Source organism: Eubalaena glacialis, chromosome 3, assembly GCF_028564815.1.
Source record: "Eubalaena glacialis isolate mEubGla1 chromosome 3, mEubGla1.1.hap2.+ XY, whole genome shotgun sequence".
Taxonomy (NCBI): Eukaryota; Metazoa; Chordata; class Mammalia; order Artiodactyla; family Balaenidae; genus Eubalaena; species Eubalaena glacialis.
The window spans coordinates 141829392-142982824 of NC_083718.1; the positions used below are offsets into that span (position 1 = coordinate 141829392).

The 1153433-nt window shown below is 39.2% G+C and overlaps 4 protein-coding genes, 1 non-coding gene and 3 pseudogenes across 18 annotated transcripts; 3 read left to right on the forward strand and 5 right to left on the reverse strand.

Moving 5' to 3' along the window:
* Positions 1 to 31162: 31162 nt before the first annotated feature.
* On the reverse strand, positions 31163 to 31544 carry LOC133088530 (phosphatidylinositol N-acetylglucosaminyltransferase subunit P-like; annotated as a pseudogene).
* A 49384-nt stretch (positions 31545 to 80928) lies between these two features.
* LOC133087174 (endogenous retrovirus group PABLB member 1 Env polyprotein-like) lies at positions 80929 to 86751 on the reverse strand. Its single transcript, XM_061183958.1, has 3 exons — positions 86508 to 86751; positions 85804 to 86027; positions 80929 to 81678 (listed from the first exon to the last, which is right to left on the reverse strand). The coding sequence occupies exons 1-3, from the start codon at positions 86749 to 86751 to the stop codon at positions 80929 to 80931; spliced, it is 1218 nt and encodes a 405-aa protein (XP_061039941.1).
* Positions 86752 to 100187: 13436 nt separating this feature from the next.
* On the reverse strand, positions 100188 to 450449 carry PATJ (PATJ crumbs cell polarity complex component). Of its 5 annotated transcripts, none has more exons than XM_061184130.1 (45): positions 450322 to 450449; positions 439009 to 439065; positions 438744 to 438910; positions 436896 to 437090; positions 435431 to 435570; positions 429643 to 429838; positions 427502 to 427630; positions 416904 to 417122; positions 414593 to 414695; positions 412179 to 412270; positions 410038 to 410179; positions 405885 to 406028; positions 402775 to 402851; positions 400690 to 400746; positions 382152 to 382286; positions 377375 to 377536; positions 374016 to 374147; positions 353168 to 353377; positions 348867 to 348983; positions 346706 to 347101; positions 340672 to 340795; positions 335046 to 335220; positions 324812 to 324883; positions 323363 to 323540; positions 310206 to 310316; positions 305601 to 305678; positions 296447 to 296546; positions 247970 to 248166; positions 219741 to 219832; positions 201076 to 201148; positions 191971 to 192051; positions 173073 to 173147; positions 168132 to 168246; positions 164927 to 165060; positions 145848 to 145931; positions 140996 to 141189; positions 138295 to 138442; positions 136668 to 136754; positions 133128 to 133239; positions 132343 to 132380; positions 129133 to 129255; positions 128286 to 128390; positions 109231 to 109337; positions 105890 to 106013; positions 100188 to 102180 (listed from the first exon to the last, which is right to left on the reverse strand). In XM_061184130.1, exons 2-45 carry the CDS (start codon positions 439028 to 439030, stop codon positions 102034 to 102036), a joined length of 5709 nt encoding a protein of 1902 aa, XP_061040113.1. In that variant the 5' UTR covers positions 439031 to 439065; positions 450322 to 450449; the 3' UTR covers positions 100188 to 102033. The 5 variants fall into 5 exon arrangements, with proteins under 5 accessions (XP_061040113.1, XP_061040112.1, XP_061040114.1 ...); XM_061184129.1 differs by having other exon boundaries at positions 133128 to 133242; XM_061184131.1 differs by lacking the exon at positions 136668 to 136754 and having other exon boundaries at positions 133128 to 133242.
* On the forward strand, positions 291897 to 291970 carry TRNAE-UUC (transfer RNA glutamic acid (anticodon UUC)). Its single transcript has one exon. It is a non-coding gene; the product is annotated as a tRNA-Glu (tRNA).
* Positions 450450 to 457059: 6610 nt separating the features above from the next.
* Positions 457060 to 595182, forward strand: TM2D1 (TM2 domain containing 1). 6 transcript variants are annotated; one of them, XM_061186497.1, is made up of 7 exons: positions 457060 to 457241; positions 459167 to 459240; positions 468259 to 468367; positions 478382 to 478473; positions 492902 to 492975; positions 505447 to 505576; positions 595066 to 595124. In XM_061186497.1, exons 1-6 carry the CDS (start codon positions 457060 to 457062, stop codon positions 505555 to 505557), a joined length of 642 nt encoding a protein of 213 aa, XP_061042480.1. In that variant the 3' UTR covers positions 505558 to 505576; positions 595066 to 595124. The 6 variants fall into 6 exon arrangements, 5 of the variants coding, with proteins under 5 accessions (XP_061042480.1, XP_061042481.1, XP_061042483.1 ...); XM_061186498.1 differs by lacking the exon at positions 595066 to 595124 and adding an exon at positions 507840 to 507926; XR_009700523.1 differs by lacking the exons at positions 505447 to 505576; positions 595066 to 595124 and adding exons at positions 493337 to 493433; positions 501976 to 502051 and having other exon boundaries at positions 457069 to 457241.
* A 21510-nt stretch (positions 595183 to 616692) lies between these two features.
* Positions 616693 to 617576, forward strand: LOC133087175 (small ribosomal subunit protein uS2-like; annotated as a pseudogene).
* A 109905-nt stretch (positions 617577 to 727481) lies between these two features.
* NFIA (nuclear factor I A) lies at positions 727482 to 1097374 on the reverse strand. 5 transcript variants are annotated; one of them, XM_061184140.1, is made up of 12 exons: positions 1097335 to 1097374; positions 1096600 to 1096657; positions 1090626 to 1091157; positions 913913 to 913978; positions 863318 to 863392; positions 845765 to 845882; positions 839636 to 839763; positions 801308 to 801436; positions 779671 to 779849; positions 777245 to 777410; positions 758509 to 758600; positions 727484 to 728561 (listed from the first exon to the last, which is right to left on the reverse strand). In XM_061184140.1, the coding sequence occupies exons 2-12, from the start codon at positions 1096624 to 1096626 to the stop codon at positions 728544 to 728546; spliced, it is 1530 nt and encodes a 509-aa protein (XP_061040123.1). In that variant the 5' UTR covers positions 1096627 to 1096657; positions 1097335 to 1097374; the 3' UTR covers positions 727484 to 728543. The 5 variants fall into 5 exon arrangements, with proteins under 5 accessions (XP_061040122.1, XP_061040119.1, XP_061040121.1 ...); XM_061184136.1 differs by lacking the exon at positions 1097335 to 1097374 and having other exon boundaries at positions 727483 to 728561; positions 779686 to 779849; positions 1096600 to 1096987; XM_061184139.1 differs by lacking the exons at positions 801308 to 801436; positions 1097335 to 1097374 and having other exon boundaries at positions 727482 to 728561; positions 779686 to 779849; positions 1096600 to 1096987.
* Positions 789339 to 790260, reverse strand: LOC133089044 (protein phosphatase 1 regulatory subunit 14B-like; annotated as a pseudogene).
* Positions 1097375 to 1153433: the final 56059 nt, after the last annotated feature.

The following is a 1153433-nucleotide window of genomic DNA, read 5'->3' on the forward strand; positions in this document are numbered from 1 at the left end:
TAATTAGTGAAGAATCTGAACAGAGTTTGGGCTTGGGATAGTAAATTAAAAGAGGTAACAAGGTGTGCTTATACAGGCTTCTCAGCTACAAATTCCCTATCTCTGATGATAAGGGTGTCCTCTTACCTCCAGATGCAGGGAGTGCACCTTTCCCATGGGAGGTTTATCTCTTGCTTTTCAGGGAGACAGAGAAGGGTCAGAGATTCCTTCTTGCATCGGCTGCTTCTCAAGCAACTCCAATTCAGAATAATCAATATGTCATTGTGGCAGATTTTGGGGTGGCCCACGCTGAGCCCCAAGCCTGAGTATTTGCCTCCAGCCTGGGGCTTAAAGAGAATGAAAGGGCCATATGGTCTCAGGCCTTCGGCTACAGGTACAGCTTCCTGGAGAGGGCAAAGCTGACTGCTAAGTGGGACATGACAACACGGACAATACTTTTGTGGGAGTGGGGACAGCAGATGGATAGGCAGAGGAAAAGAGAACACAGCACATACAGAGAACTGCTGGTCCCGAGAGGTTGTGAGACAGAAAGAGGGCAGGGCACAACCTTTAAAAGAACGACATAGCTGTTGAAGACACAACATAAACTGGTTAGAACCAACTAGGTCCGAGATAGTGGACAAGTCAGCTTCCACTAGACCTTGAGCCTCAGTAGACACTCACTGTAACACATCAGCACGCTAAATGACGCACCCACAGGCACCATGACAGTTCCAAGGCTGACCATAAAAGGTCAAAAAGTGGGCAGTGGCCCAATTCCTGGAAATCCCTGCCCCTTCCCCCAAATAACTGGAATACTCCTCCCACTCATTAGCCTATGAAATTACCCACCCCTATAAAAACTGACAACCCCGAACCCTGGCACCTCTTCCCTTCTGAGATGGCCCACGCTCTGTGTATGGAGCGTGTATCTCCCTGAATAAAACTTCTTTCACTTTACTATGGCTCATTCTTGAATTCTTTCCTGCGTGAAGCCAAGAACCCACAATTGGCGGGAATCCCAAGGACTTGCCTGAGACCTGGGAAGTGACCATCCTCTCACGCCCCACTTTCTTTCCTGTAACAGCTGGATGGAGAAGTGCAGGGAGGGAAGGGAGAGACCAGGTAGTCTCTTTACAATCTCTGCTGTCTTAAGTTTTAAACTTGTTTTGGCTGTCTCTTGAGCACATATAATTTTTTAAAATAAAATTTCCCTAATCAGAATATAAATTCTTGGATGGCAGAGAGTTTGACATACATCTTTCTTCCCAGAAGAGCCCTATCCTAGTCTGGAGAGACCTATTGCCAGGCAGCCATGCCCAAATTTGGAATCATCAGAAGGATGAACACATAATGATAAATGTCCTAAAGACCTGTAAGCTTTCTGTCTCTGGTGTACATGGGCTTGGTTTGGAACACAGAGGCTTCTCCTTCTAAGCCTCTGGTAGAGGTGAGAGGGGCTCTGGGGCTGGAGGGGGGAGAGCCCCAAACCCCTCACTCTGGGTGACACAGCAAGGATATTGCTTTTGAGAGGATCACTTCCTGTGTCAGATGTTGCTGTGTTAATTTTTGGACAATTTGCTAGCAGAGTTCAGAATTTTTCAAAAATTGGATTTGGGAAAGTCCAAACTTTCTCAGGAACAATTTGATTTTCTGTTTTAATTTGGAGAGGATAAGAACAAAGCTTACTATAAGCATCTTCTGGGTCTTTGCCTCACAGTGTCAGAGCTGCTTTTGCCTTGGCACCCTGGGGGAAGGAAGGGTCCCCAGCTGGCCTGAAGAGAGAAATGTCCTGTGAGGACTGTCTCCACAAAACAGGTAGATTGAAGAGAGCCTGTTCTGGAGAGGGCGGGACAATCATCGAGCTGTGAGCAATTACTGCATTCCGGAAAAACAACACCGTGGATAGGGCTATATTAATGTCTTTAATTTCATTGGCTTTGCAGGTTTGTTTGTAATTCAGATGTAAGTCTGTTTCCATTTTATACTTGTATAGGAGCTGTAAGCCCAAGGAGTTTAAATATGCACAAAACTCGGCATAGGTAACTTTATAACAGGAAATTTTATACAAATTTTTTTCTTTTAAAGAAGTCAGGCGTGTGAGGCCTTTGGCTTTGAGGAGGTGGGGGGCTGCTGATCAGACCTCATGACACGCTGTTGGTTTGGGGGCCTGAGTCTAGGTGGCCACCTGGCCCTACCTTGCATGCCCACGTTACCTCAACCTCACCTTTTCCAAGGCCCAAGAATGACAACCATCTCTAGAGGCTGATAGGGAAGTGTGTGCCCACGCAGGTCGCCTCCAAGAGAGGCCACCGTGGGGATCCTGGGGTGGATGGCCCGAGACTCATGGTCTCCTTGTAGCCAGAACCCTGGAGAAGCAGAATCCGGTCCCAAACTCTGGGCTGCCCACACATTGCACCTTTCAAATTCCATTGTGGTTCTTTTTGGTGAAATATCTGATAATGGCTTACTTATAAGCAGCCTGATTTTGAGCAGTGATGGATCACAAAGACTGGGCCCAATCTTCCAGGATCTGGCTGTGAGAGAAAAAATATTTTCTGCGGAAAGCCATTTCCCCTTAGAAATGGACCAGTTCCTCTGCAAAGTTGTCCACATTTTCCCAGGTGTTTTAAATGTTCTCCTTCATCCCCCAACTGCCCCTCAGCAATATTTTAGTATAAAAGCTCCATAGGTTCAAACTTAGCTCCATCCAAACATCAATCGATCTCTGGTGAGTGAGAAATAGAGTCCTGGGCAACTTAGTCTTCCGTATGCGGGGCTCTGGGCACAGTTATGGGGCTTGGGGTGGGGCGTGGGGCGTGGGGCGCGGGGCCGGCTGGCAAGAAAGCATGCCGGGTCTTCCAGGAGCAGCTCGCACCCAGCGCACTGCTATAAGTAATAAGCTAGCTCTTTATCCTCCCACAACGATATACCAATAATAATCTCGGTTTTGCTTTTCTTTTTGTTTTTGTTTTTCCTGTGACATCCAAGGCCTTTCTCCTGCCAAAAGCAGAGTATCTATACTTACATTGTTACCAACCCTCCTGAGTAGGCCCCCAGTAAAGGTCCTTCTGCCTGGTGTCCCTCCCGCCAATAGAATGGTTCGGTTCAGAAGCTAAGGAAAGTTTTATTCTTCCATCAAAGAACAGAGAGGTGCGAGCTCAGGCTCTAGAGAACACCCTCTCCCTGAGGCTGTGGGCGGGGCTGCTGTATAGTGATCTGGTTGGGGCAGGGGGCGGAGCTCTCGAGGGGCAGGCGCGGCGTCTCTGCACACGGCCCATCATCACCATCTTGATCTGAGGTGTCATGGGCGTCACTTCCACACACGCGCAAGGCCTGCAGAGCTGAGGTCTCTGTGCAGGTGTTTTGCACCAGGAACTCTGGTCTGAAGTGGTGGGTGCAAGGCATCTGCACGCGGCCCCCCATGAGCAAGTGACACCAGATGAAGCATAGAGAAAAAGCTTAGACCTTATTTTATTACCAGATTCTATTTTTATTTCCCGGGAATTGTTAATGGACTTTGCCGGTGACAGGTGACAGCATCACTGATAAGATGAACTCAAAATCTCACTAGCATATAAAACTTACTAGCAATACCTACCCTCCCCAATGTTACATACTAAGACCTTGAGTTTTATATCAGCCTAAACCCTGTTAGGTCAGGTCACACAGTGGCTCAGGGAAAAGCTGGGTAGGTGGTGGATTGAACTCCAGGAAATGAGGGTGCTTCACAGTGCATTACCTTGATGCATTCTGCTATTTCTAACTCTATTTCAGTTGAACTTTGTCCTTTTTAAAAAATTATTTATTTATTTCTATAATTTTCAGGACAAAAAATCTTATTGAGATATAATGACATATAACTGTATATAAGTTTAAGGTGTACATCTGTTTGTCCGCTTAATGTCTAAATTTCTACCTTTGTTTTCTTATTCTTTTTTTACCTCTAACTAAAGATAAAAATAATTTGTTTGTATTTTAATTTAACTAAAGATAAAGAGACTTTGTATCTTTTTTATGGAGTCTGCTTCCCCTTAAGATTTAACCACTTCCTTCTTCATCCTGCCTGATATCTTCTCATTTGATCCCATTTTAAAAAAAAATAATTTACCACCTAAATCTTTGAGCATAGCTTTGATCATGACATCCCCCTGAAATAACCCCTCAAAATCTCCAGTTTCCAGAATGGCTCACCCCTAACTCTGGAGCAAGAGTAGAAATGGAGGCCCACTATCCTACCTATGCATCTAAAAATTATAAAGCTAACAAACTACTACAACAAATATGCCTTCATGAAGTCATAGAATGCCAAGTTCAAATTCAGAGTTCTCAGACCCCTCACAGTTCCATATTAGAATCTGGAGACAGGGAGAGGGTCATCTCTGGCCCACAGCCCACCTCTTTCTCTTTCTACTCCCTGCACATTCTTCAATTTAGAGGATTCTCATAATACACAGGCGGACATCCAGACTCGTCAACACGTCTCCCCAAGCAGCTCTACTCAAAAAGTCAGCCCTCGACCAACTTTAGGGCCCAGGGATGCTCACACTGGCTGTCTATGCTCCAGGGGTTAGGTGGGTAAGTGATGCTGTAAAGCCCTAGCAGGGGGGTCCAAGCTGCTTGGTCCGGAAATTCTTGGAGCTTGGCTAGACAGTGGGGGGAGGGGCAGACTCTCTATGTGGGCCCCTCCCTCAGCTCCTTGGACTCCTCTTGTGGGTGGGAGGAGGGTCCAAGGGGTGAGTGGCTTTGGAGAACCAAGAGGGACAAGGATTTAGATTAGAGGGAATTTAAGGGCAGTGCTGGCCTCCAAGTTTGCTTGTGAACACACTGGGTCCTCTCTATACTTCTTCCTTGGGGAACTGTTTCCCTAGCCCTTACTCTAAACACAAACTAAAATGAAACACAGGAGAGCAAGGGAACAAACACATAATCAAATAAAACTCTAAAGTGAAGTAGAAATTGAGGGTAAAAGGAAAGAAGTGACTTAAAAGTACATTAAAAATAAGAAAAAGGTAAATATTGGTAAAAGAAACAAAATTCAAAAACTAGCACTGGAAACCCCAAGGAGATATGATAAAGGATATTTAATGTAAATGATCCAAAGGCTAAAACCAATACAGGAGTTAAAAATACAAAACTAGGGACTTCCCTGGTGGCACAGTGGTTAAGAATCTGCCTGCTAAGGCTGGGGATACCGGTTCGAGCCCTGGTCCGGGAAGATCCCACATGTCGCAGAGCAACTAAGCCCATGTGCCACGACTACTGAGCCTGCGCTCTAGAGCCCGCAAGCCACGACTGTTGAGCCCTTGTGCCACAACTGCTGAAACCCGCGTGCCTAGAGCCTGTGCTCCGTAACAAAAGAAGCCACTGCCATGAGAAGTCCACAAACCGCAACGAAGAGTAACCCCTGCTCGCCGCAATTAGAGAAAGACTGCGCACAGCAACGAAGACCCAATGCAACCAAAAAAAAAAAAAAAATACAAAACTAGAGGGGATAAAAGATTTAGTGGGTAGAAAGTTGAGCCCACAGCCCCTCTCTTTAGTCCTGCAGGAGAAATGAGATAAAGAGCACTTAAAGATATAAAAGTAAAAGCACAGTCTACAAGTAGGTAAATGGGTGCAGTGTCTGAACATAGTACCAAGTGAAATAATGCCAACAGTGTTGTGATCTCAGACATTCCTGGTGGCGCAGTGGTTAAGAATCCTCCTGCCAATGCAGGGGACATGAGTTTGATCCCTGGTCCGAGAAGATCTCACATGCCACGGAGCAACTAAGCCTGTGCGCCACAACTACTGAAGCCCATGCACCCTAGAGTCCGTGAGCCGCAACTACTGAACCTGCATGATGCAACTACTGAAGACCACACGCCTAGAGCCCTCACCCTGTAACAAGAGAAGCCACCGCAATGAGAAGCCTGCACACCGCAAAGAAGAGTAGCCCCACTTGCTGCAACTAGAGAAAGCTGGCACACAGCAACAAAGACCCAACTAGCCCAAAATAAAAGAAAATAAATAAATTTTTAAAAAATTTTAAAAATTAAAAAATTTTAAAAAGAAGTGTGATTTCAATAGATGTCAACATTGAAAATTACGTTACAAGGTACCACGATTTTCTTATTAAAATGTGTTTTTACTTACAATAGTCCCCCCGAATCCATGGTTTCACATTCCACAGTTAGTTACCCATGATCACATGGTCAACCACAATCCAAAAACATTAAAGGAAAGATTCCCGAAATTAAACAATTCATAAGTTTTAAATTGCATGCTGTTCTGAGTCGTGATGAAATGTTGCACGTCCTGCTCTGTCGTGCCTGGGACATGAATCATCCCTCTGTCAAGCGTCTCCCATCTGTTAGCCACTTAGAAGCTGTCTAGGTGATCAGATAGCTGGCCGCAGTATTGCAGTGCTTGGGTTCAAATGACCCTATTTTATGTAATAATGGCTCCAAATTTAGAGTAGTCTTGCTCGCCATTTGGATATGCCAAAGAGAAGCCATAAAGTGCGTCCTTTAAGTGAAAAGGTGAAAGTTTTTGACTTAATAAGGAAAGGAATAAAATCCATATGCTGAAGTTCCTAACATCTACAAAGAACGAATCTTCTATCCGTGTAATTGGAAAGAAGGAAAGAGAAATTTCTGCTAGTTTTGCTGTTGCACCTCAAATTACAAAAATTATAGGCACAGTGGTAAGCGTGTGGTAAGTGCTTAGTTAAGATGGAAAGGCACTAAATTTGTACAATAAAATATTTCCAGAGAGAAAAAAACACAATCATATAACTTTTATTACAGTATATTCTTATAATTGTTCTATTTTATTATTTCTTACTCTTGTTAATCTCTTACTGTGCCTAAATTATAGCTGATCTGAGGGTGGAGTTTTCTATTCTTTGGACAGCTGCACAGGCCCAGTTTTAGGGATAGTGGTCCCAACCAGCCCCAGTTGGCGCAAACTGGGCAGGAATTGACTCCAGGTTCCTATAAAACAACTGAGCTGCATGAATCTGGGAAGGCAATTTACAAGCAAAGGAGTTTTAACAAGCTGTTCCCTTATATATTGTTCTGGAAGACAAGTTCAAGGATTTCTATTAGTTATCAGCTTCTGTTAACTCTACAGAGCACGGTTTCACTATCTGCAGTTTCAGGCACCCACTGTGGGTCTTGGAACATATTGCCCATGGATGAGGGGGACTACTGTACACCTTTGTTGGCAACCAGAGGCCAGAAGCTGGCCCTCTCAATCAAGGCAATCTAAATCATTAACAGTTATTGAAAGTTATGTGAGTAATATTTAGCAAAAGCCATAACATGACCATGATTTTTGATCCATTCATTCCATTCCCGCTAGACTGTCCTATGGTAGGAGTTCTCTGGTGAAAGGGGTAAGGCTGAACAAAGGACACATACCTATTGATGGGGAGGAAGAAATTTCCTCTACCCTTCTAGGTTCTTCTGGCTCTTCTAAGAATTAAATTGACATGAGACAGATTAACAGGAGAAAATGAAACAAAAGTTTAATGATATATATATGTGAGAGAAACCCAGAAAAACTGAATAACATGCCAAATGGCCAAAACCCTTAGCAAAGACATAAGATGATGTTAGGGAGATTGGATTGGGATTTCAAAGGGGAGAAAGGCAATTTACATGGAGAAGGAAAAGCAAATATTTGGTAAACAAATGTTTGCTGGGCTCTGTGGAGACAGTGGGACACAGAGAGATTTAACAGACTTTACTAGGTTCCTCCCTGCCTACACACTTATTTCACATTATAGTTTTATCTATGGTGACAACTCCTTTCCTGAAAAAGGTCTTCTATCTACATTCTTTAAGGCAGTCAGGGGGAAAATCAGAGTGAGACAGGAGGGGGGCAAGGCACAACCTTTAAAAGAATGACATGACCATTGAAGGCACAACATAAACTGGTCAGAACCAACTAGGTCCAAGATGGTGGACATGTCAACTTCCACTAGACCTTGAACATCAGTATACGCTCATTGTAATACATCAGCTGCTAAATGACACAACTAAAGGTGCCATGACTATCCCGAGGCCAACCATAGTAGGCCAAAAACTGGGTGGTGACCCAATTCCTGGAAATCTCCACCCTTTCTCCAAAATAGTTGGAATAATCGTCCCACTCATTAGCCTATGAAGGTACCCAGCCCATAAAAACTAACCACCCCACCTTTCGGGGCCTCTCGCTTTCTGAGATGGCCCACACTCTTTCTGTGGAGCGTGTTTCTCCCAAGGCTGCTCTCACCCTCTGAGACCAACCGCATTCTGTCTATGGAATGTGTATCTCTCTAAATAAACCTGCTTTCACTTTACTATGGCCCGCCCTTGAATTCTTTCCTGCCTGAAGCCAAGGACCCATCCTTGGCAGCCCGTCCAAGGGACTCGCCTGAGAGCTGCGGCGTGACCATCTTCTCTTGCCCCACTTTTTCCTGGAACAAAAGGTTCTTCCTGGTCTTTGGGGCCTTAAAAATAATCAGCCTAAATTAATCCTCATGCCCAAAAGACACATTTTGGGGTGGTACATTTTGCTCCCCTATATTATTCATAAAATTGTCTATCTTTATATTTATGCTGATTAGAAACTTAAAACAATCAAATGTCTAGCGGTAGGGGAAAGATTTAACAAATTATGGTGCATTTATTTGAGGAATTATGCAGCAATTGAAATGATAGTTATAAAGCCTTTTAAAGAAAAGATACCATTTATTAAGGGACATATGTAGAAGATAAAATTCACTGTGCTCTAAAATTATACAAGGTATATAAGGCAAATCATTTTTTTTTTAAACTTAATGTTCCAATAACAGCTGTGACGTTTCAGTGGTAAATTAGGGGTTATTCCCCCTTCCCTTTGTTACCCCTAAAACTGGGTTTGCCTCTCAGTGGATTTCGAGCAAAAAGACACAACGAAACAGAGATCAGGAGAAGGAAGGGTATGTTACTTCCAGCAAATAAGGAGAACACCATGGATCTTTCCCAAAGCAGTGTCTCCAGGAAAAGCAAAATTTGGGAAGTTTTAAGTAAGGGTACACGCATATTCATGAAGGGGATTGGACAGAGGAGAATTCAGCATAGAATTGGGGCAAAGGTTGACAGAGTCCCAGGCTTTAGTTGATTGAAGTCACAAAGGTCAGGAAAAGTCAACATCACCATCCTTTAGGTTCCTATGGATCTAGTGGTTGACCGCTGGAGGGGGGTTAAAATTCCGCAACAAAGCTCAAGAAAGTGCTTCAGGCTAATCTTTACCATTGAAACACAACTGGGAGTCTTTACAACTAACTTGTTGTCTTTGCTATTGTTACTTTTCTTGCCTGGTAATAGTATTTTGTTTTGTTCCTTTAAGATCATTGTTACTGAGACCTGTTCAAGGGCAAGAATTGTGGCCAGGCTTAGACCACAAAATGGCTTAAGGCCTTAAAATGGCTTCTCTTATGTCAGAAAGATTTAGCAGGTTTTTTTCCTCTGAGGACCCCCTACCTTATCTGTTTCCATTTCCTCAGATAAACTTTCTGAGCCTCCTCTATCCCCTTTCTACAGGTTCCCAGAGCACACAGTATTTCCCTTTATATAACTCGTAATTCCTTTTTTAATGCCTGGCTTTCCCACTAAGACCATAAACTCTATGAGGTTAAGGAGTGTCTCTTAGAGTAAAGAAGATGTTCAGACCCCTGGTATTCAGTTTGCATCTTCTGTTGTTGCAATGAAAAGAAAGATGGACATGATGGTCTCTAACAGGCTGGCCTTTGCTGCCTGCCTGGGGCGATTACCACATAAAAAGTTGAAACGTCTGCACATTCCAAAGGAAAACTAACAATTAAACAGAAAGTCAAAATTGCAGATTTTTATAAGATCTCTAAGCCCCAGCTATACCGAAGGGACAGGAGTTCTCTGCATGAGTCCAGTCCTCTCTTCTCTGGGTTTTTCCAGGCTGCCCTATCTACCTGAAAGCCCTTTTTCCTGTCTTGCCCCAGCTAACTCTTAGGACCTTTCACGGCTTAGTGTGGATATCACGTCCTTTAAGTCTTCTTTGACTCCCCAGACTGTGCAAATTTGCGGGGAACAATTAATTTCTGAGAATGGATGCAAAACATTCAATGATGCTCAGACCAACAGGTACCTTCTAACTCTCTTCATAAGCTGCCTGTAAAGACAAGGACACCTTGTGTGTGGGGATTTAGTCCCTAGGGTGTTCATATTTCTTTAAAAATCTGGAGGTATTTGGGAATGTAAAATGGTACACCTGCTACGTAAAACAGTACCAAGCTTCCTGAAGAAAAATTTTAATACAATTACTATATTAACCAGCAATCTCACTTTTAGGTAGATAACCAAAAAAATTCATAGCAGTATCTCTAAGAGATATTTACACAATAATGTTCATTGCAACATTATTCACAATAGCCACATGATATAAAAAACGCAAATGTCTGTGACAGAGGATTAAAGGTTATGTGATATATACATTCAATGGAATATTATGAGGCCTTGAAAAGGGAAATCCTGTCATATGCTTCAATATGGATGAACTTCAAGGTTACTATACTAAGTGAAGTAAGCCAGTTACAAAAGGGTATATACTGATGATGTCACTCATATGAGGGATCTAAAGTAGTCCATTCATAGTGACAGGAAGTACAAAGATAGAGGGGGAGAGGGAATTAATGGCCATTGAGTTTCAGTTTTGCAATATGAAAAGTTCTAGAGATCGATTGGGAAACAGTATGAATATACTTAACACTACCTAACTGTACACTTTAAAACATTTAAGATGGTAAATTTAATGTTATGTAATTTCAACTGCAATTAAAAATAAAATAAAATAACATTTTAAACCCTGGATGCAATTTGCTAAAATACAAAAAGTGTAAGTTTGAAAAATATATATAGGTACTTCCCTTGTGGCACAGAGGTTAAAATTCCATGATCTCAATGCAGGGGGCCCATGTTCAATCCCTGGTCAGGGAACTGGATCCCACATGGATGCTGCAAATAATAATCAGCACACCACAACTAAGGAGCCAGTGAGCCACAACTAAGGAGCCCACCTGCTTGTTGCAAGTAAGACCTGGCACAACCAAATAAATAAATAAATAATTTTTAAAAAAAGAATAGATATTTAGATGACCATTGGGAATTTCACATTATTCATATTACTACCTACTTCTGTAACTGTGAGGAATTAGATAATCTGCCTGATTTTTCATTTTGTCATCTATAAAATGGGGGATAATAGCAAGAAGATTTTAGTGATGATAAAGGAGACTATGTGTGTATGAAAAGCACCCTGGTGTCTAACACACAGCAGAGGTTCAGCTGTCGTCATTCTTCCCCTCCCTGGTCCTCACCAGGCTGCCCACGTGCTCAGCTGACTCCAAAGAAGAAACAACCCAAATGTCCAATAATGGCAGATTGGTTTCACAAATAATATGACATACAATAACATTAAAGTCATGCTTTTTATTTTACAAGCCCAGTAAAAGAATTTATGGATGGAGAAAGGAATATTCTCCTTTTAACAAATCTACAACCATGGAGGCATTTGTGTGTGTGTGTGTGTGTGTGTGTGTGTATATATATATATAGTGTGTGTGTATATATACACATATATGTATATATATACATATGTACACACATATATATGTGTGTATATATATATATATTTTTTAAGAAGAACAGTGTGTGTGTGTGTATATACACATATATGTACATATAGATACATATATATATATATATTTTTTTAAGAATAGCATTGTTGTATTTAAATGAACAACCTTCTAGGTCATAATTGTAACCATCACTAAGAGTCTACACATACTCACTGCAAACAAAAACAGAGAAATTGAGGGACCTGCAGTTTCCCTGAATGGCTCAAACTTGTGGAAACGGAGAGGAGCTTGGTGGTGGGCGACTTGGACCTGGCAGAGGCAGGCTTCTCCCCAAGATGGCACAACTAGAAATTATTTGGGTGGTTCTTCATTTTCACAATACTAGAACCACTCTGAACAAACTGGCAATACTCAGCAGAATTAAACATAAGCTTACTTTAGGAGCCAACAGAGGGACTCTCACCCAGGTCCCTAAAGGGACAGGGGTGAGAATGGTCATCGGCAGCATTGTTTGTAGTGGTGGGAAGTTGGAGGCAGCTTGGTGTGCATCACTAGAGAAAATTATAAATAAAATATGGTGGGCGCACACAGTAAAATTCAAGTTAGAAACAACGAATTCTACGTGCATGACAACCAGCACAGATCTTTTAATAAAGAATGTCGAGTATAAATTGTAGAAAATAAATGAGGTCTAAAGCATAAGTCTATACACATAAACTAAGGACACAATCATCCACAAATTGATATATTTTAGAAGGAACACATATGTCCAAGGACTTACACGGCACACATTAGAGTGGGTGGATACTGGGGGATGGGAAGTACAAGTGAGGACAGAGGATAAAAGGGAAAATGGAGAGGGAACTTGTGTACACTTGATGATAAAGTAGCAGAGACTAAAGGATACTATCAACTGTTTACTTTTTACAGTAGAGATTCTTACTTCTCCCCCAGCCTTGGAAAAAAACCAACTTAATTACTATCCTGAAGTAAATCCCAAGGACAGGAAGGCTTGAGTTTGTATGGCTATGTCAGTGTAAGCATCCCTGTTGCAGGATGCTACAGGCTTATCTCTCAATCTGGTCAATGAAAATAAATGTGTGAGCAGACTCTTGTGGCTTGACCTCCTCCAATCCTTCACCTCTCATATCTAGGCAGGAATGGGTTATTAGTCTAGGGGACAGCACTAGCTTGGGGGCTGAGGTGGGTTCATGACCACTGTATTAAGTTTCCTAGGGCTGCCATAACAAAGTACCACAAACTAGGTGGCTTAAAACAAAAAGATATTCTCTCACAGCTCTGCAAGGTAGAAGTCTGACATCAAGGTATAGGTAGGATCATGATCCGTCCAAAGGATCTAGGGAAGAATCCTTCCTTGTCTCCTCTAGCTTCTGGTGGTTGCCAGGAATACATGGTCTTTCTTGGCATGTAGATTCATCACTCCAACCTCTGTCTTGTCTTCACGAGGCCTCCTCACTGTGTGTGTGCCTATGTCTTCTGTTTTCTTTTCTTATAAAGACACCAGTCATTGGATTAGAGGACATTTCATAGAAGACAAACTACATTACATGGAGGAAAGTGAAATGCACATTACTAAGTGAAAGAAGCTAATCTGAAAAGGCTACATGCTGTATAATTCCAACTATATGACATTCTGGAAAAGGCAAATCTGTGGAGACAGTAAAAAGATCAGTCCTTCACAGGAACTTGGGGGAGAGGAATGAATAGGCAGAGCACAGAGGATTTCTAGGACAGTGAAATGATTCTGTATGGTAAAATGGTGGATACATGTCACACATTTGTCAAAACTCTGAATGTACATCATGAAGAGTGAGCCCTAGTGTAAACTATAGACTTTGGGTGATAAGATGTATCATGCAAATTCACTGATTGTAACAAATGTGACTCTGGTGTAGGATGATGATGAGGGAAACTGTGCTTGTGTAAGTGCTTGGAGTATGTGGGAATTCTCTGTACTTTTCACTCAATTTGCTGTAAACCTAAGCTGTTCTAAAAAATTAACTTTATTGATTTTTTAAGAATCAGCATAAGACTACTTACTGCAATGCTGAAGCCTAAAAAGTGGAACTTTAGAGACTACAGTGAGTCCCCTACATACAAAGCTTCAAGTTGCGAACTTTCAAAGATATGAACGTGCATTCACATGTCCAATCACATAAGTTAGTTCAGGTGTCTGGTGTACATTGTCAAGTGCCTGCATCCTCTACAAGTGGTTGTACTTTTGTGTACTTTTCTGTACAGTACTGTGTAGAGTACAGTAGCACAGTATCTTTATTTCAAGCTAGATCTGCAAGAGGACTTCATTGAACTCCTTGCTGTTCAACACAAGGGGCTTACAAATGAAGACCTGATGGAACTGGAGGCCCAGAGAAAGGACGAAGAGAGACAAGAGGAAGAAGAAGTAACCGAAGAACCGTAGAGATTCATGACATAAGAAATGGCAAGGGGATTTTCTTTCTTTGAGGAGGCACTGTTAGTTTTTGAGGCACAGGACCCAAACAGAATGGTACACAAAGGTTGCAGCAGCCATTCAGAATGCAACCCAGTGCTACTGTGTCATCCATGATGAGAAAAAACAGAGCTACTACTCATACATCATGGGATCATTTTTTCAAGCGGGTAAATAGAATCAAATCCAGCAAGGAACCAGACCTGTGCCATCAATGTCAGGCATGAGTGAAATTGTAGCTTGCCCTCCATCTACTATTGCTGATGATCCTTCAGCTCTACCATCTCCAACCTCCTCTCCTTCCTCCAGTCAGTAACTCTTCTTGCCTGTTCACTCGATGCCAGCCCCTGTACACCAGCTGTTGTAGTGTACTACTGTACATTTCCAGGTACTGTACTGTAAGATTAAAAATGTTTTCTTTATTTTTTGTGTTTGTTTGTTTTTTATGTATTATTTGTGTGAAAAGTATTGTAAACCTATTACGGTACAGTACTATATAACTGATTGTGTTAGTTGGGTACCTAGGCTAACTTGGTTGGACTTACGAACAAATTGGACTTACCAACACACTCTCGGAACGGAACTCGTTCATATGTAGGAGACTTACTGTATTACAAAAAGACTGTAATGTAAGACTCATATGAGCAGCTAACACAACATTAATGTCAGGGCAAAGGAAAGATGTATAGTTACAATCAAGAAGTTCAAAAATTTCTCATTACATAAAAACTGAACCAGGAAAAATTAAGAGAGCATAAAATTAAAAGATAAAGATTTCTATGTTTGGCATTTGAATACTAAAAGACACAGCTATTTAAATTCTACAATGACTCATCAGCCAAAAATAAGGGAAATTTGAAAATATTGGATATCAATCATAATAACTACTTGTGGTAAAAGTGATGAATTGAGGGAAATTTACTGGCTTAAATTATTAGAAAAGTAGAATAGGAGAAAATTGAGTTAAATTGCGAGAGAACAAAACAAAAAAAATGGACCCAGAAAGTTGAAAACATTGAACCTCTGGGTGGCATTGACCTAGCTAGAAAAAAAGGTACAAATAAATACTATGAACAGAAAGGAGATACAACCACAGATAAACAAAACAGGAATATTATCAAACTTTCACAATTAAAATTGAAAATTAGAGACACAACATTTATCTTAGTAGTATCCAGATTCTTCTAGAGAACAGCAAAAAGGGAGTATTTCACTATGCTCCAGGAGGCTATAAAACTTCAATAACAAACTAAAGGACAATGCAAAACAAAATTATTATCCTCAAACTCATAAATATATATAGAAGCGAAAACCTTAAAGAAAATAGTAGCAAATCAAATTCAGCAGTTATTTAAAAGGATACAACAAGACCAAGTTGGTTTATTCAAGAGTGCAAGGGGATTCACTATGGAAAATAAGGGGGTTGCTCAAAAAATTAACTATAGAATTGTCATATGTTTCAGCAATTCCACTTCTGGGTATATACCCCAAAGAACTGAAAACAGGGACTAAGTTATTTATTTGTACACCCATGTTCACAGCAGCATCACAGTAGCCAAAAGCTGGAAGCAACCCAAGTGTCCTTCACAAAATGAATGGATAAGCAAAACGTGGTATATATGTACAAACCATTATTCATCCTTAAAAAGGAAGGAAAATATGACATATGCTGCCACATGGATGAACCTTGAAGGCATTATGCTAAGTGAAATAAGCCAGTCACAAAAGGACCAGTAGTGTGTGAGTCCACTTATATGACATACCTAAAATAGTCAACTTCGAGAGAAAGAAAGTAGAATGGTATTGCCAGGGGCTGGGGGGAGGAGGGGAATAGGGAGATAGTGTTTAATGGGTAGAGTTTCAGTTTGGAAAGATGAAAAACTTGTGAGATGGGTGGTGGTGAGGGTTGCATGACAATGTGAATGTATTTACTGCCTCTGAACCGTACACTTAAAAATAGTTGTGGTAAATTTTGTGTTATGTACACTTTACCACATTAAAAATGCAAGAAGAGCTTAAAAGCAAACAATTTATAAACATAATTAACTACCTTAACCACATAAAAACCCACAGTGGTTATTAAAAAGCCTTAACTTTAGCATTCATTTATGATAAAAATAACTCAAATTATGAGTGACAGGAAGTGAAGAATCAATGTACATGAAAGGTCTGAAGTAAGAGAAAATGTCAAAAGAGAAAGCATAAAAATGACTATGAATAAAAAATTGATCAATATTAGTTACACACATTTTATTCCTCTTAGTGCAACAAACTGTTTAATAACTAGGGTTGTACTTGAAGCTATCAAGGTGACTATGATGAAGCAACCAAACAAGTCCACCAGATATGACCTTCAACAGGGTTTCAATACTTTAATGGCTTGGGGAATGAAGTGCTGTTCTAGTTTAGCAGATGGAGAGAATTGTGTGCCCCTTACTTAGATCCTGGCTTCAATAAATCAATTGTAGAAGAGCAGTAAATTTTGAATATGTACAGAGTATTAAATATTAGGGAATATGAAATTTATTAGCTGGGACAATAATATTGTGATTATATAAGAAAACATCCTTCTGTTTTAAGAGAGAGATACTGAAATTTTAAGGGTGAAACAGAATGATGTCTGGGATTTACTTTAAAATATTTCAGCAAAAAAAAATAAAAATAGATAAGGCAAATGAAGAAGAAGCTTGTTCATGAATCTGGGTGATGGCTGTGAGAGTTTATTCTTTTGTGTGTGTTTTTTTTTTTTTAATCGTTCTAATTTTTTTTTTAATTTATTTATTTATTTATGGCTGTGTTGGGTCTTCGTTTCTGTGCGAGGGCTTTCTCCAGTTGTGGCAAGCGGGGGCCACTCCTCATCGTGGTGCACGGGCCTCTCACTGTCGTGGCCTCTCTTGTTGGGGAGCACAGGCTCCAGACGCGCAGGCTCAGTAATTGTGGCTCATGGGCCCAGTAGCTCCGCGGCATGTGGGATCTTCCCGGACCAGGGCTCGAACCCGTGTCCCCTGCACTAGCAGGCAGACTCTCAACCACTGTGCCACCAGGGAAGCCCCCCATTTGTGTGTTTGAAAGTGCTCCTAATATTCAAAAAACTGAAAAGTCATTAAGGAAAACCACTGACCTCTCCCAACCGAAACACAGGTTGTTACTGAACCAAACTTGTGTTTGCTCACCCAATGCACAGGAAAGTCAATCTACTGACACAGGATTGTGGTGAAGGAAAGTTCAGCATTTATTTGCAGGGTACCAAGCAGGGAGAATGGGCAGCTAATGCTTAAAGGACCTGAGCTCCCCAACGGCTTTCAGGCAAGCGTTTTTAAAGACTAAAATTAAGGGTAAGGGTCTGAAGCATGTGATTAGCTCATGGATTCTTCTGATTGGATGGGTGTTAAGCAACAAAGTGATATCTGGCATGCTGGTCATCACTCGTCTGGCTCCAACTTCTCTGAGTCTCCTTGGCTGTGGTCAGCAGGTTTCATCACAGGGTCCTGGTTTCTGTAAAACAACTCAAGGATATGTTGCATCAGATTGTTATCTATATCCCTTGAGGAGGAACTAGGAGTCCTGTGACTCTGTTTTATGGCTGAACTTTTCTTGCTTGGTTGCTTTTCCTTCGTTTCTGCATTTCCTCACTTCTGTAATCATTAACTCCTTGAGTCTGCTCTTTGGAACTCTGGCAAGGCCTCAAAAACTCTAGCTTTTTCTAAAAAAAAGAAGTGGGGACAAGAGGGAATTGTACGAAGGAGGGCACTGCAGGGTCATGCTCCGTTTCAGTTCCCTCTTCTCCTCTATACTCCTCAATCCTGAGGGGAATGGGGCGACGACCATTCTGGCTACTTCCTGCTGAACAGGGGCGATGTCAATTCTTCAGGATTAGAGGAGAGAAAGTCTTGGACCTTCTTTTCTAAGAATTCTCAAGTCCCAGGCCTAGCATCAGTATTTTGCATTATGAAACATTATCTCCCTCTTTGATCACTTTGTCATAGTATCTGGAGAAATATGTGAAAATTAATGAACACATTACAAAGAGGATGATGATCAGATGGAGCCTTGTAACAGTACTCAGAAGAGTCCCCCTATTCCAGATCACTACCACAAAAATAAGTCCTGGTAGGTGTCCTCTTTACAAACATCCTATAACCAGGTAGCCTTTTCAATTATTCTGTTTACTTGGGTTTCAACTTCTCCAGAGGTATTGACATATGTGCAGCATGTGGGATGAGCCACTGCACATAATCTTTGTTTTGCCAATAAGAAATCAAGGGCTATTCTATTATCCAGGACCACTCGAGCCAATGAGTTCAAAGATGTTTGTTGGGCTGCAATACTTTTAGCTGTGTCCTCAGCAATTTGTCCAATTGTGGCAGATATGTTATGAATCATATCTCTATTGACATAAACTCTGGCAGTTGGTGTGAGTTTGGCAAAAATACTTTGTCCTATATTGTCCTCCTACCCTGCCAATATCTCTCTTTTAAAACGGGTGTTTGATTTAGAGAGAGAAGTCATGCTCTGCAGACTATGCACAGAAAAAGGGATCCTAAAATATCCCAATAGGCATGACCCTTCCATTTGCCAGCTGTCTAAGCAGCGATGTGCCCATCCTTGTGTTGGTGAGTCACTCCCTATGCCACAGACAAAGATATATCCTGGAGGGGAGCAAGTTATACCTCCCAGGGTCACGTCATTGATTCTTTCATTTTTGGGGAGTTCAGAGATTATGTTATCAAGCCAGGGGTGAGAGCCACTGCAAGCCTTCCACAGTCCATTTACATGATATCCAACTTGTCTGGCTATCTGGCATAAATTCGTGTCATTTTTAGCCCTTACACATTTGTCAAGTGTACATTTCAGGGGATTTTGGGCATCACATTTCTTCAGGAGAAATTTGAGGGACCGTGGGGGACCGGTAGTAACTTTTCCTCCAATGGAAATTACTTCAGACAGGTTGAAGCAAGGGATTGGGATATTCTGAGGTCTCTTGGTTATCTGAACTTGGAATGTGAAGCTTAAAGGAGGAAGATTATAGAAGGTTAAGGGGTCTGGCACAGTATCAAAATCAGTTATAGGGACCACAGATGGGATATACTGTTCACGAATAGTTTGAGATTTCAAATGACATATCCAACAATTACTTAAATTCCCACCTCTTGGTATACTCTGAGACAACCTAATGAGAGAATTTTCCTTCCAGGAAGCAGCAGACACCAGTGGGATGAGACAGTAAAGAAAAGCAAGAGGCATTATTACAGTTGAAGCCAACAGCTCGTATGGGAAAATAGCACTGGCCCTAAACTTTGGTACAAACTCTATTATCACAAGGGTTAAATTAAAATAGAGCAAGGATGAAGTATCTCCTATTGTCAATATCACAACAAATTACAGGTTTGATTGACTGCAATGTAATCACAGGTAAAATGATTACATGAATCAAGAAGCAAGCAAAGGGATCTAAGCAAATAATAAATCAGAAAAATGCTCCAGCCAATTACAAATGTTATTATGAATGGCTACAAGTCATTCACTACTTATCTAAGATACTTCCTTTAATTTTAACCGAAGCCCTGGTCCAGACTTGCAGGAAGGAGCACTGGCTTTCAGTCAGTGTTGTGGTTGTCTTTTCTGTAACTGCCAAGGACCGTGGACTTGTAGTTGGATCAGAAGCCAGCCTCAACCATGTGCAGCAGATCCACGGCTTGACTCCTGTCAATTTAACAGAAGAGCAAGTTACTAGCAGAACGTGGTAAGGCCCCACTCACTGCGGCTGGAGTTGGTTCTTTGGGTGTACATGGTTCCATGTTATGAGGAACACCCAGTCTCCAGGTCTAAAACACTGGAGGGGGACATCTGTGGGAAACATCATTTTTTTAGTAACAAATTTAGGAGTAGCATTGAAAACTAAACCCAGTGTTTGCACATATCTTACAGTGTCTACTTCTTTTACCTTTTGGTCAGATGTCTGGCCACCAAACTGCTCAGAATAGAGGAAGGGTCCCCCATAAAATATTTCATAAGGACAGAGCTGGAGTCTACTTCTAGGACCCACTCTAGTTCTAAGCAGTGCAACCAACAACACTCTGTCCCAGGTTTAGTTAGTTTCTTGACAGATTTTAGCTATCATCCTTTTTAAGGTGTGGTTCTTGTCAATCAAGGCCTCCAAGATGCATGCAAATTCCATTTTATTGCACATGCTTCAGCTACCTCTTGAATCACATTAGCAATAAAGGCTCCTCCATTCTCACTCTGAATTGAGCTGGGTAGCCCAAAACTAGGAATTATCTCCTGGAGCAAGACCTTTACTACCTCTGGAGCTTTTTCAATCCAGCAAGAGAATGCTTCTACCCAGCCTGTAAAGGTGTCTGCCATCACCAGTACATAGTGAAAGTTTCCTTTAACTTTGGGCATGACTGTAAAGCCTACTTGCCAAACTTCTCTCAGGCCCTCCCCTCTAGCTTGGACTCCATGCAGGGTGGAGCCCCAGTCTTGGAATTATTTTTAGCCCAAATCATACATTTTCATAATACTCTTTGTATTGTCCTTTGCATATTTGGTCTTTAATGTAGTCCTGTATACACTGGATACCCATAATCGGTGCTCAGGTATACTGAACCAATTGCTTCCTCCATTAGATATTCAGGAATTGAAAACACTCCTTGGTCATTTACCATTTGTTCCTAGATGGGTAAGATCAAATCCACATTTTCGTGACCTTCTGAGGTTCTCAGGTGAGTATGTTGGGCTGAATTGGGTCAGGTGTATACTTAGGAACAGAGCTATAACCGAAGGTGTTTTGGTCCTGGCTGTCCTGGGCAATGCACCACTGCCACCTCCTTTGGCTTGAGCACTGTGTCTAGCAGTTTCAAAACTTCTTGGGGGCATGTTTGATTTCTTTTCCCTCAGAAGTGAGCAATCTCTCTTTCCAAATTGCCCCATGTGGATTCACAACTGAAAAGGCATATTTCGAGTTAGTATAGATGTTAACTTTCTTACCTTCACTGAGATGTAAAGGTCAAGTAAGGGCAATAATTTTAGCCTTTTGGGCCAAGGTACCTGATGACAAAGCTTCTGCTCCTAGGATCTCCTGTAGGGTTACCTCTGAGTATCTGGTCTTTTAGTGTTGGTGGTCCATGAAGCTACTTCCATCTGTGAACACCTCCAAGTCTGGATCTCCCAAGGGAACATTAATCAAGTCTGAGCAGCTGCTCAATGACCTGCATAAATCATACATGGGCCTGCAAGCATGGGCCACCCAAAGGGGTGGGGAGCAGTGTGGCTGGGTTCAAGGAAGACACAGTCTTTGAATCACATTAGGATTATCAAGTAAAATGGCCTGATATCCTCCCAGGTGGCCTGAAGTGAGCCAATATCCATCCGTTTGTTCCAACGGTGGCAGCACATAGTGGGACGTATGCACCCTGCTTGGCTGTCCTAGAGTGAAATCCTCTGCTTCTTGCAACAAATCTCGAGTAGCAGCTATGACACTCAAATATGTTGACCATCCCTGGATTATAATGTCCAAAGTCTTTGACAAATAGGATACTGGGCATTTTGTGTTTCTCAGATTCTGGGTCAATACCTCCAGTCTCACTACTTGTCTTTCATGTTCAAAAAGATCAAATGGCTTTTTCAACTCTGGCAAACCCAGAACAGGGGCAATCAGTAGTTTTTCCTTCATTGTTTGGAAGGTCTTTGACATTCTCCCGTCCCCACTAAGGGCTTATTGTCAGCCCCTTTTAGGGCCTCATACGGTGGCTTACCTATTAACTTAAGTTGGGGATCCAAATGCAGCAGAATCCTGCCATTCCAGGAACCCACGCAACTGTCTTTGGGTGGTGGGCACCGTCACCCAGGCTACTGTCTGCTGGCAGTCCTGGAGCAAATTCCTCTGGCCTTTTGTCAGTTTGAATCCTAGATATTTCACAGATGGTTGGGAAATTTGGGCTTGTTTCCCAGAGACTTTATAGCGTCATTTGGCCAGAGAGTTCAAAGTAGTCCCAGTGTTTTTACCAGAGTTCTTCATCTTGCTAGTTGTGAAGGTATCCACATATGTGAGCAGAGCTCCCTCTTGTAGCTGGAGCTCCATTACGTTTTTAGCTAGCACTTTCGTGAACAACATGGGGTGGGGTGGGGTTTAAAGTCCTTGCAATACTGTCCAGCAGTACTGTTGCTTGCTTTTGTTTTCTAGATATTCCCATTCAAATGCAAATGACTCTTGGGAATTAGGACTCCCAGGGACACAGAAAAAGACATCTGTTAAGCCTAGCACAGTGAACCAACAAATGTCTCCGGGTAAGACAATGAGCAGAATATAGGGATTTGGGACAACAGGGTGAATATCTTCCACTATCTGATTTATGGCTCGTAGGTCCTTAAAGGCAGGATGGGAGCATTGTATGGTGACAGGGGGGCAAATAAGCTTGCATTTCAAAAAGGCAATTATAAAAGCCTGGATCACTGTTTTACTTGCTCCTTTAAGGGGTATTGCCTTAAGCTCAGAGCCTGAGTGTCTGGCTTCCGTTTCACCTTTACTCGACAGCCCTCCTGGCTCTCCCTGGTCTACAGTCAGCCCATGGTCCCAGGCTTCCCTGCTGCAAGATGTCTTCAGGAACGCTGTTTGTGACTCCTCCATCCCTTGACAGAGGAGGGCTGCCTGCAAGGCACAGGCTTGTTCCGGTGGTACCTCTATATCCAGTTGTCCAGGTATGAAAGCCAATTTAGTATTGAATTTACTTAATAAATCTCACCCCAGCAATGGGACTGGGCACTCTGACATGTACAAAAAGCTGCATTTTAAGTTAGTAGCCTCAATCTGACAGTCTAGATGTTGCACAAGCAGTTTTTGGAGAGGCTTCCTGGAGACTCCTCTCACCATTGCGCTTTTTTGGGTTAACTAGTTAATCGAGTGTCCGAAACAGAGCAAGTGGCTCCAGTATCGATCAGAAAGTCAATTTGTTAGTTTCCCATGAAAGGGTTACCGGGCGCTCCTCTTGGGAAGTGAGATGGAGCCTGTTTCCCCAAGCAGACTCCCTGCCAGGCCTTCCTCACTCTGTCACTTTCCGTTATCTACAGCATGAACAATGCTTTTTCCTCCTCCTCCAGTTTCTTTTTTGAGCTGGGGCAAATTTCCTTCTTGGCTTACGATAGGCACTGCTGGGGACCCACTTTAACATGTCCCTTTTTGGCGTCTCCTTTCTGGGGGTCACCCTTCACTCTCTTGGTTCCCTGGGATCTTACCCTCTGCTCAGATGTCTTGTTCTCCCTTTCTGCCATGAGTGTCACTGCCAAAAGGGACATCTGCTGCTTCATTTAACGGGTCTCTTTTTGGTCTGTATTTCCTCCCGACTGTGAAAAACTGAAAGCAATTTCTGCGAAATGAGATATGGGCAGGCCAAAAAGCCCTTCTATGTTCTGCAGCTGGGGCACTCTGAGCCATAAGGTCTGATTAACTAACGTGAAATTCTCTGGATTATCGGCATCCACATGTATATTTTGGCAATATGCCCTATACATTCTCTCCAAAGACTCAGGGGTTCTCCTGTGGCAGTTGGCACACTCCTTGCACCGTATGAAACTTCCTGTGTTGGCTCTCCATTTTTGAGCCCTGCTAAGTTGCACTCCCTGCCATGCTCAATTCGAGCTTTATCTCCTAGGTCATTCTCAATCCCTTCCTGGATCTGTGGTGGGAATTGCATTTGCTGCTGGTGCTTGGATGGGTTTGTTAGGGGCAGAAGCATGCATTCTATCTGCCTCTTCTCTAGCCTTTTCTATCACCATCCTCCTCTCTTCCTCAGCCAACAAGGTAGCTAGCAAACTCTGAACATCAGCCCAATTTGGGCTGTGTGTGGCAAAGATGGAGAAGAATAGAGTTTCCATCCTGGTAGTGTCTTCCCAATAGGTTGGTATATTATTTTTCCAATTAAACAAGTCTGAGGTTGAAAAGGGAGAGTGTATGCACACAAAACCTACTGGCTGATTTTGGGCATTTATTCCTCCAATGGGAATCTTCCTCAGTGGGAAATGCTCTGCCTGAACAATAGTAGTTCCCTGGCCAAAATTGGTGCTCTGTCAGGTACAAGAAGGACACCAGTCTGTTTTCCTCAGCTCCTGCCAGAGCAGGTGAGGGTGAGTTGGCTTCTGTGGGATATAGGACCCTGGCGATTGCTTCCGCATTCTGCCCACCATACAGGGGCAGAGGTGGCAGAACTGTAGGAGCATTTATTTGTTGAATTAATCCCTCATTTCTTCATTCTGGAGAATTGGGTAAAGCTTTTAATATCTCCTTATTGGAGGAAATTTCTTTGTGTATCATAATTCTATGCATGTTTCATTTTTCTCTGAATAAGTGCCACTTTGATACAATAGCATAAAAGGCTATCCATAAGAAACATCATCCCATTTTCCTCCTCTTTCACAGAATATTCTAGTTGAAAGATAGTTTTATAATTTAGAGAGCCATTAGGGGGCCAGTGTTCCCCAGATCCTAAAGAGTAATGAGACCAAGCAGTGTTACAATAGAACCCCATTTTTTTTTTTCTTTTCAGAGGTGCATAACTAAAAATTTCCCTATTCTGCTGAATATATCCTAATGGGCTACAAGTTGGAACAGAGCTCTGATTACCCATCTTTAGTTGTTCATAGCTGGTGCTGTCAAATATCAAGGAGGTCAGCCAGCAAACACGAGGCATCTCTCAGTGTTTCAAATTCCTTATTCCAATGCAGAAAACCCCCAAAATCAATGCCCCACCACAGACAGAGTCAAGTGGCTAAAAGAAAAATGACCCTGGTGCCATCACACATGAGCTCTGCTATTTAGCAGAGACATCTCAAGCAAGTGCCTTGTTTCCTTCACCACGAAATCTCTGAGGGTCATTGACACCCAGCTGGTGGCAGATGCTCAGGGCTGTCCCTGAGACAAAGGTGCCCAGGAAGCTGTTGGACAGAATCTTACAGCCACCTCCTGTCAGGGGCCAATATGCCACAGGTAAGACACCCACTTGGGACAGTGGTCCCTTCATGTCACCAAAATTGTTACAAAATCAACCTCAGGTTCGCTTGCAACAAAGTCAATCTATTGACACCAGGTTGTGGTGAAGGAAAAGTAAAATGTTTATTTGCAGGGCGCCAAGCAAGTAATTCAGGTCCTTTGAGCACTAGCTGCCTATTTTCCTTGATTGGTGCCCCACAAATACATGCTGTACTTTCCTTCACTACAGCCCAGTGTCAGTAGATTGACTGCTGTGTGTTAGGTGAGTGAACCCAAGTTCAGTTCAGTAACAAGACTGCTCTATATGTCCCACCAATACTATTAAAGCAAAACACCAGTGAAAACTGAAAATAAGGGCAAAGTTGTACAGATAAATGCTGACAAAATTAAAGCACAAAGAAGGCAGTACTGACCAAGGAAGCATAATTCAGGTCAAAAGTATGAAATGAAGCAAAGAAAAATTTTCAGTTATGATAATCCAAAAATATAAATATCTTTGTGCCTCAAACAACATGGTTAAGTTAAACCAAGGAAAGAAAAGACAAAAGGCTCAAATAAAAGTAGAAATTTAAAAGAAAACTGTAAACAATAAAATCAAAAGCCAAGTAAGAATTTTCCTTAAACAGAAAAAAATTACAATGTGCAAAGTTAAGCGTGGAAAAGGACCTAGTGTGAGGATTTTAAAAGATAAATTTGCAAATGTATGGTAATTAAGAAAACTCTAGATGAAATTAATGCTATCCTAGCAAAACTTTAAAATAATCAAATATTGATCCAAAAGTAAAAACAAACACAAAATCTTCATCAGATGAGTATAAAGAAAAATCAGTAAAATGTTCAACATTTTTAAAAAGTTTCCATGTCCAGAACTTTCCATTTAATCATATAGAACAGACAATTTTCATTAAAGAGTTCTGAACTGCAAGAAAGGTAAAACAGGGAAGTACTTCACAGAAGAGAGAATAACAAATTCTAAACCACCACAAAAATCATTAATGTTTCTTATACTAAAAGTTCATGTAAAATGATAAACTAAAATTTAAAAAAGAGGAAATTGGAAAGCAATGAATACTAAGCATGAAAAGTTGCCCAAGCCCAGATGTTGTGGCTATAATAGAAAAAATTAGGATCACTTTTATATACCTGGAGTGGGAATAGTTATAACTTTTCAGGAACTTGGAACGCCTATTAAAATCAGAAATAATACATATACTCTCCGCTCAAGAATCTACACCAGGTGTAAAATCACCTGGACTTAACAATACATGAACAAAAGGTTTAGTACTGAGCTTTTTGTGACAAAAACTCAGAAAACAATACCCTTTAATAAGAGAAGGACTGAACCAAAGAAGCCCTATGCCCACTGAGGAGTCAGAGGTAGGTGGCTATTAGTGACTGTATCAGAGAAACAATGCACTGGTTAGGGATGTCCTGGATATATCAGAGGAAAAACAAGCTGCAGAAAATGCAGATAGTACAGTCCCATTTTTGTAAATAGACACAAAACCATAGAAATGAGAATGGACAGTAAACAGATAAAAACATGCTCAGTTTTAGCAGTCAGGGGAATGCTAACAAAACTGGTTCCAGTGTTGGAGAAAGCTGATGATGGTCAGTTCTGGGCCAAATATCCTCCCTCTCCACCTTGAGAGGGGCAGCAGGAACTGTTAGACCTTTTGGGTAATTAAAATGTGAAAAGTATACAGTAATGTCAAACGCTGGGTGGTTCCAGAGAATGGGGTGGGAATATGAACTGTTCTTTCTCTTGAGAAAAGGAAGTCCACAAAACCACCAGCAAATTCAGAGAAACAAAACAAAACAAAAAAAGCACACTAAGAACAGGCTGCCTATTCTGAAAAGTTAATTCAGTAAAGAGGAAATGCAAGTAGATAATAAATATATGAAATGATGGCAGTCACAAGCCAAGAAAATGCAAATCAAAACAAGCTGTTTTTCATCCCAGATTAAGAGGAAATTGGTTTAAGGTGGCCTAGCCTTGCAGTAAGGCCAGGTGAGTCCCGGAATTGGAGACTACGATACAAACCAAAGTTCAATTTATGATTCTCTCCACTTATTGCACACAATCACACATGCATCATAAGTTAGTTAAGCCCTGGCTGGTGGGTCTTATCTATATCCGTGGCTCCTGTTCCAGTGATGTCTCTCCTTGGGCCTTACCAAACAAATTCCGTACCCACATTAACACTCCTAAAATGTCACACTTAGACTAACATTGACTGTTAGTCATTGACTAACAATAGACTTAACATTGACTGTTTAAGAACAATCATCATGGAGGCGCCCATTGGCCACTGTGATTCCATTTCGAACTGCTTAACACAGCCTAAAGTCGTACAAGATGAGTAAGAATCACACGATTAAAAGGCACACCAAAACATTTACCACCCTGCCAACCCTCCCCACCCGCAATGCCTTGGGTGTGTGAATTGCTCAGCGTTTCTCACCCTTCCTGATTCCTGTCTCCAAATTTCGCCTTCCTGCTGTATTTTGTTAGAGCAAGTTCCTTAGAACATAGAGCAGCACTCATCACCGCACTGATTAAAAGCCCCAGGAGTCCTCCTGTGCTAAACCCTTTTTGATGGCCCCCCAAGCCTGACCTGAAACTTACCAAGTTTGCTCCAGCCTCGGTGTTCAAATCTTGTTTTCCACCCTGATTTAGGGATTCTGAACCCAGAGTTCAGGATAGAATTTCAGCGTGTCTAGCATCTTGGGCAGGAAAGAGACCACATTTGTTTTCTTTCCTATCTGAATGGAATTTAGCATGATACAGTTACCAAAACAATAATTTGAGTTATAGAATATGTGAGCTTTTTAACCTATTATTTAACAAGATCGAGCAGCAGATTTAACCTATTTTTGAATTTTGACTTAGAGTGTAAAACTGTATTCCATGATACCTGCAAAACTGTAATATGAAATGAAAATACCTGTGATTTCTAGTGGTGACAAAGTCATGGATTCTGCTAATAATATCAGACTACCAAAGCTCCAGGTTAAGGGTCCCCACCTTAGAATCATTCCTCATGTGTTCAGAAGGTCAATTCCCCTGGATCACTCTAAAACATGTGTGTTCCCACACCCCTCTCCACTTCTCCAGTTACCAAGCCACTCAACTACCAAGTCTTAGCTGCTGCTAAAGAAAAAACCACAGGCCCCAAATGGCATCACTTATGCTAAAGCCCAGAACACCAAACCTAGACTTAATACTCGACTTACTTGCAGTTTCCAACTTCCCCAGAAATGCAATCTTAGCCAAGCAGTTTGGAATTTTCTGACTGGCACCAAGGAGGTCATCTGTCATGTGGGTCCTCTCTATAGCCTGACCCCCAGAGGAAGAAGCAGTCTGCATGATAAAACTGCCATTGCCTTCCCCTAAAAGATGTTCTGACCTAAAAGTAATATTTTCTTTCTTTTTTTTTTATTAACTTTTATTGGACTATGGTTGCTTTACAATGTTGTGTTAAATGAATCAGCCATACGCATACAGATATCCCCTCCCTTTTTGACTTCCCACCCATCTAGGTTACCACAGTGCGGTAGGTAGAGTTCCCTGAAAAAGTAATCTTTTCTTTCCCTAATGACTCCCTTGCCCCACTCTTCTTCTTATGAAAAACCTTCCATTTTGTGCAATTGCTAGGAGCACACTTCTAGTTGCTAGAATGGATGCTGCCCAATTCGACTTTCAAATTGGTTGAATTTTGTTTTTTACCACTGCTCACCGACTGAGGGTCCTCGTCCTAGAAGGAGGATGAGTTCTCTGCAGAGCAGGACTTGGTCTCCCGTGCAGCTGTGTTCAGGGTCTAGAATTCAAGCAAAGCCCATGATACAGAATTCAAAATTTAAGGTTTGGTATGTAGAAAAGTACCCCATTTTGTACTCACACACACACACACAAAAGATACTTTTCTAGTTATGTGTTTGCTTACATTTATATGATTATAACAGTAAACATGTTATTCCTTTTGTTGTTTGAAAAAAGAATTCAATCAATTGTTCTAACAGTGAAGGAAATGCAGAAATACTCTGACGAAATAGGTTGCAGATAAAGTTCAAGACCTCACATCTAGGGAATGGAGGAGGAGGCCCCCTAAGCGCTAAAGCTCTCACTTATACCATTGCTTCCAAAAGACACTGTCAATTTCACCTCCCGACTCTGTTTTTAAAGTTAGTACCTAAGTCTTTCCTCATTTCCTCCTGGTCTTCATTTCCTTCTCATAGCACTACTATTTTAATATCCCCAGTTTCAGGGTAAGGGATGCCTAGGAAGGTGCCTTTCTCATGGGCCAGTGAGGGACAAAGCAGGTTGTAAAGCTAGGGGGCCCCAGGACAACGCCCACCCCGTGCCCCACGCTTCTGCCAGCCTTACCTGGAGAGGGGCTCCAGCCTGAGATGCAGCCCTGAGCAAAGTGAGGAAGGAGGCTGGAGGACTGACCCAATCTTTTGCTGGCTCCTCCCTCCCCTTGCAGAGTTTGCAAATTCCTAGGCCCAATCCCTTTTCAATCTGCACCCCTTCACTGCCTCTGCAAACATCTCATGCAGGCCTGAAGCCACTGCTGACTTCCAATCCAGTGACCGCCTGAGCTCCACCTCCAGCTCCGATTCTTGGGCGCCTCCAGCTGAGCGTGTCTGACACCCACCCCACCGCCACGACTCCAGGCTCTTGAGGCAATAAAGGCACCACTTATTGCCCTGTTATTCAGACATAACCCCAGGTGTCAACCTTGATTTCTCGCCTTCCTTCAATCCCCACATTTAATCATTCCCAAGCCCTTGTGTTTGTCCACTTCTTTCTCTCTCCGTGGCTCTGTAACCATGCTGGACTCTGTGCAGCCTTCCAGAACAGAACCCTCCCAGCTTGTCCTCTGCTTTAGTTCCTCTCTGAAGTACCTAGATAACAGTATTTGATGCGCTTTTCCCGAGCTGTTTTACAGATGCTAAAACCCCCACCAAATGGAAGAAGTTAAAGTCCTGATGACCATGAACACATAGCCCCCTGGTACCTGAGGATTGATAAAGTGACACTGTCCTGTACCTCACCACCAACCAATCAGAGAATTGTGCACAAGCTGATCATATACCCTGTGACTCCACTCCCTCACCTGCATTTAAAAATGCTTTCCTAAAAAAAAAAAAAAAAAGCTTTCCTGAAAGCCATTGGGAGTTCGGGTGTTTTGAGCACTAGCTGCCCTGGACTCCTTGCTTGGCACCCTGCACTTTCCTTCAGCACAACCCAGTGTCAGTGGATTGGCTTTACTGCATTCAGGCGAGTTGACCCAAGTTTGATCGGTAACAGATCCCAATGTTTGTCACAGGGCCCAGCAGTAAGGGCAGGCATGCATCATGGCTTGGATATAGATGAAACATGGCCAAAATTCAATTCACCAGTCACTCGATTTATTGCACACAGTTAGCACACAAGACACGTTAGTCAAAGTAGGGAAAATAGAAAAGGGGGTAAGGACCTCTCCAATGAAAAGCCTGGGCAGGAGACATCTCAGCAGGAGCAGTGGTCTCCAGTCCACAATGGGTCTCCAGACAAGTGGGAGTGGGAAGTGGCCCTCTGCTGTGAGAGGGCCTCTGGCAGCATCCCTCTGCAACAGCTCTCAGCAGGTGGAGTCAGGTCCTCAGTGAAGCATCTCATTTTAAGGAATAACACATTTACCCCAGGGGAGGGGGCCTTGACTCATCAGTTGCTTCTTCTGTTCCAGTGACTTATGTCACCCATCAAACTTCTCTTCGTTTATCCCTCTAAGACATCCTCAGTCCTCCAGCAGACTTTTCAAGACAACAAATATGGAAGTTCACACTGGGACCACTGGGACTCCATTTTGAACAATTTTACATGTCTTAGCTTAAATCCTTCAAGTGTCACACAAGATGAGTATGGATCCTAACACAAAAGAAATCGTATTATAACATCATTTATAACTAATATTTGAGAACATTTATAATATTAATGGTACTTAATCTAAGAAGTTCAATTTACATTTTGTTTTACATCTCAATAAGAGAGACAGTCAAATTAACCATGGTCAAAATTATAAGGCCAAAAACTTATAACTGCTTAGTGTTCATATATCTACATTCAGTTTTTGTTGTAAATTTCCTCGGCTGTAGGAAAGAACATATGGTTCACTCCATTGATAGGAATTAGATCTTAATGCTGAGATGGCTTCTTCTTGGTATTTCTTCTGTGATTGTATGAATGGAGTTGAGTGGCGAGGTACTCATCATGTTAATTTAAAAAAGAGCACACAGCCAATTATTATAGTTATAAAGAGGTAGACAGGTAATGCATCTGCCCAGTATTTTTGAGGCCGAAAGGTTAAGCCTAAGAAGTTTAGCTGGCATTCAGGAATAAAAGCCTACATGAGATATAGTATGATGCCAAATTGGAGGGTTAAAAAAAGAACAGAGCATTTATGAATTGCTCTTCCCAGCAACAGCCATGGTGAAGTTTCTACCATTTTCCCCGTGGCTTTGCATATTCTCAGTGTTGTGTCTGTGCAAGAGGGTGAGAGAAGAAAAACCCAAGGGAAAGATCATGGAGCCACAGACCCCCACCCACATGCTGTGGCTCCCGCATAGTTTTAAGAGACTTGGTTTCCAGGGTCTCAGCTTCCATATGTATCTAAAGCTGATCTCCTTGAGAAGGTGACTGAGGTATGACCTTCCCCTCTCTCTTTCTCAATCTTTCTTTTCTCTCTTTGCAAAATGATTACTAGATTCATTATGGCGGCATTTCTGCCTGGCATAAAAATCTGGTTGAGGGTGCCGGCTTCTAAGTAGGAATCCGTAAGAAGCCCAACCTGGAGGCTTCCATGAGAGATATTGAAAGAAGAGGTACTTCATCTCATCCAGGCAACAAGCCTCTCCATCCAACCATTGATCCATCCATCCGTCCATCCACTCATCCACCCATTCCTTTCATCTGTCCACCCACCCTTCCCTCCCTCCCTCCCTCCGACACACCCTGTCTCTACTGGACTGAGAATCAGAAGTGAGATACATGTCCCCAGGATGTACGTTAACACCATTATTTGAACTGAAATGTGAACTCCAACGTTTCCTGATAGAAAGTATGATTTGTCTCATGGGACTGGCTTTGCCAGTTAGGTTATAAGGAGAACACTTTCCATAAACTGGAAGAACTAAATCTGTTTTTGATAAAAAATACACTTAAGGTATGTTCAGAATACCAAAACACTAGAAAATATAACCTTTGAAACTATCAATATTTAAATTTATGATTGAAAAATTGTAGGTGTCAACCTAAAAATGTGTTTTGTGAGGAATATGAGCAAAAAGTCCTGGAAAACCACTGGCCCTTAGTCCCCTACCTGGTCCAGAATGATCCTAGGGAATCACTTTGGAAGTAGAGGATGAGCTTCCCAGGGGGTTTGAGCAAACAGGCTGAGCCTGGCACTGGGCTTCTTGTCTGGCACCGGTTCATCTTTGAGTCTGACCAGCTCTTCAGCCTTGTCTGGACTGTCAGAAATGAAGATTTTGTCTGGTTCCAGCTTGATTATCAAGTTGACACCCCTGCCACCTGCCAGGACACCCTAGACCCGAAAAGGAGAGTCATTTCTGGACTTGCTGCACCAGAATGTTGAAGAAACCCAGCTTGGAGCCAGAGCTAAGACTTATTCTTCCTGGGATGCCCTTCCTCACCCTAATTCTACTCACTTTGCTAGGTTAATCAACTCATTTGTCAAACATTTAGTGTGTACATACTGTGTGCCGAGCACTGTTTTTTCTAAGTTCTGCTTTGATGACCCTCTGCCTCTCTAAGAGGAAGCCTTGCTTGATGCTCTAGCCTGAATTAGGAACTCTTCTGAGTCCCAGAGTCCTGGGACTTCTGCTATTAAGGCACTCATCCCTCCAGATTCAGGCTGTTGTGTTGAGACCTCCACTTCACCAGCTGTGTGACCTAGAGTAAGTTAGCAAACTCCTCTGTGCTTGCATTTCTAAAATTTATAAAGTGGGCCAAATAGTATCTACCTCATGGTGTTGGGAGAACTTGAGATAATTCAGTTGAAGTGCCTTTCACGATGCTTAGAATTCAGTAATACATACATATTGCAACAAGTTTGTTAAATACGTGAAAGTGTAAAGAATCAAAGAGACCTCCAACATTTGATGCACAATCTTTCAGATTTTTTCTAGGATTTATGTACTTAGATAAAATATGAACCTCTTACAGCAGTGAACTTTCATTCTTTAGGGATTTTGATGAGATTTGAGTTAAAAATAAAAACAATTGGGGAAGAATCATATATTATTCAAGCTTTCCAGCCTTGAAGATGAAATCTCATCAGGCAAGTTTCTTAACCTCTTTGTACGTCCATTTCCTGCAAAACGAGAAATACTGTGCTACCTACTTCATAGATTGTTGACTAAATGAAGTAAAATATGCAAAAATGCTTAGAATAGTGCTATGGTAAGACTCCTATAAACGTTTGCTCTTAATATTGTTATTATCATTTGTTTAAACTTCTGGCAGTTTTTTTTTTTTTCTCAAATAGGTCTTACACATTTTCTTTTTCCATTTTTTTTTTCTTCCTTTGGTTAATATTATTACTGGGTAATAATTATTTTCATCACCATTGTGAATGATATTTTCCCCCCAGTCTATGGCTGATATGGAGGAAAGCGGTAGCTGATAGCCTATGGCTAGTAGCTCATAGTCTAGCATCTCCTGGGAAAGACAGATCTTGTAAACAGATTAATTTTAACACAACATGTTATTGAAAAGGTAAAGGCAAGCATGGGTTCTAGGAATGACAGAGAAGGCTGTCAGCCACACTTGCAGGGAAGGGCTGGGCAAGGTTTCTTGGAAGCTGTCATAGGGAGCTGGGTCTTGAAAGACAAGGCGTTTTGCACCTGTAGTTGGTGCTCCCATCACTACTTCAGTGGAGGTGCCAAGGTGGTGGGTTCTCCCGCTGATGCCAGGACTCAAAGTGTAGGCAAAAGAAGAGAAGAGGCTGGGGAGTCTGTTGCATCCATCTCTACCTGCCCTGGAATTAGAGACCCTCTCCCTTTGCTTTTCACTCCTGTTGTTCCTAAATTCCACAGAGACCCACCCTAAGTTAACCCACCCTGACTTTGCAGCCAAGACAAAACAAGGGGTTGGGTAGAGCTTTCCTTTGGGGTGTAGTACTGTTCTAGCCCAGAGGACATATCCTAACCTACTCATCCTTCTCTAGAGGAGAGTGGATTCTATGAAGAAAGGATGCCTAATCCCATCCCATAGTAAAGATTCTAGTTTCTCATTTCAGGGTGAGGATGCTCTCCTGGATTTACTTAATGAGATCAAGCAATTTCTTTTGAACAAGATTTCATTCTGATGACGTAGATCAGGTAAATGGAAAACCTGCGCCATCTTCTGGTCACGTAGCTTTCTTGAGACATTGTTCTTGTAAAAACATTTTTATTGAAGTATAGTTGACGTACAATATTCTGTAAGTTACAGGTGTACAGTATAGTGATTCACAATTTTAAAGGTTATACTCTATTTATAATTCTTTAATATTAAACACAGGTTTTTTTCCTCTCCCTTAGTTGCTAAATCTGAAGTTTTGCCAGCTTCAGCATGTATTCAATGAAGACTCACCTGAGCAGTTAGGTGAAAACGCAGATTCTGATACCTAAGTGTGCACCTGCCTGCACCAGGATCCTGATGTAAACTGTTCATGGCCCACACTCTTGAGAAACAGTAAAAATAATGGGATGAATGCCAAAATATAAAATGGATAATGGGTTTTTTAAATTATTTTATGATTTAAAAAGAAACCACTTTTGGGGAATTCCCGGGAAATGCAGTGGCTAGGACTCAGCGCTTTCACTGCTGTGGGCCTGGGACTGGTCCCTGGTCGGGGAACTAAGATCCCGCAAGCTACAAAGCATGACCAAAAAAAAAAAAGAGAGAGAAAAGAAACCACATTTCTGTTAAAGTGTAAAAGTTTGGAAAGTACAGAAATATTAGAGATGAAAATTAAAATCACATATAATCCCATGTAAAGCACCATTTTATAATCTAATTTTTGTGCCTTTCAATTTTGTGTCTCCAACAAAAATTTCTTCAAAAATATGGTTTGAACTAGCTGCATCATTTTCGACTAGGTGGCTCTGTGCCATGTCATGTTTAACTGTTCCCACATGGGTTATGGAAGACCTTTAGGCTGTTTTCACTATGATAAATCATAGTATGGTATTGGTATGACCATCCATTTACATTTACATTAATCTTTGTGTACAACTTTGATTATTTCTTTCAGGGGTACTAGGAATGACTGTGGTACAGATTGATTCTTGATAATATTGCCGGCTCATTGTTTCCTGACTTAATATGTTAGGTAGAATGTCCAAAGCATGGATTGCAGAGGTGAAAGGAGTCAATTCCTCTACAAACATGACAGCCTCTAAGTAGAATCATAAAGCCTATCCTTCCAAATGGTTTCCAGATTTTGCAGCCCAAGAGATATTTCCTCTCCAGGTATATGTTTTACTTCTGTTCTTTGTTTTCCATTTTCCTTTTCCCCAAGCTAAAGAAAATCTTCAATTTCAATGATTTGTTATTCATTATTAGCCTAATTTTAATGAAGAGATACAATAATAGGAGAGTGTGGTGAGAAAAAGAAATAATATACATTTTTCATAATTGAATGTTATGTAACATACCAAGTTAAGTTCAATGTTATTGAGTGCTGACTTGACCAGGCACTGTGTTAGACCTCATGAGTGTGAAGTAAGCAACGATCTAATTCATGACCTAGAGAGTGACATAGGTATGAAAATAGTTACAAAAAGGAGTGATGTATGCACTAATAAAGCAATGCACAAGATACAGTTATAGTAATAATAGTTACTTTTACTATGTGCCAAGCACTGCTGTTTTTATATCTATGTCAATTCATTTAATCATCCTATGTTATGTTAGCCTATAAAATAGGTATTATTCTTATCATCATCTTCCCTACTTTACAGATGGGGATACTAAGACAGAGTAACTTGCCCAAAGTTCAAAGAGCCAGGATTTGAATCTAGGTGATCCTGCTCCAAAGTCCATGCACATAACCGCTAAACAATAACGTCTCTCTGTAACAGCAAGGAGGGAAGGATTATAACTCTGGAGGATCAAGAACAATTTAAAAAATTAATACTTTCAACTAATGTTAATTGAGCAACTACTACATGGCAAGCAATGTGCAAAGAGCTGGATGGACATACAATGCTGAAAAAGGTAGTCATGGTCCCTGTCTTCTTGAAGCTTGTGCCAATATAAAGAAAAACACACAACATAAGAGTTGCGAGGTTCAGTTTTATTCTGGGACCTTACTGAAGACTATAGCCTGAGAAGAGTTCCTCAAATAGCTCTGAGGAACTGCTCCAAAGAGGAAGGGGAAGAGGCCAGTATAAATATGATTTTGGCTGGGGAACATGTGCAGTCAACCATATGTCTCAGCAAAAGATTACTGCCAGTCATGAGGGACAGTATCTTAGTTAATGATTTTAGTGCTTTTGTATGTTTGGGAAGATGCAAGAGTTCATAAAAATATTAAAATATATATATCTAATTTTCTAAGGGTTTATTTCCAAAGCACAGAGTGTCACATCCTGTTCTTCGTCCTGAATTCCTCTCAGGGTGCACTGTTGGTCAGTGACTGCAGTGCCTAATGATTTGATGATCCTTGTAGAACTGGAGAGTGGGCAACATTCTTTGTTTTACACTTGCAATCTAGAAGGGCAGCCATAGAGTAAACAAACAAAAACACAAATGAATACACAATTGCCTACGTGTCATGAAGGCAAATAACCAGGTAATGATATAAAAATACTAACACCAGGATGAGGAGGGGGTACTCGGTTATGGCGGTGTCATGAATGACCTCTCTGAGGAAACACAAATTCTGGGGCTGAAGGAAGAGGAGGAGTTAGATACAAAAGTGGGAAGAACTTGAGTTCAGGTCCTGGGGTCAGGAGCTTGGGGCAAGAGGAACTGAAACAGTGTTGCAACAGCAAGGGAAGTACTAGTGAGAACAGATCATTCTAGGCCATGTTAAAAGAAACTGAATTTATCCTAAGGTGAACCAAGAGTTTGAAGCAGGGGAGGGGAGGAGGTTATAAGGTGCCATTAACATTTCAAAAAGGTTATTCAATTTTATGGAGTATGAATTGAAGGTTGAGAGACTGAAAACTGGAAGAGCAGTTAGAAGTAGTTCCAGGCACGAAATGATGGTGGCCTGGACCAGGCTGGTGGCTCTGGAGACGGAGCATTCCTGGGCTGCAGGAGGAATGTGGAAGCTGGGCCGGGCAGGGCCCGTTCTGCACTGACAGATCTGTCTACTGGAAAGTTTGTTCCTAAACTTCTACAATCCCAGGTGCCCACATGTGCATGGCTTTACCTATAAATTTGTTCTTTCTTTAAAACCTATTATGCAAAAAAAAAAAATCCCTCTTATATAAAAAGGAAAGACATCAAAGTTGGGTGAGCCTCACATTGACAGCTCTAAAGCTTGAGTTCTCAATTGTCTCAGATACCAATTTGCTTGTTGCTCCGTGGGTGCGTCATGGAACCTCCCCGGGCCCCACTTTCATCATCTCCAGAAAAGGAAATCATCATACAACCTACCTCCTGGGGGTGTTGAGCAAGGAACAGTTGATGGAAGTTTTGGAATCCAATTTGTAATCCATAAAGACTGTCTACCGAAATGGCACAGCAAACTTCAGTACAACGTTGTAATTTATAAGAGAGGCTCAGAGTCCTAGAGCTGGATATCGATGTGGGACGGTGTTGCTCAGAGAGAATGGAGCAAATAATGATCTAAAATGCTTTCAGTGGGTCTATTTTGATCTCAATGCACATTTAAAGAGCAGAACCCCACATTAATAAATGTTCTAGCCGGGTGCTTCTCAAACTTTGATGTGCATATAAATCACCTGGAGAGCTTGTTAGAACGCAGTCAGTCTGCGAGGACAGGGGGCTGGAGAGTCTACATTTCTAACCAGTTCCCAGGGGATGTTGACGCTGCAGGGCCACACCACACGTGCAGTAGCAAGACTCTGGCCTATCCTGACCGTTTATATATTAAAATGCTGCCTCTCGATATTCTGTCTCAGTGTTTCCTTGCATTTCTCTGCTCTCAGCTCTTGGGAATTTGCAATGTGGGTCTTATTTTCTATTGTGTTTCTGCAGAGAGCAGTAAGGGGGTCCGTGTCCTGTGTTGCCAATTTAGGGTCTGTTTCTGCATCTCATATTGGGGTGGCAAATTTTATCTGGTCATATTTCTTATAATTATATCATTCGAATCCAGCTATAAAAAAACTGCTTATTGACCAGAGAAGGCAAACTGGTTTTCCTAGAGTTTCAAGCCATTGAGTCATTATCAGAAAGACTTTTCCACCCTTTCTGAGATTTTAAATAAGTTTCTTTTCATGTTGAGTATGGAACGTGAATACATGATCTCATCACTTAACCATTCCATTCCATTGGAATGTCTGAGCCCAGAGCATGGTGAGATGAACAAGCACAGCCTGCCTCCCTGTCATTGTCACTGCTCTAGAATTCATTCCACAAATATCTGCTGAAACTGGCCCAGTGCCTGACACTGTTCCCAGCACTGGCTTTTGGAAAGCAGCTGTGGTCCCCTCTAGAAAACCAGTGTCTAAGGTTACCATGATCCCAATCCCAGGCTTTCCAGGACTTTAAGCCAAGGTTTCACTGATTAATACATTTATCAAGTGTCTGACAGCACAGCTGCCAAGGAACATAAATCAGGCTCACTGGAGACAGGAATTAAGCTCAGGCCTGGGGAGAGACCCACAGGTACTTTAACTTCCTTCACTGCCTGCATGGGAGCTTGCAATCGGCTTTAGGAAGACAAGACACACTTGCTAACAGTAAAGAATAAGACCAGATAACACAGTTCATTCCACAGATATTTCTGGAGTCCCCAGAAGTGTCCCCACTGTGTGCAGGTGCTGGGCTTGAATTAGAAACATCACAGTGACACAGTTCAGACGGCCACTTCATCTACTTGGGGAAACAGAATGGTGAGAAGGAAGCCTAGAACACTACAGGCGTACCAACAATGTGCACCAGAGCTGGTCTTAGGAAGTCAAGGGAGGCTACTAGAGAAAGAGGAGTCTAATTGAAAATGTAAAGGGACTTCCCTGGTGGCCCAATGGTTAAGAATCCGCCTGCCAATGCAAGGGACATGGTTCGATCCCTCGTCCGGGAAGATACCACATGCCGCGGAACAATTAAGCCCATGTGCCACAACTAATGAGCCTGTGGTCTACAGCCCACAAGCCACAACTACTGAAGCCCAGGCACCTAGAGCCCATGCTCCACAACAAGAGAAGCTACTGCAATGAGAAGCACGTGCACCGCAAGGAGGAGTGACCCCTGCTCGCCGCAACTAGAGAAAGCCCACGCGCAGCAACGAAGACCCAACGCAGGCAAAAATAAATAAATAAAATAAATAAATTTATAAACAAAAAAAAGAAAATGTAAAGATTAGTGGATGTTAGCCAGAAAAGGAAGAGTACTGAGAGGTTAGGAGAGGACAGAGTGTGTCAGGCAGAGAGACCAGTGTTGCAAAGGCTGAAAGATTTGAGAGCCGGCATTTGGGGACCTTCATTCAATTAGATAGAACTAGCATGTAGAGTTTGAGAGAGATGCTGAGATAAAAGAGTGGGTTTGGAAGAGATGAGACTGAAAATATATGGCGACCAGATCATAAAGGGCCCTAAAGCTGTGATAAGTCTTTGTTCTAAAGGCAATGAAAAGTTATTGAGTTATGATTGAAAAATTCATTCAACTAACTTTCATTTAACACAGATTTGTCAGGTACTTACTCCCTTCCAAGTACTGTGTTTGGGGATGGGGACATGCTGGTAGTCAAGTTAGGCACAGAACACACAGTTTAGCAGAGAAGAAAGACAAACAAGTCCTTCTGGCCCAGAATGATGCATGTTGCAACTGGGTAAGTACAAGGTGTGATGGGAACACATAGGTGGGACCCTCAGCCTAGTCCAAGGGTAGAGAGGGGGTCAAGGAAGGCTTCCCAAGGAATGTTTAAGCTATCTGAAAGATGGCTAGGCATTAGCCAGGCAAAGAGGAGCTGAGGAAGCATGCATAAAGCCTCAAGACAGGGGAGAACACTAACTTGGGACATTAGAAGAACTCCAGTCTTCCTGGAGTAGAAAAACTGAAGGATGGCAAGATGAGACCAGAGAGAAAGTCACTGTAACAAGACTTGAAGGAAATAGGAACATAGTAAGCGATGCTCAGATTTACATTTCAGAAAGAACACTAGAGTTTTTGGGGGCATGAGTGACATTTATTCAACAAACATCTGTGGACTATCTATTCTGGGTCCTAGGCTCCAGAGTTCATGGTTTGGTGGAGGAGACAGACGTAGGCTGACAGCAGCTATGCGATAGGATGAATAATGGAAGTCTGAGTCATGCTGCAGAGACTGACTCGGCCAGAGGGAGTCAGGGAAGCCTCCAGAGGCGGTGGCTTTTGAGCTAAGCCAGCGGGATGCATAAGAGTTTTCCCAGGCATTCTAGATAGAACAGCAGGTGTAAAGATGTGGAGTGTGAAAGAGCACGGCCTGCTCTTTCAGAGTCATTTCACGATGACTTGGGTTTAGGTTGCAAAGGGGAATGACTGGAGAGGATATTTGAGAAGAAGGTCAGTAGACACATCTCACTTGTTGACTTGTATGTTGACATTAGGGATTTGAACTTGAGCCTGTAACTTGAGGGGAAATCACAGAGTCCTTGGAGAATCTGAAGCTCTCTTTGGAAGAATGCACATATGTGCCAAATATGCATATAATCTCAGGGATTCAGAAATCTGCAGTTAAAATCTCACTGCTCTGGGCAGTGGGGAGCCACTGAAGAATGTCTAAACTGTGGAGCCACATGATCAGATTTGCACTTTAAAATGATCACAGGGGGAGGGTGGAAAGAGACTGGAGACAAAAAGATCTGCTAAAAGTTCTCATAATACACGAGGTATAAAGCTGTAAGGGCTGTTCGTCCTGGTGTCAGTAGGGATAAAGAATAGGGCCCTATGGGAAAGGCATAAGGAGTGGACATGGGCCAGGATGTGATGACAAACTGGATGGTGGAGAAGGGTCTAAAATGAGTGACAGGAAAATGGTGGTGTCACTGTCCCTAATATCTGTTCTTCCCATCATCCTTAGTAATAGAATCCCCAACTTTTAGCTGGACACATCACTACCCAGAGTAGAGACTATCTCCCAGCCTCCCTTACAGCTTGATGTGGCCACATAACTAAGTTCTGGCTAATGAGACATGAGTGAAGCGATGTGTGCAAACTCTGGCTCCTGCATTTAAAGAAGGAAAAAAGTGCATTTCTCCCTTCCCACTGGCTGGAATGTGGTAGCGATAAATCTTGATCCATGAAGATGAGGCCAGCTCTCTAGGGATCATAGAATTAGAAGTCAGAAAGAGCTTAGGCCCCCCAACACTGTAAAGCCATCAAATCTGCCCCTGACTGTTTATTCCCCATTTGATATGTGAGCAAGAAATAATTCTCTAACTTGTTTACACCATTGCACATTTGGGATCTCTGTTGCAGGAGGAGCTGGACAAATGCACTCAGCATCCCATGACAGTCTCAAGGGTCTAAAGCTGAGGTTATAAGGGCTGGGAGAAAATATTTGCAAATGAGGTGACCCACAAGGGCTTAATTTCCAAAATATACAAACAGCACATACAACTCAATAACAAAAAAACCAAAAATCCCAATTGAAAAATGGGCAGAAGGCCTAAAGACACATTTCTCCAAAGAAGACATACAGATGGCCAATAGGCACATGAAAAAATGCTCATCATCACTAATTATTAGAAAGATGCAAATCAAAACTACAGTGAGGTACCACCTCACACTGGTCAGAATGGCCATCATTAAAAGTCTACAAATAACAAATGTTGGGCAGGGTGTGGAGAAAATGGAACCCTCCTACACGGTGGTTGGGAGTATAAACTGGTGCAGTCACTATGGAGAACAGTATGGAGGTTCCTCAAAAAACTAAATATAGAGTTGCCATATGATCTAGCAATCCCACTCCTGGGCATATAGCCAGACAAAACTATAATTCGAAAAGATGCATGCACCCCTATGTTCATAGCAGCACTATTTACGATAACCAAGACATGGAACCAAACTAAATGTACATCAACACATGAATGGTTAAAGAAAATGTGGTATATTTATATATACACACACACACAATGGAATACTACTCAGCCATAAAAATGAATGAAATAATGCCATATGCAGCAACATGGATGGACCTAGAAATTATCATATTAAGCGAAGTAAGTCAGAAAGAGGAAGACAAATACTATATGATATCACTCATATGTAGAATCTAAAATATGACACAAATGAAAGTATCTAAGAAACAGAAACAGACTCACACCCATAGAGAACAGATTTGTGGTTGCCAAGGGGGAGGGGGTGGGGGAGGGAAGGATTGGGAGTTTGGGATTAGCAGGTGCAAACTATTATATATAGGATGGATAAAAAACAAGGTTCTACTGTATAGCACAGGGAACTATAGATCTGGAGCAGGATGGGAGCAAAGCCCAGGCCCTGTCTGTGCTCTGCCTGCCCACAGAGAGGATGCACGCAGGTCTGCTTTCCACCCCCCTGCTGGCTCAGCAGGACTGATGTGGCCATTCCTCATTAGAGGACTAAGATTCTGATCACCAATTCCAGTGTGTGGGGTTTTCCCCTCATCCAAGCCATTCTTGCATACCAGCTGGGCGTCCTACCTTTCAACTTAATTCTGACATTATGTACCTGGAAACAGCATCAGATTCCACAAGTTAAGGGCTCAGTCCCACAAGAGTGCCCTGCACTTCAGTTGCCAATCACAAGCCCAAGTTGGCACCTGTGCTTTTGATGGACAGGCTATAGATTAGAGTTTCCCATGACCTCCTCCTTGGGTTCGATTAATTTGCTAGAGCAGCTCCAGAACTCAGAGAAATATTTACTTACTAGATCACAGGTTTATCAACAAAGGACATAACTCAGGAACAGCTAGATGGAAGAGATGCATAGGGTAAGGTGTGGGAAAAGGGGGCGGAGCTTCCTCATCCTCTCAGAGCATGCAACTCTCTGCATTTCCACGTGTTCACAAACAGGAAACCTCTCTGAACCCTGGTCCTTGGGTTTTTATGGAGGCTTCACTACACAGCCATGACTGATTAAATCATTGGTCACTGGTGATTGATCTCAATCTCCAGCCCCTGTCGCCTCCTCGGAGGTCAGAGGAGTGAGACTGAAAGTTCCAACCCTTTAATCCCATGGTTGGTTCTTCTGGCAATCAGTCCCCATCCTTAGGTGCTGTCCAAAGTCAGTCCTCAACATAACAAAAGACACCTTTATGGCTCTCATCGCTTAGGAGATTCCAAGGGTTTTAGGAGCTCTGTGCCAGAAATGGGACAAAGTCCAGATATATCTTTTTTATTATTAATCACAATATCACAGGGACACTGCAGGGGGTACTGCGGCTCTGCCTGTGACCAGAGTGAACCTGTGATTCTAGGCTCAGGTGTGAGATACTCGCGTGTACATTTAAGCCACGTCCTTCTTTCCAGCTGTGATCAGTAATAAAGTTGACATCTCTGGTGTCTCATCTCCCAGTGGTTTCCCAGCTTTGGAAATGAGAAAAGTAACGGTATTTATTGTCCCTGAACTCCTCCCCCAAGTCCCCCACACTCCCTGGTCAGCACATTGATCTTGTGGATGAGGCCCAGCCTGGTCTTATTGGTGAAATGGGGTGGAAAAGGGGGGGGGGGTGCGGCCACAGGCAGATGAAGGAATCTTGCCTGAAGGGGGTACTGCCAGACCCAAAGGATGTCTGAGCCTGCAGTGATACTAGTCGCTTCTGTTGAACAACTCCAGGGGGCGCCATTTCACTGTATTCTAGTGAACATCACCTTCTGCTGTTGTGTTCCAGGAGCTGCCATTCACAGATGGCACAATGGTGCCCCCGATAGGGCTGGAACAGGGTGCCCTGGGTCAGGGTGAGGTAGGACAGGGCCTCATTGGGGGGGAATTTGGGGCATCCAGGTCTCATGGTTCAGAGGTCTGGTCAGGCAGGCAGGTGGACGGACATGCAAGTAAATAAGACCATACCAAGGGGCAAGGTGTGCACACCAGGAGCCCATCCAGGAATCAGGAGGAGGGAGTCAGTGGTCCAAGGAGGGGCCCAGCCAGGGAGGAAGGAGGGTGACAATTCAGGATGGCACTATTATAAAGCCACCCGAGTGCCACCCCCAATCGACACGATCTAGGCTTAAAAGCACTCACAGCCCAGCAGGGAGTAGATATGGGACCTGAGGGATCAGCTCAGCCAGGGCCTCTCTGCCATCTCCTGGTGGCCCCAGGCACTTCTTGGCCTGTGGCAGCATAACTGCAATTGCTGCCTCCACCTTCGTGTGGCTGTCTTCTCCCTATGTGTGTCTTCACATCATCTTCCTTCTTGTATAAGGATGCCAGTCATACTGGATTAGGGCCCCCCTAAGTACCTTATTTTAACTGGATTACCTCTGTAAAGACTCTATTTCCAAATAAGATCACATTCTCAAATACTAGGGGTTAGGACTTCAATATATCTTTTGGGGGGGCGGGAGGGGGACACATTTCAACCCATAAGACATGCTTTTGTTCCTCTCTTCTTAAGATGCTCTTCCCTCTAGCTCTCACCTTTCCTCACAGCTAATGCCTACTTTTTCTTTAAGTTGCAACTCATTGTAACCTCCTCTGGGAAGCCTTCTGTGACCTCTGCCCTCAGCACCACTACAGATACCCACACAGCTAGAGGGATGATGTGCAGCCCTCGTACACTCCGCGTCAGTGTCACTCAACCTGTGGCTAGAAACTTTACAGTAATTTGACATTTTGCCATCAGTGGGCTTCGACTGTGTTTGTTTTTAATTTCATTGTCCTACTTATTCATTTTTATGGATGCTGTGGGTTGAATGGTGGTCCTCAAATAGATGTCCTTCTCCTATTCTCTTGGAACCTGTGAATCTGACCTTATTTGGAAAAAGAGTCTCTGCAGATGTGATTAAATTAGGATGGCAAGGGACTTCCCTGGTGGTCCAGTGGTAAAGAATCCACTTCCAACACAGGGGACGCGGGTTCGATCCCTGGTCGGGGAACTAAGATCCCACATGCCGCAGGGCAACTAAGCCCACGAGCCACAAATACTGAGCTCCCTCTAACCCATATCCCCTTTGTCTGAAGTCTGAATAGATTCCAGAACTCAGGGAAGGTTGAGATGACAAATAAGATTTTCATTGAATGCTGCCTTTCCCCCAAATAGCACCAGGACAACCTGTTGTTAAGACAAGACTGAGTTCATTCTTTTCTCAGTAAGACAGAGTCTTAGTAGTGTCTTGCAGAGGGGAAGGCAAAATTGGGAGACCTACAAGGTTTTGGTGTCTGGTTTCAGAAGCTCTTTCAATGAGGGGCTTGATTAGGATTGGGTAAGGATCATGAATTACGAGTTTGAGATTGATGGCCACTAAGGGAAGCAGCAAGGGTTCAAAGAATCTTGGGGAGTAAATTGTCAGTCAATGTGTTCTGTTGAAGAGTTGAACAATTGAATGATCATTTCAAAAGTTTTTTGGAAACTTCCAGGAGTAAACAATAGTTACTTCAACTTTCATCTTCTGGGCAAGACTTTTGTGAAATAGTCAACTTACAGTGATGCAGAGTGGAATAGGAAAGTCATGTGAATGTACACATTCAATGTGTGGGTGGAGATGGTTTAAGTTCTCACAAGTCAGGCAGCCCAACTGAGGGAGGAGAGAGTGGGGGATGCTCAGAGCTGGTGAACCCAGACACCTATCAGTTGCTTATCAGGATGCTAAAAAATAATTTTGCAACGAGAAGCTCCCGTCCCTCATAACCACATAACACAATAATGTCATTTGAATGCACGCTCACTGTTCTCTTGGCATTGACTTTTCGTCATTGACCCCAGGGGAAGCCCTTTGGTCTTTCTCCTCCACCTTCCCTCTCCTTCTGGCCCTGGCATAGCCTTGACTCAATCATGGGGCTAGACTAGGTGCCGAAAATCTGGTTAGGCTTCCCCTTTTCTCCCAGAGCCCACCATGGCCAGTGTGAGCACTTGCTGGTAGGCCAGTCACATATGACTGCATGGGTGGCTTTTTCCACACCCCTCTGGAAGCAGGAGACCTGCCCAGTGGCTTCCAAAGTGATTATCCTGTTGCAGACACCTGGCAAAACGAGCAGGCCTAGTGGGAGGGAATGCTGATGCATGTCGGAAAGGTCAAGCAATGCTCGTGAGCACACAGTCTCTGGTTGGGAAAGACAGGCACAGCTGGCCCCAGACAAGAAGACCTGATCTAATTTCTAAGCAGGAAGAACATAGCTCCCTGTGACAGAACACCAGGACTGATTTGCCTAGAAATGTATTGGGAGTGGGAGGTGAGGGATGATAACTAACATTTATTGAGGGCCTGCAGGGCATTCTTTACACATCATTTCATGGGAAAGCTCAGCATATCCTCAATCTTAGTAAATTGAATAATATTTTCAGTACTCTAAGAGAGACCTCTCTTTAAAAGAAATTTGTAGCAAATCTTCTCTAAAATGAAGGCTACATCCCCTGCTTTTGTTTTGTCCTCTAGGTGACTTCTCTTTGACAAACTGAAAAAAGGCACCAGTTAATATTTTCCGCTGAATACATGCTACCCAGATAGATAAGGTTAAATTTGACCTCCCGGTCCCAATAACAGAAACCGCAATTGCCTAATATTTTGTTTGTTAATTGTGAATAACATGAAAAGATCTGAAGGGTGAAGAGCCCATTCTCTCCAGAACCTATGTTCCATCAGTGCTTCCATTCTACTCTGTAACACTCACTAGTTTAGTATTAGCAATGAGGGCGCCCTCTAGATCGAGGAGTCTTCACCGAGGTTCTCCCCTCCTCCACCTGCTGGCAGCTTCGCCCTCGCTATTCCCTGTAGCTCAGCGTGGCTCTGCCCCTTGGCTTCTATGTCTGCTCTCCCTGGTTCTCCTCTCCAGATCCCCATCTCGGGGTCCTCTCTTTAAATCCCTTCAAAGAAAGTTTCATCCTCGACTCTTCCTCTCTTCCCCCCTCTCCCTTAGAACACTCAGGACTTCTATGATTATTTTCATGCAAACCACTTCCATCCTGCATGTCTGCCCTGACCCCTTTGAGCTCCATTCATCCCACCTGACTTGAGTTCAGATCGTGCAGGTGTGTCTGGTGTCCTGCCCTGTTCACTGTGTCTGACACCCTGGTCCTGGCATCTGCCAGAACCCCTTCTGAGCTCATGGCATTCTACCCTAAAATAGCCCATCAAGGGCTCCCCAGAGCCTATAGAAATTCTCTAAACTTTAGCCTTGTATTCAAGATTCAAGATTCAATGTGGTCTGGCTTCCAAACGCCTACCCTATCTGTCATACCCTCCAGCTAGACAACACCTCTATTCTTTCCCTACCTCTGAGAACTTCTTAAAGTGTTTCCTCAGCTATTACAACCTTTTCATGACCAATTTCTACATATTCAGTCCTCACCCAGGGTTCTTATCTAGTCCTTTGGGTTTAAGGCAGGGGTCCGCAACCCCCGGGCCGCATACCGGTACCGGTTCTCGGCCTGTTAAGAACTGAGCCGCACAGCAGGAAGTGAGCGGCGGCCAGTGAGCGAAGCTTCATCTGCTGCTCCCCATCGCTCCCCATCGTTCTCATTACTGTCTGAACCAGCCCCCCCCGCCCCCCCTGCCCCCCCCGCTAGCATTACCACCTAAACCACCTCCTCCCCCTCCACTGAAAAATTGTCTTCCTTGAAACAGGTCCCTGGTGACAAAAAGGTTGGGGGCCGCTGGTTTAAGGTACCAAAATCTCTTGGAAAGTACAGAAATCCCAAAAGGCCATCTCCAGTGTGTGTAATATCCTGGAAGGTCAACAGATGGCACATATCCACTACTTCAGAGGAAAGCCCAGTCATATTAGCTGCCATTACAGAAAAAAATACATGAGGGGAACTTCCCTGGCGGTCCAGTGGTTAAGACTCCATGCTCCCATTGCATGGGGCACGGTTCGATCCCTGGCCGGGGAACTAAAATCCCGCATCCCACACGGTGCAGCCAAAAATAAAAAATAAAAATAAAGAAAAAATACATGAGGACTCACCTATTTCAAAAAGTTAGAAAAGCAGTAAAATAAACCCAAAGAAAGTAGAATAAGGAGCCAGTAAGGTAAAATCAGAAATTAATGATTAAGGAAACAACAACAAAAAATAGATCTGTAACTCTAAAAGCTGGATTGCTAAAAAAATATGGGTGTCTCTGTAGCTAGCTTTAAAGAAGAAACAGAAAGAGGAAAAAGCACAAAACCACAAAATTATGATGGAGACTTGCCCCCATATACAGAGGAAATATAGATAGGTGTAAGACTATCATATACTATTATAATTAGTCTATTTGAAAACACAAATAAAATTGATGCTCCTCTATGAAAATATATATTACCAAAATTGGATTGGAAAGAGATGGAAAACCTAAAGAAGTTAATAACATAGAAGAAATTAAGAAAATTCTTCTCAGAAACTCTAGTCCCAGATCATTTCACATATGAATCTTTCAACTATTAAACAAACAGATGTTTCTGATGCTGTTTAAACTATTCAAGAGCACAGAGAAATATAGGTAATATCTTAATACATTTTTAAAAAATTAACAAATCATTTATCTACTAACCTAATGAAAACAAAGCTACAAAATAATTTTACTTGTGAATAGAAATGAAAAAGAAAAAATAGTCTAAAAATATATAGCTCCACCTATAAATCATATATATCAAATCAAACCAGAAATACATTAAAAGAGTAATACACCAATTCCAAGTGAGGTTCATCTCAGGAATCAAGAAATTAAGCATGGCTGCATATTAGGAAATTTAATAATATAAATTAATTTTAAATAAGTCAAAAGAGAAAAACCATAGGATTGCCTTCATAAATGTTGAAAATGCAGGTAATGAAATTCCTACACCCATTTCTTATAAACCTCTTAATAAAATGAAAATGTAGGGGTATTCCCTTATCTTAAGAAAACATTTCTCAAAACCAGAGCCAGGATGTGTTTAATATTTAAACACTAGAAGCATTTCTAATAAACTCAGATACAAGAGGGGGCCTGATAGTACCATCATTACTGGATATTGTTCTAGAAGTTCCTGACAGTGCAATTAGACAAGGTTGGGATTTAAGTGTGTAATTAATAAAAAAGAGGTTGCAAAACTGTCATTATTTAGAGATCATATGATTGTACATCTAAAAAGAAAAAAAAAAGAGAAACAGCTTAAACCTGCTAGAAAAATAAGAGGTGAGTAAAGACATTATTTACAAATTTAATATTAAAAGGCAATATTTTACTAAAAATAACTTCTATTAAAATTTTAGGTCAATTGGGCGATTGAGGTTGGCATGTATACACTGATGTGTATAAAATAGATGACTGATCAAAAAAAAAAAAAATTTAGGTCAAGATGGCAGATTGGGCACATTCTAAAACACTCCCTTCTATGCCTAAAACCTAGAAATGCTAGACAGAATATATTTAAAATATTTGAATATTAAAATAAGATACATGTCTCAAAGGCAAGAAAAGGGGATTCCCTAGGTGTCGGATATATACAGCAGTAGCTGAGGGTGTATAGCCCGCAAAAGGACCAGGGACAGAGAGACAGGCTGTAGGAGATGGGGTTAAAATGCCCACAGGCCTGGCATTTAATGAGGACTTGGAGCTGGAGCCAGGACCAAGCTGCCCATCCACAAACAGGAATCAGAATGTCTTTCCACTCACCCAAGTTCTCAGCAAGAAAAGAGAGTTAGTCTTCCCAGACTGGAATCATGAAATTGGAAACTTGGGTCTGCGCCATACACATGTGGGACCTGCATTCTCAAAGTAGCAAAATCCAGGCCAATCCACTAACATAAAAAAAAAAAAAAAAAATTATCTAGAGTCAGGCGATCCAGAATAGGACCTGAGCAGAGGCAACCAAATGGAGTTGCCCCAAATGGAGACCCCCACAAGCCAAGTCACATGAGTAGAAATATCTTGGGCAAGAATTATACATGTGAGGAAGCCCAATGCCATTTAAGTACAATCTACACACTCCCAAAGAAGTAAAGGTACTAGAACAATCTAAAAGAGAAATTAAAATAAGTACACTTGAGATGTGTGGATAAAGAAAGAATAGCACCAATAAGCATAAATAGGAGGTAACGCTCTACCACCATGACTCAAGCCAGTAAGGCTTCCGGCCTTAGTCACTTGCTCTGCCAGAATCTGTTCTCTCCGACAATCTCCTAGATGAGATCCCCGAAGGACCACCTTCACGGCCCCAACTCCCCCTGCCCATTTGATGCGATTTCCCCCTTGGGATACTTGGATGTCAAGGTGCCATCATCCACTCCAACAGCATTTCCTAAATATGAATTTCTAATAGAAAGGTTGTAGAAGGGGCTTAATCCATTTCTACCTAGAAGATCCTTGTTTCCTTAAGCCACCCTGCCCCCTCGATCTAGAGCTCAGCAGACGAAGGGATAGCTGGAAGGGGCAGTGACCTTAATGCAAACACAGAAAAAGTTCTATTACACCCTTCCCTCAAGGCTTCCCAGGGCCTTTTCCATGGTGAATTGCTTCCGGATTTGTCTGCTGTTGTTTTAAAATTCCAACTCAACAGCCATCCTTTACATTTTGTTTTTAAATTCAAACCCAATTCAGTATGCAGAATAATTTGCATATATGAGCTTATTTAATTTGGGTACACCTTTCTGCATACCAGGAACTGGGAAGACAAACATTTTAATTTTCTAGAAAAATATACAATAGTAAACCTAGTGCCTAAAACCTAAGAGTCTGCCTTGCAAAATCAAGAATGGCGTGGTATTATCCACTGCCTTGGGGGAGCCACAGTTCTGCTCCCAGCATTGGCACAAGGATCCAGCTCTACAAGCTGGGCTCAGACCCATTGTGCCCAAGCACTTTCTGATCCCTGGGAACCCATGGCCAGGCAAAGCCTGCCTCACTCTAATTTTATTGAATTGGGGCCTTTCTGCTGGAAAATTGTCTCATTGCTTTTATTCAAGCCCAAGATGTCCAGCACCCCCCGATTTCATGTGTGTGCTGCTGGGTCAGCTTGACCTTTCCAGCATTCATTAGCGTTCACCCCAGCCAGGCCTGCTGGTTTCCCTGACAAGCAGCAGGTTTGGAAAAGGTTACCAGTGTCCTCGCCTACAACTGCCTCATCAGGCACACAAAGAGTACACAGATTCTGCTGTGACACTTTACTTTGAGCTAATCTGATTTTAGTTTCTTGCTCTGGCTCCGTGAGATGGAATTAAGCCTAAGCTGTCAGGTGGGGAGAGGGGCAAAGACACAGAAGCTGTGAGGGGACTACACAGTCTCACGGGTCAGGGACAAAGTCATTGCTCAAGAAAACTGAGCACTCCCCAGGACTTCCCTGGTAGTCCAAGGGTTAAGACTCTGTGTTTCCAATGCAGGGTACACAGGTTCGGTCCCTGGTCTGGGGAAGTAAGATCCAGCAGCAAAAAACAAACAAACCAAAAAAAAAACCAGTGACATTTCAAGGGACTTCCTAGGCAGTCCAGTGGTTAAGACTTCGCCTTCCAATGCAGGGGGTGTGGGTTCGATCCCTGGTCAGGGAGCTAAAATCCCACATGCCTCTTGGCCAAAAAAAAAAAACAAAAACGTAATACAGACACAATATTGTACCAAATTCAATAAAAACTTAAAATATTGTCCATATCCCCCCAAAATTTTTTTTAAATTTGAACACTCCCTAAAACACTTAGGACTTTTTGATTTTGTTCTTTTTTTCTGGTGGAATTTAGAGACATAAGGTTGGAAGTGTGGTGAGAGTACGGACTTTCCATTTTCAGAATCTGCATTTTTAAGTGCTTCTCTAGGAAATTGATAGCTTGTCACTACCAAACCGCACTTGGCTGGAAGGCTTTTGGTTGGGCCAACTGACTCTCACCTGACATCTCAGCAACTTGCCAGGTTGGGGCCAATCCTGACCTCAGGCAGCATTAAGAAGCTCCAGCCAAGTACCTTGTTGTCTAAAAGGGACCGTCAATCTTTCACGGCTTGCCAATGTGGCCCTTCCATTACTGATGCCAGGGAAGGGGGAAATTTCCCCTTCCACTCTTCTTGAGTTGTTATAGCTGGGCGATTAATAAAATTGACACAAGACAGATTCACAGGAGAAAAAGAAACAAATTTTATTTCATGCACATGGAAGTCTCACAGAAAAGGGACCTAAGAAGTAGCCGAAGCAGGCAGCTTTCATACTTTTCAGACAGAGAAACAATAAATTTGTGAGGAATTGACAGGACAAAGAAACAGGCTTTGGGTGCTTAATTAGTGAAGAATCTGAACAGAGTTTGGGCTTGGGATAGTAAATTAAAAGAGGTAACAAGATGTGCTTATACAGGCTTCTCAGCTACAAATTCCCTATCTCTGATGATAAGGGTGTCCTCTTACCTCCAGATGCAGGGAGTGCACCTTTCCCATGGGAGGTTTATCTCTTGCTTTTCAGGGAGACAGAAAATGGTCAGAAATTCCTTCTTGCATCGGCTGCTTCTCAAGCAACTCCAATTCAAAATAATCAATATGTCATTGTGGCAGATTTTGGGGTGGCCCACGCTGAGCCCCAACACTGAGTATTTGCTTCCAGCCTGGGTCTTAAAGAGAATGAAAGGGCCATATGGTCTCAGGCCTTCGGCTACAGGTACAGCTTCCTGGAGGGGGCAAAGCTGACTGCTAAGTGGAACTAATTTCCAGGTGACAACAAGGAGCAGGGTTTTGTGGGAGTGGGGACAGCAGATGGATAGACAGAGGAAAAGAGAACTCTGTATAGAGAACTGCTGGTCCCAAGAGGTTGTGAGACAGAAAGGGGACAGGGCACAACCTTTAAAAGAATGACATAGCCGTTGAAGACACAACATAAACTGGTTAGAACCAACTAGGTCCAAGATGGCGGACAAGTCAGCTTCCACTAGACCTTGATCCTCAGTATACACTCACTGTAACACATCAGCACGCTAAATGACGCACCCACAGGCACCATGACAGTTCCAAGGCCGACCATAAAAGGTCAAAAAGTGGGCAGTGGCCCAATTCCTGGAAATCCCTGCCCCTTCCCCCAAATAACTGGAATACTCCTCCCACTCATTAGCCTATGAAATTACCCACCCCTATAAAAACTGACAACCCCGAACCCTGGCACCTCTTCCCTTCTGAGATGGCCCACGCTCTGTGTATGGAGCGTGTATCTCCCTGAATAAAACTTCTTTCACTTTACTATGGCTCATTCTTGAATTCTTTCCTGCGTGAAGCCAAGAACCCACAATTGGCGGGAATCCCAAGGACTTGCCTGAGACCTGGGAAGTGACCATCCTCTCACGCCCCACTTTCTTTCCTGTAACAGCTGGATGGAGAAGTGCAGGGAGGGAAGGGAGAGACCAGGTAGTCTCTTTACAATCTCTGCTGTCTTAAGTTTTAAACTTGTTTTGGCTGTCTCTTGAGCACATATAATTTTTTAAAATAAAATTTCCCTAATCAGAATATAAATTCTTGGATGGCAGAGAGTTTGACATACATCTTTCTTCCCAGAAGAGCCCTATCCTAGTCTGGAGAGACCTATTGCCAGGCAGCCATGCCCAAATTTGGAATCATCAGAAGGATGAACACATAATGATAAATGTCCTAAAGACCTGTAAGCTTTCTGTCTCTGGTGTACATGGGCTTGGTTTGGAACACAGAGGCTTCTCCTTCTAAGCCTCTGGTAGAGGTGAGAGGGGCTCTGGGGCTGGAGGGGGGAGAGCCCCAAACCCCTCACTCTGGGTGACACAGCAAGGATATTGCTTTTGAGAGGATCATTTCTTATTTCAGAAGTTGCTGTGTTAATTTTTTGAAAATTTGGCAGCAGAATTCAGAATTTTTCAAACAATGTGTTTGGACAAATCCATGTGGTCTCAGGAACAATTTGATTTTGTGTTTTAATTTGGAGAGGATAAGAACAAAGTTTACTATAAGCATCTTCTGGGTCTTTGCCTCACAGTGTCAGAGCTGCTTTTGCCTTGGCACCTGCGAAAAAGAAGGGTCTCCAGCTGGTCTGAAGAGAGAAATGCCCTATGAGGATTAAGTCTCCACAAAACAGGCAGAGTCAAGAGAGCCTGTTCTGGAGAGGGTGGGACCATCATCGAGCTGTGAGCAATTACTGCGTTCCAGAAAAACAACACCGTGGATAGGGTTATATTAATGATTTAAATTTCATTGGCTTTGCAGCTTTGTTTGTAATTCAGATGTAAGTCTGTTTCCATTTTATACTTGTATAGGAGCTGTAAGCCCAAGGAGTTTAAATATGCACAAAACTCGGCATAGGTAACTTTATAACAGGAAATTTTATACAAATTTTTTTCTTTTAAAGAAGTCAGGCATGTGAGGCCTTTGGCTTTGAGGAGGTGGGGGGGGCTGCTGATCAGACCTCATGACACGCTGTTGGTTTGGGGGCCTGAGTCTAGGTGGCCACCTGGCCCTACCTTGCATGCCACGTTACCTTGACCTCACCTTTTCCAAGGCCCAAGAATGACAACCATCTCTAGAGGCTGATAGGGAAGTGTGTGCCCACGCAGGTCGCCTCCAAGAGAGGCCACGGTGGGGATCCTGGGGTGGATGGCCCGAGACTCATGGTCTCCTTGTAGCCAGAACCCTGGAGAAGCAGAATCCAGTCCCAAACTCTGGGCTGCCCACACATTGCACCTTTCAAATTCCATTGTAGTTTTTTTTGGTGAAATAGCTGATAATGGCTTAGTTACGAGCAGCCTGATTTTGAGCAGTGATGGATCACAAAGGCTGGGATCTGGCTGTGAAAGAAAAGCCATTTTCTGCGGAAAGCTATTTCCACTTAGAAATGGACCAGTTCCTCTGCAAAGTTGTCTACATTTTTCCTGGTGTCTTAAGTGTTCTCCCTCATCCCCCATCTGCCTCTCAGCAATATTTTAGTATAAAACTCCATAGGTTCAAACTTAGCTCCATCCAAACATCAATCGATCTCCGGTGATTATTTACACACTACCGTGTGTAAAATAGATAGCTAGTGGGAACCTGCTGTATAGCGCAGGGAGCTCAGCTCTGTGCTCTGTGGTGACCTAGAAGGGTGGGATGGAGGTGGGGTGGGAGGGAGGTCCAAAAGAGAGGGGGTATATGAATACATATAGCTGATTCACTTCATTGTACAGCAGAAGCTAACGCTGTACACTGTACAGCAACATTGTAAAGCAACTATACCCCAATTAAAAAAAAAAATTTAGTGATATGTATACATGAGAGAAGCCCAGAAAAACTGAGTAACTCACCAAAATGGCCAAAACCGTCACATTAAATATCATCTTCAGCTGAAGACAAAAGAGGATGTTAGGGGTATTGGATTGGTATTGGATTGGGATTTCAAAGGCGAGGAAGGCAATTTACATGGAGAAGGAAAGCAAATATTTGATAAACAAATGTTTGCTGGGCCCTTTGGAGACAGTGGGACACAGAGAGAAATTTTAACAGAATTTACTAGGTTCCTCCCTGTCTACACACTTAGTTCACACTGTAGTTTTATGTATGGTGACAGCTCCCTTCCTGGAATAGTTCCTCTATCCACATTTTTTTTTTTTTTTGTCCACGTAACTTGTGGGATCTTAGTTCCCCAACCAGAGATTGAACCTGTGCCCCCTGAAATGGAAGGGCAGAGTCCAAACCACTGGACTGCCAGGGAATTCCCCTCTGTCTACATTCTTTAAGGCAGTCAGGGGGAAAGTCAAAGTGAGACAGGCAGGGGGCAGGGCAAAACCTTTAAAAGAATGACATAGACATTGCAGACACAACATAAACTGGTTAGAACCAACTAGGCCCAAGATGGTGGACAAGTCAACTTCCACTAGACCTTGAGCCTCAGTATACACTCATTGTAATACATCAGCTGCTAAATGACACACCCACAGGCACCATGACAGTTCCAAGGCTGACCATAAAAGGTCAAAAAGTGGGTGGTGACCCAATTCCTGGAAATCTCCACCCCTTCTCCAAAATAGTTGGAATAATCGTCCCACTCATTAGCCTATGAAGGTACCCAGCCCATAAAAACTAACCACTCCACTTTTCGGGGCCTCTCGCTTTCTGAGACGGCCCACACTCTGTCTGTGTAACATGTTTCTCCCAAGGCCGCTCTCACTCTCTGGGACTGACCGCATTCTATCTATGGAAAGTGTATCTCTCTAAACAACCTGCTTTCACTTTACTATGTCTCGCTCTTGAATTCTTTCCTGAGCAAAACCAAGGACCCATCCTTGGCAGCCTGTTCAGGGACTTGCCGGAGATCTGGGATGTGACCACCCTCTCTTGCCCCACTTTTTCCTGTAACAAAAGGTTCTTCCTGGTCTTTTGGGCCTTAAAAGTAATCAGCCTAAATTAATCCTCATGCCCAAAAGACACATTTTGAGGTGGCACAATTTGCTCCCTTACACTATCCATAAAATTTTCTGTCTTTGTATTTATGCTGGTTAGAAACTTAAAACAATCAAACGTCCACAGGTAGGGGAAAGATTTAACACATCATGGTGCATTTATTTGAGGAATTATGCAGCAATTAAAATGATGGTTATAAAGCCTTTTAATGAAAAATACCATTTTATTTATTTATTTATTTATTATTATTATTTTTTTATATTTATTTGTTTTTGGCTGCGTTGGGTCTTCGCTGCTGCGTGCAGGCTTTCTCCAGTTGCAACAAGCAGGACCTACTCTTCATTGTGGTGCACAGGCTTCTCACTGTGGTGGCTTCTCTTGTTGCAGAGCACAGGTTCTAGGCGTGCGGGCTTCAGTAGTTGTGGCACGTGGGCTCAGTAGTTGTGGCTCGTGGGCTCCAGAGCACAGGCTCAGTAATTGTGGCGCATGGGCTTAGTTGCTCTGTGGCATGTGGGATCTTCCCAAACCAGGGCTCGAACCTCTGTCCCCTGCATTGGCAGGCGGATTCTTAACCACTGTACCACCAGGGAAGTCCCAAGATACATTTATTAAGGGACATATGCAAAAATAAAATTCCCTGTGCTCTAAAATTATACAAGGTATATAAGGCAAATAATTTTTTAAAAACTTAATGTTCTAATAACAGCTGTGATGTTTCGGTGGTAAATAAGGGGTTATTCCCCCTTCCCTTTGTTACCCCTAAAACTGGGTTTGCCTCTCAGTGGATTTCAAGCAAAAAGACACAACGAAACAGAGATCAGGAGAAGGAAGGATTTGTTACTTCCAGCAAATAAGGAGAACACCATGGATCTTTCCCAAAGCAGTGTCTCCAGGAAAAGCAAAATTCGGGAAGGTTTAAGTAAGGGTACACGCATATCCATGAAGGGGATTGGACAGAGGAGAATTCAGCATAGAATTGGGGCAAAGGTTGACAGAGTCCCAGGCTTTAGTTGATTGAAGTCACAAAGGTCAGGAAAAGTCAACATCACCATCTCTTAGGTTCCTATGGATCTAGTGGTTGACCGCTGGAGGGGGGTTAAAATTCTGCAACAAAGCTCAAGAAAGTGCTTCAGGCTAATCTTTACCATTGAAACACAACTGGGAGTCTTTAAAACTAATCTGTTGTCTTTGCTATTTTTACTTCTCTTGCCTGGTAATAGTAGTTTGTTTTGTTCTCCTAAGATCATTGTTACTGAGACCTGTTCAAGGGCAAGCACTGTGGTCAGGCTTAGATCACAAAATGGCTTAAGCCCTAAAATGGCTTCTCATATGTCAGAAAGATTTACCAGGTCCTTTTCCTCTGAGGACCCCCTACCCTATCTGCTTCCATTTCTTCAGATAAACCTTCTGAGCCTCCTCTATCCCCTTTCTACAGGTTCCCAGAGCACACAGTATTTCCCTTTATAGAACTCGCAATTCCTTTTTTAATGCCTGGCTTTCCCACTAAGACCATAAACTCTATGAGGTCAAGGAGTGCCTCTTGAAGAAGATGTTCAGACCCTTGGTATTCAGTTAGCATCTTCTGTTGTTGCAATGAAAAGACAGATGGACATGACGGTCTCTAACAGGCTGGCCTTTGCTGCCTGCCTGGGGCGATTACCACATAAAAAGTTTAAACATCTGCATACTCCCAAAGAAAAACTAACAATTAAACAGAAAGTCAAAAATGCAGATTTTTATAAGATCTCTATGCCCCAGCTATACTGAAGGGACAGGAATTCTCTGCATGAGTCCAGTCCTCTCTTCTCTGGGTTTTTCCAGGCTGCCCTATCTACCTGAAAGCCCTTCTTCCTGTCTTGCCGCAGCTAACTCTTAGGACCCTTCATGGCTTAGTGTGGATATCACGTCCTTTAAGTCTTCTTTGACTCCCCAGACTGTGCAAATTTGCGGGGAACAATTAATTTCTGAGAATGGATGCAAACCATTCAATGATGCTCAGACCCACAGGTACCTTCTAACTCTCTTCATAAGCTTGTAAAGTCCTTGTAAAGACAAGGACACCTTGTGTGTGGGGATTTAGCCCCTAGGGTGTTCATATTTCTTTAAAACTCTGGAGGTAGTTGGGAATGTAAAATGATACACCTGCTATATAAAACAGTACCGAGCTTCTGGGAAAAAAATTTTAATACAATTACTATATTAACCAGCAATCCCACTTCTAGGTAGATATCCAAAAAAATTCATAACAGTATCTCAAAGAGATATTTACACAGTAATGTTCATTGCACATTATTCATAGCTAAGAGATATAAATAACCCAAATGTCCATTGACAGATGGATAAAGAATATGTGGTACATTACCTATTCATTCAGTGGAATATTATGCAGTCTTGAAAAGGGAGATCCTGTCATATGCTACAATATGGATGAACTTCAAGGATACTTTACTAAGTGAATTAAGCCAGTTACAAAAGGATAAATACTGATGATGTCACTCACATGCCATGCTTTTTATTTTACAAGCCCAGTAAACAAAATTTATGGGTGGGAAATGAATATTTTCCTTTTATCAAATCTAAAACAATGGAGGCATTTGTGTGTGTGTGTGTGTACATATATATATATATATATATATAGTGTGTGTGTGTATATATATATATGTACATATAGATACATATATATATGTATTTAAGAATAACATTGTATTTAAGCTAACAACCTTCTAGGTCATAAATGTAACCATTACTAAGAGTCTACACATACTTCACTGAGCACAAAAACAGAGAAATTGAGGGACCTGCAGTTTACCTGAATGGCTCAAGCCTGTGGAAATGGAGAGGAGCAGGGCAGTGGGCGACTTGGACCTGACAGAGGCAAGCCTCTGCCCAAGATGGCACAACTAGAAGTTATTTGGGTGGTTCTTCATTTTCACAATACTAGAACCACTCTGAACAAACTGGAAATGCTCAGCAGAATTAAACATAAGCTTACTTTAGGAGCCAACAGAAGGACTCTCACCCAGGTCCTTAAAGGGACAGGGGTGAGAATGGTCATCGGCAGCATTGTTTGTAGTGGTGGGAAGTCGGAGGCAGCTTGGTGTTCATCACTAGAGAAACTGATAAATAAAATATAGTGGGTGCATACAGTGAAATTCAAGTTAGAAACAATGAATTCTACGTGCATGACAACCAGCACAGAACTTTTAATAAAGGATGTCGAGTATAAATTGTAGAAAATAAATGAGGTCTAAAGCATAAGTCTGTGCACATAAACTAAGGACATAATCATCCACGAAATAATATATTTTAGAAGAAAAACATATATCCAAGGACTTACATGACACACATTAGAGTGGGTGAATTCTGGGGATGGGGAGTACTACTGAGGACAGTGGATAAAAGTGGAAATGGAGAGGGACCTTGTGTAGACTTGATGATAGAGGAGAAGAGACTAAAGGATACTATCAACTGTTTACTTTTTACAGTAGAAATTCTTACATCTCCCCCAACCTTGGAAAAAAACCACCTTAATTACTATCCCCAAGTAAATCCCACAGGACAGGGTGGCTTGAGTTTGTGTGGCTATGTCAATGTAAGCATCCCTGTTGGAGGACGCTGCAGAAGTGCAGGCTTGTCTCTCAATCTAGTCTGTAAATAAATGTGTCAGCAGACTCCTGTGGCTTGACCTCCTCTAATCCTTCACCTCTCATATCTAGGCAGGAATGGGTTATTAGTCCAGGGGACAGCACTAGCTTGGGAGCTGACGTGGGTTCATGACCACTATATTAAGTTTCCTAGACCTGCCATAACAAAGTACCACAAACTAGGTGGCTTAAAACAAAAACACATTCTCTCACAACTCTGCAGGGTAGAAGTCTGACATCAAGGTATAGACAGGATCATGCTCCCTCCAAAGGATCTAGGGAAGAATCCTTCCTTGTCTCCTCTAGCTTCCAGTGGTTGCCAGAAATACATGGTCTTTCTTGGCATGTAGATGCATCATTCCAACCTCTGCCTTGTCTTCACATGGCCTTCCCACTGTGTGTGTGCCTATGTTCTCTGTTTTCTTTTCTTATAAAGACACCAGTCATTGCATTAGAGGCCATTTCATCAAAGACAAACTACATTACATCGTGGAAAGTGAAATGCACATTAGCAAGTGAAAGAAGCCAATCTGAAATGGCTACATACTGTATGATTCCAACTATATGATATTCTGGAAAAGGCAAAACTGTGGAGACAGTAAGAAGATCAGTCCTTCACAGGGACTGTGGGAAGAGGAATGAATAGGCAGAGCACAGAAGATTTTTAGGACAGTGAAACGATTCTGTATGGTACAATGGTGGATACATGTCACACATTTGTCAAAACTCAGAATGTACAATATGAAGAGTGAGCACTAGTGTAAACTATAGACTTTGGGTGATAAAATGTATCATGTAAGTTCACTGCTTTTAACGAATGTGATTCTCGTGTAGGATGGGCTGTGCTTATGTAGGGGCTTGGAGTATATGGGAATTCGCTATACTTTTCACTCAATTAGCTGTAAACCTAAGCTGCTCTAAAAAATTAACTTTATTAATTTTTTAAGAATCAGTATAAGATATCTTACCTGCAATGCTGAAGCCTAGAAAATGGAACTTTAAAGACTACAGTGAGCCCCCTACATACGAACCTTCAAGTTACTAACTTTCAAAGATATGAACGTGTGTTCGCATGTCCAATCACATAAGTTAGTTCACGTGTGTTGTGTACATTGTCACGTGCATGCACCCTCTACAAGTGGTTGTGCTTTTGTGTACTTTACTGTACAGTACTGTATAGAGTACAGTAGCACAGTATTTTTTTTAATTAATTAATTAATTAATTTATTTATTTTTGGCTGTGTTGGGTCTTCATTTCTGTGCTAGGGCTTTCTCTAGTTGCAGCAAGCGGGGACCACTCTTCATCGCGGTGCGCGGGCCTCTCACTATCGCGGCCTCCGTTGTTGTGGAGCACAGGCTCCAAACGCGCAGGCTCAGTAATTGTGGCGCATGGGCCTAGTTGCTCCGTGGCATGTGGGATCTTCCCAGACCAGGGCTCGAACCCGTGTCCCCTGCATTGGCAGGCAGATTCTCAACCACTGTGCCACCAGGGAAGCCCCAGCACAGTATCTTTATTTCAAGCTAGATCTGCAAGAGGACAACTGCATTGAACTCCTTGCCGTGCAACACAAGGACCTTACTAATGAAGACCTGATGGAACTGGAGGCCCAGAGAAAGGATGAAGAGAGACAAGAGGAAGAAGAAGTAACTGAAGAACCAAAGAGATTCATGACACAAGAAAAGGCAAGGGGATTTTCTTTATTTGAGGAGGCACAGGACCCGAACATAGAATGGTACATGAAGGTTTAAGCAGCCATTCAGAATGCAATCCAGTGCTACTGTGTCATACATGACGAGAGAAAAAAAGAGCTACTACTCAGACATCATGGGATTGTTTTTTCAAGCAAGCAGATAGAATCAAATCCTGCAAGGAATCAGAACCTGTGCCATCAATGTCAGGCATGAGTGAAATTGCAGCTTGCCCTCCATCTCTTATTGCTGACGATCCTTCAGCTCTACCATCTCCAAACCTCCTCTCCTTCCTCCAGTCAGTAACTCTTCTTGCCTGTTCACTTGATGCCAGCCCCTGTACACCAGCTGTTGTAGTGTACTACTGTACATTTCCAGGTACTGTACTGTAAGATTAAAAATGTTTTCTTTATTTTTTGTGTTTGTTTGTTTTTTATGTATTATTTGTGTGAAAAGTATTGTAAACCTATTATGGTACAGTACTATATAGCTGATTGTGTTAGTTGGGTACCTAGGCTAACTTGGTTGGACTTATGAACAAATTGGACTTAACGCGCTCTCGGAACAGAACTCGTTTGTATGTAGGGAACTTACTGTATTACAAAAAGACTGTGATGTAAGACTCATAGGAGCAGCTAACACAGCATTAACGTCAGGGCAAAGGAAAGATGTATACTTGCAATCAAGAAGTTCAAAATTTCTCATTACATAAAAACTGAACCAGGAAAAATTAAGAGAGCACAAAATTAAAAGGTAAAGATTTCTATGTTTGGTATTTAAATACTAAAAGATACAGTTATTTAAATTCTATAATAACTCATCAGCCAAAAATAAGGGAAATTTGAAAATATTGGATATCAATCATAATAACTACGTGTGGTGAAAGTGGTGAAATGAGGGAAATTTATAGACTTAAAATATTAGAAAAGTAGAATAGGTGAAAATTGAGTTAAATTGTGAGAGAAACAAACAAACAAAATGGACCCAGAAAGTTGAAAACATTGAACCTCTGGGTGGCATTGACCTAGCTAGAAAAAAAGGTACAAATAAATAACACTATGAACAAAAAGGGGATACAGGCACAGATAAACAAAACAGGAATATTATCAAACTTTCACAATTAAACTTGAAAATTGAGACACAACTTTTATCTTAGTAGTACCCAGACTCCTCTAGAGAACAGCAAAAAGGGGAATATTTCAATATGCTCCAGAAGGCTAGATAACTTCAATAACAGACCAGAGGACAATGGAAAACAAAGCTATTTTCCTCAAGCTCAGAAATATGTAGAGATGCAAAAATCTTTAAAAAATAGTAGCAAATCAAATTCAACAGTTATTTAAAAGGATACACCAAGATCGAGTTGGTTTATTCAAGAGTGCAAGGAGAGTCACTATGGAAAATAAGGGTGTTCCTAAAAAGTTAACTATAAAATTGCCATATGTTCCAGCAATTCCACTTCTGGGTATATACCCCAAAGAATTTAAAACATGGACTAAGTTATTTATTTGTACACCCATGTTCACACAGCATTATTCACAATAGCCAAAAGGTGGAAGCAACCCAAGTGTCCTTCACAGGATGAATGGATAAGCAAAATGTGGTATATACGTACAATGTATTATTCAGCCTTTAAAAGTAAGGAAAATATGACACATGCTGCCACATGGATGAACCTTGAAGACATTATGCTAGTGAAATAAGCCAGTCACAAAAGGACCAGTATTGTGTGAGTCCACTAATATGAGGTACCTAAAGTAGTCAACTTCAGAGAGAAAGAAAATAGAATGGTATTGCCAGGGGCTGGGGGGAGGAGGGGAATAGGGAGATAGTGTTTAATGGGTAGAGTTTCAGTTTGGAAAGATGGAAAAATTATGAGATGGGTGGTGGTGAGGGTTGCATGAATGTGAATATATTTACTGCCACTGAACTGTATACTTAAAAATAGTTGTGGTAAATTTTGTGTTGTGTATACTTTACCACATTAAAAAAATGCAAGAAGTTTAAAAGCAAATAATTTATAAACATAATTCACTACATTAACCACATTAAAAACCTATAGTGGTTATTAAAAACCTTAAATTTAGCGTTCATTTATGATAAAATAACTCAATTTATGAGTGACAGGAGGTGAAGAAAAAATGTACATGAAAGATCTTAAGTCAGAGAAAAAGTCAAAAGAGAAAGCATAAAAATGACTACTAATAAAAAAGTGATCAGTATTAGTTTTATCCCTCTTAATGGAACAAACTATTTTAAAATAGGAGTTGTACCTGAAGCTGTCCAGGTGGCTATGAGGAAGCGACAGGAAAAGTCCACTGGATAGCACTTTCAACAGGGCTCCAATACTTTAATGCCTTGGGGAATAAGGTGTTGTTCTACTTTAGCAGATGGAGAGAATTGTGTGCCCCTTATTTAGATCATGGATTGAATAAATCAGTTGTTGAAGAGCAAGAAATTTTGAATATGGATTGAGTATTAAATATTAGGGAATATGATATTCCCTAACATTATTAACTGGGATAATAATATTGTGATTATTTGAGAAAACACCCTTATGTTTTAAGAGATAGGTACTGAAGTTTTTAAGGGTGAAATGGCATGATGTCTGGGATTTACTTTAAAATATTTCAGCAAAAAAAAAAAAAATAGATGAGGCAAATGAGGAAGATGCTTGTTCTTGAATCTGCATAATGGGTATGAGAGTTTACTCTTTTGTATGCTTGAAAGTGCTCCTAACATTCAGAAAAACTGAAAAATCATTAAGAAAAACCACTGAGCTCTCCCAATTGAAACACAGGTTGTTACTGAACCAAACTTCGGTTCACTCACCCGAGGCACAGCAAAGTCAATCTCCTGACACAGGGTTGCGATGAAGGAAAGTACAACATTTATTTGCAGGGTGCCAAGCAAGAAGAATGGGCAGCTAATAATTAAAGGACCTGAACTCCCTGATGGCTTTCAGGCAAGTGTTTTTAAAGACTAAAATTAAGGATAAGGGTCTTAAGCATGTGATTAGCTCATGGATTCTGCTGATTGGTTGGATGTTAAGCAACAAAGTGATATCTGGCATCTTGATCATCACTCTTCTGGCTCCAACTTGTCTAGTTCTCCTTAGCTGTGGTCATCAGGTTTCATCATGGGGTCTTGGTTTCTGTAAAACAACTCAGAGATATGTTGCATCAGATTGTTATCTATATCCCTTGAGGAGGAACTAGGAGTCCCGTGGTTCTGTTTATGGCTGAGCTTTTCTTGCTTGATTGCTTTTCCTTTGTTTCTGCATTTCCTCACTTCTGTAATCATTAACTGGTTGAGTCTGCTCTTTAGAACTCTGGGAAGGCCTCAAAAACTCAAGCTTTTTCTACAAACAAGAAGTGGGGACAAGAGGGGATTATACCCAGGAAGGCCCTGCAGGGTCCTGCTCCGTTTCAGTTCCCTCTTCTCTTAGATACTCCTCAATCCTGAGGGGAATGGGGCGACGACCGCTCTGGCTACTTCCTGCTGAACAGGGGCGATGTCAATTCTTCAGGATTAGAGGAGAGAAAGTCTTGGACCTTCTTTTCTAAGAATTCTCAAATCCCAGGCCTAGCATCAGTATTTTGCATTATGAACACATTATCTCTCTCTTTGACCACTTTGCCATAGCATCTGGACAAATCTTTGAAAATTAATGAACACATTAAAAAAAGGATGATGATCAAATGGAGCCTTGTAACAGTACTCAAAAGACTCCCCCTATTCCAGATAGTACCCAGGAAAATAAGTCCTGGTGCATGTCCTCTTTACGTACATCCTGTAACCAGGTAGCCTTTTGAATTATTCTGCTGGCTCGAGTTTCAACTTCTCCAGAGGTATTGACGTATGTACAGCATGTAGTATGAGCCACTGCACATACTCCTCCTTGTTTTGCCAATAAGAAGTCAAGGGCTATTCTATTATCCAGGACCACTCGAGCCAATGAGTTCAAAGATGTTTGTTGGGCTGCAATACTTTTAGCTATGTCCTCAGCAATTTGCCCAATTGTGGCAGATAGGTTATGGATCATATCTCTATTGACATAAAGTCTGGCAGATGGTATGGGGCTGCCAAAAATACTTTGTCCTATATTGTCCTCATACCCTTCCAGTATCTCTCTTTTAAGATGTGTGTTTGATTTAGAGAGGGAAGTGATGCTCTCCAGGCTGTGCAAGGAGAAAGGGATCCTAAAATATCCCAGTAAGCATGACCCTTCAATTTCCCAGCTGTCTAAGCAGCGAAATGCCCATCCTTGCGTTGGTGAGTCACTTCCTGTGCCACAGACAAAGATATATCCTGGAGGGGAGCAAGTTATACCTCCCATGGTAGTGTCATCAATTCTTTCATTTTTGGGGAGTGCAGAGATTATGTTATCAAGCCAGGGGTCAGAGCCACCGCAAGCCTTCCATAGTCCGTTTACATGATATCCAACTTGTCTGACTTTCTGGCATAAATTCGTGTCATTTTTAGCCCTTACACATTTGTCAAGTGTACATTTCAGGGGATTTTTGGCGTCACATTTTTTCAGGAGAAAATTGAGGGAACGCGGGGGACCTGTAGTAACTTCCCCTCCAATGGAAATTACTTCAGACAGGTTGAAGCAAGGTGTTGGGCTATTCTGAATGTCTTGAATTAGCTGAACTTGGAATGTGAGGCCTGAAGGAGGAAGATTATAGTAGGTTATGGGGTCTGGCACAGTATAAAACTCAGTTACAGGGATCACAAATGGGATATAGTTTTCCTGGATGGTTTCAGATTTCAAATGACATATCCAACAATTACTTAAATTCCTACTTCTGGCTACACTCTGAGACAACCTAATGAGAGTATTTTCCTCCCAGGAAGCAGCAGACACCAGTGGGATGAAACAGTAAAGAAAAGCAAGAGCCATCATTACAGTTCGGGCCAACAGCTTGTCTGGGAAAATAGCAGTGACCCTAAACTTTGGTATTAACCCTATTATCACAAGGGTTAAATTAAAATAGAACAAGGGTTATGTAATATCACAACAAATTACAGGTTTGATTGATTGCAATATAATCACAGGTAAAATATTAGATGAATCAAGAAAAAAGCACAGGGATATAAGCAAATAATAAATCAGAAAAATGCTCCAGCCAATTACAAATGTTATTATGAATGGCCACAATTCATTCTCTACTTATCTAAAATACTTTCTTTAATTTTAACTGAAGCCCCGGTCCAGACTTGTAGGGAGGAGCACTGGCTTTCAGTCAGCTTTGTGGTTGTCTTTTCTGTAACTGCCGAGGACTGTGGACTTGTAGTTGGGTCAGAAGCCAGCTTCAACCGCGTGCAGCGGATCCACGGCTTGACTCCTGTTGATTTAACAGATGAGCAAGTTACTAGCAGAACTTGGTAAGGCCCTACCCACCATGGCTGGAGTTGGTTCTTTGGGTGTACATCCTTCCACGTTATGAAGAGCACCCAGTCTCCAGGTCTAAAACACTGGAGGCACTTCTGTCTTTCTGGCATTGTCCCCTATTAGTCTTCCCTTGTTCACTCTGGATTCCTTGATCTTCCTCCTGTTCAACAGGCACCTCCTGCTTGAGGACCTTGGCATTGGCCACCTGATCCACTAGAGGCAGCTGCCGTCATCCGTGCTCTTCCCTCAGACACCCACCTGGTTGTACGTGCACCTGCTTCAAACCTTTCCTTAAATATTGCTGTCTGAATAAAGCTCACCCAACTACCTTATTTAAAACCACAAACCACTTCCTGCTTCCCAATATTGCTGACTCTGCTGTATTTTTTCTGTAGCACTTATCACCATGTAGTATGTCATATATTTTACTTATTTGCTCTGTTTATTATTTATTGCCTGTCTTCCACCCATTCCACCAATATAAATTCCAAGAATGCAAGGATTTATATTTACTTGTTTTGCTTATGTATCCCATTTGTAGAATGAATAAATGGATGATACTCCTGGCCAGAAAAATAAATAAATAAATAAATAAATAAATAAATAAATAAATAAATAAAAATAAAACACTGGAGGGGGACATCTGTGGGAATCATCATTTTTTTTTAGTAGCATATTTAAGAATAGCATTTAAAACTAACCCCAGTGTTTGCACATATCTTACAGTGTCTACTTCTTTTACCTTTTTGTCATATGTCTGGCCACCAAACTGCTCAGAATAGAGGAAGGGTCTCCCATACAATATTTCATAAGGACTCACTTGGAGTCTACTTCTAGGACCCATTCTAATTCTAAACAGTTCAACCAGAAACACTCTATCCCAGGTTAAATTAGTTTCTTGACAGATTTTAGCTATCATCCTTTTTAAGGTATGGTTCTTGTCGATCAAGGTCTCCAAGATGCATGCAAATTCCATTTTATTCCACATAGTTTCGATACCTCCTGAATCACATTATCAATAAAGTCACCTCCATTCTCACTCTGAATTGAGCTGGGTAGCCCAAATCTAGGAATTATCTCCTGGAGCAATACCTTTACTACCTCTGAAGTTTTTTCACTCTAGCAAAGGAATGCTTGTAGCCAGCCTATAAAGGTGTCCATCATCACTAGTACATAGTGAAAGTTTCCTTTAACTTTGGGCATGACTGTAAAGTCTACTTGCCAAACTTTTCTCAGGCCCTCCCCTCTAACTTGGACTCCATGCAGGGTGGGGGAGTGCCAGTGCTGGAATTATTTTTAGCACAAATCTTACATTTTCGTAATATTCTTTGAATTGTCCTTTGCATATTTGGTCTTTAAATGTACTCCTGAATCCACTGGATACCCATAATCGGTGCTCAGGTATATTGATCCAATTATTTTCTCCATTAGATATTCAGGAATTGAAAACACTCCTTGGTCATTTACCATTTGATCCTAGATGGGTAAAATCAAATCGCAATTCTGTGAACTTTCGAAGTTCTCAGGTGAGTATGTTGGGCTCAATTGGGTCAGGTGTATACTTAGGAACAGAACTATAACCAAAGGTGTTTTGGTCCTGGCTGTCCTGGGCCATGCACCACTGCCACCTCCTTTGGCTTGAGCACTGTGTCTAGCAGTTTCAAAACCTCTTGGGGGCATGTTTGATTTCTTTTCCCTCAGAAGTGAGCAATCTCTCTTTCCAAATTGCCCCATGTGGATTCACAACTGAAAAGGCATATTTTGAGTCAGTATAGATGTTAACTTTCATACCTTCACTGAGATGTAAAGGTCAAGTAAGGGCAATAATTTTAGCCTTTTGGGCCAAGGTACCTGATGACAAAGCTTCTGCTGCTAGGATCTCCTGTAGGGTTACCTCTGAGTATCTGGTTTTTTAGTGTTGGTGGTCCATGAAGCTACTTCCATCTGTGAACACCTCCAAGTCTGGATCTCCCAAGGGAACATTAATCAAGTCTGAGCAGCTGCTCAATGACCTGCATAAATCATACATGGGCCTGCAAGCATGGGCCACCCAAAGGGGTGGGGAGCAGAGTGGCTGAGTTCAAGGAAGACACAGTCTTTTGAATCACATTAGGATTATCAAGTAAAATGGCCTGATATCCTCACAGGTGGCCTGAAGTGAGCCAATATCCATCCGTTTGTTCCAACGGTGGCAGCACATAGTGGGACATATGCACCCTGCTTGGCTGTCCTAGAGTGAAATCCTCTGCCTCTTGCAACAAATCTTGAGTAGCAGCTATAACACTCAAATATGTTGACCATCCCTGGATTATAATGTCCAAAGTCTTTGACAAATAGGATACTGGGCATTTTGTGTTTCTCAGATTCTGGGTCAATGCCTCCAGTCTCACTACTTGTCTTTCATGTTTAAAAAGATCAAATGGCTTTTTCAAATCTGGCAAACCCAGAACAGGGGCAGTCAGTAGTTTTTCCTTCATTGTTTGGAAGGTCTTTGACATTCTCCCGTCCCCACTAAGGGCTTATTGTCAGCCCCTTTTAGGGCCTCATACTGTGGCTTACCTATTAACTTAAGTTGGGGATCCATATGCAGCAGAATCCTGCCATTCCAGGAACCCACGCAACTGTCTTTGGGTGGTGGGCACCGTCACCCAGGCTACTGTCTGCTGGCAGTCCTGGAGCAAATTCCTCTGGCCTTTTGTCAGTTTGAATCCTAGATATTTCACAGATGGTTGGGAAATTTGGGCTTGTTTCCCAGAGACTTTATAGCATCATTTGGCCAGAGAGTTCAAAGTAGTCCCAGTGGTTTTACCAGAGTTCTTCATCTTGCTAGTTGTGAAGGTATCCACATATGTGAGCAGAGCTCCCTCTTGTAGCTGGAGCTCCATTACGTTTTTAGCTAGCACTTTCGTGAACAACATGGGGTGGGGTGGGGTTTAAAGTCCTTGCAATACTGTCCAGCAGTACTGTTGCTTGCTTTTGTTTTCTAGATATTCCCATTCAAATGCAAATGACTCTTGGGAATTAGGACTCCCAGGGACACAGAAAAAGACATCTGTTAAGCCTAGCACAGTGAACCAACAAATGTCTCCGGGTAAGACAATGAGCAGAATATAGGGATTTGGGACAACAGGGTGAATATCTTCCACTATCTGATTTATGGCTCGTAGGTCCTTAAAGGCAGGATGGGAGCATTGTATGGTGACAGGGGGGCAAATAAGCTTGCATTTCAAAAAGGCAATTATAAAAGCCTGGATCACTGTTTTACTTGCTCCTTTAAGGGGTATTGCCTTAAGCTCAGAGCCTGAGTGTCTGGCTTCAGTTTCACCTTTACTCGACAGCCCTAATGGCTCTCCCTGGCCTACAGTAGCCCATGGTCCCAGGCTTCCCTGCTGCAAGATGTCTTCAGGAATGAATGCTGGTGGTGACTCCTCCATACCTTGATAGAAGAGGGCCGCCTGCAAGGCACAGGCTTGTTCCGGTGGTACCACTATATCCCGTTGTCCAGGTATGAAAGTCAATTTAGTATTGAATTTACTTAATAAATCTCACCCCAGCAATGGGACTGGGCACTCTGGCATGTACAAAAGCTGTGTTTTAAGTTAGTAGCCTCAATCTGACAGTCTAGATGTTGCACAAGCAGTTTTTGGAGAGGCTTCCTGGAGACTCCTCTCACCATTGCGCTTTTTTGGGTTAACTAGTTAATCGAGTGTCCAAAGCAGAGCAAGTGGCTCCAGTATCAATCAGAAAGTCAATTTGTTAATTTCCCACGAATGGGTTACCCAGGGCTCCTCTTGGGAAGTGGGAAGGAGCCTGTTTCCCCAAAAAGACTCCCTGCCAGGCCTTCCTCACTCTGTCACTTTCCGTTATCTACAGCATGAACAATGCTTTTTCCTCCTCCTCCAGTTTCTTTTTTGAGCTGGGGCAAATTTCCTTCTTGGCTTACGATAGGCACTGCTGGGGACCCACTTTAACATGTCCCTTTTTGGGGTCTCCCTTCTGGGGACCACCCTTCACTCTCTTGGTTCCCTGGGATCTTACCCTCTCCTCAGATGTCTTGTTCTCCCTTTCTGCTGTGAGTGTCACTGCCAAAAGGGACATCTGCTGCTTCATTTAACGGGTCTCTTTTTGGTCTGTATATCCTCCCGACTGTGAAAAACTGAAAGCAATTTCTACCAAATGAGATATGAGCAGGCCAAAAACCCCTTCTATGTTCTGCAGCTGGGGCAGTCTGAGCCATAAGGTCTGATTAACTAAATTGAAATTCTCTGGATTATCTGGATCCACATCTATATATTGGCAATATGCCCTATACATTCTCTCCAAAGACTCAGGGGTTCTCCTGTGGCAGTTGGCACACTCCTTGCACCTTATGAAACCACCTGTGTCGGCTCTCCCTTTCGGAGGCCTGCTAAGATGCACTCCGTGTAATGCTTATTTCGAGCTTTATCTCCTAGGTCATTCTCAATCCCTTCCTGGATCTGTGGTGGGAATTGCATTTGCTGCTGGTGCTTGGATGGGTTTGTTAGGGGCAGAAGCATGCATTCTATCTGCCTCTTCTCTAGCCTTTTCTATCACCATCCTCCTCTCTTCCTCAGCCAACAAGGTAGCTAGCAAACTCTGAACATCAGCCCAATTTGGGTTGTGGGTGGCAAAGATGGAGAGGAATAAATATTCCATCCTGTTAGGGTCTTCCCAATAGGTTGCTATATTATTTTTCCAATTAAACAAGTCTAAGGTTGAAAAGGGAGAGTGTATCCACATGAATCATGCTGGCTGATCTTGGGCATTTATTCCTCCAATAGGAATCTGCCTCGGTGGGAAATGCTCTGCCTGAACAATAGTAGTTCCCTGGCCAAAATTGGTGCCCTGTCAGGTACAAGAAGGACACCAGTCTGTTTTCCTCAGCTCCTGCCAGAGCAGGTGGGGGTGAGTTGGCTACTGTCAGATATTAGGCCCTGGTGCCTGCTTCCCCATTCTGCCCACCATACAGAGGCAGTGGTGGCAGAACTCTAGGAGCATTTATTTGTTGAATTAATTCCTTGTCTCTTGATTTCTGAGAATCTGGTAAAGCTTTTAATATCACCTTACTGGAAGAAATTCCTTTGTGTATCATAATTCTATGCATGATACATTTTTCTCTGAATAGACTCACTTTGATACAATAGTATAAAAGACTCTTCATAAGAAACATCATCCCATTTTCACATTATATACTATACTCCCCTTTCACAGTATAGTTCTTGTTGAAAGATAGTGTTATAATTTAGAGAGACTTTGGGGGCCAGTGTTCTCCAGATTCTAAAGAGTACTGAGGCCAAGGAATGTTACTATAGAACACCATTTTTTTTTCTTTTCAGAGGTGCATAACTAAAAATTTCCCAGTTCTGCTGAATATACCCTAACAGGCTACAAAATGGAACAGAGCTCTGATTACCCATCTTTAGTTGTTCACAGCTCATGCTGTCAAATATCAAGGAGGCCAGCAAGCAAACAAACACAAGGCAGCTCTCAGGGTTACAGATTCCTTAGTCCAATACAGAAAATCCCCAAAATCAATGCCCTGCCACAGACAGAGCCAAGCGCCTAAAGAAAGATTACCCTGGTTCCATCACACATGAGCTCTGCTATTTAGCAGAGACATCTCAAGCAACTGCCTTGCTTCCTTCACCATGAAAGCACTGAGGACCATCGACACCCAGGTGGTGGCAGATGCTAAGGGCTGTCCCTGAGACAAAGGTGCTCAGGAAGCTGTTGGACAGAATCTTACAGCCACCTCCTGTCAGGGACCAATGTGCCACAGTCAAGACACCCAGTTGGGATGATGGTCCTTTCATGGTCACCAAGATTGTTACATAATTGAACTCAGGTTCGCTTGCAACAAAGTCAATCTATTGACACCAGGCTGTGGTGAAGGAAAAGTACAGTGTTTATTTGCAGGGTGCCAAGCAAGGAATTCAGGTCCTTTGAGCACTAGCTACCTATTCTCCTTGCTTGGTGCCCTGCAAATAAATGCTGTTCTTTCCTTCACCACAACCCAGTGTCAGTAGATTGACTGCTGTGTGTTAGGTGAGTGAACCCAAGTTCATTTCAGTAAGAAGACTGCTCTCTATGTCCTACAAATACTATTAAAGCAAAATACCAAGGAAAACTGAAAATAAGGGCAAAGTTGTACAGATAAATGCTGACAAAATTAAAGCACAAAGAAGGTAGTACTGACCAATAAAGCATAATTCAGGTCAAAAGTATGAAATGAAGCAAAGAAAAAATTTTCAGTTACAGTAATCTCCAAATATAAATATCTTTGTGCTCCAAACAACATGGCTAAGACAAAACTAAGAAAAGACAAAAGGTTGCGATAAAAGTAGAAATTTAAAAGAAAGCTGTAAAGAATAAAATCAAAAACTAAGTAAGAATTTTCCTTAAAGAGAAGAAAATTACAATGTGCAAAGTTAAGCATGAAAAAGGACCCAGTGTGAGGATTTTAAAAGATAAATTTGCAAATGTATACTAATATAGAAAAAAATCTAGATGAAATAAATGATATCCTAGCAAAACTGTAAAATAATCAAATATTGATCCAAAAAGTAAAAACAAACACAAAGTCCTCATCAGAGGAGTATAAAGAAAAGTCAATAAAATGCTCAACATTTAATAAAAGGTTCGATGTCCAGAACTTTCCATTTAACCATATAGAACAGACAGTTTTCATTAAAGAGTTGTAAACTGCAAAAAAGCTAAAACAGGGAAGTATTTCACAGAAGAGAGAATAACAAATTCTAAACCACCACAAAAATCATTAATGTTTTTTATAGTAAAAGTTTATGTAAATTGATAAACTAAAATTTAAAAAAGAGGGAATTGGAAAGTAATGAATACTAAACATGAAAAGTTGCCCAAACCCAGAAACTGCGGCTATAATTGAAAAAAATAGGATCATTTTACCCATCTGGAGTGGGAATAGTTACAACTTTTCAGGAACTTGGAACACCTATTAAAATCAGAAACGATACATATACTCTCCCCTCGAGAATCTACACCAGGAGTAAAACCACCTAGACTTAACAGTACACAAAAAAAGGTTTAGCACTGAGCTTTTTGTGACAAAAACTCAGAAAACAATGCCCTTTAATAAGAGAAGGACTGAACCAAAGAAGCCCTATGCCCACTGAGGAGTCAGAGGTAGGTGACTATTAGTGACTATATCAGAGACACAATGCATTGGTTAGGGATGTCCTGGATATATCAGAGGAAAAACAAGCTGCAGATAATGCAGATAGGACAGTCCCATTTTTGTAAATAGACAAAAGAAACACAGAAATGAGAATGGACAGTAAACAGATAAAAACATGCTCAGTTTTAGCAGTCAAGGGAATGCTAACAAAACTGGTTCCAGTGTTGGAGAAAGCTGATGATGGCCAGTTCTGGGCCAAATATCCCCCCTCTCTACCTTGAGAGGGGCAGCAGGAACTGTTAGACCTTTTGGGTAATTAAAATGTAAAAAGTATACGGTAATGTCAAACGCTGGGTGGTCACAGAGAGCGGGATGGGAATATGAACTGTTCTGTCTCTCGAGAAAAGGGAGTCCACAAAACCACCAGCAAATTCAGAAAAAAAAAAAAAAATCACACTAAGAACAGCCTGCTTATTCTGAAAAGTTAATTCAGCATAGAGGAAATGCAAGTAGATAATAAACATATGAAATGATGGCAGTCACAAGCCAAGAAAATCAAAGCAAGCTGTTTTCCACCCCTGATTAAGGGGAAATTGGTTTATGGTGGCCCAGCCTTTCAGGAAGGCCAGGTGAGTCCCGGAATTGGAGACTATGAAACACAGCCAAATTCAATTTATGATTTGCTCCATTTGAGGCAGGAGACAGATGGGCCCCCAGGGCAAACGGTTGGAGATTCGTTCCCTGTGGACCGATACTCCAAGAGGAGAATAACAGGACAATTGAGAGAGGAGGCCGGGCCCTGCCCAGAGAGAAGATAAGAGACCACATATTTCTCATTCTCGAAGTCAGGAGACCTCCCTGGCTACACATGTGCATAAAGGCTCCCTGGAGGTCAAAAGGGAGGGGGCACCACCCTGTAGTAAGTGACGCCAAGTCTCCCCATAGGCCTCTTTGGTGAAATCCGTCTTGGCTAAGAGATGTGCACGCATACATGGGAGGATCCTGAGATATACCAAATAGGGACTTTGAACAAGGCAAATCAAAATGATTAGCCAAAGGAAACCCGGAAGAAATCTCCCATATAAGTGATTTAAACTGCCACAAGGGGGCGACTCTCTCTCTCTGAGTCCGCCCGTGTGTCTATCCACAGGTACTGTATACTCTTTCTCCTCCTAATAAATACTTTACTTGTTTCACTACTTTCCGTCTTTGTGGAAATTCTTTTTCTGCAAAGCCAAAACGGCCAGGGCCTTGTCACTGATCACTGGTCTAGTGGCTCGGGTTCGGTGCTCTCACCGCTGCGACCTGACCTCAATCTCTGGCCGGGGACTGAAACCCCCCTTCAAGCTGCTGCAGGTTGAGGCCACCCGAGATCACATTTATTGCACACAGTCACACACGCACCATAAGTTAGTCACGCAAGTGAGAAGAGGGATCTGGAAGGAGGCAGCGCTCATGAGTGGCGCCCCCGAACAACGGGTCTTAAGACTAGGGTGAGCAGGAAGTCACAGAGCCTCCAGCTGCACAGACTCAGTCCCCAGACAAGAGCCTTCCAGCTGCTCAGCTCAGTGGTCTCATTTTTTTTTTTTTAAAGATTTATTTATTGATTGATTGATTGCTATGTTGGGTCTTCGTTTCTGTGCGAGGGCTTTCTCTAGTTGCGGCAAGCGGGGGCCACTCCTCATCGCGGTGCGTGGGCCTCTCACTATCGCGGCCTCTCTTGTTGCAGAGCACAGGCTCCAGACGCGCAGGCTCAGTAGTTGTGGCTCACGGGCATAGTTGCTCCGCGGCATGTGGGATCTTCCCAGACCAGGGCTCGAACCCGTGTCCCCTGCATTGGCAGGCAGATTCTCAACCACTGCGCCAAGTGGTCTCATTTTTAAGGAGCATCCAATAGGGAGTACCAGTTAAGCCCTGGGTGGGGGTGAGGGGGTCTTAACTACATCAGTTGCTCCTGTTGCAATGATGTCTCTCCTTGGACCTTACCAAACAAATTCCGTACCCATATTAACACACCTAAAATGCCACACTTAAACACTCACAGTCTAACATCGACTGTTTAAGAACAATCATCATGGAGGCGCCCACTGGCTACTGTGACTCCATTTTGAACTACTTAACACAGCCTAAAGTCATACAAGATGAGTAGGAATCACACTATTAAAAGGCACACCAAAACGTTTACCACCCCGCCAACCCTCCCCACCCGCAATGCCTTGGGTGTGTGAATTGCTCAGCGTTTCTCACCCTTCCTGATTCCTGTCTCCAAATTTCGCCCTCCTGCTGTATATTGTTAGAGCAAGTTCCTTAGAACATAAAGCAGCACTCATCACCGCACTGATTAAAAGCCTCTTGTCAAGTATAAATTGGCACTTGCCATCTACCTCTACAAGGATTAAATCATGTGCTGCTGGAGCTGCTGACTTTCAACATGCCCCCTGAAAGGAGTTCAAGATGGAGAGCTGAAATGAGGCACTCTGTGCTCTGGGAAAAACTGGCAGAACAGATCTTCAGACAGTTATGTATTTTCAGGAGCTCATTTTATAAGACCAATTCTTTCATCTCCTCATATCTAGAAAAGCACAAAAATCCTTCATGGTGACGTCTGCTCCTTGTGACTAGCAGAAACTTGCTGCAAAAACATACGTGCTTGATTGCATGAACTCCCCCTTCACCAAAATCACATATATACTGACCCTTCCCCCCTCCCTCTTTGCAGCAGTGTCTCAGAGCTCTCTGAAATGCTGTCTTCCAGGCTGCAGTCCTCATTTTGCCACAAATAAAACTTAACTCGCAACTCTCACGTTGTGCCTTTATTTTAGGTCAACACTCTGGAATCTTCCTGAATGCTAAACCCCTTTTGATGATCCTGAAGCCTGACCTGAAACTTGCCAAGTTTGGTCCAGCCTGGGTGTTTAAATCTTTCTTTCCACCTTAATTTAGGGATTCTGAACCCGGAGTGGATAGAATTTCAGGGTGTCTAGGATCTTGGGCAGGAAAGAGACCACATTTGTTTTCATTCATATCTGAATGGAATTTAGCATGATACAGTTATCAAAACAATAATTTGAGATATAGAATATGTGAGCTTCTTAATCTATTATTTAACAAGATTGAGTGGCAGATCTAAACTATTTTTGAATTTTGACTTAGAGTGTAAAACTTTGTTTCATGATACCTGCAAAACTGTAATATGAAATGAAAATACCTGTGATTTCCAGTGGTGACAAAGTCATGGATTCTGCTAATAATATCAGACTACCAAAGCTCCAGGTTAAGGGTCCCCACCCTAGAATCATTCCTCATGTGTTCAGAAGGTCAATTCCCCTGATTTCACTGTAAAATATGTCTGTTCCCACACCCCTCTCCACTTCTCCAGTTACCAAGCCACTCAACTACCAAGTCTTAGCTGCTGCTAAAGAAAAACCACAGGCCCCAAATGGCATCACTTATGCTAAAGCCCAGAACACCAAACCTAGACTTAATACTCGACTTACTTGCAGTTTCCACCTTCCCCAGAAATGTAATCTTAGCCAACCAGTTTGGAGTTTTCTGACTGGCACCAAGGAGGTCATCTGTCATGTGGTCCCTCTCCATAGCCTGACCCCCAGAGGAAGAAGCAGTCTGCATGATAAAACTGACATTCCCTTCTCCTCAAAAGATGATCTGGCCTAAAAATAATCTTTTCTTTCCCTAATGGCTCCCTTGTCCCACCATTCTTCTTATTTAAAAACCTTCCATTTTGTGTAATCACTGGGAGCACCCTTCTAGTTGCTAGATGGGATACTGTCCAATTCGACCTTCAAATTGGTTGAATTTTCTTTTTTACCACTGCTCACCCACTGAGGGTCCTTGTCCTGGAAGGAGGATGAGTTCTCTGCAGAGCAGGACTTGGTCTCCTGTGCAGCTGTGTTCAGGGTCTAGAATTCAAGCAAAGCCCATGATACAGAATTCAAAATTTAAGGTTTAGTATGTAGAAAAGTATCCCATTTTGTACTCACACACACACACAAAAAGATACTTTCCTAGCTATGTGTTTCCTTAAATTTATATGATTATAACAGTAAACATGTTATTCCTTTTGTTGTTTAAAAAAGGAGTTCAATCAATTGTTCTAACAATGAAGGAAATGCAGAAAAAGTTACTACTTCCAAATCTATCCCCAGTCAGAAATACTCTGAAGAAATACTTTGGCGATAAAGTTCAAGACCTCACGTCTAGGGAATGGAGGAGAAGGTCCCCTAAGACCTAAAGCTCTCATTTATACCATTGCTTCCAAAAGACACTGTCATTTTCACCTCCTGACTCTGTTTTTAAAGTTAGTACCTAAGTCCTTCCTCATTTCCTCCTGGCCTTCATTTTCTTCTCATGGCACTACTATTTTAATATCCCCAGTTTCAGGGTAAGGGATGTCTAGGAAGGTGCCTTTCTCACAGGCCAGTGAGGGACAGAGCAGGTTGTAAAGCTAGGGGGCCCCAGGATAGCACCCACCCCGTGCCCCACGCTTCTGCCAGCCTTACCTGGAGAGGGGCTCCAGCCTGAGATGCAGCCCTGAGCAAAGTGAGGAAGGAGGCTGGAGGACTGACCCAATCTTTTGCTGGCTCCTCCCTCCCCTTGCAGAGTTTGCAAATTCCTAGGCCCAATCCCTTTTCAATCTGCACCCCTTCGCTGCCTCTCCGAACATCTCACGTAGGCCTGAAGCCACTGCTGTCTTCCAATCTAGTAACCTCCTGAGCTCCACCTCCAGCTCCGATTCTTGGGCGCCTCCGGCTGAGCATGTCCGACGCCCACCCCACCGCCATGACTCCAGGCTCTCGAGGCAATAAAGGCACCACTTAATGCCCTGTTATTCAGACATAACCCCAGGTGTCAACCTTGATTTCTCTCCTTCCTTCAATCCCCACATTTAATCATTCCCAAGCCCTTGTGTTTGTCCACTTCTTTCTCTCTCCGTGGCTCTGTAACCATGCTGGACTCTGTGCGGCCTTCCAGAACAGAACCCTCCCAACATGTCCTCTGCTTTAGTTCCTCTCTGAAGTACCTAGATAACAGTATTTGATGCACATTTCCTGAGCTGTTTTACAGATGCTAAAACCCACACCAAACGGAAGAAGTGGTCAACTTAAAAAAAATGCACAGGGGCTTCCCTGGTGGCACAGTGGTTAGGAATCCGCCTGCCAATGCAGGGGACACGGGTTCGAGCCCTGGTCCGGGAAGATCCCACATGCTGCGGAGCAGCTAGGCCCATGCGCCACAACTACTGAGCCTGCGCTCTGGAGCCCACGGGCCACAACTGCTGAGCCCGCATGCCACAATTACTGAAGCCCATGCGCCTAGAGCCTGTGTTCTGCAACAAGAGAAGCCACTGCAGTGAGAAGCCCACACACCGCAATGAAGACCCAACACAGCCAAAAATTAAAAAATTAAATAAATAAATTTATTAAAAAAAAGAAAGCACAATGTGAGAATTGCGAGTTAAGTTTTATTTGGGGCAAAATGAGGGCTGCAGCCCAGGAGACGGCATTTCAGAGAGCTCTGAGACACTGCTCAAAGAGGTAGGGAGGAAGGTCAGTATATGTGATTTTGGTGAAGGGGGAGTTCATGCAATCAAGCACATATTTTTTGCAGAAGGCTTCTGCTAGTCTCGTGAAGGTTTCTGCTAGTCATGAGGAGCAGACGTCACCATGAAGGATTTTAGTTTTTTTCCAAATATGAGGAGATGCAAGAATTAGACTCATAAAATCAGCTCCTGAAAATATCTGACTATCTGAAGACCTGTTCTGCCAGTTCTTCTCAGAGCACAGAGTGCCTCATGTCAGCTCTCCACCTTGAACTCCTTTCAGGTGGGATGTTGAAAGTCAGCAGCTGCAGCAGCACATGATTTAATCCTTGTAGAGGTAGATGGCAAGTGTCAATTTGTAGTTGATAGGGCCCTCTCATGGTCATAAATTCGACCATGCTTTGGGAGCCATTTCATGACCATTTCTTCCCACAGTGCTAGGAAGGCTCATTCCTAGGTCTAATGAAGATTTTGCTGATAGGCCACTCAATGTGCTATTACTGGACTAGACCTTGTAAACAATAGTCAAAGGTCTCTGGACCACCTCTCTTATTTACTAGTCTGTTATGATCCAGGAAACAATTCCCTCTTGTTGCATCTTCCCATATCTAGAGCTACACTACTGCAATCATTGATCTCATACAGAACCATATATTTTTGTCAGTGGCTCAGTCACACATTTGGTAATGCAAGAAACAACAATCTTGTAAAACAGGCAAAATACAAATAACATAGCTAATAACATTAATAGAGTTACAAGTAAATATTTAAGCCAAGAGCTTCCTATGCCAAACCAGTTTTAGAAGAGATCGTCAAGACTAGGGAGTGGGTCCCTTAAGGCAGAAATCTGATTTTTCATATGCTTCATTAAACGTGTTACATTAGAGGATCCATCAGGTATGAAAACACAGCATTCAGTTTGAATTATGGCACAGGTGCCTCCCTGAGATGCTGTAAGGATGTCAAGGGCCATGCAGTCTTGTAGCACTGCTCTTCTCATCATGGAGACCTCAGAATTCAGTAAGCTAATAGCCTGGTTACTATCATTTAAAGGCTGTTGAGTGAATTTTGTTAAGGCTTCAATATGGCCAATTACATTCTTCAATCCTCTTGAAGGCACAAAAATTGTTGTTAAATGGTCATACCAGCATAATACAGATCTCTTGACCCACTGGACTCGTACCAATGGTAGATTGGCTGGGGTCATCTCTAAATTGTTACGTATATGACCTTGACTCCAAGGGAATCCCAGGGTACATTTTCCTATCCATCCTGGGGTAAGCCAAGGCCATAAATTAACACCACAAATCCATTGAGTTCCATTAGGTGCAACCCAGTGAATCTCTGATCCTCTGACCCAGTCAGTTCCATACCAATCACTGTCTCTAAGGGAAAGAATATGTAGGCCTTGTTCATAAGGCACCCAGCCTAATTTCCTAATGTTACTAGGCTGATCATCCTTAGTATGATTCAATTGTTCCCAACATAGAGGAGCTTTTAAACTTAAATGACCATAGCCTGGTGTTAACCACATAAATCTATCCCATAACTGTGGGAGGTTTTATTCCTTGGCTGAAATTTGCTTGTTGCTCTGATTGAGCTTGAGTAGCTTTCAAGGAAAATTCATACTTATGGCCAGCGTCAGAGCAGGTATTATTAATTGGCCAGGTGAAATTATCCCATCTAGTAACATCAGTAGTGGCCTGAACAGGACTATAAACTTTTTCTTTTAAAATAAATTTCCCAAGGGCCAACCAATCAGAGCCTTGGAGGGAAGAAATTCACCAAGGTAACCCAGAAGTACTAGACACAGGTACTTGGCTACAAACCCAAGAATTGGATTGATTTTTAAAACTAGCATAGGGTTATGCCCATGACAGAAAAACATTTGATTTATATGCAAAGGTCCAGGAAGTCAAGAAAACATTATAAATGATCATATGACTCAGGTCCAGGATCTTGGGCTAGCTGTCTACTTCTGATGTCGTCTTCTTCTCGTCCTGGTGTGAGTATCGTTTTTCCTCTGTTTGAGCGTTGTTTTAAAGTGATTTTGAGGTCAGCCGTCCTCTTTATAGGCCAATCCAGTGCAGGGGCCCTTTGTGAGTGGAAATTCATCCAAGAGCCAATTCCCTTCGGTTTCACTGTGCCTGAGCTAGTTAAGAGTACCTGATAAGGGTCCTTCCATCTAGGTTGGAGATAGTCCTTTAAATTATGTCTTTTCCAGTATGCATAATCCCCTGGTTGCAGATCATGGAGCATCTGACCTTCATCCAAAGATAGATTACTGAGATAAGCTTCAGAAACAAACTTACAGTGTCCTTTTAATAATTCAATTAAACTTTACATTAATATAATGTAACAGTAAGGAACTATCCAGGAAGTGAGCCTTAGTAAATACAGACCTCCATTAACAAAACTGGGATTTAACATTCATTGAAACATCTTTTTCTCTCTAAAATTATCCTCATTTCTACCAAATATAACCAAATTAAGACTAATTTGTTTGCAAAATAAATCTGGTCTCAAAAACTTGGCCTGATGATTTATGTGACTATAATTGATCACATAGACTTTTTTGCTTTGCTGAAATTTTTATAAGGAGTCCCAGACTGAACTTTTGAAAGACCTCTCAGGGCTTGGAAAGTCACGACGAGGGCTTATCACAGATTATCTAGGTGAATTCCTCCCATATTTAGGTGAATTCTTCCCTTTTCAAGGTTCCCAAAATACCTTGAGATTTCTGTACCTGTTAGTGAGGTAGCCTTCCTAATTTATCTGATAAAGCTGCTGGGAACCAAAGAGTTTCCAATCTCTGGAGGGAGCAGATAGAGAGAAAAGATAAATGTTTCAATTCGCTTACAAAGGTATAATTTACCAAATTACTGTAAGTCATAATTAGTTTGAGGGGAAGATTTCCTTATACCTGGAAAACACAGATTTAAACCAGTAATTTTCCAGATAGAAACCATAAAAATTATAACCATATTCAGCAGTTCACTCAGTCCTATGTAACTAATCCTTTTTGTTAACAGTTTTATGAAGCCATCAGGTTTCCCATTAGAATTCTTTGATTTCTTACCCAGTTCAGCATTATGGTCTCAAAGTCAGAAACTTGTATTTATCCAAAGGTCCTTTCTATAAATCTTCTTGAAGAGGAAGCATTTTTGCAAAGGCCTCAGAATAAAACCACAACTGTCTATAATAACAAAAGACTTAAGAAAGCACGTTTAAAATCTGATTACAATGCAACTAACGGAGAAACTTGGTTACTGCTATGACATACAACACTTTAAGATAATAACTAGAATTATGACTGATAACATTTTACCAATTTTAGGAACTCTATATAATTTCTAGGATATCTATATTAGTAACATTTACCATACAATATAACCTAAGAAGATTTATTACTCATTTGGCAATAGTTCCCATGTAATTTAACATACCAAATGAACCTAATTAGTTTAATATCTCTCTTTGGGATGTTTCAGGGGCCCCTTGAAGCATCCCAAAGTTAGCTAGAGGTCAAGAGGACTTCATTAGAATTTGATTTAGGAAGTTTTGTCAAAAAAAAAAATGTCAAAAGGGTTTAGAACATTCAGTCAGATAGGATCACAGGTCACTGTGAAACAATAGTTATTCACTTAGTCAAAGTAACAGTAAACGATTTCAAAGGCAAATACAGAACACATCACTTAAAAGGTAAAGAAACTTGAAATCTGTTATCAAAGGCAGTTCAACATTTTAAGAAATCTTGTCCTCTCGAGAGAAAAAGCCAAATTCAAGTTTTGCACCAGCTTACTTTTAAAATTCATTTACTCAATTAATTCTAAACTTAGTCAATCCTGACCATGCACAAAACTCTTTTCTTGGGGTCCACTTTCCATAAGCCTTTCATGACTTTCTGTACCATCACTTTATTTTTTTTCCATCCAGAAACAGACAGCTGTGAATCAGACCTGTTTCCTTTTCCCTTGATAAACTGTAATTCCATTCCTCATGCGTTCTTTACTGAAAACACACATCCTACTTTCCTTAAGCAACCATGAACTGTCCTCTATATCAGCACTCTGTAGATTGGTAAACATAAATCCAAATAATAATTTCTTGAAAAGTGTGCTTTCTTATAGAAAATACCTCAGTGTGGCACCAAACATATTTATTAATAGTTCTAAACCTTTTGTTTCTCTGTAAAAGGAAGCCAATGGTCAGTAATTAATGTTTCAGTATCTTATTTTATTTGGGAATGACTTAACTGTTGAACAAACTTCCATCACTTAACTTAGCACAACTCTAGAATTTCAAGTTACCAAAATCTGGAGAGACTATTTTAGACAGACATTCCTAAGACAAAATTATTCTTAACAGAGTTTATCTAAAATCTCTTATCTCATTTACATTTTCTTTCCTTAAAAGTTTCTTTGCATCAAGTTACTTTCCTTGCTGACAAATTTGCTACAGATATAACAAGATTTTATTCAACTTATATTAGACCTAAGTGCAATAAAAGTATTACACTTAATGTTGATGACTCTAAAGACATGTCTATATTAATTAGATCAACAAACTTAAACATTAATACCAGGTATTAATTTAATACTGAATATTTCCCAGTTCACGTGAACCTGAAACTAATTCCGGCCATTAACCTCTTGCATTTTTTTTTTTTTTGAGAATTTATATAAACAATTTCCTTTAGTCCAATTAAGTAGAACTCACAATTTAATTCTGATAATACCATCCAAGGGTAAAAACAAAAATAATGCACACATAAACATATAGACAGGCACAATGAAAGATCTCATAACTTCATTTTCTAAACTGTCATGAATCAGATATCACAATATAAAACTCACTAGTTGTAAATAACTGTTGGAATAAGTTAAAGAATTTTTTCCATCCTTTTTTTTTCCCCCTCAGTCTCAGGAATTAGAGATGATCTAGAAAAGATAAGTAATCCTGAGAGCTCTGGTCTCAAGGCACAGGGAGAGAAAATCAGGTTCTCCTAGTAGGACTTATTCCCTCAGGGTTAGAATTCTGAAGAAATGTTTTTAAATTTAATTTAATTTATTTATTTTCTCCTTCAAGCTAGCTTTCTCTACTGGTTGGGAATTAAACAGGGGTTGGTTAAACTTCAACTGGCATTGGGTAGTTAATTGGCACAATTGAAGGTTCATAATTTTCGTAGATAGCCCCTTTTCTTTCTTCTTCTTTTTTTTTTTATGGTCTTGAAATGTTGGTCAGCCAGTGTAACAAGGGTGTTTGTATGTAATGTGGACCAACCTAGATTGTGTCTTTTGACTAGAGTAGCTAAATCCTCATCTAAGCCTTCTAAAAAGGCAGAGTTAAGCAAAGGATCATTTTGGTCTCATTAGAGAATGACTCAGGTGTCAAGCCAGAATATTGCTTGAAAGATTTTTTCTAACCTTTCACAACAGTCCAGAATTTATTCATCCGATCTTTGCTTGTACTGTTGAATCTCTGTCCAGTGTACGGTTTGTTTGGGAAAAGCTCTGGGATAACTTTGAGTTATTTCTGAGCTAATTCCTTGCATTCAGGGTGAGCCTATGATTCAAAATCCACTAAGGGGTGTTTCTATTCTGCTTTCTTTATCCATTCCCTTGCTTTGCTTTCAGAAACTAATAGCTGTATTAATTGACATAGACCTGAAAACTGAGCTTGTATCTCCAATGGTTAACTCCATCAGAAATATAAATCCCAATGGATCCTGACTTGGATTGGGAAATTCCTTAGCCACGGCTCTAAGTTCTGCTTGGGTCCAAGGTGTGTACGTAAACACCGAGGATGGTTCATCTCTCCCTGTAATAGGTTTCTCCTTAAAGGGAAATATAACCACTTCTGATTTTTTATCCTCCTTTGCTGGGGAAAGGGGAGCAGCTGGAAGCAGAAAAGTTGGGAGAGAAGAGAGCGTCTGGGCCAGGCAGTTCAGATAGAAGAGGGCACGTGCGAGGAGCAGGGAGAGAGACAGTCAGAGAGCGCTAGCAGCCTTTTTTTAGTTTAGAAGCTCCTAGTATCAATTAAAGTAAGCATTCCAGTCGGCTTTTTCTCACTGTGTGCACAAAAATAGCAATTTTGGAATATCAGAAGACCCCAATTTGGCCATTTTAGGTTGCCATCTCCTTTAGTATAATTTCCCCAATTAAGTAGGTATTTGCAAGTATAAACCTGACTGAGGTGTTGGTCAGAGGCTGGTTTTCTGACGTCCCTTGTTTCTGTGTTTGAGAGGCTCTATGCCCCATTTTAAAGTTGAATTTTTCAGGGATAATATTTACTAGTGAAACTGTGTGGTGGGCCAGTGTGCTGCTAGTGAGCTTAACTCCTCTAGGCATCACCCTGGGGTCATTTCAGCCCTCTTACGTGTCTCGGTTTCTCCCTTGGGGGGTCTAAGACCACCTTGGGTGCTCGGATTGCTGAATGGCCAATTCTTATCCACGAACCCCAGTCGAGCAAGTGTTTTAATTAATGCGTGGATTTCCCTATAGGACCACTGCACGGTATGAGGACTCTGCCTCCACCACTCCCGTATATTTCTCAGTCGCCTGAGAAAGCCGTAACCTGCGGGAGGAGTCTTTTCCCTGTCCTCCGGAGCAAAAGCTCTCATGTAATATCTTCACTTTTACCCCGACAAATTCTATTAAGGCAGCTGAAATGAGGAAAAGCATCAGATCTGCCTCTTACCTAACCACTCAGCGCAGACCACTCAGTCTCCTGCAATTGAGCAAACCCCAGTATCTTTCAGCCAAGCCCTAAATGTACATTTTTACAAGCTGGCGCAACCGCCGATTGCATAGACTCCTGGGATTCGCTGTGTCTCTCGTGCGCCCCCGCGTGCCCATCTGCGGTTTCGCAGGCTGCCGCTGGCTGGGGTGTGCACGGAGTTGCGTGCACTTGGCCCGGAGCCAGGATTTCATTTCCAGCCTCTGCAGGTGAAAGAGAATCCACGTGCCAGGGAAGCGAGTCTCCTGTCCTCACCAGCGTGCGACAAACCAAACGCCTGGCAAAGCTACCTGGTTAGAATCTTCACATGTCCCTAGAAAACCAGTGATCAAGGAAGGGTTTGAAAGGAGAAATTATATTGGTATTTCAATTATGGACATAAATTTTCGAAGCTGTGGGAGAGAAGTCACAGTAGTGTTTCAAGCCCTTGATCCCCTGCTCTGCTCTTTAAGCCACATTTAATTGATGCATCTTTGTCGTGTCAAGAGATCACACATAATGGCTTTGTGAAGCCTGCGCTGTGACTGCAGAACTTTCGAGTAAGGAATTGTCCACTGAGCAGTCAGGACACTTCCGGGAAGGGCGGGGGGGAAGGGAGTCTTCTAGCCCCTAAGGAAACAGGGAGCCCCACCCACACTCTCTGCCTTGGTCGGAAACAAGCATGTTGTGGCCTTCCCAATCCTGGAAACAAAACATTTCTGTTTAATTCATGGGTCGGTACTGGTCTATCTGGCCCTGGGATCCGCATTCTATTTGGCAGCCAGAAAGGGAGTCTGTCCCAGAGCGGATGGGGAGGTGGTTTGGAAGAGACAATGCGATTTTTGCTTGTCCCCGCCCCCCCCCCCCCCACCCCGTTGTGTGACCTTGAGCAGATTTCTAATTTACTTGGTTAGTTTCCACCTTCTGTAAAGAGTGGGGACAAGAATACCTATCCTGAAGGACTAGGACGGTTCATCGGGTTCCCCCCCCCCGCAATATTTTATTATGCAAAATTTCAAACATACAGCAAAGTTGAAAACTTTCACAGAGAACATCCACCACCAAGATTGTCGTTAACATTTTACTAAAATGTTTTATCACACAGCTGTCCATGTATCTGTCCATTTATTCACCTATGAATCCATCTTTTCAAAAATGCATTTCAAAGTAAATTACAGAGAGATTAAAAAAAAAATTGTATCTGGCATAGTGCCTGGATATTTCCATTCAACAAGTATTTGAACACTTATGTTGTGCCAGTACTGTGCTAGGTGCTGGGGATACAAGTCTGAAAGACACTGTTTCTGTCCTCAGGGTGTTCAGAATTTGGCATGAACAGAGACAGGTTAACAGATACCAACTCTCCCATAGTTGACATGATAGGGGAAGCTCAGTGCGAACCCCAAGCAGAGGAGAGAGACTTATCCTGGTCTGTGAGGTCAGGGAAGTCTTTCTGGAGGAAGTGACATTTCAAAGGAGACTTTATGATAGCCTCTACAACTACTGTAATACAGTGTAATGCACACATAAACTTGCTTTACTCTACACCTCAGGGTGGTTAATTAACACTGAAGTTGTACCCATAGTAGGAATCTTATGTCCAAAGATGGAGAATTAGTATTTGAAATGCCATATATTTCTGGAATGGCTTCAACAGCAATGGAAAGATGATATACTTCCAGAATGGCTTCAAATATCATCATCTAAAAACTACACTAACGAGTGCATTAATTACCTAGGGTTAATTTTTAAGTTAATGAAATGAATGTGTACAAGATCTGTGGTTGGTAGGAGGATGGAAGAGGCACCCCCTCTCCCCTTGCTTAAACAGGACCTAGTGATCTAAAGCCCAACACCTTCAGGGAAGCTTCTAGGTCTGGAACCCTCAGTTCTGCATGTCCCCTCCCACCTCCACCCCCTCCTCAGGAAGGGTTTATCTCGTGGGACAGAAAGTCTGAATGTTGTTGCAATTGCCTGGGACTGAAACTTTTCAAACCAGGTGTTTGTGGGAGGACCCAAAACATTTGTTCTTAACCCTGTCTGCACATTAGAATCCTCTGGGGAGCTTTAAAAAAAAATTCTTGGATCTCACCCTTTCTCCCCCCCAGTCCCCATTTAATTGGTCTGGGGTGTAGCCCGGGCATTGGGCATTTAAAATATCCCCAGGTGATTTTAATGTACAGCCAAAGTTCGGAACCATTGGCTTAAAAAGACAGAAGGCAGCTCACCGAGCTTTCTGGACAGGTGAGGCTGTGTGTTGTGTTGCGCGCCGATGAATGTTTATACAGGTGGCCAACTCACAGACTTGTCTCAGTGTAACATACCTCAGATAGCAAGGCGGTGAGGGAGGAGGCCTGTCTTCCTGTCCGCTTGTAAGAGTTGGAGGCCGCTGATATTTACCGAAAGGAACTTCCCAATTGTATCTGACCACAGATCAGAAGGAAAAGGGAGGCGAGTGCTCCAGCCTAGCGGTTCTCTAACTTTAGTGTGTGCTCCAGCCTGGCGGTTCTCTAACTTTAGTGTCTATCAGAGTCAAATGGAGAGTCCGTTAAAACACAGGTTGTTGGGCCGCACCCCAGAGATTCTGATTCAGTTGGTCCAGGGCCGAGCACACATTTGCATCTCTCCCAGGTGATGCTATTGATGCCTGTCAGTGGTTAAACGTTGAGCAGCATCGCTCGCTGTGCTAATGAACACTGTGTGCAAAGGCCTAAGGGCAAGAGAGCTTGGCTTATCTTGGGAGGTATTTGGTGACACTAGTGTTAATACTACTGCTAGATATTTAGATAGAAGCTAAATCATGAAGTGCCTCAAAAACATGCTGAGCTTGGACTTTACCCTCAGTGCAATGAGAAGCTACCTAATTAGGTATAAATACCTAGGGGGTCCCTGGTGGCGGGATGGCAGGGGCAAGACCTCAGCTGTCTGCTCCTGGGGATCTGGGAAGGTGATAGTGGTGATGGTGATGGCACCGCAGCTGTGGACACCAGAGGGGCAGGAGGCAGAAAAGGGTTGAGAACAAGGAGGGAGAACACTTCCGTGCTTACTGTAAAGCAAGGCAGTCCCTGGAGGAGTTGCAGTTCAGTATCCCATAATGTCTGTGATAGTTATTGTTATGTATCAACTTTGAGGGTGTTTTTGGATGAGACTAATATTTTTTGTTGTTGTTGTTCACCAAATATATATATATATATATTTAACATCTTTATTGGAGTATAATTGCTTTACAATGGTGTGTTAGCTTCTGCTGTATAACAAAGTGAATCAACTATATGTATACATATATCTCCATATCCTCACCCTCTTGCGTCTCCCTCCCACCCTCCTTATCCCACCCCTCTAGGTGGTCACAAAGCACCGAGCTGATCTCCCCGTGTGATGCAGCTGCTTCCCACTAGCTATCTATTCTACATTTGGTAGTGTATATATGTCAATGCTACTCTCTCACTTCGTCCCAGCTTACCCTTCCCCCTCCCCGTGTCCTCAAGTCCATTCTCTACGTCTGCCTCTTTATTCCTGTCCTGCCCCTAGGTTCATCAGAACCTTTTTTTTTTTTCTTTAGATTCCATATATATGTGTTAGCATATGGTATTTGTTTTTCTCTTTCTGACTTACTTCACTCTGTATGACAGACTCTAGGTCCATCCACCTCACTACAAATAACTCAATTTCTTTTCTTTTTATGGCTGAGTAATATTCCATTGTATATATGTGCCACATCTTTATCCACTCACCTGTCGATGGACACTTAGGTTGCTTCCATGTCCTGGCTATTGTAAATAGTGCTGCAGTGAACGTTGTGGTACATGACTCTTTTTGAATTATGGTTTGCTCAGGGTATATGCCCAGTAGTGGGATTGCTGGGTCATATGGTAGTTCTATTTTTAGTTTTTTAAGGAACCTCCATACTGTTCTCTATAGTGGCTGTATCAATTTACATTCCCACAAACAATGCAAGAGGGTTCCCTTTTCTCCAAACCCTCTCCAGTATTTATTGTTTGTAGATTTTTTGATGATGGCCATTCTGACTGGTGTGAGGTGATATCTCATTGTAGTTTTGATTTGCATTTCTCTAATAAAGAGTGATGTAGAGCATCCTTTCCTGTGTTTATTGGCAATCTGTATTGCCAATCTGTATTTATTGGAGAAATGTCTATTTAGGTCTTCTGCCCATTTTTGGATTGGGTTGTTTGTTTTTTTGATATTGAGCTGCATGAGCTGCTTGTATATTTTGGAGATTAACCCTTTGTCAGTTGCTTCGTTTGCAAATATTTTCTCCAATTCTGAGGGTTGTCTTTTTGTCTTGCTTATGGTTTCCTTTGCTGTGCAAAAGCTTTTGTTTCATTAGGTCCCATTTGTTTATTTTTGTTTTTATTTCTATTTCTCTAGGAGGTGGGTCAAAAAGGATCTTGCTGTGATTTATGTCATAGAGTATTCTGCCTATGTTTTCCTCTGAGAGTTTAATAGTGTCTGGCCTTACATTTAGGTTTTTAGTCCATTTTGAGTTTATTTTTGTGTATGGTGTTAGGGAGTGTTCTAATTTCATTCTTTTACATGTAGCTATCCAGATTTCCCAGAACCACTTATTGAAGAGGCTGTCTTTTCTCCATTGTATATTCTTGCCTCCTTTATCAAAGATAAGGTGACCATATGTGCGTGGGTTTATCTCTGGGCTTTCTATCCTGATCCATTGATCTATTTTTCTGTTTTTGTGCCAGTACTATACTGTCTTGATTACTGTAGCTTTGTAGTATAGTCTGAAGTCAGGGACCCTGATTCCTCCAGCTCCATTTTTCTTTCTCAAGATTGCTTTGGCTATTTGGGGTCTTTTGTGTTTCCATACAAATTGTGAAATTTTTTGTTCTAGTTCTGTGAAAAAAGCCATTGGTAGTTTGACAGGGATTGCACTGAATATGTAGATTGCTTTGGGTAGTAGAGTCATTTTCACAGTGTTGATTCTTCCAATCCAAGAACAGGTATATCTCTCCATCTGTTTGTATTATCTTTGATTTCTTTCATCAGTGTCTTACAGTTTTCTGCATACAGGTCTTTTGTTTCCTTAGGTAGGTTTATTCCTAGGTATTTTATTATTTTTGTTGCAGTGGTAAATGGGAGTGTTTCCTTAATTTCTTTTTCAGATTTTTCTTCATTAGTGTATAGGAATGCAAGAGATTTCTGTGCATTAATTTTGTATCCTGCTACTTTACCAAATTCATTGATTAGCTCTAGTAGTTTTCTGGTAGCATCTTTAGGATTCTCTATGTATAGTACTATGTCATCTGCAAACAGTGACAGTTTGAGTTCTTCTTTTCCAATTTGGATTCCTTTTATTTCTTTTTCATCTCTGATGTGCTGTGGCTAACACTTCCAAAACTATGTTGAATAATAGTGGTGAGAGTGGGTATCTTCCTCTTGTTCCTGATCTTAGAGGAAATGGTTTCAGTTTTTCACCATTGAGAACGATGTTGGCTGTGGGTTTGTCATATATGGCCTTTATTATGTTGAGCTAAGTTCCCTGTGCCTACTTTCTGAAGAGTTTTTATCATAAATGGGTGTTGAATTTTGTCAAAAGCTTTTTCTGCATCTATTGAGATGATCATATGGTTTTTATTCTTCAATTTGTTAATATGGTGTATCACATTGATTGATTTGCATATATTGAAGAATCCTTGCATCCCTGGGATAAATCCCACTTGATCGTGGTGTATGATCCTTTTAATGTGCTGTTGGATTCTGTTTGCTAGTATTTTGTTGAGGAATTTTGCATCTATGTTTATCAGTGATATTGGCCTGTAGTTTTATTTTTTTGTGACATCTTTGTCTGGTTTTGGTATCAGGGTGATGGTGGCCTCGTAGAATGAGTTTGGGAGTGTTCCTCCGTGTGTTATATTTTGGAAGAGTTTGAGAAGGATAGGTGTTAGCTCTTCTCTAAATGTTTGATAGAATTTGCCTGTGAAGCCATCTGGTCCTGGGCTTTTGTTTGTTGGAAGATTTTTAATCACAGTTTCAATTTCAGTGCTTGTGATTGGTCTGTTCATATTTTCTGTTTCTTCCTGGTTCAGTCTGGGAAGGTTGTGCTTTTCTAAGAATTTGTCCATTTCTTCCAGGTTGTCCATTTTATTGGCATATAGTTGCTTGTAGTAATCTCTCATGATTCTTTGTATTTTTGCAGTGTCAGTTGTTACTTCTCCTTCTTCATTTCTAATTCTGTTGATTTGAGTCTTCTCCCTTTTTTTCTTGATGAGTCTGGCTAGTGGTTTATCAATTTTGTTTACCTTCTCAAAGAACCAGCTGTTAGTTTTATTGATCTTTGCTATTGTTTCCTTAATTTCTTTTTCATTTATTTCTGATCTGATCTTTATGATTTCTTTCCTTCTGCTAACTTTGGGGTTTTTTTTGTTGTTGTTCTTTTTTCTCTAATTGCTTTAGGTGTAGGGTTAGGTTGTTTATTTGAGATGTTTCTTGTTTCTTGAGGTAGGATTGTATTGCTATGAACTTCTCTCTTAAAACTGCTTTTGCTGCATCCAATAGGTTTTGTGTCATTGTGTTTTCATTGTCATTTGTTCTAGCTATTTTTTGATTTCCTCTTTGATTTCTTCAGTGATCTCGTTTATTTAGTAGTGTATGTTTAGCCTCCTTGTGTTTGTATTTTTTACAGTTTTTTTCCTGTAAGTGATATCTAGTCTCATAGTGTTGTGGTCAGAAAAGATACTTGATATGATTTCAATTTTCTTAAAGTTACCAAGGCTTGATTTGTGACCCAAGATATGATTTATCCTGCAGAATGTTCCATGAGCACTTGAGAAGAAAGTGCATTCTGTTTTTTTTAGATGGAATGTCCTATAAATATCAATTAAGTCCATCTTGTTTAATGTATCATTTAAGGCTTGTGTTTCCTTATTTATTTTCATTTTGGATGATCTGTCCATTGGTGAAAGTGGGGTGTCAAAGTTCCCTACTATTATTGTGTTACTGTCAATTTCCCCTTTTATGGCTGTTAGCATTTGCCTTATGTATTGAGGTGCTCCTATGTTGGGTACCTACATATTTACCATTGTTATATCTTCTTCTTGTATTGATCCCTTGGTCATTATGTAGTGTCCTTTTTTGTCTCTTGTAATAGTCTTTAAAGTGTATTTTGTCTGATATGAGAATTGCTACTCCAGCTTTCTTTTGATTTCCATTTGCATGGAATATCTTTTTCCATCCTCTCACTTTCAGTCTATATGTGTCGCTAGGTCTGAAGTGGGTCTCTTGTAGACAGCATATATATGGGTCTTGTTTTTGTATCCATTCAGCCAGTCTATGTCTTTTGGTTGGAGCATTTAATCCATTTACATCTAAGGCAGTTATCAATATGTGTGTTCCTGTTATCATTTTCTTAATTGTTTTGGGGTTGTTATTGTAGGTCTTTTCCTTCTATTGTGTTTCCTGCCTAGAAAAGTTCCTTTAGCATTTGTTGTAAAGCTGGTTTGGTGGTGCTGAATTCTCTTAACTTTTGCTTGTCTGTAAAGATTTTAATTTCTCCGTCAAATCTAAATGAGATCCTTGCCGGGTAGAGTAATCTTGGTTGTAGGTTTTTCCCTTTCATCACTTTAAATATGTCCTGCCACTCCCTTCTGGCTTGCAGAGTTTCTGCTGAAAGATCAGCCGTTAACCTTATGGGGATTCCCTTGTGTGTTATTTGTTGCTTTTCCCTTGCTGCTTTTAATATTTTTTCTTTGTATTTAGTTTTTGATAGTTTGATTAATATGTGTCTTGGTGTGTTTCTCCTTTGATTCATCCTGTATGGGACTCTCTGCCCTTCCTGGTCTTGATTGACTATTTCCTTTCCCATGTCGGGGAAATTTTCAATTATAATCCCTTCAAATATTTTCTCAGACCCCTTTTTCTCTTGTTCTTCTGGTGCCCCTATAATTCGAATGTTGGTGTGTTTAATGTTATCCCAGAGGTCTCTGAGACTGCCCTCAATTCTTTTCATTCTTTTTTCTTTATTCTGCTCTGTGGTAGTTATTTCCACTATTTTATCTGCCAGGTCACTTATCTGTTCTTCTGCCTCAGTTATTCTGCTATTGATTCCTTCTAGAGAATTTTTAATTTCATTTATTGTGTTTTCGTCATTGTTTGCTTGCTCTTTAGTTCTTCTAGGTCCTTGTTAAACGTTTCTTGTATTTTCTCCTTTCTATTTCCAAGGTTTTGGATCATCTTTACCATCATTATTCTGAATTCTTTTCCAGGTAGACTGCCTATTTCCTCCTCATTTGTTTGCTCTGGTGGGTTTTTACCTTGCTCCTTCATCTGCTGCATATTTCTGTGTCTTCTCATTTTGCTTAACTTACTCTGTTTGGGGTCTCCTTTTTGCAGGCTTCAGGTTTGTAGTTCCCATTATTTTTGGTGTCTGCCCCCAGTGGGTGAGGATGGTTCAGTGGCTTGTGTAGGCTTTCTGGTGGAGGGGACTGGTGCCTGTGTTCCGGTGGGTGGAGCTGGATTTTGTCTTTTTGGTGGGCAGGGTTGCATCCAGTGGTATGTTTTGGGGTGTCTGTGAACTTAGTATGATTTTAGGCAGCCTCTCCACTAATGGGTGAGGTTGTGTTCCTGCCCTTCTATTTGTTTGGCATGGGGCGTCCAGCACTGGAGCTTGCTGGCCGTTGGGTGGAGCTGGGTCTTAGCGTTGAGATGGAGATCTCTGGGAGAGCTCTCGCCAATTGATATTACATGGGACTGGGAGGTCTCTTGTGGTCCAATGTCCTGAACTTGACTCTCCTACCTCAGAGGCTCAGGCCTGACACCAGGCCAGAGCACCAAGACCCTGTCAGCCACATGGCTGCTGGTCTTGGAGAGTCTCCTAGGGAAGGGGGGGGGGGGCTGCTGCAGCTCACCCTGGGGCCATAGACACCGGCAGCGGCCACTTCTAGGAGCTGATTCTACCGTGAGGAACGTGGTGCTGGCAGGCGCCATTGTGTGGAGACTAACATTTAAATCAGTAGACTTTGAGTCAGCAGATTGTCTTCTGTAATGTGGGTGGGCCTCATCCAATCAGTTGAAGGCCTGAATAGAACAAAAAGACTGGCCTCTCTGAGCAGGAGGAAATTCTCCTGCAGCCTTCAGACCTCATCTGCACCGTCAACTCTCCTGGGTTGTGAGCCTGCCAGCCCACACTGAAGATTTTGGACTTGCCAGCTTCCATAATTGCATGAGCTATTTCCTTATAATAAATCTCTTTACACACACATCCTATTGGTTCTATTTCTCTGGAGAACCCTGACCAATAAAATGTTACACAGGAAATTTCTGCTCCTAACCTTTACAAACGGATGAATCCCATCCCTCAGGGTGTGGGGGTCCTTGGAATCTGTTTTCAAACAGCTATCCTGAAGTTCCCAGGAAATAAAATGTTTCTGGAGTGGTTGGTACCCCTCACTCCATCACATTTCTTCTGCTCTCCCAGGAGAGGAAAGTGGGGCACGTGCCCAGTCAAGACATTAGGCAGGAGGGGCAGGTGACACTGCACCTGTCATCAGCTATGGCTGCCTTGAGAAGAATGCCTAAACTGCTATGGGAATTCCTCCCAGAATGTAGAGCTGTATGGGGAGTTGACAGACTGGGTCTTCTTTGTCAACCTCCAAAATATACGTCTATTTTTCTTGGTCTCCTAGCCTTTATTTTTGTCTTGCAAGTGCCTTGTGTTGTGGAGCTAAGTTAGGGAGAACTGAAATAAGCTTTAAAAATTTGGGGCTAATTTAGAAGCCATGTGTGGGTGCTCTATGACAGTTTGCTAAATTGATGAATTTCCACCAAGATTTACTGAAGACTCTTCTGCCTGCAAATTAGCTGAGTGGACTCGGCAAGCCACTTACTCTCTCTGCCATGTTTTTCCCACCTGTGAAATGAGAGTGGCATTGTGGCAAGCAGGACAGACTCCAATTCTGAGGCTGCCACAATTTCTAAAATCTGATTCTAGAAGGAGGATCAGAAAAAACATTTGCTCCTATATAGCTTTCCCCAGCACAGGTCCTGATACTTGACAGCAGCATCTCCGGGACTCAAGACCAGAGCAGCTTCTTCCTCCTTAAAGTGACTGGAAATGGAAGCACTGCTCAGAATGGGTGCAGGTTAGAGACTCTTACACACACACATACACACACACACACACACACAGAGAACACTTCCAAATTTCAGTTTATCTTGGTGTTATACAGACAGTGAAATGTTTCTTTTTTCATCTTTACTTAAATATAGAGAATTTGAAGTTTGAGAGTCAAGCTGTCAAAAATTTTACATTTGCAGGAGGCTGACATAAAACTGGAACTATTACCTAAATTTAAAATTGTGTGTTCAAAAAAGTCTCACTATTCTGATTGACGTTAATAGGAAAACAGAAGTATAAATAAAGTATAAAATTGGGGAGAGGAATTGGGGACAAAAAGTTTCAGTTTCTTATAAAGTTTGAAAACCAACACTAAGGAAAGGCGATGTGGCTCCATCTCCCAAGATAAGATGGTGGGAGTCCTCATCCTGAAAAAGTGTGTTCCTGAAGAGGGATATCCTCCCTAGGTCACCTGGGAAGGGGTGGCTGTGGGCAGGGGTGGGAGAAGGAACCCAAGGACTGAGTCAAATGGGCTGTCAATTCCAGAAACTGGGAGAAACCAAGGGGGCTTACTGGGCTAGTGCTTCTTTAACTGCAAAATGCTTACAGAAAATTGAATCATCATATTGTGAGAAATTGATTCTTATTATCACCTTAAATCCTTTTGATTAGATCAAGAATAAAGGACTTTTGCTTCTGTCCATGAATTAAGTGCTATGGGAATTGCCCTTAGCACCTGCTGTAGTAAACAATGGAAGAGTGGATATAATATATGAAAAAAGTTTTCAGACATTGGACAACAGGTAGCACAGGATTTTAATGCCCAAAAAGAAGGGAAACAAGGGAAGGTCTACAAGTGCCCCGGTTTACTGCCTGGAGGCAGTACCCAGGCTACAACCCAGGGAAGGGGAACCAAATAGACTCCATGAGTTGCAGAGAGAGATCAAAGTTCAGGGAGGCCATGGTGCGTGAGCTGTAAGGCAGAGTGCTGGCCAGGAGGGAGCTGCATGGAGTAAGAGCTTAGAGCCCTGCAGCTATAGAGGCCCTTAAGTCTTGGTTGGAATATGAATCTGCACATGCACGAGAGGGAACTCTTCAAGGAAAGAATCACCTGGAGTTCAGACAGGGCTGTGGATGGTTTCCACCTGTCAGAGTGGAAAGACCTCATGATATACAGGCATTGGATAGAAATTTCAGAATGCCTTAACAGTGGGACAAAATTAGCTCTAAAGGCTGCATTAGATCTGCCCTAGGAAAGCCTGAAAACAAGAGTTGAAAGGATCAAACTGATTATGAGTTAACATAACTGCATGCCAGAACAGTCCACTGCCATTTAAAGGAATGCAATGGAATCCATCACCCAACAACGTAAATTTTACAATGCTTGCATCCAATAAAAAATTATCAGACATGCGAAGAAGCCAAAAGATAAGACCCATCCATAATCAGGAAAGAAAATTCAATCAATAGAACACTCCAGGAATAGCAAAGATGGAATACTATAGTAGATAAGGATCCCAACTACTATAGTCTTAAAATATATTCACGTCTATAAAGCAGGGGCAAAGTACAGCCTGTGGGCCAAATTTGGCTCACTGCCTGTGTGTGTAAATAAAGCTTTATTAGAACACAGCCAGCTTGTTCATTTATGTTTTGTCTACTGCTGCTTGCATGCTACAATGGCAAAGTTCAGTACTTATGACAAAGATTACAAAGGCCTGAAAAGCCTAAAATATGTATTATCTGGTTCTTCACATCAAAAGTTTGTTGACCTCTGATGTAAAGGAAAACATGGACATGAGGAGGGAAATGGAAGATATTTTAAAAAGACCCAAATAAAACATCTAAAGATGGGACATACAGAATTTGAAAAGTACACTGGATGAAATTAACATGAAGGTGAATGTGACCTAGTCCGTATTTTCAAAGAAGCATCTCATCTGGTGGAGGCGGGGGTGGGGGGGGGGCTGACTTCTTTGACAGTGGATGGGTGTGAAGAAGGGAAGAAAGGGAGTGTGGCTGGGTTAATAAAACAATAGTTTACAATTCCAATTTCCTGGAATGTACCAGGTTAAAATTGCTTGCCGAGGGTTGATGGTAATTGAAGTGCCTTGCCTGGTTCCGGAGGTGGGCAGCAGGCATATGGAGTTGGTATTACTCCCCATCCAGCTATATCCCAGTGGCACGGCTGACAATGGAAGCCTTGGTTTCAGCTTTTTGATAACACAAGCTCTAGTTACACAAGCTCGTACAATTTTAATCAGTTACACACTTTGTTATCTGACTTGGGGCAACAATTCAGAGCTAAGCCACTCTAGGAAATATCTTTTTTTTAAAGGTTACTTATTGAAACCACTAATCACCAGCATGTGTCTAATTTCAGACCATCTCCATAAATGGGATAAGAGGTTTATTGTTAATATTTATTTATGTAGTACTTACTACGATCCAGGCACTAGACTAAGAGTTCTACTCAGATGTTATTCATTATAGTGCTTTGAACCCTCCTCTCCCCCCTTTCTGATTAAAGAAACTAAATAACTTGGACAAGGTCACATGGCTACTACATCAAGATTCAAACTCAGGCAGTGTGATGCCAAGACTCACCTTCTGGACTGCTATACCGCCTCCTTTGTAAAGTATCTCTTCTAATGCCTGACAACACAGCAGCAATTAATACGAGACAGCTATTAATGGATCCTAGATATTAATAGGACACTAGACTTTGTGAAAAGTTGATTCTTTTTCTATTAGGGAACAAAATAGCTGATGAAAACACAAAACCAGATGCAGAAATTAAACTTTTTCATATATAATATAACTCCATTTGCTCCTTGGTAACTATATTTATTTAGAATTTTTGGAAATATCTTATACATACAAACATTCAGCAGTTTTATCTTTCCTGGTTTACTTCCCTCTCATGCTAACTCTAATAAATGATATCATTACTATACTTAAATGGCCCAAATGATGAGGCTATAACAATATATGTGGCTATGAGAGAACTACTCCTTTCACAAATTCCCATCTTCATATCCTCTTAGCTTGGTAAGTTCTGATGCAAAAAAAAAAATGTTTTTGGGAAGGCAGTTATTTACTAGTCATGCAAGCAGAGACAGAACCAGTTATGAGAAGCAATAGTTATATCAATTTACTGCAGCAAGGAGTATAAAGCACCACAATTCCTTTATCAAGAGACTTGTTGTAGCGTGTCCTAAAAGGATAATGTGTAAAGAAACAAAACAATGATATGTTACTTCAAAATGTGTATTTAATGGCCATTCCATCAAAATCAAGCAGAATCACATTTCAAAAGTATATATATATAACATATGTATGTATTTTTTTTTAAGGTGCATTTTCAAGTTTTATTTGGGCTTTATTTCTTCTTGGCTGCTTGAGGTGTCCTTGCAGATATAATTAACAGAGAACGTTCTGAGGCTGATAGGTTCTCATGCATTGAAAAATAATTTCTAACAACACTGCGTATCTTGGGATACATTAGACATTTCAAAAGCCATGTGTAAATTCAGAAAACTTAATACCAGTAATGAAAGACATTTTCAACATGAAATTTAGGGACTCTATACTTTGGAATAGCCACAAATTATTCCAACAAGAGTTAATGCACTTTGTGATTACATCTACTGAAAGATAGTTCTCAATTAAAATCTATACTTATTAAATAACATTTTAAATTGGAGCCCATTACATTTTGATAGTTACTGTGAATCATTTGCAGCATTGTGTTTTAGGTAAATAATGCCACACTACTTCTATTACCCATTCTGATACTCATCTTTTGTGGTGCATTTTTTCACAGAAGAACCTATAACATTCATTGATAAGCATCTCCCTCCCCCCCACTTTTCCTGCTAATACCTGAATAAGAAGGCCCCGAACCAACTTTAAAGGTATTCTTGTATTTTCTGCTGTAGTTGCTTTCTTAGCATGCACACTTCAGCAAATGGGAGGCTGCCTGGAGACCAGAAAACAGTCGCCAAGGAGCCATCACTGATTCCTAGGCTCAGTCCATTTGTTCAGTCACTTTGTGGCTAAGTGCGTTGCTCCATCTATGTTCCTACATTGTGTGCTGCTCGACTGACAGGTATGGAGCCAAGCGGAGGGATACTCAAATTTGTCACTCCACTTTGCACAATGCCAAGGCCATCCAGACCTTGGCTGACTTTAGTAAAAACTTGCTGATCTCTGCAGTGTGGTTCTGGGGCTTCCACCTCCTCGTCTGAAGCCTGAGGTGTGGGAATGATGCCTGCCTACTGAAATGCTGTTAACTCCAGATGAACTTCCCAGACTTGAGGATAACTTAGCATTGTTAGAATTCAGAATATGGATGCTAATTGTTCTTGCTGAGAAGAAGGTGCATTTTCTCAGTAGTATGCATTTATGTAGCTAAGAAAACAATTAGAAAGCCATTCAGAATTTTTAGATTACAGTCTGCAAATTGACTCATCATAATCACCAATGACTAACTTATAAAGATCTACCCAGAGAAATGAATTTGAGGCTTATTTGATGATAAGTCGTACAGAAAAGAGCACAGTAATTTCCCACAGGAGAATCTGGTATTTCATCATGGGCATCACTGCTAAGTTAATTACACTGCTAATGTTTTCTGGTGTATCTGAAGAGAGACAATTAGCATACGTAAATCATGAGTGAGATGACAAGTTGCTTAACATTTGTTTCTGTTCATCAGATGCGATCTGGTTGCTGCCCAGCCTCCGTATGAGTCGGGATGGGGAGAGAAGGACACAAGGAATGAGAGGTTGTTAACTTCCATTTCAGCAAATATAATCAGAATCACTTACTACTAGTTGATAAACATTGATGTTAAATGCAAAACGCATAAGACTCAGCTGTTAGAAATTAACCTCACCAAGATGTGAGAGAATCTGGGAAACATTAGATTGTCAACTTGGGAAATTCACGTGAAACCTGGGCCATCTCTCCCAAGCAGAGAGGTTGAGATGGTAAGAATGAAGGTGGGTTTTAGTTGAGGCTGCTTTTCATCCTCAGAACTTTGTCTTCCTATGGATATTCTACAACCACATCTATCTTGTGATCAGGACCGAAGGCTCAGGACAGCACAGTTAAGGCTACAGTCCCTCTCTGGTGTTTTAGAATGGCCACAGCTTCCTCATGTGTAACACCTTCCAGAGTCTCACCATTAACAGCTAAAATCTGATCACCTCGCTTCAATCGGCCGTCATCTGCAGCTGCTCCCTGCAAACAAGAAACATTCCAGTTTAATCTAGGACGATGCAATTAATATTCAAATAATATTAATATTATGGTGTGCATATTAAAAGAAAAACTTTTAAAACTACCAATTAAAGTTATTTCTAGGTAATATTTTTAAATTAAGAAAACTAAGAATAATGTAGGATATGTTATTTGAATAATGGTTGAATAGTAATCATAATTATGCATTGTTTACATAACATACTAGTAGAAATGTCCTGACGCTCACATTTCTTTTAATACAAGTAGGACCTTATTTCAATATTCAGTACTGAATGGAATTTGAATGTCATATCATGTCACATTCATGAATATGTAGCATACAAAGGCAGAACTGAATCTGGTATTAGTTTTATCCTCTAAATGCGTGAATTTTATGGTATGTGAACATATCTCAATAAAGCTGTTCTATATATATATATATAAATACACAGAAGTGGAGCAGTCCTAAAATTTTGCAATATCATATTCAATAGCTTCAACTTTACCTTTGATCCATCTAAATAGGTTTCTAAATGACTACTTTCATTACATATTCAGTCATGCATGGCTCTTCTGAACGGCACAAAGCAAGTGAAACTTGGGCTTTTCTTCATTCTAAAGCTGAGTATCAAAAACGCCATGATATTACTAGAAATACTTTGGACGAGTAAGGAAAGAAAAGACCTAGAAAATGATTCACAGGAAGCTTTCTCCATCTGTCAGGGTAATTGTGAGAACTCCTTGAAAAGTTAGTGCCAGAAGAGTCCTCTAAATGATGTCGAACTACTGGGGAAATTAACCAAGGCCCGCGGGCACCTGGTCGCTGATGGCCTCCTGCAGAAGCCGAGCTAAGAGGCACTAACACTCCAGAGACCTGTGTCCTACAGCATGGAGGTCCTGAGGTGGTGGGTGAATTATCTAGAATTTCAAAGCCGTGAAAAGGGTGGAATTCCTGTAAAAAGATGTGATAAAGAATATTCAAAACCAGGACTATACTGAGGGGAAAATACCAAGATTAAATAATTTGCAGCTTTATTCAAATTTTTTTTTTTCTTTTAAGAAAGTGTGTTAACTGCACTGAAGACAGGATTAAACAAGTAATGCTAATGGATAAATCTAACTTGATTTTAATAAATTTTACATGCTGAGATTTAAGGGTTTCAGTTAACCTCAGATACCTGTGTAATTAGTTCTTTAAAAAGCACATTAAGCTCTTCAAGTTTTCATTTTCACTAATGCAAAAAAGGTCGATTTTTCAACTTTCTAGGATGTGTACACTATTTCAGGTATTGCCGTGCTTACTTGATAATTACACTGACCTGAATCTCCTCTCCTACTTTATTAATGTGGCATCTGTAGACTAAATAAGGGAAGGAAGAAATAAATGGCTCACAGACACCTCCATCTAGCTTGGAAACGTGGCCTTACCCACTTGCTGTGTCCTAGTTTGGTCACTTCGCCTTCCCTATGCTGTAAAATTGGCTTTATTATCTATCTTTCGTCCTGTTCTAAGGATTAAGTGTACGGCACACGGTATTTACTCAGTCATGGTGGTAGTATAATAAAATGAAACGAATGATAATCAAACTCATGTTTTCAGATTTCCCAGGCTCCAAAAAACTCCCTCAATTTTCAGGGTTGTTGAAGTCTTTAGGTCAATCTCTTGTTGGCTTATGGTAAAATTCGGCTGCTGAAGGGACTAAGATCTAAAGTTGGCTTTGATTTTGAAGTTTTGAAGTTTCCAACCAAACACCTGAAAGAAAATGGAAGGCCTTGACAGCCTGTTAATCAGACTGATTAAGCCTCGCAAATCCTACACACCCTAAGTGTCTGTGATTCTTCCTACTTCTGGAGGGGAAGAAAAGACCTGGATGGGCCAAATTAATTTCTTAGTTGAGCAAGAGAACTGTTAAAAGATGCTTAGGACACCAAAAAGGTCACGTAATAATCCACACCCTGTGTCCACCCTGTGGACATCTGAGATCCAGAAACCTGAATCAGAGATAAACATTTTAAAGAATGTATGTTCAGTGTTTAAAAAAAAAAAGAAAACATATAGCTGTAGTTCTTAGATCAAAACTCCTATGGGGGGAATCTCTAGCTTAGTGGGGGCTCACTTTGCAGCCATTCCACTGTCATTATCTCCATAGCTGGCTCTTTTAAATGCAAAGTATAACAATCCTCCCAAAGAATCATTATCACAGCTACTTATGGTGTTATCCTAGGAAAAGGAGGGTCTGTAGGTGGTTTATCCACCTTGGGAATTATCAGACTGGGGCAGCACTGTCATCCAGAATGTTTCTGATCTGCCTTTCCTTTCCCTGTTTATCCATCATCAGGTCAACAGATGTGTGTATGGGAATAACATGCCCCCTTGACAGGCATCCTAGCAAGATGGAAACAGGTGTGTAAATCTGTAGCTGCCTAATGTGTTCCAAAAGCAAACGCCAAATGACTTGAGGCTTATGTCAGGTCACGGTTACACCCAATTAACAGGTGATAAGATCTGCATAGGTAAAAGCAAACTTGTATACAGTGTATAGTACAGCCTTCTGGAAAGAGAAAGAATCTATCTTATTTCTTCTTTGGAAGGCCTTTATTTCTTTAGGAAAATGAAGCACTAGGAGGCAATTGGATCAATTAATAAACAAATGATTGTGATAAAAGCAATGAAGAATAAAGTTGTAGTATCAAAACTAAATACTTTCAGAGATCTTAAAAGTTTATAACAAATTTAAATTCCAACTTTAATAATGAAATTAAAAACTTATCTAAGAGCCATCTAGTGGCAGCAGTAGAAACCTACACTATGACCTGTGTATTAAGTAGGATGAATTGGACTACTTAATTCTTGAAAGATACCGTTATCCTCTTTTTTTTTTCTTTTTATAAATTTATTTATTTAATTTTTGGCTGCGTTGGGTCTTCATTGCCGTGCGTGGGCTTCCTCTAGTTGCGGCGAGCAGGGGCTAGTCTTCGTTGTGGTGCACGGGCTTCTCATTGCTGTGGCTCCTCTTGTTGTGGAGCATAGGCTCTAGGCGCATGGGCTTCAGTAGTTGTGGCATGCGGGCTTAGTTGCTCTGCAGCATGTGGGATCTTCCCATACCAGGGCTCAAACCCATGTCCCCTGCATTGGCAGGCGGATTCTTAACCACTGTGCCGCCAGGGAAGTCCCCCATTATCCAGTCTTAGTCTAACTCACTGGGTTGATCCTGCAAGTACTTGGCAGACTATTGGAAGACAGAAACCACCTTCAGCTAAAGCATCCTGAGGTTTTAGTGATGGGCAGCCATTAATGTTGCACTGATCCCAGGCTTGTACAAAGCTTTATGCCATGGCCCTCTGCAATATCTTAAAGTAGAAAGCTAAATCTTTGTTCAAGCAAGAACAATACTTCCAAGGCCAAAGAGCTCTTCCAAAGAGCATGCCATACTCCTTACACTGGCTGTTGAAAGAAGACTCTTTAAAATCTGTTAGCATCTACTTTTGTAAAATGGTCTAAAGAATATTACACTTCTTGTGACTCCACTTTTATAAAAGAACACTTCTTGCACTAGTGTGGTGTGGGAATTTCCTGTAAGATGAAAATGAAACAAGCATACATGCACACATTCAGGTATCACCCAAAGTAAAGCAAAGCAAAACACACAAAAAAATCTCACCTAAGTTTAAAAAAAAAAAAAAAGTACAGTAAAAAGGAAAAAAATACCTTTGCAAATATAGTCTTGACATAAATTGGCAGGTCTCCATGGGGACTTCCATAACCCCCTACAATACTAAACCCCAATCCTTCAGAGCCTTTCTCCAAAGTAATAATCTTAGGTGGAGGTGTTCTGAAAACACAATGCACGCTGTTTAATTCAAGAATAGATATTGAGAGGGAATTTCATTTTAATGGAAGAACACAGATTTGAGAGAGACTTTCATACTGCGAAATGATGATGGTCAGTTTATCAAATCAAACTGGCAGAAAGCAATCTAGAAACTTATTTTTGAATTCCCTATACCATGCCAGTATTTTTGATGTTTTAGAGGTTTCTCTTTCATAAAACCCACTGTTTTTTAACTGAAAATAAAGTCATGATGCTGAAGTTGTCAAAGCACTCTTTTTTTTTGCTTAGTTTTTAACTTTTAAACTTACTGTCTAAAGCTGAACAGAACTGTCTTTACATCTTTGAATAACGTGCATGGAGATGGAGAGGTGGGGTATCACCTGAGCTTGGTGTACACCGCAGTCCACAGGTGGACCTCTGAACAGAGCAGGTGACGGCAGCCCTAGAGCTCAGTAATGGCTGCTGTTATTCTGCCTGAATATCCTCGCTGCACCTGATCCCCACTTCCACTGAATGTGGGAACTCATTCTTCAAAACCCACCTCCAATCTCCAATGCGATGCTTTCCTGACTCCCTTGGAAGCATTCACCCCCACCTTCTCTGTGCTCCCTTTGTTCTTGGTCCAGATTTCCATATAGCACTTGTCATACTGTATCATGATTTCTTAACCATCTTTCTCCTCTACCAGATTATCAACTCCTTAAGTCTCCGCCCTCTGGGCATTCCCAGCACCAAGCACTGTGCCTGTCACACCCTCAGAATCACGACTATGTAAATGAGAACTGAAATCCAGGAGAGAAGAGAGAAACCAAGGTGAAGCAAAATGGATAAAGACAATTTGTTTCAAATGTATAATTTAGATTTTCAAAGCTTTGTCCAGTGTGGAAGTCATCTCTCTCAGAAACAACATGGGTAAAAATTAAATTACATGTGTGGGCTCAAGGAGTTAAAGCTAAGCTTAACTAATGCCGATTTCTTATTCCCATATGTGGTTGTCCAAAGGGTAAAAACCTAAAGGAACTCTGGTACCTGGGCCCTGTTGTCTTATCTGCAGGAGGTTTGTATGCGTATCCTGGCAGGGTCACTTGTTTTGCGGCAGCATGCACGTCCGAGAGGCAGAGCCATCTGATATAAATGCAGCCATTCGTGTATAGAGAAATTTGCAAAACTGGGATATGAGCAACCTTTGAATATGTTGTTTTGTCTGACTAGAATATTTTTCCCTCTCCTCCTCCTCGATTTTGTCTGGCTTATTTTAAGCTTGATTTTCAGCTGCTTCCCACCGATACCAGTTGTTTGCTATGCACTTGCTGGTTGTTTACAGCAGGCATCCATAGTAATTGCTGAACGTCTATACCGTATATATTATTACCTGTTTAAAATGCCACTCCTGTTTTTTCCAATTATTTAAAAACTCAGGTTAAGCATTAGTGCCTCCAAGTACCCTCCCTAGCTGAGTTATGCCTCTCTTCCATGGCTTCACAGGACTCCGTGCTTACTTCTCTCTCTCACTGAACTAAGCTCTCCAACACTTACCAACTCTTTTATAACCATGGATTTATGGGTCTGTTTTTCCAATCCTCTGGCAGTTCTATGAGGACTGGGGCAAGCTTTCACCTACGTTTCTAAGTTTGAGTCCTCAGGACCCAGCACTTGTAGTGTCTAGCCTTAGGAAGGCACTCAATAAATATCTGCTGAAATAATGAAGTATTATCCCCTGTGGCTGAATAGTAATGATGTCATGAATAAGGCTCTACGTTTCATCACTTTGTGGCCTTATAAGCACTCTCAGTAATAGGCCACTGGCTAGACATGAACTTGATTCATGTCTCCTCTTTCAAACACAGCTCCTATTTCCAAGGATATTGAAATAGGAACCTAGATGTCCAAAGCCATTGTTTTAGAGCTAGCCCCTGGGGGCCACCAAATCATTAGAGACCTTCATAATTGTACCTATTCACAATTAGAGCCTGTTTTCTCCGGGAGACGGAGGAATGCAGCTTCACTCCTCCACTGGCAGCATTCGATGGAGTTTACCTCCATTTATCTCACACTTTCAGTTAGTTTTAATTTACTTTCACTTAGAAGACTAGTAAAAAAAAAAAAAAAAAAATCTCCAAATGTTAACAGTGGTCAGATTATAAGTGATTTTTAAATTCTTTTATGCTAGTAGTTCCCAACCTGCCAGGAGCTGTGGAATCATAGCAAAGGACCCAAGATCACAGGGCATCTCGGTAGTTCCATGGACATGTTAAAGGATGCTAAGTGTATACTATTCTTCATATAAGGGTCCTGATTTCTTTTTTTTTTTTTTTAAGTAAATGGCCACTCTAGCCCGAAAATGTTATACTTTCATGTATTTGTCACATTTTAATAGCAAGCGTTCATTACTTTCATAATGAAAAAAAAGTAAAATGAGCCTAGTTTAATATTCTTTCCTCAAGAAAAACAAACTCAAAGCTGTCATTTAAGTTAATGAACAATCAGGAAAAAGTTGGGAATGGCTGTGACCATCAGATCATTCCAATAAAGGGTTCGGATCAGCCAACAAACATTTATTGAGCACCAGCTAGTGACCAGGCACTGGTATAGTGGAGAGGAATAACTTTGGGCAGCATTTCTCAAAGTGTGGGTCCTCGGCTTATCTGCAGCAACACTGTCCCAGAGAACCCCACCCTAGATCACCTACTCAGAATCTCTGAGAATGGGCCAGAGGAATTAGCATTTTTAAATATGCTGTTTGGGTTATTCTTATGGACATTCTAGTTTGAGAAACACTGCTTTAATGAGCAACTTTAACTGCAGTGACAGGTTTTAGTGAAAAATGCCAGCAAGTATGACAAGAAGATTTAACCTCAGAACAAGATTTTAGCTTAGAAAACTGAGGAAACCTGGTTCCTTGCGTAATGAAGACGGGTGCATCTGGGCTATAAATCTGAGGCTTCTGAGGGGAGAGGGCACAGGCACCAGTGCCAGTGGCCAGGTGCAGTGTGTGCAGGCCCTGTGGGAACAGTCTGTGAAGAACTCACGCAGTGGAGCAAAGCCTTGTGAGAAGTAGGGCAACCCTGTTGCTTTCTTGGAGATTCCCTAGGAGTTAGAAAAGGTGATGTGTACTTGCCCATTCCTCTCCTTTAGGGAGCACACTCTACAGTCTGGAAAAGGTCTCACTGAGCTTTGCCCACACACATAAGAGGCACTCTGCATCTAGAATACTCACTCTGTGTCCTCCAGATGGTGCTCGGCAGCGGGTGAACCAAGGGGGTAGCCCGTAGACATGTTCTCAAGCTGAGTTGCTATGGCACTTATATTGGTATCTGCCACAACCTGGGCGGGGGCGGGGGGGGGGTGGGGGAGTCAGAACAAGACAATCCATTATAAGTCAGGGGAGAATTAGAGAAACCATACTCTATCCAATGGTCAGTTCTCAGTCTTATTTAATCTATCTGTAGAATTTGACACAATGGATTATTCTTTCTCAAACTATTTTCTTCATTTGGCTTCTATGACACTACACTTTACTAGCTTCCTTTCCACCTTCTGGCCATTTTTTTCATAGCTCCCAAAACTCTATCAGAGTGCCACAGGGTTCGCTCCTGGAGCTTCTTATCTTTCCATCTCGACATCCCCTTAGTTATCTCACCTCATACCACTTTATGAATTTAAATATCATCTATGTAATGATAATTCCTGAATCTGTCTCTCCAGCACCACCTCTTACTTAACTCCAGACCTACGTACCCAATCACCAATTTGACATCCCTAATGGGATGCCCAGCAGGTATCTCAAATCTAACCTGTCCAGCACTGAGCCACTCCCCCGCCCCCTCCTCTGCTCCCTAGCCTTCCTCATCTCAGGTAATGAAACTTCATTCTTCCAGTCTCAGCAAACACCTTGGTGTCATCCTTGATGCTTCCTTTCACAACCCACTTTCAATCCTCATAAAATTCAACTGTCTTTCTATAAAATCATCTCTTTTTCTCTCTCTCTTTTTTTTTCTTCTATTCTTTGGCACGTGGCATGTAGGATCTTAGTTCCCTGACCAGGGATCAAAACCATGTCCCCTGCAGTGGAAGCGCGGTGTCTTAACCACTGGACCACCAGGGAAGTCCCTGTAAAATCATCTCTTGCCTGGAGTTTTACAAAAGCCTCCTTACTCATCTCCCTGCTTCAGCCCCTCCTCCACTCAGTCTATAGCAGCTAGAATGTTCCTGTTAAAATTCAGAAGATTATTTCACTCCTCTGCTTAAAACCATCCAAAGGAAATCTGGAGCCCCTTGGATCACACGCTGAAGTTCTTAGATGGTCTGTAAGGTCATCTGTAGGTGATCTGCCCAGTTATGTCTCCACTTTCGTCTCCAAACATTCTCCCCTGTGTTCACCCTGCTCCAGCCATGCTGGCCCCTGGCTGTTCCTCTAAGATGCCAGAGAGATCTCCACCTTGGCGCTTTGCAAGTGCTGTGCATTCTGACTGGAATGCTCTGCCCCCAGCTCCTTCACTTCCCTCAGGTCTTTACTCTGAAGTCACCCTCCTTGGCCACCCTAACTAAAAGTCCCACACCAACACCCCAGCTCATTTTATATTGTTTAAAAAGAAACAACAGGCCCCTAGCACAAAAACAGACGCATAGATCAATGGAACAGAATAGAGAAACCAGAAATAAACCCACACACTTATGGTCAATTAATCTATGACAAAGGAGGCAAAAATATGCAATGGGGAAGAGGCAGTGTCTTCAATAAGTGATGCTGTGAAAACTGGACAAGAACATGTAAAAGAATGAAATTAGAACATTTTTTTCACACCACATACAAAAATAAACTCAGAATGAATTAAAGACCTAAATGCAAGACTGGAAACCATAAAACTCCTAGAAGAAAACATAAGCAGTACACTCACTGACATAAATCTTAGCAATATTTTTTTGAATCTGTCTCCTCAGGCAAGGGAAACAAAAAGCAAAAATAATCAAATGGGAAGTAATTAAAAAGTTTTTGCACAGTGAAGGAAACCATCAACAAAATGAAAAAACAACCTACTGAATGAGATATCACCTCACACCTGTCAGACTGGCTATTGTTAAAAAGACCACAAATAATAAATTGGTAAGGATGTGGAGAAAAGGGAACCCTAGTACACTACACTGGTTGGAATGTAAATTGGTGCAGCCGTAATGGAAAACAGTACGGAACAACACAAGTGTCCGTCAACAGATGAATGGATAAAGAAGGTGTGGTGTCTATATACAGTGGAATATTACTCAGCCATAAAAAGAAATTTGCCATTTGCAACAATATGGATGGAACTGGAGGGAATTATGCTGAGTGGAGTAAGTCAGACAGAGAAAAACAAATACTGTATGTCTTCACTTACATGTGCAATCTAAAAAATAAAGTAAATGAATGGATATAACAAAACAGAAACAGACTCAGATACAGAGAACAAACTAGTGGTTATCAGTGGGGAGAGGGAAGTGGGAAGGGGCAAGATAGGGGAAGGGGATTAAGAAGTACACGCTACTGGGTACAAAATAAATAAGATACAAGGATGTAATGTACAGCACAGGGAATATAGCCAATATTATATAGTAACTTTAAATGGAGTATAATCCATAAAAATATTGAAGTACTATGTTGTACACCTGAAACTAATATAACATTGTAAATCAACTATGCTTTAATTAAAAAATTAATTAAAAAAAAAAAGAAAAGAAACAGGCCCAAAATAGTCATGTATGCTAAGCCCTACTAGGACTTAACACCTAACCTAACTGCAGTTTCAGCCCCTCCTTGGAGTGGAATTTTAAACCAATCAGTGTGGAATTTCCTCATCAACACCAGTGAGGGGATCTGCTTGATAAGACCCCCTGCCTTCCCAGGAAGGGAAGGTGACCTTGCCTGAAATAATCCACATTTTAACTTCCTTGTCCCACCCTCCGTCTCCCTATAAAAGCCTTCTATTTTGTATAGATCCTTGGAGTTCCATTCTACTTGTTAAATGGGATGCTGCCCAATTCATGAATCATTGGATAAAGCCAAATAGATCTTCAAACTCACTCAGTTGCATTTTGTTTAACAACATCTTCCTTCCCTGCTTTATGTTTCCTTCTTACTACCATTACTATCTAATTAATTATATATCTTGCCTTATTTATTGTCTTACCACTTCATATTAGAATGTGAGGGCATGAAGTTTGTCTGTTTTATTCACTACTGTATGCCCCTTATGTAGAACATGTCTAGCATACAGTAGGTGTTCAATTAATATTTGGTGAATGAAAGAAAGAATATCTCTTACTTCCTATGATTTGCCTTTTAGATGGTCCCAAACAAAAGTATAGAACAACCAACATTTAAACATTCACTTATATTTCTATTCTGCAAAAACATTCCAAAGAATTAAGAAGAAATATGGTATAACTCTGACAGAATGAAGATCTGAAGTTCAGTTTTTGCCACTTAAATGATACTGTGGCTTGAGTTTCAGTTTCTTCATCTGTTAAAGAGGAATCATAAATAGCCTGCCTTGTCTGCTTATCCTGGAGTTGTCTTCCACCTCAACTAGTTATCAGAGATTCTTTCTCAAGAACTCCTGGTCTACCCCTGCTTCTGATTAACAGTTCTTCCAGATAATAGCACTCAAGTACAGAGTGAAGGGACTTAGCTTGACAACAATGCAAGACCTTGATTTGATTGCAGTTTCAGAATAAGCCAACAGAGGGCATGACTGCCTAAATAGTTAAGCTTAGTTGCATCTATTAATAGAGTGTTTAGACAAGGAAAGCCACAGGCTGGCCCTGGCCCCAGCCCTGGCTGGATCAGAACACGTTTTGGGTGAAGCACCCTATTCTGGGGGAAAACATTTCTATCCATAAGTTTTAGGATCTTCTGGAAATACTATAATATAAAGAATGAACAAATTGGGGGAATATTTAGGATAAACAACAAAAAAGAAAATGATAAGACTCTCCTCTGGACTTACCACCAGTTTCTGGGTTTTTTTTCCCTCTCCTCCCCAGCAAATGTAGTGGAGGAGTTGTCTTTGCATGTGACCTATGTAATCCTACCTACTCTCAGCCTACATCATTTTCAAAACCCCACTCCATTCCAGTTTCCATCCCTGTTGCCAGACCCAGACTTCCATGACCCACTCTCCGGCTTTCCTCCTGCTGCTTCCATCTCTGCTATTCTACTCACCCCTCGTGGCTCAGTCCTGGCTCACTTCCCACTTGCACACTCAGGGTCTAGGTCACAGCATACACATTCCCACAGCTTTAAATTCCAACAACGTGCTAACAATTCCCAGCTTAGTCTGTTATATCCAATTGCCAACTCAACATCTGCATTTTAATATCTCAAAGCCTAATTAACACAACCGAATCCAAATTCTTGATCCAACAACCAAATCCCTTCCATTCATTTTCCCTCTAGGTTTCCTCTTCTTAATAGATGGCACCTCCAGCTGCCTAATTAGAAACCCACTAGGTATAATATTGAAAATACCCGATTGTTGGCTGGTGACTGTCCAGCTGGAAAGGTACTAGAATGCTAACCTAACTGATGCTTCTTCTGGATAATCTACCACCAAATCCTCTGGACTCTACCTCCAATATACTTCTCAAGTTTGTTTCCTTTTCATCTCTCTGGTGACCATCCTAATTCAATCAATCATCATCAGCTGCCTTTTACCTGGAATTCCCCACTCACCCTCTTCTAATCTCTCTTCCACACAACAGCCAGTTATCTTTTCAAATATAAAATGGATAATGGCCCTTCCCTGCTTAAAACCTTTCAGTGGTCTTTCTTTGTACCTGGAATAAAATTAAGACTCCCTAACTATACACACAAATGTCCTTCCTAGCCTACCCCTCTAATCCCATCTATATCTTCCACTCCACCCCACATTCCACAGTTCTTTCTGCCTGGAGCCCCGCCCCCTCCCCTCCACCAAACCAGATGGCCTGGCATCAGCTTAAAGGTCACTTCCATTATACAAGCCTTCTTTGACTACCCATGTTTAAATTAATTTCCCCCGTTTTTCTTTCCGTAGCGCTCTAAGTATTCCTTACAAATCGTCATGATACGTATTTGTGTGACTGTTAGCTGTCTTTCCCACCCAATCACAGGATTCATGAGGATAAGAACAGCTTCTCAATGTGAAGGTGCCTGGCACACAACTGCTTAATAAGCATTTGTGGAATGAATAAATGAATGAACCTAAAACCTTCCTAAGGAATAGGGCGTACAGGGTTCAATATTCTGAATTTCCACGGAACAGAGTGAGATTGATAGAGGTTACAAGGAGATTGGTTCTGGGTCTTTTTAAGAAGAAAAAATCTAATAACTAAGGCAGTTACAGAATGGGATGGCTCAACTTGTTAGGACATGAGCCCCCCACAAAGCAAAGGACTCAGAGACTCAAAAATCTACCGATTTGGGATATGGTGAGGGGGATTCCTATACTTGGTGGGAATCTGGACATGTACTCTCAGCTGTCCATGAACCAGACCATCTGTTATGGGGCTGAGGAAGAAAGTCAGTAAAATATTACTTTTTCTAAGTTACCTTCAAAAGCCAAGACTTGATGGCAACCTGCTCCTTTCTTTACTGGTTCATTTATTCAACATATAACAGCACCATGATACTGAATATAAACTGAGCGCTTCCTCTATGCTAAGCACTCTTCTGAGTCCCTACAGACATAGGTACCATAATTATTCCCATATTACAGACAGAGGAACCTGGAGCAGAGAGGTTAAGTAACTTTCTCGAGTCAGCTAAGGAGTGAAGGCTGGATTCAAACCCATGCCGTTTTACTCTAGAATCCTGTGCTCTTTTTCTTTCTTCTTTTTTTGGAAGCCTGTGCTCTTAATTGAATTCAGTGTGAGGCAAATTGCCTGGTGAGAGGGTACAGACCCGGTCTTGGACCCTCACACCTAGAGATCTGCTTCACCCTGCATATGATGAAGTACAGTCTAGACATGGAGCTGGGAAGAAAGAGGGGCAGAGAGTCAAACAAGCAGCTGCAAGTAGAGCTGATCTTCGTGGCTGTGCTTGGCAACAGGCGGGAAAAACGCACCCCTCCCCCCAGTACTACAAGGAGAGGGGTTGGGAGGTAGGAGATATACACCCCATGGATGTTCTAGGAAGAAAGCTTTTGAACTTTAATAAACTTTCAGGAGTCCGTATAAACTGTGAAACCAAAGCCATAGTTCTATTTGGGTAAAAATTAAATTTCTTTATCTAGCTAGAAAATATAAAAACACTAATACAGCACCACCTTACAGAAAAACTCATATCCCTCTAAAATCTGAAGGCCTCTTGCTCACCCCCAACCCTGAAATAAGATGGGCCTCTCAATAACGGATAATATTAAAACCTAGGATCCCTGAGCTCCTGCCTATTTTGTAGGAGTGGAATACAAAGGGCTGGATGGGAAATGTGAAGCATTTTCACAGATAGTTTGGTCTTTTGCAGGGAAGCAAGGAGACAAACCCATCACCCCCAGGATAACTCTACAGCCCCAAGGCATTTGCATCAACCTTCTTGGTCTCAGAGTTGATTGGCCTTCCTAGGCATGACTTGTGAAAGGGGATAATCCGATCTTGGAAGGGCATGTTCAGTTGGATACAAGTTTGAGGAGACAGAGCCGTGGTCTAGGAGTCTTGGCTCAGCCCCGCGTCTGAAGTGCTCTTTGTCCAGCAACACCGGGGACTAGGCTTGGAGGCGAGGCTGGGAGAGGTCTATTTCTGTGTTTGAGGAAGGGGGAAGGCAAAAAGGCTAATGGGAAGTTTGGTCATTTTTTTTTAAAGTAAATTTTGAACTACTGGGTGCAAACTCCTGTGGTAGGTTCTGAGGACATGGGTGGGAGCAGAGGAAACCCAGGGAAAGCAAATGTGTTCCCCACTCTCCCACAAGCAGGCTTGCCATTGCTGTCACCTAACGGGGTGGGGGGGGCAGATACGGACGTTATTCTAAACAGAGAGGGGAGGGGACAGACAGGGATTCCTGGGGAAGGCAGACAGCCTTCGACGTCCTGAGGTGATGGTACTAAGGTCTGTGCAACTTGAAAGAGCCATGGTGTCTGGAGTCCTTCCACCCGGCTAGGTCCAGCTCCATCTCATGAGATCCACAGCCTATGGTCTGGCTTTATTACACCACTCAGATCAGCAGCCCTTCCTCTCATGCCTCATACCCAGGGCCTGGAGGCAGCAGATGTTGTGCCTCGCCTCCCAATCACCCTTCAAAATAATTAACCTGGTTCAAAAGCTGTGTAAGTCTATGTTCCTCCTCACTGTTGCACACAGTACTGCGACGGAAATCCCGAGAGGTTCTTTAAGGTGGAGAACTAGATATGGAACTGCTGGGTGATGGGGACGCATGCAGTAAATTAACAGAGCTTCCCGAGCTGCCACGTGATCATCAGTTTAGACTCACCAGACGCTTAATGAAAGTACTTTGTTTTCTCATATCTCCCCAACCTTGTTATGATCAAACATTTAATAAGTGCCTACCTGGGCAGACGGAGGCTGCTGACCCAAAGGAAGAGGAGGAGACCTCTTCCCCTGATGAGGAGGAGACTTGTGAAATGAAAGAAGAGAAGGAGGAAAGTACTCCACTCCAGGGCGAGACTTGTGAAAAGAAGGATGGGAAAGAAGCCTTATCCTTTAAGCCTAAGGAACAAGAGAGCTTTGAATCCCTGGAAGAAGACGAACCAATAAGCGTGTTTTCCCCTCCAAATGAATTTTCCCCTCCCTCTGTGCTTCCCCCTCCAACTGCACCTACCCCTCACTCTGTTTCCCCCTCCAAATGAATTTCCCCGTCCCAGAGTGTTTCCCCTTCAATATTTAATTCCTTAAATTTTGTCTTCTCCTTGGAAAGGTATCTGTTCTGATATGCTCTCTCGTGCCTTGGCTCCTTGTGGCATTTAATAATTTATGTTAAAAGCAAAACTAAATTCGATCAGATATGTATGTTCTATAATAGAACCACGTATACTTGGTAAATTTTCTAATTGAGTAATAAAGCACAGGTCTTTATTGCACGGACCCTAGGATGAGTACCTTTCCTTAAAAATAGGTTTGGGGAATTATGTTTTGAAGAATTGAGAAGTCAAAATATTTTCCAGGTAAGTAGGACATTACAGTGCATAAAAGCTTGAGCTCCTTGCTTAGAACTTTCCTGACTTGCTGGTCTTGCAAAGGAATGAGATTAGTCTTTAGATTTGTTAGGACCCAAATCTTGTAGTACAAAATACAAACTCAGCACTTACACCCAGCCTGCATCCTAAATCCATAGTGCAGATATGCTGGAAACAGACAGGAAGACTGTCATGTTAAGGTGACCCCTGGGAAAGTTGGCATCTTAAGATGAGGGCACATTACAGAACAATCAAAAAAAGCTTGCTTTGTCCCATGCCTGGCATTTGGTGTAACTTAATGAACTAGAAAGCATATCTGATTAAAGTTTTTATTTAGAATCTAGGGACACTGATTCTAGTGACATCAGAATATATTGATTTTAATGTATCTGTTTTCAAAATATAATGGTCTGAAGTGTCAAATGTTTTAAGTTTGGAGTGAAGTAAGAAGAAGCAAAGTGACCTAGTCACATCACCATCTAGTGGCACACACCTCAAATGCCACCTGGAAAACCACCACACTACTAGGATTTTAAAAGGAATTTTAGCATCCTCTGACTTCAAGACTATGTTATTATAATGAGAGTAATAAAGTATTACTTATTTAATGCTTAACATTTTCAATCCACTATTTTTATTAAATGTTACACCTCATTTAACCCTCACGGCAACCTTGAAAGTTGCCTTAAGTTTCCTACATGAAACTTAAGAGTTAAAAGGATTCAAGATGCACAACTTTCTGACACTAAAGCCTTCATGTTCTACAGAACTTACCCCAGGTCTTCGCTTCAACTTTCAAACCTTTAGCTCTTGATGCTTTTCCCGAAGCTTATCACCCTCTTTCTGGCATCATTTGGCTTTCTACCCATCATGAACCCTCACAGATCATCTGGTCTTATCCCTGGCTACATAATAAATCACCTAGAAAGCTTTAAAATATCTCAGTGTTCAGGCCACATCCCAGATCAATTAATTCCATGGGGTGAGACCCAGGAACCGATACTAGAGTCAGTGATTTTACTGGGCAACCAAGGTTAAGAACTACTCACATGTACCTTTATAGAGAGGGGATACAGGTGGGGTGAGACAGGTATTCCAGGCACAGAGAACAGCATGTGCAAACCTTTGTTCATCCCTAAAGAATGCACTACTCCAGTGGGTCTCAGGTTGCTCTCTAACTAGCAGCATCAGCACCACCTGGCAGCTTGTTATAAATGGAAATTCCTGGATCCACCCCAGTCCTACACAATAAGAAGCTCTGGGGGTGGGACCCAGCAGTTTGTCTGTTTAACGACCCCTCCAGATAGTTCTGGAACATGCTGAGGTTTGAGAAGCATTTCTCTCAAATGTCAAAATATTTTCTTTATTCATTCTTAGAAAATGACCATCCTAGAAGGAAAGCCATCCGACTCAAACTCCCCTGAAAAATTTTTTATCCTCTTTTTCAGAGGTAACATCATCTCCATCTTTTTTTCTATGTCTTTTGCTCCCAACTACTCCCTTGCTCTCTACTGACTTGCCATAAACTTTAAAGAGAGAAATCAATTCTTTTAAAGATTGCTAGCGGGACTTCCCTGGCGGTCCAGTGAGTGGTTAAGACTTCGCTTTCCAGTGCAGGGGGTGCGGGTTCAATCCCTGGTCAGGGAGCTAAGATCCCACATGCCCCAAGGCCAAAAAACCAAAAAACATAGAACAGAGGCAATATTGTAAAAAATTCAATAAAGACTTTAAAAAGGGTCAACATAAAAAAAAATCTAAAACAAAGATTGCCAGCGATTTACCTGCCAGTTGTAATGACTTTCCCACAGTTTTATTTACTTCTGCCTCATTCGTAAGTGTGCTATATTTAAAAAAAATTATTTCAATATCCCCAATTGTTTAATCTCTAGATATAGTTTGGTTTGAGGTAGTTCTTTTACAAATTTTTATAAATTTATTTTTTATTTTTTTTAATTTTTATTTATTTTTTTACACAGCAGGTTCTTATTAGTCATCAATTTTATACACATCAGTGTATACATGTCAATCCCAATCGCCCAATTCATCCCACCACCACCCCCACCCCCCTGCCGCTTTCCCCCCTTGGTGTCCATACGTTTGTTCTCTACATCTGTGTCTCAATTTCTGCCCTGCAAACCGGTTCATCTGTACCATTTTTCTAGGTTCCACATATATGCATTAAGATACTATATTTGTTTTTCTCTTTCTGACTGACTTCACTCTGTATGACAGTCTCTAGATCCATCCACGTCTCAACAGATGACCCAATTTCGTTCCTTTTTATGGCTGAGTAATATTCCATTGTATATATGTACCACATCTTCTTTATCCATTCGTCTGTCGATGGACATTTAGTTTGCTTCCATGACCTGGCTATGGTAAATAGTGCTGCAATGAACATTGGGGTGCATGTGTCTTCTTGAATTATGGTTTTCTCTGGGTATATGCCCAGGAGTGGGATGGCTGGGTCATATGGTAGTTCTATTTTTAGTTTTTTAAGGAACCTCCATACTGTTCTCCATACTGGCTGTATCAATTTAATTCCCACCAACAGTGCAAGAGGATTCCCTTTTCTCCACACCCGCTCCAGCATTTGTTGTTTGTAGATTTTCTGATGATGCCCATTCTAACTGGTGTGAGGTGAAACCTCATTGTAGTTTTGATTTGCATTTCTCTAATAATTAGTGATGTTGAGCAGCTTTTCATGTGCTTCTTGCCCATCTGTATGTCTTCTTTGGAGAAATATCTATTTAGGTCTTCTGCCCATTTTTTGATTGGGTTGTTTTTTTTTTAATATTGAGCTGCATGAGCTGTTTATATATTTTGGAGATTACTCCTTTGTCCGTTGATTCGTTCACAAATATATTCTCCCATTCTGAGGGTTGTCTTTTCGTCTTGTTTATGGTTTCCTTTGCTGTGCAAAAGATTTGAAGTTTCATTAGGTCCCATTTGTTTATTTTTGTTTTTATTTCCATTACTCTAGGAGGTGGATCAAAAAAGATCTTGCTGTCATTTGTGGCAAAGAGTGTTCTTCCTATGTTTTCCTCTAAGAGTTTTATAGTGTCCAGTCTTACATTTAGGTCTCTAACCCATTTTGAGTTTATTTTCATGTATGGTGTTACAGAGTGTTCTAATTTCATTCTTTTACATGTAGCTGTCCAGTTTTCCCAGCACCACTTATTGAAGAGACTCTCTTTTCTCCATTGTATATCCTTGCCTCCTTTGTCATAGATGAGTTGACCACAGGTGCGTGGGTTTATCTCTGGGCTTTCTATCTTGTTCCATTGATCTATATTTCTGCTTTTGTGCTAGTACCATATTGTCTTGATTACTGTAGCTTTGTAGTATAGCCTGAAGTCAGGGAGTCTGATTCCTCCAGCTCCGTTTTTTTCCCTCAAGACTGCTTTGGCTATTCGGGGTCTTTTGTGTCTCCATACAAATTTTAACATTTTTTGTTCTAGTTCTGTAAAAAATGCCATTGGTCATTTGATAGGGATTGCATTGACTCTGTAGATTGCTTTGGGTAGTATAGTCATTTTCACAATATTGATTCTTCCAATCCAAGAACATGGTATATCTCTCCATCTGTTGGTATCATCTTTAATTTCTTTCATCAGTGTCTTATAGTTTTCTGCATACAGGTCTTTTGTCTCCCTAGGTAGCTTTATTCCTAGGTATTTTATTCTTTTTGTTGCAATGGTAAATGGGAGTGTTTCCATAATTTCTCTTTCAGATTTTTCATCATTAGTGTATAGGAATGCAAGAGATTTCTGTGCATTAATTTTGTATCCTGCAACTTTACCATATTCATTAATTAGCTCTAGCAGTTTTCTGGTGGCAGGTTTAGGATTCTCTATGTATAGTATCATGTCATCTGCAAACAGTGACAGTTTTACTTCTTCTTTTCCAATGTGTATTCTTTTTATTTCTTTTTCTTCTCTGATTGCTGTGGCTAGGACTTCCAAAACTATGTTGAATAATAGTGGTAACAGTGGACATCCTTGTCTTGTTCCTGATCTTAGAGGAAATGGTTTCAGTTTTTCACCATTGAGAATGATGTTTGCTGTGGGTTTGTTGTATATGGCTTTTATTATGTTGAGGTAGGTTCCCTCTACGCCCACTCTCTGGAGAGTTTTTATCATAAATTGGTGTTGAATTTTGTCAAAAGCTTTTTCTGCATCTATCGAGATGATCATATGGTTTTTCTTCTTCAATTTGTTAATATGGTGTATCACATTGATTGATTTGCGTATATTGAAGAATCCTTGCATCCCTGGGATAAATCCCACTTGATCATGGTGTATGATCCTTTTAATGTGTTGTTGGATTCTGTTTGCTAGTATTTGGTTGAGGATTTTTGCATCTATATTCATCAGTGATATTGGTCTGTAATTTTCTTTTTTTGTAGTATCTTTGTCTGGTTTTGGTATCAGGGTGATGGTGGCCTCATAGAATGAGTTTGGGAGTGTTTCTTTTTCTGCAATTTTTTGGAGGAGTTTGAGAAGGATGGGTGTTAGCTCTTCTCTAAATGTTTGATAGAATTCACCTGTGAAGCCATCTGGTCCTGGACTTTTGTTTGTTGGAAGATTTTTAATCACAGTTTCAATTTCATTACTTGTGATAGGTCTGTTCATATTTTCTGTTTCTTCCTGGTTCAGTCTTGGAAGGTTATACCTTTCTAAGAATTTGTCCATTTCTTCCAGGTTGTCCATTTTGTTGGCATAGAGTTGCTTGTAGTAGTCTCTTAGGATGCTTTGTATTTCTGTGGTGTCTGTTGTAACTTCTCCTTTATCATTTCTAATTTTATTGATTTGAGTCCTCTCCCTCTTTTTCTGGATGAGTCTGGCTAATGGTTTATCAATTTTGTTTATCGTCTCAAAGAACCAGCTTTTAGTTTTATTGATCTTTGCTACTGTTTTCTTTGTTTCTATTTCATTTATTTCTGCTCTGATCTTTATGATTTCTTTCCTTCTACTAACTTTGGGTTTTGTTTGTTCTTCTTTCTCTAGTTACTTTAGGTGTAAGGTTAGATTGTTTATTTGAGATTTTTCTTGTTTCCTGAGGTAGGCTTGTATAGCTATAAACTTCCCTCTTAGAATTGCTTCTGCTGCAACCCATAGGTTTTGGATCGTCGTGTTTTCATTGTCCTTTGTCTCTAGGTATTTTTTGATTTCCTCTTTGATTTCTTCAGTGATCTCTTGGTTATTTAGTAATGTATTGTTTAGCCTCCATGTGTTTGTGTTTTTTACGTTTTTTTCCCTGTAGTTGATTTCTAATCTCATACTGTTGTGGTCAGAAAAGATGCTTGATACGATTTCAATTTTCTTAAATTTACCAAGGCTTGGTTTGTGACCCAAGATGTGATCTATCCTGGAGAATGTTCTGTGCGCACTTGAGAAGAAAGTGTAATCTACTGTTTTTGGATGGAATGTCCTATAAATATCAATTAAATCTATCTGGTCTATTGTGTCATTTAAAGCTTCTGTTTCCTTATTTATTCTCATTTTGGATGATCTGTCCATTGGTGTTAAGCAAGGTGTTAAAGTCCCCCACTATTACTGTGTTACTGTCAATTTCCTCTGTTATAGGTGTTAGCAGTTGCCTTATGTAATGAGGTGCTCCTATGTTGGGTGCATATATATTTATAATTGTTATATCTTCTTCTTGGATTGATCCCTTGATCATTATGTAGTGTCCTTCCTTGTCTCTTGTAACATTCTTTATTTTAAAGTCTATTTTATCTGATATGAGTATTGCTACTCCAGCTTTCTTTTGATTTCCATTTGCATGGAATATCTTTTTCCATCCCCTCACTTTCAGTCTGTATGTGTCCCTAGGTCTGAAGTGGGTCTCTTGTAGACAGCATATATCTGGGTCTTGTTTTTGTATCCATTCAGTGAGCCTGTGTCTTTTGGTTGGAGCATTTAATCCATTCACGTTTAAGGTAATTATCGATATGTATGTTCCTATGACCATTTTCTTAATTGTTTTGGGTTTGTTTTTGTAGGTCCTTTTCTTCTGTTGTGTTTCCCACTTAGAGAAGTTCCTTTAGCATTTGTTGTACAGCTGGTTTGGTGGTGCTGAATTCTCTTAGCTTTTGCTTGTCTGTAAAGCTTTTGATTTCTCCATCGAATCTGAATGAGATCCTTGCCGGGTAGAGTAGTCTTGGTGGTAGGTTCTTCCCTTTCATCACTTTAAGTATATCATGCCACTCCCTTCTGGCTTGTAGAGTTTCTGCTGAGAAATCAGCTGTTAACCTTATGGGAGTTCCCTTGTATGTTATTTGTCGTTTTTCCCTTGCTGCTTTCAATAATTTTTCTTTGTCTTTAATTTTTGCCAATTTGATTACTATGTGTCTCGGCGTGTTTCTCCTTGGGTTTATCCTGTATGGGACTCACTGTGCTTCCTGGACTTGGGTGGCTATTTCATTTCCCATGTTAGGGAAGTTTTCGACTATAATCTCTTCCAATATTTTCTCGGATCCTTTCTCTCTCTCTTCTCCTTCTGGGACCCCTATAATGCGAATGTTGTTGTGTTTAATGTTGTCCCAGAGGTCTCTTAGGCTGTCTTCATTTCTTTTCGTTCTTTTTTCTTTATTCTGTTCCGCAGCAGTGAATTCCACCATTCTGTCTTCCAGGTCATTTATCTGTTCTGCCTCAGTTATTCTGCTATTGATTCCTTCTAGTGTAGTTTTCATTTCAGTTATTGTATTGTTTATCTCTGTTTGTTTGTTCTTTAATTCTTCTAGGTCTTTGTTAAACATTTCTTGCATCTTCTCGATCTTTGCCTCCATTCTTTTTCCGAAGTCCTGGATCATCTTCACTATCATTATTCTGAATTCTTTTTCTGGAAGGTTGCCTATCTCCACTTCATTTAGTTGTTTTTCTGGGGTTTTATCTTGTACCTTCATCTGATACATAGCCCTCTGCCTTTTCATCTTGTGTATCTTTCTGTGAATGTAGGTTTTGTTCCACAGGCTGCAGGATTATAGTTCTTCTTGCTTCTGCTCAAGTGTGCTATTCTTAAAATTCTTTTCTCCTTTAGGGTCTAGTACCTGTATTCTTAACTCCTGGTTCTTTTCTATTATATTTTCCTAGTATATTTCCTTTTGTGTGCACATGATTAAAAATTAAGTATTATAGTACATGATAAAAAAAATTCAACACTCTCATTCCCTAGACACAGACTGAACATTTCTCTTTTCAATTCTAGAGGTATAGGCTAAATAATACACTTTATAAGACTATTTTGAAATTTATCATCTTGATGACATCAATAGACTCCCTATTCCAACAGATGAAAATTTGGCTTGCCAAAATCTGACACTTAACTTTTATATTTTTAAGTTCTACTTGTTTCTTATGTTTCTTTAGATATACTTAAACGTTTGTAGTTTTAATGATTTCCGAAACTCTTATTTCAACTTTAAAGATTTAACTCTCTTATATTTTCATTTCCATGAACACATCTCAAACTCTCATGCTACTAATATTTCATGCATCACGATGTTTTGTTCTATCAGTTTTATTATGACTTATGTTTATATAAATGTTATTCATACTGAGCCAACTACTTTACTAGGATTACATTTCTCTGTCTCTCTTTTTTTGGTATAAGTCTATTGTCCTCAAGGTTAATAATGATCTTATTTTGTTTAATTTGTATATACTTATCACTAATTCAGCCCCAAACTTTCCAACTTAATTGGATCTTAAACCTCCAATTCAGTTAAACATACAAGGTAATCTATCTGTTCCTCTTTTTTTCTTCTAATTCAGAGGCATTTCTCTTAGGGCCCTCTTCTCTTGCTCCAATTTGGACAAGTTATTCTCTCTGCCTGCTGCACAGTTGTCCTGGGACTTCCATGTTCCTTAGCGTTGGATCCACCTGCTTCCCTCTCTCTTACTTTCCTCTTTTGTTGGAGTATATCCTAAAGTAATTTTCTCAGAAATATATTGCTGAAAAAGAGTCAGCTGACATTTGAATCTGTTGTTCTTTTGTAAGTAGCTTATACTTTTCTCTTTGAAAGTTTTAGAATGTAGTATACAGGTATTATTCTTCTTTTATTTATTTTGCTCACTGATTAATGGACCTTAAGTTAAATTTATTTCATTTCTTTTTTATTTTTCTGTTTTTCTTTTTTAAACTCCTGGTTGTTGGATATTGGACCTCCTGAATTAATCCTGTGTCTTATTTTTTCTCTTCCATTTTCAAAAGAGGGTGCACAAGAGAAATCACTGTTTTCTCTATATTATCTTGAACATGACACATCTCTCTCTCCTAACCAGCAGTTGGGCCCTCTTACATCAGGTTTTTTGTGTTCTGGAGGGTGTCCCCAAGGACCTCCCAAACTACTTTGTAGACAGACCCTTAGTTAATCTCCCTGACTTCAGACTCTCTTCTCCTGCTCTCCATAGTTGCTGCTGACTCCAAGCCTTGATCCTGTCTTTGTCTCCACTGTTTACATTCATTTATTCAACCAATAGCTATGAAGTATAATGTGCCAGGCAGTGGGGATGTCGACCCCAAGAAGCCTCAGATGGCTTTATCTATCCCGTTTCCAGCACTGAAGTCTCCCCGAGTATTGGGAGCCCATTTCCTCTGCCTGCTGGATATCTCCACCTGGATGCCTCAAAGTACAATGTTCTCTCCCAACATGCCCTTCCTATATTCCCTGGTTTAGTTAGTGCTGCCTCCATCCACATTCTACATTATAAAATGTTTGGATCCAGAACAAGCCCCACAAGTTCCTTTAGTGATAAAAATCCCTGACGTGCTCTTTTTATCTTCTATATTGTCAAAGAAAGAGGTAAAAACAAACAAAATTTTCTAGAAGAGAGTCTGGGTTACCTGATTTTGTCCAAAAAAGGTTTTATGGTAGTTCATAGACAAAAGCACTAAACCAGGCAAACTATCAGACTACAGAAGCAAATATAGTTGAGAACATTTGAAATGACCCCTATACCCAAATCAATCCCCACTGACCAATCTATAATTGACAGTAAGAAACCATCAGACTTTAAGGCAGAAATATCTACTTCCTTACTACACCTAGCAATAGCAATTTAAACTATGGGGAGAAGCTTCCAGAAGTTGTCTCCTCCACTCTCTTCCCCTTCTGCACCCTCCAGTCCACTGACCCAGACCTAATCTTCCCTGTGCCATCAGCACTTGCTGACCACTTCCCATGCTGCACTGACAATAAGTCTTTTCCACGTCATCAGACACAACTATCTGACCTTCTCTATTACTCTGACAATGGGCTGGCTCACCTGATAATAAAAATGATTACCTACTGACAAGTCAGCTGTGATAATTGTATTGCTGGTACCATTCCATGCACATTGTTTTAATGAAAGTGAATACGACTATGCACCTGAAAGGTGTCTGATTCAGGGCGTAATAATTTCCTGAGTTCTGTGTGTAAAGCCTTTGAGAGCACATGTGCTCCATACCCAGAGTTGTGTAGATCACAACAGTCAAAATCCCAAAGGATCCCATTAAGCTTTTAACAGCACCTGTTACAAAATACCACCACCAACTAAGGTGATTAACACAAGAGAATATTCTGAAACCAAAAGTCATTTTCTGAAAATGCAGAAATAGGAAAAATAAGGAATCCCTTCAAAAGTATGTTAATAGTGGCAAATTTGGCTGAATGAAGGGTTAATTCTTCATGGGAGAGCATGAGTTCATTTCCACTTAAAGTACTTAACGTAATGTTACACTTTTACACCAAGTCTTCTCATTTCTTTGTGAAGAAGGTGGAGCTGAAAAAATTATATTGGTATATAAAAATGTTAATAATACTAGATTCTGCTAAGGGAAACACTTTTTTTTTCTTGACATAGTTATCATTTGATAACTTCCTGGTAAAATTCTGTATAATGAATGGGCCACAGCTCTGCAATTGAAGAGTTGCACTTGTACGGTCTCTAGGGGTCAGCATAACTTGAAGGAAGAGCAAGGGCTGCAAACAAGAAAAAGCAAGGATTTGCAGGTTCTGAGGATGACGGAGCAGTGGAAGGTGGGATGAGAGGTAACCCCTGAGGATGAGGACAAAGGAAGCCGACTCTACAGCCAGTCCACACAGGGTTTCTGTCTGTGTTCAACAGAAACTTGGGGACCCAGATCATTGAATAATATGTTGCCTATCATATAAACTCCCTTGAAACCACTGGCAGTACTTTATGATACCCTTCCTACGTACTGAAAGCCATTGACTTTTTTTTAAATGTCTGTTTCGGCACTTTGGACTTAGACCTTTGAGATGTGAGAGTTAAGCACCACAAATTAGTTCTCTCCAAAGTTATGGTTTTTCAATTCGAACAGATTATTTAAAGGCTAGAATGATTGGAGGGGCTGGCTTGCCCTCTCTCTGAGATACTAAATGGTGGATTTTACTCTTTTTACCTATAAACCATTTAATACTACCCCTGCAGAAGTATGGTGATTATAATCATACATTTTGGGGGGAACTCATTAACAAAACTTGCTGCCAGTACGCTGCCTCTCACTCACTACACGATATCAATCTCAGAGATATTCAAAGTGCTGAAATCGAAGGAGGGGTGATTAACAGCACACCTCGTTTTTACTTCCTGGTATATTTCCCTGTGCCTCTGGACAATACTCTTGGGGACCACAGCTGAAATATGATTGTCTGCCTTAGTTGATGACTACTACGCGGTGAGCATTTAGCAGTGTTGGCAATCATTTATGCTACAGGAGAAAGAGCATTGTTACTTTTCCCTTCCTTTAAAAGGAGAGGAAGAAACAGCACTTGGGCAGTTCAGACACAGTTTTGGGGCATAAGAAAAGAAATCATTTTCTATTCCTTGCAAACTTTGATTTACAAAAGAACGCCAGAAGCTAAAAGCCTTGTTGATTTATCATGTGAAGCAAAGGGTAATTTTTCTCCCCTTGTTAAGCTTTCATATAATCATGTTCACTGCCTGTATGGGTGGCATTAAAGAATTTCTGAATACAAATAATAATTTCTTGCTTTCAACCTTCATAATTCACATCGGCAGGCACCCTGCTGGGCGGTGATGCCTCCTGCCAGTGACGCTCAATCTTTTTTGCACACCACTTATCTGCCTCTCGCAGCTGCGAGTTCCATTGATCGCAATACCTGCAGGATAATGCGCCCGTAGGCGTTCTTCAGCAGATTAACCACGTCCGTATGAGACAGCCCATCCAAAGGTTGCCCATTAATGCTGACAATCCGATCTCCAACCTGGAGGTACAAAAGTATGAGAAAAATCACTATCATTAAGAAAAATTAAATTTGAGAAGAATGCTTAAAATTCTTTGTAAGTCATATTTCCCATTTGTGGCTATTGTGAAGATTCTGTCTCTCTATTATGTATGCATGTTCCAGAAGCATGAGGAATTTTTATGGCTTTCCCCAAATACAGACCAATCAGAGAAACAAGAAAGGGGTCAGATTTGATTATTAAAAGGCCCGGCAGGCCACTTTTGTACCTTGGTAATGGTAGTGTTGCATACATCCATTTGCCAGTAATAGTGGGGTGTACAAATTACCAGTTCAATAAAGCTCTATTGAGGAAGCCAAATGTTTTCTGCTTTATTTTTTCTACCTAAGATTAAGGAGCGATGGGGGAAAAAAATTCATAAGGATGTTGATTCTTTTGGTGGAAGGAAGAGTCTAAGGTCAAATCTCTCAGGTGAAAATCAATTTTGGGTGGAATGAGGTGCTAAAAATGATATGGGAGGCTTTGCAAATGAGGTGCAATTTCTTCTTTCATTGAGAAGCTTTGACACAAATGATACTATTTTTATATGTTCAGGGACGTAATGAATTTCAGGTATAAACTTTCTCCAATGCATTTTGCCCTCAGTGTGGGTCTCTGATGGCTGCTGGAATTCCAGTTTTAAACACAGTGCCCCTGGCTGCCACGTCCTCTCCCACCCACCGCATCACGTGCTGAGAGCACTTCACCATCCCCTTTGTTTACTTTAAGCTTCTGTGTACGTGCGGCCACACCGCTGGCCTGAATCATGGCAATAAATATGGGGATATCTCCTAAGGGACTTCCTCTTCCTCCAGCAATACTGATTCCAAGGGCATCGCTGAGTTCCTAAAAAAAGAAGGAAAACAAGGCTTATATGTTTAACAAAGAGCCACAACCTGACTGTCCCCAGATAGCTGTTGAATAAAATCCCTCCGTGATGCAGGAGGCTAGGGTAACATAGGAGTTAACCCTAGCGCCGTTGAAGTCAGAAAGACCAGTGTTTCAGCTCTTAATTAGCTGCAGTACTTAATTAGCTGGGGGTCCTAAAGAAATTCCTTAACCTATTAGAGCTTCCATCCCTACGCATAAAGAGGGAAGAAAACCACCTACCTCACAGTGTTGATCTGAGGATTAAATGAGGTGATATAGTGCAGTCCTGGCCCACAGAAAGGGCTCAGTAAAAGGCAACAGGAGGAGTAAAAAACAAAAAAAACAAAGAAAAACAACCCTATGCTACTGCTCAGTTTAGTGGTCAATTTTGATGCAGACTTGGCAAGTATGTCCTCATATGGTGTTTACAATGAAATTACTGCACATCTCATGCTCTTCTGGGTGTGAACAAACACACTTGGCTCTGAAAGAGCTGCAGGACTGTGCTAGAACAAAGGATCTTTGAGGACACCCACTGTAGTGACTACAGAGTTTGGAGAGAGAAGTAACATGCGACCGAAAATGTTCTCTGAGATTATGAGATGAGGCAGTTTGTTCACTCCAACCCTGGTGAAGAGATTCTGGCCTTTGTGCAGGTTTCCCCCATATTTATATCCCAGGGTTAACATTTTAAAAATCACTAAAAGAATAAATGACAAGTTCCAGTTTCAGCATGGTGGCATACACACTCTATAGCATCTTTCTCCCACTGATGAAAATGAAGACCTCTTGTCAAAATTTAAAGTACAACGACCTGAGACTTCTGAAAAGTAAAGAAACTCAAAGATATTGTGGTGGAGAGCCAAAACTTGGAGAAACGACAGCAGAGGGTGTATCTCCCAGTTGTTTTCCTGGCAGCTTTGTCCTGAAGACAAGACCCAGTCAAGGAGCTGTAATGGTGGGGCAAACTGCTAAAACTATGATGTTAACTCCCATCTTTCTGGTCAGAGGAACCAGGAAAAGGAGCCCTGATGGCTGGAGAATGAAGGAAGAAAACTAGAGTAGAGAGAGTCGGAAAAGGGGATCCTGTCCCTCTGTGAGTGAATCCACAGAATTCTCAGGCTCAGTCTAAGCCACGCATATGAGGGACAGACCCAAACTCGGGAACTGAACTGAGTTTTGAACCACCACTTAGAAAAGGTGACATAACTTGCAGTCTGAGCCTAACTGGGTGGATGCCTGCTACAACTTAAACACCAGCATCCCTCAGAGTCTACACAGCATAGCACTCACCAGGGCTGGGAAGAACCCCTAAGTTACTCAACATGCAGAGAACCAGTAAAATGTGATCAATTTCTTGTTAAGTTTTTTCAAATATGCAGGACAGTTTAAAGCCAAGATGACATGCGTGGGGTTCTCAATTTATGTAGATGTAAACATATGACAACAATGACATAAATGTTAGGGGAGTGGTTGCAGAAAAGGGACCTATAGGGTTGCAAGGCTTCTGCAGTTTTACCTGATCCCTTAAAAATATACACAGGTTAGTGTGTTTCAATTTGACCTCGATAAAGTTGGACAAAGGAAAAAGAACAAAATGACAACAACTTTAATATTCTGTTTTCCAAAGTGTTTGTGTCTAGCTTCTATTTTCTGAATGCATCAATAGTAAAACCCTACATGCAAATGGTAAGATGCGTTTCATTATGAAGTTTCTGCTTGGACCGTATGTGGGAGAACAGGGTGGGTAGGAGCAAGTCTTTTTATAAAAGTCTGTAAAAACAAGCAGCTGAAATGACTAAGGAAACATAAAATGATATGTTATAAATCTTGGAATGAGGAGAAATTTATGGAATAATTTGGCTTTGTTCAAATCCATTGTGATGTTTCCTTAATTTATCCATAATTATGCACATGTTGGTACATTTAACTTCCCCATCCGAGGAACATTTGAGTTGCCGCTCTGGTGGAAAGATACTGGGAACAAATAAGGCAGATTTAGTCAAAGCTGTAGTTAATAATAATGAATTCCTGGACATTCATGATGAACTAGGTACTATGCTAAGTATACTGTATGCATTACACCTCATTTAATCCATACAACAAGATTTACCTTGTGAGGTAAGGGTTATCACCCCCAATCTACAGATAAGCAAATTGAGGTTAAGTAACTTGACAAAGGTCATAGAGCTAATAAATGGTAGAATGTCTTTAAACACAACTATAATTGAGTCCAGAGAACTAAGTTAAGCTGGATATCACTTTACTGAAGTTGATCCATGATTACAACAAGGTCATAATTTTTTTCACTATTTCTTGAATCCCAAATTTAATGGTAAGAATAAGCAAAATAAAACTGCTTGCCAATATTCTGGATATCACACCGGAGTCTGAAAAATCGCACAGGATTTTCAGGAGTCTGAAAATCAGGATTTGACAACTTTATGAACTGAAACGCATTTTACACAATCTTCTCAGGAGGGCAATTTGGCATTATATATAAAAGCCTTTAAACAAGTGTGGATTTTGACTCAACAATTTCATTTCTAAGAATTAATCCTAAAGAAATCACCCATGATATGAGCCAAAAAGAAAATACAAAGACATTTTGCTATAAAAGATGGCAAAAGTTGAGAAATATGCTAATTGTTTAATAAGAGGACATTGGTTAAGAAAAATTACAGCACATTCATACAATGGAATACTATGTAACTGACAAAAATCATACCATCTGCTGTCAAAAAATAGTTATTCACACGGCTAAAAGTCCATGCTTTAAAGTAAAATGACAAGCTGCAAGAGTATGTCTTAATATGATACCATTTTTTGTTTTTTAAAACTTAAACACAGTGCACAAAATGAAGTGAATGTGGTGCACCAAAAAGTTCACAGTGGTCATGTATGTGCTTTACTATATTTTCCTAAGTCTGCTTGTGTTACATAGACCATATATTGCCTTCAGTAACTTAAAAGAACACACTAACAATCCAATATATTGTATTGAGGGAAAGATGTACATATTATGCAACACAAATTAGAAAAAAAGCAAAATAACTGACTTACCCTGATTATCTCAATGGTCCTTAGTCCCACATCCGTGCCTATGAAGAAGCAACAAATTAACTTTTTAAAAGTAAGAGACAATATATTTAGGATATAATATTTTCCCATGAAAATGGTATCATTTTCTAGGTCTTTCAGGAGAGAATACTGAGGCAAGCAGGCATTATACCCTTTCTCAAAATTCAAACTGGCGACCATCAATCAGGGGATATGTCCTCTATTTTAAACAAGTCCTCTCTGTTTGAGATAGATGTGGCCATAATCATTTGGTCTGACAAAAGCTGATGGCCTGTAGCAGCCGCTGCCTGGAATATGGTGATTACATGGCTTGGAGGGTGAGCCATTTTTGTTTCACTGAACATTTTTCCGCCTTAATCAAAGATAATCTTACCCAAGGAAAGGCTTAAAAAGATGCCTTGCCCACCCCACCCATGATGGGATATGCACTTCTGACCTTCCTCGAGGGACCTGTAATTTTTAACTTTTCTCTTTGGAAATGGTTTTACTTCATGAAGTACTTTAGATTTCTGCTTTTCTCTTTTTCATGTGTAAAGTTAAAGGCACATTCCAAAAACGAATCTCTATGGCTTTCCTTCCTTTAGAACAGGACTTTCAGAAAGCTTGGGGCTTATGTGGCCACGTTCAAAGATTTAAAAATATTTTTGCTGTACACCTGAAACTAACACAACATTGTAAATCAACTATACTCCAATAAAAATTTAAAAAAAATTTTTTTTTAATTGGGAAACAGGATCGTTTTGCTGAAGGTGTGTCTCAAGTAATACCTGAGTTTTTTGGGGAAGGATCCAAAGCTCTTTTTGTGCCGACCAGGTTTTGCAGGCTGGTGATAACAGGAGCAAGGGAAGGATGAAGGCTGCTGTGGGTGCTGTGCTGACTCTGCTGAAAAGGAAACTCAGTGGTCAGTCTTAGAAATTCATACTTATTATTACTATTTTACTTACTGAAGTAACCATAACCATGTAATAGAAAATTCTGTGGAGGCCAGAAAAGAAAACAAAAATTACACTCCCTCTCTTATCACCCTAAACAATCCCATTTAACATTTGCTCCACTGCTTTCTCCGTTATATGTGCTTTTATATGTGGTTTCAATCATCAAGGTAGAAAACGTGCAGTACTTTCAGCTTTTTGTGTTCCACATGAAATCAGAAACATTTTCCTAGCCTGTTACACAGTGTTTACATATGATCAGTTAATGCCACTAAGTGTCATTTGGGACTACAGGCAACGTTTATTTTCTTTTTATCTAAATTACTGATCTATTTTGCTAAAACAAATATAGATTAAAATAAAAATAAAATCTAGATTTATAGGAACTTGATCAAATAGAACCCTCAACTGTAAGAAAAAGCAGTAAATATCAGGGGAATATGTTATTTTAGGAATATTAAAATTTTTTTCCTCAAAGATTTTCCTAGAGTTGGTAATAATTCAGCTCAATCTGCTATACCTCCATTACTGTCCTTTTAAATAAATCTAACGTTTATTTAAATAAATTTAGATAATGTATAGTCATGTTTGGCTAGTGGCTATTCAATGAAAATCATATGCAATGAAAATCATATGCACAGTGAAGGATCTTTCCAATGCAGAAAACAATGACACCACTAATGAATAAAGAATTTTTTCTATCGAATTCTCATGGTTATGTTTTAACTGCCTCAAAATTTTGAGGTAAACCTAAGACCATCATTATTACCTGACAAATTATAATTTGATCCATTTCCTTAGTATGATGAAAGTTGTTTAATATTTTAACATTCCTTAAATATGAAAAATTTCAAATATACAGAAAAGTTGAATGATACAGTAGACACACCACCTAGATTCCACAATTAATATTTTACTATTTTTTTTTGTTACATATCTATTCATCACTCAATTTGCCTTTAAAAAAAAATTCATTTCAGAGTAAGTTACAGACATCAGTACACTTCACAATGGATATATATATAAAGGAGTGTTTTTATATTTTTCCTGAAAGGATATGATTTAAATCAGTGGTGCTATAATAGATAACTACTCAGAAATGAGGAAGTACAGCATATTATAACCTTTGCCTAAACAAAATCTCAGAACATTGTGTTTGTCAAGGCCTTTAGAAATATGAACTTTGCCTGGCAGTGCTCCCTCAGTTATCTGAGGAAAAGATTTCTCAAGTGTTTTTACCATTATACATTTTCCTCTGCAGAGTAAAGATACTCTTTCCTAGTTGGTAGGAAAACACTTTTTTTAAAAAGAGGCTTGGTAGCCCCTTGGCTAGAAGATCTCTCTTAATGAACCCACTTTCTCTAGGCCAAGTCAACGAGTTAAAGTTCTCCTAGACCCTCAAAAGGAGGCATCTGCCTCCCTATCTTATAATTGCCCAGAAGGAAATCTGTGCCCCTAGAGAGTCCTGACTGCTCTAAAAAGGTTTGGAGGGGAAATGTTTGGGAATGGGTTCCTCTTTTTCTCCATCTGGGTCATGGGCTGATATTCAATTCTTGAAGATGGAGGACACCTCCTTTTCACAGCCTGCTACAAGCCTTCTTCCCATTAGCTACATATCAGTACAGACTCTCATATCATCTAGGTCATAATTTTAAGGACAAAGTAAGGATAAAATATATTTTCTGTTTTGCTTAAAATTGAATTAAACTTCTACCCTCTGAAATTAAAATTCTGTGCAAAGAGGTTAAAGAAAAGTATTTGATACTTCGTCCCAGGTTTCTGAAATATGACAGCTCACATTTACATAACAGATAAATGGTCATGGTGGGTTTTTGACCTTTAATAATAGAGCCTCTAAATTTGTTAGCTTTGTATTTAACCTCAGCGTAAACTTTATTCATCACTAAGATGCACATATACATTCCTCAAGGACAGAAATCCAGTTCTACCTACCACCTCACCTGTCAGTCCAAAATTTTCTTAAAACACTGGAATTCCTTGTACCCCTTTGTGCCTTTGCCTATGCTACACCCTCTGTCTGGGATACCTTTTCTCTATTTTCAATCTATCAAACTCCTTTTGGAGTGAGACCCAATTGAACCCCTTCTGTGTTGCCCTCCTATACTCTCCGGGAAGAAAAATTTCATCTCCAGTATTGTTCATTCTGCATTCTAACCTCTATGTACAATAGGGCTTCAATGAAATCACTCAAGTTGAATCTTCCATTAAGGAAGAAGCCGAGACAACTATTTTGCATCTCAAGTTCCCACTTTTGATACAAGTCTGGTCAGAGTCCTCACCAACTATTGACCTCTAGAATCCTACTGCACCACTGTCTCTTAGTACACATGATATTTGCTGCCCATTACATAAACCAGAAATGCAAAAAAAAAAAAGTTCCAAACTTAACATGATGTTTATTGGGTTTGATTGCTCTGATGATTATCTAAGACAAGCCAGCTAATCTGTGATCCTATCTGAACAATGTTGTTTTTTCTTCACTCATTTTCTAACACCAATGAGGCAAAAGGGGCAGCTAACTTAATTCCAGAAGCACCTGTGTGCTAACCATAAAATCAGAACATCATCTAAACAAAGGCCTTGGAGAGGCTTTAAGGAAATTAGGAAGGAGACCGAAAGTCATGCTTTTAACCTCAAAACAAAGGCCCATCTAATAACCCACAAAAGGGATTGGGCGTCCCATGTAAGTTTCTATAGTTTCATTATGTACCAAATGGGACTTAACATATCCTCTACCATCTTGATTTTGTCAGCCATTACAATGAAAAAAAAAAAAATACAGTGAAATATACTTTGTTGAAAAAAAAGTGGTGCTTATGTCAGCCTTGCAAATAAACATGTTTGCTAACCCACAAAATATCATCCACTAAGGCCTCCCTCCCACAGGAGAAACCCCACCACCACCACCACTTTGCTCTCCCAGGAATATACCATTAATTGCTCTCAGCATGAGTGAGTGGCTATTCACAAGTTAACTTTATAGCAATATTTAATTGAATGAATAGAACAATGTTGTGCTAATGAGGGTCAAATTGCCACCAGATGTTACTTCTTTCTTTTTTTAAAATAAACACAGCTGTGTACATGCAATGCCTAGGCAATATAGAACTAATAGTGGGAGAGAAAAGGGGTTCTAAGAAAACATTTGCAGGCAATAAAGGAGAGAAAAATCTAGGGATTAATGAATTCCCATCCCACCTTTCACTTTCTATTTCAAACACATTAAAGTACACGGAACTTGGTGTTGTGAATATGCTGTATATTACACATTATTTCCAAACAATCATTTATGAAATGGGGAACTTTCTCTCAATTGGGACAGGTGAGCCAGTCTAACGGGAAGCCATCAACAACCTGACTGTTCTGTGATGTCTTCCTCGAGGAGGTCCAGGAACCAGCTCGGAGTCTTCCAATCTCTAGCTGCACAAGCCCCTGTGCACACTTGGGAAGACAAGAAAAGAACAGAGGTGAAAAACAGTAGGATTTGTGTTCTAAAATCTCATGGCAGTGCCTCCATTCATCTCTCTGCAGCCAAGAACTGTAAATGGCTGATGAAGGCTGCAGGTAGAAAGAAAATTCAGTTATCAAAAAAATCACACAAGGTCACAAAAACTTATCAACTCAATGTTATTCATCTCATGATTTTGCGACTTCTTTTTTTTTTTAATTTATTTATTTTTGGCTGTGTTGGGTCTTCGTTTCTGTGCGAGGGCCTTCTCTAGTTGGGACAAGCGGGGGCCACTCTTCATCGCCATGCGTGGGCCTCTCACTATCGCGGCCTCTCTTGTTGCGGAGTACAGGCTCCAGACGCGCAGGCTCAGTAGTTGTGGCTCACGGGCCCAGTTGCTCCGTGGCATGTGGGATCTTCCCAGACCAGGGCTCGAACCCATGTCCCCTGCATTGGCAGGCAGATTCTCAACCACTGCGCTACCAGGGAAGCCCTTGTGACTTCTTTAAACACGTTAAAAGGATTACATTTCAATTCACCTCCTTTCTCTTCCTTTTCCCTTCTGATGAAAGTATTTGCGAGCAGTGAAATGATTAAGAAAAAGTGGTGAAAAGGAGGACAGAAAAATCAAACACAGAGGTAGTCTAATACAAGTCCTCTCTTGAGTAATAACTGATAGTTGACTATTTTAGGAAAGCAGGATTTTAAAATAAAATTCATTCATCTTTGCAAAAGCTCCTACAGCTATAGTATTTGTGAAACAGAATAAGATACACCTAGTTATAGTTGAATGGCAATTTACAAGGATTTTTATTAAACAGTTTCTTCCAAGGGAGGTAGGGTCCATGTGGCAGAGACACTTGGAAGGGAACCTTGAGCCTTAGCCTCCCGGCAACTTCAGTGAGAGACAGCTTGGGTGGCAGGAAAACCCCTCAAGTACAGCTCTGCGATCTGGGGCACGCCATTCTACTTTCTCAGACTTCACTGTGAGATGAAGGACTTGGTCTTTAACAATCTTTAATGTTCCTTCAAGCAATAAACGCTGGATTTGATGAATTCATGTTAATATAGCCCAAGAGGGAGGAGGATACATTTTGTGACTCCAGGAGAACCTGTCCCACCAAATGCATTTAGAGGACAATTGAGGATACTTGGAATTCTCACAAGCATGAAAAACTAGCTTAAATCCCCAAACAGGGTTCCCTTCAATCCTGTTAGTCAGTATAATAGCTTTCTTTTTTTTTTTTTTTTAATTTAAATTTATTTATTTATTTATTTATTTATGGCTGTGTTGGGTCTTTGTTTCTGTGCGAGGGCTTTTTCTAGTTGCGGCAAGCGGGGGCCACTCTTCATCGCGTATAACAGCTTTCTTTTAGAGCTATTCCTGATTAGTTAAAATAATCAGATATTACGTGTCTAGTAAAAAACTAGAATCAGCATAAAATTCAACACATTTTATAAACAAGCCAGATTAGAACCGTTCCCATTGGACTTGAGTTATACCAGCCAGGCAGAAAGCAGCTAGGGACTCACCTTGAGGATAGTGGCCACTGTCTCCTGGGAGGCACTTCTCATGTCCTCCCCATTCACAGATAAGATCTGGTCTCCCTGAATCAATCTCCCATCAAGGTCTGCGGCTCCACCTTTCACGATGTCAGAAATAAACACTCCACTTCCATTTCTGTGAATACCATAAAGCAGTGTAATGGCACAGCCTAATATTTCTATATTAAATCTGAGATTACTGATATTCTTCCCAAATGATAAACCTCAGAGTGCTTGCCCTTTAAATAGCTTATACCTATTTACGCTGCCTGTAATATTCACTTTCATTGGCCCAAGGGCATAATTTCTGCAAGAGGATAATTTTAGTGAAATAAAATGGAAATTCACTTTAAAAAGTAGAATTAAGTACTATTAAAACGTACAGGTTATTTCCTTAGAGATCAGCTCAATTATTATCATATGATCTATTTCTAGTCTTTTTCTCACTCTCCCTCTCTTTCTCTGCCTTCATTACTTTAAGGTTTTAATTATGTTTATTTATTTGATGAATAAATAAATGTCTCAAAATTCAAGAGGTTAAAAAGCTGGGGGGGGGGGAAGTTAACCTCTCACCTCTGTTCCCCTGTCCCCAAGTTTCCCTCTCAGAGGTAACCAATGTTACTCATTTCTTGGGTATCTCCAAGAGATATTCTGTGTATACGTAAGCAAATGCATGTGGGTATAGTACACATGCTTGTAAATGGATATACATGCACATACACTCCTTTTTTCCCCTCCAATTTTGTTTTCTTTAACTTTGCTTTTTTCACTTAATACCTTGGCAACTGGTCTTTATTAGCACTTGGAGCTTCCTCAATGTTTTCTTTCTATGGCTACATACTATTCTATGAATGTTCCTTAATTTCATTTATTAGTAAACTATTGGACATATATCAATAGGTTATTTCCATTCTTTAGCTACTGCAAACTATGTGCAGTGAATAACATATCTACAAGCATATCGTTAGGATAAATTCCTAGTCGTGGAATTGCTAGGCAAAGAATTGTGAATTTTGAGAGCTTATACATCTTATCTTTTTTTTTTTTTTTTAAAGATGAACTCATTCTAGCTCAGATGGGTTTTTGTTTTTTTATTTTATTTATTTATTATTTTTGGCCACGTTGGGTCTTCGTTGCTGCGCGCGGGGGCTACTCTTCGTTGCGGTGCGCGGCTTCTCATTGTAGTGGCTTCTCTTGTTGTGGAGCTCGGGTTCTAGGCACACGGGTTTCAGTAGTTTTGGCACGCAGGCTCAGTAGTTGTGGCTCGTAGGCTCTAGAGTGTGGACTCAGTAGTTGTGGCGCATGGGCCACAGCATGTGGGATCTTCCCGGACCAGGGCTTGAACCTATGTTCCCTGCATTAGCAGGCAGATTCTTAACCACTGTGCCACCAGGGAAGTCCCTACATCTTATCTTTTATAATGAAACCTTTTGTGCTAAGGAATGTAAACGTTCCTTACAAACTCAATCTAAAATGCTGGTGTGGTATGAAGATTATTTCATCAATCCACTACGAGACAATAAAGGAAAAACCATTACTCTAAATGGAATCTCTCCAGGCACGTGTATGCATCACAGCAAGAAAGCAAACTTCAACATGGGCTCTGTCAGTTGCTCTGTACCCAGGTGTCCACTGAGTTTGCTTAGAAATATGAGTCTCAGCTCCTGTGTTTTGTAATGCATTTCCTAATTGACGGTTTTATGGTGCTGAAGTAAAAAAGAGATCATGAGAGCACAGTACATGGCACAAAAATCAGTGCTCAAAAATGGTAGCTAGTATCTTAATAACAGCTTGGACTGCTGGAAAAAAAACACTAGGCTAGTCATCAGAGGTCTGTGAGGGCACATGACACAATATATATAAAACCAACTTCAATTCTTCCTAAGAATATGTTTGATGCCATTTAAGGCTATATTGGGGTGTCACATGAAAATCCTGCAGCCCCGTTGGAATGAATACACACTAGATATCTAAAGCCAGTAAACTGTGGAAGCTAGAATTGCAGTTTCAAAATCTTACTTACTTCTCTAACCTGTTAATATTATTCTGGAGTAATTACTTCAATTCCTATCACACGGGTAAGCAGCATAGATTTCAAAAGAGTAGCCTAGCCATGAGGATCTACCTACATTTTTGCTGCAAGCTATTATTTTGGGGACATCTGTCTTAATAGAAAACTATAGTCATGAAGAATCTATGTCTGTCGACTATGTCAACTCAGCTAGTCTCAGGAACTACTCAACTAGTTTAAGTTAACTGAGTATGAAATTAACATGGTACTCTATGGCAAAGCAATTTTCCTAACCCAACATTGTATATATAAATCTCTTTCTTGCTATCAGCTGTTTCTTGGGCATGGTTGCTTTAATTAACCCCTGCAAGCCTCAGATCTAAGTGACTCCAAGTTGAAAGAACCTTGGAAACTCTGTTCTTACTCTCCATGGGGATAAAAGTCTGAACAGTCTGGGTCAACTGGGCTTAGAGTTCTATCTTTATATGACACAGTTTTGGGCTAAGATCTTGCTCAGAAACATGACCTATCTCATTCAAGTATTCATAAAAATGTTAATTTTAGAAATCATATCATTAGTTTACACTAAGCTTTATCTTTCAGTGTTTATAGGCTTTAGCCCCTAAAACTCTGAAGGAACGAGGCCAATCAATCCTGACCTTCACAGCATTTCCTTACCGCTTCCCAACGATGCTCAGGCCCAGTCCTCGGCCAGCCTTCTTCTGCAGATCCACGGGGAAAATCTCTAAGTTCTCCTCATCTCTGTAGTGCGCCTCGTCTCTATATACCACCAGTCGCACCTTCTGGGGGGTCTGCCTCAGGGCTGTGATGGCTTCTTCGTGGCTGGCGCTCCGCAGGTCAATCCCATTAACCTGGAACGATGGGCATCCAAGATGGGCTGCTGACAGCAGAGGCCTCTCTGTCTGGGGGAGCTCCTTGACCCAACCAGTGAAAAACCTCCAGAAATGTCCAGCCATTCCCAAAGCACACAGGGAGTGACCACTAGCAGTCATAGCTGCTTCAGATACAAAGGACGTAATCCTTACACTCCCCCACCCCAAATAAGCATAGAGGGTGGGTTAGTACACATGACAATGCAATTTTAGGTGGCTGTGAACTTTACTGTGAACTCAACATGAGACAGCAGGGACTACTTGGCTCATTTAATTGAGGTCAAAGGGGAAATAAACATTAGCATTTGGTCAGCATTTTTTGGACTCAGTTTGTTGATTGAATTTGACATCCTCACTCTTAATTGCTAACATCATGACTACTTCAGAACAGGCCAGAAGGAAATGAGGGACTGGTATTTCTGACAGTGTCAAAGACTCCCTGAAGTCCACTCATTTGAATCTGCATCTGAGTGAGCATAGACAGGACCATGCATTAGACAGCAGACTATACTGGAAACAGCACTGAGTAAAACCATGGCCCCGCTTCTAGAAAATCATGTGAATTTTGGCAAGTCATGTAACCTCTGTGAGCTTCCATTTCCTTGTCTGTTAAATGGCAATCATAGCCAACTTATTTATTTACTTAATAAATGCTTGTGTATTAGCCCTTTATGAGAATTTCCTCATTCAATCTTACACTAACTCTCTGATACTATTACCATTTTACAGATGAGGAAACTGAAGCATGGAGAGGTTAAGTGACTTGACCAAGGTTACAAAGCTAGTACATGGAGGAGCCACAATTTGAACCCAGATTATCTTTCCACCCTTAGTCTCTATACCATGCTGCCTCATCTTATTCTTAGAATGGGTTTTTGGAGCTCCCTGCCACAGCAAAAATCAAGTATTGATGTTGGTAACTCAATTTGACACAACGGAGAAATTAAGAGGCAGAGTAGCCCAGGCTCAAATGAAGGGAATCATGGGTCACTTCTTCAAGGTCCCAGCTAGGAAAAGAGCCAAACCAAGGGAAGGATGGGCCCAGGCCATGGCCAGGTGGATGACAGAGTTCTCTCAAGATGTTGGTTTCAGTCTGTGTTTTGGTCCATCCCTGGGTGTCCTGGGCAGGTCAAGCCTACCTCTGGACCTCCATTCCTTCATCTGTACAATGAGGGGTTGGTCTAAGGCTCTTCCAGTTCTAACATTCCAAAGACTCAGGACTCATGCATAAAGAATGGTTACAGAGAAGGGAGAAGAGAAGAATGAGCCCTTCTTGGAGGTGGTGACTTCTGAGCTATTATTTAAAGCTGACGCTATGAGTCAAGAAATTGTTTAAAAGCCTAATTTTCAAGCTGCTTTTTCTTTTCTGGTATATCTTGGTGGGTCTGTGAACTCACTTAGATTAACTACACCCAGAATAACAGTGTTTAAGCAGGGGTTTTGGATATAGATGGAATTCGGTTTGAGTGCTGATTTTAACTTACTATGTGAAACCTTACATAGATTACTCAAGGCCAGCTTCAACTCTGTCTTCCACAAATTGGAGATAATAATAATAACAATAATCATAATATCCATGTAGTGTTGTGAGGATTAAATGAAATAAACCCTGTAGTACATTCGGCACAGGGCTTGGCATACAGTTAAGCTTGACAGAAGTTAGGAATTGATATTTTTAAAAGGAATTGAAGTAACTGCAGTCAGGGCTGTATTTTCTCAGTGCCAGCATTCACTGTTACTTTAGGCCCACGAATGCACTTCAGACCCACGAATGCACTTTCACTGTTTGTGAGGTAAACCCACAGACAAAGGGGAAAAGAGTCTCCAGAAAATGTGGTCTGAGCTGATTATTTTCCTGTATTCCAATAGATGGCACACAAGACCACTTCTGCTACTCAACTGAAAAAAAGTTACCTCCATGATTGAAGGTGAATTCTCTAAGCCTCTAAAATACCCTTTGAAAGGCCCTAACAAATTATGCTTTTAATTAAAAGCATTGTCATTAACTCTAATATTACAAAAGCAATTCACACTAAATGCCAGCATCAAGATGTCTGCTCAAATCAAAGTGATCTGTTCCAAGTTCACAGTTTTCATTTTCTCCTCTGCTTATCAAGAGACACCATTAAATGCACCAATAATTGTAAGAGGAATATTGCTGTGTGGCTAGAATATTGTGCAGTGATGTATTACCTTAAGTGTCTTACATAAGCACTAGATGCATTATTTAGAACATTGATTGTAGAGGGGTAGGAGTGGTAATAGCAGGGTTCCCTATTTGAGAAGGGCCATAGGGAGCCCCAGTTGTCAATGGGAGTATATCATGTCCCTTGGGGAGGACAGGCATTCAGGGAAATGGGTGAACTGCTGCTTTGGAAGGAAAGAATAACTAAACTAGGGCAGCAGTTCCTCATTATTTTATCCCTCAGGGAAAACCAGGCATTAGTCCTCTACTCTTTCTGCTCCCACTTGCACAAAAACAGACGGGGATAATGGGAATAGGTGTAGGGTAAGAGGAGGGACTGAACCTTAAAAAAGAACCAGAAAGAAGACAGTCCATGTTAATCACAGAATCATAAATCTTACCAGGCTAAAAAATTATTTGACTATATCTTTGTAAGCAAAACCTGGCGTGTCCTCATTTAACACGAGGATAGTATAAAACCATGGAAGGCCAGCCTGCACCATGCAGAGGACTCTCATGAGCAGAAAAGCCATTGTTTGGAAAAAGTACAGTCTCAAAATGTATCACCAAAGCTGGCCTGTCTTCTTCTCGAGGCAACCTGCAGGCCCCAGGCTGACTATGCCTCATTACGCATCTGTGCACAGCAGCCACAATTGGAACAAGTTCAAATGTGGAATCTAAAGCTGCTTAGAAGGGAAACATGTTCCTTGACCAACCTGAGAGCTACATTTCTTAACTAAACACACAGTATGCTTTTGTGGACAAGATCCTGTCTGGGGTAAGAGAAGAGCCTGTCTGGCTATATTTAATGAGAAGTGTAGACCATCCATCCACACTGGGTAATAAATTCGGCCAGATGCCAGGAAATGGTTTAGTTGACCTTTCAAATTCTCCTTGCAGTTAAAACAAATTTGCTTTCTTCATGCTTATCTGTCCTGAGTGTTCACTTATACACGAATATATTTTATGGAAGACAGCAGCTACAGCTGAGGGTCTATTCAATACAGATAGATAAATTAAAATTTTTTCTTTTATTGAGGTATAACTGCTATAAAATAAACACTACATATTTAAAGATTCATACTGTGAATTTATGTGAATTTATACCTGTGCAACCATCGCCATAAACAAGAAATGCACATATTAGATTTAGTTCCACGTGTCCATTACAGAAAAATTTGTGGGCTTACAAATTATGTTAACTATCAAGACATGTATGCATCTGTACTCTTCTGAATATTCAATCTATTCCTCTGTAAAGCCAATTATGATGGCACCAGTTAATTAGAAAATCTAGGGAGGAAAAAAACCCCCTCAAAACTCCTGACCACTAAAAAATGGTGTTGTATGCTAAAACAGTCAAGTCAATTCCCAAAGAGGCTACATTTATTTTTCTAACCTCATACACTTGCACCTTAATGAATGCACTGGGAATATGTCCTAATCCAATGATGAAGCACAGTAAAGGCCTGCAGAGAAACCCTATAACTTGCCCTGAATTTAATTTGCACTCAGCTTGGCCTCTCCTTTAACCCCTTCTTGCCTATGTTTTCTACCTTTAATTATAACTCTGGTTTCATCTTGGGAGGCAGACTTGAACCACCAAAGGGAAAAATAAAATTCTATGATGTCATTCATAATGTGCTACATTAAAGCTGCAAAGCAAAAATGCACATGCCCACCATAAAATGTTAACTATTCAATTAAATTCATCCAATGAAAGAAATAAATGTTGCCTAAAGGTTTCACACCATTGAAAAAGCTCTTTAGTTCCACCTACCAGAATGCCTGGCATTGACTTTCCATTCATCCGTTTCCTAGTTCAGACACTGCCTGTGTTGGCTCTTTTTAAAAGGCTTTAACACCTTTGCTAAATGAGAGTCCTTTTAAAAGAGGCAAGTTAAGCATTTCAATTTTTAATAAGTACCATATACCACCTAAAGGAAGAAGAGTCTACGTTTTCATCAGCTAGGAAACAAAGGTACCATGGCGTGGACCTCCATTTGACATAAATATACTTATTAGGGATAAGAAAATAATAATACTTAAGGCTGCAATAAAGTCTTTTAAAATATCAGGTGTGCATGTTTATGTGTGTGTGTATACGTATGTGTTTTTAGAAGGGAATTTAGTAAGGTGGAGAGGCAAAAAAATCAAATTGAAATACTATACAGTTTCACTTGATTATAGAACCTTTAGTTGTACTTTCCCCTTTAATTAAAGAAAGTTTTCACAGACAGATTTAGGTTGGTAATCTGTCATGATTCTAATGACAGTTATTTGATGTACATCAAAAAAAGAAAAAAGAATAAAGTACATGTTTTGTTACACTGGGAAAGAAATAATAAGGATATAGTTGAGTAGAAGACAGTGATTAGGTAAACTGACTGTGGATCAAGGTCACTAAAGGAACCATATTTGTTGGTATAAAATAGAATTCATAATCACATACCTCTAATATCTGGTCACCAGCCCAAAGTCTTCCATCTCGGGCTGCTGCCCCTTCTTCATAGACTTCATGTATAACTATAGCATCCTATAAAAAACAAATTCTTATTAATTTTTAACAACCATAAATGCTTCCTTAAGCCAACAACCAAACCATAGGCAGCAACCCATAATTTGCTATTTGTTAATAAAGTCATATTTTATTTGACCTAAACAAAATACACAGTTTTGGTATATTGAGAGGTATAATCAATTTTTCCTAAGTTTATTATTTCATTCTTTTAGGACTGGTTTTGCCTAATATTTCAAGTTAAACTTCCCCCATGTGTTTTACTGTTAACTGTGTACACTGCTGCTGTGTATAAACTTGAGGTGAACGATGTCTCATTCTTATTTACATTTTATGGTATATTTTGAAACATGTTTTCAGGTATTTATTGGTATTCAAGGATTTGGCATAGAAGTGTGGCCTGATGAAGGGGGTTTGTCAGGCCTCATTACTTGGGCAATGAAAAAATAAGAACTTAGGGGAATGAACTGGCCCTGGAGGACAGAGCATGGAGTAGGGGAAAGGGCATTCACAGACCTAAGTGTAAGACACTGTGGTTTCAAATCCTGACTCTGCCATTGTGTAATCTTGGGCAAATTAACTCCTGAACTCAGGATTCTGAGCCATAGAAGCAGGACAGTAGTTAAGGTAGGTAAGGTTTGGTTGAGGAAAGTGTTTCGTGGTTACTGAACTAAAAATTTTTGTTTTCCTTTGACTTAATAAACTTAAATTTTTTATCATCATGAAAACAACAAGTACCAACATAAAGGACTCAAGCAAAACCACAGGGTGTAGTAGACCATGCAAAGAGACTGCCTCCTGCACCCGCCCTTAGTCCTACTCCCCAGAGACAACCACCACCAACAGTTTCCTCAGGATTCCTCCAAACAATTTACTCCCGGACACCTAATTATTTATATGTTTTGGTGAGACTACTTTAAAAATATTCAATTGTGTACGTTCATACAATTTTCCTCCCCCCCACTTCCCGCCTCCCCCAATGCTGAACAAGAAGTCAAGCTTTGAAATCCCTTGCCTCAGGGATTTTTGTGGAACTGAAAACCGAAGCAACCAGAAGTCATTGGTTCTTTCTGCTGCTTATAAAACTGAAGGGCTCGGAAATGATGGTGGTTAATGGAGGTGCTAGGTGTCTTGGCGGGCCACTGGAGAGGAAAAGCGCTTTTAAATGGAGACTAGAAACAGAGATCTGTGGGTCCCTGAGAAGTGAGGATTTGAGCCCTGCACTGCCCAGTGCCCTCCCATTCCCTGCCCCTCCAGCCCACACACAGGTTGCAAGACCCTGCAGACAGTGGTCAAGGGCTGCGGCCTACAGGCGTAATGGATCCCACCTTGAAAGAAGTCCTGAGTCCCAAGCATTGGAGCCTGGAAGCGGCAGGACTTCCGGACGTGAAGAGATCATGCAGGCCTGGGTAAGCATGGGCTTGGTGATTACCAGGGGGGACTGATGACAATGACCACAGGGGCCCCAGTGTTGGGGAGCTTTGTGACAGAACCAGAACCCTGAGAGCCAATGGACCTCCAAAATGACTGAGGTTGATTCCACCTCAGTCCAAAAGCGTGGAGTCTCAGAATTAGAATTAAATTGACTTGAAGTAAATAAATGAAATATTTCTTGCAAAAATATAAGATAGGTAAAGACCTCCAAACCAAACCCACTTTTCAAAAAAAAAGTTTCCTGTACAAATGCTCTAGTAGAGAAGCAACCAAAGAAAATCAGAGGTCTTTAACCAGACCCATCTGGATTCCAAATATCTTCCCAATAATAAATGCTTTCATTTTATCACCACACACCTCTGAAAACATTCTTTATTATTATAGCAATTAGAGAGGCAGCCCCGCAAGAACCGGGAAAGGTTCCTTGATCCAGACAATTTACATTTCAGATTCTGTACCAGCAATAGATTTTAGACCATTCTTTGTTTTAACGCTGACTTATGAAATTTCCAGACCCAGGGAGCATTTATACTGCCAAGAGTTTGTTTCTCTGCACTGTTTCAGGGGAATGATTTCAAGGAAATTTGCTGGGTCAGTGGCTTCAGGCGATCCCAACAACACTGCCAAGATGACACTAAGGGCCATTTTCATGAAGCTAGTTCAGGGAGAAATTAATGCAAGCTCCAGGTTACACCCTCTGTAATGCTGGTTTTCAAAGCTTGGTGGCCAAATGCCCCGTTTTCACTGTATTTGGGAGAGTCAGACTGAACTTATGCTACACATGGCTTTTACAGAGCTGAATTTTCAGCATAAACTCCTTTGATCTTGGAACATTACAAAAGTCAAATGGGAAATTTCTCTTCGTTCATACTCAAAGGGAAGAAAAAGACCCACTGGAGTTTTTAATCAGTAAAAGTAGCCTGAATCCAAAACTCTTAGATACTTTCTGGGTGCTCAATGAACTATCATACATAAAATAAATATACTGTTAATAGGCTCAAATAAATGCTGAATTCACTGCCAATGATCTGTTTTTGGTCCATGAGTCTTTCTAGATGGAAAACTCCATTTCTTTCTTTCCTTTTACTCGACTACATTTGTGGTTTCTCTTAAAGTCATCAGTGAAAATACAAGAAAATGTGAGGCACTCTGACCTGTCAATAGAAAAAGGTCACATTTCTTACCATGTGCCCTCGTGTGCCCAAAGTGCTCTATGAAACTGTGGTTCTGGACAGTTGCATTAACTGGGGGTGATAGAGGTGCGAGGTAGGGACCAAATTAGAAATGTGGGCTAGTGAATTGGGAAAAGAAAAAAGATTTATTTTTCAAAACTTACATAGTTCATAGCATAGAACAGAATAGTAAAATAGACACTGGTTTGGGATATCTTAGACATCTATTTGACAAGGCTATATTAAAATTTTACTTCTTTCTTGCTTTGAAAAAAATTGCGATTAGATGAAATAGTGGGTCATTGATGAAAGACTGACCTTTATTATTTCAAATAAAAATTTGGAGTTGATTATACACATGATTCTCATCTGCTCATTGTATCCTCCTAATTTTAATGCTCTTGAGCTATTTATTCAAGCAAAGTTGCTTGTTAGGGGCTTCCCTGGTGGTCCAGTGATAAAGTATCTGCCTTACAATGCAGGGGATGCCGGTTCATCCCTGGTTGGGGAACTAAGATCCCACATGCCGCAGGGCAACTAAGCCTGCGTGCCACAACTACTGAGCATACATGCCTCAACTAGAGCCCACGTGCCATAAACTACAGAGCCCACACACCCTGGAGCCTGCACACCACAACTAGAGAAGAGAACACCGGTATGCCACAACTAGAGAGAAACTCGCGCACCACAGTGAAGAGCTCACGCACGATAACGAAGAGCCCGCATGCCGCAAGGAAAGATGCCGTGTACCCCAACGAAGATCTCACGCGCAGCAACTAAGACCCGACGCAGCCAAAAATAAATTAAATAAAGAAATAAATAATAAATCTTTTTTAAAAAAAGCTGCTTGTTGGCACAGTTTTGAGTGCCTTCTCCTCCACCAACTCCCTCCCACCTTCATATCTTTGTGTATTTAAATAACACTCCACCCTGGATAACTCAGTGACTCTGTCTACCAGTACCAATGACTTCTTTTAAAACGCGTCTCTTCTAGAAGCAATCTATTAATCATTTCCCTGTGGGTGGGTTGCTGGCTTATGCTGAACAGAGGCTGTAGAGACAAATGATTATGAGCTAGGCTTCTGGAGTCAGACTTCTCAGTCCAAATCCTGGCCCTGCTACTTCTGGCCATGGGAAGACTGTTAGCCTCTCAGCTTCCCCATCTTTATATGGTTCTAACAATGTTATCTACACGTAAAGCTTCATGTACAATGCCAGCAGATAGTAAGGAAGCGATAACACCTCACTTATTTAACATCTCTGTGCCAAAGAGGCCACATACTTCCCATTTGTGCCATTTAGTCCTCATAACAACTAAGCAAGTTCAGTGTTACTAGTCTCATGTACAGTTAGGGAAAAGGAGGTTCAGAAGGGTCAGATTTGACCAGGTCTTTGCAGCTACTAAGTAGAAAAGATGAATTTCCAGCTTGGGGCTGTTTAACACCAAAGCCTGTGTTCCTATCACTATTGCAAGCTTCTCATCTGCTTTAAATATTTTATTTTGCACTTGTATAAAGACAAGTGCAAAATAAAACTTGGGATTTTCCATATGGCATCAATTCTGTTGAAATACTGTCTCCTCAGCTCCACAGCAAAAACCTTGAGGGCATGAGCCGATCATTTTATAGACAGTGAACAGACAACAGTTGAAGTAAAAATTGAAGCCTTAGGCTTTAGAGGTGGGGTGATGATCTATGGGTCTCAGTTGCTAGTGTTGGTACCTGATTAGGGGTTTGCACGACACAAAGCATGATGGGGAGGCCCTCTCCCCACCCGACATAAAGTCTTTCTTAATTCCACTTGTTATTCTTATCTCCTTCTTTCCTTCCTTTCACCTTTTCGGTCCTCTTTCTGTGTACCCATATGATTCACTGAATGATTTTTTTCTACAGGAGCAGAAATAGAACAACATTATATACTAGTGATAAATTGATGTTTAAAATAAAAAGTGTTCAATCCAAGAAAACAGATTAATTTCTCCTAATGGCAGACCTGAGAATCATTTATAGATGAACAAGACTGACATATAATAAAAAAGTAATTTCCTCTTGGTAGTTGTGTGACTTTCACTGGGACAATAGGAATTTGAGTAAGATGGTCTGTTTACTTACTGCCTGAGGTAAGACCAATAGTGTCCCCTAGAAACTCTAAATTACTCATTTGACTTGCCAACTCTAGAGCCAGAGAAGAATTTGATCAGTGAGTTGGAGAGTTTCTCAAACAATGGGTTTTCCCTAAGCAGAAGGGTAAGGCAGGATTTCAGAGATGTAGGGAAATCTTCTGCTTAAAAACTTCTCCCTCACCAGTCTATATCTGAAACATGTTTAACTTGAAAAAAATTTCTTTATTCCACAATTAAGGACAACAGTAAAAAAAAACAGAGAGCCAGGAAGAAGTAGCTGGCTAGCCAATTCATCATATTGTTTAAGGAACCACTGTCTTAATGTCCCCATTCCTAAAAGAATAAGTATTTATTTATTTTAAAATATAGATAAAATATGCACATGGTATTAGACTCAAAACAGTATACACTGAGAAGTTTCTCACCAGCACCTGTCCTTCACTCAATTTCCCTAATCAGAAACATACAGTATTAAGTTTCTTGTGTATTTTTATAGAGTTAGTCTATATATCTATATTTGGAAAGTACTAAGGGCACCAAATACTTGAAGGTCGTGCCTTCTTTTATCTGCTACCTACTTTGTTTCATGAAATTCTACTGGAGCCAGGTAAGCATCACCTCTTCTATGAAACCTTCTTTGACTCTCTTCCCTGGTAGAGTGGATCAACCTGTCTGTGGGTCACTACTATATCTTAGCATTATTGAACTCACAGTATCACGATAGCTTGTTCATGGATCTAGCTCCTATACCACCTCCTGCCCTCAGTGGAACCCTTCCAGACAGGAACTGTTCCCAACTCCTCCTTGTATCCTGGTGCTGAGCAGGATACGTGTTTGCTCATGTATCCTGCTCAATAAATGTTTGCTAAATGATCATCAAGAAATTCGCTGGAGATAGAAAAAGGCATCAAAATGACCCAGAAAGAGGAAGCTGGCAGGGTTAGTATGTCATAATCTTACCCTAACCCAAACAAGTTTCTGATGGTAAAAGTGATATACAACCAAAGTACCCATCACACATGGATATTAAATCCATCTGAATTTCCAGAGGATTTACTTTAGCTTGGAGAGCAATTTTAAAAGGCCAAGTATGAGGGATTAATTATCATGGAGCCCCACAAAAATCACAAACACCTCCAGGGGAATTTAAACTCTGAATTGCTGGAAAAGAATTTCACAACACATGGTAATGTATCCTTAGACAGTGTCAGAGTCATCAGACACTTTAGCCCATCAATCACCATTTTCTTTACTGTTCAAGCTGCCAACAAGTAGATAAAGTAACTCATAAACACACCAATCATTCAGCAAAAGGAAATTTTATTGCTGTCACAATAGGCTTATAACACTTAAAGAAGCCATGTGTTAGAAAAATTAACTAAGGATCTCCTGTGGACCGAAGGATACCAATAAGCAGTGTGGGTGAACTATTTCCATAGAAAGAGAATTTATAGTTTTCATTTCTAGATATTCAGTGGATTGTTTTAACAAGCATTTTAGGGCAAAACTTTGATAAAGAATTGTATAATAGACATTATTATAAAGGACTATGTATATATGGCTAAATTTTACTGCTTGAAGGCACATTTTACTTAATTTGGATTGCTCTGGAATTAAATCCAATTTTTGTCATACTCATAAAAGCCCCCACACCCACTCATAAGGGACATTTTAACCACATAAAAGTTTCACATTAAATTTCACATTTAGGTAGAAAACATATTTACTGATGATGCAAAAAGAGTGTTACATCCTTTTTTCCTGCTTTACAGGAAAAAAAATCCCTCCTAACAAGAAAGACCTATGAGGACTAAAAGAAGAATTTAAAATGTTATATATAAAATGGGCATTTTTTGTCCCTGTGGAAGAAACTGTGGTTCAGATCTGCAGCCTTACAGGATTAATGCTACTTTTAAACATCATTTAATGAAGTTCCCCTCTATGGCTGTCACTGCTCAGAAATCATACAGACATGTCTTCTATACAGTAGACCACTTTCTCAGCAGGAAAGCCAAACCAATGAGAGGTGATAATACAGTGGGGGTAGTAAAATGTGCAAACCAAAACTACATTCAACTCTACGCTGAAAAACACATGTAGATGTATTAAGTTACTGATTTGTGATGTCTACTGCCATTAGACAGTTTAAAAAGAAAGTGTGGGTTACAACTGCTAAAGTATATCTCACTTTAAGCAAAGTTGAAGGGCTCCAAACTGTATTTATATAAATAAATGGAGGAGTGTCTTAGAATATGTTTTTTGTTCTATCCCAAATCCTTTGTGACCACATCTTTAAAAACCTAGCTTCCCTATTATATTTCAATCAGAATGTGATTTGCACTTTGATGCAAAAAGTGGTTTGAAAAAAAAAAAGGCAGTAGGGTGTGGAAGAAGGACCCAGAACTAGGAGTGAGAGGAGATAAATTTTCTGACAGCTCTGCAGTAGCCAATTCTGCAAGTGGTTCTGCATGAACCCCTTTGTTCATGATACTTATCATCATCAGTAAAGCACAGAGCTGAACTATGTGACTTCTAAAGTCATTCTAGCTCCGAAACTTTAGACCTTGATGAACCCATACCGTGTGCAGAGCAAAGCAGAGAAAGCCTCTGTTTTACACAGATGCTTAGGCCCTGCCTAGGAATAAGACCTCCTTCTATTTTTTTTTTTTAATTTATTTTACTTATTTATCTTTGGCTGCGTTAGGTCTTCGTTCCTGTGTGGGCTTTCTCTAGTTGTGGTGAGCGGGGGCTACTCTTCATTGCGGTGTGTGGGGTTCTCATTTCAGTGGCTTCTCTCGTTGTGGAGCACGAGCTCTAGGCGCGCGGGCTTCAGTAGTTGTGGCACACGGGTTCAGTAGTTGTGGCTCGCAGGCTCTAGAGCGCAGGCTCAGGAGTTGTGGCGCACGGGCTTAGTTGCTCCGCAGCACGTGGGATCTTCCCCGACCAGGGCTCGAACCCGTGTCCCCTGCATTGTCAGGCGGGTTCCTAACCACTGTGCCACCAGGGAAGCCCAAGACCTCCTTCTAAATGAGACCAGAGGAATCGCAACTCTCATAGGCTAAGAGAGATCAGAAAGATATGGGGGCTGGGTCGGACAGTATTAATTATCTTTTGCTGCAAAACGTAGTGGCTTAAAACGAAAGCTAACCATTTGTTTGTTCATAATTCTGTAGGGTGGCACTTTGGGCTGGGCTCAGCGGGGCAGTTCTTGCGCTCTACGTTGTGTCAGTTGGGCTCTCCTGTGAGGTTGCAGTTAGGTTGGCGGGGGCCTCAGCTGGGATGGCTGGGTCCCTCTCCCTCCAAGTGCTCTCTCCGTATGGTGTATGTCATCCTCCAGGAGACCACTCCCGGCTTGTTCTCAAGGTGGCAGTATTTCAAGAGGACAAGAGCTAAGCTGTAAGGCCTCTTGAAGCCACACAATGCCCCTGTCACTACTATTGGTCAAAGCAAGTCAATGGGTCAGCTCAGATTCGAGGAATCTGAAAAAGCTGCACAAAATTTATGGTCAATTTAAATCTACTACAGACTTTATCAAGTCAGCCAGAGGAATCTTCCAGCCTGTCAACAATGGAAGGCAGCAACACATGGTGGGAATGGTACTGGCTATGGCCACATAAACCTGTGTTCAGATTTTAGCTCTGCCACTTATCATAGGTTTGTGATATTTCTACTAAGTTAATTAACCTGTCTGAACCAGTGTTTCTGTCTCTGTAAAACGGAGCTCAGAAATCCTACCTGTTAGAGTTTGAGGATGAAATAAGATTATATATGCAATGTCAAACAAAGTGTCAAAGAGATGTTAAATAACTGCTAACAAGGGCTCCCAATACATATTTGTCTAAGGTTTAAGAGGCACATCTGGCACATAAAGGAAGGAATACATATATATCAGAGTGATCAAAATTCACAACTCCAAGGATGAATGACACCAGTCTTGGTCCATTTTTTTAATTTCTAATTTTCCTGTTAAAATGCTGATCCTACAATATAACTGATTGCTTCTTTTCAAGAAAGATTATGCAACAAGGATATTTTAGGTTATTTTTTCTCAAGTCATGGACTGTTCAGGGCTAAGTCCAATGGACCATCCAAATGCCAACAAGATGTAAACCAGACTACAAGAGTCCTGTTCCCAAATATTTTGATTCTTCTGTTTCAATCAAGTTGAAACATATTGTTTGTGGATTCCGTATTTGCAAATTCCCCTGCTTCCCCAAATCAATGCTCTTGGTGCATTCATGGTAATTTGAGGACATGAGCAGAGTGGTGAAAATTTTGAGTTGCTTGATTCACTTGTTCCTAGCTGAGGTAGAACAAGGCAACATTATGCTTTCTTGTTTCAGCTCTCATACTGGAAACAAGCTTCCCTTAATGGGTCTTCTTAGTTCCACATGTTTCACATTTTTGTGCTGATATGTGCCTAACCGAGAAATTACACGTGTTAGACAACCTTCATTCGATTATGAGTTATAGAGCTGTTGGCCATTCAATGTTAATGAATTAACAATATGTACTGAATAAAGTATCTTTAATCAGAAACACACATAAAACAAGGTTATATATTTCTCATCGGTTAAAAATGTTGTGACCAGAGGTTTGGAGGAGGAATCTAACCCCGTCTTTCCTCTAGAAGCAATGGTTTAGTATTCACTAATTCAGTGTTTGCTGAAACTTTATAGAACATAATTACCATGAATAAGAACTGACTGTACTTCCTCCTGTTGCTTTTCCCTGGTGTTACTTCACTACAACAAAACTGGGAAACCTAATGTGAAAGCTGATAAAGGTAGAAATGCAGACATATGCTATCTGTAATAGAGATGGCAGGACTCATGTGGACAAAGGCAGCTCTCGGCTATCCTTGGTACACTGAGGCAGTGGGTTGATTAACCCAGGGTGGGAAGAATTAATGCATTTTTCTTATGCTGTGGCACGTGTTATTATGCTTATACTCAATGTGTTTTGTGGATCTATATTTTTTGAACCAATTACAAAGGTAAAATGCAAAGATGATCCAAGACAAGTTGCAAAGTAGCTAATCTTCCCTACTTTCAGACCAAGAACTTTTTTTCCCCTTCTTTGATGCAAAAAGTATTTGGCATACCCTCATCGATTCATAAGAAGCAAAAGGTTAAGAGGTTACTTTCAATATTTCGTAAGAACATGCAGGACCCGAGGCAGAATGTAGTCAATAATTATCTTATTTCCTTTGTTCTAAGATGATTTTTTTCTCATTTAACGATTTTATAATTTGGAGTACATTTAATGTACTGCTTTTCCACCATGAATACAATAACATTATTACTTAAGAAGAAGTATAGTATTTATCAAATTGATGTAGTTTTACTTGCCAACTTCATAGATTGAATATATAATTGTTTCTGTTCAGAAAACCTGAAGGGGCTATAGTTATAGAAGGGAAGTCAGCAAGAGTCAAAAGAACTTATCTATCAAACTTGGAATCACAGTTTTTAAAATCTGGATTCTCTATTCTGCTCCCTTTTAAATAGAGTTCACAACACAGATTTTCTAAGAATCTCAGAACACAGTCAAGATTTCAATTAATTCCCATAAAACTCTGCTACAAAAGAAACAAAGAGTCTATATATATCCTAATCTCAATTTATTCATCTGTTCTAATATGCTTGGGGTAGGGCATGAAGACTTGCACCTACCAAACCCTTCAAAGAGAAGGAAAATGGATCACAGTGTTCAGTACCTATAATTTTGGAATACTGAAATATTCTCACGTAATAAACTATAGATAACATAAATAAGCATTAAATCAGCAATAGACATAGAGGCTCTTTTGACATAAAAGTAAAAGTAAGGATTAGGGACTTCCTTGGTGGCGCAGTGGTTAGGAATCCCCCTGCCAATGCAGGGGACATGGGTTCGAGCCCTGGTCTGAGAAGATCCCACATGCTGTGGAGCAACTAAGCCCGTGCGCCACAACTACTGAGCCTGCGCTCCTCAACAAAGACAAGCCACCCCAATGAGAAGCCCGCGCACCCCAACGAAGAGTAGCCCCCGCTCGCTGCAACTAGGGAAAGCCCGTGCGCAGCAACGAAGACCCAACGCAGCCAAAGATAAACAAATTAATTTTTTTAAAAAAGTAAGGATTAAATGATCAGTTACACAGGAAGCAATAATACCAATCTGTGTGTGTGTGTGTGTGTGTGTGTGTGTGTGTCAAAGCAATGGACTAGGTAAGCTATCCTAAAACTCAAACTCAGGGATTGCAAATTCTTGCACACTATTTATAGGTAACTAAAATGTGGAATGAAAATCACAGCAATAAAACAGCTAATATAAGAATTGCTCTGAGGGCTTCCCTGGTGGCGCAGTGGTTAAGAATCCCCCTGCCAATGCAGGGGACACGGGTTTGAGCCCTGGTCCAGGAAGATCCCACATGCCGCGGAGCAGCTAAGCCCGTGCGCCACAACTACTGATCCTGCGCTCTAGAGCCCATGGGCCACAACTACTGAGCCCACGTGCCACAATTACTGAAGCCCGCATGCCTAGAGCCCGTGTTCCATAACAAGAGAAGCCACCGCAATGAGAAGCCCGCACACCACAACGAAGAGTAGCTCCCGCTTGCCGCAACTAGAGAAAGCCCATGTGCAGCCACGCGGCCAAAAAAAAAAAAAAAAATTGCTCTGAATATATAAAAATGTTTCACATTTTAAGACTTTGAAAAGCTTTCTCTTCAAGCTCAGAAAAGAAACTGTTTTATATTTACTTAAAATGGAGTTCCTTTGCCAAGTCTGATTTAGCAAAAAGTTGATACTTATCAATATGAATATAATTTTTCATACTAAAATATAGGTTTAAGGAAATGGGATAATATTTGCATTATAGTTTATAAGTCCCTACAGTTCCATCTGGTACTTATTTATCTAAATTTTACTCAGCTTGCATAATATTTTTGCTTACAGTCATATCCTTTAAGATCAGAAATGCCCAAATCCGGAAATTCAGAGGTACTATTCGTTAACATTCTTTCAGTGTGATTCATAGACTTTTTGCAAACTCTGCTTTGATTTAAAATAAAACTAAGGTAATAAGATGTTTTGTATAAAAATATATGACTTAAGCAATAACAATAAAAGGAACTTGGCTTTGGGGGTTTACACGCCAAAGCAAACCACGCTCCTCATGAAACAGACTGTGCAAAGTTCATTTGAAGGAGAACAGCAAGATAAAACACTTAATCAAATGTAAAATAGTTTTCTACTCTGCTTACTTTAAAAAATATCTAGTGCTTTAAGTTGCCACAGTCCTACAGTTAAATGGTCAGAAGCTGTAACAGCTAAACAATGGTATGTAGCATGGTGAAGTGTTAAATCAGGTCACTTCAGAACCTGACACATGGTTATAGCTAAAGGACAGATATTCTTCACGTCAATTTCTAGATGGAAGAACTTCATCACATAATGTCCAAATGGGAGAGTCCTTCTATCTTGATGCTTCTTGCTAATGGACCTGCCCTAGAGAACTTCTGTTTAATAAGAATGAATTAAACTGGTAATAAATCAGGTGGTGAAAAAATTACAGGTGTGCAACTTGGAGAGAAATGACAAGATTCTGAATGTGACATTCCCAGGCCTTTTTAATACTACGAATATCTAAATTTTACAATCTATCCAGGGAATCCACTGACCTCATTTACAACAGGATGGTACCAAGAATATAAAGATAAAACAATTGCCCTAGTCTAACTGTATTCCTCTTGTAAAGAGATAAGCTTATCTCCGGACCCAGAAGAATACCAGTATAGCAACTAGGACTTATATTTATGAACTTTCCTTTCCAAAAGTGATAACAATTAATAGCTTCCCTAAAACAAAACAATAGAACAATAATTACGCCTTATTCTCTAGTTTAAAAAACTCAGGACTTTGAAGTTTTAAGAAATTTGTGAGACAGGAATGCAAAGGGGGTGGGAGGAGAATTAATTTTCTTATACTATCATTTTGAAAAAGAGATTTATAAATGTAAATGTTGCTCCTTGATTAAAAAACAAAGTCTAATAATAATAATATCCTTGCAGAGTGGCTGCCTACCTTTGTCAAAATATTTCCTGAGATGGGGCACTCACTATCCCCAGGCAGTTCATGCCATCTTTGGTCAGCTGATGTTTAGGAAGTTCTTCCTTAAAATAATGTAAAACCTGTTTTTCATTGGGCACCTTGGGAGCACCTGAATTGTTCTCATCCTTCATCCACAAGAAGATAACCTTACATGCTTGCAGAAAGTCATTGCTGTCCCTCCTGGTCTTCCCTTTTCCAGTCTGTTCAATTCTTCCTGAGATAACGTGGTTCCGACAATGTTCTTGTCAACCACATAATTATGCCCAGAAATGAACAGAATACTCTAGCTATAGCTAAAACCGGTCAGAGAAGCACTCCAGACAGATCTAACAGCATGTGCAAAAGCTTTGCATCAGGTGGGAACAAGGCTCATTAAAGGAACTGAAAAAGGCTGGCATGGCTGGAATTCAGAGTGAGTACAATGAGGCTGGTTAGAGTCATATTTTTAAGTGTGCAAGGCTCTATATGGGGTACCAAAAGATACAAAATAAACAGGTCTGTTCTCAAGGAGCTTAGGGTCTGCTGGGTGAGATGGATAACTCCCTTTTCCAGGTGAAGGTTGACGACACAGAGCGGTAGTGCTAGAAAAGGGTCCCAAACAGTGTGGCTTTTGAGTCAGACTGCCTAATTAAACTCCAACTGGACCAACTGCGAGTATTGTGTCCTTGGAGAAGTTACCTCGCTTACCTGTGTCTCGGTTTCCTCACCTATAAAATGGGGATAATGCTACTACTTCTCCTATAGGATTGCTGTGAAGGTTAAATGAGATGATGTTTATTAATTATGTATTAAGAACAGAACCTGAATCACTTTTTTTTTTTTTTTTTTAATATTACATTCATGGTAGAGTTTTATTTATTTATTTATTTGGCTGTGTTGGGTCTTTGTTTCTGTGCTAGGGCTTCCTCTAGTTGCGGCAAGCGGGGGCCACTCTTCATCGCGGTGCGCGGGCCTCTCACTATTGTGGCCTCTCTTGTTGCGGAGCACAGGCTCCAGACGCGCAGGCTCAGCAGTTGTGGCTCACGGGCCCAGTTGCTCCGCGGCATGTGGGATCTTCCCATACCAGGGCTCGAACCCGTGTCCCCCGCATTAGCAGGCAGACTCCCAACCACCGCGCCACCAGGGAAGCCCCTGAATCACTTTTTAAGTCTGATGCTGAAAAAAAAATGGCTAATTATCTAGAAACAGAGTCATGTTTCTCAATGTACAGGAAACATACTAAAGACACACAGATGAAGGGAGCAAAGGATCTACTTTAAGACGAATGTTTAACAATAATTAATAATAACTGAACTCAGTGTAGACAGGCACTGGGAAAAGTCCTTAATATTCTTTATCTTAATTAATCTCCATGCCAACCTTAAGAGGTAGATTTGGTCATCACCACTGTTTTACAAAGGAAGAAGCAGATTTAACTTAGAAGGGTTAAGTCTCTTGTCCAAGGTCCCACCACAGTTAAAGATCTGGGATTCTGATACTGCAGAATCAGCATCATTACTCTGCCATGCTGCCTGTTAGGTTTAATAGAAACACTGTCTACAGTCTGGGACCTTTGACAATGGTACTCAGAGAAAGGAAAATGCAGAGTGAGGGTTCTGGAGTAACTTTCCTCATTCTTTCTTCACTTCATTTGCTCAATCCCAAGAACAGTTCAAGTCTGCCAATACACTTAAATAAAATATTTAAGTTTTTCTTTCTCTTCTCTAGAATTCCCAAGGCTGATAATAAAATAACCCCAATAAATGACACTGGAGAGCCATATTTTAGTTCTTCTGAGGACAATGCAAATAAAACTTCTAGTCAGTAAGCAAACATTTCTGAGAAGGGGGCATTGAGGGATTCCAGGACAGGTGTAAGAAATATGATGCAAGCATCATAAGAGGTAAGAGTCCATGGTCTTCCATTTGGCAGAATATGCCAAGTCTTCTGAGCCACAGGATTTCATGCAAATTACCACTCCAAGACCAAAAAGGGGGCGGGAGGGAGACAGGATGAAAAGATGGCTAGATAGACGGATGGAAGGAAATTTAAAAAATATTAATTAATATACGATCTCTTTTATGTAATGTGCCTTATCTGGTTTCCTGGCTGCGTGCCTCCCTCAAATTCAATTGTTGAAATCCTAGTGCCCCTCCTCAAAGGAGGCAGGGTCTTTGAGAGGTGATAAGGTCATGAGGGCAAAGCCCTCATGAATGGGATGAGTTCCCTTATAAAAGAGGCCCCGCAGAGCTCCCTTGCTACTTTCACCATGGAAGGATACAAGAAACCTGCAACCCAGAAGAGGGCCTTCATCCGACCATGCTGGCACCCTGATCTTGGACTTCCAGCTTCCAGAACTGTGAGAAATAAATTTCTGTTGTTTGTAAGCCACTCAGTCTGTGGTATTTTGTTACAGCAGCCTGAACAGACTAAGACATCCGCTTACAAGAAACACATAAAAACTAGCCTGTATTAATTAAATCTAGAAAGTTCATACTACAGATTTACTTTTTTCCACTTTCCAGAGAAATTCCCTATTTTAAAAGTCCCTATTAGGATTTTTCATTGGTTGATCCCCTATATAGACCACAAACATTAAAGGCAGTAGAATCAACTTAAATGAGTGTGTGAGCTCTTTAAGGGCAGGGTTATTTCATTCAATTTTGTATCCTCAGCACTAAGCAAAGGGCAGCCTTTGAGCAAATGCATGCTTCCTACCAGAGGAGCCACACTCACCAAAAGCAGACCTGGGGACACATCATATGGTTAAAACAACAGAAGAAAAGGTTGTCATTGAGGATTGGGTCCAGGTGTGCTCCTCAACCTTCCCAAGGGGGTCACCCTCAGCATTACCTTGGTATTTTAAGGGGTCTATTTAGATGACTGGGTGCAAATACAATGAGATGCTAAGTGAGATCTCCCTCTGTGATCTCAGAAACCATCTGTCTTGGATCCAGAGAAACTATTTATAGCAGATAAAACTGATGTGGTGTCAAGACCAAGTCCCAGAGGCTTAATTCCTCTAAAGATGGCAAAAAAAATATCTGTTGGACACACAACAAAGAGGGCACAGAAACCCTAACTGGGCGTGGGGAGGTGGGGTGGGGTTTGGGGCCAATGCTTAAGAAGGGTCACCAGTCCTTAGAATGTGCTCTTTCCCAGCACCAGAGCTGAAATAAGGATGCATATCAGGATGCAAATAAGCAAATGCAAAGGTGCTTCTGTCAGTGGATCTCAACATTGTCCACGATTTCCTTTAATATGCTCTCGTCTTTGTTTGCTAACTTCCTGCTGGCTGGATGCACTCCCAGGACCTGATTGGATAAAGTAACCTGGAGTGTCAATTAGGCTATGTGTCCCATATCAGAATTTGGAGCCGGGCCGGGGGGGCGGGGGAAGGAAAAAAGAAAGACCCTCATTGTGGTAAACAATGGTTTTATTTGTTAAAGCACCTTCCACCCACCTTCTGTTCAGCCTCACCAAAATATCATGCCTATATATTACTTGTGAGTCTAACTTACAGCTTTTGATGAGGTACCTGAGGTTAGGAAATAAAAGCTGTGTCTCATTTCTCATTTTTAAGTGGTGCTTATCCTTCCAAGGACAATGGGATTTGCAGTCTCAAAAGGCAGAACCATATATTATGAACCTCAAGACGCTCTTAAAGAATTTTTTTTGGCTGCCTCATGGTAGCAAGAGAAGCAGAGCACAGTATTTCTCAAACAGCCTCTCATCCAGGATGCAGAAGGTGATGTCAAGCAGTGGAAGCCCTGAAGCTGGTGGCCAGCAGCACAAATGTACACAGTATTAAAGACCCAAGAGCAGACAGGCACATCTAACCAACCCACACAAAGCAAAAATCAAATCCATAACAACGAAAGGGAAAAAAAAAAAAATCAGCCAACAAACTCATTCAGCTAGGCCAGACATGCTGATTAAAGTCTTCCAATTCCCTCTGGGAAATCTAGTGCTGTCTTATTTTAACCAGTTATTAAGAGACTTATATTTACAACAAATAAATCAGAGGGTGACTTCTTCTTATGAAAGAATTCACTGAAGAATTTCCTTAAAGCGTAATTTCTCTGGTTCATTTCAAATAGAACTTTATACAAATTCAATTTATTTACTATTCAAGAACATCTCTTTGGGAAAACGAGGCAACAGGCTATGGGAGGCAGACATCTCTAATGTTCAAGGTCAACCAGTAGTCTCTGAAAACTACCCCGATGGCCTTTGTAGAACAATGATATATATGTATATACATAAAATTTTCTACTGTTTACAAAGTCTCTGATCCTCACCACAACCAAGTGAGTTGGGATTATTGGGCTTACTTAGTATGTGTGGAAACTGAGGCTTGGAGAAGGCACATGTCATGTGCAGTTGCTTACCATGTACTAGGCACCAGGCTAAGGTCATCTCTTTGATCCTCTTGGTAACTCTACAAGGTATTACAGTCCCCTTTAATAGATCAGGAAATAGACTGAGAGGTTAAGGAACCTGCCCCAGCTGGGAATGGTAGAGAGGAAGTATGGCTGAGAGCTAAAGGAGAGGGATGGTCAGCCATCAGCTCCCAGATCAGCTGAGGAGAGATCATGGAGGCTGGAGAAGCAAGGGAAGATGTGGGGCGGGGGCTGGAGGAGGTACAGAATCTTGATGGGCGGATAGGTGGCGCAGGAAGAGAGCAGTTTGAGGGGAGGTGAGAGAGTCTAAGAGGCTGGAATGCATGTGGGTCTGGGTAACACTGGTCTGGTCCTCTACTGGTGGCGTGTTACCTCCTGGTACAGTAGGAGCTTGCTGGATGGCTGAAGTGATTCTATGAACTGTTCAAAGGCCAGATCACATATAATTAGAAGGCATTATTAAAAACACAATTTGAAAATATAACCTAGACCAAATCACTTCAAGGGAAGCTTCTAAGGAAGAGTTTGCCCCTTTCCTCAATGACAAAAGCTGAACAGAGAGGATTCCAAGCCAGACAACAAAAAAAGTCAAAAAGTTCTGGGGCCTTAAGGAGCCAAAATCCCATGAAAGGGCTGGGAGCTAAAACTGGCTGCTGAGCTGGCTAACGCCAGGTGTTCCCAATTCCACCCAAGCTGATGAAAACATCACAGTGCACACGGGAAGCTACACACAGCAGTTCCTGCCTGCACAGGCCAAGCGAGAGTAATTCAGGAAATAAATTATCCTGAACCCTGGAGAAAAGTTTTAACAATACTTTAATTGAGCTGAAGGAAATAAAATCCTTTAATAAATAAACACCAGCCTCTGAGCACATTCAGGTTCAGGTGGCTCACTAGTAGGGTCAAACTAAACATAGGATTCTCTAGATCAGTCCGGATAGCAGGAGAGAGAAGGAGCATGACCAGGAAACATGTAGAAGGCATTAAGACCCTGGTTTCTGCAGCCTATGCTGTTCTTGAGTTGCCTAGTGCCTTAGGGGACTAATATTCATTACAGAAAAATAGAACAGGATTCCCTGCCCCCTCCAGCAGTACTAACACAGAAACACTATATTCCTGTCAAAAATGGAAAGAATTATTTTACTGATACTATACTTGTTTTAACTGTAAATCTGGCATATACAATTTACTTCTTACCAAATAAAATGAGCAAAAGAAATACCAAAATGTTCATTTAAAAGCATATTCATTAGTAAGAGTGGTTGTTTCTAGGGGGAGGCCCTGGTTGGTATCGGGGGTGGGGTTGAAGGGCAAGGCTAGGGCAAAAGGATAGGAGGGAGATTTACCGTTCACTTTATAACCTCTGTGTCAGTTTAACTTTGAATAATGTGCATGTATTACTTATTCAAGTAATACATGCACATTGATTAATCACATTTTTGTAAATCAAAATCCAGGAAGTTTTACATTTTAATGGCACTGTTGATCAGTGACAATCAAAATACTGAATAATCAAAGATCCATCATCCAAGTAAAAATTAACATTCTAGACCAATTTAAAAAAAATTACGAGTAGACGTGAACATGGTGAAAATAAAGCCAAGCCTAAATTTTGGGAGTGGAGTAACTGATGTACACTTTTATGTAGCAGTCCACTAAATAATAATGATGATAATGATCATAATAACAATAGTTCATATACATACGTACTGTAAAAAAGCCAAGTCTTCCACAGAAGTGACCCAAGGCCATAATAAGGCTCAGCATCTAACTCTGTGCCAGTGGATATAGTTCACTTCTAGAAACTTACCAAGGGTGTGTCTTTTCCTCCCACAATGCTGAGACCAAGCCCTGAACGCCCCTTGGATATTTCTATAATCATTTCCTGGCCAGGAACAATGGGACACGTGGCAGGGTCCACTGACATAGGAGCATGGAAACCACCTGGAGAAGGATTGAACGCAAGAATGACTGGCAAGTAGGAGATGCAGCTCAGCTTACACACTCCACTGCTCGGGGAGTGCAGCGTTTACATGTGTTTATCATTTCACTCTTTTCCTCCCAAGCACCATGAAGTGAAAAGCTGGGTCACTACTGCCCATTCACCCGGGGATGAAACATGACGTTCCTATGACACTTTTGAGATTAAAACAATAGCTACCACCAACCCACACGATCAACCATTTTAGTTATACTTGAAATTTTTTAAATCTTAAAATATACCATGAAAACTGGTATGGAAAAATTTAAGTTGATTAAATGATTAAGTACACATAGGTATACGTTATAATGAGAATAAAGACTGGTATAAATTCTGAGCTACAGTTATAAAATACTAATTAAGAAATAGTGCTTAAGTACTTTCAATTAGAGCATATCATATGAATTAAAATGTATAAAGGATCTAATCAATAAAGTATGACACAACTGAAAATAACAATTACCTAAAAATGATCCCCAAATATATACATAGTAAAAAAAAAAGTGTTATAAACACAACACTGTAGAATTAATTGCTGGGTCCATAACTGAAAAGGCTTGTGAAAAGAGTTATTGCTGTTTTACTTTTAAAAATCATTGTTTTAGACTGGGTTTTTCTAAAAACTGGGGAAAAAAAAATATTAACACATATGCATCTTCAGTCAAACCTAGCCCATTGAAAAATCCAAACATTCAAAATGTTAGTTTCAAGAGACTCTTATACAAATAATAGTTTCTACAGAACGTCATCTTTTTTGATAACTAGTCTTGATCATCATGAGTACTGATTCTTACACCATGATATAATTTGGTAAAGGTCTGATAATAAAGGGCCCCATCTGCTGGTCAGCTGCAGCTAATGCACAGGGGCCAAGCTGAGATCCACAGACCTCTGTACAAGTTGGGGCCAGTACACTATGGCCCGAGGACCAAGAATGGTTTTTATTTCAAAAGGTTGAAAAAAAAAAAATCCAAGGAAAAATAACATTTCAACACATGTGAAAATTATATGAAATTTAAATTTTAATGTCTATAAATAAAGTTTTACTGGAACACAGCCCTGCTAATTCATTTACATCTAGTCTACGGCTGCTAACAGCAGAGTTGAGTAGCTGCAACAGACAGACCACGTGGCCCGCAAGCCTTATATTTACTCCTTGACTCCTTACAGAAGAAGTTCGCTGACACTTGGTAGAAAACAAAAGAACACAGGCCCTAGGTAAGCCTGTGAGGGCTCTGCTCTGACTCAGCGATAATCACTGTCTTAGGGACCAAAGGGCACAAGTTTCGGGGTGGTACAGAAGTGGATGTGAGTTCCCAAGAAGGAAATTAATAGTGGGTGCAGCTGAGGCTCATTCGTCATCAGAAAAATGCACGTAGTCATTATCCAGGAGGCTGTCTGAGGAATTAAAGGAACAACGTGCCTGAGGTGCTCAGCCCAGGCACTGGCACTGGGTGGCTTTCACATAGGTGCCGCTCCTGACCACATGGAATTTATTAATCGAATGGCCTCTCATGTAACAATGACACAACCTCGGCAACAATTTAAAAAGGCTGTATCAGAAGGCTAGTAAATTGTAAACCTAATTTGACTCTAGATCTTTTGGCAACATACGTATTTCATGGTACGTTGTTCACTGATTTCCAATAAAAACAATGTATGGCAGTATCATAGTTTCATGGATGCTTTAAATAGTTTATACTCCTTATGTAAATCACTAGCTTAGTCTCTTGAGTGAGGAGAGAAAACATAGTAAGAGATACTGGAGGAGGCATTTCTTTCCCTCCTCTACTTCTGCCTCACCCTATAGCCAGTCCTGAGTCAGTCTTGGTATTTATTTCTCTCATAGAATCCAGCCCAAAGCCTGACTCCTACCAAGCCCCCAATCAATGTTTGGTAAGTGGATGGCTGAATGAATACAATTTCCACAGATTAAATTGTGGGATGATTAATTTCTGCTATAGAGGTAAAGATATGGGATATATATGATCAAAACTCAATTGGTCTACATTGGAGTCATCAAACTTTTTTGGTAACAGGCCACATGGTAAATATCTGGAGCTTTACAGGCCATACAGGCTCTGGTGCCACTACTCAACTCTACCCTTATGGTGTGAAAGCAGCCATAGACAATACCTAAACAAATGAGTGTTCCAATAAAATTTTATTTATGGACACTGAAATCTGAATTTCATATAATTTTCATGAAACATTCTTTTGATTTTTTTCAACCTTTTAAAAATGTGAAAACCATTTTTAGCTTGCAGACCATATAAAAACAGATGGTGGGCCAACTGTGACCCAGGGGTCATAGTTTGCTGACCACATCCATCAAGTCTTTTAGCAAAAAATTTAGTGCTTTAGAATAATACCTGCCTCATAAATTTATTATGAGTTAATATTCATGAAAAAATATGTAAAACGCAAATACCATAAAGGTGTCAGGTCTGCTAAATTCATGCTGGGTTACGCTTTACCATTGGTGAGCATGTGTTTTAAATAGTCCTTTTAAAGCTGACTTACACTGCATAAAAGCAAAATGGAAATACTCATTATTCATTTTGAAGGTCTATTTTCAACCATTAGTCAGCATAATTCAATCCAGGAATTCAAAGAGAGAAAGTGATTATCAATTTCTTTAAGCACTGAAAATCAAGTCTTTAAATAGCTTACATAAGGCTACAATTTGGTTCAATGTGATTTTTCAGAGACACTACTCATGAACTAAACACAATATTTTGGAGAGATCAGAGAATAATCTGGAAGCCTCAGATTCAAGTAGCATTTACTGAGGGCCTTTTTTGTTCTACTACTTTTATATTCAATAAGTAATAGGCAATCCCACTAGTGGAGATGAGAAAAATGATTTTGGAAGTAAAGTGACCTGCCCAAGTCCCAAAGCTCAGGAAGTAGAGCAGGGATGCCAGCCAGGCTTCCTGACTCTTGGTCCAGTGCTCTCTTCAGGATATCACAATCCCTTCCTTTTCTAAGGTTTGATGAGCGGATTCAATTCTGCTCAGAGAAAGACTCATACCATAGCCTGTGAAGTCTGCATCTGTTGAATGGTATGAAGTTGGTGCTAAAGGAATCTCTTGTGAACTGAAGGAGACTTTCGTTGAATATTTTTGCTGTTTGATTCGGCTGTCGGCCTACAAAAGAAAGGAAAATTAGATGAATGTCAGAGAGGAGAAAGGTAACAAGAGGAGAAGACTTTAAAATTGGTGTATTGTTACCAAAACAATGGTGCACTCCAATAATGCCTCTTGAAAATTCAGAGTTGGAAAGGTGGCATGGGGAAGTTAGGATGATTTCTGTCCCATTCCCCATGCTTCCCTATTTAACTTTATATCTAAAATGCTTTGGTGAAGGATGGATCAAGGAAGGGAAGAAGGATAGAAGCTATCTTTGTGGTTTGTGCATGAAGCTGGGGCCAGGAAGCATTTTTACGTGATGAAATCAGTGTGAAGTCTGTATATCTGTGCTGTGCTTAGTGAAAAACAATCTGTGCTGCAGATGTTCTGAGCACATGACACTGCCCAACTTTTCTGGACATATTAACATAGTCAAAGATGCATGAGGTAGGTTAATTGAGCATTAGGGTTAGGAAGAGACAACAAACCCAGGTACATCATTACACTTCAATTCACCTAAAAGAATGCTTATTCACCTTTGATTCCCAGTGCCTGGAACATAGTAGGGCCTCAATAAATGTTTGATGAATGAATGAATGAATGGAGAGAGAAAAACTGAAGACATGGAAACTCAGAGTAGGAAATAAATCTGTAATTCAATGAAGGTACAGAGACCTTTGCTGTGCAAGCTTTGGAAAATTAACTTGTAATTCTGAATTTTTGTTGATAATATCTCTAATGAATATTAGTATTAGAAAACTAAGAAAAACCAAAAGGACTCCATGCTTGCTTAACAAGCAGTTAAGAAATATAGGTAGTGACCTGGCCTGCCTTTTGGATCTGTAGTTAGCCAGGAAACCCATCCCCAGCTGGAAGATTCTGGTGGAGGCAATGAAGCACCAGGCTGTCCCTGGAGTCCAGAAATAGGATCAAGGTAACTGCTCCAGAACAATAACACCCCAAGATTCCATCAGTGGAAGTCTAGGCCTCAATACAAGGCATTGTGCAGTATGTAACAAGAAAAGCAATACCACTCATTGTATATCTGTATTGTGCTTTCCAGTTTTCAAAAACACGTCTATACCCATGAATTCATTTAATCATGAGAGTAACCTTGAGAATTAGACAATATTACTCTGTTTTACAGATAAAGAAACCAAGACACAAATGTCAAGTGACATCTGAAATCATACAGCTAATTAGAGGAAGAAGTAGGACTAAAAGTCGGCATTTGAAGAATGTTGCAAGTTTAAAGTGTTTATCAAACAGTTGCTAGGTTATGATTCTACTGATGTTCATTTTTTTTTCTCTGTGGTTTTTCTATCACCATCATTTAATAATGACTGTACACTTATTTAAAAAGACTTTTTAGAATATATATTTTCAGTGATTTTAAAAAGAAGAAAGTGAAAAAATGACAAACTAGGGGTTACTACGAGAAAACTGAACAATGGAACCACCTAAATATCCAATTACTCTAAAGACCACACTTCCCAGCCTCCTTGAAGCCAGACATGACCACAGACTAGTCTATGATCAATAGAATGTAAACAAACATGAACTGTACAATTTTCAGGTCATTTTCTTAAGGAGAACAATCCTGCCTTCCCCTTCTTTAGATGAAATGTGGATGCAATGCTAATAACTGGAGCAGCAGTCTTAGACCAAAAAAACGGATGCTATAGTTTGAGGATGGTAGAGTAATCAAATAATGGTACAGTAATCAGATAAGAGGTGCTTGGGTCCGTGACACCATGGAGACACCATGTCATCCCCAATCTGATCACAGCCACACCGTTATGTAAAAGAGAAACTTCTTGCAGCAACTGAACATAATCTTAACTCACACAGTACTTATGTCACCTTTCCTTTGTATAATCTCGAGAAAGAAAATTGATAATAAAACTAAATGCCAGCTACAGAGTTCTTTTATGAAAAATGGTGTGAATTTTAAAACAGAAAAGCACAAGAGACAGTCATCACTACATCATGACTTTTATTAACAGCAGGGAACGTTTGTTGCTCATCTTTATTTCCCAGTTCATGTAGCATCCATTTCATTGTGCGTACTAGGTAGGTTTCTAATAGATATGGGTTGAAAAAATAAGGAAGTAGTCCATAGAAACCAAGTGAAACAAACATATGTTTAGAGGCAGACCACTTGTTGGTAGATGTGGTGATGGATGAACACAGCTACCACGACTCATCCATTGACATAAAACCAAACTACCAAGTATGAAAGATTAGAAAACTTGGATTTGTAGACTGTAACATTTAAAAATTATATAAAAAAATTTTTTTAAATTGGGTCATTTGTAGAGACGTGGATGGATCTAGAGACTGTCATACGGAGTGAAGTAAGTCAGAAAGAGAAAAACAAATATCATATATAACGCATATACGTGGAACCTAGAAAAATGGTACAGATGAACCGGTTTGCAGGGCAGAAATTGAGACACAGATGTAGAGAACAAACGTAGGGACACCAAGGGGGGAAAGCGGCAGGGGGTGGGGGTGGGGGTGTGATGAATTGGGCGATTGGGATTGACATGTATACACTGATGTGTATAAAATGGATAACTAATAAGAACCTGCTGTATAAAAATAAATAAATAAATAAATAATAAAATAGATAACTAATAAGAACCTGCTGTATAAAAAAGTAAATAAAATAAAATTCAAAAATTCAAAAAAAATTTTTTTAAAAAAAGAAGACAGGGGCTTCCCTGGTGGTGCAGTGGTTGAGGGTCTGCCTGCCGGTGCAGGGGACACAGGTTCGAGCCCTGGTCTGGGAGGATCCCACATGCCACGGAGCAACTGGGCCCGTGGGCCACAACTGCTGAGCCTGTGCGTCTGGAGCCTGTGCTCCGCAACGGGAGAGGCCGCGATGGTGAGAGGCCCGCGCACCGCGATGAAGAGTGGCCCCTGCTTGCTGCAGCTAGAGAGGGCCCTCACACAGAAATGAAGACCCAACACAGCCAAAAAAAAAAAGAAATCAATCAATCAATAAAAAAAAATTAAAAAGGGGTATATTTATAAAAAAAAAAAAAAAAAGAAGACAGATTGGATTTGCTGTTGAATGTTACTGTATTCGAACATCAGAGTTGGAGTGGACTTTATAAGTCATCCAGCCTAACTAAACCAGGGGTTCTCAACCCTGTCTTCATAACAGAAACTGCTAAGGAGCCTTTAAAATTTATGAATGCTGGAACCCCCATTCTAGACCAAAGAAATTGGCAGTAGGGGTGTGGAGCTCAGTCAAGTGTTTTTTTTTTGGGGGGGGTGTTTGTTTTTTAAGTTGAAACTTATTTTTTAGTTAAATCATGGATTCTTAACACAAGATAAATGGGTTTCTAAGAGATTTATAGAGGGAATTCTAGGAACTATAAAACCTCTGCGGTTGTATCAAAGTTATACTTACCAGTGTTTTTCTGGGGAAAGAGTCTACACTTCATCAGATCTTCATGATAAGAAAAAAAAATCACTACTCAAAAGAAGACAGACTGAGTTTTCTATCACTAATTAGCTGTGTGATCACAGGCAAGCCACTCAACCTCCTAAAGGTCCTCATCTGTAAATTGGTGCTGATACCTCTATACCTTGCAAGGTTGTTGTAGAGACTGAAGATAAAAGTACATAAATAAACCTATCACTATTCCAGGAACAACTTAGGAGTTCGATTAATAATAGCTACTAATGTTTTTATGTCCTTTGATAACATATTAATAAATGATCAGCCAGCTTCTGACTGAAAACCTTCAGGGATGAAAAATTCCATTTCCACAAGGAATCTCATTCCTTTTGTCACAGCTCAAATGGTTGGGAAGTTGTTTATGCTGAGCTGACACAGCTTCACTGCAGATGTTGCCCAATGATCTCTGGGTCATTTCTCTTCTGCAGCTATAGAAAAGGGTAATAATCACTTTCTGAAAGGAGAATGACTTAGATATTTAAGTGCTCACTTTTCAGCAGGGAAAAGAAAGGCCAGAGGATGTGTAGATTCACGCCAGTTCTAAAATTCTATGGTTATAAAATTTTAGAGATGTTTGATGTATGTCTTGAGATAAGTGGCAGTATGTAAAGTACTAGCACATTAATACTATTTGCAAATATATTACATAAAGTAAAAAAAAAAAATCTGGTTCTAAATTTTAAAAAATTGCTTACAACTTTCAGTTGAAGTGAATTTTTTTGTTGAACCTTATTTTTAAGGTTCTTTCTACACCTACTTGTTTTTATTTAGGTTTTTAGCTTATAATTTTGGATACTTTACAAAGGCATTTTCTTTGGCAATGTTTGAAATAACATATATTTCCTGTAAGCTCTAGTAATCTATAGTTCCTTAAACACAAAAATAGTTAATATAGTAATAATGTAAACTTTAGCAACACACAAAAAAGTTCAATAGCAAAAAAAGGACAAAAATTTGACAGATAGAAACTTATAGTTTTTTAAGAAGAAAAACTATATAAATACAAGGAACACTTGTTACTGCATTTATAATTCTATAAAACTACAAACTCTCCTTCTTAAAATTTTTATTCATGACATTATGTAAGACATGGGGCTCTCAGAATTTAGGTACAAGTGTGTTTTCAGAGATGCCTCACTTTTAAACACCTGCTTAGGGTGTTGGTACAGGAAGACATACAAAGGGTATTGCCACACATCCTGCACAGGATCGGTGATACAGTTGTGGGTTGACTTCAGGTTGAAAGACACACCTTAACTTCCTGCCAAGTAATAAAGGATCAGATTTCATTGCAACCATCTCCTTTTCTTCTGGAACCCATTTATAACACACACCATCCGAGTAGAGCAAACATAAAGGGTCAGTTACGTACGCTTTCAGTTGGACATTCCAGTGCCTTCTGCTGACCTGCCACCACACCTTGACCAACCACTTGGGAGATGTCTTCCTAAAATGTAAAAGATACAGCCAGTTATTGGTATTACAACTGTAGGCTCAACTGTACTCTCCAAATTCAGCAGTCAAGCACCATTTAATGGGGCTTGAAGCTACTGCATAAATGACCAACACACCAGGCAGAAGAGTTCTATTCATCCACCTGGACTAACTCTCAGAAATAAACACAGGCTTGTCATTTCCAAATGGTTTTTTGGCCCTTTCAGATCTGTCAGGCTTTAAGCCTATCAGATATCTTTTGATGGTCATTTCAGCCAGAGTTTTTTCTTCTTGAACCCTTTCAGGGTTCAAGTCCTGTTATTAGAATTTCTTTCCCCTTAAAATATCCAATTAGAGGCAAAAATGTACACTCACTAAAGACACTAGGAGATAAAAGTTAGTTCTGAACTCCATGGAGAAGTGCAGACTTCAGACTTAGGAGAGACGCAAACTATCAAAACACATGTGAAACTGATGCATAGTTAAAGGACAGTTAGTTGAAACAAATGATGACAGTGATAAATTGACCAGATGCTTGTCTGCCTCCCACCATATCTCATCCTTTTTTACAGGCAATTTACAGGGGAAATTATTATATGATGGTTTACTCTAAGGCATGAACTCATGCATTTTGCTTGGACAAGGCAGGGAACACAGAGAGAGACTGATCTGGATAGGAGAAAGGATGGGTTTACTTGGCCATTGGTAAATGTCTGAGAGACACCCAGGCAGAGGGTCTAGTACACAGTTGGCAGATAGGTAAGCTATCTCAAGGTGAGAGGAAAGGTGTGACTTGTATAGTAGAGTGTTAGCAGTTTGTGACCCTAGCTCCTCAACTTAAAAGCTCTGAAATCCTGAGCAGGTTATCTGACCTCTCCAAGCCTGAGTTTCTTCATATATAAAATGGGAAAAAAATAAGAGTAGTTATACAATAGGGATGTTGAAAGGATTAAATGGAGCAATACATGAAAAGCACTAAGCATGGTACCTGGCAAATAGCAAGTATTTAATAAAGATGCTAATGATGATAGTAAATGAAATTAACCTATGATAAACCCACGTTCCTAACTCTGCTATAGGGTTGGTGAAAACAATTACCTGGACAGGACACTTTCTCCTTTGGGGAACACTGGTGTACTATTTGACACCACCACTCCCACCCTCACCCTGGCTTCTTTACTGGGCATATTGATATACTCTTTTTTTTTTTTTAATTTATTTTTTATTTTTGTCTGCGTTGGGTCTTTGTTGCTGCGCGCGGGCTCTTCTGTAGTTGCACCGAGCAGGGGCTACTCTTCGTTGCGGTGCCCGAGCATCTCATTGGGTGGCTTCTCTTGTTGCAGAGCATGGACTCTAGGCATGCAGGCTTCAGTAGTTGTGGCACTCGGGCTCAGTAGTTGTGGCGCACAGGCTTAGTTGCTCCGTGGCATGTGGGATCTTCCCAGACCAGGGCTCGAACTCATGTCCCCTGCATTGGCAGGCAGATTCTTAACCACTGCGCCACCAGGGAAGCCCTGATATACTGTTTCTTCAAAAGGCTCCCATCAGATTTGCAACAATACAATAGATAATGATCAGATTATGCCCAGCCATTCATTATTACTAGATTAGGTTATAATTTCATTTTTGTCTCCTCAATTCCCTATTAGTTTCTAACCTGAGAGATTTAACCCCACCACGTAATATCCTGAGACTACAGCCTAGGACCCCTGGATGACTGTGAGTACCCCTAGCTGCTTACTTGTAACATTTTTTAGGACCAGAACTATCTCTCATTTAGATTCTCTCTTATTTCCCCCATATGGAAGAAAGATCCTAGAACTCCTCTCCCTCATTCCTAGCTTTTTGGTTTTTTTTTAACTTTGCTCCTAAACAGATTATGTGACATAAAAAGAATTTTAGGGACTTCCCTGGTGGCCCAGGAGTTAAGAATCCACCTGCCAATGCAGGGGACACGGGTTCGAGCTCTAGTCCGGGAAGATCCCACATGCCGTGGAGCAACTAAGCCCACGTGCCACAACTACTGAGCCTGTGCTCTAGAGCCCACGAGCCACAACTACTGAGCCTGCGTGCCACAACTACTGAAGCCCACGCGCCTAGAGCCTGTGGTCCGCAACAAGAGAAGCCACTGCAATGAGAAGCCTGTGCACCACAACGAAGACCCAACACAGCCAAAAATAAATAAATAAAATAAATTTTTTTTAAAAAAAAAAAAGAATTTTAAAATTACCTCTTCCCTTAATTCTTCCCTGAGCCCCTGGGTGGTGCCCCTTCACAGCATGACCAATTTATTTTATCACTATTTTTTGTAACATTATATATATTTAAAAATCTTATGTGTTTGTCTCTCATATACTAATATCATTGATTTTGTCTTATTTGTTTCTTAAACATATGGCAGAATAGAATATAAGCTTGATAAAGGGCTAGTGCTAAATGAATCAAAGTTCGGGAACTTAAATCTTAAATGCACCTGGGTGGATTTCAGAGCCAGCCATGAAAGGAAGGGCACACAGTGAAGGTGACCCTGTGGTCTCTATTTTAAAGGATCACAGCTGAAAACAGAGAAGAAAGACATGGGAAAGTCAGTAAATGGTGTTCATGGGAATTTTCAGAATAAGAACTCTGAAGTACCTTATAAACGGAAACCACTGGTGTTGTTCCCTCTAGTGTGGATCAAATGGCCTTAGGAAGAGCAAAATGTGCCTCTATTTGAAAATGATACTGCAGAGGTCTGCAATTCTACCTTTGTTTAAACCCAGATTAACCAGCAATGTGACAAAGGAGCTGACTTCCCCAGCTAAACACTTTAAAACCCAATTTGCATATGACATAGGGTACTACTAATCGTAGAACTTGTCCTCATCATTTGCACTTGTAAATAAAAAGAAAGGGCACTGAATAGCAGCGAGAAAAATCTGGGTTCAGATTGGTTCTACTACTTATTAGCAGCAGTAGTGCTTAGAAACCTTCATTTCTCCCAACAGTGAGAATGCAGTAACTGCTACCTGAATGAAGCGTTGCCATCAAAGTTGAGTTCAACATGTGCTTGCTGAGCACCTGCTCTGTGCTGTGAGAAAAGACTAATGGAGCCTTGCACTTATGACATGTACATATCTGGTGAGACAGAAACTAGAGAAATAATTACGGAAATATTGAATTACAACTGAAAGATATATGTGTGAAGGTATGTGGCAGATAGCAGGTGCCCAAGAGGTATTAATTTCCTTCTCTTTCTCTTATCTTGTCCTCAAAAATGTGGAAGGATGAAATCAGAGCTCTGAAAAGCATCTGGCCCACCACAATGTCCCATCTCTTATACTGATTACCCTTAAACCTCTGGTCCAAGGGACGGAGCCAGTACATGATGGTGATAAAACAATCGCTAGAACTTACGGAGCACCGTTGCCAGTTACCAAGCCAGGTAGGTTACATATTTTTGTTTTCATTTTTATTTTTTTAATTTTCTGGGGATTTTTTAAAAATTTATTTATTTTTATTTATTTATTTTTGGCTGCGTTGGATCTTCATCACTGCACGCGGGCTTTCTCTAGTTGCAGTGAGTGGGATCTACTCTTCATTGCAGTGCACGGGTTTCTCATTGCGGTGGCTTCTCTTGTTGCGGAGCATGGGCTCTAGACGCGCGGGCTTCAGTAGTTGTGGCACACGGGCTTAGCTGCTCCGCGGCATGTGGGGTCTTCCAAGACCAGGGCTTGAACCCGTGTCCCCTGCATTGGCAGGCGGATTCCAAACCGCTGCGCCACCAGGGAAGCCCAGGTTACATATTTTAGATGTCGATGTACACAACAGACCTATGTGTTAGGTACTTCTATCATCTTCATTTTAGAGTTGAAGTAACGGAGGTACAGAGAATCCAAAGTATATGCCAGGGGGCTTCTCTGGTGGTGCAGTGGTTAAGAATCCGCCTGCCAATGCAGGGGACACGGGTTCGAGCCCTGGTCCGGGAAGATCCCACATGCCGCGGAGCAACTAAGCCCGTGCACCACAACTACTGAGCCTGAACTCTAGAGCCCGTGAGCCACAACTACTGAGCCCGCGTGCCACAACTACTGAGCCCGCGTGCCACAACTACTGAAGCCCATGTGCCTAGAGCCCACGCTCCCAACAAGAGAAGCCACCACAATGAGAAGCCTGCGCACCGCAACAAAGAGTAGCCCCCGCTCGCCGCAACTAGAGAAAGCCCGCGCGCAGCAATGAAGACCCAACACAGCCAAAAGTAAAAATAAATAAAATAAAATTTAAAAACAAAACAAAACAAAGTATATGCCAGGCCAGAACTTAACACAGACACATCTTGCTCCAAAGTCCCTGCCCTTAACCGAGGGGTAAACCACAGTGGCAGGGAAAGGCTCACTTCCTCCCAACAATTCATACAAGATTCCCAGGAGTTGGCCTCAACATAGTGATTCCATTTTTAGATTCAACAAGTCGGAACAAGGCATGCCTGTTTATTTCGAGCCTGGGCAGGAAAAACAAAATTCATGGCACTTGCCACTGCAGTGACCTTGGGTGAGTCACTTTCCTTCGTGTTTACAATTAAATTTAGAACTTACTAATCTACCAACTATTGCTCCAAGGGAGCTCTTAGTGCCTTCAAAGATGAGGTTCTGGGACATTTTAAGGTGTAGACTTTGCACAGGGGACCTCTAAATAAGAAGACTGAGGAAGGAGTGCGGAAAGATCTTCTCATTTCATGAAACATACTGATATGACACATTCTGTGTGCATTATGTTATAATGATCAGTGCAGCACTATGAGCCCCTGAAAGAAAATGCTTGGTGGGCCAGGCAAATTACCCTGATCAAGAGAAGGAGCTTCAGAGGGGTGACATAAAAGGCAACACTGGGAATGTTCTTTATAATAGATAATAATGGGATTGATATCCAGCTTACAATCACCAAAGCTGGTTGACTTCTGTCGCAAAGCTGGGTACTCAACATGTCTGTCTGTCTGGCCACAGTAACTGGTCCAAGTGTGGACACCCGAACCGCATAAGAACATCCTATAGATTTTCCAAAGTGGACCCAAGGGCAGAGAGCCAGCCCCTTTCTGGCAGAGAGGCTTAGGAGCCATGGACAGCCATGCTCGCACCATGCTGAGGAAGCCAGTTTGAAGTAGAAGAGAGTCAGACAAATGTGCAGAGTCACCTCTGCCAGCACCAGGTCTCTGGTTCCAACTGTCTCTTCCTGCAGTTATGTAAAAAGAACCTGTAGCCTATCAGTGAATTTCCCCTTCTGTCTATAAAGTCAAGTTGAGGTTTTATCACTTGCAACCAAGAGACTTCTGATTAAAATGAGGTGGAGCCCAGAAACGATCAGAATAACAAACTCACTGGAGTGAGTCTGTAAATAGAGATGAAGTGAACTGAGTACGAGACAACAAACTAAAGAAAGCTGCTCAGCCTAAAAGTAGTCAAAGGACAACTTTTGCCTAGATCAGTACCACCCTAATTCTTACCACTCATCTACCCACCTGGATCAGGTGAGATCACATTAGCAAAAGCTCCCACAGCATCTTAACTTTCCCTTCAATAGTACTTGTCAACACTAAGTCATTTATTTAAAGTCAGATACAAATCCAGGCTGTGACACTTATTAGTTGAGTGTCTCTGTGCCTCAGTTTCCTAATCCATAAAATGACGATAATAATAGGCTTGATCTCATATAAAATATTAATTAATACACTTAGAATGATGCCTTTTGGAGCACATAGTAAATGCAGTGACAGAGTTAGCTGCCATTATTCTCAGCAGTTCTGAAAGCTTTCTGAAGGGAAGACTTATGTGTCATGCTCACTGTGATATGCCCTGTGGCTTGCACAGTGCTGGGGATATAACAGGCCTTCAATATAAACTCACTTATTTTCTTTTTTCTTTGAAAGATAAGATAATCAACATAGGTTTTAGGTTATATGATCTTAAAATTATGTCAGCAAATAAGCCCTCCCCAGAGAAGTGAAAACTTTACAGACTCAAAGAACATCATAACATTTCTGAGAAGCTCTGGGATTCAGATGATGGGGCACCAAACACAGGTAAGAAAGTATGAGTTCAGCTGTCACAACTAAGAGCTTCTCTGGGCCCATCATGCTTGCTGAATAATTATAAGATTACTTTCTCAATTTAGAAATATCTGGTAAGCAATAGCTTCCTTGTAGGCAAGATGAAATTCCAAGTTGAATAACAAGTCTCCACAGCAGGCCATTAAATTGGCTGGGAGTGAAAGAAAGCTAGCAGACGTCCAAGATGTGAATTTGTATGAAAAATGTGTACCTATATTTCTGCTGTCTTTGAGTTCATGAGGTTACTTTACTGGCTACCCTCACATCTCTATATTATCTTCATTATGATGCAGAGGGGAAGAGAATGGAAGGAAAAGCCAAAAGCTTTTCTCTTGTGACTTTCATGAAGGAAGTAGACTTGACTGTAGATCTACTGTCTTTTTTTATGACTGGGAAAGGGAAATTTATCATGTAGGCAAATCTCAAGTGATTTTCAGAAATACAAGACATAAAGTACAATGAGCTGTGAAAAATGGCACATATTTGAATGCAATTGAACTCTGCCATTGGCAATTTGCATACTGTCACAAAAGAGAGGCCAGCGCTGACTCAGACACATTCTGTAGGGAACGCCTACACTCCTGCTATAGATGCTGTTTTCATATTGGATCTGAAACAGAAAATAATATTCACACAGTGGCATCGGCTTCCATAGCTGAACCAGAAATCCTACAGTTCTTGATGGACAGCAAACTGGGGATAAAAATGGATTTTAAGCACACAGTTCAGGACCTTGCTTTAAAAATGAGCAGGATATTACACCTGAGAATTCCAGCCTGGATGTAAGACTTAACAAGAAGCCTATAATCATCAGAAACACATTTTAAACTATTTTTTTCCCCAAACTTGGATGCCAGCACTTTAAAAACACTTAGGAATAATTTTTAATCAAGCACAGCCGTCAAAATTGATAAACTGAACCTGTATCAGAAGTCATGTGGTATATTATTCCTTTAAAATTCTACACTGAACTCATTATCTTCTCCCACAGATGTTTTTTTTTCTCATTTTTAAAAAAAAATTAGTGACAATATCAGCCTCCCAGTTATCAGGTTTAAAACCACAGCCAGGGACTTCCCTGGTGGCGCAGTGGTTAAGAATCCGCCTGCCAATGCAGGGGACATGGGTTCGAGCCCTGGTCTGGGAAGATCCCACATGCCGCGGAGCAACTAAGCCCGTGCACCATAACTACCAAGCCCACGTGCTGCAACTACTGAAGCCTGTGCATCTAGAGCCCGTGCTCCTCAACAAGAGAAGTCGCCGCAATGAGAAGCCCTCGCATGACAACAAAGAATAGTCCCCACTCGCCGCAACTAGAGAAAGCCCGCACGCAGCAACGAAGACCCAACACAGCCAAAAATAAATAAATTACTTAATAAATAAATAAATAAATAAAACCACAGCCAGCTTTTATTAATCTCTGTCTTTGCCTGCTTTCATCTAATCATTTGCAAAGTACTGATTCTAGGATCACAACATGAAGCAAGATAGATTTTTCTTAGACTTTGGGATTTCAAAGACCAGAAATTTTTCAAGAGGACTTTGAGGTTATAGAGTTACCTTTTTTTTGGCCAAGGAATTGAGAGCAAGGGAATACTAGGTTGGAGCATATGAATTTGCTAATTTATGAGTCAAGAAATGGTCAAATATCAGTGATTTAAGAGGGGTCAACCTATTAAAGTCCTCTCCCCACAACTATCACCATATATTACCACCACAATGTCATGTAGGAAGAGCCATTTTAACACTAAAAAGTTAGGTAGGACACAATCTCAAAGGACAGTCTTTTAAATTGAATAAATTTAGCTTTATGAAGAACTCTCCATGTGGTTATTATTTTTCATATTTCCCACTGACCAGTGAGAACTGTCACAGATCCACAGGGGTCTAATTAATAACTCTTTAGTATTATCTGGATAAAGAAGAAAGCTTGGACTTTGGTGTCTGACAGTGGTCATATCCTGGTTTTTCTACTTATAGGTTACAAGCTCTATGACAAATTAGACTTCCTAAACTTCAGCTTCTTCATGGGTTAATACCAAATACCTCTTGGAGAGGCAGTCTGGCACGAGTCAGGCATGTAAGGTTATGAGTCAAACATAAGGTTTTGAACCCTTACTGTGGCACTTACTGCCCCTAAGCCTTTGAGCAAGTGCATCAACTTCGGGAATACTCAGGTCCCTCATCTGCCAAATGGAGGGAATAATGCTCCATGATGGGGAGGACGGAGATAATACACTGTGTCCAGTTCCTAACAAATGATAAGTGCTCAATAAATGGTGGATGGTATTATTATTACTATTGTTACTACTACTGTTTTTGTTGGGATAAATAAGATAATCTTTTAAAGTGCCTACTACAGGGACAGGTACCTAATAAGTAGTCATTAAATAACAGTTTCCTGTCTTCCAGAGACACTTAAAACTCAGTAGACAAGAAGGAACAAATCATCCTTCCCCACAAATCTGCTTTTCCTCCTGTTTGTTTTGTTTTGGCCACTCCAAGTGGCTTGCGGGATCTTAGTTCCCTGGCCAGGGACTGAACCCAGGTCTGCAGCAGTGAGAGCGCCAAGTCCTAACCACTGGACCACTGGGGAATTCCCTTCCTCCTCATTCTTTTATCAGTGAATGGCATCAACCAACCAGCCAGTCAGCTGCCCATGATGTAATCCGAGAATCCTTGCCTCACCCCCCTTCTTCTTCAACTTTGACATTCACACAATCATCAAGTCTATCAATTCTAACTCCTGTATTTATTGAAAATCTGCACTCACTGACAGACCCCCTAGTTCAGGTCACTATCGACTTTCATCTCATTTCCTCTAGCAGCTTTTTAAACTCCCTGCCTTCAGTTTTGACATTTGCTAGCAGATGCTTCACAGGGAGCTCAAAAGGATCTTATCAACAGGCTAATCTCATCATTATAATCCCCCTTTAAAAACCATTCCAAAGGCTTCTGTTGGTATAAAGACCTTTCTCCTGGTCCACAAGGCCCTCCACCGCCCAGCTCCTGTCTACTGCTCGGCTTTCACCTTCTGCCAGGCCCACCTGCATGGCCACAGCTAGACCTGGGATGCAGCCTCAGGTACTCACAGGTGATGGGGATGATGTAGGTACTCAAGTACTTACAGGTGACGGGGAAGCAGGCATTCTCTAAGCAGGGGTTAGAGAATGGTGGAAAGGTAGGGACTGAAATAAACTAGAAGTACATAATTGATGAAAGGGGCAGCTTGGAACATAATTGATGAAAGGGGCAGAAAGGAACAGCTGGTCTGTTTTCAGTAGAAAATAGAAACCAGGATTTTTAATGTAAAAATCTCCTGACAACCAGTTGGTAACCTTTGCATTAGACTTAATGTGGTGAACTCCTAGATGAAAGATGTCTTATTTATCTTTACATTCCTAGAGCTTGATACATCACAAGTTCTCGGGAAATGTGTACTGAATAATGAGAGTTCTAGCACACATTGATTTTATATAGACAAAATCTGGTGTTAACAATAGCTACACTCACTGAGCCCTTACTGCATTCCAAGCACTATTAAGAGTTTCACGTACAAAATCACACTTCATCTTCACAAAAAATAGGAGGGTCTCCTCCTCCCCCATTTTTGGGTGGAGAAAGGAAGGCAGACAGGATAAGTCACTTTCTAGGTCAGAGCTAGTGACGGCAGGGGGGATGTTTATGTCCATTCAGATATCAGAGCCCACGATTTACATCTGACAGCCTTTTTCATATGAGAAAGCAAGTACTATCAGACCATTTGGAGATACAGGTATTATTTATAACACTTAACACTGATTTTTCAGTAAGTACGTTTGAAAATTTTATGTGGATCAAGTGTATCAAGGTAGAGAGTAAAAAGTGTTCCTCAAATGTTGCTATTCTGGCTGGTGGGGACTCTGAAATGGTAAAACACACTGCCAGCTGTGGCGTGAATTTCCATGTCACAGCCCATTTGAGTTAATGATAGTTAATTCAGAAACAATTCATGCTTCCCCAGGCATCTTGCTACCCTGTAAACTCTAAAATCTCCACAAAGAAACTACAGGGTGAATGCCACCTCGAGCTGACTGGAATACTCTCATTTTTCTATTCTTGCCCTAAGGGTCAGAAATTACATTTCATAATGAAAGACAACAGTAAAGACAAACACGGCAGACCGTTTGAGAAAACCTAAACATTTTGAAAAATTTTGAAAAGTCTAAATGTTCTTGAGGCTGCTGTACACGAACTAGGTCTGTAATGATGGGGAACACTTGATACACAGGCTGCATGCACTGTTGCTAAGCAGTGTCACAGAGTGGGGCTAGAATGCCGGGCACATCTGCTGGGGGCATTTCCTAGCAAGGTTATCTTGGGCTGCTGGCCAAGCCTTGGGATGATGCTTGCTCTCAAGACCCAGATGGTGTAACAACTGCCATTTTTAATAGCTCCAAACCTGCGTTCAGAGGAAAGCTTTAAAGCACATGTACAGCAGAAGGTTTGCATACTGGGAGCAAGAAAGGTAAATTCTTTGACTGGCAACTCTCTGTGGAACTTACTAGGTAAACACATATATTACCTTGCTGTTTATTTTATTATAATTTTTGCAAAGACAGAATATGAGAATATATCCTGCCACCGCCATCTCTTGCAGACTGCCATTGCCCCTGCCGCAGTAAACTCCCAGCCAGCCCATCAACATCCACTCTGGCCCCTGTCCAACCTGATCGCTACATTACAGCTACAGTTTAGAGTCACCTCCGAAAGCCCTCCATGGCTTCCCACTACCGTTAGCACAGAGACCCATCTCATCAGCGTGGCCTGGCCCCTGTCAACCACTCCAGTTTAGTTCCCATCTGACCAGTTCTGGCAGCCGTGAACATTCAGAATTTCGGTTCCCCAAACTCCCTGAGGCTCTAAGGTTGCCTAGCTCCCTCCTTTGTTTCTTCTCTGCCCCACTGCCGGGTAGCGCCAGCTTCTTCAGATCTCAGTTCAATTTTCACTGGGAGAGCCTTCCCTGATAAGGTCAAACCCCCCTATTCTGTGCTCTCTTAGCACCAAGCGCCTCTAGTTCTTAGCTTTTATCAAAGTTGAGATTTCAATCTATATGTAACATTACATGATGTCACTCTCCCATGAAGACTGTAAGCAACACAAGAAGAGAGACTATGTCTGTTTACCTTCGGTAGCATCTTCCCAGGAACTAGCACAGAGTGTAGCAACAGGCTGAACACAGGAATTTATAAGATAAAGTCAAGCTTTAATTGTGATGGACAAAGAAGTGGGGCTTTTTCTACTAGGGTGCAGATTATTAAACACTTGCAAAAAGATTCCAAAATGTGGAGAGACTACATTAAAAGTTCCTCGCATAGGATCCTATTATAGTTCTTTAACAGAATCACAGAATTTCCAGTGTAGAGGTTACCTAGAATCAAATTTCTGATTTGGTTTCAGTTTGTGGATTGTCTATATTCTGTCTTCCCCTCTTTCTTCTTCCTCCTGTAATTTTTTAAAACATCTTTATTGAGATATAATTAACATATCATAACATTCATCCATCTAAAGTGTACAATACAATGGTTTTACCATTCAGAATTATACAAGTGTCATCACAATTGAAGTTTAGAGCATTTCATAATCTCTGAAAGAAACCTTGTACCCATTAGGGTCACTTTCTATCCCCCAGCCATAGGCAACCACTAATTTACTTTCTGTCTCTATAGATTTTGATTCTGTTTTTTTTGGGGGGGTGGGTAACATCTGGCTTTTTATTGATTCAATCAATACATTGGGAATTTAGTAGCAAGTTAATGGCAAGCACTTACAAAATCTGTTTTTCTACTTTTAAAATAAGCTGTCTTAAACAATCTACAGCAACCTAAAATCACAAGAACACACGTGAGTGGCTGAAGCACTTCTGCTGTTATGTCTGTGGCAAGCTTATTAGTAATTTCCTAACAAGTCTTCTAGTGCAAAGTGCACATAATCATTTGGAACCTCCATTACCATATTTGGCTCTCAGTTTCCCCTGTAAATAATGGTGCCTAAATGTAAGAATTTGAAGTAAAACTGGGCAAGTGTGCCCATATTAACAGAATTACCATATGACCCAGCAGTTTTACCCCTAGGTATATACCCAAGAGAAATGAAAATATGCATCACACAAAAACGTGTGCACAATTGTTTACAGCAGCATTATTAATAATAGCCCTATTAATAGGAGTGAAGCCATGCTGCAGATTTTGATTCTTGTAGCATCATGTATCAGTATTTCTTTATCTTTCATTGCTAAATAATATTCTACTGTATGGATAGACCATATTTTATTTATTCATTCATCCGTTGGTGGACATATAGGTTGTTTCCATTTGGGGGCCATTATTAATAATGCTGCTGTAAACAATTGTGTACAAGTTTTTGTGTGATGTGTATTTTCATTTCTCTTGGGTATATACCTAGGAGTAAAACTGCTGGGTCATATGGTAATTCTGTTAATATTTTGAGGAACTGCAAACTGTTTTCCAAACTGGCTGTAGCAGCAGTGTATGAGAGTTCCAATTTCTCCATATCCTTGTCAGCACTTATATTATCTGTGTATTTGATTATAGTCTCCTAGCAGGTATGAAGTGGTATCTCATTGTGGTTTTGATGTGCATTTCTCTAATGGTTAATGAGGCTGACCATCTTTTTATGTGCTTATTGGCCATTTGTATGGAGAAATGCCTGTTCAGATCCCTACCCATCTTTTAATTGAGTTATTTGTCTTTTTATTATTTTGTTGTAAGCTAGTAGCTCTGAAATTATTTTACTGGCTATTAGTATCTATAACAACATGGAGAAGGAGACAGACAAGAACCAAAGAAAACATAAATTGGTTTTACATCAAGGCAGAAAACTATAGAATCAGACAAGGTTCGAGATCCAAAGGTGGTAGCAAGAACAGAGGTTAGATATTTATAAGAACAAGGCAGTACTATCTCTTCCTTTCCTTCTCTTGCTCCTTCCTCCCCACCTAACTACTGAGCTTCTAAAGACAGCAAGCTGATGTGAACACCTGTCCTTGAACATCTCAAGCCCTTTAAGAAATGCTAATAGTTTTGCTCATCACTGAATCCCCTGTACATAACATTGTCTGACATGCAAGAGATACTCAATTAATATCTGTTGTTTGAACAAACAGATCACACAGTGATACTTCTGATATTCCAAGAAAGGCTGTCTATGTGAACTATGCAGTGAAGAGAAGATGGGGTGTAGAGGCAAAGAGAACTGGGTTTGAGTCCCACCCATAGCACCCACCAGCTGTGAGACCTTTGGAACAGACTTGACATCTCTGAGCCTCAGGACCTTATCAGTAAAGTAGGGCTAAAAACATGTGCATCATTGGGTTAAATAAGATAACCAGTATGAAAATGCCTGGCACAGGTTAGCTTCTTGAAATGTTTTAGTTTCCTTCATTTTATGAAACATTGGTTTGGAGGTCTATATCACTTCATTTACCAATGTGAAAGGTAAATTTCAGTATCTACCTGTTTCTATGTCATAATTTTCTATGTTGGAGTTCAAGATTTAGGGAATGAAAATCACAAAGTTCAGATCCCAGTGTAACTCTCTTGCTGTCCCTTGACTTCAGTTTTGTTCTATATCTGTATCTCTCTGAGAAGCAGTACTGCATAGTGGTTTAGAGTGCAGCCTCCAGCCTCACAGGGCATGGACCTGGATCCTGGCTTCACCAGGTGATTATTTAGGCACCTTACTTAACATTTCAGTACCTCAGTTTCCTCATCTCTTAAATGGGGATAATACTAGTACTAACTTCATAGGATTGTTATGTGAATGATGTTAGAATAATGCCTGGCACACAGGCATTCAATAGATGCTATCTATTATCAGCAGTTGCATTTTGGGGGTTGAAAAAATTCACTTCAGTTTTCCAAGTTACACATAATGCTTCACTCAGAACAGCTAATCCTCATCTGGCTGACCCTTAATGCTTTAATCAGCATAACATCATCATCATCATTAACAACAACTCCTCCTTACACAGTCATTCCGGGTACTCTGGGATGGTTCTACCTAGTACTTTATAGTTATTAACTCCTTTCTCTCACAATAACCCTTTGTTTCTTTCTCCCATTTTACAGATGCAAAAATTGAGGCACAGAGAGGTTAAGCTGTTTGCCTAAGGTTGTATGGCTAGTAAATGGTAGAACCAGGGTTTGAATCTAAGTAGAATGGCTCCAATCTTTGCACTCAATAATTTAGCTATACTGCCCCCAAAAGAGTGTATTATATTAACACAGATATCCCCAACATGATAGAAACATAGGTTTATACCCAAAAGATTAAAATACTTATTTTAGGGATTCATGCTCTTCTATGTCAAGATACCAGGGAGACAAGGACCCATCAGGATGAGGTACAGCTCTTCTAATTTCTAGTTTTGTGGTCTTTCACTAAGCAGCTTAAAATCTCATCTGTAAGTCAGGGATTAAATAACTCCTGCCCTACTTCTTACATAGGGTTATTTTGGGGATAAAATTGAATAAAATCATGAACTAATATCATGTTAGAAAAAATAGATATTAAAATATTTAAGCTAACGAGATAATAGATGAGGCAGTTTTTCAAATTGCAAAGCTCTGTGCAAAATTCTTTTTTAAGTTCCTTTCAAAAGGCTTAAAAAATAGTCTTAACAGGCTCTCACCTAGACTTCTGAAATAGATTCCAGACACTTCCCTGTCTCCAGTCTCTCACAATTGGAATCTATGCTTCACCAACCATCACCTGATCGGTTGTCTAAAAACAAGTCATTCTCCCTTTAAAAAATATTTTAGAGAAATCTAATATCTACTGAAGTTATTATAAACTCCTTGGCTGTGAATCTGGGGACTACTGAGATATGGACGAAAGCCAATCATAACTGAATAGTGGAAATGAGCACTGGAATATATGTAGACTCATGGCTTAGTCTTAGCTCAGAAAACAGGTAATCTTGGAGAAGCACTTTAATAGCCCTTTGGAGTATAGTTTCTCATAGGTAGCACCTTGTATATATGTGTATCCATGTAGTTAATGAGACATTTATTGAGCACTGAGCATAAAAAGGTGAATACGTTAATCTATAATTCACAGCATATAGTCTCTTCAGTTCTGTGATTCTACTGTTCAACTTCTATCTGATTCTACTGTTCAACTCTGCACACTGTACATCACCCACACTGTTTGATTCACCTGGTGAACCTCTCCTCTTTATTCCAACCTCAGTAGTCAATCGCCTTCTCATCTTTAAAGGTTCACCTTAAAGGCCAAGAGTCTAAGAAACCGTCCTTAATCCCTGAACGAGATGGTTTTCCTTCCACTTTTGAACTCCTGTAACATTTTTTTCTCTCTCTCTTTAATACACTTCTGCCTGGTCTGATTTTCCAGGTACAAATTCTGTTATCCTCACTGATGCTTGAGGGTAAGCTGCTTAAGAGCAAGACCTGTGTTTTTCTCCTGGTCTCTCCTGTAGGGGCCAGCAGTGTCTGATGAGATATATGCTCCCACAGGAAGCAAGAAATGCAACCTTTAAAGGGTTAGAGCTTACTGTTTCCAACTGACATAAACTAAGGTAACAGGAGTCAAGGCCCATACGGATCACATGCCGTCCTCTGACAAGGTGCATCCAGCAACCATCCTAGAATGGTGCAGCAATGCAGGGGAGCTGGTGCCAATCTCACAATAGAAACAATCAAATGATGACTAGTGATGAGGAACTGTTATTAATACAGTTGACCCTTGAACTACATTGGTTTGAACCATGCGGGTCCACTTACACATGGATTTTTTTCAATAGTAAGTACAATAATACTACACAATCTGCCATCTGAGGTTGGTTGGAGCCGTGGATGTGGAGGAACCCAGAACACAGGGGGCCTTATAACTATAAGCTATACATGGATTTTCCACTGTGCAGAAGGTCAGCATCCCTAACCAATGCATTTTTCAAGGGTCAACTGTACTTTATGAGACAATAATGAATATGTTAGGTTGAGCCAGATGAAATTTTTACCCTCAAGAACAGCAATTTCATGATTTAATATAATTTGCTAATTTATGCATTATCTATCTCCCTTCCCCCATCTACCCATGAATGAGTCTCCATGAAGGCACGTGTTCCGGTACATTTTGTTCACTTTTGTATCTCCAATGCCTGGAACATAGTGGCATTTGGCAAATATTTTCTGAATTAATGCATGAGCTTACTAAGCACCAACTATGTACCTTATACTCTACTACATGTTTATACTTTATTGCCTATTTGTTTCTCATAACATCCTGGTTACTCCCATCCTTCAGATGAGTAAACTGAGGCTTGGTGAGGTCTGACTTGCTCAAGTTAGACACACTTTTAAGCAATACTTTATGCTAGGCCATTTATATTTATGCTATAAAAGTTGTTCAAATTTGGCTATCTTTCCTCAGTTGACTAGACCATGGATATTCTATTGGAAATGGTGACAAAGAAATTGCAGAATACCAAAAAGAGAAGGAGGTGAGGGGGGGAGGGGAGAAAGAAAAATACCAGTCAATGGGTTTGGGGAGGCTTTTATTCTTATTAAAATGCAGTATGAAATAATCTAAACATTATCCTTAGTCCTTCAGGTCCTCTGCCTGAGGGTGGGGCTCTTCAATTATTTTGGCAGTTGGAGCCCCATCACTGGTGTTGCCTTCTTGGGAACAGAGGGTGGATGATGGGTGGCTTTTGCCTGCAGCCTACAAGTGAGCCTCTGTGGGACTACCTGCCTCTCCCAGCAAGCAAGGGAGTGTTCTCACTCTTTTTACAGTTTCCTCTGTGGATGAAATCGGGGGCCTCTACTTGCAAAGCCCTGTTGCTTTAAAAGATTTTTCCTTGGGGTTTCCCTGGTGGCGCAGTGGTTGAGAATCTGCCTGCCAATTCAGGGGACACGGGTTCGAGCCCTGGTCTGGGAAGATCCCACATGCCGCGGAGCAACTAGGCCTGTGAGCCACAATTACTGAGCCTGCGCGTCTGGAGCCTGTGCTCCGCAACAAGAGAGGCCGCGATAATGACAGGCCCGCGCACCGCGATGAAGAGCGGCCCCCGCTTGCCGCAACTAGAGAAAGCCCTCGCACAGAAATGAAGACCCAACACAGCCATAAATAAATAAATAAAAGTCAATAAACAAAAAAACCCAAAAACAAACAAAAAGATTTTTCCTTAATCTATCTTTGGAGAAACAGTGCCAAAAAGAACAAGTTAGTAGGTTTTTTTTTTTAATTTTTTTAAAAAATTAATTAATTTATTTTTGGCTGCGTTGGGTCTTCATTGCTGTGCTCAGGCTTTTCTAGTTGCGGTGAGCGGGGGCTACTCTTCGTTGCAGTGCACGGGCTTCTCATTGCGGTGGCTTCTCTTGTTGCGGAGCACGGGCTCTAGGCGTGTGAGCTTCAGTAGTTGTGGCACGTGGGCTCAGTAGTTGTGGCTCGCGGGCTCTAGAGCGCAGGCTCAGTAGCTGTGGCTCATGGGCTTAGTTGCTCCGCGGCATGTGGGATCTTCCTGGATCAGGGCTCGAACCTGTGTCCGCTGCATTGGCAGGCGGATTCTTAACCACTGTGCCACCAGGGAAGTCCCAGTAGTATTTTTAAATGAATGAAGGAGTTGGAGTTTGAAATTCGTTGATGTTCCTCATTCCCCTTCAGTGCAAAGATGCAGTTTGTCTTTTGGAAAGGGAACAGTGTAACTTTGGCACGTCTTGTTCAAGAACAATGGTCATAATCTGTTGGTCCCACTATTCTTGATGCCTCACATAGGGTTTGTGTAAGAGTGGACCATTATAATTTCCACTCTTGCTGAAATGTCCTTTTCCTTCAGCCTGAAAGAATCAGTTCATTTTCTAGGATATGGAATCTAAGCCAGTTCTGATATATATAAAAGTTGAAAGAAGATAAATGGATGATTTTTCAAACTCCCTGAAGTAAAATGAACAACTCTGTGCTGTCATAAAATCACAGTGACCCTCCTAAGTGATTAATTCTTTAAGACTCGTAAGATATTTTGAAACAGAGGGGAAGAAAGCTCACATTTCTTTCTAGAACTTACAGTCTAACCCTGGAAGTGCTAGGCTGCAAAACAGAAAGGTATATTATGAGCAAAGGCTTGGGAGTCAGACCGAATGAGATCAATCTCCAGGTCTACGACATACTAGTGAGTGGCCTTTGGCAAATTAGTTAACATCTCTAAGCAAGCTTTCAGTTTCCACGCATGTAAAAGAAAAATATCGCCACCTACAGCTATGAGGATCAGAAAATGAACGTAGAACACAGGATAGCACGTGGTACCCAGTAAAAGTTCCATAAATATTAAACAGCAAGATATGAAACGTTAGGACACATAAGGAGGAAGAGTTCTCTAAAACTGCCTCTCTCCTAATGCTCTAGCCCCTGGGTAAGTTTAAGTATCTTTTATTATGAACACAGGAATACATTTAACATCTATTTTCGTGCCACTAGAACTAATTCAGCACCACCCTAGCCTTAAAGAAACCCAATATTAAACAAGATTTAAAAGAGATTGCTTCTTTAGTCCCAGACAGCACAATTCAAATATGAAGAAAGTAGGAGAATACACTGTTCTTTGGGTCATTCGCTATATGGAATAGCTTCCCCTGTCTCAGAGATCAAGATTCCTAGAGAAGCAAACACAACTGATCCAAAATATATACAGTTCATCCCTAAAAAGAACATTGGATGAAACACCCAGGATTCTCACCAGTTTGGAGCTTTCACTTTTAGGCAATTGTTTAATACCAGCTTCGAAACTGCTGTCTTCCTCACTGGTGCCACTCTGATCCTATGAGACATTAAAAAGAAAATGGCAAAGATGTCATTCTTCACTCACACTGACTTGAACTGTAGTACAGATACTCAATCATAGTTGCTTGTTTTACTGTTGTAGGGGATATTGTTTCTTCTTTTCTTCCTTTCTAGTAGAAGGTCTTCTTTTTTTTTTCCAAGGTATCTACAATATCCTGTTGCTCAGAGATACACCTTAGAGAAAGCTGATCCCTACTCTCTGCCCCAAGAGGAGGCCTGATTGCCTTAAGGCTAATCTTATTCTTTTTGCCAATGATTTTGTCAGGAATGGGTACGTGATTCAGTTCTGGTCAATGAGACACCAAGAGAGGTTTGCTGGAGACTTCTGGAAAGGTCCTTCGTAGATCTTAAAAGAACCATAAGAAGTCCCCATACCTCCCAAGTTAACAAGAGAGCATGAAGTGCAAATAGCCATGGGCAGCCATCCCACAACCAGAAGGAAAGCAGGCTGTGAATGACAGAGCAAAGGCAGAGATGGAAGAACTGGTTCTCTGATGACAAAATGGGGCCACTGGACCAACCAAACCTGAAGCCCAGCCTTATTCTTAGCTATCTTCTAAGGAGAGCTAATCTACTTACTTACTTTTTCAGCCAGTCTGAGTTAGCTGTTCTGTTCCCTCCAGCCAAAACTTTCTCAGACATTTGTTTATCTTCTGCACAAGGTTAAACTGTTTGATGGGAGACTATGTTTATCTTGTTTATTTGTGAAACTCAGGTACCTAGCACCCTGCCTGGCACATGGAAAACACTTGATAAATACTGGCTGAACCAATAAATGCAATACTTGCTTTCTTGATGACTTTTTCCTGCAGATTCCTAAAAATATTTATTTAATGTAAATGAGACATCTGGTAATAATAAGCCACATTAAAATTCCAAAACACATTAGGCATCTCCTCAATTGAATTATGATATATTATATATTATAGTTACTTTCTCTGCTTTCTGACGACACATAGAGGAGAATAAGGATAATAAATGGAGTATTTGTATGGTATTTATATGGATTTTTATTTTAAAACACCACCATCTGGGATTAGTACAAATTCAGGTGGGGTTGTTAGTAGAGAAATGGTTTTGATTTTGAGACATTCAATCTGGTAATTTAAGAAGTGCAAATTAAAGCAAAGATACAGCATTCTTTCATCTATCAAATGGACAAGAGAATAGAAAGAAAACATTCAGTATTAATAATGTTGTAGGGAAACAGGAATTTTTACACACCATTGAAAAATGTAAATTAGCACAATCTTTTCAGAAAAAAGCCCCATACATCATGTACATATAAATGCAGGGAAAATATCTGCAAGCACATAGAACAAACTTTTTAAATTGCATACTTCTGGAGAGTAGGACGAGGGATTAGGGAATTTTTGCATTAGTTATTTCTACACTGTTCAATTATAGAAGAATTAGTGTGTATTACTGCATGTTAAAAACAATAAAGGAGAGCTATGAGAAATATCTAAAAGAAAAAAAATCCAAGAAAGTAAGTAGCATGGGCTTTAGAATTGGTCAGATCTGAACTCAAATCTCAACTTTGACATTAGAATTAGAATTATGAGATTTTCTGCAAATTACTTTCTAAATCTGAGTACAGTTGACCTTAATGTGAGGACTAGGGGCACAGATCCTCCCCACAGTTGAAAATCTGTGTATAATTTATAGTTGGCCCTCTGTATCTGTGGTCCCTTGGCATCCAACCGCAGATTGGGTAGTACTGTAGTATTTACTATTGAAAGAAACCTGCATATAGGTGGATCCATACAGTTTAAACCATGTTTTACAAGGGTCAACTTATGCTTGTTTTTAAAGTACAGATAAAAATATCAAATTAAAAATACTACCCCATCAGGTTGCCTTGAAGATTAATGCACTAACATGTAAAATGTCTATCAGCACAACACTAGGTACAGTTAATTTTTGTTTTTAGCTTTTTGTTGAGACAGGTTCTTTGTCCATGACCTGTTTCACGTAGTCACCATAAAAAGGCTAAATAAGTGTGTACCACTGTGATCCCAATTCAAGGATGATAAAAATGATACATTTAAAATAACCTGTTAAAGAACTCCTAGCCAGTAAGAGGCAGATCCAGGATTCACAGCTAGGTAAGAGTACCACCAAAGGCCATGCTCTTGGTAACTATGCTCCAGGCCCTAAGTAAATGATTCTCTTGTTTCCCTCTTATTCTTTCTTTTCAGTACTCAGTGTTGGTAACTAATCTTATGGAAAACAGGATTCATAATCTCAAAAAAAAAAATCACTGTCATTAGACCACAGTTTTAACAAAAAGCATTTTAGCATTTGTTAACCAGAAAATTTCAGTAGATACATCCTCCTCTCCATGAATTTTGGGTAATCAAGAAATTACCATATAATATAAACATGCCAAAGTTAAAAAACAAAGCTTGAAAATATATAGATTTTCAGTGTTTTAGACAGTGGGTAAGTTCTAGAGACAGAAAAATTCTGAAGAAACAAATTATACTTTTAAAAATCAGTATATAATAGATGAAAAACCTTTAATGCCTTGATTACTTAGTGTGTCTAGTTCTGTAAGCTGTGGGAAGCCCTGAAGAGGCCCTGGGAAGGCTATGCTATCTAACTGGAGGATATAATGGAAACAATGCTTGTAACTGTAGCATTGGATTGTAAAACAAATCCACAGGTGGCTTCTCTAGTAACACTGCAAATGGCCAACTCCTCTGTCCCAGATGAGAGGAGATTTTTCACCAGGATGGTGGTTAGCTGATGCCATTCATCTAATTAAATATATGTCTCCTTGGGGAAAGGAAAGTGATGTTTAAAAAATCAGAGAAGTCTTTACAGTTCTCAGCAATGTGAGTAAAAGAGATGAGATCTTCTTGGTCTTTATAAAATGAATACAAAAGAGGGAAAGAAAAGAGCTGTTTGATGCTTTAACTTAGAAAATTTAAGAAAACATGGGGAAGGCAGTCTAGGTTGCACATGGTCTACATATCCTTTAAGATTTGAATAAAACCAAAAAAAGAATACCCTTTACATCTACATCCACAGAATTCATCATACGAAGCCATGTCTCAAATGCCTCTTACTCCATAAATCCTTTCCTTCTTCTTAGCTGGAAGATGTCTCTTCTTCCTCTAAGCTTACCTAACAGTTTACCTGAACTCCTTATGTCACATACATCATCTCATTTGTATCCTAATTATGTATGTACAGAATTGATCTCCCTGATGAGATGGAAAGATGCTTGACACTGACATGAGCCTCATTCATCTCCTTGGTCTGATTCATTTTTATATTCATCCTAGGTCTGTCTCATTTCAAAGTTGATGCTCTTTTTAACTGTACCTTGAGACCCTTCTAAAGCATTTCTTGTGTTTTTAGTTACTTGTTTAGTCTGAGATAGCTCCATAAAGGAGGGTTTAAAGTCAAAATCTAGATGGAGAGAAGAGTCAGGTAAAAAGGAAGTTGGACTTGAAAGAGGTTAGCAATAAAGTATTTACTTTCCTAGGAGAGCCAAAGTTTATAAAAGAGTTTTCATCCTTAAATGAAGCACAGAACAAAAACAATGTGGGTTCTGTTCTGAGAACAGAATGGCTCATATATATAAAATACCCTGCTGACTAGGAGCTTAAAAAACAGGAATCAGTCAGATGGAAACGGAAAAACAGGTCAGCAGGCATGATTTCCAAAGCACGATTGCATCATGGTGGTTTGAAGACCATCTGGCTGATGGACGGTGGCCCATTGACACCCAAGATGATTCAGCTAATCTGGATGGCTGGGTTCCCTTCCTCTGTTGCTGATCTTCAAACCACCTGTCCAAAGCTGCCAGCTCAGCCAAGGCTGCTCAAAGAGAATGACCTTTCCTCATGAAGACCGTGGTCAGTACATTCCACAGTGAATTATGCTTTACAGATGAATGAAAGGAAAAGGCATGGCTCATGATTGTACATTTAACACAGACTTTACCCCCTTCTCCCCCACAAAAGGACTGATAAGAAATGCTACCCAATCCCTACTGAGAAGTCTCTTCCAAACCCTCTGAAAGTTTTAAACTTCCTCTGCTGGGTTCCTCCAACATTTTCAACACAAAGTGATAATAAATTTTATTTTATTTTTGTACTACTTTATTTTTTTCATACCCACTATTTGTCTATAGTTTTCTCCAACTAGACAGTGAGAACGTTGACAGTAGGAATTTATGTTTTATTTGAGAGTAGGCTATCAATAAAAGTTAAATTAGTTAAGGATGTTATTGTGGTTTGGAAAAACACTTCTAATCAGATAAACATTCCATAGTGTTGTTCCCTACCCTCTTTCCTCATTTAACATGACAAAAGAGTATATACAACTGTTTTCCTTTTAATTTAAGATTTTACTAAGCAAAATTAATAACAAAAAAACCCAGCAACTATACCTCTCTGATATAATTGAAAATTCTCTTTTTCAAAATAAAACTTATGTTGGTTTAAATTTTGTCATCCCCATATTTCGTAAAACCAATACTCTCTTCAAAAAACTACAAAATGATTTATTAGTTTCATTGCCAGCCTAAGTTCACAAATATTTCTTTCTGCAAAGTCATGTTTACCCGATGTGACAAATTAAATTTCTTTCTCCTACTCCCAATTATCAGCATATCTTCAAGGATATTCAGAATTCTAGAAAGGCAGTGCACAATTAAAGATAAAATGGAAATTATGCTAATAGGACTCCCTGGGTAATGAACCTCTCCATTCTTTATGAGGCCTGCTCCATTTCACTTAGTATTCAAAAAAGCACGACTTCTAAAAAAAGAAAAAAATGAACGTTCTTACTTCTATAAAGATATTCTAAAAGATTCAGCCTGCCTTGTCGAGTAATGGAATAAATATCTTGCCTCCCAAGTATACTTGAGCCCTCATACCTCTCAGGAGATACCATAGCAGTAACTTCCTAATTGGGTTTCCAACTTCAAGACATTTTTGACTTTGCTATCACACTAATCTACATGAAGTAGAGCCCTGATCAGACAATTTCATTATTCAAAATGCCTTCAACAGCTCCAAGTGCCTAATGCATGACATCCAAACCTTCTTAGATTTAAATTCAAGACTCTCTCATTTGACCTCAATTTATTTTTCCAACCCCATCTTCTATTACTCTCTTTCACATACCCATTATATTCTTCTCTCCATTCCACACCCAGATTTTTCTTACTTCTGTGCTTTTGTTTGTGCTATTCCTACATTCTTATCTAACCATATTCATATTTTAAAATCCAATATATCCATCAGAAATAGCTGTTCTCCTACCAGGAAATACTATTTACCTTCTGTGAACTCCTCCTAAAGCTTTATCTCTTAGGACACCTTGTTTTAGTAACATCCATGTCTTATTTCCCCTATAAGACTATAAGCTCTTGAGGGTAAAGACTATGTGCAATTAATCTTTTTATGTTCTGCAAAGCAGGTATTTGGTAAATAATGGCAGAATGAACTGAATCAATAAGAAGTAAGTATGCAACACTAACATGAAGCATCAAGGATACAGCAGAAAAGCCATTCACTTATTCCACAAGTATTTATTAAGCAAGTACTATACGCTAAGCACTGAGGACTCAGTGGTCAGGAGGACACTAAGCCTGGCCTTATAAAAGCATACAATTTAGTGTGGTGTTTACAGTCCTACATTATTAAAACATGGAGATAACGAGGGAAGGAAAAGTGACAGAATCCTAGTTGATAACCCCATTTAGAAATGGGTCCCTCTTCTTCTATAAGGCCCAAGTGATATCACATAAAGGACAAAGGGCAATTTTCACTTTTTAAATGAATCATGAGTATTATTTAACTATGAAGGGAGTAAAGATTACTAAAGGGAACAATGTAGGATGAAGTTGGTCATAAGAATAGTATCTCACATTTTTGAGCACTTATATTTCAGGTGCTACGCTTATTCATCTGTATACATTATTTTATTCATTTTGAGTCATAGAAAACTTGGAGGAGGCTTCCAGAAAGCAGTTCTCCATGGACTTAGTGGTTATGCATTAACAAAGAGGAAGTGGGGCGGCAACCCAAGTGGAAGAAACGATAGGAACAAAGGCATAAGGGGGAAAATCAACAGATGTATGTGGAGCGCACAGCACGTAAATACACTGTAATGCTGAATGACACAGCTGCCTCTGGGCATATGGGTATGCTACACAGCCGCTCTAGACCCCAGTCTCTTCTGTAAAGTGGAAATAATAATACTGTCTCTCAGAGGTATGGATGTAAATAGGACTTGGGACAATGCATCTAAGATAGTGGACACAGTAGATACTATATTCAATCATCCTTTTCTAAGTTGTTGTCCTGTCAGCAGGAAGGCAGCAGAAACCAGCTGTCTGGGTATAAATTAGAGAAAATACACAGTTAATATCAGAAGTCATTCCTGACAGAAAGTAAACAAAAGAAACCAAACAGGACCCCAGAAATGGTCTTCTCAAACTAAATGTTGACACCAACACTACACCTTTACTCACTCTAAAACACAAAAGCCGGATCTCATAGCAGATTTACAATTCGATGACAGGCTAGTTTTCTTGCTCACTGCACTGAGAAAAAATATGGGCAATGAAAGAAAAATTCAGTTCCAAGCGGATGCTATTTTGATGGGAACATTCATAACTAACAGTACTATAGAAGAAATTATTCTAAAATACTGACCCCCACCCATCCAAAACAAAAAGGATTTATATGACATTCTATAAACGCAAAAGAATTAGGAATTAAGTACTAACACTTATTGGGTAGCTACCATGTGCCTGGCACAAGATAGCTAGATCTAGATAGATAGATATAGATATCTTCTCCTCTCCCTCTCTCATTTAATCTTAACAACCTTACGAAGTAGGAACTATTGTTATCTCCCTACAGATAAGTGGGGATAGAAGTTACTGTAACTATCCAAGCTCACATGTCTGGTGCATGGTTGTGCTAGGATTTGAACTGAAGTAGCACCCCTCTGGGGCCCCTCATTTCCACCACTGTTAACTGCCTACTCTAGTCTCAGTTAGAATAAAAATACCCAGCGCCAGCAAAGCTGTGGCTAAATGGCTATCAGTGGGGAGTCAACATCACTACAGTCTTTTCAGATAGTAACTAGTAAATACAGATTAAAATTTTGAACTCGTGTACTTTTTGCCTCAGCAATTGTACATTGGGGAAATCTACGCTATAGAAATAAAAGCACCAGTACCAAATGATTGACATACACATGTGTGCAGGTGCGCACATCACACATGTATGTTTATTTTGGTATTCTTTTACTGGCAAAAAATTGGAAAGTAATCTGAATGTCTGTCAATTGGAAAAAACATATAATACAGCATATTAAATATGACTATTAGATTAAGCAAAATAAAGCAGCTTTTCTCTTTTTAATGTACAGAATCTATTCCAGAAGAATGCATAATATGCACCTCAAACTTAACCAGTCTACAACGACCTCTTAATTTCTGCCTAAATGTAAATGGCACCACCATCTACCTAGTTGCTCAAGCCAAAAATCTAGGTCTATCCACGATTCTCTAGTTCCCTTCAGCTCCCACATTTAATCAAGTCTGATTCAACATCCAAAACATCAAGAATCAGCTCACTTTTCTTTGCTGCCAACCCCCAAACCTCATCTAACCACAATCAGGTCTTGCCTGGGCTTCTGCCGTCTAGTGCATTACTTTTACCTTCCTTTAGTCCACTCTCCACCTGGTAGACTATATATCAGGTCACCTCACTCCCCTGTTAAAAACCTTCCAGTGGCTTCTACTGCACACAGACCAAAACCTGAACTTCTTACTCTGACTCACAAAGCTCCTCTCTCCCTCCCACGTCACATTCCCGCCCTCTCCCTCGCATTTTACCCCACTACTTTCTGGGGCTCCCAATATGCGCCCCCAGCTTATTCTTGCTTGAGAGCTATTTTTGTCCTCTCTGCAGAGAAAGCTCTTCCCCCTTATTTTTGCATGTCTGGCTCCTTCTTATCATTTTGATCTTGTTTAAATTTCACCTTGTCCAAGAGGCTTTCCCTATAACCAATCAAAGTAGTCACAAGCCACATTCCCTATTTTAATTATCTGTAAGACACTGAACACTATTGATAATTCTCTTAGTTTATTTATGCATTTGCTAGTTAATTTCCTCATTAGAAGGTAAGTTGAACCATGTCAGGGAGACTTATCTGTTTTAGTCATGCCTATATCTTTAAATACCCAAAATAGTACCTGGCGCGTAATATACATTCATTGAATACTTGTTGAATGGAAAGAATAAGTATTATATGATCAAATATTTACTAAAAGAGATGCTATTCAAATAGTTTATTTTTGTTATAGAAGCAAAGGAAAAAGTATGGAAAGATACTAAACAGTAAAACTTAACTTCCTTGAGGAGGTAGGGAAAGGAAAATAAAATTTTCTAATAACTGCATTGTTTGATTAGTTATAATAAATGTGTATTTTAGGGAATTAAAAATAATTTAATAAGTAAAAAATGAGAAGAGAATGTAACGTTCCTCAGCTAGGAATCCCTCAGCTGATTATTTATATAGCCAGCTACCTATCTATCTATCTATCCATCCATCTCTAGAAGCATATTACTATGTTAGCAATCTTGTTGTACTAGTAATTTCTTCATCAATAGATGAAAATATTTAAAGACACCAGCAATCATAGTATTAAAGTGTTTTTAAACCATAAAGAAAGGTACGATTCAGTCATTAAAAAAGAGAATTTTCTAATAAATTCTGAAATGCCTAGTTAGGACAAATTGCATATCTAGAATGAACCTTAAGAAACTTTGAGGAAGGCAGTACTCATATGGTTAAGTTCTAATGTGTTTGTTTAACATTGTTATATTACTTTATAATCAATGCCTCAAATACTTCCTATTTTAATTAGGGAAATACCCTAGCTAATAAATTCTGAGTTTGGAATACCAGATACTGAAAATCCATGTAATTCATTCACTAAGCTAATTAGGAGTCATCTTACCTCAATAGAAGATGGGGAACTTGATGGTAATGGAAAGGGAGTAACAGCCATCTGATTGACTGCATCTTCATTTCTGTGGATGTTAAAATAGGCAGAATCAGTACACAGTAAAAGGCAGAATCAGTACACAGTAAATGCTAAGTTCTTGGCTCAAATTAGAATCACTTCCTCAGTTCTCAGTTGAAAATGCACACACAGCACCACAGAATAAAAAAAAAAAATGTAAATATACACTGGTTTTGAGCATGCAAAGCCATTAGGTACAAAAAGAGATGTATTACTCAAGGGATACTAAGATACAATTATTAGTGACAAAGAGTGATGATGCTAGAAGATGGCCAACTTCTGCTTAGTAAGTCAGGTGCTGCAGAGGATACTTTTGGAAAGGCATCAACGCTTTCAACACCGAGGAGTATAAATTTTTCATATGGGGTGTGTAACCTCTAGGCCCCATTAATGTCTAGAGCATTTTGTTCTTTGAACTGGAAAGGTTCCCAGCCTCCTCACTTGGCTTCTAAATTTGTTCTGCCAGATGAAGGATGATGGGATGTATATGACAGTCCCCGCATGGGCGGACTGTGTGAGAAGGAGTGATAGATGGGGAGAATAGAGACCCAGACAGACAATGCTTTGTGAGTTAGGTTAATTCTACTCCTCATCATCCTAATTGGAGCACAGGAGGTGGGAGCTAAAACTTCATTACCAGGGGGACAGGCACAGAACAACTCCTAGAATACCAGTTCTGGTGATTTGGGCTATTTCCACTATGTTACTAGCAAATGGTAGGTAAGCAGTGGTTCTGTGGGAGATCTATCCTTTACTGTTCATTCATGACACACAACCAAAATAATTATCTCAAGATTTATGTGAAGTTTGACTTTAGGTTTCACAATATAAACCAAAGAAGCTTCTTACTGGTGTGCAAAGATTTAAGACTGTTCACAGATCTTTTGTCTGGTGTACATAGGATAGCCACTATCTGACTTAGGAGGGCACTCAAATCCATTTTATCCCATTTTATGTTTTATGTCTCACCAATTGGAAAAAGATCCATCAGTCGATGTCTTTCCTACTTTGAGGCTTTAATCATATCACTGCCTTTACCTGAAATGCCTTTCTTTTTAAAATTTATACCCCACCCATCCTTCTCCTCCAGTGTGAGTTCAATAACCTCAACTACATGAATTATTCCCTTGAGTTCAAAGACTATATATTGATGTCTTCCAAATTCACAGTTAGCCTGGATCTTTTTCTGAGCCTAGGATCTGCATATCCAACTCCCACTTTACATCTCCACTAGATGTCTTAGATGCATCTCAAATAAAATAAAGCTCTTTATCCCGCTCAGTTCCCAGAGGGTTCCACAGTCAACTTCCTCTCCACCTTAGTAAATATCAATATTCACCCAGTTGTTTAACTAGGAACCTAAAAGTCATTCTTGAAACCTCTCACTGCTCAATTGTATATCTAATCCATCAAGAAGTCTTATTGATCCTATCTTCAAAACGTATCTTGAATCTTTGCACTTCTTTCCATCCTATCCTAGTACAAGTGATCCTCATTTCTCACCTGAATTAATATATTTAAGAACATCCTATTTGGTCTCCCTACTTACACTCTTCATCCTCTGTTCAATCCATTCTTCACCCACCAGATATTATGGTTCTAAAACATAAATCTGATTATATTTCTTTCTCCTGCTTAAAATCCTCCTATGGCTCCTTATTGCACTTAGGATCAAGTTCAAAATTGTTAGGGAGGCTATAAGGCCTTGAGCAATCTGGCCCCAGCTCCCACCTCTGGCTTTTTCTTGTTCTCCCTTCTCTTCCTCACTCTGATCCAACCCAGTTACACAGGCCTCCTCTCCATTTCTCAGCTGAGCCAAGCTCCATCCACCTCATGGCCTTCTCTCATCTTCTTCTCTTCTGCTCTGCATGCTTCATGCCCAAATCTTTTGTCTGATTTTTTCCTATCTCTCCTTCATAGCTCACCATAAATGTCATTTCCTGCAACAAGCTTTCCAGGACCTCTACTATATGCTTACAGCACCTGTCAACGATCATAAATCTGTTTTCTTTCAAAATGTACTTAACTGATTTGTATGCATACCTGCTTCAAATCTGTCTTCCCCTCAAATGGTAAGCACTCCAAGGACAGAACTCATGTCCTTCCTACTCTCTATTACATCATCTAGGGCAAACACATTGCCTGGAAAATAGTCTGTACTTAACATAGTTATTTTTTAAAATGTAATGATCACTCACTTCAATAAGGAGACAAGAGGCAGTTTCAGTTCTAGAACTACCATTAAACTAGCTGTGGGATTGGGGGAAATCACTTCTAAGAGAATCCGTCTCCTGATCTCTTAAGTAATAAGTAGGTTGAACTGTAAGAATTCTAAGTTGATAAAAATTCTTGTGGAATAAGGTAGAGTATAAATAAAGAGATGAAGTCTAGGTACCATTTCTTGCTCTAACCTTCTTAAATTCTTAGATTATCTAGCACACCAGCCAAACCAAAGCAAAGGGAGAAAAACTAAAATCACAAAGTGACACAGAGCATGAAGAATATGTCTGTTTCTTCTGACATTATTATAGATGCCTTGAGCATGCACTATTATGTTAAGAGATGGCTATTGTTTTTCAGGGAGTACAATCCATTCCTCAGCAGTTTGCTCATACACAGAAGAAGTAATCAATTACCCCTGGGTAAGTAACAACATTTTCCCAGTGGTAATTCCCTTTCCCATTCAATCTCCCCCATGGAATAACACAATAGAGCTCAGCTCTAGCTTAGAGCTGAAAGCCAACAGGACATGTCTGCTCCAGATTCAGAGCCCATGGGGCAGAGTGTATTTGGCAGTAATTAAGCAGATGGCTTTTCATATCTCTTTCAAAGGTTACCGGCATTAAAAAACATAGCTACACATAAATTCTTATTGAGAAATTATGATTAACTGGACCAAGTTATCCCTTCATAATTTAACAATTTTCCCCAAATTAGTATGACTTTACTGGCCTTTCAAGTCCATATTAATTTTTTAAAAACTTAACAGTATAGAAAACCTCAATGGAGTGAAGAAAGCTGCTATAAAAAGTTCCAGTTCATAATCCGATATAATCCACTAGTGAGTGAGTGTTCACACACCTCGGCATTAAGCAAGTGGAGACCTGACAGGGCAGCAATTTTAAAGAGAAAGAAATGGGAAGAGGGAAACCAAAGGAGAGAAGATAATTACACTTCACACAAACAGTTAACCTGAAAGACTTCTGGGGACCCTCTGACCCCTCATAGTCCATGATTCTCATAAGGAATGAAATCTGTTTGCTTCATAATTCACCTTTTCTTCCCAGTATAATCAACATAAGTTTCTTAGGTCCTGGTGCCCCACACAGTATACAGTCAGGAATTGTAATTGTTTGTTGGTGTTTTTGTAATTCTTTTTAACAGCTGTTGGGAGAGAGAGAGTGGAATTCCACCATGGATAAATGTGAGAAGGTTTCCAGGGTACCTTGGAACACTGTATAGGTACGCCCTTATCACTGGACTTGCCGTGCTCTATTAAGATTATTTGTGGGCTTCCCTGGTGGCGCAGTGGTTGAGAATCTGCCTGTCAATGCAGGGGACACGGGTTCGAACCCTGGTCTGGGAAGATCCCACATGCCGCGGAGCGACTAGGCCCGTGAGCCACAATTACTGAGCCTGCGCGTCTGGAGCCTGTGCTCCGCAACAAGAGAGGCCGCGATAATGAGAGGCCCGCGCATCGCGATGAAGAGTGGCCCCCACTTGCCACAACTAGAGAAAGCCCTCGCACAGAAACGAAGACCCAACACAGCCATAAATAAATAAAATAAATAAAATAGTGTTAAAAAAAAAAAGATTATTTGTGCTGCTCTTTCTCCCTCTCTAAACACAGAGATGGGATCTTATTTCTTTATATCCCCAGCTTGTAGCAGGATACCTCAGTGAGAGTAGGTGTACTATAAATGTCTGTTGAGTGAAAGGGGTCTTAACAAAGCAGGAAAAAGATATGAAGTAGAACTATCAAGAGTGTGCCCTATGCTTTCCAAGCTACTTCACGAGTTAGAGACGACGTGCTGCCTGAAGTCAGCCAGCTATTGGTATTTACCACATTAATGGACATTTCTCGGAGTGTCTGCCCAGCTCAGTGATTCCACGGATGGGCTATACTGTGTAACACTGACAGCTGGCCTCAACCTCAGTGGATGTAGGGGGCAGACGCCTGCCTCATTCTGAGCCCATCAATTCTCTCTCCCAGGGACTCAAAATCTAGAACAGACTCATAGAGATCAAGAGTGTGGTATCTAGACGATACTAATGGAAATGCTCAAGGCTAAACAGGGGGTTCAGAACTCCCTTCTGCTGACGTCTCTGAAGTTGCCCTGCTTCCTTCTCTTCAGAGTCTTAGCTGTATGGCTTCTTCTTAAGAGTCCACAAGATATCCCTGTATTCTTACAATACATTCTCCTTTTAATTTAAGCTGGCTAGAGTTCACTTCAATTGGTTGAAATTCAACAATATAGCTCTGATTTCATTTTGAATATATTCATTTGTTTAACAAATATTTATACTATGGATACAAAAATGAATAAAACATGATTCCTGCCTTTGATGATATTAGCAATTAGTGAGGAACACAGCTAGGTAAACAGACAATTACAATAGTGGAATTTCTATCTAGGGACTGTCAATTTAGTTTTTCTCCAAAAGGATGCTAGGAACACATCCAATTCAGTTTTTTGTTTGTAGAATATATTTATATTTATGACAAAGACACATTCTAGATCCACATTTCAATTCAATCTTGTTATAAAAATATATTCACATTGGTAAAAATCATGCAAAACATGTGTTAGGCAGAATTCTAAAAAGGCTCCCAAGATTCCTGCCCCCTGGTTTACAGGTTGTGAGTAGGATGAATTTCCCTTCCATGATTAGGTTAAATTATACAGCATAGCTGACCTTAAGATAAAGGCAGATTACCAGGTTGGGCAAGACCTAATCACGTGGGCCCTTTAAATCTGGAGATTTCACTTCTTAGAGCCTCATTGTCCTGGTCTCTGAAATTAGTAGGTTGACCTACATGAATTTTAAGGAATGCCTGGAGGTCAGAAATAGAAAGTCAGAGATTAGAAGTACCATCTCTGGCTTGAGCATGAAAGGGGTCTCATGGCAAAGAACGTGAATGGCCTCTAAAAGCTAAGAAAAGTCTCCATCTAAGAACCAACAAGGAAATAGACTTTAACAAGAATGAGCTTGGAAGTAGATTTTTACCCAAGGCTCCAGACAAGCACTCAGCCTGGCCAACATCTTGATTTCTGCCTCATGATATCCTAAGCAGAGAGCCCAGCCCCTCTGTGCCAGACTTCTGACCTACAGAACTGTCAGCTAATACATGGGTGTTGTTCTAAGCCATTAAATTTGTGGTAGTTTGTTACACAGCAAGAGAAAAGTAATACCTAACAAAACTTTTTGATTTGGAAAACACGATCACCAGAAACATAACTTTTGAGTTCTTACCATGTACTGCTGTTTTGATGCTTTTTATGTGTTAACTCATTTAACCTTCATAACAACTCTACGTAGTAGTTACAATTATTTTCTTCATTTTATACAGAGATTAAGCTACCTGACCAAAGTCACAAAGCTAATAAATAGCAAGCTGAGATGAAAATTCAGCCATCTGGTTTCAAAACCTACTCTTTTAACTATTATATTACAGTGTTTTCCATTTCAATAGCCTGACCCAAAGCCACAAATATCTTCTCTCACATATGCAAGCTAATATCCCCAGATCCATCTTGGGGAAAAGTTCTACTAGGTCACAATTTACTCTTCTTTTTTTTTTTTTTAATTAATTAATTAATTAATTTATTTTTGGCTGTGTTGGGTCTTCATTTCTGTGTGAGGGCTTTCTCTAGTTGTGGTGAGCGGGGGCCACTCTTCATCGCAGTGCGCGGGTCTCTCACTGTTGAGGCCTCTCTTGTTGCGGAGCACAGACTCCAGACGCGCAGGCTCAGTAGTTGTGGCTCACGGGCCTAGTTGCTCTGTGGCATGTGGGATCTTCCCAGACCAGGGCTCGAACCCGTGTCCCCTGCATTGGCAGGCAGATTCTCAACTACTGCGCCACCAGGGAAGCCCCACAATTTACTCTTAAAGCTATTTCACAATTTTCCTCAGGGTAAAGATGCATGCAGGGTTCTAAGTTTGCTCACTCTGACTCGATCAACTTTTCATAATTAAGTTCGGAGTATCACAGCTACATTACTCATCCCTCAAATAAATATAATGACTATAAAATGCTTTAAAATACTCATTGTGCTTGATAGTGCAGGTAGGATGGTGAATAATATGATGGAGTGTAATTCCCTCAGTACTCTTCTCTGATAGTGATTAGGGCTGTTCCTAAATCCTCTGGCTGGTAGTTTTCTTCACCTTTAAAGTTGAGCCAGTTCTCGATTAACTACATCTCCTTTTCTGCCTTGGTGATCATGGAAACACAGGCTGAGATGGAACCTCTGCTGCCTGGGTACCTAACTGACCATAGTGAGCAGAAAGGCCCCCTTGCTGAGCCCCAGTAGACCTGTAAAATGAGAAAGAAAGAAACCCTTTGTCGTTTTAAGCGACTGAGATTTGGGCTGTTAGTCACTGAAGCATTATTGAGTCTATCCGGACTCAAAGATGTTCTAAACAAGTTTATTCTATAATAATTTTTTTCCCAAAAGTCATGCTTGTACCTTAATCAGAATAGCTAAAAACTGGAAACAACCCAAATGTCTACCTTCAGGAGAATGGATCAAAAAATTGTGGTATCTTCATAGATTGGAATATTCCTCAGTAATTAAAGGAACTATTGATATAGACAACGACAAGGATAAATCTCAATTATGTAAAATGAAAGAAACCAGACACAGAATGATAGATATTGTTTGATTCTGTTTACACGAAGCTCAAGAATAGTTAAAACTAATCTATGGTGACAGAAATCAGAAGTGTTGGCTCTGCGGGGAGGGACTGACTGGAAAGGAGCACCAGGAAACTTTCTGGGGTGAATGAATTTCTTATATTTTTGTTTTGGGTGATGGCTACACAGGTGTATGGTTTGTATTATCAAAACTCAACAAACCGAACACTTAAAATCTATTGCATTGAGTATAAATCATACCCCAGTTTAAAAATGAATTCATGATTATATAATGTGTAAGACATCTATGTGCTATTCTGGAAAGAAATCCAGTCCTAAGCAGACCTAGATAAATGTACAGTTCCATCTGCAGTTCTACCAGTAAGATGTAAGCAAGATACTAAGCAACTTTTTAAAAATCTTACTTCTTAATCTATAAAATTAGGATATTATCTTCTAACAGAATTGAGAGATAACATAAATGTCATAACACTAAAGCATAGGAACAATAGTTAACATTTAATGTTTTATGATGTTCAGTCTCAGATGTTTACATTTCCAGGTGCTAAGTCCTCAGTTACTCTTGATTCATTCACCCATCAACTCTTATACCGAAAGAAAGCATCCAGTCTAAAGGTTTCATTCTAAAAATTTCATTTTTTTCTCTTTTCTTCTAGTCCAATGTCCCCATCCTAATTCATGCACTTTTCACATCGTCTATACTGTGACAACAGCTTTCTCTGTGTCTCAGTCAATCCAAATCACTCCCCTCTCAACTGTGAAAACCCCTCTCTGCAACCAAGCCTGCAAATGCACTCTGAATAACTCAACATCATAGAGTTCCCTCTATTGGTGTTAGTTTTGCCTGATGTATAGTTATTTATCTGCATGTCTTAGAAGTTCTTGAATAACTTCTTACTTAACTCCGTGGTCTTATATAGTATCTGAGATACAGTAGGTACTCAATAAATACTTGAATTAAATTTGTTCATGCAGTTTAGACTTAATTTTTTCCTATGTAAATCTACCCAGGTAGCATTAACTAGCTCTGGCTGTACCCACAGTCACAACAGTAATCTCTCTCTCCTCTGAATTTCTAAACTACTAACATGGCTTTTCTCAGCAACTTCTTTCTATTCTTCTAAGAATACTTCACTGCATTCTTAGAAGCACGTACATGTCACATACAGGGATTTGTTGATAAAACCCTTTATGTTTATTCCTTATCCATTAAAGTTGTAACCATAATTAAGTTGTAGTAAGAGATTTCAATAACATGTTATTTAAAGCATCAATCCAATAATCATTGACTAATTCCTTAGGATTAAATATGAGATTCTCTCTCTAATGTAAACTCTAAAAGAATGCTACAAATTGTGGTTAAAAGAAAGATTAGTGAGATATGAGGAGAACATACTTATCTTCAGGAAAGCACACTGAGCCCATGACAACAATTTCTGAATGAGGAAAAAAAAAGACATCTGATGTAATGGGCTGTGTGTATGTGTGTGTGTGTATTTGTAGAATTCCATAACTTTTCATTTATCAGGGTCTGAGATATCTCCAAGGAGCATTTCTCCTTTTAAAAGTGAAAGTGTGTTGCATCCTAAAATTTATACGGAATAGCCAAAACAATCTTGAAAAAGAAGAACAAAGTTGGAGGTCTCACCCTTCCTGATTTCGCAATGTACTACAATGCTATAGCAATCAGAACAATGTTGTACTAGCTTAAGAACAGACATATAGACCAATGGAATAGAATAGAAAACCCTGAAATAAACCCTCAGTGTAGGGTCAAATGATTTCAACAAGGGTGCCAAGAGCATTCAATGGGGGAAAGGATGATCTTTTCAACAAATTGTACAGGGAAACCTGGATATCCACATGCAAAAGAAAGAAGTTGGATCCTTCCCCTATACCATATACAAAAATTAACTCAAAATAGATCAAAGACCTAAACGTAAGAGCTAAAACTGTAAAACTGTTACAAGAAAACATAGGGGACAAACTTCATGACACTGGATTTGGCAATGATATCTTGGATTTGACACCAAAAGCTCAAGAAACAACAAATAGATAAATTGGACTATATTAAAATGAAAAACTTCTGTGGATCAAAGGACACAATCAACAGAGTGAAAAGGCAACCTATAGAATGGGAGAAAACTTTTGCAAATCGTATATCTGATAATGAGTTAATATCCAGAATACATAAAGAATCCTGCCACTCAACAACAACAAAACAAACAACCTGATTAAAAAACAAGAAAAAGACTTGAAAAGACAACTCTCCAAAGAAGTTATACAAATGGCCAATAAACACATCAAAAAATGCTCAACATCACTAATCATCAGAGAAATGCACAACAAAACCACAATGAGATACCACCTCATACCCAATAGGACAACTACTATCAAAAAAATGGAAAACAGGGACTTCCCTGGTGGTGCAGTGGTCAAGAATCCGCCTGCCAGTGCAGGGGACACGGGTTCGAGCCCTGGCCCGGGAAGATCCCACATGCCGCGGAGCAACTAAGCCCGTGCGCCACAACTACTGAGCCTGCGCTCTAGAGCCCGTGAGCCACAACTACTGAGCCCTTGTGCCACAACTACTGAAGCCCACGCGCCTAGAGCCCATGCTCCGCAACAAGAGAAGCCACCGCAATGAGAAGCCCGCGCACCGCAACGAAGAGTAGCCCCTGCTAGCCGCAACTAGAGAAAGCACGCGCGCAGCAACAAAGACCCAACCAAAAATAAATAAATAAATACATAAATTTATTTAAAAAAAAAAAGGAAAACAATAAGAGTTGGTGAGGTGGTAAAGAAACTGGAACCCTTGTCCACTGTTGGTAAGAATGTAATATGGTGTAGCTGCTACGGAAACTATAGTGGTTCTTCAAAAAACTGAAAATAGAATTGCCATATAATTCAGCAATTCCACTTTCGGGTATATATGAAAAAGAATTGAGAGTAGAGTCTCAAACAGACATTTGTACACTCATGTTCATACTAGCATTATTCACAATAGTCAAAAGGTAGAAGCAACCCAAGTGTTTCTCAACAGATGAATGGATAAACATACAATGGAATATCATTCAGTTTTAAAAAGGAAGGCAATTCTGACACATGCTACAACATGGATGAACCTTGAAAACATTATGGTAAGTGAAATAAGCCAGTAAAAAAAGGACAAATACTGTATGAGTCCACTTTTATGAGATACCTAGTGTAGTTAAATTCAGAGAGAGAAAGTAGTTAGTTGCCAGGAGCTTGGGGGTGGGGGCGGGGAGGAGAGAATGGGGTATTATTTGTCAATGGGTATAGAGTTGCAGTTCTGCAAGATGTAAAAAGTTTTGGAGATAGATGGTGGTGATGGCCGTACAACAACGTGAATATACTTAATTCTACTTTAACTGTACACTTAAAAATGGTTAATAAGGTAGATTTTATGTTATGTATGTTTTACCACAATTAAAAAAATTAACTAAGACCAAAAAAAGTACAAGTGTGATGACAATACATTTGAATTATTTAGAATATCACTTAAAACCATTTTGTCTTTGGGACTGCTCTGGTCTTACCACTTGGAAATTCACTTTCACTAAACCCATAAATCTTATTTTATGTCCACAAAACAGCGTTATATCAAAAGTAGAAGTTATGTGCCTGAATTCAACCTGGAGTACTGAGTAAGTTGATTTAATTTTTTGCAACCTGTTCTAAAATGATTATAACTACAATCTAGTGGCTAGCGCATTGTTTAGGTGTACACATACAAAAAGCTGAATAAATGAGGAACACATGAACACAACTAAACAGGCCTAGATAATTTTTTCTGACTGTATTATCAATAAATATAGTGATGTGAGACACTTGAAAATAAACTCAACATTTGCTATACTAATTGGAACATGACATTGAATTAACATTCAGCCAGGAAAGCTCCATGTAAATGAACCAGAAGTAACATATAAAACAAAGCAAATCATTATATCTCAGTGGGAGCAAAACTCCTTTCTGAAAAGATTCCAGGAGGTATTTCTAACTATATGAATACACTCAATAGTTTCCAATTTGCAACTGGAAGACACCACCAAAATAGCTAAATATGCTGAATCTGAAATAAATGTCTAGTGAGTGGAATTATGAACTCTATTTATGGCATTCCTAACAATGTCAATCACTAATTGAGAGCTGCTGGGAGTCACTCAGCATCTAGACCCACATTTTACAAAGGTGGCCCCAGGCAAGTTCTAAATAATGGTTGCCATTTGTACAGAGGAAAAGTTGACTCATAAAATATTTGGCAGTGAAGGTTGGCAGGAGAGTTAATACGGGGAGCTTTAGGACTGGATGGGATAAATGACAGCCTACCAAGTTTCTCATAGAGACTCTTTCTAAAGATAGTACAGTAGATACCCACAGCCATTCTCCTCTTTATTCCGGCTGGCAAAACCCGAATGTTGTTCAGGTATCCAGCCCTCACCGGAAGGCCATGTGCTAGGACAGGTGACTCTTCCTGCAGGTATAAATCTGGGAAAAATCTTGCCTGATTTCTCTGAAATCATCGTGGTAGTCTCATTTCAAGAGCCAATGGCAGTGGAGACCTGTCATACTGGAGATCCTCAGTAGAGACTTGTTCAGAGGTCTTGTGCTCTGCTAAAGAAGTTTGAAAGATAAAAACTTCTCAGGATCAAGGCTAAGAGCCTACATGTGACAAGCATACGTGCAGAGAGAACTCGCTCTGGTTGCTCATGATTTGTTCAGAGAGCTCTACTTTTAGCATCCTTCCCATTCATTAGGATTCTCTGGCAGCAAGCAATAGAAATGAATTTAGGCCAACTTAAGCAAAAGGTAATTTATTAGAGGGATAATGGAATCTCACAAAACATAGGCAGGTTATATGATCAGACTTGGAACAGACCAGGAACTAAGAGACTTCCAGAGGACAAGGAAGCAGGATGCAGAATGATGTCATAGCAGGAGCCTCCGATCAAGGCCCTGTGGCTCCATGAATAAACACCATACATATAAAATCACTCACATTACTTGCTTCCTGTTCTAAGCCTAAGGTATCATACTGCCCAAACTTAGGTTGCATGACTGCCCACTGGCCACACCTTGGCAGTGAGAGAAAGATCTATTTCAGCTTCTACAGAGGGAGACAGGTATCTAGATTTACTGTTTTTACTGTTCCATCATACTATATACATTGTGTGTGTGTGTGTGTGTGTGTGTGTGTGTGTGTGTGTGTGTGTTTGGGGGAGAGGAGTCTATCAAAGAAAACAGGCATTCTACAGGGAAAGGTGTAAAAATACTGCAAAAAAAAAAAAAAAAGGAAAAGAAAAAAAAATCCCATCATCCCTGTGACTATCACAACTAGTTGTTTCTGAGTGCCAAAAGAAGTGAAACAAATATAGTCATGATTCCCACAAGCTGGTATTAAGAAATAGGAGCAGCAAAGAAAAAATTAGCAATTCTATTCATGAAATAATAACAGTGGTTTTCAAAGATACTTTACAAGTCATGCAAGAAAGATGGGCTTGTTTGGTAGCAGCACTTTACCTAATTGACTAAATTCATCTGAATTCATGAATGGCCCTGTAAAATATTTGGTTACTTCAGACTACCTAGCTACAACCACCCTCAGAGAAAAATTTATGGCTACTGTAGATATTCAAAAGAATATGTCATAGGCTGTCAAGATGATTCCAGAAATGTATGACCCAATGGAATGATAACTGGATTAAATATATAGCTTCCCAAGGTTACCACAGTCTGTCAAAGGGAACAATGTTTCTCATTTTGATATATAAATTCCAATGTTTTTGACAAAAGATCAAAACACTCTAATTTCACCTTGTTCTTGAACCAAAAGTCTTATAAATTCTACTTATGAATTTAAAATTACTATTTAAAATGGATAATACAGGAAACAAGTATGGAAGAAATAAGCAAGAGTCAGCATTTCAGAGCACCTGAGAGACTTATATGGATCTACCACACGGTCCAACTAAACAAAGAAACAGAAGAGCCTTGAAACTACAGGAGAGTCTCTACTTCCTACAACTGCTAACATGGTTCAGTGCTAATGACAGGCCTCCTCCGCAAAACTTCTTGTCATATATGCCATGGATGATATTTTATTGTGCACTTGAAAAGGGGCATTGCATTCTTTAATGGTCTGTGAGAGTGAGAAAGATGCTTGCTTACAGAAATCAAATCAAATGACATACATAGCTGTGTTCATCCAATGATACTTTCCTAAAGAAGGACTGCTTTTCTTCTAGAAGTAATGTTTAGGTATATTGGGCATAACATCCAATTCTAGAAATCTTTGGGTTTCTATACATACTATGACTTTGCTTACTTATCCTTCTGGTCTGAGCTTAAACGTCTTTCTCTGTGACACCCTCCCATAGGCTTCAAAGACCAGGTTAGGTGTGTCTCTTATATGTTCCTATAGTATCACAGCACTTACACCACTGGATAAGGCACTGGACTGTTTTACTCTCTGTGTCCTCTCTTAGGGCAGAGACTGTGTTCTCTGTTCTCTGTGTCACTCACTCCACAACACTAGCACAAGTAGGCACTCTGCAAATACTTATCAAATAAATGCATGAATGTTTCTTAAGTCAAATTCATACTTGTTCCCACAATCTTTTTTCCCTCCTATTGATCAAAACTAGACGTAAAGAATCAAGAGCACAATAAGGGTCTTAAAAACAGGCATTCAATTTGTTTATTCAGATGGACTTTGACATTCACATTAATGTCAAATCAGCATCATCTTTTAGGGACATGGCTAGAGGATAACAGGTCACACCATATTTTTAATTACAAAAACAAGACATGTTCAATGGATACAGTAAGGTGGATCCCATGGCGAGTCCACTTTCACTTGTTAGGGCTTGACAGCTAGCACTAAATCTTTCCAAGGGTTTCAGTTTCATTTGGCCTCCTTTAGCCCCAGCAGTTTTTAACAGTACACATTTTCCACATGTAATTAAGTAATGGAGAGCGAGTTGTTATACATGACATTTAATTTTCGATAGTGGGGGAAGGTATGACAAGAGCTGCAGGCGAGATCATTAATCTTCTTGGATCCCTGCACTGCCAAATACAGCAATTCATTCTTCATCGTATTAATACAGTGTTCCTCCTGTACTGAAATTGGAGTGCTTGTGTAGAGGGGATCATGTGGAATAGGAAAACTCACAGAATTGAGTGTGTGGTACACAGTAAGCCCCCAGATTGTAATATACATCTAGATGATCTAGAGTAGAATAATTTAGTATACCAGAGTCTACATGTGCCATTGGGCACAATTACATGATTACAGGATTGTCCAAAATTTAGCAATGTGGGGAGAAAAGGGCAAAGAGTGATTATGTAAGTCATGTATACATAGCAGCAACTTGCTAATTTTCCTTGATGACTCACAGACCCCTCTTGTGAATTACAGATCAATTAGTATATGAATAAAGACAAGTGTTAAAAGAATATAAGGACCTGATCACACAAATGTACATCACTACAGACTAAAGACCCTAGTTAATTAAAATGTTGCCTGCAGCATATTTTAACAGCTTTCTGTGATTACTACTAATCATTCTCCCAAACCTGTGGCCAGTTCCCATTTTTATGTCAACTGTCAATAAATTTGAAAAAGAGTTGCTCAGGTATAAAAGCCAAAATTTTCCGTATAATGGAAATGCACAGGGAATCAATAATTTCAACTAAGGAAGGAAATACTGCCAAATAGAAGCACTAATCAAAGAAATACAATTTATAAAAATCAGTTTTTAAAGTAACATTGTATCACACAAAGCAAGTTATGCCGTTTTAAAGAAAAGTATAATTGCATCTGTTGTACTGAAATGATTTAAGTGCTAACTTCCTGAAACTTGGTAACAAATCAATATTTAATTGTTTCAGGATTTGGTTCCAAAATAGGCAAAATTAGAGTTCTTGTAACAATAGCCTGAAAGAGGTAATTTATAGGCAGAGGCTGAAAGATGTATCTAAATGATTAATGAACTAGACAATTAGCCTGAAGAAGCGAGGATGATGTGCTGGATAGCACCTAAAATGCACAGGTTACTACACATGAATAGGACACCAATCTACCATGATACCCTTATTGGTGATGTACAGAGCTGATGAGCAATAAAATATTTTCTTTTTTGATTTCCTTAAGTGCTTTAAATTCCAACCCTACTTGATATTACTTACCTCAGTAAAATCTATTATAATACATTTTATTGACATGGGGATTAATTGATGTTAATTAGATTTCTCTTTATACAGTCCTCAATTAAAGAGCGTTCTACTCCTTGTTAGAGTATCAGGTCATCATTAAAAAAAGAAGACCACGGAGAAGAAACAAGCAGAAGCAGCGGCAGCCCAACAACAGCAGACAGGGAAATAAAAGACATTTTAGGCAGGCTGTGTCCTTGTCTCTTATTCTAACATTTACCAGAAATGGCTGTATATAATGTCCGTAGCTATCTCTTCCAGTGCTTAATCATTATGATGTTAATTAAAGCATTCTAAAACTGTGAATGCGCTTTACTCAACAAATAGTCAAATTCTGGAATTAGACAAAGTATATATGAGAAGTGGTTCTTTTTTTTACCCCTCCTCTTCCCTTCTCCCTAACTACTTCTTTCCTTCTCTTTGCCCTCTGTCCTCCCTCCCTCCCCGCCTTTTTCTGCCATCAACATCATCACCATCATCTTCATCACTATAGCAGCCACCATTGCTGAGTCCATATTGCCAGGCAATTTACATGTATAAATACATTAGACATGTATGAATACATTATAAATATAGAGATAGCTATATTATCCCCATACTAAAGCTCAGGAAACTGACTAAGCTCACAAAGCTGGGATATCACAGAGTAGGTTTCAAGCCCAGGCAGGGTGAACTGTGGTTTCTTTTTTTAATCACTAAGCCTTAGAGTTCAGTCTTGTTTTTAGAAAACAAGGTAAGAACTCTTAGTCAAATGACTTTAGGTAAGAGTTCTTAGTCAAATGACTAGTTCCTTCCCTATGGAAACGGAAGCATTAATTAATTAATAAAATGCTGGCACACAAATTATTAGATACATATCTATTGAATAAAACAAAAGGTTGTAAGCAGTGCGTACATCTCTCTTGATACAATTCAAGCTCATTTCCCTTTAGATAGTCTAAAAGTGGAAAAGACTAGATTGTTCAGAATCAAGCCCACATCATTTTTCTCCCTATAAAAGAAGATATAGAAAATCTTCCTAAGTTAGATTATTTGAGAAAGTAGTAGGGAGAGGGACTAAAGTATGAGGAATTTTGTAAGATATGAGTTATATGTCTATGTGCATTTTTTTTAAATTTTATTTATTTATTTATTTTTGGCTGCCTTGGGTCTTCGTTTCTGTGCAAGGGCTTTCTCCAGTTGCGGCAAGCGGGGGCCACTCCTCATCGCAGTGCGCGGGCCTCTCACTATCGTGGCCTCTCCTGTTGCGGAGCACAGGCTCCAGACGCGCAGGCTCAGTAATTGTGGCCCACGGGCCCAGCCGCTCCGCGGCACGTGGGACCCTCCCAGACCAGGGCCCGAACCCGTGTCCCCTGCACTAGCAGGCAGACTCCCAACCACTGCGCCACCAGGGAAGCCCTATATGCATTTTTGAATCCACAAAATAAGTCAAACTAACTTACTATGATTGTTGCCTTTGGAGAATAAATAATCTGGATTGCTCAGTAGGAGCTGAAAGGAAATTTATTCAGTAAAGCTTTCTGAATGCCCACTATGTGCTAGGCACTATAATTTAATGACCATGTAACAGAGGTTCATAATTAGATGACATATTCTGAATGTAGTTTGATCCTTCTAAATTGCTTAAAATCACTTCCAGTAAATAAGTATTCAGCAGCATCCTCAATCATGCTTACACCATTAATTTCCTGAACAAAGTTTTTCTTGATTCTGATCCCTTCTGAACAATCAAAATTGAAACCACCAGACACTAAATTAATGGGAGTATATTACTATTATTAAAATTCGACTCAGCTTTCTCTTCTGTACTCTAAATAATTTCAGTTCATTTAACCTTTCTTTCTTGAAGGAGGGGGGTTCTATTTCCCAAATACTTAATTGCATTAAATGATTTCCTTTGGATGCTACTCAATTTTCTTTTGCTCCCTTTAAAATGGGATGACCCAGCATGAGTAATAAAGGCCCCACAAATGCTGAAGAGGTAACAGTAATGTTAATCATTAATAATGTCCCTTGCAGCAGTCGCCACCATGTGCCGAGCACTGATGTGCAGACTCTACTGACTGCTATATAATGTCTTCTCATGTGATCCTCACACAGCTTTACACAAAGTTCTAAAGCCTAAATGGCTTCACCTCTTTACTTGTATGCACTTCTCTTGAGGGACATCTTAAATTTTTGAGGGGCTGACCTTTCCTCAAGTCTGTTCATGTTTTCATCATCTAACTCTAATTTTGTAACCTCTGGCAACAGCAAGGGGCAAGAAACCCCAAAAAAGAGATTGGTGTCTAACAGAGGACTTCAAGGTGAGTAAGCCAGAGGTGGTCGTCTTAATAAATACACAAAGACAGATGAGAAGGAGGAAGGTTTCTCCCCCTAGAAACAAGAGTAAAAACCCCTGGAAATCCAGAAAGTGTTACTGAGCAAGAGAAAAGGGCATCAATGTAGGATTTCTCCAGGAGCAAAGCAGCAACGCCTGTGAGGCTGAAGTGATGGCATGGGAAGGAATATTTCAATCACCTACATTAGTGCCCATATCTGGGAATAAAACTCCCCCTTAATCCCAGCCATCTCCTGGGAGTGGACAGGTCTTACTGACAGGTAACTATAGAGAAGGGGGAGAATAACAATGATCATCACCATCATAAAGGACCAGCTAACATTTTTTCAAGCCTTTACTCCATGCTCGACACTGTGGTAAGCATTTCTAATTTTTGAAACACCACAATGAGTGAAGTAAGTGCTTTATAGCCCCCATTTTACAGATAATAACTGAGGCCCAAAGCAAAAAGAAACAGCGTGACAGTTAACATACAGGGTTAGTTACATCCCCTAAGAATAATTCAGACTCATCTGTCATTTCAGTCCAATAACAGGGAATCAAGCTTCCTTCCACTGCTGATGATGGCCACCACCAATGAGGAGTCCCAATTCTGACTCATTTATGCCAAAAGGGCTCAGTCAGCTAGCAGATGAGATGTGGGCAAATGTGGAGCCCCAAACGGACCGACCACACGACTCCAGACAGCAGAGCTCACATCTCCTCCCCTCTGTATTTCTCACCAGCACTCTTAATACGAAGCTCCTAAAATTTTCCTGGGTTCTTTTTTTTCCTGCGTATTCTTCGATGAAGGCATTAATGAGTCAGCAAATGTACCAAATGATGGTGACAGTAGGATGAGAAGCTAGAATATTCTATTATATTTATAAAGAGGATAATCAGGAAGGAAAGAATTTCTTTTTAATGGAAATAAAAATACAAGCCTCAATTACCAGTTCTATCATGTGAAACGTAAATAACAAGAACGCCTCACAATCGAAACAATCTATACTTTTCTTGAAGTGACAGTCACAAAAGGGAAATATATTTTTAGAATACAGTGATTTTGTTAAACAAACCAAAGATGAAATAGTCTTACACAAATTATAACATCTCAAGAGGAGATCTTAAGTTTTAGAAAACCAGATGTATCTATCCTACCTGATGAAAACAAGCTTGACCTTTGACGGGGCAGTCTTAATAATGGCAGATGCATTTTGGTGACTTCTTCCATACAGGATCTGATTGTTTATCTGTGGGGGAAAAAATCAAATGCACTTGTAAAATTGTAATATATATATATTTTGTATGAAAATATATATGTATATATACATGTATACAAGTATATGTGTATGTACTTGGAATTAAAAAATGAAGTTCATTCATTTTTAAGTCGGTAGATGTAGGACTCTTTAATGCTAAAAATCTTAACATTCTTCACAGTATAGATTCAAACACTAATTCTAAGCAGCTGCTAAAATCTCTTAAATTCTCATTTGAATGCAGTTAATAAAGAAAATACAGTTTTTGACCCTTTTGCTAAACTTGACAGCAGCAGTTGAGCTGGATGCAAAAACCTTATGATAGATATTTCATTTCCTACAGCTTTTCCAGACTCCTAAAAAATGCAGAAAACAGACCAAACTGTGGTATTCATCAGAGCTCTGGAGTGTCCATTAAATATGATTCTGTAAACGTGTCAAGGTTATTACATAGCATAAATTTTGTTACTCCAGAGGAAGTAACTATTACATCCCCATTTTAAGTCAAACATTAGAGCAATTGCACTGAAACATTTTACTGTACCCAATCAATGAGGCATCCACTCTTATCCAAGATGTGGTGGGATTTTTACTTGATTGAATTCACCTAAATATGATCTAAAAACATTTATATTCTAAATTTCTTCACTCCAGATTTTCCCACTGCTAAACTATGATGATAGCCATAATCAATCTTTTATTTTATTTCAGCCATTTGATAATAGCTCACACAGTTTTGGCTTTTTCCCTCTTGTCTCTTCAATAAGTAGTTAATGATCTATGTCATACTGTCTCTATTTAACGGAGGCCTTGATAATTTCTATTATTTAAGGGATAGTATAGTACACTATATAAGGGATAGTAAAAAGGAATTTATGCTTTCTGCAATTAGCATCTAATTTGTCTGTCCTTGATGTCTCTGAACTTTTGCATTTGAAGACATCTGGAAAAGGTATCATTTTTGTCATAACAGCTATAATGAGAAAGTATTTGGAAATAAACACTTCAAAGGATGGAATGAAAATATAGTATTTTTAACTGTCTAAAATGAAGCTCATCCATCACCTCAAAGTGATAAAGCTGGTACTCATATCAAAGGCTACTGCAAAGACTAAACTTGAACCACCGTTTCACTATGCCTCTCATTTTATCAGCTTTTGTTCTTCACCAAGATAATCAATCTCCCAGAAATCCACTGATCTCCACACTGTCATTTCTCTGCGTCTCAGTTTCTTCTTCTTTAAAAGGAATCTAAGCACCTATTTCATAAAACTATTGTGAGAATTAAATAATGTCTTTAAATTTTATTTACAGTAGTCTTGATACCCAAAGGATTTTTAATTTTTATGTGTTAAAACTACTCATCTTTTCTGTTAAGGTTTCTGCCTTTTTAACATGATGTATTTAAAAATGTGCCCACCCTCCGTATGGCACTATGATGATGGATACATGCCATTATACATTTGTCCAGACCTACAGAATGTGCAACACCCAGAGTGAGCGCTAATGTAAACTTATGGACTTTGAGTGATTACGATGGGTCAATATAGGTTCATCAGTTGTAACGAATGTACCACTCTGGAAGGGGATGTTGGTAATGAGGGAGGCTGTGCATGTTTGGGGATGGGGGGTCCATAGGAAATCTCTTTACCTTCCTCTCAATTTTCCTGCTCTAAAAAAATAAATCTTTTTTTAAGCACCCACCCTCTAGATAACATATTTTCTCCTAATACTTCTATGGTTTTACTTTTCTTATATTTACATCTTCTTACCTAACTTAGTTATAAGGGAAATAGTTAAAGTCATGTAGTCATTAAGAGTGATGTGAAAAAGCATACTTAACAACATAAGAAATATCAAAAATGTATTAAGTGACAAAGCCTGGCTACAACATAGTATGTCTAGCAAGATCACCTTTTTTGCTGACCATAGTTTTCAATCTCTTTAATGGATAATGAACTGCAAATAAGAAAGTTTAAATCACAATTTTAAAATGAGATGATGAAGGGCTTCCCTGGTGGCGCAGTGGTTGAGGGTCTGCCTGCCAATGCAGGGGACAGGGGTTCGAGCCCTGGTCTGGGAAGATCCCCCATGCCGCAGAGCAACTGAGCCTGTGTGCCACAGCTACTGAGCCTGCGCGTCTGGAGCCTGTGCTCCGCAACAAGAGAGGCCGCGACGGTGAGAGGCCCGCGCACCGTGATGAAGAGTGGCCCCCACTCGCCACAACTAGAGAAAGCCCGCGCAGCAACGAAGACCCAACACAGCCATAAATAAATAAATAAATAAATAAATAAATAAATAAATAAATAAATAAATAAATAAATAAATAAATAAATAAATAAATAAATAAAAAAAAAAAAAAAAAATGAGATGATGCATGGACTATGCTTGATCCAATGCCTGGCACTCAGGTAATTATTTGTGAATATCTTCCCCACTGTGCCTGGCCTCTGCTGAAAGAAAGTCTTTCCTAAACCACGACCTATCACACTTTCTTGTCTTTGAATTCTGTGGCACTAGGTTTAAAAAATTTCTCTCATTCTATTTGCATCTCACCCACATGGTAAAGTCAACCCTTGTCAGGTGGAAAGCATCCACGCAGGCATATAACATTTATTGAACAGAGCTAAACTCCTTGAGGGCAGGAACTGGTGTCCTCTTCTTGGTATTCCCCAGCTTTCATACACAGCTTGCATACAATGGTGCTCAGTGAGGATGCACTGAATCACAGAGCCCTGAATGGAAGTAACACTTCCATTAATCAACTGCTAGTATGCTTTCTCTGAGGTGGGCTCCAGCCTTCAAAGTGATTGAAGTTTAAAAAAAAAAAAAAAAAGTTTTTTTGATTAGCAAAAGCTTGAGCATATAGAAAGTTGAGCTGTTTCATGTTTATGGATATGCCTGTCTTTTAGCTGTGATCCTCCAATTTGATAGAATAGAATCCATGGCAGTATTATTCTAAGAGGAAAAAAATCATAGCCCAAATGAAGAAAGCAAGTCATTAATTTCAATTTACCTAAGAGTAAATCTAAAGTTATATGTCTTTCCTGGTGCTGTTTCTGAATATTCAGAGGCCCTGGCAGTAGAAAGGCGAGGCAGCTTGCTTGCTGGCAATGTTCTTTCCAGTGCCAACAACTGTGGCATTTACTACTAAGGCAGCTGCTCCCTGTCAATGATCAGAGGCCTCTAGAGACTCTGCTACTCAGTGGAAAACTGGGAACAGAACAGGAAACTCAAGATAGAGTGAAACCTTATTTTACAGGATTAAATCTAAAAGGAAAAATGCAGATCTCCGGATAAAAAAAATCCAAGACAAAGTCTCTTCTGGCTTCAGAAATGACACATTAGCAGCCCTCTGAGTTTCAGGAGAGGAAGATCTCTTTTGTGTTTTCTTAGATCTTATTGTATACAAAACAATTTCACTATTTAAACGAAAGGTATATAGCGTCCAATGACATAAGCAGGTTTTTTTTATATTTCCTCATCTCTAAGGAAACCCATTCCAGAGAAAATTCAGTAAGTAATTAGAAAGAATATAATGCATTTTATGCAAATTAACTTCAGACTGTCACTTTTCCTATTTCTGAGAAGATGCTGTTTTCTGAGGGCACTATTGTTTAAACAACAGATGGAGGACGTCTTCTAAGTATAGCATAGACAGAAAGAAAGCATTTTGTACCTCCTGGAAGTTTTTCAGGTTAATTCTAATTAATAATAACTACCAGCCACTGAGTGCTTTCTCCGTGCCAAACACTCTGCAAAGCTCTTGATGCACAGGATGTCAGTTAAATCTAAGAATAACCAGGTGTTATGTACTTTCACCAGATTATGAAACTGGTACTCCAAGACCTTGAGTAATTTGCCCAAGGTGATTTACCTATTAGTTGAAAACCCTGTTTTCCTAAGGCACACCTAGAGGTATTATCATCCGTATGGTGCACATAAAAATCAGCTGATTTCTAAAGTCATCTTTGTAAAGGTGTCTATTAAATAAACTCTGAGCTGGACACCTACCATCTTAGGTCCTGGAATTCTGAGATACACAAATCAGAATCAAGCATTTCACCACAACACATAGAGGCAAGACCCGATAGCTCTGTTAGGCTTTTGAAATCCTTAATGCAGTATGCAGTTCTGTAAGACTGCACCTTTCCTTTTGAGCAAACAAGCTACACCCTGAACAATAATATATACTTATTTCACTTTTTTTTCATTATACAAATAGACAAAGATTGACTAACTTTTAAGTTTTTTTCTGACCCAAGCCAAAGGAAAACAGTTAAAATATTTCATCCTTTCAGAATATGTGATCATTCAGATTATCTAGAGATTGGAAAACACATTATTATTTACTTCCAGTAAACTGAGAAGTAGAGAAACTAAGTGCTTGCCCAAAGTTTCTCCTTTCAAAGGCAACTCAATGATATACAGAAAAAATAATAAATTATTTAGATATATCCTTATCTTTGATACTATCTAATAATTGCACGAAGAACTATCCTTCGTCCTGACTTGTTATTCCAACTCCCCCCAAATAGTCTATTTATTATCTTAAAATCTGAGATGTACAACTCTTCCATTAAAGGGTAACCATATATTCTTCCATTAAAGGGTAACCGTATATTCTTCCATTAAAGGGTAACTATATATTCTAAGTCTGGGACAGTCCAGTTTACGCATGTTGTTCCCATTATTTATAGTGCTCCCTCTCAAAAGTAACCCAGTTTGGGTGATAAATAATATCTTTTCCCACGTTCACCCAGCCATGACTATGGGAAGTGTATTTTATGATACTCCATCTTGATTTCCATATTACTAAATGAGAAAGGATGTAGTAGAGACTTTGGGGATTGTTGCTAGCACACAACCACTTCCTTTACCAGGGATGGTCCTTCCAACCTTCCCATCACAAACGCCATCCATAATGGTTGACAGCCAAGTTAGTATTGTTTGTCATGCCACTCCAGGCTGAAGCTGGAGGACATATGACACAGACTGGGACCATCAAGATTCTCTCTTTTTTGGGGGTTTAAAGGAGCTTTATCTACTTTATATACTTTCTGTATGAAGGAGCTTTTTATACTCTTGATCTACAATTCTGGTTTTCTTATCTGTGTTTGGCTTACCCTTCTGATTACTGACCAAAAAAAGGCCTTTCTGAGATCCTCCACAAGGTCAGTAACTTCTATCTCAGCTCTATGATCCCTGGTCCCGAATGACACTAATATTTTATCATGGGTAAGTTAGCTCATCTTTTCCTAAGTTCTGAATTTCCAACTGAATGAAATGTCATTCAGGAGCAACTTATAGCAGTTCTAGATACTGAAGACAATAGCTCCAAATAAGAAACATCTGTATTTGGAAAACTTACATCATATTATAATGGGTTTTCATTTTGATCCATATTTCCCCTCAAGGGTTGGTTTCTGCTACTCAGGGCAGGGGGGGAACAAAAAACAAAAAACACTGATTTGAGGTAAACCCTCTATATTCAGGTAGCAGAGATGGAATACTTAATTGCAATATTTTATAGTTTGTAGAAGAAGTAGAATTAGGTTAATCCAGCAACGATTCAGCAAAAGTAAACAGATATAAATCCTTTTGTTATATATACTACATAAACTTTCACTTCAAAAGTCCTTAATGAGATTTGTTTCAATAAAATTAACTATTCAAAAATATCATGAAGAGGTAGCTTTTCAACTACTCTTAATTTTCCATAGTTCAACTGAACATGAATATAAATTTATGCTGGAGAGCAGCTCAATTAAATCTACCCAAAAACATACCAAATTGGAAGTAAAAGTTAATTAACTTAAGCTTGGATTAGAAATATTAATTATACAAAAATTAAAATTTAGTTCAAGCAACAGATTTGCCTGAGGTTTGAATATCATGTTAAAATATATTATGCTCAAAAACACACCCTTTGCCCATGCTTTTATTAAATATGATGATTTATTATGAACAGTAATAAATTATTATTAAAAAATTGAGTTAGAATTCAGGTAACTGAAATTGCTGATGAAATCTGAGAGTCCTCCCTAATTCACTTTTAAATATATTCTAAATTTTACATTTCAAGACATTAGAATCTACAGGTTAACTTTTTTCTTAAATGAACTCTCTTACTGACTATAACACACACGTAGAGAAAAAAAAACAAATCATAAGTGTTTATAACTTGATGGATCTTCTTACAGTTTAATTTTTAATCTAACAATTCCAAGGACTTCCCTGGTGGTGTAGTGGTTAAGAATCCTCCTGCCAATGCAGAGGACACGGGTTCGAGCCCTGGTCCGGGAAGATCCCACATGCCACAGAGCAACTAAGCCCATGCGTCACAACTACTGAGCCTGCGCTCTAGAGCCCGTGACCCACAACTACTGAGTCCACGCGCCTAGAGCCCGTGCTCCGCAAAAAGAGAAGCCACCACAATGAGAAGCCCGCGCACCTCAACGAAGAGTAGTCCCCACTCACCGCAACTAGAGAAAGCCCACGAGCAGCAACAAAGACCCAACGCAACCAAAAAAAAAAAATTTAATTACAATTCCACTTCTAAGAATTTATCCTAAAAAGATTAAAAATCAAGGTGTCAAAATGCCTATCGTGGCTATAACTTATAATGGAAAAAAATAGAAAAAACTATACATTCATCAACAAAAGGTTCATTATATTTGTCTTCATACATCGATAAATGGAAAACTGTGCCATTAAAAGGTGAAGGAGGGTGATATAGATCTAAATCCATTGCCATAAAAAGATAACACTATTGAGTGGAAAAAGTAAGTGACAAAATACCATGTAATCTATTTATCACATTGTTTTCATTTATGTAAAAGTTTCTGTCAGAGTCTAAAGAAAGCTCTATGAGTATCTCTACTAAATATCAACAATGATGGTAACTTTGGTGGGATTTAAGGTGATTTCCAGTTTGGTTTTTTTATATTGATATTTTATAACTACTTTGTAACAATACTATTTATAAATGCTCACAACATACAAGGCATATACACTACACACAAACATACACATATGCTTTAAATACATTATTTTACACAAATCAGTAGAGGAATGCATTATTACCTCATTATACAGATGGAGAAATTGGGGATTAATGAGTTTAAGGAATTTGACCAATATATTTAGAGCCAGTATTTATAACCAAATCTGTTTAAGTCCAAAAGCCTGTCCTATTAATAATTAGAAACCATTATTAAGGATATGGGGATGGAGGGGGAAAGCCATAGGGTAAGTAACTTATTTTTAATCCTATGCAATTTTAAATCCAATTAACAGGGCCTCACAAAATAGAATCCCGAGACCAAGAAATATTCCAATAAAAGTATAATAGCTATGTGTTACATCTATCAATTTATTCACTTATTCAGCAGTCATTGTGCAACTGATGAGGAAACAGGAATTTTCATTACCATCATCACCACAGCTGCCATGTATTGAGCACCAACTATGTTTCAGATACCCATTCTCTGAAAGTCACTTTACTGGTATTACTTTCATTTAGTCAGATTTGGTTCCTGCACTCAAGCACCTTGAACTCTAATAAGTGACACAGTCTTGGACACAAATAACTGCATTGCTGTATGATGGATGTAGGCATAAAGCAAGAGGTGATCATCTCTTCTTGGAGATGGGTGGGTGGGTATTGAGGAGTAGACAGAAGCTTAGCAGGCACAGAGTTAACTGAGTGGCAGGAAGGGCACCAGGACTGGGGAAAAGCTATTTTCATATATGGAAAGATATGTACAGACCAACAGCCAGCTCTACCCACCACCAGTCCCTCACATCAAGAAACTTGCACAAGACTCTTAGATAGCCTCATTCACCAGAGATCAGACAGCAGAAGCAAGAAGAACTACAATCCTGCAGCCCATGGAACAAAAACCATATTCACAGAAGGACAGACAAGATGAAAAGGCAGAGGGCTATGTACCAGATGAAGGAACAAGATAAAACCCCAGAAAAACAACTAAATGAAGTGGAGATAGGAAAACTTCCAGAAAAAGAATTCAGAATAACGATAGTGAAGATGATCCAGGACCTCGGAAAAGAATGGAGACAAAGATCGAGAAGATGCAAGAAATGTTTAACAAAGACCTAGAAGAATTAAAGAACAAACAAACAGAGATGAACAATACAATAACTGAAATGAAAACTACACTAGAAGGAATCAATAGCAGAATAACTGAGGCAGAAGGACGGATAAATAACCTGGAAGACAGAACAGTGGAATTCACTGCTGCGGAACAGAATAAAGAAAAAAGAATGAAAAGAAATGAAGACAGCCTAAGAGACTTCTGGGACAACATTAAATGCAACAACATTCGCATCAGAATGGTCCCAGAAGGAGAAGAGAGAGAGAAAGGACCCAAGAAAATACTGGAAGAGATTATAGTTGAAAACTTCCCTAACTTGGGAAAGGAAATAGCCACCCAAGTCTGGGAAGCGCAGAGAGTCCCATACAGGATAAACCCAAGGAGAAACACGCCGAGACACATAGTAATCAAATTGGCAAAAATTAAAGAAAAAGAAAAATTATTGAAAGCAGCAAGGGAAAAACGACAAATAACATACAGGGGAACTCCCATAAGGTTAACAGCTGATTTCTCAGCAGAAACTCTACAAGGCAGAAGGCAGTGGCATGATATACTTAAAGTGATGAAAGGGAAGAACCTACAACCAACATTACTCTACCCGGCAAGAATCTCATTCAGATTCGATGGAGAAATCAAAAGCTTTACAGACAAGCAAAAGCTAAGAGAATTCAGCACCACCAAACCAGCTCTACAACAAATGCTAAAGGAACTTCTCTAAGTGGGAAACACAACAGAAGAAAAGGACCTACAAAAACAAACCCAAAACAATCGAGAAAATGGTCATAGGAACATACATATCGATAATTACCTTAAACGTGAATGGATTAAATGCTCCAACCAAAAGACACAGGCTCGCTGAATGGATACAAAAACAAGACCCAGATATATGCTGTCTACAAGAGACCCACTTCAGACCTAGGGACACATACAGACTGAAAGTGAGGGGATGGAAAAAGATATTCCATGCAAATGGAAATCAAAAGAAAGCTGGAGTAGCAATACTCATATCAGATAAAATAGACTTTAAAATAAACAATGTTACAAGAGACAAGGAAGGACACTACATAATGATCAAGGGATCAATCCAAGAAGAAGATATAACAATTATAAATATATATGCACCCAAAATAGGAGCACCTCAATACATAAGGCAACTGCTAACAGCTCTAAAAGGGGAAATCGACAGTAACACAGTGATAGTGGAGGACTTTAACACCTCACTTGCACCAATGGACAGATCATCCAAACAGAAAATTACTAAGGAAACAGAAGCTTTAAATGACACAATAGACCAGATAGATTTAATTGACATTCATAGGACATTCCATCCAAAAACAGCAGATTACACTTTCTTCTCAAGTGCTCATGGAACATTCTCCAGGACAGATCACATCTTGGGTCACAAATCAAGCCCCAGTAAATTTAAGAAAATTGAAATCGTATCAAGCATTTTTTCTGACCACAATGCTATGAGATTAGAAATCAACTACAGGGAAAAAAAAGAAAAAAACACAAACACATGGAGGCTAAAAAATACGTTACTAAATAACCAAGAGATCACGGAAGAAATCAAAGAGGAAATCAAAAAATACCTAGAGGCAAATGACAATGAAAACACGGTGATCCAAAACCTATGGGATGCAGCAAAAGCAGTTCTAAGAGGGAAGTTTATAGCTATACAAGCCTACCTCAAGAAACAAGAAAAATCTCAAGTAAACAATCTAACCTTACACCTAAAGGAACGAGAGAAAGAAGAACAAACAAAACCCAAAGTTAGCAGAAGGAAAGAAATCATAAAGATCAGAGCAGAAATAAATGAAATAGAAACAAAGAAAACAATAGCAAAGATCAATAAAACTAAAAGCTGGTTCTTTGAGAAGATAAACAAAATTGATAAACCATTAGCCAGATTCATCAAGAAAAAGAGGGAGAGGACTCACATCAATAAAATTAGAAATGAAAAAGGAGAAGTTACAACAGACACCGCAGAAATACAAAGCATCCTGAGACTACTACAAGCAACTCTGCCAATAAAATGGCCAACCTGGAAGAAATGGACAAATTCTTAGAAAGGTATAACCTTCCAACACTGAACCAGGAAGAAAGAGAAAATATGAACAGACCAATCACAAGTAATGAAATTGAAACTGTGATTAAATATCTTCCAACAAACAAAAGCCCACGACCAGATGGCTTCACAGGTGAATTCTAACAAACATTTAGAGAAGAGGAAACACCCATCCTTCTCAAACTCTTCCAAAAAATTGCAGAGGAAGGAACACTCCCAAACTCATTCTATGAGGCCACCCTCACCCTGATACCAAAACCAGACAAAGATACTACAAAAAAAGAAAATTACAGACCAATATCACTGATGAATATAGATGCAAAAATCCTCAACAAAATACTAGCAAACAGAATCCAACAACACCATGATCAAGTGGGATTTATCCCAGGGATGCAGGGATTCTTCAATATATGCAAACCAATCAATGTGACACACCATATTAACAAACTGAAGAAGAAAAACCATATGATCATCTCAATAGATGCAGAAAAAGCTTTTGACAAAATTCAACACCCATTTATGATAAAAACTCTCCAGAAAGTGGGCATAGAGGGAACCTACCTCAACATAATAAAGGCCATATATGACAAACCCACAGCAAACATCATTCTCAATGGTGAAAAACTGAAACCATTTCCTCTAAGATCAGGAATGAGACAAGGATGTCCACTCTCACCACTATTATTCAACATAGTTTTGGAAGTCCTAGCCACGGCAATCAGAGAAGAAAAAGAAATAAAAGGAATACAAATTGGAAAAGAAGAAGTAAAACTGTCACTGTTTGCAGATGACATGATACTATACATAGAAAATCCTAAAGATGCCACCAGAAAACTACTAGAGCTAATCAATGAATTTGGTAAAGTTGCAGGATACAAAATTAATGCACAGAAATCTCTTGCATTCCTATACACTAATGATGAAAAATCTGAAAGAGAAATTAAGGAAACACTCCCAATTACCACTGCAACAAAAAGAATAAAATACCTAGGAATAAAGCCACCTAGGGAGACAAAAGACCTGTATGCAGAAAACTATAAGACACTGATGAAAGAAATTAAAGATGATACAAACAGATGGAGAGATATACCATGTACTTGGATTGGAAGAATCAACATTGTGAAAATGACTATACTACCCAAAGCAATCTACAGATTCAATGCAATCCCTATCAAATGACCAATGGCATTTTTTACAGAACTAGAACAAAAAATCTTAAAATTTGTATGGAGACACAAAGGACCCCGAATAGTCAAAGCGGTCTTGAGGGAAGAAAACGGAGCTGGAGGAATCAGACTCCCTGACTTCAGAGTACAGTACAAAGCTACAGTAATCAAGACAGTATGGTACTGGCACAAAAACAGAAACATAGATCAATGGAACAGGATAGAAAGCCCAGAGATAAGCCCATGCACCTATGGTCAACTAGTCTATGACAAAGGAGGCAAGGATATACAATGGAGAAAAGACAGTCTCTTCAATAAAGTAGTGCTGGGAAAACTGGACAGCTACATGTACAAGAATGAAATTAGAACACTCCCTAACACCATACATGAAAATAAACTCATAATGGATTAGAGACCTAAATGTAAGATCAGACACTATAAAACTCTTAGAGGAAAACATAGGAAGAACATTCTTTGCCACAAATGACAGCAAGATCTTTTTTGATCCACCTCCTAGAGTAATGGAAATAAAAACAAAGATAAACAAATGCGACCTAATGAAACTTCAAAGCTTTTGCACAGCAAAGGAAACCATAAACAAGATGAAAAGACAATCCTCAGAATGGGAGAAAATATTTGCGAACGAATCAATGGACAAAGGATTAATCTCCAAAATATATAAACAGCTCATGCAGCTCAATATTAAAAAAATAAACAACCCAATCCAAAAATGGGCAGAAGACCTAAATAGACATTTCTCCAAAGAAGACATACAGATGGCCAAGAAGCACAAGAAAACCTGCTCAACATCACTAATTATTAGAGAAATTCAAATCAAAACTACAATGAGGTTTCACCTCACACCAGTTAGAATGGGCATCATCAGAAAATCTACAAACAACAAATGCTGGAGAGGGCGTGGAGAAAAGGGAACCCTCTTGCACTGTTGGTGGGAATGTAAATTGATACAGCCACTATGGAGAACAGTATGGAGGTTCCTTAAAAAACTAAAAATAGAACTACCATATGACCCAGCCATCCCACTCCTGGGCATATACCCAGAGAAAACCATAATTCAAAAAGACACATGCACCCCAATGTTCACTGCAGCACTATTTACAATAGCCAGGTCATGGAAGCAACCTAAATGCCCATCGACAGACGAATGGATAAAGATGTGGTACATATATATATAATGGAATATTACTCAGCCATAAAAAGGAACGAAATTGAGTCATTTGTAGAGACATGGATGGATCTAGAGACTGTCATACAGAATGAAGTAAGTCAGAAAGAGAAAAACAAATATCGTATATTAATGCATGTATGGGGAACCTAGAAAAATAGTACAGATGAACCAGTTTGCAGGTCAGAAATTGAGACACAGATGTAGAGAACAAATGTATGGACACCAAGGGGGGGAAAGTGGCGGGGGTGGTGTGTGTGTGTGTGATGAATTGGGAGATTGGGATTGACATGTATACACTAATACGTATAAAATGGATAATTAATAAGAAACTGCTGTATAAATAAATAAATAAAATTAAATTAAAAAAAAAAGATATGTAGGTAGGAAACTGCAGGTCTCTTCCTAGGAACCACAGGTATAGCTTTAGGGGGCAGAGTATAGACTAACAGAATAAAGATACCCAGATCCCGTTCAAAGAAGACTTTGTAGAATATTTTCCCTTTCCAAAAATCTTGGGCACCAGCCCCCATGAAAAACAATCCTCACTTTCCAAACCACTGCCTTCAGTTCTGCACATGGGAGAACTGAAGGTAAGAAGGAGGCACCAAGGCAGAGATGGAACAGGGAAGATAACTGAAACTGACATGAAAACAAAATTTCACTACAACAAAAAGGTATTTCTGGATAAATTTTCACATTAATTTTTTTCTCAAAAGACAAAATAATATACTTCAACCTCTAATAACTTAATAGTTGGGCAAAAGAGCAGGTTTTAAGAACTAAATTTAATAAACATAGTGTTGAAATAAGGTCTTCTGCAACTTCATTTCTTGTTAAATACAATGTTCCCAAAGGAACACATTAATTTACAAGGCTTAAGCGTGAGAGATTTATTTTCTCTCAAACAAAACGAATTAAATTGAAATACCTTCTGAAGGCAAAGTAATAGTATGCAGCTCACATCTCTCCAAATTTGATATATTAGGAAAATAGTAAGATACTCCTTTGAATTCTAAACCCTGACACTATTGAAAAATATCAACTTCAAGGAAGTGAGCAGAGAAATATGTTTTTGTGTTGCTCTGATTCTTAGTGTTTCTGTGGAAATAGCCCCAACTGCTATAGGTTGGTTCACTTGACCAAATGAAGTAGGGTGTCTGTGGATAGTTTCCTATTACATGCAGGGAATAGAAAGGAATAAGTGAATGGAGTCATAAGTATAATCTACCCCTGAACAGCTCATTAATATTGCAGAGGAATCATGCTTTCCTAGGAGGTTGAGGCATTACACCCTATCTCTATTAATGGTATTGTTACTCAAATAAGTAAATAGGATCTCAGGTGAATAGTGACCTGGAATTCCTCTTCTAAGAACATCGATACATACTAGGAGTCAAGACTTCCCCCAAACTAGTAAGGCCCAGATTAATAGTTGCTTCTTTCAAACAAATGATCTGATTAGCACTCTACTCCAATTCTCTCTGCTACCAGAATTTTTTTCTCTTGACTTCAAAACATTTTTCTTGCTGCATCTACAGACAGCCACAAAATCAGTCATCAAAGGACCTTATCAAAGTCCCCAACTCTCCTCCTTCAAGCCACAGTTTCTCTTTTTTTTTTTTTTTCGTTTTTTAAACACAAATCTCATCAGCGAATCAGTTCTGTAGAGGCAGGATTCCATCATACACATTCTATTGCTTTTGAAGCATACCTCATAAAGAGTCCAGCACTGCCACACTGCTCAGCGTGACAGGTAGGCAAGATAGGTGCTCCTGTACTTTTTTAACGAGGACACTGAGACTCACAAGCTCAGTAACTAGTGCAAGGGTTCTAGGTGAGGTAGTGGCAGAGTCAGAATCCAAACTCAAGTCTTCTGATCCCAAAGCCTCTTTCCAGTGAGGATGCAGCCTTTGGTATGAGTGAAATGTATATTCAACTTGATGCCATGGGACTCCTGCTATTTCACTTAATACTCATCTTAATCACCCATATCCCATCCCCAACCACCTCCCTCCTTGTCCAAAATAATTCCCAGCATCCAATTCTCATTCCAAACTCTGTACAGTGGTGAAGGCCTAGAAAAATCCAGTTCAAGCGTCAACTTTAAAAACTCTGCCTCACCAGAGTATAGGACTGTCTTCTCAGTCACTTCCTTATGTGTATATGTATGATATATGTGTGAAGAATTTTTTCAATGAAAAAAACTGCACCTGGCAGGTTGGCTAAGATCTGATTATATTCAATGTTTTGCCAGATTTGGGGGGTGGGAAACACTCTCTTACATACTGGTAGTGGGGTGGAAAATTTGTATAACACTAAAGAAAGATGATTTGATATATTTATGCCACAGGAATTGCACAAAGACATATACACCAGTATGTTATAGTATTATCTGTAGTGATATGGAAAATGATACATCATTCATTAAAAAAGGTATGTACAATATGATTCTATTTGTGGTTATTAACTATAAAATTTATATTTGCACAAATGTGTATGACCATGCATGAGACCAGTAGGAAGGATGGTAAACTGACAGTGGTTTCTTCTGGAGGAGTAGTACTACAGAGGAAAAAGAGGGAAGATTATTACTTTTACCTGTACAATTACAATTTTTTATGATTACATGTTACTTTAAAAACATGTAAAAAAGTTAAGTTTCTCTAAGTTAAAAAAGAGAAAAACAACAATAAGAAGCAACACCTTTATAACAACTCAGTATGTTAGGGAATCCATTAGAATTTTTTTCTATTTTTTAATATTTGCTAACCTAATACTTTTGACTCATAGCCAGAAACAAGGATGGGCAATAAAATTTAGTCAAAATAATTTTAAATTATATTTAAATATTGTGCAAAATTTTGAGCCTTCAGCTGAGAAATCATCCTACTCTCCTGCCCTCATTTTTCCAGCCACAGCCCCTATGTCTAGATCAGTCCTGCTTCTCTTGGCATTTAGAATAAATGGATGGAGACAGAGACTCAAAATGAAGGGCAGGAAGTACTATGGACCATGTAGGGATCTCTCCTTTGTCCTTTGCAGATTCAAGGACACATTCAATGCTACTTGAACTGGTTGTCGAAATTGCTAGTTCCATCGCTGAGTACACCATTTTATTTCATGCAACTGGTGTGAAATCTGAACTGAGGAGCAAATGGTTATATTTTCTACAGTAAGGTTACAGAGGCTCCTGGTATTTTTGTCAATGTTCTATAAGAAGAGCAAAAATTCACATCTAGACTCCTGATTACATTTATATCATATATCAATTAGGTAACTTACAAAAAGCACACCTAGGCCTTCAACATCAGAGATTCTCATCTAGTAGGCTGGGGTGAAGGGTTGTTATTTAGGTGAAACTGTCCCGTGATTCTGATACACAACCTCGGTTGAGAGCAACTTATATAGTTAAAGAGATTTATTTTGCAAAATTTTTGAGAAGGGATTTACAGCTTTTATGTTCCCCAGAATAGAGATAAGAAATACCTTAGGCTAAATTATATGCTGAAATTTGAGAAGCAAAAATTTAGATCCCAGAATCACAAAACATTAAGTTTGAAAGGTTCTCGACGATATTATTGACTCTCCTTCTAGTTAAGTGATGATCAGAGAGATTAAGGGACTTATACAAGAAAGATAGTTACTTAAAAATATATCTAGTATTAGAAGCCATCTCTCATAAAAAAAAGTACATTTTCAACAAATAATAACTAATAATATCTGTTTTTCCATTCTGTAATCTTTACCACTGAATTTCAAGCCAATTACCTAAAGTTAAAAAACATTAAAAGAAAAACCCTCTATATTAAGAAGAGATATCAGATCTAAAGGTCTTTTTTTTTCTTTTTTAAAATTTTATTTATTTATTTATTTTTGGCTGCGTTGGGTCTTTGTTGCTGTGCGTGGGCTTCCTCTAGCTGTGGCGAGCAGGGGCTACTCTTTGTTGCAGTACGTGGGCTTCTCATTGTGGTGGCTTCTCTTGTTGCGGAGCATGGGCTCTAGGCGCACAGGCTTCAGTAGTTGTGGCATGTGGGCTCCATAGTTGTGGCTCGCGGGTTCTAGAGTGCAGGCTCAGTAGTTGTGGCACACAGGCTTAGTTGCTCCATGGCATGGGGGATCTTTCCGGACCAGAGCTTGAACCCGTGTCCCCTTCATTGGCAGGCGATTTTTATTTAGGATAATAACAAAAATAATTTCGTAAACTTATGCCAAAACAGTTGAGCTAGGTCTTAAAAATGCCAAAGTATACTGAATAAAATACATGGCAAAAGAATGGAATGAGAGAAATGCACATCTGTACTGAGAACTTATTTAAATGGTTCAATGTAGTGGGATCATAGAATGATGAAGTAGTGGCAGAAGCTGGAAAGGTAGGTTAAAGATATCTTTTGAAAGACTTTGAATATTATGGTAAAGAGTTTTGACTATCCCACAAGTTAGTGTCCTTTTGTGTTATATTTAAATATCATTTTAAAACATATGCAAATAAGTTAAATAGGTGCAGAAAAAGTAATTGACAAAAGAACAATGTCAAATTGTGATTTAAAAAGGAAAAAGAGGAGGAAGGGGTGGGGGAGGAGGAGGGAAGAAGGCAGGCAGGAAGGAAAGAAGGAAAAATAAAAGATCATAAAGATTGAAAAGGAAGAAATAAAACTCCCTATACACAGATGACACGATTGTTTACCTCTAGAAAATGCTAAGATATCAATAAAAACTACTATAACTAATAAGTTAGTTAAGCATGATTATAGGATACAAGGTCAATATAGAAATATATGAAAATCAATTGTATTTCTATATATGTACTAGCAATAAGAGAACTGGAAAATATAAAATACATAAGAATTCACTTAACTGAAAATGGAAAGGTTCTACACCAAAAGTTATGCAACTCTGCAGATAAGTAATTAAATGGAGAGATATCACGTTCATAATTTGGAAGACTCAGTATTGTTAAGATGTCTAGTGCTCCTAAATTAAACTATAGATTCAGTATAATCTCAATAAAAATTCTAGTTGGCTTTTTTTTTAAAATAGAAATTTACAAGTTGGCTCTAAGATTCGTATGGAAATTCAAAGGACCTAGAATAGCCCAAATCAATTTTGATGAATAAGAACAAAGGGAAGTATGGACAAAATTATTGAAATAATTCAAAAAGACACATGCACCCCTATGTTCATAGCAGTACTATTCACAATAGCCAAAACCTGGAAACAACCTAAATGTCCATCGACAGATGAATGGATAAAGAAGATGTGGCACATATATATAATGGAATACTACTCAGCCACAAAAAATAACAAAGTAATGCCATTTGCAGCAACATGGATGCAACGAGAGATTATCATACTAAGTAAAGTCAGAAACAGAAAGACAAATACCATATGATATCACTTATATGTGGAATCTAAAATATGACATGAATGAACCTATCTACAAAACAGAAACAGAGTCACAGACATAGAGATCAGACTTGTGGTTGCCAAGGGGGTGGGGGAGGGAGAGGGATGGACTGAGAATTTGGGGTTGGTAGATGCAAACTATTACATTTAGAATAATAAATGGATAAACAACATTTGTCCTACTGTACAGCACAGGGAACTATATCCATTCTCTTGGGATAAACCATAATGGACAGCAATATTTAAAAAAGAATGTACTTATGTGTAAAACTGAGTCACTTTGCTGTACAGCAGAGATTGGCATAATATTGTAAATCAACTATACTGCAATAAAAATAAATAATTAATTAATTAATTGAAAAGAAAACAACAAAGTGAAGTATCACCTCAAATCTGTCAGAATGGCTATCATCAAAAAGAACACAAATAACAAACGTTGGCAAGGATGTGGAGAAAATGGAACCCTCAAATACTACTGGTGGGAATGTAAACTGGTGCAGCCACCATGGAAAATCGTATGTAGATTTCTCAAAAAACTTAAAATAGAATTACCATATGACCCAGCAATTCCACTCCTGGGTATATACCTGAAAGAAACAAAATATTAATCTGAAAAGACACATACACCCGAATGTTCATAGTAGCACTATTTACAATTGCCAAGATATGGAAGCAACCTAAGTGTCCATCAACAGATGAATGGAAAAGAAGATGTGGTATACATACACAATGGAATACTATTCAACCATAAAAAGAATGAAATTTTGCCATTTGCAGCAACATGGATGGACTTGGAGGGTATCATGCTAAGTGAAATAAGTCAGAGAGACAAATACCGTATGATATCACTTATACGTGGAATCTAAAGGATACAACAAACTAGTGAATATAACAAAAAAGTAGTGGACTCACAGATACAGAAAACAAACTAGTGGTTACCAGTGGGGAGAGGGAAAGGGGGAGGGGCGATATAGAGATAGGGGATTAAGAGGTACAAACTATTAGGTATAAAATAAGCTACTGGGCTTCCCTGGTGGCGCAGTGGTTGAGAATCCGCCTGCCGATGCAGGGGACACGGGTTTGAGCCCTGGTCCGGGAGGATCCCACATGCCGCAGAGCAACTAAGCCCGTGCACCACAACTACTGAGCCTGTGCTCTAGAGCTTACGTGCCACAACTACTGAAGTCCGTGCACCTGGAGCCCGTGCTCTGCAACAAGAGAAGCCACTGCAATGAGAAGCCCGCGCACCACAACAAAGAGTAGCCCCCGCTCACCTCAACTGGAGAAAGCCCACGCGCAGCAACGAGGACCCGACGCAGCCAAAAATTAAAAATAAAATAAAATAAGCTACCAATATATATTACACAGCACAGTGAATATAGCCAGTACTTTATATAATAACTATAGAGTATAACCTTTAAAATTGTGAATCATTATACTGTACACCTGTACTTATGTAATATTTTACAATTGACTATACATAATTTTACATCAACTATAAAAAATTTAAGAAAAGAACAAAGGACTTAGCACAACCTGAATTAAAGACTTGCTATTAAGATACATTTTAATCAAGGCAATGCAGTAATGGCATAAATGATAAACAGATTAATAGAAGAGAACTGAGAGCCTGAAAATAGACGTATAGTTATATGGTCATCTGATTCTTGACAAAGGTGCAAAGGAATTCAATGGGAAAGAAAAGTCTTTCACAAATGGTGCCGAAACAACTGGATATTCAGCTGGGGAAAAAATAAGCCCCACCCCCTACCTCACACCACATACACAGAGTAACTCAAGATGAATCATAGAACTAAATATAAAAACTAAAACTATAAAGCTTATATAGGACAATAGTGTTGCAACCTGAAGGATGGCAAAGATTCTCAGCTAAGACAACAACTATAAAAGAAAAAAATGAATAACGATTTTATCAAAACTAAGAACTTCTATACATATAAAGATACCATTAAGAATATAAGTAGGCAAGCCACAGATTGAGAGAAAAGATCCAAAAATCATATATCTGATAAAGAACTAGTATCCAGAATATATTCCAGAATACATAAAGAACTCCTACATTCAATTCAATTATAAAAAGACAAATAATTAAAAATGAGGAGAAGACTTGAATTGATACTCCACAAAAGTTTCTGGGGAGATGGAAATGATAGGTGTTTGGGTTATACAGGTGTACACAGTTGTCAAAATTGTACAGATAAAATCTGTGCGTTTCATTTTATGTAAATTATAACACACATACATATACACACAGGACTATAAAAATAATATTTTCTGAGTAGGGGTGGGTATATGGAGGTACAAGTGATACACAAATAGAGTATTGGTAATTGTTGAGCAATGTGATGGCTATACAAAAGAATTTCATTATGCTATTCTGTTTATTTTGTAGATTAAAAAAAACCCCACAAAACTCCATAATAAAGCTTTTTTAAAGGGCAGAAAACATATAAGGGTGTACCTCCCCAGTTAACATTTTCCCATACCTTTTGATTTTTAATACTCAAACTTCATAGAATCTACATCTCTCTCAATACAATATTTTTCAGTAAATGCTTATAAAGGAAAAATTTATATCTATACTCCCAATACAAAGCAAAAGATTTTAAACAAAACATTGTGAGGGAAAAGATCAGAGCTGTATTTCGAGTACAGAATCACAGGAAGATATTTTGAGCCACAAACTCAGTGTCAACTAGGAGGATGTACAGCTTAGATGCTGGCGGAGCTAACAGAAGCCATGTTACTGCATACAAAGCAACTGTGTGTTAGCATCATATTATTTTGTGATTCTGAAGCAATATTAGACACTTTACATCCTAACATAATTATGTGTTACCTATATACAATATCTTTACTGTGTCTTAGTTGCATTTTAGGAAACTGATGTGTGGTCTGGGGTTGACATGTAATGCATAATTTTTCCTGACTTAATGAGAAATTGGCATATGCTTACTGCTTTGGGTGGAACACCTGATTTTCAGGTTGGATTACTGATTTTAGGCCTATCTCTTAAAAACTATAATTAAAACACACATACAGGACCCATGTTTGTGATGAGTTCAAGCAGGTGTTTGATACTGTTAGTAAGTCAAACTTGGAATAAGAATTTCATTGACACTTTTCTTTCAGGCTTTGTGTCTTAAGATTGCATGGTGACTGTAAGAATTTTCTATTGTGCAAATAAAGCAAAATATAGAAATAAATTATATGATGAGGCTGATATAAGGAAACACTCTTCCATAACTGAAGAGCATGTCTTTCCAGCCTGCATTTCAGTATGACAATGAGTGGGGCTGGAAGGGAGTGGGCAAGAAATTGGAAAAAGGAGAGACCGGAGGCCTGGACAACTATCCCAATATGTCATGTAAGGGTCCAAGGGAAAACTGCATTAAGGAGAGTCTTGAGAGGCACTGCTGAAATCCACTGATTCCTTCCAAATGGAATGTTTATTCCCCTGCATACATTCCTATGCCTATTTCTTATAATCTTCCACAGTAATTGAGTTCCTTCGAATATCCTCATTTTTACTTTCTCTTTCATGCCACTTTCTCTCCATGATTTTAAGACAACGTGGCTCACTCTAGCGATCCCATACAAAGCTTTTGTGGAGCAATAATGAGGACTGCAATAATAAAAATTAAGTGATTGCCATTCCTCCAAAAGATCAGTAACAATATAGATTTTTAGCCTAAATATTTCAGCAGCATAAAGATAATGACGTGTGACCAAATAATTCAAAACACTTCCCCCGACAAGCCAAAGACAGAAACAGAAATGGCAAGAGTAGAGCTCAAAGACTTCACTCTAGGAAACACAGAAAAGAATGAGGCCACACAATACGAGCAAGGTTTTACATAATATTTCCAGCAGCCTGAAATAAAATCTTAACTCTATAATGGCACTGAGGGGGAAAGCTCTTAATTGAGAAGATCTCAAATTGGGCAAGAACAATCTCAAAAATAAAAAGATTCTTCTTCTTCTTTGGTTCTTAAGTGATGCGTATAACTTCACTGACTGCATTCTTCTTTTAATGAATCCAAGTGGCATTAAATTTGAAGATAAAAAGACTAACAGGGTATTGCATTGTGAGAAACTATCTCAGATTTTTTTTTTTAAGTTTTTAATAGAAAATTTATATATTTATTTTATCTTTTTTTTTTTTTGGCCACGCTGCACGGCATGTGGGATCTTAGTTCCCCAACCAGGGATCGAACCCGCGCCCCTTGCAGTAGAAGCGTGGAGTCTTAACCACTGCACCACCAAGGAAGTCCTATCTCAGATATTTTAAACTGGCACTGGATTAACTGCATTAATCTAGATCTACTAAAACTACAAAATGATGAGAAATTCACTGGTTATCGTCTAGAATCATTATCAATCCAGAACTAAACTCAAGAACATAGCCTTTAGAGCCAGAAAAGCCAGTGTCTACATGTTGATTCTGCCCCTCATGTTTCAGTTTCCTTATCTGTAAAATGGGTATTAAAATAGCACCTACTTTTGTTATAAAAGAGAATGCATGTAAAGAATTTAGCACTGCCTAGCAAATAGTAAGTGTTCAATGTTAGCTCAATTCCTAATATAGCTCCCCTACCCCTGATTTCTTTTAATAATCTCATCTTTTTATAACTCAAATTGAATGTAATACAATGGATTACTTAGGGAAGATGATTCAGCAAAACGCAGACAGCTATTGGTTATAATGCTGTAATGACCAGGGAGACTGCACTCGGAAGAAAGGAAAAAATGTATACACATCAGGGGTCCCAGGACAGTTTTCTGTGTGAGGCTGACCACTCAGCCAGCACCACATTCTTCTTTTGACTTTCAGAGCTGTGAATTAGGCTGGAGACTATTTTGAGAGTCAGAAAATGGGGTGACTTTAGCTTTGTATATAGGAAGGTCATATTCAGGACCTGCTTACGGTTTTTGTCAGGTTTGATCAATTCATTTTTAGCAGCTTTATTGAGATATAATAGACATACAATAAATCACTTATTTAAAATGTAAAATTTGATATGTTTTGACACCACTGACACAATAAAAAAATTTGGTCAATCAATTTATTTTTGCACTTTTAGCTATTATAAACCTATCTCTGTTAATAAAACATAGGAAAAATAATTTTATTGCAATTTTGAAATCCTTTACTCTTCTTTCTTCTCCTCAAACTAGTGTTTCCACAATGGAATATTTTATTCCATGAGGTCTCTTAGGGAATAATTACTTCATTAAGAAGCGTACTTTATAAAATTACATCCATGTATGGTAATCTAAAAGAGCCAATCTAAGATGATAGAAACTTCTGACTGTAAATTAGAATCTTATCTATGGATGCCTAAGAGCTGGTGATTTATTCACTACTGTAGTGTACTTCTAAATCGCATCTAAGTCTTCCAAATATAATTCACTGGCAGGAAGCAGAGAGTGAAGGCTCAACCTTTGGGACTGGTGTGGTGGTAGGGACCCTCAGACAGGAGTTTTGTCATAAAGCAGCTACACCTACCTGGGTCAGTCATTTAACTTTTACGGTTTCAGTTTTTTCCTCTTATAAAATAAGTATTACTAGACAAAAAGATCTGAGTTTACCTGTAGTTCTAGGTCTTTATCCCTGGCAAATATGGGAAGTATTCATACTTTTTATTTTTAATGGTTCTTAAATAAACCTATTATACACAAGCAAAAATAACAAGATTTAATTTAGACTATGCTGCAGGTAAATGTTACAAAGGGAACGAACTTCCTCCTCTGTCTTGAAGGGTGTGGGAGCCAGACATGCTAGCCCCATCCACTGTGCACTTCTTGTGCCACCACACTGTTCCTTCTGGCTGCTTCTGTCACCTGACAAGTCACGCCAATTCCCCACAGGGCACGATCAGCTCTCTATCCCCACACTTTCACTGTAGGGAAGATTATAAACAAATCCTATATTCATATGAAAGCACCATGCCCAGGCCTGTGTATTTTCTGGGACTAATTGCTGAGGGAAAGCCAATAATTTACTGAAAGTCTCATTCCAGTCTACGTGGTAATTATATGCTAATGCCTTTTGAAATTAATTCAGAACCCCTACACCAGCATCACAGTAAAGGGGAAAGAAGCTGAGATTTAATCACATTGTCTTCTGGGAGCTCAATGTAAGATTTCTTTTATACATGAGCCATAAATCGACAGAACTAGCGGACTGCTCTAGCACTGTAATGATGCAGTCCCACAGCAACAAAACTGCTGGCAGGTGTCATGCCAAAAATCAGTCACGGATGGGGCTCGAGTAGAGATGCAGAGTTTCTCACTTCAGAGAAGCTACAGTGTATGTTTGACCATTCTCGTTTCTACTTCCTATAAATTAGCCTCATCTGAGGGTCTAAAAGAAGTCAGATCAACTATAAATAAAAGAAGCTGTGAGCAAAGGAATAACATAACGATAAAAACAAAGCAAGTATGAGAAACAATATGAGCAAATGGTGGAGTTGGAAGAATAATGAAGACATGGATAACTTTATCTCATTTGACAAAAATAAATGGAGTGTGAATGGGTAAGCAAATACAAAAGGTTTGCTCTAGCCCAGAAATCTAGTAAGCATCATCTAAAAGCCCATTGTAAATGCCTCCTTCGTGATGCAGCGTCCTTCTGCAATCTAATACACTGCTTATCCAAAGAAAAGTTATTGTAACACTGCTTCCAGCTTTCCTGGTACTCATCGTTAAATCAATGTCTTATTCTCAGTTCAAAAGCACACTGGATTTGATATTATGCTATATACAAATTCTTCACATATCATAGAGAAATGATTGAAATTTTTTCTCAGCTATAAAAAGAAACCAGGAAAATATTTCCCACATGAATTTTTTCCTGTCATCCCTGACCTAGAGCCAGAAGCATATGAGAAGATGACATAACTGCATAAGAATTCAGTATGTGCATTTTTCTACTCTCTCAGCTTTTCAAGATGCTGTACGGAGCTATTGAAGAAAAGGAAGGTGGTTTCCCTCTGGAACATGCTTTCAGAGACAAATGCATTAATATAAACAAGCTGAAAGGAACCGAAATACACAAATCCACATGAAAATACTATTTTATAAATATTATCAGCTGAAATTCATTATGGTATTACCAGGTGCCAGATACTGTGGCAAAACTTGACATATCTTCTCTCATTCATTCTCATAACACCCTCTGACGTTGAGGCTATACCATCACTAGACTGTAAGCTCTATGAGAACAGGACCATGGATTTTGTTCACCAATGAAAAATCGCACCGTGTTCACATACTTCCTCCTACACAACAGATGCACAGTAAAGTTCTTGCTGAATAAATGAAAAATTTCCATTTGATAAAGGAGGTAACTGAGGGTTAGAGAAGATAAATAACTAGCCAAAGGTCTGTGATGCTAGAATCCGTGTTCCAACATATTTTATTTTATTTTATTTAAATAAGAGACTCAGTGGAGAGTGCAGGGCGATTAACTTATTACCATATTTAATCTTCTTGTTCTTTTCATCTCTGAACGAAGATAAAGTTACTGAATAGCAACAAAAGACCAAATCCAGAAAGTCAAAGGAAGGAATAGGAGGGGCCTGAAATAGCAAGATGTTAATATTCTTTTTCAGTCAGGAGAGCTCTTCTAGCCTCTAGCCTAGAAAACAAATACCTGAAGTTTCTGTCTTTAAGGAAGGAAACGTGATCTAATTAACAGTCAACCATGTGCCATGTACTTTAAGCCCCTTCTGAAATGCAACTAATAACTGAAAGAACTGGGATAAGATAAAGTGGGTCTTCCTAGTCCAGTGCTCACTGCCCTGCAGAGTGGGGACTTTTCTGTATGGCTTGTAAAACACTCTCAGTGCAGCCACAGCTCGTCTGTTACCTCTATCTAATAAAATGTCAGACGGAGAAATAAAATACCAGTTCTTCTGTTGGTCTGGATCACATTGGCCATTCCATCTTGAGTCTTAATAACGCAGAGAGAACAGAACTAGAATCTTCATGTTCCAAAGTATAGCTTTTGGAACATTTCCATGTACCACATGAGACAGGAAGTATGTGTTTAGGTACATCTAATACAACAGAATGATTTAATATACATGATTTCCTAAAGCCTAGGGCATCATAAGTCAGGATTCTCATGGATCTAAACAGATTGGGTTTGGTTGAAGCACCATGGGGAACGCGGTATACTTCAGTGGCTAGAGCATAGTTCTTGGAGCCTGGCAAGCCTGGCTTCTTAGTAACTTATTTCTGTAAGTTACTTATGCAGTTTTCTTATCCACAAAATGGGGATGACAACAGTACATACTATATAGGGCTCTTAAGAGTACTGAATACAAATGTGTGAGCACATAGGTAAAATGCTAGGAATAACTCAGTAAATTAGCTTTTACTTTCATCTTATTACCACCACTATCACTTTAGTTTCATTTATGAAGAAATCTCTAAACATAAGCCAAAGGAAATGAATGTGAAGCAATGAATTACATTGGTTAATACATACTGTCACCTTTGATTTTTATTTACATAATGATTACGCTAATCAGTGCTACTACCCGATGTGGGTCCCTTTCATGATGCTATATTACAAAAGAACAAGCAAAGAAAAGTAATTCCAGAAGTGACTTCTTTGTGAAAACAGGTTTTAGATGGGGAGAAACTACTGGGGCTTAGAAGACAGAGGGCGATACTAGTGTCCTCACAGTTGTGTCTGATCAGCTTTAGCTGTAGATATTATTAGGCAAGTCACACTGTGGATGACTATGAATTCTATTCCGAGTCTGAAGGGGAAACTGTAAAATGAAAAATTAGTAAGGCCTCATTTTAAGTAAGCAGTCTGACACTCGGTACCTCTGTGATTCAGCTCCCCCAAATGTCCAAGCGTTGGAGCATTTTATCCAAGAGACCTTAGAGCACACTGGTTAACAGAGCTAAGAAGTCAAACTGCCTGATATTGAATCCCAACACCTCATTTACTTTGTGACTTCAGCAGTAGAGCTATGTCTGGTACCAAGTACATATTGCTCTTGTTACGATTGTTGTTATAATTTTTTTTTCGTTTTTGTTATGCAACAATCTTTTTATGTCTCTTTTCTTCCTTGAGAGTGTGAGCTATTTGAATGAAGGGACTGGATGTATTCATCTCTTTTTTTGTGTCCAGTCCTAAGAGACACTCAAAAAACTGTTAGCTGAATGAGGAACAGGCAAACAAATATCAAACTAAGATACATTCAGAGCAGAAACCCTGACGTTAAGCTTAGGAAAATGAGGATAACCTTTTCAGACTATTGATGAAATCATCCAGAGTAGTAGCAGAGGATCAGTCATCTTCTGAGCTTCTCTTATCTTTCTCCTATTCCTAATAAGACACCTGACTCCTTAACCTGTGGCCTTAACCACATCACCAACTTCACAGATATTAACCAATCCTTGACAACCAGTTCATAAAGTTTTGTTGGCTATAACACCTTCACAAAAAACTAACTGACAACAATAACAAAAAGAAATGTCATACTTACGGTTAATTCAGAAGCTGAAGAGGATATTGATAAACACTAATAACATTAGATTAACACACAAATTAGTTTTGAACCTTTTGGAATTTATATTTAAAAACAAGCCCTATTCTTTTAATATGTTTCCATGAGATTTTACTTAAGGACCCCTAAATTATTTTGTGAGATTAGTTTTTTGGTTTTTGTTTTTGTTTTGTTTTTGTTTTTGGCCATGCCACACGGCATGCAGTTCCCTGACCAGGGATCGAACCCGTGCTCCCTGCAGTGGAAGCATGAAGTCCTAACCACTGGACCGCCAGGGAAGTCCCTGTGAGATTAGTTTTTACTCAAGCAGCAAACAGCAACTGTAAGCAACAATATGATTTTTGTTCTCGCTTGGGCAAATGATAATAAATAGTTGACGAAAATGTAATTTATAACATTCTTCCCCTTCACTTCATTTTCCTATACAATATCCTCTATACCCCTTCATCTCACCAGAACAGAAATTCAGGATATATGCCCCTAGATGGATGGATATATTAGATACAGAGTATATATATATGGATGGATTTTGCCTTTATGTGATCATTATAATGAAAGTAACTGGACAGATTTTATTAGAAGAATCAAATGAGCCTAGTAGAAAAAAAAAAAAAGAATATATGCCCCTCACCTCCAACAGTTCATCTCCAATACGCATTCGCCCGTCCGTGGCAGCGGGTCCTTCGGGGTTAATTCCCACCACAAATATGCTCATGCGTGACCTGTCTTTGTTACCAGCAAGGCTGAGTCCAAGTCCATTCTTATCCTTTTCAAGTTCAATAATGTGCAATTCTCCAGGCAGGTCTGCATATCTTTGCCTGATTTTTTCTATTAAAAAAAAAAGGTAAAAAAAATTTAAATAGAGCACTTGAATCTACATTAGCAAGATACTGGCATTTCCCCATCTTTGATGATGCCTTTACAATGAATTGTCCCTTCTTGAGAGCGAAGTACTTGAGGTCATTCATAGCCTTATATATAGGTTACAGTTAAAAATTATTTCATCTCCATCTAACAGATTGAGATGAAACCTTCCCTGATTGTTCAGGTTCACACTGGCTTAGACTTTCTACATATTATTTTCTTACCTAAGAAAGTCAACACAATGTGGTGGAAACCCTGGCCTCCCTGCACTACCCCGCCACACCCCCACTTCCAAACAAAGAAAAAGGGAAACAAAGAATATATACTGATCACCAGCTGTGTTAACAAGCAAAGTGTTTGGTCTTGGAGATATCGTGCTGAACAAAACAGACATGGTTCTATTCTCATGGACTTGCAGTCCAGTAGGAAAGAAAATCAATTAATTCTAAATAATAACATTTCTTTAAAGTATACAAAGGGTACAAAACAATATTGGGTGTTATGTGAGTAAAAACAAGGGGAATTAAGGAAGTTGATTTAGTTGTCAGATCTGAATTCAATACACAAATCTACCACTTACTCAATGTCCAATAATTAATACATTATTTTACCTCTATGGAATTCCACTTCTTCCTCTTTAAAATGGGCATGATAATACCCACTTCATGGAAGTTGGGAAAATTAAATAAAATACACGTTAAAGAATTTAATGGCTCATGACTTATAATTCTTTTATTTGATCTTCTGTCTCACCTTGCAATCTCCACTTTATGCTCTAAATTACCTACTTTAGGATTTGGCTGGTTATACTTCACTTGTGTCGATTCTGTGCAATGAAACCACACTGGCAGGTCAGTGCTGGGAATGATACTGCTTTAGACATGCCTTGTACCCCACACAGCACAGCTCAGGCCAGGTGTGCTGCCAGGGCTCAGAGGCTTGCTGATTACTCCATCGTGTGATGCAATCATCTTATCAGCTGAATAACCAAGCAGTAGCTTGTGACTATCCTGCAACTCTCTATGCTCTAACACTTGACTTAAGTTCATTGTCCTTAGAGGGAACCTTCCAAGTTGAAAACTTAACTTGAATAATTAGTTTTAAGGGGGAGGGGAAGGAAGACAGCCTAGTCCATTTCATCACTTTACCAGATATAACACTGCCTTATAAGAGTAGATAAATTTAAACCCATAAAAGCTATTTTATGCATAAATTTATATTGAAAGAATGATAAATGACTGCTTATTTTATTTATTTATTTTTTAACGACTGCTTATTTTATAAAGAGGTTAAATCTGCCTGCTTTACAAGGATTTTGAAGAGAATCTTAAAGAACTTTCACTGATAATCTTATTATTAATAATAAAGAACACATAGCAAAATACAGTAAAACAAAGAACTTGCAATGTAATAAAACTGTCCTCTAATTAGAAATAAAATTATTCATATCAACACTGAAGTAAATAAACTCAAAGTATTTTTGTTCGTCAACTACCAAGAACAAGCCACTATGTGGGTACCTTAACAGAGCATACAAAACACATGGTACCCTCAAGATGCTTTTACAGCAAAATAGGGGAAGCAAACAAATACAACAAATATTAAACAACTACAGTTATGTAAATAGAAATCCCAACCACCACAAGTGCTGGTCACTGAATAAATACTAAATGATTAGTGAATTAGGTCAGTGAATAAACATTAAATTAATTGCGCTAGCAATAATTGCTTTTAGAGTTCTAAGAATTGATATGGCTAGAAGAGATTTTATGGAAGAAGCAGAATTTGAGAATGTTGTTTTCTCTTATTTTTTTAATTAAAGTATAGTTGACATACAATATTATATTAATTTCAGGTGTACAACATAGTGATTCAACATTTATATACATTACAAATTGATCACCATAATAAGTCTGGTAACCACCTATCACCATACAAAGTTATTACAATATTATTGACCATATTCCCTATGCTGTACATTGCATCCCATGACTTATTTATAACTGGAAGTTTGTACCTCTTAATCCCCTTCACCTATTTTGCCCAACCACCACCTACCTCTGGTGACCACCAGTTTATTCTCTGTATCTATGAGTCTGCTTCTGTTTTATTTAGTTTGTTCATTTGTTTTATTTTTTAGATTCCACATTTATGGGAAATCATACAGTATTTATCTTTCTCTATCTGACTTAGTGTAATACCTTCTAGGTCCACCTGTGTTGTCACAAATGGCAAGATCTTCTTTTTTATGGCTGAGTAGTATTTCATTGTATATATATATACCACATCTCTTTTACCCATTCATCTATGGATGGACACTTAGGTTGCTTGGCTATTGTAAATAATGCTTCTATGAATACTGGGGTGTGTATATCTTTTCGAGTTACTGTTTTCATTGTTTACATAAACAAGAAGGGTTTTGAATAAGGTACAGAGTTTGGTTATGTGAAGAAGAGTCCTGGTAGATGTAATGACAAAGGGAAAAGCATCTATGCAGGTGGGTGAGGAAGAGAATGTGAAAGCCCATCTGGCTTTGAATGGAAAATTGTTTGGGTTAGTGGGTGGGTGACAAGAAATAAGAGTACAAGGTTAAAAGATTAACTGACAGTTTGTTTACAGAAATAATATTCCAGGGCTTCCCTGGTGGTGCAGTGGTTAAGAATCCGCCTGCCAATGCTGGGGATACGGGTTCAAGCGCTGGTCCGGGAAGATCCCACATGCCGTGGAGCAACTAAGCCTGTGCGCCACAACTACTGAGCCTGTGCTCTAGAGCCCGCGAGCCACAACTACTGAGCCTGTGTGCCACAACTACTGAAGCCCGCGCGCCTAGAGCTCGTGCTCCACACAAGAAAAGCCACGGCAGTGAAAAGCCCATGCAATGAAGAGTAGCGTCTGCTTGCTGCAACTAGAGAAAGCCCGCGTGCAGCAACAAAGACCCAATGCAGCCAAAAATAAATAAATTAAATAAATAAATTAAAAAAAAAAAAAAGAAAGAATATTGCAGTTTAGGGACTCTGCAGAGGTGCCTTGAGGTACTCTGGGGATGGGGCCTTGAGGGGACACTCGATTTAAGACCTGTTCTCCCAGATTCAACCAGAGCAGTTACACTTTCACCTGTATTGTTTCCAGGATTTATAGGGTAAGATGGTTAAGAAAGGATACCACAGTTAAGGAAACAAATAAAACAAAATTTTAACACATCCTTCTTAGAAAATAATAAAGCAGAAAAAGATTTAAAAAAAAAGAAACTGAAGACTTACAACACAATAAGCTCAAGGTATTATAAGTAAGAGACTGTGCCATCTGATAGACAGAAAATACACATTTGGGGGGAAGCACACACAGAACAACTACAGAAACAGACTGTGTATTGGATCATAAAAGAAACTTCAATAAGCCTCAAAAAAATCAATATCATACAGGCTGTGTCTTTGGACATAGTGCAATAAAACTATGAAAAACTATAACGACAAAAAACAACTTTAAAGCTCTCTTGTGTTTGACATAAATTAATAATTAATAATAAATTAATGTTAGTACTAACATAAAGAGATTTTCAAAATAGTGCTGAATGAAATGGGGAAAAAACAGAATGGGGTCAACATCATTATGTAATAATATTTATGCGAATTAAGATTCTGCACAAAAACCACAACACATATTTTGCAAGTGCATATACAAAAACACAGATACTTAACACATTAGAATGGTTAATTATAGTGGGTGTAAAGAGACAGGAATACAAGGGAGCAAAGAAAACCAAACAGGGACTCCCAGATGGCCAATGATGGTAACATGCTATGAAGGATTACATTTAGTGCAATCTTCTGCCCCTGGGGACTGAAAAAAAGAATGAGCTGAGAAAGGTTTTAGTGTTAAATTAATATAAAAAGACTTCCAGGTTCCAAAATTTGTCTGACTTGTTCAACCTTCAGAGAAAAAAAAAAAATAACCTTCATGGCCATTAACTATACATTCAACTGCTTAGACATGTAAATGATTAATGACACGAGGGATCCTCCTTTGGTAAAATGTGGTTCTATCACAAATGATGAACAACTCAAATCGTGCTACAAAAGGTGAATCTCTATCAATGCATTCTTGTGGCTGAATAGAAACAGCAAGGGCTAAAGGGTCAGAACTTGGTTCAAGTCCTAGCTGAGGCACTTAACACCACTGGTTCCTTGGACCAAATACTGAACCTCTACTAACTTATTTGTAAAATAGGGTTGTTACCTTAAAATGGATGTTAACTAAAAATTCCTAGGACATAGGGTCCAAATGTTAGGGGAACAACACAACCATGATTTCATTTTCATCATTTAGTTATATTGAGGTTCTAAGTTAAAATTGGTGACACAGCTACTTTTTTCTTCTTTAACTTTGTCTATCTTGAGGAAAATTGAGACTTGTGAAAGGAAACAGTGGTTCCCCATGATGGCATGAAGGAAGCAGGCACACCGTCCTCCAATGGGAATCAGGAGAGGAAGGGGCTCTAGCATCATTATTCCCCGGATTCTCTTCTTTGAGTTGCTTATATTGAGGAGTCCCAAGGACAACTTCTTGAGGAGCAAAGGAATAACAGCACTGTTTCAAGTGACTGTCCCATGGTTCATAGGTCATTGAGGTGGCTTTAAAATTGTGTGCCAGTCAAGTGTGGAATTAAAACCCTTTCCATAGTTTCAGTTTGGGAAGATGAAAAAGTTTTGGAGGTGGATGGTGGTCACAGTTGCACAACAATGTGAATGTACTTAATGCCACTGAACTGTACGCTTAAAAGTAGTTAAAATGGTGTATTTGTTATGTATATTTTACCACAATTACTAAAAAAAAACAACCCTATCTATAGGCTTAAAAGACCCTTCAAAAAATTGGTTCCCTTATCAACATTCCACCAAGGGACTAAGTTGTAGATTTGTTATCCCGAACTTTTGAAACCTCCAGCCCTATTTTTCTGGCCAACTGTTTTGTTATGACACTGGCATATTCCCATTTTTTCAATTAAAAAATATTGATTGAATCCAAATTCATGTCAGGCTTGTGATGTGAAGGGCACACTACTGAATTTGTTTTCAAGGACCTTAAAATCTATCATTGAAGACAAGCATACATATCAATAATTCTGATTCAGAGAGAGAAAAACTATGAGAAAAATACCAGCAGCTGAAGTCACCCATCCATTTCACTGTGTCGTCAGGAAAACCAATCAATGTCTGCAAACTACACTGAATATCATAGATATTCTAGCCAACTCTCATTCTACTGGTCATATATAACTTCTACTGCATAATACTCAAAACTCATTTTAGCTGACATTTCCAATAATCCTGCATCCAACTCCTTCCAACTTTATTTACCTAAACATGGGTTATTCAGCTTTCCTTGACTTTTAAAATTATCTTTTTTTTTTTTTAAATAGGAGAAGGGGGTAAGCTCAACAGAATAAAGCTCAGCAAAGAAGCAAATCCTAGAACAATTAAGAGCTGAGTATCCTTGAATAGTTATGAAGTTTCAGTAATAATTTATTGGGGACCTGCTAAGTTGCAGAAACTGCACTAAAATCATCCAGTAAATTTTCTCCATTTAAGCTAAAAACCACCCTATCAGGTAGAAATTATCATCACTGCATTCTAGATGTGTGAAATAAGACTCTGACCTTGCCAAAGGTCACTTAGCTAGAAACTGATATAATAAGGATGCAAACCCAGTTTTGTCTGTCTTCACAGTACTATCTGAAAGTATCTTTTTAGATTTCTGCTTTCTTTCTATTGCCCTATCCTATAATATAAACTACATGAAGTTCCTTGTACATCTAGCACACTGCTGTCTTCTGCACTTAACAGTGCCTGACATATATTAGGTGGTTAATATATACAATATATGCCTGTTGGAAGCATAGACAGATGATTTCTAAGGTCTCCTTCAATTGCTTTGCCTACATTCCTGCCAATGCCCCAAACAATGCTGCATAAAAGCCATCTGAGACCTAAAACCATTAGACACATGCAATTTGTTTCAAAGACAATGCATTCTTTCAGTTAAAGGAAGTAGAAAAATGGTTTGTTTCTTCTTTGGATTTGTATTCAAAAGTAACAAAATCCATTAGGACTATGTATACAATATCTTTTAAAAATCAACTCTATTAAACTGAAGAAACTTGAAAAGCAAAGAGATTGATACTTTATCTTTTCTTTCTTTCTCTTTTTTTTTTTTTTTTTGGTGCATCATGAAACAGGAAGAGCAGTAAGACAATAAAAATGCCAGATGCCACATATATACAATGGAATATTACTCAGCCATAAAAAGAAATGAAATTGAGTTATTTGCAGTGAGGTGGATGGACCTAGAGTCTGTCATACAGAGTGAAGTAAGTCAAAAAGAGAAAAACAAATACCGTATGCTAACACATATATGGAATCTAAAAAAAAAAATGGTTCTGAAGAACCTAGGGGCAGGACAGGAATAAAGATGCAGATGTAGAGAATGGACTTGAGGACACAGAGAGGGGGAAGGGTAAGCTGGGACGAAGTGAGAGTGGCATCGACATATATACACTACCAAATGTAAAACAGATGGCTAGTGGGAAGCAGCCGCATAGCACAGGGAGATCAGCTTGGTGCTTTGTGACCACCTAGAGGGGTGGGATAGGGAGGGTGGGAGGGAGACGCAAGAGGGAGGGGTTATGGGGATATATGTATACGTATAGCTGATTCACTTTGTTATACAGCAGAAACTAACAGCACTGTAAAGCAATTATACCCCAATAAAGATGTTAAAAAATAATAATAATATATGTTAGTAACGAAGACAACTTTGCATTCCAGTTTCAATATGATGTAGAGGCAGAGTGCAGAGGATTTTTAGAACAGCCAAAGTACTCTGTGTGATACTATAATGATACATACAGATCATTATACATTTTTCCAAACTCTTAGAATATACAACACCAAGAGTGAATGCTAAGGTAAACTACTGACTTTGGGTGAATATGATGTGTCAATGTGGGTTAATCAATTGTGACAAATGTACCACTTTGCTGGGAGATTTTTATAACAGTGGAGGCTATGTATGTGTAGGGCAGGGGGTATATAGAAAATTCTGTACCTCCTTTTCAATTTTGCTATGAACCTAAACTACTCTAAAAAAATGAAGTCTTAAGAAAATGCTGTGGAAAAATATTTTATCTGTAAGTGTAATAAAGGAGATTAAGTGGTCATGCACAAAAAAAAATGCCAAATGCTCTGTAACACATATGATCTTTAATTTTCAGTTACATTTGTATTACGATTTTCAGGCCTCAGAATTTGAGTTATCCTACAATGTTTATTCAAACCCATAACTACAAGGGACTTAAAAGATGACAGGTCCAACTCTTCAGATAAATTAAATGCCATGTTTTCACCATATCATAAAACCAGAGACTTTTAAATCAAGCGAAACAAACCAAGGTATTGTGTAAAGCTACCTTCTCGGGCTTCCCTGGTGGTGCAGTGGTTGAGAATCTGCCTGCCAATGCAGGGAACACGGGTTCGAGCCCTGGTCTGGGAAGATCCCACATGCCGCGGAGCAACTAGGCCCGTGAGCCACAATTTACTGAGCCCGCGCGTCTGGAGCCTGTGCTCCGCAACAAGAGAGGCCGCGACAGTGAGAGGCCCGCGCACCGCGATGAAGAGTGGCCCCCGCTCGCCGCAACTAGAGAAAGCCCTCGCACAAAAACGAAGACCCAACACAGCCATAAATAAATAAATAAATAAACCCAAAAAAAAGTTAAAAAAAAAAAAAAAAAAGCTACCTTCTCTTACAGCACGCACCACCCCCAATTTATAAATAAAAATAAGACTGAAGAAATGAATATAATGCTATAATGCTAATTTATAGCTAGAAACTAAGGTCTTCTAGTTTGTAGTTCAATTTTTCTTTACCAAATCATGTTAAATTTCTCCCATAACATCTCAAAGAACAAAAATGATTTCCAATTTCTCCCTCAGTAAAAGAAGCTATCTTTAGAATACTCATATTATCGTATATCTCCTTACATGAGAAAAACGTTTCGCAGTTCATCATGTCATTGAATCCTTCCCACACCTTTGTAAACACCTCCTTTTGCAGGTGAGTGGAATGACACTCAGAGAGGTAAGGTGATTTGGCCAGTGTTTGGGCCAGGTCTGCTGAATCTAAGAGCTTTGTACTCTCACATCACAGCTATCTCTTAGACTGGTAGAATTTTAAATAATAAGAAGTTCACTTAAGGGAACTCAAACAATGGTTCCCAGGCTTAGTCTCCTTAGATTATCTGCCAGGCTGGCCACCTAAAAATTACCCTTAGAGCCCATAAAACAGAATCATGACTGCGCTCCACCAGCAGATCCTGAGCCAGTAAGTCTGGGGAAAAATTTAGAAACAGGGTAAAGTTTTCTTTGTAACAAGGTCCTTAGATGATTCTCACGGGCAGCTGGGTCTGTAAATAACAGACTAATCTCCCTTGCAATTCAAAATTTTTTTCTACAGCGGACATGACAGTCAACCATAAAGTTCACAGATACCAAATTTAAGGCAGCCTTTAAATATGCCTGACACAAAACTAATCTGATATGGAGATTATCTCTGGCTCCACAATCATACCTCAGGATTAAATAAGAGATTTATCTTGACTATACAATAGATTACTTTGAAATCTCAATCTCGGTCTTTCTCCCTCTATCTCCCAGCCTCCTAGGCTGCATCTCTCCTTCTCCAATTTCAGATGTTTTCCGTAACTTCCATTACCAATTGCTTCTACTCTGTGGGTATAAATAAAAAGGTGATCTAGAATTTCAAAAGGGGAGAAGGAAAACAAAATTAGTGTGTGGGGGGAAAGCAGACCTGAATTCTCATCTTTGAAAAATCGAGACACCACAAGCAAGTTTGCTCACTCAGCATTTAAGAGAGAAATCATAGCTGAGGTCATCCTGTGCATGGCTGAGTCAGCACAAACTGTTCTACAGCCTCAGACATGTGACCCCACTACAGGGGAAACCCACACTGCCTGGCATTTGCTCTAAGAGCTGCACGGAGTTGTTTCCATGGCAACCAGTGAGTGAGGAAAAGGATATGTGGGGGGGGGAAAGGTATAAAGAGAACAGTTTTCCTAAAACGTATTAATTTTGATTTCACTAAAAAAAATTGAAGAGGTGGGGTAAAGAGTATTATTTTACTTGAAGCCAATGAGTTTCTTCTCTAAAATTAAGAAAAAAAAAAATACAAAGAACCCATACTTTGTTTCCTATACACAAACACCCGCCCCCCTCCACACACACACACAAATCATGTAAGTACTAGCTTTTAGTAACATACCTGTTACTGGTATTTCCTAGGAATATTTGTAACAAACAGCCAACCTTTATATTGACTTTCATTGACTTCCACAGTGTGTTAGTCACGTGGTAGTAGTTCCTAGCCCAAATAACCTAGATGCCTTCCGTTTCTAAATACAAATCAGAGATTAGGAGATAAGTAACCCACTTCTTTTGGCACCAGGCTTTACTCAAGTACCTCTGAATGAACATCAGACTAGAATAACTAGAGAGAGAGAACAGTCTTTTGACTCAGCTGAATAGGCACACTTGCTTTAAACATGGATTTTCCAGCCCTGTGACAATGTTATCTGAAGAAAGGAATCCCAATTTGCTCATAATTCTGTATCAAAGCATCAGCGTTTTTCCTTGTCCACAAAAGTCAATTAAGATTTCTACAGTATGGTCTCAGGGTGTTTTCGTATCATCATAGGATACTAGGTGTTGCTAAGTAACAGAGCCTTTCTCCCAAGAAAGAAACAATTCAAGTCACTGCCCAGTATTTTAATAACAAATGTTCAACACACCAGAATAATGACCCAGTACAATTTTAGAAGCATTTAGTTACCTGGTCTGTTTCCAAACAACACAAAATAATTTAATACAGAGAAAATACTTAAATGTGTTTCTTATACATTAAATACAACCTTTCCACTTTTAAATAATCAGGTTATGAGAAGCATTTCTTAATCTAATTTTCTTACACAGTAACCAACTTTTAGTTCTCTGTTAGTACATGCAGATTTAAGAAGTAAAAACATATGGAAAAAAAACTCATAACCAATCAGAAGAAACAGCACGTGAACTCCAGCAGGAAGGAACAAATCTCAAGTGAAATTCCAGACCAAATAAAGAAAATAATGAAAATGTGTCAGCGTAAAGAAACCATATTTGACGTGACAAATAAACAAACTTTCCTCTTAAATATAGTAGATGTTTTTGCCAGTATATAAATTTGATAATATCATGTGGACCTACAGATAGAAGTTAATAATTGAGACACAAAACATGAGAACTACAGTTAAGTATGAAAATAACAGCTAGACATTGTTCTAAGCACTTCACTATAGTTTAACTCATTTAATTTTTATGAAAACCCTGTGATATAGGTATTATTATCCCCAAATTTACAGATGAGGAAACAAAGGCACAGAGAGAATAGGTAACCTGCACAGTAGCACAGCTAGTGAGTGGTAAAATAGGGATTTGAAACCAAAGACTTCGCCTCTGGAGTCAATAATCTCAGGTGAGAGTCAGGGCTAGAATTAAACAAAAAGTATATACAGAACTCGGAAGAAAAACAGAAAAGTTAAGTCATTTCCTTCCTTTCATTCACAAAAATTCAATCCATTTTAGATATAAGAATGGAAAAGGAAAGCAACCATAATTTTAAAGTGACATAATTCAGGCTGTCAATTAGAACAAGAATCATTACAATTACTTCCTTAAGAGACCATAGTGTGAGAAAAAAAATACTCAATAGTGAAAATCTAAAATTTTCCCATTAGATGAAACAAAATTCAAATGAATCAATATGCAACGAGCAAATTTTAAACATAAGGCACTGTATTAATATCAATTGAACTTTCTCTGTTAGACACTATGTTGATCCCTTTGCATATTTGGTATTATGAAATATAGTCCTCAAGACGTCCATTCTCAGTAAATTGGATAAACAAATTGTGGCATATCCATACAGTGGAACTTTATTCAATAATGAAAACAAACAAGTACTGCTATGGGCAACAACATGTTTGAATATTAGAATCATACTGTTGAGTGAAAGAAACCAAGAAAGAAAAGTGTATACACCACATGATTCCATTTTTATCAAGTTCAAAAACAGGCAAAGCTAATCTATGGTTTTAGAAGTCAAGACAGTGACAGTGTTGACCTTTGGGGAACACAGAAGAAATAGTGAATCAAAGCGGGGCATGAAGTGATTCTGGGTGGTAGTAATGTTCTGTTTGGTGAGTGAAAATTCATCAAACTGTGGTACAGTTTTCTGTTTGTATATATTTCAATAAACTTATTTTTTAAAAAGAGACTTAATAAAATAATGTAATGTGAGAATCTTGTTTGAATTCTGACTTGAACAAGCCAACTACATTTTGAGACGATAAAGAAATTTGATTATGGATTATATATTAGATAAAACCAAACAATTATTGGGTTATACTGTGTGTATATGTATTGTATATATACACAATTATACATATTGTATAATATACAGTGCACAATATTATAGTTGTACTTTTAGAGATGTATATGTATGAATGAAATGACAAGTCTGAGAATGGTTTTAAACTATTTCAATAAAGAAAAATAAAAGAAAAATAAAGGATAGGTAAAACAAATACTACAGCAAAATCTGGTTAATTACTAAGTCCGGGAGAACAATATATGGGAATTCACTCACTGTTCTCCTTCAGGTTTGCAAATGTTTGAAAATTTTCACAACTAAAAGAAAAGCAAAATAAAACCCTCCTAACAATCCTATAAGGTATAATTATTCCATCTTACAGATGATGAAACTGAGGATCATGGAGGTTACGGAACTTGCCCAAACTCGCATTTATGGATTGGCAGACCTAGAATTCAGATTCGGGTCTGCCTCACTCCAAATCCCATATGCTTACCCAGCACATAAGAAAGACCGAGAAGCATGGTGTGTCCACATGTGGTAGAGTGGCAGAAATGAACTCTGAAACCTGCCTCAGTCCTTTTGGAATTCATGATTTAGGGGGAGACCTAGAACACACACAGGAAATCCCCATAGTCTAGCCTTTGGAAGATTAATTTGCAGCAGTACACATAGGACAACTTGAAGAAGAGAGATGAGAAAAGAGGAAGACCAAGAGAAAGACTATTAAAAAAAAAATAGTGGAGAAAAAATTAGAATTCAGCTCACATGTGGTGGTAGGAAATAATTCAAAAGAAAAAATCAATAAGGCTTATGAACTGTTTGGATATCCAAGGTAAAGGAAGGGTAAGAGGAACAAGGAAACTAAGGTCTGATCCTTGAAGACAAGGAGTGAAGCACAAGGAGGTGAAGATTTAGTTTAAATGGGCTGGTTTGTGGTATCAACAACAGAGAGCAGCTGAATTCGGCCTGGAGCCCAAGAATGAAGGGGAAGTAAGCCTGGAACTGCTGGTAGATAAGGCAGAGAGGGACGAAACACTTTGAACACTCTTTGAGGATGAATTAGCACTCAACTCTGGGGAGGATGGCTCAGAGGAGAGGAATGGGGAACCTGACCATTTAGGAGGCCACTACTATGCAACCCAAGAGTGACAGGAAATGGATATAAACTGGGTTAAGGTGCCAGCTGGAATAGAAAAGGGAACTTAAGGAATCAGAGAAAGGAGCGACTCCACTCTACTTATTCCTAAAAAAAAAAAAAAATACTGAATGCCTGCTCTGGGCCAGGCATTAGGCTACCTGCTAAGGATATAAGGGTGAATTAAAAGAGAAGGGAATAAAGATTGAACTAGGTACTATCAAAAGTATAAGAAATTCCAAATATGATTGGGCTCTTTCTTTCAGTCACTTAACAGCAGGCAAAGAAAGATCTGACTTCTGTAATCGGTATCTAAACTCTTAAGAATCACATTTAGTTTGGAGAAGGAAACAAACCAGTCCAGGGCATTCATGATCAAGGACACCAAGGATGAGAGAGGTCGATTGGAAACAAACAGCAAAACCAGGAATGGAATCCAAAAATCCTCATTAATCAGGCCAGATTCACTATTCTAAGTCTCAGATACTGGGGCAATTAGGCCAGGTCTAAACTGAAGTTGTAGGTGGGCTATCTTTGCCTCTCATTTTCACAAATCTCATCCCAATTCCTTATTTCATGCTATGAGAAAACTCACCAGTCTGCTAAAACCCTCTGATAATGAGGGATGTGGGGCAAGGCAATCATTCAGGGAGGCAGATGCAGTTGACAAATGATCTATCTACAAAGGTAAAGTGCAAGCTCACTGACTACCTTTAGGCTTAAAATATAAAATGAAATTAGCATGCAGGAAAGTTAATCCACCCTAATTAAGGAAGATGGTTATATTTGCACCCATGCTCAAACATATAGGTTCACATCATCAGTCTTTTTTTTTTTTTAACATCTTTATTAGGTATAATTGCTTTACAACGGTGTGTCAGTTTCTGCTTTATAACAAAGTGAATCAGTTATACATATACATATGTTCCCATACCTCTTGCCTCTTGCATCTCCCTCCCTCCCACCCTCCCTATCCCACCCCTCTAGGTGGTCACAAAGCACCGAGCTGATCTCCCTGTGCTATGCAGCTGCTTCCCACTAGCTATCTGTTTTACATTTGGTAGTGTATGTATGTCCATGCCACTCTCTCACTTTGTCCCAGCTTACCCTTCCCCCTCCCCGTATCCTCAAGTCCATTCTCTAGTAGGTCTGCATCTTTATTCCCATCTTGCCCCTAGGTTCTTCTGACCATTTTCTTTCTTTTTTTTTTTTTTTAGATTCCATATATATGTGTTAGCATACGGTATTTGTTTTTCTCTTTCTGACTTAACTTCACTCTGTATGACAGTCTCTAGGTCCATCCACCTCACTACAAATAACTCAGTTTCATTCTTTTTTATGGCTGAGTAATATTCCATTGTATATATGTGCCACATCTTCTTTATCCATTCCTCTGCTGATGGACACTTAGGTTGCTTCCATGTCCTGGCTATTGTAAATAGTGCTGCAATGAACATTGGGGTGCATGTGTCTCTTTGAATTATGTTTTTCTCTGGGTATATGTCCAGTAGTGGGATTGCTGGGTCATATGGTAGTTCTATTTTTAGTTTTTTAAGGAACCTCCATACTGTTCTCCATAGTGGCTGTATCACACATCATCAGTCTTGATGGATATGCCCAGTGAGGCCTTTCTGCAAGAGCACCATTACACCCAAACCAGTGTTTCCCAAAGTGTGGTCCACAGATCACCCAAGGTAGTTGTGTATAAAATGCAGTTGACTGGGCTCCATGTCACATCTACAAAATCTAAATCTTGTGATACAGCCAAGGAGTCATCACTTTTTTTTTTATAAACATATCTCTATGTAAGTCTTAAACACATTAAAGAAAAATGTCTAAAAAAAGAAGTCTCCAACCAAGCTCAAAACGCCTTAATGACCCTTAGAGATGCTGGAAAACAAGGTATAAAAAGAGTTTGACTGTTACTGACCTCAGATTTTTACTAAGTCTTGAGACAAACCAGTAATGTTTTGATTTTGAAAACAGCACTGAGAAAAGCCAAAAGTAATTAAAAAAAAAATCTGTAAACAATAAATTCTGGAGAGGGTGTGGAGAAAAGGGAACCCTCTTGCACTGTTGGTGGGAATGTAAATTGATACAGCCACTATGGAGAACAGTATGGAGGTTCCTTAAAAAACTAAAAATGGAACTACCATATGACCCAGCAATCCCACTACTGGACATATACCCAGAGAAAAACATAATTCAAAGAGACACATGCACCCCAATGTTCATTGCAGCACTATTTACAATAGCCAGGACAGGGAAGCAACGTAAATGCCCATCAACAGAGGAATGGATAAAGAAGATGTGGTACATATATACATATTGGAATATGTATACATATATACAGTGGAATATTACTCAGCCATAAAAAGGAATGAAATTGGTTCATTTGTAGAGATGTGGATGGACCTAGAGACTGCCATACAGAGTGAAGTAAGTCAGAAAGAGAAAAACAAATATCATATATTAATGCATATATGTGGAATCCAGAAAAATGGTATAGATGATCTTATTTGCAAAGCAGAAATAGAGACAGAGACATAGAGAACAAACGTATGGATACCCGGGGGAAAGAAGGGTGGGACGAACTGGGAGATTGGGATTGACATATATACACTGATACTATGTAAAAAATAGATAACTAATGAGAACCTACTGTATGGCACAGGGAACTCTACTCATTGCTCTGTGGTGACCTAAATGGGAAAGAAATCCAAAAAAGAGGGGATAAATGTATATGTATAGCTGATTCACTTTGCTGTACAGTAAAAACTAACAGAACATTGTAAAGCAACCATACTCCAATAAAAATTAATTTTAAAAAAAGCCCTCTTTACAATCATTTGTTGTACATTTTAGATATCAAGAGAACACAGAATATGGCTCTTTAATCACTATAAAAGCCCAGAGTTGCAAGTTCATTATGGTTATAGCATAGTAGAACTGTGTTAGAGTTGGGCTGATTTTGCTTCTTGGTCGTTACCCAGTCATGCAATAATGCTCAACAAAAGCTCCACACTGGCAACAGATCACGGTGATCAGCAGTGGCAATGACAGCATTAAGGTGTTTAATTATATTTTCTGGAGGGGGGGAAATGGGTTTCCAATAATTAAAGCAAACTGTAGTAGAATGCAGAAAAAGGAATATAACGTAATATTTGCCAAGTTTACCTGGCCCGCTTAGGAACTGATACTTTGGAAGCAAATTTCCCTCTGCATACCTGCTTAGGAAATCATCCGGTTATGTTTGCCCAGGGCCCTGTACATACATATTAGTTCCAATAACCATCAGAGCAAGATTCAGGGAAGAAGTGGAATTCTAGCTGAGATCTGACAGTACTTTGTGTAGGTGTCTTCAGTTGTTTATTGTTTGCGCCCTCCGCTATCATAAGGGGAGAAACTACCTGCTTTGTCGAGTTAGAGTTACTGGCCCAGAGGAGGTGCAGCATAAACGTATGAATAAATTATGGAAACACAAACTTACAAATTCTTCATTATCTGAATTAGTCAAGAAACAGGTTATTTAGGTTAATCAAAATTTCTAATAAACACAGAGTTTTATTTTCCCTAAGAATTAAATTGTAATAAAAGACTCCAAAATTAAGCTGAGAACAACTTTTTTGGGTAATTCATGTTTTAATATTATTAGAAACACTATCTTTTAGGTATATGGAGCCAGAGTCAATCAAAAAAAAAGTACACGAGCTTTCGAAAGATCTTCACATGGTGAAGTCAAAAAGAAGTACTGTTTGAATTCCCCTGATGCCACATTGCATCTGTTGACCTTCTGCAAGTCACTCAACTTCACATTCCCATCTTTAAAAAAAGAACAATCACTTGTCCCACGAATTTGAGAAGATAGAATTACAGAGTACAAAGCGGCTAGCTTAATGTAATAGTAGGCATTGTACCTGAGTTTTGTTCCCTAACCAGCTAAAACTTTTCTCCCTTAGCTCTTGCAGTTGGAGAGCTCCTTAAAGTACCACACAAACCAGTTTTAATTACATAGCGTTGCTTTCTAAAATTATCATTGTCTTTATTTTAAAAATAAACAGGCTAAGAGAGTTTAAGTAACAGGCATAAGGTTGCAAAGTACATTGTATATTTTAATATTTAATTTTTGAATGACAAGATAGTATCCCATGACACTTCCAGAGGTTTTATGAGAAAGAAGACTAATTCTATAACTTGTCATAATATGATTTATACATCATTAATTTTGCTCATGTAATTTTAAACAATAGCAAAACTTTTGTTTAACAACTTCATCCCAGAGCATGTCAGATGCTGTGACGTTTTAAACAGAGTTTAGGCAAAGAAACCAGTCACTAGAAAGATCTCATTTACTTCTGCAATAGGCTGATAGCATATTCACATTCGCTTCCAAGTCCAATAGGAGAGGCAACATGGTATAGTGGAGAGAAAAATCAGACCTGGGGTTAAGAACCTGGACTCTACTATCTTTCTTTTTTTTTTTCCCTTTGGCTGTGCCGCAGAGCTTGTGGGATCTTAGTTCCCTGACCAGGGATCGAACCTAGGCCTTTGGCAGCAAAAGCGAGGAGTCCTAACCACTGGACCGCCAGGGAATTCCCAGGACTCTACTTTCTGACCATGAAATCTTGGGCAAATCATTTACCTTTGTCCAGCCTCAGTCTGGTCATGAGTTAAATGAAAATAATCTTGCCTGCCTTAACTGTCTCACAGTATCTTTAAAATGATCAAATAAAGAATACTTGTGAAACTACCCTAAAAAAGTGTCATCCTCTAAAATAATGTAAAGAAGTTTTAGCTCTTAAAGTTTTAGCTTTGAAGCTTTTGTTAATAAAGATTTATTGAGAGAAAGGGAATATTGTCCTGATTAAATTCTTACTTCAATGACTACTAAACCAGGTGACTGAAAATTTCATCAGTGTCTTATAGTTCTGCAGTTTGGACAATGAATACTTTGATGGTGGTATCTTCTGAACAGTTCAAAATTTTCCTGATTTAAAGTTAACTCCTTCCTGGGGAGGGTGAGATAAATGTGTAGAGCACAGAGAATTTTTTAGGGAAGTGAAACTATTCTGTATGATACTATAATGATGGATACATGTCATTATACATTTGCCCAAAGCCATAGAATGCACAACTCCAAGAGTGAACCCTAATGTAAATTACAGACTTTGTGTGATAATGACATGTCAATGTAGGTTCATCAATTGTAACAAATGTATCACTCTGGTAGAGGATATTGATAGTGCAGGAAGTTGTACGTGTGGGGGGATGGGTCATGCAGGAAGCATATGGTAACTGTTAACTTCCTGCTCAATTATGCTGTGAACCTAAAACTGCTCTGAATAAAAAAGTCTTAAACAAATACATACATACGTATTTTATCAAAACCTATAAAATTTCTAGAAGATAACACAAGGGAAAGCTTCATGACTTTGGATTTGTCAATGATTTCTTGGATATAACACCAAAAGCACAGGTAACAAAAACAAAAACAGACAAATGGGACTGCATCAAAATTTAAAACTTTTGTTCATCAAAGGACACAATCAACAGTGTGGAAAGGCAAGCTATGAAATGGGAGAAAATATTTGCAAATCATATCTCTGATAAGGGATTCATATCCAGAATATATAAAGAACTCCTACAACCCAACAACAGGAAATTAAATAACCCAGTTTAAAAATGGACAAAGGACTTGAATAGACTTTTCTCCAAAGATGATACACAAATGGCCAACGAGCATATGAAAAGATGCTCGACATCACCAATCATCTCAGAGAACTGAAAATCAAACCTACAATGAAATATCACTTCACACCCATTAGGATGGTTACTATCAAAAACCACAAATAAGAAGTGTCAGCAAGGATGTGAATAAGTTGGAAGCCTGTCCACTGTTGGTGGGACTGTAAAATGGAGCAACCGATATGGAAAACAGTATGGAGGTTCTTCAAAAAATTAAAAATAAAACTACCATATGATCCAGCAATCCCACTCCTGCCAGAAGGATTTAAACTGGAGTATTGAAGAGATATTTGTATACCCATGTTCATAGCAGCACTATTCACAATACTTTTTTACCACAATAAAAAATAAATAAATAAGATAGTCTATTTTTTTTTTAAAGTTAGCCTGTGAAAATTTATTCAAGGTTATGTTGTGATCGAGATCTGCATTTGCCAAAACAACACCTGAGATTTAGGAAGGAAACCACATAAATATTCTGTAGGAAAGCTGCTGAGGAAAGGAAGCATGTATTCCACATACCTGAAGACGCCAACAAAAAAGTTTAAGTTCTAGGATTTCCCTGGTGGTACAGTGGTTAAGAATCCACCTGCCAATGCAGGGGACACAGGTTTGATCCCTGGTCTGGGAAGATCCCACATGCCACAGAACAACTAAGCCCGTGCGCCACAACTACTGAGCCTGCGCCCTAAAGCCTGCGAACCACAACAAGAGAAGCCACTGCAGTAAGAAGCCCGCGCACCTCAAGGAAGAGCAGCCCCTGCTTGCGGCAACTAGAGAAAGCCGTCACACAGCAATGAAGACCCAACACAGCCATAAGTAAATAAATAAACAAATAAATAAATTTAAAACCAAAAAGATTAAGTTCTAAAAAACTGGTAGCTAAGATGATTATAATAAAAATACAGGAAAGATACCAGAGACTGTCAAAATAAACTGACAACATTTGCCATTCATCTCCTTCCCACAGAGGAATTGATACCTGTTTCTTTCTCTGGTGTTGGTATTTTTGCACCATTTTATACTTTACCCCTTGGGCTTTGATATCTTTTGGGCTGTTTTTCAGGCAGTGAAGATGATAACATGAAAAAGGAACTGTTTCAAGCATTGTAGCCAATCTGTTCTCATGTGTCTCCTCTTTAGACTGATCACACTCTGAAAGCAGCTGACAGAACCTGGATGGGATCTTGCACGTCACTGAGCAATTGCTTTCTCACAAGATAAAAGATAAATGAGAGGGGATAGACCTGTGAGTAAGAAACAAGAATAATAGAAAGGCAAAAGCAATGGCACAGGAGGAAAGCAAGCAAGGAAACATCTGCTGAAGACTAATCTAAAATCTCTTAAGAGCAATTCTGAACTCAAATTTATAACAATAACAAATGCTGCCTTTTGAGGGACAGTTACTCCAAATAAATGGTCTTGTTTAATACTTCGATTGTCTTTTCTAGAAATAAGAAGCACTGAAACTTGGAGGGATTAATTGAACTGCCCAAAAACATTAGCTAGCAAAGGGCAGAGTCAATATTTTAACATAAATCACTACCTCCTTTATAAATTATAAACCACCATGTTTCTTTAAAAGGTAATATGAAACTGTATCTAATACTCAACTTTTTTCTAATGTGTAGTCAAGTCAACCCTATACAGAGCAGGTACTGAATGCTTGTTAAAGTATCTTTCCTTGAACAGAAAGTCCAACTCTTAAGAGATAATTTAAGGTAAAATTAGTAAAACAAAAAATGTCAAAAGTTTAGGAAAAAATTTCTAAAAAAAAAATTTTAGGACTAAAAGGAGAGTTCTTAATTTAGTATAGCCAACTAAAAATAAAATGACCCCTTATATTTTCGATAGGCTTATTAACACATGGTAGTCCATAACACATGAAAATGCTCAGTAAATACTCCTGTGGAGCTCCATTTTCTGCCATGCTCCCTTGCAGGATGCACCCTAATCATGGCTCCTCTGTCCTTCCATGCCTTAGTGACTTTGCACAATGCTCAGAGGAGCATTCTATGACTCCTCAGGCAGGATTTCCTTTTCTTATTTCCAAGGTACTTTGAGCCTTCCTCTATCAAAGCTCTCCCTCCACTGTGAAAACTGACTGACTTCATCTTCCTCATAGGACTGGGGCTCCTTGAGAACCAGACCTGTGTTTGACTCATTTTTGTACCCAACACCTATCATGGCATCTGGCACATAGTAAGCACTCAGTTAAATGATTAATACTTGATTCTCAGCCTCAGAGAACTTAAGGATGAGAGACTGAGTATTTTCTCAGGTTTGTCTTTCCTGGCAATTCACTTTTGCTTAAATCTTGATGGAGTTCTTTGGCCCTAAGAGATTATCATTCAAAAATAAAGACAATGGGGCACTGGCAGGAGAAAATCCAAGCGACCTGCTACAAAGGGCACCGAAAATGCACTTTAAATCCTATAAAACTGTTTCCTGGGTGAATTCTCAGGTGAGCGCTCCTGGGGAGCTTGCATCTTCCTGTGTCACTCTCCCAAACTCTCCTGGTACAAATCCCTGGTACTCTGACTATCCAAAGCAATGCCTCCTCAGTAAATTGGGCAATAAAACCTAGTGACTAAGAGTGTGGGCTCTGGAATCAGACTGTGCATTCAGATCCTGCTTCTGTCACTTGCAGTTGGGAAACCTTGGGCTGATTAACCTCCTACTTCTCTCAGTCACCTCATGCATAAAGTGAAAATAATTACGGCAACCACGTGTTTGAGTTGTTTGGGGGACTATGTAAGATAATGCATTTGAAGCATAATACAACACCTGGTCCTACTTCCCACTTTCACTCCACTTTCTTTACTTTGCAGAATCCCAGAGCGTCCCACATCTGCAATTTTTCCACATGAAAATAAGGCTACCTATAGCCCACAGACTGCTGTGCCCTTTCTACTCAACTTCTGCCCTTGTCACTGGTTTACTCTGTCCCTGGTCAACTGAAATCCTTAACTCCCTGGTCCCCAATTCTATCCCATTAGATCGAAGAATAGAAAAAAAAAGGTTCCATTGATTGACATGCAGGTGGGGTGGTGGTGGGGGGTTGTACTCTCAGAATCACTGGGTTCACTTAAATAATTATGTGACTTTTAGCTTAGAGCTATCAAAAACAGTTACAATGAACACAGAAGATAATAATGACTAATTATACTCCAATGCAAATAATATTTATTGAGAATGAGTTTTATATTAGGCACTGCAACAGGCTCCTTCATATATGTTTTTTTCATTTAATCCTCAAACTAATATTCAAGGTAGGCATTAGCTATGCATATTGAAGAAGAATAACCTGAAGTCCAGAAAGTTTAAGTGGCTTGACTGAGACAGCACAACTAGAAAGGGATTGAGCTCAAATTTGAATACAGATCTTCTGACTCTATATAAAAAGGTGCTTTTGACTACACTATATGGGTTTTTTAATTCCAAAGATAAGAGTGAGTTAAATTTATGTATTTTTCTTGATCAGAATCAGTAATATAAAAGTGAACTTCGCTCAGGTCTCCAGTACGAAGTATAAAGGCTGAAAATTATGCTTACTCATTCACTCACTCGAAAAAGTTTTTAGTGATACTTATCACTTGACAAGCATGGTGCTAGGTGCTGATGGACAGTGGAGACCTGGCCTGGAAAGTTATCACCTAGTGGAAGAGACAGAATTAATCTAATAATCATAAGACAAACTCAGGTAAAAGGTATAAAGAAAAAGCACCACAGGGCATGTATAGTAAAAGTATCTGTATCTGAACTGGACATCAAGGAGGTCTTCCTTAAGGAAGTAAGGTTTGAGTTAAGAGAATGGAGAGAGTATTATTAGGCAGGGGAAAACTGTGTGCAAAGGTTCTGAGGCAAGGAAGAGGATGGCGTTCTGGAGGAATTACCACTACAGGGGGAACCCAGAGGGTAAGGGGCACAGAAGACATCAGGGGGATGTGTAAAGAGATCGGGGCAAGACCATGAGAACCCTTAGACAGTTACAATGGGAAGTCACTGAACTGGGGGCAGGGATTGTCAGCCAAACAGGATGAATGACTTATCTACGAAGGTATCCAAATGAACAACCATGTCATAAGTGAAAGTGAAAGCTTTCTTAAAGACTACAATTAAATTAAATATAAAAAACACTATAATGTTAATTTCCAAAGAAGCAGGCAAATGTAGATTTTGTAGCAGACAAAAAACAACAAACAAACAAACGGAAGAAGAAAAAAGGAAAAAAGAATTCACCAGCACGGCATGTTTTAATACTCAGGCATAGATATAAAATCCTACTTATACATGCAACCACAGAGTAGAGGTTTTTTAATTTTTTTAATTTATAAAATTAAGTTTTATAGTATGCTATTCATTTTTATATGATTCTAAGGATATATAATCAAATGATCAGATAGTGTATGTAAGTAGGGGGTTTATACATGATTTGCTTTTAGCTCTAACTTACAAACTCCATTAAGAGTAAATGCTACTTTATTTTCTTTTCAAATTACAACTTAGGCAGAATTTAAATACCTTTTCTGTATGTCAAAGAAATCTCCTCTGAAAGTTTCAATCTGCCAATATATCACATTTTTATATTACTGGCTATTTTAAGAATAGTCAAGAACACATAAGAAATCATATTGCTTTTTAATATACCTTAATATAAACTATAATAAACAATAATGGGGGCTTCCCTGGTGGTGCAGTGGTGGAGAATCTGCCTGCCAATGCAGGGGACGCGGGTTCGAGCTCTGGTCTGGGAAGATCCCACATGCCGCGGAGCGGCTGGGCCCGTGAGCCACAATTGCTGAGCCTGCGCGTCTGGAGCCTGTGCTCCGCAACAAGAGAGGCCGCGACAGTGAGAGGCCCGCGCACCGCGATGAAGAGTGGCCCCCGCTTGCCGCAACTAGAGAAAGCCCCCGCACAGAAACGAAGACCCAACACAGCCATGAATAGATAAATAAATAATAAATAAAAATTTTAAAAAAAACAATAATGAAATACATATTACCTTATAGAAATCATTATATTAGAATAAACAACATTCAATTAAAATCATAAACCTTTAGAAATAGCTCCAAGAGATATAAAATACTATACAGGCCAGGGACTTCCCTAGCGGTGCAGTGGTTAAGACTCCGTGCTTCCAATGCAGGCAGCACGGGTTCGATCCCTAGTTGGGGAACTAAGATCCCACAGGCCGTGTGCAGCGTGGCCAAAAAAAAAAAAAAAATCTACAGCCAGTGTGGATGAGGACTAACAGCTGATTATAAAATAAATTATAGAACCACAAAAAAAGAAAGCTTTAAAGAAAATACTATACAGGCCAAAATTTTCACTCTCTTCTAGTTTGTATAGATAAGTACAAGCAAGCAAATAAACACATTTTAAAAAGGGATAAGGTATGCTGCTTTTTATTCTATTCTTAAAGTTCTTGAAGTACTATGTAGAAAGTATATTTGGGTTGCATTCTACAAATATAAAAGTGTGCAGAGGAAACATAATATTATACCGTAGACTCTTCCCTACTCTTATTTCCAAAGTTTTAAACCTATAACATACACATAAAATGATGGTTAAGGCCAGAATGGAACAGAAAAGAAGTTAATAAATTATAAGGCTGATGGGGCAGAAGAGTGAAGGTGCTGGGCTCTCTCTGAGGTGTCCACAGGCCTAAGGTCTTTAGTCCCTCTTGTGAAATTGGAAGAGATGCTTTTCATCTTACCTAAGGTTAAACGCTCCACCTCTGCCGCACTGCCTGGGCGCTGCTCTTAAAGGTTCCTTCTGATGTTCCTCAGGGGTCTTGTGCCAGGCCTTTACACTCTCCCCCTGACCATCACAGCTGCTCTCACGGCTTTGATCACTGACTCACACCGATAACTCCCTTTACACCTTGAACTACTCTAGGCTCTCAGGACAACTCTCAATAAATGCTTGTTGAATAACTGAATGCATGCATTACTTATCTTCTAAGAAGAGTTCTACTTACACTAGCTTATGGCTTTCTCTCCATATTTCCTAGAATATTAAAAAACCCTCACCAGGGCTTCCCTGGTGGCGCAGTGGTTGAGAGTCTGCCTGCCAATGCAGGGGACACGGGTTCGAGCCCTGGTCTGGGAAGATCCCACATGCTGCGGAGCAACGAGGCCCGTGAGCCACAATTACTGAGCCTGCGCGTCTGGAGCCTGTGCTCCGCAACAAGAGAGGCCGCGATAATGAGAGACCCGCGCATCGCGATGAAGAGTGGCCCCCACTTGCCGCAACTAGAGAAAGCCCTTGCACAGAAATGAAGACCCAACACAGCCATAAATAGATAAATAAATAAATAAACCCCAAGTTAAAAAAAAAAAAAAAAACCCTTACCATTAAAAACTCTGTTAATAAGTTAACAGAGTTAACTGTCTGTCCAGAATAAAAATAACATTTCTCAGTCTCATTTGTAGGTAGTTGTACTACTAAGCTCTGGATAATGAAATATAAGCTAAGTTATGTGTAACTTTCCAGAAATTATCATTAAAAGGAAGAAGGTTGCCCTTCCCTTCTCTTTTCTCCTTCCTGGCAGCTGGAATAAGCTCTGATAGCTGAAGTTAGGGTCCCCCAGGCCCTGAAGTGATGCACGGAACGGAGCTCCCACGTTGAAGAGCAACAACAGGAAAGGAGCTTGGGTCCAAGACACCAGGCAGTGCCCATTTCCAGATGCAGACCTGTGAGAAAAATAAACTTCTTTCCTCTAGAATAACTGTTATTTTGGGGGTTTCTTTGCTCACAGTGGGAACTTCATACAGACTAATGTATCTTCTAAGTAGTTCTCTATCTTCTTTCCTTGTAAACTATCAAGTTAATTCTCCTTTAACATTATGGTCAGAAGATTTTTTTCTCGGCCTTAATAGCTTTAACAGTCCTCTCCTGACTATGAGCACAAGTCTCTCCTCATCCCAAGCCCTGCAGCATCACACCACAAACCTTATCCAATTCCTCTACACATGAAGGTTGATTTGCCTTGTATCTGTTTTGTCAACTATAAAATTGCTTTGTACCAGTAACTCAAAACTAAACTCCAGACAGGGTATTTGAAATGAATATTTCAAGAAGAGAAAAATATTTAAAAAATAGAAGAATATAGTCAATGCCCAAACCCTTTCCATTCACATGCCCTCTGAATAATTTTACATATTCTGATGTTTACCCATTCACTCGTTCATTTAATATTTATTGAGAGTGTCCTCTGTCCAAGGCGTGGACAAGACATGCTGAATTAAACGTACATCAAGACATGCTATTCTCTTGAAGCTATAAATACAATGAATAACCATATATGAGTAACTATAATATCACTGTAGGTTGTGAAAATAAAAGCGAAATAAGAGAAGAACCAATGGAAATAGCTATAGAAGACAACACTTTCAGCAGAGACGATCAGGAAAGGTTTCCCAACAAGAAGAAAAGACAGTAGGGTTGGAGCTTTGGTGTGAAAGGCTGCTTGCTGTCCAACTAAATAGAGTCTGCTGTATTCATATTTCTTGTGTCTTTAGTATTTCTACCTCTTTTGCTGTCAGGTTGATACTTTTTATTTGTGAATCCTGCAGTCAGCAGGCCTGTCTAAAGTCTCTTTGCCAAGTAGTTTTCATCTCATTCTATATGAATGCAAAATATGATAGGCTGTAAGTAAAAATTTTATCTGCAAATTGGTAGCTAACAAGATCTTCAAGTCACGGATTCATTTTTGAGTACAGAAAATGAGCTGAGTGCAAATGTACTCATATTCATTTTGGCCTCTGGAAACCACTTCTAATCATTTCTTTCATGGCTTTGTGCTTAGGCTAGGAATGGTCAGGATGCCAGAAAGCTAAGTTGCAGAAACTTTAGTGACAGAACCATCCATGTTTCATTGCACAGTATGTGCACTGCACAAGAGTGCCTAAGAGAGCAAGTAGAGGCTGATTTCCGATCCATGCACCACTCACAGAGTTCCCATCCTGTGAGAGATTGTATACAAAGTATTAAGGGGTTCCTTTTTCCTTTGCTCAAAGTCCTTCACCTTGCTAAGTCATCTGCCTGCTTCTAAGCCAGTGTTTTCCCAAAAGGAAGAGCTATTCCCAATTCACACAAAGGCATACAGAGTTCTAGATGTTCCACATGACAGTAAAGAGAACTTTAGTCTTCTTTTCAGGCCCATTTTGAGAGCTTAACCATATCCTTGGACCCTCATTTATCTTTCCATCTTTTTTCATCTGAATGTTTAGGTATTGCTAACAAGATATCAACGCTTCCATCTTTAACTCTGCCCCCTTCAGTGAAGATCCATCCTGTTAAAACCAAAACATCAGAAATCAGTGTTTCCCCCATCTGGAACTGTGAATGAAACCAAGAACATTGAGAAAAATGCTCCATAAAATTACCTTTTCTAGAGTACTAACTGGCATCAAGATTTGGAGAAATTTTTAAAGAATCAAGACGTATATGAAATGTTCTCCATAAAAACTATACTAAAACAATTTTTTATGATGAGCTTAGATTTATATAATAGGATGGCACAAGGGAAAGGATGATCATGATGATAAAAACTACCATGTGCAGGATATCTGCTCCATGCAGGCAGGATCCTATGCATTTTATATACATGATGTCACTTAGTCTTATAAACAATCCAATGAGGTAGGTGCTTTTGTCTTCACTTTATAGTTAAGGAAAGAGTTTCAGAGAGATTAATAAAGAGATGAGTTGGGACTAAAATTATGACACTCCAAATCCCAGGCTCTTAACCACTAACTTACAGGTTATATAAAATTATATATGGTCGAAGATATTAGACTTTCATAACAGTATACAACTAATATTGATATTGAATAAATAACTTCAAAACATTATTATTTCACAGAACAATTAAGCAATTATTATGTGCAAAGGACTATGTTGGGACCCTAATGACAGAACCACCATTTACCAGAAGAATTAGGGCCATGTTTTAATTGCAAGTTAATTTAAGGTTTTTACAGTTGACTTTTTTACAGCATGGGAAAAACCTAAATAACTAACTTGGTTGACAAAATTTATGCCATCAAGTACAGAGAGTTGTGAGTATATCACCAATTGTATCTATAAGATAAAAATATAACACAATAAACATGTAAACAATTTTTTCACAGTAAGAGTGTACCACAATAAAGTTACTTTCAATCTTGCACAAAGGAAAAATAATGTACTAATACATATTTTTTATATGTAGCTAACTTTTTCAGAGTGCTTACCGGTTAAAAATCAGCACATTAAAAACCTTATATATTTTATGCCATATAATCACCAGGAAAAACATATGGGGTAGGTGTTATTATCCCCATTTATAAAAAAGGAAATCAAAGTTCAGACAATTTTGTAATAAGTAATTTGCTCAAGGCTACACAGGTAGCAAGCTGTAAGGCAGGATTTGAATCCACACCTGATTCAAAGCTTTAACTTCTATGGAGTAAGTGGAAGTTTGGCAAACTTTCTAGAAAGAGCTAGACGGTAAAAATTTTAGGCTTCTTGGGCCATATGTCTCTGTTACAACTGATCAACTCTGCTGGGTTTTGTATTTCGAAAGCACTAGAGACAATATGTAAATAAATGGGTACGTCTGTGTTCCAATAAAACTTTATTTACAGAAACATGCAGCAGGCCAAATAAGGAACAAGGCTATAGTTTGCTGAATCCTGGAATAAATGATTAATTTTAAATTAGCTCACCCTGCACCAAAGTTTTGCTGGTTACAAAATGGAAAAGTTGCTACTTTTTCCTACTTGACCAAGAAACTATTCTGTTACTTGCCCTGAACACATTACAATGCATAAATCGTGTTACTGATTTATTCAGAAACCACTGAAGAAGCAAACACGATGGATTGATCAATTAAAAGAAAAAAAAGACTGACAGTAGGAAAATAAACTGGTCTGCTCATTACTCTTCTGTCCATCCTCATAAGAACTTCTTTATGATTATTGAAAAAAAATTTTTCAAGAAAAACCATTGTTCCACTGGGTGAAAATGTCCTTTTCTTATATACTATCATTACACTATGCAGCCCATAAAAAGAACCTTCTAGTAATACATGTAGATGGTAGAATTATTTCATTTTCTTTAGTGAGTCACGGTTCCAGGAGAATGCCCACTTTACAAATTGAATAGATCTGGCCATTCTTTCATGCATATTCATTAGGTTACATGCAAAAATGGCTTTTCTACATCAGTTCAAAAAGCATTTACTGGACATCAACAATGACCTAAGCTTTGGCTATGGAGGAGATTAACACCTAAACACCTAATCTCAACACAGCACTGTAAATGCATTAAGAGCCATATTCATATGGGGCAAGTGATATTATTTAAGCACAAACTGAATGAAATAAGAGCACAGACATATTATGAAGGTTATAGACTCCATAGGAACTGAAGAGCTGGAAGCTAGTTTTTGTAGGTTCTGTGATCTGTGAAAACACAGATTATCTATCTGCCAAAAGAAAGTCTTCTTGAAGAACAATCAAAACAGGAGACTAAACGACTTGCAAAATATTATATAAATGTGCCTTGGCAACCAATCAAATGCAATGTCTGTCATTTGAGGAACCAAAGCATTTAACTTAATTTTGCACAGAAGCAGAGAGCTATTGTCAGAGATTTCGCATGGCATGGATGAACAGCCATAACCAATATAATTTTGTTTGTTATTAGACTATCACTATGTACATGTTTTATCCCTGCAGGTATAATCAAAATGTTTCCAAGAAACATCAGATATATTCAAGGAAACACCTAGATGGGAAGCTCGTAAACTGTCCATTAAATGTAAATTTATTTTTTTTAACCTTTTAAACCTCATGATATTTTGCTTCATGAAGCCAGAAAGTGCTACCCTCTCATTCCCAGCATGCTCTTATATCTGTATTGGCTTTTGAAAGACTTGAGAGAGCAAATATTGAAAACCTGAAACAGGTACAGGCAACACTGAACCAAAACCCAAATGCAATTCAAGACATTTACCAAAATGCTAATACATTCTCACCTCGCCTAGGATGAACATGAAAATACTGAACGACTCATAATTTTTTAATATTTCATCTAAACATCTGATTAACCTTAGATACTTACCCATTCCCTTCTTGTCAGCATCAGGAGACTTGCTATTTCTTCTCCAAATGTAGACATTTTTCAGTAATGGAAAAGAAATTTGTTTACGCTGAGAAGCCTGATTCATGCCGTGCTGTGTGTGATGCCATGGTGAGGTATACCCTGAAGACTAATGGCACGCCTCCATTACTGTATTTTTCCCCAATTCAGCTTCATTTGGTTTGTGACTTTTTCTTTTAAATTGGAACTTTCAACATTAAAATGTGGTTTGCTGAAGAATACAATAAACATTTTTAAGAATTTGGAACTTCATTTTTTTTTGGGGGGGGGATTCTAATTACATGTCTTTTGCCCAATTACTGAAAAGAATGATAGTAATCAATTTGTCTTTGCCAATGCAATGGATTACTTGAGAAGATCCTCGAAAATATGTAAAATTAAAACTTGTTAAAAGTACAGGATTTGCGGGGCTTCCCTGGTGGCGCAGTGGTTGAGAATCTGCCTGCCAATGCAGGGGACACGGGTTCGGGCCCTGGTCTGGGAAGATCCCACATGCCGCGGAGCAACTAGGCCCGTGAACCACAACTACTGAGCCTGCGCGTCTGGAGCCTGTGCTCCGCAACAAGAGAGGCCACCATAGTGAGAGGCCCGCGCACCGCGATGAAGAGTGGCCCCTGCTTGCCACAACTAGAGAAAGCCCTCGCACAGAAACGAAGACCCAACACAGCCAAAAAATAAAAAATATATATATATAAAAATAAATTAAAAAGGAAAAAAAAGTACAGGATTTGCACTTCATCAATAAAATGAGGCTTCGAAAAAGAAACTCATAAAAGTATATGGATTGAAGAAAATAATATATGTAAAGCATTCAGAACAGTGCCTAGAACTTAAGTATGCAAAAAGAAGTAAATAAATAAAATGAAATTTTATGTCACCATTCTGAAATGTAGTCTCCATGGGTTAGCTATCACTATAATTCACACTTCAGAAAATAGCAAATTCTTGTGTTTTAAGTTTTAGCATTCTTATTCCTCTAACATCTGATCTTGATTCACCCATTCTGCTTTCCTGCGTGTATCCCCTCTTGGTACAGATCGTCTTTGCCCTCTCCCTCCTACACACCTGGCTTGGAATACTTCTTCGCCTTTTAGTGGACTCCCAAGTCTGGAGCTGCCACACTCCTGCCAATCCTACCCACTTCTCAAGCTCAGTCTCTTCCTGAGGGCCTTCCAATACATCTGCTTCTGCACCTATCCACATTTTCTTTTTTTAGGAAGATCATAAACTTCTTGAGGGCAGAGATCAGATTAGCGTGTTTCTCCCCATAGGCTTAGGACTGAATTGGGCTCCAAAATTTTTTAATGTTATATCATCATAGTAACTGAGGTTATGTCATACTTCTACCAACCCATGGATACACCACTCCAAGCCTTCTTTTAAAAAGAGTTTTACTATCTATAAAATGGGAATAATAAGACTAACTGACTTGGGATATGTTCAGAATATACAAAATGAATCCTTCACACTATGTATCTTAAGAGTCTTGACATATCGTGAAAGTAAAGGAAAAGAGATAAATGTGACATTAAAAAAAACACACACATAACATAACTATCTAAAGAGAATATAATAGAAACCTAAGAGTAATATTTCTTAGCTTCCCTCCCCATTATATTCACCAAAACAGAGGCAGTCTCTCAAGAAAATAACTTTAAATACTACTTAATTTTTGACACACTCTCTCTCTAATTCAAATTATAATACTTTCTTTGTTCAACACTGGATCAATTAAAAGGATGAGTGTATAACCTAAATTCATATATGCAAACTTGAAATATTTCAAAGCAACATGAAACCACTGATATCAAAGCAGCACAAACCCATTTAAAATAACATTTCCAAGTAAGTACAAAAGAAAAAGTAAATTCTCTCCAGTCTGAGGCCTCATCCTTTATTTATCATCCTAGGTATAACTTTTTGTAGAACATGTCAAAAAGGGACATGAAATAGAAAGATGCTTTTGAAATTAACTGAACGCTGAGCAGTGAAAGTAATATAAAGACTATTACAAAGCATTAAAATACTTTGGAGTTAAAAGTGTATACAGAAATAGGAACCTTTAATAAATGCTGAATATATTTATTATGAAAATCATGAACAGTTAATCCTGAGCAGGAACACTGGAAAAGTAACACATGTAACACAAACATATGTCTATTTATAAGACATATTTATAGTGAATAACATTCTTTAAAAATTGAGTTCATATATTTTTTGAATAAAATGCAAAAGACACAGAAATTCCTACTGACTAGATGTACTCTATTCGATTTCTGGAAAACCCACTGTGGGGAATCCTGAGGGTTCTACTGGGGTTTATGAAGCCTGGACAGTGGCAACTTCACAATGATGAGATAGAAATTCAGGAAATTATCAGGGATAGCAGGTTACACTGAGAAACCTAAAGCACTCATGTATTTTCAATCTGGAGAAACAGAGTTTGGGATTAACATATACACACTACTATATATAAAATAGATCATCAACAAGGACCTACTGCATAGCACAGGGAACTCTACTCAGTATTCCATAATAACCTAAATGGGAAAAAAATTTGAAAAGGAACAGATATATGTATATGTATAACTGAATCACTTTGCTGTATACCTGAAATTAACACAACATTGTAAATCAACTGTACTCCAATACAAAATAAAAATTAAAAAAAAATAAAAAAGAAACATCCTAAAACAAAAGGAAAATGAACAAACTGCTCTAGGGACTCTGATGAAAAGTAGGGAGGGTCCACAGATATTCAGGATCATTCCTATAGCTGCCTTGTCAATACAAGTTTGAGAAGTAGTATTAAAAAGATGACATTTAGACACTTGAAAGCAATTCCAACTACAGAATGGGAAGAAACACACTATGGGCAGTTGTCACTACAAGGAATCTGTGACGCATCCATTTAAGAGCTATAACCTTTCCTCTAAATCAAAATCACAAAATTGGATACTAGATAGCTCAGGACTTCAACACTAAATTATATTTTAGACAAAAGAAAAGTTCTGGCTCGGTTATTTTGACAGCATAGCCAGGAATAAGGTTTGCTAGCTTACATCAGGAATGCAGCACGTATCCTGCTGTTGCAGTAGAAATAACCTAATTTGCGTGTGCACTGCTGAAAAGAAAAAGGCTACAATGGGATGTCTAACGCTTTGAGTTTACAACTGCCTCCCTTAGGCGATAAATGCTTAGATAAGAAGACCCCTATTATGTCTAAACAGTCCATATCTTACTTGGATAAAAAAGGAGCTCTGATGTTAATAAATTAATTTTCAAAAGTCAGGACAAAAGCATACACTAAAGAGAGCATGTTACTGCATGTAATTATATTACCAACCTAGCAATGATTCCAAGAACCATATGCTAACAAGGAAGTTCCTGATAATACTTCCAAGTGCTAAGCCCCCACCCCTATGAATTTGAATTTGTAGGTTTCGATGAATGGGACCTCAATCACAATTAGTAAATAATACTTATTTAAGGTGCTAGCTTACAATTAAGAAAAAGCAGCCTTTTGTTTACTACTGGGATTTCTTAATGATATTTTGCTTTTATCTACAACAAAATGCTGAATGATCAGCTTTTTAAAAATTAATCAGAATAACCTTGTTCTAATGTAGAGCATCCCCTTTGATTATGGTGAAGTCACAAATAACAACAACAATAATAAATGTCCACAAGATCTACTTCTCAGTTACAATTCTGAGACGATACTGCATGAACACAGTGTTAAGAATTTTGGCACTGAAACTACTAGTATATTCCTGACAGTCTGATAAATTGTTCCACTTTTCAAAAACATTATAGGGACGATTCCAGTTACAACACACATGAAAGGAAATTTTTAAAGGTTTGTTTCTAATATACAATTGCTTTGCGCATGCATATGTACCCTCACTCTCTGACTGAAGATAAATGCCTTAGCTTACCATTGTTCAAACCTTTAAAACAACATTCGGCATCATTACTAAAACGGCTGAAGACTGCATTCCAAAAGAACCCCAGATCACAGAGGCACAGATCTCTTACCTGGGAAACCCCCTTGGACCATTGCTGTACCAGTGTTCCCTTCAGGGTATCTGCATTCCTGATAAACATTCAGTGCTGGAAGCAGCTCAAATCCTCACCACAGACTCTGTGCTCTCTCTTCTGTCGACCTTGGGCCTATTTTCTTTTCCCCCTCAGATTTTATTCTCCTTCAGGGCAAGTTGTCAGTCTATTTCTATCACGAGAAGCAATCAATTAAGCTAATTTCCAGCTACCCCTCAAGCTAACAGTCACATCTGTCAAGTAGGTGAGCTGCCTAGGAAAGTCTGCCGGGAGAAGCAAAATCCCGGGTTTCCAACATCTGACCCTCGGATGCTTCACGCTGCCGACTGTGGCACTCGGTTACCCTGCTCGCATCAGGATGATAGCTCTATTCCAGAGCAGGAGGCAATATAAACGCAACCATTTATTCTGTGGCCAGCTTCAATTAATATCATTTTAATGACACGGTTTTCCTGCTGAGAAATAGTTCTTCACATTAGTTGCATCTTTCTAATGCAGATTAAAAGGAAACAGCAGTCGATTTAGCCTTTCTGAAGTGAAGGGAATAGTCGGTCATCAACTTTCTCCTATTGCTCACAGCACTGAATCATTTTTATAACAAAGAAACTGGTGAACCACAATGAACACGCATATCCCCTAGCGAGATTCATTTGTGTCTCAGTAACATTCTAAACGTGCAGTAAAGATTCTATTTAAGCAGTCAAGTCTTCAAGTTAGCTTTCTGAGGAAAAAAAAAAAAAAAATTATGGGGGAAAAAATACCCCAGAAGCTTCAGAGAAATCACTAGAGAAATGGTTGAGGTTTCTTCAACTTCACTTAAAATGCTACACTGCATCGCCTATCCCACCCCAACTCCAGCAGACCTTAATATAATCATATAACCAACCGCAATTGCTTCAGGATTACCTTTCTATCAATCACTACAGTATCTTCTGACCTTTCTTTGTAAAATGTAGAATAAGAAGTCATCTATCTGATCACTGATTAAATAAATGGATGGGTAATATAAGGTCAAGAACACCTGAACATAATTTAAATGGTTCTCAAGAGATCTTAAAACAATACATTTCTTTACTTATAGTTCCCATAAATGCATCCAAATTATTTCAAGGACTGAAGCTTCAGAAGTTTTCAGAATAAAAAATCAACTGAAATAGAAAGCAATGTTCACCAGTCTCCAATTATAGGGCTAGAATAAGAATTCCACTTATTTTACTTAATTATAAAGAGAAGGGTCCAGAAAAGGATAATTAACTATAGGAAATGAGAAAAAGAATTTATAGAAAACTGAAAAATTAAACTTTAGCTCTTATGTCTTAATCTTTCCCATCCTACTTTGCAGTGTCAAAAAAAAAAGGAGAGAGCAAATACATTCATATATTTAGTAGTAAAATGAACATGGAAAGACCACTAGAAGCCACTAATGAACGCTGTTTGCTTATGAGGTAAGTATTCTTAGCATGCTTTAAATCCTTGGTAATAAGTGCTGTTGACTGTAGTGACATCTATAGGCCAGGTAGAGATCAACTACAGAGCCCACAAGGAAACAAACAAAAAAATGTTTTTAAACAGAAAGAATGACTAGCTGCTCAACAAATCTTCATTAATCATGAGTGTACTTCATGTTAAAAATTAGCATGGGGACTTCCCTGGTGGCGTAGCGGTTAAGAATCCGCCTACCAATGCAGGGGACACGGGTTCGAGCCTTGGTCCAGGAAGATGCCACATGCCGCAGAGCAACTAAGTCCATGCACCACAACTACTGAGCCTGCGCTCTAGAACCCATGAGCCACAACTACTGAAGCCCGCATGCCTAAAGCCTGTGCTCTGCAACAAGAGAAGCCACCGCAATGAGAAGCCTGCACACCGCAGCAAAGAGTAGCCCCTGCTCGCTGCAACTAGAGAAAGCCCACGCACAGCAATGAAGACCCAATGCAGCCAAAATAATAATAATAATAATAAATAAATAATTTTAAAAATTAGCATGGTGCACATAGGAAGGCACTGAAGGGAGAGCCTAAATGTGGCCCAGAAATAAGACCTAGATTCCAGTACTGACCTCAACAATAACTAATTCTGTGACCCAGGGCAAATTAATTGCTCTGGGTCTTAGGATTCTGGACTGTAAAATTAGTTAGACCAGTTGAACTTGATGGTTCTTAAATGCCATCACCATCAAGGAACCCATTGATTAAGATACCTCTGCTCCCTTCTTTATAGTAATTTGCTATTTGATTGCCCTCTTCCTTTAACAGAGACCTTTTTATAATTAATAAGTTTTAACTATCCTTTACAGATGTGGTTCTTTGGTGTAAGATGATGCTTAACTTTGAAATAATTTTAACAGCTTTATTTAGTATAATTTACACAACATAAAATTCACTCAAGCACACAATTCAATGATTTTTAGTAAACTTATAGAGCTGTGCAACCATCACCACTATCCAGTTTTAGAACATTCTACTAAAAACTTCTTTCAAGCCCAAACACAACTCAAACTCTAGGCAACCACTGTCCTGCTTTCTGTCCTAAAAATTTGTTTACTTTATATAAATGTAATCATATAGCATGTAGTCTTCTGCATCAGGTTTCCTTTACTTAGGATAATGAGCATGTAACAGTATTTTGCTCCTTTTTATTATTGAAGAGTATATTCCACTGTATGGATATACAACATTTTGTTTATCCATTCACCAGTTGACGGACATTTGGCTATTTCCAGTTCTTGGCTACTATGAATGATGCTGCTGTGAACATTCATGTAGGAGTCTTTGCGTGGACATAGGTTTTCATTTCTCTTAGGTGTATACCTAGAAGTAGAATTGCTGGGTTCTATGGTAAACTTATGTTCAACTTTTTAAGAAAGTGCCAAACCATTTTCCAAAGTGGCTGTATCAATTTACATTTCCACCAGCAGTGTATGAGGGTTCTAGCTGTATGTCTGTTTTTTTAACTAAAATCATTCTGGTGGATGTGTAGTGGCTTAACTTGCATTTCCCTAATAAATTAATGATGTTGAGCACCTTTTCGAGTGCTTATTAGCCATTTATATATCTTCTTTGGTGAAATGTCATTTCAAGTTTTGCCCATTTTTAAAACTTGGGTTGCTTGTTTTCTTATTATTGAGCTGTAAGACAAAATGCTTTTTTTCTTCCAAATAAACATATTTTGTTATACAAAATTCAAGTGGATCAAATAAATAGTAGAAGCTTCTTCTCAAAACTCCCCTCTCGAAGCAGTTTGACCTGCATGCTTCTGGACTTTTTTCAATGAAAAAATACTAGGGATTCTATAAAGTTCAGCTTTGGCCTTAGAATTTGACTGAAATCTGCGATTTGGCTTTGCTTCCAGAAGGCCAAAGATCTGAGAGACACTTGGGTATCATTCAGGCACCTCTGAACCAGTGAAAGATCAATAATCCTGGGGCAACATGGATTAACAATAAAAAACTGTGTATTAATGGCAGTGATTCAAACAAGGCTGACATTTCTATTCACTAGAATAGAAATGCTAGGTTACCATTCTTGATGTAACTTGGAGTGAAAAATTTCTTTATGTGCTTGACATGTTGAAATTTTATCAGCTTACTAAAGTATAAATGTTTGTTTACTATTACAAGAGTAAAATACCACAAATAAAGATAAGGATAAAAGCTGATTTTTGTATTAAAATTATTGAATTTTTTAAAAGGTTAAGTAGAAAAATATATTGACAGTTATATGAATATTGAGAATTACCTCTACAAAGAACATTATAACCTTTGTGAACCAACAAATGTTGATTTTTTAAATATTTAAATACTACAAAGCATGAGATTAAATCACGTCATAAACTTTGTAGGATTGTTCAGCAAACTAGCACTCATATTAAACAAAGTAATCTTTAAAAGCTGTATTTTTAGGGACTTACCTGGTGGCGCAGTGGTTAAGAATCCGCCTGCCAATGCAGGGGACACGGGTTCGATCCCTGGTCCAGGAAGATCTCACATGCCGCGGAGCAACTAAGCCCATGCACCACAATTACTGAACCTGCACTCTAGAGCTCGAGAGCCACAACTACTGAGCCCGTGTGTGACAACTACTGAAGCCTGCACGCCTACAGCCCACGCTCCGCAACAAGAAAAGCCTCCGCAATGAGACGCTCGCGCACCTCAAGGAAGAGTAGCCCCCGCTCGCCGCAACTAGAGAAAGACCACACACAGCAACGAAAGACCCAATGCAGCCAAAAATAAATAAATAAATTTATAAAAAAAAATAAATAAAAGCTGTATTTTTAAATTCTATTGGACCATGATTTTTAAAAAATTTACTGAAGTATAGTTGATTTACAATATTCTATTAGTTTCAGGTATACAACACAGTGATTCAATATTTTTATAGATTATACTCTACTTAAAGTTAATAAAAATCCTGGCTATATTCCCTGTGCTGTGCAGTATATCCTTGTAACAGCTTATTTATTTTATATCTAGTAGTTTGTACCTCTTAATCCCCTACTGTTATCTTTCCTCTCCCCACTGGGAACCACTAGTTTGTTCTCTATATCTGTGAGTCTGTTTCTGTTTTGTTATATTCATTCATTTTGGACCATGAATTTTTCTCAAAAATTTCTCCTGTGTATTCTTCCCACACTGGGAGGAATGAAATGAAAGTAAAATGCCAACCCTACAACATTGAAATTCCATGGGAAGGAAAAATTACAAAATCATAAATAAATCCTTCTATGATAATTCCACCTTTGGTCCAGGGAAAATAAAGAATAAGATGACAAAAAGTATCAAAGAAAAATGAAATACTCCAAAATATCTTTCTCTTCTAATGACCTCCATTGAAAGTGAAAGTATAACATGTCACAATAGTCGACAGTGATCAAGGAACTGTCAGTAGTAGACAGTGTTAATAATGTTCCTACATAATAATGTTAAACTTCAAAAGACTGATTTCTAAAATTTAAAAAAATTATAAAAACTTCTGGATAAAATTTTTAATATATACTTATGCCAGAATTTCATTCTGTAATGGCAATATTTGGCAAACACTGAAGAATGTTGTATTGCTATTGATAATAATAAAAGGTAGCAGCTAACATTCTGGAGTACCTCCTATGTATGTGTCACTTCCCATATAAGCATGTTATATACATCGTTTCTTCCAGTCTCTCACAAGCACCCAGTGAAAGGAGTACTATTATCATCCCCATCTTACACATGAGGAAACTAAGGGAAAGATATGCAACTTGTTCCAGGTCAAATGGCTAGAAATGCTTAGAGATTAACTCACTTAAGGCTATAGTATGTATTAATTTCATATAACATGTATTGATCTAATTGCTACTAGTGAAAAATGCAGCAGCAAACTTCTTTGTAGGTATATGTACACACAGACACACATATTCACGTGGGCAACAAATTCCTTAAGATATATCACTGGACGTTGAATTATTCAAATATGCACATTTAAATTTTTTATATGTGCCGCCAACTGAGTCTCTAGAAAGAGATGACATGAATTCAAATTCCTACCAACAGTATAAAAGAACTCCTTTTTTCTACAACCTCTCCAACAATGAGCAACAGTAATTTTTAAAATCTTTAGGAATTTGATGGGATAAAAAATCTGATTTTTTATTAATTTTCATATCTCTCATTGTTAGTGAGGCTGAACAGACTTTTTGTACTTGTTGCTCAAATCTATTACACAATGTCTGATATTTGCTTGTTTTTCTATTGTTGTACATGTCTTTCTCCTCTGAATATATATGTATACAAAAATATGGGTGTATATATTTTCATTTTTATGTAAGCCAGCTTACTATTTTCTTTTACAGTATTGTTTTAATAATATGGAAACCCTTTCCCTACACCAAGAGTATATCTTTTTAAATCTTAGACTTTTTATAAGACACCTGGGTCTATTTCAGGATCATTTCAAATGCAAATACTAAACTGATTTAATTACTGTAGTTTTAAAGAATATTTCTAATCTGGAGTGCTACTGGTACTCTGAGCAGGATAATTCTTTACTGTACAAGATTATCCCATACAATGCAGTGCCCTTGGCACCCCAACTAATATATAACAGTAGAATATCCCATCCATTTAGACCAGGGGACACTTGGCAATGTGTGAAGACATTTTTGGTTGTCACAACTGGGGTGGGAGGAAGAGGCTACTAGCGTCTAGTGAGTAGAGATCAAGGATGCTGTTAAACATCCTACAGGGCAAGGCTCAGTCCCCCACAGCAAAGAATTAAAGGTTAAAATGTCAGTAATCAAGGTTGAGAAAAACTGTTTCAGACAGGTCAAAACTCTCCCACTCATTTCTAAAAGCTCCAGATTGAGTTCGAAAAACACCAGTTTAGAATATATTCAGAGAGTAGGGAAGTATGTGTCCCCCTCCTCTCAATATTTTTCTTTTCCAAAATTGCCTAGCATTTCATCTCCAAATCAATGTTCAATGAAATTCTCATATTTTAAAAAAATGCCTATATACTCTTAGGATTTAGATTCGAATTACCTTAAACGGACTTCAGGACTTCCACTAAATAGGCAAAATGATGCCTATTTAAAATTGGGGGGGGAGGGGTTGTGGGTGACAATATGTCTGTGTATCTGCATACATATTTCTTGAGGGTAGGTTTATAGCTTTCATCACATTGCCAAACAGTAAATGACTCAAAAGTTATGGGTCATTGCCATGATTTGCATTTCTAATTGTATTATTACTGGGTTTTTAAAAAGTTTCTCTGTTATTTGTATTAGGAAATTTCTATCATATTTTCTAAGTAGATAATACTGATTAGAAGATTTTTTTCATATGTGCAATTAATATATAGCCTGACTTACTCTTGCTAAAAGATTATTTTAGGTTTTGAATTTTTGAGATTGACAACTGTATTATCTGTGAATAATATTTTTTTTCTCTTTCTGGTTTTGTTTTTTGTTTGTTTGTTTGCTTTTTGAGCTGGGAAGAGGAGGTGATCTTACTGCACTGCTAGATTCTTGAGGACAGTGGGACTAGCAGGCATCTTTGTCTTCTTCCAAATTTAAATGCAGTTTTGGGGGCGTTTTTTGTAAGAGGAAGAGAGGTTTGGGACAGGTTCCCCAGAGCACTCCATGGGAACACATGAAGACTATTTATGAAGTCTTTTTAAAAAATTAAAATATGTGTGTGTGTGTATTTTATACATGAATGTAAGGAATTTTTGAATAAATATGGTAAAGAAGAGTGACGTCCAATGAGCAGGGTTTGGGGGGTCGTTGATAGTGGTGATGGTTAAACAACTGTAAATATTCTAAAAGCTACTGAATTGGACACTTTAAGTAGATGTATGGTAATGTGGATTATATCTCAATAAAGTTGTTGTTTTTTAAAAAGCTCTAAACTTACACATAGTGTGACTCTGAGTGATTTGCTAATAAATCACATTTCAGAAGGTCTTAGCTAGTATCCTATCCTTAAAAACAACTGAAATAAAAACAATAAGAATTAAAGTAAAACACAAAGATGCAAGGTATCTGTAATCTAATTTTTATTTGCATGGTGTAGTTCATGGGCTAATTTTATTATGCTTCATAACCCAAATATATTCCTTATACCAAATATTACATTATGACATATAACTGGGGGGAGGGAGGAATCTGAGCAAAATGCCATAAAGATGTATCACTGTCATAATTAAACCAGACCCTTATTGAGGTAAAAAAAAAAAAAAAAAAAGGTGGAAAAACAAAATACCTCAGGAGAGCATGCTATTCTGGAATTAAAGGATAAACAAAGGGCTTTAAGAGACCGTCCACATGAGGTTCCATTCACATCTCTGTTACAGCACTAAAAAGCCAGGTGTCAAACAAGTCAATTATATTCTGAATTCCTAGGACTTAATTGACATCAAGAGACATGTCTATTGTATGACTCTCATTGCTTCACTCTCTTATGTTACAGAAAGTCATTCCAAATCTTCTGCTCCCTGCAGTTTAAAACCATAATTGAAAGAGTGAACGCCAACAGGATAGAATCACCCAAGTGATATAAAAGCATTTAACTTCTGGGATCGAAGGTGAACAAAGCAGGACTTTCTGGAGACTGTGGCAAATCCCCCTGAGGATCAAAACTTTTAGATAAAGTAATGGGTGGCATATTGAGAAAGAGATGTCAAGCTGTTCTGGACAGAATGCTCTGAAACTGCGATGGTACAGTTCAGGAGAAAGGGTACCTCTGAGGCACCAGGAGCACACCTGGGTTTTCAGTGCATCCCCATGTAACTATGTGAGTCACATACCTTCTTTCATTAATTTGCCCCAAATACTGAATTTCTATAATGTGCCAGGCCAAAACAAAGGGTAACTAGCCTCATGGAACTTAGAGATTTGGTGGGGGAGACAGATTAATCTAATAAGTATATAAATAATTACATTTTGTTAATACGATGAAAGAAAAATACAGGAATAAGTATTAGAAGAAGGAGTCAGGCAAGGTTTTCCAAATAATGCGACATGAAGCTGAAATCAGCAGAAGAGATATTATCTCCTTTCAAAGGCTCTTCTGAGAATGCACTTAAAGAGCTAGGGAGAATTTATGGCACATAGTAGGTATTCAATAAACTGTGGCTACTACCATATAGTTACTAAAATTGTGGTAATAAAAATACAAAGGAAACTACAAATATGAGAAGAGATTGGGAAAGAATATTCATCTACATTTGTTGATCCATCGTCAGAAAGAACGATAATAAAGATATGGCATCTTTCCAACAGCCAACTGAAAATTTGGGTCAGGATATCAGAGTGAGTTTAAGGCCAGAAACAAAGATTAGAAAGTCACCATGTGATAGTGAACTGAGTGATCATTTCATGCACTCAATGATCTTAAACCTCTGACAGGGCAATCGAGCTTTAAATTTAGGTATTAAAGACTATACCATAAAGTAAAAAGTTCTGCACCACTGATACCTCCCTTTGACAAATCCTGCAGGTCTGATAATAGTAGTTTGGTCAACAGCTAAGCATTTATGTGGATACTGTTTCTTAATTTTTAACTGTTTCATAATTCTTAATTAAAGTTCAAGAAATTTTCATTATTAAGATGGTTGTAAGACTTCTTATGGAAATTAGACACTAGAATGTCATATGTTCAACTATGCAAGATGAGTGATCTATAATATAAATGCCTGTTATGTAACACCCTCTCTATAACGGTATACCTGGGAGATATTGCGTGTTAGGTTCCAGACCACCACAATAAAGTGAGTCACACCAATTTTTTGGTTTCCCAATGCATATAAAAGTTATGTTTACACTACACTGCAATCTATGAAGTAAGCAATAGCATTATGTCTAAAATGCAATGTACATACTTTAATTAAAAAACACTTTATTGCTAAAAAATGCTAACTATCATCTGACAATGCAGGGTTGCCACAAACCAATTAGTAAGAGACACAATCATTTGTGAAGGGCAAGCAAGCGAATCACAATAAAAGGAGACATGCCTGTGTTGGCTGTAACACTGAATTCTCACAACAACCTGAACAATAACTCCCTTGGTTATTTTACCAAGTATCCTTTCTGTTCTTCCTCAGCAACCCCACGTTGCTAAGTTCAACGGTTACTATTCTGTCTCCAACCTCCTCAACCTCTCAGAATCATTTCACAGTCGACCACGGAGGTTCAGTGACAGAACCTTTCTTGAAACACATTCTTTTAAACTACTTAATTCTACAATCTCCTCAGAGTGTTCTTATGCTAGGATGCTCTTATGCTAGGCATGTGCTGGGTTCCCTTCTTGCTGCTGTCTATACACACGTCTCTACCTCACCTGCTCCCGTGAGTTTAATACCATCCAGATCAGCAGTTTTCAGAATGTCGGCCCTGAATCAGAAGTATCAGCATCACCTAGAAATGCAAATTACTGGGTGCTCCCAGATGTAAGAAATTAGAAACTGGGGTTAGGGGTCAGCAATTAGTGTTTGAACAAGCTCAACTGGTGCTTCTGATGTACACTGAAGTTTGAAAACCACAAATTTGTGGTTTTCATACTGCAGGTTGTGACTCATTAGTCGATCAAGAAAAAAAAACGATTTGCAAACAGCATTTTAAAAAGTGAAATAAAACAGTATAGAGGGAATCCCCTGGTGGTCCAGTGGTTAGGACTCGGTGCTTTCAATGCCGTGGGCCCAGGTTCAATCCCTGGTCAGGGAACTAAGATCCGACAAGCCACGTGGTGCGGCCAAAAAAATAACAATAGTATAGAAAAAGAATAAATTCTTCGTATGTTATAAAGGTAAGTTATATTTCATGAAACTTTTGTTTCAATTATATATGCATGTTAGTGTGTGTGTCTGTGTGTACGTGCACATCTATATTCGGTTGTTAAATAAAATATATGTTATTTTACTGTGGATCACAGTCTGAAAAAAAATCTGATCGATATGATGACTAAAAAGTCAGCTGTTTTGTTCCTTCTTGTCATTTGGGTCCTACCTTGCTTGGCCTTCCTTACCCATTCCACTTAATGTTGCCTCCTCCAAGGGACTTATTCTCACACTACCTTGTTTTATTTAGTTATTTACAGTACTTATCAATATTTAAACTATCTTATTGTTTATAAGCTTTCTCCCCCTCTAGAATATAAGTTAATGAGAGATCTTGTTCACTGCTGTGTTCCCAACACTTAAAACAGTGTCTGCCCACCTAAAATACCCACTAAATAAGTATTTCTTGACCAGATGAACTTTGTAAATGAGTAACTTACCAAAGCTCACCTAAGTTAGATTAAACTACACTTTAGAATCATGAGTATCTCACGTCGGTGATCTCTCTAATATAATCATCACTTCCTGGTAGGCCTACAGCTTGGATTCCAGCCTTCCACTTCCTAGTCCTGGACCATGGGAAAGTTATGTAATCATACTTTCACCACTGTAAAAAGAAATGCTTAGTTTTGGGACAATAAGAATCTGATAAAACAGTGAACCAATTTGCTTTTAGTTTTGGAAAGATAAGCAGAGTATTCATTTAATAAGAGTTAAGGAGCAAAGAAAAATTCACCAGATCCATATCAAGAGAAATACAGGAAAGCTAGAGGCTTTAGGTTTATCTACATTTTAAATGTGAACCATCTCATAGCTCCACACGGTTCAAACCCTTCTGGAGAAGGTTAACAGAAAATTCAATGGGAAGGGAAAAAATGGAGAGCAAAATGAATGGAAAGTCATATTCACAGCCCAAATTTGCTGGAGAATTTGTGAAATGTCATAGTTAGGAGATGAATTTGATACTAGAAGTCTATACAGTAAGTCCCCTACATACGAACCTTCAAGTTGCCAGCTTTCAAAGATGTGAACATGCATTTGCATGTCCAATCACGTAAGTTAGTTCACGTGTGTTATGTACATTGTCACGTGTGTGCATCCTCCACAAGTGGTTGTGCTTTTGTGTACTTTACTGAAAGGTACTGTATAGAGTACAGTAGTACAGTATCTGTATTTCAAACTAGATCTGTAAGAGGACGACTTCTTTGAATTCCTTGCTGTGAAACACAAGGAGTTTACTAATGAAGACCTGATGGAATTGGAGGCCCAGAGAAAGGATGAAGAGAGACAAGAGGAAGAAGTAACTGAAGAACCAAAGACATTCATGATGCAGGAAGTGGCAAGGGGATTTTCTTTATTTGAGGAGGCACTGTTAGTTTTTGAGGCACAGGACCCGAATGTAGAATGGTACACGAAGGCTGCAGCAGCCGTTCAGAATGCAATCCAGTGCTACTGTGTCATCTATGATGAGAAAAAAAGACTTACTACCCAGACATCACTGGATCTTTTTTCAAGGGGTTAGATAGAATTGAATCCAGCAAGGAACCAGAACCTGTGCCATCAACATCAGGCGTGAGTGAAACTGCAGCTTGCCCTCCATCTCCTATGGCTGACGATCCTTCAGCTCTACCATCTCCCATCTCCTCTCTCTCCTCCAGTCAGTAACTCTTCTTGCCTATTTACTTGATGCCAGCCCCTGTATGCCAGCTGTTGTACCGTACTACTGTACTCTTCAAGGTACTGTACTGTAAGATTAAAAATGTTTATTTTTTGTGTTTGTTTTTTACGTATTATTTGTGTGAAAAGTATTATAAACCTATTACAGTACAGTACTATATAAGCTGATTGTGTTAGTTGGGTACCTAGGCTAACTTTGTTGGACTTAACGAACAAATAGGACTTAACGAATGTGCTCTCAGAATGGAACTCATTTGTATGTAGGGTACTTACTGTATCAGCTTTCAGTGTAAATCACTGCCCTTCCTGAACCCCTCTAACTCTGTGAATATGTGCTGTGAACACACATGTACACATGGTCTTGGAACTCTGGGGAACTGCTCTGCCTATCTAATGGTATCAAAGTAATATTCACTAGATAACCCCAAGTCACTTTGTTCCTATTTCTGGGATAGTAATGTTTTAAGTAATGGGAAGAGAAGATGACAGACAGTACCAGCTCTGGAGTCAGAGTGCCTGGATCTAAACTCCATGTCCACTATTTATTAGCTGTGTAATTTTTGACATATTCCTTAATTTCTCTGAGCCTGTTTCTTTATTTGTACATTTAGAGACCTCACAAAGTTATTATGTTGATAGAGTTATTAACACACATGAAGACGTGGCACATGGTAAACCAGAGTGTTTACTAGGTATCACAATCCTTATACTAAGTTCTTTAAATGCTTTTTTTTTTTTTTTTTAATAAATTTATTTATTTATTTTTGGCTGCACTGGGTCTTTGTTACTGTGCGCGGCCTTTCTCTGGTTGCGGTGAGCGGGGGTTACTCTTCGTTGCGGTGCGCGGGCTTCTCATTGCGGTGGCTTCTCTTGTTGCGGAGCACGGGCTCTAGGCATGCGGGCTTCAGTGGTTGTGGCGCGCGGGCTGTAGAGCACAGGCTCAGTAGTTGTGGCGCACGGGCTTAGTTGCTCTGCGGCATGTGGGATCTTCCCGGACCAGGGCTCGAACCCATGTCCCCTGCCTTGACAGGTGGATTCTTAACCACTGCGCCACCAGGGAAGCCCCTTTAAATGCTTCTTCTTCTTCTAATGCTCATAGCAATCCTGTGAGGCAGATTATTATAAGGCATCCCCTCTCCTCCATATCGATAGGAAAGTGTGAGCCATGAAGAGGTTAAGAAACTTGTCTATGAATTCACAACTAAGTGGTAGAGCTAGGATTAGAATGTAATCTTAGTCACATGCTTAAACGAGGTTTCCTAACCACCATGCAAATATGGGCATTCTAGTATCCCAGAAAATTATGAATAATCAACAAGCCATCTCCACTCTGCTGCAGCTGCCCTACTATATCAAAACAAGGGATTACATTACACAAACGCACACATATATCAATCATATCCATCATGTGTTGGTCTTCCAAAGAGGTTGAGAACCAAGGCACTGCAGTACCTTTATGAAATTTTGTTTCCATGCCTTTGTATCCTCCCTTCCAGGCTGGTGACCCCACAGAGAAAAAAAGGAGCTATGTTTCATTTGTCTCACAGAAGACTCACTTAGCACTGTTAGTGAAAAGCAGTTGGTTTTCAACAGAGATTGTTGAATAAATGAAAATGCATGAGAAAGCGTTCTGCAAAATCACAAAGTACAAACCAAGTTTTTATAAAGTCAACTTAATTGTTATATAGTTATATTTATTTTTATATTTCATTTATATATTATTATATTTAGAAAAATATAAAGTTATAGTCAACTTTATAATACTTGTTGAAGATTCACAATACGCCAGGCTAAAGTCCTTATCGCCTTATCTTAATCTTCATCACAACCCCTTTGAAGTAGGTACCATTATTTTCATAGAAGAGGGCATGCTTAAGGTCACACACTAGGAAGTACTGGAGCCAGAATTTTAACTCTTTCAATTTCTGTATCAAACTCCTTTTCTATATAATAGAAGGAAAAATATTATTTTAAAATATGTAAATTTGAAAAACCCATGAAATTCACCCATTCAAATATATAATCCTGTAGGTTTCAGTATAGTCACAAATTGTGCAACCATCATCACAATCTAATTTTAGAACACTTTCATCACCCCCAAAATAAATTCCATACACAACAGCAATCAGATCTAAACTACATATACTTTACATACAAAAAAGATACGTAAATTCTTTTAAATAAAACCTCCATTAAATATATGTGTGAATGTATATTTGATACAACTAATGCAAAAGGACGTCATGAAATGACGTCTAAAGGAAAAATTATGACTTCGTTGGCCCTCTGTAATTTTGCATTGGCAATATCACCATCCATTTGAGGAGGGCACGTAATCAAGGCCTAAAATCTACATTCAACTCTGATTATTATGGGTCAAACTCCAATTTCAAGGACTTCTTAGCATTTTTGTGATCATAACCAAATAGTAAGACTAGGAGGGAATGTAGATAAAAGTTTACCACCCAGCTGCCTTTGATACTCACTCTGTTATATTAGTGTCAAAGACAAAAACTTAGGAAATAAAGTCACAGAAGTTTTGGAGATGTAAACTTTCTTTTTCAGCGAGATATGTTCATGCACATTTTCTAAGAAGCTATACCACTGTATTTGACAATTTACAACAATCATTAAAGCATAATTTAATAAATTCTGCATCCACCCCAAATAATGGAAAGGAACTCACTGTCGGTAAATGCATATTCTTCTTCAGTTTCATCACTGTCATCAGAGGGAGCTTTATAAGGAGGCGGCAGTTTCATTGGAGGTGGAGCAGTTCCTCGCCTCTGAAGATGCAAAATTTGAGAGAAGGGTTAATTGTCTTTGTATAACCTCTTCTTCAATGACAAACAGGATAAAAAAGATAATCTGTAAATATTTTGACTCTATCCAACTTCCATCACATCACTAGGATTGTAAAATAAATACAATTCATTCTCTTATGTTTATGTTATTATGTAAAAGTGACTCTGTGATGTAAACACACCAATACAGAAAACAGGAATTCAAAAGCACAGTTCTTAAGACTGTTAACCTACCCAGAAGAATGAATTCCTTTCTCCAGTGACAAACTCAATTATATGTACTTTCTTTACACTGCTGAGGCTTAGTTTTCTTTGTTTCTGACCAAATAACTCAAATGAAAAACATTTCAAAAATAAGCCTAAATGTAAAAACTACCCAATGTGTTAACCCTACAATTATTTAAACTTTTTATTCAATTGTAGAAGGTACAGATTTCATTCTTTAAAAACTACCTGAAATACCAAGATTTTCTAACCAAAGAGGTATTCATCTACAATTTATAAAGAGTCAACACACATTTTAATGTTTTAAAAAAGAAAAAGAAAGCTTTATGATGAATATTTTTTGTATTTCTGTATAAGTATTCTTTAAATTTACACACCAAACGATACAGCACATCAATATTTGGTTCAAATAGGCTTAATTAAAGTAGACTTTATGATCAGATTACCTTCACAGAATGTTGACATTTTCTTGAACGCTGGGAAAAAGAAAACATGCCAAACTATGGAGAGATCCAAGCTGCTGGAAAGAATGGAAGCCGATACACACAAGCACTCCACAAAGGCCAAAATAACCAGATTAAGATTTGTTTTGCTACAGGATTTCAATAAAGTACAATCAATTATGCTATATAGGACAAAGCCACTAATGGCAGGATACACTTCAGTAAATGGACAATGACCGGCCCATTACAGAAAGCAGGCATGTAATAAATTCCTCCAAAATAGAAAACACTATTTGGGATCCATAAAGAAAAACACACACCCAAATTTATTTAAGATAATGTCTAACCAAAACAGTACTTTGTACATTTATAGAAAATCCAAAAATCAATAAAATGCAAGAGTGATGAAGGAAGAGAAGATGCCAAATACAAAGTACTTGTTAAGCAACAAAAGAATTCAGAAATGTGATCATGGTGTCTCTTTTAATCCTTGTTTGAAAAAACTTAAAAGTGAGTTAAATGAAGAATAATAAAGGCAGACGAATTTTCAGCAAAACTTTTCCTCAGAACCAGGTCATTCTAAGTGAAAGACAATGCCCAGAACAAGGACAGCCAGCTTTTAAAATAGTATTAAGAGATACAAATTCTCTTTAATAGCACTTTAAAAAATATATTTCAGGGGAAATTTTTTTGCAACTGATTTATTTAACTTCTACCAACACCCTCAGAAAAAATGTAGGATAAGCATATTCTGGGCCCCCTACGGTATGAATTTGGGTTGCCAGATACCCGGGCATCTTTCTACCATACATGGGAGAAGGATGTAGGCAGGTCCAGGCTCTCCCTGTGGCAACAAAGGCTGAAGCAAGGTATGCACAGGGAGGGCCAGATGAACAGCACCTCCATGAGGGCAGAGAACAACACAGATCGTATGGCATCCTCGGCTCTGAGAAGAGTGCTCTTAACTATCTGCTGAACGAGTAAATAACTGGTTGTCACTCATGTTGTTTAGGTTCCCTGACATACTAACTTTTAGAAAAATGACAATGACATAAATCATTCTTGTACAAGAGCACCGCATGTTAGCTTTGTCTGGTAGAAATGTAAATTATTCTAGCAAATTATTACAGTTGCATTGCCCTGTGAGACGTTAACCAGTTTTGCATCTAAATTTGAATCTTACTTAAACATTTTTTCTTTCAGCAATTATAAATACTCTCTCCAATTCTCTCTGAACTAGGCTAACCACCTTATTGGTTCTTTTGTTAATGATTTAAATAAACACCTGGCACCTGCACATTCTGCACAATTTCATAGAGCATGTTTTTATTTTTTCTTACATTATACTTGTCAGTCTTGGTAGACTCACCTTCCAGAACCAATGAAACTGTGATGCCTGAGATACACAATCCATGAGCTGTTTAAACTCATACACATGATTTCCTGGTTCCGACAGTAAATCCCCAGAGGCAACAGAACTTTGCCTTTTTGACTGTTTCTCCATTTTTTAATTTCCAATTCTTTGTTTTTGTTTCTGATACTAAGCTAAGTTTGGTTCTGATTTGTACTTTGGCTGTAAGTTATTCACCATTAGTAGAAGCGACCAATGAAGTTTGGCTTTATGATCTGGCAATTAATATTTGTTGGGATGATGAGGACCTATCATATATTGTTCTACAAGCATCTATTCTCTCTTGATTGAAAGACAACAGCAAACATATTTATTTATTAGTCTTTCTGTTTGCCTGGTTGTGCTTTTGTACAAGAACATGTCTTGGTTCCATTGGAAAGAACAGCTTTTTGTCACACAGACCAGAGTTTTTGCATTTCTGTGTCTACATTTGACATATGGCTAAAGTTGTAGGATGGAAGCCGAAAGTGCTCTGGGTATCTGAAATGGAGAAAAGCTCCTACCTCATGGTGAGCATGAAATATTTTGCTACCTTCAGGGGGTATTAAAAACTTAGTCTCTTAAAGCAGCAGTCCCCAACCTTTTTGGCACCAGGGACTGGTTTCGTGGAAGACAGTTTTTTCACAGACTGCAGGGGGGCGGGGCGGGGCGGGGGGCCGCGGGGAATGGTTCAGGCGGTAATGCGAGCAATGGGGAGTGATAGAGAGCAGCAGATGAAACTTCGCTCGCTTGCCCGCCACTCACCTCCTGCTACGTGGCCTGGTTCCTAACAGGCTGAGGACCAGTAGCGGTCCGCGGTCCAGGGGTTGGGGACCCCTGTTTTAAAGAATCTCTTTCTGATTGGTTATAGAGACTAATAAGCATTATTTAAATCTAATATTCCCAGAGTTTTCCAGAAAATAGTGAAACTATAACTTATATTACTTTAGATGTGCCGGCCTTTAAATAAAATCTCTTTTCACAGAAACCACTAACTCAGAAGCATTTTTATATAAGAATCTAGATTTACAAAGTCAAAGAGATTTGGTAATTTTTATTAGAAACACCTATACCTTCTTCCTGATCTCCTTGATCTTATTGGTGTGGAATATAAAACAAAAATATATAAGACAATAAAAATATTTATACTAATGTTGCATGATGCCCACATGTCTACATGCTGTGCATGTTTGTGTGTGTGTGTGTATCACAAATGTTTGCACATTAACCTGAGTATTATCAGCCAATTCTAAAGACTAGCACAATATGGAATATCACTGATGGAAAAAAATACATAAAAGGAATTACTTCCATCAATAATAATTGTTAAAGAGACAGTTTAGTCATCACTGACCTCCCTACTTTGGGAAAGTCTCCTTGCCTGTTCTCCCTTAGCACCCTGGGCATATTTCTGTCATACCAATTATACTTCTGTTTATTTCACTACATGTCACATTCATCTATGCACCTCTTGGAGTGAAGGTGCTCTGTCATTCCAGGATGTAGAATAATGCTTGGTGCACAAGATAGAATTCCAGAGAAGAATAATATAGTAAAGTACATCCTGTAATCACTGAAACATCATCCTGTAATGGAGATGTAGATTCTGGTATGATCAATTAACTCACAAGTGGGAGTGCTTTGGGGGCAGTAATCACCTCTGAATTCTCCAAAGAATTCACTTACTTGGTTAAGTATCATCTACCTGTGAGACCCAGAACACTGCCTGGAACCTAATAGACACATGATACATTATTTACTGAATGAATAAAGAATCCTAAAAACAAAACAAACATCTCTGGCTTTAGGTCACCAGGGATTGGCACATGCTATCTGGGCAAGTGCCACTTTCCTGTGCTCTACTTGACCTTCTGATTTGGGGTTTATGGTTGCAGTGTTAACTATTGCCATGTCAACTTAGTGATTACTTCTTCTCTATACCAAGGAACTCAGCTGGATAGACTTACACTGACTTTTGGTATTACCAGGTTCTTACTGGATTTTTAAAATTTGAATGCAGATATCCTTGCTATGTATGGAAATTCAATTTGGTTTAATGGAACAGGTCAAAGTTGATAAGAATCACACATTTATCTTTTTCTTCTTGAAATCTTGTGCGGAATATTCCTTAATCAAATTACCTTATTCCCCAAAGTAATTAAATTAGTAACCAGTTTGTTCATCTGTGTGTTTATTGTCTGTGTCCCCACAGACTGATCCGTTGTCTGTTTCCTTTTTGATGTTATATCCACTGACTGTAGCACAGTAACTGGCACACTATAGGTTTCCAATAAACATTTGATGCATGTTCAGATATTTGAATCAACATATGAATCAACACAGTTCCAATAATAGGACAGTCTAAATATTCTGAGAAACCCTTCTTTAAAAAAAAAACAGATAAAAATTCAAAAATATGTTTCTGTAACTAAGGCCAGAAACAACCATAAATTCCAAATCAGAAGGTAAATCCTCAGAGGGCATGTGCCAATCCCTAGTGACCTAAAGCCAGAGATTTTGTTCTGTTCTGTTTTTAGGATTCTTTATTCATTCATTAAATATGTATTGTGTGCCTATTAGGTGCCCAGTAGTGTTCTGAGCAATGCGGATAGAGTAATTATGAAATAGATTATCTCGCTGCCCTCATGGAGCTTATATTCCAGTCCCTTTCATATGCCATATTTTGTAGGTCTTCAGGTCTTGTCCCCAGATTGCTTTAAAGTTAGCAGTCACTGAATTCTATATTGTTTGCTTTGCCCTACTAAAATGCAAGCTCCAGAAAAACAGGGAATTTTTGTTTGTCTTTAATAGCTTCACTGCAGTATATTGAAGTATAACTGACATAAAAAAATTGCACAGATTTTAAAGTGTACAATTAGAATCCACTACCACAGTCAATACAATGAACATATAACCATCACACCCAAAAGTTTCTTCGTGACTCTTTTTAACCACCCTCTTTCCCACCCCTTCCCCTGGCACCCTGTTCTCCTGAACCACTGATCTCCTTTTTGTCGCTACAGGTTGTATTTTCTAGACATTTATATAAATATAATCATGCAGTATCTACTCATTTTTATCTAGTAAAAGCTAGGAATTTAATTAGTCCATAGTTTCTATTTGAGGTCAAACAAGGTGGGAAGTAGGGCTAAAGATATCACCCTCCCAAACCCCAATTCCTACAAATAAAGCCTGTACCTCTAAAAGGTTGAAGTATTCTGCAAGTAATGACTTGCAATCTGTACATAACTAACACTTCTGCAAACAATAACCATGGTCATTATTAGAATCTACATATTGTCTATGTTTATTAGCGGTTGCCAAAATCAAACCACAGAATCCTGAACACCCAGTGGTATGCTACTGTTAATCTGAATATAATGTTTGTGATTAAGATCTGAACTCAAAGAAGGTGGCCAACCAGGATAAAACCGACAGTTCTATAATTTGGTAACCAATTCAATCCTTTTCAAGAACCCTCTCCCCAAATCTTCAAGGGGTCTTGATTGGCCTCCATGCACATTTCTGTAAAGTGTTCCTAGGTGTTCAATTCAGTCATAGCTTTTTTTTTTCTTTAATGGGGTGAAACCTGCAACGGGTGAAGTTAAAAACAAATAAACAAATCAAACAAACCAAAATCTTGATTGCAGAAGACAGTAGGAATATTTCCTGGCCTTGGCCTTAGCTTGAGATGGAAGAAAACCAAAAAAAAAGAAAAGAAAGAAAAGAAAAAAGGTGCCCCTGAGAATTCATTATAAGCCCAGACTCACTAGACGGGAGACCTGAATTCATTCCGTGTGTGGCTCAAAAATATCCAAGACAAAATACCAGGCAAATACGAAAAGAAAGCTGGCCTAGTTTCAGAGATATTGGATGAAACAGATATTAAGGCATTTCTTAATAATGACACATATTAATAAAAAGATCAATTATATCCCTATGAGGATATAAAATTTTTTAACTTGTAGACACCTAATAAATTAACTTGAAAAAAAAATGTAAAATAACAAATGAAAAACTACATGAAAAAAATGTAAAATAACAACTGAAAAACTATAAGATGATTAATTTAACCATAAAAATGGAAGACTGTTAAGTTACTCTGACCAAAAAAATCATTAAGAATATAGAATATCTTAATAACTCAGTTAGTTTGCCCTAATAACTTTGTATAAAAATCTGTAACCAATAACTAGATAATAGTTATCCTTTTAAATCACAATTATACATTTACAATAACTATGTGCTAGGCCATAAAAATGTCTCAACCAATATAAAAGATATTATATAAAACAAAATCTCTGGTTATAACTGAAATATGTTAGAAAAAAACAGCAGTAAGTTTTTAAACATATTTGTAGGGAAATTAAAAATACGTTTTAAAATAAACCTGGGTAAAAAATACATCATCTGGAAGATAAAAAAAAAAAAACTTAGTACTAAACAAACTTGATATCTTGGGATCTAGAAAAAGAGGACCTTAGAAGGAAATTTATGGTCTGAAATGACTATTTTAGAAAAAAAGAATGGTTAAAAATTAATAAATTCTACAACTATCTAAAGATTATTAGGTGGGGGGAAGGAAATAAACCCAAATAAGACAACATAAAAATGAGAACAAAATTAACTAAGCAGAATAAAGATATAACAGAGAAGACTAACAGCTGAAAACTTAATTCTTCAAAATGAGGAATTAAATGAAACATTACTTTCAAGATTAATAAAAAATAAACTATATTCATAATGAAAAAGAACTACTTCGAAGAGAACACAGATAATACACGTTAAGAGAATAAACAACTTTATACCAACAAATGCAAAAATTAGGTGACATCAATATTCCTAGAAAAGAGTCAGTAATCAAAACGGGCTCTAAAAGGAACAGAAAATCTGAATAGCTCAGTAACACAGGCCCTTGATGGCTTCATAAGCTAATCTGACCAAACATTTAAGGCATGGATAATTACTATTTTACACAAACTCTCAGAGAACTGAAAAGAAGTACTCCTACTATTCATTTTAGTAGTCTTCTATAACCAAAACCAGACAGGATAGTATATAAACGGAAAATTCCAGGCCAAACTCGTTAAAAATCACAGATGTAAAAATTCTAGAAGAAATAATACTAGCAAACAGGCAAAAAAGATCATGACCAAATTAATTTAAGATTGGTTTAACATTACAGAATCTATTAATATAATTCACCACATTAAGGAATTCAAGGAGAAAAAAAATCACATACAAATTATTTCAGTGAATGTAGATAATACATTTGGTAAAATTCAATGTCAATGCCATTCGTGATAAAAATTCTTAGCAAAATAAGAATGAAAGGGAATACTTCCGTAACCAAAGGATAATCTACAAAATCTTACAGCACACATCATATTCAATGGTTAAATATTGAAAGCAATTTCTTAACTATCAGGACGTAACACAATAAGAATGTTAGCTCTTATTACTTCCATTAAACACCACAGAGGTCTTAGCAGATATAATAAAACAAGGGAAAAAATACTGGAAAGGGAAGAAGAAAACTGCTTTTATCCAAAGTGGTTATTATTATCCATATAGAAAATTCAGAAATGAAAATCTACAGACATAGTACTAGAATTTGGGATTCATATTCTTATTAAAAATCATATATATATATATATACATATATATATGTGTGTGTATATATATATATATATATATGTGAAGTACATACACCAAGACACTAAAAGCATACATCAAGACACTAAAAGCTTCTATATAAAATATTTAATAAGTTTATCTTTAGGTGGTGGGTTTATGAGAGATTTTAACTTTTTTATTTCAGCATTTTGGTTTTCCCAGTGTCCTGAACCGGATTATTTTATAAAAGAATAAGAGAATAATGTTACAAGATGTCAAAAAATATATAAAACTCAATTTTATATCTACACATTAGCAACAGAAAATGCGATTTAAAAATATTTAAAAGCAACACAAAATATAAGGATTTCTAGGAATAAACCAAAGATTTACAATGCCTTTCTGAAGAAAATGATAACAATTAATTATAAGAAATAAAAGAGGAATTTAATAAACAGAAAGACATACCAGGTTAATGGTTAAGAAGGCTCAATATCATAAAGATGTAAATTCTTTACAATTTATAGATCTGACACAACTCCAATCAAAATTGCCAAAGAGATTTTTTGGTAGAATTTGACAAGCTAATTACAAAATTTATATGGAAAAGAAAAAGGACACAGATAGGTAATACACTTCTAAAGAAAAAAGAAATATGTAAAGGAGATTGCTCTACTAGAAAACAAGATTTATTATTAGGCTTTAATAATTTAGGTAGGGCAGCATTTGTGCTGGGATAAACAAATGGAACAAAGAGAAAGCTCAGAAACAATCTTCCCCTGATAACCTGAGATATGACAGAGGTTGTGGTGCAAAGGAGGGCCTATTTAAAAGAGTGGGATAATTATTTATCTTTATGGGGAAAAATGAAAATCCATCCTACCTGACACCATATCCTAAGATAAATTTTATATCAACTCATTCTACTAGAATAGAGGTGGGGAAACAGGAGTGGAGGATTAACTCTGATTGACAGTAAGAAACGTTTTCTCAGGAGAGATGACCTTTGACCTGCTCCTTCGAGAATGAAAAGGAAGAGCAATGTGGAAAATGGACTTCCAGGCTGAGGGAACAGCAAGATCAAAGTCCGAGAAACTTTCTGGGAATGGACAGACAACCAGCCCAGCTGAACAGGAAAGACAGAGAAAGATGATGATGGCTGATTGGTGCGTCATGACATTTTTACACCTATACTCCACTAGGCCTTCATCCAGGCCAGAATCAGTCATGTTCACAGAAGGGAAATATTATAACTACAGTACTTCTATCCTGATACTCATCAAAAAACCACTTATTAATTGCAGCTCAGATATGCAAAAAGGAACCAAAAACATTTTTTAAAAGCTTGCGAGGTTAGGTTACCTTTTCTTTTTTTTCCTGGGTGTCTTGGTCCTGGTTATTAGTGATTTTTTTGGCCTTGTTATGTGCACTAGGAATGACCTACCACCACAAAAACAAGGAAGGGGGAGAAGGAAAACATTTAAATGTCACAATCATTACGTGGCTTTAATTTTTTTAAAAAACAATTAAAATCCTACTTAACTCTCTAACTTCACCTAAAAAGTAAAGACACGAGAAGTACAATTCAAGGCAAACAATACAATTTTGGAAATCTAACAAGCTATAAAACCCAAAATGTGCGTGTGTGTGTGTGTGTGTATGTGTGTGTGTCTGTGTAGCATCAAGGGGCAATAAATTCACAGGCTTGTGTAGATCCAGAAAGTGAAGATGAAGACTAAGAAGGTCACAATACTTACTGTTATCCAAACATCTCATTTTGCAAAATACACTTTTAAGGGTAAGCAAAGTTAATTCCTAGAACGCTGAATGCAACATTTATTTCATAGATCTACCTTATTCATCATTGTACCCCAGTTCAAGTATTATATCTAGCACTGTGCACATTCAATAAATATTTCACTGCTAGCATATAAATAAATTACAAAGCTATTTACACTCCTGGATAAAAGGTCAATGAGAGCGGGAATTTAGTGTTATTTATCACTATAACCCTGTTGCTCAGAAAAAGCCTAATACATAGTAGTGTTGAATAAATGTTTATAAATGAGTCAAATAGTTCAATTTCATAGAAATAATTTTAATTCTTAATGGTGCCAACATCATAGATTACTTTTTGATTCATTTCTTTTCGTAAAACTACCTATAAAACATCTTAGGAAAATACAAAACTGTTAGTGATTTTTTTAAAAGGATCCTTAAATAGCTAACACAAATAATGTTGGCATGAAATCTGATGACAGACATGCAAATTAAAAGGAAAAATAAATATCCTTTCTCAGAAAATTAAAGGAACTTCCTGCCTAGGGATAATTTAAAAAACAAAACCAAAAAAACACTTCTCTCTAAAGGCAATTTAAGGGACTTCCCTGGCAGTCCAGTGGTTAAGATTTCACCTTCCAATGCAGGGGGTGTGGGTTCAGTCTCTGGTCAGGGAGCTAAGATCCAACATGCTTCATGGCCAAAAAATCAAAACAAAAAACAGAAGCAATATTGTAACAAATTCAATAAAGACTTTAAATATGGTCCACATCAAAAAAAAAATCTTTAAAAAAAATTTAAAATAAAGGCAATTTAAGATTAATTCTTCTTTACTTTTAACTTAGAGTCTAAGGAAATTAATTTTGGAATAAATGAGAAAGTCTCAGAAATGTTTCACTTAAGTAAAAAACAATAGTAGTGACACAGCAACATGTTTTTGGTGCTTCCTATGTGAATAGACACTGTACTTAATATTTATTTCTCTATTTATTTATTTTTAATATTTATTTGGCTGCGCCAGGTCTTAGTTGCGGCGCACGGGATCTTCTATGCAGCATGTGGGATCTTTAGTTGCGGCATGCGGACTCCTTTAGTTGCAGCAAGACGGATCTAGTTTCCCGACCAGGGATCGAACCTGGGCCCCCTGCACTGGGAGTGCGGAGTCTTAGCCACTGGACAACCAGGGAAGTTCTCTATTTAATATATACAACAACCTAAGTCAGAGTTCAAAAACGAGTGGGTCTACAGGTATATGTTTCTTGTCCTAAAGAATTTTAAAACAGGAGCTTCCCTTGTGGCGTAGTGGTTAAGAATCCGCCTGCCAATGCAGGGTACACGGGTTCGAGCCCTGGTCCGGGAAGATCCCACGTGCTGTGGAGCAACTAAGCCCGTGTGCCACAACTACTGAGCCTGTACTCTAGAGCCCACGAGCCACAACTACTGAAGCCCACGCGCCTACAGCCTGTGCTCCGCAACGAGAGAAGCCACTGCAATGAGAAGCCCACGCACCACAACGATGAGTAGCCCCCGCTCACAGCAACTAGAGCAAGCCCACGCACAGCAACGAAGACCCAACGCAGCCATAGATAAATAAATAAATAAATAGAATTTTAAAACAAATACTTTGTCTCTCTAGAAAGTTATAATATCTGCCTACACTGGACCTACTTTCTCCTCTGAAAAAACCAGCTGAAACTGAATGGCAGAAGCTTCGTGATGGGACAAAATGTTAGCTGCCATTCACAAAGTTTACACTGTTTGCTTTTCAAAGAGTAGAGAAATATCTTTCTGTATGCACATCATTAGCAAAATTTGGAAGACAAAAGGCCCATCAAAAAGACTACATCTTGAAGAAAAGTAGGACAGCACATGTTTCTTATGAAAGTAAAAAATATATTTCTATATGACTAATACACAAAAGGTACACGTGTCCAAAAACTTTAGGTGCCATTACGAAACAATGATATTAGGGAAATACAAATGGAATACAGGAAAAAATAAAACAACACATGATAATAAATTTAATGAACTGAAGGCATGATGCCAATTTCAAAAGTGTTTGTTTTTTAATATATAAAAAAAACCCCTAATGCTACTGTGAAATGCAATTTTAACTGGAAAAAGTTACCTTGGCATAAAAACTTTCTATAGAGGTGTACAGTATAAATCATGAGTTTTGCTCTCAAATAAGCATTTACCAAGTAAATCTAAGCGGATACACACATTTCTTTCTAGCAGGCTGAAAAAATAGTTGAGAAATTCAGGAGGAAAAGCTTAAAAAAGTAATGTGTTGTTGATCCTCCTAAACCACCTGCTAAAAGCACAAATATAAAAAAATAAAATACAACTCAAAAAAAAGGTACAAATATAAACACCACTGGCTCAATTCATGGTGTTGATGAGACGTTCCATGTAACCAAGGCATGTTTAGACACAGGGCCTTGATGGAAATGACTTATTTGGGGGTTTTGAAGAAGGTCTCAAAGTTTAATGTAAACTGATCAAAAATGATTAAGAATTTGGTTATATTTTCTATTCCTGTGATGACCAATATAACTTGCAAGAATAAGTAAGCCGAAGAGAGCACCATTTGGCAAAGATTTGAAACTTGATTCCTTTCATTTCCTTATTCAACTGGAATCACTTTGCGCTTAAAAAAAAAAAAAAAAAAAGGAACAAATTATGTTCATTAATATCATCGCCATCCCTTGGCTAGAATCACAGAGAGTTCAATGCTTGATGAACCCAATGCACAATGTAACAGTCTGTGATGCTGCCTGAGGGTTAAGTAACTTGAACATGGGGCGATGCTGAAGACATTTTCCCTTTTTTTGAACAGTTGAAAGAAATTGTACTGTTTATGTCATCCAAATGAAAATTTCGACCTCAGTTCACCAACAAAGGCTGGATTAAAATCTTGGCCGTTCTGGCTGACTTTATAACCTATTAAAATGCTTTGAATATTTTTCACCGGGGCATTTGCAAGTGGCCACATAAATGTATAATTTGATTGGCTCATTCTCGCTCAAAACTGTTTCTTTGGAAGTGTCATTTGGCAGGGAATAATCTGGCCAATTTTCCTACAGAATTCAGTTTCCAGAAATAAAAGTGATGGCCTCAACGACTTTCTCAATATTTTAAGAGTTAAAAGGTGGATTCCAATAAATCTAGAATTTCAAATTGTATAAAAATGTGAAGACCTTATTCAGTTTACCTCTCTCAATTAGTCTTGATGGTGTAAACGGAGCACTAAGACTGGAAGGGGCTGTGCTGCAGTGCAGTGCACCATAGCAGAGCTGCCCAGGTGGGGTGAGGCTGCAGCCCACTGTGTGCAGGCAGGCTACAAGCGTGCTGAAATAGCATGTTGATGCCTTCGCCCTTGGGACAGCCAGACATCTGTTTACACAGTTTCCCAATAAATATTATTTTCTGTATTCCTTGACATAAAAAAAGGTTGAAAAGCACTGCATTAGAGAATTGAAAAGCAAATTTTTAAAAAAATATGCAGAGTTTTTCTACTGTTCAGAAGTGTCTATGTTTTGAACAGCTGTCTTCCATTATAAAATAAAGAAAAATAAACATTGCTTCCAGGTACAGGGCTTACGGGGCTACATATCGCAATATAAAATACACATCCTGCCACTAACATCTGTGTATCAGAGTTCTAAATTCCATACCAAACAAGTAATTTATTACAGAAAAAAAATTCTATGATTAAATACTGCTCTTTGCGAATTCAGAATCTCCAACAGAACATACAACAATGCAACACGTTTGAATTTTTACATGCCTGTAAAAATACCGACCATTTGGTGGTCCCTCTAGAATGTTTTTAACCCTGACCTACTCTGTATTCAAAGTATTTTATAAACAAAGTAACTGGTTCAGAAAGGTTAGGTAACTTGCCTCCAAATAAGCAAAACTGGTAAATAGGGAATCAAGGAATCAAAAATGGGTCTGTTAGACTCCACTGCACACTGGAATAACTCAAATTTGACCAGGAAATCAAAATCAGAGGAAAAAAGGGAAAATTGAGGTTAATAACTAAATTTTAATGAAGTTAATGCTTCCTTTAAGTAATAGTAGAATAACAGTAAAAATATATTGAAAAATACTTGGAGGCAAAAGCTTGGTCCACAGATATAGAGAATATTTTTTAAGTTTTTGAAAATATAAACTAAAGCTTACTCTTGGAGTGGATGACAAGCTCTGAACAACAAACACCACGGGGTTTCCTGCATTCTTAATGGCCTCAACTGCTTCTCTGTGAGAGGCATTCTGCAAATCTACTCCAGACACCTAAAAACACAGAAGCAATTTATTTCAATTAGAAGGGCAGCAGATCTTGTGGATAGGTTAATTCAAAGTTCATGCGTATTATCTAGTTATGAGAACAGCCAGAGTCGAATGAATTATACCAAAGCCAGAAAAAAATAAGATTGGCCAAAAAAAGCTTTGCTGTTTTAGGAGATCATGTTTAAGGATATTAATGTTTCACCTTCAAGAAAAGTAAATAAGGTAAATATCTTAATAACAATGGCCCTGGTTAAATATAATTATCCAAAATAGGCAGCTCAGTCAGTAACAGAACCTTAAAAAGCTTCTGAGCTTGTAATGTCACCTCTGTCATTATCACAGTACACAATTCTGAGTGAGGGCAGCGGGTGGGGATCTCTCTGGACTCACCTTCTCTCAAGTAAACTGAGAAGAATGACATTTTAAGCAAATTGCCCATTATCACAGTTGAGAAGCTGAACACTTCTCAAATTATATCAAAAGAGAAGTATGAAAACACCCATAGGTTCTTTCTAAAAGAGCTCTGTGTTCAACAAATTTGAGTATGTGGAATCTAGAAAAATGGTAGAGATGAACTTACTTGCAAAGCAGAAATAGAGTCACAGATGTAGAGAACAAATTTACAGTTACCAAGGGGGGGGGGGGTTGGATGAATTGGGATATTGGGACTGACATATATACACTACTATGTATAAAATAGATAACTAATGAGAACCTACTGTATAGCACAGGGAACTCTACTCAATGCTCTGTGGTGATCTAAATGGGAAGGAAATCTAAAAAAGAGTGGATATATGTATACATATAACTGATTCACTTTGCTGTACAGCCAAGAAACTAACCAACATTGTAAAGCAACTATACTCCAATAAAAATTAATTTAAAAAACTGGGGCAAGTGTAAACATCTCCTTATTATATAAATCTGAGAGAACATAACTTGTGAACATGCCCATAATCTCAAAGAGCATTCTGTATTTATCAAACATATTTACAAGAACCAATTTTTGAAACTGATAATGTAAGGAAGCCTTGGTAAAAGTTGAGGTGGTTTACAGTCAGTTGATAGCGACAATTTGTGAATATTGTTTTGCCATAAGGGGATCAAAGAAATAGGAATGTAAGTGAAGAGGGATGTGGGATCAAGTTTGGTTTTTGTTTTTAAGATGGGATAGATTACAGTAATAATGATGCAGTGGAGAGGAAAAATGAAGGGTAGAGAGGAGTGATGACTGTGGAAGCAAATCCTTGGACAGTGAAGAGGGAATGACTTCCACTGTACAAGTTAGACTGGCTCTAGATAGAAGAAACACAAGTAGTTCATTTGCTGTGACAAATACAGTCAGAAAAAAGCTTTGGTATGCAGTGGGAGCAAGGGGAAACTCTCTTTTGACTGCTTCTATTTTCTCAATGAAAGAAGAAACAAGGACCATAAACAGAGATTAAGACTGCAGCAGGAGGTATAGGAGGTTTGAAGTAGTTACCTATGAAAGTAGAAGAATGAAACAACTCGGGAAATATTACAGGGCTACAGGGCAGAATTAAAGACCCACTTGAGGGGGTGGTCATGAATTTAAAATGAGACCAGACAGCATGGGTGGTTATTTTCTCCAGTCGTGCTAGAGATCTGAAATAACCAAAAAGTTGCACTTAACTAGGATGTGGTTCTCCCAGGCAAGTTCAGTGAAAGGAAAGAGGATCAAAGGAGTTGGAAGTATATACAAGGGAGTGATAGGATGATAAGTCACTGAATCTGAGCAGAGTGAGGAAGAAAGTGAGCATGCCAGAAGCTGAGAGACAGAGAAGCAAAGGTCCTAAGGTAGGAGATAGGAGCCCGGTGTGTTAGAGGGGTTTAAAGCCAGGTGAGTCTAAAGTACAGAGAAAGAAGAGAGAACGGAAAGAGGTGAGGTCAGGGAGGCAGCTGAAGCCACCTCATGCAAAACCCAAAAGGCCATGGCAAGAACTTTGGCTTTTTATTCTAATAGGTATCAATGAAGATTTTAATGCTCTGTAAAAGCTCTTTTCCCATATGAGTTGAGGAAGGATACGAATAATAGTAAATGAAAAAAATACAGACAAAAATTAAAGTGACACATAAAAGCTGTCACAACAGTTTGATGAAGCTTCTTTCAAATAACCTGATCCCGAAAATATTCAACAGTAAGAGAAGTAACGGCTATATGAGAACTACTTCCTCCTCTAGTAATAATCAGTTTTTGTTTCCCTAACAGAGATTTCCACATTGTTAAATGAGAATCACCGAAGTCGGGAAGTTAGGAAAAAAACAGTATTCTGTCATATTACAACACAAAAATAATCTTAGTTTTTCTCAGCTTTAAAATTATAACTTAAGAGTATGTTCATTCACACAGATGAAGACCCATTTCTAAAAATTACATTAAATTCTAACTTCCTAGTTTAAAAAACTCTTCTTTATATGGACCTAAACCTTTCAGGCAATTGTTTCAAGACAAAGAGAAATGATTATTAAACTTCACTAACAAAACAAACAAGTAATGTTTTTCATAGAAAAAAGTAAACAAATGACTCATTATGCTTCACAAAATATATATTAGAGTGCAACATTTCAGGGCTGTTGTGAATTTGAAGAAATATAAATTATTAAATATGAGAGAAAACAGTGGGTTCTTATTAGTATGTGTATGAGTGATGACGATTAAATGAGAGAATATTTTATATTCAACTGAGAACAGAAAAAGATGAGAAAAAGAAACAAAATTCAAAAAGATTAAAAAAGTAAACAATCCAATTAGAAAACAGGCAAAAACACAAACAAACATTTCACCAAAGAGGGTATTGGATGGCAATCAAGCACATGAAAAGTTCTTTCTCATTAGCCATTAGGGAACCACAAATTAAAACAACAATGATATCACTATATACCTATCAAGAATGGCTAAAATGAAAAACAGTGACAACACCAAATGTTGATGAGGATGCAGAGAAACTGAATCACTCATACATTGCTGGTGGAAATACAAAATAGTACAGCCATTCTGGAAAATAGTTTGACAGTTTCTTAAAAAGGAACTTAACATACAACCCAGCAATTACACTCTTGGGCATCTATCCCAGAGAGACAAAGACTTATTTTCACTCAGGAACTTGTATACAAATGTTTATAGAAGCTTTATTCATAATAGCCAAGAACTGGAAACCACCAAAGTGTCTTTCAGTGGGTGAATGGTTAAACGGTGGTACCTCCATACCATGGAATACTACTCATCCATAAAAAGGGATGAACGAGGAGGCGCCTTCAAGATGGCAGAGGAGTAAGATGTGGAGATCACCTTCCTCCCCACAAATACATCAAAACTACATCTACATGTGGAACAACTCTTACAGAACACCTACTGAACGCTGGCAGAAGACCTCAGACTTCCCAAAAGGCAAGAAACTCCCCGCGTACCTGGGTAGGGCAAAAGAAAAAAGAAAAAACAGAGACAAAAGAATAGGGATGGGACCTGCACCAATGAGAAGGAGCTGTGAAGGAGGAAAAGTTTCCACACACTAGGAAGCGCCTTCACTGGTGGATATGGGGGCTGGGCGGAGGGGAAGCTTCAGAGCCAAGGAGGAGAGCGCACCAACAGGGGTGCAGAGGGCAAAGCAGAGAGATTCCTACACAGAGGAATAGTGCCGACCAGCACTTACCAGCCCGAGAGGCTTGTCTGCTCACCTGCCAGAGCGGGTGGGGGCTGGGAGCTGAGGCTCGGGTTTCGGGGGTCAGATCCCAGGGAGAGGACTGGGGTTGGCTGCGAGAAGACAGCCTGAAGGGGGCTAGTGCACCACAGCTAGATGGGAGGGAGCCCAGGAAAAAGTCTGGAACTGCCTAAGAGGCAAGAGACTATTGTTTCAGGGTGCACGAGGAGACAGGATTCAGAGCACCACCTAAACGAGCTCCAGAGATGGGCACGAGCTGTGGCTATCAGCGCAGACCCCAGAGATGGGCATGGGATGCTAAGGCTGCTGCTGCCGCCACCAAGAAGCCTGTGTGCAAGCACAGGTCACTCTCCACACCTCCTCTCCTGGGAGCCTGTGCCGCCCACCACTGCCAGGGTCCTGTGATCCAGGGACAACTTCCACGGTAGAACACACGGAGCGCCACAGGCTGTTGCAACATCACCTCGGCCTCTGCCACGGCAGGCTCGCCCCGCATTCCATACCCCTCTGTTCCCCCAACTGAGTGAGCCAGAGCCCCCCAATCAACTGCTACTTTGACCCCGTCCTGTCTGGGCAGGGAACAGATGCCCTCAGGTGACCTACACACAGAGGAGGGGTCAAATCCAAAGCTGAACCCCAGGAGCTGTGCAAACAAGGAAGGGTAAGGGAAAATTCTCCCAGAAGCCTCAGGAGCAGCAGACTAAATCTCCACAATCAACGCGATGTACGCTTCATCACTGGAATATCTGAAAACACAACGAATCATCCCAAAATTGAGGCAGTGGACGTTAGGAGCAACTGTAGACTTAGGGTTTGCTTTCTACATCTAATTTGTTTCTGGTTTTATGTTTATCTTGGTTCAGTATTTAGAGCCAATTACCAATAGTAGATTTCTTTTATTGATTGGGTTGCTCTCTTCCTTTTTTTGTATATATATATATTTTTTATTTTTTCCTTTTTCTTTTTGTGAGTGTGTATGTGTATGCTTCTTTGTGTGATTTTGTGTGTATAGCTTTGCTTTTGCCATTTGCCTAGGGGTCTGTCTGTCCGTTTTTTTGTTTTTTTGGTTTTTTTTGTTAGTATAGTGTTTAGCACTTGTTATCATTGGTGGATTTCTTTTTGGTTTGGTTGCTCTCTTTTTATCTTTCTTTTTAAATTACTTTTAATTTTTTTTATTTTTAATAATTTTTATTTTAATAACTATATTTTCTTTTTCTTTTCTTTCTTTCTTTTTTTTTCTCCCTTTTCTTCTGAGCCACGTGGCTGACAGGGTCTTGGTGCTCTGGCCAGGTGTCAGGCCTGAGCCTCTGAGGTGGGAGAGCCAAGTTCAGGACATTGGTTCACCAGAGACCTCCCGGCCCCACATAATATCAAACGGCGAAAGCGCTCCCAGAGATCTCCATCTCAACGCTAAGACCCAGCTCCACTCAACGACCAGCAAGCTACAGTGCTGGACACCCTATGTCAAACAACTAGCAAGACAGGAACACAACCCCACCCATTTGCAGAGAGGCAGCTAAAATCATAATAAGGTCACAGACAATCCAAAACACACCACCGGACGCGGTCCTGCCCACCAAAAAGACAAGATCCAGCCTCATCCACCAGAACACAGGCACCAGTCCCCTCTACCAGGAAGCCTACACAACCCACTGAACCAACCTTACCCACTGTGAGAACACTAAAAACAACGGGAACTACAAACCTGCAGCCTGCGAAAAGGAGACCCCAAACACAGTAAGTTAAGAAAAATGAGAAGATAGAGAAATACACAGCAGATGAAGGAGCAAGGTAAAAACCCACTGGACCAAAACAAATGAAGAGGAAAGAGGCAGTCTACATGAAAAAGAATTCAGAGTAATGATAGTAAAGATGATCCAAAACCTTGGAAACAGAATGGAGAAAATACAAGAAACGTTTAACAAAGACCTAGAAGAACTAAAGAGCAAACAAACAATGATGAACAACACAATAAATGAAATTTAAAATTCTCTAGAAGGAATCAATAGCAGAATAACTGAGGTAGAAGAACGGATATGTGACCTGGAAGATTAAACAGTGGAAATAACTACTGCAGAGCAGAATAAAGAAAAAAGAATGAAAAGAATTGAGGACAGTCTTGGAGACCACTGGGACAACATTAAACTCACCAATCTTCGAATTATAGGGGTCCCAGAAAAAGAAGAGAAAAAAAGGGAACTGAGAAAATATTTGAAGAGATTATAGTTGAAAATTTCTCTAATATGGGAAAGGAAAGAGTCAGTCAAGTCCAGGAAGCACAGAGAGTCCCATATAGAATAAATCCAAGGAGAAATGTGCCAAGACACATATTAATCAAACTATCAAAAATTAAATACAAAGAAAAAATATTAAAAGCAGCAAGGGAAAAGTAACAAATAACATACAAGGGAATCCCCATAAGGTTAACAGCTGATCTTTCAGCAGAAACTCTCCAAGCCAGAAGGGAGTGGCAGGACATATTTAAAGTCATGAAAGGGAAAAACCTACAACCAAGATTACTCTACCCAGCAAGGATCTCATTCAGATTTGATGGAGAAATTAAAACATTTACAGACAAGCAAAAACTACGAGAATTCAGCACCACCAAACGATCTTTACAACAAACACTAAAGGAACTTCTCTAGGCAGGAAACATAAGAGAAGGAAAAGATCTACAATAACAAACCCAAAGCAATTAAGAAAATGGTAATGGGAACAAACATATCGATAACTGCCTTAAATGTAAATGGATTAAATGCTCCAACCAAAAGACACAGACTGGCTGAATGGATACAAAAACAAGACCCATATATATGCTGTCTACAAGAGACCCACTTCAGACCTAGGGACACATACACACTGAAAGTGAGGGGATGGAAAAAGATATTCCATGCAAATGGAAATCAAAAGAAAGCTGGAGCAGCAATTCTCATATCAGACAAAATAGACTTTAAGATAAAGACTATTACAAGAGACAAAGAAGGACACTACATAATGATCAAGGGATCAATCCAAGAAGAAGATATAACAATTGTAAATATTTATGCACCCAACACAGGAGCACCACAATACATAAGGCAAATGCTAACAGCCATAAAAGGGGAAATCAACAGTAACAGTCATAGTAGGGGACTTTAACACCCCACTTTCACCAATAGACAGATCATCCAAAATGAAAATAAATAAGGAAACACAAGCTTTAAATGATACATTAAACAACATAGACTTAATTGATATTTACAGGACATTCCATCCAAAAACATCAGAACACACTTTCTTCTCGAGTGCTCATGGAACATTCTCCAGGATAGATCCTATCTTGGGTCACAAATCAAGCCTTGGTAAATTTAAGAAAATTGAAATCGTATCAAGTATCTTTTCGGACCACAATGCTATGAGAGTAGATATCAATTACAGGAAAAAACCTCTAAAAAATACAAACACATGGAGGCTAAACAATACACTACTAAATAACCAAGGGATCACTGAAGAAATCAAAGGGGAAATCAAAAAATACCTAGAAACAAATGACAATGAAAACACGACCACCCAAAACCTATGGGAAGCAGCAAAAGCAATTCTAAGAGGGAAGTTTATAGCAATACAATCCTACCTCAAGAAACAAGAAACATCTCAAATAAACAACCTAACCATACACCTAAAGCAATCAGAGAGAGAAAGAAGAACAAAAAAAACCCAAGTTAGCAGAAGAAATCATAAAGATCAGATCAGAAATAAATGAAAAAAAATGAGGGAAATGATAGCAAAGATCAATAAAACTAAAAGCTGGTTCTTTGAGAAGATAAACAAAATTGATAAACCATTAGCCAGACTCATCAAGAAAAAAAGGGAGAGGACTCACATCAATAGAATTAGAACTGAAAAAGGAGAAGTAACAACTGACACTGCAGAAATACAAAGGATCATGAGCGATTGCTACAAGCAACTATATGCCAATAAAATGGACAACCTGGAAGAAATGGACAAATTCTTAGAAAAGCACAACCTTCCGAGACTGAACCAGGGAGAAATAGCAAATACAAACAGACTAAGCACAAGCACTGAAACTGAAACTGTGATTAAAAATCTTCCAACACACAAAAGCCCAGGACCAGATGGCTTCACAGGTGAATTCTATCCAACATTTAGAGAAGAGCTAACACCTATCCTTCTCAAACTCTTCCAAAATATAGCAGAGGAAGGAACACTCCCAAACTCAACCTACGAGGCCACCGTCACCCTGATACCAAAACCAGACAAAAGTGTCACAAAACAAGAAAACTATAAGCCAGGATCACTGATGAACAGATGCAAAAATCCTCAACAAAATACTAGCAAACAGAATCCAACAGCACATTAAAAGGATCATACACCATGATCAAGTGGGGTTTATCCCAGGAATGCAAGGATTCTTCTATATACGTAAATCAATCAATGTGATACACCATATTAACAAATTGAAGGAGAAAAACCATATGATCATCTCAATAGATGCAGAAAATGCTTCTGACAAAATTCAACACACATTTATGATAAAAAAACCCTCTAGAAAGTAGGCATAGAGGGAACTTACCTCAACATAAGAAAGGCCATATATGAGAAACCCACAGCCAACATCATTCTCAATGGTGAAAAACTGAAACCATTTCCATTAAGATCAGGAACAAGACAATGGTGCCCACTCTCACCACTGTTATGCAACATAGATTTGGAAGTTTTATCCACAGCAATCAGAGAAGAAAAGAAATAAAAGGAATCCAAATTGGAAAAGAAGAAGTAAAACTGTCACTGTTTGCAGATGACATGATACTATACACAGAGAATCCTAAAGATGCTACCAGAAAACTACTAGAGCTAATCAATGAATTTGGTAAAGTAGCAGGATACAAAATTAATGCACAGAAATCTCTTGCATTCCTATACACTAATGATGAAAATTCTGAAAGAGAATTTAAGGAAACACTCCCATTTACCATTGCAACAAAAAGAATAAAATACCTAGGAATAAATCTACCTAAGGAGACAAAAGACCTGTATGCAGAAAACTATAAGACACTGATGAAAGAAATTAAAGATGATACAAACAGATGGAGAGATATACCATGTTCTTGGATTGGAAGAATCAACATTGTGAAAATGACTATACTACCCAAAGCAATTTACAGATTCAATGCAATCCCCATCAAACTACCAATGGCATTTTTCACAGAACTAGAACAAAAAATTTCACAATTTGTATGGAAACACAAAAGACATCGAATAGCCAAAGCAATCTTGAGAAAGAAAAACGGAGCTGGCGGAATCAGGCTTCCTGACTTCAGACTATACTACAAAGCTACAGTAATCAAGACAGCATTGTTCTGGCACAAAAACAGAAATATAGATCAATGGAACAGGATAGAAAGCCCAGAGATAAACCCACGCACATATGGTCACCTACTCTTTGATAAAGGAGGCAAGAATATACAATGGAGAAAAGACAGGCTCTTCAATAAGTGATGTTGGGAAAACTGGACAGCTACATGTAAAAGAATGAAATTAGAACACTCCTTAACACGATACACAAAAATAAACTCAAAATGGATTAAAGACCTAAATGTAAGGCCAGACACTATAAAACTCTTAGAGGAAAACATAGGCAGAACACTCTATGACATAAATCACAGCAAGATCCTTTTTGACCCACCTCCTAGAGAAGTGGAAGTAAAAATAAAAGTAAACAAATGGGACCTAATGAAACTTAAAAGCTTTTGCACAGCAAAGGAAACCATAAACAAGACGAAAAGACAACCCTTAGAATGAGACAAAATATTTGCAAACGGAGCCACTGACAAAGTATTAGTCTCTAAAATATACAAGCAACTCATGCAGCTCAATATCAAAGAAACAAACAACCCAATCCAAAAATGGGCAGAAGACCTAAATAGACATTTCTCCAAAGAAGATATAGATTGCCAACGAACACATGAAAGGATGCTCAACATCACTAATCATTAGAGAAATGCAAATCAAAACTACAATGAGTTATTATCACCTCACACTGGTCAGAATGGCCATTATCAAAAAATCTACAAACAATAAATGCTGGAGAGGGTGTGGAGAAAACGGAACCCTCTTGCACTGTTGGTGGGAATGTAAACTGATATAGTCACTATGGAGAACAGTATGGAGGTTCCTTAAAAAACTAAAAATAGGGCTTCTCTGGTGGCGCAGTTGTTAAGAATCCACCTGCAATGCAGGAGACACGGGTTCGAGCTTGGTCCGGGAAGATCCCACATGCCGCAGAGCAACTAAGCCCGTGCACCACAACTACTGAGCCTGCAATCTAGAGCCCGCGAGCCACAACTACTGAGCCCATGTGCCACAACTACTGAAGCCCATGTGCCCTACAGTCTGTGCTCTGCAACAAGAGAAGCCACTGCAACGAGAAGCCTGCGCACTGCAATGAAGAGTAGCCCCCACTCACTGCAACTAGAGAAAGCCCACGTGCAGCAACAATGAGCCAACACAGCCAAAAATAAATAAAATTAATTAGCTAATTTTTTTAAAAAGAGTATAACTACCATATGACCCAGCAATCCCACTACTGGGCATATGCCCTGAGACAACCATAAGTCAAAAAGAGTCACGTACCACTATGTTCATTGCAGCACTATTTACAATAGCCAGGACATGGAAGCAACCTAAGTGTCCATCAACAGATGAATGGATAAAGAAGATGTGGCACATATATACAATGGAATATTACTCAGCCACAAAAAGAAACGAAATTGAGTTATTTGTAGTGAGGTGGATGGACCTAGAGACTGTTATACAGAGTGAAGTAAGTCAGAAAGAGAAAAACAAATACCGTATGCTAACACATATATATGGAATCTAAAAAAAAAAAAAAAACAATGGTTCTGAAGAACCTAGGGGCAGGATAGGAATAAAGACGCAGACATATAGAATGGACTTCAGGACACAAGGAGGGGGAAGGGTAGGCTGGGACAAAGTGAGAGAGTGGCATGGACATATATACACTACCAAATGTAAAATAGGTAGCTAGTGGGAAGCAGCCGCATAGCACCGGAAGATCAGCTCAGTGCTTGTGACCACCTAGAGGGGTGGGATAGGGAGGGTGGGAGGGATACGCGTGAGGGAGGAGATATGGGGATATATGTATACATATAGCTGATTCACTTTGTCATACAGCAGAAACTAACACACCATTTTAAAGCAATTATACTCCAATAAAGATGTTAAAAATAAATAAATTTTTAAAAAGGGATGAACTATTGATAGACACAAGAAATTGAATGAACTTCAATGAAATTACACTGAGTGAAGAAAACCAATCTCAAAAAAGATACAAAATGCATAATTCCATTTATGTAACAATTTGTAAAATAACATAAGTATAAACATGAAGAAACAGAATAGTGGTGGCCAGAGGCTAGGGATGGGGGTGGAGGGGATGGGAGAGGAGTGGCTGTAAAGGGGTCAGACAAGGGAGTCTTGTGGTGATGATTCAATTGAGTTTCCTGATTGCTGTGTGGGTTATGCAAGGCTATACATATGATAAAACTGTGTAGAGCTATAAACACACACACACAAATGGTATATGTATAACTCGTGAAATCTTAATAAGGTCTATGAATTGTGCCAATATCAGTATTTTGATTTTGCTATTGAACTATAGTTGTATAAGATGTTAACATTGGGTGAGGCTGAGGGAAGGGTAAGCGGGACTTCCTTGTACATTTGTTTGCAACTTCCTATGAACCTATAACTATTTCAAAATATAAAGAAAAAAATATAATTTTAAATGTCTTTTGTTCTAAGTTCAAATGTGTCAGTAATCAAAATAAACAATAAATGATTCTTATTTATTAGATGAATATTATCAATTTAGATTTTTAAAAGGCAGTATCCAGTTATTAGGTTGCTTAAAATACAACTAAAACAAAATCACAAATAAGGGTGAAAATGAAGGAAAGAAAAAAAACAATGTACCATGCAAATGCTAAGAAACCACACCTGCCCCAGAAGCCAGAATAATCCTTTTAAAAAATGTGTAAGCATTCAGAATTCTCTAATGGACTCTCATGCATTCAGAGTAGACAACCTTCCAATCTCTACATGATGTGGCTTCCCATTACCTCTCAGACCTTTTCTCTTTCACCCTCTCTCTTGTTCACTCTACCGATATTAGCAGTGCTGGATTTCTTTCTGTTCCTTCAACACATCCAGGCAAGCTCCCACCTCAGAGCTTTCACACTTCAGTTCACTCTGTCTGGAGCCCTCTTCCCCCATGTGTCCATATTGCTCACTCTCTCATGTCTTATATTTGTCCCAATATCATCTTCGATAACAAATCTATTCATTGCAACTACTGCCGTCACCACACATCATTCCTTATCCTCCTCCCTGTTATTTTTCTCCATAGTTACTTATAACAATCTAACATTCTATATATTACTTATTTTGTGCATTGTCTATCTACCCCGCTATCATATAAACGCCATAAGAGAAGGGATTTTTGGTCATTTTCTTCATTGCCATATCCCTAGTATGTTTAAAAATGTTTTTTTTAATTTCACAAACATAAATATAACCTCAAATTTGTATGCACAGAGTAGTTTTATGCAATTCTTTGATTTAATCCTCACAATGATTCTATGGATTTTGAAATCTCATTTCCATTTTATTTGGAAACTAAAAATAAAATAGGTTTCATAATTTGTCCAAGAGCAAAGAAAAAACAAGCAGGACAATCTAGACTTCAACCCATGACCTCCAGAGCTCTTTTCATTCTTTCAGAGCTAAAACACCACAGCTGATGTTTAGCATCATAAAGCATGAATCAACAAGCAGATTCTGGGATTAAAAATATTCAATATGATGTCATCCAATAAACCTAATGCAAAGAAATGTATCAGATTCAGACCTCTTAGTGCCTTGATGTGCCCTTAAAACTCCACTCTGCAAAGCCTGCCATGTATAAAGGATGGATTCACCTCTTCCCCCAATACAGTCTTCCACTTTCAGGGTCAACTCTGGGAGGACAGCACGGCTATCCCACTGATATATACAATTCAGAGTTTGTTAAAGACTGTGGGAGAAGCATGATGTCCACCATCTGCCTCATTCTGTCAAATTGTGTTTTTTCAGTCAGCTGAGGCTTTTTGTTTTATCATTTTATATGCTATCAGCTCAGCTTTAGAATCTCATAAAATTGTGCAAACATGCAAACTAAAGCATCTGAATAAAATACACCAATTGTACACACATATAGCCCAACACATAAAGGAAGGACTTCTGGTTAAATGATCATTTTACTGTCTTACAGTACATTTCAAACAAAAACAAAATTTTAACACTATTTACCTCAAGTATTTTATCTCCAGTTTTAAGAGCATTTGTTTTTCCTGCTGGACTGTCTTCCAAAACTTGTTTGATAAATATACCCTTAAGCTCCTCTCCATTCTTCAGGCGTTTTATAACAGTTTGTCCACCAACAATACTAATACCAAGAGATACATCCGGTTCTCTAAAAATCTCAACACTGTAAAAACAAAAAAACAAAATTCACTCATGAACAAGGTAATTTGTTGTACTGTCACTGTGTTTAATGTGTACCATATCCTTGTGACTCATATTGTATATAAATATATTTTCACAAATGTTATAGAAGTTATACCTAGCTCCAAAATTATAAGATTCTATCAATAATTCATGGCATATGTGAAAGTGTAAATTCTGAAAAAGATTTCCAAAACAACAAATACAACTCTTAATATTGAGAGATTTAGCAAGGACTTAATGTTCTCATCTTCCACCACCATATATTTTCTGTGATGAGTCCCTTTCATCTACATCATAACATTAGCAAAGAATGAATTAAGGAAATAACTAATGGGTGGAAAAAACAAAATCAAGAAAGTCACATGTATCATTTTGGCAAAAAGCAGAAACCTTCCGAATAAAATAAACTTGCCACTGACAGGCTCACTGCCCATACTGCTTTTCCCAGTCAGCCGTTTTAACCTTGGTTCTTTACGTAGAGGACAGATTTTATAGCTCCAAAGGCTGGATAGGTTTTCTCTTCTTCCTACATCCACATCATTTTCATAAAGTATAGAATAAAACTTGCCCCTCAAAATATTATGAATTTTGTTCAAACTGCACAGACATGGCCAACAATTAATTCCAAAAAGTAGCTCAGAAAACAGCTCCTAAGAGTTTTTAAGACAAAACTCAAAAGTGCAAGAAAAATACAATTTGGGTGGCATGGTGGAATTAATAATGCATGAAGATAGAGACAGCAGCTAAAGGAAGACTTTTATAACCTTAATAAAGTGTAGCCCTGGTGACTACGTAAAACCATGAGAGTATCCAAGGGAGCATGGGCCCAACACACTCTGTTAGTGCAAACGAGGCATAAACTTCGACTAACACAAGAGGAGGAGGGTGCTATGTGATAGAAGCCTTAACTATTGGTGTTCTTTGGAAAAAAGAGCTTCTTTACTGCATTCAAGGCAGCCCTACCTGCTTTGCTTAGTGATACAGTGAGAAAGTATACTTAGTCCATCACAGATGGACATTTGTAAGTTGCTTTCTCTGAAAGAGTATGACAAAGATTTTCCTAATATTGGTTACGGCCATTTTGCCTGGCTAAAAATCTCTAGATAAGACAAAATGAAACTAAAATTTAGGCCAGCGTATGTGTGAACTATGGCAATCATTAGAGAACGACTGAATGACACTATGAAGTTAAAGAAAAGAGCAACTAATTGCATTGTCCTATTGAGAAAGTCAATAATGTCATCAACATACATTCTTGGTGGTCCCCAGTGGCTGAAGTTTGGAGTTTCTTCTCCTTCACCTTCTTCTCTCTCAGGTAATTCACTGAGGAGAAAGAAAGGAAAAAACACACACACATATAACTTACAACACACTCTTATTATTAAAGGTTCTTGAAAAGTTTTATATTACACAATCTATATGTAGTTAAATTGTTCTTAATTTCTAAGCTTTAAAAATATTTACATCAATAGTTAACTATCCATACAAAGCAAAGATATATTGCTTTACCAGTCAACTTAACAAATATCCACCCAGCACCAGAAAATCATTGATTATAAACACTTTTATTGGTGACACTCTAGATGTTATGTTCTAAAAATCTGTGTTTGAATTTGTATGATTTCACATTTGTTTCTATAACAGCAGTTAAATATTATAAAATATATTTCTTAAAATTTGGTGTGATTGACCAGCTAACAGTCTAGTATAAACTTACACAAACAGCTGAAATGATTAAACAGTCAGTAAACATGATCGTTCTTTCTAGATTTTTCTGTCTCTCTAACCCTAAATAATTTCCCTGTCATTTGTATCCCATAAATATTTTGTGTAGTTACACAGCACTTTTCAGTTTACAGAGAGATTTCTTAAACAATGTGATTCTCCCACCTACCACCACCATACTTTCACCCATCAAGTTATGTTAATATGGAACTGCCTAGCGGGATACTGTAAAATGCTGAATTACAGAGTAGTTATAAAAGTAATGTTATCTAATAGGGTAGAGACACTACCGTCTATTATCTGGAAAAGGAGTCAGGATTTCTAAGCTCCAGTCTAACCTGTACCACAAAATAGGTGTGTGCCTTTGGACCACCAAATGAAATAACTTATGTGATATTGTCAGTTGTATTACTCTACACAAAAATGTAGGGACTACCTCTTCCATTTCATTTTCACAAAAACCCTGTGAAGTAAGCACAGCAGGTCATATTACTATATTTTCCCCATGAGGCTCAGAGAAGGCTCAGATGTACTACACAATCTCTCCACAGTATCCAAATCTTTCTTTCAGCATGAAGTTTCAATGCTCCATTCTCCTCTGAACTCTCAAATAAGTCCTATAAAAAGCATAAAACTCCAGCTACTTGCCACTCTACAACTTTCTAGGATATAATGGTTTAAGGCTGTGTGAAAAGGAGAAAGTGAAAAAATTTGGACAATCTAAAAATCAGTTAAGGAATTGAGATCATTAGGGATCACTGACATCTCACCCACTGCTGACAGCCTTCTTGCCTTAGCCAGTCTATTTTTTATGATTAAAAGCATCGTAGAATTCAAGGAAAAACAACTTGGCAGATACTTGCCAGTTACTTATCTAATGTCTTCTCTCCCCATCTTCCTTACCCAACAACATAACCTCCCTTTATTCCAGGTGGCACTATGCCTAGCTTTAAAAAAATAAATTTTCTGGACTTCCCTTCAGCTAATGGTAACTGTGTGCCATAGTTCTGATCAGCAACAAGGAAGCAGAAGTCCCCAGATGAGATTTCCTGGAAAACTCACTAAATGGAGGGAGAATCAGCTGACAGGAGGCTTTTGCTCTATGCTCTTCCCCTTCTTCTTGCCTAGAAGGCAGAGGTGATTATTGGTGGTGAAGCATCCATCTTAAAATCATGAAGAAACCATGAGGACTAAAGCAATACATTGACGACAGCAGAGCAGAAAGAAGAAGATGTCTAAGACCCTAACAGGACTTCTTCAGGACTTTTTTACATGAAAAAAATTAAGCCCTAGTTGAGTTACGCCACACTAAAAGTGTGTGTGGGGAGAGGGGGCGGGAGATTCAGTTTATAAGCAGCTAAATGCAATCACTAAATGATACACACATGATTCCACCAATTTAAGTGAAGTCTCCACTTTATCATATCACATTATTATTCTTGGCACGTATGCATATATGTTCATTGGATAATTGTAATCATAGCATAAACTTTCATATTTTGATTATCCTATAATAGTAACAAGGATTAAATGAGATTTGACTGGCATTTAACTGAGGCTCAACCAATATGCATTTCCTTTACAATTTTTTCACTTGAATTTATATCAAAATTTTCCCCAAGATTATCATAAACTTCATCATTTCTTATTTAATAGCATCTTAATAGTCCATGGTATTGATGTAATTTAATTTGTCTGCTATCCCAAAATATAATGTACTTAGATTATGTCTTGTTTATATGGACTATAGACATTAATGCAAGGAATACTTCATGCTCTGCTGTATTTTAGTATTCTCCTTTAAGTAGATATTAATTGAAGTAAGATTGAAAGCTAAAAACCAAACCAACACTGAAACCTTCCTCCTCTCCATTTTCCACTTTCCTGTACCCTAATTGTGACAGGTGTGATAACATGAAATAAATATTTGGTCCTTGTCCCTGGTTCCTGCCACAGAGCTTCTAAAACCCTTGGAATTTTCCAAACGATAGGGGTGACAGGAGCATTTTTTGTTATTCATAACAAGCCCCTCTCAACCATACCTGAGTTGATGTTAATAAGGTGTCTCCAGGTAGGACTACAGACAGTTCCAGGATGGGGGTTGATTGCCAGAGAAGCAGCTGTGTGATTAGAGTTAGAACTTTCAGCCCTACCCCCACCTCTGGGAAGGGGAAAGGGGCTAGAGATGGAGCTCAGTCACCAATGGCCAATGATGTAATCAATCATGGCTGCATAATGGAGCCGCCATAAACCACCCCCCACCCCACCACCCCGGCCCCTCCAAACAACAGGGTTGAGAGAGCCTGCAGGTTGGAGGACACATTAAAGTGCTGGGAGGGTGATGTGGCCCAAGAGAGCATGGAAGCTCTTGCATCCCACACACCCCCTTCCCTGGCTTATGCATCTCTTCCACTTGGCTATTCCAGAGTCGCACCCTTTGTAATAAACCAGTAATAGTGAAGCACTTTCCTGAGTTCTGTGAGCCATTCTAGCAAATTATCAAACCTTAGGAAGGTGTTATGGGAACCCTCAATTTATAGCCAGTTGGTCAGAAGTAGAGTTGGCAACCTGGAACTTGTGACTGGCATCTGAAGTTGGGGCAGTCTTACGGGACTGAGCCCTTAACCTGTGAGGACTGCACTAACTCCAGGTAGTTAATGTCAGAATTGAAATGAATTTTAGGATACACAGTGTCCAGAGAATCAGAGAATTGGTTGTTGGGTGGAGGAAAAAACTCACATATTTGGTATCAACAGTTTGTGAGCAAAAACAGTTCATGATAGGTATTAAGAAAAAAAAAGTATGTATTTTTATTATGGCACATGTATAATATCATTATAAGAATTAAATTCTTGGGCTTCCATGGTGGCGCAGTGGTTGAGAGTCTGCCTGCCAATGCAGGGACACGGGTTCGAGCCCTGGTCTGGGAAGATCCCACATGCCGCAGAGCGACTAGGCCCATGAGCCACAACTACTGAGCCTGCGCGTCTGGAGCCTGTGCTCCGCAACAAGAGAGGCCGCGATAGTGAGAGGCCCGCGCACCGCGATGAAGAGTGGCCCCCGCTTGCCACAACTAGAGAGAGCCCTCGCACAGAAACGAAGACCCAACACAGCCATATATAAATAAATAAATAAATTTAAAAAAAAAAAAATTAAAGATTATTTCTAAAAAAAAAAAAAATTAAATTCTTAAATTTAAAATTACCTAGAATAGAATGGAAACTAAGCTTTAACGTTAGTATGGGCTATATGCTTTTCTATTTAAAAAAAATTAAAATAAAAAGTATCCTAAACTGCTGGCTTTCACATACAATATTAAGCAAAGGGGGAAAAATTTTTGTCTAAAATATGGACAATTTTACTTTTCTTTAAGAAAATGTATGACAAAAGGATTTATTCTGTTAGAAGAGACTTTTTCAAAGCATATTATCCTTTTTCAGGAAATTGATGAACACATATTTTGTTCACATTACTTCATACCTAAAGAGGGATAAAACTTCCAAAAACATAGTGTGATTAGTTTTAGAAATACAGTCACAGGAGACAAGCAACTATACAAAATAACGTAGTCACTTTACACTGATAAATGCATATACCTTTCAACCCAAATTAAAATTTAACTGAGAAAGTAAAATACTTTTACTGCACATATTAAGGTGTAAATTTGCACAAAGGTACTTGAATCTTTCACAAGAGAATTCTAACCTCTAATTTTATAATTTGCACTTTGATTAAACATGGTCAATAGCTCAATCAGTTAGAATCTCAAATCTTAAAATAACTGAACTTTTGCCTTTTACATTTAACCGGAGTTTTATAACCACTTTTTCCCTAAAGGAATTAACCATCTAATAGAAACAATGCTTTTTATTTTTAGTTCAGTCCTTTATAACAAATGCCCAAAGTTATAATTCTTTACAGATTTGGGATGAAAGATGGAGTGCCCCATTAATGAACAAGTGGATATGAATAGTAAGACTTCATCATAATATACAATGTCTTTGAGAATAAAATTTTCAACATCATAAAAAAATCAGATGAATCTAGATGGCCAAGGTGACCTTTTTTTTTTTCCCACAAATGACAGTATTTTATTATAGAAAAAGCATCCCAAATATAGGATTTCGTAAACACTGGTAGGTGAACAAGTGCAACTTTAAAAGTAAATACAAAGTAAAGAGGCAAAAACTACAAGCATTTTGCCTTTATGAGAAAATGTACTGTTCTCCTGCAGAGGTGATCCCACCCAGAGCACGAATGTGGCTCCATCTCCCATAAAGGCATCAGGTTTGCTTTCTGAACTATGCCCAGTTTAACAATTTCAAAATGATGGCAAGAATATACCTTTTTTTCATGTGAAACTTCTATATACTAAACCATATGAGGGTCAAGCAAACTCGGTACCCCAAAATGATGTAAGCAGGAAGGGTTATGGTTGTACCTATCTCAAGATTTCTTTTTCCTCTTAAAATATAGATTCTATATGGCAATTTTCTGTGACACACCACAGGGAATACGAGCATTTGGAACCAGGCAGAATAGGCACTAGTGTTTTCCAAACCAGTAGGGCTAGTTATACAAATGTTACACTATGACTTTGAAGTTACAAAGCAAATTATTACCTGATACCAGTATACATAAAAAATTAGCCATTCTTGTACATGAAAGTTTAAAATGACACAGACATGGTGTTCAGTAAAAGAAGCCATATACAAAAAAGTACCTACTGCATGATAACATTTACATGAGTTCTAGAACAGAAAAAATAATTTACAGTATTAGAAGTCAGGGGCAAGGGGGAACTTTCTGGGTGGATGGAAATGTTCAATATCTTGATTGGGGTGTTGGTAACATGAATGTATACATTTATCAAAATTAAGAAAATTGTCCTGTAAAATTGCGTTTAAGACATTTGTTAAGAAACAGAAGTTTAAGCCATAAAGGGTAAGTTGCTTCCTTAGGTCTCTCCCTTTTCTCTTCTGACCTTCTGTAGAGCCTGGGTTAGCAATCAAATATCTAATTATATTTTCATAGGCATTCATGTAATATTCCTATGTGCCTCTTGTCCTAATTTCTCACATTCATCTTCACCTGCAGTGACTGGCATCTGCAACAGCATGCAACAGCATGGTAAAAACAGGAAAGTGTCACATACATGAGACCACAAACTCCTTGGAAACTTCCCCTTTTTACTCCCAACTCAAACATTCCAGAGTAGTCCTCTCTCAAATGTACACATTTATTCTCTCCCTTACCCTCAGTCTTCTACCAGTATTCTGAATTTACACATAATTTTTGGCACTGGAACTCAAAGGTAAAACTATTAGATACTCACCATTTACTTAGAAGGCACTAAATGCCAGGCAGTGCTGGGGACTTAAAATATCACATTAACTCACTTAATCCTTTCCCCAGCTATGACACTCTGCCTCCTATTTCACCTCCCACCATTCAAAACAAAGTATCCAATACCTGAAAGTATTTCTTTTCATTTGCATTCTATTATACCTACTACATGATTTTTTTTTTTTCAATTTAGAATATGCCTTTCACCTCAAGTTCATCATCCTACCAGGCTTTAGCCTCTGACACCTTCCTTGTTTTACTTACTGTGACTTGATTCTATTTTATTTCTTAAAAAAAAAAAAAAAACTCTACAATCTCCTTGAGTGTTTTAATAAACTCAGCAACAATGAATACCCTAGATACACCTCAGGGCCCATGATCCTATCACTGTCATCCAGCATCATTGCCAGCCGCCTTTCATTAAACATTTACTATGTTCAAAGCATTATACGAAGCCCTTTATATTCACTCTTATTGAACCTTAGAACTACCTACTTTACAAGTGAGGAAATACAGACACAAGGGAAACCCTCTCAGGGTCATGAAGTCATAAATAACAAAGGGCATATTTGAACAGCACCAAAATACATCTATACTGCAAATCTCCTATTAGTCTGAGAAATGCCATGCCCCCCACTGATGGGCACACCCATGTCTTCAGGCAGCAGGTGATGACAGAAGTGAGTTAGAAAAAGACTAAAACAAGGTGAATTCTGAAAACTTGATCTCAAGTGACTTTATGAAGAAAGAAGGATACTCAGAACAAGATCACTTAGATCCCTTTCAGAGTTTCCGTGCTCCGCCTGCCCACCGTCCTCACTTCCTAGAGATCGCCAGTTTCAGGGTGCATCTAACCTCTTAATATCAGTCCTGCCTCCAAAGGTAAGGAGAAGTCGGCTTGATGCAAAAGCACAGTGCACACTGAATAACTCTGCTGGGCCCTACACAAAAATTAATGCAAAGAAGAAACTGTAAAATAGCATATAGCATTTAGCACTAGATGACACCCTGATGATCTGGAAGACTATATTCTGAAAAGAATCTATGCATTACTCAGAAAGTCTCCTGAGTAGCAATAAATATTCACCTATGAACCTAACTCCATGGGGCATACCCTGAAAGATTAAAAGGGGGAGTATGATTTACAGGAACTCTTCTGGAGCCTGCTGAGATTTAAATATATCCTAAATCTATGAAGGCAAGACAAAAAAACAGCATTCAAATGCAAGACTGATCTCCCAAGACAAAGATTAGGCTGGAGCTCTTAAATGTCTGTGCCAGCACAAGAAAACAGCTTGTCAAAGTATTCACTTCAGGAGTAAAGCGTTATCTCCTCTCTCTGAAGCTGGGAGAATTGAGTAAGACACAACTGATAGAATGTTTCACCTTCTGCAGAAGGAAGGAAGGGTGGGCTTGGAAATTTGTTTAAATCTTTTCCAATCTACAATTACAGTTCTATAGCCTGAAAAGCAGCCTCATTTCTGAATTCTTTGGCCAGATTCAATTATTAACACTCAGCACAAGAGAAATTTAAAAAATAAAAGTATCTCATTTGAAAAGTAATTTGATCACATAAAAAAGTTGAAGCATGTTCCTAACTCCTCCAGCACTTCCACTGCCAAGCATCTCTCTTAAAAAAACAAACCCTGGCTGTTTGACACTGCGTTCCGTTCCTCTGGGAGCTGCTTAGACCCCTCGCACGAGGACCCTGGGTCTGTCAGCTTCCTCCCCTCTACACCCTGGTCCAGGTCTGCTGAGTGAAAAGCCACCAGATTCCTCCAACTAGTTGGGCCTATGGGTCTTCCCTTTCCACTCAGAGATGAGCTACACAGAGGCCAGACAACTTTTTACTAAGGTTCTATCTAAAACTCTAGGCAAAGGCCACAGGTCGCTGAACAGAGAAGTGATATAAGTCTGAGACACTTCATATAACACAAAATCTTTCTTGGACTAAGGTTTCAATAAAAGCATTAAGATTCTTTTCCCATATAGGTTATTACAGAACATTGAGTCGAGTTTCCTGGGCTACACTGTAGGTCCCTATTAGTTATCTATTCTATGCATATGTTAATCCCAGTCTCCCAATTTATCACTTCCCCCCACGTTTCCCCTTTGGTAACCATAAGTTTGATTTCAAGATCCGTGAGTCTGTTTCTGTTTTGTAAATAAGTTCATTTGTATCATTTTTTTAATTAGATTCCACATATAAGTGATATCCTATGATATTTGTCTTTCTCTGTCTGACTTACTTCACTTAGGATGATATATATCTATATATGTATAACTGATTCACCTCTTGTACACCTGAAACTAACACAACATTGTAAGTGAACTATACTCCAATAAAAATAAATAAATAAATAAAGCATTAAGGCCGATTAATCCCACCCCTTTCTCATCTCTGTTATGCTTTGCAACACCTCCAACTCCTTCATTCGCCTCTCCTGTCCTGTACTCACAGTGCTACACAGCTCTGGTTTTTCTTTCAGAGGTGCTTCTGTTCCCATACCCCCCCAAGGCCCCCCCACCACCAGCCAAACTACCTGTCACACTCCAAGGAATCTCCTTGAATTGTAAAGAAACCACCCCACACCCTAACTTCTTCCCTCAGTGTTCTCTCCACCTCCTCTGTTCTCTCAACAGCTTCCGCTTCTCTGCCATGGATGCCACACTTGAGTGGGTGACACTCCCTCTCTAACTCCCTGGCAAGCTGGGAAAACGGAGTCAATATTTTTCTAAATTCCTTCCCACCACTAGGCCATTACTCTCCTACCCTTGTTTCAAAAGCTAATCTCTACTCTCACACCTCTCCTTTTATGGCCCACTTTACTAGCACCCCATCATTCTGAGTAAATAACCTTTCTCCTAAATGACAGAAAAAAAAAAAATCAAGGTCATTGGGCAAGAATCTCCTTGGATTCCAGTCCTCAAGGTACTAATAGTACTGCATTTGTACCTTCCTTTCATTCCTGGCACCTGTGTCCATGGAGGCGATGAGCTTCCTCCTATCAAACTATTATAAGTTAATCTCTCTAGGTGTGCAGTGTCCTCCCCTCCCTCCACCCTCTCCAGGGACTACACTTAATCAGCCACTTTCTAACATCTACATATTCCTTTTCTGGATCTTTCACACTCACAATCTATGTGTATGTGTGTGTGTGTGTGTGTGTGTGTGTGTGTATATATATATATATATATATATATATATATCTGCCCCCTTGTCCCATTTCCACAATGCCCTTCAGTTGTCTAGGTAACATGTGTTCTTTCTGCCTCTTTTCATGATCAAGTTCCTCAAAACACTAGTCTGCTCTTACTTTGTCCAATATCTGACCTTCTGTTCAATTCTCAACCCACTACTCTCTGATTTCCACTCTAATGAAACTGTTCTAAGCTTACCAAGGGCATCCATGTGATCAAGCCCCATGAAAACTCTTCCATTTTATCTACCTTGACCTCTCCATTATGTAACAATAGTCTGTAATGATCCTTTTGTTAAAGTGCTCTCTTCCCTTGGTTTCTATATCAACCTCTAGTTCATCAATTTCCTTTTACTTTTTGTTCATTCCACTTCATTATTTTCTTCCTCAGTTCATGCCCTTAATATTGCTGCTTTGCAGGACTCCAATTTTGGCCCTGTTCTTTTATCACTTGAGTCTCCCCTGGATGACTATTCAAATCCAGGAGTTTCACCTACACTTGATCTTGTTCCCAATTATCCACATCAGGATAGACCTCAGCACTAATCCCCAGAGTCATGTATTTAATTAACTCCATTTCACTTTATTGTCCTATGGATACCTGAACCCTCAACATGTCCCAAACCGAACTCATCATTTTCCTCTTCAACCTGTTCATGCTCCTATAATCTTATGCCAAAGAATTAATGGTCCTGCTATCCATCTAGTTGCCCCATTCAGAAACACAGGTCATCCTCCTACACCTTCTCACTCCCAACATGTTATCCATCACCAATTCCTACAGCTTCTCTAACTCTTAAGTCCAGTCCCCCCCTAATTTGTCCTCGAGTACTTCTTGCTTGAGTTGTTAAATTCTTAATTAACCTTCCATTCTCTAAGTAAATACTCCCATAATCTATTTTGCAGACAACTGCAAGAATACAAAATTGTATATATATTAAAAAAATTATATATATGGTACAATTTTAAGTATGTGAAATTCTCACAGTAATTGTTTAGTATGGTGGGTTTTATTCATAATATTTCCTTGCATTTTCCAAATGTTCCACCATAATCATGCCCGGTTGTTTTCGTTTTTGTTGTTGTTTTTTTGTTTTTTTTTTTAACATCTTTATTGGAGTATAATTGCTTTACAATGGTTTTGTTTTTTTTTTTAATAGAAGCAAAAAGAAAGCTATTTTATAGTGCGAAAACAAAGAGAAATAATATCATACCATGCATCAGTGGCATATCTAGAAGACAACATTCCTGTGTATGCCGAGGCCTTGGAAACAGCTAGAGCCCTGGGGAGTTGGTATAGAGGCAAGTCTTCTTGCTCCCTTGTTTGAGCCACAGCAGGAAGTTCAACAAGCAAGCCAGGACCTTGGACATCATTTGGAATCATCATGCCTAAAGAGCAAACCCAGATGATAGTGAGCACATGATAACACTCATTCATTCTTCATTAATTCAATAAATAGTTATGGATATCTACTACAGGCAGGCCCCTTCCAGATAGAAGACTTATTTATACTGAACTAAATAAGTAAAACATTTAATATGTCAGATGGTGACAGTACTATGGTAAAAAAAGTTCTGCAAGGAAGGGGGATAGGGGTTGCTCAGTGAAAGAGGGTTACAATTTTAAGCATGGTCTCACTGAAAAGATGTTATTTTAGCAATATGAATCTTTATCAAAAGAATCCCCCTTATAAGTCAGAAAGAGAAACACAAATACTATATGATATCACTTATATGTGGAATCTAAACAATACAACAAACCAGTGAATAAAACAAAAAAGAAACAGACTTACAGATACAGAGAACAATCTAGTGGTTACCAGTGGGGAGAGGGAAGTGGGGAAGGGTAATACAGGGGTACGGAGAAAAAAAGTTATTATGGGATTATATGAAATCATGTATGTGAAACTTCTGAAAACCATAAAGCACTGTAGAATTTAAAGAATCTTTCATTCAATTAAAAAAAAAAAAAGAAGAAGAATCCCCTCTACGATGGTATTCTTACCTTACTACAAATTTTCCCTTTATCAACCTAGGCTGTCTCAATTACAGGCATACTGACATTTCACTGATTAAAAAAAAATAATTCCACAGAATAACAAATAACCAAATAAAAACACTTACATTTTTAAAGGGGCTTTGTCTATAAATTCCAGGATTCTTTTACATTTGTTACCTTATTTAATTCTCACATTAAACTATGAGTTAGAACAGATAATAGCAACCATATTTTATAGGTGGGGAATTCCAGGTCAAGGAATTTTTGCCAATTAGAATGAACAAATTGGGACTTCCCTGGAGGTCCAATGGTTAAGACTCCGTGCCTCCACTGCAGGGGGCATGGGTTTGATCCCTGGTCAGGGAACTAAGATCCCGCATGCCGCGCGGCACGGCCAAAACAAAAAAGAATGTACAAATTTACCTGACACGTCATCTGTGTCATTTTCCCATTTACTGAAAAAACGAGTAACAAGGGCAGAGCTGTGCATGCAGTCCTCCAGCACATGTTTAGAGACCTGCACCCAGACTGGCATAAACCCATTAATTACTCTTAAGATATACCTCAGTATCCATTATATCTCATCCATTATAAATTCCCGGCCAATCTTTCTTCATCATGTTATACAACTATGATGAATAGTGAATCAAATGCCTCCCTTAAATCCATACATTTATGTTATATTTTTGAGACTTGGCTCATCAGAAAATTAGAAATGATCACTAAGAGATATAGACACTCTTCTAAAACTTTTCCTATAAGCATCACCTAAACTTTCCATTTCTTCATATTGAACAAATTTTCTAGTAAACTCACTTCTACTTCTGCTTTTTGTCTTGTCTAGACACATTGGAATCAGGATCTAATCAGCAGAGAATCTGAAGAGGGGGTGAAAGTAACTGTAATGCTCAGGTGGTATTAAAGGAAGTCTCCGGTACCTCAGACATGCTTCACTCCCGTCCCCTGGGCCTACATTCCTGCACGCAGTCAAATCCATACCAGTGCCGCACTGCTCTAGCTTTGCCTGTGTCTACCTTCTCCCCCTTGAGAAGGGGCCAGGGATGGGATGGAAATTCTGGCACGAATGGCCTAAAACAGGAGTTGAAAGAACAGAGAACTGGCTCTATTTACAGAGCTATTTTCCATCCGGCTATGCTGGTAAAGCAGCCTATTAAATTGCGGCACTGGGTTTCATAGGTTGCTTCAGTTTGTTTAAAACTTTTCATTACCTGCTCCACACAAGGCTGCCCATACCCTTTGCCCACTCCTCCTCCAAGGACACCTTGGTAGTGCTCAGGTACACATCTCTCCTCTCTCACCGTGCTTGACACAGGCAGACTTACAGAGCTGTTCATCAAGTGCACCACGGTACCTGGGAGCCCATAAAATAAATCGCATCCTTCGGGGCCTATGCAGTTGTTAGGTAACAGCCACAACAGGAGCACACAGGTTAGGAAAACAGGGAAGTTTATTTATTTATTTTTTAAAATATTTATTTATTTATTTGACTGCATCGGGTCTTAGTTGCGGGATCTTCATTGCGGTATGCGCTATCTTTCATTGCGGCACACGGGCTCCTTTCTCGTTGTGGTGCGCAGGCTCTAGAGCATGCAGGCTTAGTTGCCTCGCGGCATATTCTTAGTTCCCCAACCAGGGATGAACCTGCGTCCCCTGCTTTGGAAAGTGGATTCTTAACCACTGGACCACCAGAGAAGTCCCCAGGGAAGTTTAAAAAAAAAGGTTCCTAGATAAATGGAAGTTAAAGCTTACAGGAGAGAAATGGGGGGAATTTCCAAAAGGTTTATACTTAGTGAGGTGCACGAACAGAAAGATAAACAAAATAAAGGCAAGAAGAATCCAAGTAGAGAAGAGAGGGTGTTACTGCACAACTTAGCAACTGGAAAAAAAAAAGTAGGGAATCGGTATGCTGTTAAATCACCACCCAGGAGCAGCACATCACCTTCTCATTCAAGAAATATTTCTTGAGCACCCACTATGGTAACATAATCAGGTATAAGCCTTGCCCTCCAGAAGCTTATGGTAACAGAGAGGCATGCAAATACGCGAGTGTGCCTGACTCTGTGTGCAATGACAGAAATTCATCCAGGTTCACTGGAGGCCCACTCCAGGCTGGGCCAGTCAAAGACTGGGAAACAGAACTACTTTCTGTCTGAAATCTTCTGAAATCTCTTAACACTAAATATATTACTGATTTGACATTTATCTTGTATGCTTTACATTATTAATTATGCTAATTTCTAGGTTTAGTTTCACAGACCGTGAAGAGCATAGGCTCTTTGAGGAAACCTACTTTTAGATTAAGTACAGGGTCAAAAATAGCCCTTTACACATCGGTTCTCAAAAATAATTTTTAATATAATTGCTCATAAGTAAATCTAAAATTGTCTGTTACTAACAGAGTGGTCAAAGGGCTACAGATTTGAAAGAGGCCTTACAGAACACTTAGCCCAATTCCATCATTTCACAGCTGAAGAAGTGGAGGGGCTTGGAGAAGCGGGCGGCTTGCCTGGTGACACGGCAGGTTAATGGCTTAGTACTGAGGGACCTGGGACTGAAACTATACTGACTCTGTACCAATAATTTCTTAGTCCACCCATGGTTAGCACTAACCCAAGTACTCACACCTGCCACACAGCATTCTGGCAGCTCTCAAAATTTTTTCCAAAAAGCATGTGGTTATGAACACTCTTCTAGTGAGGACAGGCCTAAGGTATACAAGCGTAGCTTAATTCCTAAAGCTATAATCTCCAAAAATAAATTCCCAGGGCCTTGTCAAATATTAGATTAAGGCAGTATGGTGGGTTGAATGATGGCCCACCTAAAATATATATATCCCTGCCACAGAACCTATAAATGAGAACTTATATGGAAAAAAGGGCTTTGCAGATGTAATTAAATTAAGTATCTTGAAATGAGACCATCCTGGATTATCCAAGTGGGCCCTAAATCCAACAGCAGGTGTCCTTATAAGGGAGAGAAGAAGAGAAGACATGGATAGGGAGAAGAGGAGAGGGCCACGTGAGGACGGAGGCAGAGATCAGAATGATGCAGCCGCAAGCCAAAGGACGCTGGAGCCACCTGAAGCTGGACAAGGAAAAGAACAGATTCTTCCCTAGAGCTCTCAGAAGGAGCACAGCATCTTAATTTAGGACTTCTGGACTCCAGAACAGTGAGAGAATTAACTTCTGTTGTTTTAAGCCACCAAGTTTGTGGCTCTTTGCTACAGCAGCCCTAGGAAACTCATACAGGCAGCAGAAGGCAGAGGAAGTAACTTTGGAGGCACTTAGATGATACCCAGAGCAGGGCTCAGAGGGAGACTGGATCATCCCATGAGGACAAAATCCCTTTCCCTATGTTTTTCCCAACTCCACTGCCCTTCCTCACAAACACCCACCCCATATTTCTAATCTATTCCTTTCAATCCTGACGGTATAAAACAGTGAATGATTCTCAACCAGGGCAATTTTGTCTCCCAAGGGACATTTGGCAATGTCTGAAGACATTTTGATTTTGATCATGACTGGGAATACCACTGAATCTAGGGTTAGAAGGCAGGGAGGCTGCGAACATCTTACAATGCACAGGTAAGCCCTCTACAACAGAATTATCTGGTCCAAAGTAGTGCTTATATGGCTATAAAGTATCAACGGTAATCAAACAGATATGGACCATTAATTCATTTATGAATTCATTTGTGCCATAAATCTCCTCTAAGTATTTAATAGTCAGAGGATACAGAAATGTGGTGAATTAAAAAAAAAAAAAAAAATAGTATACCAGGAGAGTTTTGGTGAAAAATCCCATTTTTCTCTTAGTCACAATCAGTTATACATTATGAAAAATTGAATAGACTCATTTAATCTTAGATATTCATAATTGACTATCCTAATTTTCTTTTTAAATTAACTATTCATGATGTGTTCTGACCTACAGGGAACTGGCAATTGTTATCATCTCACAGATGTCTTCAATCTTTAACCACATTAAGAATTCCATTCTTTAGATTTTTATTTGACAGAATGTTGAATTTATAAAAAATGGTTACATAACTTTTCTATAGCTATCTCTCTCTCCTAACAGCATATTACCATACAACACAAGAACTGCCCACAGAGAAAGACTTTTCCTATAAGTAGAGTCAAAACAGGTGAAGGACAGCATAAATCCTGAACAATGGCTCTATAAATCCCAATGCTATGAAAGAACTTACCAGGCTCACCTAAGGATCTTAATATTACGACATTAAATATTGCAGTGTTAGATGAGGAAAGATTATTTTTTAAAGTCAAGTTTTCAAAAATATATAAGAATCAATATGGGAAGAGGCAAGGAGCAGCACTATACTTTTAGGATTCTTTAATGGAAACTAAGTTATTAATGTACCAAAATTGACTGTAATATATGGCTATAAAAATGTTTCATAAATGTATAAAATATGTCTCTTTATTAATATTTAACAACCCCATCCAATGAGCTAACAGTATCACTTAATAGTATCAGAGATTTTAATATATATTAGTAGAGACCTATTTCAGATTCGGCATTAGGCCGTAGTTTTAGTTTTAATCCATAAAGCTAATAAAAAGCAAAATGAGGCAGGGAAAATGCAGCTCTCTCAGAAAACAGAATCTGAAAGCTCTAAGCTGAAATATGATTCACGTTATTTTTCCGGATATTTTGAAGCAGATTAATAAGCAGATTTCAATTCAAAACATTATAATGAATGAAAATGTGACAGTAAAATTCATCATATATACAAATAAAACTGAAAGATTGCAAAATAATGTAATTTGTGTTTATGAGAAACAAAAATCACAAACCTAAATCCAGACTACTTTTCGTTAACGAATTAAGATTTTCCAGATCATCAAATCTGCTTTGTTGACTGTTTCCTTCAGTTGAGGGTATGGAGGATAGGGAATCGATGCCAAAGTTTTCTTTCATCTCAAGAGGAAGAAAAACAGAAATGCATTAGTACTTTATGGTAAAATGTGGAACACCATAATGTTGTTCAATCCAGATCATAATGATAGCGGAAAACTGGCCCTGCAAACAAGCCTTCTCGAGTAACGGTTTATAATGTGGTAAGCAGTAACAAATGTTAGTAACTTAATATCTGCAAGAGTACAGGCTAGTAAAATCTGTTTTTTCCAAACACTGGATTTTTTAACAACAAAATTGTTTTATAAACATTAATAAGTAGATTTAAATAAACATTCACCAAGGCAGAGGAATAAAAGATCTATCAAGTCAAGCAAGGTCAATGGTTGATACTCATTATGTCCTGGATCATGCTGGATCACAACTTAAATAGCTTCATTGTTGATCTGGAAACACCTGGTGAATTTTCATAGTTCTAAGCCTTTGCTATGCCCTCCCTGACACTCTTATCTGCCTAGTGAACAACCTGTTCCCCGAACCTAAAACCTACAGGTAAGCACAGTCAAAAGTTATTACACTTTCCTTGTCTTCCTTTTACACAGGTCTTTTATGGTTTTCCAAAGTTACAATCTTCCAGAACATACAATTTTCATTGATGTATTTTATTATGATATTTAAAAACATTTATATGCATGAAATTAAATGACAACATTATGGCCACCATAGGCATTTACCTTAACTCATTTAAGGTGAATAACACTATGTTATTCTCTATTGTTGGAAATTTAGGTTGTTCGAAACAAAAAAAATGAATTATATTTTTTACAACAGTCCATGTTTTTTCATGGTTAAACTGGTCATACTTCAATGATAAGAAAAGGACCTCTCATAAACTGATGTACCAAATACTGCTAGATTTTATCAAATAGATTATGAATATAATTGAGTATATAACTGTATCAGATACCCAAAGGAGGCTACAGTACATAGAATTCAACTCAAATATTAAAAAGAGGTGAGAAAGGAAATATGACTACTTAGTTGCCTAGAATAAAATAAGCAAGAAGAACTTATTAGAGAAGGGAGTCAGGAGGAGATGGCAGCCACTGAGTACTTAAAAAGAAGAAATTTTACAACAATTTTTGAACTGTCTGGATTTTTCTTTTTTAAGTGAATGGCAATTATGTAACTGAGGAATAAGAATTGATGCCTAAATCTGAGATTTCAATACAGTGGGTATGAAAGGTTAAATCTTTAGAAAAATCAATTCAGGGGGCTTCCCTGGTGGCGCAGTGGTTGAGAATCTGCCTGCCAATGCAGGGGACACGGGTTCGAGCCCTGGTCTGGGAAGATCCCACATGCCACGGAGCGACTAGGCCTGTGAGCCACAATTGCTGAGCCTGCACATCTGGAGCCTGTGCTCCGCAACAAGAGAGGCAGCGATAGTGAGAGGCCCGCGCACCGCGATGAAGAGTGGCCCCCACTTGCCGCAACTAGAGAAAGCCCTCGCACAGAAACGAAGACCCAACACAGCCATAAATAAATAAATAAATAAATAAATAAATAAATAAATAAAATTTAAAAAAAAATCAATTCAGTTTTTTTCTAAATAGAGAAGAAAATAAAAACATAAAATTATTCTCAGGTAACTAATCCTCAGGCAAAAAGAATCAGATATTTTAAAAAAGGGCAAAGGACTTAGATATTTCTCCAAAGGATATTTGAAGATCGCCAATAAGCACATGAAAAGCTGCTCAAGGTCACTAACAGAGAAATACAAATCAAAACCGCAGTGAGCTACCACTTCACACCTATTTAAAAAACAGAAAACAAGTGTTGGTGAGCATGTACAGAAATTAGAAAACTCATGCATTGCTGGCAGAAATGAAAATGGTACAGCTTCTATGGAAAACAGTATGATGATTCCTAAAAAAATTAAACAGAATCACCATATGATCTTGCAATTTCACTTCTGGGTGTAGAGCACCCAAAATTTGGTTTTTGAACAAATATTTGTATACCAGTGTCCACAGCAGCATTGTTCACAATAGCCAAAGATAGAAACAGCCCAGATGTCCATCAGCTGATGAATGAGTAAACAAAAGGTGGTATATATACCTTCAGTGGAATGTTATTCAGCCTCAAAAAGTGAGAAAACGCTGACACGATACATGTATGAAACTTGAAGACATCATGCTAAGTGAAATAAGCCAGACACAAAAGGCTAAATATTGTATGATTCCACTTACATGAGGTGCTTTGAGTAGTCAAATTTTTAGAGACAGAAAGTAGAATTGTGGTTGGTTGCCAGAGGATGAGGGAAGGTGAGAATGAGCAGTTATTGCTTAGTGTGTACAGAGTTTCAATTTGGGAAGATGAAAAAGTTCCGGAGACGGATGGTGGTAATGGTTGTACAGTAATGTGAGTGTATTAATGCCACAGGAACTATAAGCCTAAAAATGCTTAAAAGGTCAACTTTATGTAATGTGTATTTTATCACAATTAAAAATAAAGAACCAGATCTATAAATCTTGATGGCTTCACCCTTCAACTAAAATGGAGTAACAGGGTGGTAGAGAATGATAAACTTATAAGTAGTTGGGTACTATTTGCACTCCACAAATATAGCTATATCTGTAACCCAAAATGGATATTACAATGAAGACAGAAGTGATAATGTTCCTCTACCTTTTTGGAGGGCACCCTCTAAATAGAAGAGTATTGGGAATTACATATTTGTAAGGTATTTGACTGTGTTTTTAAAATCTACCCACTCAGGGCTTATTATATTAAAGTATCATCACTGGATCTACCATAATGAGAGAAAGGCAAATAAAGATCCAAGCCCATCCTGATCATGTGGGTACAACTGTTACAGGGGATCAGAATATTCCACCCAGAAATATGTCACTTTGGCATAAGGATTATTTTGAACTGAAGAAAAAGAGTGAACTCAGAAAAGCTTCCTATCCTCCCCTGATTCTCAATCACCAGAGATGACTCTAGACTCTTCAGCTCAGAGATGGCACTAAGAGAGATGTACATGACAAACCTTACTAAAACAATCCTTATCTTCCATCAATTCCCCCCATATATTTACCTTCCCACAGTATGCTGATCCTAAAAGCCTAAATCCCTTTTCCTTTGTCTTGTCACTTCTCTACAAATTCACTGTTCTTTGTTAAGATGCTGTATAAGCCCAAGTTCTAACCCCTCCGTTGAGTGAATCATCACTGAGTTTCTCCTGTGTGTATGCATGATGCAGGTGTTAATAAACGGTTTTTCTTTTCTTAATCTGTCTTTTGTCAGTTTTATTTCCAGGGCCCCAGCCAGAGGAGCCTAGGAGGGTAGAGGAAAAAGGGTTTTTCCTCCCATACACTGTCATCACTGCTGGGTGTGGGGAAGGGAGGAAAAGAGCTAATGCCCATATATCCGGGCAAAACTCTAATTCAAAAAGATGCATGAACCCCTATGTTCACAGCAGCACTATTCACAGTAGCCAAGACATGGAAACAACCTAAATGTCTATCAACAGATGAATGGATAGAGAAGATGTGGCACATATATACAATGGAATATTAGTCAGCCATAAAAAAGAATGAAATAATGCCATCTACAGCAACATGGATGGACCTAGAGATTATCATACTAAGTGAACTAAGTCAGAAAGAGAAAGACAAATACCGCATGATATCACTTATATGTGGAATCTAAAATATGAAACAAATGAACCTATCTATGAAACAGAAACAGAATCACGGACATAGAGAACAGACTGGTGGTCGCCAAAGGGGAGGGGTTTGGGGGAGAGATGGAGTGGAAGGCTGGGGTTAGCAGATGTAAGCTTTTATATATGGAATGGATAAACAACAAGGTCCTACTGTATAGCACAGAGAACTAGATTCAATATCTTATGATGATATTTTATATTTTCCATAATGGAAAAGAATATTAAAAAATGTGTATATATATGTATAGCTGAATCACTTTGCTATACTGCAGTAATTAACACATTGTAAATCAACTATACTTCAGTAAAAATTAAAAATTAAAAAAAGAGTTAATGCTCAAAGCAAGAACATATAATTATTTAAAGAAAATAAAATACTGTTTAGGTAAGACACATTAGGGCTGAAACAATCTTAATCAATGCCAGTTTAGGGAGCCTATACATGTTACCTCACAGAATAAGAAAGCTGGGAAATTTAACAGAGTTAGTAATTAAGATGCATGTCTTTCAAACTGTGAGCACTGAATGCTGTTTAAACAAGCTTTATAAAGAGCACTTTGATAAACAATAGAGGCAGTGGTTACACTGTGAAAATCATCAATATAAACTTAGAAGAGGAATTTTTTAAAAACCTAATATTATGCAAATGATGCTTGAGATCAGAATAAAATTTTGACTGACAACATGGATTCAAAAATTACTGTATCTGAAACAATCTAGATGAAAATGAAGATGGTATAGTTGAAGAACAGTGTTGAAAGATCAAAAAGTGATTCTAGTAATAATATAGATTCTGGCATTAATATGCATTGAAACAATTTGAATAAAATTCTATCATTAAATGTGAGAACAGGCAAAAAAATTGATATTTTATAGGTTTCAAAATAGGAATCCTTAACTAAATTTATAAAGTAAATATTATTAATATACATTTGACTATTTCATCTATATCCCTAAAAGTTTGTATATTAAAATGGGCCTATATTTTAGGTTGCCTTATATTGGGGTAAATAGAAAAATTTATTTTTATGGAAGAAAACACCCACAACAAGGCAGTATTTATGAATATTCAATAACCTGCAATTACTAACTTGCTCCATATAACTGACTATTCTGTTTGAGGTCAAGCACTTACAGACATAGGAGTGGGACTGGCAGAGATAGAAAGAACCAATGTCAGTGGCAACATACCAGGTGATTCAATGTCACCTCTTCCCACATTAGTCAGATAATCCCAAAAATCTGTTCGCTGGTAGACTGCCCAGAGTCCACTACCAGGGGTAATCCTCTGGGGTTCCTTAAATACATAAATACATCATCTTGCATAGCAGAGGGACCCACAAGCATTTGCAAAAAGGATAAATGTAGGAAGATCTAAGGGAGGCAAGGAAAAAACCCAGCTCTATCTGCCTGTGAGAGAGCAAATGAAGGCTACTTTGCACATCACTGCAGGGAAGTTGCTGACCTCAGTGAGGAGGGCACCGTACTGCACCTGAACACACTGCTATGTGCTCCATACAAAAACTTTCTTTTCATTTGCTTGGAAGTTAATTTGGGGAAAGAAATACACAAACAAAAATAAAACATTAAAAATATCCCTAATGAAAGAGTCCAACTGGTGACCAGTTAACTCTAATTTGATTTTTAAAAAAGCTTATTGGTGATTTAATAGCAAGGGCAAACCTATTAAAATATAATGCTTTCCTGCCAAGTTGTCAACAGGTAGTATCACAAATGTAAAGATAGTCTTCTAGAGTTCAGTGACTTTCTATTTAGTATCATATATAATACAGAGAACAGTGTGGATAAGCAAGACAGAAACAACAATACATCTTTAATCAATTTTGCCTTGATTTTCCTTGACAAATACATTATGCGAGAAATACAGAGCTGTGTCTCCCTGAGAGAATTTTTTAAAAGAAAATCACAAATGGCAAAAGAACTCTTCCTTGAAGTCGGTCATTAGGAAAAAAACATCACTAAAAAAGCAAGGTAAAAAAAAATAAAACCCACCATAAAAGCAAGGCAACTACAGTTTATTAACTCCAGCCAGAAGTTACGTAACACAGAAATGATGAGGTTTACTTAAAGCAACACACTGTATGGTATATTTTGGAAAAAATGATTTATGATGAAAAGACCCATTGAATTTTGTTCATTTGTTTGAAAGCTGTATGACTTATGGACAGAGATAGGGAGGGAGGAATCAGGGAGGATGTGGAAGATGTGTTCTAATCCCTTACCATCTTTTCAGTGCTACAGCCACACTGCTGCATCTCCTGGGAATATGCGCTCATCATGGACCTGGCTTCTTGAGGCTCAGGCAGTTCACAATCCTGGTACCACTGTGTACCAAAGTGCAGCTCCTTCATGGATGGAACAGGAGCAGCCTCTTGAATGTGCGATGAGGGATACGATTCCATGGACTGAAAGCGGTTTTGATAGAGCTCATATTCTTCATCAACAAGCATTTCTCTTTCTTCACCCATTTCCTGCAGTCTAGGCGCCATAAATTCAAGCATTTCCCAGGCCTCCTTACTATTGTCTACCTCTTTTTGTTGGGACTGGAAAGCCCTTCCCAAATCTAGAAATGGCTCATCCACAAGCTCTTCTTTAAAATAGGGCTCATCTCTAAATCCCTGTGAATAAAAATTGCAAAAAAACTTTAAACTACGTCTGTATTAAAGCTGCACCCTACACATTAACTGGAAAATTAACCCCTGACATAACGGCAATGACGGTATTACATGACAATGCATGGTTAACCTGACAGCTCTCCATTACAAATGAGAAGAAATACAATCTCACTGCCACACAAGCCTCAACCCTGAAAAGAAACAAACAACAAGAGGCAAAAATCTGCCTTTGGCAAGGTGACTGACTAGTCTGAAAGGTTCACTATACATCAACTGCCTTAAAATTCTCAGTCAGAAATAGGAATTTTGTTAAATTGCTACACTGAATATTTAACTCCTGCATCTCATATAAAAAATAATACATAAATATGGATGCACTTCATACTATCACTTAAGAAAGCAAAGACTTAAAAGGTCAGGATTTTCAGGTTTATGTAACTCAAAATAAATTAATGGTTATTTGAATGTTTACAAAACATTCTCTATAAACTAAAGATATGGGGAATATGTCTCAACTACTTTGAGTATGACTCTTTTATAATATACCACTTAATAGAAATTTATTTTTGCATCTGCATTAATAATATAAAACAAAAGGAATGAATACAGTACGCTCTTCAATTAATTCATACTTCACTAATCAGAAGAGCAAGTACATAAAACTGAAGCTAGATAGTCATGCATGAGCAGAAACTTTGTTGAGTTCCTAGGTAACGCTTGAGGAATATATGGATCTGCTGAGCCTTTGACATAACTCCAAGGCACCTTAGGGTGCTGGGCACAATGAGGCCCAATTCCCTCTAAGGGATCAACGACATTTCCTATTTTAAGTCCTATTCATTAAGTATCAATAAATGTAAATTCCTGAAATGAATCTACTCCTTCCCAATGCTTCCTCACTTTCAGCTAGACATCATTGCAGTGACACTTTTAAATTAATATACTATACCAAATACTGTAACCTAGTTATTTCAAAAAAAGAAAAAACTGCATTTAGAAGGCATATTTAAACATGTCACACAGTTATGAAATTGTAACAAAAAATGTTTAAACTAAAAATATATAATGGATATTACAGGACTACATATCAGCTTTAGACACTGTCAACAAACTATGTAAAGAATATCAAGACAGTTGTTATCAAGTAAAGCAAAACCATACTCTAACTGCAAGAAGCAAAATAAACACAATTCATTTTAAGAATAAAAAGGGAAAAGCTTCAAAATATACTTTCTAATATTAAAGCATAAAGTAAGGTTTGACTAAATAACTCTTTTCTTTAGAAAGTATTCAATAAGAAGATCTGTATAGCTCTTATTCTACAGCATTTTTTTTTTAATGCAGGTCTATTTTCAAAAATATGTTCTATCCTCAAAATTTTAAGAGTATATTAGTGATATAAAATGAGGTATGTTTGTTCTTTGAAAATGCCTTATACCTGGGCTATGTCATTTATGGAGGCAATGTGATACAAGAGAGAAAAGATTTCAGTTTTAAAAAAATTAATAGGGACTTCCCTGGTGGTCCAGGGGTTAAGAATCTGCGCTTCCACTGCAGGGGACACAGGTTTGACCCCGGTCGGGGATCTAAGATCCCGCATGTCACGCACTGCAGCCAAAAATAAATAAATAAATAAATATCTGCAATAAAAAAAATTAATAAGGGGGATATTATTTAATTTGTATCTATTTAGCCAAGAGAGTGAGAACAAGCTTTTGTCTTCTTTATAATAGCAACTGTTTACTTGGGAAATAAATGTACTAAATACCTTGGGTGCTTCAAGTATTAAAGATGAATTTATATCATGAACTGTTCCTGAAATTTCAGTCTTGTCTTCATTATTGTTTGAATGTAAAATGTGATTTTCTTCCTCTTTATCACCTTCCTGAAAATAGAAGCACTTTTAATTTTTAATTATTTTAGCATGACTGAAGAACTGTTTTTGTCAACCATGAAACTTTTATTGAGTTCTAATTGACATATAACATTATATTAGTTTTAAGTGTACAACATAATGATTTGGTAGATGTATATGTTGCAAAATAATCACCACGATAAGTTTAGTTAACATTTCAAATTTCAAATATACAATACAGTGTTGTTAACTATAGTCACCATGCTATACCTTACATCCTTAGGACTTATAACTGGAGATTTGTATCTTTTGACCACCTTCACCTATTTTGCCCACCCCCAGCCCCCAACTCTGGCAACCAAAGAAGTACTTTTGTAATGAAGAAAATATCTTAGTTTCAAACGCTTTTCAGATTAATTCTCATCTTTCCATTAAATGCAAGTATACAATAAAATTTATGTAAATTGTTTTATGAGACCAAATTTTTCTTTAATAACCAAAATAGCCATATTCAGGTCAAAGCTTCTCAAACTTTTTATTCTTTTTAGGTATTCCTTAAAGAAAAAATCACTTTCCCAGGAAGAGACCTTAATATTAAGAAACACCTAAGTTTATACAGGGTGACACTCAAAATATTTAACAATGGTACAGGGTAGCCACTCTCCATCAGAAGAGGGACAATCATCATGATGCTCCCCAGCTCAGCATCAGTCCCAGGTAATAACACAGCTACAATTTATCAAGTCCTAGCTATACATCAAAATCTATGGTAAACACTTTTACGTGCTTTGTCTCAGCTTAATCTTTACAGCAATTCTATTAGGTCAGGATTTTTATACTTACATGAAAATAATATCAAATAGATATATATCTCACAGGCACAGGTTTTAGCACTTTAAATATATCAATTCACTTAATATATTTATTAATATATTAATACATATTCTAAGAAGTAGGTGCTCTTATTAACCTCATTTTACAGATGAGTAACACAGGCACAGTAATTTGCTCAAAGGTACATAACTAGTCAGTTACACACCCAGAATTTGAGCCCTGGCTGTCTGGCTCTAGAGCCTGTGATCTCAGCTACCATGATTTGTGATCCCAAGTGGGAGCTGATGAGGTTAAATAACTGGCCCAAGGACACACAGCTTTGCAAATCACAGAACTAAGCAAAATCCCACAGATGTCTGGCTCAAGAACTCCACTGCCAGCTCTGTCCTGTGAGTTCTGAAGATACAATGAACTTTTTTTTTTTAATTAATCAATTTATTTATTTATGGCTGTGTTGGGTCTTCGTTTCTGTGCGAGGGCTTTCTCTAGTTGCGGCAAGTGGGGACCACTCTTCATCGCGGTGCTAGGGCCTCTCACTATCGCGGCCTCTCTTGTTGCGGAGCACAGGCTCCAGACGCGCAGGCTCAGTAGTTGTGGCTCACGGGCCTAACTGCTCCACAGCATGTGGGATCTTCCCAGACCAGGGCTCGAACCCGTGTCCCCTGCACTGGCAGGCAGATTCTCAACCACTGCGCCACCAGGGAAGCCCTACAATGAACTTTTTAAAGTCAGTTTTTATCTGTGACATCTGAGGTGAGTTTGTAGAAAAGAGAAAGTAAGTCACGTTTCTGGTTAACATGAAACTATATAGATAATAAGTTTCTATATAAGACTATAATGCAAGATTATAGAACACCTATATTATATAGATAGTACATATCTATATGGTACAAGACTTAATAAAAAATAATTCTATTCTCCTGTTACACATTCATAGTCTTTCTGCTCCAACTTGACTTTGGACCTTCTTATTCATACTCTCTCTCCGGTTCTCCTGAGGACTGAGCAAATGCTCAGCAAACATTAAGTGATGAGATAAGTGGCCACCAACCGGACCATGAGAGAGAGAGACAGAGAGACAGAGAGACCTCAGAGAAGATCCATGCATTACTATTTACAGCTCACAGACAGTTGTGCTAAAAGAACCCAGATGTTAAAGAAGCAATTACTTAGTGGTGATTCCACTAAAAATTTCTAAGTCTTGAACGTGACCTTCTCTCATTCCTTCACTGGCCTCCCACTCCCCAGCATCCTGGCAGCCTTCTATTCACTGAGGGAAGCCTAGGCAAAGGTCCACCTCACAATTACTGTGTTCCAAACTCCTCTCAGAGCAAGGCTCCAAGGTCCCGAGGTTTGTGCAGCTCTACCTCTGCCAGAAATAGCACAGGAATCCACAGCCAGTTGTTACTAAGTTCTGTTCTTTACACTGCCTGAGACTTCCTTCAATTGCTTCAAAGTAAAATCACACTGTTTAGGTCCTATAGATCATAAATAGTTGGGACTTTCTCTGGTAACCCAAATAATCAGGCAAATAATCATCAGGGAAAATCTAGACAAAGTTCTTGCCACAATCCAAAATACCAAGATGAGGTCCCCATAAAAATATTAAGTTTCCCCTCCTTAATTTGTCCAAAAATCAAACTGGGTATCTCATGGTATATATTGGCTATGGCAACACTCACACACCAAATACACAATATAAAGTCAAGAATTTGACTTAGCTATGTGCTATATTCCATTTCAAAATGTTTAAAGTATCTGATAGGTGTAATATATAGGCATCTTGATTGTATAATATGTGAAGAATAATAAAGTAATATATGAAGGTCATGTGAGGTTCCCCAATGCAAAAATACTATGTGTAATACATGACTCTATGTCTATAAATGAACATATGTAACGATATCTATATAGACAGATCTCTATCTATATACCTATTTATCTATATGAACACTTGTAGTGTGCTAATATATTTCACAGAATAAAAGAATTTTAGAGTTAAGTAAGATCTTATGAATTCTCTAGTCTTTTTTACTCTTTTCAGAAATGAAAAAGTAGGCTCAGAAAAGTGCTGTACCTATGATCGAATTACTGGTATAGTGTTTCTCAAAGTGCAAAAATTCTGCATCAGAACTACGCCGGTGACTCACTGAAGAGGCAGGTTCCTGAACAGCAGACGAGAATCACTAAATCAGAATCTCCGAGAGTAGGACCTGGGAAACTGCATTTTAACCATCTCCAAGGTGATTCTTATGTCTATCACATATCATTGAATTTGAGACCCACTGGGCTAACTTGTAGCAAAGTTAGAAACAGAGCCCCGATTTCTTGAAATCCAGTCCAACACTCTACTACAACCATGCTATCTGTTTCAGACATGCGGCATGAAACTAAACTTGTGACAACAAATTAGAATAGGAACATATAGCATTGTGGCTAAGAGTACAGGGTCTGAAGCCACTCTGCTGAATTTATATTCCAACTCTCCCCTTTACTAGTTATATCACCTTGCATAAGTTACTCAGCTCTGTGTCTTGACTAACTCAATACACAGTAGTGGTAATAAGAGGATTACCTCCTCTTAAAGTTTCTGTGATGATTAAATTAGTGCATGTAAAGAGTTTAAAATACTGAGTGACATATAGTAAACACTCAATAATACTATAATGCTGCTTGAAAATTATCATCAAGTATTTTTTTTACATTGGGGAACCTCAAGAGCACCATAGCTAATAATACTTCAGTCAGAAACAGTGATCTAGGGAAGTTGCAGGAAAAAAAAAAGAGAAAGAAAAAGAAAAACAAACAGTGATCTGACATAGTGCATGAGATTAAACAATAAGATGACTTCAGGATGGCTTGACCTATCGGAGTTTAGATGCTAGGGGTTACAAGGCACACTGATGGTCAGAAAAGCATATTAAAATCTTACTGAGATATGGTTAACGAGATTTCAACTTACCAAGCCATCTCGACATCATGCCCAAATGAAAGTTAAAACACATAAACATACTTATTTTAATTTATAACATAAGGAATGTAATGAAAACTTAGAAGTCTGTGCTAAAAGTATAAAGATAAAAGTAGTAACAGTAGGACTAGTAATGTTGGCAGCTAGCACTGATGTAGTAATGTGCTAATAAGCACTTAACAAATATCTTTAATCCTCAAAATCCTATGAGGTAGACATTTTTTTCTGAAAATTAAGTCAAGGACGTTAAGAAACTTGCACAAAGACACATGTATAGTAAGCAGTGGAACAGGGATTCGAAGCCAGGTGTATTTGTCTGCAAAATCCATGTTCTTAACTATTGATATTATCAATATCCTATAATGATATAGTATTATCATTTCCTATATTAACAAAATTCAACACTTACCACCAAAGGCTTACAGATGCCAAGGTGTACAGTGCCTGGTGGCACAGCTTTCAACACTTCCACAGCTTCAGCAAGTGTGGTGTTGTCCAGACAGTATTCATTGACTGAGACCAGGCGGTCTCCAGGTAATAGTTTTCTGCTTCTTTCTGCCACACTATCTGCCACCAGGGAGCGAATCACAATCACTGATCTTGTGGGATCTAAGGGGTCCTAAGGATCAAGCAAAAAAGAAAGATGAGTCAGCTCCCTAAAAACAAATATATAGCCTTAAGACAAGTATGTGGACAGTTATACTTCAGCGATATTGTGGGTTTGGTTCCAGACAACTACAATAAAGCGAAATCACAATAAAGTGAGTCACGTAAGTTTTTTGGTTTCCCCAGTGCATATAAAAGTTATGTTTACACTATACTGTAGTCTACAAAGTGTGCAATAACATTATGTCTAAAAAAACAATGTCATACCTTAATTTAAAAATACCTTATTACTAAAAAATGCTAACCATCATCTAAATGATACAGGGTTGCTACAAACCTTCAATATGTAAAAAAATGCAATATCTGGAAAGTGCAAATAAAGCTAAGCACAATAGAAAAGGGTACGTCTGACTTATGAATCTCATTTGACTATTTACTTTATGTGTCCAGTATTCTGGTGGTATTCTTCCAAAAACAAAATCTATTAAAATATCACTCTATACATCCATACAAATATCAGCTTGTATCAAGGTAAAGACATAACCTTAACAACTTCAGTTGCATGTCTGAGTGCTCAATACATATAAATTTCTTTTTTAAAGTTTTGATGATTGACATTTTGTTGGACCACAAGAGATCTGGGGAGAGTTGGAAAAGAATCTCTGACATCCTTAAGCATAGTCATACTATGGACCAAAGACAAGCCCATCCATTACTGCTCTGGGGCAATAAGTAGGCTCCAAACGTAGTGTACTATGGGAAATGATACTGCATTCTTAGGCATTCCACCAGTATAAAATCTTCTTGCTAAATCACTTAAGTTCCAAAAAGACATGGAAACCATGGCATATACCACTGCATTTAAAAAGTATGTTTAAAAATAACATAACCTAAAATTATGACATGGTATAGGTACCCTTAGGTGAGAATTATTCTAATACAGAGGAACTGAATATCAATTCATGAACAAAACCATTGTGAAAATCTCTCTCATCCACTGGGAAGGCCCCATATTTCTTTTCATTAAGCACAGAAGATAACACTGACACTCTATAAATACATTTGGCTAATAAAAACCAATTTATAGCCACACTATTATTTTTTATTTTATTCAACAAATACTGGTATATAGCACTTACTATGTGTCAGGCTCTGTTCTAAGTGTTTGACAATCATTAATTCAGCTAATCCTTACAACAAATTCCAGGATGTGGGTAGATTTATTGTCTGTATTTTACAAATGAGGAAACTGAAGGTCAGAAAGTTAAGGAAACTTGCCAAGATCACCCAGCTGGTGAGTGGCAGAGCCAGGATTCAAACTCAAACAGTCTGGCGCCTAAGCCCTTCTCTTAACCACTGTGCTCTACACCATAATAATAATAATCAGAACAAATTGGAAATAAAGAGATATGAATGGAAAAGAAACATTCACGTGGAAATCTTATGGTTGAGTAGAATCTCTTATTTGTCCTAATGGTGGAGGTATATGATACAATTACTAAACCTCAAACTTCATAAGGGAGAGAAAAAAAATAAATCTCACTCTTAACATCACTTGCTTGGTTTGTCTATTTTGCTCCTACTGTTTCATTATGTACATACTGTTCCGTAAAGGCAAGATGTAGTAACATGAGATTCTACTACTGTTAGTTTCTATTAAACCCTTCCTGAGAAAGTAGAAACTACCACGTTTTGTGTTAGAATGGTAAGACTTTGGAATTAGTAAAGTGAGAATTTGCCAAGTTCCAGGCTATTTCTGTTTGAAGTGGCTGATGGTTCTTTTGAAGGTTTCTGCTGCAGTTTTCTATACCTCTCTGTTGTAGACATCAAGGCTTATTTTCAATACTGCATGGAATCTTAACCAAATATACCATATTTAAATCAACAAAGGCTACAGAGCAAATTCCTTGAAAAATGCCTTCAAACAACTTATTTTACTTTTCTTAACTAAATCTTGCTTTTCCACTACCAAGTCAAGAGATTCTTGGTAAATTTCTAACATGCTCTGTTGTAATAACACCACATACTAATAAAGAGGATTGAAAGTAAAAATAGTCATGGGAACTCACTAATAAAGTACAGTGTTAAACTATAATTACACCAATATTTTCAAGTAGAGGGAGCTATTGCATAGGAAGAGAACAGAAAGGAACCCCCCCCCCCAAAAAAAAAAGTACAGTGGGATATCAGCAGCAATCAGTGCAGTAATATAAAAGAGCTGTCTATTTTGTCACCAGCAACCATGAATCACAACACACTTTTTCATTCTGAAATATGAAACCATTACATTTTAAGTTTGACACACTAATAAATAAGCTGTACAATTATGTCCTTCATTTAGGCTGTCAGTTTCTGATGGAAGGCTTTTTTATTGGGGGGGAAGGGAAACTATAAAATAGCTTATTCCCCTCATGAAATGCACAGAAAGCAGCTACCATTACTTCATATTAGTAATTACTAAACTTTCTTAGAGAAAACTGCAACAGTAAAATACACCAAAAGCAAATAAATGATTTCCCTGGGTGGGTGTGAGCCATCTCTGCAGTTTCATATAACACCTAATCAAAAAGTACTATTTTCTACCCAAATAAATAGTGAATTGGTTTTCAAAATGCAACCAGTTGAAATGATAATTAGAAACATTTCAAAGAAAGACTACCAGGAAATAATGGAAATAGAAAATAGATTAATAGATTTCCCTTATTATAGAAAAATCATGGTGAGCACTTATTTATACAAAATGCAACCTTCTTTAGACCGCAAACTAGTACCAGGTGTGCCTGCTTACTAAAATTTATTCAGGCTTGGGCTTCCTAGTTATTCTAAACACTAAATCCAATCTACCACTGCTTTTCCTGGAGGAAAGAAGCCAAGGGCAGCTTCTTTGTCACTTAAAAAAGGACAAACCACCCACTACTGAAGATACCCCATTATGGATAATCGCCACTGCATTTTCTATGATGACTTTTCTGACCAGGTGATCTCTCACGTAGCTAAATGGAGTTGCTTTAATGAGTAACAGTCATTTCCTTTCATGGTCATCACATGTAGTAGCCACCCTATGGAAGAACAGCAGCTGCTACTGCCTACCAGGGCAGCTACTATTCTTGAGGCTTTGCCACATACGACATGCTTAAAAACCAGGCTGCTTCTCATCAGAAAAGTCTGTTTTCTGAAAATGTGGTCTACAATATCGTACCCATGTTAAATCCAACAAAATGTTATAAAGATATTTCTCAAGACCTCTACCCAACTTCTAGACCCTATCCAGATTTTTTTAAGTCCCCATCAGTTTTTATCACCTTTTATCATAATTTTAAAATCTCTAATTTTTCTTGTTTTGGTAAACAACACTGTAAGGAACATTGTATTCAAGAATCAAGATGTTGTTTTAGACTAAACAGCCAATAGGGGGTACTAAATACCAACCACAGAACACAAGATACATAATCTTTTACTATGCAAGCCATTCTCCTCTTCTGAAAGATGTTTTTTCCTATTTATGCAAAATCCTTATATTCTTACACATGTTCTAACAGTATCTCATATGTCTGCTTTAACTCAACCATTTATGAAAGTCATTCCCTACAGCTCTTAAAAACTCCTACAATCAATTAGACACAGCCAACTTTCATCAGAATGCTACGTGGGAAGACAGGAGCTCTAAACCTGAATTCTCCTCACTACTTAGCTATGAAATCTGAAGAGAACCAATCTAACTGCTCTGTCTCACAGGTGAATAAAAGTGCCTGAAGAAAAGCTCATATGAGGATTTCTGAGGTCTCTTGAAGTGATCCTAATGTTTGATAGTTATTATAAACACAGGAAGTTTCAATGTCGGGGGAAATCCAAGGTGACAAACAGATTTCTCTCCTCCCATAGTCCCTGAGTGGCACTGCCATACACCCAAGCACTCACTCGCTCTCTCTCACCTTTTCACTGGGTTGCTGGCTAAGGCACGTCAATTGACCTTCTGTCTCTTCTATCCGATCCTTTCTCTCCATTTCTGCTGCACTACTTTGGTGCAGCTTCTCATTATTTCTCGCCTATGCAACTGCTTCAGTCTTCCCAAAGGTCTACCTGTCTCCAATCTTACCCTCTTCAGTCTATTGTCAACAGAGAGAAAATAATGATTTTTAAAGATAAAAATGGGATTGCAATTCCTCCCCTGCATAAAATATTTCAGTGACACCCACTGCCTTCACGATAAAGTGCTCTTTGGCAGAAAAATTCCTTCAGATCTGCAGTTTAGTCTCATCTCCCCTTGCTCTTCCCAATGTACCACTGCTCACCCCCAATCTGCCCCACACATTGTCCCAACAATCCAGAACTACTGAAGTTCAGGACTGTGGAAGGCTTTGGTATGCTTCACGATATTCTACAAACCATTCCATCTGCCAGGAATGTTTCTCCTGCCACAGGGCCACTTATCTGTATCTTTGCCACCAGAGTCAACTCACATGTTTCCTCCAATGAGAAGCTTTCCCTGACTTCCCGAAGAAGACTCAAGCACTTCCTACTCTGTGGTTATCTCTAAACCTAAAAAAAGACCTTCCATTATAGCATTTGTCATAATATAGTTTCCTCACTGTCCTTGACCTTTTAGAATAAGTTAGGCCCTCCTGCTAGATGTATACACAGCATGTTGCATTTTTCCTATTACAACTCTTCTGACATTCTGCTGAAATTATTTTAACCATCTTCCCTACTAAAAATAAGCTTATGAGAGCAAGGATATGTTTGCTTATTTGCTACTTTATTTCCAGGGCCGACTACAGTGCCTGACACAGAGAAGGGACTGAATAATAGCTGAAGTATCAAATGACTGAATCTGTTTAGGCTCTCTCTCCTTGCTGGACTATAAGTACAGCTATAAGGCAAAGGCTACATCCCGTCATATGTGAATAACGACAACTGTTAACACTTACTGAGGTCTTGCCATGCCAGGCATGATCTAAATATCTTACTTCATTGAACCTATTTAATTAATCCTCACACCAACACGAGGTAGGTTCCATTATTATCCCTACTTTCCAGATGAGAAAACTAAGGCAGAGGAAAATTAAATAACTTAACCAAAACACACAGTTGATAAGTAGTAGAACCAGAATTTAAACCAGCCAGTTAAGCCCCAGAGTTCATGCTGTTATCCACTATGTCATGCAGCTTCTTAAGGTAAGTATTTGCTAAATGAATGAATGTTGAAAGAAGGCAAATTGTTAGAATATATATTTATTACCTTGCCAAAGTGTATAAAACTGAGTCCCTAAAGTACCACACTTGGCCACTAGAGGTTTATATGTTGGTACCTAGTTGATGAAAGTTAGCACAGAATGTGCAGCGTGCCTCCATGGACAGCTAAAACATGCATTTGTTTGCCAGATTTTAATTTACACTTACATTCTCAAGAATCCATTCCTTTGGTGTCCTTTGGACACCTTCACATGAACACATACAAACATGTGACAATCCATATTCCCAAATGGATGGAATTCAAAGTTCAGAAGTGTCTATAAAATGTATTATATGAATATTTGTGTACATTCCCACAGATCAAAGAGACCAGGGTTCACATAAACTAAAGCACTGTATAGCAGTGTCACCTGGGGCAGAGAGGTGGTTCAATTGAAATTGGGCTCTCTCAGAGACAAGGATATCAACCAGAAGATGTAGAGAGCTCTAGTCTTAAAGCTGCTCCGAAACTAAAACCACAAATACAGGTAAGCAACCATGGCAAACTCAGTGGAAAGGCATGAAGCAGAAAATGTTACATAAAGAGGAGACAGAGGAAATGAACATGAAGAAAAGTGCTCACATTTAATAAACTGGCCAATGCCTCAGTAAAAGGCATTTTTTAAAATAAGAGGAATATGAGACATACACCAAGGACAATTCTGACATTCAACATTTATATGTTTGCAGTATTACTCCAATGAAGGAAAACAAAAATCAAGGTGTTACAAGGACTTGACTACATGGATTCAGAATAAAGGATAACTGGGACTTCCCTGGCGGTCTGGTGGTTAATACTCCACGCTTCCACTATGGGGGGTGTGGGTTCGATCCCTGGTCAGGGAACTAAGATCCCGCATGCTGCGTGGCACAGCCAAAAAATAAAAATAAAGATAAAAAATTTTTAAAACTAAAATTTAAAAAATAAAGACAAAAAATAAAATAAAGGATAACTTTTGGGTTGTTCTTGTTTTAAAAATCTATTCTATCACCCAAACTTTTAAAAACGTTAAATAATGGAATAAGAGGACTTCCCTGGTGGCGCAGTGGTTAAGAATCCACCTGCCAATGCAGGGGACATGGGTTCGATCCCTGGTCCGGGAAGATCCCACATGCCTTGGAGCAACTAAGCCCGTGCACCACAACTACTGAGCCTGCACTCTAGAGCCCATGAGCCACAACTACTGAGCCCGTGTGCCACAACTACTGAAGCCCAAGTGCCAAGAGCCCGTGCTCCGCAACAAGAGAAGCCACCACAATCAGAAACCCGCGCACCACAACGAAGAGTAGCCCCCGCCTGCTGCAACTAGAGAAAGCCCACGCGCAGCAATGAAGACCCAATGCAGCCAAAAAAAATTTTTTTAATGAATGAATTAAGTTTTTAAAAAGGCTTACTTTCACTTAAAAAAAAAATAATGGAATAAGAATGTAGTGACCACAATAGGATGGCAAAGAGATAGACAATAGTTTATTTCAGATAAAAACTTGGGTATAAATTATTTACCTTTGATAATGTTGACACTTATTGACAAGTGAGTATAATAAAACATAAAGTTGGCCTACAGTAAACTCATGAGAGGAAATACGGTTCATTCATACAGCCTTAATTCTATGTCATTAAAGTTCTGTGCTGTTAGACAGCTCACCACACCAAAATACCTGCTCTCCTGTATTGCAGGAGTCCTTTCCCCAAATGAAATGATTCCAAAGAATGACTAGAAAAACAACTTCAAACAACTGTGAAACAGAAAGCGCTCTACAAATCAGATCTCCTAACCAATGAATTCAATGTTGTGGTGACATTATTACAGAATTGGGCTACTGAGCTTCACTCTACAAATAGTTATTCACATTAGTGTGAGGAATTATGTTTCAAAGATAATTTGAAAGGACCTACATAAATTTCTGGATAACATGAGGCAGCTAGCACATACTACTTAATAAGAGAATTGCTCCAACTTAATATATTAGGTCAACTGAGAGAAGACTATGAAAGCAGCAAAGAGCCCAATATAACAAAATTTACCATTTTAACCATTTTTGAATTTTATTTTATTTATTTTTTTATACAGCAGGTTCTTATTACATTTTAACCGTTTTTAAGCGTACAGTTCAGTGGCAAGTACCTTCACATTGTTGTACTACCGTCACCACTTTTTTTTTTTTTTTTTTGGCCGCGCTGCGCAGCTTGCAGGATCTTAGTTCCCCGACCAGGGATTGAACCCAGGCCACCGCAATGAAAGCGCCGAGTCCTAACTGCTGGACTGCCAGGGAATTCCCCCATCTTCACTATTCATCTCCAGAAATTTTTCATCTTCCCATACTGGAACTCTATATCCATTAAGTGAGTCCCCATTTCCCCCCAACACCCAGTTCCTGGTAACGACTATTTTGCTTTCTGTCTCTATGAATTTGTTCCAGGTTTGAAGAGTATACTCTTAAATGTGGCAATTATTTTTTGAACTAAAGAGTAGTAAGTTAAAATCTAAATGAATTAACAGCTAAATAATTTTTAAAATAAGATCCCAAGGAAGTTACTGAAATGGAGAACACAGAAAGAAACCATTAAGTTTAAAAGGGAGACAGCTAGCTATTTCATCCTGGAGGTAGAAGAAGGCAGAAGAAGGAATTGGGTACAAAGAAGGGCAAAGCAAATGTTCTTTTACACACACACACACACACACACACACACACACAGACGTACACATCTTAAGGAAAAAACAATGATCTGCAGAAGTTCTGATGCACAGCTGGCATGAATTAAAATGTCCACTGTGAATGATGTCAGTCAGAAAACAGGAATCCAAAGATTTTTCTAAAAAGAAGAAAATATACATAGGAGAGAGACAAGGAAGACAGCCATTCAATCCACTAGTGGTAGGATGGGTGTCGATTAGAAGTCAAGGAACAAGTTTTGAGCCCCCAGCCTGACGGTGTACAGTTTCACAAGTTCTTCATTTTTCTGAGTCAGTTTCTTCAATTGCAAAATGAGAAAGTTGGATACATGACAGTTGTGATCTGTTCCCCTAACTTCAAAATTCTATAACTAAATTTGACAGAATATCTTGAGTCAAATTTGTCATTAATTTCTACCAAAACATTCACAAAACCACTATAAAAAGTAGGGAATGACAGAAGTTAATTCAAAACACAGCATCAGCAATGAAAAAGACTACACTTTGGTCACAAACATGGTATAATTGTAGTTAGTGATGTCTTTTAAGAACTCATAAAAATGCCACTAACTACGTAATATCTAACTTCTGAGTATTCTACCATCAAAACAAAAGATATAACAAAATATATACATGTACTCTTTTTTATAAAAGGAAAATTAAAACAACTTTTTTTGCCATTTTTAGATAGCAACAAAGACATGTCAGAGACTATTACTTGAATTAAAATCACTAGAATAGTTCTGGTTTAAGAATGCAGGATGTAATTAATTATACTAAAACAGCATCTTCTGATTTGACCAACAACCTAAGCATTTACTTTTAGGAAAGAGAAATAAATGTATTTATAGTTAATGCAAGGCAATAAGTAAATGATTCTAATGAATAATGACTAAGCTATCTTATCAGAATCTAACCCCATTTTTTACTATTTTATAATATAGCCAAGTTTTACACGAATCATACCAATTACCACAACACCATCACGTTCAAAAAGTAAGTGCCCACAAAATACTTTCAGTGCACTCAAGATAAATTAAACTGATATGGTTCCTGGCTCCTTGTGTCATATTACTTCCTTAATACTATTAGACATTAAGAATAGATTTTTTCACACATCACACATAGAACAAAACAGTCTCTGAGTAGCACAGTAAGCACAGCACACAAGGCAATTAAAAGTGCAATGGAGGGCTTCCCTGGTAGCAGAGTGGTTAAGAATCTGCCTGCCAATGCAGGGGACACAGGTTCGAGCCCTGGTCCGGGAAGATCCCACATGCCGTGGAGCAACTAAGCCTGTGCCACAACTACTGAGCCTGTGCTTTAGAGCCCACGAGCCACAACTACTGAGCCTGCATGCCACAACTACTGAAGCCTGCACGCCTAGAGCCCGTGCTCCACAACAAGAGAAGCCACTGCAATGAGAAGCCTGCGCACCACAACAGAGTAGCCCCTGCTCGCCACAACTAGAAAAGCCCATGAGCAGCAATGAAGACCCAACGCAGCCAAAAATAAATAAATTTAAATAAATAAATTTTAAATTTTTAAAAGTGCAATGGAAAAGAGGTGCACAGAGAAACTTGCTAAAAGATCAAAATATAGTCTAAAATGGAGGAAAAAATACATAAGCTTGCACATAATTTTATTCTGTATAATTTCATACTTTAAAAATCTATTTTAAACATCATAATAATTTAATTGGTTCAAGCAGAGGTCCACGACTTTCTCTCATCCCCTTCTAGTCTCCTAGTTGACATTCTCCTTGGACACTAAACATTATCTTTGGATATTTCATCTCTTGAAAATTTTACGTCATGCTGTAATTGTTTACGTACTTACTGTTCACTCCTGGCCCAGGACTTTTGCTAGTTGTGAGGAAAACAAAACAAACCAAACCACACAACTGTCCTTTATCTCAAAGTCCCATCTCCTGGCTGAAATGGCTGGGGTTCCACCAGGTTGATGGTAGTATTCAAGGACAAAGTCACACCCTCTATTAAAATTACATTAGTTGACATGTGAATATACCTAACACGACCAAACTATACACTTAAAAATTAAGATGGTAAATTTTGTGTTATATGTATTTTATCCAAAAAAATTTTACAAAGAAAATGAATTTATAAATAAGAAATACCCCATTATCTTCCAGAAAAAAACTATATTAATTGAAAGTTATTTTGATGATGCAGGGAAAGTACAGACACACAAAACTTTTAAAAGCTTTTTAAGTATTAGTTTTGGAATTTATTTTAATTTTCCAAAGAAATCACTCTCAACTTAAGCTAAACAGTTACAAGTACCAGCTGAGCGACTTCCCTGGTGGAGCAGTGGTTAAGAATCTGCTTGCCAACGCAGGGGACACGGGTTCAAGCCCTGGTCCGGGAAGATCTCACATGCCGTGGAGCAACTAAGCCAGTGTGCCACAACTACTGAGCCTGTGCTCTAGAGCCCGTGAGCCACAACTACTGAGCCCTCGTGCCACAACTACTGAAGCCTGCGTGCCTAGAACCCATGCTCCACAACAAGAGAAGCCACCGCAATAAGAACCACACGCACTGTAATGAAGAGTGGCCCCTGCTCGCCGCAACTAGAGAAAGCCCACGCGCAGCAACCAAGACCCAACACAGCCAAAAATGAATTAAAAAAAAAAAAAAACCAGCTGAGTGGTACTGTTCAAGTTGTTTAATCTCTGAGACTCGAGTTTCTGATTGTAAGTGGAAATAACAATAATACAGATTTTGTAGAGTTGTTAAAAGCATTAAATGAGATAAGGCATGATTAAGTGCTTGGAAAGCCCATAGTAATCACTCCATAAGTGCTTTTACTCTCATTCTTACTATTACTCCTGTTTCTGTTACTATGAAGATAATGGAAAAGAATTTGATAGGACATATGTGTTTGAGGAGTTAACAATTCAACTGAGCATGTGTAATTTAGACCAACAGTGCTATCAATTGCTAAACCATCCCTGATATTACACTTAAGTGTTAACACATGACAATGAAGTGCTGACCTTCCACTCTCCAGATACGTGGACCTCTGCACCTGAAGAGAGGCTCAGAGAAGCATGGTGTCCTCAGTTCTCACTCCCCCTAAAAGCCGACACTAAGGGACAGGAGCCATCTCTACACGGGAAACTCCTCTGACAACCACAGTCACATCAAGGACATAGGACGCACTTCATTCTTCTGAAAAGATTCTGTGATTTTTTTTTTTCTTTTCAATCCTTGAAAGGGCAAGCAATACTCTGTGATATGTAGCACACAAAATGCAGAACAAAACTTTTCCAACTTTGAAACTGCACAGGAAAAGGGCTAAGGAGTCCTGCTGGGAAATATCAGGTAAAACACACATAGTTTCTACTCTCTGGCAGTGAAAAGGCCATCAGGTCTCTAAAGAGCTTTGACTAGGTGGGAGGGGTTAAGGCAAGGGACCATAAGGATTCAGGAAAACATGAAGTAAATTTTTTAGAACTGTAGTAAGTGTTCCTCTCTGGAAAGATAATCAGAAATTTTTATCATCTTTCACTAGAGCCACAATTATGAAGAATCAGTGTTGTTTCTGGTCTAAAGACTGTACTTTCACTCTACTTGACCACAGACTTAGGAGCCCAGCTCCACTACTTAACAATTGGATAATCCTGAACAAATTCTTTAACCTCTTATCATCAGGTTCCTCATCTATAAAATGAAGATGATTATAGGACCTACCTCATGAGGTTGTAGAGATAATTAAACCAGTGTATGTGAGCAGTACATAATTACTAGCTATTATTATCATGGGAAATGGTGGTCATATTTTATAAATGTTAGAACAGAAAATTTCTCAAAGGATTTTTCATTAAAAGGAATAAAATATGAAAGCTTAGATAGATATTAAACAGCTCACAGTTACTAAAGAAAATCAAGACATAAAATCAGGGCCAAGTTATCAATTCCAGGACACTTCTGTTCCTGGAATGTCCACTATCTGTTTGTGTGCAAGTCATGTCTCAGTTCCCCATCAGGCCTCTCTGGGTCTTAAGAAACAATCATCACGAAATCTCTTAGTCTTACTTCTACCACTGCTAAAATCATAATGTATTATAGAGAGTTGTTCCCGAGTCTGTTTCATCTATTATATTTTAACATATGCTTATTTATCCACTGTCTCTCTACTCCCAATTGAATTTAAATTCCATGAGGACACAGGGTCTACTGTCTATTTTGTTTATTGCTATATTCCCAGTGTCTGGAACAGTGCCTGACACAGAAGATGCCCAATATACATTTGTTAAATACACACTTGAAAGGAAGTATTTCTTTTCATCTTTAATCCCGCATACTAGCTCATAAGTGAACAATAATTTTTTGGAAGGAGATAATGAATAACAGGTATAGCAAGTCTGTGCTCAGATTCTATTTTTAAAAATCATCATCACCATCACCATCATCATTTTTCAGTAACTAGTAACACATTATTTTATGCCCAGAAAAGTGTGGGCATTTATATACATCTTTTATTTAGTCTTTATAACTTTATAAGGAAAATATTATTTCTATTTTAGAGATTATTATATAAGAAAGACTAACAGGCTTGTCCAAAGTCCTAGTAGGGTGTCATAGCCAGAAGGCAAATCCTGGTCCTTTCTGACTCTATGTTCAAAGTGCCATACTGGTGAACAAAATATCTGATTAAAATAAAACACAGAGGGAAGAGCTGAAAGGGGAACCTGAGCCCTAGAAAGTGGTGTGTCCAGATCGGGCAGCCAATCTCCTTTCATGCATCATTAACAAATTAGGCCCTTGGTACAGGAAGGAGGCAACACCACTTCCTGGCCCTAACTGGGGAAAGCAAGGCTCCTCTGGATCACCGCCTGGCTCCAAATGACACCCACAGACAGGTCAGAGCAGTACAGAGGACCACGCCTTAGGAAAACAGGTTCTCAACACCTGCTGGTGGATCTGATTCCACCTTTCTGCCATACTCTAGGAAGGGCTATGTCTTTCAGTTACTAGTACGGTTCTCAACACTGACACCAGAATCCAGTGGGAACTTTCAAAACACACCCACACCTAGAGATAGAGGAACACTGGCGATGAAACACCTCTGGAGACTGTTTCCTCTTTAGACCAACTCCTTTTTAAAAAAAAAAAAGAGTTATTTTTCTGTTTTTAATTACATGGGAGACAGATGCATAGCTGGACATTCACTAACTTCCTGGAATATCTTGAGCATTTCATAGGAGAGACAGAAGTACCGGTATTGCAGTAAACCTGAGCACCTTTATGCCTATATTTCAGCTCTCCATGGTCGTTTCATAAACACTAATATAAACGGTTGGCCATCTCTGGAATACTCACTAAAGTTAATATAACAAATATATCATTTTCAGAATCTCCTCCTGCTCAGCAATGCCTTCTAGTGTGACACAGAAACAGTCCTTATGAAACATTTGTGAAAAGGAGAGCTACCCTAGGAGAAAGCACCATCCAGTTGACAAGCATTTGCTGCTTGCCCTCTATTCTCTCTCTCCCCCATTAGACACAGTGGGATTTTTTTGCCAAATTCGTATTCCAGAGGAGCCATGAAATTCCCTCAAAGTTCAACATCAGGCCTGACTTAAGATCTTTGAGGCCTCCTGCTAATTTCATCCCCCTGCAGCTGCCTCGCTAAGGCGAGCTTTTGATCTGTACTATCTGGATTTCAAGCTGATATACACACAGCCTCTTTGATCTCTTATTAAGTGGCTTCTGGTCTCCTGATGCCTTTAGTCTTGCTGCACTGCGGTGTTTGGAAGTCAGTCATCATCCTGAGCACACTACAAACTCCACACACCAGGAGTGGGCCCCCTTCATTCACCCACTTCGAAGGCTTGAAAAGCAATCTTTAAGCCATGAGAGAATTTCCCCAGTAGCCACAATCAATCCACTCCATGAACACACTACTAAGAATTATTTTTCAAATGAAGCAGCTTAAAATGATTTAAAGGATACAGAACTTTCCCATAGAGGGAAAGGAAGCAAATCCTCTGTGAAAAGAAATCTTCAGCCCAGTTGGCACTGGAGCTTACAGTACTTTGATGTTAATAAAAATAAATGTGGATAGGATTCAGGGATGGGCAAAGATTGGGACTTTATCAGTCCCAAGTTCCATTAAGCAAAAGTGACCTTTAAGTGCAGCTGTGTGGTTTGTTCAACAGTAGGCTACAGAATTTATTTCCAAGAACACGGATACTGCCATTAATAGCAGACTGACTGCATTTTGCTCAGTACCAATATCTTAATCATACATGGATGAACTGGAACCAGAGCTCCTTTAAAACAAAAAAGAAGAAAAAGAAGAAGATAAAAACAGCAACAAAAGAAAAAAACCCAAAAAACAGATACTGGTGGCCATGTTATGAGATCGCATGAGCATTAAAGTGGAACTATGTAATAACTTACAATATATTACTGTCCTGTAGATCTTAGATTCTGAACCCAACTTAATAATGTTAATAATATAGGTACTACTACATGTTAAAATTATATCAATACCTATCAAATTCTATATCCCAGATTCTATAAACTAATCAGTTGGAATGAACGTAAAGATACTGGGGCTTCCACAAGTTACTAAAGACTATATACTGATAGTAGCATTCACCCAAAATCTCAAACCTTGTGGCAAAATTAGAGTCCTTAAGTTCTTCCATTTTTAAACTCAATCTTCTGATAAAGAAGATTAAAACTGGTGGAAAAAATAGGAATAGATTTTGGGGCACTAATATCATAGTCTGAATATAAATAGTTTATGCCCTCTCTTAACTATAAAGGTCAATAAATTAATTGCTGACAATATAAAGTTGAAACAAAGTTGATAGTTGTATATTGCTATCACTTAATCTGTCTATATCATGGAAAACCATTAGCAAATCCATGAATTATGCACTTACTTACACTTTATTTTTCAGAATTATCTAAACAAGGAAATTACATAAGAAGGCATCAATTTTAAGTGGTCTAAATACATGAGTCTCACAAACATTTATGTGCAAGCAGTTTGGTAAAAATGTACCAAAAGTTAAAAGATAAATGCTCTTTTGATGAGCAATTCCTCTTCTAGGAGTTTATCACAAGATTTATTCGCACCTTTTTATAAAAGAGTATGACAAGGATATCCAATACAGCCTCATTTGAAATACCCACCAACTGGGTACAGGAGCTTGGTTAAGTAAATTATTGTACAACAACAATACTATACTATGCAGTCATTAAAAAGAATTAGATGGCTCTATAAATACCAAAATGAAAGAACATATAATTGAGGGGAAAAAAGCAATATGCTGAAGGCGTGTATGACATATTCCATTTATGTATTAAAAAATAAACAACCAGCAAACTACCACTTTTATAATCGTGTCTGTATAAAATATCTCTGGGAGGATAGACAAGAAAAACAGGAGTTTTATCTGGGAGATAAAAAATGAGGGATTATGGTCAGAGGTAAATATACTCATCACAGGACACCATTATGTACCTTTGAATTTTTATGCCCTATGTATATATTACTTATTTTTAAAATATTTCTAATGTGCACAGAAAGTCATTCTGTTGCACATATGATAAGAAAAAAGCCAACTTAAACCACATGCATGAAATGTATATACTCCCTTCATATAATTTTTAAAAATCTTTTAAGGAGAATTCCATTTAACAGAGTAGTCAGGCAGAAACTGTACACTGGGTTCTTCTCACAAATACTAAGGCATAACATATCCAAGACTCAGCAATACTGCAATTTTTTATATTTATACTATTTAAGTCTTATAACCCATTTCTTCTCAGAAAAATTAATCACTGTTAGTTTTTACAGGGAGGAATATTTTCACTATTATTTTTAATCAGCCATCTTTTGCCTTTGGTCTTTCAAACAGCTTTTTAAAGTGTTACTAAGAGTATTTATATATGAATCACCTCTCAATGGCTGTGCTATTATGCTTTCTATTTTTACCTCTCTCAGTGTCTGAGATAAACCCAAAGCCTTTCAAAAATATCTGCTTTGGCAAAAATTGAGTTCAGTCCCCATATCGGAAAGGGAGAGAACTGAGGAATGGGATGTCAGAGGGAGGAGAATTACTGGTTAATAAATTTTACCTGCTAAATCACTGAAATTCAAAAGTATCAAGAATGGCAATATCATGGCTAATGTTCAAAAATTGGCTAATGTCAAACATTTTCAGTGAATTATAATCATGAGGGGTTATTCAAAGTTCAACATAAATCAAAACACCAGAAAATAGCCACTTGCGATGTTTAACTTATAAGGTCAAATGAAGGTAAAATCCACACTGTTACAAATTTATTTCAAGCTTTTTGGTAGAAATTAAAAATTACAGACTCTCAGACTACCTAATAATTGCTTCATTACTGAACATTATCCCACAACAAATTACTTGCACTAATTTAGGACAATAATTTGTAATTATTTTTGTTTGAAGCAATAAACACTAGCTCTTACACAGTGCATATAAGCAAACTATATTAATTTTTAATACTTACTAAACTTTCATATAAGCATTGAAAATGAGATAGTATCTAGCAGCTTGTCTTTAAGATATGAAATGTTTTGCAAGCTGAAAAAACAGGAAGATCTGCTGCAATAAGTTTATTACAGGGACTCCCTGTAATAAAATACCCACGGAAATACCACTCATAAGTAAAGAAGCAGTATGTGTGGTGATTAAAAGCCTAGATTCTGGCAGCTGACTGCTTGAGTTCAAACTCTATTTCTGCCATATACTAGCTGTGTGAATTTGGACAAGTTACTTAACCTCTCTGTGCCTCAGGTTCCTCACTTCTAAAATGAGGATAATGATAGCACATATTTCATATGGTTCTTGTGAGGAAAACATTAAGTAATTAGAACAGTGCCTAGCAAACAGCAGACACTCACTATATGTTAGCTATTATTATTGGATTTGTATTAATTATTTGGATTAATATTAGGATTAGTATCAATATGACCATTAGTGATATTCCAAGGAATAAAGACATTACACATAAATAATGGGGAATCAAGACAAAGATAACTAGGGCACAGTATGTAATCATACTTAGAAACTGGCAAAAAACTATACTATAAAAACTTATAACCAAATTTCTGAAGAGTTCTATATTGCTTAGAAACAAGAGTACACAATTAAGCCATAATATTCATGCTTTTGACAAACTATGCACATCGCTATTTTCTATGACATGATCTCATAAGGCATGACGTTACAGTGACCAAGGACTCTTCTAATATGGTATACTTACAGGGCCAGATTTTAACTAGCCATGACATGAAGCAATGCCCAGGCACAGTTGAGACTAACAAATATCCTACCTCCTTTCAAATCACAGCCAAAAAAGCTACAATCACTTCACCCTAACAACCTGAATCATATTTACTAAGTCTTCCCTATTGCTTTCTCCTCTTTCTTTGCCCCAATTTATTTAAAATGCCTTTCATGAAAATGAATTGCCACACATTCCTCTTTGGCCATATGACTGAGCTGTAGAACTGTATATCAGATTCAGCTCTTTCATTGCAGGTACAAAGACCTGCTTATTTTCTCTGCTCAACTACACAATTTCTATCACTGGTGAATCACTGAATCCCCTATCCAGACTGCCATCCCATCGTTCCGTGGCCAATTCAAGATCCTTTATGTTCTCACTCATCTCTTCCTAAAGCTTGGCTCAATTTACGTAAAAAGCAAATTTCTGGCCAATAATCCACAAATGGGTAATTCACATATGGCTCATCAAGAGTTGGCTGCATTCTAGAACGTAATTTTACAATTAAATTTAGACTTCACTAAACAAAAGCATCTAATTATTAATTTTCCTAATCTAACTAGTTAAAAATTGATAGAACACAAACATACTGTAGTATGGCTCCATCTTTGAGGACAATATCAAGACTTTTTGTGTTTATTTTCTAAATTAGATTATTACTAATAATACATTTCCATAATAATCTAACATTTCCCACTTCTTTACATGTAAATTTACTTAAACCATAATAATCCTTTGAGCTAAACATTATTATCCCCATTTTATAGATGAAGAAATTGTAAAAGCACCTACAAAATATATATTGTATATAATTTTGTCAGGCTCTTGACAGAGTTCTTATTTTTCTAGAGAAAAACTCAGTAGTGAGAAAAGTGGTTAACTGAAATTAAAATACCAAAGTAAATTTTCAATCTCTTCAATACTGCTAATACAGGTCCTTTATAACCTGGAAACTCTCCCACTATACTAAAATCTTTTCACTGTGGCTAAGATGTTTCTACAGCACTTCTTATACAAACTATTCTAAGCTTGGGGGTGAGCGTGAAGCTCTGCATCAGCCCTATTCAGCTGCCTAATAAATTCATACAAGAAGCATCAAATTCAATAATAACCAGGAACATGGCCTTTCATGCCTTCTGCTAAAACTTCATCTGGCCTTGCAAAAAATATTTCTGAACTTTAGAATTTATTACCTAATTACAACAAGAGATGGTATAAACCAATTAATTAACTTGCCCAAAACCAAATTTTAAATTGTGTTTACGCGTCATCTAAATGTCATGGGGATAACAGTTCTACATACCACTGACAAATGGTGAAAACGTGCTGTGTACAACTATAAGTATATTTAAGATTGACTTAAGAAAAACATTCAGTTTAAGACTGAATGTTTTTTCTTCCAAGGTTTAGTTGCAGAAATAAATAAGCTGAGCCCCTTAATGTGAATCAAAGTAGCATTTAGAAAATGAAGCTTTTTTCTATCCGTTCTCCAATAAGCACAAAAGCAAGAATATCTAACACTTCTTTTGCAGCAAAATTACTTCATATAATTTATGCAGAAATAAACATCAGTATGTGTAACGGTGATTGTGAGGAAGATGGGATGGGGGACATCTAGAAATTTACAAATAAAAATAAGATCCAAAAAAAACCAAAGGTATGCTACAATGCATATATATATATATATATATATGTATATATATATATATATGTATATGTATATATATATATTTTTTTAAGTGTAAAACTCAGAACTGATAAAGGAATTTTTCTCTTAACTAGGGATTACACTGTTAAAGACTATCAAGTTTTTCTTTCCATCTTTTACTGAACTTTTTGTTTTTCTTTTTAATTTCTGAAGCACTTCTCTAACATGTGCAATATTCAAAATATAAAACTTGCAGATAATGTTTTTTAAGAGGGCAAGAGCAATCATTATGATATATTTATAAGAATGCAAAAACATATAGATTCCAATGATAATGAAAATGTAGCTGAATATCTAAAACCACATCTGAAAAGTGTTTTCTAAACTAAATCCCAATTATCAACATGTTAACAAAAAAACCCATTGAATATGTTCATTTAGTCCCAATTAATTTTGGCTAACCTAAACTTTATTCAATCATTCTGTAAATATTTATCAATCACCTACCTTGTGCTAGGTAATAGAGCAACACTGGAGAGGAAAAAAAAAGTATCAATATGTGCCATTTGCTTTATATTTATATGCCCTAATAATTAATCAATATATAAACTTCCAGAATCTTACAGTATTAATATTTCTTGAAAAAGATATTTCCAAAAATATGCATTTTTTGGAATCAACAACTCATAATTCAATAATATTCCAAAGAGAACTTCCAATAACGAAGAGGGTTATCTGGCACAGAAATATGCCAGCAAAAATAAAATAGATATAATCTATTTCAGTAATCTTAAAGTACACTGCCAAAATATGGAATTTAATGTTCTTACATAATGCTCAAAGTATTTTTCTTTCAATCTATTCCCGATTGCCTTATTAAAAAAAAAAAAAAAAATTGATTTTTATATCACTTGGCATTTTATGTGCTTTGATAGAGTACATTTTGCTTTATTAAACCACAATGTCTTTAGGCAGCACTAATGTATTAAAATATGCATCTTAAAAGTGAAGAGATTTCTTGCCAACAGTTTTAATTCCCCATGATAGTCAGATGGTCTAAAAATACTTTAACTGGTAAACTGGTATAACGTATAGATGGCTTATTGTGACCTTTCACATTGCCACCCCCAAACCAAATGCATCAGTGACTTTACCGTAGTTATAATCGGGGTACATATAAATACATAAATATTATATGTTCTATATTAAATATAAATATAAACTTCACCAAGAACATTTCTACTCAGTTACGCTCATTGAGATTAATAGGTAAGCAAAACTATAAAAACCTTCATGTGAAGGGAAGGGAGAGGAGAGTGAGAATTGGGAATGACTGCTAATATGTATGGGGTTTCTTTTTGGGGTGATGAAAATGTTCTTAAATTAGACTGTGGTGATGGTTGCACAACTCCAAATATACTAAAAACAACCGAACTGTATGCTTTAAATGGGTGAACTTTATGGTATGTGAAATATATCTCAATAAAGCTGCAGGAAAAAATCCTCCATATAAAAAAATTCATCAAGTTCCAGTCTCTAAAAGCATCCATGGGTATAAAACTATTGCTTCCCTTATGTCCACTTATTATATCATCTACCATTTTATTCACTAAGGGAGCTATCAATTGTAATGGTAACAATGGAAATTATAACACCCCACCTTTGGAAAGTAGCATTATACATCAAATAATTCAGTTTTGCCTAAGTCAGTGGATGCCTTAAACAATTACTACTTCATATAATTTTAATACAAACTAATTGCTCCAAAAAGCTCTGTATAGGTTCTTATACCTGGTAATCCAAAATGCTGAATCCCAAGCCTTTATGATCTTTTACTAGTTCAACAATCTTGACTTCAGGAGACCACAGGGCTAATTCCCCATCATCATCTTCTGTAGTATTGACATCTATATTGTGGTCAGCCTGAAATACCAAAGAACATAAATGCTTCAATACACTGTCCTTTCAAGTTTGAAAAGAATTAACGTATCAGGAATCTCATAGGTTCTTCTCAAAATGAGGATACTCTTTGGCATGCATAGTTTTTCTTTTTAATCTTTTTAAAAGGGGCATGCACTGGGGCACATATACTTTAGTATAAAACCTTCATGAAAATTCAAGCACTTAAAAAAACAGGTTGTTCATATAGTTGTGTTTTTTTTTTACGTTAAAGTGTCTGTTTCAAAGTATTAACACTGACCTCTTATACTAAAATGAGTTCTGTCATCCCAGTAGAAGCATAAAAGGAAAAATATGCAATTTAAGAAGATATGAAAACATCACACAAAATCAAAGCTTTTAAGATATTTAAGTAGCAATACCTGAATTCATAATTACAGTGAGAGACAGAGAAAGACACCAACACAGAGGCCAGGACAGGACACAGAGACACCACTTCTGTTGGCTCCTAGTTTTCAAGAAAAACTTTACAAGAAAAATAAGGTGAAAAAAAATCCAAGTTTTGGGAATCATCTAAGTCTAAAAACAGGTAAAAATCAGAGTTGAAATAATGAAAACCTGATCTTGGAGGAAGGAGGTCAACACAACTACTCAGTACACAGATCCTCAGCTGCTTTCCCTGACTCCACACCCGCACATCCCCTGTTCCAAGCTCCCTCCTTTCAGGGAAAAGAGTCACTGCCACATGAAATTCTAGGAAGCTAAATGACAGACGGTCAATGAGTCAACTACGCAGAAGGAGAATAGCTGCTCCAACCTTCTGCTTTTATACTATTTATAGAATTGGATTATATTCATGTGATTTATCTTCCCCAAATACTCTGAACTTCTATCTGAGGCTCAAGAATTATCTTCTTTTTCTTTGTGGCCCTAGCAATTAACAAAATGCCTGGCTTCTAGACTAGAATGGTGCAGGCTGTCATAGAGTTTACCATGGTTATCCCCTCAACCCGCAACAGTGCGCGGCTTATAGTAGGCACTCCATAAATGTTTGTTCAATACATAATGAATCAATCACCCATCTTTGAGTGGCCTTCCCTTGAAACTCTTTTTAAATAAAGCTATAGACTAAATAATAGTCTTTAAGAAGTCTACTTCTAAAAACTTTGAATGATCTTAGTAAATAAAATGGAAGTAAATAAAATAAAATGATGTACTTCCTATGAATATAATTTTGAGTGACCTGTGTAAGAAAATTCATTTAACAGAATCAAAGCTGGCAGATGTGGCAGGCAGAGGGACCCCTCTATTATGGAAGAGTAAGGCACCATAGCTAATACAAAAACATCTTAAAATTAGGGCTGGACCAGATCTCAAACTGTCCCTGCAGGACATGGTGGATTAAATCTAAACATGGGAACGATTTCTTGGTTCTTGAATTACAGAACTTGAAATTAGTGGGAACGTTCTGGATCAATAAACATCTGTTTATATCAGTCTGATGTGAGGAACTGATAGATTTAAAAAGAAAACACTTATACTTTCCAATAAAAAGTAAAGTTACAATGGTAATACAATACGATTGATGTTTTACTGAGGCATTTAATACCTTTACTGATTAATAAGCATTAGAATTTTGTCTGAGCTGCTTAACAATACAGGGTTTAAGAACCTAAGATCATATTGAGATAAATGAAAAAGAGAGACAGAAAAGGGAGCCAGGATTTTAAGAAACCACATATAATTTTAAAACCCAAGTTTATAGAAATTTCAAGGCAATCAACATATATAAGATATTATACTCCAACCAGAAATATATCACTTTGATACAATCCATTCTGCATAACTCTTGTATTTACAGAATAGAAAGCAATCAACTAATGGGCAGCAAGGATGACATTGAGCATAATTCAAAGCTGTTGTTTACCCATTGTGGTAAAGTATGACAGATGGGAGCACAGAGTCAGCAAGCGGAGTTGGTGATTTACACACCCTGTAAGATTAGATTAACGGCATTTTTATCAATAGAGGTAAGCTATCACCCACATTTAATTTTAGTAAAGATTGCAAGAATCATAAAAGTGTGGCATTTGAGTCCCTTCCTTGAAATATGTTTACCAAAGATAAGCATTAAAAAAACTTACCAATCAACAATCAATAATTTACTAAGCACTTCGTATATGTGCAGTAAAGAATAAAAACACCAAGAGATACAAAATAATTCTAAGATTTGGCCTCTGCCCACAGGAGCTGACAGTCTTCTTGAAAAAACAAACTTAATATACACTGAAGTATCTGTGACTACAGGACAGTGCTACACTCTTGTATTTTAGGAAATCACAAAAAAGGACAGGTGGACAGGAGAAGTTGAGAACAGCCATAGCTAATTTTTACTGAGCACTGTCCTTATGCAAGGCATTGTGCTAAGAACTTTGCACACATTACTTCATTTCCTTCTCTCACCACAGAGGAAGTAAGTACAATAAGTATCTTCGTTTTTCAGAGGAAGAAGATCAACAGAAAGTCAAGTTATTTGCTCCATCATTCAAATCATTAAGTGGTAGAGGCAACATTAGGGTCTATGTATCTTGAAAATCAGACCGTAGGTAGGTAAAAGGGAAGGCCCTGTGGATCAAAACTGGTGTTAATGGAATTACAATCTAAAAGAGTCTGGAAAGGGGAAAAGTGACATAAAAGTTACAAAAACATAATTTGGAAAAGCATGTGCTTCAAACTGTTTTCATAATTACAATGTTCTTTAAAAAAAAAAAAAAAAGACTACCAGGGGCACAGAAAGTGTTATTCTCTGACCTTCTGAAGGCTTTTACAGCAATTTTTAGACTCATTTCAAAATTGGTCATAGATCTTCGTGTTTTTAAAGCTCTGAAAAAGGGAAGCGCATTAGATATTCAATACTTACCAACATCTTAAACTTGTTAAGATGAACTGAGTTGAACTGGGAGCCAAAAGTAATGAGCTCAGGTAATTACTAAAAAAAGGTTTTCTAAAATCAAAGTGCATGCACATTAATGTTACCAACCTTTCAAGTTACCAAAAAAAAGAGTGAAGTTTCATGACATTAAAGAAAAGTAACAATTTGAAAAGCTATGCATTGTTGCCTTTGAGAGCTACTGTTGTCAAACAAAAGAGGAAGGTTTTTCCCTCCCCCTTCATATCACAATACACTCTCAGGACATCCCTGATGAAGGGGCATGCCTATGGGAACCACAGTGCGAGTATTCATTTAGTACCTCCATTTCAGGAAGAGAGGTGTCAGTGGTCCTTGGTTCATCTACAGAGGCTTCATCATCAAACAACCGTCGACAGCAAACCAAGGTGAAGGGGGGCGGCACTTCTTTAAGAAAGGAGACTGCTTCTCGGCGAGATTTCCCATAGAGCTGCACGCCATTGACCTAGAAAGATAAGGGATAAGTCAGAATTGAGGAGGCCCCAAATGAAAAAAAACAAAAATCTCTTTCTTACATCAATCTATCAAACTGAAAACAGGATAATTGTTTTATTTTCCCTGTAAACAAAGGGCCTAAATTTAATCATTTTAGTAGTACAAAAAAACAGAAATCCCTAAAATTTATAAAAATGAAGGCTAAAGTTTTACTGAACTTGGGTGAATAAAGTATAAAATGTGCTCAGAATACAACTATTACTGGGTATGTGATTTGCCTAATTTTTCACACCTCCCTGCTTTCTCCTTTCTATACTACAAAGTTGTATTCTCTCATCTACTCCCCATCTCTCCTTAAACACACTAAATATCAATGATAGCCTTCTTAAGACCGCTTCCTTTTGCTTTTTCATTTTGTAAGCATATCAATAGAGATATTAACACATTTTTAAGGCTGTTATAAACTGCTCAACTTACAATGTGTAGGTAACAAAATCTAGGATACTTGGCCATCAAAATTTAGCATCAGTTCACAATTTTCTTTCACATCCATAAACTCTTAATACCATCCTAGAAAAATCACCTCTGTAGAAAAGAAATACACATAACTTTGCCTCAGATCCATTCTTACGTACTCTGCTGACACAGCCATCAAGCGTAAGAAGTGTGTCAGATTTTCAAATTGTTTTATACAAGGGTCCCACATGTTTAGAACAAAAAGATAATCAACTATTCCTTATTAATGATTAATGCTTATCACCAAAAGATTATCTAAATTTCATATTATATATAGTGCATAGTAACAATTCTTTGCACCAAAGATGATTTAGAAACATAAGTCTATTCTAATTTTTCATATATATGACTTTAGCTCAAGGAGCTCGCTCATCTGTCTGCCACTCCCAAAAAGCTGAGGCATAAACACAGTCCAGGAAACATATAATCTTTTCACATCTGACTCCTACCTTCCTGGCAAGGTTCAGCAGCATTATTAGTTTTAAAAGTATTTCTGGTCTGGCCTTAATTTCTGACAGGTGCAGTGCTAATGTCCAGATAACTGGCAGGGTTGACTTTCCTGGGAGGAACCTTTCCACTAAATCTATCAAAATTGCTCAGAGAATAAGAGCACAGTGGGTTTTTGGAAGCATCCCATCAACAGTGGTCTGAGCCCAGAGTCATTCATCCCTTGGAACCACTCTCACCTGTAACATACCCAGCACTTAGCCATCAGAGCAGACATAATCTCCCTGCTTTTTAATTATTTACAAAGAAATCACCACATAGTAAAGAGGCCCACATGTGTTTCAGGGAGCTAGTCCTAAAAATTAAACATTGTCTCCCAGGACTTTATGACTGAGGAAGGGGTCCAGAGGATAGCAAGTTCAGCAGCACATGAAAGGTTTTTCCTGGAAGAACTGCAAGTCAATCTTCACACAAAAATGGGGAGGGAGGTACTTGCCACTGGTCACACCATGTCCATGGTGCCAACCAGTGCCATGAGCACAGAAAGTTCTAAAATCAACCAAATGGCGAGTAACATACTGAAAATAAAGCAAGCGGATAGATACAATCAAAGCAGGAATGCTACTCATGCACAAGTATTTTAGCTTGTGTTTCACATTACTTCAACAAATTTGAAAATCACTTTTCAGGTTTTTATCTTGGTGTACATTTAAATATTTATTTAGCTCATTATTTATTCATTTGAATTGTCTCCAATTATTATAGCAATGCCTGGTAGTCCTCCTCACCACTCTATATGGCTAAAGGGATTGGTCACATTTCCCATTAGCAACTCCTATCTAAGGGGATTTATGGCTGCTGTAAATAGCTGCTCTGGGCTGAGACTTGGCACAATGTTCTAACCCTGAAGCATATTTGTGTTCCTAGTTTTAAGCTCTAAGGAGTACATTAGACAGACAGACACACACACACACACACGTACAGTTCAGGAGTTTATTTGGCTAACTTTACAGAGACTTTTTAATTTCTGTATTCAGTTGCTCAGAAGCAGCCAATTTTTTTTTTAACATCTTTATTGGAATATAATTGCTTTACATTGTTGTGTTAGTTTCTGCTGTATAACAAAGTGAATCAGCTATACGTATACATATATCCCCATATCCCCTCCCTCTTGCGTCTCCCTCCCTCCCTCCCCATGCCACCCCTCTAGGTGGTCACAAAGCACCATGCTGATCTCCCTGTGCTATGCGGCTGGAAGATGCCAATTTTTATTTTAGAGTTCACAATATTTTTCTAGACTCTTCAAACCTCTTAAGTACTGTCAAGTCTCAATTATTCAGACTTTGTGACTAGAAAACACATACACATGTATTCATCTGCAGAGTACATAATACTGGACAAGTATTGTCCCACTACTTCATTCAATCCCCATTCAATCCTATCCTATAAAGGTTGCTTATGTCTTTTCACGGTGGTCATGTTGCCAGTATCTCACAGTGAGATAATGTATAAAGCATTATCTTTACATGGACAATATTCCATTAGATCCTCACAAACATAGAGTGAAGTAGGCATTTACTGATGAAGAAAATGATTCCCAAAAAAAGTGACATGCTAGGACATACGGTTCAGCTGTGGCAAACTCAGAACCAAAAGCAGCTCTCTGACTTGCAAACCTGTGCTTCTTTCCCTATCCCAAGTTCTTTCACTAGAAATCTATACTTATGAATTCAACCAATCTTCATGCTACCTCATTACATCACATTCTATTACAAGGGAGAAGGCCCATGGAATTCCAATCTCGGCTAAGGCACAAAGGACTCAGGTGATGGCTGAGATCACCTACACTTGCTCTACTCAGATCCAGCCAACATTTCTTTATCACCTACCAGGTACTAGTAGTGAATTATACTTAATGCTACTGAGCTGTAGACTAAAAATGCTTTAAATGATACAGTTTATGTTATGTTTATTTACCACAAAAAAGTAAACTAAACTGGTTTTTACTCATATTTCCATATCTCTCAAATAAATATATCTCATTTCTCAATACCTAATAACTACATATTATGGCAATGTTTTCCAAATGGTCTCCAATCTGCAGATTATCATGTGTGACAGCACAAAGTTATGTCATATACTCTGCAAATCAGATGAGAAAGACATGATTCAGCACCAAAAAACTCATAAGCGACAGAGTAAAGTCTAGGGCATTAATCCACAATAAGCGTCCCAATATCATTCCTTGAACACCTCTAAAAATAAGCCATTTACTACATCTTAAAACAGGACCTGGCCTCCCATGCTTATGATAACATTTGCCAACAGTCACAGCACTTTTCTCTCTGACCTCAAAATTCAACTCGGAGTTCTCAACATACCCCTCCAGGTGACTGAACACTACTTAAAAAACCCAGCAAGAAACCTATTTTCTATTCTTGCCATCCCACTTTAAGCAAATATAAATTTTAGAGAGAAATCTCTACTTCAAGGCCCATGGGATTCTAATCTTGGCTAAAGCAACTAGGTTGACTCTATTAAACCCAACCTAGGACTTCCTGTGGATCCAACACTTGGGAGAACCCTCTTCTGCACGGCCTTCTCAAAGTTTGACCATTCCCTGTATCTTTTTTTAGAAGCTTAGAAAGTAGTGTGATGTATTGAAAAACCAGTGAAATGGGAGTTAGAAAACATGAACTAAGGTCATCACTCTACCAGTGAATAAAGCTAGGGGAAATCAATGCCTTGTTTTCTTATCTGTAAAATTAAGGGTTGTTGCTTGGTTTGTCTGCTGTGTTGGCTATAGAACTTTCCAATCTAACAAAATCTCTCAAGGCAGTCATGTCACAGCAGAAGTGCTCTAGAATTGCTCTGACTGAAGAGAGGCTGAGAAGCCTGAGTGAGCCCAGTAGAGGCTGCCATTATGGCGAGGAGGGAGTCCCAAGGAGACAATCTGAAAGCTAGTCAGTAACACATAAGCCTGAGGTTATCCAGCTCTAATCCTTATTAGAAATAATCAACAAAACCTGCAAATAAATGTGACTACATGTTCCAAACAAGGGTCAGGGGTTAGATTCTTAAAAAGAATTTTGAAAAAAAAAATACTAATTATGCTATCAAACTAAAACAGGACATTAGCTTCTTTCTTAGTTAATCATTTAAATAAGCACTCAAAAGGACATCTCAGGTGTCCCAAAAGACGGGGAAAATGAACTGAAAGTATGTTATCTACTTCACTTATCATTACATAAGTTGTTAGTATTTTTCTTCATCTTTATTTTATTTTTTCCAGCTTTATTGAAATATAATTGACATATACCATGTAAAAGTTTAAGGTGTACAATGTAATGATTTGATATATATACTGTGAAATCATTACCACAATGAGGTTAGTTAACACATCTATCACCTCACATAGTTACCATATTTTGTGTGTGTGTGTCTGTGTTTGTGTGTGGTAAGAACACTTAAGATCTACTCTTTCAGCAACTTTCAAGCACACAACACAGTTCTGTTAAGTACAGTCACCAATTATTTTTCAATCTAAGTAGCTCACATTACATTGGTATCGATGATGTAACTCTGTGGATTTCTGGTGAGAACACATTCTCCTACAACTTAAAAATTCCTGCCCTGTGTCTTTTTCCCCTCAAAAATTTTACCTCAAGAAGCTCATCTTCTGGCTGTAGGAGGTTCAGTGTATCAAGAGGACCACCTGGAGCAATCGAAGAGATATAATGGTGCCCATCAAAGGAATCCACTTCCATGCCAAGCCTCAGAGTGTGAATGGGCAGCAGCTGCAACAAAACACAGAACAGTAATATAAACACGACAAGGACACATCCGGCTGTTAATCCTCTATCAAGTATTTTTTTTGACACAGAAGCCCCATCCCCTGAATCAGATCACCAAAATCCCAAAAGAGACAATAAGGGGAAAACTAGCCTCAAGTAAAACATGAAGTCATTTGTCATCTTGTTCTCACTCTTGTCCTCTCAGATTCCTTGGGAATGGAGAGACAGACGTACAAAGTCTCCAGTTCTAAGCTCCAAACTTCCTATAGTTCCCAGTATGTATTCTGTGTTTCACTTTTCTGCAGGGCTTCCCATCCCTCAGGACATCTAGCTCCTTTATATTACCTAAGTTCCACTCACACTTCAATACTAAAGCAGTATCACTTCCAAGAAGCCCTTCCTGATATCTGAGCTAATCTGCTTCCATCTGGGGTCCAAGATCATCCTGTACACATCTCCATCACAGCTCACAATACACTGCTTTTAAAATTCCTATTTTCTTAACTGCCCCCCCCCCCCACTGCTTGAGGGTATCTTTTCTCTCTATAACCTCATGCCCTAGAATAGTACCAGGCATCTGAACATGGGCTCATTACATGTTATCTGAACTAATCCATGAAAGATGGTACCTCTTTCAAGATGTCTTTTTCCATCTCACCAGCTTAAGAGAGAACAATTTCTGATTTGGGGGAGGTACGGGTGTGTAATAAGGAAGGCAATCATTATTCCACTCTAGGATTGGTTCTGTTGACTTAGAAGGATTCATATGGGTTCAGATATGAGCCAAGCATTAAGAAATTCCAGCCAATGTCAAGGTAAAAAGATGAGTGTCTTAGTGTTGTTGGCTCTAAAGGTCAAAGGCATTCACCAAACTCCATTCCCCTGACTTTCAAAATTGGAACTAATGATTTCTCATTGTGGATATATAAACTCAAACATGGTAAATGGTACTACAATAGTCTGTTTATCCAAAATACCAGGCCCATATCTAACTGTATATTTGCTAAGGAGAAAACCCTACACAAGGTGGCAATGCATCCACAACATGGCTCTTTCCCTATTTCCTTTCCTCTGTGATCACTTATCCTGGAGCTTGTCACCTCCCCTTGGTCATCTGCTCTGAGTCCTCAGAGTTCCACAGGCCTTGCTTCAGACACCACCTGGGGCTCATTTCCATCCCACTACAGACAAACAGATAAATGTGAAGTGGCAAGGCATCCAGCTGACTAAGGCCTCAATGGCTTAAAACAGGTAGGAGGGATTCCTGGCCTAGGGCTAATTTTCTGAAAATTAAGTGCTCTTGACCACCAAGCACTTCAGGATCTACAGCCATCTCTGGCAATAAGATATTCTAGCAATGTGAGGGTAAGACTGCTTTTACTCTTGTTCCCTCTCTGTGATCTCTTTATTTCTCACTGCTGCCACCTCATTCTGTTTAGTCATTGTACCAAATCCTGTATATCAAGCTAGGAGACATTAGGGTCAGTTTCTTTAGCACTAAAAGGTGAATAAAAACTCTGAGAAATGTTTCTGTAATAACACTTTACCCATCCATCTCTGCCAACTCTCTTCCTTCCTTTGTTTATGAGCCAAACACTAGGGCAGGGAGTGGTCAGTGGGTCCACCTGTAGGTCATCCCCAGTGCTGTGCTAAAGTATGCTTGCAAGAGCGGATTTTTCAATTTTCAGGAATTCTGCAAGCCAGTTGTTAATGACAGCCATTATTAAATATGAAATTATAAGATTACAATTAAATAAATAATATTAAAAATAAATATAGTAAGTACTCAAAATCCATCACTTCCTAATTATTTTGACCACATTTTATCTATGTTCTTGAAGTGACTTCTATCTGTTATACATGTATGGTGGAAACACTCTCTATCTAAGAATTTAGGGAATACCAAAGGGATGAACAACTGAAAAAGACAGATGAAATGGTTGATTTGTCTAGCACTAAATGCAGGTAGGTCAGGTAACAATATAGTCCTGCTCCCATGGAAAAACCTGCATCAATGAAGTGCTACTGTGAATCGATACCTAACTCAGTGTTCATTGCTGTCATTTTGGTTGCTTGAAATCTGCCACGGTGGAACTATTTATACCACAGGTATTGGTAAAGGCTACAAATTAGGGTTGCCTTTTTTTTTTTTTTTGAGGGCTAGACATTTCCCAGCATATCACTGATCTACAATCTAGTTTGGACATGATACCCAGCATATATTTATAGAGTGTAAACTATGTGCAAGGATTTGAGCTTTGGGCTGGAATTACAGGATGAACAAAAGAAACAGTTTCTACCCTCCGGAACTAACATCTAGGATGGAAGACAGACAGTATAAACAAGCAAGAGAGCGAGCAGAGACAAGCAAAACAAGTAAGCCAATAAACAATGCACCAACAAACAAGTGAAAGATAAACCCCAAGTTACCAACTGTGATAAGTGCTATGAAGGAGCTAATCAGGGTCAGGACATCACACACAACTGTGGAGGCTGTTTGAAAAGTTGGTCAGAGTAGGTTTCACAGAGATGGGGACATTTAAGGTGAGAACACATATATATGGAATATAAAAGGAAAAAAAAATGGTCATGAAGAACCTAGGGGCAAGACGGGAATAAAGACGCAGACCTACTAGAGAATGGACTTGAGGATACGGGGAGGGGGAAGGGTAAGCTGGGACAAAGTGAAAGAGTGGCATGGACATATATATACACTACCAAATGTAAAATAGATAGCTAGTGGGAAGCAGCTGCATAGCACAGGGAGATCAGCTCGGTGCTTTGTGACCACCTAGAGGGGTGGGATAGGGAGGGTGGGAGGGAGGGAGATGCAAGAGGGAAGAGATATGGGGATATATGTATATGTATAACTGATTCACTTTGTTATAAAGCAGAAACTAACACACCATTGTAAAGCAATTATACGCCAATAAAGATGTTTAAAAAAAGGTATGCAGATGGAAAATAAGCATATGAAAAATAATAATAAAAAAAATTTTTTTTTTAAATTAAGGGGAAAAAGTTCATATCAACTGATATAAAGGTGAACAAAGATGAAAGAAAAAAAAAAAAAAAAGAATGAGTCAGCCCTACAAAGAGCCTGCTTGGGGACTGCTTGTGGGAGGTTAGTGAAAAAGGTAATTGCAAAATTTTTGGTTTGAGCAACTGAGTAGATGGTGGTAGCAATTTCTGCATAGAAATAAGTGCCCAAATTAAAAGACATTGCTGTACACACAATTTGCTACTTATATAATAGCATGCCCTCATAAAAAAATAAAAGGATTAAGGAGGGAACTGATTCCAGTCTCCCCTGCCAGCCCCCTACTAATCAATCCTGCTCTATTCCCCACATCTATGGAGCAGCTGATGTCAGGAACAGGTTGGAGCACTGAAGAGCAGCAGACGCTCACCCATGGAATCCCTTGCCCACCAGATACAGGACTGTGCCCTTCTAGGCTATTCCCCCCGACATCTATAAACACCACATGCTCCCTAGAAATGTGCGCCATGAACGGAACACACGTGCCCCATCTTCCATCACACTGAACAAATAAACCAGAAATGATGTTTACAAAATCTGTCAATCTAAAAGACGCCTACCTAATATTCATTCTGCATCTAAATCTGAGTACAGCTGGGTTTCTGAGACTTCATGTTACATGGCTGCAGGTTTCTCTGTGGGAGCAGGACTGTTTAATTACCTGTCCCAGCTGCATTTTGCAACTAAACAAATCAACCGTTTCATCTGTTTCTTTCGGTTTTCCACCCTTTCGGAATTCTGAGAGCAGAAAGGGCTAAAATGACAGGAGTGGGTGCAACAGACAGATGATTGATGCCTTCACACACAGAGCACGTTATGCTTTTTGATGCTTATTCAATGCGCTTTGCAAGGGGTCCTATTTAAATCTACAAAGTTAATGAGCCGCGGGATTTTCATGATCCTGATATGACAAGTAAAGGATACAAGGAAATATATCCAAGGAAAGTGTGACCACTGTGTGATTTACTATCAGCACTAAAATGATGAAGATCAAATGAGATCAAGAAAGCTAGAGGAGGACTTCCCTGACGGCGCAGTGGTTAAAAATCTGCCTGCCAATGCAGGGGACACAGGTTCGAGCCCTGGTCCGGGAAGATCCCACATGCCGTGGAGCAACTAAGCCCGAGCGCCACAACTACTGAAACCCACGCGCCTAGAGCCCGTGCTCTGCAACAAGAGAGGCCACTGCAATGAGAAGCACGCACAGCGCAAGGAAGAGCAGCCCCCATTCACCACAACTAGAGATAGCCCGCGTGCAGCAACGAAGACTCAACGCAGCCAAAATAAATAAATTTATTTATTTATTTTTTTAAAAAGAAAGAAAGCTAGAGGCCTTGAACCTATGAGTGGAGAGACCTGTCAGGAAACAAGCTGCAGCTCATTCATTTCACTAGAAGCTCTACTTTTAGGTCCCTCAAACAAGATATCAAAATGCTCAAGTAGGAATATAAATGATGTTGCTCCAGGGGGAAGAAAAACTTCTGGAGAGGAATACCTATGTCAGTGGGATGGGGGATGATGCTTCAAAAAAATCTGAACAAAAAATAAAACACGACAGAAAGAACCCTATGACTGGTTCTTATAACACACACACACACACACACACACACACACACACACATCCTCTCTCTCTCTCTCTGTCAATGGAGATATTAAATAATCATTTATGTTTAAAGATTAGGTACAAAGAGTTACTAAATTTACCACGAATAAAAAACAAACTTTCCAAGAATGAGGCTACAACTTTTAAACTAATGGTGAAACACAGGTTAATACCCTCAAAAGTTAGGTATGTTCACGCAGAGGTTATGCAAGACAATCAAACAATCTAGTAAAGATTGATTTATATTAGTTTTTCTCACTCATCTAAAATTTTAATTCTGGGGAATTCCCTGATGGTCCAGTGGTTAGGACTCCACGCTTTCACTGCTGAGGGCCCAGGTTCAATTCCTGGTGGGGGAACTAAGATCCCACAAGCCTCAAGGAACATCCAAAAAAAATAAAAATAAAAAATAAAATTTTAATTCTGAATGTTTAAAAAACACACATTACACTCCGTTGTACAGAAATACATTGAAGGATCTCTTCAGCTACCTAACACCAAGGTCAAGCATCAGTTGCCATTTTTTCATTTCAGATATCATTGATGTTACCTGTCTGGCCCATGTGATATTTGAGCTTTTTTTTTTTTTAACATCTTTATTGGAGTATAATTGCTTTACAATGGTGTGTTAGTTTCTGCTGTATAACAAAGTGAATCAGCTATACGTATACATATATCCCCATGTCTCCTCCATCTTGCGTGTCCCTCCCACCCTCCCTATCCCACCCTTCCTATCCCACCCTTCTAGGAGGTCACAAAGCACCCAGCTAAACTCCCTGTGCTATGCAGCTGCTTCCCACTAGCTATCTATTTTACATTTGAGAGTGTATATTATATCCATGCCACTCTCTCACTTCGTCCCAGCTTACCCTTCCCCCTTCCTGTGTCCTCAAGTCCATTCTCTACATCTGCATCTTTATTCCTGTCCTACCCTTAGGTTCCTCAGAACCTTTTTTTTTTTTTAGATTCCATACATATGTGTTAGCATACGGTATTTGTTCTTCTCTTTCTGACTTACTTCACTCTGTATAACAGTCTCTAGGTCCATCCACCTCATGACAAATAACTCAATTTCGTTTCTTTTTATGGCTGAGTAAAATTGCATTGTATATATGTGCCACATCTTTTTATCCATTCATCTGTCGATGGACACTTAGGTTGCTTCCATGTCCTGGCTAATGTAAATAGTGCTGCAATGAACACTGTGTTACATGACTCTTTTTAAATTATGATTTTCTCAGGGTATATGCCCAGGAGTGGGATTGCTGGGTCATATGGTAGTTCTATTTTTAGTTTTTTAAGGAACCTCCATACTGTTCTCCACAGTGACTGTAGCAATTTACATTCCCACCAACAGTGCAAGAGGATTCCGTTTCCTCCACACCCTCTCCAGCATTTACTGTTTGTATATTTCTTGATGGCCATTCTGACTGGTGTGAGGTGATACCTCATTCTTTTTTTTAATTAATTTATTTTATTTATTCATTTTTTGCTGCATTGGGTCTTCATTGCTGCACGCAGGCTTTTTCTAGTTGCAGTGAGCGGGGGCTACTCTTCGTTGCGGTGCATGGGCTTCTCACTGCTGTGGCTTCTCTTGTTGCGGATCACGGGTTCTAGGTGCACGGGCTTCAGTAGTTGTGGCACGCCGGCTCAGTAGTTGTGGATCGTAGGCTCTAGAGCACAGGCTCAGTAGTTGTGGTGCACGGGCTTAGTTGCTCCGAGGCATGTGGGATCTTCCCAGACCAGGGCTCGAACCTGTGTGTCCCCTGCATTGGCAGGCAGATTCTTAACCACTGCTCCACCAGGGAAGCCCGAGGTGATACCTCATTGTAGTTTTTATTTGCATTTCTCTAATGATTAGTGATGTTGAGCATCCTTTCATGTGTTCCCTGGCAATCTGTATATCTTCTTTGGAGAAATGTCTATTTAGGTCTTCTGCCCATTTTTGGATTGGGTTGTTTGTTTCTTTGATATTGAGCTGCATGAGCTGCTTGTATATTTTAGAAAAAAATCCTTTGTCAGTGGCTCCGTTTGCAAATATTTTCTCTCATTCTGAGGGCTGTCTTTTCATCTTGTTTATGGTTTACTTTGCTGTGCAAAAGCTTTTAAGTTTCATTAGGTCCCATTTGTTTATTTTTGTTTTTACTTCCACTTCTCTAGGAGGTGGGTCAAAAAGGATCTTGCTGTGATTTATGTCATAGAGTGTTCTGCCTATGTTTTCCTCTAGGAGTTTTATAGTATCTGGCCTTACATTTAGGTCTTTAATCCATTTTGAGTTTATTTTTGTGTATGGTGTTAAGGAGTGTTCTAATTTCATTCTTTTACATGTAGCTGTCCAGTTTTCCCAGCACCACTTATTGAAGAGGCTGATTTTTCTCCATTGTATATTCTTGCCTCCTTTATCAAAGATTAGGTGACCATAGGTGCGTGGGTTTATCTCTGGGCTTTCTATCCTGTTCCATTGATTTATAGTTCTGTTTTTGTGCCAGAACAATGCTGTCTTGATTACTGTAGCTTTGTAGCATAGTCTGAAGTCAGGAAGCCTGATTCCTCCAGCTCTGTTTTTCTGTCTCAAGATTGCTTTGGCTATTCGGGGTCTTTTGGGTCTGTCTCCATACAAACTGGGCAATTTTTTGTTCTAGTTCTGTGAAAAATGCCGCTGGTAGTTTGATAGGGATTGCATTGAATCTGTAAATTGCTTTGGGTAGTATAGTCATTTTCACAATGTTGATTCTTCCAATCCAAGAACATGGTATATCTCTCCATCTGTTGGTATCATCTTTAATTTCTTTCATCAGTGTCTTATAGTTTTCTGTATTCAGGTCTTTTGTCTCCTTAGATAGGTTTATTCCTAGGTATTTTATTCTTTTTGTTGCAATGGTAAATGGGAGTGTTTCCTTAATTTCTCTTTCAGATTTGTCATCATTAGTGTATAGGAATGCGAGAGATTTCTGTGCATTAATTTTGTATCCTGCAACTTTACCAAATTCATTGATTAGCTCTAGTAGTTTTCTGGTAGCATCTTTAGGATTCTCTATGTGTAGTATCATGTCATCTCCAAACAGTGACAGTTTTACTTGTTCTTTTCCAGTTTGGATTCATTTTATTTCTTTTCTTCTCTGATTGCTGTGGATAAAACTTCCAAATCTATCTTGCATAACAGTGGTGAGAGTGGGCAACCTTGTCTTGTTCCTGATCTTACTGGAAATGGTTTCAGTTTTTCACCATTGAGAATGATGTTGGCTGTGGGTTTCTCATATATGGCCTTTCTTATGTTGAGGTAAGTTCCCTCTATGCCTACTTTCTGGAGGGTTTTTATCATACATGGGTGTTGAATTTTGTCAAAAGCTTTTTCTGCATCTATTGAGATGATCATATGGTTTTTATCCTTCAATTTCTTAATACGGTATATCACATTGATTGATTTTCTCATGTTGAAGAATCCTTGCATTCCTGGGATAAACCCCACTTGATCACGGTGTATGATCCTTTTAATGTGTTGTTGGATTCTGTTTTCTAGTATTTTGTTGAGGATTTTTGCATCTATGTTCATCAGTGATACTGGCTTGTAGTTTTCTTGTTTTGTGACACCTTTGTCTGGTTTTGGTATCAGGGTGATGGTGGCCTCGTAGGTTGAGTTTGGGAGTGTTCCTCCCTGTGTTATATTTTGGAAGAGTTTGAGAAGGATAGGTGTTAGCTCTTCTCTAAATGTTTGATAGAATTCGCCTGTGAAGCCATCTGGTCCTGGGCTTTTGTTTGTTGGAAGATTTTTAATCACAGTTTCAATTTCAGTGCTTGTGATTGGTCTGTTTATATTTTCTATTTCTTCCTGGTTCAGTCTCAGAAGGTTGTACTTTACTAAGAATTTGTGCATTTCTTCCTGGTTGTCCAATAAGCATATAGTTGCTTGTAGTAATCGCTCATGATCCTTTGTATTTCTGCAGTGTCAGTTGTTACTTCTCCTTTTTCAGTTCTAATTCTATTGATTTGAGTCTTCTCCCTTTTTTTCTTGATGAGTCTGGCTAATGGTTTATCAATTTTGTTTATCTTCTCAAAGAACCAGCTTTTAGTTTTACTGATCTTTGCTATCGTTTCCTTCATTTCTTTTTCATTTATTTCTGATCTGATCTTTATGATTTCTTCTGCTAACTTTGGGATTTTTTGTTCTTCTTTCTCAAATTGCTTTAGGTGTAAGGTCAGGTTGTTTATTTGAGATGTTTCTTGTTTCTTGAGGTAGGATTGTATCGCTATAAACTTCCCTCTTAGAACTGCTTTTGCTCCATCCCATAGGTTTTGGGTTGTCGTGTTTTCACTGTCCTTTGTTTCTAGGTATTTTTTGATTTCCTCTTTGATTTCTTCAGTGATCTCTTGGTTATTAGTGCATTATTTAACCTCCATGTGTTTGAATTTTTTACAGTTTTTTTCCTGTAATTGATAACTAGTCTCATAGCATTGTGGTTGGAAAAGATACTTGATACGATTTCAATTTTCTTAAATTTACCGAGGCTTGATTTGTGACCCAAGATATGGTCTATCCTGGAGAATGTTCCATGAGCACTTGTTAAGAAAGTGTATTCTGTTGCTTTTGGATGGAATGTCCTATAAATATCAATTAAGTCCATCTGTTTAATGCGTCATTTAAAGCTTGCGTTTCCTTTATTTTCATTTTGGATGATCTGTCCATTGGTGAAAGTGGGGTGTTAAAGTCCCCTACTATGATTGTTACTGTCAATTTCCCCTTTTATGGCTGTTAGCACTTGCCTTATGTATTGAGGTGCTCCTATGTTGGGTGCATAAATACTTACAATTGTTATATCTTCTTCTTGGATTAATCCCTTGATCATTATGTATTGTCCTTCTTTGTCTCTTGTAATAGTCTTTATTTTAAAGTCTATTTTGTCTGATATGAGACTTGCTACTCCAGCTTTCTTTTGATTTCCATTTGCATGGAATATCTTTTTCCATCCCCTCACTTTCAGTCTGTATGTGTCCCTAGGTCTGAAGTGGGTCTCTTGTAGACAGCATATATACGGGACTTATGTTTGTATCCATTCAGTCAGCCTATGTCTTTTGGTTGGAGCATTTAATCCATTTACACTTAAGGTAGTTATCAATATGTATGATCCTATTACCATTTTCTTAATTGTTTTGGGCGTGTTTTTCCTTCTCTTGTGTTTCCTGCCTAGAGAAGTTCCTTTAGCATTTGTTGTAAAGCTGGTTTGGTGGTGCTGAATTCTCTTAGCTTTTGCTTGTCTGTAAAGGTTTTAATTTCTCTGTCGAATCTGAATGAGATCCTTGCCAGGTACAATAATCTTGGTTGTAGGTTTTTCCCTTTCATCACTTTAAATATGTCCTGCCACTCCCTTCTGGCTTGCAGAGTTTCTGCTGAAAGATCAGCTGTTAACCTTACGGGGATTCCCTTGTATGTTATTTGTTGCTTTTCCCTTGTTGCTTTTAATATTTTTTCTTTGTATTTAATTTTTGATAGTTTGATTAATATGTGTCTTGGCGTGTTTCCCCTTGGATTTATCCTGTATGGGACTCTCTGAGCTTCCTGGACTTGATTGACTATTTCCTCTCCCATATTAGGGAATTTTTCAACTATAATCTCTTCAAATATTTTCTCAGTCCCTTTTTTTTCTCTTCTTCTTCTGGGACTCCTATAGTTCGAATGTGGCTGCTTTTAACGTTGTCCCAGAGTTCTCTGAGACTGTCCTCAATTCTTTTCATTCTTTTTTCTTTATTCTGCTCTGTGGTTGTTATTTCCACTATTTTATCTTCCAGGTCATTTATCCGTTCTTCTGCCTCAGTTATTTTGCTATTGATTCCTTCTAGAGAATTTTTAATTTCATTTATTGTGTTGTTCATCATTGTTTGTTTGCTCTTTAGTTCTTCTAGGTCCTTGTTAAACGTTTCTTGTATTTTCTCCATTCTATTTCCAAGATTTTGGATCATCTTTACTATCATTACTCTGAATTCTTTTTCAGGTAGACAGCCTATTTCCTATTCATTTGTTTGGTCTGGTGGGTTTTTACCTTGCTCCTTCATCTGCTGTGTGTTTCTCTGTCTTCTCATTTTGCTTGACTTAATGTATTTGGGGTCTCCTTTTCACAGGCTGCAGGTTCATAGTTCCTATTGTTTTTGGTGTCTGCCCCCAGCGGGTAAGGTTGGTTCAGTGGGTTGTGTAGGCTTCCTGGTGGAGGGGACTGGTGCCTGTGTTCTGGTGCATGAGGCTGGATCTTGTCTTTCTGGTGGGCAGGACCACGGCCGGTGGTGTGTTTTGGAGTGTCTGTGAACTTATTATGATATTTGGCAGCCTCTCTGCTAATGGGTGGGGTTGTGTTCCTGTCTTGCTAGTTGTTTGGCATAGGGTGTCCAGCACTGTGGCTTGCTGGTCATTGAGAGGAGCTGGGTCTTAGCATTGAGATGGAGATCTCTGGGAGAGATTTCACCATTTGATATTACGTGGGGCTGGGAGGTCTCTGGTGGAGCAATGTCCTGAACTCAGCTCTCCCACCTCAGAGGCTCAGGCCTGACACCCGGCTGGAGCACCAAGACCCTGTCAGCCACACGGCATGGGAGATGTTCACAAATTTTAGGAGTCAACCTGAGAATGAGGAGAAAAGGAATGGAGATAGCTGCGTAGGGTAACAACAGTCCTTTAACAGAAGCTGACGCAAGCCTCTAGCATCATCACAGACTTATAGCACTGCAAGGATTACTGAAGCAGAGGCACTTTACAAACCTGTTGAATAATCCTCAGGTTTCTCTGAGTACAGCATTTTCATTTTCTCATTCTTCCCATTAAAATTCTATCCTCTTCATTCACAAAGGTGGGCATTATCTCCAACAAATGAAAATTAATAACAACCTTTAAGATCACTTCAGGTCTCTTGTTTCTACACAGAACCATCTTCAGGTATTTCTAAGGAAACATCCTGGTATAGTCCTTTTCCGTGGGGCTCTGAGACAGTCTCCTTTGTGCGATACTCAATCTTTGGCAGGTGGCTGATGAAAGAGCCTTCAGGCAGAAATCAGAATAAACTACCTTAAGGTTCAAGACATTGGACCCCTACACAGCCTTTGGGCCAGAGGTACATTCCCCAACCTGGCCAGGCCTCTGGAGCTAGGTGCCGCTTCACTGTGACTCTGAGCAGGGAAGGTAGGGGGACTGGTGTCACACTGAGGAGGTTTGGGGTTTGCTTGATAGGTGACGTGAGCCACACTTATCACAGAGAACTATGAGACCCCGGGATGTGGGCAGCGACGGCAGCTCTGACTTTCTCTTTCCAGGATTCCCCTGACGGTTCCCTGAGAGCTACTGAGATCCCTATTTGAGCTTTTGACACCTAACCTAACACTTTGCACTTATGACTCTTTCTCTACCTTTGCTCACTGTATTTCCTCCACCTGGAATAACCACTGTTCTTATTTCTCCAATAAGAGTATAGTTCATCCTCCCAATAAGCCTCCTTCATCTGTCTTGAGGAAGTAACCCCTCCCTCCTTGAATACAGCTGACCATTTATAATTCAGGGTTAGAGGCACTGACCCTCCACAGTCAAAAATCTGGGTATAACTTATAGTCAGCCCTCCATATCTGAGGTTCCTCCGTATCTGAGGATGGTGTAGTACTGTAGTATTTACTACTGAAAAAATCTGTGTATAAGTGCACCCATGCAGTCCAAACCCATGTTGTTCAAGGGTCAACTGTACATATAAGGCATGTTAGCAATACCAGAACAGTAATTCTCAATGAAGTGAGGCAAGGAAGGAATCACAGTTTCCTTTAGAGACTTCACCCCAAACCTACAAAATCAGAATATTAGTCAGGAGGAACAAAATAGGGCATGTGTATTTTGAAAAGGCTCCTCTGATATTTCTGAAAAGCCATCTGCCCTAGTGGATAACCACTGTCACTACAGTTATTTGATTCTGTATCTTATGTTCTCCACTCAAAAGAGAGACCAGAAAAGTATAAAATTACATGCTGAAGAATTGGTGACTGTGGTTGGTTGCCACTGGGGAGGAGAACAAAGGGACTGGGGTGGGAGGGAAACATTTTTTGCAGTACTTCCTTCTGTAACTTTTAAATTTTGTGTCTTGTCCATATACTATCTATTCAAAAGGAAAAACATAAAGACTGGCACAGACTTAAGAGTCAGGTAACCCTGATCTGCTTCCTAAATTTTGTCACTTACTAGCTGTGTATGATCTTGGGCAAGTCACTTTACCTACCTGACACTCAGTTTTCACATATTAAAAATGGAGAGTTGGAAATAGCTGCTGACCAATAGGGTTATTGTGGGAAATAAAGGAGAAAATGTCTTTAACGCAAAGCACTGACCCTGGTTGCTGAGTGGGGGCCCAGTACATCCCACTGCCTTCACAATTCTACTTGCTGAAACAGACTGAGAGGCGAACTCACATCTTAATGCCCTTTGGCTCAGAGAATGTAATTCAGGAAGGAAATAAAGTGAAATTTGTCAGTCTGTTTTGTCAAAACCAGAGAACAGGGCCTGGTCTTTTGTTTCCCACACCACAGATCTTACTAATGCTCACTTCATATTACAGTTGATGGCCAGCAGAAAGGTCACTGGCATGAGCATAATGCCTCTCCCTCATAGTGTTGTGATTATCTTAACAGTAAACACTTGCCAAGAAAGCCATCCCTAAAAGTGCAAGTCTCCCCAGATGCGGAAAAACTTCTTGTGTCATGATTAACAGCTTCCTAGAAGCAGTGCAGCTAATGTTCAAACCACTGTAAATTGCTTTCACCTCTCTCTTTCCATACAACTCCATCCACCTCAAAAGAAAATCTTGTCTATTAACACTGGCTTGTCATATAGGAAGATGCTTCTTGAATCAGCATCCCTTCAAGAGAAGCGGCTATGAGGTGGGAACTGGAGTGACCAACTAAAGACAGTTAAACCCTTAGAAACACCAGCTATAGCTGTGAAACATGATTTTCCTAATCAAAAAGCTGTCGGGACAGAGGAAAAACCTACAGCCTTGGGACTTCCCTGGTGGCGCAGTGGTTAAGACTCCACGCTCCCAATGCTGGGGGCCCGGGTTCGATCCCTGGTCAGGGAACTAGATCCCACGTGCATGCCGCAACTAAGGAGCCCAGAAGCCGCAACTAAGACCTGGCGCAACCAAATAGATAAATATTTTAAGGCAAACAAACAAACAAAAACCCTACAGCCTTGACCTCAGAGCGTGGCACTACCCTGCTTAGAACCTTCCACCAGTATTACCTGGCACTGAGAATAAAACCCAGGCTTACCAGCGTGGATCTCGAGGCCCTGTAAGCACCTGGTCTTCCTCACCTAACAACATCCTACTCTTCATTTAGTTTGACTGAGACACTCTGAACAAACAACTTCCATTCCTCCCACAGGACAGCTCTTTTCCACCTGTACCTGCCATTCACCACATTCTTATCCTTCAAGCCTGAACTCGGAAAGGCTTTCCCCAGCTCTCTCTCTAAGGTGCCCCCCAGTTATATTCTCATCACCCTGTTTATGCTTCTTGAATCATCATCACTTCTTAAAAGCACTTCTTTGCATCACTTTTTACAGTTTATAACTATCTTCTCAGGTTATTTTTTACTTGTTTATTATCATGCCCTGACCGAAGCCCAGAACCCAGACTCTAGGAGAGGAAGGACCTTTTCTATTTTGCTTCCCACAGTTGGTAGTGCAGTGTCTGGCGTAGAGTAGGAGCTCTGTAAATATTTCAGGAAGGAAAGAAAGCTCTCTAAGCTGCAAGCTGCCTCTGCTACTATCTAGTTGTGTAATTTAAGGTGATTCATTCAACCTATGCAAACTTTAGCATCTTCACGTGTGAAATGGGTTTGGACAGGCCAGTCTTCTTTATATATTGTAGGGAGAAATTAGAAGCTACTGAATTAAGAACTAAACTTCCAATTTTAAGAGGATTTTTAAAAATTATAGTTCATCAAAATAATCAACCTGTGCAGTCCAGTGGTTAGGACTCGGCACTTTCACTGCCATGGCCCGGGTTCAATCCCTGGTTGGGGAACTAAGATCCCACAAGCTGCACAGCATGGCTCAAAAAAAAAAAAAAAAAAAATCAATCTGTGGACATTTGTAATTAAGAAATCAATGTACAAAAGAGTAAATATGTGTGATAATTTTACATAGAAAAAGCATACATCCCTTCTCTGACATGTATGTTACACAAAAGAATGGGTATACCAACTACAGATATGTAAACATATACAGGCAACAACTAAATATGAAAAGAGAATAGTGCAATTATGGCTGACTCTTCTAGTGCAAAAAATTAAAAAAAACTTTTTGCTAGAACAAAATTTCAATTAAATAATTAAATGTTTTAAAATAGTTTTTTTTTTTTTAAAGGAGCCTTTAGAAGGTCAGAGACTAAAAGTACTAGAAGTATACAACTGGGAAACAAAACCACCATTTATCAAACGGCTCTTACGTGTTGGCTTTGAGCTATATTAATTAGGGCATGTATTAAATATATTTATATTTAACCTTCTACAACATAGGTATTATTGTTCATATTATGTAGAAGAAAAATTAGGCTGCTTATTTCACCTCCTAAAGTATTTCCTCAAATGTTACCTTCTTAAGGAGGCTTTTCCTGGTCAACCTATCTAAAATTGCAAACCCACACTCTCTCCTGAATTCCTTATCCATCTTCCCTGCATGGCACACATCATCTATACTACAGAAATTATTACTTATTTTGTATCTCCCCCTACTAAAATGTAAGTTCTACAGGACAGAGATTTTTTTTCTTTCTGTTCTCTTCTGAAACCCCAGCACCCAGCAGAGGACTTGGCACTGAGTAGATATCAATAAATAATTGATGAATGAATGAACAGTTGAATGTACTGGTGAGGTGGTTCTGAAAGTCTGTTTGACTCGAAGACTTTCCATATCATTATACCAGAGTAGCTGAGTACAAGTAGACATAATTCATAGAAGTTGATCAGGAAGAAGATAAAGTTAGACTGGTGGCAAGGAACTAGGGATGAAGGTGAAAGAGAACATGTTCTGCCTGGAGAAAGACAATGACATTCTTTAAGACATACCGAGTGTGGTTACGATCCTTTTTTATTATGATAGAATCTGATGATACAGGGTCTTGCGGCTTTGAACATGTAAGGACAACTAAAGCTGAACTGCACGATGAACTGAGCCTGAGCAAGGGCATGTTTTCCTCCAAGGACGTCTCTTGAGTTCTAACGGGCAAGGAGGCTAAAAGTTCCTCAGGAAACCTCTGAAGAGCTAAGCAAAGATTTCTACAGTCCCAAAGTACTAAGGGAGAATTGGAGTTCAGGTCCCACCAGGGAGAAGGGACTGGTAAACACCCAAGACTCACTGGAATACCTGGAAGGCCATGTGTTAGGAGCAAAGGCAACAAGAGAGTCTGAACCTTACCCGAAAGGTACCTCTGCCTCGCCTCAGAGATGATCGCCCACCTGTACCACACACACACACACACACACACACACACACACACAGAGTATCTCTTTATTAGAAGAAACAGTGACTCTTCTGGATGGAGATGACATCACCTGAAGCCTTTTGTAGCTGGCGTACATAATATCGAACATTCAGTCAAATTATGGCATGACGAGATATACAACCAAATAACTATAACGAGAGAAAAACATCAAACCACAGAAACACATCTAAAGTTGATCCACATATTGGAATTAATTATTTTAAGTCCTTATAAGCTATGATTAATATGTTCAAGAAATAGAGAAAAAGATGGCAACTACAGATTTTTTAAAATTGAGAACTCCTCCAAAAGAATTATGATCTAAAAAGGGATAAAATAAATTCTAGAATAGAAAAATATAACAACTAAAATTAACGACTCAATAGACAGGCAGATTAGGCACAGGAAGTGTAGTAAAGTGGAAGACTGGTAAATAGAAAATATCTACTATCTAAGAGTTTAGTGTAAATTAAAGAACAATTTTCAGGAAAAGCATCATTGACTTTTATGAATGATAATAAAAATATTAACAATATCCTATGTGCTTGCAACTATTCTAGGCACATTAAATTTACTTCCTATACAACCCATGAGATACGTACTAATCTATTAATATCTTCCTTGTACAGACAACAAAACTGAAACATAGAGTCTAGATAATTTTACAAGCTAGTAAGTGGATAAGCCAGAATCTGAACCCAGGCAGTTTGACTCCAGAGTCCATGTCACCAGTAAACTATACTGCAGTAATTAATAACATGTGAAGTTTGATGAGGTATTTATATTTCTTACTTTTATTTTGAATTAAACTCCTCTCAACAAATTTAGATGGAATTAGTAATCAGTGACTAATCTAACCTAAATATGATATTGTAAATAATTTGAAATTAAGTACAAGCTGTGCGTGTTCTTTCATATTGCACATCTGAGGAAAGCCTGGTCAGTTGGCCCACACAGCCCAGCAAGGAAGTGACTCCAAATGTAGGCTAGCTTACGAGGAAAGAAATACTCTCCACAGCATCGGCTGTGAAAATTCCAAACTAAAAATAACAGCACATGTAACATAAAATTTTAGAAGGAAAATATTCATCACAAATACCCAAAGAAGGAAATGGTAGAACTATCTAAAGAGATGACTTCTTACAAAACCCACATGGGACACAGAAAACTCATTCTGAATACTGCATATGACAGCAGAGTTTAAGCTGGGCTCAGCTCATATACCTCAGGTGGGATTACAGTATAACTTTTGAAACTGTTCGGACAAGAAAACCTTTCCTTTCTCATCATTTATTGAGAAAGCCACCTGGAAGGCTTCTCTAAGTTTCAATTACCCTGGCCTTTGATTATCCAGAGTGGGGACTATGAAATTAATTTGTAGTGAGAGGTCACTAAAAATGTTAGGAAAAACTGTAAAAGTTACCTTCTGGCATTTTGCCATTAGAAATAAAGGTCTCAATACAAAATTTTAAGTCCAAGAAAAAGCATTGCCTATCTCAAAAGATAAGCCACTTTTTTGTTCTTAAACATATGGACTGGGAAGATTTTTTTTTTTAAGTCTATATCATGGTCTTGAATTTTAGGAAACATTTTAAAAGGACTTACAATATCTGAAAAGCTAACACGCTCTGCACAAGGCCGCTCTGCATACTACCTTTGAGGTGGGCAAAGCAATCCAACCAGGGATTTTGGCTTCTGGAAGTGGCCCACGTTCTTCCCAGGCATATCTAACCATCACGTTTCATAACAGTCAGAACCTACTACATTTCCAGAAAACCTCTAAAACTAAATTCTGAAAACTTTAGATCACAGCACTAATCTAGTTTCTTTGACAAGAACTTAGAGAAAGTTCTTCAAACAACAAAAAACTGGCAACAGTTTAAAAAATAGGGACTTCCCTGGTGGTGCAGTGGTTAAGAATCCGCCTGCCAATGCAGGGGACACGGGTTGGAGCCCTGGTCCGGGAAGATACCACGTGCTTCAGAGCAACTAAGCCCATGCGCCACAACTACTGAGCCTGTGCTCTAGAGACCACGAGCTACAACTACTGAGCTCGGGTGCCACAACTACTGAAGCCTGTGCACCTAGAGCCCGTGCTCCGCAGCATGAGAAGCCACTGCAACCAGAAGCATGCGCAGCACAAGGAAGAGTAGCCCCCGCTCGCCACAACTAGAGAAAGCTCGCGTGCAGCAACAAAGACACAACGCAGCCAAAAATAAGTAAATACATTTATAAAAAATAAAAATAAAAAATAATGCTTACCTTTGAATATTTCTGTAACTCAGCATCGTCTGCAATCTGTGTGTCCAAAATAGCAATCTAAATTCATAAGAAAAAATATTTCCAATATTTGTAAAAGCGTAACTTTATTTCTTCCTAGGCTTTCTGAAAACATCTTTATAAAACCTATACATTGATAACTCCATCTAAACTCTTTTCCATGTTTCTGAAATCCATAATACATAATGTAAAATTTCAGAGAATATTCGCTTTTTTGTTGTTATTGTTCTCCACAGCAATCTTTTTTCATAAATTATGCAAAAGTTGAACTAGAAGGTGATGGGCAAATACATGTACTATTTTTAAAAATCCATGACCCCTAAAATTTTAATATAATCCTCCATTGTATTAAAGCCATAAAATTTTTATTCTTTTGACAAAACCAAGAGTATGGTCATTTTTACTTCTAAACCCAGGCCTTGAAACAAAGTTTGCAAGGTCAGAAAAATCAGACAAGTTTGGAAAAACTGAAGCATCTGACTTTCTACAGCAAGCTCAAACCATTTCCCTAGGAGAAAGAGCTGGCAAGGACACAAACAAAAGACCTGGACTGGTGGAAAGATCGTGGAATACTGAAAGCTTTTAATCCTGGCCTAAAACTATTGTTCTGAGCTTCAATGGTGGACATCCACAGAAGTGAATTCCGTGCAAGCAAAATACTGCACTGACGATTTGCATCTGTAAGTTGTTAATAGAATATGGTGCATCTGGAGGGAGGGGATAAGTTAAACAGTGGTCCAACTAAGGTTTCTAAAAGTACTGCACTTCAGATAAGTAGATTCTGGAAGAAAATAAAGTAAGAAACACTGGAGCACATGCATGAATGTATGTACGCATATTTGCATGTATGCATTCATTCATCCGTCTTGCCTGGCTTCTCCTTTTGTCGCCTCGTGCCTCAGAACATGTTACAACTCTTAATGAATAAACTGTCACTTTAAATTTCCAACTTCAAATTCTGTCTCCTCTTTCTAGCCCCTCTGTTATGACCTCACCACATGATAAATAAAATTTGGAAAGGTGGTTATAAAGAGGATAAATTTTTAACCGAAAAGAGATCGTCGCAAAACAGACCATTTAAAAATACTGGTACATCAAACTACTTTAAATATCATCCACTCAGGATAGCAGAAAAGGTCACTTGCTAGGTAATAACCTAATGAAAAAACAGCTTTGAAATCTATGAAGTAAAGAAGCAGCAGTTCATGAGGACCGACATGCAAGTACAAAACAAGTAAGAAGAGGAAGTATGGACTGTTTTGACTCATCTTAATGACACTGGAAAATGTCTAACAATAGATAGTGGCTAGAAGAGGAAAAAAAAAAATCTCCAACCAGCCAACAAGTACTAATGACAAACATATGTAAGAAAACGTGAAAGACAAAAGAAATTTAATAGAATACTTTATTACTAACACATTTAGTGAACACTGTAGAGGCTTTTCTAAGTGCAGCTTTCTGTTTTCATGTGGATTCATATGGGGAAATGCAATCAATCCCTTACTCAGTGAATCTAATAACAGGTGAAAGGAAGCCTAATGGACCACTGGCATATAAACTTATACCTAACCTAAATTACTTCCTGTTCTCCCAAATACATTTGATAATCATTCTTTCATTTTTCTCATAAAACTGTAAGATTCTTTGTGAAACATAGGACTAATATCCACAGCCCTTTCAGTGTACAATAAAACAAACAGATCATAAAAGCAATCATAAAAATGCCAGCAATTTTAAGCAGCTGATACAGGTTATAAATTTAAAGGCAAGTCCTTTCTCTAACATTTTTCTGCCTATTGTTGACTTAAATTGTTTCCACATGAACTGAGTGTCTGCTAATTGTAACTGAAACTTATGTGCAGTCCTTAACTGTCCTTGCAGCTTAAAATGAAAAAAAAAAAAAAAATCAATTAATTGATCCAGTACGGAAGAAACACAGGAGGAAAAAATAAAGGACGGCCAGCTATTCTTTGACTCTCCCATTTCTTTCAATTGTAGCATTCAGAGCTACATTTCATTGACATGAGATGAGACATGAGTGTTTTTTATTAGAAGATTTTAACATACCATTACTTCATAATCAGGGCCCAGTAGGTTTTCCCATCTGGATTTCAGCTCATTTTCTAAAGAGATTGGGACTCCTTCTGGATTAAAAAAATAAATAAACAAAACATTGAAACTACTGTGAGCTAAACACACTAAACTACTAAATTCTTCCATAACAGCACAGCTTCAGTAAGTAAAAGGGAAATAAATAAAAAGGAAAGTGCATTAACTTAGGTCTATTAGGTAAAGTAAATCAGAGGTGACTTGTAAGACTAATGTAAAATGTAAAATTTTACATTTTACTAATGTAAAAATGTAAACTGTAAATTTGGTCTGTGACCAAATTATGAAGGGGCTTTTGCTGTTAAGGAATATTTTAAAGAGAAGAGGAAATGAGTTATAAATGAAATTTGAATTATATAGTTTGTATACAAACATCCTGTGGCTTACAAGTAAAATGCATCTGGCTTTGGTTTATGCTATGTTAGGACAAACAAGGATTTAAGGTGAATGTTAATCACTTCAGAGTAGTACCTTCCACTCACCCATAAGAAAAGTAAAAACTTATCAAAATAACTTTACTATAAACAAGGCATATCAACATGACCCAATCAAACTTTTCACTTGAGCAGATATAAATGCTTTTCTGGTTTAATTCAACCAGTGAGTTGCATGAGCTTTAATATAATAGAAACTTTGTTTTACTTTGGTCTTTTGTGGCTACGTGGTTATCATATCTTTAAAACTTTCTTACTTAAGGGTAATATTGCCTTTTTTGCATGGGTCAGATGATTTTAAAGAGCGCAGACAGATTTTAAGTGTCCTGCCTGTCCTCCGTATGATCTTAGCCAGAAGCTCTGTGCAGTCTGTAGTCTGAATAATGCCTAATAGACAAAAATCAAAGTACTAAAACTGTAATTTCAATTTAGATCCACAGTAGCAGCAGAAAATAAACAAACCTCCACCTTTTTTCTTTAAGAAAAACTCAATTTTGTCACAAGATTGGACAAGTCGCAAAACATCACAACTGATATAACCATCTGCCTAAAATCAAACATAACTTGCAATATCAGTTTTTTCAAGCCTTCAGCACACATCTAATCTCGGATGCATATCATGCTTAATTACATAATACAAATCATTAAGTAAAACAGGCTAACCTCAAAAATCAGAGACTAAGACTAATGAACACGAAAGAACTTAAAATTACTAGATTTACAAAAGCATATCCATAAAGTAACTATATTAACTGATATGTTAGATTACATTTCGAGGATAACTAACTAAATATCCTATTAAAAACAAAATATCATTCATGTAGGCTCTGCACCTTTGTGCCTACTCTGTTAACATTTCCATAAGAAATTACATTAAGAGTTCTATTAAATTTCTTACAGGCAGCAGTTTCCTATGTGGTAGGCTAATTTGAATAAAATTTGCAATGTATTGGTTGAACTGTAAGCTTAAAAACATGATATTTAAAGATATTTTATACACATATAAAATAATGTTGATATTTCACCTACAATTCTTTTGACTATATTTTTACCTTTCAGTCATACAATGAAATCACAGTCATGAGTTTTAAAGCACAGCACAAAGGCCCAAGTACCAGAGGAAAGAGATTTATTTTAAGCAGCTCAATAAATCCTTGGCTACACAAAATGATCACACAAAAAAATGAATATTATGATGCTCTGAAACGATTATTCCAATGGCAATGAAGGGGAGCAGAATATGCCACCCCCAAATATTGCCACTTTGGCATGTGGATTATTTTCAGCTGAAGGCAATCAAGACCCAGCAGACTCAGGAAAAACTTTCACCTCTCCCTTAACTACCTAAAAGAATTTAGATAGGGAACCTGTACCAGAAAGACAGCTATTACCAGAGATAACTTTTTTATTTGAAAGACCTATCTGCATGGCTGGGCAAACTTCTAATTACCAAACATCTGCTCTTCTTATCATCCTGTAAATTACTCTCCTCCCCTTGGAAGGTCCTGGGCCCTATCCCATTCCTTAACTCAGGATAGCATAGAAGCCTCAATTGCCCAACTTGCCCTTGGGGCTCATATTTTTATGGGACTCTTACACATAGGAAATTAGTTTTTCTCCTGTGTTAATCTGCCTTATGTCGATTTAATTATTAGACCAGCCAAAAAAACTAGAAGAGAAGAAGGGAAAACAGTTCTGCCCCTACAGCAAAAAGAGAGGTAACTTCATAACAGTTGGAAGAATTTGGTCTAACTCTCTAGTTGAAATTATACATACTCATGAAAAAAAGAAAAAAAAAAAAGGTACTGAGGTTGATCCAAAAAGAGCAGATATTTCTAAAAATATTTCTAACTTTAGAATGTTATTTGATTTTCACCTGATAGTTCACTGTACATCTCTCTGGGTTCACATGAATTTAAAGAGCAAAAATTAACTGCAATCTACTTGGGTCAAAAAGAACAAGTTAAATTTCCAAACTATAGGAAATTTTAAAACTTGAATGAGGGGTTTACTCCTTCCCTCAGGCCATTCTTTCCCAAGAGAAGGCAATCAAAGCCAAAAGTCAACGTGGACATGGATGAAGTTTAAGTAGTCCATTTCATTCAATTGGCAAGGCTTCCCTGAGTGCCTTTGTACAGGAAACTGTGTGAGACTGTTACTCAACATGCTTACAGAATACAGTCCACTAGAGCAGACGAGGTATCAAAGAACAAAGCACAAGGACAAAGGTGCACATCAATTAAAAAGAAAATTAAACAATAAATATATAGCAACCTGGAAATTTGATGAAATATATAAAAATGTATACATTATTGTTATGGTGAAAAGGAAATACTGCTATATGTATACAGACAGCTGTATATCTATAGCTATATCGATAATAATACAAGCTAAAGTATGCAGTAATTAAAAATGCCAACAAGATTAAAAGTTATCACACTAATAAAATGTATTCAAAATCAACATAATTAAACAATGATTAAACAACAATATGCTCGATTCTCAATTGCCACAAGCGTTAAGATGTTGATATTAAGAATATCTTAGTTTATATCTCTAAAAATGCCTCTAAAATTCCTCATATTATATTAACTATAAAGAGAGAAAGCTTTGAATTGAATGCTTTGTGCCTACCCAGTTTTTCTAAGGGTTGTATATTGTCATTTTTTAGATTATCCATTCTTTCTTCAGTTTCCTCATCTTCACTGAAATTAGTTTCCTTTTCCACTGCTCCAGTCAGAAAGAGGGCTGGTGTTTTCGGTGGTCCTACCACAGTTCCTAAAATAAGAATTGTTAATTTGAATCACTATCAGATGAAGGCCATATTTAAGTAAGCTAATTCCACTCTATTGTCCCATTTCACAACCTCCTTACAAACTTTTCAGGTAACTTACACATATGATTCCTTTATTTAAAATGCCACTTGTGATAACCACTCAATTCATTAAAAAATACACTTGTAGTAGTATTGAAACGAATAAGGAACTAGGCAATGGGAAGAGAAAAGCAAGGTAAAGTCAATGACAAAGCAGGAGGAGATGCTTTTCAGTATAGCCTTGGGGGGTGGGGGGAAGGAGGAGAACACTGGGGGCCATATGTTCTTGCTGCTGTGGTGGGCAGGGAGCAAGATATGCAGAAGAAGCCGGTTCCGTTGCTCTGGGCAATCCTAGGTTCTGGCATGACATCATCATGAGTTTTACAAACAACTCTACATAAGTAACCTTGTGAATGGGAAGGAAAAGGGAGAGTATTCCCCTGGTTGCAGAGTTTCCTTCCTTAGCTAAATTGAGTTAAGTAAGCTTTCAATCTCAAGCATGCCAGTCACTATGTATCTCTTAAACACGAGAAAGGTTGAACAAGAATTATTTTAGGTTATTTTTAAATAACCACATGTAACTTATAAAGTATTCTTATTAAAAATATTGAACCTGAATTTAAGGCTTTAGCTCTAGCTCCTAGCTCACAAGAAACATAGGGGATAGAGGAACAAGTCAAATGACACCACAAGGAAACAATCAAAATTCTGAATGTACCATTCTAGTGACAAATGCCAAATCCCTTCAAAAAGTCTATGCCATGGGCCATGGAGGCAGGGGCAAGGGATTCTTCTAGATTAAGAAACCAAAGAAGCATAATAAAATGCAATAGGCTCAATGCATAAAAATCAATGATCTTAATTTTATGAGGTTTTTGAGGGGAAGAAAGGGAAGTGGAAAAAGGAGCTACAAAAGACATTTGGGAGCAATTGGGAAAATTCAAGTATGTGTTGGGTATTTGATATTAGGGAATTACTATTAATTTTCTTTGGTGTGATAATGATATCATGACTATTTTTAAAAGCTATAACTGAAGTATGTAGGGCTAAATTGTCATGGTATCTACTACTCACTCTTAAATGGTTCAGAAAAAGGTAAACAGATGATGCAAATATGGCAAAATGTTAACTGCTGAATCTAAATGGTGGGTTTGTGGGTATCTGTTACATTAGTTTTCAATTTTCCTGTATGTTCAAAAAAATTTATAATAAAAAGTTTAAAAATATAACCAGTTAAAAGTTCCTATGATCTTAACATGACATTTTAAACCACACAGGATTTTTTAGAACATTAATCTCCTGATACACACTAAATGCACAGCCCAGTGCCAGCAAAACAAATGCCAGCCAGAAGCTGCTAATGTAGCTTGGGGAGAAGAGTTACACACTAAACAGTGTGCAGAGTACAAAGCAATACATGATTGGTTGTACGCTACAAGTAGTATACAAATTGGTACACAAATAAGTATATACCAGGTATGCAAATAAGAGTTTAGAGGAGAAAAAGACAGTAAGATTTTGAATGGCAGAGGAAGGTACTGCACAAGAGCTAGAAGCCGTGCAGTTTGTTTCAGTATAACAAACTTAAATGCTGACTATGAGGAAGGCACACAGAGGTGTGTTCAATGGGGCAGGGGACACAGGCATAACCACTTCCCTACATTATAGTGGCCACACACAAAACAGGTGATTACAACACGGTGTGATAAATGCTACAGCAGAGTGCTCTTCAAAGGGTGCTAGTGAAACACACAGGAAGGACACCCAAACCATGAAGAAGAAGTGCAGATTTAGAGTCAAAACCTATCCCAATACAAATTTAAAATGTAGGCACGCCCAGTAAAGAATTGCTAATTCGCAGATGACATAGTTCATTTGATACAGCAGACTAAAGCCAAAGGCTCTATCAGAGCTACTAAAAACCATTATAATGGTATAAATATTTATGTAAACCTTTAAGGTCAATATAGCATTTGTACATTCTGTACTATTTAGGCAATTTTAAATTTCATACACACAATGCAGTTGACAGGGCATCTATCTTTCAGCAGCAGAATTTCCACTACCACATAAAACTTAAGAAGTTCCAACATACGGACTTCCCTGGTGGCGCAGTGGTTAAGACTCCGTGCTCCCAATGCAGGGGGCCCGGGTTTGATCCCTGTTTGGGGAACTAGATCCCACATGAATGCCGCGACTAAGAGTTCGCATACCACAACTAAGGAACCGATGAGCCGTAACTAAGGAGCCCAGGAGCTGCAACTGAGGAGCCCGCCTGCCGCAACTAAGACCCTGTGCAACCAAATAAATAAATAAATAAATGAAAAATAAAATAAAAAAAAAAGTTCCAATGTAAATACAATTTAATATCAGTTGAAAGCAAACATTTCTAGGCTCATTATATCTTCAGAGGAGGGGAAAAAAATGTATTCAACTTTTGACAAATTCTAATGGAATTATTTCTTACCCACTAGTTATATAATTAGTCATTCATTTTATTTTTTTTTTGAACCGTACTTTAATTTATTGGCATTGTCAATCTGTGAACAAGACAGGTTTTTTTTCTTTCCATGAAGGGAGATTGTATTCAATCTGCCATAACACGTGCCCACACATCTTCACCTTGAACATGCAGCATTTCAAGCTGTAGTCAGGGTAAATTACTCCTTTTACGCTTTCACAATTTTTATGCTGCTGCCAGAAGTCTTCTCGGCATTTGCTTTGAATCCTGTCTTCAATGCATCCCTCACTGCTTTTGTACAGATCTGGGAGTATCGGATGTAGCTGAGTCCAGCTTGTCGCCAGTATGCCACCATGATGTCACGAGATGGGGCACGTCCGGCCACATCGCGAGGACCTGTCAATGTCGGCTCAGCGTGCAGCCCGGCTGCCAGAAGGTCAGGCCTGAGAAGTGTAAGGGGCGGGGCCCAAGACCTGCCAGTCATTCATTTTATTTTTTTTATTTTTTATTTTTATTTTTTTTAATATATTTATTTATTTATTTTTGGCTGCGTTGGGTTCGCGTTGCTGTGCACGGGCTTTCCTTTTAGTTGCAGCGAGCGGGAGCTACTTTTCACCGCGGTGTGCAGGCCTCTCATTAAGGTGGCTTCTCTTGTTGTGGAGCACGGGCTCCAGGTGCGCGGGCCTCAGTAGGTGTGGCACATGGGATCAGTAATTGTGGCTCAAGGGCTCTAGAGTGCAGGCTCAGTAGTTGTGGCACACGGGCCCAGCCGCTCCGCGGCATGTGGGATCTTCCCAGACCAGGGCTCGAACCCATGTCCCCTGCATTGGCAGGCAGATTCTTAACCACTGCGCCACCAGGGAAGCCTCAGTCATCCATTTTAAATTGAATGTGTTCCCATGATTGCCAAATTTTGTTGATCTATCTACATTTATAAGTTGATAATTAAAAATTGTCATGCATACAATTATGCATTTGTTCCATAATGAAAATTTACTATTCTTAAAATCAAAGTAACAAATATTATTTTATAAATAGAAGTGTCCTTGATAGAAATCCACATTTTATTTTCTCTTGCTATAGTTCAAAAAGTAAATCAAGAAATATTAGAATCAAATACATCATTAGAAGTAATATGAAACCTGAAGTTTGCAAAATGTCAAAGCATTAGACAACTGAGAGCCCCTGGAACAAAATGTGGCAAAGCTTTATTATTCAAATATAAGAAATAAATGAAATTTGGAAGGTTTTTGGGAAAATGATTTCCATCTCCATTTAGAGAAGCTCTCAGAGCTTAATGCATGTCAGGGTTCACATTCTAACATTTGGACTGGCACATTATAATAGGCAAAGGAAACTCTTCAAGGCATAAATGAATTGATTCACTTCTCCACTGCTGCGTTTCACAAGGTGGGCAGTTTTTCCTTCCCAGACTTATAGAACAACTTCCATAAATGAGCTGATCTTCCAAACCCAGACGAGGCAGGGGGAGGGACAGAGGAATTAATTACCTCTGTCAGAGGGCCCTTCATGTGGAGAAGCAGATGAGGATGTTTTCCTTCGAACTAGGGTTAGGTGTACCACTTGCCCTGCATTTCTTAACACTTCAACAACATCCTGGTTGGCAAAACCCTGAATATTCACACCATCGACCTAAAACATTAAAAGATACATTAAACAGAAGTTCCAAGTTAGCTACCACTTTCAATTCTGGCAAGGCAGTATAAAATTAGGCAATTCATTTCATCCCCAAAATAATTTGTATTAGACCTAAGAAAGTATTTTTGAATAAGGATGAAAAATTAGTAGTAAAACAAGCTGACAAATTTCCTGAGAAACTAGAAAGCAAACTGAAACTTGTATTCCTAAGTCATACGTTTAACTTATAGCCTGAGAAAGGTAGAGGGTCTTAATCTCTGATGCTGTTCAAAATTCAAAGTGCCATAAAAGGTGGTCAGTTGTTATACAGAACTCTCAAGACGTATTACTAGAAGCCATTATTACTAAAAGTGAAGAGGCCATCCAATACTTCACCCCTCTACCATATATCACTATGTGATATTTTCCAGAAGAAAGTGATCTCCCTCCATTAGGTTTTCTAGTATTCTGAAAAAGCACATGCAAGAAAGGTTATTTACTAATCTCAGTCAAGTCCAATCACACATTCTTAAGTCCATCATTACCAACAGGCCTCCTTGCTCAATCTTCTTCAAGCTAGCCAAACCACTGCTTTAGCTTTCCCCCTAATATCGTCTTCAAAGTTTTATCACTCATCTCCAAACTGCCAATCACAAGACATTTCCTAAGCCCAATAGTGGAAAAGCCAAGGGTCATGAAAGGTGCTTCCTTAGATGGACCTGAAGGACAAACATTCAAATTATACCAACAAACATTTGTTTCTGTATAAATCAATAAATTAAATGTGTGTGTATGTGTGTGTATACATGCTTCAAAATTATTATGAAAATAAACTGTAGGGCTTCCCTGTTGGTGCAGTGGTTAAGAATCCGCCTGCCAATGCAGGGGACACGGGTTCGAGCCCTGGTCCGGGAAGATCCCACATGCCGCAGAGCAACTAAGCCCATGCACCACAACTACTGAGCCGGCGCTCTAGAGCCTGCGAGCCACAACTACCGAGCCTGCGAGCCACAACTACTGAAGCCCGCACGCCTAGAGCCCGTGCTCTGCAACAAGAGAAGCCACCGCAATGAGAAGCCCGCGCACCACAACAGAGTAGCCCCCGCTCGCCGCAACCAGAGGAAAGCCCGTGCGCAGCAACAAAGACCCAATGGAGCCAAAAATAAAATAAATAAAATAAATTTATAAAAGAAAAAGAAAATAAACTGCAAATTTTAATTTCTACTAAATGGAGGAAATACATGCTTCAAAATTATTATGAAAATAAACTGTAAAATTTAACTAATTTCTACTAAATGGAGGAAATACCAATTACAATCCGAATTGAGAAAAGGCAATGATTGCATTCTCAAAAACAAGAAATATCTCAATTTTGTATATACTCAAAATTACTATTAATAGAAAAACTACTTTCACAAAGAGATAAATAGTTCTAGTAAATGGCCTATTAATTGCATATAAAATTGATGAATTTAAAGAACACAAAGAGGTGCTTGAAATGTTTTGTAAGAGAATGCTAGAGCATCTTTCAAATATATGTGTATGTATATTATAATATACATATGTATACAGTATTTTTTTCCTGCCAATATCATTAGTGACTCCTTTCTTCACAGGCAGTTAAAAAAAAAAAAAAATTAGAATGGACAAACAACAAGGTCCTGCTGCATGGCACAGGGAACTATATCCAATCTCCTGGGAAAAACCATAATGGAAAAGAATACTAAAAAATGAAGGTATATATGTGTAAAACTGAGTCACTTTACTGTATGGCAGAGATTGGCAAAATGTTGTAAATCAACTTATACTTCAATTTAAAAAAATTTCTTTTTAATTAAAAAAAATTTAGGACCATGAGGGTCCAAATTAATGAGATTTCACTGCACTAACAAACTTAATTTTTTTAAAACATTATGAGACTATATTAAGCCATTCCCATTGCATATATATTATAATAATGATAACTTTTTTCCCCCAACTTGATTCAATTCTAAAACAGAGGGCAGTTACTTACAGCAACTATTTGGTCATTCACTTGAATTTGACCATTGTGGTATGCAGCGCTGCCAGGTATTATACTTTTCACATAAATCCCTGAAGCTTCTCCTAAGGTGCACAAAACATATGGAAAAAGGAAGAAAGCTCTAATTAGGGCTTGATTGCAAAATTCATATCAAGAGGTTAATTAGCTAAAGGGGCTGACTGAAGGCTTGATAAATACTATTCTGAATGCAAGCAGAGAAATTGATGGATTATTTCAAACTGTCACCATAACAAGTGACCCAAATTTGAAATGATTTGATTGATGCCTATTTTTGGAAAAATAATCAGTAATGGAACCTTGATGAAATGCATTCCAGTATCAGCTGGAATTCAGGAGAGCTCAGGTTAAGTCTTACTCTCTTCTCTTGGTCCATCTCCCTTCTCACTGCTGACTTGCCATAAACCTTCATCATTTCTCAGCAGCACTAAGACAAGAGGGTCTTAACAGGTCTTCCTACATTTAGTTCACTGCTCATGTTAGCGTCTATATATATCATAAAATGTATATAAAAATTACAACTATATAAAAAGTATGCATGCCTATGGGCAAGGGCTGGAAGAAAAGTTAGAAAAAGAAAGACCATAGCTCTGGATGATTTTATATTTTTATCTCAATTTCAAATGAACTTAAAATATTGCCTGTAGAAGGAATATAAACAACAATGGATTCCTATAGCCTACATGATAAAATGTAAATTTCATAGAATCACTTTCAAGGACCTCCATAATTTGCCCCAAACTTCTTGTTTTACTTCATCTTCCAACTACCGCTCCAATAAGACAAAAGTCCAGACACACAAGACTCATGATGTTCCACCAAAACACCAAGTATTTTCTATATTTTATCCCTTTTCTCATTTTTTATTCCTGTCGATCTCAACCCTTCTATCTAAATCCTTCTCCTTTTCCATGCTTAGTACAAATGCCTCTTTCTTTGTGAATTCTCCATTTCCCTCTGTCATAATGAGTCTTTCATCTGCCATATGATGATAGTTTGCTTGCATTTCTGATAAAACATACATTTCATTTATCCTCAAACAACTGAGAGTTATTTACATGTCTATCTCCCTGAATAGACTTCTCTTATATTCATTTTTCTACTCCCTCCAAAACTAAGCAAAGCAGCTGCTCAAAAGTTCCAATGAATGGAATAAAGCGAAAACTATTTTGAAAGACTACATGTTTAAAAAGCATACTGAGTTATAAAACGTTCTAGTGTTTGGACTCAACACTGCTCCCCCAGCCCTTGCTCCAGTCCCAAAAGCTTCTTTTGAGGGTAAAGAAGTAAAATGATTCTTTTCTTATTCAGTAACATAAACATCAAATTTTCTCAGTTATCTATCATTCACTTCATTTCACTCTGCATGTATATCGCTAGGTTTACAACTTGAAAACTTAATGTAATAAAGGTTCACAAACCACAAGTTTATGATTTCTCTAACCAGACAGCATATTAAGAGCTACTCAGTACGGTTTTTTTTTGCAACATTAGTATACAATCCATACTTAGCTCTTTAGAACTCATTTAAATTCTGAACGTAAAAATGGTGGCACTTAGAAAAATCTAAAGGTTTGAAAACAGTTATTTCATTAGGCTAAAATAGCACAAGGTGGTCTGACATGAATTTCATTCAGGACTTTGAATACATTAGCACTTTTAATCTTTCCACCTGCTGTAAATATGCAAAATAATAACTTTAAAAATAATTAACTCTCTAACCTTGCAATTTTTAAAAAACCAGAACATTTCATAACTTTAACTTTTCATCTTACTAGCAAATATTTGTGAAAAAGATTTATTTTTCCTTACTGTAGTGATTTCTTATCATAATAGAGTAACTCTTACAGTGAAAGTTACCAAAGCTTTGCATGTTGGAGTTCAGGGAGTATTATTCAGAGATACTTGGGCCATGCATTTATTCTTACAATGTATTCCCTTTATATGAAAGAAAAATAATTCTAATTAAAGCATTTGTTTTATCTTCTTTTGATAATTTAACATAATAGTAATACTTTTTTGACATTCACAATATGAAATATATGCAGTAATCATTTTACTTTATCACATGTAAAATGTCATAATATGCAACAGTCTCAATATTCAAAATGTATCTATCTTAGAAACAAGAGGAGGTACAATTCAAATGTTATACACTATGTTGGATAAATTAAATTCTTTTGTTAATGACTATCGAGCCAGCTATAAAACTACTGAGATAAAACTGTGATTCTCTAATCATTTTTTGTAATTGGTTGCTATTACAGATTCATGGTTTTATTGTTCAATGTTTAAATTAAAATCTGCAGATATTTAATTTTACTCTCTAGAAACCTTAACATCCTTTACAATTATTTCCAAATGTAAAATAGAAATGATTCAGTTACCTGTCTGAGCGGTTCCAACATAACCAACAATTCTAATTCCAAGACTTTGTCCATCTTTTTTAATGAGTTCAACATCGTAAGTTTCAAAAAGAGTAGAATTGTCCTGAAAGGAAAAAATAATTTTAATTATATATAACGCTTAGTTATCTAGCTTGTGTACATAGTCAATTTGTGCATGGTTTGTCAAGTATTTTCTGAGCACCTGTGGTACGCAGAATTTTAAGATTGTCTCTATGACTTTTGATCCCTGGTGCCATTCTTGTGTTTATATCATGAAAAAGGGAGATTATCCAGGTAAGCCTAATCTAAACAGGCACCCTTCAAAAGCAGAGAGTTTTCTCCTATTGATGGCAGAAAGGGAAGTGAAAAAGATTTGAAGCATAAGGACTGGACTTGTGGCTTGAAGAAGGAGGGGTCATGTGAGAAGGAACACAGGGGGACTTAAGGAGCTGAAAGAGGTCCTTAGCTGACAGCCATTAATACAGAGACTTCAGTCCTATGGCTACAAGAAACTATTCTGCCAACAATATGATAGAGCTTGGAAATGGACTGTTCCCAGAGCATCCAGATAAGAGCCCAGCCAGGCCAACACCTTGATTTAGGCTTTGTAAGACTCTAAGAAGAGCCCAACAAAGCTCACCCAGACTTCAGACCTACAGAACTGTGGACCAACAAAGGGTACTGCTTCAAGCCACTACGTTTGTGATCATTTGTTATACAACAAGAGAAAACTAATACAGCCACTTAGAAAAAACTCAGCATAAATTTGTATCTGAAAGAATTTAACGTAAAGAAAAAGTTAGAAACAAATGGTAAGACTAACTATTGTAAGCAAAAAATATTGACCTAAAACTGATTATCATTCTTGTCTTCTAATTTAAAATATTTCTGTAAAAGAGTAAGTTGTCTAAAAACATAATATCTTGCTTTCAATTCAAAACATTAATAACAGAAAGTAAATAACTGATTGCATCAAATTCTCACTTATCACACAGCTACACTGGTCCCTCACTACAAAGTAGAAGGCTTCAGAAAACCAGAATAATGGATGGAAAAGAAAATGGTTCTAATTAGTTTGGAGAAGAAAACAAAAATGATTCTAATATCTCCGACAGAAAACTTCCACTCACATGGTTCCAAGTAGGGAAAGGCTTTCCAGAAGACACCGAATAGTTCCTCAAATGAATCTGAAAGGTGGCTTCCCACCCCCTTCTCACCATAATCACTTCTCTTTTCTTCTTCCTGGCTCGTCCTTTTAAAAACTATTTCTTTCCTTTTGCCTTATTATCTCTTGATTCAGAGCCTGTGAGATGGTTGGAAAGAACTTGGGACTGAGGGATGGGGGGACCAGATTGAGGCAGTCAAAAGGTACAAACTTCCATTTGTACCTTGTATTACAAGAATGAATATGTACTAGGGATGTAATATACAACATGATAAATATAATTAGCACTGTATGTTATGTATGAAAGTTAAGAGAGCAAATCCTGGGTTCTCATCACAAGAAAAAAATTTTTTCTATTTCTTTAATTGTATATGAGGTGATGGATGCTCACTAAACTTATTTTGATAATCACTTCATGACGTATGTAAATTAAATCACTAGGCTGTACACCTTAAACTTATAAAGTGCTGTATGTCGATTTTATCTTAATAAGACTGAAAGACAAAAACCAAAAAAAGAACTTGGAATGGACCAGAAAGATCGCAATTCAAACCCCAGCTTTGCAACTTACTACCTATATGACCTTTAAAACAAGTTATTTGGACTTCCATTTCCTCATCTATTAAGTAGATGATAAGACCTATCTTGCAGAATTCTTATGAAAAATTCAGATGACTTAGACAATTCCAGGTGCTTCATAATGATTAATAGTAATGATTATTATATAACTGTAATGATTGTTAATAATCAAAATAAATATTATTATTATTAATGTCTATTCCCTTTGGTCAGTCTGTTCTTATCAGTGATAACACACATACACTGACCAGTATTTACAGTTTCCCCTCCACCATCTGGATATCTGTTCACCAATCTTATGAAATAGAAATTCAGGTATTATTATTCTCCAATTTACAGATGAGTAGCTGAGGCTCAGGGAAGTTGAATGAATTAACCCTGAGAAATGGCAAAAAAAAGAAAATCAAACTTGTCTAGTGTCTACAAATTGGGCTCTCCTCTGCTTCCCTGTTGAGCACTGAGACACAACTCACACCCATGCGACACTTGGAGTGGAAGACATTTCTAATCCTGCAGTAAATCACACCCAGTACTGAATTACGATGAAAGAGTAATTTGTATACTCACAGAACTAGGGCTCCTGTTGGCCACAGCAGGCAGGGCAACAGGTAAGGCTGCAGGGGTAGGAGGGGCTATGGAAATTTCACCAACTGGGTCTCTTGCAACAAGCATCCTGACAGAATTCCCACAGTTCCTCAGCACTTGTGCAACTTGCTCACTGGTCATTCCCTGCACATTTGTGCTACCAATCTTCAAGATGTGATCCCCTGTCTGGAGTCTTCCATCCTTTAATCCAAGGAAAAAAGAAAAAAAGAAAATTATTATGAGAAATCATTGGTCTAACTTCACTAGTTAATAACAATTCATCAGACTTTGAGTCGTGACAAAATGGCTGATAAAGAAGCCATCTAAAAATGCTGAATAAAATATAATACTTTTAATGAACAGCTGAATTGGCAAGAGAAAAGGAAGTCCTTGTAAAACAAAAAAGAAGGGGAGGGGTGGGGAGCACAGGAGGAGAGTTCAAAAGGAAAAGTGTAACCAGATTTTTAAAATGGCCATTTGCTTGAGCGTATCACTTCATGCCTAATGGCCTAGAGCCAGGTAAAAATAGCCACATACGTAAGGAAGAGACCTGAAAGCCCTGGGCACCAGGAAAGGAAGAAAGTCAGATCAGAGGCCACCGACAAAAAGTGAAGAACCCTAAGGGCCGACAAGCCCAGTGACACATTTGAGGAACAGCAAGATGTCAGTGTGGCTGGAAGAGAATGAGCAAAGAGGAGAGTAGTCAAGAACCGATGGGAGGGCTTCCCTGGTAACACAGTGGTTAAGAATCTGCCTGCCAATGCAAGGGACACAGGTTCGTGCCCTGTCCCGGGAAGATCCCACATGCCTCGGAGCAACTAAGCCCGTGCATCAAAACTACTGAGCTTGAGCTCTAGAGCCGGCGAGCCACAACTACTGAGCCCACGTGCCACAACTACTGAAGCCTGCGCACCTAGAGCCCGTGCTCCGCAACAAGAGAAGCCATGGCAATGAGAAGTCCGCGCACTGCAACGAAGAGTAGCCCCCGCTCACAGCAACTAGAGAAAGGTTGCACACAGCAACGAAGACCCAACACAGCCAAAAATAAATAAATAAATAAATTTATTTATTTTTAAAAAAGAACCGATGGGAGCATTACCAGGGGGTCAGCAGTATAGAGCATCTGCTCTGAGCCAGGGGGAAGGGAAGTCATTGGAGGGTTGTGAGCAGTGGAGTGACATGATCTGACTTATTTTTAACAAGATCACTCCAGCCTCTGTGCTGAAAATAGACTAAAGGAGAGAAAACAATAGAAGCAGAGATACCAGTTGGGAGGCTAATGCAATAATCTAGAAAGAGACAACAAGAGCCTGGACTAGGTTAGCAGTTGGGGTGTTGAGAAGTGAGATTCTAGATGTATTTCTAATGAACTGTCAACAGGCTCTGCTGATAGCTTCTACATGGGGTGTGAGGGGAAAATGCAATCAAAACTCTAAGGTTTTAGCCTAAGCAGCTGGAAGGATAGAGTTGCTATTGAGATTAAAAAAAAAAAAAAAAGACTACAGAGGAACAGGTGTGTGGCAACAGAAATCAGGAGTTCAGTTTTAGAGATGTCTAGACTGAGATGCCTATTAGACATTGCAAGTGGATATATCAGATACCCAGCTGGATATACAAGTCTGGAGTTCAGGAGAGAAGTCCAGACTACACATTTAAATTTGGGAGTCATGAGCATATAGAAGGTATTTAACATCATGACTCTGGATGAGTTTAGAGGAAGGATATGCTATCTTCTGTTTCTTAAGCTGGTGATATATATATGGGTAATCATTACTATTATTATTATTATTTAAAACGGTCTATTTCTTAAACTGGATTATAGGTACATTGGTGATTATTATTATTACTATTTAAAATGTGCACAGACATTATATATACTTTTATATGTTTGTATATTTCACTCATGGAAAAGTTTAAAACATAATACATCAAAAAGTATATTAGTTCCATTCTACCTTCGTTTGTGAAATTTTTGAATAGCTGATCCACTGCATTTTCACTAAATTTGTTTCATCAGAAAGTCTGAATTCTCTTTACTTATCTTTACTACAATATATTAAAGATTCCAAAATGTAAACAGAGCCAGTTATGAAAAATTACACCACCAGAGCACTTTACAGGATGAAAAAATCACTTTTCATATATCATCTCTTTCAGTCAAGAACAGCTTTAAAATGAGAAAACCGAGATTCAAAAAGGTTGGCTGAATTGACCAAGATCACAAAGCTAATAAGTGGCAGAGCCAAAGTTCAACCCAAGTTGTGTCACTGAAGACCTGTTCTTATTTAGTCATTTGTCTTATACTTTGATATCTCCAAAATAATATCAGTAGATAATAACCTGTTTCCTATTCTCCAAGAAATTTCCTATAACTGTCAAAAAGCTTGAAATAAAATGAAGATGAAAATAGATATTTTGCACCTGGGAGAGAAGGACAACCTGAGAATAGAGCCATGACCACTGGGTTAGTACAGTTCTAAGCTTCATACTCCTGGCTTCAGGAGGCACCATATTTAAGTTCCAGATGGAACTCAGAAGAAAAAAAGTGGAAAGGAAGGAAGGAAGGAAGGGAGGGAGGGAGGGAGGGAGGGAGGGAAAGGAGCAAAAGAGAGAGGGCCTTAAAACTAAAAGTCTACTCCCCATCCTTCCTTTTCTCCAATTTTGCAGAAACCTGTATGAAAGAAGGTGTTAGGTCAAAACAGTGAGTAGAAAACTATATGCTTTGCTGTGAATTCTGCAGAAGGCACTAGAAGCTACTGCAAGCAAAGAGGAGCCGTGAAACAGAAATGCAATTCAATTCAGAAACATTTGGAAAGACTTAGAAAGATGCAAGGAAGAAATTATTGTGGAAAAAGGAACAAAGAATTGCTGGATTTCTACTTCAAGCATTGATAATTTGATGTTCTATTTTTATCAATGCAACAAACTTGAAACAAAACAAACAACTACTTAAGAGACAGTCAAGTGTTCATGATGAAAAATAAGAGTAAGATGCCTCTGTGAATAAACCATTCTTGAACAGAATTTTGGCCTGACCACAGAATAAAGAATATGGCGAGTGTTTTCATTCTTGGCTTGGACAAAGGACATTTCACTGTAAGCACAGAGTCACCTCCTAAGCACTATTTTTTTCCTATATTACCTCAACTCGATTTAAAATGATGCAGATAATTTGCACCTGTCACTGAAAGTCAAACATTTTCTTATTCCAGAAAAACAGGTGTTCTAAGGAATTCATAAGTGCAAAACAATCATAATCAGATTGATAGGAAAGACACCAAAATGACAGCTAACTTTTAAAAGTCCAGCAGCCCCAAACATTGCATTTTACTGATACTTTCTGATCAATATTCTCCTTTCATAACCTGTCTACTGTGGAAGGAAACTAAAAGGTATAGAGTCCTTTTTGTTCTTTAACAGAAATCATAAGTCAATGATAGCCAACAAATAGCTATGCCAAGATACAAAGTCATAGTATGCTAATCAAACAGTGAAATATAAAAGTTTATTAACCCATAGATTCTTTCAAAAGAGAGAAAAAATTATGCATACGGGAAAAGATAGTATGGAAGGCAAAAACTTAAAATAGCTGATGTAACAGGGTAACACACTATTACAGTGAAAACACTAACAGTATCATTCATATAGTTTTCTTTTTTAAAGAAAAAATACTTTAATCCAAGTTAGCAGTTATTGGCTAAAAAAACATTTATTACTCTGCACTTTTAAGTTCTCTGATAGGCTGTTGTAGATGATAATTTCAATTCAAAAAATATTTGAAAACCTAACGGATTTCAGGCTTGAGCTACAAAAGAAAGAAATCAAATTTGTTTCTCTGAAAATTAAAAAATGGCACCAAATACTTCCACAACTCAGAAAATGAAATTATTACCACTTCTGATTCCAGGCCATTTCTATCATTGGTCTTTAATCAAAAGGCAAAAGAGAAAAACAAATACTGTATGCTAACACATATATATGGAATCTAAAAAAAAAAATTAAAAAATGGTTCTGATGAACCTAGGGGCAGGACAGGAATAAAGACTCAGATGTAGAGAATGGACTTGAGGACATGGGGAGGGGGAGGGGGAAGGGTAAACTGGGATGAAGTGAGAGAGTAGCATTGACATATATACACTACCAATGTAAAATAGCTAGCTAGTGGGGAGCAGCTGCATTGCAGGGGGAGATCAGCTTGGTGCTTTGTGACCACCTAGAGGGGTGGGATAGGGAGGGTGGGAGGGAGATGAGAGAGGGAGGGGATGTGAGGATATATGTATATGTATAACTGATTCACTTTGTTATACAGCAGAAACTAACACACCACTGTAAAGCAATTATACTCCAATAAAGATGTTAAATAAATAAATGAGAATGCACATTAAAAAAAAAGAAAAGAAAAAAATAAATAAATGTCAACCTCATGGCAAGTGTCTCAGGTTTGAATCTCCAAAGGAAAATAATCCTAATCCTGTATTTTGACCAAAAATCAATAGATGGATAACTTAGATCCTTGGCTACTTTGATTTGGTATTCTTTTATCTTGACTTCTAGTAAGAATATTGCAAGGCTTTTATAAAGATATAACTTATATTACTAGAACCATAAAAAAATGCTCTTTCCCTCAAGGAATTAAAGGTACTAAGTATAAGTACATCTATCCTATCCTTCTCATATTTCCAGAGCCCTCATCAATGATTTTTAAGTATAAGGAAAATACCAGTTTATAGACACACTCAAAGCAAAATTACTGGGAATAACCAACTGTTCAGTGGCCTCAAGCTGGGCCTTTATTATTCTAGACTAAAAATTCCTCATAGTCCACGCCTACTCTCCAATCCTTGGTTGGTTCCATTCCTTCTTAGTATTAAAGGTTACTAGATAGGTAATAGGACTCATATTATAATTGCCTGATACCAAAAAGTCAGTAATTCATGACAACTTTTAAGTAGGTTGTGCTTTAATAATCACCTTTGGGAGACAACGGGGTAACTCAATGTACCTGATTTCCCTAGAATTCCTCCAGACCACATAAAAGAGATTTCTGCAAAACAAAAAAGTTTTACACTGCCCATATCAATTTATTTAAAAACAAACAAACAAAAAACCAAAAACAAAACAAAACAAAAAACAAAACTTCTAACTGCTGAAAAATTCTGAAATTTTTGCCATAGCTGAAGAGAATTCTCAGAAGATGTTTCAGGCACTGTGAATTTTGGAGAGTACCTAAGGATTACAGGTAGATAGGTCTTTTAGCTCCCCTTACACGATACCAGATAATTTCCCTATTCAGGGAATTGGCCCTGATTACATTTACTGATTGCTCACTGTAATTAGGTCTCAATAAACATTTCTAAAAAACCCATATAAGTCAATATTTTTCCACTTCGCTTACTTTACAACAGTAGAGGCAGTAGACAGCAGAATGACAAGTAAAGGCTTTGGAGTCATACACACCCAAGTTCAAATTCTGGCACTAATTTGATCAAGCTGTAGGGCCATAGGTCAGTTACTGATCCTACCTAAATCTCAGATCCCTCTTAAGTAAGATGCGGATAAATTCCTCTCTCATTGAGTTGTGAGCACTAAACTCAATACTATACGTTTGGGACTTCCCTGGTGGCACAGTGGTTAAGAATCTACCTGCCAATGCAGGGGACACAGGTTCGATCCCTGGTCCGGGAAGATCTCACAGGCCACGGAGCAACTAAGCCCGTGCGCCACAACTACTGAGCCTGCGCTCTAGAGCCCGCGAGCCACAACTGCTGAAGCCCGCAAGCCACAGCTACTGAAGCCCACGCACCTAGAGCCCATGCTCCACAAGAGAAGCCACCGCAATGAGAAGCCCATGCACCACAAGAAGAGTAGCCCCTGCTCGCCGCAACTAGAGAAAGCCCACATGCAGCAACAAAGACCGAATGCAGTCAAAAATAAATAAAGTCCATAAATATAATAAATAAATAAATAGCTTTAAAAAATACTATATGTAAAAGCTTTAGCCTAGTGCCTTCCTTACAGCAAGTCCTCAAATGCATCCATTTCTGATACTTCTTCAGGCTCAGTTAGGTATTCTTTGCCCCCTCAACTCTACCCCATATTGACTTACCTGTACACAAAAGGAAATACAAGGGGCTATTTTATGAAACCCTCTTAAATAAGAAATACTGACTTGCTTTTCTAACTTTCTGTTATACAATTTTATGGTCTTTAAAAAAGTAGTATTAGTTAACCCCTTTAGCAGAATGTAGGTATCAACTTTATGATCAATCTTAATCACATCTAACTAATGACCTAAGACATCCATATTCCCTTACCATGAAGATTGCCATGGTCAACAGTGAGCATTAACAGTCAAAATATGAGTACATTTTAATGAAAAGCAATATTCCCTTTAATAATTTTAAAGCTATGATCAGGCTACGTGAGCAACAACTCTAAAGATTTAGCAACAAAGCAGAGTTAGTTGAAGAGATTTTATCTGCCATTTGGCTGGGATGAGGGGAAGAGAGAAGTGAATACTGCTCTGTCCCCTATGTTTAGGTCTCATCATATTCCCTACAGGAAAGGACCAATAGCAATGTTGCTGTTAGAGCTGGCAATTCCCTCATAGGCTTGACCAACCCTGGACAGGTGTACACCAGGAAAATGAAAACATCGGGATCAACTTTGTAGAAGTAGATTTAAGCAGTAAATCTAACAGACGTGGGCTCAATCCTGACTTTGTCATTTCTTAGTTGCGTAGCCTTGGGCAATTTCTAAAGTTTCCATATCTACGATTTGTGAATAAAATTTATGACTGTTCTGAGAATTACACAAGAATAATGTGTATTAGGCAGATGATCATATCTGGCATAAACACTCACTTCTCCATTATGACTCTGACAGGCACATGCCTCCCATCCTGAAGACCTGAAACAGTGACAATCCCTTCCAGGAAAGGGTGAAAATCAGACCTGGGCTTTTACCAACAGTGCCACAAAGGGAAACTCTGCACATCATATTCTTCTTGTGAAAATTCATAATGTACAGTAATGTACAGTAAAGAAATCTATTTGATTTTGTTTAACTTGGTGCTTTCCGAATTTATTTGACCCTTTGTTCTTCATAATAACTACCCCACTTTGCGTCTTGAAAAATGCTACTATAGCAAATAAGTCTATTAAAATTGCTAAAGGAGGGGGGTTGGCGTGAGAAAAAACGCCAAAATACTCCACAATATCTCATCCCTTTCCAGGTTTCAAAATTTTTCAAAAAAATCCTTAAAGATTATTACTTGTTTTGTGCCGCAGATGTCTTTTGAAGACCCTGTAACGAGCATTCTCAACCTTTTTGGTCTCAGAACTCCTTTACATTCTTAAAAATAATTGAGGATGGAGGAACAGGGATTACAAAAGGGCACAGGAAATCTTTGTGGGTCATGAATATGTTCTTGACTGTAGTGATAGATGGTATCATGGTTAAGTTCTATGTGTCACCTTGGCTAAGCTCTGGTGCCCAGTTGTTTGGTCAAACACTAGTTTAGATGTTACTGTGAAGGTATTTTGTCAATGTAATTAATATCTACAATCAGTTGACTTTAAGTAAAGAATGTTACCCTTGATAACATGGATAGGCTCCACCTAATCAGCTGAAGACTTTATGAGCAAAAACTGAGGTTTCCTGGAAAAGGAATTCTGCCTTAAAACTGTAACAGAAACCCTGCCAACTTGCCATACAAATTTCAGAGTCCAGACTTTAATGTCAACTCTTGCCTGAGTTTCCAGCCTGCTGGTCTGCCCCACAGATTTCAGACTCGCCAGCAAACATGTCAAATTGTATACTTTACATATGTGCAATTTATTGTCTGTCAATTATATCTCAAAAATTACTGAGATCTCAGAGCTTTTGTTTATGTAGTTTTCTCTGTTGATATCTGCTGATATCAACTGAATTGGGAAACAGCACTGAGAAACTTTTTAAATATTTAAGATATGTAATATATTAATATATACTTTTTACATATTGATATTTTTTTATTTTAAAAAGTTATGTTTTCTAAAACAAAAAAATTGTGAGAAGAGTGGTATTCTTAAAGAAATTGTTACAAATCTCTTTAATATCTGACTTAAAAGAAGACAGCTGAATTTTCATATCTGCTTCAGCATTCAGTGTATTGCAATATGTTGCTTTGGTTGAAGTATATAAAGAAAATCTGGTCTCAATCAGATATATATTTGGAAAATGGGCAGTATTTTAATAGTCCTTTCAGCCCATTTTTGATAACACACCAAAACTTGACAAGTGGTGATTTCTTAAAGATCAGTTGCAATGTGGAATCTGAAACAACATCAACAAACTTTCAGATACTGTTTCATTAAAATCTATTGATCAATCTTGAATTCTGAATGGATTTTTTTACCTATATATTATTTTTGCCATACTACACATTGATCTTCAGAAAATACTGATTCTTAGAGTTATGTAGATTTTTCTAAATATTGACATATAACATTATACAATATCAAAAGAAATCATATTTATTAATATCACCAACAATCTAATCAGAGAAGTATTTAAATATTGGAAAATTTCAAGCTTATGGTAAAACACAAATTTTTCCAAAATTCTAATTTTTGCTTGAAAGTTCAAATTTTATCATCAGCAACAAATGCTGTCAGTTGTTTTTCCTTGAGGTAACAGGCTCACTTCATTCATTTCAAGGAACTGTCTACCAAATAACTAAGTCTGAATAATCATAATTTTTCAAATACCATAAAAATGGTATTCTAGATTGGTGGCTGCCAGAGGCAGGGGGGTGGCGGGAGGGCAAAATGGGTGAAGAAGATCAAAAGGTACAAATTTTCAGCTATAAAATCAGTAAATCATAGGGATATAAACCACAGCATGGTGACTGTAGTTAACAGTACTGTACTGTATACCTGAAAGTTGCTAAGAGAGTAGATCTCAAAAGTTCTTATCACAAGAAAAAAAAATTTCTAACTATGAGGTAATGGATGTTAACCAGACGCACTGTGGTGATCATTTCATAATATATGGAAATATCAAATCATTATGCTGTAATCCTGAAACTAAAATAATGCATCTCCAAAAAATTAGATCTCAGAAACTTTTGGGAAAAAAGCAAAAAATTAAAAAATAAATTTAAAAACTTAAAATGCTGTTCCATATTAAAACGTGGCTAGTTTGTCTCACAAATGTTTTCCCTCAAGAAAACCGCCATACTTCAGTACATGACAGAAGTGCTATACGGTACATCCGATTCTGTCACACGGTATTAAAAAGACATGCACTTAAAGGTCATATTTACTTAAATTCGTTTTTATTGCACTTTCTTAAGTGAGACTGGCACTGTTGCTGTTGCAGTGGCAAGCACATGTGGAGAAGAATGCAATGACTACTAGCACAGTTGTGTGCCATTGCCCTGTGTCACACGAAGGCACCAGCAGGTTTACCCTACCACTGCTTGCGTGTCATCAGTGCAAACGTCAACATGGTGAAAGGGCTAATACATCTTACTATTATTATGTAAGCTGTTTTGATCTTGTACACCCCCTGCAAAAGACTCAGGGACCCACAGACAAAACTCTGAGAGCCATTACGCTAAATAAATACACTTAGCTGCTGAAAGGATAATAGGAATATTAATAGCTCCACAATTTGTATAAGGTAGAGCAACCTTTTTTTTTTTTTTTTTTTTCTTGGCCTGGCCACATGGCTTGAGGAATCTTAGTTCCCTGACCAGGGATCGAACCTGTGCTCCCTGCGTTGGAAGCACGGAGTCCTAACCCAAGGTGGAGCAATCTTGACTAGAAATAGAGAGCTGAGGAACTTGCCTCAAAGCTGCATGTGCACAGCAAGTTCATTTTTACTTTATACGTTTTTTAGAAGGGATAAATTTTTACATGTGACTAGACATTAATCAGTAAAATTTACAAATCATTCTGATTATCATGGACAGTCTATATAATATGAACTCATTACTGTATTAAGTAGCTTCAAATTTCTAAACTACTTTTTAAAAACTCAATGTAGCATTTAACATTTTCTTCAACGTAAAACTAAGCAGAAACAGTTGATAAGTTTTAAAATGGCCCACTTTCAGTTTGAACACTGCTAAATAATGAAGGGTAGTATTTTTATTCATAATGCCAGAAATTTGTAATTCTAGTGAAATTTACCACAAACAATATTGAGATAAAAGTTTGTAATCGCTGTACCATCTGATTTTAACATTTAGGACCTTGAAAGATACACTGGGAGAAAATAATATAGATATTCAGAATACAATACCCATTAATGATTCCTTTCAATAAAAAATATTGTCTTTTGAAAAAATCAAGATGACTGTCAATCACAGGCCAAAAAAAAAAAAACCACCCCCAAAAATGTTGATTTAGGAGCTTTTTAAAATAAAGCAGAGTGAGTGTATATTAACACTTACAGAAAAAAACATTTTTAGCTATACTTAAATTCTGGTCATGGAAACATATATCCTAGTAACCCATGTTATAAAATTACATTTCAAGCCATACAATTTAAATTGTAAAAAACCAAAATTAAATCAAAGAAGGTCAACTTACTCGATCTGCTAATCCTCCAGGAACTATAGTCCTCACAACTACACCACTCGATTTTCCTCCAACTATTCCAAAACCTAATCCAGAGCCATCATTAATGAGCTCAACATCTTCAATACGGCCCCAACGAACCTACAAATTAATAGCAAGTAAGAAGCAAAGTGTCAGCAAAGCACATACATTCATCGCTTACCAATACAGTAATTACTAAGGTAACAGGTAGACAAAAAATTTAATATTCATACAATTAATCAAGTCAACTTTCTAGAGGCTCAGAGATACGTAAAGATGATCATATGGTCCCTGCCTTTACAGATTTTATAATCCGGTAGAGAGATAAACTAAAACATAAACAATTAAAATATAAGACAGAATATTGGACCATAGGACACTGTAGCTCTAAGAGGACAGAAACACACTGTCTCATTCCCCAGTCTATGCCTGATACCTAGCACAGTGCCAAGCACCTAGTAGGAACCAATAAATATGTGTTTATCTGAATTAAAAGAGAATCATAAAATATTATAAAGATGGGAGGAATGTAGAGACAAGAGGTCAAATCCAATGAAAACTTATGGAAAGCTTCAAGGAAAAGGTAGCATTTTAATTGCTCTACAGAGAAAAAAGACATTCAAGCAAAAGGGAAATTTAAGAGCAAAGCTAGGCTCAGATAAGTGGGAATAACTGAAGGTTTTAGAAGAGGGAACGACAGGAACAAAGCAGTGGTTTAGAAAGATTAATCTAGCAGCAATGTGAAGCATGCGATTGTGAGGACACAGAGTGACCAGAATAATTGAAGAGACTCTGATGAAGGAGAGGAAAGGTAGGCCTAACTGAAGATATTAGCAATAGGAGTATACAAATCAGACTAAGAGACATAAGCATTTTTCCTCTAATAGCAGGCTCCATCAGAAGTATGCATTAAATTCACATAATGCACCTGCAGAGCAAAAGTCTCCCCCTCAAGACATTAGGGCATACTTATTACTTAGTTCTTCTATTACACTAAATTGGAAAGTTACTATGCAATGTTAAAATAACCAGAGATATTGGGACTATTTAATAAATTCACACCTGGAACAATACCTAGTATCCAGGAAGCAACAATATTGGCTAAAAATGCCTAAATTAGGGACAGCAATTAATATTCATAGAGTATTTATTCTGCCCTAGGCACTGTGTTTAGCTCTTCACATGCATTCTCACTTAATCCTCACAACATCTCTGTGAACTAAACACTGTTATTAGTTCCAAGCAACAGATGAGAAAACTGAGATATGGAGAAGTCAAGACATCTGCCCAGTAAGACTCAGCTATGAAGTAAGAAGTGGACCTGAACCCACCTTAGCCTGACTCCAGAGCCCTTGTTCTTAACCACTATGCTAAGCAACTTCCCACTTTGTTCATTCTATTTATTATGTAAATTGTGCTATATAAATATTACTGATTACAACAGGGAAAATGTCTATACATTAGTGTTGTGACCTTGTACTGTACCCAGTCTATTTTTTCTTTTGTCCAATGAATGGAAATTAAATAAATCAGCTAGCACTTAGTGTTATAAGAAAATAAGATTTATTAGCTTGCATTTTGAAGATGCAGGCCAAAATCTGTAAAATGTTACAAAGCAAGTTTAAAGACTCCCAAAGGAACATAAACTATTATTCTTTTACATTGTTCAGTATACATCCTTACATGAAAAGAAGAAAAACTTCTATAATTGTGCAGTATCCATAATCTAGTCATAAACACCCAATATAATTTAAAAAAATAATGTTTTTGAAACAAATAACCAAATCTTAATTTAAAAACTCAAGAGTAAATCTCTAATAAAAACTCCCAGCTTAATTAAGTGGTTACCTCACCAGGGAATTCCTTCCATCACCAAATTACACCCAATACTACAATTTGCCCTCTATATTAAATAATAATCTTAAACAAGGAGAATCATAGGACATTGAAAAAACAAAACAAAACAAAACCCCCCATGAAATATCTTGTTTAACATGCTAACGCTGCATTTGGAGATATAATCATCTTTCTTGAACTATGACAAATAAAATGACATTTTCTAAATGTCTTTACACTTCTTAAAATCAAAGGCGTAATTCAAAATTAAGTGTTTTTCCAAATTTGCAACTCACTGTTTCAGGCAGATTTGCATCAGTTAGGCTGGTAGAAGCGCTGCTTTTTGTGTGGACTGGTTCCCTGGCCACAACCAGATGCAAAGATCCAGTGGTTTGTTGTAACAATGCAATTGCTTGCTGGTGGGAAATGTTCTGATCCAGTGGTGTGTGATTAATAGCCAATATTTGGTCATTTTCCTTTAACCTTTGATCCCTTGATGAAATAAGAAAATTTTAAGTGACATAATAGCCTGATTCTTAAAATCTACTACTCAGGTAGTTTATATGTTATGGTACTACTTCACTTAGTACATTTACTGAAATATTTAATTGTATAATACAAAAGAGCTCTTCAGACTGCTTTTCATTAAAGCACTTATTAACTAATTAACCAATTAAGTAGTGCATCCCTACACACACACATTTTAAAAGCCATATGGCTAGAAAAATAAGCAAAAACAATGTATAGGGCCCCATTGCTAAGGTTTTGCAAGTATGGACACTGTCCTCATTGTGGCACCAAACCTGTACTCCTGAACCCCTTCCAATCTGACTTCTGCATGTACCATACAGGGCTATATGTTCACCAATAACCTCCTAACAGATTCATCCCATCCCCATTGTCCTTTACTTCTCCAACATTTGTCAACAGAGGCCAAACTCTCTATGAAAATCAATAGAGATTATTTCCAAATCTGTATCTGAGCCCTTCTCTCTGTCCCAATCACAAATTTCCCAACTGCTAACCAAAGTAAAAAGGATTTTTTTAAAGAAATTTTTAAAAGAAATTAGCAAAATCTTAAGAAAAAAAGTACTATTGTAGTTAATATTTACTGAGCACTTATTATGAGCTAGGAACTGTGCTAAATGCTTTATAGGCATTATCTCCTTTATTCCTCACAATCACCTTTTAAAGTACTTAGTTAAATTTGATGTGCAGGAAATTAAAGCAAGCTTAGCATCTTATCTAAGTAGTCTGACTCTAAACCTGACTACCTGACAGTAGTCTAACTCTTTAACTTCTTAAAGTGCATACTAAGAGTAGGATTTACTCTGGTTTGCTGTATTTGACTTCATTATCTCCTATACACCCCTCCTGCTCTTCCTGTTTCTTCATTATCACCACAATTCTTTCTTATCTTTCTTTATCTCTCTTGCACCACCCATCTCCTCCTTTCTATTCCCAATGTCAACCATCCAATTGAGATCCTTATCGAATACCTAAAACCTAACTTGTAAAATTCCTCAAGGTTTATTTTTCTAGGCTCTCTTCATGCTAGTATTCCCCAACTCGAAAGTATATAATGATTATCTATAGTTGTTGACCAATAAGGAGAGAGTCAAAGGAAAGAAAACAAACTCTTGTCATGACTATTTTATAAAAGAATATCTTTAACCTTCAATATAAAAAAATCTCCCTGAGAAGGGATTCATCTCAGAACAGAGAAGTCTAACTCATAAATTTAGAATTATGAAAATTCCATTATATTGCCCTTATTTTTTCTCAGGTCACAGCAGATTCAGCAAAACTTTATCATGGACCAGAATTTGGTTAACTTCTGACCTCTAGGACACAATGTAAACTTGGTTGGTATTCAGAGGTCTCTACATTTGGCCCCAAAGTACTCTTCCAACTTGGCTTCCTCCCTATATAAACCTCTTTTCCAACTATCCTGATTTACTCTTTCCCTCTCAAACATGTCTGGTATTTCCTGCTTTTGTGTAAATGGTTTTCTCCATCTCTAATACCCTTCCACTCTGCTCAGCCAAATTCAATCCACCCTCCACGTTGCAAGTGAGTGTCTCATCTCTGTCTCTCTCTCCCTTCATCACTTACCTCATTATCATGGTGCTCTGAGCCACTTGTTTATCACTCACTGAACATCCATTTATACTAAGTATGCTGTCCACAGAGCTAACTATATCCTTCCCTGTTAGATTTTAAGTTTTCTGAGGACAGGGATTCAGACATTTCAGATTCTCCTTTGGAACTAACAAGTTGGATATTTCAATTTTTTATGCCAAAATTGTGGGTGGCTCTCACAATAGATCATGTTGCATTAAAAATGTTGCTCATATATCTTTTTATGACTATTAGGAAAGGCTTATGTTATATTAGAAAATAAGAATGATATAAAATTGCATATATTCTAAGACGTTGTCTTTATAAAAAGAAAACATTCTAGGGAATTCCCTGGCTGTCTAGTGCTTAGGACTCCACACTTTCACTGTTGTGCCCTGGGTTCAATTCCTGGTTGGGGAATTAAGATCCCACAAGCTGCACAGCACGGCCAAAAACAAACGAAGAAGAAAAGAAAAGAAAAGAAAACTTTCTAGGGACTTCCCTGGTGGCACAGTGGTTAAGACTCCACGCTCCCAATGCAGGGGGCCCGGGTTCGATCCCTGGTATGGGAACTAGATCCCACATGCATGCCGCAACTAAGAGTTCACATGCCACAACTAAGGAACCCACCTGCCGCGACTAAGACCCGACGCAACCAAATAAACAAACAAACAAAAAAACTTTCTAATGTATTTCCTATAGTTGTCTCAGGGTGGTCAAAGTCCAAGAGCTTTTTTTTGGGGGGGGCGGGGTAATTATATTTCTATATTTTATATTATAGGAATGTATTATTTTCATAATGATTTTCATCATTTTGAAATATATATTTTTTAAATTGAGAATGTTGCTTCTGAACTTTTCCCTACTCCTAAAGAAACTGCTTCTTTTTTTTTTTTTAAGAAACATTATTTTTTTAAAGGAGGAAAGAGAAAGAGTAGTCGTATTCTTTGCCAGTCAAAGAGGGAACACAGGAGGCTAGCACCTTCAAAAACTGTGCCAAGAAACATTTATTTTTAAATGTGACCACTACAGGACAATATCCAGGAATACCTTCCATTTTCCCATCTCCTACACTGTCCTTTCTCTAACTTCATCACCTAAATTCCTATTCACAGCTTGTTCATTAAGGGAAATTTCTTAATTAATCCCAAATGAATAAGTTACTCTTAAAACTTTTTAACCTTGATATAACTCATTTTGCATAAGTCAGTCCTTAATTTACTCACACTCAAATTTTCTATTTTCTGGGAATCAATCTATTTTAATCTACCTTTCCCTCTACCCAGTAGACTTCCAGAACATCTCATTTCTTTCCACTTAGTATCTGCCTAGGAAATATAAACTCAACCCAAAATAAACAAGCTGCAGAGGAGACGTCTCCTGGAAAATATGATTTTGATGCATTCTAAAGTTGAATAGTATCCATTTTACTGCTACTATTACTTCTAATTTAACTCTCTCATACTATATATATAATTGAATTCACACTTTCCATTCAAGGGGAAACCAGCTCTTGTCTCTCCATTGCAACATTCAGAAATGATGGATTTCCATGACTTTGAGAGCCAACAGGGGTTAGGCAAGCTCATAAAATAACACAGTTCTATGTGGAAAGTCCTCAGAAGAAAGGAAGACCATTTAAGAAGATCTGGAAGGTCCTGCATGGCTGGCCCCTTCCTCTCTCCAGCCCCTTCTTACACTGCCTTGCACTAAGCTCCCACACCAGGTAAATACCAGACATACTCCAAAGACGGAGTTTACCAGGGTTACCAATAAAGCGTCTATTCCTCTCCCTGACACCTTCTGCCCTCTGCGGACTCCAATATCACCTCTCAAATTTCCCTTCAAGCACCACTGCCTATGGGAAGCCACCTGACTCCTTAGCCTTGGTCAAGGATCTTTACATACTCAAATATGAAACTCCTCTTTCTGGAAGTGCTCATCTCAATTTGTACTTACAGAACTATTAGTACAGAGTAACTGAGATATAAGAATGGACCACAAAAAGGTTGAAACATTGAAAATACACTAAAAACTACTGAATTGTACACCTTAAAATGGTGACATTTACGTCATGTGAATTATATCCCAATAATGATTTTTTTTTAATATTTTAATTAATTAATTAATTAATTTTATTTTTGGCTGTGTTGGGTCTTCGTTTCTGCGCGAGGGCTTTCTCCAGCTGTGGCAAGTGGGGGCCACTCTTCATCGCGGTGCGCGGGCCTCTCACTATCGTGGCTTCTCCCGTTGCGGAGCACAGGCTCCAGACACGCACGCTCAGTAGTTGTGGCTCACGGGCCTAGTTGCTCCACGGCACGCGGGATCCTCCCAGACCAGGGCTCGAACCCGTGTGCCCTGTATTGGCAGGCAGACTCTCAACCGCTGCGCCACCAGGGAAGCCCCAATAGTGATTTTTAAGTTAAAAAAATTAAAAAGAAAATTTGGGCCAATCAAAGTTAAATAGGCTTTTTGTCAAGGGACTTCATAGTATTAAAGAAGCTAATATTAAGTGACTCTAAGTCCAGGTTTACCTTGGATTGTCTAGGTTTGCCAGAATAGTCCTAGTTTATACCTGCTGTCTTAGTGTCATGATTAATGGCACACCCTCTCACCCACAAAACTGTCCCAACTTGGACAATAAATTATATGATTACCCTAAGTATGTATAACCAATCTCCAAGAACAGGAGTTTCTCAAATATAGTTGACCATTGCTATGGCTCCTCAGAACAAACTTGAGGAAATGCTACATTAGATGGTAGAATAATACAAAGTCATGGAAATCCATTATTTCTGAACTTTCAGTTGGGGAGACTATAACTCTGAGCCCCAAGAATGGATAATGTGAATTCAAAAATATATTATTAACTGAGAAATTTTTTATAATAGTTATGCTACTGCTGCTAGTTTTCTAATAGGCAACAGTAATATAATGAATACTGTGCTTTTTAAATGAGTAATAAACTAAAGATCTGAAATCAAATAGAAACAAAATACAAGTCTTGCACACAACCCTTAAAAAAATACAGCCCAGGCACAAGTGCAATGGGCTGGGGGTGGGGGTGGGGGGGTGGGCGTGTCACATAGACTTGAGAGGGATTTTCATTGTCAATAAGTGAAATAATCAACAGTGTGTTATGACCACCAAAAAAGCTGTTGTAATATCAAGTTTAATAAACAATATAGGACTTCCCTGGTGGTGCAGTGATTAAGAATCCACCTGCCAATGCAAGGGACATGGGTTCGAGCCCTAGCCCGGGAAGATCCCACATTCTGCGGAGCAACTAAGCCCGTGCGCCACAACTACTGAGCCTGCGCACCACAACTACTGAAACCCACGGGCCTAGAGCCCATGCTCCGCAACAAGAGAAGCCACCACAATGAGAAGCCCGCGCACTGCAATGAAGAGTAGCCCCCGCTCGCTGCAACTAGAGAAAGCCCGTGCGCAGCAATGAAGACCCAACACAGCCAAAAATAAATAAATAATAAATAAATAAATTTTTAAAAAAATTTTTTTAAATAAATAAATAAATAAACAATATAGTATGCAGAATGTGAATTTCAATATGCCTATCTTATTGATCAGACCATAGCTAAAATATCATGTTCAATTGTGAGAGCGTGTGATGGAGTAGAAAGAACACTAGCTTTGCCATTGGACAGTCTTGGAATCACATCATGGTTCCAGCATTAATAGCTCTGTGACTATAGGTAAACCACTGAAACTCTGAAACTCAGCATTCTCATCTATAAAATGGACTAATGATACTACTAGCTAGACTGCTGCCACAAGTATATGTGAGAATACCTGCAAAAGGCCTAAAAACTGCATAGGAAGAGAAAATGTTAGCTGCTATTGTTAACTGTTTTGTATGACTTGTTTCTTATTCTCTTTATAATAATGTTTTCAGAATTGTCAGAAAAAAAATTAGCAAAACACAAAATGAACATCCTTCCTCACCTGCTAGCTATACTCCCTGGCTGCACTTCCTTCACGAAAATGTCGACTTCTCCCAGATTTTGACCTCTGAAGGCTACCACACTGAATCCAAGGCCTCCAGTTGAGGGCCGTTCTATATCTATATATTCAATTTGCCGGCCCTAATGAAGGGGGATTTAAAAAAAAAAAAAAAAGTCAGTGAAGTTTACATTTAACCAACACACCCTTTCCGAAGAACTGAAGTTTCTATTTGTGAATAGCCCCAAAATAACTTCTCCTAAGTCATTTCTAGAAAACCAAATAAACTCAGCATTTCAGTAATAAATTATTTATGGAAATCCTCTCACTTGATTATTTTCAGGAGAACACAAGAGGACATGGGCAGTGTTCTGCAACCTCAGGGAATTGGAGAGGTATTTTCACACTTCATTCACAGTATGAGATGAATTCCTAGCTGGATGAAAATTCCTGAGAAAAATGTCTTTTCCCATAGTAAATTCTAAATTACTTTGTACACGGAATTTCTCAAATTCTCTTGAAGCAAAATAAATTTTTAAACGAGGAAAATAAATTAGATTTATCAAAAATATACTAGTGTTGAGCCCTAAGTCAGAAGAAGCTGCATTTTTTAGGGTTCTGTTTTTAATTCTATCATGATAAATTAATATTCCATTTTATTAGGTTAATTCAAAAGATTATGGAAAGGCCACCATTCAAATGGGTTTACCTGTGACAAACAAGTATTTTATTACTTTAGCTAATAATTGCACTTATGACATGAAAACATCATAAATGTAATCAACTAATAAAAGCATCACATAAAAATAATTATTAGTCAAATTAAGGGTATAGAGCAGTAAGATCAAACAAGGAATTAGGTATAGAACATTATTTAACTATTACACCTTAAACAGATTCTTTTTAACTTTCAAACTCAAGTTTCATTTTTTAGGATACTTGTTAGAAGGTATGGCGAACAAACAGAAAACTAACATACAAAAATTCAACTGTCTATTATTTAATTTTTAATAGGTATTAAGAATAAAATGGATTACTCTTTCAAATGTTTCCCTAGATTTTCCAAATTATGTTAGTTCTAACTCCCATTAATTCTTTTTTACATAAAATTTAAAATAGTTTCAAAGGAGTTACATCACTTCTGGTAGACATATTAATTTTCCTCCTATGAGCAAAACCATAAGAATCTTTTTCCTTACAAGTGTACAGATGTGTCAAATTGGAGTCAGTGTCTTGAAAACTCTCCTCACCACACACATGGATATTTTCCTTATGTAATTTTAAACAAATAAATTTCCAACACACATATTAGAAAATAGTATCAATTCCTCCTAACAATATAAAACCACAAGCAAACAAAACACAGACTAACACATTTTAAAGGCAAAAAGAGTGAGTGTAGGTTTCTTTTTTAACCTATAATAGGAGAAATAAAACTAAATATTCCCATGACAAGATATAACTTTACCTGAGCCATCTGTTGCATGATTGAGTTAAAATCTTCATTTCCCAACTTTGGGGTCCAAGGAAACAACCCAGATACAGTCAAGTTATTAGAGCACCTATGGGCATTCCCATTAGTAATGGCACCATCCGTGAACACCAATAAACCTTTCCTAGAAAAATCAAAGTTGGCTGAACAATCTGAGGGTAGATGGCTGAGCTGTTGGAGAAAAAAAAAGAGAGAGAGAAAATTATCAACAGAAACCTATAGACAAAAAATATTTCTATTTATTAAATATTATTTTTGTCCATCACATGAATAATGGCACGCTAAATACATACACACGAAAGAAATAAGATACAGATACATGAATCTGTGTTTATAAGGCTATAAATTTTTTATTTAGTATTACACAAAATGTTTAATTTGTTCTCATTTCCTGCCTTCTACGATTACCTCAAGTTAATAGCATGTTCAACAGCTTATTACACTTCAGATACACAGACACATTCAGTCATATAAACATGCATATAAGACACTGAGCCCTTTTGCACTTATCTATACATTTCCATGTGGAGAGGCACAAAAGATCTGCAGGTGGTATATAACAAAAATAACTCAGTATTTATTAAGTGCTTGCTATAAGCAAAGTACTATACCAAAACTCTTACGTAATATCTCATTTAATCCTTACAATAGCCCTAGGAGATATCCTTATTTCTTTTTGTGAACATAAGAACTGAGGCACACAGGGATTAAGTAACTTGCCCAAGATTAGTAGCAGATGAATTTCAGAGTCACTTAAACACTAATTAAAAAAAAAAAAAATTGGGGGAGAATCCAGTAATTATGGAAAAAGGAAAACAGAAGTTAATTTTTAAAATATCATTGGCTGAAATGAGTGCCAACACAATGGAACAAAGGTAACAGCAAGAACAAATGTCAACAGGACTTCATAGAAAAAATCAACACCCGTAGAAACTCTACGAAAACAATGACAGGAAAAAAATCACGGGGATTTCATAGTTGAATGAATACGATATGATTATTTATATAACAACTGCAAACTATATAAATATAAAAGATTGTTATTATGATGAAGAGGCTGGTTAAGTCCACTCTTAGTCCAGTAACGGTGATTGATTTGTAGTGATCTTTCCCAATTTCTATTCCTACCAACAGCATTCACTGCTGTGATATACTCATTCCATGATCAGAGAATACAGAAATCTAACCTTCAATATGGGGAGTGCTAAAATTCTGGTATAAATTTTGGTCTAAAGACAGAAATTCACAGTAAGACATATGTGCAGAATTTAATCCTTAGTTATACAAAAATCACTTGCTAAATACTTATGGATAGGCATTTTGGTTTATCAGCAAAAAGCATTTTTTTCCAAATTTTAATTTTCACCTAACAACTCTGCTACATTATCTTCAATTACATTTAAAATTCTGCCCAAATTTAATCTATAAGATAGCTACTATTCAAGTTCAGCTTCTAGAACAGATGGTTTAAAATCAATTTGCCATCCCTGACCCCAAAAGAGAACAACCAAGAGGACAGTTAAAACTCTTAATTTACGTCACTCTAAGCAGAGGTGCTATGAGTCCTGTAATTCTGAAGAAAATGTTGAGAATTCTCAAAGCATCTGACCTTTACATAAATAAGTACAAAAACCATATTCCAAAGCCAAACACAAAATTTATTACCAAAATTTTTAAACTATCCATGCCAATGCTACCCACAGGTCACAAGTCCCAATACAGTCTCTTTGCTGAATTAAGAGTAGACAGTTTGCACCTATCTCCTTCTATATTTCTTTGCTGGTTTGAATATATCAACATGTAAAACCCTGATGGGTAACTTACTTGCCCCTTCAGTTGCTTGATGGACTGTTGAAGAGTGAGTATCTGGTTGAAAAGAGGGCTCTTTAGTGTCTCATAAAACATAGAGAGCTTCTCATTCTGCGAAGTGTCACCCTTCTCCTGCAATTTTATTTTCAAGCGATCAAGAACTTGCAGGACCTGCAATTTATCTTGTTTGAAGAAGGATAATAAGAGTACAAGTTAAATCCCATCTCATATTCCACTTCTGAATAATTAATTTAATGATAGAAGTATATATCTAGTTTACCTGTAGCAGGATTTTCAGGCATTTTGAATTATTGTCTTCAATCACTTTTAAAGAAACCTAAAGAAAAAATTTTAAATAAAAAAAAAAGATTTACCATTAGTGTATACAAGTCTATAGCCCTATAGAAAAATTAAAGAAAACCTCAAGAACATTCTCCATCAAAAGACTTCACTCAGGGCCTTCCTGGTGCCACAGTGGTTAAGAATCCACCTGCCAATACAGGGCACATGGGTTTGAGCCCTGATCCGGGAAGATCCCACATGCCGCGGAGCAACTAAGCCTGTGCGCCACAACTACTGAGCCTACGCTCTAGAGCCTGTGAGCCACAACTACTGAAGCCCATGTGCTGCAACTACTGAAGCCCATGCGCCTAGAGCCCGTGCTCTGCAACAGGAGAAGCCACTGCAATGAGAAGCCCCTGTACCACAACAAAGAGTTGCCTCCGCTCACTGCAACCAGAGAAAGCCTGGGCACAGCAACAAGGACCCAACACAGCCACCCAAAAAAAAAAAAAAACAAGAAACTTCATTCAGGAAATTCAGATTAAAAGCCACTACACAGCCACTAAGATGGCTAAAAACCAAAACAACAGATAATACTAAGCGTTGACAAAGATGTGAAGCAACTGGAACTCTGATACGTTGCTAGTAGGAATGTAAAATGGCACAAACACTTTGAATAATTGTTTGGCAGTTTTCTGAAAGTTAAGACTACACTTACTATATGACCCAGCACTTCCACTCCTAAATACTTACCCAAGAGAAATGAAAATGTATGCTTGCAAAAGACTTATAAAAGAATGTTCAGGGAATTCCCTGGAGGTCCAGTGGTTAGGACTCGGTGCTTTCACTGCCGAGGGCCTGAGTCCAATCTCTGGTCAGGGAACTAAGATCCAGTAAGCCACAGGGTTTGGCCAAAAAAACAAAAGGAACAAAAAAAAAACAAAAAAGAATGTTCACAGAATTTTTATTTATAAAAGCCCAAAACTAGAAAAACCCAAATGTCTAATAATAGATGAATGGATAAATCAGTTATGGTATGTAAGCATAATAAAATACCCAGAAATAAAAAGGGAAAACATTACTGACACACAGAACATGGGTGACTCTCAAAAACAGTATGTTGAGGGAAAGAAAACAGACAAAATGGATGTAAGTTGTATGATTCCATTCATATGAAGTTGAATCTACAGTTATAGATTAGTTTACCTGGGCAGGGTGGAAAGGAGTTGACTGGGAAGACATTTGAGGGAGATTTTTTGGGGGTGATGGGAATGTTATGTTTTGAAAGGAGTATTGTTTACACAGATGTATACATTTGTCAAACTTCATTGAACTATATATTTTTAATTGTTTTATTGTATGTAAGTTATACTTTAATAAAGTTAATTTTTAAAAAAAAAGACTCTAGACTGGAAAGAAATATACAAAAAAGGGATCAAGAAGATATTAGAGAGATTAGGGGAAAAACCCCTCAAACTAGTCATCTGAGAGAGTCTCCAAAAGGTAATCCCAATTTGGCATTTTCCATGCATAATTTTTTTTTAATTCCAGTGATTTGCTGAAACCTAGCCTAACATGTAATCAAAACTCAAAAAGCTGGGACTTCCCTGGTGGCGCAGTGGTTAAGAATCCACCTGCCAATGCAGGGGACACAGGTTCAAGCCCTGGTCCGGGAAGATCCCACATGCCACGGAGCAACTAAGCCCGTGCACCACAACTGCTGAACCTGCACTCGAGCTCGCGTGCCTAGAGCCCGTGCTCCGCAACAAGAGAAGCCACCGCAATGAGAAGCCTGCGCACCACAATGAAGAGTAGCCCCCACTCGCCGCAACTAAAGCTTGCATGCAGCAACAAAGACCCAACACAGCCAAAAACATATAAATAAATAAATTCATTTAAAAAAACCCTCAAAAAGCTAGCAAACCCTTTGCTGTGTCAAAAATGGCACTTTCACAGTGGTCATTTTCACTAGTGGTACACTGTTATAATAAACCATCTAAGAAATATGAGCACTATACAGTCAAAATGTTCTTACATCATCCCTGGATACAGTTGCTAAACACAATCTTTATCTTCTAATTCAAGGTCATTAAGTAAGAAAGCATATTAAAAACCAGTAAGGAATGCCTTTGGCGTTGATAAAAGGTTCATGTATTCCATCAAAATATTCACGGGATTCCATGAGAACTACCAAAAGAACTGCTGAATAGAGCATCACAGAAACACTTCTGACGTGCTCAGCATCTCAACTGTGAAACCCTTAAAACCACCCATTGACAGGTAACTGTGAATAACGGAAGGGCAGTCACAATGGCACTGTCCTTTTCTGTAGCAGCACTAGCCTAAAAGGACTGACAAGAGCAGTTTTGTGATCATTAATACATCAGCCTCTCTAAATCAAAGAAGGTAAGCTAAAACTATGAGGTGCTATTTTTTATTGTTAGATTGGCATTTTTTTCTAATAATAGACTGTACTCCAGATATCACAGAAAAACAGGTGGGAATATAAACTTGCACATTCTTTTAGGAGAGCAACTGAGCAATATCTATCAATATATTAAATTTATATTCTCTTCTAGCCAGAATATCTCTTCTGAGTGTCTCTCCTAAAGAAGTATTTGCAAAAAGGCACACAGATGTGTGTACAAGCATATTTACTGCATTGTTTTTAATAACAAAACTCCTAGAAAAATTCAACTATCAAACGTAATCAGCCATTAAAATAATAAAGTTGGTCGGAAAGTACTGAAACAGGAATGGGTAGGAAACGGTTAACAGCAAGCCTGTGGCTCAATCCTTCAGCTGGGGATTCCCAGCTTGATACCAGACCTCCATGCAAACAAGCTAAAGGTTTTTAATAGATAACAGAGTCCTCATTTTAAAATGTCAGGAAATACCTGATCTATCTTAATTGCTTTTGTAAATAATCTGAGAACATATGGATTTATAGAGCTTGGCTGGCTGGAACATGGGAGGTAATCACAAAGACATTTTCTATTTGGGTAACTAATGGAGTACAAACCTTGGGATTCCCCAAACAGAAGAGGCTTCCTTTAAGAAAATGTTTCTGTATATATTGTTCACAACTTGTCTGATAACCCAAAACAAACAAACAAAAATGTGTCCCAAGGTTGAATTTTGCTCCTGTAAACACACTAAAAATCACAGTAAAAGTCTGTTATGAATATGTTTATAAGTGACGTCACATCAGTCTATATGTAAGTAGGTATTTTAAGCATGCTGATAATATGTCCTAATATGAGAAAGTGACATTCTTTGGAAGCTGTGTCTACTGGCTGGGGGCCCCTCCAGCAAGGAATGTTGGTGCCTAGCTCCTGTGTTAGCCTCCTGCCTGTAACATTCAAGTCATGACTAAGGTTGGTGTTGGGTAAGATCTCTCATTTACAGGAGGATGCTTTGGCAATTCAAACCTTTGTGTTAATACAGGGACATTATCTAATACATACAACCCAACAGGGAAGACAGCAAGTTTCAGGATATATGTATTATTTGCCCCTTTTTGTAAGGAAAAAAATATATATTTGTGTGTGCATAGGTTTCTAGATTTAGAAAGATAGTCAATTTAATAATACTGCTAACTTACAGGAAGGAAAAGTAGGGATGGGGAAATAAAAAATTAGAGTTTTACTTTGTAGATACTAGTGTTGTTTGAATTTTATTTAAAAAGCATGTATTATGTTTATAACTTGAAAGGTAAAAGGGACAAAAAGATAATGGCTAAGATGGCCTAATGAGAGAGCAAGACAGATACACAGCAAGATAATGACAACACAATAGGATAATTATATTGTAAGGCACATATATACAATGGCAAAGGTGTGTACCATGTGCTCAGAGAAATCATAAAAGCAGAGTGACTCCCCTGCCTGGGGAAGTTTGGGAATGCTGGAATGAGAACACAGTAGAGACCTCTCTCGTAAAAGAAAAAGAATGGAGTGGAAAAGCAGAGTGACCATTTGTCCTCATTTGCCTGAAATAGTCTCAGATTACCCAGCATCATTATTAATAGCGGTCCACTTCACTCTCAAAGTGTTCTAGTTTGAATGACATATAGGGCTGCCCTAAGTTAGTGCTTCTCAAATTTTAGTGTGCATCAGAATCACCTTGAGGGCTTGCTAAAACACAAATTGCAGGGCCCACTCCCAATGTTTCTGATTCTGTACGTCTAAGGTGAACCCTGAGAACCTCGTCTCTAACAAAGTTTCCCTGTGATCCCGGTGCAGCTAGTCTAGAGACCACTATTTGAGAACTGCTGCATAAAGGTGTAAAAGTGCACGACTGTCAGTGAAACTAGTAACTAGCTCTAAATGAACTGTTGTAAGGTCTCTAAAAGCAACAGAAAGGGCAAAAAAGTAATTTAGACCAGTGTTACTACAAGTGTGGACTGTGGATTGATGCTTGACCCACAAAGAGGTAAGTACCAAAACTGGGAATAAGCATTTAGAAATCGTGGAATGCGGCAGAGTCATGTAGATCTATTAAATTTAGTAATACAAAACACAACTTACATTGTACTTATTTTTGTAATTTCATTTTTCCAACAACTCATTTTTCTAATAATTTTATAAAAATGTCAGTCCTTGAAAGACTGAGGGAGGGGAACCATAATCTTTTACCACCGATAGTTTGAGAAACACTGGTTTAGATAGACTATTTTGAGAGGGTTCTTATAAATAACGCTAAGTAGACTGGTCTTTATCCTGTAAGCAGCAGGAAGTAATCAAAGGCTTTTAAGTAGGGAAGTATTGAGTCCAGATTTCTATTTAAAAAGGTGATTCTGGTAACAGGATAGATTAGTGGTCTTCAAACATTTTTAAACACACATTCCTATCAATAAAAATGTATGTTGACCACTCACCTTGTTTTTTATAATTATAAACATATTAATATATTTATATGTCATATGTGTTTTAAAACATATATAAAATAGAAACATCATGAGAGTAAGGTAAAAACTAAAAAGCAAGATTTTATTGTCATTCTCCTACTCTCCCAGTAGATTGTCCTGCACATTTTGGAAACCATGGTAGTAGATGTCTCTCGGTAAGGGTTAAGGTTAGAAACTGGTTGGCCATCCAACCCTATGACTCATATTTAATAAAAGCTAAACTATGTTCACAAAGCAGGCCTGGAAAAGTACTACAATTTCATGGCGTTGGGTAATATATAGGGAAGGGCACTAAGGCCTTCAGAGTATATGAGGACAGAAGAAGAAATGCAATTAACTCTATAGCTGAACATCCAGGAAGTCGCACGTACACTAAATGGAACCTATGATTCACTCATTTTATGGTCATAGGAAATCTTCAACCAAAGAATTTTGACCTGTTTGGCCTGGCTAAGAAACTAACAGGGCTTACAGCAAGGAATTTCAAGTTTGTTTAAACATGGTAAAGCTGAGTCTACCTTGTCATAGACAGGCTACCTACAATCAGTCAGAGCCTAGACATTAAAATGCCACAGTGTGCCGCTGTCCTCATAGTTGCACAGCCTCCAGAAAACCAGTAGTTTTTTATGTTTAACAGCTTCCACTCCATCACTGATCAAGAGAGTTTGTGCCATGAATTTTTCATGTCTGGTTCACTGTGGTATTTGATTGAAGGAAATTATTATAATATTGTGGCTTTTAAAAAACACCCATGCCCCTAGCCATCACCAATTAAAGCAATATTTGAGAAAAGCTGATGCAGAGTTAGAAATTTAATTTGATTCACATTTCTAGGTGGAGGAAACTTATTGAAAAGATTTATTAACCACCTCAGTTCAAGAATGTAGGCCAATTAAGGACCCTGAGAAACACACTCTCCTGACTCCCAGTAGCACACAAAAATGTAACTCCCTAAGACATCTTATGTTTCTTTCTTGAACTGAACAAGATATCTTATACCTTGAAAATTTGGTTTAACAAGACATCTTATACTTCTATCTTAAAAAACTGAGAGAAAAGATTACTGGCAATCTGTTTGGGGAAGTACAGGTAGTCAGCCTGTAACTGCAGGTGTGAATTGGACAGATCACTCTTAGACTACATGTAACTCCTCAATGGCAATTCCCCAGAGCTCAAGGGAACTAGGGACTCTGAACAATCTAAATGCTATTAACTGTAGATGAAGTCATGATTTCAGAAGTTATTCAAAAATTGAAGTCTATGAACAACTTTAAATTTCTTTTGCTTCCTTTGGAGTGCAAAGCTCAGATTGTGTTTAGTTACCATGGCTTTGTCCTCAAAGCTCAGCATTTATGAGGTACTGATTAAATGGAACACAAACCCACCTTGCCAGAGAGTAATGGTGGCTCTTCACTCAAACTACACATAAACACATCTGCTGTCATCCTAATGTATAGTCAAGACAGGTGTCCTGGCCTTGTGTCCCTATCAAATGGCAAGGCCTTTTCTAAACCCCTTAGATGTAAAAAATACTATATTTTTGGCTGCTGCCAAAACACTGTACTCCTGGAATTTTGGAAAAAGATATATATAAATTCCAAAACCATCCTGATATTTTGGGGCCATGTGCCTAAGCCATAGGCAACTTTTATCTCCACTTAATGCTGGACATTTAGGACATCAAAGCTGAAAGATACCATGTTAAACTCAGAATCAGAACTGAAAATTGAGTCACTTCATCAGAATAATCCAATTAGCTATACACTAGTTTTTCTCATTGAACTATTCAAAGTTAACCAATGCATATCAGTTTCTGCCTGTAACTTGGCCACTGTGTATGAACAAAGTTAAACTGCTTTATGATATGCTCTTGTATTCCTGTTGGTGGCAGTTTTCTCCAATGATCAGCAAAAAATACAAATCTGGGCAATTTTCACACTTAGGGATCTCTGATGTGTAGCCAGTCACTCACTGAAAGAACCAGGCATTCATGCTCCTCACTAATGATTAGTTTCCACCTCAGATATTCTGTTCAATTCTCCCCACATTGCAGACCGTGTGCCCTTAGCTTCTCTCCAGAAATAGAGTCATGCCACTTTTGGCATGCTTGTGATATTCAAAACAATCCTAACAAATTGCAAACTAGGCCAAACTATGCTTTGGACACCCTTCCCACTAATGTTCACCATTCTTCCTTCTCTTGGTCTTTTCCCAAAATCCATTTTATCTGTCACTAATTCAAGTAACTAGTTTTTTGGTGTCTACTGTGAGCATTGCAGGATCTTCTGTATAATATCTCATTTATCTTCTTAACAAATGTATAATCTCCATTTCACAAATGCATTAAACTTCTTACAATTTCAAAAAAACAAGGGGGAAAGCACTTTGAAAATGGTAATGACAGGAAGACAGTGCAACTGAGTGAAATTAATTTCACCTTGGGGGGAGGGACGGTCAACGGTTAAAGACATTTTTAGTAGGTAACTACTTTAAAAATGAGAGTCAGATATTACAAATTTTCAATACAGCGGGAATGAATGTTTGTAAACCTGACTGTCAACATCTACTTAACTCATCTTCCTCTTCTACCACACTCTGCCCTGGAGCTTCAAGTTCCAGAAAATAATATGGAGAGGAACTGCCTTTCTCAAGGCAGAAGCCTTACCCAGCCCCAATTATCAAAGTCACGCCCATCAATTAAAGGCTAAAGCTAAATGAAAACAGGACAGTCCCTGAAAGGCTGCAGACCTGGGCTTCAAAGCTATCTACCAACCAGACACTGTGGGCACAGCATCAAAGCAAAGAACCAGTTTGGTTTTGTTCTTTTAAGAGTAAGATCAACATTAGAGAATGCTCATTTCACAGAAATTTTACTAACTTCATTCAATCACAAGGAAGCTTCACAAATGCATGCAATCAATATAGACAGAATTCAAATCTGAAATTCTTAAAACACACTATCTTTGTTTACAATATTATTGTTTGGCAGGTTTTTAAACTATATAAATGGTAATTATACTGTATATTTATACTTCAGCAATTTTTTTTAACTCAACTTTACATTTTAAAGATTTAGTCATGATGACATACACAGCTAATCTCCTGTTGATGAGCATTTCCTATTGGTCACTAACACAAAAACGGGATTAGAACTAAATATCTACTTTGATAACCAACTTTTTTCCAGTTGGTTCAATAACCAATTCTCGAAATATGGGAGAATCTATAGCTTCCGAGCTTTGAAATCATAGAGAGCTGGGTTCTACTCCTGGGACCAGCTCTGTGTTGTTGCGGTCAATTGTTTAAATCTCCCTATATTTTAGTTACCTCATTTATAAAATAGTTAATAAAAAATATTAAATATTTACAGTTGAAAGGACTAAATAAGATATTATAAAGCAGCCTGGAACACAGTGAACATTCAATAAATGGTAGCTACTATTATCATTAATAACTCTTTGCAATCAAAATTATTTAAGATATTTGGGGGCTTCAAAAAAGCTAATAATTATTTTAGCTGAGATTTTTCCTTTGTAATCAATAGTGGTTGCTTCTCAAAAGAATGAACAACAAAAAATGTCACCAGTGCAATGAATACCAGGGAGGTGGGAGTGGGGAGACCTATAGCTGGGAGTTTTAAAAAAAAAATTGGTTTATAAATAGAAATGTAAGGGCTTCAGTAAACCAAACCCTCTTAAGGATAAACATACACTGAATCCTAACCCAGTGCTATTCAATAGAAATAAAATGTGAGCCACATATGTAATTTAAAATGTTTCTAGTAGCCACATGAAAAGTAAAAACAAGTAAAATTAATTTAAATAATATATTTTAATTATCCTTATATAAACTATCATTTCAATATGTAAGTAATATAAAAAACAACAAGGTATTTAGGTTTTTACACTAAATCTTCAAAATTTGAAGTGTATTTACATTTACAGCACATCTCAATCCCAACTAGCCCTATTTCAAATGCCTAGTCACAGGGTCAACTGGCTAACCACGTTGACAGTGCAGTTTTAACCTAGGCCTTTTCAGAAAGAGCCCTGTACAGTGTTTTTAGCAAAGACTTCTGTTTATCAGCTAATGCAGCCTCTATGCCTTTTATCAAAGTAACTATCAGTATGAGACCATTCCCAAATCTGAGTTCTTCCCAATAAAAACAGCAAAGCTCCTTAGTTTTATCAGAATTAAACATCTCAGTGAACCAGCAAAAAGTAGGCGAAGAGTGGCTTACAGTTTACAAGACTCATCCTTGAACATTATTTCATTTCGACTTCCCCAAACTCAGTGAGGTAGATCATTTACAAATGGGAAAACAGAAGCAGAGTCAAGTGACTTGCCAAGAGTTACACAGTAGATGGACCCAATCCCATGTCTCCAAACTCCACAGGCTACACAGTTGTACAAATGCAAAAAATAAGCCGGCTTTCCATCTTTTCTCTCCATTTGCACCAGAACCTAGAATGAACACTTTGAAAAAAGGCATCCAAGTCTACTAAAAATCATCAGAGTACGGGAAAAAAAACAGCAATGGTCAAGCGATCCCAAAAATTAAGGTGGAACAGTCCTGTTTCTCAAAATTCTACTCTACTACCAAGGTGAGCAAAATCTTAAGTAAACAAATTAAACCCCACTTTAGTTTCCCCAAACTAATGTATTTTTGTTAAAGTTTAACAAAGCAAGGAAATTCAGACTGCTTGGTTGTTCAGTTTAAGGATCATTATTAAGTGCTTTTAAATAAAAATGCAATTACAAGGATTACTGAATGCTGAGCCTCTGTCTCAATCACAAGGTTCTAAAAGTGAACTCATCATGGGAAAATATACAGGTTTTTCTTTTTAAGAATACTAACTGAAAGGCAAGATACCATAATTTTATTAGTGATTATTTTCAATGGTAGGTGGGTCTGGGTGTGCTTTTAGTTCCTTTTCTGGAAATTCTCTCCAATTTTTCTACAATGAGTATGTTAGTTTTATAGTTATAAAAAATATTAATACATGACTTGAACTTATTAAAGCATCTTTAAACACAAATGAGGGATTAATACAATTTACCTTCAACCTTAAACACAACTATTATTGATATACCAAGCTCACCTTATGTGACCGTTAATAGGACCTCAATTAGCAAAGGGCAAATGTCTTCAGAACTCAGTTTACAAATTCTATCTGTAAAGTACCTTCCAGCTCCGTTATTTATTAACTTTCTAATTATTTTAAATTTTGAACTCTCCTTATAACGGTTGTTAGGGGCCTAGAAACATCAAGCTCATTTTAGCTAAAAGCCCCGACCTCACCTTTTTCTGATGCTGCAAAATGAACCAATTTGAGTTTTTACCTCCATTCCTCCCTAGCTTTACTTTTAAAAAGTTCTGCGCAAATGAATTGGCAACCAATAGGAGCTTATACGGCCTAGAAGTAGTATTACCATCCTCGGTGTAACAGATTTTTCTTCTAGGTCTCCGGAAGGCTTCTTCGTTCTTTTAAGAAACACTTGTTTATTGCGCACCTACCCAGACTCTCAATGCAGTTGAGAAGCAGCCTAGGGAAATAAGGTCCTTAAAGGCCACCCTCTCAATCGCGCAAACCAGTAAACTAATTCGAATCCAAAGTGATAAGAGCCATCTGGAGATAATGTCAAACTGCCAAGAGAACACTCCAGGGGGAGATTAATTCGGCCTGCTAGGTGTCCCAGGAGGGCTGAGGCGCTTTGGAGGGGGTGGGGGGAAAGGATTTGAAAACGCTTTCCTGAGCTTGACATAAAGCAGGAATCCAGCGATTTCCCCAAAGCCTGGAGCCAGAGCACTCTCCGCCTGGTCCTCCCCATCTATAAAGTGAGGCTAGCAGAGCCCAGGCCTGACCGTCGGCCTGGGAACTCGTCTACGTGACCGCCAGGCTCCCAGATGGGGTCGGGGCCAAGTGGCCCCTCAGCTGGGATCTGAGTACCCCCTCCTCCTGGACCCCGAACAGGCCACCACCTGTTCACTCCTTTCACCGTCACCAGTTGGGGAAAGACTCCGCCCAGCTCTGGGGGCGAAGCACAGGCACCCACTTGGGTGCAAAGTTTGATCCCGGCCACTCCCGGTAAGACCCGGGCCGAGATTTGAGTGCCGCCAGGGCCTGCCGGGGAGGGGCGGCTCCGCGGCCCGCGGCCTCCGGCAAGCCCTGCACCGAGGGGCGGGGACCACGGCGGGGTCACCGGGCCCGACGCAGACGAACGGCGCCCCGCACCCTCCGCGGGCCCGGCAGAGCTCCCGGCGGCGTCCTGGGTCTCCCGTGCCCACTCCTCCCAGAGGGCGGGCGGAGAGCGCGCCGGGGCAGCGGCGGAGGCTCCGGACGCGGGGCGAGGGGTCCCCGCCGCGCAGCGCACGCCCGCACGCCCGGCCCCCTGCTTTACCTGGTCCGGCGGCGGCGCCGGTGGGAACCCGGAGCGGGCGGGCGGACTCGGCGTCAGCCCTCCCTCACCTGGGCGGAAGTGAGAGGCCCAGGAGGACCGCGCCTCACCTGGCAGGCCCTCCCCTCCCTCCTACCCTCTCCGCCGGGGCGGGGCGCCGAGGTGGCGCGGGAGGGGCGGACGGGGGAGCCTGGGGCCGCGGGAGGCCGACTCTGGGGGGGAACGCGGGGGCGGTGGGCCTCTCTACTTTCTGCAGGTAAAGTTCTACTGGGCGAGGAAGGGTTAAAGAGCCAGAAAAAGGTGGGATCTGAGGGCCAAGTGGGCAGACGAAAAGCAAAGTGGTGGGGAGATCCGGCTGGACAGGTGTAGGATGGCTGGGCTGAGAGGAGACCTGAAATCATGGAAATTGAAGGAGGACATTGATGAAAGGATTTCGTCAAATCTGCTTGGTCCCTCTTTGTCCCTTACCTTTCCCGTTCTGTCATCCCTCCTTGTGTCGTCTTCATCCCCTGACCCCACATTAAATTCTAAGTATAACTGGGGGTTATTTTTTGCTCATTTAGTTGAGGAAAGGAAAGAAACCAATCTAGCAGTATTTGCCTGCGATATGCCGGGCGCTAGCTTATATACATTACCTCATTTGCCCTGTGAAAAAACCGATGAAACTGCGCACCTATGGGTTAAGTAATTTGCCCAAAATTTGGGACCCAGATGGGATCTTCTGACTATAAGTCCAGTGTTGACTTCCCTATATGTTTTAACATTTTTGTTCTTGATATCATAACTTGACTTTGAGAAAGATTGTGTAGAACCTACAACAGCTTTATTCGACTCTCTCTAATGTAACTAACTAGAATTTTGATGATAGGCGTTTTATTTTGTCTAATACAGTCCACACATTAACGGTAAACAGAATCAATCTTCAGGTATGTGTTCATTAAATAAATCTAGTATTTGTTAAGCACTGTGATTGACTTTGTAAAATGTTAAATATGGGGGATACCTGTCCTCAAGGAAGATGGTATGTACAAGACAGCTGCAATGTAAGGACATCTGTTGTAAGATCATGCACTTGACACCTCTTAGTGTTATCGTTAGTTGTTTTTTTGTTTGCTTGTTTTTAAGAAATTATCACTTGTTAGGCCTGGTAAAAGGATACACAGGATACAAAATTTCAGCATGGTCTCTGCCTCTTAAGAATGAACAAACTATTGAAGGAAATAAACTTATACAACAACTTAAATTACCAAATATGTATAATGAAGCCAGAACTTTCAGACAACAAAGAGATCTATTATGCTTGTTGAAAGCATCTCTTAGGATTTAAACAGGTCTAACAGGTGTTTGGGATTTGCTTAAGGTAAAATGGAGAAGGAAATGCTTCCTAAATTGGGGTTGGGGGGGAGAGGGGCAGCATACAGGTGGAGACCAATTACCTCAAAGCATCACCTTGCAAACATAGAGTAAGGTCTCTTCTTACTCTAACATTTGATGATGGTCATGAACATATTCCCCCTTTCTCAAAAAATAATGTGACTTTGGGGAATTCCCTGGCGGTCCAGTGGTTAGGACTTGGCGCTTTCACTGCAGTGGCCTAGTTTGATCCCTGGTTCGGGAACTAAGATCCCACAGGCTAAGTGGCTTGGGCAAAAATAATAACAACAAGAACAATGTGACTTTTAATTGACTGTGAAACAAAGTTCAAACTCCTTTTCTTAGCATCCAAGGCCCTCTAAGCTCTCTCCTTGTTGCCTCTTCAACCTACTCTTCCATTTCACCCTCCAAGATCTGACGCTGGCCAAATGGTCTGGTCTACTCTATGCCCTTGGAATAACCATACCATGACTTTTCCGTTGGTTACTCATCCCCTTTTCCATGCTTGGAATGTCCTATGAGCCCTACCCTTCCCCCAGGGCCTCAATGATCATTCCCAGAAAACATCCATCTCCACCACATTTAATCCCATTTTCTCCATATTTTAGTGTGGTTATTTTAATTTCTGCTTTTCTCTGGCTCTTACCTGGAATTTTAAAAAATGTTTGACTTATTCAATACATTTTTTAAGGCACATACTCTGTGGTAAACATTTTCTGGCACAGAGTTTTGTTTGTTTGTTTGTTTTTTCAACCTCTGCGAACCCTCAAGAGTATTTTATTCACAGAATGATGAAGATGAACACAGTTTTAAGAACACATCTCTGAAGTCAGAAGATCTGAGCTTGAATACTGATTCCACCATTTCCTAAAATATGCGACTTTGACAAGTTATTTAAACCTTCTAACTCCCATTAGTGAAATTTCAGTACCAGTACTTACAATACTTCATATGGTAGTTTTGAAGGTTAAATGAAGAAATTACATGTATTGCATACACCTGGCACGTAGAAAGTACTGAATAAATGAAGCAGCACATAGATGGGCATGAACATGACAGATACTTGTGACAGCAAAGAGAAAGCCAAGAGTAGTAGTAAATAAAGTGAGGCCAGAGCAGATGGTGGAGGACCTGAAAATACTACGGAGAACTTTAGGTTATAAGACTTTATCCTTCATCTCTAAGAAATTAAAGAGCCACTGAAAATTTCTGAATAAGATTTTTATTTTTTGCTTTTTTAAAAAACATTTAATGATTGGTGTTTATTTTTTAAAATGCTTGATTTCTTTAGAGCAGTTTTAGGGTCTATATTGAACAGAAGTTACAGATTTCCTATGTACCCCCTTCTCCCACACATTCATAGCCCCCCTCTTTACCAACATTCCCCACCAGAGTGGTACCTCTCTTACAACTGATGAACCTATATTGACACATAATCACCCAAAGTCCATGGTTTACATTATGGTTCACTCTTGGTGTTGTACATTCTATGCGTTTGGGTAAATGTATAATGACATGTATTCACCATTATAGTATCATGCAGAATACTTTCACTGCCCTAAAAATCATCTGTGCTCTGCCTATGCATACCCCTGCTACTGCCCGCCCTCCCCAACTCCTGGCAACCACTGATTTTTTGTTAACTCCATATTTTCATCTTTTCCAGAAGGTCAGATAGTTGGAATCATACAGTATGTAGCTTTTTCAGATTGGCTTTTTAGTAAGATGCATTTAAGTTTCCACCATGTCTTCTCACGGTTTAAGAGCTCGATTCTTTTAGCACTGAATAATATTCCATTTTCTGGACGTACCACAGATTACTTATCTGTTCACCTACTGAAAGACATCTTATGCTTCCAAGTCTGGTCAATTATGAATAAAGCTGTTATGACCATGTGTGCAGGTTTTATCTGGACAGACATTTTCAACTCCTTTGGGTAAAATACAAGGAGCTTATAGGATTTTGAATAAGATTTTGAATATGATATAGGTTTTATGTTTTCCTAAATGAAAGATTAATCTGGAAGCAGTGTGAAAAATAGATTGACAAAGTTGGGGAGAAGGCCTAGAATCAAAAAGAGGAAGGAAGAAGTTGCTATAGCAAGGTACATAGGAAATGACGTATACCTGAAATAGGGTGAAAATATAGGATTAAAAAACTGAGCACTTAAAAATATCAGTTTCTTACTGATTAGAAAAAGGGATCAAGAAGAACAAGGAGAAAACTGAAGTGCAAAGATGATTCTAAGCTCTGAAACTGATAAAATGGATGTTGGTGTTGAAACTTAGAAAAGCCAATTTATTCTCTTTTGTTTTTTTGAGAAGTAGGACTCTGATAAAGTCAGTTTTAGATCCTACATTTGACATTCACGATGAAATATACTTGGCATAGAGTAGGCCTTATTAAGTGATGAGTCAAAGTTAATTGAATTGGATGGCAGTTAGACTGGTGCACCAAAGAGAGGACACAGAAATACCTGAGAGACAGCATGGATGTAGAAAAATTCCCAATGTGCAGAAGACTATAATAAAGATTTACCAGGACCTGATATTATGAATTTATCACCAGAGGAAAAAAAATGCCCATCTCAAATAAAAAAGAAATTTGGGGAGACTAACCATCTTTTATCTCTTAATGATTCTGTTCTAATCATGGAAACAGGGATCGGGTTGCTCAGGGCAAAACTATCTATTAATGTAATTAGGTGTATACTAGAATTTTAGGAATGAAAAGATCCAATGTTCAGAGCCTTTGAATCCCAGAGGAAGCTTTGCTTCACGCTTCACTGGCAAACCTCTTTCTAATGTTTCTACATAGCAATTTCCGTATTGGGCTGTGTTATTCATATCCTTTACTTTCTATAGAATTTCCATAGAATCCTATAGAACTTTTATGAGACAAAGTAATTTTGCATTGAAAACATGCCTAAGATTGAGATTTAACGTTCTTACTAAAATTAGACAATGTAATATCTTGTTATCAGAGACTATACTTGCAAAGATATAAAGTAATATATTTTACTGAGCCATGAGAAAATAGATTAAGGGGCAGTAAGAAGAGAAAGTGAACCAGAATCACTTCAAGGGTCACAAATTTTGTATTTCTTTACTTTCACAGGAAGACTCTTGTTCTTTTCAGTTTATACATTGTAGGAGAGAACAAAGATAATCAGTAGAACCATAAAAACAGATTTTGTAGTGGGATTAATCAGCAAAGCACAAGCATTTTCAAATAGTTAATTGTTCAAAATCTATATGAAAAGTGACACAAATATCAGCAATATTCCTGCAGTCAGCAGGAAAATACCTAATTTTGTCATAATTTCAATAAACTCAAACTAGAAAGTTGCTTCCTTTCACCTTCTGATTTTCTTTAGATTGTATTTTGAAAATCAAACCAGAACTTTTTGAAAGTGTCAAAATGGTAGTCAAAATGCAAAGTCACTATCTTTTATCACCAGATACTATGTGTAACAGATATTCCAATCCTTATCCCTGGATTTTACCTAATCCTAGGCTCCCAACCCCTTTCCTAAATTTCATCTCAGGATGAGGATGAGGGATGGTGTTGAGCTGTATGTTATACACATTATTGGTAATTTTTAAAACTCAAAGTTAATGGTTAATTTTCTAGGTTGTACATTTTTAGGTGGTCATGCATCCTGTGAAGAACCAACTCTGTTCCTCCAGTTTGGCCTGGATTTTGAATTACTTTGATGTCAGTGACAAAATATTGTGTTCCAAATACTGTTTGGGGGATTATCTTATCAAAACCCTTGTCCTACTACAGCAACTAATACATGCTTCTATTGTGACAATTACCAAGCAGTATTTTAACAGTTTGTCTTTTCCCCCAGCAAACACAAAGTGTTTAACTACTGGGTTCTTGCCTCTTTATTTTTTGAGGCTGTAGGGTCTCATCTTATGCTGTGTACAAAGTAAATGCTTGATAAATATCTTTATGGAGGGGAAGGAGGGAAAGAGAGAGAAAAGAAAAGGAAGGAAAGGAGGGAGGAAGGAAGGAAAGAAGGAAGGAAAGGAGGGCGGGAGAGAGGGAGGAAGGGAGGGAGGAGAAAGGGGAAAAAAAGAGAGAAGGTGTAAGTCCAATTAAAACGGGAGGTTTAAAAATTGAACTAGTAAATTTCAAATTTCTTATCACTTGTCTTTAAGCATAAATGTTTTAATTTTAAAAATAGCATAGTAATGCTGCAAAATTGGTTTAAGAAAAATTTTAAATGTAGTTACAATACTAAGATATTATTGCAAATAGTTTCATGTCTTCTCATTCAAAAATGATACATCTTGTAATACATTATCTCAGGGTTGTCAAAGTGTGGTCTCTGGACCAGCAATATGAGCATCACTTGGCAATTCATTAGAAACGAAAATTATCCTGCCCTATCCTAGATCTTCAGAATCAGAACCTGAGGCTCAACCATCTGAGTTTCAACAAATACTCCAGGTGGTACTGAAGCTCCCTAAAGTTTGAGAACCACTGCACAGCACAATTGTTCAAAATTAGTCCTACTGTGGATGGAGAGGCGCCACTCAAACTCATATATTTTTACGTTAGAGAAAAACAACTAAAATTTCACTAAAACATAGTACACATTTTGTTCCGTATAAAGGATACCCCCATTACTTTAGAATACATAGAAATTTAGAAAGACGAGATGGAGGAAAAAACCCTCCAACCTTTCACTTAGTTTAGTCGTAACCTCTTTGGTCTCCTCTTGTTTTAGGCCCTTTCCTTCACCTAAATTTTCACTGTTAAAAATAAAGGTGTAAAAATGAATAAATTAAAATATATATATATCATTTTTTTAAAGAAAAAAATTAGAAGAAAAAAGGTGTAATGCTTATTTTTGTGATACAGTCCTCAAGATCAATTTGTACCAGCCTTCCAAAAAGTTCTTCTCTAAGACAACAAGGAGGCCATCATATCATAGTAAGAGCACAGTTTCTGAAATCCGGCAAACATCAATTCTATTCCAACTCAGTAACTAAGGCCAACATGTTCTTTAGCGTCTTTGAGTCTGGTTCGTTATCTGTAAACCCAAATCCTACCAGACTAACAGAGATAATGTTTGTAAAGGGTTTATCAAATTGCCGGGCGCCGCTGGCACTTTTGCTGACGGAAAAGCCACAGCAGGATTAGCTCGGGAGGAAGCCGCGGACGGAGGTCAGCTGATTCTCCAAGCGAGCTGCCGCCTTCTGATTCTCAAAGACCAATCGAAGCTCTCCCAGATGATTCCGCAGGCCTAGAGGGATGACCTGCCTCCAACGGATGCACGGTCCCTTTAAGAGCCTCACTCCCACCGCCGCCAGACTCCCGGCTTCGCCTAGGCGAAGGCGGAACCGGAAGTTATGGGGGATGTGCCGGTCCCCAGCATGGCGGCTTCTCGGGCTTCTGGGCCGGTTGCTTCCGAGACTGCTGCTGCTCGGCTCCTGGCTGCCCTGTGGGTCGTGTCAGTAACCACGGGACCTTGGGGAGCTGCCGCCGGCGGTGGCGAAGAGTCACTTAAGTGCGAGGACCTCAAAGTGGGACAATATCCTCTGTGAGGAGCCCCCCCCCCCATGGGGCGAGGTAGATTCGGGGTCGAGAGTGGGTCGCGGCTCTCCACACGGGCTAAGGTTGTACTGAAAGGAAAGGTGACCTGTGTCCTTTAATGACCGAGGGACCCCAGGCGGTGAAGAGAGATGTGGGGCTGGGACGGACAGAGGCTATCCTGTGTGATTTCCTTGGGATTTTACTGATCGTTGACGCTTCCTCTTGTGATCCCCCTTTCTTTTTTAAAAATTCATTTTTTTAACCGATGGGTTTATTTGTTCAAACACGTAGATACTGAAGTATGTTGGGCCATGTTTGTAAGCATTGGAATTAAGTTAAAAGGTTGATAGACCCTACCCTGGAAATTTGCCGACTTCGGGGAAGACAAGTACAGTAGTTAATAACGATATAGCCAATGTATGTTGACCATTTATCGTTAACTTTACATTTATTACCTTATACTCTCTCGAGATCCCAGACTGCAAGGGGGCAAATTCCTGCTCCACTTTGTAACCGTGGACAAATTATTTGAACTGTTTTATCATGAGTAAAAATATAGATAACAGTGCTACCAACTTAAAGGTCTGTTGTGATAAATTAGTACAGGTAAGTCACTTACAACAATGCCTGGCACATAGTAGGGGTTATATGTGTTAGCTGTTTGTTTACTGATGAGAAAACTGAGGCTGGAGGAGTTAAGTAGATCTGTTCATTGCAGCAGCTCTGATAAAGGGAGGAGGATATGAAATGGGAGTTACATTCAAATTAAAATAGGTACTTTTGTACAAAATTAGACAGTTTCATACAAATTGTAGAACAGAAAAATTAATAGAAGTCGGAGATATAAGAAAGATTCTGTGAGAGGAAATCTTAAAATTAAGAAAATTCGATTGTATTTTTAGGAGTTGAGGAGAGGCCGCCATTATTAAATTTTTACAGAATAGCTCTAATTTGCTGATTACCATTATGCTAGGAGTTTGAGAATCACTGACCTAGTAAGTTGAGTCCCTTTCTTGGCAAAAATATCAGGGTGATTCTTTCTAATAAAATAATTGAGCAGTATGAAGAGTTGTGCTTTTTGAAACTTAGAAGTGGCTGAGCATACAAGATGATGTTAACTGGAAAATGTTTTTCCTGGCATAAAGATGAGATTTCCAATAGTGATTCAAAAACCCTAAAGAGGTGTCAGACTCTGTCTCCAGAGACATCCTGTGAGTACCTTACTTATCTCATATTAGTGTCAATAAAATATTTAGGAAACAGAACCCCGACCCCAAGTGTTGTGAACATCTATGAGAAGATAATTATTATATCCATTTACAAAAGCCTAAAATCCTGTTGGGGAGACCATGTAGACCCACCTAAAACAACCGTCTTCCTCGCAGTCTGATGGGAAGCACCCCCGGCTTGGAATCAGGAAATCTGATTTTACTACCTATCACTCATACCACTTTGGATAAATCACTCAAACCTTGAGCATCAGTTTGCTTCAGTAATGTGGGGATAATAGTATCTACATCACAGGGTTATTTGTGTTACATGAAATTATGTATATGGTAATACTTGGGGCCTGTGAATAATTTCAGTCAGATATCTGGAAACTGATTTTTTTAACTTGAAGTTCTCTTATAATAATTTGGTAAAGATTTTTATTTTCATTTTTTTTGTGTGCTTTGTGCTTAAACCCTGACTGATGTTCTATAAGCATAGCACCCTCTGCTAGAGTTTTTAATACAATTTTCCTGTAATAAATTAATATTCAGGTATTATTTAGTGACACAAAGTATACCTGTGCTTATTGACTTGGACAAACATCCTCTTTTCACATGTGAATATAAGCATAAATATATAAGATGACATGTTAAAGACAAGATGATAATGTTTTGTATTGGAATGTAGTTCATATTTCCTTAACTTTTCTACATATATTTGTAAAGATCCAAAAATAAATGATGCTACACAAGAACCAGTTAACTGTACAAACTACACAGCTCATGGTAAGACTTCCAGAAACATGTTTTTTAAAATAATTTTTAAAACATTATTTCATAGATGAATGTGTGATCGCTAACAGTAATTAATAAATGTGTTTTTTCTTGATTTACAACATTATTATTATTCAGTTTCCAGAACAACTTAATATTGGAGAACTGGCTAGGGGTTGTTAATATTTAATTTAAAAAATAATCTTATTCTATTAATTATATAAACTGAGAAGATTTTATTTTCATTCATTTTTTTAAAAAACCTTTGGAATCAGTTTATATAGCTTTCTTGTTGCCCTTTATTTATCAAGTTATGTTTTACAAAGATGCTTCTTTAGACTTTCAATTACTCAAAGAGAACTTGAAATGAGACTTTTAGTCCAATAAGGTACAGTGAGGTTATATATATATGATTTTTATAGTAAATATTTCTCAATGTGTGTACATTTATTTAATTTAGATGTGTTAGACTTAAAGGAACTTTGCATGGAATCCCCTCCTTTTTAAATTGCTTTATAAGTATATTCTGATTTGCCTGTGTTACAGTTCAGTCTTTTGTATTGTGCTCTCAGAATACAGAGAATAGTGTTAACACACATAAAGAAGAATGAGCTTTCAGATACTCAACCACGTATATGAAATATGTTGGAAATCTGTGAGTACTATTGTGACTGAGGTCACTTTAAACTAGGAATCAGGCAGCCAGCCATCTCAAAAAAGCCTTTTCTAGTCTGCAGAATTCTTTGTAGGTATGAGGATTTTGAAGGAAATTATACAACTGAAAAGAATAGTTTCTGACCAAAAAGAACTCTGCCCTCCAGTTAGGTGTCTCTTTTGTAAAATAAGTTTGAATCCACTTAAGTAATTATTGCTAAATAAGTTTATAAACAACTACAAAATCAAATGATCAGACTGCTAGGAAGTATAAAAGGACTTGGAGGTGTTATGGTCACGTCATGACCTGTCAGGTAAGTTATCATAGATGATGTAAGTGGAGAGCTGCAGAAAAATAAAAGGAAGGCTTTCAATATACAGGAATGGCATGGTTATTCATTTGGAGAGAATAAACCATAAGTGCCTAACAATCTGGAAACACATATAAAATGTTAAAAATTAATAAATAAATGACTTTAGATTATTATTATGACTTTAAAAAGAAAATAAAGTTTCTGAGACAAATATGAGTTACAGGGCTTCTGCATGTGGATTATAATTTATGCATGACCCAGAAGTGTTCAGCCAAGATCTGGGATAGGTTCTACCAGCCCAGCCCTCATGAGGCTATGTCTGTCCACAGGATGCTTTTTTAAATTGTCCTTTTTAAAACACGCAAGACTAGTGGAGTGGCTGTGGTGAGTCACTTCTGAGTGCTGATCAGAGAGGACATCAAAATGACCCTTGAAACATGCTTTTTGGTCCTGACATAGGAATATATTAAGAGTTGTGAAAAGTGTGATCTCTCTCGTTTCTCTAGCCAAAATTTTTCTTCTGTTTTTTTGAGTATATGAAGGACTATTGCAGAATCCTCAAACTAAGTTTAATTTTCTTAAACTATACTTTTTAGTAAGGAATGAGTAGGTGGAATGTTTTACAGAGAGGGGAGTTTGGAGGTAGAGAGTAAGAATTGGGACCAAAGGCAAAGGAGATTCAACTATGACAGTAAACTGTTGTGGTCTTAAAATGGTTACCAGTTAGCCCAATACCAGTTAACATGCATCTTTATTTATTGAGAAATTATTTGTAATAGTTTAATAATTAAATTAAAATAATTAAATGGATCAAAACAACTAACAGTGAACATTTATATTATAAACTATTATTGAGAAATTTATTTATTGAGAAGTTATTATATGGCAGGCTTCTGCTAAATGGTATAGATGATACATAAAAGACAACAATCTCTGCCCTCAAGGAGTGTTCTGTCTAGAATGTATATATACATAAAAACATATATAAGCAAGTGTTTTTAATTTTCTGATCAGTGAAATACAAAAGTATTTAAACTCCATTTCCAGAAATTTTGCTCTGGTCCTTTGGCAGAAGGTCTTTTTTATTAAGATGTTATTGAAATATATTTACAGAAAAGTACACTTAAATATAACTCAAATAAATTTTCACAAACTGAACACACCTATGAATGCTTCCAGATTAAGAAACAACCTTATCAACATGCTACAACTCTGCCCCATGCTCTCTTATAGCCACTACCCTGCCTTAATGATAATTATTATCCTAACTTCTAATAGCATAAATTAGTTATGCAAAGAGTGTGTTATTTTTAAACTTTTTATTTGGAGATAATTTCAAGCTTACAGAAGAATTGCAAGAATAGTACAAAGAACACCCATACACCCTCTTCCCAGATTCACCCATTGTTAAACATTATCCTTCTGGCTTTATCATTGTGCACTCATGCATGCTCTCTGTCTCTCTCTGAATTTGTGTATATATGTTTTGTCCCTAAATATGTTTGTGTGTGTTTTCTAAGAATAGAGATATTCTCCTGACATAACCACAGTTCAGTTGTAAACTTGAGTAAATTCAGTATTAATGCACGTACTTTACCATCCACATTCTGATTTTGTCAAATGACCCAAATAAAGCCTTTATAGCATTTTCCCCCAGTACAGGATCCCAAGATCAGGTTTTGCCTTTAGTTTTCCTTAACTTGGAATATTTCCACAGCTTTGTCTTTAATGATACTGACAAGTTTGAAGACTACAGTCCCCTTTATTTTAATAGAATGTTCCTCATTTGGGATTTTCTGATATTTCCTTACAACTAGATTTAGGTTCTGCATCCCAGGATGGAAAACTACATAAGTGATGGCGTGTCCTCTGCATCTCACAGCTGAGGGACATGATATCCATCTGCCTCTCATTGATGATGTTAAGTGTTGATCACTCAGACTTTTCAGTTAAATATTTTTTCCTTTGCAACTAATAAACAGTCTTTGGGGAGACTCATTTAGACCGTGCAAATATCCTATCCCTCATCAAAAATTTCCCCTAGACTTAGCATCCATGATGATTCTACCCCGAATCATTCAATTTTTTTTTTTTCCCCTTTGGCTACGCCGCAAGGCATGCGGGATCTTAGTTCCCTGACCAGGAGTCTAACCCGTGCCCCCTGCAGTGGAAGCACGGAGTTTTAACCACTGGACGACCAGGGAAGTCCTCCGAATCATTCTTCACTGTGATAGTTGCAAAATGATGATTTTCCAGCTCCAGCACTTCCAGAGGAGAGGTGTCTTTTAACACTAGAAATATGAAGATAGGGTTGGCTCTTACCAACTTTATCTTTTGCTTTCACCCGAATTCTAGATTGATACATTTAATTATCCGGTCATTATGCAGTATAACCTGTTACAGAAATCACAAATAAAAGAGTCTGACCCTTTTATTTGACAGATCAGATCAGAGTGCAGAGGCATGATGTTAACTGGAGTAGGATCCCAAACCACCTCCTCTCTAGGTCAGTCCATTTTACTGTGATGAAACTTCATTGATTATTTTATTTCTAGTTTAGCTTTTTCGTATTAAAAAAACGGTGCTGCTTTTTATAATTGAGAAATAACAGTGTACCATGCTTAAATTGATGCCATCTAAATCCTAGACATTGACCAGAGCCAAACATTTTGCAAGAAAACTGCAAATGGAATAGTTTTCAAGCTTGTAGCATGTTGCTTAATTTTGTCAACTAGTTAACATTTATTGGAAACTGGCTTCCTTAATCTCATCATATTGATTTATTTTTGCTTGTTCCTGATATCAGTGTAAGCATGGCATTATCATGGTATAATGAAGAGTACTGATTAAAAGTGATGAGTTAGTCTAGGACTTGTAGAATATTACCAGTTTATGATACTTTGGTGAGCTCATTTAATTTCTTGGAACCTCAGTTTTTCTGTTTGTAAAAGGAAAAAAAGAAAAAAGGAGCATATTACTAGTTCTGCCTACTTAATAGTTTTTTTTTTAAATAAGGGTCGGGCTTCCCTGGTGGCGCAGTGGTTAAGAGTCCACCTGCCAATGCAGGGGACACGGGTTCGAGTTCTGGTTTGGGAAGATCCCACATGCCGCGGAGCAGTTAAGTCCGTGTGCCACAACTACTGAGCCTGCACTCTAGAGCCTGCAAGCCACAGCTACTAAGCCCATGGGCCACAATTACTGAAGCCCGCGCACCTAGAGCCCGCGCACCACAACGAAGAGCAGCCCCCACTCGCCGCAACTAGAGAAAGCCCGCGCACAGCAACGAAGACCCAGTGCAGCCAAAAAGGAAGGAAGGAAGGACTCCTTTAAAAAAAATAAATTAAATAAGGGTCAAATGAAATTATAAAATATGTAAAAATGAATAAACTCTAGGGTTGTAGGCATCTATTGAATAGATTAATTTCATTTCACAAAATTATTAAATTTACAGCCACTCACATGTTATATTCATTCCTCATGTCAGGTTCATTCTCTTAGTCTTCTCAGTGTTGAAGTTCTCTAATTTCCTAGAGTAAGGAAGTTGAACACTTCCTCTAGCCAAGCATCATGCTTTACATACCATATGCTTTTAATACGTGTATAATAGCATTACAAGGGTCTTATTCCCATTTCACAGATTACAAAACAAGGTTCAGTGAGGTTTTGTAACTGGCCCAAAAGAACATACTAGTTAAGTGACAGAGTTTGGACTTAAACACAGATTCGTCCCATTCTAAAGTATTACTTTTTGGAGCTTTCTATCAGTTGAAACAAATTGGATCAGTCTCAATGTTTCTCTTTAATATTTTCTCATGTTATCTCACTATACTGGGAGCGGCAGCTCATCCATCCTCATTAAAGTACATAATTTTCATCCCTTGAAATAATTAGCTCATACTTCTGTCAGACTTCTCTAGAATTACTGTAGCAATGTGGTTTCCCCTTCACTCTGGTACTTCCACTATTTGTATCTTTCCTGAGGTTCTAAGCCTAGAACATTGGGCATTTTTCTCTCCTTTATCTGTCTCATTAAATACAAAGCAGCTCATATTGAATACAAATCATTTCTTATATTAGAAATGATACAATAGCATTGAAAACTAAAATTGTCAAAATATAGGAGTTTGAACAATTAATAGTATCCAACCAAAAAATAGAAAGGTACGATTTAGTTTTTAATATTTTTATAAAGCATTTTTACAACTCACCTATAAATGTTTGATCTTTCAAAATTTTGTACAGGAACCTGTAATCTCAAAAAACAGTACATTTCTGTTAGGCAAGGTGTATTGGACAGTAACCCCAATGGGAATCATAATTACAGTGTTTTGTATTGCAACTATCTCTTTTAAGATCTGATTTTAGATAGTCTGCAGGAAGATCTAACAAGGCTATAAGGCAAGAAAGTGACAGCTTCAAACAGCAAGTACAAGGTAGTGATACATTTAGAGGAAAAGTATCCAAAATTTAGTAATAGAATTCTGTTTTTTTGCACAATTTTCCAATCCAGAACTTACTACTTTGAGGATTTGAAAAAAATTAAGGGTGTTATTTGAAGAAAAACATGTGTCTATCTGTAGATCTTCCTGCAGGTCACTTCTTTGTGGAGGTGGAATGGTCCTCACCAGGGCAAAAAACTTTAATTTTTTTAAACCAGACATTGCTTTGACTTATTTACATGTCTGATGCCTTAACTGGAGTACATGTAGTTCTGGGGGTGGACAAAACTTCCCAAGAGGTAAACAGATATAGATGAATTAGTTTTCTAGGGCTGTTAGTAACAGTGTTACAAACCGGATGGCCTAAAACAGTAGATGTTTACTGTCTCTGGAGGCTGGAAGTCTGAAATCAAGGTGTTGGCAAGGCCATGTTCCCTCTCAAACTCTGGGTAGAATTTTTTGTTTCCTCTTTCGAGCTGCTAGGGGTGGCTGGCAATCCTTGGCATTCCTCGGATTGCAACCTAATCAATCCTAGTTTCTCTCTCTCTTTTTTTTTTTTTTGGCCATGCTGCGTAGCTTGTGAGATCTTAGTTCCCGACCAGGGAGTGAACCTGGGCCCTCGGCAGTGAAAGCCTCAAGTTCTAACCACTGGACCACCAGGGAATGCCCCACATTAGTCTAATCTCTGCTTCTGTCTTCACATTGCTTCTGCCTGTATGTCTTCACATCATCTTCTCCCTGTGTATGTTCAATTTTCCCTTTTTTAAGGATACCAGTCTTATTGCATTAGGGTCCACCCTAATAACCTCATCTTAACTTGGTTAAATTTGCAAAGACTCTGTTTCTAAGCAAGGTCACATTCTGAGGTACTGAGGGTTAGGACTTCAACATATCTTTTTGGGAGGGTACAATTCAGCCCACAGTGTGTCTAAAATAATCAATTTCCAGATCCTCAGTTTTTATATGTGTATTTTTTCCTACAATTGATGTAAAATTTCTGAATTTTAAAGAAGAGCCCTTTCATATTCTTGGTTGGATCATAATGGCTATCAAATTGCTGTGGTATTTAGATTCCATTTTAAAGAATGCTATAATATTTCAATACTAAAGGCAGTATTTATAGTATGCTGGAAATAATATTTTTTCCAACAATAAATCCATGGTGAAAAATTTTAGAAGTGAAGTTAAAAATGTGTGAGGGAGTATATGGTTTTAAAAAATTATTTTAGGGAGTGTGTGAGCCACATTTTTTGAAGACCACTGATCTACAGCAGTTTTTCAACCTTAGTACTGTTAATGTTTGGGACTAGATAATTCTTTATTGTGAGGAGGCTGTCTTGTGCATTGTAGGATGTTTAGGAGCATCCCTGGCCTCTACCCACTAGACGCCAGTAGCAGCTTCCCAGTAGTGACAACCAAAAATGTTTCCAGACATTGCCAAATATCCCCTGGAAAGCAAAATTACTTTCCATCATTCCTTCATCATAGAAATAGAGCATACTGATCTCCTTTCAGTTGGTAACATAGAATATATATTAGCATTTCAAACTTTTTTTTTTATTTTATCTTAACATTATAAGCTCTTGCTTATATCTGGAGTCAGTGTGAGAAATGGCTATGTGGAAAACCTCTGTTGTTTTATAAAAGTTCTAATTGAGGACCTTCTCTATTACATTCTCTTACCCTTGTGTCATGAACCAAACCAAATTCCCACAGTGGTTTAGAGGTGAATTGGTATGCTTTCTTTCAGTTATATCACAGTAGCTCTGTAAAGCTTTTTGCCTTAACTACCAGGAACCTCTGAGCTAAATTTGTGGTCAGTTATACTGTCTTCCCTTAGTTGTTTCCCAGTATAATTATTTCTTCACTCTCCCTCTTCCCTTAATTTTATTACTTTTTTTCTTGTTTAAGTGGTTCTCAGTTGTATTGAATCTATCTATGCCTTTCAGCATAAGCTCCTCCTTGTGTTGGAAATGTAAATACATTAAATAAATAAAGTTTATGGGACGGTATAGTTTGAACTATTGGTAACACACAGAAGGGTGCAAAGTCATTACAGAGTTTTTTTCCTGGCCTCATTCTCTCAGTGTACTACTCTGGCATAAAAAAGGACAGTGATTTGTTGGAAATCTTAAGATAATTATAGACAGAAAATAAATACCATTTTTCTCTCATAATAAAACTCTGGAGTCTGTGTTTGTTTGTTTGTTTGTTTTAGACTATTAGACCAAGTTCTGTTTTCATTTTCTCAAAAAAAAAAACACTATTGTTGCTAAACATAGAGATAAGCATTTACTGAAACTAGCCTAAAAACATTAGTACCTTTTAGTCAGAAACAGTGAAGGAGGAAAAGGCACTAACATTTATTGAATGCCTACTAAATGCTGTGCCTTACACTAGGTATTTTGTATCACATTTAATCCCCACAATAGTCTTATTATGATCTTAGTGCTATTTTTATCTACAAGGAATCCAAGGTTCTGAAACAGGCAATGCACAGATAGGTCATTCTTATTCCAAAGTTCTAGCTCTTTTTTTTTTTTTTCATAAATTTATTTATTTTTGTCTGCGTCGGGTCTTTGTTGCTGCGCGTGGGCCTTCTCAGTTGCGGTGAGCGGGGGCTACTTTTCGTTGCAATACGCGGGCTTCTCATTGCGGTGGCTTCTCTTGTTGCGGGGCATGGACTCTCAGCACACGGGCTACAGTAGTTGTGGCACGCGGGCCCAGTAGTTGTGGCTCGCGGACTCTAGAGCGCAGGCTCAGTAGTTGTGGCGCATGGGCTTAGTTGCTCTGCGGCATGTGGGATCTTCCCGGACCAGGGATTGAACCCGTGTTCCCTGCATTGGCAGGCGGATTCTTAACCACTGCACCACCAGGGAAGTCCCCAGAATTCTAGCTCTTTACATGATGAGCCATAAAGACTTCAGGACAGTGCCTGCCTAGCACATAGTAAGCTCTGTAAGTGTTACTGCCTCTTATTATCATGTCATTTGGTGTATGAATAAAGATCAAAATTACTAAATGCTGAGATAATACACTACATCAAATCCTAGAGGGAAATAGAGAAACAAAAACCAAATTCTATACATTTAGAATAAATGAAAGTAATTTATTTAGAATAGATAAAGAGGAATCTTAGTTTATTGCAGCCATCATCTATAAGAACTTTATAAACTGAAAATATAAAATCAGATTATGTTAAATTTAATGAATTACCTAATGAGATACCAACAAAAATTCGAGAAGTATTCTTTATCCTAGAGATGAAGTAAAGGATAGTAATGTGCAATTCTTCCCTTGTTACCTTTGTCAGAGGCAGGAGATTGAACTTGATGGGTCATGCATCTAACTCAGTGTGGCAATTGTTATGCTTTTGTGTTGAGACTACTCTATCATATTATCTGTATCTTATCTTGTACATGAGTGTGTGTGTATATATATATATATATGTATATAAAATGTAGCTTTTCCTATCTAAATTAAAGTATATCATGTTATATTGGGAGGTGGTTTGTTTTAACATTATATTTTCTTGTGTGTATTGCTAGCTTTAGGAAAAAACATAATTACATACTTTTCCACAAGAAAAAAAATAATGGATTTTTGCTTTTTTCTGCCTTTAGTTCCATGTTTTCCAGCACCTAACATAACTTGTAAGGATTCTGGTGGCAATGAAACACATTTTACTGGAAACGAAATTGGTTTTCTCAAGCCCATATCTTGCCGAAATGTGTAAGTACGTACCTTACTGAAGCTAAATTTTCAGATTACTTGCCTATGTTGTATCTTGACTGAATGGAGTGAAGAGGAAAAGAGTTAATTTGTAAGGAGAATCCTGCACTAATATAATTTTTATCTTTTTGCTTTTTCAGAAAATCTTTATTTTAAGTGTGCATATTGTAATATAAATGCAGTTTACCAACCAAGTAAAGCTCAGTAATTCACTATGTGGGATAAATAGAATGAATGGCTTCATGCCATGTCAGTTCAGCCAGTTTTTGCTACCAAATGGCTTATGAAAAAATTCTGTTTTCACAATTTGGGGGCTTTCTCGAGTGCAAATAACGGATTGTGTGCCTATAGTATTAAAAGAATGCTAATTAGTAATCATTTGCATTTTGAAACTTGGTTTCATTATTTGTAATAGGTTTGGATGATAAATGGTAATGTTAAACAGAATTCAAAAGTTAGTTTGGTATATTAAGACAAATGGTTTTATTTTGTTGGGAGTATTCTTTGTTTAAAGGACTTTTAAGTTTGCTATTTATTTTTGCTCCAGTAAAGCTAACAGTTTATTCTTATATTTATGCTTTGTCCTGAAAACATGATTTAATTTTACCCATTTTTATTAATTGTTGGCATTATATTTTTACCTTTTACTGTACGTTGTTGCATTTTATATGATGGCACCTATTTTGCAGTTATATCAAAAAACAACCACTATTTGACTGTTTCTGCAAGTTCTATTAGAATTCTTAGAAATTACTATTAGAGTCTTTTTTTTTTTTTTTTTTTTGACCCTACTTCACTGAGTTAATGAGAGGCTTTAGATTCTATCTTGCTGTGTAATCCAATCACTTTAAGCTTCTTGGGTTCCAAGATTGCTCATAAGTAAAGTAAAAATTGTTAAAGGGAATTATTTCCAAAGTACTTAGATATGGTTTAGTCAGTTTTTAGATTTATAGATTGATGTTTCCAAATGACAAGTAATTTGTTAAGTGTTGGTCCAAGGTTATAATACAACAACTAAGAAAATCATCCATTAAGAACAGCTTCCATTCAGGTTGGACGTTGCAGGTTCGTATTACCTATAATGGTCACACCACAATGATCTGCCACTTAATTTCCAAGTTAACTCTGATTTTTCTTTTACTGTCTCTGAGTAGATTAGCCTCAATGCAACTGAGCTGTACTAATCATGCTCACAAGACATTGATGTCAATTGTGATAGGAAGTATAACTATCAAGGAAACTAGATACTCCAAGTCTACTGGTCAACTTATTCCCCTCCTGTAGTAAAGTCTACAATTCCAAAATAGAATTTGCTTGATGAGCATTGAATCAGAACAAGGGGAGTTAGATTGATGGATAATTTTAATGATAAGTCACAAAAGTAACATAACCTGATATATCACTTTCCTTTATCAGGATATTCAGTACATGCCTACCAAACAGTCAGCTGCTAGTTAGCTACTGAGTAAAGACTCACTGACAAATTCTTAATTCATTGAGTGTCCCTTTTCCAGTTTACATATTTTCCTTCTCCTGTTGGCATATCCTTTTATAATATTGATACTTGACTAGAACTCCATCTCAGTACTGCAGATATAGCCATTCTATAATGTATTCTTCAGCAACTGAAGTCTAGTAACTATGTCTGATTGGTTACCGAGTCACACACCTATTTATACTGGCCATCTGCATTAGTTGGAGCAGCCTGTTGTAACAAATGTCTTAAGAATTTCAGTGACTTAACACAGTAAATGTTATTTCTCACTCACATCATAGTCCAATTTGTGTTGCCTTGGAGGTCTGGATGGGGTGAAGGGAGTGGTAGTTGCTCCATGCAGTCATGCGGGGTCTTGTGCTTTCATCTTGTAGCTTTGCTTCCTCTAGTCCTTAGAGTCCTTTCCATTCAGCCAGCAGATGGAAAGTGGAGAAAGAACCCCTGCAGGAATGTTTTATTGGCCAGACATAAAATGATGGCATACATCACTTCTGTCCTCATTCCATTGGCCAAAACTAAGTGATGGCTGCACTTAACTGCAAAGTAAGCTACAGTATACAAAGGCATATCTCAGAGATATCGTGAGTTTGGTTGCAGACCAGTGCAATAAAGCAAGTCACATGAATCATTTGGTTTCCCTGTGTACATAAAAGTTATGTTTATACTACATGTAGTCTATTAAGTGTGCGATAGCATTGTGTCTGAGAAAACCATACCTTAATTTTAAAATAATGCTGTTGGAAAAATGGTGCCGATAGACTTGCTTGATGCAGGGTTGCCACAAACCTTCGACTTGTAAAAAACGCAGTTTATCTGTAAAGCACAATAATGCAAAGCACACCAAACAAGGTCTGCCTGTAGTTTAGTTGTATGTCCATGAGAAAAAGAGAAATGATTTGGTAAACAATTAGACAAATCTCTTCTACACCACCAGTTTTTAGATTATCCCTTAGGATGATTTATTTATGTAGGTAACTGCTTTTCTAATTTCATTCCCCTTACCAGCCAAGCTTTTTGAGAGGCTTGTTTCTATAATATTTATCTTTTATGAATTTTTCAGTCTAATGCAGTATGGCTTTTGGCCATACTGAAATTCGCCAGCCATCTTTGTTGCTATATCAAATGGATATTTATAGTCCATATCTTAATCCTTCTACAGCATTTGGCATTCCATTTTCTTAAAACACTTTCTTTCCTTGACTTCCAGTATAAAACACACTTCTATTTCTTTTGATTCCTATTCCTTTCCTTCTTCCTTAAATCTTGATATTCCCAAGATGATGTCCTTGGTCCTTTTCTCTGCTTCATTCATCCACCCGTTTGGTTTCTCTCACTATCTTTATATAAAGGTCCTTTCCTTCAAATCATTTCCTCCTTTGTATTAGTGAATGCAGCTGTTCTACCCAGTTTCTTAAGCAGAAACTTTTGGAGTCATTCTCCTATTCTCTCATTCCCCACATTTCTTCTGGCTGCTTCTGCCTTCTTAGTATTTCCCAATTTTGTTTCCTTTTCTCTCCCACTGCTACTATCCAGTAGGTTATAGCTTGAGTTTCTACACAGTCTCCCAATTTATTTCTCTACTTCTAGTCTGGTGACCCATTACAATGTAGAGGGGGCACTACTGCCCTCAGTGTAAAATCTGACGTTCTTATAGTATTAGATGCATAGACAGAATCTCTGGGTTGTTTACCATCTCCCCTAACTCCCTGAAAATGTCCTGATTGTGAGTCAATGCAAAAAACAGGATCCTAAGCAGGAGACCGACATGATCAGATTTGACTTTAAAATGATAACTCCAGCTACCTTTTTATTTCTTTACTCCTCTTTGCAGCAACTCCTTGAAAGAGTTATCTAATACTTCTTTTCTTTAATTTTTTCCAACCTTTTTTTTTTAATTGAGTTAACATAGGTTTGTAACATTATATAAGTTTCATGTGTACATTATAATTCAACTTCTGTATACACTGCAGGGTGCTTCTCACCACATCTAGTTTCCATCCATCATCATACAATTGATCCCTTTTACCCATTTCGCCTACCTCCCACCCCCTTCACCTCTGTGTATACCAGTCTGTTCTCAGTTTCTATGTGTTTGTTTTTATGTTATTTTTTGTTGTTCATTTACTTTTTTTTTATATTCCACATATGAGTGAAATCATATGGTATTTGTCATATTTGTCTTTCTCCATCTGACTTATTTAACTTAGCACATGGCACTTAGCACATAGACCTCAAGGTCTATGCATGTTGTCACAAGTAGCAAGATTTTGTCTTTTTTTTTTTAATGGCTGACTAGTATTTTTGTATATATATACACCATATCTTCTTTATCCACTCATTCATTGGTGGGCACTTAGGTTATTTCCATATTTTGGCTATTGTTAATAATGCTGCAGTGAACATTGGGATGCATATATCTTTTTGAATTAGTGTTTTCTTATTCTTTGGATAAATACCCAGAAGTGGAATAGCTGGATCATATGGTAGTTTTCTCCATACTGTTTTTCTTTTCTTTCTTTTTTTTTTTTTTTAATAAATTTATTTATTTATTTATTTATTTATGGCTGTGTTGGGTCTTCATTGCTGCGCGGGCTTTTTCTAGTTGTGGCAGGCAGGGGCTACTCTTCGTTGCGGTGCATGGGCTTCTCATTGCGGTGGCTTCTCTTGTTGTGAAGCACGGGCTGTAAGTGCATGGGCTTCAGTAGTCGTGGCATGCGGGCTCAGTAGTTGTGGCTCACGGGCTCAGTAGTTGTGGCTCGCAGGCTCTAGAGTGCAAGCTCAGTAGTTGTGGCACACGGGCTTAGTTGCTCCGCAGCATGTGGGATCTTCCCGGACCAGGGCTCAAACCTGTGTCCCCTTCATTGGCAGGCAGATTCTTAACCACTGCACCACCAGGGAAGTCCGTCCATACTGTTTTTCATAGTGGCTGCTCTAATTTACATTTCCACCAACAATATATGAGGGTTCCCTTTTCTCCATATCCTCTCCAACATCTTGTTTTTTCTTGTTTTTATGATAATAGCCATTCTAATGTGTGAGGTGATATCTCATTGTGGTTTTAATTTGCATCTCTCTGATGACTGAACATCTTTTCAAGTGCCTGTTGGCCATGTCTTAAATGGAAAAATGTCTGTTCAGATCCTCTGTCCATTTTTTAATCAGGTTGTTTGTTTTGTTGTTATTGAGTTGTATGATAGGAATTGCACTGAATCTGTAAATTGCTTTAGGTAATGTGTATTTTAACAATGTTAATTCTTCCAATCCATGAGCATGGGATAGTTTTACATTTCTTTGTGTTTTCTTCAATTTATTTCAATAATGTCTTACAGTTTTTAGTATACAGGTCTTTCATCTCCTTGGTTAAATTTATTCCTAGGTATTTTATTATTTTTGTTGCAATTATAAATGGGATTGTTTTGTTAATTTCTTTTTCTGCTAGTTTGTTAGTGTATAGAAACACAACAGATTTTTGTATATTGATTTTTTTACCCTGCTGTTTTACTGTATTTGTTTATTATTTCTAATAGTTTTTGGTGGCGTCTTTAGGGTTTTCTATATATAAAATTATGTCATCCACAAATAGTGACAGTTTTACTTCTTCCTTGCCTTTTATTTTTTTCTTGCCTAATTGCTCTGGCTAGGACTTCCAATATGTTGAATAAGAGTGATGAGAGTGGACATCCTTGTCTTGTTCCTGATCTTAGAGGGATAGCTTTCAATTTGTCACTGTTGAATATGATGATAGCTGTGGGTTTGTTACATATGGCCTTTACTATGTAGAGGTACATTCCTTCTGTACTCATTTTATTGAAAGTTTTTATCATAAATGGATTTTGAATCTTGTCAAATGTTTTTCTGCATCTTTTGAGGTGATCATATGATTTTTATTCATTTTGTTAATATGGTGTATCACATTGATTGATTTGTGGATGAATCATCCTTGCATCCCTGCAATAAATCCCATTTGATTATGGCGTATAATCCTTTTAATGTATTGTTGTATTCGGTTTACTAATATTTTGTTAGGGATGTTTGCATCTATGTTCATCAGAGATATTGGGCTGTAATTTTCTCCTCTTGTGGTGTCCTTGTCTGGTTTTGGTAATGCTGGTTTTGTAAAATGAGTTAGGAAGCGTCCCCTCCTCTTCAGTTTTTTGGAAGAGGTTGAGAAAGATAAGTATTAAATCTTTGAATGTTTGGTAGAATTCACCAGTGAAGCCATCTGGTCCTGGACTTTTGTTTTGGGGGAGGTTTTTGGTTAATGTTTCATCTCTTTACTAGTGATAGGTCTATTCAGATTTTCTGTTTCTTACTGATTCAGTCTTGGAAAGTGGTATGATTCTAAGAATTTATCCATTTCTTCTAAGTTGTCCAATTTACTGGCATACAGCCATTCATAGTAGTCACTTATAATCCTTCATGTTTCTTTGATATCCATTGTAACTTCTCCTCTTTCATTTCTGATTTTATTTATCTGAGGTTTTTTTTTTGTTGTTGTGAGTCTAGCTGAAGGCTTGTCAACTTTGTTTATCTTTTCAGAGAACCAGCTCTTAGTTTCATTGATCTTTTCTATTTTCTTTTTAGTCTCTATTTCATTTATTTCCACTCTGATTTTTATTTTTTCCTTCCTTCTACTGACTTTGGGCTTTATTTTTTTCTCCTTTTTCTAGTTACTTTAGGTGTATGGTTACATTATTTGTGGTTTTTCTTGTTTCTTGAGGTAGACCTGTATTTCTATAAACTGTCCTCTTAGTACTGATTTTGCAGTGTGTCCCTTAGTTTTTCAGTATGTCATATTTTCATTTTCATTTCTCTTCAGGTACTTTTAAAATTTCTCCTTTAATATTTTTAATTGATGCATTAGTTGTTCAGTAGCATGTTGTTTAGTTTCCACATATTTGTGATTTCTCCAGCTTTCTTCTTATAATTGATTTCTAGTTTCATACCATTGTGGTCAGAAAAGATGCTTGATATGATTTCAGTTTTCTTAAATTTATTGAGACTTGTTTTGTGTCCCAGCATATGGTTTATCCTTGAGAACATTCTGTGTGCACTTAAGAAGTATGTGTATTCTGCAGATTTTGAATGGAATGTTCTGTATACATACATCTGTTATTAAGTCTCTTTGGTCTAGTGTTTCATTTAAGGCCGACTTTCCCTTCTTCTCTTTCTGTCTACATGATCTATCTATTGATGTACAGGGGGTGTTAAAGTTCCCTACTCTTACTATGTTGCTGTCAGTTTCTCCCTTTAGGTCTGTTAATAATGCTTTATATATATTTTGGTGCTATTTTGTTAGGTGCATATATATTAATAAATGTTATGTCTTCTTGATGGGTTGTACCCTTTATCATTAGTATATAATGTCCATCCTTGCCTCTTATTAACTTTTTTGGTTTGAAGTCTGTTCTGTCTGATATGAGTATGGCTACACCTGCTTTCTTTTGGCTGCCATTTGCTTAGAGTATCATTTTGCAGCCTTTTACTTTGCACTTATATTTATCTTTAGAACTGAGATGTGTCTCCTGGAGGCAGCATATAGTTGGGTCTTATTTTTTAATCCATCCAGCCACTCTGTGTCTTTTGATTGGTGAATTCAATCCATTTACATTTATTGTGATTTTTTTTTTTTGGCCACGCCCTGCAGCATGTGTGATCTTAGTTCCCCAACCTGGGATCAAACCCATGCCCCCTGAAGTGGAAACATGGAGTCTTAACCACTGGACCACCAGGAAAGTCCCCATTTAGTGTGATTATTGATATATGAGGACTTGGTATTGACATTTTATCTTTTCTTTTCTGGTTGTTCTATAGTTCCATTGTTTCTTTTTCCTTGCATTTCTGTCTGCTGTTTTAGTTTGGTGGTTTTCTATGTTTTTCTCAGTTTTCTCTTTTTTTATGTTTTGTGTCTCTGCACTAGATTTTTGTTTTGTGGTTATCATGAGGTTTGTATAAATGTTTTAAAGATAAAATAGTCCTTTTTCTGCTGGTAGTATCTTATCCTAATATGCCTATACAGGTTCCATCCTTTTCCTCTTCTCCTTTTATGTTTTTGTTGTCACAAATATGTCTCAACACAAAATGCTGTGAGTTTGTTACCCAATTGACATAGCTGTAGTTATTTTTAGTGCTTTTTTTCACCCTTTAACCTTTGCTGTAATTAAGTGTTTAGCAACCTATTCTGATATAAAGTTGCAATTTTCTGATTCTGTCTATTTATTACCTTACTCAAAGTTTTGTGTACTTTTGCCTTTTCATTACAGGTAGAAGAGCTGCTTTCAACATTTCTTGTTAGGCAGGTCTAGTGGTGATAAACTCCTCAACTTTTTTTTGTCTGGGAATGCCTTTATTTCTCCTTTCTGTCTGAATGATACCTTTGCTGTATAGAGTATTCTTGGCTGACAGTTTTTATCTTCCAATATTCTGAGTTTGTCATTCCACTCTCTTCTGGCCTGTAGAGTTTCTGCTGAGAAATCTGCTGATAGCCTCACGTGGGTACCTTTGTAGGTTATTGTCTTCTTTTTCTTTTTTTTTTCTTTTTCCTGGCTGCCTTTAAAATTCTTTCTTTGTCATTGGCTTTTGACAGTTTTAATATAATGTGTCTTGGAGAAGGTCTTCTTGTTTTGAGATAAGTAGGTGTTCTATTAGCTTCATGGGCTCGTATATCTAGTTCCATTCCCAGATTTGGGAAGTTCTCAGCTATTATTTCCTTAAATAGGCTCTCTGTTCCCTTCTCCCTCTCTTTTCTTTCTGGGATATGCATTGTCCTTATGTTGCCTTTCTAATGGAGTTGGATAGTTCTTGTAGAGTTTCTTCAGTTAAAACAAAAATCTTAGCTCTCTCCTCTTTTACCTGAATTGTTTCTCAATTTCTGTCTTTGAGTTTGCTAATTCTCTCTTCCATATGTTCTACTCTATTTCCAATGCTTTCTAATGCCATTCTTCATGTCGTTTATTGAGTTCTTCAGCTCCATAACTTCTGTTTGGTTCTTTTTTAGAGTTTCAATCTCTTTGATAAAGTATTCCTTCTGTTCATTAATTTTATTCCTTAGTTCACTGAACCGTCTTTCTGTTTTCTTATATATAGCTTGTTGAGTTTCTTCCTGATACCTGTTTTGAATTCTCTGTCAGTTAGACCACAGTCTTCTGTGACTTTAAGTTTAGTTTCTGGAGAACTGTCATTTTCTTTTTCTGATACTGTGTTACTGTGTTTTTTCATAGTGCTTGGTGAGTTGTTCCTTTGCTGGCGCATTTGAAGTAGTGAATACCTTTCTTATTTAGGTAAACCTTTATTTACTTTGATTCTAACAGTTCAACAGGTTGGTAATTAGGGTCCTTTCTTTTGTTTTTCAATAGGTGGCGCTATAGCATAAGTTATAGCTTAGTTTATCTTACCTGAGTGCTTCTGGCTATATTTGAGAATTGGCACTTTCCACCCTCCATCACCTTTGCCAGAGATGTCGTCAGTGCCCTCATCATCGCTGCTTGTTCCTCTGGGGTTACTGGTGCCTTGAGATGGCGGGTCCCTCTGCCATATGTGGGGTTGCCTGGGTTGTGGGCACTGCTCTAGCGGTGAGAGCAGGGGGAGGAATGGGGGGAAGGAGCCAGGTTTGGGTGTGCTGTGGGGGAGAGCAGAGTCACAGGTACCACTATGGCCCTTCCAGTCTTTCTTAAGCCTGTTCTGTTCTGTCTTTTGCCCTCATCGTTATCAGAATTGCTGTTGCTGAGGTCACTAAAGAGCTCCTCTTGGTTAAATTTAGTAGTAAATTCTCAGGCATTCTTATGTCATTCATCAGTCACATTTGGCACAGTTGATCACTGTTCTTAATACACTGTCTTCACTTGACTTTCCAAGATACCACACTCTTTTGGTTTTACTTCTTCCTCACTGTTAGCTCCTTCATAGTTTCTTCTCTGCTTGATCTGGGAAGGTTTATTGTACATTATTGTGACAGTAGCTCACAAATGCTCCCCTACAGTCTATCTTCAGCACAGCAGCTAGAGTGATTATTTTAAAATCTAAATCAGATCACACTTCACACCTCTACTTACCTCTGCAGTAGCTTCACATATCTCTCAGAGTAAAAGACAGAGTTTTTACTTAACGATGATATTCAAGGCCTTGCGTGATTTGCCTTCTTTGCCCCCTATTATCTCTCTGACCTCGTCTCCTACTATTCTTCCCCTCTCTTACTCCACTCCTGCTGCACTGTCAGGTATGCTGCCTTTGCAACAGCAATTTTTTTGGCTGGGACACTCTTCCCTCAGAGGTATGGCATGGTTAAGTCACTTACTCTAGATTATAAGCTCTTTATGGGTCAGGGATCTTTGTCTCTTTTGTTCATTAATATATTCCAATAGCCTAAGATAGTGCCTGGCACTCAGTAGCCACCCAAAAAGCATTAATTGAGTGGATGAATGAACCAGTTAACAAATAATAATAATTAACAATTTTATTTTCTAAAATGTTTACATGTTGGAAATATATGAATGTGACATTCATGTTCCAATTCTGTGCAGAAATGGCTATTCATACAAGGTGGCGGTTGCACTGTCTCTTTTTCTTGGATGGTTGGGAGCAGATCGATTTTACCTTGGATACCCTGCCTTGGGTGAGTATGTTTCATTTAAAAAAAATTCTTGTGAAACTTGTAGGTTAATGTACCTACTCTTATAGATTAAATCTCTGCATACTATTAATAGTTACAAGTTCCACGTAGCTGGAGTTGAATAGTCAGTGTTCTTCTGTGAGTATAGAGCTAGCAATTAGCTCTGTAGTTAACTTGGATAAGAAATTGACTTTTCTTGTGTTTTCATCTTTATGAAAACACACACTCAAGATAGTGTAGTCACTACTTAGGACAGTAGACTTGAGCTGTCATTACTAGTGCTGGGCACACAGTGGATGTTCAATAAATGTTTTATGAATAAATGCATATCTTTTCCTATCCCCCCAAAAAATGTTTGCCTTCCACCTGAACCTCTATAAGTGTTGATTTTGGAATAGGAACTACTTCTTTCGGAGAAGTTGGTGTTGGAACCACAGCAGCCAGCATGAGCTGGTGTGGAGCCTGATTATTACCCTTAGCATCCCTCCCCATACCTTCCTCCTAGCTGTAATCTTTCCATTTACCATAGTTGCTAATGCTTATGAAAACTATTTACATTTGATGATAGCTTTTGTTTAAATAATACTTTCACATGCCTGCCCTTATTTAAGCCTTAAAACTCTCTGAGTTTATCATCCAGTTTAAATCTTCTTTAACAGGTAGGGAAATTGTCACCAGAGAGGTTAAGGGATTTACTGACTCTGGAGGCCTTGCTTTATACTGTAACATATTTGTTGTTATCATCATTGTTTTATGGATAGGGAAATTGTCACGAGATTAAGACATTTACCCAAGGACACTCAGCTAGTGACCTGACTTTGAACCCAAATATTCTGGCTCAAGAGATCATGCTTTATTTACTGTAGTACTTTGCTTCTGTATTAGCCCTTCACTGAGCAAATTTAAAGTTTCTGAATGCTCTGCTTTCTGGCTAGCAAAGCTAATCTTATTCTTTCCATGTTGCTACCCACCAGAGATCAAAGAGGAATTTTCACTGTGGGGTTGGTGGGAATTATGTTTCTGTTAACCTTAACTGGGACTCAGTGTTATAAGGTCATAAATAGAAGTAACAGTTCAAAATACTATATACATGAAATTTTTGCAGTTAACAAACATTTATTCAAAATTTACTTGCTGTTAAGTAAGTAATGAAGTTCTCTGGAAATAACGATGGAGATCACAGTTCATGTTGGTTAGAAGAAAATAAGTAATAAATGGTAGGCCAATTTGTGCTACAGCACTGTTACAGAACTGTAGTAAAGTGCTATGAGAGCAGAGAAAAGGGACTGATTTAGTCAGCCTTTGGATGTGAGGGAAAACTTGTTGGATGAGGGGACATTTGCACTAGGTTTTTAAGCATGAACAGATTAGAGATTTAGGGCATTACAGGGAACAGCATGTGCAAAAGCATAGGGTGTGAAAGAGCATATGTGCAGTGTTGAGAAAATGGTGGATAATTTAGCCTATGGTGTAGGAAGAAAGGTGGCAGAACATGAAAAGTGATTGCAGAGGTAGGCTGTGGTCAGATTATAAAAGGCTTTGAGAAAGAATTCCCTGGCAGTCTAGTGGTTAGGACTCGGCGATTTCAATGTTGTGGGGCCCGGGTTCGATCCCTGGTTGGGGAACTAAGATCCCACAAGCCGTGCAGTGTGGCCAAAAAAAAAAAGCTTTGAGTGTCTTGTTCTGGAGTTTGGACTTTACCCTTTAAACATCAGAAGCCATAAAAGTTTTTAATCAGAGGAGTGTCATGGTCAGGTTTATATTTCAGGAAGATGATACTGGAGAAATTGTGGGAAATGGCTTAGAACGGAGAAAGACTGGTGGCAGAGGAAGCTAAAAAGAGATGGATGCAGTAGTCCTGGCCTGAGGGAAGGAGAAATACTATTTCTTTGAACAGTTTATTCTATGATGATTTTGAATAGTAAATATATTTTAAATATTTGGCTTAATGAGTGACTCTTTAGCTTCCTGTGATATGTGTCAGGTGAGCTGTCATGTCATATGGTCTAAGTTAATTTTTTTGACTTATTGCAGCACATAATAACATGTTGGTTTGTATATTATGATTTTTTTTTCCTACAAAATAAAGCTCTAGGTTATAAAGCTCCATATAAAGCCCTGTATAGTGACTCTGGTTAGTGAATGTTAGTTCCCTGCCAGGAGCTCCCTTTCTCCAACCACTGCTACTCCAATCTATTAATTAATTTCAGTCAAAGAGAACCTTTCAGTTTGAGGCTGAGATTCTATAAATTTACAAATGTAATTTTTACATTTGACTTTACTTCTTAGTGTAAAAATCTTTAACTTTATTATTACAACCTTTGGATGTTCATTAATTCAACAAGTTTTTTGACTGTTGGCTTAAGATACAACTTTCTCAAGGTTGTTAAGTCTGTCACTTCTCATTCATCTGCTTCTGAATTTTCTTCCATTCTCTTTATTCTGTTGGGTTTATGGCTTTAAAAATCCCTTTACTATCTTTTAATGGGATCTTGGAGTGAGAGGAGTTAAGAGGACATGTCAAATACATTATCTTTAACTGAAAGTTCTTATATCTCTTCAAGCATTCAAATATTTTTATCCCTATCTTACTTGCATTTAAGCTATCTAAATGTGAAGGATTTTGATATTTTATCAACTTAATCTAATCTAATATGTAAAATTACCATGTTTGTAAACTTAAAACATTTAAATGTTTTTAATTAAGTTTTAATTTTTACTAAGAATCCAAGGTTAAGGAATTTTGGTATTCAATTAAAATGATTACTGCCATTTAAAAAATTCTTAAATGGAGAATGCAGTGTTGACTGGTATGAAAATAGTTACAGGTAGAGCCTAAAACTATTTTTCTTATAATCTTATTTAATCATTCTTCATGGTCATGAAAAGCAGTGGTAGTATATTTATAGATAGCTTTTTTTTTAAACATCTTTATTGGCGTATAATTGCTTTACAATGGTGTGTTACTTTCTGCTGTATAGCAAGTGAATCAGCTATGTGCATACGTATATCCCCACATCCCCTCCCTCTTGTGTCTCTCTTCCACCCTCCCTATCCCACCCCTCTAGGTGGTCACAAAGCACCGAGATGATCTCCGTGTGCTATGCAGCTGCTTCCCACTAGCTATCTGTTTTACATTTGGTAGTGTATATATGTCAGTGCTACTCTCTCACTTTGTCCCAGCTTACCCTTCCCCTTCCCTGTGTCCTCAAGTCCATTCTCTATGTCTGCATCTTTATTCCTGTCCTGACCCTAGGTTCTTCAGAACCATTTCTTTTTAGATTCCATATATATGTGTTAACATACTGTATTTGTTTTTCTCTTTCTGACTTAACTCACTCATATGACAGATTCTAGGTCCATCCACCTCACTACAAATAACTCAATTTCTTTTCTTTTTATGCTTGAGTAATTTTCCATTGTATATATGTGCCACATCTTCTTTATCCATTCATCTGTCGATGGACACTTAGGTTGCTTCCATGTCCGGGCTATTGTAAACAGTGCTGCAATGAACACTGTGTTACAAGACTCTTTCTGAACTATGGTTTTCTCAGGGCATCTGCCCATTAGTGGGATTGCTGGGTCTTATGGTAGTTCTAGTTTTAGTTTTTTAAGGAACCTCCATACTGTTCTTCATAGTGGCTGTATCAATTTACATTCCCACCAACAGCGCAAGAGGGTTCCTTTTTCTCCACACCCTTTCCAGCATTTATTGTTTGTAGATTTTTTGGTGATGGCCATTCTGACCGGTGTGAGGTGATACCTCATTGTAGTTTTGATTTGCATTTCTCTAATGATTAGTGATGTCGAGCATCTTTTCATGTGTTTGTTGGCAATCTGTATATCTTCTTTGGAGAAATGTCTGTTTAGGTCTTCTGCCCATTTTTGGATTGGGTTGTTTGCTTTTTTCATATTGAGCTGCATGAGCTGCTTATATATTTTGGAGATTAATCCTTTGTCAGTTACATTGTTTGCAAATATTTTCTCCAATTCTGAGGGTTGCTGTTTCGTCTTGTTTATGGCTTCCTTTGCTGTGCAAAAGCTTTTAAGTTTCATTAGTCCCATTTGTTTATTTTTGTTTTTATTTCCATTTCTCTAGGAGGTGGGTCAAAAAAGATCTTGCTGTGATTTATGTCATAGAGTGTTCTTCCTATGTTTTCCTCTAAGAGTTTGATAGTGTCTGACCTTACATTTAGGTCTTTAATCCATTTTGAGTTTATTTTTGTGTATGGTGTAAGGAAGTGTTCTAGTTTCATTCTTTTACATGTAGCTATCCAGTTTTCCCAGCACTGCTTATTGAAGAGGCTGTCTTTTCTCCATTGTATATTCTTGCCTCCTTTATCAAAGAGTAGGTGACCATACGTGTGTGGGTTTATCTCTGGGTTTCTGTTCTGTTCCATTGATCTATATTTCTGTTTTTGTGCCAGTACCATACTGTCTTGATTACTGTAGCTTTGTAGTATAGTCTGAAGTCAGGGAGCCTGATTCCTCCAGCTCTGTTTTTCTTTCTCAAGATTGCTTTGGCTATTCGGGGGTCTTTTGTGTTTCCATACAAATTGTGAAATTTTTTGTTCTAGTTCTGTGAAAAATGCCATTGGTAGTTTGATGGGGATTGCATTGAATGTGTAGATTGCTTTGGGTAGTATAGTCATTTTCACAATGTTGATTCTTCCAATCCAAGAACATGGTATATCTCGCCATCTATTTGTATCATCTTTAATTTTTTTCATCAGTGTCTTATAGTTTTCTGCATACAGGTCTTTTGTCTCCTTAGGTAGGTTTATTCCTAGGTATTTTATTCTTTTTGTTGCAATGGTAAATGGGAGTGTTTCCTTAATTTCTCTTTCAGATTTGTCATCATTAGTGTATAGGAATGCAAGAGATTTCTGTGCATTAATTTTGTATCCTGCTGCTTTACCAAATTCATTGATTAGCTCTAGTAGTTTTCTGGTAGCATCTTTAGGATTCTCTATGTATAGTGTCATGTCATCTGCAAAGTGACAGTTTTACTTCTTCTTTTCCGAGTTGGATTCCTTTTATTTCTTTTGCTTCTCTGATTGCTGAGGCTAAAACTTCCAAAACTATGTTGAATAATAGCGGTGAGAGTGGACAGCCTTGTCTTGTTCCTGATCTTAGAGGAAATGGTTTCAGTTTTTCACCATTGAGAATGATGTTGGCTGTGGGTTTGTCATATATGGCCTTTATTAATGTTGAGGTAGGTTCCCTCTATGCCTACTTTCTGGAGAGTTTTTATCATAAATGGGTTTTGAATTTTGTCAAAAGCATTTTCTACATCTATTGTGATGATCATATGGTTTTTCTCCTTCAATTTGTTAATATGGTGTATCACATTGATTGACTTGCGTATATTGAAGAATCCTTGCATTCCTGGGATAAACCCCACTTGATCGTGGTGTATGATCCTTTTAATGTGCTGGATTGTGTTGGATTCTGTTTGCTAGTATTTTGTTGAGGATTTTTGCATCTATGTTCATCAGAGATAGTGGTCTGTAGTTTTCTTTTTTTGTGACATCTTTGTCTGGTTTTGGTATCAGGGTGATGGTGGCCTCGTAGAATGTGTTTCGGAGTGTTCCTCCCTCTGCTATATTTTGGAAGAGTTTGAGAAGGATAGGTGTTAGCTCTTCTCTATATGTTTGATAGAATTCACCTGTGAAGCCATCTGGTCCTGGGCTTTTGTTTGTTGGAAGCTTTTTAATCACAGTTTCAATTTCTGTGCTTGTGACTGGTCTGTTTATATTTTCTGTTTCTTGCTTGTGACTGGTCTGTTTATATTTTCTATTTCTTCCTGGTTCAGTCTCGGAAGGTTGTGCTTTTCTAAGAATTTGTCCATTTCTTCCAGGTTGTCCATTTTATTGGCATATAGTTGCTTGTAGTAATCTCTCATGGTCCTTTGTATTTCTGCAGTGTCAGTTGTTACTTCTCCTTTTTCATTTCTACTTCCGTTGATTTGTCTTCTCCCTTTTTTCTTTATGAGTCTGGCTAATGGTTTATTAATTTTATCTTCTCAAAGAACCAGCTTTTAGTTTTATTGATCTTTGCTATTTTTTCCTTCATTTCTTTTTCATTTATTTCTGATCTGATCTTTATGATTTCTTTCCTTCTGCTAACTTTGGGGTTTTTTTGTTCTTCTTTCTCTAATTGCTTTAGGTGTGAGGTTATGTTGTTTATTTGAGATGTTTCTTCTTTCTTGAGGTAGGATTGTATTGCTATAAACTTCCCTCTTAGAACTGCTTTTGCTGCATCCCATAGGTTTTGGGTCGTTGTGTTTTCATTGTCATTTGTTTCTAGGTATTTTTTTGATTTCCTCTTTGATTTCTTCAGTGATCTCTTGGTTATTTAGTAGCGTGTTGTTTAGCCTCCATTTGTTTGTATTTCTTATAGTTTTTTCCTGTAATTGGTATCTAGTCTCATAGCAGTGTGGTCGGAAAAGTTACTTGATACGATTTCAATTTTCTTAAATTTACCAAGGCTTGATTTGTGGCCCAAGATATGGTCTATCCTAGAGAATGTTCCATGAGCACTTGAGAAGAAAGTGTATTCTGTTGTTTTTGGATGGAATGTCCTATAAATATCAATTAAGTCCATCTGTTTAATGTGTCATTTAAAGCTTGTGTTTCCTTATTTATTTTCATTTTGGATGATCTGTCCATTGGTGAAAATGGGGTGTTAAAGTCCCCTAATATGATTGTTAGTGTCGATTTCCCCTTTTATGGCTGTTAGCATTTGCCTTATGTATGGAGGTGCTCCTATGTTGGGTGCATAAATATTTACAATTGTTATATCTTCTTCTTGGATTGATCCCTTGATCATTATGTAGTGTCCTTCTTTGTCTCTTGTAATAGTCTTTATCTTAAAGTCTATTTTGTCTGATATGAGAATTGCTGCTCCAGCTTTCTTTTGATTTCCATTTGCATGGAATATCTTTTTCCATCCCCTCACTTTCAGTGTGTATGTGTCCCTAGGTCTGAAGTGGGTCTCTTGTAGACAGCATATATATGGGTCTTGTTTTTGTATCCATTCAGCCAGTCTCTGTCTTTTGGTTGGAGCATTTAATCCATTTACATTTAAGGCAGTTATCGATATGTATGTTCCTATTACCATTTTCTTAATTGTTTTGGGTTTGTTATTGTATGTCTTTTCCTTCTCTTATGTTTCCTAGAGAAGTTCCTTTAGCATTTGTTGTAAAGCTGGTTTGATGGTGCTGAATTCTCTTAGCTTTTGCTTGTTTGTAAAGGTTTTAATTTCTCCGTCAAATCTGAATGAGATCCTTGCTGGGTAGAGTAATCTTGGTTGTTGGTTCTTCCCTTTCATCACTTTAAATATGGCCTGCCACTTCCTTCTGGCTTGCAGAGTTTCTGCGAAAGATCAGCTGTTAACCTTATGGGGCTTCTGTTGTATGTTATTTGTTGCTTTCCTCTTGCTGCTTTTAATATTTTTTCTTTGTGTTTAATTTTTGATAGTTTGATTAGTATGTGTCTCGGTGTGTTTCTCTTTGGGTTTATCCTTTATGGTACTCTCTGTGCTTCCTGGACTTGATTGACTATTTCCTTCCCCATGTTAGGGAAGTTTTCGACTATAATCTCTTCAAATATGTTCTCAGACCCTTTCTTTTTCTCTTCTTCTTCTGAGACCCCTATAAGTCGAATGTTGGTGTGTTTAATGTTGTCCCAGAGGTCTCTGAGACTGTCCTCAGTTCTTTTCATTCTTTTTTCTTTATTCTGCTCCCTGGCAGTTATTTCCATTATTTTATCTCCCAGCTCAGTTATCCATTCTTCTGCCTCAGTTATTCTGTTATTGATTCCTTCTAGAGTATTTTTAATTTCAGTAATTGTGTTGTTCATCATTGTTTGTTTGCTCTTTAGTTCTTCTAGATCCTTGTTAAATGTTTCTTTTATTTTCTCCATTCTGTTTCCGAGATTTTGGCCCATCTTTACTGTCATTACTCTGAATTCTTTTTCAGGTAGGTTGCCTATTTTGTCTTCATTTATTTGGTCTTGTAGGTTTTTGCCTTGCTCCTTCGTCTGTGACATATTTTTTTGTCATTTCTTTTTTTTTTTGATGGGTGGTGCTGTATTCCTGTCTTACTGGTTGTGTGGCCTGAGCTGTACAGCACTGGAGCTTGCAGGCAGTTGGATAGAGCCAGGTCTTGTTGCTGAGATGAGGACCTCTGGTAGACCTCACTCCGATTGATATTCTCTGGGGTCTGAGATTCTCTGTTATTCCAGCAATTTGGACTCGGAGCTCCCACCACAGGAGCTCAGACCTGACCTCCAGCCTGGGAACCAAGATCCCGCAAGCTTCGTGGCGTGGTTAAAAAAATAAATAAATGAAAAAGAAAGAAAAAAAGGAGCAGTATAATATCAAAAAATAAAAACCAAAATAAAAGTAGAAAGATAAAATATATATTAGTAAAAATAAAACTAGAATTGAAACAACTGCAACAAAGTAAAATAAAAGCACAACAGAAAAAAGAAAGAAAAAAAAATGGGTGGGGTGGGGAAATAAGCCAAAAAGAGAGAACAATAACAAAGTATAAAGGATAAAATAAAATTAGAAAAATAAAAGATTTATTAGGAAAACATAAAAGAATCAACAACAGTGAATCAACAAGGTAAAACAGAACCCCAGTCTGGTCACTGGGGTTCCTCCAGTCCCCTTAGGTTTCCGTGGTCCCCCACTGGTGCCTGGTAGGTGCCCTAGTTGTGAGGAGGCACGAATTCCGCGTCCTCGTAGTACGCCATCTTGACACCGCCCCTTTATAGATAGCTTTTTAAAATACTTTCTCGATACCATTTATGATCACTGGAATTTTATAAGAACCAAATAAATAATGCAGATATGATGAAGCTTGCTCTTAAGTAATTTCTTTTTTCTTCTTTTTTTTAACTGAAGTAAGGTTGATTTACAATGTTTTGGATGTACAGCAGAGTGATTCAGTCATATATATATGTGTGTATATATATATATATATATATGTATTTTTTTCTTTTAAAGATTCTTTTCCATTATAGGTTATTACAAGATATTGAATATAGTTCCCTATGCTATGCAGTAGGTTTCTTTTTAAGTAATTTAGTGTTGAATGTGATACTTCATTATATAAATTTTACTTTAGGATTAAATAAGGGAATGTGTTGAGGGTGAGATTAAATTAAATTTGATAAGATCCAAACATTCCTTTAAGAAAAATTTTCTTTCTAGTTATTTCAAATTTCTTTTTAGCCCAGAACTATTACTTTATGTATAGCTTTATTTCCTTTAATTGACTTATTCTCATTATACCAGTGCTGCTTTAGCTGGAAGCCTTTTTTCACCATGAAGCCTTGTTCTTCTAATATTCCATCTTTGTGTTTTTAACCATGTTAACATCTGTGATTTTTTTTAATATGCAATAACTGGTATATTTTGTTTTGCCCATTGTAGCATTAAAAGATTATGGATTCTCGGGGCTTCCCTGGTGATGCATAAATAAATAAATAAATAAATAAAATGCAGTAATTAAAAAAAAAAAAGTATAGAGTTTCAATTAAAAAAAAAGATTATGGATTCTCAAAGATAATAGCTCTTTTGGAGCAGTTAATGGGGGAGAGATACTCTTTTCATAGTGGTATTACTTTTAAGTAAATATTTTCTTATTACGAGAATAACAAATGTTGTATGTTTTTAAGCCCAAAACTTAAAAATCTTTGGTTATATTATTCTTGTTTTCTTCTTGAGTTTGGCGTTACTAGTTTGCACTGGTATATCCACAGATTGTAGGACAAATAAAGGTAAAGGGATTTTTTTTTTTTTTTTTTTTTAATGACTGTGTTGGGTCTTCGTTTCTGTGCGAGGGCTTTCTCTAGTTGCGGCAAGTGGGGGCCACTCTTCATCGCGGTGCACGGGCCTCTCATTATCGCGGGCTTTCTTGTTGCGGAGCACAAGCTCCAGACGCGCAGGCTCAGTAATTGTGGCTCACGGGCCCAGTTGCTCCGCGGCATGTGGGATCTTCCCAGACCAGGGCTCGAACCCGTGTCCCCTGCATTAGCAGGCAGATTCTCAACCACTGCGCCACCAGGGAAGCCCAGGTAAAGGGATTTGTAGGTTAAACTCTTCTAAGATTGTAAGCTCTCCTTTATAGGTATAGACACAAAAAGAATAGTGATAACTAATTACCAAATCGTTATAGAATGCTTGGGATTTGGCAAACAGCAACTTCAGTATGAAATAATCTGCATTCTCTAAAATAGTTATGCAGAAACAAGAGTATTTGCAAGATTCAACCTGCAATAAAACAAAAAATACCAAAATTTTTTAAAATACCAAAAATAAATCTCTGTTCTTTCTATTTTATACCCAAATAAATTCTTTTATTGAATTTGTGTACTTTTAAATGTAAAGTTTAAGTTACTGAAGTATAAATAAAGTACACTAAAAACATGAGCTTTATTAATGTCATCTGGCAGCATAATCTTTTTGGTAGAATATATCTACAATAGTAATGGTTCAATGGTTGGATGGTAATGGTTCAATGGATGGATCCAGAAAATGGATCCTTCTTGTTTGGAAACATTGTTAATTGGAATTTCAAAACAATCTCTAAAATCTAATATAATATTTCTTTCCACAATAAGATAAGTAAATAGGGTCTGTACAAAGAGACCTAACAAATTTTTACTTGGACAAAAAAGTCAATCTACTTTTGGTAGTTCACTAATACCTCCCCATCTTTTAGAAGCTGGTATTGGTGCTCAAAATAATGAAATCTGTAAGAGCAACGGTTTGCATTGGTTTTTGCCGAAAGCTTGCCCTCTGTGCACCGGTGCCGAATTGAATCTCGGAGACAGAGTTTTGGGTGAAGTAGAAAAGGATAGCTTTATTGCTTTGCCAGCCAGAGGGGGACACAGCGGGCTCCTGCCCTCGAAAACTATGTGTCCCACCCAGGAGGATGTGATGAGGTGTTTTATAGCGATAGTTCAAGGGTGGGGTTGCTGACAAGACTAGGGTGTGTGCAGGGCCTGCACTTCTCTAATCTGGTCTCAGGGAATCTTGATGCGCTTCTCTGGTTCCTGGTCTCAGGTAGTTTCTTGGCTGCTCCTCCCTTGATTAGCAACTGTTTGAGTCTGCCCTGTGGAACTCAGAGAAGGTCATGGAGGCTGGATCCTCTTCCCTACAAACAAGAAAACGGGGGACAGAAAGACTTCTGTGCCCAGGGGCCCCACAGGGTTCTGCCCGTTTTCAGTTTTAATAAATGCTGTTTAGTATGCTACTTTGTGTTTTTCAAGTTGATCAGTGTTTGTTTACAAATAAGATAATTTACTATTGATATATTTTATTCCTTCAGTAGCCATATTGACTAGGCACAGAAATGACACAGCCCTGACTTCAAGTTGCTTGTGGAAGGATAGGGGAAGTTAGACAAATAAATATATAGTAAATCATACCATGGGATATGTGCTCTGCTGAAAGTTAAGGGCAGGGTGCTAGGGAGCATCTAGGGATGGCATTAAATTCATCCTGGAAGCATTAGAGAAAACTTTCCAGAAGTTTTAAAAAAGACTATTAAGAGTTAGCTAGATGATTGGGAATAGTGGGGGGCAGCGGAGGAGGCAAGGCAGAGGACAGCATAGCACATATAAATGCAGATATGAGAGCACAGCACATTGGAAGAGAACTTCGGGTAGTTTGACTGTAACGCAGACAGAAGGAAATTGCAAGAGGTGAGGCTAGGTTAGATGATGCTACTGTAAATGATGTGGATTTATGCTGTCTAAATTTCTCAATTATCATAATAATTGTAATATAGTAGAAATAGTGGTAGCACAAGTAGCAGCTGGGCTAACGTTTATCATATGTTTGCCATGTACCATGTACTATTCTAAGTTTTTACTTTGACTCATTATCTCTTAAAGTGCACATATTTAAAATGTACAGTTTTATAAGTTAGACATGTATACCCCTGTGAAACAAACACCATGATCAAGATAATGACCATATCTGTCACTCCCCAAAGTGTCCTCATGCCTATTTGTAATCCCTGCCTCTTGGCCCTCCTTGTCCTGCTTTTTCCCAAGCAAGCACTCCCCTGCTTTCCGTCATTGATTAGTTTGCAGATTCCTTAAATGCTTAAATATCATCTTGGATCTGTTCTATAGTTTCTTAAATGTGTTACTCCAGGAGTAGGTAAAATTTACCAAAGTTCCAAATACATGTATCTAACATTTTATCTAATATTTATCTAATTTATCTAATATTTTATCTGAACAGGAACCTGTCGTGTTCAATCTTCTGAAACATCCTTACAGAAGGGGTTCAGCAACAGAATATCTAGACTTTAATTGACTCACTATCTTTCTCTGTTTTGCGTGTTATCACATTACTTTGCCAATAAATATACTTCTGTATCATTGTTTTAAAATGACTGCATAGTATTTTGTCCTATTGTTAGGTGTATCTTAATTTCTTGAGACAATTTCTCCCTGTTAGATACTTAGATTGTTTCTAATTTTTTGATAGTCGTACAGCAGATATTTATTAAACTCTTAGTTTCTGTCACGTACTGTTCCAGGAATTGACTTGAATAAGACAGATAAGAACCCTGCCTTTAGGAGTTTACATGGCATAGGAAGAAAGAGAATGAATGAACAAACCAATGAATGATTTCTGATCAGCACCGTGACGGAAATAAATAGGGGAGATGTGATACAGTGCTGGGGCTGCTGCGGGGAGCAGCATGCTGGGTTACAAAGACTTCTCTGAAGAAGTAGCCTGAGATGAGAAGAGCTACAGGAAGAGCATCATTGGAAGATGGGATGACAAGGGCAAAGGCTCTGACATGGTTACATTTTTTTCATAGAGTAGCAGTTCATTAAGGACAAACTTTTTTTGACCATTCTTAATATTCTTTTTGTAAACAAGTTGAAGGAAGGGAAACTCTGTGGTATTTCCAATGCTCTGTGAAGAGGGATACATTTCAGAAATAAAATAAGTGAGTGAATGGATGTAATACATATACTGAGTGAGTGGATAAAGTTCCTTGGGCAACTATAGTAAAATGCAATGAATGAAAAAAATAATTAAAGGAGTTGTTATGTAAGATAGTGGATAAAAAGTTAGGGGTCTTTAGGAGACAGAAAAGCTGAGAAAATTTATCTATTCATTCAACAAATATTGAGCATCTACCATGTGCCAGGCAATGTTGTAGGTAATAAGGACACAGAATTAAACAAGACATATAAAAGACCCTCCCCTAACAGGGCTTCCATGAGACAGATAGTAAACAATATAAAATATTAGGTAGGTAATAAGTATTTTGAAGAAAACTAAGTGCATAATTTTATATAGTATCTATATTTTAAGTTTTAAAATCATTTCCAATATGTTTTATCCCAGTACTTAACAACATTGTTCTACTGTATATCTAATACTAATAATGAGGGGGTGGGGTGGGTGGAAATCATCTAATTTACCTACATATTTCAGTCTTTTTAATGTATTTCCAAATGTGTGCAAGAGGTGATCTCATCCAGTTTTACAATTTTAGCTGGTATATATTTGTAGTTGATGCTTAGAACTACCCTTTCACGAAGAGTCTTGCTTCATACCATTTTTATATCTCAAATGGGATATCTGGAAAGCAACTCAAGTTTAAATATAGAAGAGAGATTACTCATCCCACCCCCACCCCCAATCTGCCTCTTCTAATTTCATCATTATATTTTTGTGTTATATCATTGTATATGTCCTAGATTCTATGCTCTATTATCATCTATTTTAGTACCTTAACTTTAAGGTTGGAACCAAGGACAGAGGTGTATATAGCTCACAGAATTGTTGATTTTGACTATTAAAAATAAAAAACATAAGATGCTTAGGAAAAAAGTACAGTATAGGATAACTTCAAGATAATTGGGTTACTAATAGAATTTTGCTATTTAACTACAAGATCAGTGTTTTTTTCTGATTATTTTTTCTGTGCCTTGACAGTCTATTTATTTGAACTTTCTACTGTAAATGCATATTAAAATTTGGATCCATAATGTATTAAGTCTAAATAAATAAATAAGGATTTTAAGACTAAAAGATGTTCTGTAACTCTGGGGTAATGAGATTTAAAGATTTATTTTCTTAGAAGAAGTTTTGTAAGATTACAAAACTTTTCTCTTAAGAAGTTTTGTAAGATTACATTGAGTTTTTATTTCAGTTCTTATTATTTATTTAAGTGAATTAATTTTTTTTTGGCTTAAGTAGAGGGCCCTTTAAACTTTTCTCATATTTTTAGGTGAAGATTTGATTTTTTTAAAGTTTTAATTTTATATTGTCGATATAAAGCATTTGTGGTATATATAATGGTTTATTGGGAAATGGAAAAGTTTATTAATATTTATAAGACTTTCCAGGTTGTAAATGACTTTACCTTCTTTTCTAGGTTTGTTAAAGTTTTGCACTGTAGGATTTTGTGGAATTGGGAGCCTAATTGATTTCATTCTTATTTCAATGCAGGTAAGTTAGTTTCAATCTAGAAGATGAACTACTTTTACATTCAAATTTGAGTTCTGTGATATATATGTTAGAAAGCAGTTAGGAATGCTTTTTCAATTTCTCTTCAGATGCTAGATCTAAAGGATCACGGCCATGTTTTCAAGTTGCATTTCCCAACGTGTGCCAATTAGCAGTTCTAAAAGACATAAGAACTTCATTAACAAGTATTCTGTGCTCTAATATGATTTGTAAATGTGAGTTCAGCTGAGTTATAGAGATTTCTTTACTGGAGAACATCTCAGAGTCTTTATAGTTTGTATTATGAATCTCTAAATGGGATTGAGTTTATATTTCAAGCTTATTGTTTTTTTTCCTGTTACAGCCACATTGTCAATTACTATAATAGGATACTGATGGGAATCTGATATTTACATATGAATATGTGGAGGCAGAAACAAGATTTTTTTTGCACTGGACAGGTACTCTATACTAGCGTTCTCTTGGTTGCAAATTGTAGAAACTGAAATGCAGCTAGCTTAAGCCAAAAAGAGAAAAGGAATGTCTGGGCGCTCTGTGGAAAATCTAGGAGAGGGGCTGGTCTCAGGCAAGACCCAATTCATATAATCAAATGATGTGTTCAGGACTCTCCTGCTCTTCATCTCTGCTTCTCTGTGTTAGCCTCGTTTTCTCTTGCTGCAGTGGTTTGTGAAATGCTCTTAGGCGTTTAAAAGTGCCACCAGATGTTTTCTATTAAATTATACTGAACTGGTTGTGGTTAACTCATGAGGATTCTTAAAGAGATGAATTTATCACAACAAATGTCACAAAACAGCATTTCAGTAAGCATTTATGGTGCACCTAATGTCTTCAGTAAATGTGTCAGTATGTATTTAGATTATCATCAGTTTTGCTCTTCTTTCTCATACAGTATTTCCACTCCTCAATTCTGTCTGCTTGATGTTATCCTTATGCTTTAAAAGAAAGTCAAAATCTAGATTTTTGGTAACATACTGTGAGGAGGGGACCATACTGTGAGGAGGAGGCAACATATGGACCAATAAGATATCAGAATTAAACAAGGAAAATATTTGGTTTTAAAGTTGGAATTTTCCTGTCTTTATTCATAAACATATGCCTAACCAAATATCCTGCCTTCTCTGACTGTGGTACAGGCAAGCAGGCATGAAGAGGCTAAGGTACTTGTGCACATATGCTTCAAAATGGGTTTCTCTGAGGATCCAAGGAATTTAATGTATTATTGGGATTCTTTGAGATATACAGAATTCCGCATCTTTAAAACCCAACCATTTAGTTAATATTTCACACTAGGTTCTTTCTTTGGTGATATCAGTGCTTTGTAGCTTTATTTATATCAAATTATAGAGCTTATTTGATTCAGCCACTATTTTCTAGTACATGTATACCTAAACTTTTCAGAACTAATAGTTCTTAAAGATCTAGAATTGAGACTATTACATCAACAAATTATTGAGGTAGAATTAGAATGTTTGAATTTCTACAGTAAATTTCCCTAAATAAGACATTTTAATAGGGATGGCTACTTTAGACTGCTTTCAGATTAGGGGAAAAATAAATCATTTTTCAAAAGTAGCCAAATAAGACATGCATCCTTATTCTACATGTTGTTTAATATACTTAACATGTGATGTTGACTACATTAATTTTAGAGAATTTTTTTCAGCCAAATAAGTTTTTACTATAAATATCATAAACTATGTTAATATTTTTGTCCTAAATATATATTTTCAATTTCTCATAAACCTTTTACATTCTGTCTATCATCTTTTTGTTTATTCTTCTTTCCTTACTCATTCTCTCCATCCCCAGTTTTTTTTCTTTTTGCCATTAAGTATTATTCCCCAGTGAGTTGCAGTGTTTTTCTTTTGGGCTGTGATCCCAGAAACATATTGTGCATGAACTCAAGACCTATAAAAACATACTTTGCTTCACAGTGTTTATAACAAAAATCCAGAAAAATCCTCTTTAAAAAAATAGGTCTAGTTATTTCATGGGTTTTTTTAAGTAATTTTTTTTCTAAATTTATTTATTTGTTTTTTTTGTTTTGTTTTGTTTTGGCTGCATTGGGTCTTTGTTGCTTCGCACGAGCTTTCTCTAGTTGCAGTGAGCAGGGACTACCCTTCATTGTGGTGCGCGGGCTTCTCATCGTCTTGGCTTCTCTTGTTGCGGGGCACGGGCTCTAGAGCGCGGGCTCAGTAGTTGTGGCGCACGGGCTTAGTTGCTCCGCGGCATGTGGGATCTTCCCGGACCAGGGCTCGAACCCGTGTCCCCTGCATTGGCAGGTGGATTCTTAACCACTGCGCCACCAGGGAAGCCGTAGTTATTTCATCTTTGAACTGAAACAATATAAAGTGTAACACATATATTACTAAAGTAAGTAAGCTTTAAATGTAGCTATATTTACTAAAAATACTTTCATGAATTTATCTGTTAGTAAACTTTTGAAGTTTCTTCTGTTTGTTTTTTGTTCTTAAAAAATAAGCAGATGGCACTGTGTGAATGAATGGTATAAAACAATACATAGAATTAATTCTTTTGTGTATTCAACAAAATCTAAATCAGTGACACATGGATAGCATACAGTTTTTCAATTATAGGCAACCATTGTATATAACTGTATATATAGTTGCTATATATATAGTTATTCATAAGGCAGGTCTGAAGATTTTAAAACACTCATTGTTTTGTGCTTATATTTATATATATCATGACAAATAGATTAGACAATTTGGTCTTTTATCAGAAAAAATATGAGAATATTTGATTTCATTTAAATCTCTTTTCTCACTCACACAATGAATATTTTTAATTATACCAAAACCACTGATGTGTACTCCACCAACAAAAAGGAAAGAAAATTGATTGTGTTAAGTGGAGACAAGACAGCCACAAATCAGAAAGATGAAGATGGGTACAGGGAAAATGGAAATATGCGTTGGAATGTAGAAAGTTGTTGAAGGAAGTATGTCAGGGTTCTTCGTGACAATTTAAAAAAAATTCTATGCATCGTGGAAGAAATTACTTTTATTTTCATTCCTATTAACATTGCAGATACAACATTGTAAAACAACTATACCCCAATTAAAAAAAAAATTGCAGAGTAGATTCCTTAAAGAACTAATAACTATATAAGCAGCAAAATACACAAAGCAATATAATCTCCAAGACAGTTTTTGAATTTTATAAATAAATTTATTAAATATCTCATTAGTTTGGCATTTAATATATGTAAATCATTTTAGCCCTGGGTTATATACTGCTTTTGTATTTTTTTTTAACTTTTACACACCAGGTTTGATTTTTCACACATAAATTTCTTGAGAAAAAAAGATTTTTATTAATCTCCTGTAGCACTAATAGTATGCTCAACATAGAGTATGCTCTCAAAATTTTTGCTGATTTGAGCTGAATGCAGTATACCTTGTGAAAAGTGTGGCTTTGTGCCAATTACAGGGAAGATGAGAGGCTAAAAATGGTAGTTTTAAAAAAGTGATTGCTCTTCTTTAGGGCTTTAAAGTTCTAAATTTCATGGGTCACTCGAGAGGTAATGAACAAAAATAAAAGTTGGTATGATAAAGTAGAAATAGGTATAAGTTGGGGTCCTTGCCCTAAAGGAACTTAGAATCTTACCCTCCCCAAAGTGGTGTGAGAATAACATCCCACTTATAATCAGAAATATGTCCTTTGGAACTGCAAGCTGAAAATAAAAGAAGAGTTATCTTGATTTTATCTTGTTTAAATTCTTGAATTTCACTAAAAATTTTAAAAGCCTAGGCTTTTCAGTTTAGAGCATAAATAAGGCTCAGGTTAATAGGTTCACTTCTGTGTAAGCCAGTTCATTTTGTCAAAGACATATCCTATGCCCTTGCTCCGTGAAATACATGCCATTGATCAAAAGTACTAAACGTGTAATCACCCTAAATCTATTTCCAGTACTGGAAAAGTTGGTCAAAGTCCTTGATAGTTCACTAGACGTAGGACAGCAATATATAAAAACTAGATATCAAGTCTTTCAAATAGTTCTCTGTATTATTTATTTAACCCTGGTGTGATTTACTGGGGAAATGAACTTGAAACTGGAAAACGGAGGAGAATGATAATTTGGGTAGTCTCTGCTTTGTCACATCATCTCAACTAAGTATCAGTAGATTTCACTTAGTTCACTTACCTGTGGGCAGATTTTTATTTAGTGAATTAAAGGAATGTTCAAAAAACAAAGTAGTCCTGAGACTGAGCCCAACGCTGTGTTTTCCTCAGGAGATATGATGCTGAATCCTATTCATTTCTTGAGGAATGCTGTTTATATCGGTCATTAAGGATTAATACTAACCAGTCTTTAAATCAAATGAAGTCAGGGGATCTGAATGTGTAACTTCTGGCATTGTGTGGGAATTTTGGTGCTTAATTAAAATGTGACAAATTAGATGTTTTTAATGGTTTTTTGTTAAAATTAACGACATACAGAAGTCAGCTCTGGACACAAACATGTAATTTGACTTTTAAGAGAATATGAATTTACTTCTTTGGGGAACTGGGATGGACACAGGTTGCATCATTATCCTCTCATTGGAGACAGCTGTGTCATTTTACTTTTTTTAACCAGGTCTTCAGGAGATGATATGATCTTGCATTCTTTTTAATTTAATATTTGCATTCTTTATATGGAGAAACTCATAAGTGGATTAGATAGAAAAATGGTATATTGATAGAGTTGCATAAAATGTTAGTTTTTGCCCTTTACTCCTTAATTCATTCATAACATTTTAAATGTATAAGATATTTGAGTTACTTAAGCCGTCTGACTTCAACAACAAGGCAAAGCCAGTAAATGAGGGATCACATCTGTTGATAAAGTTTAGGTGTTAAAGTAGTTACTGGTAACCATCTTTTTTCCTTTAATTTATTTTTATTAGAGTGATACTTAAATATATACAAACAAAAATACATTTTCCACTAACAAAATCAGAAGTTTATAAATTACAAACAAAACTACAACACTGTTGAAGTTCAAATAAGGTAAGCTCTTTTTTGTGTGGTAAAATATATATACAATATAAAATTTGCCATTTTAACCTTTTTTTAAGTATACAGTTCATTGGCATTAATTACATTCAGAATGTTGTGCAACTGTCACCACTACTTCCAAAACTTTTTCATCACCCAAAACAGAAACTCTATACCCATTAGGCAGTAACTCCCCATTTCGCTCTCCCCCAGTCCCTGGTAACCTCTAATCTACTCTGTCCTGAAGAATTTGCCTACTTTATAGATATTTCATATAATTGTAATCGTACAATATTTGTCTTTTTATGTCTGGTTTATTTCGCTTTGCATAATGTTTTCAAGGTTCATTGATATTGTGGCATGTTTCAGAATTTCATTCCTTTTTATGGCTGAATAATAATGTTCCATTGTATGTATGTACCACATTTCTTTTATCCATTCATCTGTTGATGGACACTTGGGTTGTTTCCACATTTTGGCTATTGTTAATAATGCTGCTATGAATATTTGTGTATAAGTATCTGTTTAAGCCCCTGTTCAATTCTTTGGGGTATGTATCTAGGAGAAGAAAACTTTTACAGAAAGCTAATTGAAGAAAATATTTTCATGACCTTAGATGGGTTAAGTCTTCTTAACCAAGATCTCAAAAACATAAACCATAAAGAAAAAAAAATCATTGAATTTGCTACATTAAAATTAAGAAATTCTTTTCTAAAAAGAATATCATAGACCAAGTTAACAGTTAATAGACTGAGTTAAAGAATACTAGCAACAGGAATTGATAAGTGGAATATACAAATCAACAAGAAAATGATAGGGAACTTAATAGTTAAATGAGCGCCATAAACTAAAGATGATTCACAAAATCACCCAAATAACTAATGTGTAAATAAAGAGATACTTCTGGGCACTTAACCCAAAATACTCGTACTTCTGTCCACAAGGGGACATTGTACAAATATGTCTCTTGTAGCACTGTTTGTGGTAGCAGGAAGTTGGAATTAACCTAGTTGTGTACACTAATTGGAGAATGGATGCATCTTCTGTAACACTAGGCAGCAATTACAGGCACTTACCTAGATATACATACAGCTACATGGAAATGTCTTAAAATCTTAGTGTACTGTGAAAATCGTTTGAAATTGAACAAGATCCACAACAATATCATTTGGATAAATTAAAAATGCATATTTATTCAACGAACATCACATGTTTTTCAAGAATAAATATGTTTCCAAGTCATATACCAAGTTAAGTAAATGCCCATTATTTGTGTGGGTGCCTGTGGGTGGGTGAGTGGGATTATGGAGAATTATAGTGGAGATCAAAGATTAAGAACAGGAAAACAGGAAATTTGATGATCACTGCTTAACATTCCTGACTTTAATGTGTACTTCTAAAGTTTTCTGATTTACTCTTCTTGCTATAGACTTTGCACCTGTAGAAAAGCCTACTCCTTTAAGTAAACAATTCAAGATTTTTTGCATTTAGGCTGCAAATAAAATTTCATGGTGAAAACAATCAGAAATGACAGGAAAGGAGAAATTAAATTTCACCCAATTCCTCCAAACCACCACCAACCATCTTCACAGAACAAGGGTGTGGTAGGACAAAAGATACGTCATATCCCTGGAACCTGTGAATATTATCTTATTTGGAAAAAGGGTCTTTGCAGATGTGATTAAATTAAGTATCTTGATATGAAGAGATTATTCTAGATTATCTGGATGGGCCCTAAATCCAATGACAAGTATCCTTATAGGAGACAAAAGATTAGACACAAACACCCGCACAGAAAAGAAGGTGGTGTGAAGACAAAGGCAGAGATTGGGGTGATGTGGCCACAAGCCAAGCAATGCCAAGGGGCACCTTAGAATGGATTCTCCCCTAGAGTCTCTGTAGGTCATACGGCTGCACTGATAACCTTGATTCTAGACTTCTGGCGTCCAAAACTGTGAGAGTAAATTTCTAGTTTTAATCCACTAAATTTGTGGTATTTGTTACAGTAGCTGCAGAAAACTAATGTAGATGAATATGAAGTTGTTTTCTTGTGGTTTTAGGGCTTCTCACACAAGAGACATTGACACCCTTTGTACAAAATAGCTTCCCACAGTGTAGTGGCCCTCCTGTTTTCCCTCTTGGAAGACCTGTAGTAACCTTTTGGTCTATTAATTGTTAAGTGGTCTTTCTTTTCCCAATAGATTTCAAAAAATCTGCCCTAGCTTATCAAACAAATACTTCATGCTATAGAATTTGGCTTCAGGCTATTTCGTAGGAGAGAAATAAACACATAATTTTAGGTTTCATACTCTATTGTCAATGAACAAGTGGACATAGGCATGTTTAACTGAGTAAAATATTTCTCAGTATGAGATATTTTTTAAAATGTGTAGTTTTATATTTAACAGTACAATATACTTATAATAATTTCTATATCGTATATTAACACATATATGTGGAACCTAGAAAAATGGTACAGATGAACCGGTTTGCAGGACAGAAATAGAGACACAGATGTAGAGAACGAACGTATGGACACCAAGGGGGGAAAGTGGGGGGAGTGGGGGTGGTGGTGTGATGAATTGGGATTGACATGTATACACTGATGTGTATAAAATTGATGACTAATAAGAACCTGCTGTATAAAAATAAAATAAAATTCAAAAATAAAGTAATTTATAATTGGCACTGTATTTTACATAAGTGTATAATATAGATGCTTAAAAACAGGTTTAATTTTTAATTTTGGTGAGGGAATATGGACTTAAATAATTGAAACCTTTACAGCTGATAGTTTTCTTAAAAATTAAGTAGGGAGAGCAGTTTCTTCTTTGCTGGGATAATTGATAGAAAAGGATGTTGACAATACCTTGTAGAGTTGTTTGCATTTAAATGTCAGTCAAACAAGATATAGAACTTTAAAAGTACCATACAGATTCGTTTATTCTATTCCTCAATTTACGGCTAAGAAAAACGGAGATCCAGAGAGGATTAATCCTACAACTAGTTATTGACAGTTTTCTCTTCAAGATTTCCTTTCTGTCTAATGCTTTATTTACCACACTGACTTAATTTGGTTGTCTTTGGAGCAGGTCTTCAAATTGTTTTAGCAGAGAATAGCAACTAGTGCTATGCTTTGGTGATCTGGCAGTGGTGTGTAGGAGGCATTGAAGACAAGTGCATTATCTGGAGTTTTGGCTATGAGTAACAGAAACCTCAATTTAAATTGGCTTTAATAACGTGGTAGTTTATTATATTATATACCAAGGATCTGGAGGTATGGTAGTTCTAAGATTTGTTAATTTAGAGCTTAAAGACAAAGTGAAAGACCCAAATCCATTATTCCCTCCTTCCCTTCCTTCTCTCCCTCCTTTCTTCCCTTCTTCCTTCCTTCTCTTTGCCATCTTCAGTTCCTTTGGTTAGCACCACTTGCTATGTAGTTACTTTCAGAGGTGGAAAAACATCTCTTTTTCTCTCACACATATCTTCTTAAAAGCAGATAAGCCCCCCATTGAACTTGTCTCATAGATTATTATCTCATTGGTGATTGATTACATGCCCAGGCTGAACCAAACCCGTGGAAAGAGGATGGAATTATCACCATAGAACTAGTTGTTGAGGAGCCAGAATTACATAGTTTGAGGGGAAAGAAATGCTGTAGTAAGATTGCTAAATTAGATACAAAATTGGATCATGTATTAATAAGTAATTAAACTATAATCTTTGGAGCTATCTTCTCTACAGGACAGGGGAAACAAAAGACCAAAACAACACCGTATCATTTTTCTATATGTTAACTGGTAATGTGACAAGATTGTAAATCATCTGGGCCCTAATCAATTTTTAGTTAAATAGTTCTATTTCCTGAGAGAGTCAAATGAGCTGCAGGTGGGCTTATTAGAAATGCATGATATTAAAAGGCCACCCAATCTTATATTTTCCTTATTTCCAACTTCTGAATACTTTTTTTTTCAACAGGGATAAGTGAGATTGTCAGAGGAGATGGCAAAGGAAGAAAAAAATAATAGGACAAAAGGCCCAGTTCCAATCTATGCACATATTCCAAATTAGGCAAGTTTTTACCATATGACTTAACCTACTTCTACTGGCTGGGCTTTCCTTTTTCTTTGTTTCCTTTATATCATCTCAAAACATGAAATTCTAGTCACCCATTCTTTTCTTTCTTTGCTTAATACTCATAGTAGTTTCCTCTGTGACCTTACCATTAAAAAGGTTTTAATTTATACTTAAATTCATAAATAACATTCATAAATGTCAAGACAAAGCAATTTGATCTTTGGAGGAAATCCCCAAGTACGTGACAGCACCTAGCATGGTATATAGAACATAAGTGCTTTGTAAGTGTTATTTGAATATTAACATTTATAGTTCACTAGAATAAACTCCCTGTTGGCAGATTGTATCTTATTCACTGTTCTGTGTATAATGCCTAGCACAGTGCCTGGACTGTAGGAATTAAGTATTTGTTGAATAGTTTTTAAAACCAAATTTATTTTTAAAATGAAGAATGCGCTACAGCAGTGTTCTTCAAACTCTGGTTGCATAACCCCTAAAAGAAATTTTTTTTTAATCCCTACACTCTGCATGTTTTAAGTTGACATTTAAGTTTTGTCATAAGTTTAAATAGTTGCAAAGGATATAATTGCTAGTTTGCAAATATTGACATATTTAAATAAAACTGTTACCTCAATTTTAAAATGTATCCAACAGACTATAAATACCATAGAATTTAAAATATCATTGACTTTAAAAAGACATGAATGAACCCTTCACTATTATAATTTTTACATTGTTTCTTTTTCTCCTTTAATTTTTATTTCTATTCCCATTCTCCAACAGAATTTTACCCCAATATGGTTTTTTTAATCTTTTTTTAAAAATTGAATTTAATTTATATTTGGCTGTGTTGGGTCTTAGTTGCTGCACGCGGGCTTTCTCTAGTTGCGGTGAGCGGGGGCTACTTTTCATTGCGGTGCACGGGCTTCTCATTGCGTTGGCTTCTCTTGTTGCAGAGCACAGGCTCTAGGTGCGCGGGCTTCAGTAGTTGTGGCACAAGGGCTCAGTAGTTGTGGCTTGCCGGCTTAGTTGCTCCGTGCCATGTGGGCTCCTCCCGGACCAGGGCTCGAACCCGTGTCCCCTGCATTGGCAGATGGATTCCTAACCAGTGCACCACCAGGGAAGTACCCCCAATATGGTTTTTTTTTTTTTTTGGTTCTTCATTGTTCTACTCAGTATATTATACACTTTAAATTTTATTTTTCTTAGTATTGCCTCTACTGAAATTTTCACAAACTCATACAAAATATAAATTTCCTTAAAATCATCTATTTTTATCATTAAAATAACCTCTCTACCATGTCTTGAGATGTTCAATACCATGAGAGTTGCTAAACCAAGAGCAAAGAATCAAATAACCTCTCTTCTATTAGAATGCAACATGGCCGGTCAACTGGTTTTCTATGTCAGGTCTTCTTTAGAAAAAAAAAAAAGATGAATATTAGCTTATTTTAAATATAATTTCAGGGCATAGTTTTGCTACACATTATTCTATTCAAGTTGAAGAAAGAAGAAACTTTAAATAGGAGCAACTCAGATTTTAAACAATGTGCATTCATTACATACAAATTAGAGATATATTTATAAATATATTTCTTTTTTTTTTTTAACATCTTTACTGGAGTATAATTGCTTTACAATGGTATGTTAGTTTCTGCTTTATAACAAAGTGAATCAGTTATACATATACATATGTCCCCATATCTCTTCCCCCTTGCGTCTCCCTCCCTCCCACCCTCCCTACCCCCAATGTTGTTTTTTTTTTATAATTTTTGTTTTTGTTTTTTTTAAATTGTTAGCACCTTTTTAATTATTATTTATTAATTTTTTTTTTTTTTTTGGCTGTGTTGGGTCTTCGTTTCTGTGCGAGGGCTTCCTCTAGCTGCGGCAAGCGGGGGCCACTCTTCATCGTGGCGCGCGGGCCTCTCACTATCGCGGCCTCTCACTATCCCGGCCTCTCCCGTTGCGGAGCACAGGCTCCAGACGTGCAGGCTCAGTAGTTGTGGCTCACGGGCCTAGTTGCTCCGCGGCATGTGGGATCTTCCCAGACCAGGGCTCGAACCCGTGTCCCCTGCATTAGCAGGCAGATTCTCAACCACTGTGCCACCAGGGAAGCCCACCAATAAGTTTTTATGCTTGAAAATCTTCTACTGATCATATCGTTCATTAAAATATTAAAAATTTTTCTGTGATTTCTGGATTGAGTTGTCATTATAATTACTGATATACAGTTGATCAAAATAGCATAAACATGTTACAAATATTAGCAAATTATTTTTAAGCTAAAAAGAGTAAAATTTTACTAGGACTGCATCTTTTGAACAAGATGTGACAGAGCATATTTTTGGACTCTTGATTAAAAGAGATTTCCTGAAATCCAATATTTTGAATTATCCCCTTCTTTGACACATCAGAGACTTTTATACCTCACGGCAATGTGCCATCATAAGATTCAGGGTGTGCCTTACTGTAGGTATGCTTTACTGTTGTCAAGTTGGAGAAAGGACCACAGTGAAAGCAAAGAAGTGGGCAAGGGACCTAGCATGCTGCTTTTAAGCCTAGTGTGGTATCAGGTGGATCAGTTTTACAAAGAGTATTTACTTGAATTAAGGATCTCAAAATGAATTCCCTTGAAACTATCTGGGTCTACATATACCTTAGTAAATCCTTGTGTACCCCTAAGGCTACAGTGTGAAGATTATTATCTTAAAGGATAATAGAGAGATCATGTTAAGTGAATTGTCACAAATGTGATTAAATGGACAAGATTATTGTGATTAGCATGGATGAGCTTTTTTTTTTTTTTTTTTAATTTCTTCCTTTTCCATTCCATGTGGTTCTGGTAGGACTGTCAGTCATCCCAGAGGGATCCTGGCCTGGCCAATATTAATCCTATTACCTTGGATTCAGTAATTTGTTCTGCAACAGGTGTAACAACCAAGCAGATCAATGAAAGTTCTTCCCTGAAATTGGTATATAAACACTGAGGAAGAAAATTTAACTTTCTTTCTATTGGGAGCTGCTGAGCTGCAAAGATGTGTATCTGGAACTGTTGGCAACCAATTGAGAGTGCCTGTCTGCAGAAAGAAGGCAAGCAGAGCTACATGAAGAGGCAGGGATGCCAAACCAAGGGCCTTGTGGGGCATGGGGTTTCAGTCGTTGAGGCCCTTAGTTCCTGCAGCTCTCTTCATTCTGTGAGCTTCCCCAGTGTGCTTTTCAGCTACATGAGCCACAATTATTTTTTTTGCTTGAGTTAGAGTTGTATTTCTGGTGCTACTGAAATAATTGTATTAACACCTAAAAAAAGTAAACTCAAAGTATTTTTAAAGTATCTTTTGTAAAATGGGTAATTTGGAAAATTTTCTCTTCTAGATTGTTGGACCTTCAGATGGAAGTAGTTACATTATAGATTATTATGGAACCAGACTTACAAGACTGAGTATTACCAATGAGACATTTAGAAAAACGCAGTTATATCCATGAATATTGTTTAAAAGAAACAGTAAGTGATATGTATATGTAATCTTAATTATAGTATATTATCTGTATAAAATTATGAGAATTTGAGAACCAGGGGAAATTTAAGAGATCATCTAGTATTGTAAACCTGTCTTTTTGCTTATCAGGAAAGGCAGGTCTCTAATCTTTTTTTATTGTTTTTTAAAATTTTTATTGGAGTATAGTTGCTTTACAATGTTGTGTTAGTTTCTACTGTACAACAAAGTGAATCAGCTATACATATACATATATCCCCTCTTTTTTGGATTTCCTTCCCATTTAGGTCACCACAGAGCATTGAGTAGAGTTCCCTGTGCTATACAGTAGGTTCTCATTAGTTATCTATTTTATACATAGTATCAATAGTGTATATATGTCGATCCCAATCTCCCAATTCATCGCACCCCCCCTTCCCTCTTGGTATCCATACGTTTGTTCTCTATGTCTCTGTCTCTATTTCTGCTTAGCAAATAAGATCATCTATACCATTTTTCTAGATTCCACATAAATGCGTTAATATACGATATTTGTTTTTCTCTGTCTGACTTGCTTCACTCTGTATGACAGTCTATAGGTCCATCCATGTCTTGCAGTTCTCTAATCCTTTTTTTTTTTAACAAACAAACATTTTATTTTATTTTATTTTATTTATTTATTTATTTATTTATTTATGGCTGTGCTGGGTCTTCGTCTCTGTGCGAGGGCTTTCTCCAGTTGCGGCGAGCGGGGGCCACTCCTCATCGCGGTGCGCGGGCCTCTCACTGCCGCGGCCTCTCTTGTTGTGGAGCACAGGCTCCAGATGTGCAGGCTCAGTAATTGTGGCTCACGGGCCCAGTTGCTCCGCGGCATGTGGGATCTTCCCAGACCAGGGCTCGAACCCGTGTCCCCTGCATTAGCAGGCAGACTCTCAACCACTGCGCCACCAGGGAAGCCCCTCTAATCTTTTATAAAGCGTTTTTTAATATGCTCATTGCTCCTTCAGTTCTCAATTCAGACTGTTTCTTTGCAGTGAATATAGTTAAAGGACAAGGTTCACAAGAAAAAAATAACATCCAAGCAAAAAGATATCCCATAGTTTTATATAATGGTTATGATGAAAGTATGTGTTATAGATGATAAAGCATATCTTTTCTACTGTCCATCCTTCTTAGGGTCAGTATGATCCTTAAACCTCCTTCTCTTCTCTTTTCCTAAACCTGAAAGTTGATAGAGTTTCAACCCTGAACTACTATAAGTACTTATTTTAACCTGAAGTTTGGCCCTGCCCACGAGAATTATTAATTGGCTTTAGAACTGTCTAGCAGCTTTCAGGGAAGGCAGAGAGGAACATAGGCTGAATGTTTTGGCCACAGTCATAATCCTAGGATTTTTAGTTGACTGTATCTCAGAGAGTGCTTCTAGAGTCCAGGAAGGGACTAGACATTCATTTTCTATGTTTAATGTATAAATAGGATATGAAGTATAATTTTGCCCTTAGGGTAGATTTTTTTTCTTTTCTCACAGTAAAATTATGGGATATGCTTTATAGTTATTGCCATGAGAGTTGAATGGTGACAGGCCCTTCCTGTTAAGATCTGAGGAATTTATTCAACTCATTGTCCAAAAAGTTTTTCAGATCTTTTCTTACAAACTATAAGAGTCTCTGTGTTTAAAATTGAAATGAAGCATAGAGATCCATCTGCCTCTTCTTACTAGGGAAGAAATTAAGACCTAAGGAAGTTGAGACTAAGGTACACAATTAATCAGTGCAAAACTGAATCTAGAACCTAGGTCTTCTGTGCATTCCACTGGTTGTTCTCTTCTACCCACCCACCCCCCCCCGCCCCACTAACTGCTTTGTTTTTTATTAAGTATCTTCATTTTGGAAATTGTTACTGCTACTTTATGAGAAGGGTTGTGTAGTTTTACATAACCTTATTTTCACACTGTAAATTGTTGTTTCTCTTTTTAAAGTATATAGGTTGTTTTAAAACTATAATGTATAAAAAATAAGCAAATGTAATTTAAAAAACAATATCTGTAGCCTATTATATAAACATTTAATTAGGATTCCAGACTCAAATTTAAAATTTAAAACTAGAAGGGCCCATTGAGAAGGCATATCTCTGCATTGTCATTCATATAATCTCCTACAATACATACAGAAGTGCTCCCAGTGTAAGAAAAAGTGTCTTGAATAAATGAAGCATTAATATGTGCATCTATAAAAACCTCATTGGATTCTTTTAAAAGATTGTGTTTTAACATACTTCTTTTTTCTGTTTTAGGATTTGGGCCTCCTTGATTTTAATAGAGAACTCTCAGTGTGTAGATTTCCAGATTTTCCTTTTTCCATCTTCACATACCACTTTACGGATTCTGTTTAATTTTTTGTTGTTGCTGATGTTTTTGTTTTGTTGTCTTCGTTAAAAACATATTATTCTGAGATTTATTTAATAGAACTTTGAGATTTATATGATAATAGAGTCTTTCTTAGGCTACTGTCTCTATGAGATAGATAGCTTATTACTCTGATATTAATGTGTTTTCCAAAGGCAAGTTGCCACTTGTCCTTTTCGCTTCTGAAAAATAAAAGTATGACTTACTCACATTTTTAGTGCTTTATTATTAAGAAAATCGTCTTAAATGTTGAATGTTGCTGTCTTCTGCATTTTGGTCCTTCAAAGCAGTTAATCCATGGTGCGAACAAATACCATCTATATTGCCTGGGGCTGCAGTCTTGTATATGACAACCCACTTGTTTTTTGGAGCTTTCAGATCTCTTTGCCTTGGTATCCAGGGAGCTAAAGATCATCAGGGAGCCTGAAACCTTGAGGCAACGCAGATACTCTTGGCATTGATTCAGGGCTCTGAAGTGTGAACTTTCTCCTTTTTGCTTTGGGAGTGATGCACTAGCTTTTGGTGGACCAGATGCTGACTCATCTAGCTCAGTGCAGTTATATTTGAAGCTGGATGGACAAGGTAGGAACACCAACCAGATGATTAATGTCTTCCATCTGTTAGCACTGCCTGGCAGATGCCGGCACAAGTGTCTTAAGTGATGCACCAGTGTCTGGAGGAAGCAGCACCTATACGTTAGCACTAGTTTTTCTTGCCGTGTTTAGAAGGGTTTTAAGAAGATGGAAATACATGAAATGTTATGTCTCCAAAATACTGTCATACTCTTACTTTAGTAACAGGCATACCAATTTCAAAATTACTGGGATCTGGGCTTTTCAAAAGTAAAAACCATAATTTTTCATCACTCATTTCACTCAAAAATGTACAGTATAGTACAGTTAGCTTCATAGTATGTTAGTCATTCAGTAACAGCTTCTCCAGTTGATGGGAGATTATTAAGTATTGATATAAGAAGTGAATTTGGATTGATTCCTAATATACACCAGGAAGGGTCTCTGATTTGTTCATTAATGAAAATGCTGAGTGTCTATCATTTGGGAGGCACTGTTCTAGGTTCTAGGATGCAGCAGTGGACAAAACACTAACATCTCTGTCCTTAAGGAGCTTATATTTCCTTGGGATCCACTTTTTCACAGTGATATTTTTGGCCTCAGTTAAGCTAGATGCCCGTTTTCTAGTATACCCTAGTTCATTTTGGTTGCCGACAGTGCTTTGAAGTTTACTTCAGGATCACCTAAGCTCAGATTTAAAAGTCTTTAAGTTTCCACAGCTATGTAACTTCAGTTACATGAGAAATACCTGCAGTCATATCTTGAAACGAATCTTGCTTCCTATGTAATTGTTACAGTTACCTTGACCAGGTGGGAAGTCTGTTTCCAAGCAGGTGCTTCTCAAAAGTATTTATTCAAATAAGCTGTACTCTGAAAGAGTTGTTGGTAAAATCTAGAAATAAAGTCCCTTCACGGTACACTCTTAAACCTTTAGACTTAATTTTCACTATAATTTCCTAAATTCCTAAAAATGCTTTCGTTTTTCCAATTTGTGTAATTCCCTGTTGCCTAATACATGTAATTCTTTTACAGATAGTTTTTCTGTGTCTTATTATTTATTTGTTAGGGGAATGCACTTAAAGCATGTGAATACAGGTTTGTTTTTTTTTTTTTTTTTCAGTTTCATGGAGCACTATATTATTATGGCTATTTGTTAGTAGTGTGTGTAGGAATTATATGTTAAGGCCTCTGTATGAGATGTTTCATATGATAACCCTGATTTTAGAACAGTGGCCAAAATTGTAAGATGGATTAGCTCAGTCATTCCTGGGATTACTCCTAAACCCTCTAGAGTAAAATGGAAAGGATTCTTTCAATTCTATAGAAACAGTTAGTGTTCTACAGAAGCATTTATAAATGGTACTACTTTAGCCTGAAAGGATTAATACAATTTCCAGAAGTACCTCTTTACCCAGGAAGATTTCTTACCTCCACTGTATTAAACTAAAGGACCTCTTTAAAATTTCAGAGATTCTGTTATGTCTACGGCCAGCATTTGTTCATGGGACCACTAGGACTCTAAGAAATATTAGTTTGGGGGTATGTTTTGTTTTTGTTTTGTTTTACAAAAACTTTCTGTGTCTTCTTCCCTTATTTTAACCTAGATGCTTAAGGCTAAGTTAAGTATTATTATACTGATGGGTAACTAGGAAGCTAAAATAGATAGAAACTAGCAAAAAAGAAAGGTTAGTTCTTAAAAAGTGCAAGTCTAAGATGTTGGTTCCTCTTTCTCATTCAAATACCTTAAATGTAGATATTCCCCAGGGTTCTGGCACCTTCCTTCTTCCTTTCTCTCATTAAATCAGCATCCATTTTGCTTTTTTCTATTTACAAAATTAATACAAGCTTAATGCATAAATTTTGGGGAAACACCAAAAAGTACAAAGAAAAAAAATTTATTCCACAGCTCTAAGATAACAATGTTAATATTTTAATGTATGTCCTAGTAGTTTTTCCATGCATGTATTTTCATTTTTCTTCACAAAAATGATATATTTTCCATACTGTTTTGTAGCCTGCTTCTTCACATTGTAAATATTTTTCTATTTCAATAATCTTTTACAAAATTATTTTTAATGGCTGCTGAGTATTCCATGTCTGTATCATCATTTATGTAATGATAAATAATGTTATGTGGTATTTAACTTATTTTAATAAATGAACAATGTACATTTCTGATTTTTTTCTCTAGAATTGTCATTCTTAGTCAAAAAGTAATCATATATTAAAGTTTTTGATACATACATACAGTCTTAGTTAACCAGGGTAATAGAGAAAGAATGAAATATAATAGCCCAAACCCAAACAAAACCACAGTCAACTCTTAATTATTCCAGTGCAGATTAACTGCGGATAAAATGCTGCAGGGACCTGCAACTACCCCTTGCTCTGCAGTTAGACCACTGCTTATCAATGCTGTTTCCTGCTCCTCACATCCCACAGGCTGGAGAAGAAAAACCAAAGTTTGAGAACAGGATAGCAGCTAGAGAAAGGATGCTGGCTGTGGGTATTGGGGAATGATAGCGTATCTGTTAGTTTGCACAGAGTGTCAAATAGTTGAATTATCTAACTGCCGTCTTCTAGATGAGAGGAGGAGTGCTTTAAGGAGTACATAGGCAGCTCATTCATAATGGTATTTATTCTGAGCTGCTGAGAGGGAAAGAGGGAGGTAAATTTGGAAAATTAGAAAAGTTGCTGATTAGAAATGAATAAAAATTCTATACAGCACTGAGTACCCAATGGAGTCCTGGAATAGTACATTTGTAGTTGAGTTAATCATCATGGTACTCATTCCCATATCTTTTAAAATAGAGCCTAATATCTTAATTCTTAGTAAATGTAGCAGTGCTCTTAAAGCTAGTCATTGTCTGATGAAGAAACATTGGTATTTACTATCTTAGAAAATAGATTTTTAAAGAAAAATATTTATTAAAAAATTAAGGCTTAAAATCTTAAATTTTCAAGATTTGAACTTGTTAAAATTTCCTTTTACTGCTCTTCATGTACACAATGTTAAGTTCTATAGAGTCTTCCTAAAGAGTCACTATCATTATCCCCACTTTACAGATAAGTAAATTGAGTCCCACAAAGATTGAGTCACTTGCCCAAAGGTCATGAAATAAGTGGTGAAGCTAGGATTTAAACCCAGGTCTATTAACTGCTATACTCCTGCATTGTGATAGTTAGAATCATCTCATTCTTTGAAATATACTGCTAATGATTGTGTACCAGAGATTTTTTTTTAGTATGTTGTTTAATGTTTTCAGTGAAGATGGAATTATCTGCCTATACTGAGTCTTTTTACTTAACAAATAGTTTGCTGGTTTAAAAAGAAAAGAAGAATTTATTTATTCAAACTTCTCAACTTTACATCATGCAAATGCCAAAATGTTTTATGAATATTAAAATGAGACTATGATAGAGCAGTGATTATTGTCAAAACCTAAAGACTTTTCTGCTGTTACCTCATCTGACATTTGCAGCACTTTCTAGACCAACGTCTGATTATGTTTGTGTGACAAGAGGAGAGATGTTAGGTAGGACCATACTGTCATGCTCTGCTTCGTCTTGCTGAGGTCAAATGAAGCTAGAGACACCTGTGGGTGGTGGGATTGCAGGTGATTTTTATTTGGTTTTTCTTTCAGTTTATCTGAACTTTCTAATTTTTCCACAATAAACATGCATGTATTTGACACCATAAATAATAGTATGGGTAAATTAGAACAAAGAGCCCAAGAAAATTTTATTCTCCCCTGCCCTCCCCTTCAAGATACACTTATCCCAATCATTTCTGACATGATTCTAACTTTAAAGGATAGATGCATTTAAAAGAAAAAGGCAGATCTAACACATGTTATCAAAGGTTTTTCATCCAAGCAGCACAGTTTGATGGGAAAAGCACAGACTTCGGAATCACACCTGAGTTTGTCTCCTGTCTTTGCCACTTGTTTTGTTACTGTAACAGTTCTGAGCCCCTCTGTCTTCATATAAATGGGTATAATAATATCAGTTAATGTTGAGAGGTTAAGATGACATAGATAATAGTCACCATTTATTAAACATTTTAAAGGAATGGAATGATGGCATTAGGCATTGAGGAGTGCCATCTGGAATTTACAAGGGGTTCCTCATACCATCTGGGATTTGCAAGGGGTTCCTCACACTGGGGCTGTAGTGCGGTTACACCTTCAGTAAAATTCCAGTGGACTCAAAAAAATTCCTTTTACAGAAGGAAGGTAGGATGTGTTCTTCAGACATTGTTTACCTACATTTTTCTTATCTCTGTTATCGTTATATCTCGCTACCCTGTGTAATAAGGGCCCCAAATGTCACTTTTCTCAAGAAAGTAGTCTTATCGGCACCTGCAATGCTTGAAGACTCTCCTTACTAAGGGAAGGCTGTGATGTTGCAGATTTTGTTTTTGTTGCTCTTTAATCTGCAGTTTTCTGGAGATATTTATCTAATAAATTTAGAAATGTTGCTATGAAGCAGCTGTTCAATCTACTTTCAGCCTAAATTAAGGTTAATTGCAAGGAATCGCTATGCATACAACAGAATGTTGCTTTTAACCTGTCAATGTTATCAGAATATGCCAAGCATGTGGAGATGAAAACTTGAAAAATGATTAAGGCTAGAGCTACTTGGACTGCATATGCCAAAGAAAAATGTTGTGTTAGCAGAACACTTTAGAAAGTGTGTAGTGTTTGAACTTTTAATCGTGAGCTAATTTTATATTTAAGAGGGTATGATTATGAAGGCTCACGGTCCCATCTTTGATTTTTCAGATATACCTCAAAATTTGACGACTTATTTGAATGAATTATGAAATTCATTATTATAGCACAAGAAAGAATGGTATGTCTTCTTTATATGATTTATGATTGAGTGGTCTGCGTGAGACACGACACAAATTGCTTTAAATAAGTGCAGCAAGTCTTTAAAAAGGTGTTCAAAAATGAATTTATTGTTTATTAATTCTTAATTATTTATTGACCTACTGTGTACCCCTTCTGCTCTTGCCTTCCTGCCTTCCTACTATGTATTCTTCACACAGCAGCCAAATGATAAAAGTAAATCCGAACATGTCACTTTTCTGCCAGATCTCCAGTGGCTTCCTGTCCTGCCTTAAGTATGCCAAATTGGTTCCCACCTCAAGATTTTTATACTGACTCTTCCCTTCGCCTGGAGTGCTCTTTCCCAGGTCTTTGCATGACTTGGTTCCTCACTCGTTCAGGTCTCTGCTCAAGTATTGTCCCTGACCATCCTTTCTAAAATACTACCCCAGCCCTCCACTGGTCACTCTCTGAATCCTGATCCTGCTTCATTCTCTTCACAGCATTTATTGCTACTGGAAATTACGTATGTTTATGTATTCTCCCTTTCCCTCCCCTACTCGAATGTAAGCTTGGTGAGGGCAGGGACTTTATTTCATCTATTACTGTATCCTCAGTGCTTAGAACAGTCCCTGGAACATAAAAGTTGCTTAAAAAATGTTTTTTGAGTGAATGGGAACACTAGATGGGTTAACAGGAGTATAAATTAACCTGAGATTAAATAACCGTCTCCTTTAGATCATTTACTTTAGGAGTTGTCATGCAAACATGGTTCTAACCCTAACTCTTGTCTCAGGAGGTGGGTGAGGAAATGAGTCTATGCTGATTTATTCATGTCCTCGATGGTCCCAGTGCTTAGAACAATGCCTGGCACCACATAAGAATTTTATAAACATTGAATTCTTACCTTGGAATGGGTAGTTACTGGAGGTAGTTCTCAAAAAAAATACCAGCCAGGAGATTATTAGAAAGAATAGGAAGGAGGGGGCAGGGGCGGGCTACTCTATCACCTAATATGTGTCATATTATGATGTGTCATTATGTATCAATATTTTCCTGACCTCATTATCTCAGTTAATCCTTATAGTCACCCTGTAAGGAAGGTCAATTAGCTTCCCTTACAGTGATAAAGGTCTTTTATGCTATAGGTATGGATTGCCAGCCTCTAAGATGTTAACAGGACGCTTTAGCTAAATATTGTGCTCCTCTGCAGAACTGGGGCTAGTTTCTGATTCAGCTTTTCACTATCCACCCACCATCCAACTATACCAATGGCTACACAGGGTAATGCTTTTAGCTCATGGACTTCAGGATCAGATAAATCTGCCACGTATTATGGACAAGCTCTTAGGATCTTAGTTTCCTTATTCTTAAAATGGAGATATTATCTTCCTCATATGATTGTTGTAGGGTATTTCATAATGTGTGGTGCGTAGTATGTATTTAATAAATGACAGATGATTGTTTTTAAGATTTTTATATTTCTTATCTCCTGTAGTACTTATAACACTTCTGTAAGGTTAGTACTCATTTTATGCATAATGAGACTGAGGGTTAGAGAGATTAAATGGCTTGACTATCCTTATACAGCTAGTAAGCTTGAAACCAAGTCTGTGATTCCTAAACCCATTACCCGTTCTAATCACTACACCTTCTACCTCCTTATTAATCCCATGTGAGTGGACAACTGACCATAGATCTATTTCTTTTATAACTGCCCCACTGGAGCTTTTTTTTTTTAACCAAAAAAGAAGAAACAAAATTACAAGGGTCTAATGACTTCATTTTTAAAAGAATATTCTATTGAGGTATACATAGAATGCCCAAATCTTAAGTATAAAACTTGATGAATTTTTACATGTGTATACACCCACTTAACCACCACCAGTTGAAGATAAAGAACATTCCTAGTGGGCTTCCCTGGTGGCGCAGTGGTTGAGAATCTGCCTGCCAATGCAGGGGACACGGGTTCGAGCCCTGGTCTGGGAAGATCCCACATGCCGCGGAGCAACTAGGCTCGTGAGCCACAACTACTGAGCCTGCGCGTCTGGAGCCTGTGCTCCGCAACAAGAGAGGCCACTATAGTGAGAGGCCCGTGCACCGCGATGAAGAGTGGCCCCCGCTCGCCGCAACTAGAGAAAGCCCTCGCACAGAAACGAAGACCCAACACAGCCAAAAATAAATAAATTAAAAAAAAAAAAAAAAAAAAGAATATTCCTAGCCCTCCGGAAGGTTCCCTTTTACTCCTTCCCAGTCAGTATCTACCCCTTACAAGTAACCACTCTTCTATGATTCTGTCACCGTAAATAAGTTTTGCCTGTTTTTGAACTTCATATGAATGGAGTCATATAGTATGCCCTTTTCTGTGATCGGTTTCTTATACTCATAGTTATTATGGTGTAGTGTTACATCGTATGAATATGCCAAAAGTTATTTATCCTACTGTTGTCAGTTTGTTTCCAGTTTGGGGCTATTATAAATAGAGCTGAGATGGACACTCTTACATTCTTACACATGTCTTTTGTTAGAGATATATTTAAAGCGATATGCCCTTCTCTTGTGTATATGTGCAGAAGTGGAATCTTTGGCTTACGGTGTAGGCACGTCTTTAACTTGAGTAGATGCTGTCTAGCAGATTTCCAAAGTGGTTGTACCAGTTGACACTCCCATCAGCAAAACATGAGAACTCCAGTTGTTCCACATCCTCTCCAACACTTGATATTGTTGGTCTTTTTTACATTAACTGGCTTCTACTTTTAAAGAAGATGGAATGTAGCTATCAGTGTAGCTTAAAGAGGAAAACAAGACTAACTGGTCTGGAGAATAATTTCAGTTCAGCATAGAAGACCCCTCTTACCATGAGTTGGCCCATAAAATAGATAGGTTCTCTCTCTTAAGCAGAGGCCAGAGGTCCATTTGTTGTGGTCCATTTAGGGAGGTTTCCTGGCATCAAGAAAGTTTGGTTTATAAGACTTCTGTGGGCCCATCCAAATGTAACGCTATTTTGACTCTGAGCTTGGAGTAGTAGAACCTTGAGCTTGAAGAACCTTGAAGAAATGTGTAAGTCAGCCTTCTTCCTCGTTTCATACAAGTTATTGATGCCTAGCCTTGTACTTCCATAATACCCTTCACTGATTATGAAAAGCATTCTTTTCCCTAAAGGAGCGTTTAGACAGAGTTTCCTCTGAGAGGTCAAAATGACCTGTTGGCCTAGCTGACTCCTAGATTAGCCTCCTATGGAAAGATTAGTTTGTGGTTTCCAAAGTGAGTTATTTCATGTTCTGAGTTGTATATATGTGGTGTCATTTGATTTATTTGTTTGTTGTTTTGCTGTTGCTCAACTTAAATTCTTATGGACTTTTCCCCACACTGGAATTTTCCATAGAGCCTTTTAGGAATATCTGACAAGCATCCTTTTCAGATTTTCCCCATCTCTGTCCATTCACTTTAAATTTAAGAGTATTAGCCCCTGCTTGCTTCTGCCGCCTGTAGTAAAACCTGCCATTTGCAGGTCCAACCCCACCCAAACCCTGGGTCAATACAAACCAGACCTGGAAAGCAGAGTGGCCTCTCCCTAAGAAACAGTGGAATCTGGAAATGTCCACTATTTATATCCCCAGGGAACACTGGTCCTTAGGAAGGATTTAGCCCCAGGAGGGTCTAATGACACATCAGGCTACAGCCTTCTTACTGAGCCTGTATTTGTGAAAGAATCATTCGTCTGCCTATCTTTTCTGCCTAGAGACTTGGGGAAGGCAGAATACTAGCCCCCCCAAAGATGTCCATGTCCTGATCCCCAGAATCTTGCATGACAACAAAGACTTTGCATATGTGATTAAAGTAAGGATCTTTATTTATTTTTTTTAATATTTGTTATTTGGTTGCTCCGTGTCTTAGTTGCGGTAGGTGGTGTCCTTAGTTGCAGCTCGTGGGCTACTTAGTTACAGCTCACTGGCTCCTTAGTTGCAGCACATGGACTCCTTAGTTGTGGCATGCAAACTCTTAGTTGTGGCATGCATGTGGAATCTAGTTCCCTGACCAGGGATCAAACCCAGGCCCCCTGCATTGGGAGCATGGAGTCTTAACCACTGCACCACCCGGGAAGTCCCTAAAGTAAGGATCTTTAGATGGGAAGATTATCTTGGATTATCTGAATGGGCTCAATACAATCACAAGGGTCCTTATAAGGGAAAGAGGGAGGCAGGAAGGCCAAAGATGAGACGACTGAAGCAGAGGTCAGAGAGGAGAGATATTTGAAGATTCTATGCCACTGGCTTTGAAGATGGAGGAAGGGGCCATGAGCCAAGGAATGCAGATGGACTCTAGAAGCTGGAAAAAGAAGGAAAGGGATTCTACCCTGGGGCCTCCAGAGGAACATGACTCTGCTGATACCTTGGTTTTAGCCTGGTAAGACCGACTGCAGACTAATAACATCCAGAACTGTAAGATTATAAGTGTGGGTTGCTTTAGGCCACTAAGTTTATGGTAATTTGTTACAGCAGCAATAGGAAACTAATAAGTTGTTATGTTCAAAGTGTCTTACTTATAGCCTGCATATTGTTGGATCGTACCTTTTTTCCATTCTGCTAATCGTTGTCTTTTTTTTTTTTTAATTTGTTTTTGGCTATATTGGGCCTTCATTGCTGCACGCGGGCTTTCTCTAGTTGCGGCGAGCGGGGGCCACTCTTCGTTGCGATACGTGGGCTTCTCATTGTAGTGGCTTCTCTTGTTGCAGAGCATGGGCTCTAGGCACGCGGGCTTCAGTAGTTGTGGCACATGGGCTCAGTAGTTGTGGCTCACAGGCTCTAGAGCACAGGTTCAGTAGTTGTGGCGCACGGGCTTAGTTGTTCCGCAGCATGTGAGATCTTCTGGGACCAGGGATCGAACCTGTGTCCCCTGCATTGGCAGGTGGATTCTTAACCACTGCACCACCAGGGAAGTCCCTAATCTTTGTCTTTTAATTGGAGTATTTAGACCATTTGCATTTAAATTAATTATTGATATGTTAGGGCTTACTTCTGCCATTTTATCATTTGTTTTCTGTTTTCTCCCTCTGTTTCTCATTTTGTCTTTTATGCCTCTGAGTATTACCTGAACTTTTTAAAAAATCAATTTTCTTGTATTTTCAATGTTTTTGAATACATCACCCTGCATAATTTTCTTTAGTAGTTGCTATTGATATTATAATATACATACACATACACACATATACATGCACATATATATACATACATATGTGTACACACATATACACACATGTACATATCATATAACATGCATATACATATATAATACATGCATATACACATATGTACTTGTGTGTGTACATATATAGGCATATACATATAACATACACATATATGTATGCTCATGTACATATATACAATACATATGCACATGTCTGTACATGTATACACACATACACATACATACATATACATATAACATACATGTATAACACACATACATACATAACTTATCATGGTCTATTGGTATCAACATTTTACCCCTTTAAGTAAAGTATTGAAAGCTTACTTCCATTTAGGTCCCTTTACTTTTCCCACTTTTAAAATGGTACAACAGCAATAAGAAACTAAGATAGGCCTCAAACCTCATTTCACAGTGGCTACCCATGTGGGCTTGGGAGTTAAACTGTTCAAATTCTACCTTCTGCCCTTAATGTGCTGCTTGATCTTGAGCAAGATTCTTTACCCCTCTGACCCTCAGTTTCCTCCTATAAGTTGAGGATGAAGTAATAATACTAAACTACCCATTAAAACATTTCTGCTTATATATTCTCAGGATTTATATGCAACATTCTCAAAATTATTCCCATTTTCATTTTTTTAAAAATGTAATAGGCTTTATTTTTTAGAGCAGGTTCACAGCAAAATTGACCAGAAGGTATAAAGAGTTCCCATATACTCCCTGCCACCACACATGCATAGCCTCCCCCATTATCAACATCCCTCACCGCAGTGGTATATTTGTTACAATTGATGAACCTACACTGACACATCATTATCACATAAAGTCCGTAGTTTACATTAGGGTTCAGTCTCGGTGTTGTGCATTCTATGAGTTTAGACAAATGTATAATGGCATGTATCCACCATTATAGTATCACATAGAGTATTTTCACAGACCTAAAAATCCTCTGTGCTCCACTTATTCATCCCTCCCTCCCCTCTAACCCCTGGAAACCACTGATCTTTTTACTCCCTCCGTAGTTTTGCCTTTTCCAGAATGTTATACAATTGGAATCATACAGTATGTAGCCTTTTCAGATTGGCTTCTTTCACTTAGTAATATGCATTTAAGGTTCCTCCATGTCTTTTCATTACTTTATAGCTTATTTCTTTTTTAGGGCTGAATAATATTCCATTGCCTGGATATACCACAATTTATTTAACCATTCACCTACTGAAGGATATCGTGGTTGTTTCTAAGTTTTGGCAATTATGAATAAAGCTGCTATAAACATATGTGTGAAAGTTTTTGTGTGGACATATGTTTTCAACACCTTTAGGTAAACACCAAGATGCATGATTGCTGGACTTTGTGGTAAGAGTATGTTTAGTTTTGCAAGAAGTTGTTCAACTGTCTTCCAAAGTGGATGTATCATTTTACATTTTCACCAGTAATGAATAAGAGTTCCTGTTGCTCCACATCCTCACCAGCATTTGGTGTTGTCGGTGTTTTAGATTGTGGCTATTCTAATAGGTGTATAGTTGTATCTTACTGTTTTAATTTGCATTTCCTTGATGAGATATGATATGGAGCACCTTTTAGTATGGTTATTTGCCATATGTATATCTTATTTGATGAAGTATCTGTTAAGGTCTTTGGCCCATTTTTTTAATGAGGTTTTATTTTTCTTACTGTTGAGTTTTAAGAGTTCATATTTTGGATAATAGTCCTATATCAGATATGACTTACACAAATATTTTCTCCTAGTGTGTGGCTTGTCTTCTCATTCTCTTGAAAGTGTCTTTTTTTAAATTTATTTATTTTTGGCTGCACTGGGTCTTCATTGCTGTGTGTGGGCTTTCTCTAGTTGCAGTGAGCAGGGGCTACTCTCCGTTGTGGTGCGCGGGCTTCTCATTGCAGTGGCTTCTCTTGTTGTGGAGCACGGGCTCTAGGCGCGCAGGCTTCAGTAGTTGTGGCACGTGGGCTCAGTAGTAGTGGCTCGCGGGCTCTAGAATGCAGGCTTAGTAGTTGTGGTGCATGGGCTTAGTTGCTCCATGGCCTGTGGGATCTTCCTGGACCAGGGCTCAAAACTGTGTTCCCTGCATTGGCAGGCAGATTCTTAACCACTGCGCCACCAGGGAAGTCCCTTGAAAGTGTCTTTTGCAGAGCAGAAATTTTTAATTTTAATGAAGTCCAGCTTATCATTATTTCCTTCATGGATCATGCCTTTGGTGTTTTATCTAAAAAGTCATCACCAAACTCAAGGTCATCTAGATGTTCTCCTATGGTATCTTCTAGGAGTTTTATTTTGGATTTTACATTTAGCTCTGTGATCTATTTTATGTTAATTTTTGTGAAAGATGTAAGTTCTGTGTCAAGATTCATTTTTTTGCACATGGATGTCTAGTCTTCCCAGCACCATTTGTAGAAAATTCATTTTCATTTAAAAAAATTATTTCTCCTGTGTTCCTTATGACAGAAAATAGCAGCACATCCACCAGGAAAGAGACTCGGAAGTTACCTTCGATGCTATCTCCTCCCTACATCTGATGGATCACCAAATTTTTTAATTCCACCTCATAAATACTCTGTAAACATTACTTCATCTTCACTGGAACTTTGTTATTTCAGAGCCCTGCACATCTAGGATCTTGTGATAAACTCCTGCCTGGCCTGCCTGGTTGAGTTCCACCTTCCTCTCAGTTTACCTTCTTATTCCCATCAGAATGATCTTTTTGAAAAGCAAATCTGATCATCTCTATCTGGCTTAAAACTCCCCAGAAGCTCCCTGTTTCATTTACCATAAAACCCAAATTCCTGGGCTTCCCTGGTGGCACAGTGGTTGAGAGTCTGCCTGCCAATGCAGGGGACACGGGTTCGAGCCCTGGTCTGGGAAGATCCCACATGCCGCGGAGCAACTGGGCCCGTGAACCACAATTACTGAGCCTGCGCGTCTGGAGCCGGTGCTCCGCAACAAGAGAGGCCGCGATAATGAGAGGCCCGCGCACCGCGATGAAGAGTGGCCCGCACTTGCCTCAACTAGAGAAAGCCCTCGTACAGAAACGAAGACCCAACACAGCCATAAATAAATAAATAAGTAAGTAAATAAATAAATAAATAAACAAACGCAAAGTTTAAAAAAAAAAAAAAAGCCCAAATTCCTTTTCCTGGCTTAAAAGGTTTATCCTGATTGAGTCCCAGCCATCATCGATCCCCTCCCCTCTCCCTGCACAGTCAGGACTTGTGAGCTGACCCCTGAAGGTCACAGGAATGTGCCCTGCTCTCCCTTACTCTAAGAAGTCTGCTTACTGCTGTTCCTCGTTTGGAAACACTCTGATTGCACACTTCCAAGTATCTCTTACAGGTTCTTGAAGACATGGCTGAGGTCAGAAGTCCCATCAGGTCTCACTAAGCTAAAATGAAAGTATTCACAGGGATGTGTCCTACTGCAGGCTCTAGGGGAGAATCCATTTTCTTGGCTTTTCCAGCTTCTTTTTAAATTGGGTTTGATGCCCCTCTGTTGTCCTTCTGTAGTAACCTATGCTTCCCACTAGCATGGCACTGATGATTTATGATTGTGGTGATCTGTTTTAAAAACAATACTTCTTAAGTTCATTGATTTAGCCTTATTGTGACACAGTACAAACTAATGAAGAAAAGTAATGTAAGAGATATGTGTACTCAGCACTGAGATTAAATATATGTTAGTAATTTGCTAAACATGTTTCAGATTTCTCTTTTTTCTTTTATGAAATAAGTTATAACTAAAGCTCCACCCCTCCCAAACCCTTCCTAAGAGTAAATACTAACCTGAAGTTGGCGTGGAAAGGTCTTTTTACTCTTCTGTTTCCCTCACTAAATATAAGTCCAGGCAGGGAAGATGTGTGTCGTTTTGCTGTGATCTCTCTATTGTCCTTGCTTAGCCCAAGGCTTGCCAATAATGCTCTAATGCTCGTTCAACAGCTGCCTGGATAAAACTAGCCTCAGCTTGATTGCCCTCAACTTGCCACCTTCCGAAGCAGCTCTTTCCATTTTTCAAGACAGCTCTGCCTGTCATTCTTACTTCAATGGAAATATGCTCCTTCTCAGAGAAGGGCTGAGATTACTGGGGGCAGAAAGAAACAAAGGACAGAGCATGAATTTTGGAATGAAACTCACTGGGTACTTGCCTCTCAGCAATTACTTAATCTCTCTGGATGTTTAATTTCCTGTTTTGTAAAAATGAGGTTAATAATACTCATTTAGCAGAGGTTTTGTGAGGATTAAATAAAATAACAAATGTGAATGTTCCCTTTAGGGTGGAATAGGTGTTCAGTAAGTGGTACCATTCCCATAAAAATAATTAAGTATTTTATCTTCTTGTTTTTCTTTCTCAGATTTGCCCCCTTGAGGGCTTTCCATTTTCTTTCCCCATTTCCACGCTCACACACGTCACTGTTCCTTCTTTCATTCCATTTCCCCAGACTGGAAGGAAACTCCACCATGTACTGCCTGACATGGTCCAGGTGCCCTTCAAGGTACAGCTGTATCCAATCCTGAATATTCCAGCTTTCTTGTCCTCTTTACTTTCTTTTTTTTTTTTTTTAAACTTTGGGTTTATTTATTTATTTATTTATTTATGGCTGTGTTGGGTCTTCGTTTCTGTGTGAGGGCTTTCTCTAGTTGCGGCAAGCGGGGACCACTCTTCATCGCGGTGTGCGGGCCTCTCATTATCGCGGCCTCTCTTGTTGCGGAGCACCGGCTCCAGACGCGCAGGCTCAGTAATTGTGGCTCACGGGCCTAGTTGCTCCGCGGCATGTGGGATCCTCCCAGACCAGGGCTTGAACCCGTGTCCCCTGCATTGGCAGGCAGATTCTCAACCACTGCGCCACCAGGGAAGCCCTTTACTTTCTTAAATGTAGGTCATAAATCCTTTAGCATCTGTGATATACTCTCTCTAACATGGCATCTGTGTTGGAGTCGTCCTTCCCATTCCATCTATAAGTTACTTGAAGGTTGGGGCTACGTCTTATGGTTCTCTATCATTTCCCACACTTCTCAGCATGAGCATGCAAGATGGTATCGTTCTGGGAGGGACAGTGGTCTTGAAGGAGGATCTTATTTCCCTGTCCAGGGATTGAACCTAGCCACCAGGGGCTGGAGGCTAGAAGCAAAGTTCCCTGATTCTAACCCCGTTGGAAAGCAAGAATGTTTCAAGGAGGCAAAACCTGCAAAAACAGGTACAAAGTTTATTATTAGAGACACAGCACACAGAGAAACAGTTTATTTATTTAAGTGAGAAGGAGGGCAGCAATACACACCCAGAGAGGAGTGGGGACATCCTGAATGAGGAGGGCAGTAAGGAGGTGATTTAAATCACTTACATAGGACAGTCCTTCCGGGTCTTTGTTTACATTTGGCCAATTATCTTGTTTCTTTTTTCACACCTGACTGGTCCTAGGACCCTCCCCAAGATGCGTGCGCAACTTTTTGTTAAGTTGGATCCCACCGCAGAGGATCCTGTGGGTGCATGTCCACACTTATTAATGGGGTGGGGGGCCCCCTCCTTTTCTGACCCCCAAGGAGACTTCCTGCGCATGTGCAGACAGGGAAGTCCTCCTTGACCTCAGGAGTGAGCACCTTATCTCTTTACTTCAGCAGAGCTCAGCTTCTGCCACTAGCTTTGTCTTTGGAGTGCCTGGGTGAGAACAAAGCTTCAGTTTTACTCCATTTGACAAACACCAGCTGTCCAGCCCAGGGGCCCATCTATCTCCTACCTCAGTATGACATGGACTCAGATTGCCTGAGTTCAACTCCTTGTTCTACCACTTGCTAACTATGTGATCTTGATCAAGTAACTTCACTTTTTTAGGCCTCCATTTCCTTAGCTGTAAATTGAGTGGAATATTATACCTACCTTATGATATAGTTCTGAGAATTAATAAGATATGTCTAGAAAGTATCTTGTACTGTGGTTCTCCCTAAGTGCTCAATAAATGCTGGCTGTCATTATGATTATTGTCCGTTAAATAATACAATGTTATATGTCAATTATATCTCAATTTAAAAAAAGACTTCTGTGGTTTATTAATGTTAATGCTAATACATTAGTTTCCTATTGCCACTGTAACAAAGCATCACGAACTTCTGGCTTAAAACAATGCACATTTACTATCTTATAGTTCTGGAGGTCAGAAGTCCAAACTGGGTCTCACTGGGCTAAAATGAAAGTACCCGCATGACTGTGTCCTTCTGGAGGATCTAGGGGAGAATTTGTCTCCTTGCCTTTTCCAGCTTCAAGAGTTTGTTCGCATTCCTTGGCTCATGGCCCTCCATCACTCTGACCTCTGCTTTTGTCGTCCCATCACCTTCTGTGATGCTGACTTTCCCTTCTCCCTCTTTCCCTTATGAGAACCCTTGTGAGTACCCTGGGCCCCACCCATATAATCTCCCCATCCCAAATTCTTAACTTTTTTTAAAAATATTTATTTATTTATTTATTTGGCTGTGCTGGGTCTTAGTTGCGACAGGTGGGATCTTCCTTGCGGCATGCGGGAGCTTCGTGGCAGCCTGCGGGATCTTTAGTTGCATCATGCAGGCTCTTAGTTGAGGCATGTGGGATCCAGTTCCCTGACCAGGGATCGAACCTGAGGCCTCCTGCACTGGGAGTGCGAAGTCTTAACCACTGGACCACCAGGGAAGTCCCGCAAGATTCTTAACTTAATCATACCTGCAAAGTCCCTTCTGCAGTAAGATAATAAAAAGGTTCTGGGAATTACGATGGAGACATCTTTGGGGGGCATTTATTTTGCCTGCCACACCAATATAGTAAAACTCATTCATTCATTCAGCACATATGTACTCATCACGTACTCTATGCCAGGCCTTGTTTCAGTCCCTGGGGTTGCAAACAAATAAAAAGAATATCTATTCTTCACATGGCTTTTAGTCTAGGGAAACCTTGAAGGCGGTGGATCTATCTTATGATGGTACTTCCCAAAATGTGGAGGGGAAATGAGAATGTCTCACATTTAACAGTTACCCAAAACTTAGTGCCATTTTGATTGATGGAGAAGCAGAAAATGGATATAGCATGTTACTTGTTAGGTTATGCATACCCTAGGCTTGGGTGTGTGAATCCATGTCAATTAAGTTGAGGTAGTCTTGAAATTGCTCTCCTAATGAGAAACCAATGGGAATCAGACACACAATTTTCAAGTGAGAAAAAGAATGTGGAAGGACAATATTGCATTTTGTTTTCTGCTTAGCACCAAGGCTTTATGAGTACATTGCAAAGATTAGGGATAAAAATTTGCTTTGGACATTGTCTATCCAATAGAGTAAGCTTATTTCATTTACCTTCTCACCCATTGGAATAAACACACTGCTTATTTTGTTTTTGTTTCTTTCACATCTATGCTTTCGATTACTGATTGCCAGGATGACCAGGGACATCATCACATCCTATACACATAAATAGAAAATGGAATGGGAAGAATGAGCACAGGGATGGGAAGTACCTGCCAGAATTCTCAGAGATATGGGCCTTGGTTGCAGCCTGGAACCAAGGCAAAGCCAGGAAAAGAGAAAAAACCAAAAATAATATTTCCAAGGGTCAAGTCAATCATGTCCTTATTTTGATTCCCTTATCAGAAATGTACAAGAAATATTCCTCTCTAGACCCTATATTTCCTGTCTAATAATTCTATCTGACTCATTTGAACCCAAGCTTTCTCTCCAGACTTCTTTTCTCTTACGTAGTCTTCCTCCTATATGGCTACTAAGAAGTGAGCTAATCATACCAGGGGGACAGAAGCTAGAAGGGTTTTCCTTCTTTCCAAGTACGTAAGAGCATGTTACATGTTTTTGTTGGTTGCGGCCTGGGCTTATTTGTATTTTGTCTTCTTTAGCTCTGACAGTACCATAAATGGTGGGAGTGGCCTTCTTAAAATGCAGGAAGTTCACTCTAGCTGCCTTTTTATTTATTCATTATTTTAAAAGGTGAGATCTGTGTGAGTTGCTTTGGTTTGTAGAGATCATACACTTCATTTTGTGAAGGTTGCACTGACATTCTCTCATTCAACAAATATTTAGTGGGTACCTACTGTGTGAAAGACAGGTGCAGTGGGGCAGGAGGTAGGGAAGGGAATTCACATTTACTGAGCTGAGTATGTGCATGCACTGCAACCTTCTATGCTTATTTAATTTGCCTAAGAAGTATAAGTCATTATACTCAAAGGTTTCAGTATGGCAGATAGGTTTCTTCTTCTAGGCCAGCTCCAGTTGTCCATCTATAGCACCGCATGGAGAAGGTTTGTGAGGCTAAGCTCAAGCATGATGAGAAAGCATAGTAAGATCAATTAATAATGTCTGCTGCGAGTGTGAGAGAGGAGAATGGTGACACATATGCCATGTAAACTTTCATTTACTCATTAAACTCTTACTGAATACCAGCCATGTTCTGAGCACCGTGAAGGTATATGTGGATGTAAATGCAATACAAAGCAATGTGTGAGTAATGCCAATGGAGGACCACAAACACATTGAACCAGAGAAATGTAGAGGAAATGCTCTGGATGGTCAAGAAGTCATCAAAGAACAGCTGTTATATGAACTGAGCCTTGTGTGTCAGTCAGGGTTTCATCAGAGAAGCAGAACCACTATGAGTGTTATGGAATAAGGGATTTATTATAGCAATTAGACATTACGTAAATATGGGAGGATCTGGGGAAGTAAAATCCAGAAAGTGGAGCTGGAGGATCAGAGATAAAGTCACTAACTAACCTTCCTGAAACACTGGCACTGGTAGATAAGTAGGAATTGCAAGGGAAATCTGGGAAGCCAGGATACATCTAGCTGCTGAGATGGGACCACCAAGGGGAACTGATGGAGAAGCCCATGGAGGTGGTTGACTCTGCACCTGGTGGTGGGCTGGTGGTCATCAGGGCCAGCAATTGGGAAGAAGAGCTGGTCATGGAGCAGGGGAAATAAGACAAATTTGAACCTGCTAGCACCACTGTTTTTGTCTCTTGCCGCATCTAATCAAGACTTTAATCTTCCAGAACTCTTGCAAATTCCTCTTTTGGTCAACTCTAACCTGGAAACATACAGGAAAAGAGATCCTGGGAAATGTTATTCTAGCTTAGCCAAGTTTACACAGTTCAAAATATCACACCTCAAAAAGTGGGACAAATCTGCATAAGAGAAGGAGTGAACATTGCTTGTGGGGAAGGTTTGTGAGCAAAGTTTTGGAGGTAGGAATGAGTAAGTTAGCATTTAGGAAATCACGAGTAGATCAGCCTGGATATAGTGAAGGGCTCATGCTGGAAGATAGTGGAAGATGAGGCTAGAAAGAAACATTGGAATCATTAATTAACAAATTCATTAATTTATTCAACCATTATTTATTGAGCACATATTATCTACCAGGCACTGTACTAGGTGCTAAGACTACAGTGATGAATGAAAGAGTCAGATTTTGGAAGGTTTTGAATGTTAGACTAAAATGCTTGTTCAGTTTTTGACCCATCTCTTGAGAAATAGTAGACTCTTCCAATTGGAACAACTGGTCAGTTGAATTTCTGCCCTTAATTCAACTCAACCAACACTTTAAGCGCCTTCTCTGGGCAAGCTCCTCGCAGGCACAGTATCATTGTTGTCTCAAACTGTGAAATGTGCCTGCACCTGATGATATTGATCAGAGTAGAAGTGTGAGTCACTTCTTTCCCTGGTAATTTTCTAGAATCATTTGTGCTCACATTTTACTTTATGATGTCCTCATTCCACAGCAAAAATACTTTATTAGGCACTTAAGTAAGACAAAAACATGCAGATTAAATTGCCTAAAACCACTACATTTTTGTTAAAATAAATGTTATTTCAGAATTCTGTAAAGATGTTGATGCATAATTCACATTAGCTTATCTTGAGTAATCCGCGGGCTGTGTGCTAGTAAAGTGTAGCACAGCTTAGCGTTGTACCTTTTGCTTGGCATACAGGATCTCATTTCACCCTCACAGAAGCCCTGAAAGGTGGGTACTTTTATTAGCTCAATTTTTCAGAAAAGGAAAGCAAGACTTAATGAGATTAAGTACCCTTCCCAGGATAATATAACTAGTAAGGGGCTGAGCTAAGCATCCCCTCCTCTTAACCACTCCACAGTCAGCAAAGGAGCCACCAACTACTCTAGAGTTTGGTAACCGTTGACTTAAAGACTCCTCCAGGTGACTCAGGAGGACCATTTTACAGGCAGGAAAGATGGCTAAGAAATATTTCTCATAGTCTTAACAGATACAAGTTGCAGATAAAACATCTACGGACGGAAATCTGCAAAGAGCAAAGGAGACCTTTGAAGTCCCTGGGCTACCCTCCAATCGCAAGTTGGCATGTGAGCATTTCCTCTAGATTCCAAGATGTAGCCACCTGCAGGTCAAACTCCTCCTTGTGATAGTTGGATAGGTTTGAGCATTGTGTGATGGGTGCTTTGTTTCTTTACAACTAGACCCTATAGTTATTCCTGGATAATGTGGATATGCTGCCATTTCTGCTAAACAGGCAATGTAATGTGGATCTCATTGCATGGCGTGTGTGCCCATGTATGAGAAAGAGCTCTGAATCTTTACAGAGTAAGAACAGAACTGAAACCAAGGACAATGTCTGACCCTTGAAGGGTTTGCCATGGAGTCGGTAGCATTTCCTTCTTTTCATTTCTATTTTACCACTTTCTGCTGCCCTGGATCCTTACTGAAGATTTCTGTCAGCTTGATAGACTCTCTGTATTTCTTGATACAAAGCCCATTCTCCTCCCTCTGCTGCATCTAGTAATAGAATCCCACATTACTTTGTAGGTCACCAAGCAACGTTGCATTTAACACTCATAACAGCTTACTGAGGTTGACAAGGTTAGTAATACTTTTTCTGTAGTACGGAACAGGAAACTGAGGCCAAGAGAGACGAAAAGACTTGCCCAGCTAGTTAATGGCAGAATTAAGACTAGTCCCTGCTTTTTCTGCTCTGCCATGTAAATAACATCAGTCTTGGGAAGGAGAGCACCATAGTCATGAGTCAGATATTTTGTTTTTTAATCAAATTTTCACATGCTGACATCCTGTTTTCTTTTGGACCCATTTAAAATTAATTTTTGGATGGGGACATGAGGTTCTGTTGTGATGGAGAGGGGGTGGACAGGAATCCAAAGTACATAGCCCTATGACCAGTGGGCAGCCTTGTTTACAGCACAGACTCTCCAAACCAAATGTGACAAATGGGCAGAATCTCATAAGTATTCCAGCTCTTCACTTCCCTAGTTTGATTATATTGTACCGGATGGCATTTGGAACTCGGTTCAGGGTGCATATAGCTGAATTATGCAATTTGCTGATACTCAATTAACTGGAGTAGCAACACATTCAGTCTAATGGGGGCCAGACAGAGACTGCATAATTCTTGGGAGCACAAGCTGATTATGCAGTTAAGTGATATGCACTTAAGAGAAGTGCACCACATCTATCTGATCCCATTTCTTCCAGTAGATTCTTCATGGCACTTTCCTCCAGCCTTTCTGCTTTTATGGTCAAATGTATTCTAACCTGTATCCACTTGAAATGAGAACCTTACAGTTCATACGGAGATTTGGGATTCATTTCTTTTAAAAATCAACCTTTAAAAATCTTAACTCTTGGATGCAAAGATGGGTAAGTATATGAGAAAGGAAAGGGGAGAATCTGAGGCTCAGTATGCCTGGGTGTTAAAGATAGGGAACAAAGCCTGAATTGTACAATTTAGGATGCTTCGTTTTTAGTTTCTTTCCTTTTTTTTTTTTTTTCCTTGGTTAGGAAGTTGTATTTCAAATGCAAACGTGAGATGCATGAAAAGATTTCTTTTTAAAAGCAAAGGTCTTTGCAGTCAGTTTTTTTTTTTAACTTGAAAATGGATATTATAGAAAGGGGACCCTTTTACGAGAAGCTCCAATTAAATGACAGTTCATTGCGTATAGCCAGTTTTAAGTTACTCTGATGATGATGGATTGTTAATTTAATTTGGCAGGTTTTACTGGTTTACTGTGTGCTCGCTGTATGCCCTGGATTGACCTAACTCCTTTGGGGGACCCCCAGAAGTATAAAATATGGCTGGCTGTCCTCAGCCTCCTGGGAGGTCATGACTCATGCATACAAAGTAATTGAGAAACAATAAAACATAGCATATGATTAGGTGTCCAAAATGGCTCGTAAAGAGAGTAAAAGATAAAAGAAATCAGAAAAGGGAGAAAGTGAACTGAGCTGGGGTTTTTCATCACTAGAGGGAGACAGAGAGAAGCAAGGGTTAGCGCTTCACATATATTAGACCAACCAAAACAACTCTGTAAAGGTATACTATTCCCAGTTTACAGATGAAGAAACTGAGGCTCAGGGAGGTTGAGAAACTTGTCCATGATCAACAGGTAGTAGGAAACAGGGTCAGAATTTAGAATCAGTTCTGTCTCCACACTTCCTCCTTGGAGGTATTCAAGCAGAAGGCCATGGCAGACAGGCTGTGGAGGATTCAGACATCTGCTGGGAGAATTAACTGCATGACCAACACTCTCTCTCCCAACCCTGGGGTCCTCTGGTCCGGGAGGATTTCAAGAAGTAGGTAGGTGTTGTGGTCTCAGTTTTGAGGGAACTCCTTCTTATTCCTATAGCAGAAGAGATGCCAGCCTTATAGATACAGCTTTTTCTGAGTTAAATAAATTTCTGCAAGTTCAGCAAAACCAAATGTGGTGATTGAACAAAGAATAGAGTAATTCCGTACTGTGAGACTGTTGTTATAGGCAAGGAAGAGAGGATGATGAAGATTAATTATCAAATTATCGTCAAATCCCCTTTCCCTAAAGGTGAAAGTGCTCATGGCCCAGGAATGGGGAGCCAGGTGTGACTGGGCCCAGCTGGGATCAAATTTGTCCCTGTCTTTTAGGTTTATATCAACAGCACTTTGGGGCTTTCTGCCAGTCAATAATTTACTCTTCACCTGTATTAACTTCCTCTTGCTGTGTAACAAATTGTCATAAGCTTAGTGGCTTGAAACAACACCATTTGTTATCTCACAGTTTCTGTGGGTTTGGAGTACATGCACGGGTTAGTAGATTCCCTTGCTCAGGATCTCACAAGACTGCAATCAAGATGGCGTCAGGGCTTCATTCTCATCTGGAGGCTGGACCAGGGAAGAATCTACTTCCAAGCTCATTCAGGTTGTTGACAGAATTCAGTTCCTTGCAGCTGTAGGACTCATGGTGGCTTCTTTCTTCAGTGCCAGCTTGCTTTTGGAAAGCACTTTGTAGTTTGCAAATGCTTTTCCATTCTAAAATTAACCACAAATATGATCTTCTCAGCTAAGGGTTTTTTCATTCAAACAGTTGCCCAAACCATAATCCTGAAGGACACCCTTGATTTCTCAGTTCATCAGCAAGTCCTATGGCCTATACCTCCAAAATAAATCCTGAATCCAATAACTAGTTTCCATTTCACTGTTACCATCATTGTCTAAGCCACTGGCATCTCTCACCAAGCCTACTGCAATGCCCTTCTCACTGCCCTTCCTGCTTCCCCTCTAGACCTCCCCAAATCCATTCTCCACTAAGCAGCCAGGATGGTCTATTAAAGGTGAAAATAAGATCATGTCACTTCCTTACTCAAAATCTTCCCATGACTTCTCACTGTTATTGAAATAAAATCCAAATTCCTATCCTTCCATGATCTGGCCCCTGCTAACTTCTGATTTTATTTCCTACCACTCTTCCTCCTGGTCATGAACTTTTGGCCACACTGACTTCCCCAAGTGAACTCACTGTGCCTGGACCTGCACATGACTGCCTGCTTTTCATTATTCAGGTCTCAGTTCCATGTCATCACTTTACAGAGAACATCCCTGACCACCTTTTGCAAAATAACAACCATCCCTCAGTCTAAAATCATCCTTCATCTCATTACTCAATTTCCTTTTTCTCATAGCACTTATTACTATACAAAAGATCTTCTCCCTCCCACCCTTCCTTCCTTCCTTCCTTCCTACCTTCCCACCCACCCTCCCTCCCTCTCCTTCCCTCTACCTTTCTCTCGCCTTACTTACGTGTCTGTTTTTTACATAGTTATTACTTTCTCTTCCTTCTAAAATATAAGCTTCATGAGAGACTTTCAGCACTATGCCTGGCACATAAAAGATGTTCAGTAAAAATTTTTAGAATAAATGAACCTTGTAATGAGAGTAAGAAAGGGATTATTAATTCCCATTTTAATGAAAAATATTAGGTCACTTGCCCAAAGTGAAAGTATTGTCCAGTGTTTACCCATGAGCTCTCCAAAGGTCAGGACCATGTTTTATACATTTTTGTATAAATGTATACACAGTCTCTGGTATATAGTCCCTGGGAACAGGACAGAGCAGTGGTTAGTGAGTTTGAGTCCTGACTCTGCCATTTACTGTGTGACCCTGGGCAGGATATTTAACCCCTTTGAGGCATGATTTCCTCATGTGTGAAATAAAAATAAAAATAGTACATACTTCATAGGTTTATGAAGATCAACTCAATTACAGGCAAAGCTGTTAGCTCGGTGTTTGACACATATTGAGGGCTACACACTTTCTGCATTTCTTCTTCTTTTACTTTGGCTCCTTTTTCTCTTTGTAAGCATTGAATTAATTTTGAGCTAAATCATTAAACTTTCTACACTTTTCAAACTGTTTCAAATGAGTCATCTTACTTGTTTTCAGTTTCTCTAATCCCAAGCACGGCTTTTTTCTTGACTTCAGACACAAATGTGAGTGGCCTTTGCTCCATGCAAAATAGCAATGTTGACCCAACTGAAAAGGTGCTCCCCCTCCTGGTTTTCTGTGAGCTTCATGGTTGAGAGGTGGAGCCCAGATGAAGAGGGATGGAACTGCCAAGGCTGGATAAGGTTTTGCCTTCAATTGTGAGCAGAAATGTTTCAGGCCTTAGGCGGTTTCCAGGGAGTCCCGCTTCATGCTGGATCTTCAGACTCCTTCTTATTCTGTCAAAATGGAGAGAATGCTCCCTTCCCTCCTCTCCTTTTATCCTCTTTCCTCTTTCTTTTCTCTTTTCTCTCTTTACCCAGTCACTGCCATCTTCCCTCTTCTGCTTCCCCCATCTAGGTCAACACAATACCTCAAACCAAAATCTGTCTGCCTTTGAGTCTATTTACCAAGCCTCATGCCAGAGATGCAGCAATGAGAAGCAGGGTTGCAGAGCATCAGATGGGAGTCAGGCAGTTCTGTGTGCAAATTCCTGGTTTGGCTGCTTAGTCGCTCTGTGACCTCGGGCAAGTTCTTTAACTTCTTGGTGCCTCTATTTCCTCATTAGTAAAATAAGAATAATAGCTACCTCACGGTGTAATGTGTTTGTGAAGATTTAAGAGATAATCTGTGCATATTAATGAGCACTTAGTAGGTGTCTAAGATATGTTAGTTTTATCTCCCACCTCTATGCCCCAACCAAATGGACAGATTTTAATTTCAAATCAGTTTCAAATCAGATTTGAAGGGTTTTTGGTTGTCTATTCATTTTTTAATGTAAAGATTATTTTATTGCTAATTTGAAAACAAATGACTTTATATTGGAAAAAAAAAACCCTTAATTACTGCAAAAGTAAGAGTCAACCTAATGTTCACAGCAACTTTCTTCATAATAGCCAAAGACTAGAAGTAACCAAAATGTTCTTCAATAGGTGAATGGATAAACTGTTGTTATAGCGTAGCCAGACAATGGAATACCGTGGAAATCAGCAATTAAAAGGAATGAACTATTAAAAAAAAAAAAAAAAAAGGAATGAACTATAAATGCACACAGTAAGATGGGTGAATCTCAAAAACATTATGTTGAGTGAAAGAAGACACACACAAAAGGGTACATACTGTATGATTCTATTTATATGAAATGTTAGAAAAGACAAATATAATCTGTAATGATAGAAAGCAGATGAGTGGTTGTCTGGAGCCAGAGGTGGGAGTGGGGATTGACTGGCACAAAGAAACGTTTTTGGATGATGGAACCTCATCCAAAATTGATTTTGGAGTTGGTTATGAGTGTATTACTTGTCAAAACTCATGGATATGTACAATTAAAGTGGATGCATTTTACCTTATGTCAACCCTACCTCAATAAAACTGATTTAGAGAAATAAGAATCAAGAGAAACCAACAATTTGGATAACTCACACTTGATAAGTACCTGGTAACAGTGATTTTTCCTTGAACATCTATCATCTAAAGAAAAAGGAAAAAAAAAAATCCTTTGTTGTACAGATATTCTAGTAAGAGGTATTAGCCACTCCTTGGAATGAGGAGGAGTTTTGGGTGTAGAGTGTTATGCTTTCATGGTTTGGGAAGGAGAACATCTGTTGTCTCCCATCAGCTTTGTTCCTTTGTTCCCAGAGGGTATGGGGTGTGTTGTATTACGTTATAAAGCCTTCTCAAGTTCTGCCCATCTTCTTTCGCTCCCCCCCACTTTTCCCCTTTCCTTTTCTTCCTTTCTTTGTATTTCTTTGCCTGCCAAGTTCTGTGAGGTTCTGAATCACAGAAAAACAGATCACCTCACAATAGTCTGAAAAGCCAGGTTCAAACAGGAAAAGTAAGCAGGAAAATTTCAGGCAACTGTCTCGAGATAATCCAAGACGAAGTTCTGCTTTTTGCCTTGTTCTCATAATAATTTGGGTGTCTTTGCCTGAATAATTAAAGCTAATTCTTCATTACTTTCCTCATCTGTGCCAGTGGAGAAACATGGTGAGTTCATGGGTTTTGGAATTTGTAGATCAGAAAAAATGCTTACAAAATATAGAAACACTTTGGAATTACTTGTAGTAAACATATTTTTAAAAGAAATGATAAAAAAAATTCTCATTGTAAAAGGCCCAGAAATAATCATGTTAACTCTTTGGTGAGTATCTCTCATTTATTTTCTATATTTTTGTTTCTTATATTTTAACATAAATACATCATGCTTTGCAACTTGCCTTTTTCAGTTTCTAATATGCTTAGAAATTGTTCATATCTGTACATAGATGAAGTTGAACCATGTGAAATTGCTATTTCTGTAGATCTAAACAAGAAGGAATTGGCAGTTTCATATAGTTAACCTAATACATCTACTCCAGTATTTTAATGTCTACATAGTATTACATTGTATGGTTGTATCATAATTTTAAAAAATCATTCACCTATTGATGGAAATTTAGGTTGTCTCCATTTTATTTTCCTAATACAAACAGAACTGTAATGAATGTGCACACACATATATAAATGTATATACATACACATGTATCTTTGTGTGTATATATATCTTTGCAAATAAATGTATATATGTATACATACATAAATATCTTTGCATTTATATGTATACCTTTGTATGTGTGTACACACATACACGCACATAATCTTTTCACATATGTATCAGTATTTCTGTAGAATAGATTGAATAGATTCCTAGGTGTATAGCTGTGGTCAAGGGGTTTACACATTTCACATTTTGATCATTGTTTCCAAAGTGTCCTCTAAAATGACTTGTAACAATTTATACCCCCCCAAAATGTCCTTTCCCCCTACACTCTCAATAATCTGATAGGTGAATTGGTTTTTGAAGCATTCTGAAATTAGCTATTTTTTTTAACATTTTTATTGGAGTATAATTGCTTTACAATGTTGTGTTAGTTTCTGCTGTATAACAAAGTGAATCAGCTATATGTATACATATATCCCCATATCCCCTCCCTCTTGCATATCTCTCCAACCCTCCCTATCCCACCCCCCTAGGTGGTCACAAAGCACTGAGCTGATCTCCCTGTGCTATGCAGCTGCTTCCCACTAGCTAGCTATTTTACATTTGGTAGTGTATATATGTTAATGCTACTCTCTCACTTTGTCCCAGCTTACCCTTCCCCCTCCCCTTGTCCTCAAGTCTATTCTCTATGTGTGCGTCCCTATTCCTGTCCTGCCCCTAGTATCATCAAAACCTTTTTTTTTTTTTTTTAGATTCCACATATATGTGTTAGCATACAGTATTTGTTTTTCTCTTTCTGACTTCACTCTGTATGACAGACTCTAGGTCCATCCACCTCACTACAAAGAGTTCAGTTTCGTTTCTTTTTATGGCTGAGTAATATTCCGTTGTTTATATATGCCACATCTTTATTCATTCATCTGTCGATGGACACTTAGGTTGCTTCCATGTCCTGGCTATTGTAAATAGTGCTGCGATGAACATTGTGGTACATGACTCTTTTTGAATTATGGTTTTCTCAGGGTATATGCCCAGTAGTGGGATTGCTGGGTCGTATGGTAGTTCTATTTTTAGTTTTTTAAGGAACCTCCATACTGTTCTCCATAGTGGCTGTATCAATTTACATTCCCACCAACAGAGCAAGAGGGTTCCCTTTTCTCCACACCCTCTCCAGCATTTATTGTTTGTAGATTTTTTGATGATGGCCATTCTGACCGGTGTGAGGTGATACCTCATTGTAGTTTTGATTTGCATTTCTCTAATGATTAGTGATGTTGAGCATCCTTTCATGTGTTTGTTGGCAATCTGTATATCTTCTTTGGAGAAATGTCTATTTAGGTCTTCTGCCCATTTTTGGATTGGGTTGTTTGTTTTTTTGATATTGAGCGGCATGAGCTGCTTGTATATTTTGGAGATTAATCCTTTATCAGTTGCTTCGTTTGCAAATATTTTCTGCCATTCTGAGGGTTGTCTTTTCATCTTGTTTATGGTTTCCTTTGCTGTGCAAAAGCTTTTAAGTTTCATTAGCCCCATTTGTTTATTTTTGTTTTTATTTCCGTTTCTCTAGGAGGTTTGTCAAAAAGGATCTTGCTGTGATTTATGTCATAGCGTGTTCTTCCTATGTTTTCCTCTAAGAGTTTTATAGTGTCTGGCCTTACATTTAGGTGTTTAATCCATTTTGAGTTTATTTTTATGTATGGTGTAAGGGAGTGTTCTAGTTTCATTCTTTTACATGTAGCTGTGCAGTTTTCCCAGCACCACGTGTTGAAGGGGCTGTCTTTTCTCCATTGTATATTCTTGCCTCCTTTATCAAAGATAAGTTGACCATATGTGCGTGGGTTTATCTCTGGGCTTTCTATCCTGTTCCATTGATTTATATTTCTGTTTTTGTGCCAGTACAATGCTGTCTTGATTACTGTAGCTTTGTAGTATAGTCTGAAGTCAGGAAGCCTGATTCCTCCAGCTCCGTTTTTCTTTCTCAAGATTGCTTTGGCTATTCGGGGTCTTTTGTGTTTCCATACAAATTGTGAAATTTTTTGTTCTAGTTCTGTGAAAAATGCCATTGGTAGTTTGCTAGGGATTGCATTGAATCTGTAAATTGCTTTGGGTAGTATAGTCATTTTCACAATGTTGATTCTTCCAATCCAAGAACATGGTATATCTCTCCATCTGTTTGTATCATCTTTAATTTCTTTCATCAGTGTCTTATAGTTTTCTGCATACAGGTCTTTTGTCTCCCTAGGTAGATTTATTCCTAGGTATTTTATTCTTTTTGTTGCACAGGTAAATGGGAGTGTTTCCTTAGTTTCTCTTTCACATTTTTCATCATTAGTGTATAGGAATGCAAGAGATTTCTGTGCATTAATTTTGTATCCTGCAACTTTACCAAATTCATTGATTAGCTCTAGTAGTTTTCTGGTAGCACCTCTAGGATTCTCTAAGTATAGTATCATGTCATCTGCAAACAGTGAGAGCTTTACTTCTTCTCTTCTGATTTGAATTCCTTTTATTTCTTTTTCTTCTCTGACTGCTATGGCTAAAACTTCCAAAACTATATTGAATATAGTGGTGAGAGTGGACAACCTTGTCTTGTTCCTGGTCTTAGAGGAAATGTTTTCAGTTTTTCACCATTGAGAACGATGTTGGCTGTGGGTTTGTCATATATGGTCTTTATTATGTTGAGGTAAGTTCCCTCTATGCCTACTTTCTGGAGGGTTTTTATCATAAATGGTGTTGAATTTTGTCAAAAGCATTTTCTGCATCTATTGAGATGATCATATGGTTTTTCTCCTTCAATTTGTTAACATGCTGTATCACATTGATTGATTTGCGTATATTGAAGAATACTTGCATTCCTGGGATAAACCCCGCTTGATCATGGTGTATGATCCTTTTAATGTGCTGTTGGATTCTGTTTGCTAGTATTTTGTTGAGGATTTTTGCATCTATGTTCATCAGTGATATTGGCCTGTAGTTTTCTTTTTTTGTGACATCTTTGTCTGGTTTTGGTATCAGGGTGATGGTTGAAATTAGTTATTTTATTCAGTAAAAGATGTAAGAAAGACCTACCTTGTGCCCAGCTCTGTGCTAAACCTTAGAAGTAAATACTTGCATAATTAATATGGTCACTGCCCTCACAGTGTGTGTGTGCTGACTGGTGAAACGACTAATACACACACACACACACACACAGTGGCAATGATTTCATTTTCCTGATTACCAATCATCTCTAGCAAGATTAACTGAAAATACACCAACTGCCTACGCTGAGGGTCCACTGGAATCAGAAAGAACAAGTGTCATGCTGGCTCCACCACTTACTATCTGCATGACCTGAGTTTCTTTATTTGTAAAATGGAGATAATAATTGTAGTGTCCTACTATTAATAGTAGTATAATAGTAGAGTGGTTGTGAAGATTAAATGTACAATTCAAAGCACAGTGCCCAGCCCTTAGTAAGGACTCTGCGAATGTTAGCTACTGCCATTTGCCTTCATTTCAAGAGCACCAGCTTCATGTGCCTATTGCTATGCCTCTTCTAATGTGGCATTAAGTACTGAATAAAAAATATTTCTTACGTGGTATGTCTAGCCCTGGGGAGACAGGGACTATCGCTTCCCTCATTTTGAACATTATATTTCTATTAGTACAACCTGGTTGCTAAGGTTTCTACTCTAAGGTTATTTTATTCTAAGAACTTTAAACATTGCCTGCATCCTCAAACAGAGGGATTGCTCATTGCTATTTTGCAAAACCCCAGTTCTTGATGAAAGAATGGCCATTTCAATTACCAGTATATTTTAGAAGGAAGATGGTAAGGGACAACACAGTAGATATTTTTAACCAAAATAGAATGGTGCAAAGTTAAGCTATGGAGACATTTACCCATAACAGACAAATTTCCTGTGTTTATTATTAATGTTTCAGAAAAATACTGTTTTCTTCCAGATATGTAAATTTTGTGTTCACTGTGGTAGCATAAGTAGGTTGGTGGAAAAGTGCCTAGTCCATTATGCATGACCATGAAAGTACTGTAGTCCATAAACATGCAGCTTCCTTCTCTAATACATTTATTAAATCTGTACCAATTAATTGCCTGTTCGATGTTCAGGAGGCTGCTCAACGGAAACTGTGAGAAAAGATCAGAGAAATGTCAACAGTTGACAATCTAACAAGAGGCCATTGTCCCCTCTGGAAACTCATTAAGGGGAAGGACTTGGGTGCATATAAATAGCCTTTGGAAGGAGGCACCTCCATCAGCTGCTGAGGATACCCTGACGACGTGGACAGGTCTGGATAGATAAGTAGCAGCAAGGACATTGCTAAAATGCCACTCAAAGGCAGCGCTGCAACCATCCAGCACACTCAGACCGAGGTTTTCTGTGTTGGAATTCCATTGACACAATTATTTGTAATCAGTAAGTGGTTCAGAGGCTACCTAGAATAAGCTTCCTGTTCTCTCCCCAAGGGTCCTAACCTAATAATGGTCACTGGACTCCTTTGACCATCTGATGAAGTTCTAGTCTCTTTACCCAGAAAAATAGTCCTACATATATATACACCTAGGATTTTGCATATAATCTTTGGGGTTTCATAGATGCCCCAGAAGCTCCATGGGCCCTGGATTAAGAAACCCTACTCTGTGCTTTTTTTTTTTTTTTTTTAAATCCTTTACTCCCAGCAGTGAACTGGTAGTTTTTCCTTTTCAGGATGGATGTCTACTGATCTCCCCTACATCCCACAGATTCTAGCCTTCCTTCAAGCCCAGTTCTTGTTCACACCCTAGTGCTCTGAACTCTTAGGGCACTTGGAGTTGGTAACAACTTAGTACCCAATTATGTCTAGGATATCCTGACTCTATCACTTACATGGCATTTAGATATTCATCCTTTCAATACGTATTTAATGAGTGCCTACTATGTGCCAGGCACTGTTCCCAGACAATGATTAAATTGTATTAAAATCAGGATCATATAACACAACTTGCCAACTACCCCACTAGACTGTTTGTCCTCAGCAGCAAGGACCAGATCTCCCACCTTGCCACATCTTTTTCTCTTGCCTTATTCCCACTCATCTGCAACGGCTCCGTTCAAATGTCCTCTCTCCTGGGCTGGGTTAGGAAATCCTCTTCAGTACTCCTCGGGCACCCTGTGCTTACCACTGTTAAAACTCTTGCTGCATTGTTTTGAAGTCATCTGTTTCCATGTCCGTTTCTCCCACTGTGCTTTCGTCCAGGGCAGGGTCTTACACTCAGAGCCTGGAAATGGTAAAACTCAAAATATTTGTTGAATATCTAAGCTTTCTCTCACCTCCAGGCGTTCAAACATGCTGTTCCCTCTACCTAAAATATTCTTCCTCCTTTATTGTTTGCAAATTCCTATCAGCTTAAACATCACTTCCTCAGGAAAGCTTTTTTTTTTTTTTTTTGATTCCTAGGTGAAATTAGGTCCCCTCACAAAATGCTCCCCCAAAGACTTTGAACATCCATTAATATTGTATTTCACTGTGATTCCTTGTTTAATATTTATATTCATTGTTAGAATATCAGCTTCATCAGGGCAGGGGCCATGGCTACCTTATTTTCCCCTGTATAGCAAAGGACTAAAACATTGTATAGTCCTTTACTATTCAAAGAGTAGTTCAGGGACAAACAGCACTGGCATTCCTTGGGAGCTTGCTGGAGATGTAGAATCTCAAGCCTTACCCCAGACCTTTGGAATCAGAATCTCCAGGTGATCTCCATACACATTAAGGCTTGAAAAGCAGTGGTCTACTACAAATACATTCAATAAATACATGCTGAATGAATAACAAGTGTTGAACTGAACAAAATGGAACCAATTCAGCCTTGGTACCCCTGTTGTCCAGCACAGAGCCTGGCTCAAAGAAGGCACTCAGTAAGTGTCTGAGGAACAAATATTTTCTTCTATTCATCCATATTCACTGTGTTTTCTTCAACTAGCTTGTAAGCCAAACTTTGGGGGCCAGGGTCCTATTTTGGCCTTTTTTCCTTTTTCCTTTTTTTTTAAGTTGTAAAACTTTATTGAGAGATGGTTAGCAGTCAAATTTCCAACATAAGGACAGCATGCTTGGCTTCAGTCTGTCTTTGTTTAAATCTGTGGTTGTCCTTCACCAGCTTCTGGCATTTTAACAGGCTCTAGACTTGGTAGAATCTCCTTCTTGACATCAGGACCACCTCCAGGCTCATCCACAGTCTCCAAGAGAACCAGTTTCTATTGATCAGCTTCCATATCAGCCCTTTGAGCTACAGATGCTCCTTCATCTTCAATGTCATAAGCAGGTATAATATCCTGACTCTCAGTTTGTGGTTCTTCTAGGTGAGGTTGTTTATCACTGGGTTGCTGAGCAACCAGAGGTCTAACTGGCTGGGAAGACTCTCCATCATTTCTTCTTCCTGCAGATTTGGATTTTGCTCTTACATGCCCACTCATATTTCCCAACTTAACTCCCAGGAGTATTGCTATGAGGATCTATTGGCTGAGTTTCATTCAGCAAGGAAGAATCCAAATGGCAGGAACACGATCTGCCCTGCACAGCTACTGTTGGTCTTTTTTCTTACCTCTATATATTCTAAAAGTCTGCACCATATGCATGGTAAGTACTCAATAAAAACTTGAAGCTAACCTGATGCTTCAAGTTTAAGTAATACATCATCCACCAGATTGGATTCAAGGTAGCTGGTTTGAAGGGTGGGGTGTGTGTGAAGTGACCAGGGACATTTTCAGTTGTGTGAGACCCTCAAGCCCAGAGAGCTGTGCTTTGAGTCTCATTCCTCATCTCCATATGGAACATCCCACGTAGGATAACAAAATGGAGAGGCTAGAGTCATTTAGTTCTCTAGAGGCTAGAGAACTGTGCTTTCTGGCTTTCACTCTTTTCTCAGGACACTGTTTGGTTTGAAGAGGCCTAATGATGCTACTTACAAAAGCAAAAACACTGAAACAGATCCTTCTGAGTAGTATGTCTAGTATAATTGCCTCTTCCAGATTTTCTCAAGGAAAAAAACATTTGCTTTTTGGCATTTGGTTTTAGTATTAGGACAACTTACAGACTGTGGGCAAAGGCTTTGTGAAAACAGGCATATTGATACATAAGGTTAGGCTTGTTTTTTAACGAGGTGAAAACAAAATTTGGATTTAAAAATTATATTACTGCGTCTAGTGAATACTCTTGATGTTTCAGGAGAACGTTGCACTGAGTTAAACTCAGCAGATACTTCTTGAGCACCTCTTGAGTTTGGTGGTGCAGATTCAATCTCTGACCTTGAGGAGTTTTGGTCTAGAGAGGAGACTGTGTCTTGAATTTTTTTTTTTTTAAATCTATTTATTAGGCTGTCAAATCTAAGAGATCGTGGCAAGAATTTATGTTTGTTTAACGCTGTGGGACTTTAGAAAGAAGAATTGGAACCCTGGAATCCTGGAGCCTTTGACCTTTAAATTGTAGATCACAAACTTTCCAAAATAATTTAAAGATTATCCTGCGATGGAGAGTCACCATGAAATGAATGGCCATCAAAGGCCATCAAAGTCTCTCTGACTCTTCCCCTGCCTGCTCTGTGAGAGTTTCCACCATCTCAATTCCTTCCAGGTAGACCTGGAAGTTTTCAAGGATATTCTCATACGTACTCTACCTACTGGTCCTTGGTTACTCGGTGGTGGCCACCATTTTGGTCCTATCCTTCTCTAACTTCTTGCTATGAATCTTTTTTCATGACAGAAGTTGGTGCCCTGGGTGACCAAAGACACTCTAGTTACAGGTCACCAAAAGCCCACACAGCCAGCTAGTATGTATGGCCATGCCTCTGTCAGCACCTCCACCAATTCTAATGCTGCCACCCACTCTGTCTACGGATATGGTCCACACCTTTCCTCTCCTTCCCTGCCTGTGGCGAAAAGGCTCTAAAACAAAACCAGAGCACACACCTGGATCCAGTTAGCAATCTGTTCAGGAGCAAAGTAAACAAGGAATTTCTGAGTCACAGCCTTTCTGTCCCCCACTTCATGTCTTCTGCTTGCTACCTCATCAGCCAAGAGATGCCTGACATGAGAAGCTCGATCTTTGCTTCAGACGTTCCCATTTTTGCTCTCATTCACCATCCCCCCGGGAGGAACCAATTTAACTCCAAATAAATTAAGGGAATCTATCCTGTAGGTGTGTTTGTAATAAGGCATATGCCTATGCTCCCCACACCCCCAAAATTAGCCCAGAGAAACACTCCCTTTCTCCCTACAGTCAGCTCTGTCTGCCAAGGAGAAGCAGATTTCCTGAGGCTGTTTGTCCTAGACCTTCCCATTCCCAGTGGGGGCCTGGGCTGGCTCGTTTTATTGTCTGCCTTAGAAAGAACAGTCTGGGTTGGTCAAGAGGTTAAGAATCCCAACGTTATACCCAGCACACAAAGCAGTTAGGAGCCCAGGCTTTGGTAGCCAGATCCTGGCCCTGCCACTTTTTATCCACTCTGACCTTCCCCTTATCTGTAAAATGGGCAGATCCTTGTGACAGAGGGGAGCACTAAGTAAGATTGTATACATAGTGTTTGGCTTTGAATCACAATCACTCAGTTATTGGTTGCTACTAATAAAAATGAAAATAGCTAAGTGGTTTCCTTTTAATAGCAAGACATGTGATAGTAGTGTTTTAACATGTTTTCCTGCCTCCGGCTTCTTATTCTCTGCAATCCGTTTCCATTCAGCTGCTAGATTCATCCCCCCAGAACATTTTGATCACATTATTCCCCCATGTGAAAATGTTAGATGGCTTCCCATTATTACAACTAAAGTCTGAAGTCCCCCTCTTTGCACTCAAGGCGCTTTGATCTGGCCCCAACAAAACATTACCTCCTTTTCTCCACTACTCCTCTTCACACCTCCTCCACTTCAATTAAAATAAACTCCTTACATACACCCACACCCTGCACACTGTTTGTCCTTTTATCCAGAATCCAGATCTTCTCTCTTCTTTGCGCTTGGCTCAAGTGCCACCTCTTCCACCAAGCCTTCCCCAGCCCCTAGTAAACCCCATAACTCTTTATGAGCTTTGGGGCACTTATCCTTTGTCACGACACAAGAATCTGCTAAACTTTGTGCTTCAAATTTATACATACATCTCCCATATCAGATGATTAATGATGATATCTGCCTGATTCATCTCCATATTCCTAAGCCAAGGTTTCTTAACCTCACTACTATTGACATTTTGGGCTACATAATTCTTTGTCGTGGGGGGACGTCACGTACACTGTAGGCTGTTTAGCAGCATCCCTGGCCTCCATTCACTAGATGCCAATAGCATCCCCCCACCCCTGGTTGTGACAACCAAAATTGTCTCCAGACATTGCCAGATGTCCCCTGGAGGGCAAAATCACCCCCAGTTGAGAACCATTGCCTTAGACCAAGCTTGGAGGCCTGAATATGGATGGTTCTGAGTAAGTGCTTATGAAAGAAAAGAAGGAGTTTGGCTTAGGTCCTTTTGAATTTAAAGAGTAGTGGAACGTACAATTAATGATATTATTTCAGTAATTGGAAATAAAACTATAGAGTTCCCATGAGAACTAAGAACTAGAGATGGAGATTTGAATGCCACCAGCGTGGAATCAGCCAATAGGTATCTATTGTGTAACATAACATTTAGGAGTGTGGAGTCAGGTAGGAGTTGGGTTCCAATACTGGCCTCACCACTGTGTCACTGTAGGTGAGTACCTTAATGTCTATGAGCTTCTGTTCTCTCATTCTGTAAAATGGGGATAATAATTGTCACCCTCATGGGGTCGCTATAAGGATAAATTAGATAATGCACTTAAAGTGGTTAATAGAGAGCCTGGAATGTAGTAAGCACTTAATAATAGCACAAAAAAGCTATTATTAATACTGTGATTATTATTGTAATAATGATTCATGTCTAATCATTTTGGAGGTCATGACAGTATTATTTATTTCCATCTTATAGATGGCTTGTGGTTAGAATCTGGATCTTCTGATCTCCAACTTTCACTACATCATCATTTATCTGACACAATGCAAATGGAGTCTCATTTACAGGAAGAATCTTCACTTTTTTTACATTTGGAAACTGAGTGCTAATTGCCTACAGCAAAATTTCTTTTTCAATTGGTAAATATCATCTTCGTCTATAACTATCATTGGGAAATTCAGTAACTGCTTATTAAGCACTTTGGATAAGTAGATGTGCTAGATATTGGATATAAGACACCTGGTTCGCTAAAACACAGCACCTGCCTGTTTGTAGCTTACAAACTTGCAAGCTCAAAGATTCTGTCCTTTAGGCTTTAAAAAAATGGATTCATAAGTTTAGCAACCAGTGGGCACCAGCTCCAGGCAGCACTTGATATTTGGAGTAAAGCAGCACGAGCGGCTGCCTTGGCCCCTTGCAGAAGCCTAGACAGAAGCTCAGGGACAGGACCACAGGTAGGTGGGGAAGCCAATTTCCGCCTGAGCGAGCCAATCGGCTAAGCGTATCCGTGCAGGTCAATCCACAGTCCGGCAGAATAATTCTCTTGCCTTAGAAAACAAACACCAGAGAGAAGGTCAGGAAAATTTAGCCCCGAACCAGTTCTATCACCAACAAACTGGTTGACCCAGGAAAAAAAAAAAAACCTCTCCAAGCCTCTGTTTACTCATTTCAAATTCAGGGCATCAGATGAAATGAGTGGTACTTAATTAGTGCTACCCATATTGGAGGTGGAACACTGGAATAGTGTAGATGGTGCAGGATTTTTTTTTTTTTTAAGCAATTACAGCCGTTAACAAAATGCCTGACAACTCATAAATATACCTTGGGGGGTGGGGGGGAAGCGTTTGTTATCACATTAGATCGCTGTTGTTTAACCGAGTGTTTATCCAGTGGGTTAGATTCATTTGCTCATTCATTCATTCAGCAGTTGGGCACACTGGCAATGTCATGGGCCTGGACTGGGAATAGAAACTGCCCTTGTCCTCAAATGGGGCTTACATGTAACCAGTGAAATCAATCATAGGTTACAGGAGGAGGCATGGAGTCTTTTTTCCTCCAAATACGAATCCCTGGGCTGAATCTGATATGCCGCTGTGGACCTGGTGATGGAGATCCCTACCTCCCGACTCCTTACCGCCAGCTCCTTACACCCCTTTCCCACTGGCTGGAAAATTCTCCAGCAGTTGTCCGAGTCGCCGACACCCCTGGTTTCCGTGGCAGCAGAGGGATCTGCTTCGAGTGCCTTCGGATTCCTGTAGGTGGAGCCAAACCCCCTGACTGAGAGGCTGCGGCCCGCTCCCTCCGCAGCCCCCGGCGGGCACTTCTCAATCCACCTCCTTCCCTCTCTCTCCTTCTCTCTTGTGCGGTCCCTTCCACATCCCCACCAACCGAGTGCGTCGGAGGGGAAATCGTGCCAGACTTTGGAGACGGCTGCCAGGTTTCTCTCAAGTCTTGGCTTAACAAAGGAAAGCAAATTACAAAAATGGAAATTTTCAAACCAGCGTTCAGTGGTATTCAGATCGACGTTTGGGTAGCGCACAGGCACAGACCGCATTCGTGCTATTTTGTGATTAAAATGATACCGAAAATACTTCCTTGCTTGGGTTTTCTTCTTCCAAAACGACTTCTTTCCCTCTTCGAATTTCCCTTTCTTCGGAGAGCGGCAGCCCCCTGACCACTCTAGAACTGTTAACATCTGTGGAAATCTTGCCTCTGCTGACTTTTTTCTAAAGAGTTGAACTTTTAAAATGCCTGCGCTTTGCAGCCTGGAGAAATCCAGATAAAGAAGTTTCTAGGCACTTTCCCAGGGACTCCTGCGTTTCGTGTGGGGAACTCCGAGTTCTATGACAGAGCATAAATCGTCTTTCCATTTCATCTCCATGCGCGGACAACACCTGAATGTGAAACTTGCCAGAAACACATGCTACCTTGTTCTCCCCTCAACTTGAATGGTGTGATCTGTCTCATCCTTAAAAAATGGTTTTAAAGTGGCCGCTGAGTTGGGTCTTGAATGATCTTACTTCACGGTGAAGTTTTTTTCTTAAAAAAAAAAAAAAAAAAAAAGCCTGATCATATCTCCTTGCTAATTTTTGTTGTTGCTACACAGGCCTTGTCCCAAGTGGGTTTGTGAGAAAGGCGCTCCCATTGTTTGTTCCCCCCAAGACTGTACCATTTCTTTCCGTGGAAGCTTTGTCTCCTTCTTACACAGCTGTGTTTGCGGTGCCTGGAGACAGGTGGGGGGAGCAGCCTCCAGGTCCAAGCTGCCAATTCTCTCTCTAAGGACTGTCTGAACAGCTATTAAAATTTAAAGATCACACACAAACACACACACACACATTTTTTTTGGTGGCAGTCACTCACTACATCTGACTGTTGTGTAGGGACAGCTGTACCAATTAGCCAGACTGAGACTAGAAGTCACAGCCATTCTATTGTCTGTATTCTCCAGTCCACAGAAGCATTACCTTGGGCCATGGCCACGTCTTTCTTTCTTTCTTTTCTTTTTCTTTCATTTTTTTTTTTTTTTTTTTTTTGGCCACACGGCATGAGGGAATCTTAGTTCCCTGACCAGGGATTGAACCCATGCCCCCTGCAGTGGAGGCTCGGAGTCCTAACCACTGGACTACCAGGGAAGTCCGATGGTCACATCTTTCTAGGCACTTTCAAGGCTACGCGTCCTGTAGCCTTGGCCCAGTGATGGGACTGATTATGATTGTGGGAGAGAGGACCACTCATCTCAATACGTAAACATGGGCAATCTTCAGGCAGTAGTCACAGTAAGAGGTCTTGTTGGTTGGGGCCCACACAAAAGAGAATTCTCTACCTGGGCCAAATGAGAGCAGATAAATCAGACTAGACTGGTAGTGTTTTTCAGACTTCGGAATGGGAGGATGACTTTTCCAGACTGGGTCAGACACCCTATGGTTTCACCCTGAGGACTCTAGCTCTGAGTACCCCGTCCTCTTTAGGACCCTCATGCCTTGGCTTGTGCTCTTACCTCCTCTTGGAATTTCTCCCCCATCCACTGCTCTACTTAGCAAACTCTTGTCTTTCAAGACTTCTCAAATGCAACCCCTCTGAAGTCTTTCATAGCCATGCCCATGTGCCAGTCCCCCCGTAGAATTAATCATTCTGTGGTCTGTTTAGTATAATTCTATTGCTCGGATCTGTGTAACATACTACACTGTATTACGCATACTTTTTATGCCTCTTTATCCCCTGATAGAATATACTCTTTGCTAAGACAAGGAATACGTCTTATTTACCTCACACCTCTCACACTAAAAATGCTCAGGAAAAAAATCTCGTGAATGAATAAAGACATGGTTTTTAAACATTTTCAAAGGAGAAATTTGTTTTCTTTCAGGTTCTTCTATTTCAACGGCCAGACATCTATGACTGTGTCTGTAGAGCTGAGAGTAAAAATTCTAGGTTTCTGTTAAAGTCTGATTTTAATATCTCAGAGACATTCTTCTGCTTATGGTAAGGAAAGTTTGATATGCATGTAGGTGGAAAATTTCTACATTCCCACCATCTGATTAACGCATCTGTTCCTACAAAATCTGTGGTGTCTGTGGTGAGAGCAGAATATCACCACAGATACAGGAGCTTGTAAGAATGATGGAATTCTATCGTTAGATGTAGCCTTATGAGTTATACTAACTAGCTGTTATTTATTAGACTTTATTCATTAAGTTGCTCAAGCCAGAAACCTGGAAATGTCCTTGGAACCTCGTTCGCCATCACTTCCCACGTCCAGTTATCTCCAAGTCATGTCACTTCTCCAAAATATCTCTCAGATTTGTCCACTGTTCTTCATCTCTGCCATTGAGCCATTCCAAGCCACTATCACTTCCCACCTGGACAATTGCCAAGGCCTTCTAGTTAGTCTTTCTGCTTCTTGTCTTGCCTGACTCCCGTCATGTCACTCCCTGGCCAGCCACTTTTCAATGGCTGCACTTAGCATAATCCTTTATATGGCATGGTGTGGTCTGGCTCCCGCCTATCTTTTGAGCCTCTTTCTCACTGAATATACTAGCCTTCAGGTCCTTGAACTTGCCAGAGCCCTGCCTACTTCAAAGCTTATCCCTGTGCTTACTTCTCCTGGGAATACTCATTCTCTCTCTTGGATCACTTCTCGTCTTTCAGAAATCAATTTCAATGGCACTTTCTTGGAGATGTGTTCCCTGCTTCTCCTCCCCTCTTCCTCTCTTCTGGATAAATCAGGTACCCACTATTTGTCCCTCCTGATGCCTTGTTTTTCCTTCATGTTAAGGATCACAGGTTACAGTGACAAAATTATTAATGTTTTTATTTATTTTATGTCTATCTCCCCATCCACAGTAGATCACATGAAGACAGGGATCGTGTCTCTTTATTCAAAAGAGTTGACCTGTATACCCAGTGCCTAACATATAGTAGGTTGTCAAGAAATACTCTGGCTAGTGCTGCAACATGAAATGTAGCAAGTCATGTGTAACAGTCCTGTGACATGAAAACAGTTTCATGCAAAAAAATAAATGGTAATCTGCAATGAGACTCAAAGCTGTTTATGCACACGGAGCAAGCAAGGGGAAGACTTGAGTTATGATATGATATCCCATGGTCTTTCTCCACTGCCATTTGAAAAATAAGAAGAGAACAAGAACAAAAATATTTGTTTTACAGCTCTACCAAGATTCAGCCCTCCCCTTTCTCTCCCCCTTGCATCAAGTACATCCTGTACTTTTGGCAGCATGTTGACTGGATATTTAAAAGCTGTGAACTGTTCTGAAAATTTCACATACTGGGTTATGGGCCATGTGTGTTTGATCAAAATTCAATTACTATGCTGTACCATACTTGGAAACCTATCATCCCAAGTTATGAAGTATGACGAAATAGGCGAACCTAATTGGTTCAGTATGGGAACAGTATCAACCAAGCTTGTTATGATAAATAGCTTCCTGTGTTAAAGGTTCTCTAGAGCTTATAAGTATCTTGGCTCACCTCCTTCAGTGGAATAAGAATATTGCTCCCAGGGACCCCCTAGATCACTGTCTCTCCAATGCAACGGCAGTTCAGAGTTTTCTTCAACTTACTACCCCTGAAAAAGAAAAACGCTGTGCAATTTTCCCCCTCTTCATTTCTTTTTTTCCCATAGAAAAACAATTTTAAAAAATTATGAAGCATTCCAAATATAGGAAAATAGAACAAACTTCAGACAACCTTGTACCCACCACTCAGAATTAACAAATAATCATTTTTTTCCCCCTATTTCCATCAGATTTTTTGTCTTTGTTTTTTATGAATCCTTTCTCATGCTTCTTGGGACCAAAGATGGACCACCATTTATTAAATCACAGTGTTCATGAGATTTATAAATTCAGTCCTGACATACTCTAACACGCTTGAATTGAGTGGATGTGCATCTTATCACAGGTATTACAGTACCTGTCAGTTGTAAGTCTTTTCAGGTGTTGAAATGGACTCAATGAAAATTCCTGGTCTATATTGTAGATGAGATTACAAGGATCCATAGAGGAGGAGGGTTGTTGGAGGTATAGGGAGAGAGATCAAGACATTGCCTTAACAGTTCAGAAAGAAAATATTCCCATGCTCTGTGGCCATCATGGGCATATATATACATACATAATTTTTCTTTAGAAGTGACATTTTCGGTTGAGTTAGAAGTATTTCCTTCTAGTGATCTCAGTAAAGGACAAAACAATTGGTTGATTGCCATCTTAATTTCTGAAAAACAGTCAGTGGCACTGGTATTTTCCTTAGAAGAGACATTTAAGGCCAGGAAAGTTTACATATATCTACCTTTAATTCAAGTCATCCACTAGCAGTGGCTTTCCCAGCTTTGCTCTCATTTTGTTCACCATTTTTTATTAGACCATCCTCTTTAACCTGTTAACAAAAATGCATAATGCTAAATCTGCATTTCTCCCCTGGAAAAAAAAATTTGTGTTCCATAAAAAGTTGTTTTGGTAAAAAGCAGGAGCCTTAGTTTGTTCTTGACAATAATTCATCAATCATGAGTGCTGCAATACACAACCAAGACACAGAGAAAGATCTTTGGTGAAGGTAAATATGCAAGCCCACCCAAAGGAAAAGTGAATATACCGTGTGGTTTAGCAGTTTGAAATCACAATGCTGCCAAGATTAGATTAGAGACGTTTCTGTTCTGTGCAGTACCGTTAGGTTTACTTTAGAAATTGCAATTAGTTTAAAAGTTGTGATTTCTAAAATGGCCCACTCGCCTTTCTTGTTTTCCTGTATCAGTGGTTGCTAGTACTGTAATCCTTCCGTAATTTTTAAATAGAACTTCCAATAAGAAGTGCTCCCTGAGAGCTATAAACTTTAAAAAATAGAATGTGACTGTAGGCACTTACGCTAATAAGTGCCTACATAATTTTTTTCACTTAACAAATGTCTGATTTTTTCAAATCAGCTTCTCCTTCTCCTTCTCCTCCTTCTCCTTCTTCTTCTTATTTTTGTATTGAATCTTGCCTGATTGAATAGCATGGGAATTGCCAGAATAAATGCTATTATCTATGTACAGTAATTAAGGAAATAGCCCTTGTCATTCTAATCGGGATCAGGCTCTGCCTGCCTGTATTAAACTTAAATGATAAAGAATTGCTGGAGTGTAGTGCAAAATAAAGGAAAGTCAGTTACTAGCATGTGGTTATTCTAGATAAATAGTAGATAAAACGGAGGGATGCATTTTATAGAGAGTGAGGAAGAAGTTAAATAACAAAAATATGTCCACTTTTCTAATTTAATGAAATCATTATTTCAGGAAAAGAAACTCTTTAGTTTCTGTCTTTGGGAAGAGTCAACGTTTCCTTCATAAACTTCAGTGTATTATTTTAAAACATAGCTTCAGCAAATACAGGTCAAACTCTACCATAGTAAACATCAGTTTTAAGACAGCAATTCTCTCAGCAATCACAATAAACATTTTACTGTAATAAAAATAGAATGAAGCTTTGGAAAAGGCCACATTACACGGTTCTGAAATGATGCTGACAGGAGTAAAGCTTCCCTTACAGAGCCAGTGTGCCAAAGTCTCTTCCTCTGATGTTCTCTATGGCTCTCCTTCCATGTCTCTCTGTGTATTGTTCTCTCCTGGCTACTATAGATCTCGTGTTTCAAATATAGCACGAAGGGGTCTAAGGGCTCTGGCAAGTCTTGGAACAAGCCTCACCCTGAAGCCATGAAGTATAAGAAACACAGTTTGTTTTCTTTAGAAGAAATTGAAGTGAAGCAGTGGTTCTCTGCCAAGGAAGGTTCCAAGCACCATATTAACCAGTGTCTGAAAAACTGGTGTGCTCTGTACTTTGCAAGGTCTGGTGCAGGGGTCAGCAAACTGTTCCTGTAAAGGGCCAGATAATAAATACTTTCAGCTTTGTAGGACATATGTTCTCTGTCACAACTACTCAAGTGGTAGCGTGAAAGCACCACAGACAACATGTACAAAAATGAGCATGGCTGTATTCCAATAAAACTTTATTTATGGACACTGAAATCTGAATTTTACATACCTTTCATGTGTCATGAAATATTATTCTTCTTCTAGTTTTTTCCAACCCTCTAAAAATGTAAAAATCATTCTGAGTTCATGGGCCATACAATACCAGGTGGCAGGCTGGATTTGGCCCACAGGCTGGAGTTGGCTGGCTTCTGATCTAGTTGAGCATAATTTTTTTTTCACTTAACAAATGTCTGTGTAGCACCTACTTTGGCCAAAATACTTTTAAGGCATTTTGATAAATATTAAAGTGTAGAAGACATTCAACAAACATTTAACACATATCTGTCGAGCTCTGTGATGTCCCAGGCACAGTGCTCGGTGCTGGAAATATGATAGAGAGCAACATAGACACCACCCTGTTCTCGTGAGTTTTTGTTGTAATGAAGCATGAAAAGTGCTACAGCAGGGGAATTACAGAGATTGTGACAGCACATGGCAGATATAACCTGACTTTGAGTAGCTTTTGATTTTTTTAAATGGTATTGATACTTGATCTTCCCATCTCTAATCTCTCTACATCACTAATTATTCTTCTTGAGGTAGAGTATGGTGATGATACTTCCCTGCAGGCAGGAAAGGTAAAACAATACCTAGAACAAATTTCTGTTCCAGTGAGGACAAATTGTTGCCCCCTCCATTATGCAGTGGTCCAATTAATCTGCCGCCAGGTAATTATCTGATCTTTCCAGAGTATGGTATCAGATAGGGGACTAAGCTTGGGACTCTACTGTTGGAAGAGTAGGCAGTGCCATCCAGATCCAACATGGTGAGAAGTCTTTCTCTGTTATTGAACCCATAAATAACAACCGTCTCTGTCACTAGGGCAATTACTTTATTCTTGTACACATCGAGCAAACTCTGGCATTACTAGGAAAGATGCTGGCTGATATTCACAGATCAGATCATCTTTCCCTACTGTTATTGAGAGCCTTCTCTGCAGTGGGGTGCCCTCTGATGAGCATCCCCATAGAACACAAATAGTCTCACCTTCTGGGGCCATTCTGTGAGATCTGACATTACAACGCTCTCCCATTCATCCTTGTTTTACCGACCCTCCAATCTTGTTCCTCCCAAGTCTATGACCATCTAGCTAAACAATTTAGTACTACCCACAAATTTCTAGAGATCTGTACCTCTTCTTTTTCCTTCCAGGCAAAGGGGCAATGATATGTGCTGCTTGAGTTTCTGCCTACGGCAAGAATTCTTTCCTTATTGTCCTTAAGTAGGTCACGCTGTTTCCACAGTCCACTTGTAACTAGTGCATATTCCTGCAGATGTTTTTGGCTTCTTCAGGTCACTTATCGTAAGCAACGTCCCACAAAGCTATTCGAATGAGTTGAAGAAGAGGTGGCAGTACCACTGGAGTACGTGCATGGGGAGTGTTGTTGACCCGCCCATGCGGCAGCTTACACTGCCTTTACCACCTGCATTAGTAAAATTTCATATTTAACACTTCCTCTTGATTTTGGACTGTTACTATGTATGCCCACTTTTATGGTTTGATGAACTAGACAATACACAGTTGATAATGGGCAGCTCAGGTCACATGGTTCTTTGGTGTCTCATGGCCAAGCATTCAGTCTCTACCAGCCAGGAGATGTTTCTCAAAAAGAGACTACGTACTTGTGGAAGAGTAGGTGGCTTTGCCCCAAGCCCTAGGGGCTTGTATTCTGATTCTTCTATCGGCACTATCTGTCTAGTTTCCTCGTCAGCCATACACACTTTGAGCACCATGATTCTGCTACACCATATGTCCAAGCTGCTTGCTTCTCAACCTGGACCAGCTGAAGAATCAAAGCTTGCTCTGGGACCTAATCAAAGTTGACAGTCCTTAGGTCTTATTTGGTAAATGTGTCCAGCAGTTTATCCAAATGTGGTATGAGTTTCCTCTAAAGAAGAGATCTTCTAAGCATCTCTATACTGAGGTGACAGAGCCCTGGATTTTTATGAGGTTTATCTCACACTCTTTCATGCACAGGTGTTTTATCAAAGAGTCTAGGATTACAGCTGCTTCTTATTTACTATGTCTTAAGAATATGATATCATCCATGTACTGAACTACCGTGATGTACAGTGGGATGGTGAGGCAATCAGTGTCCTGTTAACTACATTTTGACAGAGAGTCAGAGTTGCTATAGCCCTGAGGTAAAACAGTACTGGTGAACTGCTTTCCTGACAGATGAATCAAACTCTTTTGATATTCTCTGCTTACTGGTGTAGAGAACGAAAAATTTATCCAGCTGATAACTGCATACCAAATGCCAGGGTCTGTGTTGATTTGCTCCAGTAAAGAGATCATACTTGAAAAAGCAATTGCATTTGAAGTGCTGCCAAATGACTAAAGTTAAGAGAATCCATTGTCATTCTCCAAAACCCATACATCTTCTGCCATGGCTATAGTGGTGAATTAGACGGGGCTATGTTAAAAATCACCACCCAGCATCTTTCAAATCTTATTTTTGGAATAGTTTATTGAATTACTTTAAGGTGAACATCTTTGTAACCAACACATGACTCAAGAAATAGAACTTGGCCAGTCATCCCAGAAGCATCTACAACTGCCTCATCCCAATCACAGCCCTCTTCCTCCCTTCAAAAGTAATGACCATCCTGACTTCTATGTAGTTATCACTTCCTTGAATTCTTATCCTTTTGTCACCTAAGTGTGCATTCTTAAATATTACAGTTTTATCATGCCTATTTGAAAGTTATGCAATTTATCCCAGCCCGTTGAAACTGTAGAGTTTCCCAAAGTCTGGATTTTTTTTTTTTTTATTGTGTACTCGTGGAGCAATTTAACATGCTTCTTCCCCCTTTGTATTTCCTGCAGATTAGCAGCTGGATCTAGAGGCCTGATTGGACTCAGATTCAATCACTTTGGCAATGCTATAGGTGATGTTTTGTTCTTTCATTAGAAGACACAATAATATATGTCTTATTTTCACTTTTTTATGATTTCAATTGCAGGTGAGGCTCAAGGCCTATACCTACTTACTTATTGGAGGTTTCAAAATTGTGATGTTTTATCATTTTGTTTTCATATTAGCTGGAATAATTTTATAAAGGGACACTTGCCCATGTGTATTAACTGGTTAGCCAATTCATGTAGAATAAGCAAGATACATACTTGATTCTTTCCTTTCATTTATCCAGTTCTCAAGAAAGTACGTTGAGTTCCTTTTCATCCTTAGAAGGTGACTGATGAGTTGATTTTTCATTTACTACTATTATAAATAACTCATGGATTTAAACATATTTGAGGGGATTCCCTGATGGCGCAGTGGTTCAGAATCCACCTACCAATGCAAGGGACATGGGTTCGAGCCCTGGTCCAGGAAGATACCACATGCCACGGAGCAACTAAGCCCGCGTGCCACAACTACCGAAGCCCGTGCGCCTAGAGCCCGTGCTCCTCAACAAGAGAAGCCACTGCATAGAGAAGCCCAAGCACCACAACAAAGAGTAGCCCCAGCTCACTGCAACTAAAAAGAAGGCCCAAGCGCAACAATGAAGACCCAATGCAGCCAAAAATAAATAAATAAATTTATTTATTTAAAAATTAAACATATTTGAGGAGTTCCGATCTATTGTAATTTTTATTGAAACTGAAAATTTCCCATCGGCCAATAGCAGCCTCTTCAAGTCGGCTTCTGTGTCTTTTTGACATGACCCCTGTGGTCTTTGACAGCTTCCTTGCTATCTGGTATGTTATGATGTTCCAGGCACATCTTGTATATATCTTGCCCCAGACCTGGAACCAGTCATTTCTCCCAAAATCCCTGGTTTCTTCTCCTTCTTCTTCTTCTTCTTCGTCTTCGTCTTTTCCTTCCCCTTCTCCTTCTCCCTCTTCTTCTTTTTCTTCTTTTTTAAATTTGGCCATGCCGTGCAACTTGCAGGATATTAGTTCCCCCACCAGGGATTGAGCCTGCACCCTCGGCAGTGAAAGCACGGAGTCCTAACCACTGGACTGCTAGAAAATTCCCCCTGGTTTCTTCTTTTTTTTTTTTTTTAACATCTTTATTGGAGTATAATTGCTTTACAATGGTGTGTTAGTTTCTGCTTTATAACAAAGTGAATCAGCTATACATATACATATATCCCCATATCTCCTCCCTCTTGCGTCTCCCTCCCACCCTCCCTATCCCACCCCTCTAGGTGGTCACAAAGCACCGAGCTGATCTCCCTGTGCTATACGGCTGCTTCCCACTAGCTATCTATTTTACATTTGGTAGTATATATATGTCCATGCCACTCTCTCACTTCGTCCCAGCTTAGCCTTCCCCTTTCCCGTGTCCTCAAGTCCATTCTCTAGGTCTGCGTGTTTATTCCTGTCCTGCCCCTAGGTTCTTCAGAACCATTTTTTATTTTATTTTATTTTTTTTAGATTCCATATATATGTTTTAGCCTACGGTATTTGTTTTTCTCTTTCTGACTTACTTCACTCTGTAAGACAGACTCTAGGTCCATCCACCTCACTACAAATAACTCAATTTCGTTTCTTTTTATGGCTGAGTAATATTCCATTGTATATTTTGTGCCACATCTTCTTTATCCATTCATCTGTCCACGGATACTTAGGTTGCTTCCATGTCCTGGCTATTGTAAATAGAGCTGCAATGAACATTGTGGTACATGACTCTTTTTGAATTATGGTTTTCTCAGGGTATATGCCCGGTAGTGGGATTGCTGGGTTGTATGGTAGTTCTATTTTTAGTTTTTAAAGGAACCTCCATACTGTTCTCCACTGTGGTTGTATCAATTTACATTCCCACCAACAGAGCAAGAGGGTTCCCTTTTCTCCACACCCTCTCCAGCATTTATTATTTGTAGATTTTTTGATGATGGCCATTCTGACTGGTGTGAGGTGATACCTCACTGTAGTTTTGATTTGCATTTCTCTAATGATTAGTAATGTTGAGTATCCTTTCATGTGTTTGTTGGCAATCTGTGTATCTTCTTTGGAGAAATGTCTATTTAGGTCTTCTGCCCATTTTAGGATTGGGTTTTTTGTTTTTATTATATTGAGCTGCATGAGCTGCTTGTAAATTTTGGAAGTTAATCCTTTGTCAGTTGCTTCATTTGTAAATATTTTCTCCCATTCTGAGGGTTGTCTTTTTGTCTTTTTTATGGTTTCCTTTGCTGTGCAAAAGCTTTTAAGTTTCATTAGTCCCATTTGTTTATTTTTGTTTTTATATCCATTTCTCTAGGAGGTGGGTCAAAAAGGATCTTGCTGTGATTTATGTCATAGAGTGTTCTGCCTATGTTTTCCTCTAAGAGTTTTATAGTGTCTGGCCTTACATTTAGGTCTCTAATCCATTTTGAGTTTATTTTTGTATACAGTGTTAGGGAGTGTTCTAATTTCATTCTTTTACGTGTAGCTGTCCCGTTTTCCCAGCACCACTTATTGAAGAGGCTGTCTTTTCTCCATTGTATATTCTTGCCTCCTTTATCAAAGATAAGGTGACCATATGTGCATAGGTTTATCTCTGCACTTTCTATACTGTTCCATTGATCTATATTTCTGTTTTTTTGCCAGTACCATACTATCTTGATTACTGTAGCTTTGTAGTATATTCTGAAGTCAGGGAGCCTGATTCCTCCAGCTCCGTTTTTCTTTCTCAAGATTGCTTTGGCTATTCAGGGTCTTTTGTGTTTCCATACAAATTATGAAATGTTTTGTTCTAGTTCTGTGAAAAATGCCAGTGGTAGTTTGATAAGAATTGCATTGAATGTGTAGATTGCTTTGGGTATTATAGTCATTTTCACAATGTTGATTCTTCCAATCCAAGAACATGGTATATCTCTCCATCTGTTTGTATCATCTTGAAATGGTATTTCAAAACCACAATCAGGGCCATAGGGATGCCTGTTATTACTAAGTCAGTCATGGGTTCTAGTTCATTCTAATATTTCCAATTTAAATTCAAGCTACAGGATCTTCCACTTAACCTCTTCTGTATTACATCTGCATCTCCTTCTTCCACAATGGAATCCTGGTTTTCAAGGACATGATAGAGTTAGAATATCCCATAATTATTCATCTGCTTTGTCCCACATTACATATACAATAGTCTCAGAATAGCAATAGTAATACTACCACCAGTGATTATTAATACTGAGAATATAACTTAAAAATATTTTATTTTGCATATACTATTTCCATCTCACCCATTTTTACTATATGTAAATTGTCAAATTATGCAGCTTTTATATACCATAATCTCTCCCTTTTAATCCTCATTTAGTCTTATTTATTCAGTTAAGTATTTATTTAATACCCACCATTGGTCTTTATGTCAATGATTCCCAAGTCATTTTGGTTGCCTGAAGCTCATTGGCTAAGACAGCACCATCCCATAGAATTTTCCATGACAATGGAAATGTTGTATATTTGCACGATCCAATATTATAGCCACTAGTCACATACAGTTCTTGAGCACTTGAAATGTAGCTAGTTAAAATGAAGAGTTGAATTTTTACTTTTACTTCATGTAATTCATTCAAATTAAAATTTAAATAGTCACATGTGGCTAGTGGCTACCATATTGGTCAGTGCAGCTCTAGTAGATTTTTTAGGAAGGGCTCATGAGAACAATATTCCTCAAGTTCTTGCATGTTGGTAACAGTCTGCACCTTTTATATCTGTAGGTCAGTTTTACTGTATATAAAATCTTTGGCTCACATTTTCTTCCTTTGAGCATCTTAAGTCTGTTTCTCCAGTTTCTTCTGGCATAAAATGTTGCTGTTGAAAAATCTGATGATAATATCATTTTTTCCCTTATAAGTCATGTATGCTTTTTGCCTAGATGGTGGAAAGATTTTTTTCCTTAAATTTCCATAATTTTACTAGAATATGTCTTAGTGCTTGTGTAGACACTTCATCATAATCAACCACAGATGGTACGTAATTTCATTAATTGTGAATGCCACTGCATGCCATGGGTTACCTAACATCCTATTTTCTTTCTATTGATTTATGTATTTATTTATTTATTTATTGGCTGTGTCAGGTCTTAGTTGTGGCATGCCGGATCTTTTTTTAATTTTTTTTACCCCCAACCCCTGCCGCTTTCCCCCCTTGGTGTGTCCATACGTTTGTTCTCTACATCTGTGTCTCAATTTCTGCCCTGTAAACTGGATATCTGTACCATTTTTCTAGGTTCCACATATATGCATTAATATACGATATTTGTTTCTCTCTTTCTGACTTACTTCACTCTGTATGACAGTCTCTAGATCCCTCCACGTCTCTACAAATGTCCCAATTTCATTCCTTTTATGGCTGAGTAATGTTCCATTGTATATATGTACCACATCTTCTTTATCCAGTCGTCTGTCGATGGGCATTTAGGTTGCTTGCATGACCTGGCTATTGTAAATAGTGCTGCAGTGAACATTGGGGTGCATGTGTCTTTTTGGATTAGGGTTTTCTCTGGGTATATGCCCTGTAGTGGGATTGCTGGGTCGTATGGTAGTTCTATTTTTAGTTTTTTAAGGAACCTCCATACTGTTCTCCATACTGGCTGTATCAATTTACATTCCCACCAACAGTTCAGCAGGGTTCCCTGTTCTCCACACCCTCTCCAGCATTTCTTGTTTGTACATTTTCTGATGATGCCCATTCTTACTGGTGTGAGGTGATACCTCATTGTAGTTTTGATGTGCATTTCTCTAATAATTAGTGATGTTGAGCAGCTTTTCATGTGCTTCTTGGCCATCTGTATGTCTTCTTTGGAGAAATGTCTATTTAGGTTTTCTGCTCATTTTTTGATTGGGTTGTTTGTTTTTTTTTAATATTGAGCTTCATGAGCTGTTTATATATTTTGGAGATCAATCCTTTGTCCGTTGATTCATTTGCAAATATTTTCTCCCATTCTGAGGGTCGTCTTTTCATTTTGTTTATGGTTTCCTTTGCTGTGCAAAAGCTTTTAAATTTCATTAGGTCCCATTTGTTTATTTTTGTTTTTATTTCCATTACTCTAGGAGGTGGATCAAAAAGCATCTTGCTGTGATTTATGTCAAAGAGTGTTCTGCCTATGTTTTCCTCTAAGAGTTTTATAGTGTCTGGTCTTACATTTAGGTCTCTAATCCATTTTGAGTTTATTTTTGTGTATGGTGTTAGGGAGTGTTTTAATTTCATTCTTTTGCATGTAGCTGTCCAGTTTTCCCAGCACCACTTATTGAAGAGACTGTCTTTTCTCCATTGTATATCCTTGCCTCCTTTGTCATAGACTAGTTGACCATAGGTGCATGGGCTTATCTCTGGGCTTTCTATCTTCTTCCATTGATCTATATTTCTGTTTTTGTGCCAGTACCATATTGTCTTGATTACTGTAGCTTTGTAGTATAGTCTGAAGTCAGGGAGTCTGATTCCTTCAGCTCCACTTTTTTCCCTCAAGACTGCTTTGGCTATTCGGGGTCTTTTGTGTCTCCATACAAATTGTAAGATTTTTTGTTCTAGTTTTGTAAAAAATGCCATTGGTCATTTGATAGGGATTGCATTGAATATGTAGATTGCTTCAGGTAGTATAGTCATTTTCACATTGTTGATTCTTCCAATCCAAGAACATGGTATATCTCTCCATGTGTTGGTATCATCTTTAATTTCTTTCATTAGTGTCTTATAATTTTCTGCATACACGTCTTTTGTCACCCTAGGTAAGTTTATTCCTAGGTATTTTATTCTTTTTGTTGCAAAGGTAAATGGGAGTGTATCCTTAATTTCTCTTTCAGATTTTTCATCATTATTATATAGGGATACAAGAGATTTCTGTGCATTAATTTTGTATCCTGCAACTTTACCAAATTCATTGATTAGCTCTAATAGTTTTCTGGTGACATCTTTAGGATTCTCTATGTATAGCATCATGTCATCTGCAAACAGTGACAGTTTTACTTCTTCTTTTCCAATGTGTATTCCTTTTATTTCTTTTTCTTCTCTGATTGCTGTGGCTAGGACTTCCAAAACTATGTTGAATAATAGTGGTAAGAGTGGACATCCTTGTCTTGTTCCTGATCTTAGAGGAAATGGTTTCAGTTTTTCACCATTGAGAATGATGTTGGCTGTGGGTTTGTCATATATGGCCTTTATTATGTTGAGATAAGTTCCCTCTATGCCCACTTTCTGGAGAGTTTTTATCATAAATAGGTGTTGAATTTTGTCAAAAGCTTTTTCTGCATCTATTGAGATGATCATATGGTTTTTTTCTTCAATTTGTTAATATGGTCTATCACATTGATTGATTTGCATATATTGAAGAATCCTTGCATCCCTGGGATAAATCCCACTTGATCATGGTGTATCATCTTTTTAATGTGTTGTTGGATTCTGTTTGCTAGTATTTTTTTGAGGATTTTTGCATCTATAATCATCAGTGATATTGGTCTGTAATTTTCTCTTTTTGTAGTATCTTTATCTGATTTTGGTATCAGGGTGATGGTGGCCTCATAGAATGAGTTTGGGAGTGTTCCTTCCTCTCCAATTTTTTGGAAGAGTTTGAGAAGGATGGGTGTTAGCTCTTCTCTAAATGTTTGATAGAATTCACCTGTGAAGCCGTCTGGTCCTGGACTTTTATTTGTTGGAAGATTTTTAATCACAGTATCAATTTCATTACTTGTGATTGTTCTGTTCATAGTTTCTATTTCTTCCTGGTTCAGTCTTGGAAGGTTATACCTTTCTAAGAATTTGTCCATTTCTTCCAGGTTGTCCATTTTATTGGCATAGAGTTGCTTGTAGTAGTCTCATAGGATGCTTTGTATTTCTGTGGTGTCTGTTGTAACTTCTCCTTTTTCATTTCTAATTTTATTGATTTGAGCCCTCTCCCTCTTTTTCTTGATGAATCTGGCTAATGATTTATCAATTTTGTTTATCTTCTCAAAGAACCAGCTGTTAGTTTTATTGATCTTTGCTATTGTTTTCTTTGTTTCTATTTCATTTTTTTCTACTCTGATCTTTATGATTTCTTTCCTTCTGCTAACTTTAGGTTTTGCTTGTTCTTCTTTCTCTAGTTCCTTTAGGTGTAAGGTTAGATTGTTTACTTGAGATTTTTCTTGTTTCTTGAGGTAGGCTTGTATAGCTATAAACTTCCCTCTTAGAACTGCTTTTGCTGCATCCCATAGGTTTTGGCTCGTTGTGTTTTCATGGTCATTTGTCTCTAGGTATTTTTTGATTTCCTCTTCGATTTCTTCAGTGATCTCTTGGTTATTTAGTAACGTATTATTTAGCCTCCATGTGTTTGTGTTTTTTACGTGATTTTCCCTGTAATTCATTTCTAATCTCATCACGTTGTGGTCAGAAAAGATGCTTGATATGATTTCAATTTTCTTAAACTTACTGAGGCTTGATTTGTGACCCAAGACGTGATCTATCCTGGAGAATGTTCTGAGCGCACTTGAGAAGAAAGTGTAATCTGCTGTTTTAGGATGGAATGTCCTATAAATATCAATTAAATCTATCTGGTCTATTGTGTGATTTAAAGCTTGTGTTTCCTTATTAATTTTCTGTTTGGATGATCTGTCGATTGGTGTAAGTGAGGTGTTGGAGTCCCCCACTTTTATTGTGTCACTGTTGATTTCCTCTTTTATAGCTGTTAGCAGTTGCCTTATGTATTGAGGTGCTCCTATGTTGGGTGCATATATATGTTATAATTGTTATATCTTCTTCTTGATCATTGTGTAGTGTTCTTCCTTGTCTCTTGTAACATTCTTTATTTTAAAGTCTATTTTGTCTGATATGAGTATTGCTACTCCAGCTTTCTTTTGATTTCCATTTGCATGGAATATCTTTTTCCATCCCCTCACTTTCAGTCTGTATGTGTCCCTAGGTCTGAAGTGGGTCTCTTGTAGACAGCATATATATGGGTCTTGTTTTTGTATCCATTCAGCGAGCCTGTGTCTTTTGGTTGGAGCATTTAATCCATTCACGTTTAAGGTAATTATTGATATGTATGTTCCTATGACCATTTTCTTAATTGTTTTGGGTTTGTTTTTGTAGGTGCTTTTCTTCTCTTGTGTTTCACACTTAGAGAAGTTCCTTTAGCATTTGTTGTAGAGCTGGTTTGGTGGTGCTGAATTCTCTTAGCTTTTGCTTGTCTGTAAAGCTTTTGATTTCTCCATCGAATCTGAATGACATCCTTGCCGGGTAGGGTAATCTTGGTTGTAGGTTCTTCCCTTTCATCACTTTAAGTATATCATGCCACTCCCTTCTGGCTTGTAGAGTTTCTGCTGAGAAATCAGCTGTTAACCTATGGGAGTTCCCTTGTATGTTATTTGTCATTTTTCCCTTGCTGCTTTCAATAATTTTTCTTTGTCTTTAATTTTTGCCAATTTGATTACTATGTGTCTCGGCGTGTTTCTCCTTGGGTTTATCCTTTATGGGTCAGTCTGTGCTTCCTGGACTTAGGTGGCTATTTCCTTTCCCATGTTAGGGAAGTTTTTGGCTATAATCTCTTCAAATATTTTCTCAGGTCCTTTCTCTCTCTCTTCTCCTTCTGGAACCCCTATAATGCGAATGTTGTTGTGTTTAATGTTGTCCCAGAGGTCTCTTAGGCTGTCTTCATTTCTTTTCATTCTTTTTTCTTTATTCTGTTCTGCAGCAGTGAATTCCACCATTTTGTTTTCCAGGTGACTTATCCGTTCTTCTGCCTCAGTTATTCTGCTATTGATTCCTTCTAGTGTATTTTTCATTTAAGTTATTATATTGTTCATCTCTGTTTGTTTGTTCTTTAATTCTTCTAGGTCTTTGTTAAACATTTCTTGCATCTTATCGATCTTTTCCTCCATTCTTTTTCTAAGATCCTGGATCATCTTCACTATCATTATTCTGAATTCTTTTTCTTTAAGGTTGCCTATCTCCACTTCATTTAGTTGTTTTTCTGGGGTTTTATCTTGTTCCTTCATCTGGTACATAGCCCTCTGCCTTTTCATCTTGTCTATCCTTCTGGAATGTGGTTTTTGTTCCACAGGCTGCAGGGTTGTAGTTCTTCTTGCTTCTGCTGTCTGCCCTCTGGTGGATGAGGCTATCTAAGAGGCTTGTACAAGTTTCCTCTTGTAGGGCTTTTAAGTCTGTCAGTTTCACTGTTGCTTTTCTCTGATTTCTCCAACACAGACGTCAATAACATACAGATATTATTGCTGTTGTTAGTATTTTACTGGTGTTTTACCCCCATCCATTTGTATTTTGGGGTTTATCATCCAGTTTTGTTGTAAATATTGATTATATTTGGTCTCATATCAGTTTTTCTGTGGGGATTCAAGAAGATCTGCCACCATCTTCCCAATTTAAATCTTTTATCCCCAAAATTATCAGAAATTGAGTTTTTTAGAGAATAACAGAGGAATTGCTGTTTGGGAAATGCAGATTGTAGCAAGCTGCAGGTGAGTCCTTCAAGTCTTTGATGGTGATATTTATATGTAATTCACCCAGGGTTGTGATATCGGTTTTTTTGTTTGTTGTTTTTTTTTTTTTTTAAATAAGTCTAGAGACAGTGGAAATTGTCATGATGGAACATGAGGTTAAGTGGCATCCTCCTGAAGGTAGATGCTCAAGGAAGGTCTGTGCAGGGTCTCCACACAAGGCAGAGCCAACTTCATCAAATGGGGAGGAAGGACTGCTTCTTCTGGCAAGTGAGGCTTAGTGGGTATTGGGGGGCTCCAGGGACTCATATTCATCTGATTTTACTCAGATGTTCTCACCTTAGTTTTCAGGGGTCCACTCTCTTTTTTTGTTTTTGTTTTTTTTGTGTGTGTGTTTTTTTGGGGGGGTCCACTCTTTCTTAATCAAAGTCTGTCTTGACCATAAAAGACAGGGTGAGGCTGTGAATTCAATTTCATTTCAAAACTAACATGATCAGCCTTGGCATCTTATTTGGACATAGCCTACTGGCTTTAAGAGATTACATATTGTTTGATGGCAGTTACAATAACTTTCTAATCCTCTAATTTTGCCTAGATTGTAGAATTCAAAGAAATGTAAGACCTGAGCTTATAGTGCATTTCTTTAAGCTCTCCAGGGCTTCAGAATTGTCCAGCTTGAACCACCATCCTTGTCTGCCCCATTTCTACCATACTAATCCACCAAAAGGCTTGCCTTCAATAGGTACTTCATGTAAGTCCAAAAATGTGATAATTTAAGTAACTCTGCTTGCAACTCTCATGGACTGCCAGTTCCCATTTCTCAGTGGGGAATGAATCATCTCCACCTTCACATCCAACCAAACCAAGATAACCACTCCCAAATTCTTGTTGTTGAGAGTCAGTTATCTATAACCACTTCCAGTTTCACAAACTATACTAGGGCTCAGTATAGGAGATAGAAAATACCCTAGGTATTTTAAACAAAAGAGGATTTTATACAGGAAATTGGGTGCTTTAAAAACGTTGGAAATGCTAGAGTAGCATGAATCGGGAAACAACCACTGGCACTATTAAGTTCAGTGCTCATCATCACAGATCCTATTCAGAGATCAGGTATTTGGGGTTAGGAAGCCACTTCCTCTGTCACCATTGAAACTTTCTTGCCACCCATAAAGGTGATAACCAGACACTGAGTCTGGTCGTCATTGCCTCTTCCTTCTTGACACTCAAGTTTTCATTTCATGAGCTTGCTTGTTAGCAGAAATAACAACAGAAGAGTGCCTCTGTTCCATATTTGTTTTCCAAAATTTTGGGAATGTTTTAGTTGGCAGAACCTTATTTGCATACAGAACCCTAGCTGCAAGAGAGTCTGGGAGATGTAGTTTTTCACTTTCTAAGGTCTCTGAGGGGGTGAGAATGGATACTATTCAGTATGTCAAAAAACTAAAAAAAAAAAAAATTGGCATATGTTAGTCCGTTTCTGTTGTGTTATGCAAAATGGGAGATAAACTGTAGTGAGGTGAAGAGTTAATGGAAAGGAGGCAATATAAACAGCAAAAATAGTATACTCTTTTAAAGAATTTGTGTATGAAGAGGTGAGAGATGAGATGGTAATTAGTGGGAGAGTTCAGAGGAAAGAGTTTCTATTTAGAAGTAAGAGATTTAAGAAGTGGAATGGGGAAGGGGAGGAAAGAGTAGAGAAGAGATTTGTTGAGGATTTAGAATAGGACACCAGGGGCAATTGATCTAATAAGGTCTGGAGGAGGTGGGAAGGGAGGGATCAAGGTTATAAGTGTTGGGGTTGGCCCCAAACAGAGAAGCAGCTTTACTCTACAGAGTCATGCCAGGACCTTGAACACACAAAGATCTAACACATGCAAGGACCCTCCAGGTGTGAGAGATCAGGGAGCTTGATCATAGGCGAACACATGCTTACTTCAGTCATACGAGTATTTTGTGTAAAATAGATGATGAGATGTGAATGTAGTTTCAGTTTTTGGAAATGCAGAACTTATTTGGGGTCAAATCATCTTTCGAATATTTTTAACTGCTTGTTCTCAAGATATTTACTTAGGACAGATCAAATCCAACCTGTATCATGTAAAATATGAGCACTGTTCCACAACCTCTTTTTTTTCACTCGCGAATGTGTGTTGCTGCCAGACACTGGATCAATGGATCAGTCAGGACTCAACTGCTCTGCCCAAGCCTGGCTCTTACACACAGTCCTCCATTCCGCTGGTCAGTTGGTCTCCATCACTTCACTCTCTCCATGGTGGGCGTGGCCCTTTGTAAGCCCATGAAAAGTAAATTGGTTTTGGTTGGCGAAAATAATACAATATTATAGAAAAATACAATAATATAACAATGAGGTTATATCCACTGTAAAAACGTAAAGAAAAATTAGGAGTGGATGGGATAAGAACAGACATTTTGGACTAGGTCATGTAAGAAGACCAAAAGCAGGTGATTAGCGCAGAATGCAGCCTGCCTTCACATTTGTCTTTTGCTAGGACTGCTGGTCTAAAACACCTGGATGAAAAATAAAAATAAAAATAAAAATAAAACACCTGGATGGGGGCTCTTGTGTGTAAGGAAATTAGGGTGAGTCATTTCTCTCTAGATGATGTGATCGTGTCTTCCCAGATGGAGCAGAGGTGTGAAGGTTGAGCAGAACATTTGAGGGGAGTGGTGATTTGGAGGGAGCTTTCCAAGGGGAAGTAAGAGGATTTCCAGTTTCCCTCTTCCTCTTCTTTGGTTACTCTTGGTGTCAAGAGGTCACTTGGTTAGGTCCTAAACTGTCCCATATAATCTCATCCCCATCCCCTTGCACATCCATTATCCTACATAAACCCACAATCCAGTTAAGAGCAGTTGTGCAAATGTAGTGCCAGCATGCCCTGAAGACAGGTCCCTGAGCAACCTTTTTCAACCAGCAGTTGCCCTAAGTCCTTCCAATGTAGATAATCTGCAGCTACTATAGTCTGATCACATAGAACATATGCATGCTCTAATGCTTTATCCTGAAAACAAAATTGAAAAACACCTTCCTATAACGTGTTAAAAATATTGTCCATGATTCTCCTTTCTCCCTGATACATCCTCCTCAGCCCGAATGCCTTTCACTGACTCTATTTGTCAAGATCTCCTATTCTCTTATCCACCCAAATCTAGGGCCCTTTCTCCCATTTCTGAGATGAATCCTACCTGTGTCCCTTTCTCTCAGGGCTCTGCAAGGTGACTGGCTAGCAAATTTAATTAACTAATGCACGATAAAGTCCCATTGGCTTCATGGATCACTCTTTGAGGATAACATTTGCATTTTAAATGAAGCTTCTTAGATGTCAAGCTCAGCAAGTAGCTTATAGATCATCAGGACAAATGCTCTGACTTTACAAAAGAGGCCACTGAGGCTCCGAGGCCTCACGGGACTTGCCAGACATCTCAGGGCTAGTAAGGGGCAGAGCAAAAACCGGAACCGCTTTGGGGTCTAGGGCACTTTGTACCCTTACACACAAGCTCTCACAACATAATTAATTAAAGAATTTTCAGGTACTAAGGGAGAAAAATATTTTGAGGTGTGTATTTATTTAATATTCAACATACGTTTGCATACAAAGTTATCACTCCTTACCTAGAATTCCTATTTCTCTCTGTGGTGCTCTTAGCACAGAAAGCTACAATTGTTTCTTACTCGTGTGTCTCCCCAGCTGGACTCTGAGCTCCTAAGCATGGGGACTGGGCTTTATTTATTATTGTATCCCAGCACCCAGGCCAAGGTAGGCCTTTCTTCTTTATAGACCACATTACGGGATTTATCGCCCAACCTCCTTCCCCCCCCTTTTTAAAAAAAATTTATTTATTTATTTATTTTTGGCTGTGTTGGGTCTTCGTTTCTGTGCGAGGGCTTTCTCTAGTTGCGGCAAGCGGGGGCCAGTCTTAATCGCGGTGCGTGGGCCTCTCACTGTCGCGGCCTCTCTTGTTGCGGAGCACAGGCTCCAGACGCGCAGGCTCAGTAGTTGTGGCTCACGAGCCCAGTTGATCCGCGGCATGTGGGATCTTCCCAGACCAGGGCTCGAACCCGTGTCCCCTGCATTGGCAGGCAGATTCTCAACCACTGCGCCACCAGGGAAGCCCCTCCATTTCTTCTTAAGGCTGGTTGCTGCCTTGAAATAATTTTTACTTTTGTGTCTTTGACTGTCATACACGGATGTTATTACCTCTCTAGTTTCTTCTACTCCATTAGATTTCCTTTCCTCATATGGTTATCATCTTCTTTTTGCAAGATTGAGAAATGACATACTTAAAGAATACCAGATTAATCTGTTTTGATTTTTTTTTCTCAGCTAGGAATAAAAAAAGAGCCTTTTGAAGAGCCTTCAAATCAACAGTAATTTCAAATTTTCACAACATAAAGAGGCAGAGCGCAAAGTGAATTCGACACTTTGAAAAATGCTGTAAGCCTCCCAGTAGACGGGTGAACACGCTTCCACTTCATGAATGCTTGTTTCTTAAGTATTCCATAAATATCGATGTCAGGGTTGTTAAGTAATTAATATTAACCTATTGAGAAAGCGTTTCTTTTCTACATGGTTGATTTCCAGTGGGGAGACTACTTAAATATTAAAGACCATGTGAGACGTTTTCTATAATTACAGTTTCTAGCTGTATTTACAAAGGATGTGTCTACATGCAGAGTGAAATAATATATGGTATTAATCCATTTTCATTCCTATACAGAATATGTAGATTTTTTTCAATCTGGACTTTCTCTGCCCAAGCCTATCTATAGTTATTTATTACCCTTCACAATCACCCTCATGGAGTCTTTCCTTCCTCTTTCTACCATGATTTGAAAGGCTATTATTCCACACTTTTATGCCTCTCTGCTTTCCGGCCTTATCTTCAATCATCTTGGGTTATTTCTGTCAGTTCTATTACTTGTGTTATTTATAGAATAAACAACAAAGACCCTCCTTTTGTATCATCAGTATGACCCATCCCTAGTTAGTTGAGTGCTTAGATCTCAGGGTTTGGGGGCAATCATATCATATAGATGCTTTGTTATTTGGGGCTTCCTTACCCCTTAACATCTTCCTAAGATTAACCTGAACCACATTCCATGCCTCATGGGAAAGTCTAATGCCCTCCTCAGCATTTGTGCAAATTCTCGGGGACTTTAATTTCTTATAGTCATCTTTGAATCCAGTCACATATTTCTACTCAGTTTTTATTTTCCATTCTGCCTCTTTGTGGCTGGTCATTTGTCTCCTTCACTTTGGTATTGATCACAAAAGAATTTAAATATACTTTCTTTTCCACATACATACATATATATACATATGTGTGTATATATAATACTATACACAACTGTATGCATATATATATATATATATATATACACATTATTCACCAAAGACCTCTGTATATGTGGCAAACTCAAGTTCACTAAGACAAATGGGAGATAGAGCAATATAGATAGATTAAAAGAAACCTTAGACCTGTTCTTAAAAGTTTTTCTGCTAGTCCTCCACCTGCTTGCCCATTATCCCCTGCATTCTCCTGTTCCCCCTTCCTCTCAGGAACAAAAAGCCTTTCTCAAATTCTTCCCAACATCTATGCAGAGCAATCTAACCCTCTTCACCCTACTCCAAATCCCCGCAATCCCTGGCTTTTCTTTGTAAATGCAGGAACCCCATCTTACACTGCATGTAAGAGCCCACACCACTATATTCTTTGATTCTCTGCTGGGGGATGGGTCATGCCTGGTTTTGGCTCTTTCATTACACTTACTTTTCAAGCAGAAGCCATCAGATACTTACACGTTTTCCTAACCACTCAAAATCACATGAACAAGGCAGTTCTAATTTTTGCTTTTATTTTTCTTTATGTACTTATCTTTTGCTGTAAAAGTGCATCACTATTTGGGGGATTTTAGATTATTGACCTTAAGAAATAATTGAAAGGAAAAATTTCAGAAACATCTTGCTGACCTTGCTAAATATTTATATGAGTTAAGTGGATACAAGCAGGATTGTTTCTGATGCAAAGAACCTTGAATTGTTTTTAATATATAAAATGCTATGACTTTCACGTGTATGTTGAAAGAGGATTAGATTTGCTATATTTTAAAAAGGGGAGAGAACTTTGAATAGGACATTTACCTTATATGGAGAAAATGCTTCAAAATCAAATAAAATTTGCTCATTAAAAAAACACTGTCTTTTATTCTCTAAAAACCAAAGGACGGGATTATACTACTAATGGTTTAGAAGCTCTACTTCCTTTCATTTAAGGCAGAGTCCTCAGTAGCTACACAGTGGAGGATATACCCAATTGATTCCTACAAGAGGGAAAATCACTCCTCAGACTCCATGACCCACAATCACAAGGCTCAAGCACACTTAAGTCAAGGCTCCTTTTACAAAGTCCAATGTCAGATAGAGGGCTCCTCAATCGTTTTTGTTCAGTGAATTGGACCAGGCATCATGGCTTTTCTGATAAGAGCTTTCCTAACTTGAGTTTCATTTAACATGTTAAACTAGGAAAATAAGAATACAAGCTGGAGTCTTTCTGAGTGTTTACAGATTAATAGACATTTTAGGCACTTGCTAAGTGGGCAAACACTGTTTAAGGAGAAACCGCATGTCAACACAGGTGGTGTCGCGTCTACAACAAGATGCAGGAACTGGGGGTGCTGTTGATGAACAGCAGACACTAAGCAGTTTGGGGGCAGAAGAAATTCACTTTACACAGAGGTAACTCCTAAACCTTTTGCTGTTATTTGTTCATCCATGTAACATGTTTTTATTGAGTCCTATGTGCCAATTACTGTGATTCAGAGGGGACATGAATTCTAAAGATGTATTCATCAGGATTCTTGGTTGCAAGTATCAGAATATAACTCAATTGCCTTAAGCACAGATGGGAATTTATCAGCTTATATAACTGGGAAATGCAGAATGCACTTGTTTCTCATTTATTAGATTCAGGGGCTGAATTATGTTATTTGGGCTCTAGTTCCATATTCAAACTGTGCATCCCTCTCTAGAGTTAGCTCAACTCCACGGACATGCTCTCTTCATGAGATGGGAAAGATGACTGTTGGTAGTCCAAGGCCTGTATCATTATAGCACTCAATCCAAAAGGAAAAGAGAAATCTTCTCTTTCCAGGATTTATATATTAATATCATGGAAAGACTCTGTTCAATCACATGCCTGTGCTTAATATCAGTCATTGTCGTCAAGAGGCTATACGGTACCAGGAATTGCCAGCCCTGGATCACATGCCCACGCCTGCAGGGCACTGTGAAGAATAGTCTATGCAGAACCACATGGGATGAAGGCGTGGTACTTCCCCAATGGAAAGAATGGTCCTGGGAAGACAGAATTGATGTCCACAATAAAAGACTTAGTCCCTTCCTCAAGAAACTCTGAGGATGATGATGGAGATGGGCATACAAACAACTGCAATGGTGAGATAAAAGCTAATACACTACAGATAAGCACAGAGTACTATGTGAACACAGAGTGGGGACCTACAACTCAGATTTGCAGGAGTCAGTGACGGTTTCCTGTATAGTACACCTCTTGTTTGAGTCTTGATGGACAAATAAACAGGGTTTATCAGGTGAATGGGGGAGTGCAGAATAGATTTCTTGGCAGTAGAAATAGCACAAACAAAAGCAGGGAGATGATAGAGCATAAAGGCTGTTTGAGGAACTTGAAATAGTTTGAAATGGCTGGAGGGCAGCAGTTCCTAGGGAATTCCAGGAGAAAAGTCTAACAAAGTATACAGGGCTAGACTATGAGGGAGCTACATGACTACAAAGGATCTAAGGTATTTAAAGTAAGAGAGTTATTTGATCAAGCTTGTGTTTTTGTTTTTATCAATTTTCTTTTTTTTATATTTACTTTTGGCTGCTTTGGGTCTTCGTTGCTGCACGCGGGCTTTCTGTAGTTGCGGCGAGCAGGGACTACTCTTTGTTGTGGTGCACGGGCTTCTCATTGCAGTGGCTTCTCTTGTTGTGGAGCATGGGCTCAGCACGCAGGCTTCAGTAGCTGTGGCTCGCGGGCTTCAGTAGTTGTGGCTCATGGGCTCTAGAGCTCAGGCTCAGTAGTTGTGGTGCACCGGCTTAGTTGCTCCGCGGCATGTGGGATCTTCCCAGACCAGGGATTGAACCCATGTCTCCTGCATTGACAGGCGGATTCTTAACCACTGGGCCACCAGGGAAGTCCCAAGCTTGTGTTTTTATGGCAGCATGTGGAGCATAGATTAAAAGGCACAGGAACTGAGGGAGAGACCTAATGCAGTAACCTGAGTAAGAATGGTGAAGACCTAATTAAGTAATGCAATTTAGGAGATATTATTGATAGGACTTGACAACTGACTGGATATTGTCAGTGAGAGAAAGGGAGGACTCTGAGATGATTATAAGATTTCTACCTTTGGAAACTCGTTTAGGACGTGCTGTAATTCACCAATATAAACAACCAGAAGTTTTTGGTAAGGTCATGAATTTTGGTTTGGACAATCATCTTTATGATGCAAACCTGAAGCTAAAGGACTCATGAGAGATATTGCAGAGAACATTTTTGTCTGCAGCAAAGGTAGAGACAGGTGACTTTTCATGAGCCTTATGCCTCACCCCGGTAAAAAGTGCATCTCTAATTATTTTTAACCACACACTAGTCTCCCCTTCTCCACGGTTTTACTTTCTGCAGTTTCAGTTACCTTTGTCAACCGCAGTCCAAAAATATTAAAAGGAAAATTCCAAGAATAAACAATCCATAAGTTTTAGAATTCTGCATTGTTCTGAAATCTCTTGCCCTCCCATGCTGTCCCTCCTGGGATTCGGCAACCACCAACATTGTCTGCTCCTGACATCCAAGCATCGACATAATCGTAGCTCGATGATCCAGGATCACCCGAAGCAGATGATCCTATTTCTGACGTATTGTTAGAAGGTCAGTAAAAGCCTAACTCTACGTCACAGTGCCTACATCACTCACCTCATTTCACCTCAGCACACAGGCCTTTTGTCATCTCACATCATCACAAGGAGAGTGAGTACAATACAATAAGATATTTTGAGAATGAGAGACGACATTCACATAACTTTTATTACAATATATTGTTTTAATTGTTCTATTTTATTATTAGGTATTGTTGTTAATCTCTTACTGTGCCTAATTTATAAATTAAATTTATCCTAGGTATGTATGTAAAGAAAAAACATAGTAAATATAGGGTTTAGTACTATCTGCGGTTTCAGGCATCCACTGGGGGTATTGGAACATATGCCCCATGGATAGTGGGGCTACTGTATTTACCTTCCTATTATCAGAAGTTCCTGCGACTTTTGTTATTTCTGATACAGCTTTAATGCATCTTGCTCCTATATCTGCGGACCTCATACAGAGAGGAGAGAATTTCAGACCTTATGCTTTATTGATTTAGTCATCATAATTTAGGGAGAGCAGCCTAGTGATATAAAAACTGGAATGGTACTTAATCATTTCCTCCACAAATAGGGTAGGGACAAGAATGGAATTATCTTTTTTTGGTTTTCCAGGAGGCAATTTGTACAGTCATACTTTTTCTTTTCTTTTTTTTTTTTTTAACATCTTTATTGGAGTATAATTGCTTTACAATAGTGTGTTAGTTTCTGCTTTATAACAAAGTGAATCAGCTATACATATACATATATCCCCATATCTCCTCCCTCTTGCGTCTCCCTCCCACCCTCCCTATCCCACCCCTCTAGGTGGTCACAAAGCACTGAGCTGATCTCCCTGTGCTATACGGCTGCTTCCCACTAGCTATCTGTTTTACATTTGGCAGTGTATATATGTCCATGCCACTCTCTCACTTCGTCCCAGCTTACCCTCCCCCCTCCCCGTGTCCTCAAGTCCATTCTCTAGGTCTGCGTCTTTATTCCTGTCCTGCCCCTAGGTTCTTCAGAACCATTTTTTTTAAATTTTATTTTATTTAGATTCCATATATATGTGTTAGCATATGGTATTTGTTTTTCTCTTTCTGACTTACTTCACTCTGTAAGACAGACTCTAGGTCCATCCACCTCACTACAAATAACTCAATGTCGTTTCTTTTATGGCTGAGTAATATTCCATTGTATATTTTGTGCCACATCTTCTTTATCCATTCATCTGTTGATGGACACTTAGGTTGCTTCCATGTCTTGGCTATTGTAAATAGAGATGCAGTGAAAATTGTGGTACGTGACTCTTTTTGAATTATGGTTTTCTCAGGGTATATGCCCAGTAGTGGGATTGCTGGGTCATATGGTAGTTCTATTTTTAGTTTTTTAAGGAACCTCCATACTGTTCTCCATAGTGGCTGTATCAATTTACATTCCCACCAACAGAGCAAGAGGGTTCCCTTTTCTCCACACCCTCTCCAGCATTTATTGTTTGTAGATTTTTGATGATGGCCATTCTGACTGGTGTGAGGTGATACCTCATTGTAGTTTTAATTTGCATTTCTCTAATGATTAGTGATATTGAGCATCCTTTCATGTGTTTGTTGGCGATCTGTATATCTTCTTTGGGGAAATGACTATTTAGGTCTTCTGCCCATTTTGGGATTGGGTTGTTTTTTGATATTGAGCTACATGAGCTGCTTGTATATTTTGTAGATTAATCCTTTGTCAGTTGCTTCATTTGCAAATATTTTCTCCCTTTCTGAGGGTTGTCTTTTCGTCTTGTTTATGGTTTCCTTTGCTGTGCAAAAGCTTTTAAGTTTCATTAGGTCCCATTTGTTTATTTTTGTTTTTATTTCATTTCTCTAGGAGGTGAGTCAAAAAGGATCTTGCTGTGATTTATGTCAGAGTATCCTGCCTATGTTTTCCTCTAAGTGTTTTATAGTGTCTGGCCTTACATTTAGGTCTTTAATCCATTTTGAGTTTATTTTTGTATACGGTGTTAGGGAGTGTTCTAATTTCTTTCTTTTACATGTAGCTGTGCAGTTTTCCCAGCACCACTTGTTGAAGGGGCTGTCTTTTCTCCATTGTATATTCTTGCCTCCTTTATCAAAGATAAGGTGACCATATGTGCATGGGTTTATCTCTGGGCTTTCTATCCTGATCCATTGATCTATATTTCTGTTTTTGTGCCAGTACCATACTGTCTTCATTACTGTAGCTTTGTAGTATAGTCTGAAGTCAGGAAGCCTGATTCCGCCAGCTCCGTTTTTCTTTCTCAGGATTGCTTTGGCTATTCGGGGCCTTTTGTGTTTCCATACAAATTGTGCAATTTTTGCTGTAGTTCTGTGAAAAATGCCATTGGTAGTTTGCTAGGGATTGCATTGAATGTGTAGATTGCTATGGGTAGTATAGTCATTTTCACAATGTTGATTCTTCCAGTCCAAGAACATGGCATATTTCTCCATCTGTTTGTATCATCTTTAATTTCTTTCATCAGTGTCTTATAGTTTTCTGCATACAGGTCTTTTGTCTCCTTAGGTAGGTTTATTCCTAGGTATTTTATTCTTTTTGTTGCAATGGTAAATGGGAGTGTTTCCTTAATTTCTCTTTCACATTTTTCATCATTAGTGTATAGGAATGCAAGAGATTTCTGTGCATTAATTTTGTATCCTGCTACTTTACCAAATTCAGTGAGTAGCTCTAGTAGTTTTCTGGTAGCATCTTTAGGATTCTCTATGTATAGTATCATGTCATCTGCAAACAGTGACAGCTTTACTTCTTCTTTTCCAATTTGGATTCCTTTTATTTGTTTTTCTTCTCTGATGGCTGTGGCTAAAACTTCCAAAACTATGTTGAATTATAGTGGTGAGAGTGGACAACCTTGTCTTGTTCCTGATCTTAGAGGAAATGCTTTCAGTTTTTCACCATTGAGAATGATGTTGGCTGTGGGTTTGTCATATATGGCCTTTATTATGTTGAGGTAAGTTCCCTCTATGCCTATTTCTGGAGGGTTCTTATCATAAATGGGTGTTGAATTTTGTCTAAAGCTTTTTCTGCATCTATTGAGATGATCATATGGTTTTTCTCCTCCAATTTGTTAATATGGTGTATCACATTGATTGATTTACGTATATTGAAGAATCCTTGCATTCCTGGGATAAACCCCACTTGATCATGGTGTATGATTCTTTTAATGTGCTGTTGGATTCTGTTTACTAGTATTTTCCTGGGGATTTTTGCATCTATGTTCATCAATGATATTGGCCTGTAGTTTTCTTTCTTTGTGACATCTTTGTCTGGTTTTGGTATCAGGGTGATGGTGGCCTTGTAGAATGAGTTTGGGAGTGTTCCTCCCTCTGCTATATTTTGGAAGAGTTTGAGAAGGATAGGTGTTAGCTCTTCTCTAAATGTTTGATAGAATTCACCTGTGAAGCCATCTGGTCCTGGGCTTTTGTTTGCTGGAAGATTTTTTTTTTTTTTTTAAAGACTTTTTTGATGTCGACGATTTTTTAAGTCTTTATTGCATTTGTTACAGTATTGCTTCTGTTTTACACTTTGGTTTTTTTGGCCATGAGGCATGTGGGATCTTAGCTCCCTGACCAGGGATTGAACCCGCACCCCCTGCATTGGAAGGCGAAGTCTTAACCACTGGACCGCCAGGGAAGTCCCTGCTGGAAGATTTTTAATCACAGTTTCAATTTCAGTGCTTGTGATTGGTCTGTTTATATTTTCTATTTCTTCCTAGTTCAGTCTCGGAAGTCCCAAGAATTTGTCCATTTCTTCCAGGTTGTCCATTTTATTGGCATATAGTTGCTTGTAGTAATCTCTCATGATTCTTTGTATTCCTGCAGTGTCAGTTGATACTTCTCCTTTTTCATTTCTAAAATTCTATTGATTTGAGTCTTCTCCCTTTTTTGGTTGATGATTCTGACTAGTGGTTTATCAATTTTGTTTATCTTCTCAAAGAACCAGCTTTTAGTTTTATTGATCTGTGCTATCGTTTCCTTCATTTCTTTTTCATTTATTTCTGATCTGATCTTTATGATTTCTTTCCTTCTGCTAACTTTGGCTTTCTTTTGTTCTTCTTTCTCTAATTGCTTTAGGTGTAAGGTTGGGTTGTTTATTTGAGATGTTTCTTGTTTCTTGAAGTAGGATTGTATTGCTATAAACTTCCCTCTTAGAACTGCTTTTGCTGCATCCCATAGGTTTTGGGTCATCGTGTTTCCATTGTGATTTGTTTCTAGGTATTTTTTGATTTCCTCTTTGATTTCTTCAGTGATCCCTTGGTTATTTAGAGTGTATTGTTTAGCCTCCATGTGTTTGTACTTTTTGCAGATTTTTTCCTGTAATTGATATCTAGTCTCATAGCGTTGTGGTCGGAAAAGATACTTCATGCATTTTCAATTTTCTTAAATTTACCAAGGCTTGATTTGTGACCCAAGATATGATCAATCCTGGAGAATGTTCAATGAGTACTTGAGAAGAAAGTGTATTCTGTTGGTTTTGGATGGAATGTCCTATAAATATTAATTAAGTCCATCTTGTTTAATATATCATTTAAAGTTTGTGTTTCCTATTTATTTTCATTTTGGATGATCTGTCCATTGGTGAAAGTGGGGTGTTAAAGTCCCCTGCTATGATTGTGTTACTGTCAATTTCCCCTTTTATGGCTGTTAGCATTTGCCTTACGTATTGTGGTGCTCCTATGTTTGGTGCATAAAAATTTTAAATTGTTATATCTTCTTGGATTGATCCCATGATCATTATGTAGTGTCCTTCTTATCTCTTGTAATAGTCTTTATTTTAAAGTCTATTTTGTCTGATATGAGAATTGCTACTCCAGCTTTCTTTTGATGTCCATTTGCATGGAATATCTTTTTCCATCCCCTCACTTTCAGTCTGTATGTGTCCCTAGGTCTGAAGTGGGTCTCTTGTAGAAAGCATATATATAGGTCTTGTTTTTGTATCCGTTCAGCCAATCTGTATCTTTTGGTTGGAGCATTTAATCCATTTACATTTAAGGCAGTTATCGATATGTATGTTCCTATTACCATTTTCTTAATTATTTTGGGTTTGTTGTTGTAGGTATTTTCCTTCTCTTGTGTTTCCTGCCTAGAGAAGTTCCTTTAGCATTTGTTGTGAAGCTGGTTTAGTGGTGCTGAATTCTCTTAGCTTTTGCTTGTCTGTAAGGTTTTTAATTTCTTCATTGAATCTGAATGAGATCCTTGCTGGGTAGAATAATCTTGGTTGTAGGTTTTTCCCTTTCATCACTTTAAATATGTCCTGCCACTCCCTTCTGGCTTGCAGAGTTTCTGCTGAAAGTTCGGCTGTTAACCTTATGGGGATTCCCTTGTATGTTATTTGTTGCTTTTCTCTTGCTACTTTCAATATTTTTTCTTTGTATTTAATTTTTGATAGTTTGATTAATATGTGTCTTGGTATGTGTCTCCTTGGATTTACCTGTATGGGACTCTCTGTTCTTCCTGGATTTGATTGACTATTTCCTTTCCCATATTAGGGAAGTTTTCAACTATAATCTCTTCAAATATTTTCTCAGTCCCTTTTTTTTTACTCTTCTTCTTCTGGGAACCCTATAATTCGAATGTCGGTGTGTTTAATGTTTTCCAGATGTCTCTGAGACTATCCTCAATTCTTTTCATTCTTTTTTCTTTATTCTGCTCTGCAGTAGTTATTTCCACTGTTTTATCTTCCAGGTCACTTATCCGTTCTTTTTCCTCAGTTATTCTGCTGTTGATTCCTTCTAGAGAATTTTAATTTCATTTATTGTGTTGTTCATCATTGTTTGTTTGCTCTTTAGTTCTTCTAGGTCCTTGTTAAACATTTCTTGTATTTTCTCCATTCTATTTCCAAGATTTTGGATCATCTGTACTATCATTACTCTGAATTCTTTTTCAGGTAGGCTGCCTATTTCTTCTTCATTTGATTGGTCTGGTGGGGTTTTACCTTGCTCCTTCATCTGCTGTGTATTTCTCTGTCTTCTCATTTTGCTTAACTCACTGTGTTTGGGGTCTCCTTTTCACAGGCTGCAGGTTCGTAGTTCCCATTGTGTTTGTTGTCTGCCCCCAGTGGGTAAGGTTGGTTCAGTGGGTTGTGTAGGCTTCCTGGTGGAGGGGACTGGTGCCTGTGTTCTGGTGCATGAGGCTGGATCTTGTCTTTCTGGTGGGCAGGACCACGTCCGATGGTGTGTTTTGGGGTGTCTGTGACCTTATTATGATTTTAGGCAGCCTCTCTGCAAATGGGTGGAGTTTTGTTCCTGTCTTGCTAGTTGTTTGGCATAGGGTGTCCAGCACTGTAGCTTTCTGGTCATTGAGTGGAGCTGGGTCTTAGCATTGAGATGGAGATCTCTGGGAGAGCTTTCGCCATTTGATATTACTTGGGCTGAGAGGTCTCTGGTGGACCAGTGTCCTGAACTCGGCTCTCCCACCTCAGAGGCTCAGGCCTGACACCTGGCTGGAGCACCAAGATGCTGTCAGCCACACGGTTCAGAAGAAAAGGGAGAGAGAAAGAGAGAAAGAAAGAAAGAACAGAAAGAAAGAAAGAAAGAAAGAAAGAAAGAAAGAAAGAAAGAAAGAAAGAAAGAAAGAAAGAAAGAAAGAAAGAAAGAAAGAAAGAAAGGAAGGAAGGAAGGAAGGAAGAGGAAGGAAGAGAGAGAAGAAAGAAGAGAGGAAGGAAGGAAGAAGAAAGAGAAAGAAAGAAAGAGAAAGTTATTAAAATTAAAAATTAAAAAAATATTAAAAATAAAGTAAATTATAAAGTAATAAAAAGTAAGAAAAAAAAAGATAGAAAGAAGAGAGCAACTAAGCAAAAAACAAATCCACCAATGATAACAAGTGCTAAAAACTATACTAAAACAAAACAAAACAAAAAAATGGACAGACACAGCCCTAGGACAAATGGTAAAAGCTAAGCTATACAGACAAAATCACACAAAGAATCATACACATACACACTCACAAAAAGAGAAAAAGGAAATAAAATATATATCTATATATAAAAAAATAGGAAGAGAGCAACCAAATCAATAAACTGTTTATGATAATAAAGTCTAAATACTAAACAAAGATAAACATAAAACCAGAAACAAATCAGATGCAGAAAGCAAACCCCAAGTCTACAGTTGCTCCCAAAGTCCACCTCCTCCATTCTGGGATGATTCATTGTTTATTCAGGTATTCCACAGATGCAGGGCACATCAAGTTGATTGTGGAGATTTAATCCGCGGCTCCTGAGGCTGCTGGAGAGATTTCCCTTTCTGTTCTTTGTTCTCACGGCTCCTGGGGTTCAGCTTTGGATTTGGCCCTGCCTCTGCGTGTAGGTCGCCTGAGGGCATCTGTTCTTCGCCCAGAAAGGACAGGGTTAAAGGAACAGCTGATTCGGGGGCTCTGGCTCACTCAGGCCAGGGGGAGGGAGGGGTGCAGAATGCGGGGCGAGCCTGTGGCGGCAGAGGCCAGCATGACGTTGCACCAGCCTGAGGCGTGCCGTGTGTTCTCCCGGGGAAGTTGTCCCTGGATCACGGGACGCTGGCAGTGGCAGGCTGCACAGGCTCCTGGGAGGGGAGGTGTGGATAGTGACCTGTGCTTGCACACAAGCTTCTTGGTGGCTGCAGCAGCAGCCTTAGCATTTCATGCCCATCTCTGGTGTCCGTGCTGATAGCCGTGGCTTGCGCCTGTCTCTGGAGCTCATTTAGGTGGTGCTCTGAATCCCCTCTCCTCGCACACCCGAAACAATGGTCTCTTATCTATTAGGCAGTTACAGACTTTTTCCTGGACTCCCTCCTGGCTAGCTGTGGTGCACTAGCCCCCTTCAGGCTGTGTTCACTCAGCCAACCCAGGTCCTCTCCCTGGGATCTGACCTCCGAAGCCGGAGCCTCAGCTCCCAGCCCCCACCCACCTCGATGGGTGAGCAGACAAGCCTCTCGGGCTGGTGAGTGCTGGTTGGCACCGATCCTCTGTGTGGGAATCTCTCTGCTTTGCCCTCTGCACCCCTGTTGCTGCGCTCTCCTCCTTGGCTCTGAAGTTCCCCTCCACCCACCCCTCACCTCCGCCAGTGTGTGGAGACTTTTCCTCCTTCACAGCTCCCTCCCAGTGGTGCAGGTCCTGTCCCTATTCTTTTGTCTCTGTTTTTTCTTTTTTCTTTTGCCCTACCCAGGTATTTGGGGAGTTTCTTGCCTTTTGGAAAGTCTGAGGTCTTCTGCCAGCGTTCAGTAGGTGTTCTGTAGGAGTTGTTCCACGTGTAGATATATTTCTGATGTATTTGTGAGGAGGAAGGTGATCTCCACGTCTTACTCCTCTGCCATCTTGAAGGTCTCTCCCATAGTTTTTCTTCATAAGGATCGCATCAGACACTTCAAAACTTGCAAGATGGAGTCCAAGCTCTCTTGTCTGACCTACAAGCCCATAAACAATCTGGTCCAACCCATCTTTCCAGTCCCATTTGCTACCACTCTCTCATCTAGATACTCAACTATGATCCAGGTGGTCTAACCTCCAAATGGCACTGTGACAAAGTGGCTGGCACATATTGGCACTTAAGGACTTATTGAATTTTTGAAAGAAAAATTGGAGGAAGTCAAATGTCTCTCCCTCTTTTTGAAATGATTGCATTTTTCTTATTAAATGTTTTCATGGTAAAATTAAAACAAAAATATATAAAGAATAAAGTAAAAATTTCTTATAATTTTATCACCCAAGATTAACCATTGATGACTGTTTGGTAAATTGCTTTCCAAATTTTGTCTATGTATGTAGAAGCATATGTATGCATATACACACACATATGTGCACACATGAATCTCATTATATAAAATGTTGAATTCTGTTCTTCTCACTTAACATTTATCCTAAACTTTCCCCCAATCTTTGAATACTCATGGATAATACTTTTTAATTTTCTGTATAAATATCTATTGAGTATATAGTTTACTTACATTCTCTTGTAGCTAGATATGTAGGGTGTTTTTAGTTTTTGTAAATTATGAATACCTTATAATGAACATACTTGGAGGCAAATTTTATCAGCATGTCTGATTATTTCTTTAGATAAATTTTTAGACTAAAATTCTGGATCAAAATATATAGATATTTAAAAGAATCCTTGATTCACACAGCCAAGTTGTTTCTAGAATAATTTTATCAACTCATGTTCTTATCAAATTATATGAGTACGAACATCATCAAATTGCATGAGAATGATTAATTTTCAGGATATTTAAGCATATGTCAAGTGCTTTTTTGGGGATAACTTTACTAAACATCTAGATAAATTGGAGAATAATTTATATTTTAATAATATTTAAACTTCCAATAGATTGTATCTCTCCACATATTCCAGCGTTATTTTTGGTCCTTTAAATTTTCAAAGTTTTCCTCCATAGACAAGTTATGCACATTTCTTAAATTTATTCCTAAGTATTTATAATTTCAACTGATATTGAGAATGGGATATTTTTCACATTGTATTTTCTAATTAGCTACCTCTGCTACATAAGAAAACTGTAGATTAAAAAATATTTTAAAAGTCTCCTTCCCATCTTGTAAAGGAAATTTAAAAAGGAGGAGATGCTTTGACTATCTTCCAAACATGCTGTATAATTTATTCTCCTCTAAATTTTGTTCATATGGTCTGGCTGCCCTAGAAAGCTCTTCTAATGCTTTTCTACCTAGGAAAATCTTAACCATGAAGAAGAGACTGTGGTGGTCTACCTGAATTCCTTTGCATAGAGGATGTAGGCTCTGGGACCACAAGTGGCACCAGCCAGATGTGCTCAGTACCCTTGCCAATGCTATATTCTCACTGTAATCAGGCTCTGTGGCATCTCGGCAAATGCCAGTACCAGCCAACAAAGAGGAAGAGAAATGCCTGGTCATACCTCATACCTGCTGGCTGTACAAGCACCTACACGTACTGGCTTTCTAGTGCACCAGTCTCTTTGTTTAAGCCAAAAAGTTCAGGCCCTCCAGTCACCCATTTTCTCTGGTATGGTCGTGGTTCAGCTCCAAAACTCCAGCTCCTCTATGTTCTGCTCTGTGATGCTGAGTCAGGGTCTGCAAACTATGCTTCTGAGAAACTTTTGCCAGGTGGCTTCCTATTAGCTGATGGACTGTCAGTGGGGAGAACTGGAGGGAGATTGGAAGATAGAAGGAAGTAGAAGGACTTTTTCTATTTCTAGTGTTGATGTCACTACAGGAAAAACAGCAGCAAAGTATAGCTATGGCTTCAGTTCCCAGCTTCATTTGGCACTCCCCAATCCAGTTGCGTTGTTCCCTCTTAAAAGTACCAGCACCAGCCAGCCACACCCTCCCCGAGTTCTGAGCACCAGCATGTACGTGGGGGCCTCTTCTGACCTCTTCTAGGCCCTCTCTCTTCTCTTTTGTTCCCATAACCTTTGACTCATAGCTGCTTTCTGCAGTTACAAATATTTGGGTTACCTCTGCTTGCCATTTTTGCCCTCTCAACTTTCCATCATCTTTGTAACCAATTCTCTGTCTTAAGTCCCCTCTGTTTGAAATACCTAGCTTGGTTTCCGTTTAGGCTGAGAAGAAGCCTGTGGTTACTTTGGTTGAAAACAGCCAACCCAGACCTGTCTGCCCAGATACAGTGAAGCCCACACCCAACCATTAAGATGGTTCTGGCTTCTATTTCATCAAGAAAGGTGGCGGTATCAGGCATAAATGCCACAGAATTTTCTCTTCCCTCCCAACTAAAGTAACTAGAAGAGGGAAACACCCCCCCTTCAGCCCCGCAGCCCCCTGAACACTTCACACTTAATCCTTTGTATCTCGGCTCAAGAATCAACTTCTCAGGATCAAGATGTTTGAAGCACATCTGCTGAGGGTGGGTAAGCTGGCCCCTCTCACACGGAAACCAACTAGGAATGAGCCAAGGGGTTCTTTTTGGGCTTCATGAATATGTGCTTATGGAGCTGGGTGTGGACTTGTGGCTCTAAGTGTCCATATATTTTTATACTTCTATTATCTCCAAACCTTAAGTAATACACACTTACTGACTTTATTTCTTTCCTTTTATTCCACACAAATTTGGCTTTCACCACTATCCACTAGACCAGCGGTCCCCAACCTTTTTGGCACCAGGGACTGTTACGTGGAAGACAATTTTTCCATGAAGGGGGCGGGGGAGAGGGGATGGTTCAGGCGGTAATGCGAGCAATGGGGAGCAATGGGGAGCTGTAGATGAAGCTTTGCTCACCTGCCTGCCACTCACCTCCTGCTGTGTGACAGGCCGCAGAATGGTACCGGTCTGCGGCCCAGGGGTTTGGGACCCCTGCACTAGACTATACGTTTTCATGGGTTAAGGGATCATATCTATTTCAACCACCTATTAGCAGTAGGTAACATATGCAATGAATGTTTGTTAAATGACTGATTTGGCTAGAATTCCTATTTCTAAGGTCATTAGTGATATATTATTTACCAATTTCAGTGGACACCTTCAGACCTTACTACATTTCTCTGCTGGTATTGATGCTTTCATCCCTTGGTTTTCATGGCTCCTGGTTTCCTCCCTCCTCTCTTGCCACTACTTCTCTCTTGGCTTTGTAGCCTCCTCATGGAGGTCCCACCATAACTTCATTTAATTCCCCAGTCTAGTCCTTGCAGAGACCAGATGGCTCCTAGATGATGACAATAGATTACTCAACTAATTTTTGCCATCCCTCTGGAACGTGATATTGTTTCTGATTTACTCTTTTGGATGCGGTGGGGGTAGGACATTTTCAGAGACCTCCGCTTGACTTTACCCACTACGGTAGCTTTTATCCTATAGATCAAGGACCCAATATGGGAGTGGCACCAAGTATATCAAATCTAATTATAAATTCAGGGACAGGGGAAATGACCACTGGTGGGTCATGGATCCAGTGAACACACAGTAAACTGGACTTTAGCCAGGATTCCATCTATTACTTGGCGCCTATAGTCCCCTACTCTAAGAGAGGCGCCATGATGATGATTCAGATCTCTGATTATTCATACTGTGTCCGATAGTCCTTGAAATGTTTGGGTATTTCCTTTTCCTCAGTGTGTAATTAGGTCCTACATGGCCATTATTCCTTTTGGAGAAGGACTAGGGAAATCATTACCATTTGCTGGGGTGTTACAGTGTTCTTCCTCCTGGAGACCTGGCCTCCTGTTGAATTAGTGAGTCTGGGTCTGAAAATAGATTCAAGTCCAGAAACTAGACAAGATACTGTGCCTTTTTAAAATTAGGGTAACTGCCTTCAGCCCCCTGATCATCTATCCTTAATTTCTTTGGAGGTAAAATCTGATTAAGACAATTTTTGGCTGTCCATCTCTTTTGCCTTGAGGGATGCCATATTCTATTAAGTATCCTAATAAATCTCTGCAGGTCAAGCCCTCTTGGCCACTGCTCTAACTATGGTCTCATTATAATTGTGTCCACTCGACTTCAAGCAGTTAAGCACCACCACCTAACCTCTACTGCTTTGGGAATCCCATTATGCCCATTGCTATGTGAGTCTATTTCTGAACTGGCCTCTCCCACTGAGAGACTTAGCCTACCGCACAAGGCTCTGGAACATTTCCATAATGCCCAAAAGAATGGGAAGTCACTAAAGAGTTTTTAAGCAGTGGGTAATAAGGTCACATTTGTGTCTTAGAGGCATTCTGACATTCTCACCAGCACATTCTTTCTGGTCTTGGTAAATCGTGTATCTCCTTGGCCTTCTCATGGAGCCCAACCATTTGGTGAGTCTTCTAGCCTTACTTAGTATATCCTTTCCAGCATGCCTACTTCTGTGAACCTTTTAAACAACTTTCTCAACCATCTGGAATAGCAATTCTGACATTTTGATTTCACTTAATGGGGCCCACTGCTTTTTCCAATAGTTTTAGGAGCTGTCCTAGAAGTGAGTTTGTATCATCTCTTGGAGTCCTTGTCAGGGTATTATATCTTGTATTTTAGCAGAGTGCTTCCAAATCAGTAAACTCAACCTTATCCAATATTATGTTCCAGTCCCCTTGATCATGCACCCTAAGAATCTAGCTCCACATCTACTCCACAGCTTCTGCTGTACATATCGGTTATGTCTTGTTGCACCTTTGGGGAAGAGTTGCTTCCTTTCTTTATGAGACCTAGTACGTCTCCAGCTGCATTGCTGTGACCCAATCCTAGTTATAGGCCTACTGGCAATGAGGGGAGGTGGGCAAAGGTCCTGAGGGGGCACTTATTGTCTTGCAGGGCAGAATTCTCTGTACTGTCTTCAAGCATGGGGGAGTTCTCACTCTTACTAGGGACAGTGGGCCATTTCTCAAGATGGAGAGAGTTCAGATGAGTCTAGGAGTTCAAAATTTGAAGGGGCATTCAATCAGATAATCCCAAGTGTGAGGTTTTAATTTTTTTCCAACCAGGGCCCTAACCCTGTATAACAGGTATGCTTTGGTTGGTAATTTAACCTTTTCTAGAATTCAGCCACTTTGACTATGAAGTCCTGGGCCTAGGCCTCATCTTTCTCTGTCGTCCTACTGTAGCAAATGAGAGCCTCATCATATTACCAGGGAGCCCCTCTGGCTTTCACAGTTGGTTTTTCAATTGCTTATTTATCTCTCATTGCTTTTCATTATCTTTTTCCAGTGTATCAGTTGCACTTAGCAAGAAGTATCCAATCCCATTGTCCTAATAATTAGTAATTACCCCATACATCTCAAATGCCTAGTGCATTACACCAGCTAATACCATCCCCTCCTCTGATACATCGTTTCAATTCACAATCCAGGAGCTTGTGAACAACAGGGTCAACACCCACTGCCAGGGTCTGTCTGTCTCCTACCTACCACCAGTGGTGGAGTCCTTCTTGCCAGTCAACCAGTAAGTGATTCAGCTCCCAAACCCCAACAATCACCTACTCTTTTGGACCACTTCTGGTATCAACTGTCATAGGTTGGATTCTCTGGAAGCAGAGAGTGAGATGGAGATTGACATGCAGGATGTTTCTTAGGGATCAACACCTGTGGCAGGCAGGTGAGGAAGCAGGATTGGGCAGAGAGAGAAGTCCAACTGTGATGGCAGGCCTGACAAAACCTCAGCCAATTCCACAGGGAGCTCTAGAGTGTGTATGATCTGTTAGTGTTATTCCAGCATGAGACAGAGTAACTGTCTCATATATATGTATACCTACATACACATATATATATATGTATATATATACATACACACACACATACACATAAATATAGAAAGAGATTTATTATGAGGGATCAGCTCACTTCATTATGGAAGCTAAGAAGTCCCATGATCTGCTGTCTGCAAGCTGGAGGCCCAGAAAAACCAGTGGTGGAGTTCCAGCCAAACCCAAAGGCCTGAGAACCAGGGGAACCAAAGGTGTAAGTCCCAGTCTGAGTCCAAAAGCCCGAGAACCCGGAGCACTGATGTCTGAGGGTAGGAGAAGATGGATGTCCCAGCTCAAGCAGAGGGAAAATTCACCCTTCCTCAACCTTTTTGTTCTATTCAGGCCTTCAAAAGATTGGATGATGCCCATCCTCTTTGGTGAGGGCAATCTTTCTTTACTCAGTCTATGGATTCAAATGCTAGTCTCTTCTGAAACACCCTCAGAAACACCCAGAAATAATGTTTTACCAGCTATCTGGACATCCTTTAGCCCAATCAAGTTGACAAGTAAAATTAACCATCATAACATCTATCCTCTCTTTTCTTCCTTTACACCTTTTTCTTCCATGTTCTTCACCATTAGGGTGGAACTATTATTCACCCAGGCATCTGGAAGCCATTATGTTTCTCCTCCTTCACAATTATCCTATCACCACACTTTAATAATTTAATATCCCAAATATTTCTCTAATCTATCCCTTCCTTTCCATACCTACTACCTAGACATTGAGCTCAGAACCTCAATGTCTTTCCCCTGGACTATTGCAACAGCCTTCCAATTTGTCACCTGGCCTTCAGTCCCCAGTCCATCCTTCACTAAACCTCACTAGAGTGAGGTTTCTGAAATATAAATCTGACCTGATTACTTGAAAACTCTTTAATGACTCCCAATTCATTCATTCACTCAGTAATGGATTCATTCACTCAAAGAATTGCTCAGGTCAAAAACGTTGTAGTCAAAGAAGACTCTTCTCTTTTCCTCACAGGCATCAAATCCTTACCAGCTTCAAAATGTATTCTGAATTCGATCACTTCTCAACACTTCCACTTGGTTACCCTGGTCCAAGTCATCCTTATGCCTTCGGCAGACAAGTGAAATAGCCCTGCATCTGGTCTTTGTGTTTTCTCTATTGTCTCTCTGTCATTTCTCCACAAAGTAGCCAGAATAATTTTTCTAAAATGTAAATCAGATCATGTTCCAACAAAAAATGAAATATGTCATAGTGAGCAAGCGGGGATAGGGTCTGTGAGGCCTTGCATTTTTCTTCCTCCTGGCTCTCCCTTTCCCTACCCCCCAGCCTGCTATCCAATTTCTGACTCTTATGGTCTGTGAGCAAGGGAGGGAAGAAGAGATAAAGGTCAAGAAAACCCTTATTTGAGTTGGTTCTATCATAGGCTGGCCTCATGCTCTTGGGCCTGACAAATGTTTAAAGCTATCCCTTTCTCCAGTGGAGTGTTTTCCAGGGCTTTTCTGGAAGTTCCCATTTGGGCCTTCCAACTGCAACTTCAATGCACATTTTCCTTTGGCTTGATGTTTCTCCTATCTGCAGACCCTGGCTCAAGAGGGGCCATTCTCCATGGACTCACACTTGCTGGAGTCCCTTCTCCCAGGAGGTTCAACTGGACAGTTCTTAAAAGGTCTGGAACTTAGCTCTCTCCTCAGCATTTCCCACATCTGGTCCATGGGAAATACTCATCCCTTGTCTCATCAAATTAAGGGTGTGCAGGACTTTCCCCAGCTCAGCAGCCCTCTCCTGATTCCACCATCAAAGTGGCCAGTCATTCTGTTTCTCAGCTTCTAGATTTCCCAGTGGAAGTCAGCATTCAGGCCATGGTTATATGTGCCAACATGTTGCTCTCTCCATGTGGCCAAGTGGAAGCCCCGTCACTTAGCTAGAAATGAAGGAGGTGGATCCCTCTATCACCAACTCCCCATCCTTCACCAACTCACACACACACCCCTTTATAAGAAGGTTTAGGAACTCAAAGTATTGTTCAAAGAGTTCTAAAATACACATGCCAATTAGAAAAGGCAAGGGCTGTCCATTTTAAGGTCACTGGGTATACTTTCTACTTAGTTGTTTCAAGGTTAGGAAGAATCACTTATCCAATTACTGGGGACATGAGACAATGACAGCTCTTTCCTAGAATGGATGAAAAGAAAAGGATGATGCTGAGAAAAGAATTCCAACCCTAATTTAAGAAAGACGCTATTAAAATAATGTCAGTATTTCAAATGACATATCAAAGGAGGGGCACTAGGCAATCAGATAGCTTTTTGCCTAAGAGTGACCTTATTGGATATAATTGCTTTACATTGTTGTGTTAGTTTCTGCTGTATAACGAAGTGAATCAGCTATACATATACATATATCCCCATATCCCTTCCCTCTTGTGTCTCCCTCCCACCCTCCCTATCCTACCCCTTTAGGTGGTCACAAAGCACCGAGCTGATCTCCCTGTGCTATGTGGCTGCTTCCCACTAGCTATCTATTTTACATTTGGTAGTGTATACATGTCCATGTCACTCTGTCACTTCGGAGTGACCTTATTTTTAACACAGACCACCAGGAAGAGTGAAATACAAGAACAGAGGTTCCCTTGCCCATGATCACCTCTATCTTAGAACTTCCATACTAACCAGGGAAATTTCTTTGTTGGAAAAGTGTTAGATGGAAGAGAAGTAGAGGCTACTCAAGGAGTTGTTGTTTTTATTGTTGTTGTTTCTCTCGTATGAATAAAGAACATTTATCTACTCAACAAACATATTTTGAGCAGCCCCATGTGCTAGGAGCTGAAGAGAGAATAATAAAGAAGGTGCTAAAAAGGGGCTTATAGTCTAGATAGAAAAGCATGCTGATTTTAGTGTTATTTTGCTATTCAAATTAGCAATATACTTACAGGAATCTGTAGCATAACCTACAGTATTTTTCAGAGAAATTCATGTTGAGGAACAGTTATTTTGTATTTTACCACTTAATATGCAGGTTACCAGACATTCTGAATTCAAAAGGCAGTGAAAAATGGAAGAAAAAATAGAATGAAATGGATAGGAATCATTACAAACAAATGTTAATTTTAATAATAATAATGTCATAAATTATAATTGTTATAATAGTTATTTTTACAAGTAACATTTATTGAGCACTTGACCAAGTGTCAGACCTTATGCCAAGGACTTTCATGGATTATCTCATTTAATTTTCATAACAAAACATTTAGATAAGTATATTATTATCTCCATTTTATAGATGTGGGATTTGAGGCATGGCTAGTAGGTGACAGAGCCAGATTTGAAAAGGGCTGAGTTTTAACCATTTCTTCATGAAATGTGGGAATGAAAATGTACTACAAACATTCCCTCAGTAGTCGATTCTCCACTGGAGTGGGTTTTGGATAGGATCCATCCTCAGTGGATTATTGCAGATAACCCATGGTTTCTCAGTCACAAGGGAAAGGTTTCTGGTGCCCAACTCTATTTTGTGAATTTTAATGTGTGCAAATAATAAGAATTTTCTCCCAAAACGTATTTGTTCCATTAATATTATCACCCTTGCCTGTTTTGTGTTGGAAAATCAGTGACGTCCTGTTGTAAGCTTTCATCTTACATGTCTTAAATGAAATTGTACTGAAAGAAGGAAGGCATTTGGAAGCAATGAGCTTCAGGGAGTCGTCCAGGCATCTCGGAATACCACAGCTTTCGTGAAGTGTTCTCATGGCCTGTGGGATGTGTGGGCCCCAAATTCATGGCCTCCTTCACAAGGGAGTCTTCCCCGTCTCCAGCAGAGCTGAGCTCCTCTGTGAGATCACTTCCTTAACTGGCTGCCTCCCACCACTGCTCCATTAGTGGTTCTGAAGCCCTCTCTTTCAGAAGCAGAAAGAAGCCCGCGGTTCCAAGCTGAGGTGCTGAGGATCCACTGCTATGCCCTTGACCACACGGAGTCAAATTGTAGGAATATCTGCTGGAAAAAAAGAGCAGCCCCTCACGCTGAGAGAAAGTCTCCCAAGTGGAGCCGGTTCTCTGGAAAACAACTGGATATGGTGTTGGTCTTTATTACAGTTTCCACAGACTAAAAAAAAAAAAAGTTGTTTATAAAACAAAAGCCACATCGATTTGATACGGTAACATTTTTGAGAGTTTTGTTTTTGCACAGCGGAAACCAGGGCTGATGTGCTCATGGTGGAAATGGAGCCTGCTCAGTTACCCCAAAGCACCTCTCCTAAAACACGAATCTGAGTAAGCCAGGCTCGGCCTTGCCAGGAACAGCCGGCATTGTTTGGCTCTTTGGAGAGACTTGTGGGTCAAAATGCTCCAGGCGAGGCCAGCAAATCCCTCACACCGTGCAACACCACGCTCGCACACCCAGGCTCAGGCCTGCCCCGAGGGACGCCTCCAGGGTCCTCACCTTCCCTCCAGTCTCCGGAGCGCATGGTGGCAGACGCGGTTCTGGCCTGTCCTCTCCAGCGCTAGGACCACCTGGGCAAGAGGAGACGCCTCTCTTGTTTGCAGTTCTGTTCTCAGTCAGTGAAAGACGCCAAACGAAACATTCAAGTTTCCTGCTGTTTTGAGCCAGATCATGTGAAAACTAAAGAAAATCTATGTTTGCTGGCTTTGAGAACAGGAGTAACTACTTTTTTAAGCACAAAGGAAGCAACTTACAAGGAGGGCCAGACTCACGGTGAGAAAGTAAAATGTGTAGGAATCCTATTAAAATTGGGGCTTTGGGAGACCTCCTATTGGCTGTGTCTTCATTTTCCATACCACTAGAATAGTTGATTTTCCCTCTTCCTGTCATTCTGTGGTGAAAAATTAAATTCAGTGCTGCAAGCAAAAATTTGGGGGGAAAGATTTCTTATGTTTTGTAGACGACTGTACTATAGAAACTATTTGGATAGTTTATATATATATATATTTCCCTACAAAAATGAAAAGAGATACTTCATTTGTTTGATTCATTCAGTGGCATGGTGACTTAGGGCTGGACACCAGCAGTCTAGGTTCCTGCTCTCAGGAGTTCACATGTGATAAGTGGGGGAGATAGACAACAAATTCGTAAACTCTGAAATAGATCATGTAATTTCTGACAGTGATAATGCTTTGAGAAAAAATAAAGCAGGGTGAAGAGATAGAAAATGAATAGGCAAGGTGGTCAGAGAAGGTCTCCAGGAAGAGAAAATATTTGAACAGAGAGCTGAAGATCTGGAAGGAGTGAGCCATGCACAGTTCTAGAGAAAGGGCATTCCAGGCAAGGCTGATGGCTCAAGCTGAGTACAGGAGGGAAGATGGTGTTGGATGAGACTGGAAAGGTCAGGGCATGTTGGTTCCTGCTTGCCACGATAAGGAATATAGACTTTATTCCAAGTGTTATGGGAAGCCTTTGAGAGACTTTGTTTACTATCAGCTTATTCTCTACCCAGTTCCAAAAGGAGATAGAATTTTATCCGTTCATTCGACAGTTATTTATTGATCACTAAGCATATATCAGACTGGGTCCAGTGCTTTAAAAATTATGACCTCTGTCATCAAATTAGGGGATAAGAAAATAACATGAACAACCAGAACAAACATAGAATCAAGGAAGTTCCAAAAGAGAGGGAAAAATATTACTCCTAATAATAATAATGTAAGAAGATAAATTACAAATATTAATGCTGATTAACTAATAAGAATGCTATGCCCTAGGTACTATTCATGTATTTTTTCACATGACTCAATGCCTTATGTATTGTTATTCTTCCTTGTAAATGAGGAAACTGAGGTCAGAAAAGCAAAGTAATATCATAGACCAGAAAGCGATTAAGCTGAGAAGCCGGGATTTGAATCCAGGTTTGTCTGATTCTAAAGCATAAAGTTTCTCTCCTCATAGGAAGGAGCTACTGTGACAAGCTACATATTTTGTAACTATGTATAACTGCTGCTTCTAAGAATAAGATACTTCATCTAGCAGACTTGGGTCAGATTGGTTTCAGAGATACATTCCAAAGTTAAATGTACCTCACTGTAAAGTGGGGTATTAAAATTCTTAAAAAACAGTACCCAAACACTTCAAGGAGAAGAGCCCAAAATGATTTTTTCCTTCAGAAAACATGTTACCATCTTTAATAATAGTGTTCTATTTGTTTGTTCCTCACTTTTCTTGTGCCCCCAACTGCATCGTCCCTGGCATAAGTGCAAAAAATCATGTCTGACTGTTCACCATTTTATTTGCAGAGCCTAGCACAGCACCTAAAACACAGTAGGCGCTCAATTAATATTTGTTGAATGAATGAATTAATTAAACTTCATTTTCTTTCTTTCCAGGACCTGCCTTTACTGCCGTGTACCACTCCAGACAGCATGCAGAGTTGGTGGAGAGTATAATAAACATCAGAGATATTTTGCAATTCATGGCTGACCCATGCTGACCCTTTCTTTAATTAAACCTTCCACTTGTGAATGAATCATTTCTTCCATTAATTAAAATAGGATACACTTACGTCTCTGTAAAGTATGTGTCAAAAGAAGGCATTCCACCTAAAATATATACAGGAGGCGCTGACCACCGTGGAGAGTCATCCATCATAATCTGCTAAAAAGATCAGCTCTGGAATTAGAACTAGCACAATCGTCTCTTATGCCCTCCAAAATACAAGTTGCAGCTTCTCACCCAATCTGTCAGCTCCTGTGTTAATATAGGGAGTAAAGCATAGTGTGAAGTCGTAAGAGGACCGTTTATTTTGGAGGGCAGGGCAGGCGGCCCCAGCGCTCCGGTAATGCCATCATCTCTAATAACTACTTGGAGCCTGTGCTCTCTGGAGACTTGTCTCTTGATTGTTAGAGCTGGAAGGCAGCGGCCTCTCACTGTTGCGAGGCTCAACAATTGCTCCTGCGATTCCTCCGAAAGCCAAGAGGATGACTGAGAAATCTGACGGCGCTGTTTGGGTGGACAAAGCAAATTCGTGTTCCCACTCACCCCCACCGTCTCCTTCTGGAAGAAGTGGGCTGCAGAAATCGATTTGCAGTCTTTAGCTCCAGGAAACAGTGAGCCCATGCAGCCACTGTTCAAAATATTTTGCCTCAGAGGAAACTCTGCACTCTCCAAACTCCAAAGACCTCGATGAAGTACATAACCATGTTTAAAAATCACCACTGGGGATTCTCCAGGCAAGATGAAAAGGAAGGAGGGATAAAGCATTGAGTAACTCAAAGTGCCTCAGGTCCTCTAAAAACAAGTTTTGAATATCCCCGCAAGATTTCAAATGCAGCAATTTTTGAGAAAGTGCGACATTGTAAAGCCTGTTCTCTCGGTGAAGTGTCAGGCTCTGTAGGAGTAGGAATGATAAACACTCTTCCTGCATATTTAGGAGGCTGTTTCAGAAGACGCCAAGTGATTGCTAAACCAGTCGTGCAATTCAGTGTGTTTTATTACCACAGTTTTCTGTCCAATACTAATTGCTCTTTTATTTTTCCTTCAATTAATCCTGTAAGGCGGGTGCAAAAATGTAGGAATGGTAAGGACATTTGCCATCATTGGGGCTATTTCCAATGGTGAAAGGAAGGCCTAGAAAGATGAAGTGACTTGTCCAAGGCCAAGGGCAGGTTCATGGCAGAGCCAGGGCTCCCAACTATGTCTCCTCTCTCAGAGTCCTGGGCTCCTTTTTTTTTTTAAGGTTTTTTTTTTTTTTTAAAATTATTATTTATTTATTTATTTGGCTGTGTTGGGTCTTGTTTCTGTGCGAGGGCTTCCTCTAGTTGCGGCAAGCGGGGGCCACTCTTCATCGCGGTGTGCAGGCCTCTCACTGTCGCGGCCTCTCGTTGCAGAGCACAGGCTCCAGATGCGCAGACTCAGTAGTTGTGGCTCACGGGCCCAGTTGCTCCGCGGCATGTGGGATCTTCCCGGACCAGGGCTCGAACCTGTGTCCCCTGCATTAGCAGCCAGATTCTCAACCACTGCGCCACGAGGGAAGCCCAGTCCTGGGCTCTTTCCCCTGTGTTTCTATTGAGGACTGAGTCAAGGGTGATTTATTCCCCCAGCACAGTGCTAGGTACAGTGCCTGTGGATTGATTAATGCGTTGATTCCCACAGAGTAAGAGATTTGAGATTACTTGACAAATCTCTCAAGTACTCAGGAAAAAAAAAAAATCAATAGTTTTTCTTTGACTTCAAGTCCAAGTTATTTGGAGTATTTCAGAGGTACTTTCCTCCTGCCTTCAATACTTCTCTGATACTCACTGGCTTGTCTCCTGGGTCAAGATATATCAGACTGAAAGGAGGAGGTGTATGAGAGATTTAACAGTTAGTGGAAATGGACCATAACACTGGAGAATTAATTGTTCACATGGTATAGAGTAGTGATTAAGAACATTGACTCTGGAGTCAAGTTGCCCTGGGTTCAAATGCTAGCTTTGACATTTAGAAGATGTGTAGTCTAGGATCACCGATTGCAGGCTTTTTAAATCCCGGGGCCTCAGTTTTCTCCTCTGTAAAATGGAAATTTTAGTACCTACTTTACAGAATTGACTCAAGGATAAATTTTAAAATCTGGCTCCCTTTATATGTGTGATTTAATGACATATTTAAACAGTAACATTAGAACAAGAGCTATGAAAAAATTAGACCATTAAATTTGCTTTATATTGATTGAAGCCCTAATACTAGGTCATTTTTGAGAGAAGAGCATCCTTGTGCTATTTGATGATGTTATTTCCTCTCTCTCGGCCCCCACTCCACACCACCCTGGTTTAAATGCCCAGGTCCCTTGTCTGCATAATTGCAATAGCCTCCTCTCTGCTGCTTGCCTCTTTCTCTTTTTATCTCCAATCTAGTTCTTCTTGAGTAACCATTTAAAGACACATATTTGGCCATATCATGCTCTAACTTAAAAGCCTTCAGGGATTCCTATGGCTTACACAATAAAGCAGTACAGACTGGTCCCAACCCCCTATTGTAACTCATTCCTACCAGCATCATCCCCACACCCCATGTTCCAACCAAACAGGACTACTCACTGTTCCCTCAACACCCCATGTACTAATACACCTCTGTGCCTTTGCTTATGATGTGCTCTTGGCCTGAAATCATCTTTTCCCACTTCATCACCTACTATATTCCTGGTCATCCACCAAGACCCAGCTACAATTTCACCTCTTCAATTAAGCCTTTCCTTACTCCACTCCCCTCCTGGCAAAATTAATTACTCCTTGCTCTGTGTTCGATGCCACTTTGTTCTTATCTCACAAATAGCATTTACTGCATTAAATTATATTTTGTTGTATATGTGTCTGTCCCCAGTGAAACCTGGATTAGCAAACATTCAAAACCATTCCCTCCTTCCAAACCCATGACTCTTTTCCACACTAAGATCAAGTGCTGCCTAGAATTGTTTTTAACTAGTGCTCTGAGCAGCCCCTCTAAATCCCTGAGTTGACACCAGAGTGAAACATATTTGCAACCTGTAGCTAAAGTATGATGGCCATGAGTACAGGACCATGTCTGTTTATCTCTCTACCTCTAGTACCTAGTGCAATACCTAGTACTTAATAAATGTTTGTTAAGTACATGAAGGCAAGGAACCACAGCAATGTACTCTTTATTAGGTGTGAACTCTTAGGAACAATTCTGGGTGCTGAGAGTGTAGAGTCAGACCTAGATTGTTAATACTGACACCACACTTCATATCCTAGACTCGGGGACATGGAAATGTAAATTCTGTCTGTAAAAGGAGCTCAGATTTGGGAAATTGTTACAAAGTAATTCAAAACTCTTTTATACACACAGATACCCTTGCTTGGTAGACAATGTACCTTTTTAATATCATATGAACTTATCAGCCATGAGGTAGAATACTTATCTTCTTCATCCTTCTTCACCAAATATTCCAAGTAAGTCTTTATATCTAGTTTTATAATGTAAGTTAAAAGGAAAGTAAGATTTATTTTATAGAAATTATAATAATTATTATTGTTAATAATAGCAAACATTTACTGGCTCCTCACTATGTACCAGGCACTGTCTTAGCTGCTTGATATGTATTAGGTCATTTGATCTACACAACAGTGCTATGAGGTTGGTGATTATCTTCATTTTGCAGATGAGAAAATAGAGTCTCAGAGAGGTTAAGTCAATTGCGTGACATTTCATATCTAGTAAATAACAGAAGTGAGATTCAAAACAAGATGTGCCACATTTCAGAAACCATACCTTAACTGTCATGTTATATCTCATGAGAACCCACACTGCATCTTGTATTAGTCAGCTTTTTCACAATAATGCTGTGTAACAATCACCTCAAAACTCAGTGGCTTAAAACAGCAAGCATTTATTCTCATGCTCAAAGGTCTGCAGATCAACTGTAATTCAGCTGAGTTAGGCTGAGCTCAGCTGGGAGGGTCTGTGCGTTTAGCTTATATTTTCTCCATATTTTTTATTTTGGACTCCAGAGAGTAGTTACACAGGGTATCTCATGGCAGGTGACCAGTGCACAAGATTGAAGCTAAATTGAGGAAAGCACAATGTTTTTCATGTCCACAAATATTTCAGTGGCCAAAGCAACCCAACATCAATGGGGGAGGAAAGTGAAGGCCCATGATGGAATGTTGAAGGGAGTAAATATTTACTACTAATAATACCAAGTATCACACAGTACCTTTATTTATTTTTTAAAAAGGTCTTGGCTACTTAATCTTTTGCAGTTAGGCAGGTATTTCATTTTTGCCTCTGAGCAATGACACAAAATTCAAAAGCTGCTGCTGAAGGCTTCAGCCCTTCTAGTCTTTACGTAGTTGTGTGTGAGTACTAAAATGCTGACTATTGAACTCTTTAGAATGGCACCGTTGTTGGCAGATTGAAAATCCACACTTTTCTTCACCTGATTCTTTGCCAAGTTCATAAAGGTGTTTATATATTTTTTTAAACCTTCCAATAAATCTTTGATTTCCTCAAGAGCAATGTATTTTCAGAAACCTAGAAGTTCTTGTGAACAGCTCTTATAAAGGCTCAGAATAAGGTCACAGCATTTCAGAGTAGCCTTAGACGGCACTTAGTTCAACTTTCTCATTTTACAGATGAGGAAACAAATAGTTTCAGTTTCAAACTTCCAATTATTGCATACTGTGAGCTGCATTTTTTTTCTCATATAAGGAAAGCAATGAGAAAAAACTCTGGGGCAACCTTTACACATCATACTGCAATTGTAATTCTGTAACGGGGACCTCCATTCAGTTTATTTTATGAGAACCCTCATGACTTTGCTCACTATATCACTACAACCAACTTCCCTGATTGCCTATGAAAAACAAAAATCAAGTCTTTCTCTTTCTCTTTATAATCTTGGGGACCTTCTGCTTTGAGAGCCAGCAGAATAAGCTGAGAGACACCTGGTCACCTGCTCCAGTGTCCTGAAGACGAGAGCTGTTTTCCACAAGGGAGAGAGACAGAGAGGCACCACGCCCAGTTTTCCAGGAAGGGAATTATGACACTTTCAATATTTAACTAATATTCTCTGCTATTAAACCAGTACATTTAGAAGGGAGAGTATGCTGGGGTGAGGATGGGAGTGAAGATTAGAAAACTCTTAAGGTGAAAAGTACAATTGATTAAATAAGTATTGATGGAATGAATACCTGCTATGGGCCAGATCTGGTGCTAGGGACTAGGGTGATGATGTAAACAAGACAGAAAAAGATCCTGTGTTCAGGATGCTTCCAGTCTAGCTTGGACATGTAACTAAAGTGCTATCAAAGCAAAAGTATAGGGTATCATGGGAGGGTATAATGCAGGATTTAGCTGAGTGTATGTAAGGAGGGGCTGAGACACAGTCAGAGAAGGTGTCCCTGGGTATATGGTGTTTCCCCAATAGAGTCTTTAGGGGACTGAGGTCAAGAGCTTTCCAGAAAGAGTACAGAGCATGGGCAAAGGCCTAACAGAACTGAGAAATAGCTAAGGAAGCCACAGCTTAGCAGGGGAGGGGAGACTAATATGAGACTAATATAAGCCCCCCAAGTTGTTGGGTGGGGACTTATAGGACAAGAGTAGAGTACAGAACTTTATTCTAAGGGTAAAGAGAAGACATTAAAAGTAATGTGAAGACATTAAAAGTAATGTAAAGACATTAAAGTAGGGGAATGACATGATAATAGGATTTTCATTTTTAAAAGGAACACTTTGGCTGTAGTGTCAAGGATAAATTGGAGATGGGGGGAAAGAGAGAATTGGGGAATGTAAGAAAATTACATGGAGAACAAAATAAGAATCTGGAGCTGATTCCAAATACTCAGCCCAGGTTGGCTCTAGATGACGTAGAGTGAAGAGTTGGGCTGAATGTGTACTTGTGTGTGTACGTGTGCATGTTTGTAGATCACACAGAGCATGATGAAGGTCCTCTCTTCTCCCCAAACTCACCCACAACTTCTAGATAGCTCAGGAATTGGATCACTCATTTGGGGTTTGAAACTGTCTCCAGAACATGCTGGTGAAAGGACAAGAACGGATTTAGAGTTAAAGCTGGCAAACTAGACACATATACTTAGCTCCCTTTCTTTCTGAAACCCACTAACACAAGAGCAATGAGGATGGAAAAGGCAAAAACAGCAAAACCTGTGAAGGACTGGTGACTGAGCTAGCAGACAAGGTGGACAAAGCCACCTGCAAAGCCTCTTGTGGGGAGACCCCCAGAGGGACTTGGGGACAGAGAGCAAGGGCAGGAACTGGTGCTCCTGGGATCTCTGGGAGTGAGAGTAAAGGTGGGGCTGGAGCAGGAGGGTTGGCAGAAAGGGTATAGAAGCAGGTAGGTTTCCCTTGCCTCCACTCCCACTCTCCCCGTGCCATGCAGTCACTTGACTCTTCCTCAGCAGTAAATGACAGCAGAGATTTATTTCCCAGAGACAGTAAACAGGGGGTTTCTGAACTGGGGATGCAGGGATAGTCGAGGTATGGGAGATCACTGTGCTGAAAACAGAGGGATTCAAGGAATATTGATGGGCTGACTGAATATTTGGACTCCAGCCTTCTTCCCCCACTCAGCTTCCAGAGCACAGCAGCCAGACATATATTCTGTAAGAAGGGGATTGAAGAGTCTTCTCTGGACATCTGACCAGTCCAGGAGAAAAGACCCACATGGAAGGTTCCCTAGGAAAGAGTCTAGTCCTATAACCCCCCAGTGCCAAGTTGGGGAAGCTCTGGGAGAGATCTCAAGACAATGAAATCAATAATTACTAATGTGTTTTTACACAACTGGGGCAGAATTTGGATTCGATTAGGGATAAGGTCATTAAAACCCAAGCAAGGGAAAAAACAAGCCAATTATTCACTCTAGGTGGAAAAAATGTGCAGGAAAGGAAAAATATTTTTGATATCCTACACAAATTAGCTGCCTACAGCATTTACACAGTCATGGTGATGGAAACATTAGATATTGATCTAACTGAGTTACAACATCACTACATTGGGCAGATGGAACACTACGTGTGTGTGTGTGTGACCTATAGAGAGCTAAGTCCCCATCTTGTATGTCGGGAAGCCAATAGATAACATCTATAATTGAAATATCATGTAGCAACATAAACCTGTTATTTGGAAACTTATAGTTAAATATTAACAGAATCAGAAAAGTTGAAAGAGATTGTCTTTGGAGAGTGTGCAATGGAGGTGGGAAGCATTGCATGGCTTGTTAACTCCTATTTTTCATAATAAGCCATATAAAAATAGTTGACTCCTTCATATATGTATATGTATAATGTTAATGAAAATAAACATTAAATTTAAAGAGGAGGGCTCCCCTGGTGGCACAGTGGTTAAGAATCTGCCTGCCAATGCAGGGGACATGGGTTCAAGCCCTGGTCCGGGAAGATCCCACATGCCGCAGAACAACTAAGCCTGTGCGCCACAACTACTGAGCCTGCGCTCTAGAGCCCGTGAGCCACAACTACTGAAGCCCATGTGCCTAGAGCCCATGCTCCGCAACAAGAGAAGCCACCGCATTGAGAAGCCCGCGCACCTCAACAAAGAGTAACCCCTGCTCGCTGCAACTAGAGGAAGCCCGCACGCAGCAACGAAGACCCAACACAGCCAAAAATAAAAATAATTAATTAATTAAATTTAAAAAATAAAATAAAGAGGAAAAGAAAAAAGTAGTTATGCTAATATATCCCATTATTGGCTTTTTTTTTTTTTGGTACTCCCTTCTGGTTTTGACCGCAGTACCAAGTACACGTAGCTGTTGCTTTACCTTGTGTTATGGGTTGAACTGGGTCCCCCAAATGATGTAGAAGACCTAACGTAAATTACTTCAGAATGAGCCCTTATTTGGAGATAGGGTCTTTACAGAGGTAACCAAGTTAAAGTAAGGTCATTAGGGTAGGCCCTAATCTAAAATGACTGGTGTCCCTATAAAATGGGGAAATTTGGACACAGAGACAGAGCACACACAGGGAGAATGCCATGTGAAGTTGAAGGTAGAGATCTGGGTGATGTATCTACAAGCCAAGGAACACCAAATGTTGTCCTCAGAAGCTAGAGAAGAGGCATGGAACAGAGTTTCCCTCACAGCCCTCTGAAGGAGCCAACCCTGCTGACACCTTGATATTGTACTTCTAGCCTCCAGAACTGTGAGACAACACAGCTCTGTTGTCTAAGCCACCCAATCTGTGGTACTTTGTTATGGGAGCCCTAGGAATTAACACACATGACATGCTATAGCTCAATTCTGTGGACTCAGTAAAGGGAGGGACTATGTTTCTGAATCTTCCAGTGAAAGGAGGAGAAAAGGAAGGGAGGAAAGAAAAGAGGGAGGAAAGGAAGAAGAAGAGATGGGCCAAAATGTGCCTAGATCAACCTTGACTCCAGCCGGAAAATCTGCCTTTGAGCAAGCAAGGTTATACTTCTGTCTCTGTTTTTTTTTTTTTTTTTTTTTTGATAGTAGTCATCTTTTCTTTTTAAAACTTATTTATTTATTTATTTATTTTTGGCTGTGTTGGGTCTTCGTTTCTGTGCCAGGGCTTTCTCTAGTTGTGGCGAGCGGGGGCCACTCTTCATCGCGGTGCGCGGGCCTCTCACTATCGCGACCTCTCTTGTTGCAGAGCATAGGCTCCAAACACGCAGGCTCAGTAGTTGTGGCCCACGGGCCCAGTTGCTCCGTGGCATGTGGGATCTTCCCAGACCAGGGCTCGAACCCATGTCCCCTGCATTGGCAGGCAGATTCTCAACCACTGCACCACCAGGGAAGCCCTCTAACTCTTTTATAACTGGAACATACATATGTATAATATTTGTAGTTGAAAAATAAATAAATACAAACATACACACATACCAAAGAAAAATGGAAAAGAAAATGTTTCTCCTCAATTCTTCAAAATCTCCAAACGGGAGAATAACTAACTGGTAATGTTGAGATGAATAAAATACATTGAGGTCAATAAAGGATTAATAGATTGTATTTTAATTTGTTGATTTTTCCTAACAAAGTAAGATAACTGCATTGGGGTAGACTGGCCTCTGCCTTACTTCTCCCTTGGAACTCACAGAGCCAGGGAGACATGGACCCAGGGCCGTTCTTCCTGGACGTACTTGGGAACATTAAGAAAACTTTTCAAAGATTGGCCCTTGGGCTTCCCTGGTGGCGCAGTGGTTGGGAGTCTGCCTGCCAATGCAGGGGACACGGGTTCGGGCCCTGGTCTGGGAAGATCCCACATGCCGCGGAGCAACTAGGCCCGTGAGCCACAACTACTGAGCCTGCGCGTCTGGAGCCTGTGCTCCGCAACAGGAGAGGCCACGATGGTGAGAGGCCCGCGCACCGCGATGAAGAGTGGCCCCCGCCTGCCGCAGCTAGAGGAAGCCCTCGCACAGAAACGAAGACCCAACACAGCCCAATAAATAAATAAATAAATAAATAAATAATAATTAAAGGTGCTAAAAAATAAATAAATAAATGTATTAATCTTAAATGAATTAAAAAAAAAAAAAAAAAGATTGGCCCTTGATGGATGTAGGTAAGAAGGTAACAGCTACCACTTCCACCTAGTTGTCCAGCTCCAATACGTGATATGTAAACCACACGCAGCCTCTCTGTGGTTTACAAGGTTCAAAGTTATTAACTAAAATCAATTGAAATAAAAAGGGTCACATTTGCCGCGGTACACAATTTATTTCTCCAGACGGCTTTGGCCTGCACTGCCGGACACACACACACACACACACACACACACACACATACTCAGTAACCCTGGGGGAGAGCAGAGGCAGCTGCAGAAGCCCAAAACCTCCCCAGTCCTAATTAAACCCTCCAAGTTTCCAGGCAACACAGCCAGGGAAAAAAATCATTTCCAAGCTGAAGACCCTCAGCCCCCGCCCCAGCAAAGGAAACGGTCGTTTGGTTTAATCAGCCCACGTGCACATTCTCTCTCCCCAGGTTGCCAAGACTGGGCCTGTACTTAGCAGAGGTATTTGTGTAATCAAAGCTTCTGGAACTTTCCCTGCCAAGGCTACCAATGTGAATAGGCTCCTGAGGTAAAAATGTTCCCCCTGCTGGGGACGGTGCCCTTGAAGTCTACATCAAAATCAAGCCAGGGTCACAGCTGTTGTGGCACCCCACAGCGGAAAACTTGCAAGAAATCCTAGCCTGCACTACTGCTTTGCCTCAGGTCTAGCGGAAACAGGCCCCACTTGCAGGGGAGGGAGGGAGGGAGAGGAGAAAGGGAATATGTTTTTAAAAAGCCAACCCCTCTAAGTAGTACTCGGGGGTGGGAAGACAAAGCCGCTGTGGAACCTTGCCCCTTCACCAAGGCAACCTCACCCCACCACCCTCACCCCCTCCTCCTCTGTGAGCTGGGGGTCCCGCAGGTTGGCCGAGAGCCACTAGGTGGCAACAGATTAACTCTTCAAATGCCAGAGTGGGCTCAGAGAAGTCAGGAGTTGGGTGGAAAACTTTGCACCTGGTCACTTTTCAGAGGAAAGGAAAAACAAATGGCTTTTTTCTGTCCTTAAAGACCCTCGGCTTGCAGTGTTGATATCGGAGGAAATCACGTGAGGGGAAGACTGCTTCCGGGTCACCCATTCATAGGGTGGCTTGAGACATGGGGAGATACCATCGTGTGTGCTCCAGGTTTCACGTCAGTGACAACAGACTAAAAGACCCTTTGAGAAACTTATGCTCACGTTCGATCCACTTCAACAAATACTAACTACAGTAAGAAATGGGTGCATGGCATTTTCCAGGGACAGTGCTAATGGACGAGGCCCCTGCCCTTGGGGTTTGTGGGGATGACAAGCGCTACATGAATGGTGTCTTTTTTTTAATTGAAGTTGATGTACAATATTATATAAGTTACAGGTGTACAATATAGTGATTCACAATTTTTAAAGGTTATATTCCATTTATAGTTATTATAAAAGATTGGCTATGCTCCTTGTATTGTACAATATATCCTTGTAGCTTATTTTATTTTTTATTTTTTTATTTTTATTTTTTTAATGTATTTATTTTTGGCTGCATTGGGTCTTCGTTGCTGCGCACGGGCTTTCTCTAGTTGCGGTGAGCGGGGGCTACTCTTCGTTGTGGTGCGCGGGCTTCTCATTGCGGTGGCTTCTCTTGTTGCGGAGCACAGGCTCTCGGTGTGTGGCCTTCACTAGTTGCAGCATGCAGGCTCAGTAGTTGTGGCTCACGGGCTCTAGAGCGCAGGCTCAGTAGTTGTGGCGCACGGGCTTAGTTGTTCCGCGGCATGTGGGATCTTCCAGGACCAGGGCTCGAACCCATGTCCCCTACGTTGGCAGGCGTATTCTTAACCACTGTGCCACCAGGGAAGCCCTGTAGCTTATTTTATACCTAATAATTTGTACCTCTTAATCCCCTACCCCTATATAGCACCTCCTTTCCCTCTCCCCACCGGTAACCAGTAGTTTGTTCTCTATATCTGTGAGTCTGCTTCTTTTTTTGTTGTATCATGAATAATATTCTTATAGTTAGCCACCTTTGAGGAGTAAAGGAGAGGATACTCAAATTTTCTATGAGTAAAAAGGAAAGACAAGTAAGTTCCAGAAAATAGGCTCATGAAGATCATTTTACATCAAGCTTCTCTGATATGGGAAGGCTTACGTTTTTAGGGTGAGCGAGGCCTAAAATATGGGAGCCACCACAGAGAAACTTTGCCAGCAGAGGCTAAAAATGCTTGCTGTTCAGATGACAAGAAAAACAAATCATTCCCCTGGGTATTCTAGCCTCTGCAAAGCATCCCCCCATTCTGCCTATTAAACTTCTGCCACAAATATAAAAATACTGTGGTGTTGATTGGAGTATAGGGCCAGAAAGGTGAAATTGATTTACTTTAGAAAAGGGAGAGGGAGCTACCAGCCTCAGGAGGAATAAATTCAGAAAGGCGGGACGGGACCTGGGGGAGAGAAGACAAGTGCTCTTGTCGCTGGGTTTAAGAGAGTTTTGAGGGATACCGGGAGAAGGAGGAAAGAATTGGGAGGAGGGAGCCATAAATGTGTGATATATACGACAAGAGAGAGATGGGAAAGGCAATTTTAAGATGTTTTGCTGTGCATTTGGGATTCTCTTTGATATGTTTCAACGGAACTCAGTAAAGATTAAAATTACCTTGCAGTTATTTTTATTTCTTGGGCTGGAAGGCCGCCGATGACAGAGCAAGCAACTTTGGTGGCAACACTCCCTTCCCTTCCCGCCTGTCTAGGTGGTAGGACAGTGTCCAGATTGTAAATTCTTTCAGGAAAAACCATTCCAGGATCTCTGGTAGGTTATACAAAACATAAGTATTTGTTATGCTAATTCTAATATGCAATTTCTCATTCTTGAACGGGCAGCCTCAGAGTTTCACTTTTGCTCTACACATTCACCAAAAAGACAGGAAGGACCACAGTAAGACAACTCTCTGATCATCAAGTGATTTTGGATGATGATGTCACGTGGTTTTTCTTGAATCATCACCATACTTATACTGAGTACATGGCAGGACTAATAGGTGTTGGGTGGAATCGGGGCTCAGAATGGCCCACTAGCCTCAGTTCTTATTTGGGGCAAGAACTGTTGTGTGTTGGAGAACTTTAAATGAGTTTGTCGTGAGGTCCTGATCATACTTTCATTTTTTCTCTCTGCCAGATTCCTTGTATCTCTACCCACTCCTTTACCACCCAACCATGTCTAGTCTGCTAAGCAAATTCCTACCCTAAAAGGAAGCTTTTTGAAATGTCCCGGGCTCTGTGAAACCTGCCCTGAGCACTCACCACACCCTCTGTACATAAGTCACCCCTGGTACTGCGATATTGCTTTCATATCTACCTTCCTAGCTAGACTGAAGACATGAATGATCTCTATATCTTCAGTGCCCAGAACAGTGCCCAGCACACAGCTGATGCTTGACAAACATTGGACCAAGACCTGTCCCATATCCTGTCATTCCATGCTGAGAAAGTCCAGCTTTTGAAAAGCCATCATTTTCCAAGCACTTCACCTAGAACTCAAACGGCAGTAGGTACTAGGGAATTCGACCGATTATTCAGCCCTCTAATTATAATGTGTATTTCTCAATCTTCAATTGGCAGTCCCAGAACAAAGTTTACTCAGATTTACAGAAAGTGGAGGAAAATGCCCCAATAAGTTGACTTTCTGATCATCAGAGCTCTAGGACTATGGTTCTCAAAGCCTTTAGCGATAGAAATTTTTGTGTCTATACTTCTGTTTCTGACATAAAACTCTTACTCTTTTAAAAAATGTTTATTTTTTTAAAATATAAAAGTATTCCACGCTCATTAAAGAACAATTGCCAAATAGAGAAAAGCAGAAAACAACAAAACAGTTTTCAATCAGTCTCGCTATGTAAATAGTAAGTCTGTAACATTTTGGAGTATGAATTACTCTCTTACTTATGGATTTTAATAAAAACCAGAGGACAGCTCGTGCTGTCTGCTAAAATTAGAGCCAGATTCCACAGAACATACATAGGTGGATTTCATAGTTGGTTCCTGTGTGCGCAGGTGAGGAAGCGCCTGCCTATAGGCACACCCTGGTAAGCAGCTCTGGGTAGGGGGAGTGAGTTAATGGAAAGAGTGAATTAGCACGGTTGGGTGCCTTTGCTTGATCTTATGGAGTTTGTCTGTTGCCAACCACTTTTCTGTTCTCTTCAAATCCCCTGGAGTCATGACAAGCCTCAGGCTTCCGGCTCCCATCTGTGCAATTACTGGGCAGCCCTCTCAGGCTGCAATGATGGACGTGAGGTCCTTAGTAAAAATCCGAGGGCCTCACCAACAGCCCCGTGACCTTCACCACTGGTTTCCTTGACTGAACTTGCCTTGAGCTGTCATACTTGAACTCTAGCCTCCATTATGACACTCTTCCTTGGACTCTTAGTGGCAACCTCAGCACCATCACTTGTTACTGTAATGGGACAAACAAGTCCCTAGACTGGAAAGATCATGGCAGCAAGATGACACCTCGTTGAAGTTAATAAAGAGATAGAGGCAGCTTTCAGGCTGAGCAGAGCGGACCATCAGGATGTCCTCATTTGTGTGGAATGACCAGCCCCAAGAAAAGCGTACGCTGACTTCTCAGCATTGGAATGGATCTTTACATCTGTATATATATATTTGTTTTATTTAATGTAAAAAGTATTTCTGGGCCCAGAGGAATGAATCACTGCTGTAACTGAACAAGCCTTACCCGGACTCTGCCAGGCACTGTGCTAATTGCTGAAGGACATAAAGACACATACGACAGTCCAGCTAGGGAGAGAACCATGCAGCTGTGTAGAGGGAAAGGATTTTAATATTTATGGAATGCTCCCTCTGTGCTGGCCATTGTGCTAGGTGTTTTGTAAAATTAACACATTTAATCTCAGCAAAGTGTAAATTAGATAGTATTTCTTTTCATTTTATGGAAGAAGAGGAACTGAGGCTCAGGGAGATATTTACTGCCCTAACTCACACAGCTGGAACTTTTAATAAAAACTCAAAACCGACATCCCAGTCAGTTTGATGGAACAGCAGGGAGTAGCCTTTCAGCATGTATGGGTGGGGATTGGGAGCATGACCTCCGTGCCATCTGCCTTGCCTTGCTTTCTGGGTCAGCCAGGGCCAGGAGCCACACCATCCCAGGCTTACCTCCTCCTTCCCTGAAGATGCAAAGGACAGAAGGGTGGGATGAACTGGATGTGTAGATTCAGCGGGTCTTGTATTCCTACCAGTGGTGTGACCTCAGGTTCCCGTCTTGATATTTTTGAGCTCTGGTTCCTCACTTATATAATGGCACAATGGCTACCTTACAGGGTTAAGATTATGAGTCTTGAGTTATGAAAAGTGGCTCACACTTGCACATGGAGCATTTCAACGCTCAATAAACATTAGCTCTTGTGCCTTCACTGCTTTACCAGCATAGACCTATATGGTCAGCTCCTGCACTATGTCCTAAAATACTTTCTATTTGTTCTGTGTGTGTTAATCTTTGTCCCCCCAACCCATTCTCCTCCCCTACTAGTTGGTCTTAAATTCTTTGAGGGAAAATACCATGTCACATATTAACAATTTTCATAGTGTGTGACCCATAGCAAACATGAAAAAACAAAAAACAATACCCAACATTTGATTGATCGAATCTGTCTTGCTGACACCACATTCTGACCACCAGGTGATGGGTTAGTAGCAGATAACTAGAGCCAGCTCATACTGCCTATGAAAGCCATGTTAAACTTTCAGGAAATTTGTGAGCCAGTTGTTAAACTGTGGGTAGCTTAAAATTTGCTGTGGTAGGAGTATTTACACCACAGAAATTGGTAAATCCTATAAAGCAGGGCTTTGCTTCATCCCCACACCCAAACATACACAGAGAGCTAGAACGTACAAGGTTCCCTGATAGTCTAATTTCTGGTGCCTCATCATTTTCAAGAAACTTCCAGATGATACTTAGCTTGATTTCACCAAAGCAGAAATGTGTAGAGTATTTAAAGACTCCCTATACTAATAGGATTTCTGATTTTAGAATTGGAAATTTAAAGATCTCACTTATTTCAGTCTCCCTCCAGCGTAGAAGTATCTTCTTTAACATTCCTGATGAATGCCATAGGAACCCAGTCTCTCCCCATGGAGAGCTCCAAAAACTCTTCTTCACTATGGTCTGTTCCTACCTCTCCTGTAACTTCCACTAATTGTTCTGGGATCTGCCTGTATTTTGTAGCAAAGCAGAATGTCCACACTCTCCAAGTGATAGCATTGAGCACAGCTCTCATGTCACAGCCACCATGACTCCTCTTTGTCAGCCTGTAGGGCCTTCATTTTCTCATTGTTAAGACTGTCCAGCCCCCACCATTGTAGTTATCCAAGAACTGAACAAAATATTCTGGATTTAGCCAATTAAGTACAATAAAGTGAGACTACTACTTCCTGTGATATTTTTCCACAAGTATAATTCACATTTAGTTAAAAAAATTAATTCTTTTCATTAATTAATTATTTTCAAGCCAGACTACCTTAGTGCTGTATCTACACAATTCATTTTATGAGCTAAGCACTTTACATTTATGGTAGTTGTATGTCATATTCCCATTACGGATGCATTCTCTTTTGAGTATTGATTTTGGTAACCATCATATTAATTCAATTAATTTTTAGTTTTGTGACCTCCCCTATAGACCTTGCTATAGGTAAATTTTAAAGACTAAATACAAATATTCAACCAGTTGTGGTTTTACCGAATTACTATTATCCAACACAACTGTCTGAAATTTGTCTGCAAGGATGTCATGAGAAGTTTTGTCTCATAGTTTGCTGAAATCAGGCATGTTTATATAATTCCCTAGATTTGTCAGTGCAACCATTTCATCAAAAATGGTAGTGAATTTGATGTGGTATGCCTTGTTTTTAGTGAACTCAGCTGGTTTCTTGTACTCATCTACTTGCTTTCTAATTTGCTTATAAATGTTGTATTTAATAATTGATTCTAGAATTTTGTACTGAGAAAAAGCTTACCAGTCAGTAGTTTCCAATAGCCACCTTTTCCTGTTTGTTGAGATGCACGATGACATTTTCTTTTTTTTAAAATTAATTAATTAATTAATTAATTTATGGCTGTGTTGGGTCTTCGTTTCTGTGCGAGGGCTTTCTCTAGTTGTGGCAAGTGGGGGCCACTCTTCATCGCGGTGCGCGGGCCTCTCACTATCGCGGCCTCTCTTGTTGTGGAGCACAGGCTCCAGATGCGCAGGCTCAGTAATTGTGGCTCACGGGCCCAGCTGCTCCGCGGCATGTGGGATCTTCCCAGACCAGGGCTCGAACCTGTGTCCCCTGCATTGGCAGGCAGATTCTCAACCACTGCGCCACCAGGGAAGCCCAGGATGACATTTTCTTAATACTTCTTTCGACATCTCTCCTGTTCACTTTGATGTCACATGGATTCCAAGTCATGGGACTCTTGCAAGTCCAGAGTCATACCCTGTTAAATCATTTGTCTGGTCCTTCAGTGCACTGCTGTCTAATAGAAACATGATGCAAAACACACAGATGAGCCATTTACATAATTTAAAAATTTCTAATAGCCACATTAAATAACTAAAAAGAAACAGGTAAAATTAATTTTAACCTTATATCTCCAAATTATTATCATTTCAAAATATAATCTATGTAAAAATTATTGAGATATTTTACATTTTTTATGCTAAGTCTTCCAAATCTAGAGTGTGGTTTATACTTACAGTAAACCTTAATACATATATACCAGCCACATTTCAAGAGCTTAAAAGGCACATGTAGGCACATGAATCGGGCAGGGATAGACTTCTACTCATTTCAAGTGCCTGGACATTATTGTTGTTATTATTATTCTTATGATGTACTCTTTTTATCTTGTACTTCATTCCCATTTTCGTGATATTTATTCTTTCTTTTTCAGCAAGAAGGGCTCACGCACAGGCAAGAAGGCAAGAGCTAAATAGAGGTGGAACAGCCTCACTTTCTCTTTGTCTGTTGATATTAATGAGGGTACCTTTTACAGTTAAACACCATAAAGAAAGCTCGTTAAGGGCAACAACATCCCCTAGCACACAATTCTCCCTAGAACCACAAAATGGGTATGTTACAGAGGCCTGGGAGCTAATTCTCTCCAGATGTTTGCAAAGCAAGCAAGACCAAAAGGTGGAAACTGGAATTACTAAACACTTAATAAGGAGCTGATGGAACCAAGGCCCCAGGGTTGGCTCAGCAATAGCGAAACACAGAGACCCTGTTTGTTCAGAGGAACTTCAAAGCCCCCTATAAACTCCCAGGAAAGGTGAGAGGCAAAAACACTACAGAGGATTCTGCAGCATTCTTGCAAAGTCAAACTGGAGACTAACTTGAGATTCTTCCCCTGGTGCTTAAGAAGAAGACTTAGGGGCAGGTCTGGTGAGCAGATGTTTGACTTCTGTTGATGCCCATTCTTACAGTATGTGCATGGAGGATATAGACCTTTCTCTAGTGAGGCCAAAGGGGACAAAACAATTAAACATTTAGTTTAAAAAATAAATCAGAAAGAGCAAATGCCTTCTCTGGACTAAGTATTACTCTATACCCAAACCATAAAATTGCTAATGAGACATAGCAGATCCAAATAAAGTTGGTTATATTTATCTTTGTTTTTTCTTCCTTCCCTCACTTTAATAGTGGGACAAAGAACATGGAGTTTTGGCTAAGATCATAATTAAAGAGGAGGAAAAAATATCAAATAATCCAGTGTGATATGAGTTGAAAGTCTGATCACTTTGGTCACCAGTTACCTGGCAGGAGAAAGGCTTCTAGGATCCAATCCTGTAGCTGTTTTGTTTTGTTTGTTTGTTGTTTCCATGGCTAATCGCCGTGACCTGTCTGGTATGTGCTGTTTGCCTTTCATATCTTTCTTTGGGATTCAAAGAAAGAATGAAACAATGCCAGCTTAAAAACAAGACAAGAAAAGTGATCAAAAGTGACCCCAATGCCTAAGCAAAATAGGTGCCATAGAGGAAGGAAGAGAAAGACCCTCATTAAAATGTTACTAAAAGAGAGAAAAACAGACAGTTCTGGTGTTGTTAGAAACTGAGGCAAAATCCCAACTCCTCCTTGGAGAATCAGAACAAAAAGTGTCCCCACCTCCTTTTTATTTTCATATGATAGAATTATGTCCATTGCACTCACAATATAATGATGAGTCAAATGCATAGTCTCTTTGGACTGAGACCTAGGTTGGATTCCCAGCTCAGCCACTTACTAGATGTATAACATTTTCAGTTTCTTAACCTGTCTTGGGTTTCAGTTTCCTCATCTATAAACAGGGCCGGAAAATAGTACTTCCTTCTTAGGATTGTTCTGAGGATTAGCAGAGGCAGTGTATGTAAAATTCTGATGTTTTATAGCCCACTCCTTGGCACAAGGTGAGACATAACTAATGATACCCAAGGTGATAGTCTGTTTATTATTTACCATCCCATCTTCCATTCACCTCTCTTCCTGCAGGAATATGTCCTTTTGGTATTCACAGCCTTTGGTAGATTGCATTATTTTCAGGCAGATCCTTCTTCTTCTTGCCTCCAAAGGGCGGTTCATCAGGGTTGTTCCTTGTGCTAATTCTCTTCATAAAGAAAAGGAGCAGTCTCAACTGAGTCACATACTTGGTGAATTCCTTAACTCTGAGCATTTGCTGGAAGTGTGGCTCTCAGAAATGGTTTTCCGAGATGGATCACTGGCTAAGGAGCTATGTGTCACCCCGTACCCAGGCTGCCCTCAGTTCCCCTTCCTAGGACTTCTGTGCATATGACCAATTACCATAATAAAGCATTTCATAAAGTCATGATTTGACAAGAAAAAGATAAATGCAAACACTACACAAACACTGGGAGGAGAAACATCTGGATGTCCACTGCTTGTTTCCTGTTGAGAGAGTTTGGGAACTTGGGGATTTTAACAGTTGGACAGGGCTAATTTTGGAAATGACTTCACATTTGTACAAAAAGGAAAAGCATACATTTATTACACTTTACTCATCAGATGAGGGAAGTTGGTGGTCAACTTCCCAGGCCTCTCTGAGAACAAAGGGATTGAATTGGAAACGGAGAGAGGGTTTTCCTTCCCTTCTCACTCTCTCACTTCTAGTGTACCCCTTCTCCTTGTCATGACTTTGGGCTCCTTGATTTCTAACTTTCCTTCTTACATTCAGTTTCCTCTTAGGTTCCAGAAGTCTTAACTTTGAATTCTGGCTTTACCACTGACAGATCTCTTACTCTAAGCCTCAGTTTCCTCTTTTGAAAATAAAATGAATCATAATAGTAATAGTAATCATAGCAGTAATAAGTATTTACCCTCCAATTTCACAGGATTGTGTAGATCAAGTCCCTTCCTCCTCCTCCCAATTCCCAAAACATTTGATGTTCTTTCTTCATTCTATATCTTTTAATATGAGGTTTCCCTTTTCTCTCCCTAGAAAACTATGACTCACCCTTTTAGACCCAGCCTGAATACTACTGATGCTGTGAGAGATTGTCTCCCTCTCACAGGTATTAAAAATAACATTTCAGAGCACATTTAGTAACAAGGGAAATTTTACAATACATCTTTAAGTAAGAAAAAGGAAGTTATAAAATATATGATCCAAATTTGGTAAAATATTATATTATATATATTTAAATTTATTTAACAGGATGTTAAATGGGGCTCCTCTTGTCATGGACTTTGGGCTACAGCTGCAAAGCTGAAAGAACTCTCACATTCTAAAATGGAGATGCTAGGTACCTATGCAGACGTTATTAAAAGATAGACCAGATAGCCTTGCCATACCCCACCACCTACATAAGAAAAGTTAAGAAACTCAAATTCAGTTTGCTTAAGTAGGAACTGCTTACTAATGAGTTGTTGGTTGCATATGAACTGTTGTGTCATCACTCCTCCGTTCCCCATGAGTTACTCACTTCTCAGGTCAGATGAGACTAGCTCTAAGAGAACCACTCCAAGAAATCGGGGATGCCTGCAAGAAGGGGAACCTGGCTTCTCACTCCTCTCTGGATGCTGGCTGAGTTATAGACAGTCTCAAGCCCATGAAGGTGCTGCCTCCCAAGCAGAGGAGAGTGAGAACGTTCTTGGGATTTTGACACATGATCCCTTCCCTATAGGAGGGGGCATATGTGAGCCCAGCATGGCTTGTCTGAGCACCCTGAAGGTGGGAGCCAGAGGAGCAGTTGGCAACAGCAGGGTAAGGAGAAAAAGCCACAGAGGAGCAGTGACGCCACTATTCAGCATGGAAGGGATGCCTGAGTTTTCCACGGGCCCAGAGGATATTTTGAAGGTAACTGGATTTAAAGCTCCTTGAAGGTCATCCCAGCAGAAGATGGCAGTAAGGTGATTGCAAAAGCTGAGAGTGGAGGAGGGCAAGATATCAGCTGGACTGTGTGTCACTCACATGAATGTCAGGGGCTGCACAGTGTGTAGGTCCTCAGGGTGCCTCCAAATAATCCACAGGCAACTGGCCAAAGACCAGGGTATGGAAGCCTCTAGAGACAGGCAGGAGTAGCCGAGGGAGACATAAAATATTAACAGCAGCACTAGGAAAGGATGTTTCTCTTCTTCTTCCTCTTCCCCTCCCTTTTACCCCAAATCTGGAGATCCAGTAGAAGTGAGGAGAATACACCCAGACATACACTTCTCACTCCCCGCTGAAGATTCCTGCCCATGACTCAGGCCTATGTTGAGGGTTGCAAATCAGGGCATGTTGGGAAAAACAGAAATTTTAAATTGGGAGTGAGACTGAAACTTTGGTTTAGGCTCAGTGAAACTTGATGTTATAACTGAAAGTGCCATTTTCCTTCTGGATCCATTTTGCTCTCAAGATCCCATGCTTGTTGATGGATGAAGAAAACTTCAGACTTGCCAATGAAAGGTAATGCAGCCTTTCCTCACTTACCCAGAGAGGAGTCCATACAGCATTGTCTTGGGTTCTCATCGTAACTTAAAGGGAAATGTTCACAAAGTTTAGAACCCTTGATGTCCCACAGATGAAGGAAGAGGATGCCTCAAATTCCAAACAGCAGGAACCCACTTAGGTGGCACCAACCTTGACTTCCAAATGGAAAAATACATCTCCTAAAGGAAAAGTGATGGCATCTACATTATAGATCTGAAGGGGACCTGGGAGAAGCTTCTGCAGATGGCTTGTGCCATTGTTACCATTTAAAAACTGACTGATCAGTGTCATATCCTCCAGGAACACTGGCCAGAGGGCTGTGCTGAAGTTTGCTGCTGTCACTGGAGCCACTCCTATTGCTGCCCGCTTCACTCCTGGAACCTTCACTAACCAGATCCAGGCAGCCTTCCAGGGGCCGCGTCTTCTGGGGGTTACTGATCCCAGGGCTGCCGACCAGCCTCTCACAGAGGTGTTGTACATTAACCCACCTACCACTGCTCCCTGTAACACAGACTCTCCTCTGCGCCCTGTGGACACTGCCATCCTTGCAGCAACAAGGGAGTTCACTCAGTGGGTCTGAGGTGGTGGATCCTGGCCCAGGAAGTTCTGCACATGCGTGGTACCAACCCGTGTGCACACCCGTGGGAGGTCACGCCTGATCTCTGCTTCTACAGAGGTGCTGGAGAGACTGAAAAGGAAGAGCAGGCCATGCTGAGAAGACCATGGCCAAGGAGGAGCATGGGGGTGAATGGACTGCTGCAGCTCCCAAGTTCACTGTATTCTACCCGCGGTCGCAGACGGGTCTGAAGGCGCCGGTGCCTCTGTGCCTGCCCAGAAGTTCCTGCACAAGACGGGAGCCCTCAGCCCGCCACTGAGGACTGGTCTGCAGCTCCCACTCAGGCCACTGAAAGGGTAGGAACAACCACGGAGTGGTCTTAAGCTGTTCTTCCCCAGGCTTTAAACAGAATGGAAATAAGATTAGCAGAACACAGTTTCTTAAAAAAGAAAAGATAAAAGAAAGGTAATGTAGTCTCTGAGTTTAAAACTGTCCCAGGTAAATATTCTGTGGATTCTGCTATTAAGACTATCGGAACCACATTTTCCTTCTCAAGGTGTTTCCCCTCTTGCTCTTTATTTCTGTGATGGTGTCTAAGTTTAGGCAGAAGTTTACACATTCTCTTCACAGTGGGAAGGGAAATCTCTAATCTATGTACCATGTCCTCATTTTACAGGTAAGAAAAGGAAGGTCAAATAGCCAGTTAAGGGCACGTAGCTGGTGAGGGGAACAGCTCCCTCTGTAGGTAAGCAGAGGTTGACATACACAAGTGCAAGAGCACCCGGTGGATGGATTAGGCAACTGACATGTCATATTAGAAAAATGAGGAACGTGCTAGCCAGGTTGGGTGGCCGTGGTGCCAGATCTTGGCACACTTATCAGGACACTCTCAGACTCATATAATAACACACCAGCCTAACACACTGGAGTCATTTCTATATTTCTGAAAGATAGACATGGTCTAGTAAAGGACATAGGACTTCACATGGTTCAAAATACGGTTGGTACTATTTGTTCCATGCACTTAGTCTCATTCCTCTGTTAATATCTATTTTGTGTGTTTTACACATAAGGTAAAGTTCAAGGCACTGAGGATAAAGAAAAACAAGGCAGATAGCCCCTGCACTTACAGAGCTTTTATTCTAAAAAGGAAGGCAGAGAATGAAAACTAATTGCACAACATAGGCCTTATTACAATTTTTGATAAGTGCTCTGACAGAGAAATTTAGCAGCCCATGAAACCATAAAATAGGACATGACCTATTTGGTGGGTCAGGGAATCTTTTCTTGAGGGAATGACCTTTGAGCTAAGTCAGAAAAGATGAATAGAAGGTAGCCAAGGGGAAGGAAACTGTTCTAAGAATGTTCCAGACTACATGTGTGCTATTCATATTGGGACAGAGCGTGGCTCAGCCACAGACTTGAAAAAGAGCTGGGGCCACTGGACAGTGATAAGGTCAGTTGTACAGATTGTAGATTAAGTAGGTATTGGATCCTGTCCATGGCCCACCAGGCAAGTGCATGCAGGAATAATCTTACTGGGAGTTTACTGGGAGGACCCAGGAAATGGAAGAAATAGCCAAAATATAGCTGTATCATTTCCACCGTGCTTTCAATATGATGTGACAGAAAATTCACCTAATAGTACTTAAAACTGAGGTTAGCAAACTTTTTCTGTTAAGGGCCAGCTAGTAAATAGTTTAGGCTTTGCAGGCCATGCTGTCTCTGTTGTAACCACTCACCTCTGCAGGTACAGCACGAAAGTAGCCAAAGACAATACGTGAACACTGGAGCATGGCTGTGTTCCAATAAAGCTTTATTTATTGGCTCATGGGCTGTAATTTGTGGCTATCTGGCATGATATAGGATACTTACGTTTCACTTAGCAAGAGGTCTAGTAGTGGTGGGAGGTTTTAAGGTTGATTCAGCAACATCACGAGGTGACAGAGCTGGAGAATCCTGTGCTTCCCTATGCTCATGTAGCGAATAAAACCAGACCGTAGGTTTTGTTTGTTTGTTTGTTTGTTTTTAAATGCCAGTTTATTAAATTAATAGTCAAGGGGTCACAGATCCTTGAAGAAATTCACTGAGACGTTTCTTGAAGGAGAGAAGTCAGGGGTTTTTAAGAGCTAAATGAGAAGGAGCGGTTCATGGTGGTTAGGCTAACTAAGGATAGAAACTAGTACTCTGGACAGAGCAGAGTAAATCCATTAGCTGTCCAGGATTTGTCAATATCAGTGGCGATGTTCATTGGTCAGCAAAGGGTCTTCAGTTTTGTCCAGTAGGGATCTGATTCCTGGGGTCCTTCAAAGTTCACTGTCCTTTATCAGGTTCTGCTGTTTAGAAAAAGTTGTGACAAAAACACATCAGTTTTGATCTCTCCTAGGCAAATGTTGCTTTAAGTGGGAATTTTACCTTTTACCGTTAGTTTCCAGATGGCTGCTGAAATTCCAAGCATCACTTGTTTAAGGGACAGCATCTCATCAGCAGGGAGAGCTCTTGCTCACAGCACTCCCTCTTATACCAGGGAAGAAATCTTTCCCAGAAGCCTCCTACTCACTACTGCAGTCTTACTCCTATGTCTCATTGTCTAAAACTAGGTCCCATGTACACCTCAATACCTATCACTGGCAAAGAGACCCTGGGCTTCCTGTCTGATACCTGAGCAGTGCTGGGCATCTGTTAGCAGGGAGGAAGGACTTAGATAGTTGTTGGGAAGGCCACCAACTCTGTCCCTCAACAACCATTACTGGCCTTCCTTCTTGTTAACAGAAAATGCAGAGACAATGGGAGACCATTGGTACTGAAGAAGCTGGCTAATAGAGAAATCTAAAACAGTTCCACAAGAAATTTTAGGAGGCTCTTTAGAGTACAGTCCCTGATAATAGGCTGAGTGTTCTGAACGACCTTCAATAGCCTTGGCTGCTAATGAGAATTATGATATCTTATCTGTTTGGAGATTTGGATTTTGTTTTTCATTAGAATACTTGAAGGGGAACGTCCCCCCATGCAATCCCTCTTCCTAGGTACACACAGAGCCAATCTAAGGAAAAAGCTTGAGGACAGGAAACTCCAGTTTACCTATAAAGCAAGCATACTTATAGTTTAAATAATCAGCCATAGGTTATTGGATTTCTTCTCTCTGTTTATACTCTACTTTTATGAGAAACTGGCAAAGTATATATACACATGCCAACATGAGGGATTTAGTAAGAAAAGCCATTTCCAGGGTATGTTATAATTAAAGTCGTACTAATTCAGTCCAATCCTTAAACACCTACTCCACCTCACTCTGCACTGCGGGATAATGATATAATTATAACCCTGAGGCATTGCAGGACATGGGAGAAAGAATGAACCCTTCAAGTCTTTATATTAATTTTATGTTACTGTTGTCTAATGATTTGTCAGGAGAAGACGATGAAGAGTGATGATAAAAGCTTAAAAGTTTTTGCAGCTGGCAGACTCCGGATCCCAGCTCTGCCACTTAGTAACTGCCTGCCACAGTTTCCTCATCTCTGTTGCTAGGAGTTTTTTTGGCATCCTCAAGGGAAGTTTTAGTGCATAGAAAGATTAATCAGAGGCTTAGTTTGGTTTTTTAAATTAATTTTTTAAATTAAAGTTACAAATTGAAAACTCAAATTCTTCTTTAAGCTTTTAAGTTCGGCTTCAAATCTTATTAATCCATTTATAAGGCTAGTAAAGTTTTCTTTTTGAATTTCATCTTATTTATTTAGAATTTTATTTATTTTTTATATAGCAGGGTTTTTTAGTTATCTATTTTATACATATTGATGTATATATGTCAATCGCAATCTCCCAATTCATCCCACCACCCCCCTCCCCCTACTTTCCCACCTTTGTGCCCATACGTTTGTTCTCTATATCTGTGTCTCTATTTCAGCCTTGCAAACCGGTACATCTGTACCATTTTTCTAGAGTCCACATATATGCGTTAATATACGATATTTGTTTTTCTCTTTCTGACTTACTTCACTCTGTATGACAGACTCTAGGTCCATCCACGTCTCCATAAATGACCCCATTTAGTTCCTTTTTATGGCTGAGTAATATTCCATTGTATACATGTACCACATCTTCTTTATCCATTCGTCTGTCGATGGGCATTTAGGCTGCTTCCATGACCTGGCTATTGTAAATAGTGCTGCAATGAACATTGGGGTGCATGTGTCTTTTTGAATTATGGTTTTCTCTGGGTATATGCCCAGTAGTGGGATTGCTGGGTCATATAGTAATTCTATTTTTAGTTTTTTAAGGAACCTCCATACTGTTCTCCAGAGTGACTGTATCAATTTACATTCCCACCAACACTGCAAGAGGGTTCCCTTTTCTCCACACCCTCTCCAGCATTTGTTGTTTGAAGATTTTCTGATGCTGCCCATTCTGACCCGTGTGAGGTGATACCTTATTGTAGTTTTGATCTGCATTTCTCTAATAATTAGTGATGTTGAGCAGATTTTCAGGTGCCTCTTGGCCATCTATATGTCTTCTTTGGAGAAATGTCTATTTAGGTTTTCTGCCCATTTTTTGATTGGGTTGTTTTTTTTAATATTGAGCTGCATGAGCTGTTTATATATTTTGGAGATTAATCTTTTGTCCGTTGATTTGTATGCAAGCATTTTCTCCCATTCCGAGGGTTGTGTTTTCTTCTTGTTTATAGCTTCCATTGATGTGCAAAAGCTTTTAAGTTTCATTAGGTCCCATTTGTTTATTTTTGTTTTTATTTCCATTTCTCTAGGAGGTGGGTCAAAAAAGACCTTGCTGTGATTTATGTCAAGGAGTGTTCTTCCTCTGTTTTCCTCTAAGAGTTTTATAGTATCCGATCTTACATTTAGGTCTTTAATCCATTTTGAGTTTATTTTTGTGTATGGTGTTAGGGAGTGTTTTAATTTCATTCTTTTATATGCAGCGTGTCCAGTTTTCCCAGCACCACTTATTGAAGATGCTGTCTTTTCTCCATTGTATATGCTTGCCTCCTTTGTCATAGATTAGTTGACCATATGTGCATGGGTTTATCTCTGGGCTTTCTATCCTGTTCCATTGATCTATATTTCTGTTTTTGTGACAGTACCATATTGTCTTGATTACTGTAGCTTTGTAGTATAGTCTGAAGTCAGGGAGTCTGATTCCTCCAGCTCCGTTTTTTTCCCTCAAGACTGCTTTGGCTATTCGGGGTCATTTGTGTCTCCATACAAACTTTAACATTTTTTGTTCTAGTTCTGTAAAAAATGCCATTGGTCATTTGATAGGGATTGCATTGAATCTGTAGATTGCTTTCGGTAGTATAGTCATTTTCACAGTATTGATTCTTCCAATCTAAGAACATGGTATACCTCTCCATCTGTTTGTATCATCTTTGATTTCTTTCATCAGTGTCTTATAGTTTTCTGAGTACAGGTCTTTTACCTTCTTAGGTAGGTTTATTCCTAGGTATTTTATTCTTTTTGTTGCAATGGTGAATGGGGTTGTTTCCTTAGTTTCTCTTTCTGATCTTTCATTGTTAATGTATAGGAATGCAAGAGATTTCTGTGCATTAATTTTGTATCCTGCAACTTTACCAAATTCATTGATTGGCTCTAGTAGTTTTCTCGTGGCATCTTTAGGATTCTCTATGTATAGTATCCTGTCATCTGCAAACAGTGACAGTTTTACTTCTACTTTTCCAATTTGTTTTCCTTTTATTTCTTTTTCTTCTCTGATTGTGGTGGCTAGGACTTCCAAAACTATGTTGAATAATAGTGGTGAGAGTGGACATCCTTGTCTTGTTCCTGATCTAAGAGGAAATGCTTTCAGTTTTTCACCATTGAGAATGATGTTTGCTGTGTGTTTGTCATATATGGCCTTTATTATGTTGAAGTAGGTTCCCTCTATGCCCACTTTCTGGAGAGTTTTTCTCATAAATCGGTGTTAACTTTTGTCAGAAGATTTTCTGCATCTATTGAGATGATCATTTGGTTTTTATTCTTTAGTTTGTTAATATGGTATATCACACTGATTGATTTGCATATATTGAAGAATCCTTGCATCTCTGGGATAATTCCCACTTGATTGTGGTGTATGATCTTTTTAATGTGTTGTTGGATTCTGTTTGCTAGTATTTGGTTGAGGGCTTTTGCATCTATATTCATCAGTGATATTGGTCTGTAATTTTGTGTGTGTGTGTGATATCTTTGTCTGGTTTTGGTATCAGGGTGATGGTGGCCTTGTAGAATGAGTTTGGGAGTGTTCCTGCCTCTGCAATTTTTTGGAAGAGTTTGAGAAGGATGGGTGTTAGCTCTTCTCTAAATGTTTGATAGAATTCACCTGTGAAGCCATCTGGTCCTGGACATTTGTTTGTTGAAAGGTTTTTAACCACAATTTCAATTTCATTAGTTGTGATTGTTCTGTTCATATTTTCTATTTCTTCCTGGTTCAGTCTTGGAAAGTTATACCTTTCTAAGAAGTTGTCCATTTCTTCCAGGTTGTCCATTTTATTGGAATAGAGTTGCTTGTAGTGGTCTCTTAGGATGCTTTGTATTTCTGCGGTGTCCATTGTAACATCTCCTTTTTCATTTCTAATTTTATTGATGTGAGTCCTCTCCCTCTTTTTCTTGATGAGTCTGGCTAAAGGTTTATCAATTTTGTTTATCAGCTCAAAGAACCAGCTTTTAATTTTCTTGATCTTTGTTATTGTCTTCTTTGTTTCTATTTCATTTATTTCTGCTCTGATCTTTATGATTTCTTTCCTTCTACTAACTTTGGATTTTGTTTGGTTATTTAGTAACATAGTGTTTAGCCTCATGTGTTTGTGTTTTTTACATTTTTTTCCCTGTAGTTTATTTCTAATCTTATAACGTTGTGGTCGGAAAAGATGCTTGATATGATTTCAATTTCCTTAAATTTACCAAGGCTTGATTTGTGACCCAGGATGTGATCTATCCTGGTGAATGTTCCTTGTGCACTTGAGAAGAAAGTGTAATCTGCTGTTTTCAGTTGGAATGTCCTATAAATATCCATTAAATCTGTCTGGTCTATTGTGTCATTTAAAGCTTGTGTTTCCTGATTAATATTCTGTCTGGATGATCTGTCCATTGGTGTAAGTGAGGTGTTAAAGTCCCCCACTATTATTGGGTTACTGTCGATTTCCTCTTTTACAGCTGTTAGCATTTGCCTTATGTATTGAGGTGCTCCTATGTTGGGTGCAAATATATTTATAATTGTTATATCTTCTTCTTGGATTGGTCCCTTCATCATTATGTAGTGTCCTTCCTTGTCTTTTGTAACATTCTTTATTTTAAAGTCTATTTTATCTGTTTTGAGTATTGCTACTCCAGCTTTCTTTTGATTTCCATTTGCATGGCGTATCTTTTTTCATCCCCTCACTTTCAGTCTGTATGTGTCCCTAGGTCTGAAGTGGGTCTCTTTTAGACAGAATATATATGGGTCTTATTTTTATATCCATTCAGCAAGCCTGTGTCTTTTGGTTGGAGCATTTAATCCATTCACATTTAAGGGAATTATCAATATGTATGTTTCTATTACCATTTCCTTAATTGTCTTGGCTTTGTTTTTATAGGTCCTTTTCTTCTCTTGTGTTTCCCACTTAGAGAAGTTCCTTTAGCATTTGTTGTAGAGCTGGTTTGGTGGTGCTGAATTCTCTTAGCTTTTGTTTGTCTGTAAAGCTTTTGATTTCTCCATCAAATCTGAATGAGATCCTTGCCAGGTAGAGTAATCTTGGTTGTAGTGTCTTCCCTTTCATGACTTTAAATATATTGTGCCACTCCCTTCTGGCTTATAGAGTTTCTGCTGAGAAATCAGCTGTTAACCTTATGGGGGTTCCCTTGTATGTTATTTGTTGCTTTTTCCTTGTTGCTTTTATTAATTTTTCTTTGTCTTTAATATTTGTCAATTTGGTTACTATATGTCTTTGCATGTTTCTCCTTGGGTTTATCCTGCCTGGGACTCTCTGTGATTCCTGGACTTGGGTGGCTATTTCCTTTCCCATGTTAGGGAAGTTTTTGATGATAATCTCTTCGAATATTTTCTTGGGTGCTTTCTCTCTCTCTTCTCCTTCTGGGACCCCTATAATGCGAATGTTGGTGTGTTTAATGTTTTCCCAGAGGTCTCTTAGGCTGTGTTCACTTCTTTTCATTCTTTTTTCTTTATTCTGTTCTGTGGCAGTGAATTCCACCACTCTGTCTTTCAGGTCGCTTATGCTTTCTTCTGCTTAAGTTATTCTGCTATTGATTCCTTCTAGTGTATTTTTCATTTCAGTTATTGTATTGTTCATCTCTGTTTGTTTGTTCTTTAATTCTTCTGGGTGTTTGTTATCTAATTCTTCTAGATCTTTGTTAAACATTTCTTGCATCTTCTCGTTCTTTTTCTCCATTCTTCTTCCAACGTCCTGTATCATCTTCACTATCATTATTCTGAATTCTTTTTTCTGGAAGGTTGCCTATCTCCACTTCATTTAGTTGTTTTTCTGGGGTTTTATCTTGTTTCTTCATCTGGTACATAGTCCTCTGCCTTTTCATTTTGTCTATCTTTCTGTGAATATGGTTTTCGTTCCACAGGCTTCAGGATTGTAGTTCTTCTTGCTTCTGCTGTCTGCCCTCTGGTGGATGAGGCTTTCTGAGAGGCTTGTGCAAGCTTCCTGATGGGAGGGGCTGGTGGTGGGTAGAGCTGAGTGTTGCTCTGATGGGCAGAGCTCAGTAAAACTTTAATCCACTCGTCTTCTGATGTGTGGGGCTAGGTTCCCTCCCTGTTGGTTGTTTGGCCTGAGGCAACCCAACACTGGAGCCTACAGCCTCTTTGGTTGGGCTAATGGCTGACTCTGGGAGCGCTCACACCAAGTAGTACTTCCCAGAACTTCTGCTGCCAGTGTCTTTGTCCCCGCGGTGAGCCACAGCCACACCCCGCCTCTGTAGGAGACCCTCCAACACTAGCAGTTGTGTCTGCTTCAGTCTCCTATGGGGTCACTGCTCCTTCCCCCGGGTCCTCATGCACACACTACTTTGTGTGTGCCTTCCAAGAGTGCAGTCTCTGTTTCCCCCAGTCCTGTTGCAGTCCTGCAGTCAAATCCCGCTAGCCTTCAAAGTCTGATTCTCTGGGAATTCTTCCTCCCATTGCAGGACCCCCAGGTTGGGAAGCCTGATGTGGGGCTCAGAACCTTCATTCCAGTGGGTGGACTTCTGTGGTATAATTGTTCTCCAGTTTGCGAGTCACCCAACCAGTCACCCAACCAGTCACCCAACATGTCTTTGGATGTGGGGTATCTTTTTTGGTGAGTTGCAGTGTCTTCCTGTCAATGATTGTTCAGCAGTTAGTTGTGATTCTGGTGCTCTCCCAAGAGGGAGTGAGATAAGGCTGGTAAATTTTAACAATCACTTTTGAGGAAGCCTACGACTAGCGTTTGACTTTCATTTACAAACTTGGTGAATTAAACGTCTTCAAATATTTTAAAGTGCATTTATAGGTTTAATGTATTTCATCCCTTTCTTAAGGATTTCTATTGTCTGACAACAAATAAAATTTCCTTAATTTTTGAAAAAAACCTTAAGTCTAATAAATTAAACTTAGAAATGTGGGCAACTGTAGCTCTCAGATATTCTAATACAGTACATAAACTTAGTGAGACTTCAAATGAAAATCACAAGTTTAATCAGGTATTCCATTACATAATGTAAGTTGGATTCACAAGTCTGTCACTCTGTTTGGCCAAAGTCATGTAAACATTAGAAATATGTAAAACTTGCATAGATTCCTCAGCCTTAAAGATTAATATTTAACAATTCTCTATTTGTTTAGACAAATATCATCAAAAGTCACTGAGGTTACTTTCAACTGAGAGACCTGGAGCTTCAGCTACCTGGACTGACCCCTCTCACACCTCACTTAGAAAACCAGTGTATCTCCCCGTGTCATACATGGTTTGCCTTTCTGAGTTTGCTTGTTTGTCACCAAAGACTCCAGAGTTCAGCCAGGATGCTGACTGGATTCCTGTTGACTCTGCTTGGATGTGCTGAACTTTATTCATAGTTGCAGATCAATTTCAAGAAGTGGCTATTTCTGTCGCTCTTGTCCCTGCAGTCAATTTATACACATTTCTATGCGTATGCTCTAGGAAGCCTGTAACTCTTGCCCAAGTCAGTCTCTTGGTTGGGTTTTGCATTTCTTTGGCAAAACCTTAACATCTGTAAGTATCTTCCCATTTCTTCCAGGTTCCTAGAGACACATAACCCTTGTTATTGTTATTGAATATATGCATTGTGTATTGGATATTGAAATGATAACTGATTGAGTTTCAACTATCTCTTATTGCTTCACTTGTGGTCACAATATGTGAGGTCAGTCTATTAGCAATCTATACATTTGGAATTATAAAACCCACCTTACAGGGTTGTTGTAAATTAGCATTAATTAATGTTAAGCACCTACCCCAGTGATGGTACATTGTAGGCATTCAGTCAGCCGCAGCCACTACTACTGTTTTCACAATTCATTGATCCTAATGTATTTTCTAATAACTAACCCTGCTCATTTCCTCATTGGCCAACTTAAATTCCATCGTTAATTATGATACCATTGCACCCTTGCATAAATCCTCAGCTGTCTTGCCCCTTTGTTTCCTCATCAGACTGCTATGGCAAACCACCAACCTGTGTAAACCCATCTCTTTATCTACCCACACAGCTGAGAGTGGCCCGAGAAAACCACACTAACATGTTCATTGGTCTCCCTTGAATTCTTGTTTACTCACTTTAATGCTGCCTGACAGTCATAGTCTATTTTCTGAATCCATTCACTTTCCCGCTCTCCTCAACCACCATTTTATACCTTCTCATCTCTCCTTAAATTGCCACCCTTACTCTGAGCTCATGAGCTTGCTTCCAATGTCACTAAGAAAACACAGGCACTCAGATGATAACTTCCACATGCTCCCATCTCCATATGCAACCACCTCCCTGCATCTGTGCATATTTCTCCCGGATGAACTCCTATCAAAAGCCATCCCCTCTGTTTTTGCACTAGATCTCATCTCCTCTTGTCTATGTGGGAACACTGCTTCTGCAATCTCCCCTCTCTCTCTAGCATTATCAATCTTTTCTTCTCTAGTAGATCTTTTCCATTTGCCTACACAATTGCTGTTAGTTCTCCCATCTGTTTCCCAATCTTCTCTTGACTCCACTTCTTGTCCAGTAAAGCTCCATTTTTTTTTTTTTTTTACTTCCTTTTCAAAATTCCTTGAAGGAGTTGTCTCCATTTCTTTTCTCCCATTATCTCTTGAGCATAGTCCAATCAGGCTGTTGGCACATCACTCCAGGCAAACTGTTTTTATCAAAGTTACAAATGACCACTATTTTCTAAATCCCATGCTCAATTCTCAGACCTCATCTCATTTGACCTATCTGTAGAATTTAACATGCTGAACGTCTTTCTTCAGCACACTTTCTTGTTGTTGTTTTTCTTACCCATTAGCAGCTCCTTCTCATTCTGCTTTGCTGTTTCTCTTCATCTCCCTGATCTCTTAGCATTCAGTTAAGAAGCTCAATCCTTAGACCTCTATGCCTTTCTCTCCACTCTTTTCCCCTTGATGCTATCATCGAGCCTCATGATTTTAAATACTATCTATACACCAGTGGACCCCAGATTTATGTTTCCATCATGGACCTGTCTACTCAACATCTCTACTTGGGAGCCTAAAGAGCATCCCAAACTTAACATTGTCCAAAATTGAGGTCCTGTGCTTTCCCCAACAAACTTACCACAGTCTTCTCCATTTCAGGAAATAGCAACTCTAGCCTTCCATTTTCTTATGGCAAAAATCTTGGAGTCATCCTTGACTCCGTTCTTTTTCTTCCAACCTGTTTCTGATCCACCAGCAAATTATATCAGCTTTATATAAAAAATATATCCAGAATCCAACCATTTCTCACCACCTCCACAGCTACTACAGTGAGTCAAGCAACTCTTCTCTCTCACCTAGATTTAAAGCAATAGACTCCTTACTGTTCTCCCTGCTCCTATCTTACTCCCACCTCAATTTATCCCCAACAACGAAGTAGAATGTTTTTAAAAATTTTAAGTCAGATCATGTTATTCCTTTTCTAATGACTGGCATTTCACTTACAGAAAAAATTAAAGTCTTTACAGTGGTACACAAGACCCAACACGATCTGGAGGTCCATCATTTCTCAGATTGCATCTTCTACTACTGTATTTCCTCACTCATTTGACTCTAAAATGCTAAGCGTATTCCCACTTTGAGGCATTTGCACTATGACCCATGCTGGGAGTGCTCCTCCCTAAATATTCACACTTCTTACTCCCCAACTTCCTTCAGGTCTTTAATCAATTGTCATTGTATCAGATAGGTTGGGCTAGGTTATGCTTCAGTAACAAGCACCCCTGAAACTCAGCAGCTTAATACAAGTCATAATACATGTCCGTTTTGGGGTGGCTGGGCTCTGCCCCATGTTATCCTCACTCCAGGTCCCAAGATGATGGAACAGCACTTTTGGACAATTGATGTGGCACAGGGAAAGGAAAAGCATGAAGAATCATATACTAGCTCTTAAAGCTTCTATGCCAAAATAACACAAATCACTTCTACTCATATTTTATCAGCCAAAGCAAGTGACTGGGCATCTCTAAATCCAAAGTAGCAAGGAAATATAATCTATCATGTGCCCAGAAGAAGAACCAGAAATATTGATCAACAAGACTATGATATTAATGGTTATCAGTCATCATCTAACTGAGACCTTCCCTGGCCACATATGAAAAGTTGCAATTCTTCCTGACCACCTCCCAATTTCCCTAGTCCCCTTAATTACTTTATGTATCTCTTTAACATCTATCACTACCTACACGTAAGATATATATTACATGTTTATCTTGTTTGTTTTATATCATCCTCCATCAGAATGTAAACTCCAAGGGAAAAGAGAGTTTTGCTGTTTTATTCAATGTTGTGTTCCCAGTGCCTAGAATAGTAACTGCATATAGAGGCTTTAAATTAAAAGCCGGGCTTCCCTGGTGACGCAGTGGTTGAGAATCTGCCTGCCAATGCAGGGGACACGGGTTCGAGCCCTGGTCTGGGAAGATCCCACATGCCGCGGAGCAACTAGGCCCGTGAGCCACAACTACTGAGCCTGCGCGTCTGGAGCTTGTGCTCCGCAACAAGAGAGGCCGCGATAGTGAGAGGCCCGCGTACCGCGATGAAGAGTGGCCCCCACTTGCCGCAACTAGAGAAAGCCCTCGCACAGAAACAAAGACCCAACACAGCCATAAATAAATAAATAAATAAAATAAATAAACCCAAAAGTTAAAAAAAAAAAAACAAAAATAAATTAAAAGCCTCTATACATAACAAGAAGGATACAATTAACGATCCATGTAAAATATACTTTGATTTTTCAGTTGCTCAGGCTTGGAATTTGGCTTACACTAGGGTTGGTAATATTCATTTATTCAACAAATTCGAGTATATTCTTAGCTTATGCAAGGTTCTGTGCATCAAGAAGAACATCCTCATTTTCATACATACCAGATCCATGGGAAGCACTTATTACCTTTCTCATTGTACACTACTTCTGCCAATGGAGGAGAAGGGGCAGCTTGACTTTCATGGAGACAAAAATCATAAGCTTCCTTTTTTCAGCTAATATCTGGCTGATATCACATTTCCTTGTTCAGAAATACAAGAAAGTCTCATAAGTGACAAGCATACTTCCTAATTTCTCCTTCCTGACCCATTTGCATTTCATCACATGTGCAGGCCCTCCAGTAAGCAACACTTATTCCAATAATGAAGCTCCCAGCATCTTAATTTGAAAAGCCTTCATCAGCTTGAGTTTAGCCTCTGTGCCTGATGGTCTTCTTTAATGAATCAAATAATGCATTTCTCACTTGTAATTAAATAATACCTTAAAAGACTCTGTCTTCTTCAAAAGACTCCTGTGGAATTCATCTTCACATAGGGATGATTACACTCAGCACCTAGGGTAGACACTGGGGTGAGGGCTATGGATATTCACCAGGTCCGTGAAGGCAAATCATAAAAGAACTCAGTAGAGAAGCTAAAAAAAAAAGGTCTTAGTAGAAAATGAAGTTAAGATGTAAATATCCAACCCAAGGCTAGCTTGCTTCCCCACTTAGAGATATTACTGCTGAGTCCACTAGTCGATTATTTCCACCAAGTTTTAGTTTGTTTCTTTGTTTTTGTGTTTGTTTGTTTGTTTTTGCAAAGACCACATCCAGTTGTGTAAAATATTTGAGGGAGTAATAAAGGCATTTGCATATGATGTACATTGAATTTGCATAGAATTACACACCATCTTCAGGAAAATTCAGAGTTAAAATAAAATTAGTAATATTTTTCCTTATTGTGCTTTCCTTAGTTTCTGTGCCTCAGTCTTCCTGACTCTCCACTCCCTATAGGAAAAAAATGCAGTGTTTCCTGCCTGGCACCCAATCTATCACCTGCCATCACCCGACATCTCTTTTCCTGTTCTCTACATTATCTTAGGCACCAGGCCCACAAAACTACTCACTGTTTTCTAACATGGCATGAGAAATTACTATCTATTGACTGTCCCTTAGCCACTTTTTCACTTTCTTCCTTCCTAACAGAGCCATGGTTTTCTTCCTTCTGGCATTTGTGTACCGTATACTACAGGGGCCCTCACAAAGCTCCAGGGTATAAGTTTTGATTAGTTTAAGCTAACCTGGCAGATCCATCCCCTTGGCAAGTGACTCATTTAGGCATGGGTACATGATGCAATCCTGGCCAATGAGAAGTACAGTAAAGGGAAGCCTGTTAGGGGGTTTCTTGGAAAGTTTCCTGAGTCTTAAAAGAGGACACCAAAAGAGCCTCACCTCTTTTCTGCTTCTAGACATGGCAACAGAAGGAGGTGATGCCTAGAACAGCTTCAGCATCATATAACCATGAAAGCAGGTAACACACGTGCGATGGCAGAGTAGAAAGATGGAAACTGAGATCTTGAAGAGGTCATTGTGCCCCTGGTTTAAGCAATCATAATACAATCATAATTATGACTTAAGTCTCGGGCACTGTTATGAGCAATTTACACATGTTCACTCATTTAATCCACACAACTATCTTATGCAGTGGGTGTTTTTATTGTTTCTATTATACAATTGAGTGAACAGAACCAGGGAGGGGTTAATGTGCCAAGGTCACTTTCCTTATTTATTTGTTTGCTTTTTCAGTTTTTTATTATACAAAATTTAAAGAATATATTAAAGTAGAGAACAGCATAATGAATCCCCAGGTACCCATCCATCATCCAGTTTAAACAATTAGCAACTCATGAGCAGTCTTGACTCATCTATGCCCCTGTCCACTTTTCCTCTGCCCCACATTATTTTGAAGCAAATCCCAGACCTCATATCATTTCAGGCTGGATTACATCATGTGTGACAGAAACTAAAAGCTGCTTTTATTGGGTCTTCTGTTACAGCTAAAACTAGTCTCTATTAATAACTTTCTTATCATAAAATTTGAAAATATAGATAAGCTGAAGGCAAAATATAAAAAATCATCTACAGTATGATCACCTGGTAATAACAACTAGTAATTTAGTGTACTTCCTTTCAGTACTTTGTATAAGTTTGTTTTGAATGTGAGATTGTATTTTTTCTATTTATTACGACCTGAGCATTTTCCATCCTCATCCCAGCCCCCATGATCTTTGGGTGCTGGGCTCCCTCTATCCTTCCTTCTTCTAGGAACTTGAAAAAGTGTTTCCTTTGCTCTTTGTACAACACCTCCACCATGGTACTTTAACAACATGCGGCAATTGTCTATTTACCTGTGTTCCTGACTAGTCCAGGGCACGCTGAGAACAGGGACCATTTATAAGGTGTTTTTTTTTTAAGTCTCTGATGCCTATATTGTTATCAGACAAAAGTAATTATTGGAAGGATGTTGTTGAACATGGTGGTGCCTGCATTATGCAGTGTCCACTCTATAAGGATCCAGTGGAGAAACTTTCCTCTCATCCCAGGGGTAGGTAAAACCATGTTGCTTCTGAAAAACAGATTTGCTTTCTTTAGTGGATGCCATGAACAGTTGCAATATTGTTTGTGTCTTCATTTTTGCTTTGGTCACTAGATAGCTCAGAGCTGACGTTGTGGCTTTCAAAGCATTAGCTCTCTCACTAATTTTATTTTATTTCATTTTCCCTTCACCATGAATTACTTATATGTGAAATAATCACATGATATCATGGCAGGACCATTTTTGACATGTTAATTCATGACTTTTCTTCTCTTCCTTCTTCTCTGAAAGTAGCATGCAAGTTCTGTGCTTTCTTGCTTTACAGGTGGTACATTATGGTTGACTTCCCTTTCTGGATTCGTTTAGAAAAGTCTAAAATCTTTAAAGAGGATGAGCTAAGTGTCCTGCATGGAGAGAAAGGGGTTTTGAGGGAAACTTGGAAAGAGGAGGATTTCCCCCATAAGCCAAAGTGATTCTCATAGTCTTTGGATCTGTGGCCTTAGAGAGAGCAGAGGGAAGCAGAGCTCACAAAAGTGGCAAGACACCAGGTGGGAAGGGTGGCCAGCCCACCTACCCAGTAAGAGCGGGCTTGGATTAGATATTAAGTTTGACATATAGAAAACAAAGAAATACAATACTTTTTATATACCTGACTTTGCAGACTAGGATTCATATTCACTAACTGTACTTGTGAATTTGTGAAAGCCATCCCATATCCTTTGTGGAATGAGACATTGTACAAACAAACAAATAGAGAAGAAAACCAACATTATCGTGGAAAGAATGTGAGCTTTGGAGGCAGACCTGTCATTATTCTACTTCAGGCTGTTAATTTTTTCCCTTGGATTTCTCTAATCACCTCCCAACTGTTCTAGCAGCACCCAATCTTGCCTGCTACGATACCTCATTCACCCAGCCATCAGAGTTGTCTTTTGCAAATGCAGATCCATTTGGGTCACTCCCCTCCTTAAAGCTCTACATTAGGTCCCATTTGTCTTCAGGATAAATTTGGAGTCTACAAGGGCCTTCATCATTTGCTTCTTGCCCACCTCCATAGCCTCATCTTCTAAAAACACCCCCCATTCTGACCCAAACTTGACTCTCATGCAATAGTGTCCTACTTGCTATCCAGCAAATGCACTATCTCCCTCTCTTTCCTGGTTTTTGCACACGCTCTTCTTGTTGCTCATAATGCCTTTGCATTGATGAACCCCTGCTCTTTCAGAACTCTTCCCAGCGTTGCTGTCAGCCTTCTCCAGCTCTGCCCTCTCCACGTGAGTTAGATGTGTCTCTGCTATGTGTTCCCAGAACATCTTAAGGTTACACCTATGTCACTTACCACAGTGATTTTGAACTTCATGTATCACAGTAAGAATGTGGAAACTTGTCTACAGTTGGGGTTCCAGTATCTACAGATACGTTTGATGCATGGTAAAATGAGAGCAGGAAGACATTGCAGGGAGGGGTGTTGGAAGTCTAGAGGAAATGAGGAAGAAGTCTGGTACCATGGTCCACATTTGGCAACAGAACCTGAAGGCAGTGGTTTGGAGTACAACATGAGGATGTACTCATACATGCCTGAGGCAAAGACTGCTAAACTCTGCCCTGACATCCATTCTCTTTGTTTTCTTTTTTAGTAATAAAAAACCCTCCAAAGTTTCAGGTGGTCACATGGCTACCCAGCCAAAGATTACATTCTCCCATCCTCCCTTGCAACTAGATATGGTCATGTGACTAAAGTCAGGCCAATAAGATGGAAGTGTACATGATGTATGGAAACTACCAGTCATCACTTTAAAGACAAAGTTGCTTGGTCTGACTTCTTCTTTCCCCTTCCTGCAGGCTGAAATGCAGATATAGATGAAGAAACCTGGATTCCTGAATGACTCTGTGGAGCAGAGCAGCCCACCCAGGCTAGAGAGCTCACCTAGCTAAATTCTGTTTTATGAGAATGTAACAAACTTCTGCTGTGTTTACTTAAGGTGACCATATAAGTCTTAAGCTGTCTTCCAGGTATTCCATCCAGAAAAATGTGGTATTTACCAATGAGAAGGGGAACTCAGGGTGGAGGGAGGATTATAAGAAATCATGCCAGGGTGCATCTCCCACAGGAGGCACTATGCAGTGTGAGGCCCTTGCAGGATCCCATTAAGGACTCAAAGTGTTGAGCCCAATGGGAGACCCAGCATTTAGGCTTCTGCTGTGCCTGGGCGTTGACTGCCAAGTGAAGAAGGATCAAAGAGCACCACTTAAATAGAAGAATTTTGCTTCCCTCTTCCCCACCCTTCTTTAAGGGCCAAAAACACTAGAGAAGAAAGGGGAGAAAGGAAGAAAAGTGAAAGAGAAAAGCACACTCCCGTCCATGGTAGACAATGAGTCTCCTGAGTTGGGAGGAAGATGATTAAGTTGGATATGATTTTGAAGCTTTAAGCTGGATCAATTGTATTATATTGCATTTTTTTAAATATCTGAAAATGAGCATAAAGTTTTTCCTAAAATGTCATTTAGGGAAGAGAGAGTGAGATTCAACAGCTCCTTTTAGAGGCAGTCACTGGAACAAATAGTATTTTTCATATTTGTGCTCTACTGAGTTTAGAACATTCAACACACTGGTTATAAAATGGAAAACAAAACAAAAATAGGTTGAATTATGACTCTAGCCATCCTCCCACCCTGATTTGGCTGTGACCTTCCTCCTTATGAAAAGAACAGTATATGAAAAGGGGAAGGAGAGAGGGGTGAAGTGGTCAGAGAGAGAGATGAATCCCTGGGATCTAGACCTAGGAGCCCCAGTGGCATTAGAGGCCAAGGGCAGATCAGCATTACCATGTTGAGGGCACTCAGCAAAACACTGCAGGGTATTAGGGGGTAAATGTTTCTCCATCACTCCTGAAGTTTTCTTCTTTGTGGAATGAACTCAGTGAAAGTCACACTCTCAGCCGCTCACTGTCCCTTTTTCACTCCCTCCCAGGACAGTTGGAGAAGCTTAACTGATTAGTAAGAAAAAAGTGGCCTAGGCAGCTGAACTCTTCCCTTACTCCTTCTAAGAGTAAGCTGCCCCAAGGGCCATAATTCTAGTCTACCTCTCCAGGCCCCAAATGGCATAGGCAACTTACCCTCCATGGGGAAAGAATTAGCATTTGGGGCCCTCTCAATCCAACCCCTAGGGCATCAATATGCTTGAGCAGAAAAACAGCACACTCTAGACAACAGAAACAACAGCCAGAAGACAGGGAAGGGAGAGATGACCAGAAAGCAGCTCGGATTGTACGTGAGACATTCCAACCCCATGTTGGAACTCCCAGAGAGATGCAAAAGAAAAAAAAAAAAGGTATGAATAAACCATATGGCAGATGAAGACTGGTAATAGAACAGATTTAGGGGCAAACCTTTAAAGTGACTTAACCCTGGTTCCATCAGCTATGGCAATGAAGGGGAGATTTGGGCTGCAATAATCAACTAATACTTGAAGACCTCCTGATAGGTAATTATAGAACTTAAGGGATAAGCAGTCGAACACCTAATAAGTTTATAGTGTAATACAATTTACTGAAATGTCAACTTTTCTTCCTGCCACGGAAGGAAACAAACCCACACTTTCCTCAGAGGCTTCCACTCAAATTCTTTCCAGTTTTACCCCTCCTTGTTTTATTGATTCTGCAGCTTGGTGGAGAAGGTGTGAGATTAGATTGGTTTAAAGGAACCAACCAATAAGATCCAACTGACCCACTCAAACCCCATTGAAGGACTAAGATCTTTAGGATGCAAGGTTTTGAAGATGCTCAAATCAAATCAATTAAAAAAAAAAAAAAACAAACCAGAGATGTAGATACGCTTCACCATTCCTAACTGATTTTTTTTTTTTTTTTTTTTTTTTTTTTGCTGTAGGAGAAAATTCTAAATTCAGCAAAATTCTTGTCCTAAATAAGTGTTTCATAATGATATTCATACAAGTTCTTGTTACAACTCAGCTAACGAGGTCCAGATTGGTTGTGGTTGAGTTATATTTGCCATTTTGTGGGCTACATGTTTGTAAATCAGCCAGATCATTTCCTTACTGGGGTCATTTGGGGTTTTTGGGGTGGTGTAACGAGGTCCCTCCTTTTTACTCCTTTGGTTCTTCATTAGTCATTTTGTGTGCAACAAGCGTGAAGAGGCCAGATCATGTATTTGCTTTGGGAAAATCAGCAGACTTTCAAAGCATGTGCTGTTGTAGATGACTCAAGGTGTTGAAAACCATTTTTCTTAAACTTGCTGTAGTTCTGAGAGAAGCTCTCAGAAGTTGAAAATCAGGGTAGGTTGGCATGAAGGAAAGACAACTGCCTTTGGTGACAGGCAGCTCTATGCTCTGCAATTACTTGCTATAACATTAGGTGAGTCCCTTTAGCTGTCTGAGTCTCAGCTTTCCCATCTGCAAAATCAGATAGGAATACTTCAACCATGAGATTAATGCTAGCCTTGGTGGCACTGCATATGTAAAGACCTAATCCACATTAGGTACTCAAAGATGGTGACACAGTGACTTTAGTATCAGCGACAAATAATAGAAAATCCAGAATGATTTGCTAAATAAAGGCAAGAGGAAACGAGCATTTCAGAAAAATGCGTAGTTTTGAAAATGTGCTGTTAGTCAAGTAGGGACATCAGGAAGGAACGAATTGAACAAAAGCATAGACTTTTCACTTTGTGCTGCATGCCATAGTGATTTACAAAGACCAAATAGACATGGCCCTCTCCTTGAGGCTCACTCCCCCCTGTTAGAGATCTGAGTGCTAGACATGTGTAAACCTCTGAAACAGTAAGTTAATAGAGGTCAGCCAGTACCAAAATCATTGCCTGCCACATAGTTGATACTCCATAAATATTTGTTAAGTGAATGAATAGAGTCTATCTCTCTCTAACCAAATAATAGATTGTGTGGCTTCAAAACTTTCAGAATAGAGGAGTAAGAAAAACAAATCACTGGTGAAAATGATAAAAGAAGCATTTAAAGTCTCTGAAAATTGTCCTAAGGGCATACAGCAAAGGGAGAAAGATTCATTCAAAAAAATCTACTAAATCTTGGTAAGAACAGTGAGAGTCTATGACATCTGAGCCAGAACCCACTCTTTTACCCCTCTCTCCAGCTGCTTCATGTTACAGAAGCTCTGCTCCAGCCATGTGCAGCCACGAAGACAGGGACCCCCCCTCTCCCTCCAGCCCACAGTTTGGAGCTAAAATTTCCCACAGGGAAGGGCAGGCTGCCGTTTCTTATCTTCCCCAGCCCCATGTTCCAGAAGATCTATTCTGGGCAAGCATGGCTAAAAGGATGGAGTTTCCCTTCCTCACCCAGCTCTGATGCGTAGGATGGAAGCTCTCCTCCGGGTGCAGATGCTGAGAACCCTGGAGCCCTATCACCCCCATCCCAACTCGCTTGGAGGGGGGAGGTTCCATGCCAGGAGGGGAAAGCCAAGAAAAGCAGGGGCTACCACCTCATCCAGTGCTCACTCATAGAACGAGGGTGTCACTTTAATAAAAATAAGTATCTGTCCCCAGCTCTGCTGCAGTGGCATAGGGGTTCTGCTCAGGGCAAAGGCGGGTCATAAGGACTGAAGAATGCCATAGCTCTGCCTGAGAGATTGACTTCATTTGGAACAGTGTGGAACCCCATACCTAAAGCTGTGGTAAAAACAATGGGGATCTTGGTGGAGAGCAATTAATAAGAGGCTGGTAGCTCCATTGTACAAGAACAATGGCAGAGCAGAAGTGTAGTAGAAGCAAGCAGAGAAAGACAGCTAAGAGGAGCGCTCCTGGGATCACAGTCAATTGTGTAGTCAGGAAGGATGCATGCATGTGCTAGGCTGCACCGTCCAGAAACAATCAGAGTGGGATGTGGGGTGGACTTGAAAGTATCTCTCAAGTTGTACGCAGAGCTATTAACCTCGGGCAGAAGCTGCACCAGCACAAAGGGCTTAAACACAGCCTCTGACCCAGCGGTGACTGAGCAATAAGCTACTCTGACCCAGGGGTGACTCCTAAAAAGCCAGGTTTAAAAATAAAAATCACACGTGTCCCTGGCCATCTGGAAGCCTGTGTGAATGCCCAAGGCTGTGCCTCTCAGAAGGGATAAGAGAGGGAGCCTCCACACTACAGTGCCTCACAGGATATGGGGCAAAAAAAGAGAAAACTCCCTGAATTGTGATAGAAACCTCCAAACCACATACACATTCATTGTTAAAGGGTAAACATCTACCTACCTACAGGGGTTAAGCACAACCTTTCACCAACAAGTGGTTCAGGCCAACCCAGGGGTGACCCCTAGGAATTCAAGATAAAAGATAAAAACAAATGGAGAAAGGTCTGAGCAGGGGTTTCAGAGGCTGCATATGGCAGTAGAATTAGACTTTGTCGAGTTCGTGCAGCCAGGTCATGAAACAAACAGGCAAACAACAACAACTGGGGGGGGGGGTTAATATTGAGTTGTTACAACATATTATCTAAAATGTCTAGTCTTCAATAAAAATTATGTAACATGCAAAGGAACAGGCGAAAAAACAGGCAATAGAAACTGCCTTTGTATGAGCCCATATGGTAGGCCTAGCTGACAAAGACTTCAAAGCTGCTATTATAAAAACTCTTAGAAGAAAATATAGAGGCAAATCTTCATGGCACTGGGTTAGGCAATAGTTTCTTAAATACGACATGAAAAGCACAAGCAACAAAATAATATGTAGATAAATTGGATTACATCAAACTTTAAAAATTTTGGCTCCAAACAACACTCACAAAAGTGAAAAGATGGTGCTCAGAATGGGAGAAAATATTTGCATATCATATATCTGATAAGGGACCTGTGTCTAGAAAGTACAAAGAACTCTTTCAACTCAATAATAAAAAGACAACCCAATCTTAAAATGGACACAGGATTTGAATAGACATTTCTCCAAAGAAGACATTCAGATGGCCAAAAAGCACATGAAAAGATGCTCAATGTCATTAATTATGAGAGAAATGCAAATCAAAACTACAATGATTATCACCTCACACCGGTCAGAATGGCCATCATCAAAACAATCTACAAACAATAAATGCTGGAGAGGGTGTGGAGAAAAGGGAACCCTCTTACACTGTTGGTGGGAATGTCAATTGGTACAAACACTATGGAGAACTGTATGGAGGTTCCTTAAACAAACTAAATATAGAACTACCATATGATCCAGCAATCCCACTCCTGGGCATATATCTGGAGAAAACCATAATTTGAAAAGATACATGCACCCCAATGTTCATTGCAGCACTATTTACAATAGCCAAGACAAGGAGGAAGCAACCTAAATGTTCATCAACAAAGGACTGGATAAAGAAGATGTGGTACATATATACAATGGAATATTATTCAGCCATAAAAAAGAATGAAATAATGCCATTTGCAGTGACATGGATGGACTTAGAGATTGTCATACTGAGCGAAGTAAGTCAGAGAAAGACAAATATATGATATTGCTTATATGTGGAATCTAAAAAAATGGTACAAATGAACTTATTTACAAAACAGAAATAGAGTCACAGATGTAGAAAACAAACTTATGGTTACCAGGGGAGAAAGGAGGGGAGGGATAAATTGGGAGATTAAGATTATATATACACACTACTATATATGAAATAGATAACTAATAAGGACCTACTGTATAGCACAAAGAACTCTACTCAATACTCTGTAATGACCTACGTTGGAAAAGAATCTAAAAACGAGTGGATATATGTATATGTATAACTGATTCACTTTGCTGTACACTTGAAACTAACACAATATTGCAAATCAACTATGCTCCAATAAAAATTATTTTTTTAAAAAAAACGAATAATAGATCATGTGTTACTACATAAATTTCTTCATTGCCCAGGGAAGAAAAATAATAGAGACCAAGGGTAGTACGGAATAACTCAGAGAAGAAATCAGTGCTGAGTTAAGTCTTGCAGATGTATATTTTTATCTTATTGAGGAGTCAAGCTATATAAACGTGAATCTTCATGTAGAGAAGTGTTCCCTCTTAGGATGAAGAGTGATTTTTATCTGATAAGCAATGGACAGTATAAGATATCTGTATACAAAGGAGTGAGGTGGCTGAATTGTTTTTAGGAATTCTATTCTGGCAAGATGAATTGGAGAGAGAAGCTGGAAGTCAGGGATCAGATAGGAGGCTGCTAAAGGTCGTTAAGCCTGAATTAGGCTGGTTGATGTTGGAAAGGAGAGGAAAAGATGGACAGGAGATAAGATGTTAATACCTAGTGAATTATAAAGTGAGCCACATGAAAACATATATATATATATTTTTTTTTTTTTTTTTTTTCCTTCTTGGACATAGACTATCAGGACTTTTGGTAGTTTTGTGCTCCCTGATCTCAAAAAAATCATGAGATTTCCGTTGTCAGTCATATGACAGGCTAGATGGTTTTCCTGATGAAAACAACTAAAACTGCTAGATTAAAAAAATCTTTTAAATCTACTTGAAAGCTTCTAAGGGCTGGTAGAGTAGGAGGAAATTATACAGCCACATTCTGAGAGGATCCCAGAACTGAAAGTGACGCTCAGAGAAAGCTTTTGTCCTGAGGGCATTTGCTGAATTTTTTGCCCTTGAGCTTTGTTTTCCCCTGTCTGTGTGGCACAGAGAATAGAAGACAAAGCCCAGGGTCTTCTCTAGGTGGGGATTCTAAGAGAAGATACTTCCCACAAAACTGAACCCTTCAAATTGCCACACCCTCAGTGTAAGTGTGACCCAGAACTAAACTTTCACACCCTCTGACTCCTGGTGACTGCATGCGGTATTGCCTGGGTTCTGACAGAATAGTGGGGAGAAGTCTCTGAGGGCATTGTGACCATAAACTAGTTCATGCTTGGGTTCACGTTTGGATTCACATTGTGAGAGATCTAAAAACCTCAAGCTGTGAATTAACTTTAAAGTTGTCCCAGATTGTAGTGTTCCCAGCTCCCTGGTAGAAGAAGACACAAATTCTCTGTGAGGAATGTACTTCTGTCCTAGGTTTCAAAGAATCCCCACAAATAGTATTCCAAGGGAAATGAGCAGTTCAAAGTAAAATCAATAAGCACAAAAAGAACACACCAAAAACAAGAACTAGCAGGAACAACTGACAGTAGAGACAGACAAGCAAAGACCTTAGATATTATATTATCAGACATGGAAGAACCATTCTTCTGTTTAAAAGAATAAAAGATAAACTTTCAAATGTCTGTAAGAAAGAGGCAATTGTAAAAATAACTTATTATATTTGGAAAATAATGAAGTAGGACTTCTGGAATGAAAAAATAATTACAATAAAAAAACTCACAGGTTAAACAACAGATCAGACATAGCTGAAGAGAAAATTAGTAATACGAAAAATAGAATTTTTCCAGGATTGGTTCAAGATGGCGGAGTAGAAGAACGTGCGCTCACTCCCTCTTGCAAGAGCACTGGAATCACAACTAACTGCTGAACAATCATCAACAGGATGACACTGGAACTCACCATAAAAGATATCCCACATCGAAAGACAAAGGAGAAGCCACAATGAGATGGTAGGAAGGGCGCAATCACAATAAAATCAAATCCCATAACTGCTGGGTGGGTGACTCACAAACTGGAGAACACTTATACCACAGAAGTCCACCCACTGGAGTGAAGGTTCTGAGCCTCACATCAGGCTTCTCAACCTGGGGGTCCAGCAACGGGAGTAGGAATTCCTAGAGAATCAGACTTTGAAGTCTACTGGGACTTGATTGCAGGACTTTGACAGGACTAGGGGAAACAGAGACTCCACTCTTGGAGGGCACACACAAAGTAGTGTGCACATCAGGACCCAGGGGAAGGAGCAGTGACCCCATAGGTGACTGGACCAGACACAACTGCTAGTGTTGGAGGGTCTCCTGCAGAGGCAGGGGGTGGCTGTGGCTCACCATGAGGACAAGGACACTGGGAACAGAAGTTCTGGGAAGTACTCCATGGTGTGAGCCCTCCCAGAGTCCGCCATTAGCCCCACCAAAGAGCCGAGTAGGCTCCAGTGCTGGGTCACCTCAGGCCAAACAACCAACGGGGGGGGGGGGGGAGGGAGGGAACCTAGCCCCACCCATCAGCAGACAAGTGGATTAAAGTTTTCCTGAGCACTGCCCACCAGAGCAACACCCAGCTCTACCCACCACCAGTCTCTCCCATCAGGAAGCTTGAACAAGCCTCTTAGAAAGACTCATACACCAGAGGGCAGACAGCAGAAGCAAGAACTACAATCCTGAAGCCTGTGGAACAAAAACCATAATCACAGAAAGATAGACAAGATGAAAAGGCAGAGGGCTATGTACCAGATGATGGAACAAGATAAAACCCCAGAAAAACAACTAAATGAAGTGGAGATAGAAAAAATTCCAGAAAAAGAATTCAGAATAATGATAGTGAAGATGATCCAGGACCTTGGAAAAAGAATGGAGGCAAAGATCGAGAAGATGCAAGAAATGTTTAACAAAGACCTAGAAGAATTAAAGAACAAACACCTAGAAGAATTAAAGAACAACCAAACAGAGATGAACAATACAATAACTGAAATGAAAAATACACTAGAAGGAATCAATAGCAGAATAACTGAGGCAGAAGAACGGTTAAGTGACTTGGAGGACAGAATGGTGGAATTTACTGCTGCAGAACAGAACAAAGAAAAAAGAATGAAAAGAAATGAAGACAGTCTAAGAGACCACTGGGACAACATTAAACACAACAACATTCGCATTATAGGGGTCCCAGAAGGAGAAGAGAGAGAGAAAGGACCAGAGAAAATATTTGAAGAGATTATAGTTGAAAACTTCCCTAACATGGGAAAGGGAATAGCCACCCAAGTCCAGGAAGCACAGAGAGTCCCAGGTGGGATAAACCCAAGGAGAAACACACCAAGACACATAGTAATCAAATTGACAAAAATTAAAGACAAAGAAAAATTATTGAAAGCAACAAGGAAAAAACGACAAATAACATACAAAGGAACTCCCATAAGGTTAACAGCTGATTTCCCAGCAGAAACTCTACAAACCAGAAGGGAGTGGCATGATATATTTAAAGTGATGAAAGGGAAGAACCTACAACCAAGATTACTCTACCTGGCAAGGATCTCATTCAGATTCAATGGAGAAATCAAAAGCTTTACAGACAAGCAAAAGCTAAGAGAATTCAGCACCACCAAACCAGCTCTACAACAAATGCTAAAGGAACTTCTCTAAGTGGGAAACACAAGAGAAGAAAAGGACCTACAAAAAAAACCCCATAACAATTAAGAAAATGGTAATAAGAACATACATATTAATAATTACCTTAAACGTGAGTGAATTAAATGCTCCAACCAAAAGACACAGGCTCGTTGAATGGATACAAAAACAAGACCATATATATTCTGTCTACAAGAGACCCACTTCAGACCTAGGGACACATACAAACTGAAAGTGAGGGGAGGGAAAAAGATATTCCATGCAAATGGAAATCAAAAGAAAGCTGGAGTAGCAATACCTGTATAAGATAAAATAGACTTTAAAATAAAGAATGTTACAAGAGACAAGGAAGGACACTACATATGTTCAAGAAATCAATCCAAGAAGAAGATATAACAATTATAAATATATATGCACCCAACATAGGAGCACCTCAATACATAAGGCAACTGCTAACAGCTATAAAAGAGGAAATCGACAGTAACACAATAATAGTGGGGGACTTTAACACCTCACTTACATGAATGGACAGATCATCCAAACAGAAAATTAATTAGGAAGCACAAGCTTTAAATGACACAATAAACCAGATACATTTAATTGATATTTATAGGACATTCCATCTCAAAAACAGCAGATTACACTTTCTTCTCAAGTGCGCAAGGAACATTCTCCAGAACAGATCACATCTTGGGTCACAAATCAAGCCTCAGTGAATTTAAGAAAATTGAAATCATATCAAGCACCTTTTCTGACCACAACAGTATGAGATTAGAAATCAAGTACAGGGAAAAAAATGTAAAAAACACAAACACATGGAGGCTAAACAATACGTTACTAAATAACCAAGAGATCACTGAAGAAATCAAAGTGGACATCAAAAAATACCTAGAGACAAATGACAATGAAAACACGATGATCTGGGCCTCCCTGGTGGTGCAGTGGTTGAGAATCCGCCTTCCAAGGCAGGGGACACGGGTTCAAGCCTTAGTCTGGGAAGATCCCACATGCCACGGAACAACTAGGCCCGTGAGCCACAATTACTGAGCCTGCACGTCTGGAGACTGTACTCCGCAACAAGAGAGGCCGCAATAGTGAGAGGCCCGCGCACCGTGATGAAGAGTGGCCCCCGCTCGCCGCAACTAGAGAAAGCCCTCGCACAGAAACAAAGACCCAACACAGACAAAAATAAATAAATAAATAAAATTTAAAAAAAATTAAAAACAAACAAACAAACAAAAAAAAAAAACACGATGATCCAAAACCTATGGAATGCAGCAAAAGCAGTTCTAAGAGGGAAGTTTTTTTTTTTTAGAGAGTGCTTGGGTTTTTTTTGTTTTGTTTTGTTTTTTTTAAGATAGTAGTCTTCTTTTTTAAATTTATTTATTTATTTATTTATTTTTGGCTGTGTTGGGTCTTCGTTTCTGTGCGAGGGCTTTCTCTAGTTGCGGCAAGCGGGAGCCACTCTTCATCGTGGTGCGCGGGCCTCTCACTATCGCGGCCTCTCTTGTTGCGGAGCATAGGTTCCAGACGCGCAGGCTCAGTAGTTGTGGCTCATGGGCCTAGTTGCTCCCCGGCATGTGGGATCTTCCCAGACCAGGGCCCGAACCCGTGTCCCCTGCATTGGCAGGCGGATTCTCAACCACTGCACCACCAGGGAAGCCCTAAGAGGGAAGTTTATAACAATACAAGCCTATCTCAAGAAACAAGAAAAATCTCAAATAAACAATCTAACTTTACACTTAAAGGAACTAGAGAAAGAAGAACAAACAAAACCCAAAGTTAGTAGAAGGAAAGAAATCATAAAGATCAGAGCAGAAATAAATGAAATAGAAACAAAAAAAAACAATAGCAAAGATCAATAAAACTAAATGTTGGTTCTTTGAGAAGATAAACAAAATTGATAAACCATTAGCCAGACTCATCAAGAAAAAGAGGAAGAGGACTCACATCAATAAAATTAGAAATGAAAAAGGAGAAGTTACAACAGACACCACAGAAATACAAAGCATCCTAAGAGACTACTACAAGCAACTCTATGCCAATAAAATGGACAACCTGGAAGAAATGGACAAATTCTTAGAAAGGTATAACCTTCCAGGACTGAACCAGGAAGAAACAGAAAATATGAACAGACCAATCACAAGTAATGAAATTGAAACTGTGATTAAAAATCTTCCAACAAACTGAAGTCCAGGACCAGATGGCTTCACAGGTGAATTCTATCAAACATTTAGAGAAGAACTAACACCTATCCTTCTCAAACTCGTCCAAAAAATTGCAGAGGAAGGAACACTCCCAAACTCATTCTATGAGGCCACCATCACCCTGATACCAAAACCAGACAAAGATACTACAAAAAAAGAAAATTACAGACCAATATCACTGATGAATATAGATGCAAAAACCCTCAACAAAATACTAGCAAATAGAATCCAACAACACATTAAAAGGATCATACACCATGATCAAGTGGGATTTAACCCAGGGATGCAAGGATTCTTCAATATACACAAATCAATGAATGTGATACACCATATTAACAAGTTGAAGAATAAAAACCATATGATCGTCTCAATAGATGCAGAAAAAGTGTTTGACAAAACTCAACACCTATTTATGATAAAAACTTTCCAGAAAGTGGGCATAGAAGGAATCTACCTCAACATAATAAAGGCCATATATGACAAACCCACAGCAAACATCATTCTTAATGGTGAAAAACTGAAACCATTTCCTCTAAGATCAGGAACAAGACAAGGATGTCCACTCTCAGCACATTTATTCAACATAGTTTTGGAAGTCCTAGCCACAGCAATCAGAGAAGAAAAAGAAATAAGAGGAATACACATTGGAAAAGAAGAAGTAAAACTGTGACGTGTGCAGATGACATGATGCTATACATAGATAATCCTAAAGATGCCACCAGAAAACTACTAGAGCTAATCAATGAATTTGGTAAAGTTGCAGGATACAAAATTAATGCACAGAAATCTCCTGCATTCCTATACACTAATGATGAAAAACCTGAAAGAGAAATTAAGGCTACACTCCCATTTACCACTGCAACAAAAAGAATAAAATACCTAGGAATAAATCTACCTAAGGAGACAAAAGACCTGTATGCAGAAAACTATAAGACACTGATGAAAGTAATTAAAGTTGATACAAACACTTGGAGAGATATAAAATGTTCTTGGATTGGAAGAATCAACATTGTGAAAATGACTATACTACCCAAAGCAATCTACAGATTCAATGCAATTCCTATCAAATTACCAATGGCATTTTTTATAGAGAAGAAAAAATGTTAAAATTTGTATGGAGACACAAAAGCCCCCGAATAACCAAAGCAGTCTTGAGGGAAAAAAACGGAGCTGGAGGAATCAGACTCCCTGACTTCAGACTATACTACAAAGCTACAGTAATCAAGACAATATGGTACTGGCACAAAAACAGAAATATAGATCAATGGAACAGTATAGAAAGCCCAGGGATAAACCCACGCACCTATGGTCAACTAATCTATGACAAAGGAGGCAAGAATATACAATGGAGAAAAGACAGTCTCTTCAATAAGTGGTGCTGGGAAAACTGGACAGCTACATATAAAAGAATGACATTAGAACACTCCTTAACACCATACACAAAAATAAACTCAAAATAGATTAGAGACCTACATGTAAGACTGGACACTATAAAACTCTTAGAGGAAAACATTGGAAGAACACTATTTGACATAAATCACAGCAAGATCTTTTTTGATCCACCTCCTAGAGTAATTGAAATAAAAACAAAAATAAACAAATGGGACCTAATCAAACTTAAAAGCTTTTGCAAAGCAAAGGAAACTACAAACAAGCCAAAAAAACAACCCTCAGAATGGGAGAAAATATTTGCAAATGAATCAATGGACAAAGGATTAATGTCCAAAATATATAAACAGCTCATGCAGTTCAATATTAAAAAAACAAACAACCCAATCAAAAAATGGGCAGAAAACCTAAATAGACATTTCTCCAAAGAAGATATACAGATGGCCAAGAAGCACATGAAAAGCTGCTTAACATCACTAATTATTAGAGAAATGCAAATCAAAACTACAATGAGGTATCACCTCACACCAGTTAGAATGGGCATCACCAGAAAATCTACAAACAACAAATACTGGAGAGGGTGTGGAGAACAGGGAAACCTCTTGCACTGTTGGTGGGAATGTAAATTGATACAGCCACTACGGAGAACAGTATGGAGGTTCCTTAGAAAACTAAAAATAGAATTACCATATGACCCAGCAATCCCAATACTGAGCATGCACCCTGAGAAAACCATAATTCAAAATAAGTTATGTACCACAATGTTCATTGCAGCACTGTTTACACTAGCCAGGTCATGGAAGCAGCCTAAATGTGCATCGACAGATGAATGGATAAAGAAGACGTGGTACATATATACAATGGAATATTACTCAGCCATAAAATGGAACGAAATTTGGTCATTGGTAGAGACGTGGATGGATCTAGAGACTTTCATACAGAGCAAAGTAAGTCAGAAAGAGAAAAACAAATATCGTGTATTAACACATATATGTGGAACCTAGAAAAAGGGTACAGATGAACCGGTTTGCAGGGCAGAAATAGAGACACAGATGTAGAGAACAAACGTATGGACACCAAGTGGGGAAAGCGGTGGGGAGGGGGGTGGTGGTGTGATGCATTGGGAGATTAGGATTGACATGTGTACACTGATGTGTATAAAATGGATGACTAATAAGAACCTACTGTATAAAAAAATAAATAAAATTCAAAAATTCAAAAAAAAATAGAATTTTTCCAGAATAACATCCAGAGAGTCATAGAGAAGGAATGTTAGACTGGATTTACTATGTAAGTACTGGGAATCTACCACCTGTAGATCCTGAAGAGGGCCTAGAGGGCACTCCTTTCCCTCAGTTTATAAGACATACAGTGGAGAAGGGGGCTCTGGCATCTTTGAGAATTTGCAGTTCAGGGTTGACACAGGTGGGTGGGGAAGATTTGCCATGGAACTGGGCTGCTGAGTCTCAGTGGAGATGACAGAATTCAAAAATGGACAAGGCCAAGTGCCAGCTTTTAAGTATCAGAGGAAAGGTGCAGTTAAATTTCTATAACAGGCAGCAAGACCAAAGTACTAATCAGGTTCCTTGACCCACAGAGATCTGTGGTGATGGTGGATAGCTCATGCTGTTCCTAGGAGAAAAACAAATGGACAAACGTCAAGGTCTTTCTTGTTTTGTAAGAGTTAAATTAGTAAGTAAATAAATAACATGAGAGTTGACAAGCAGAAGGCTAATGTTAGTTGTCACAATGGAAAATCATGTTTCTTCATCCAGTTTTCAATTAAGGGGCCTGGAGCCCCTTAATTAGAGAGATTGGATCTGCTTGAGGCAGGACCTACAAAGCCCTTGTAAGCATATACGATAAATATCCCCCAATCCTTCCCCAAAGTTATATGCATCATTTGCCAGGAAGTGCTGGCATTATGTAGTGGGAGTGGGGACTTCCCTGGTGGTGCAGTTGTTAAGAATCTGCCTGCCAAAGCAGGGGGCACCGGTTCAACCCCTGGTCCGGGAAGATGCCACATGCTGCAGGGCAACTAAGCCCGTGAGCCACAACTACTGAGCCTGCACTCTAGAACCCCCGTGCCACAACTACTGAGCCTGCATGCCATAACTACTGAAGGCCGCGCACCTAGAACCTGTGCTCCACAGCAAGAGAAGTCACCGCAATGAGAAGTCCGCACACTGCATGGAAGGGTAGCCCCTGCTCGCTGCAACTAGAGAAAGCCCATGAGCAGCAATGAAAACCCAACGCAGCCAAAAATAAAAATAAATAAATAACTTTATTAAAAAAAAAAAAGTAGTGGGAGGTGAGGGATAGACAGATTTTTGAGGGCTGTAAGATATGGAGCCTGAGCTGATACTGATACTAGAGTACCCCAGATGTCATCATGGCTCTCTGTATAGAGTGAGACTTATGGAAGCCAGGAGGTAAATGGAGTACTACCAAGGCTGCCTCATTTTGGGCCCAAGGCACTTGAGGATCCACCCTTCAGTTATTTATCTGGTCCCTGAGTGTCTAATTGAGATAGATGTGCTTAACAGCTGCAGATCCTTCATTGGTTTCATTGGTTCAGTTCCACTGAAATATAGAATAAGGCCATACGGCAGGAAGTACCAAGTAGAAGCCCTTTAACTAGCCTCCTCACCTTATGGTATTGCAGAAATTAGTTCTATCCTCAAAGAACTTAAATGTTGCAAGGATGATGGTCTCCATCACATCCCTGTTTAAGTTACCTGTCTCATCTTTGAAAAAGAAAAAAAAGATGGATCCAGGTAGGTGATAATGAATTACTGTAAGTTTAACCAGGTATTAGCCCCAATTGCAGCTTCTTTGCTGAATTTGTATGTTTACTGGAGCAGATCATCACTGTTTCTGCACTTGGTGTATGGTTATTGATCTGGCAAATGTCCTCTTCCAGATTCCCATCAGTAGAAAGATTCCAAAGCAACCGGCCTTCACATGGCAGCCCTGCAGCACACATGCACATTGCCCAAGGGCCATGGTGACTCTCCTGATCTCTCTGTCATAATATTTTCTGCAGGGACATCATTCTAATTGGACCTGGTAAGCGAGTTTCCTAGATGCTCTAGTAAGGCATGTGAAGGGCAGAGGGTGAGCATATGGTCTCTAATCACTCTCTCTCTATATATATATGTCTGCTTTGTTCTTCTCCATCTTTACAAGTTGGCATCCTGTGCTTCTACATGCACATATAGCCAACTATGGCTACTTCCCAGCATCACAGTTACATGTCCTTGTTCAAGTGGCCAGTACAGGCTAATTAGATTCTCTAAGACCCAATTACAAATCCTTGGGAGAGAGAACTAGCTTGGCTGAGTTGTTTGATGGCATGCTGCTGGCCATAGCTGATTGGACCAGGAATTAACAATTGACTCGTGTTGGACCAGGAAGAGTCTCTCTTCTGGAAATCTGGAACTCAGACTTAGCCCATCCGTTTCTGTTGATCGCTGTTGGTCACTTTGAACGAAGATGTATAACTTAGGACTGTGGGAAGGTGAGGGCATGCGGTAGAAACAGGGCTTTTCAGAAGTCATCTAGAGAACAGGCAAGCAATTATTATCCCAACCAGAGCAAATACCTCAGCAATTGTTCGTCTACTTAAAATACATTACATTTGTTGTGAGGATTTAAAGTTACATATATAACATAAATGCTGGAACACTCTCACTACAAATTATTTCCTTTAGTTCTCTTGATTTTATTAAGATACCTACAGACTTTGCAGTCAGACAAAATTTTGTTCAAATCCTGACTGCCACAGAATAGTTGTTTTGAAGTTTAAATGCTAAAATATGTTTGGAAGTGCTACTATATTTTCTAACACATAGTAGGAACTCATGTGTGTAGCAGGTTGAATCTTAGGCTACAGATTAAGGAAGCAAGAAATATCACACATCTTTATTTTATTAAGTCAACTTAAACAAAACTCTGAGCTCCCATCCCTTTTATGTTGGAAGGAAATTCAGTCTCAGTCATGAACCTTCCAGTCTGTGGACAGGTTCTTGGAGTTTTCTGTGAGGCCAGAGACCCCTCTGGTCACTGCTGAGATGGCCATTGTTCCCTCCCAGGGGTTCAGGTCCAGGTGCTCTGCTTGGGACAGAAGAAACCCAGGTGAGACGGGATCACTGCCCCCAACATCCAGGTTCCCAAAAAGCTCCACACAGCAGCTCTTAATCCCCTCTCTGGCCACAGTAAGACAGCTGGGAATTTGCTAATCTTTTATGCCTTTTCCCATCTCTGCACACCCTCTCCTCTTGCCTTCCAAGTCTCTTCCTTCCTCCTCCAGATTGCCCCCTCCCCAAATAATAAGACCAAAGAGTCAAATGCTAAAAACAACAGATGCAACTTTTGCTTTTTGCCCTATAAAACTCCAAATATCCACAGCAACACAAAAATTAACATCTCAAGGAAGTATCCTATCAGGAATGTCAGTTTTCTTTCTGCCTCCCCAGTGTAGGAAGAAGAGATTTAACTCCAGTTAAATGGAATTTTTGACTAACCAATGCCCCATGACACTGTAATGTGCCAGGTGACACAATTTTTACCAAACAATGGAATTTGTTGCACAAGGCATGGCAGGGGCCTTGGTGGTACAAAAAACTGTGCCACTTGGGAAAGCAGCAAACTTTCCAGGGCCTTCTTGTAGGAATCACACAGAGGGATGGAGTGCTAGACCTGGAGGGTTGCCACTCAAGGTGTCTGAGGAGGGGTGCTGGATGAGAGGTCCAAGGTCACATGCGGATGGAGCTAAATAGCAGGCCTGAAAGATGAAGTAGGCGAGGCTGCAAAAAATTAGGGCAGATGCGAAGAGGACAACTTATTTATTATTTGTGCCAAGGGTTGCATGGGGCGTATGCATGGCTAAAGCCTGGCAGTAGGCCAGGGACAGTTCAGTGTAGTGGTTCTGAGCACACAGCCTGGGTTCAAAACTCATCTCCACTATTTACTAGCTGTGTGAGTTTGCACATGTTATTAAATTCGTGTGCCTTAGTCTTCTCATCTGTCAAAAATGGTGGCTCCTATTTAATAGAGTTGACATGCTTAAACGAGAAAATGTACACAAACATGTATTACATTGAGCACATATGCTCAATATAATAACAGTAATTAACATTCATGGGCATGCACAATATTCCAGGAGCTACACTATATATAAGAAACTCAAGAATTACATACTATTATTAATTCCCCCATTTTATAGAAGAGGAAAATGAGGGTCAGAGAAGTTAAGTAACTTGCCCAAGGTCACATAGCTAGTAAGTGCCTGAGCCAGGAGTCAAACCCAGGCTGTTTGACTGCAGAGTCAGCACTCGTAACCACTATTTTCTGGTGGTTGTTGTTGTTACTGTAATTTGGTAGTGACTTCTTACTTAGTGTACAGGCAAACCTAAGGGTTGATGTGGCCTGTAGAGGGCCACATATAAAACGGCACCAGATTTACCCTCCATCCAAGCTGTGGAGTCACAGAAGAGGCCAGTAAGCCTGACATTCATTGCAAGGCACTCTGCACCAGGTGGGTGTTGACAAATTTTGAGTGATCTCTTTTTGGTCTAAAGGCCATTCTTATTTATTACTGGATTTCCAGTTGCTCCTAATAGGCCCTCCCTCACTTCCTAAGGCCCAACCTTAGGAAGAGTTGCAGACTTTTCCAAGAGGCCCATGTGGCTGTGCTTTAGCATCTCAGAACGTAGAGGCTCAAGAGTACATTGTTAAGGGCATGGACTTTGCAGCAGACAACCTGGTTTTGAGCCTGGTTCTGCCATGCTATGTTGTGAGGATTAAGTGAGATCATATAGGTAAAACTCGTAGTAGGCACTCAAAGATGAGAGCTATTACTACTCTTAACAATTCCAGCTTCATCTCCTGCCCATCAAACTTGGTTATTCTAGCATTTTGATTTTCTATTCCAGTGCACTGTGCCCTGTTGTCACCTCTCTGGTCAACCCCTGTGGACTGAAGTTTTATTGGGATTTTGCCCTTGGATGCTGTCCTTGGGGTATCCCTGGGCTTCACACTCAGTAAGCAATGGGCCAGTTCCAACCTCCCCATGGCCTCAGACAGTGAGGGTGAGCCACGTGTTACCTCCTAGTGGTGGTGGCAGGTCTGGAATGAGACCTGCATGAGGGAAACCCCTTCTTCTCTCCAAGAAGCACTCCCTTGTGACAAGAGAGGGAGCTCCTCTTTGAGGTCCCTGGGGCTGTGATGGCATCAACCATCTCAGTTTTAGGTTTGCATGAACAAAGAATGGGTGGTGGGAACGGAAGCAAATCAGGAGAGAGGCTAAAGCAAAACAGGACCAACAGGATACCCAGCCCTTCTTGGGAACATCTCTGAGGGCAGTGATCTCTCAGGGCCAGACCACCAGGAACAAAACATAGAGGAAACTGGTGAGCTGCAGGTCTCTGACGTTGTGTGATTCTGTCAATTCAGATGTGGTGATAAGCTCAGGGAGAAACACCTGGCTTCCTTGTGGGCAGAGGTTGTACCTTAGGAGGGGATGGACAGGCATGGGGATTGACAAGTGGAAATGGACAGGGATGGGGGGCATTAGTTAGGCTGAAAAACAATTCTAATGTGTATGGCTATTTTTGCTTTTCAGGTAATAGCAGACTAGAAGTAAAAGAAGCAAAAGAAAGAAAAAAAGAGAGAGGAAGGAAGGAAGGAAGGAAGGAAGGAAAGGGGGAGGGGAGGGAAGGGAGGGGAAGGAGGGGAGGGGAAGGAGGGAGGGAGGAAGGAAGGAAGGATAGAGGTGGAGGACAGAGGTAGACACCCTGAAAGTAACACAAATGACAACTTACATCTAAATAGTGAGGAACTTAGAAAAACAAGAGTTCATTCATTCAACAAATGTTTTTGAGCACCTATTATGTGCCAGCCTCTACTCTAGGTTTCTAGGAAATATCTGTGAACAAATCAGTTAAAGACCTCTGTCCTCTGGGGCTTCCCTGGTGGAGCAGTGGATAAGAATCTGCCTGCCAATGCAGGGGACACATGTTCATTCCCTGGTCCAGGAAGATCCCACATGCCGTGGAGCAACTAAGCCCGTGCACCACAACTACTGAGACTGCGCTCTAGAGCCCACGAGCCACAACTGCTAAGCCCACGTGCCTAGAGCCCATGTTCCGCGACAAGAGAAGCCACCACAATGAGAAGCCCGCGCACCTCAACAAAGAATAGCCCCCGCTCGCCGCAACTAGAGAAAGCCCATGTGCAGCAATGAAGACCCAACGCAGCCAAAAATAAATAAATAACAAGTTAAAAAAATTTTTTTAAACTATTAAAAAAAAAAAATCTCTGTCCTCAAAAAGCTTATATTCAAGCAAGTTTCTAGCTCCTGCAGAAAATCTATGGGTACATTTACAATACTGGCATAAACCTTACAGGTTTTGGTAGCTACTTCAGCCTTGATTATATCATAGCTCATTCACCAAAGTAATAATGATAATAGTGAATAACTATTGTGTGTATCCCACGTGCCAGGCACTGCACAATTGCTTTCTGTACTTTAGGTTTTTCAACCCTCGCCAAAACCCTAGCATTCTTTTTTTCCTCGAGTCTGCCACTATGGCCAAGTAGCATGGTGTGCTCTGATTGGTCAGGTCTGCTGTCTCTGACTACTCACCCTCCGCCTGCTCCTACCTCAGCCTCCTCACCTCCTTCCGGCTGAAACATATGTCATCTCATCGGTCCCATCAGAGTCATATGGATTGGGCAGGAAAATGAATGGGATGAGGATTGGTTCACCAAAGGAATGACACTGGACAAACAAGCATCTACCTACCAAGTTATATAATAGGCCACTCTAGAAAGGCAATGGCTTTAGCATTCAAAGTCCAAAATGCAGGAATGGTGTGGCAGGACAAAGCAGAAATAGTACTATTATTAACCCTATTTTAAATGAGAAAGCCAAGGCACAGAGAAAGGATGTAACTTGCTCAGATTCACACACCTAATAAATAGTTTGACTCCAGAGCCCATGCCTTAATCTCTGCACTCTTCTGGCAAAGCCACAAAGACAATTTTAGTTATCATAGTTCACGTATTCTAAGAAGCCCATCTTTCCCATTTTAACATCTCTGCAATTTGGATGTGTCATATAACAGATGTGATAAGAATATGTAGTATCAGTTTAATTGGCAGCATTTTCTCTTCCTTAGTGGAACATAAAATAATAGTGCATCTCACAAAAAAGTCATGTTAGAGTCGATGAAGCACTGTATTCTTTCAACAAATATTGATAATGTTCCCACTCTGTGCCTAACGGCTGTGCTAGGCTCACCGTGCAGTGCAGTAAGAAAGAGTGATTCAGAGAATTAATGATTACCCACAATGCAAAGTGAAGTGTGCAGTGAAAGAGTCATGCACAGGAGGGCATGGGACTACAAAAGGGGGCACTAGCCAGAAGGAGGGGTCAGGGAAGCCTTCCCAGAGGGATGGAATACAAGTGGTTGGGGAAGGAGTTGAGTACAGTGGGGACAAAAGTGGCTCCATCTTGATAGAGGACAAAATATGAGGCAGAGAGTAGTTCAAGTTGAGGTTTGGGGTGTTCAGCACCATTTGATAGAATGGTATGTGACTCAGCTGGACCATGAATGTCCACGAGTGTCATGAGGTATATACTGCAAGCGCTCTAGAGCCCGCGAGCCACAACTGCTGAGCCCACATGCCTAGAGCCCATGCTCCGCAACAAGAGAAGCCACTTCTCTGCAACAAGAGAAGCCATGGCCAGATTCCACTTTGGAAAGTTCTTCTGGGAGCTGGGTGCCTGATGGTCTAACCAGGAGGCTGATTCAGGGGCTATGGCAGTCATAACAGAAGGTCAGTGTTGAGGGCTTGAACTCCAGGAGTCAGTGTTGGGATGCAGACGAGGAGGTAGCGTTGAAAAAGCGTTTAGAGGTAAAACTGGAAAGGCTTGGTGATAGGATTTGGGGGTGAGGGAGAGAGAAGAGTCAGGGATAATCTCTCAGTTCTGGGCTTGGACAACTGGCTGGGTAGTGATGCTACTAATTACGGCTGGGAGTAAAGGAAAAAGAATGGGTTTAGGGAGAAAGAGATGTGTATGATCATGTACATGTTGAGTACGAGGGTTCTGTAAGATAAGGAGGTGGCATTTGTGACTAGGTGGAGTGTTCATGTTTGAAGGCAGAGTTAGCAGTCAGTAACATTGTGATTTAAAACTGTGGGTTCCAATGAACTTATTTATGAAACAAAAATAGACCCACAGACATAGAAAACAAACTTACGGTTATCAAAGGGGAAGGGGGTATAAATTAGGAGTTTGGGATTAACGTGTACACACTACTATATATAAAATAGATAACCAACAAGGACCGACTGTGTAGCACAGGGAACTCTACTCAATATTTTGTAAAAACCTATAAGGGAAAAGAATCTGAAAAAGAATAGAGATATATATACGTATGACAATCACTTTGCTGTACACCTGAAACTAACACAACATTATAAATCAACTATACTTCAATTAAAACAAAAACTGTGAGCTCCTTAGAGGCAGGAACTCTTTTTCTGTTTTCCACCTATTTTTAGTGCCTAGCATGGGAACTGGCACATAATCAATGCTCAATAAACATTTGTTATCAAGTAAGTATAATAATTATAATAATCTGTGTGTTGTCTATGAGAGTGTGTGTGAATGTGGGTCTGTCTGTTAATGTATGGTTATAGTGCTTTTTACATGTTAGCCACTGTTCTAAGATCTTTACAGGCATTAACTCTCATTTACTGCTTAAAGTAATACATGAGGTATGGACTATTGTTACCCCCACTTTAAAGATTAGGAAACTGAGGCACAGAGAGGCTAACCAACCTGCCCAAGTTTCCAGTGCTAGGAAGTGGTAGAGCTGGAAGTTAAAGCTAGATAGTCTGGCTTCTCTATGCCTTTGGTAGTGTTTTTGTTTTTAGATAAGATTTCCCTTCTTTTAGCAATTGGTAAAGAGAAAAGTTTCAGTACACAAAATGTTAAGTTCCATTTATTTGGAAATTTTATCTTTTTACTTGGCAAATGCACATTCATATGACAAGATTCAGCCTAAACATCACTATATGAAACTTTCCTTGGCCCCCGCGACTTTTCCCAAAGTTAAGCTTGCCTTCCTCTGGACCCCTGGTATTCTCAGGATGCAGCTATTACAGTATTTACCACATTGTGTTGAATCTGTTTCATTTTAACTTGAATCCTTCCTGAGGATGGAGACTTCGCATTAAGCCTTTCTATTTTCTCAGATAGCTAACATCATGCACGGCACATAGTTAAGTACACAATGGATGTTGGCTAATTGGAGGAATAAATGAATGAATGAAGAATACAAATTGTCCTTCCTTTACTAACATTTGACAAAAAGATGTTACTGTAGACAACACACTTTCTGTTCTCTCTGAGCTTCTTCCAGTACAGCTGCAAGAACACTCACATAAGGTACATCTTCCTACAAGGAAGAACCTTGTATTAAGATGTGTTGGCCACAGGTCATTCTGTCAAATTCCCCTCCTCTAGCAGCAACAGGGCCTAGTGTCTCACTGCCTCCTGATCACAGCAGATTCTGGAGAGAAATCCCGAGGGCACTCTCCTGTGACGCCTGTAGAGGAACATTCCACGTGACCCTCCAAAAGTTGGAGCACAACACGGTTACCAGGTTCAGGCTTCCTGCACCCATGCCAATGTGGGAAATCCCCTGGGAATTCCTTTACTGTTCAGTATTTCAGTTCCTTCTTTTTGACGTAATGGGATCTAGGAATGCTCAGGAAAACCCCTGTTTTCTAAAAACCTATTTATATTAGTCCTTGCTAGGTATTTATTTAGGAATAAAATCAACATTTGGAATCATCGCAGCATATGGTTAACGTTTGCCGTAAGGGGTGCGGTATCCATTTCTCCATCATGTGGCGAAAGTGCAGCAGCTGTAATATCTCATTACAGGGCTTCATTTTATTTAATAACAAAAAATAGTATTGCTCTACTTAACAAAATTATCCTCATCCCCCCACCACCACCCAAAACCTGATCTGTGGTTTCAATGCCTCTTGCCGTAATAGCTTTAGATGGTTTGCATGTGATATTAGTTAGCTCCAGAATCTGCTTTCAATTCAGTTGCTTCAGATTGTATTTTCACTGTGAGCCATTAGTCACCAAATGTTGACAAGCATTTGTAAGGATGCCATCTCCCCCTTTGTTTATATGCAAGTGCAGCAACCAAAATGATTTATTTATGCTTTAATTAAAATTTGTGGATAGACCAGTGATTTTTAGCAGTGACTTTTCTAATTTGTGGGTTCCAGAAAGAAAAAAAATCAATAACCTGATACCATTTATGTTTTTATAGTTACCCCAAGCATTTATAATGCAGACCTGCCACTCACCTGCAGTCTTACTCTGAGGAGAGTGATCCTCGCCACATAAATCTTCCCTAGAGGCCAAGAGGGTCTATATTTCAGAGTCACTTCCCTTCTGTGTCAGCTCTAAGTGAGATGTTACAGGCTTTCCATTCTCATGGCTTTCATGGCAAGGCACAGGGCTAAAATTAATACTGAAAGTAAATTGATGGACTGTAAGTTTTAAAATACCTGACCTGATCTGTAGCCAGTCCTTAGAATTTTAATAATTTAAGACCATTGATTTTGGTTCCTGCATATCACTCTCCACACTGAAAATGTACCCCACAGAGTCTTTGAAAAGAACACACCCCAAAAGCCAAGCTTTTGTGGGAACTTAATATATTCGACTTTGCAGGTGCATAAATCTCCACGAAATTGCACCAAGTTCATGTATTTACTGGTGCACACAATTTAATAACTACTTTGTAAAAGTCCGAATAAAGATAGATAAGACAGGTAGATATGGGGAAATAATGAGTAAATGTTCCAATGTATATTAACAAGGTGAGTTCATTGTCTTCATAAGGCGATAAGCCTAACTGGAAAAGAGTTAATTAATTTTCAAGGTGTTTGGGATGGTTTTAATTGCTATTTTTCAAAGTCTGGGGAAATGGACTGTTTTCACATTTTCTGCCAAATTCAAATTATCCTCTCCTCCGCAGTCAGGCCTGGGGATGTGGGGAGAGTGATGACAAGTTTGGTGGGAAGAGAGATGCTCGGTTTTGCTCACCATTTTGGCCCCTGAGATAAAGGCAGAAGTAACAAGCAGAAGCTTGTTTTAGCTCAGAAAGTCCTCTTAAGAAGGATCCCATCTGAGTTTCTGCAGCTTCCCTTCTTTCAGAATAAGTGTTTTCCAAGGTCCCTACAAACACTCACACTCACGTGTTTGACTTATCCCCTTTCTCTCATCCCCACCCCGTTCTCTAAGTTTTTGCAATTCAGCTCCAGGAACATTAAAGTCAAGTTTTCCTTGCAGCATGTTGGAAATATCTGGCCATGCTATCAAGGAGACCCCCACCCCTGCTCACCTTTGGAGGACAGAGTTTGTGTCCTTTGCTAGAGGCAGATTTCTTAGTTCATGAAGATAATAGTTCATTTCGTGGGAACTATCTAATTCATATATACATATACATCATTTTAAGCAGCAGAACCCTGCCTTTGGATGAAATATTACACAGAAATCCATTTCATAAATCAGGTAAGTGTGAAACGACTGCTGTAGTTGAAATGGAGGTTTAAAAATAGATGATAAGGGAGAGGGGCCTGTGCTGCCACCCACCTTACCTCCCAATGTGGTCCATGGGCATCTCTACAGAACTCCTGGGACTACCTAGCGCAGAGGGGGAAAAAAAAATCACTGAACTGACACTACCTCAGTATTAGTCACAGTATCAATATCTGTTAATGAAAGTGAGCAACAAATGAAAAAGCCAACCAGACAAATCTTCATAGGGCCAGCCTCCTTCATAACAGGGCTCCCCTACTCTCCGGGCCACCCCTCCCTTCTTTTTGAGATACACTAAATGTCTTTCAATTCCTGGAGCACAAATAATTCTCTCCACCTTTAGGCCTTTGAACATATTCTTTTTTTTTTTTTTAATTTTTTTTAAATTTATTTGTTTATTTATTTATGGCTGTGTTGGGTCTTCGTTTCCGTGCGAGGGCTTTCTCTAGTTGCGGCAAGCGGGGGCCACTCTTCATCGCGGTGCGCGGGCCTCTCACTATCGCGGCCTCTCTTGTTGCGGAGCACAGGCTCCAGACACGCAGGCTCAGTAGTTGTGGCTCACGGGCCCAGTTGCTCCGCGGCATGTGGGATCTTCCCAGACCAGGGCTTGAACCCGTGTTCCCCGCATTGGCAGGCAGATTCTCAACCACTGCGCCACCAGGGAAGCCCTGAACATATTCTTTACTCTGCTTGGAATACACCGTATCTATCACCTACACATCTTACCATCAACTGCTTACTCCGACTAACCCTTTAACTTAGAGCTCTTGTCCAATATGAAGCCTTTTCTGACTCTCTTATACTAGGCTGAGTATCCTAGGGTATGCTCTCCTCTAATATCAAGTCCTTTCCCAGTCAGCACATCACACTCTGGATTTATAGTCTTGTTTATTTTCTCTCTTGTCTGCAAACATAGATGCAAAATCCCCAAATGAAATATAGCAAAACCAAGATGGGTTCATTCCAGTAAAAATGTTAATAAAACCCTATACTCATATATGATAACAAATGAACAAAAAACTTAGCATATTAGAAGTAAGAACATTCTCAGTCCATCAAAGTTTTTTTTAAAAAAACCTAAAACAACCTAAAGGAGATATACTTACAGGTGAAATATTAACAGCGTCTTCCTGAAAATCAGAATAAAATGCCTGCTATCAGCAACTTTATTCAACATCATACAGAAAGTCCTACTAAGTGCATTAAAACAAGAGGATAAGAGGATAAGTATTGTGAAGGAAGAAAACTGTCATTATTCACAGACAACCTGATTGTGTCCATAGAAAGTCCAAAAGAATCTAAGATAAATCTAATTAAGAAATTAATTTAGCAGTTCTCTGGATACAAAGTCAATATACAAATATTCGTAGCCATTTTATATAGCAGCAACAACAAATCGGAAAGCCATATTTCTAAAAGATAACATGTATACTATTTATGAACACATATAAAGAAAGAAGTACAACACCACTATACCATAAAACAAATTTAGAGAAATCAAAGAAGGAAATATATATATAGGGGTATACCATGTTCCTGGATTGAAAGAATCAGTATCATATTTATATGTCAATTCTCTCCAACATGATCCAGAAATCCAATGCAACCCTGTTCAGGATCCCAGAAAGGTGTTTTTGAAAATTGACGAGGGAGGGGCAAGATGGCGGAAGAGCAAGATGCGGAGATCACCTTCCTCCCCACAGATACATGAGAAATACATCTACACGTGGAACTGCTCCTACAGAACACCCACTGAACGCTGGCAGAAGACGTCAGACCTCCCAAAAGGCAAGAAAATCCCCACGTACTTGGGTAGGGCAAAAGAAAAAAGAAATAACAGAGACAAAAGAATAGGGATGGGACCTGCACCAGTGGGAGGGAGCTGTGAAGGAGGAAAGGTTTCCACACACTAGGAAGCCCCTTCGTGGGCAGAGACTGCGGGTAGCAGAGGGGGGAGGCTTCGGAGCCACGGAGGAGAGCGCAGCCACAGGGGTGCGGAGGGCAAAGCGGAGAGATTCCCGCACAGAGGATCAGTGCCGACCAGCACTCACCAGCCCGAGAGGCTTGTCTGCTCAGCCGCCGGGGCGGTTGGGGGCTGGGAGCTGAGGCTTGGGCTTCGGGGCTAGCTGGGAGGGAGTCCGGGAAAAAGACTGCAGCTGCCGAAGAGGCAAGAGACTTTTTCTTGCCTCTTTGTTTCGCGGCACGCAAGGAGAGGGGATTCAGAGCGCCGCCTAAACGAGCTCCAGAGACGGGCGCGAGCCGCGGCTATCAGCGCGGATCCCACAGCAACAGGGACGCAGAGGGAAAAACGGAGAGATTCCCGCACAGAGGCTCGGCGCCAAGCAGTACTCACCAGCCCGAGGGGCTTGTCTGCTCACCCGCCAGGGCGGGCGGGGGCTGGGAGCTGAGGCGCGGGCTTCGGTCGGATCCCAGGGAGAGGACTGGGGTTGGCTGCGTGAACACAGCCTGAAGGGGCTGGCGCACCACAGCTAGCCGTGAGGGAGCCCGAGAAAAAGTCTGCAGCTGCCAAAGAGGCAACAGACTTTTTCTTGCCTCTTTGTTTCGCGGCGCGCAAGGAGAGGGCATTCAGAGCGCCGCTTAAACGAACTCCAGAGGCAGGAGTGAGCCGCGGCTATCAGCGCGGACCCCAGAGACGGGCGCGAGCCGCGGTTATCAGCGCGGACCCCAGAGGCGGGCATGAGACGCTGAGGCTGCTGCTGCCGCCACCAAAAAGCCTGTGGGCGAGCACAGGTCACTCTCCACACCGCCCCTCCCGGGAGCCTGTGCAGCCCGCCATGGCCAGGCTCCCGTAATCTGGGGACAACTTCCCCGGGAGAGCGCACGGCGCGCCTCAGGCTGCTGCAACGTCACGCCGGCTTCTGCCGCCGCAGGCTCGCCCCGCCTCCTCCATACCGCTCCCTCCCCCCGGCCTGACTGAGCCAGAGCCCCCGAATCAGCTGCTCCTTTAACCCCATCCTGTCTGGGCGGGGAACAGACGCCCTCAGGCGACCTACATGCAGAGGCGGGTCCAAATCCAAAGCTGAACCCCGGGAGCTGTGCGAACAAAGAAGAGAAAGGGAAATCTCTCCCAGCAGCCTCAGAAGCAGCGGATTAAAGCTCCACAAACAACTTGATGTGCCTGCATCTGTTGAATACCTGAATAGACAACGAATCATCCCAAATTTAGGAGGTGGACTTTGGGAGCAGGATATATTAACTTTTCCCCTTTTCCTTTTTTTGTGAGTGTATATGTGTATGCTTCTGGGTGAGATTTTGTCTGTATAGCTTTGCTCTCACCGTTAGTCCTAGGGTTAGGTCCGTCCGTTTTTTTTTGTTTGTTTTTTTTACTTAAAAAAATTTTTTTCCCTAATAAATGTTTTCTTAATAATTTTTTCCTTATTTTCTATATTTAAAAAATTTTTTAAAAAATTTTAATAAGTTTTTTCATATTTTTTATTTTAAAAAATTAAAAAAAATTTTTTTCTTAATAAATTTTTTCTTAATAATTTTTTTCTTATTTTTAGTATAAAAAATTAATCTATTTTTAAAAATTAAAAAAAAATTTTTTTTCTTAATAAATTTATTCTTAATAATTTTTTTCTTATTTTTTATTATAATTGCTTTATTTTATTTTATTTTATCCTCTTTCTTTCTTTCTTTCCATTTTTTCTCCCTTTTATTCTGAGCCGTGTGGATGAAAGGCTCTTGGTGCTCCAGCCAGGCATCAGGGCTGTGCCTCTGAGGTGGGAGAGCCCACTTCAGGACACTGGTCCACAAGAGACCTCCCAGCTCCACGTAATACCAAACGGCGAAAATCTCTCAGAGATCTCCATCTCACCATCAAGACCCAGCTTCACTCAACGACCAGCAAGCTACAGTGCTGGACACCCTATGCCAAACAACTAGCAAGACAAGAACACAGCCCCATCCATTAACAGAGAGGCTGCCTAAAATCATAATAAGGCCACAGACACCCCAAAACACACCATCAGACGTGGACGAGCCCACCAGAAAGACAACATCCAGCTTCATCCACCAGAACACAGGCACTAGTTCCCTCCACCAGGAAACCTACACAACCCACTGAACCAACCTTAGTCACTGGGGACAGATACCAAAAACAACGGGAACTACGAACCTGCAGCCTGTGAAAAGCAGACCCCAAACACAGTAAGATAAGCAAAATGAGAAGACAGAAAAACACACAGCAGATGAAGGAGCAGGGTCAAAACACACCAGACCTAACAAATGAAGAGGAAATAGGTAGTCTACCTGAAAAAGAATTCAGAATAATGATAGTAAGGATGATCCAAAATCTTGGAAATAGAATAGACAAAATGCAAGAAACATTTAACAAGGACGTAGAAGAACTAAAGAGGAACCAAGCAACGATGAAAAGCACAATAAATGAAATTAAAAATACTCTAGATGGGATCAATAGCAGAATAACTGAGACAGAAGAACGGATAAGTGACCTGGAAGATAAAATGGTGGAAATAACTACTGCCGAGCAGAATAAAGAAAAAAGAATGAAAAGAACTGAGGACAGTCTCAGAGACCTCTGGGACAACATTAAACGCACCAACGTTCGAATTATAGGGGTCCCAGAAGAAGAAGAGAAAAAGAAAGGGACTGAGAAAATATTTGAAGAGATTATAGTTGAAAACTTCCCTAATATGGGAAAGGAAATAGTTAATCAAGTCCTGGAAGCACAGAGAGTCCCATACAGGATAAATGCAAGGAGAAACACACCAAGACACATATTAATCAAACTATCCAAAATTAAATATAAAGAAAACATATTAAAAGCAGCAAGGGAAAAACAACAAATAACACACAAGGGCATCCCCATAAGGTTAACAGCTGATCTTTCAGCAGAAACTCTGCAAGCCAGAAGGGAGTGGCAGGATATACTTAAAGTGATGAAGGAGAAAAACCTACAACCAAGATTACTCTACCCAGCAAGGATCTCATTCAGATTTGATGGAGAAATTAAAACCTTTACAGACAAGCAAAAGCTGAGAGAGTTCAGCACCACCAAACCAGCTTTACAACAAATGCTAAAGGAACTTCTCTAGGCAAGAAACACAAGAGAAGGAAAACACCTACAATAACAAACCCAAAACATTTAAGAAAATGGGAATAGGAACATACATATCGGTAATTACCTTAAATGTAAATGGATTAAATGCTCCCACCAAAAGACACAGACTGGCTGAATGGATACAAAAACAAGACCCATATATATGCTGTCTACAAGAGACCCACTTCAGACCTAGAGACACATACAGACTGAAAGTGAGGGGATGGAAAAAGATATTCCATGCAAATGGAAATCAAAAGAAAGCTGGAGTAGCAATTCTCATATCAGACAAAATAGACTTTAAAATAAAGACTATTACAAGAGACGAAGAAGGACACTATACAATGATCAAGGGATCGATCCAAGAGGAAGGTATAACAATTGTAAATATTTATGCACCCAACATAGGAGCACCTCAATACATAAGGCAAATACTAACAGCCATAAAAGGGGAAATCGACAGTAACACAATCATAGTAGGGGACTTTAACACCCCACTTTCACCAATGGACAGATCATCCAAAATGAAAATAAATAAGGAAACACAAGCTTTAAATGATACATTAAACAAGATGGACTTAATTGATATTTATAGGACATTCCACCCAAAAACAACAGAATACACATTTTTCTCAAGTGCTCATGGAACATTCTCCAGGATAGATCATATCTTGGGTCACAAATCAAGCCTTGGTAAATTTAAAAAAATTGAAATCATATCAAGTATCTTTTCTGACCACAACGCTATGAGACTAGATATCAATTACAGGAAAAGATCTGTAAAAAATACAAACACATGGAGGCTACACAATACACTACTTAATAACGAAGTGATCACTGAAGAAATCAAAGGGGAAATCAAAAAATACCTAGAAACAAATGACAATGGAGACACGACAATCCAAAACCTATGGGATGCAGCAAAAGCAGTTCTAAGAGGGAAGTTTATAGCAATACAAGCCTACATCAAGAAACAGGAAACATCTCGAATAAACAACCTAACCTTGCACCTAAAGCAATTAGAGAAAGAAGAACAAAAAAACCCCAAAGCTAGCAGAAGGAAAGAAATCATAAAGATCAGATCAGAAATAAATGAAAAAGAAATGAAGGAAACAATAGCAAAAATCAATGAAACTAAAAGCTGGTTCTTTGAGAAGATAAACAAAATTGATAAACCATTAGCCAGACTCATCAAGAGAAAAAGGGAGAAGACTCAAATTAATAGAATTAGAAATGAAAAAGGAGAAGTAACCACTGACACTGCAGAAATACAAACGATCATGAGAGATTACTACAAGCAACTCTATGCCAATAAAATGGACAACCTGGAAGAAATGGACAGATTCTTAGAAATGCACAACCTGCCAAGACTGAACCAGGAAGAAATAGAAAATATGAACAGACCAATCACAAGCACTGAAATTGAAACTGTGATTAAAAATCTTCCAACACACAAAAGCCCAGGACCAGATGGCTTCACAGGCGAATTCTATCAAACATTTAGAGAAGAGCTAACACCTATCCTTCTCAAACTCTTCCAAAATATTGCAGAGGGAGGAACACTCCCCAACTCATTCTACGAGGCCACCATCACCCTGATACCAAAACCAGACAAAGATGTCACAAAGAAAGAAAACTACAGGCCAATATCACTGATGAACATAGATGCAAAAATCCTCAACAAAATACTAGCAAACAGAATCCAACAGCACATTAAAAGGATTATACACCATGATCAAGTGGGGTTTATTCCAGGAATGCAAGGATTCTTCAATATACGCAAATCAATCAACGTGATACATCATATTAACAAATTGAAGGAGAAAAACCATATGATCATCTCAATAGATGCAGAGAAAGCTTTCGACAAAATTCAACACCCATTTATGATAAAAGTCCTGCAGAAAGTAGGCATAGCGGGAACTTTCCTCAACATAATAAAGGCCGTATATGACAAACCCACAGCCAACATTGTCCTCAATGGTGAAAAACTGAAACCATTTCCACTAAGATCAGGAACAAGACAAGGTTGCCCACTCTCACCACTATTATTCAACATAGTTTTGGAAGTGTTAGCCACAGCAATCAGAGAAGAAAAAGAAATAAAAGGAATCCAAATCGGAAAAGAAGAAGTAAAGCTGTCACTGTTTGCAGATGACATGATACTATACATAGAGAATCCTAAAGATGCTACCAGAAAACTACTAGAGCTCATCAATGAATTTGGTAAAGTAGCAGGATACAAAATTAATGCACAGAAATCTCTTGCATTCCTGTATACTAATGATGAAAAATCTGAAAGTGAAATTAAGAAAACACTCCCGTTTACCATTGCAACAAAAAGAATAAAATATCTAGGAATAAACCTACCTAAGGAGACAAAAGACCTGTATGCAGAAAATTATAGGACACTGATGAAAGAAATTAAAGATGATACAAATAGATGGAGAGATATACCATGTTCTTGGATTGGAAGAATCAACATTGTGAAAATGACTCTGCTACCCAAAGCAATCTACAGATTCAATGCAATCCCTATCAAACTACCACTGGCATTTTTCACAGAACTAGAACAAAAAATTTCACAATTTGTATGGAAACACAAAAGACCCCGAATAGCCAAAGCAATCTTGAGAACGAAAAATGGAGCTGGAGGAATCAGGCTCCCTGACTTCAGACTATATTACAAAGCTACAGTAATCAAGACAGTTTGGTACTGGCACAAAAACAGAAATATAGATCAATGGAACAGGATAGAAAGCCCAGAGATAAGCCCACGCACATATGGTCACCTTATCTTTGATAAAGGAGGCAAGCATATACAGTGGAGAAAAGACAGCCTCTTCAATAAGTGGTGCTGGGAAAATTGGACAGGTACATGTAAAAGTATGAAATTAGAACACTCCCTGACACCATACACAAAAATAAACTCAAAATGGATTAAAGACCTAAGTGTAAGGCCAGACACTATCAAACTCTTAGAGGAAAACATAGGCAGAACACTCTATGACATAAATCACAGCAAGATCCTTTTTGACCCAGCTCCTAGAGAAATGGAAATAAAAACACAAATAAACAAATGGGACCTAATGAAACTTAAAAGCTTTTGCACAGCAAAGGAAACCATAAACAAGACCAAAAGACAACCCTCAGAATGGGAGAAAATATTTGCAAATGAAGCAACTGACAAAGGATTAATCTCCAAGATTTACAAGCAGCTCATGCAGCTCAATAACGAAAAAACAAACAACCCAATCCAAAAACGGGCAGAAGACCTAAATAGACATTTCTCCAAAGAAGATATACAGATTGCCAACAGACACATGAAAGAATGCTCAACATCATTAATCATTAGAGAAATGCAAATCAAAACTACAATGAGGTATCATCTCACACCGGTCAGAATGGCCATCATCAAAAAATCTAGAAACAATAAATGCTGGAGAGGGTGTGGAGAAAAGGGAACCCTCTTGCACTGTTGGTGGGAATGTAAATTGATACAGCCACTATGGAGAACAGTATGGAGGTTCCTTTAAAAACTAAAAATAGAACTACCATACGACCCAGCAATCCCACTACTGGGCATATACCCTGAGAAAACCATAATTCAGAAAGAGTCATGTACCAAAATATTCATTGCAGCTCTGTTTACAATAGCGAGGACATGGAAGCAACCTAGGTGTCCATCATCGGATGAATGGATAAAGAAGATGTGGCACATATATACAATGGAATATTACTCAGCCATAAAAAGAAATGAAATGGAGGTGTTTGTAATGAGGTGGATGGAGTTAGAGTCTGTCATACAGAGTGAAGTAAGTCAGAAAGAGAAAAAGAAATACAGTATGCTAACACATATATATGGAATCTAAGGAAAAAAAAAAAAAAAAAGGTCATGAAGAACATAGTGGCAAGATGGGAATAAAGACACAGACCTACTAGAGAATGGACTTGAGGATATGGGGAGGGGGAGGGGTGAGATGTGACAGGGTGAGAGAGTGTCATGGACATATATACACTACCAAATGTAAAATAGATAGCTAGTGGGAAGCAGCCGCATAGCACAGGGAGATCAGCTCGGTGCTTTGTGACCACCTAGAGGGGTGGGATAGGGAGGGTGGGAGGAAGGGAGATGCAAGAGGGAAGAGATATGGGAACATATGTATATGTATAACTGATTCACTTTGTTATAAAGCAGAAGCTAACACACCATTGTAAAGCAATTATACTTCAATAAAGATGTTTAAAAAAAAAGAAAATTGACAGCTGATTCTAAAATTTATACAAAAATGTAAATGACCAAAAATAGTTAAAACAATTTTGAAGAACAAAGTTTGAGGACTTATACTACTATATATCAAAACTTACAATCATTTGTTTAAAGTGCACTTGAAAAGAATGTGTTTTCTGTAATTGTTGATTGTAATGTTCTATATATATCCATTGGATTAAATTTTTCACTCATGTAATTTGTTTCTTTTTTATCTTTTTTGATTTTTAAAAATATTTATTTATTTATTTATTTAATTTATTTTTGGCTGCCTTGGGTCTTCATGGCTGCGCGCGGGCTTTCTTTAGTTGTGGCGAGCGGGAGCTACTGTTCCTTGGGGTGCACAGGCTTCTCATTGCAGTGGCTTCTCTTGTTGCAGAGCACGGGCTGTAGGGTGTGCAGGCTTCAGTAGTTGTGGCACATGGGCTCAGTAGTTGTGGCGCACGGGCTTAGTTGCTCCGCGGCATGTGGGATCTTCCTGGACCAGGGCTCGAGCCCGTGTCCCCTGCATTGGCAGGCGGATTTTTAACCACTGTGCCACCAGGGAAGCCCTATCTTTTAAAATTTTATTTATGGCATGCCTATTCTATCATTACTCAGACTGTTAAAATCTCCCACTATGAAAACAGTATGGAGGTTTCTCAAAAAACTAAAAATAAAACTACCTTATGACCCAGCAATTCCACTCCTGGATATATATCTTAAAGAAACAAAAACACTAATTTGAAAAGATACATGCACCCCAGTGTTCATAGCATTATTTATAATTGCCAAGATATGGAAGCAACCGAAGTGTCCATCAACAGATGAATGGATAAAGAAGATGTGGCATATGTGTATATATATATACACACACATACATACATATATATATCTTTGTATATATGTATAATACTACTCAGCCATAAAAAAGAAGGAAATTTTGCCATTTGCAACAACATGGGTGGACTTGGAGTGTATTATGCTAAGTGAACAAGTCAGACAGAGAAAGACAAATACTATATGATATCACTTAAATGTGGAATCGAAAAATTCAACAAACTGGTGAATATAACAAACAAGAAACAGATTCACAGATATAGAGAACAAATGAGTAGTTACCAGAGAGAAGGATGGAGGAAGGGGCACTATTGGGGTAGGGGATTAAGAGGTACAAACTATTATGTATAAAATAAACTTCAAGGATGTATTGTACAGCACAGGGAAACATTATGCTAAGTGAAAGAAGCCAGACACAAAAGGCCACGTATTCTATGATTCTTTTTATATAAAGAAATATCCAGAAATGGCAACTCCATAGAGAGCAGAAGTTGCCAGGGGCTTGGCAGGGAGGAGATGGGGGAGTGAATGCTAATGCGTCTTTGTTTCTATTGCAGGAGATAAAAATGTTCTAAAATTAGGTAGTGGTGATGGTTGTACAATTCTGTGAATATACCTAAAACCACTGAACTGTACACCTTATAAGAATGAATTTTATGATATGTGAATTATATCTCAATAAATATTTTATTTAAAAAATATCCCACTATGATTCTACATTTGTCTATTTCTTCTTTTTTGGTCAAGCTTTGCTTTGTATATGCTGAACTTAAGTTATTAGGAACAAAAACTCTGTCTTCATGGCAGAATGACACTTTTATTATTATGAAATATCACTCTTCATCTCCAGTAATACTTCTTGCCTTAAAATCTATTTTGTTTGATACATATCTACACCCTGATGTATGATGCATATCTACACCCTATTTATTTATTTATTTATTTTAAATTTTATTTATTTTTATTTATTTTTTAAATTTATTTTTGGCTGTGTTGGGTCTTTGTTGCTGCGTGGAGGCTTTCTCTAGTTGTGGCGAACAGAGGCTACTCTTTGTTGCAGTGCACAGGCTTCTCATTGTGGTGACTTCTCTTGTTGCGCAGCATAGGCTCTATAGCACAGGCTCAGTAGTTGTGGCACACAGGCTTAGTTGCTCCGTGGCATGTGGGATCTTCCTGGACCAGGGCTTGAACTCACGTGCCCTGCATTGGCAGGCGGATTCTTAACCACTGCGCCACCAGGGAAGCCTCTATTTTTGTTAGCTTTGTGCTGTATTTCTTTTTTCACACTTTCATTTTCAATTCTTCTATATGCTTATATTTACAATGTACCTCTTGTAAGCACCATACAGTATTTTCTTTGTTTGTTTTACTTTGTCTTTTAATTGGGATTTTGTTTGATTTATCCAGTCTTTGTATTTTAGTTAGAATTTTTAGTCCATTTAAATTTAATAAATTACTAATTTATTTGAGTTGAAATCTACCATCGTCCTATTTGGTTTTGATTCATTCCACCTCTTCTATGTTCCTTTTTCTCTCCTTTCTTTTCTTCTTTGGGTTAAGATTTTTTTATTGTTTTATTTTCCCCTCTATTATCTTGTTTGTTATACATTCCTTTATTATTATTTTAATGTTTATACTAGGGATTACAACATGCATACTTGACTTATTAAATCTAACAGCGTAACTGTAATACTGTGATAAAATATATTATATATTATATATTGTTACATATAACATTATATATAATACAAGAAATACAAGAAACTTAGAACACCTTCACTCCATTTAATACCCTCCCAAATTTGTGCTTTGTTGTCATGTATTTTAACTCTCTGAGTGTTTTATACATTGTTTCTCTAAAATTTATCTTTTTTTATTCCTTTTCTTTCCTTCCTGCATCTCCGTGCTTCTGTGAGGGATCATTTTCCTTCTGCTAAGAGCATCTTTAGCATTTTCTTTAGTGTGCATCTGCTGTCTAAAAATGTCTTTATTTTGCCTTCATTTTTGAAATACATTTTTGATTCTAGATTACCAATTATAGTTTCTATTCTAATATATTTTATTTTAAAAAGCTGTATGCAACTTATTACATTTAACAAACCACTGCATTGAAGTGGTTTAAAGGTCACCACAAACCACTGCAAACCTGTAAATGGAAAAACTCTGCTACAGAATGTGCCCCCTGACCATCCAGCTATTTCAAGCCATCCTGAGAAGTAAAGTGGTTCCCGTAGTGAAGACTCTCCAACAAGCTTGCCAAAACACTAACCACTTTTACAGAGAAGGCCTTTGGAAGAGTCATTCAGTCTTCAGCTTCCCAGACTCCACGGCTGGATCTGAGCCAACCTTGAGAATTACAAGAAAGTTTCTACCCTTATCGGGAACCAGAAATCAGATTGCTCATGCTGCCACTCTAAGCACAGAATCGAAAAGATGCATACTTAGGAAATAACAACTTGTAAAGTCATTGACCAACCTTTGCGCTCAGAACTTGAGTAGAACCAGCTGGAGGCAGGCTGAGGCAACCATAAAATTCTAGGATTCACTCACACTTTAAGCATTTGTTGAGTGTCTACTCTGTGCCAGGCGCTCAGGATAAAAAGATAAGGTATTCATCTCCATAACTGATGGGACGCCCATCAAAGCACCTGGGATGACCGTATCAGACCTTTTTTCCTCCCTAAGCACTTTAGGTGAACACTACGCATTTTGCCTCCACACCTCTCCTGTTCTTCCAAAGTCCACCAATAACCCAGGTCACCTTCTGCGTGAACCCATGTGTTTTAGTCACTATAATGCTCTCAGTCAGGTCATAGTCAAGCCTTGGAGTATTGGGAGCCATTCTTCCAATCATTCCCTAAATACTAATTGTGTGTCTATTACATGCCAGGTACTGTTCTAGGTTCTGGAGATGTAGGCCCTCCAGTTATAGAACCTTGTGGAGTAAGGACGACAAATAACAAATAAACAAGCAGATATGTCAGAGAGTGGTAAGGCTATGAGTAAGGGCAACAGGAAAGAAATCAAATATGATGGGGATACCTTAGAGAGTGTGGTCAGTGGAGTCCTCTCCAAGGAGGTGAGGTCTGGGCAAAGCTCTCGGTGAAGTGAAAAAATGAGTCATGAATAAACTTAATGGATAAGCACTTCCTGACAGAGGAATAGCTAATAAAAAATCTCTCAGTTGAAGCATGCTTGGCCCATTCAGGGAAGAGCAAAGAGGCCAGCATGGCTGGAGCACAGAGAGCAGGAGGAGGGCTAATAGGAGATGAGGTCAGGCGGGTGATCAGGAGCCAAGCCGGGTGTCAGGTGTCAATTCCAGGTCTTTAAGGGGACTTGAGTACATGGATTATTCATTCAATAATTGCGAATAAATGTTTTTCTTTTAATATGACTAACATATAGTTTTATTTCTCCAGTTTTTAAATCATTAGTTTAAAAGTCTGAACATAGGGCTTCTCTGGTGGCACAGTGGTTGAGAATCTGCCTGCCATTGCAGGGGACATGGGTTCGAGCCCTGGTCTGGGAAGATCCCACATGCCACGGAGCAACTGGGCCCGTGAGCCACAACTACTGAGCCTGCGTGTCTGGAGCCTGTGCTCCGCAACAAGAGAGACCGCGATAGTGAGAGGCCCGCGCACCGCGATGAAGAGTGGCCCCCACTTGCCGCAACTAGAGAAAGCCCTCGCACAGAAACGAAGACCCAACACAGCCATAAATAAATAAAATAAATTAAAAAAAAAAAAAAAAGTCTGAACATAAATTTAATTCAAACTACACCCTAGGAAGAGCATGACTGTGGGGTTGGCTTCCCTTTGAGACCTATCTGTAAAATGAGGATAAATGACATAATATACAAAACCAAAGCATTCAGCGCAGTGCCTGACACTCAGATGACACTCAAATTTTTGTTTTGTGTCCTTAGAGCACAAGACAGGGGAAGGGTGGGAGAGAAGGCTCCTTGCGGGGAGCAGGATTAGTTCACACAGGACACTGGCTGCCACTAAACAGAGTAGGTTTCATCCTGCTGGGGAGGCCCCTTTAAAGGGTTTTGGGAAGCAGGGTGAGAATGAGATCACTCAAAAGAGGGTGGATTTGGGAGGATGGAGGCCGTGGTAGGGAAGGTTATAGGAGGGCAGGAGACAGCAGAACCAGTAAGAAGGCGGCTGCAGTCATCAAGGTGAGAGACGGGGAGAGTCTGAACTTGCTCACTGCAGCAAGGCCGGGGGAGGAGGTAGGAGGGAAATGAATTTAAGAGATTCTCACGGCTCCCAAAGCTGTTCATGCATCGGTGCCGGTGAGAGAGCGTCCTCCTCTGTCTAAATGGCTTGGCTCCTTCTGCACTTGCTCTCCTCATCCTCATCTTAAGAATCTTCAGCTCAGGGAAGCCCTCCCTTGCCCCCAGGCTGGCGTTAGACACCCTTCCTTATGTTCCCTCCATAGCTCTCTGATCCTCCTGGAAAGATGCTTTTCTTGTTTCGCTCCCCACCTCCCTTCCTGGGAGAACAGCAAGGACCCCCTTTCCTTTGTACCTTCGGCACCCTTAGGGATGCTCAGTCAATCTTTGTTTTTCACATTCAGCCTGGCATTGTGATTTCCAAACGGAAGTTGGTGAAGCCTGGGAATGCTCCTGTTTTCATTAAGAACCAAGTCACCCCTTATAATTACAAGGTCCCAGATTTTAAGGCCAACCTACGTTCTTTTCATTTCAGAACAGCGTGTGCCCTATAACAAGAATATACCCCACTGCTCAGACTTCTTATTTCAGGATTAAGGTTTCTAAGGAGAAGCTGGCTTTGGTACCCAGTAACCAGGTTACAGTTGTTTGGCCTCCATCCTTGAAAACATGTAATTTATTGATTCTGATATTTATTTTGTATCCCATCACAAGATGTGCAGATAACAGAGGCAGGCCTGAGATTAAGAATTAAGACTGGAGAATGATCCTAATAATTAAACCAGCTCCTTGGGTAGCACACTGCCCATTTACTCTGGGAGTCTACTGTATATAAATATTCTTTAACAAATTACATCCCTGTCAGGCCAGGACTCCCCAAACAGGAGCGCCTCTCAGGTTGCTCCAAGAAGACAATTACTTACAGCAAAACCAGTGAGCGGGGAGGAGACAGTATATCAAACCTGCAACAAAGAAAAATGTGAAGGCCAGCAAAGAGGAGCCCCGTCAGCAGAGCTGGCGCGGCTGTTCCCTTTCATTAGAGATGCATGGCTCTCTGCTCGAGTTCCGTCATTCTGGGCGCAAGATGGACGGGGGAAGTGGCAAAAAGAGGATTCTCACGTGGGAGAAATAGTAGACACAACACCCACAGGCCTTGGAATCAGAAAGATCAGTATTAATACCATTGCTACTGATAATACTAACATCGACAATAGCAATAATAATAGCAAACACTTATGCAAGGCTTACTGTTTGTTAGGCACTGTTCTAAACATTTTACGTATATTAACTCAAGTAATCCTCACAGCAACCCAATGAGACAGGTACAGTTATTACCCTCATTTTACAGAGGGGAAAAATGAGGCATAAAGAGATCAAGGAACTTGCCCAAGGTGACGTAAGTAGTCAGTGGTGGCGGTGGAAATCATACCCAGGCAGCCTGGCTCCAGAGTCAAGTTTCTTACCTACTCTGCTTTATCAGCTCTTCACCTTGGGTAATTCATGTAGAGCAGCGGTCCTCAACCTTTTTGGCACCAGGGACCAGTTTCGTGGAAGACTATTTGTCCACGGACAGCAGTGGGGTGCGGGGGGATGGTTCAGGCGGTAACGTGAACGATGGGGAGCGGCAGATGAGGCTTTGCTCGCTCGCCCCCCGCTCACCTCCTGCTGAGGTGTGGCCCAGTTCCTAACGTGCTGCGGACCAGTAGCGGTCTGCAGCCTGGGGGTTGGGGACCCCCGACATAGGGCCCTTGAGTTAAAGTTATCGCCACTGTTGACTGGGGATACTGGTACTCACATGGCAAGGTTATTTTGAGAGATCGGATAGTAGGCACTCAATTAATAGTAAACAAGAATTAGAAAATAGTGTAGTGAAAAGAATCCTGGACTGAAATATCTTGTAACAGTTTTGGATTGTAAGTAACAGAATCTGACTGACTCGCCTAGGCCAAAATGGAATTTATTGAAGGGATACAGGATATCTTACATTGAGCCTCCAGGAAACAGTCTCTTGGAGATTTCTCTACAGTGTTCTCAGTAACAAAACCCATGAGGGAGTGAGGAAGGCAGGTTTGGGCAGAGGGAGAAGTTAACTGTGATCCCACAGGGATGGCCTTTCAGAATTGTCACAAGGGAGGCCATGCCAGGGAGGGAGCATAACCTTGGGTGAGGTGGCAGAGCAGAGGGCAATTCTTGGGATGAGACTTATCCGTGGCCATCAGCAAGCCACACTTCCAGTCCTGGGAGGAGATCTGGGCAGTGCACCAAAGCATCCACTACAGGTGGTAATGTACAGAGCTGAAGTAAAACTAACAGCCAGGCTTGAGAAAGGAAGTGGGTAGGAAGTGGGCAAGCAAGGTAGCAGGAACAAATGGAGAGTCTTTCTGTAGTCACAACGTCACTTTCCTTGTTCCTTTCTTTCTTTCTTTCTTTTTTGAATAATTTTACTGGATCTTTTTTTAAAAATTTTATTGAGGTATAGTTGATTACAGTGTTGTGTTAATTTCTGCTGTACAGCAAAGTGACTCAGTTATACATATATATTCTTTTTCATATTCTTTTCCATTATGGTTTATCACAGGATATTTGTTTAGCTATTTTATATTGGAGTATAGTTGATTAACAATGTTGTGATAGTTTCAGGTGTACAGCAAAGTGGTTCAGTTATACATATACATGTATCTATTCTTTTCAAATTCTTTTCCCATTTAGGTTGTTACATAATGCTGAGCAGAGTTCCCTGTGCTATACAGTAGGTCCTTGTTTATCACAAGATATTGACTATAGTTCCCTGTGCTATACAGTAGGACCTTGTTGTTTATCCATCCTATATATAGTAGCTTGCATCTGCTAATCCCAAGATCCCAACTGGTTCCTTTCACTTAATGTTCAAATTCCAGGCAGAGAGTACCCAGATGGGTCTACTGGTTTGCACGACACCTGTTGGCTAGGATGGGTGGAGACTTTGATCAAAAGTTCTATCAGGTTCCTCCCATCAAGAGATGGGGACTGTTTTTCCACCCCTTGAATCTGTGCTGACTTTGTCACTTGCTTTGACAAGTAAGATGCAGTGGAAGTGATGACGTCTCACCAGTTCTGAACCTAACAGGTCCTGAGGACTTCTACTCTCTCATAGAATCCTGCTCAGCTGTCATGTGAATAGGCTTGGACTAGTCTGCTGGAGGATGACACTCCATGTGGAGCAGGGATGAGCCATCTCAGCTAAAGCCCATATAGGCCCGCTAGTTCCTAGCCGACTTTGCATCCAACTGTGCATGCGTGAGTGAGCCCAGTCAAGACCACAGGAGCCCAGCCCCCAATTCTGATCCTCAGAACAATGAGCTAAATGTGTGGTCATTGCCCCTAAGTTTTGGGGTGGTTGGTTACTTAGCAAATGCTAACTGATACATACTTCTAATATACTATGTGTCCATCACCCAACTGCCAGATTATGAGCCCTTGCCCATGGGGATTATGTGAGCTTTCTTCCAGCTCAGGTTTGGTCATTCAGATTGGTACCTCCCTTCCTGTACATTGGCTTTTCCTTTACTGAAGGCGAGGGTGCAGAAGTGCGGAGGCAGTTAGTCTCAGGTTCCTTTTGCCCCATTCAAATCCAAACCAGCAGTTCACTCCTCAAATGAGGCCTGTGATCCTAAATGAGCTGGTATGTATGTGTGCATGTGGTTTTTTTAGTTAGTTAACTTGTTAGTTGACTTTTTTTAGTTTTCCAGGTTTAGTAACAATTTTTCAGGTCTTGCAACTTTCATTGAAATCACGTTATGTATCATGCATTTGTTCTATCAGCTGCTTCATGCATATAATCTTATGATTATCCCCATGTTCCAAAGGCTCAAAGAAGGTATATAACTTTCCCAAGGCCATAGAGCTAGTGGCAGAACCAGAACCAGCACCAAGGGTTTCAAAGTTTAATTTATATATTCTTTGTCCTATTATGGGCAACCAACCAAGCCAGGGGTCTCTGCCAGGGCTGTGTGACCACTCCTATAGAAAGATGTGCTTTTTGAGTCCACCAGGTAGAATCAACAGATACCTAGAATGAAACAGAATTGATCTTCATCCAAAATTCGGGATATACATTGTTATGTAACAGTAACACCATAACTTGTGTTTAATACTGTGTGTAGTTGATTAGTTTCATTGTTTTTGTAGAGAGCTATGCTTTGTATTTTATCGTGTCCCCAAATGTTATACATACTGTTTTATTTGGATAATACAGCCCTGAAGGGATACAGATTTCCTGAAGCCTGCTCCTGAATTCAGGGGTAATATTTAGCTGGCATGAACCAGAATAGCTGTATTGATTGTCAAATGCTGCAATAATTCCATAGTTGACAGAACACGCTTACCCTGAGCCTTCAGAATACCTACTCACCCCTCCCTGACTCAGCTATCCTGTACCCTCACCTGAGACCTCCCATACCCCACCTCCCCAAGATCCAGCCACTAAAGTGTGCACATGTGGCCCTGTGCGGCCTCCAGTACCCAGCCCGAGCAATGCTGTGGGGTGACCAGTGCTGGGCCTCAACCCCAAGTACTGATATTTCCCTAACATTACTCATTTCCACTCAATAAACTTGGCACTTTAGAAAGATGTCTGACAGGGCTACATTTGAGGATGCACTGGAGATGGCAAAGACTGATGGAATGGAAATTCTGTATTCTGGAACTTTCTCCATCCTTTACCACGACCCTCCAAATCTAACTGACTCACGTCCTATCCATTTAGGGCTCATGCTCTGCTTGCCATGGGGAAAGGACCCATCCCCTGCAGAACACTAGTTTCCTGAAATGTTCCTTTCTGAATAAAAAGGTTCTGTGATCATCTGAGTTGGTGAATGCCACATGCTATATCCTCGTTTTGGAGCTTCACATACTACATAGTAAAGGCTCTGAGAAGACCTGTGATAAAGAAAGCTACTTTGTTTAATCCAGCCTTTCCTAACCACGAAACCCCATTTACGCCCCATTAGACCTATTAAATTTCTACTTTCCCACATGAGAGACTGGGCATGTACAAAAGCCTCAGTGAGGGAGGATGAGGGATGAGGGGAAGGAAGGGAAGATGGAAAATGCCGCTGACTGTGTACTTGTAAACCAGATAGGGTCAGGAGGTAAGGCATGGAGGTGGAGATAGGAGAGTAGAGAGGGCAGGGGAGCCCACGGCTGGTCCTGCTGCTCCATGGTCACCACGCCCTCTGAATCCCAGGCAAGCGCAGAGAAGGGGGCTACAGCAGCTGGGACTCCGCCCAGGATATCTGGAAAACCGCCGGGCTGATTCCAATCTGCTGGTTGAGAGCTGGGTTCTCTTTCCAGCTCGGTAATTTTCCAGCTGTGTAACTTTGAGTGTGTTATTTAAATTCCCTGGACCTCTTTTTCTTCAGTTCTAAAGATGAAATTAGACAAATACATGTAAATGATTTCCAACCTGAAGGTGCATGGGAGTCACCTGGAGGACTTGTTAAAACACAGAGTGCTGGCTCCCACCCCCAGGGTTTGACTCAGTAGGTCTGGAGTGGGCTTATGAATTCAGGCTTCTGACTAGTTTCCAGGTAAGGCTGCTGCTGCAAAGTGTGGTGGGGACCACACTTTGAGTAGCAATGGATATAAGTTAAAAGTGCTTCATAATTTGTAAAGTATATCTTTATTAATTTAAGTAAATGTATCCATTCTGTGTAATTTAAGTTAACTCATCCATTCTGTGTAAAGTAAGGATGTGTTTGGGATAAGGTTGATCTATTACCACCTTTGTGCTCTTGGGAGCAAATGTTTTTGTGTCTGTGCCAGAGGGGTGATTCCCATGGTAGACGTCTCCGGAAAGCATCTGGGGACCCAGCAGCCCCTGTCACACTGCATGGGCAGGCATCTGCTCTGGCTAGAGGGTGTCAGTCCCCCAGACATCTCCCTGAGGGTGCAGAGTCATTTGTCACCTCCAGGGGGGTCACTGACTAGTACACCTCCTTGGTCACTCACTGTATTCTGTAGAACTCTTGTCCCTTAAGACACCCTGTGGTAAAATCTTTTCTGTGATTATATCCCCTTGGGTGTGTTCTATTTCCTCTTTAAGCTTCACAGTACTCATTAATGCTTAAAGGCTCTGAGAAGTACTACAGGAAAGAAGCCTGTTCAACTATGATTGTGTAGTCTAAACCTGCACAGTCCAATGCAGTTGCCACTAGCACATGCGGGTATTTAAATTTAAATTAATTAAATTTACATAAAATTGAAAATTCAGTTCCTCAGTCCCAACAGCTACAATTCAAGTATTCGATGGCCACGTGTGGCTGGGGTCTACCATATAAACAACGCAGATGTAGCATATTTCCTTCACTGTAGAAAGTTCTATTAGACCCATACACAGGGCTTCAAAACCCAGATCCACCCTTTACCAGCTGTGTGAATTTACACGGGTTTCTTAAACTTTTAGTGCCTTAGTTTCCTCATTTATAAAATGGGCCAAATAAATGGTACATACCTCAAAGGGTTGTTGTGAGAATTAAACAAGTTAATATATGTAAAGCACCTAGAACAGTGTTTAGCACATAGCAAGCCCTCAATAAATAGTGCCTATTATAATTTGTTTAACTGATTGTTCTTAAATGGATTTTTACTTGGAACCCATTATCTATGTAATACTATTCACTTCATGGAACACATTGGAAATGTGTATATTATGGAACACACTAGAAAACATTGGAGAACGTATTCTATGGAACACACTGGAAAACACTGGAGAACATTGTCCTATATTTCAAGGCAGGTTTCAAGAAATCAGGGAGGTTCTTTACACTGTAGTTCTGAATATAGTCACGAGAAAAACCTAGGAAGATGAACAGGGCTGTCTAAGAGCTAGCTGAAACTCTAGACAGCAAGAAACTGAGCTCACTTGAAACTGACTTCAAATAAAAAAGGCATTTTTGGAAGGATTTATTGGGATCTCTTGGAATTCAAAGCAAAGTTGAACAACTAGGTCTTAGGCTGTGGGAGAACCATGGCAACTCCAGGATTGTAACAGCAGGACTTGAAAGCCTCCTGTTCTAGAGTTCTTCCAATGACCGTTCTTAGTCCAATTCCAGGTTCTGTCTTCCAGGCGTATTTTCTGTAGAGAGAGAATCTTACAGGCCCAGCTAGGGTCAGTCACCAGCTCTGGCCCAGTCAACAATGGCTGAGGAGGCTCAGTCACATGATAGAAACGTGACTCCTTCTCTGTGATGGGGAGGAGGGCAGTTCTCAGAGAAAGGATGTCATCAAGCAACTCAAAGAAGTGCCTTGCCCAAGGTCTCCCAGCTATCCCTGACACTAAAAGCCCTCACTCTTTCTTGCTAGGCAACACTCCCTACACTTCCACACTTCCAGTGTGGAAGACTCACAACTGGATTTCATCTTGGTCTGCAGGCAGCATAATCCACAATCAACAGGTCTTTTATTGCTTGACAAAATGCTCATCCCCCTTTGGCATATGAAGCAAAGCCACAGAGCTCAGAAAGAGCATAAGCAGACCAGAAAGATAATAATAACCTTACACAATGTTTCATGATTTATAGACCTTCAAAGTATGACATATGCATTATCAGAACCTCACACGGACTCGGAAGTGGAGTGGGAGGGGAGTTGTGACTCCCATTCTACAGATGAAGAAGTTGAGGCTCGGAAAGGATAAGTTCATTGGTAGAGAGACCCAAGTGTACTAATGTGCCTCATCTCTCGCTCCCCTCCCCCTCTCAAGGAACATCTCAATGATCCTGTGATGTAGGCATGATGGAAATTATTATCCCCTTTCCTGTTGTGATGGCATTATTGAGCAGGATAGCCCAAACTCCTTATTTCATAGATGAGAAATAGAAGATTAGAGAGAAGGTGCTCTCCCAGTCACCATTGACCTACTTCTGTCCCTTCTTTGGGAGAAAAAGTTTGCTAGAAGATGTATGTCTAAAGCCATCATGGGCAGTCGGGTAAGTTCACTTGGATATTTATTGGATAACAGCTCTGTGCTGGGCACAGGGGACATAATACTACCCACCCTCTCCTCTCCACTAGTCTCCCCTTGCTCACACCATTAGCCTCCGCTGTACCTCAGCATGGGCACAAGTACACGGTAAGGCCTTTGCTTGAGTTCTTCTCTCTCTCTGGAAGGCTTTCCCCACATATGTGCTGGGCTCACTCCCTCAACTTCTGTATCTCTGCTCAGATTACTTTTTCCCAGTGAGACCTACTCTGAACCTACTCAGACCACCTTATTTCTTATAGCAACCTGGGCCCCCTCCCCTTAGCTCTCCTGAACCCCCTATCCTGCCTGACTGTCCAACTGAGCTCTCTTAGCATATCTCCTGTGCTTTATGATGCTGAGAGAGACTGTCCTTTCTGAATCTTTACTTGAATTACTACCCTCTCTCATCTTAACTTAGATAAGAGCCAGTCATGGAGAAAGGGGTGAGCATGTGGCAGCCCCCAAGAAAGGAGGCAGCGGTGGAAAAGAAAATGGAACATTCTGTCGCATACCCTGCTCCTTGAGGCTATAGGAAGCCTGGCATATTGGAAGAGTTCCACATGGCCAGAGCATAGAGTACAAAGGACAAAGGCGAAGGGACAGGCTTAGAGTGGGGAGCTCAACAAGTACCTTACAAACCTTGCTAGGAAACTTAGACTCATCCTGAGGAGACCGAGTGTCACTGAAGGGTGTTAGCTGCACAAGGGTATGATTAGATCTGTGCTATGGAGAATATGTTTAGATACAGGAAAGTCTGCAAAATAGGGGCTCAGGGAGACCCATTAGGAGACTGGTGAGAAATGATGGTGGGTGGCAGTGGATTCATAGAGAAATAGACAGATTCAAGAGCTACAAAAGAGATAAAACAGACAAGACTTGGGGCTGATTGGTTGTTGATGGTGAAGGAGTGAACGAATAAGAATGACACTCAGATTTCCATCTTGGGCAACTGATACATGGTGGTGACATTAACAGAGGCAGGGAACACAGAAAGACAAGCATGTGAGCCAGGAGAGGGTGACGAGCTAGGTTTTAGGACTGAGGGTCAGAGGGACATTCAAATGGAAATGTCCAGGAGGCAACTGGATAGGCTCGAAGTCCCAAGGGATTGGCTTCTCCACACTTTGTCATGGAGGGGCAGGGAAGAGTCAGAGGGGTTACAGTGGTTTTCAACTGGGGGAGACACTGCCCCCCACCCCCTGGGAGATGTGACAACGTCTGGAGACATTTTTATTGCGGGGAGGGTCCAGTGGCTCCAGTGGATAAAGGACAGGGATGCTACTAAACCCCTACAATGCACAGGACAGTTTTCCACAATAAGGAATTATCTGGCCCAAAATGTCAGTGGTGCTGAAGTCGAGAAACCCTGCATCAGGAGTAGCTGAGCATCGTGTTGGAAGCGGCACAGTTGAGCTGTTACCAAGGGTACAAGCTGGAGTCTGAGAGTCAAGGTTTAAGCCCTGGCCCGTACTACTCACTAGCCACACAACTGTTGGAGTGTTACTTAAACTTCCGGAGCCTCAGTTTCCTCATTTATAAAATGAGCCTGGTAATATCTCAGGCGAAAAGGAGCTCAATGCGTGGCTCATGGAGAGCGCTTAATTCATAGTAACTATGCTGCTTGTGGGCAGGACCAGGATCCATCTCCTCAATGAAGAGTTGTGGAGCGCCTGTTATGTGCTGGACATTGTGCCCAGAGCAGGGGTACAATGACGATAAAGTGGAGTCCTTGCCTTCATGGTTTCGACACCAAACACCACACACACACACACACACACACACACACACACACACACACACACCCATCCCAACATCTATCGGAAAAAACAGTAGCCCTTCCCCGAATCCTTCTCATGGATCCAGTTGGCAAACAGGATTATCCAAAAGTATCTCCTCATCTCTCCCTGCCAGTCGAGCGTTTTTCTTCAGGAAAGAGAAGATGTTGCTGGTGTTTGAGCCACAGACTTAGCCTAGAGAAGGAAGAAGGGCTTTCCTTCTGTGCTCTCACCTTTGTCCCATCCTCAGAGCTCCCATGAGTGTCCCAAGTTGGCACCCATCTTCTCTCCTGCAGCTTCTGCTGGTTTGGGGGCGCTTGCTCAGTTTTGAGCCTTCATCTGTGAAACTCAAAGGGGAAAGGAGCCTCTGACTTCTCCCTGCTATAGGGAGACAGAGCTTTCCTTTCCACATGTGATCCCATGGCCACATAAACCTAGAAGAGCCAGATCTCAGGACCCACTGCAACTTTTAGTGAGAGCAGGAGAAGAGGGGCTAGAAACTGACATTAACTGAGCATCTACTAGCTGGGTGACATCGGGAAAATTACTTAACCTCTCAGAGTCTCAGAGACTTTATCTCAAAAAATGATAATACCTGCCTTCTAGGGTTCTCATAAGATTAAATGGACACCTATGCCAGTGTCTGGAACATGGAATGTGCTCAGTTATTCATTCAACAAATATTTATTGAATTTCTTCTCTGTATCAGGCACTGTTCTAGGCAATGGGGATTGACAGTGAATAAACCGGACTAAAACCTCTCCCCTCATGAAGTTTATATTTTATTGCTTAAGAATTGTGGCTATTTATTATTATTTGTTAGGCATTATACTACACTTTATCTAACCACCTATCTTTCTATACACATATATGTATACACATGAATATATTTATATTTATATCCAGTTAGTTATGATTGTTCCCTTTTATTTATTGTATTAAAAAGTTTATTGAAGTATAATTGATTTACAATGTTGTGTTAGTTTCAGGTGTACAGCAAAGTGATATACATATATATGTATATATTCTTTTTCAGATTCTTTTCCCTTGTAAGTTATTACAAAATATTGAGTAGAGTTCCCTGTGCTACACAGTTGGTTATCTATTTTATATATAGTAGTGTGTATATGATAATCCCAAACTCCTAATTTATCCCTCCCCCATTCTCTTTTATTTAAATAAAGAAATTGAGATTCAGAGGAATAAAGTAAGCTGTTCAGGTTCACAGAATTGGAAAGCAAGGGACCTAGAACTGAAATCCAGGTGAGTCTGCCTCTAAAAAGTTGCTCTTTCAACTATGCTATAGTCAGAGATGCAATCAGACCCACCAAAACCTCAGAAAGTGGCAGCAACCATTTCAGGATGGCATGTTCCTTTTCCTTTTCATGTCAACAGCTCTTGCTGCATAAACCCCCTTTAAAAGTAATAATAGAGACCCTGATTTTGAGCGCTACGATGAGCACTACAGACCCTACCGTGTAGGCCATAATTAATGGAGATGCCAACTGCCAACTAACCAGAAAAACTCCAGCATCGTAAATCTGTCCCCTGGCTTCTCACAAGAACTGATGGATGAGGAATTCAGCTTAAATACTTAACAATCAATAATTCAAATTCCTATCCAACCATTTGCAAGCTGGCATGTTTATAAATATAAGGGTTACACTTTCTTGCATCTTACAGGAAACGTACCTAGGGTTGAATGGAGGGGCTAAAAAAGCCCCATATTTTATCGGGAAGAATCTGGGGGAGGAGAGAGAATTATCCTCCCAGTCTTGGCTCAACTTGAATCTATGAAACTTCCAGCTACTATCATGTACCTTTGTGTCATGCCCTCACCTTGCTGGTAAGCAAATCAACCACAGATAATGTGTTGGAAGGCCCAGTGGTGCAGCTGGAATGAGATGCCAGAGCCTGATCTCCTTTCCATCAGCAGCTCAGGGATGAAACCTAACACACAGTCGACAGGACAATGAATTATTCACTTTGAGCTTCCGCGATCTCTCTGTCACTCGAATGGGTCACTCTGTGGCTGTAATTCAACCTGCTTCCTCCTTCCCCACTTCCCAACAGACAACCAGGAATGAGGCCCAGCTCTGGGAAGATATTCTAGCCCAGTGGCCGGGGGCTGTGAGCCGTGTGTATCTGGATGCTGGATAGAAGTATTGCTGTTTGAATTTAACTCTTTTGAATGAATAAAGCCGAAGTCGGCATTGACAGCAGTGATTTATCTGCGCTTCACAATTATTGAATTTAGATGCTGCATCCACTTGGTGATTTATTAAACTGCTCTCCCCTCCGAGGGAGAATCAAAGCGCCTCCTTTGGCCCTAATGGATAGACACTTTATAGGCACTTAGGGAAGCCATTGCTGATGAGACTTACTACCTAAAAGAGAACCCTGGCTCATGGTGTCTCTGCACGGAAATAACCTCCATTATTTGCGTTTCCTTCACAGTCGATAGCTTATCCTTTCCAAAGAGGGGTGGGGCTATTGGCAAACGCCTCTGATGCTGTAGGGGTGGAAGTGTCAGGTCTGAACAATGAGCTGCATCCCCCCACCTGTGTGGGACCTCCCACCGAGGTTCCTCAGGTTGAAGAGAGACCCACAGCTCTGGCCACTGGCTGCCTACATTCCATGTTCACAGGTTCTACCTCCCCGTGGCTGTCCCTCAAAACAATTCCAGTCAGGACCTTGACCATTATCCCCTTCTCAAAACAATGCAGATTCTGAAACCCACCCGTGGGAATGGAGAGGAGAGAGGGGCCATGAAATGAATCCAGGCCTGGAACGCCTGCCGCCCTCATGATTGGGAAGGGCTGTGGCATCTCTGTGCCACCCGTCATGGACAATTCCAAGTGGCGGATGGCCTGTTAGTGAAATGAATCCCAGGCAGCAGCATATCTGGTGTGGAATTTTGCCTTTACTCTGGGAAAACAAAACTAGCCGGTGGGGAAGAAAAGGACAAAGCAATGAAAGCCAAGTTCTCCCTTCCAGAGCCACCAGTTATATAGGTGTGTCTTAGATTTGGGTTTCCAGGGCTACAGGGGAATGGATGAGGTAGAGGTCAGTTATATTTGAAAGAAGACAAAGGAAAAGCAAAGCTGATCTAAGACAATGATCAATGAACGTCAGAAAGCATGATACGTACAATTACTGGAAACTTGTATAAAAGACACAGTAATAGTAACGCACATGTGAACAGTTTGTGATCATTGTAAAGCATATTCACAATCATTTTTATGGAGTGGGGCAGTACTGATCAGAATGAGAATCGGGAGAAGGACTCTGTTGCAGGAGGAGGGAAGACATAAAATTTAGTTATTAGAATCAAAGTAGGGAATTCCCTGGCGGTGCAGTGGTTAGGACCCCTCGCTTGCACTCCTGGGGCCCGGGTTTGATCCCTGGTTGGGGAACTAAGATCCTGCAAGCCGCACAGCACGGCCAAAAAAAAAAGAAACAAAGTAAGTTATGAATACATTTAGGAGAAAGTGAACTAGTCAGGAAGACCTTATGGAGAACATCTGGGGTACCGCAGACCTGCGGTTTCTCTCCCTGACAGAAGGAGTCAGTATGGATCATAAATCTTATGGCGGCATAACCAAGTTTTCGGTCTTTTCTTTTTTACCCATCGGTGTTGATGCCTAGAAGGAGCCTCAGGCAGAATTTCCTTCTCACCTGTGTGTACCTTGGCTTGGGTTGAGAGCAATTGTAATGGCTGCCTTTATTCTTGCTCAGGAAACTTGGGCCTGCTTGGAGCAGAGTGACTGAAGTAAAGCAAGGAGCCAAGCTTTTCATCTGAGGCTCATAATCATTCCGGTAAGTAAATATTATTGGTTCTATCTTTAAAACAAGCCAACAGAGGCAAAGAGTGGTTGAGTACCCATCTCAAAGTCACACATTCATATTGTTTTTTACAGAGCAGGGATTTTAGTCCATGTGTTTCAATCTCTCCCCCACCCCAGCTCTTTTCCTGTTTTCTACAAAGAAGAGAATCAGGAGCTGGGGGGAAGAGAAGGCCACGTAGGTGGGACCTGGGGCTCCTGCCTCTAAATTAACCAGCACGTTCTCCTCTCTTTCACACATGGTTCCAAGTACAAGCTTAGAGAAAAGTCCTTGTGCTTCCCAAATACATTTAAAGACCACTATAATACACAAGCTAATTTTCCTTTTGCTGATGACTGGATATGAATATGAGACAAAAAATCTGCATGCTAGCTGAAGACCTGGTGCTTATATATTAGCCATTTTTCACATAAATAATGCCTTTCTCTAACCCAATAGTAACATAAACTGGAACATCAGATTCAAACAGACTACTGAACCTTGTACATAGTAAGGTTTCAGAAATATTGGTTAAACTGAATTGAAAGTCTCAAATACATTGGCAGCCGTCATTCATGGGTGAAGCCCCTACTTGCCTTTCTTGGGGTCAGCAAAGGCCAGACACTTCTCTGGAATTCAGTATGAGGCAAGAGGAGGCCAGATGTAGCTTGTTCCTTCTTGAAGGACAGAAACTTTTCAGCATTTTGGCAATTATTATTGAGAAACCACCCAGAGAGAAGGTAGTTTTAAACACAATTAGGATTCTATCTTAAGAAATCAGAAACTGCCCATTTAACGCTAATGTTTGACCTACTGTGAAATAGAAGAGGGAGAAGCTATTACAAATTTGCTAACACCATCAAAACTTATAAAGTGATAAAACGAGGCTACATGAAGAAAAGGCAGTCACCCCAAGCATGAGGCAGGCTAATAGCTGTGAATATATAAAAGAGCAGAGAATTATTCTGAAAACCAGTGAGATAGATCGGGCTGTTTTATGGCCACTCTGCACGGTGACCCAAGGACACTCCTGATTCTTGACCGGTTGGAATGATCTCCAAAGCGGGACACACACCCCAGGAAACTAGCACGATGATTGGAACTGCTATTTGCATTTCTTTTCATTTCATCTATTAAAAATGACTATTTTTGTGTGATTTTTATGATATCCATGTATTAGTACAGAAGTACACAAATAATAATAATAATAATCTTAAATAAACATATAGCTATCTCCACTACCCAAACTCTTGCTATCAGAGTGCTAGAGTCAAATCAATTCAGATGAATTTTAGGATAAATTTTTTGCTATCCAAACTCTTACTACGTGCTATTGGAAACTCAGTGGCCAAATTGATTTGGATAAACTGGTATTCCTCACTATTCAAATACAGTATTCCAATTTAAGAACTGATATATTTGGATAGTTGAAGGATGGTTCACTATCCTTGGAGGATAGTGAATCACGGAGGTGCCAGGGGTGTTTTTGGTTTTTATTTATTTTTTTATTATATTTTATTTTTTGGCCGCGTCACATGGCATGTGGGATCTTAGTTCCTCAACCAGGGATCAAACCCACGCCCCCTGCAGTGGAAGCGTGGAGTGTTAACCACTGGACCGCCGGGGAAGACCCTTGTTTTTTAACTAAGATGCACTGTGAATGGAATTTAGGAGACCGGCGCTGCAGGCGACCACACTGATAGGTCTGACGTTGAGTCACAGCCAGGCAGGGCTTGCAAGACCCTGGGTCATCTAATGGCCCCGGACCAAACAAAACGCTGCTTTCGTGCTCCCGTCTAGAGCAAAGTTGCATCTTTCTTGAGAATTAAATTCTGATATGTGTATAAGGTGGAAATTTCATGTCATCAAAATTTCCTTTGAAAATCCCTTAGGAAAATACTATTTTGGAGGTTGACATACCATCTCTTAGTAAGTCCATGGTGGTCAGTTTTTTATTCCGTTTGGGGAAAAGAAAAAAATCACCATTTCATAACTGAACCCTCATGAAGATATTGGGTTGTACTGAGGCCATGTGGTGCCAGAAGTTCATATCTTTAAATATTTGAATCAAACTCAGTGCAGCAACACGTTTTATGAGAGGCCATGGGAAAGACAGATCCCCTGAGAAAAAGCCAATTCCAGTGTCCCCCTCTTATGCTCCCCCCGGCCAGACATGTTGAGTGGAATGAGAGTAGATTTCCCCTTGACTACTGAAGCAGAAGTGAGTGGGGTGGTGGTTGCCTAACTCTGCATGTATACTTAAAACAATTGAATTGTACACTTTAAATGGGTGAATTGCATGGTGTGTAACATATCTCAGTAAAGCTGTTATCAAAACAAAAAAAGCAATAAAAAGCATATAGCCCTAGGCACTCATTTCTAAAAAAATAAATTTCCAAAAGATGAAACGAGTACCATTCCCAGACCCAGGTTCTTCTCCTGGGTCCCACACTTTAGAGATCCCTGTCTTTGGCTCTCCTATAGCTGTGCCCTTCCCACAGATGGAATGTCCATGGGGCTAAGAGAACACACCCACCAAGATTCCTCCCTGCCCCTTATAGGCTACGCTACTGGTACTAGGCACCCTGGAATTCCTGCCCAAATGGCTCCAATCTGCTTTCATGGCCCGTAGAGGCTCTTCACTTGTCCATCTCCCAATGGTGATGGCAGGCTTTGTCACAGGTATACATACTCCTAATTTTGAGAGGGTAGACTAGGGGCTACTCTTTGCCTTTGGGTGGGCATGTAGACAGAGCTTGGACATTCAGGTTGGGCTTTCCAGGCGCATGCACAAGACTCCTCACAGTGTAGCACTGAAGTGGAGGTAAGAAAAGAAAAGCGTTAGCCTTGATTCAGGGGCCCTTTCTCTTATTCCTGGACCCTCATATGTTGGAACATACCAGCCATGATGGAACAAAGCCCAAAATCAGAATAAGCATCAACCTACCGTACTTTTTCCAATATAAGTACATTTCCTCTTTCTCAGAAATCCCCAAACAGTGATGGCTAACATGTATTAAATGTTAGGGTCTTTTTTCATGCATTTAACATGCATTATCTCACTTATTTCTTAACAATGAGGTGGGTGCTGTTATCACCCCAACTTCACTAATGAGAACGCTGAAGGCTTGCAAGAGGTTAAGAAAATAGTTGAGTCAGAATTTCGTAACAGGACAATCTGACAAAATCCCACCGAGCCATACTGCCTCCCTAGGAATGCCTGGCTCAGAGATAAGAGTGTGTGAGCAAGAAGCAGTCCTTTTTTTAGCTTCTAACAATTCTGAGAATGATACAAAAGGAAAAAAATATGTATATCTTCCAACAGAATAGTTGACCAAGTTCCTTTCATTTGAACAATATCAGATAGCACAGAATGCACGTAAGTATTGTAATACGAATCACATTTGCAGAGGACATTTTCATTTTTCTCTGCAGTATGAAGCAATGGGTTGCCAGTTATTCCTTCTAAGATTAATCTTTCTGCATCAGAGATATGGAGATTAATGGTTCAGGGCATGATGACTTATGCACACATGAATATGATTTTCTACGTGTTACTAGAAAATTGGTTCACAAAGCATTGTTTCCCTCTGAAATCTCAGTGCCATAATTACTTGACACTTATTGGTCTGTTCGGGGGTGGTTTTCTCAAGGTTGCAAACAGGACCGCCACATTTACCAGCCCAAACTGGTTTTAGAAGAGCTGACTCAATTCCAGCATGGACACAATTAAAAACAATTTATAATAAATGAATATTTGTGAGCATGTCCCATTATTAGGTGGCACCCCCATTCTACAGATGGGGAAACTAAGTCTCAGAGAAGTTGCATAAATTGTCTAAAGTGGTAGGTAAGGATCAGAAATCAAATCGGTCCCCTGATGGCACTTGGCTTGTTGGAGTCTGGCCTTTCTACAAGTACAAGGCACTGCCATTTTCACAGTTATGTGACTTTTGTATTAACCTAGAGAGTTGTATAAGAATAGGGCCATTTTGGCAGATGCTTCCCCAGCCTCAATTTCTCCATCTTCTCCTGGAAATAGCACCAAGATCTTGGTGCAGAGAGCAGCTCCTTCCTGGGCTGAGCTCCCCTCTCTGGAAGGAATGACTTCCACCTCATTTTCAGAGGGGGCTCTGATTGGCTTAAATAGTTTGGCTCATCTCACTTTAATCCACAAGGATCTTCAGGATGGGCATGGGACCAAGTTTGCCTGGTGAGACGTGAGGAGACAGCTGCTGGGACTTCCAGGAAGGAAGTTTCCTCTTCCATCCACAGTAACAACTGGAGGAGACCAGTCTTCCTCCTTTGGGGCATGCAGTGTATGAAGGAGAGGCCTGAAAACACTGCTGTCATTCTTGCTACCACAGGAGAGGCAACCATGGGAAGCGGGGGAGGGAAGGGGAGCTGATGCAGAGAAGAAGGCAAAGTGGAGGAATAGCGGAGAAATGGAGACAGAGCCATGATAGTGTGACTTCTAGATCATCTCACACCTTGACGTGTCAGTTTTGCTTAATTTTGATAGAGCTGATATAGTAGGGACTAGCTTCACTTTGTATATGAGAAACTGAGACTCAGAGAGGTTGAATAACTTCTCAGGTCCCCATAGCTAGAAAGAGCTGTGTCTAGGACTGAAATACATGTTCCCTTACCTCAAGTCTACAACTTCTTCAGTGTTTTAAAAGATGTTTTCCCCAAACTTGGGTCAAGCTATACTTTTTCCTCTTTACCCGGGAAAAATAAGCAGACACCCACTCCATAGAAGATTTACGGAGAAAAGGCCAGAAGACACTGAAAAGAACAATAAAGCCATTGTAACAGAAAGAGCTGTACCAAAGCCAACAGAACCAACAGAATTGGAAATAGCCAATCTTGGGCATTCAGAACAAGTTCTATTAAAAATATTGATTGGTTTATTAGAAACCAGGGAGGCCATTTTAAGTTTTTATAATTAGTAGGGACCTCAAAATAGTCCCATTAAGATGCCAAAATGATGAACCTAGGGGCAGGACAGGAATAAAGACGCAGACGTAGAGAATGGACTTGAGGACACGGGGAGGGGGAAGGGTAAGCTGGGACGAAGTGGGAGAGTGGCATGGACATATATACACTACCAAATGTAAAATAGATAGCTAGTGGGAAGCAGCTGCATAGCACAGGGAGATCAGCTTGGTGCTTTGTGACCACCTAGAGGGGTGGGATAAGGAGGGAGATGCAAGAGGGAGGAGATATGGGGATATATGTATATGTATAGCTGATTCACTTTGTTATACAGCAGAAACTAACACAACGTTGTAAAGCAATTATACTCCAATAAAGATGTTAAAAAACAAAAAAAGATGCCAAAATCTGTGGAACAAATAAGAAATGTAAAAATAAATTAAAGCATAAAATATTAACTTTAGAAAAGACCTTAGACATCATTTTATCCTACCTCCCACTGAACTAATGGAGAAGTTCCTTTTACTACATTCCTAACAGATGGTCATCCTACCCCTCTTTGAATACCTCCATTGATGGAGAGCTCACTATTTCATAAGGCAACCAATCTGGTTTTAAATTACACTGTACTCTGATTTAATTAATGAAAAAATTAAAAATACAGATAGGCAAAACAAGTAAGGTTGCAGGATAGTTTATATTCTTTTAAGTTATTTATTATATTTTAACTTTTTGTTTGTTTTTGTTTCTCAGTATTTCCTGTTACCTTATAAATCTTCCCTTGATTTGGCAAACAGCTTGTGTGTTCTGTGTTTTCTGCCTTGGAAGAGGGATGGCCAAGCCGAGAACAAAGGAAAGTCAGAGCATAAGTAAAATATTTAAGGATTTAGATGTAAAGCCAGACTATCCCACCTTCAGAACAAAACAACATCAACAACAAAAACAAAATACTCCAGACTGGAGAAGGTAAGAAATTCACAGGAGAAACACAGAGAGCTTAGACAGAGGGGGTGTTGCATCCCACCCTCCACCTTAGGTCAAGCTCAGAGTGAGAGGAGACAGCAGAAATTCCAGACAGGATTGAGGAAGTCAAGAGCCCTCTCTCCTTCTCTGAGGAGAGTCTGTGAAAAGGGAAAATACCCCAGAGTAGAAACAGCCACGTGGGATGTCCTCTGCTATGGTCCCACAGACTTCCCCATAGCACAGCATGGTAAGGGGTGGAGGGAGGTTTCCCAAGCACAGAGAGAGAATGTTGCCCAGAGCTCTTGCCAGTGGAAGGAGGAGGATTCCGTGGTGACCTCTGTGGGCTCATGACATAAGGACCACATAGAAGTGGCAACATCTCACTGAACAGATGAAGGTGAGTAATGACCAAGGGTCAGGCTCCCCGTACCCCTCTGCCAACATTATGGGCTATATAACACCCTTGAAAGGAAACACCATCCCGCGATACCGGTCATTTGTCATTTTTTTTTGGCTTCTCAAAACCAAACCCCTATCTGGGTTTTGGTGAACACTTCCTTAACGGGAAGCGTTCCCTCTCTCTACCACCCCCTCCCCTGCTAGAGTGAGGGCACGTGACCTATGGTCACTGATTGAATGCTTCTACCCAAAAGTTTGACTCTTGAATGAGTGAAGCAAAGACAAAGGGATGATGAGACCAGCCACAGGATGGCTCTGTTTGTTACTGGTTGTAGCTACACCCTGGCCAGTTTTTCCTGCTGCCTAGCCTTGCTGGGTTCCTGACAATTTTCCAAACCCGTGAGCTACCCAATACCTTCCAATGAATTTTGTTATGAAAGTTAGTCAGGCTCTGTTTCTGTTCTTGCAGTTTCCCAGTACAGAGATTTGTACCGAGGAGTATGCAGCAGGTTCTTCAAATCAGAAGGGCTTTAAGGTAGAAATCTGGGATTGATTTTATTGCCTCAGTGGGGAGTTGATGACCATGATCATCTTTTTAGGATTCAGAGATAGGAACCTGGAAGCCCATGGTTCATGGCAGCAAAACATCTTATCACCTGTGGTCATTTGTACAAAGGGCTCATGAGAAGCAAGGTTTCAAGACCACTATCCCAGGACAGCATACAAGACAGGAGGAGTTCAAGGACTGCAGGATAGAGTGGCTGCTTCTGCTGGCCGTGGTTAGTTTATTAAAAGAGGACAAGTTTAAATACCCCAAATTCTCCATTTAAAACATTTATGAACACGCAGTAACTTACTATGGCAGTGCTATTGTTAAAGGAATGTCCAACCTCTAAAAGCCACATAGCTGAGAGACTGGAAAACAAATTCAAAATGGGATCTGAGGTTTGTCGAATTACATCAGCTGAGTTCTTAGCCTTGTCTTGCCTCTCAGGAGAAAGTTAAGGCATGGATAGGATAAGACTTGGAATGAGGGTATATGAACAACTCAAAGAACTCACTGACTCTCCTGTGCTAGCCAAAGCAGCCCTTCTCCTTTGTTGACTCTTTTTCATTTTTGCTCAAAGATACTAGAACGCCCTTACTCCAAAGAGTTACACTGATGGAAGGACTATTTTTATGATCTGCCTTACAGCAACCCTCCCTTGTCTTGAGGATCAGAGCTTGAATACCCATGGGGAAGGTGGGGAGTAAAAAGTCAAACCTGCAAGTAGAAGGCATATAACAAGTAACTTGCCAAACTTTGCTAATTTACACCTTCAAGGATCTGGGGAATATGTGTGGGAATGAATTCTGTAGGCTCTTGACTAAGGACAGAAGAACATAATTTTAGACCAAATTGAAGTCATTGACGTGGATGCACTTAGCAGAGACTCCAGATTTTGCGGCAAGTTCGAACAGCTGGGAGTAGATACCGTTGTTTGTTCAGTTGGTTGACAGAAATCTGGACTCAATGGTGGCCAACACTAAACAGAGTTGAGATGTCATAAATTCCTTGATATCAAGTAAAGGAAAGAATCCAAAGACTTTGAGAGATAGAAATGCTGGAGTGAATTTATCATGTGTAACTTACCCTTTCACTCCCTAACTATGTCTCCCAGGAGAGCACAGAGGACATCTCCTTTGCCAAAGTCTTGAGAAATACCTCAATGAGGGGAACACCAGCGTCTTCGCTGTAGCCACTGCTATCTGGAGGCTGGGGCTACTGATGGGAGCCACAGTTCGCATGGGGTCCCAGGATTCAGCGGGGGTGGAAGGAAGCCAGGGCAGCAGAGGCCTTGTAGTAGCTTTTCAATAGCAGAGGTGGAAGCTGAAGGGAGAATCCTTCCTGTTCCCTCCCTGGGGATATGTGACTTTAATGAAGCCAATGAGATTTTCCAACCCAGAGCTCTGAATCTTTTATCAGATGTTTCTTTTGCAAATATTTTCTCCTAGTCTGTGCCTTGCTTTCTCATTCTTTTGACATTGTCTTTTCGCAGAGCAGAAGCTTTTCATTTTAATGAAGTCCAGCTTATCAATTATTTCTTTCATGGATCGTGCTTTTGGTGTTATATCTAAAATATCGTCACCAATGCCAAGGTCATCTAGGTTTTCTCCTACGTTATCTTCTAGAAGTTTTACAGTTTTGCGTTTTACATTTAGGTTTATGATTCACTTTGTGTTAATGTTTGTGAAGTGTGAAAGGTCTGTGTAGTGATTCACTTTTTTTGCATGTGGATATCCAGCTGTTCCAACATCATTTGCTGAAAAAACAATCTTTGCTCCATTGTATTGCCTTTGCTCCTTTGTCGAAGGTCAGTTGACTACATGTATGTGGGTCTATGTCTAGGCTCTCTTTTCTGTTCCATTGGTCTATTTGTCTGTTCTTTCACCAATATCACACTGTCTCGATTACTGTAACTATATAGGAAGTCTTGAAGTCCAGTAGTATCAATCCTTCAACTTTGTTCTTCTCCTTCAATATGCAGAGCTCAAAATCTCAAGCAAGTAAAACAAAAATGACAGATGGTGAGATTGTATTGGGGGAACTTAGCATAAACACCCAACTACTCAACCCCACTTAATGTGACTTTTGATATTTTACAAAGCTCAATATGATCAAACCCTTATTTATCCCTCCAGTTTCATCTTGCTCTGCTCCCTACCCATCCACTAGGCTTCCACCACATTGGCCTTGTTCAAGTTCCTTAAACTTATCTAGATTTCCCTCTCCTCACAGCTTTCACACACAGTGTTTCCTCTGCTTAAAATAGTCTTCCAGCTCTGGCCTGGCTAACTCCACTCATCCTTCAGGTTTCAGGTAAATTAGCCCTTTATTATTAGGTCTTTCCTATATTATACTCTTCTCTTTATTTTCCTCTATAGCTCTTATCAGAATGTTAGTTACATTTTAGTTTGTGTATATTTTCTGTGATGTCTCTCTGTTCATGATCCTCTAGGTTTCATGAGGGGAGGGGTCATTGCTGCTTCGTTCCTTGCTGTGTTTACAGCTGCTGACTTCTGGACAGTGGGCCTAACAGAGAGATGGTGCTCAAAAATTATTTGCTAAATGGATGCTGTATGCTGTTCTGATTATTTTTCCTCACTTGTATAATGGGAAGATCTTTTCACGTCAATAAACGCCAATCTATAAGGTCATTTGCAATGGCACCACGGTATTCTACAATAAGGATGGTGATGATGATGATGATGATAATAGCGATCTTTATTTGATCACTACTATCTGCCAGACCCTGTTGTAAGGGCTGCACATATTTTAACTCCTTTAATCTTCCCCAAACCCTATGGTAGACATTTGTATTATTCCTATTTTACAAATGTGGAAACTGAGGCACAGAAAATTTAAGTAACCTTCCTCAGCATCTCATAGTATCCTGTGCAGCCTGGATTTGAACCTAAGCGTTTTGACTCCAGAACCCCCTGTGCTCTTAATCTTTTTTTTTTTTTTTTTTTTTTGCCACACCGCACAGCATGTGGGATCTTAGTTTCCTGACCAGGGATAGAAACCGTGCTCCCTGCAGTGGAAGCCCAGAGTCTTAACCACTGGTCCCCTTGTGCTCTTAATCTTGATGTTATACTGCACGGAAAATTCTATTTCATTTTACCAAAGCCTTTATTGTGGTCCATTTAAGTTGTTTCAAACTTTGGGTCATTGAAAATATTGGAATTAATTCCCAGTATCTTTGTACAAGTATCCAATTATATTTGAAAATATTTTGCCAAATTCCCCACCAGACTGAACATTTTTCCATCGGCAGAGTAAGAACGCTCTTGCTCACATCCTTTGATCTTTTTAGAAACTTAATGGGAGAAATACGTCTACCCAGTTCAGCAAATAAAAACACAGGATGACCAGTTAAATTTGAATTTCAGATAAATAACAAATACATTTTTAGTATAAGTATGTCCCAGGAAATACTTGAGACACATGCTACTTAGTATAAGTATATCCCATGTAACATCTGGGACATACTTACAATAAAAAATTATTCATTGCTTAGTCAAATTTGAAACTGAAATTTGACTACAAATTCCAGTTTAACTGGGTGACCTGTGGCACCACGTATTTATGAAGCAATAGCTAACTGCTGGATACTTTGACAATAAGAAAGAACATATAGTTCTTGATATCAACTAGTGCACTGTCCAGTGAGGGGGAAACACATAGTTAAATCTAACACAAGGTAGGGAAGACAGTGACAGAGGCAGGGGTGTCCACGAGGGACATTTAATACCAGACAGGGAAGGTAGAGAAGTAGCCCTAAGAGGCTCTTAAAGGATGAATAGAATTTAGTTGTCCTCAGAGGTGGTGGAGTATTTCAGGCAAACGGGAGTGTATAATCAAAAGCAAAAAGCAGTCTGGTTATGTTGGTGACCACAAGCAATTGATGTTGCTGTAGACCAAGTGGGAAGCAGGGCATGAGGAGAAATGAGCTTGGGGATTGAGGTAGGAGCTGAGTCATGAATGTGGCTCGTCATATAAGCCACGTTACTGAATAGAACAAGATTTGAAGCAGGACAATGATAGGGACATCCTCTCTGCTGTCCAGATAAGCTGCCATTGTTTTGAAGTCCCATTTCTGGTCCTAGCTCCTCCAGGAACCGACTACCACTTGATGGCCTGGGGGCCTCCTCAGGGCTTCTCTGGGAACAAACACTGACCGCATTGTGTCATAAATGCCTGTACACTGTCTTCCCCCAGGGGACTTCCTGAGGGTAGGAATCATTTCTTTGGCACTCTGTACTGCAGCTTCCAATTACACATTGCTTTCCCTGAATCCTAAATATTTGCACCAGTGGGTACTGTATCCATGATCTCCCACTGGACCATATTCTCTTTGCCTCGAGATTGTACTCGACCTCCAGATGGACTCCCAGGCCCTAACCTTACTGTCAGGAGCTTCCTTAGTGCTGAGAGCCCTCAGTTAATCCCAAGGCCTGGAAATGAACTTCCTTTCCCAGATCCTTATCACTGTCCCCCACCAGTCCTCCAGCAGCTGGATGACTTCCACTTTAGAAAACTTCCAATGAGAATGACTTCTGTCAATGACTTCCTGCGGCAGAGTCTCAGGTAGCAGACAGCGTCCTTCTGGTCACCCCAAGGATACGCTCTTCAGGATGTCCCATGGCCACAACTTCGGCTCTCTATCATCCCCTCATCTTCCTTCCAGAGGCTCCACACGCAGACTGTGAGGTTTCTCAATTTCTTGGGGGGTACTTTTCTGTCATTCCCATGTGACGGGTATATATTGGTCCATCTTCACATATGCTTGGATGCTGACCTTGTTATGACCCCCACCCCCAGCAAGGATAACGCTGCTCTAGCTTCATCCCTTAGCAGATCCAAGCCCTACATGGCACTTCAGTGGGTCCCACTCTCAGTGCCCTGCTTGCCTCCTGGACAGCTCTGGCGGTGACATCCTGCCTTGGCTTCTGTGTCTCTCCAAGGTTGTGAGTTTCTATGGTTTAATTACAAGAACTTTGAGTCTGAAAAGCCTGGCTTGGAATCCCAGCCTGGTTGACTAACCTGCTCAAGAATCCCATGACGACTGTGTCATTATCTTTTGTAGACAGGCAAAAGAACAAGGAAACCAAAAAACCTGTGGGCACAGAAATGTTAAATAATTTTCTCAAGATTACCAGTCTAGCGAGTGGGGTACCTGGGATTCAAACTTGGCTGCTGTGATTTCAAAACTCACGTTCTGCCTGTCGCGTGGTCTCCAGGCAAGCACAATGCACAGGCTCAGGGCAAGTCACTTCAGTTTCATGAGTTTCAACTTCCTTCTGTCTACAACAGAGTTAATAATAGGTTAATAAGAGCCACCTCTCAAGATGGTTGTAGAGATTAAATGGAATTATGTAAATTAGGCACCTAGCCCAGAGCCTGACAACGGATGTGCAAGAAATATTTCCTTCCCGCCTTGCTATGTCCGTCTGGGTAGATTTTCCCATTGTCTTAGCAAGGGGCAGCTCTGAGGAAATAGCAGTTGTGTCAGCCACGCCAGCCTGGGAAGAACTGCTTTGCAGAAGCGCAGGTGCATGAAAGCTTTTTTCCCAGCTATCAGGATGAAACGGGCAGAGTCAGAACAGGCGCCCAGGAAGCACCTCCTCACAGATCAGGAAGCAACTCATCCAGCAGGATGGCCTGAGACCTCCCCCGGGACCTGCCCCCTGGCACCTGGGGGGCCAAGTATCTACCAACCTGTGACATCCCAAAAGAAGGTGTCAGCTAACGGGCTCAGTAAGGATTTGGGAGAAATACTCTCTTGGATAAAGCTACTTTTTGGTACTTCTTATCTCCCCACCCCATCTGAGCACATCCACGGCCCTGCTCTGAGTTATGAGGACATAAATCTCCATCACACATTTATTGCCATCATTTATCAGCTCCTCTTGCTCAAGGGCCAAGTAGTTAATTTTCAAATGAAGTGGGGCTGTTTTCATTAATACCCTTGCACGAACTACCCATCAACACACTTAGAGACAATTAATACCATGTTGCTGAATACTGAGCGGATAAATATCTCCAGTCTTGGCTTGTCTCTGGGAGATAGAAGACATTAGACTCATCCTCTGTTGTAATAATATTCTCTCATTCTCTTCCTCTCCATAGCATCAGAAACATTTACATCTAAGAATGAGATTAAATAGCCGTACCAGCCCATAACGTGAATTTAAAGGGCTGTTGGGGGCTTCCCTGGTGGCGCAGTGGTTAAGAATCTGCCTGCCAATGCAGGGGACACGGGTTCGAGCCCTGGTCTGGGAAGATCCCACATGCCGCGGAGCGGCTAGGCCCGTGAGCCACAACTGCTGAGCCTGCGCGTCTGGAGCCTGTGCTCCTCAACAAGAGAGGCCACAACAGTGAGAGGCCCGCGCACCGCGATGAAGAGTGGCCCCCGCTCGCCGCAACTGGAGAAAGCCCTCACACAGAAACGAAGACCCAACGCAGCCTAAATAAATAAATAAATTTATATATAAAAAAAAGAATGTTCTTTTAAAAAAAAAAAAAAAAAAGGGCTGTTGGTTCACAACATCTAAGTAATGCCTTCAGGGTATAGTGGTAATGACAATAGACCTAAAAAGAAGATGGAACATTTCTGAGGACGATGCATCTCCAATACTAAAGGCTTCTGGCCTCAAAGGCTTTCTGGAAGGCAAATGCCTTGCCTCTGATGGGGGCTGAAGTCCAGGTTGGTTAGCAGCCTGAGCAGTGGGCGGAAGTTGGAGCCCACATTCCCACAGGCTCAAAACCTGTATAGAAAGAATAGTCTAGATTTTGACAACTCTGGAGCCACATCAGGGCTTCATGGCTTGTGGTCGTTTGTTATTTTACTAAGGCGTGATTTTACACCTCACATGGAGGGTGCTGTGAGAGTGATTTTCTCACTTTGGAGGAAGCCTAGTAACCCTCCCTGCCCCCAGCATCGCATCCAACTGTTTTTGTCCTTAACCATTCACTTGCAGGCCTACTGTGTGCTAAATGCTGTCTTAGGCCCCAGGGATGCAGCACAGGATCTCGATCTGCAGGGAGCATGTTCGTATCAACTTTATTATTTTCTACCTGCCAGCATCATTTACACAACTCTTAAGAGGTAATAAAAAATTTGTTTCTTTGTGGAAAATAGCCCTGAAAAGAAATCCAGGTGGTGCATTAAAAAAAATTTGTATTGCTTTTCCCCCCGTCTTGCTTAAATAATATGTTCACTGTGGCAAAAGTTAGAAACTATAGGTAAGAAAAAGAGAATAATTAGCGCCCTGAATCCCGCCACCCAGAGATCACCACAGTTAAGCTCCGCCTCCTGCACACATGGGCTCTCGTTTCTCTTTTATATATATCCATCGCTTTTTTTAAAAAGCATGATCATTCTTTGTGTGATTGCCCCTCATCCCATCTTAATAAACACACTTCTATAACTAATGGCTGCATACACTCTCAAGGTCACATTTTAAGAACATACACCAGATTGCTAACCTAGCCCTCCATGTTTGGATACTGAGGTTGTTTTCTGCCCTTTTAAAATGATAAACAACACTGTAGTTTCCTTTGTCTAGCCATTATTATTACTAGATCCTGGTGCACATCCTTAATTATTTCCTGAAGATAAATGCGTTGAAGTGGAATTTCTAGGTCAATTCACATGCACTTTTTTTTTTTTTAATTTATTTACTTATGGTTGTGTTGGGTCTTCGTTTCTGTGCAAGGGCCTTTTCTAGTTGTGGCAAGCGGGGGCCACTCTTCATCGTGGTGCGCGGGCCTCTCACTATCGCGGCCTCTCTTGTTGCGGAGCACAGGCTCCAGACGCGCAGGCTCAGTAGTTGTGGCTCACGGCCCCAGTCGCTCCGCGGCATGTGGGATCTTCCCAGACCAGGGCTCGAACCCGTGTCCCCTGCATTGGCAGGCAGATTCTCAACCACTGCGCCACCAGGGAAGCCCCCACATGCACATTTTTGAAGTTCTTGACATATGTGGCCAAACTGTCCACAAAATGGTTCCAGTTTAAGCTCCCAGACATTTGCTTCCTCTGTCATGTGAAGACTCACCAGCTTCTCACAGTCAAATTATAGAGACACAGATTGCACCTGCCCCACCCTCTTGCTTCCCTCCATTTACTGGGGCAGGTCCTCCCTCCTCCTTCCCAGGGCTCCCTTTCCCCTGAGCTCTATATCCCAGCCCTCCCCTGGCCTCAGCACTTTTCCTCTACTAATTGTCCTTTCTTCCTCTGTGAGCTCTTTCCACATGAAAAATGTTGTCACTTGCATAATAAAAGAAAAACATTTCCTTGAACTCTGCTACGCACTGAATTGTGCCCACCCACATTCCTATGTTAAAGACTCAACCCTCAGTACCTGACTGCATATGCAGACGAGGCCTTTAAAGAGGTGACTGAGTTAGCACAAGGCCTTTGAGGTGGACCATAAGCCGGTCTGACAGGTGTCCTTCTAAGAAGAGAAAATTGGAATGCACATGAGATGTGTGTGTGCAGAGGGAAGACCACGCAAGGATCCGGTGGGAAGGCGGCCAGGAGAGAGGCCTCCAAAGAAACCAAACCTGCTGACACCTTGATCTTGGACTTCCAACCTCCAGAACTATGAGAAAATAAATTTCCGTTGTGTAAGCCCCCCAGTCTGTGGTGTTTGTTAATGGCAGCCAGAGCAAAGCCATGCAACCTCCTTACAGAAAGCCTTTTCTACGGCTGTCCTTCTTAGACAGACTTACCCTTCATTCTCTTGCTCCATCTCGCCATACAGCCCATGGCAATCTGGCTCCTGTCCCCACTTCAGGAGACAGCTGCCACCAAGGTTACAACCAACCTCCACAGGACCAACCCAGCCGACACCCTGCCTAGCACAGACAGGCACTGGCTGGTGTAGAAGGAGTTGTTGTTGCTATGGTAATCACTTGAGTAAGAGGTGCAGCTCAGTCTGCCAAATTAGAGAACAGGGTAATAAATATGCCCACGTTAGTTCTCCACAAAATGCATATTGGCATTTTTCAAGATATATGTGGAAGAGACACACATACACACAATAGACTTACTTGGAAAATAGAATAGGTGTGCCCACTGTAGACTCTTTGGAAGATGCCTTGATCAATTTCTTCCAGTTCCTTTTTTTTTTTCTTTTCTCTATGCAGAGGTTGTTTGATTGTTATAGTCTGCGACATATTCTTGGTAGGCTTATTTTTATCCATCCTTCTCCCGTTTAGGGAACAGTATAACTATGCCTCCTCCAGCTATATTCAGGTTATTTAAAAGGAGGATGTAGCCCACTGATCTTCCTGATTCTCCCTTCAGTTTCAAAAAGTCAGGTTTGGGGCTGTTTCTGGTGGTGCCATGGCCTCCATGAGGATTAAAAGTAAGTAGGTTAAGAAGCAGCCCGCTGGACTGGGAGCCTGGTGTATCCCCGCCACCGCCGCCCCCAGATGTCCAGGTGTGTGACCGAAGGCTCTTCAGGAGTTGGCAACGATGCCAAATGCCACTGAGAAAGAAGGGTGAGTCAGGCAACAGCTCTTGCAGCAAGCACCTGGCATGAGCAAGGGCTTTGGTTGCAGTGGGGATGTTTCTGTCATCAGCTGAATGGTTGTCTTCCGCTGGAAGGAGGGACTTTAGGGTATCTTTCACAGATCCAGAGAGACACAGCTCTGGGCATTTGAAAGCAGATTTATGGTCTCAGGCACCAAGACTCTCTGACTTGCTCCAGCAGATGAAGCTCTGATAACAAAAGAGGCGGGAGTTTCGATCATACTTTAGGGCGTGGGTTATTCATATCACATCCCCATGGGCACACAGGGCCAGCACAGGAGGGTGGGTGGTAGGAGGTGTGGGGACTATCCTAACCAATCCATCAACAAAACCTCTGGAGAATCAGACCCCAGAAGGAAGAGGCAGTCTGGACCCAGATGGCACCAACCTCCTCTTCTCTGAAGGCTCCTCTGTGTTCCCAGCATCACTCCTTCCTCTGAGGCTTCCCAGGTGGCTCCTTAGAGGCCCAGCTCTCCCTTTTCCAACACATCCTGCCCACTTTCCAGGCTCACCTGCTCTTCCATGGTGTCTGGAGCCTGACCAGATTCCTCCCTTGGCTTCCTGCCGTTTGACAGCCAATAGTTCCACAGCTTGTTTGTGCAATATCTTTTCTGTATCCAGCACTGAGGACCCAGAAATGATTCCCACCCTGAGTCTAGAGGGAAAGACAGATACAGTGGAAAAATGCCAATATTAATGGGGGGAGGAAAAACACAGAGTGCTGTGGGGTTCAAGGCCGCAAAGACAGTCTTTAAACCCAACAAATATGCCAGATTCTCAAATTTCAATCTCTAGCCTACCTTTTTTATCCTGTGCTTCAGACATTTAACAACCTACTCCTTCTTGACATCAATGTCTCACATGCATATATGGCTTAAAATTGAGCTCTTAATCTTTCACACACCCTGAACTAGCACCGACACTGGTACTGGCATTGAGGCCCCCCACGCCCACCAGCAGGCTACCTGAGATTCATTAGGCGCTGCCACTTTGTTCTCAGTTTCTGCTGTCTTTCTAGAACCTGAGGATTTCTCTTTCTTCCTTGCAAGCTCAGCCATACAATGAACTTTTAAAAATTGCATACTGTCCAGTATCTTTAGTTGTAAGGTAATTTAATTGTAAAGTAAGTTGTAATTTCAAGGTAGCCTGGTCTGCCTGAAATGCCTTCATTATGTTAATTTTTTTAAATTGTGAAATATAACACAAATACAGTTAAGTGCACAAAATAAAAATCTATAGCTCAATGATTTATCATAAGCAAACCTTCTCCTTTATTCTGTTGATATGATGAATTACTTTTATTTTTGAATGCTAAGTTAACCTTGCATTACTGAAATAAAACTAAACCCATTATGTTATAGGTCCTTTTACTATAAAGCTGGATTCAGTGTTAACATTTTTTTAGGAATTTTGCATCTATGTTCGTGAATGAGATTGGCATGTAATTTTTCTTTCCCTTAATATCCTTGTCAAGTTTTGGTATCAAGGTAAAATAGAGGGGTCTCTCTTTTTCTCTTCTCTAAAAGAATTATGAACTATTAACATCATTTCTTCCTTGTAAGTGTTTGGTAGAAGTCACTGTTGGGAGATTTAGGTCCTGGAGTTTTCTTCTTGGTGGGTAGGTTTTTAATTTCTTTCATCTTCATAGGACAGTTTAGATTTTCTATTTTGTCTAGTGTCAGGATTTTAAAGAAATTTGTCCAATTATCCATTTGGCCCATATTTTCTAGTTCGTTGGGGTAAAATTATTTCACAAACTTCTCTTACTATATTATTTTTAATAATTACCTTATCTATAGTTATGTCCCCCTTTTCATTCCTGACATTGCTTATTTGTGCATTTAAACTCCTCTTTTATGTGTCATTTTCCTCAGAATATTCACTCTTATTGTTTGTTTCAAAGTACCAATTTATGGCTTTGTTGACCTCTGTTGTATGTTTGCTTCGTCTGTCATTATTTTTTTCCTATTTATCTTTCCCTTCTTTCTACTTTCTTTGGGCATAATTTAGTGATCTTTTAAAAAATTATTGGGACTTCCCTGGCAGTCCAGTGGTTAAGACACCATGCTTCCACTTAATGGGGCACAGATTCCATCCCTGGTCAGGGAAAAAAGATCCCACATGCCATGTTGTGAGGCCAAAAAATAAATACATAAGTAAATAAAATAAAATAAAAAATTAAAAAATAAATAATTCTTGAGTTGGATCCTTAGTGCATTGATTTCATCCTTTTTTTATTTGCTAAGATATGCATCCAAAGGTATAAAATGTTATATAAGTATGATTTAGCTAAATCTCTTACATTTTAAGAAGTGTATTTTTATTTACATATAGTAAAATTTACTGTTCTTTGTTGATGAAGTGCTTGTTCAAATCTTTGGCCTATTTCTAGTTGGATTGTTTTGTTGGATTACTGTTTGAAAGTTCTTTATATATACTGGACACAAGTTCCTTGTTAGACCATATGCTTTGAAAATATTTCCCCCAGTCTGTGGCTTTTCTTTTCTTTCTCTTAACAGTATATTTTGACAAGCAAAAGATTTTAATTTTGAAGAAGACTAATATATATTTTTTAATGGATTATGCTTTTGCTGTTGTATCTAAGAACTCTTGCAAAATTCAAGGTCACAAAGATTTTCTAGTCTATTTTGTTCTAGAGGTTTTATAAATTTACATTATACATTTAGTTTTATGCTTCATTCTCAGTTAAATTTTGTACAAAGTGTGAAGTATACATCGAGGTTCTCCCTCCTCCCCTTTTTTTCTCATGTGGATGTCCAATTTTCTAGCACCATATGTTGAAAAAAACTATACTTTCTTCATTGGGTTGCCTTTGCCTTTGTCAAAAATCAGTTCACTACATTCGTGTGAATCTACTTCTGGACTCTGTTCGGTTCCGTTGATCTATGTATCTATTCTTTTGCCGATACTGTGCTGTCTTGATTACTGAAGCTTTATAGTAAGTTTTGAAATCAGTGTGAAACCTCCTATTTGGTCCTCCCTCTCTTTCAGAATCGTTTTGCCTATTCTAGTCACTTTGCCTTCCCATAAAACATTTGAAATCAGACTGTTGATATCTACCAAAAAACTGTGCAGGGATTTTTATTGAGGTTGCACTGACTCTACAGATCAATTTGGAGAGAATTGACATTTTAACACTATGAGTCTTCCAAGCCAAGAACGTGGTGAATTCATTTACTTAGTTCTTATCTAATTTCTTTCATCAGTGTTTTATAGTTTTCAGCATACAGATCCTGAACATATTTTATTAGATTTGTACCTAAGTACTTTGGAGGGAATGCTGTTATAAATGATGCTTTAAAAACTGAATGCCAATTGTTCATTACTATTAGATAAAAATATAATTGATTTTTGCATATTGACTATATATCCTGTGACCCTGCTGTTATGGACTAAATGTTGGTGTCCCCCTAAAATTCATATGTTAAAACCCTAATACCCCTTTGGTGGTGTTTGGGGGTTGTGCCCTCATGATGGGATTAGTGCCTTATGAGAAGAGACACCAGAGAACTTGCTTTCTCTCTCTCTTTCTCCTAAACTCGCATAAAGAAGAGGTCACGTGAGTACACAGAGGGAAGGTTGCCAAGAAAAGAGGCCTCAGAACTAAACCTACTTTGCTGGCACCTTGATTTTTAACTTCCCAGCCCTCAGAACTGTGAGAAATAATGATATTTTGTTATAGTACCCTGAGCCGGCAAATACACTTGCTAATCTCATTTACTAGTTGTAGGAACTTTTTTTTCGTCAATTCTTTGGATTTTCCTCACAGACAATCATACAGCCTGTGAATAAATATAGTTTTCTTTCTTCTTTTTAGGGTCAGTAAGAGTAACATGTTGAGCCATCCTGGAGCTTGAAGCAAAAAGAAAAATCAATAATATTGACCCTGTCTTTATTTAAAATTTTGATATTTTGTTTATTCTGAATATTTTTGCATTAATTTTTACTAAAAATATTTTCATTAGAATATTATCTTGATTACTGAGTTTTGGGGCACCTTTTTAAAAATTTCTTTTCTTTTTTTTAATAAATTTATTTATTTATTTATTTTTGGCTTGTTGGGTCTTCCTCACTGTGCGCGGGCTTTCTCTAGTTGGGGTGAGTGGGGGTTACTCTTCCTTGCGGTGCGTGGGCTTCTCATTGCAGTGGCTTCTCTTGTTGCAGAGCACGGGCTCTAGGTGCACAGGCATGTGGGCTCAGTAGTCCTGGCTCACAGGCTCTAGAGCGCAAGCTCAGTAGTTGTGGCGCACAGGCTTAGTTGCTCCGCGGCATGTGGGATCTTCTGGGACCAGGGCTTGAACCCATGTCCCCTGCACTGTCAGGTGGATCCTTAACCACTGCGCCACCAGGGAAGTCCTTAAATTTCTTAAAGTTTATTGACCTTATGTTCAAGGAAAAAGTGCATTCAATGTCACAAATCTAGTTTTAACTTTTTTTTTAATTGAATGAAATATTCTTTAAATTCTATAGTGCTTTACAATTTTGAAAAGTTTCACACACTTGATTTCATATAATCCTATAATAACCCTTTTTATTTTTTCCCCCATCCCTACATTGCCCCTCCCCCCTTCCCTCTCCCCACTGGTAACCACTAGTTTGTTCTCTATATCGGTGAGTCTGCTTCTTTTTTGTTATATTAACTAGTTTGCTGTATTATTTAGATTCCACATATACGTGATATCATACAGTATTTGCCTTTCTCTGACTTATTTCACTTAGTATAATGCTCTCCAAGTCCATCTATGTTGTTGCAAATGGCAAAATTTCATTCTTTTTTATGGCTGAGTAGTATTCCATTGTATCCATTCCTCTGTTGATGGACACTTACGTTGCTTCTGTACCTTGGCAATTATAAGTAATGCTGCTGTGTACATTGGGGTGCATGTATCTTTTCAAATTCGTGTTTTGGGGTTTTTTTTTTTTTTTTTTTTTTTTAAATATACTAGGAGTGGAATTGTTGGGTCGTATGGTAGTTCTCTTTTTAGTTTTTTTGAGAAACCTCCATACTGTTTTCCACAGTGGCTGCTTCAATCTACGTTGCCACCAACAGTGCACGAGGGTTCCTTTTTTTCCACATCCTCACCAACACTTGTTATTTGTGTTCTTTTTGATGATAGCCATTCTGACAGGTGTGTGGTGATATCTCATTTTAGGTATGATTTGCTTTTCCCTGATGATTAGTGATGTTGAGCATCTTTTCTTTTTTTTGGACTCCTTCTTAAATTTTGCACCCTAGCAAGTGCCTGACTTGCCATGTCCAAGCCCTGGCCCTTGGTTCACTCTACCTCAATTGGGAGCCAGAGTTCTGGAGTCCTGTTTGTCAGAAGAGCAGAATAAGGAGATGAAGCAGTACCCATGTCAGAAATCTTATACCTCCACACAGCTGGTCTCCAGTCATGACCTTTTCTCCTCGCCTTAGCTGATAAGGACTCTGAGCTACAGGGCTTACTAGGAAAGAACAATTGGATGGCTGGTCCTTCCTGCCACCTAAATCATGTGGAACAACATCTCTATGGTAATGCCGGCAGTATTTTCATTGGTTTAAACAAAATAACATGGGTAAATGCCTGGCACACAGTTCTCAATTTTGGTAGCAGTTGTTATTATCTTTATTATTTTGGGGGACAATTTACTCAGATATTGTTTGTAGTTTGTCCTTGCTGCTACAGGAAAATCAAAACAATTAGATTTTTTTTTCTTCTCCCATCCCAAGAAGGGAGTCAGCCTCCATGTTCCAGGTCAAGGCTCCTTTGATTCATGGTGACTAACAGCTGTGGAGGGTCTGCCGTTTCCCAGTCATCATTTGGGTGTGTAAAAAAGAAATGTAACTCTGTTTCATTTGTGATTCTTGGCTTCTAAGCTGTTTTTTGGTTAGCAACTCAATCTAGACACTTTGGGGTAAATTCAGGCCAATCAGTGATTTCTGTCAAGTTTAGAATGATTAGGTCCACTTCCAGTTCGAAACCATTTCCAGTTTCTCCCCTCTCCCTCTCTGGAGTTGGCTCCAATATCAGGGGCACTGAGGCAACCACAGCTGGGCAGCAGTGGGTAAAGGGAGGCATAACGCTCCAGTCTCTCCTGCATCTTGTTCTCATGTTGCCAGAGATGCCACTGTCCCTCTGGTCTCCTCTCTTGTCACAGACAATGCCTGGGGGTTGCTCTGTCTAGGGGCACCTTTGGCTGTTGGGAAGTCCCCGGTATGAGTGATTCACATGGAGGACGCCTCTTCCTCTCTCACTCCCGCAGGCCTGTTCGCAGGCATTTCTGTTGTGCATCCCTTGGCCTCACCAAGTGGCCTCTTGTGGATGGCACACAGGCCCACACTCCCAATGTCCATGTCTTCGTCAGGGCAACATAGGGTTGCCACTCTCAAATTGTGCCCCCCGCCCTTCCCTCAGGATTTTCTTGTATTTATTTCCCGGCCTCCCCTCCCAACCTTTCAAAACAAAGGGGGACACCAAATGGGCAAACTCTCAATGCTACTTCTCTTTCTTCTAAAACTCTTTCTACCTTTCCCTTTCTAGAGCTTATATATAATTTTCGCCCTGGACAAGGGAAGAAAATGGTTGATCTCTTCAGAAAATTCATGAATTTGGACAAGGGCAGCTGTACTCCTTGAGTTTTATGTGTAAGAGACCAGGTCTTGGCTTCAGTCATGGGCTCTGTTCATAGCAATCAATTCACTTCCAGCTTAATTTACGGCTGTCTCTTTTTGAGGGGGAGGGGTGACAAACAACGGGTGGCCCCTGGGAGCAGAATGGAGCATGTGTCATTAATATTTCTGTGGCATCTCTGTTCAGATGCAGAGATTTTATTTTATTACCTTTCATTCAAATGAGATGATACTTTCAAAAGAACCCCTTAGCACAGTTATTGGCACTTGGTTGTCATGAATGCAGGCCAATTTATAGAGATACCAGTTTGAGGTTTGCTCTCATTATTATAGTAGATCCAGAAATAAGGATGGTATTTTTGCTTCTTCCATCCCAAGAGGCTAGCAGAGACTCCATGTTCTGAGTTCCCTTGCCTCAGAGAGACATTACCATTTTTTATGTTTCAAGGTCAAGGAACAGGCACCCAGGAAAAAACCCTCCACCGAACTAATTTATTGGGAATACAGCCTCAATAACATGGGTTAAGGCAGGAAGTTGAGGAGGTGGAAGAGGCCAAAGTGACCTTTTTATAGAACCTGAGAAAGCAGGAGTAGAGAATGTTCTGTGACACTTGGGTCATGTGGGCAGAACCATTCAGAGGGAGGAATGTTGCCTGCGGTGCAGAGGGGGCTGGACTCTGGGCATCACAGCCTGAAGCCTCAGCCCAAGAGTCCCAGGCCCAGTGTGGCCTGGAGGCACCATTTTCTGAAGGGAAAACCGGGGCTTGGCCAGTTAATCTAGGTAGAAACGAGCCAGATACATCTCGGGGCAGGAGGCCCTTTCTTGTATTTTCTGGGTCGTTAGATGGTAGGGGGTGGGAGTGAGGATCCTGATGACTTCTTTCCCCTAGGCAGAGGCAAATTCAGGCACACCATCTCTGCTCCATTTCTCTCAGCGCTTAAAATCCAACTGTCAACCTTTAATATGATCTTCCTTTGTTTAACAAGGACTTTTATCACCCTGTGAGAACCACCCCCCCTTTTACAAATAAGGAGTATTGAGATTCAGAGATGCGATGGTTAAGATGAATCAGGGTGTCAAAGTGTCAGAGGAGAAACTCAAACCCAGGCCTCTCAGCTCCGGACTCGACCCTGAGTCCAGATCCTGTGTATTTTCCATCCCTGGAGACCATGAGGCTCAGATCACCCGCGGGGGCAGTGAGCCACAGAGTGTGACTCTCTGACTTCCTCTTGCTTTGCCATTGGCAGATACCTGGGTTTCTGTGCCATGCTTGAGGATTCACCCGGACCTAACTTCACGGGAGCTTTTGAAGGATTGATCCATTGAGAGCACAAGACTGCTCTCACCTTGTGTAACGGATGTGGTTGTGTGTCCTCACGAGTGACACCTGAGTGGGTCATGCTCCCCACTCAGCCCACTGTAAACGGTGCTCGGGGTAACCAATCGTTGCCTTGACAAGGTTTGTACTGACCACCCGCTCTCAAAGGACAAGAATTGTTTAAAAAACTTAGCACACTCAACTGCTGCTAAAATTATTCAGATCTCTGATTATTTTGAAAGAACTTAAGGGTTGTAAGGCACCTACAAGTCCTAATTATGAGCACCTTTCAGGTATAAATATTCCACAGTATTAGTTGCTGGCACTTCTCTTCGTCTAAATAGACTTCACACCCCTTTTAGGGTTCAGAAGTGAGCCTTGTGGCTCATGATTGCTAGCTGGGTGACTTTCCTCTTTCTGTGACTTATAATTTCTTCACTTTTTAAGTGGACTAATAGCATCTACTTTGCTGGGTTACTGGGAGGATTAGTGATTAAGTGGGATGAGCCTGTGACACAAGCCAAGCACCTACTCTCCTGCTGACTCAGGTTTCAGGCTGGGCATCTAATTGACGTAGGAATAAGTAAGGGCCCATATATCCATCATTTATGCTTTTGTGGGAATGAGACAAAGGCCCTGTGTACGTATCTTTACCAATCTAGGAATGAGAGCAAACACAAAGTGCTGAACCGGAGAACACTTTAAAGATCTAGGCAAATGGTTTAAAATATGTAATTGGGATTTTAAAAATCAGGTTTTGGGGAAGAAAGTTTTGAAAACTTTCGAAATAAATTTTGAAAAAAAAATTCATTTGCCATCAGTGGTTTGTGGGCATTGAGGTTTCTCAGATCCTGGCTGTATTGCTCTTCCTGGTTCCTGCCTGGCTCAGTTCAAGCCCAGTGAAAGCCCAGCTGGGTGGAGATTGGAGGGGAGAAGCAGAGGTCTGGAGACCTGTCTATACAGCAGCGGCTGTTGTCAGGGATAGTAACTACCTGCAAACCAGCGCCCTCCAGAATTCAGGGTGAGGAAAACATGTAGAGGATAAACGGCCAAGGAGACAAGTAAATCAAAGGAGACGAATCCCCCATCTCTCCTGTCAGGAACCCAGTCAGCCATCTTCAGTGGAGGTTTGGGCTCCATCTTTCCCGCTGTCCCCTGACAAACCTTTTAGAACTCATTATTCTAAGTGTTCGTTACAGCGTAGTGTTCTCTTAGAACGACTTGAGACCAGCATGGGCAGCATATCTGCTTTCATTGATCTGCACTTCAGAGCTACAGGAAGGGAAAGATGATTTAGTGCCTATTTTCAAAGAATGAAGGATCTTTTGTTCAGCTCTTGCCAAGGAGCAGACAAAGGAAGCGGGCTTCACCTGTAACAGGAGGGGTTCGTGTTAGACAGAAGGGAGATTTATCAGGCAGGGAGGATGGAGACACTCGAGTGAGTTATGGTATCTCCTTACCTGGAGATCTTCAAAGTAAGATATACTTCTCTCTGACAGGAGCAGTCGGGGTTGATGGTGGGGGGCAGGATTCCTTGCTGGAGGCAGGGAAATGGACTTTAGTGACCTTTGAAGGTTGAGTCCAGCCTTCTGAGTCTAGGATAAACTAAGATGGGAAAATTTATGGTTTTGACATCCATCCTGTGAATAAATCTGAGCCTCTGCTGGAGTTTAGAAGAAAGAAGACTCCGGAAGCCTGCTCTGGCTTGACCGCTCTATCAGTCCGGATTCCAGCAAGAAGCAGACGGCATATTCAACGCAAGATCATTTGAGAGAGGTTAATAAAGAGGCTATTGACAAAGGTTTGGGCAATAAGTAGAGAAATTACAAAGGACACAGCAGTACCCTCTTACCACCTCCTGCCGAAAGGGATGAGGAGAGGGAGCCGTTATCAGAACCCAAAAGGAGAAATGAGGGCCATTGTGAGAAGGGCTGTGACCTTCTGTTAAGGGATGCCACTGGCCAGTGGGGACCTGGGGAGAGAGCCAGGGAAATAAATGCCCTGACATCACTGCCCTCCCCCCCCCCCATCTGCTCTCTGGGCTTCCAATTGGCTGATCCCTGAAGACCTGAGGTCAAGGAGGCCCATTGATGTCTGCCTCCTGAGCAGACAGTACTTGGAGAGGGGTGAAGGGTAGACCAGGAGGGGCAAGGACAGCTGACTGACACATCCATTGCTGGTCCTGTCACACAACAAAGTGCCTTTTACGTGCCAAGCAGTGTTTTAGGCACTAGGAAGAGGGCAGTGAACCAGACATATCTGGAACTAACTGCGATTTAGAAGTGTATCCCACCCCTAAGCCCCTGTACGCACTTTAAGGTCACATGCAGGCAGCTGTTAATATAAGGAAAGTTACTGAAACTCTGTGCCTCAATATCCTCATGTGTAAAATGGGAATAACAGTTGCGTCCCCTTCATGGGGTTGGGTTATATGTGCGAGCGCATGTAAAGCCCTCGGAAAGATGTATGGTATGAAGTACGGGCTCACCCGGTACGTGTTGCTGTTCTTACTATTGTTATGCTATTGCTGTTTATATCTTTTAGCCAGTGTCTTGAACTCTTTCTCATCCTTGAATTCCTTCATGGTGCATCTCCTCCCTGGGCTCCCTCTCCGTTCTCCCTCTCCCTTGGGCATACCTGACCCCAGATTACCTGGCACAAGATGTCTCCCTGGTTCTTACAAGGCCAAGGTGCAATTATTTGGTTTGCATGTCTATTTCCTCTGCTAGATTCTGTGCTCCTCTGGGATGATCTCAGATACATGTCCTTCTCCAGCCCCAATTTCTGGCACAGGAGAGAAACTCAATAATGGTGGTTGAGTTTGTTTTGAATGACTTTGCACAACGAGATTTTTGTAGTTTTAGGAACCAGAGTGTGGCCCAGGCCAGTGTTCAGAATCCAGGATGGTAGAAGTGAAGGTAGCAGATGAGCTAGATGAAGCGATCTCAGGGATCTAAGAACCCAGCTCCATAGAGCCTGATTGGAAGCCCCTCCTCCCTGCCCTGGGACTGACTTCTACCCCAGGGGCATACATTCACAAGGGAAGAGGATGCCCACTGAACAGGGCGGTAAGAACAGAAAGAGTTTTACCTGAGTTTTCAACCAGGATTATTCATTTTGTTTTTAAGGTGGCAAGCTGGCTTTTTTTTTTTTTTCTTTCTTTTTTTGTTAGCAGTGGGTGGCAAAGGAGACAGTTCTTTGCCATTAAGGTGGACTCTCCTTTGCCTTCACTGTCTTTGTCAGAGAAAAAAACCAGTTAGGGATGCAGTTGGTGGAGAACAGTTCCTGGGGCACCTTTTACTTTGCCCCAGTTATTTTGGCCACAGCTTCCAGAGTCAAGGCACAAACACAAGGTGAGTTCCGTGATCCATCCCATAACAGTGTATGAGGCAGCCTTGGGATTGAATCCCATTGGGTCAACTTCCAAGGTCAAGAATATGCTTCCAATTTAGTGGTGGAACATGTTTATGCCACAGGGATGCAATCCACAAAATGGAGACTGTGAAAAACTCTTCAGGACAAATGGCCCAGTTTCTTCAGCGAATTATTGCAAGGAAAATAAAAGAGAAGAAGGGGACCCTTCTCTTTAAATATTTAAGATACATACAACCACTTAGTGTAGGGACTTTATTTGGATCCTTATTTGGACAAATTATTTAAAAAAAATCATAAGATACTTGGGAGTATTTGAACACTGATTGGTTATTTGATATTAAGGAATTATTATTAATATTTTGAGGTGTGAAAATGGTATTGTGAATACATTTTATAGAAGTCTGCTCTTTTAGAGGTGTATTCTGAAATATTTATGGATGAAATATATGATACATGAGATTTGCTTTAAAATAATCTGGGGGTGGTCAAGAAGTGGATGGAGTATAGAGGGCGTAGGAGTTAACTGTAAGAGATGAATAGCAGGTACATGGGAGTTCATTAATCAATTCTGTCTATGTTGTACATAATGGTATTCTTCCATAATAGAAAAAATTTTAAATGTGATAGAAATAAATGTACTGTTTGCTTGTTTTACCAGGCTCCCTGAAATGAACTTGAAATTCAAACTGAATGTGCCAGATTGCAGCACTATTTACAGTAGCCAGGACATGGTAACAACCTAAATGTCCAACAGCAGATGAATGGATAAAGAAGATGTGGTACATATATACAATGGAATATTACTCAGCCATAAAAAGGAATGAAATTGGGTCATTTGTAGAGATGTGGATGGACCTAGAGTCTGTCATACAGAGTGAAGTAAGCCAGAAAGAGAAAAACAAATATCGTATATTAATGCATATGTGTGGAATCTAGAAAAATAGTACAGATGAACCTATTTGCAGGGCAGGAATAGAGACATAGACGTAGAGAACGGACATGTGGACACAGGGTTGGGGGGAAGAGGAGGGTGGGATGAACTGGGAGATTAGGATGGACATATACACACTACCATGTATAAAACAGAGAGCTAGTGGGAATATGCTACAAAGCACAGGAAGCTCAGCTCGGTGTTCTGTGACGACCTAGATGGGTGGGATGGCTGGGGGCATGGTGGTGGGAGGGAGGTCCAAGAGGGAGGGGATATAGGTATACACATAGCTGATTCACTTCACTGTACAGCAGAAACTAACACAACATTGTAAAGCAATGTTACCCCAATTAAAAAAAAAAAAAAAGAAAGTGAATATAGAATGGCCTTATATGTTTCAGAGATAAATGGAAGCTTGTTCATTCCTCATAGGTCAAGGGAAGCACTATTTCTCCCCAGAAGCCGGTAAGACCGCTACACGTTAGCCATTTTTTAAAAACAAAGAACCAGAACTTGAAGGGTTAAAAAGATGCCTAGCACCACTTCTCTTGACCAACTCCCCTGCCTGATGAGAATGGATTTCCCTGGACATTCACACTGTTGAGGGAAATAGAAACCAGAGCCAGGTGGGCCTAGACTCTAGCTGGGTTCTATTCAATGTAGCCTAGTGCCTGATGCTAGGAACTGTGCTTCCCCACACCTTCTCATCCATAGTCATTGACCCATTTGGGCCTTTCTCTCAACTGAGACTCAGGGAGAGGTGTAGTCACTTGTTTAATATCATATGGCCCATAAATGGTGAAAGTGGGACTCACACCAAAGTCCTCTAGTTTCAAGCCCAGGCTTCTAGACACTACACAATATTGCCCTCCCAGTGTCAGGGTTCCTCTCCTTAGGATGCACCAACCCCAGGCTGCAAATAATAGTAGTTGTTATGTGGTTGGTACTGTACTGGGTGCTCTCATGCATTAATTCACTTAAGCCTCTTAAATGATCTCATAAGGTAGATACTATCCTTATGCCCATTTTACAGGCAGGAAAACGGAGGCCCCTAGTGTTGTAGAACTAATAAAATGAGAAACCGAGATTTAAACCCAAGTGTGTCTGTCCTCAAGCCTTCGACGATACTTTCTATGCTACTTCTTCCTACTTAGTGGAGGCAGGTGTTAGATGAAAGTTTTTTCAGAATTTTCACCCAAATAGAGGCCTGGAAATGACAAGGAAGAAGACTTATGCCATCAGTGCGCTGAAAGAATGCCTTAGCTCTACATTTTGCAATCACTTATTTTTTTAGTTACAGCATTCACATAGCATTTACAATGGGCCAGGCCACTGCTGGCCATTTTACAAATGTTAACTCATCAAATATTAACTCATCAAATACAGCAGCCTTGTGAGGTGGTCAGGTATTGTTATTATTCTTCCCATCTTACCAATGGGGAAACTGAGGCACTCGCCAACACAACAGAGTTAACAAAATACAGAGCCAAAATTCAACCCAGGCAGTCTTGCGCCTGACCCTGTATTTGATCTCTACATTGCCTTCACCCCAAACCCGGTACCTACAAACAATCTGTCCTAGAGTATATCAGTGAGGGAGCAGTGTTAATGACTTTAACTCCAAGTCTTAACTCCAGATAATAGAGACCAAAGTTCTGCTACTGGCCAGAGTAATAACCGAAAGGTAGTAACTGATTCTAACTTGGACTCTAAGGCATGTATGGGAGAAATTGATCTATTCACCTGAGCCAGAAATATGTTTTGAGGATGGACTATACCTTTTTGAAAGCTGCAATAATAAGAGAGAAAATATTAAATTTAATGGGATAAATCACGTACAGCACTTAGCACATAAAAGAGGTCAATACACAGTAGCTATTAACACCCTTATTAACCTCTCTGATCTGTTCACTTGTCTTCCACTCCATCACAGGAGCCACAGCCCAGGCGTCCTTTCTCCGGTTGCTGCAGTATGTTCTCGCTGGCCTTCTCCACTCAGCCCACTCCCCACACTGCACCGGCCCCCCACCCCAACCCCAACTAATCGGCAGTGGTGTTCTCCAGCCTTCCCTGAGAATGGATTATCCTTCCTGGTCCTGTTGAACCACGTGACGTGCTCTGGCTGATGAAATGTGCGCGCAAGTGGTGTGTGTCAATTCCAGACGGAATTGTTAAAAGCCAGTGTGTGTCCTGCCATGCTCCTTCTCCCCCCTGCTGACATCAAGCAACGGTCCAGATGGTAGCCGCTTTTCACCTTGGGTCCTGGAATGAGGAGATTCTATACAGAAGTCCCAGCAACCCTTGACAGACAAGCAAAATAAGATGTAAACTTTTATTGTTTGTTGTAAGCTGCTGCACTTTTGGACCTGTTTGTGTCACAGCATAGATCTAGCCTAATCTGACTGATACATGTTTTATGATGCTCTTAGAGGGTAGGACAGAGATCTCTAATATGCTGGCAAGGCCCTGAAATATTGTGACCTAAACATGAAGCTTCATCTTGTACCATACTTCTCTTTTTCTCCTCTTCATCCAAACAGGCCTTCTTTCAATCCCCTCCTAGAGCTACTATGGGCTCTTTGTACACGCTGTTGTCTCCGCCCATAACATTCTCCCCGCTGCCCACCCCCTTTGCTTGGTTAATTTCTGTCTTACCAGTCTCAATTGGCTTTCACAGCAATGTGTACATATCCTTTATAGCACTTAACACAACTACATGCTTACCTTTGCTGCTATTTGTTTGAATAGTGCTTATTTTGCCTCCTAGGCTGTACACCTCCTAAGAATAGTTGCCCAGTCTTTACTTACTTACTATCCCTAGCCCTTTGCATAGTCTCTGGTACATAATAGGTACTCAAAAAATATTTGTTGAATAAACAATTGAGTCAATATATTGTAGTGATTACAGGATGGACGTTGGAGCCAGACTTCTTGGATTCAGATCCTACCCTGCCATGTATTTGTTGAATGACTTTGGGTAAATTATCGAATCTCTCTCTGCCTCAATTTCTTCATCTGTAAAAGGGGGATTAGAAACAGTAGCGATCCCATAGCGTGCTTGTGAGGATTAAACGGATTAAGATATGTATTTATTTACTTATTGTCTTTGGTCTCCAAGCCCACCCTTCCGTATGCTGTTCTGTGGGGCTGGTAGTTTTCTCACGACATTTTCCAGACTCCTTTGCCAGATGGCTCCGGTTAGATCTAGCCAGTGAGAGACCCTGGCAGGAGCCTAGGAGTAGGAAGGAAAGCAAGAAGGGACTTCCTTCTGGGTTCAGTTCCTTCCCACAATGTGACAGCTGCCAAGGATGGAGGCACGATCAGCCCCAGCTCCTTTCAACTCTCCCAGCACCAGTCAGGCTTTACTGTCTCAGAAGTGCTGATACCCTTGGCTGTGAACCCCTCGGCGGTCCCAGCACCGGCTGCCCACGTCCTCTGAGAGGTCTGAGTACGAGCCATGTGGTGCCCCCCACCTTCATGGTGACTGCTCTCAGTAAAGATCCAAACATCATCTGTGGGAGGTCCCTCCTTGGAGCTCCTAGGTTCTGGTAACCCGACCTTTCACTTTTGTTTCCCTAACTTCAGGGGTGGCGGCTGTACTTGTGTTGGAAAACCTATTAGACCCTTTTCCTGGTTCCTGCCTGGGCCCTAACTGATGCAATATCTAAAGCACTTAGAACTGATGCAATATCAGGCACATGGTAAGCACTATGTGAGTGTGAAGTTTTGCATTTGCTAAGTAGGTAAAAAAGCCAGTATGGCCCATGAGAACCCTGTGAAGGGCACAAGGTGACTGACATCCATCAAGGATAATGCAAACGCCATGGTGCAGAAAGACCGTCTGTCTTCCGGGGAATCTCCAATCCACACCCATAACTGTCACTCAAACACTACCACCCAGGTATGATTTAAAGCAAATGATGACACAGCTTCCATAGCATTAGCAATTTTTTATTTTCCTTTTTTGTTGCATAGGAAATGCAGTACTTGCTTCCAGTAATTGTATTGTAATGTGAGAAGGTGGTAGCACTAATGGTTGAATACAAGAGTTAAACTAATCCACACCAGCTCAAAAAACCTGTGGAGATTTAGTTGAATAAGAATGGACGCCCACAGTGATTCTCAACCAATTACAAATTTTCACAGAACACAGTCAAACTAAAAGGGTAACTATGAGAGTCAATACAAGTATACTAGAGGCACAGGGGGCCCGGCTCATAAAAAACAAATGTCAAGCCAACTTATTAACACGGGGGTGTTTAGTGTCACAACAGCTCTCTCATCACTGGACGTGTTTAATCCCCTCCCTGCACAATTTGAAATGAAAAAAAACCGAGGTATCTTGAGCAGACAGATTTCCAAGGGTGGTGGGAAAAGCCCCCAGTGAACTTTGTTCTGGTAAAAGGTCAGGGCAGTAGGGGAGGGGGTCGTGTATTTGCCTTTGAAAGTCTTCCTTAAGGACCTCCTAGAATCTGATAAAGCTCCAGCTCTGGGTCTAGCTAGTACCTCAGTGGTGATGCTACCAAATGCCTTTGCAGTGCAGAAAGGCAGTCGGAGACCAGGGAGAAAGGGCAGCTCTCTCAAGCCTCCATCCCAACGTAGCCAGCGGCCTTGTGGCCTTCGGTTGAGATGTTTGAAAAAAAAAAGTGCTAAATTATAGACTATTACTAAAAAAAATTAAAAATTAACAAAATAAAAGTAACACAAATAGAATCAAAAAGGGAAGAAAGCTTGTGTTATTTTAAGAAGCTGAGCATAAAAACAGCAGGAAAAATAGCCCCATTCTTTGGACACCATTTGTCCTTGAAACCACCGTGGAGAGACACAAGTTCACGTCGCACACCCTGGGGAGTATTTTCCACCCTGAAGGTGCTCTGGTTGGATTAGAGGTGGCACTTCCACCATATATGCTTGTGGTCCAGACGTACTTCGGAAATTGTGTTTTTTTAAGTAAATAGCATCAGGAGTCCACAAGTGGAAATTCATGATGCCTGGCACACAGGCAAGGTCCTGACCCCCACATGCTGCTGCCTCCCCCGTTACCATGCTCAAGGGCAGGTGGTCCCCCTTATCTTTCTGAGCATTTCTGGTATCTGCTCCCCATTTCCCCGGCCGCCTAATTTGATTATGTAACCCTTTGGGGCATAAAAGGCAGATCAGTGCTGGCTTAGGAAAAAAAAAAATGAGATGAAACATTTCATTTGGGAAGCAAGTCATTTCAAATTTAGACCAAAAAAAAAAAAAATAGTTATATTTTAAAAATCCCGTGTTAATAGCCAATTTCTTTTTCTTATGAATCGGGCCCAAAGTTTGTACAGAGTTTTATTTTTGAAGAAAATATTGCAACTGTGCATGAAACTAAATAGCCACGTGATCTCATAAAGATTTTTTTTTTCATTTTTTTTTTCCTTTTAATATGAGGAAGTCTGGTGTGAAGACGGATCAAGCATGGGTACCTGGCTGAACATTGTCCATTAAGAAAACGCTTCAGGATCAGCAAAGCTTCAGTCGAGGGTGAAGGAAAATGTCCCTCATTTGGAAATGTCCTCAGTGTCTTCAGAGCAGAGTTCTTGAAATTCAAATGGTCGTTTTGAGACAAAAGTCTCGCCAGGGACTGATTTCTGAAATCAAACACCCATGCTTGTCCCCTAGGAAAAAGAAAACAAAAAACAAAAACGAAAACAAAAACACAAGTAATACTGAATTAAGTAAATGTATACCTCCAAAATACTGAAAACAGCCGAAATGAAGAGAAGACAGAATTTGCATTCTCAGTGAAATACCTTTAAACCTAGCTGACAAGAACCAAGTCAGAAAAAAAGACTAACATAATTTTGAGTAATATTCATACAGTTCACTAAGCATTATGGAATAGCATGCATTAATATTGTACGGTTATTTTACATCACCTATACCAGAAGGTCCTGACTGACAGACAGCGAAGGCTACCGGTGTAGAAAAATCTTACTTCAGAAGAGCAATATAATACAGATTTCACAGGCACTACATTTTAATATATCAGGTATTATGCTGGTTTTCTTATAATTCTTTCTGTCCTAAAGCTGGCATTATAACAATGACCAAAAAGGCAAGGATTGAAGTAAACGGAAAGTAGATACCAAAGTTGATATAGTTTTTCTTCAGATAGATTAGTGCATAGTTCTCATGCAGATAAACACTGCTATGCATTTACACTGTTGGAAAGCAGAGTGAATTGAGCCCAAGTTGTCACATTTGTGTAAATCATTTTGTCAGCCTGTAATAGCACCATGTAATGGATTTGCATTAAACATTAAATTGATTTCAGAATTGGTGACACAGTATTCACTACAGTTAAGTGCTATGGAATAGCTTCAATGTTACCTGCTATATATCAAAGCAATTTTCATCCCACTGCTTTTTTATTGGAAAAAATAAAAGGAAAACACACACGACACTAATTAGACGAATGCACAGCCTTGGACGTGGAGAAGGCAGAGTGGGTTTACTGTCAAACAGTAAATACATGCATTGACTTCAGGACGAAATTGGCCTTGGAAGCTGATTTGAATGAAAGCTGTGCTGGGGGGCAGTGCAGCTTTCTGAGACTGTCTTATGTCTTAGGACAGATCTCGGAGGGTGGGTGGTGAGGTGCCACTGAAGCTCTCCGTACATTACCATGCCAGTTGTGTTTTAAATTTGTTCTATGGAGGCCTGCTACCAGGAAAAAAAGAAAAAAAGAAAGAAAGAAAGAGAGAAAGAGAATGAGAGAGAGAGAGACCACCACCACTATGGACAAACAGATATGATGCCAAGTACATTAAATGACATTCTTAGAAACTCCCTCCCCCCAAAAAAAACAATCACAAGGAAAAAAATTTTTTTCTTAATCCAGATTTCATAAATACTTTATGACACTGTAACTACAGAGTTCAAAGCCTATGAAGATAAGTGTTCGAAAAGTGAAAGACAAACTTTTTGAGATGGGTTTTGCATCTTCTGATGGGCTGCCTGAATACTGTGACTCTGGGAAGTCTGGGTTCCTTTACACTTCACCGGTCAGAGTATGAAGAATATAAGCTTTGGGAAGTGTGCCTTGGCTTGCCCGTAGCCCACGCCTGACTGTGGGGTAGGGAGGGGCTGACACAATAACTGTCATGCCAGGGTGTGAAGAAACAGAAAAGTTAGTTCAAACCTCAAAGGAAAGAAAAAGACTGTGGGATGGATAGAGCGGCATTGGAAAGAGGTCCTCTGCCCATGAATAATCAGACAAGGAGCGTTTTAGTGGCAAGGGGATGGGCCAGAAAAAAAAAAGTATACAGAAAAATGATATGATTTAGTGTTTGTGCCTCTGACTTCAGTTCCCAAAGAAGAAAATGGAGAGTTATTTGAGGGACTTATCTTTGCCAATATTGTTAATGCCATTTGACGGGAGAGAAAAAATTCAAATGGGTCTCAGAATCAAGGGCTGGGCCTTCAAACACGGATGGCCCTCAGTCTGTCAGTCTACACACCCCAGGTAGCAAAGTCTTCCTCAAAAATCTTCGCTTGACTTTGAGTCTAAAAAGGTTAAACACTCATATTGTTGGTGTTTCTTTTTTCCTGCTTGATCACAACTGAACTACAGTTTCCTGCTGCTTTCTGGACAATGAAACATGAACAAAAATATAACTTAGTGTGTTTAATACTTAACCCCGTTCGTTATCACCCTAGACTGCCTCCCTAATGTTTTAAAGCCTTTAAAACATTTTTTTCCTGCAAATCTGTTCAGAGTTCCCTAATTTTAGCTTCATCAAACTTAATACAACAAAATACCTTCAAAAATACAGCATACCTGTAACGTCCATTTACAATGGTTTTCAGTAGACCTATACTTCTCAAGCATAGGAATATGCTATACCATTGAGAGAGAAAAAAAATAACTGTATTTAAATACTTACAAAAAAAAAAAAAAAAGGAAACAGGAAAGTTTTAAACTTAAATCCAGTTCCCAAAGGGAGGGGGGGCAGGAAAGAAAGAAAAGCCATTCTATGAACGCTGCCTTTATAATGAACAATCAGAAATTTCACTAGGCTAATTTGACAGAAATTTTTCCTCATTTAAACAACATTACAAAAGTCCTGCATTATAAAATAGGGTAGAATAAATCAGTGTAATCAATAAAACTATACAACAATACAAATTACATATCTTCTGAGTGGGCAGTTAATCTCTCTCTTTGCAGTCATGACTACAACATGCTCACTAAAAACAACTAAAACTGCCCAAACTATTGCTTAGTTTGTTTTGTTTTAAAAAAAGGGTGCAATTTTATTGTATATACAACCAATTTACTGGTAATACCTTGGCTTATCGCAAGGTTCTGACAAAATGTTTGTCTAGGCTTTTTTCCCTTCACTGTGAAGCACTGAAAGCTGCTATTTTTTTTTTCTTTTTTTTTTTCTTTTTTCTTTTTTTAGTGCACATATGTCATAATAAAGTAATGCCCAGCTAAGTGCTATAGGGGAAGGCAAAGTATGCTGGCTGGCTAGAGGAAGTGACACCATACACTGACAATCACACCATACAACAGCGCCAAACGACTATTCAACCACTTATCAGACACATATGAAAATCCAAAATGTTTTATTTTATTTTTTTTTTCCTTAAATAGAGATAACCAGTAAACAATTTTCAGAACTTGGAAGTTTAAAAACGTGCATATAAAAATGGGCATTATATACTTTGTATTGAATGTGGATTGACTGCAGTCTGCTAAGAAAAATGGGGTGTGGGAGCTGAAGAAAAGGGAAGTTGTCTTTTTTTTTTTTTTTAAGGCTTGCTTGTGAAAGGAACAGTTGTAAAAACAAAATTGCTTGAAGCAGGGTCAGCTTAGTGCTTCACAGTTTGACTGCTTCTCTAAGAGGAGCCCTTCCTGCGCACGTGCATTCAAAAATCACAAATAAAGTACAAAGACAGACACCTAAAACACACTGCGTCAAGTGCAGCACCGACTTTGGTCAAATAAAAAAAAAAAAAGAAAAATTAATCATAGCTAAGCTTTTCTACACGATATAAGCAGGTATTGCATATTTTCATAGATCTGGGGGCGGGGAGGGGAATAAAGGAAGACTCCAAATAAATTGTAAAATGCAGCAACATCCAAAATACTGATATTCTAAGCATCTACAGATCTCAGAATAGCACTGCCACTGACCACAGAGGACAAAAAAGACTACTCCTATCTGCGGAACAACTAACTCTCTATTTAGTTCTAGATGTTGAAACTGACAATGGCTGACGTAAAAGTCACATTTACAAAAAGTGTCTCCAAACGCTTGACTAGGGAAAAACCCCTTTCAATAGAGGAGCATGTGCAACAATTCCACAAATAATCGCTATCCAGGGCAAGGCACATTGATATGGAATTTTTGTTTTCGTGCAAATTAAGGAAAAAAAACAAAACAAAACAACATCGTTTCGGGGGGGAAAGATGAGGAGCAAAGTGTCTTCCCAAGAATTTCAGTTACTTGATTGTATAGGACAGTAGTAGAACCCTTCTGAAGGGCTGAAAAACATAGTTTAAAGGCAAGTGCCTAGAGTAGGGATTACAATATTGTGTCTTAATGCACTCTACTTTATCCTACATTAGCTATATAAAAATTAGTTACTAACACTAGAACATGCAGAGACTTTCTCTGATCAGCAGGGCTTGCCAACCAGAACGTATATATATGTATAGTATAGGAAACCTTCTTGAAGTTGCATGGGAAGCAAAGGGGTGCTTCGCTGTCTGGTAGAAAAATCACTTGCACTTTTTTTGTTATTTTTTTGTTTGTTTTTTGTGGTTTTTTTTTTTTTACATAAGATACAGGACATTTGGGGGTGCAAACTTTTTTTTTTTCCCTAACAAGTACCCTTGATCTGAATGGGCACCAGCATTTGTGTCAGTATTGGTTTCATTATTATTATTAATATTATTTTCCCATAGCCCAGTTCAGGGGCGCAAAGGTCTTTAAAATTTCTGGACAATCTCTGGAACAATGAAGTGTCTGATAACTGATAAATCCTATGTTGCCTGATACATGTAAAAATTTTCAGAATTGGCATAATCCATTATAGTGACTTCTAGCTTATAAAATTAACAGATACCATGATTTCATTTTAGTTATGTGCTTTGATAACAGAAAATAATTAATTAGCATTTAATGTAGTTAACATATTGTGGTAAAAGCACCATTAGATTTGTTTTTTTGTTTTTTTTTTAATTTTCCTTCAGTTTTTAAAGGGATACAAGTTTAACAATAAAAAACATAAAAAGCAAAAATAGCTCCCCTTTTTCTTGCAAGGCTGTTTTTTACCCCAATAATTTAGAGTCCTGGGGTGGAAGGACTTGAAAAACAAAAATAGAATTTTCAACAATCTCTATCTTACAAAGATATTTAGCTATCCAATGAAATTGCACTTTACTCAATTCAAAATTCGATTGTTTTGATTGATTCCTGTCAGTTTCTGTCAAAACAGACCATCTTCCCCATTTCCATGTGAATTTGTGTGTCATTGTTGAAATTGTTGAAAAAATGTTTTTTTTTTTTTTTAAATGTAAGTGCAGCATTTCAAAACTTTTAAAAAACTGAATAGTAGTAGTAGTAGTTTGCCATTTTCGGAATTATTCTGCAACGTGAGTGGATTCACTGTCCTTCCGGGCCATGTTATCTAGTTAACTGCTGACTGCTGAACCAAACCGAACTAAAAGAAAAAATAAAAAAGGAACATAACTGCGTTTTCTTTTTCCAATATGTTACAGAAAAACATTGCCCTTTGACTGTCCCGTAAGTTATATATTGCAGATCTCAGCTACTACAAAAGACTTAGTTCTCCATGTGTCTCCTGACTGCTCAAGGAGGCTCACACCTGTGTGGGTAAATTCATGAAATACTGTGAAACAGCCGGGCTCCGTAAAGAAAGTGTGTCACAATGGGAAGTCAGTGAGCAAGGGTAGACCTTCTCCAGCCGCATCGCCTAATGCTCACGCTACCACGGAAAACACTTCAAATGTTACAAAGCCCAACCATTTCCAGCACCATATGAGAAAATTACAACAGTCCCTAAAGTATTAAAAAAAAAATCCCAAAAGGTTATGGCCTTTGCTGTTGGACCATAATGCTCGCTGTTTCCATGTACAAGTTGATTTGATTCTCCCCTTCCAGTGACAGTGAAGTTGTAACTGCGCTGGGTTGAGGATGCGTCCATGTTACAGAGTTGAGAAGGGGTCAGGTGGTCTGTCTGGTGGATGGTGGGACGCTGCGACTTTTATCCCAGGTACCAGGACTGGAAGACAAAAGGAAAAGTGCAATTAGAGGCACAATTTGGAAAATAACACATTTTAAAAGTTGTCCTTCCAACGGTGAAATCAAGATCTACGTTAGGGACGAAGAGGGGATTCACTGGGGAAAGTAAAGGAATGACAAACAGTAGTAAATCTTGAGACACTGAAACTGATCTCACTCTTCTGAAATTGAAATTCAATGCCTTTGTTGGGGTTTGCCAATGTTTTGAGTGTATCTTACAAAATAAAGTATTTATGTCCACTTGAAATACACATATGGGTTTTGCAGTCTGGAGAGGGCAGCTATAGGATGGCAGGAAGCTTCATCATCTGGTTTTTGATTGAACCCTCAGCACCTAGCACAGTGCCTGGAATAGAAGCTTCTCAACAAAGAAATGTTGAATGAGTGGAGAATGGGGGAGGGGTGAGGTTTTGCGTCATGATGAGTGTCTTCTCTGATGAATTTCACAACGTCTCCTTTTCAATGAGATGTTATTGCCACATTCTTGTAACAGGCACAGATGATCAGCAGTGATATAAGAGTAAATGGAGCTATAATAGAAAAAGTGCTGTACCAAGAATCCTGGGTGAGTTTGGACAAGTCACAGCATCTCTCTTCTACTCAATTTCCTTAGATGTACATGAGGTAGATTTTATGATGTAAAATGCTCCTCTCAAGCTCAATCTTTCTAAAATAATGTATTCAAAAATGACATAAAATAATCATGTGGTATCAAGATTTCATCCTATTAGCTACCGTGATGTCCAAAGGAAAAAAATGAGGTCACCTGCATAGCCCTCATACATGCTTTCGTTCATTCGACATTTATTTAGACCCTTCCATATACCTGCTGGGCCCAGTTACCTTTTCCTTTCATAAATCCTTAGGTGATTAGCTTTGGGCAATAGTCTGGTGATACGTCACTCTATATGCTGGCACTTCTTCTAAGCTAAACAAAGTGACCAATTATGGTCTAATATCAGAGTCAGTTTCACAAGTGAAATAAAGTATACGGCTTTTGACAACTTTTCTGCAGAAATACCCTACCAAATTCACCACATTTTTCATTATTCACAGAAACATCATCAACCTCTGGCAAAAGTGAATGCTTCCGAAATCTCTGAGTTGACAGCATCAGAAAGGGTTACATTTGGGTTGATTCAGTCAGATGAAGGCTCATCCGTGTCCAAGAGATTCAATTAGGTAAAGCAGGGACTCGTTTTGATCCCAGGATAAATGGCGAAGTGATAGCTACATGGAGGTTGGGATAAGATTTCCTGGTCACACAAGCTACCTTTGATCTCCAGAGGACTTGAAAAAAACCTAAGCCTAAACCGAAAAACTACTCATCCTGTATACTTTTAGATGTTATTCTTTGACCACATGCTTTGAGGAACACAATAAAGCCTCTTGTGTACTGAAAGGAAATCATCCTGGCAAATACACACGGCCTAAATCGAACTGGACAAAAGAAAGAAGAGGGGGGAAGAGAGGCGCGGGGAGGCAGACTCCAAACTGTTATTTCTAGTGGGCCTCCCGGTTAGCTGACGTGGCTCCTAGTTAGAGCCGAGTCGCCCTCTAACAAAAGTCTCAAACTTTGGGTGCGGCGAATAATGCTTACAATTTCTGTTCTCACACTTTCTAAGTCAGTTGTGAAATCCCAGACTTCTTACATCTGACACTGTGTCGTAGTTCTTGAAGCAAGCACCTGGGACCCAGTGAGTCAGCAGGGGGAGCAGTTTTCCATACCACAGTTTCTGGACACAACCTTGGTGCACTACAAAAATCTGCAGTGCCTCTACGCTTCTCTTAAAAAGCAAAGCAAAGGAAAAAAAAAGTTTCTTCACACATCTTACTATTCAGTGTGTGCCTTGCCGACAAGGTTACCCCAGAGCAGCTCTGTAATCCTTCACTGAAATAGGCTTTATTGATTGCTCTGGTCTATTGTTCTCTTTTCAAGTCCCCCAAGTTCAAGTTCATCCTGGTGTTACATCATGTCTGGTTGCTAAGAGCAACCAGACAGACCCAGACGTGACTATCATTAGCAAGAAACCCTCCGCTCTCCTCCCACCAACCTTCCAGTGGCTCTGACGTAGCAGGCTCACTGCAAACACATTGAAGTATTTATTCTGCCTAATTTATGACCTACACAGCAAGCAAGACCCCCACTCCAAAAACCAACACTGTTGTATATTTAATTAATCTGTCTTTCTCTGGCACTTGGGAAAGTTAGACAAAGGACTAATTATTGTGTTTCACTCTCCACACTTTTCTTTTGGGGGGTGAATATTTGCATGGGAAAGAAAACTACAGGCCCAGCCTTGGCCACCCACCCCCCCTTTTTCTTTTTGCCCTATTGACATTTCATGAAATACTTTAGCTGCTTAAGGGAATTATAAAAAAAATGCGATGTGAATGTTACTCCTTCTGAGTTGGTATTCAGTAACACAAATCAACTCATGACATGTTTAAATTTAAATGCTAACCACACACTCTCAGAGTTACTTTAAAGGTTAGTTTTTAATCAATAGAAGTTGCTGACTCCGAGTTTTTGAGCCACGCACTGCAGCTCTTGGGCTTTTGTCTAACGTTAAAGCTTTCAAACTTTTTTTTTTCCTTGGGATGATTTTAGCAATGATTTGCAGACACAGAAGGCTATTGTGCTCTGACCAGCAACATGTCACCAGAGGAGCGAGTTGCCCTGGGGTGGGGTGTCAATATGGCTCCTGAAGGCCTGGGTTAGGGGTCTTTAAGAACTCGTGAAAAAAACTTAATTAACCCTTTCAGGCCCAAACCAAAACCTATTCTCAAACTTTTTCACTCCTATAATTTGACCATTAGTCCTTATTTCAACATTACACTAATCTTCATGACAATTAACCCGGCTACTTGACCAAAGCTTTCCAGAATGGGAAGTCAGCCGGTTAGGGGAACTACACAGGGATTTTTTTTTTTTTTTTTGAATGAGGGCTCTTTGATTAAATAATTTATTTGTAGAGATGGCAGATAAACAATTATAATGCTAAAAAAAAAAATCCATCCATTTCATCGAATGTTCTCATGATCAGTTTGTAGCTGAAGACCCTCCTAAGTCCGTTACGGACGAGCGTGATAGTCGCACGTGTGTAAGACACTCGACTTCTAAAAACTTCCATGAACTACGAATGACGTCCAATGAACAAGATAATGTTTGGAAAAGCCCATTTTTCTCTTGTGATGTTTTATTATAAAATCTATTATTCAAGCAGTGCAAGTTTCAAAACATTACTTGACGAATAATTCTGGGCATTTTCTTCTTGGATCGTACAAGAAAAATATTAAAGAAATCTGAGATTGTTAAATTGTTGGGGTTGAGGAGAAAATCACTGGGAAAATGTTGCCACATTAAACAAAATTCATTTATGGAGAGTCAAAAAATTGTCTTCAGATATTTACTGACATAAGCTTAAGTTTCATATGGTTTCTGCCTTCATATTTTATAGCCCTTCAATCTAACCTCCTGTATCCAGATGGACTACAAAGGAATCTCTGTCCCTTATCTGCAGTGAGTTCCAATATTACAATACAATATCGGACGATGTTATCTTGATACATTTACATTAAGGAAGTAAACACAGAGCTTTGATCTGTTTTTTTTTCCTTGCGAACTCTCAGCTATAGTAGTTTTGGAGGTCCATAAATCCACACTCCCACGGGGGCTCGAGTTAAGTAAAATTACTCTGTTACATTCACAATTTCTACAGTTTGGGATGTGCTAAAGGAGGAGGGGAGGAGGCTGGAAGGGGGGGGTAATTGTCCTCTCTCAGTGTTCAAGGTGAAACATCAAAAGAAATCTGCAGTCCAGGACCAGAGCTCAGCTTTCCTCTTCTCTAGTCAAATGAAGAAGTAATCTCATCAGGTTGGAAAGTGCTGACTAAGGATTTAATAAAGTGCCTGCAGATGTGGCGTCTCTAAGGTATTCAACTCATGTAATGCAAAACAGCTCCACACTGAATGTGCTTATAAAATTTCATTTAACCATTGCAGCGCGACTTTTTTTTTTTTTCACCTTTCTCTAAGGAGTTTTATCACACTTCCCGCCCCTTAACTTACAGCTCCATGAAAGTTCAAATCCCATTCTGCCAGGATTCTGGAATACTCACAGTAGTCAGGTTTTATGAACCATAAACAACATCTATCCGGCTGCATCGTAAGCAGGAAGCCTGAAATGGCTCTTGGTAGCTTTGAAAGCAGTCTCTTTCCTTTCCTATGTTGTAGGGAGAGCAATTAGGAAACTGAGGTTACTTTCCAAAATTTGGTCAGGAGGGTGCCTAAGACATGGTTGATGAAGACTCAACTTCTTAGTTAACACCAAACATTCTAATGCAAATAACGACTTTTAAAAAGGCTTTTAATTACACTTTTCACTAAGAGGGCAGGATGTATATTTTAGAAACAAAAGGAAACGCAAGTCTGTTTGAGATAGCTATATTTCACTTTAACCAAAAAAAGGGAGAGGGTGCTAGGGGTGGGGGTGGGGAGGGCGGAACAGACTGTGACGCAGCAGAATCTGTTTTTCAAATTAAAAAGTTAAACAAAAGGCCTCAAGGGCAAAGTTGAACGCTGCGGAAGGAGGTTGTTAATGTGGAATCCAGAACTGGGTGTGACACTTTGCTTTCTTCTCCAGGCAAGGTGGGTTATTTCAGGACATTCACACACAGAAAACAGAAACACGCAAATACAGGGAGGCCTCGGCCCCCAGTCCCCACTCCTTCCTACTCCATCAGCCCCCGAAGAGGATGCTGCCAACCAGTACTGCATGAGTTGCAGTCAACATTTTGACTTCTCTCTTGAGAAGATGCTATCTCTGCTGGGTCACATTAATCCAGTTAGTCATTTTTGGCTTCCTGCTCTTGTTCGATGAGCTCAAGCCCACCGTTTAGCCCAAATGAGTTGTCCTTGGCAAATCAGCCAGAGGTTTGGTAGCCTCCCCTGCCTGCTTCTAATCCAATGGAAATGGACAGGGCCTCCGAGTGAGAAACTCCTGGTTTCTCACGTTAGTATACATCATTTGGGAGTACTTCATCACTTACATAACAAGTCCTAGCATCTACTGTGTGCTTTGTATGCTAGGCTCTGGGGATATAATGAGTACAACAAATACGGTACCTGCTCTTAAGGAGTTGCCCTGCAGAAAGAAAGCGCTGGATTTTAGACTTCTACATCCTTCAAGAGACCAGCTACCCTGATCTTCTCACAGTTGGATCTTTAAAAACTTACGTCAGCTGATAAGGCTGAGTATCCAATGTCCGAGGGACCCAGGACCTAGTCCCACTTTTTCCATTGACTAGTTGTGTGACTTCAAGTAAGCAGGACTCTGTCCTCTAAGCCCCATAGGACTACTGTAGGGCCATTCTGCATTCCATGAGGGGAAAGCAGTTTCTAACACTGGCTCCTTCTGACAAAGGTGACACGCTGTACCCAGGTGTCAGTTATTGGTCTTGCCAGCACGGGCTTTGATCTCTGCAGCCATTTTTCTTGTGTGATTTTGTTAATTAAAGAAAGCCTGTTTTCAATAACACTAAACCAAGACTTGTTTATTGTACAGGAAACTACTAAAATGTTAATGGGCAGTGACTGGCCCTGCTTACCTTTGCAGCCTTATCTTTTCACTGCTTGTACTCAACACTTGTGCGGTGTTAACCTTCTTCCAGATCCCCCAAAGCCAAATACTTTCTCTCTGCTGGGCCTTGGCGCAGGGGTCCCCCTCTCCTTGGCTTTGCTAATGCTTGCTAGTCTTTGCTGTCTCAGATTATCAGTCCCTTCTTCCAAGGGGTCTTTCTCCAGGCCTTTAGTCCCGGGGTTTTACCTCTGTCCCAGTCACTGAACTGTCATTAACCTATTTTTTTCCCCCAAGAAAACGAACTGTCTTCTTGCATGTGGCAACTCCAGTGGCTTAATAAATACTGTTGAATAAAGGAAGAAAGGAAGAAGTGAGGTATCTCCAAGGCTCCCAAAGCCTGGTGCCGGTTACTCCAACGAGGCATTTAGATGCGTGACTTCTAGCATGGCTGTGCCACATCCATGTTCATGCCTCATGTCCACATCTCCTCAGGTGAAGGTGCTCTCCCCAGAGAGACACAGGTCTCCACAAGCCACCCCAGGCAGTTCTGATGGAAAAGCTCTTGTGACGGGGCCAACTGCAGCCAACTGCGGCCGTAGCATGTGCAATAGTTTTGTAACATGGACCGCGGCCTACTTACTACGAGCTCAGAGGAGTTGTCCAAACCACCACTCCCTGGAGAGTGACCGTGCTGCTCCCGGCCAAGACCTCCGTTTGGTTCAAACCTCAAGACGGGAAAACACTAATCTTTTTACCCAATAAGCCATCCAGCACCTCCAAACCTTGAGAGTACATACACAATCCAATTATTCCAACGGTCGTTCCAAAGTCTGACTCTTTCACCGTATTCCAACTTGCCCTAGTGTCTGCCTCACCATCAAGTAAAGTTCTTTTTTCTGGTTTCCCTTTACGTTTTTATCAAGTAATCTTTTACCTTGTGAAACCAAAGACTTCCGAATTAAAAACTGCACTCTGGCCCACTCACATTTGCTCGGCCGACTTACTGGAGGGCTGAGTGCACAGTCGTGAGAGGTGGGACACTGGAGTCAGAGTTAACAGAATCCCATCATTTAACTAGTACACCATTACATGCTAGTTAAGTGATCTTAGGTAAGTTAGTTAGCACCCCGGCGTCTCAGTTTTAGACTCCGTGAAATGGAGATAACAACTTTATCAGTTTTTGTGGGGACCGAATGAGCTAATGCCTGGAAAGAGACAAGTACAGAGAAGCCGAAAGCCAGGGTAGACGGGTTCTCTAACTATAAAGTGTGTACAGGCCTTAAGGTCCACAGGAGACCTACGGGGGACCAGTTCCCTTGGAAAGGCATTGATCAACAAGGCGGCTTTCTCTCATTTAATGATATAATTTCTTAGTTAAAGGTAGCAGTTGCGTCAGTTCCATTTCCCCAGTTACAGAAGAAAGTTCTTGAGAAAATAAAAATCTGTCTTTAATTGCGGTATTAAAATCAGAGCAGTGAAACCAACTGCACAAAAGGAATTGGCTCAAGTTTATGAAAGGCATTTGGGCCCTTGCCTTGCAAGGCTGAACTGCATGCCTTGGAAGTTGGGGATGAGGGGGAGAGGGGATCCGGGGTCGGGGTGGGGGGGGGGAAGGGGGGAAGGGTGTGGAGGGAGGGAGTAGTCAGGCAACCAAGTGGGACAGAAACAATCCTATTTTGGTTTTTGTTAGCGAATGGCATACTACATAGATCAGAGACTTCTTATAAAATACCAACCCCCAGTGTACACAAAGCACAGGAAAATGTGAGGAAAAAAGGGAAAAACGAAAAGCAGCTTAGGGTGTGTTAACGCTGCTATTCTGTCAGCTTAAAGAGTATTTTATGCTTGATCAACAGCTCTTTTTTATTGTGCTTTTCTTTCATTCATTCAAGACATCAAAGCCAGGCACCGCCAGTGTACCTGCCCTTCTGGAGCCGCTTGTGAGGGGGTTCTAATGAAGCACGACTCTGGGAGCGGAGACCCCCGTGGACACGGCAGTTCAAAGGGAATATTTCAACAATGATTACATTTTGTAAATCTTTTTATGAAAGAGACAGCTTATTTCCTGCTTTTTCATGAAAAATAGATTATCCATTAAAGTGAGCCCACGCCACGGAAGCTGCTTGAGATCTGAGGTGCAAGCGTGGAGATTAGGGGGACAAGGACCCGATGAAATCGTCCAGAGTTCCTATCTATTTGCCTACGATGGCACCGCGTCTGCTCTGGGAGAAGCCCAGACGGTGCGCTGGACGGCTCTGCTGCGGAAAAGGCGGTGACCAGGGTGTTCTGAGGTTGATTTTTCAGCTTGGGCCTTGTGTCTATTATTTGTGCTTTAAGATGTTTTTTGATTCCACAAAGTCCAGCCAAATATCAGAAGGCATCAGGCAACCCCTTTTATTGCACAAAAGTAAGATGAAAGATTTTAGTTACAGATTCATTAAATGCTGTATTTTAATGCTCTGAAAAGGGACGACCCCTTTTCCGTATGGGAAGTTAGCCATAAAAAAAAAGCTGGCTCTGTACTGAAGATACAATACAGGCTTTATTATTGGCTAATGTCAGCCCCAAAGGCAAAAATAAAGACGGCAGCCTGGGCCTTTGTAATTTCTGATTTTCAACATTAAATAATCTTTCCCCTAGTCTGTCTTTCTTTTTTCTTTTTTGGCGGCAGGGAAAGTTGAGGGGAACAGGGCAGGAAGAGAGTATGATTTCCTGGGGAGCTATGAAATGAAAAAAATGTATGTTTTCTACACATCAGATTCCAATTTTAATTAAATGCCTGTTGTCTAACAAGTGCAGACGGTCACACTTGGGGCTGGCCCAATGGTGACCCAGGGAGGTAACCTTTCTGGTTTAAAAAGAGAGGCGTGGGAGTGGAGGTCGGCGCTCAGCCGAGCGTGGCCACGTTACAATAATCATGCCACCGAGTGCCTCCCCACTCCTGCTCTTCCCCCAGAGCCGAAAAGCTCTTCCCAAACATGACTCAGGTTCACAGTAAATCTATCATGTAGATTTACTGTTCCGATTGTGCAGGTAGATAAAATCTGGTAAGGAAAAAAAATAACATTGAAGTGAAAAGTTCAGTAATTTCAAAAATTCTCCCAGAGACCTCCTGCAAGAGAACGACAGAAGATGTGCTATTTTGAAAGAAACGAATTCCCAAACTAACCTTTCCAGTCAAGGAGCCCTTTAGGCACTGGATGGTACTTGCCCCCTGTGCCCATTCCCACCCCCGCAGGTAACCTCTATGCCAGGCCCCGAGCACAGGTCTTCGCTTCGGACCTTCTCTGTTCCCTGTCCAGGGTCCTTCCTTCTGTCCTTTCCAGTCCCGTTTCCTGCCTCCCTCCACCCACCCCTCCAGCCAGTCTCTCTCTCCCTCTCTCCCTCTCCACCTGTGTTCGATCCCCGACAAGAATGAGGGCAGACCCCTACTCTCTCAAAGGCTATGCAAAGCAGCAGCCCTCCCCACTCCATTCACTGGATTAAGAGGAAGGAAGCGGGCACACTCAACTGCAACCGCAACTACCCCGCCTGGCAGCCGGAATGGAAGCTTGTGTATTGAGCCAAACAAGTGAGGCGCAGAGGCAGGATCCGGACAGAGCGCAGAGGAGGTTGTGGCATCTCGGTTCTCAGATTCTTGAGAGAAGAGAGCGAGAGTACAGTAAGATGCAACTCAGCACTGGACTGTGAGGCAGGGGCCTGGGTTCAAGTCTCAGCTCAGTCACTGGCTGCCCTGGGACTCTGGCTGCTCTGATTACACTACAAAGATCCCGTTCCTACACTTTGACTTCTGGGAACACCTGCTTTTCAATCGTATTGGTCCAGGAGTCATCTTTTCCTTGTTCACTGTGTAGATGTGATACTGGCAGGGATAAAACTGTTCATATCCCTCACTGAGGTTAGAAGGAACTTGACCATGGAAAAAGTCAGAGACCTAAATTCTAGTCTGTGTGACGTCAGGGGTCACAACTTTACTTATCTGCAGAACAGGCCTCAGTATACCAGTTGTTATAATATTATTATATTATTTGGGGGAGGAAATAACAAACATAGAGACAGATCTTTGAAATACTGGCCTAAAATGTAAGCAGCATCATTAAGGGAGGCATTGGTGTGATCTAGATGTCACCCGACAGGGTTAGGGTTTCATCGGAGCCAACTGCCCTGGATAAAAATGGAATGATTTCCCCAAGTCCAGTCAAAGCTCTTACGTGCCATCCCTGAAAGCACAAACTAGGGATCAGTGAACAATGCTTTCCTCCTCCTTCTGAAAATGTGGTAGGATTTAGGGTTTTATGGCCAACAAAACTTGTCTTTGTTAAGACGTGACTTGCAAAACAAACCCACATGGGGGAGTTGGCAGTTTCAAATGACAGTACTTCTTTTTTAATGCTGAAACAGCAAATGCTTTTTATGTTCAGATTTTTTTCCTTCTATGTTTGTAGATTAAATTTACAACTAAGCAATATTCACTACTACAAACAATTAGACCCTTCCTGAATATTCTTCCAGGGGAGGTGAGTTGGAAGCTTCTCGGTAGGGCTGGGTTGGGGGATTGTGCAAAGGTGAAATCCTACAGCATTAAGGGTCTCTGTCAAAGATCTTATCAATGATTTGGACGTGAACATAACATATGGGACCAGCAGAGCTACTAGGCTTCCCTGTCAGGAATCTATGCTTCTGGGAGAGAGGTAGTATCATTCTAACACAGAAAATTTAATCCATTTTTACCTTTTAGTAATGACTTTAAAGATGGTGATTTCATAAGCAAAGATTCCTGAAGACATATTTAAGAATGTGTCATAAAATCAAGCACGCAAACAAAATCACTTACTTTGTTTTCAGATGAATTCTACTGGGTAGTGCTCTCCTAGTAATTGAGATTTAAGAACAAACTCAGAACTCGTACACACAGTGCCGATTTGGAACAGTTCCATACCTATCACTTTATTATATTTTAATGAAACCAGTTACAGATTGGATGATGGTTATGTGTTCTTTGGCTTTTTAAATACCCTTTTCTCTTGTTAAATCACCCTATGGCTAGGAGATCCCATTGTTCACTTTGCAAGAATGGTGGCAAATTCAAATGACACATATTAACTTTCTTTCTGATTCTGCAATCACAAAAATCTTGCAAAGATGCCACCTTGTGCTATCCTAAAGGCAGTTCAGTTAAAAAAAAAATTACTCGAAGACTTTCTTTTCCTTTAAAGAAGTGAATTGTCTGAGCTGAAATATGGCTTCCTGTTCTACTGCATCAGCTTTCTGTGTTGTTCTCCAGGAACAGGTTTACAAGTTCAAGTTCAGGTTTAAACTAAATAAAACACTCCTCAGGAGTTTATAACTGAGCCTCATTTACATGTGCTCCCTCTGAACTCTACCGGCCTCTGTACACTAGTTTCCAAGGCTTGGGGGAGGAATGTTTTACAGTTGGAATCTGTACTGCTTTCTCAGGCATTTTAGACTCAGAGGCCAGGCAACAGCAAGCTTTAGTTAGTATTAAAAGTTTTCTCAGATGTACTATAAAGTCAAAGAAAGAGGGGAAGAAAGACAAGGCCAGGCCTGGAGAATTGAATCTTCTTAATTTTCCCGATAAGGCTTTCGTGGTAACATTCCAGTTAAAAAGATTCTGGATGCATATTCTAGAATTCCATAGTCATGACTTTAGATTTCTCTGAAATCATTTTCAACTCTTTGTGGAAAGTGGTCAATGCATATTTATTCCCTCCAAATATAAGACCTAGGGTTTGTGTAAACTGGTTTTCTGACTTGAAAAATGCAGTTAAAAAGTGTTATGAAGATAAATGTCCCCAACTCAGAAGGGACTCCTTATTATGTTTATGAAAAAACCTAAGGGATTTTTGAGGTCAAAAAGATCTCAGGGATTTTCCAGCCAACAAAGTTACACTAGAGAGGAAGAAATGGCTATTTTTGGTTTAGAAGCTTGAAGGGTTGAAGTAGGGGTTCTGAGATGCTCATAGAAACCAATCTGGAGAGAACTGGCTTCCTGGCTGACTGAGATTAAGACTCAATCTCCTTGCTAAGCAAGGGTCCTGGAGTTCAGAGAAAGCAGTGATGGTATTTGTGGACAGAAATGGAAGGAGAGCCGGACAAACAATACCAAGAACTCTGCCACTCAACTTCTCTGTGAATTTGAGTTTAGCAAGAAAGTGGGTACAGCAATAATAAACCAATGCTTCAACACCTGAGTGTTACTCTATAGCATCTTGGCCCTGGAGCAGTTCTTTCCTGATAGGTGAGCATACCCGGCATTGCAGGGTATGGCATTCCCAGTACTCCAGCTTCAGCACCTGCATCCCTGCACAGTGACAGGTGATAAGTCAGATAAATAGCTCAAAAGAAAGCACTGCTGTGGGGATTCAGAGAAGAAACTACCTTGCTCAGGGAAGATGGACTGAGTCCATTGTGAATCTGGTCTCAGTTTGTGCCTCTGATTAAGAACACCTTCCTAGCACCGTGGTTGTGAGGATGAAGTGAAATAATACATGAAAATATGGAAGTGTTTTGTCTTTTAACTTAAACTAAGCTGTTAAACTAAGGTGATGCTTTTTTTATGTATGTGTCTTCCTTTCTGACATGGGGAAGACAGAAACCTTATCTCTATATGCTAGCCCATATAGGCCTAGTACATAATGGGCAGTCACTTTTCTTGGATAAATACAATAACGGCCTGAGTATGCTGGCTATATCCTCTTTTCTCTCAATCTCTTGAACTTAGCCTAGCTCAAATGCTAGACACATTAAGGATTTTTAAAAACCAAATTAAATGTGAATATGCATCCAAATAAAACCCTTTGCTATGAACATAGTAAGTTTCTTCTATTGGATAAAGACGTGAATAAAAGTAGAATCCACATAGATGACATTCTGTAGAAATGAACGATAAAATTAGTTTCTTTGGGGGCGGCAGTTTACTTATGACGACTGAATGAAATCAGGACTCACAACCCTAAGAGTTTCTCTGCCTTTGGCCAGGAACGATTGGCCAAGCTGCAGAAAGATAATAATCTGCATATGTGATAGTCTCTACTATACCATTGGTCACTCAATCCCAAATTACTGAGAATCACATGTTCTCTCCTTTGTCTAGTTTTCGTTTCTCTTCTTTCTTACTCATAAATATCTTTCCAATTTTGACTCATTCTCCACTATCCTTTGAACTTCTGCCTTAAGGGTTGTTGCAGGAAACAAAGTAAACATAACTGCCAATGTCAATTTTTTTTTTTTTTTTTTAAGTAACTCTGGCAAAATGGTGGATGGGAGGAATTCGATACTCAAATGCTTTGCAGATTTTCCTGAGGATTTAATCTATCCATGCAGATCTTAATTCTTCTGAAGACAAAATAATTTGATAGTTGACCTGATAGTTCAAAAAGTTTTACATTCATCAGTGTGTTAGTAGACTGATGCAGATCTAATGTTATTTCATTCATGCTGAATCTTAGGGCAAAACAGTACTCTCATCCTTCAGCAATTTTCTTTTAGAAACAGAGGCCACCAATTTGGAAACATGCTCGTTGGATGGAGCTACATGGAAGGCACAGGATGAAGAGGGCAAGCTATTTCCTGGGCACAAATTAGGCACTTGGAGAAGCTGCCTTCTCTCTCCTGCTCCCTTAGAGTTATTCAGTGGGTACAATCCCTCATCTTACTACGGAGCTTAATTCTGTGCCTGGTTCTTATTTAAAGCAAGCAGCCAGGAAGGGGTGCAGAGGGACAGTCCAGATTTGACATCACTGTCCCCAGAACTGAGGAGCACTAGTGAATTCCATAAGGAGTGTCATTCTGCAGTTCTTGTTTTACAAAGGTCATTGTGATGCAAGGCCCAGGGGAAGAGCCAAGCAAAGAGCGTTCCTGGAAGATGGTGGGGGTGGGTTAAGGGAAAGGATTATGTTAATAGGAGGGAGGGGTGAAGAGAATTTGGTACATCTTTAGACTTTGACAGGAAAAAATATTTGGGAAGAAGCCAGCAGAGAGATACAGCCTGGCCCTAGCTGAATGGTAATGATGGAACTAATGGCAACATTGAGAGCTATCCAGATACCAGAGAGAACAACTGGCAGATATTAAAATCATTATAAGATGTGAAATTATACCTCTTGCTGTGTCATTATCACTACATTTCATAATATTTGTCTAGAAAAGCACACAAAGCCTATCAGGTTAAATTAATCCTAATGATCAATTTCAGTTTTTATTCTAATTAAACAATTTCAATTTAATTAATGTGAGCACAGAAATTAGGCAAAACTACAAATGTAAATGTTGAACTTTAAATCAAAGGTCCTCCCGGCTCCCTGCCTCCTATAGAAGTACCTTAAAATATTTGCCTGTGAAAGTAGATGGGAGTTTTAACCTTTGTCTGCACTGTGAAGGACAGAAGTTAGAAAAATACGCCACCGAAAGCCTCCCCAGAGCACAGACAGAAGCACAGGTTTAAACACTCCCCCCCCACACACACACCACACGCACACAATACCAGGTGGTAGTGTGTGAAGATAAATTCTGCACAGTGAACTTAGGAAGCATATGCTTTTGTTCCTCAGGATTCCAATGCACTTGGGTCAGTCTAATGGATATTGAACTTCTATAAAACACCTCTGTAAAATAGAAACTGTGCACCCATATCCTAAGCCACATATTAAACTACCAGTCCCTTCCCTCCCTGGTGTCAGAAACCCTGCCTCTCAGACCTGCTTTGCCTCTGATTAGCTGTGTGGCTTCACAAGTCATTTCAACTCCCTGAGCTTGGGCCCTCTTGTCTGGAGGGGCTGTTTTATCAAAAGTATACATACTTTATTCCAAAATGCACTTCAAGTCATATCTGAAAAATGATGGGGTGTGGAGGTGACAATCTTTAAGAAAACTATCAGCTTCAGGATTCTGAATTTCTGTAACTTCCCAAAATACCAGCATCTTAAAATGGATTTGAAAATGGCATGGGGTACATGTGTCTGAGTCATCCTATAAACACCTTTAAAGAACCTTTCTTCTCCCTTAATAAAAATCCTAAGGAGATGGGATCCAGAGCTCTACAAGTCTGAAGAAGAAAAGGACCTGTAAATGGATTCTTTTCCTACAAAGAAAGAAAAAGATGGCAAAAATATGAAACAGAAAAAAAGATAATGAAAAGAAATGCATGTTCTTTTTTTTTTTGTATTTAAAAAACTTGTCCTGGTGAATCATACTTAATAACATGTCTGTAGTGTCACAGAGTCTTGGTCTTAGAAGAATGTTATATGCAGCGTAAGGTTCTATGTTATTTTTCTTATCCATAAAATAGCCACAACTTCCTTTCCCACAAATAAGCCTTCATCCACGAGCCCTCATCATGACTTGTTCACAATTGTATATGAGAATTATTTGACAGCAATCAATCCACTATTACTGTTTGGGGACATTAAAGGAGAACAGCAGAGTAATTCAACGATACAGTTGATTAGTGTAATAATCATCATTAAATTTAGTAATAATAGTGGGATTTCTCCTTACCTTGGTTAATGATCATGGACAAATTCATTTCTTGACTGCCAGTGGTTGAAACGGTTTTTAAAATATTAACTTCTGCCTCTTGGGAATGACACTTAGCCCATCACATTTAATTTTTGACCTTCACTGAACAGCATGATCCTAATCTCTTGATTTTATAATCTTAACTAGGAAACATTAAAATATGGATTGACTCCAGTTGGCAGGAATCTTTATGTTCTTTTCACTAAAAAAGCTATAAATCCAATGGTTGACCTTTTATTTCCAGGTCACAAATGACACCCACTCACTTTTGTCCATTCACATAGGATTTATGTTAGGGTCTCCAGGTATAAGCCATGAAAGTTGAACTTTAATGAAATGTCTTTCAAAGATGTGCACTTAACCAAAAATGTCCCACAAAAAATTAGCGGATGGCCTTTTAAAAATATCTATTATATCTTCAGGTTCACTGCTGGCTTCAACTAAATCTATTTTTCACTTGTAGTAAGTTTCTTTTAATAGTAGCATTTTTCTGAGGATATAAATTAGGCTTGTGTTTGGGATGATAATAGTACCTTAGTTCCCAATTTAAGTTTCTAAACTGAAAGATTTCTGAAATGTTCTCTTTACCATCACCATAATTCATCTATCTCCAGCTGAAAAATGTTCCTTGTCCTTTTTCACAGAATCAATTGTATTGATGGGAGGTGTTCTGTGTTGTCAATCAGGGAAATGTGATTTGATGGGACCCCAAAGCAGTGAGATGGGGGAAGGAATACCAAACCCGCTCAGGTCCATGCCATCTGAGTGAGATCAATGTTTCCCATAATACTCTTCCTGTCATGTAGCACCCTGTCACAATTAATAATGTAGAAGGAGCTGATTAACTTAAGTAAAGTGCTCTCTGCTGTGTAAACACATAAAGATCTATGAAGCAAAAAAGGGGGGGACAGGAAAGAACAAAACGTCATTTTTATTTTTCACGTGGCCACGTTCTCACTTTCCATTCTTCTCTTGTAACAATTACTATACCAGCCATTCTGACGGAGTCGATAAATTGATTTGGGTCTTGATGCTGCAGCAAAGCAGACTGATCTGAGACACCGTTATCTGCATTGGAGAGTGTGTGTGTGTGTGTGTGGTGGGGCTGCACTTTGGTGGCAGAGGGCAAAGGGGCAAGGTCAGGAAAGGCAAGTCGGCATTGTTCTAGATGGGAAATTAAGGCTCTACACGGAGTTTCTGGAATGGATAGATGCATGCATGTGTGTGCGCGTGTGTGTGCATGTTCCGTGTGTGCATGTGTGTGTTGGGAATGGATGGAGAAAAAGAAGCCTTCAACTTGGCTAAAGGATGCAGCCTAAGTAACACAGTATGCACCACTTATTTAAGTCCCGGTGGTATTTCAGTCACTCACAGCCATCTGCAATTCAATGAGGATCACCACCCCATTAGAGCCAATCATGTCAGCTGCGTATCTGACAAAATAAACATTCAGAAACTGTGCTCCTAGGTTCATAACTTGTTTTTGCACTGGGATTTTTTTCTTCTCTCCCTCATCCAGCATAAAGTTTAATAGTTTTTTAATATGAAATTATACCATACATAGAAACTCTCCATATACATTCTTCAGTGTATTTTTCCTCACAACCAGAAACTGAAGCTGTTAGCTGAGCTTTAACTTGCTCCTTGGGAGTCTGCTAAGTATGTTCTTAATAAATAAATATCATTCCACTAGCTAGTGAGAGAATTAATGGCACAGTTTATGGAAAATGGACATGGGAGGATGGAGGGAGAGACGACGCAGCCCAGGGGAAAAATTACCAGATTACCTCTGGGGTTCTCACCATATTAACATTTCTATGTCTCTACCGGCAATCACGGGTGCCTGGTCCCAAAGATGAAGGAGATGCATCCTGCCTCACTTCTGGTGCTGACGGAGGTTCCATTCTAAGGAGTGAAAAGGCAGCAGCACACGTCAGCTTTCTCTGTGCCAGGATGGGGTGCTGGGGGCTTTACATTCTAACCATATTGAATTTTCACAAAACTCTAAGCGGAATGCAGGAATTAATTTATAATTTTATAAATGTTACATCTAAGGGTCAGAAAGGCTAAAAATTACCCCAAGGTCACTGTAGAAGTCTGCTCAGGCTGCCATAACAATATACCATAGACTGAGTGACTTAAACAACAGAAATTTATCTTCTCACAGTTCTGGAGGCTGGAAGTCCAAGACCAAAGTTCTAACTGATTTGGTACCTGGGGAAGGTCATCTCCCTGGCTTGCAAATGGCTGCCTTCTTGCTGAGTCCTCACATGACAGAGAGCATGCTCTCTGGTGTCTTTTCTTTTCTTTTTTTTAGCTGCACTGCGTGTCTTATGGGATCTTAGTTCCCCGACCACGGATTGAACCTGGGGCCACAGCAGTGAAAGCACTGAGTCCTAACCACTGGACCACTAGGGAATTCCCTGTCTTTTCTTAAAAGACCACTAATCCCATCATAATGGTCTCACCCTCATCTAAACCTAACTACCTTTCAAAGGCCCCATCTTCAAATACTATCACATTGGGGGTTAGGGTTTCAACATATGAAATTGGGGGGGGTTACAATTTAATCCATATGAGTCATGTACTGAGATAAATCAAAATCAAGTCCATCTGGCTCCAAAGCTTCTATTTTCTCTACTATGTTATACTGCCTTGGAGAGGAGAGTACCTCATGACCATAGGTCATGCTTATGCTGCTACTACCTGTAAAATCTCAGACCTCATGCATGTTAAACCAAGCTAAGTTAAGGTTTCTTCACATATAGAGATCCCACTGTGCCCTTCACCTGCTTCCCATCTCCCGCAGAATAAAGTCCAAGTGCCTTATCATTGTATAAAGGCATGTATGTATTCAAGACTAGACCCCGTTTAACTTGCCAGCCTCATTACTCAACATTCTCTGTCATTTACCTTACATTAACCAACATATGAAACAGAATTCTCTGAACACACACCACTGTTTCTCTGCATGTGCTGTTCCCCTCTCCTGGAATGGAACTATTTCTGTCTCCTTCCAAACTAGCTCATGTGAAATCTCCTCTAGAATATCTTCCATGAATTCCCTGCTTCTCCCCCGGGTTAATTATCTACTCTCTGTACTACCTGTAGACTATACATACTTCAACTTTTTCCCTTACCATATCTTACTATAATTTGTTTACTTTTCTCCTTAAAAGTCTGTGAGCAATGGATGGCAGGGATTGGATCATATATATCAGTAGTACCCTGGTGTGGTAGATACCAGGGATATAGTATGTGCTCAGTAAATTCTGGTTTCACAATCACATAGCTGGTGAGTGGGACAGATGAGCTAGGAATCCAGATATTCTGACTCCTAGTCCAGTGCTCATTTTACTCTACCAAGATGCACTACGGTCAGTTCCCTTACTAGACCTTTCTATTGTATTGTCCTTCCATTCCCCCCACCCCTGACCCCCGGTACTACTGCTTCCCCAATACACACACATACACACTTGGCCATAGATCCACGGATGGGAGATTGTACTTGAGAGGGGCAGAACCTGTGTTCCACGAAGGCTGCCTTAAATTTCCTTTAACATGCAGCATATCCAGCCTTGGAAGGCAGTGCTGGGCACTTCCCACATCATTAAGGCAGAGCCATGTGGGCCCAAGGCTGCCCTGTGCTGAGGATGTTTGTGCCTGGGCTGCAGCTCCATTGAGCCCAACACGTTCCGATTCTGGGGTTGGGGGGCAGGGGGGTGGGAGGGGTGGCAGCATGTGCGGGGAAGGGAGAGTGTGAGGGCGAGGAACACCGGGCCAGGACAGCCTGTCCTAACCCAGTGTCCCAGCTCCAACCCAGGGATCCAGCTTATCACAAGATCATGTGGTTCATTAGTTAATGTGTAAAGCATTTGGAAAGTGAAAAGCCAATTAGAAGTGCTAAGTTACTTTGTCTCTGCTATAAAGGAAGCGATGTGAAGCCTAAGGAAAAATTCTCAGGCAAATATTTTGGGGGAAGCCTGTACTGTGGAATGTAACTCAAGGAATAGGCTCCAATGAAAGGCTATACCCCCAAAACGTAGGCCACTGATAAAAGAATGTGTCTTCGTCTTCAATAAACAAACAGGAAGGTAAACAAGTGGGTGTGGGAAAAGTGTCCAGGAAGAATCATTGAGAACTCACGTGAGATCTTTGAGAATCTCACATTAGACAATAGGCTCTGGCCTTGGAACTGTGTGTATCTGTGGAACCTTCAAGGTCTTAGACTCATTAGAAGGCCTGGGAAAGCCTGTGTCCTAAAGGAACCCCTCCTAATGCGAACGGTCATTATTTAGAGTGCAGAAACATTTGGTAAAGCAAATTCTTCCCCGGTATGGGATTTTCACATGCAGGGGCTTTGTGGAAAGTGGGAACCCCACCTGTACTGCCTTCTCTCCTCAGAGCATGCAGCAGGGCCAATGCACTCATTTTCCTGTTCTCTGAACTCTGTTGACTCAAGCTCAGCAAAACCAGGCTCTTTTCTTTTGCAAAGGAAGCATCTGGTTCCAAGTCATAAAAGAGAAACCCAGAACCTATTGCTGACTGTTTGATAAGCACCTGGGAGGGCACGCGGAGGGCACTGTTTCCCAGAGTTCCCCTGCAATTACAAAGGCACATGTCCTTCAACGCAGCCTTTTCAGAGTCCTCGTTTACCAGAAGTACCTTGACCCAGCCCTGTGGGAGCTGGTCTGCAGAAAACTCCAGTACTTCTGCCCAAATCCTGGACTCCAACAGAGGGCTGAAATGAGATGATCACTGTACACTCATACATGCACACAGATACCTGTCTCCTAGACGCACAGGGAGTGAGTGTGGAGGAAAGGCACTGGAAGGAGACAAGCAGCAAGAGAGGAAAGGAGTCAAGTGCAAGAACAGGAGTTGAAAACAGCATGAAACCTACCAGGGAATGGGAAAAAGGAAGATGGCAGATACTGTTAACAGTCTACCCACTATCTATTGCCCCTTCTTTCTGCAATTTTGTTTAGGGAGGACAATGTGACCAACCCTGGGTAATGAGTCATGATCATAGCCAATCAAGATAGTTTTGTGTTGGCTTTCTTGGCATCCTTTGCAACTAAAGATTAAATGTGACTAGTTTTAGTCAATGAGACCCAAGTAGAAATTTGCTAACAGGAAACAGGGAAGGAATAAGGCAGGATCTTTGTTCCCTGATATAAGAGGAATAATGGGGAAGGATATGGGTATGATGCCTGGAGCTGCAGCAGTCATTTTGCAGTCAGAGGCACCTGCTTGTGGATGCTAAGAATGGTAGAGCAGAACGTTAGAAAGAGCAAGGTTCCTGCTGGCATCATGTAGCAGCTGAAACAATGCCAACAACCACTCACTGACAGTTTTCTTGCTATGTGAGAAAAAAAAAAAAACCTGATTGGCTTAAGCCACACTTAATTGGGTTTTCTTCTATGAGGTAGATACTTTATCACCTTCATTTCATAGATAAGGAAACAGAATTTTAAAGGGTAACATGTCCAAGATCACTCAGATAAATGGCACAGCCTGGACGTGAAAACAAGTCTATCGTACTCTCCAATTCATGACTTTTTCCTTGTTCCCCTAAAGAAATCAGACCATGAGCGTCAAGAGCATTTCCCTTAGGAACCCTCCTATGCTGCTGGTGGGAATGTAAGTTGGTGCAGCCACTATGGAGAACAGTATGGATGGTCCTCAAAAAACTAAAAATAGAGTTGCCATATGATCCAGCAATCCCATTCCTGGACCTATATCCAGACAAAAATATAATTCAAAAAGATACACACACCTCCTATGTTCATAGCAGCACTATTCACAATAGCCAAGACATGGAAACAACCTAAATTTCCATCGACAGGTGAATAGATAAAGAAGATGTGGTACACATATAGAATGGAATACTACTCAGCCATAAAAAAGAATGAAGTAATGCCATTTGCAGCAACATGGATGCAACAAGAGATTATCATACTAAGTGAAGTAAGTCAGAAAGAGAAAGACAAATACCATATGATATCACTTATATGTGGAATCTAAAATATGACACAAAAACGAACTTTTATGAAACAGAAACAGACTCACAGACATAGAGAACAGACTTGGGTTGACAAGGGGGAGGGGAGAGTGAGAAAGAGATAACGTAGGAGTTTGGGGTTAGCAGATGCAAACTATTATATATAGAATGGATAAACAACAAGGTCCTACTGTATAGCACTGGGAACTATATTCAATATTCTGTGATAAACCATAATGGAAAAGAATATATATAAAAAAAGAATGTATATATATGTATAACTGAATCACTTTGTTGTACAGCAAAAATTAACACAACATTGTAAATCAACTACATTTCAGTTTAAAAAAAAAAGAGCATTTCCCTCAGTATCCTGAAACTTCCACTGATTGTAAACATCATTATCAAGACACATTTCAGGGCTGGAAATTTTGACGGCAGTTCTGCATTTGATACTATGGTTTTCTGACTTCACTGTAAGGCTATCATCAAATTCTGATCTAACTCCTCTCAGCTCTTTACACCCATTCACAGCTTCTTGTTTCAATCTTTCCCCTCACTTCATTTTCTATCCCACTTTTCCCACAATCTCAAGGGCTAATTAAATAAATACCAGATGTTTGGTCCTTTCTCTTCTTCCACGAAATCTAAAATTTCCTGCGAAATCTCCCTTTTCTCTTCCCCTTCTCCATTGCCACTGATCTCATTTAAATACTGGAAAAGAAGCAAGCATGAAAGGAACCACTATTTATTGTGCACCTACTGTGTGTCAGATCCCACGTAAGCACCTCACCTTAATTCTTTCAACGATCATCAATTCGCTTCAAGTAAGAAGTTTCCCCAAATTTTTTTGGAGCAAGGCAACAAACAAACAGAAAGGCTAAAACCAAACCAAAATATGCCATTAAACATGATGGGATCTCCAAAGTACTAAAAACTGAGGGAGAAAAAGGAGACCAGTACCTAGAACTGAGGCTCTTGCTTGGTTCAGAAGTGAAATTTGTGGCTGAGGACAACTAAAACGCGCTGCCCAATTAAAACTTGAAAGACAACGGTTCTGTTTATTGAAAAATGCATTTTAAGCATGTCTCATAGGCTGTCCGTGAGTCAGCTGCCAAGTGTTTGCGAAGAGAACGTGGCAAGAACTTACAGGCTGGGGTGGGGGCTGGGAAGCTGGGGGAGTCGCTCCTGCCCACCGTAAGAGGGAGCAGATGGCAGGCGTAACATCTCCGCGAGGCGGTGCTGACTATTCAACACCTACGGCTGGAGCAGAGAACATAAGAGAAAAAAATGACCAGGCACTGCCTTTCCCCGCAGATTCTGGGGGGTACATTCATTTGCCACAGTCCTTGCCACCCTCAGAGACATGATTTCCCCTTGGGAAGTCTCTTCTTCCTTGGGGCACAATTTGGCTTAAGAGGAGAAACGGGGTGCAGGGCAAGGATAGATGTGCCCAGTTGAATGAGGCTTTTGGAGTACCTTTAGGGCAGATGCTTAGTGGAAGAATCCACGAGATTCTGACCTTGTGGAGGTGTTGTCCTAATTTTGTCCTAACTGGATGGTTACTTTAGATCCAGCGTTTGGTGGGCAGGTTCTGCCCATATCTACACAGTAGCACATGAGGACGCATACAAGTCCTTCCCTGATGGGGCATGCTGAAGGGAGTGTGGGTTCTGGAATCAGAAGCGGGTTTGTGTCCTGGCTCTACGGACCCCCGGCTATGTGGTTCTGGGGAAGTCACTTCCCTCTCTTTAAACCTCAGTTTTTAAATCTGTATAATGGGGATAATAATAACGGCTCTGCCTACTTCAAAGGGTTGCTCTGAAGATCAAATGAGAAAATACTTTGTAATCCAGAAAATACTGTTTAAGTATGAGTTTAGTTATCAAATGAACAACAAATGCTATTATTTGTTGAGCATTTAACAGGTGTCAAGCATTTACTTTCTCTACACTAACAGAATTTAAGACTCAAAGCAACCGTAGAAGGTAGATAAATACAGTTATCACCATTTTACAGTTAATAAACCAGGCTAGAAAAACTGAATTACAAAGAAAAAATTTTTAAAACTACAAAAAATGAAGCACACATACTACTGCTAAGTGATGAAATAAAGCTCCAACCAAGATCTGAAAGGAAAGCTCACAATCTCAGCTGCTCTGCTCTCTGGGCTCTGGGCAGAGGCTGGCTGTTCTCACAGATGCAGACTAATGTCATTAGAAAAGGTCTTTTTCCCAGGCAGGATGAGAGAATGAACTCAGTCTTGATTTCACAGATGCAGGCTAATAGGAAACTGGGGCAGGTCTTCAGAAGAACCAAGTGCAGCGTCGGTCCTATTCCTTGATGTAAGAGGATGAGTCAATCTTAGACTATAAAGAGAAAACGGTCAGTAACCTTTCATTATAAATGGTTAAGGATGAAGATAGTATTCAGGAAAGAGAGAAGTTCTGGAGACAGACTGGTTCAAACCTTGGCTACCTCGTTTGCCATGGGGCAAGTATACTCTTTGAAACTTCAGTTTCCTCATCTGTAAAATAGGGATAACAGCACCAATCTTAGAGGGCTCTGAGGCCTGTAGGGAATGCAGGCACACAACCTGGCACGCACTGGAGCTTAATAAATGCCCATTTGGTCAATTAACTTTTTTCAAAGTTAGGAGTAAATGGAATTTTATCTGCCATTCCTCTCCAATCCTGGGAGTTTTCAGCTGTATGGGCTTGTAACAAAAATGCTCAGATCCAATTCTAACTAGAAGGGGGAGGATATTTTTTACTTTCCTTTCTCTAACGAAATCTGAGTTTCCTGCCTTTGCAAATTATCCAGGCTGCTCCTTGAACTTCTGTGTGGTACCTAACCTCCTACAGGCAGGCAGCTGCAGTTGGGGCAGGGAGGGGGCAGGGAATGGCTTCAGCTAACTGCAGTGCAATCTCAAGTGAGCTTGGTGTCCTGGGTGAGCACATTACGCAAGAAGGGCTGTTTCTTGGAAATGAGGGATTGGGGGGGGGGGTGGGGTCTGGCTGATATGCCAGCAGTGGGAAAGGATTCTAATTTTATCTGCTTGGTCCAGAGAAGACAGAACTCAGCGTGTCTCTCTACCTAAGATGGGATAAAGCCTTATCGACCAGCTCATGGCAAAAATTAAAAGTACAGAAAAAAGGTAAAATGTATAAGAACCAGAGCCGTATCATCAGTCCAAAGTTAGACAAGGACAGAAAAACTACCTAGCCTTTTCTGTCCCTTCCACCCTTTGGGAAGTTCTTCTACCCAGCTCTCTGGTCTCAAAGCCTCTTAGGCAAATCCTTATTGTAACTGGTATCACACTGCATTATTAATGTTGTTGTCATTACTATTATTTTTTACATCTGTTTCCTCTATTAGACTTTGAACAACTTGAGGAGAATTGTTATTCCCTGACTTCTGTAGGTGTTGGGAATATAGTCAGAAATGATGAGTGATTGATGAAAGGGACTTAGGAAGTTTTGCATTTTGCAGATTGCCTGAGCTTTGGTTTCTTAGGCAGAGTTTCAGGAATATGACACACAGAATGGCAACAGATCCAAACGCTCTCCATATCCACCACCTCCCTATGTTCCTTGTGCATCCCCACCAAAGGCAGACAACGGGTGCTATGCCCATAATTTAGCTCTGCAGGGACCTCTCCAGATCAGCAGGTTTCCAGCACAGTGAAGTGTGTGGTTTGTGTATACATTTGTAAATTTCATGAGGCAAAGGCAGCCACACTGCTTGCGAGTCAGGCAGCTAAATGATTTATTAAGCAAAGGTTACAGCACCTGTGCCTTTTTGTCAACAAATCAGGCCCATGCCATGCCAAGCGATTCTTCTAATAACCCAAATGGTAATTTGGTTTTAAATAGCATTTCAGATACCACAATTCTGTTGAGGTAGAACAGTGATAGATTTGGGTGGCAGGGAAGAAATGCCTGTTTTCTAGTATTGTTTGCACTCATTTTTCATTTTAAAGAATTAGTCTTCATTGGTGTTCTGCAGGTTAAGCATTTTATTTGAACATTCTGATTAAACTAGAACCTGAATAAAAATGAGTTCTTTGCTCAGTCCTTCTGTGTGGGAATTGGTATTTCTATTTATTACCTCATGATGAAATATTAACTTTTTTTCTCTAAATAAATGCCTCCTCTTAATGGCTCTCGTTTTCAGGGATCAGATTAAATTATGAGATGCAACTGAAATGGCCATTGGCTTTCTGCTGTTTGAGACGATGCCATGCTCTCTTATATCATTCAGTGGGCGTGCAGGGGACATTAATAGTGTCCCAAGTGAAGTAAATACTCTATGCCCCAGAGTCTTTTCTATATGTTAGTATCAACTGTCATGGTGGACAATATTGAAAAATAAGAGATTTGGGGGGGGGTCACGGTTTCTTAGAACAGATGGGTGTTCTAAAGGCTGTCAGGAGGTGGCTACCCCCCCATGTTAATGATGAGTTACAAAATGGAGGAGTATACGGAAAACGAAAGGCAAATCATGATAGTAGCAGAGGTAGCAGACAAGTGATTCAGAAGAATGGGACAGATAACTTGGCAGGAATGTTCCAAAAGAGCCAAAAGCTGGGGTGAGATAGACAATGCAATTGGAAGGCAATCTGAAAGAAAACTAGCTCAAGGCAAGGCTAAAGAGAAGGCAATTCCGTCTCAGTGAAGGGAGGAATTCTCTGGAGGAAAAAAGATAGACTGGAAGGGAAGGAGGAGAAAAAATGGCTTTCAATTATCCATGCTATCTTTCCCTACCAATCATTACAGATGATGAATAGGTGCAATAAAATCCAATATTCAATTTTTCCTATTTACATGGAAAGAAGGCCATAATATATTGTTACGGGGAAGAAACAGCAGGTTACCAAACAGTGTATATAATATGATCTCATTTTTGAAATATACTTGTATGAATAGAAGCAGTCTGGATGGATTTAGACAGAAATGTTAACAGTAGGACTACAAGTGATTTTTATTATTTTTCCCATCTGTATTTTCCACAATTAACATGTATCACGACTGTAATAAGAAAAAGTCACTATTTTTAAACTTCCTTATGAATCATTTAGATTCAACCCGTATCTGCTGACTACCCACTATGTGTTGGACATGAGAGCACAAAATGAGTGGATTTTTTGATAAACAATCCACTCTTCCTGGCTGTTTTACAGAAATTTAGACTCTCAAGTGGAGAAAGGACCATGAAGAGTTTATCTAATGATTACATTTAAAAAATTGTGGTGAAATACACACAACATAAAATTTACCATCTTAACCATTTTTAAGTGGACAGTTTAGTGATATGCAGGACATTTACACTGTTGTGCAACCATCACCACCATCCATCTTCAGAGCTTTTTTCATCTTATAAAACTAACTATACCACCAAACAATAACTCTCTTTTCTGCCCTCTCCCCAGCTCCTGGCAACCACCATTCTACTTTTTGTCTCTATGAATTTGACTACACTAGGTACCTCACATAAGTGGAATCGTATAGTATTCGTCCTTTTGGGACTGGCTTATTTCACTTTGCATAATGTCTTCAAAGTTCATCTATGTTGTGACGTACTGCAGAATTCCCTTTCTTTTCAATTCTGAATAATATGTATTATACCACATTAAAATGGTATATACACAAGAAAATGTATATACCATATTTTGTTTATCCATTTATCTGTCAATGGACATTCGGATTGCTTTTACCTTTTGGCTATTGTGAATAATGCTGCTAAGAACATGGGTGTACAAGTATCTCTTGGAGACCTGGCTTTCAATTCTTTGGGGTATACACTCATGATTAGATTTTAGTGCAATCTCAGATTTAAAACCAGGGAATACATCAGTGGTATTCCTGAGAGTTGAGCATCAGTCTCTGTTTGAATATCTGCAGGGAAAGGTGCTCACCGGCCCATGAGGCAGTACAGCACAGTGGTTTGAGAGCATAGGCCTTGGAGTCAGACAAAACTGGGGATCCATTCTTGCTCTGCTCCTCACCATGTGTGGCCTTGGGAAAATCAACAATCTCTTCAGATCTCAGGTTTCAAATCTATAAAGTGGAGATAATTATATATATCCTATTGGGTGGCTGTCAAGATTCGTTGGATAATGTACCTAAGGTACTTAGTATATAGAAAATGCTCAATAACTAGAGGCTATGTATAATCAAAGAACTCTTTTTTTTTTTTTAAAGAAAGGTCTTATGATAAACTGAAAGCTGCCTACTTCAAATGTCTATTCATTAGTTGGAATTCTATCTGCTGGAGAAAACAGGGACCATATCTAATCTGTCTTCTACAGGTTGATGTTTCAAGTATTTTAAGAGGTTTCTTTGGGGAAAAGGGAGACCATTTTATTTTGTATTTGTTTATGGATTTCTGTGCAGGATACCTCTCCTGCATTTATAAAGCTTACCTATCTGCTTGGGTGACGCTTCAATTTTTACTTCTTTAAAGGCAGAAAAGAAAATATTGTTTTCCCAGAAAACTTTTCCCATAATTCAATTAATACAAATTTCATGCCTTATTAACAAAAATATTTATATAGGAAAATGCAAGCTTGCCTAGGAAATTACTAATCTGCAGGCCATGTTCAAATTATGTCTTAAAAAATTCCTGTAAAAATTCCTCTTCTGAACTGATGTCCTCTCAAAACGATTACCTAAAAATATTATTTTTATGATCTATATCTATATATGCCTACCACTTTAAATGGTTCCAGAAAGTAGTTCCTTCAAAAAAAAAATGAGTTAATATATATACCTAAATATTAAAATACTTAGAGCACATAATTTTTATCTCAGGATATTTTTTGGGGGAAAAAGAGTAACTCCATTAGCGCGGTTTCTCATAAGACAATTGGGGATGGCTTTCTTCAAGCCAAAAGTGGCAGGTGTCACTGTGATAAAAAACATTTAAGCTGTTGTCTCTATGATGCCAAATATTTAACAGAAACCCAAAAAATTCAGTTCCAGATGCCAATACTGGGTCTACATGACATCATTCATACAGATGCGTAGAAAATCTGGATTTTTAAGAATTGAATTTTTGTGGTCAACATCATGAAGGCTCAGTTTCTGGGTTAAATAAGGCATTTGTGAAACAAAGCCATGTTGGAATAGAATACATTTTGATTATAGAGAAACAAATTGAATGGAATGCAGGGTACAATTTCAGTTCAGTGAATCACAGCTTATATAAAAATACTATATAAAATACAAAACAGGACATTTCCAAACTGCATTTTTGAGGTTCTTAATGAAGTAACCTGAGCCCCCTGGTGCTTTGAGAAAAGCAATCATCCAATGTAAAGCTACTGTCCCCAGTTTCCCCCTTCTCATTGACCTTGATCATGTGAGCTAAAAGTACAATAAGAAATGTTTTTCTACTGTAATGCCTTTGAGGTAATTATTCAACTTCAAATTCACCAGTTAAATATTTGAAGGTATGGGAAAATAAGCAATAAACTTGAACAATTTTATGGGGAGTACTGAATAGGCGATGTTAATCCCAGATGCCATGTACCTGCCAGTTTCAGAAGAAACAGCAGAAGTGGGAAATTCAAGAGTTAACCTTTATTCTCCCCTCCCTCCTTCCCCTCTCCCTCTCCTCCCAGCTGCCTCCTCTGAGGCTGTACTTTCTGTGACCCTGCTTCAGTGTAAGGAAGGCTTCAGATGCAATGCTGTTTAACCCACGCTGTCGACACAGCAATAAACTAAAACCCTTCGCAGAGAAAGCAAACGGACCCAGGAAAGCAAATCTATCTCGTTCATAAGCACCTGCTCATAGTGTTACAAACAAAGATGAATAGTTATAAATTAGGCATCTGGAGATTACATACCAAGGCACATGCACAAAATATCTTGGAGAATTTTTCAAACACTGTGTTGAGAACCTCAAAGAGAAAATTCTTTACGTCAATTCTGATAATATACAGTCACATTCTAATTAGGAGATCAGAGAGTAGTTTCTTCCAAAACTTGCCTCTAATTCTATTCCACAAATCTCTAAGTATCTTTATATATGCTACCTTTGAATTCCGAAAGTCTTTCACTGTTTCTCAGTTAACAGCAGCTATTTCAAAACTTTTAAAAGAGATTCTTTCTCCTTGGCCTATACTAGCACAAAACACAACTATCTATTGAAAAACAAACTCTAGATGTCCTGGCATACTCTTTTTCAATCACCTACCTCAAAATATGACATTATATTCACATAATCCCCTCCCACCCCACTGGGGCCAGCGAAGCCGGTAACAAACACCTCCTATTTCAGTACCAACACCAGCAACTTAACAGCGCTCAGGAACCCTTTCTTTTTCCTTTCTCTTAGAAAGTCTGCCAGGTTCCTGGGGACCCTATAATGAGTACATAAGAGTGACTGGCCCCCCATTCCCAGCATGCACTCTGATGTCGCCGGCAGCCAGAGTATACTTTCCAGGTTCAATAGGGGCCTACTTCTGTCTGCTTGCATGTAGAGAGGCACAGATTCCTAAAAGAGGGAGCACACGCTATCCAGCCTGGGAAAATTTTCTTCCCATAGCAAAAGCAGTTCTGGCACAGAAACCCTCCTCTCCTACCCCCTCAATACAAGAAGCAAAAATTGCAGGCACTGTTTTCCATGATTTCTAAGAACACATGGAAATGTGGCTGAAGGGCCAGGATGGGTAGGGGTCGGGAGGAAAGGGGACTGAACAGGGGCTGGGAAATGCAGCCTGTTGTGCCGAAAGACGAGTTACAATGCACCTGATGAATAAAACAAGCTGCACCACATACAGAAAAGATGAGAGCGGCCCACCTGTGTCTGTTGAGGGATATTTACAAAGCTTGGATCCCGTGGTCCAACACTGACGAATCGGTTTGCGGGGGAGGTGCTGGGTGTCGAGTAGGCTGTGAAGGGAAGGGACACATGCGTTCAGGAAGCAGCACGAGATTGCACACACAAACAACACCAAAACACACAGTCTCCGAGCCTACGCGGCTGATTAACAAGGAAATGTGCAAACACTGTAGCTAGCAGAGGGATCTGGCTAGCAAGGGCATTTTAGACAGTCAAAAAGGGAAGGGGTGTTGGCTTCCAAAGACTGTTGGAATAAAACGATGTCAAATTGGTGCTCAGATGAGCTCTTTTCTCCTTCCATCATACAAATTAGAACATGCAGGACATTTGTAAAGTATACTTTCTGAGTTAAACATGAGCTCTGGGGTCAGAAAGAGATATCCTAGTCTTTAAAAGCACAGGAGAAAGAAATTAGGTAGAAAGGGGAGGAAAGTAGTTCATTTTGCAATCTTACTTTTCACACTATTACCCTCCTAAAGATCATGAAATGTTCCTGTGCCTCTATCTCTAAATATGGAAGAGGAGTCTTTATAGAAGGGATTGGGTTCTCCAGAAAAGTGGTGGAAAACCATTTAGAGCACGCTGTCTTTACAGGCTCAGTGGGGCGTCTAGAATTTTATGATGCATAAAATGCTCTTACAGTATTAACATTTGTAGTCTTCCCACCCTAGAACCCTTCTGTTCAGGCACAAACCATCAAGATCCCGTGTAAATCTGGAACCTCAGGTACCACACTTCAGCCAACTATCCTTTTCACAGTATATGAACGTTTTGTTGTTGGTTTTTATACTTATATTTAAGAGCTTCACTCTAGTTTAGAGAGAAAAAATTCTGTGGTTCTGGTGTTTCATTGGTTCATATATCCAAGTGAACATTTTGTTTTCTGGTGTCCTTCAATTCACTTCTTTACCACAAACTCCAAGGATTTATTCACATTCTTTACTAAAATTTTTAGATGGACTATTACTTAATTTCAAATTTCTTAACAATACTTGTAAAAGGCATAAGTTTTCTGGCCTAACACGAGACATGCACCATCTAAAAGATGAGAAGGATTTGCATTTCTTAAAAAACACAGATAATTGAGGGAATAATACCAAATTCCTTTGCCAGATTTTTTCCCCCTTGTTGACATCATCTGCTTCTCTTCCTTTGATTTTCTGTTTCAGAGAAAACTGCTCAGACTTCTTGTTTCCCTTGTTAAGCACATCTAGAGATAAAATTTCCACCAATCTGGGCCAAGTCCTATTGGTCATTAGAGCTAAGTCACCCACGCAGAGCTGTGATGGTCACGTGGGTATGGTTGTGTTAAATCAGCATGGAACAGAGAAGGAACATAAGGTTCCCCTGACGTCTATTATTAAGAAACTTTTTGTTGTTGTAGTATTTGTTTTAGAAGAATTCGTCCAATAACAGCTTTATATAAAATGATCTAAATGTATGATACACCGTACTGTCTAGCAACGTGAATCCACTGATTTCTTCCCCAGCCTATCCTATGTGAGATTAACCTGAACAGATTTGAGAAATACCTCTGCATTTAGCCATTCTGTATGTGCCTCTCACTCACTGGTATGGGGGAAACTTGCTTTTTTTAAAAGCTCAGTAAAATACTCTTTATTGTTTCATTCAGCCTATTGCTCTACTTTGATATGCTTTCAGAAGTCTCAACAGAAAGTTATGTATTGAAAATGATGTACTATAATTAGCTGGTAGTGAATTTACCTGCTTCTAGGGCACAAAGAGGATGTGGGAGAGACAAGGAGGAAGCTAGTAGATAAAATAACCTGTTAAACCTGTTAGCCGTTAGGAGGAAAAAAAGTGTTTTTTCACATGTGAATAGGTAGGTAGGTTGAGAAGGAACAAAAAGGCATGAAGAGTAAGCTAAGGTTCTAAGACTAAATGACTGATGACAGATGCTGAACCACAAGGCCCTGGTTTGATGGTCCTAGCGGAGCAGTGTGTGCATGTCAGCCCTGGTCACTGCAGACACACAGCAGGATTTCCTATGACGTTTTTACCATACTGGTGACGTCAGAAACAAGCATGCTGATTGATCCTAGGATACATGGCACTTTTTTTTTCTTTTTCTTTTTGGTGTGTGAATATAGTTCTTCGTTGACCATACATAGCACTAAATCTGGAAAAGTCTGTATCACATCCCATTCTCTATTTTGCCATTTTGAAAGCAGGGTTAGCATACAAATAATTGAGTCACTCAAAATTACCATGAGGCTAACAATTGGCTATTGTCCCTTCTTCAATCATGAGACAAAACATCCCAGAAGGCCTTTAATGTTCTCACAGGCTATTAAAACTTCTCCAAACTTTATTCTGGTTTTTAAAAAAGAGAGCAATGCTGAGAGAGGTGGTAATGTGTTTGCCTTTTTAAGAAAAGGATATTACAACTACAAAAATCTGAGAGTCTCCGAGTTCCATCGAATGGAACAAAAAGTGCCCAGGGAAATTTATTCTATAGAAAGTTGATTCTGGGAAAAATCAAGGACACAGGAAAAACAAGGGAAGGAAGAAAGTCTGACTCATCTTCCATTATTGTAGCTACAATAGGCAGAGTGTTCACCTATAACAGGATGTAGTTCCAGAGATGATATGACATAAGTTGAATTTGATTTTCCTAAAGAAACAGTGGAATGAGGGAGTTATCCTGTTAAACAAAAGCCTCAGTTGAAACTTTTTATTAAAACAACCATATATACCATGGTGAATCAATTACACATGCCCAGTTAAGAGTTTTCAACATGAATATAAAATCAAGTAAAGGGGGCGATGTGGTAATGAATTATATACAACTGTGTTTACTATGCTATTATATCACATTCATTATCTTTCTTAATTATAATTTTTGCCTATTTACAGCAGCAATAATCAAATGCTGCTGGAGGAGCTTCAGGACATCATGAAATCCAGAAAATAATTTTCTAGGAAGATTATTGTAGGCATTTTTGAGAATTCTGGAGGGAAGATTCAGGGGCATTTTACGATTTTCTGATAAAGTCAACAGGGAAATCAATTTGCTTATATAACCTCATTGTAAAAGTCCTCATGGCAAACATGACTATTAGAAATCAAATTATGATTGCTTGCCTGTTTCTGAAAAAGAAAGCGTTTGCTTTTTTTTAGCAGCCATTTTACCTACATGAGCAGTATCACCATGGACCATTTTCTTAACATTTTGAAAAAACATTCCTATGAGAAGCTTCCACCAGCTCTTATTTGGGCTAATCTGATCGTACTTTTTCTCTTTCTAACATATTTCTTCAGATTACCCAAGACTCTTAGCCTTAGCCACAGGGGTAAGTACCAAAATCCCAAATCAGAATTTGATCCCATATCCTTCTGTGTTGCCCACTTACCATATGCATTGCTAATTCTATAATCCTTCACTTAGGCAGTACAAGTTGGGCCTCAGGATGATCAACTGGAAAAACAGTTCATGAACGGTTCTTTCTTTATATGCAATCGGGCCTCTGCGGATGCTGGAATCTATCTCTAGGGAGATTGTGGGATGGGCAGGGAGAGCGGCAGAGATCACCCATTAGCCCCGCTCTTTACAACCCTGCAGGTGTTCCCTGGGAGAACAGCCTCTATGTCCTCAGAAATGGATCTAACTGCCTGCCTGCAAGCCAAAGAGAATTCCAACTTTTGTTGTTCCCAGGTTGTCTGTTTTTTTTGTTTGTTTGTTTGTTTTGTTTTGTTTTTCTGAATAAGAAGGAATAAGGGATGTGTCTGGATAGAGGAATCACGGCATTTCTAGAGGAATCAGTTTTGAGTCTGTAATAGCCTTCACCCAACAATCATACCTGACCATGGTGCTAAGAAAGTGGTCAAATTGTTTTGAATAAAAGATGCTTGGAGTTTTCCTGTTTTGGGGAAAAAATATGACTGAAAAACAAGATATTAAGATATTAAAATATTTGTATCAATGTCAGTTGATGTTTCTTTAAAAACGGTATCAATAAAACCACTCGAATCTGACAAACTAGAAAATGTGAGTGCATCAGCTTGTTTTCAAAGTAGGCAGCCAGATTCAAGATCTAGTTCAAATTTAGCAACCCCTGAAATGCGTGTAATCACTGAAAAACAGAAGAGCGAGAAAATTTAGATAGATTTCTGTGTAGAGCTTGGGTGTGTAGAGCTGACCTTTGGACGAAGCCCCCTCCAGTGTCCACAGACCAGCCACCAGGAGGTTGAGTGGTCAGGTGGCCTGGGGCTGAATGGCCTGAGGATAGTGATGGCCAGCTCCTCTGCTGGAGAGGGGGAGTGGGGGATGACCTGGTGAGGCACCTTGGCAGGAAAGACAATGTAAGACAGCTAGTGAGCTTTGACATTCTTTGTGTGTGTGTGTGTGTTAGATATTTGTCTTTTTTTTTTTTTTTAGTATATGTGCTGCCGAAGCGAGCACAGATATTTGTCTTTTTAAAAAAATTTTTATTGAAATATAGTTGACTTACAATGTTGTTAGTTTCAAGTTTACAGCCACGTGATTCAGTTATATATATATATATGTACGTGCCTATTCTTTTTAAGATACATTTCCATTATAGGTTATTACAAGATATTGAGTACAATTCCCTGTGCTATGCAGTAGGTCCTTCTTAGTTCTGACATTCTGAATTTACTTCCAGACACAGGAAGCAACAAAGTTCCCCAAACCCTGGCAGACGCAAAGTTTGAAGAGAAGTTTGTGATCTGTTTCATCAGAGATTCCAACTATGTAAAAGGAGGTAATACCAATTCTTCATTCCCTTAAACTCTACCAAGTCTAACCACTGTGGTGCATCAAGGAAAGATAGTTTAATATATTCATATTCTCTCCCTCTCTCTCTCACTCTTTCTCTGTCTCTGTCTCTCTCTCATGTGAACACTTCCTCTGTGCCAGGCTCCATGCTAAGTTTTACGGGAGATAAAAAGATAAGCCAGACACACAGCTATCCATGAAATGTTAGAGTCTAGTAGGGAGAGATGAGTACAGAAAGTGAAAATATGAGTGCCTAAAAGTAATATAAATAAAAACCTTTAGGGTGTTAAAGGACAGAAAAGTGACACCTGGCAGGGGAACAGGAAAAGCTTTGTAGAGGAGATGGAGATGGCTGTGATGACGGGCTGTAAAAGATGTGTTGGTTGACAAGTTCAGATGGATTGGGGATCACAGAGGAGTCTGCATGAGCAAAGAAACAGAGGTGGGTGATGGGGATGTCAATCGCGGAGGGAAAGGAGAAAAGACGAGACGCTGTGAATGACTCTGCCATAAGGTCAGGGAAGATAAAAATTTAAGGATCAGAGACTTGAATGTTTGAAAATGGAGGAGAAAAAGTCTATTGAAGTTTTCCTTCAAGAGGAAGAAATAATTTATAAAATTATCAAAGATACCAGATTTCCATTCTAAACACCATTAAGACCATTAGGCATCCTAACACTTTAAACCTTTCCCCTCCTATCTCAAAATCAGTATACACTTCACATGGTCCCTTGTGTTCAGAAACTCAGACATATTCACATGTGCGGATATCCCTTTAAAAATGCTAGTCAAAAATTCAATTTCATTCAGCTAGACTCACTGCCTGCCCCGGAATGTGCTGGTTACTGGACAGAAGCCATCCAAACAAGTTTAGGAATGCAGACTTGAACAGATCACTGTGTCTTCAGACTGCAATTTGCTAAATGTTTATCAGTGACACCTGACGGTGCACGAGAACGCATTCAGTTGCAAACTGAAGCAGTGAGATGACTAAATACCTAATTGAAATAGCTTCTGCAATCTTAACTGCACTATCACATGTTACTAGTTTTTAAAAAAAGCCCTGTGAGAAAACTTTCGTTTCTAGAAAAAAATGTGGAAACTATTAGAAAATAGATTGGCTAATTTCTAAATGAAGCCCATTACAATTCAACTCATTTGGGAACTTGAACAGCACTATTTCTTGCCAGGTCATAAAAGAAATGCTGGAGGATACTGGAGTTTTTTTCCTTCGAAGAAATCTATGAGTATCGACAAGTTTACAGGGCCTGGGTTAGCATTATTAATGTAATTATACAGCCAAGGAAACACATACAGCCTTTGTGGACACATGAATCCCCAGTATTCAGAGGTTTAGAAATTCCCACGTGAATGAATGGATATCGTAGTTTTCATCCAGATGTTTGGAATCTAGAAGATAACCACACTGAATTTCCATTACTTTGATCACATCTGTGCAGTCAGTTACCTCATTCTATTATCTCTGCAGATCTTTTGTCTCTACAAACAAGCTACCAACAACACAAAAAGACACAGCCCTCAGGGCATGAAATTAAAGCCTACTTATCACTAGTAAATTATTACAGAATAACATACCCACAAGCCTTCTTCCTGAAAAGCTAATGAATTCGAACTTTAATATATTAGCATTACTTAACATGTATGGTAACAATTTGCATGAAATGTTTAATGTGCCAATAGTTCTCAAAAAATCATGAAAAGAGTCAATTTAAGCAGATGGCTTTGCTCTGCTGGTCTCTCTACTTGTATTAGGGATCTTCATAGGGGGCAGGGGCTCAAGTGACATCATGATTTGGGGTAAAACATACAGAAAGGAAGGTATAAGCCAATTCATGTGTGCACACAGAGAGAAGGGGATCAGAGCAACTTGTAAACTGGAGTTGCTTTGATGTTATGTTACCAAAATCTGTGTGATAAAGAGGTACTTTACAATGAGTGTTTCCTGTAAACAACCTATTTATACTGCCTATAATATTCTTTTCCGTAATAACTTAAAGGATAGGAATACAGCCTTGTTTCAGTTCATTTAAATTTATTTCTAATGACTAATCCACATGCTATGTCATGTATTTTTACATGTATGCCCGTGTGTTGTTCAACTGATAGAACATATTTATTGATCAGAAGCAACCACATAGATGGGTAGGCACAGGTGAAAGTAATATTAAAGAGCCACAGGGAATAAACCCTGGATTCAGCTGGGGTTTACTAAAAAAAGAAACCTAGATCAATATATTGGATCCCTCCCTCTTGAAAGGCTTCTGCAGCCTCTCCAAAGGCAGTGTAACTTCGGAAACCCACTGCTGGGACTACATCCTCAAAAAATACTTAAAAGTACATATAAAGATTTATGCTCCAAGATGTTCATTACAGCATTACTTATAAGTGCAACAAACTGGAACCAACTGATGGAATATTGCAGCCATTAAAAATGTTTTAAAATAATAATGACACCATGACATGTTTATAATATGAAATAAAATGAATAAAATTAGGTTACAAAACTGTATATATGTGTATATATATGTACGCACACACACACATATCATGATCAATTATGTTTAAAATATGCACAGAAAATGACTGGAAAATATGCACAGAAAGTGACTATCTCTAAAGACTGGGATTATGAGTGATTTTAAAACATTAATCTTAAATAAAATAAAGACAAACAGAACCTGAAAGCCCCAAATAATATTTTTATTTTTACAGCAGTGCAAGGTAGTTAATAGAAAATGAATTTTAGAATCAGAAAATCCTGGATTGAATCCATTCAGTCTCTTACTAGAAATGTGACCTTGGCAAGCCCGTTAACCTCTCTGAGTGTCTCTATATAAAAAGTTCAGCATAGTAAGTATTATTTACTCTAATACTCCCAGCTCTTTAAGGCTTCACCCCCTCTGTGAATGTCTAATAGGCGACCCTCTCCACAGGAGCAATCCAGACAGCGATCCCTAAGGAGAGGCTTAGCCAACAAGATGGGAAATCTCCAGAATCCCACTGTACTTTATATTAAAACAGTTGAAGAAAACTGCTAAACTCATCCCATCAGGGACTATTGATTCCAAAATCTGATTAAGGGCATTACACCCTGAGATATCTGCCTTCCACCAATTAAAAAAATAATACTCAAACCTCTCAAGGGTTAATGTTATATCAGACTCAAATATAATTTGTAAGGGTGTAAGATGGCACAACTTTTCTGAAAAGCAATTTGGAAACGTGTATCAAGAGGAATATTCATAGTGTTTGCACTAGTAATTCCAATTCTAGAAATCTAGCCTAATAAAATTATTCAAGTTGGGGACAAAAATGTATGTTCGACAATATGCTGGAGCATATTCCATAGGTTGGAACAAAAGTTAATGGTCTATGGTAGGAGAATAAGTAAAAATATTTAAAATCACATTTCCTAGCTTTTTATTTTTTTTATGAAGTAAGAAAAGGTGTAAAATACTCGTTAAGAAAATAACATACAAAATATTATATTCAGTAGGTCACAATCACCTTATATAAATATACACATAGACATGCACTGAAAAAATGGGGGAAAACCAGACCAAAATGTTAATAGTAGTTGGTTATAGGAGAATATGATTTTTAAAATCCTTTTCTGTATTCTTCAAGTTTCCTACATTGCCATTGTTATCTTTATGAAGAAAATCTTAAAACTCATCTGTCATTTCTGTCATCTGAAAAAGTAAAAAACTGAGGCAAAAATAAGACCTGAATGGGTTATGATAACCTAAATGAATGTAATCATCTATTGTCTGTTCTCTTTTGTCACTCACTCCTTCTTTACAAAGTTCACTTCTTCTTTTTTTCCTGCTCTCATTCCTGTTTTTCATCCAATTCAATGTACCCAAGAGTTTTTATTGGAATAATTAAAAAGTTTTTTGGGACTTCCCTGGTGGTCCACTGGTTGAGACTTCCCACTTCCAGTGCAGGGGGCACAGGTGTGATCCCTGGTTGGGGAACTAAGAGCCCACATGCCACGCAGTGAGGCCAAAAAAGAAAAAAAAGTTCTTTATGGTGTGTCTTAGGATTTTCAGAGGAAAGGTGTATGATATTATATCTTGAAACACAGTAAGTGTCCTGGTAGAGTAGAAAGCACGGGGCTTTAGAGTCCAACAGACCCCGATTTGAATTCTGGTTCGGTCTCAGTTTTCTCTTTTTAAAAAGAGGGCTAACGATTCCAATTCTGCAGATTAAAATAACAATCAAGTGCAACTAAGGTAATGCATATGAAAATACCTATTGAAGTGCCTGATTTCCAATAATTATTTTTCTTTTTCCTTTTCAAATTTAGACATTAAAAACTTGGGTTGTACAAAAAGTAGAAATACTCTGCAAAAAGTATTTATGAAAAATTATGACTTAAGATAGCATGTGTGCATCTGTATCCAATGGGTTCCTAAAGCAGAACTTGTGACCAAATAATAGCTACTGAGAGTGAAAATGTTATCTTTGTACTCAATTCCATGTTCTCTGTGAGGGAAAAAGAATAGTATTCTTTACCAGAAAGAGCACATATTTTTGCTATCACACCCGAAGTTCAGGTTAGTGCAACTAAAAACTAGATGTATAAAATTTGCCAAGGATTTTATGGACCACATCCCTTCCCTGCCTCCACTGTGTGAGTTTTGGTCACTAGAGTTAGTGGTTGGGGTGTAAAGAAGAATTTTAGTTCACTGGACAAATACTTTAAAAATTAAATAAAGCATTATATTTGACATAAAAGGGGATTTAAAACTCAGTAATACCTTTCATTCTCGTTGGGCAAGGCACTAAAGAACTACCCCCCAATGAACCAGTTTCCATTCTTCAACACACAGTCAAGTGTGTATATACATCCCCCACTCTATGGCAGTAGGTATTCTATACATACTTTTTCTTAGCGCTCTCCTTTGCGGACTTAATATAACTCAAAGATTATTCCATGAATTCATACAGACCTATCCTTACTTTTTTTTCTTAAAGATTTATTTATTATTTATTTACTTATTTTACTTATTTTTGGCTGCATCGGGTCTTAGTTGCGGCACGCAGGATCTTCGTTGAAGCACGCGGGATCTTTCGTTGCGGCGTGTGGGCTTCTCTCTAGCTGTGGCACGCGGGTTTTCTCTCTCTAGTCGTGGCGCACAGGCTCCAGGGCGTATGGGCTCTTTAGTTTGCGGCACGTGGGCTCTCTAGTTGAGATGCGCGAGCTCAGTAGTTGTGGCGCAAGGGCTTAGTTGCCCCGCAGCATGTGGGATCTTAGTTCCCTGACCAGGGATCAACCGCGTCCCCTGCATTGTAAGGCAGATTCTTTACCACTGGACCACCAGGGAAGTCTCCCTATCCTTATTTTTAAAGGGTTTCTAATGTATATCATATTGGTGGATATGATTGGTGTTACCAATCTTTTATTATAATCACTGTTGCAATGAATACTTGATGTATATCTTTGCTCACATGTCCAACACAATGCATGGCTTACATTTAAAATTTATATATACACACACACACACACACATATATATAAATATATATAAAATGAAATTGTCCTCTGAAGAGGTTGAACCAATTTACAGTCCTCTAACAGTATAGGAGAGTGCCTGTTTTCCACACACCAAGATTGTGTCAGGATCCTTTTTGATCTTTGCTAATCTGATAGGTAAAAATACCATTCAAGTTTTAATTTGTATTGCTTTTATGCTACATGAATGAGACATCTTTCAAATGTTTTCCATTTCTCTATGTTTATATCATTTTGTTGTGTTTCTGTTGGATTGTTGGTCTTTCTCTTACTGACTTTAAAAAACTATTTATATATTACATAATTTAGCCCTCTGCCACAGGTGTTGCAAATATTTTTCCCACTTTATCATTGTCTTTTGACTGTCTATGGTGTTTTTTTCCAATGTATACATTTTTAATACTTTTAGAGTAGAATTTATCAGTTTTCTTTTCATGGATTCTGTTTTTTATTATTTGAAAGGCCTTTCTCACTCCAATATTCCACAAAAAGTTTCTCCTATTTTTTTTTTGGTATTTTAAGGCTTAATATTTCTATGTTATATTTTTTGCACCACCTGGAATTTATTTTGGTGTAAGGAATTTTATTTTTTCTGGACAGCTACTCAGTCATCCCAATATACTTTATTGAATAATTCCTTTCCCTCTTCCAATATGAAATGTCACTATTATCATATACTAAAGTACTGTAGTTATGTAGGTCTCTTTCTAATTCAGAAGAATATAAAAACTTAAAATATAATGGGGATAGTAGCAGTGCTGACAGAAGAATAAAAATCAACGTGGAAATAGAGAGATCAAAGTAAAATAAGTTCCCTGGCACTAAGTGACATCAGACAATAACTTAAGAGTAGATAAGAAAGAGGAGGGAGCTCTTTAGAATTGTTCTATATCCTGTCTGGTGTTGGCTGGAAGAATCTATGATGTTATAAAACTCATAGAACTGTACACTAAAGAGTGAATTTCATTGAATGTAAATTTTTTAAAAAAAATTTAAAGACTAAAGGAATAGTGCAGGCATCAGTAATGAAAAACTGTTTTGTGAAAGGAAGCCGCTAACTTTGTTTTTTTATTCTCTTTTGTCCTTATCCACTGGCTCTTCTCTGAGAGGGGAAATACAGTCCTTAGTCATTTAAAAATTGTGTAAATATGACATATCATTCACTGACTTGTTCTAAATTCAATTACTGATTAAAATTATGTGTTTTACACATAAAAAAGTGTTGGTGAAAAAGAGAGCTGTCATTATTTGGGTGAAAACTCAGAAAGTAATTCTTCTAAGCATTCAGCAACAGGTCAAGCTCTGGAGAGCACTGGGGAATAAAGAAAATCTGCCTTTAGCAATAGCTCCTGTTTGTCCACCTTTTTTGCTATTCTCTTCTTATCTCCCTCCAGATCTTCTGCTCTCTTCCTTTCCCTGCTAACAAAAGTTACTCTCAGCCACAGAAACCAATCCACACTAAAGTATAAATGACCACTAATATCTTCCTCTGTACTATTCCCACAGGGTCTTCACTGCAAACATGGAAACTTTGGGCTCTGGATGCTCTGGCCAGTGCATGAACTACAGGTTCAAAGTGGCTGAGTGTGAGTCACGATGCTGCTACCCTTGGCTGAGTGACCCTGAGAAAGTTACCTATATCTTCGTGCCTTGTCTTTCTCAATTAGGGTATTTACTTTTTAAAGTACGTACTTCATAGCATTAATGTGAGGATTACAACAAGATAATACATAAAAAACATTTTTTAAAGTGCTTGACACATTAATAAAAGCTCAATAGTTTGTTGTGTTATTAATTTCAGACGAGAGCAGACAGTTGTGGCTGCTCGGTAACCAAAAATCAAGTCCCATTGCTTTGTAATTTGGCTACAGTAGGAGCTAGTACCAAGCTACCATGGGATTATATAATCTTGGGAAAGTAACCTCCACTCTCGAATCTCAGTTTCCTTGTCTATAAAATCCTGACCTCACAGGAGTCTTAGGAAGACGGAACGAGATAACATACATGTGTAAAGAGCTTTGCTAACCAAAAAGCATTGAACATATGTCAATTATTACACTAGGAAATTTCAATCCCCGTCAGATTATTATCTTCCTGGTTAACAGGTTCAAACTCATTCATATAATGAATATATACAAGATTCATCAGAGACATAAAAATAAAAAAGGGAACTTGTTATTACATGCTTCTAATATAATAGAATTCTAGTTTTAAAAAATCAAAAGTTCATGGCTAAGAAGGCATGGAGAAAATTGTTTATAAGTCTTCTATGCATTTTTAAATTGAGTTTTTGTGTTCCTAATTAATTTAAAAGAGGAAAATATGTATGTTTTATCTTCCATCATAATTCAAAAGTGTTTCTTTCTTTTCATTATAATTCTAGGCTATGATGCCAATCTTCAGTTTCTTTTCTGGAAAAGTCCATTTTTATAGTATGTTCTTGGTGCCAACCTATTATAAAAAAATTGAATCTTACAATGCAATTAAGAAAATGAATAGTGGATTTTGAATTATCATACCACAAACAGACCCAAATGTAATGAGAGATTTCTCCTATTCTGGAGCTGTTGTCCTCAGGACTCTTAGGAATATCCATTTGTTTTATTACATGTTTGAAAAGGAGTCCCTCCGCAATTAATGAGATGGTGCATGTGGAAAAACTGAGTAAACTGCAGTAGGTAGGATGTTATTATAATTGGTCTCACCAGTAAGATACCTAATAGGCATCTCCAAATATAACTTGGTCAAACCAAACTTCTGATCCCCACCCCTTGCCCAGAACTGCTCTTCCTGCAATTTTTCCCATCTCAGTTTATGGCAACTCCATCCTTCCAACTGCTCAGGTCAAAAACCTAGGAGTCATTGCTGACTTCTCTAGTGTTTTTTTTTTTTTCTTCTCAACCCACATCTAATGTGTCAGTAAATCCTATCAGCTTTACTTTTCAAATATTTCTCACCACCCCTACTGCCCGGATGCTGGTACAGGTCATTAGCAACTCTTGCCTGCATTATTGCAACGGTGTGCCACCTCCCCTCCCTGTGTTAGTTTTCTCCATTGTACTTACTGGTCCCTAAATTACTAGTTTACTTATTCTTTAATTATTGTTTGTCCCCTCCCTCTAGAATGTAAGCTCCACAAGGGAAGGGGATTGTCTGCTTTGCTCCCTTTTGGATCCCTTGTACCTAGAATGGTGGCTGGCATGTAGGAGACACTCATCATATGTATTGATTTTTTTAAAAAGCCTCTTAACTGGTCTTCCTGCTTTAATTCTTGCCCACTGAAACCTATTTTCAACAAAGCCTTCAAAGAGTTTCTGTTAAAACCTAGGTAGTATCAATCCTCTGCTCCCCATCTTACTCAGAGAAAATGCGAATGTCCGAACAATGGCCTATAAGAACCTCCAACATTTGTCACCTTCCTCCACCCCCCCTCACTCCCCCATCTCCCAGTCACATCCACATTCATCCACATTACCCCTCAGACCTGGCCTCCCCCTACTTTCACTCATTCACTCACTCTGCTCTCACCACACTGGCCTCCGGGTTGTTCCTTCAACATGCGGGCTGGACTGGCTGATCTTCCTGCTTGGAAAGCTCTTCCCTCTACAGTCTCATGGCTCACCCTCGCACCTCTGTCAGACCTTTGTTCAAATCTCCCCTTCTCAGACAGGCCTTCTCCGACCACCCTATTTAAGTTGTATCCCACCCCCACTAATCCCAACCCCTCTGTGCTTCATTTTCCTACGTAGCACGTATGTATCACCATCTTACATCACTCCTACCTATTTATACTTATTATTTTATTTTTCGCCTTTCTTCCTTCTGTAAAATGAAAGCTCCGCAAGATCAGGGATTTTTATCTCTTTCATTTCCTGCAGAATCCTAGCATCTAGAACACTGCTGGCACATAGTGGATGGTAAATAACTATTTATTGAATGAATGAAGGAAGTGATATTCTCTCACTGGGTATCTAAACCCAGTTAATCAGCGGGAATGGAACCCATCCATTGTGAATTACTCTTAACCGGTTATTCTTTCTATTTGTCATGGTATCCTAAAGAGATCAGGCATAGTATATCAATCTTTCTCCAAACGAATCAACAGTATGAATGTCCTCCTTGAGAGACAGCAGAACTTCTATTTCCACCCTCACTACTCTGTTTTTTAAGGCACTGGTAAAGATTTTTCCCATTAAAATATATTTATTTTATAGGCAAACATTTCCCTCCCCAAATCTGCCTTACCCTGTTTGCCTGGCCACAGCTGCAAAGTTGCATATTGGTGCCAGAGGCAACTGATTAGTTTAAAAATATATACTCTGCTTTAGGCTGGCATCCATTTGTATTTCATTATAAGAGCATATTAAAAATGATGTCTTGGACTTTTAACTGTCTATAGCACAGCACATCTGTCACCCCAGTTCATCCTGACAATCTACCTATGAGAGTGTGTACAGCAAAGTATTATTCCTACAGACACGGGAGTCCAGGCCCAGAAAAGCTGGTAATATAGGTGATCCTGGGCATGATTTCCTACTTTTACTTTTTAAATCTTTTTTTATTGCAAGTCATCTTAAACCCCTCAATAGGAAAGGCTGTCCTAGGTTATACAGTTAGCGTTTTTGAAAAAGCCTCAGTTTCAGACATACTGTTGGGATACTGAACATCTGTACTTAATACTCTGTTGTGATGTTTCTCCTCGCTAAAGCTGAGCTCTAATAAACTGACAAAGATAAACAGGATCCAACCATCCTGTGGTTTTAATTTCTAAGAAAGCACAGAATTTATGAAATGATACTTTTGCTCTAAATTTTTATCCAGTGGTAATCCAATTTTAGACACCCCTTCCTTCCACCCACAAGCTGGTTTCTGAAGAGAAGTTCTACCTTCTCTCTCAGACTTAAAACACCAGAATGATATTCCTACTAAACAGCTTAGAAGTCACTCACTCCAAAAAAATCTTACCTGAGGCTCCGCATCTGGACCCAAACCCCTCCCAAGTCTCTTGTGGCACCTATGTGCACCTCTGTCCCAGTGTTGTCAGTGTGACCTACCCGTTTCCCAGCTGTCTCCTGCAATAAATCCCACATTTCTTTAGAGCAGGGATGAATCATCTTTGTATCCCCAGGGGCTAACACAGTCCTTGGCACATGACAGATACTCAATATATGAAGGATGAATAAATGAATGAAAGAAGGTAGTTATCAAAGATGAATGTTAAGGGAGAGGGGCTACATCACTCGTGGTACCTTTTCCCTCCCATACACTCTTGGGCCTCTCCACTCCCTCACTTATTGTAGCGATTGGAAGTAGAAACTGGACGTGACTCGTCCCACCCCTTCCTCTCCTCTTTCCCTTAGGGAGACGGGTGCTGGCAGGAAGCACACGGCCACCTGGACCTCCATCAGCTCTACACAGGAGGGCAGCCCCCTCCCATGGGAAGGCCTGCGGTGGTCCTGCACTGCCAGAGACTGGGTGGGTTTGTTTGTGTTTCAGCATTAGGAAGCACATTCGCCTGTAGCTAAAAAATAAATTTTCTAATAGTAGAGGTTATAGTCTAGTCTTCCATCTGATTTTTTTTCTTGGATTTTATTTATCAATTAGTTCAGAAATTGGGGCATGGAAGAGGATTTGTTTTGCAGGGGTTCTTAAATCTCTTCCCAATGTGGACTGGTGGGCTTTGAGATTTTTAACTTGAGAGGCTTCTCTTAGGCTATAAATTACAGATTTCCCAGAATATCACTGTCTTAATAATAAAGTAGAAGATGGTCAGGTGGTAATTGCTGTGAAACAACATATGACTGTGAATTCAGCAAACCCCAGAAAAGACCAAAAAGGCTAAGATTTATGATGATAAAAACCTTTCTATGCCATCAGTAGAACACTTTGTTTTGTCTATATTCCTAGAATCCTAGGATTCAAAAAGTAAGTTTCAAATTATTATGTAAATATCAAACTTTGGGCCCCCTTTCCTGATATTCTCTTGCCAAAAATCTCTAAACACTGTGCTAATGAACATGCAACCACATGAACCGGATCTGCCCAGACCCCCTCCACACTTCTTCCCATCATGTTGAAAGAATGCTTGAGGCTGGGCACAAGAGGACCATGGGTATCTTTTTATACAAGGCATTAGATCCAATCCATGGAGTGGAGTCCAGGGAATGGACCCAAAGGTATCAACCTGACTGAGGGATTGAGTAGCTTCTACATGTCCTACAGCCATAGTTTTTCATTAGCCAAGCCTGGAGGCTTCCACTAGGTAAGAGTTTTGGCAGATAATAAAATGCTCCAATTTATTTGGTGGTAGTGCTTATCGTGGCTGATTTCACATAACCAGCTAGGTATTATCACCCACATTCTACAGATGAGGAAACTGGGATTGGAAGAGAAACAGAGCTAGCAATGTGAAAGGTGAGGGTTTGAGCCCCTGTCCTTTAGACTTCAATAGTTAGCTGCCCAAGGTATTTCCACTCGTCCACAGTGCCTCAGAAAAGCCCCATCCCCATTACTGGAAAATGCACTACAGATGCATGAGACATTGATGGTGGAGGTGAGCATATGTCTACACAGAATAAAAAGAACATTAAACAAAGCTTTTTGAGGGCTCTGCCAATGTCCTTAACATACAGAGAGAAGATGAACAGAAAAGTGGTACCCAGAGGCATGTACAGAGCACAGTTTAAGCACATGGCTGCCAATGTGTAAGTCAACATCCCCAGTAACTAGATCTAAATAGAGTTTGGAGATGATTATTTCTCTGACTCCTTTGAAGATGTTACATGAATACACAATAAGCAGGACAGGCCTATGAGCTTCTGCTTCTCAGAAGCTTCTTTTCTAAGCTGAGCTTCCAAGATGCTTAGAGCAAGCCTAGTTTGCTTCCTATGTCACTGGACACTCAAGAGTTTTCTCCTTTGTTGAAAAGTGTTGAACCACCTCTTACCAAGAGAGGTAAGCCTCCCCAAAATTGTCCCTGGACTCTCAATCTTTTTGCTATAAAACCAGAATCCACGCACAGGGCCACACACTGCTACATGTATTATCAAAGTGAATACGTACTAGATAGCCTAAAGCTCATCCATGCCCATGAGGGACTCTAGACATTTTGGATTCAGTGTCACCAAAATTAAATCCAATGAACACCGTGTCAACAGAGGCTCATTTTTTCTCTTTGGCTCCTTCCCTCCTGTACTCAATACCATCATGTCCCCAGTACTGAGAAGTCTGAATCATCCTTCACTATATTCATCCAAGTGGTTGTCCAATCCCAAAGCTTATGTCTATAAGACATTTCTTCCTGTGCTCTCCTCCATTCAACTTCTATAACTGCTGCTCAAGTTCTTGATCTTAACACTTCTTTCGTGGTCTATGCTCATCTTTTCCTCAGTAGATTCCTTGCATTCAGCCTCACCTCCTTGAAGACTTCCTCTCCTTAGGGGCACTGTCACAGCTCCCATTCTTTCCTGTGCTTTGCTCTCTCTGTAAAGCTTTAGAGAAGGTGGTCATCACACCCCCATCAAGGTCAGGTAGTCCATCCATCACCTGGGAACTCTGCCTCCAGCTGTCACTCTTTTGGTCATTGTTTCAGGTACTAAGAGAAGCCAAATTTATGTGTTTAAGCTACTTCTATTCCCTGTCATCTTTAAAATATCAGGAGAGCTGTTCTCCCTCTAATTCATCAAGTAATGATTCCCATTATTCCAAAAGGTTTTGAAATCCTATATTGTCTGATCACATGTTCCCATACTGTTCAGAGACAAGCCAAGATTTCTTTTCTCTTTTCTTCCAGTTTCGTCTTCCATCTCCTCCCTCTGCCAAGCCTAGCCATGCAACTGCCATGGCTACTGGCTCTGACCTTCTGCCAGGCTCTTATTCTCCACGAATGTTCAATGTACACACCTTTGAATTGGTTACTTTGATCTAAACTTTTTTTCTATTTGATGGATGAGTTGCATTAACCTTGGTACCTCATCAAATGCATTTCTCTTGGATTGTAAGTTACGGGAAGGCAGGGCTCTACAGAAGCATGAGGAACTTTTTGCTAATAAGAATCCATAAAAGTAGATGCTGTTTGATGATCATGAGGATAGCATTCAAAGCCACTCAAATAATAGGCAAAATTTAATACTTCATGTCTTGACTTCAGTCCTTGGCATGTAGTTACACCATTTCATCCACCCAAACACCCAGTCATTTCCACACCTGATGTGGTTGGTAGCACCCTAGAGTGCTATTTGCTCTGATCTGGTCTTGGTTCTGCAAACTCATGCTACAGCCATCGCTGGGGATCGTGCCTTTCACTGAAGCCTATGCAGTGAGGGGCCAGGTGTAGGTGTGCATTCACGTGCGCAGAGCCTGACCGGCGACCGGCACCGCATCTCAGCCATACTTACTTGGTGAGGTGGGGGACGCTGCACCTCCTTCCGCTGACGTGGTCGGAGGCTTTGTGTCTGGCACCGGCAGAGGCACAGGCCTGGCCATCGGTGGTGGCGGCGGCGGTGGCAACATGGGGGTGGGGAGGAATGGGTTGTGCACTTTGCCTTGGCTACTCCCGTTGGGCTGCCAGGGTGGGAACCAAACAAAACACGCACAGGAGAAAGAAGACACAGATAGAACCATTAGCCGCTTCGGAAAACAAAAGATTCCTTAGGCACCTTTCATGTAAATTACTAAGTATTCTAGCTACTTGAATTCTTTCATAAGAGCATATGGATGAAGAGTTGTGGGTTGTTCTTAAGGCATTCCACAAAAGTACAGTCTTAGGCACACATGCTCCATGCATCCTAAACTTACCTCTTGAACTACTTTGACCTTCTTTGCATCTGATTCTAGAAAATGACCTGCCAACTTTTGCTTGGGATGTCTTGATTCTGTATTAACTGTGACTTTCGTCATCATTCTCATGATTATTAAATATTGATTTAATATATAAGTGTTTTATAGATTGTGGAATTATTCCATCACATCTATTTATACAGATCTAACAAAGTTTCCTAAATATGCATCTGAGATTAAAAAAATATTTTATTTTCACTCTTCAAAGTTGATATTATATAACATTTAATAAATATGTTAAGTGAGCATAAAAAATTTCTTTCACATATTGTATAACATCAGGCACAGAAACTTTAGAATTCAGCTGTCAAAATTCTGCTAAGGAAAAATATCACTTCTAATTTTGATTTAAATTATATAAGCATATGCCATAAGAGTCATATTTATCTGGCTGCCTGATGTTAGAACAACCAAGTAACAGCTCTTTAACAAAAGAGAAGCTTCCTTCTGAAGAAAGCAATAAAATCCATTTATTTTTGAGTTTTTCAAAACAGTCCCATGAAGGACCTGCCTTAAACCCTATAAAATTTTGATCAAAATGCAAAACTGCTCATTTGACAGTTATATGGGATGATGTCAGGACTATTAAAAAAAAGTTAGACATTTTAAAAGTCAGATGATTGTTGCTGGTGATCACTTCAGTTTTCCGTGGTTTCCCAAGTGGCCTTTCTGCCTCTGGTCTTCAGTGACACTATTCAACCAACAATAATAGCTCCTATTTAGGCTCTAGTCCTGAATCAAAATTCAGTTGCTGTCCCAGGCGTTTAAGTTTAAGCTTAGTAATTCTGCAGAGGAAGTCTCACTGCCTCATCAACATTCCCTTATATATTTAGTATTGTTCCTCAAAGACAATCTCATCTGACAGTCAGAATGTTGTGCTTTCTTGCCAACAAACTTGCCTGTGTGTCATTTCTGAGTGGGCTAAAAGTCCATAAGTGAATGCTTTAGAATAAGCCAAGCAAATGAATACACAAGCAAAAAGAAAAAAGGGTCCATATTGATTTGTTGTCTAGACAGAAATGTATCTGCTAACACATCACCAGACATTAGTCAAAGCTGCCTGTTCTAACTCAGATATGCAGAATCAGGTATTTCTTCGAGGGAAGAAAATTGGTGATAGGGTGGTGTGATATAATATTCTAAATTAGGCAATAATAATTATGGCTCATCTGTGGCTTCATTACAGTTATTAGGAGAAAAGGAAAATCGCATTTGGCTTTATGCTGGTCATTATTTCCAATTCATTGTTATTATTATTGGCCTTGGGATATAGCTATCCATTGCAAACATTTGGTTCTATATTTGAAATAAAATTTGTGATTTAAAAAAATCACTTTTACATTAGGAATATTGTTTCAAATCGTGATTTGGTTTATTTGAGAAAAAATGAAAACCTCCATTCGAAACTACTGAATACTATTTAGCTTTATACAAAGATAAGTGGGAAAGATAACTACTTGCAGAAATAACAAACTACAATAAACTACTTCTAGAATCTTGAGTTCAAGTACTGGTCAACTTGATGTAAAGTGTTAGAGGACTATTTTTTAAAAATATCAACTTAGTTGATCTGAAACATCTGTGCCCCCTTCTCCCCCTACCTCTCCCTACCACCCAAAATCATTATTTAAAATTATTTGGTCTTTCTATTTTGTTAACTGCGTGAGCCCTTGGGTTAGTATGCATGAGGTGGAATTATCTGCCCACAGACCTTAGAAGGTTATACAGTTCACCCTTGAGATGATTTATATCCATAAACTTGACAGTTGCGAAGTTAACACAAACACTGTTTTTAAACCCTGGCCAATCCCTCTTAGAGTAAGTTAACTTTCCCACAATCTAGAATAAATATGACATTTGCCTGCAGTCAGTCAACACGACATCAGAGCACAACGTCACATGGTCATAAGGTCTTCCCTTGTTATTTTTACATTTGGTTAATATTTCTAAAGAAATTGAAAAAAAAAAAAAGAAGTTTCCTTACATTGAGGAACCCCACCTGTCCAGCCTGCTGACCAGCATCAGGGCAGACAAGTTGGACAAACTCTTTCAGCGTCTCCTGAGGGTGATAGCGGATGGCTGGGTGGGAGAAGTAAGGCCCAGGCTGCTGGATGATGGGTGATGTTGGAAAATGAAGAGTTGATGGTGTCGCATGTGGACTTGCTGTAGGAAAAGAAAACATCAGAGTTAATAAGAGAAAGACTTGTTTTGCCACAGCTTTTAAACTGGATTCAACTTCCTTTAAAAATTTCTTCTCCTGACCCAATTCCTAGTAACTGCTCGTGTGACAGCATTTAACACTGGAGAGGTCTGATAGATTTTCTTCCTTAAAGCTCTAAGACAAACATGGAGGCTAGATTAGGGTAGAGTTTCAAGCTGTCTTTCTATTTTCAGTGGACATGAGTTATAAAGGCATTAATAATCCTTGGTGAAGCTGAAGATTATTCATTACCTTAAGAGCCTTTTTAATGAAGCAGGCAATAAAAAATGTATTTGGTAGATTAGACCTGATTTAACTGACATTACATATGACAAATTCTAGTTTGCACATATGGATCCCCTTTCATGCTGAGATTTCCATAGACAATAATTCATTGTTAAAGCTCTTATACTCCTTTCAAGGAAATTTCTAGGGACTAATTCAGGATGAAATTTTTTGAAGTCTGTAGTAAATGATCACTTAATGAACCCATGCAATTTGGGTGCCTCATTTTACATAGAAGGTTTATGTTGCCTTTTTTTTTTGGCCATTTCAAAGCCAAACTCAGAAACGCATAGATGTTAGTTATAGCAGGGGAACCCACAGGCTGAGTAGGTAGGCAGTGACCCCTGCTAAATTGTTGGCCCTCTGCTCATACAAACTGATGAAAGGCTCAGACAACCATCACTCCCTTATATTTGAACCCTGCTGAGTTTCACTGATACAGGAAGACGATTACATTAGATTTAAAAAACGTATGTGAGGTGTTTAATAATTTTTCCTGGGAAGACTTTTGCCCTTGAAGTGGAAGGGTGATTCGTGAAGCCTGCTGAAGGGTAAGAACAGCACATGGGAAGGGCTGAAGACACTCAAACCAAGTAACGCCGAGATGGAGGCTCTCACTCCCCAATGAAGGCCAGAAAAACAACTGCCAAGTAAAAGCAGATAAGAGTATTTATTTTTCCTTTACTTTTTGCAGTTTAAATCTTTAAACTCAAGGAGGCCCTGCAAAGAGAAAACAAAGGAATACCCAAATATTTGGAAAGTAAGACTTTCCTAATATTGAGGGTGACTCATAAAACTGAAGAGCAACTAAGCAAGACTGGCCACGCTTTCTACCACCATCCCATCTGTCAAAAAAGGATGCATCTCTATTGATCCCTGGACACGGGTTTTTTGTTCCCTACTGTATCTGTAGGACAGGGTCATTTTCTGACTAATAATTGGAGTGGCTAGGACTCTGAGGTTCAGAATGGCATCTGTAGTTTTTAAAGAGTAGAAATAGGGGTTTGGAGTGGAAACAAGAGTCCAGTCCATACGATGCAGATGACTTGATGGGATCCTTTCATTCATGCAACCTTTAATCTATCCAAAAATATTCCAAGGCTCCTACTATGGGCTTGGGATACAACACTGAGACAATACAAAGTTTTGTCTTCAATCATATAATTGAGGGCATCTTGAACATAACCCATTCGAACTAGAATTCTTGTCACCTTCCACCCCTCATACTGGCTCTTCTCTCTTCTCCATATTAGTAAATAGCTTTTCCATCCATTTAATGATTCACTGTCATATCCCCTGAACAGTGTCTGGCACTCAGTAAATATTTGTTGATGGTACAATGAATGATTGAATATATGAGTGGTACAGAAATTAATAAAGTAACCATACAAATAAATATAAACTTAAAAAAAATTTTTTGGGCTTCCCTGGTGGCGCAGTGGTTGAGAATCTGCCTGCCAATGCAGAAGACACGGGTTCGAGCCCTGGTCTGGGAAGATCCCACATGCCGTGGAGCAACTGGGCCCGTGAGCCACAATTACTGAGCCTGCGCGTCTGGAGCCTGTGCTCCGCAACAAGAGAGGCCGCGATAGTGAGAGGCCCGCGCACCGCGATGAAGAGTAGCCCCCGCTCGCCCCAACTAGAGAAAGCCCTCGCACAGAAACGAAGACCCAACACAGCCAAAAATAAATAATAAATAAATTAATTAAAAAAAAATTTTTTTTTAACCTGGCAAACAGCCAGGGAGCTTGTAGAAAAACTGGTAAAACTTAGGGCTTCATACACTGAATGGTAAATCTTGGAATCCATTACTGCCTGAGTTAAAATCTGCAGCTAAAAAGTTAAATGGCTCTGGTCATCTCTTACTTTGCAAATTGTGCTTTAAAGAACCCAAGGAATTTTTTCATCTAATATGGTACGGTCGTCTTTGCTGGTAGCAAGAAACTTTGACCCAGTGCCCTGCATTTGACCGAATAGTTTCTAGTTAGAGATGGAATGTGGCATTTCCCAAATGAGGCTGGGAATGTACTGAGCACAACAAAATGATACACTCAACTTTTACAGCGTGTCAAACACAAAGGTGGCAACTCCATTGTCAAGAGCCCCCAGGAAGCAGACCTTAATGATAAAGTGGCAATGCTTCAGGTGCTCAATGGAAAGTGATTCATGATTGTGAGATTATGAAATTGTGGTGGCCAGCAGAGAACGCTGCCCAAGGGAAAAAATTCACTTGAGCAAAGACTAGACAGATAAAAGTTAGCGAAATCTGATAGAGGAAATAATTCAACAGGACCATGGAATCCCTCCCTTAATTGTTAATAAGCATCCTTGCCCTCTTGTTGTTGCTGCTGTTGTTAAATATGTAAAAGAAAATCGTTAACAACTTAAATGTAGACCTTAGTTTCTTTATTACATTTTAGTAAAAACAATTTATTTGCCTTTTTCTCGTGTCACAGAGTTTATTTTAACATAGACCTAAGAACACATGGTACTATATGGAGTTAATTCCACAATGGTTGATTTATAAGGATCAATTAATTCTTAATTAATACCAGGAAATCATTTAGCCTGTAGATTCACATTAGACAACTGCTGAGTCTGCACTGCGAAGGGTCATCCTTCACAACCCCTACTTTCTCATGCCTTGGACATTCTGGTTCAGCCATTAGTCCACTGTGGAACTGGATATAAATCATTCAAGATCCTGAGCTTTAATTTCTTCAAACAGAAAACAGTTGTGTTACAGACATCACAAAGGACTATTAAATATTATTAAATACCCACCATTTCTCTGGATAACCTGCTAGCAGCACTCTTTTCCTGAACAATGAGACTGCATTGGGTTCTTCCATTGTTCTAAAGCTCAGACTTAAGATTTCAGCCATGTCTAAATTTGGTTTTTCCTCCTTCCCTATTTCTTGTTTTCTCCCTTTTATCTTGGATTAGATGTTTTTAGTGCGCCTAAGTTTTTGTCCAAGTAGTTGCAAATTATTTTAGAAAGTGTCACTGGGGTTAAATCAGTCAACAAATCATTCAATCAGCAAAATTAAATGTATTTTGAGATGGTCAGCTCAGGCCTTAGAGAAGAGAAAATACCGTTGTGAATCTGGCACGGTGCTAATGCAATGCACAAAAAATGGTATGAGTCCAAATTTTTGACGGAGAAAAACATCTCTTATGGATGTGTGTGTGTGAGTAGTTGACACAATAAAAAATTATAGCACATTATGTAAATGCATATTTAGATCCTTTAAAATGTGCATTATTTACTTGAGAGTCAATAAAGGCTTTTCTCAAGTGGTTACAGTTTATTGCAATGCATCCATCTGTATCCAGGCTGATGTTAATACAATTTTGTGTATTAAAAGGCACTACAAAATTGGCTGCTTCTGGGGTCTAATACTCTTAGTACCCTAGGCCAGGAGCAGCAGAAAGTATCAGAAACACTCCATTCTGGATGGATCTCACTACTAGTTTAAACTTTAACCAGAGGCCAAACTAGTTTCAAACAACTGCTTGGGCTTTTCACAAAGAACACCAGTAGGATGGGAAGGAAGGAAATTTGATCAGGTTTCTTTGGCTGGAATGGCACTGCCTACACATTCTGAACAAAGTAGCCACAATTAAACAAGCAGAGACCCAGAATTTCCCAAAGCTGTAGGCTCAGTTATTTATTGCAAAATGATCATATTACTGGATACTTAAAAACAAGAAAGCAGGTCAGTCAGGTTGGTTTACCTGTTTGCACACCACCCACCCACCACCCCACACAGTGGCCCCGATTATTTAAAGGACTCTCCTGGTTTTAGCTTGAAAGAGAAAAAGTTTAAAATTCAATGTGATTGAGTATATATATTTTTAACTTAAAAAAATTCTTCCTTCTTTAAGGCAGAATTGATTAAGACTGGGGAAGGAGAAGGTCAAGGTCATTACTGTATTATTGTATATGTTGAGAGACTTATATGGTCCAACAATCGATTCTTGGTCTGAGAGTCCACTATAGGGAGGAAGCTTTATGGACACATTTCTAGCTCAAAGAAGATGATACCAGGGAGGCATGGCCAGATAGGTTTGGAATCTTATATTTCATTCTAAGTCTTAGGAAAGAAAAAGAGATAGAAGAAAGTCACCTCTCTTCACCATTCCCAGCAGTTTTGCCCAAACTCAACCTCCAAGAATTCTAATAACCCTCCTGCATTTTTTCTCAAACCAAGATTTCACAGTTGAAATATGCTCTTCTATTTAGCCCTGACATTGCCTTAATTCCTTTATTTCTTGTCCATGAACCACTGCAGACTCTCACGGACTGGACAGAGACTTGGATTCTTTTCATGTTAGTTTTTGCTTTCCAGCACCAGCCCTTAGATCCTAGTCTCTCTTTTATAGGCGGCTCCAAAGATAAGCTGTCAAGAGAGCAGTGCAAACAATAAAATCTAATCCTCCTTCAGGTGCAGCGTGCTCTTAAAACAGCGTTACACACAGCCTTCTTCCCTCACAGAATGAATGACCACTCCCAAGCCCTGGCACTTGCGAAACTTCAGTCTTACTGTTAATTGACACTGTCAGTGGCAACAGGTGAGATTCCAAACTGTTTCGCTCTGTTAGCACCATTAGAAGAAAAAGCTACCCATCTGTCTTCAGCGGTACGATGTTTAGACAAAAATAACCATTTCCATAAAGTACAAGGTGGCATTAAGAACTCCTGACTACTCGTATTTAAAAGTAAAGATTTTAATAAGGCAGAGCTCTAAAAGGAGCAGAAAGTGGAAGAAAAAAATTGTGCTTAAAAAAAAAAAGCCTTCTATAAGGGCAAACGGAACTTGAGTTGTTTGGGTTGTCAACGACTATGCAGTTTGCTTCTTCAGAAATTCAAAACCACAATGTATAACACCATGATAGCCTACCTAAAGCTGAGAAATCTATCTTAATGGTCCATGGCTATAATTTATAAATCATGCATGAGTCAGACCTGCCATTTATAAAAGCCTAGAAGTTTGGAGTTATGGGATTTATTTTAACAGAGACACAAGGAATGAGAAATTGGCAATGGTTTTCAAGCCTTTGGGAGGTGGAACCTTTTCTAAATAACAAACCTGTGACTCAAGCCAAGGTTTTCAAAACATATAGTACGCATCTTTAACATCACTGAGAGGCATGCAAAAGAACCTGGGTATGTCAAATAAGAGAAATAGATGACATTACATGATGACTTGCAAAACACCAGTATTTTTATATTATTGTTACCAAACAAAGTAACTTGCTGTTACAGTAGATTTCCAAGATAACTGATATATTCTATTCCATTTGAGTTAAGGTAGAGGTTCAGAGTAGAGATCAAATTCCAATATCTTTTGGTCTGTTTTTAACCAAAAAAAAAAAAAAAATAGAGAGAGGGGTGAGGGGCAGGCCAAGGTCTTTTAAAATTTTAATTTAGATCAATTTTAGCTATTGAAAGACCTTTCTTGCTCAAATGCCCTGGTTTATAGTCTAGACCAGGGGTTGGCAAACATTTTCTGTAAAGGCCATAGAGGACACAGTTTAGGCTTTGCAGGCCTCATGGTTTTTGCTGCAATTACTTGACTCTGCCACTAAACGCAGGAGCAGCCATAGATATTACATAAACAAATCAGTGTAGCCATGTTCCAATAAAATTTTATTTTAAAAAACAGGAAGAGGGCTAGATTTGACTGGTGGGCCATAGTTTGATGGCCCTTGGTATAGACCCACATAATTCCTGTTCACTCTCCAAACACCTGCAACGCCCTGCTTGTGAGTTGTGCACCAGACAATCACTGTTCCTTCCACCTCTTCCCTACCAAACTGCATCCTTGTCCCAGTGGGCCTTTCTGCTGGAGCCTCACCTTTTTTGAAGGCTTCCAAAGCAACCTGCTTGCCATCTGTATCTCCATGAACTATCCACTGTCACTCTTTGATTGTCCCTTTTCACCATTATTTAACATGCCTTGTGTATGTGCTGGTTTCCCACATCCATGTGTATATCATGTCAAATTAAACATATGAGTCAGAAAAGTAGTAGATAACCAACAAGGACCTACTGTGTAGCACAGAGAACTATACTCAATATTCTGTAATAACCTATAAGGGAAAAGAATCTGAAAAAGAATATATTTATATATATAAATTTTTATATATATGTGTATATATATGTATAACTGAACCACTGTGCTGTATACCTGAAACTAACAGGACATTGTAAATCAACCATACTTTAATAAAAAGAAAAGAAAGGAAAGAGAAGAGAAGAAAAGTAGAGTGATATAATATAAGGACCATGGACTTTGGAGTCAGATAGACATGGATTTAAATTTTAGCTCTATCATTTGCCAGCTGTGATTCAAGTTTCCAAGCTTCTCTCAGTTTGCCATCTGTATAATGGGGCTTATACCTCATAGATTTGTTTTGAGGATTAAATGAGACAATGTATATAAGGCATATGGAGCAGCTCCTGACCATACGGTTAAGTGATCATCAATAAACAGCTTCTTTTACTTGTAATACTATTATAGGTAAGGATGGGGATGGGGATGAGAAATGACTAAATTGGAATTTGCTCCTATGTGCTAGGGACCTGTTCAAATCGTAGAATACGCAGGGGGAAGGGAACAGTGGAGTAAGAGGCACCTGTTGCCTATCTGTCTCTTGGACAAATGAGTGCATAAATATTGATAAAAGAGTATGAGCTATCAATATGGATATGACATGAAGGCCTTGAAAAAAGTTCCATCAACAACAAAATGCAAAACCAAAGCAATAGAAGCAACCTTGATGTAAAAGTCATAGATTCCATAGAAACAATGACTGTAAAGGCTCTTTTTGGATGAAATACACCTTGAATCCCTACCTTTGCTTAAATCTTAGACTCTGAGACTTAACCTAGAAACTTAGAACTATGGGGCTCCGGACTCTATTTTTTACTTAGACCTATAATCCTTAAGTGTCCATCCTGACCTCCCCCTTTACCATGTAGACCCCTGCTACCTAGGTACACTTCTGACCTAATCAGATTCTGAGCATGGCCTCGTCATAGCCTCATACAATGGAGATCTCTACCACTGCCCTTAAATGTCCCACTGTGTTAGTTATTGGGAGCTGCTTCTCAGAGAGCCAATATATGTTTACTGCTTAAAAAGTTTTTTAGAAGCTCTGGGGTACTTTTTAGGAAAATTTTCTAGTTGAATAAGGAGACTTGAGTTTTAATTTTGTTGCTGTCTCTACCTGGCTTTAAATGTGGGCAACTTCTCTCTCCTCTGGTTCTTTCATCTGCAAAATGAGGAGTTTGAACTAAACAGTTGCTGAAGCTCATCTAGCTTTAAATTTCAATGAAATTCAGTCTCTGGGATTACATTTACAAATAACAATACAATTGATCCATATGTAACAACACTGAAATCTAAAAAATGTGAAACAAGGGAGTATGTGGGGTTTTTTAAAAAATTTGTTTATTTTAATTTATTTATTTTTGGCTGCGTTGGGTCTTCATAGCTGCGCACAGGCTTTCTCTAGTTGTGGTGAGTGGGGGCCACTCTTCGTTGTGGTGCGCGGGCTTCTTATTGTGGTGGCTTCTCTTGTTGCAGAGCACGGGCTCTAGGCGCACGGGCTTCAGTAGTTGTGGCTCGCAGGCTCTAGAGCGCAGGCTCAGTAGTTGTGGCGCACGGGCTTAGTTGCTCCGCGGCACGTGGGATCTTCCCGGACCAGGGCTCGAACCCGTGTCCCCTGCATTGGCAGGCGGATTCTTAACCACTGCGCCACCAGGGAAGTCCCGGGAGTATGTGGTTTTTAAAAGAAATTATTTTTTAAACGTTTCTGGGATATTAGGTTCTAGGGTATATCTGGACTCAGTCTCTAGGAGCCTGTGCCTTTGGGAAGGCTGTGATATTTAGAGTTTTAAAAACCCTGAGGGAATGTGCCAGTTCAAGCTCTGTGAGATAGAGTCCCAGCCTTTGGGTCCTGACAGGACCTCTTCTCTGAATAGATCATATTTGTGCACGAATCCCCTAAGCCGCCATGACGGCTAATGTGCAATGCATTCAAACGCCACAGAACAGCTGTGATTATTGGAGATATGAAGAGTGACTGGTTATTACGCAAAGTTGACAAGACTTCAGTTCCATGAAGGGAACTTGAGCTTCTATGTAATATGCAAGCAATACTGCGAGTCAAGAGATGAATGAAAGAAAAACATTTAAGGAAAAAATCACCACCATAGATTGGATGATCACAGAGGTTAACAGAAACAGGCAGAGAATGAATTCTCAAACAACCTGTTGGAAGCGCAGTCCCGAAAAAAGAATTTCAAAAGTAAGCTCCGTGGAGGTTCTCTAGCCTATGCGAGGCCTACCAAGTCCTGGGACCGGCACTGTTTGGGAGTCTTTGCTGGCTGACATTTAAAATAAAAAAGGCAAAACCAAGCAGATAAACAAACAAACCCCACAACAAACAAAGCTAGGATTGATTCACGGCCTTCCCTCCACTACCCCCGCCCCAACTGGCAGGTATATACATTGCAGTTCAAGCCCCTGTTTCCGAGCAGCATGATTACTAAAGCACAGGTTTCAAAGTATCCTCCTGAATTCACCCTACAGGATTTAGGGATTTATCCTACTGCTGGTAGATTTCACACAAGGGGAGGAAGTAGGAGAAGAATCGGTCCAGCCTTTGAAGCCAGGGTACCAAAGTTTTACCCCAGGCTGGGTATCAACTAGCTCTGTGTCAGCCTCCTATGCACCTTAGTTTCCTCTGCTGCAAAATGGAAATTATATGTCTGTATGGTTTTTAGAGCTCAACTATTTTGGGTTTGAAATCATTCACTCCCTATGTGAGTCTAGGAAAAGTTATGTAACTTTTTCAAACCTGCATTTCCTTGTCTGTAAATTGGGTAAAATAGCACTAATTTAAGAGATTTTCCCCAAAATTAGAATTATTTCTAATTCTAGGTGCCTAGTACACAGTGGGCTCACACCTTTAAAATGAATGTGTTGAGAATATATTGTGTGCCAGACAGCGTGCTTGATTCTGGGCTATTTATTATTCTTAGAGTTGTGTTTTTAGGATAAATTCAGATATACGAAAAGTAATCAGGATCATGCAGTGCCATGTGGCAACCTGAGACAATTGGGAATCAAGAGTTGAACTGTTCTCAACTGTTTTCATGGCCCTGGAGGTCCCTGGCATGGACTAAGTGTCACTCTTCTAAGACCGGGGTTTGACCTGTGCTCTGCAAGCTCCACCTGCAGCACGAAGTCACTTGGCTTGTAGGAGAGCCAAGCCCACTGCCCAGCACACAGGACAGCGTTGCTCTTATCTCCTGTACTGGACAGCTCTCAGTTTTGGCTGCCCAGCAGTCTTTCACCCTTTCTTCTGGAAACAGAGCTCTAATGTTTCTTTGGGTAACTATCCTTCCCTCCACCTCAGTCTGTCATTAGCCTAGACTTTACCCTCTCCCCAGCTCTGTGGGTGGGCATGTAACCCAGGCCACACCAATGAGAAACCCCGTTATCTTTTTTTTTTTAATGTCTGGGAAGACACCTCTGGGCCAGAGGCATGGGGAGCCCCACCCATGGCACCAGGCCTGGCTGCAGGGCCCCCCAGTATTGCTGTTGCTATGAGGTCGGGGGGCAGGGGTTGTCCTGTGGAGCCACTGTTCACTTGCCTGGGGGACCCTTCCTTTCTTCCGGGGTGTGCTCAGCTTCTGCATGTCCTGGATCTTGTCCAGCAGGTCAGAGATGGAGGCCTCAGTGGGTTTGTAACAGTCCACCAGCAGCTCCTTGACCCCGGCAGCTGGGTCTCATCACTTTCCACATCCAGGAGTTCATCCACAGCAGTCTCCAGCTCCAGGATCTCCCCTTCCTGATAGTTGTAGAGGCCAGGGAGCTGCTCCAGGATCCACTCCTCCAGGTTGAGGCGCTTCCGTAGCTCCTCGAGGTCATACTTAACCGTGACCTTCCCTTGGCACCTTACTGGGCCCTCACCTGCAGCCCCAGGGGGGCTCTGAAAGCAGACACTGCCACTGCCCAGCTTGGGGGCCAGGACCACCAATGCTGTGCCCCCTGCGGGGCGGCTGCCCACCATGGCAGCTCCCCCACCCCATTATTTTTTAAACATAAAGATTATTTTAAAAGTGAGCAAATGACCCAAACCAGGCCAATCAGAGACATAAGCATCCTACTCTAGGGAGTAGGACCGTCCCTAGATCTCTCGTGGAAGAGCTGCTCTCTTTCCCTTGGGATTGTTACATTGGTGGGGATTAAGTCTGGAGCTGCTCATATCATCAGTGCCATGATCTGAGGAGATTTAGTCTAAGAATCAAGTTCACACAGAGGACAGCAGAGCTGAGAAAGATAAAGATATAGATTTCTGAAGGTATTGCCTGAGCATCTGGATCCAGCTCTACCTGAAGCTGCAAACCCTCTGACTTTTCGATTACATGAACCAATCCATTATTTTCTTTTGGGGAGACTGGAGGGGTGATTAAGCAATCTGGCTGGGTTCTTTCACTTGTATGAATATTTCACTTGAAAGGGTGCCTATTAACATGTCTTCTGTTCTTACTGGGTATGCAACAATTCAACAACTCTTATTACGGTATTCAGGAATTTGAGGTTTCAGGAAGATCTAGAGATATCCCTCAGCAATACCAAGGTTTTCTAAATCTGTATTGTATGCCAATAGAAGGGACCCATACAACCTGACACAAATAAATCCAAATCCCCACAATTACTTTAAATACCTGTGCTATATTATCCCTTTCTTTAATTCCCCTCTCATGAATCTCATCCGAGTAATAATTATTTGTTCTTCTGTTCTACTAGGTTGCAGGGGCAGGACTGGCTTGTCTGGTTTGCTCATTAGGGCCTAGCACAGTGCTTGGCAGATGATACATTCTCAAAAATTATTTGCTGAATTGACTCTTGTAAATAACAATGGTGCTTACCTCCCTTTTTTTTTTTTTAAAGATTTTTTTTTTGATGTGGACCATTTTTAAAGTCTTTATTGAATTTGTTACAATACTGCTTCTGTTTTATGATTTTTGGTTTTTTGGCCGCGAGGCATGTGGGATCTTAGCTCCCTGACCAGGGATCAAACCTGCACCCCTTGCATTGGAAGGCAAAGTCCTAACCACTGGACCACCAGGGAAGTCCCGGTGCTTATCCCTTTAGCAAGAGCCATGCCTGAATGAAGACAAGCCAAAGCAAAGTCTTCACCACGGCTATGGGCTAATCATCATGGAAGGGGGTTCACCTGCCTGATTGGGGCGATCCCCCCTCCCCCGTTCTTCTAACCACACAAGAATAATGGGATGGAGTAACCAGGCTGGCTCACTTCCCTGAGGCCCCATCTCTTCTAGGCTCTGAGGCTCCTCCTAGTGAAGGGAAACACACACTCCTTCTGGACCCACAGGAGCAGAATAAAAGAGAGAACTGGGGATGGGGAGTGAGGAACGAGGGAAGTGAGAATCCTTTCAAGAGAACTACACAGAAAGACAGCAAAAAATGATATGGGGACGGGGGGAATCTGAGACAGTTAACATTTTAAAAAATATATATTTATTTATTTATTTTTGGCTGCATTGGGTCTTCATTGCTGTTTTCTCCAGTTGCGGTGAGCAGGGGCTACTCTTCGTTGCGGTGCACGGGCTTCTCCTCGCGGTGGCTTCTCTTGTTGCAGAGCATGGGCTCCAGGTGCGCGGGGTGGCTTCTCTTGTTGCGGAGCATGGGCTCTAGGTGCGTGGGCTTCAGTAGTTGTGGCACAGGGGCTCAGTAGTTGTGGCGCACGGGCTTAGTTGCTCCATGGCATGTGGGATCTTCCCGGACCAGGGCTTGAACCCATGTCCCCTGCATTGGCAGGCGGATTCTTAACCACTGTGCCACCAGGGAAGTCCCTGAGACAGTTAACATTTAGTAACATACTAAGAACATATGTGGCCCTTTCCATATGTCATTTCACTTCCTCCTCCTATTAACACCTTAAGGTTCTGTACAGGTGGGAAATTAAGACACCAGCAGAGGATGGGTGACTGGCACAAGCTTATGCAGATCCCAAGTGGCCGGCCAGGATTTGCATTCTATTCTGGCTGACTCTACAGCCCATGCTCTTTTCACTGCACTCTGCTGCTCCCATTTGAATTATTTTTCAGAGGTCAAACGGCTTATTTCCTTTCATGATATTTGCCTCATAGGTCCCTTATTACCGTAATACAACCTGGCAACTCTGATGTTCCTCACATGTGTTTTGTGCATAAGAAGAATGAATTGTTTGGGGTTGGGGGAAGCAACTGCCATTTAATACTAAGAAATGGCAAATGTAAATTTACTGTGGAAATATACATTTTAAAAAACATTCCATACACATGAGAGGTTAAATACACTAGTTTCAACAATACAAAGGATGCGGCATGAAATGGGTAACTCTCCGTGATCCTGCAGCCACATTAACAGGACTGTACATTCCCATTTCGAATATCAGTGCTCACCCCCCTATGCCTACATGGATGATAAGCTGATACTACATAAACATTGTTAAAGCTACAGTTCCATGCTACAGTAATTCACTTAACTTTAACATGATTTATGGTTCTGTCAATCGGTGAAGTTGAAAACCTTGTGCTGAAGCTTAAATGTGAGCTTCATATTTAAAACAGCAAGTGTGTGTGTGTGTGTGTGTGTGTGTGTGTGAGACAGACGAAAACATTTCATATAGAGATACAAGTCCAATATTGACTTTTTATTCTACTCTGAAAAAAAGAAAAATAAAGAATGAATCTAAACATGGAATCAACATTATATTAAGCTAAACCAGAAAGACCTGCTTGGGATTTATCTGATTATGTGATTTATAGTATAAGTGATACCCAGAAGTTTTATCAGTGACATAATTTCCAAGAAACCTTGCTCAGAACCCGTGCCTTCACTGTGGCTGCATGTGTGGATTTATGGTTGGGGGGCGGGTAGGGGAGTGGAAGAGAGGGAGGGAGAGATGGAGAGATGGAGAGCAGCTTCTTTTGTCCAGATGAGTTTAAATCTGGGTCCACGTGGTTAGTCACCCATCACCCTATTCTTCTCTCCGGTGCTCACCCGGGAGGCATTTTGCCTCTTGAAGAGATTAAGGAGCCAATTGGTCTTACTGCTCTAACCTGTCCTCCTTGGGACCACATATTAGCAGATTCCACTGCAGAAGAGCTCTCTTTAGAAGTTTGCTGCGGGGATGACAAATTAACCCAGCAGGGTGTCCCACACATCTACCTCAGTACAAATTATTAGTGTAATAGAGCTTTTAGTTATGCATTTATCTAGTAATTATTGAACGGTTACACAAAACCAAGCTGAGCAGCCACGGCCCTTTATGAGGCTCGCTCGGTGGGTGGCCTTACAGTTCATTTAGGATAGCAGTTCACTTGCAGACAAATTAGCTAAACAGCCTTCTCCTTTAAATATTTTCCATGTCACAGTGAAACGCTTTACAATACAATAAAGGTACAGTTTTAATTACATGCTTCCTGACTTTTGTTTAGTTGTAGTTTTAAAACATTTGCTGGCACTGTTTTTTCCTTTGGCTGGGCAGTAATAGTTGGTTGTTAAGTATCTGGCTAATGAATTTAATAATTTCCTGAACTGGGACGTAAAGGGCCTTTGCTAAAAAGCTGCTTCTCCTCTTTACCATCCAGTTCCTTCAAAGCCCGTCGACAACGTTTCCCATTAGGCTGGACACCAGCACTTGAGCTAACCTTGCCCAGTGTTCACAAGCCCTCTTATTCTCTTTTTAGTGCTCCTCAAAGGTGGTACTTGTTCGGTCTGTGATGCCTGCATTTGGAAGTCAATTCTGATTGTTAGAAAGACAATGTAATGTCTTCTCAAATGACATACTCCAGTAATAAATAAACACCTTGCATCTGGTGGCAGATTCTTTCAGCGCCTTGTTAGCAACAGGTACTTAATTGCTTCTCATTTTCCTGAGATGATTCAATTGCACTAAACCAGGAGAGACAAATTAGATTCAGCTCCACTGAAAGGAACACCAGCGCGTTCTACAACTAAGTTAAGAAGTTTTCCTAAGAGGCAAAGAAGTTTGCCAATATGATACGAGAATGCTGAACGAAACTACCACTTAGGTAGAGGCCCTATGTCAAGGAAGGGTGCCATGGTTATGAGAGTGACGAGGAGCCAGGGACTATTCCTTCTTCAGGATCCTTAGTTTGGGCAGACACATTTATAATACCATAGAAAATATTCCATAAAAAGGGGATCAAATCATTTTGAGCTCAGCATTTCTCTTAATGCCCATGAAAGTAGAAGTTCTTAATTAAAACCAAGCAAATGTATATTGAGCATTCATTCACCATGCTATGCATCTCCCTAAATGTTGCCAAATACACGCACTTGAATATTGTATTATTATCACACATGGGGGATGGAAAGAACTCCCTATTATTCCCAAACTTTCTGTTTGCCTTCAATCAAATCCATGTGCGCATTCATTTATTCAGCAAATATTTATTGAGTGCTTTCCTAATGCCAGGCACAAGGCTCAGGGATACAGGATATCGGGAGGAAGAATAAAGAATGGTCCCTGTTCCAATGGGCCCTGCCATCTAGTGATAACTGCTGCCTTCCTATTGTACCTCTCCTTCCTTCCTCCTCTATTATTGTCTATGAGTCTCCGCTCTTCCAACCTTTCCTGGTGACCTGAACTTCCTGGAAAGTTATCTTAATTCTCATAATTCTCTGCAGTATATTTTTCTTGGCCAAACTGGGAGATGTTAACTTCAGACCCTCCGATGTTTCATCACTAAGAGCAGGATCCCTGTTTGGGCCACGAGGATCATGGACTTAGAGAGGTTTATAGAGCATGTAAACGTCTGAACAGAAACTGGCAGGATTCTTTGAAAGCTGCACAATAAATCTTTGGTTTATATGACTATTGTTTTAATACATCTTGTGCATGTTTTCAGAATCAGGGCAATTTGATTTCTAAACTCCCTTCACGTGTATGTGTGTGTGTGTGTGTGTGTGTGTGTATATATATATATATATGTTTTGACCCATAAAGAAGTGGGGCTTTAGCCTTTTGCTCACATTTTGTATGTCTGGATTCCTCAGTACTTAGTTAAAGCATGACTGCTGTTGCTTTGCACGCTTACAACTAGCAGGTACTCTGTTTGAGAACAGGGGTAAATCACGCTTGTGTGGACTCGCCCAGTGCCGAATGCCATAGTAGTTCTCTATCAGGTTGCCCCCGACCCTGACAGCACCCGGGAGACCCCATCACAATAATACATCGGCTGGCTTTCTTGTCTGCCCACCACCAGGAAGTAAGCATGCTGAGGCCAGAATCTAAGCTTCTCTTTTTCACTATATTCAGCAAGTAGCAGAGCACCTTGTACACTGTAAGTGCTTGATAAATACTTGCAGAAGAATGAACGGGTCCCCAGACAGTAATGAGAGTCTGCAAGCTAATTTCAATATTTAAAAAAAAAAACAAAGCCAAACTGACCTCAAAAGTTGTCTTTGAAGTGACTCGCACCTACCAGAAACCCTGCGTTTACCAGTAGCAAGGATTCAGGGGCTCATAAAAAATGTCAAGTGATCTGTTTATGGCTGTTATTAAAAAAAACTCAGTGTGATAACACGGGTTATGTCATGCTTATCGAAAGATCTAAATGGCTATGTCATGTTTTTGACTAATAAAAATTGTGAAAACAAACTAATTGTTTAAATAAATGCAGTTGATTTCTCCCAGTGGTAGAGAAAAAGGTAGAAACTGCTGATATGGTGAAAAAAGGCACAGCACTGGAGACTAGATTTCTAGTCTTGGCTCTGGCCAGCTCAGATTTCACATTTCTGTGAGTAATGGGAACTACGCTGCTGACTGCTAGCCAGCATATTTCTCCCCTATTTACCTACTTATAAAGCCCCAATTTTATACAGAGCAGCAATATGCTCAGCTAAAAAAACCTAGATTTTCCAGCCTCCCTTGCAGCTAGAGGTGATCGTGTGGCATAGTTCTGATCATGCTGTGTAACATTCTATAAAAGGTGGCAGAATAAGCTGGCAGGCACTTTTTGCCATTGTCGGTTCCCTTCTTTCTGCTTGGAATGCAGATGCATGGAAAGAGGGTAGTGGCTATGCTGTGACCATGAGGTCACAGCATGAGGATGAAAACGACCCATTAAAGCATGGGTAAAAGAAGAAATCTCAATCCCTGATGGTGCTTTGGTGACACCATGACAGTCTTGAATCATGTATTTGTTTCTATATGAGAAAAATACAAACTGCTCAGTCCGACTTTCAGTTACTTACAGCCAAACACATTCTTAGTGGATACAGGGAAAGGATTAAACCAGAAGATTCTCAGAGCACTATTCTGAAATTCTATGGCTCTAGATGAAGCTCAGTCAGTGCTTATTTGCGATTACTCTCAACCTCTGCCTCACAACGTGTACAGTGCAGGCCCCTCCCTGCTTCTCAATCCCGAAAGCACATAGTTGCCTTACCTAGTGCTGAGCATTTAAATTAAGTATCATTCATTATCTTGTTTTTGAAAATAGCAGAGACTTTAGGCAGAAACATAAGTTTCAAGAAGACAAACTTTCAAGAAGTTCGAAAATATCTCTGATGAGTACTCCAACTAATTATCAAAAAGAGTTAGGCTCTTTTAAATCATCAGGCAAACCTACAACTCTTAAAAAGGCAAAAGGAAGAAAAAGGATTTTTTTCTCCATTATCATGAATAAGATAAATTGTCATGATTAAATACTTTATTATGGTTGAAATTTCAAGTACTGGTAAAAGAAAGTCTTTGAAAGCCCAATCGTTCAGCTTGAAGTGCACAATAATTGTAATAATGTATAACAACGTACAAATGCCCTTACTGAAACTTAATCTCTTCCCCACTCTCTAGGACATTCCATAATTTTTAACCCCTTCACCTAATTTTAACTACATAGGTGGCAAAGTATTACCTCCATGATACAGATGGCCAAACTGAGGCCACAAGGTTAAATGATTTATCAAAGCCATAAAGAAAGCCAATATCAGAGAAGGGATTCATTTTAAGAAACCACATGTCTCTACCTTCACAAGGTAAATAGGAAAGTGATTAGAATAGCATAAACTAAGAAAAAACATAGCTTTTAATAGCAAAGCCTTACTTCATAATCTTGCAAAAGCTTCCTTTGGATGAAAGGCCATCGTTCTTCCTCATCTTTAACATTCCTCATAAAGAAGTACTGTATAAACTATTATCCTCTGTCACCCTTTGTTCTTCTGAAGCAATGACAATCTGTCAGTGTCAGGGAGGGGATGAATGTCTCTTATGTACCTTTATGTGCAACTTGAGTATTTTTTATTCATTCAAGCAATATTTGAGCATATTTGAGCATTGTGTATGAGACACAATGAAGATACCAAAAAGCACACATTAGAGATCCTTCCTCTCAGAGGTTTTGCTCTAGAGGAGGGACAAGACATGTACATTAACTAACAAAGCAAGACCATGTCGGTGGAGGGAATGTGCAGGTGTGAAAGTCTCCCGGAGTCTGCGGAGTGTGAGATGATGGCGGCCTGGGTGGAGCTGAGCAGGTTTCAGATAGAAGGTGGTACCCGAGCTGGTCTTAGGATGGGCAATATGTGGACAGGCAAAGGCAGGAGGACAGCATGAGATTTTCAAACCCTGGATGAAAACGGGTGATTTAATTGTTTGTATGACCTGAGTACATACTCTACTTCCAGGCACTGTGCTATTGACTGCAAATACATGATTTCATCTACTCCTTCGATAATACAATTCTCTTGAGGTTGAGATTAGGATCTTCAATTTATAGATGAGGAGCCCATGGCTCCAAGAAGGAAAGCGATGTGCTAGTTTCTCACAGTTGGTGAAAGTGGTAGAGACAGGATTCAAATACCAGTCCATTCGACCCCCTGAGTTTTTGCACTTACCCACTCCCTTCAAGGCTCTATTTTTCTGCCTCAGCTTTACAATTATCAAAGAGAGGTTTCCTTTTTAAAAGGTGGCCACCAAATTTCCAAACATAGATAATTTTTGCAGTGAAAAATGGGGTCATTGTTTTTTCAGTGAGGAGACCTTGCTTTTCTGTAGCTCTGTTAAAATACCACCCTTGGCCTGGGCACTGAGGTACATTACAAAGCTACTGCTTACTAACTGGTGTTTGTCTAGTCAAGGTAGTCCCCTGAGAAATTTTAAGGAAGGCAGCAGAAGTCTTGCAATCTAGGTGCTATCCAGAGGTGACTATACCATGTAACTCTGAACAAGAGTGTAGTAAACAGCCTCTCCAGTGCCCCAGGATCCTGATAAAGGACACACCTTTCTCTTCTTCCTTTTGAAGCTGGATCATCTGTCTGGATTTTCTAATGATTTATCATTTCAGACTGTGGTAACTCCTTACAATAAAAAGAACATGTGCGGTTGAATTCTCCTTTATGTCCAATGTCTCATTTATTCCACACTGGCTCCCTCGGTCAGACTCTCCTCCTTTAAATCTGGCCTCATCTTCCTAAAATATCAACTCTTGCTCCCAGATGTGATGTCATTCCAAGCATTAGCTTTCCAACTAGTTCAGAGAAGAATAACCGGGATTATGATACCTGTAGCAAGTATGTCTTAAATAATAAGCACCTGAATACCAACCTTTAAAAAGGTCTTAGCCCAAGAGTGTCTTATGTTAGTCTATCTCAATTCTGTGATGCTGACCACAAAGATGCTGCTGAAATATTTCATCTCAACTACCCCACTTCCCTTCACCAGACCACTAAGTGGGGCAGGATGCAATAAGAATGGGTACCTGAGTAGATTTCCCAGAAAGGAGAACTGAGGATGCTGGGAACCATCTTGAATTCTGGTGGAAAAAAAAGAATCTTTGGAATTCCATAATTCTTAAATTGAGCATCTTTCTCTTTTCCACATAAACAATTTCATGAGTATGAATAGATCAAAACTCACTGTCCTGTAGGCTAAGAAGGTCCCCTCTGGTTCAACCCAGTGTGGGTCATTTTAGCAAATGTGATTGTTTAGCATGAAGAAAGTACCCAATCATGGCACCCACAGTAACTGCTAGAATCATTTCAGTAATTTCTAGAACTATGGTTTTAAGGCAAGACACACAGAAGGCTTTCAGTATTTATTGAATAAATGATAACATATGCACATTGCTTTATGCTCCTCAAAGAGTCTCTACAAATATTGTTTTATTGTAGTTTCTGTATAAGAATATGAGGTTGGGAGAAAAAATTCATTCAGCAGTAGTATTGTTCCCATTTTATTGATGAGGATATTAAAAAATTCAGAAGGTGAGTGGAAAGGGAAAGAGGCAGCTTAACCAACTAACCTGATTGCTGACATTGCTGCTTCCCAATCCTTATCGCCCTGCTGCACCCATGAGTCTTTTCTTTGCTTGGAATGCCCTCCATTCATGTAAGCAACTTTTAAGATTTGACTTCAATGTTATGTACACTTTGAAGTCTCTTTATTTGATATAAAGTGATAAGTAACAGTGCATTCCACATCATCTTCTAAATGCTTATTTTCCTGCACTAGATGATATGCTCTATGAGGACAGAAACCACTGATTTTCCAGTGTCTGTATAGTGACAGGTACTCATTAAATCCTTGTTTAATGGATGAAGGAACCTCCATAGTTCCCTCCTCTGAGGTCCTACAGAACTGTCTGCTTTTAACATTAATTTAGCATTTAGAATGTTAACCTGACCATAATAAAGATGAGAAACATCACATGCCTTATCTCCCTGAGACCAAAAATCTTCTGACTAAAAGGGCTTTGTATTTCTTACTTCGCACCACAGTTTCAATGCTTAAGGAATGTTGACAACGAGGAAAATATCATACTGCCCCATTTAAAGAGACTCATTCTGGGACCACATAATCCCATTCAGATGCAAGGTTTTCAAATTAGGAAAAAATACATATATAGCTTCTCTGATTGTACCACACACACTCTCACACACAAGTGAAATAATTAGGGATCTTGAGAAAGTTCCGTCAATGATCGCAAGATGTTCAAAGACGGGGCAAGTGAGCATCCATAATGGTGGACAGAGAAACTGCTTCACACAATAGTCAGAATACTTATTTTCTTCGGTGTGATTTCTGCACGTGTGCATTGGCCAGCCCTCTCAACTGCCATATTTCCCTGAGATGCACACAGAGTATTCATAAAGGGATTCAGATTTGTGGCACTCACATTGAGATTAATGCAAGAAACATCAGTTTCCCCAGGCGTATGTCAAAGTAGACAAGAGACCATAACTTTCTAGGATGTTTTATGATACCAGCTGGTAGATCACAAACCTACCTAAACGAAAATCTGATGGGAGAAAGCAAACGTGGTTACAATTATTCGTACTCCTACTGTGGGAGTTTCATAAACAAACTAATAAATATTTTCATCTTGCAATAAGATCAAGTTAAGTGATTTGCTGACATTCTCTTGAGGTTTAAAGCTTGTCTTTAATGTGAAATACAAATCATATTTCTTGTGGACACATTTTAATAATAAACTTAAAAGCACATGAGACAAAAATAATGAAAACATTGCAATGAAAACCAGACAAACTATCTACCACTTCAAAAGGAGGGAATGAAGATGGCTCGTCAACACAGTGATTGCAGACAACCTCAATGCAAAATGCCACATATTGAAATCAAGTTTCAAGGAAAGGGAATCAGCAGGGGTGAGAGAATGAAAATAAGCTATTGCTTGAAAAGAGGTAATCGACTACACAAAAATAAACTACTTAACACACGCACACAAATACACACACATGTGCGTGCGTGTGCCCCTCGTACAATTTGTAGGACAGATTTGATTTTGGTTTAATTCAAATTACCTCCCACCTCTTTTCAACATCCCACCAGCAAAGAAACAGGTAAGGATCAGTGTTTGATGCCAAATCTCTTGGGTCCCTACAATTCCAAAGCAGCCCCCGAGGATAAGAAATTGGAACACTTGCTGCCTTTAGGACCACTCTGGGGGAGCCCTCATTGTCTCTCATTTTGCTACTCTGGTCCCATGTCTCTCATTTTGCTACTCTGGTCCCAAGGTCATGATCTGAGCACAATCAAGGGTGCCTGTGGAGCAGCTCACCTCTGGGTCCTGTAATGACAGGTCGGTGATGCTGTGTGAATGCCGTTCCCAGGGAGGAGGTCTGCGAAGGGGAGGGGCTGCTGAAACCAGACTTCTCCGACTTCTTCAGTGTGGTTGGAGATGGCATTCCTGGCAGGAAGGATGGATTGACAAGCACACTTAAATCACGAAACAACAGTTTATGCAACCTAAAAGATTAAACTTAAAAGAATTTAAAAAAGAAATCTACCTGTGAAGGGAAAATTTGTTTTGAATTGGTTTGAATTTGTCATAGGAACAAACAGGTGACAGAACGGTCCCCTGATATCAGCATAGAGTTGACTTCAACTTACTCTCCTAAATCACAGCCCATTTTGGGGTTACTGATCTTCTCTGATTACGGAGCACCACTTCCCTAGTGCTTCCTGAAGTTGCTGCCTGAGCCAGGGGCCTTTCGGACCCTTTGTAAGGAAGGTTATAGAAGCATATGAGGACCTCATATGCAATCATCTTATCTTGCCAGTTACTTTACTTCAGTGTCAAGGCACTCTCTCCACATTTTATACAATTTAGCTATTTTAACATTTAAAAAACCCTCATCAATGGTAACTCAGTTGCTCATCCAATGAATAATTTATAATAGAAAAAAAAGAAAAGGTAAAAGTTAAAAAATAAAAGTTAAATGGTTAAATAAGGTATAACCAATGCAAATAACACTGTAAGAGAATAATGACAATGGAAAGATATTTAATGACATGAAATAAAGACATCGAAAGCAATTACAAAATCGGATATTATACAATGATGCCATTTTAAAATGTATTTCTACGTACAGAGAAAGAACTGGAAAGAAATATGCATAAACTATAAGAGTAGTTCTCTCTGCATGTTGGATTTGAGTGATTTTCACTGCTTCTTTTTGCTTACTTGTTTTTTCTATGATGAACATATTTTATTTTAAGAAAATAAAAGCTTGTTTTTTTAAAAATAGTATTTTTACTATAGTCTAAACTTTTCATAGCATTTCCAGCATAGGAAATGCTTTGGGAAGAAAATAATGGGAAAATGGTCCCTTGTAATTACTGCATCTGTAATGTTCTCGGCAACTACGCTGACACACACAACTAGAGGCATCTATCAGTTTGGTAGGGTGCCAATTAAAACAATGAAAACTTGGATATAAAAATAAAGGAAATGACTCCTAGTCTCCACATCACAGGAAAAATTTGGGTTCTTTTAAATTTGCAGCACGAAATTGGTCTGATTTCATGTTAAAAGAACCAAATCTCATTTTACTTATACATATCTACATGTATTATGTTCTGCCTATGACTAGAGAATTATTTGGGTGAACTGGAAAAATAAGTAATAAAAATAATAATGATATTAGCATGTAAATGTTATCGAGTACTTGCTAAGTTCCATGTATTATTCTAAGCACTTTATAGGTATAGATCTGTTTAGAAATTTAGTTAGTCTAAACATGTCCTTGTTATTTCTAATCACAGATTTCCTTAATGAAATTCTACAAGACAACCTTCAAGTGTGACCACAGATTCTATAAGGAGAGAGACCAGGTCTGCTTTGCCTGCCTCTATTTTCAGGCTATCTAACAAAGAGTCTAAAACATACCAAGTGGCCTGAAAAGATATGTAAACTACCTGTACAGTTCTCGGCTTTATCTGTGGCTTTACTAAGAGATGCCTGGACAGAGCAAAACTTGGGGTTTTGACCCTAAGAAAGAAACAAATTGCAAATCGGCAAGCACATTTGCATAGTCAGACACAAGGACAACATGAAGTGGCGTGTGATTTCACACGAGCTAGACAAATCCAGATCAGATCCGTTCTACAGATCAATATGTGTGTGATTTGAATTAGAAACAAGTCACTAAGTGACTTTAGCTATATTTGTTTGCTCGCTGAATCAGTAACCAAAGTCATGGCATGCCAATGTCCTAACATCGTTAGGACAAATTGAGATTTTGGATCAACGTCCATTACGCGTAACCTAACCTAAGGTATCATCATGTAATTACATCACAGAAGAGATTTCAAATTAAAAAGTGAAAGGAAAGAAATAAAAAGCTCCCAAATGTAAAGAAATCTCCCAATTCATTCAAAACTCTTCTGTGCAAGGCAATTTTTAGGCTTCCAACCAGTCCACTGATTTAAACTCAGTCAAATGCCTGAATTATGTGTCATGGAACAGAAATAGAATAGAAAATGAAAATGTCAAAACTTTTGAGATGGCAGAATTTTTTTCAGATGATGGAATTGATGATGAAATGCAGTATCTGAACTAATCTTATTAAAGAAAGCAAATGGCTGGACTCAAGGAAAAGTCATTTCTTTGAAAAGTTCATGTTTTCCAACCCATGCAATTCTAAATACGTCAGAAATGTTGACATGATTTAAACCCACCACTTAACGCTTTTAAAAGGGGAAGTGGAAGTTAAGTATAGACAATAAGCATCAAAATGCTTATCAAGTTAGTAAATGGATTCAAAATGATCAAAATTTAAATCCTCTTTGAAAGGGTTAAAGAGAGAAGAAATACTGTCTGCATACAAGAAGAACAAGCCAAACTCTGTATAATCTAAATTTATCACGGTCAAGTAATGTGAACCCCAAGGCTGTCACGAATCTCAAAATTACTTTGTGTTTTCAATTTTTAAAGACTCATATTGAGCATGTTTCCTTATTATTTACTTATATTTTCTCCATATGCATAATGTATGTTTTGGTTAATTTGCTTTGTATACTTAATTGACCAAATGAAGTTTCAAAATGCTAGTCAACTGCTTTATGTTTAAAGCTAGACAACATTAATTCTGGCTTTTATTTTTGAAATCAAATTTGGTTTCTGTATGTTACTTTAAAAATAAACTCCTTGTTAAAATTTCTTTTACCAAATAGCTATGCACAACTGTTACACAATTACTGCACAGATTGACTGATTGGCTTTCGCTTAATGAGTCAAAATTTTGATTTCAAACTATTTTTTAGAAGTATCAGATTTTTAAAAAATGATTATAAAGTAATGCTACACGTTTTTCTGGAACAAACAAAATATTACTTCAAAGTTCCTTTCAATATGTAAAAATAAAGAATTATATAGAACTGGAAGCAGAAATTTAGCATAATGTTTTGTTTCAATGGGACATTCCCGGAGACCTTCAAGATGGCGGAAGAGTAAGACGTGGAGATCACCTTCCTCCCCACAAATACATCAGAAATACATCTACATGTGGAACAACTCCTACAGAACACCTACTGAACGCTGGCAGAAGACCTCAGACTTCCCAAAAGGCAAGAAACTCCCCACGTACCTGGGTAGGGCAAAAGAAAAAAGAAAAAACACAGACAAAAGAATAGGGATGGGACCTGCACCAGTGGGAGGGAGCTGTGAAGGAGGAAAAGTTTCCAGACACTAGGAAGCCCCTTCACTGGTGGAGACGGGGGGGTGGCAGGGGGGGAAGCTTCGGAGCCACGGAGGAGAGTGCACCAACAGGGGTGCGGAGGGCAAAGCAGAGAGATTCCCGCACAGAGGATCGGTGCCAACCAGCACTCACCAGCCCGAGAGTCTGCTCCCCCGCCGGGGCAGGCGGGGGCTGGGAGCTGAGGCTCCGGCTTCGGAGGTCAGATCCCAGGGAGAGGACTGGGGTTGGCTGCGTGAACACAGCCTGAAGGGGGCTAGTGGGCCACAGCTAGCCAGGACGGTGTCCAGGAAAAAGTCTGGACCCGCCTAAGAGGCAAGAGACCATTGTTTCAGGGTGCGTGAGGAGAGGGGATTCAGAGCACCGTCTAAACCAGCTCCAGAGACGACCGTGAGCCGCGGCTATCACTGCGGACCCCAAAGACGGGCATGAGATGCTAAGGCTGCTGCTGCAGCCACCAAGAAGCCTGTGTGCAAGCACAGGTCACTATCCACACCTCCCCTCCTGGGAGCCTGTGCCGCCCACCACTGCCAGGGTCCCATGATCCAGGCACAACTTCCCCGGCAGAATACACGGCGTGCCTCAGGCTGTTTGCAACGTCATGCCGGCCTCTGCCGCTGCAGGCTCGCCCGGCATCCGTACCCCTCCCTGCCCCGCCCCCCCCCCCCCCGCCGGCCTGAGTGAGCCAGAGCTCCCTAATCAGCTGTTCCTTTAACCCCGTCCTTTCTGGGCGAAGAACAGACGCCCTCAGGTGATCTACACGCAGAGGCGGGTCCAAATCCAAAGCTGAACCTTGGGAGCTGTGCGAACAAAGAAGAGAAAGGGAAATCTCTCCCAGCAGCCTCAGAAGCAGCGGATTAAATCTCCACAATGAACTTGATGAACCCTGCATCTGTGGAATACCTGAATAGACAATCAATCATCCCAAAATTGAGGCGATGGACTTCGGGAGCAACTGTAGACTTGGGGTTTGCTTTCTGCATCTAATTTGTTTCTGGTTTTATGTTTATCTTTGTTTAGTATTTAGAGTTTATTATCATTGGCAGATTTGTTTATTGATTTGGTTGCTCTCTTCCTTTTTTGTTTTTATATATAGATATACATTTTTTTTCCTTTTTCTCTTTTTGCAAGTATGTATGTATATGCTTCTTTGTGTGATTTTGTCTGTATAGCTGTGCTTTTACCATTTGCCGTAGTAGGGTTCTGTTTGTCCGGGTTTTTTGTTTTTTTGTTCTTTAGTATGGTTTTTAGTGCTTGTTATCATTGGTGGATTTGTTTTCTGGTTCGGTTGCTCTCTTCTTTCTTTCTTTCTTTTTTTTTTTTCTTTTTTTAAATTAATTTTAAATTTTTAATAATTATTTTTTATTTTAATAACTTTATTTTATTTCTTTCTTTTTTTCCTCCCTTTTCTTCTGAGCCATGTGGCTGACAGGGTCTTGGTGCCCTGGCCGGATGTCAGGCCTCTGCCTCTGAGGTAGGAGAGCCAAGTTTACGACATTGATCTACCAAAGACCTCCTGGCTCCATGTAATATCACATGGTGAAAGCTCTCCCAGAGATCTCCATCTCAATGCTAAGACCCAGCTCCACTCAATGACCAGCAAGCTACAGTGCTGGACATCCTATGCCAAACAACTAGCAAGACAGGAACAAAACCCACCCATTAGCAGAGAGGCTGCCTAAAATCATAAGAAGGTCACAGACACCCCAAAACACACCACCGGATGCAGTCCTGCCCACCAGAAAGACAAGATCCAGCCTCATCCACCAGGACACAGGCACTAGTCCCCTCCACCAGGAAGCCTACACAACCCACTGAACCAACCTTACCCACTGGGGGCAGACACTAAAAACAATGGGAACTACGAACCTGCAGCCTGTGAAAAGGAGACCCCAAACACAGTAAGTTAAGAAAAATGAGAAGACAGAGAAACACACAGCAGATGAAGGAGCAAGGTAAAAACCCATCAGACCAAACAAATAAAGAGGAAATAGGCAGTCTACCTGAAAAAGAATTCAGAGCAATGATAGTAAAGATGATCCAAAATCTTGGAAATAGAATGGAGAAAATACAAGAAACATTTAACAAGGACCTAGAAGTACTAAAAAGGAAAAGAAAAATGATGAACAACACAATAAATGAAATTAAAAATTCTCTGGAAGGAATCAATAGCAGAATAACTGAGGCAGAAGAACGGATAAGTGACCTGGAAGATAAAATACTGGAAATAACTACTGCAGAGCAGAATAAAGAAAAAAGAATGAAAAGAATTGAGGACAGTCTCAGAGACCTCTGAGTCTGGGACAGAGGGGACAACATTAAACGCACCAACATTTGAATTATAGGGGTCCCAGAAGAAGAAGAGAAAAAGAAAGGGACTGAGAAAATATTTGAAGAGATTATAGTTGAAAACATCCCTAATATGGGAAAGGAAATAGTTAATCAAGTCCAGGAAGCACAGAGAGTCCCATACAGGATAAATGCAAGGAGAAACACACCAAGACACATATTAATCAAACTATCAAAAATAAAACACAAAGAAAAAATATTAAAAGCAGCAAGGGAAAAACAACAAATAACATAAAAGGGAATCCCCATAAGGTTAACAGCTGATCTTTCAGCAGAAACTCTGCAAGCCAGAAGGGAGTGGCAGGACATATTTAAAGTCATGAAAGGGAAGAACCTACAACCAAGATTACTCTACCCAGCAAGGATCTCATTCAGATTCGATGGAGAAATTAAAACCTTTACAGACAAGCAAAAGTTAAGAGAATTCAGCACCACTAAACCAGCTTTACAACAAATGCTAAAGGAACTTCTCTAGGCAGGAAACACAAGAGAAGGAAAAGACCTACAATAACAAACCCAAAACAATTAAGAAAATGGGAATAGGAACATACATATCAATAATTACGTTAAACGTGAATGGATTAAATGCTCCAACCAAAAGACACAGACTAGTTGAATGGATACAAAAACAAGACCCGTATATATGCTGCCTACAAGAAACCCACTTCAGACCTAGGGACACATACAGACTTAAAGTGAGGGGATGGAAAACGATATTCTATGCAAAGAGAAATCAAAAGAAAGCTGGAATAGCAATTTGCATATCAGACAATATAGACGTTAAAATAAAGACTATTACAAGAGACAAAGAAGGACACTACATAATGATCAAGGGATCAATCCAAGAAGAAGATATAACAATTGTAAGTATTTATGCACCCAACATAGGAGCACCTCAATACATAAGGCAAATACTAACAGCCATAAAAGGGGAAATCGACAGTAACACAATCATAGTACAGGATTTTAACACCCCACTTTCACCAACGGACAGATCATCCAAAATGAAAATAAATAAGGGAACACAAGCTTTAAATGATACATTAAAGAAGATGGACTTAATTGATATTTATAGGACATTCCATCCAAAAACAACAGAATACACTTTCTTCTCAAATGCTCTTGGAACATCCTCCAGGATAGATCATACCTTGGGTCACAAATCAAGCCTTGGTAAATTTAAGAAAATTGATATTGTATCAAGTATCTTTTCCGACCGCAACACTATCAGACTAGATATCAATTACAGGAAAAAATCTGTAAAGAATACAAACACATGGAGGCTAAACAATACACTACTTAATAACCAAGAGATCACAGAAGAAATCAAAGAGGAGATCAAAAATACCTAGAAACAAATGACAATGAAAACACGATGACCCAAAACCTATGGGATGCAGCAAAAGCAGTTCTAAGAGGGAAGTTTATAGCAATACAATCCTACCTCAAGAAACAAGAAATATCTCAAATAAACAACCTAAACTTACGCCTAAAGCCATTAGAGAAAGAAGAACAAAAAAACCCCCATAGTTAGCAGAAGAAAAGAAATCACAAAGATCAGATCAGAAATAAATGAAAAAGAAGGAAACAATAGCACAGATCAATAAAACTAAAAGCTGGATCTTTGAGAAGATAAACAAAATTGATAAACCACTAGCCAGACTCACCAGGAAAAAAAGGGAGAAGACTCAAATCAGTAGAATTAGAAATGAAAAGGGAAAAGTAACAACTGACACGGCAGAAATACAAAGGATCATGAGAGATTACTACAAGCAACTATATGCCAATAAAATGGACAACCTGGAAGAAATGGACAAATTCTTAGAAAAGCACAACCTTCCGAGACTGAACCAGGAAGAAATAGAAAATATAAACGGACCAATCAAAAGCACTGAAATTGAGACTGTGATTAAAAATCTTCCAACAGGAGAACATCAGCCCGCTCACCGGGCGTCAGCATGCAGCTCCGCCTCCCATGGGGACCCGGCCTGAGGAGCAGGGGCTGGAGCTTCGAGACTAGGGCAGCCCGAAAGTACCAGTGGATAACTTCTCCATCGGTGAAGGAACCATCCAAAGCTGCTAGACAGAAAAAGAGAACTATAATTTTGGGAAGTGGTCTAAAAGGAAAAGCTACTATTAGAATTGATGTCCAGTGGAGCCCCAGAACAGAAGCAAGATGAATATTCCATTTCACATTGGCAACACCAAAGGAGATGATGCTTTAGAAAAAAGATTTCTCGACAAAGCTCTTGAACTCAATATGATCTCCCTGATAGGGCATAGACATTTTTATCATCCCAAAAGGAAACTCTATACCCATTGAGAAGATACTACTTCGCTCTCTCTACCAGGCCCTGGAGACCACCAATCTGCTTTCTTTCTCTATGGATTTACTTACTCTGGATATTTCAGATAAATGGAATCATACAATGTGTGACCTTTGTGTCTGGCATCTTTCACTTAGCACGATGTTTGTGAGAGTCATCCACACTGTAATATGTATTAGTATTTCATTCCTTAAAAAACTGTTTTTGGCCGTGTAATTGTTTGATATTTAATTGCTCCATTCCTTTTTATGATTGAATTACTATTCCACTGTATGTATGTGCCACAATTTGTTTATTCATTCATCCATTGGTGGACATTTGGGTTGTTTCCATGATTTTTCTGTTGTGAATAGTGCTGCTATAAACATGTGTGTACGCAGAAAAAAAAAAAAAAATCTTCCAACAAACAAAAGCCCAGGACCAGAGGGCTTCACAGGCAAATTCTATCAAACATTTACAGAAGAGCTAACACCTATCCTTCTCAAACTCTTCCAAAATATAGCAGAGGGAGGAACACTCGCAAACTCATTCTACGAGACCACCATCACCCTGATACCAAAACCAGACAAAGATGTCACAAAGAAAGAAAACTACAGGCCAATATCACTGATGAACACAGATGCAAAAATCCTCAACAAAATACTAGAAAACAGAATCCAAGAGCACATTAAAAGGATCATACACCATGATCAAGTGGGGTTTATCCCAGGAATGCAAGGATTCTTCAATATATGCAAATCAATCAGTGTGACACACCATATTAACAAATTGAAGGACAAAAACCATATGATCATCTCAATAGATGCAGAAAAAGCTTTTGACAAAATTCAACACCCATTTATGATAAAAACCCTCCAGAAAGTAGGCATAGAGGGAACTTTCCTCAACATAATAAAGGCCATATTTGACAAACCCACAGCCAACATCATTCTCAATGGTGAAAAACTGAAACCACTTCCATTAAGGTCAGGAGCGAGACAAGGTTGCCCTCTCTCACCACTATTATTCAACATAGTTTTGGAAGTGTTAGCCACAGCAGTCAGAGAAGAAAAACAAATAAAAGGAATCCAAATTGGAAAAGAAGAAGTAAAGCTGTCACTGTCTGCAGATGACATGATACTATATAGAGAGAATCCTAAAGACTCTACCAGAAAACTACTAGAGGTAATCAATGAATTTGGTAATGTAGCAGGATAGAAAATTAATGCATAGAAATCTCTTGCATTCCTATACACTAATGATGAAAAATGTGAAAGAGAAATTAAGAAAACACTCCCATTTACCATTGCAACAAAAATAATAAAATACCTAGGAATAAACCTACCTAAGGAGACAAAAGACCTGTATGCAGAAAACTATAAGACACTGATGAAAGAAATTAAAGATGATACAAACAGATGGAGAGATATGCCATGTTCTTGGATTGGAAGAATCAACACTGTGAAAATGACTATACTACCCATAGCAATCTACACATTCAATGCAATCCCTATCAAATTACCAATGGCATTTTTCACGGAACTAGAACAAAACATTTCATAATTTGTATGGAAACACAAAAGACCCCGAATAGCCAAAGCAATCTTGAGAAAGAAAAACGGAGCTGGTGGAATCAGGCTCCCTGACTTCAGACTACACTACAAAGCTACAGTAATAAAGACAGTATGGTACTGGCACAAAAACAGAAATATAGATCAATGGAACAGGATAGAAAGCCCAGAGATAAACCAACGCACCTATGGTCACCTTATTTTTGATAAAGGAGGCAAGAATACACAATGGAGAAAAGACAGCCTCTTCAATAAGTGGTGCTGGTAAAACTGGACAGCTACATGTAAAAGAATGAACTTAGAACACTCCCTAACACCATACACAAAAATAAACTCAAGATGGATTAAAGACCTAAATGTAAGGCCAGACACTATAAAACGCTTAGAGGAAAACATAGGCAGAACACTCTATGACATAAATCACAGCAAGATCCTTTTTGACCCACCTCCTAGAGAAATGGGAATAAAAACAAAAATAAACAAATGGGACCTAATGAACCTTAAAAGCTTTTGCACAGCAAAGGAAAACATAAACAAGATGAAAAGACAGCCCTCAGAATGGGAGAAAATATTTGCAAATGAAGAAACTGACAAAGGACTAATCTCCCAAATTTACAAACAGCTCATGCAGCTCAATATCAAAAAACAAACAACCCAATCTAAAAATGGGCAGAAGACCTAAACAGACATTTCTCCAAAGAAGATATACAGATTGCCAACAAACACATGAAAGGATGCTCAACATCACTAATTATTAGAGAAATGCAAATCAAAACTACAATGAGGTATCACCTCACAGCAGTCAGAATGGCCATCATCAAAAAATCTACAAACAATAAATGCTGGAGAGGGTGTGGAGAAAAGGGAACCCTCTTGCACTGCTGGTGGGAATGTAAATTGATACAGCCGCTATGAAGAACAGTATGGAGGTTCCTTAAAAAACTAGAAATAGAACTACCATATGACCCAGCAATTCTACTACTGGGCATATACCCGGAGTAAACCATAATTTAAAAAAAGTCATGTACCACAATGTTCATTGCAGCTCTATTTACAATACCCAGGACATGGAAGCAACCTAAGTGTCCATCGACAGATGAATGGATAAAGAAGATGTGGCACATATATACAATGCAATACTACTCAGCCATAAAAAGAAACGAAATTGAGTTATTTGTAGTGAGGTGGATGGACCCAGAGTCTGTCATACAGAGTGGAGTAAGTCAGAATGAGAAAAACAAACACTGTATGCTAACAGATATATATGGAATCTAAAAAAAAAAAAAAAAAATCGTTCTGAAGAACCTAGGGGCAGGACAGGAATGAAGACACAGATGTAGAGAATGGACTTGAGGACACAGGGAGGGGGAAGGGTAAGCTGGGACGAAGTGAGAGAGTGGCATGGACTTATATATACTACCAAATGTAAAATAGATAGCTAGTGGGAAGCAGCCACATAGCACAGGGAGATCAGCTCAGTGCTTTTTGACCACCTAGAGGGGTGGGATAGGGAGGGTGGGAGGGAGACACAAGAGGGAGGAGATATGGGGATATATGTATATGTATAGCTGATTCACTTTGTTATAAAGCAGAAACTAACACACCATGGTAAAGCAATTATACTCCAAGAAAGATGTTAAAAAAAAAAAAAAGGGACATTCTCTCCTATTGATTGCTATAAAAACCCAATGGTGGTAAATAGAATAGGAGATGAATTTCAAGAAGCATTTTGGCTTGCCATTGGCTTTCTAACAACTAGACTTTCTGAATTTCTCTCCAATTAGCCATTTTTCTAAGCTATCTGAGTCATTTCAAATAGTGTTCAATGGACAAAGGCAAACGTACATGAAATTCTAGTCTTTCAGTGATTCTGTTCCCTGGAGGCAGTTGTGAGTGAAAGTACAGGCCAAGTACAGTATTCACAAAGATTCTGTTAGCTTCATCATTGATATTTGTGGTAGTCAGATTTCTAAGAAGATCCCAAAGTTCCTGGCCCCTTGGTTGCATACTTTGTATAATCCCTTCCCCTTGAATGTGGGTGGTACCTGTGAATAAAATGGATGTCATTCTTGTGATTAGGTTGTTATATTGCCAAGGGGAAAGAACTTTTGTGAATGTAATTAAGGTCCCTAACCAGGTGACTTTGAGTTAGTAAAGGATTATTATGCTGGGTGGGCCTGCCTTCATCAGATGAGTCCTTCAAAAGAAGCATTAGGGACTTCCCTGGTGGCACAGTGGTTAAGAATCTGCATGCCAATGCAGGGGACATGGGTTCGAGCCCTGGTCCGGGAAGATCCCACATGCCGCGGAGCAACTAAGCCCGTGCACCACAACTACTGAGCCTGTGCTCTAGAGCCTGCGAACCACAACCACTGAAGCCCGCACTCCTAGAGCCCGTGCTCCGCAACAACAGAAGCCACTGCAATGAGAAGCCCACGTGCTGCAACGAAGAGTAGCCCCCGGTCGCCACAACTAGAGAAAGCCCGCACACAGCAATGAAGATCCAACACAGCCAAAAATAAATAAATAAATAAATTTATAAAGAAATAAAATTAAAAAAAAAAAAAAGAAGCATTAGAAGTCAGAGAGATTCTCTTGCTGGCTTTGAAGTAGTAAGCTGCCGTGTGATAAAAAGACCTGTGGGAAGGTCACATGGCAAAGAACTGTAGGGACCTCGAGGGTCTAAGTGGGGCTGTGGCTGACAGACAGCTTTAAGAAAGCTGGGACCTTAGTCTTAAAGCTACAAGGAACAGAATTCTACCAACAATCGCGAGCATGTGCAAGAAAACCCTAAGCTCCAGAAAAGAATGCAACCTGGACAAAATTTTGATTGCAGCCTTGTGAGTCCCTGAGCAAAGGGACCAGTTAAGCTGTGCCCAGACTCTTGACCCATGGAAACCATGAGACAATAAATGTGTGTTGTTTTGTTTTAAGCTAAGTTTGTGGTAATTTGCTATACAGTAATAGGAGACTAACATGATATTCAAATATAAGACTACTGTTGATGCTAGGAATGGGTGTATTAGAGATGCCTACTCTGCACTAATTAATCTCTAGACATCCAGAAGTTTCCATTATTTTTAGCAAGTCTGTCCTAGCAGTGAGGTATTCCATTAGCCTATACTAACCCAGAGAAAACGGTAAGACACCTTCTTAGGAAAGAGGCTAACAAATAGTGATTTCCAATGGTGTAAACACTTTCTATTTCCTCCTGATTCTTTCAAGAAACATCAATAACAAAATATGATCAAATGATATGAAAAAATTCAAAATAATTCTTGAGGTCTCCTATAACAAATCAAGGGTTTTTTTGGGGAGGGGGTACTTTTTGCTGTGACCTGATGTAACAAAAAGAACACACAGGGGAAAAAATCATAATCAATTTCAACTCCCCCTCTCACCCAAATCATGAGATTTATGAAACACTTTGATCAAGAACTTTACAGTGACAATTGTGAAGCAAATCCTACAGGAATGATAAGAAAGTACAATGCTGTTCTTTGCCTGAGAAAGCTTCTAAAAGGGGATATTTTTTAGGAGTCAAAGGAGCTACAGTATTAATGGGAAGGGGGGAAGAAGGCAGAGATCACAATAAACTATAATTATTCCAGTGACAATGGAACAACATGCTGGATTTTTAAAGAGGAGGTGACAAGTCAGGGTTAGTATTTATTTTGTTAGAAGACTTAGTCAAAAATCCACTGTCCTGTGAAAATAATCCCTGGTTAATGCTACTCAGGACAGCAGGACCTTATCTTGTCTGTTGTAGGAGTTTGGGTGATGTAATTCCAGTTGTCAGAGAAGATTTAACTGGTATATGTTTCTTTCTTCAAAGTATCAAAGTCAAGAACAGAAAGGTTAGGGGACTTTCCTGGCGGTCCAGTGGTTGAGACTCTGTGCTCCCACTGCAGGGGGCATGGGTTCGATCCCTGGTCGGGGAACTAAGATCTCACACGCCTCGCGGCACGGCCAAAAAAAAAAAAAAGAAAGGTTAGTTTCAATACTGTTCATTTATAGTCACAATCTGTTTGGGAGAAACCAGCAAACTCTGCACTTTCATTTAAAAATCCAATATATAAGCTGGTTAGAGAGGACCACAAAATGCTGTTTAAGTTCGTCTGTTCATGTTTGACTTCAGACATTCTTCTGTTTGCTGTCATGATCGAATTCCCAATGACCTATCTTTACCGCTTTACCAGAACAACTATTACACTAAACCTAAAGGCTATCGGAAGCCTTCATCCACCTAGGAGCCTCAAGAGAGCCAGGATGCAGCTAAAGAGATGGTTATCAATATTCCTACATATTGATCATTTCCAAAAAACAGACTGAGAATAATAAAAGCCGCAAGTGATGGAGTTCCTACTATGTACCATGTACTTACAAATCCTTACATTTTCATCTCAGAATGGTAGGTATTACTATCCTACCTACCTATAACTTAATGTCACAGAAAGTAGATATCAAGGATGTCAAGCAACTTGCTCAAGATCATACAGCCATTCTTTGCTGTACACCTGTAACTAGCACATCATTGTTAATCAACTATACTCCAATATAAAAAAAAAAAAAAAAAAAGATCATACAGCCATTAAGTGATAATTCCAACCCAGGTCTCTCTGGTTCTAAAGCTTGGATATTTTGTAAAATATCACACTCCCTCATGTAGTTTCCCTTGTACACTATAAAAAGTGTCCTATTTAAGTCAACAAAATATATTCATAGTTGAAGTTTCTAACATGGTTATCCAAAGAAAAAAATCAAAGAAAGTTTGTATCAGCTGCAAACAAATATGCGAAAAATAAAAACTACTCTGAAGTACAGTACTAAGAATCACCTTGTCTTACATACCAAAGGTTTTTCTTGGCCTTAGTAGGAATCAGTATTTTATTAAATATACTCAATGTATTACCAGTAATTCTAACACAGAACCTCCAAAAGAAAAATATCACACAGACTTAGAAGAAGTCTTCTAATAGATAATGACCCAAAGATGTTAAATTGTAGAAGAGTAACTACATTTAATATGTACAATAGGCCTCTTGCCTATTCAACGAGTGGCTTTCTCTACAGCCTCCTGCGAATGACAGCAGAAAGGATCACAATTTTTCTTTTAAGAATCATTGACATCTTCCAAGCCTAGTCTATATGATAATGCAGAAATACCTCATGTAACCAGAGGTAAAGTCTAACACACAATTATTAAGAATTCAGTAAGCCTTGACATTAAGGGAGGCCTCTGAGCTACTAACATCAGTGTCAAAGTAGGCAACTAAGTTGAGGCATTTTACTCAGAGGAAAGTGCAGTTGTACAGAAACTAAACGAAGTATTTCAAGGAAACGGCTGTGATGGATTGCGGTGAAGGCTGTTGAGAGGTCAAGTATAATGAGAATAAACGAGCACCAGGAGAGTGAGGCACACGGAAGATGGGTTAGAATGGCTTGCAAAAATCAACGGGAAGGGAAGAAGTAGGGACAATGGTTGTAGTCAACTCTCTCATAAAATTAGTCTGTAGAGGGGAGCAGAAAATTAGGGTAGTAGCTTTAGGGAGCTGGAGGGAAGCAAAGCAGAGCTTTCTGAAGATGGGAGACAATAAGGCATGCTGGCCTTCTGATGGGCATGTCTAGCAGATGGGCAGAAGGCCATGCTTTGGTGGGAGGATAATTGAGGGAGCAAAGCCCCGGAGAAGGTGAGAGGTCACAAGATTAGTACGTGGAGGAGCCAGGATTTGAACCCAGCCAGCCAAAACTCTTCCTCCTTTCAGTGTACTACTCCACCCAGATGCCTAGTTCTGAAAAAAGTTCCCATTATCCATCTATCTTGCTGGTATAAACAAGCTGGTTTAAAATAGAGCTTATTAAGGGTATGTAAACATTTTTCTCCAGCCTAAATGACATGCTGACTGTTGTCGTACTGTTCTCTGTACATCTGGGCCTTCAGATTCCTCTATACCTCCAGGTCTAAGTGTGGGGAATGGATACGCCAGTCAGGTCTGTCAGACTAATTGTGCCGGCATCAACTGCAGCGCCATTTCTCAAGCACAGGATGAAAGCTGAGGACCAGTACCGTATTTTGCAAGTCACCTACCACCAGCAAATTTACGCTCAGACTCATGGCTTCCAGACACAAGCACTGCCCCACTCTCTAGCAGCTGCCCCCCAGGCAAGAACTGGACCGTCCTAGGACCATTTCAGCTATACCTTATGATGAGATCATCTCCAACCATGATGCTAAATAAAGGCTGTGCTTGGATAGATTAATCCCACAGTTAAAGAACCATTCTGTTCCTGTGGGTATCAACACACGCTGTGTGACAGGAGGAAGTACTTCAAGATACTGTATTCATCTTAGATTTGTGTCCTAATGACAAAATCCATTAGGGTTCATACTAATGTAATTTATTATGATTAACACACTCAACAATAAAAAAGGTAAAACATTCAGACGATTTTGACTTTTAACCCTTTTCAGTGAATAAAAATGTTTTAAAATCATTTTTATGATGGAGACAATAAAATGAAAGTTAATATAGCTTCTGAGGTTTATCCTTCTTGCTCTATATGCAACTATTTTAAATGAGCTAAAAGGACCCCCCCAAAGAATTATCACATCATAAAGAAGTTCAGGTAATTTAAAAGGCTTGGACACAAGTGATTTCTTCAATTTTTAAAAAATGGGAGAATGGAGTAAAAATTATATGGATTATTCAAGAGAAAAGAAACGATGAGTTCTCTAATGTATTCCAAATGTTCACTTGTACGTGAAAATTTACAACCAGAGAGAGTAAAAAGAACAGACACAAGGAAAACGTCATACAAAAAATCTAGTTCCTATAAACAGAACTACCATACGACCCAGCAATCCCACTACTGGGCATATACCCTGAGAAAACCATAATTCAAAAAGAGTCATGTACCACAATGTTCACTGCAGCTCTCTTTACAATAGCCAGGACATGGAAGCAACCTAAGTGTCCATCAGCAGAGGAATGGATAAAGAAGATGTGGCACATATATACAATGGAATATTACTCAGCCATAAAAAGAAACAAAATTGAGTTATTTGTAGTGAGGTGGATAGACCTAGAGACTGTCATACAGAGTGAAGTAAGTCAGAAAGGGAAAAACAAATACCGTATGCTAACAACATATACGGAATCTAAAAAAAAAAAAAAATGGTTCTGAAGAACCTAGGGGCAGGACAGGAATAAAGATGCAGAGGTAGAGAATAGACTTGAGGACACAGGGAGGGGGAAGGGTAAGCTGGGATGAAGTGAAAGAGTGGCATGGACATACATATACTACCAAATGTAAAGTAGATAGCTAGTGGGAAGCAGCCACATAGCACAGGGAGATCAGCTCGGTGCTTTGTGACCACCTAGAGGGGTGGGATAGGGAGGGTGGGAGGGAGACGCAAGAGGGAGGAGATATGAAAATATATGTATATGTATAGCTCATTCACTTTGTCATACAGCAGAAACTAACACACCATTGTAAAGCAATTATACTCCAATAAAGATGTTAAAAAAAAAGTCTAGTTCCTGGGCCAACAATAAAGTCTCATGACTTTTTAGGGGATTTCCTCTCCTTTCAGGGTAAATACAGACACCCCAGTGTCAGGGCTAAAATTTTAAAATTGCATTTCATGCTCCATATACTTACGAGTTGGAGATTCCCTACCCATCCATCTTCCCCTTAACTATCTCATCCTTCCATGTGTTCAGGGAAGGATTGATTTTGGCTCAACATAGCAATCACACACATTCACAGAGGACTGAGAATGAAGAAGAAATCACTGAGAAAACCAAACTATTTCCTTTGCATGAAAAATAAATATAGTACAATATAACATAATGTTTTATTCATTCTGCCTAGATACCCAGATGAAAAGTAAAAAAACTCAATCATACATATGTTTGGTTTATATCTGCCCCGTCCGATATGGTAGCTACTAGCCACATGTGGTTACTTAAATTTAAATTAATTAAAATTAAATGAATTTAAATGTTCAGTTGCCCAGCATAGCCACATTTCAAGTGTTCAATGGGCATATTTGGCTAGTTGTTACAGTATTGGACAGTGCATATTTAGAACATTTGCATCATTGCAGAAAGTTCTATTCAACAGCTTTGGTCTATATGCCACCAAATAACTTTTTTACCTTTTTGGTCCTGCTGTAGAACAGTAGATAAATCTTACTTTTATATATTTTTTCAGCATGTTTAACCCTCTTTTAAGTTGCAAAAGCAAAATATATGCACTATACAAATACAGAATTGTATAAAGGGGAAAAAAACAAAAGCTCTTTCCTCTTTATCTTCAACAACCTGCGGGTAACCCAGCGCTCAAGCTTGGTAAATATCCTTCTAGATACTTTTCTTCACCTACAATATTCATTTAGATGATGTGAAGTTAAGTGTTTATTAAAATATGTTCACTCTGTTAAAACATGATTGAAATCTTGGAGTTTAAGGTTCCTACTGGTAGAATTTAATTTGTAAGAGATGCATAGTCTGCGATGTTCCATGCTTGGGATATGCCTGCAATGGGAATCTATTAAGTCCTAATGTTCCAAGGAGAGCACCCATCACCTTATTTAAAGTAAAATTTGAAACTGATGGGAACATTTCATAGGGGAAAAAAGCAATATAATTTTAGGTCTCTTCAAATTGCTTGAACTGTGAAATCAAGTAATGAACACTAGAAAAGGTTCTGTCAACTAGAATCTCAGCTTAGTGTAGTCAGCATTTTGTTGCTAAACCTTATTACGGCAAAGTATTTGATTTTTCATCTCTGCACTCTGTTCATCCCCACAAATAAACTACTTTGACCTCCACCTGTTACTTAGTGAAATCTGCCTGCCATCCTTCAATAACCCTATTCTTTGCCTTCAAAGGCCTTTGAGTCGTTGAGAATGTGGGGAGGTAGAGCCGTGCAACGAACGGAGCGGATAACACTTTATAACTATGCGGTAGTTCATAGTTCAGGCTAGAAGCCCACAGAGCAAAAGGAAATGGATTTTTTAAAAAGGCAATGCCTGTGGATGCTGAAAGGGGGCAACACATTTCATCATTTTAACATTAAATTTTTCACTGAGACACGTTCTCTCTCGAGCTCTTGTTTAATGCAGAAAACGTCTGGCTTCTTCCTTGTAAGAAAACCTCTCTCTAAAAGAGTCACACCTTCATTTCAGTGAGATGAGCCAACAGGTCATTTCAAAGCTTCAGAATACTTCAAGTAGGTTTGTTATTCTGATAGTTGGCAAAACAAAATGAACCGCTAACCTCAAATGCAGCTTTGTGGATGCAAAAGGCCCACACTATTATTAAACACTACTAAAACAAACAAAAACATAAAATCAAAAGGAAATAGCTGTGCACAACTACGTGAGTCATTTTTGGAAGCAAAAAGACATATCAGAAAAGAGTATTCTTTGTAAAGTTGCACTTCTGATTAATGCCACATTCAACAGAAGAGACGGTGTCTGTCTAATTACGTTGAACACTTATCAGAGAGGGATTAGCAGGACATTTCTGCTCACTGTCATTCTTTGTGACAACGTAATGATAGATCCGTTTACTTAGGAGTGCAATTATTAAAAACTGTGCTGTTTTCTTAACTGTCTTCATATCTTGGAAGTATTTTATTAAAAATTACTTATCTGACGTGAAGGATAAATGCTTGGCAAAGCTTTTCATATCAATTAAGTAGATGAGGTAGTTCCATTCAGTCACAGCCTTTGTTGAGTGTCTTATGCAAGTTTGCTGAAACTTGATCACCATAACACTTTTATATTGGAGTTAATGATTCACCCTTTTTTCTCCTTGTCTTATTTGTCCAAATCCTAAAGTTTGGTTTTCACTTAAACTAAAAACTGCTCATGGCCGACATTTTCTCTGGAGTCATGATTTAGCACTTCTCCTTCATATTCACACCTTTTTTTGGAACCCAACACAAGCATCCAATTTTATACAGACAACTCCCCACAGACCAGTCAGAATGGGATGCTAGCAACATACCATCTTTTGCATCTTTTTCTACTAGGATAATTAACTCTACAGAGTGTTTATTAGGAGAAGGTCTTTATGCACTATAAAAACAAAAAAGCAAACCACATTGGACTCTTTAAGTAGGCTGGCTACACCCAAGCCAAAGGACTATCTTCATATGTATCTAAACAGACAAAACTAGGTTCCTCTCCTTTTTTTCGTTCTACTTACCAACCCTCAAATGACAACTGTCACCAGTTGAATGTGAAAAACAACGAAATATCCGTATTGAATGTAAGTTGCTGAACCTCTCCCACAAGGGAGAGTTTATTTCTCTGGCTTTGGTCAACTTAAGACAACTAACTATCAATTAGTCCAAGGGGCAGATAATGACATTTATAACAAATATATCTCTGCAAAAGTCTCTAAATGTGTGGCTAGGATATAAATTTATGTGACTCAATATAATAATTACGTGTTATGAAGATTTTTTTTTAAACTAAAGGCATGTAAAGGCTTCAGTGCCAATGGACAAACTCATAAAAATATCAAGCACATCAAAAGGAGAAAAGTTACCAGTTAAGTCTTTTGAGGATACGATTTCTTTTCTGAAGAAAAAAAGAAATCACCCACTGGCAAAAAGAACTCTTAAAATTAGAAGCAGGTGTCATTGCTATGAAGTGATAAATATCAAAGAATAGCTGGCCCTGAAAAGTATTCTTACGCATCCCATACTACTTTTAATCCTCGCACGTGTATTTTGACATCAGAACACGAAGCGCTGCTTATGTAAGTCCCTAAAGAGCGCTAAAACATGAGAGGTGCTGCACAGCCATTTTGAAAACCATCTCTTCACTCAGGTTCACGAAATGGCTGAAAGGCAGATGGCAAATTCTAACTGGCATTAAGTCATAAGCAATCATGATATCCTAGAATTCATTCATCTTAGAAGCTAATCACAGTGAAGTGATTTCTGGGTTGGGATAGCTAACGCTGCAGAATAATCTGGTACCGCAGAGGACACTTCAGATTATAAATGGATATTGGGTTGCCATTCCTTGAATTCCTAATGACTTGAGTGCAAGGATGCAAATGAAAACTTTACCTCTCATTAGATACAAAGTGGAAAAATCCCTAGAGGTTGGCATGTTTCTTCAAAATGAAGGACAATAAGATGTTTGGACCACATTAAAATCCGGACGAGCTGGAGCCTCATCTGAGTGAACATTCACAGCTGTCTGTGAAGCCCTTCTCCACAGTGGCTGGAGATCCTGGACCACAGCACAGAGTCCCTCACTCCAAACAGACCAGAGAACGAGGAACCAAAGTAACCCAATATTTAAAAATCAAAAGCTTCAGAGGGGGATTTTTAATTGTTACAAAAGGGAGATCAGTAATACTTTACTCTGAAGAGGCAAGCTGCATAATTGTATTTAAATGGGTTCAGTTATTTTACCAGGGTTTAATATTTCATCACTTAGAAATAAAGTGACTTGTTTATTCCTGAAGTTTTCTCCTATTTGAGAGACATACTTTGCGATTCAGTGCAGGAAAGAACCCTCTCCATATTAGTATTTGGTGGGTTGTTCAGGAATCCATCAGGAAACAGTCCCTGATTTACTACGTTGATGTGAGCGTTTCTCGTAATCTTCTAGGATGTAATTCACCCATCGTCTCAATATGGGTGCCATGTCTTTGATTAATTGATGAGTTTATGATGTATTTGAAATCCTTGGATGGATAGAGTTGGATAAATAGGCATTATTGTAATCCTCCTCCAAGCAGGAAAGCGACTGGGGTGTGCACAGCCACATCAGAAACTGCTGCACAGCACGGGCGGAAAAGCTATTCCCTCCTGAGACCTGCGTGCACCTGAAGACTTCTTTCCTCCTTTTCTCCCCCATCCCCATAGAAAGCCCCTTATTCTAGAGTATGAAAAACCGATTTTATTAAAAACACTGGTGGCCAAAATAGAACTCTATTCCCATATAAACGGACAGTGTCATACTTGATTATTTAACATTTAAATAGAATCATCAGTATGTAGGACCGAGAGAGGGAAGTAAGTCTGCAAATAGTATTATTAGTGATCTGTATCACTTTTACAAATTGAACATATATGTACATATACACATTATATCTATACATATATGCACATATTTGTCACATATATACATGTAAATATATAGCTACATATATAAAAATATATACAGATAGCTTAGAACAATGTATGGCCCATGGTAAGTGGTCAATAAACATTAGCCCTTTCTAATATAACACTTATATATTTAAATTTTCAGCAGCATTCCAATGACAAAATACAAGTAAATTTATCTTTTATTGTTAATCAGATTGTGGTATTACTCATGTCTATGAAATATCTACATTGTGTTCATAGAATAGACCAGAGGAAGTAGGAACACTTCTTTAAGAAGTATTTTTTCTCTTTATATCAGAGGTTAAAACTACCTTCTGTTTGAGTTCTACAAATATTTATTCGTATTTATTAGATAAATAAAATCTGTTAGACAAAGGAGAATCAACACAGGACATTCTTAGGTAAGTCTGATTATCTGTCTATCTATCTGTCTATCTATCTATCTATCTATTTATCTATCTATATCTTTTGTTTCTCCTCTTCCAACTATACTTTCTGGTTACTTTTCCCTTTGGTGAATTTAATCTCAATTCAGAATAATTTTGTTTCCTCTGAGTAAATATTTGCTTAGATTCTGCCCATTTTCACTATCTACAAGTCAGAACACTGCTTTAGGAAGGGGTTGAGTCCATGGGTGCAGAAAGCTGTATCTTTTGCTGGAGTAGGATGGCATTGCCTTGTGCGCTTCCAGAGTGTTTCCTAGCACATCAGCATTCTACCTGCTTCTCAGAGATAAAGATAAGACTCTGATAGCATGAAAGGGAGGAAACAGGGACCAGCGTTCACTGATGCTCCTTTAATAATGGAATGGCTGATGCATCTGCTTTTTCAGTTACAGCAGAGGATGGTGGTCTAAGCCAACGAATCAACTCCTAACCTATGTGACACTTAGCGTACTCGATACCTTGCAGAACTGGGTATTGGTTTAACCAGTTACCTGTCCTTCTTCACTGGGCTAGAAGGTTTGTCTTATCTATTTTTATATGCCCTCTACCATCTTGCACAGTGCTTTATATATAACAGACGCAGACATGTATACTAGGGTTTCAATTTAATTTCATAGTTATCTTAAACTCACATAGCACTTCAGCATTTTGAAAAAGGGATAGCTAATATCTGTATAAAGCTTTATGTTTATAAGTATACTTTACATTTATTAAAAATACTCCTATGTCCGGTGTCATGCACAGTACCTTTCACACAGCTGGTGCTTAATAAATGGTAGTTCCTGTTTTTATTATAATCTCATCTGATCTTTTCAAAGCTATGAGTTAGGAAGGCCAAGGTGTTTTACAGAACCCAGTGTTGACATATGAGGAAATGAAAATTCAGAGAAGTCGTTTGCTAAAAATTCCAGGCTTGTTCATGACAGAAGACAAGAATTGGAGGCTTTTGAATCTTAATTGTACTTTTCTCCTCTTTATAATACATGCTACCTTTCTCTTACTTTCTCCCTCCCCAGCAAGCAAGCCTATGAAGATTGTTGTGGCTGGAATGAAATTTGCTTTTTTTTTTTGGCTGCATTGTGTCTTCGTTGCTGTGCGCGGGCTTCCTCTAGTTGCAGCGAGCAGCGGCTACTCTTCATTGAGGTGCGCGTGCTTCTCATTGCGGTGGCTTCTCTTGTTGCGAAGCATGGGCTCCAGGCGTGCGGGCTTCAGTAGTTGTTGCATGTGGGCTCAGTAGTTGTGGCACACGGGCTCTAGAGCACAGGCTCAGTAGTTGTGGCGCACAGGCTTAGTTGCTCCGCGGCATGTGGGATCTTCCTGGGCCAGGGATCGAACCCCTGTCCCCTGCATTGGCAGGCGGATTCTTAACCACTGCACCACCAGGGAAGTCCCTGAAATTTACTTTAAAGCTCCTCCTTACAATGTGCTAAATAAGGCCACTCGATGAGCCAGCTCTTTGCTGCCTAAGACTCAGGGGCTGTACTGAAGACGGTGATAGGAACAGGGGAGGGAGGAAGATTTCCCGTGTAGACCTAAGGTATAAGATACACTTTTCCTTCCTTCTTTCTAGCATACTTACACAGCTTCATTTTCAAACATGAAATAAAAAATTTGGCGACTTGGGTAATTTATTTACTCAGATAAGACCAGCTGAAATGCTGCATCTGTTTTCCTGGGAGCTTCTGCATTCACGAAATCGTGCATCTGAGTTCTCTGATGCAAGTCGAGCTGTACTCATTCACTCAACAGATGTACGCAGCGCTCTGCTTCCTGAGCACTTTGCCCTCCTCAAAGGACAAGATAAGACATGTGCGGTCCCCATCTTATTCTTTTTTTTTTTTTAAAGGATTTTTAAAAAATTATTTATTTATTTTTGGCTGTGTTGGGTCTTCGTTTCTGTGCAAGGGCTTTCTCTAGTTGCGGCAAGCGGGGGCCACTCTTCACACATCTTATTCTTTATTTAGTTATCCAACAAATCTTGGTTGAATGGTTACCATGTGCCAGGTACTATAACAGGCTTCAGGTATACAATGGTCATTTTTTGGACCATGTTCTACCATATCTGCATATTTGACAAACACACACCCACACATATATAGTGTACGTGCACGTATGTGAGAAGAGTATTTCTTTTTTTCTAATAGGTAACGTTTTAGACTCCAAGTAGAATAGGTTGTTTTAGCGCCCCTTTTTTGGCTTTAAAAAATAGCCTTGATAAAGAAAATTCGGACATTTTTGAAGGGTAGTTAAGGAATGCTCATTTTGTAATATAGCTTTCCTTTCATAACACCTTATTTGGATGAAATTTCTCTGCTAAAAGAGCGTCACTGAAGAGCAGGAACCCTTGTTACCGTAGTGGTGCTCCCGGTGCACCAGCCTCTAAGAGCAAGTGCCAATACTAAAGAGATAATGGGAGACCACGTTGTCACATAATGATGATTTCCCACTGCTCTATAAATGTAGAAGAAAAGCCAAGACATTGATCCTATGGCAGTGTTCTGTAACAGTGACTCTTCCTATTACAGCAGGAGATTGTGGGAGATTTAATCATTTCCCCTAATACATGCCAGGACAGCTGAGTGTCCATGATCAATGTACTACAGTTACTAGTCTGCTGCCTTTTTCTTGGCATCGATAATGGGGCTCTGCCTATGCTTCTCAGCTACAAGTTTAAGTTGGCAAACTTCCCCCACTCCTACAACCGATGAATGACTGTTGACAGTCAAATTAGGACTAGCAGGGTTGGGAATCCAAGCGCACTTATTATGGAGTATTGAAAACTACAATGAACCAACATAAGTCTGCAAAATCCAATTGTGCTCCTAGCATTTGTGACACTGAACTCTCGTTCTAAATGTCCTGGGCTGCTGGTTGATGAGATGTTTACCAAATATTCTTCTACAAATGCCTTTAAAAATGTATTTCCTGACTTAATAATTGTGATAAGAATAGACAGTATGCTATCACAGTGCTTAATTTTAACCTTCAAAAATGAGGGCTGCTAAGCCTTTGGGAAGAAATCTGTCTCTGAAAGAAGTTTATCTCTGAAAGCTTTTAAGAAAAGGACTACAGCTAAACTTACTACTTACCAAATTTGACTTTAAAACTTTTCACTGAACTGTTTAGAACTTCCAGCATCTTGGCTAAAGTAATGGTGTCTGTTAATAAGGTTTTACAATCACAAAATAATTGAAGGCATGCTAGAGTTCTGAATATTTTCCTACAGGAGAAAAATTAAGGAGTAAGAGGCTCCTGTTTTCAAACACAGAACTAAATTTCACTGAAAAAGTCCTATAACTTCATGTTTTTTCACAATAAAAAATATCTTTAACTGTGCTGAAATTGACTGGTATGTATGTCTCAAATGCAGAAAGGGGTGTAACTCAGTAATCCATGAAGCCCACTGAACCCTCGGATGAGTCAATTCTGGGGACACAGACAACCTGAGAAGTTTCACAGGACAGCCACAAAGCTGGCTTGCAAGATATATGTATCTTAGAAAGAAAGGTATATGAAGAACACTTAAATTTATATATATACCAATGATTGAAAGGCTAAGAGACATCACGTCTCACTTTCAAGTGTGTGAGCGTTTCTCATTTGGGTTCCAATGGAAACCCAGTTTCGTTGCCTCCTTTTGAGGACAGTGTCCCTAATTCTAAAGTCAGCTCTCTCCTTTTACTCCAGTAGCATTTAATCCAACCACCATGAGCTGGGTAGGGTTTGTCTCTCTCAATAATTCTAATGATACTTCACATGATTAAAGAACATTAATTTTAACAAAGGACTTTGGCATTTGGAACAGAAGTTCAAGTTCATCATTTGATTGTTGTAACTCTGCGACAGAGATGGGGCAGAAACAACAGTGCCCATCTTACAGATGGTGACTGACAATGGAGGAAATTTGGTTTGCCCTTGAAGACAGGGACTTGACGGGGTCATCTTGTAACTACTCTGTACTGTACACAGTCAGCACTTAATAAAGATTCAGTGACTTGGCTCGACTTGAACTATACTGATTAGATGACCAGCTCTTCTTCTCCATGCACTTCAACTGGAGGAAGATGAGAGAGGCAGAAGAGAGAAGTTTCTTTCTTGTACCGAGGTATGAATCACTGTGTGAGGGTACCATCTTCTCTGATCTGTCTGAAAATAGGCTAGATTTCTATCTATCTAGAAGACTGTTAAAGGCATTCCTACTTAAAGTAGGGAGAAAGCTTGAGGGAGCACAACACTGAAAGTTCAGGTTGCCGCTAGACAAGGCAATGATTGAGTGGTGAGAGCCTACATAAAGGAACAATCAGAGGAGGAGCCTAGATCGGGGCTTTTCAATCCCTAACATGTATAAGTATCACCCAGAGATCTTGCTAAAATTCTGTGGGCCTGGCTAGAGCCTGAGATTCTGTATTTCTAATAAGCTCCCAGGTGATGCTATGTTGCTGGGCCTCAGACCACACTTTGAATAGCAAGATTAGACCACACGTGATACAGATCTCATAGCGTCTCATATGGGTGTTACTTATGCTTGTATAAAAGAAAATTTCACGTGGAAATCTTAAAATTTTCAGACATAAATCAGGAAGGTTACATAAAACATTCTATAAAGATTCACTATTGGGATTCTTGATATAGAGCTTGTGATAACGAATTATCTTTTTTTAAAAAAAGTGTTATCTTAGAAGACAAAGTATTATCTTTTAAAAAAAAGGTTTGATTCACTTAAAGGAATACCCTTTAAGGTGAGGGATACTTGTAATAAAATTTGATAACACTACCACTTGTCAACAGGGCCCATGGTTGAGCCTTAGCAATTGTTTTGCTTACTACTTGCTAATAATTGGATTTGACTGAATAACAGCCTACAGATTGAGAATATAGTAAACATCAATTCTGAGAGAATTACGGGTGGCCAAATCTGCTTTCAGATTTATGGAAAGCACCCAAATTCCCTGCTTTATGGGCTTCATTCATTCACTCAATCAACATTTATTGAGTACCTATTATGTGGCAGACTGTCACGGATGCTGGGGGTACAGCAGTGGAAAAGACAGACTCAGCCCCACTGTTCAGCGTGTATATTCTAGAGGGAGAACATATGATAACAGGAGATAGTGGTATGAAGAAAGGAAAGCAAGCAGGGTTATGAATTATAGGATGATGCAAGAGAAACAGCAGCTATTTCAGATCACTAGAAGCCTCTCTCATAAGGTATTATTTGAACAAAGATCTGAATGCTGAGGATTGTTGGATTTTATGGGCAAAAAATGGTAGATATTTCACTTTGTTAACAGTTAATACCGTTTGCTCATATATTATATCCTATGCGTATTTAATAAACCCACATTCCTTCTCTGGCCTGGGTGCATGGCAAGGGTTTGGGATAAGGAAAGTGGGGGATTTTTCAGGTCTTTCTGATGAGTAATTTTTAAAATTTTTTATTGTTATGCTTTATATTTAAATACAAGCTCAGGACATGAGACCTTAAAATACAAGCATAAATGTTTAGGGTAAAAGAGGTTATTTTGTCTTCTGGGTACAGAAGACAAAACTTATACTCCGAAATCAGATTTAGGTTGAAATTTGGATTCAGGATCCACAGGTTTACCATCTCTGTGGTGCTGGGCAAGTCACCTAATTTTTTATAATTCTCAGTTTCATCTCTACAGAGGCAAGCTCATTCTACTTGCATGATTTAGGGCAATTAAAAAAAACCCAAAAAAACCTGGTACACAGGAGGTACTTAAACAATTTATAACTATAATCATTACCATATATATGAAAGCACCATGTGCAGCGTCTGACCCAGTGTAGGCGCCTGCCTGTTGGTTTCCTTCCTATTTATTTGCATTATCAGTTCCTCTGCAATTTTTCATTTGTACAGATAAACAAGAGTTGATGGTATGTGCACTTCTGCTTGATAGAATTTCATAAGACTCATTTCATCAGTGCATGATTAGCTTCAAAGCTTCGAATCTAACCCAGTTTTGAGATAACTGGGAAACGAAACTAAGTGGAAAGAACAAATGCAGCATTGTAAGAGAAGCAAACGTCAGCTTGAGGTTGTCTGATGTTTTTAAACTAACATCATCTTTAATCTCCTATGCCCCTCTTCCCAGATAATAAGAGCTGTGCACTAAAAGTGCTGAGATAAACTAATGGGGAACAGGATACTACAAAAGACATTTGAAAGAGCCCATGTAATTTACTGCATGTCTGGTTTGTTTTACTTTCCAAAGCCTTCCTGTTGCTCCAGGAAATTTGTCTCTTCTGGCAACCTTCGGCCCTCTTTTGGCCGGGGAGCACTGAAAAAGCATTTGAGGGCAGGTAAACAAGATGCAAAGCTCTCTGAGTGAGGAATAAGTACAGGCCTTGCTTCCTGGGTCACATCTGAGGCATAAACAAAGTATCCTTTAGTACTTGCTTGAGAGAATTATCCCAAATGTAGGCAACCACGAGGCTGCTGGTGCCTTCAGATATACATAACTGCCAAACACGTTCTGAAGGTAATTTACATGCGTGAATCACTAAAAGCCTCCTACTCAATGAACTGTACCCCTGGGGAAAAGCTATGCAGGCCCGGATCAGTGTGGGAACAACATAAGGGTGTCCTCTGTGCCAAAAAGGGGATTGGGCTGCATGGAAAATCCCCAAAGAGGACCATCTGGCAGCATAAATTATCCATTTAAAATGGCTGGTGTGAGTTAATGACACCAAAGTCACCACGAACATGTACAACATCCTTCAGCTGAGTCTTAATGTCCCATCAGGCCATGTTTCAATTATGACTTTCTACGCTGAATATGGCCAAATGTAAATGTATTCACTGTCCTCCCCCATCCCCTGCACATATACCATGAAACTGCATTTTTCTGTAAAGAAATAGGGATAGAGAATGGAGCATCAGTGCAGGAATACAGTATAACTGTGGGGGATTTCTCTAAAAATATAAACTTTTTTCTTAGAGAACCCCCCTACAAATATACACTTTCTCTCTCTCTCTCTCTCTCTCTATATATATATATATATACACACACACATATATATGTATAGTATATACACAGTATATTATATGTACATATATGCTACATACATATAGTATAATATGTAGTATTATTACCATATATATATATATATATATATATCTCCTCCCAAAAAGGATCTAGCCATTAAATTTTAGTTATTTAATGACCACAAAGGATATAGGCATTCAGATGTTAAAATTTATGGTCATTTGCATCATAACATGCAGAGAAGAATAGAATTACTCTGAATGAGAGTCACTAGGTCAAGGTACTCTATATTTAACGTACTCCCACTGCCCCCAGATATGCCCCGAAGGAATCTACCTTGACAGGACAGGCTTATGGTGGAGGAGCTTCATGTACATCGACACAATGAAGCACCTCAGTCTGTATAAAACCACATCAGTATGACCCTCAAGCACAACGTCCCAAACTTATACAGTTTGATTCTGATTTTCACAGAAGCAGGTAAACTGGCCAGGACTTTAATTGGCCTTTTAAAAAGAGTTCAAAGAACATTTAGATCTGTAAATTTTTTAATAGCACATAAGCTTCTCATTGGCACTATCCTGAGGTCGCGCTGATGATGCATTTGGCAGCCTGGGTGGTCAGCATGTTCATTTAGGCCTGGGTGTATTTCTTAGTCGCTTTCAGTAAACTGGCATGAATGTCAGTGTGGAGTGAAGCTGATGTGTGGCCTTTGTAGAAGACCCACCACACCTTGAATGCTGTGTTGATAACACTTAGAAAATGGCAGCACCAGAGGCTAATTCCCCATCCTTGCGCCTCCCATGTCACCACATAATGATCTTCTTTTTTTAATAAGCTTTATTTTTTTAAAACTCTAGATTTACAGAAAAAAATGTGACAACAGTACACACAGTTCTCACATACCCACACCCAGTTTCCCCTGCTACAGACACTTTACATTACTATGGTATGTTTATTACAATCAGTAAATCAATATGGATACATTATTGTAAGTTCACACCTGATTCCCATCTTTTCAGTTTTTACCCACTGTCCTTTTCCTGTTCTAGGATCCCATCCAGCACTGCACACTACATTTTGGGGTCATGCCTCTTTGGCCTCTCGCGGCTGTGGTAGTTAGTCAGACGTTCCTTATATTTGATGACCTTGACAGTTTGCAGAGTAGTGGTCAAATATATTGTACAGTCAGTCTCAACTAGTATTTGTCTGATGTCCTTCTCATGGTTAGTCTGGGGTTATACTTTTTTTTTTTTTTAATACAGCAGGTTCTTATTAGTTATCTATTTTATACATATTAGTGTATACATGTCAATCCCAATCTCCCAGTTCATTCCACCACCACCCCCGCACCGCTTTCCCCCCTTGGTGTCCCTACGTTTGTTCTCTATGTCTGTGTCTCTATTTCTGCCTTGCAAACTGGTTCTTCTATACCATTTTTCTAGATTCCACATATATGCGTTAATATACGATATTTGTTTTTCTCTTTCTGACTTTCTTCACTCTGTATGACAGTCTCTAGGTCCATCCACATCTCTAAAAATGACCCAGTTTCGTTCCTTTTTATGGCTGAGTAATATTCCATTGTATATATGTACCACAACTTCTTTATCCGTTCATCTGTCGATGGGCATTTAGGTTGGTTCTATGACCTGGCTATTGTAAATATTGCTGCAATGAACATTGGGGTGCATGTGTCTTTTTGAATTATGGTTTTCTCTGGGTATATGCCCAGTAGTGGGATGGCTGGGTCATATGGTAATTCTATTTTTAGTTTTTTAAGGAACCTCCATACTGTTCTCCATAGTGGCTGTATCGATTTACATTCCCACCAACAGTGCAAGAGGGTTCCCCTTTCTCCACACCCTCTCCAGCATTTGTTGTCTGTAGATTTTCTGATGATGCCCATTCTAACTGGTATGAGGTGAGACCTCACTGTAGTTTTTTTTTTTAATTAATTAATTTTATTTTTTAAATTTTGGCTGTGTTTGGTCTTCGTTGTTGTGCACGGGGTTTCTCTAGTTGCGGTGAGCGGGGGCTACTCTTCGTTGCAGTGCGTGGGCTTCTCATTGAAGTGGCTTCTCTTGTTGCAGAGCACGGGTTCTAGGCATGCAGGCTCAGTAATTGTGGCACACGGGCTTAGCTGCTCCACAGCATGTGGGATCTTCCTGGACCAGGGCTTGAACCCGTGTCCCCTGCATTGGCAGGCAAATTCTTAACAGCTGTGCCACCAGCGAAGCCCCCTCACTGTAGTCTTGATTGTATTTCTCTAATAATTCATGATGTTGAGCAGCTTTTCACGTGCCTTTTGGCCATCTGTATGTCTTCTTTGGAGAAATTTCTATTTAGGTCATCTGCCCATTTTTTGATTGGGTTGTTTGTTTTTTTAATATTGAGTTGCATGAGCTGTTTATAGATTTTGGAGATTAATTCTTTGTCCATTGATTCGTATGCAAATATTTTCTCCCATTCTGAGGGTTGTCTTTTCATCTTGTTTATAGTTTCCTTTGCTGTGCAAAAGCTTTTTAAGCTTCATTAGGTCCCATTTGTCTATTTTTGTTTTTATTTCCGTTACTCTAGGAGGTGGGTCAAAAAAGATCTTCCTGTGATTTATGTCAAAGAGTGTTCTTCCAATGTTTTCCTCTAAGAGTTTTATAGTCTCTGGTCTTACATTAGGGTCTTTAATCCATTTTGAGTTTATTTTTGTGTATGGTGTTAGGGAGTGTTTTAATTTCATTCTTTTACATGTAGCTGTCCAGTTTTCCCAGCACCACTTACTGAAGAGACTGTCTTTTCTCCATTGTATATCCTTGCCTCCTTTGTCATAGACTACTTGACCATATGTGCATGGGTTTATCTCTGGGTTTTCTATCCTGTTCCATTGATCTATATTTCTGTTTTTGTGCCAGTACCATATTGCCTTGATTACTGTAGCTTTGTACCATAGTCTGAAGTCAGGGATTTTGATTCCTCCAGCTCCATTTTTTTCCCCTCAAGATTGCTTTGGCTATTCGGGGTCCTCTGTATCTCCATACAAATTTTAAGATTTTTTGTTCTAGTTCTGTAAAAATGCCATTGGTAATTTGATAGGGATTGCACTGAATCTGTAGATTGCTTCCGGTAGTATAGTCATTTTCACAATATTGATTCTTCCAATCCAATAACATGGTATATCTCTCTCTCTGTTTGTGTCATCTTTGATTTCTTTCATCAGTGTCTTATAGTTTTCTGAGCACAGGTCTTTTACCTCCTTAGGTAGGTTTATTCCTAGGTATTTTATTCTTTTTGTTGCAATGGTGAATGGGATTGTCTCCTTAATTTCTCTTTCTGACCTTTTGTTGTTAGTGTATAGGAATGCAAGAGATTTCTGTGCATTCATTTTGTATCCTGCAACTTTAAAAAATTCATTGATTAGCTCTAGTAGTTTTCTGGTGGCGTCTTTAGGATTCTCTATGTATAGTATCATGTCATCTGCAACAGTGACAGTTTTACTTCTTCTTTTCCAATTTGTATTCCTTTTATTTCTTTTTCTTCTCTGATTGCTGTGGCTAGGACTTCCAAAACTATGTTGAATAATAGTGGCGAGAGTGGACATCTTGTCTTGTCCCTGATCTTAGAGGAAATGCTTTCAGTTTTTCACCACTGAGAATGATGTTTGCTGTGGGTTTCTCATATATGGCCTTTACTGTGTTGAGGTAGGTTCCCACTATGCCCACTTTCTGGAGAGTTTTTATCATAAATCGGTGTTGAATTTTGTCAAAAGCTTTTTCTGCATCTATTGAGATGATCATATCGTGTTTTTTTTTTTTTACAAGAGATAAATAGACTGACACCAAGCATTGTACATGGATGACCACAACAAAAGCAACAATGATTGCAATTACCAAACATGAAACACACTCATACTCATATCGTTTTTATTCTTCAATTTATTAATATGGTGTGTCACATTGATTGATTTGCATATACTGAAGAATCCTTGCATCCCTGGGATAAATTCCACTGGATCATGGTGTATGATCCTTTTAATGTGTTGTTGGATTCTGTTTGCTAGTATTTGGTTGAGGGTTTTTGCATCTATATTCATCAGTGATATTGGTCGGTAATTTACTTTTTTTATAGTATCTTTGTTTGGTTTTGGTATCAGGGTGATGGTGGCCTCATGGAATGAGTTTGGGAGTCTTCTTTCCTCTGCAATTTTTTGGAAGAGTTTGAGAAGGATGGGTGTTAGCTCTACTCTAAATGTTTGATAGAATTCACCTGTGAAGCCATCTGGTCCTGCACTTTTGTTTGTTGGAAGAGTTTTAATCACAGTTTCAATTTCGTTACTTATGATTGGTCTGTTCATATTTTCTATTTCTTCCTGTTTCAGTCTTGGAAGGTTATAACTTTCTAAGAATTTGTCCATTTCTTCCAGGTTGTCCATTTTATTGGCATAGAGTTGCTTGTAGTAGTCTCTTAGGATGCCTTGTATTTCTGTGGTGTCTGTTGCAACTTCTCCTTTTTCATTTCTAATTTTAGTGATTTGAGTTCTCTCCCTCTTTTTCTTGATGAGTCTGGCTAATGGTTTATGAATTTTGTTTATCTTCTCAAAGAACCAGCTTTTAGTTTTATTGATCTCTGCTACTGTTTTTTTTGTTTGTTTCTATTTCATTTATTTCTGCTCTGATCTTTATGATTTCTTTCCTTCTACTAACTTTGGGTTTTGTTTGTTCTTCTTTCTCTAGTTCCTTTAGGTGTAAGGTTAGATTGTTTATTTGAGATTTTTCTTGTTTCTTGAGGTAGGCTTGTATTGCTATAAACTTCCCTCTTAGAACTGCTTTTGCTGCAACCCATAGGTTTTGGATCATCGTGTTTTCGTTGTCATTTGTCTCTAGGTATTTTTTTATTTCCTCTTTGATTTCTTCAGTGATCTCTTGGTTGTTTAGTAACATAGTTTTTAGCCTCCATGTGTTTGTGTTTTTTACATTTTTTCCCCTGTAATTTATTTTTGATCTCACAGCATTGTGGTCAGAAAAGATGCTTGATATGATTTCAATTTCCTTAAATTCACCAAGGCTAGATTTGTGACCCAAGATGTGATCTATCCTGGAGAATGTTCCGTGTGCACTAGAGAAGAAAGTGTAATGAGCTGTTTTCGGATGGAATGTCCTATAAATATCAATTAAATCTATCTTGTCTACTGTGTCATTTAAAGCTTTTGTTTGCTTATTAATTTTCTGTCTCGATGATCTGTCCATTGGCGTAAGTGAGGTGTTAAAGTCCCCCACTGTTATTGTGTTACTGTCGATTTCCTCTGTTATTGCTGTTAGCATTTGCCTTATATATTGAGGTGCTCCTATGTTGGGTGCATATATATTTATAATTGTTATATCTTCTTCTTGGATTGATCCCTTGATCATTATGTAGCGTCCTTCCTTGTCTCTTGTAACATTCTTTATTTTAAAATCTATTTTACCTGCTGTGAGTATTGCTACTTCAGCTTTCTTTTGATTTCCATTTGCATGGAGTATCTTTTTCCATCCCCTCACTTTCAGTCTGTATGTGTCCCTAGGTCTGAAGTGGGTCTCTTGTAGACAGCATATATATGGGTCTTATTTTTGTATCCATTCAGTGAGCCTGTGTCTTTTTGTTGGAGCATTTAATCCATTCACATTTAAGGTAATTATCAATATGTATGTTCCTATTACCATTTTCTTAATTGTTTTGAGTTTGTTTTTGTAGATCCTTTTCTTCTGTTGTGTTTCCCACTTAGAGAAGTTCCTTTAGCATTTGTTGTAGAGCTGGTTTGGTGGTGCTGAATTCTCTTAGCTTTTGCTTGTCTGTAAAGCTTTTGATTTCTCCGTCAAATCTGAATGAGATCCTTGCCAGGTAGAGTAATCTTGGTTGTAGGTTCTTCCCTTTCATGACTTTAAGTATATGGTGCCACTCCCTTCTGGCTTGCAGAGTTTCTGCTGAGAAATCAGCTGTTAACCTTATGGGAGTTCCCTTGTATGTTATTTGTCATTTTTTCCTTGTTGCTTTTAATAATTTTTCTTTGTCTTTAATTTTTGTCAATTTGATTACTACACGTCTTGGCATGTTTCTCCTTGGGTTTATCCTGCCTGGGACTCTCTGCACTTCCTGGACTTGGGTGGCTATTTCCTTTCCCATGTTAGGAAAGTTTTTGACTATAATCTCTTCAAATATTTTCTCGGGTCCTTTCTCTCTCTCTTCTTTTGGGACCCCTATAATGCAAATGTTGGTGTGTTTAATGTTTTCCCAGAGGTCTCTTAGGCTGTGTTCACTTCTTTTCACTCTTTTTTCTTTATTCTGTTCTGCGGCAGTGAATTCCACCATTCTGTTTTTCAAGTCACTTATCCGTTCTTCTGCCTCAGTTATTCTGCTATTGATTCCTTCTAGTGTATTTTTCATTTCAGTTATTGTATTGTTCATCTCTGTTTGTTTGTTCTTTAATTCTTCTAGGTGTTTGTTCCTTAATTCTTCTAGGCCTTTGTTAAACATTTCTTGCATCTTCTCGATCTTTGCTTCCATTCCTTTTCCAAGGTCCTGGATCATCTTCACTATCATTATTCTGAATTCTTTTTCTGGAAGGTTGCCTATCTCCACTTCATTTAATTGTTTTTCTGGAGTTTTATCTTGTTCCGTTATCTGGTACATAGCCCTCTCCCTTTTCATTTTGTCTGCCTTTCTGTGAATGTGGTTTTTGTTCCACAGGCTGCAGGACTGTAGTTCTTCTTGCTTCTGCTGTCTGCCCTCTGATGGATGAGGCTAGCTAAGAGGCTTGTGCAAGCTTCCTGATGGGAGGGGCTGGTGGTGGGTAGAGCTGGGTGTTGCTCTGGTGGGCAGAGCTCAGTAAAACTTTAATCCACTTGACTGTTGATGGGTGGGGCTGGGTTCCCTCCCTATTGGTTGTTTGGCCTGAGGCAACCCAACACTGGAGCCTACCTGAGCTCTTTGGTGGGGCTAATGACAGACTCTGTGAGGGCTCACACCAAGGAGTACTTCCCAGAACTTCTGCTGCCAGTGTCCTTGTCCCCACAGTGAGCCACCTCCACCCCCTGCCTCTGCAGCAGGAGACCCTCCAACATTAGCAGGTAGGTCTGGTTCAGTCTCCTATGGGGTCACTGCTCCTTCCCCCGGGTCCTGATGCCACACTACTTTGTGTGTACCCTCCAAGAGTGCAGTCTCTGTTTCCCCCAGTCCTGTCAAAGTCCTGCAGTCAAATCCCGCTAGTCTTCAAAGTCTGATTCTCTGGGAATTCCTTCTCCCATTGCCGGACCCCCAGGTTGGGAAGCCTTACGTGGGGCTCAGAACCTTCACTACAGTGGGTGGACTTCTGTGGCATAATTGTTCTCCAGTTTGTGAGTCACCCACCCAGCAGTTATGGGATTTGATTTTATTGTGATTGCACCCCTCCGACCATCTCACTGCAGCTTCTCCTTTGTCTTTGGATGTGGGGTATCTTTTTTGGTGAGTTCCAGTGTCTTCCTGTTCATGATTGTTCAGCAGTTAGTTGTGAATCTGGTGCTCTCACAAGAGGGAGTGAGTGCACGTTCTTCTACTCCGCCATCTTGAACCAATCTCCCCTAAAGATCTTCTTATGTGTCTCTTCCCCACCCCCACTGTGAATTCCTTGAAAGCAGGAGCCATAGCCTTCCCATTCATCCTTGAGTTCCCAGAACCAGTCATAGTTCCTCATCATGAGAAAAGTTCCCAGTGAAGGTGTGAGTGAATGAATGAATGAGTTGGGTGAAAAGATTAGGTAGAAGTAAGGCAAAGTGAAATTTTTGCATTTTAGTAAAGTGAACAAGATAAAGGACTTAGACAGTGGGGCCTGACGTTTTGTTTTGTTTTTAATTATCATATAGCAAAACTGCCTGGGGGTTCAGGAGTGGAAGGCATACTTTTCTATGAATGTTAACACATGTATAGATTCCTGTCCATCACCACCACAAACAGGATACAGAACAGTTCTATCATCCCCCAAATCTCCCTTGTGCTATTTCCTTTATAGCCACACCCTCTGAGGATTCTCTTTTGATATGTTAGAGAGGAGAGAAAAGAGTTAAGATTTGAAGATGAAGGGGTTCAGAGATTTTCTTGGCACTTGTCTGTTTTTGCAGGGAATTACTCTGAGGCACAGGTTGGGGAAATTTTTTCAAACTTACTGTGCTAGGTGTGATTCATAGACAGGTTATGTATATTACCTCATTTAATTCTCAAGAGCACTGACATAGCTATTATTATTGACAGATTATAAAAATGGGGACAATTAGTTTCAGAGAGGTTAGGTAATTTGCCCATAATCACACAGCCAGCAGGAGCTGGAGTCAGGATTACACTCTGCCTGTCTTTTTCCAAAGCCCACTCTATTCTCTACAGCATTTGACTTTGCATATCGAGGAAGCCACTGGAGAAGATTTCCCCTTGCCCATGTGGAGGTTAGACACTGAGAAAAGTTTCAAAAAGCTTCTGCTACCAGAATTAGTCACATTACTCAAGACTCCAGAGCCAAGACTAAACTACCCCAGGAGGTTAAACTAGCGGTCATCATTTGCTTAGTCCATGAAAGAGGGACATAAAGATAGCTGTTCCTTTTAAATAGAAAAAGAATCATGATGAAATCCTGTAACAGGAAAACATATTTAAAAGTCTCCTCATTTTATAAAGATCCAAGTACAAGCTATCACACAGGGAACCCATTCTACCTTTCTAATGTTATCAACGCAGTTGAAAAAGTTGATAGATTTTTATTTTGATTATTAAAAGATAAAACCAGACCCAAAAGGCAATTAGTATAAAATGAAAGCAAAGGCAAATGGAACGCTGGATTGCAGTGTAGGTGAAAAGATGTAAGAGTAGAAAACCCTACACACCATTCTCAGTCTTTCATCTCAGTTAAATGGCATCCTTGCACTACCACCCTTTCATAAAAGCAGCAGTCAGGTACAAACATGTGTTCACGTGGAAAAAGTCCACTTCTCTGAGCTTGCTGCGTTCCGTTTCTGCCTGGCGTGGGCTCCCACGTATCTTGGACTTTACAGGGGCGGCTGCAAGCCCACTGCCCAGACCGCTTACCTGGCTCCACTTCATGCCACCCGCTGGACTGACTTCCGCTCCCCGGGGAGCGCCCTTGGCCTGTGTAAAATGGCTCTTCACCAGGACTGTCCATTTCATCCTCCACAGACTTGAGGCGCTTTGTGGAGCTGAAATAACAAACGGGTACATGTTTAAAAGTCATCCAAAGCACCTTTCTCCTGGACATGGCATCTCTGGTGGAAAGAAAGCCAAGGGAGGAAGCAGTTGGGCAACTCAGTGTAGTTCATGGGCTCTCTTTAGGCTCTTGTTCAGTTTAGTGAGTCACTGGATGTGGAACAAAGTCTTGGGTCTGTGTTGTTCCAAGTGTCTGGGTTTGATTTTTATTGTCACTCGAGTTTCTGCTGCCCCCCACCTCCGGTTCCTTTTTCCTTTGAGGAACGGGTGGCTGGCTCCCGCTCCTGTCTCCACCTGGAAGAGTCAGTAGTTAAGCTCACATTTGCATCTCCTAGAGCGTTGGCTGGGGCGTAGCCGTCAGCAATGTCCCTAGACATCAATCCAATCCCTTCTGGCACCCCAGAAAGGAGAAAAATCAGGGTGCATGACCCTTGAAGAAAAGCTCGGATTGCTGTTTGGTTTTTTGCCATGTTTTCTCATCTTCCATTTAGATCTGTTCATTTAAAAAATACTTATTGCACAGTGACAGCAGTCCAGGTACTGATCTAGGCACTAGAGATAAAACAGTGAACAAACAAGATAAAAATAGAAGGAAGGAGTACACTTCCTTGTGTGAATAAGGGACATGGAAAAAAGAGTGACCCAGTGACTTTTATGCGCTTTCTCTACAACAAAATTACCGAAATAAAATTCTATGCCATCAGGGTGGGGATTTTTTAGTTTTGCATAGGTATGGTTGGGACATTTCCAGAATATATTCCAGTTTCTACCAGTTAAAGGACTGAATTTCTTTTCCTCCCAATTTGAGACTTCAGGAGTCAAAAGGTAGTGAAATGCTACATGTTGCTAATGTTGTTCTCATTGTGTTAACTGATTATGTCACTAACATACCAGGATTGGTAGATTTCATACCTGGTGCCAGTGCTTGTTGGGAAATCTCTTCCTCCTGTGTCAGGGTACAGAATTTTTAATATGTGTTCATTCATCAAACACTTACTGTGCACCTCCTGCATGCCAGGTGCTGTGCTAAATGTTGCTATATTGAAATAAATCAGACATAACCCGTCTCCATGGGGTTTAAAATCTCGTGGATGAAGACAGAGAGGTAAACAAAATTGTGCAAAGAGAAATACAGGTATGATGATGGAACCACACAGAGGTTACAGTGGGTTCTTTGAAGGAGGAAGGAAAAGTGATACACAGGGAAGGTCGGGAAAGCCTTCCCATAGGAGATAGTTCCTGAACTGTCTGTAAGAGAGTGTCAGGAGATGGGGCAGAAAGAAGGACAGGGCAGAGACAGGCTGTTATTCAGCTGATGCACCCCTCAGGTGGCCATTCTGGATTTTAAAATACTGAAATGCTTCTTTACCAGTTGGCAAAGTGCCATTGTCCCATGCCCCATACATTTCCCCCAACCTTGTCATTCCATCTTTGTGCCAGAACAGACTCATGATCCCAAACCTAAAGGGTTACGGTTTGGCACATCAGGGGGGCATTCCAGGACTTCACACTGTGGCAGGGCAGGTCTGTCCTAACTGGTATGCTTGAGTCACACAGGTTATCTGCTATTTTGAACATCACTCCAGGAGGGAGGTGCCTATCAGACACTAACAATGCCGTGAGCGGAGTGTGACACGTGCAGAGAATTGGCAGGTGTTTGCTATGGCTGAAGTAGCAGGAGGGGCAGAGCAAAAGAAGGGGATGGGGTGATAGAAGATATTGTATGTCTGGACTTTATCCTATAAGCAATGGAGACTCCCTGAAAAAGTCTAAACAGGGAGTGACATCAGAGTCATCTGTTAGAAAGGTCACTCTGGTAGTTGCACAGATGATGGCTTCTGAAAAGCAAAGGGAAAAGAAGGGGATGGAACCTTCCCCAGGGAGAGAGTTAAGAGGCTACTGCAGCAACCTGAGTAAAAAAATGCAGAGGGCCCAGTTCAAGGTACAAATTTCTAGTTATTAAATTTGGCATTCCAGGATTCTTAGTCTTTAAGTTCTATTTTCATTAAAGCCAGACCACAGGAAAGCAACATATCTGTAGCATGCTAGCTTAGTACCCAAAGGAAGACCCTTTAATAGCTTATTTAATGTTCTTTGCTTGGCTTTCCCTGAAGTTCAATGCAAAAGAGCCACTCAAAGAACTTTTCTGTATTTTATGTAAAACTGCATCTAATAGAAGTCCTTTATAAAAGGATATACACACAAAAATTCCTCCTAATACATAAAACCAGAAAAAATATGGTCTCTTTAAATGAATTTCTACTGTTTCCTTTTATTAGAAAATGTACATTATATAACCTAGTGTTTCCCCTTCTTGCCTTGGCAACCAGGAATTTCAGGGCTAAACGCAAGGCATAATTCTGGGTTCACGTTCCTGATATAATAATCTCTCCTATCTTTCCATATGGTTTCTGTCCTCTCTGTATTTAATACTATCTGTTGTGTTTTTAAATTGAAAGCCGCTTGAAATAATTTTGGAAGTTGGAAGAATACAAATTGGAACCAAAATAAATATTTTCCTTATGTTCCTTGGCAAATAAAAGGTAAGACATGCATATTCTGATAAAACTGTGAGATCTGTGGGGAAGGAGACTATCAGGTTTTTTGTTTTTAGGCTGTTTTTTTTTTATCTCTAGTGCCTATCACAGTATCTGACTAATAACAGATGCTCAAAAACTGCTGAATTGGGCTACAGATTATTTATTTATTTATTTATTTATTTTTTGGCTACAGATTTAGAAACAGTCATACGAGTACTTGTGACAAGGATTCGCCCAAGTGTCATGACTCAGTGAGATCCCACCCAAAAGGCCAACTTCACTGCCCGTCATTCTCCCATTATTAATACTTTTCTGAGTTTCTAAAGCTTTTGATTTCCTTGGTGTCCTCTAATAAAACGCAAATACTCATGCAGTTATTAAATCTTAAAGGAGAAAGAATCTGTAGATATTAGCTGACCCTTTAGTTTGAAAGCAAGGACTGTCAAGGGTTGATACAGGATAAATGTTTGGAAGTGGAGACACAGGTTGGAGGAGAGAACAGGATGCAGGAGGGAAGGAAATTAGAAGTGCCAGGAAGGACGAGTGGAGGGCTTCCAAGACAAAGTTTACTGACTTCACAAACTTGACAGTTGATTTATCTTGATGAAGTTCTTTGGGATCAAAAAAGTATATACTATCCCAATTTTTACACTACCCTTCTATGATTTTGCAGATGTTTACTATGAAGGGGTACAGAACCTACAGTTAATGCTTATCAGTCTTCTTTATTTTTTTAAATTTAGAAATGAATCAGTCATTAATTTTGGTTTCTTGCTCTTGACTTTCTAACACACTGATTCTATTCTCCCAGAAACATTTGAGGAACACTGGAAAGGACCAGTAAGATCTCTATACAAGAGGGAGGATAAATACTCTTCCAAGCAGTCTCTCTTGTGCGTGGAATTTTTTTGTTCCTATCAATTCTACCTCGAAATTAAGGTAAGACTACTACCTTCATTCCAAATATTTGCTTAATTCCTACTATGTACAAAGCCTAGAAGCTTTACCCTGTCCCCACAAAACAGCAAAACACATCTTTCCTGAGTGTTCCTAGTGTCCTGAACTGACAATCTCCATTCATTTGTTAGTCTCTACCTCGATATTGCAAAGCTCCTGTACATGACTTTACATCCACAGGGCCTAGGACAATATCCCTGGGACCTAATAAATGTTTGTTGCTGATTTAGAAGACTTAGACACTGTTCTCTAAGGGATTTACAGTCCAGATGGGGAAGCAGGACCTGTACATACCTCAAAGATGATAATAATAATTCAAAATAGTAAATGCTAAGTGTCCAGGAAAAGTAGAGATGCTGGATATTCCTTTCTAGGGGCTTCCCATTCTATTGTTCCTTACTAAAAGAGTAAGCCTCATTCCTAAGAGGATTCAGTGTGAAAAGAGCATGGTTTTAAATTTCCAATAGACCTGAGTTTGAATGTAGACTCTGCCATTTACTTGGTCTGTCACCTTGGACAAGTTACTTAACTTCTCTGAGCTCTAGGCTGACCCACTGTTAAATGGCAACACCGTCTACATTGTAAAATTACTGTGAAGATTAACTCATATCAGGGATGTAAAGCACCTAATACAGTGCCTGCCACAGAGCAGCTGACCAATTAATAGTGGCACAGCATGAACAAATATTGATTGGTTGATGAACTTTTCTATATGTAAATCTGGGGCATTCTTCTGGGCACATTTTCTCACCTGTACACAGATAATTCTGCTGAGTCTATATAGTTAAAGAATAATTTTAAAAGAATCATCTTAGGAGAGCCTAATGTGAGCAAAACAAACATATTACCAAGTTATTAACTACTGATGCTGTTTATAATTAGCACCTTATCAGGGTTAGTTATTTGCAGATTATAGGAACGACACTAGCCTTTTAAACAACATTAATAACCAGGTTTCCACACAGAGAATCACAACAAAAGGCAACAAAACAGCTGGAGAAGTTGAAAGGATATTTGGGATGTCCACGGTACATATGCAGCACACATATGAAAAACAAATAGCCCATCAACTTTTAAATTAATCACTGACCACAAGTATTTGCAAAGCTCTTTCATGTTCACTGAGTGTAGTTACACCCAATGTCTCTTCCATCAGCAAACATTCAAAATCCTCAAAATGTATTAACATCCAAATGTGTTCACAATCCCATTGTTTTATTTTAAGTGTTTTTTTCGGATTGGAGACTTTTTTTTTCCTGAGGAGCTGATACCCCAGTGAACTGAGGGGGACATTTAAACAGCAAGAAAGATGATGGTAGAATCTGGTGGTTATATTTAAGGAATAACTGTTTCTTTAACTGTCTTCAAGGTACTGGTAATGACTAAGCTGATTTTTTTTTAAAAAGTAATGATGGTTAAAATATGTAAAGTCAAGGTAAGAATAAATCTCTACCATGGAAAATTTCTATCATCTGGCCATTGTTTTAAATCCTAAAACTCTGGTACTTGCTTTAGGAGGAATATACCTTTGTCAAACGTTTTTCTGCGAAGCACACAAACATTAAAGATTGTTCTGCACCATTCTTTTCTTTGTTGTCACAGTCTAGTGCTAAAGCCAATTTGTAAAAGAATACTGTGGGTTTAATGCCTAATCCCTTTCCCTCTGGTACAGGTTATCTAGAGACAACAGGATCTTGCAAAATGCTTCATTTTGATTTTGGCTTTGTGACCTCAAGGGGATCAAGAACCCCAGAATTGTTATCTGGTTATGTTCTTTTAGCTTTGCTCTTTTAAAGGTCTCCCGGTGTAACAGTGTTTATGATCTGGCCTCACACTGCTGGGGGACTGCATTTGCTTTTACATTCTCATACCAGGATATCAAATAGGTTGCATCTCACAGGGCAACTCGAGTAGACTGGATTTTGAGACCTGTCGGGGCTCAGTAGGAAAAGAGCTGGGACTGATCTGTAATGTCTGTTGTGGGCATGGAGACTGGGAGTGACGTCACCAGTGTCAGCTTTCTGCCAAACAAGCCAAAACACACCCGCTTTTCCCTAGTCAAGGCTTGTCCTTAATTTCCTGAGAACCTGCTATGTTCATCATCCATCCTTCCTCCATGCCTTTGCTCGTGTCTTCACCCCACCCAGAACACCATTCCTTTACTTTCCATCTCACCAACCCTGAACAATGCTTACAGTTTATAGCTGAGCACAAGTCACTCTTTTTGGATAAAGCTGTCTTTAACTATTTTCAGCCTATGCCACACAGTTTTTCACTGACTTGTGTGTGTGTGTGTCTGTGTGTATACACATATATGCATGCTGCATATGCATTTGCTTTCTCTCCCCAGTGAGACTGAAAATCCACTGGGGCTGAACCCATTTCTAGTATCTTCTACTACTACAGACACACTGCTAAGTGTCTAGCAGGCCCAGAGTTAAAATCAAGGTATGTAACTATGAATTATGACCTCTTTATGAGCCATTAATCAAATTACCTGGTAGAGGATGTGCTGGGTAAAGACCTCCTCATTGCTCCCGGACTCATGCTGTAGTATGAAGAACTTTCTAAATCTGAGAGAGAAAAATTTGGGCCAGTTCCTGCAGCTATTGGTGCTAGAATTAAAAAAAAAAGAAAGAAAGAAATATCAGGTCAGTTCTGTAAATAAAAGACCAATGAGAGCATATTTCAGTGTCGCATTTAACACATTTTATTTTTGAATTTATATGGTAAGATCATCAAAAATAATCAGTAATGAACTCGGACCTTAAAAGAATATTGACAATAAAAATCATCTACATCGGAAGGACATATTTTTTTTATAACATACCTTTCATCTTTTCTCTTTTTGTAATGGTAAATTGTCACCAAGGTTGCAACATTCCTGGATGCTTTTAACAAAAATACCTCCACGTTTTGGTCTGAAACTTTTCTTGAATGACCAGACAAAATACTCCCTGGGCTTTTCTAACTTTGTCTGATCTTGATAGCTTCCACTCATCTGTATTTTGGAATTCGTTCTGAACTGCAAATTCATCTTTCTAGGCCACCCATTCCCAATTTCTTGCCCTGAGAAATGTGTGATTTCTCCTTACTCCGAATCACCTCAGCACCCTGCATACATCTTTACTTTACTATTTGTCCCACCTTCTCATGTAAGGCAGGGTCCTCAAACTATGGTCCCTGAGCCAGAATTTTTGTGGATAAAGTTGTACTGGAATAGCCACACCCCTTCATTTACATATTGTCTCTGCTTCCACACTACAACAGCAGAGACAAGTAGCTGTGACAGAGACCATATGGTTCACACAGCAGAAAATATTTATATAGAAGAATTTGCCGACCTCTGATTTAAGGGACTGTTAAAAATAACTTTGACAACACATGATTTTCAGAGCTGACCCTTGTGGGAGATGTGATTCTCTGTACTTTTTTATGTCCTGGATATCCTGTTTACAGGAGTAGCTTAATAAATATTTTCAAATGAATAAATAACATCTATCAATCTTGGAAAACAATTCTGTGTAAAATCAGTGATGTAACTATATAAGTGCAAATAATCTGTTCTTTTGAAAGATTACACAAGGTGGGAGCAATAGATGCATATATTTCTGTATTGAGGCATTAGTTTGAGAGTTTTAAACCCACAGAAGTGGATATATAAATAAATTAAATAGAGGCTCATATCCATAAGAAGAAAGGATAATTAGGAAAATCATGAACCAGGGACTTTCATTCTTTCAGCAAATGATTACTGAGAGTCTGCTATTGCTAAGATTGTGCTGGGTAAGGAAGGCACTTAAATCAATGACATGGTCCCTACCCTGAAACAGCTCTAGAGAGTGAGGCTGACAGATTAATTTCAATACAGTCTGATAAGTCCTTTGCTAGAGTTATTCCTAAATTGCTATGCCTGCACAGAAGTGGGTATGTAACCCAGCTGAGGGATAAGAGGTCCAAGGGAGTAAAAGGGCCTCAGTAAATGTGATGCCTGGGAAGAATGTTAAAACGGCAAGTAGGATTTACCCAACTGAGAGGAATGGAGGCATTCTAGGCAGAGGGAACAGCATTTACAAAGGTAAGAGAACATAAAATGTGATTGGATTTCTGATAACTTGATATGATGTAGTATATAATACATGGGGAAAAGAGGGGAGATTTAAGGTCAGGTCATGAAGGGTAGGTAAATTCATGTAGGCAGGTAAATTCATGTAGGTAGGTAATTCATGTAGGTAGGTAAATTCATGTAGGTAAGTAAGTTCATGTAGGTAGGTAGGTATTTTCATGTAGGTAGGTAGGTAAATTCATGTAGGTAGGTAAATTCATGTAGGTAAATTCATGTAGGTAGGTAAATTCATGTTTCTGAATTTGAGTTCAGTCGATTCCCAAGCTTATAAGCTATTAAAGGACTTATCACACTCCACTATCATTGGGGACTTTTGGGTTTATATTGCTAGTATCTAATACAATCCCTGACACCAGGAGGCAGTCAGTAAGCATTGGTCAAATGGAATTGATTGTTAGTCAAAGGAGAACCAACAAAGTATAGGAATGCTGTCATCAAATCTGCACTTATAAGCTAGACACACCACCTGTCAGGAGGGTAAGCTTGGAGTGGGGAGGGGTGGCAGCCAAAGAATATAATCAGTAAAACCGTGGAGCCCAGTGGAGTTCATTTAAATAAGAGAAGATGGGGGTGTGGTCTAAATGCAAGGGATAGAAAGGAGCCTGGTGACAGCTGTTTAGGAGTTAGAATTGAGAAAATGTATTGACTTCTTGAGTGTGGTAATAATGGAAAAGGAGGAGTATGGGATAATTCCCAGGATGCCTGCTTGGGAAACTGGGTGAATTGTGAAGCCATAATAAAACCAGGGAATCAAGAAAAGGCATGAGAGGACACAGCAATTTCTAAAATAAACATTTAGTTGTTTGATTAATAGCAATGGCTAAACCTTAATCGCAACTATCGTTATATAAAAATAGTCACTGCTAAGAAACAGAAAGCTCTGAAATTCACATATACTTTCTGAAATTCAGACACATTTCTCAATGACAGGCTCTATGGAGGAAGGCCTTTACTTCAGAAACAAATGGTTAGGCTTGACAATAAGTGTAAAGGGAGTTCTAATTAATAATTTTGCTAGTCGTTCCCAAATTTGCTTTTTATATTAAATTTATTTACATAATCTCCCCTTTGATTTCATAATATTTTATGTCTGAAATAGGTCATGGGGTGGGGAGGGGATTGCTCTAGTATGGGCATGGACCACCCATTATCCCTCTTAGCAACATGGCGTACACCAGGTGCTTAATGTTTGTGCCTTCATGGAGCTTAGAGATTGGCATCTCTCGTTAACTAAAAAAGAGGATAAGGCTAATCAGTATCATGGGTCTGGATTTAGATTTTCTTCACGAGTTTCAAGATGGGGTTGAGGCTTCCGCCGGATGGAGCGCCGTGGAAACTGCATGACCCCACTCCTTCCCTCTTGGAAGGAAAGACAGAGCAAGATGTGAGTGAGATGGACTTGACGCCACTGAGAGAAGTCTGAGGTCCTCCACCTATTGGTGAGCATCCAGCTGCTCTTCCATTTAACACTCTATCATGTTCTACCCTGGAAAATATCTTTTACCTTGCTTATATTTTTACAACGTCAAGGGAGCCAGAACAGGCGAAGGAAGAAAACTACATGTGTGCATGTGATGTGTCTACTTCTCAGAGAGAATAAAAAAATAATTAGGCCCACAGAAATGTTCCTTAACTTGCCTGTATATTTACTTCCTGTGATCCACTTAGTACACGGTAGCTATAATCTAAAAAAGAGCATCCAAATTCTGCCTTCTTGAAAAGAGTCTTGTAAGGAAACATCACCCAGTGCTGTCTGTATGTATGTTTGGCATGAATGTCAGCTTATTGGCGTGGACTCTGATTCAGTGATACTGTGACAGCCAAAGAGAAAGCCTTATATCTGAGGGTAGAGGTCACAGTCAAAGTATCCTTGCAATGGGTTGGGTATTCTCAGTGCCTCTAATCGGAAGAACAGGAAGAGCCTTGACAAGTAACTAAGAACTCAAAATGTGTACTTTCAGCAGGCTTTTCTGAGTACCTGGGGGGCCATGTTTTGAGAAGCACTTTATTATATCTAACTTAAGCCTCAAAACAATCTTTTCAGCAAAGGTACATTTCTAGATGAGGAGAACTAAGCCCTGGAGTGAGGTTAAATCACTTGTCCTGGATCACAGAAAGGCAAGAAAGAGAGAGAGCCAGGATTAAAATTCAAGGATGTCTGACCTCGAAACCTGTGCTTTTCCTGATGCAGCACCCTGACTTTCATGTACAAGATTGGCCTTAAACTTGAGATGATAAAAGGGTATGTAGTATCTCTGTCCCCACAGGGTTTACAACCTAGCAGAATAATAAAATAATACCTGAATATCTAATGCAAGGCTGAATGTGTTAAATCTCATAGGGAAAATGAAAAGAATGTGTTAGGAAAGTTCAAAGGAGTAATAGATCCCACTGGCTTGTGGGATCAGAAAAAGGGTTAACTCCAGGAAGGGTGGGTGCTTAAGCTGAGCCTTCAAGGATCGTTGGGATTTAAAGAGGCCCAGAAGGAGACAGGAGAGGGTTTCTAAGCAAAAGAGTATGTACCTAAGTTTGGAGGTAGGAGGTAAGTGGGTGATCTGTGGAAACCATGACATTTTCTGAGTAGCGGGGTGATAAAATAATTGTTGAATCTGAGGAATGTTAATATAACGACAGCATACAGAATATGCATAAGGGGACCAAGACTCCGGAGGTGGGGAAGTCAGTTGGTAGGTTGATTCGGGAGTCCCGGCGAAAGGGAATGGAGACCTAAACTACACTGTCAAGGAAGAAAATAGAATTTTCACAATTGGTATCTGTCACCTCTTTCTGGATAGTAAACAGGTATAAAAGACATGTTTCTAATTATACACTATGGAAGGGCATAAACGAGCAAATGATTATACTATTCTAATAAATATAAAATATCAAAAAGATGTATATAACAAAATGTGCTTCTTAGCTAATGATGGTATTACGTCCTTTTTGCAAATTAGGGAAATAAGTTGTCGAGAGAGGGTTAAATGATTTGTCAGGTGTCTGTCCAGGATGTCATGCTGGGCTTCTGAAGCTAATGACTAACTGCCTGCTGGTGTGGTGCAGAGATTATAGCCACTGCCAATCAAACGTGGGGATGTCAAGGAAGGATTGGACCAACTACAACATTTCCTGTCTGCTCTGTATATTGTGAAACCTGATTTTGCTCCATGTGTACTTGACCATAGGCTTCATCATTCTTTAATTAACTCATACATAAGATTTTCTACCCAACTAGATTGAGTGCAATTTGAGCTCTGTAAAGATAGACATCCCAGGGCATAGAAAAAGTGCTCGTCAGGGCCTGGGAGAGATTGTTTAGAGTCCAGCTCTGCCAATAACCACGTGCAGAACTTGGTTAAGTCACTTACACTCTTTGGACCTCATAATTCTAATATTCATTATGATAAAAGTGAAAATTCATCACCACTACCACCAGCACCACCCATCACTGCTACAGCTATCACCATCACAACAACAAGGACTAACATTTACTAAGCATCACTTTTGGGCAGACACTGGGCTAAGAGCTTTAAGCACCTCATCCTATTTAATCCTTACAACACCACTAGGAAGGACTGAGGCACGAGGAGGTTTAGTAACTTTCCTAGGTCATGAAGTCAGAGGCCTTATACCAGATGGCCTTTAATCCTACAGATCCCACAGCCTCTTTTATGTTCCCAAACAGCTGATGATCAGTAAATATACTTTGAATTAAGAAGAGTAAATAACTACCCTCCCTCTCCATTTGCACCCCCTCTCCCAAACTTTAAGCAGCGCAAAATGACACTTAGAAATCTGTAAATACACATAAATAGTGAGAACTGGCTTCTCAACTCTCTTAAGCGGCACTGCGATTACTCCAGCCTGAAGTATTTGTGGATTTTGTTCCACCAAGGAGTTTTCCTCCAAAGGTTAACGTTGGGGAATTGTCTCTTAAGATGTTATTCCTAAGTCATTCATCCCCCTCCCCCCGCCCTTCTTTCCTGTCATGAGTAGCATGTAGTCTTTGTGTCATTTCTTAATAAACGGTTTGCTATTAAGGAATCATTACAGTAATGTGGGCTATTGGAAGAAAGGGGTTACTTTAGTAGCCAACCCTCTTAATGACCTGCTCTTCTGTACACATTAGTAGTTGGATAAGGTTGTGGTTATTGAACTTCTGCCATCCACCAGAGACAATCTTCTCAGGCTTGCATTGCTGGAAAGAGAAGATGATGGAAAAAAAACACTCTATCCAAAATTTCAAGCTACTCTGCCTGGGAGATAACAGTGTACTGAGTTCCCAACTTGTTCAGTGGGAATCAGCGGGGAGCATTAACTAAATGACTAGTGCAGCCAGCCTATGGCTAATGGCACATCTTCTCTGAGAGGCTGCATTCAGTTGAATTCACCAAATATTTATGGAGCACCTTTAATATGCCAGGCTCTGCTCCAGATGCTTGAGATCCATCAGTGGACAAGATATATAAAAACCCTTGCCCTCGTGGGGTTTACATTTTAAAGATTAACAGTCATAGCTGGTCTTTCCTCAAATTTGCACCGCAACTAAAGAAGATGGAATATTGGCTAATAGGTATCCCCCCAAAAAGACTATCAGGATTTAGTACTGGATTTCCAACTTGTAAAATAACTATTGAAAAAAAAAAAAGAGAGGTTTATTTCTCTCTAGATTACGTACTCTAATGTACTCACTGAGACTTTGGGAACTTGTACTTTAAGACTGGGGCGGGGAAAAAAGTCCAACAACAGCACACAGTTCTATGGGCCCAGCACAATTTAGTGTTGTTTTGCATTCTAGCGGCACAGATCTTGTAAGAAAGTCCATGCCACTGGCACAAAAGGAGTGAACATGGGAAAATACTTGTTCTTCTTTTTATCAAAGGCACAGTTGTAAACGCACAATGCTATGAAAACTCAAGCAAATCTGGAATCATCGTTAAAGGGAATTAACTTGGAAAGTAATTTGTGGCAAGAAAATTCAACTCCTTTGTTATCTTCCTTTTACCGTAATATGCTTCCTGAACACTGCTTATGAGAGAGGGCTCTTAGAAAGAAAAAAGTAAGTATAGTAAAATTAACTCATTTTATCAATTTGTGCTCTCGGCCAGAGTTTCCTGACTGTGGCTTCGAAGGGCTGTAAAACTGATGAATTTGCATGGAAAAAGAAACCAGTGTAAGTAATTTGTATAAGAGGGAACACGGGCATAGACTGCTATAATTCAGACACCCTGCAGATAGCAGACTGCTGCCGTGTGAGCAGTTATGGGTTAGAAAAATGACCACACGGCAGTCAGTCTGACTTGAATGCAAATCAATCATAAAGGTACTTTCTCTGCAGCTTCTACGCCACGGTCTTCAGCAACTCCTTTGCCAAGCAGATTTCTAGTCTGTAAACCATGTGCTGATCTCCTTTCCCCACTCTTCCATTCTGAAAGGTCTGACCCAATGCAGGCTTGGAGTATGTTTTTCCAGAATGGAACATAAAAGAAAGGCACTGAACCAAAGCAAGGGTTTCCCTCCAGGTGAAAATGAACTTCCCTGCTATTATAAGATTGAAGCAATGTTTCATTATGAAATGTAGCATTAGGTGCCAAAAGCAGCTAACACAGAGCACTGTTTTCACACATTCACGTTTTGAGGACACAGGGTAAGGAATACGTAAATTTGTGGTGGCAAAGAAGGTAAATAGAGGAATTTTTATTTCTAAAACAATATTTTCCTTTTACGAAAATAGGAACCATTCACTGATACCCTCTTCCTCCCCACTATGAGCCATGAAGATGGTTTATCTTTGATAGATAATTACTGTGAGTTCAATTTGTAAATAAAGCATATTCAGGCACTTTATCGCCATAAAGTCCAGTCTTGGATCTCAGTAAACTTACATATCTACTCTATAAAGGAAAGAACTGTCTCCTACTTATTTCTGTATTCTCAGCACACAGTGAAGGATGCTTCATATATTCACATGCAACAAATGTTTACTGAGTTGAACTAAAATTATATGAGCTTCTTAATGAAAAATGGTGAAGAACTAGTACTTATCGAGTATTTATTAAGAGCCAGGCAATGGGATAGGTGTTTTACCTGAATTATCTCATTTCATCCTTGCATGGGGACATGGAATATGCCCTTGTATTCTTCTCATTTAGAAGTGAAAAGGGAGCTGTGAGGTTAAGTAACGTGATCAACATCACACAGCTAAACATGTGACAGAGCAGGGATTTGAACCCAGCTATCTCTAGATACCTGCCCGAAGAAACAGAGGGGAAACCCACATTTCTAGTCTCCTTGTCTTTCCTTCATCATTGGTTACTGGGGAGATGAATTCAGTAAGATTTAAATAGAGAAATATTTATCACCTACCACTTAACTGGCAAAAACAACTATCTCCTCCTCCTCCTCCTCCTCCCTTCTTTGTTTTTACAGGTCTTTAGAGTGGCAGGCAGTGCTTCACTGGGTGAAGGGCCTGACACCTGGTCCTGCAGAGCAACCCACAGCGGGGTGAGTGATGCTGACGGATCTCTTGCATTAGTGGCTTCTGCCTTTGGGACTGAAATTGATTTTCTGCATTTTAGAGTATCATCTCTTCTTAGCTTTTGGTTGAGGTCAAATGTGGTACCCGTTTAGTATATGATACAGCCTCAGCCATGGGATTAAGTCTTCTCTGACAGGGAATAGATATGATAGCCGAAGAGATCTTTTCACCACAATGATCTATAAACCAAGGACGGGCTTCTAAACATAAGCCCCTTAACCAAGAGTGCACTGGGACTATCTGACCATTAGCAATTAGGAAACCAAACTATGTCAACAGAGTCCCATCCCAACAACCTACAAATCCAGCTGTCTGCAATACTTCTCAATATTTTCACCAAGAACTGTTTAATTTTTTCCCTCCTCCATCTATTGAAAAATTCTGGGTGCTAATATGTCCTCACACTAATCACATACTGGATTAACTCAGTTCCCAGTATTTGACCTAATATGTGGCTTTTCTGAGTGTGAACCCCCTCAGTCTTGTCCTAGACAAGCCTATAGGGTCATCAGCAACAGTCTTTGTAATCAGCAAGAGTTATAGTGAGGACAATATATTCCAGCCAAAATCTCAATAATATTTGCAGTCTTATCGTGTCAGGCTTTTGGAAAGCCCCCAAATGCCTTTTAGTTCCCCAATGTTACCTATTGGATATGAATATCTGCTCTTTAAAAATTGAGGCTTATGAGTGCATAAATGAAGATATACTAAAAACCAATTGGCAGTAATGACCTCCAGCATACTGGAATTCTTACACCCATAATGTAAGAGAAAGCAAAATTTTCAAATACTATAGAACCAAATACTTTGAAAAACTCTGATAAAAATAACCATGGTGTGGCTGGCCACTTAAAAAGTTGTTAACGTGTCAATGTTAGACCGAGAATTTTTAAACATCTTGTTATCCATTCTATACCCTGGAAGAGAAATTCCAAGAATAATGCAGAAACATAGGCTTTGGCTGAAAACGTGAGGAATAAGAATTTTCTGGCTTCCTAAAGCAGATGAATTAGATCTAGTATTGGCATGCTCTTTTTCTATCGGAATTACTAACTCTGAAAGGGTCACTAGAATGGTCCTTGTAATAAATTGATTTTTAGAACATGAATTCTAACATCAGTCCGTCTTAATTTATACACACACACACTCAGCACATATAGACACACACACACATTTTTAATAAATTTGCTGATAGTGTGGTCAACTCAAGGATCAGCTCTGAGTGAAAGATCGGGGACAGAGGCTTTGTTCAATAATAATCATAGTAGTTACCATTGTTGAGCATCTACTATGTGCTAGACTCTTGACATTTTCTCACTTCATCCTTGAAACACTCCTGAAAGGTGTTTCTTTTTTTTTTTTTTTAACATCTTTATTGGAGTATAGTTGCTCTACAATGGTGTGTTAGTTTCTGCTTTATAACAGAGTGAATCAGCTATACATATACATATATCCCCATATCTCCTCCCTCTTGCATCTCCCTCCCACCCTCCCTATCCCACCCCTCTAGGTGGTCACAAAGCACCAAGCTGATCTTCCTGTGCTATGGGGCTGCTTCCCACTAGCTATCGATTCTGAAAGGTGTTTCTATTTCCAGCACTCAGACTTAGACCCAGCACACAATTGGTACTTAATAAATCTTTGCTGATTGAATAAATGATGGTTACCTATCAGGAGAACACAGCTGAGAGGGGTTAAATGTTGCCCAAAGTCACTTGGTAAGGCCAGATCCCCAAATCTATTATCCTGGACTATTTTATGATACCATTATGCCATCTTGCATATATATTTTATATAATATATTATCCAAAGAAAAAATTACCTAGAAAAGATGAGAAATAGATGAATATATGAAAAGAGATCGTGATAACAAAATAGTATGTACATCAAGGTGTTATGTGTTTTGCTTCTCCCTGAGTCAAACCTTTACCATAAAAATGTTCATAGTCTGGTAAATTTAGTAGGAGCTTCAGCTAAGAAAAGAAAACAAGAGGCCCTCTAAATCTTGCTATGAGAACTCACTGCCAGCTCTAACCAGGAAGGCTGTAGGGGTATGAGTGTAACAGAAAGGACAAGACCTTCATGCACAGCATTGGCACAGCATCGGATGGGTCTGCCGATGTCATAAGCTTGTTCTTATCATAGCTCTAATTTCAGCCGACATGGTGGTCATAACACGGCTGCCAGAGCCCACACCAAACACAAGGTATATGCACATTTCAATTTGTAGGTAAGGGTGGGAACACCTTTTACTTTATGTGGCTCTTTCTCTAGTGGGTGAGGAGAGTAGGACAGAACAAAAAATCACGTTTGGCCACACATACTGTGAGCCGGGATTCAGAAGGAAGAGTAGTTGACGAAAATTTCCTGCTACTGTCAGTTCATTCCATTTGTTGCCAGCTTTACTGTCCAAATATTCACCCCAAATATGTCAAGAAAATTAAAAGAAAAAAAATGATACAACAAAACATCCTTATGAAGTAATTCAATTTCAGTATTTATTTTGAAAATTTATTGAATTATAGTAGAGGAAACCCACTAAATTAAGCCAGCCAGACTGGTATTTTTCTTCCTAAGAGTATGGCAATATTTATTATTTTATCTCTCCATGAGGGGTTGATTAAAACTAGAAAATAAAACATTTGCAATGTCATAATATATTCAGCATAAGGTGGCTTAGACTGGCAAATGAAAAAATATATAGGGCCAATCAGTATTTTCTGTTCCGTAATGTAACAGGTTTTCTTGAAAAACTGCATTCTGGAGATAGGCATTATGATTTTTTTAAAGGGACTCCTACTCTTTTGTCTGCTGCACACGATACCCTTACTCTGGAGGAGGTGCCATTGACTTCTACAGATAGAAAATGTGTGATGTTCATTTTAAAATTACTAGTAGAGCCTGCTATTGACCATCTAATTATGCCGAGTTCCATTTATAAACATAGCTAACCACTAAGTTTATGGAGACTTTTTGTGCTGCTTTAATAGGATATTGATCGAGAGTATAGTTTGAGTGGACTGCCATTGAATTGTGTAATGGCAAACAAGAGGCAAGGTCACAGCCACTGTTCATGCTAGGGCTGCAGTGTATTTTTTATTATAATCTTTTTGTTTCTTCCTTTAATGCTCAAGCCCAAATGGTTTCTTTCGAAAGAAGAGCTTGCGTAAGAATATAACCTGATTTTTAAAAATAATTTCCAATGCCATGATCAAAGGTGAACCAACAGGCCACCTATTCAGAAAAGAAAGTTTCAAATCTATTCCACTTTAACAAAGACGTAAAATCTGGCAAATAAATGGCACCCCAAAGGACTAGGACATCCGGAATCCCTTATCCTACACCAATTTCCTCATGAGTCCTTCTTTGCAGGAACGTTTCGTAATTTTCAAGTTTGGGCTTGTCCCTACCAAAGATCTTCGTTTCCTTATTGTGCCTTGGAGCCGAGTTAATTCTGTTGTAGTAGCGCCATCACGGCAGGTTAGACTACTGGCAATAGTTCCTACTAAATTGCTGGTCAGAAAATCCAAGGGTGTGGATATGGGCCCCCAGAGACACACAAAGGGCCTAGAGACTTAAGAAAGAATTTTACACATGAACTGCAATTTGGATCTTAATGACAAATCTCGTGTAAGAATACAGAAAGAGTGCACATTTCTAAGGCAGAAAACAGCCACTAGGGTGCCACCTCATGCCAGGCTGAGGCATATGCCTTGCTCCATTCACTCCCACTCTCCATTGACAAACAACTCGGGAATCCTGTAGCCACCCAGCAGCCTAGCTTTGTGGCAGAGCCAGGACGATTCAGCTGCTGGATTTTAATAGATTCTGCAGCAATGCAACAGGAACCCAAAATCAGTCTGGGTAACTGAGAGTGGTTTTCACACCCAAAGACTCTAAGGCTGGCCACAGTGTACTGAGAACCCTGGCTTTTCAAAATTCCAGGGCCATGAAATCATACCCAGCCACGAAGTTTACTTAACCCTTGCAGCCAGCTCGGGTGTACAAACCACTGCTAGAAAATTAGAACCCGTCAGGCCAGAGTCACAATGGCCTGTGTGTATTTGCGGTTTTCCTCTTTCCCAGTGAAGTATTTAAGGTTTCAGAGTCACTCCACCAACTTCAAATAAAAGAGTCAGCACTTTAGAAGGATATGGGCAGAAGTAGTGGATTTTTTCGGGAGGATTTTCTGGGTGCATACCAGGAAGGATATTTGACAGCCTCAAAGCACACACTTTGGGGCAAACACTGGTGCAAAATAAACAAGAGAGGGTGCTGACAGAGAGCTATCTAAGCAGCATCATTTAGCCACCAGTAGAGTGGGCTCTCTTTGTAGCAACTTCATGGGAAAGAGACCCATCTGAAAATGCTTCTAGAAGGCTTTGTTTGAAAATGCAGCATCATGTAAGAGCCATTTCAACAGATGGTTCCTGTCTCCTTCCTCACAGTCTTATGCTAAAACAACTTTAATGATTCTGAACCTCAACGTTAGCACTTATAAACCCCCTCCCCCAGAGCAGAGAAGACTTCTCTCTCTCTCTGGCAACGTGTCTAGTGGTCTGTATGTCGCCCTCCCTCCCCCGGAACAAAGTAATAAATAACCAGAACTACTTTCAGATGGTCCTAGCACATGGGGGAAAAGGTAGGAGGAGAATGAATATACATTTACTTTTATGCTACAGTACTCTCTTTGCTGCTAAGAGAAACAGAACTCTCCTTTCTTGCCTTTCACGGAGACTGGATGATGCAAAAAATTAAAAGGTAGGCAGGCAGGAGGCAAGGGTAAGAGGCGAATTGGTGGGAGACTGCAGCAGGAGGCCCTGATTCCAACAGCCCCGTGCATCTGAGCAGGATGATTTCATGTCAAGCAAACTTGTCGCCTGACCCTCACCTCTGAATGTGCAAGGCTAAGCCCGCAGCTTTCTCTTGAGTTTCTCGGCCATGGCCACCCTGTAGTAACACGATTATAATCAACAAACTTAGCACAGTTATTTCAGTGAATCCTCATGAGGAAATACTGAAATAGCATCTCCCTCCTCTATTAAATTTGAAAGGAGGAAAACTAAAAACAGAAACGAACTGGAAACCTGGGGAATGTCAATATTTGTATTAGCAAATTTAAAAACTGAATTCGAAAGATCCAGAAAGAGGGAACATTTTCAAGCTAAGGCCACCATTAGCGTGAAATTTCTGGGCCACGTATGTGGTCACAGGTGTGACTGGGGGGACTGGGTGGGGCTGGGATAGACAGGAGGAAGTTAAGAAGAAATGTGCAGCACAGTGGAAGAAATTCTAAGGCTCTGAGGCCATTAGAAACATCCAGGTGAAAGGCTAAACTATAGAAAGAGTAAAAAGATCACTTGTTGGGGGAGTGGGAAGATGACTAGTTGGAGCACACGTGATTTGTAAGGAAGTGAGACTATTCTGTATGATACTGTAATAGTGTAATAATATGATACTGTAATAGACTATTCTGTATGATACTGTAATAGACTATTCTGTATGATACTGTAATAGACTATTCTGTATGATACTGTAATAGACTATTCTGTATGATACTGTAATAGTGTAATAATATGATACTGTAATAGACTATTCTGTATGATACTGTAATAGTGTAATAATATGATACTGTAATAGACTATTCTGTATGATACTGTAATAGTGTAATAATATGATACTGTAATAGACTATTCTGTACGATACTGTAATAGTGTAATAATATGATACTGTAATAGACTATTCTGTACGATACTGTAATCGTGTAATAATATGATACTGTAATAGACTATTCTGTACGATACTGTAAGAGTGTAATAATATGATACTGTAATAGACTATTCTGTATGATACTGTAATAGTGTAATAATATGATACTGTAATAGACTATTCTGTACGATACTGTAATAGTGTAATAATATGATACTGTAATAGACTATTCTGTATGATACTGTAATAGTGTAATATGATACTGTAATAGACTATTCTGTATGATACTGTAAAACATTTGTCAAAACACATAGAATGTACAACACAACGGATGAACCCTAATGTAAACTACAGACTTGAGTTAATAATAATGTATCAATATCAGCTCACCAATTATAATAAATGTAGCTCACTAACAAAAGATGTCAATCATAGAGGAAACTGGGGAGGAAGCGATATTGAAAGTCTATTCATTAAAAAAAAATCAAACCTGAAAACAAATCCAGGAAAAAAATTGTAATTAAGTATTTTACTTGTTTTGGTTTACCTGAAAATCATTTAAACTTTTTTTTTTTTAATGCACATATTAACAATTGAAAAGTTTATCAACTCTAATAAGAAATGATAATTTAATAAAAGCACAGAATCTTTGGATTGTTTAGTTCTATAATGCAGTTATAGGAGAGGTTATGACAAAAATGTCTACAGGCAGCTAGCTGAGTACAGTAAAGTGAAAAGAGCAAGTTTCTTAACTTTGAGCATCACCGACTCCTTCATCTATTAAAAGGGACAATAACGGCAACCATGGGAGGACTGAATGGTGCCTAGCACAATGCCGGGTACTTGGTGTATGGCTGATAAATGCTGGCTACTGTAATTTTTCATATGTTACATTATGCTCCTACCAGGGCTAACATCATGCATTTAATCAACTTACATGCCAGTTAGCTTATTTCTATCTCAAGGTTACAGAATGCACCCCAGCCCCACTTATCTGGAAAAAGTGTCCACTGCACCTCTAGAATGGATGCTTAGCTCTTCTAATGTGGGGAGGTGGGCAGCGCCATAAGGAATGGTTAAGGATTTTGACTCCATCCTGTGGTCTGAGTGTTACGTCTTTCAGAAAGGTGTGCGGGTGAGGAAACACGAGCTGGGCGACCCTTCCCTCATCAGCCAAGGCAATCTTGAGACACAGACCCTGAACAAACCTGGATTAAAGATCTGCAGGAGGCAGGGTGCTCTGGATGGCAGTTTGGCCTGAAGCCATGGTTTAGCTGACACAGCCCAGTCCCACTCTTGCCAAACAGTTTCAGTCAGCATGAGGGCATGTGTGAGTGAGTCCTAGAGCAATTACACAGCAGTGTACAGAATCGAAAAGCATTCAAGAGCCGAAGGATGCTCACTATGCCAGGCATCAGCAGCACAGCCCTCTAAACAGGGACAGGAAACAAACCAGGTCCCTCTGTAGATTCAGTGTGTGGTCTGGCCATACCCCCTGGCAATCTTGAAGGCAGGTTGAGAATTCCCTTGGCAACCACGTGTGGTAGACTGAATGGAAATCTAGTCAAGTTTGGAACTGATAAGGCTTGGGATATAAGACCTTAAAGGGACACAGAGACAGTGGAAGAAGGATGGTTCTGAGCAGTGTGGGCCTTCACATACAAACCCCCAGGCCTCAGGACACTGAGAGTAATGAAGACTAAAGGTACGTATTACAGCAGCAAGGGTAGAATAAAAAAGGTCTTGTGCACCAATCTTAAAAGGGTTTTCTTTTCACTCATTAAGGCTATGATTAGATCCCAGTAAGGCCTCTATGAATGAATGTATGCCCCAGTAATGCCATTAGGACAGTTATACTCTAATACATATACTCTATATTACTATTATTATTAAAATTGCAAGAAAAATGTACGATGATGATCACCTTTTAAAAATCTTTTAAAAAGTAAAAAAATATACATACAAATGTATTTTTATTTGTCTATGGCAAATAACTGGGTCATCAGCTGTGCTAGGGCAGTATATATCCTCCAAGTTAACAAGGCAATCTTCTCTGCAGCTCGCTGGTTGGTACTCTAAGCACACTTCATCATATGGCAGCAACTTCGCCATTCCAAGTCATAACTTGCTGCTCATAATGCTTCATTCTTTACGGTTCTGACCCCCTACAGCAGAGCATCCCAGCATTAACCAAGGGTTCCCGACTGTAGAATTCTAACACCCATGGTTACCTTCCTGCTGTTTTCCCTGTCTAGTCTCAGGTTGTAGATTTCTTCAAGTTCCTTTGGGCTAGTCTAAGAGTACAGATTCTAGTGCTACACAGACTTAGCTTAACCTTTTATCCACTTGTTTGACTTTGGAAAAATGACTTAACCAGACCCTCGATTTAACTCATTTGTAAAAATGAGAGTAATTTCTTAATCTCACATGTTTATTGCAAGGAATAATTTTATGTAACATACATGAAAACCTAGCACAGTGCTTAGCGGATAGACTCTCCCTCCACCCTCAGATCCCCTGCCCACACCTTGTATCCCACTTTCTGGATTTTTAAGAAATAAGAACAGACAGAACCTGAGCCTGTGAGATCAGGATGGCTTGGCTTGCTTGACCTGACATCTTGTCATGAGATTGACTTGCTTACTCGGTCAAGCTTGCAAGACTGTAATACAGTGAATGGAGGGTATGAACTTGAAATAAAAATATTTATTTTTACTCCACCTCATTCCACAAAGAATTTGATGCAGCTTGAAACCAATTTCAACAATGTAAATTTTATCCACCAGTGGTGTTTTGAAGTTGAAGGGGGATAAAAAATAAAATTTTAATATTTAATACATTTTTCCTTGGTATTAGGACCTAGAACACCATAGTCATTGTAGATACGCTTTTTTTAATGTTAGCCAGAAACTTTTATTTTCATCCATTAAGCACAATAGGCACAATGCCTAAGGCCTATGATCTTTTCAAGGCCTGCAAAGTTGTTTGAAGCGTGATGAAAATTATTATTATTAGTTTTTTGAAGTATAGTTGATGTATGACATTATGTTAGTTTCAGGGGTAATATAGGTATGGTTTTAAACAAAAACAAAGAGATGTTTTTGTGGGAAGGCAACAGTGTGTGTGTGGGGGGGTGTGTGTTTACATGGGGTGGAGGGAGGGAGAGGGAGAATCCTATACTTTCTCCTTGGACCGTCTGGATTATGTCATAGCAAAAATACAATCAATGACCCTTTGATCAATGGAACAGGGTGGTGACAGGTACTCTTAATTCACTGTTGTTGGTGATTATTGACAAGCTGGTAATGATCATGCTGCACGGTGTCACTCATGCTAAGGGCATTAGCATTCTTTAAAGGTCAAAAACAAATTCTTTTAAAACTCAGAATTCCTTAGAAATCCGGGAAGCCTCAATTTTTTTAAAACAGGTTCACACTATAAACTAGGGACTATGTGAGACACTCAGGATTTCAATTCTTTCCCTATGTCTCACATTAAAATGATATTAATTTTTCCTGATCTAAATTCTTGGCTGTCAAACAAACTACGTGGCAAAATTCTTCCAGTAGGAGTATGAAAAGGAGATTCTGAAAGGTATTTATGTCTTTAGGAGGCCTAGGCAAAAGGTAAGCACAAACCCAAGGCAAATCTGTACCAAATCAAAGCAAAATTATACTTACTCTGTGACACTCTTACTAGCTCAGTCACACTAAAAACCCCTGATGTGACAAAACTGTCCTGGAAGCCCAAATGTCCTGGGGAAACAAAAACAAAAGAAGCGAAGTGTCATAAATAGAAGACATCTGACAAGAGAATTTCAAATATTAGTTTCATTGTGATTAAAAAATGTGAAGTCTAATTTCATATTCTGCTCTAGTTAGAGTCACGTAGGAGGGTATAGTCATTTAGTTACATAGATGGTTTTTTGGTTTGAATCTGGAGGTTATGGAAAGCTACAACACAACAACTGGGTGATTTTTGAAATGGTTAAAAAAAAAAGTTCAACAGGAAATCTGAAACAAAAGACGATTTAAAATAAATGGTTACCTTGGCTGACCTCTGAGACCTTCACAACTGGGATGAAAACAGCCTACCTAAGAATCAGCTAGGATAGCTAAATTCCCTAACAGTTTTTAAACATTGTTCTCTAAAGAAACATCTGATCGGGATTAGCTATCCATTCCTTCAAACCAAACAAGATTTAAAGATGTTCCCCCTTCATTTCTACAGGCACCATAGCGTGAATCCTTAAGAAGTCAGACTGCAAAAGACAAGCCCCAACCCTTGAAACATAAACACAAATTCTTTTGAGCACAAATAAAACTTTATATTTGTTTTGAGACAAGAGTTTTTTGTGGAGGGGTGGGTTGAACCTTATTTTTTGAGAAAAGATAATAAATTAATTGTTCAAAATGACTTACTCTTTGATTTCTGTATCTGCTTTATTTTTGCTGGATATAATTAATTTCCTTTAAGATATCTGATATTACATCTAATTGTCAACTGCTTATTTATTTTTATGGTATATACAGGAACATATTCATAAATGGCAAGGAATACATAATTTACGAATGTCATTTCCCTCTCTGCCTCTAAAGTTTTCTGATTCTGAGTCTCACAGGTAGAATCTAGTTGAGGGATCTGCTTATAGGGCTAGTGTAATCTCCTGCTTTAAAATTAGGGTCAAGGAAAAGTAGTTGGCTGAAGGGATTTTTTTTTTAAATAAGTGTTCTTTGAAATAAGAAACATACCTTTAAGAAACGCAATGTAAGAAACTGGACTAGTCTGAATGTACAACAAACAATCCATAAATAAGATTTATGTTATTGATAAAAGCAAGATTTTGCCCACTACTAAAAGGAAGCAAGTTTACCTGTGGCATAGTTTATGCACCAATAAATTTGTTAAATATCATGCACATAAACACATGCAAAAAAAATCACCACGCTTTGTAGAATTATAAATGGACCTACAAATTATTCTTTTTCTTTTGGTTACACTGGACTTTTGCATAAGAAAGATGTTTTGGCTGAGAATTAAAAGACAATTTTCAGTCAATTTTTATATCAAACATACAATCTATGATATTTTAGATGAAGCGGCTCTAATTTTTAGAATATGCAATAATCAGAACTTGCTTTTTTAAAATAAAATGGCACAATGTGTGGTGATGGATGTCAACTGGACTTTATTGTGGTGATCATTTTGCAATACATACAAATTGAATCATTGTGTTGTACACTTGAAACTCACAGAATGTTTATGCCAATTATATCTTAATAAAAAAAAGAAAAAAAGAATCATGTAGATACACAACAATTTTTTTAAAAAGGCAAAATTCATTTGAGGAAGTGCCTAAGAAATTTCACCTCTTAAAACAACCCACACCCAGGTATTTAGTTGACTTTTACTTGGTAAGCACCTGAGGTACTGCCTCTTGGGTTAAAAGAAATTTCACCTTTTAAAACAACCCACACCCAGGTATTTAGTTGACTTCTACTTGGTAAGTGCCTGAGGTGTTGCCTCTTGGGTTAAAAGAACTGAGAAGTAAAAATAAATAAATAAATAAATAAATAAATAAATAAATAATAAATCTCTCTAACGAAGTCTTGGCAAAACAGCATAATATCTCTTTCTACTGTGACAACGTTAACATCACATTTATCCCACAGACCATAACAAAGGAAATCCAACCACAACGTGCGTTAAGTTTGACTTAAGACCCATATAACAATAGCAAGGAAATTCAGAGCTGAGTAGGAAAATCTGGGTTGATCTCCAGCTCTTGCTCATCTCTGTCTGCGTCACTTGCTTGCGGGCTGATACTTGTTTCAGTTCCAACCTGTGAAATTCCTTATTTTAAGGACGACTTAAAATGAATTTCTGAACAGAGTGAATGTGAACGTACTTCAATCCTGCCACCGGAAAAAGCAACCAATCTATTTTGAAAACTTAGTTTAGTTTAGCATGAGGACTTGGGAGGGGGAAACCTGAGGGCTCATCCATTCAAACCATCATCCTCTCCTGATTGTTCTTTTTCTTTTGTCCACCTCTTCAATGCTGGTGTTCTCCAGCATTTGTGCTCATCTCTCCTTATATATATATTCCCTATGTTATTTTCTTTATTTCCATGATATCGGCTACCAGGCTTGACTGTGATATTTGTGAAACTAGAAAAATGTTTGCTTGCTTCACCACTGTATTTAATACTTGGGACACAGCAGTTAGTAAGTGCGTGCATATTTGTTGAATCAGTGCATGAATGAATCTATAGGCCACTGACTCTCAAATCTTTATCTTTTGCCAAGATCTCTCTCCTGGGCTCCAAACCCATAAATCAAAATGTTTATTAGATGTTTCTATCCAGATAGCCCACGGGTATCCTCAGACCCAACATGTCCAAAGCCGAGTTCCTTTTCTTCTCTCCAAAAACCTGTTCTTACTCTTTTGAATTCCCTACTTCAATGAACCATCCACTGTTCATCTCATTTTCTATGTTTGGTGTCATCCCTGAATCTTGCCTCTTACAAACACCCACGTCCAACGAATCTCCACTGATTCCATTTCATACTGTTTCTTCACTCCATGTATATCTCCATCTCTCCCTTCCAACTGTGGCCCTGGCTCTTCCTACTTCTCACCAGCATGATGGGACAATCTCCTACATTCTCTGTCATCAGTCTTGGCTTCTCCTCTCATCTGCTCCCCACTCTGCAGCCAGAGCTGTCTCCCTGATGGGCAAATCTGATGATTCATTCATTTATTCAGCAAATACTCCTTGAGCACCTCCCATGTGCCAGGCATTGGGCCAAGGGTTTGAGACACAGTCCCTACCTTCAGGGAATTTACAGTCTAGGATTAGACACAGCTGAAAATCTAAAACAAATGAATTATTTTTAAAACTATAAAGGGAATAAATACTATGAAGGAAACAAATAAGAAAAGCTTTAGAAACAGTGGTCAGGGAAGGTTTCTCTTAAGAGCTGACATCTGAAAGATACTAAGGAGACAGCCCTGAAAAGAAGGAGGAAGAGCTCTTAAGGCAGAGGGATTGGCATGTTCAAAGGCCCTGAGGTAGAAAAGAACAAGGTGTTGAGGAATCTGAGATAAACGCAAAGTGTTCAGAACTCACTGTCCCGTCAGAAATCTTGCAAGAGCCCCACAGAGTGTTCAGGGTTCAGTACAAACTCCTTCACGTGGCGTATGACCTCCATACCCCCTCTGTTTTCCTCTTCAGGCTCATTTTCTATCTCTTGTCTTTCTCTTCCAGCCCTACCTCTTGGCCTAAGGGAATACATGCTCCTCCCTGAATTGTCTTGTCCTTCATACCCTTTGTTTGGTCACCTCCTACTTGTCCTTTAAATCTCAGCTTTGTTGTCATCTCTATCAAAAACCTTCCCTGGTTACCCCCACTGCTGGCGAAGACTTCTTTTCTCTTTTCTCAATATTCTCCTGGTGTACTAAGCTCTAACCTAGGACTTAGCACACTGAATTGTAATTTTGTCTTTTTCTCACATTAGACTGTGAGCCCTCTGCGGGGAGAGAGAGCATCTTCTGTGTCTCCAGCCCTCCAGGTCCTAATGCAGTGTCTGGTATGCAGCACGCACTCCAGACATGCCTCTGAATGAACACGACTCAAATTGGGTTTAATATGCTTTCTTTCCTTTTTATAAAAACGTTAACAGAACTTCTTATTTCTGTCTCTTTTTCTCTCTCACCTCTAGCAATGAAATCAAGCCAACGTGCACCTGAAAACTATTAAAATGAACTATCCAAATAGTTCCTCCCAACTAACCAGGACAAGGACAGGATGGGCAAACCCCTTAGACAAAGCTTCCAATCGAGATGGTGCTATCAGTTTCCCTGATGAGAAATGTCTGGGGTTATCCTATTGTTGTGATTATGGTTAATATTTTTGGGAGACCAAATAAAAACAGAGATAAAGAGCAGCATTATATAATGGACATAAGGGGCTAAAAAACATCTAGTCCCACACTAAAGCTAGGATTTTGTGTCACCCTGAAAGTCACTGCAAAAATAACAGTTGGATCCTCCTTCCCCTTCCAGCCACCTGCCTCCTAAAGCCTATTTTAATAGAATATGTGTAATTTAGAAGATGAAATATATGTCAACGTACAATAACCAGAAAAATAACAATAAAGAGTAGAATTATTTCACAAATTCTGAAGCAACCATCCCTTTACAGTATCATGAGATTATCAGATTGCCTTGACTACTTCATGTTTATAATATGTCCCCAAGGAAAGGCCAGTGTAAACACTCTATGTAACTTTAAATGACTATGAAACTGGTTTTGTTCCTTCACCAATTACTTGGAAACCCAGTGATGAACTCTAGAAGAAGATAGCAACGAGAAATGAAACCTGAGAAATGATGGAGAAAATGACACAGCTAGCGTAATTACTAAGCAAACCTGAGCAGATTAGTATTTCGTTCTTACTAACACAAACCAAATCACAAAAATGACTTTCAGGGAAATAACACCAATCTTGGTGTTCTACTTTATTGCAAGATGAGAGAAAAATAGAAAAGACAATAAAAAGGCAAATTCAAGTACATAATTCAGAATTCAGATGTTAGCATTAAAAGATCTTCAGATAGAAAGCTGATTAAACATTCCCAAAGGGTCCCAAGATTTATGTTTTGAATAGGGCCTCTCAGAAATGAGTGCAAAACATATACTTTTGTTAAGTATGTCTTAGGTGAAAAGCCAGACTGCACACTGATCTGACTCTCTCCAATTCTGAACTACTGTTCAGGAGCAATTGTATAGGACATTGAAATAAGGAGCAGATTCTTTTTCATTTTAGATAAAATGGCTAAAATAGTTCCCTCACTGAAGTCTTGCTCAATGAATTTCCAATTACAGTACAGGTTTCAATACCTGCAGTCAGTCATACTCACAGTGGGGAGAGATTAGGCTTTCTAGAGAGGCAGAAATATAAAAAGCTAAATTCTGTTATGGGTGGTTAGGAGAAGCATCTCTCTTTACCTTGATGATATCAGCAGTTATTATGGAAAATGCCATTATATGGGAACCAAATCTTATCTCATGAAGGGACTGCACATCTATCTACCTCTTAAAGGAAAAAAGTTCGATTTGCAGAGACACAGGTAACCTTGAAGAACCTTCAGAGGTTGGGGAAGAAATAGACAAACCATCTGGAGGGCTGGTCTTTAAAGAAAGTTGAAATGTCCATGAAACAGAGTTAATGTACCTGAGGAGGAAAGTTTATACATGAGGTGGTAGGTTTGTTTGTCCTGTTGGAAGAGCAAAGGCTCTCAGCTCTAAATTATCAAACCTCATCTGGCCAGTGGATGTAGGCCAACGGCAATACACAGGTCATTTCACCACAAAGAATGTACAGCCTGTCTTCCGTATAGGGGGCGCAGAACCTGTGGATACTGAGGGCCAACTGTGCCATTTTACACAAGGAACTTGAGCATCTGAGGATTCTGGTATCCACGGCAGTCCTGGAACCAACATCCACGCATACGGAGGGACGAGTGTATCTCTAGTCTATTCTCCCATGGTAAATATGGTCCCGTCACTGGTAAGCCAGGCCAATGTCTGGGACTTTTCATGCTTGGGTCTGGGCCCCTCAAAGAGAAAGGAGCTCCCTCGTGGTCAGGCCATCTACATTCCATAAGTACTTGGGACTGTCTGTGACATGAAGACCCTGAGCTAAATCCCGAAGACACTGCTCTCACAGAACTCACATTCTCCTGCTCCTAAAGAAAAGTTGACCTCATCAACTGTTCCTCCCTGGAATTTTCATTCCTCCTTCTGTGAACTCCCCATTGGCTTATGAGCCGCGTGAGGGGAGGGAACGTGGCTCCTTCCTCTTCCCCGTCCCCCCAGTTCAGTCCATACTTATCAGCTGTGCTCAGTCAATACCGTTGAGTAGAGCTTCAGCTCGACTTGCCTTCTGTCATAGGCTCTTTCTCTTTATTTGACAGTGATTTGTTTTCCTGTTGCCCTTCAGCACTCCTACAACAAACCAGGTTAAGAGCAGGCTGTGTCTCCTGATCTGACAATGCCCACAGGGCCCAGCACAATCTCTGGTTCTAGGTGTGTAATGAATACTGATTCAGTGATTCAGATGAGCGCCTTGAGATACCCTTATTTAGTAGCCCTCTAAAGCACAATGTAAATTATTTTAGCTTACGTCCTGTCACATTTTCCTTCTATACTTGTATTTTGGAATATCTTAGAAAACAGGTTGTTGTTTTTTTAAGGTGGGGTGGAGGTATATTTCTACTGATCCATTAAGCCCGAATTTTAAAATTTTGGTCTGCAGACAAAGACAGAGCCCATGGGATGGGAAAGCAATAAGACAGAGGAAGCTGGGACCCTGAATGACGGTGTGAAGTGGAACCCCCCTGCCAACTTAGCCTGTCATCTGGAACAGTTACAAAAAGAAAAATAGATTTTAATGTACTTTAACCACATTATTTTTTTGGTCTCTGTTATAGCAGCCTAGTACTTAACCTAACCAACATAAGTGCCAGTCTTTCCCTTTAGAATTGAAAGTGCCACAAATTAGCAGCCCAAGGGCCAATTTCAGTCTGCAAACACATTTTGCTTGGCTAGCAGAGTACTAATTTTTTTTGTTTGTTTTTTTTTGCATACAAAGGTTTTTAAACTGAGCGCAAGCTTACAAATATACCACACTCCCCAATACTCTTTATTGTACTTTATTTATTTAAATGTTCTGTAAGGCCCTTATAGGCAAAGAAATTTGTGATGCCGGCTAGGTATCTTTTCTCCACTTTAATCTACTAGCACAATAGGGAGAGAATGCATGGATGGTTGGTGTGTTTTGTCTGATAATAAAGCCATCAGTATTTCATGATTTCTTTGAGAATTAAGTTTAGATTTCTTAGCTAGGTATTTAAAGCCCTTCAAAATCTGGCCTCTAATACACCTTCTCAGCATTTCAGGTAGTAGTTCCAATACCACCCAAATACATACTCTCTGTGTTGCAGCCAAGATGTCCCACCTGCTCTTCTCCAAATACTGATATGTTCCATCCTCCATATCAGGGTTCATATCAGCACTTCCCAAACCGTGCTATGTAGAATAGTCCCCCAAAATGCTCTACCACAAACGCATTAAAAACAAAGACACAAATACATATTAAATAAAGATTTCCATAGTAAAATAAGTTCAGAAAACATTATCACACCCACCCTTGGAGAATGATGAGGAAAAATTACATATTAAAGCCTCTGAAAGTTCCTGCAATAAACAAACTTTCTTAATATCATTTAACTCACGATTTCCTAAATAATTTGACAAGGATACCATTTGTTTTTGGCAAATGTTGTTCTGTTAATACACTACTCTGCTCCTTTTCCTATTTTCCCCATTTGGTTTATGTACCAATGTGCCAAGGGGAAAGCAGAATCTGAACACTCTGAGCTAATTAACACATTTAAGGCAAGGCTCAAGGATATTCCACGTCTTAACTTGTAATCACTTTAAAATATCTACATTAGGGAAATGGATCAAGCTGGTAACAGGTATTATAAAGTTAAGCTACCTAGCTGAAAAATTTTTCCATAGAACAACTCTAGGTAGCATTAATTTTCATCAAAACCATAGCTTTCATTTATTCAGTATTTACTACGTGTTTGGCACTCTGCTAAGCACTGTAGTCACATTAGCTCTAATTCTTCCTGCAACTCTGTGTAGTTGGCAATATTCTGATTTTACAGAAAAGGAAGCTTACGCTCAATGAGGTTGACTTGCCTAAGGTCACACAGCCAGTGGCAGAATTAGGATTAGAACACAGGTTTGTTTAGTTATCTTTATATAATGAATTTTATTGCATTTTAATCCAACAAATATAATGCTAGAGACTTGATTATCCAATCTAGCCCAGAGGCCTTATCACATCTTTTTACCAATTCCTGCAGTTAATAAGGGAAGAGTAGTATTTCATTAAATTAAATTTCATGGTTCGACTTCACATAAAGAGGGTTTATGAGTTTGAGTTACAAGTGATTAAGCATTTAATTAAAGGACTATGTCTAATAGATATCAAAACGCCTAAATAAAAAGTGAAGAAAGATTTTTACCTATTTGTATGTTTAGAAATACTGAATGCATGACATCACAGAACGAACTGGAAATGAAGGGAACTTAAAGATCATCTAGTAATGGAGTAATCATTGTGTCATAAAGAATTTTAGACTAACAAAATAATGAGGTTTGATTTTTTAAAAATAATTCATTAATATGTTTGCCTTCCTATAACTTCACCTCACTTAGCCCCTGGAACAGGCAGAATAAATCTAATCTCCCTTCCATTTTGCTACCCTTCAAATATGTGAAGACAGTCCCTCAGCCCCAGTCTCTCCCCCAGGCTGAATATTCTTCCTTTCATTGTTTTGTCATGTCAGCAAATTAATTTCCCCGTTGCCCCTAAACATTTAGAATTATACATTTATTATACCTATAATAAGCAGAAATAGATATTTTGCAAGTGGACCCAACTACAAATTAGCTTTGTACAAGAACAGAGAAACACTTGCTTTAGGGAATTTTTTTTCAAAGCACCGTAAAAAAAAAAAAAAATTTAAAGAAAGAAAATTTTGCTTCATGTAAGAAAAAGTAAGTTCCAGTATATTAGCATAATAAGATTAGTATTTTATAAGTATTTGAAAATTAATGTTGTTATTTTTTAATGCATCATAAACTTTAAAGTATTTCTTAGTTAACCTGGTTTTGAACTAAAAGGGGTTTTTAAGCAACCTTATTGTTTCTATGTTCTGAATCAAATTTTTCTCTAAACTTGGACAGTAACAACTGTTAATCTGCAAACAGATCAAGCTATTTGTAATAGCTTCAGTTTCTGCTTATAAACTCTTACATATACTGGAGAAAAAAAATAAGGAAATGCATTCTCTGAATACATCAGAAACTGATTATCGTAAATGAAACAGACACGAAACTGTATCACCCGAGGGCTACCCTGGTTTATGGATGTAAAACAGAAAAAAAAAAAAAAAATTAATGCCCATCATTCTGTTCTTCCTTTTTAGGTTTAATTCGCATTGCTGTGAAAACATTCACAGAGAGCCCTGCTTGGTAAACCACCTGAGGACACATGCAATGACAAGGAAAGAAGATGACCAGGGGCCATGTGCTAATTTTAAGACACTTAACACTGATTTTGGTTCACCAAGCATGGAAAGAAAAGTCATTGATGAACTGAAGCAATATATTTTAAAAGAATTCTTACAATGACTTGTCCAAGACTACAAAAAGAAAAAAAAAATACAAATAGGTAGGTGCCATTTTCTAAATATATAATAAAATTAGTTAATGTTTAGAACCACAAAATACAAAGAGCTTCCATCTTTTTTAAAGTCATTTTTTTGTGCAATTCCTACTCACCCAGCAATTACTTAGCTACTGATGCCATAATTCACAGCACTTATTAAATTATAGGATCTATATTATACATTTCTGCAGATACCATGGCATGCCACAAATTGTGCAGGCCACTAGACTTTGAAGTTTGCTGGCTCAGCACAAACACAAAGTATTTTAGAAGTAGCAGAAAATTCTTTGTGAAATATAACAGAATGAATTAGACTGTTCAGGCCATGTCGTGTTAGCACAATGGGGGAACACTTTTAAGACTTTAAAGTCATGTAATACAATTCTAGCCTGGATTTTTCTTGTTAGAAAAAGTAGAATGGGAGTGATTGGAAGAGAAAAGGGCCAATATTTGACAACAGAAATCAGCATAACCTTTTAACTGCAGCAGCCATGGGTGACTGCCCTTTGACCTTGAAAGATTATGTGGGATTTCAATGACAACAGCTGGAAGTGAGCATGTGTGAATGGAGAACACAGATCTGAGGCCTGGTACAAAAGGCTGCACAATCTCTGCCCAGATCAGAGTGCTGATTAGAAATTGTTTCCTGGTCCTGGCTTAATAGAGTGTGATAATGAAAGTTTTTTTTTTTTAATTCTTCCAGCAAGAAATCATTGGTAGATTTCTTCCATACCCACTCTCCCCTTTCAGCCCTTCAAATCTTCTGGGCCTGCATTTATAACAGCCCCATCTTTCTTAAGGACATAGTTAAAAACAAAACTTTGTTTCACAAGCTACCTCTCACAGACAAAATTTCTTTAAGTTGCTGACTTCTTCTCCTGAGTTTTAAAATAACCTCTGGCATTTCACACAGGGTATCATTATTTTTTGTTTAAGGATCTGTCGTACACACACACACACACACACACACACACACACACACACACACCCCACACATGCACACAAAGACACAACTTAAATGAGAGTTCAATGAAAGCAGGAACTGTATCTATCTCACCTTTTTAATTCCACCATTTATACAGTGATTAGCATATGGTGGGTCCTCACTATATGTATGACAATGGAACACAGAAATGAAGTATTTATTCTTATCCATTTATTCTTTTTATTCTTCTTGGGATATAAAGGTAGGTTCCTACACAAACATTTAATAATATCACCTTTTTCTTCAACCATTTTCACATATAAATTAGCAATTTTTTGTTACATCTTTAGGTATGTTTACCCAACAAGAATTTATGAAAAAGATGAGTAATTACTTCCTTTCAAAGATAAGGTAACTTAACCTAGTAGATATAGAGATTTGACTGCTTGGTGAATGTGGTCATTTTGATCCATAAGACCCTCAATGAATGACATTCACTGAGCTGAAATGTACATAAACTGATGCAGGTGCAATCTCAAATTCCTATGTGGGATCCCCACACTTGCTGACATTGTTCTGAAACCACCTGAATGATGCCACATGATTACTGAAAGGACACTGAGTTATGACTCATTTATGTTGTTTTGGTTTTACCATACACTCTATCTTACCTTCCATTGCTCTGGATTTTGCTAATTTCTCTAGCTCTGGATTTTGCTAATTTCTCTAGCTCTGGATTTTGCTAATGACTCTAGTTTCTATATCAAATGAGCAACTCCTTAGCTTCAGTAGAAGGTAGCCTTTCCTTGATGCAAATAATACCCTAAGTTGGGCAAAAACCAACTTGGCTGTGCGGTGTGAGACAAGCAGAGGCTGGTGAAATTGACTTCCAAAGCAGACATGGGTTGTCTGCCTACATCCTTCTATAGCAACTCTAGATGTTATTCCAAACAAGCCACGGGACAGATTGTTTTTCAGAACAGACCGAATCCATTTGCTGTTTCAAAATTCTATAAACAGAGTATTAAGGAATTCAATTCCCACAGCAACTATATGGGCGTTGGCTTCAGTTTTATGGGAGTTTCTGCCAAGCTCACATACTTGTAGAACTATTGGTTTAGAGTGTCCTTTGCAACCCAGAGCAGGAGGGATCATTGCTTGTGATCTCAGTTCACTTTAAGGACTGGGTCTTGCTGGTGACAGGTACACATGATAAATGTTCCAGAAGCCTGACCTAATTTCCCTTGAAGTGAGTGTTTTGCTAAGAACATTCCCTCAAAGTGTCAGCTTGCAACCAAGGATTCAAACCTGCCAGTGTCCATTCTTCTTAGCGAGCTATTACCATTGCTTTGAAAGTTCACTCAAAAGGAAGCTAATTCTGCCTCACTTATCAAGCTTCTTCGAACTTACTTTTGCATTTAAATAAGTTATATATCTAATGTAAAATAAGTAATTATCAAACATACTCAGTTTCATAGTTTTTAGTTGTTGGTGATCAGAAAAACAAAACGCTCTAGGCTAAGTATAAACCAAGGTGAACTTGCAATGTGTCTTTTCTCTTGTAAAGGGATCAATATGGCAACATGTTCATTCATCTTGTCTTTCAAAAATTATATTTGCAAGGTATTATTTACATATCATATAGTAGTAGGGAAAATATTACAGAAATCAGAATCCCAAATGTCCTAAGCCTCAGTTTCTGTAGCTGTAAAATGGCACTAATGGTTGTACCTACTTTAAATTTGCTGCTAGGAATAATGAGATAATGTATTTAAAATATTTGGCCAAGAACCTAGAACACAGACTGTGTTCAAAACATGATAGCTATTATTATAATAATAAATCTATTCTTTATATCTTAGATGTTGATCAGATAGAAAAATTTTAAAAGAAACAGGTAGAAATAACTATGTTCTTTTGATGTGGAATAGTAAATAATGTAATATCCATAGAAAAGTTGTGTATACAAATAAAAATGATGATATAATTTTATTTATAATGAATTTTTGAGTGGAAATGAAATTATTTTCTAAAGCAAGCAGCAAAAAACTTATTAAAAACAAATCCTCTATTATTTCTCAGGTTTTTCTAATGTGAGAGAAAAGCAGTACTTAGTCTCCCAATTGTTCTAAATAAACTGAGTGCAAATTTTAGGAATCTGATTCTTATATTTACTTATAAATATATTTATTCAGAGTATTTGTAAAAATATAATTATTTATAATTCCTAAAATAATTTTAAATATAGATTTATTCTTTAAATGCACCTTAACTATCTACATGGGCCGAGCATTATCCTAGGTATGGGGATACAAATTTTGGTTTCATATCTTGGGGGTGATAACTATAGAGACTCAACCAAGAAATGGACCCTAGGTCAATTTTTTTCCAGTAGATCAAGTTTTACCTAATTTTTCAATAAACAATATTTAGGAGTATTTAGAGAAAGAGAGAATGAAAAATGGCACACTTATTTTGCCAGTTACATTTTATTTTTTTAAAGAATTTTTAAAGAATTTTGGTTTGCTGAAAATTCTTATTGGTAACTAAATGCAAGCTGCATGTTCTAGAAAACAGGTATTTAAAAATCTAATTTTGTTTTTCAGTATTTTTCAGATGAAAACTATCTAAACTTTTTTAAACGTTAAAATCCTTCGGATGGCACAAAAATGCCTACAAAATAAGCAATATTAACATCGAATGTAGAAATACCTTTTGGAAATGGACTACCCTCAATCCAGGGCCTCCATACTTCAGCTCTTTACTTCAACATAGACAGAGAGCCATCAGAAAGCATCATTAGAGGAAGGGTCTTAATTCCTTATAGCTTTAAATCAATGCTAAAAGAATTTGTCCTTTTAGGCAGAAGAATGATGAACATGTTTCCCTTTACTGACCTTGATCACTGAAGCCCTTCATGATGCAGGCCATTTCCTTGATTTTAGGGAAAACGGAACCTTTGTATGACTCAGAGAGTAACCAGGTACGTCTTAGACCTGGCTTTAGCTAAGCCAGAGCACTGAGTTCTTCTTCAAATTTCTGCAGTGTTTCTCCTCAGGGTTATCAGCGTTTTGAGAGGGATTCCTTCCAATGTCCAGAACTACGTTGTATGCTGTGTAGGACACTTAGCAACCCTGACCTCCACCACTGAATGCCAGCAACATCCCCTCCTTGTGAGAACCAAAAATGCCCTCACACGTTTTGAACTCCCCTCAAGGGGGGACATTTGGTCCTTTGGTGAAAAATATTCTCTAGTGTATAAACACTGTCTTACAAATCTCATTAGGTATTTGATACTGTGTAATTTTGCCCACTACTGAGCTGACTTATTTGTCTCTATAATTAGAATGCAAACTCCTGTAAGCCAGGGACTGATTCTTACAATTCTTTTGAAATTTCACTTCCTCCTCAGTCCTGCCCTCTACCCCTCACCCTTATCCAAGTATCTACTTCAGATATTACAGTTAGAATTTGATTTTTTTTAATTATATCAGAAATACTATAAGTTTTGTTTTGTTTGGGGGGCTCTCCTATATATGGTCCATAAATATAAAACACATTTTGGCCTTTCTGCAAGAGTCTTGATTTCAAATATTGGCTCACTGGTCTGTATGTGTACGTGAACATATTGGCCAAGCCTCTCTGATCTCCTCTTGTTGCCGAGAAGATACATTCACTGTTAATAAACTCCCAGGAACTCCACAAATAGTTTGTTTGTTCCAAGCCTCTCTGATTTCCTCTTGTTGCCGAGAAGATACATTCACTGTTAATAAACTCCCAGGAACCCCACAAATAGTTTGTTTGTTCATGACAGTGTCACTGTACCTCAAGTCCATAGACTCTACAGAAATATGAAGTAACATGTAAAGCTTGAAAATAAACATTCATTCTGCTCTCTGCTCTCAGCGAAAGGATGTAGGTGAAATAAAAAGAGACAAAGGGCCAAAATGACCCAAGTCCCTACTGCTAGCACCAAACCAACTACACTATGAAAATAAACCAAACTAAGCAACAACAGGCTATATGCTGTCAACCAACCAGGAATTGCAATGAGTGCCTTTGTCTCAAATGTTTGTTTTGAAGGAGGACAGCTCCTCCAGCTCTCTCATTTTCTTCTTTAATCATTCTGATACTTTATTGAATTTTTCCAAAAGTAAGAGCCAAGGGCAGCTACCCAGTACCTGTGGCATGGAAGTCCTTCTGCTTTGTGATCACCAAGGTGCACTCCATTAGCTCCTTTCCTACCCGTAACACTAGAAGAGCTATAAAATCTTCCCAGGTTGTAGAACAGTCCCAGGGCAGGTGGGAGCCCTGTGTGCATGCATGCATACCTGTACATATACGTACGTGTGTTTAATTTCGTTTACTCCCTCAAAAACCAACACAGAGAAAAGCACTTTCTTTTCAGATGTAAACTGTCAGGGGCACCAAATAATATATTTTTCACTAATGTAGGCATTTCAGGTCTTCAATGTCACCATTAGCAACAATACCACGAGGGACATGATTTGTGGCTAATTTGAACATGGAGCTCTTCTGGACACATCTGGTGAAGCCAACAGCATTCTGCTCTGTTATACAGTAAATCGTTTGACAAAATCAGTAAGCTCAATGGCCAATTTCTGAGGTTCCAGCTACTATCAAAAGGGTTAGGGAGAAGTTAAACGTAGTTGTTGTTGTTGTTTTAAGGTGCTTTAATTATAAACCTAACGTTTTCTCTACAGCCTGATTTATTCATTCAACAAATCTGTTGATGCCAATCTATGAGCTAAGTCTAGGTGATGAACTTGGAACAAATATTAACAAATTCCCTGTCTTCAGTTTAGCAAAAATACCTTTCAAAGAAGAACTAGTAAGAAGACTGGATTCACCTCTGCAAGACCCAATTCAAATGTCATCACCTTCTGATTTCATTTCTGTATCCATAGAGCATCACAGGCCTCTACATTGTAGGCTCAATAAATATTGACAACTATCTGAGAGAAGATGAGAGTGTAAGTGATCAAACTTATGGGGATCAACAAGGATAACCCTATGGCTAGGGAGCCAAGTGTATATGTTGGCAGCAGGGGAGATGGCAAGTGTTACTGTAGATAAAGGTTGTCTTTTTAAATTTAAGTTTATTTATTTTTTATACAGCAGGTTCTTGTTATCTATTTTATACATATTAATGTATATATGTCAATCCCAATCTCTCAATTCATCCCCCCACCCCCCTCTATCCCCGCGCTTTCCCCCCTTGGTGTCCATACGTTTGTTCTCTACATCTGTCTCTATTTCTGCTCTGCAAACCAGTTCATCTGTACCATTTTTCTAGGTTCCACATATATGCGTTAATATACGATATTTGTTTTTCTCTTTCTGACTTACTTCACTCTGTATGACGGTGTCTAGATCCATCCACATCTCTACATATGACCCAATTTCGTTCCTTTTTATGGCTGAGTAATATTCCATTGTATATATGTACCACATCTTCTTTATCCATTCGTCTGCTGATGGGCATTTAGTTTGCTTCCGTGACCTGGTTATCATAAATAGTGCTGCAATGAACATTGGGGTGCATGTGTCTTTTTGAATTATGGTTTCCTCTGGGTATATGCCCAGTAGATAAAGGTTTGAAAGGATGATAGGGCCGAAATTTGTAGAGTTTCAATAAATTTGGACAATATTCTGTAAGTAATGGTCAGTCTTGAATCATAATTTAATGTATTATTATTATTATTAGGGGAATGTTGTCCATAGCTTATTATTTATGTTTATAAGACATGGTTCTCATTCAGTCACCAGCTTTGTGACCTTGAATAAGCTAATTAAACTTTCATTAATTTATCCAGACAACATATGTTGAATACCTATTTGTTCCAGGCACCATGGGAGTCATTGGGGTGTATATCTTTGACCTTTAGGTACTTGCAGTCTAGTCGGGGAGGCAGGCCAATATTGGGACAATTACAATACAACCTGATAAAGGCCCTGGTAGTAGAAGCAGACTCTGAGAGCACAGAGGAGGGTCCTAGATTAGCCTGGGAGGGTTAAAAAAGGCTTCACGGAAGGGAAGTGATGTCCTGTACCGTCCCCAAACACCAGCAGGATTAACACTGAAGTGGAGGAAAGTGGCACAGTTTCTTTGTGGGTAGAAGAATAACAATGGAGTGATGCTAGTGAATGTTTACTGAGTGCTCACTACGTGCCAGCTATTCTTCTCAGCTTTTCATGTGTTATTTTCTTATAATCTTCAAAGTGCTATGAGGTAGGTACTCTTCTGTCCTCATTTTACAGATGAGGCAATCGAAGCACAGAACATCATCTAAGCCAAAGGTCACACAGATAGTAATTGACAGAGCTGGGATTTCAACTCAAGCAGTCTAACTGAAGAACCCATGCTCTCAACCATGGCACTGTCCGCAATTGCATGGATAAGAATATCTACTCCACAGGCCCAGGCACTGAGAAAGGGCTCAGCAGATGACGACATGATTATAAGCATCATTGTCATCAGTGTATACATACAAACCCCTGATCTGCAGATCTGACTACAGTAGATTTTCTTCCCACCAGATGATGGACTCAGTGGATTCTACCCAAACTGAAACTCCAGCTTTATAGTCAAAGGGAAGTGTCCTTCACCAAACAACCCCGTGGGAAGGTTATTTCTTCCATATCAGTAGCACTAAAACCACGAGTTCTGAAAACAATTTGTATCCTTTAACACCACTTCCCTCTTACATCTTCACCATACATATGATTTTGATCCATCCCTGACTACTACTTAATTTACTGTATTTTTGTTCATATGTGCAAGCTTAAAGCAGTGCCAACTTAACAGTGGAAGCTGTGAGTTAGCTGTCACTCGAGGGACAGAATTATTCTAAAAGTTACAAGTTTTTTTTTTTTAATATCAGTTGAGACTTTGAATAAACTTTATTGTAAAGAACTTCCAATCTGAAATTTTTTCAAGTAAAAATGTTGGGGAGGGGACCAACAGTGAATTACAGAATGCCACTAAGAACCACAATTTCAGAACTCATGTGGCTTTGCCATTCAAGTTAGGTAATAAAGAATTCTAATAAAGAACAAGCTTGGAGCAACGCTGATATCTATGTTTTCACCTGAGAGCCCGTTAAGGGATGTGGACACTGCATTTACAAAGGTCTGATGTAGACAAAAGATGAAGGAGATTATAAATTTCTTGCTTGGCCATGGTTCACCTCCATGAACCCTGTTGCCCAACACTCAAAGCGCAGGCCAATTGTGTACCCACAAGTTTACGTAGCCAGGCTTATCATCATCAGATATTTACTGGGTTGCCAGTGATATAAAGAATGCAGGCGTTACGGTGCAGAAGAGGTAACATATGGCTCTCCACACCTGGATGGCAGCCAACCTCTAGACAGAAGTGGGCCGCCTCTCTTCCTCAGGGAGGCAGCATAGGACAGAGCCTAGGCCTTGCTGCCAGGCAGACGTGCACTCAGATCCCAGCCCTTCTCCACGTGCGCAAGCTATGCAAACACTTTGAGCCCCAACTTCTTATTCTATTGCTGGAGCAAGGATTGAATGAAAATAATGCAGAGACCCCAGCATAGTACCTGTAGACATGGGAGACCAATGCAGTGGGTACCATTTCCTAATATTAAGCTGATGCTATGCCTAGGCACCTAATATTTCAAAGGCGATTCCAAAGGGATGAGACTGAACAGTCTGGCAGGCCCTTTCTTAATAGGGACACTACTGGCATTTTAGGAAAGTTAGTTCTTCATTAGATGGGAGTATCCAGAGCATTATAAGATATTTAGCATCCTTAACTCCCCCCTGTATTATTCCCCATACACTAAAGGGCAGTAAGATGCTTCTTCCCCAGGCATCTTCCCCTCTCCTTGTCACCAATACCCCCCAAAGCATGAGCACTACCTGCTCCATTGAGCTTGGTTAAAGTACTGAAGCGCTCCTGACAAGTATTAAGCTTGCAGTAATATGATCAAAGAGAAGGTGAAAATGGCAGTTCTAACTGGAAGGAGGTTGAGCCCCTCCACTTCCAGGAGTCTTTCCCCTACTTCAGCACCATGGTCTCATCCTTGTTAAGGTCTGACTTGTTAATAAAGTCTGATACCACACCTGTACTACAGAAAATGTGGCCACCAGCCCAGCACACTAAAGAGGTTTCCAAAACACAAAGAAACACTGAATGGATTAACATTTCACCTTGAGACACATCTTGACTGAGCAACTCCAACTGGGTCTTACTTTGTAAACCATCTCCGTCACAGGAAAACGCTGGGCATTCTTCTGTGTTCAAAGCAAATGGACTTAAAAACAGACTTCCACTGTATTAAAAAGCAAAAAGGAAGCAATTGCTTCTATCCATGCAATCACTCTAAGAAACACAAAAGAAGGAAACATCCACCTAAATTTCCTAAAGAAAACCGTTGAGGTTTTCTTTCACTCCTTGAACTGAGGAGAACTTGGACCCAAGTCTTTACATACATAAACCTTCCTGTGAATTTTCCTGGCTTATCTGTCTCACAGTTGAAAGCGAGATTTAAAAAAAAAAAAAAGATTTAAATCATGAAAAGATTTCAGTAAGGAAGAATCATGTATAGATTTGTGGGTCAGGGAGCTTTTTTGGTGGGTGAGGGGGGCACTCACATTTTGCCCAAAATAGAAGATAATGGATACGGATATTGAAGAAAGAGCTCAAGACTCTGAGATTCGTAGGAGTGAAGCCAGGGAACACGAATTACCCATCTCTTCACATTCAAGCCAGATGAAGCCCCCCTGTAAGGACTGCCTGGCCCTGGCCTCCACATAATTAACATAATGTACAGTGTCAGAGCTCAGATGAAAGCAGTAAAGGCCTTGTAAGGAAAATCAGAGAAAAGAGGAGGAAGATGGGGAAACTCTATAGAGAATTCACAAAGAGATAATGAACATTTGGTCTCTCTTCTGATGATCATGCAAATGGAAAATGGTTTGAGAGCTGGGCCCTGCAGTATAGATTACTAAAGAAGAGTGGGATGGGTTTCTCATGGCTTCTGTAGAAATGCAGGGTTTGAGGACTTTTACATCAACATTGATTCTCAATCATTCACAATAATTAAGTGTGGGTCCTACTTGGAATACAGCATGGAGTGTCACCACCAGGGCTCCTGAATCAAGATAATCACAACAATAACAATAGCAGGAACACCAACAAGGATCGTTTATTGAAAACTTACTAGGTACTTGACACTTCAGCATAAAAAAAATTTGAGAGTCAGGCGTTGACTTCTTTGCTTCCTAATAGAAAACTAAGACAGAAAGTTTGATTTGCTTGAGGGCATATGATAAGTAAAAGACAAAGCCAGGGTGTCAACCTATATGATTCCAAGCCCATCTTCTTCCCACAGGGACACCCCCCTCATTACACCACAGCTCGCCTTTATGCAGAACTACAACTTACTACCACCCCCCCCCCAGCTCACTAACATAAGACAGTCCCATGTTACATATAGCCTTGAAATCATGAACTCGAATTATACACACCTGGGAGGGAAATCTCATCTCATTCATTTTAAAAATAAATCTTTGCTCTTTCCTGTAGTGTAACACTAAGTGAGACCTCAAGTAGTTCTTATTATCAATGAAGATGATGATGTCTTACGGATTTTTTTCCATTCATTTAATCCCTTGACTCAGCACTAAGATGGCAAAGCATATGAAAAACTGCATTCACTGTTTTGTTAAAGGTTGTCACTACCACCTGCTTTCTACCATTACCAGAAAGAAAATGTGACTTCCTTCTTCTCTGTCCCCCTCTGCAACATTCATATAGAGATAACCTGGCTGTTACTGCATTTTTCCAGCTTAAAAATTTAAAGCCAATAAATCCCAAAACCACCAGGTTATTCTGCTAGACTTGTCCTTCATCTGGCTCAGCTACAGGAGGGGATAATGATCTGTCATAAAGGTAAATTCATTACCACGAGATAATATCATCATACTCCTACTGCCCATTTTCACAGCCAGCCACACTCTCTCTGCGATGCTGTATCTCAGTTCTCCAGGGAGCAGTTTACCGCTGACATAATAATAATAATAACAACAACTTACATTTATAGGGAAGACAAGACTGCCTATATTTTCTAACTCTTGACAAAGAATAGCTCCCAGTTCTACTTCAGATGCGTCGGAAAATCTGGAGTCTTTAAAAGATGCCTATAAATGGATCTGCTAAAGGTTCATAAAAGTTTCGCTATCACAAACAGGTGACTCAATTGCCAACTTCCTTGTGCCAGGGAAATACTCACAGTGGTATTACTCCAGAGCAGCTTAATACAAACACAAAAAGGAAACCCGATCACATGTGGGTCCTGGAAATGATTGCTTATAGACTACTGGCTGATTCACTTGGGCATTTGGCGCACTTATCCAGGTGACTGATTTTCCTTGCGGTTTAGAAAAATCACATTTTCTGGTGTTGGATTGTGGTATGGTTATTGTAGAATGCCTAGATCCTTCCATATTCATGCCACCCCACTGGATTTTTTTTTTTCCTAAAGACACTGCTGTAGGCTAAAATGGGTAATCTACTCTCCATTAATTAACCCAGTGCTTTCTGGACACCTCCTGTGTGCACAGTACTGTGCCTGATATGGTAGAGGAAGGCAAGATGAACTGGACAAGATCGGCCCTGAGAAAGACACACCAGGGCAGGGTCGTTCCCCAACTCTGGCATGGGGCAACTCTTCTTATATCCTGAGAGTTTTGCATTCCTGGGTGTGCAGGACAGGCAGTGCCGGCTGTACATACCTGGAGGTGGCAGAACAGATAATACTTGCTGATGCTAGGGAACAACTCCTCAGGACTCCCAGGCCAAAACCTGGGCACTGCATGTGTGTGAGGGGGGACTGGTGCTCGTGAAGAACCTCCACGAACTAGGTGATTCGGGCCAACATCATTTTGTGGGTAACCTAGTAATCAATAATGGTAAGTGGTAAAGAAGAGGTGCGTGTGAAAGAGAAAGCATTCTAGAAACAAAAGCCAAGGAAACAAAGAAACTCTACACCAAATCCTACAGAACTCTATACCAGATCCCTATCCAAGAGCGATCCCGGGGTTTGAGGGTGAGAGGTGAATGGCCAAAAGGGAGGCAGAGCGCCACGGAAGTGAGAAAAGCAAAGAGGCCACCTAATGAGTCCCTGAAAACACTCAGAAGACAGTGTCTTGCTAACAGAAAGGCAGTCCTTTGGAGCCAGGCGCCAGGTTTGAATTCCAGCCGTACCCCTTTAACAACCTAAGCCTCACAGTCTGCATCTGCTAAATGGAACTAATTCTGCCCATCGGAGGATAAAATAAGAGGGAGGGTCCTGAAGAGATGATGGTTATCCTTTTCGTTTCCACCCCATTGCAGGAGCAGGTCACTCCGCGTTTGGCCCCAGGATGTGCTGAGGAAGGATTCCTCAAACGCTTCCATGGGGACTTGTAACAACTGTCTGGGTCCTCAGATTATCTGCCTAAAAGGTCTGCATGGATATCAGATTTCATGAGTCTTCTTGCCACAGACACCGCTGCTAAGTAGAGTCTCTGAGGTCTAACTTGTGATTTCTCTGATACTTCTTTTGTTGTTTTATGCTGCCCCTCAAAAGCACAGAGATGTCTGCCGGGCCAGCCAATGGCCATCTTGTGGGTAATGGAGGCTAGGTAAGGTACACTCGGCCTGTCGGGCGATGGAAGCAAGCTGCCTCAATGTTATCCTCTGCCCCAACAGCCAGTTTCAGGAACTTCTGGTTGCTTCCACGTTGCCACTCTTTCTCATGCCCTCCTTCCCCTTTTCACGTTGCCTCTGCTCTCCATCTCAATCTCTCTCCTCTGGTTCTCCATCCTATCTCCATTTTCTACCTGCCTGCTCCCCTCCTCTCTCCTTCAAAGGGGTTACTGCTCCCCCCTCTCCCACGCCCACCATGCATTTTAACATCCACAGCATTTCCACCATTTCCCCTTTGCCCTAACTTTACACTCTGCTATTTTCCTTTGCAGTGGGAATTTGGACAAGGGACCAGGAAGTGTCAGACTTGAAAAGCCCAGAAATCTACTTAAATTTCATTGTGACAATCATGACAGTTACAACTAACATTTGATTTGCAGCCTCACCTGACCCCTGCCATGAGACAAACACTATTATTATTATTCTTCCCATTTTCAGATGAGATTAAGAGACCTGGGCGAAGATGCAGTTATTCATTGGAGACTGGTGACTCCAAGTTCGACTTTCTCCTCGCAGCTTCCCTCATGCTGCCTATCAGGAAGGAAGCAAAAGGCTGTGCCACGTTTCAGTTCTCTCTTTCCTTATTTATTCCTCATAGATTTGAGTGTCTCAGGAAACAATGGTATCCACTACCAACAATATTTCTTGGGATGCGAGGCACTTTCACCTCTCCAGTCCTACCAACGATCAGCTTGTAGATAGAGGGTCAGCTGAAGGTCAGTTCTGGGTGTTCTCCGACCGACCATCCTCGATGCCTCCCCAAGGGTCACTCCCCCAAGTTCTGTGTTCCTGAGCAGATCCTTGTAAGCCCTATTAGAAAAATCTCTCAACTCAGAACTCCCCATATTTTCTGTCTTTTTCACAAACTTCTAGACGAGCAGCTCTTTGAAAAGGAATTCATACACTCATTCTAGCTAGAGATTTAACCAAAGGAATTTTAGGTTAAACCTAAGTCTTAGTACACTTTTACTTTAGCGGTCAAGCTCAAATAAACTCAGAATAGAGATAACAGAGCTTAATGCTGTCACCATGATCTCTTATCTGGATTACTGTAGTAGTGCCCTAATTGGTTTCCCTTCTTCTGCCCTTGACTCCTACAAGCCTACTCTCCAGTGCACAGAGATCCCATCTCTCCCATGCTCAAATACTGCCCATGGCATCCGTGCGTCGAGAGAGTAAGAAGCCAAAGTCTGACAACAGCCTCAGTGCCTCTCAGAGTGTGATCCCTGGACCACAGGGATGGTGCAGCAGCATCACAAGGAACCTTGTTAGAAATGCAAACTTCTGAATTAGACGCTCTAGGGGGAGTGCCCCTCGATGTGTGTTTTAACAATAGTCTTCCAAGTGATGGTGATGCGGTTAAAGTTTGACAACCACTGTCCTGCATGAGCTGCCCTCATCCCCAGCCCTTTACCTGAGTCCCTCTCCTTCTACTCTCCTCCTCACTCCCTTCATTTCATCTTCACGAGTCTTCCGCCAGATAGGAGCCTGTCCCGCTCCCTCACCTCCTTCTCGTCATTGTTCAAATGTCAACTTCTCAGTAACGCATCTGTGGCCATCTTCTTTAAAACCCAAACTACTCTTGACTCCCCACCCCACTTCCTTTCTTAATTTTTCTCCACTCCTAACCAGATGACACACTATACATTTTTCTGATTTATGTTTGAATTCTCTGTCTCCATCAACTAGAATATAGTTGGGGGGGGCAGGGTTTTAGGTGCTTTATTCACTGATATATCCTGTGCCACTAGAAAGGTGTCTGGCACAAAGTAGGTACTCAATACATATTTATTGAATGTTGAAGAGAGGAATGATTGTTCTATCACTTAGTAACCACATGACCTGAGCAATGTGTTTAAGCTCTCTGAGCCTCAGTTTCCTCATTGATAAGAAAGAGGATTAAGTAAGATGAAAAGCCTACAGTGCTCAGCTCATTTTAGTCACTCAATTAAAAGTAGCAATTCTGGGCTTCCCTGGTGGCGCAGTGGTTGAGAATCTGCCTGCCAATGCAGGGGACACGGGTTCGAGCCCTGGTCTGGGAAGATCCCACATGCCGCGGAGCAACTAGGCCCATGAGCCACAACTACTGAGCCTGCGCGTCTGGAGCCTGTGCTCCGCAAAAAGAGAGGCCGCGATAGTGAGAGGCCCACGCACCGCAATGAAGAGTGGCCCCCGCTTGCCGCAACTAGAGAAAGCCCTCGCACAGAAACGAAGACCCAACACAGCCAAAAATAAATAAATTAATTAATTAAAAAAAAAAGTAGCAATTCTGATCATCAGAATAGGAAAAAAAAATGTATTTCAATCAATATCTTTAGAACCAAGTGAAAGTAATAGTTTGAACTTTTAAAAGCATTTTTACAGTTTGGAGAACATTTGGAGGGGTAGTGGCGGGGCTAAAGTTACATTTCCCTTTCTAGAAACAGGTTGTTGGGAAAAGGAATAATCTTCCTATGTTGAAACTGCTTTCCCAAAAGGCAGCATTTTGATGCATTAAGAACAAAGGAATTATAAACATACAATTTAATTATCCTTCAAAAACAAAATACGTATTGAATAGGAAACACATTGAAAACTTAGATTTGTTTGTGGCTGTTTTTTCCAAAATATTGCAATAAAATGTTTGGGAACATCTAATAAAACTAATATGCAGCTGGATTATCCTGCCCCCACACTAATTTATGCTGATTACAAGATAGGTCGCAAGGTCTGCATGCTTTATTTTTGATGCATTCATTATAATTGTTACTATGGACGAAGACTAAACACAAAAAATAAAACATCCTGTTAGGGAATGATCTACCAAACACACACCACATGTTTTCTCTTCCATCATTAGTCTAAGGGGGATTTCCACAAAACCGAGATTCTTAGAAACTAAGCTTTCACTCGTCATTGCTGCATATTCCCACTTAGTCACCGTCTTGGGACCTCCCAGTTGTTCTCTGATGAAATAAATCTGAAGTTACACATTAAAAAATGACTGTAGCCAGGAATTAGGGGAACAAAACCCTCTTTTTGTACTGTTATGCTTAACAGTATAATATCAGGCTATACGGCTCAGCAAGCTGTTAACATGACCACACTCCATGTGGTTCCTACTATGAGCGAAGACTTTTCTAGAATCCCCATCCCGAGTAACTAGGCGAGGATACGGGTACCAGCCCACACCTTTCTGCAATGAATGAACAGGGTCAAAAGAAAATCTGATCACCGCATGAGGAAACGGCAGTTGTCAAAATACACACCTTTGCACCTACCACTTTATCCCTTGTGTAAATAACCCTTTTACTCCTAAGCAACAGTAGTGTGTGCATGTAATATTGTAAGTGGAAAAGTTCTCTCTCAGAGAGTGCTCTGGATGAAACTCAACGGAAAGGTCACCAGGCCAAAGGTGACTGCGTACTGCCAACAAGCACCTTACGAAGCAGCACTGGCATTTGCTTTTGCAGGTGACCTGGCTTGGACAGAACCTACCCTGTCACTCCCCTTGAAGAACCCAGAGTTCTTTCCACTCGGGAAAAGTGCTTTCAGACAAGAATCTGATATCAATCATTTCTATTTAGAGAAGAATTAAATCAGCGTGTGCTCACTCTCTCTCTCAAAAGGCTCTGCGTTCTGAGCCCTGTTTCCCTTTAACCAACAATAGACTTGAATCTTCAAGCAATTGGGGAGAGACTTGAGAGAGATTTTTTTTTTCTTCTTTTTTTTTTTGGCTACATTGGGTCTTCGTTGCTGCGCGTGGGCTTTCTCTAGTTGTGGCGAATAGGGCCTACTCTTCGCTGCGGAGTGCGGGCTCTAGGCACGTGGGCTTCAGTACTTGTGGCGCGTGGGTTCTAGAGAGCAGGCTCAGTAGTTGTGGCACACAGGCTTAGTTGCTCTGCGGCATGTGGGATCTTCCCGGATCAGGGCTCGAACCCGTGTCCCCTCCATTGGCAGGCAGATTCTTAACTACTGCAACACCAGGGAAGCCCGAGAGAGAATATTTTAAAATACTTTAAAAATAGCCACAAAGGCAAATACCTGTTTCCCCTACATCCGGGGAAGAATCATCTTTGAGGAGCCAGTTTCTACCCTGAAAGGCAAACTCTGCTTTTTTTACTCTGTGATGTATAAAGATCCAGTCTTTAAGCAAATATCAGTTCTTAAAACACATCAATGGGAACTTTCATCAAAAGCTTAGTTGTGAGAAACATTTAAAACCATGTGAAGACATTGAGATCTATCTACTTCCATAGATTTTTGTAAAGATCACAATGTCAATTTCTCTAGCTTTTGTAAATTTTCTGATGGATTAGAAGCAAGTTCTGTCACTGATCATCCCGAAAAATTTTCATTAAGTTAGACATTTGCATTAGTTTCTCAGTTTCTAGTTAGTGGACCCCAAAAGAAGCTATCTTACCAAATGCTCTATTGCATCCATGTCCTGAATGCCGCTCTATCCCTCAGAGTCCTACTGCTGAAGTTCCACGTGAAAAAACATTACAACTAAGTGCCATGAAAATCTTTCTTCCCTTGAGGAACTGGTATGTATCATCTCATAGGTAATGAGAATCACATAATGAATCATGTGTATTTCTCTTCTTCCTTTGGCTGCGAGGAAGTTCAGAACCAAGCTTATGGCTCAATGCTATTAACTATGTAGAACAGTATAGTAGAATCTTTGTTCAAATTTAATTATCTTTCTACTTTGATTTATATATTTTCCAATCCTCATTTTTTACTTGACTATATTTTCCATTTTACTGTACTTTTTCTTTGTAAGTAAGTCTTCCAATCTTTATAAAATGGAAGTTCATATATATACAAATTATATATATACAATCTATACACACACACTCATCTGTAAAGATTACAATTTTACTAGTATATTTTCATGAGAAAGAACTATTACATGAAACAGAAATAAAATTGGCTGTACTGGATTATTCATTGTAGAGAATTATTGTAACAAGTTCAACAAATCTCTGTGGGCTATCTACCAATATACAGAAATAGCTATATCATACTTCAATGGCATTTTCTGTAATATTATTTTACCTAATACAAATGTGGATTTAGAGTTCTTGGAGTCTAATTTCTAAAATGCCTTATTCTCAAAAATTCCAGACAGGTGTCAATTTTTAAAAATTCAGTATGCTTATTACTCAGACTCTACTGAAATGGGTTTAGATCTATTTGAATATCATGTAATTATACTTAGAAGAAGATCTGCAAGATATCCCATGAGATGATGCATAGGAAAGTGTTTCATAAAACTCCAGGTTATAATACAAATGTTAGCTATCGTTGTTACCCATAGCATATAAAATATGATCATCAGAGCTGAACCATATTTTACTGCTAAGAATGGTGATAACGGTGAGATAGCCACAAAAAATAAGAAAAATAATTATTTTAAGTCATCCTTAGTTCATTTGCTCATTGAGAGGACCTTTAATGGGACTCTACAAAATAAGAGTATACACAAGAACCCTCAGATATTTGAAAACTCTTTGATCTTATGAGAGTGGGACTCAATATCTAATGTGAAAATAGTCTTCATATGAAACTGAAGGAAAAACCTAAGTGATGAGAGAGAAATATACTCTTAGTGAAGTTATTTGCCTGTTTGTTCCTTTCTTTCTGGTTATTAAATACAACTGAGCTATTCACTAATAATCCAGGAAGCAAAGAACTAAGACATTAACCAGCTTGTGTTCCAAACTAAAAGGAGGTTAAAAACACAGCATTGTAATACAAACACAGCTTATAAGTACAGCGTGTGTACCTACTGTTCTGCCATTTAAACTTTGAGTAGCTGTACAAACAAGTCTATCTTGAGGAAACAGACTGGGTAATTTTCCATTCCGACTGTTGGAGATTTCACCAAGAGCTTCAAACTTGCAGAAGTCTGTGTTGCCAGACATTTTCTTCAAATTCGTTATCTATAGTTCTCTCCATTAAGATTTCCCTTTAACAAAAATGCTTTTCTTAAAGGTCATGCTTTAAGTGAAAACTTTTCTTGTACAGACATAGAGATTAAATTAAAAAGAAAAATTAAAGAGGTAGTGGCCCGATTTGGGGAACATAAGTTAAAACTCTCTCCTCCATAGCCTAAGATGGACCAAGATTGAGCTTTCAAACACTTGTGTCTTTTCAAAGTTCAGAGGAAAGTTCAAAAGATTGAAAAGGAAGGGAAAATACTAGTCAATGAAAAGATCAAGATGCAAAATTGCTGTAACAGCAGTAAATGCTAACAGTGATTTGAGGGATCTTTAGAGCCCTTTGATACAGGATGGGAATCTGTAAGAGAAGGAAAACTTCAGCACTTGGTATGTAACTAGAGAAGACCATCTTCTCTTAGCTTCTATAAACTCACTGGAACACTCAGGAACAAATGTCAAGCAATGGGAAAAGCTCTATTATATGATTATTTTAGATATGCATGAAAGTATAATTTCATAACCTTCAGGTCTCAAAATTTTCAAAATACCTGTTCTACAAATACAAGTGAGCACTTTCTTAGTGTGATTTTTATTGTGAAGAATATAAACTGGATCTTATTTCCAAATTAATGCAGCCACGTTGAACAGAGGGTTTTTCCCCACTGTATTGTAAGTTATCAATAACTAAAATAAAGGCCAGTTCACTTAAGATAGGCAATGAGGTATCAAAATGTCATTTTAAATTAGTGGTTCCCATTTTTTGAGCACTAGCTACATACTGAGTACTATGCTAAGCACCTTTTATGCATTATTTCATTTAAGACTGTTTTAATAACCATGGAGTAGGTACTATTGCTATCTCCAATTTACAGAAGAGTAAATCAAGGCTCAGAGAGGAACAGTTACTTATCCAAGAGCATAGCTAATTAATGGCTGAACCAGGAATGGAACACAGTTTTCTGGGTTCCTAATTCAATGCATCCTCTAACACTCTGACTGGTTGAGTGATGGAGTGGGGTTAAGTGAAATTCTGAAGACAGTTAGTCCACCAACATGTGTGGACTGATAGGATCTTTGATTTACACTGCAGGGAGAACCTCAAAGGGGAGGCTAAACATGAATGTCATCCCTGTAGATGCTATGCCTTCTGTCACCCCTCATTTTACTTTGCACAAGTCATACCAGACTACGGCTATTTTCAAAGTTCACCACAAACTTTCAGACCACACAGTGACTCTGGTGGCTATTTCACTGATTTGAACATGCCTCTTCCTCTTTCCTCCTCACTTTTCTTCTCTGCTGGGTGAAATGTAACTTTCCACTCCCTGTCTCTAAAGTCTGAATTAAAGCATTCTCTCTTCTACATCCTCAGAGCACTTTGTCTGCTTCACTCTTAGAGCACGTAGCATATTTACCCTGCATTATTATTAGGAGCATACATGTCTATCACTGGCAGGAAAAAAGTATGTCTCTTAAAGGACTGCATCCAAAAATCATGGCATCATCTGTGTATCTTAAACAGCACCCTGAACACAGCAGGCACTCAATAAGTGTTTCATGTGTAGTTAAAATAGGAAACTCAGGTTCCACTACTACAAACACTTCTATCAAAGAAAGGACTATTCCCAAAGGAACTAGGGAGTATTTTTGCTCACTCTTCTTTTTGAAAGGCTTTTTCAGACAGCCAATTACCATTCCAAGGAAGGTAACGGGGCTATTTTTCTGTTTAGGAACCAGTGGTTTAAGTAATGTAAGCTATGGATCAGTGGTTTGCAATGATGGGGCTGATCGAAAGACAATCACACTCAGCACTGCTAAGGTTAATGGCATTGCCTCTTATGGAGGAAATATAAAAGTGGAAGATAGGGAAGAAACCAATAAAAACATTTACACACACCTTTAATGGTATGCAGAGTAGAACCCACTTAAATGAATACCAACTAATGAAAACATCTTGAAAAGTGAGTGATTTTTACAGAAACCTTTTATCTACAGGTCCTATATTTATAGAGCAAACCTTTTAAATGAATACAGGGTAAAAAAGGAATTAAACTAGTAATTGTTGTGCTTCACTGTGGTTCATATAACTTACATCAGGCCAGTGAAATGAATGAACCATTTAACGAAAGAGGCTCTTCTCCACCAATTTATGTCATATATGTCAGAGTATAAGGAAGAGCTTCCTCAGCAGATACCACACAGCAAAAAAAAAAAATGGTCTTGGCAATGGCTGAACCTTGCTTGTCCTGCTGCACCTCTATATGGGCAGGGTCAAAGACTTTTCTGGGAAGGGGAGGTGAGAGAATTTGGTTCAACCAAAGAATGCATGAAAAGGCAAATGTATCATAGCCCTCCCAATACATACTGGATGTTTTCTTTCGATGAAACATTATTTTCTTTTTAAAAATAAATTTTGATGTCGTGAAGACACAAATATTTTGTGGTCAGGAATTATCAGTGGGTAGAAACGGAGGCTCAAGAGCAGAGATAAAAGTTGGAATCAGAAAATGCTCAAAACTTCTTCCCGAACCTTGGAGATAATTTGTCAGGGAATTTAAAGCCTATGCTTGATAGATCTTTCAGACCAGTGGCTTAGGAATGAGGACACTAATATTTCCTTTTAAGACCAGTAAATACACATAAGAATTATTAGAAACAACTATATTCCTATAACTCTCACCATCTAGTGAAATCTATCTATTTGCCAAAACAACAAATACACAGGGTTAGAGCCTATTTTGTCTCTGAGCTGACTGTCCCAGAAAAAGAAAAGTTTAAATAAAAGCCAACTAAAAGTGGATTTAAATGCCACTGGGGTGAATATATTCAATGCAAATAAGGAAAAAAAGTCTGGGGATTCAAGGGAGTTTAAGATCGAATAAACCTGAGTCAGTTTGAAGTCAAACACTGATACACTAACATAGTCTAAAGATTCCTTAGATGCATTCTGGACCAGCTGGAATCTCATTAGAAACTGTGGGTTTCACTTATCTATTTGTTTAGGCTATCTGACGTAATTTTGGATGCCTACCTTTTAAAAAATTATCTTTGAAAATTTTAGAATTCCAGCTTAGTTCAGAATAGAGGGTAAAAGTGGTGCCATGGTAAATGCAGAAAGAATACCTTTCTGTAGGCATGGGGGTGAAGCCCTGTGCCAAATGGTAAAATACGCTGCCCATGGAAAGGAGCGTTCACTTCCCATGCGGCAGCTTTGGAACCATATGCACTTGAAAATGAGTACTGTTGGGGTGGAAGGAAAAAAAATGTGGAATATACTCAGTGGCCTCCCAGCATTTTTCAGAGAACCAGGGATGGAAATGAAGGAATTCCTGATGACCTGAAATTATTACAATAGCTCATTTTATATATGGCTTGATCGCTTACAAAGTGCTTTCAGATACATTATCTCATTATATCCTTACTAAATCCTCGGGAGGGAAGGGCAAGAATCACCTAGTTCCATTTCACAGATGAGGAAGCTGAGACACCAAGAGGTTAGTTCTTTCCCAGGGTCAGTTACAGTTCGTAAGTGGGGAAGTCCAGGTCTGAATGTTTCAAAAACATTTCACAGCCAGGCAGGTGACGAAGTCAAGGGTGTCCCATCCCTCTTCCACCCATGCACCTGTCAAAGCTCAAATCAGAGGACTTCACTCTTCCTTCCAAAAACCAACTTCCTCCAATAAAAGTGACTATCAAACTCATTATTTCTTCAAATTTTATGCATGTTCTTTACCCTAAAAATCGTGAAAAAGAAAAGTGAACAAAGAGACCATGTCTAATATTTATGCTTTTCCATATAGTTTAAGATGCTTGTTAAAATCATATGAGCTGGCCTTTCTTGTCACACATGCTCACACAGAACCCGCTTCTATCTTATTCTTGCTTTCCTTTGCTCTGCTCAACCTCTCATCGCAAAGATCCCTTCATGTCAAAGTCAGCTTTGCCAGGTAACATGCCTTTATCTCACACTGTGACTAGCTACAGCCAGCTCGGCCTCTTACAAGATTTTCCTTCAGAGCGTGGAAAGCTGACAGCTGTGGGCAGAGGAGGATGGCAGTGATGGGGAGCAGAGAGAACCATCAAATGTGGAGCCTGCAATGCTGCCAGCCCCAGCCAAGTCCCAGGGAAAACCTTTCCTCCCTGACCGGCAGCAAACTTTTCATGCCTCGCCACAAAAGCACCTTGCTGGGTCTGCTGTGTCCCGGGTATCAGAGGCTCCTACCACAATCCAGCAAGCAACACTCTAAGCTGCTTGATGGCCATCTAAGCACTGAAACAGGAGGATGTGGGCTGGGAACTACACGTCCTCAGCAGAGGCCCACCGAATATGGATCACGTCATGTATAATCTTCCCAGCGGCAGACTCTGGAGAGCTCGTGCTGCATGCATACTACGCCAGACAAGAGCAGTACGGTAAGGCATCAGAGAGTAATTCAGTTCTGTATCTACAACACATATTTATCCACACGCGCTATGTGGTAGGCACTGCGCTAAGGAGAAAATGGCGAGTAGGAAGGGATAAATACTCCTTGCCTTCATGGAGTTTACAATCCACTTTATAATGATGTTGGCCTTTGCGGACATTATTCCCACAAATAAATGTAATATTAAAATTGCCATAATTTGATTCAAAATGCTAAATGAGTGACTTTCAAATGAACTTTACAACTTGTTGCCAAATTAAAAGAACGGCTTCTGTAGTCTTTCAAGTAACCATTTGATTTCAGTCTATTTGTGGGGAGAAATGTAAGCCTAAGAAAAGTAGAGTAATAATATAGTAGAAAGAATGCTGGACAGGGGAGTGGGATATTCAGGGTCTCAGGTCTATGGCTAAACTGTGTGTTACCTGAGGCGCATCTCTTTACTTCTCTGGGTTTCCAGAGAAGTAACTCAGGGGTCCCCAACCCCCAGGCCACAGACCGGTACCGGCAGCATTAGATTCTCATAGGAGAGCAAACCCTACTGTGAACTTCGCATGCGAGGGATCTAGGTTGAGTGCTCCTTATGAGAATCTAATGCCTGATGATCTGAGGTGGAGCTGAGGCAGTGATGCTAGCGCTGGAGAGCAGCTGCAAATACAGATTATCACAAGCAGAGAGGTTTGACTGCACAGAGACCATAATAAATCAACTGCTTGCAGACTCATATCAAAACCCTATCAGTGAGTGGCAAGTGACAATGAAGCTGCATCTTACGGAGTAGACTGGACATAAGCAACACACTTCGGGTGTCACTGTCGCCCATCACCTCCAGATGGGACCATCTAGTTGCAGGAAAACAAGCTCAGGGTTCCCACTGATTCTGCATTATGGTGAGTTGTATAATTATTTCATTATACATTACAATGTAATAATAATAGAAATAAAGTGCACAATAAATGTAATGCACTTGAATCATCCCAAAACCATCCTCCCCCCCTGCCCCGGTCCGTGGAAGAACTGTCTTCCACGAAACCAGTCCCTGGTGTCAAAAAGGTTGGGGACCACTGCTGTAACTAATGCCTGGAACAGTGTCAGGCATCCAGCAGATGTTCAATAAATAAATGTTGGTTGAATGGATGAACATAATGTGTGAAGATTTAGTGTGACCATCTCTGTGGTTCTCTGTAAACATCAAGAAGTTGGAAATAAGAACAGTCAAGCAACATATATTCATTCAATTTTCTTACACCCCCAAATGATGCACTAGTAAATACTATCAAAGGGGCTAAATGGCCGGCAGGAAAATGTGGGGCTATGACTGCTTGTAATACTTTCTCACTGCAACCCTCAAGCTTGAATTTTGTGACAATTTAAACTCAACAAATAGCCTTTTTTCTGATTCCAACCCAGTAGGCTAGTTCCTTGGCTAGCAAATTCACAAGTGCCATGCTAAGCCCTTTCTTCAATATTTACAGAATAAAAGGCAATTTCGATTTTAGCTTTGGGTGTATCAGATTTTGACAGCTTGGAAATGTCATTCTCAGAGCAAGGACTTTTCACACGCACAGAATTCTACCTCTAACTGTTCTATAAATGCAAATGCAAATATCCTTGACCAGAAAACCTTGAGCATCATGTTCTAAGAATGTTAGTGAGATTACATGAAGTTCTTTTTAACTGTATTAGTTTCCATCCAACATCTACTAAATTGAATTAAAGTGGGGGAAGGCCTAAGTTCGAAAGGTGGATGCCAAAGAAGTCACATTTTAATTTCGACTCTGTCTCTCATTTATGGATGCTTTCTATCTGTCAGCCAGGCAGTCTGCAAGCTTCACTCCAAGGGAAACATAGTGGATGACTGGCCATCCAAGAATTAAACATGATATGACTATGCTGTATTAGAAACTGTTCAGAAACACAATGCCTTAGCCAAACTGAGTCTAATGTGGTGGGTCGAATGTTCTTTTTGCTTAATAAGGATGCTACATCTTCCCTCTCACACATACAGACGCTGTGAATTTATTATATTATCAAGAGCACCAGCATTCACTGACTAGGAAAATGTATTGGTGGTACATTTCTTATTAATAAAGGAGACCCCCCCCCAGAACATCAATTTGCAAAATTCAAGGAAATAAGATATAGTGAAACTCCTCTGCATTAAGAACTAAACAAGAACAAGAAGAAGCTCAGAGAGGAGGGGGAAGGGAGAAAAGAGAGGGCAATGGTAACATGGCACAGGCACCTAAGTGTTTTTAGGGACAGAGTTGTGTAAAATCAGTGTGAAGTGGTTTGTGTGTTCTGAGACATAACCTAAGTGCTCCCTCCCCGACCCCGTTACCATGCAACTTACCAACCTCAGTGACTCACATATGTTGTGTGTGTGCACAGAACAGAAATATGGAGAAGGGGCTGATCCCAACATCTGGAGCACAGGCCATGGAAGAGAGTGTTGTATGGCTTGAGAGAAGATCTATCACTTAAACTAACTCAGCAAGTGTAGGGACCAAGAGCCAGAAGGGAACTTTAGCCTGAAAGCCCTCCCAGAAACATGCAGAAATCCTGGGGTGAAGGTTAGATTTCCTCAGAGTGTGGAATGGGGGTTTTGAGCTCATTCTAAGAGGCAGGGAAGCCACAGCATAGCATAGCCATAGCATAGCATGTCATACATATGCTTCAATATTTAGGTCAAATGTTTAATAAAGCTCTTCTATAAACACCTATAACTTAACTATTGCTGCCTCTTGCATAGCTTTAATCATTTGTACCTTCCTCCATCATTGGCCCCAAACACTATATAAATACCTTCAGGAGATCACAGTCACAATTTATGGAAAATATCTACTTAAATATCCATCTCCTTTGCTAGAATATATATCTGATAAGCATTGGGTCTGCATCTCATTTATCTTTATATTACCATTGCCTAACGCAAGGATTAGCACATATATTAATAAATATATGTATAATTAAGAAAGAATGAATTGGAAGAGGGTAGAATTACTTTATTCCCCTTAAAAGACTTTAAACTCCTAAAATGGTGGTTATCAGAAGCTGGGGGTGAAAAAATGGGAGAGATGTTACTTCAGGGTGCATACTTGAAACTAGTAGGTAAGTAAGTCCAGGAAACCTAATACATGGTATGGTGATTACAGACTACAAAACTATACTATAAACATTAAACTTGCTAAGAGACTAGATCTTAATTGTTCCCAACACTAGAAAATGATAATTATGTGATGCCATAGAGGTGTCAGCTAATGCTACAATGGCAATCATATTTTTGCAATGTAAATGTATCGAATCAATACGTTTTATACTTTAAACATACACAATGTTATATGTCAAATATAGCTAAGTTTTAGAAAAAGACTTTTTCACAGATACAGAGAACAAACTAGTGGTTACCAGTGAGGAGAGGAATGGGGGGGAGGGGCAAGATAGAGATGGGGGTGGGAAAGACTTCAAACTCCTGAGGGCAAGAGGCATTCATTCACTCACTTGCTCACTCATTCATTCTCTCCAAAAATATTTATTGATTGCCAGATACGATGTTTGGAATACAACCCAAACATTAATTTCTTCCCCCAAGGGCAGTCTATTCTACATTATCTAGAATAGCGGTCTCCTCTAAACACATATTAGGGGGACCCAAAGAAAACATTGGGGTTTCTACTTATTTTTATGTTGCATCTTCTAAAAAATAATGATGAATTTGTTATTAACAGTGCCATCTCCCTCACTTGGTACCTATGTCAGATGGTCACGTGTCACCCGCGGTACATAACAGTATCCCTAGGAAAATGTGGAATTCTGCAGACCCTCTCTTATTGGTTTAATTTTCATCACATTATGACGTATTACTCTTTTCATTTGTTGGTGTTCACTTAAAACAATTGATGGATTATCTAGTTTCAACTAATTCACCACCACTATCCCCACCATTGTCATTCTCCAACCACATGTTTACGATTTCCCTGGGAAGAAAGGACAGGACATAGAGAAAATACATTGAAATACTACAATTATTGTGCTAATAATACAAATTATTTGAGATTATTACAGTTGCTGAATGTAAAGCATTCCAAAACATTTCAAAGCACCTCACTATCCATTATCTGTTTAATGGTAGAGCCTTCCCCAGGAAGACAAAGCAGCATTTCCTCCACCACTCACTAGCTGTTGACCATCGATCTGTGCCTCAGTCTCCCTGAACCTCGTTTTCCTTATCCTCTACCTCTTAGATTAGGCCAAATTAAGACAACATAACCAAACAATTTAAAGTGCCTAGTGCCAAGGTCAGTTTTCTCACCTCTCCTAAGGATGTACGGAATCCACATAGAAAGAGCTCTGAACCCAGAGCTCAAATGTTCTACACAATTATGAATGATTAGGCTACCCATACTTTGTTAAAATCTTATATTCTAAAAGTATGATTTCCTGGGTCAATTCATGCACAGAAGTGCACACCTGAGTCTCCTACTTTGAGCTGCTTTTCTCATTGGCCCTCACTATCAATTCCGCTCAGAAAGAAGTGAGTTCAACAATATCTGTTGAAAGAATGAATGGAGGGATGCATTGTGGAGATGATGAGCAGCCCCTGGGCACAACTCGTCTTTACTGGCTCTTACTGGCCCCTGCTTTTCTCTTCTTTCCTCTCCTGCCAAAAGAGAAAGTTAAAGGCAATTATCAACCACTGGTCTATAGCAGAGGCTTCTGTGTCTTTTCACCATTAAGGACATCTCGTAATATTTTCCTCTCATGGTGTCTATTTCTCAAAGTATTTAATTTACCATTTTTACTAAATTATGGATAATTCATCTCTCCCCCACCTTTAACTAAATGAATCCAAACTATAACTGCCAAACAGAGTCTCTGTAAGTATAAGACAACCAGTGAGTTCACAAAGTCAAAAGCAAAAATCGTCAGCTTATGCATCTTATTATCTAGGGAAAAATGCATAATTTCTTTAAAAAATTTTTTTCTTTGGCCACCTTCAAGAACTGCCAGTTGGCAACCACTGGTCAGGAGCATGTGTTAGCATATGTTGAGTTTTACTTATATATATTTCATGATATCAATTTGCAAATCCACTAGAACTCAAGGGGCATGCATGTCCTGGGCACTGCTACCTTTAGAACTGGCCGATGCTCTGACAACAAGGTGCCTCATTGTCCCCTCTCTACTGTTAAGGATCTTATAGTCCAAAGCTGTAAGAATACATTAAATTGAAAAGCTTTCAGTTTGGACAGCATTTGCAATTTTAAAAGAAGATAAACCTCTCTAAGGAGTTAACATGATCTGTGAATGGGGGACATGCTAGGAATCAGATATCCTAATGAACTTTGTCTAACTCACTTGAAATGGAGAATTAACCAATTCTTTTAAATAATTCAGAAATCTAAAATCAAAGGGATGAGGTGCAAATTTCTATTGTACTGCACAAAAAATGGGGAGTGGAAATAAATGTTTTATGTTTTCAATAAAACTACACTCCTACATCTTTTGCAAGTGAAATACTTTCAAATTTATTGGCAATCATAATTGTTTTATGCCAGCCAACAAACACAATGGCATCTGGTATAAATACCTTACAACTAATCTCTTTTTATACACTCCACCTCCAGCAGAAAAATCAAATGAAAATTTAGTCCATTGTTTCAAAGTATCCATTGTGGAGCTATAGACTAAGGATGCTTGAAACTGTAGAAAAAAAGAGTAAAGAATGTTCATATGAAAAATAAGAACGTAATTTTTCCAAAAGAATGTAATTTTGCCCCAAAAATTGAAAACAAGAAAAAGACATGTTCTAGATTGCCCTCTAGCACAGGGTTCGTGTCCATGAGGCAATGAAGTGGATGAAAGAGAAGGTGGGCTACACTTTATTGTGTATCTCCTACGGATCACTGCAAGTTCTGGGCACTTTATACATACACACATCCATAGAGATATATTCATATACATAATCTGCATAGAAACAGTCCTGTTAGTTCTGAGGACGTAATTAAGCCTGTGGGTGCCTGAGCAAGGCTGAGACAGATACCTGAGAGAATGAGACGGGGAATAAAGGAAGACATGACCATCCTAGATGAGGGAACAACACGAGGAAGGAAAGGAATGAACATTGTTTAAGCTCAAAACGAAACAGCAACTAAAACACATTTCCTGGGAAGGTGACAACATTCCACCTTATAAATGAGGAAACACAAGTCCAAGAGTTTAAATTACTTGCCCAAATTTACATCATCAGTAAGTTACAGAACCAGAGTTTGAATACTATTCTTGCTATAATGCAAGGTCATTGTTAAGCAATTAGACTCTGGAGTTTAAGTTTGAAAACTCTGTCCTTTCTGCTTCTTGACTGTGGGCAAGCTACCTAAATTCTTTGCATCTCAGTTTCCTCATCTGTAAAATGGGTAAACTAAGAATACCTATCTCCATAGGGTTGTATCAGAGTGAAACAAGATCATGAATCTAGAACCCTTAGCACAGTGCCTTGCTGTGGTGGCCATAAAAAATGAGACACTCATATTGCATGTTACAAGAAGCATGACTGCCTGACAACCCCAATTGCTCCCCTCTGGATTTATCACCATGTTTGTTCCAAGGAGCTTCCTCCAGGCTCCTAGTCAATGACTAAAGAAGAGGATACTAATGCAGACTGGTTCCTGTGGGACAAAAAACTTTATAACAAGTGACTGGCTCAAAGACTCTCCATTGGCCTGTACAAAACTTTCTTAGAAGCTTACTGATGTCCAGGATTCTTCCTTCCCAATCCTCCTTCCTTTCCTGTTTCCTTTCACAGGTATCAAATCAGTATTGCAGTCTGAAGTCTCTCCAACCTAGCCTGGCTCCCTCCCTTCATAGCCCAATAAATCCCTGCACATCTAACCCCATAAGGGCATATTCTTCTTGGGGGACCCAAACTAACACACCAGCACACAGGAAGTCCACAACGAATGTGAGCTACTAGCATGACTGTTATCACCAAATTCATTATTTTTGTCATTACCAGGTTCTAAATCCCAATAGAGTTTAACCCTCCTTTCCAAAACTGCTTTCCTTAAATCTGTGAACATTATCTTTTCTTAAAGTAGGAGGGTACAAAGACCACACCATGCTCCTGTAACATATTCAGACAAGTTTTGTCATACCTAGCAAAACAGTCCTAAATGAAAACATATATATTTAGTTTCCCATAGAGCATAAAAATATGGCACCTTCTATTTTCAAGTCAATCTAAATGTCTTTTCTCTATATCACCTTTGAAGGTGGAATTTTCCAGTGCTGTATTATTTGACTGATTTTCACCATCTTTCATGAGGCAACAGTCTACCAATAACTGGATCTTGCGACAAGGTATACTTCCTTTGAAGAAGTGACTCACGCACTGTCCCAATGCCTTACTCAATTACTATCCCACGAATTAAACTTACACACTGACTTGGATAGGGAGTGCCTCTCAACTGCAGTATTGTACCCACTGACTGTGCCATACAAGTGGCTTATTGTATAACTACTGGGCTAGGTACCGGCAGATGCAGGAGGAAAGGAATTTAAGCAGTCAAGTCATTAGAACTTCGTGGTACTCTTCCCAGGTCTCATTTTCAGCGGGTTAAATTCCAGTGGTTTGACCCTTTGTGACCAATGAAATCATCACAGACTAATCAAACCTTTTCCTATACTGCTGTTACTATTGCCCATGTAACCTCCATGGGAGTGTGTAGAGAACTAGGACTGGTGGCCAGATAAAATACAGGACTTAGTTTAGATAAACAACAAATCCTTTTTTGTAATAAGTAGAGTCCATGTAATACTAAAAAAAAATTTATTTGTTGTGGATCTGCCATGCAAATTTAACTTGGCATCCTGTATTTTTATTTGCTAAATCTGGCAACTATTAGGGAGAAAAATCAAGCTTCGGGGTCATGGACTTGAGACCTGGGGATTTACAATCTAAATGGAGTCCTGAGATAAGGGTTAAACTGCAGCTCCACAGATTTAGACCTCCATTAAATGAAAAAAGAATTGTCTGCATGAGAGGGTATGTGAAGCCAACTATCCCATGCGAGTGACTCTGCTTTCAGTGATACACGCATAAGGGAAAACCTTTGGGGATACTAAAAGATATTGCCATGGCAGACGAGAGTCTCCTTCTTTGACAATGCTATGAATTAGGCCTTTTGCTTTATTCACCACTGAACTTTAAGTATCTAACACAGTGTCGGGGCTCAGGGCATATCCGCCACATCAAGAAATGAATGGATTTGGTATGTGCATACCCTTGTAGAGGATATCATAGTTTATCAAGCATGTGCCAAGTCCTTTCCTTGGCCTACAAGGTCCAGTATATTTGGCTTCCTGCTACCCCTATCTCCAACTGCTCCTCTTTCACTTGTGCCCCGCAGGCCTCACTGACCCTCTGACTGTTCCTCCAACATGCCTCAGGGTCTTTACACTTACTGTTCCCTCTTTCTAGAACAAAAGTGCCAAGTATCTGCATAATTCTCTTCTTCACCTTCCTCAAGTCTTAGCTCAAAAGTCAACAGATCAAAAAGGCCTTCCCTGACCACCCTTCGTAAAATAGCGCCCATATCCTCCACTGTTTATCCCTTATCTTGCTTTATTTTTCTTCATAATATTTCATACCATTTGGTATATTATATATATTAGTTAGTTCATTGTCTGTTTCCTCCCACCAGAAGGAATAAGAGAGATTTTACCTGTTTTGCTCAGTGCAGTATCTGATTCTTGGAATGCACTTGATAAACATTTGTTGAATGAAGGAATGAATGAATGAATGAAGCCTCTTCCCCCTTACTAGACTATCAGGTCCTTTAGAACAGGATGTCTGATCCATCACTGTATTCCCTCAATGCATCCAGTACATAGTCCAAATGTACCCAGCGGATTCTTAATAACTATCTGCTAAATTACTTATGAGAAAATTGAGGTACAGGTCTTTAAGTGACTTGGACAACTGATTTCCCCTTAACAGATGCTCAGTGTCAGGCTTATAATGGCAGCTCTCCTTTGCTAATCTGACCTATTCGGAAGCTGTGATTTGGCTTCTACTTGTTCATCTCGAGTTTACAAATGCTGCTTGCTGAGAAGCTCTCTGGTTGCAAAATACCTACAGAGATCTAAGAAAACACTGACTTTCCTTCATGAAGAGATTGTTGGAAGCCTATTACTATTTTGCTGGGCCTCACCATAACATCCTTTATACTCCTCTCTTTGGATATTTGCCATACGATGCCTGTGGATAAGGCATATGAGACTCCCCTGTTCCCTTTGGGATAAAATCAACCAAGTATAGAAATTAACAACTGAGATGGGGCAGAGTAATCCGCAGTAAATATTACCCCTCCACCACCTCGATTTGAGCTATCCCAGTAGATCTCCTTAACGACAAGGTAATGCCAAGGGAACAGAGTTGCCTGGAGCTGAGTGAAACCTGAAGAAGAGAAAAAGAATGAGGAAGCTGTAGGGAGAAAAGGTGCCAAAAATCCTTGTGGTCACATGAATTTTTCTAGCAGACAACTAATCAATCTGGATTAGCTACTCCAAATCCCTGAATAAATTATTTATATTACATTCAGTTTACTAATATGATCCACAAATGTATACATCTTTCCCCAAAATAATATACAGGATTTAAATCAACAAATTCATAGTCAAATGTCAAATCAGACCCTGTTATTTGTGGCAAGGAAAGCTCATACACTATTCCTGACCCAAACTAGCCTCCCTGAAAATTCATCATGCACATTTTTCAGTGATGGAGAGGTATGTGAAAGTGACCGTTAGGCGTACACTACAGGTCCTTCTAAGGAGATCTGTCAAAGGGTCCTATCAGAGCCCATCCAGGCTTCGACCACAGGGAACAGAGAACGAGGGCAGATGGCACTGCAGCCAAACACCAGGTGTACCTTCCCCCACTCCTTCTCCATGCAACTGTGATGTGATGACGGCACCGCATTTGATTTCTTTTCTGAGCCCGATTCAAATACTACGTGAACTGTTTTGCTTCATAGTTTGAGAATTGAGATCTATGGATAAATTTACACAATCCCATATAAATTATAAACAAACACTTAAAAACACTTTTCTATTTGCAATGTTACATCCAAATGGTTGTCTCTCCTGCAACAAGAGTCATAGGCATGAAGTAATTTGAGGACCAGAAAGACACCTCTTTATTTCTTCTTTCCTCTATAACTATTCGTGTGTGAGGCATTGGCAGAGGGGAGGAGGTGGGGTTTGTGTCTGAAATAGACCACCCAGCCAGTCCGTTTTAGAATTTGGAAATCAGGGGAATAGGGGTCTAAAACATTCCCTATTTTGGCTACTAGCCAACTACTTAAAGTCTGTTCAGCTAGTTATCCTCTGTATGTAGACAATAAAACACCCATAATGTGAGAGGTAAAACTACTTCTTTAAAATGACTACAAATTTCATCCTTCTTTTTCAGTTGAAAAGGCTCCTTAACTACCCTGAATCCTGTGGTAAAGCTCATCATACTCTACACTGCAGCATGCATATGGGGGAAGCCTCAGCTGGTACCTCATCTTTCAAAAGGCAAGATCCAAGAATTTCCTTTGTCTGCAGGCATTTCTCAAGAGCCCCTGTAAACAATGATGGGTCACATCTGCTAACAATATTTAAGAAAGCACAATTCACCTGGTCTCAGACTGACATTTTTAGATTAAACCAAATTCTAGTTCCCCAGTCTCTAAAAGAAGATAGACTAGCTCCATTGCATTGCTGAAAATTCATCAGTCAGAATTTAATTACACAGATCTGGAAACCAGAAGGCATTTAGGTTTTAATGTCTCCCTGAGTTGGGACCTTTACAATATTTAGAATATTGATCATTACTGTTACTGCTGTTATTTTGGTGGTCACTCTACTGTGTCTGTCCCTGCAGGGTTTTTGGAAGAAACATGGCTGAGAATAACTGTTGCTAGGTAATTGCAAAAGAAAGTCATGCAAATTATGAAATACTGACAAGTTGCATTTACAAGTCAATGGTGCTAGAATGCTCCTGCTTTCCCAATAAAACGCTACCTGTTCGGCTGCACGTTGCCTCCAAAATTCCTAAAATGACCCAACTAAAATGACCCAGTAATCAAAATAGTTCCTAAAACAGCAGTCCATCCAGTAGTAAGAAACAATTCTTAGCATTTGGAATTATGAATTTTATTTTGCCTTCCAACTATGTACTAATATTATAAAATAATATTGCAATGTATCTACTACATATTTGAGGAGGTAGTGAAAAAAGTTAAAGCAAAGGGTCTGCACTTTCTTATGAGAATATTATCAGATAAAAGAATGTTTGCCCAAAAAAGAAACAGAAATTTATAGTTCTCTTATCTCACCTCCAAGTTACAAAGTGAATCCTACATATAAATCTTAAGTCGGGAAGTCAGTAGCCTTGGAATTTATTTCGTAAGTACTAAAATATTCAAAATACTCACAGAAGTGAGTTAACTGATAACCAGTGAGATAGTGACAATTGAGACTGAAGAAAAGTACATTACTTGCTCCTCCAGCAACTTTTAGCAACGATCCCTAGTTTGGTGATACAGGATGGGAATGACATAAATAAAGATGTTGAACATGAAAGCTAGATTCAACCAGTACTCCAGGGTGATTTTCACATTGGCAGGTAAAGCTGGAAATTTTCAAAATCTGGGGCAAGCATCATGATTCATGGTCTTCCACTGATTGCAAAGGCCCATCTGAGGGTTGATGGCTCCGACATACGTGCAACTACCAGATAAATGAGGCAGAGCAAACATGATTAAAACTAAAGAAAATTATCTAAATACCAACTCTGATTTCCTGTTATAAATATCACATTTTAAAAACCACTAAGATGAGGTTATTATTACTATTAGCAGCCTGTGCAGGTGATGAGAGACAGTAAATAGGAAAAACAAAAACAAAAAAACCAAAACACATGTGAACACAACTCTTCTTTTTTCCAGCAAGGGAACACCACATTTTCTTTCCTTTTTTAGTTAAGGGTACATCCACAGGGAGTCCCAGTGGGGAGTGTGCTTTCAGACTGCCAGTGTTGGACTGTGCTATTCCCTCAGCATGGTCCCACAGAAGTGTGCCTTGAATTAAGTAGGAGGGCTATCACACGAGCTTTTCCCTCACTAATGCCTGACCTGATGCACCACAGGACGCAAGCTTTGGGGGACTGTTCACAGGCCCTGTAAATATCGAGAAAGCACTGCAAATATAAAGCATTCCAATATCCACAAATACTCTTGACAGTAGCCAAAGTACCTTCTGTTAATTCGCAAAGGTGGTTTGAGTAGGTATTCTAAGTCAAAGTCTAACAAATAAGGCTTAAAACCTTCAGGAGCTCTTGAAAAGCCAGAAAGGGGGTTTCAGTAATATGCAAAATGATTAAATGAACAATACTAGTCAGAGATGAGAACTTTGTCGGGATTCCACTCCCTATGGTCATCAACCATAAAGGAACATGATGATATTGCATATCTTTTTTTTTTCTTTCTTTTTTAACTCTTTGACATGAAGTAATGCATTGCAATAATTTTAAAAGTATTGTTTGATTTTTTTCTTATATTTGTTTCCGGTTTAACATTTTAACAATAGTAATTGGAGTTCTGGGGAAAATCAAAGCTGTTCTCAACACATGAAACCACTGCCCGAATGTAACTTTTCTAAGATAATGCTGCTCAATTATATCCATTCTCTAGTTTTTTTTCTTCTCAACACGGAGTCTTAATTTTTCAGGTGCACTCATGTGGAAATATTAGTAATAAGCATAATTATAATTTTAGGAAGAGACTTTAATTTTTAAAATTCTTTATTATCCCAATAAAATTTCACTTTCTTTCTGGTACAGAAGACAAGTTTTAAACTTAGGTCACATAAAGTGAATTCTTTATTATAAGCTGTCTAATTTGATATGTCTCTAGGTGACCAAGGCAAGTACTAAGAGAATCATCATTTTTGGAACAAATATTTTTTGGGATTTTTTTGGAATTTTTACTTCTCCTTTTATTTATTTATTTTTATTTTTTTAACATCTTTATTGGAGTATAATTGCTTTACATTGTGTAAGTTTCTGCTGTATAACAAAGTGAATCAGCTATACGTATACATATATCCCCATATCCCCTCCCTCTTGTGTCTCCCTCCCACCCTCCCTATCCCACCCCTCTAGGTGGTCACAAAGCACCAAGCTGATATCCTTGCGCTATGCAGCTGCTTCCCACTAGCTATCTATTTTACATTTGGTAGTGTATATATGTCCATGCCACTCTCTCACTTCGTCCCAGCTTACCTTTCCCCCTCCCCACGTCCTCAAGTCCATTCTCTACGTATGTGTCTTTATTCCTGTCCTGCCCCTAGGTTCTTCAGAACCTTTTTTTTTTTTTTAGATTCCATATATATGTGTTAGCATACGGTATTTGTTTTTCTCTTTCTGACTTACTTCACTTGTATGACAGACTCTAGGTCCATCCACCTCACTACAAATAACTCAATTTCGTTTCTTTTTATGGCTGAGTAATATTCCATTGTATATATGTGCCACATCTTCTTTATCCATTCATCCGTTGATGGACACTTAGGTTGCTTCTGTGTCCTGGCTATTGTAAATAGTGCTGCAATGAACATTGTGGTACATGTCTCTTTTTGAATTATGGTTTTCTCAGGGTATATGCCCAGTAGTGGGATTGCTGGGTCATATGGTAGTTCTATTTTTAGTTTTTAAGGAACCTCCATACTGTTCTCCATAGTGGCTGTATTAATTTACATTCCCACCAACAGTGCAAGAGGGTTCCCTTTTCTCCACACCCTCTCCAGCATTTATTGTTTGTAGATTTTTTGATGATGGCCATTCTGACTGGTGTGAGGTGATACCTCATTGTAGTTTTGATTTGCATTTCTCTAATGATTAGTGATGTTGAGTATCCTTTCATGTGTTTGTTGGAAATCTGTATATCTTCTTTGGAGAAATGTCTGTTTAGGTCTTCTGCCCATTTTTGGATTGGGTTGTTTGTTGGTACTGCATATCTTTAATCACACCTCCTCCTCATCTACTATGGCCATTAGTATAGCCCTTAGCTTTGGTTTCCCAGCAGTATTAGTCATATCTGTGTATGTATGCCCATGCGTCATACACGTACAACTGTACAACTTATACCCACACCCAAATTAGATTTCAACTTCTCCAGGGTTTCTTTTTTTTTTTCCTTAAAAACTTCCTGGAAAATCAATAGTGAGCAAATACTCAATAACTATTCGGGGATAATGACAGTATGTTTATCTACTTATTAATTTTAATAAATACTAGATATCTGTCATGTTCAAGGCATATGGAATTGGTCATGAATCCTATCTTTCATCAGCTTATAGTTTTAATAAGCCAGATTCTATTTGGTTTGTGCCAAGGAAAAACTCAGATAAAATTAAAGACATCTAAGTGGAGTCCCTTCTGTCCAGAATAACTTTTTTGAGCATTCATTCTGAAGGTTCTAGCAACTCTGAATCACTTTTGTAGCTCTCAACTCCTGGGAGGTAAACAGAATGTGGAGAAGAGAACTAAACAGTGAAATAGATGTGCCACTGTGGGGATTATGGACAGATTTAAGAGACTTAAGCCTGACATTTCAGAACAGAGTAGGTATCTACAAAAGCTGTCTCTAAAGAGTCTTGGTTTATTTCTGATATTATCTCCCCTTCCACTCCAAGGCTCCCAGCTTTTGACCTCTTGAATATGTGTATCTCATTACAGATATGAGCTTTAACTGGAGAGTGGTGGTAGTTACCTTTCTTTGAGTCCTTACTATGAACCCGGCATTATGCTGTTTCACAGGCATATTCTCATTTTAATACTCATGAGGAAGGATCTTTTAGTGTTCCTATTTTACTGATAAGAATACTGAGGTTGGGGCAATACCTTATTCAGAGTCACCCAGCCATTATTTAATCCGGCCTGTTTGACTCTAGAGGTGGAATTTTTAATCATTATATTATACCAATTTTGAGTTTCAGAGATTCTGATATTTTATCTCTGGGCTTCAGATAATTCCTTCAAAATTCCCATCTAATACTCTAATTGGACAAAGATTTGTTTTCTTTTACAGTTGAGTCTTAAGGGACTACAAGAAAAGAAAGCAAAAATTCCACAGAAAAAAAACAGACTAGTTGGGCAGGGAAGAAACAGCTGCATCCACTTTAGGTAAAGTTACATGGCCTAGTTTATGGTTTTGGATGAAACAGCATGTTACCATTTGTCTACTCATTTTCCATGGTTTACTAGGAAAATACCATTCGTTTCCCATTACCTTTCTCCTCAAGAGCTAGCATAAAACGAATATTATTTCCCCTCGAATATATACATAAATAAGGAATAATGAGTTCCCACTTTGTTTGAAGACCAGAGTCTGTCACTTCTTCATCCACCAAGATTTCAAAAGTTCTTGAGTTTTGTTGATATACTTATGAGAGTTCTCTTCTTAAAAACAAAAATGAAACAAATAAACAAAGAAACAAGAACTTTTCAGGAACTCATCTTCCATAACCTGGGGTAATGAAAATGAAAGAATACTCTTTATCAAAGCAACCCCAGAAAGTCATCTAATGCATGTAAATACCTAGTCCTGAAATCTTCATTTATTTTCCTTTAGGGATTATATGACTTTAAGGAAGAGGAAATATTTCCTCAAATAACTTCATCTGAGATTGACAAAAGGCAGAAAGAGGAAACTGAAGAGGCTGATATTCCTCTAGTCTGAGCTCCAGTTGGAATTGTCTAAGATGAACCAACTTCAACTTTTCTCTGAAATAAACAGAAATTTGAAACATAGGAATTTATTACTGTCTCTCCTGGATATTAATACTTTCTTTCTTTGAACTCACACGATCCTTCCTAAATGGTACCGTGAATCCTTGAGGTGGCACCAAGTGATCTGGGGTTAACAATGAACTTGGCTAGTCTCTCTGTGCCTTTGGCCGAAAAATCCAGGCTCAATCCTCGTTTCTTTTTGGAATGGGAAACGCACAATATCGGTATTACAGCAGCTCCAGAAAGGCATGCCAGGCCTCTCATGCTCTCAATTTATATTTGCATGTGAACAGCTTGTCGGCCATTTTATGAAGACAGATGAATCGCAGGCCTGCGAGAGGGGCGAGAGGGGCGGCCAGACCCAAACACGTGAACCACACACCTCGGCAGCCCACCAGCTCTTAAAGGTAAAAATAAAACAACTCTGGACACAACTTCAGGCAGATTATATAGAGATATAATATATGAAAAAAACAAAACTAACGAAACTATAAGGCATCATCTATAAGTCAAGTGGGAAATAAAGAATGAAACTAGTCTATAAATATCACTCTTTAAAATGTCAACAAAAAATAAGATGTAGCTGTTTATGACACTAAAAACAAGCCTTCAGAGGTCTCTCTCTCTCTCTCTCTCTCTCCTTTTCTCTTTTTAATGCCTGCTGTGAAAAGATGACTTTGATAAGGAAAATACCACCAAAATACCAGGTTGAGGAGAGGAATAGTCAGATAGTGTATATTTAATATGGGAGCCCAACAGTGTTATAGAGAATTTCCCAGGCTTGGGAAATGAAACGAATCCTGAGAAATCAGTGATAGGATATTCAGTGTGGTAAACTCAATCCTCCACACCACAAAACTGACATAACTCAGTTTACCTATCTATTCCAAAAGATCAGATGGAGATCAAAACGGAAAAACAGAACAACAAAAAGAAGAGAGTCAGGAGGAATGAGGTCATCCTAAGTAAGTAAAAAACAATGTATGGTAGAACTATACTGACTAGAAAAATAATATGAGGAACACTGAACAACAGCCAACTTTTTTAGTGTAAAGTCTATGAAAGATACTATGGTAAGTATGTTATACACATTATCTTATTTAATTCTTCAACATGTCAATACAATTATTACCATACCACTTCAAAGATGAGGAATAAATCAATACTCTGGGAGGGTAAATAACCTATTAAACATTACAAAGGCAGGAAGTAGTAGAGGCAGACTTTGAACACAGGTCTGACACCACAGCCTGAGCTTTTAGCCTCGGTGCCATATTCCCCTCAAAGGTCCCTCAAGGTCAAGTTCCCATTAGAGTCTTCAGCTCTCTCACCAGGGAAGATCACTTTGGAATTTTATGAGATGATATCTATGAAAGTGTACAATACAATGTTTAGCATGTCATGGGTATCACTAGTTTACTTCTCGATTTTTATTGAAACTGATGGTTTTACTCAATCTTAAATTCTAACCTATGACAACATTTTTCGTCCTTGGAGTGCATATACCACACAGTTAGTATTTTAGTGGATACTATTATATTCATATATAAAGTGTGTATTCTAGGTTAGTCAAGTTTCTGCAATGGAAAGTTTATATATTTATGCAATTGATGAGTTTAATTCTGTCCCGTATCCTTAGTGTTTTATTTTAGACAATTTGAAGTGAAAAATCCTTCAAAGGCAGAGATGATTTTCTTAAAGCAATTAGCAAAGGCTTTGAAAAGGCCTCAGAAATACTTGTCAGTCAATAAACTTAAATCACTAGTGAAGAAGATTGTGGGTCACTTGCCACCTTAAAAGGAACTGAAATGAAAAGGCGTTGGCTCCTCACTTACGCTGTAAAAGATCTTGATCTGGTAAATCAACACCACCTCTCACAGTAATCAACTTTCTTGGGAACTAAGGTTCTTATGAGTACCCTGATAGGGTTTGTGGCTGAGGGGAAGGGTTTGGGGCGGCTAGAGTGGCCCAGAAAACTCCTTGAGTCCTCAAGATTGTTCCGACCGTGGGCCGCCCATAGGGGCAGACCTCAAAATCCTTGTACTTGGTTGGCTGCTGGCTACCATGGACTCTCAAAGCAGCAGTCAAGAGTCCCAAAGTAAACTTACCATTTTCTGGCTGGTCCTTAATGTCAGCGTCACTTGGCTGGCTGGGACTTTCAGATTGACTTGAATCTGAAAAACATAAAAATACAGCCAAAAATTACAGGGTCTGTGAAGGAAAATGGATCAGAGGTGCCAGACTTTCTCAAAAGGTTCAGCATGGAAACTAGGAATGAGAACATTACAGAAGTGACATGATGATCGAAAAAAGAAGAGAGAAAAGAGAGGGGGCGAAAAGCAGCAGAGGCCGCAGCCCGTGCCTTCAGAGAGGACTCTCGGTTCTGTTGACACCTCCAGTGGCACTTGGCTTGCGCCAGATCATAACTTGAAACTTTTCAGAAACCATCCTCTTACAGAGAGACCATTTCCAAACTGCTCTTCTCCATTATTTATACACTAGAGTCTGATAAAGACTTCATCCTTCATTACACACATCTGAAGCTTGATTCAGAACATAATAAAGTGTCAAAACATATTTTGAAGCTGGTATATAAAAGCAACCCAAACAACAGAAACAAGTTCTGTTGATATTTAGCTCTGTATTACAGCAACAGACTATGCAGACTAACACCATTAAATACTAGAATCCTAATATTCTAGTGCATTTACTTAAAATAACAGGATCACTCAAAGACATCTTTCTCCCCCACTTTATAAGTATTATTTTCCTCTTGTACTGATGCATTTGGGAGATCCTAACAGGGCTTGTGAGCAAAAACAGGTTCTTGCACACCTTTATTGGATCCCATTTATTTTTTATTTTAAAAACACAATCATTTTCAAACGAAAAAATTTAATTCAATCAAATTAACTTCTAAATGAGATAATTTAAAATAAAGTAATATTTAATTTTAAGATGAGATAAAATTAAGTTAGATCAAAAAATTTCACAGAATTAGAAGTAAGAATACTTATGATACATTTTGGGGGGAAAGGAGAAAAGAGGCAAAATATTTCAAGGAGAGAGTTTTTTATGTAAAGCATTTTCTGAGACTTGAAAGAATATATAACATCATCAAAAAACAAGCAAAAAAAATTTTCAGAAAAATCTCTGTATCTGTGGAAAGCCTGGATCTGAACTTTACCTTGACTTCACAGGGTTAGAATGGGCTGCCTGAAATTTGACCACATTTCAGCAAGAAGTTCAATTCAAGATCCGAAAGGTCATGACACTTAACTGTGATTAAATTGAAAATATTAATTCTGTTTCAACAGAGTTACAGTTTTAGCATTCTCTTTCTTGGAGATACTGCAAAAAGTAGCAGCACTACTAGTGACCCTAGGTCGAGAAGTGCTAATTTATTACTTTAAGAAAGGCTCCCTGCTTTTAGGCAAATGAAGATTTTAATTATTGGGAAGTACTATTTTTTAAATGTCTATTTAAAATTTTCAGATGCTCTTAACCTGGTAACTAGAGAAAAAAATTCTAGATTGATTCAAAGGTTCAAATAGCAAATGATGTGAAAATATGAATTTTTATTTGTCTGGCAAAGTGATAGCTTTTATCATAATGTAACAATAGCCATAGTGAAGACACAAACAAAAAGCACTGCAGGTCAAAATACTTTAGAGAAATTCTTCAGAATGAACCACAAAGTTAAATACAAAGTCTGCACTGAAAATTGGAATACAATTTATATCGGATTACCTTTGAAATTTTAACTCCATAAATTAACATTATTTTTATAGCAAATGATTTAAAAACACGGCATGACTACCTTCTCTTTTTCTAAGGGAATATCCTGTAATTTCGCCATTAAAAATTACAAATTAAACATTCTTAGAAGTAATTCAACATGTTTTAGGAGAAAGGCATACCTTCATTATTTTTGTACTAGAAAATTTTAAACCATTAATATCCACTATTAAAATTAAAGAAAATATCTAAGTTTGTCTTAGGGAAAGTTAAAATTCTTCCTGATCATGTCCCAGAATAGATACATAAAATTTTGCCAAACAGAACATTTTCTTTGGAATAAGCCTAGCAAACCTAACTTTCTATATGATAGCTTAGCCAATATTCTTTTTCTTGATGTAATATCTTTACGATTAATCACTTTACAAAAAGAAAAATATTTTTTATCTCAATTAATTTAAATATACCATAGCCAATTACTTTTCTGATATTTAACTATTAATACTAAGCTAAGGTAAAAAAATAATGAGTGATCCAAACAATTGTTTTAATAATCTAAAAGTGGACTTCTTTGTTCTTTTAAATTTTCTTTTACATTTGTCACCCTATATTTATAGAAAGGTAGCATAATTATAGAAAACATGAACAGCAACAAAAGATGGCAACAGGTATGTTCAAAGAAAGTTTAAAATTCCAAGCCACAGAAAAAGAAGCAAACAAACAGCAAATGACTGAGCGGCAGGAAAACAGCTCAGAGTTGGTCTGAAAGGGGCCGCAGCACTCTAGTGAAAGCTCAGATACAAACACTGGAGAAGGCATCTAGCCAAACTGAAAACGGAATTTAATTTCTCCACTTTTATTCAAAAGCTGGGGATACTGTTCTCCACCGGAGGACTGCATACTAAAATACACCATCTTGGTAACGGATAGGGAAAGCCAAAGATCTACAAGAAAAGTTAAATGATCTAAAGACTTAAGTAATTATTTTCTACCATGGGCTGTTGAATGCCGTTTCTATTTTGAACCAACAAGGAACAAAATTACCCAGTGCTGGTGCAATTCTATGCTGAGAACGCATGGATACTTTTCTCTGGTATTGCAAAAGGTCACCAGTGCTGTGAAGTATGGAGCCGACCAGAAAACCAGAATTATAAATTAATTTCTACCCATACATAATTGATACAAATGAAAGATCTCTTTCTTAAGCATTTGCATTAAAACACTATCACGAAGGTTAACAACTAATTTACTTTTCTGTTTTAAATACTTGGTAGAGACTTGTCAGAAGCCAAGGTAACTTTATGTCTTACTTTTGGGGACAATTATCACATGGTCTTTTGATTCCCACCACCTGAAATAATTAGAGGCCCCAGGAAAAAAAAAAACAAAAACACCTGCATAGAATTGGGTGCCCTTCCTGTATCTGAGTCTCCCACAGCAGTGACTTTCTCTGGTTCCCTGGTTGAAAGCCAGAAAATCTGTATATTACAATAAAGAGAATATTATTTAAAATGTGTTTAAATGATGGAGTTGGAAATGCTATTGTGAGGAAGTATATTAAGGTTATCAGTTTTTTTCCAGTTTTTTTCCATCTAAACAGTTTTTCTGTTTAAGGAACCTTAGACTTCAACCTAACCTAAAAGAAAAGCAATTTTTCTTTTGGTTTGTAAAAAATTTATGAGCAGAAATTTAAACCTAAAATTGACAGGGTTTTCATATAGGAGGCTGGATTGAGACCTCTTAATTGAACTGGTAGTCATCTACCTATGCATTTTTATGGCGCCTACAGCTATATTGCTGGAGTACTCAGACAAAGATATTTCACTATCAATATAATCACTAGGGAAAGGAATAACATAAATCCTAATGCCTACACACTAGCTTCTGCTTCCATAAGCACGTGTAGTGCAGGAACAGAAACCCTGTACTGGATTTGCTACTTATGCATGGATCCAGTCCCCCTAACCTCAATTCTGCTCCCCTTCAACTTGGAACCTCAGAGAATACTCCTTTTGGTATGGTGAAGAGTGACAAAAACATGACAATATGGTAAAACTGGTCAGGCAAAAATAAAGACAGCGCTTCCATGTACTTTCTGTTCCCTAGGCATGATGCAAAGATGGAATATTGTTAAATCTTCCTTGTGCTCGACCCAGAATTAAACTTTTCCTCTCTGATTCCTCTTTTATTGGCCATACAATCTCTTACAATGTGACTTCCGTTATGTTGCACGAAGGTACTTTTCAATGATCTCCTATGAGAATTTGAGCTCCATAAGAAAAGAATTCCTTTCTTCCTCTAGTCTTACCCCCAGTACCTTCCAAGGGTACCTGGCCCAGCTAAGGATTTGATAACCGCTGAACTAAAGAGATGAATTTTCACTTGTTGTTCAGCTTTCTAATGCTGAACCACTGCCAGTGACTGAAAATATACTAAATTTACACCTAAAAGCAGATTGGGACTTACGAAATGAAAAAGGAGGGTAGAAAAGGTCTTTATTTCTGCTTCATGTCCCCCTTCGTGGGACCTGGCAAGGAAGAGAGAGGCACATCCCTCTGGCTCGTGAGTAGGAAGTCTTGCACAGCGTTTAGAAGTTGCAGACAATCACCTCCTCTGATCCCCTGGCCGACACACCCACAAGAGGCTCCTTAGAATAATAAGAGCTGAGAGTGGTGTCTGACACATAAAAGGCCCCCCAGAAATGTGTGCAGGCTAAAATGATGGATGGCAGAAATATTTCACACATTCAAAAAACACAAAGATAAGAGAAAGCTGCCATATTCTGATGCCCGAAGAGGGACTCAAAATCCTAACAACTGCTGTTGTGAACAGCTGATAAAAGAAGAGCAGCCACGCAGTGGTGGGGAACCCTTCCCACCCAGAAACAAACCAGTGTAATTCCTATTCAGTCAACATGATATCAACAAAAGTCTATGGACCATGAAAGTACAAATTCAGGTTCCAGGGGAAAAATAATTTCACCTAAGTTCAACCTCCCTACATGCATATTGATTTGGTTAAAGATGAAGCTTGAAAAGTCTTTGTTAGAATTTTGTGTCCAGTTTTAAATCTCCCAAATTACAAGGTGATACGAAGAAATCAGAAGGCATCCAGAAACAAAAATGAGTTAGTCAAGTGAAAGAAAGAAAGTGAAAATGCCGCCAAAAAGAGATGAAGTTGTTTTTCATAGTGTGAAAAAGAAAAGGCAAAGTCAGGAATGAATACTTTCCTGCAAATAAATGAAGCGTTAGGAACATTCCTGGGGTAAAAGACAATAAGGAATAGGGTGATTATATTCTGAATATAATAAATACCCTCTAGGATTGTAGAACTTAAAGATTTTTAAAATTTAGGTAGATTTTTTTTTTTCTTACAGAGGTTTGGGAAGATGAGTAGTTTGCAAAAGAGTCAAGCCAAAGAATCCAAGATTCATTTTTCTACGTCCATGATGTTATAGAAATCTATTTCTGATTGGTAGTATAAGGCTTAGAATTACTCTATTTTGATCATTCAGTACCATAAGATGTTTATTACAGTAAGGAAATCTAGAAAAATGGCTATAATAGTCAACATTTTGCTTATTAGTCTCTCTCATAGCTGCAATTATAAAAGAAATATTATTGTAATACTTTATAAACTTTAGGAACATTGTCTACTTTTTCCAGTGTCACCATGACCTTAAAGACTGAGGTGTGAGGAAATACTTTAAAAACCTTTGAGATGTAGAATGTCACTGCACAGGTGCACATATGTATATACAATCTGGGGCTTACGAGTAAAACTGATGATTACAATACCATCCACTAAATATAACAGTATCCATTATGGTCTGGCAAAGAACAAACAGAATTTTGTAATACTATCATTAAATCTGGACCACCAAAAATCTTCAATTATCATCAGCATTTTCAGAGAATGGATAAAATCCTTTAAGCTCAGTAAACAACCAAACCAATATTTAATAGTAATTAATGTATACAACTGTGGCCTACTTAATGAAAAACAAATACACAACAACCTGGTTTTTAAAACAAATTATGAGGTGAGTCACACCATAAAAGTTTTCTTATCTTTGAAAATGGAAACACTCCATGGTTCTTTAAATGGGAAGTCTTATCTTTACTGTATTTAAAATACAAAATTTGATCTGTGTAACTTTCCCAGTAAGCTAGAATTGCGTGGGTCATGATAACCGCAGTAATTAAGGTATGCACAGCAAATCCTTCTTCACCGGAAGGGAGGTGGGGAGATGGGGCAGAGGGAAAACCCTAATTCCAAAAGGACCAGGCTAGTTTGTACACGTTGGCCCTTGAATCCTCTAATCCGAATCCGAGCGGGAAGCCTTGTGTTCACGCGGCAGAGACTTGGAAGGGCTCCACCAGACCACCCCGGGGGCTGCCAGCTGCTCGGGAGATCCACCCCTTAGCCACTCCCGGGTATGGCATTTTCGGGGTCGGAACTTAAAAGCGTTATATAATCTAGATGACGACCATTTTCTTTCTTAAAACTTTTTTTTTTTACATGCGTTTCTGAAGAAGAATTTGTGAAATATTAAATTTGCAGGAATTAGATTTTTTGGCATTAATGCTGGTATTCAAGGCCCATCTGTTTAGTCAGGGCTGTGTATGATGATGAGTGTTTAGGTTGAAGAGTGATTCAACTGTCTTATCACCTACTCATAAACGTGTTATTTGGCTACGTGCGCAGGGAGGTTGTGGAATGATACACAGTTTTAACACGTTGAGAAAAAAAGTAAAATGGTCTCACCATTGTTGTGTTATGACACTGAGGGGGAATCATTGCTAAGCTTTGAAAATTACAAATTCAGTCACTCTGAAAGTAAAGACCAAATGACTCAATCTTTAAACCTTCCATCTTCGCATGAGGCTGATTTCCAGTTGTCATCGGCTTTTTCAGCAAAGTTATAAATGAAGTCAATGGCAAGAATGTGGTGATTATAAAAGATATGTAAGCACGATACTCTGACTAAATGTATAATGTCTCGTATTTTCTTTGACAAGGGTCTCTGACTAAAATAAACTAAAATTGACGTAACCACTTTGAATTTTGTTTTTCTCATAACAGGGGCTGTGTTAACATGTGATGGTGATCTGTTGATCAATTCAGAACTCACATTAGTGAGTCAACCTGGTTACCAGCCCACTCATGTGTAAACAAAGACCTGCCTAAAAAGCCATGAGTATAACATTATTGCATATCAGAATTGTGCTCAATTTCCCCTTTTGAGTCACTTTTTTCACAAACAAAATTAATTATAACAGTAAGTTCTTGGGGTTCTTAGAAGAAAATATACTTGAAGATTACTTATGTAGTCAATCTATACAACTGGAAGTAGAAAAACTCCCTGTATACTTTCATACTATAAAAACAAATGTGTCAAATGAAAATGATGCATAATTTAGTTATAGTCTATACACATTATTTTCATGTGTCTGGATATCTGTAAAAAATTTTATTAAAATAATAAAATGATCTCTGTTGAGGATAATCATAGCTATTTAAGTTCAGTTAGTATTCTAAGGATTAACTTTTTTTGCATTCATATTTCACTATTGAAAGAAGTATGAAAAGGTACAAAGATGGAATCCTAAAAAAATCTGAGCTATATAATTTAACTCTGGATCTCGGTTTTTTTCACCTGTAAAATGGGAACACTAATGACTATTTTGCCTAAGTTAATAGAGTTGTTGTGTGGCTCAAACAAAATAATGCAAGAAGACCTGATTTTGAAACTATAAGGTCCCCCAAAAAGAAATGTACTTTTACCTCTGCAATATAAATCTTCCCATCCATATACATTTTTGTTTCTTTTAAAAAAATCAACCCCAGCCCACACATGACATGATTCTGGTATAAAGCATCAGCATCACAGCCCTGGTTTTAAAGTAAAGGTTCTTAATTCCAATATACTGGGAAAGAGATTATCTCTGATAATGGAAATTTAAATCTCAGCTTGCCCGTTGTTTATTCCAGACAGACATTTGTGTGTTAAGTCTGTTTATCAGGCAACACTTTGTCTAAGCCAGGAAGTAGTCAGTCTTTGTAACAAGATGTATGCAAATGAATTTCCCATGAGTCTCCACAGCAAATTGTAGTAAGAAAAAAGAAAATTCCTTGTTACTTTACCAGCAAGAAGCTACCTCAAAAGTAGACTAGAGACAGAGAACTATGAGCTAGACTATGCTGATGAGTTTAAATGAATCCTAAATATGTGCTCACAGTCTGTTGCTCTTTATTCTAAGCACACTTGGTGCCTTACATCTGTTTATCAGACAACACTCTGTCTGGCTTTGTAACCTGTGTGAAAATCAACGGTGACCATAATCCCATGAAATAACCTGTCGGAGGCAAAACTCCAAACCTCCCATCACTTTAAGGACCCCCACCAATAGACGTTCCTATGAAACCTTTGAAACTTTAAAAAAATACATCCAACTCTAACTTTTGCTCACCTTCTATCTTAACTTTTCTACACTCACTGAATTCCCTAAAGGCACGATAGCCTCAGGACAGAATGGTGAATTTTATCATGCAATTTGGACTGATAAATAAAAAATTTGCTAACATGCCCTATCTAATGATCAAGACCAGGGAGTTTTTTTTAAAATACTTTTTTCTATCGTAATAGAAAAATGTTTATTCTTTTATTCTATTACTAAAGTATCTATCCCGGGATCCTCTTTTTTTAAAATCCTAATATAACTGACTCTTTTTAAAAAATATATACATGAAGAGTTGAAAAGTGCATTTCTTTTTATTTTTCTTGTTGGTTTTCTATAGGGTTTGAAAATCTTACCAAAGGCATCAAATTGGTTGAGCTTGTCTTCCTAGACAAAATAAACACTTTAGGACTCTACTTGTTTGTATTCTCCTCAGTGGTGCTGTATGCATCAGCAGCTAAAAACAAAGAAACTTTTTAGCTGCTCAGACAAAATGCAGAAGCTTCCCAAACAAGGAGGCAAGGGAGGGGGCATGGGTTGAGGGGACGGTAGGGGTGGAGAAGTGTGCAGAAAGTCTGACAGTCCATTCAATATAGGGATGATGGCTATAATGCATCCAGGGTCCCCTTGCTAATTAAATATGCATTGGCACAGTTTTGATCGATGCAAGCCATGGATCAGATGACACACCTGCAAAATCTTGAGCCCAGAGCTCCCAGGAAAAGGGAAAATACAGTCTTGTCTCCTTATCTTTGTTTTCAAAGGCTCTCAATTTCTGTGCTTAGATATCTAATTTAATTCTCTCACCCCTCAGCAAACTGGATTAGGGAAGTCAATACTGCCTTTGTGCATCGACAGGAAAACACAGCTTTCCTTTTATTCAATTTAGCTATGACCTTTATACAAAGATAATGACAACTGTCTAAAAGTAAGGTGAAGGCCTCAAGAAGAAGACCCCCTGAGCGAAGGCTCCCATGGAATTCTGGATGACAAGGTAGTGGGGTTTACTGTGACATTTTCCTGCTTGGAAAGGAAAAAAGGAGGAAAGGGAATTAAAAATTGGTGGGGGGCGGGAAGGGGAGGAATGGGACACAGGGAGAAAGCATGGTGGAAGAGATTTCAATCCACTGACTAAACGACGAAACTCTCACAAATCAAATCACTGGACCGTGTCATATCCATAACCAGAGAATAATGCTGTCAAAGAAGATCATGAGAATGGCATAGTAACAATTTGCCTAAAAAATGCAGACGCCTTAATGAGAAGGCTGAAGATTCTGTGGTTGGGTAAATCAGGAAGTTTGGGGTTTTTTGTTTGTTTCTTTCTTTCCTTTTTCCCCCCCCCTCGAAGCTTTTGAGAAAACAGGACTATCAGTGTGTTTGTGAGTCCCAACACCAGTGATAGCTAGAGATTTTTGGAGAAGCCTGGGATTCTGCAGTGCTCCAATGTTCAGACCACGACTCCTGACCAAAGGGGAAAATGATACTGGAAGAGTCTCCTGAAAAAGCACTGCTTCCTTTTAACTTCCTTGTCTTTGGGCTTACTTGTTCCATTCATTAATTCAGGCATTCATCAACGCATCTACTATGAGCCTTTCTCCCTGCGTACGTGGTGATAAAAATTTAAAAAGGCAAGGTCTCTGCTCTCAAGGATCTCTCAGTCAATCAGAATAACGATAATAAAATCAAGGTTCTGTGGCATCCCCTCTTGATTAAGTCCTGTCCTCTGGTGAAATTAATGTACAGCAACGTGTTATTGTGCACACTTATAATGGCTTTTATTCTCTTACCATTCGCAATCAGTACTGTACCACTAAGTGTAGCCTTGTAGCAGAATTTACAGTAGCCTGGATGCTAACTGTTGGTGGAATGGATGGCTGGGATTAACTTTTCTAGTAAGATGTACAGAGGTTTAGGCAGAGTCCTTTCAAGTGAAAGATGAAGCTATATTACTGCATAGCTAGCATTGCTGGGAATGGTGTAAAATATCAAAATGGTTTTTAAAAATCAGGTTTTTTTCACCTTAGAAACAATTTCATAGACACTATTCCTAATCAGGCCTGGTGTACTCCCTTTCACAGAAATGACTGTTTAACAAAGGTAGCTGTGGTACACTGAAAAAGGTAGAGGACTTGGTATTAGAAAACCTGAGTTTGAGTCCCTTCTTGGCCATTTATATTCACTTTGTGGAACTGGGCAAGCCCCTTTACTCCTCTGAATTTCAATTTACTCATCTTCCAAATGCCTGACTTTCAAGATTATGAGAACTGAATGGCATGATTTAAAATGCCTTGTAAATTATAGCAGCTATAACTCTAACTGTACACTGCATACGTTTGCTAATGTATAGAAACTGGTTAAAGAATCACACTGACTACTTACTTTTATTTCTTGTCTCATTATTTTTACTGCATAGAGCATGGTATCTAGAACATATCGTATTAATAGATATTTGTTGAAATGGAATTGAAGAGGGTGAAAGAATTGCTCTTTCAGGGCCATGAAATACAATAGGGCCTATCTTGGGAGATGTCAACAGATGTTTGGGGGTAAATTTTCTGGCTTTGGGGAGACTGCATGACTGGATGGTGGTATATCCCATGTGGTGAGAACAGACCTTACGGGATTCATAGGCTTGGCTTTCTGGTCCTAGATTCAGGACCAGAATGAGGGGGGTTAGGCACCCGTAAAGGTTCTTTCCAGCCCTAGAGTTCTAATTTGAAACAGATCATTAGCAATCCAGTTGCTGGTCTTCTGGCTGCATTCAAGGCTGGGACCCACATTTCATCAAAAGGGACTGGGTGATATTAGCTGCTGATCATAAGTACAATTAGAAATAACATCAGTTCAATAATCATTATAAGTCAAAGACTGTCTCTTCTTTACCTTATAAATGATGACAAATACCCTACTATGAATTGTAAATGTTTATCTTCAGTGACTTGGCCAGTCCTGACTACAGGAGCCAATAAACAATGTTTTCTTTTTATTTCTTAACCCATCATGTAATTCAGAACACCAGGAAACTTTTTGTTTCAGGAGCTACTGTATAAGGTATCCTTGAAGAATTTAGCCTAGGTCCTAGGTCTTAGACTAGTATTGAGGACAATACTTTTTCAAAAACACTTTAGATATAGCTTCTCATATATACAGTCAACCACTGACAACACAGGTTTGAATTGTACGGGTTCACTGTATAAGCAGATTTTTTTCTATAGTAAATACTATAGTACTACACGATCCATGGTTGGTTGAATCTGCCGATGTGGAACCGCAAATACAGAAGAACGGCATACACTGAGCAATGGCTATAAGTTATATGAGAATTTTTGACTGTGTGGTGGGTTGGCACCCCTAATCCCTGTGTTGTTATAATATGTAATGTAAAATATATATATTTTTAATAATGTGCTTTCAGTTTCCACATTGACAATAACTTTTCCCTAACAACTTGGTTTCTGGACTTTTAACAAATATGCATGAAAACAGGGAGCTATCATTTGGTCAACTAAAAAATGGTCCTCAGGCTCCCACAGCATCATAACAAAGTTCAAGTGACAGCTGATTCTTTAGAAATTCACCCAAGCATTCTGCAAGTAGAAATAATCATATATGTTTTGCTTCTATGTCTTTATGATAGATAAAATGATTTAAATGTACTGAATCATTTCACTTTTAGGAGTTTCCATTTGGATTCTATCATGGCTTTCTCCCTGACATATGCAGTGCTAAGTTATTTAAAATTAATTGCAGTACAATATTTTAAAATTTCTTCACATGGTGCTAATCTCAAGTGCTTTGGATGTTTGAACCACACTTGGAAGCCATCAAGTTCTGTGTATCTTTATACCATGGAGCAGTTAAACATGCTAAAAAGATTAGTCAGTGAACTTTAATCTATAACCAAAACTATACTAAATTATAAAATTTCAAAAATGTGTGAGTTGATACAAATGAGAAAACTGCAAACACCCTACATAAAAAGAAAAAAACAAACCTAGATAATTAAAACACATGAATTTACTTATGTAGCTTTGAATCCAGAAAAGCTTTCAGAAATTCACCACAGATCATGGGGTCCTACCCACATAAACCCAATTAGGTGCCAGTTGAGCTTATGTGCTTTCACCTTCATCTGAAGTTCATTTTATCTGTCATTTTTATTTTCATTTTAGGATGCAATCTACATTCTTTTCTGTGGTTTTGTTGAAGGGGGGATAAGTATTTTCCATTTCAGTAACTCAGTATGGATGAGTAATTTGCTTAGTAATAATCCTAAAATTAAACTGTCTTCCATACAATGTCTAGTAATAGTTTACGTAGGATTAGGCAAATGAACTGTCTTCAGGATGTGCTTTAAAAAAAATGTTTCTTATTTGCCACCTGGATTTATTTTGATTTAAAAAAAAAAATCATGTTTTCTGGAAAGTTTCTAACAGAGGTGCTATCTTCAACACCTGCTCCTCATCAAAAAGTCTAAGTGGGTGACTGGAACTTCATACTGATTCACTTTTCAAGAACCATTATCACTCTAAAGAATGACTAATAATTAGTGATTCCTAGGGAAAGAGGCTTATTTCAGTTCATCAAACATTTATCACCTACTGTGTGCAAGGCATTGTGAGCTTTTATTCAGTTCTGAGGTAGCTCATAATGTTGACTAAGAACTCCACTCATTCAACTCTGGATCGTTTATTAAAGTGTATATTACTTGTTTTTTAAGAGTAGCTATTCCCCCCAACCCCCCAATCTCCACCAGTGGTGGTAACATGGAGTGTTTCTGAGAACACTTTCCTAAGTCTATTAGGGGAGGAGAGAGGAGGTGGAGATTTCTACAAATAGGAAATGGTTTATCTGTTTGTTCTCTATTTAACAAAAATGACGAATCTCTGGGTTCCATGGTTTTTTCAAATTTTTGGTCGCGGTGGAAGCCTACAGACAAGGGAAAGCTGAGAGGGAAGCTGGAGCACCAGTGTACAGAACAAAGTCGAGCAGTTCTACCTGCCAATCATACCCCATTAGTACCCCACCTCACCCCTACACCCTATCCCTGCTGAGCTTCCTGAAGCAATGTTTAACCCCCTGCAGCATTCACACAGCCAAGGCCCAAATCTGGGGTTCAGAGTGATTTCAATATCACTTCTGTCTTTTCAGATTTACAATATTAAGATAAGCAAAGAATGAGACTTCCCTGGTGGTTAAGAATCCACCTGCCAATGCAGGGGACACGGGTTCGAGTCCTGGTCCGGGAAGATCCCACATGTCTTGGAGCAACTAAGCCCGTGCGCCACAACTACTGAGCCTGTGCTCCTAGAGCCCATGCTCCGCCAACAAGAGAAGCCACCATAATGAGAAGCACACACACCGCAATGAAGAGTAGCCCCTGCTTGCCACAACTAGACAAAGTCCGCACGCAGCAACGAAGACCCAACACAGCCATGAATAATAAATAAATACATAAATAAATAAGAAAGATAAGATAAGCAAAGAATAAAAGGTGACTAAATGATTTTTGGTTGAAATGGCTCAGTGGCCCTTCTAAACTGTCCTATTTTATTTTTTGGTTACTAGAAAAAAAGATTAAAAACAAATTATAAGTGGGGAAAACAAAGAAAAAGAAGAAATAGTAAAAAGAAAAAAAACCGCAGTAACAAAACAAGTGGCATCTTTGAACAGGGGTCAGAAATAGCAGCTCTTCAAATGAGACAGGAAATCTTATTTGCAACAGATCTGGGGAAAGTTACAAGAAAAATATCAGAGTTTATTCAGGAATTAAAGGTGACATAATACCTGCTTGGTGTCTCTCAGTTATCAGGTTTGTATTGGGGGATGGTTGGAACAATAGCAGAGCTTAACATGGGAATGCTGTAAAAGAAGGGATGAAGGCCTCTGTTATTTCCTTTAAGTCTGGCTACCACCTCCAAAAACAGCACGGAATTTCATAATTCTTTTCCATTTAGTAACTTTGGGGCAATAATTTCTTGTTATATTTATCCAAATGATCTCCAAAAAAAAAAAAAATCACTGGGCTGGTTTTCATTTTCCATTTTTATTCCATACTTTAGCAACTCATCTAACAATTTAATCATTTCCTTTTCTCCTCTAAATGGATGTCCTGTAGAAAGGGGAAATTTTCTAAAGTCTTAGTCAACAGAGTCTTAAGTTTTTATCATACAAAACAGCCTCACATCACACTGTTGCAGTCACATGTTCTCCCACCTGGTCTTAAAATCAGAAAGCACTTTGTTTTAATGCTGCCATGTTGGTATTGTTCTGACATGCTTAGACTTCAAAGGGGAAGACTTTGAACAAACCTATTTGGAAGGAATTTCATAAAAAACATTGGGCAAAAAGACTATTTTAAATTAACAGGAAGAGTGTAACATCTCACCGGCAGTAGATAGGGAAATGAATTATTCAAAATTGTATACAAACCCTGACGTCATCATGAATAGAGGCAGGCTCTAAGGAACCTTACTGAGAAAAGCTGGTATTTACACAGTGATTGGAAGCAAAAAACAAAAAAGCAAAATAAGAGAAAAGAAAATAGAAAATCTTTTTTTTTTTCTTTTGCCACATAAAGAAAATCTCCTACACTGCTTTTCACAACCCCACCAAAACTCCCTACTGTGGCGTTCTCAAAGCACGACCTCTGGATTTCCGTAAGGAAAGTATAGCACAACATTAAAGAGTCCCAAGACTCTTCGAGAAGAAATTCATGCAGAACATCAAATGTTACTCAACATTTTCAAGGAACCATGATATGTCAAACAGACCACATGATGCAAGTACATTTAAATATAAGTTTCTATTTCTGTTTAAAAATAAAAAAGATCAGAAATCTGAATCTGGAAAAGCAAAATCTCTTGCAGGTTTAGAAAGCATATACAAAACCTGGCAAAAGAAAAACACTGTTCACTGCCACCATCTGCTTTCTGGCACAGAGAAAACTTTTACTAACAGCAACATTTTCTTACATTAGAAAATCCACTAATTAGTTTTGTTGTAATAAGAAAAATAACCTTTGCGTGGAAGGCAGATTGCCAGCTCGCTTTTTTTTGTTGGCTGCACCTTGCAGCAGGCCTGTAACATTTCCATGTGAAGTTCACCTCTGAGTTCCCCTCTCCTGGAGTACTTTATTATTCCCTGTTTGGTCTAAAGAAAGTATTCACAAATGAGAGATCAAAAGTGAGAGCAACAGAGAGGAAAAGCTTTAAGGTATTTGGGTTAATATCCAAAAAAAGAACACCAGGTTCAGAATCATGAAATCTGGGATCCAGAATCGATTGTTAAAAGCTCTGTAAACCTGGGTCTCATTTTTCTCATCTTTAGGGCTATTAAAGTAAATGAGCTCTAGCTTTCCCCTAAAATTCCTAAATTCTTGTAGTCCAAATCATTTTTTCCTAAGAATTGTACGTCCCAAGAAACTAGTGATTGCAAAAGAGTTAAGTGGAACTTCAGATGTCACTGATAAATCTGAAATAATTTTAGAAATGTTGACATATGTTGATTAAAATATTACAAATCTAGCAACTGAGGAAATGGAAACTCAACTGAAATTCCTTAATAATATACTCTCATCATTTAGTCAGCATATCATTCCACAGATAAAACCAACAAATATGGATCAAGCAACTACTGTGTGCCCAGTACTCTTGTAAGCGCTGGAGACAGAGCCATGAACAGGAGGCTCACAAGCTCTGGGCTCCCAACATCTAGGTTCCAGGAAGCCTGCAGGCCCGGGAGCTGCCGGGCATCCTCTGCACAATCACCCACTGCAAGTCCGCGTGCTGTGCCCCGGACAGGACGGCACCAACGGGGAGAGAAAATGTGTGTGTGCTCACCACACTGCAAGATCTGCTTGCAAGTTCCTTGAGAAAAGAAAATAAATGGGTACAAATACTTTCCGAGAAATTTTACGGAAAATAGACATCATGTCTTTAGAAGCAAAGCAAAGTAGAACACTGAAAGGGCACACAGCCCCCTGTGAAAGATGTCTCAGGCTTACATTGTTCAAACTGGCCCTCTGCCTTGACTGAACGAATTTCCTTAGTTAAAAAAAAACTCACCACTTCCATTTTCTGGATTTTTTTTCTGTAGGCTCAAACTTAGCTACGTTTAAAACACGAAACTGCAACGCACGATGACCTATTGCAAACTCAAATGTCCCCCTGCCTGAGGAATGAGTGACAGACTATCGCAAAGTTGATTAACCCACTGGTATTGCACAGCCCAGCCCACACTACTATTCTCAACTGTATGGCAACCACACATTGATGACCAGGCCAAGTGCCCATTGGGTTTATTAACCCTCAGCTGCCATTAAAATACAGTAATTAAAACTCTAACATTTTACCCAAAGCTTCCTGTCAAATATTTGAAAAGATTTCAGTCAATTTATAGAGTTCTGTCTTTGCTTTTACCCTCTGTTTTTGTCAACACCCCACTTAGGCACAGAAAGTAATTGCCTTCTTTTCCGATGCCGGTTAGTCACATTTATACAGCACAGATCCCTGCCCTGAATTTAGAAGATAATTCAGGGTAGAAGAGGATGAAGACAGGATCCTTTCCCTTCCTCCTGGCAGAATTAATCCCTCCTTCCTCTGGCTTCCTACAGCCTGGTTACTAAGAACAGGGCTCAGCTTCTATTTCATTTCTCCGTGTGTATAATCCCCACCTGCCCTACCAACAAGTTGCAAGCCCTGGAGGGCACACATTTAAAGAAAGGCTTGCACATAGTAAATGCTCAATAAGTGATCTTGAATAGAGGAATAGAGGGGAGAGGCTAGTCTGGGCAAGACTTTTAAGCAAGGGTTATCCCAGAGACGGCCTATAGATTTTTCTATCTCCTAGCAGAAACAAAGTACAGTTAGAAAACATGCAGGGTTTTTCAATTAAGGCTAAAATTCCTGAAATGGCTACATATAAGGGAAAGACTTCCCCCTCTCTATCAGAGATGAGCAAATGGCTCGTCTAGTGCCCACAATAATCTTATCAGATAATTTAATATCTGAAACATAAACAAACAAAAAGTTAGAATTTAAAAGGCAAGCAGATTACTCAAATCATGAGACAATTCTGACAATTATTTGCAAATATACTGGGACCAGAGCCTTTGAAAACATTTCCTATTATCTGTAGTAGGAAGAGTAAGGCTAAGCTTACAAATTTTGTTTAATGTAAATCTTTTAGGTCTCTACTATAGAAAATTCCTGCAGTATGTGATGATAGGCTTCTGCATTTCTGATTTCATTATTACTGAAGACTCCTTGATATGCATCACAGAGCAAGAACACTTTACTAAGTATGTGAAGGAGTGACATAACCATGTTTGGACTGGTGTATCAGTAAAGTTTCTCTCAGTAAGGGAAGAGTAACTACAGTTAATAAAAAAAAAATTACATCGAAAGTTTCATTTAGATAATCGAAAATAAGATGTTAAAATTCCTTTCTGGTTTTCATTCTAGCGTGCATTTCAGAAGACCAATATTGAAACTGTGTTGAAAATGTTAGGCTGAAGACCAATTGTGATAGGAATTATGGCCCGTTTGACACACCCTATTTATCTTTGGCTTGATTGTAGACATAAGTTCAGATACTCTTAAATTCTTTTTTTAAAACCTGGCCTAAAGTTGAGAATGCGGTTTCTAAGATTAGCCAAAAGTTCTTAAAATGGCTTATTTTCTATATATTCACCTTTTATCAGGCACTATGTATTAACAGACTATATTTAGAATATCCATAAAGTGATGTGATTTTGTACGGATGATAAAACAATATAATGCAGACTTGCAAGGCAGGTAAGGACATATGATAAAGGATGATAAACTAAGAATAAAGATTAAGGAAGTAGTATTCACATAACACAATGAGAGAAAAAAAATTAAAAGCTTCACTTCGAAGCTAAGTAAAAAATGGAAAATTCATGACCTGGGACAGTTTTTTTTAAGCTCCGTGCGCTATGCTTATATTGCTACAGAAATTGATGATTAGTTAGCTAATCTTAGGCAGCACAGACAGACAAATTTCTGTCACATTCCACGCCCAATCTATTCTTCTCTCATCTCTCTGGGAAACTGAGGTAAAATTCTGCTAAGGATATTGGATTTCCCTCTGGCTGCATAAAGGAACTGACCTTGACAAATATAAATACAAAGAAATTAATTCTTTGCAAATTTGCTAAAATAGGTGTACTATAATTTAAAAAATAACTGGTACTCCCTTAATTACAATACTTGAATGCAGCTCTAAAGTTGGAAGGTTTTATTTTATTTACCAAATTTATAAAAACGGCACATCTTTTTTTCTCAAGCTTAGAGGTTCTCTTCCCAGGCTAGCATAAGATCACACACACAGTCACAGGCAAGCTTACAAACAGTGACTTGTTAACCCTTCTTTCTTGACCAAAAAATAAAACACACAAAGTGGAGTCTAGGTTCACAGAGTTCTTCTTTTCTGGTTTAAATTTAATAACACTTAGGGATTAAAAGGTATGCTTGGTATCTATAGGGCCAGCAATACTTCCTGCTGGGCTTAAACCTGGCTTTCCTGAGGGCAGAGAAGCCACAGCCCATCAGTTCATGTAGGAAGCTTGAGTCCCAAATGAAAAATCAACTTCCAAAAGATCTGGGTTACCAAAGCTAAGCAACAAAGTACCATAGTTTCCATTTTTGTGCTATGGAAACTCCGTGACAGTAAAAAGCCTGCCATCCAACGAGAGGTGAAAAAAGAGACACCTTTTTGCTCACTCCAGCAACTGTCAGTCAGGTCCCAATATGACTCAAGACCAAAAGCTTCCACCAGAACCAAAACCTTAGTGGGGGTCTGTACCCACTATGGAATACCATAAAAATCTACTTTTAAAAGGATCCGAGCCTCCTAAAGTAGCACTCCTTTCATGTGACCACATTTCAAATGGTTTACTCATCACAGTAAGAACTGAAATACATATGGCATGTCTCCTTGGTCTGTTTCCTTTATTATTCGTGTGGTTTCATCTTTCTAAATTCGGACTTCTGCCCCATCCTAGAAGGTGAGGAGAATGTAATGCATAATGCAAAAGTATTTAAAGCAAATCATATGATATCTGTACTTGATAATTTTTCATGGCTTTATACCAAAAGAATCACCGCATATGGAAGCTTAAACATTTTTTAAATGCTAGAACACGGAGCCTTCCTTTCAAACAATTCAAAGCAAGGGGTATACTGCTGACACAGCAACACTGTGGTCTCCGAGAGACTGTGGGAAATGTCAAATCTATGGTCCTGGGGGTGATTGGTGGATGGTTTTGTGGTGTGTATGGTGTTTTGTTTTGTTTTGTGTGTGCTTTTGCTTTTCTCTTTTGAGTCTCTGACAGAAACAGAGCTCCACAAACTTTCTGGCGACCTCCCAGGAAAACAGAAGGAAGCTGTATCCTGCACTTCCCCTGGGATCTAATGAAATATACAGCCTCTGGGCTTCTTTCAATTTGGACTTTCAGATTGCTAAGCCAGTGGAAAGGGGATCCTAGCTGTCACAAACGTCACATGCTCGGGGTCACCTGCTGCTCGGGGGTTCTCATGCCAGTTGTTGACATAATAAGCACCCCTTACACTTTAATTACAATTCACAGTGTGCAAACTATGCAATCTGCTTTAAGGCAGCCTGTCTTTTAAACCAACACTAAAATTCTATTACTAATATGGCGATGAAATGTAGCAGGGAAAGGGTGTGTCCAGATGACTAACTATATGCAGATATCTGCCATTTGAGGACGATACGGGCAACATTTGCCAAGAGATAAAATGGTGTTGCTGCCCTTAATTCTGGGACGTGGGACTTTATTCTAATTCTGCTCTGAGATTCCTATGAGTGGACCACAAAAATGAAAGACAATATGTTTCGCGTGCAGCATTTTTACATTTGTGTAACTACTATGTATTTTTTTTCCACGTGAGGGCTTAGCTATTCTGTGTAATATCTTGCCTATCCAACAGGGCTGATCAACTGTTAAATGACAAGGAATTTCTACTCCCCCCCCCATATCGTCCCCTCTAAACCTAGGGCAGTGCTAGAAACGTTTAACACATGCTTCTACAGTTGTGTTGACTCTCTATGATTTGCTAGATCCTTGTATTTTGCTAACTACAGACCCATGTAAGCTATATTCTTGAAATCAAAGCATGAAAGGTTATTTTAAAACAGAGCCCATTTAAAATAATATGACAATGCAGGGAGCTGTTTAGAAAGTGCTAACACATAATTATAGTCTACAGTTTTCTCCAAAAACAACAGTAGAAATTAGTTATAATTATATTACAGAGAACTACTATAAACATAGGTGGGCTAACCTTTGAATGAACTGTCCCAGCGCTCTGGGAATTACAATCTCATTTCAGTGCCACAAATGACGTAATTGATACACTTGAAATAAAACCATGCAAAGTACTTTTATGCTTAGAAAGTCTGACTCAAACACCTTAGTTGAGCTACAAGTAGGCCCCACTGTAGAACACCACCAAACCACCACCAGCAACAACAAACTAGTAAAAAAAAAACCCAGAAAACCAAACTTACAAAAATAGTAAGTAGATATTTTAAAAAATAGTAATAATGCCTGTACTTGCTTTAATGAAGGATGAATCTCAATTACAAATGCCATCCAGATAGGTCAAATTAGCCAACAATTATTCCTTGCTTTTTTTGGTGCCAGGCAATACTAGATGACAGGACAGACAACAGCAACAACAATGAAAGACAAAGAGTTTACCTTATTTAGGTACGGTTAATCTAACACTGGAAGCAGATGCATCTTCCACCGTTCTTTCAAAAACAGCAGTTTCTTTGGTAAAACTCTCAGTCCTTTGGCTATTGGGTTTTGTCTTCAAGAAGACAGACACAGAGCTATTTTATTTTCTTCCTTATTTGAACACTTAAAGTCGTCACCTGGCTCTCTGCCACCCCTAGGTAAGCCATTTGATGTCCAATTGTGTAACAGTCCCCATCTGTAAGCGCGTCCATCCTCCAGAGACAGGAGGGGCTCTGAGAAACACAACTTCCCCAGGGGCCTCAGCATTAAGCCACCCCCTAGCCTCTGACCTCACGCTCCAATTCTGGTACCAGCAATCTGTGCCATGTTCTCCAACAGGTAAACTCCACCTCAAGTGTTCGGTCAAGTACCCTGGCTCGTCTGGAACTGGAGATACTGATGTGCTTTTCCTTACCTGCTTCCCAAGAATGAAATTCTGGCCCTGAAATCCAGGTTAGCACCTGGAGCCCTGCTACCTGCTGACGGACTTCTCTGATGCTAACCACCTGCCTGGACTAGTGTCACCTGTCCATGGACTCTATTTCTTGGTTCTGCCCAATTTTTGGGACTCTCACCTTCTGCCAGTTAGACCTCCATGTTGTCCACTGCTCCACTAAGCTACCACCCAAAATCAGACCGTCTGGAACATCTTCTGGCTGGATTGATTTTTTTTTTATGGAACTGACCGACCTCAGCATATCAACTTCCACATCATAATTTCAGGTCTTGGCCCTTTACAAGTCTCATAGCCCAACATACGAACCCTATCTGCCAATTCCCTCTAATTTCCCTTGTTAGGAAAAACAAAACAAAACAAAACACCAGAACATCTCTAAATCTCTGAAAAGTATATGAACAAGAAATAGAGTAGAAGCATTCCTATCCAATACTCTTGGGGCTAGTAGTTGGTCAGTTAGTTTAAAAAAATGGATAATTTTTTATGAAACATATACACCTTAAGCATTTTAACTGTAAAGACAGGTACATTTGTTGGCCAGTCTTTTTATACAGAGATAAGGCCTTAACTTTAATGTTTGTTAACTGCAGCATCTTTCTTACATAAACCACACCTATAAAGCATCATATAAGATTTCCAGGTTTTGTGTTTTTTTTCAGTACAGGGAGAATCTAAACATACTTTTAAAATAATCTGAGCATAGGATCCTTTCATATTTTTACAAATTTCCCTTTACAGTTGAGACAGCTCACCCACACTTAATCTGACAGAATTTTTTGTAACTCACCTTTAATAAGACTTTTCAAAGCACTGGCTTATTTTCACAGAAATAAAACTTTCTTTTTTATTTTGAGGTTGTATGTCATCAGATCACATAAATTTAATTAAATTACATTACAACAATACCAATAATACTAGTATAAACAGGTCTGAGAATAACACAACTTTTGGTAAGCACACAACCAGTAAAAACAAAATTGCTAGCTTGTGCTAGCAGGTAACTATTGGCCATTAGTATTCAGCATACTCCAGGCATCAGTTAGTATGTTACAAAGAAGAGAAAAAGTGTTAGTCAGTCTTGAAAGCTGGTTAATACAGAGCTTCTAAGGTGAGGGTCTGCCCAATGAAAATAAAATTCAAATAGTCATCGAGTGGATATTATGAGAAGCCATTGATGCTTGATGCATAATGCTTGATGGTGGGACACAAGATTGAAAAAGATATCTTTTCCAGCATTCTGGTATAACTCTAATGTCTAATAACGTAAGAAATAACTAGAACTTCTCAGAGTTACTGTATTTAAAATGGTAGCTGAATTGATATCTCTATCTACCTGCTATAGGAAACAATATTTAAATTCATCTGACTGTATTTAAAGAACAAGATAAATAGTTACACAGCTTAGCTCCTGATATAGTATTTTCAAATTCTAAACTTTATTTACATTTTTGTTATTTTGTACAACTATCAGCATATCATTACTCCTGTTGATTTAAATTTGTAATTGGTGAAACATTTTTTAAAAAATTATAGACACTATGTTAATGGAAATTTTAATTTCCATTTTAACATAAGTTGGCTTGACAATTGAAAATCACATAGATAATACTGTCATTTTTTTAAATGTTTTACTATTTTCAGGTTAATGTAACTATCACTTTTCATGTGACTGTACTTAAGATCAATTGTTCAGGAACAAAAAGCCTTAATTTCAACCTTCTGCTTATTATCAGTTAACTTATTATCAGCTTCAAGATAAATATATTACTTAATTATATTCATAGATGATGATGATGATGGTGATGGAAACAGCAAGCATTTACCAACTGCCTGAAAATAATAAGAATGGCCAGCACTGTGAGCTAAGTTATTTACATTCATGTAACTTTCCCAGCCGCTTTTGCAAAGTAAATATTATTGTCCTTATTTCAGGTTGAGGAAACTGAGAGAGCACTGAGAGAAAAATCTGGATCTCAAAAATAGATTGACTGCAAGCTTAGGCTTTATCACTTCAACAAGGTGTGTGTGTGTGTGTGTGTGTGTGTATTTAAAGTAAACCAGAGATCATAGACTTTCCTTTCCAGTGAAATTTTTATTTGTACAGATGTGTGTGTACATGTTGGAGTGCACACATGTGCATGCATGCACACACACACACACATACTCTTTAGCTAAATCAATTTCATATGCAAAAGAAAGTGAGCCAGGGTTAAGTTTTTAAAAGAAGCCTTTGAAGCAAGGAGCGATGATGTGTGAAAGACATACCACAAAAGTTTATTTGAACAAAGAACAAGCACAGAGGGATGGAACAAAAGTGAAAATAAGGGAAATGAAAGCTCTCCATCTTTTCCATCCTTTCTCTGTTGTGTATGGATTTCTCATACATAGAAAAGACATTAAGAGATGTCTGGAATTTATGGAATATCCGAAAGTAAAATAGGTTTCATCAATCTATAGTTCAGATGAACCAAATCCACACAGATTTTCAATGAGTTTTTCTATATTAAACACAATTATATTATTCTCTAGCAGGGTCCATAATTTTAAAGATAATTCCTTACTTGCAAGAAAAAAATTTCAAGGTAAGATTTTATAAAATATTTGTAAAATATGTTTTTCAATGGCATGTTATGAAAGCAAAAGTTTTGACTTGCTTTAGAAAAGAGATAAAGAGAGCCCTTTCATTTTATACTCATAATGCTTTATAGAACATTTCAATATCCCAAAGTACATTTCTAAAGGCACCTAACTGGCCCATAGTTTTCTTATAATTTCAAATTTTGTCTTGTCATGTAAACAACATTGTAAAATTTAAATTCAAATCATGAAAAGAAACATATTATATGGTATAGGCCATTTAATTTCTAAGTCTGTTTCATGTATATACCTATATACAGATGATGCAACATTATAATTGAGCTGTTACATCTATATTATCAGAGGTACTCTTAAAAGTAAGTTAATAAATTCTAAATTATCTCTCAACACAAACATTCCCAAGTATTGTGCTACAGCAGACATCTTAGCTAAAAGTGAAAAATTCGACCAATCATATAAAAATTATATTATGACACACCATCCAGGTCATATAGAACTGACATGGTACTTGTAGAAATAAATACTCCTTTTTTAGAAAAACAAAAAGTGACTTTTAAATTGCTCTTGGGAGCAGAATTAGAAAGAGTGGCCAAAAAATTGCAAAGGAGAAAGATGGAGTTGGTCCTCTAATCTAAAGTTAAAAATAATTTTTGTCTGCTTGCATTTAAATAGACAATATTATAAAAGTCTTACAGAGACTCTATGCTTATAGAAGGCATTATTGCCTTTGCATATAATGGAAGCACATTTCTAGCACTTACATTATTACAAATATTGAAAATGGCTTCCAGAGCTTTTAGCAATGTGCTCTTTGTCTTTTTTCCAAAGAAGCAATCCAATTAAAACAATAATTTTCAACATACAGGACAAGGACCTGTACACTTTACCCAGTATCTTACAAATTCAATGAAAATAGATTGAAAACTTCTATATGCTTTCTATGTACTTGTACTAACCAAACACAATTTACAAATATTTTCCTAGAAAAGGAAGTGTATTTTTTATGCCTCTTCTATCCATGATAATTTCAACCTATGTTTCAATTCATCCTTCCTTGAATTCACTGTTTCACTAGTGTACCTGTGTACTCAAACTTGTCAACAGGAACATGGTAATGAATATTATTCATTTCTGATAAATTTCCTCCACCTCTCTCTGTCACATGCCCCATAATAAGCATAGAGAAGACACTAAAATGTGTTGGCTGAATTAATTTTCTTCAAGTGGGATTATTTCATTGTTCACCCTAACTATAATATTTGGCTTCCTTCTAAAGAGAATTTATTCATTAATTTATCATTTCTTATGTTCTAGCTTTTTTCCTCACTTAATTTCATAAATTTAATTCTTGTGGCCATTTTTTTTCAATCAAAAGTATTATTGAGCAAGTTGTATAAGTTGTGATTTAAATCATTTGCACTATAAAGAATATTGATGAAATTACTAAATAAAAATATTTTGTTTTATATCTTTCAGCATGTCTGCCATGTAAAAGATGGTTACCTTCCTCTGAAGATATCTGAATGGATCACCAAATTATTACCTACTTCTCTCTCACAGCTCAGATAATTAAAAGGAGATGTACACAGATTGGTTGCATACTTAAGAGTCAGAATCAATTAAAACAAAATTGTATGAATGCTCTTCTAATAATATATCACTTCAAGGACCATGAAATGCTACCTTTATGTTTGCAAAATCACTAAGGTCAGATTAGAGCCTTAATGCTATCTCTCCATAAGCATTTAGAGTGGGTGTGCACAGAGGGATGTGGAAATGGAGGGGAGAGGGTTCTAATTGGCGATTGTTTAATTACTAATATCTTTATAAAGTGGTTAGAAGTGTCTTATAACACCCCAGAAATGATCACAGAATACTTATGGAGCACACCTAAAGTCAAGTTTCTTGTTTAAGTTGGTATTTAAGTTAGGACTGCAATATGGGCATCTCCCACAAAGAAAAACTTTGTGACTGGTTTTAAATACACATTTAAATCCGCTTCATTAATTGTCTCAGAGCTTTCCTAAACAACTTAACAACATACTACAGCTCTGCTCCAACCAAAAGAATACGGCCTCAGGAAGATGCCACTATTTTAGAAACAAAAGATCATAAGGAGAAGTAGCTACTTTTAATTCAGTTCTGTGGGCAAACTCTAGTTTGCGGATTCCAGACAGCCTGAAATCCTCCCTCACAAGAGTGTCTTAATATTCAGGGGCCTGTCTATAATTTGTGCATTGAGAAGTTTTGTGCATGAAGTTTTCTCAAATCCATCTCACCCAAGTGTTTAGTCAAAAGCACGATACACAAATCATAACTGTACCCATGCTGTTACACACTTTTACTTCATTTTCACTTTAATCACTCTGCCCGATGTTATGGTTAGTTGTGTATAGGTTTGTCTGTCTTACTGGAGAGAGAGGGAGTTGAAGTCAGGCCTTTATTTTCCCTGTACCTCGTTCAGTAGCTGACAGATAAGGGGCTTGGTAAATGCTGGCTGAATGAGATTTTTCAGAACTTCCTCAGATCAATGTTTACTTATCACCCTGCATACATAAAAGAAATATGTAAAACTCTTGAAGAGGAAATTTAATCCTTTATGCGTTCAGAAATAATGATGAAAGATAACATTCTCGCAAAAAAACAACAAGTTCAAAACCAGGAAACACTTACTTAATAAAGGAGGTCATGAGGATACTTATTCTCTCATTTAATAAACATAAGAAAGTTCTCAGGGTCATGTTGGCAGTGGACTGTTTCTGGCCCTGAGATGAATAATCCTTTTCCAAGCTAAAATCATTGCCCAGCTGTGAAATAATGATAGCTGCAAGGAATCCAATGGTGGCAGCAAACTCAACTCAGTGGTCCAATATTTGTAGGCACCAAGCAGACACTGCAGTGAAACAGCAGTGGTGACCAGATGTCAGTAACGGCCTGAGGGCATCCTCTCACCTCCCCTCACCCACCCATTAAGGGTGGCATCAAGAGCAATTACAGCACACCCCCAATGGATTGTGCCAGGCTGGCAGCTGTAACACCTGTCACAAGGTCTGCATGACATGAACAAAGACCCAGAAAGTAGCTTTAATGAGCAGACCCTACAACAGACAGAGCCTAGTGCATATAGTGACTGCTTCAAAGATACTGTTCATGGTTGATGGAAGACTATTTCAGCAGCTATTTACTGTCTTTAGCACCTAGAACTAAGCTAAGCATATACATTCCAAAAGCCCACTCTTCAGAGTGCCATGTCTTACCTGGAGATGAAACATGAAAGTTTGTAAAGCACACACTTCACTCAATGTCAGCTCAATATTTGCTTATCTGAAAATATTTACCAGTGCCATTTAGGTAACGAACTTAAGGTGTACCTTGACACTCTTTTCATGGTGGATCTGTAACTTTGGAAGTTGCAAGCTCTTGAAGACAAGGAGCATTTCTTATTCACCTAGTTTTCTCCAGTGCGCAAAAGCCTATGTGTACACAAGAGGATAGCTGGATGGTTGGAAGAATGCACAGAAAAATATATGAAAATTACTTAATCCTTACCAACCTCATCATAAGACTGATAGTCAAAAAAGCAAAATGGTTAGGAGAGTGAAAGAAAGTCCTCATTTTGGTTAGCTGTCAAAATTTACAGGAAAAGGGAATGATTTCAGGATTCTTGAATACTCAAGGACATTGGCCTGTAAAAATAGTCATACAAAATGTGTAGTTAACTTAATAAAATCATTGATACACTAAGACACTAAGGCTACTAATGAAAAACTACAGAAAGACCAGTGAGCTAATTGATGGAAAGAGCTCAGCACACGATATCCAAGGTAGAGTAAGTACTTGATGCGTGATAACTATGATTGTACTTCTGATTATGGTGATTAATAAGGGAAATCAGGCCAGTGATTTATAATGTGTCCTCTATGGATCAGTCACCTCATCTTCAAAAGGGATAAAATGAACAATGACACAAAGACTGTTATTTCTGGGGATATGCTTTCTAAACCGACAGCAATAGCATTTGCAGATTTTTTCAAGAGTTGAAAGGAATCTAAGAAGTCATTTTTCAGAAGAGGAGATCAATGCCCCCGAAGATCAATCTACCCCTGTCTGAAGTCATGCAACTAGTTGGAAGCCAAGTGACTTAACTGATCAGCGATTCTGTTTCCTTTTTGCATAAAAGGACCAATAATACTTCGCTCCCATCAACTCACACTATCGTAACAAAGGATAGATTGAGTCTTGTTTTAAGTATTTGGCACAAAGGTTCAGGATAAATTCAAGACAACATCACTCTTTCAAAATAATGTTGATGAGGATCTCTACTATTAATACCATTACTAGGATGACAACGATTACTACTACTCTATTTATGTCTTGCTGACTTTTGAGAGATCCTGGGACTATTAAGACTTGTAAGGAGACGCCTGTTCCTCTTCTGAAACAGCATTATTATTAGACCTTCACAATAGGATAACTATATCTACGGACTAAATAGCTTATGATTCATACTTTCTAAAGTAAAACAGCTCACTTCCAAATACAAAGTTTGTCTTCAAATTTGGGGCACATTTAAGCAGCGAGCAGAAAACAGTGGGTTTTAATGAAATGCACCAGGTTTAGTTATTTTGATTCTTTGGGGTTCACACAGGGTTTACAGTACTTCACTCAGTTTATGGGGTTAAGACAAGGCTTAAAGTGAACTTCACCTGGAACTTTTCACATGGTTTGAGCATTAACCAGGGATTGAGTGGTTTATAGATCATCCAAAAGAATTTCTGTCTTGGAATCTTGCCGTGAAGTCTAAGTATTTAAATTCTGAGTAAATTTATATCACAAAGTGACTACAGGTTTTTAGTAACTGTTTCTGTTTACTTATTTTTGGTATTTTAAACGAAAATGAAATGTAAAGAAGACACATGGAGAAAAGAGTTTGATAATCCAAAGTTTAAGAAAACAGAAAAGAAATAAAAACTTAATGTTTTGATATTTATATAATATTTTACAGTTTAAAGGGCTTTCACATACATTAACTTGTCTGAATGTTAACCACTAACCTTTGTAGGATACAGTTAGATCAATTTATCCTAATATTATCTCAGACTCCTCACCTATGTAATTATACATTTTCTAACTGAAATATTTATAAGGAATAATAATCAATTATTAATAGTATTTATTTTGTAAACAAAGTGTTAAAGTCATTTTATGGCATTTTTATTTCCTGAGGAACAAAAGCTTGGACCATAATATATGGAAAATACTTTGATATCCCACAGTTAGGACTCTGAAGTTTGAAAAATATAGTTTATACTTATGGAAATGTTTTCAAGGGATGTTATAATGTAGACCATGTTTAAAGATCTAACACAATGAATGGGTACTTAACAAAGCAAAAACTACGTCCCTCAGTTTAATTTTGCATATACAGTTTATTAGCTTTTAGAATGGTGTCATAACTTTAGTTAAGAAAAAGCCATCTGAATTTATGGGGCCAAAGTCATCAAAGGTCCAATTAAGTCCTCGTCATATTAATGTACGAAGTGCCATTTTTGCTTACATATTGAAGATTTAAATTTATCCCAGTCATCTTTCTATATGCATAATGTATTTGAGTTGGAAGAATCTAGCAAGAGGATATTTAGTCCAACTTATTTCAATCTATTCAAAGAATTTAATGACGACAAAACTATTTAAATCTCTAATATATCTTAGACAACAGACTAGCAGTTCGTATCTCTGAGTCCACTTACCAGTGACAATTTAAATCTAGACAAGTAGAAATAAAATTTTTAGGATTATTCCTTGAAAACTATTAGGTGTGTGTATAAAACAGTTTATCTGAAGCAAAATATTATGGCATTTAAAAGGAAGGGGATGGTATTCTTTTGTTTGAGGAAAAATTCATGATTTGGGCCTATAGCCAAAACTCATGAATAATCTAAGGTTTTTCAACAATCAATTATGAAAAGCACTAAAACACTGTCACATTATTTGGATGTTACTTTAAAGTAAATAATAACTACTCTTCTGAGAATTTCTAACCCAAATCCAGGTGACTAGAGTGAACCAGATTATCCATCATTTTATTTAGAATTCATAACTATATAATTAAACTCACATTCATTCAAGAAGCACAACAGCTAACCCCCCATCCCTCCAGCTCCACTGCACACTGGTGTTTAGTGAAGGGCAGCCAGCTTCTCTCACCTATCCTGGCAGACCCAGGCCTCTGGCTGTGAAGAAAACCACAATGTGGGGAGGAAAGCCTACAAAAGAATGAAAACAGAAAGTGTCTAAGGCCTTGGCAGAAGGACACTAAATAAAATAGAGAGTGGTGACTCATTCTGGCAATGAATCCACCTCAACCCCTTCAAAGCCTTTGGCAAGAGTCCTCAGAGGAGACCCCAGCCTTTTGCCAAGCCACAAAACACCACAATTATTATCGCAGCAGTCATCAACAAAACAGATTTTGTAAACTGACTTGTTGGCACATAGATTAAAGAAGCTATAAAAAGGAGTAACAGCTGTTTGGGTTGCCCTATGCAGAAAGCTACTATATAGAAAGTAAATTTTATATCTCTATACATACTTGGGTAGAACAGGCGTACACATACACTCCATGTACTAATTATACATGCATACTATGTAGAAAAGGGTAAAATGCCAAACACACAACATAAATTTAAAAGACAAACAATTCTTTTAAATTAAAATACTCACTTTGGAAGGACTAATAGAAAAATTCCCTGAAGAAATGATCTTGTACTTCACTAACAGAAAATATGAACTATGTCTAACAATGGCAAAATGAATAAAGTTTTTCTTAAAAATATTGAAAAGTACTGTGTTTTTCATATAAGCAAGAATGTTGAATTCTTTGTGAATCTGCAAAACTCTGTTTTATTCCACCTCCCTAAACATTGCCTGATTGGCATTTTGTACTATAAAATTTAGAATTATCTCATGTTCTAGGCCATCTGAAAAAATTCTACTTGCTTACATATTCATGGATACAATACATTATGAACAAAGTAAAAATAGCATATTTTTAGGGATCTAATTTTTACCTTTGCTACAACAACATTATTCACCTAAATAAATTGCCAATGAATAATATACGATAGAAAAGAATGGGAAAAATTGACAGGTAATAATCAGTACTACTTACACATTCTTAATTTGAAGATTAAAAATGTACTATGGGGCTTCCCTGGTGGCGCAGTGGTTAAGAATCCGCCTGCCAATGCAGAGGACACGGGTTCGAGCCCTGGTCCAGGAAGATCCCACATGCCGCGGATCAACTAAGCCCATGAGCCACAACTACTGAGCCTGTGCTCTAGAGCCTGCAAGACACAACTACTGAGCCCACGAGACACAACTACTGAGCCTGCGAGCCACAACTACTGAAGCCCACGCACCTAGAGCCTGTGCTCCGCAACAAGAGAAGCCACCGCAATGAGAAGCCCGCGCACCGCAACGAAGAGTAGCCCCCGCTCGCCGCAACTAGAGTAAGCCCACGTGCAGCAACGAAGACCCAACACAGCCATAAATAAATAAATAGATAGATAGATAAATAAATAATTTTTTAATTAAAAAAAGCACTATGATTTATTGTGAAGAGGTATGAACTCCTGATTTTTAATTGAAAAAGAAAGTTTTTATTCAAGTTCTTTGTCACTAACTCACAGTAAAATACATAAGAATTAGCAAGAAATGCTTTTAATTAAACTACTTTACATTCGTAATATCATATAACATTACAAATGTACTCTGTAAATATGTATTAAGGGATCTGCCATGCAACTTTCATATTACACATTTGCCCAGCTAACCTCTAAAAGCCTATGTATCTCTATGTTGAAACTTCCAGAGCTGAAGCATCTTAATGGGCATTGACCTTTTACACTGAAGGATGCAGAGTTCAAATTTCAGCACTGTCAATAACATTTGGCTTCACCTATTGAATGACTGGGGCTTGGTTGACAATTGCCTACCAAGAGAGAAAAGACTGGAAAAGAACTTACAAGAGTCTTAGCTACAGTCATTGTTGACTAAACAGAAAAAGGATATCAGTAAAAAAGAACTGAGAAGTCACATTTCTTGGCTACCTCTTACAATAGAGTATACACCATGTGTACATCTCCCCCACCTAAGGGCTCCATGACTTAACAAATCCTAAAACTGCAGATTGCCAAAAGCTCAAACTATATAAACCATCTTACTGTAATATTAACACTAGCCGATTCCACTACTGATTGACACAAAACAAAACACCACCACCTTCATGACAACCAGCGTTTTTGTATAGCTACTTAAGTATTAAATAAAATGCTCTATCAATTAAAAATTCTCTTCAGGAATTCAGGTTTTCATCAGTATATAAAACCTAGCCCATAGCTGATATTAAACAGAAGACCAATTTAAGGAATTCTCTGAGTAAACTGACTGCCTGGAGAAGTTAACTCACCAAGTATATTTTTAAAAGTGTCACACAGAAAAATTTTAACAAGTTGTAGAAAGATATTCACTATTAGGTCATTGTTCAAAATATCACAAACCCGACAGTTCTTCAATTTAGTTTACTATTAGTTATTTATATCTAATAACCAAAACACACAGGAAAAACTTCACAGGGTCTAATGAAAATCCCTTTTTTTTTTTTCCAGGTTTTGTTTTTTAAGTTCCAACTACTTTCCCTTATTATGATTTCCCCAGCTTCTCTGTCTACCTTGGAACCCAAGCACATAATGCAGGCAGCACAATGAACTAACATGCCAGCAGAAGTTGTATGCTCCACCTATCCAAGAATTTTAAAAGCATCCAAATACACACACACTGTCTCCTGTGTAGCCTGGAGATCCCTATTGAGCTCATGCCAAGTGTCTGAGAAGTTGGACCCTGCATCCGGTATTTACACTAAGCTAAAATTCTAATCAGCACTAACAGCAGTATGTTTTAATTCACCCTTATGATTTTATTTCAATCTGCTAAGTAGCACAACTGCCAGAAAGCAATTGCTATAAACTTAAGTAAACAAATGCAAAACTAAAATAAATCTTAAACCTGTTGTATATAAAGTTTGTGCCACTTCAGGCAGGCAGTACAAAAAGGCACAGCCCAAAGTCTTGGTTAATGCTCTTGGATCTCCGTTAGAAAGCTCTTTGAAAGCACTGCTTCACCTAGTCTCCCCCCCTCCCCACCCCTTTCTAAAGAATGATTTGGTGCATGTTAGATCAGGTGGAGAAAATGGCCATGTTATTTTACGGTGGTGTTTTCACCTCACGTATTCCCCTGAATAGTCTTCTGCCAAGCATGGGAAACAAGGAGTACACGGTAACTACTTGAATCTCTGGATGACACTACTACCACTCGTGCCAAGGAGCTGGTGCCAAGTCTTGCATCTTCGGGGTTTTTTTCTCCCTTCCTTTCTCGGTGGTAGTTGTGTGTTGTGGGGGGGGGGGGGTTGAGGATGGCAGTGGGAGAATCTGACCAACAAATCCTGCGAAGTTGGTCACCATTTTGAACCTGTTCAGTGTGCGCAGACCTTGGCAGCCATCTTACAGCTTGGCAACCATTTTGAGAATGTGTTTGGCAAACTCTCAGAATTCGCTGACACTGTTTAAATAGAAGGCTAGTTAAAAATAGTCCACATTCAACAATACAGTGTGATATCAGGTAGAATAACCCTCAATAAATCTTGCCAACCAAACAATTTATAACATCTTCACCGAGCTAAATGGCATCCCAATTTTCTTAACTTAAATCCATCACGCTGAAGCGCCTCAAAATCTGACTCCTTAACCCTTTAGCAGACAAGTTCTTAAAACTCAATCCTGGAGGGACATCAGTGAGCAGGAAAGTGGAAGGTATAAAGAAGGAAAGCGATGGCCAAAAACATAAGACAGAATTTATATCAAAACATTCACAAGCCCATTCAAATTCAAGATATAAAATAGAAGGGAGAAGGGCTGTCATCACACCCCGCGGAACACAATTCTAGAAAATGATCCCAAAATGTCAGACTGTGCCCCACTTAATGTTCTGTGAGTTCATGGAAACGATCTTAAGGAGCTTTAAGGAAATTACCCCAAAACAAGAACAAATCTTACCTTAAGAACTAGTCTAAAAGAAAACAAAAAGAAAAAACTTGTACATAATACCATTTTTTGAAAACTAAGTTATAAATGTTTTCTTACAATTGCGTTATATTCAACCTCACTCTTTCTCCATAAGTTTCAATGTTTCTAACGCAACCAAAAAATAAGTTGTGTCTTTAAAAACATTTCTTGATGGCTACAAATCTGAAATAAAAATGATAATTTTGCATTGGTGTGACTCTTGGCATCCTTACCAGATTTATATCATTTTGTAGAAGGTTGAATTAACTACATGACACTGGATGATAATTTTACCACCAAATGGAAAAGGAAAATGACAATCTAATAATCTGAAGTATCTTTTCCATATTAAAAAAAATAACATATTAATATACAATTTAGTATCTTCCCTTCAATTCTGTGAATATTTAATATCATATTATATGGGGGGATGGTTAATGGTAAAAAGACCATATTGTTTATGGTTTTATGAAAAAAAATCTAAATGAACTAAATTTTCTATGTGTCTACAATTATGGTTAAATCATAAATATGAGGATAAAGCCTAAAGAATTTTGAATCTTGTGATGTTAAAAAACAAAAATTTAGAGTCATTAAATAATATCCCCAGCCAAATGGTTGTTATTTAAATTTCAATGTATCTTGGGGCATGATGGATACCTGGCTTGTATTTTGGTTTCAACTGTGATATAATTCAATACAGCACCTAAAAGGCTATATCAATGCACTATTTACACTGTTTATAATATAGCAGTGCTTTTTAAACTTGAAGACTAAATTTTAAAATTTCTACTGAAATTCAATTCAAGAACTATTTTACTTCACATAATATCATACAAAGTGAAACAATTAATTAAACCATGATCCAAATTAGAACATAACATAGGAAAACATTATGCTGAAATGGATCAGTCTAAAGTCTTGATACTATTAGATGTCTCTTTATTGAATGACAGTATCTGCAGTAGATGACGTAAACGGTGCTAGAATAGTTTGGAATGCATTGATAAATTGCTCTATCGATTCCATTCTGCTTCACTTACCATAATTATAGCACGGTAATGGAAGACATAAATGATATATTTTTACTAGAGCGGAAAGCCCAGAGTTTGCCTGTTTCTTTATGAGATTATACCCAATCCTTTCAATTAATACAGCATGATGGATATCTAACACTCTGAGAATAAGAGGCCTGATTCTAGTGTTCTTCCTTAAATATCATTGTTCAAATATTGGCCATTATTTCAAATAAATGTATTTAGTATTTTAAAGACACAGCATTTGCACCTCTGTAGGATGCTGTTTCAACATAATTTTACAGAAACATTTTCATTCCATTTAGAAATTTATCTTTCAAAATTTGAAGCCATCTTACAAACACCACTTTATCATCCCGTATTCATTTAACATACTAGAGGTTACCTTACAGCTTCTCAAGGATAATTCTGATAAGACTTATTATGCTGAAGGAGAATAAATACTAGAATGAACGAAAAAAATAGGTAAGCAACTTAAACTATTGTTTGTAGAAGAGAAGATGTAATGATTTGCAAATCCAGACAGCAAGGGATTTAACAGAAAGGACTCAAATGAAAATTAAAACTTTTTAATAGAAATTTATAGTGACTATTTATTATCTATAATTATTCAATATCCATAAGTGCCACCATAGAGTTTCAAAGAAACCAAAAGCTGCATTAAAAACCACACAAGCACTATATTTGACATTGTGCCATTTTCTTCCTGATATCACCATTCCAGAGTATTGCTAAGGAAGGACACCAGGTTTTCCCAAATGGATACATTTAAAATTAAAAGTGTCATTCCAAGTCATGCAAAAGGAATTTGAGAAATTCTGAACGGATAGACCGTTCTTAACAACTCAGAGCAAGGCTAGAATTGCTTTTTATTTGAAAATATTCTTTAACAAAAAGGCCTCATTCTATTAGCTTTTGCTGTTTAGAAGAAACAGGGTAAATTTTTAAAAGAACAATCAATTCACAGAAAAAAAAAGTTTCCCCCAACAACTAAACGGCGTAAAAATTGATCTGTACTTCCCCTCTCGCATTACAAAGGCTGTCACAGGGAATAAAATGTAACCCAGGAGGGCCGTGGCAGCTATCAAACCTTCCCTGACACATTATAATGTCTGAAGCCCAGACACCAAAGGTTTACATCAGAAAAACTCCAACATGTAGTGAACAACTCAAAACCAACTATCGACCACGCTATTGACTTTTTGTGGGGAAACCAAGAGGGGAAAAGCACCAGAAAAGATAGAGTTTCCCTTTTCTTTTTTCATCCCCAACTTAGTGGGCTGCCAGCTTTAGGTCTTCTTAGGCTTGAGCCCTCTGAGTTTTGCATTGCACCTAGCCAGGATGTCTGCCTGAGATTATTCAAGCTAAAGGCATACGATCTCAGTGGAAGCTGATTCTCCACCAACTTGCAACACAACCTAACTCAGACCCAAAAGCATTTCTTGACAGAAGGGTACAGGAAGAGACCAGGGAACAAGTAGAAAAATAAGACATATGATTCATATGATTATCTTTTCAGAGGGTGTTTGAAGATCTCTGACTTCTAAAGTTCACAAATTAAACTTGACTCAATAACTGATAGGAAGCTAAGACAAACATATTTAGAACAACTTATATGTATAGTATGGACAAGGTGTCACAGATGGATGTACTTGGAAATTAGGAGGTGACCCACCCACTCCCCAGTTCCCAACTAATTACACAGAAAAGTCCAAGTTAATTTAAAAAAAAAAAGTTTATTTTTTCCCTTTCACATAAATTAACACAAAATGGGTCATTCGAGAAGCTGAAAGGTAACAAAGCAAAGTGCTTGCTTTAGCTCCTTGGGGTCTTAATCACATAATTTTGAATTGGTTGAGGATCATTTACTTGGATCATTATAATCATATCCTACAAGTATTCTACCATTTAATTTGTGAAATGCATGACCACCTATTATGTACCTGGGAAGAATTATTAGATGCATTCATTTTACTACTAAATTTAGAAATGGCTCTGAGCCATTTAAAAATAATAACAATAATAATAATGATTAATAACAATGCACTTCCATTCTGACTCACAGAGCTATCTCAAGGGGTTTTCCAGCTGTTTGCTAATTAAGTCTCATTCCCCCTCCCCCCGCCCCTTGCTAGTAGATGAGTACTGTTAGGCCAATTTTACACCTGGGAAAGCTGAGGCACAGCAGACTGGGAAGGGTAAACCAAGATACTAGAGCATACACAAGAACGAAAATAAGAATGTGCGAAACTTACAGACTATTCCACCTTTTGACATTTATATCTGAAGACAGTGATAGAAAAGAAAAAAAAAAAAAAACTCGTGGAACTAATGAAAAAGCAATCTGACTTCTGTTGACTTTGTCGCTTAAAAAAAAAAAAAAAAAACAAACAATGAGTCTTGTTTGTGTGTGTGTTTGTTTTTACCTATTCTGCTCCTGAGGAGAAAAACTAGTTTGTGAATTTTCTGAATTTCATTTCTAATATACTTAAGCACAATATTTTGCCCACCATAGAGACTTAGGTATTTATCAGTTAATTGTCAAAATAATTAACCCTCCTATTGTTAACATAACCCAACAAAGATGAGGTTCTCTTATTATCTTTGGTTTAATAATACCACTTGGATATTTTAAAAGTAAGTATATTTGCAGAATGCTTTTACTTTAAACATGGCTATGTTAGTCTGAGGTTCTCGATAATATGAATTAAAAATTACCATATCACTGACTCTTTCAAGGGTTAAGAATGCTTTGAACTCATTTATTCAACAATGGAAATGGAGAGGAGAGACACACGTACTAGGTACCATGCAGCGTTCTGGGCGCCATGAATATAGCAGTGAACACAAGAGACAAAAACTCCCTGCCCTTTGGGAGCTTACATTAGACTGGAGTTGAGAATAAAGGTTCTAGATACATATTAATTCATCCATGCAACAATGATTAAACACCTTAGGCACTGGGATAAAAACATGAAAAAGTCGTTGGCTATGGCTTCATAGAGTTATCTGTTTTGTTTTCTTTTTTCAAAGGTTAATATTCGCAAAGTTTTCTCACTGATGAAAAGCAAAAGAGTGACTGCCAGAGCTCCTTGGCCGGACATAATTAGAGAAATGGGCTATATCTGCCAATGGACTAAAAAGCACGCAGTCCTTTGTTGTGCCCTTCACACATTAATACAACAAATGAATCCACTGAGTCATTTTAAACTACTTGACAACAGGAGAAAGAAAGAAGTCACAAAATAGAGATTGATCAGAAACAAGTAAGAGGTCCTTTCTAGGAAAACTCTTTTCCAGTAACAGTTTAAAATGTATCCAAGTTAGACTCTTAGACCAGGAGCAGTTTGGAAAGTGTCTGTTAGTCCTAGAACTTTGGTCTTTTCTATTTCTATACGTCTTAAAATGTTTATATAACATTTTTGTAGGTGAGGATCACGATTTCAGGCTTGGACATGATGAAGTACATTGTGACAGCTCACATCAAAGAAACCATGTAAAAAGTATATACAGCACCTGTGCCTTAAAAGCACAGAGCACACACTGTCTGTTATTTTGTTCAAGGATATCTTGTGCCATATGTTTTGGGACCCTAACTAGCAGTACACTCAAGATACACCCTCCTCTTCACACCTATTTAGCTGAAGAACTCTCTCCAGCGACGATTATGCTTGCCAGTTCTAAATAGAATAGCTGTTCCCATGTCGACACTGATCTAGAAAGAATTACTTCTCTCTACCCCCTTTCCCCACCTTTTTTAAAAGATGGATATTTTCTGAAATGATAAGTATATCCTGAACTGGATGCAGATTAATTGCCCATTTGGGGATGTTTTTAATGTGTTCTGAATCAGAGTTAGAATGCAAGAGCAGCCTCAATGTTCTGTCACAGGTGGGGCTCAGGGAGGGAAGGGAAGTTCAGAAACCATATGACTAAGACATCATTCCCAGTGTAGATCTATCATCTACACTGTCAGACACTAACCTAAAAAAACAGTGAGTCTACATAACAGCAAAGCAATCTTCAAATGAGTTGGGGTAGGGGGGACTCAGTTCCCTTACTGTCTTACAAATGAAATGACAAGCTGATAAATCTACTTTCTTTCACTTTTTAAAATTGCTCGTGATACAGTAGTTTCCTTCCTTTATTCACTCGACAGACCCTGCTCCTGCTGCCTACCATGCCCTGTATCGCATGTTGTAACTTCCTTTTGTAGGAATAGCTTCTTTCTTGAAAGTAGAGTATAAGGGGTGGAAAGGCTTGACTTGGTTCAAGATAGGACCCACCAGGGAGAGAGAGGGACTGAAACATGAAGTGGGGAAACCACAGACAGATGTCACAGTGGTCACAAGTTTGCAGAAAGCTAGTATGGACGTCACAATTACAGTTGAATTTCCAGGAAATAACCCAGTTGTGGTCATCCTTAAAAACAAATTAAAAAAGCAAAAATATTGTAACCAAAATGTGTTTCCTCTTGTCTTTTAATAAAAATCCCATTCTGGAAGTGCCAGAACTCAAAATATATACTCGGTCTTCTTGAAAAACTTGTAAGTCATCGGATCTCTGACCATTAAAACAGTACAGCTAGAAAGGCGGGAATATGGTCAGTTTTACGATAATATGAAAAGCACAAACTTTTTTGCCAAAATAGTTAGATAGTTAGATACCGCATCTATTGCTGGGGCTCGAGCTAGCTGCTGGGGCCTCTCTGAGGGATTCGTTTCATTCACATGCCAGTATTTTTGAAAGGATTACTAAGGGCAAAGTAGCCTGATAGGTGTGTAGAAAGACAAAGAAGAGACTAGACCTTCCAGCTCACAGAAGAGCTGACAGAGACCAGGGGTGGCAGACATGTACCCACATAATGCAAGGATGGATCCACATCAAGCATTCAAAACTGCAAAACTAGGGTTACGGTCTGAGGAACTGCTTTTTATATTAGGTCCCTGTGAAACAGGCCCTTACAAGCCCTGGGTGCCAGGGCAGACTCTCCTTCTGCACACATTATTTAAAATGAAGAAAAAAGGTAAGAGTTCAAAGATCACTTCACAGCTCTCACCTATGGATTCTCGGTAGAAAATAATAAAGTATGCCAAGTAGCTACTGAAACGATTTAATGGAACCAGCATTGAGGATACCCCAACTCATGGTCACTCTACTCAAGCTCAGAGAAATTAAAGAATTTGCTTAGGGTCATAGAGCCCCAGGATTTCCACCACATCAGTACCACTCTAAATTCAAATATTCATTCATTTATTCATAGAGCAAGTATTAAGCATCAATGATGACATTACTCCTCTGACTTCTCCAGTTTCAGTAGGTGCTCCTCCACTGGGCTCCTTGAACACCCGGAGCATGTTGCTATCATAGGACTTTTGAAATAGCACAGCAGTATGATGATCAGCTTATAGTATGTTCTCTCCTAACCTATAACTAGGATTTCTCAAAGTCTGTGGGTGCTCAGCATCAGAATCACCTGGTGTTTAGAAGTATAGATCTTTGGCTCCCAGCCCTGAATCTCTGGGTATAAGGCTTAGGAGTAGACTTCCTTAACAATTCTCCTTAAGGTATTGTTAGGTACACCATACTTTGAGAATCATTTCTATAAGCTCTTCTCTAGGCAGCCTTTCTTCTTCAATATCCAATGCATACTAAGGCATGAAAATAAATAATAGGCACTCTATCAATGTCTGTGGAAGGAAAGGAGGGAAGGAAAAAAGAAAGGACATTAAAAACAAACAGGGGCTTCCCTGGTGGCGCAGTGGTTGAGAATCTGCCTGCCAATGCAGGGCACACGGGTTCGAGCCCTGGTCTGGGAAGATCCCACATGCCGCGGAGCAGCTGGGCCCGTGAGCCACAATTACTGAGCCTGCGCGTCGGGAGCCTGCGCTCCGCAACAAGAGAGGCCGCGATAGTGAGAGGCCTGCGCACCGCGATGAAGAGTGGTCCCCGCTTGCCGCAACTGGAGAAAGCCCTCGCACAGAAACGAAGACCCAACACAGCCATAAATAAATAAATAAATAAAATTAAAAAAAAAAAAAGATAGGTGTTTTTAAAACAAACAAACAAACAAAAATACTGTCCTAGAGGCCAGAACAACATAAAGCATTGAATACACTCTCTAGGAGCTTAGAATTTATTTGGGAAAGACAGTATACACTCAATTAAAAGCTTAATAATGATAAACTTTAATAGTTTAACAATAAACTACAACTGAAAGAGTGGTTTAAAAGCAATAAAAACATTTGCTAATGAATTTATGGGCAATAAGTAAAAGTAAGTGTTCAGAAAAATGAGATTAAACTTAGGGGTGATGTGAAGGACCCATGGAGAGCTCCTTGGAGATGGGGCTTGAAGTAGCTTTTGAAAAGAGAAAAAGATTTACATAAAAAGGGAAGAGAGAAGATAGTATTTATACTTAGAACTGAAAAAAAAAAAACTAAACTAGAAAGAAATATGTTTTAAGAAAAGACCTCTATCAGGAGTGTCTTTTTTTTTAAACTCTGTTCACTAATTTTTACCACAATTAATGGAACTAATATTTACAGACCAGCAAGTTTGAAATATAGTGCCAATAAAAACTTTTATAACTCTGGATATTTCTAAAATTGGTTCTCTTTTAAATTTGTAGCATAGGCAGAATACTGGATGATGTGGTACAGGAAAAACATTTTATTGGCATTTAGTTGAGACGACCTGCATAACTCACTTGCGGCTTTGCCACTTATGTCATCTCAAACTCACGGCAATAAAATTTTGATGTAATATTGTTCTACTATGCTTTACATAAATATGTACATATATAATATGGCTTAATTTCCCTTTTAGTTAAAATGGTCTAGTCCAATCACTCAGAGGAATGTTTGTGACCTTAGATTAATTAGTATTTCTGGAATGCCTACAAAATATCAGAGCCACCCAAATGCCATGCTTTATTATTTAGATATAACCTACTCAATATTTACTTCTATATATTCATAAGTAAAATAGAGGGAAACAATTAGAAAACTCTTTGTGGACTTGCTTTACATTTTTTGAATTCATCAAATTCCTCTTTAGCATATTAAACTCTGTTTTGAGCCCTTCATCAGAGACTGAAAATCTAGGTCCCAGCCTCAAACCCATCATTAATGGCTGGGTTTGTAATGCTGGTAAAGCCACCAAACTTCTTTGAAACTCAGTTTCCTTATCTATAAAATGAGGATGATGATACTTGGTTTCTCCGGATGAAATACTCTTTTGTTTTTATCTGGTCTGGTTGTTATGTAAGCAAGTCTTTTCTTTTATACAACCTTCTTAAAGACTGAGCTGTTTTATACCTTTCTAAAATGTAATAGCACCAAGTTCAGCCCTAAGCATATAAAAGAGTCTGAATAATTATTTTGAATGGATCTGAATTTTACATATCTATGATTTTGTGTCATTTATTAGTTTAAATAAAACATGTTATATGATTGCAGATGTCAGCAAATAAGCTAATGACCCTAACCTAGGCATCTAATAAAGAAATGATTAGCACTAAAAACATAAACACAAATTATAGCCTAATTCATAAAACTTTATTATAATTTATTCCTGAAAAAACAAAAAAAATTAAATATTTGTCAAACTTTAGCTGTGACATAAAAAATGTGTGTACTTATGTTTTATGTCCAGTCATTGTTTAGTTCCAAAATGCCACAAAACTAAGAAATTTTAAAGCAATTGTCCCAGAAAACAATTATATAGCTCAGAAACATAAAACTTCATGAATTTCAAACTTAAAGAAATTTTTTTTTACATTCATTTCAACAAATAATATTGAGCATCTATTATGTTCTAGCCACTGTGCTGGATGTTAGAGATGCAATGAGTTCCTACTCTATTGGGGGTTTACCAATGGCTACAGTCTAGTGTGGTACGTAAAATGAAAGAAGTATACCAAGACCCTAAGGGAACAGGGAGAGTAAGTAACTTTGCAAGACTGTGTCTGCAATGGTCTTCCAAACGACACAAAGCTTACATTGAGTGTTGCAAGAGGACCTGGAGTTTTCCAGGCTGTGGAGCCATTTGGATGGAGAGTATTCTCAGCAGAGGAACTAGAACATGCAATGGCGCCACATTGATATTGCAGTACCGAGGCACTGATAAGGCACAGAACCTTGGTAAATGGCAAGCATTTCAGCAGAGCCGGATCAGAGGGCTGGAGCGCAATGTCCAAGTGTGAAAGATGGGGGTGGGTGGTAATGACACCAGAGGTGTGAGGAGGGACCACATGATAAAGAACCTTACATGGATTGCTGGGAAATGCAGAATTTCTATAGCAGGTGATGGGAGCCATTGACGGGATGTCAGTAAAGGAGTGATAATTCTCTTTTTGGAAAGATCACTCTGGCAGTAGTATATGGACGATAGAGAAAGAATGAGAGCAAAAAGAGGAGGCAACAGAGACAGTCTAGGTTAGAAATAATAAGGGTGTAAAACTAAAGGAAGCATGGGGTAAGATGGGAATTGACTTGCATGCTAATAAGAAGGCAGACTTGGCAGAAGTTGGTGGCTGATTAGATAGGAGGCACATGAAAGGGGAGTAAGGTATAACTTCCAGGTTGCAATTTGAGAGAAATGTATAAGGGACGATCCCTTTAGATGCCATCCTTTTCCGTTCCTATAACCCTCATGATTCAGAACACAAACTTCAGAGCAGCCCTTTTCTTCAAATCACTGCCAAGTTATTTTAAGGTTATTCCTAGATATTTTGGGCTTTTTATTATTCTCCTGAATGAGATCATTTTTCCATCACAGGCTCTTATTGGAGATGATTGTATACGAAAATTTATTGCTTGGGGGTATTTATCTTTTAATCAGATATTCTGCTAAATTTTCTTATTAATTCCACATGGTTTTGGTTGAACCCTTTGTTTGTCTTAGTAGATGATTATATCATTTGCAAAGAGTGATAATTCTGTCTCCTCTTTTCTTAATTCTGATTCATATATTATTACATTGGCCATAACTTCTAGGAGAACATTAAATAATAATGGTGATAATGCTCATCTTTGTTTTGTTCCTAATTTTAGTGAGGATGACTCCAATATTTCACAATTCAGTATGATTTCTTCTGTTGGTATGACATAGATAACTTTTATCATGTTAAGGATACTGCTCTCCTTTGTTACTGGTTACCAAAAAAAAGTTTTAAAGGTTTGAAGTCGTTGTTGAATTTTATCAAATGCTTTTGCCCAAAATGACTTTTAATAATGTTTTTGCACCTGTGTCCTAGGTTTTAATTGAAAATTCAACACTTAAGCATTTTCCAAGGGTAATAAATGAATGTTGGGGAGGAAGGAACGACACAGGGCTCCTGACTCAAAATCATACTCTAATCTTCCATAGGGCAAGGATGGGGTTTTTAGCACCAAGTGTAGTAGGCACTCAATAAATAAATCCATAAATGATTTCTCATTGAGATGACATCCGATTTAATACTTCATTTTTGCTTGATAAGTTCATCTAGTTGAGTGAAATCAAAAAAAGGGAATTTTTAAAAACACTGTCTAAGGATCCTGTCTGAGGCATCAGTGATGTTTGGGGGGACCTGAGTATAGGAAAATATGTAAGAGATGGGATATATATTTCACTGCACTGTAAACATGTAACAAATTTTCAAGCATAAACACAAAAGATATTTCTTTTCTTCAATATATGGTTGGTTAATTGCTTGGGGGGGTGATACTGAGGGAAGCAGCATAGTAGTTTAGTTTTCCAAGAATACGTTTTAAGTGATATGCTCTTTAACTAAATCTAATTGACAATGAGGTACACATATATATATATGAAATATATACATACCATATATATGGTATATACACATATGAAACTTTTGATCCAATAAAGGAAAGAATCTTGTTTTTTTTTTATTTTGACACCATGAATGACTTATTTTAGATGATTTAGATGAAATGTATTCATTTGCCTATATGAAACGTATACATAAATATCATAAATATAAATGATAAATGATATACATCATCTTCCTATATCAAAAAGAGGGAGAGAGTTTTTGTATTATTTTGGGGGATATGTGCATTCTTGGTTATTAGTGGGCCCTTATAAGGTTCTTTTATCGTTCTTATAAAGAACCTTAAAAGGTGCAAATAATTAACAGCCTTTTCTTTGTCCAGAATTACTGAGCTTCCTGTTGCTCACAAATGTTTTCAAAAGAAAAATTTGTATTTCAAAATGAATGAGGGGCTTCCCTGGTGGCGCAGTGGTTAAGAATCCGCCTGCCAATTCAGGGCACACGGGTTCGAGCCCCGGTCTGGGAAGATCCCACATGCCGCGGAGCAACTAGGCCCATGAGCCACAACTACTGAGCCTGCGCGTCTGGAGCCTGTGCTCCGCAACAAGAGAGGCCGCGATAGTGAGAGGCCCGCGCACCGCGATGAAGAGTGGCCCCTGCTTGCCACAACTGGAGAAAGCCAGAAATGAAGACCCAACACAGCCAAAAATTAATTAATTAATTAATTAGTTTAAAAAAATACAAAATGAATGAGGAGATAATAAACGCTCAGGAGCCAAGATATGAAAGATGGCTACCTACCACAAAAAGCTTAACTCATAAGATAAAAGCATGAATCAAGGAAGACACTATGAATATGGTTGTCAAGATTCTTTTGGATTTAACGTTATGCTGAAAATCTTCATGTACACATAAAAAAATAAACTGAAAGCCCAGTATTTCTTTCAAGCAGGATCCAGAAAAACAAGCAATGTAATGAACATTACAGAAATTTTAGAATTTTAGAAATGCCACAAGGCTAAATCTTACAGTTTGTGGAATATAATAGTTCTCCTCTTCAAACATTAGCCCTATGATATTTTGGTCATTATTATTGGAAGCATACCATCCATTCCTTTTGAACATCTTTCTTCAGGGTAAGCATTCAATACTGAAGCCCAGTCCAAGCCAAGGATGCACAGATGGGTGGTTAGAGCTGCAGCTCCTCTGACAGACTGCAAAGCCCGCTGGGACACTTCCCCCAGCTCTGTCTATCCATCTCGTGAGCTGGGCAGCTCCACCTTCTCAGGGCTTTGTTGAGTGTGTCCGAGGACTTTGGCCAAAATGTTACGATCCGAATGGGTCTTATTAGTGGAATGAAAAATGGGCCCCCAAAATACATACACACACACAGATCACGTTTTTCCTGAAATGACTGACAATTCTAATCAAAAAGAACATTATAATAGTTTTTTTTTAAACCCTCAGAAATAGTGTATTCAGACTCTCTTCAGCAGGGTGAATGAGTCAAGTTACTCAATAGAATCCATTCAGACTGATTAAATTGGAGCCAAGCCAAAACAGATCTTCAAGATCTGAGAGATAGTGGTCATTGAGCCAGGAAGAGGGAAATGGCATCCACTAAGAATGTACAGACCACAATACTGATGGGAAATAATAAATTGGCCAGTCCAAGGCTAGTGCAGAAATTTATAACAATGAACGTTCTAGGCCTAAATCATCACAGTTCCCTTTAGTTAAAACATGGGATGATTAATCTGAGACACCTGCAATTATACCAGAAAAGTCCATTTAAAGATCTTAATTCTAAAGTTTCTGAATTTATATTTACTTATCCGTCATCACACCTACATTCCCAAAATGATTTGAGATGGTTCACAAACATATATTAAATGCACAAATACATACACACACAAACGAAAATTTAAGGCCATGAAAGAGAAAAATACGAACAAAAACAACAGGGTTAAAGAAGAGAAGTTATGCGGGCAGAAACCTGGGCTGAACTATTTACTGAGGCTAAGAATTAAATGTATCTCTGAGTTTCTTGGGAGCCAAGGCCAAAAAGGAAACAAGACATATTACATAATTCTTAAGATCAGATGAAAGAAAGAATACCACCTTTTAGTAGTAAGACCTTTCCTATTGTGACTTTTGAAAAGAACAAAATCAGTCTTCGAGATTCCATCCACAATTTTAAGGTTGCCTGTCCCGCACAATTCCTGACCTAGATTGCCAAAGATTATGAAATCAGGCTTGATACATAAATTATGCAACAGCACAACCAATGTCTAAACTAAACAAAAAGGGAAAAACCAAATGAACAAACGTTTCCAAACATTTAAAAGTTAGAAGCACCCAAAATAAAAATTGAAACCGGTGGCAAATAGAGTCAACCCAAACCTCAGCAAACCAGAATCACAAAACCTTATCGCTGCACGCTTGGGAATAAAATGCTGCTTGTCAGTCAAAGTGTCTACGGCATATGGGTAAAGGCTTCAGGCTGCTATCTCCAGACTCATCTTATGGCAATGGTTCAACACCAGTGAATGGTGTTTTAAACAAAAGGAGAGCTCATTCAAAATGGGTGTTTGTGAGTTACCGGTCAGTGTAGCTGTGCCGTTTGTCTGAGTGAAAACTATTGGCATGGGAGAAATGAAGTGCAGCTCCCAGGCCTTTGGAGTTTCCTAAGCACTGAAAAGCAGCCGGGAGGTTAAAGCTGGCTGGTCGGAATGGCATACTTGGCTGAATGCACAGCCAGGTGGCTTGGGCATATTGGCAAACAACTGGCAACCTGCCCAATACATATGGCTTAGATTGCTTTGCTCTTCCCATGAAGCCTTCTTAGACTCTTGAGCAAGCATTCATTTTAGAACAAAATGCATCTGAGTGTTAAATAAAATCTTTTAATAATATCTGTCTGATATAAAATCCTTTTACCAAAAATAAAAATAAAAAGATGGGAGGGGTGGTTGCCAAATGCATAAACTAAAGCATTTCTTTTTTTTGGGGGGGGGGGTGTGGTGGAGAGAAACTTTGCAGATCCCTTCTCGAGTGTCTTTGGACTCAATTATTTGGAACTTTCAGTTTCACGGGGGTTAAAATGACCCCTGCAATCCCTAGGAAGCAGGGTTAATGTGAAGTTTACAGAAGGCTGCCAAGAGGTTAGGCAACCATGGATTCTTAATGAATACGTAAAAATACAAAATATGTAGGGTAACTTAATGGAAATGAACACCAGATACATTTTATCAAGGAACAGTATTAAATCTTGATTGACAGATAACACTAAAAGGTGTTAGTATGGTCTATCAAGTAAATACGTATCTGGAGACTTGTTAAAACACAATCTCTAAGTGCTAACTGTTGAGGCACATGTTACTTTACGGGCTTTACCAAGTGGCTGCCTAATGTCAATAGCATGACGCAAACTTAAGGCTTACTAACCCCAGCTGGTCACTGATCTCTTATAATGCTACCATAGTACCACATTACATATTCCACAAATACTATTTTCATGCTGGAGTTGGATTTTCTCCTATCACACATGTTTGCTGGGTGCCCAACATTTCATTTTAGTTTACAGGATATCTTAAAAGTACTAACAACTGATACATTAGCTAATTAGATTATATGAATTATTATCAAGATCCTGTTTCACTTATAATAATTTTTAAATGTATGTTCATGGTCTCTTAAAATTGTAAGTCATTTATCTAATAAACTGTGTTAAATCCTCTGGAATTACTATAGTCTACTTGGTAAGAAGATTATAGAGTTGGTATTGTATTATGTGGTTGGTTTTTTTTTCTTTTTTTAAGATTTTTACCTCGGTAACAACTCAAACACTAAAACAGATTCACTTCTCATACTAATGAGGGCTCAGACACTAACAAATCTAGTATCTCTTAGATAGCTGCAAACATACATGTTATGATAGAAAAATAATCCTTTATGCTTATTCAGCAAATACTGAAGATGTCAACTAGATGAGAACAGCAAACTTTTTTGGTAATAAAAAATAAAATTTCCTGCCACACTTGTTCCATCTCTTTCCCATGCAAAAAGATACTAAGAACGTATAAATTCATATGATGGTTTTAGATTGAATATTTACTGAGTTTTAAGTTAAAATCTTCACATCAATTTCCCTTCTGATGGATTTTTTTTTTTTTTTTCCAAAAAAAACTGGAACTGATAAAAACCTTTTTTAAGGCATGGGGCAAATTTAAAGCAGAAGTGTACAATGGATTCTTATGTCAGGAATCTTGAAAATAATTCTTTTTAAAAGTCTGTTTCGTAGGAGGCATACCATAATAAAAGAGAGCTTCATTAACAAATCTTTCCAATGCTTAAAATTATGGGGTGAAAGGAAAGGAGACCTTTTAAAAATGGACTTTAGAGTCATATGAAATGACCTTTGTAGCCTCACACTGTCACCACCCTTCCCCTCTCCTCTTGATCAGCAAGTAGTACCACTTAGAGCTTTATTAGAACATCCCTTTGGCAACTTGGAATAGCTCCAGGCAAAGCTGTCTTCCAAGGACACAGTCAGAAGTGCTTAAAGTAAATTGCAATAGACTGGATGGATGAGTAGTGCGGGTCAAACAGACAAATCAAGCAGCATTGCTTCTGAGATCAAGTCCCCCTCCAAGGGGCACTTGGTACCCACATAGAGACCAGAACATATTCATTTTTAAGGGCTCTCCCTGAGCAGAAGGGTCAACAGGAAGAAGATTTTTGCACCAAAAGGGACCAAAATTCTAAGTTTCTTCACTTAAAAGCAGAAAAAAAAGACTGAGGGCATAATTTCGCAAAGTTGTGTTTTGTGGGAATTCATAGGGGTTACAAGCAAAAAGGTTCCACTGACAAACAATTTGGGAACTACTAGGTTAAACAAAGTTCTCAGACCCCTTTAATATATTAATGTGCACTGTGACTCTTCAAGAGGGACAACACTATGCATTTATATTTTAAATATATTTCACAAAAAAACCCCAAATCCTTTTTCCATGAAGCGTAAGATGCAAATATTGAAAACTGTACTTCGGTTAGTAATTACGTTAGTAAAATGTTAGATATAAGTAGAATTGTTTAAAATTAAATTGAATAGCTGAATTCAAGACAATAAACTAACAAAATCTTTTTTAAAAACTAACTGAAATTCTTTAATAATTACCCTATTTTAAGCACATTATCTGGCCTTACTGTTTTATACCTCAATAAATAAAATGTAATTCTATCAGCGGTAAAAATCTCTCCTCCTCTCCACAAAAGCTCTACCTCAACCTCTTCTCTTCATATTAGGCAAGAACCATCTGGTAATTTGTAAGTGGAGAGGTCAGCTTTCAAACAGGCTGATTTCTGAATATTGGCTTTAAATTATTTATAACAAAATTTAAGGTTAATTTTCCTGGAAGGTTCCTCTGATGAAGGTTTAGTTGATATCCTCAGAAAACCTCAAAGTAAATGTTAATAGAGTTTAGCACCACTGATTTCCTTGATTATGGCCATAGAGTTGTCTGATAAAAGAATGTGAATTTGAATAAACAGAAGTACAGAGGATAGAGTGGGGGGATAATAATTATCATTCTAAATAAAATTACTGCTTAATATCAAATGAGAAAGCTACACTTTTCAGACAAAAAAGAAATTTAGGACAAACAATCCCGCAATTACGTGGAATCTAAGAACAAGTCAAAAAGTGATTACAAAAACATTTTTCAAAATACAATTTGAAATGTTTATCTTACGTTATAAAAGGAAGTGAAATTTTATGGAGCTTCCACGGAAATAACAATCTCATTTTATATTCTCAATTCCCGCCCTCAAACTTGAAAAACTGTAAATTGGTCCAGGTAGAGTGTCAAAATTTAAATTATGTTTCCGTGCAGAAGTACAGGGAAAGGCTCTTCTGCTCATAGTTGCATGGAGTACCTTTCATAAAAGCTACTTTAGAAAAGTGATACAAGAATCTCCTTGGGTCACAGTTAATTTTCCTGGTAAACATTTGTTCCGTTTTATTTTTGCTTTTGGACTCTGCCTATTTCCTGCCCAAAGACTAGTCTCATCTAATGGTAATAAAGGACTCATTTCTTGGTTCAAACTCCTGAAGAAAATGTCCTTGAGATGGTGTAATTTTATTTAACTTAATTTTAAAAGAGCTGCTGTTTAAAAATTCCAGTTAAAAAGAAAAATTAAACAGTTCTAAAAATAAACAATATTTGGTTAAACAAATACACAGATTTAAAGCATATGGGTAAAAATGAATGTTAGTGTAAACATACGGCAACATTTTTTCCCCTTCAAACAATCTCAGAGAATAAACCAAAAAAAAAAAAAAAAAAGTTATTTTGGTTTAAATTGTGAAGCCATTTTAATAAGTAATCTTTTTTACTCAACAAAAAACATTTGTATAGCCTCAGAAATCTGTTTCATTTCAGTCTTTGTGTAAAACTGCACATGAAAAGTATATTTATAAAAGAAATACCAGACTTGGAATTATTTATGTCATTGTAACATATATATAATAAATGAGAGCTCACTGGAGATATACATATCTTACACACGTAAAGGTTGAATTCTGTCCTAAAACTTACACTAAAAAAGTTTTCTTTTCTAATTGAATCAGATTTTAAAGTTTTAAAAAGCATTATTTCAGTAAGGCTTTCCATAATGCTTTTTAAAGTATAGGTAATAGTGTGTTACCTACACTTTAGCAAAACAGGATCTAGCTTTTTCCCAGATGTGCTACCAACCCTAAAAACACCATTAACGTTAGTAAGTATTGAAATATACTGCTCTTGGCTCGGGGTTCAGTTCTCTTCCCGTTCTAAGTTAAAGGAAGGCTATGAGGACTCAAATCTTAAGCTTCTGGTAACATTCACCCCAAAATGGGAAACCAGAGCTGTATAAATCTGCATTTAACAGATGTTTCCAGAACGCAAACAAACAGGTTGAAAATATATTAACGAGGAGAAAAGACAAGGTACATAGAAACCCAGCCGCAAAACTCTTAAGGGTGTATTGGAAACCTTAGAAACAAAATACAAATCACTTCACTTTCTTTGCAGTCTGACACTCCTGGTTTTATATTCAGTATTTTACATCATTGCTATGAGAATTGTTCTTTGAAGGTATTGCTTCTGCCTGCAAAGTTCAGAAGACATAGAAGAAACACATGGAACTTTTAAACTTCTCTGTAACAAAAAAGAGCCCATACTATCAATTTCTAGAGTAAAAATTAAACAAGTAGATCATTTTAAAACTTCTTATAGTGATGGTGTTCGATATAACTTTCAAAAAAGTGTCTTGTTTTAGGAAAAATTTTGAATAAAAATGTTGTACTGAGTTCAGAGCGCTTTTGAAGCCCAGGGACCAACTGTTCAGTTTTAACAAACCAACAATGTCTGTTCATTTTGCCCAAATCTTTTCAGCTTAAATATTCACAATGTGCCATTATTACCGAATCATTATCTGCCTTTAGCTCTGACAACAGCATCATACGGGCTATGAAAGGCTTCTTTCTTCTCATGATTAGTCCCTAAAACATTTCCTCATCTTACAGTGCTTTTCAACTTCCCAGAATGCATTGCTCAATTACAGTGCTGAAATTAACTGTATGCCACTCTTATTTATTGAGGAAAGAATAATCAAGTACTCCAAACCATGTCATGGGTTGCCCACAATTTTATATCAAATTTCAAGTAATAAAAATATTAACCCTTTCCAGATGTCAATTTTTTAAATCTACTATTTGTTTATCTTTACTTTCTGGGCTGCGTCTTACCAAAAAAATCAACAGTTTGGATTTCTGATGTTCTTTATAATGTATAGCTTTTACAATGAATTCTACATGTTCATGGAAGGGCTGTTTATTCTTAAAATAAAGACCTGAGTTTTTAAAAGTAAGTTTTTATCAGAGCCCTCTTTAAACTTAAATTCCTTCTTTCTTTGCTTAGGAAAGTAGGATTTCCTTCCACTTCTACAAATGCACGGTGTGGAACTGCTGCAAATTATCTTTCTGAAAGCAGGAAGCAGAAATAAATAAAAGCCCTGAGATTAAAGTGTAGAAATGTTCCAATTCCACAGTAATTTTGTTTATACCACTAGATAGCACCTCTTCCTCCATGATAATAGTACGTAATCTTATTAAACAGAAAATGTGAGTAATCTTTTCACATATGCTCTTCTAGAAATAAGTGTGACTCTAATAGGTATTATTTTGAACACATTATCAATTAAATTTGCCAATCTTCAAATATTATGCAACTGATTATTTCTATATTGGGGAGAAAGCTATATTCAAAGCACTTAGCAAATTTAAAAATGGATTATATATCAAACACCGCAGTTGAAATATAATTAAAGGATATGTGTTGGGTAAACAAACACAAAAAGCACAGAAAACAATGAAAAGACTGTGATGGTACTCACGCTGCAAATACGTGTATGAAAAGGGATGCGAAGATTTAACACATGTGGATTTGTATTTGTTTGTTTTATACCTTCAGCCAATGGAAGAACGTAAATAAAAACACTTTTTAAACCTCAAAGATACTTACTAACCCATGCATACATTAATCATTCATACCACATGATTATTGTTCAGTATTTTCTGCAATAACAAATTGGGGGGTGTGGGGGTTATTGTGGGTTTCAGCAAACCACATTCTATTTAGGCAAAGCCAAGTATTAAAGAAAGGCCTAACTTGCCAAACCAAGATAAATACATGCCATTATTATGATTACATAAAAGCCACTGTTCTCAGCGTTACAATTTCTCTTATAATTGGCACTATTATAATTAAATGGATTCATATGTTTACAATTCTTCTTTGAATTGTAAAGTGATTTAGCAATGATAGTGTCTCTAATTTCTTTTAACTATACTGACAGACTTCACTTAATCAGTGGTCTAAATACCACATTGCCACAATAAATTAGGTAAATACCCAGTAAGGCCTGAATTGCTATTGAGTTTAAGTATGTTATAATAAGGTAGCAAGTAAGTTCTCCAAAGTCTGCTGCTGGACTAGCCCGCAAACCCACAAATTGGAGGGGACAGGGTAAAGTATTCCAATGGCATTTGAGATATTCTATGATGGATACAGAGGCATAAAGGCAGGGGAACACACACACACACACACACACACACAGAGTTAAAACCCCAGGAAGTAAAAGATTATTTTAAAAAATATAAACATTAATATTGTGGATTTTGTGGTCCCTCTTCTTCCTGAAGACCCAAGAAATTCTTCACTTCCCATCACCAGGGAGACAGTGGCATAAAACATACCCCCATATTATTGGTGGAAAATGCCAATGGAATATGCCCTAGTTTACCTTCCTCCCCCCAAGCGGAAGCTATTTTACGTTGTTCTATTAGTGAAACTAATGTGAGATAACTGGTATTTCCTTAAACATAAGATAACTGAAAGTTTAATAACTAAATTACTCATGTAACATGTAAAAACTATACAGCTAATAAATGTTTAAAAGCAGTTTTTAAGTAATTGAGGTGAGTAGTTTGATAAATAATTCTTTTACAAAGTGTACAGACAATAAAGTATACAAGGGAGGAATTGATCAATTCCATATCACTTAGTTTTGTCTAAAAAATGTTTTAAAATCACAATATTGCTTTTTAAAAAGATCTATAAATCACAATTAATATATGGATATTAATTGCCATATTAATTATAATAGCAAAAACTTGCAAACAAACTCAGTATCCAATGCAGAACTGATTTTACAAATAATAGTCCATTCATTATGGTCCATATATTATGGACTAAATAATAGTCCATATATTATGGAATATAAGACAGTCATTAAAATGATGCTGGAGGAGAATATATGACAGAACAAGGTGTTTGTGATAATGCACTAAATTTTTAGACAGGATTTTAAAAATACATACATATATTCGAAAGGCTGAATCCCAGAATGGCAAAATTTTAATAATGGTTTTCCCTAGGTGATTTTTTTTCCCCCTAGGTGATTTTATTTTCTTCTTTTTACCGGGGTGTATAATGCAAATTACAATGATGGCATATAAATCCTATAGTAATAAACAGAAGTAAGCTTTTGTTGTTTTTTATAAAGATATTATAACACAAAGCACTTGTGCTCTGGGCATTTAAATCACTCCTATGAATTTCAATCTTCATAGTAAATGTATTTTAGAAATGCTAGCAATTTTTTTGTGTGGTAGTACTAATCACCACTTGTTAAACTCTGCTAAATTCCCAAATGCTACAGGGAAGAAAATTTCAGAGACACAGTAGATATAGACTGCTATTAGATTACTACCATGAAATTCTCTTACAGAAAAATTAGGTAGAAGGAAAACTCTTAAAATTTAAAAACTGTCAAGAAGTTGAACAAGAGCCAGAAAGATTATGCGACTTTGACCAAAGATACACAATTTAGTTAACACTCCTAGTTGAAAAGTTTATGATCATTAGGCTCAGGTTTACCTTTCCTCAACGGTTTTCTAAGTAACTTATTTGAAACAGAGTTCATAAGAAGCAAGTAAAGTCAGTCATATTCAGTAGAAATTTAAAACAAAATATAATGAATATGTAGAACTAGGACAAAATTGGCTTTTTCACTTTTATGTTCTCTGACATTCTAAATGAAAGAGAACCCATAACTGTCTGGTTTGGTTTCCAAGTTTCAATGGAGACACCATATTTCCAGCCCAAATGAAGCAAAATCCTTCTAACTCCCCTAAAAATTCAAAATCCTTTGAAAAATCTTCTAAAGATGGCTTTAGAAAAACAGCAATTCTATTATGAACATTTTGTAATGCATGCTGGATGTAAAACTGTAGAGGATCACGTGGTCAGGAAAAAGAATACCCAGGCATGTAATTCTATTTGATAGTCATCATTTTTGATGCTATCACTGTATTATTTTAAACACAACAGTTATGTTTAAAACACAATAGACATGAACAAACCCCAGGTACAAAAGGGCTACTTCAGGAGATGTCCGGTAAGGCTGGACAACAATTCTAATCAAGGCAAATACAACCCTACCTCTAAGTCACAAGTTTTGATAATTTCAAGCTATGTACATATCATAATAGGTCAATTCAACAACACACTAAGAATTTGCTAAGACCCCGTATTGAAGATTTCCTCAAACCGGCCAGTGTCCAGCTATTTGGCAGTATGTGTTATCCCTAATTTTCCCAGCTGTAACCGGGACACTTCAAGGCAAAAGGCTTCCTGCTATGGGTGTTTTTTAACCAATCTGAATCTTCCATAGATTTCCCTCCCTCCCCACTCCCATAGAGGGGATAAAGAACAGACGGAGCTAATCTTTCTGACAATGGTAGACTTTTCATACCTACATAGAAAATAAATAAATAAAATCCCCCCAAAACTGAGGTTCATGGTCTAAGGTATATTCCACACACCATGATTCATGAAATGATCATCTTAATATCACCTTAATTTTTCAATGCTTTAAAAAACCTCTAATACCTTTAATACATGGTATAGAAACACAATACTATTATTGAATCACAATTTTCACATTTGGGGGAAAACTATGTACAAAGTGAACAGTGGAATGAATTGTCCATCCCTGGTTTTGGTCTTCTACCATGCTAAGGCAAACTGTGCCTGGACCTTCTATTCCTGATGGCTCTAAAATATCTCTGTGGGCTTTAGGTTCATAAAGGCCCAGGTTCCACTGGGATAACACATATAATGAGCTTAGCCCAGCATACAATAAACCTTCAACACATATCAATAGCAACATCTATGTTCTTGGACCAAAAAATACAAGCATAAAGTCATCATTAAGATCAATATTAAACTTTTGGGGGCCCCTAACTCTTCAGAAATGATGAAAGCCACACACCCCCTTCCCAAGAAAATATATATACTCAAAACATACACCACTTTGTCAATTCAAGGGATTCTCAAATATCTTAAAGCCAGTACATGAATGGAGTTGAAGAACCCCCATTTCAATCAGAAGACCCCCAAAAGAACTTATAAACATATTTTAAAATTATAAGATTTTCAGAGACACAGAGGTAAAATATGAATCCACAATGCATTACAAAAAAGGAGTAGCTAAATTGTAAAATATCTCTGCATATTTAGATATGTGTCTCTCTGTTTTAATTACTTAGCAACAATGAGGTAAATACGTTTGGCAAATGCCACTGAAGTAATGAAATATATAAACAGCCCCCCCCCCACAAGCTGTCCTCCTTAAGCTTTTGCTGAACACGAAGGAAACCAACATTTATGAAGTATCTTCAATGTGCCAGTGACTGTGTGAAACACTTTTCAACATTACCTCATTTCTTCTTAATAACAATGCCACAATATAGACATTGTCATTACCCTTTGTAGAGGCAAAGAAATTGAGGCTAACAGATAAATAAGCAGCATGCCTGAAGTCCCAAAGTTCTTAAGTGGCAGAGCTCAGACCGAATACAATGTCAGATCTTAAGCCTTTATTCTGTTACATTTATGAGTTTCTAAACCACTGAAGTCAGGTTTATTATAATTCTAATTCTCATTGAGTAAGTCTGAGAAACCTTTCCTCTCCAAAGTAAAGGTTAATCATGTATGGGGCTGTGGGGCAGATATTTCATATCCTCCTTTGACCTATGCCTCCAAAGTTCTATTTCTCAATCCTGAGCTTTTCCCAACAAGAGCCAGCTCAGGTCCTCTGGGACCACCCCTTCCTGACTTTAGCTCTGTCATGGGTTATTAACCTAAACTCGTACTCCTGAATACCTCCTAAAACACAGCTAAAGGAAAACTAGAAGAAAATAATGTATAGATCACTTAATCATAAATTTTGTAATTACTTACCGTTCTCTTCCAGGTATAATTATGTACATTAATATAGTTAATACAATAGACTCAAGCTATCTCAAAGTTTAATCAACCACCTTTCTAGAGTATATATACACAGACAATTAAACAAAATAGGACAGTAAAGATTATTGCTACACACTGATACCAAAGATCGTACATGAATAATTATTCTGAACATTTGCCTCAGAGGCAGTTAATTTGCCTGTGCCATCAGTCCTGTCTTGTTGAATCGATCAGTTTTTAAAAAACTAAGATGACGATTCAGTTCAGCTGAAACAGTGAAACTTTTTCAAGTTCCAGGAGCCAACTGGAACAACATTTATGTTCCACCATGACACTCCATCTATGTGCCACCAGAACAAGAAGAAGGAGAAGCCTTTCTTTGAAAGTCCTACACTCACCTTAATATTTTTCATATATATATATATATATATATATACACACACACACGTATACATTTTTGTATACATATATACACACACACACACAATTTAGGGCTTGTAGGGCTGGTAGGCAAAAACTGAAACCCATGATACTGCACTGGGCATCCCAAGAAGTTAAAAGCTATTGAAGACGCACCTTCCAGGAAAAGATGATATGATGACGGCGCAGGGTTATTACTCAAACCTCACAGCCCTTCCAGAAATGTGAACTATATAGCACTATGAACTGTATACAGTGATGGTCCATTAAGGCCCAAACTCTCTGATGGAGTGAATGGAAAATGAACCAGGAAGCTACTAACACAAGGTTTAATTGTGCCAAATATCACTATGACAGTATATCAGCACCACGCAAAGTTCATAACCATCCACATTTCTCCTTGCACTTGGTAGCATCAGCAACTGGGGGAACTGTCAAGTTCTTGGCAAATAAACCATCAAGTACATCAAGGGTTTATTTAACCAAAGCAACGTACATGACTGATGACCACAGGTACCTAAGTTTGCGTCCTCGTGGCCTCTTGTTCAATTTACCTGTTTCAGTCAGAACGACCTTAGCAGAGCAGAGTGCAGAATCTGATTCTGAGTCACACGGAAAAGGGATGAACAAGTCTTGAAATACTTTAGACCATCATGTTACTGAAATAAGTTAATAAACACTGATTTCGTAGTGACCTGATTTGAACAGGCAATATAAAAAAAGAAGTCATTTATAGGTCAGATAATATCATCCTTGTTCAGGTGCAGCTTGATAGATGGGGAGCTGGTTTATCTCACCTACTTGAATAAGTTACACTTATACAATGATGAGGTGCACTTTAAAAGCCTTTTATGTTCGGTGGTCATCACTGGAAAGCTCCCAAGGAACTGAATTTTTATCAATAGGGTTAGTCTTCTGATTTTTGTTCTGGTCTTTTGATTTCTCACCTATTTCTAAATGTATCTAATGATGCTAATTCCTAAAAGGAAAGTGACAGTCTTTTGTCTCCAATGGTGGGTGACTTTAATGCTTGTGTTCAGAACAGAGAAACCTGGAACATGCTTATCAAAAACTGACAGCATTACACAATCAGTAATTGCATGGACATGACCCCATCAGAATTTTCCAGCTGTGTTACATATAACGGAATTATTCATATAAGTGATATAAAAGATTTTATACCTCAAATTACAGTGTAATCATTTTTAACAGTTTGTCAATGTTGGATAATCCATAAAACGTACTTTTTAATTCTCTTCATTAAAAACACATTTTAATGCAATGATACAAATTCTGTTTAAATACCATTTTTTTCAGTTTTAAAAGAAATATACTCATGAAGAAAGACCTAAATTTCAATAAATATTTCACCGCAGGCCCATATCTTCTGTTGAAGTTTCCAGACATGTCATAGTGCTATCTGGTGTTAGGGAGGGTAAAAGTGTGTCTCAATCTTTGCAGTCCTTTGCAAACCTCATTATAATAATATAGTAGTTAAGTGTTTGGGAGCTAAGGGAGTTTAAGAGAGGTAAGGCCTTTTCACAAATTGCGCTGATTTTAGCAGGCAAAGTCTATAACTTCAATACCATTTCCTATATTGGCTATGGAAGTATTATAAAATATACATTTATAAAACATCTTTAATTCTGCTAGAATGCCAACTATGAGATAATAAAAGACAGTGAAGTCCTCAGAAAGCTAGGCTTAGCAACAGTATACTTCAGAGGCAAAACACAGGATCTGGAGACAGAAATCTTGCCATATACTCAGATTCAGAAGTAACAGTTTAGTAATTTGGGAAAAAGCTCTTAAAATTCTCAGAGCCTCAATTTTATCACTTATGAAATGCAAGGTGATGTTGATAATAATGGTAATAGTAATATTAATAGACGTTTTCCCTCAGTGAACAATCATAAAGCTCAAATAATATAGTATATGTGAGGCAGTTTGCAAGCTGTTAACTGATATGCAAATGAAATTTATTATGAGCTCAACTTTTAACTTCCATCAGCCAAACACAATTCCCTGGCTTTTCGTCCCAATTGCCATCATTGAGAGCCTACATAAGATATTAGCAAAACTCTTACTTTCCAGGATTTTCTGTTTTTACTTGCAAGGTTGAGGGTGAAGTTCCATTTAACTTAAGTGGTTCAATCCAAACTGGACAAGCAATTTCCAGCAAGGATCCTGATAAACCCTAGCAGAACACAAGAGTAGACCCCTTCTGACCACAAATTAGAATCCTCTCTCTCTGATATGATCCATGAATTTGTATCTTTTAATTGACTGTCCACTCAGGCCTAGGGGAGTCATGAAATGATGTCCTCCACACACCTGTAAGAAAATAGCAACCCAATCACCTACAGTTTTAGGTTGATTGGGGGACACCTCCAAACTCCCATACTTCCAACAAAACGCAGTGGTGCTTTTTTTAAGTCAGGCAGGTCAATAGCCTGATTCTTACTTTCCTGGCACCCATCCTTCCCTGCTAGAGTCATGAAAGGTATAACCAGGTCCCTACACGTGCCTGATGCGTCAGCAGGCCTCACGCTGTTTGACTGGCAGGGGGTGAGGGGCATCATCTGTGTGCAGCGTGAGAGAGCAGGAGCCGCCAGGAGAAGTTGAGTAACATGCACTCTGACCATATTTCAGGCCACCCGAATTGCAAGGTTGCTGGTAAATGCTAATGGGAAAAGTGGATTTTACTACCCCTTTATGAAACCCCTGATATCCTTTCCAAGAAACTGTACTCAAGCAATAATAAATATTCAACATACAGTTATTTGGCATCAAGGGCATTTTATCCTCTGGATAAAATAGTAAAGTAAGATCACCAAGACCTGAGGTTCTTCTAATTGAGGTTCAACATGGGTAGGAAACTAGGCCCAGGTGTTGGTGCAAATTTAAATGATCTATCAACTTGAGATGAAAATGGAAAAAGAAAAAAATGCAGGTTAAAAGACACAGGAAAAAGAAAATGAACAAGGCTACGTACACTAAGTAGCTCATCCTGGGAGATGTGGGTTTGCAGTCTGTCTGTCCCACATGAACACGTCTCTTCACAACCTTCCTCTCCTACGGACACTGAGACACTCACACATCATCTGTAGCCAGCACGCCATGCCTCTAACTAAAATGGTATCCAAGTCTGGAGCATCAAGATGGATACACTGATGGACTCAAATATCAACTGCCCACCAGAAACTTCTAAGGGTCTGAATCAAAGCACGTGAAACAGTTGGAGGAGCCAGGAACATTTTCACATGCTGCAAATATTTATATCCAGCCAAACTCAGGCCATGTTAAATTTAACATTTCATTATTATTATCAAGACTTTCTTGATTTTTGTCTTTTTTTCTTTTGCACTCACTGCAATTGAGCCAACTGCCTGAGACCAGAGAGCGTGGCCAACTCAGGGAAAACACTGGAACACGCAAAGGAACTGTCAGAGGGGAGCCATGGTGAGCCTCCTCAGATGCCTCTGCCAGGTCACCAATGGTGAGCAAGCCACAGAGTGAAGACAGCCAGGGAAAACTGCACACTTGAGGAAGAAGCTAATGCAGCTGCCAAATTGAAAATAAGTATGGTCGACTTTCGATTATCCCAAGTGGTTTAACCACAGGGCTTCCTTCTTCCCGCTGCCCAACCTCAGTCTGGGCTGCAGCCCAGACGCTGAGCAGGGTGGGGGTCTGCAAGTCTGAACAGAGTGTCTGTGTCTGAAGGTGTGGTCCCAACTCTACTTAACTGTGAATTTTCTTTTATAAACCAAGCTACAAAGTTCTCTTTTATCAATAAGTCCAGTTACAATATATATGAATGAATACTGAATGAATATTGTCAAAAAACAAGGTTATGTAACCTCTTTTTATTGTTATTAAAAGGAGGTTCTTTAAAATCATAGGCAGATGCTTAGTTGATGGTAGAAGGAAACTCTATAAATTTTGTTCATTCATTCCTTCGCTCATTCATTTATTCAAAAAGCTTTATGAAGTCCTTACCATGTTATCTGTCAGACCCTGTCCCAGGCACTCTAGACGTAAAGATGAAGATAGTTCAGTATCTACTCATGGGCTCTCAGTCCCTACTGGATAATAAACACTTAGAATGCAAATCTAAGTGTTTCTAAATCTAAAATATTTCTCTAGATTCATATTTTACATCCTCGAAGTAAATGTACTTTATTTGGTAGCTCTATAGAACAATAAGCTTTGGTATGTGTCTCAAAGGTGACGTATAAGAAAAGTTTTATTGGGGTAAAAGGTGAAACTTTAGCAGTAGATGGAATCTGTCTTTGATGTTCTGCCCCATCCTGTGCCCTTGAGCACAGAAAGCCAGCTTGCTTGCTTATCCTTTTTGTTAAAAAAAAACTTTTTAAACCATCACCCCTCCTTTTTAAAAAAAAAAAAAAAGTATTTATTTATCTGGCAGCCCCAGGTCTTAGTTGCAGCATGCGGAATCTTTAGTTGCAGCATGCGGGATGCAGGATCTAGTTCCCTGACCAGGGATCAAACCCAGGCCCCCTGCATTGGGAGCAAGGAGTCTTAACCACTGGACCACCAGGGAAGTCCCCTTCACCTCTCCTTTAAATCTCTCACAAACAAACAACCCCATTATCCTACAGCTACAAATCCAACAACTGGTTTGCGCACTCAAATTCACACCATAACGCTGTATGATTAATGAACACTAAAACCTCTACCAACGTTTTCTCTTTTTTAAAAAACAGGCCCCTTTTCCAAAAATCTCTAATTAATGGACTATGTGGGAGAAAGCATATTTAGTGGAGGGGAATATTTCCTGATATCACTTATTTACTCTAGATATTTAAGACCTATATTCAAAAAGAAGTTATTTAAGCTCTCAAAAAATTCAGTTTCCTCATTTATAAAATGGGAATGATAATATTATAAGATTTACAAGGTTATTGAGAGAATTAAATGAGATAATTCATGAAAGCATTTAGCTTGGTATCTATCTTTTGAAAAAATAAGGTGTTACTATTTATCATCATCATCATTTAAATATTATTGTTATTAAATAAATAGCAATTGGGCAATTCATTTCTGAACTGTAACCCACCACTGATTCAAAAAACAGGACAATCATGGAACCAAAATTTTCTCAATATTGTTAAAGCTTCATAAGATCTCAATGACTGGGAAACAATTTTATCGTAATCTTCTTATTAAAAAATTGGGCAGTCTTTGTTTTTTAAGTTAACATATGCAATTCATCATAAAACCCTAGAACTTAGCAGCTATGGGGGCAGCAGTATGAGAGGGTATCTTTAGGTTCTTAGAATGAGAGAGAGAGAGAGAGAGAGAGAGAAAGTCACAACCAAGCAATAATTCTGGGAGCTCAATTTAGTTTTTTTTTTAAAAAAAAAAAAAAAAAGCCTATCCTTTAACTGGCCAGACACATGAAGAACCACCAAAAAGCCTCTGAACTTATACGTTTCAGTTCACTCAACCAGGGAAGTGGGAAGAAGAAGGTTACACTAAGATACCCATAAGCCACAAAAGTATCAAACTTCCTTCCTAATACAGCATACTCCTTGCAATCTATTTCCTTGCTTAAAATTTATTGCTATAAATACAGAGCATGAAAAATGTGAAATGATGCCAGTTCAGCCATCACTTTGGCCCCGATCCTTTGCTAAATTTATGCATCTCTCTAGCTTGTTTAAATGCCAAAGAGCTAGGCAAACTTGAAGAATATTATGCTCTTCTCTTTGGTAAAGAAGTCCACCTGAGCACTGCACACAGATGGAGACAAGAGAGCCAAGGGAAAAGGGATAAAAACGTTCACTTTGCAGATGAGAATAACAGGTTTGAGATGTCCAATCAGGAAGGATTACAGTGAAATCATCTCTCAGTACAAGTGATCTCTGGATATACTGCACATTTCCCAATGCCATATCCATTCTTCCAGTCTTTGTCCAATAATGGAGATATATACATGTATACATATGTGTGTATATATGTATGTGTGTATATACATACATATATATATACACACACATGTATGTATTACATAAGAAAACAGAATAAAGTATGACTCAGCATGAGAAAAGTCAGAGATGCATGGGCCAGACTGGAAAGCATCTATAAAGAAAGATATAACTCAATAGAAGATGGTCATGATTGAGGGCAGTCATGCTGCAAAAATTTGTATGTGCTAACGATTCTCAATTCTCTTATGTTTATGTCTCCCCCTCCACATTTGAAGTTAATGACAATAATTTAATTCCTAATGGGAAATGTTCAAGGGAATAAAGTTACCTTCAAAACTTGGACATGTTGGAACTAATGATTTTTTTCTGAATACAGGAAAACCAAAGCACAGCAAAATTCTTTTTTTTTTTTTTTTTTTTTTGATTGCCCTTGTTATCTACCACAGGGACAATCTGAAGATCTCTTTTGAGTTCGCCTATCCTCCCTTTACAGTCTTTTTTCACTTGAGGAAAACCACACTTGCCACTGCAGAGATGCGTGCACCCTGGGCTGAGGAATCCAAGGGCACTCCACCCTCCCCTGTGATTCTGTCATCATTATGATTATGTTCACACACTTTGCCTGGATACCATCAGTTTCTGTCCAACAACACCTGGCCTCAGCATGAGATGATCTTTGAGGATCCTACATATATATTCATAATAATGAATATCTACCATAGTGCTCTGTACAAATAGAAAAATATCCAGAAGGAAATGCACCAAGATTGAATGATAATGATTTTTAGATGGTGGAACTGTGTATGGTTTCTCTTCCTTCTATTTTTCTGTATTTTCCAAATGATCTATAATAAGCTTATATTACTTTTATAATAAAAGTCTTTAAAAATAAAGATGTGAATAGTAATTTTCAGCGTCAGTGCACACTGTGATGTGTACTTTGAAGGCTATCTGATCCTGCCCTCAAAGAGATTATATGGGAAAATGAATGTTTAAAAAATAATCTACAAAAACCATTTAGGGGAGAGAAAATTATTTGACCCTAAAGGGTTAATGATGACTTCCAGGAGAGCAAATCTAGACACAAATAACTGCTTTTACAGAATAAACAGGTTTCAGTTTCTCCAAAGAGAAATATGTAAATCTGACAGACAATTCAATTCTCTCAAGTATTTCTTTTTCTCTGAAAAATCAACTTCTACTTAATATCATTAGGATGCAATAGATCAATTTCTGAGAGGAAAAACAAAAAACAAAAACCTGCATGTTTTAGTTTCCAAGCTCCTTTAATTCAGGAATTCTTTGGGGTCCTTTACCCAGGGCTTCTCCGATGCAGCAGGAAATCCACCCTTTTCCCAGCAGCACTGGGAATGACTTCTCTATTTGGTCCTCTAATTAAAGGGGCTGTTACCATTACAAGCTTCATTCAGTACTTTCTCTTAAACATGTCATAAGATGAGTATCTTAACGACTGCCCACTACTTAATCACCAAGAAACCAATCCTGTGTGAACCCTTTTTAAAGTCTTAAATCTTAAACTCTAGACATGTTTATTAAAAGTTTTAAATCATATTCAATCATAGAGCTTAATATGTATTTTATGGAAATTACTAACGGGAAGAAATACCAGGACATCTTTGTTAATACAAGAATAATAACAAGCCACTTGCTACGTGCAAAGCCCTGTGCTATAGACCTTATATGAAGTGTCTTATTTAATCCTCATAACAACTCTATGATATACTGTTATTCCTGTTTTACACACAGCAAACTGGACCTTGGAAAGATTAAGTAGTTTGTCTAAGGTCACACAAAGCACAGCTCCAAACTCAGGTCTTCTGGACTCCAAAGCCCATGCTTCTGTATCTCAAGTTGCTTCCCTTTAAAGAAAAAAAAAAAAGTGGGAGCTTGCGTCTTCTCAAAACTAAAAAACAAAACAAACACAAACACAGAAGGAACACCAGAATACTCTTTTCCTCTTCATGCTCTTAAACCACTGTATATTTCTCCTTCCTCTGCTGAGCTCATTCTCAGCCTGGCGTGAACCAAGATGCACTCCGGCAGAGAATGGCAGCAAGAATGATGAATTGATCAGAACTTGCTTGCAGCAGGATTTTCAGATGCAAAATCTCACTGGTGTACAAGAACAAGAGTTTAATCATAACGCTAAGAACAGAAGAAAAGAAAGAGATGATCTGTTATAGGGAAGGCTTCAGAGGAGCTAAGTGGTCTCTCTTGGCTAAATATTAAAGAAAGGAAGCACTTGACCTACTCCTGCTACACCATGCCTCCACTGGGAGTTCTCACTTTTTAAAAAGTATTTCACACATTGCAGATAGCGCCTTACCTTATCCACTCCTGAGAAGCTGAGTCAAAAACAAAAAGCTCAGTACATTACAAGGCATACCATCATCTAGCTACACTGAGTGAAACTTCATTCAATTCTCTGTTTGTTTTCCTCAGCAAAACCCCACACAAACACCAAGATGAAATGTGCATATCTCCCCCCAAAATGATAACTCAGGATGTTATTAACATGGACGTATGTTCTAATCTTGTAAAAACGCGTGTGTGAATAAATAAAAGCCCCTTGCCAAACAAAAGCAAAGGGAGGCAAGAAATAGTGAACACCAGCAACGGTGATGCCAGAGAAGGCTTTTTGTTCATGAATTGCTTTGCTGTTAGTGCCACAAAAGTCCCACTTCACAGAAGAGAGACTCGCGGGAATTCCATCTGGGCACATCTTAACAGTGCTTCTCTGGTCAAAGATGAATGCTCACAGCTACATATTTCCCGGGACTCCTCCCACACTTCCGACCATCAGCTGAACTCTACATGCCCCCTGAGCACCCAAGTTTCTTTTTAATGGCAGCTACCAAGCTGGAGAGGGAGGCACATGTAAGTGGAATTTGTAAATTTTCTAGGACAAAATGATGAAGTTGAAATGAAAGGAAAAGAAAAGAAAAAGAAAGGAAAGATGATCATGTACAACGCAGTTTCTGGCTAAACAGTTTAACATTGCCTTATAGTCTTGTTTTTAAATTTTAAAAACTATAGGGAAAGAGCAAACATGGGTATATGTGAAATGGGTCTACTGTTTATTACTCAGGAATAATTTCCCAGTGAGTGTTTACTTAAATCTGAGAAAAATAAAGTGGAAGAAAAACACCAGTTGCTCCCCCAACCAACAATTCACTAAATTTCATTTCAAAATCTTAAAAAATTGTACAAAATTTTGAAGGTTGTCTCATGCAATTTCCCAATCCATCTCGGCTACAAAATCCCTGAACCACTTCAGCAGAACCGTTCCCTCCCAGATGTGGGATCCCTAGCCTCTCTACAAGTCCAGTCCACTGTTGGACGTCTTCAATGATTATAATGACCTTCCTCATACTGACTTGACTTCTGTCTACCTTTAAGTCCCACATTAATCCTAGCTATCAGAAATTCACTTATTCTTTCATAGGACAGCTCTTCAGAACAATAGGGATGTTGATGCCAAAGCAAAGGTTTGCAAACTACAGTACAATGGTGTGTGTGTGTGTGTGTGTGTGTGTGTGTGTGTGTGTGTGCTGCAACCGGGTCGGTTCAGGAGTGCAATGATGGGCAGAAAATAACAGTTCTGAAAGACAAAGAAGGAAAGGATGGTTCCGTGACTATCTTTGGTTCTTTTCAAGCGTTAGAACCCAATTAATTTATATTTATCTAGGACACACCTTGCATCTTTAAAATGCTTTTTGGTAACATCCAAAGTAGGAGAAATTCCATTTGGTCAAAGGATTCAGAGAAAAAGGGGGCAATATGTGTCTCTGAGGTCACACTGACAAGAATTATCAAAACTGGGGGAAGAACATCTTCAGATTGACTTCTAATCATGCTTATGACTGAGAGAGAGAACATGCTAGTCATTGGTTTCAGTTTAAAGCCCACTGAAGTTCAAAGTTTTCTGTCCCATCAACACAGTGAACTTGGTCTGATCTGAAGCCTTGTTAGCTGCCAAGGCAGTATCTATAGCTCTTCTTCCTAGCAATGGCTGATACCAAACCTTGAAAGCTTCTCAGCAAGAAACTGGGCATCGAATTGGATAAGATTTAGTGTGTTGACCAAAAGATTGGTGCCAACACTGAAACATGGAATAAACCCCAGATCACTGGAGTTCTCATCAGTTCACTTCAACCAACTTCTTGGTCCTGCCTCTTTTGATAAACAAGTGTTTGAATGCTGCCCAGTCTCACAGCTTTCTGACCTTCTACTTTCAAAATTTTAAAATGAAGAATCCAGTGACTAGATCATCTCCAGGGGCTGTAAATTTGCATAATTCTAGAAATTTCTATATTTTTATATCATTACTACAATATCTATGAGGAAGCCTCACTTCTGAGAACTAACTTCTAAGAAAATCTGTTAAATAAACCTTCAGAGAAACTGAAATGATGTACACCATTTAGGCTAAGTCTTGCTAAAAGTCCTGGACAACTTAGTGTGATATTAAGAGAACAGACTCAGAGATTAAGACTAGTTAGGTTCACGGTTTGCAAGGCAGAAGTAGAGACACAGATGTAGAGAACAAATGTATGCATACCAAGGGGGGAAAGCGGTGGGTGGGGGTTTTAGTTATCTATCTGAAACAGATAACTAATAAGAACCTGCTGTATAGCACAGGGAACTCCACTTCTCTATACACTAGAAACTAACACAACATTGTTAGACAACTATACCCCAATTAAAAAAAAAAAAACTAGCTAGGTTCAAATCCCAGTTTTATAACATATGCTAGCAGTATGACCTTGGGTAAATTAATTTGCCTCTTTGTGCCTCAGTTTCCTCATCTATAAAATGGGGATAATAATAGTATTTGTTCATTGCTGTAGAGGCTTCCATTGTTTGAATATACCACAGCTTTCTTTTAAAAAGTAAACAAATTACAGCCACGTGAAACAACACAGATTAATCTCACGACACAGAGTTGAGCAAATGAAGACAAACTATGAGTAACTATGAAGAGGCAAGCAAGGAAGTGATTACCATAAGGGTCAAGAAAGGGATCATCTTTAGAAGGGAGCTGTGAGCCGGAAAAGCACACGCTGGCTTCTGGGCTCCTGGCAGTGTTGTTTCTTGACTGAGTGGTGGCTGCAAGAAGTGGTTCTCACGATAAAATTCCTGAACCTGCTCACCTAAGTTGTATGACCTTTTCCTAAATGTTTGATTACACAACAAAAGGGTTTAAAATAAAAAATAATCTGAAATTTAAAAAACAGTATTCCTTCATAGGGTAGCCTTTAGGACCTAACTGAATAGACAGCAAAATCAATTTATAATTGGCAATGGTCTTTAAATCAATCAACATGTCCTAGCACTATGGTAAGCCCTCCCAGAAAATTATGTCTGAGCTAATAGAACACAAGCCCAGGGCCTAGAAGAGTGGGTACTATGTAAATAGTGGTTAGGTGAATGAATGAGTAAGCTCTGAGACAAAAAAGAAAATTATGTCTGAGCTAATAGAACACAAGCCCAGGGCCTAGAAGAGTGGGTACTATGTAAATAGTGGTTGGGTGAATGAATGAGTAAGCTCTGAGACAAAAAAGCTCTACCTAAATGTTTTTCCATATCACCCAGGATACATCAGGAATGCTCACATAATAACAGAATCACAGGATAGAGTTTTCCTCAACTCAACCTACTATCCCTGGCAGGTAAGAACAGCAGCCGAGTTTGTTCTACTAAAATGAAGGTCAACGTCCAATCTCCACTGGAGAGCTTCATTATCTTCAGCATCCACCCTTTGGGGCCATGAGGCAGACTAAGGCAGATACAGTCAAACATCCACAGCTAGAAATTAAATCAAATTTTAGTGCATTTTTGCTTCTTTGCCTTTTCAAGGAATGAAGATGGATACAAATAAAAGGAAACCCACTTAACAAACCATCTAGGATTACACAGTAATGGCTTTTTTTTTTAAAAAAATAAAAGATCGGTCCTCCTGCTATGTCTTATACCAGGTACTACCTTTAGGGTCATTTACATGCATGCTCTAAATCCAAACAGATGCATGGATCAGACTGACTATAGGAAGTTCTGTGGCCCAGGACAACCTCTTAGGAAAGAGGTGTGAATCAATTCAAGCCTGAGTAACTTCCACTCCAGCAGCTAACCGGCTCCAGTTCACTAATCACAACCTCAGCTTAGTTTTGGTCCTCTGAGCCTATACCTAAGTAGGTAAGAATCTTAAGACAATAAACTCATCAGAGGTTCTTCTAGACTAGATCCACTTCAAGGAGGCCACAGGAAAAGGGGAGGTCACTTTGATGAGAACAATCCAGCTGGAGACAGACTTCTGTTCCACTTTATCATTTCATAAATTGCTAGGCAGTTAGCAACCAAAAAAAAAAAACCTTCAGAATTTACAGAAGACTGATTTATAGGAATATCTGTAAAGAAACAGCTTCTTTGGTCAAAAATGAGTATTCACAGACCACAACACACACATATACCTTAAAAATCTACCCTAAAACATGGGGTCAGACTGTCACAGAGTCCAATTGGAGCCTGGCAACCAGCCTTGATCCTGGAGAGATACAGATTTCCCTAAATGTCTCCTCACCACTTTATGGCCTGGCTCCTACTGAAGTAGACTTCTCTCATTTTTTCCTTTAATTCAGTCCCAACAATAGTTATTGAGTATCCACTGTTACAAAGAACTATCTCAAGCAGTAAGGAAACAGAGCCTCATGAGGAAGACCAACTCTCACACAACTAAGTACAAATGCAAACCAGGGTTAACAACCATAAAGCAACCTAAACCATGTGCAATGGGTGAAAGGATAAGGAAGAAGGCTAATCAAGGGGGGCTGGGCAGAAGAAGAAACATGTATTCCCTGCCCTCATCCTCCAAAGACTGGAGGCAGCTTGAAGGATGAGCAGGGTTCCAGCAAGCAGAGGAAGAACTGGGCACCCGAGACAGAAGAACAGGCATAGACAGAGGGGAACAGGACGAGTTATGTGCAAAGGATACATCTTGTTTTATAAATAAGGGAGGATGGTGAGTAGTCCCGTGTAACTTTACGCCTTAATTTTGACATGTACACTTGAGCACTTGAAGTGTTAGCATTTACACTTTCTCCCTATTAATAATGTTACTGATAGGTTCAAAGTATTCTTGAACTCATTCCAGTATAAAACTCGCCTGCCTACAAGGTCTTTTATACCACTTGACTCCTTCATTTAGTCAGCGCAGGCTTTAACATGTGGTTCACGGAGAAAAATGAAACCATAGGCACCAATGGAACTCAGAATAAAAAACACATTTTGAGATAAAATAAAGGTTAAGCTCTCATACCAACAGACCTTGCTAGATCAGCAAAAACGTAGGTGTTACAGGAAATCGCTATATTGTGCAATCCCCATTTCACCCTCCACAAAATTGCACTATAACTCAAAATAAGTGAAGCAACAATTGGATGGATGACCAGTTTTTGTTGTTTACATAGTTTAATGCACAAATGTGCAGTCTCCATGACTTTCAGAATGACGTGATTTACATGAGGCTTTAACAATAAATAAACTTGAAGTGCTGCGTATAGTTAGCATATGGTGAAATTCTTAAGCAAAACTCTTTCTTCCACTCCCCGCAAGACATTTAAAATATTCTTCCCTATTGGGGGCTTTTTGTCTTTAATTTACACCCTGCTAATTCCCCTCTTCTGCAAATGTAAAATTTTTGTTTTATAAATAAAATCTAAGGGTGGAAAATAAAACAAAAAAACATGTTCCTTACACATTAGTGCCACAGTAATCAGTAACAACTGTGCATAGACTTTACAGATATTTATAACTTTGCCAATTTAAAAGTTAGTCATGGATACCACAAATACTTATATTACTATGTAATAATTTATGGCATTTCCATAGTCCTGTTATGTATCGTCCTTCTTTAGCCACCCGGCCTGTCGGGATATCTAGGAAAAGATTAACAGGATTATTTGCAATAAATCCCAAAAACATACCTTCTGAGGAACAGACACAAATAAATCCTTACACAATGAATTATTCTCTTGCCAATTTTTTTAAAACCCTCCATACAAATCTTACATATATGAGATTTCCCAGGGTCTTAGGGAACATATTTTGACCAAGGTTAAGGTCATGCCTTTATTGCATCCTCCTTCCCCCAGTTTCACCATAGTGTTTTCCTTCCCTTTCACCAACTTGGACTTTATTTAAAAGAATCCTGATAAAGTTTATGACCACAATTACATTATAGGGAGATAACGCCCTAATTCCCTCTGACCAGAAACAGGAAACAAACCATAAAGGCAAAATCTCAATCTAAAGTCACCGTTGGCACCTATCCTTCTGGAATATCAGGACAGTCAATGAGTATGCAATGCTAAATGAGGTGTGATCTAACACGAGTGCAAGACAGGAGTCAAGTGAGGCCAGGACTACACTTAGATGTTCATTGACCAACTAAAGAATGCATTGGAATCTGATTTTTTAAAAAGAGAAAAGGATTATCTTGCTTGTGATAGCTGTTCACTGAAATCATCATTAAGAAATACCAGTATCCACGTAGTTTACTGAATACTCTTAATTCAGAAATTGCCACTGGGGCCACTTGACAGGTTTTGTTTAGAGCTACATTTCTATGCCCACCTGCTACAAATCTTTTACTTGAAGGATTTTGTGTGGAAACATTAAAATGCTCTCCATTAAAATGCTCTCGTGAAAAGAGAGCACATCACTACTGCCTTTCCTTTGTCTAATGGCACAGGACCTCTCCCTCATAAATTCATTCTAATTAAATTATGCTTCTCTAGGTGCTCCCTCTCATGCAATCCTTATGTAATTGTACCTAATATTTTCTCCACAATTGATGTTACATTAAACAGGCTTTTACTACCTGCTATCCTCCTGACGGCCCTTACTCTTTTTCTTTCTTTTCTTTTTTTTTCTCTTTCTTTCTTTTTCTTTCTCTTTCTTTCTTTCTCTTATTTTTTTAGCTCAACGGAGACAGGAATTTGACATGACAAACTCTATTTTAAGAAATTTGCCTCAAGCTTTCATCAAGTTCTTCATAATTTTCTTAATGACACGTAATATACACAAAGGCTTAAACAAATATATCTCTTTGAACACCAGGGAGAGCGTTACATTTTAAAGCTCAATGAAAGAAGGAAAACAGGTCGGTTCATGGGTCATTAGCCAGTTTTATCTCAAGGCTGTGATGCTATAGGTGAGAGAATGTGTTGATTAAAATGAGTACAATGAATCTCACAAAAATTATCAACAGTCGTTACCTTTTCACAGATGTAGTAAAAGATATTGATTCTTTAAGCTATCAGAATGTATTTTCATATGATACTTGGGGTTGAAAAAAAGCCAAATCTGAGAAAGTATGTGAAATCTTAATACATATCTTGGCCTGTGTCTCAGATTCTCATCAGAATTTTCTATTTTTAAACAAAATGTAGAGGGCGTAGTTGTTTTCTCTTTCACACTTTGCTGTGTTTCAGCAACCCTGTGGAATACATGGGAGTTTTACTAGAAATGAATAATTTGTGGTGGGAAAGATTTGAGCTGATAGAATTTCATAACTTTGCTAAGTATGTAAATAGCTTGTCTAGAGCCATAAGAGTAGCTGCTTACATGTGCACTGCTGGCTTCTACTTCTGTTATAATCACTGTTAAGAAATATTACTATTAGCATTATATATGTTATTAAAATTTATGGGTATTTTTTTTTGGTTTGTTTGTTTAGCTTTTCTTCATCCTTTCTGTCATTACTTAGGATTGAGTACACATTCCATTATGTAGTTGTGACAATTCACTGTACTACATTTGTAAACACTCCAGAGCACTTGTTGAAACATAAGTAAGTGGATATCTTTTCTACCCAACATGACAGGAACCCTTTAAGGTTTATGATAATACTTTTTATTTTGGAGATTCCATACACCATTTCACACCAGAAGCGCCATCAATGATTGTTGATTGGCAGATCCAATCAAGAGGGTGACTCATTTTATTTACTCAGTCATTTTATTTATGCTTTTAAAAGGTCATTGTGTTAATATTAGAATTTTCTGTAAAACGGAGCAATTACTCTTCCTCGAAAATAACTTCTTTTTCTGTGTAAAGTGTTAAATGTGATGACTAATTTTTAGCTAACGTTGACTGAGTACTTCCAGTGTTCCAGGAGCCACATTCTAAAGTGTTTTACATGGATTAATTCATAATATTATCATCCCTCTTACACAGATGAGGAAACTGAGGCACAGAGAGGTCAGGTGGCTTGCACGAGATGATAATGTTAGTCAAAGGGGAAGTTGGGATCTGAACCTGGAGCAGTCAGGCTCCAGTGTCCACACTAATGACCATGCTGCCTCCTCACCTGGTCACCAGTCCCCTAGTTAGTGAGAAAGAAAACCACAGGCATTCCTGCTTCTGCAGATGAGTGGCCTCAGCATTAATCACAAGTCAGTAAGTAAATAAATAATTGAGATAAATTCCATGACACGTGTTTGATCAGCCACGTAGGCCTGAGCAGTGACATCTTTGGCAACAACGTCCTCATAGAGCTCAATATTGGAGTTTGTCAGAGATTTAAATAGACCACAGGCGTATTTCACCACGAGGCACTATGATCCCAACCTGGCTGTAGATGAAACTACCCCTGGCTTGTCAGCACTGCAAATGGTGACAAGGGGTTGATATGAAATGAATTGTATGAAGCGTAGCTCAACTTTCTGAACACATCAGCAAAACTTACTAAGACTACACACAAGAAGCTAGGATTAGAATGAACCAGAAAAAAAACTTGCCTTTTCTTCCCAGAGAGGAAGCAGTATAATATGCATAGTCTCCTGTCAGACAGATCTGGGTTCAAATCTCATTTCCATAACACATTGGGTGTGTTACCTTGGAAAAGCTTCAGAAGTAAGCCGTAACATACACATCTCTGAAATGAGGATGCTAGCAGCTGCTGTGTGGTAGGGGTGGTGTGAGAATTAAATGAGGTGACAGAGGTGCACCAATTTGCATTTTCCTTAGCCTTTTGTAAATGATCAATAAAGGGCAGCTATTAATAGATGATATTCCCAAGCAGCAGTAAGTCTCGGCTGCTTTGAATAGAGGGACTTACTTCCATAGAATTTCTTTGTTACTGTTTTACAGGAGGGATCAATCTAATCCTTTCCAAAAAATTTCAAATGTAAACATACAAAGAGCTATATCTATGCACAAAGAGAGGACAGCACAAATGAAATACATGTACTTATTAACACCAGCTCCCGGTGTCTAATTTTAAAGTATAAATATGTATCATAATAAACAAACTTCATTAAAAAAATTTATACTATGTTTAAGGGATAGTAATATTCACTTTCTTTCAAAGGAGGAGAGAGATAAAGACTGAAGAGTACTCTATGCAAGCCACCGGTAAAAACAGGGAACTCACTTCTGGCCTTCAGAGATCTAGTCGAGGGCACCAGACACATTTTCTCACAGCCCTCCTTCTCCCTTAAAATAGGGACTATTCTTCCTTCAAAATGGGAGGTGAGAGAACAAGAGAGAGATGGGTTTTTCATGAGGAAAGGCCGTTCTCCAACCCGTACCTACGGATGGCAAACATAATACCTCAGAGCCGTGGAGGAGGAGGGCAGGCTGGGGTGGTGAGGTCTCTGCCTTTTAAGCAAGTCAGCCAGCAAACACAAATGCATGCGATTTGAAATTTTAATTAGGGTGCCATGTGCTGGTGACATATGGCGACACACTGACAGCTGGGCGTCCAGGTTCAGGAACAGACCTGGGTTCTGAAGTCACAGTTGGCAGAAGCAAAGTTCTCCGCTTGTGCGCTAGGTGCTAGCATGCCTGGAAAGTGCTCGGCCAGCATCACCCCGCTACCAGCACTGCCTTCCCGCCGCTTACCGGCCTGCCTGCCAGGGGCCACTGCTGCAACTCGATGGAGTGGAGAGCAGGGCAAAGAAACGCAAAAGGTTACAACCCCACCTCCCATGCTCTGCTTCCAGCCGGAAAGTATTCAGAACAGCCTAGCCACTGATTTCTTGTGACTTCTCACTTGATCGCCCCTGCAGGGGGCACTCTCCCTGTGACTGTGACAGGACACACAACAGGACATAGCAATCACAAACTCTGTGTTACCTGCTCCTAAGTCCACTGCATTAAGCCCTTACATAAAACCCAATATGATGTAAAAGTCACATTTACATAGATTAGAAGATGAATCATGTTAGCAAAGTATCTAGATTGAAAAAAAACACTTTAAGACAACTTGTTATGTATTAAAGGTCAAGTTGGCTAACTTTGTGCTTCTACCAGAATTTTTTCCCGTGATGAATTCAATGTCGGTCACTTTGACCTTTGAAGCTTAACAAGTTGCTTGAAAATGTCTTCAAATGGGTTAATGAATTGCCTTGTGGCTTCTTCATTGGCTTTTCCGGGCCCCGCTCTGCTTATTTATTCTACTTGAAGCGGGAATAGTCTAAGTCTGCTGTTTCTAGGCAAGTCTAGGACGCACAGCGAACAGAATAATAAAAAGGTTTCTTAGCCAAACGACACAATATTAAGAGAACCATTCTTTAGATCCTTCTCTACCTACAGACTCCTTCTGAGCTATAAATCTTTGTAAACAATAAGGGTAAGTAAAAGTACATGCCAAATCGCACCATCTACAACTCTGTGGGAAATCTGAGTTTCTAGCCAATAAGCAAGGAAATTCTTCTGCGATATTATAAATACGGGGTCCAAATCCTTATCTCTTCCTTGCATTCCAAATACTGCTATCAAATCAGCCAAATGAATTTAAGGTAGAACCATCATTGAAGTGGAAATTCAAAATTCATCAATATGATTAAAAGCCAGAAATTTACTGCTTCCCCTATTCAATTAAACACAGACACACACACACACACACACACACACACACACACACACACACACACTCCTTTAAAGTTTTTAAACACTATGACATATAGGAAATTTCACTTTATATCTTACTATTAGTATTGTTATTATTACGCAGGGAAGTTGATTTACATCACATTTTCTTTTACTTCAACTTAATTTTTGGAAAGCAACAAAACAAACCGAAGATTAACATCAGCTGTTTCAGGCTTCAGACAACACTGCTGCAAGCTGGAAAATACAGATACTAGAATTTACACCCTCCAGTTGTAAGCCCATTAACTCGTTTGGACAGCAAATATGCATTCTGCATACAGCTACGCTTAGAAAAATAAAGCATGCTGATAAAACAAACAACAAATACCACAGTCTCCTATATATTAGCATGAGCTTTTTGAAATAAAATACCACTGGCCAGTCATATTGTCTATAAAATTTGCTCTACACTAAGAATGCACTAAAATGTAACTTCATGAGCAACAGAGAAAACCAAAGGTATATATACTCTGAATTCTAGATATTTTCCAACTGTATCTTAAACTAGCTTTTAACTGGTTCAAGTGAAGATTCCTTTAACTTGAGGAAGAGCTCCACAGACCTAGGAGTTTACTAATACATAGTACTGAATACTGCCTTGGGGATGTACTTTTTTTTACCCTGCTAAAATCCTCTATAAAGTTTATACCAATTTCTTGTCCAAATCAAGTGTTAGATATTGATTCCCAACCCTAGGCTTTCAGTAGCACATTAGCTACAATTTTCTCAAAAGATATGACTAAATTTCATTTAAAACCCACCTATAGCACCTACACACAAAAGAAGAGTAAACACACCCCCAAAAGCAAATTTACCTTTAATTTTCTTTATAAAATTGAAACCTTATAAAAATTTCTTTATAAAATTGAAAACTTATAGAGTTTAAAATACACTGTCCAAGTCAGAAAGAGAAAGACAAATATCATACGATATCACTTATAGGTGGAATCTAAAATATGACACAAATTAACTTGGTTACAAAACAGAAACAGACTCACAGACATAGAAAACAAACTTACGTTTACCAAAGGGGAAAAGGGGTGGGGGAGGGTTAAATTAGGAGTTTGGGGTTAGCAGATACAAACTACTATATATAAAACAGATAAACAACAAGGTCCTACTGTATAGCACAGAGAACTATATTCAATATCCTGTAATAAACCATAATGGAAAAGAATATGAAAAAGAATATATCTATGTATAACTGAATCACTTGCTGTACACCAGAAACTAACGCAACATTGTAAATCAACTATACTTCAATTAGAAAAACCAAACTTTCCAATCAATATTAGCAGAATTAGAATTCACACGTGGACAAACAAAGCAAAATCTATCCCAAAAGATCGAGTCTCTGTTATGAAAAATCCAGTTACTCTGTGAGAAAAAAACAGGCTCATTAAAAACTGTTAGAATATTTTACTCTGCTTTATTTATACATGTATTTTTTTCTGATATCATAAAACTAGGTTAATAAAAGCTGCAATTGAATTCCTAGTCTCTGAAATAATATTATAAAGAAGTAGCATTTAAAAGAGATATTTCTTATGGTTCTAAAAAATATCTGCTGTTAATCTGATGTAAATTTTTACTGAGTCTTTCATAGAATGGCAAATTACAAAACATTTACAGAAAATAAGCATCACCTTTGAATAGGCTAAAACTGTCAGGAGTTAAAAGAATTCATAAATCTAATACAAAAGTAAAATGTTTAACTATAGATAATATAGATAAGGCAATAAATTATATTTTTAAATTTCTTAACTTTGAGTGACACAATGTAACCAAAAAGAAGAAAAAGGCAAATGTACGGAGGAGGGTATGGAAGAAAGGTCAGGAGAACAATATTGTTTATGGGACTAAATTACAGATTAGAATTGAAATACAAAGAATTCAAGAAAATTAAGATGTAGGTGAAAAACCTATAGCCCCTCGGGTTGCATTTCACATACAAGTTGGTTATGTTCTTATGTGGCTAAGATAATATTAACTAACAGGGGTACATATTCATGATTGCATAAGACCCAGTGATCAGAGCAGTTCTGACAAAGGAATCTCAGTTGAACAAAGTTAACATTCCATAAAATAGAATAGGAAAAGGAAAATCTGTTAAATGCATACCTAGAAGCCCTGTAATGGCCATACTGCAGAAATAAGAATTAATTGAAAGTATTTCAGTACTGATTCCTAGCTATCATTATTTTAAATGTGGCAGCTACAGTCAGAGGAGCACACGTGACAAGAGGTGGAGACAGAAAGAAGCAGAGGTCTACAGAATTGATTTCTCAGAGGGCTATAGAAAAAGAGCCACGATTTTAAAAAGGGGAAATTGATAGGAAACTGTTATGGATTCTATGCTGTACTTACACAGGGATCTTTGAAACTGAAAGCACCATATCGTCAAGAGTATCTGGATTTAATCCAGATATACTCATTAAACAGTTTTGAGAACCCTAGAAATTAAGAGCTATGAGCAACTTGTCAATAAGAGGCCAGGAATAGGGCATTTTTAATTAAAAAGAGAAGTGATCAACATGGTGTGGTGGAAAGGGCCCTGAATTCAGATCTGCTTTGCCAGCTATGCCACTTACTACACAGAACTTGAACACAGTGCTTCTGCACCAACCAAATGATGGGGTAGAGCCCAGGCCACCACATTTCCTGCCACCTCTAAAATTCTGTATCTCTATGACCTAACCTCTACCTCGACCACCGTATGGGGTTTTGAGAAAATGAAATAAGATAAGCTTGTAGAGAAATTATTAAATTTTTTTTTAATATAGGGACTATTATTATGATCTGAAGTTGATGTGAATAAGAAAGGGAGGAATGTCTCAACTGCAAAAAGGTGGAGAAAATTCAGAGACCATATGATGGCTTGTGCTACTGATGTCTTCAGAAAAAGAAGTGACTCTGTTCACTCGGAAAGAAATCTGACAGCAATCTGAGACATGGTGTCCTTCCGAGGACACATATCTAAAAATCCTAGAACATAACAAAAGGTACTTTTGTCCACCAGCAACTTTGAGCCAAGCGCTGTGCTGAGCACTTTACATGACCGATTTCACCAATTCTCACTGCACCCTTATGAGGTATGTGCTATCATGCCATTCTAATAGGTGGGGGAAAACACACTTAAAACATTTAAGACAAGGTCACCTAGCTAATATGGATTGGAACCCAGGTCTCTGACTGACACTAAATTATCTTGTTAATCAAATTATCAAATTAATTAATTATCAAATCAAATCAGTCTTGTTAATCTTAACTACCACATTATACTAATGCTGGTCCTCTCTGCACAAGCACTTCCCCTCTTTTAATTAACTTCATCAGGCCAATCAGTTAATTGGGTCAAAAAGTTAAGCTGACTTTGGATGCATGTAGACAAAGCCCTGAATAAAAATATAAGTATAAGGAGACATAGTCCTAAGAATCTGTCCTATAATTATCAGTCCTATGAAATTAGGATATTTGCCTTCTGGCAACAAGGACATCAATGGCGAATTTTTTAAAAGGAAAAGTGGGCCGATTATAACATAAATGCATTAACCATCAGAACTCAGATGGGATACAGCAAATTTGTAGCTTGTCCAGGAAATATATCTTACTGGTGTACTGTCTTTGGTAGAAGCAAAATACAACTGACTATAGACGATGATAGAGAGAAAACATTTGCAGAATAACATTGAAAAGCTCCTACTGCACCTTTGTAAATAGAGAAAGAACTATTAATTTTGATTACCTGTTAGAACCCACTTATTTCTGCTACACCTCATTCAGAAGCTACTCTATCTTTCTCTGGATGGGGAGAGGCAGGGACAACATAGGAAGCATAGTAAGTTCCACTTCTCACTAGATGTAATTCTACCAAAGAGACTTCTAAGAGTGGAAAACCTGGAAATGAAAAAGACCCTTCTCATAGCACTCAGTGACTAAAAGAGAGACACTGGGAGTCACAGAAAAGCTTCTTTTCTTATACTTTTCTGTTCAATTTTATACTCAACTATTCTGAATAGCAGAGATTTAGATTTTCACAAGCATGTGAACATTTTATAAATTGGTCCAAACCAAACACATGGCCAACGTTGGTAGGTCTGGGGGGGCACATTTGATGGTAACAGCCATGGTTTTTCCCATGTCATAGGATTCTGACAGCGCCTGCCAGTTTTGAACTGTATATTAGGCTCTGAAAAATATTGAACAGAAGATCTTAAGAATATGAGTATTAACATTTTCAAGAGTGAGCAACAGAAATGTTCAAATTTTGAAATCCAGGTTAGGACCAGGTATACTGTCAAAGGCCAGGATGCATGACAGAAATTGCCTACACCTCCCCAGAATACCAAATGAGACATTACCATGGATGATTTATGGAACTTCCTCTTTAGATCAGAAATACTTCCAAAACCACCTCCCCCTTGGTGCTTCAGCACTTCCAGTAAATGAAGTCAAAAGTGAAAATATACACAAATCCCTCCTTATTTTGACATTTCAAACCTCAATAAAAGCTTAGTTCCACACGGTGGCCTAAAATTAGACCAAGTTTAGTAGACTAAAGAAAGAGAACGAAGTTTTTTGTTGGGTTATTTTTAATATGCTTCAAAGCTTGTTCAGTCCTTTTTTGTAAATTTTAAGGCACAGTTTAGAAAAAGGAAACAGGTTCCTGCAGGGGCAAACTAAATTCCAAACTTCAGGGCTCAGAAAAGGGCTATCATCACTTAGCATCTGAAAGAAAAGCAATGGCTTCCAAATAATTTACCAATATTTGTGAAGAAAGGCAGGGCTTGGATTTGATCAGTGCAATCATCCCCATTTTGTGTCATGGAAGAGAGAAAGGAAAGAGAAGGGGGAGGGAAGGGGGAGGGGAAAGGAGAGAAGAGAAGAGAGAAAAACTGATTTGAAAGTCTTGAGTCGAGAAGGGATCAGAATCCAGAGAGATGCACATCACAACACCCTCACAAAGTTCTTCTAAACGGAGCTACTGTCTGCACACCAGAAGCTGATGGCATCAAAAACCTTCAGCACTATCTCCTGCCTAATTGAATTGGTGCATGTAATGGGAGGAAGCTGTTTCTCAGAACCGAAATAAGTGGTGCTGGGAAAAGGAGGAGGCCAAAAAGGCAGGCTGCAGACAAACAGAATTGGTGGAACAGGCACCCAGATTGTCCAGAAAGCAAATCCTGTTTAGCCCTTATCCATCCAGGTCACGGTGAAGCCTGTATCGTAGCAACTTGCGACTTTAAATACTACTATTCATTTGGTCATTAGTTTCTCTTGGTTCCTTTCACTTACCCCTACTATTTTTGATAGCCAAATCCTTAAATGAAAGCAGAGACTATGAGAATGTTGTCAAATTTCAATAATGCTCAAAGGAAAAAAAAAAAAAATCGCCAATCTCCTAATGGTTTGGTCTAACATTCTTTCTGGAGTTACCCAGTAACAGATTAATGTAGCTAAGCATTGTAACATTGAGCTGAAGTACTAAGAAAACATGCCTGAAATTTACAAGTAGGGCTCACTTGCTAGTTTAAAAAACAAAAAACATTAAAGAAACTTCCCACATTTTCACTGCCATGTTTCTTTATGTATTTATCTCTAATTTATTGTGGTGTCAAAGCCCATGTCTGGTCTTGGAAAAATTCTGGCACAAAATTGGCTTTTTATAGTACCAGACCATTAAAACTACAAAACCTCAATTAAAAAACTGCCAGGAGAGTTTGGTGCTCAGTACCAAAAATGATATAAAGCCTGCCATGGGGAAGGAAAAGAACGGACTTAACTCGTGCAAGAAATCCAACTCTAAGTCATATAACTAAAATCCTTGATACAAGGGCAATCAAATATAGTCTACACTTTAAGTATATCATCCAACTCATATCCCTGGGTCCTGATTTCACACATATTCTGATTCCAAACTTTGTACCTAAAGGTCAGAAAGCATTTTGTTTATTTGTTTCAGTAGATGCCTCAAATCAGACCCAATCAGTTACATCACAAGATGTGTAAATGATAAAATCTGCAACAAATCCTGAGACACATTAGCTTCCACTCTGCCCTATTTGTGTCTGAATAAATGCAAATCATTCCTGTGATGTAACCATAAAAATAGGATATAGTATGTGTGTCTGTTTTACAAGCACAAGACTGCAAGCCATGAACTTGGCACTTTAAATTACAATTCTGACAGCAGCCCTACTTAGGAAAATGACTTAGCCTCCAGAAATAATTCCATATCCCATCCCATGCCTAGCCCAATTCTGGTAGCACAGAAGTAAGAACTATCCAGCAAACGAAGGAATTCACCAACCTCATGGTGCTGGGGCGAGGATTCATTAGTCCAAAGTACCATGAAGATGGAACTATTCTGACTGGAGACATGTGGGGTGATTAAGACGGTGGCTTTGGAGTCACCTGACTGGTGCCAATTTTCCACTCAGAATATAGGAGGAATAAAAGTACCTCACTCAGAGGGTATTGTGAGGATTAAATGAAATAACTGACATAGAGGCTTAGAACACTGCCTGCCTGCCACACAGCAGCATTCAATGAACGCTATCAATAATATTAAAACTCAACAGCATCATAATCAGAAATAGCCATATATGACATTTTCCCTTTTCCTAAGGCTGTAGATATGCACGAGAGTTTCCCCAATTCCAGATATGATCCAAACAAATCAATCCATCAGCAAGTATTTAATGAGTGCCTATGATCCAACATTCCTAGCGCTCCTATTGACCAGCTCTCCTTACATGTAAGACAAGGAAGTCTTTTTTCATACAGGCAAATGGATCCTATAAAATAAAACATTAGTGGTGAACTTACTGATTTAGAAATACAGTATTTATTGGAAAACAGGGGAAGCGACCTGTGGCTTATTTTTGAACCACATTTAGAACCTTCTCTCCATTGATTGGGATTGACATATATACACTAATATGTATAAAATAGATAACAATAAGAACCTGCTGTGTAAAACTAAATAAATAAAATTAAATTAAAAAAAAAAAGAACCTTCTCTCCATACCTGTAACCTGTACTCCAGGTTCTGAAGCCATGTGCTACCCAGACAGAGAGCAGAGAGGAAAGCAGAACTCCAGGAGTTGTGGCCCAAAGATCAGGCCCAACCCCACACCTAATCTTCAGGACTCCTGCTCTGTCTGCCTCGGTTTCCGAATCCCCCTCCTCTTCACCTTGCCTTCTCTTTACCTGCTTTCTCCTGGCCACAGAAGACCACCCACCCCCTTGACCCCCTCACCTTGTCTACACCCCCTGACTCAAGGACTTTGAATTGATCACAGATTATCTGTTGGTTCCTCATGAGCCCGAATGCCTGACTAGCCATGATGCCCTCAAATTTGTAAAAGGCACCCAACTGGCCGTTTTTTACAGGTATCACATATCATCTTCACAAAGAGCCTGTTACGTAGGTATTGCTACCCTTGTTTTACAAGCGAGGAAACACTTCCTATACTTAAGTTAAATAATTTATCTCCAGATGGAATCAGACATACAGGACTTTGAATATCAACTCAAGCATATTATGACCTTAAGTAATTTATTTAACTTGGAAAAGATACATATTAGGTATGGCCTGGTAGCAACCGTTAATAGTAAAATAATGACTAAAACTGGCCCTAACTGTTAAGGAAGGAAATTTTTAGGTACGCTGAATGACTGATTACTAACTTAGAAGAACAGGTTTCCATCCACTATAAATGCCCTAGAAGATTAATTACAAAATTCACCTAAATAGCATCAACAGCAACAGCAGCACAGAGTTAAATAATTTGCCTAAAATCAAACAGTGCCAAGTGGCACGGCCAGGATTAGAACCCACACCATTAAATTATTCTGTTTTAAGACCCAAGACTGAATGCATAATTCATATGGGGAAAACAAATTTTTCAGGCTAAAATAAAAAAAGAAAGAAAAGAAATCTCTACTATCTTGTTCTGAGTTCCCAGTATACATCTTGCTTTGCAGTACACCACACAATAGGAGCTTTTGTTCAACTCAGCAGAGCTATTTATATGTTGTAACTCTCGGTGCTTCGGGGGACTGCGTTCCTCCTTCTCTGAACTCTAAAGATGGTCACGTAAGAAAACTTCAAGAATAAGCCCACTCCGTTTCGGTTACACAACCAACCACACCGGGCCCCCCACCTCTGGAGCTCAGAGCCCACCTGCACCAGGACAGCAGAGTCAGAGAGGCGGCTGCAGCACTGCCTCGTCCAGGCACAGAGCGGGCACCGTCCCCTCTCGCAGAGACCCACTTCCACAAGAGGAAAAGGGAAATTGGGCTATCGTGAGCCTTGCCCTGGTTTTTAGCGGGCACGGAACCCTGGCTGGGGGAAACAGGGCCGTCTATCCAGTTCTAAAGTCTTGGAGACAGGGAAACATGGGAGGCACCAAAGGAACAAGAACCAGAGGCAAGTTGGGGGCCATCGTTGCTTCCCTACTCCTGCAGATAAACAGAGTCCGGGAGGATGGGCCGGTCTGTGGTACCCAGTGTGCGAGGGGAAGGAACAGATCTTTCCGAGGCTGTTCTCTGACACTGCGGAGGGAGTGGGTGGCAATATTGAGTCTAAACGCAGCGCGTCTCCATACCACCACCAGGGCTCCTTACACTTCCCCAGGAAAACAAACTGCCTCACAGATGCATCGATTTCTGAGCTGAAATATAAAACGGGAAGAGTAATTTTTAAATTACGAAGGCAGCTATGGCAGTTGGAGAGGCAGCTGAGGGACGACGCTAGCAACCTGGGTGGTGTGCCATTTCAGCTCCGGCAACTTGCTCTCTTTGGAGGTGGCTATCCCACCGTGGGGGCGGGGGCTACCAAGAGAAGGAGGGCTCAGGCCGGTCCCAGGGGATCACAGAGCTCATTTCAAAGTGGCTAAACATACAACGATACTAGTTATGGTGAACACTTGTTCAGTGCTTACCATATGCTGAGCAATATGCTAAGCCCTTTACCTGAATTACCTCATTTAATTCTCATAATCACCCTATGAGGTACGTGGAGACGGCTACAGTTGACATTTTACCAGTAAGGCAACAAGGGCTAACAGAGTGAAACCAGCTCTTCACAGAATCCTTTTAGGGCTTCCATGCATTATGAAAGCAAAATGGAGCACCACAGAATGCCAAAGTGACTGAGCAGGGGTAGCCCTTGTGTTCTAACAGCAAAAACGTATGCAATCCCAGGACTGACAATGGATAGCTGTGCCACCTTGGGCGTGCCACTTAACCCTTCTTTGGCTCCATTTCCTCCTCTGTAAAATGGGGCTAATCGTACTGCTTCACAGGGTTGCTGAGAGGATTAAATGAGATAATATACGTAAAGCGCTTAGAGTCTTTCACATTAGTAGAAGAATTACATAGGTATTAGCTGCCATTATTTTATTACTATCTCTAAGGAGCATATTTTACCTGAAGGGCAACTTAATCTGGCCCAGTGCTCCTTCGCTGTCTACTGAGAGGCAGACGTTCCCCTCTCTGTGTTCGTTAATGCTCTGTTCACATATCCTTACAGCTCTTGGGACAATGTACAGCAGGTAATTCACCTACAGCAGGTCATTGACACAGACGTCTCTTCCACGGACTGAATGGACAGGGATGTGTCTTAGCACAGCTGCACTCCTGCCGCCAGGACTGAGCCTGTCACACTGTTCTTAACTAACAGGAGTGGTAGTTAACAACAGTAGTAATAGTTAATATTTTTGTGATGCGAGTTTTACACATGATATCCCATTTAATCTTTACAATAGTCCTATGATGAAGGAACTATTTTGAACTCTACTTTATAGATGAGGAAACTGAGGTGAAGGGTAGCTGAGTCACCTGCTTCAGTTCCCGCAGCTGGTTGATGGCAGAGCCAAGATCCAAGGACAGTCCCACTGAGGGTTCCCAGCTTTGTCCTCTGAACCAATGTGTTCTACTGACTCTCCATAGACAACTGAAAGCATTAATCTAAGGAGGCATTTTATAATAAAAGTTTTCCGAGTGTAAGTAATAAAATATAGGACTCTACAGTGAAATTAAAGGTAAATGAAGTACGTATTTTGGAGTCCTCTAATTTGCCCATTTCATTCCCAATGTGCTTACGTGTGGTACAAAAAGCAGAAAACAGAACAGTAAAGATCATTGTGGGACTGAAAATGGGTCTAAAATGAGTAATCAAATAAATCAACAAGACCACTTCAGATTGCTAAAAGTGCTATGAAAAATATCAATATGAAGGCTGATTTTAGACAGCATGCTCCTCTACAGAGATATCCTTTGAAATGAGAGCTGAAAGGCGAGAATAAGCCAGCCACAGGAAGGGCCAGGAAAAAATGCGTTCTAAGCAAACAACAAGGAGCAAAGAGGTTGACAGGTTCCAAAAATCAAAAGGAGGCCAGTGTGGCATCCAAGGAATCCGTGGTATAAAGTGAGGTTGGAGAAGGAGACCATGCAGTGTCTGTAGGCCATGGCAACAAGTTTGGATTTTATTCTAAATCCTTGGGAAACCATGAGAGGTTTTTAAGCAGAGGGATGATGAAAAAAACTAATTGAATTCTTTAAAGGCCATTCTGGCTGCTGTGTGAAGAAGCAAGAATGAAAGAAGGCAGAACACCCAGAATTATAGAAGTAGTCTGAGTAAGGATGATGGTGGTTTGAACTAGAGATATTCCCCTTTTCCCCTTTTGATTGACAAATTTCCACACAAAAACTGAAGATGTGTTTTATACTTACGCCTGCTGTTTATTCAAATTCAACTTCTGGTGTCCTGAGAGCTCAAAAGGATCTTAACTATCTTCTTTAATGTCTTCATTGTACATATGTGGAAACTGAGGTACAGAGAGCTTACTTACTCCACGCACGTAATTAACAGCAGACTTCACTCAAGATCAGACGTCAGGGGGCAAAAGCGTAATAAAACATGTAAACGTACGAACTTTTCTGTTGTTCCTAAGAAGCCTGCCAAGAGTCCATATTTGGCATTTGCAGCTATCCTTAGATTTAAGTCTTTTTAAAGTGCTTAAATCTCACGTTAATTCTTATTTGCATATTAAGTAGCCCACCATTCAGCCGAGACACATAGATGGAGCCTACAGGGTTAAAAGAATGCAAGCAGAGTCAAGTCAGGCTACTGTGTCTTATGTCTGGGGAAAGTTCATAAAAGCAATTTTTAACTCCTCTGTTTTCTTTCAGTTCCTTCCTTCGTGTTTATGTGCAAATTACACCTTACTGTCTAGGTTGCGTTTTGCCACTTTCCTTTCGTTTCCCAAGGAAAGCGCCCCAAAGTGACAATGCTTTTGGGGGGGGACGGGGGGGGGGGCAGTATGAAGTTCCTCTGAGTTCCTGCTCTCTTTGAGCACGGCTTCTATCACACAATAACGTGTTATTCTGTTGAATTTTGGCATCCATCGAGCTTGTTTGGTCAGAAGCCAAAAAATTAGAGTGTGTCGGTCCACCAGTTTCTCAGCAGAGAAGCTCTCTTCTCACCCAGCGAGTGTGCTGTACCCTTGGCCTCTGGCCAAGAAGGGAAATCCATTTTACATAAAGAATGCACAAAGCTCAAGTGCTCAGAGACTTTTTACCTACTAAAATAACTTTATGGACAAATGCCAGTCTGCTAGACACATACTGCAGGAACATTTGGCATGCAAAACAAGGTAAAGTGCTCTGTGTAGGTAGCAAGTTTTTCAGCAGCGAGGAAATGGCTGAGCGTGCCCTCGTGGCGTGTCACGTGCCCGGCCCGGCCGGCGTGATTGGCTGCGGCCAAGTAAATACAGCCGCCATGTAAGGAGCCCAGCGTCGCCCGGCGCCGGCTTCTTAAAATGGCGGCCGAGCCCGCACCACGAGAAGCCGGCCCGGCTCCCGGCTTCTCCCCTTAAGTTTTCTGTTTTTTGTTTTTGTTTTTCACGAAACCTTACGGATTTGAGTAGAAACAGATTTCTCACAACTTGCTTCTCCGGCTCGATTTCACAGTTCGGCATACACTCGGGCTCTGTCAAAAGCTTGACAATGTTCCAGGGAAAATATTAACTGTAAACCTTCCAAGAGGAATTAAAGGAGCAGGCAGAAATGTCAGGACACCCTCCCTTCGGAAAGCACACCCCCCAGGTTGCGCCTGGATACGTTTGGGAAAGAAGCACGTGCAGCCTGCGCTCCAGCGACCTCCAGGATGGTCCCACTTCACCAAGTCACTCTGTGGAAGGGGAAGCAGGGGGGTGGCGGGAGGACACATCCTCTTTGGCGAAAAGGCACGGAGGTCTCTCATTTTCCCTCTCAGGCCTGACCAGTTGAACACTGCACACTCTGATGTATAAATATTTGCCTCTGGCTAAAGTTCAAGCAGCCCTGTGTGGCTGCCAGACACAACAGAAAACCAACATCCAAGGGAAAGTGTTTACTGCCGTGGTGGCCAAAGGAGCAACTGCCAGCAGAAGAGCGCATCTGATTGGCCAGGCCTGCCTGCGGTGTTATCCTAAAGCACCTGGCCACTGGCCACTGGGCTGTTCCCACCCTTTTGGTGATGATTGTATTCTTTAATGCACAGCCTTGCCACAGTTAATAAAAGACCGATAGACATGCTGATGGTTTTACACGTGTTCCTCCAGAGAGAGGAGCCTGAATGAGCCAAACCACCCATATACCTGCTACCATTGCTGCAAAACAAGTGTCCGCTCCTTGAAGCTACCTCAGCAGGGCCTGTGACCCCTTCACACAGTCCCACCTCACCAAACCACGGGCATTTCTCGGGTCCAGTGACTCCTGCACACCTCCCAATTCTCATCCCTACCTAGTCTATCATTAAATGCCTCCATCATCATCATTTGATGAATTTAAGCATCTTTGAAATTCCTGCAAGAAAATAAATTAGGAGAGACCTCTGATAGATAGCTGCAATAGGATATTTTAAATAAACCCATGCGTCCTTCAAATTCTCTCTCCGAAAACCAAAACATACGTTAGTTATGCTATTTTACCAGTACCATAGTTCTGAAACAGGTAGAAATAAAAGCAGCTGCCCATTAGAAGATTAAGATCTCTAATTGGGATAAAGGGACTGAATGAGAAAAGGATCTTGAAGAAAATCTTTTCAGAAAAGTTATGAATTCATAGTTTACGCTAAGCAAGCAGCTAGCAGGGCAAAGTCTTTTCATGGTTTTCGGTTTTCAGTAAAGGCAGCCTGAATACAACCAAGTTAAGTCGCCATATTTTTAAATCACTGTCATCCATATAACATTTCTATTTCATAAACAATAATGCATGAATCAAACTTTTCCTCAGTGTTGCAAACGAAATGTTTGTTTAGTTGAACTGAAAAGTTACACAGAAAATGGGATTAAAAAAATCAGAATATGAGGATAAGAGATTCTTTTAAGTAAAATTTTTGATAGAACGATAATTTAGGTAAAGCAAGCCAAGCTGTTATGATTTCATCTGTTTCAAATACACATTTGCTTAATTGAAACATTTGCTGTTTGTTGAAAATAAAGAAAATTTTACATCCATGCACAATTTAGAGTTCTAACTTTGAAAATTCTTCAAGGTCCTGAATCTTGATTGATCTTGGGCTTAAAGAAATTTCTAAATTTGAATTTGTTGCAAAACTAAGATAATGTACCAAATAATTCCATTTTCAATTGTTTGGGAAACTTTAACGACTACCTAGGTCTTGTCTAATCTAATTCTTTTTTTTTTTTTTTTTTTTTTTTTTTTTTTTTTTTGTCTAATCTAATTCTTAACCAAATGTGTCAGTATGGTTGATCTGTGCTCAACCTCAGAAGCCCAGGACTTATGGTATCAAGTTTGACTTCCAAGAGATCCCAGCGAATCATGGGCAAGAGAATCACAGAGGAATGTTCTGTTCCCAGCTGTGAACAAGACAGAATTAACTCTGAGACGCTTCCTCCTGCTGCCCTGGTGGACAGAAAAGGTCAAGATGGGTTAGCTCTTATAGTTTCAGTACCAACCGTCAAAACAACATGCATGTTAAAAATAGATTGTAGGCAACAAATGCAGAAAGAATTTAAAATAAAAATAGTTTTAATATATTTAAATTTCAGCTTCAAGTATTTTAAAGACTGTAAGATGAAACCAAGGAGAAAAAGGACAGAACGATAATTTTCCCAAGTGCATTAACTTCACAAACTTTGAGTCTTAATATTTTAAAAACAACCATTCTGACCCATGGATGACACTTTTCTTAGGAAATTCCTTGGATTCACAAGTAATTCATTGGGAATTAAAGCACAAGAGACAAATTTACCACTTTTATTTGTTTATATTTTGATAACTGCATTTTTCTCAGCTCAATTTCTATGGAAATAAAAATACTGTTTACTGTCAGAGGAATTTCTTTATCTATCAGTGGGGAATAGAGTTGAAATATTATGAAGGTTTTTTTTTTTTTTTTTAATGCAGTGGAATAATCAAGGCATTCCAAGGTGCTATGATACATCAATTCTATCATAACCATGTAGAAAAACAGGGGCAACTGCTGTTTTATACGTAAGTAGGTACTTAAGACTTATCAGCAAGCAGCATGTTTAATAAAGTCTGTGGCATTTGTACGATAAAATGTTAAAACATTAATAAAACTGAACTGGTGATAAAATTCCATCTTATAGACTTTCACAATGAACAAAAAAGTACCTTCTAAATAAAAATAATGTTACAAATGTAATATTCCTTTTAAAGCTGCTGAATGCATCACTTTACTAGGAAAGGCTTAGCTATGTTATTTGCAATTCCCTCATTGCACAACAATGTACATTACTGTCTGTAAGCTCTAATTTGGCATGGCGCATCATTAATGACCTGAATGGTGGCTGTTTCACACATACATATTTAATTACAACAGCTGAACAAATTACATATTTATGCTTTATAAAGGGGATTGCCAGTCTAATTCATTTGCTATGCATGCAGGTACAGGACTCCATCTGCAACAGCATCTGCATAACAAGAGCTAACAATTATCCATTGTACACCAAGTAAGCATATCTGGGGAAACCTGTAAGAGAGGCAGTCATGTTAACCATTTCACTGCCACAGGCTCTGCATTTTTTCCAGGGGTGGAAATCTTTTACAACAACAATTGTAGCCCTAACATGCCTGACCAGTCATTTAACAGAATCATTCAATCCTCTCATCCATTCTAATTTCCACTGGGTTTAAGATGAGAGAGAGAGAAATAAATACTCTAAATCCCACACTATCCAGTAAGGTTGTACTTCATGTGGCTTCTTATAGAAAGCGGACGTTTTCTTCTTGAGACTTGCAGCCCCAGAACTCAAGCACTGGTCCTTAACAGCCCAATAACAGCCTTCTGCCAAGATGTCAACAGGGCTTATCTTCAGCCAGGATAGAAGTTAAGTCTTTGTTACCACACCCTCCATCACACCATAGCCCCGGGTGTTTATAGAGGATGGGCCTGAAGAACTTTCTTAAAAAGAAACACACTCTGAGCCCCTTTTGAGAGTCCCAAGCCCTCTGCTGAGCCATTCTTATCATCAATATACTTTCCAGATAAGCCACAACTAAAAGCTACTATTCCCTCTTTTGGTAATAAAGTCCTATTCACCAATGCTGCAACCTCATCTTAAATGGCTTCAGGACTTTCGTATGTTTAATTTAATATATCCAATGAGTAATATAAATATTCTGGACCATCACTTCTACTTCGAAACCCAAAGAGGAAGAATTAAGAGTCAGCCAATCAATAGTGAGGTTTCCCATTATCATTTAAGGTTCTTGCTAGGCAATAAAGAGGCTCCATGGTGATGGCCCCTAAAAGCTCCTTACGGCGTCTTTGCCTCTTTAGGCCGCAAAATCAAAGCATGAGTCAGAGGTGTGGGTTTTTTAATGTTCCCTCTTGAGTGATGGAGTTCAAGCCAGGGGCTGACTGGGTGGGTGGGGTGAAGGCACGGAGTCCTGGGCATGGCGCTGGATGTGAGGGGGTACAGCCAGGGCCATGTGTTCTCCTCCTGGAATGTGACTCCCGAGGAGCCAGGGGGTACTGAAGGGTGGATACCAAGGTGGGCTCCCAGCCATCCATGCAGTTCTTGGCTATATTAGGGCCAAAATCACATGTGGAGAGAGTCCTGATTCAGTTGACATCAGTCACCCATGGAAGAGTCAGCCTCTGGTCAGAAACCAAAAACAAACTGAGAGTGTGAGAGATGAAAGCCTTGCTGACATCTTCTAAAGAGGCTGATGGACCTTTAGAAGAACGAGTGCTTGATCTACAGGGTTGCAAATCCAAATCAACTCTCACCAGAAAAGAAATCGGCACTTCATAGGGAGCTACTGCAAATACAATCTCACTCTGGTGCAGAATTGGGGTTACCAGTTCTCAGTTGGTCAGAAACCACACTGAGAAGGAGGGGCCTAGACAAGGTTTGAATTCACTGACCTTTGACTTCCAAAGTGTCAGGATATTTGAGGATAGGCTTCCGGGGGGTATTAAGATGGTACTCACTCTTCAGGAGCATTACATAAGGCAAACAGCTGCGCTCGAAGTTCCACTAGCACCTAGCACTCCATCAGATGCCTCGATCAGGGGCACCAATGTTGCATATTGCTTTATAATTTACAAAGGCTTTTATGGACCCTGTAAGGCAGCTATGTCCACTTTATAGATAATAAAACTGAGGCTCAGAGAAATTAAGTGATTTGCTAACACACATTTAATAAGTGGCAGAAACTGGGACCAAAGCCTGAGACTGCCTGACTCCAATTCCTGAGTTCCTCCCTTGGGACTAATCCCAGCTTCACTGCCTTCCCTGCTGCCTTGCTTGGCTCATACGAAGTGTCAACCCTCTAGTCCGGGTGACCAGTCTAGATGCACCTTTATCAGCACAAGTGTTGGCTTCAAAAGCAAATGTAGGAGAAACTATTGGTGCCTTTCACATGCTGCCCGTCTCACCCTGGGGGTCACCTATTGCTGGGGTGGACAAGCTTTCCCGTCTCAAATTCAAACACATGAGTCCCTCTGCCTCGGGGCTTTCTCTGTCCACAGGGCAGAGAGGAACAGGCTGGAAGTGCAGGAGAATTAATGTAACCAGGAGCAACCTCAACCAATGAAGGACAAGAGTTGGCCCTCGGTGAAACAAGTATGAGGCATGTGCTCCGGACTCTCAGTGGGGGACCCCCAGTGATTGAGGCCCAACTGTTCACAGGGATAATCTGCGCATTAAGGCGCCTTTTATTGGACTTACTTCCTCCCCACACTTCCTGGGATCACCTCCCAAATAAACTACTTACACCCAAAACTTTGTCTCAGGGTCTGCTTGTGAGGAAACCCAAACTATAAAAACAAGCATTAGCACCATTAGCAACGTAAGCTTGGCCTCGGCGTCCACTGCTAACTGTAACCTCATACCAGTATTCTGCGTCGATTAATTTGTTAGCAGAATGTTATGTACAGTCTGCAGCATCCTTCAAACAGCGGGTGATGCCAGTAAAGCTGCAGCCTTGCCAGAGGATGGTCACAGAGGCAAATGTTGGAGATGCTTGGTTTTGAATCCTGATTCTGCCCTTCTGGTTATGTATTCTTCAGCAAGTTATTTAATCTCAGTAATGACCAACTCGTCATATGAGAAATGAGGATAATGACTCCTCTATCATGGTAGAATTGTAAGAAAAATATAGAGCATTTGTAAAAGCACCTAGAATATAGCCTAGGTACATAAAGGTTCATCATTCTCATCAGCATAGAATTAATTATGAAGCCAAAAGGATGCCAATATAATTTGGACAAATGTTAAAGAGGAAAAAAAATGTCTAATGGTAGGATACAGTAACAAATGTTTTCTCCTACTGTTTTGTCTATCCTCTAGCCACCTTTAATTAACCAAGCATAATTCGAATGCTTAGCAAATTAACTCCTTTGCTGGTGTGGGTGATATCACCCTAAAAGTTATGGGTGATACTCAGTACCAGCTCTCTGTAAGTCAATGCCACAGGCACCTCAGCTGACCTTGGCAACTTTTAAAGTACAAAGCCATCCTCTACTGCACTTCTGCCTTGATCCCTGGTGATCTAGGGGAAGTGGGCAGAGGGAATAACTAGGAACCCACGTTAAGATAAATGAGCTCTTGCAAGGTGCCATATACCAATTCATGCGCTCAAAGGAAGAGATGAATGGTGCCTTGAAAGAGCTGATTTACAGTCTAAGGAGAAAGCCTCCTATAGATCTTCATTAAGAATGCTAACTTCCCAAGGTTGATTTGCAAGAGTGGCTACTGTGTGGGACAAAAGACAGAAAATAAAGTTTGCAAATGTCAAGGTCTTATAGAACCAGTAATAGAGATGGTTTATTAAAGCTCCTCTTTATTCAGGATGGCTTAAATTCAAGGAGGGGGATTATGGAAAGGGAAGTCTGACTAGCTTAAAAATCAAGAGACTTGTATATAATGCATGGCGTTCCAAAACACACACATAGAGGATACAAAACATTCTTACTATAAACACTATACTACATATAATATAACCCTCTTTAATGATTCAGAACATACCTGAGGATCACGGCACAGGGTTATTTTCTCCATGCTTCAATATTCTGGTCTTTAGAATTAGTGGTAACAACAGTGAGTTGTAAGAATTAAATGAGATAATGTACATGACATCACTAGGCAAATGGTGTTATACGGGTATTACTTTTTTAAAATCAGGGTTATTATTACCGTCACCATGAATTCACTAAGTACTGTTTAAGATACATATAGAAAGTATAGGAGGTTGGAATAACTTGACCCTATAACATGCATTTGAAGTTATTTTTGAACTAACTCCTCTTAAGCTTCTTTTGAACTTTCTCATAAATAGAGAACTAAATATAGATGGGGAGAAATACAGTTACTTCTGCTTTTCCAGTTTTGGTATGGCCAATAATTGTCAGAGTTCCCTACAGAGGATTTAAAAGGTTTGTTTTGCTATGGAAATGTAATAATACAACTATCTCTTGAATAAATGGATTTTTGAAAATTATTTCATTGCAGTGTGATCCTGCTTTTATTTTTAAATGCATAGGAGGAAAGAATGGAAGAAAAAATGAAAAAAGGCAGAGTTAATTTTAATATTGACCTATGTATTTTTTTCTAGATGTTCTATACTGCAGATAGTACGTATTTACAATTAGAGGTAAGTTATTTTTAATATCAACACATTTTATATGAAAAAAAGCTTTAAATGAAAGTAAGCAATTAGAAGGGAGAAAAATCCATGATTTTATCTCTATCCTATTAAGTATCTATTGAGATGAAAAGAGGAACTCCGTAGGACTACTTTTAAAGGGAGATTTAAAGGCCTCTGCCATTCACTAATTCATGCCTGCCCCCCTCATCCTGCAAAGTTTAAGACCCAACTTAAAACAGTAACATTTACAGTAAAAACGATGGCAAAATTTACAAAGGGGAAAAAATTATTAGCACCTGGGAAGGTGTCACTATGGCCCTTGTGATAGTACTACACCAGCCTCCACGCAGCTTTCCACTCTGAGGCCACGGCAGTTAGCCATGGCCTTAGAAAGTTGCATGCAGCTTCACACGCCCCAGGCTGAACCAAGCACCACTGCTGGAACATACCCTGCTCTCTCCAAGCTCTCCACTTCTCTTCACACATGCTACTCTTTCTATCTCCTCCCCAAAACAACCCTCTGCCTCTTAACTTCCACTCACTCATCCTCTAAAACTCAGCTTAGAGGAAACCTCTCTCAGAAAGGTAGCCCGGAATACTCTGCATTTAAGTCTATCACAGATCAAACTTTACTATATTTGCTTTTCTGTCTCTTCATTGGGCAGTGAGCTCCTTGAAGACAGAAACATGCCTAATACGTGCATGGCACATAGTAAGTGTCATAGATTGTTGAATGAATAAGTGAGAAAATGACTGAATATATAACTGGAACCTAAGAAGGAAACAGTCACTTGACAGAAGATAGTCGCATAAAGATGTAATTACCTATGAAATAACCGACTTACAAAGACAATGTCGTGTAGCAATAAATGAACGTGAGAATCCTCTGCATAAATACTGACCTACTAGAACAAGGCTTTCTGTCACACGGGTTTTTAATACCGTCTTTTTTTAGGGGGAGGCAGGGGAGGAGATAAGGTATCAGAAGGATTCAGAAAAACCATGACTAAATACTACCTGGTGCCCTCCTCTAACAGTTATAATGGCGGGGGGGAAATGCAGTAAGAGTTTTTCCCATCTGTAGTTGTATGACATTTCTCAGAATCTTGAAATAATGATAAATATCAACACAGAAAGGCTTAGTTTAAAAGTCAACAATCAATAACGTCTTGGGGATTGGTCTGTTAATACCCAATACATGCCAAGTCTTGAGATATATTTTTTGAAACCCTTTACACGCACACTGGGGAGGAGACCACACTTTCGAGAATACCAATCCTCAAACACGTTCCAGCTACAGAGGGTGCTTCTCACTGCATGCCAGGGTGCCCCTCAAAAGAACAAGTTATTCCTTGTCAGTCCCCTATCCAAAGTTCATCCCCAAATCCTAACTTTTATAATTCAAAGCATAACTTCAGCTCCATCACAGTGGCTCAAACGAACCTTCTCAAAGACGACATCTGTATCTATCTTCCTCACACCCTAGGCACCTACCACAGTGCCTGGCACATTGCAGGCACTCAAAGGTTATGGAATAGAACCAAACCAATTTGCCCTTCCACGTGGGATCAAAGGCAGAAACACGCTCCTTCCCTTCTTCTCGGTTTTCAATGCAAATGGCAGATGCCTGGTTACTCACTCGTTTTGGACCACAAGGTAGCAGCTTCATTCACTCACTTCCTTCTCCTCATTCCCCCACCCCACTGCCAGACGAAACTAGGAGTACAAATTCTTCTACAAGCTGTGGGTATACCATATCTCTGTCCTTGTACCAGAGTCACAACAGAGTGTGGAATCCCCCAACCCACTCTGTTAAAGGTCCATTTCATTTTCGATCACATGGAAAACAAAAGAAACCTTCTGCTTCGTGAAGTGTGTAGGTATGTGTGTCGCTTTCTGAGCACGTAGCACTGCCTGGGTGAAGCCTCCTCACAGCTTTGCAAACTACCCTGGCCTGCTGAGAGGGCATGTGTTTCAAAATTGAGGAAGGCTGGGAAGAGGGACTTCTGCAAGTACGGTTAGCCATGGACCTCTCCATCTGCATAACGCCCTCACCTCCTAGGTTGTCTTTTCCTTGAAGACACCTCACATTTGAGAGGGAAAAAAATGAGAGACAAAATGAAGTCTGATAGAAAATACAGCAAACAGTGTTTCCAGTGGAGAAAACGGCCAAATCCCAAAGCCATCCCTCTCTCCATCGACTTCTCTCATCAGCTCTGCCCTAATCATCAATCTCTAACACAGAATAATATTTATTGAGAGCATACTGAGTGCCGGTCACTCTGCATCCATTACCTCACTTAATGCTAATCCCCCTAGGCATCACCCTTATCTCTGCTTGACAGAAGAGAAACTGAGGCCGAGAGAAGTCAAGTCTCATGTCCAAGGTCACCCAGCTGGAAAGTGGTGGCGCTGGGCTATCTGGCTATAAATCTGATATTCCTTCCATGGCAGGCCGTCACCTCGCATAGGAAATGATTAGGGACATCTTCACAGTCCTGCCCAGAGAGGTGAGAGAAAGGAAATAAAGGAAGAGTAAGAAATTGACTGAGGGCAAATAAAGCAATCCCTTACTCTTCCCTGGAGGGTAGATTTGAGGCCCCTATAAATGGAAAATGACTGCTTTTCCACCTCACACCTCAAACTCAAATACTAAAAACATATGTAGTGATACCACCTTTCTGATGTATAATGTGTATCCTCCAAGGACCCCGCACAGAAATCACTTCTCTATCGTCTTCACCATAGATCTGCAGGATGGCCACGGCAGATGAGAGATGATCGTCCTTGGCGAGATTAAAAGTGAGTTCTCAGGCATGGAGAAGTTAAGTGACCTGCCCATGATCACACAGGGAGTGAACCAGGGTAGGTGGCCAAGGCCCCTGACCCCCTTGGTCTTTTCTCATTTTACTCTTGAGCCAGTACAGCTCTCTCGGATCTGTTTCTCCCAGCAGATTTCCGTGTTCCCCAGCAAGAGCTGCCAATTTTTCTTTCCTAGATGAGCAATGAACCTTCCAAGGGTATCAAAACAAACAGTGGAAAGAGCACTGGCCTTTGAGCCAGAATAAAATCTAGGGGGCTCGCGTCCCAGTCATTTACTAGTTGTGAAACCCTGGGCAGAACTTAGAAGCACTTGAGTTTCAGTGCTTCATCACAAGCCTCATCTGTGACTTGCAGGTGATAATACCTGCCCTCTCTACCTCATGGAGTTGTCGGAAAAAATCAAATGAGAGAATGGATGTGAAGTTCCTTATAAAACTGCAAATACTAGACAAATAGAAAGGATTATTATTTTTGGATTCGATAGACTTTCTCAATTGAACGAAGCCCTGTGTAGCTGGGTGGTCAAGTTATGTTAAAAATAACCAAGAAAAATGTTCTGGTTCCTGAAACAATTTTACCAGCCTGCTTGCTCCCATGAAAGGACGGACACTGGTTGTAAAATGAATTAAATCAGCACTCCTTGCTGTCTTCAGGACATAAGTTGTAACTGGCTGAGGATAGGTAGGGGAATGGCCATTTTCAAAGGCATACATACCTCTGACTATAAAAAGCTGACCTTCTCTGGTCTAGAACACAGGGCATGGGGCAAGATGGAAAAACAAAGGGGACGTCTGCTGGTTTTACAGCAGGAATTATCCCATACAGGCTGCCTTATCTCCGACAATGGTTGAAAGAGCTCATCTGCTAAACTCAGCTTCTTGTTAAATATTTCAAAGATGCTAATGGAACCAAAAGATCAACTCCGTTATGCATCAACAGGCTGGCTTTATCCTAAAACCAATTATAAATAAACTTCTAAATACAGCCTGCTTTAAATATGTATTTTAAAAAACATATCCCACCTTCATGCCATCCGTCCCCAGCACACATCTGACTCATCTAAAACCCTCTGTCTTCGGCGACCCAGTCCTGTGCCTCTGTGACCATTCGCCTTCGGAATCATGGCTAGTCCAGCGTTATTTCTAATAACTTCTAAAGGTTCCTTTCTCTTCAGGAAGCAGAAATTCACTGTCAAACACAGTGCTTCCATTCACAAGATTATTTATGGCACTGATAATTGAATTCCGGTCACATGACTAAGGAAGACTGGGTTCAGAGGGAAAAGAACCCAACCATAATTTCTAGAGAGATCCATAAATTACTGCTTTTCTCCCCTGGCGGTTGAAGTCCTTGGAGCTCTATGGATTCTTCCCTAGCATTTATTCTAAGTTTGGAATCATCACAGAAATTCCTCTCTCCGCACTCAGTGACAAAGCTGCTAAGGTAAATCCTTTGAAATTACCCTTTGCACCAAGCCCTGAAATCCCCTAAGGGGTGCAGAGGAAATCCTCCCTTTTGCAAGGATCAAATACTGCTGTCTCCACTAGGGCACACAGTTCCTAAGGGGACAGCAACTTAGAATGAAGGGTCTAACCCTTTTCCAGTGTTGTCCTTCCCCAGCAAAAGCACAGAGCCACACCAGCACAGGACCACAGCCTGGTGGCCACAGTGAGGTGCAGTTTCTTATTGCTTCTCAAAATAGATCAGCAGGGCATTTCCCTCATTTCTGTAAAGAAGACCTACCAAAAATCTTTCCTAAAAAGGAACTCCTCCTCCTCCTCCCAAATCACATATTCAGTATATTAACAAAGATGGGGCTTTTAATGATTCAGTGTAGCCTGCATTACAGATAACATTTATCTCTTATTATCCTTTGGTTCAACCAGACAAGAAATGTCACTATAGTTATTTTAAACATACTTTCAAATTATGTTTAAATTAAAAATACAATGAATAGTGTCAGTCTGGAAGGAACATCAAACATTTTTTTCCCCTCTAAGAAACGCCCTCTTAAATATATCACATTTCCATTTGCTTGGCTTCTTACTTCAAGTAGACGGGTTAAACACCATCATCCTATTGTAATACCTTTAGCCTGGAATAAATTTAGTATCTTGAAATTTTTTTCCACAGTCCCTTTTATTTAACAATTTCAGAGAACATAATAAACAGTGTTTGATAAAAGATTGGGAATAAAAGGAATTGAGAGAGCAAATAAATCTTCCAAGGTTACAGAGCCAATCTGGTATCCATTCAAAGGCCTTATACTAAGTACACAAACTAGCAGCCGTGTGTGCTTGCACACACAAACACAATCGCAGGGCAAAGGTAAACAGTGGGTTAGCAACAGCGTTATTTTCTGTAAACTTTCTGTCTTTTCTATTTAGGAAAGAATACCTCTTCTTTGTCTTTTTCTCTCTCTTTCTCTCTATTATGAAACTGAAACAGAGTCCAATAGCTATTTTTTGAAAAAACAACAACAACAAAGTCTGCTTCTTCACAAGCTTATCAAGACCAAACACCTTTGTGGCATACCGTCACTGATCTTGACAGGGCTTGATAAGTGTCCAGCCGTTAAAGAGGCAGTGACACTAATTTTTGCTCTGCTCAGACCATCATCTAAAGTGCCCAAGTAAAGAAATACTTCCTAGAGCACTCAGTGAAGAACACAATTTTGCAGGAAAGTTCAAAATATTACTGATAGTTATCCTTGTCATTTAGACGGCAATGTGGGGTGAGGGGATACTCTTAGGCAAGAGTACAGGTTAGGTTACAGTCTTAAACATCCAGAAATCCTACACTGGCTAGAGTACAGGGAAAATGCCAAATGCTATGACCAGGGCCATTCTCTGGCAAGCTGGGTTTCTAGGCCTGTCCTAATAATGTAGCTCTTCGCCATCATTTGCCCAGAAGCCCTACAGCTTCTTGGAGGTCATCTCAAGTTTTACTCTAGATTCACATTTACAGATGTTCCTCCTCCCCCATCTAGGTAAAAGGAAATTCTGGGACACTACTATGGATTGGAGCAGCTGTGAACCTGTCCAAATGCCACCTGCATTTTAGATCCTTCAGGGAGACAAGTGTGAACTTACTCATTCACTTAACCTCTCTGGGGTCATGAATGCCTTTGGAAACTTGATGAAAGCTACAGCTGACAGGGCCCAAAAGTTGAAGTCAGTCAGCTATCTATGCAGGAGGATCCCTAGGGTAGCTTAATGGGGTAGGATGAGGAAGCCAACATGGTATCCGCCAGTACTCAATAAAATTCTGATTGCCTGACCCATGCTGTCACCATGCCTTCCAAGAAAAATAGCAAATGCCCAAAGAGTACGTGGCAGAGGTAGTGGGAAAATCTTCCTTTATATACCACAAAAAAATCACAGTGTAATTGCAAATGGCATAAATAACACTGCTTTCATTCAGATCCCAAAGACAAAAGCTAATCCTTCTTGTTCAAATTCAATCAGAAGAAAACTGATTTAGTCAACCAATTTGACGCCATGAAGATTTACTGAGCAGCTACTATGTGCAAGAAGCCAGGATTTTCAGAGGATACCAAAGAATCCTAAGACTGTTTCTATCTGTCGGGAATTCAGAGCCAACTTGGGAAAAGAAAAGACCAAGAGGTATTGACATCACAGGCCATGTTTCAAACCTTTGGTTTCTCCAGTAAATAATACACATCTGGCAAAAGCAGGCATTTAGTAAATGTCTGTTGACCCCCGAACACTACTAAATATGCAAATACCTAAAAGGCAAGGCAGAAAAACAATATACGGAGCCCAACCACAAGGTAGGTAAAGCAATTGTATTGGAAAGCGTGGACCCCTTTCCAGAATAACCACGTCCTGCTGGGGAGTCCATGAAGACTTCAAGGAAGAATTGGCACTTAATATGCAGATTGAGGATAGACAAGATTCCTTTGGACAGAGATGTGAGGGTAGAAAGAAGAGCATTCCTGGAGGGACGAACCGAGAGAGCACAGCGTGAAAAGTGTCCTAGAAACACACAGCAAGTAATCACGTTTGACTGGAACACAGAATCTCGTTTGGGGGGGTGAGGAGATAAATATTTGGAATCCTCTATTCTGTGCTTCTTATACAGCTGGAAAAACCAGGCTTCAGACTATCTATGTTGCTTTTCAAGCTTGGGGGAAAAAACTTGGGAGTATTTATCTAAAAGCTTTAAAGAGCCACTAAAATTACCTTTTTTTCCCCCTTTAGGGAGGAATCGACTCAATTTTGTAAATAAAAGATCTCCTTAAACAGAGTCAGGGCTAAGTTTAACAAGTTGCCGTTTTATTCGTTTAGGCTTCCCCCAGAGGCCTGATATGAGGAGTAAAAGAGTCACAGGTTTGTTCTTTGTTTTTTGTAGCCACATCTTGTCGCCAACAAAATTAGGATAAGACAGACTTTGTTTTCTAAACAAACGTGGGGCCATCCATAAGCAAAGGAAGCTAGTCTTGCTGCAAAAAAAGAAAATGCTGATAAGTGGGTAAAAAAAAAAAATGTTTAACAGCCATTAATAATTAAGCTTTCAAAAACTGTGATCAAAGCTTTGGGCTTAGAGAAAACACCAAAACTGCTATAAGCCAGGGCTTAATTTTTCAACCTCTAAAAAAAGAGATATGTAACCTCCATCCCAGAGGCTTGCACTAGTCCTAGGATATCACAAATTTAATGTCATTTTAAAGAACTATAACAAGAGAAGCTTTCACTGACTATCTTCAAGAATCATGGCCACAGAAAATGTTGGGTCCATAATCTCCACGTATCTCCAGTTTGGGAAACTAAAACTATTCCTTAAAGGGATCTCAAAAAATTATTTTTTTGAAGGCTCACCCAGCTGTGTATTTAGTTTGAATTTATGTTATAAATAGTGCTCTTTTATTTTTATTTAATCTTTAAAATTAAAAAATAAAAGTGCAATTTACTTCAGTATTTTTTGTGTCAAACACTATTATCTTTCCAACTATATCTCTCAATATATACCTATAATAGACATGTGCACATAGTAAACATCTACTTAGGCAGAAGTAGATGTACCTGAAATTAGCTGCTGTAGAAAAATAATATAAGTCAATTCTTTTTTTTTTTTTAATAAATTTATTTATTTATTTTTGGCTGCGTCGGGTCTTCATTGCTGCGGGCAGGCTTTCTCTAGTTGCGGAGAGCGGAGGCTACTCTTCATTGCGTTGCGCGGGCTTCTCATTGCGGTGGATTCTCTTGCTGCGGAGCACAGGCTCTAGGCACACGGGCTTCAGTAGTTGTGGCTTGCGGACTCTAGAGAGCAGGTTCAGTAGTTGTGGCGCACGGGCTTAGTTGCTCTGTGGCATGTGGGATCTTCCCGGACCGGGGCTCGAACCCGTGTCCCCTGCATTGGCAGGCGGATTCTTAACCACTGCGCCACCAGGGAAATCCTAAGTCAATTCTTATACTTCCCCAAAGCACCAGTTGTTAAAAGTCTTACAATTTTGGTCTTTGTATTGGTTAAGACCTCACATATATCAATATGAGTTAATTCCACAAGCTTGTATGATTGTTAACGCCTTAATATTTAACAGAAATGTGTTTGTCAAACTTGGCTGATACATAAAGAAACACAGGAATCTTTCAGTAAAAATCCCTGACAATGTCCCCACAACCTCCAATCACTCTCCCATTAGCCCTTCCATAGTCCTTTGATCCATCATGTAAATGCAAGGTATCAATTGGCATGAAATCTTCATAATCTTATTTCTACATCAAAATCTGTATATACGGAGAGCATCCAACATTGGAATTTAACCTTTAGGATTTGAGCTGGGGGTTTTTCCAGGCACACCCAGAAATCTACTGGAGATAAGGATAAGCTGTGACACGCTTTTGAAAGACTGGAGACAGAGGAAATGAAATTAAAAGAAATCTAAGAGGATCATAACACCTAAAACCTGCGAATGTTTTAATGGGAAATAACACCCTGGAAATAACACTGAAATAACTCTGGCTCACAGAAATAACAGGATTAATAGCTGCAGATTTGTCCCTTCTACTAAGATCCTTTTTCAAACTATTTCAAATGAATACATAAAGGACTGATTTTTAAACCCACGTAAATTCTTAGAGACAATGGAGACTGACTTAATTATAATCAATAAAATTTACAGATGTTGATGCAACCCAGCAGAAACGTTGCTACCAAAAAGCATGGCATAAAAATCACTCCGTGGCTCCCTTTGTATGCAACAGTGATATGACCTTAATAAATATTTCATTCCTTTCAGTGAATAACCAAGCATCAAGATGGCAAATTTTAATAGCTAGGAAATAATATCATAATGACTCTACTAAGAAAATGCCTCCTTTAGATCAAAGTAAACTTATTCTAACTTCCAGTCTTCATTTCCAAAACACACTCCAAATCAGTACATGGCACTGAAGGAAGGTACCCTTATCTCTCCTTTCCATATACAGACCAATGTGTTGTTTAGCGAGCTTTTACAGGGAACTTTTCTCACTACAGCAACATTAGAAAAGTCTTATGAGAAAAGATGTAAGTTTTTCAAGTGCAAGAACATTTTCTTTCTATCTCCACGCAAAGTAAGTGCTCAACAAATGTTCCTGGATTGACTGCCTTTAGGGGATGGGCAGCAGTCAGTTTGAGTGACAGCCTACACAGTGGCCCCAGGTTTCCTTCACGATGTGTACTTTGTAGCTAAGAGCCCATAGCCTATAAGTAGTTTGGATTGTTCCTTTGCTAAGTACATTAACCCACATTTAAGTCCATCTGCTATTTGTCTCCTCACTCGCCCAATGTAGGTGGAACTTCTGATGAAGGGGGACGAGAATGAGTGTGGAACACAGAGTTGGGTTCAAAGCTCAACTCCAGAATGTTCCGTGTACCTCAAGCAAGTGAGTCACTTGGAGGACTCAGAGCTTTGGTATCTTCATCAAGGAAACACAGGTCACAATACCCAATCTATGATTGATCTGAGGAGTAGATAATAAGTTTAATGCATCTGGCACAGAATCTCTCACATGATAGGTATATACTAAACAGAAGTGCACTATACTTTCCCATACAAAGAAGTCTCCTATTCTTTTCCTTGTCTCTAAAATAGTCCCTCATTGGGGATTCCCTGGCGGTCCAGTGGTTAGGACTCTGTGCTTTCACTGCCGAGGGCCAGGGTTCAATCCCTGGTGGGGGAACTAAGATCCCGCAAGCCGCGTGGCATGGCCAAAAAAAAAAGAAAAAAAGAAAAGAAAATCCATTCTAAAAATAAAATAAAACAGTCCCTCATTACAACTTCACTCTAAAGTAGATTTTGATATAGCATCTGGGCAATATTTTTAATCTTAAACATATTATTTATAGTGGACTGGTTCACCTATCTATTGACCCCCTTAAATCATTCTAAAAGGTTGTCTCAGCATAAGTTTCCCTAATAAAAAACAGTTTTGCCTTTTATCTTAGAGCTTATGGTTACTGAAGTATTTAATTATCCTAGTATTATTAGAGATTTCTCTGACTTGCTGGGTCTGACAAAGTGATTAGACACTGGAATTATATGAAAGCTGTAAAGTTTGGTTTCCATGCTTCTAGTTACTCAGTAGGTGGCCAATTCACAGTCCCCAGACTCTACAATACCCTCCTACAATGACGAGTAACCCTTCAGACTATCAGGAGTTGCTTTGTTTGGGTTTTTTCTTTTCTTTTCTAATTAACACTGGGGTCATGAAAACCCAAATTTTATAACCCTGAGAAGAAACGATCAGGATCGAATTGGCAGAAATATTTTCTCTCAATTTATGTACACACGGTGGCTTCCCAAATTTGTCAGGGACATTAGAGAACAGCTAACTCAGCAGTAAAGCTGCAAAAAAGTGTAAGCCAAAATATTACGAAAGATTCGATTGGCTGAAGTCAAACAGATTTGATTTTCCTTAGTGTATGCTTACCTGTGATTAAGAGTTCTTAATCTTAAACTTCCATAATTCTTGAGTTTAATTATCTAAATATACACTTGGTTTGGTAGCATTTCAACTACATCCATACACATCAAACATGCTTTTAATCAGCTTAAAATGGCAGCTTTTATAAAGCATTTTGGAAGAGCTTCCCGGTGTTTAAGTTAAATATACAGATAAATAAAAAGGCAGAAAAGATTTCTTTCTGATAAAGGTTATCAAAATCAGATCAGAATGATTTATAAAGCATATACTTGTTTTAGAATAAAAACAATTAAAGACAAATATAGTTTATCCATAAATTAAAAAGAGTATGTATAGGGCAATTTACATATTTCATTGTAATGTAGTCGTCGTCCAGAAATAACATTAAATGGTATGTTCTTTTCTAACTCCTCTACTAAAACTCCAGATAAACTTTTCTAAAAATTAAATAAATTCTTGTTCCCTCAGCAGTTTCCTCATTGCTAGCAATGACCTATCTCATACAATGCAAAACCACTGAATTAAAAAATAAAGCCCTGGCCTTCCCCCAAATGATACTTTCCCTTCACAATGCTCAAATCTGGAGATTTCGGATACACACTGGAGGCTGAGGGGTCTCCGGGCCCTGCAGCTGGGCTTCCTGCTGAGCTGGGTGCTGGGGCAGGCACTGTGCCCTGGCAAACACCACAGCCATTTATAACCTCCTCCTCGCTGCCCACTGCAGGGGCCGGCAAGCTGCACACTCGCTTCCCCACATTTCCTTGCAGCGAGTGATCCAGTTTTAACCAGTGAATAAGGAGATGCCACCCGTGTCGCTTCTGGGGCAGTTTCTCCTTCCCTGATAAATGGAACAAATTAGGCTAGCATGACCCATCTCCTCATCCTCCTCCCTCGAACATACATATGGCAACTGTAACATGACAAGAATTACAAAATGAGTCAACAAATAAAGCATGTCAGAGCGTAAAAATGGAAAGTGCCGGGACTCTTGTTGGCATCAGTGAGCAAATAAACCCACATTAGCTATTGCCTCTGAACTTATCGCTTTGTAAGAAAAATAAATCTGTGTTGAGACCACTTATTTTTTGTTTCTTGCAGCCAACAGCATTCTCAAAGACACAGCTGTCAGTATTTAAAACACCCTTTGATTCACATGAAAATGTGGATTTCCACGGATTCTTAAAATAATAATAATAATAATTGGGGCACTGCACCCAGGTTTTCACCCAACACCAATTGACTCAAGCTAAGGGGCCTTTCAATGGGACTCACTGGCTTTCAGTGGGACTTGGGTGCTCTCTGCCCACAGCCTGCTTCATTCCTCCTGCTGCTTCAGGAGTCTGAATGTGAGACCCTAGCACACAGCATACAACAATATATACTATGCACCACAGAAACAAAGTTCCATTATAACAAAATGGTTCTCTTTTGCTGCCTAGAATCCAGATATCTGGCATAGACAATCATGGTCTCACTTAGGAAAATACATTTTCTTTTTCCAACTACTAACTTTTTCAACAGGCACACCAATTTTGGTTTTGCTTTCAAAGCACACCTACACAGAGGGGAGAAAAACACCGTGTCACCAGAGAGCAATATACTATTAGTTAGGGCTAAAGACGATATGATGGTGATAATAATGATAATAATACTATTCACTGGGACTTTACTGAGTCTAGGCAATGGGCTAAGTACTGTACAAATAACAATGCCACTTAATCCTGAAAAAAACCACACATATTAGGTAGCACTATTACCTTTATTTTTAAAATAAAGAAAGTGAGTCTCAGAGAAAACAACTGATCCAAAAATCATATAGCTAACAAATAGTGGATAGAGAATTTGAATCTAAGTCTCCCTGACTCCAAGACACATACTATTAACCACAGGTTACATTGCTTCACAAAGATGAAACCAAAAATACCTGATTTTTTTGAGAAACGTTCCATAAACTTTCTCAGATCCTACATCTCATTCCTATGTAAGTACATTCTAACACGAATATTATGTCAAATATTTGATTTTTAATACCCATTAGTATCAGTCTTGATTCCGGTATAGAATTCTTTTTCAAAAGGCATTTCCTTCTTAAGTATAACTGCCCTGGTACAGTAAATTCTCAAGATTCAAAAGTGACTCATTTCCAAAGCTCCACACATTAGCAGCTGGTATTATTCAATCTGAGATTTAAATTTATAATGTACTCTTGATAATGTACTCCCAATACATTTTTCACTTCTCTATCTCTTGAATGACACAAGATAAAAGATCTTTAAGGTATAAATATTTTATATAAACTTTCACTCTGTTTTTCCTCAGCCATTTCCATTTGCAAACACTAGACATCATGCAAAAAAAAAAAGGGGGGGGGGAGTTGAAAGAGTTTTATGGATTGTGTTGGGGGGGGCTGAGGACTGCTTATCCATTCTGCTGTGGCAGCAGACACCACGGCAACCGGCCTAACGGCCCTTGCTGGCTAATCAGAATGTTCCACCCTAAATGGGGTCTGATTCAAAGTACTGCTTTTCCATGGGCCAGAGAGTAGACTGGAAGAGAACGCATTCCCGGCATCGTCTATAGTGATGATAAGTTTGTGCAGGGCCCTGGTAGAGCCAATGGAACCCTGGTACTGGGCTACCTCATTCAGCCAGAAGGGGTAGGAACACAGCCATTCCTTCCAGGCAGGATACAGAACAGAGGACCTACCAGAAATCAGAAGACCCTCACTAGGCATGTGGCTTTTGGCAACGCATTATTAAGTCCAAGTCTTTCTTTTCACATTTATAAAATGAAGAGGTTGAAGGATTTCAAACAGTCTACACAGATCCCCCAGGGACTTGCTACTCAAATTGCAGTCAGTGTATGTTTAACACCTCCGGAGTTAATTTAAAAATGCAGAGTCTCAAGCCCTACCCTTGACTTACAGAATCATAATATGCATATAACAAGTTTCCCAGGTGATTCCTTGCCCTAGGGGTCAATTCCAACAGAAGCTGCTTCTGGAAGAAAGAATAGAAAGGCCAAAGCCAAGAGAGACCCAGTACCCACACACTTTTTCAATTATATATATATACACACATATATATATACATATATACACATATATATATGTGTATATATGTATATATATAGAGGGAGAGAGAGAGAGAGAGAGAGAGAGAGAGAGCGCACACTTCACCATGAATTTAGTTCTGAAGAAAAGATCTCTGTTTAAAGAAAATCTGAAACCACTGGATAAAATGATCTATAAGGTTCTTCATAATTGCAGATGTCCATGATTTTATGAACTGGCAAAGGGCTCACATTTATCTCCTTAATGACTATTTGTTTTCTACATTAACTTATTTTAAAGAGAAACCTTCTGTAATTGGTAACTGATATTCTTACATACAGAAACTTAAGTTGCTGAAGATATTAAGAACGTGAGTTACATCAGTATTCCATTACAGTAAATACTCAAAGAAATATTTGGGAATATTAGTATATAGAATATATGTGTGTGTGCATATATAAAAATAAAAATGCAAATATTGGGTTGGCCAAAAAGTTCGTTCAGGTTTTTCGTAAGATGTAATGGAAAAACCTGAACGAACTTTTTGGCCAACACAATATTTATACGTATATACACATTTGTATACCATATATATTTATTTATATATATATGCACACAGGTATACTCATATGCACTATATATATACTTATTATATTGCACACAGAAATACATATATGTATACATGTGTATACCTATATACACATAGAGAGAGGGGCTCAAGCTACTATCTATCTTGCCCTCCTACCTGCTCTACTTTTGACAGTATCTCCAAGTCTTTCCTCACTGCTCAGCTGCCAGCTAACACCTCTTGTTTGTTTCTACTCTCCAGACTCAAGCAGCTGCCCATTATGGCTTTATTTGCTACTGTGGAGTAAAAAAAAAATCAGACTTGTGTAGACGTTGCTAGGCTTCACTGAGGGTCCCTTCTGAGCATAAAGATCATGAGCTTTAGTGCTTGAACTTGATAAAATCTGCTTTGGACAACTGGAGGCCGGTTAATGCTTTTGTTGTAATTTTCAGATGTATTTCCAAACGTAAAAACAAACAAACAAAAAACCCAAAACTGCAGGTACGTGAAGGCTAACTGTAAATGAATTTAAGAAAATCATGTATTTTACTCTCAGTTCTCATCTCACGCCAAGCTACCCTACACAAATAGACTGCAATCATCTTTGTGAAAGTGCTTGAAAAGTCTGAAAAATATAAGATGGTGCTGGGTTAGGCTGACAACCATCAGGGGAGCAGGAGAGGAAAGAGGAGGACGGATGAGAACCTCCTGGGTCTGCACGTTCTGCTCTGTCTCAATCAGCTTTCATGGGCCACTGAAGCAGCCCCAAAGCTGGGATTAGCTAGAAAGGTATAAGTCAATGCAGTAATAATCTATTCTGACCTCCAGGGAGGTGAGGCTTAAACCCCCGGCTGTTCATCCCTCCTTTCCAGATGCTCAGTGAACACCTTGGGGAACTCCCAATTCTTCTCCGCCTGTGAGACAGGAGATGACACAAAATTTAGACTGGAAATCTGCATTTCTAGAAAGTTTCCAAGTGATGCTGACGCTGCTGGTCTTGCGACCACACTTTGAGATCCACTAATCCAGGCCGAGCCCTTACTTTAAAGATGAGACAATGAGAGACCAGAAGGGTGAACTGATTTGGCCAAAGGCAGCACAGAGTAGATGCTAGGGAAGGAAGGATTCCAGTCTCTCTCACAATTCAGGGTGCTTCCCATCACAGAGCAGCTCACAGTGATTCGAGGAAAGGTATTCAAAGAATGTCTTTATCTATAAACAAAGATCCTTGGTGTCTTATACTTGTGTAGCCTTTTAAAATTTCATCTACATTATCTCATTTGATTCTCATAACAACCTGATGAGGTAGGGAGAGCAAAGATTAACCTCCCTATTTTAGAGATTAGGAAGCAGAGATGCAGAGTCCTTAAATGGTGTATCCAAAACCACAAAGTTAGTTAAGCGCTCTAACGGATACTTGGCATTTGGGGTGTGGTCTGGGGTCCGACAGCATGGACATCCCTGGAAGCTTGTCAGAATCTTGCAGAGAAACTTGCAGCATATCAGGGAGCACCACAGGCCCACTGAGTCTGAATCTGCAGTTTAACAACCTCCCCAGTTGATTCATACGCACATTAAAGTTTGAAAAGCCCTGGTATAGACAGGCCTAGAAACCAGGTCATCTAATTCCAAGATCGATGCCTTTTCGTCCCTCTTTTCTCCCCCTCTCTGAAAGTACTGGTCAGTGTCCTATTTTGACTTGTTTTCCAACAGAGCCTAATTAAGAAGCTAACTCTCACCAGGCAAAGGACAATTAAGAGTGTTTTGCCTTAAAAAAATATATTATACCAGGTTAAATTACCTTTATTACCAGTCTTGGTAATTCCTCTGTAGTCATTTTCTTGACTGATGTATAGACCCCTATGAAATGAATCCTCTGAGAAGAAGATGGAAAAAAAACAAGACAGTGATCAATGGATTCAATTAGTTACAGTAGAATTCTACCCAGATGAAAGAAGATCAAGATGCAACTACTCCAGGGTGGTAAAATATTTTACCCAGAAAGTACGCCATTTCTTTCCCACATTCTTCCACTATTAAGTTCAGGAAAGCACAAAAGAGCTGCTTCTAAGACACCTGGGAAAATAACCACAATAAACGTAAGGCTCCTCACAACTGGAAGTATTTAAATACTGTTCTAATGGTCTAGGCAAGATGACAACTGCATTTCTTCACACACAGGAAGTGTTACACAGACCAATTTCTCTAATGACAGCAAAGAAACCCCTCTCGCGACACTCCGTCAACCAAGGATTAACTCAGTGGTTACTGTTAAGACCACAGTCCTGAAACATGTATGCCGGTTTTTCCCTGCAACTTTTCAAATCAATTCTTTTGATTGAGATTCTTTGTTGAACAGAAACCAGACTGCTGATACAGTGCACCTGTGAAAAGTTGTTTAATTCAGCATGGCAAAAGGTAAATGCAAATGACTTCTTTTAAAATATATCAATCCTAGGAACTGATATAAATTGGAATTGATTAGGAATTGATTATAAATTTCTATAAACAGAAATACACACACACAAGGGTTTTCTTGTTTTGTTTTTGTTTGTTTGGTCATTTCACAGTGGCTTTGTGCAAACACATGATTAGTTAATCAGGGTGGTGAGATTCCAATCATTAAAATGAACACTCAGGACACAGAAACAGCCATTTATAATCCCTGGGCAGGTCAGCATATTAAATAACACCTCTGCAACGCACAAATTATTTCAGAAAGATGCACATCTATTAAAAGGAAGCTTTCTCACCTAGTTGAAAAATAATGTGATGACTTAATAAAGCTGATCAAGTGACTTAATAGAATCCACAATCTTAATCTTATTATTTTCAAAGATTAAAAGGCTTTTCCACCAAGAGCCAACTGTCTCCATTTGCCCAGGAACGATAAAATCTGATTGACTGTGATCTACCTACGCTGAGATAATTTGGCATAGGTCTGTCTTTAATTCTCCTTGTATTTCTTTCTCAAGATACACAAAGCTGTTAGTGGTTTATCCCTCTGAAACCTGGGGACTCACGTAAATAACTTTTAACAGTGAGATCGCACATAACAATTTACAGAGCACTGTAGCATAATGCAATTCAAAGTTGCTCTTGATTTAAAATGCTTCAAGTCCAACTACAGTGTCAGCCTGCCCAGAGAAATCTCTTATAAAAGTTTTCACACTCTGTTGGGTTAAGAGACAGTGGGTATTAATCCTATGGCTTCTACGCAAAGCTTCCTTTTTGTGGTCAGCAGAGAAGCTATGTGGTTGGTCTGAAGGAGTCCAAAGTCTTTTTTCTGTGTTAAAACAAGGGAAAGTGGGCCGGTTACAGAGTAAAAGAAAAACCACAGCCAGCTCACTCTGCTGTAGCTTTTCCCTTAAATGTGGCCTAGAGCAATTCTGCTTTCCAAAAAAAGGTTTAATTTAAACCATACACAGTGCTGCAGGCTGCCACGTTTCCAAACTCAACATTCCTTTCTAATCTGTGCACTTCAGAACCAACGTACTCTGTTTCCAATGGTACTCCGACGAGCTTTAATAAATAAAATATCACTGCCCATCCATTACTTAATTTGATAATAATACGCCCTTTTTTTCCCTTCCTCTATTGACATTATTCTAAGTGCTTATTCGAGTGTGTTGAACTGTTGTAAACATCACCTCTGAAAAATCGGCTCTGTTCTCTTTTGGGGAGTGAAGGGAAGGAAAAGGGAATTACTAAGTGAGGGAACTTCAAAGTGTTAGCAAGTGGGCCAGAGCTCCAGAAAACCACCACTCTGTGAAGAGGTATATGCCAAAAATAGCCTATATGTTAAAAAAAAAAAAAACAAAAAAACAAAAAATATATATTTATTCCTTAGATATGACACTAGGATCTGTGCTGTTATTCAAAATGTCACTAGGAAAGACTACAGTCACCCTAGCTCACAGCTACCAAACAGCCGCATGACCAATACGGGTCTCTCTGGCCATCGGTGTGGCTGGTGCTAATCACCACATTGGCCAGGATGAACAGAATGAATGGCCCACAGTTGGGGCGCTTTAATTTTTTGCCTCAGTGTATTCAGTTGTATGTTCATTAAGAACTCCAACCCCAGCAGGAAGCCCGGCCCATGGTTTTCTATGTGAGTTGCCATGCTCTATTACACATGACACTTGTCAATTAAAGAGGAAGCCCTTTTAAAGCAAACTGAAGTTAAGCTGGTACTTTCTTCAACATCTGACTTACCGCTGCTGTTATCGTCCAAAAGGAAGTTTGTTTTAGAACAATGATAGCAGTAGTAATCCTCCTATTTCAGTAGTGAGGGATTTAAACACATTCAGGGCACTGGGGACCGGTGAAAAGGTTTCTTTCAACAAAACTATGTATTTTCAGTAGTAAAAGGAAGGTCTTACTGATGGGATAACTGCCAAGACGGGACAATTTTTCAGCCTCCCAGTTTAGAGAATATCATTTTAGACTACCTGGTATAATACAAATGTGGCACAATGGATCAACGCAATGAATTCCCTCTAGTCAGTAAAATGCTCTCCCAAATAATGGAATCCATTACTAATGATTACTACCCCCATGCCTTTGCCACAGAAGTAATGCCCAGTGCTACATCTCAGTGGCCTCTAATAAATACATACAATCCCCACAATAAGAACATAATCATAACATGGCAAATGAGTGCAGATTCCAGGGAGAGTACAAATTAAAAAGCCATTAGGTAGGATAGTCCCTGTTCAAAACCTATTTTACTTTGTAGAATACACATTCCTTATCTGTAAAATGGGGCTTAGAGGAGAGGGTCGCTTAGGTCCCTTCCAGCTCTCTCAGTCCGTGAGGGTTTAAAGTTTTCTCAAGGGCTTTAAATCTTAATGCACTCACTTTAGGACCAGCACACTGACAATAATGAATGCTAATAAGGGTCCATGAAACTTGTGCAATGAAACTTTAATTTGGATTGATCTGGAGGGAAAAGAAAATGTAACAGAGAAGATTTCAAGTTTAGATTTTTAAGGTCGAACATCATGAAAAAACTGAAAGCGGCACATTTGGACAGCTGAAGCATATGATTTCCTGGAAATGTAGGTAGGTGATCCAGCGTGTATGAACACTCTTAAGAAAGCATATCTTTAACCTCTTAAAAAGAACAACTCAAAGCTGAGAAATATATTTCAATTATGTCTTAGCTAATAATGGTAATTAGTATTGTTTATTCTGTGAGGAACAGTATAAATCCTTCATGTGAATTACTCTCATTTACTCCTCACAACAAGCTATTATTATCCCCATTTTACACATGAGGAAACTGAGGCTTATGGAGCTTTAAGTAACCTCTCCAAAGTGAGAATTGATAAGGAACCAAGACAGAACTAAACCTAAATTAGTGGAACCCCAGAGACAAATCTCTTAGCCATAATGCAGACACTGCCTCTTCTTGTTAATAGTATCCACGTGGTGATCTGCTTAAACCAGGTTGCTATCTTCCAAAGCCCCTTACTTTTGCGTGATGTTGACCACTTTACGTGCCAAAGGTCAAGCCTCAAGATTGGTTTGCATGCAGGTTACTTCTATGCTATAGATCTTCAACTTGCTCTATTTAAATGTGTGCTTTTAAATTCTCAACCTTCAATATTCAACAACAGCCTCAGCTGAGATGAAAGAAAGGATTCTCCTTAGCTTGGGAGTCAAGTATCAAACTGTCTCCCTCTCCTTCTGACAAATCTTCTAAAATGCTCTTGACTAAAGAGAGAAAATGGAAACGAGGGCCTTTGGGTAAACTCATATGAGGAAGCTCTTTTCCTCTTATGGAATATAAAAGACAGGTTTTACAGAGACTTCTCTAGGCTGACCCGTAATGAGACAATTAAGACATGGACTGCATACGGAGACAAACAAGTTACTTGAAGCTCTGAGGACAAGGGTAGCCCAGAAACTCACAAAAGAATAACCTGAGCATTCAGCTAGAGTCCTTGGACCCTCATGTGTCTAAAAAGGCAGGAAGATCTAGGAGCTATTTTTAGTATATCAAAACCTCAAATAGAAACTATATGCTTATCCACAAAACAACGGCACAAGCTTGCTAAAACAGCACCCAACTCATCACACAAAAACGATTTCATACTCTCAGCTCGTGTGTATTTGCGTGCTCAGTTACAGATGACCGTGTGCTTTAAAAATGGGAAAGCAAATTAATTATTAACCAATGCAGTTTGTCTGGAAAACAAAAGTTTTCCAAAATGAAATAAAAAATAACAGTTGAGGTTCTTGTTGATAAAGGAAGTTAGAGAATTAAAATTACAGTCAAAGGCATCCCTGAATCTCAGATTTCGACCCTTACTGTAACAACAAAACAGAAGACCCCATTATAAATCTGTAACTACAAGGAATCGTAAACACAGGCCATACAGGCAAATGGTTAAAGCAGGCTGCTGATACAATATAATACAACAGGGGACGGCGGGGATTATGGCAGACTAGAAAGCCCAGATTCCATCTAAAGGCGTTCAGATTCAAATGTCTGAAAACTGGGCTGGCAGCATTCAACTCACAGAATACCGATTCACCAGCCCTGAACGCAATACACCCATTTCATTGATCAGGAAACTTGTTTTCAGAGAAGCCAAGTGACTTGCCTAAATTCACTGCCTGAATCTACTCCCCACCTTAAATGACTGTGTCAGGACTGGAAAGGAAGTTTCCCGATTCCCATCCTTAAAGGCAGTTACTGAACAAACCCAGCTTACCCAGTTCGGCTCTCTAGTAAAAGGGCTAGAAAGACAAATGATTTAAGATCCCTGCCCTCACTCTCCTTAGAGTAGGAGACACAGGCCAGGAAACAAACATTACAATACAGCACAAACAGGACAACGATGCTCTGTTCTCAAAAACTGCAATGAGAACACAGAGAAGGGGAACAGAAGCCACTTTAGGGGATGCCGTGCTCAAATTTTAAAGCGTCCAACCTTGGTAGGTACGGACTACTATGGCATAATGTTTCTGGGCTTTATTATTGATATCTTTAAAGAAACATATTCCGCAAAAGAAAAAAAAAAAAAGGTCTCAGATCATGACACTGGTGGAAAGTCTTAGCCCAAGAAAACTTTAATGGTCCAGTTATACATCTTCCAGAACGAGAATTTCCAATAGAAATACTGACAGACCTTTAATTACGGCATTACTATGGAGCTTTGTATAATAGAGCCCACATATTTTCAGCTTAGGTCATTACTTATAGGATGTAAGGATTTTATTTACAAGTGCCTGACTGAATCAATGAGGTGAAGTTTTACACAGGAAAGGAAGTGCAAAGTACACGGTTTGAAAAAGCAGGGATTTACCTCCTGGGGTTCAGGAGGCCCAGGGACCAGGGGCTTCAGGCAGTGAATGATGATTTTGACTCCTCCAGTTTGTATAAAAGGTTGAAGTTCAGTCTGGCGCAGTGCAGCATTCCACAAGACCTGCTGCCTCTTTGAGCAGGCGATTAATCTCATGATCGATAGACCATATGATTAGGCACTAATAGCTGATAGGAGGAGAGAATAAACAACCATAAATTTGCTTTGTACCGAGTCATCCAAGTGTAAGCAGGGTCATTTAATGGCCACACTGGGTCATGTTACCTAAGGAGCCATATGGAATAAAAATGGAAGATCCTTACACTTTTTAAGATCTTCTATTGTTATCTCAGGGGATGGGACCAGGGTAGGGGCTCTCTGAGCAACACCTTATCAGTTTAGTGTTCTTGGTGACAGACGCGAAGGTTTCCATGTGCTGAGTGCAGAGGGCTGATTACAGAAAGAATAATGGAAAAGTCCCATTGCTGAAATAATTCCTCTCTAAGCACCTCGTCAACCATCCTCCGTATAACGTGAGTGGCCCTGGGTGGTCTGTCTCATAACTCCATGAAACACCAGAATCCGTGCTGAGGGGGCAAACTAAAGAGAAGCAGCACTCGGGATCTAGAACAGGACTGTATGTGACTCTCAATCAAAGCAGTTGCTGGACTGTTTAATTTCACCTTTGCATGCAGATCACTGCTCCGAGTTCCAGGGCTGTTTCTCAGGGTGTCATGAACTTCCAGTATTGGGAATGGTTATGTGACATAAAAGCTGGGATCCAGAAGGTCATAAATCTCATTCTTTCTTTTCTCCTCTCCCTGGCTTCTTCCCCTTTCTAAGACACTGACCTCCTCCATCAGCCCCGTGAAAGAAAGAAATCAATCACCCCCAGACCGAAATGAAAACCTGAGCCTGCCTTCCCTGTGTACTGGATGGTTTTTCCTTGTCTGTGACAAAATTCACGAAATTTTGCAAAACGTCATCTCCCTCTTATGTGTGTCCTTCTCTCTACCCTACCCTGAGCCCTGGGAAGCAGAAAGCCCTTAAGCTCTTGCTATCAATGACCATGAAAAAGGAAGGAAGACACTTTGTTAGTCTAAAAAAAAAATGTGCCAGAGAAAAGTAATTGTTGGACAAAAAAGAACATCAACTGGTTTTGCACTGCTTTCTCAGCCCCACAGCAAACTACACAAATCTCTTTTCTTTGAAAACTATCTGGGAAACAAACCCCTCCAATCACCCTCTCCACTTCTGAATTGTTCCTCCCAGCCCCCATTCTCTTCATCCCCCTCCTCCCGGGACTGACTAATATGGCCTTTGTTAATTTCCAAGCCTTTAGGGAACCACTGTTCACAACCCTTCCTTCCAGTCTAATTGTTCAATACTGCTGATAGCTCTTGAGCCCACAGAAGGGTATTCGATCGGCTCTTCGAGAAGAGAGCAGGCGCTTCAGACACCCTGGGGTTTGTTGGGGGAACGGTTGTTGTTGTTGCTCCTAGGAAGCTGGGAAATTCATGCCCCATTCAAAGACAAGCGTTGTCAATACCCCGAAGAAGTCCAGCGGTCTGAGCAGTTGCTGCAGCCGAGACAGATGAGAATTTTTTAATTTACCCTGACGATCCCTTCCTGGTTGACATTTATTCGAAGCGTTTCAACTCACAGAATTTCTCAGCTGGAAGACTTTTTGGCCAGGTACACTGTACCATTAAAGGGTTCCCCAAAATGTCAAACCACAAAGGACACTCCAACGTCCAGCCATTTCTCTGCTGACACTTTTTGGAACAATAAAACCAGCCCAGCTGGGGCCACCCATACTAACTCCCAGTCAGGAAGAAGCATCTGCCAGGGCCAGGATAATTGTCTGGTCCAGTGTGCTCACTCCCGGGGAAGACATGAAGAGCACAGCGAGAGAAAGGGACGCGCCAGAGAGCGCAGAGCTGAGCCCCAGGGAACACGGGTCCGTGCTCTTGCCTCGACACCACCTTGTCTCCTCACATCTATATTTTTTAAAGTTCTTCCTTAGCAACTAGTACCAATTTCTAGCCATCTTTGAAACACCCAGAACATAAGGAAGACACTGTCAGTTCCTTTCTTAAACCAACCTGAATTCTCCCCAAAGGAAAATAAGACAATCTCCGTCGCACACACAGAGAGACTGTTTAAATGTAACTCAGCTGTCCCACCCTGATCCCGGTGGTTACCTCTAACCTTGTCCTCACTGCAACTCTGGAGGGCCTGTAGCCAACCTGGTTCATAGCAGTAATAGTAGTCTTAATATCTACCATTTACTGAACATCGAATATAGGCTAGGACACTTACAAAATCATTTCTAATTGTCAAACAAGCCTGTGAGTCAACAGGGTCCCCCCACCCCGCCCATTTTACAAAACAGAAAAAACAGAGGTGAAGAAACTCAGAGAGGTTAAACAGCTTGCCCAAAGTCACACAGCCTGTCAGCAGCAGACACAAGATTTGAATCACATCTATCTGTCACAAAAGCTGATTAGTTTCCCAAGAGATTACGCTGTTTTCCACACTGGCTTAAGAATGTAAGAATGAGATTGCCTATAGCTCTCAGGAATTAGTTGGTACCGGTACCAACAGCTGGCCCTTCTGGTTTACATTTTTCTAAGCATGAAAGCAATACAGCCTTACACTATTCCCATGGATACCGGAGTCTCATATCACGAAGGCAATCAGAAACAAGATGAGTCAGTTTTAGCAAAAGCACTAAGTATAGACTGAGGTTAGGGCTATGTGTGCAAAAAGGAGCGGAGTGGAAGAGACTATCTAAGGATTTTTTTTTTAATCTTAACATAATGCCCAAAAAAGGAAAAAAGTAACTTGATTTATTTATTCTTCCATCCTCAGCAAATGTTGGCTGAGCACCTACTATGCACGCAACTTTCTAAATTTCATTAGAAAGGGAATGGTTCAGTTTCTCAACTTCTTCTTGCCTACTTAGTCCCTTTGGTATCAGTCAGACTACAGGTAATTCATCAATGGTTCTCCATCGTCCTCCGTACCCTGATACTGATGCTCTGTAAACACAGTAGAACCTGCTGCTAACTTGACGACTTCCGTTCCTGTTATTACAGAGTCATGTTTCGCCCATTCCAAAATGGAAAGTACCAATAAAGTAGAGTTTGGGAGATGTAATCCAAATGATTCCACACCTGACAGTGTTCAACGTGCTCCCGAAAAGAAGGCTCAGACACAGATTTCAACAGTTCCACTAGTCAGTGTCTTCCTGTTGTTATCCAAAGGTTCACCTCGATACCGGCAATGATGCCTTCTAAAAGTCTTCTAGGAGGCGCCAAGTCATAAAGTTCTTGCAGGAATTAGCCAAACTAAGGCGATAGGGAGGGTGGGGTTAGAGGCAGAGGGAATGACAGGTACAGAGGTCCAAAGGCAAGAAAGAATGTGGAATATTTAACAAGCTATCAATACAAATAATATACTGAAGGTGGGCGGTAGTAACAGGGCTAGAGAGACAAACAGAGGCCACAAACCAGGCATGATGCTAGATCCTTGAGATATCGAGATGGGTTAGCAGCGTCTCAGGGTATCTGTTACCGCCACTCAGTGACGAGCTATACCTCATGCAGCTGGTTGACGGTCAACGTGTCATGTAAACTGGAACACAAGAAAACACCCCTTGTTCTTCCTAATCCACCTACTAAATTAAACTATTCACACCTGCAGGGGAAGGACTCCCTTGCACTGGTTTACAATGAACATTAGCCAAGCCCCCTAGGATAATGTTGGACTTTTGCCCACTCATCAATATTAACTGCAACATATATAGATCCAACCCTGTGTTCTCCCATTTCTCCAGTTTCAGCCCTCACATCAAGGTATGTTCTTAATCCAACTGAAATTTCAGGGCACACACTTCGGTGCAGCTGGGACCGTAAAAATTCACATGGTATCATTAAGCACCACTACGTGAAACAAAAATGAAAATTACATGCTTTCTAGCCACACAGAAAGCCCAAGGTCCACTTACAGAGAAGAAAAAATCAGCCTGGATACTGTAAAAGAAGGCAAAATGATTTTCCAACAACAACTGTATAGGACTCACAGATTTTTCCACACAGGAAGATGTTACTTTTGAAAACTGAAATAAAGTAAAATATCTCAATTACCAGAAACCTGACTCCCAATGAGAGTAACCCTAAAAGTGACCAGGCCACAGAATCTGTTCTTTGGTGACAGAGACTAATTTTAGATTTAAAGATTCACTCAGTCTTTCACCTTGATTTACATCATTATTTCCAAATATTCAGAACCTATCTGGTTTACGGTAGATTTCTGGTGACACAGAGGAAAGAATGGTGCATAACTTGAGGATTACATTCACCTGGAAAGAAGCATCCCTAAGATCCATGAACTCACTCACAGTCAGGTGTCCTAAACCCGTGACATACAATTTAGACAAGCCACATGATGTCAGTCCTTCCACAACCCAAGCTGGCTGCACTCCACTTTCAACTTCTAGTGAATACCTCGTTAAATGAAATTAAGTGAAACACACACAAAACAATTTTTTTTAACATATGAGAGAAGAGAATCTCCATTCATCGAAAGAGAAACTTTTATCAAATATCTTCTATGTGCCCAGGACACACAGTACCTTCCTGTGAAGAGCACACCATTTAGGGGAAGGAGAGAGGATAGGGGGGCAGTGGGCTGCAAGTAAATCCACACAATTACAACAGGGAAGGTGTGGTCCTGTAGTCACTTACACACAGCACAGGGCGCCACAGAATCACAAATGAAGAGCGTCAAACAAGCCCAGGAAGGCTTCCTGGGGAAGGGTTTTTTGAGCTGAGTCTTACAGAAGAAACCGGAATGATTTAAGGAGGTTTTCAGGTAGTGAAGCAAGTATAACTAACTGCATAGTTAGCAACATTTGCATTTTACAGTGTACTCTGCTGGGTTGGGTTTCATAGACCAGAAGAGACTACCCAACAAAACTGGCTTATTTGCTAATGAACCCAGGGACACTGGACTCTGACAGGGTGTGGGTGGCTGAATAATGATGACCCCCCTTGACCCACACCCCCAAATGGCTACGTCCTAATTCCAGGTCCTGTGAATATGGCAAAAGGTGATCAAGTTAAGGATCTTGAGGTAGAGAGATCATCCTGCATTACTCAGGTAGGCCCAATGATGTAATCGCAAGGTTCCTTGCACAAGACAGGCAGGAGGACAAAGACCCGGGAGAAGGAAGCAGAGATTGGAGTGATGCAGCTGTGAGCCAAGGAACACCAACCCAGCGTCTAGAAGCTGGAAGAAGCAAGGAACAGGATCTCCCCTGGAGCCTCCTGGATGGACCAGCCCTGCTGACACCAGACTGGTTTTCAGACTTCCGACCACCAGAATCATAAGAAAATAAATTTGTGTTGTTTTAAACCATTAGTTTGTGGCAATTTGTTACAGCAGCAATAGGAAACTTAAACACAGGGCTTGCAGTAATAGGAAGAAGAGTTGAATTAAATCAGCACTGACCTGACCCCACAAATCCAAGCACCACGATGTTCCTGAGCAGAGAAACGATGACAGTGACACTGACCGTAACTTCACACATAAAACTTAAAACAGGTGCAAAATACTACAAATGGTTCGACTTGTTTATAGGTGAGCAGTCACCTAATATCCAGGGAATTAATATCTGACTGCCTCTGCCATGGCCAGCCCACCCGCAGGCTCAGATTCTGCATACAAATCACTACTCCCAAGGCACCTACACGCAGTCCCCTGTGTGAAAAAGAAAGAAGCCAAGAAGCTGGAGGGCAGGGATTTTTGTCCTGTTCAGCGCTGTATCCCCGGCATTAGAACAATGCCTGGCACATAGTAGTTGCTCAGTAATACTTAGTAAACTAATGAAACTCTGGAGTTAAAAGATAATCTAGGGCTTCCCTGGTGGGGCAGTGGTTGAGAATCTGCCTGCTAATGCAGGGGACACGGGTTCGAGCCCTGGTCTGGGAAGATCCCACATGCCGCGGAGCAACTAGGCCCACGAGCCACAACTACTGAGCCTGCGCGTCTGGAGCCTGTGTTCCGCAACAAGAGAGGCCACGATAGTGAGAGGCCCGCGCACCGCGATGAAGACTGGCCCCCGCTTGCCACAACTAGAGAAAGCCCTCACACAGAAACGAAGACCCAACACAGCCAAAAATAAATATAAATAAATAAAAAAAAAAAAAAAAAAAAAAAAGATAATCTATTTGTGAGTAACAACTAAGTCTCCGGTGGATAATGTTTCTACTGAAAGGTTATCTGATTGGCCAGACTCTGCAGATTTCGAGAAAACATCTTCCTCATAATTGCACTTCTGGTTTTAGCCATACAATGTGACATGTAATAAAAAGGGCAAAACAAAAATTCGGAAAGTCGGTGAAACCAGGTTATATGGCAGTGTGTTAGCTCTGTGTTCCTACCATGCTTGAGCGAAGCATTAATTTCCTTGAGGGTTTTTCTCCTTGGCTTAGTGCTGAAATGGCACAAAACAGGCAGAGGTTTGAATCTCTTAGATTTACTATTAATGCCACCAGCATTTCAAGAAAAAAATATCTACACGCAGATATGGAAGCCCCTTAATTAAATGAAATTTTATAGGCATTTGAAATATCCCAAAGCTAAGGGCCAGAGGGGAAGAAGGCAACGTGACACTTAAACCGGTGAGGGTCAAGTAACAGCAGCAGCTAAACTGAGGCAGGCAACACACATTTCCAAAAGGACCTTGTACGTCAGGTATGTTCTGATGCCACATCTCATTATCCTGGTTTCTTCCACTGAAGATGGACAAAGGGTAGGAATTAAATAGTTGCAGGCCTGCACTAATGGCTAACGCAAAGGAAAAATAAACATCCAACTATTTTCTCCAAGACCGTTTCCTGAGCACCTATCCTGTGCCAAGCCAAGTGCTAGATCCTAGAGACAGAAAAACATTCTAATTAGTTCTTGGGCATGTTCTCTGTATCAAGCAGCTGTGCTAAGTGTGGTCCCATTACTATCACCCTCACTGTCACAATGAGAAAACTAAGGCTTAGCAGTTCCGTGAGTTCTTGGGGCTAGTGCCTGGCAAAGAAAGAATCTGAATCCAGCTACGTGTGAATTCCAGGGCTCAAATTCTTGTGGACAAGTGTCCCCATGCCTCTGCCCAGCAAGGGCCCATCACTGAATGGGTGAGTTAAGACCTCAACACACACACACACACATACACACACACTGATCGGGATAAATCTAGAGACAAAAGTTTTCCACAGAGCTGCCTGTCACAGGAACACAAAAGCGTTGTTTTAAGCCTTCTAGACCAGTGGTTTGCTTAAAAACAGATTACTGGGCCTTAACTCCTGAGTGTTTGATTCAGTGGGTCTAGAATTCAGATCAAGGATATGAATTTCTAACAAGTCCCCATGTGAGGCTTGTGATGCTGATTTGGGGACCATACTGTGAGAACCAGCGATGTATAAACCTGCAAATGTGATCTCTAAGGGCAAGAATTCTGTCTTTTTTGTTCTCTGTATCTAGAAGAATACATGGCACATGTTTGGCATTCAGGAAATAATTACTAAATAAATAAATCTGCTGTGTGCTTGAAAAAGAGATAACCAACCTTATTAAAATTGTGTGCAAACTAAGCGTGAACAGGTTCTGACTGGGGCCTGGGAAATCTTCTCGTGATTAAGGGCGTGAGCATCTTAATGAATGTGTGACAAAGCCTTTGGCCTCTCAGAGGTTTGGTGTCAATGCATGGGTCCTGTTATCACAGCCTTTCTCAATCATCGTGAAATGGCATATTGAACAGAATATGGAATCAGTGCTAATTCTGTACTTATTAAGTACAGATTCTACACAGCTAATTCTAGACAGCTCAATGTCCTCTGGCAAGTTCCTAACTTAGTAAAGCTTACTTTTCCCTTCTGTACAATGGGTTCTTAGGAAGATCAGAAACAACATACATGAAGTGTTCAGATATGTGTCCAGCACATGGTAAGAATTTTTCAACGGTAGCTACGATCAACCGAATCACAAACATACCTCTGTCAGAGCCATCACAGAAATCTGGATCTTCAGTAAACAGTCGTTTGCCCAACAATATTTAGCAAATATTTACTAAGCATGCCATTCACTCTGTGGGGAGGGTTTGATTCTCTGATGCCACATTGAGTAATAGGTTAAAAAAAATCCCCTCCCTAGATTTCCTGTCACCCCAAAGGGCTTGCTCTAAAAACCTTAGGAGGAAAGGCCCAGAAGTGCCCTCTGGAAGAGCTCAGGGGCAAGAATCGACAAGAGTCATGTAAAGAGATGAAGCCAGGTGTTCCTCCTCCCTCAGGAGGCATGAAGAGGGTTGAGTCAACAAGCCTACTTGCTCTTGGGCCAAACAGTCACCACAGGAGCGGTTCTCAGGGCAGGTGTGAGCGGATCAGAAGAGAAGCTGCACCGTCCGGTAGCTGCAGCTGGGAGGTTCTCTCCCAGGTGCTCTCTTAGGCTCCTGGCACCCACGCAGACACCTGCTGCATGCCAAAGAGCCTCTCTGTCTTCAGCCTCCATACCTGAAACACTAGCGCCGAAACAAAACGCCCCTCCCTCTGTGAAAGACTTCGTGCAAGTTAGCGTGTTTGCATCAAGTTATACTGTTAAGGAAACTAAAATCACAAGTAAGGAACCAGATAGCAGAAAGTAACCTTTACGATTTCATATTCCTGTGTTCATTCATAATGTAAAAGACTTAGAAAGGTACCCATTTGGACTCTTGGGAATAGGAAAATCCCAAAACCATAGTTTACTATTTTCAAAGGAGTTTCAATATGGGCTGGAATCAAGAATACCGTTCTTCAGGCTAAGTTTATATCCTGAAATATGCTTCTTGTAAGAAATAATTTTAAAATGTGGAATCTAAAATTAAGCAAAAATAACATACAGTATGTTCAGCTTTGAAATTTGCCGGGACTCAGCCAAGTTTACCATAAACAGAAGGCAGAATTGTCTATTTTTAACTTTACAGCCCTTGGGTGATTAAAATTTTGAGCCATAATAAACAACTTTTTTCTTCTTTGCAACATAATTTCTCATTTGAAATTGCAGTCTTTTTAGTTGTTTAGGAGATATGGATTGAGCACTTCATGTTTTTAAATTCTTTCTTAAACGGAAATTTCTTGCAGAGACTAAGTGCGTGCATTAGCATGCCAAAAGCACAGATTTTAAAAAAAGAAGAAAAGACCTCACCAAGGCCCCAAACTAAACTGCCTTCTCCTCTTCTGTGCTGTTGAACAATTAGCACCTTCAGCCAGCTGCATTTTGGGAGAACAGAGTAAATGATCCCACCATTCTGCCTATATAAATGGAATCACCACAAACACCTCACCATCATCCAGCAGATTATTTGGCAATTGGGTATCTTTGCAGATCTATTATGTCAGCAGAAAGTGTACCTTCCCACCAGGAAAGACAGTTGCATATGCAAAAAACCAATAGCCTTTGACACACCAGTTAATTACATCAGTTAGCTACTATCTCCTGTGCATGATCTCAGTGTTAATGAAACTACTTTGGTGTGGAAGTGTAACAGGTCAAGACAAGCAGATCAGGAAACAGAAGGGATTTAGGGTCACACAGAATGTCAGTGTGCTGAGTCACAGAGAACTTAAGCTTGGCCCCCCAAAAGGATATAGAATTTTTCCCTCTGCTGCAAGTAGCTAGTATTCCTTTCCTTTGGCATCACTTAGAGCAAAAGAGCTCAAAACTCTTTAGAAATTCTCAAGTTTAATGCTATTGCCTCCCTATCAAGAGCTATTAGCAATTGAGTTACTGGAGATAAACTGAAGCTTGGTACCATGGGTGCTGACTTTACAAGCAATAGTTTTTCTCCCTGAGGGAAAGGGATGAGTGAAAGATGATGCCTGATTTCTGGTTTGGATGACAGGGTGAAAAATGGTGACAGACACTGATTCTGAAACACAGGAAGATGAGCAGATTTGTTGGAAAAATGGGTCAGGCAGTGCAAGATGTTAACCCAGGTTTTTGTCTCCGTCTTTTCATGTGGAGTGTGTGTGTGTAAGGCTCCAGAGAAAGCCCCAAACTCCTACTCCTGTCTTCCAGAGCAACAGAGAATATCCTACAGGACACTTAAATATTGAAGCGTGTTCTTAAGGTCATTCTAAGGAATCTCTCCTCCAGACTTTATAGCCACGCTTTCCTCACCTGCCCCTCCTATGATATGGTTTCCTGATCCATGAGCATCCGGATCTCCATTCTGTTGGCATTCCTCTTAAACATTTTATGCCCAAAACTGGGCAAAAAATTCCAGCTGTGGTCAGACCACAGCCCAACACAGCATCAGCTTTGGGAATGACACTGTCACGCTGCTGGCCCCTATTAATCTTGCGGTCAACTTACACTCTTAGGCTGTTTTCACATGGACTGCTGTCAAATTATGTTTCCTCCTTTGTACAAGGAAATTTCTCATTCTAAATTCAGGATGCCCCATTCCTAGCCTGTCTATATTTAACAGAAAATGAGGGTTTTCATCCATTTTCACTTCATTCTTACCAATTTTGTTCCCAACTTTGCCAGGATGCCCAGAGGCCTATTGGAATGAGCTTTCCCACGCTACCTTCCAAGAAGCAGTCTGAAAAATGTTCTTATTCCTTTTATCACTGGATTCTCATCCCAGGTTACTTTATAAATAGCATTTTTCCTTACAGAAAATATATAAAGCTACGGGGGGAGGGGAGGCACCTGCATATTAAGAACAAGATAATTTGTCATTAGCCTTGGAACAGTGCAGGTCTACTATAAATGATTTCTTATTCTGGAGAACAAAATTTGTATTTTTATAATGTAAATTTAGATACTGTACACTGGCCTTCCTCCACCCACCCACCCCAAAAGAAACCCCCAAACAAACAAAAAAATACCAGCCAGATATGTACCAACAGCCTGGAGGTCAGTAAATAATTTAGGTCTTTTCTGTAGGCAGTAGTAAGGAATGCTGATTGCTTTTACTTAGCTATCAGTATATAACAGGCTGCGTAGCCTTCAGGGCAGAGGTACAGAAAGGTGCAAAGGAGGGCGCTCAGTTTAAAAAAAAAAAAGTACCCTGGCCAATTTTCAGTACTTATCTCAGCCTTGCAGCCCCACTGACTGGCTGTCTCAGGGTCATATAAGGATTCGAAGCTTAGGGAGTAGGTGGTCTCAAGGCTTCTACCTCTCTGGATATTCCTATCACTATTTATTGGTTATCATTCAGTTTGGTCGAGCCTAACATCCGGCTTTTCACCGGGTCATGGAAGTGCAGGGAGAGCTACTCTTCTACTGAGTTCTCAAAACATCCCGCAAACTCAACCCATTAGCAGACAGCAAAATTTTCTTTGTAAAGATCCTTAAGTAAGAGGTATACAAACAATTTTATACCTCTAAGGAAGATGGCAGCAGTAGAAATATATTTAACCTGATGCTTATCAATGTTAGAAATTAGAATGAGCTTCTTAATAGTTAAGCTCATTACATAGTCTTTTAAAGAAGAATGGAATACATCTGTTTGGGGTAATTTCAATGTAGTTGTGCCTGAAGGCAAAAGGAACGACAAGATCACTTCCCAGTAACCATCTGAGTTCATTAACAATGCCACCAGAGCAGGCACCAATGACTCAGAATTGAAACGAGAGAGAATATTATGAAATCTCAAGTTAGGGAGTCACTGATTCCTAACAGCTACCAACTCCCAGACCGGCTTTCAGGGAAGTACCCTAACTTCTTACTTTCTGGTCTGTAAAAGAGATACCCAGGATCTCTTAGGTGAAAGAAAAAGATCTCTTTGAATAGAAGCATCCTCAATTAGAGTCAACTGCAGGCCTCGTTGCTCTGCAGAGCCCACCAGCCCCACAGAGTCTTCTCTGGAAACCGCCAACCTGACCAGTATCCAAAGACACTTGTGTCTCCTAACAACAGAAGCTACCCAGGTCAGGCTCTGGGCCAGCCTCTGCAAATTGTTTTTCTTCATTTCATCCTCGCAGTAACTAAATGAGTTAAGAATTATTTCTCTTTTATAGATTAGGAAACCAAGACTCTGAGAGTTTAAAATGACTAATTCTATATTAGAAAGTGAGAGCCCGGGTTCGACCACAGATCAGTCTGACCACAAAGACTCTTCCCACCTCAAGGGAGTAGGGGTAAAGGTCAGTGTATTTTGTAAATAATTTTTGTTTTACTAAAAATAAAGAAAAGGATGGTCTTACTCTTTCATTCTTGAGGGGGAAAGTTGCCATAATCACTTTTTCTTTTTTTTTTGGCTGTAATCTTCATTCCATTTAATTCAGCCTTTTTCAACCAGAAAAAAGAGAAAATGAGCTCACAGTAAGAATAGGGAATATTTAATTTTTATGTGCTAATTAATGCATAAGCAACATCTATCACAACTAGAAAAGATTTTAGGCCTTCTATGTATCTTCCTCTAAACCAGCAGGAGGATCATAATTGACTTTGACAAATCACTGCTGACACTTAGGCTTAAAACTGGGGACAACCAAAACACCCATGCCTGAGGTAGACGTATCCGAACGCCTTGGTTGCACACCAGGAATCACCAGGGAAGCTTTAGAAAATACTCATGCCCGACCCCATCCCAGGTGATGCTAAAAGGGCAGTCAAGGCTGAGAACCACAGTCCCAAAGCAATGGAACTGAGGGTTAAACACAACACAGAATAAGTGCATTGAGAAGTTATCCAAGGATGAAGAGAAAGAGAGCAAGCACTCCGAGCCAGGTCAACCCTGAGCTCCACCGTGGTAACACATAGCTCACTTAGCCCTTCTGAATCTCATTTTCCTTGTCCGTAAAATTAGGTGAATAATACCTACCTTGCAGAGTTGTCTTCAATAAGGAATACAAGACACTTAGCATGCAGCACTTAATAAGTGTCTCAGCTTTCTGAAGTGTCTCTCCATTTGGCTACTCTAGGCTCCAAACAATTCACTTATTAAGTTTGAGTCACCATTCTTTCCAAAATCAATGAGCTTCTGTCCCCTAGCATTTTCCCTTAAAATGACCTTGATCCATAAAACTATGTGTAGAATATTTACATTCATAATCCAATTCTCACATATTTACAGGATAGTTCACTTGAAACCACCCTTAACTAAGTGGAAGTTTCTTTTAAATATGGACACCTATTTTTGAGCACCTATTATGTGCCAGGCATTGTGCCAAGCATTCTATACATATAATCTAATTGAATTTCTCTTAATTCTTATAAAGCCTCTCCAGGAAAAGAACCATTTCGCTCATTTTATAAATGATGAAATTGGATTTCACAGAGGTGAAGTAACTTGCACACACATACACACACACACACACACACAAAGAGCAAATGGGGGAACTTTCTAGAATTTGAACCTAGGTCTCTCAGAAACTCCTAAGTCAGACCATAATTGTGTCTCCCAGTGTATACAATATTTCATATACAAAGTGCATATGTATACTTAATGTATATAGTCATAAAATACTTTGTGCATACGTGTGCACAGGACAAACTTTAAGAGATTTAAGCATAAACTGCATTTTTGCACTTAGAACGGTATCATAAAATTAATTTATAAATCAATATTTAAATTCATCTAGTTTCTATGTTTAGCGATTGGTGTTAATTTATCTCTCTCATAAGTGTTAGAAAGGGTCTGCAGCCCCTCCCCCGAGCCCTTTTATACTATTCAAGCTTTTTATTAGCCCTAATGTTGATTCCCTTCCCAGGGCATCTACTGGTTTGCGTATAATTTGTCTAATTAAATTTAAAGAAGAGATGTTTCAGTGAGCACCATTTCATCATTTCCTCTTATACTCCATGCTGTGGACTTTAATGAGGACCTAAACCCCATCTTAACTCAGCCTTAGTTTCAGCACAGATGAGCTATGCTTGTTAAGACAGTCTTCAGTTGTCAGGAAAAATAGCTTTATTAAGGTCATGGAATGTGGAGAGTTTGATTAAAGCTAATCAAGGAAGAAAGCCAGGCGGCAGCACAGTGAATCAAGCCTCGGTACAACATGTTTAACATAACTTAACCTAGCCTATCTGTTAAAAGCAGACATAAATAAGATCAGGTTTCCAAAAAGAATGCATGGACAAATGCAGGCATATTACACGGTGTAATACATCTCCTGAGTTTAAGTTGAACAACTCTTTCAATAAGCAGCATATATTTTAAGCCACAGGGATGCAAGTGACAGTGGAGGGTTTTCAATAGCCCCCGTCATTTAAACGAGTGCGGGGGTGGTGGTGGGGTGAGGGGGAGATTACTTATATTCTTTCAGATTTAAAATGTGTCATCTATGGATATGTCTGGCCAGTGATGGCACATTCGAGATCACTCTTATTAATCTGAAAGTGAGGCTTCCAGCTCAGTAAACCTAAGTGACTGCTGTTAGCGCGTGTAATGCCAAGGCATTCAACCTTTACAATATTTTGGAAGGTTTTTCTAAGGGGGGTTTATACGATTGTTTTAGTTTCATGAAAGTTAAGTAGTTGAGTAAAAGGAAGGAATAGTCGGAATCTGGAAATCTGAAGACCTAGGCTACAGTCCTGATGCTAAAGTAATGGGTCACATGATCTTCCAAAAGATTCCTGGCCTGGGCCATGTGGGTCTCAGTTCTTCAAAGACCCAAATGAGAGTAGCTGGACTAAATGGTCTCTTAAAATCTAAAACTTCTATGATGCTATTACAGTCTGCTTCCAAATCTGAAGTTCTACCATGCTATTAAAGTCTACTGCAGCCTTCACACCATTTTCTTCCTAATTTAAGGCAATATGTTAAGATGAATGGCCACCCTAAATTGTTACTCGACACTGAAATTTAAGAATCTTAATTCAAAAAGTAACTGTAGAGAATGAATGAAGCCTTGAAGAGTTTCGAAAATGAAGAACAATTGTCCTGATGATGATGATCTCTTTTCTCTTTGTTAATACCACTCTACTTACTTTTTTTTTTTTAATAAATTTATTTATTTATTTATTTATTTATTTATTTTTGGCTGTGTTGGGTCTTCGTTTCTGTGCGAGGGCCTTCTCCAGTTGCGGCGAGCGGGGGCCACTCTTCATCGCGGTGCGCGGGCCTCTCACTGTCGCGGCCTCTCTTTTTGCGGAGCACAGGCTCCAGACGCGCAGGCTCAGTAGTTGTGGCTCACGGGCTTAGTTGCTCCGCGGCACGTGGGATCTTCCCAGACCAGGGCTCGAACCCGTGTCCCCTGCATTGGCAGGCAGATTCTCAACCACTGCACCACCAGGGAAGCCCTCTACTTACTTTTTACTTCCTATTCTTTTCCCTCTGTTCCAGGTGTGCAGCTTCAAGACATATTATTTTTAACACACACACACACTTTTTAAAAAAATACCTTTAGAGCTAATTCCATGATACTCATTATCTAGGCAGACTCCATGTTAAATTCATGATTATCAATCTAGTATTAACAACTAATAAATATTTTAACTTGGTCATCAAAGGATCTTGAAGTGGTCGTATCTAAGCTATTCCACATCCTATGCTATATCTTGTAAAGCTGAAACAGGTAAGAAACTTCATGAGATACGTGCACTCAAGATTTTAGAGTTCCACAGAGTAAAATGGACATCAGAAAACAGCAGACCTTGCTTTCCACTCTAGCCTGACTCACCACCTTTTTCTGATTTACTGGAGGTAATGGAATACAGAGGCTTAGGAAGAACAGAGGAGAGCTGTGCATAATAGGATTTAAATAATCTGATTTTCCTAAGAAAAGAAATTGAGAAGCAAGAGATAAAGGATTTTCTGTACCTGTATACACACACACACACACACACACACAGAGACATCTTTAAATCACCCTGTAGTTTCCAAAGCGCTTTTGTATCTCTTAGATATCATTTAATCATTATTTTTAAAAAAACCTCAAAGGCAAGGAGGGCAGGTACTATTATTTCCAACTTTTAAGAAATGGAGGAGCAAAGAAATTAAGTGACTCCCTTAAGAAATTAAGCAACTTCACATAGTTTGTTAATGGCAGTGTCAGAAGCAGACTCCAGGTCTTCTGAATTCTTATCTAATGCTATCCTACTATACGATGCTGCCTATTTACATTCATTTTTGAAAAAATCAACAGATATTTATTGAGTGCCAGTTATGTGTCAAGCACTATTCTAGGTACTAGGAAAACAACAGTGAATAAGACCAGTAATGTCCTTTCCCCCCTAAAACATTCTAGTGTACATATGCACGTATTTACAATATGTATAGTTTAATATATATGGCTTTTCATACACTTTTCTTTACCAGCCAGTTTCTGAGACTCATTAAAAATTAAGATCACATATAAATATTTACTATTTTTTAAGAACTGCACTCATTAGGTCAGCACAGAACAAATAAATCCCAGCCACTCCCGCCTCCCTTCCTTCCTCATTCCTCCACACAGCTAGCCTTTTAAAACAATCTAAGTAAATAGCAAAGTAACATCTATTCCAGTTACATATTTGTTCACATGCTGGGAAGAAAAAAATGACTATAAAAGTCTTTAGAAAAAGGAGAGGTTCAAAATTACGGAGAGGGCTTTTTCTAAGGATCATTTTAAGCACACACACAGGATCTTAAAGAAAGCACATGGACATCTTGTTTGGAAAAAGTTTGTTCTTTTTTTCTTTCTTCTTTTTAATCTACACAAAGCTCAGTCTTAAAAAGCCTGGAGTGGGGGGTGTCTGCTCCCCATCTCTAGTTCTGTTGCTGAATGAAAGATCGACAGGAAATTAACGCAGTGGTTAGGGAGATTCTTGCCAAGAGTGAATTCTGAAACAAAAGACTCACTATTGTGTTAAGAAAATCTGACATCTATACCCTCAGCCATGTTCTAAACTTCAGTAATCCTTTAGTATGATCTATGATTTGTTGTAAGTTTTTAACATACATATCTAAAGTGTTGTATTACTCCTCATCTTCCAACTCCTTCTAAAAGAGGAACAGATTTGTTTCTTTGTTCCTCCCTTCTCTGCTTGTTTGTCTTTTTAGCCAGCGACAGAGTTAGTCAATGGATTCAACTAGCTTCCTCCTTTTACCGTCCAGGCCAAAAGCACACCACTTGTGAGGTTTACAGGATTTCAATTACCACTAAGTTACCTGTGATGATGGTATTGACCTCTGTTGTTTTGAGCTGATGTTACAGAAAAGGCTCATTTCTTGATTCCACATATAAGTGATATTATATGGTATTTGTTTTTCTCTTTCTGATTTACTTCACTCTGTATGACAATCTCTAGGGGGGAAGGGGGTTGGGATGAATTGGGAGATTGGGATTGACATATATACACTACTATGTATAAAATAGATTACTAATGAGAACCTACTGTATAGCACAGGGAATTCTACTCAGTCCTCTGTGGTAACCTAAGTGGGAAGGAAATCTAAAAAAGAGTGGATATATGTATACATATCACTGATTCACCTTACTATAGCAAGAAACTAACACAACACTGCAAAGTAACTATACTCCAATAAAAATTAATTTTAAAAAAAGCTCATTTCTTGACAAATTTGTGAACTTGACATTGTTGCTATTTCCCCATTTCTAACAGCCTTTACAACATTAATACCATGGAAAGAATACCAGACCATGATAGTGGAAGCCAGTAATCTAAGAATTTAAAATCAAACCAAGTGTTACTCAGGTAGATCCACTGAGCATGAGCCATATATGAGACTAAGTTAAAAGGTGAGATTCTTTTAGTCATCGTAGTGGATCGCCTTATTTGACATTCAGTGCTAATCTCTCAGAGAACTTTTGAGACAGATTTTCTTGATTTTTTGGTATATGTCCAAAATGACATAACCAAAGCTGGTCATATCTTCACTGCTCTTCTCGAAAAATAAATTGGGTTCACTTTGTTTCTATCAATTGGCTTACCTATAGTTAACTGCTTCTAAAGAAATGTATACAATTGTGACCTACCAACATGAAATCGTGTTCCTCTGCTATTGAAATAGGTGCCAGTAAAGCCAGAAGTAGGAACAAGTCACCAGTGTATCAGCTGTAGAAGTTTTCTGGGCACGTTCCAAAAGTCTACATCTGCTTGGCAACAACTCAGAAAAGAGATACGGTTACTCTTTCTACAGTAACATAGCTTTCCCAGGCTTCAATATATGAAAAACAGCTTGCTCCATATCAGAAAAAAATCCAACTAGATTTGTGAAAATCACATACTCACTATTCTGTCCCATCAACTTAAAAATCACTGCCACAGGTGGAACCAAAATCATCAATGACATAGTTATCCTCTATTGTCCTGTTCATGTGGTCTAAGAGGCCAAGTGGGAATCTTTTTTCCTTTTCTTTTTGCAACATAAACACTTAAGCATTTAGTGATAAAATATTAAAAGCGTAAGGCTCCAGACCCAGTGAGTACAAGTTGCTGATAGAGCACCAGGCACCAAGGAAAGGTGTCAAGTATGTTAAAATATGGCTCTAGCTTAGACATTAGGGGCCCTATTCTTTCCCTAATATGCTTGCCTTATTCCTACTGTCCACAGTTAAATGTGCACATCAGCACTAAAATGCATCCCCTTAAAATCTAGGGAGGAAATTCAACACATCGATGTCAATGAACAAAGCAATTGTCACATTTGTTCACCACAAACAACAGATCTAGACACTGTTTTTAATTATAACATTAATTGATCTTTTGTCACCACTAATTAGAGCGATAACATCACATTTAGTTACTTTACTAGCAGGAGTCGACTTTGAGTTGCTGGAAAATGCATCAGTGGGGAAGAGAGTGAAGTGGGCAGAAAAAGGAGAATTTAGGGGGGGAAAAAGTCATAGTATTTTTTTAAAAGAAATGTTTATCACTGTTGAGAGCATTTTCATATTTTAATTAATCTTGTTTCTCATGAAAACTTCATTTGGTCTGTTTGCAGTTAGGGTTCATACTGCTATTATATAAAATGTTCCCTCATTGTTGGGAAATTACGGACAAGGAAGACTAGGTTGATGACCGGAAAAGCTACCTTTGTACTTTGAAAAAAAAAGTTGCATGAACCTGTCATAGCCCTAGTCTATGAGAAATGTAAGGGACTTTAATGGGTATTTTAGTAGAACCACTTAAAATTAAGTGATGGATTGGAATGGGAAAAGTTATCCCAATAAAAGCAAACAAATTAACTCACCTGACCTTGGTCCACATAAAAGATTCATTTTCTTAACGGAAGCAAACTCTGAGTCTAGCTCAGGTTTAACCACTGAAGTGTATGTGGAACCTAAATTAAGCTATAGAAACGTATGCCTGCAGAAACTCAGGTGTACATGCACAAGTAGGTAAGTGTTCTTATAGCTGCGGGATATGCCACTGTCATGGTCTAGTATGACCCACTTCTGCAATGATTACCACATGAGTCAGAAACCTGTTAAGACCCAATTAACAAAAATGTTATGCATCACTGATGCATGCTTTGTCCAGAGCTTAATTCCACTGTTTTCCTAAGTAAATTCTGTCTTTTCTATTCATTAACTTTCTCTTCCCTTGGGTACAAGAAGCAACTTCTTCCATTTTGTTTAAAAAGGTTACAGAAGATCTGAAAGTTACTGGGCAATGGCATGTCTTTTTATCCATTACTCTAAAAAAGCAAGGTAACATTTGTCTTCATCATACATCTGGCATCTCTGATGCTGTAAAAACCAAGAATCTTTCTTACTTCACTAGCAGTCTGAAACATAACTTTAACACAGCCCAAGAGAACTGGAAATGGGTTGGTCTTTCCTCTTCTTCTTACCTCAACAACCAAAACTGTTTTAAAACAAAGTAGAATTACTGAGTAAGTCATTCTGGGGCGTAAGAAAAGCTTAGAGTCCAGGCTGTATGCTTGAAGCAAAGACAATGACTTTGATTTTTTGGAGAAGAGTCAAGGAAGGTTCATCATAACATTGTAAGAGCCATTACACTGGGTCAGTTCCCTTGTCTATCAAGCAAGGATTCTAATTCTAATGGGGCCCCCAAGAGACAGTTTGTAAGAAGGTATGGCTAGGCTCTGAATGTCTCTCAACATTCCTAGCTTTATTAGACGTCTTTAACACAGTCCGTATTTCTAAACTCCCCTTGGAAAGTATCCCTAATGGGAAATACAGCAAAGAACTCACAACTTCAGATGAGAAAATGTGACTGTGGTCTTTCTGTGGGTATATTTCACTTGCACAGAAACTGTCCTTTAAAACCAAGTTGTGTGGATTTTTCCTCTTACTCCACTAGATAACGGTGGATAGACATATAATAAACTACTCCTGGGGCAACTGGGCTACTTCATATGGTCTAGAAATGATCTTTACTTAATCTTATACCTTTGACATTTAGAAGATTAAAAAAAGAAAACAAAGCATGAGGTAGGTAGGCACCACTGTTTATAGGAAAAAGTACTACTGTTTTTAGAGTGTGACCTTAGCAAAGTCACTTTAGTATCAGGACCCGAGTTTCCTTATCTAAAAAGTGTAGGGGATTGTATTAACTAACCTCTCTAAAGTCTAGATGTCTAAAACTCTCTTTTTTACGTACGTAAAATTGTCAATTTCCATTTCATGCAGGCCAATGCCCATCTTAAACAACAACATATGAGGGGGTTATGTTCGTCAACACTTTCACTTCAGCTACATATTTTTTATTTCACACATAATAAAGCTCATCATTTTTAACTGGGCTCTTCACTTCCCTGTAGCTCACAACTCATTATGGTCCATTATTCTTCCTCTTCATTGTTTATTAAATTAATTAGGCACTCAGTACAACTGCATTTTTACACCATTCACCCAAAATAAAGGCACATGAAATAAAGTTGACTAAAATAAACAACCCACAACACTAAATAACAGGCAGTTTCATCTCAATCATTCCATTCAGTTCAGAAACCTTCAGAGTTTAAAATCTGCCACACACTGGGCTTAGTGCTAGGGAGTCAAGGCCTTGCCAAGGCCCCTGCCCTTGAGGATCTCCCAGGCTACTGAGGACACCAACATCTACTCAACAGCAGGTAAGTGCCAGGTGTAGACAGGATATTTTTCAATATCCCACCTGTTTTCAAGGTTCCTGCAGAGTAAAGGGTAAGGTTTTGGTGAATAATACTTAGGCTTATAATTAAAAACAAAGAAAAATGGAAAATAAATGCAAACTCTTTAATATTTATATTTTTTACCTTTTAAAGGGCACTTTTTTTAAAAAGGCTCACTTCCTATAAGACTATTACAGTCTCCTTTCCATTTTTAAGGGCATAATTACCCTTTTACAATGTCCGGGAGTATCAAGAGAATGCAGAAAACACAGCCAACTTTAATTTTAGCCAGGCATCTTATGAGACTATTTCACCTGTCTGCTGGACAAAGTAAATGGTCTTAGATGATGGTTATGTGAATTCATGGTCACTTGGGAAGCCCTCCTCGAAGAGGTTAGTTAACTCAACCTAGAGGAAGTTCTCTACTTTGAGTAGTTCTTAACTTTTTAAGATAATGGGTTCCTTTAAAAACTTGACAATCGTTACCAACCCTCTTCCCAGAAAAATTCACAGGCAGTCTAAATTCTGCATGCAATTTCAGGAACTAATACACAGACCACAAGTTAACATAGCCTGTTTGTCCTGTTCACTATTTTTATTAATGGCCTGAATGATGGCATACTAACAATTGGCCGATGAATCAGGCAGGGCGGAATGAAACTAAGGTATCTGCTAACACCCATCTTTTCTGAGTCTAGACTCCTAGGATTCAAAAAGAATCCTTCCATGTGTTGGAAGGTGAATCGCAGTCAGAAGGAGGATGGTTGAGTGTGTGTGTGTGTGTGTGTTCATTCAAAAAAAAAAAAATCAACTACGTACAAGATGGCAAAGACCATATGGGCAGCAGTGGTTGTTAACATACCTGAATGAGGAAAGAAAATTCCATCAACTCTGTGATGTTCCTGAGGTGGAATGGAGACCAAGGAGAGATGTTAATGAGAGGCAGATTTCTGCTAAATAAAAGAAAGCATTTTCAAACAATATGCATTAGGACGGAAGAGGCTGCCCTGTGAGGAAGGGAGCTCTTCTTCAACCTGGGAGGCAGGTTAGTGCCGTGCAGGAAGATGGAACTTCGTTCTAATTTCGGTTTTGCCTTAAGCTAGATACATGAGCTGAGGCAAGTCGCCTTACGTTTGTGTAACTTAGTTTCCTCATCTGTAAACCGGAGGTTATAAAACCCATACGTAAGACATATGAGACAGTGAGAAAGTGTCTACTAGAGTATCTTGCAGATATGAGGTATTTAACTTGAGGGCCTGCAACCTTCTTCTCCACTCCCTCACTTTTCTCTGGAAGTATTTAAGCAAAGGCTCTTGGGGGCATCACACAGGAGCTTCTTACAGAGGAAGGCTGTTAGACATGATGGCCTCTAATATCCTTTTAAGTCTAGGGTTTGATTAGCAAAACCATTCTTAGGTGATACCTCTTCCACATTATGTGTATGATGTTGAAAATGATTTACTTTCGTCCTTCTCCCTTCCTTGAGCAGCCACCTGAAAATCAGAATGAATGCTCCTATTTTTCTCCTCAGGTATTATATACTTGCTGGCTCATTCCACTTTATTTCAAAGAATTTTCCATAAGCTCTTAAATGTTTCCATATGACACCATATTCTGCAGGTAACCTGAGTTCATACCATTCCCCAAACAAGAGTCCCTATAAAACGTTCCAGGATCTCTTTGTGTGCCCTGAATAGAATTTGTTAGGCTGCCAAATCATTCGGTCTTCTCCAGATACCCTTGTCGTTCCTAACTTGGGTTATCAAATTCTTTTATCAGCATATTTTAATCAAAGCCTTTCAAAACAGTCTGAGGGTTAGGAAACACCATAAGGTCTAAACGAAAAAAAGCAAGAGGGTAAAACAGAACTACCAATGGGGACAAAAGCAAAGGGCTGTTCTGACTCTGCTTTAGGGTACAACCACAGCGGAAGCTACTGTTATCTTAGGAGGAAAAAAAGATGCCGGCTCAAATGTCACATGGGAATAAATTATTGGCCGTTCATAAACAACAACAAAAAGGAAGGTATTCTAGTTTTCTTCCTAACCCGTGAGTTTACACAAGAGCCTTCGTCAGCACAGTTTAAAAAGAGGGAATCGTTCTTTTGTCAAGAAATCATCATCCACCACTCAAAAAATATAAAAATAAGACGAAAAATTAAAAAAGGAAGAAAAGTCGCAGGCTCCACGCCTCCTAAGGCATCAGAGATTCACTCCTCTCGCAGTGAGAAGCAGAGATGGTGGGCGTGATCCAGAGTCGCAGCTGCTTTGGAAGCCGCCGGGCTCCGCTGTCATTTCAGAAGCCTCGCTGCACACACACATCTGAACACGGCCACCTGGACTCCCTCCTCCCATGGAGGGAGGCCAGGCTACAGCGGTTCCATCCCTGCCACTCTCTGCGAGGAAGGAGGAAGGCCTCTGTACAGAGCGCTTGCCACCCCCATGCAGGATGCTTTGTCAAATAGGGCGGCGATTGAAATGAGAAAAAACAAACCAAAAAACTGGCTGCCTCCTCCCATCCAGCACAATTTCAAAACTAAAGGCAATCATTGTTTCTTTCATTATTACTTTCTTTCAGCCACGACAATAAACACTCTTGGGCAAGTAACTCATCAGTGGAAAGCTATTCAAAGAATTTTACATTGATAACACTACACATGTGGAACTGGAGAGAACTTTGTTGATAATTTGTTCTGAACCTCTCACCATTTAGATACCTGGAATGTCTAGAGCTCCTTGGCCTGTCAAAATAGAAAAGCCCTAGGAAGGATTCGTAACACAAATCTTCCTGTCTGTTCCGGACAGAAGGAATCTTCCCTTCCTCTGTGAGTCCGAATCTCATTTATGCAACACTCACTCCATTGTTCAGTTGTAAGGTCTATCTCCACTGCAAGACCTGAAGCCTCTTGAGTAGGACCCAGGCTTATTCCTCTATGGATCCATAATGCTTCACAGAATGGTTGGCTCAGAGAAAATTCTCACAGTTGCCCCAATAAGTGGTTGCTGAATTAAGTGGGATCAAGGACACTGAAGGTCAAGAAGCTAAAATGACTGGCCAAGGATCACACGGCTAGAACCAGAACTAAATCCCCCAGCGGGGCTCCCTCTCCTCTTCCACATGACTCCCTCATGCTAAAAAAGGTGATAGGAATGGCTTAGGATTTTATTGTCTCTTGAATCCCAACTGTCCTTCTTTCAACACTGAAGCAACTCTTCTTCCAGTAAGACACTCAGATTCAGGAAAAAGGAATCTGTTTTGCCAAGTATTAAATAATTTGATAAAAAGCTGGTAAAACAGAAAGGTTTTGCACATGCAAATCTGCCCTTGCACCCAATTTCAATTCTCTTATTTTCCTGATCTATATTCCTGCTCTCCAGATGGACCATCAGCTTTATACCAATGCCAGCAACAGCTTGCGTATTGTTTGTTTAAAACAAAGATGATGGATTAAATATCATATGCAATGTGAGGAAAGAGGTTAAGGCTAATATTCCTGTTCTGAAATATAGCATAAACCCAGTCCATGTAGCTTTTTTCCCCAGTGGATTCGTATAAATAAAAATTTAATTTTATTTTTCAGGCTCATAAGAGGAAGCATGCATTCATCTAAGAATATGGAGCCTTTCCATCGCTCCAGATTTATTCTTGTTCTAAGGCATCATTACCCTCCAAATTATACAGACTTATGTCATTTCATTGAAACACTCATTCACCCATCACATGCCCAGATCCAACAGTAACACTTTTGTTTTAAAATTATGCCAAAATGAGCAAACTTGAAATTCTTTCACCTATATTTGAATACTCTGCAAAATATCTTTAATCATCTCAAATAAATTCCAACCAAAAAAAAATCTGCAATTTCAATGCAAAATATATAAACCAAAGAAATCACAGCAGAGGTCTCTTTTTGTACCCTACGCATTATTATATGAAGCATCCTATAAACTAGTTGCCAACAGGGTGGACTGTGTATCAAAACCAGCCCTACTATGTAGGTTTTCTGCCATGACTATGGATTCTGTCCTGCATATTTATATGTAATTTCCATTAGAAAAATGACTTAAGGGGGAAAAAAAAACACTTTTACAAGCCAGGATGAAAGAATTGTGCAAAATGCAAAGATAATTCCATCAAGGGATTCTGATCATAGGATATCATTTAAGTAGATTATCATCAACAAAAGACTACTGATTCGTGTCTAGGAGTCCGAAGAGGAATATCTCTAGAAAGAGAAACCAAAGGTGGAACTCTCCACTTCCTCCTGGCTACAAGGATGGGTGTACTGAATAGAAACAAGGAGACCATAGGGAATAGTCGCAAACGCACAGTCTAACCCTAGATACAGTCCAAGCATCAGTTTCTTGACCGAAAGTTTTATTACTCTGCCATTTCTGTCACTCAGTCAGGTTGAAACTTTATTTAAGGCTGGAATTTGGCCCTCCCCAGTTGCACCATGAAGAGAAAATATTTAAAGAAAGGTGTTTTGCAATTCCTATGTTTGGAATGAGTGATAAAATCTGTAGTGCTACCGACGCTTTCTAGATGCCAGTTCAATGACATCCATTTTATATGTCAGGACAGAATAGCAGGCAGATTGTATGTCTAATGAGACACTCAACAACCCTGTACAAACTCTGGGATACATGCAGGGTAGTCTAAAACTTTAAAATATGACCTTTATGGCAACTTGACTGCCAAAAGCACAATTAATCCAGTCTTTTTGCATTATGTAACTCTCCATTTTACAATACTGGATTGCCATTTTCTCTTTTATGTTTGCACATGTGAGAATATTAGTAGACTAACAGGCATATACAAGCATCCAGACAAATAAAAAGAAGCGATAATACAGAATGTTCCCATTAGCGATATAAAAAAATAGCCACAAATATATCATGGTAAACAAGCGGACACATTAATAAATATAACTTTTAAAAACAGAAAAGTCCCATTCACAACACAGAATATAAATTTTATCTAGGACCTTGAAGCTTAAATTTGGGTTAAATGAAACCTCAGGTCCCTTACAGCTATAACATTCTATAATTCTTTGAGTCTATTTTTATTTGTTCACTTGAATTTCTTCTTGTCAGGGAAGGTAGCTTTAGCCTCCCTTTAGAATATCTTTCCACCTACACATCTTCCTACTGCAATAACACAAGTTGAGCTGAATGCACAGTTATGTAACTTTAAGATCAAAAGAAAATGGAAAAGAGAGTCCTACCCCAGCCCCACATGCTATCACCACCAAGACCCAGCTAGGGAACATTTCATTTTACCAATATACTAAAGACTGCACTAAAATATTTCCCAACAGATTAAAAATTCTCCTTCCTTTGGATTTACCGGGGGGGGGGGGGGGAATCACACCATTGAAAGTTACCCGAATGATGGTATCTACTGCTATAATTTCCTTCACAATGCTATTTAAGAACAGCAGAAAGAGTCTTTTATTGTACACATCTACTTAAGGAGTGCAAATTCTTTGCCTCTTAAAGCAAACTCTATTTGTGTTGAATGTATATTCACCATTTCCTGCTAATAGGGTAAAAACTGATTCCAGATGAGTAGAAAAATGTCTTAGTTTTCACAGAAAATTAATTCCAGGGAAAAAAATGTTTAAAAGTTTTTAAAAAATTTATAACTTTGTAGATCAATTTCTGGTTTCTTGCTTCTATATTTTACTCCCTGGAATTTTTTTGGGAGGAGGGTCAGTTTGTGATAACACAGTGTACATTTACACTCTGTGCATAAGGTTGCTAATTTCCATCCAGGATCCAAGAGAGCTTTAATGTTTTCTTGCCTCAAAGAGAACACTTTTTTAAAAGAACAACAGAATACAGCATAGACTATTACCTGAAAAACAAGAGTACAAAAGCCCCGGGAACAGCAGAGTTAAAGATGATCATTTAATCAACCTTAACTCACACTAGAATATTTAGCAATTGCATCATTCCTAGTACACAAGTCACACGCTGTCCTCAGCGCACTGCATTGAGTAACAGACAAAGCAACGCTTTAAATTTGATTTCCTAATGTCCTGGAGGTCAATGTAAGACCTTGCAATTTGTTAATACATTTATCGTAAATTTATTCAAGATTTAAAAAACTGGACCTGGTACTATAGCTAATGGATACTATTTTTTTTTTTTTTTTTTTCTGGATAAATGTAGCCTTTAATTGATAATATCAATCTTGGTTCATTAGTTGTGACAAATACACCACAGTAATATAAGGTGTTAACAACAGGGAAACCTGAGTTGTGGGGTCCATGGGCTAATGGATACTATTAACAAAATACCTTACAAGGCACTAATTAGACATCAAAAAATGCAAAGCATTGCCATGTTCAAGTTTTAAATCTGATCTGGGCAGTTACAAACTTAAAAGCATCTTCTGCCCAAGAACTTTCTTTGACTATTAATTTCTGATGTTTTCCTTAAATTTAGAACCAGCTATGTGTTTAAAAAGGAGCTGGTATAACAGCCACTTTTCAGTCTGAAATGGAGTTAAGTGCAGATTGTTAGTGACTTCAAAAACCTGAACTGTACAGGGCCCAGTATGTGCTACCTTGATCACTTTTAAAGACATTTTCAATACTGTCCTTTGAGATGGGGCCAGAAATGACTTTATTACTTTCCCAAAGGCTTTACTTACAAGCTTATCACTCTTGATGGCAGCTCTGTGTTACTGAAAACTGTCACTGTCATGGCAGATGTGAAATAAGTGGACATGAGAGTAACACCGTTAAAAACGACCGGAGTTTGCCTGGAATGCCCAACCCTGTGTAGCAACAAATGTTGATTTTGATTCTAACAATATTTCCAAACAATCCTTAAATCTGGCAGACAGAAAGAATACTAATCACCTAGATAAATGTGTTTCTTCTACATTTTGGAGAAGCGCCATAAGAATATATCACGTTTACGAAGCTTATGTGAGTAGAGCACTGTCCCACTTGGCATTACTTACTGAATTTCATATTACTTTATTAGGAAGTTGGTAAGGACCCTGTGTAAAACTCTACAACTAAGTTAATTTAATCCTCTCATCTCACATAATTACAAATATTACAGGGCTCAAACCAAACCTATGGCCACCTGATTTAGGCCAAAGAATCCTGGTTTGATCTATATGAACCAAAAAATTAAAGTGGAGGGGGAAATTCCTTTTCCTTGGCCTTGAGGATCCAAATAGGCTATCACTAAAGATCAGGTTCCCTTTGAGATGTGAGTATACCCTACCAACCCTCTAAACATGCAAACTTTCTCCTTCAAACATTTATTTTTATTTTTTCAAACATTTATTTTTAAAACAATATCAAAGTTAACAAGTTCACAGACAGGGTGAGCAGAGGCAAAGTTGTTAAAATTCAAAGACATTAAGTACAAATAGCTACTTACCAGCTACAAATTTGCTATATGAGAACTAGTTTTTCATTGAAATTATATATACTCTCATAATATACATTTCTTCCCCAATGAGGCAAGCAAATATTATAGTGGATATATATTTCCACAATAAAGGTTTTCAGTTACAATAAATGGCTCAAACCTTCAAACCTAAAGATTGAATTTTTTTCCCTCTCCAGAGTTTTAGTCTGAATAGATGCAAAAATTTAGCAAGAAATATCACAAGAGTTATTCCAGCCAAATTATTTAATGAGCACCCATGCAATCTATGCCAAATAAAAATGAAGAACACAGTGCAATGCCAACTTCTCTGATTAATGCATCCTTAGCTTACATTTCCATACAGTTTCTCTTAATTAAAGACAAACAGAAATTTCCTCTCGCTAAACACTTTTAGGTTCAAGTTTACTTTCTAGAGCTATTTCTAAAAGTGTATATCATTTGTTTTGCTGAGTAACTGAATTGCCTCATATGATAAAACCATTAGTTGTGTGGACCTGGTAACAAAGGGAGAATGCTTGGCCCAGGAACAGAGGCTGGAGAGTATACTAGTGGTGTGGACTTTGGGAGTTGGGTAAGCAAGATTTTGTAAGTATCACTAGGGGGAAAAATACCTAAGTAAAAGCAAAAATCATCAAATTATATGCACAAATATTTAAGATTTCATGGGAAAAGGCTAGCTAATAAAAAAAGGTTTATGTACATTATTTCTTTCAGCTAGAGATCATAATAATTTATTGGAACGTTAGCCTGAATAATTTTCTGATTATATCATAGGAGGAAAAGACCTACAGTATCTTTCACATTCTGTACATTTTTCAAAAGAGAATCCTGAGCTATCTTCCAGATCAAAGTGATTTTCCTCTCGTCTGAATGCCTGTAGCAATTATCTCTTCTACTACTCTTTGGCACTTACTCCCTGGTGCTTACAACATGTGGTGGAACACCAGCATAGTCTGGAGTCAGACAGACCTGAGTTAAATGCTACTTCCACCTCCACTAACTCGCTATGTGATCTTGTGGCAAGCTGCTCTTCCTCTCTGGAGGAACTTAGTTATCCCTCTCTAGACCATTCTCCCCTAACACACCACTATCCACAACGGCCTTCCTGTCTTCAGTCCCTAGGAGATACACACACACACACACACACACACACGCGTGCGCAATCACTCCATCCCCCACCCAGTTCTTTGCACTTGATCATCTCTCTGCTTGGAAGCTCAGGTGCTCATGGTCTGATCCTCCACATCCCCATCTAAAGCAGGCCCTTCATTTATTCTCTACCACCATGTGTTTCCTTTAGAGATTTATCACATGTGTTTACCCACCCCAAACTGTAAACTCCATGAGAGCAGGGCTCTATCTGCCTCGGCCATTGGTGCACTCCCAGTACCTAGCACAGTGCCTGGTACATAGTGGGCAGCCAATAGTAGTTAGCTGAAAAGATGAACTACCTAAAACAATACTGATTGAAAACATCATTACATATAGAATTATTTTCTCTAACCAGATTCCCCGAAGTGATATTACTGATTCTGAATTTCTTTCCCTTTCTTAATCAGGGCAAGTTTCATAGTTTGTGTCCCACGGGAAAGTGCCTTAGGGACTGGGGTCTACTTTTATCATAAGATGATAGGCAATCTGAGATAAGGGTTATGCCATATGCATTATATGCATTAAGCTCAGAGCCTTATACACAGTAGGTACTCAATAAACATATTTGAGAGCTTTATTACCTAAATGATAAACTGCAGTCTGTCAGGATAATGAATTATTAAGCAACGCTTATTAGCGAAGAATATTAGACCTCTTAAAACATTCAAGTTATGTCTACCAAATAATACTAAGTAAAACACAAAATTATATATATACACTATATCATCACATAACACAAAAATTATGCCTACCCATGAATCCCTTTTTTTTTTTTTTTTCTGTTCTTAACATTATTGTAGACTTGACAACAAAGGATTAGGATGGAGAGAGGCTAGTCCCTAAATGTAAGACCTTAAACTTTTAGGAGGGAAAAAAAAATGGTATTAGGGAGAACAAGTGAATCCCGTAGCACAACCCAATAATTCATTACTAGCATTCTTTTCTCTGGGGCTCATTCTTCCATCACTATGGAGGGATTTATATCCATAGCCTCCATTAACATTAATGGAAGGTATCCACATAATTTCACCAGAAGTCTACTAGAGAATCAGGCCTGTAAGAGAAAACGTTTTCATTTATTAAGTTTATAAAGAATCCCTAATATAACAAAAATAGCGGTGCCTCTGTGAACAGTTAAACTAACTCTGCTATATTCATAGAAAATCCAGTTCCTAAAGCTACATGCCTCTAACACCTTCCACCCGCCTCCACTCTCAACAAAAGACTATCCTTTGCTACTCTACAGTAATTCCAAAAGCAAATAGTATTTTTAAAGTATTTCTTGTATGAAACTTAAAACCTTTTGCACAGCAAAGGAAAACATAAACAAGACGAAAAGACAACCTTCATAATGGGAGAAAATATTTGCAAATGAAGCAACTGACAAAGGATTAATCTCCAAAATTTACAAGCAGCTCATGCAACTCATCAAAAAAACAAACAACCCAATCCAAAAATGGGCAGAAGACCTAAACAGACATTTCTCCAAAGAAGATATACAGATTGCCAACAAACACACGAAAGGATGCTCAACATCACTAATCATTAGAGAAATGCAAATCAAAACTACAATGAGGTTATCACCTCACACCAGTCAGAATGGCCATCATCAAAAAATCTACAAACAATAAATGCTGGAGAGGGTGTGGAGAAAAGGGAACCCTCTTGCACTGCTGGTGGGAATGTAAATTGATAGAGTCACTATGGAGAACAGTATGGAGGTTCCTTAAAAAACTAAAAATAGAACTACCATACAACCCAGCAATCCCACTACTGGGAATATACCCTGAGAAAACCGTAATTCGAAAAGAGTCATGTACCACAATATTCATTGCAGCACTATTTACAATAGCCAGGACACAAAAGCAACCTAAGTGTCCATCAACAGATGAATGGATAAAGAAGATGTGGCACATATATGCAATGGAATATTACTCAGCCATAAAAAGAAACGAAATTGAGTTATTTGTAGTGAGGTGGATGGACCTAGAGTCTGTCATACAGAGTGAAGTTAAGTCAGAAAGAGAAAAACAAATACCGTATGCTAACGCGTATATATGGAATCTAAAAAAAAAAAAAAAAAAATGGTTCTGAAGAACCTAGGCGCAGGACAGGAATAAAGACACATACGTAGAGAATGGACCTGAGGACACAGGGAGGGGGAAGGGTAAGCTGGGATGAAGTGAGAGAGTGGCATGGACATATATACACTACCAAATGTAAAACAGATAGCTAGTGGGAAGCAGCTGCATAGCACAGGGAGATCAGCTCGGTGCTTTGTGACCACCTAGAGGGGTGGGATAGGGAGGGTGGGAGGGAGACACGAGAGGGAGGAGATATGGGAATATATGTATACGTATAGCTGATTCACTTTGTTATACAGCAGAAACTAACACAACAATGTAAAGCAATTATACTTCAGTAAAGATGTTAAAAAATATAATAAAGTATTTCTTGTCATTTAAAAAAAGCACATTTTAAAATGGAATGTTCTAACAAAATACACTCACATATTCAGGAAATAAGGAATTTACAAGCCAACACAAGGTCATTATTTAATTTTTAATTAGGTTTCACCTAACAATGGAAAACTAAGTCTTCCTTCATCCATTTAACAAAATGTTCATTTAGAATACTCCATGGCTTAGAAAGCTTCCGAACAGATGTCTAAAGTGAGAATTCAAGACTCAGGAAAATATGAAACTCACTTTACTCTGTTCTCAAGTGATCTGATAAACAAACAGCCTCACCCACGGCAGTCATGGTTGATAATTTATTTCTAGAGTCTGATGACTACATGGCAATTCACTTTGCTGATGAAACATTCTTTATTTGGGTGGGATGCACACAGATACCAACTTAACGAATGTCATTCCCACAAGATAACAGACCATAGAGAAGATGCATGCCAGGCAGTACTGCATCAAAAAACCACTTTTCACCTATCAGAAGATGCCTTAACAACTGACAGTGTTCATCAAATTCACAAAACCTCATTCTTGCTAGGCAAAGTTCCAAAGCCGACTTTATTTCTTCATTAAGGTCATCTAAACTTTCTAATATCCATGTTTTCTTCATATTTGCAGTTACCAAAACTCCTTAACTTTGCAAATATTTGCAGACGTACTGGCAATGGTAGATATGTACTGTGAAGTTATTTTAATTAACTCAGGGTCTCACTTTCACTGTATACAAAACTTCCTCAAATCCAAAAGACAATTCTACTGATAAGTGAAGAGTTCTCCAACATTATTTTGGGATCTCTAACTTGGGCCTTGCATTTATACCACTGACCTCTGTTATAACTGGGCAGCCTTGGAAGCAGAGGCAATCAGCATCAGACTTAGGGGAGAAAAAAAAAGGGGACTCCTTAAGGCAAGGGAAAGACAGAAGATAAGGCAGATATTCCTCAGGTCACGCTTGGAGGGAAGGCAGAATCTGGCTGCAGGCGAAGGAAGGGAAAGAACAGGGAGAACAATGGTCTTCACTATCTTTTTTATAGGTTCAAAATTTTCACACTTTAGCTAAGGGAATTTTTATAGGTTCAAAATTTTCACACTTGAACCAAACTCTTAACTATGCCAAGGGATAATACATCAAAGGCACCATGCATGGACCTTCTTCCCTCTTTGAGGCAGAGGCAACTGGACAAACTCCATTCTGTCCAGGAAGAAGTTAGTGAGTTCCTCACGAGCAGCCTCGCTCCACAGTTGGCACAAGGGAAGCGATGGGTGCTTGCTGAATGACTGAGGACAGGAGTGAAGACACCACATACCCTACGCACCCTGAGTTCCATCTCAACCACCTGCCATTTCCAGAACACAAGCCCCATGCTCCGTCCCTTCACTTCCCTTGCCAGCCTTCAAGGCCCTGCTTTAATGCCATCTCCTTCACAGAAGTCTTCCTCATTCTCAACTCAGAATCAATATAAGCACAGCTTGTTTCATTGCTCTTCACTTCATTATGCTTCACAGATACTGCTTGTTTTACAAGTTGAAGGTTTGTGGCCACCCTGCTTGTTAGGTGATGGTTAGCATTTTTTTTTAGCAATAAAGGATTTTTTAACTAAAATAGGTACATTGTTTTTTAAGACATAATGCTTCTGCATTCTTAACAGACTACAGCATAGTGCAAACGTAACTTCTATAGGTACTGGGAAACCAAAAAATTCATGTGACCTGCTTTATTGTGATATTCGCTTTATTTCTGTGGCCTGAGACTGAACCCGCCATATCTCTGAGGTGTGCCTGTGCTGTCCTCTCTCGGGCCATGTGGGTCCCTTGTATTCTACACTTAACACAGCACTCAACATGTTTGCCTCTTCCCCTACCAATCTCTGAGCATCTGGAAGGGAAGGACAGCTTCTCGATTTTCTCTATTATTCTTCTATCAACATACACCACATTACCTTATTTCTAGTAAATGATTAATATATATTTGTTGAATGCTTAAGATGAGTACTTCTACCAATGCCAATGCATTCTACCCTCCTGTCGGAATATAATACCCTATTTTCTCCTGATTACATTAAAATACCCAAAATGTGGTGTCTGAGGTCAAATCTCTTCTAGTCTCTTGAAGGCACTCTCAGATTACATACTAAGAACAAGGTAAATATAGAAAAGTGACAAGAAGAATGATAAAAGTCACCATGTACACACCATGTCCAACCTTATCAAAGATAAGCCTTCAAAAGATAAGAAGAAAAGTCCAGAACATTCTCCTGAGTAACTCTGACATGCCCTCAACTTCTAAGAAAGATCAAATATTGACAATGAAACAATTTGGCCATACTCCAAGAAACAGAATTTTGTTCTTTTAAAATCAACTTTTTAAAAAATAGATGGGAAAATAATCTGGAAATAATTTTCCTTTGAAAGGAGAACGGAAAAAATGTTCATTTTTTCCATACCTATCTTTCTAAACATATAGAGAGAATTAATATCAAAAATAAAAGGAGGACTTCCCTGGTGGCGCAGTGGTTAAGAATCCGCCTGCCAACGCAGGGGACATGGGTTCAAGCCCTAGTCCGGGAAGATCCCACGTGCCGCGGAGCAACCAAGCCCGTGCGCCACAACTACTGAGCCTGTGCTCTAGAGCCCACAAGTCATAACTACTGAAGCCCGCATGCCTAGAGCCCGTGCTCCGCAACAAGAGAAGCCACCGCAATGAGAAGCCCGCGCACCACAACGAAGAGTAGGCCCCGCTCACCGCAACCAGAGAAAGCCTGAAGCAACGAAGACCCAACACAGCCAAAAATAAATAAATAAATAAATAAATTTCAAAAAGAAATAAAATGCTTTATTATACAGAAATGTACCTTTTTAGTTTTAAGTACCACCCAGAATCAGAAATTATTTATTTTTTCTAAAGCATCCTTGCCATTTCATTTATTTAGTTCATTATATTACTCAGGGAATAGGAAATAAAAACCATTATGATTTATAATTTTGTGCTGGGACAACTACATAAGCTCACTGTCCATAACTTCACTCCATCCTCTTTTTCAAGGCTCCCTGCATTGAGCCTCACGATTAATTTTACCAAAACACTTCTTAAAACATGTCCCTGTTCAAAAACCCTACTAGATGTTCTATTGCCTAAATCTCTAATTGGGCACTCAGTGCCCTCCCCTAGAGGAACCCCCATTCCAACCAAACTTGTCCATTTACCTGACCTGGAAAAGATCTTGCATATTCCTGCTTCTGCACTTGTACTCATGCCTTTCCCTTGCTCTCCAGGTCTTCTCTCTACTAATTCCTACCATCACCCCTCCTCACCAACGCATTTCCAAACAATCCTTCAATCCGCAAATCAAATTTAGTTTTATACAAAAGCCTTCTACACTGTCTCAATTCTTCATGAATTTTCTTCTACATTTCTACAAAACATGTTCTCATTTGGTATTTATTTATTTACATATCCCCAAGAAGAATGTATGTTTCATACAAGCAAGGACTACATTATATATGTATATATAAGTTACATCCCTCACCAAACACAGCACAATGGCTCACATGCAGTTGACACTCAATACGTATTTGTAAATTAACTATTTCTAAGATAGTAATTTATAAACTTTACTTTATAAGATCAAATTAAAGAATATATTTAAAGTACCTATAACTAAATTAGGATAAACTATATATTATAAACAAAATGTTTTCAAGACATACAATTTTAAAGTGAAACTTTCATTCTAATCTTATTCCTGAGCTCGTCACATTTTTAGGGCTAGTAAAGCATTGGAAATACTAATTAAGCAGCCTAATTTTTAATTCCTCAACCCAAAATTACTATAAAAATCAACAACAAAAAAATCCTAAACCTTGCTGGTGACATTTTATTTCCATATATGCACAATGTAATTAATGCAGACTCAATGGTAACAATAATTGCACATGAAATAAATGAATGTTAGACCTACAAAGGAGAGTACAGCAGAGTTTTGTGGGTTAGTATGAAAACTTCATTAATCCACTATATGCAAGCATGTCCCTAATTTTAAATGAGTCGTAGAGAAGAAGAGAGTTTACTGTACTAAGTGACCCCCCAGGAAGCTAACTACATTTGGGTGAACATTAAAAAATAAGTTTTCGGACTAGAGATGTGAGCTATCACACATGTAGAAGACCTGGGTAAAAACTACCTTTAACATATCCTTAATCTACAACAATAAAAAGGCAAATACAAGACATTGAAAACACCTGGATAGATCTGAACGAGACCAGCCAAGACTTAAAAACTTTAACTGACCATTGATAATCTACAGGGACACTTAAATTCCTAACACACACACACACACACACACACACACACACACACACATATTCTTCATCATACATCTAACGAGTCATGTAATTCTACACTATTACATATAAATGATACTGTACCTTGATTTTAATCTCGTTATCACTGATTTAGGAACCAGAGTGTACTGGGATTTTTTTTTTTTAATTTTCAAAGCATACTAAAAATGAAATATTCTAAAAAGGATAGAGAAATATATTCTTAAACAAATAAAGCATTTATTTTTTAAACGGCACAGCTCAACATACTAAAGACATACTCAAGCTGCCAGTTTTTAGAGCATGGCTTTTTAAAAAAAAAAAATCTTTCTATTTTGGACAAATAGGATTAAGCTTCTTAGACAATTCTTTGTTGTTTTGACTTCAACAATTTATGCAAATGAGATGTTAATTAGTATAATTGTAACTTAAATTATGCTTGTGTAAACCTCTCCATTGGTAGAAAAGTGTGGGAATCTACACAACTGGTATTTAAAGTAGCTGTACTAACTCCCTTCTGAAAGCCCAGCATAGCAAGATCACTTTCATGTCTTTACAATTTGTTTTTATGAGGTGATAACATTTTTACAAATACCATCATTTTTGGTTTTTTATATTGTAAGTGACAGTCTGACATTTTACAACTGGCTTATTGAAAACAAGAATTGAGCACTCTAGCAGTAACGGACATTAACTGCTGAATAGAGATTCAGATGCTAATGAGGTGAGAGGGGCTCCAGAAAGTTTTGATAAATGCTACACACACTCTAACTAGCTGTGAATGTGGGTTGACAAAGAACATCTACACCAGGGTTCAATAAAATGTAACCCTTTAAATTAATCATACTGGCAGTATTTAATAGAATGCACAACAATCTCCTTTTCTGTTGGCCATAAAGCTGGAGAAATGCAAAGTCTTCACAAATGAATGCTCCCACATTTCCCACTCCACATTGCTACTTTCATTTGAACGTCTATAGCTGTTTCAAAAGTACTTACTGTAAATAGCAAAGTATAAGCAGATTTCAGAGTCTGACTCTTTCACAACAGAGGATATCATTTTTTTCTCCATTTTTATGCCTACACTGAAACAAAAACTCCTAAGTAAGAAAAAAACATGGAAGATTTGAGTGTCTGGTACAGAACCCAGCACATAGTAGGTTCTCAATAGATGGGATTTCTTGTTATAGGGAAGATCTGGCAACTTATAAAAAGAAAAACCATCTGGTCATACAGGAAAAAAATCAGAGAATTCTGGAAGTAAGGCCTTCTGTCTTCAAATTCACAAACTTAAAGTAGGCCTTTGTTCTCCAGGGGCTGTTGGGAAACCCATCTTACAGTTTTTGTGAAGAATTCTTACACAGAAGAAAAATTAACATGTCCTAGTAAGTGAAAATATAATGAGCCTTATTATCACAAATGTCAGAGAACCTCAACCTATTTTATTTAATTTTTGATGCTCACACTAATCAAACTCTTCTATTGATTGCAAACTCATAGAATTCAACAGACTACAGTTCAAGAGATCACCCTTATATTTCTCAAGCAAATGCAGAACATTAACATGTTATTTTTTCTTAAAGTGACAATCCCTAATATCCTCTCTGGTTTTTGCCAATTTCAATCTTGGCAGGAAGTGGAAATCTGTGCACTCAGCAACATTGCAATCTTGCTGGCTGTCAAAATTATGTGTCAGCCAATGCCGGAGTGGTATTCTTGTCATTTCACCATGGTAAGAAACTTATCAGTCTGACATATAAAGCCTCTAAAAGTAGTGATTTATGCCAAAATGTAGATACATTTACCCACCTCCTAAATTTCATTTTATAGTTTCCACAATTATTATAACATCCCCTAATTATATATCTCAATTGTAGTTATAATCAAGTTTATAAATCTAGGATGCTTTAAAAAATTCAAGGAATAATTATGAGTCAAATAGGTTTAGATCAAAAGACAGCTAAATTTTAAAACACATACATGTGTCTATATTAACACGTTATACATGTTAGTATGCGTGCCTGAGGATACTGCATACTTTTTAAAAAGCCATTTTCTCCCAAAGAGTCTCCGTGTGAACCACACATTTCCAAGTCAACAAACTACTCGTTTCTCAACAGACTGCATAAAAATGATACCTTTACCCTTCAGCAAGCACTGGTTACTCTCTGACTTTTTAAGAGTAAAAACTCTCACAAAAAAAAAAAAAAGAAAGAGTGAACAAGTAGAGAATGTCTGCTATGGTTTAGAAATGGCCATTTAGCCAAATTGCATACCTGTGCTGTGTCAGCGTCCTGGCAGAGCCATCTCATTCCACTGGTCTAATGGATGGCAATTGAATTTAATTAACAAAACTCCTTTGACTTAGTTTCATACTGCGCTGAATGTAATGGAATCCTCTCTCTCCTCTCTCTCTCTCTTTCTCCCTCCCTCTCTCTCTCTCTCTCTCTTTCTTTTGCATTCAACTACAAATGTCCTTAACTGCCATTCACTTTAAGAATATTAAAGGCTATACATTATACTTAAAAGATGTAATATAGTCATCTCCTTCCCCATGACTTCAATTTAGTTACTGAATTATATAACATAAAATAATTAAAAAGATACTTTGATAGTGATACACAGTACAGATTCAATTACCACAATGTATCCATTAAAGGTACTTTTATAGTATGAATAAAATGCAAATCCTCTTTATGGATCAATACCAGAACATAATTCTATTCTTCCTCCTAAAAAAAAAAGGAAGTTAACCATTATAAATCATCTTCACATGAAAATGGAAAAAAGGTATTCCTCTGAAAGTTTTCTGTTAATCTTAATGTATTAAGAATGTTACATTCTCTATTCTACTCATTTTTAAACAGTAGACCTAATTCCAGCAATATTTGATAATCAGTAAACATAAAACTTCTTTACCATCCTTTTTCATATTTCTCACATTTATTTAAATCCCTGACACTAAATTCAGAGAGACATTCCTATTAATTAAATAATCTTTTCTAAATAAAATCAAGAACACACCAAAAAAAAAAAAAAAAATGCTCCTAAGGGATTCTGAGTAAATATTACTGCTCTGCCTAACTTTTGCCTGGCTGGGCACTCTGAGACAAGTTCCTATGATTGATTATTGTGTTATCTCTGAATCTTTGACTTTGAACCATAACCTTTTTTGCGAACAATGACAGTTGGGACTTACCATTTGCCATCTGTAGAGATGGAGGGGGGAAAAGGACTTCACGTACATTAATCAACCAATTAAGAACAGACTTAAACAAAACACTAAAGCATAATAAACCCCTGACTGCTTAATAGCCTTCTACTTTTAATAGTTGTCTTCCTGCAGTCTGCTCACAAGATTAGGAGTAATCCGTTCAAGTCTTAACAAAAACTGCATGAGGAAACAGGGAAAAAGTAAACCCATCCAAATCAGGCATTTTAAATTGTAAAAAATTATCCTTAAGGATTCTATAGTTCAAATTCAAACTTAAGAAGCTGATCCACACACCACAGTATCAAAGAATCTCAAGTCAATACAAAATATGGTACTTGTCTTCACTGAAATATCTAGAATGATACGTATATACAAGTTGGTCTATCATTTTGAAATTTTAGATGAGTGCATTCTTCAAAACACCACTCACCTAATAATTTATACTACTTCATTTGACAAGAAGTAATTTGCCAGGAGAATTTGAGGTTTCAATTACTGGTAACATAGAGCAAACCTAGTAAGAAAAACTGGGGAAAAATGAATAAAACTAGGTAAGGTCTTGCTTGACCTTTCTCTAATTAAAATGTGATCAGCAAATGTAATATTTAAATAGTAAGGCATTAACTCAGTCTTATTCATGAATAAAAAATAAATAGGAAACCAAGGAAAAAGTCAAGGATGCCCACACTCACAGGTTAATTCAACAATGCATTGGAGGTACTAGCCTGTGTAGTCAGAAGAGTAAGGAAAATAAAAGCATAACGTTAGAATAGCAGAAATGAAAATGTATGATTATGTACACAGTAAACACAAAATAATTTACAAATTATTGGCTGAAAAATATGTAAATATAACTATACATAAGCTCACTATACAAAAATAAACTTTATATCTATACTAGAAACACAGAAATATATATATTTTTTAAAACACAATGTACAAAATCAGCTTCACAAAAATGTCCAAGACCTGGGTGAAAAATATCCAATTATTGAAAGATAAGATGTAAATAAATGGAGAAACATACCATGTTCATAGATGTAGTAAGATCTGACAGTAAAAAGATGCCAATTCCCCTCAAATTCATCTGTAAATTCAATACATTTCTAAACAAAATCCCAACAGGACTTTTCATGAAACTTGACAAGATGATTCCAAAATACATATGAAACAGTGAATGGTCAAGAATAACTAAAAACACTCCTTAAAATAAAGCATAAAGGATTTGCCTTACCAGATATCAAAACTAACTATAAGGGTTTAGCAACTGAAACAACATGCTTTTGACACAGAGTAGACAAACTGATCACTGGAATACAACAGAGTCTAGAAACAGGCCCACACAAATATGAAAACTTAATAAATGACAGAGATGGCACTGAAGATCACTTGAGAATAGAGAAACTATTGAATAAACGATATAGTGAAAACTATTATTCATAGAAAAAAAATGAAATTGGATCCCTACCTCATGCCATACACAAAAATAAATTCCAAGTGGAATGCAACCTTAAATGTGAGATGACTATTTAAAGATGTATAAGAAATACCATGTATTTCTAAACTCAGAGTAAAGAAAGATCTTAAACAAGACACAAAAGCACTAACTGTAAAATAAAGGGTTAATAAAATTTATATTAAAATTAAGAATTTCTGTTCATCAAAGATACCTTAAAGAAAACGAAAGACAAGCTACAAACTATGAAAAGATATTTGTAAACATATAACACAAGGAAGAGAATTGAGGATATATGAGGAATTCCTACAAACGAAAAAGATAAGCCACAAAATAGAAAAAATGAGTAAAAGGCATGAGCATTTATTTCACAGAAAAGAAAAGATAGTGGCTCATAGATATACAAAAAAGATACTCAATCTCACTAGCAAACAAATCAGAAATGAAAATTAAGACCACAATGAGGTATCATTTTATAGCCACTAGAATGGCAAAAAATAAAAATTCGACAATGGCAAGTGTTGCAGAGGATGTACATCAACAGAATCTTTTGTACACTGCTAGTATTAGTGAGAGTGTATATAGGTCCAACTATTTAATAAAAATAACATTATCTTTTTAAAAAATGTAACATTTACATGCCCTATGATTCAACAGTTCTACTTTTAGATGTATACCCTAAAGAAACTCTTACACACATGGTCCAGAAGACATGCTACTGTTCATAAAACTTGCTAATAATAAGAAACTGAAAACACCACATCGATCCATTACACAATGGCATGTTATATAAGAAGAAACGAAGAAATTCCAGTACAGTTAATCTTTGAACAACACGGGGGTAGGGGCACTGACCTCCATACCGCTGAAAATCTGCATAAAACTTTACAGTCAGCCCTCCATGTCCACAGTTCCACATCCTTGGATTCAACCAACCTTGGATCCGGTAGTACTGTAGTACTTATTTATTTTAAAAAATCCACATATAAGTGGACCTGGAGTAGTTCAACCCATGTTATTCAAGGGTCAACTGTACATGTAGTTATATTAGAAACATGATGTTGAGTGAAAATGCAATTTCCAGAAGCACATATGTATGTATGTATGTACGTATATATATATATATATATACAATTTTTATAAAATTTAATAACACGCAAGACTGAACATATATTTAGTACACATATGTGATAAAAAAATTTTTTATCGAAGGGGATTGATAAACACAATCCTCATGATAATGGGGGGAATTTCAGGGTGATATTTTTAGAGAACATGGAAGTAAATACAAGGTATTGGTAATGTACTCTTTCTTGGGTCGGGTGGTAGGTACATAGGTCTTCACTTCATTATTATGTGTCATAAATTACATACATTCTCACACTGAAAAATAAAGTGAAAATCAATAAGAAATCAAATCAGTAATGTTTATTAAAACAAAAATTTTTTACAACATCCTAGAAGCTTTCAGCAACAGGTTTGAAAAGATTTAAAAGAAATATATTTGAACTTCTATTTTGGATTATTTTAATAATGCTTTTTCCTCCAAGAAAATATATGAATAGTCAAATTAGAAAAAAAATCTTCATTCCTTTTTACTTGACTGGTGTGAATAATTTGTATTTTAAATCTAATTTCCGCTTCCCATGCTAAAGGGGAGGATACAGTGATACAGGAGGTAACTCCAGTATGGACAAATCCAAACAGCAGATAATCCACATTTCTGTTCAACTTAAAATGCATCATTCAGACTTTCAACATTCTATTTCATTTCCTGATTATGCCTGGTTTCAAAGAAATTTCTATTCCTGGGAAGGGAAGGGGCTAAGAAAGGATGATGATACAGGTTTGCTGTAAATAGCTAGGCAGTGTCTCTGTGTGTGTGTGTGTGTCTCTCTCTCTCTCTCTCTCTCTCTCTCTCTCTCTCTCTCTCTCACACACACACACACACACACACACACATACACGTCATATATCATATATATAAGAAGAAATCAACAAGGTGGGATTTTTGTGGTTTGGCAGAGAGGAAATGATAGATGAGTACAAAGCCTCCTTCCAATTGTAACATTCAGTACCTGGTTATAGATCTGAGTTTCTATAAATAATCTCCAAAAGAAATTTTTTAGAAACCTGACCGAACATGAGTGGCATGCAGAACTCAAAGATGAACTGAAATGAACTGGAGGGTTCCCTATTTCATCACAAGCCTAGTCAGAATTTTACCACAACCATTTTGTAGGTACACAGATACACTATTCTTTAAAAAGGTGTTCTACCTCAAAACGCCTTTCCAGGTGTAGTGAATTAAGAAACTGCAATAGTAACATCTGTCCATCCATACTTTCCCAGAATGAAGGCGATCATCTTCTCTCAGATACAAAACAATAATCAGAGAATTAAGTAATAATTAAATGAGTTAGAATTTCACTGATAAGCATTATAGTGGCTGATATACAGTTACTCACTACCAGTCAAGATATCTCTACTCTATGCCATCTAAACATATACTCCTCACCACCTGAGAGGTGTTCAAGCAGCCACACAGGAAAAAGAAGATGAACGTTACAAGAAAGGCCATGAAGGCATTGCTATATAGCATCAACTACCTTATGAAATTATAAAATAACCAATTTTTTCCAAGATGCTGTAATTTCACTAATTAAATATCTCCTTTAGAGATCAATAATACTCTAAGGAATAGAAAACTTAGAGCACTTAATTCAAGTGCTTAATATAATCATAATTTTAGTATAATTTTAAGGAAGGAAAAGTAGATACATTTACCTCTCCAATATCTTATTTTTTGTCATTTAAAGATAATTTTTGAGTTACTGTATGAATACAACATCGAACAGATATTTCTCGTTCCCAAGATTCTTACTTCCCTATAAGCCCTACATTGACCTTGACCTGAATCTTACACTTCAGAAATAAAATGGAATTGCAGGAACATATATAAGTAAATGCCAGTTTTCTCATTAGTTTAAACATTTATAAGATGTCCCAATCATATGAAGCACACTGGGAAAATCCCATACTTTATATCACTTTGCAAAGTGTGGGCTGGTACACTATCCTCTCTGCAACTCTGAGATCCAATTAGAATGTAAGGGGAAAAATTACATTCTAGTTTCCATCCCCCACTGGAATATTGCTGGTGATTGCTCACCAAAGAAGACAGCCAGAATTTGGTCCCCTTTAGCAGTCTATGAAAACACAAAAGAAGACTTATTCTCAGTCTCTTTAAAGCAAATTATTTTCATATGATTTTATGTTTTTCTTTTTCATTATTATTAAAGTTTTAGTTAAAAAAAAAAAGAAAGAAATGTATATTCTGTCAAAATCCTCCCATTATCCTTTGATGAAACAAGTAGGAGCTTTTAGATATGAAAACAGGGCCAGGCAGAAACACTTTCTGGGAAAGTCTGCAGTGGAATGGTTTTGATAATGAACATGCCTAGAGAAAGAAAATCGTGAATGCTGTATGTGTTGAGGGAAGAAACTCTTATCTTCAGTTGGGTTCTGTTTCCCTTAGAGAGGCTTATGTTACCTACAATCAATAGGTCTCCAATTAAACAAAGAAGATTTACATATGCTGGTGCATTTTGGAGCTAATGAAATTGGTCTAACAGCTTTAATGAGAGTGAAGCATTGGATAGGAGGGGGAAACATATGAGTTCATCACATATAACTGGACCCAGCTCCTTAATTCTGATCTTTACCTTTTCTACCACTACTGCCCTTGGCCTCTCCCAACTTAGGATAAGTAACCATGCCGAAATCTATCCTATTTAGCCAGGATAGACAAACAAACCTGCAAATGCTCACTAGAGATAAGGCTATGATTGACAGACACTTTCCCTGCAGAGCAGGACAGTATGTGATTCAAAACCAAATGTGTGTCCATCCTGAGGAGAGGGTTTCCTTTTTAATCAATCTTGTGCTCTTCACAAATTCAACAGCATGAAATTAAAATCCTTTCTTTCCCCTCCTAGCAGCGTAGCTAGCACATAGTAGGTACTTGATAAATGGCTATTGGTATAAAGATGGATTTCCTCACATATAAGCTGGAGCAATGACTATATTACTCTATCACCCCCAAATCATCTCTTCTAGGTAAACAGTTTGGATAAAAGTCAAGACCAGGATCTCAGATGGAAACACAAATAGCCTATATAATTTTATATAAATGTCCAGCATCACCAAAGCTTTATTTTCAGAATTATAATTATTCACATGTCATAACTTTTAGGTTAACATGAAGCTTTGGATTTTGGTGAAAAATCAGAATCAGTTAACATGATAGAGTGAAAAGGGAAAATTATTCTGACCAAAAAAGTTTAAGCTTAAATTCAGTCCTGAAGTGAACACCTAAAAACTGTATTATATGTTACCTAGTTTTAAAATTCACATTATAAGCTTCACACATTTTTTGGTTTTGTTCAACCCAGATTCTCCATTAATTTATACATATATATATGTGTGTGTATATACATATACACACACACACACACATATATATATATAGTGTGTGGGTAGAGACTTGGCAAGGAGACAGGTTGCCCCTATACGTTCCATGCACCAAAATTCTCATTTATGTCTTTGCATGTGCTCTCTCCAGTTTCAAGGTTAGTTATGTCCACTGGTTCACTCAATCCAGAAAGGTAATTTACTCGTGTTAATTATCCCACATTTGTCTCATACACCTTGCCCTTATTTAAACACTGCATTTATTATCTTGATAACAAATAAGAACCTTCAATAACGCACAGCATTGTGAAAGGAGCCTTGTCAGAAGCACGAGTCACCCCATAACACGAAGTTCCTTAAGTCCTGAAATCCCTTCTTAGAGTTCAGCCCCTACCTCCAAAAGTTCAAGAATCTAAGGCTAAGACATCAGTTTATTGAAACATCACCCTGGTGGGAATCTGCGATTGGGGATTCATTCCAAATTTAAAGATGAGCAATCCTTTTTCCAGATGTTGGACTTAGTTAGACAATGAGTATCCCCTCAAACAATTTCCCTCTAAATAACCGATTAAAAAACAGAACGGTGTTATACTGACTCATAATTATAGACTCATAATTCTACCTGAATATATATAATTTAAAATATATAACATTAATGAAGGTTGTTTATCATTAATGTGTTCAGTTTTATTCATATTTCATGAAAAAAAAATGGAAGACCAAAGAAAACAGAATTAAGGCCAGATGTGTAAAAAATACCATGCAGGATTACAAGTGGGTAAAGTGTGGTCAAGGAGGGAGGAAAGAGGGTGATTCTAAAAATTAGTAGTAAAAACAGAGAGATTTTCAAACTTGTTAAACTTTCATTATTTGGAAACAAGACTCTCCTAAAGTAAAGGAAACATCAGATATTGTGAAACTCATCAGGTAAATTCTGATATTTGTATCCAAGTGGTTTATTTAATCTGAAGTCAACGCGGTTTTCCCTGGAAGAAATGAACTGCTAGCATCCCATGAACCCTATGAAGTTCGCCTCACTTCTCATACTGACTGTCAAACAAAGAAAAATGTCTTGCGTTCCATGATGTCCCCCATGTCACTGTGACTAATCCCCAACCATTTTTATTTACAGCATTCAGAACGAGTTTCTATGACAATCCCATGCCACTCTCAATGTTACACACAAATTTTCTGCCTTTTGAAAATAATTACAGAACAAATCATTTGTTCTGCACTCTATACAAAGAAAAGCACATATATTAATGGCTGCAGAAACAGATTTCACTTTCAGATTAAACAACAAGCAGATATAACAGAGAACAAAAAATTTCCAATATTTGGGACCACCAGATTGCTGTTGGTGCTGTCGCTGTTTGTATTTCACTTATCAGACATGCAGTAGTTCTTCTCCTTTCTATCACCATCTGTACACACTTTCCCAAAGGACCCTCACAGCTGCCCCATTACCACACTAACACACACTCGCACACAGAGGACCCCTTAATACGTTATCTGTTTTCTTCTCACAAGAGAAAGAAAGGCAGAGCAGCTTGAGAACTCGGCCAACTTAAAATCCACTTCCACGTCAAAGTCTCAAGATTGCTACCTTTCTTCGGAGATGGAGCAAAATAGAGAATTTAAGTGGTTATGCTACTGGGACTTGGCTGTGTTTTAGGAACTACTACCAACTGCCAAATGAAATCACCATAGCTTGCTCTCAAGGCCTTCCCTTCCTTTCTGTTTGTTACTCCCTTATTCTCCTGCTGTTTAGTTTGCCTATAACTGTTTTATACCTCAGCATTACTCAAAGGATGTCCTTAAAAAAAACTGAACTTTTTTTTTTGTGCACCAGCTTTCTCTAGAGAAGACGTGCTATGGTGAACTATTAAATAATAGAAACCACCTGTGCCCTGTTCTGTGTCTGGTTAGGTTTTCTTTCCATTTACGTAGATATTTCTGACATAAGAAAACCAAAAAGTTAACACTTAGTAGTAATATCACCAAATGATAGAATTCCTCAATGTACACCAATTGTACAGGAAAAAGACAGTATCAACAACCGGTTCTGCAAATGTCTAAAACTTCATATGGGCTATTAGTTGGGAGAATCCTAATTTTAAAACATTGAAAGCCTTAAAATCTTAGTTTCTGAGGAAATTTCATCTAAGATAGCAACAACTCGTCTCCCAGTATTTTCTTCAGTTGTGTATTTTGGCACCTAACACAGTGCCTAACAGGTAGTGAGCGCTCAAAACATGTTTGCTGAGCTGAGTTGCCAAGGACATGGTGGAAACTGTCAATAAAGACAACCAAAATACATCTTCTATGCCAACACCAACCAAAGAGCATCCACCTTGATGCAAATGATAACAACAGGCCACAACTGCTCCTCAACTTATACAAGAATTTTCTATCTCCAGAGCTCCTGGGATGCATAGACTCAGTTTCTTCATCGGCAAAATGAAGGTTTCCTCTAAGTTTCCTTCAAGGTATAAAATTCTGAACCTATTAACAAACCAGGACAAGGTCTAGCTGCTCACCACTTTTTAAACTTTAGAGAAAACAATGGCTTTCAGCACTATAATGTACTCCCAGAGAACAGTTTTAGCCCCCTCCATAAATTCCAAGGCAGAGCTTAGGGAGTATGATATACTGGGAAACACTTGAGAGAGAAAAACAGGCCATAAAAGGGTCAGACCTACTTACCAGCCCTAACCACTTACTAACCATGTACCATGGACACATTACTCAGCCTGTTTCTCAGCAGCATAAAGGCAATTATAAAAGCTCCCCTACCAAAAAGGTAAGGTTTATATGAAGAGCTAATAAAATAATATATAAGAACCAACTTAAATATCATGGAGGTTAACAAGACTAGTCCGGGGTCTGACAGATCTGGCTTTCATCCTGGCTCTGCCACTACCATTGGCGTGACCTTGAGTGAGCTACGAACACTCCCTGAACCTCTGTTTCCTGAATAACAGGAGTAAACCACAACAAAAGCCGTCTACCAACTCCACTCGCCCCTAGCACCCAACATGAAAAATTCTCCAAAACTTGGAGAAGTCCAAAAGGAAAACTAAAACAGAAACAAAGAAACCCACATAAAACCAAAGAAACTCATATCCACAATTTAGAAAACCAACAAAGCCAATCCTAAAAAAATGGCACCCAGCTATGTAAACTCCCTCAAGTGCCCAAAGTATTTAAGAGTCTGTCACAGAATGCTCTAGCACAAAGCAAACCGTACTGTTGCAGCTGCTCTGTTCTCACTTTTTAAAAGGTGTCAGTAATGAAGGGCCAAACATGCAAATCCCTAAATGTGCATCTATGTTCCTCTCCAATCTAGCTGTCTCCCTCCAGATCCGCTGTCTCATGACCCGGCCTCACTTACTCAGCATCACCCCCATCCCAGCACCTCTGAGGCTCAACTGCAAATAAAGTTAAAAGCTATGCATAATCAGTCATTAGATAGCAAAATTGAAAATGTCTCTCTTTGAAGAATCACAAAGCTTTCTGTCTGAAACCTCTGACCTTTCTGGAGAAATGAGAGTCACTGTAGTTTAAAAATGTAGGTGGTAAAAGTACAAAGGATTACATTTATCCATTTTGCATGTTTGCCGTCTTTTCTGAGATGAGGGGCAAATATCTTCAGAACAATTAGTTCTTCAACCCTAAGATTTCAGGCTGCAATATCCTCATTCTCCAAGAACTGTATACATCCTGGGCCCAATGAGATGGCACTTTTCTGTTAATTTCTATTCCTACTTTATTTTACAGAAAATCTAAAATACATGTTTCCAGAGCCTTTTTTTAAAAAAATAAGACTTTTGTCTGTACAATAAATGAGCCAAGAAAATAATAAAAATTCATCTGAATCTTCTTAAAAACCACTGTAATCCCTGATTGGGTCAGGAGGGTAAGGGACTTCTAAGAGTACATCTAAAAGAAAAAAGAATTCTTAATAAAAGTCCTTGCCACATATTAAGAGGCCATACAATAAAAGTATTGCAATGACTATCTCTCCCTGACAGGAACATACAACAATAGTTATGCTGTTGAACAGCATCAAGTTACAAAGACTTCATTCTCAGAAGTTACTTGAAACTACTCTCCCAAAGAGAACCTCCACCATTTAAAAGAAGGGGAGAAAAAGCCAACTAAATGAATCGATCAGAAACTTCAGTAACTCAGTAATTTTTATATAAAAGGCACCCATGCAAAAATCGTGCCACAGTCCTACGGAGATCCAGACTAGCTTTTGCCAAATTCGTATCCAGAATCCTTACTTCATCTTAAGTGTTTATAACCCAACTTATCTTTAACTTCCAATTACTTAATGCTAAAAATATATTCTCAGGTATACACTGTTTTCCATCAACACTTTTTATATCTAATATTATTTATGAATTATACTCAGCATAAAGGATGTTTACGATTTTCATTGTTAATCTGCTATTATATCTGAGCCCATACAGCTCTGCTGAATAGTATGCTACGAAGGTTTACATGCAGATGCACAGTATCTTAATTACTTATTCTACAGTAAGCTCTGTAAGCATCTCCATTCCTCATTCATTTGGAATGTTTAAAAATGCCACAAGAAGGGCTTGATGTCATCTTAACACTGAAATCCATCTGTCTATGGCCCTCTTTTGACTTTATTCCTTCTGCAGCCAAAATTTTCACAAAAGTTGATGAGAATTTGTCAACCTAAGGACTTGTAATGTCAGCTCCTTTGAAAGGCAATGGAATATTTGCAAGTGGCAATGATGGGATCCCGTACATACAATATTCACTTTATGTGGGACCTTAAGCTTAAATAACTAATCCCTTTAAAATTAAAATACATAGAATTCTAAACGCTTCCAATAGAGGAAGAGGAAAGAGGAAGGCACATAGCACAGAAGAGACAGTTCTGAGTTTCCCATATTAAGTAATATGTCCCTAATTTTAAAAATCCAATTAAAATTGATATTGTAGCACCACAGTTCCTATTATCCACTAACAAATACCTTTCCCTACCAAAAATTACCCCTTGGATAAAGCTATATGACTCACCACAGATACATCTTCCCCAACAGCATGAACATGTTGCATTAGCCAATCACGGGCTGGCAAAATTACAAAAGGAAATAAAATCACCCAAACCATAGCAACAAAGACAACAGCCTGACAATGGCAGATGCTACACAGACATACGTACAAGTTGTTAAATCTTATTCATTTTTAAAATATGTTTTATTGCTACTTTTATTTCATCTGGCTTTTATAACCCATAGAATATTTCAAAAATAGCCATTAAAATATTTACATCAATATATATGCTCTGAAAATTGTTTCTGTTTGGAAACTCAGAAGCTATTGGGACCACCAGAAACACTCATCAGAGACATCAAAGGTAGGCAGTATGGAACCTGATGGAGAGGACAATGGGGTGTGAGTCCTATTTTTTTTTTATTGCAATCCTCTTTTGTTTCCAATTTAATCACTTTTAACACACACCTCAGTTTTCCTTTTCTGGGGTGACTGACACTCCACACACTAACTTTTAGATTTATTAGCATTTCTAAGAAAAAGAAACTTAAAAAGAAAGTCACATTTCTATTTTATTCAATATAAGTTCAGTTCAGCAGCTTTTAAAAAAAACCACTAGAAGAACTCATATATAAAATGAATAGATGTAATATGTTATAATTATAATCTTTTTTTCTATTTACAATTATAAAATTCATGTTGAGTGAGGCTTTGAACTTTTGCACTAAAGTCATTAAGAACTAATCTTGCCGAAGTTTAAAGAAGTGAAAATAAGGGCATTAAATAAATCCATCAATAAATCAGTCAGTCATTTAAGGGCATTAAAATGAAACGTTTCCCTATTTTCAATTTTCTTCCTTTGTCTTTTAAGTTAAAAAACAATATTTTAACTAAGAAAATTCCATTTTTGCTTTCTTTTAAATAATTACACACAGCCATAATCACGGGAACTTTTGGAAACAAAGTAAATTTAAAACTTTTAAACCTAATCATCAAAGGACGTTAGAAATACATATCTCTTGTGCGTATTTTAAAATGCATAAAAATTTACCTAGTAAAATATTACATGCAATTCTGATTTTTAAAATAATGCTTGCTTTAATTCTCAATGGCTTACCAAAGCATCTAGAACCAATTCATCTAACTTCATCTTACAAAAAAAAAATTCTTAAACCTGGGTTATAATGCTTCTATTCACTAAACTTCTACATTCTAAAAACAAGAAAGAACAAGTCATTCCAGATTTTTGACCCCAACACTAACAAGCATGAGACCATTTCTCCCTCTTCTAACCAAGTGTGGCTTCATTCTGCGGCTAAAACCAAACTCCACAGTAAAATATCTCCGTGGGAAAGGTTTGGATTTTGACTTTTTATTTCCCCTTTGACTCAAGGTGGGTGTGTGATACCATTTAAGTGACATCCAACGCCAGACAACAGGATATAAAGAGGGATATAGAATGGATCTGAATTTTCTTTTTAAAAGCATAGGATATGGAATCAGGAGGCCTGGGTTTAATCTTGCGCTGCACAAATCCCTTGGCACCTCTGAGACTTGATTTTCACCTGTCCAAATGGACAGTGCATTACTTATTTACAATACTCCTGTGAAGTTAAAGAAAAAAATAAAAGAAAGCTACAATGTATGGCAAAGCTTAGGACTGTACTTGCTGCAAAACAGACACTCAATAAAAGTTATTTGTCTGGCTGCCTGCCTTCCTTCCTTCCTTTCTTCCATCCATCTCCTTCTCTCTACTCTCAATCGATTTAGGTCCAAAATTTACCACTAGGAAAATATGCGTAAGACATGAAGACAAAGAGTTTAAGACAAATAGTTTAAAGTTCTCAAAAAACATTAAAGCTATTCCACTTCAAACTCCAGTTATTATGATCATCCTGATCATTTCTGAGATTGAGATTAGCAATATATCACAGAACAACACTCGCCAAAATACATAACACAAATGAACTTATTTCTCTCAATCTTATCTCATTTAGTGTCTCTTACAAACAGAAAAGCAAAAATATCCTCTGCTACAAAGCAGCAGCAATTTGTCATTTGTGGACTTATTCCTTTGGCTCATAAGCCATGTTTATTTCACTAAAATATTAATAAGAAGACTAATTCCATTAGATAAAATATACTTTTACCCTGTGTAATTATCATAGCAAAACATGAAGCACTGTTTTCTAATATTTTAGGAAATGCCTAGGGAAAAAGCCATTTCTATCTTAGCAGCAGCTAGAAAATTCTGATAAGTTCAGGGACACCAAAGTTTGGATCAATCATTTCTATCTTACAGTTGCCTTGGCGGGAGACAGCTAAAATGTTGACAACACTGTAGGTTACCCCTTAAAAAGCAAAATGGTAATAATAATGAGTATCTCAATAGCCCCTTTTCCAAGTTTATGCATGCCACAGTGTCCCTAACTAGACCCCTAAACGCTACAAAGAATTTTTGCAAAACTTTTCTTTCTAACAATCTGAATAGAAACTCCAAAAGCCCCCAATAGGTCTCTTAGTCTGAAGCATATTATGCAAAAATGATGGTGAGATGGATTATAAAATTCTCCACTAGATATCTTGCTGCTTGGGATCCTTTTACAGTCATTACTTAAACCAAAACACTTTTTAGAGCATCTCCATTTGCAATTAAGTTCACGGTTTTACGTTTCTCTTAACAAAGCATGCCAGTTTATTCATTCTCTTCCTCCTCCACCTGACTTCTTCCTTCCCCTGACATCACCTTCCAAAGATTTACAATTTATAATATATTTAAAAGCAAGATCTAACCTCTAAATGACCATGGGGAAATAATTGCTGAAATGACAACAAACTGGTGTTTAGCACATTCAATGAATGCAGTCTGTATTTTATGTTTTTTCTTCTATTCTAACCTCAAAATTGTTTTCAATAATCTATATTAACATTTGTGAGCAATTAGAATTGTTGCTGCTTCTGTGCAAGTTTTAAAAAACCGACAGGCTGTTCTGCATCCTCTGGAAGCAGCTTGAGGCCTTAACCAAGTAAAACAACCAGTCCTACTGTGTATAGCAGTGACCACAACAAAGGCTGTGGTTTCTCCCACACTAGCCCTAAATAGGTTCAAATTAATGCTATCCATCACTGGGTGGAAAAGCAGACAAGGCAAATCCAAGCCAGCAGCATTGGGAAATTTCTTACCAACACTCAAACCTCTGAGCCATAAATGAGCTGACCTCCCTTCTACTCAAGAACACCCTTTCTCCCTATACCTCTACACTCTCTACCCTTCAACTTCCATCTTCCTCACTACATTCTAGATAGAGGATACTGTTATTACATTCTAAATAGAGGATACTGTTACAACCTTCAAGTTATGCAGAAAATACTCAAGGATATAAAAGCCATATTTAATCTCAAGTTTGTTGATTGTGCTATCTCCCTTAAAGAATTAAAAGATAAATAGAAAGATAAATGACATCTTCTAAAACTGTGTGCATATACCAATAAGTTACAGTAGATCAATCAGCCACAAAATCCACCTTTAGTTTAAGGTTAGAGTTTGAGATAGGGTGGTACTTAGTGTCTTCATTAAATATCACTGTATATTAATCTTACCCCTTCTTTTTCCAAATATGGTTTATTATTATAAATCACAGAAACTAACTACATAACTTTCTACTAAGGAGTTTATTAAGGTAATGAAGAAGTTTAATTCAATAATGTATAGTCTTAGATTTGAGTGTAAACACATACAAACAAACCCTGTTAACAGAATATATTGAATATATTTTAGATATACAATCCTGCCACAAACTAACACGGCAAGTTACCTAAAACTTTAAAAATTATCATAATTAATTTGGCATAAAACTATAAACTGTAACAATTTAACATTATCAATTTAAATTTTTTTACAACTATTATTCGGTATGCACTGATAACCTTACACAGATAGTCACACTGTATTTAAGGTACCAGCTTTTTAAAAAAAGAAATCATTCCCCCTACTCGAACCCGCACTCTGTGTGCAGCCTGGATGTGCACACACATGCACACACGAAGCGCACACACGTTCCTACACAGACACTCCTAATCTTACACCTGCTCTGAAGCAGCAGGAAGTGAATTCTCAATCTGTCAACATGACCATCTGGTCTATCTGCATATCACGGCTTTCTCTATTACTATATGAAGGAATGGCAATCACGAAGCCAAAATACAACTAGAATGCACCTGAATGGGAGTCTCTCTCTCTTTGCTGAAATGGAATAATACGTAGCCTATCAGAGCAGAACTAGCAGTAATGTAAATAATTTGAAATGAGCGTTCAGGACAGCATAATTAAGTGAACAATATGGTACAGGTGATGTGGTCATCAGTAACACTGCCGTCAGGTTTCCAGGACCGGCACCAGGCTTCGCAGACACCGCAACTCTTTCAGTAAGCGATGGGACCTTTACTATTCCTGCCGAGCAACACTAAGTAAAGGTAGTAAAGGGAGACCATGGAAGCAATCCGTAGCTATTAAACTAAAACACTACTGTGCAAACACGTTCACTTTCTACCCTGAAACTAACAAGTACTCCTGCTACCATTAGGACAAGTTCAATTCGCTCCGTCCCTGGCTAATTAGCAATTACAGCAACTACCTGACAAATTCTGGTCATGTATTAGTCTTTCAGAGTGAATTTTAAGGTAACTAAAAATATTTCCAATCTTAAAAAATTCCTCATCTGCAAAAAGTGAAGATGCTCATTGTGATTTAGCTTTGGGGCCTAACGCCACTCAAAAATTAGCAAAGGCCTTCGTTGAATTAAACATAATTCTATTTGTTTAATTTTAGTTTTTAAACATCTCCACACAGCTACCTCAGCTTTCATTCTACCCGCAGCAGGTAATAACTATAAAAAGTCATTTTATGGCCTAGATACAGCAACCTACCTCTATCCAAGAGATGAGTCCTTAAAAAGTCTAACCTCTTACAAAATTTAACTAACTCAACTGAGAATCTTTCTAGAATCTGATTACATTACCAGAAGTTATACAGAAGCAGTTTAAAAAAAAAAAAACTCTCCAGAAAGTTCTCGGTTGAGTGCCTACTAATGAACAAAGGTTAACTTTATCTAAAAGGTCAAATGCCTGGTGGCTAAGGTTATGACCTTAACAACTTAAATTGTGACCTTGCCACGTGCCGGGTATATTGTAGATTCTGATACAGATCATCTGGTAAAGACTGGTCATAAATTAGCTTTACTGTTACACGCCCACAAAGAACACCATTTACCACAATACCATAATATCTCAAAGTTGTCATATGATACATGGGAAGAACGACTCAAAGAGAGACCAAATTAAAGGCATAAAATGGTTTTACTCTTTTATACTTTTAATGAGATGAAATTCTCAGGCTTATGGAATCACTCCGATTTCATTACACTTGTTACTGGTTATCAGCCACAAAACTCACACAGTTCTAATGCTCCTGGATTTAGAGGAGAAGAAAAAGGAATGCAGTTTATGTATTGTATTTTAGCGTCTCAATAAGTCTTAGAAAAATCACCTCCGCTTTTAAAACACAATTGATTCTGCAGTAGCTTCCAGTATTTACATGTGCGTTCTAAGATTTCAACTTCCTTCCCAAGAAGAGGTCGAGGCATGAAGCAATAATTATTATATGCATTTTTAGAAAGAAAAAAAAGGATCTTCCTGTGGCCATCAAGGGGGAAAAATGGCATTTTGGAAGAAAAAAAAATACATGTAAAAGAAAGAGAGGGGAAAAAAAAGACTATAGGTGAAAAGGCCACAATGGTTTTGGCATGTTTCTTGAAGCACATTTCAGAGTCTCTGCCTCCTGCCAATACTGGCAAGTTCTCAAAACTTTTAAGGAGGTAAAAACATTGTTTAGTGTTTACAAATCTTCAGCATTATAACAGATGCTTGTCAAATCAGTTGTATGTGAGTTGACCGATCTACCTCCTATTTGTATTGGCAGCTTCCCTTCCACAAATAACAGGTCTCTAAATCTCTTAAATCACATTTGAGATATTTTCAGACAAAAGGCCTTGAGCATCCCTCAGGCCCATCCTGGTGCGCACAGAGGCGCCACGGCTGCGCAGGGAGAGCCAATGGCCTGTACTTGGCCAGCGTTCAGGCGACCGAGGGATTCTGGGAGGCGCACGAAAACCGAACCGAAAGGTAGTCTGATCCACAGTGCTGGCAATAAATCTTTCATAAGCAATAAGGATGCTAACTCTCCTAAGCAACCGTCTACCTGCCATTTTACCAACAACACCCTTCAGGTCATTGAAACCACCAGCAACTATGATGGCTCAAGGGATCTGGAGCCACAGCACAGGCACAAACTGTCAACAGCGAGAGAGAATCCAACGTGAAACGGCGAGAGCGAGGAAGGCCGTGTCTCTGTGAATCTAAGGGAAACGTTCACATCTAAAAATTAGAAGGGATGCTGCTCACACCAATAAACGCATAACAGGTATTTCGCTTTGATGTTACCTTGTAAGGAAGCACCTACCATGATGGGCATCACCCACTGACACCTGCAATTTCTTATATTGGTCCGTTAGAGCATTTATTATAAGTTATTTACTTCTCCAAATATCAAAGAGATGAAACACAAGATTTTTAGAGAGTGCTCCCCCAAAGCATATAATACCCACAACTTTTTTTGCACCTTGTCCTAGTAGATTCTCCACTTATATATGCAAATAAATTTTTAAAAAATTTTAACTCTGCTTTTTCAATAGACAAAATAAAGTAACAACAATAGGGTTAACAGGGAGTTAAGAAAGGGCCACTTGTTCCTGTGTAGAGGTCATTTGAAAGGTGCTACCTTTTCGTTTTCGCTACCCAGAACTGGCTAAAGCAACAGGCACTTCTTTTAATTAAGTATACATTTTCAAAAACCCAAATATTTGAAACACTTACAGATCACATCCTCTAAAATACTCATTTATCCCCTGCCAACAGAATGCAAATGATGATGTGACATGCTTGCAAAGTAAATTTCTCCAGTTTCTTATGTAAGGACGGATGGATAACAAAAGTTCTCTTTCTAAAACATATATTGAGAAAAATAATACAGAATAGGATATCAGATGATTTCTAAGAGCTCATATTTTTAGAATTGAAAATGTTTTGCAAAACAATGGAGTATCACTTTTACAGGTAACATCTTCTCTGTCCTTTATGGAAAAAAATACATGAACCCCAAAACAACCTACTGGTAGGATTCCACAACCTTCTTTCTTCCATCTGGCTCAAGTAACTGCCATGAAGGTAATCTAGCAAGACCGATATGTACATATAAAAAGTCAACAAGTTTCACAAGACCTGAGCTTTCACATAACACAATGAGCCTTTTGTCTAAAACAAGATGAGAGGAACAAAGTAAAAATGCATTATTTTATCCAGTCCTCAATAGTTGTATCCTGCATGCTACTCTACATGCTGTAATATGCACAGGTAAAGCATGCCTTGAAAACAGCCTTGGAACAATAAAGAATTTTATTACAAATCAAGCAACTCACCAAATCAATTATCAATATCTATTTCTCAATGTGTTCATGCACTATACAGGTTTGGTTACTTTTAAGATTAATCTTTCCATCAATTACTTAAAGAATTGCTTTGTTTTTTCCTTTAGCTATTGTAAACAACACTAAGTATTCCTAATACAAATCTACTAAGTTTGTACTCGTGTGATTTCTTTTTCCTTCATAAATGATCAGCGATTTGATAGCAATCTTACCTCCAACCTCTTCTTAATTAGCAGGGGGTTCAAGAGACCCCAGTAGATAAAAACACTCCCAGAAGAAAAGCAACTAAAAATATTGCCTCACTACCAAACTAAATGCTTTTTAACTAGATCACTTGCCAGTTAAAATAGACTCTTTCTTACAAGGGTTTTTATGAGGCTTCTCTCACCCCTCATCAAAAAACGTGACTTAAATATATCCCATAACTGACTACCAACACCTCTGATAACACTCCTTGACAAAAGAACTAAACTTAGCGAGAATGCTCTCCAAGCTATGCTTTTCCACCTGAATGAAGGTGGAATCTCAAACAATGGAGGATCTGGCTACTCTGATGTTGGTCTACCTTGGACACCACACCGTCCATGTGGACATGGCCGTAGGCAGCTCGGGAATGGCCCAGCACATACAGGGGTCATCAGGAAAAAAAGCACACGCGAGAAAGTGGACCGACTTTTCACCATTGCACTTACCTGCTGCATGCACAAAGTATGCCAAATATAAATCGAGTTCCTTAACAGAAACCCCTATGTGATGGGGCTGGACACAGAGCCCTGGATTAGAGCACTGCGGGGACTTTACAAGGCGCTCGCCATCAGTACTTTCAAGCGGAATACCTTTAAATAAAATCACCATAACAAGGTCCAACCTCCAGACTTTATCTGCCTGGCGGAGGCAGTCAATTCTTCGCATCTTGCCTTTCTGGTCTGGGTTGGAAAGAACACAACACGGAGGCTTTTTCCCTGTGACTGTAAGAACAAAATCCTCTCGGTACTCAGGTCGGATATCTTTCCGCAACTTGGCCAGAAGTCGAGATGCCCACTTCTGCTTGACCTCTGGTTTTTCACTTAGCAACTCATCCTTCACGGCTCTCTCTTCTTCTTTTGACATACGCTTTTCATGTTTTTTGAAGTATTTTCGTTTTCGGGCCTGCAGGTTGAACCATGTGTAGGCGAAGGCTCGGACGTGGGGCAGAAGTGCTTCGATGAAAGGATGAAATTCATCCTGAGGAAATGAATGAAGACAAAAATATAACTATAATGAAAACAAAAGGCAACAACGCTTCTTCAGGTGTTCACCTTTTAAAAAATATATCCTTATTTCACTTGAAATTTGATTCAAGCATTATGTTGCCAAAATCGTACATGGGATCCCTATGGGAAGTCCAAGAGGGGGGGAAAAAAACCATCGGTATCATGTCTCACAATCTCAAAGAAGAAAACCGTTAAAAAGTAAAAAATGTTTTGTTATGTTCACGGAAGTGTACCAGGTTCTATTGTCGGGCCTAGGTCCCAGATTCTTTAGACAGTAAGTGAAGTTTATCGAAATGTTTATAACAACATATAATCTTAACCCTATTTCAAGGAAGGCATATCTAATTTTGCTCCAGCCTTGACCTCACTACTTGTAGTACAGCCAGGGCTCGGCGGCCAGATTGGCAAATCCTAAACATTTAGATGCCAGTCAATGTTTATGGAAGTCTAGGAGCAAAAATCATCTCCACGATCAATGGAAACAAAGACTTTCCCCTCTAAAAGTAGACTCTGATGTAGACTCTGATCTGTTTCTTAGTCATTTTGGTAACATGTAATTCCTTTCTAAGTATTACAGTTACACACAATTTTTTTTAGTCAAAAACTTAGAAAAATTTGGCAGGTCCATATACAAAAGAAGAGATGGATTTGATATTCATCGGACTAAAATAAAAGATCTATGTTCAAGACATAATTGCTGATATTATAGAAATGAAACAAAACGGGGAAAAAAGGAAAAAAAACAAAGAAAAGCGTACAAGCCAGATAGTAAACAGAATGCGTCACTGTGACAACACGGTTGCAACTAAACACATTCAATTTACTGATCTGATTGTGAAATACCTTCAGTAATAATCATTCCGAAAAACCAGAATACTCATTTAAATTTTGAAAATAATATTTCAGGCTTTTTCTCACAGGGAAACAGGGAACCTGGTATGTTCAATATTTACGAGACTCCCGGAAAACCCTCATGGTTGCCTCTTAAAATCCAAGTAATTTGAAAATAAAATTGAATTTAAAACATTTAAATTTTTCTTACTGTTTTATGGAAAATGCTTGCTTCTTTTACTTGACATTTTCTTAGGAAGTAGAAATATAAAATTAAAGAAAAATTAAACAGTAACTCCACAAAGCTTTCTGAGTACATCTAACTTTTGATTAACCAACCCACACTAATCTTACTAATCTTAACTTCTCTCCACCGCACAACCCTCCCCCCCAAAAGATAAATTATTTACTTTCAAATAAATGAGGATAAGAAAACCAAAGAGATATTTGATGACTTTTTTTAAAAGGGTGTAGGACAGACAAATATAAAATGCATTCTTTTTTGGTTTGTAATATCCATCTAAATATATATTTTGGAGGCACAAGTAACTGTAATGTCCAAAATATTATTACTATTAAAGCAATTATTAATTTTTAAACATTCAAATATAAACTGAGTGCTTAAAATTGGTGAAATACTGTAACAATAAAGCCTGTTAAAATATTGTAAGTTATAATCAATCACTTAAACACTACATATGACTGTTTTTTTTAAAGTAAGGTTATATTAATATAATACACACTAAATCATTTCAATAATTGACATTTTTTTTCCCCCTCTCAACAAATTTCAGGCTCCGTATTTCAAGTTTAGGTTTGAAAACTGCTCTTTTTCAATAAAAGAATCCAAAAGAGAAGTCAGCTTTCACAACACATGTGCATTCTTTAAGTGGAGAAAAAACAGAGAAAAATACAAGAATTCTATTATTCTTCCCCATATACCATTAGCACTTTAAAATTTCTGATGTTTGAGAATCTTTCCTATTGCCGTACTTTAGAAGAGAGAAATGGGGTGGGGGGAGCATTTTTCAAGTCACAGTTTATCTATAAGGTATACGCCAAACTGCAAAGCATTTAAACATTACTAAATTCTGAGCTCATCCTTGAAATGCTCTAAAATACATAAATTTGGAGTTTGAAACAGTCCTTCACATTGACTGATTTTCTTATATACACAAGACATGCTAGGGACCAAGGCTCTGTGGAATTATGCAAAGAACGCCCGGAGTCTACCTTAACTACAAAGTGAGCTTTCACCAAAATGAGGATTTCATTTTAAAGCCTCAGCCCCATTTTAAAATGCAAAGAATAACTTAGCTCCAAACAATTCATATTTAGGTCAAAACCTTGTCTTATTAAAGAGCTTTATTAATGATGATAAACATTTAAAATAAACCTTCTAATGTGACATTTAAGTGTTCGAAGATACTCCCAATATGCTTCTCAGAGAACTGCGAACTGCGTGCATTCGTGTTCAAAAGGATTTTGTTTACCTGCCAACCAACTGCCCATATATCTCATCATAAAAATCCTTAAATGAGGCCAACTATGTCAACTAATCATTAAGAATAATCTAAGTCCCCAGTTTTACATCAAAAGTATTTACAAGTTATTACTCCCCAAAGGTTTTAAGAATGTGCCAATAAAAGTGCACAATATTTTGTATGACTCTTACTCACATGCACAAGGAAAGTGCTAGTTATATTTCTCAATGCACAATTAGAAATATTCCAGAACGTCAAAACTAAAGAATATCATTCACTTGCAGGAAATGCCCAGGCACAACATAAATTAGTTTAAAAACAAAACAGTATGTCCTTATAAAGCATGTTGTTGCACATATTGCCATAAGCTATATAATACTTCAAAATATTCAAGAGAAAACAAAGAATATTTTACGTATGTACTCAGTGAGAAAGTTATGGGCCACCAATAAAAACAAACCTGAAAACCTGTTTCAAAAGTGGTAGGACTTTGAATCAGCATCTTCAACGTTCATCTGTTTGTAAGTAAGCCAAGTTTCGGAATCACGGAATGCTGATATTTTTGGAACTACTTCTTTCAAAGGTTCACCTATAAATTTCTACTGTTACCATTCTATGACCAGGTACATGATTTGGTTAAGATGTGCCCACATGGATTAAAATACGATGTCTGGAATTTTCCTGATAAAGTTTTTAAAAATTGCACACGTATATGGATTTTATTCTTTCATTTAATTTTTATCACTGCGCTTTACTGGACTTTCTTTAATGACCAATAAACTACCTAAGTTTTTCTTTTTAAAACTGGCTCTAAAGCTTTATAAATATTCCGGCAAGTTAAATAAATTGTGAATCAATTTCTAAAAGAAGAACTCATAAAATACATGGCCCTCATTCACCATTTAGTGTACATTTTCTTTACAAACTGTTACACTAAGTAAGTGTTTCTCTTAGTGATGTTTCCAGAAGGCCTACTAAATGTCACTGCCAAATAGGTTTAAAAAAAAAAAAAAAACTTTCTTAATGTGATAATAGCTCATGAACCAAGAGAATCCAACTTTGTTAAATACCTGACTATGCCCTGGGCCTGCATGGGTACACAGGTATCCTCATATATGCACCATCCCAAAATACAAATTTATCTATTGAGAGCTCACTGGCGAAGACGCTAATGTGTCTGCTAAGGTCCTTCCCCACTAGGGCAGTACACTGGTATTATCTACCAGTTCTACGTGTTGCAAACTTTTGCCAGCTAGAACTTCAGCCTTTGAATCTCAGCATTTTCACTGTAGTCATAACTCATTCAAATTATCTTACACTTTGCATCTTATCCATATGCAATTGTGAACCTTGCCAAAACTGGTTGGAAAAGTTTCATTCCATACTTCCACGAGTTACTAAAATAGGAACTTTGGAAGTTTGTTAGGGAAAAATAAAAAACTTTTACAATAACTAAAAGCAACTGCTATCCATTATTAATGCTAGGCCTAAATTCCAAACACACCATTTCAACATAAAAGATGCATTTAAGAGTCTTCTGAGATCAAATAGCCGGTAGATGACTGTTAGATATTGCAATAAGAAGGCATGTCATGTGGGAAATAAATCCAGAAACTAGAGAGGAGAGAAGAAACTATGGATACTTTTTAGTCTTCCAGAAAGTATTCCGGTTAAACCGTTATCTCCTGCTAAATGAAAGCAAGAGGTGGTAGCAGGTTTTTGAAGGGAGTGGTGAATAAACATTTTATATGAAGCATACAAACTTCATCTAGGTGATTAATGGTCAGATCGCAATGTACCAAAACAGTATGAAGGCTCACACTTTTCTTCAAAAAAATTTTAGCGCAAAATCACTTTAACTTCATGCCTTTTACTCAAAGAAAATAAATAATATATTCAAAAGGGACCAAACTTGGGGCCGTGAAGTAGCAATATTTTGCCTGGGGGTGGTGCAGACAAGGGAGGGATGGAAAAGGAGGGCATGGAAAGGAGAGGCGCTGGGGCGAGAGAGACCCACGCTCCGAGTTAGGTCGGAGGGAAAAGTTGCCCCCGTCCTGTGCGCGGGGCGGCCCGAGTCGCGCGGCAGCAGCGGGAGGCGGCGGCGGCGGCGGCGGCGGCGGCGGCGGCGGCGCGGGGGGGGGGAGTCGTGTCCGGCCCGGCTGCCGCTCAGGCTCGCGGCCGGTAGCCCAACTCCGCCCGGCGCGCCCCGGCCCGCGGCTCGCGGCCTCCGTCGCTCGCCGACCCGCGCAGCGTGGGCTCGTCCCGGCACCGAAACTTTCGCTCGGGAAAGCGAGCGGGCGACTGGCGGCGAGGACGCAGGCTCCACCCGGCCGGCGCGGGGGGACGCGGGGCCACGCAGCTCCGCTCCGCCGAGACCCGGGTCCGGCTCGCCGCCGCCCGCCCGTGCCCAAGGGGCGCTGTCCCGGCCGGGGCCCGGGGCCCCGACCCGCGTCCCTCCCGCGGCCGGACCCCAAAGGCTGACAAACAATAAACAAAAGTAAGAGTTTGGGGAGGCTGCTGCGGCGCGGGCTCAGCGGGCGGGCAGCGGGCGCGGGGACCCGAGTTCTCCCGCAGCCAGGGGTGCAGCGGCCCCGAGAGTGCGGGGCGTGCTGGGGGCTCCGTCGGCGGCCCCCTCCCCGGGCGCCGCGTTAACTACAGAAACCGGCCTCGCGCCTGCAGAAACGCTGAGTCCAGATTTCAGCGTGTCATGGGCTGCAACCCCGCCGAAACACGTGCGGGGCGTCCGAAAACACCGCCGTTCCGCAGTCAATCGCCCCGATATTAATTAACGCATTAATAAGAGGGCGCCATTAGCCATGTGCCCACACAAATGGCCGTGCAAGAGGAATGCACCCGCATGGAAACAAAGTTACTTTCTTAAAGCTGTATTTCTCCACCACCACCCCCTCCATGAGCATACGCGCGCGCGCACACACACACACACACACACACAGAAACACGCGCAGACACGGGCACACCCCGAGACACATGTCCCGGGCCCTGCTGGAGCGGGGGTCCCCGGCACCCCCGGCCCGGCCCCAGGTCGGCCCCCGCCACTCCGACCCCCACAGCCCCTCCGCATCCAAACAGCTGCTTACCTGGGTGAGACAGAGCGGAGAATACATCACTGCCCGGCGGTGGGGTGTGCGTGTGCGTCTGGGTGTGCGGTTTGGAGGTGTGCGTGAGTGCGGGTGAGAAAGGAGAAAGAGGGAGAGAGGAGGAGAGAGAGAGAGAAGGGGGGAGAAAAAAAAATCAAGCCTGCTTCTTGCGTTCACATTTCCAACTCGGCTCAACTGCAGCCAGCCAGCGCTATTGCCGCTCCATGAGCTGAACTTTAACCCCGCCTAGAGTTTCCCTACACTCCACTATACATGTCTACTGTACGCGGGCGTTAAAGGCATAGCGCACCCTTTCCAGCTCCCGCGCCCGCCGGCCGGGTGCCCGCGAGCTGCCCGCGCGCCCGCCTCCGCCTCCGCTCTGCACCGCACCGCACGGCCGCCGCCCGCTCGCGCCGCCGCGGGGGGGTGGGGGGGCGGTGTGGGGGAGGGGGCGGCTGCGGCGCCGCGCGGCCAGCCGGGTCCCGAGCCTCCGCGGCCGCTCGCGCTCGCTCCTCTCTCGCTCCCTCGCTCGCTCCCTGGCTCGCTCGCTCGCTCGCTCGGCCCCCCCCCTCCGCCCCCCCAGTCCCCGCTCAGCGCATTACTGGGTAACGCAGTGAGGAGCAGTTACAGTCTGTACTCCCGGGCAGCTATAGGCTGCCACAGGATGTGCTTAAGCAAACAAAACTACTTTTCCTCGTTCCCATCCCCCAACCCCCGCCGCAGACCTTCGCGGACCTCGGTGGAGGACTTCGGCAACTTTGCCAGGTTGCCCTGCACCCCTCGGTTCGCTGCGTGGGCACGTAGAGAACCGCAGAGAAGGCGGGGAGGGGGGGTAAATTTGCATGTATGCAAATTTTTTTAAAATCAGACCTCCTAGGTAACTTTTTTTCCCTTCTGAAATGCGGTACGGCTCAAAGCATTGTAGTCTCTCCAACGAAGCTTTTTGTGGGAATAGATCGTCGGCAGAGGTAATTATGCACAAAATCCTGCAAACTTTGTGCAGCTTCAGTCCTATGGCCTCCAGAAGCGGGGATGGTGGGGGAAATTTTCACAAGGAAGATTCACCGGATTTGGGGGCTGGGGGGGGGGTGTCTGGAGAAAGGGAGGCGGAGATTAACTAGCATTCTCCCTCCCAGGACTGTGAAACTAGTGGGTTTGAACACAGACGCCATAGGAAAAGTTCTATCACGTTCAGAAACAACAGTGGTTTAGCTATGACATCTTTCTCTTTTTAGGAAGAAAAAAAAAATGTGAAAGGGATGTCCCCTTAGGGAAGGGAGATATTCTGGTCCACAGACACGTGCCCAGAACTGGACACATGCTATCGTTACTGTCCCTGTTCCTGAGACACCTCTGGAAGGGTGCTTTTTAAGAATCCCCTCTTTTTCCCTCCCCCAGGTAATAGTTCTTAAAATGGAAAAGAGCTTCCTGCAATTATTTTAGGTTTGCTAAAGTATTGTTTTGGCAAAAAAGGGGGTGGTTTTTAGGGTTTGGCAAGTTGCCAATAAGCCTGCTTTTCCAGTTTTTTTAACCTCATATTTTCTCTCTAGGCTCTCTTCACTGATGGGAAAGAAAAAAAAAAAGTATACCTCCTTCCTACAAACCTCCATCCCATTTCTTCCTCCTCATCTCCCTCACTCTAGTTTGCAGCCTGCTGCATTTTCTAATCCTTCTCAAGATTCCAAAAGGAAAGACGACTGTATCACGTTGAAAGGCTCTGGCACACAGACAGGGGAATCTGCACCTTGGTAGAGGTTACACAGCTAGAGAGCCTCTGAAAAGAGGAAATTCCTGTAGGAATGCCCACTCAGCATGTGAGGGTGAGGTGACATGTTAAGGCCACTCTCATTCAGACTCTCCCCCACCCCACCCCCCTTTTAAAAGTAAGGAGCAAGAAATATGCTACTGGAGAAAACAAAGTTCTCTGAAATATTCTGCATCTTTCTAACGTGATTTTATGCTTGTTCTCCAGTTACTTTATTGCCAAAATAATTCCTGAATTCTCAAGAGACCATTTTCACACGCCCCCCGCTTCTAAATCTCCTTGGAAAACTCTCTGATTATTTATTAAGGGGTGAGGGGAAATAATGACTTAAACCTTTAATGAGAGAGACCCGTCTTCCCAAACTACACAACTGCTTTTCCTTGGTTCCTCTTGGATATCAGTAGGGAAGAAACGTCCTAAAAGGCAAGCCGAATAGCAGAGACAACATCCCTGGCCACGAAAACCCTTGCTGGGATCTATAACTTCAACGCGCTCCAAGTTTCCTCGATAGAAGTTTCTGGCTGACGGTTCCAACATGTAACTGAGGCACAGTGAGAAGTTATTGTTCCGAGTGTGTACTCTTGGGAAGCTTTCTTCCAGAGCAGATTAAAATCTTTCTTTTGGTGTGTTAAAAGATAGACTTCACATCTGCCTCTTCCCAAAACAGCAAAGACGCTGACTTTTAATTGAATCTCAAGAAAAAGGAAAATAATTTTTTAGAAAGGGCTGGCACGTCGCCCTGGTTTTAAAAAAAAAAAAAATGGGGAAAAGTAATTTAATGCTGCTATTTCTACTTTGAAAACTTCTTTTGTTGCAGCAGTGGATGTGCCCGCGATTTCCAGCTTTCTGCGGTTAGCAATATTATCTTAAGTAACTTTTGGCGCCCTTCGTAAGACTTTTGGATATGGGACGATTGTTTGCGCCCTCTAGGCAAGGGCTGGATCCAAGTTCAGCACCAAAGCCCTGCACATCCGCTCCTGCTTTCTCTCCTACCTCCGCCAGCTCCCGCTCCCTCCCCCGCGGGAGGTGGGGGGGTGGGCCGGCGGGGGAAACACTACAAAGCACAGTTCCAACTACAGCCTTTGGAAACAGGACTGCGAAAAATACAGTAGAAGAGTTACAGTTACAGAGAGGCTTCTGGTAACTTTCTCTCCAACAGGCATAAATTTAAACACACAAAGAAACAGATGTTCCTCAAAGGGCAGACTGGGGGTAGAAAACCTTTCCAACCCTCTCCCCTACGTCCCAAGTTGCAAAAGTAAATCCTTGTCCAGAGTTCACAAAGATACTAAGACCCTTGAAAGAGAACAGGGATGGAGGGCGAAGAGAAGAAAGAAAGGATAGTAGAGAGAACAGTATAGGAAACACAGGTGAAGTACAAAAACTAGTTTACTGCAATCATATAAGTGACCCATTGTTAGGAAGGATAAACCCCTTATTGGAAATAACCACTCCAGTCATTTATTTTGCAAGTGCTAGGCGGCTGCCTTGAAATGGGATTGTCTCTGCGCAAAGGAGGCTCCTGTCATGCTCTCTGCTATCCATATTCTCCCTGGCACAGAGCCCGGCCTTGCATTTGCTGTGTTTTATTTGCAGAAATGTTACCTTGCCAGTTTTAGTGAAATCCTCTTAGATATATAAATTATGTCAATAAGGTTTCACTTATATGTACATCTCAAATACCTCTCATTTTGGAGGTTACTTAATAGGAAGATCTTATTAATATGATTTAGATTTTAATGTACAAAGCAATGAAGGTAAAATTGGGGTTCGTAAGTGACAACGCCATTTACTATAGTTCCTACCAAGACTAACTTTATTATTAGCATCTTCCAACATTTTTCTTCTCTAGTTTTTTGACCTACAGTCACTTGTGTGCAGATTTTTCTTATATGCATATATTCCTAAATTGAATCATGTTGCTGAACTGAGCATCCAAGTGGATTCTTACATCAGATTTCCAGGCCAGATTTGATTAGAAGGCCTAAAGCCTTGGGAAATAGCTCAATGGGAATTTAAGCCAAAGATGGGAAAGAGCCTATATTATTTTCCATTCACTTCCCAACAGAATTAGGTGTCTACACAGCTCAGAGGGAAGGAAGAGATGGATATATTTTAGTCAGAGGCTGCCAGTTACTGTCTCCAAGACAAGCTACCGCAGTTGGTTTCCACTGGACTGGTGTCGAAGACTTGTCCAAGAGGCCAGACTCCAGCTAAGAGTTAGCGAGTCAGCAATCTTCCACACACACCCTCCACAGGGGTTGTTGTGGTAACAAGAAGAAACGTGAACTTGGCGAGTCTCAAGATCCTATTCGCTACTGACCATATATTTAAACAGAATTCAAGAAAAGTCAAGAACAACACTCTCTTTCTCCCCATCTTCCTTTCAAATGTATAAAACAGCTGTCAGTCCACCTGTGAAACAGTCTCTCTCCCTTAAAACTGTTGTTTAGAGTTCAAGAGAGGCTTGCCTATTCCTTCAAAGTACCTGAAAAGCCAAAGCTTCTAAGATAATCAGAGTAAGACGTTTTGCAAGGCTAATTGTGCAATATATTACTTCCCAAAGCTCACTACAGTCCCAGTTTTCAAGCCACACATTTTTAAAAGTTGAACCTCACCTTACACAACCATTAACAACTTCCCTGAATTTACAAATAACAATTCATGCAAAGTTAAAGATTTCTCTAGCAGAATTTTTTAAAACTTTTCCCAAAAGGCAATGAAGAAGGCATACAATTCACGCAAAACAAGACAAAACAAAACCCACGCTGTTTTGGTTTTTTTTTTTCTTAAACTCGAAAACTCTTTCCTATTGTGCTTGCTAAATCCGGAAGAGCTTGTAGCTTTGACAGCTTGAACCGCACCATCCCCTTCAGAGCCGCAGAGAACTTCAGATCTTCTCTGCCCGGCCCCCTCTGGCTGTTGCGAGCCATTGTACACCCAAGCTTGGATATGATTGGATAAAGCTCTTGTCAATCTCCCGTGTTGTCCCATTGATTAGAGGATCGAATCGTCAATTACTCTCCGGGTCCAGACATTTCTTTTCGGGTTAGGTTGACTGCTGAGGCCAGACGTCTTTTTACAGAACAGAGCACGTACAGGATTTTTTTCCCCCTTTCTGGAACCGAGCAAGCGCTAGGAGGAAAAAAATCTGTCAAGCTCAGCAATTTTTTCAAATCTCGGGGAGGAAAAAAAAAAAAGGAAACCCGGTCCCTGATGCACATAGCAAAAAAGAAAAAAAAAAAAAAAGCCATCCACAAAGCTACATCTTTAAAACAAAACCATTACAATAGACATTTACCCAGCAGTCACTTCAATGCATATGCAAGCTAGAGAAATTTTAAAGTCTTAGCCATTAAACAAAATCATTCTACCATTATTGTTGTTTATAAAACACATATCGTATAAACGCAAAATAGAAAGTTTAAAGATGTACCACGTACCACTGCAATGTAAAAAGAGTACGTGAGGAACTTTAAAATGTTCAGACGAATTGCTTCATATGTTGTCCCCTTTTTTTTTTTTTTTTTTTTGCATGAGAAAAGATATCTAAATAAACTTGGAACCGTTGAAAACCCGGAAGAGATTTTTTTTAAGCTGTTGGCCAATTGCAGGCTTCTTGGAGATTTTTTTTTTTTTTTTTTTTTTCCTCCAAATCAGGAGGCTTTTGCAATTGCAACGCGCGCTCTCTGCCTCTCTCACTGTCTCTCTCTCCTCTTTTGAAAGCGATCCAACCCTGGCTGGCTGGTTCTCAGATTCTCTCTGGTTTTGCCTTGTGTGCTTTGGATTGTACGAGACTTTGCAGAAGTTGCCATCGATTCGCAGTCCCTCTCTCCCGTCCCTACTCCCTTGTTTATTTCCGCAATCGCTGCAATTTGCATAGTAACCACGCAAGAGGCGCCGGCGGCTGCCTGCGGAGGGGGCCGGGAGGGGGCAGGGAAAAGGCCTTGCCCCCTTCTCCCTTCCTCCTGTCGCTCTCCCCGCCAGTCTCCTCCTCCCCCACGGCGTGTGGCCAATAGGAGCCCCGGCATTTAGCGCAAGCTCCGGTCGGGACACCGTTCGGAAGAAAAGCCCCTGTGTTACTAGGCCCCGCTCGCAGGATGGTGTTTTTGGCGCAGTAGGAGTTTCCCCGCTTGCGGACCTGGCAGCCGGTACTAGGGAGATGTGAGGATATAGTACCTTTGCCTGCGGTTGTGCGGGTTTTGCACGTTTTAATCAAGTCTGCACACCTGCTTTCTCGGTTTCTTTTTCCACAACCTCTCGTGAGTTATTAGGCTAGTTCATGATGGTTAGTGAGAGATTTAACCTTTATTTGCACTGGTGTAGACCAAGAGTTAAAGATCCTCTTTGGTTCATTAAATCAAGAGAGTGCAAAATGTCACAGAGAACTCGCAGTGAAATAAAGCTTCTGCTCCAGGTTCAGAAAGGAAAAAGCATTGACTCTGCTCTCTGCAGATGGCTGAACATAAAATTGTTAGGTGCGCTCCCTCAAGAATGAAGCTCTTCCTTTAAAGCAGGAGATGCAGTGAAATTCTAACTTAATTGAAATTGTCTGATTTGTCAATATCCTTACAAAATCTGGGTTTCACAAAGTTTAATGCACCCCTCTACCTCCCATCCCCCCAAAAGAAGAGCTGTAAGAATTTCGACATTTAAAGGAGGAGGGGGGTTAAAACACAATTATTGGAATATTAAGTCCTTCATCTCACTGATTCATCTTATTAATCCAGACTCTTTAAGATCATGTAATCAGGATATTTCAATGTCAACCTTTCATGTGTTTATTTTAAACAATAAACTAGCCATTGATGCAGTGGTGGTGCGGGGAGAGTGTCCCTTTAATTGGAAAGCTTCACAACCGGGCTATTTCGTTTTTTTAAAATGTGTTTGCTTTATATCAGTTAAGTAGCTTAGGACGTTTTGCTGAATAACTGAGTTACGTGAAAATGTGTGCTTAGCTCACTTGATAAAAATTATCCAATAAGAAGTCAAGAGGAATAGGAAGCAACCTGGCAGTTGTCTGATTTTCTTAACTGTCCTTGGTGAAGGTACCTAATTAATTAATAACAGGACCTTGCACAGTTAAATTAGAGGTTAGAGAAACCTCCTATTTTATTTTGAACCACATTTTTGGCTGTAGGCTTGCACTTTACAACTAGCTAACTGATGCAGCATTACTGGGAGGCTTAGTACTGTGGCTGCCCTTGGTGTTAAGCAAGCTTGGCTGTTCTGGTCTGCCGCTGATAGATTCAGATATTGCCTGGCTCTAGAAAGTCTGTGGCATTTAATCCTGGCCTCCTCCACTGAGCATACATTTCCACTTGGCATACTACTTTCACCCTAGAAATACACTTGATGAGATGTAGTGGCTTAAGTAAAAAGAAAAAATAATTTTTTAAGTAACCAAAAAAGTTCTAAGCCTAGTTCAGCTGGTGCTAGGGCTTTGTGATCTTGAGATGGTTACATAACACCTGTAAAATAGGACATCGACCTACTGTGAGAATGGAGGTCTGTTTTGTCAAGAGCTAAGAGCCTTTGAAATGCACAAGAGGTATCACCTTGTATTGCATTGCTCAGTAGAGGCCATGGTCTGAATAATTCCCAATGCTAAGCAAGCCAGGCCTTGTCAGTAAGTGGTAACAGTGAGTTTTGTGTACAATGTCTGTAGTTCATTAACTTAGTCTAATGTGGTAGGTTAGTACAATTTCCAAAGTGACCTTTTATATCTCCATCTAGTTAACAACATAGTATAGGCTTTGGAGCCCAACTTAGGTGTTAATGTTGGTCCTATTATGTGACTCCAGGCAAATTATTTAACCTCTGTAAGCTTTAGATTCCTCATCTGAAAAATAGGACATATTCAGAACATTTGTAAATTACCTAGTATATTATGTGTGGTCAATATACGGTAGCTATAATAATAATATTATTACTGTTTAATATGTACCATGTTTTAGGTACATTGAATGTGCTAGCTGGGGATACAGAGAATAAGATATTATCCCTGCCTCTAAGAAGCTTTCAGTCCAATGGCAGAGACAAGACATAAAGGTAAATAACAATGTAATGTAATAAGTGCTATGTCCAACTTAGATACACATAAAGAGCAATGGGAACACAGATGACTGATTTTGCCTGGATGTACAGATAAAAAGCTAAAAAAAGGAAATGACATTTGTGTTGGGCCAAAAGTATGAATTTGCCACGTGAACAATCGAGGGGCAGGGCACTCCTGTCCAGGAAAGCACGGAGATGTCAGTGTATGCAATGGGCCAGAGAATGGGGATGGGTTCGATTGTGGCTCATTGCTCTAGCTAGTATTAGCTTGTGTTACAGTAACTAGAGATGTAGTTAGAAAGGCAGACTGAGGCAAGATGGTTGAGAACCTTGCGAGCCATTTAAACTTTTGCTTGAGGGACCGGGGAGGCATGAAAGGTATTTAATCAAAAGATAGACAAGGTAAGATTTGCAAATTAGAAAGATCATGCTAGCAATGGAGGCAAAGAGACCAGTTAGAAAAAGGTGAGAGAAGATAAAGTCTTGAACTATATAGCACAGCAGGAATGAATGAGCAAGAGAGAGAAAGGGAGGGAAGAGTAGAGGGTAGGAGAGAGGTGAGGAAGCAAGGGAGACGCGCCATTGACATTCACTTTAGGGACTTTGATCAACAGGGACAACTTAAGAGTGCAATTTTTCCAGACTCTCCCCAAAGTCCAAATATCCACCCGATGTATCATAAGACCTATTAGTGAAAGAGGCTCTCCTTACCCCACAAATTGCCACTTCTATATCCTTAAACCAACCAATATTAAATAATTTAAAAATAAAACAGTAACCATAACGATAGCTCACATAGCTTGACTGTTTACTCTCTATTATCTCTTCCCACACCCTGAATTTGTGTTGCAGTAACTTCAGCCCCACTGAAAATCAGCTGCACATCGAATAGGGTGATTTTGAGTCGTCACCCCCATTGAGAGCCTCATGTTTCCACATAGGCCTGCTTAATGCCTTGAAAATAGTAGGCTCTTCCAGGAATTCTGCTTTGTTGACCCAAATAAAAACTTAATCCTCTTGCAGGGCATTGATATGGAGACTAGAACATCAGAGTCTTACAGAATTAGAAACATAATTCAGAATTGCAATATTTTTCTCATAATAAATTTAAATTTCCAAACTAGGTTGACTGTTGAACACACAGATATATTTCACATTTTCTTGATTTGCTTGGTAAATCGTAGATCATCCAAAGTACTTTTTAGGCTAAGTAATCAACACTGGCATTTGGAGATCTAACATGGCAATATAAAGGATAAATACTAGAAGCAAATTTAAATGTAGGATTTGATGAGGCTTCCAAATAAGCAAGTTGTGGCAGACTATTGTCTCCCCTAAATCTGTTCTCTATTTTTGGAGACATAGATGAACAGTTTAGAGCCTATATTTCCCAGCCTTCCTTGCAGATAGGCATGACACATGATTAAGTTCTTCTCAATAGAATGGGAGCAGAATTTCTGAGTCCAAGCTCCATGTCACTTGTTTAAAAGAAATTTGTTGTCTATTTTTTGGCCTAAGGACTGCAGTGAGGCTATGTTAGAGACTGAACTTCAGTGACAAAGACCAGGACAATGCCCTAGGAGACAAGAGAGCAGCAAGGTAGGAGAACCTGTGTCACTAAACGACCTCATGGAGCAAAGCTTCTCCTCCAGCCTAGATCATATTTAAACTGTTGTGTTCTGAGGTCTCTGATATAGCAGCCTAGCCTTTACTATAACTAATAGTCAAGATTATAAAATAGTCTCATGATACCTTTGGATTTCTCTCTAAAATGTTATGGTTTTTCCCCAACTTGGTACAGATCACATTTGGTTTTATTATCACCCTCCTTTTCCAGACTCTCCTCCTGCCTCAATTCTCTCTGATACCCCCTCGTCCCATCCACGCTAAATGACTCACTTCTCTCATCACTTTCTGAACACACCATACATGTTAATTCATTTCTTCCCTTGTTTGTGTGCTTTTTTTCTGTCCAGAAATCCCTAAAAAATGGGTTCCGCTCATTTTTTTTCGAGAACCAAATGCTACTTCCCAACTCCCCTGGCAGAATCCATCAGTCCCTCCTGCATGTTCGATAATGTCTTATACTCACCTCTAGGACAGCTCTCTACACATTGTATATTAGTTATTTATTTGTCCATTTGTCTGCTAGACTATGAGCTCCTTGAAAGTGTGATGACTTCATTCATCCTTGTATAACTACAAGCAAAGTGCCATAGTAGATCCTCAATAAAGGTTGGGCAAATTCACAAGTGAATGAATAGATGAACAAATTGTTAGCTTTCCAGCCTTGTAGTCTGATGAAATACAGGGTCAGGAGTGTGGCTCATGCAAGATGTGGCATTATTACCAGGTGGAAATTTTAAGTAGCAAAATAGTAGGACATTGAGTTTGTCACAGGCCTTCCACATATGTTCTCACCTTTACCTTTCCTTCTGGATAGGTCAGCCATTGTCATTCTCACCACACAATCGAGGAAACTAAGGCTCAGGAAACTGTAGGGGTTACTCAAGGTCATTCATATAGTGAGTGGTTGAATAGAATTCAATTTGTTTAGCATTCCTCCCCAAAGCTCTAGCTATGATGTGTCTGACTTGGGAAGAAGCTCAGGCTTCAATTTTTTTAAGTACTGTTTTAACAGTTAGTGGGCTCTAATCATAATCAAAGGCAAACACATGGACCCATCCTTTTAAAAAAAAAACCAACAGCTTTATTGAGGTATAATTGATATACAAAGAACTGCACATATTTAATGTATACAGTTTGATGAGTTTGGACATATACCAACACCCATGGTACCATCACCACAATTAAGGTAATAGATATATCCAGCACCTCCCAGAGTTTCCTTGTTCCCCCACCCCACTTTTGTTTGTGGTAAGAACATTTAACTTGAGGTCTATCCTCTTAAATCTTGAAGGGCAAGGTACTGTATTGCTAACTCTAGGCACTATACTGTACAGCAGATTTCTAGAACTTATTCATCAAGCAGAGCTGATGAATAACGTTGAATAACAACTCCCCATTTCCCCCACCCCCAGACCCATCCTTCTTATCTTAGACACACACCAGAATAAACTAGAAATTCCTCAAGACCAAAGACGATGGTGCACAACTGAGCTGCTAGGACAACCAGAGAGAGGGAATCTGTATCATGACTAAAGTGAAGGTAGCAAAGTACGAGTTCCCAATTCACAGAAGAAGAGCTGAAAGGGACCTCAGAAGTCTCCAACCACCACATTTTACAGATGATAAAACTGAAACTAGCAGAGTGAAGTAGCTAGCTCATGGCCACACAGCTGGTAAAGAATTAATCCCCAGTTCAGTGCCAGTTTCATTACATCATGCAAGGGATATTTTGCAGGAATGGGAAAGGAGTGAATAACTATCTCTGGTATCAAAGTTGAAAAGAGGCCTGGGAAAGTGAAGAAATACTGTTTGTGAATCTGATAAGAGAAAGAAAATGGTTAATTATCTAAATTGAAGGGACAGCTATAAAATCCAGGCAGGTACCTGAAAGATTTACCTCTACGTGCTCAGACAGTTCAAGGATAATTTTGAGGAAAAATAAATGAGGGTGGGGGTGAGAGCAGCAACTGCAACTTGGTGTGAAGAGCTGTGAGGGATCTGGTTCTCTAGTCTCTGCTCTTTGTAGCCTCCGGCAGTTCAACCTCTCCCTCTGGCTTCCTTCTTTGTAAAATGTGAATATCATCAGCCTCGCTTACATCATGAAGTTTTGTGAAGATTCAATGAAATCATGAATGCAAAACTGTACAACAATTTAGGTTTCTATTCTGTGAAGGCCTATACCACCAACAGTTGTTTATCATCCAGCACAGAATCAAGAACGTGGATATTTAGTTGGTCGTATTTATCCTGCCTCTACTCAAAAATGTTTTGGAGTGGGGATGTGTGTGTTTGTATATATGTATCTGTGTCTATTTATCTCCATCTGTCTAATTATAGCTATACACATACAGACACATACCAGTCATATATATGTCATATAGTCACATATATATCATGTATATACATATATGTGTGTGTATATACATATACACATATGTATATATACATACACGATATATATATGAGAGAGAGAGAGACTATTAAGATAGAAATAAGATAAAATCAAGGCCAAGGTTAGTGTCCAAAATACATGCAATGAGATCCTATGTACTTTTCTAGAGTTGGCTTGCAATTTTGACTTTGAGTTTCCTTCTAATCAACTTAAAAAAGGAAAGGTAGGGACTTCCCTGGTGGTGCAGTGGTTAAGAACCCGCCTGCCAATGCAGGGGACACGGGTTCAAGCCCTAGTCAGGGAGGAGCCCACATGCCGCGGAGCAACTAAGCCCATGTGCCACAGCTACTGAGCCTGCACTCTAGAGCCCACAAGCCACAACTCCTGAGCCCGTGTGCTGCAACTACTGAAACCCACGCGCCTGAAGCCCGTGCTCCGCAACAAGAGAAGCCACCTCAATGAGAAGCCCGCGCACCACAATGAAGAGTAGCCCCGGCTCGCTACAACTAGAGAAGCCCACACGCAGGAACGAAGACCCCCCAACACAGCCAAAAATGAATAAATAAATAAATAAATTTATTTTTTAAAAAAACGAAAGGTAAAAACATATGAAATATACAATATTCATATGATTATAAAATGCAAACTCAAGAAGCGTTGTTCAAAAGCAACACAGACATTCTGAGGTCTGCAAAGTTGTAATACATAACCTTTCACCGCCACCATCACTACTGCTGCCATACATACACACAGACACGGGTTGTCCTGAAGAGGACAAGCTTCACGATGAGGCATGGAACCATGTACTCAATCGCTGGATGAGATTCCAGCCAGCATAAGGACAGAGGAGGTAGGAAGGATGGCATCTTCTAAAATGACTAATTTAGGAACTCCTCAACTATAGCTTGAGTGCCCTGGGCTAGTGGTACTAGTGCTTCAGATACCGCTAAATTAGAATGTACCTGGTATTGGTTTGACAGCAGTGACTATGGGGCCCAGAACATCAGCAACAAAGAAAGGAGAGAACCAGTTGAGGTTGACCCCTATGGCCCTGGGGTTTTTCACACTCTAATTTTTTTTTTTTTTTGGCTGCATCCCACGCAGTTTGTGGGATCTTAGTTCCCCGACCAGGGATAGAACCTGTGCCCTCAGCAGTGAAAGTGCAGAGTCCTAACCACTGGACTGCCAGGGAATTCCCCACACTCACTTTAATATTCTTAAGATCATATCCCACTCCCCGCAGACTAGTATGGATAGGAAGGAAACAGGAACTGGACAACCCAGTTGGCATGGACACCGAGTTCAGACTCTCTTTTCCATCCTCAATCCTTCAGCTCTCCGGCCTCCCTTTCTCTTTCATAAGGTGACTCAAAATGGGATCAGCAAAGGGAACGCCAGCAAAGGAATTTATAGAATTGGGGGTTGTTGTTATTGTGTTGGATACACTAGCAGTAACAAGTGCGTAGCTTGCTTCAAAGCCCAGTTAATAGGCTAAGAATCACGATTATGAGTCAACCAAAAACATTACAGAAAAAAAAAAAATGCCTATGTGGGTCAGGGTAGGGAGATAGGGCACAATCTGACACTGTACTAGTAGAACCCTTAGGAAAATGGCAATCTTTTTTTTTTTAATTGTGGTAAAATATACATAACATTTACCATTTTAACCATTTTTAAATGTACAGTTCAGTGGCATTAAGTATATTCACATTGTTGTGCAACCCTTAACACTATTCACCTCTAGGATTTTTTCTTCATCCCAAACTGAAACTCTGTATCTATTAAAGAGTAACTTCCCATTCCCTTCTCCCACTAGCCCCTAGCAACCAGCGTTTTACTTTCTGCCTCTATGAACTTGATTACTCTAGGTACCTTATATAAGTAGAATGATTCAGTATTTGCCCTTCTGTGAGTGGCTTATTTCACTTAGCATAATGTCTTCAAAATTCATGTATGTTACTGCATGTGCCAGATTTTCCTCCCTGTTTCAGGCTGAATAATATTCCACTGTAAGTATATACCACATTTTGTTTATCCATTCATCCATTGATGGAAACTTGGGTTGTTTCCACCTTTTGGCTATTGCAAATAATGCTGCTATGAACATGGGGTATAAATATCTGTTTGAGTCCCTGCTTTCCATGCTTTTGGGTATATAATCAGAAGTAGAATTGCTGAATCATATAGTAATTCTATTTCTAATTTTTGGAGAGGAAATGGCAATTTTAGTTTGGCTTTGGGAAAAAACTGAGAAAATTATTTAATGACATTTCATTTACAGAGTTGCTTTCATGAGCATCAGGAATCTTGGATTCTATTCTCAGTTCTCCTATTAACTGTGTGATCTTTAAAGCCACCTGAATTTTCAGGACCGCTCTCAGTTTGCTCATCTGAAAAATGATATCTTTGAACCAGTTGATATCCAAGGTCCTTTGAAATTCTAAAGGTCTCTAATTTTGCATATTCTCTTTGGTATATAAGTTCATCCTCTCATTTCTTCATTCATTCATTTTGGAAATGCTGTTTGAATGTCAGAGCAGGTTTTTTTTTTCCCTCAAAGATAAATAAGAGTTATCCAAGGGGAATGGGAATGGGAATGGGGAGGAGGAAGGCTGGGGTAATAGTTGAAAGAAGAAATAAAATGAACTGCAAGCTAGTGGAAGGGCAGGTACCAAGAGGAGGCTGAAGGGGTAAGTATGGGTCAGAACACTCCAGGTCTAGTGACCAACTTTTAAGATTTTAGACTTTATCCTAATGTTAATGGGGAGCCATTGAAGGGCTTAAAGAAGGTGGTAACAAGATCAGTTTTTGTTTAGAAAAATCACTTTGACAACAATGTGGAGAACGGATTGCAGGGGTTCAAAACAAGTTAACCTATTCTTTCTCTGCTCCCTTGTCTCATTTTTTCCTTTTGCTTTGAAAGTGGGAAAATTAGTCAAGATGTCCCAGAGCCTAACTTGGAACAAAAGACATTTAGATCAAATTTATTTCATCTTGGTAAATAATACTGTACTGTACTTCTCCTTACACTGAAAAATATTTGGCCACCATTTTTCCTAAACTGTGAAAACTATTCACCATGGTTGGGAATGTATTATTGTCTTCAGGTCATTAGTTTGCCAATTAATACTTTAGGACTATGACATTAAAGCAATTTTTAAAGAAGTTCGGATAGGAAATTATTATCCCTTTATCTGCAACGCTAGAAAATTAAATATCACATATTAGTATAATACCTTATATTTTATGAGAAAACTTAAGAAAATTCATATTTAATTAAGTGGAGTTTTTCTTTAATTGGGATGCAAATAGTCTAGTTCTGGCTTTATATAATGTTCTTTATATAAATAATGTAGTATTCTAAAATCATAAAAATACACAGTGATGCTGTTTTCCTTTTTTATATACCTCTTATTTTCTTTACTAAGAAAGTTATGAGTTGTGCTGCATCAGCAGATTGTATACCTATGAAAACAACAAGTGATCCTTGAAGACCATTATTTTTAATGGGTGAAGAAAAGGAGTTGGTTTCTATCTTAGATCACACAAATGCAGAACCGAATTGTTTGGAAAAATACTCTGAGTTTTAGTATGCAAGAATAATGCCTTGCTTTACTGCAGATATTAAGATTCATTCAATCACTCATGCCTTGTTTGGTAAAATAATGCCGAAAAGGGTGGCATTTGCCTTCAATAAATTTTGGCAGTTTGGCATAGTTTTTACTTTGTGTTTACCAAGGAAAGAAAACCAAAATGAGAGCAAGGAGAACCAATTATAAAGAGTGCTTTAGTCTGGCGAGGATGCTTGAAATGGCCAGCTTGTAGCAAGCAGGTCCAGGCTGAGAGCCGAAAAATTAAAGTTTGCATGCTACGTGGTATGTTTTTAGTATATTGAAAAAAGAAGTGCTTCTTCAAGAACGAAGCCAAAGAATGGTAAGTGTTTCTGGTTTTAACATTATTCCTATTAGTTTGCTAGTCCTCCCAACAGCTATAAAGTTGACAATAAATCAAATATATTTTAATTTGTCATGAGATAGCAGATAGAAACAAAATTTTCCCAACTGGTTTTCTGCCAAAGTATTTCTACTAGCCCTATCCACTTCCAAAATTTACACTCACTGTCAAAAATTAAGAAAAAATTGAACTATCAAATAAATTCAAGGCTGGGAAACATTTACTGGATGCTGCAGTAGCCTGGCACTACATTATGTTCTGGGGACGCAGGACAAGTAAGTGGTGATCTGGTCTTCAAAGAGGCAAGTGACTCTAGGCAAGGCTGGGTTACTTTATTTGCCAGAAGGCCAGCGCAGAATACCTTCTTCAGGTGAGTTAAAACATATGACACATGACATTGTACCAAATAATAAGGCACATCCTACCTCACTGCTCTCCCTCCAAATCTAGTGCCTTACATTAGTAGGACTAACTTTTGAAAGTCTCTATTTGAACATCAGATTGTAGTAAATCCTACATTCTTATGTGGAGGTATAATATTTGAGTAAATCCTGAAAATATAATATGTGTGATACTTGCTTCAAAGTGTGTTAAAAATATAATGATTCATGTTCAGTTTAGTTTCTCAAAGTCAAAATTTGAGAATACAATTGAATTTTATATTACAGATAATTGAAAGAAAGACTCATTGCAATATCAATATCGGTGCTAGTTAAAATATGACTTGAATTTTGGGGGGGGCATGTAGCATGACCAGGAAAGAGTTTTTCTCAGTGGATAATTACAGTGATACAGACACCTGTTATTTCCCAAGCTAAGTGTCAATTGGAAAGGCTTATAAAACTCATCTTCCTTGTTCTTTTTCTTTTGTAAATTTGAATGTAAATAATGACTCAAACACATAATTTTACAAGTGTCTGTATTGTTTTGATATTGTTACTTGATCACTCTAGTTGTCTCAATTTGCTCACGTCCTTTGCTTTAATTTTTCTAAAAAATGTGTTCTATAACATTACTTACTATTAGTCTTAATGAATTGCTAGGTACAATAGTAATAGACTCCCATGGACTGTAGATAAAATAATTGAATTAACTTTGAAATCAAAAAACAAAAAGAAACAAAAAACCTTTCTGTTTTCACAATTTGTTATATGAAAGTTTAACACAACAATCCTAAATTGAAAGCTAAAAAGCACCTCACTGATAGAGCAATCCCACAATCCCAATATGAGATAATCTGTAGTTTTTCACTATCAGAAATAGTTACTTTGAAAATAAAAACATGATCAATTAACTAAGAAAATACCATAACTAATGCTAATAGTGTTCAGATATTTACTATTATCATCAAAGGAAATGCCCGTTCACATTAGTTCTAAAGTAGCAACACATTAAGAATTTTACTAAACTTTTCCTATAGCAAGAAAGCTTAGTTTGTGATTTTTTTCCCCTTTAAAAAAAAAAAAACTTTGATACCACAAAATTTTTAAAAAGCTAACTCTCCTGCCTGAATAGGGTCTCTGTAAATGACAAATCATGGTTATACAGAAGATATCACAAAAAAGTATTAATTCAGATAAACTTTAGGGAAGCATTTCCTAAGTTTACAGCCCTGCCTAATGGCCAACAAAGAGTTCTTTATTTTTTAGTTTTCATATGTCCATGTGTGAACTAATACATTTTGGTATATCACTTTTATAGTTATACATCAGATTCATGCCCAACTCTGAGGTCCTGGAATCCGGGTCTCTAAGAAAAAATGAGTGGAAGTGTTGCTGCCTGGGAGAGTGTGGGCTTCCTCTGAGTTGCTAGGCCGCCTTTCTGTGGACCTAGATGTATAACTTACTTTCATTTGTCTCTAACGACTGAATTAAAACACTCGTTTATCTCCAAGTCATTATAACGTGTAAATTGTGCACTGTCTACACATCATGGGCTGTGAAACAGCAGCCTGAACACATGACAGACTCAGTATGTCTGAAATGGTGGAGCAAAACGGTGGTTGGTTTTGAATTCATTTGCACTCATTTTTACTACTTGAGACAGGCTCATTAAAAAGCTGTATTTCAGCTCCCATTTAACTGAGCTGGATTTTCACAGCACTGCTGCCTCTGACTTTTTAGTTTGCCTTGAACAGGAGTATTCTTCCAAGTCATGGACAATTCAGGCAGACTTTTTCAGGTAAAGCCAAGTCATCAGCTTGGCCTTTTCCTTCCACCCTGCTCCTGGGACCTACAGGTTGGGATTGCAGCTAAAGATGGGAACTGCAGATCCCAGGTGGGAGGGCTGAATCACGCTCACTTTCTTCAGGGCAGCTGCTCACCGGCAAGCTGCTCTGCACTTAAACCCTTTAAAGCTACCAACAAACTTTGGGAAAGTTACATCACTGTAAACAAAAACAGTTGCTTAAATTATTATTATGCAACACTGTGTCATTACACATAGACACTGCAATTATCTTCCCAATTTGGCAAATACCACCGTAGCTTTGCAGGCAGCTTCAGGAGATGTAAAAATCTGGGATAAATAATGTCAGTGCCACCTTCACGAATGGAAAAGGTTTCCTACCCTCTGGAAAGATACTCAGGTTTTCTCCTGCAAACAAAGTGGGACGCCGAAGCCGCCTCCCAAGTCTTTGGAATCCCACATTTTAAATGTAAATGATTAGTCTGGTAGGATCCATATGCTCGGCTGTAGAGAAGAGCAATACAGTCACGAACACGTGAAAGTGAAATTCTCAATGTGCTTTTTAAAAACTCGCAGGCATCAATACACATCTGGTAACTAATTTGTTAATTAGACAACATCCCCCCCCCCCAAAGGTATAGGTAACCACTGCGCTGTGTCTGCCCCAGGGGATCTCTACAGATCGGGTCCGGAGATTGCCCTCACCCCACCCCCGCTGCTGTTCAACCGCTGCAATGTTGGGTGTTTAAGCAGAAGACAAATCAGACATGCTCCCGACACGTTTTTGTTAAAAATTTGAAACCACGTGAAAAGGATCAGTTTGTAAAAAGAAAGAAAGAAAGAAAAAAAGGTAACTACTTGTCGAAACAAAAGAGCGAGAGTGAGGACAGATGACCCGCACAAGTGCCTAGGACCATTTTTTCTCCCTGGGCTGTCGCAGAGCAGACAGGAGGATGGGGGCGAAGGAGGGAGGAAGAGAGAAAAGAAAGAGGATTTCAAGCATCATCTCCCTGTCTGCAAAGGTCTGGCCTCCCCTGTGCTCGAGAAGCGGTGGTAGCCATTTTCATTTTTTCCGCAAATGTAAAAGGAAAATAGAACAGAAAAGGTATATCTCCCTTCCTGCACTAACAGCTGGGCTCCTCCTTCTAAAGAAAAAAAAGTATTTTAACAATCTCAGGTACAAAACCCAATCCGCTTGCATCCACCGAGGCTTCTGGAATCAACGGATTCGATTTGGCGACCCGCACCGAAGGAGACGTGATCTTGAAAAATCAATCCGCGCTCGCGCCCCCGCGCCGCCACCGCCCCCGCCGCGGCCGTGGCCACAGAATTAGCGGCTCCGAGGGCGTTTTGCCGCAGTGCACGTCCGCCGTAACAGCCGAGCACTCGGGTGAATAATGCCAGTACAGTGAGCAGACGATCAGGCTGATTTATCACGCAAAATAATTCACGGCTACAGTCCGGCTCTTGGTCCTGCCACTTTAAATCACAAACGCGCGTCTACACAGTTCCACAGGCGCCCACCCATGCATGGTACACGTGTGTGCGTGTGTGTGCGCGTGTGTGCGCGTGTGTGCCCGCGCGCAGGGCCAAGTGGAATGATTCCAGATTTTTTCATATATAGGAAGGGGGAAAAAAAGAGCAAAAGAGCCAGTCACCCCAACCCCTACCCCCCACCTTTTGCAGCGTGGACAAGTGGCTTGTAAGGCAGCTTGGAGCAAAATAAAGTCTGAACAAAACTAGACTGTGAGACTAGCACGTCGCAGAGTGAAAGTGAGTGACGTTAACGCAGACTCTGTAAAGACTCGGATCACTTGCAGGCAAAACTAAAATTCTCCCCCCTCCTTTTTTTTTAATAAAAGAAAGAAAAGAAAATCATTAATTGGGTTCAGATCTAAAATGCTGCTTTGAAAATACACCCACATGTTGAAGACTCTGCGACTGTAATTTCTTGGGTAAACATCTGGTGAAGATATTCCAGGAACACATCTGAAAGGAAGAAAGGGGTAAGACAACCCCTTCTTTATATATCTTGGGTCAAAAAAGGGTTGTTAAAACTTTTTTAAAAGAGTGTGCTCTCAATGTAAATACCTTTATGAACTCTAAGGATGAATTCAGGTTGGGAGAAGAACTGAACTGGGAGTGGAGTCCTGGGTCCCACACATTGGGATGGTCTGTAAGCTTGGGCAGGTCTCTTTTTCTATAGCCCTCTTTTGTCATCTGTAAAATCGCAGAGGGTAAATGATATGCTTTCTAAGGTCTTTTTTTGCACTGACAGCATGATTCTAGCTAGGAGGGAATGATGATGGGGGGCCAGGAGGAAGTCTTAATGTAGAGAGAAAAAGAGGTCACATTCTTCAGGTGGCATCTGTTTAAACTGGTGGTGATGAAAGTGATGAATCCAGTATGCCTGCGTCCTTAACAATAAAGATTGTGTCTATATTAAGAGCTGCTATTGTCCCAGCTCTGAAGTATGTATAGCATACAATGAATGCTCTTTGAGAATGACAATGTAATCTTGTAATTATATTTTGGGGGGTAGAGACTAATTTCAAGGATTTTGGGATTGGAAAAATCTTCAATATTCTTGTTTATAATCTGTTTCTGAAATGCATTAAATTACTTGGATAATTCAGAGAAAATAAGTTTTTAGTAGGTAAGAGTTCTTCTGTGCCAGATTGGCTGTCAAGATTGACTGAATTAAGGGAATTAATTACTCCCTGTCTACTTTTTTCAGAAAGCAACTCCAAGGGTCACAGGCAGAGACCACTCTTTGACACTCCTCTTATCTGTGTAGTAACTGGTCAGGAGTGTGGGTGCTAGAACCAAACCACTAACAAATTTTGACATGCACTAGCTGAGTAATCGTAGCCAAATTATTTAGTTTAGTTGTGCCTCAGTTTCCCACATTTATAAAATAGGGATTATAATAGCAACTAATTTGTAGTGCTGTTGTCAGGATAAATGAGTTATCATATTAAAGTGCTTGGAACAGAGCATGGCACATGTAACCAACAGCTCAATAAATGTTAGAGGTTATTATTACTCCATTGTAAACACAGGGAAAGCAAGGTCAGATATAATAGAGGGATCTTTGATCTGCTCCTGGATTTCAACTAAGGCCTCTAAGCACTTTATTTTATCGGGCTTTTATGATGTCAGCTTAAAGCAAGGAGCTCAGCAGTCTTTATTATTATTAAGAATAGGCCAGAACATTCTCTACCAAAACTCCATTCCCATACATTCAATAGTTGTGAAGCTGGAGAATTCTCCACTTGACCAGATCAATGCAAATGTGTAGCATTGGGTCTGTATGTTGAGTGCATACTTACTAATGTGTGTCTTGACTGTCCAGGTGGTAGGAAGCCAAGGTTTTCTTTGGAGAGAAGTTTCCAAGCCATCAGTTCCTGCCTGTTCCTGTTGTGATACTTTCTTTCCTACACAATGTGTTACCTCAGGCCTAATCTCTGTCATTGAATTATGGAGTCAAAACAATCACAAATCTCTGGCGTGCTCCCTTTGTGTCATTTATTAGTTTAAAGGGGAAAAGCAACATCCTGACTCTTTCTCCTCTCTTAATGACCCCCAGAGTGCAGACTTGAACCAGGCTTTAGGAAGGGTCACAGGCAAGGAATGCTTAAGGGAGCAATCCCGATAGTGTTTGCAATTTGGGATTGGAGGCGAGCTGCAGTTAAGCTTTTTAGAGGAAGTGGAGATTAGGTGTTTCCAGAACTGGCAGGCTTAGGTCACTGCAGGTTGGAAAGTAAGGTCCCACTTCTTTCCTCCTACGGCACCTGAAGCCCCAGGTGCACTAACTGTTCTACCAGGGGCTGGTGAAAAGACCGCCCCATCCAGGGCTGGCAGACCTGGGGCGCCCGGGGTGACGTCCAACCCCAAGTTGAGGGGGCTGCAGGCACCAGGTTAAGTTCTCCGTTAGCCAGACAACGTCTTGCTGAAAGCGCAGGAAGAAAAGTTGTGTTCCAAGCGCTAGCGTGAGCGCTCGACTCCACTTTGTCAATCTGATTAACACAATCTCCTAAATAAATAAATCAATAGAAGAGGGTGAGCTGCCTTTCACAACACCTGCTTGCCTTCCTCCTTTTCGCTCGTGGGGACTCCCACCCTCTCCATCATGCACACACTCCCTCTAAAGAGGCGCTGTAAGGTGCCGAAAGGAAACCGAAGGTACCTATATACTTTAAAAAATTTCCGGAGCCAAAGGTGGGAACACCGGCGAGTTTCATTCCTCCGCGCCCGCAGCAACCTGGCACCCAGAAGCCTCGGGCACCTGGCCTCGCAGAGCTTTCGGAGACCTCCAAGGAGTCCCCGCGGGGACGGTCCCCAGTGGCCCGCGGACTTTCCAAGCTGCAGAGGTACTGGGGGAATTTGAGAATAAATAAACTCAGTTCTACCTTCCATCATCACCGACCCGGACGATAGGTCGCGGATCCCCCGCTCCAGGCCCTGAGAGGGGGTGGGGGCGAGGGCGGGTGGAGGAACCGAGCGGGACTCGCAGGAGCTGCCCGACAAGGTCACGACCGCGAGGCTGCCGACCGAGGCGCGCAGTGGCCGGGCGCCGCCCTCTGGCCCCGGGGCTGACCCCGCGCTGCTCGGGTCTCGGCCACCGTCCCGACACATCCCTAGGGGAAGGAGGGGGGCGACGCCGCAGAACCAACCCTTACTTTTGAGGTGGAAGCTGAAACCCGCGGGGCTCCCTGGCGAGGTGTCCTGGAAGGCAGATCGGATGCCCAGCACAACCGAACTTTAGAAGGGGCTCTCTGCTCTGCCACCCCCTTCCTAGTGGCGACCTGTGAGAGACTTTCGTCCCCTCCCCTCCGCGTCTTCATACCCGGGGAACTTGGCCCAGACAACCTAGTTTTCCATATTAATTGGTGGTTCTACCAACTCAGCAGCCTCTTCTCTCAGACGGACTTCTAGGATGTCTTGTAAAGAAGGGAACAAGTTCAATGCTTTCCCCCCCGCTTTCCGAGGGAGTATTGTGTGAATTTAAAATCTTCTAGGTGTTAAAAACCAGACCAAACAATAAAACCAAAAACAAAACATGCTGCCTTCACGTGAGTGGATATGAAGTCAATTCAAGACTTCCTTGAGCCAGCCTTTGCTCAGATAGTAAAGTTCCTGAATCCTTCAGGAAAACAGAGCCCCTTTCACGCACTTCTGGAGGGGGACTTAGTAAGACTGCAATATATTACCATGTTTAAAACGTTCCGCAGAGGCAAGGTTTCCTAAAAGCGACTTGCCAGCGATGCATGGAAAAGCAAATCCGCTTACAGAGAGGGGCCACTGAAGAGGAAGGGGGAGAGGCAGGACCCAGCCTCAATTAAAAACCGCAGTTTCCAACGCTTGAACCACAGTACTGATATTGTGGGACTGGTGAGATGTCGTGACTTTCCCTGGAGCTGACAGGTTGCAGATCTCTGGGGCTCTTTTTCACTGCTTGCTGGAAGTCCCCAGCTTCTTCAAGGTAGCCCTTCCTAACACCCAGAATTAAGCTCCCCTTTTGTGTTTTGTGGGCATGTATTTGGACTCTGCATTAAGCCTTGCTCCTTACACACATGGGGTGGATAAGCTCTTGTTCTTTAGCTGGCAGTGTGTGCACCCAGGGTAGGAATGAGGGTGCCAATGCAGATGAAGATGTGTGTTTGTGCCAGTTTGTTGTCTGACCCCCTGCCCCACTGCTGAGGAATGGTCTCTAACACAGCCCTCATCTCCAGAAACTCTCCCTGCAGTTTCTTTCTGGGAGCAAACACCCCCTAAATTATTTAGCAATCCAGGTTTGTGTGTTTTGTATAATGAACTCAAGAGAAAAGTTGCAGAGCTTGCTAGTTGTGTGATTTCTCAGGTCAAGAGTGCTTGCAAAGGTCTTAGATCCCATAACTCTGAGGGTGAAATCACCAAGAGTGTTTTGCCCAGAAAGTATAGCCTTCCAGCTTCATGAGAACAGGACTGCTTTCTGTAAACCTCAAATCATTCAAACAACAGCATAACAAATCTCAATTACCCCCCTTCACAAACACAAACGCACCCCCAAGTATTTCTGGTCCTCTGTGGTTACCGCATTATTTTGTAGCACCTTAATCTATCTCTTTGAATGGTGATTCCAACTTTTACAAAGTTTCTTGCTCTTTACCCTGATAAGTTGCACTTGCCCTGTGTGGAATACAGGCTTGCCTTTGAGCCCTTGACCATGCTTTCAACCTGTTTTAAACGTTACATTTTAGTCTTAAGGGATAAAACTGTTGCTTTCACCCTGTATACGGGAGAACGCTGGGCGCAAAGTGGGCGAGTCTATAGGAAACCCGATCGCTTAGCTTTTGTCCATCAGGTGGACAGTTTCAACATGCCAGTTCTTGTCTGCTCAAACGCCAGGACAAGGTACTCAGGACACTGCTGGCAGGTCATCTGTTTCTCTGGCTCACCAGGTCCCGGCTCTAGCGCCGTGGATGCTGCACACACCTGCCGATTTTACAGCAGCGAAATCGGCTCAGGCCACCGAGAGCAGGAGGACCAATTTTACCGTTGGGGGCAACTTCACTGGGCAAGTGCTAGACCTTCACAAAAGGGAACACATTTTGCTTAAGCCTGCTCTTTCTTAGGAAGCGCTTAGAGACAAGGCCCACCAATATTCCGGGTAAAGTTAACGGTACCAGAAATGTGCACTGCATTAGGATGCCGACTTGGGACTCATTGAAGACCAGGCTGTTACAATTAATCTCGTCTCTCTCTTTGTTTCCATTGCTTTATTTTTCCTTCGGTCTCTTTCCTTCTTAGTGTTCCCTACCTCCTGACGTTAGAAGTTAATAAAAACACTGCCTTATTTAAAAAAATACATAAAGTCGACACTAAATTTGAAGAGTTAATGTTGCAACTAAACTCTCCTGGCGTCTACCGATCTGTTCGCCACATCTCTGCTGTCTGTAATGCCAGCAACTATTGTTCTTAAAATTTGCTAAAATAATTCTTTCAAGGCCTTTGAGAAAGTGTAATAAACGCTAACTGGAAAAAAACATAACCCAACTCTCACTTATTTTACTTTCTCAGATCAGGGAAAAGGACTCCAAGCAAAACAATAAACTTTATGTAGTTTATTTTTAAACGACTCTATTTTCAGCAGCTTTTTCTTCCTTAACTAAATCACGCAGCTTTGTTCGATTCCATGTCTACCTCTTCCCACGTGTCCCCAGTAACCCACCCATCAATTCACACCCAGAGAGACCGCAGGAGTGGAAACTGTCCTACGAGGAGCCTCCCCGTATTTGCTCCCCAGCTAAAGCGCTCAATTTCAGAAGATCTGAGAAAAATGTCTTCTTCAGAAACTACCAGTGGAGCAAATCATTTACCTAATTCATTCAAGAGCCTACAGGAAGGACTTTGGGGCCTGATGATCCTCATAATGCGGTACTAATGAAAATCCCTTTAGTTCCCTCTCTGCTCCGCGAGGGGCGGCGTCCGCTCTCTGTCGAAGAGCTGCCCTGGCCAGCGGCTGCCCCTCCCCGTGTGCCCCCAGATGGCACAACCGGGGCGCACAGCGACAGCGGCGACGCCAGACGCCGCCCGCCGGGACCACTATCCGATCCGCCACTATGCGACCGTCGCCACCCCCCCTCCCCAAGCGTGGGCCCCTCCTCCCGCTTTCCCTTCCTTCTTACCCTCCCCAGTGATTTTTATGGGGGTAGAAGGTAAAATGGGAACGTTTCCTCCTTCGCGATGCCCACTTCCTCGGCCGCCTCCCACCCGGGCGGATTGGAATTAAAATCCGGGAATTCAACTTTGCTGCGAAATCTCGGGTTCCTAAGGAGGGGCCAGAGGGAAGGAAGACCCTGCGGGGAACGCGCGGCCCAAAGAGGCTCCCACCCCGCCCCGCTGCTGTCCCGCGGGGAGGATGAAAGCCAAGGTCCCGGGAGGGGCAGCGGGTTCCCGGAGGGGGCGAGGGCTTGGGACGGAGGAGGTTGAGGCCAGGTGGCGAGTGCAGGGCCGGAGCTTCAGGGCTCGCGGGTACCCAGACCCTCTTCCCAGGCAGTGCGCTCCCAGCCCTACAGGTGCACCCTCCGCCCCCTTGTAGGCCCCTCGATGGAAACTGCCTTAGGGCCCAAGTTCGGTCCCTGGAGGCTTTGAACGTGACCTTTCAGAAGTTTTTAAAGCTGCCCCGCCCTGCCCAGCATTCACGGGTCACACTCTCCCCCCATCCCTCCACCCCCGCTACAGCTGCGGCACCAGAGGGGGCGGGAAGGGAGCGGGGAGGGGCGGCGGCTGGCAGGCCGAGGCTCTGGGGCCGAAGCACCGCCCCGGAGCGCCAGGCTCGGCCTAGAGGGCTTGGAGATCGGCTCCCGAGCCCGACCTCGGGGGAAGCGCAGGAAGACCGCTCCCGCACCGCACCAGCCGCTGTGGGGAGAGGGGGTGGAGAGGAGGGACGAGGCGGGGGAGGGGAGGGGCGAGGCGGGGGAGAGGAAGAGAGACCGGGCAGAGGGGCACGTCCACATTACCAGGGTTCCTGTGCTGAGCTCCAGCCAAGGGACTATTTAAAATGGACTTGAGGGGAGGCAGCTGGTGACCCGTGTCCTCGCCCTCCAAGTTCCCCGAGCGAATCAGGGCGCCACCTACAGGCGTGTTCCAGATAGCAGTAGGGAGAAGGGGAGACAGTTGGCCCAGAAAGGCAACCCAGGGGAAGCAGGGCCCTGTTTTGTCCAGGGCCATCTCTCAGCTCCTGAGTCTGAGGTCTGAGCTCCAAAGTTACGGATCTGTTGGTAGCAGCACGAGTCCTGAGGGCACTGGGAATGAACTTTTGGGGAGTGGGGAATTGGGGTAGTAAATACAGGAATTGGGGGATTCGAGGATCAAAGAAGTCTCTCCTCCAGGCCGGTCTCATGGAGTGCAGCTTGTTTCACTGAGAAGAGCGGCTGTGTGGCCTTGGACAAGTTGCTTGATCTTTCTGAGTCTCGGTTTCTTCATTCTTTAAAAGGGGAATCGTGGTACCTGTCTGACAGGATCCTTGCGAGAATTAAAGGAGATAATGTACATGAGAAACTATAGGTGCCTTCTAGAGTGAGCTTTCATCGATTTCTAATACGAGAAAACAGTCTTTTATCCTAATAAGTCTAACTTATAAGACTTTGTCTAGCTGTTTTCTGTTTTTTTGAAGATTAGGGCCTTAGAAGAGGGCAGAGAGAGCCAGAGAGGTTTGAGTGTCTGATTAGGATAGAAGGACAGGTTAGTGGAAGTTTTGATAACTACTCTCTCTAGCTAATCCCCTTCTCATAGACAAATAATAACATATTATATTATGGATCACTTACTACTGCTATTTACTATTACCTCATTTAATTTATATCACCTTACATGTTATCCTCATTTTGAATATGAGGAAATAAAGACATGGGGATAGAAGCCATAGTTGGTACATTTTGTTTCTTTAAAGAAATTTTCCTATGTCAGCAACCCAGATCTATATTTCAGAATCTACCTTTAACATCAATTTATTAGGCACCTACTATGTGCTTGGTTACTATATTAGAAATTTTACCTATGAGGTCTCATGTGATTCTCATAACACTTCTGTGAAGTAGGACTTCAAGTTTTCTCTTCACAGAAGAGGAAAGCTTGGTTCAAGGATACCTGGTGGGGGGGAGGCACTTAAAGTCCTACAGAGAAGTGGTGGAGTCAGGTCATGGACAGCCCAGATCTTCTGATTATACATCTGGGTGCCTTCTGTTGCACCACAACCTAGCATAGTCCCAACTAGCTCTGGGGCACTTTTACAAGTTATTGGGAAAGGTCACCTGGAGAAGTGGGCACCTTGGTGGTTTTGCCATGTTGAAGGTGTGGTAGAAGATGGTGCTTATAGCCTTTAGTGATGGTAGAGTATTACAACGTTTCGTAAGGAAGTATTAATGGTGGAGGAAGGGGGCAAGTGTGCATTGGGAGAAGCCAAAGAATGAACTGATCTATACTTCTATAAATATGAAGAACATATTTATTTAATGACCAAACCAACCAAATCTCATTTTAGCATACTATCACACTGAAAAATTTGGTATAATGTAGCTATTGCCAAATCCTGGCATCTGACCTATAGTGATGGTCCTTTGTTGATTTGGTTACAAAAATTATTTACAATAAGTATTGTTGCACATTAAATATTTTTGCTGGTCTGTATCTATGTAATAGTAACAGTTCGTGATGAAAGGACTGGATTATTTAGGCAGGAAAATTATAGTCCTTTCAATGCTTTTGTTTTTCCATTGTGTAACAATTACTCATTAGTTCCCCTTCTTCTTACCTACCTAAGTACCAAATCAAACCAGCATTCCTACCCAGAACACCTCCTTTTCACTTTTGAGAATAACTCAACATATCAAAAGGAAGGTTAAAGAAGGCTTTGGGTTGGGGTATTGGATGTAAATGTGTGCATCCCACTTTCTTCTTTTTTTTTTTTTTTTGAGACAATGCTATGAGACCAAAACTGGGTCCAGCCTTGATGCTTCTGCTTGCCCATGCAATGTCAAGAGCTCAGACTTCAGCTGCATTTCACTTCTATACAGCTTCTGTACAGTGGGAGTGTGTCTAATAATGTAATAGATTTTCATTCTGAAACAGATGCCATAGGAGATTCATCAGCAGGAAAACCCCACAGTGTAACAAACACCATAAAGTTATCAAATTTAAGGTCAGATGGCTTTGGATTGTCAGCTTTTGGGGACCAGTTGGTAATTAGGTAAGAGCGCTTTGTGAAGAAAAACCAGTTGAAACCAACACATATTTGTGGAATTTATTTTATGTGTTCCATACTGTTCTGGGTGCTAGCAGAGATATGAAGAAATGCAGGAGTATTTCTCTTGGGGTTTACATTCTAAACTTTAAGGTAGAAACTTCTCCCTCTCTCCCAGTCCCTAGGTCCATGCCTTAGTTCTGTCATAATAAAGCGATGGGGTTAATGTTCAAAGAATACAGATCCCACCTCATACGTTGAGCTGACGTGCTTCTCTTCTGCAATTACTACCTTTATCCTAGAATTTTAGTTACTCATTTCATCATCTTCACGCATAGTTATATAAATGAACGAATGGAGAAGACTTTAGAAAAGGTGGGAACTATAGCTTATGGCCTCAGTTTATAATGAGACATTTTATAAGAGACAGCATTGTACTTTGGAGACACCTGTTTTATTCTCTGATGTGTAATTTTGCTTTTATGTCATGGAAACACATATTGGTTGGTGTGTGTGTGTGGGCATATATCTGGAGATCTTAGCTACTTCTTTTCCGTACTTTTCCCCAACAATGGGCAATCCAGGGCTCTTTTTAGTTAATGAAAGGTCAGAGTGGAAGCCAGTCTATATGTCACTTTGAAACTCATTAGTATTCTTCACATCACCTGTGTTGAATCAGAGCCTTGACCTTCCCAAGTCTCATTCTCAGAGCTTCTGAATGTGGGCTATCTCCCCAAGTCAATTGCAGGTCAGAGGTTGTTCTGTGTAGGCCCAGCTCTGGGAAGGCAGATACTTAATAAGAATGAAATGGCCCCGTGGGGGTTGTTTGAGAAACTGAACTGCTGCTCCTGCTCATGGAAAATTGAGTTTTCAGCCAAAGCCATTGGTGAAGGTCTAATAAACCCATGTTACACATGATTGGCATCAGATGGACCAGTCTGATGGGATAGTTGCTCAGAAAGCTTATGGTAAATAGTATTCTCAAAGAATTTAGATACTATAAAAGATAGTAGTATAGCATGGACTCTTGAGTGTCTGGAGGCAACCGAGCTGACTGAATTTAAGCAAGAAGGGCATAGCCACATGTTTATTTGAATAACCTTTAAAGATGCCTTGAAGAAGCCTAGGGATCATGGGAACACTTGAAATAGTTGAAAGGGAAGAAGAGGTTATACTGATACTTAATGTATTAGGACCAAGGACATTGTCTCATATAACCCTGTGTAATCCTGACAGCACTGAGGCATAGTTATCCCATTTCACAGAGGGGAACAGAGACTCCTAATTACAATTTGTAAGAGGCACAGATGAGATGTGATCTAGTCTGGCTCCAAAGCACAAGCTTTTCCTACTTTATCCACTCAATTCCAGGCCCCTCAGACTTCTCAATCTGGCCTTGGTTGACTTGTCCAGCGTTCTCTTCCAGCACGAAGGATTGCCTCTTTTTCTTGGCACCATCATGTCAAACTTCATTAAGTATCTGTTTCCTGTGCTGTGCTAACACAGAATCACCTCTGATTCACTTGTAGGGATGCCCAGGTACAGAAGTTCTGAGACTCTACTAGCCAATTCTAATTTTACCCACCCTTTATTTGTATACCCAGCCTGGCTGCACCATTTGAATATTTAATCAAACCAATTTATCCCTTTTTTGAATTTTACTCTCTAATCAGCTTGCAAATTCCTACTTTCTCAGTAACTGCTGGTCCCTGGTTCAGTGCTTCACACATTGTTGTCTATCTAGAAATATTTGTTGGTTGCTTGTAAGAACCCAACTCCTCACTCCCCCTTTCCCCCCCCAAAAAGGCTGGTGCAGAAGGATGACAAAGGGGGTTCGGGGTGGAGGAGGGACAGGTTCAGCCAGGTTCTTGTCCCTTGGTCCCTTTGCCGTCATCCTCAGGCCCCAAATGTAAAAGGCTCCTCCGCAGTCAGAGCCTCAAAACAAAAGGCTCAAGTAACTACCTTCTTGCCTGGGCCCCAACAAACCCACACTTGCCCGTGCTCAGAAGGTTCCTTCTCTTCCCAACTCTCGGAGCGAACTTAGGCTCGCCTCCTGGCACGCGGACTGGGGAAGAGGAAACACGTGCGTGCTGTGGGGTATCTGGGGGGAGACCGGAGATAGCAGCAACGGAGGGGGCAGAACGTTTCCCAGGGAACCTGAGAGCCACATTCTTCGCGACGGGCGACTCCCAACTCTCCCAAAGAAAGCCTCGGGCCCAGCTCGTTCGTCAGTGTCACGTTTCAATGGCAGCGCGGGGCCGGCCTCGGCGAGGTGCCCACACGCCTCTCGGGGACGGCTGGGCCCCGCGGCGATTCAGAGAGAACCGAACAACAAAGGCCCCGCGGCGGGCGGCGGAGGGCCACCTCCCGGGGCGGGGGCCGGAGCCCCGGCCGCCCCGCGCCCCGCCACCGTCCAGACCAGGGGCTTCTCTTTTTCCGGTCTTCGGAGTCCAGGGCCCGCCCTGGCCCTCCACGCCGAGGCCGCCCGTGGGTGCCTGCACTCGGGCCGGGGCAGCGCGGGAGCCCAGGCCGGGGGCGGGGTGTTGAGTCCTCGCGCGACCCGGGCGCGCCCGACTGCGGCGTCCGCGCACGACGCGTGCGCAGGGTTGCTAGCCCCTTCGGAGAGCCGGGCTTTCCGCGTGCGAGCCGGCTGTAAAGTTAAGCCGGCCGCTCCAGGCCTCTCCTCTTACCCGGCGGCGGCGAGCCAACGGCAGAGGGCGCCCTTCTAATGCGCGTCGGTCGGGACCCGCGCTAGTACGGCGGGAGCCGCGGTCTGGGAGCCGCGGTCTGGGAACCGCGCGCCGCCTCCGCCCGGCGCGCTCTCCCTCGGGTGGAAAGCTGGGCTAGGGGTGCGGACCCCGCCGCCCGGCCCCCCATCCCTGCTCCCGAGAGGCAGTCTACTGCCGTGGTTCACGCCCCGGCTTTTTTCACCGAAGAAGGGTTCCTTGCAGCCGTCTGGGTGAGGAGGAGGAGGAGCGGCCCCTCACTGACGCCGTGCCCCCCTCTAACTGCTAAGGAACATGTCTGCAGGCGTCGTTCAATGGCAAACGACTAATTAATTTTCCAGCACTTGTGCAGAACACTTTAAAATGGAAAAATGAAGGTCTTCGATGAAAATGAAGCTTGATAGTGTGCACCTGCCACTAATGTACGGTGCACGGTAACTTCCCCTCATTAGAGAGATGACTTGGGTTGAGAACAAGTCATATAGTGAAAATCACTTCAACACGTGCCTGTTCATATGCATAAACTCCTGTGTACCAGATGGCAAAATATAATGACATCTTAAACAGCTAATTGCATAAACCTTGTAATGCAGATAATTGCTGTACCAAAGTAGGAGTTAATAATTTCCCACTATCGCCTGGCTTCAGAGTAATCCTTAAGGAAAGTTGTGACAATTCTAACACACTAAAGTTCACCAAGCGGTAATTAAAACTAGCACTTAAATCATTTGACTTTCAAACCCTTAATTACGATTCGGAAGAACTGCTTTGTGGAAATCCAGAAATTATGAATAGTTACGGGATAACGTTTACTGCTTGTATTTTATCAAGTTTCCTTTCATGGGTCTCCTGTGGCATAATATTATAGGGAGTCAATGGGGATATGTTCCATTCTCTAAAATTATTTCCAATAGCAGGAGCTTTGTATTTTGGAGCAGGAACAGGTAACTCCCACTCCCAGATGGATCTGTTGATTATTTTCAGCTTACATTTCTTTACAGAGCCCCTGCTATAATAACTGATTCTAAGCCTTAACATGTGCCTGGCATTTTTCTAAGCACTTTACAGGTATTACCTCATTTAATCCTCAAAAGAGCCATCTGAAATGTGTACTATTAACATCCCCATTCTCCAGATGAAAAAGCCCAGGCAGAGATGCTAAGTAGTTTGCTCAAAATTAGTTCGAAGTCACTGATCCAAACTCAGTTTGGCTCCAGAGCCCATGCTGTTTACCACTGTATTATACTGCCCCACAGGCTAAGCCAGGGCTTTAGTAACATAATATTTCTTACTATTTTATGTTCTAATAATATTTAGAAATAAACTAAAATAACATAATTGATTTTAACTTGTCAGCTTAAGTTATAATACATTTCAGAAACAGGTATCTGCTATTTTCCATAAGGTAGTATTAGAACAGTAAATAAGCCAAGCAAAGTAAACCTTTGAAACTCAGTTTTGGTTACATCGACATGTAGTTTAAAAAACATGTGTGGGGCTTCCCTGGTGGCGCAGTGGTTGAGAATCCGCCTGCCAATGCAGGGGACACGGGTTCGAGCCCTGGTCTGGGAAGATCCCACATGCCGCGGAGCAACTAGGCCCGTGAGCCACAACTACTGAACCTGTGCGTCTGGAGCCTGTGCTCCGCAACAAGAGAGGCCGCGATAGTGAGAGGCCCGCGCACCGCGATGAAGAGTGGCCCCCGCTTGCCGCAACTAGAGAAAGCCCTCGCACAGAAACGAAGACCCGACACAGCCAAAAATAAATTAAAAAAAAAAAAAAAAAAAGCCGTGAAAGTATATAGATAGTATAAAGTATAGAGAATAGTGTAAATTATTAAAAAAAAAAAAAGAAAAAAAAGCATGTGTGGCTTCCTGTTTCTATTTCTTCATCTTCAAAAAGACTTTACAGCACCTTAAAGAGGATATAGAATAATGAACACAGAACAAAATCCTCTTTATTAAGTATATTGTGAAACATAGTCTTTTTTCTTCATATTAATACTGCAGGGTTTCCCTTCCCTCACTTTGGGTAGATGTATGTGGCATAAGATGAGAGATACTAGCTATTTCCCTAGTATGGAGGCCATAGCATCTGAAATCCCACCAGTAGAGATTCTTTTCTGTGAGTCAAGCACTATCTCCTCTAAGATGCTGCTCCTAAGATCCTTGATTTAGAGGGAAGCATATTGGTCTAGAAATCAAAAGACTGGCATTCACATTTTAGTTTGGCCATGAACTTGCAGTATGATCTTGGACAAGTCACTCCATCTCCCTGAAATTCAGTTCCTTTGCCACAAAAATAGAGAACTTGGCTTATGACTACTTACATCCCTCCCTGTTTTATCATTCTAGAATGTTATGCAGCTACATCCCACTATTACCTCAGTGGGAATGAGATTTTTAGGTTGTATTTTCTTTAATAAAAACAAAGTCCTGGATTTGGGGAATGAGTGAAAGAATATCTGTAAGGGAAGGAAAGACAAGGTGAATTTTTCAGGTGCAGACTTAATTTAAGGAGCATTTTTCAGGTGCGGTGCTGAGACTACAAAGAGAAATAAGACATAGTCCCTGACATCACAAGCTCTTAACCGGTCAGGTGACTCTGACAAGTAAACAGAGGAATACAGTGTAGAGTGATAGGTGCTGTGATAGAGATGAACACAAAATCCTACAAGATAGGAGTTACTCCCAGCCAGGATGTGGGAGTCATGGGAGAGTTCCTTGAGGAGATGACATCTGAGCTGAATTTTGAAGGATAAATTGGAGTTGATAGTGAATAGAAGAAGGGAATTCCATGCAAAGGACACTGTATCCATGGTATAGGGGAGAGGAAGAGAGAAAGCATGGCTCTATCTGGGAACTGAGAGGAAGTCAGTATTGCTGACTGTTAAGGTATAAAGTCAGAAAGGAGAAAGTCTAGGCAGGAGAAGTGGGGAACAGGGCAGATCTCAAAAGATCTGTTAAGGAGTTTGGACTTCATTAGTACCGGGGAATTCAAACCAAAGCGTGTCTATTTTAGAGTGTTGCTTAGGTATTATACTAATTTCTGAGCTACCAGAAAGAAGTTTTCTACTCATTTACTTTGCTTTTTAATAGAGGGTTTGTGGGTACCAACCAGAAGGAGGAGGCCTACTTTGGCCACTGGAGGGCTGAAAGTCAGTGGTAACCCCTGGAGATCCTCAGTAAACCAGCTTTTATACAGACCTCCCTGCTGTCCCCCACCTCCTCCACAGAGGAAATGTTTGATCTCCAATGCTAAGCCCCTAAATCCCTCCAATCCTCAAGCTAGTGGCTTATTTTATATACTAAGGAACAAATCAAAGTCACAATGGTGGCAAAAGCAGGACAGAGAGCATTTAAAATGCTTTTTATTTGTTTTAAAATGGTAAATCTCACCTATGTTGGTAAGGAAATAATTGCTCAGAAGTTCTAATCTGATTTTAGGAGCTGAACACTATCATTCTCAAACACCGCTGGTAGAAGTGTACATCTTCTGGAGGACAACTTGGCAATATATACAATGCCTTATATCTTTTGACCAGCAGCTCCACTTTTAGGAATTTATCCTAAGAAGATAATAATGAACTGTTAGAATATTTGATGAAATAATGTTTGTGATAGTGGTTTTATAATGATGAATAATTGGAAAAATTTTGATATCTAATTCTATAGAATTGTTTAAATGAATTATGGCATATACATATACTAGAATACCATAAAGCTATCAAGAGGTTGTGATATATTAAATGAATAAATTCTGTTATAAAATAACTACAGTGTGATCTCATTTTTGTTAAAAATGTTTGTATATATGAGAAAAAAGACAAATAGGGAATTATAAGTGATTTTTAAATTTTCTTCATTCTTGTGTTTGTATTTTCTAAATTTTTGACAGTGGAAATGTACAACTTTCAGAATAAAAAAACAATCATAATAAGAAAACATAATAAAGAAATTCCCTGGCAGTCCAGTTGTTAGGACTCTGTGCTTTCACTGCAGAGGGTGTGGGTTCAATCCCCCATCTGGGAACTAAGATCCTGCAAGCTGCGTGGCCAAAAAAAAAAAAAAAGGAAAGAAAGAAAGAATAACAAGAAACTAATGTAAATCACTATTTACATTAAAAAATAAAATAAATGGAGAGCAGACACTTACATTTATCTAATTATGGTGGATCAGGTAATTTGGACTGACCACCTCTCTGAGGACAGTAAGAAAAACTGATGAAAATATAAAAATATCAGCTTTAAGGCATTGGAGGAATAACAAGGTAGTGAAGAATGACCTAGCTAGGATCTAGAGGAGAGTGAGGCCGAACAGGTAAGCTCCGCATTTGGACCTACTTATCCACTAGGGGGATATCAGGTCTAGAGAGGGTGGCTGAGGGGTGAGGCAACGGGGGGAGAGATTGAAAATCAGGACCTGCCCAGGTTGGGAGTCCTGGCTGTGACCCTAGAAAGGTATGAGCCCTGGGAGTGTGGGTGAACCAGAAATAGGCCCAGCAGGGACTAAGACCAGTTCTGAATCATCTTTAAATTGGATTGAAGTGATTAGGGCTTGAGGGCAGAGACAAATGTAAATCCTCTTTGGGGAAGATAACCTCATCCTAGGTCTCAAATTAATTCTATAAACACATTCTTGAACACGATGACCATCATGTAATAAGAAAAGAAAATAAGTAGGAATATAAGGAGACCAGATAACAGGAATGAAAACTAACAAAACCAATAGGCAACAGAAACAGACCCATGGGAATTCCAGATATAGGAGTTATGAGACACAAATTTTAAATTACGATGCTTAACATATTTATAAAAGGCATGACTAAACATAAAAATACAAAAATTTGAAGGGAAGGGGAGTAAAAATATACATAATACAAGTACTAGCCAAACTTAACTGTTATAGTTATGCACTTTAAATGACTATAAAGTACTATTAGAGATGAAGAGAGACCCTTTACACTGATAAAATATTTAATTCACAGGAAATTTGTATGTTCCTAATAACAGGCAACAAAAATATATAAAGCGAGGATTAACTAAACAAAAAGGTGAAATAGACTAACTTATAATCATAATAGGACATTTTAATAGTCACTTTTGATATCTAATAGAACCTGCAGACCAAAAATCAGTAAGAATATAGGGAATTTGAGCAACATATGATCACATTTGATTTAATAGACATAAATAGAATAAAACAACCAGTAATGGCAAAATACACATTTTTTTTCTAAGCACATGCAAAACTTCTATACCATAAATTATCAAAAACTTTTCAAAAAATTTCCCTCCATGCAATTAACCTAGAAATCAATGACAGAAAGATAACTGGAAAACCCCCGAATATCTGGAAATTAATAAATATAGTTATATAGTCTCATAGTTCAAAGAAGAAATGACAACAAAACTCAGAAAATAATTTAAACTGAAAAATAATGAAAAATATGTATCAAGACTTATGAGATACGGGACTTCCCTGGTGTTCCAGTGGTTAAGAATCTGCCTTCCAATGCAGGGGATGCAGGTTCGAACCTGGTTGGGGAACTAAGATCCCACTGCTGTGGGGCAACTAAGCTCAACTGCCGCAACTACTGAGCCTGTGTGCTGCAACAGGAGAGCCCGTGTGCCACATGCTTTGGAGCCCGCGTGCCACAACTGGAAAGAAGCCCGCATGCGGCAACTAAGACCCGCCGCAGCCATAAATAAATAAATGTTAAAAAAAAAGACTTGTGAGATACAACTAAAGCTATGTATAGAGGGAAATCTATAGCTTCAAATGCATGTAAGAGAAGAAAGGCTGAAAATCAGTGAGCTAATCATCTGTTTTAATAATTTAAAGAGAGCTGAACATTAAGGTCAAATAAAATATAAGGTAGGAAATAATAAAGATAAGCACAGAAACAAATGAAACAGAAAATAAACATAGAGTAGAAAGGATGAACAAATCCAAAAGTTAACTTGAAAAAGTTAATAAAGTTGATAAATCCCTCATGAGGCTGATCAAGGTAAAAAAGAAAAAGAAAACAGTAAACACAAATAATCAATGTCACAAATGGAAAAGTGGACATAATTACAGATACTACACACATTAAAAAATTTTGACGAAAGTATAGTATGAATAACTTTATGCAAATATATTTGAAAGTTTGGATGAAATACACAAATTCCCTAAAAAATACAACTTTCAAAATAGATAAAAGTAGAAAGAGAAGGTTTGAATAATTTGATAATTATTAGAGAAATTGAATCCATACTTAAAAACATTTTTATAAAGAAAATCTTGAACTAGATGGCTTTCCCAGTAAATTCTACCTATCTTTTGAAGAAGAAATGTTGCCAATCTTCCAAAAACTCTTCCAGAGAATAGAAAAAGGGGGAATATTACCTATTTGATTTATGATATATCAGCATAAACTTAATACCAAAACTTGAAGAGGACAGTTTATAAAATTGTATGCTACTCTCTGTTGTGAACATAGATGTAAAAATTCTAAACAAAAATTCAGCAATATATAAAAGGATAATAAATCATGACTAATTTGGGTTTATTCCAAGAATTTAAGGCTGGTTTGATATTCAGAACTCAACAAAAAGGCTGAATTAACTGAATAAAGGAGACAAGTCATGTGCTCATCTAAATATATGCAGAAAAAGCATCTGGTAAAATTCAATATCCATTTATGATTTTAAAAACCCTAGACAATTAGGAATTGTCAAATACTCTCAAATACTCAGGAATAAACCTCAAGAAAACAATAATATTGTATAAAACTGCTTAGATAAAAAGAGGGGTAAACCATGTTCCTAATTGGACAAAACAATATTATAAATATGTTACTTCTCTCCAAAATGATCTATAGATTCATGTATTCCCAATTAAAATCCCAACAAGATTTTTAAAATGGAACTTGAAAAGATTATCCTAATTGCATATGTTAATGCAAGTGGCCAAGACTAGCCAAGACACTTGATGAAGAATAGTGGGAGGATGTGCTCCATGGGATATGAAGACTTCAGAAATTGGTATAGTATTGCCATCTGAATAATGATAAGATAGGGATTCCAGAAAGAGACCCATGCATATGTGGACACTTGATTCAAAGCAAAGGTATTGCTTCAGAGCAGTCTTTTTCAAAACTGCGTCAGTTAGTGATCCTTATGCAAAAAATGAAATGACTACTGCTCTGCACCAGACCAAACAAACAAACAAACAAACAAATTCCAGGGTGGCTGTAGTTCGAAAAGTGAAAGATAAAATAATCAGTGTTCTAGAAGATAATATAGCAAATCTTCACAACCTTGGACTAGGGAAAATTTTCTTAAATTGGACAACATAAAGCACAAATTTAAAGAGAAATATTGAATAATAATGAGCTACATAATATTTAGAACTTCTTTTCCTCCAAAAATACCATTAGGAGGGTGGAAAGGAAACCACCAAATAGGAGAAGATATTTGTAACAAATATAACTGATAAAGGCTTGCGTCCAGAATAGATAAAAATAACTCCTATAATTTATAAAAGGAGATGGCAAATCTGGCACATGGGCCTGAACAGTCACTTCACAAAAGAGGGTATTCAAATGGTCAAAATATATATGAAAGATGCCCATTAGTCATCAGGGAATAAAAATTAAAACCACAATAAAATATCGCATGCATATCAGAAGGGCTAAAATTCTCATACATTGCTGGTGGAAGTGAAATTGATGCAACAACTATGAAAACCATATATGCATATGAAAACCATATGGCATTATCGACTAATGTTGAACATAACGAATACCTTATGACCCAACAATTACTCTCGAGGCATAGATCCAACAGAAATGTGTGCTCCAAGAATTGTGTATAAAAAAGTTCATAGCAACATTATTCAAACTAGTTAAAAATTGGTCATAATCTAAATATCCGTCACCTGTGGATTGGACAAAGAAAACTGTCATATATTCACACTTTTTAATACTATACAACAGTGAAAAATAAATGAGCTACAGCTATCTGCAGCAAAATCGATCAAGCTCATAAACATAATATGGATTAAAAAAACGCAAAAGAAAATATAGCGTATGAATTGATTTATATCAAGTACCAAAAAGAAAAAGAAATGAAGCAAAACCAAGCTATGATGCTTAGGGATACATACTTGGGTGATAAAACTATAAAGGAGAGCAAGGACGTGATAGCCTTAAAAATCAGGACAATGGCGGGTAGTGTCTGGGAAAGAGTAAAAGACAGGATTTTGTAAGAGACTGATCGTGTTCTATTTCTTGACCTGGGTGGTGGTATCACACATATTCACTCTGGACAGATTGTTGAGCTGTATATGTATGTCATATATTTTTGTTTAGTAATGTGTTTTGGATCAATGTGTTATTTAGATATGTTTTATTTCATAGTAAGAAGGTTAAAGAAAAGGCTAGAGTCACATGCACACCACAGTTTATAAGGTGAAGGATGATGTTGAGCATTTAGATTGTGCCAAAAATCTTTTTTTTTTAAAATTTATTAAATTTATTTATTTTTGGCTGCATTGGGTTTTCGTTGCTGCACGCAGGCTTTCTCTATTTGTGGCGAGCAGGGGCTACTCTTGGTTGCATTGTGTGGGCTTCTCATTGCGGTGGCTTCTCTTTGTTGCGGAGCACGGGCTCTAGGTGTGCAGGCTTCAGTAGTTGCAGCATGCAGGCTCAGTAGTTGTGGCTCACGGGCTCTAGAGCACAGGCTCAGTACTTGTGGTGCACATGCTTAGTTGCTCTGCGGCATGTGGAATCTTCCCGGACCAGGGCTCGAACCCGTGTCCCCTGCATTGGCAGGCGGATTCTTAACCACTGCACCACCAGGGAAGCCCCAAAAATCTTTTAAAAAGCCACATTAAAGGCAACACCTATCAGGGATGGCATATGTATAGCCATTGTGTTTTCCAATCACCACATCCTTCACCTGTGGCCAATAGACATGACCAATAGATTAGGCCTCATTTTCCCACAGAGCCCGGCCAGCTATTCTCAACCAACCTGACCACTGGAGAGAATGGAAGAGAGAGAACTCATGGAAGTTCCAATCTATTTTCCATCTGTTGTCTATGTATCCCAACCTACCAGGTAATGTAAAATAATCAGACCGGTTTGTGTATGAGCTTGGCATACCCTCCAAAACTCACTATATCTTGACATATATAAAGAAATTGTGCATAAAATTAATGCCAGCTCACAGACTGAGGGACCTTAACAAAGGACTCCAAAGGCATATTCTGTCCTTGGAAAGTAGGACTGAACATACGAATAGTAAGTATGACTTACAGTTCTTCTAAGATGAGTGGAACAGATTTTATTGGTTTATTTTATCAAGAGATAAAACCAGGCAATCCACTGGTCACTTGGCATAAAGAGGAAACATCACAAATATGATCCCTGCCGTCATGGAGTTTCTGCCCCTGTCTTCCAGGGCCCCTCACTATGTATGCCATTTTTTCTGGTTATCACCCTCCCCTCTGATCTCCCACTGCTGTTGTTTGCCAGTCATTGCTGCTGTCTCTATTCAATTCATCAAGAAAATTTTCACTACCACCTTGGTGCTTAGAACTGTGAACAGAATGGAAATGTGAGGCATAGTTTCAGTCTTCAATGCCCTTCCACGAATTGAGGGATGAAAGATACATGTACATGTTAATGAGGTAAAAATATGAGTATATGGTAAAGGGGCAACCTGCCCCTGGGATGGAGAAGAACTGCTGCAAGATTTTCAAGGCAGGAGGGATTGGAGAAAGTTGAAGTGTATGGGGAAGACTTCATGGACCGAGTCTTTAATGAAAATCTCTAACGCTATTAATATAAAATCCATTCTTCTAAAATGGTGTAGGGGCTTTGTGACCTTAGCTCATGACACCCTCTCCACCCCCAACTCCTTGTTTGGCCAATTTGCACTTGACCTTCAGATTTAACCCAGGTACCCCTTCCTTTAGGGAGCCTTTCTTGATCTCTTATCATAGTAATGTGTCTCTCTCTTTTTCTCCCATATCATCTCTCCAATAAAATAGTCCATTATGGTCTGTTCAGTGTAGTTACATGACATGAATATTATTAAAAAAATCCGTAACAATGACTGAAGTTCCAGGGTCAAACATTCAGGAATTTGATTTTTTTCCCCTCAACTCGTCAAAAACGAAGCAGACTTTTGCAGAAAGAATCATCTGCAGAATCTCACAAAAGACTGATGAAGAAACTAAAAAAAACCAGGGTATCAACCTACAGTGAAGAGAAAAATAGTAATATTGATAACTAACATGTATGAACCCCGACTCAGGGCCAAGCACCATCACACACTATCTCATTTCATATGCACGACTTTGTAAGAAAGGATCACAATTCTCCCCATTTTAGAGAAGAAAATTGCCAAAGCATTAGTAACTTGCCCAAAATGGCATAATTAGAACTTTGCACACTTGGCTTAAGAGCCCAGGTGATCAACTTAATTGTTTATTTTCCTCATTTCTGTAACCTCAGCACATATGCACAGAGATTTTTACTTCATCAAGGCAATAAATTATAAAGGGCAAGGAAGTATATGTAAAGATACATCAAAGGTGGTGATCATGATACTAGCACGCCTGCCAGAATGTGGCATTATGGAGAAAATCAGGAGAAAGATGGAACAACACTCTTTTCAATAGTGCATCTGGGATCAATTGTAGTGACCAAATTTTCTTCCTCATGCTCAGTCCAGTATTATACTCATTTTTTTTTTAATCCCCCCTGTCATACTATCTGTGCTTGGCTTTGTGCAGTTCAACATTTCTGTCACTTATTTGCCTGAGGAATAGATGTTTCATTTAATAAAATCTACAGATGACAGAAAGCTGGGAGGAGTAGCTAATACCACAAATGATAGAATCAAGATTTAAAATAATCTTGACAAGCTACAACACTGGTCCAAAACCACAAGATGAAATCCCATAGAGATATATGCAAAGTTCTGTATTTAGATTGAAAAAAAATCAATGGCACAAGTATACAAGCCTAGCTTTAGACCAGTATACTGGAAAAATATTTAGGAGTTTTAGTTGGTCATTGAAGGAAGTTACAGGCATCAGCAAGGAACCCTGCCTCCAACAAAATCCAAAGACTTAAATCACAAAATCAACATATAATGGGTGGGTACTGAAGCACCTTCAAGAGGAGAAACTGGAAAAGCAAATGGAGTTTGACTGTGGCATAATCGATGGTATTGTATCTAAAAAGAGAAGATGTCAGTGAGAAGAATTGGCTGGTCAGAGTGAAACACAGAAAATAAAGAGCCTGTGCAGACAGATTGGTCTGGTTTCAGAAGAGAAGAACTTTTCACACAGTGTAGTCAGTGGATAAGTACATGGCCCTGGGGTCAGCCAGGTACCTGGGCTCTTAAACCAAGTGTGAAAAGTTCTAATTATGCCATTTTGGGCAAGTTACTAATGCTGGGCAATTCTCATCTCTAAAATGGGGAGAATCATGATGCTTCCTTACAGGGTTGTATGTATGAAATGAGATAGTGTGTGATGGTGCTTGGCCCTGAGTTGGGGTTCATACGTGTTAGTTATTACTATTTTTCTCTTCACTGTAGGTTGATACCCTGACTTTTTTAGTTTTTTCATCAGTCTTTTGTGAGATTCTGCAGATGATTCTTTCTGCAAAACTCTGTTTTATTTTTGACGAGCTGAGGAAAAAAAAAAATCAAATTCCTGAATGTTTGACCCTGGAACTCCAGTCATTGTTTGTTTGTTTGTTTTTTAAATAATATTCATATCATGTAACTACACTGAACAGACTAGAGTGGACTATTTCATTAATTTATAAAAATCTGTACTCTAAAAATGGCATGGACAAACTGAAATATATCTGGGTTGCCATGGCCTAAGAATGGCTAACCAGCTAGAAATGCTAAAAGGAGCTGGTATAGTTGTCTTAAATCCTTGAATACGTACCAAGAGGGAGAAGGCACAGAACGTGCTCAGGTCCATGAAAGGAAGGAGCTGACTAAGGGCACAGCAAGCTTCTGTCCCTGAATGTGGACATTGCAGCCCCTGACAGGAAAGCCAGGGAAGAATGGCTCTTTGGGCCTGTATTTCTGTAAGTCTGGGTGTAGGCAAAGAACTTTACCTGCCATTTTGTCTTTTGAGGCCTCATGAACACCCTGCAAAGTAAACAGTATCTAGAACTCAGTCTTTGGCCTCTAAATTCAGTGTTTTAAAAAAATGTGTTCTGCGGTCACCTGTACCAGAATCACCCATCTGAGGTGTTTACTAAAAATCCAGACACTTGAACCACATTCTTAGAGATTCTGGTTCAGTAAATCTGAGTGGGACCCAGGAAATGGCATTGGTTCAGTTCAAAGTGCTTTTTGCTCTTCTACTAGCATTTCTACTATAATACCCATTTTAAGACTCTTTCAATGGATATTTGTACTTCCAAACATGTACCAGACCTGCCTCAGAGGCTAGTGGATATGGTGGTGAATAAGACTATGTAGGATCCTTCTAATTGGAGCTTGTATCTCGTGGGAGGACACATTTGTTAAATAAGCAAACCAATAAAAATTAAGAACCATATCAGACAGTGAGAAGGGCTATGTCGAGCGTAACATCAAGTGTCGTTGCTGAGAGTGATCAGGTGGCCCTTCTGGATTGGGGTGCCTCTCTCAGAAGGGGAAGTTGATCTCAGGAGCTAAATGATGAGACCACCATGCAAAAGGTCGGGGTTAGAGCGTTCCAGCCAAGGAGCTGTCTAGTGCCAAGGCCCTAAGAGGAGAATCCTCTTGTTGTGGTTGAGGAATAGAAACAAGCCGTGGCTGGAGCATCCTGTGAGGGAAAGGTCAGCGATCAGGCAGACAGGTTGACAGTACCCAGGTCATGCATAGCTTTGATTTTACTTTAAGTGGGATGAGAAACCATTAGAGAGTTTAAGTGAGGGAGGATGTAATCCGATTTACATTTTTAAAAGGTCCCTTTTGCCGTTGCTCAGATTCTATAGGTGTGTGACACCCAGCTATTAAATACACCATCACTACCTCTGGAGAGAATTTGCTTTTTATAGGTTTCTCTGTTAACACCTATATAGCACTTTATAGTTTATAAAGTGTTTTTATATACCTTATTTCATTTGATCTTCTGAAAAAATCCTATGAGACTCATTTTACTATAATCCTCATGTTACCGATGGAGAGAGTAAGGGTCATATTGGATGAGATTCTTCTAGAACTGCATGTCTTCTACGGGTAGATGTTTGAAAATGGGGAGATTTGACATAAAAATCTGGATATTTTGCTTTAAAAAAATGAAGATGTGTCCCCACCAAATCCACATTCCTCATGGAGAAAGTAGACAGGAGCTGCTGTGGGGAGGTCCCTTAGGATGAGAGCTGCCCGCTCCTGTCCTGTTATACCAGATCAGCTTCAGCCTCTGTTATCTGCTGACCCCTGGCTGTATCTGAATTCTAGACTCCTGCTCTCAGGTGACCTCAGCCTGCTCCACTCCTTTGGTACCTCGTCAACAGCCATTTTCCTCTTCCCCCATCAAACCTGTTCCCAGAAAAAGAGAGAGAGCGAGAGCCTGGTGCAGCCTTGTTATCCCTAGTCAGGGGACTGTGGGCTTGTTGCCCTGGGGCTTAGCCCAGAACAGCCTGTGTAACAAACAGGTTTCTTTGATGTATGTGCTTTAGCTTAGAAGATTATGCTAAAGTTGCCTTCACTCTATAATATGGCTTCTTTTTTTTTTTTTAATTAATTAATTAATTAATTAATTTTTGGCTGTGTTGGGTCTTCGTTTCTGTGTGAGGGCTTTCTCTCTAGTTGCGGTGAGCGGGGGCCACTCTTCATCGCAGTGCGCGAGCCTTTCACTGTCGCGGCCTCTCTTGTTGCGGGGCACAGGCTCCAGGCGCGCAGGCTCAGTAGTCGTGGCTTACGGGCCCAGTTGCTCCGCGGCATGTGGGATCTTCCCGGACCAGGGCTCGAACCCGTGTCCCCTGCATTGGCAGGCAGATTCTCAACCACTGCGCCACCAGGGAAGCCCTATAATATGGCTTCTTGAGATTCTGATTCTCTAGGAAAATAGAAATCCATATTTATCCTATGTTTCCACTTACTTTAACCTCTGGATGGCTGGGAGGCTCCCTAAATTATATGCAAAAATTTGTGTTTGTGTGTTTTTTCCTAAGGAGAGGGTTCATAACTTGACTCAGACTTTCAAAAGGATCCACGATCCAGAGTGTCGTTTCTGGCATAGGAATTAAGAGTCAGACTGAGCAAAGCCAGAGCCTGGCTCTGCCACTAATTAACTCTGAAGTTCCCCAAATCTCTGACCTTAGGTTTCTTCATCTAAAAAATGGATTCATTAATCCTGGGCTTGTGGAGCACTGATCAAATGAGATGATACACAGGAAGTGCTTAGCTCAGTGTCCGGCACATAGGAGACCCTCAATGGCAGGAATCAGTATTGTCATTGCTTGTGTTGGATGGGCCTTCTCCCATAATATCTAAATACTTGCTGTGGGCTGAATTTTGTGTCACCCTCACACCACTGCCAGATTCATATGTTGAAGCCCTAACCTCTCTTCCCCTCAATATGACTTAACTTGGAAATAGGGCTTTTAGGAGGTAATTAAGGTTATATGAGATCATAAGAATGGGCTCCTATCTGATAGGACTGGTGACCTTTTATTTTTATTTTTATTTTTTTCTGTTTGTTTTGGCAGGCTTCAGAGCTATATCATATATATATATTTTTAACATCTTTATTGGAGTATAATTGCTTTGATGTTGACTATAACTTTGCCTGGAACCTCCGGCCACTATAATGCACTCACTAGATTTGAGCCATTTGTGTACTGACACCAGTGTTGAATTACTCTTCCTTATAATGCAGTGCCCTGCCCAACCCAGAAAATTGGATGACGATGCGAAATTAATGTTGATAGCTTGAGGCCTTTCTCTGTTCCTAAATAACAATAAAAAGGGGAGGAACTATTTATCATATCTCTCTGCTAAGAGAGCTTATGTATCATTCTGATTATGGAATAAGGGGAGGAATAGAACTTTGGTTTCTAAATGTAGTGGTTAAGGACCACAATCTCTTGAGGAACTTATTATTCACCTGGATCCCTAGATCCCACAACCACAGCTTCTGTTTCAGTAGGTCTGGGGTGGGACCTGGAAAATCATATTTTTAATAAGCACCTCAGGTAATTCTGTCTGATGCAGCTGTTTGACTTGTTTTTGAGAATGACTTGGCCAAATATTCTTTCAAGGTCTCTTTTAGCTTTCGACATGTAAGACTCCAGAATTAATAAAGACAGGGGAAGGTAAGGAAATAACTTAGAGCAAGGTTCTACTTCCTTAAAGCAATTCCCAGGTCAATAGCTGGCTGGCAAAACCACAGCCAGACACACTTAGGTTAGGTTTTATCTAGATTTTCATCTAAATGGGATGCTGGATGTCTCTAGTTTACAGCAACCAAAGAATTGGCAGTGACCATGTCAGAAAATGGAATCACAGAGTAAGTTATCATAGCTCGATTTGCAGGTAGCCATTCTCAAAGACTTTCAGCCACACATTCTGGGAAGGGTCTCTGGAATGGTGGTCCCATCTAATTTACTATAAATTACCTTCTGGGCAAGACGGATCGCTGACACTTATGGCAACGTTTATTTGTAAGAATGAACTATCTGTGGTGGCTAAGATCTTTCATGTACTAACTAGAATTTCAGAGTAGCTGGAATAAGAAGCGTCCTTTTAGGGAAGACTTAAATCTTAGAAACGACTACCTAGGAGATAAAATGCCATCCTCGTGTATAAAGACAGTCTGGGATTTGTTGAGAAAGCTAGCTGGTGTCAAGGAGGCAGCAGGCACTGCACACTGAAAGGCATCTCCCATTTGACGGGTGTTTAATTTGGCCTTGTTAGTGTAGGCATTTACATAAAGTGAAGGCATTTCATCTGTTTGACAGCAGCAAGCCCCAAGCTCCTCCTGTAATACTGTGCCGCAGGGGTTCACGAGTCTTAACCACACGTTAGGCATAATCTGGGAGTCTGTATGAAATAAGCTTCCAATAAGAACAATAGTTTGACAAAGATCTGCTTTAATTAAAAGACACAAACCTCTCTCTTCTGAGCCAGGTGGAGGGACATAAAGGATTCCACCATCCACCATCTTGTCCTAAGGAAGACTTTGCTCCTTCCTATAAGAGGTCAAAGATGGGACAGGTAGGTAGGAATCTATCAGTGGGTCCTAGGATGTCTCATGTTGCTGGCCTCCTGAAACATTCTCTTTCCTCCAACAATGCTGGTTATCTGCCACAATATCATTTATCTCTAGCTGAGACAGTAATGATCTAGGATACCACTTTTTAAATATTATGTTTTAACAAAGCAGAACTAGGAAACTCTACAAAATCCACGCACTTTGATATCCCGCGCATTAATATCCAGCTGCTCATAAATCAACCATATCCATCAAGCTTTTCTGCCTCAAGCATGTTAAATGATCGTATTTTAACCATCTATTAAATATTCACCCAATCCGAGTATTCTGTTGCTCCCTGTCATCTGCTTAAGCTTGGCCATTTTTGTATGAAGAGCACGTAGCTCTCTACTCCTCTTAAAGAGTTCTGAGATGACAAGAATTCTAAGATGATGAATTCTGATCTAGACAAGGCTAGATCTAACTTGAGATACACATATGGCTCTCTTTTTGGGGATCATTCACTCTGAATTTCCATTTCCTCATAACATGGTCTAATCTTCCCTCTCCACCTCATTTTCTGCCGCTTTCTCCCTTGCTCTACATGCCCAATGGCGTTCTTGAGTTCCCTCAAAATCGACATGCCCTCCTGCTCCAGGACCTGTGAGAGAGGGATCTCTCTACTGAGAAATCCTCCCCCCTTATTGCTGGTTCCTACATCCCCAAGCCCATTTCACTAGTTCCTTTGTTGTATTTATTGAGGGTCTACATGTGCCAAGACTTGAGTGAATGAAACTCATTTGCAACCCTCATAGAACTTACATTCTAGTTGGGGGAGGAGGTGGTACTCAGACCAAAAAGAAACAAAATAAATAAGTAAATTGTATGTTAGAAGATGATAATTGATAGGGAAGAACAGAAAGGAGTAAGGTTTATGAAAAATGCTTGTAATTATGAATAGGGTAGAAGTCTTTACTGACATGGTAAAATTTAAATTAATTCTCAATTGTTCTTAGAATTTAGTGCAAATTAACTTCCTCAGGGATGTCTTCCAGACTAGATCTATCAGCGAGTCTTTGAATCCCTGACTAGGTCATCTTCTATTATATGCTCTTATAATCCCCAATACTTTTCATTCAAAGCTCTTAGCACCATTTGTAATTACATACTCATGCAATTATTTATTAAAGAATGTCCTGTTCACTATATTGTAAACTCCATAAAGGCAAGGATGAGATCCTTTTTGATTACTTCTTTATCTCCAAAGCTTGCTAAAGACAAGTGCTCGCCCCATACAAATTTGCTGAATGAATGAAAGGACCTGTACAGTGTGGATAAAAAATGTACATTCAGGCTCCTTTAAGAGAATCAATTGAGATAATGAATGGTGAATGAATGATATGAATGATAATGAATCAGTTATTTTTATAAATCGCAGGCATCATTATTTCTGTGGCTGAAAGACCCTCTTGTATCAGTGTGATTCTGTGTTCATTGATATTATATGATCCGGAATCCCCTTTACGGAGGCAGTGAGGTTTAGTGGATAAGACCATGGGTGCTGAAACCAGACTTCCTGGGCAGATTCTTAACTCTGTCACTTACCTTGTGGTTTCGTTGTGCCTCTACTTCCTCATCAATAAAATGGGATGACAATGGTACCACCCTCACAGAGATGCTGTAGGATTAAAAGAGTTTATATCTCTAAGGTGCTTAGAAGAAGGCCTGGCATATAGTAAGTACTGAATAAATATTATCATGACTATGGCTGTTATTATCTGCCATGCTTTCAACTGCCACCCTGGGGCTGATCTATTGACTGAAATCTTCTTTGATTTCTTCTTAGAGACACACAAACTAGTAATTCCTAGTTCAGTGAGGTTTTCTTTAACATAAGTCAAAGAGTGAAGATGATTCTCTTTCAGGCCCCATCCTGTAGGTTTTAGCATCTGTTGTAGTTCATCAGTGACTTATGTTTTAACTTTCCAATTGTCTTAGCAGCTGGAAGTTAAGCTATCACCACAGATGGTTGAGAAAACTGGGTCTAAATCCTAGTTCTGCCACTTACTGGTGGAAAGAACTTTGGCAAGATATTAAGCTCTCTGAGGTTCACTCTCTCATCTATAAAATAGGACTCAGAATTACTCGCCCACGGGGTTACAGTGGGGACTGAGTGAGATAATGTCCTTGAAGGGCCAGCTCAGAGCGGAGTTCTGCAAACATTAGTTTTGCCTCCCTTGCCCTTTGCTCAGGAGGAAATCTACATTTTAAAAGGAACCTTCTGGAGACGTAGTGACATTGGTCTATGGTGAAGGCTCTGACAAACATTCTAAATCAGGAAGCCAATTCGACACATTTAGAGCTCACTACATATGCCCTAAAATGATTCGTATTACCGGCAGAGATAAGTGCAATAAGCAGAGTGTTCATTTGTTATCCTATAATCAGGAGGAAAACACTCATTCAAAGATATTATTTTCAATGTCAGAAATGTATCAGTTTATAGAGAACTAGCTAACTAACTAACCAAATAACTAGAAATGCCATACTAGTATATTGTGGATTGCAGAAAAATTTTACAAAACAAATTAATATTGTTGATTAACAAATATTAGTTAGGGATATTTGATGGTATAATAGTCATAGAAGCTTAGAAGAATCTTTCTGAATGTTCAGAGTTATTGCTTGATGTTTGTAATTAGGCATTGTCCTAGGTCATGTGTGTGTACACATATGATCGTGACAAAAAGGAAATAAGTCCAAAACGTTCCCTTCACATGCATAAAGATTCTAGATTTTCTTTTTTCTCTTCTGAATGCTTTTGCTGACTTTAGCTGATGATTTTCTCCACTTGCTTACTTGCAAAATGTGCTTTTCAATATGTCACAGTTAAACTCTTCAAATTCTGTTCCACTTCAAAAGACCTAGTTTTAGTTTCCAAATCTTCTTTTTCCCATGTTTGTGGTTTTTGATCAACAAATGTTTATTGAGGCACCACTGTCTAAGTGGCAGGCTCCCAGAAAGGCTTTCCCAGTGCCCTTGGTGTTCCAGAGGTTGGATAAATTGGACATCTGTGAATCTGAAGTTAAAGCAGAATTAAAATTACGTGTGAACATGAACCGAGCGCTTAGAGGACAACATGCTGCTCACCAGGGGCAGCAGCAGAATTGGGGGATTTATTTTCTGTTTATTGGCTTAAGATCTGAAATCTAGCTGTGAGGGAGCCTAGCTTACCTGTCCTGAGGGACTCTTCATACCAAAACTACTTATTCTAATTCATCTGACAGTCTTGTTTGCTTGGTGAATATTCTAGCCATTCACTGTTGTTCCAGACAGTGTCTTTGATAGCATTTCATGGTCAAAATTTGGCATTCTAGGCTCTTCATGATGTGAATCCTGCTTACTTTTCCAGCTCTGTTTTCTTTTGCTCCTCTGCTAGCTCCCAATGGTTTAGCTGAAACCAGCTTTTTACCCCTTCCTCTTCATTTGCTGAGTACTTATTCTTGGCCAAGCACTGCTTCCTTAATTTAATTTTATTTTTAGAAATTTATTTATTTTGGGCTGTGTTGGGTCTTTGTTGCTGTGCGCGGGCTTTCTCTAGTTGCGGCGAGCGGGGGCTACTCTTCGTTGCGGTGCGCGGGCTTCTCACTGCGGTGGCTTCTCCTGTTGCGGAGCACGGGCTCTAGGCGCGCGGGCTTCAGTAGTTGTGGCTCGCGGGCTCTAGAGCGCAAGCTCGGTAGTTGTAGCGCATGGGCTGAGCTGCTCCGCGGCATGTGGGATCTTCCTGGACCAGGGCTGGAACCCGTGTCCCCTGCATTGGCAGGCGGATTCTTAACCACTGCGCCACAAGGGAAGTCCCTGCTTCCTTAATTTTAAGGAATATTTTATTCCCTCAGTTTTTCTGGGAGGTAATTATTGTTATCCCCACTTGATAGATGAAGATACTGAGGCTCAGAGGTATCAACTGACTTGTTCAAATTCATGGGTGAGCACGTGGACCAGTTGTTAATGTCACCCAGGTCTTTAACTTCAAAGCCACAGTGGAAAGGGCTCTTTCCATCACACTAGATGCTTTCCTCCTCAGCAAAACCTCAACACTGGCTCATTCTGTCTGTTTCTTCCATGTAGTGGCAGAATAATGGCCCCTCAGATGTCACAGTCTCTGGAACCTGTGAATACGTCACCTGACATGGCAAAGGGGAATTAAGGTTGCAGATGGAATTAAGGTTGCTGATCAGCTAACTTTAAGATGGGGAGATGATCCTGGATTATCCAGGTAGACCCAGTGTAATAATGAAAGCCCTTAAAGGTGGAAGAGGGAGGCTGAAGAGGAGAGTCAGAGAAGATGTGAAGATGAAAGTACGGTCAGAGACAAGCAATGCTGCTGACCTTGAAGATGGAGAAAGGGACCAGGAACCAAGGGCTATAGGTAGCCTCTAGTCACCAGAATAGGCAAAGAATGGATTCTCACTGCTGGTCCATAGAAAGCTGGGGTACGAGGTGCTGGAGAGGTTTGGCTTCAGCTAGAAGCATGAAGTCTACTGTCTCGTGGTCCATTTACTTTTCTTTTTTCTAAAGATTGCTCTACCAGAGCAAGGTTATTTGTATTTGTATTTATTTATTTTTTATTTATTTGGTTGCACTGGGTCTTAGTTGCTGCAGGCAGGCTCCTTAGTTGCAGCTCATTGGCTCCTTAGTTGTGGCAGGTGGGCTCCTTAGTTGCGGCATGCGTGTGGGATCTAGTTCCCTGAGCAGGGATCAAACCCAGGCCCCCTGCATTGGGAGCGTGAAGTCTTATCCACTGCTCCACCAGGGAAGTCCCTGTGGTCCATTTTCTATGCAGCTGCTAGGGTCATCTTTCTGAAGTGTCAAGTTGACTATGACCCAAATCCTCAGGAGGCCTTTTCTTCATGGTCCCCAGCTCCTTCTCTGGGATGACTGGCTACTCCTCCACCTCAGGCACTCAGTGCCTTAGCTACTCCTTACTTCCTCTTGTGTATATATCTGCTATGGTGTGACATTGCCTGGAACGCCCTTACCCCACTTTATTTGTCCAAAGCACTCCTACCCCCTTTAAAACCCAGCTCACACATGACTCTGTGAAGCTTTCACTGACTTCTCCCCCATGAATCACCCCATCCTCCTCTGGGCTACCTGGTGTCTTATACAGATCTCTTAGTTCATTGTGTACATTATGCTAAATTAACTATTTATTCATCAACCTCCTCCATCAGACTGGGTGTTCCTGGAGAGCAGTTTTGTGCATCATTCATCTCTGTATTTCTAGCACATAATTGAGACTTGGTAAATGTTTGTTGAACGACTGATTGAATCAATGAATGAAAGGCAGACAGGTCTTCAGAATTTTCTAGTAGCTAACTCTTGTAAAAAGGTGGACTGGGAGTCCTATAAGTAATTACACTATCACACTCTGTAATGGATTGGTGCTAGCCAGGGAATGACAGTATGTCCAAAAGGTAATGAATTAAAACCTCGCTTTGGCATATGCCTTTTCAGAAATGGGAGCAGTCTTTCAAGTGACTTGAAAAATAGGCTTCAGTAAAGTGTAAGAAAATATATGCAATTAGACTCAATCAATAAAGTTGTCCTTGATTAATGTCTACATTTAAGGGAGTTTAACTAAATTATGAAAAAACCTTTCTGATTTAACTGGCAGTCTGGTTTATCATGTATGTACATGAGCTCTGCATAGGGTTTTCTTTCAAGAGTTCTAGTCCCTCAACCAACACAAAGACATAAAGAAGTTATCAACACAATACCTAAGAGGGGAGAGTCTAGTAGGTGAGCTCAAGAAAGCAAGGAAACCAAAGCAATTTTTCCAGGAAGGCTGACAGAAATATGCTTTTTCTCCCCTCATTCATTCATTTAGAAAATACTAATTCAGCACACACTATATGTCAGGGTTTGTGCTAGGTGCTGGCAATGCAGTGGAGTAGAAAAGGCAGGTATCCATCACAAATATAAATAATTATAGATTATGTTTATTATGTTTATGCTCCCCCAAGCCCAGAATGCCCTATCTTCTTTATTTTGTTTATTAAATTTAACATCCTTGCAATAAACAAGAAGTAAGGAATAATATAAAACTGTGTGGAGTCTACTGTATGTCAGACATTGTGCTAGGTACTGGGGACACAAAAATACCTTCAAGGAGCTTATAGCTTTAGTGGGAGAAACAGATATGTGAACAATAAAAAAATAATAATGTAGTATGAAAAGTGTAGTGATAGAGGTAAGCACAGGGGCAGCCAGAGGAACACGGAGCAGGGACCTTCCTTCCTCCCCTCCACACAGGCACAAAGGCTCGACATGGGACTAGAAGAAATTGAATAATATCACCAACAATTTTTCCTAAGGAGAGCTAGCTTTGAATGGAACTCTGCACCTCTGCCTACCTCCTGTCTTACACAAGCAGAGGAAGGGTGGGCTGCAGGCAGGGTCATTTCTCCTGGGCAGATGGGAGAGGAATAAAAACTGCTACAGTTAGGAGCTCCTGGACAGAGCAGAGGAGCTGCCCAGAGGCAGTGGTCCTGAAAGCTGCATTCAGGCGCTAAACCCTGCAGGAGAGTTCAGAACCCACCTGGACCTACTCCATCACCCAGAGTCACTCCAAGGTGCCCCAGGCAGAAGGGACAGATGTCAGAGGCAGCAGCAGAACCAGTAATGGCCAAGGAAGGCTCAGCTAAAATTTCATATTTGAAATCTATTTAATTTCACCAATTCTATTTAAAACATCCTAATTACTTCTGAGATAAAGGGCCGCTAAATAAAATAAGTACTGAAATACTGGTAGCATCATTTTGCTTTGGCTGTGATCAATAGCCAGAGCTCACAACTTGCAGTCACAGGACGAATTTCGATTGCAGACATATCTTGCTGTTCAAGCACATTTAAAAATTTTGGAATAAAAATGCCTTTATAGGTGGTGCAGGCTTTCTCTGTTCACCATGGCTCTGAACACTCCCTGTTGGCTGCTACTGTCAGCTATGTGACCTGCCTGGTCCCAGAGGGTGGTTGAGTTTCCAACCTCTCATTTAGGCTGACACCTTCCTTTTGCTGATGGGTGAAGCTACGACTTGAAGGGAAAAGTGACTATAATACAGCAGAGCTAGGACAAGAATCTTGGGGTCCCTACCTCACCAGGCTCTTCCTACGACAGGAGCTGCCCTCTCAGAGAAGCACTTTGGGAATATAGTGTGCCTGGGTTGCATGAAACAGCCATCCCCAGCTGCCCTCTGCAAGGGGAAGAATCCCCTTTACTAGCAATAAATGCAGGCAGTGGGGTTCAGAGGGAAGGTTGCTGCATTCTATGCAACAGTTTGGTCTTGTACCCTGAGATAAGTGACAGGCTACTCCCATGAGATGGGTATACGACGTGTCTCCCTTTAGGGTACCCCTGCAGGTGAGAGATGGGTGTGTGTGGAATGGAACTCAGGGCAGGCTTTGGCTGGGGAGAACACAGCATGGTGAAAACCCTCAGAGCCAGGGTCATTTTTGAATGCTTATTTACAAACTCAGATGTGGATGGGTGGGGAAGATTATGCATCAGGGCTTATCTCTCCCTCTCAGCTGGGTTTCTCTTATCCCTGGGCCCTGTGGCGGAGGCTGGCAAAGGGGCTGACCTATTCGCTTGGCAGGTTTGATCTGCATGTGCTCATCTTCACCGCTTGCTCACAAGGAGTGAGGCTGGGGAGGGAGGGGTGGGGTGGGGGAGGCGGCTGGTTTCGATCAGAATACAGATAGGAAAAAGAAATCAAATCCACACATCCAAAAACAAACTTAAAAAAACATGGGATAACTGGCTGGCCCTCACTATTAAAGCAAGCCAAACCTACCAGTTTAGGGAGAATATGCTTCTGGGAGGAGAGCTGATAAACAGCCTTTTTCCCAGACCAAAGCATGCCCTTGCCCTTGGGACTTTTAAGTTCAACCAACACACAGTTCTTGAAATTCATTGCCACTAGTCACAAGGTGGAGTGGGTGGGGGTGATCCCTGGATGGGCTTTATAAGGCCGTGACTCCCTAAAATTCGGTGCAATATCTAGAGATTTCCCACCCACATGGGCACCCTGAAAGGTGACAGGGAATCAGGCCATCTGTTGCAGAGAAAACTGGCACTTTTCTCAGAGGGTCCCGGGGAGACTGTCACCTACTTTGCAGAGGCCTTGTAAGTCACTGCTGGTCCTCTCCCTCAGCCCCACCACCTGCATCCAAGGACAGATGGAGGGGATCCCTCAACCCCTGTAAAAAGGTCTGGATATCTGAGTTCAGTACCCTCCCCCTTGTGCTGACAGATGGCTTCTGAGGCAGCTCTGTAATAAGAGCCCTGGCCCTGGAGTCTATTTGAGTGACATTTTGCTTTCTCTACAGAGAGATCCCAAAGTGTTTACCTCAGCAGGTTAACAAAGGGTCTTATAACTTCAAAGAAAGGTAAAGAACCCCTGTCTCAAGAAGAACTACAATCCTGCAGCCTGTGGAACAAAAACCACATTCACAGAAAGATAGACAAGCTGAAAAGGCAGAGGGCTATGTACCAGATGAAGGAACAAGATAAAACCCCAGAAAACCAACTAAATGAAGTGGAGATAGGCAACCTTCCAGAAAAAGAATTCAGAATAATGATAGTGAAGATGATCCAGGACCTCGGAAAAAGAATGGAGGCAAAGATCGAGAAGATGCAAGAAATGTTTAACAAAGACCTAGAAGAATTAAAGAACAAACAAACAGAGATGAACAATAAAATAACTGAAATGAAAAATACACTACAAGGAATCAATAGCAGAATAACTGAGGCAGAAGAACGGATAAGTGACCTGGAAGACAGAATGGTGGAATTCACTGCTGCGGAATAGAATAAAGAAAAAAGAATGAAAAGAAATGAAGACAGCCTAAGAGACCTCTGGGACAACATTAAACGCAACAACATTCACATAATAGGGGTCCCAGAAGGAGAAGAGAGAGAGAAAGGACCTGAGAAAATATTTGAAGAGATTATAGTCGAAAAATTCCCTAACATGGAAAAGGAAATAGCCACCCAAGTCCAGGAAGCGCAGAGAGTCCCATACAGGATAAACCCAAGGAGAAACACGCCGAGACACATAGTAATCAAATTGGCAAAAATAAAGGCAAAGAAAAATTATTGAAAGCAACAAGGGAAAAATGGCAAATA

Bases quoted from the DNA above. Each gene is read 5' to 3' on its own strand.
- LOC133087174 (XM_061183958.1), bottom strand. From the start codon at position 86,751: ATGAGAGCTTTTGCTCCGGAGGACAGGGAAAAGACTCCTCCCGCAGGT. The intron at 86,028-86,507 runs GTAAGAGGGCTG...TTCTGCTTCCAG, and splicing joins CAAGGGAGAAACCGAGACAC to CTGCTCCCCTTTCCCCAGCA. The intron at 81,679-85,803 runs GTTTTCAGGTCT...AACCTCCCACAG, and splicing joins CCATTGGAGATACAAGCTCA to TTATGGGATAGATTTATGTG.
- PATJ (XM_061184129.1), bottom strand. From the start codon at position 439,030: ATGCCTGAAAATCCTGCTACAG. The intron at 377,537-382,151 runs GTAAAATTTTTG...TTATCTTTCTAG, and splicing joins CAGAAGATGAGCTTCTTGAG to GTCAATGGCGTGCAGCTCTA. The intron at 348,984-353,167 runs GTAAGTGTTGAA...TTCTATTTTCAG, and splicing joins GCATCTGTAAGCCTTTGGTG to GAAGGTGATAAAGAGGAAGA.
- TM2D1 (XM_061186497.1), top strand. From the start codon at position 457,060: ATGGGGGATGTGCCGGTCCCCAGCATGGCGGCTTCTCGGGCTTCTGGG. The intron at 459,241-468,258 runs GTAAGACTTCCA...TTCTGCCTTTAG, and splicing joins TACAAACTACACAGCTCATG to TTCCATGTTTTCCAGCACCT. The intron at 492,976-505,446 runs GTAAGTTAGTTT...TTTCTCTTCTAG, and splicing joins TCATTCTTATTTCAATGCAG to ATTGTTGGACCTTCAGATGG.
- NFIA (XM_061184140.1), bottom strand. From the start codon at position 1,096,626: ATGTATTCTCCGCTCTGTCTCACCCAG. The intron at 845,883-863,317 runs GTAAGTATAATT...TTTTAATTCTAG, and splicing joins GCTAGTAAGAGTGTCACAGA to CACCAATAGCTGCAGGAACT. The intron at 801,437-839,635 runs GTAAGCGGTCTG...CCTTCCTGCCAG, and splicing joins GTGGCATGAAGTGGAGCCAG to GAATGCCATCTCCAACCACA.